Raw genomic sequence first — 1,153,429 nt, 5'->3', positions numbered from 1 at the left:
CGGCAACAAGTTATCTTTTCGCCCACTTTTATATACTTTGTCTTTTTTCTTTTCTACATTTTAATTTAAACCACAGCTAATTTCTCCGATTGCTTCCTTGGCTTCATTGTCTGTTGGCTATATATGGTCGTGATTAACAAAAATGGAGCCCTTCGGTTTCGCTTCTTCTTTCTATCGTTCCTTCAAAGCAAGGGTCTCGAATCTGGCAGCCCTGACGTCATTACGTAGCGTACGAGAGTTTTTAGCCACCTGCCTGCTCTTATAAGATCACCTGTTATGTGGAAGCCATCGGGCAAAAACGGATGCTTCACATCCGCTCACCACGGCTCATGGCTGCTAGTGGTACTGGCTGACATTCCCACGAGTAGGTCCAGTAAATATAAATACACGAGTCAGCGGACGGATCGATAGCTGTAGCCGTATCGCGAATGGTGGTGCAAAACGTGCGTAACGCGGAGATTATGGGTTCGGCTCTCAACGGCGACAAGTGGTCCTTTCGGCCCCGCTTTCAGTTTCATTTTCTATGTATATATATATAATTGGAGTGTCTCCTTGATTTGAATCAAAGCCATTGGTGCAAGATGAGGACGAGGAACGCGTGAGCGTCACAGGACTTGTCTGGCGCCCTCCCATCTGTGCCCAGTCTGTGGAGAAGATGAGAATTTAGATAATTTTTTATTATTCTGTCATCGTTCGTTTTCTTTCTTTCTTTCTTTCTTTCTTTCTTTCTTTCTTTCTTTCTTTCTTTCTTTCTTTCTTTCTTTCTTTCAGGAAAAACATTTTAGAATCAAGGTTTAGGGAACCAGGCATAAATTTTTCAATTCTGAGCATTATTTCTCAAGGAACCTACTCTCTTGGAAACTGACACAGGAATGATTGCTCAGCCGTGGAGGAATTTATCGTTGTTTCAGGAATATTTTCTTAAGTTCTTCATAGGTAATCTTTTATTCATTTCTTCCTGACAATTTTGCTAATTTCAGCAGTAACCGAATACCATCCGAATCTAGGCCTGTCCTACACAGTGGATATGCACCATCGCAGAAGGAAAACCAAACAAATCCAAACCAAACCAAACGGTGGCGCGAGGCGCGTCTGGAACGGACGCTGCCTCCTTCGCCGATCCTCGTTCGGTGCAGCATTCTGCAAGGTTAGCCTGCCGGTGGGGCGCGTTGCAGTCAGTGCAGGCAACCACAGCCAACTGAAAGCTTGCAGTGCCATTTTGATTTTTTTCTCAAGTGTGTGCATTGTACTCTATCTTATCTTGTCATGGCATCTAAGGAAGATGCAGTGATTTCTGGGGTTTTGGCAATCAACCAATTTCTGCAAATTTCTATAACGTTTCACGCTGATTTCCTTTTACTATCTTTTCTCAAGCGTGTGCGTTGCGCTCTACCTGTATTTTCCTCTATTTATCGTATTTCTAACCCCCCTCCCCCCCTGCGCTGTTAATGCAGCAAATAAACAGTGCGGTATATAATGTTTAATGCGTTCATGTTTATTGCGGTAGTGTAGTATACGAATGCTGATTAATAAGGTTATTCTTTTTATGCACATGACAGGAGGTCCCCTTGCAGCCCTGTAATCAGGGATTCCCTTCTGCATCTTCACTTATGTATTACACTTAATATTGTGTTGGGCTGCTGAGCACGAGGTCGCGGGATCGAATCCCGGCCACGGCGGCCGCATTTCGATGGGGGCGAAATGCGAAAACAGCCGTGTACTTAGATTTAGGTGCACGTTAAAGAACCCCAGGTGGGCGAAATTTCCGGAGTCCTCCACTACGGCGTGCCTCATAATCAGAAAGTGGTTTTGGCACGTAAAACCCCATAATTTTTATTACACTTAATAAATCACTAAACCGTGATTTTGATACTGAAAGTAGCACTAACGCGTCCAAACGAGTTCTTTGTCGATCTGAGATTTTCGGTTTCTTTAGCTGGCCCACATCCTGCCGAAATCTTGAGAGTACGCACGTATCTTGTGTTATACAATAAAACATTGCAAGTGAGTGCAATCTAAAAGTGTTTCGGTTTGGCAGCAATATGGAACCTTCAGACTTATAGCATTGAAGTTTGCCGTATATATGGTGGTGTTGTAAGTTTGGTGAATCGGCTGTGTAGCAAAGCTTTCACTCATTTGACGTGTTATTACACCTAACTAAATTCTCGTGACTGTTAGCAGCCTACACACAGGTGCCAAGGTGCCCTTTACTTACCTTTATCCTTTACCCTTTACGAAAAGGAACAGGGATAGCAGCAAATTGTTTTATTGCGACCTTTTCAGCTAGGCAATGTGAATATCTGTTTGATATCAACCATAATTTTACGCACCGCTGTAAACACGTGTAAAACAAGCATTTCGGCTTTGATACAGTGCAATATTCGGAAGAGCAAGTGTTATGGGAATCCTAATATGAAGTTTGGCTTACACAGATTTGGGAGGTGTTTGAGATCTTGGGGGCTACAGGGAACGTAATTTTGGTGTTGAGTTAACAAAGTAATATAAAATGTTCTAATGCCATTAGTATTTGCCTGCTTCAGCTGTTAAATTATGGGGTTTTACGTGCCAAACCACGATATGATTATGAGGCAGGAATATGAGGGACTCCGGAATAATTTGGATCACCTGGGTGCACCTAAATCTAAGTACACGGGCGTTTTCGCATTTCGCCCTCATTTCGCCCTCATTTCGCCCTCATCCATCCATCCATCCATCCATCCATCCATCCATCCATCCATCCATCTATCCGTCCGTCCGTCCGTCCGTCCATCCATCCATCCATCCATCCATCCATCCATCCATCCATCCATCCATCCATACATACATCCATCCGTCCGTCCGTCCATCCGTCCATCCATCCGTTCATCCGTCCGTCCGTCCGTCCGTCCATCCATCCATCCATCCATCCATCCATCCATCCATCCATCCATCCATCCATCCATCCATCCATCCATCCATCTATCCGTCCGTCCGTCCGTCCGTCCATCCATCCGTCCGTCCGTCCGTCCGTCCGTCCGTCCGTCCGTCCGTCCGTCCGTCCATCCATCCATCCATCCATCCATCCATCCATCCATCCATCCATCCATCTACTTGTGGTCGTGAAGCTGTTGTGATCGTTCCATCGTCGTTATTCCAGCTTTCTCATCCGACTCTCCTCATGCCACTGTCATGCCGCGATCATCGTCATGCATTCGCTGTCACATCACCGTCGTGATGTCATCGTAGTTGTTCTATCGTCGTCACTACCGCGTCGTCATCCTACTATCGTCATGTCGTCGTTGTCATACACTCGTCGTCGTGAATTCGTTATACTGTCACTGTCATGCCGTCGTGGTCATTTCATGCCCCCCATTCTAATTTCACCATGACTTCGCCGTCACGCCATCGTTGTCACATGGTCATCGTCATGTTACGGTCCTCATGCCGTCGTCGTCATACCGCCTTCGTCACTTCATCAACGTCGATCCTTTTTGGTCATCCAATCGGGATTATGCCGTGGTGGTCATGCCATCGTGGTCGTTGCAGCCTCGTCAGGAAGTCACCATCATGCATCCGCTGTCATACCACCGTCCTCCTGCCGTCGTGGTCTTGAAATCAGCGTCATTCCAGCTTCGTCATCCGACCGTCGTCATGCCGACGCCATCACACCATCTTTTTTCATACCGGCTTTGTGATACAGTCGTCGCCACGCCACTTTCGTCCCGCTCGTCTTCGTTCCATTGTGCTCATACTGTAGTCATGCGATCGTCGTCATTGCTTAGTCGTCATACCATTGTCGTGGTGTCATTGCGGTCGTTTCAATGTCAGTGAAAGTTCGACATTTTGACTCTTGTGTTGCCGTCATCGTCGCGCCATATTCGCCACACGCTGGTTGTAATACCATTGTCGCCATGCCACCATCATCATATCGCTCTCGTCGATCCATCGGCGTCATTCCTTCGTCATTATGTAGCTGTCGTCAATAAATCGCGGTTGCGCCACCGTTATGATGCCATCATTCTCATTGTATCGTCGTCAGAGTCTGATTTGGCATCCCCTTTAAAACGGGGCGAGGACAAATAGTCACCCAGCCTGCTTGAGTCAATCAGGTATTCTATACATGCATTTAATTTTAGTGTTTTATATAGATCTACTTAATTTTTTGTCTCTTCCTCAAAACTTCTCTATCTACCTTGCCTATCTAACTATGCCTGTAACGGATCCGGTCGTATCAATCTCTTTCCTGCTTTTTTTTTACCATCAATGCTCTAATCTTTTCTTGCTTATCGACTGCTGAGCGCTTGGTATTTGCGTCCACTTTAATTTCAAGCGCTTCTGGAAGCTGCACGTTACCCACGGGTCTCACTGAGTGAATACCTTTGCTTTCCATTGAGATGAGCTGAGTCATCTTCGAATTTTTGCTCCAGCGTACACATGCCTTATCTTGTTGCGAATATTTATTTGCTCCGGCACGTTTTCGTCCATAGATAACCAGCTCGAGCTTCAGACAGCAAGGCTATGTGTTATCTTGCAGATTTTGACTTATAATTTCATTCTGGACATTCTTGTAAATCTTCATGGGCTTTTTCATTCCATTCTTTACGTCAAATTTGCTGTCTCTGTTTTCTCCGTTTCCTTCTTATAACTCCTGGTTGTCTATTGACACCTTGAATGACCCTGTACTTGGTTGCAAACTTTCATGACCTCTTCCTTCATTTTGTGTCCATGTTTTTCAGGTACAGATACTTGCGCACTTAAGCCGGCCATTTATTTTGATCCATGTTCCTGAGTCTTCCTTCAAAACTAATTTTGGTTTGTGCTTGTCTGACTCCGAAAAAGGCTCAATCTATGGTGCACTACACTGCCTCATTTCTGGTTTTAATGCGAAAGCATTATATGTCCCATTACGAAAGAATACGTCGTTGTAGCCGCCGGCGTAAGTGAAAAACGGCAACAAAAATTACCGACGGCAAAGTGTAAAACCGCATCAAATAAAATCTCGAATTGACGCTGAATTCCTCAGGGAGGTTTCTGTAAACAAAGTAAATTAATGCCTTTCAAAAGAATATTAGGTAAATTTCCGTCTGGGTGGAAATTGAACCCGGGTTATAACATGGGAGCATAATATTCAGCAAGATAAGAAAAACAAAGCGTTACAGAAGTTTAAGGTGACTGAAAACACATTCAAAAGTCAGGCAAGCACGTGCAAGCGTCCAATAAAGGCATCCACTCGTTTCCTACTTTTTAAAGATACATGTGACGCACCATATGACATGTTAATGGTGCTTGGCCTGCATAGCCCTTGGCGCAGTAGAATGTGTGACAGGCACGCTGAAGCACCGCGAAGCGCTCGATCGTTTTTTCAGGAATCTGTTTCCTACGTTAGTAGTGTGTACGTTGCACAAGGACGCCATGGCGGCTCCAAGGTCCCGGCTGGCTAAATGTGTACCTATTGCGTGCATCATTGCGCACGTCACGCCGCAGCCACTTGGCTGACTAAACATGTGACTTAGTACGTAGATCGTTGGACTCGTGACGGCGCAGCCAGTGTGTTGGAAGTGGCGCCACGTCATGAGTGTATAAAATGAGTATGCTAAATAAAAAAACATCATTGTCCAATTGAATGCTGCTGGGCGGTCCTTCGATGGCAAAAAGTTTCCTACAATATTTACTAGAAGGAACTCTGGCACTGCAATTGTTGAGCCACCATGGGAAGAATGAGAAGTACATCGATTTGTCTGATATTCGTGCTTGTGGATTCACACGTTCTGCTGGATTCGCTTATTACGCTTCGTAAGCTTTCACTGTCGTAAATTTCATGGTAATCTATACTTTTCTAAGTGTAGAAGACTCTGCGGACACTCATAATTGCTACTAATTGGAACGGTTCAGCTTGTCAAGCTGGCCAAATCAAAACGCGCCAAGCGTCTCAAGGCATTGGCTCGCCCACGATAAATTTATAAGGGCGTTATATGTCGCTTGTTCCATGCATGCGTCCATGGCGTAATGGCCTCCATATCGGGCGTCTGTGCTCGAGGTGCTGTGCTCAAATCCTGCCGTCGGACAATTTTAATAATCTCTATTCTATTAATTATTACGCAGTGCATTGTTGAAAATACCGCGTTTACAAAGTCGCGAAGTTGTTTGAAGCCCGAAGGACGCGGTCCATGCAAATCCGTGCATTTCCCATAATTGCCATGCTAGCTCAACCACTCCCAGTTCAGCTCCTGCAGACAGTAGCACCAGAGTTGCCTCTAGTAACTATTGTATGAAACGCTATGCTCACAGGCAAGCGAGTGCGTTGAGACGCTTGGCGCGCTTTCATTAGGCCTGACCGAGGTGCAGTGAAAACGTAGGCGAGAGCTTGCGCGGACAAGGAACGCGCAGAAAAAGAAGAAGAAAAAAAAAACATTCTGCCAAAGCGACTATAATGCTTTCGCTTTCCCACATGTAAGCAGTCGCAAGTACCTCTGGCGAATTTTCACAGTTGTTTGTGGTTTTACTATGTTGCATCCTTTATCATGCCGTGGTCGTAACGCCTTCGCGATCGCGTCATGACCGTCATTCCAGCCTCCTCATCCGGCTGTCGTTATGCCGTCATCGTCACGACACAGTCGTCATCCCATTTTCTTCATGTCGTCTTCATGACGCTGTCGTCGTCATACTATCGTCACCAGTTAGGAATCGTCATCTCGCTGTCGTCATGGCGTCGTCTTCCTGATGCCGTCTTGTCGCTTCACCGACGTCATTTGTCCGTGTTCATAGTGTGGTATCTAGCTCACTGAAATCATACCGTCAACGTCATGCCGTCATGCTCGTGAGCAACATTGGCAAGCGAGCGCCATGACAAAAGCGGGACGGCACCAAGCTATCTCGCATATAGTCGCCGCACCGGAAGTGTCAGGATGACCACTAAAGATGTTAAATAAACGTCACTTCAGAAATAAGATGTGCAACTACATTGCTGGAATGCTAATCGCATTACCATCGACAGTCATTTGTCCTGTCGCAACTTTTTTTTGTTACCTCACCTTGCCCTCTGATGACTCTGAAGAACGGCGTTTCTTGCTGCAATGACTAGATTCAAGCAAGCGTAGCTTTCCAACATTTTTTCCCAAAGCACTAAATTTGAGGAAGGGAACTTGAAAGGAATGAAAGAGAGTATTTGTTTGAATCAGTTTTTATTTCGATGCGGTATACCCACTTTGGCCATCTAGGCAAAAGCACTATGTACAAGGTTAGCTCGGTGAGTGCCATAAAGAACAATATGCGATAATGAAAGGTTTACTGGCTGCTTACATAATTTTCTGCTGCTCGATAAAGCAACGCGGCACAGTCAACGCCCACGCTTATTTGCGAAAGCACTGCTTTCACAAGCGCACAAAGCGATAGCGAAATCAACTAGATTATAAGGGCATTGTTCTGGCTGCTCGGACAAAATGGCAGTTTAGTGCAGGAGAAAATTCCAAGACCTGAAATGCATGGCAATATAGTCGCTTTAGAGCGCAGCTCAAAGCAAGCTAATAAATGAATGCAGCCTTCGGGCAATGAAGGTGACAAACCGTGATGCTCCAGATGTTACACCATGCCCTTACTGAAGTTTACTTGCGCAGCCGCTAAAGTAACAGCACTTCACAAAGAACACATGGTGCTGCCCTGAGCACGCAAGTTGTCGGAGTCGTCATTGCTATATGCATTAGAAAAGCAAGTGGCGACATTTCGGTCATACATTTCTTTCTCAATATAAATCTACTATGCAATGGGAGCTGGTCATAAAGCCTGCTCATCAAAGGACAATGCACAAACCAATCACGACACTTTTTTTTTCAGGTTAATGATTTCGTTGGCTGATGTCTTTTAGTTTTCGTATTTCGCACAGCCTCAAGTGTCACGTGTCACAGTACCTCGTTAGCCTCGCCTCGAAGAATGACCCGGACAACAAGTTACTCGAAAAAAAGAAAATGTAAACAAAAATGGCAGATGACAAAGAGCCATGATTTTTTTCGCGTTGCTATCTAGGCGTGTGATGGTGGATCTCGAAAGGATAGGCGATATGACATGCCTTGATCGTTGCATATATAAGGGAGGCCGTTATAAGCTGTTCTTCCAGCTAAATCACTTGCCTGCTGGAACTGAAATTTCTCATGGAAGTCAGATGGCTTCTTTGGTGTCGCATAATACCTTGAGCGCACTATACATCTGTTCCGTGCAAAAGAAATCAGAAGTGCCCATCCACTGTCGCGATGCCGTACGAAAATTTCCCATGTCGTCATTTGTAAGGGAAATGCTGACACAGAGCTCTAAGCGAAACGAGAGTGACGGAAGCACTAGATATGCCAGGTGTAAATGGTGATGAATAGTTGCGTGCAAACGCCTCTGCGCCACGATGAATTTAATCTCATTCGCGTGTTGTTATGGCGTTCTAGGTGAAATCACACTTAGCGACATATTCTTCGACGTAGTCGTTTTGTCACTGAAGCAAAAAGCTTGAACTAAAAAGTGTCCTCACGCTAGTTGCCTAAACAAGCCGAATAGAACGGCGTTGCCACATGAAACTCGGCGGTACTAACATCAATATTCAAATTGGTTATTTTTCTACAGCGTGATCGCGGTAGTAGGCTTCCCTCACAGAACTGTAGGCCTACGAAGAACAAAGAGAGGAAAAACATTTAGAATGAACGTAATACTCGAGACGTGGCACGCCATGCCTGCGAAGGCTTCAAACTTAATTCTCTGAGTGACGACGCAGAAAGTTGGTCAAGTTCCAGACACTCCCTGGAGAGCCGTACTCACTTCCATTGCTTTTACTCGCTCCGTGAATTATTTGTCATTACCTCCTAAGCAGTGAAGTCAGATTCAATACTGTAGTACTTCCTTTTTTCAATTTCGGGACCTCTGATGGTAAACTGCCAATGCTCGTTTTTTGCTTAGTCACTGGGTTTGTTTTCGGATACCTTTCGTCGCTGATACAATAGACAAGTACCTATTAGAATTCGTTTCTAACTGTTGTTGGGACACCTTAAGCGCAACAGTTTGCGCCGTGTATTTTCGCGATATACTTTCGAAATTCCCCAAAAATAGGGAATATGACATAATAATGTGACGTTTCTCTCGATTGCTTTTACCACAAAGTCATACATTTGAAGATGACTAGGCGTAGCAATTGGCACTTAATTACGCAAGTTAGGATAATTAACTTTTTTTACCTAAAAAAGCTACGAAATTGATCGCAACGGAAGTCGCGAAGCATGCCGTCCGACGGGCTTATAACCGTTTCTAGAAATAAAAAGAAATGACGACGCTAATTTTCACACCGTAACAAATTCCGGCCAATTTCGCGCAGCAGAGCGAAACTGAACTTTCCGAAGAGCGCAGTTTTCCCGTCCATAATAGACGCACGTGATCGATGTGGCTGCTTGCGCCTCACAGTTGCGCGAGCAGCAAGCGAGCGCCCTCGTCCAGACGCGATCTCGGTGGCTTCGTGCTCGTCCGACGATCAGACGCAAGGAGGCACGTCGTCCATGGGCGTCTGCTAAGGCCGTGGCAGTAGCGCTCTTAGGCTACCCGTGTCTGCGTGAAATCGGCTGGAATTTATTTCGCTGTAAAAAAATTAGCAGTGTCTGATTCTTGCATTTCTGGAAACGGTTATGCAGCCCTCGCGTGGCACCGTTCAAGTGCTCCATTGATATCAATTGCGCGGTTCTTTTGGGTAAATAATTAATTATTATAACTTGCATAATTACCTGTTTAATTACTATTATGTTAGGAACATTTTCAAATGCATGACTCAATGGTAAAAACAATCAAGAGAAAGTAATCTAATCATAGCACCTTCCCTATTTTTAAAGAGCTGCGAACGCATCTCTTGAGAATCCGGTATGTGGTTGAATGAGCGAAGACTGTCTTGTGTCGCCAGTGTTTTTTCACTGCTGTTTTATATTATTTATCGAACCTGGCGTGTTGACATTGCAGTTCTGTGCGATATATAAGCACTTAATTGCGATTTTCCTGCGCTTTAGTTTTGGCAGCGGCCCTTGAATTCGCGTTGCGGGGTTACTTCTTTCTGTTCTGACACTGTTGCAGCACTTCCGCTTTAGCTTTGTTAAAGAGCATGGAAAGTTGCGTAAGTTGGTACATATTTATGGCTGGAATGGAGCAAGCCGCTCGAAAAGACGTCGACCAAGGCTCATAGAAACGGACTGAGAGATGCAGCACTTGCGTTGTTCTTTTCTCTGCCTCTTTGTCCACGTGCTGTACACTCCTTTCTTTGAAAAAACAAAACAAAACAAAAAAGTAATGCTCATGGGGATCCAGCCCTCAAGAGGAAGCTGTCAGAACGACAAAGAACTTACGCAAAATAACTTCGAAGTGCTGATTTGAAAAATAGCAGTTCTTTAAAATGCTTTTCACTGTATATACGGTAACACACTTCGCATGGCTCGTAAATTCAAGGAAGCCGGCGTAAAACCCACTGGATTACGTTCGCCCAAGAAACACTAGTGCTTTGGGGAAAGTTTATGGCTATCAGGAGAAAGTGTTTTCTGAAACCGACACACCTCTGCAGAGATTTTGCTTGCGCTTAGGTCATAGGCCTCTTGAATATTTGAATTGTTTATCATCAGCAAGGCTTTACATGGCATATAGGGATTGATTTATATACTTCCTGCTAAAGCGCTAAAATTATAGCAGTGAGACTGTGTCTGGGGGTACACTGTCTTCAGCAGCACGGAAATTCAATGAGGTACAGTATGCTCCGAAAACGTGACAAGAAAAGCAAACACGTCGAGCGCACAGATGTTCGGAATCAAATGACGCTAAGCCCTTTGAGCATAGTTCAAACACTGCAATATACATTTCTCGCGACCTATTTGGGGCGAAATTTGTCAAAGGTTCATCAGAAAGCTCCTTGGAAGGCATATTAGCGGTGACCGGCAAGGCGAGTTGGACGAGATATACAAACCAGGGTAAGTTTAGAAATAAAGGGATGCCAGTGCCCAATGACTGAGCGATTTGTTGTGCATGCGCATAGGTCCAATGTCGTGTCCAGCACGTGCCCTAATTTGCATTGCGAGAAAAAAAAAGGCGTATGTGGGATCGTGAAATTAAGGGATACCAAGATGCGTGAAGCATTTGAGCTTTAGCAATGATCGTCGTCTGTTTCTGTTGAGCGACTTCTCAAAGCAGCATGTTGCCCGGTTTTAAAACATGTCCAATTCTGCTTAAAGAGGCCAGGACAGCTGCTGGGGGATATCAGTGGGTACGCCGAGTATCGGCAGTGGCGGGAAGTCACCGCCAAGAGAGCTCGAAACGAGGCCAATATGCAACGTTAATGCATATGAAAAAGTAGATCTTCTTTATATTTTCGAGTACTGTTCACTTCTAGCAGTGATTTGGGCTGGTTGGTAAGACATCGAGAGGATTATAGCGCGTGAAAAGGACAAGGACGAAAGGGAGACGTGACACTGCGCTGTGTCACGTCTAGCGCTGTTTGGTGTGTACGTTTGACTTTAAGCATAGAACGTCACAAAAATAAGACGCCAGTGATTACGGTTACCTGCAGAAATGTGCGTGCGCTCATCTCACCTCCCCCCCCCCCCCCCAAAAAAAAAAAAAACACAACAAAGCTATCCACCTGTCGAGTATACCGCGTGAACATACGCTAATAATTACGAGCTGTAGAAAAGTCGAAGGTCGGTGGAGCTGCTAGCCATTGCAGAAAGCAGCCATATTCCTCTCTTAAAAAAAAAAAGACATGTTGGTCTGCGGGGAGGCACACAGACGCGTGCATAACAAAGAATGGCGCACGAGAACTTCCACACGCTGACATGACACATTATGAAATACTATGGGAGGTAGTACATACGGGACAAGATTGAAAGGACATACCCTTCGAACTGTCTCAGCGCGCTCGTCCGGTTACTAAAACTGCTATGATCGTGCTAGCTTAGCGTCTTGCAGTTCAGCCGTATTCGACTGATCGCATCTGACATCTCAGCTACCGAGATGCGCGGCCATGTGCCATCGATCTCAAACACGACTCTTTCGTATAAATGCCTGCTCATAGGAGGCTCGGAGTGCATGTTATCACAAACCTGAAATTACATTAACTAAGAGCAATGTGAGGGGTTATTAGCACTCGATAATCAGTGGACAGCATTGCGTAACTTTGCACAAGGCAGGACGATGATAGCACGGACAAACTCGTATGCCGACGGCGCTGTCGTCCAGCTGTCGTTCCCGTCGTGAGAAATTATGCACACTGAGAAGTAAGGGAATGCAGTTAGCGCATTTGCGGGAGTAGCTGCTTGTGCCATCCTCAACTCCGTTTTCGCAAATTCTTGTTCTCGACAATGGAGTACGTTCGGTCTGTTGCTAAACAAACTGAATTTGTTTCATTTGTGATAACGAGAGCGCTCATAAGGGAGTTTGAGCACGCGACAAGCAGTCACTCCCACAGAATGAGTTGGCAGCGTTTCTGTTTTGTCAGAATGTAAACGGCACTAGTTATTGCCCGTGCTATCAGGAATGATGAAAGCGCGTTGGACATAGCGTCTTGATTCTGCAGTGTCACAGCCTGTGCGAGGAGCGATCAGCAAATGACTGGGCCGGTACGGAACTGCTATCGCGCTATTAAAACGTCGAGCTTGTGCTCCTGTCGATCTTGTCCCGATGTGGAAGCTTTTCCCCGTGTGATCAACACCAGCCACCCTCCACTCATTTTTTCCGCTGTCACAGCGAAAGCGAACACATGTCACACGCCAGGCTCCATGGTGCCGACAGAGGCGAGTATAGCTGGCACCTTCTGGAAACACCGTCGTGGAGTGCACAAAACAACTGTCACTTTCAGTTGGAGCCCTCCGTCTTCAGTGCACAGAACACGCGCACGCCTTGACCCGAACCTTCACAATTCCCTTAGGCAAGAGCGCTTGCTGGTCTCGCAGCGTCGTCGGTGCGAAACTCAACATAATACGGAAAGGACGATACGCGGATTAATTAGCTATAGCGATCCTAGTTAGGTTGTGGTCTCGTGGCAGTCGCGGTAGATGCGCGTGCAGTTCCGCTGGTGCAGTCCGTTCTGGGCAGCCTTGAGGAAGTCTTGCAGTGCGGCCTTCTGGTCCTCGGGCATCGCTGACCGTTCCACCCTGCCGTCCGCTCTGCGTAGTAATAGGCACACCGTGGATGTTAGATGACGCGAAGAAGCGCCGGTAACAGAACGAGCTCGCTTCCAGTTATCGCATCTTTTTTTTTTTTTGACCAACACAAGAATGGTGATTAACTACGCATCAACTTTCCCTCTGGCTACTATGTTTAAGAACATCATACCACGAACATGGCGATATTCTGATGTAACGAACGGCGACCGGCCACATTGCTGCGGTTAAGAACGCCTTCTATTGGCAAAAGCTGCGTGGCACTTAATGATGCCGCTTCCGCATGAGCATTGCTCACATAGGGGCTGACTACGAAAAAGTTCCATTAGTATGCACATTATCGGGAGTAGCCTGGTGCCAATGCCTATGCTTCTTTCTGCGGCAGGCATTGCGCGCTATCTTCAAGACTGTCGACTCTTTCGTAGAGAGAGCGCGATCAGTTGCTACTAGAGCTGAAGAAAAATAAACTGGCCGCAGGCAAAACAGCAGATGCATAGTGTGTCTAAAGAGGCACCGTATTTTAAGGTGCTAGGTGACACACTCCTTGCTTTAGTTTCTGAAAGATGCTGGGCACGCCGGAGAGTGGATAGGAAAACGTTCCATGTGCTGTAATTTGCTAGCAGTGCAATTTCGCCTATGGTGTGGCATGGGCGAGGCAAATTCCGACAGGAACCCGGCACGACTAACACTTCCCGAGAATATTAAATATACACAGTGCTTTTCATTTTGAGAAAGCAAAAGAAAATACCAGGGCATAAAAACACTAGAGCGACATTCTAAAGATATCTCTAGGATTAGCCCAAGCAAAAATATAGAAAATGTCACACAGCAGAGTGTGGGTGTAGACCATTTGGTGATTCATGATTTTGGGAAGTTACCGCAAGCAAAACACGTGACTTGACAAAAGGGACAACGTGAAGTGGTTGTTGTTAGAAAATTAGAAAATGTCACCTGTCGAAAGCCGCTTTCATTGACAATCACCCGGTGCGTTCATCTGTCCTATTTCCTTCCATGTCGTTGTTAAAGGCGCTGGATTGAAATCATGTCTAGTATCTAGACCTTTAGGAGCGTTGAATTCGGCTACAGTTAGAACTTTGTTGTTTTTGAGTAATGTATGGTACAAATTAAAGATACAAATTACGGCACTTTAGTTATTTTGTTTGCTACCATTATTTTCAAATAGTGCAAGATAAATAGAAAACTAATCTACTTCCAGCTGTAGCCAAACTTTCTGCACTAACCTAACAAGAAAAATTCCATTGAAAGCTTGTCTAAGAAAATTCGCCTCAAATTCTAATGCTTTTTGCAGCTGCAACATTTTCTTGGACACTGGAGCAGCGTTGTTACTGCTTTGCACGCAACCAGGCCGCCATTAATCAATCTGCGGTACACTGGCCTGAACCACACGCTCTAAATGCGTCTTGCCGTGTATGCTTGTGCTTGTTACATTTGTGTGTGTGTTCTGAGTATGAGTGAGTCACCTCACCAGTTTCATCCGCAGTAGCATGCCAGGCATGGGGCCAGGCGGGCAACATCTCCAGCCTCCGTTAACGAATGCCTCTCGCACAATGACCGTCGCACTGGTGGGCGCGCGCTCCACTCACTTGAGCATAGAGATGATGTTCTTGGCCACGGTGCCCGCCTCGGGACTCATCGCGGAGCGGTGGAACTCGCACATGGCCTTCAGCTGGCAGGCGGCCTCCTGCTGGCCGTACCGCTGCACGGCCTCGTCCAACCGAGCCAGCAGGGTCATCATCTGCTGGGCGCCCTCCATGAAGTCGACGCCGCCGGGCGCCGCGCGGCCTCCTCGGGCCGGGCCTCCGTCCATGACGCCCCTGCGGCCCCTGCGCCGGGCCTGCACCGTGTACGCGCCGGCGTTCAGCGCCGCCATGCCCCTGAGGCTCGACAGGGCCGAGCTCAGCAGTTCGGGCAGGGCCAGCAATGCCACCAACGGGAGCATGTACTTGAGCGCCGGCAGGGCTGGCTCCATCAGCATCAGCAGCGGGTTACCCTTCTTGGTCACCTGCGCCGTATATGCGGGCCGTTGGAGCAGGGCATTCCATTTCAGCTCAAAAAAATACACTTAGGCACAGCCTTTGTGAAAATTATACGGGTTACTGCGCGCCTGCACCAAACATGTCGTTCGGCTTTGTGGCGCGGTTCTCGTGGCGCAACTGGCACTCGATAGAGGGGGTTGGTGACTCCCTGAAAAACCCTGTAGTCAGCCTGGTCTTGACAGACGATGCAGAGTGTATATCTTTGACAAACATTGTATATAAGTGCTGAGGATGGCGAGAAAAAAAGCTGCGTAAAAGAAGCAGTAACACTATCTTGCGGACTAGTTGGTTCATACTTATAACCATGCTGCGCAAGATGCACAAAAAAAAAGCAGACAGGACACAGCATTCTCTCCTGTCCTCTATTTATTTGCTTGTGCCTCTTGTATAGCGCGATTAAAATTCAAGTAACAAAAGCCTCCACTAGCCCAATCTCCCCTATAAACCAGGCCACATCATGGTAACGTGCATACAATACAAAAATGAACAGAATATGGGATTATAACATACTATAATTGCCATTCCGAAAATGCAGAAAATACTTAAACGAGGGAAAAGCAGCCCAATCAAAGAACATGAGAAGTGAAACATTTTTGATACATGGCCTAAAGCTGCATGTGTTAGTTCTTGTTAGTTTATATATATATATATATATATATATATATATATATATATATATATATATATATATATATATATATATATATATATATGAACTGTCATGGAAGAGCGTAAGCCAAAGTCTTGAATCCATAATTATCATAAGGATGAGGCAAGAACATGGGCCGGATTGGCGACGCAGTCTGGCAATGAGGGGTTCCAAATGAACAAATAGGCCTGCGAGCAGGTAATAATAGCCACTTCATTTCAATTATTCTAACACTAAGGGGACACATGGCATTACATAAGTATGGGGGGGGGCATCATTCAACGTGACATTATGATATATTGGCATAAAAAATATAACGAAACATAAATGCCGGGTGATCCATTTTTTTGTTAACGCCGGACAACAGACTCTTTCGCCCATTAGCCACATAAGTTATTCGCCTTAAAACGAGAAGATAAACAGCAAGAATCAAGAAAATAGTTTTAGAAAAGGTGTTATATTGTGTCTGTAGGGGATATTCGGAAGCGAGAAGAATAAAGAAACAGCAATCCAGCGTATTTTGTGAAAACATTTGTATTCAATACTATGCGAAGTCACACATAGTGCGTGAAGCTTTATTTCATTTCAAACTATGTACAAGGAGCTGTGTATGTTCCCCTTCCATCACAGAAGAGAGAGCGAAAGACAGAAAGAAACAGCGATGCGGGACTGCTAGCTCAGCACCGCCAAAGATCGTACAGCTTGAACGATTGAACTGTGTTATCACACGGAAAAGAATGCAGAAACTCCACTGTAGTTGTCTAAGTATGCGTGAGCATATCCCAAATTGCAACTTGGCCGACCCCCAAATTTCAAGTCGGCCCATGCGCAAATCTAAGTTTGCCCATCTCCAAATATCAAAGTGACACACCCCCAAAATAGAAGTTGGCCCACTCCCAAATTTCAAGTTGGACCAACGCCAACCCTCAAATTGCAGTTGGCCCACATTGAAATTTCAAGTTGGCCAACCCCAGAAAATTTAAGTTAGCCCACCCCCTAATTTAAGTTGGCCTGCTCCCAAATTTCAGTTTGCCCACTTCACATTTCAAATTGGCCCACCCGAATATTTCAAGTTGGCCCGCCCCTAAATTTCAGTTGCGTCACCTCCAGATTTCAAGTCTACCCACCCAAAAATTTCAGTTGGCCTACCGCTCCTATAAGCCTCCCCATGTATTTTCTAAGGAGTCATATGTATCCCTATGAGTACTCTCTTTTTTGTTTAGAATGTTCCTTATCGCTTATAAAGCTACCATCCATCTACATTTAAACTATTATAATGAATAATGTCTGCGAATTACGCATTTTTATGCAGGTACAAGGAATTATACTTTTCGCGTGATGGTGCTGCGGTATTCGCCAAGAATGCTTGCGCATTCGAAAATGATCTCATACGTCTGGTCCGGCGTGAAGTGCCCAGAACCACACTGCCATACCACGCCAGAGTTTCCTTGTAGAGCTTTAGTAATGGTGGCAGTGAATTGAGCTAGTTCACCGCGGATCGGGGGCGTTTTAAAATGGGATAGATGCAAAGGATTGGGTGAGTGTTCATTTGACATGGGGGAAGTCGCAAAGGGTGTGGGGATTGTCTGCGTAGTCTACACAGTGCTTACATCGGGGGCGCCCTTTGCTGCCTTGTGTGTAGCGCGGAGAGTGTTCTGTGAGGAGAGATGTTGGTTTGGATGGCGCGCCTGTAAGTGCTGCCTTGGCGTATTAAACTGGTGGGTCATCGCAGAAGTTCCGTGCCGTACAGCTTTGTAGCAACGTGCGTTCGGTTCCTGGACCATGCTTTGCAATATAGCGAATAAGTTCCTGCCTGAGAAGACGGCTCTCCTTGGCATTGAGAATTCGCTTTGGTGCCATGGCATAGGAACTAATGCCACACACTCCCACAACGAGGGTTTTCGTATGCGCTGCCTTACGCACCCGTTCCTATCCACGTGTTCACCCGACCGCGGAGACCTACATGATGCGACCCAGTGAGAAACAATAAACCACGGATTACCATCTCCCGGACCGGCCCAGTTTGACACAGCCGTTTCGTAGAATCGCGGGAGATTTAATGACTGGGGACCCCTGTTGAGATCCCCACAGGGGAGCTGCTGATGACGATGAGCGCCCAAGAAGAAGCGAGAGCTTGGGGGGCGGGGTGCATTCGTCACCATGCACTAGACGTAGCAGAAAGGGCAATGCTAGTAGCCGGTAGCGGACAGACACAGACGAAAAAGAGTTGCCGCCATGGAAACGTCGCTAGTCTAGTGCCATACTGTAGACCAACTGCGTGCCATCCACTCAGAAAAAACAACATAGAAGGGATTGCACTGATCTAACGATACGTAATGTATACTGTACCACATGGCAGAGATACCATGTACGGCCACAAAATATTGTCGGCGCGAGGCATGTACTCTCAAGCTACGGACGCGCGACCGCGCGCGTTGAGATAATTTGTCGGGCGCGGAAAAGACAACAGAAACCTACCTTTGACCTACCTACTTGAGTTTGTGCGAGATTGCATGAATGTAGGGCATTACCGCTATCTTCCTGCGAACAGTAGCTCGTGTATCAGAACGAATATCACAATTTTGCCACTTCTTGCACAGCCTCTCTGAAACAGAAACGATGAGGTGGTGGGGATGGCCAGCTGCTTTCAATCGAGCAACTTGCGAGCAGAAGATCTTCTGTATTTAGTGGCGACAGTACTTAATCATAGCGTTGTTCAAAACATGTCTGAACAGTGCCGCGCTTGACCAACTTACTGTGGGCTGGCGCAAAAGGCAACGCTTTCTTTAGTGCGAGGCTCATCCTTCCAGCACACGTGTTAGCCCAAAAAAGGCAACCTCAATTCAAGAAACATAATGGAACCATTTTCAGGCCACTCGTACGTAAGAATGGGCTGTTCAGCGCTGAACCGCTGACTCTTACATACGAACGTCCTGGGAACGGTTCCATTAGGTTCTTGATTTGAACGAGCATGAATTCTCAGTCGATCACTGCAGCTCGTGAATTGCTCACGCCTGATCCGTTTCATACATAACAGGTAACGCTACGAATACTAAAGAGACTTATTTCACTCAGCATCCAGGCGCCCCCCCCCCCCCCCAAAAAAAAAAAAAAAAAACATTACGGCAGAACCTACCTATCGATGACTGTCGACGGTAACTCGTTAGCATTGAATTAATGCAGCGACACAGCATATTGGCTCTGTCGAAACGAGTTATGTACGAGGCGTGTACGGCAGAACACTCGGTGGACACTCAGTGCCATCGAGCGTCGCCGCTGCGTAGCCTGTGCGTGGACTACGCAATCTATGGCGCGGCGGTGCATTCGAAAGCTGAGAAGCGCGACATGCGACAACCAGGCTCCTCTGGCGGTGCTTTCTGGGCACGCTGCGCCGTCTAGTGGCACTGCCGAGAAGTCTGCGCGTTGCCTCCGAGACGAGAAGCGTGGAGCGCCGGTGCCTGCAAACGCTGAGAATTGTTCCCTCGCCTGCCGCAGACTCGGTGGCGCACATTCAGTGACACAAGTTGGCGAGAGGTTTATTTAGGAGTGGCTTACACTCCGTTCATTTGTCGCACAGTCTGCTGATGTGTCGCGTTGCTGTCCTTAAAGAACCCTTGTGACGTGGGTTCGATTACGCTCAGCACCGGAGAAACTGAAGGGATCTTTATCGTCGTTGTAGAGTGGCACATTCTCAGTAGCACACACCTAGTAATCGAAATTGGCGTCAAAGACATTCATTGAAATGCGCCCCGCACACCTACTGGCACATACCCAGTGAATCCAGTCGTCCTCACAGAAGTTCACCTTAGAACACAAAAGATCGAGTGGCAGATACCCAGTGCTTAAAGTTGACGTCAAGAAGTTTCTTCGAACAACGGTACCTACCCAGCCTCGCGTCTACAGTGACCCAGCATGATAGAGGTTCGTCGAAGAACGGCACGTATGTACACATTGCCACATACTCAGTGACCCAAGTTGGTCCAATGGTTGGTTTCGAACCCTGTTACCTCAGCACAGCAACCTGATGCTCTAGCCATTCGACCGCTGAGTACCCAATGACTCAGGTAGGCGGGAAAATGGTTAGATACAAACGTACCAACATAGAATAATAATTCTGGGAAAGCGTGCGAAGTAACTTAAGAATGCTCACGCGTTAATAGTGCATCACATATGCATGAACAATATAAGCACGCGCCATGTAACATTAGGCGTCATACGTTTAATGCGATTAGCATTATTAGCATACTTGACGCACCTTCCGAGGTTTGACTGCCTGTCTCTCCGTGTATCTAACCGTTTTCCTTCAAACTAGGGCCACTGGGTAGTCCACGGCCTAATGGTTTGAGCATCGGACTGCTGCGTTTAGGAAGCAGGGCTCAGAACCACCCTTCGGGCCAACTTTGGCCACTGCGCATGTGCCACTGCGCATGTGCCGCTTTTCAATGAAAAAAAAAAACTATTTAAAATTTCCGTGGTGCACGGCGGAACCGGACCCGTGGAATGCGTGGAATGCACGGTCGCGCCACTAGATGGCGTAGGGTGTGCAGTGTGAAGCACGAGATATGAGCCTGGTTGCATGCACGTTTCGGCGTTGGCAACATGCCGCATCGCGAAATTTCTTCCATGCTAATCGAATTGACGCGAACATTTATCATGCGATGGGTTCTGTCAGAATTTTTTTACGTCACAAGATACTACACTTTTAAACAAATGTACGCCCTTTGGGTCGCACCTTGCCACATAACAATAATCATCAGCTGCCTTGCTTGCAACCCGCCTTGGTTGCTTGGTATTGGGCTGCTGAGCACGAGGTCGAGGGATCGAATCCCGGCCATGGCGGCCACATTTCGATGGGGGCGAACGAAATGCGAAAACACCTGTCTACTTAGATTTAGGTGTACGTTAAAAAACCGCAGGTTATCAAAATTTCCGCAGTCCTCCACTAGGGCGGGCCTCATAATCAGAAAGTGGTTTTGGCACATAATATCCCATAATTAAATTTTATCTGCCTTGCTTGCGCTTCCTTTCTTGAAAACGCAGCGCTCGTTACTTACGTGTCGAGAACGCTCTGCCATGCTGATAACGCGCATGCCGTTCGTGACTTGGAAGTACCGGGCCCGCAGCGTTAAAGAAAGGAAATGCGGTCAAGACAGAGGATGATTATGGTTGCTTGGCAAGATACGACCCAAAGGGTGTAATTTTGCTTAAGAGTGTTACGTAACTTTAACGTTAAATTCATCTCAGATCAGAACCTATTTGCCATGGAACGAGCGGATTGACACGTTTCTGCAAGCAGCGGCCGAAGCACACCGCTTGTCCTCGCGAACAAAACCTAGCACGCGCGTATTGGAAAAACAAACGTGCAGAAATAATAATTGAATTGGCGCAAGATTTAGGCCCACATGCTGTAGCTGTAATGCATGAACCACATGCATTACATGCTGTAGGCCCACATGCTGTAGCTGTAATGCTTTTAACCGGCTTCTGTGGCATGAAGCCGCAGAAGCCGGTCAAAAGCAACTTCACTGCGAAACCCACGCAGTGATACTCATATGACCGCACTACTTGCGCGGCCGCTGCAGCGCTGCCTGCTAAGTATGAAATTTAATGTAACCGCGCAAGGATTCTCATCCGGCGACAACGAGGCAAGTGTAATCCTTCTCACCTGTGGTACTCCCTTGATGTCGTGGATGCTCTGGCCAGCACTGTTCAGCGTGGTCGAGTCCGCCGCAGAGGTGGACAGGAGCAGGATGAGGAGCAGCCAACAGTGCAGCACCAGGGCCACACTCAGCCAGTGTACGCGCATCCTGCGTGCCTGCAAGAGCGTGGGTAGTGCAAGAAAATGATTATTTTTTGTAGCCCACTCAGCTCTTTTAAGAGAAGTTCACCTCAGGAACACCTATCTAAATACAAGGGAATGGAGAAAGTGTTTTTCTCGGCAACCACCTCCGCGATATTGATGAGGCTTGCCGGATTTCAAAGAAAAGCTTAAAGTGGGCTGACTGCCAGAAGTAGACTTCTGACTTAGGCCATCAAATGTTTTGACGAAATTGATGAAAAGCGCAAAAGTTTAGAAAACTGAAACTTCAAGTTGACAACTCCGTAACTCCGCAACAGTTCGTTATATAGTGATCTAGCAAAGTCCACCTATTCAAACACTAATTAAATTATGGGGTTTTACATCCCAAAAGCACGATTTGATTACGAGGCACACCGTAGTGGGGTACTCCGGAAATTTGAACCACCTGGGATTCTTCAACCTGCACCTGAATCTAAGTGCACGGGTGTTTTCGTATTTCGCTATTCAAACATTGAAAGCAGTCAAAATTGGTTCATTGTACATTACTATGAAATGCAACTAGTAAGGCTTGTGACCACTGTAGCATCACGTAGCTATAAATCATGTCTGCTTGAGAGGATGTCGCAGACGCTGTTTACAGAACTGCGATACCTGTTTTCTTGGCGCAGAGTTACGGATTTGCTAACTTTGTTCTTCAATGCTTCTGAAACTTACCAATTTACAGTACTTTCTTAAAAGCCATTGATATCATAAATGTAAATTCGGTTTCCTATAGCCGGTGAGTATACTGGATGATTTTCTTAGACCATACAGAATTTTTAAACTCGCCTGTCGCAGATAGCATACATCTAGTAATTGAGCTTGATTACACAAAGAGGCGGACATTACTCTGCCAATAAACCGAAATGCATATTCATCTAACTAAAAGCATGTCTAATGAACTTTTAATTAATTACTTTGTGCAATATGATGGAATTCACGAACTGCAGCCGGTGAGACCACTGGGCATGGATTTTCAGGGTGATGCCATATTCAAGACATCCCTTATCGAAGTGTGCCACGAAATGCGTGGTCGTTCCCGTTCATGTTGTGCTTCAATGCAGGAAACGAAGCTTTGTTAAAAAAAAGTAAGTGGTACATTGCACATTTTCTCTTGGAGCTTTTGCGCCGCACATCTCGAAACCCGTACGATCCTTACATTTCATTCCGAGTAGGCATGCCTTGCAAACTCGCAGGCTACAATTCGTGAATTGCAATATGTGTCATAAAGTACCGAAGGAAAAGCATAATTATCAAGTTCCTGTTAATGATTCGAACACGCATTTCGATTTCTTGTGCGTGTGATATCCTTGAATGAGTAAAGGCCAGGCCCAAAAGACCAGGACTGAAGAAGGACACAAATGACAGGACCGGCACCGGTCCTGTCGTTTGTGTCCTTCTTCAGTCCTGGTCTTTTGCGCCTTGCCTTTGCTCATTCAAGCATGAAAGAACAAGCCAATCAAGAGTTTTACGTGAGTAATATCCGTCGTTTACAGTAATCCAGCTCATGGACTACAATTGCACTTTCTGCAACAAGTGATATTAAAATGTTCTGTATTGTGTAAAAATAATTTCGAAAACACACACCCTGAATCTCTATCCTTCTCAAATGCAACAGACTTCAGTCTCATGAGAGAAGCAGTTGTGTAGTGAAAGCATTTCTGCTGTTCACGTGTGCTTGAATATAGAAATCTGGGTTGCCACTCGCGGAAGGCGAAACCCTGTATCTCTTAACCCTGTAATGCAAAAGCACATTACCACATAAAAAATGAAGCTAGAACAACTAGTTGACCTTTATTTCTGGCGATCGAGAAAAAAGAGTGTTGAGTAAATACCTGGTAACCGGTTTGCTGAACTATCTGCTACTGAAAACTCGCCCCAGGATTTCAAGAACGCTGTCATAGGCTATAGGTTGTTTCATGCGACTAAATCGAAATTTTGAGGCGTCAAATTCCGTGTCGCAAAAATGATACGTTGGGACATTATTTGTTTAGAAGATAGAGTTTGTACATGTGCCCCACGGCGAAAAAGTGGCGCTGCAGTGCTGTTGTACGTGTTTTAATGCGAAGAAGTGTGCGTCTCGCATGTGGGAGCTTCCTTGGGCCACCAGGCCACATTGAAGACGCGTCTGGGGAAGAACAGCGTTACAATGGTTAGGTGTTAACCAAAGCAGAGTGTAAGATACTTTCCATTCCAGTTACTTTGTAAAAACATCCTTTATCAAAAATGAGACTTCGATACAAGGTGTGCAGTTATATCAAACGTAATTTGCAACTGCGGATCGATACAGTCGGAGGAGTGACGACAAGCTTCATGTTCAGTGCGTGTCGATTCGGTCACATTTGTATTCGTATTTGGCTTTACTTGTTACAATCAATCAATCAATCAATCAATCAATCAATCAATCAATCAATCAATCAATCAATCAATCAATCAATCAATCAATCAATCAATCAATCAATCAATGTATGAAAAGGAAATTTTTCTCTATGAACATATTGACGTTGTTCTCAAACAATAATATTAATTGATTAGCCTTGCTTGTAGAACAGAAATTATTAAGGTGTAGCCTTATTCAGTATGCGATATTTCGTGTGAACATTATAAACCTACCTATAAGTATATTGCAGCATTGACCACAAGTAGTATTTTTTAAATGCGAAGCATTTCTTGGCGAACATTTGCCACTTCAACAGTATCTATGTAGCCGCCTACCTCTTGGTACTCATGATCGTTTCGTCAACTTGGTACGTACGAAAATTAGCATAGTATGACGAGAGTATATGACGAATGTAAATGATCGCTCATGACATGAATATCATGATATATGTCATGTAGGTCATGAAACGGCCGCCTATGTGTTGGTGCTCTCGTGGTTGTTTCGTTTAATTGGTATGTACTACAATTGGCATAATATGACAAGAGTGTATGACGAACGTAAATGAGAGGTGATGGCATGAATATCATGACATGTGTGTCATATAGGTCGTGGAGCAGCCGCCTAGGTGTCGGTGCTCTCATGGTTGGTTCGTTAACTTGGGAGGTACCAAAATTGGCATATGTTATTGGTGCTCTCATGGTCGCTTCGTTAACTTAGTAGGTGCCAAAACTGGCATACGTGTTGGTGCTCTCATGGTCGTTTCGTTAACTTGGGAGGTACCAAAATTGGCATATGTGTTGGTGCATTTATGGTCATTTCGTTAACTTGGTAGGTACCGAAATTGGCATACGTCTTGGTGCTCTCCTGGTCGTTTCGTTAACTTGGTAGGTACCAAAATTAGCATACGTGTTGATGCTCTCATAGTCGTTTCGTTAACTTGGTAGGTACCAAAGCTGGCATAAGTGTTGGTGCTTTCATGGTCGTTTCATTACCTTGGGAGGTGCCAAAATTGGCACACGTGTTGGTTCATTCATGGTCGTTTCGTTAACTTGGTAGGTACCAAAATTAGCATACGTGCTGTTGCTCTCATGGTCGTTTTGTTAACTTGGTAGGTACCAAAACTTGCATATGTGTTGGTGCTTTCATGCTCATTTCGTTAACTTGGGAGGTACCAAAATTCGCATACGTGTTGGCGCTCTCATGACAGTTTCGTTAACTTGGGAGGTACCAAAATAGACACACGTGTTGGTGCTCTCATGGTCGTTTCATTAACTTGGTAGGTACCAAAATTAGCATACGTGTTGGTGCTCTCATGGTCGTTTTGTTAACTTCGTAGGTACCAAAACTTGCATACGTGTTGGTGCTTTCATGCTCATTTCGTTAACTTAGGAGGTACCAAAATTCGATATGTGTTGGTGCATTCATGGTCGTTTCGTTAACTTGGTAGGTACCGAAATTTGCATACGTGTTGGTGCTCTTATGGTTTTCTCGTTAGCTTGGTCGGCACCAAAATTGCCATACGTGTTGGTGCTCTTATGACAGTTTCGTTAATTGGGAGGTACCAAAATGGGCACACCTGTTGGTGCATTCATGGTCGTTTCGCTAACTTGGGACGTACCAAAATTGACCTACGTTAGTGCTCTCATGGTCGTTTTCTTTACTTGGGAGGTACCAAAATTGGCATGCGTGCTGGTGCTGTTATGGTCGTTTTGTTATTTTGGGAGGTACCAAAATTGCCACACGTGTTGGTACGCTCATGGTCATTTCATTAACTTGGTAGGTACCAAAATTGGCATACGTGTTGGTGCTCTCATGGCCGTTTCGTTAACTTGGGAGGTACCAAAATTGGCATATGTGTTGGTGCTGTCATGGTCGTTTCGTTACCTTGGGAGGTACCAAAATTGGCACACTTGTTGGTGCTCTCATGGTCGTATCGGTGGTTTGGTAGGTACCCAAATTGGCACACGTGTTGGCGCTCTCATAGTCGTTTCGTTAACATGCCAGGTAGCAAAATTGGCATACGTGTTGGGGCTCTCATGGTCGTTTCGTTAACTTGGTATGTACCACAATTGACATAGTATGATAGGTCATGACATGAATGTGGTGACAAGCGTGTCATGTATGTCATGAAGTAGCCACCTACGTTTTGGTATGTATCAAGATTGGCATAGTATAACAAGAGTGCATGAGTGCATGAGTGCAAACGCAAACGATGTATATACCATCTAAGAAGAAAGAAGCTTTGGCAAGGCCTTTTTTTCTTTTCTTGCTGGCGTAGCTGCTTATGCAATATTCAATTGCACCTCGCACTGTCAAGCAAAGGAAAAATACAACGCTCAACCGTTACGGAGAAACACACCGCCGAAACAAACGAGGCCACCCTTACGCTACGTTGAAGCTCGCGTACGGCACTGCACATGCTCTGCTGATCGCGCGCGTAAAGCAATGCTACTCGTGCAGTGCACTGTAGGCCAGCGGTGCTGACGATTGTCCCGCACATTCGCGACAAAACGAAGAAAAAAGAGATAAGAAAGAGAGAGAGCAAGCAAAAAAAGGGGGGGAAGCAAGAAAGAAAGGAAAGAAAGAAACCGGTAAATTGAGCAATATCAAAGAAAAAAGAATGCACAAGGCTACCGACGTGTCCAGTAACATCCTTATACTCAACCGTCGGTCACGGCGTAAAAAAATTTACCGAAAAGAAAGAAAGAAAGGAAGAAAGAAAGGAAGAAAGAAAGAAAGAAAGGCAAACGAGCATGCGCACTCGGTCGCGTAAACGAGAACTGGACGTGGAGGCGCGGGTCGCTCTCAGGAAAGCTACACGAGGATGAGACGACGCTAACTGGACTCGCAAGGAAGAAGACAAGAGCAGGGTGGCGGAGAAGGGATGCGCAGCGGCACACGTAATTCGTTGCGCAAGGATCCCAAACGCCCCGCCACCGGTGCTCCATCGCTTACGCGGCCGACCGCGCGTTGCGCTTGTCGGACCGGCCTCCGCTAGCTTAACGAGCCGTGCCAAAAGAGGGCAGTGGTGGCCCCCTCACTTGGACCTTTCCTCTTTGGGCGAGTTGTGTTTTCTCCATTCGTTTCACTATGTACTGCCACTCCCGGAGAGCGGAGCTTGGGAGAAAAAAAAAGGAAAAAACCGGTACGCGTGCCGTGCGCGTGTTGACTGAGGACGAGACAGAGGGAGCGAAAAAGAAAGAGAAGCAGCGCGAGAACTACGGGCGTGAACTGAAGCGTGCCAAATCGAGGGAAGTGAGCAGACTGGCAGGAAAGGAAGAGGTACGACACGAGCTCGCCCTTCGAATGACCATTCGATTTACCGCCGGCGCGAGAAAATTTAAGGGCCAATGTGTGCGGACCCAAACTGCTGCTCGCACAGAAAAGTGAAACTCTAAGCGTAGGATTTGACGATGCACGTAAGTAACAGTCAAATGGGAGATGAGATCAAGTAACTCGTGTGTCCAAGCAACGTCTTCGGAGAATTAGTAGGCTTCTGGCCTTGCCCGTTTGCTGCCCGTATTGTTTGGCGCTGGCTGTACGTACGTACAGTACGTACGAGATGCGAGATGCGAGAGAATCTGCATCCTGAATTTGCGAATTTGCGAGATGGTGAATGTTAAGCTCACGCTCGCCGTCTTGTAAATTCTCCGTCGTAAAGCGCCAGAGGCCAAAAATTTTGGCGCTCGCGCAGTCCAGTTAAATATTTGTTCGGCTGAACGTATTTGGGGCATATGTAATGAAAAGAAAGAACAGTGCGTAAGGTATCCGCAGGTAGATAGCAGATGTTCTCGATTTATGCTCATCAGTAGAGCATCAATCATGCAATGAACGGAAAGTCCGCTTGTTTGTTGAAGGACACATCGACGACGTTTCTACAGTAGGTCCCTGCAGCATTTATTTCTTAAAGCCTTTCTTTAATATTGCGATGTCACGCCCCCCCCCCCCCCCCTCCGCTCAGCTCCCTTTAAAATTTTCGTAGATGATTCAACGAGGAAAATGATATATATATATATATATATATATATATATATATATATATATATATATATATATATATATATATATATATATATATATAAAAGGTGCAGAGAAACGAGCTGTGAGGCTTCTACGAGCATACGGCTTGGCAAAGACGGCGCAAGCTGACGAGGAAAATTCCAGCTCAAGACACCCTACAAGCGAGCACGAATACAAAACTGTTACGTCCGTCTGTCTAGCGGCTTCGAAGGAATCTCACTGCCACGGCGTCGTCCTCCACTGAGTGTAAGACCAGGTGTGACCCAGCGGGTAGCGCTTCCGAAGCCGTATAAGCGCGCGCGCGGTAAGAAAATAATAATAAGCAACGCCCCTAGAAGCCGCCGGGGGGTCATTTTAACCCCGAAAGACGGACAACCGGAACGACACGTAATTATGCGCAAGGCACAAGCCGTTATCGTCACGAAAGCAGCGCGCTGTTCGGCCAGCCGTTACGGCAGCTTTTGTCCCGTCGGCAGCCAGCCTCTTGGAAAGTGGAAGACATGCAACGCATCCTCTTCGATGTTTGCCACAGACTTCTTTGCAAACCAAGCATATATAGAAGTACGCTGAGAAAGGAAACGCTCGGTTTCGCGTGGGTTGTCTCGTGACTCGATGTCGCGGTGCAGGTGTCTTGCCTGCGTTTGCATTGCCTGCTCATGTACTGAGCGTTGCATATCAAGGAGAGCCATACATGACTCTTTCAGCTAGAAAGCTGGAAGATTTCCGCTTGAATTTATCGCAGAAGTAGCAATAGATAAAAAAGCTCAATAACTGTGGCAGTCTCAAAGGGACCCCTTTCAGTATTTCCGAGGATTTTTCGCCTCGTGTTCAGTTATTGAGAAAAAAGTTGTGGGAATGCACAAAGCAAAACAGGAACAATCACGACAAAGTGGTGTTAACTTACGACAATGGATGGATGGATGGATACAACTTTCTTGTATGTCCGGCAAGGTTTAACGCGACCCGCGCTCAGGTCTCCCACGGAGGAACGTCAAGGCCCTGCCTCAACGCCGCTTCACGGGCTTGCTGGACTGCCCACATCTGAATTCCGAGGTCTGAGCTGCGCAGAGCGGCGGCCCACCTCGACGACAGGGTCTCCGGAGTAACTGCCATCCCTTCCTACATTGCACTCCCACAGCATGTGTTTGAGTGTTGCTGGTCCTTCCTGGCACAATTTGCACGTGTCGTCCTGATGCTTATCTGGGAAGATACGTTTGAGACGGAATAGATTAGGGAACGTGTTTGTCTGTAGTTGTCGCCAGGCGACGGCCTGCCTCCTGTTCAATTTGGGACTCGGCGGTGGGTATATCCTTCTGGCGTTCAAATATGCACTGGTGATGTCGTTGTATCTGGTGAGCCTGTCCCGTTCTGCTCGAGAAGCGTTCGCTATTGTGCGAGAGGCGTTGCCCTGTTCGGCGCGGCGGGTCATGTCTCACGCCGTCCGGTGCGCCGTCTCGTTTAGGTTCGGGAGCGCGTCGCCTTCCGTGGTGACGTGCGCGGGGAACCATATGATCCTCGAGCTCGCGGTTTTGGATCTGCCCGCTTTGGCCAGAATGGACAGGGCTTCCTTGGAAATTCGACCTTTGGCATAATTCTTTATTGCCGTTTGCGAGTCACTGAGTACAACTTCGCATTCCTGTTCTGTGAGGGCCAGCGCAATCGCTACTTCCTCCGCTATTTCCGAGTGTTTGGTGTATACACTGCATGCGGTTCTGATTTTTGACTCTGCGTCTATGACTACGGCGGCGTATGTTTGGCCGTTCGCATATTCGGCTGCGTCGACAAAGCGCGCGTTTCTCTCCCTGCCGAATGAACGGAGCAGAGCCTCGGCTCTTGCCTTTCTTCTACCTCGGTCGTAATCGGGGTGCACGTTTCTTGGGATGGTTGCCACCGTAATGGTCTCTCTGATTTTGTTGGGGATTTGAATTTTCTGGCCGTGCTGGTTGTGGTACGTTATGCCGAGCGTGTTCACAAGGTAAGAATTAACGGCAAGCTATCCAGGTGGGTCGATACACTCAATAAGGCAGTCCCCTTGGCAAGTGACCAGGCGTCGTAAACACAACGAGCAACATATCAAAGCGCAAACAGAACAAGAAATCATTGAGTATGCTCCTGCCTCCACGAGAGCTCACTATGCTATGTGCTAATGTTAGGAGTATAACGAATAAAACTCTAGAACTAGAAAGTTTGCTCTTGGCCTTTCGTCCGGATGTAACACTCCTAACTGGAACGTGGCTAAGCGAAAACATCTCGGATGCAGACATAGTACCAAGCTCTCACATAATAGTCAGGAGGGATCGTGGCTCAAGAGAGGGTGGCGTAGCAATTATCTTAAAAAAGGGAATAGACTTCACTATTATTCCTCATGAGACGAGTGTTGAAATGGCCTGGATTCTTGTTCATTTGTGTGAATGCAGGCTACTAGTCGATGTAGTCTACAGGCCTCCTAGCGCCGACGTTTCGATGCCTTAGTGCCACTGCATGAATTTCTTCAAAGAAACACCAAACGCTACAAGATCATTATGTGCGGCGACTTCAATCTGTCCACAAGAAACTGGGAACAACTGTGCTCACTACCGCCTTGCGCGCAGTCTGAAATGTTGCTTGAAATTGCGTACTGCTTTAATCTCACACAGCTTGTGCAGATACCGACACGTGTCACTTCCAGTTCCAGCACCACACTTGACCTTGCTTTTGCTTCGCAAGCCATTCATGAAAAGGGCCCTTCCGTGGAAGTGTTACCCGGAATATCTGATCACAAGATTATTCTCTTCAAATATAACTTTGCGTTAGCAAGACTGCGCGAACCTATGAAAGAATTCTTTGATTTCAATAACGCCGAAGACGGAAGCATTCTCGACTACTTAGAACAAGATTTTGACATTTTTTGCCAAGAGCAAAGACAAGGTTTCCTAGGCGTCAATGAGCTGTGGCTGCACTTTAAGAGCGCCGTGCACGAATGCACCAAAATATACGTTCCTAAAAAGCGAAAGAAGGTCAACCGAAAAAGCCCGTGCATTGCTCGTAAAATCCTGCACTTAAAGCGTCGATTAAAACGATTATCATGCTATCGGTCAAGCCACTCTGTTCTGGCGTAACTCCGAGCAAATCTTAGATCCGAATTAAAATTAAGTAAATACCATTTCTTTAATGTCAGAATGCACAACTTTCTAAAAATCTACCCAAGGAAGATTTGGATGCATATATCGAAGCGGAACAGCCTTGTAGACAAGACAAAATTGAATGATGTCGAAGTTACCGATACTCAGCGTATTGCGGTAGCTTTTAACACGTTTTTTTTTGTCAGTATTTTTACGTGAACCCACCCAGAAAGATGATGCTCCCTGCGTTGGTCACGAGCTTCCAGATCTTGTCATATCTGAGGAAGGCATATTTTCGTCACTCCTAAACTTAGATCCAAAAAAATCTGCAGGTCCTGACGACAGACCTAATGCTTTTCTTAATCGGTTCGCCGAATGGTCAGCGAAATACCTGTTCATAATATTTAACGCAAGTTTAAACGAAGGGGATCGGCCTAACGACTGGAAAGTCGCCAAAGTAGTGCCAGTCCACAAAAAGGGAGACAAGCTTAATGTAGAAAATTACAGACCTATCTCTCTACTCTGCACCTCTTCTAAGGTAATGGAAGACTTTATTTCTAAGCATTTAAGTTACTTTTTAGAAAATAATGACTTCTTTAGTGAGAGTCAGCACGGATTCAGGCGTGGCTTTTGGACCACTACGCAGGTACTTCATATGACTAACGAAATACTGGCAATCATGGACCAAGGTGGGCAGGTAGACATTCTTTTTTAGATTTCGGGAAAGCCTTCGATTGGGTTTCACACGAAAAAATGATGATACAGCTAAACAGCATCATATGCAGCGAACAAATTTTGCGTTGACTTGATTCGTACTTGACGCATCGAAAACAATTTGTCAGCATAGGTGCTTCGAATTCATCGCTCGCCTCTGTACTTTCGGGGGTTCCACAGGGCTCGGTTTTAGGGCCACTTCTTTTTCTTATTTACCTAAATGACCTGGCTTGCAAATTTTCCGTGAGGTGCCGCTTTCTTGAGGACGACTGTATTGTTTATTCGAGTATTCAATCTGTGGATGATCAATTTAGCTTAACTGACTATCCTATAGCAATACATGACTGGTGTATCCAGTGGCATATGAATCTAAACATCTCCAAATGCGCGCACATGGTTCTTACACGTAAAAAAATCCGCTAATTTGCACCTACAAGATAAATTATATGGATATTAAACAAGTAGAGGAATTCACATATCTTGGAATTACAAGTGATTCTAAGATGAGCTATAACGCTCATGTTCGGTATGTTTCCGCAGCAGCAACGAAAATGTTATGCTTATAAAGCACCGTTTAAAAAACTGCACTAGTGCTACTAAATTAACCGCATATAAGACAGTTATTAGGCCAATACTCGAGTATGCCGATATAGTCAGGGACCCTCACACAAAGGCTGGTATAGACGTTATCGAAACATTACAAAAAAGCTCTTAGATTTATCTACAATGCTTATGATTGGCGCATTTCAGTCACCTCTTGCGAAGATTGCTATCTGGGCTCCAGACACTAGAACCTCGTCGCAAAATGCACCGTGTACAAACAATGCATAACATAGTTAACAACCACACTAAAATGAGATTTGACATCTACATGCAATTTAATAAATCGCGACTGACCAGAGGTAAGCACAACCAAACAATATTATTGCCGCGTGCTAGAACAAATGCATATCTTTCCTCCTTCCTGCCCAAGACAATTCGCGAATGGAACGCCCTTCCGCAAAGCGTGGTCAACTCAGCCACTCCCGATTCCTTCTTATCTGCAGTACAGACGTGCTTGTAATGTCATGCATTCATTGTCTCTTTTGCTTGTGTTACATATTCTGATGTCTATTTTATTACGCCTTTCCTATTGGCAACAATGTGACGACATCATCGTATTTCTTTTGTGTATTTGAATATGTTTGCCTTGCCTATTAGGCTCTCTTTTTATTTATTTTTCTTTACCCTTGAGGAAAAAAGTTTGAAATCGCGTGATGTTTGTACCACTCCTGCCAGGGCTTCGAAATGGAAGCCGGCAGTATTGTGAATTAAAATAAATAAATAAAATATGCAGTTCAATACTGTGTTTTCAACTGCTCTTTATTTCCCTCTTCCCCTTCCCACAGCGCTGCGTAACTGGCTACAGCAATGTGCCTCAGACCGACCTCTCTGCATTTTGTATCAGTAAACGTATCTCGCTATCTCTCTAAACAAATTATGGTGTTTTACGTGCCAAAACTAGGATCTCATTATGAGGCACACCGTAGAGGGAGACTCCGGAAATTTGGACCACCTGGGGTTCTTTAACGTGCACCTAAATCTAAGTACACGGGTGTTTTCTCACTTCGCTCCCGTCGGAATGCTGTCGCCGTGGCCTTGGATTCGATCCTGCGACCTCCTGCCTAGCAGCCCAACACCATAGCCGCTAAGCAACCACGGCGGATGTACTATCTCTCTACTTCACAATAAAGTCGAAGTTACGCGCCGTCTGTGGCGACAAATTAAGCTGCGATTATAAGGGGGCGTCATCAGCCACGCCTCTCGTGGAAAACGCCATTGGCCATATCGGCGACAGATGGCGACACCATTCCGTTCAAGCAAAATTGCTATTATTGTTTTAGTAGCATCGTCACAGACGTCGCACATTCCGGCTGTATTGTGAACGAACCAGGCAAGTACTAATCGCAAAAGTCGTATGACACTAAATGCACCGCATGTCGCTATTTCTGTGCTATACTTGGGCGGAAATAAGCCAGCGGTTTAGCTGAAAGAGTTGTGTATAGCTAGTGTTCTTACTTATGCAACATTCAGTACAGCTTACGCGGACGACGATGGCCGCGTTTAGTAGTCTCTGCCTTATTCTGGGCTGGGTTGACGACATCGCGCGCCCCATATTTATCCTCGAAGCGAGTCGTTGTGTACACATTTCGGATTCTCGATTGACTGCGAGGAGACAAGAGAACGGCTTGTTCGTCCTCCGCTTATGCAAACTCATCTGTTGACATGGAAGCGCTTTTTCAGCCCCACGTGTTATACCTATCCAGCCCCCCATACGCCAAAGTTTCCACGTGACTGACGGCTTTCGCGAAGCCGGCTAGCCGTAAAGCTCGTGGGGTGATCAAACTGATTACCTGGCTTAGCGGGTTAAGCATCGCCTTGACGATAGCGACATACACTAGGTGCGCGGAAAGACCGGGTTCATCAGGAGACTCTTGGCTCGCCCGTGCTCATTTCGAAGGCCCCGCTGGGTTGTCACTCCCATGGTTTCGTATTGGCATTACGTGCCGAGGCTTTCTTCGTTACGAAGTATGCACCTCGATGCGCAAAGGCGCTAATGCATGCGAACCAAGGACCATATTCACAAAACGTTCTTACGCTAAAAGCCTTCGTGCCAGCCAATAGTGATGTAGGACATATAAGCTAAGGTGAGCATGCCGATGAAAAACAGCCCTTATGAAGCTTTGTGAATTCGGCACCAGAAGAATAAAGAATATATATATATATATATATATATATATATATATATATATATATATCATAAGAAGCCAACAAACACGGACACCAACGACAACATAGGGGAATTACTTGTGCTTAATAAATGAAATACAGAGACGATAAATATAATGGAAATTAAAGTGGATGAAAAAACAACTTGCCGCAGGTGGGTACCGAACCCACAACCTTCGAATTTCGCGGGCGATGCTCTACCAATTGAGTTACCGCGGCGCTGTTTCCCCATCCACTTTCTTGGGTATTTATGTGTCCTAGTAGAACACTGAGAGTGTTACCCAGCGCCACCACTCGCCCTTGCCGGAGAGCATGGGGTTATTTGCGTATAACAAAGCTTTCTGCGTGGCTGTATAACGTTTTCGAGAACTTTCGGCACGTTCACGACGTCGTTCTGCCAACTCTTTTTTCCTGAGGATCCGTTTTAGCGTCATTTTTAAGCTTCCGTTGCATGCCGCCGCGATTGTCGACGAGCCACCGCAAGCTAAGTAAGAGAAAGCGGACCAATCGCAGACGCCGCCACCACTCTCCTCAACTGGTTATCGATATTCAGTGCAGTGGCTCGGCCCCATCGAATTCATCTACATTTGAGCATGCTCCTCGCCTCTTTTGAGCCAATTAGATAAGACAAGACGCTCAGTTCAGGCAATGTTATTCGTTTTTCAAGCAAACAAAAGTGACCTCCTATGAACGAGGGAAGCATTTGATTGGTTTGTTCAGACAACGCTGCGGGTTGTCTGAACAAACCGCCCGTAACCGCCCGATTCTTGCGTCGGCGGTTACGCGAATTTGACGTTAGGAGATTGGAATAAAAACACATTGGAATAGTTTTACGTTAAACGGCCCCAAATTCGGTCACTTATTGAATAGTTTGTCATTATCGCGTGCTAAATTGTAAACAATGTGTTTCGCCACCTGCGTAGTCTTTAAGGACAGCAGTATCCTTTAAATGAAAAAGGAAAAGAAAAAAATTACTTGCGCGACTTTTACAAACCTCAACAACTCATTTTGCGAACCACGTACGCAGAATGAGTGCTGAATAACCAACATACTGCTTTATGACTACTCGCGTTGAAATTGGACAAAGCTGAAAAAAAGAAAATCGCAGTTCCGCTCTAAAGGCGAAGCGCCGATTGCGATAGCAAATTAGTAGATAGCTGTACGATGTAGGGATAGTAGTTTTATCGGCCGTATAAACTTGTAAACATTCGCTTACTAGTTAAATTAACAATGATAGAACGTGTAAGGGTGATTCAACGAGGACGTAGAAAGAAACACACACACAAAGACAGCGTTGTCATTGTGTGTCTGCTTTCTTCTACGTCCTGTTTCAAACGCGCTTACACATTCTATCATGGATTCAAACCAACTTGCCCGTCAACGCGTTTTTAACTAAATTAACCAACACGGTGTCACGCGCGCATAGGTAAACATGAGCACACCTCACTCGATGACAGCGGAAACTGTATGTGAAAACGTCGGAGTTCCGAATCGCGGCAGCAGCCGCTAGCCAATTGACCTTCGTGCATCTGTCACTTCAACGCGAACGAAGCGTCGAAAGCGCAGCGCATACGAAGCTACAGGCACTACGCGCACTCTGCAAGCATCGCAGATCGCTCTCAAAATAAGGCCCGCGCGGGCGCGCACTTTGGCCACGTCGCAGATCGCTTTCAAGACAGACGATCGCCGGCACCACGTCCCTGCGGCATCCGCCAAAGGCATCTACTGCGGCGTCCGCAATCCGCGTGGCGAACGCCGTAGAAGACGCCGCGGTTGTCTCCGCTCTGTACCGAGCATTGGGCGAGGAGGACATCGAGCTTCTTCTTCTTCTTTGTGATTTGGGAGAGGGAAGATACGCTCAGTTCTGCAGCCTATATGGGAGCACGGCACAGCGTAATGGGGAATGGGGGCGGGGAAAGAAAGATGAGAGGATAGAGGGGGAAAGGGAGAGTAGGTTTCAGGCAGCAGACGTCAGCATCATCCAGGGGCGATGGGCGGCGCTCGGGCAGAGGCCGTGCGAGGCCGCAGTCTATTGGCGATCTAGGAACCCGTTTGTGTACACATATTCAAGCAGGCTTGCCAGTGCTGGGAGGTGGTAGCGGGCCGGGAAGAGCAGGTGTGTCTCTGAGGTAGCCGGGAGTCCATACCGTCGGTAGGGGACATCGAGCCACCGTAGCAGCCACCGAAGAAGAACGCCCCTCCCACCTCGCCTGACCCCCCCCCCTGCCTCGCGCGCGGCAGGAGAGTGCACGCATCCGGGCCGCGTTCCTCGCTCGCGCACTCGAGGTTGAACCGCGTTAGCCGGCTCATCCTCACGCGCTTTCACTCATACGGAACCTCACGGCGACGGCAGTAATGCTCCTGCAGCGTCCATATAATTGCTATCGCAATAAAAAGCGCAGGATGCCTTGCATTTATCGCGGTGAATGCGATAGTTGTTTCTCATCCAGATTTCGTGCGACTTAAACGTAAAATACTTAGCGGCTCTAAAATAACCATGTAGGCTAGTGCTCAACACAACTGAAGCAAAGGGCACGATAAAGAGAAAGTGCGATGTGCGTTGCCAACGCATCCACGCCCTAATCGTAGAAACGTATGTGTACATATCCAGGATTCTGATGATGGAAGAACAGTGGCAGCGCCGGACATTTATCTAGTAGTATTAGCGCAAAAGTGCACCGTCGTAACCGGGGCCTCCGGTATCGCCGGCGCAATCTCGGAGCTATGGACAGCTGGGCTAGTTGGTTGTGATTAGCATTATGAAACATCGTTCCAGCGCGCTATTGAACACGGACGAGAAGAGAAAGACAACACGAACGCCGGTTTTCAACAGAATTTTATTCATGGAAAACAGGGCTTTATGTACACAGGGGGAGGGGGGGCTGCTAGTGCGCAGGACCACCCAAAAATATTTCCTTGGTCTAGGCAACAGTCATCAGAAGTGTCAAACCAAAATAAGAAAGTAATAAAAGCAAAAAGTGAAAAAAAAAAACGTGAGAGAACCTTTCCCTCTCTTTTTTACATCACTCAGTACAATCTTGCTCATCCTCGCTCATCTTGCAACCGGCGTTCGTGTTGTCTTTCTCTTCTCGTCCGTGTTCAATTGTGCGCTGGAACGATGTTTCATAATGCCAATCTCGGAGGCCACGTTGGTGGACATGGAGTTTTGGACTAAAAAAAATTTACCTGGCGCGGTGGTCGTTTGCCTGCCATGATAAGGGTAGTTAGCACACGGACCGGCCTAATCTTGGCGCTTGTGGCTGCTGACGTTCTTGTGGTACTATTCATGACGCTTTACCTTTGCAAAATTTTTAAGCGACAAAGCTTTTTATACACAAATTAAGGCAATAACTGTTCGCCTGCATGCATAATCACATAATCATTGCAAATTGTTGCATGGTGGAAAGCAATGGATTGTTGTATATGATCAATTTACAAAGCAAAAAAGCCACTTGCTTGAGTTATTTTCTACTACCTGGAATTTTTTTTTATCGTGCCCCTACACCTTGGCACAGGAGTGTTTTTGATATCCGCCCCAATCGAAATGCGCACGCTGTGGCCGGGAGTTGAACCTACAACCTCGCGTTCAGCAAAAGGGAGCCATAACCACATACTCAACGCGGCCGATAGCTGAAAGGTTTACTGTCACAGAGTCGCCTGGGATTACGTACAAGCTTGTGCCAATCAGTGTGACCATTGGCTCGGCAAAAAACAAAAAAATAAAAGCGTTCGCACGAAGGCGAACTCAATGATGAGATTGTCGAACTCATTGCCACAGTACAATTTGGAACGAGCTTACTGTTTATCTTTCGTCCCTTGGGCTAGTGCGATGTTCTTTTGGCGCAATTATTATGACGAAACCGGCAAATAGCGCATGTGCAGTAGCGACTACGCTGCAGTGAGCACGCCTGCACCTTGACTGAATTTCACGATTCATTACTTCTGTAACGTGTTCTGGCTAATGTTGTAGTACGACACCGCGAGTATTAGGGCAAATAGTGCTGCGTTGAACATACTTAAGTGTACGCAATACGCAGTGACCTTCTTGTGTCTTTTTTCAAAGAATATTGCAATGGCGTAACACATCCTCAATTATTGAGAACAAGTGAAGTGAGAAAAAAAATATCCTTGAGATTCAGAATTGGGCAAATAGTGCTGCGTTGAACATCCTTAAGTGTACGCAATACACAGTGACCTTCTTGTGTCTTTTTTTAAGGAATATTGCAATGGCGTAACACATCCTGAATTATTCAGAAGAAGTGAAATGAGGAAAAAATATTCTAGAGATTCAGCCATTTGAATTCAGAGCAAGGCATACTTCTTTTTTTTTTTCCACGATTCGTATGTAAAGATATCAGAAATGAGTTTCCCGTGCATGATTTAAATTGCGGCTGCATCGCAGTAGTGTTGATTCCACACAGTGAGATCGGCACATTGTGTGCAAGCAGTCGGACTCCTTGAAGCACCTGTTTACTTCCCCGTTTTCAGAGATATATACTGCACGCGGTGGCCCGATGAGATAGTTTGTACATTTGCATGGACATTAGGTTGCAGCTGCATGTACTCGTACTGGCGATAACGTTACAGAAGTGTAGCTCTCAGGACGGCAACTCGGGCAGCCAAGAAACTATCGGCGATCAAAGGAAAATAAAAAGCGATCTGTGCGCATAAGGAAACGCAATTTGGATCTGGTGAGGAACATGTCGTAACAGCGTCGTCGTTTAGCGATTTCCACTCTATCCGACGCATGTGTATGTCTCTCTTTCCGGGTGGCTCGTTTCCTCACGTAATTATTTTAATGCTTAGGCCTGGTTACCCATGCGAAACTCAGCATAAAAAAGACGATGGGATATAGCTATATTTATGTGACTTCTTTTAGAGGGCAGCTCTTAGGCACCCGTTCCTGCGGCGAGCGTCGGCGTCGGCGTAGGCGGCGTCACCGAGCGAGCGAGCAAAGCGAAAGATGAAAGACGAACGCGTACCGGGAGATTAAAGACGCTAGCCGCGAATGGCGGCGACCAACGAGAGCGGTCCGTTGAGTGACGTGCACACGCGAAACTGGTGTCATGCGAACCCGCCCGACCGCTCGATGCGTACTCGTATCTAGTCTCAGCCGGACCACTCGTTTCGTACTATCGTCTGCTCGCGTCAGCTGTCGCTCGCACTTGTTTGGTTAGATTGGTTTGCGCTCATTCGCACTTGTTTATTGTCATGGTTTGCGATTGTTTTGTAATGTGGCTGTATACGCGCGGCGCGAATTGTGCAGTACCTACTGAAGCCACGTGGCACCAGCGGTTACTCTGTTACCTTCGCCCTGTCATGTATAAAAGCGGACGTGCTTGAACCGCAGATAAGATTTTCGACGATCGGCGACTCTGCTACAAGTGTCTCTAAAATTCTTTGCTTCAATATATCGCGCAATATAATCAAGTAGAGACCTGCGCTCAAATTTCGCATTAGGGAGTATCGTAATCGTCAGTGTTTTTTTTTTCTCGAATCGTTTGTTTTGTGGCGCCCTTCAACAGTGTTGCGTAATCACTTAGGAGGACGTGCGAGCACGTAAAAAATGCTGATACTTTCAGTGGTCTATTTTTGAACTGCCGGGGGCTCAGAAATTGTTCTGTTGCCTCTATAAATTGAAAAACCAACAAGAAAGGAAGACAGGCGTATGTTCACCTCCGTTATTGCTCAAGAAGGCCGACTTTTTTTATAATTGCATGATGTTCAAGGGTGCTTCATTATTTTTCTTTCTATTATTTCTTGTTTGCTTTAAAATCGTTATCTCGCTTCCCAGCCCTCTGACGTGAAGGAAGCGGTTTCTAGCAGACCTTTCCTTGTTCTGAGCTATGTTTGTGTGCCCCCACATCATTAGGAATGCCTTTACCAGAAGGTGATGCTCGCGATAGAGACGAACGAGATTGCCGGCACGTATAAGCGTTATACATATTGACACGTGTACTTATCTTTATCGGCCGACCACGTTTCGCCGCCTAACAAATGTTATCGCACAGCGCGGGACGCGCCTGCATGTATCCGGAGTTTCTGGAAAGTTATCGATGCTTCTATACGCTCTCTGTTGTCGCCGAACTTTATGTTATCTGATTTCATCGCCTGACGCGAATGGTGTAGAACTTTGTGGAAGGCACGCGGGTACGAACGATTAGTCTGGAACATTCGATGATTCCTCTATAAAAGCCGACGCGCTTGACCCGCTGATCAGATTTTCGACGATCGCCGACTGTGTTCGCCGCTATCGTTGTGCTCTAAGTGTAGCCTGTTTTGTGGGCACAGGTTCGCCCAATAAAACCTAGTTTTGTCGTTCACAGTACTGCTACTGTGTTCTTTAACGTCACTACCACGTGACAATATGCATTTGGTAGTTAGTAGCACTCCAGCATTCCAACGCCGTAGTGTTGTTCCTTCTCGCGACGCGCGTCAATGCACAGGAAGGTGCATTAGATCGTTTTGCGGGGGCAACAGCAGATTTCATGGAATTCATTTTGCTTAATCATTTAACCCTGAGACCAAACCTGTTAACATTTTACAACTCTGTGCCAATATCACCAACACAAAGCCTAATCTTAATCGTGCAGGATGCGCGTTGCTCGCCAGAAATGAACAAAACGCGTCAACAGGTTTCTCTGCGTGGGCAATGTTTAGACAACGTCAACGTTTAGAAATTACGTGCATGTTGAGGGAAAATAACGTTTTCGAAACGAATTCTAGCCTTTCATGTCATGCTTAAGTATGCAAAGTGAACCCCACACATATTCTTCTAAGCAGGAGCACTCGTCGCAAGAAAAAGTAAAAAAGGAAAAACCAGTGCCACTTTAGGAAGTGCTAAGAAAGTTTCCACTTCCTTGGGATGTAGTGGCGGTTAACGAAATAAAGGAATCATTCTGCGACAGGAGCAAGTATGTGTCTTGAGAAAGTACTGAACGCATTTTAGCTCTCAGATACCATTAGGATATAGAGACAGCGCACAAATATGACAATCGCGTTCCTTGTCTAAAGAGCGGGACTAGCCCATTTTCTTTGTACATTCGTGACAAATAACCGTTGGACTGAGGGGGGACTTAAATGAAGCATGTACCACGACTTTCCTTACCCCCCTACTGCTACTCACAGAAGCTCCTTTCCCTTTTTCTTAAAAAGATAGCACCGGCGTCATGTTTCAACAACGAGCGATGCTCGTCGAATCGCTTACCTCGGTGTGCGTTGACGCGGGTGGGTGGGAGGGGTCAAGACAGCAGCGATGACCTCTGTAGCTGGTCGGCGAGTAACACGTCACAAGTCCGAAGGGTGTTCGATCAGTGCCGGAAACTCAATCAGAGCCGCTCTCTTAAACTGTCCTAATACGGTCACTTCTCAGCGCAGAAGCTGGTAGAATAACAGTAATACTACAGACCGGCGCGATGGCGTAAACGAGATCGGCGAATCACTCCTTGAGCAGACGCAGTCGGCTGGTTTGCACGCACACGGCACCACAAGCAGCGCGAGCTGCGAAAAAAACACCGAGTTCGTTCTTGCGTGTAATATATATATGCACCGGGCCAGTTACTGCATGCGTTGGCGCCGTCGGCGACTGCGGATACGACGAAATTCGTACAGGTAGTGGTGACGGTCGTTGCGCAAAAAAAGAAAGCAGAAGCGTCCGCTGGTTCTGGATGCGTTGAGTGTGCGTCGTCTGCTGCTACTCGTGCAGTGTGCGAGATCTCGCGCGCGGTGTACGACTGACAGGACCGCGCGCGGCGCCCATGCTTTTTCTGGGCCGCCCGGTGAGGAAGACCCAATTCGGCCGTCCAATGCCTCGCCACTCCCCATCCTCCTTCTTCTTCTTCTTGAATCGCGGCGATGCGGGGTCACACGCTCGCTGTCTGTGTGTACGCACGGCCCGTCGTCTGCTACTCTCTCCCTCCCCCCTCTCGCCGCCTGCTTACCTCTTAATCTTGTCGTCTGCTTTTTTGTTGCCATTTTTCATTGCGCTTTCGTTTTTTTCTTCAATTTTGTTTTCGTTTCTCCCCGTTCACTCAGAGCCGGCGAGATGTGGCGGGGGAGCCGTGGTGCGGATACAGTGTGACCAATGGTTAGAGCACCCGCGCATCTGTCTGCACGCACTGAGGGGATTGCCGGAATGACGTCGCAACCGCCAACGTTAGCGCAGGCCGTGGTGTCGTGCTCAACGCTAAATTAACTAAATTAGATGCACGTCAGCTTCCTCTTCTTTTTCCTCGGTTTTCGTAGACGTGCGCGCAGCAGACGATGCGAAGCAGACGGTGTGAAACGAGTGGCGAGAAGCAGACGGGTTTCTTCTTCACGCTCCAGAGAGAGAGAGAGAGGGGGGGGGGAGCAAAAGAAGAAGACGGCATACTCGCTTCACCGGCGTGGCTTCTTTGATCGTGGAATAGAAGAGCTGCGTGTACGTACGCGAGCACATATTGTAAACCACTGGGCGTTGCACCGGAAGAGGTGCGATGGTACGGAGACACGCGATGGATATAGGTCTGGCCTGCTTCAGATAGTGCTTCAGGGCTTACTCGGTGTCGTATAGGATTGACTGGAATGTCGCAACAGCAACCCACTTGACTTGCTTCAGTTTTGCCTGCTAGTGCCAAGCCCGTTCAAGGCACAATACCGGCCAAGCGCTTCTTTTTAAAGAAACGAATAATTAAATTATGGGGTTTTACGTGCCAAAACCACTTTCTGATTATGAAGCACGCCGTAGTGGAGGACTCCGGAAATTTCGACCACCTGGGGTTCTTTAACGTGCACCTAAATCTAAGTACACGGGTGTTCTCGCATTTTTCCCCATGGCGCTTCTTTTCTAAAGCTATCGTACAGCTTACAGAGACGAAGGGCATCAATATAATATGAGCTTGGAAAAGCTTGACCAGGGCTCCGACACTAAGACGGATGCTGGGTCCCTGGTCTTGCCCATCAAAACATGGCAAAGCCCTGGACTTCTCGTTCTAGTATATTGACACAATTGGTTTGCTGTCTAAACTATGACTCCGGCACGTCGTCTCATCAAGACTGTGATTTTATTTTATATTGCATTTACCGTCTACATGCATTGCATCGGGCACCTACCCTACTACTGATAATATCACACGACATGTATTTCTTAAAATTTTATTATATATATATATATATATATATATATATATATATATATATATATATATATATATATGTATATATATATATATATATATATATATATATATATATATATATATATATATATATATATATATATATATATATATATATATATATATATATATATATAAAGTGGCAAGTTGTAATGGAAAGTACCGACGGCGGTGTCCAATCCCTCGTTTATACAGACTATTCTTAGTCACCGAGGCACGAACCGGTCCTTGTCTTGCCTATACGTTGTCGCTTCAGCTAACGTGCCTTGAAAATGATACTGTATGCATGCCGGGGTGCCTGCACACGTTGGTTCAAGTCTTTCCATTTAAGAAGACAAACACGTCACGCATGACTAATAAGCGTGGAGCATTGATCTTGTTAGCACAGCACACAATTTTACTAAAGCACAAGCAGCGAAACGACATTGTGAGGGAACCGGTACACGAAGTTCTCTGGGGTCATGAACGCACTGCGGCCACATCGCGGGTGCAAAGGGGTCTACATGATTGTGAATGACGTACGGCTAATAAACCTAATAGGCATTAATGCAGGCTGCCTCTGTGGAAGAAAAAGAAACAAGGACGCTCATAAGTCACACGGGGAACAGAGCCGCGCGCGACTGTATTGTTCTTCAGCCAGCACAACGGATGCAAACGCCTTTATTACATGCCAAACCGATTGCACAAAACGTCGGATGCAATTTCATGAAAACACATTTCGCGAAACGTGCTTTCGATATCGCACTTTGGGAACAACCACACCTGTGGCCGCTGTAGCGCACCAGAGGAAAACTGCCACCAGCAACTCAGTTTTCTGTTTCCGCGACTGCGTCCTATGAATAGAAATCCGCATCGGCCCCCAAACTTCAGGTCTCAATACGAAAGTATGGCTTCGCTGGTGCGCCGCCATTTCTGTGGCGAAGGACGGTGCGTCTCACGCGCACACGATGCGGCCCCGTGTAATTTGTAGGTGTCACTGCGAGGTCCGGCACGAGAAAGCTAAAGTATAGCATCTAGTACGCACGATTGCATTGTGCGGAGTCCAGGAAACACAAGCATGCACACACTCTGCGGCCGGAGCAGAATTACCGTACATTTGCGAACACAACCTGACGTGGAAATCGTCGACGTAGCCTATTATGAAGGTTACGCTGCTGTATAAGAACAGACGGACTAGATCAGAGAAAACACGTGCATGCGCCTGGTTTTGTGTTTGCATTTCGACATGTGTGGTGAGCGGTGCAGTGCGTAAGTAAAAGTGTTGTGGTCATCTTGTGGCATTTACTGCAGATAAACATTGCTCGAGATTACAAGCGGAACAGGATGAATTGTTCGTATTGCCGTTGGTTGCATATGATTTCATTAAGCGTTCCACTAAAGCCTCGCTTCACATATAGACACAGAAATTTGCGTTGGGTCTGCATAATTTTTTGGATGACTTTTATGCTCTTTTGTGCAAGTGTGCCGTTGCGCAGCAATATAATGTTCGAAAACGTTGCCCAGGCGTATGTGTGAAAATGCTCTTCTTCTACACGATATTTGTAGACGGGAAAATGAAGGAAGCGATGAACAGTTGATGATGTTGTGGTCGTCATTGAGGCTTTAAATTGTTGTTCTTATTATGGCCTCATATCATGGCTTATACCCACGAAGGTGTTGGCCACACTGGCGGTGAGGGAGTAGTGAAAAGTACAGGGAACAAAAGAAAGAAACAAACAAATGGAATAAAGAGCGACAGCCATAAAAATAATATATTGCGCCAATTAAGGAGTACATCATCTTTATAAAGAAGGATTTAGTTCATCAGACCGGGCAGCTCTATCAGCATGCCTTCTCGCATAAATAATTGCGACTGTGTCGTCATTGTAGTCATTGATTTTATTGAAACAAAACGTTTTTGAAAAACTGGAAGAATGGATTTCGCGCTAAGTCATCTTCTGAATAAAGGGAAAATCAGACATCCACCCGTTCGTAGCAATTGCTACAAAGGAAACCCATACGGGTTCCTCGAAAGAAAAGCCTCATAGTTGAAGAAAAATTCGTCCTGGTCCAGGACGAATTTTTCTTCAACTATGAGGCTTTTGTTTCGAGGAACCCGTATGGGTTTCCTTTGTAGCAATTGCTACGAACGGGTGGATGTCTGATTTTCCCTTTATTCATTACTTCTCTCCACCTTGCGGATTTCCGCAGAGCTACTACGTCTAAGTCATCTTCTGTTTGACTGTAGAAAATCGACTTAACGTGAGGTTAATGCGGTGACGCAGGGAATGAATGACTGTTTTTATTGGAGAAAGATAAATAGAAGCGCAAGATAGAAAAACAACAACAGAACATGCTCCTATATTCAGGGATGATGACAGAGATGCGGCTAGCCGAAACCGTTCCGGGACAATGGGGCGAATTGCGAATGGAGTCACTCGCGCGCGAATTGCGTATATTCCAGGTAACCGCACGTTAGGAGATAGAAAACGGACCCGTAATCGCAAGAGTGTTCTTTCTCCGCAGCTGTTCGTAAGAGAAGACACAGAACAATCTTGACGTTGAACGTTTTACTGGCGGCGTGAGTCCGCCGATACCAAACAGCACTTACGGAAAGAAAGCTTTTTTTTTTTTTAATTCAACCCTTGGCTTCTACTCCAGGAACTGCTGCATCACGATGGGAACATTCTTTTCTTGGTTTACATTTTGCTTCCAACAAAGGACACTCACCATCGAACTGAGCCTAAGAATATCGCAACGGTCGCTCCCTGGTCATCAAAAGAGAAGTGCGACAAACAATAGGGTACGACTGACCCGCAAGTTCTCTCGCTTCGATGGGCCAGAAATGGCGGTATATACCTGTTACTCTTCGGTCGCCGACAAGAGGTAAGTGTGGGGTTCCAGCACCAATGTAGCTCGGATAAAGCCGTCATCGTGAAGTACCAAGCTTTTGCGCCTCGCCGTGCCGCATTTAACCACATCATCGAGTGATGCGTGAAGCCCACGACACGCGGCGTGTGTGTCCCTTTGCAGATTCCACTATACAGTGAGTCGGGGAAGATGCCGACGAATGGGCTATCAGTAAAAAAAAAAAAAGTTGTTTCATACTTTTAATGTGAACCGGGTCTGGATAAAGCGGCTGTGACTTGATGTTGCGGTCATTGCCACTGATTGGCATGGTGCATGAGATAGTTCATGCATTTATGTACTTACGCGTACACATAACTATTGTACGTGTTTAAATAATTACGCGCGTTCACGTAGTAGTGAGCGTTCGTATTTGTGTGTATAGCGTGTATACTGCCTGTAGTGGTCAGGGGCAGTGACTGAATCGTAGTGATGGGACCGCATGTGCTTATCAAATAATGCATTTTTTTATCATCGCTCCTCTACGTTCCTATTTTTTTCCCTTTCCGATCCCTGTTCAACCTCTTCTTTCCTCTCAGTGCTATACTACTGCTTAAGCTGCAGCCTAAGACAGAATAAATACTCGCCGCGAATTCACCGGGAGTGCGGCCCCCTCACGAAATACCCTTGAGCTGCTGCAGCGTCGACCAGATCGACCCGACTGTTAATGACGACCTACCGGAACAAGAACTGCCTTTTGAGAATAGGTCCGGGTCACATTTGTCTATACGCCGTTGAAACGCGCAGGTACGCCGAGGTTTGAGGGCACGAAAATTCTTGCGATGAGCCGTGACCTAGTTGCCCAAGAAATAATGCAGGCACTCCACGTTAAGAAAGGGGCGGAATGTGTCAGTTTTCGGAAAATGGGCTTTCATGAATGCTTGTTTATACGTGGTTGTTTATACAGACCGTATGAAACCGGAACTTGCATTGGTTACCATTTTGTGTGTGTGTGTGTGCTCACTACTTGCGCACATGCATATTTATTCTTGGTGGGTTTCCTGCGATAAAGTCAGTTGGAAGTTATCAACTCCCCTGCCCCTCTCGTCAACATCATCTTTTTTTTTTCGCTATTCTAAAGTTTTGAAAGATGTTTTTGATCTGACGATAAGCGGCGCTCCTGTTATTTTAATTATGCGAGACGGAGAAGGAAACAAAGTCGGCTCTTCCGGGATATTCTGCTTCTATGTGTCCTTGTGGTTGCACTATCGGATAGTCCTCGTGTTGAATCAGTTCTCAAGTAAAGTGACATGACGTCTCTGGTTTAACCTCACCTCATGCTAGAGAAGGGAAGAGGACAAGTGATCAGTCCCCCCCCCCCCCCCCCCCCCCCCCGAGAGCACAGAATAGGAGAAGAAAAAGAAAGCGCTACTACTGTGTGTTGCTTTTGAAATGTACAAAAAGAAAATGCCGCATCCAGATATAAACAATAAGCGACGCAAAAGGCTATGTTCCTTTGTTACCGTGACCAGACCTGCCAAGAGTGCGAATGTGCGATAGGAAGGCAGTGGCTATTGGCAACGCACCTGCCGGTGTCTCCGATAGCACAAAAATAAAATGAGCTGCATTAAAAGCTCGTCATTAGGTGCGATCACAGAGTGCGCAAGTCTACAGGCTGGAATCATTGGCGCGCATGACAGATTTAGTGGCGCGAAGCTGGTGGTTATCAGACAGTATCAGACATCCCAGAGAGGAGGAAGGCTGTTTTTTTTTAAAGTTTACCTTTATAAACAAAAATTCTGGTACGCGAATTACCTACACTTAGTTGCACTCATAGACAGTTGACAATGTTTACTCCCTTTCGAACTACTTCTTTAGGGATCGAATATAACAATCAAACACTGTGCTTCGCATCTTCGGGAAATCGAAGCCGGCATTGTTATAGGAGTACACCTAAGGCGCAGGGGTCAACGATCTGACAGCGCAACAAGGAAGCGTTTACAAGCCTACAGCTCGAAGTCCGCGGCAAATCGCGTGCGCTATCGACTTCTCGCTGTGCAAAAAAAAAGAAAAAAGAAAAAGAAGACAGAAGGAGCGTGGTGAATCGCACGCTTTCGCTGTGTTCTGTCGCCTTTCTTTAGCTTGCTTGTTTCTCGACGCCCTCTATCATTTCTGCGTTAACCACTCGCACGTACGACACGGCGCTACGAACTGAGGCAAACCGACAGTATAGAAGCCGTGCCCTTTTCTTTGGATGAGAGCGCCGCCGCAGGTTAACACGAGCCAGAAGCACCAAACCCTAACGTGAGCACGACGCAACCACGCCAAAGAAGGATGGCCATTGGCCGACCGCCTGATCGGCCATGCGAGGGCCGTATCGAACGCGGAACCGACTTTCCTGTTTCCAGCTTTGCACGCCAGCTCCCTTCTGGGAACCGACCACACGGGCAGTGCTCGAAAGGCACGTTTATGCCTAACCCCCTTCCCCTCGCCCTTCTATGTTTTTCATATTTTTTTTTGCAACCGATCACGCTCGCAGTGCCGGTACATCGAAGCAAACCGGCGATCAAGGAGCCGGGAAACTTTCACGCGAATCCGCGATGCAAAGGAGGGAGACAGAAAGAGGAATATCGGACACGTTAAACGTAGGGTGGGGTTAACAGTGTATAGCCGGGAGTCGTATTTTTTTCTCCCAGGCTCGGAGCTCACGCTAGGACGAAGAGTGCAGCTGTGCGTACGCTAAAATCGCCGGCAACGCACCAGAGGCGCTGTGCGCGCTGTTCGCGTGCGAATCTACGGGCACACGCGGCATGCGAAAAGGGCTAGGCGCTTTGCCCGGTGTTTCAGGCTCTGCACTCGTGAGAGTACCGTGGGTAGCAATGCAGAGAACAATGGATAATTTCGTGCTAGAGGAGAGCGACCGTCGAAGCCGTGGATAAGCCGATATGGAGACAGAGAGAGTGCCGTGGGGGGTTACCCAGAAGGAGCAGTTCTTGCGGTGTCGGTGCATGTTGACCAAAGTGGGCCTGTGGAGCAGTGATAGACGTTCCGGGACAGCCACACGCAAGGTCTTCGCGTTCGCCGTTTGCGTTCCCAGCGCAACCTGTAGAGGACTGGCGCGCATCACGAACGGGCAACTGGACTGTCCTCGCCTTTCGGCACTTTTTTTTATAAACCGTGGTAGCACCGCACAATTGTGAGAGACGCCAGTTTGACCGCTAATAGATGAGAAAAGACAGGAAAAGATGCGGGCAGGTTTTCGCTGGCTTAGATCAACGGACAACGAACCCGCAGAGCTTGAAAAGGTCGCGAGGAGCTTCTCAGCGGTCTGACTTTATGTGTTCCCAGTAATTTTAAACGAGATGTTATCGTGACGGTGCCCTCGCTGTCCGCTGCCCAAATCGTGTTGAAGAGCAGTCGAGAACCTTATTAATTAGATAACTTAAGTGCTCTTGCCTTACAAGCGAAATCGACAATGACGTGTCAGCGAGTAAATTGTAGGTGGACTACTTTAAATGTACTTCTGAACGGGCTCACGCTCCGAATTATCTGAGCTGGTCTGAAGCAGAGGACTCCTTCCAGAGGCACCCGAATATACTTCTTTTTTCCTCTAAGGAGGTAGTGAATAGCGGAGCAATGGCGACATTTTCTTTTGTTTTCATAAACAAGGCGGAGGCACGTGTCAGCTCAATGTTAAGAACAAACGCTTGTCAAGTTCGTGCTCAATAATAATTGTTATGCAACTCGCTACCCGAGGAAGCCACTACAAGGTGCTACGGAAAATTAGATTTGCTCTTGCATTCTTAAAAGATTACCGAACTCTCTGCGGGTGCAATCGAAGCCAAGAGAGTGGTGAAGTAGACCAAATAGAAGGACTCGAAACGGGTCGTATTTAAATTATTTTTCCCAACCAGTACAAGAACGTGCAACTTCCTTGCTGAAGTATATTCCTGCTTAGTTCTTTCCTGGGAAAGGAAAGTATCCTAAGAAATGGTAGAATATGTACTTCTGCTATTTCGTTTCAACGTCTGGAGATCTGATGGATGGAATTACCGGAATAGCAGAACAATCTATGCATTTTACTGGATGTATATTGCCACAAATATTTGGGATTCTATCGAGCAAGCGGGCGACGCAAGAACAACTTTGCTAGCTGAACACGTGCTGTAAGAGCGGTCTGCATAGTTCACGTACGTGCACGACGAGCCGTTCTGTGAAGCCAAGTAACTTTTTGGATTTGAACCGTAATCACGTGCCCCTTCCAACATTTTGGCGCCACTGTTAGCGTCGTCGGGATGCCAGTGCAGTGGCATAGCACGTTTAATGTCTACGCAAATTTGTGCTTCTTTGATCTTAACGCGAATCTTTCTATACCAGACCGCCCACGAACTTCGACGAGCTTCTATGAAGCTGTTGGGTGTAGCAGCTGCCACCGCTGCCGCCGCCACCTAAAGGTTTATGGAAAGTTAGCAGTTTGGACAGTTTAATGTCTCGTGATGGTAACCATTTTACAGTATGCGGTGACTTTACTGCACATCCTCCATCCCGGTGTACGCGTTCACTGGATAATCGAGATGAGGGCATCGATGAACTTATAATTAAACGTGACCTTGTCATGCCCGAACAGTGGCGTTGCCGACTTTTGTTTGTCGAAGAAGGACGCCCTAACGATGGACCTTGTTTTGGTAGCACAAGACATACAACAGGTATGGTCACGCAAGCCTGACACTTCGGGTTCTGATCCCCATCCTATATGTCGTGCTCCAGCGCAAATGCTTGTGTTTTAGTTTAGAACATATTTGGTTCAGGGCTGGAAATAGATTCCGGCGGCCGCTCACTGAACATATTATGCAAGGTAGCTTACTGTCCCACTTAAGCAGCTGCCTCTAACAGGCCACATTTTTGTTGTCTTATAGGTTCTAGAACTTCGGGCAGCTAAGTGACGTGCACAACTGGTAGCTAGGACAAGGTTTACAGCGGCCATCTGATTGGTCTGTCTATAACCGCCCAGAAGCAGCCACTCGAAAGGACTGCAAGAAGCTCCAGAAAACTTTTTGTGCAATGCTCTGGCAGTACACCAGAAGCTCATAGCGGCTCAATGAACACGTGGAGGATATTCCGCATTCTTCACTTTTCTAAATTTGCTGAAACCCTACAGTAACGCTGCGCATCGCTACAAATCAGTCCGCAACAGCGTTAGCAGAGAGATTTGCATCTTTCTTTGCACCTACGGCTACGCCATGTGTAGATATAGTTTCACGACGCTCATCGGGAGCAAGCACCAAAGAGGAAAGTTAGAACGCGGACTTCTGTATTGAAACCCTTGAAGGTGCACTTCAGCTGTCGAAGCGGCCCAGTGTTCAAGGCGAACATGGAATAACATATCAGCAACTCAGGAATGCTGACGAACCGTACAATTGAGGCATTTCGGATGTATTAAAATAGACTTGGGGATCTGGCAAAATTCCACTCGACTAGAAGTCGTCCCTCGTCATACCCTTGCTTAAACCTGGACATGCGGCAAGCCATCTGGAGTCTTGTTATCCCATCTCTCTCCGATAACATGATGGAAAGTTTCATGAACACATAGTGGATCAACGTCTTACTGATATATTTCACAGGAATGACTTCTTTACAGGGACATTGCAATGGGGTGAACGCGGCTTAAATAGTGGATTCGGCACCTCGAAGAGGTATGACGCAATGCTAAAGCATTCGTCTCGTATTTAACTTTGAATCACCATTTCATTTTTATGCAACTGTGCGCTTACTAGTCTCCGTCACTGTTCACCTGAGCGAGATGACTATGCTGGAAAGCATCGCAACCTACGAAATCATAATGCCTTTGGGATTACTGGCCCTTGAAGTGCTGGACAACAAATAAGTACAACGTTTCAAGCTGCCCTGGATCCAACAGCAGAATATCTCGGCAAAACCGGCTTTCAAATTTTTCCGTCAAGGTCGGCAGTTATTATAATGCTCACCATCCTCGACAGCGACAACGACCCGCCTTGAAACTTTTTAACTTAACGATTCTTCTATGACATAGGTAAAATAACATCAATATCTAGGTATAACCGTTGATGACTTCATCAGCTGGCGGCCTGCTGTTAGGTCTGTGTATACATCATCTCGCTATTTCCTAAAATATATGGTAGCATTAATAGCTCGCGGAAATGGCTGCGATCAACCAACTTCTGTGCGAGTTTATCAAGCAATAGGGCTGTCAAGAGTACTCTTTGCTGTTCTTTGGTCAATTTTTAATATTGACTGATGGTCATCGAGTGGCTTTTCAAGCAATCCTGTAGGTCTTCCACGATTCGCACAACCAAACGGTTTATTTGCCGAAGCCAGACAACTACGTATCTCTGGGCCGATAAGCTGATCGAAGGGCCTTACAGCACGTAGATCGCTCCTGTCAGTATCACGACTGCAGATAGCTTTTTCAGCGACTGCTTAGTAGACTGGAACTGCTCAAAAGGAAAATGTCTGCCTTTCTTGAAATTGTAAATGTTGGAGTAGACACGACCACTGGAGTGAGAAAACAACGCCTTTCAACGGCTAGTCCACTCAAGTATTTCAGGGGTCCCAAAGAAAATAGCAATATGCCTACAGGTCTACGGCATCTGACAGCATCCCTTTGAGAAGGCTCACATTCAGATTTTACCAAGATTTACAGAGGTGCCTCTGTTCACGAACACTGTAGAAATGCTGCATTTTATTATGCAGATTTCGCAGTACAGCGTTCTAGCCAAATACAATATACGGTGCTCAATAAAACTTGTTGTTTGGGAATTGGTTCATAACGCTTAAGAACTGATGCCACGCGAAAGACAGACAAGGCAGCCACTTTCATGTGTTCTCCAGGTGAAAATTTGCGCTTGTCCATGCCGATATGCCCTCATCCTTGTCTGTATTGGGTGCAGCGTCTTTTGAGATTATAAGGCGTGTTCGACATCAATGGATCAGTATGGCGCTGAAGTATATAATCCTAAATCGTAAATTGTCAAAGGCTACTATTCTAATTGACTCCCGCGGAGCTCTCAGCGGATTGTCCAGCACCGACGCTGACTCTCCTCCTTTACGTGAAGTTTCTAGGAGGGCCTATAAAGGGACATCTGAGGACAGCACCGATGTTTTAGTTGGTGCCATCACACATTTTGTATCTCAGAAAACTAGGCCGCTGATGCTCTGGCGGCGTCATCGCGTCACCTCGACTTCACTTACGACACCAAATGATGTGACGACATTCCACTGCTTATACGCCACCATCAAGGAATCTGCGTACATAAATCATCGAACATCTGGCCATGCTTCAACCCGCCGCAGTCGGTCTCTAGCGCTCTAGCTACGAGTTGGGTGCGCCAATGTAGTACATCGTCTTCACCGAGAAGGATGTGCGCCGAGCCCCTCACCAAGTCATTGCGCCCCTCGCCGAGTCCCTTCGCCAAGTCGGCTTGCGGCCACTACAGTGAAGTACTTGGGCATTTGCTTTTAGAATGCTCAACCTTCAAGAGTTGCCACAGTGTACAGCTGAGTAACTTCTAGCAATTTAATCTTGGTCGAAGTGCGCTTTATTATTTGTTTTTTAAAGGTTGTGCTTAGACTCGATACGGGCCTTCACAAAGCTGTGCTAGTATTCTTCTCAACCATGGGACTAGACTCACACCTTAATGCCCACACTCTGCGTGCGATGTGATGACGTTGACATTCAAGGCAGTGGCAACCACCCACTTAGGATGATTGGCCGAAGGTCGGGCAGATTTCAGTACTGTATTATAGGTATGAAATTATAAATAAAGCATTATAATATGTGAGCGCAAGTAAAATAGGGAGATATTTTCTTGAACAGTCGTCAGGAAGGAACAATAAAAATCCATGAAATATAGGATGAGAAAGAAAAATACAGATGACATTAGCAATGAAATCGATTGAGTTGCCAAGAGAATTTCTCTACGGACTGTACCTGTGGGAGCTCTCAACTCGGAAGCTCCAAAGGACGTGTTCTCTGCCGCGCCACTTTTAAGGCGAGAGCCTTCCTTGGCTCATGGTGAAGTTTGTGTCAGCACACCTGACCGCCGCAGTGTCCGCCGAAGCATCATCACGCCATATGAAGACAGATTAAAGAATGAAAAATGATTGACAGTGACAGTTAGTGAATGATAACCTTATAATAGAGATTGATAGATATTAATAATGACTAGCAATGACTAATAATGACTACTAATGACTTGTAATGACTACTGATGACTTCTAAATACCGATATGTCTAACGACTGATTGTAATGACCACAATTGATTACAAATGACTAAAATGCTTACTAGTGAGCAGTAATGACTAATGATGACTGAAATGACTTCCACTGACTAGTAATGACTATGAAGTGACCGATATGTCTAACGACAACTTGTAACGACTACAATTGATTAGAAATGACTAAAATGCTTAGTAATTACCATTAATGAGCAATAATTACCGACATGACTTGTAATGACTACTAATGACTACGAAATGACCAATATGGTTAACGGCTAATTGTAGCGACTACAATTGATTAGAAATGACTAAAAATGCTTAGTAGTGAACAGTAATGACTAAAGCAAAGACGAGAAAGAGAAGAGGCAAAGAGAAAGAGGCGAATGATAGCAGGAACAGAAGGTTTTCGCAGTTCACCTCTTATGAGAAATCTTAGGAGAGCCTGTAATTTTTTTTCTCTTCTCTACAATGGTTGGGCATTGTGCCTGTTTGCGGACACCATTGCTAGCCCTCTTTTCTTTCCATCCGTGTGGTGTTTATATATGTTTACGCGATTAACAGTGCGAATATGCTTTTTATTTAGCAGAGACTTTCATCTCTTGAATAAGGGTAGGATGGTGTGCAGAGAAGATCACACGAAACGCTGTAATATCTGGAAAACCGAACCTCGGTGCGTTTTATTTATTCAAACGAAAATAAAAGAAATTTACTCCCCGCATAGTGATGACAGCTACACCTTTAGAATACTAGCAATAATGAGAAAAAGAAACGCCACAGAGAAAGAAGAAGCATCACAGGTACAGTAAAGCTTAAACGGAATTAGCTCATGAGAGTAAATGAAGTCCGCGTATAGTTCTCGGCACAGGGGAACATATGGAGTCGAAAAGCAAGGATCTGTTTCACCACACACTATACTGAGCCCTGACATACACGCGTACACTCAGTTCCGAACACGGACAAGAGGCCGCGATGCGGTTGGATATGGACGGGTTCAAAGGTGAGAAACGTACACAGATGTCACAATGCAAGCCCAGTGACACAAGTCAAAAGCAAGCTTCGTCCCACAAGACGCACAAAGATGAACGTGGCATACGCGTTAGACAACAAGCGCGCATGAATACAAATGGCCGAAACGGGCGGCACTCGCACAACTCTACCCAGATGGGCACTTGCATACTCGTTTAGCATGTCTTCAAATACATGTTGACATTTGTTCAATGCTTTTCGCAGTGCTGCTTTCGATGGCCAAGGGCCGAGCAATTTTACGAGTGCAGGTGCGTTTTGGTAGGTCATTATTCATTGATTATCTCTGCAGAGGTCTTTAACATGTGTTCTAGTGAGAGCCCCATCACAATTACCGGTGCTCACCAGAAACAGCGGGGCTTCGGTGGACAAGCTCACCAGCCTTACCATATAGACACGGTACGGTAGCTTCAAAACTTTGAATGTTGACCAGAGAGAGACATAAGGGAAGGAAAGACGCGAAGGTTAGCCAATGCAAGTACCGGCTGGCTGCCCTGTGCTGGAGAAAGGGGTAAAGGGAATGAACGGTGAAAGAAGAAACAAACAAAAAATAAAGTAGAAATGACTCACACAATAACGCGATGCCTCGCGCTAGAACTTTTCAAAGTCGGTCGCACAATTCGGAAGCCCTTAAGAACTTGGGAAGAGCCCTTCAGGCCTTTAGTGCCAAAATCCGTCCGGACCAGTCTCCTATAGAACTCTTTCCTCTGTGAAGCGGTGATCGTGCAATTTTTCGAACGCAGGTCGCGAGCCATTTTCCTGACACATTGTAAAGGGGACAGTCACAGAGAAGGTGTTCGATAGTCTCCTCGCAGCCACAGTTGTCTCAAGCAGGGCTGTCGGCCATTCTAATGCGGAAAGAATAGGCGTTCGTTAATGCCACGCCAAGCCAAAAGCGGTACAGAGGTGTTGATTCCGCTCGAGGCAACCCTGGTGGAGCACTGAGTTCCAGACGAGGATCAACTCAGGGGAGACGTGCATTGGTGAACTCACTGGTATTTCACAGAGTCTGAGTAAGCTCGCGTGCGACAGAGCAAAGCGGCTGCATCTGTTGTCGAGAGTGGTATTGGTCTAATATATAGTCAATACCGTGGGCCGATCGGGCAGTGTCATCCGAACTGTGATTTACTGAAATTCCGCAGTGACCCGGTATTCACTTGTGGATGATGTTGTGGACCTTATCGATTGCGCGATCATAAAGTAGTCGGATGTCTGCGACTCATTGCACGTTAGCTCCATAGTTGAAAGCGGACAGCAGACACTCAACAGTTGCCTCGAATCACAAGAGATGAACCATGACTGTGAGGATTTGCAACCAATAAACTCCAGAGAAGCACGGACAACTGCAGCTGTCGATGATATAATGTGAGACATGTTGAATTAGATGGTGACAGATTTCCCGGGAATAACCAATGCTCCAGCTTAACATTTAGAGGAGACAGAACCGTCCATGTAAACGTAGATGCATTCTCTGTGCTTCTCATGCAGGAAGGAAAGCACGGTTTGTTTGAGGGCGAAAGGTGACATCTCTGTTTTCTTTTAGGTGCCGGGAATGAGAAGAAGGGCTTGGAGTGGAGCAGGCACCACAGCGTAGACATGGTCGTGCTGCAGGCGTGAAATACAACGGTTAAGTTCCATGGTTGGCGGTAATAATCCTGCTAAACGCTGAACGAGGTCGAGCGGCAGGAAGAGAGGCGAGATGATGAGATAGAAGTGGGGCGAAGAGCCGGGTGTGCATCCTTAAAGGGTCGACTTGAATGTACGTATTGATGGGGTGGTCATGCGCGATCGCTATTGTTGCGGCCGTGGATGCACACCTGAGAAGGACAAGACATTCGCAGAGCTTGAATTTGCATAGACTGGAGGGCACGGAGGTTGGTCTTGCCGGTCCCACCTAGTACCGGTAAGCTATAGCGCAGGAGACCCAGAAACAGTGCATTATAGAGTGGCAGCCTCGCGCTCACTGACACGCCCCATGACTTTCCCGCAAGAAATTGAAAGACATAGGCTATCATGGCTAGTTTTTTTTTTTACAGCGGAGCTGTTTCACGCTAAGTTCTGCCGGTTTGTGTGCATAGGCAAAGAAGATGGCAGCCTCCCCAGAGCCAAAAGAGCTAAAGCATAAAGCAAAAGCGTATCGCCGGGTGTGCCCCAGATGCGCTTAATCGTGAGAAGTGTCAAAACGTATTGTGATAAAGAAATATCGTAATAAAAAAGTAAAACCAGAATAGGTAATGTTTAGTATGTATTGCGGTTTGACGTCACTGGCTCTACAGGAAAGGCACATAACCTTATCTGAGTTGCCTTCCACCCGTGCAATGGGTAGGTCACGTGCGGTGAGGGCTGCGGAATAACGGCGCACCTACCAAGAACACCATCGCGAACAGTAGCGCGAATATGTGTGGTGATGGCGGGCAGCACGTTATATAGGCGAAGATCGTGCCACAAACGTCAATCTTATGTACCTTTGGTTGGATCGCCACTATATTGACTCCACTCCCATTGTAATTATTGTTGCCAGGAATCCACTGGCCGTATATGAAAAAACGAAATAAATTGTGGTATGTCTTTTTTTTAATTTTCAAGCAACATATTTATTATTAACATACTTTCTTTTATCACCGCACATACTGCGCCGCTGGTCTTCCATCTTCATAGAGTGGAACGGCTCTGAGTTTTGGTGTAGCAGACATGAGGACTCCGGGAGAGGTCTCACTCTATTATTACTCCTGGAAAGTGGTCCGTATTCTCGTAGGTGATAGGCTGTCCATTGATTATGACAACATACGGTCGCATTGCTTTGTGCGTGAAAGCGACCACAGAGCACTTCTTGGAGGACAGCTCCAGACTTCGTGCTCAAAGATAACCTGAAGTTGGTGTGGCCGCTTCTTGGTGTTTGGCGTGCAACTCGGAACGCGTTACTCCTGGTGACCAAATGTGCTCCATGGGTCGATACATGAACGTATTGCAGCAGGAAATTAACCAGCTCGATCAGCGCGAGGTTAGGATATTGTGGTACACCACGGTAGGAGTTGTGTTGTAATGAAACACAATCCTCTGTTTGCACAAAGAATGATCCGTCCTTCAAGTAGCTGTATATCAATCGAAACACAAGGCCACCTAAGCCGACATCGCCCGAGGCGTCAAGGATGGCTCAATGAAGCGCCTTTACCAACCAGGAACATCGCCGCTGACAGTCTCCTTAGGCTTTTTTCGTGTTGAACAGACGAGACAAGACCTGTGACGTTGTCTATTGAAAAGCGCACGCGTAAGAAGCATGCCATAGCGTCAAGGTGTATCTCGTAATGTTCTAGATACCACTGGACGCGTCAGCACCATCCTCTCCACGATCTTTCCTAGACGACTGGCCAGAGCAATGGGACGATAAGACGCTACGTCTAGAGGTGATTAGCCTGGTTTGAGCAGAGTCGCAAGGCAGCTGGACTTCCATGCAGCATGACCAACTTCTTCGCGCCATGAATTGTACACGCCCAGAAGAGCATGCGGGGCGGTTCGCTCAAGGTTACCAAGAGCTGCGTATGTCACCCCATCAAGCCCAGCTGATGAGGAACGACTGTACACTGCCAACGCCGCTCGCCATTCCTCTCTGGAAAACAGATTGTCCATACAAAAATCTCGCTAGATTGGAACGTCATGGGGAACATGTGCAGAGAACGAGGACGGTTCATCAGCAGCCTTCAAGCGGAAGACCTCCTCTGCGTTGATCTGTCGTCGACCTTGGCCGACAACGAGCCATTTGAAGGGGTGGCGTTGTTGCGGCGATTTTCCAAGACCGCACCCCGTTCTCCATATATGTGACATCGATTTATGTGGATCAAGGGAATCACAGAAAGTCTTCTATCTTAGAGATTACAGTAAATTGATCCGAGGATGGATCTTCTGTGTGTGTCTCGCCTTCTTTAAGTTGTAGATGGACTTTGTGCGCCTGTACCGTCGTTTCGCGCAAGGCGAATTCTTCGGAGCCGCTCCAATTCTGCTTGGCATTAATAAAATTTAGGAATAGGCTGAGAAACGCTTGCGGCTTTTAGAGCAGCGTCGTTAAGTAGCTACTCGATGTTTCCACGTAGACAGTGCTGAGTCTTTTGACAATTGTTCTCCATGAGCAACGTGTATCTCTGCCAGTCGATGCGTTGAAGAACTGTGGTAGAGTGTGACTTGCCTATGCCTTCACTGTTAACGTATTGTTAGCGACGACGAGACCGTTTATCACCCTTAAAGCTGAAGGGGGCCGTTTATTTTAGGCCGGGAAGATTAGCTCAAGAGCAGCTAGCTTGTTGAAGATCTCAACGTCGCCCTCTTCCTCTTTCCAAACTCGGGGCAGCAAGCCCGTTCACCGGTCTTCGTTTTCGTCACGCGGATATGCAACATTCCTCTCGTCGCAGACGAAGCTTGCCAGGCGAGTCAATACATTTGTCTTGACGTGAACAATTCCGCGCTGGAGACATGGACCACTTGGGTCTTTGCGGCTCCTCTGCCACTCACCGTGAAGCGAACTGTGGTATGGTTGGCCTCCTTGAGTTTGTTAAGAATAACAAACGGTCAATCGCAGGTGGTCCAAAGCTTTTGGCATAACCCGCGTTTCCGTACAGGAGCCCACAGTAACACTGAATCATCAGAGGGAAAGGTTACCGGACAGTGACGAATGTTGTAGCGCAACCCGCCGTGGTTGCTCAGTGGCTATGGTGTTGGGCTGCTGAGTGCGAGGTCGCGGGATCAAATCCCGGCCATGGCGGCCACATGTCGATGGAGGCGAAAAGCTAAAACACCCGTGTACTTAGATTTAGATGCACGTTAAGGAACCCCAGGTGGTCAAAATTTCTGCAGTCCTCCACTACGGGAATCGCCCGCTAGGGGGCTAAGCAGTGCTGACGCGCTTCGCATGGGCTCCTGCATTTTCGGCAATTTCCCGGATACCGGCTTTTATTCATCGAAAACTGTAGCATCGATGGAATCGGCCCGGATATGAAATTTATGAGCGGTACGTGGAATTAACGTCATTTTTGCCATTTCAAGGTTTCGCGTCACGCTAACGGAGCTAACCCTACAAGACTAAGAGGCCAGCCGAACGCTCGTGAGCCGCGACCCGCGGAGCGTGTCCCATGGCTCGTGAGCCGCCGCTCGCTTTCCTTGAAAGCGACTCGGCGCTGTCGCTGAGTACCAATGACTGACGCATCCGACACAGCAAGAACTGCACGAGAACTGAACCAGGAAAACGGCAGCATTGAAATGCAGGTGGAGACGATACAAGAGCAGCGACAATTGGAAGCGGAGTGGACGTATGACGAGAGCAGCGGAAAGGCGGTAAACATCCAGGAAAGATGGCACACATGGGAAAGGAGAGGCGAGAAGACTCAGGTGCATATAAAACCCACAGCCGAGGAAGCAGACCCTCTACGAACGCAGCAAGCCGGAGCAACAATACCTATTGCGGAAAACATGTCATGTTATAGAAAACCGAGGCTTCCGCCTTTGCCAGTGGACGACATGAAGATCATCTACAGGCCCTAAGGCGGGATTACAACTCTCCAAATGGGCATTGGTGACAGTGGCACATGCCAGCGGCTGAGCTAGCAAGTTGTCCCAAAAAGACTTCTATGACAACATCCGGATTCAGCTGCAATATGTCGAGAATATAATAATCGCAAGTACACCAAACAAAGACATAGCGTACGACATGCTCCTCAAGGTCACCAGCATCCAGCTTTCAGGGTCAATTTACGAAGTTAAAGCACATGTCAGCCCACCAGAGGGCATCAGCAAAGGCGTAATCTACAACATCCCGCCAGGCACGAGCGAAGAACTACTTCAAGGGCTACGAGTAACTGCAAGATACACGGTTCTCGCAGCACGCATGCTGGCAAGATCGTCAACAGGACTCATCTACTTCGACGGACCGCACGTCCCAGACAATTTCATATATAAATGCTGTGACTACCGCTGCAAACCATACAGGAAGTCCCTGAAATACTGCAGAACCTGCGGATAACTAGGGCACCGGCAAGATATCTGCCCGAAACCCCTTATCAACTTCTGCTTATGCGGGATGGAAAATCAACCGGAAGACCATGACTGCCAACCGAGTTGTAAAATCTGTCAACAACCCATGACACAGCAGAAAAAGGGCGCCGACATAAACTGAAACCAAATCCACACCGTACAAGACCACATCGCAATGGGAAAACAAGATCCAAGAGCAGCAACGCAGATGGAACTCAAATTCAGACTCAGACTTCCCGGCTATATCTGTATCAAGCAGCACCTCACTACACAGTCCACGCAGATGCAGAAGTGACTCCTACTCAACAAGCGGTCAAGCAAACGAAGGACCCCGTTCAAGATCACGGTCTGGATTCCGTACACGCAACCCACAAAAGCGAGTCACGTATGCAGAAGCTGCAGGAGGAAATACACGAGCACAAGAACCCACGGAAACCGAACGAGATCTGCGAGCGCAACTCCAAAATCCGCAAGCCCTCATTGACAAGCTCATACAAAGGTGCAAAGAACAAAACACCGCCAATCAAGCCTCGAAACCTCAAGGAATGCCAAACATCCCACCGCCCCTTACGGAAGAACGAATCAAGGAACTTGTAACAATAGAGGTGCGGAAGCAGAAACATGAGGCCACGACCCCTTTTGCCAAGGAGATAACACAACAGCTCCTGCAACACATCACTGCTCAGCTGGCCCCTATCCATGCTACTCTCCAAGACCTCAGCAACTTCATGTCCTATGCGAAGCAGAACCACGTAACGAAAGCCACAGTAGAAGAGCTACTCAACAACACTCTACTCAACGGCTCGCAAGAAAGCACGTAAGGACCTCCACAATGCAGCCAGACCGGAATACATGGCCCGGGACGAAAACAACCATATCGAACAAGAAGAGATTACCACAACTACCAATGAAGCTGTGGCAATGGAACTGTCGCTCTATCCTGACCAAAAGAACAAGCCTCCAGGAACTGACCAAACAGGAACAACCAGATATCATCGCTATCCAAGAAACTTATCACACCAATCTGCGCATACAGGGATATAATACACACACCGGATCTCAGAGAACAGCCATTCTGACGAAGAATAATCTCATCACGCAAGATCACACAATCCAGGGAACAACCGTGGAACACACGTACACCCTAGCGGAAGTGCCACCTGAGAAGACACACCAAAGACTACACGTCCTATGCTTACATTGTCCACCCAGGAATCCGTTATCCGACTTTGTAAACTTCATCACGCAAGCCAGAAGGCTATATAAAGGCCACAAACTCATAATAATGGGGTATTTTAATGCCCCCCACACAGCATGGGGTTACGAGCACACGACCAAAAAAGGGAGCGCGAGTGCACGATTCGGCGCAACAGAATCACCTCACCCTCTGGAATGATCCTAAACTAACTACTCGAATAGGCGACAGTGTGTCTAGGGATACAAATCCCGACCTCACCTTTACAATAGGAATATCCGAGGCCGAATGAACCCGACTGGAAGAAAATGTTGGCAGCGACCACCACATTCCTCAGCTTAAAATTCTGCACTATAAGAAGCCGAGCAGAACCGGAGCGGCAAGGCTGACGGACTGGAAGCCCTTCCCAGAACATGACACAGAAGGAGACATCGAAAATATTGAAGAGTGGCTCACCGAAGTGGTCAAGATGGTGGAGAAGCACACGAAACATCGAACTCACAATGGACACGCCGGCCGTGGACTCTCACCTCCTGCATCTTTGGGATGCCAGAAGAGGACTACAGAGGCGGTGGAAAAAGATGAAACTTAACTGCAAACTGCAGAAACGGATCGCTCACATAACAAAGCAAGCAGAATACGAGGTCAACGCAGCAGTCAGAACTAGCATAAGTTGTGCGATCAACTTCAAGGCACACTCAGCATGAAGAAGACCTGGCATATACTGCGAGCCCTTCTAGCTACCACCAAAACCGAGACCCAACAGACATGACCTCAAGAAAATTATTCACTACCATCCAGGAACTGAGGAACAAATTCCGAACAAATCAAGCGTAAACTTGTCGGAGACAATGCCCCCAAAGTTACCGATCCCCGACCGTACGAAGGCGAACCAAACATCACCCTCGACAGCCCTCTCCCGCTTCTTGAACTCCACGCCACCATTGCCAAATTTACCCGTAACACATCATCAGGAAATGACGAGATGACCAACAAGATCCTACGACAGCTCCCAGACATGGTCCTAAATGGACTCCTCGACTACATGAATAACTGCTGGGAAAAAGGTGACCTTCCGGCAGATTGGGAGCATGCAGAAGTCATTATGATCCCAAAAAACCACAAGCCACTACAAATCAGCAACCTACGGCCCATCTCCCTTACTTCCTGTGCTGGAAAGCTTCACGAAAACATGGTTCACGATCGCTTCACCACATACCTCGAAGACTAAGGACTCACGCCTGACACAATGTTTGGCTTGCGATAGCTCCTATCTGCACAAGATATACTACTACAGCTCAAGGAAGACCTCTTGAACTACCTAGAACGCCACAAGACGTTCTCTATGCTAGCAATAGATGTAAAAGGAGCCTTCAATAATGTGAAGCATGGAGCAATCCTGCAGAATCTCCAAGACACAAACTGCTGAATCCGGACCTACCAATACATACACGACTTTTTCAAAGATCGCACGTCCACGGTGGGTATCGGCAACATCCGAATCGACAAGTTCGAAATGCCCAACAAAGAACTCCACAAGGGTCAGTCATTTCACCTTTGCTGTTCAATCTCGCCATGATTAAGCTCCCGCAACAACTCGATGGCATCGAGGGTTTAAGCCATGCAATATACGCCGACAATATAACGTTATGAACAAAGGCGTCCACAACCGGCCAACAGCAAACTACCCTCCAAGAGGCAATCGATCAGATAGAACAGTACCTCACAAGAAGCGGTCCCCAGTGCGCCCCTGAAAAATCAGAGCTACTTATACTCAAGGCAAGGACCCGGGGAAGACCACCAGCCTAAGTCACCTCAGATCCCAACGTCAGACTCAATGGACTCGATATCCCTCAAGTTGGCTCCCTCCGCGTCCTTGGCCTCATAATTCATAAAGACGGTTCTGGCACAGCTACATTTCCGAAACTTCAGAAGACCCTAACACACGGAACTCATCTCATTCGGCGTATAACCACCCAAAGAAGAGGACTTAAAGAGCAAGAAATCGTCCAAATAATTCAAGCACTCCTTATATGCCGGGTAATATATGGCACCCCGTATCTACTCCTCAAGAAAGCTGAAATTAAAAAACTCAACATCGTCACCAGAAAAGCAGTCAACAGCACACCAGGAATTCCCAGTACAACCTCAACCACGACAATCCTCAAACTTGGCCTCCATAACGCCTGGGAAGAAATGAGCGAAGCGCGCGGAGCCAGCCAGCTGGGACGTCTTAAACTGACTCAAACAGGCAGAGCAGTACTTCGCAAACTCGCATACAACGAAAACTTCATAGCAGACTCAGATGCGAAAGTCCGATTGCCGCCATTTTATCGTGACTCTATCTCAGTCGCTCGAATACCTCGCAACATGCATGCAACATACCACAAAGACAGAAGACAAGCAAGAGTCAGAGCTCTCAGCAAGAAATACTCAAAGAACACCAACACGAGATATACAGATGCGGCAAAATACCCAGCTAGAAGAGCATAGGCAATTACCGTGACCAACAACCAAGGAAATGAGCTAGTCGCTGCCACTATACTGGCCACAAATCTAGTGGCCCTCATCCTCGGCATCACCACATGCAAAGACACAGCAAACGGCATGCAGAAACTTAGGAAAATGCCGAATTTCTGCCGCAGCAGTGAAGATTCCAAAAAAATAACAAGACGCCAAGAACTACCCGAAACCTACGTCGCATCGACCCCAGGCCACGAACACCTGGCAGGAAACGAAGCAGCACATGCTGTCCACCGAGAGCATACCAGCCGGGATTTCCTGCCGCACGGCCTCCGTAAAGTGACGAGGGTGGAGGACATTCCCATCAACTACGCCGTAATATTGCAACATTACCGTCTGAAAAGAAGACGATATCCTCTACCACATCCACAATTAAGCAAGGCAGAAGCCACCGCTCTCCGCAGACTACAAACGAAAACGTATGTTCATTGAATTATCATGCACCAGATGCACCCCACCAAATTCTCATACCTATGCCGATATTTCGATGTACCAGACATCCTCCAACACATCGTGTTGGTGTGCCCACACCGCGAGAAAAACAGTCAAGATGATGCCTCAGAACAGCTACAAGCGGTCGAAGAAACGTGGGAGACAATGTTAAAGGCACATAGCCTGGAAGATTAGCGAAGTCTGGTGGACCGGGCCCGGGCTGCGACATTAGCCAACGGCCTTCTGGACTAAGAGAGCCGCCCACCTAGTGCGAAGAAAGTACACTTTATCGCTGTTTCTCACAAGAAACGTTCATTCCTCCCCTTCTCCACTACTGCGTGCCTCATAATCAGAAAGTGGTTTTGGCACGCAAAACCCCATAATTAAAAAAAATGTAGCGTGCTTTCGGTCTATCCTGCTATGCCAAAGTGTGTAAACGAGCAATATGACGTGCCTCTTCGGCAAAGCAGAGTGTTTCGGTGACAGTAGGATTTTCGTGACTGCAGAAAGAGAAAACAGTGTCCATTGTATACCGGGGTGGACGTGCGGACAGTAGGAAGAAAGGGCTATAGCCACTAGTCTCGTGCTTGGCGGTGTGGAACGCGTACGTGATAAAAGGCAGTACGTCATCCCAGTTCTTGTGGTCGGATGAAACATACGCAGATAGCATATTTATAAATGTTCGGCTGGTGTGCTCCGTAAGCCCATTCATGTGTAGATGGAATGATCTCGTTTGACGTAAGTGGGATTCACACAAACGAAGCAGCTCCTCTACGACGTCCGCTGTTAATTGTCGACCACAGTCGCTGGTGATCACGTGAGGCGGACAGGAACGTTGCAGCGGGAACATTGCAACGGCAGTGGCATTTGAGGGGGGCACGGCCGCCGACTCGCAGTGGCGTGTGAGGTAGTGGAGGCAAACAATTCTCCAACGATTGCCCTTGATTGATTTTGCAAAAGGGCCCACGAAGTCAATGCCTACTTGTTGGAATGGTGCGCTTGGAAGCGGTATCGGCCGCTGGGGACCAAGTGAAGCAGTGGATTGATGTTTGTGGCGCTGACACTGCACGCAGCTGGCCAAATACGTCTCAAGAGACTGTAGCATTCCAGGCCAATAAAAGCGTTCCTTAATTTGGTAGAGCGTCCTCGCCGAACCTAAATGGCCAGAAGTAGGGTCATCGTGCATAGCACTCAGAATCGCTGTGCGAAGGCTCTGCGGCACCACTAGGAGAAAACGTGTACCAGTGCTGGAAAAGTTCTTTTATAAGAGTCCATCACGTAAAGATAAATGGTGTTCTGTCGTAGAGGTGGCCATAGCGGTGACGATTGGTGTTAATTTAATGTCCTTTCGCTGTTCGGCTTTGAAACTGTCGAAGTCTGGAGCATTCGGCGACACAGAAGTCACAAGGTGATCGAAATCGTCGGCGTCACAGTCCATAGTGCTAAGTGGCATACGTGAGAGGCAGCATGCATCAGCGTGTCGTCGACCGTTCTTATAAGAGACGGTGGAGCTGTATTCTTGTAGTCGGAGCGCCTAGCGCGCAAGGCAGCCGCGGGGGTCAATCACGTCTATAAGACAACACAGTGAGTGGTGGTCAGTGACAACTGTGAAGGGGCGTCTAAACAGGTAAGGACGAAACCGCTGAACCGCAAATATTAGCGCAAGACATTCTTGTTCCATGACAGTGTGATTCTGCTTGGGCCTGCTTAATGAGCGACTTGCATATGCGGTCACATGTTCGCGTTCACCGTAGCGTTGAAGTAGAATGGCACCAACATCTATTCCACTGCAATCCATATGGAGTTCCGTCGGAGCTGAAAGACTGAAGTGCTCAAGAACAGGTGGTGACGTCAGCAGGAACTCCAACTGACGAAAAGAAGAGCCGCACTTCGAAGTCCACTCAAAGGGAATGTCCTTTCGTAGTAGGCATGTCAGCGGAAGCGCGACGTCAGCAAATTTCGGAATAAAGCGGCGGAAATAGGAACAAACCAGCAGAAAAACGAAGCTCTTTGACAGAGCGCGGTGCACTAAACGTATCAACAGCTACGGTCTCCTGGGGATCAGGACGGATGCCGTCCTTATCGACGAGGTGCCCAAGCACAAGGGTTTTACGGTCTCTAATGTGGCCTTTCTTTGAGTTCAAAACTAGGCCAGCGTTTCTAATGCAGTTCAGGACAATACCCAGACGCGAGTTGTGTTCGCTGAAGGTGCGGCCAAAGATTAAGACGTCATCGAAGTAGCACACATGAACATAAATCTCACGAAAGTAGCCGGAGTGTTGCACAGTCGAAATGGCTTCACATTAAATTCAAAGAGCCCGTCGGAGGTTCCAAAGGCAATCTTTTTCTTGTGTTCAGGGTGCGTCGGAATTTGCCAGTAGCCGAATCGTAAGTCTACTGAGGAAAAGTAAGAGACGCAATGAAGGCAGTATATTGCGTCATCAAACGTGGGAGTGTGTACACGTCCTTTTTTGTCACAGCATTCAGTCTGCAACAGTCGTCGCAAGATCTCCAAGATCCATCTTTCTTTTTGGCAAGAATCACTGGAGCTGCCCACGGACTCTCTGATCATTGCATGACTCTCGATATTTTTCATTATTTCGTGCACCTGTTAGTTGATAATCTGGCGCCCTGATGGATTTGCCTAACCCGTGTTAATGCTATGGCGTGTTCAAAACGCGGGGATTGAAGGTATTTTGTACTTCTGCGCAAAGTAAAATACCGAGACGTGCTTCGAAAGCACGCCCACTAAGGTTCGGCGTTATCGTGCTGAGCGACTTTCTTTACTATTGGCAAAAAGGCCGTTTCCTAAATGCGACCATCAGGTTCTTCCGGCATATCTGTAAGTTCAGCCACCGATAAAAACGCATGTTTCTTGACGAAGGCTAATTTCAAGCCGTCTGTTGGTATCACGGGCTCCGTAGAACAGTTTACGGTCCATCAGCCAGCACGTCCGCCTTTGATCAACACCACACAACGTGGAACCAACACATTCTTCATACCTTGCTGGTGAAGCAGCGCACTGACACGGGCACAGTGAAGACACACAAGAAAAGACGACACTCGCTCGATATGGTACGACCGTATCACCCCAAACACACACTGCAGTTTCGTGAGATCCAGGGTTCTCCAGGAGTCCTGACGGCATCTTGCCACTTATGAATACTTAACCTGTGCGGCAATCGACAGTGGCACCACACTGCCGCAAGAGGTCCATGCCCAGAATAACATCATGGGTCTCCCGAGGAATAATCGCAAACTCTGCCGTAATAACATTACCTCCCTAAAAGACGTCAGCGCTACACAGACCAATAGGTAGCAACGGCTCGCGACTCAGTCCATTCTTAGAACTGTAAAGATTTGTCCCATTTAAACAGAAACTTCGCCCTAACACCATCTTTAAAATAAACATTCATAACCGAAATTGTTGCGCCTGTGTCCAGTAAAGCCATCACAGGCACATTATCTACAAAAACACGCACTTTGTTTGTGAGCATCAACACAGGAACATGTCATATCTCGCTCAGTAGCACATTTCCAGCGACCTCACCTCCATCGGCCGCGCTGGCTAGCTTTCCAGTGACGAAGGGGACGTGGTGCGACGCAGCGGTGAGGGAAAGCGGGGAGCACGAGGACGCGGTGGGGCGTCCAACTCCTTTCAGATGCCGGGGAGTGATTCCGGGAGCTGCTTGGCCAATACTCGTCGCCAGACGATACGTGTGCTGGCCACGGGACACCGTGGGGCCATTCGCAGGGTCATGAAAACTCTGACGGCGGGCCACACCATTGGATCATATGGTGGTTGCGAAACCGCGATATATTATCCGGTACACAGCAGGAGTAACACACCGCGAGAGGTCGAAACCTTCGTTGCTCGTAGATGAACCGAATATTATCATTTTCACTCGTGTAGTGAGTTGGTTCATCGGGCGACGAGGAGGCGTGCGCTGAGCACGTCGGTTATAGCGCGGAGTCGGAGAGCGTTGTGTCATCCTTGACTGTGGGGCTGCGCAGTACTCCACAGCCGCTGCTCTAACCATCGGTTGCCAAGGAGCCGAATGCGGTGCAGTCCTCGTGTGGAATGTGGCGTTCCTCATGTGACATGTACACGCCGTGGTAGACAGCTGTTGAACGCGACACCTCTTCGCGGCGAGAAAGTTCCTCGCAGACAATCTGTCGGATGGTCGAAGGAAAGTCGAGGCAATTGAGGGCTCAGGTCCACACTGGCAACCGTCGTAACATTTGCCAACCGACCAAACTTTGGCGTAATAGGTCAAGTTTTGCAATGCCGAATGACGTTGGGCTCAGAACTTGGCTTTCTTTGCCGATTATAAAAGTAAACACGAATTCAGCTACTCCTTTCAGAAAATGTCCGACTTTATCGTCTTCCGACATACCAGCACTGACCACCTTGCACAGCTTTAAAGGGAAGCTGAAGAGTCTGTCGAATTCAATAAGACACTCATATATGGATGCGGGAACCTTATAAACCATGTAGGTAAAATTTGTTTTTTTTTTTTCAATTAGGAGCGACGTAATCGTCGGTTGATATTGCGCTGTAGCTCCGCCCCCCGTCGAATGCCGCGCGCTGCTGCTGACGCTGACGATGCGAGCGAAGACCGGAAACCGCGGTGTTGTGACGTCAACTCTAGTGTTTCGTTCCTTCGCAGCGTCCGCGACCGTGCCTGACCGCGCTTGTTTCTGCGTGCGTGCCATTGTAATGTGCTTCGATCGACCCTGCATTCCTTTGTTGGTGCGTCTGCGTGTATGTAGAGTGGTAGTCAACGTGCGTGGTAGTCAACGTGAGTGGAAATCAACGTGAGTGGTAGTCACCGTGGTAGTCAACAGATGAAGGTCACTACACGTACTGCATGAACCGGGAAGCTTTTCACGCGTTTAAACCGTCTTTGTAGATTGCCGACAGCTTTGGACAGCGCACAAATGCCGACGATCGCATCCCCGCTTACGTTCTACGAGGAGGCATGCAGGAACACAACACTACAGTTGTTTGACCGGAAACGAGCTCACTAGATCGGCGAAAGATCGGCGAGCTCACTAGATCGCTTTGCAAAAAACATACTCACCAAAGAGCATTTCCAACACGAGGAGATCCCAAGACTTTGCTTTCGTTCGCGTCGAAAGCACTGCTCGCACCAGCATCGTTTGCTTCTTCGAGAGGCCGGCTCTTCGCAATCGGCTCGTACATGTAGGGAGTAACGCCGAACTCCTCAGGAAAACGCAGTCTCCCTAAATTTTCCATTACCGTCTCAGAAAAACAGCACCAAACTACCTGGCACCGTGCTTCATGTGTAGCGGTAGCGGTCGGTTACTAGTGTTGACGTCACGAGGCGCCCGACCAATCACAGGCGGAAACGAGACGCGCGAGCTGGGCGTGTCCACTGCTGCACTTTTCGTCGAAATAAAATATATCTGCGCTTTCTTTCGCTCAATTTCGATACGATATTCGAATTCGGAGGGTTGAAAACCATTATGTACAGATGTTCACTCATTTTTTCTGGAAAACCTTTCAGCTTCCCTTTAAGACTTCTTCAATATATGTGGTAGACGTCTCACCTGGTAGCTGAGCCCGTTGCGACAGTGTCTGCTCAACCCGCTTCTTTTTGCCGACTGAATCCACAAGATATGCCTTTAGCTCGGTGAACAAGAATTTTCCACGTCGTAGGCGTGTCCTCGTGGTTCTCGTATCACACTAATGCGGTAACGGTCAAGGAGAATACCACATTGGTGAGCTGAGTGGTTGCATCCCACCCGTTGGACTTGCTCACTCGTCTGTAGTGGACGAGCCACTCGTCGGCATCTTCTGCCCCTTTTCCTCCGAACGTGGGTGGAACTCGGTAGTACTGCAGTGGATTGCTATGCGCTGCCCTAGGAGCGGCTCCTTCTTTAGGTGTGTCGAAGACGGTCACGGCAGATGGCATGAGGCCGGCAAATGAGCGGCGTCGACGACGCTGCAAAGTTCATGGTTCGTCGCGGAGGGTAGTACACGTCTTCCCCAGGAATCCATCTTTAGACTTCCCCCTAGCGGATGATGTGCATTGAAATCGTCCGTAATAATTCATGGTCCAAGTGCTCTCGTTAAAATTTCACTTAGCTTTGCGTTGTTAAATCGGTTCGAAGATGAAATGTGGGCACCTACAAGCATGAGTGCGACGTTCTTGCATTGTATAGTCAAGAATACGCACTGATTGTCGTAATCAGGTGCTATTGGGTGTAAAACATAAGTGAAATCGCATCTCACGTAAACGATGACTTTGGTGCAGTCGCTACAGGTTTCATACAAGAAAGCTCCATATGCTGATAAGCGGATGGCGCTCCCAATGTTTGGTTAGCAAATGACGATGATTGGACTGGAAGATAGAGGCTTCCTTGACTTATTTAAGGAAAGAGTTCCGAGGAGCTGCCATGGTGCTTCTCAAGACTGGACAGTGCTTGATTCAGGGTATCCAGTATTTGAAGCGAACCTTGAGCTTCCGAAGTGTTTATGACACTCAGTAGTACTCGGAACGTGATCATAAGGGCCTTATCATGGGGGCTACTTGTTTGTCGTCGTCTTGCCTGATGTCTGAAGGTGAAGCATGATTCGGCGAGTGTGCTACATGTTGCTGCTCCACTGGATGGTCTAGCCATGGCAATGGTGGACACTCCTCGCATGAGGCAATGATATTGGAGACTTTCTCCTTACGATCCTGGCACCTAGTATAGCTAGTTGTCTGTGGAGGTGTGCAGACTATCAGTGGACACGATGCATCCTTAGCAATAGCAGAGGATTTCTTAGAAGTAGAACAGTTTGAAAGTATGGCTTGACAGCTCTCAGACCCACATGCGCATAGCCGAAACTTCTTGCGTGACAAGTATGGCGTTTGTAAGTGAATCGTCGTAATAGGTTCCAAATACGGGATAAGCGATACACGATAATTCCCACATTGAACTTCGTAACAAGATTTTATTTTTTTCTGGAGTGTAAGGAGTGTATCTAGGCTAAATATATTGAACATGGTTGAAGTAAGAGCGAAGTTACGTAAACCGGTGTCCAAAGAAAGAAAGGTCGCCTGTGTATTCGGATGATATCTCGACGTTTGTATGCATACTGCGCGAAAGCATGTCGTTTCAAATTTCAGTCATCATACTTGAACCCTGGCCATTACTGCACAATGAGTACAGCTTCTATCCGCCTAACGATGCATTATAGGGGGTACTGCAAAATATTGCTACAGAACTGCTTCTCGAAGTAGTTAGTCTCATGACTGGCACTTTTTGGTTAATACATATAACAGCGCTTTCTTGTTGGGATGCTGACGTCTCCGCGGTCGCCTAACCTTGGCTGATTACGATGCTCTAAATGCGAACCTACGTGGTGCTTTATGACGTGCAAGCAGAATTACTGGCCAGGACCGAGATACAAATGAAAGGTTGTACCTAGAAGTGTGCTTCCACCTAATGCCGAGAAAGAAAACTCGCTGCAGTCCATCAAATAGCCACAGGCGGTGAGTCTTGGCCATAACTCTCACCACCGAAAAAAAGAAGCATCTTCCCACTCTCGAGTTTTTCTCCCGTAGATGCAGAAGTCACTGAGGACTCACCGATGTGCGCTGATCAATGATAAAAGACGACATCGTTCAGCGAAGGCCAACGAGCATCGGTCGGCCGACGTGGTGAAACTTGTGCCCTCATATTACAAGGTGCGCCGCTTTCGGCGCATACAGATACAGCAGCAGAAAAGAAAGAAAAGTCTAGCCTATTCTGACTTTCGGTGGACAAGCGTGCGCGCGATCGCGCACACACACACGCCTCCCTTGGTCGAGGAAAAGACGACAACGGACGCTAATTGCGTTTCATCGCGGGCATGCGGTGCGACCGCCATTTATAGAAACAAAGAAAGGGCCGCGACCGTCCTCTTTTACTACCTCTTGACTTAAGAAGCGACGGCACAAAACCGAAACCGAAAGCAGATGAAGGGACTCAAAATGAAGTGCGTTTGGTCGAGATAAAGAGCGGGATGACCCCGGCTCTTAGAGGGAGCGCTGGTCTATAGCGTCGGCAGCGGCGTTTCATGAAGCGCTTTGAAGTGAAAAAAATAAGAATAAAAACGTAGGCGATCAGCCGGGGCTGTGCCCACCGCGAGACAGGCACCCGAGGGCGCAATATGCCGTTTATCGCGGCCCGCCGCAAAAGAGCGTGGCACGCGCACGTATTAGTAGATTCGCCTTTTTGCTGCACGCGCTCATCGGACGATCTCTCTTCCTCCAGCGAAAACCAACAAGAGGGCCCCGCCATCCCGTAATTGCGCTCGTCTAGGGCTTCCAAATGACGCTGCGCGATGCTGCACGCGGCGCTTCGATACGCGGCTGAATCAACCTGCGTGGCGGAGCAGCAGACGATGAATGTCCCGCGGCGGTGTCTATACATCGTGTGCTTTTCTCTCGCTGTCGTGGCTTTGGTTTTACTGTTGAGCAGACGACGCGAAAGCGTTTCTTTCTTTCCCTGTTTTCGGGGGAGGCCCACCCGCCTAGAGCACGCGACACGATCGAAGGAGCAAACTATGTACATGCAGCTAGATGCACTTAGAAACGTCGCTTTTATTGCGGACCCGGCGGCCATACAGTGAAGCCACGCCATAAAGGAAGAGGGAGAGAAGGAACTATGTGGACCATATCCCGAGAAGGTTGCCGTTTTACGCTCTGCAGAAATCTGCGAGTTGTACGCCAGATGGTCTCAATTATTTGCTGAGCGCTCACGAAGTATCCTTTGACGTATTGTGTGCAAGGTGGCCATGCTCATTACGCGAGAGCAGACTGCGCAAAACGTTTACATATATACACAGAGTTAATTTTAACAATTGCTCAATCGATGTTGATAACGCTCATCGGTAGAAATACATCACGTTGTACATGATGCATTAGCAAAAAATGTGTGTTGTTGGCCGCAGCACACAGGCTTCCAGGGAATGCGTAGTTTGTAGCGTCTCAAAGGCACACGGGAGTTCGCTGCCTTGTTTCAAAGCCAAAACGATTGAGGACTTTCAAAGTGCTACAAAAGGAAATTTGTCTACCCTATGAAGAGCGGAGTTGCAGGTGTACCAGAAGTAAATTAACTGTAAAGAAAGAAACGAAAAAGCATAATACAAAGAACTGCAACAATGTTACAGATAGAATGAGTCAGAGTACGCTTCTCTGCAACAATATACGTGAAGGAGAGCCGCGGCTTCAAGAAAACGGAACCAAAAAAAGTCGATTCTAAACGCATACACCATTGCATTCAAGAAAAGTTGCGCAAAGCACACCACCAAACCTGCAAGGTGTAAACTTTGCCGAAGCGTACAATGTCGCGGAGTTGTACTCGAACGATTGTTTGAGGAAGGGCTACCTTATCGACCGCAACTGGTGGAGCCATTTTCTCATATTTAGTAGATTGAAGATATTTGGCACTGAAAATTTGATTCGTTTTGACGATATTATTAACTCTAGCAACATTTATCCATGGCCTTCTTGTAAAGTGAAAGCAAAGGTGTGTTTGCGTGGCGGGGTTGGAATGATCACGGCCGTGCTAAGGTCACGCACATTCAAAATAAGGGCGTGTTTTGTTTGTTTGGCAGTCGGACACAGGATGTTTGCTTCTTACGGGCACGTTACACAGAGACGGGTGCAGCGCAGTGCTCACACGTGTTAACATGTAACTTGGGAAACTTGCATAGTGAAAGGACGCGCACTGACGCACCAACTTGGCCATCTTGAACATGTCAAACCTTGTTGACTTTCCGGCGCCCATGCATGTGCGATTGCGCAGCTAAGGCTGCGCAATCAGGCTGGAGGCGTCACATGTAAGTCTGCGGTGTCTCTGTCGTTGCACGGTGCTCGTATCCCAACTATTTAATGTACCGGTGTTTTGTACGCGCAACTTGCCCGCCGAGCAAGTGTCGAGCAATCGCCGAGCTCGGTGATCCATGAAGGGAGCTGCATCGCTGATGATTTCAAGATTGTCGAGGCCACGCCAACCGAATGGGCAAGATGCCGGAGCACGTAATTCTGGAATTTTACATGCCAAAATCACAGTTTGATTATGGGGCATGCTGTAGTGGGAGACTCCGGATTAATTTTGAACCACAAGAGGATCTTTAACGTGTCCCCAATGCGCACGGTGCATGAGTTTTTTTTGTTGGTTTTTTTTTTTGCATTTAGCCCCCGTCATATTGCGGCTGCCGCGGCCGGGATATGATCCCGCGACCTTGTGCTTAGCAACGCAACACCATAGCCCCTAAGGCATCGCGGTGGGTATGCCGGATCTAGGCACTAAAAGCGGAGCAATACGTAAAATTGCTACTGAAGACTCGGGCTTGCAGGCCGCCGAGCACCGTAGAGGTAAACCAAGAGAAATGAAGATGGAAGACGTCGGAGAATTTCCCTTGCTTTTTGGTGAGACGGTTTCGTTACACGAACACTACCAGCAACTTTCCTTAGCTAACCAGGTGCCTTCGGGCACCCACCAATCACTGAACCCTTCACGTATAGCGTCGAGGGCAAGTCAACGCGGCAAAATCGCAGCAGTGCCGGGACTCTTAATTTCGATGGATATTGTCAGCCTGTTTCTTTTTTCGCGAATGTTGGAGCGCCGGCGCGAAGCTACTCACCCGACACACCTGTTGGCTTCACGTGGAGGACGAACGCGGAAAGAAAGCGAGGCACGTGCTCAATATTGTGGCAAACAAAACACACATGATGGCAATGCATGAGGAAACTTATCCTATGATATTGTAGGATTGGGTTAAGCCCCTTTTTTAAATGACCTACCGAGCAGAGATGATTGCTGGACGCCGTCAGCTCAAAATGAATACCTCTGACTGTGCTGCACCGATGTTATCAACCCGATGTTATCATAAATTTAGGCGGCATCGTTCTTGACCAAAAGGGCGAGTGCGCGAGAAGAAAGCGGCTGTTTTTGGGGAGGGTTTCTGTGGCCTGTTTATATTCTGCTTCTTAGGAAAGTGTTCTGATTTGGATTAGTAACGTTTAGGGACACCGCCGTGGTAGCGCGGTGATTATGGCGTTGGGCTGCTGAGCTCAACGTCAGGGGTTCGATCCCGACCGCGGCGGTTGCATACCGATGTAAGTGGAATGCAACAACGTTCATGTCCAGGACATTGAATGCACATCAAAGAACCCCCAGGTGGTCAAGATTAATCTGGAGTTCTCCCACATACGCCTCATAGTCATAGCGTGGCTTGGCCCGTAAAACTCCAGAATTTAATGAAAGTCTTGGAGCTGTCTTGACACCGAACATACCCCGCTCTCCTGCCTTCCTTAGGCTACCTTATTCAGGCTCAGACTTGCGGTGCTCAGGAGCGGTTTTCTCACTAGTCCAGCCTCTATTGATACGTCAAGCATAGTTTCAGCATATCATCAAAGCCTAATGGGCACAACTTGGAAACCCTTAGTTGCGGAACCATGCGCATGACTACGGGGCAGACGACGGTCAGGAGACAACAAGCCGAAACAAACGGGACACATTGAATGAGTTCATTTATCGAAGACCCGAAGTTCACAACCCGAACAACAGTATCGTCGCTGTGGCCGCAGCTTTAATGAATTACATGGATCCACCAGTCCCTTTGGTGGATAAAATTTTATTCCTGCTCATAAGAACACTGCCAAGTGATTGAAAACAAGTCACTGGCATGCGTTCACTCGGTTTCTAAACGTGCCTCGATTTCCGAGAACGCAACCACACCCATGGTTGCTCCTACGGTAACTGGGAAGCAAGACTTCAAGTGCTTAGGTAGATGCCTAATTACGTTTCGGCAATCCTTGGTTTACGCTCTTCTCCTGCACAGGCTGCTAACCAGAAGAGTCTCTATGCATTGAATACTCCCGTGAGCTTGGTACAGATAGAGCTAGTCGCTCTTCACGATAATCTGGCCTCCCTTTGCCTCTCATCAAGGTGCGTCGAACTCACAGCCTCATTGCGCACATCGCCCCCACGCAAGCTGTTCGCTACCTGCGTCGCTTCGACTGTCTATTTAGTGTGTAGTGATGGACACTAACCGTTGCGCGGTAGCCTGTCTACGCCCTGTTTGAGTCTGCATGCCTGACTCAAAGGTCTAGTGCGCCCGCCCCTGACGCGGCAGTTGTTGCCTGTACTGCATTGATAGCTGAATACCCGATTGTTTTTTTTTTTTGAAGCTCTCACACGCTAAAGAATGCGAATTCACAAGGAAACATTTCGGTGCACCACGCGAGCTCTCATAACTTCCTATGGATCTAATCTTCCGCGTTGCTTCACCCGAAAAGCGGAGGTATGGCTTCGAGGAGTTCGACTTCCACACCGTCAATACGTGAAGATATAAGGGGAGATACGCGTAGAGAAGTTACCTTCGCGCGCCTTCGGGTTGCCTGCTTTGTCCTGCACAACTTATGATGAGGATGTTTATTGACACCTCCTTTGAAATTCGGCGGGGACAAATAGTTCCCCAGCCTGCTTGATTAAATCAGGTTTTACTACATCCATATCTATATAATGCAGCGAATTGGGCGGGTTGGTACACATTTGAGAACGCGGCAGCGCAGAAAAAGACACAGACGGAGACGAGACGACAAGGACGAACGCTGAACTTCCAAGAACAATTATTGTGAACGATTCAAGAACATGTACATGCAGTTGTTATCTGCGCAGGCGTAAATATACCAGCTCTTTGTCTGAAAGCCTGATAGATGGCTTGCTGAAACATCCCTCCCTGAATCTAAAGATCTGTTCGGATTCGGCGACTTCCCGCGTCACACGCGTTTTGCTTGTTGTCGGAGCCTTGGCTCGGACAACGTGTATATATATATTCGTGAATTTACAATAAAAGTGGTTGGAAGTTCAGCACTCATCCTTGTCGTCTCGGCTCCGTGTCTCTGTTTTTTGCGCAGCCACCTTTTGCAATATTAGCTAGCTTCTTGCCTATCTTATCCCGACGCTAACTTTCGTATTTAAAATCACTATCGCGATATTGTACCATTTCTTATACACTTGTAAAAGATTACGTATGTTTATGCAGTTCAGTAGTGATATAGGTCGATAATTACCTAAATAACTGGGATCTACTTTTATGATTAGGCGTCGCTCTTGCTACTTTTAATGCATCGGGGTATGTGCCCGTGTAAAAAGCTTTGTTAAACAATGCAGCGATAGTAGGCGCCAAGATTTTTATATTTTTTCTGTAACGACACAGCAATACCATCGAAACCAGCTGCCTTTCCTCTGTCTAATAAATTTGTAATTGCTATAACTTCGTGGATTAACATATTTACGCAGCCAAAGGAACATGAATTCCAAGCAGGCAAAGATGGCTCGAACCTGCTTTGCATGCTCAAGTTCGATTCCAACCGTACAAACTTGATGATTAAATTTATCACATACTGATGTAGCATTGCATCCTGTAGTTATCGATGGGATAATTCGCTTTGAAATAACAGAGTTTATGGTAGCCCATAATATCCTCGGATTGTGATATAACTGATTGATAATATGATATAATTGATTGTGATATTGGAATATGACTTCTGTACTCGCATTCCTGCCAAGGCTTTGTTCCTGCGCTCCTTATATTGATTAATGTTGTACATGTTTCCTCGATATTGTTTTACTTAAATATGCCAAAAATCTCGCACTTTAATTGGGTTCAGCACGCTCTCAGTCATCCATCTACATAATGGTTGGCAAAAACTTTTATTATAGAACCAGCACTTTATGATGACCAGGCCTAAGCCTCCCTTGAGGGGACGTCGACGGCGTGCCCCGCCGCCGCCCCATGGGCATGCTGGGTCGCCCAGGTTCTGTCGTCGAGGGCGGAGCTCCGCAAAGCATCACGCAACCTCGAGGAGAGGGTCGTGGTGTTAATGTGTGTGTACTGTGCTGGGCACTCCCACAGCATATGCGGAAGCGTAGCCGGGTGAGTGCCGCAGCACCGGCAGTTGGGGGTAGTGTAAACGTATGGGAATATAAGGTGGAGGCGGGCGGGTGAGGGGTACGTGTTTGTTTGTATAAGACGCAGGGTGGCAGCCTGCGCCCAGCTGAACTTGGGGTGAGGTGGGAGAAGGTTCGGCGACTGAGGTAAAATGCCTTAACGAGATCGTTATAAGTGGTCAGATTGTCCCTGGCGTCCAACTCGTCTCCAGTGACTTCGGCGTGGTTGACTAGGCCTCGCGCAATGGAGTGGTTGACCTCGTTGAGGTTGGGGAAGTGTGGGTGGACAGGGCCCGCATGGGCCGGGATCAATGTCAGGGAGATCATGCTGTCTTTGGAGTGTGGTGCCTGGCAGAGGATGTGAAGAGCTTCAGGAGAAATGCGGCATTTGCTGAAGTTAGTGACGGCTGAGCGAGAGTCACACACGATGGTGTGACAGGTGGGATCTGCATTGGCCAGGGCGATGGCCACCTCTTCAGCCGTATCGGCAGTGGGGGTATTGACGCTGGAGGCGTAGTGTAGGACTCCATCGCGTGTGGCGACGGCCACAAATCGTGTGCCATGGGAATATTGGCCTGCATCAACAAATGTGGCGCAATGTACGTGAGCAAGGGCTTTTATGATAGCTCCGGCCCGAGCTTTGCGCCAGGCCCTGTTATATTCAGGGTGCATGTTTCTAGGTATAAGCTCTGTGTAAATCAAGCTACGGATGTCAGTCGGGAGCGATTGTTTGGGGCCCTGTTACTGATGGTAAATGAAGCCCAGCGTGGATAGAATAAAGCGTCCCGTTTCAGTAAGGGTGAGCCGTTCAAGCTGAGAGCGTTGTTGGGCTGCAATGAGTTCGGCAAGGGTGTTGTGTAAACTCCCAGTCGGTTGAAGAGTTCAGCGTTGGTGTAATGCGGGAGGCCAAGTGCTTGCTTGTAGACCCCTCGTAGGAGTACATCGGGGAGTACATCGGAGTTCTCCACTTTCCTCATTAATATTCGTCATCTCGACACCCAAGCATATTTCCAGCTGCGTTGTTTCTTTGCGGCAATCACCTCTGCGAGTAAAAGTGAACCCTGGTGTACGTGCTGTCAGGCCAAAATCGGCAGCAGTAAGATGAGCTCTTTTTTTCCACATTGAAGCAAGTTGTCACGGGGTGCCCAGGACTTGAATCTGATAATAATGTTCAATTGACTTGTTTTTTTTTAGGGGGGGGGGGGGGAGCGCGGTGTACGACATCAATAACAGTTATTGTTACCTGCGTAGCAGCCTTTGCTGCCAGGGTGGTAACAAGTGCCGACAGTGACTGGTTAGGCACACTGGGGATACCCTTCACTTCAAGATTGGTTCTGCGACTGCGTTGCTGTAGCTCTAGCAGTTCATGCCTAGTAGCCTGCAAGCCTCTACAGAGGCGGCTGTTCTCACTTTCAAGTCCAACTAGGTACCTCCTTCACCTAATTCCATCTGTACGTTAGCAAGTACATTTTTGAATTCATCGAAGCTTTCGCTCATAAAAGCTGTAAAATGCTTAAGTGAGCCAAGCTCACGGATTAGGTTCTTATCTAGGTTATCAGCCTTAATACTCAGCTTTAAAAACAAGGCAGCAAGTTCTTTCACTGTCATAGGCGTTCTTTCAAAGACCCGCCCCCCGCTTCGGTATTCCTGCTCGCCGCATCAGATTCATTATCAGCCATATATATTTGAAGGTCTTTTGTGCGTTCATGTATACGCCCAGGTGTTTAAGTTGCTTGACAATTGGCTATAACTTCCTGTTGTATTGGTAACACGTCAATACTCGTCGCTTCATTAAAGCTTATAATTAACGATTTCTCCGTGCTAAGCTTAAGCTATAGGCAGCTGCGGAAGCAGACCAGCGCCAGCTACCACGTACAGTGCTCAGCGATTCAAATGCGCTGATCGGGCCGCTTGGCAGTCGCTGCTGTTTTGCGCCAGCCACCACGCGGGCCGGTTATCTGTCTCCTTTCTTTGCTGAACTATCACACGCTGCCCGAACTTGCGGTCAACGATGTAAACAAAGATGGCATGCAGTCGCGTGAGAAACTAATAAGATAATAACACATCTGCATCTCCTTTTTATAAGTGCTATAACTCTGCAGTAACAGGATTCCAGAAGTGGAGTGCCGACGCAAACCGCAGGTCCCGTGTCCTCGATAAACGCCAACTCGTCACGTTCGTAAGGCGGCCTCCATATTTGGTGGAGACTGCGGGAATTGGCCGCATGCATTCCCCGAACGAATAGCGAAAACTCACTTCGCCTCTTCATCACTCCATCTTGCCGCCTGCATTCGCTCTTCGTGGCTTTGTCGCCAGCTGCTCCGTCATCATTAGGGATCGGCCAAGCTTCTTTTTTGGCAGCACCGCAGTCCCTGCGCGCTGAAAGACGGCGACTATAGAGCCGAGATCAGGTTGCACTTGCTCTCGACGAGCGTGGCGAGAGTTGAAAATAAATAAATGCATATATAAACTCGCGTAGGTAGATAGATGTCACGGAAAGACTCGCGTTCGTGCTTTTTCCCGCCCATCTGCTTTAATTACTTTGACGTGCCGAGGCGTCCTGCGTCGGAGCCATTGGGTCAGGAACATTGGCCGGCATCTCCGTATTTCACGAATTCGGCGTGCACAGCCTAATAGTTGGCGGTTCGCGCATTCGCACAATGCAGCGCTTGTCACGCGAACTGATGATCCTCGAAGCGCTTCTATGACAATGAAATCATACGAGGGGCCCGTTCCGTTTCTCTTCTTTTTCTCGGGTGCCCTTGAACTCATATTAAAAAGAACAGTGAACAAAACAAACAAAAAGAGGTTCGACGCGGCGCCCTCCTCGGCCTTCTTCCGCGAGTTCTTTCTGTTTTTTTTCTTCGCTTTCCGCCCGACTATGCGCACGGGCCACGCATCGCATCGATCTCAAAATTCCGGATCCAGTGATCCGAGAAGTGTGGCGCACGGGGACAAACGCTTTGGGGTCGTGATTATTTTTTTTTTCTTGCCCCAAGCGTTTTTTTTTCATTTGCATACTAGTACTTCCTTCTTCGTTTTCTTTTCTTCCGCACCACGCGCGCTCTATAAAAAAATTAAAAAAGAAAGGGCACGCAAGCGCCAAGGACACATGCACACAGCTGTACTGCTTATTTCTTCGCGTTCTGCACCAGAGACCGCTTAGAGCGCATACACACTTACGCGATGTCTGCGACTGATAGCCGATCGCGCGGGAATCGCGCAGCCGAGTCGCACGCATAGGAAGGTGGCGGTACGCGTTGCTATACTAGGGAACCCCGGCAGCGATTTGCACTTGCAAGGGCGAGCACGGGGATGGGGGGGGGGGGGGGGGGGGGGGGCATATATACGCTGGCTTCTCTTCGCGACAGCGATCAGCTTTGCCACTCGCTCGCGACACAACGAGACGGGAAGAGACATCACGTGACGTACGCAGCTCGCCTTACCTGGGAGCCTGCCCCCCCCCCCCCCCCCCCCCCTACCCCTTGTGGTTGTGGGTGCCCGGATAACTGCTCCTTGAGGGCGGTGTGTCCTGCTCTATAGGAAGGGGCGCGCCCTGTACGGAGGCAGGAATATCGGTGACGGCGGAGGTCGTGGCTGATAATACGGTCGTTAAGCTCCGCTTTCTCGATGCGCTGCTGAGACCCCGCCCTGCAACGCGACCCGCTGTGTACCGCAGGGCGCCGGGCGCGCGTTAAGGGGGGGGGGGGGGGGGGGGGAGGTATTGAGCATCTTTAAAGGCGATAGCGGGTTGCGGAAAACGGGCATACACGATTCGTCGCGATGTTGGGGCACCTTATACTTCCCGAAGAAGAATGCACCTGCATCTATGGCACAATTTCTTGTTTCTTGTTTTGCGTTCTGTCGCCGATTTTCGAAACAAAGCTAAGACAGAAAACACGCTCCGATGTTTCACTTTCCGAGCCTCAAGCAGTCGCTAACTTCGGCAGCCATTCTCTCGCTTAGGGAATCTTCGCTGGTGTTCAGCCAGAGGAATACCTATATTGAAATTTCTCAGTGAAATATTTACGTTCCATAGACGTCCATAGAAGACCCTGTTTTAGACATTGCCCACATCTTATAGACATCTATATTTCTCCAAACAACATTACAAATACGTAGCATGGATAATTCAAGTCCCCTCCAGATCGCGTTGCTTTAACGTTAAAAAGATATCGAATCGAAGATAACGAAAAAGATATTCGAATTACGGTTAGACACTGGCAACTTTGATGGCGGGGACAAAAGCAAAGCAACGCACTTTAGGAGACTGGGCGGGTGCCATCTATATCATGCTACGGATGCGACGATGATGCTATCCAGCGTAGCAGTGTAGTTCCAGGTGGGAATGGCACTGCCGTGGCCGGGATGAGAAAACGACTTTCGGACAAAATGCGGGTGACGGTTATCACAGAGGGGTGAGCGGCGTTGCACTCGGCGCGAGAACCACATGCCAACGCATGCGCACAACGACCGGCCGATGGCATGCACTGTACTTTAATAGTCATGCTTCGGCCACACGCTCCGCTGTTCGCATTTCATTTGTTCTCCATTGTACATCTGCTGAAGCACACTGATGCCCCAATTATTTCCGTTGTCGGCAAGTAGCTGGTGACCTTGTTCGAAACGTTTTGTTAACGTGCAAACAGGTTATTGTCAAAATATAAATTGAAACACTTATGAGCTATCTTTGTTATTACATTAAGTTGTAGCGCTCATCAAAATGTGAAAAATGACCGCACAATATCGTAGATCCGTATTTTGATCATTATGAATTGTTAAAAAGCCTGCAATGGCTACACGAAAAAAAAAAGTGAGTTCAGTAACCCCTAGGTAAACACACAAGTGAGACTCACCATGTCATATCAACGCTGCTTTTATTTTATTTATGCAATTGATAAAGCTTTATTACAGAAATGATTGGCCCCCAGCCAGGCACATGCATCAAAATATCCATTGCAAGTTCTAACTGTATGCAAACATGTTAAACGCTGATGTAAAAAAAGAAAAGAAATAACTGAAATAGAAACAACTTCTTGAAAATGAAACTTCACTTAAACAAAGGTAATGAGGAAAGGGTGTCAACACTCAGAGAATGACTAGCAGTCACAATGACATAATTATATTGTAAAACATTAAAATAGATTAATAGATTAATAGGAAGTAGTAATATCGCATAGTAATGAATGTCAAAAGTACTAGGCCTGCATGCAAGCAGCTGCTTCTGGGGCCACGAGATTCAAGATAGAAAGCGAGCGCTTTCTAGCTATCTTTAAATATATATACTAGAAGAAACTACACGCAAGCAGAATCCAGAGATGGAATATTCATCTACACAGGCAGCTTGCTGAGGCACTGTGTCATACCACGAGATGCCAAACACATAACGCAGCCAGATACTTAAAAATATAAGCATTGAAAATTAAAAATATCCCTGACACATGAAGAAGAGCCCCAGAAACCAAGCCATAGAAATATTTCTGAAAATGCCAAACCAAAATGTTGCCCTCAGGACATTTCTACAAGCGTTCCGCAAGGCGAACAAACATATCACAAATAGCGATCAGGAGCACAGATCTAAATTTCAGTACGCGACTGTAGCGTCCTCTCCCTGCATCCCATCGTTAGGAATTAGAGACAAATTGCTTGTATTTCTGCTGCATGGTGCGTTCATCTAGGCACAACGCACAATGTGCGATCAATGCGCGAAAGCTTCGGATATGCAAGAGATGTCCAAAACACATTCGACATCCTTTTGGATGACCCTTGACTGCCATGTATTAGTGGAACATTTCATAGATGTGCACTAGACGTCGTTAAATGTCTGGTCTTTTTGTGGTACGTCCAATGAATATTAGTGGTTTGCTGGGTTGCAACATTTTTGGGGACACAAAGCGATTACCATAGTAAACTACCAAATATACGTGCCGATCCTTTCTCCCTAATAGAGGAAATAGCTTGCTGTGTCTGTTGCTCGGCCGTTTTCGCGGTCACTGCTTGATAGATTGAAACCCTTGACACGGCAGCTTCATAGAGATGCATGTCAAAGCTTACGGCATACGACGCTCAGTGATTGGCGGTCGTGCTTACACCAGCCGATACAAATGGGCCCCGATGCAAAGGACAGCTACCCTCGCGCAACTGAGCGCGTTAGTCGCCGAAAGAGAACAGCAAATATATGAGACCAAAAAAGAAAAAAAAAAGAGAAACCTTTGACGTGAATGTCGTTCTCATACACTTATAACTTCAAGCCTGAAACACTGCTATAGCAACACCGATCACTGCTGTAAGGCAGTTGCTAACATTGTCTAGTACACCTCGCTGTTAATGCACTGCGGAGCGGTTATGTTTTCTTTTCTACAGTTCTTCTTACTACGTATTTCCCTTGTACTGCGTTCCCTAATTAAAATTAGCCTGTTTTTCAAATATGCTTCGTTTTTGCTATCATTATGTGCTTATTGTCTTACTTTTACTTGCATTATATTCTCACACTGCTCTATGCATTATTGTTTTATTATTATCTGTATTTCATTTCTTTCGTATAATGATCACTGTAAGCCCTGTGGGTACTATAAATAAATAAATAAATAAACAAACAAATAAATAAATAAATTATGCAGCAGGGAAGTTACCACGAAGAGCCATGAATGCGTATGTTATTTGATGGAAGTACCTTCTCCAGGTTAGTAACTGATGTTGCTGAATTTCGGCCAGTCTTTTGAAATGACATTTAAAAAAATAAATAATGGGGGTTTACGTGCCAGAACTACGATCTAATTATGAGGCGCGCAGCAGTGGAGGACTCCAGAATAAGTTAGACCAGCTGGGCTTCTCTAACGTGCACCTGAATCAAAGTACACGGGTGTTTTCGCATTTCGCACACATCGAAATGCGGCCGCCATGGCCGGGATTCGATCCCGCGACCCCGTGCTTAGCAGCCCAAGACCACAGTCCCTAAGTGAAATGCCATTTGTTGAAAATGTTGCGCAGTGAGTCACCCTGATGAACTGTGGTGAAGTTCGGCAGGTGGCCGAAGGGGCAATATCCCGAATTCCTGGACTTGTAGGGCACCTTGACCGGGGAAAGGGGGTCACACAAAAAAAGGTAATACTGCTACATCGCCGCTTGACAGAGCCCAGCACTGAAGACGCACAGTTCGAGAAGAAGGCAATCAGTGACAGAGGAAACAGTGTGAATACATGGCGCATATGTGAAGTTGCAATCCAGTACAATTTAGAAAATTTGATATTTCAACACGGCATAGAAACGTGAACACTGTATACATTGCGAAACGTTCTTTGTCAAGCTGAGATACTGGAACTTTCTTCGTTGTTTTTTTTCACGTTTGCGACATTTACATTGCCATATTGGAATGAGGTTCTCACCGACAACAACAACACGCCACAATGGTCCTCTTGCGCAGGCCGTCGCACCGGCCAACATTCATTTGTTGGTTCTAGAAATGTAGTGTGTGTCCCCCTTTTCCCCTCCTCGCTGAAATATGCTGCAAAATATACTCAGTTAAGAAATAAATAAAATAGATCCGTTGTACTTGTGGGCAAGATATAACGTGTTTAAACTTTTGTCTGAGGTAAATTTAGAAGGCATGTGACCAGAAGTTTTCTAAGAGCACAGGGTGTCTCTGCGCCAAGGCGCGTGGGAGAGGTTTGTCACGTCCGACAACGTACTATAATAACTTTGGTGGGTTGGTACACACTTGTGTGAAAAAAGAAAAACAGCGTTTTTGGGCAGGACAAAATGAGACTACCTTATTTTGTTCGAGAGCGCTGCTTCTTCGCATAACTGTATCGCTGTATGGTCGCAACGAGCTTTTGTACTCTGCAATCGCCCAATACCGTCTCCGGCAACCGTCATAGACAACCGAATGAACATACAAAAAAAAAAGACCGAAACATTTCCGATATATTGAAGTACTTATTTAACACGAAATGAAAAAAAAAAAAAAACATTTTTACAGCTGGAGACCCTTCTTCTTAGTCATAGCGTTAAAAGGGCCGTGGGAAAAGACGGAAGCGAGTGATGGAATAAGGCGCCAGCACACTAAGCAAAAACTCCAAGTGCGCTAATCGAATATAAAGCGCAGTGGCCGCTGATAACCGCTGGCACTCGGGGAAGCCCAACTTTTACGGCGTTCGCTTTCACGGTCGCAAATTGCGCACACTTCTCGAAAGGGGGAAAACGCGGACGAGGCTGGCCAACTTTTAATCGACGATGGCTGCTGCAGCCTAGAGAGAGAGAGAGAGAGAGACAGAGAGAAAGAGAGAGGCCGCTGCTTTCTTCGGGCTTCATTTATATTTGTTCAGTCTTTGCCAAGTGCGTTGTGCTCGCGCCTAGAAGGTCAGGCCTTCATTTCTTTTGCATTTTGCTGGGTCGAGCACTGCGCAAACACAGCCAGCACTAAACCGCAAAGTCTTTCTTTTGAGTGTGACGGGGGGGTCAAACACATAACGGCGCTTTCTGACAACTGCGAGAGGCCCACTCTCGTGGCGTGAGAAACTCCTAAGCCGCGTGGTGGCCCAGTCAGAAGGCCAGAAAGACCCGCGCGTGAGCACGAACAATGAGACACGATAAGCAGCAACGCGGTAATAATAACAATTCTGCCTGTCGCTCTTACATCTGACAGACATCTTCAAGAGCAGGACAAAGTGCGGGGAGCGGCTTTTACGAAGCTCTCAAACATTAGGCGCAGGCGAAAAAGCTCGTGTACTTAAATTTCAGCGCTCGTTAAAGAACTGTGGGTAGCCGAGCAAAACTATTTTCGAGTACGTCACTACGGCTTGCCTCAGAAGTATGTCGTGGTTTTGGGAAGCGGAACCCTGGAGTATAATTAAAGAAAAATGTATTTCAGAGCAGAAGCTGTACGCTGGGCAAGAAAAAAAAAAGGTTTAGGTGGCCCTGATTACGCATCTGTGGACAACAAAATGCGGATCATGGTTGCCGCGAAAAACAAAGAAACGTTAACTATTGTTTTGCAGCCTGCGCATGCGTTGCCTCGAAATCAGAACGGATGCCAGGACTTTCAATGGAGTTGCGCAGACCACACAGCGCTCGTAATTCTCGGCCCAGGTGTCTAAGGCTGCGCGGAAACTGATTTTTCATGACACCTGTCAGTCCATGTATTTGTACAAGCGTTTTATGTGGACAAATAAAAAATCATAGGTTTCGTGTATCGTGGCCTAAACAGCGACAATAATTATGAAAATATAAATTACGAGAAAAAGTCGAATGCAATGAAAGTAGTGCCAGCGCTACGTGTGGCAGTCATCGCTTTCACATGTGCTCGTCTAATGAAACGCGATACTCGCGCCGCCTGGCGGCAGGTGTGAGCTGGTCGATCGCAGTGGAGCGCAAAATGCAGTCACAGTGCATCAGAAATGCTTCAACTTTTATGCGATACACAAATGCGTCAACTGGTTGTTGCCCACCGGTGCTGCCAACAAGCTTACGTAACCACGCGCTCCGAGCATGGGGAATTCAAGTCTGCGAGCACTGCGAGCACTGCACGTACAGTGACTAACAATTGTTTTATGCCGAGTTCACTTGATCGCTTTCAGGTGCACGTTAACTCCTCGCATTTCTCTTCCTCGCACCCCGTACGCCCGCCGTTGATGGAACGAAATAGGATTGGCCTCCGTCCGACCCTGGCAACATGTGCCGGCGGATATGAAACTCACTATATAGCATGTGCACCTGAACAAGTCGGGCAATTCAAGGGAACGATTGGGCGCAGCGCGAAAGACGAGCACACGAGAAAAAGGAAACGCGGCGTCGTTGATACGGTTTATAAGGAGAAGCCCAGTGAGAGTGTTCGATTTCCTTAAGATGATGATTTCCTGAAGATGTTCGCAAATTATGGTGCGGGTAAAACTTCGGAGGTCAATGCAACGTGGACACTTATTGTGCGTTGTCTCGCGTTACGTGCTGGACGTAATAATGCAGGACCAACTCAGCGAAAGCAACTTGTTACATGTTAAAGTGTGGGTCTTGACTCCAGCAGGTTTCGTGTCTTCAGGTATATTATATGAGTGTTTATAGCTTAGTAGCCTGCTCTTAAAGTCCACGTACTGCACCATTGGTGGGATAGAAGTTCCACCTCCACCGCCATGGTCATGAGTGGCGCTGGCGAACAATGGCCTGTTCAGATGTTGTACGCACACATAAATATCCAAGAACGTGGACGCGATCACAGCCACCGCCCTAGCTCAATAGGTAAAGAAAGGCAGGCGTAATGTGGATTCGGCTCTCACCAGCAGCAAGTCTTTTCTTGGCCCACTTTCATTTTTCCCTAGATTAGAATTGTCACACTGTTAAACCTACACAAAACTTCCCTTGTACTTTCCATGGCTTCACTGTATGTTGGCTTCGTATAGTTGTGGCTAAAGGAAAATTGATTGGGCCCCTTGGTTTCCCTTCTTCTCATTCATTCGACAAGGAAGGTCATATATAGAATTCGCGTCCGAGACGCAAAGACAGCCGTTCCTCAATACGTTGAATGGTTATTCAGATGTCCTGTTCGGTTGTCGGGTTCTGCGAGACTAGCACGGTAAATAAAGGCCATCTGACTAATTGTTTCAGAATATGATGGGCCTCCTCTGTCCGTTGACATATCCTCCCCCCCCACCCCCCTTCCCAGCCTACAGCAGGACATCTACAACACACGAAGTGTATCACTCACTTAGGAATGGCCAGCACCCCTTCAGCGTCTTTTTAAGCCTTCAGATCTGGCAGCTGATGTGCCGAAGCTATGACACAATTACAGCGTAAAGCCGGAGCAGTGAATGTGAAGGTTCATGAATAAGAAACCACTTCTCAGCAACGTCAGTCATATAGAGCGCGACGCTCTCTCCTTTTAGAGAGTCGACCTGTCGGATGAGAACTGTTGCGATAATTTTTCCAGGTAGGCTTCGGCGTCGACACGCACATTGCTACGCATTTTTCCTTTTTTTTTAGAGAAAGAACACAAAAAAGTATGGCAATCTTTGTGATGTATATTTTCTGTTTTCTGTTAACTTGCTTTCCTGTGATTTCACCAAAAATACTATGTTTATTGTTTTCTCGTAGCGCTAGAGTATTTCTTCCATATATTTTGTTCCATGAAGACAATAAGTATTCCTCTCCTGATGACTACAGTTTTCATGTAGTAAGAAAGAGCTAGGATGTTGATTCCAACTAATCCTACAGTAAGTGATAAGCACGCTACGTACAATATGCCAGATGTGACCATACTCCCGTGACATCTGGCGCCAAGACAGGTGGCACTACAGGATACATCCAGGTATCTACTCTATAAATTTATATAGCCATGCCCAAGGCGGCACGACTTGCCTAATGATAGCTATATACTGTTCAGAAACGATGATCACTGGGCTCGTGCATACGAGATCTATCTCCCTATACTTGCTTGGCTGGTGGAGTTGCTCACAAATGTCAATTGTGGGTAGAAAGAAACGTACCAATGGCATTTCGCTCACAGTAGTGACGACAAATTTTTCACCTGGCCGTATTGGGACCAATTCTGTTAAAATCAAGAAAAATCCTATATTTGGACATAAAAAGAAAATAGGTCAGCTTCTTAAAGGAAATTAATTGATGCCTCTTCTACTGAAAGAAAATTTAAAAGTAAAAATGAAAACATTTAAAATTTTCCTTGTCTTTTAAATTTATTTTTTTACAGCGTCGGAATCGACGCACAAGAGCGCTTGTCGACATGGGTTGTCGAGTTGTCACGCGTCGCGGTTTCGCGGTGTAATCGTAGTAACACAGGAGACGAGCAACGACTTGGAGGTCGAGCTAGCGGCTTCTGATTGCTCACATTGCTGCGAGAGGCGATAGGGAAGTGGGTAAATGTCGCGCGGTTAGAATCTTCTGGATGGTGTCAGCCAAGGGCCCCCATCGTTGCTGGGGTTTGCGGGCGTATGTGCTGCCGTTGTAAATTAAGCTGTGCATTCATATTTCCTCATCTTTTTTCTCTATCTTTGCATGTCTTGCATTCTTGCATGCAAATTTTCTTGCACCGTCGCAAGCATTGTCATGCTTACGCAATGCCCTTTCTTTTAATATGTTCCGTTTGCACACATGTGGCGGAGCCCTTGTGCCATGGCAGAGACAGTCCACTCCATTTGTCGTTATCGGCTGAATGGCTGAACCAACGCCCGCGCTTTAGTTATGGCCAGAGTGCGCTAAAGAAGTGGACAGTCGATATTGTCCATGAGCAGAAGATGGGCGTCACTGTCTCCGGAGTCGAAGTTCGTGCTCAGACGCAATGAAGCGCCGCACGTACTGTGCTATCAGCGTCAAATGAAACGTGGACATCAGAGAGTGTGGCCCAAGCATAAGTGAAGATGCAGCGCGCGCCGTCCAGTGATCACCATTGACAAGCGCGCACGACCGATTTAGCCGCGCGGTGCTCGTTTCGGAGTCAACGGCCAAACGCGCTCGGCAGTCCCACGCCAGCCACCGTCGCGGCTGACAGCGATACCGCGCTGTGCAAACTTGCTGATTGAAAGAATGAATGTCGCGCACAAGCGGCAAACGACATGAGCGGATCTATAATGACGGCGCAAACTGCACTACGTGCACCGCTGTTCGCGCCGACAGCACTTGTGGTTTCGACGAACTGCGCGACAATACCCGCCGCAAACTGCAATATTCTAGCTTCTCTTTCATTTTCATTTTCTCCCTTTCAAACGTAAGAACCAGAACAGAAGCGAAAACATCGCGCAGTGTGGCCAAACCGGATGGGTGTGCCGGTCAATGGTGATGACTGGACGGCGCGCACTACACCTTCACTAATGATTGGGCCACGCGCTCCGCTGTTCACGTTTCATTTGACGCTGATAGTATACGTTGAGGCTACCGGTCTATCGCCGGAAGCGCTGAATCATCCTTGCCAAGACAAAGAAAAAGAAATTAACGCCTGCGCAAGAAGCGTCGGGTGACGCGGTTCGGTCGGTACATCCGTGTATAATCTTCATTGGGTGCCGATATCTCGCTGCGCAGAAGAGGTGCGCGATGGTCCGACCCTCAGCATTGTCGCAAAACTACCCGACGCGCCTAGACCCGATGGTTCTTTGACGAGTGCTATACATGGGTCCAGCTGGCTGCTTCGCGCTGGTCCTCTGGTGCGCGACGCTCTTGTCCTCGACGTCCGCATACGGCCACAGCATCGATGGCGAGGCCGACTCTGAAAAAGCCGACCAGAGTGTGGATGTGTTCGCCGCCGTCAATTTTGCCCTGAGGATGTCCGCTGCTCTAGGGCTGCTCTGGCTGCTGCTGCTGCGCCTGGTTCCACCGCTGGCGGTGTTCTCCCCGTGGCTTTTCAACGGCATGGCACTGACCGTGGCTAGGAGCTCGACAGACGCCATGCTGGACGCACTTCTGCGCTGGGCCTGCTTCGGGCAGTCCGCGCAGTGGTGTCCGGCTCCGGAGCAACTGCAACACGTCCAGAGCCTTGGCTGAAGGACAACTACGTAACCGTGTAGAATGCCTGCCCGTTGCAGTAAAGTCTCGACTAGAGTAACGGTGACGTGAATTTTCTATTCGGCGTTCGTCTCCTAGCATTCCGACACCCGTGGCAGTGGCTCGGGTGTTCCGCTGGTGAGCACGATGTCGCGAATTTGATTCCCGGTCAGGACGGCCGCATTCCGATGGAGGAAGAAGTTATATTAAAATCTGGGGTTTTACCTGCTAGAACAATGACCACGTGTATGAGGCATGCCGTATTGGGGCACTGATGATTAATTTTAACCCTGTGAAATTCTTTAACGTACGCCAAAGCTTGGTACACCAGCGATTTAGCATTTCGCCTTCAACAAAATGCGGCCTCCGCGGCCGCGATTGACCCCTCGGGCTCCGCAGCAAAACGCCATAGCCCCTGCGCTTACGTGGTAGTTGGGCGCAACTTGGCCAGCGCGAATGATGAGTGATAGCACCGCGGTTAGCACAGTCACGTTGACGCAGCGACATAAATCCCCACAGGCGTTGACGATAAGTTGCTTTACTTCGTTGCCAGGTCGAGCGAAGCTGATGAAGTGGCTTGGTTAGATACGCAACGTTGGTGCCATAACAGAATGGACGGACATAATAAATGCGCTTTTGAGCACCAAACTATAAGTAACACTGATGTCGGCATGAGCCAGCCCGAGTCGTCCTGCACTTTGTAAAGTAGATTTGCATTATTGTAGTTTTTGCCGGTCACTTTTGTTCACCGGTTTGTCCTTGTTATCGGTCTGGCGCTCGGCGCAAGACGCGCCTACTCAATCTGGACATTTCTGAACGTTGTTGCTGATTCTGTGCCTATGAAGCTTCTTCTGAAAAGAATTTTGCGAGCGACGCGAGTGCTGTTGTACTAGATTATCAGATGTAGGCCAGTACCAGTAATTAAACTGGAATGGTTCACGCGTCATGTACAAATACCCGACGTGCTTGATCTTTGGATCAGAATTAGGCGACTGACGGCTGTAGTCGTTGCTGTCGTCGTGCCTTGAGTGTCGCTCGCTTTTTTTTGGCGCACAAATTCGCGAAATGAAGAGTAAATTTCGTGACTCACAGTCATGGCACCGTACTCTCGACCGTCACTGGGACGTAACAATATTTCCTGTCTCGCTCATGTTCAGTGTTACGCAGCACAACATGTTCTAATTTGTCTAGCAATGATAACCCGCACTCTCAAGGTAGAGTAAGAATCTTGAAAGAACAAGTTTTCATCCACTATATGCAACACAACCCTACAAAACAAAACCCGCATGACTTTCTTAGATTATAGTTGAAGAAGTTTTGTGGATGGCAACTTTTCCTGTCGTGAATCTCTCTACCCCCTGATTTTCCCACTGAAACTTTTCTCACATATTCAGTGGCCCTGTGCTTTGTGTGGTAGATCGGTCGACAGCCAACCGTTGTCAGAGGGCATTATATTGGGTCCTTGACGTAATCGTAAATCTAGTTTTCAGGAAGGGGAGGGAGAAGACGAAGTGATTCCTTGACAGAACGCTTGTGCTTTTGTCTCCGCTTTTTCGCTTTGTTTCCCTGCATTTCTGGGAGCTGCTGCTCCCTCCTTGCGGCAATGGATGAAGAAATCTCCGAGGACATTCCTGGTGTGCAGCCGTCAGGTCGGCTAGCGTCCAGGAAACGTGGAAGTGCGTCAAGCGATACAGACAGCGAGGCCACTGAGATATGTTCGGACAGCTACGACTCGTCGGACGATGACTTCCAGGTCGTGATGAGTAGATCAGCGAAAAGAAGACTACTGCAGGCATCTTCGTCGCCAAGTGCTTCTACCGTGAAGAGTGCACCGCTGCGCTGGCCGCACACTGTGCTCTTTATGCCCGTGGACCCGGCGACCAATTTGCGGCTCCTCAACAGGCAGGTCCTCTCTTCCTTACTCGAGAGAATCGCACCAAATGAAATTAAAGACGTGCGAATAAACTCGCGGAAAAATGTCCTGGCAGTTGATGTGCTACATCGCAGTGCCCTACAACACCTACGTAATATAACTGATATCGACAAGGTAAAGGTGCGATCAATGATCCCTACAGGCGGCGATGGTACTGCGGGCGTCATTTATGACGTCGACGTTGCCATTCCTAATGACGACTTGCCAACGCTGATAAAGCCAACGACAGAAGGCAATTTGATTACAAGGATTTCCAGATTGGGAAACACACGCTGTGTGAAGATTTTGTTTGAAGGAGACAGCCTTCCTTCCCACGTCAAAGTAGGACATGTCCGCCATCCAGTACGACCTTTCGTACCGAAGCCCCTCCAGTGTTTCAAGTGTTGCAAGATTGGCCACGTGAAGGGTGTCTGCGTGAACAGCGTAGTGTGCCCGCGGTGCTCTGAGTCCCATTCAGAAGACGCCTGCAGCGCACATGTTCTAAAGTGCCCTAACTGCAGAGGTCCTCACAAGGCCTCATCAAAGGATTGCCCGCGGATGCGGAAGGAATTCACGATTCTAAAACGCATGGTGCGCGACAATTCAACGCATCGAGAGGCTGCTACCGCTGTTCGGCGACGTCGGCATCGGCACCGAAAACGTTCAAGAAATTCCGCTACTGCAGATAGGTACACGCCAGCTACAGTCAGAAGGGCTGCCGCATCTCCACACTGCGCCACCAAGACAGATACAAGGAAAGCGAACAAAGAGGAGAGGCTCGCCCATCCTGAAGAATGGCCTGAGCTACCGAGGGCACAACTCCCTGCTAAGTTACCTCAAAACGCACCGACTTCAACGGCTTCTGCAACTGTTGAAGCGACGCTGGCTGATGATCTCCAGGTCATCAACATTCTGCGGTCGCTAATGAGTGCCATTCGCGTTATACTTACCAACATGAAGTCTTCGTCTGCGCAAAGCGCACTACAGGTGCTGGACACTTTGAGTCCAGTACTTGCAGCTCTTGGTTAAAATCATGGCTCTCCAGAAGCCGTCGTTTCGTGACGAAGTCCGAAACGCGTCAATATTTCAGTGGAACGCCAGAGGACTGAAGTCACGCATGTCGGACTTTCGTCAGTTTGTGTTCACGAATAAGTTCCCAGTCATCGTCATCTGCGAGCCCCTATCAGATAACATCAGACTGTCCGGGTATGAATGTTTCATGTCCGCCACCCACGGAGAATGCAGCAAGATCATCGTATTCATGCGACGTGATCTTACGTATGTCCATCACCCAGTGTCGCCTGACCAAGAAAACCAATACGTCTGTCTGACAGTGAAGAAAGGCAAGCTCACTTTCACATTAATTGGAGCCTACATATCGCCCTCAAGTCGGTTGGATTGCGAGAGATTACGGCGAATCACCACAGCGACTCCGCAGCCTTTGGTGATTACTGGAGATTTTAATGCCCACCACCATCTCTGGGGAAGTTCTAAGATAAACTCGAGAGGCAGAAGATTAGTGTCATTTGCCTCCGAACAAGAACTGTGCTTGTTAAATGATGGAAGCCCCACCTTTCTACGTGGAACTGCCTACTGTAGCTGCCTGGACCTGACCTTTGTTTCACGCTCCTTCACTAGAAAGGTCAGGTGGTTTCCGGATATTGAAACGCGGATAAGTGACCACCTACCCACTTATCTTAGGGTTGAAGGGTTGACGGACTCCAGGTTAGCCGCCGTCACACAATGTATCGACTGGCCAATGTTCAAGTCAATTGTCGAAGACGGCTGTCGTGATGACTTGTCCACTAGCCTAGAGGACATCATAAAAGGTGCCCTAGAGGCTACGAAACATTCGCTTCTGAGAACGTCTACACGCACCGAATACGACATTGAGCTAGGGAAGCTTCGCGCAATTCGTCGTCGTGCAGAGCGAAGATACAGGCGCACGAAGTCTGTACATGACTTGAGGATGGCCAGAAGTACTCAAAAGAAGATTCAGCGTCGTATGGACAAACTTGCATCACAAAGATGGAAATCATTCTGCGAATCTTTGGATCCACGAAAACCATTGTCTCACATATGGAGAACTGTTCGTGGTCTCCGTGGAACCCCTCAGCAGCGCCACCCTTTCAAGTCTTTGGCCCTTCACCAACAATGCAGCGAGATTGACCTAGCGGAAGCTTTCTGCAGGAGGATTGCTGGCGAAACTAGTTGCGCTGGAACATCGACGCTCCGCCACTCACCGATTTCACGCGACTCCCGCATGGATAGTCCTTTCTCCATGGACGAGCTCGAAGCTGCACTGGCCTTGTGCAAGCGTTTATCTTCACCAGGACCCGACGGTATAACCTACCGTGCCCTGTGTAATCTTGGCGATGAGGCTCGAAAAGTGCTCCTGCTCCTGTTCAACAGCTCCTGGCAGACAGGTACGGTTCCCCAAGAATGGAAGACCAGTCGCCTAATTCCACTGCTCAAGCCTGGCAAGTCGCCTGTAGACATTGCATCATACCGACCAATTGCGCTTGCCAGTTGCATCGGAAAACTAATGGAGAGGATGGTTCTAGCACGGCTAGAATGGTACCTCGAACATTACCAGGTATATCCAGATGCAGTGTCCGGTTTCAGGCGTGGCCGTTCTTCCATAGACAACGTTATCGACTTGGTGACGTACGTCGAGCACCAGAAGTCCTGCAAAAGATTATCTGCTGCCCTGTTTCTGGATATTAAAGGAGCGTACGATAACGTAACGCACGAAGCGATTTTCAACGCGTTAGAGGCAGTAGGACTTGGCGGCAAAGTATATTTTTGGATAAGTAGCTATCTACATGAGAGATCCTTTTTCGTACTTACCGAGGATGGCCCGACCTCCCAGCATTACAGTAACCGTGGGGTGCCTCAGGGCGGTGTACTCAGCCCAACGCTCTTCAGTCTAACACTCCTTGGACTCACCGACATCCTGCCAGGCACCGTTAGGCTCTCCATCTATGCCGACGACATTTGCATTTGGACGTCGGCTGTGACGCGACTGCAGCTTCGCGCGCGGCTTCAAAAGTCAGCTACTTTAACATCATCCTACCTTCGAGAACAAGGACTTCGTATATCATACGAGAAGTGCGCAGCGGTGGCATTTACCAGGAAATCAATGTCTCCATACGTGATATCCGTCGACAGACACATCATCTCGTACAGCACGAGTCACAGATTTTTGGGGGTGGTCCTTGACAAAAATCTCTCCTGGACCCCTCATGTGAATTATGTGAAAAAACGCCTGACAGGAATTTGCCATATGTTTAAGTTCCTTGCAGGAAAGACCTGGGGAGTGCCAATACACTCTATGCTGCAACTGTACAGGGTCCTCTTTATTGGATTCCTGCGGTACAGCCTACCTGTCATGTCCAACACCTGCAGAACTAACCTGAACACAATCCAAAGCATCCAAGCCCAAGCACTCAAGATATGTCTCGGTCTACCGCGGAGTGCATCAACGACTGAAGTCATTGCAGTCGCTCAAGATTTCACTATTAGAACGCACATTAACATTGAAACAATGCGTGCGCACATAAGACACGTCGCCCGGACCCCTACCCACCACCTAGCAAGTCTCCCAGTAGATAGGCCCCACACGACATTCAGTGCGACTGTCTTCGCGCACCGTGCCTCTTTCAGGTCAGGTTACACACCTGCGGCAAGGCCTTCTATTCCTCCATAGTGTATGCGCCGTACTCAAGTGAACCTTACAGTCCCAGGACTTCAGAAAAAGTCGGACTTGCCATCATCAGCGCTCAAGCAACTAACATTACTTCTGTTGTACGAGAAATACAGCGACTGCACACACGTCTACACTGATGGATCAACTACATCAACCAGTTCCGGCGGCGCTGTAGTTATACCAGCAATGAGAATAACCAAGCGATACAAGACTTCCCATGTCACTACGTCTACAGCTTCAGAGCTCGCGGCTCTCCGCGAGGCGCTTCAAGTGATCAATACTGAAAGTCCTAGAAAATGGGCAGACTTCTGCGATTCAAGGCCGGCCTTGCAATGTGTGCATTCATTTCTCCGACATGGGAATCACGATCAGCTCACGTGCGAAATCGCGGAACTTGTCCATCACTTAAGAGAAAAAGGCCATGATATCTCTTTTCAGTGGATACCAGGTCATTGCGGTATCATTGGTAATGATGACGCCGATAAGGCAGCTCGGACGTCAAACCAAGAAGACCGTTGCGTCCCCATTCCGCTCTCAAGGACCGACGCCGCGAGACAACTTGGCATTCTGGCACGCACGATCTCCTTAGCAGAGTGGAATACCGTACATACAAGGCGCACAAGACTGCACCGACTAAACCCATCACTTCAACTCAGACCTCCAGCCGGTGTGCACCGGCGTGAAGCGTCTCTTCTGTGTCGGTTATGGCTTGGAGTGGCCTTCACGAATGCCTACTCAGCACTAATTGGAATGGCTGATAGTCCTGCATGTGATGTTTGCGCATGCGAGGAGAACATTGACCACATATTGTGCCATTGTCCTCAATTTCAAGCACAAAGACAGTATTTGTCCGACACATTGAGGAAACTAGACGATCGTCCTCTGAGTGAACAGACAATATTAGAGCACCGTCCCTACCGATCATCGGCTCAGAAGGCAGTGAAGGCACTTTTTTGTGTTTTCTCAGAACTTCTGGTTTGCTCGAGCGACTTTAACGGAAGTGCTGTCCGTACACGTACCTACACCTTCTCTCTCCCTTCTTTCTCTTCCCCTTCTCCCTTCCCCCAGTGTAGGGTAGCCAACCAGACTATTGACTGGTTAACATCCCTGCCTTCCTGTATTCTTCTCTCTCTCTCTCTCTAGTTTTCAGGCCAGCCGGGCCTTACTTGACCTTAATAAAATACGGGCTTGGATTCTATAAGCTTTAAATAGAGTTGCCTGTTATGTGCTTTACATGGTCCTTCTGTCGTCATCGTCACCCATCATGCTCCTCTTACTTTCAATCTCTCCCTTCCCCCAGCGCACAGTAGTTGCAGGGCTAGAGGCATGTGCCTGAGGCCTTTCATATAAGCGAGACTACTTCTCTAATTAAGCCACGCCCTGAGCTAAGATTTGCTAGCCTCATTGTTAGCTCAGGTGCTACGACAGCCACGTAGAGGTGCTCATCCCGTGTTCAATCTCTGAGCACGATTTTTCTATTACGAAGCTCTTTTTTCTGAGAAAACCGTATGGCATGGGTTTCTTTCGTAACAAAGCTCTGTGCTACAGTGGGGTGGATGACAATTCGTTGTTTCGTAACTCGCGCTCATGTGGCCCCGAAAGGTGGAATGAAGTGCTATCCCATGGCGTTCCACTTCAGAGCAATGACGGAATATTTTTGACGAGAAAAAGGCATTTCTCATGGCATAGCTTGAGGTAGAAGCTTGGTTGCAGATATCAAATACAGTTTGCTTCCCAACCGCGGCATTGTATTATGTGCTTCTGTACGGCGACATCGCACACATCCTATAGATATATATACTTCTCTAAGCAACATTACAAATATGTACCGTGGATAATCTAAGCCCCATCCAGATTACGTTGCTGCAACGTTAAAAGGATACAGCTGGTGGACATAAGTGACCTCTAATAGTTGTTTATTTTACGCATGCAGGAAGTCTACAGAACATCTAATAGATTTTTCGTGTTCACGCTTTAATGAGCTGCACGCCTGTAAGGGTCACATCAGATGTGCTATCGAATACAAATGAAATATAAACAGCAGAGAGAGTGGCCGAAGCATAACTGAAACCACAGTGGGCGGCGTCGGCCAGGCATCATTGTACGCATGCGCGCGCATGTGGTTTCGACACGGAGTGCGGTGCTGCTAGTCCTACTGCGATTACGTTACCAGTATTTTATTTCAAGCTTGCGTTCTCACCTCGCCACTGCAGTGCCATTCCTACCCACGATTACTGTTAAGTTAGCTAGCATTATTGTTGCTCCTCCAGTGTAACACATTTTTTGTTGCTACTCGAACTACGGTTATACGCTGGCAGCTTTGAGCAGTCCGTGATGCAGCGATCCGCTGCCACGATCAACCGGTGCGCTTTGCGCATGCGCTGATTCATAGACGCGTGTTCGAAGGCTCAGCGCCGCGCATCACGGTAGCAGATCACACTATGATGAAAAGCAAGGATTTAGCGGAGGCTGGTTGACAAGAAAGGATGTATTTTCTACTGCTTCGCTCAGTTCATGAAAGAAACCAGCATATGGAGTATCAGAGATAGGGACAACTGCATCGGTCAACGCATTCTTCACAGCTGCACGTCAGATTTGCCGTAATACTTCCAATAAAGTCATAAGCAACAATTGGCGTAAGTCAACAAATAAGTAAAGGTCAGTGATTGTGGTTTTCAACTTGACAACCACGTTTGGGTTTTACTTATCTGGATTTGGCAAGATCTTTTTGACGCAGTGGCACATTATCAGGTACGCTCACATTACCAGCTAAGCACCAGAACCGACACGCTGTTTTATTGGCCTCAAGATTTCAAGCCGGGAAAAGTTCTCGATGGAATGGTCGATCCATCGTGTTATACAGGCCATCGTTGTGCCAGAAAACGTCCCCGGTATGACGCCTTCTCTAGTGGCAACAGAGGTTGGTCACGTGGCAAGAAGCCTAAGACGACGACTCTGGTATCGGGTAGCCCCTTCTTGCCTCGAAACACTGAGGTGTCCTCGAAGCCCAGCTCCTTACGGTCGTTTCTTTGATGTCGTGTAAACGAAAAGCTGCAAAGAAAAAAAAAAGGACACCTACTGTATAATAGAGAAAGAGAGAGAGAGAGACCTCCTCCCTGGATCAGAACTGGGCTTCCCTCAGGTCGTGCGCGCGCACACAAACACACACACGGTTTTATGATGAAGCCTCGCAATCGTCGTTTTTCTCTCGCACCTTGAAAGAAGGCTCCTAGGCAAAAAAAAAAGTGTTCTGCACTGAGCTTTTTCTCTCCGTTGCTCGGCTCATCTTCTGCTCGAAGCTGCGAGCGAGAAAGAGGACCGCCGCCGGCGGCTGCATCGTCGGCTGCCCTTTGAGCGAATCTCTTCTCTCTCTCTGTTCTCGCGTCGTATCATTTTTCTTTCTCGCTTGGCGCTCCTCTCTCCCTGGGCCAGAGGCGCGGCGAAGCAAGGTGGAATAGAAAAGAAAACGGGGTTATGTCCACGGCGGCCGCTGGTGCTTTAGAGCCGCCGCTTCTGCGTTGACTTTGGCTGGGGCTTCCCCTCCGGGCGCCGGCGACGAGTGCATGGGCCTCGCCTTTCCCCTGCCTACTTCGTTCACGCGCACTTCGCGCGCCTCGTCACAGTGCCCGCGCGTTACGCCCCCCCCCCCCCCCCCCTCCTATATGTACCCTCGTTCTTATATTCCATTCTCTCGCTTTATTACATCATTACTCATCCAGCTGCTTTCGTACGTAGCCTGTCTCGAGAGTTTCGTCCGAGTGACTGCAGCTCGTCCACCTGTATCAGCAGCAGAGGATTCTCAGTGAATCTGGGCTGGAGGAAACTAACGGGTTGAAATGCAGAGAATACACAGGGTGCCCCTACTATCATGCGACAAGATTAAAAAAAAAAAAATATGTAAATGCCACGAGGCTGGACAGAACCAAGGTAATCATTTTGTGCCGTCGCTTGGAGATGCTGAGATTATGTTTTGCAATCCGCCTAATTGCACAATTAGTTTTATTTAATTACTGACCCTCTCAAATATTATAATTGCACAAGAAGTGTCAGGGAGAAAATTGTAGAGCACCATGAAAAACTCCCAATGCAGCTTTCTGTTGCTTAATACGCTCTCCTTGATACTTTTCATATAAATATTATATTTCAGAAGTTGGTTGATTAATTTAAACTAATTATGTAATTAGGCGGAAGGCAAAAAATAATCTGAGCATCTCCAAGCGACGGCGAACCACATTACCTTCGTTCCGTCCCGCCTCGTGGCACTTACATATTTTTTAATCTTGGCGCATGATAGTTGGGACACCCTGAACATATATGCACAGCAGCTTTCATCGCGAACTGAGAATTACTCGTGCGTAAGAAACGATTATCTCCATATTGGGCGTAGTGGACACAAGCGAGGTAGGTAGGAAAAACTGTTTTGTCAGCGCTAGGTTGGGTGATTAGGCGTGGTTTCTTCAGGCTGGCCAGATAGCCGCCCAGCGATGTTTGATGGCGACCTCCGCAGTTCGTTCTGTGACTGGGAGTTGGGTGTGAAGTAACCGCAACATCTCTGGCGTTCTTCGTCGAAGAGTCGTAGCTTGTCGGCGCTACTGTAACAATCGCTACTCCCGGTGATTTATTTATTTACCGATAATTATTTATCTCCCGGTAATTTATTTATAGATAAGGTGGCACTTGCACATTGGCACGTCATATCCATGGTGCGGTCATTAAATGAACGTAATCCATGAGCTAATATGTGTGTATGAATACTGATAAAATGGGGACGATGTCGGCTATAATAATCGTGAAGTACGGGCTACGCCCAGTGCAGAGCTCGTCACCCTCGAGTAAGGGAATGATTCACAAACAACCGTCAATTGGAGAGCAGACGGTACACTCTAAAAAATTTTACACCCTTAAGGGTTTTTCTTGTCGCACTGTAACACCGTTACTGTTAGGGCCTTAAAAATTTTATACAGGACAACAGCGGAGCTCTGACGAGACGTGCGATGACAGAAGACGTAGTTGAAAACTATGTAATCATTCTGACAGCCTTGGGCGCACAAGAATTTCACAGGGAGAGATAGGAAACTCTCCTGTCGGATATTTATATGCGCCCAAGGCTGTCAGAATAATTACATAGTCATCAACTACGTCTTTTGTTATCGCAAGAGCTCCGCTGTCGTCCTCTATAAATTTTTGTAAGGCCCTTACGGTAAGGGTGTTATAGTGGGACAAGAAAACACCCGTAAGGGGGTTAAATTTTTTAGAGTGTAGGCTTTGCAATAACGACTTTACCAATTGCTCTAGCTGGGAGGGACATTTAAAAGCTGAGAAGTCGGCCCGAATCGAAGTTCTGACCTGCTACTCAGCATTGAGGCAGAGTAATGGGTGTGAAAACAGAAAGAGAGAAAGGCCTTGATGGTGAACATGAAAAATGCAAGTCTGAATAAGCAGGAGCAGCGACGAGTCTTCTACATATGTCTCAAGTCCCCACAACTATAGTGCCGGAATTTGCCAGTAGCCTTTATATTATGGCGCCACCGCCGAGAGTCTCGACCAAGGTCCCAAGAAAACATTTACAGAAGACAGCGCGCTTCCTTCGTACGCCTGGCCTCTGCAAACGTCTGCACTACTTCCGAGTGTTGAATGTCCCCAGCTGGTCCCTAATATTGCTTCCCCTTCAATTGTACGTGTACTGTCTTCGCTGTAGCTCTATAGGACTGCAATTTGAGTTGTTACAGCTGTCTCCTTCATGGAGCTTAGGATCATAGAGGCATTCCATATCTAAAGGAGGGGAGAAGTGTGTGTTTGCAACACTTTAGCTAATCTTGCGGACAAGAAGTTGACTTATTTATGTTCCCCGTGTGAAACAATAATGTGAATTAAGCTGTTGTATACGCGCGCTAATATCTTTTTGTTGCCTGTTTGTACCATTGTACAGTTCGTTTTCTCTCTTTTTTCCCCAATAAATGCAGTCGTAGATCTACGTTCGTTTGCTGTCTTTCTTACCTTGTGTCCCTTCTTGTTGCGTAGTTTGTACCAGTCCCTCCTCAGATGTCAATCAAAGTCTCAATGTCACATATCAATGTGTTCTTTTGTCGTGGTTGACGCAGGCGTCGCTGCAGAATGGAAGCAGGAGGCCTAGGGGACCCATTTGAACACTTAACCCTTGTGAACGATGCCAGTCAGCGAAGTGGGGTTTATGCAACGCTGCTTGCCGGCAGTATTATGGCATAACAATCTTGATCATTATCCCGATCGTCATACTTAACGCCTAGAGCAGGGCCAACGCCTTTCCTCGCGTTCCGTAATTACCCCTGTCTTGCACCAGCCAACACAATCCTATGCCTGCGAATTTCCTGATTTCAGCACACCACCTAGTTCTTCGCCTTCTTTGACTGCACAATTTCCTTCAGACGGCATGAATTCTGTAAACCTTGTAAACCACCTGTTATCTGTCACTGCGCTTCGCATGGCCTGCGCAACATGTCGGTAACATATGGCCTCTTCCCACTGTTTAACTTACTGCAGTTTACTTTGTGGTGACTTCCTCGGGTGTACTGCCAATCTCCCTCTGCACCTGTTTTCTCATTGGACACTGCACCCAATGAATGGTCAAGAAATCGAGGAAAACCGAAGGCGCAACCGTGTCCACTAATTGATCGAATCTTCCGCCAGAAAGAACAACCAGCTGCAGCGCAGCGCTAGAGGTCGTCGCTGAAGTCGCGTGCGCTCTCGCTGGCCTGCCTCCTAGCGAGTGTTCCCTTCACCGCTCGCCGGTAGCCACCGAGTGAACGACCTCTCGCGTCTTCGCGCGGATTCAGCGCAGAGAAAGAGAGAGAGATAGAGAGGCCGGCCAACACGGCCGGCAAGGGGAAGTGCATGGATAGAGGAAACGGCGGCGGCGGCGAAGTGCTAGACGGCGGGGCGGCAGCCATTCACGGCGGCGGTGGCGAGAGACTGGGAAGACTTGCCCGACCATTGTCAAGGGCGAAGACCGGCGCGATTCGTAATCTCCGGCGGCTTCTCCCTGCTGCTGCTAGTCGAGTTTGTTGCGTAAAAGTGCCGGCCAGGCTTAGACAGACTTCGTTCCCGAGCGTTTCTTTGTGATGTGCGGTCCGCGGACGCATGTCGGGAAAACCTCTGAGACGAGCAGGTCGCCTAGGTCGTGAGAGCTTTCTCTTGGGCCACGGGCTGTCGAGATTCTGAATATTGGCGGCCTCTTAAAGCAGCCAGTCGTTATTCGGTGACGTGTGCTAGTGTTTCCACACTGTAGTCAAGAACGAAGGAAATGGTGGTGGTTCCAGGACGATAAAGAACGAGGTCGGGTATTTTTTACAGTCCTTGGTGCTGCAGTTAGCGTGAAATGTCACTCAAGGTCTACGATATGCGCGGGATGAGTTAAAGCAAGCGAAAAACGGAAGTTTTGATATTAGGTTCAGGTAATGAATCAAAGCCACAACTTCAATATAGGCCCAACCATTCTTCATGCGATAGGAATGATCTTGATTAATCCGGAGAAGTCGGATAGGTTACCAAAAATGCCTTACAACGTTTCCTTCTCTTTTTTTAACTAGATGATACCAGTAAGTAAAGTCTCTCCGCAGAGCGTTCCCGCGGATCCAGAGAACTTGGGGCACCACGTACTACTACTTGAGAGACGCGGATTTGAGATGTAAGACCAATATGCGCTGTGCGAAGGAAGCTATCAGTTATCTTCTTCCTTTTGGTATGCTTATTCTTTTAGCTAGGTGGTTTTCATCACCTCGACAGGGCGCACAGCTTTGTTTTGTTTCACTGCCAAGATTACATACGCTGTCCACTGTCTCTAGCATGAGCTGGTGAGGATAAATATTTTTCGCTTAGCTATTGCTTCAGAGCAGTTTTCATAGAGATAAAAATAGTTATTCTATCAATAGATAGCAGTGCTAAAGTGCTGAAATTCACGATTTGTATTTTTTAACCATCCGAGATTCCGGCTCACCCGTCTTTCTTCTCGAGTTCACATCACACCAAGTAATAATAAAAAAAAGCGCAAATAACGCAAGTCTAAATATAACACAATTCGTATGATTATAACTTTTTAAAGGTTGGCATTAAGCAATGTTTTGCTAAAGGTGTCGTGCAGTGATAGATCGGTGTTGCACCTCGCATTCCGAACGCCCGCAAGTAGAGACAGTTTTCTCGCTACATTCTTGATTATTCGCGCTCACGGCCCATGTTCTCATGTTCTGGTATTCTTCGTTTCATTGTCACATGTTTACTGCTTGGTGTTTTAATGTAAAATAAACAGACAGATCGATAAGCCGAATAAGTAAGCAACAAAATGAGCATGACTACGGCCAACGAACCGCCCTCGTTAGCGAATGGAGCAATGTCTGAAGATTTACTGAACATTCATGTGTTTCACACGCCGTTCTCTCGGGACCCTTGAGGCCCTGTTCTCGTCGCCCCATTGTTTACTAGTTCGTCCGAGCAGCGTTCACCCCACTTCGCTCTTTTCACAATGTGTGTTTTCTTGTTTTGCATCTATTCAAACCACACAGGCTTGTCCCTTGCTTGTTCCATGCCAGTGGGAAGAAGGTAACACGATTGATAGCCTTCAGAGCTGTGTTATTTTGAGCCCGCGAAACGGGGATGCTTTGCCAGACAGCCCCGCGAAATTACGACACTCTTTCCCAAAAGCTGCTGTTTTCGTGATAATTCCTGTAATTTACGGTGCCGCCAAGTTTCGCTGGGAATTCGCGTTGGGTCCTGACGGTGGCCTCAAAGGGGTTTCCTCAAAGGGGCTTAGCCCCGATGCACGGGAGTCATTGTAGCGCGTAGCACGAACACGCATAAAAGATAAAATAATAGACGAAGCGCTTTCTTTTTTTCGAGCGAGACTTTCTTTGTCTCTTCCCCGCACTTTGCGGGTGTTGCCTGCTGGCTGATGCCTGCTGTCTTCCGCGATTATCCGGTCCCGGGTGTGGTGCAAGCCAGTACCGTAGACAATGCAAAACAAATTGGCACGGGGTGGCAAGTGATACATGCGCAAGCGCTGACGTGAGCTGGAACCTAAATATGCCTTGGTCGGCTCGCCGTGGTCGTCAGTTCGTCGTCTTCATTTCTATCGCCATCACTCCTTCGTTGCCATGCCAGATCGGCGGCACTCTGCATGGTGTAGTCATCAATCTGCCATAGTCGTTACATCTTCGTCATGCTTTTCGTCGTTGCGTAGTCGTAATCATTCCCTCCTCGTCATTTAATCACTTTAGAATTTGTGTCTGTGTGTGTGTCCCCGTGTTAAGTGTCGCAATCTTTTCCATGAACTATAGTGCAAACAATACGAAACTGTCAGCATGAAGAGTTCGTCAGCTCCACCGTTATAGCTGATCACGTTTAAAGGCAGATTGACTGGAAATAACCGTTTTTAGCGGACTGTAGGTCGCGCTCCTCCCCCCCCTCTCGGCCCCCGAAAAAGAAATTCCTTGGAGAATCTTATGCAACCGTACAAGTTATATATGCATAAAACCGTGGATGGTGACGCGACGAATAGGGATTTTCTTTTTCTGGGCATGTTCGCTGCAGTAGTAATGCAAGCGACGTGGATACAGCGTGTCTAAACGTTATTCAGAAGCTGACAATGGTGGCCTGTGTCATTGCCGACCCAAATATTAAGGCGTCAGGGGCGTAGCCAGGGGGGGGGGGGGGGGGCTTATGGGGCTTCAGCCCCCCCCGAAATTTTTTCGTGCTGTCATGCGCCGCCGACCAAAACAACTCCCGGCACCGGAAATCATGCTTGATTTTGTCTAGAATGTCCTTAATTCACGCTCGAACATACATTTTAGCGCAAACATTGCGAAATCGGGCTGGATATTGCAGAAACGCCCATGCATCGGGAGTCACATATCGTAACGCAAGGAGCCCCACCGAGCACAAAATTTCAAGGGTGTTTTGATGGCGAGCGGGCTCGTCTCGGCATCTCGCGGAGGCCGCGGAATCTACGGAGCGCTTGGATTTCAGTTCTGAAACTTTGTGGGTATAAAGTTCTCATAACATTTTGATGGGAAAGGTGCATTGACATTTCCAAAGTCGTGCTTTAGATTTTCAATTCCGGAACTTTGTGGGTTTAATGCTGTTGTAAACATTTGACGCCAAAGGTGCATCGACTTTTCTAAAGTCGTACATCGGGCCATACAACAAGACAAGCCAAATCAACATACTATCAGACAAGTTGATAAAGCACGCAGCGAGGTGCAATGAGACAAAGCGTTGTGGTGGTTCATTTGTGCCGTCAGGTCACAGAAAAGAATATGAACATTTTTTCTTCACCTGCGCCAAAGCATCCATGTCAAGACACTAAAGCCACCATTGTAACTGAGTTCTTATTTATTTTTCTACCTAGAATTTTATTCGCGAGGATACATTGAGCCTCTTTATTCATTTATTCATTTATTTATTTTTTGTTCTCGCAACCCGCGGGCTGCCGATCCAGCCAGAGCGCATGCGTTTTTCTCGTGCTGCATCGACAACCGCGCGGCGCACTTGGATGCGCGTTCGTTTTTTTCTGTCCGACTGCATTTTCGCCTGGCAGAGTTTTGGACGCATTCTGGCTAGCAGACGAGAAAAAGAAACAATGCATAGTCGCTCGCCGCCAGCACTGCGGGGACTCGACGGATTGCAACGCGTTCGCTTGAGCGCAACCTCTCCGGAAAATTTTGTCTCGCCGGTGTAGGATACCGAGCAGTATGCGTATGGCTTTCTGTGGACCAAGCGTCACACATTTTCTTCGACATTCCTTCGGTAGCCACACTAGGTGCCCAAAGTAGGCATTCGATTGTAGCCAACATGCTTTCCTTTGCGTTATTCTATTTCGCCGCCCCCCGCCCCACAAAAGAAAAAAAGAAGACATTGTTGCGGCGCAGCGAATTGTCGCATGGTGAAAGTTCGATTTTGTTACTTCTTTTGCGGAAAGTAATGGGCCACGGTACGCTTCAGTTGCCGGATACTATAATATTATTGCAATAGCAGCTATATGAAGACTCCAGGCACATTCCTGCCGTTGCCCTCATGTTCCGTATAAATAACGGCCAAGGGCGATAACATCGTGACCGCGCGCCGCATGCCCTATGTGCGAGTGAAAGCGTGGGGGGGAAGGGGGAGGGGGTTAGCCGACGATGGTGGCTCAGTCTTGTGTGCGCAAGGGAGAAAAGCGGGGAGGAAGCGCGCCGCCTTCCGTCGCCCGCGATACATTTTGGGAGTGGAGGGAGGGGGGGGGAGGGTGCTGTGATCTGTGAATCTGTGGTTGCGCAACCTGTTTATTTGCCTTGTTTGACGCATTATATATAGTGACTTTTCTTAAGTACGTAGATTTATTGGAGACTTATACGTATATTTAAACATCTTGTTGCCAGGTTTTGTGTATATGCGCAGTGAACTTTGTTTCCAGTGACAATTTTTTGCCCTGTATCAAGCTGTATCTTCACATTTGTATATTCCATTTTATCTTCGCAGTTCTAATGTACGAAGGCGAGTCAAATGAAAGTGAGACAACCCGCCCCGCGCAATAATGGTTCGGTTCATTATTTTCGAGGCATGCGCGTAGCACATACGCATCTCATTTACAAGTGACATGCAGAGGTGAGGTTAAATGTTCTTTAATGCTCTCATACACTGGGTTGAACATGGTTGCGTGACATAATGGACACTCCAAAAGTTGAACAGCTTGGTGTCGTGAGGTTTTTGACAAACCAAGATGTTTCCCAATAAGAAATTTTTCGCCGTATGGCTGCCGTATGCGTTGAACATTGCGTTTCATTGGCCACTGTGAAGCGTTGTAGCAAACTGTTCAAAGAAGGACATGAAAGTTACAAAGACGATGCATGGTCGGGCCAAAGTGACCGTGCAATCACCCCCAACACAATTGAAAAAATCGTGGTTGCTCAGTGGCTATGGTGTTGGGCTGCTGAGCACGAGGTCGCGGGATCGAATCCAGGTCACGGCGGCTGCATTTCGGTGGAGGCGAAATGCGAAAGCACCCGTGTACTTAGATTTAAGTGCACGTCAAAGAACCCCAGATGAGGGTGACAATTTTTTGTCTGCAATTGTGAGCGGGGATGACTCATGGTGCCGCTACGATTAGCCTGAAACACTACGGCAAAGCTTACAGCGGAAACATTTGAATTCACCACTCCCAAGGAAAACAAAGGCCGTCATTTCTGCCGGAAAAGTGTTGACTTCTTTTTAGATCGTTAGGGGCCATTATTGATCGAATTTTCTAAACCTGGAGAGACTCTAAATCGTTTCAGATATTGTGAAAGGTCGGATCGGCTGCGTGTCGCAATCCAGAACAAACGACGTGGAAAATTGAGCATTGGGAACATCTTGCTTCACGACATTGCCCGTTCCCACGTCGCTGATGTGGTTAATACAAAACTGGCAAAGTTCAAGTGGGAAACGCTGCAAAATCCCTCATGCAGCCCAGACCTGTTGCCTTGCGTCTTCCACATTTGGTAAAATTTGAAAAATCTGCTCAAGGGAACCAGATTCGTGTCGGAAGATGACGTGTATTCATTTACAGATTTTTGAGGCGGCAACCCAAGGAGTTTTATGAGACGAGAATTACGCGACTCGTTAGTAGGACAAGTGTCTAAATACTCATGGTGACTACTTTTAAATAAAGTACCCCGTTTGTCATATGTTCCCATTGGCTCACTTTCATTTGACTAGTCCTTGTATATTTTGCAGAACTCCTGCTTTTTGCATGTGCTCTCTGTTGCGACTATAATTTCGGAGCAATTACTCGCAATACACAGCCGGTGACAGCTACTCCTGCGGAATACATTCTAACAAAGGGCACCATCATTGAGATTTTCCCCTGGTCGTTGCATATGCACGAAAATGTAAACAATGTTGCTGAATCACATATATATATATATATATATATATATATATATATATATATATATATATATATATATATATATATATATATATATATATATATATTGATCCCTCGACTAATTCTATAAGCAGGAGACCGAGCTGCAAAGTGAGCGCCCCACGAACGAAATTTCTGGCTACGCCACTGTAAGGCGTAGGCCTTTAGTGGCTCATGAGTGTCCGGGCGCAGTCCGTGGTGGACGCAGGAAAGCGGTTGATCACCGGCGAGGGGAGCAAGCAGAGGAGGCGCCACCGGCGAGGGGAACAAAGAGACGAAGCGCCATGCCAGTAGCGCTGTGCGAGTGGGCTCGTGGGAGAGCGTGCACATCGGCGACAAACCTTGCAGCCATATGTCTGTGATTGCATCCCATGTTCGCGGCCACGGCGGCGTCCGTTCGCAGAACCGTTCAGACAACAGCAACAGAGGCATTTATAGATAGGCTTTAGCCTATCGCAATTGAGGCCTTCGATGGCTTCGAGGGAAGTGCAATAAATGTTGGTTTTCGGCGCCTAAGAGGAGTGTCGGCTGAACTCATTTTCACACTTCATTTGTGGAAATTCCCTGCCCCTAAATTGGTAAGTACGGAATTTTGCGATGAGTGTACAAGCATGCATAATCGCGTTTCGTCGTACCGACCGAGTAAAATAAACAGCTCTTATACACCGATGTGACCAAGGAGGATTAAAAAAAATTGCGGCCACCATCTGGAAGACGTTAAAGTAACGAGCGTTAGGTGTTTCGTTTACTAGAACTGATATGAATGAGATTAAAGGTGAAGTACACGAATGGAAATACGAATTTGTACGATTATTTTCCCATATGACAAACACACTCTCAAAGATTTCACTTGTACGCATTGCAACCAATAATGTGACGCAAATGACGCCTAGCGCCGTACATCGGAGAAACTACGCTCACGTGATTATTTTGATCTACCCGTCTTTCCCGATAGATCTTGTCAAGACAAATCGTTTGGTACCGGTCCCACTTGTACGGGCACAACTAATTTTAGCGGCCGCCATCTCGGCTATGACGTTACTCTGAGAACTGCAGTCTTGAATTTGGTAACCCGAAACTATGGCGCCATTTCGTCCCATGAAGTCATAATCACGTGGTTCCACTTCTATCCGCCATATTTGATGGTTACGTGATCATTGGCACCCGAATTTGGCGGTCATCTTCGATTTCAGATTTCGAAACTATGCCATCATCTTTGATTATGCCGTCGTAACACGTGGTTTCACTTCTAGCCACCATATTGGATTATGACGTAATCATTGACTCCAGAATTTGGCCGCCATCTTGGATGACAGATTCCTAAAGTATGCCGCCATCTTTGATTATGACGTCATAATCACGTGGATTCACTTCTATTCGCCATATTGCATTACGAAATCATCATTGCCACCACGATTTGGCCGCCGTCTTGGAATATGACGTTACAGTCACGTGACGTGATCAATCACCAATTGGGCTGCTATTGATTTACTATGGGAGCCGCCATCTTGGATTTATCGGTGACGTTATCAATTGGCGGCCATATTGGATATGTCAGTGACGTCACTAATCAATCACAAATTGGGCTGCTATATTGATTTATTATGGGGGCCACCATCTTGAATTCCTCGGGCTGAAAATTTCACGCCAAGGGAGGTGGTAGCAGACCCCAAGAAATCGAGAAACGTGATGAGTAAGAGCTAACGCTCTTAAAAAATTAGTGACGTTTCACTTCGGGAACGCGGACGTATGGACGCAAGAGTATGGACACCGCGAACATCCACAGCGAGCACCACGGCGTCGAAGCTAAAAGGCAAACGGCGCGAACGGGGCGGCGGACGCTACATTGATCTAGACGAGGCGACGCCTAGAGTGCCGCAGGGAAAACGCATATTGCTAAACTCGCGGACAACTTTCTGTGGGTCTGGAGCATAGAGTTTCTCACTATAACACCTAGAGGGTAATCTGGCGCCACCGTCTATGGGAGTTTCTTAAGGGGGCACCGTGCCGTCATGGGAATGACGGTATATGTGTCTGCGAGGCTCGTGTTGGCTGGTGTTGTAAGAGGCTTCGTCTAAAACGTGGATATGGCTACGCAAATAACGCGTTCTCAAAGTAAAATCTTCATAAAATGTTTCCATTCACGCATATTACATCTTTACTCACCCACGATGCACGACCAAGCGAAAGAAAGCAAGAACAGACGACCAACTGTTTCATAGCGAGCGCGAACCTTGTCGTCTGTCCTCCAACTTTAGCGGCCCGCTGATACTCTTTACGTAACATGTAGTCGTACACACAATAACAAGTTCTCATAGTTAAACAAAACATGTTTTCGCGTAAAATAAAGCTAAAACAGCTTTTCACGTGCTGTTCTAGTAGAAAATGAATCATTGTGACAGACGGAACGCTACTTGCCAAGCGCGTCTTCAAGGTGTCCTGTCTCTACGAGAACGATGCCAATCCGAATCCACAATATACCGGCATTCCCATGCATACCACAGCGCAGCAGCGCCAGATTTCCCTCTAGGTAATGTAGTGAGAAACTCTATGGTATGGAGTCCACCGTAGTGGGGCTATGAAAGGAAAGCTACGGGCGCCTTTGAGTTTCTCACTATAACACCTAATGGGAGATCTGGCGCCACCATCTATGGGAGTTCCCTAGGGGGTGCTGTGCCGTCATGAGAATGTCGGTATATCTGCCTGCGAGGCTTGTGTTGGCTGGTGTTGTAAGAGGCTTCGTCTAAAATGTGGATGCGCCTACACAAATAACATGTTCTTAAAGTAAAATCTTTATAAAATGTTTCCATTCACGCATATTACATCTCCTAGGGAAGTTTACTCACTTATAGTGCATAACCAAGCGAAGAAAAGCAAGAACAGACGACAAACTGTTCTAAAGCGAGCTCGAATCTTGTCGTCTGTCCTCAAACTTTAACGGCCCGCTGATACTTTTATTGCGAAGCAATACTACTTTAGGTCGCACTTCAGCCCGTTCCGTGGCGAGGCGGTGGTAGGCACCATTGACCTTTAGCGTGACCTCGCTGCGTGACGTCACACCACGTGACCTAGAGTGACGTCACACCAGCTGTGTAAAAACGGGGCCCCATCTCACGCCGTCGGGAGGCGAGGCGGTAGCCACCAACGGCGGCCTAACTCCCGCTCCTCTCACCAGGGGCGCTACTATTGCTTCGCAAGCCACGGCCGCTTTTTTTTTATGTTTCATATAATGCAATAACAAGTTCTCATAGTTAAACAAAAAATGTTTTCGTCTAATAATAAAGCTAGAACAGCTTTTTACGTGCTGTTTTAGTCGAAAATGGATCATTGTGACAGACGGAACGGTGCTTGCCAGGCGCGTCTTCAAAGTGTCCTAGCTCTCTGAGAACGATGCCAATACGAAGTCACAATATACCGGAATTCCCATGCATACCACAGCGCAGCAGCGCCAGATTTCCCGCTAGGTAGTATAGTGAGAAACTCTATGACGGGCGCGTGGCTTCTGCACATGTGTTACTGCGCCAAGTAGTCCGGCAGCGTTTGACAGTGCTTTTTGGTTGCTTCGGAACAGACGCTGAATCGACGCAGCTCCCACATGCGACGGTTTCGCGTTGGCCCAGACGCGGAAGGGAAAAGCCTCAAAATACCTATACGTTTTACACTCAGTGGTGTGTTATGTCTTATTGAACTGTTGCTCGTAAGGCGTTTATGTTTTCTCTTCCCCAGCCTAAACTAACGTGCATTCAAACGCGGGACTCTCTTCAGAAGCGTTCTCACTTGTGCGCGCTTTGCCTCCGTAGCATTCCCTTCATGATGATGATGATATTGATCTAAAGAAAGGAAGGACGCTTGATTCCCTTCATAGCCACACAAGGTTGTCCCCGAAAAAGGGGGCGAACGCGGCGATTTTCTTCTCCACCTGCAGGCACCTTCCTCCTCCGGCGCTCGCTTCCCTCGCGGCTTCAAACATAATCTCGCCGATTTCACAGACGGGCCATCTACGCTTACGCGTAAAAATTGCTGGAGCGGAGATGACGTCTCGAAATTGAAGCTGGACTCCCACCATCTTACCGTAGGAGTGAAAAAAAGTGTTAGCGAGTAGCGATGATTATACGAAGCGCTTTCTTCCTACTCCGTGCTATTTGGGATGGTTAGTTTTGTCGTACAGATATTGTTCGACAACTTTGTTTCTGTCACTGGTTTGAGAAAGATGCCTAACGTCCTGTCGAACTTTATGGCACATGATGATCCATACGCAGCCAAAGGTAACATTTTAGCCAGAAACCACGAGCTTTTATTTTCCAATTGGGCTAACCTATACAATAACGGAGCGAAATGAAAAAAAAAAAATTAAATTAGCTGTGATCGGATTTCAACTGTCGCGGCCCTCTTTTCAAAGCAAAAGTATCGCCAAACTCGAGCTCACCTATGCTAGTAACAAAATCTGGGGTCTGTCACTCCCTGAATTTTCCTTCTACCGCTGGGGAGAAGGGACGGGGAGAAAAAGTTTTGATGATGACGATGATGATGATGATGATGAACGAAGATGATTAGAAAAGGAAGAACACGATGACAACATGATGAGAAGGAGGTGCGTATGTGCAAGTCCACTACGTTACAATATCACTAAAGCCATGCGTCTAACCCAGTGGCCTATGGAAGGCTATAGCTGCATTTGTAATCAAGGCTGCGCTGTTTGCATACGATGAAAGTCCGAAAAGAAACTCGTCTGATAGCTGCCTCTTAACGACATGCGCTATGGAAGAGACGCATTTCTGTTGTTCTTGCGCGAAGGAAGCTGGTCAATGGAAAACATGTGAGCAAGTATTTCTGATACCTGACAGTGTTCACAATCTCGGCTAGTGTCACTGCAACCTATCAGGCGTGTATACCGCCTGGTGAATGCGACACCAAGGTGAATACGGTGCAACATGCTTGTTTGCCGTCTTTCTTGCCTGTGAACATTTCATTTCCGCGTCCCACTTATGCAATCGCGTGTGTCGTCTACGTGGTTGGGTCCAGTGCTCTAATGTATAGTTGCATGTTACATAATGAAGCAGGCCATTCGTGTATGTTCGGGAGAATATGCAATGCGTACTTGAAAATTATTACTTATAGCTGTTTTTACTTCAGCGCCTGCCTGTTCATTCCCGATCACGCCGCAGTGTGCAGGTATCCACTGAAAGGCGATATTGTGGCCATTTCTATTTGCAAGGTACAGAAGCTTTCTTGTTTCTAGAGCTCAGTAATAATGAGCAGGACGTCTCAGGACGCAATCAATGATTTAAAAGTATGGCAATTAGCATCCCAGAATATCGTCCATGCCCGAGGAGGCTCCTTGTAGAGAAATCGAGGTGCATCCTAGGTTGCAACAAGTTCTGCGGCAGTTGATGTTGACCTAAGATCTAGTTTAAACCGTCGAACTATTACCACTCGTCGGATGACAAAGGCTGTATTGGAGGAATATGGCGTGACACACACAACAGTGTACCGGTGCGCACTACTTTCGTGCACTGCGTAAATGGGAAACAGGGTAAGTTGCTTGAGGCCATTGGATGGAAGGGACGGGTTCTTTTTGTTATTCTAGGGATCTGCAGTGTAGGCAAATGTTTACACTGGACTGACGGAGGTGTTCTCGGAATGCTGGCAGGAGGGAGTCTCGATGGTAAAATATTCGGATAGAGCGATGTAGCCCTTGAAAAGCTGCAATCAGTGTGGGTGGCAGCGAGCGATGACAAATGACGGTCCCTGTGTAGGGCCAACAAGCGAAGGTGTACTCGAAGTGGCTCGCAGAGCAAGTATACATCGAGAGGACAAGCACGAGCTTCCGCTGTTGTGCTGGTTGGCGAGCAGCGTTGTAGGACCAAGCCTGTGCACAATGCTCGAGCTTGAATGCTCTTCAACGTGTCCACGCAATGAAGTCGCATGCGTTAACTTAGCAAGGAAGACATTGCATTCAATATGTTGGGGACATTTATTTTGAAGACGCAAGCTTCTCAATTACACTAATGAGGGGATGTCTGAATTTATCTTAACTCACCGAGTATACCGTGCAAAGATGTAATTATAAGTGCATACGGCCAGTAGCAAAACGAGCTCTGCTTACTATAAGATCAAGGAGTCGTCACGGAGCTTTGACTGCTTTGGTGTACGTAAGGGAATAAGTCCTAATGCAAAATTTTGTCCGGTTTTTTCCGCTGTTTATTATTATCATAAAATTTGTGTTTACGAGAGCTTGGCATGATGAGTCACGTGCTCTACTTCTTCTAACTTAGGTAAACAGCACGCAGAAATGATACGCAGGCTTGAAGAAACAAACAAGCGAGATAGACGAGAAAAAATGCAAATACTTGAAATTCGCTAACACGTAGTTCCCGTAAAGTTCAAAGTAGCCATTGTACGTCACAGCACACATAATTGCCATTGCAAGTAATGTAAATTAAGATTACAGAGCAGCCACTTGGAGTTCACTGGTATTTCAAGGAAGCACAGCCTGCGATACGACATATACAAGGTCACATCATAGTTCGCAACAAGATCAAGAAACATTTCGTCGAAACCTTAAACTGGCAGCCCCAGCGACATTTTCACAAAACATAAATCATGCAGTGCATGGTGTTATTCTAAAATTTCTCCATCCGTGTAAAGTTGTGCTTTTTTGTCCACCATGCATCCAAACAACGAAAATGTGGTTCCCACTTTTCCCAAACACTGATCCCGGGTCGGCTGCATTTAGGCTGTCGTACCGCCGTCGTCATGCTGCAACTGTGCCGGCATTGGTGTGGCCTCCATGTCGTCTGTTTGACTTCGTCGGGGCAATTGTTACTTCTCCATATTGCCGTCGTACTGTCGTCGTGCTGCCACCATCGAAGTTGTTGTCACCGTTATCGTAGCTGCCCTTTTCTTAAGTGTCGATCCAGCTACCACTGTTTCAAGCAGACCTTGTGGCTTCACTCCAAACAGGCACTTGCTGTTGCGTTGAAACCACATTACATTTGTAAGATGTACGCCTTGCAAACACAGTGACCTAATGTAGCGAGAAAGAACGTAGGGCTACGTTGACGCATGATTTCTTCACCTGTGTTCGTTGTTTTGAACAGCATTCTTTGCCAACTAAATATCGAAAAATTGACCACTTCCACTATACCTGCTTTTTGAGATAAAACAGGACAGTAGAGTCTCCGCTTCTCTAAGTTTTTTTTTGTTTTGTCTGCACGGAACACGACGGCAGCGCAGCCATCTTCTTTATGTCTGGCTATGTTAAATTAAAATTAAATTATGGGGTTTTACGTGCCAGAACCACGATCTGATTATGAGGCACGCCGCATTAGGGGACTCCAGATTAATTCTTACCAGCTGGGGTTCTTTAAGGTGCACCTAAATCTAAGTAAAGTGGCATCTTCGCATTTGCCCCCTGCAAAATGCGGCCGCCGAGGCCGGCATTTGATCCCGCGACCTTGTGCTTAAGAGCGCAACACCAAAGCCACTAAGCAACGACGGCGGGTTCTCGCTCTGTAGCACAGTCTACGTAGTTCCTAGTACTGCCTACCCACATGAAAATGGGATGTGAATTTCCAGCTGTAAACAGGTTTCCAGCCAGATTTTCAACCGGATTTAGCTGCTCCAGCTGGAAATAACTGGAAATGGCACTTTATAGCTTTGATAGCAAAACCATGTTTCTTTCTTCCTTTCCTTTTTTGTGCTCCGGCATGTTGTATGCACGCTTGCAACATTACTAATTGTAATGTAACAACTGGTGAAACTTGGCAGTTTTTCTTCATGCCCTAGATGTTTGCAAATACTAGAATGTCTAGATTTAACCAAAGCTAGTCATCTGTTTGTGAAAAAATTCACGCCTATATTAGAAAAGGCTCGCAGTGCGTTTCGACAATACACGCAATTATTTTGAGCTTTGCGCTACAGACTTCCTTATATACAGGCCGTAGAACTCCGGAGTAGTTGAGAACGTTGGCTGTCTGAGCTCCTGTTAGGGAGCCGACATAGACGCGTTACAGGAGTTTGTGTTTACAATGCCAGAGAGAGAGAGAGAGAGAGAGAAGGAAACAACGTAATGCGCTCTTTTCTGGAGTAAGGAACATCGGCGGCGGCAGCCCTGCGGCATCGGCTGCACAAAGACGCTTCTGAGACGCTATAACTACAGCGTGTACGCTTTTACCGCCGCTGCCACCGCCGGCCGATGGGAAACAGGTCCGTTGTGTACGAACCCGCCGATCGCCGTGTGCTGGGAATCAGCTCCGTTTCTTTTTTCTTCTTTTTTTTTATCTCTCTCTTCTGCAAACCGAAAGCAGTGGTCCCGTTCATTACACGTCGTTCCTTGGCCGCGGAACAAGCGCACGGAGGCATAATCTTCCAGCGCCGTCAGCGAGCCACTCCGACCGCTCAGCGTCGACGGCACGCCGCCACTGATACATGTTACGCCCCCTCACGAATACGACGCGGACAAGCTACGCTCGTACAGGACGCAAACACAGCGAACACACGCGCGGATACGCACCGCTGCCGTGCCGGCAGCACCGACAGAAACGTGACCGTAACCCCCCCCCCCCCCCTTCCCCCCCCCCTTCTACTCACCCGAGCGCACGGCAGGAAGACGCGTGCAAAGCCGATGGGCGTCGATTGAATAAGCCACGCAAGCGAGCGGTCGACGTAACGTTGCATCGGAGGCAGCGGCAGCCACCTATATAGCACGCATGACCTTTTCCTGCCGTCCCAACGCGGATGAATGGCGCACGCAGAGGTTATAGCGGAGAAGGTATTGGATCGCTTCGATTCCATAGCTGTGGAGACGCTGCTTGAATACGGCCCGTTCGAGCTTAATGAGAGACTGCTATACGACGGAAAGAACACAGCGGGCAAATATCGTTCCACGACCGCGGAAAGAAATGGGCGGGCATTACGCGGTCGTGATGGTCGGTGCTGACCGGGTTGCGCCCGCAAAGAGGGTCGTTTTTTTGTGCACCGCCTTAGCGATCATGCGCACGCTCGTAACCGGGTTTTTTCGTGGTCCGAAATTGATGAGCGCTGTGTGTATGGTCGTGAGTGTGTTAGGAGGAGGTGTCTCAATCCGGGGCATTTCTTGCTGCTTCGAAGTACCGGTTTCGGATTGCTCGGCGCGACCGAAACTGCGAATTTAATATACACGTTCGCCACCCTGAGAAAAATCCTGGAGGTAACTGGTGACAATCATATTGTTTATGGTTTTATCGGCTATTTCAGGGTCCGATGAGAGACGCTGTTTGGCGTTATTTCGTTTTCCACCTTATCTAACCCATATCGTGGGTATGTGCTTCCGAGGATCTGCTAGCGTCGCGGCGAGCCGTCACTCGAGGAAATAATGAGGCAAAAGGAAAAGTTTAACGCAACTGGCGTTTTCTCCGGCCACAACTCGTTACTCGAGTATACAGACCTGCTGACTACGAACCGAATCCCTTTCCTGGTCCCTGGATCAGTCTAAACAAAGAAGGTTGAACTAACAAAGCAAGAGCGATACGCGTGATCGTTGAATAGAGGGTGACAACTGAACTCACCTTGAGTTAATCACGCAGGCACTGAAACGATGAAAAAACTGGCCTTCACGCCCCAGGAGATGCCGATAACTACCGCCATCCAAAAGGAGTGAAAAAAATTGACAACCATTCCGCTCTGTGAAGATGGAATGGCAGCGAGAGCTGACGACAGTCAATGCTCTCAAACGAAAAGCAAAATAAACGAGAAGCAAACGAAAAGCAAGCACCCACGTATGCGGAGCGCTCAACGCCTGCTTCACCTCCGCCGCGGATCGGCCCGGCATTGCGCTGCTGTCGGGCCGACCCGCGGCGGAGGTGAAGCAGGCATTAAGCACTTCCCATACGTGGGCCGATCCCGAAGATAGTTCAATACTGGGCCAACCCGCGGCGGAGGTGAAGCATGCGTTGAGCGCTCCGCATACGTGGGTCAAACCAAATGTAGTGCAAGGCCGGGCCGACCCGTCGTAGAGGTGAAGGAGGCGTTAAGCACTCCCCATACGTAGGCCCATCCCGAAGATTTCGAGGGGCGCGTTACAGGTTCCCGAGACCACAGGGGTATGTGTCATTAAGCTCGGACCCTTTTTGCACTATCGCCAGGATCGGCCCACATGATCATTTTTTCTGTTGACGTATGACGAAAAAACTGTGTAAGGTTAGTCATATACAGGTCTCGCTGTAAAAGGCGTCAAAATGTTGACTGCCGGATAGATTGATTTGTCAGCACTTTAGGAATGTGTGGGAGGAGTGGTGGTGTGGGCGGGGGGAGGGGGGTGGGGGTATGCCGCTTAATTTCGGGGGGGGGGGGGGGGGCAGGCCCTCCCCGCCTGGTTACGTGCTTGTCCCTCATTCTAAGCATGATGCGAGAAACGCAATCGGCGCGCATATCTTTGCCTTGATTTATGCGAGACAAATGTGGTCAGTATGTGAAATAGATGCTGTATCCATGAAGGAACCTTGCTCGAGTCCATAGCGGTATGTTATACCCTGGCAATTTCTTAAAACCAATGTCACGCGAACGTCCACCGCATGACATGTCAGCCTCTTAGGACGGCGGGAACGGCGGGGCGCACAAAGCACTCTCCGGTGCGAGCCTCATCGGGTACGCTATTCCCTTCAGGAAGACACAAGCTTGCCAGGGATATCTGCGCAGTCCATTCGCGAGAAATCGAGTGCAACGACAAATATTAATTAAGATGTTTCATCTGCGATGCGCTTTCCATTTGGTTATTAATACTGGAACCCCGTTTATACGCCCGGAAAGAAAGGAAATGCACGGGCGCCTGCGAAGTATTGTCATGAAAATGTTGCGGTTTCGCCCAGTACGCGAAGCATCGATTGCGATAGCAAATTAGTAGACAGCTATACGAAGTAAGGGTAGTAACTTTATCGGCCGTATAAACTTGCAAACGTAGGCATACTAACTAAATCAAGAAGAATGGTGTCACGCGCGCGCACGCAAACATGAACGCATCTCACTCGATGACCACGGAAACTCGCAGTCAGAACGATGGAGTGAAGAAGGGCGGCAGCAGCAGCGAGCGAACGGACCTTCTTGCTGAGTCTCGCATCAACGCGAACTAAGCCGCGAAAACACAGGGCACGGGAGGACTCTGTCCCCTTCGCACATGGCCTTCAAGATACAACGGGCGGGCGCGCGCGGCCGCCTGGGCCGCCCGGAGCAGAACGCGCCCCCTCTCCCCTCCCAACCCTGCCCCCGGAGCCTTGCGCTCGGTGGAAGACGGCGCGCACGCTACCCGCTTTCCTCGCTTCCGTGCGCGAGATAGAGCCGCGATCACCGGTTCACCCTATCACGCTTTCACTCACACATACAATATACGGCGCGCGGCGACAATTTTATCGCCCTTGGACTTTATACAGAACCTCACGGCGACGGCGACGGCGGAAATGCACCTGGAGTGTCCACATAATTGCTGTTGTAGTAAAAAGAACCAGACGAGGTGGTTGCGAAATCTATAGCTGTGTGGCCTGGCTATATTTGTGGTGGTGCGCAATGGAGCATGCAAGAATTACAAAGGTCGGACGACTGCACTCCTGAAGAGCACAGTGTAGCAGACGGCATTTGTGGAAATTGCTTTGGGCACTCACGCATACTGTCTTTGATCTCGCCGCTACTCGCCGTTGTAAGGCGCTCACATGCCGTGCGGTCTAGAGTTTCTGTATATGGCTCCCGGGAGCGATATACTATGACTCTAGTACGGTCGACGCACGCGCGATATTAAATAATTGCAAGGGTGTACTCCTTGTTTGCTCCAACCTGATCACTTCAACGTATTTCTTCAGGAATCGTCAGGACATTGTTACCTAAGTGTAGTTATACTTAAAAGATATTATTCGGAGCTCCCAGTGCCGAACTAAACGAAAATTCCTAAACGTTATTGCGCATTCAGACAGTGTGGACAGAGTAAGTTTCACTTTGCCTTCTAATTCCCTTTCCGATACCACCATATTGCGCGCCTACGTTTTTATTCAGAATTGCTCGCGTAATTCAGCATGACGTAAGTGATTTGCCGCACATTATAATAGTTGCACACAGAGAAGGCACTTCTGACCGGCCATCTATGCTTTGACGTGTACATATGAAGATAAATAACTGAATTTGTATAAATCTGAGAACACTCGTCCCTAGCGTGTGAGTTTTTCACGGAAGCTTCGTGACGTGACAAAAGGCGACGTCATTTTGCCTAAATATGTGTAGGCGTCGTCATTTCTTATTTTGGGTAGTAAGTAGTTTGACTTAAACAGTACTTCAAAACAATGTCACGTCTTATGTCGACGTGGTACGGAGTGCTTGATTCGCGAACTAAAAACAAAGGATAGCTGGATTGTGAAACATGACTTTTTCAGATAGCTTGTTTGCGACCATGGTCGGTGCAAGGAAAAAGAACAAGTATTTCTGGCTTTATTGTATGGTGTGCAAAAACATATTTTATTTATTAATATGCGAAACATGTGCCGACGCCTGTGTGAGACCATCAAATGCACATCCGTTCTCCTCAGCCAGGTGGGACGTTATGGGCTACGACGTTGAACTCCACGGTCATTGCAGCTGGGTCGCGGTGAGAAATATGTTCTGACATCGCCGAAAGGCAAAAGGACCACAGGCAACGCTATGTTATGGATGTACCAGTTGACATCAACGCACTCGAGAATTTAAAAGAAAGTGTTGGAAGGTGTGCAACGATCGAAAAGTTCAAAATATCCGTAAAACCGACGCCGATGAGAGCTTAGCTCTATCTCTAGAGGCGGACAGATGGGACATTTCACCGCAGAAGAGCAGCTGTCTGCCCTCGACGTGCCCGGGTGGTCTACCTGGGGCGTGACTTCCAAGGAATTACCGCTCTTGCTGCGTCTTGGTTTCCCTTACCTGACAAGAAACAGCGAGCTGGATCTCACATGGCCGATCCTGTCGCTGGCTGCGCACCATGTCATTTCATCTGTCATTGCGGGAACTTGGAATGCTCTGTCGAGATAGTGCAACAATTTCGTTGCAATTCGTTTTGTTTTTTTGAGCTTCATGTATGTGGTCCAAGCGGCGCTCCGCTTATGTTACGACCAGCATCAGGCAGTCGTAGGCTGATATAAGAACGGAGCAGAAACGGGGGAAGTGAGCGGTATCACTGAATTATGTTTTCCCTATAGTATCTATTGCAGGGAAAGTTACCTAACTCAGGCATAACTGCCGCCACAAAAACGCCCACAGACGCGAAACAAAACAATCGCGAGGACATCGGCGACACGTCCATCTAATTAGTTTCGGCCACAGACCCAAGAACAAATACACACAAGGTAGCGTGCTCGAGTAGCCGCGATTATTTTCTTTCGTGTCAGTGGGTTGTCTGCGTCGTTTTAGGCGGCAATTATTTCTCAGAACAAGTACAAACTAGGGCAGCAAACAGTTTTTCTAGAGGTTGCAGACCACTTAGGGATTTTAGAGTCCACAAATTATAAGCCAGCTTTCCAGAATTTCTAAATGAATGCAATATTAAAGGCCAACTGCAACAAAATTTCAATCAGGCTAAATTGACCAAAAATGAACAGTAGTAATACTATCAAACCAATCTTGCCCACGCTAAAGGGCTTGATTGTAAAAAAAATTGATCGGAAGCTTTTAACAGCACCAAAGCAGTCGACGCGTGTACCTCGTGGTTAGCGGATATGACGTACATCCCGGCACGTCGCCTCCGAGATTAATGAGCGCATCGCGGGCGGCGCTTAATCTCGGAGGTCATGCCGAGGAGCCGCGCGTTTCGAGTCACGCGTCACTTCCGGCGAGCGCCTTTCTTTTTTCGCTTTAGTTTCCTCAGCAAAAAAAGAAGAACGTCTGCTTTTGCAAGCACTTCAGACGGCCTTTCAGAATGCATTTAAAACGTAAAGTTTCGCACGGAGGCTGTTCACTGCATATACGCTATCTGAAACTAGGCTTTGATTACGCGGCCCGAAATTTTGTTGCAGCTGGCCCCAAATAAAGCTTGGTTACAACGGGACTACACCGCTCGCCGCCAAGGAAGTGCAGACCAAGCAAATTTCTGGCTACGCTCCCGCCGACCAATGAGCTATATAGGAGGAGCGTATACCGTACGGGTTCAGAGTTGGCGTCACGTTTTGCGAGACGCCACACGCGGCCTGTCGGCCCTGCGGGCACTCTGCAATCTATAATTTATGCCGCCTCGTTGAGACACTCGAACGTATACTTTGCGTCCGCCCACCGCACGCAAGCGAGCGAACGAGCGTCTTACGACGCCGGACAATCGGGCCTTGTTCGAAGACCTGATTTTGGCACCGCGGCGGCGAGTCGTTTTAGTCGTGGCGGGCTGCCTGTATGGGGCCGTGATTTTGTTCCCACGAGATGGCGGATAGAAGTGCATGCCTTGTTTCTCCCATCGGCCAATACACGGGCGCGGCCCTTCGCGACTGTGGACGACGTCACTCACCGCCGATCCCTCTTGCGTTGCCGTATTAAGAAGATGTGCCTGGAGCTCCCATCTATATTAAACGAAAAAAAAAAGAAAGAATATTCTGCTCGGTGTTCACAGCACAACTTTTGGTGAGGCCTTTCTTTCTTCTTTTTTTTTCTTTAAGAGAAACGGCTAAAATCTGCCGCTTGTGGGAAGTTAATTTCTGTTTAAGGCCATCGATGTCATTACCAAAACGTGTCAATTTAAGAAAATGTTAGTTTTGGAACTGAAAATTTCGGAAATGTAAATTTCGGAAGCGAGAAGAGTGGAACCGCAGGGCCAGACTCTTGCTACAAGAAACCCGCCGTGGTTGCTGAGTGGCTGTGGTGTGGGGCTGCTAAGCATGAGGCCGCGATATCGAATCGCGGCCGCCGCATTACGAAGGCGGTGTAATGCAAAAACGCGCGTGTGGTTAGATTTAGGTGCACGTTAAAGAACCCCTGGTAGTCCACATTATTCCAGAGTCCACCACTATGGCGTGTCTGATAATGAAATCATGGTTGTGGCACGTAAAATCCCATAATTTTTTTTTTCTTTACTGAAAACCACACAAAAAGATTATGGGGTTTTACGTGCCAAAACCACGATCTGATTATGACGCACACCGTAGTGGGGCACTCCGAAATAATTTATACCAGCTGGTCTTCTTTAACGTGCACCTAAATCAAAGTACACGGCTGTTTTCGCATTGCGCCCCCTTCGAAATGTAGCCTCAGTGGCCTGCATTCGATCCCATGACCTCGTGCTCAGGAGCCCAACACCATAACCCCTGCCCCCTCCCCCCAGAAAAGCCATAATATAATGAAGCCAAGCAAAACATAAGCGAAATAATTTCTTGAAATTTTGATTGAATCGGTATAAATTAAAAGCTTGAGGGAAATGGAAGTGGATGAAAAAAGCTACTTGCCCCCGGTGGGAGCCGAACCCACACCCTCTGTACTAAGCGTGCATTGCTCTACCGGCGAGAAGTTGTTATATATATATATATATATATACTAGCCGCGGGAGCTTCATTGGTAGAGAATCTCACTCGTAATGAGAATACGTGGGATGGTTTCCCACCTGCGGCAAGTTCCTTTTTCATCCGTTTTTATTTACATTGATTAATCATTTCGTTAATTCAATTATTAAGTACAAGTAATTCCCCCTGTGTTGTCCTTGGTGTCTTTGTTTCTTGGCTTCTTATGATATATATATATATATATATATATATATATATATATATGTGTGTGTGTGTGTGTGTGTGTGTGTGTGTGTGTGTGTGTGTGATGATATGTACGGATGAACTAGATGTACAATAGATGATGATGTGTGGAGATGATGAAGATGAAAGTCAGGGATGTGTTGCGCTCACAGTATATATATATTCAGATAGCTAAGCTGTCCATCAAGATCGTTATTTGACAGCAACTTTTCGTCTCTTTACAGTACGTGGTTTATACCACGTTACGTTTTTCTTCATTCTTGTGTTTCGGTTTGCCTTCTTTCTGCTTGTTTGGCTTGCCTACAGTACAGATATATTGCGTGCTTCGAATAAACAAGATTTAGTAAGACTTTGTTCCGTTTCGGTCTAAGTACATGTTTTTATTTGCGCTCCAATGCCGGAAATATCTACAAACTACTGCATCTGTCGACCCCTGTGCAGTTTTCTTTGAATGGTTTCGGGCATCTCGCCTCTTCTTTCTTGTTTTGCAACCTGCATTAGCGCAAGCCGCTGCGAAAATGAAGAAGAAAGTAGAACGGGGATGGCCGCCGCTGAGAACGATCAGGAGCTGTCAATTGTCCACGTCGAGGAAGGCAGCGGCGAATACAGCAGCGGCACGGAACCGCTGGAACCGCCGTTAGAGGAGACTACTCCACCCTCTGCGGTGGCAGAAGGCGCCCCCGAAAGCGATGAGGTGGCTTTTCCGTACGGCAACTACCAGGTCCGTGAGAAGGAAGCCCGCTTCTTCCGCGGTGTCGAGCTGCCGACTCCCGGTGTTCCGCCTGTCCTGCCCCCGGATGCCGAATGGGAGCCGAACCAGCGCAGCAGAGAGGTTTTCCGACCCACGGCGCGAGATGGTGAGCTCTGTCTGCTGATTTCCGACCGTAATTTTTTTTCGCGTGATGGCACTTGGAGAACGACGCATGGGACGCTGCATTTGACTATCGTAAGATATCTAGAGATTAGGAGCGGTGTCGATGGCTATGCTTTTGCCTGTTGTAGCATGTTATATATATATATATATATATATATATATTCAGGTTTTGCCCAGATCCCGCGGGCAGCAATGTATTGCGGTTGACTATCACTGTACCTTCGAAATTACTGATCATGCGAAATTTCTCTTTGGATCGCAAATTATAGTTCGTGTTATCGTGTCTGGAGCCTCCTATGTCCCGCGTGTTATGTCACTCAAACATGCTCCAGAAATGTGAATCAATTGTCAGCGAGATATTATTCCTTGTGGTAGCGCACCACTGCGCTTTTGTACTGTATTCAATATATGAATTTAATATTTGTATTGAATTTAAAGCTGAAATCCAGAAATAGAAAATAGAGAGTGTTCGTTCCGTCAGCTCAGCAGTCACCATGCTAGCGCTCATCACCAAGCTCTGTGGCAGGAATAGTGAATTAGGTTGCAATAGACAAACCTCCGGCCCTCCTGAAGGAAGAGCTGGGTCGCTTTGTCTAATTACACGGCATACAAGTAATCAGCTTCATGCTGAAATATAAGTCCCAATACCATCATGTGAAAATTTCACTACAAAGCTCATTTCTGGCAATGTCAATTTGTGATGCTACATACCTAATCCGCCCCCGCTACCCCGTTCGCATGATTACGCATGCAAAACAGTAGGGATCGGCGCAAAGCTGCTCCATGATGTGACGCGCTTGTTGCGTGTGGCGTTTAGGCTGAAAACGGAGTGGAGGCATAGGCAAACATGGTAACTGTTCCCCCTTCACTCCGGACTGGCGAAATCAAGGAATGATTCCTTGTTGTGGCGTACGCGGTACGCATTATCTTGTTAAGGGTGATCAAGGAAGAGAATTGGAAGGACAAACAAGAAAGACCATGTGGGGATCCACTGGTGCTGACATGGCTGCTTCCACCGGGACGAGGCATCCTACCGAACACAAGATGGACGTGGTTATTGCAATGGCCGAGTTGAATGGCAACACCTCAATAGCGATGCAGACGGCTGTACGCTTCTCGCCACCGAGACCACCTACTTCCAACTAAGCCAACCTTCATAAATCTCTCGGCGCTTACGCACGAGCTCAGTGCGCCATCAGAGATAAATAATTTTCGACGAAGGCTTCGAAATTGACGGTCTCGCGTCCGTAGCGTTGATGCCGGAAAATCAGTATCCGGCAAAGGGCCGATGAGTGCGAACGCGGCTTCGGCGTAGTCGCAAGTGTGCTCAAGAAGCATAAGTTGCATCCGTACCATGTTTGCCTTCACCAGGGCCTAAGAGAGATAGTCATTGAAAGGCCGCTTGACTTGTGCAAATGATCAAAATCGATGAAGCAAAGGAGTTCCTCTAAAGAGTAATTTGGACGGATGAAGCTCGGTTTTGCCGTAATGGCACCTCGAATGTTCACAGCGCCCGTTATTGGTCCCAAGAAAATCGACACTGGCTGCGGCGACACAAGCACCGAGTTCGCTGGAGTGTGAATGTGTGGGGTGGCATACTCGGGGACAGGATTATTTGGCCCCACTTTTTTTGGGAGGACCTGAATGGAAAGAAGTGCGCGCAAGAAATACTAAGTATTGTCGTCGACAACTTTGTCTCCTATCTTCCCTTGAATGACCTGCGCCAGCATGATGAAGCACGACCACATTTCTCCATCTCTGCAAAGAGCTGGTTGGGTCGTAATTTTACAAGACAGTGGATCGGGCAAGCAGGAGCGATGTTTTCGACGTCGAGATCACCTGACCTTTCTTCGCTCGACTTTTTTGTTTGAGCCTACGTTCAATATCGATTATGTAACAGAGCAGGTTGACGTCAATGGCATGAAGAACAGGATAATAGCTGCCTGTGCGAGCATCGGCCCAGAAGTACTGCGCAGAATTATACAGTCAACGCGAGAGCGGTCTATGCTTTTCCGTTTCTGATGAAGGAAAGAATATTCAACACTTTCAAGGCATTGACATCTTGACAGGTGTCGTGTTTCCATGAAAAGTGATACTTGTGCAGGCGCACACCGACATTAAAGTAGGCGAACAAAATATTTGTAACCACGTCTAAATCTGTTTTTGTTGTTTTTGACGATGATTTCAATAAGAATTACAATATTTAAAAATTAGCCGTCATTTGCGTCACCCAGGCAAGAACAATGCCTGTTCGTCTAGACGCCGCTACGTACGCGCATTGCCCACCGGCATCTCCGCTGGCTCCCTTATCTCGGCATGGCAGCTGCTACCATCAATACAGGCTGCGTGGTTGCGTGTTTCCAGAATCCAGAATCGAGAATGCACTTTATTTCCAACACACTAGTTGGGGGCCCCCAGGCAAAAAGCTGTCGTAGACAGCTTGACGGGACCTGGGGGCCTACAGAGAGCAGCAGGCAGTGGATTTCACAAATTCGAACAATTGTAAATACATACAGACATTATGAAGAAGAAATAAAATTGTTTCATACAGATGCAGCATACAGGTTATGACATTGCAGCATACAGATGCAGCATACAGATACAGACATTACGAAGAAGAAGAAATGAACTTGTTTCATACAGATGCAGCATACAAGGTGGACACTATCACAGAATGCATAAACAGTGCAGGAAATGTAGCAGCCAGCGGAGAAGAGAAAAAGTTCATTGCTTCATCAGGTAATCACGCACCTCCGATTTAAACGTGCCGAATGGGGCACTGAAATTAATGTGATATTTTAAGAGGTTGTATAGTGTTGGTATGCAGTAATCCAGCCTAGATCTACCGTAATTTGTACGTGTACGCGGCGCTGGTATTAGCCTGTTACGTATGTTGTAGTCATACGGGGAATGTTCTGTGTAGTGTGGGAGTTTATTTTTATACATATAGAGAGATAGTTTATAGTCATATAACTTAGACGCTTTAAGCATATTATGTTTAATGAATAGGGGACCAGTGGGTAATAGGCTGGGGTGTTCATTAAAGTTCTCAAAGATTCTTAATACCTTCTTTTGGAGCCGCTCCAGTTTGTTATAGTTGGTGGTTGTTGTAGTGCCCCAAACTAAAGTGCAATATGAAAGACGTGAGTAAAAATTAGCATAATATATTGCATTCTTTAGTCTGGTTGGAATTAGTTCCCTCAGTCTGTAGAGGCAACCAACTGCTTTGCCTAATTCAATCGTGAGCTTAGTAACGTGCATGTTCCAAGACATTGTTTCTTCGAACCAAACCCCCAAAAACTTTTCAGATGCAACGCGTTGTAGGGCCATTCCTTGAAAGTTTAGGGTGAGTTCGAAATCGCTTTGTTTGTTGAGAGGTTTAAAAATAATATATTTAGTTTTTTTAATATTTAAGGTTAATCTGTTAGAGTTCAACCACTGTTCAAGGTTAATTAGGTAATTGTTTATTGTGTTTAGGTGGGCTAAAGTTGATGCGGAAAAGAAAATATTAGTATCATCAGCATACATGACCAGTTTGGGAGAATTAGGCACATCACATAAGTCATTGATATAAAGTATAAACAATAAGGACCCTAGAATCGACCCCTGAGGCACTCCATGTTTTACCACAGTAGTCGGAGATGACAAGCCATCGACTTTCACACACTGCCTTCTATTGTAAAGATAGTTCTTTACGAGATCATGGGCGACGCCACGTATGCCGTAGTCATGCAGTTTTGACAGCAGAATATTATGATTTACACAATCAAATGCTTTTTTTAAATCAATGAACAATCCTTATTCGACAGCGGTTCCGCGTTCTCCAATAACCATTTCACCAGCCGAGAGTTGAAGGGAAAAGTTATCACCCTTGCTTATGCCTCCGCCTTGTTTGCAGACCTAAACGCTGCACGCAACAGCCGGATCACATCAGAGAGGAGCTTTGCGCCGATCATCACTGTCTTGCATGCGTAACCATGCAACGAAAATTAGGATTTGCAGCCGGATATCTCGGAACACCGGCGTATGCTAGAAGAATTGTGACAAGTGGAATTGTGTAGAATCACAACCTCCTCTTACTTTTCCATAGATACATGCCAGCTTACTGCAGTCATTAAGTGGTTAATTATTCAATTTTATTTAATTGGCTGGCAGACAGCAATAATCATCATCTCACTTTGGGTTCCCCTGGTCACATAACTTATCTGCATAGGCCAACTGCACGTAACCTCCGTAATAATTTTGACCAACCGGCCTTCTTTTAACGTGCATCCAATGCATGGTACCGGAGCGTTTTCGCATTCTGCCGCCGTCGAAATGTGGCCGCCGGGGTTAATACAAAGAATCCAATAAACAGACATAAGTGTAATAATGAGGACAGACAAGAACACAATGAACTATCTGGGGAATGAAGAATGAGTTCAAGAAACACAAATAAGTAACGCAGGGATGATTCACTAACAACGGAACACCAGAATCACAAATCAGAACATCAGAACATCACAAATGGGTTCCAAACTTGTCAAGAGTAACGTATGGCGACAATGCAATCAGGGTTACCATGCCGTAGTTCGATCGCTCGTGGCAGAGCTGACGTGTTGAAGGCAGTCGTGTGTCCGAAGATAGCGCTTATAACCACGTCGACTGTGCAACCTTCGCGAACCATAAAGTGTCTTGTGTCCTCCCTCGCTCCCAGCAGGTGCGGCCTCCCCTCGGCGCTTCAAGGCGCGCCTGTTGGTCGTGTCGGCGGCAGTGTCGTGCTCGCTGGCGGTGGCCGCCTGGCTCATCTGCCGGCAGCTGGCCGAGACGCCGCGACGCTTCGCCGAGATGCGCGCCGACCAGACCGACTCCATCGTCGCCGACTACACCGAACCCACTCTGCCGACGTTCGGCAAAGAGCGGGACTCGGTGGATGCCGCTGTCGGTGGAGGTGGACCAGACCCCCTGCTTAACGCCACCTTCGACGACCTGCACCAGCTCGGGGCCTGGAGGAGAGCGGTCGTCTCGGGCCGTTACGACCGGGCCCGCTAGGACGCACCGGCGTCACTGCCTCGGTGGCGTCCCTGTACATACTCCCATAGCCCTTCGCCGCAACGAGGAACGCGAGCTTCGTCGGGGACTTTTGGCCGGGCAGCGCATCGTACCAACTTCTTCGATGCAATGATTTGGACGACGTTATTGTTTTCCAATTTTCTTCAGTATAGAAAATTATGATCGACAATGTGCAATATATATAAACGAATTTGTCTTGCATTTGTGAACTTTACTGCGCGGCATATTTAAATACGAAGCACGCCCTTACCTGACCAAGGGCACTGCATCGAAATATCATGCAAAAACGTTACATAGTCCTTTTAGAGATCCACCTGCAACAGCGGGACTCGCTGGGGCAGTCGACGAAGAGCCATGTCGGCGCGTCTGATGAATAAGATTTATTTACAAACTGCAGCCGCTGCCCGACAAGCACGCATCGCCGCAAGGTCTTGAAACAGAATTACATACGGATGGTAGCGTCTTATTCGGTGGAAGATGACAATATTATGCCGCGGTGAAAGGTGCCACAAGCTATTTATGCATTTAGATGGTTCTGTTTCGCGCAGTGTTAAGCTCACACACTGTCCTACTAGAGAATGAGCGCGCCGAAAAGTTCCACACGGACGCTAGCAAACAGTCTTCAATACAGAAATTACACCCGCAAAAGCCTTCTTGGCTGTTATTGGCGGGGAAGAACGGCGTTTTTTGCCGTCATTGATGCTGTCCGTCTACAACACGACCATGTCGGCGATCAGGGACGAAGCATATGCGGCTGCCGGCATTAAAGCTCCTCCAGTGTCTCCTCCAGTGACTTTGTGAGTGGGATGAAGCACAGCCATTCAATCTGCGTTTAAATTAGTTGAATTTAGACGTCCGGGCCGATCATAGCAATGGGCACAAAAGCCCTACTTCACTTCTTGAAGGCGACTCCATGGACTGTACAGACGTTTATGACAGCTAGCATACATTCCTCCGCGAGTGTGTGTTAAATAACTGCCGCGTTTTTCTATTTTTTTTATTCTTTACTTCTTATCCGTTCTTCCCCCTTCTCCTCCCCCAACTGTAGTGTAGCCAACTCTGCAGATCCTTGGCCACCCTTCCTAAATTTCTCTCTTTGTTTCTCTCTCTCTGTCTCGTACTAGTACTTGCACGTACAGGCGCCGACAAAAGTGGTATACTCCACGCGGTCCACGCAGCGAAAGCCGGAGCAACGGCAAACTTAATCACAAGCCCATCTACAGGCAGCATCTGGGATCATGTCTGCCGATAAAAAAGGGCACCCATTGGCTGTCTCGATCCCAGATGCCGCCCGTAGATGGCGTTGCGATGCAGTTTGCCGTTGCTCCGGCTCCCGCTGCGTGGACTGCGTGGAGTATACCACTTTTGTCGGCGCCTGTACATGTGTTCAATGTGCGTTCAATGGTGTTAACTTTAATCGGAGTCTTGGCTGCTTAACCTCTTGATGGGAGTACATGTCTCGCGATTCATTGATGCGTTCGGTCTGTTCGGTATTGGACAAATCTCGTTATGTCAGAATTGCTGCCCGTAGACCTCCGCTTTTGTAAATGTCACCTTGAGTTCTACGGGTTCCTTGGATGAAGCGTGCTCATTAAAAAATCTTGACGCAACTTGCAAACTTGTTGAAGACGACAGCTCATTTGCGGACCTCGGCACGCATCAGATTCATCTGTTCACGTTGGTACATTCCGACACGCGCTCTGCAGTGCGTAGTTTGTTTTTTGTACTCGGGCCCGTTTCTCTGCCACTTAAAACACAAACTGGTGTCAAAGAACCAATCCCTCTCTTCTTCGGTGGGCCGTCCTTTCTGTGCACCTATTTCTAAAAAGAAACAACCGCTTTCTATTTTAGTGTCTTAGACCGAATTGCCGTTGACGTCTGCTCTTTCTTTATCTTGGTCATTCTCACGGTCAGATATATTTTCGCGTTCTGGAAGCACCAGAAGGAGCATAAATTGGGCCATGAACGCCTTAAGGCACATATCCTTCGTTTAGCTGGCGTTTTGTCTTTGTTGTTCGGTCAGTTGGCGTCTTGATGTGACCACGTTGGTGTAATAAATATTTGTGTGCAGCTCGAGCTTGCGCGTTCCGAGTTTTCTGTGGTTGATCACAGGCTCACGGCAGATCTCGTACAGGGGACGTGAGAGAGAGAGAGAGAGAGAAGAAACGTTATTATAAAGTGAAAGGATTTATGTGGCTGGGGCCCTGAGACCAGGGCTCCAATGGCTGCCGCTGCCGCTCGTGCTCGTTGTATCAGGGCCAGCCAGACCTGAGGCTCGGAGCGATGGAGGATCGCCTCCCACTACGCATATGTTGGTTGGGGGGATTGCAGGACAGGGATATCCTTAGGTAGTTTTTGGCACTCAATCATGACGTGGAACGTCGTCGGTGGTGTACCGCAGCCTGGGCAGGTGGTGGGATATATGGTTGGGGAGAACTTGCTGAGAAGGAGGAGGTTCGGATATGAGTTGGTTTGAAGCCGTCTCAGAGATACGGCTTCATTTCGGGAGAAGGATTTGGATGGCGGGTGATAACGCAAGCGCCCTAGTATGTAAAAGTCTAGCGTGTCACGGTATGTGTTGGGCAAATTCTGGGAGGCTTGATATGGGTTGCTCGCCTCACTGCCAGGTGCCCGGCAGGTTAGCTCTCGGGCAGCCGTATGAGCGCGGTCATTGCCCGACAGTGAGGCATGAGCAGGTGTCCAAATCAGCCTGATGCGTGGCATTGAGGGATCTGGAATGGCGGGGAGCTTACGTGTGCTGGTGAGAGCGTGATCGGCTTCCTGAGGTATATGACCCCTGAGGTAGACTCGACATGCGTCTTGGGAGTCTGTAATGATGATCTGGTCGGGTTTTGGTGATCTTTTCATGTGATTGACGATTTGGTTGATGGCGAGTGCTATGGCCAACGTCTCTCCTGTAAGCGTAGCCTCGGTTTGGACGCTACACGAGGTGACTATATTACCCTGATCGTCCGCCACCGCCGACAGTCACTTGCGTCTCTTCTGCTGATGCATTCTTGTCGATGCCTTTGACGCCACTTTGAAAAATTATGTTGCATTGCTCTAGAAACCTGCCTCCTTACTTCAACCTGCGATTATGGCAATCTGGCTCCTTGTTTCTTGTGTCTCAAAGACAATATTTTCCGCATGGCCAAGTTCTCTTTTTCGCGACGGCATGTTTCAGCGTTCTCTCGTTCTGTTATTCATTTCGGTGTCTGTTAAAATAGTGTGAGGCCACAACACTTTCTTGTTGTAGTGTGTCCCATGAATACTCCAGAGCTTTCCAGTCAAGGTGCTTGGGATTACTCGAGGTGCAACGGTAGCACGATGACATGCGGAAGTCTGTCAGATCGTCTGATGACAGATATGATTCTTGCACAGCGCAAGCTAATTTTGTTTCCACAGCTGCCCAATTCCTCGTCGCGAGATTCAGCTTGCCAATCACAACGTCCTATAGCAGTAGTCTGAACCACCAAGGAGCAATATATGGTCATCGTAGAGGCGCCTCGTGAGCCAATTGTGTGTCCAAATTCATTCGGTTCGTCGCCTTCATTTATAGGGTTTTGTCCCAGGATGAAATATGCAGACTGCATATTGTGTCCACTTACAGTGCCTCGATAGTGACGAACCCTTGACTGTGTTGTCGCGACAGTTAAATACATTTAGTAAAGCAATGAAAGGGGCTAGTTGGTGAACGTTCATGGTTATATTGCGCTCAGTTTTACAAACACGATATTAAGGAATGACAGGACGTGGACGGACTTGCGCTACGTCCGTCCACGTCCTGTCCTTCCTTAATATTGTGTTTGTAAAACTGAGCACAATATAACCATGAAGTTAAATACACTTTAGTTCACCTCCGAATAAGCAGACAGCCAAAGATTGTTCCTCCCAGCAGTCTACATCCCAATTCCTTTAAAATGTCCGCGGTAATAATGCTCGGTTTGTTTTTGCTGTCGAAGAGAAGATTGTGGTGGTGGGATGCCGTGGTTTTCGCAACTGTAGCGTTGACAGTTTCCAAGAGTACGAGAAAGCCACCTCGTGTCGAGGCAAGGCTCGAGACTAAAAATAAGCGTTCATTGAGAAGATACTTTTTAAGTTGTCCTTGCCATATCTGCACCGAACTGGCCTCCGTGCTTACATTTATTTTCATTTCGACATTACGCCGCGCGGAAGCCCAGGCGAATATACTAAAAGGAATGGTGAGGTCGTACCTATATTTCATTCCTTTCCATGGCAAGGTCACGTGCGCACATATATGTAGCGTGCCTTCGTGGGCACTCGTCGCTGGTGACCTGATTTCGATACTCTCGCGTGAGGGCACGATCTTTTAGGCAACGGGAACATCGACAATCCTTCATAGCCAGTTATTTCTCTTGCTCTCTGTTCAATTCTGCGTTGTCGCAAGCTTCTGCAGCATGTTTTCCAGAATGTCAAAAAATGGTGTGGATTTTATTGGTCCTCCGCAATCCGCGTAGTCACAGGCGGTAGCTTTTGTCAAATCAACATCTCATGGACGACAGACCTTCCATATATTCTAGTATAAGTATTTCTTTGTGTTGGATGTTTTTAGGTATCTCGGGCATTGAAGCTTGTGGTCAAAGAAATCGAAAAGACCGTCACAACCCAGTTTCGCCAATAATGGGGTCATCTTGGTTTTGCGACGCCCTTTCAAGTTGTCACGAGCCGCAGTGGCTGTCCCTAAAGCATAAGGCTTTATCTCCTGGCAGTACTCACAGGAGGATTTCTCGCAACTTGGAACAGTTGGCCGCCGGAATTGTTCTGAGTGCTCGTAACTCCCGATCACACAACTGCGCACTTCATAGTGGCGCCCGAGTTGTCCATCACCGCATGACGATGACACAGCCAGTAGGTCAAGCAGGCTCCGAAGATTAGTGGAGCAATCAATTTGTTTCCACCGAATTTTCTTCGGAGACCCTGAATCGCTTATTTGTAACCTTCTTCAATGGCCTGGAGCCCCGAGATAACCGATGCAGTGAACAAGTGCGATAACAAGTGAACTCAAGAAATAAACATGGCAGCTATAGAGAAGTCGAAGTTATCGTGAATGGCAGACTTAAATTGAGCCATAAAGTTGTGCCATGATCGGCGATTCCCATTGAACTTGAATAAATCCAGCTGTGGTGGGCTTGAGTCGCGGTGGTTCGGAATGTTGTCTTTGGTCTGGTGAGCCATCTAAGGAGGTCAGAGGCTCTACTTTGTGATGCATTAATTCATCGTTCTCTTTGAGTCTAAGTCTCCGTATCTTGCAGAGTCAGCCGTTTCTTTGTCTAGAAATCCATCTGGAGTCTCTTCAAATGACGCGCCATCGAGCTTCTGAACTATGGACTATTGGGGACGAGCTACACCACTGGAAAGAGTGGTGCTGCAATCGGCGTGACGTGGCATGAGGGATTGCGCTGCAGAGTCTGACACATCGGTGCTAAGGGCTGCGAAAAACAGATTTAGCAAGGCCATGGGAAACCCTAGCCATGCTATAGATCGTAGCTCACTTATACTAAATATTGAAACATCAAGAATGCTTTAGAAAATAAAAGAAACTTGCATCGTTGTGAAGGGCTATCACATGTTCCCGTGGGCTACCCGCTCCCTAGCTGCGTAGTGAATGTATTTTCGAACAGCTCTGGAAACGTTCGCACAGCGTTGCTAGCGTTGCCTTATGGGGCGTTCACATATGCTGCGTCTTGAAGCCCACGGCAGAGTGCTAAACGCGGGTTACCTGCATACCGGGGTAGTGACAACAGAAAAAATGCATGGGAAAGAGGCAAGAGAGAATACAATATTGCCTTGTCTTCTACGCTCTTTATTGTCCCGCTTTACTTGTTTTTCGGGCGTAAAGTCGCATACTAAGCACATTCAAGTGCATATAATTGTTTTGTTTTTTTGCTTCGTTAGTGAAGATTTTCCTAGCCACTTTGAAAGCACCATTTGTCCTTTTCAAATGGGCTATCTGAAGATGCGGACATTACTTCTACCTCCAATTGCAATATACAAGCGGCTATAATGGAGAAAAAATTGACTAACTTTTTACCTTAAGCATCCCCTTTATGCTTCGTGTTGGAATTGTGAAATTGAGCAGTGATGGTCAAGCTTGCTGATCGGAAATCCCAAGACAAGCACCAATTTTGACATCTGCGTCTTCAGAATGTGGTACGAAATATATTAGTGTTCCTGTTAAGAGTAGTACAACAACCTCTCTCTCCGAGTCCGAAGCGGTAATAACTGCAACGAAATGCATATTTTAGCACATTACGGGGACAGATGTATCAAAAGTGTTGTTACAGTCTCACGATCTCTGCTACGCAGATATGACCTTCACTACGCCTAAGTTTTGATTTCGCAATTTCAAGAAGACAAATATTTTTGAAAAATTTGCGTCTTCCTGATTAGGTGCATGGCCATTTTATTATACGGTGTGTGTGCGCCTCTTCATATAGTCCACCTAAAGAAAACGAACTGCGTTTGTTCACATTCGGTCTTGAAAAAAATCTGACTAAGGAAAGAAACACACCGGCGGCACCAGTCGCAGTGAAATGGAAGTGTCGCGCGAATAAGGGTCACGAAAATACCACCCGACATCACACGGCAAAACATGGTAGCCGAGGAGAAATATTGCGCAATAACATACAAGCGCAAGTGCAACCGCGTGTTACGAATCTCTGGGATCGCGGCATTGAGACTTTCGAAATTGGGTATAACCATTTTCGTCCGTATGTAAAACAGTACATTACAGACCGAGTGAAACACGGATATATGGATGCGAAAGCATCAAACGGCCCATTGAGTGGCTGAAAAGCTGCACCTAAATTCACAGTGGCTGTGACCACGTGACGAGCGCGCCTCGACGGACCAGAGCGGGCGAAAAGGTGCACCTGCTGTCGCAATAGCATGCTGGCTGTTGGGTGAGGGGAGAGCGCATCACCGCGACGCCACGTCACCCTTGTTCTCGGAAAACATTGTTTCTGCTGCTTTTTAAGCGTGTAATAATAACAGCTCAGGGGAAGAGAAATGCGGACATAGTGAAACAAAGAGCGCTATGGGGATACAGTAGGTACGAGGTGCTGCGGGGTATGTGGAAAGGTGTAATCGTTCCAGGAGTTACCTTTGGAAATGTGGTTGTATGCTGAAAGTCAGGGGTACAATCAGAACTCGATGGCAACCAGAGGTCAGTGGGACGCCTCACATTGGGCGCTCATGGGAAGACTACAAATGAAGGTGTGCAGGGTGATATGGGCTGGACGAGCTTTGAAGTGAAATACTTATATTTCATTGCAAGATGTGTTATAAAGTTAATGGACACCTTTGTGAATGGATTTTATGTGCGTATCAGTACGTTTCTCGAAATTTTATTCAGTTTGTCTTGTGACTGTTGATCAATAAATATTTTGAACTTTTAAGAAAAAAATGTTTCATTCGACTAAATCGGCGAGTAAAGCTTAAATCCAATTGACGAAACATAAGTGCAGGACTTGCGTATGAAGGAATCAAATATATCCGACATGTAAGTATTGCGATTGACTATGACATTACACTCTTAAACAAGTGTACACCCTGGGGGAGGGGGGATATCTGCCACACAACAATAATCGTCACCTGTCTTGCTTGCGTTTCCTTTCTTGAAAACGCTGCGCTCGCTACTTTCTTGTGGAGAACGTTCTCTCATGCTGATAACGCGCATGCAGTTCATGACTTGGAAGTACCGGGCTCGCAGCGTTAAAGAAAGGCAATGCGGCCAAGACAGACGAATATTATTGTTGTATGGCAAGATACGACTCAAAGGGTGTAATTTGGCTTAAGAGTGCACATCATGAGTGCTTTCACACTATTGGTAGGAGTACTAGCACTCTGTTCTGAAGGAGTGTAATCATTCTGTTAGGAGGAGTATAATCATTCTGTCAGGAGGAGTAGAAGCACTCTCTTTGGAGGAGTAGAAGCATTCGGTTCTAGGGAGTACAAACAGTGTTGGGGGGAGTACTAATACTCTTGGGGGGACTATTAGTCCTCTTTGCAAGAGTACCAGTACTCACTTGCGGAGGAGTACTAAACCTCGGTCGGGGGGAGTCATTATACTCTCTCCTAAAATGGGTTGATATACTCTGGAAATGGGAGTTTAATGTGGCACAAGCAGACACTCCCTCAAGAAGAGTTTCCGGAACGCTCTTTGTTTTTAGAGTCAATCGTTGTGTCTTATAGTTACACAAGCGCTACACATGCTGCATGCGAGCTGAAGCGAGTTGTGAAATCCACGTTCTTCCCACAATAACGATTTCTTCAGTGGTCGAAGTTATCACTGGCGAGGACGTGAAAAAAAAAAGATACCTTATGTAAAGGCACCACCACATGCACGCGCTTTTCGAGCGACGACGACAAGCGACGGCGACGAGTAACAGGTTTTGCCGTCGCGGACGGTGATCCGTCGCTGTCGCTTATCGCGTCGCAGCTTTCAGAGAAATTTGCTTATCGCCTGCAAGTTCACACAACCGCGCACGGCGTGATTGCGCACCAACATTTCAGCAGCCAGTCCACCCGCCTTGATGCGAATTTGCTCATGCAATTTGGTCTCTGCTATGACAGCAAAAACTAAAACAGTAAAATCATCCATCGCTTCATCTCATCTCAAGCTGAGGACGAATTATCGGCGTTTCCTTGTCGTTATCATTCAGGTCAGTTGTTTGTTCGTACGATGTTTGGCCTGAGACGCCACCTAGAGCCGCGAAAGTGTTTTGCATTTTGCTCACCAGATGGCACCACGTCATTTAATGCTGGCGGCATGGAACGGGTTTCTACTGGCGATGACAGCATATTAAAGCTAAAGCTAAGGCACCTTGCTTAAAACATCGGCCTCGTGGTACGTTCGCGATTTCTTTACGGGTGCATGATTGTATTTATTTATACGACAACGTCAATTTGAGACTACTTTTCTTCGCGATGTCGCATTCATATGGCTGCTACATGCCGCGACGCGACAGGGTCTGTCTGTCGCGTCGCTTGTCGCTGTCGCTTGAATATCGCGTGTATGTGGTTGTCGCTTAAACCGTTAGCCTTATAAAAAGAAAGAAGAAAGGCAAGAGGAAAAAAACAAGCCGGGCGCACGGCATGTGCATGAAATACATGGAGGGCTGGAGAGTCCTGTCTAAGCGTTTGTCCTGAGTGTCCTTCCTGTCTCCTACGTTCTGTTTCTTGCGTTGTAGACTTGTCACGGGTATTGAAAAACCGACAGGCCCAGTTTTCGGCTTTCGGTAAACTAAGTTGGGACATGGCGTCTTATAATAGAAGGCTATTGTTGGAAAGAGCTCGTCAAAAAGAACATAGATGCCAGCGGGTGCTGGAGACCATTCAGTCGCCAATGGTGACAGAGTGGTGTGTAGCTTTCTTACTGTCATTTCACGAAGATGCCCAGCATCAGCTATCCTGACGGGCCGGTATGTGCTCAGCAGCAGAGGCTACAGCAAAATGATCGAATATGCACGGACGCTTGAGACTTATTGCGAAGCAATTATATGGACATTTAAAGAGAATCCTTTTCGTCGCCGCCGCCGTTGCTTTGATACCGCATACATTTAGGTATATGCATGCTATACGCTTATCCATATGCGGGTCATATTATATTATGTTATATTATATTAAATTATATTATGTTATATTATATTATATGCGGGTTCGGAAAACCAATAGTAAAGTCTACTGTGGTAAAGTTCCGCTTTATTAAACTGTCAAAAATCGAATGAAGATATAAGAAGCATGTCCAATGTTCTTGAATATTTCATGCAAAACTGTGCACCATATTTAGGCACAGTAAACGTTCTAAACAGCAGTTTTGAACAAGGTGGACGCAACCGTAAACTCTGCACAAAACAATATTCTGCATGCTTACAATAGCAACCTACAGGAGCGAGAAAAACAAGTGCTTAAATGGTCTGTAAGACAATATAAACTCGGTCAATAATAGCGACGCAACAATAACACTTATGCGTTCTTTCATCGACCACCTGTACACTTAAACGCAGTCATTTGAGTCTCGTCTGATTTGTCTCTATTCGCGTTCTTGTTGCTGATCTGCTGTGAGCGATCTTTCTATGTTACTGCGACTAATCATTTTATGACTACTTGCAAGCAGGAAAACCACCGTCTTGCTTTACTTGGTAAGCACTATTCTCTATTTTTAATTCATTACGCTGTGTCGCCCGTAGAATACTAGTGTAGTGGGGTATTTACCTGTACCAACGATGTTACAATATTCAAATTACTTCATCTGCTCAACGCAGTACGAAATCCTGCTGTAGGCAAGACGAAATACGATATGGAAACCTGTTATCACATTCCATAGTATATATATATATATATATATATATATATATATATATATATATATATATATATATATATATATAATATGGGGTCCACTGAGTGACGCACGATCACCTTCAAATAGATGGAAATGGCTAACGAAGCGACTATCCTAGGTCGAACAAGTTGCGACTGAATTTTATGATGGTTATTTTTGACATCATTTTGCGACGGACTCGCATCACTAAGCAGCCATATGCCCTAGCTGTTCTTCTATGTACTAGCATGCAATATCGGCAAAATATTTACTGTTTCTTACATGTGGATGGTTGCCAGCATAATCGATGGTTTCTTGCATGATGACACGGGCATTAGTTTCTTTTTTTGCGCGCTTTTCGTTCGAACTGCGATGGAGCTTTCGCGTAGAGTCTGGAGGGAGTGAAGTTCGTGGTATATATATATATATATATATATATATATATATATATATATATATATATATATATATATATATATATATATATATATATATTGTTGCCGCGAGCTTCACTTTATTTAATGCGTTCAACGTAATCTTGCTCGAGTATGTTAAGCCTTTTTCCGTATACTTCGGAGTCTAGCGGCGCTTACAATTTTTGCGACTTAAGCCTAGGGTCCAACACTAGAAGACCCTGTTAGCTGTCCAAAGTGCTCTACTCCATTATGAACAGCGCACACTCTCCATTTGTTGTGACTCTCCCGGAAGGTATTGGCAGAGTTTAACGAGAGTTACACTGGACAAAATTCTTAGAGCTGCTTTGGTTCGAATTGACCAGAGAAGCAATTGCATGGGTTGGCTTATAGGCGATAAGCTGGCTCAATCACCGCCACTATATGTATATGCAGAGAGTCTTCACGGCTTCGCTTAAACACGCTCATATGTAGCAAGGCAAGCTGATTGGACAAAAAAATGTATTGTTTGTAAATAGTTGCGACGACTCTCAAGTAAGCTTTGTTCTTTCTTCGGATAGTTCTTTTTTCTGTATGACTGTCATGTTTCTATGATGCGTAGTTTTTTTATTCTTTTGGGCAGGAGCGAGGAGGGCGTTTGTTTTCTAATTGTCTTTTGGGATTTTCCGAAAATTAGACACAAGACAGTGGGCTCTCTATAAACGGCTGATCAAGCACTTTCTGTAACCTTTTTACTGTCGCCTTGTAAAGGGGGCTGCGGGCTCCTGTCAAGCTGCCGTTTGTTCGTGCAGCTTTTACCTGCAGCCTCCTCGATCTTTCTTGATTGGAAATAAACATTATTATTATTATTGTTGTGCATAGAGAGGGCACATTGGATCACCGGGCGTTAACGACTCTCCTGCTGCGGCAGATACTCGAGCGCGATGGTCGCTGTGTTGTTAGCAATTAAAGGATACGCTCCTTGATCTTTCCTAAACTTCCATATCCTCAAACTTCTTGCCTGAAGAGAAACATTCGAATTGCAATTAAAGATACTTGCGTGAGGGATAAAAGCATGCAAAATTGCTCCGGGCGTGATTTGCAGACTGGCTTAAAGAAAAATGAAACTGGCACCTAGAACAAAAAAGAATGCAGTTATATTGTAGTGATGTTTTCGCAGGTGAACTGTCTTGCATTTCACGGCAGTCTCTAAAACAGTAGGTATTGAAGCCACTTCAATTTGTGCACCTGAATAATTGTAGCCGCTCGGCTTTCTTGGAGGGTCAACCCCCAGTTGGAAGCACCATACGCAAAGCAGTCGCAGTTTTTAATTCGTGCATTGAAGTCGCACATGCGTGCGGACACGATATCAGCTGATCCTATTTCATTGTTGCTGGAAGTTTGGAAGATTAATAAGAACAGACATGTAAGGCTGAAACACGAGAATCCGCAAGAAGAGTGGACAACCCCTGATATGCACCCTCAAGCAATTACATGGTTAACTAGACTGTCGCTTTTATAGTTTGCAGCGACTAACTCTACTGGGCATATATTATCTGTCTCAAAACTGCCATGCCGTATCGCCGCAACGCACTTGGCATGCCTAACTTTTGTTGAATCAAGCCTGGAGTCATAGCGGGAGAGTCTAGGACGGATTCACGAAGTCAGTTATTCTTTTTACCCCGGTATAGCGGCCTTTCTCGTTGTTGAGCGTAGACTAGCGTTTCACGGGAAAATACGTCATCACCGACTATGGCGGAACACGTGCAGCACACATTTAATGGGGCAAAATATATGCGTACGTAGCGATCTGCATACTACTGGTGTAAACGCGTCGGTCAGCGATTCTGTGCTCTACGGAATCACGCAACGAAACAGAAAAAAAAAATGGCGGCGCATCCATGTTCGGGAAATAATTTGTGATTTTAATGTGATTAGCAAGCTATAGTATGATGGGTGCGTAACTGGGGTCGATATTTTTAACATGTTATGAGGATCATTGTAAAGAGAACCCCGTACCCAGTGACACATATTCAGTGACTTAAGTTGGCATCAAAAAGATCTAATAAACAGCGGCACATACCCTGTGACTCATATATTCGTGAAAGGAAAACGGTTAGACCCTGGAATAGATATTTATATACCAGGAAGTGTGCGATATAACCTGCGATGGTAATTGCGTTAAAATATACCTACACGCCTTTCCTTTAGTAAACTTATCTCTTTGGATAACTTGCCCGTTTTACTACTAGGACTTCCTCCGCTAGAAAGACGTTATTTCGTGTAGACGGGCGGCTTTCTTCACCCGGTGGCCCGTCTGCGGTTCTGTGGAGCGCGAGCTTCGCGGCGTCTGAAAGTTTAGATGTCGTGGGTGGCAGTAAAGGCTGTTCATCGACGCTCTTCGTCGGCAGAAAACGTCACGGAGGGGTTTTAGCCGGCAGTTACGCTTTGTCGCGTTTCTCCGCCGCCTGAGCTAAGAGTGTGTCGTCGAAATCCGCATCGCGTCTTTGGTCCAGATGCGCTGAAATGGCCTACTCTTGTTCCATAGGTAATACACGCATCTATCTATCTATCTATCTATCTATCTATCTATCTATCTATCTATCTATCTATCTATCTATCTATCTATCTATCTATCTATCTATCTATCTATCTATCTATCTATCTATCTATCTATCTATCTATCTATCTATCTATCTATCTTCTTACGCCCACCCAGTGGCTCGAGTGAGTGAGTGAGTGAGTGAGTGAGTGGGTGAGTGAGTGAGTGAGTGAGTGAACAAACTTTTAATAGGTCCAGCAAAACGCGATAAAACGCGCACCCGGCTAATCCCACGACGGGAGTGACCGGTCTAGCCTGCCGGCCCGGTCGCCGGCGTGCTGCACGGCCAGGATTTGGTCTTTGCAGGACTTGGCAGGAGCGCGTCCCACTTCGTGAACTTCGGGCCCAATGACAAGCACTCCCACAGCATGTCGGAAAAAATGGCTGACTTACCACAGGCCGCGCAAGCACTATTCGGGCTCAAGTTGCCTACCTCCTTGGGCCACTGGGAGTGTGCTCTTGGTCGTGATGCCATCGTGGTCGTTCAATCGTCGTCATTCTAGCTTCGCGAGCTGGCACTCATTATGCTGTCCTCGCTACGCCTCCTACTCTGACCCAGTGACCAAAGTTCTCTGATATCTTGGGTCACTAGGTATGCGTTCGGTGTCATGATGCTGTCGAGGTCGCTTTATCATCGTCATTCCAGCTTTGTCAAGAGACTCTCGCCATGTAGTCATCACAACATTGTCGTCACACAGTCATCGTCTTGCCTTCGCCGTGACGCTGTTGTTTTATCATTGTCATCACTTCACTAAAATCATCCTATTGCCGCCATGTCATCGTTGTGATACCGCCTTCGTCGTTCCATCTACGAAGGCGGTGTTATCATACTGCCGTCATTCAATCGTGATTATGCCACCCTTGTGATGCCGTCATCCTCACTTGCTCTCATGCCTCTAGTGCTAGGCTGTCAGCGTTATGCCGTCGTGGTCGTGCCATCATGGTCCCTCCAGCTAAGCCATCCGACTCTCGTCATGGCGTCGTCGTCATATTATCGTCGTCATACAATCATTGTCTTGCCATTGTCATCATGCACTCATAGTCACCCCGTTGTCCTCATGCCGCTGTCATGCTATCGTTGTCACTGCAATGTCATGCCTTCGTCATCACACCGTCGTCAGGGTCCTGTCGTTTGTTCCGCCGTCATAAATGTAACTTCGACATCCGACTCTCGTCATTCCGTCGTCATGCCATCGTTGTCGCGCTGTCGTTTCGCCATCGTCACCACTTCAATGTCGTCATCCCATTGTTGTCATGCCGTCGTCGTCATACCGGCTTAGTCAATCCGTCAACGTCATTCTTTGTTCCTCATTCTATCGTATTCGTGTGGTAGTCACTGAATTGTGATTATGCCGCCGCCGTCACACCGGTGCTATCATGCTTCCGATGTCGTACTCTCGTCTTCATGTCATCTTAGTCGGGCCATCGTCATTCCAGCCCCTTAAAGGGAAGCTGAAACGGTTTTCAATTTCCATGAATTGCTGGGATTGGGAAGAACAGACCTAATAATTTACGGCTCCGTAATTTTTTTCTTCGTTTTATTATTATAAGGGGCGGAAATCGCTTTCTAAATCACCCCCGCGGACACGCCCCCATCGCTTCCCGGAGCGCCGGGTGAGGTGGTTGCCAGAGGAGAGAACCGGCAAGAGTGACGTCACTGGCGGGGACCGAGCTGCCGGACCGGCGTGCTGGCATGCCTCTTTCCGTCCTGCGCTTTACTGAACGACGCTATGAGAGATCTGCCGCCGCCGCCGCTCACGTTTGTTTTCTTTTGAGATTTTCGTAAACTGGGGTTCTTTCCTTCTGTGCTGCGTGAGTGCCTACAGCCAAGGGCGCCCAACATGCCCTCGTTCTGTGCAGCATTCGGCTGCGTGAACACAGGCGGGCGAGACGATGTGGTGTTTCACAGGTTTCCGAAGGACAAGAAGCTTGCAGCGCAGTGGGTCCGTGCGGTGAGGAGAGACACGTTTGTGCCGATGGAATCAACTGTGCTGTGCTCTTCATCTTCCATCAACACGCAGCACATGCAGGTGCACATAGTTTAATGAAAGCCTGATTAGACCCACATTGATGCACTCGAGAAATGCGAACATTCGCAGCCATTAACGTCTGGTAACACAGTTTTAGCGTAGCCGGATAGCCTTACGACAAATGCGGAAACGCGTTGTTGCTAGCGTTGCTATACTCCGTTTCATACATCAGGTGCAACGCTGTGGGGGCTTGAGATACTGCTTGCAGTGGCTGCGTTCGCACTTAGAAAAAGTTCGGTGTTGCTTGACCCGATCTTTGAGAAAATTTTCCATATATAAGCTCAGTTATGAATGAAAAAAAGAAAGAATTTACCCATAGAAACAATCCGTGTACTTATACGGCTGCTAGCACGTTCTTTTAAATCAATTTTCTTTTCGGTATTTTTTAATTGCAGCCCGTCGCGGCAGCTTCACGTGCATGCTCGCGCGAGCAAACGCCGCTGGCACGCTACGAAGCATAGACGGAAACGCGCGCAGTAATCAATTTTGGTGACCGGACTTCGTGCGTAGCTTCCACAGCGTTGCACCTGAGGTATGACATGGAGTATAGGCTTGCCTAGTGACATTCGACGTACGGTTGCAGTTATCGTGTTTACCACACGGCGGTGCTAAAACTGCCCAATATCTTTATGTCAACACTAGCATGGAGCACGCATACCGATTCTTGATCGAGCCACAATCGCAAAGTCGTCGAACCATAGTATGAATATTGCACATATAATACCTCTGGCCATCTCTGGATTTGTATGATAAGCAACTTCCATGACTGTACCCCGCAGCACTGCATGTGCGCGCTTTGAAACGCGGCACTTATGTTCGCGATCGTGTATCAACACTCAAAAAACCACGGGACTACTTCAGACAAGCAGCGGCAAGGTGCTTGTCGTCGCAGAATTGCACCCGTGTTTACAATCTAATGAGAAGTTAATGCTTCGGCATTCTTCCAGCAGCAAGTTCCCAGTGACACTTAAGCGCATTTTTTCTTCCGGCATTGGAACCTGCAGCTACATGAAAAAAAAAACATAAGTACCAGCTAAGATTTCCAACGCGCGAGAAGGTGCACACAATTGCTCTCGCTGTTGGCACACTCTACATCGTCGTTGCCGCCGATGCCGCCGGTGCCGCCATCGTTTTCCGTATCGGCTGTCGGTTCGAACATGTACGGCGAAAATACAAGCTGTCCGAGACAGCGAGAACGTTCCATAATGCTTACAACTCAGCTATGAAGCAATGAAGGGGGCTAGTTGGTGAACGTTCATGGTTATATTACGCTCAGTTTTACAAACACGATATTAAGGAAGGACAGGACGTGGACGGACGCAGCGCAACGTCCGTCCACGTCCTGTCCTTCCTTAATATCGTGTTTGTAAAACTGAGCGTAATATAACCATCAGCTATGAAGCCAGAACAGAACAGCGTGCTACGCTCTGAAACGGCGGCGCCGACCGGCGACTGCCGCCAATGACGTCACAGCAGCCCCGACCAATCACGGGCAACAGCGGCGTTCGCGCGATGCCCTGAGGCGCTGGTGCGCGTTTTCTTGGAAAAACAGCCGCTTGCGTTTGTTTCCGCCCTTTTCGAACCAGATATTCTTGTTCAGGGGACTCAAAACTGTAGAATGCCGAAGAGAACTCATTTTTTTCGAAAAGTGTTTCAGCTTCCCTTTAATTCGGTTGTCGTCACACCGTCGTCGTCGCGACATCGCCGCGAACTAATTATCTTCGTGTCGTCGTCCTCACGTTGTCGTCGTATACTATCGCCATATTTTAATAATCGACATCGCATTGTCATGTAGTCGGTATACGCCTTTGTCGTTCCATCGATATAATTCCTTCGTCCTCGTTCATCGTAACTGCGTCGGCGTCATGCAATCGTCGTCAAGCCTCCATACTAGTGGGCGACCGTGGCAAGCGAGTACCGTAGCAAAGTGGGACGATGTCGCAATGTGTGGAGTATAGCCGAATCAACGAAAGTCCGCGAAATACCACTACACGTGGTAAATAAACGTGACGTCAGGAACATTGCTTGTCGCAACATCGCTGGATTGCTAATCGCATTACCGTCGACAGTCATCGTTAGATGAGTTCTGCTGTACTTTTTTTAATACTTTCGAAATTCCTATGACATTCGGTAGCGGCTTCTGCGATGTCCTTGTTTCATTCAGAAATGAAGTAGCTTACAATTTCTTCCCCTTCGCCGTATGTGGAGAGCAGAACCCACAGATGTGGGTTAGGCTCACACCTGTGGCTAATTGGTTTTCACGTGCTTTCATTTAGATTTACATTATTGCTTCTACTTTTCAACTAAACATGAAAAATGTTTTTTTCTTATACTTTCACTCACGCTTTCTTATGTTTACTCATTGACGCTTTCTTTGTGGATACTGGACCGTAGTGGTTTAATTCGTTGGCAGTGCCAAAATATTGTTCTTCGTCTTTGCATCTCCAAAGCACGTGTGGTGTTAATAGATAAGAATGCCGCGCTTTCATACCACCTGTTCAGTGATGTTTTTCTGTTTACGAGGTTTTCTTGTGTCACTTACACTTATTACGTTTACGTCGATTTCATGATGTATCTATGGCGCCCAGGTATTGTTTACATTTATGGTAACGATCAATTCCAATCTGTTCTTTCTTAACTTTATTACTATACATAGTTTTTCTGCTGTGTGCATGCAACTGTATCGTTAAATTAAAACTCAGTATTCGTAGGCCGCACGGAAAAATTAGCTAATAAATATGTGAACAAAAATAAGATGTTATTAGAGGTACAGAAAGATGTTATTTATAGAAAAAACACCGTTATTGTGGACTGATTGTTTCGTTTTTCTTCATGTAAGTAAAGAATTAAATATATAAACCACTCTAAACGCCACGCGCCTGTAAAGCTTGTGTCCTCTTGCTTTACAAAAAGGGTTTAGCTGTTTGAACACGATATAATAAGGCAACGAAAAGAGTGCCACCGTCTAAGCGTCTAATTTATTTGCTTTAGTGTCGTTCACTAGGAAATTCTGTAATACATGATGCCCAGGAATGTAGCACCTTGAACCTTCGTCCATCTGTCGGACATTACAGAAGTGCACCAGAGTAGCTGATCAAAGAGAATTGAAAAAAAAAATACTTCGAAAGATTGGTGAAACATAAACAACTTTCAGTCAACAACGTGGAGTTAACAATCTTTTGCAATAACACGCAATTACGGCACTTATTCGTAACTTTCCTGCTGCGCTGTAGTAATGTTTTAATCCTGACCACTACGTTGCTATGACGCAGCAAAGAAGTTACGACTAAGTGTAGTAAATTGCATGTTAATAGAAACGAGCACTCTCTCAACGTTGCTAACTGAAAGTTGTTGGAATTTGGCCGATCTCTTGAAATGTCATTTTTCGAACATGCTACCATCTTTTCAAACATGCATTACGGGGAAGTTCGATTGATGGACGAAAGGGCAATGTTCAAAATTCCTCGGCATAAGAAAATGGAGGGGGAGTTTGGAGCTGTTTTATGTAAGGGAGTAGAGAGGGAGGGAGGAAACCACTGTTCAACAATGGAAACTGCATGCACTGCCGACTGGACCATGAAAGCTGGTAGAGATTTCCTGAAAGATGGCGTGAACATGCATGGCAATGTGAAGAAAAAGAAAAAAGCAATGCTTGTCATGCACATTTTTTAAATTTTATTCATGTGCATGAGCCTTTCTCTCCTAATCGTAGTATTCCCAGTTCTGCTTCACATCTTATTCTCCTCTCCCCCAACCGAACGCTGAAAAGCTGGCTAGAGCACAAATGTTAACGCGCCAGCCTCTCTCTATAATGTATTCCTCGCATGCATGCTCCGAGCAGAGGTGCTAAGTGGACGAAGCCACAGGATTAAGCCGCCGAGTCCCGCAAGAGATGCAGTCACAAGTCCCCCAAGCTCCTGCACCTGGCTACAACACGGTCAGGTAATGTAGCTGCCCTAAGCGCGGCCATAAGTACGCTTAAAGCACTCCCAGAAACAATTGTTGCTTGACGAAAATGTGATGGCAAAGGGGATGTATTTCACGAGCACGTATATACGACCGAAAAAAAAAAGAAACGGAAAAGAAAGAAGAAAAAACCAAGAACCATATTAGGTTCTGTGTCACGCTCTCAAATGGTTGTCGCATTCTCACTTGGTGCAAATACACTCAGAACTATTATTCATGCCGACATGCTCAGTGTATCGTAGTTGCACATAGCGCAGGTAGACAAAATAGCTGTGCGAATAAATGTCGAGCTCATCAACGATACTTATAAATGTGTATCTTATGCGAGAATCCACAGCGAAATTCGGCCCGACGGGGCTGTCCTGCCATGCCAGGCTTTGCCGAGACTGTTTCGAGTTTTATTGAAGTTCGAAATCCGAATCATGTCGGAGTGAACATTTGTATTGCATTCAGGCATGGCGATAGACAGAGCAGAATTTTCTTTTACCAGAGCGGGTGGGCCACAAGCATACCGAACGACTATTGCCTTGCAATTACCAAACTAGTCAACCTTGCAGTGACCGTTGCTGTCAGCTTGGACAATAATCAGCTAAGAGAGTATTAGAGTATTCGATGAAATTGACGAGGCTTTCGGAGAGAAGACGGAAATAAATTTCCGTGGAACACATTCTGGCGAAGGTTAAAGTCAAGGTGAACTTCCGGCCGGATTATGAGAAATTATATCAAGACCACTGAAGAATATTCTAGGAATGCAATCAAGAAATAAAGCATCGTTTTCCCTTCTCCCTCCACTCATTTCGAAGGTCTGAAGATGAGAATGGGCAACTTTATGCAGAACCTAAAAGAACACAGAATCTGACGCATTTAATGTCGAAGTTCTGGAAAATCTATCACATGCTTATGGTGCGTAAAAGGATCACACTTAACAGTCCGTTGTGTACGTCCTGTGGCTCCGGTCAGACACTTGAACACCTTATATTGGAGTGTCCCGCATTCGCCACACAAGGTGTACTGCTAATTAAAGAATATGGATTGATTGGACTCAAGTGTATGACCCTTGACTATTGACTGTTTCCGAGAGGGACTGCTGCTTAACGCGAACAGGCCTATAGAACCTTACTAACTTTCATGCAGAAAACTGATTTGGCCTCTCGTTTATAGACATTTTTTTTTCGTGTTCTTACTCTCTTTTGTCCGTGTCTCTAAAATTTGTTTATTTTCTACTTGCTTTCCTATTTCTTCGTTTTCTATTTTCTGCTCCTCTTTTCATTCCCTCCTACCGAAAGAGTAGGCAGGTGTTGTGCCCTCTCGGGGGAGTTCTCAGCTTGCTCGCTCCCTGTTTCCTTTGTGCGCTTGTATGTTTACATTAATAATAATAATAATAATAATAATAATAATAATAATAATAATAATAATAATAATAATAATAATAATAATAATAATTAACCGTGTATGCTGAATTTACTACTGAGCAAAATTTACAGTTAAGTATAAACCAAAATTAGAGGTTGACCTTTAGTCCAGGAGGTATATTAGTTGTCGCAGCCACAAGTTATTCAGTATGTCTAAAGAGTGCCTGTACAACTTATGCGAACAAACCGGGTGCGATGTTCGCAGTCACGTTGTGCGATTTAAAATAGCGTTTGGGTTGCTTCTCATAAATTATTTGGCGAAAATGTATTTTCCGTATTAAATACCGATTTATACAGCTATGTTTGAAGGATGGAGGTTGATGCCGTTGTCGAAAACAATATTTATTGCAGTAAAACAGGCGAACACAGGCGTCATGAAAGCACAGGGGGTTGTGATGGATGCCGTAGTGGAGGGCTTCGAAAAAATTCGAATAAGCTTTCTTATTGGGGTACAAAATACACGAACCCTCGAGGATAATTTTTTGCCGTCGCCGTCGCAGTGCTGTCCCGAATAAAGTGCAATTACGCAGAGAATGAGTGCCACGCGCGCCGTACGTTGGTGGTCACGTGGTGTGCCAGTGCGGCGACAAGCATCCGAGGGCGAGCCACGAAGGTTGACGGGGTCGATGCGTGTCGTCTTCCTGCGCGACCAATGTTGAAGGTCACGTGATGGTGCCCGTACTGCCGCAGGGCTGGACGAGAGGAGATGAGAGCACGTCTCCTCCTCTGGCACGAACATTGCTACCCGCGCGGCTGAGCACATACGCGGCCCGCACGCCGTACGTTGCAGGTCGTCGACGGCGGGTGCGAGGGTAGACGGCGAGCCGAGATGGCTGTTGGATTCATGCGCACTGTGTTCCCACACGCGTAGCGTTGGGGCTCGCGTAATCTGAGTTTTGGAGAAGCCGCACAGTTGAAATGGTGAAGCGAGCGCAGCACGAAATATTCGATTCGATAAAGTAAGCACGCTACCTGCTGCCAGAGCTCCGCGTCGTGCAAGGTCTTTGCGAGCGACTACTACCGATCATCGAGTGAAATCTGTTCGTGTTTGTGCGCGTCTGACACCATGCTTGATTAGTTCGTGCTCGAACGTTTAGTGAACGTTATGCGGTTTGTAAAATTATGAACCTTACTTTGTGTAATTGAAATAGCAGGCACGCGACAACGAAATGAAGTGAGACGCACAAGTCTATACAGAGCTACGTGTCTCGCTTTGTCCCACTGTCGTGTGGTGGAATTAAATTACTAATTTCATTTCATTTATTTACCCTAAGCGACAAGAATCGGGCCCTTAGGGTAATCACCATGAGTGGGGCCGTCATCATGAATGAACAAGCCCCAGCCGTATATTATAGTGAAAAGAAAGCTCGCGAAAGCGATAAACTATCCTTCGTCGGCTAGCGTATGTTTCTCCATCCGCATTGCCATCAAGCGCGCGGTCAACGAATGAACGTGATTCTGTCTTAATCGGTGGCTGCAATATAGCGACGAGACATCGATTCTAGTTGTCATCAAAACATTATTGTCATGGACTCTTCCAGCTTCATCAAAAGCGGGCAAGCAATACGAGTCTCAGCCCAAACGTGACTGCGAACAAGGAATTTGTCTTCGTGAGGGTCAACAACGTTTCTGCAAGTCCTCTTATTAAAATGTTGGCGTCTGATCTCCGTTTCCTTGTTCCTCCATTGTTAATCGATTAGAGCGTCTATCCTGCTTTGACGTGTTTATTGAATTTGATGCATGCCGCGGGACTGGACGAGCAGCTTTAGTAGGGCCGCATAGACTCGAGCAAAAGCTTGTACACCACAGCATCAGCAAGAACTAAAATTTATTCCAGCACCAATCCGTAACGTCGAATCACTTCAAGGCGAGCACATTGCATTGGTAGAACACGCGCATGCAGGTCGTACCCTTTCATTTCAGCCTACATATGTGAAGGCTGCGTAGAATTGCGTTTTTTTCCTTTCTTCGCAGTATTGGTGTGCCAACTTTTCTCGCGGCTGTACATACGTATCAACTCCTTCTCTTTTTCTACTCTATATTCCTTGCCAAAGCATCATGTCCTTTTTCCTTTTCTCTATTGCAGATTAGCAGGTTCACTAGCTCAGGCCGACCTCCCAGCTTTTTCTTTAAGCAAAATCTGTCTTTCTTGTGTTCAACAAGACGAGTGATTCGGCGCTTCGTTTCCACTGCTTGACACATCCAACGTAAACCAACCAGCCCAGCTTCGAACAACCATCTTGTTTTGATCTGGTCCAGCTTGACCCCGATATGTTACCTACACGAGAGCGCACTTCTGACTATTCGACGCCGGTCTCAGAAGCCTGTCGGGCCTGTCGGGCCTGTCACGGGCCTGTCGCTTCGGTGAGGACACCGGATCAGGAAGAAGGCCGGGTACACTGCTTACAAAAGCGTTGGAGTGCATATTCGTCGTGGAGTGCACTGCAGCCGCCCCCCCATCCCCCCCCCCCCCCCCCCCCCCCGCGGTGTAACTTTATTGCAATAGCAATTACATGGATGCTCGTGGCGACCGCGCGCCCACCCCGTCGTCGTGGAGTCTCGCTATCAACACCATGTTTTCAGGGACGCGAAATGCGTTTCGCTGCAAGAACGCCTTTTGAGCGTTCTGAACGTAGGTAGTATATGTTACCGACAACCACAAAAGCTTGATAAGACGTGCACGTCATTCTTTGTTGTAGCTATCAGTCACGGGTTATAGCAACACTAGAAAACAAAGTAAAACGGCAGCAGTAATCATGCAGGGCACTTGCATGAAAAAACCCACGTGGCACTGTGAATGGGCCCGGCTTGTTACTATTCGCGTTCGCCGTAACAAGGTATAAGAAAGAGCTAGTTGAAAACCTAAATTAAATCTACTGCAGCGCAGAAATCAGGCGTACAAGGCATGCGAAAAGATCGTACGCTTAATTCTTTCGCTACTCATTGCGGCGGTCGTTCGAAGTACCATTTACTGCAGCATTACCTTTTCACATTTCAGCGTGCAGCAGCCGAAGCTGCGAGGCTGCGTGGCCGGAGTGGAGGATAGACCGGAGATGGGAGAATTATCCGACACCGAAGAGCGGCGACTGGAGGACCTCAAGGAGTACTTGTCCGACGGCTTGAAAATGGAAGGCCCCTTTGCTTTGCGCTCTCCATTTTTCTCTTCCCCTAGTGATTCCAGCTGGACTACTCCCATAAGGAAGTACTGGAGTCCCCTGCACTGCGGTCGCAAGCCAAGTTTCGCTGGTCCGCGCGTGGATCGGACGGCCAGGACAAGCGCCGGTAGCGACAAGCCGCTGCAGACTTCTTCCGCTCCGCCGAGAAAGCCGGCCTCAACGAACGATCAGTTGGGCGGCTTCTTAGGCTGTCCGCTCGACTTAGCCAAAAGTGACAGGGCACGCAGTTTTCCCAAGACGACGGACAAGCTACGGGACTCGTCAGCGGAGAAAGTTCAGTGCATTGTGGAGGCGTCAAGGAAGGTATCGAGTGCGTTCGACGCCTTCAGGGTCGCTGGCGTGCTGCTCCAGGGAAGTTTGGAGGAGGATTTAGTTCTCAAACAAGAGAAGCGCAAGTTGGAGCTAGAAGTGCTGCGTCTGAAAAGGGACAAGCTCAAGCTGACCATGCAGAAAAAGAAAAGCCTCAAGGATAAGAAGGGTGTTATTAAGTAGCGTATTCCTTCTATAGCGAATAAAGTGAGTCAAAGTGCTGCCGCAGAAACGGCTGTAGAACTGGTTTGTCTTTCTTTTATCTTTCGTAATGGCGAAGAAATCTTCTCTCATTGGCCACTGTGTAACTAAACCAAAAAATTACGTTACCTTCACACCCGCCGTAGTTGCTTAGTGGCTGCAGTGTTGGGCTGCTAACCACGAGGTCGCGCGATCGAATCATGGCCACGGCGGCCGCATTTCGATGGGGGCAAAATGCGAAAACACCAGTGTAGTTAAATTTAGGTGCACGTTAAAGAATCCCAGGTGGTCCAGAGTCCCCCACTATGGCATGCCTCATAATCAAATCGTGATTTTGGTGCGTAAAACCCGATAGCTTAACTATCATATATTTTTTCACGTTACCCTCATACCGTATAAAGGCCTCGCGACACTATTTCTTTTTCTTTAAAATGTGGCATCTAAACTAGGAATCGAAATGTGGACTCCTTTAAGAGTAATTTTGCATCTCACGCAGACCATCAATGCGAAACTTGAGCTCTCTCTTGTAAAACCAGGCAAGTTTCTTGACTCATTTGTCATCCAAATAATTGAACAATGCAACATTTACCCACCTTACAGTACTAAAGAAAATCAGCTCGATGTAGTTGGCGTTGCGCTCGTGGAATATGTATACGCTGTGGTGTATCTTTATTTGTGCACTGCTGCGGTAATTATGTTTATAATTTTTGCACACGTTTGCCCCACTTCTTTCTGTACCGCCCAGTAGGCCTCGAAGTACTGGTGAGCGGTGGGATTCATAGTCTTTTGAAGCAAAACATAACACCATCATGACTTTCGGTACTGATGTTGTGTCCACATGGATTCTAAAGAAGTACCCTGTGAAGAAGAGCCAGTGCCCGTGAGGAGAGCTGCCAAGATGAGAAAAACCGCTCGGTCGCTTTTGAGCTCAGTGTGGTTGAGGGCTCCAGCTGCCCTGGTACACTTTTTGACCCCGGTAAATAAATCTTACTAGACATGGAAGGATGCTTCTATGACCACCTGAGCCAAACGTTACTCAGCTCCATGGAACGGGGACCGTACAATGCCTCTGTAAATATTGGTCATTCTCTCCTACGGCTCCGTCAAGCCTCGCCACCTCATCTTCACATCATGACGTCATGACGTCCTCATGCCATTATTGACTAGAAGTGTGAAAACGTCACGAGCAATATTATTAATATTACTTTATCAAGGACCACCAAAACGTCCGCAAAGTTAGCGGGGTTCATGATACTAGACGTATTAAAAATTACGAAATGCAAATGCGATAAGAATGTCCACAGAAAAATTCAGTTTTGCATTTCCAGTATTCACCGGCCGTCGTCTGCTCGGGTCATGGAGGAAGAAGAAATATAGGAGGGAGCATTACGTGTACACAGCTAGTGTTGGCAAGCCAACTCTCCGTGAAGCCACAGAGTGGCCCAACACGTGACCTCTTGCGTCGAGGTCACGGAGCAAGAACCGAGATTTGCTGCGACGTTTAGTTCCCAGTAACTGTGTGAGTAGTTTTTATTCCGGGTGCGCTTGTTCAGCTGCCCTTCCGTGGCTCTGCCTGCAAAGCGAGTCGATCCCCGAGGTTATGTACAGCCACACACACAAAAAAATTACTTCATTTACGGGTTTATGTTACTGTTTCGACCTTGTAATATTGAAGTCTCAGAAGAATTAACGTAAAAGGGATGCGCTGTCAACCTTTGCTTCACGATATTTGCATAAGGGCTATCATTCTCGAAATTACGATGCATAGCTTTGTCAAGAATGTAAGACGATGTATAAGCAACCTTAGTGGTAGAACAGGCAAATGCCGCATGTCACATAGCAGGGCTTAACATATACATATACCTGAATACATTAAAACTTCTTTCTGGGCGAGTTGGTGCATACTTGACATGAAGACTGTTTACAGCGCAAACACATGCAACCACAAAGTATAAGGGACAGGACACAAGCGCTGACTGTCAACTAACTTTTATTAACGGAAGACGGGTGCCTTATATAAGGGGAAAGGCAGAAGTGAAGGGGGAAGGGAGTGAAACAATCGGGGGAAATGACGATGCGCATCGATGAACGAACGTGCCAGCATTCAACGCATTCAGACGCGAAGAAACAAGAAAACGAAAAAAAGGTAGACAAACACTAACAAAAAGGCGAGGGATACTAAGATGCAAAGAAATCAATAAGCAGCCGCTTCCAAAAAATTTAGCTCTGCCGCAAAAAGCGATACAGAAGGGGTGCTTACGCACTTGCTGCCATATTTGGGTATGTAGAACGCTTCCAAACTGACGCGCGCCGTCGCGTCGGCACTTTTTCCGAGAATCTTTGTCTCTCCCAAACGAGCCTCGCATCCTGTGCATCCAATTACATGCGCGACCAAATGTGCGTACTTGTCCTTTAAGTTGCTTAAATTTCGGGCATGTTCCCCCAAGCGTTCATTAATGCAGCGGCCGGTTTGGCCGACATAAGCCTTTCCATACTTCAAGGGAATGGCGTAGACCACTCCTGTGGCACACTTGATGAACGGCTTCTCATGTTTTAGCTGGCAACCTCTTTTTTTAGAGTTGCAGATGCGTGGGCATAACTGTGCCAGCTTGTTGGGAGCCGAAAAAACAACGGAAACACCATGCCTGTTGGCTACCTTCGCATCGTCATTTCCCCCGATTGTTTCACTCCCTTCCCCCTTCACTTCTGCCTTTCCCCTTATATAAGGCACCTGTCTTCCGTTAATAAAAGTTAGTTGACAGTCAGCGCTTGTGTCCTGTCCCTTATACTTTGTGGTTGCATGTGTTTGCGCTGTAAACAGTCTTCATACCTGAATACGTACGGCAATTTTCGCTTATGGACAACTCCGCCGACGCCGACGGCGACACTAGATTTTCTGCGACGCGGGGCCCTTACGTTAAAGATGCGCTGCACCGGTCGCAACAAGAAGATCAGTTTCGTCGCAACTGATTAGGTGGCAGCCTATCAGTTTTCGTTTAGAGTGTCGCAATCGCCATGACTGGAAGCAGCGGCGTGTATGTTATCACCTAACCCCAAATATGTGTGTGCATATGTGTATGTATATCCGAATACATCCACCACGTGATACTGACCGAATCAGCAGTAAACAGTAGCAGCCACGCTACACCTAGGTGCTTAGGCATCAAAAGCTTACCTTTAAAATATTTTGACCATCGCCGTTTCTCAGACTGCTGTGCGCTACGCGGGATCAATGTCGCATCAACTCAAAAGCAACTTCATGTTTTGCGTGTTCTCAGTTAGTTTAGGGTTTGCTGTGTGGACCTAAAACCTCCGCGGTCACGTTGTTCTCTAATGTTATACATTTAAAAATTTATTTACATCTTTGCAATAGGATAACAGAAAAATCAGGCACTCGGGTCTGGGTTCAATGGGTACCGGGCCACGCTGCCAACTTCGGCAACGAGGCTGTCCTTGAACTGGCGAGAAAGAGTGCAGCATTCCTGCTCTATTCTTGTGCAGCTCAGCCCCGAAACTTCCACGCTAAGGGAAACAATCCCACAAAACAAGCACCCGTTACCCAAAGTCCTGCCGACTGGAAATGCTCGCCCACAAAATCAGGAGTAGCTCCGCGCTCACTGCATGCGTGCTCGAGAAGAATGGAACTCAATCACAACTACCCATGATCCGATCGGCTTGCCGCCTGTTATTCGCCACATGCCCTGGGATTGCCCAGGCCTCCAAGATTACCGTAACCGCCATCGTGGCGCTGTGAGAGCTCTGGAAGAATGGATCTTTCCGCCCGTGATGGTGGCCAGAGCTGCCCTGCAGTCTCTGCGAGACTTTTCCCTTGTTGGCCGGCCTATTCTAGGCTTTCGGAGGCGGGATGAGGTGTTTCGTCGCCATAGAGGGCGTTGAACTCCTTACGGTCACGTCGTCTTTGGCCGCTGTGATACGGTTCACTTCGCCCTTCTTTTGCCCTTACGCATCTTCGCACACCATAGCATAGATAACAAAGCCGCCCCTGCCTGAATGAAATTTATTCATTCATTTATTTACTTATAAAATACGGCGATCAAGTAGACCGATCCATTAGAATTACATGTCAGGAAAGTTTTTATGTGTTAACACATTGGAACAGTAACAGTATGAAAGTTTATTGACACAGCGTAAGTATACACCAAAACGTAAACGAACACATAATCAAGATAGATGCTACGGAAAGGAAAGAAAAAGAGTATATGAATGGAAAAAAATAATACCGATACGTACAATATAACAGATCAGCGGAGTTGGTTCAAGATATCGGTTTTACCTAAGGACAAAACATATTTTGGAGTTTTGCGCAGAAAACACACGATCTGATTATAAGACGTGGTGTTGCGGCGAAGTCGGCATTAATTTTTTCCGCCTGCGCTTCTAATATGAGAAAGCAGGCGTTTAATCTATGCGGACAAGCGGTATTGCGTTTCGCTCTCACTGAAATGTAACCTTTGCGACCGGACTCGAACCTCCTGCCTCGAAGTCAGCAGCTACCGCGACGGTTCTAGGAAAGCAAATGTAGTGTCAGGACACAGTGTCTTTTTTTCTGTTGACACGATAGCTAAACTATTCTGTCGCAAAGCTTGCGACGCCACCAGTGAAGTTATCCTATCGTGCTGCTTTCTGCTTTCTTATTCACTTGATACTCGTGCGAATGGGACGCTTAGTGAGGAGAAAGAAACACATCACGTGCGTGTGGGGAAAGGAAACGTGATTCGGCTGGCGGCATACAAGCCTCGTCTTAAGCGTCAGTAGCAAAGAAGTGGGCTGCTATCGGTGCCACAGCGTGAGAAGTAGATCCTCTTTCAGTCTCTTCAATTCATTTGTTGGATAGACTTGGCAAGCAAGTTCTCCCGTTGCTTAAAATGAAGAGAGTCTGCGCGTGTACACAACGAGGTTGACGAACTCGGCAAAGGCATTTCTGGCTCCTTGAGAACTGTAGTGCAAGCCTGTGGGATCGGCGCGATTGGCCGGCAACTGTGCGAGGCTGGAAGGCGTCCTTCATTTTTTGTGTAGCCACTTTCTTCAGTTGTTGTTATCTCCAAATAGATACGTTGTAGGTGCGTGTGTAGCGTAGCAAACACCTCCGGATTCCGTTAAACAATGTATCTATCTTGAGACGCGACGAGTAATTGATTGCTAGTGACCTTAATTATACCGGGTTACCCCAATGCATGCATCGCACGTACAAAGACAATCGCGATGCCATATTTAATCCTGTCAGCGAACGGCGATGGGAATCGGGAGTGCCAGTTATGGGAAGCGACTACCGAAGCAGCCAGCAAATCGTAATCGAAGCCAAGAAGGAGCAATTGCTACGCTGTCGATATCAGTAGTCCTAAATAATTTTGCGCATCTCGCGTGACTGTCCATAACGGGAAGAAACTGCGCCATTTACCACCCATTAAAACTCATATGCAACAGGACTGGCATGCAATTTTTGACCGTGACCCGAAGCGGTGGCCCAGTGGCTACGACGTTGCGCTGCTGAGCTCGATGTCGCGGGTTCGATCCCGGCCGTGGCGCATGGTCGCACTTCCATGGGGGGTGAAATAGGAAAATGTTGGTGTACTTAGTTTTAAAGACACGTTCGGGAACCCTAGGTTATCGAAATAATTCAGAATCCCCCACCTGCGCCTCCCAAGCATATCGCGGTTCTTGCACTTAACATCCGGAATTGAAAATTTTTAAATAAACATTTTCGTGCGAAAGAAAAACGACGTTCTGCTTCATCGCGAAGGCATCTGATGGCTAGTTCTACCACGAGAATGTTGCACAAAAAAAGAAATATTTACCGGTGTTCCCATCAGTTTTCTTGCACGTTATTGCTGGGATAGCAATTGTACGGACACTCGACGCCCATTCGCGCCGTCGCTGTGGGCGCCGTCGCGCTCTCCGACGATCGAAGTCGCGCGCACGGCCATGCGTAGGAGGGCCAGGCCTCCGAAGACGCGCAGCACGTTTGGCGCAAAAAGGCGACGAAGGCAAGTGAACGCATTTCCCCCGTTCCGTTCAATAGGCCCTGCCGGGGCCAGGGCAACGTGCTGACTTCCGCTGCTGGCACGAGCGGTGTGTTGTGCGCGCAGGGGTCTGAGGTGAGCGGACAGTAAACGTCGCGAGAAATGTCGCACCCTTCCGCTGGGCGCTAACAAACAACGACGGTTTTGCTTCGGTCCCATATTGTGCGCCATCGAGGCGGGACGCCTGCAAAGCCCCCAGGCGACGCACCTCACCACGCCAGCTGACTGAGACGCCTTCAGCGCAACTTCAAAGCTTGATATCGCTTTCAATGCTTCGACTATCGCGCAAAACACCCAGCTTTCTTTTTCTTCCTTTAACGCTAGCGCAATAATTGCCTACACTCGCCCACTTTGGCCTCCCTGGCTGGGTGTCTGTCATCTCCCAAAACGATGGCCACGTAAAGAAAAAAGAAAGAGAGGCAATTTGTCCTCTCCGAAGGATCGAAAGCAGGCCTGCAGTATGGTAAGCGAATAACTATAATAAGCGCCATGCTTTTACCTTTCTTTACTGCCACAGTGAGCAGCCGAAATACAGCAAAATATGTACACGGTCGCACCATGCGTCTATGAAGTGGATCAGCAAGACCCCGTCAAAATGTTCGCATGGTTACCGATGCTTCAACTCTTCATATCCATTCGGGCTCTGGTGTTTGGAAGTGGCACGCAGCCCCAACTCTACTGATGCTTTCCTGAAAATGTAGCCTTATCGGCTTGAACTCTATGTAAGCGTTCGGAATTTCTATTCTAAATAGGCAAACGCTGCGGATGTCCAAGAACATGATCGCGTCAACAAGAAAATCGCCTTCGTTTTGAACAGGCAGAAATCTAAATCAGTTGACAAGGGGCGCGGAATGTACGTATCATACTCCAGCATGCACTGTCGCATCATAGTTGTTTTAGACATGCACAACAGATGAAGTGACCATGCACGATGTTATGGAGGCAGAACGCGGTATCTATGCGTCTGTGTCGTGGGAATGCTGACGCATAACTTAGAGAATGATATTCGTTGGGCTCCACCGGAAGTTTTTGCAGAGGACGAATATTCAATGATTATACGTGGAAGCTTCTTTTTAGTCAACTACTAATTTATCTGGCCCTCTCATCACAATCATCAACGCCGTCGTTGTAATCATCATCTTATGCGTCAACTGTCAGCGGCGGTAATATCTGATTTCCTTTATTCTGCGCAAGCCCATTTCTACCTTTCTGTGCACTGTTTCCTAGCCTCGTCATCCATGTGAACCTTTGCAGCCGCTGAATACGGTTGCCTTCATTGGCGCCTCATTCTGCACATCCTCGGTGCAACTAAGCAAAGCACGGCTTTGTGAATCGCTTGGTATTTCGGTATGTACATGCACCTTTCATTCTTTCCGCTTATGCCAGTTAAAACCATTGAACAAAATGCTTTCGATCCATCCCTTCTAACTGGTGTCGCGCTGGTCGTTTTCATTTCTCCAAATGTATTAATTGATCGCTCGCGTGTGACGAGTTTCCGGCACTGACCTGTGGGGCGTCCCACAGGTCCCTATTGCGGCGTCCTGCTCCTAACTAAGCACGATTGCAGGAGTTTAATTCACGATTGCCACGGTCGCATTGCGAGGAAAATGGAGTGCATAAAAATCGCGTACTGAGCATTGGGGGCACGGCTTAGTAAGGAATCCTAGATGCTCAATATGATTGCAGAGCTCTCCACTACGGAGCCTCTCAAAGCCTTGCATTGTTCGAGACGGTAAACAAAATCAACTTCCTGTCAAATTCTGTAATTGAGCTTATTTAATGACTGGCAAGCATTTGAATTGCGCTTTCTTTCAGTTTCTTGTATTTGAATTACTTCCGGGTGTCCCAAAAGTGACGAGATTGTGCCGACATTGCCCGCACCGGCTTCCGTAGCGAAGTAAAATAGACCTGCGTTTTTTTTTCTTAGGTGGCTTTTCAATAACTGAGAGTGAATTGCAACGTCGAGGGCCATTGCGTCACATCAGCGCAATCATGGGCAAACTCTCATTTCATATTGTACGCCTGCGCATCAGCAAGGGCAAACGCCTGCCATGATGTCATTATGGAAAGTAACCATGAGAAGAGACAAACTTTCAATGCTCCACCTGCGAAATTGAACCTGGCAAATTTCGTTAACATTATTTATCCAGATCTGAGACCACTCTCGAGACAGATGGCTTTCAGAAAGCGCAGCATAAAGCCTTTTCTAAGCAGCCATTAGTGCTCATTATTTGTCATTGTTTTGTAGCCGTCTGCCCACACTGTCTGTTGTTTAAAGCGCGTAGCATGAGAGGTCCTACTACAGCTCGCTTCATTTCGGGACCTCTTTTTGTATTCACTTTCTTTTTCAAATCCACTTTCATTACATTTGAACAATCAACCTTCACCTTGCAGAAATAAGTGAGAAAAAGAAAAGGCGTCGTCTATTCATGAATAAGGTGCACAAGGAGCCTGTGATGCCTGTTCTGAACGTCTGAAGGTTGCTCACAGCTTAAATATTAACAAGCTAATTATCATTACAGCTAGAATCAAGGCTCGCCTAGAACCTCTCGCTGGTTAGAGGCGTCACGTGGATTGCTTTTGTCGTCACCCACGCAATTGCATCATAGAGATAGAGAAAACAAGAGGTGAAACCTCATTCAGATTAATCGTTCGGTTGGGTACTCTGCACAGGAATATGGGATAAGGGAAGAAAAAAGGAGGAGGAAAGCTGAGAAGATAAACGCATTCTATTTAGCGCACCTGCGTTGAACGTTTGGTGAAACTTCTGGTGGATGTTTGATGTAGCCCATGTTATTGAGCCGGGTGTTGCGACTACCTTTCTGGAATGAGGCTAGTCGTGCCAACGAAACTCACACACGGAAGGCGTTCTCAGGAATCCTCCTACGTGGTTTTGTAAACCGAAAAGAAAAACGCGGAACGATAGGAGGCTGTCGTCTACTCTGTGCAAGGCCCGAAGCCCACGAACGTGCCCCCGAGAGAGAAGCAGCCACGCCAGCCCCACCGAAAGCTCCCGAGCGCGCATGTCTCGAATACAAAGTGGCTCAAGTGGACAGGCGCTATTTATTCTCGGATACCGCAGGTGAAATTTGCATCCGCGAATTCCACACGCGCAGAGAGCTTCGCGCGATGCAGCCGTGCGAGCGCAATCTTTCTTCCCGAAAGAACGCACAAGTGCGAAAAAACGCCCGTGGTGCGTCCCGAGATGGCGTAGGCTACGCCGTACTCGGTTTCGCTGCTTCGGAACGTGACTCCAGATTGTCAGCTTTACGGAATGCCCGAGAGACCACGACGGGGAAGTCCCGAGCACGCCTTGTTATCTGCTGTTGATGGCCTTCACGATGAAATGCGCCTGGACTTGGAAGAGTGGAAGCAATAAAAAAGTGACGGTGTTATCTATAATCTCCGTTCTTATCGAAAGAAGAACCTGAGAAAGCTCTCTTCCTTCGACCTTGCTATATCCGTAGACGGTGACTCTACCGTAACGAGGATCGAGCGACCGATGTAGTCTGAAGTCTGAGTTCTTCACGAGGGCAGTAGGTTATGCGCTGCTAAATGTCGCGTTGGCTCAGCCGCTATGGCGTTCTGATGCTGAGCACGAGGTAGCGGGTCCGATTACTGACCGTGGTAGCCACGTTGAAATGGGAGAGGTATGATGTAATATGGCTGGTGTGCAATGCTTAAGTTGCATGTTAAAGAATGCCAGGTAGTCAAATTTACTCCCGAGCCCGTCAGTAGCGCAACCAACACAGCAGCTTCGAGGCGTCAATGAAGAGACCGATTTGTGTAGCAAGTGGTGGCATTCAGCAGTACTTACTGATAACCAATAATTGTCTGATGTAGTGCGACTGGATTCGGCGGAGTGCTATCTTTACTTCATGTTGCCGCTTTGCTTATCCCTATTAACCGTGTTCATGGTAAAAGGGGTCCTGAACCACCCCTTGGGCCTGGTGTAGAAACGCAGTCCGGGGACAGCATACGCTTCTGTGAATATCCAAGTCAAATTTTGCAGTCGTACGCGGATCGTGGAGCTGACAAGTGGACAGCGAAGTCTCATATTTCTCAAACACTCGCTTAAAAAAAAGGAGGCCTTCTCTGCACACGTTTCGAAGCTGCCGGCGGCTTGCATATATCGTCAAATGCAACATTCCCATAGACGGCTGTTACTGGCTGATTGCTAACATCAATAGAGAAGGGTGTTTGGGTCGGTCCGTTTTTTTCAACTGTTACTGCGTATATTTATAGGCGCAGTTTAAGAAACATGCTTAAGTAAGCGAAAATTTGCTTTCTAATTTCGGTGTGAACAACGTGCTTCCGGAAAAGCAGACCATGTGGTGGTGGTGGTGGTGAATTGTAGCAACAGGCGGGTTTAGCCTGACGATCGAGGCCGACAATTGCTCCGCCCGAGCGTCTCTTACAATACCGCTGAAGGGTTTTACCATATGTCCATCAAACCAGCCTCTCTTAAGAATTCGATAAGGAGACGTGAAGTTTCTTTGCGGGCTATAACTGATCCCTCGGGAAATATAAGGTGTTGCAGGCGCGCATGCGGAAGGTCCTTGTTTTGCAGATTTTTCAGGAGAGTGTCTCTTTCATCTTAGAATTGCTGGCAGGACCACAAAAAGTGCTCAATGTCTCCTGTCTCGTTGCATGCCGTACAGTTCGGAGAATTGATTCGCCCCGTTTTAAATAACCAGGCCGGTGTATTAGCAGATCCGGTCCTTATTCTATATAGAAGTGTGGCTTCCTCTCGGTGCAATCTTTTGGTTACGCAGGGCATATGTGGTGGAATCCAAAGGGACGCAAAGTGATTTATAATGTCAGATTTTCGCACTTGATTACTCTTTGGAGCCTTGATTTTGGGAGGATGATAGAGTGCTGCGTATGCAAGCGCATCAGCTTTTTCGTTTCCTGAGATACCAATGTGGGAAGGAATCCACTGAAACTTTACTGTGAAGCCTTTGTTGTTGAGTTCTTTCACGATGGCTAGTGATTTGCGTGGGAACTTGAGGCATGGCAAACCACAGTATATTTGTTTTAATGCGGCCTTTGAGTCCGTAAGGACAACCACATTCTGCGGAGGCAAAGCCTTTAGTTTGCGCAGAGCAGAAGCTATTGCTACGCCTTCCACAACTGTCGACGAGGCTATACAGTCCAGACGGCCAGACCACGTATATCTTAGAGAGGGAATATAGAATGCAGCTGCACAGCGGTCTTCGCCTGCCTTGACAGAGCCATCTGTGTATACTTGTAGGTGATTCGGGTAAATCGTGTTCAGGTGTTCCAGGACTAATGACTTGGCTTCTGCAGATGGAATGCAGCTCTTTGATTGCAATCGTGGTACACTTAAGTTGCATGTGACGTCCTCGAATGTCCAGGGTGGTTCAATCCTTTCCCTCTGTCTCGAGCAGCGCAATCCTAATACGCGAAGCGTGTTCAATGCTGCATAAAAATGTGAACGCGGCCTGTTACCTATACGTCGTAAGAGGGCTCTACCGGGCGTAGACTCACTCAATCGTAGGAGCTGGATCATCAGAGCCTGGGAAGCCTGAAGTCGTAGAGGGCGTGACTCAGCTTCGTAGAGCACTTTCTTGTTTGACGCTGGCTGAGGGACTCCAAGGCAAAGTCGGATACCTTTTCTGTGGATGGCTTCTAAGCGCTCGTATTGGCTGTCTGAGGGCGACATCAGAGGTAGCTGATACAGGATTCGACTGGTAACCAACGCTGTATGTAGTCGTAGCATCGACGTCGGGTGGTTGTCCCAGCGTATGCCAGCGACTCGCTTGAGCACATGTAGCCTGGGTGACGATGACGCCACAACGTGGTCAACACCGCGGCGCCAGAGTAGCCTGTGGTCTGACGTTGGTGACTTGTCGAATCTGGTATCCGTCCAAATTCAGCGTCAGGCGTGTAGATTTTCTTTTCACTCTAGGAAATAGTACGAATGATGATTTCTCTGATGATAGTGATAATCCAATCGTTGCCAAGTGGACCTGAATGACTTTTGCTGCTCCCTGGGCTATTCGTGCGAGGCGGCGATGCTGGTAGCCGGAGACCCATATGCAGATATCATCGGCATATATAGATATCTTCACTGGTGTTCGATGGTTTAGTACTCTTGGGAGGCTACTCATGGCAATGTTAAATAATAAGGGAGATAAAACACTCCCCTGTGGCACACCGTGAAATATACGTATTTCATCGCTCAAAGTGTCGCCAAGACGAACTTTGATGCGACGATCATTGAGGAAAGTATGTATGAAGTGCAAGAGATGACCCGTGACGCCTATAACTTGCAAATGGCTGATGATGGCTCTTTGAGACACGTAGTCGTAAGCTTTAGAAACATCCATGAAAACAGCAAGTGTCGACAGGCCATCTGCACTGTAATGTTCTATGTGGCTTAGCAGGTCCAGCACATTGTCTTGAGCGCTTAGACGCTGCCGAAACCCAGTCACGCGCGATGGTAGTTTTCGACCCTGCTCGACATACCAAGTGAGTCTTGTGCACGCCATCTTCTCCATTAGCTTCGCTGCACACGAGGTCAGTGATACCGGTCTGTATGAGTCCAGAGCTGCAGGATTCTTTCCAGGCTTCAGAACCGGTACCACCCATGCTACCTTCCATAAATGTGGGATAGCCCCACTGGCCCAGACTTGGTTAAAAAATGCCAGCAAATCACGCCGTCTCTCAACCGGTAGGTTAGTCAGCATCTGATTACTGATTAGGTAAGGTCCCACCGCACAGCGACGTCGGAGGCTGCTCATAGCTAGTTCCAGCTCTCTGAGTGTGAAAGGAGCATCCATTAGAGACGACGATAGCGGCGGGGGCGGGTTGGTTGTGCCGGCTGACCTTCCGGAAGAGTATACTTCAGCGAAGGCATTCGCAAGACAAGCGAGTGTCTTGCCTAACTTCAATGCTAGGGCTTCAAATGGCTTGTTTGGTCGAAAGTTTCCAGCAAGGTTATTAACGACCCACCATATCCGTGAAACTGGCGTGAAGACCGATAGGCTTGCACAAAATGATGCCCATTGATCTCTTCTTAGTTTCCTTGTATAACGTCGAATTACTGCGTTATTCCTGTTATATATAGTCTTCATTGGTGGGTCGCCCTTCGTCCTCATCAGCCTCCGTTCCGCTCTTCTACGGGCAGCGCATAGATTTTCGAGCTTTAGATCCGGAGCGGGGAAGTGGTCGTGTAGCTTCAGCTCAGCGGTAGCCAATCTCTTGCTACGTAGCATGTCCACGAACAGGTCTCCAGATGATTCGCTTAGGCCGTCCCTGTACGTATCCCAATGCGTCACAGGACAGGATCTTCGGCCATTGGTTCTATATCCAGCAATGTTAACGAAGACAGGAAAATGATCACTGCCCATTCTATCTTTACTAGTCGTTGACGATGCGAGGATGTCCGTTGAGTGTAACATCAAGTCAATGACACTGTAAGAGGCCGGTGGTCGAAAAAACGTTGGCTGTTTGTCATTTGCCACGCAGAGTCCCTCGGTGTTTAAAGCACTAACAATTTGCTTTCCACGTGCATCAGTCGCCTTGTCGCCCCAGAGAGTATGATGCGCGTTGAAGTCACCACATATAATCCTAGGAGCTGGGCAGTGGCTGCAGAGGTCTCATAATTTCTCGCATCGAGACCTTCAGGCGAGAGCTCACATACACGGAGGCCACGCTGAGGCTTCGGTTTCCCAGCCGCACTTGTACAGCAGTGACTTCCAAAGCACAGCTGCAAAGGTCTTGAACTGGTAGAACGTAATGTGGTATTTCACGTCTCACATATAGCATGGCGCTTCCGTTCGGAAATGTCGGAATACTTTGGTTTCCATGTGCGACATAACCAGCAATTGATCTGGAACTTGGACGACCAGCCTCGGACAGGGCCAATATTGGCACAGGCATGTTGCGTAAGAAAAGCGACAGTTCAGGTAAATGGCACGCAAGACCCGCACAATTCCATTGCATAATAAGTGGCACCTGTGGACAATATGGTGAACATTGTGTCCTGACCGCATCCATATTGCTAGGTGCTTTAAAAAGAGGTAGAGCTGAGAATCACTGACTCGAGAGCCAGGACTACTTCGAGCATTTCCTTCATCGAGCTCGCCGGCATCTTCTCTATGTGTGATCGCAAGGCCTTGAATAGAGCACGTAGCACCTGCTGACAGTCCTCCTGTGGTGTGTTTTCACCGCAACGCTATTGGGGTCACTGCAGTACAGACACATAACTTCGCGGTTCCGGTTGTTCAGCAGTGTTCTCTTCTACCGGGCCTCTGTTCATTGATTTGACTGTTTTAGCCGGTCCGCTGCGCGATGGCACCACAGTGTCCTGGATTCCTGGAGAAGGCTTCAGGCTTGGAAAATCAGTTTCACTCTTTGAGCTCCATTTCATTTCGTCTGACTCTCTGTGACTTTCTGTCTTTTTCTTCGTCGTATTTTTCTCATCGTTTCCTGTTGGCCCCAAGATAAACGTTTTCTTACGCTTTATTGCCGCTGCTCGCGTAGGACACTTGCTATAACTAGCTGGATGACCACCACTACAGTTTGCACATAAAAAGTTCTCTCTGCACGCGCATGTTTTGAAATCGTGCGGTCCTCCACATCTCTTACACCGCTGCTCACCACGGCAGTACTTGGCCACATGTCCATAGCGCTGACACTTGAAGCACTGAGGTGGTGTCTCAACGTAGTCGATGGTATCGTGTTTTGTCAAGCCCAAGTTGATCTTCTCTGGACGGTCTGTATTTGGAGCGAACGTAAGAACCACGGAGCTGGTTCGCCTGGACTCCCAAACGATTTCGGAAATTCGGACGCGTCGCGTGACTCTCCTTGCATGGTAAACTCCTTGTGGTTTTAGGTATAGCAACAGTTCCTCGTCAGTGTACCACTTCGGTACTCCTCTAATAATGCACGTGCTTTGCAGGTACGAATTGGGCACTCGTGCTGAGATTGCAGTCCCTGAGATTGACTTGCAACTGAGAAGGGAATTCACATGCTCTTCTGTCTGTACATCTAGAAGCAGGACTCCTTGATCAGTAAATCGGCTCCTAACTGGCGATGCGCCAAGAATTTTTTCAATTTCCGTAGACAGAACAATGGAATTTACTTTTTTCAGGTCGGCTCCTTCTGTGGCAGGCGCAACAATCACTGGGACTCCGACGGTCCTCTTCTTGCGGTGACGCACAAGCCTGAAGCCTTCATCGTCCAGATCTGTGATGTCAGCTATGTCACAATCGTCAATAAGCGTAGACTCGTCGTAGGCTCTCAGGGTCAGTCGGTGGCCTCTGGCCCGGTGTCAGGTCAGGCGTAGTCATGACGGTGCTCTCGCCGCTACCAGATCGGGCTCTTCTGCAGGCTCCTATCGAAGCGACGGGAGGCGAAGGCCCCCCCGGCCTCCGGTAGGGAAGGTACCTTGGCGAGTCGTCCGACGTCTTCGACAAATCTATTTGAGAAAACGTCGACCATCATCTGCTCACGCTCGGCAGTGCCCGCCCGCGTAGGAAGGATACTTTGACTACACTGCTTGTCTGTTTCGTAGCCGTTGGGTCTCGCTAATTTCGATTAGTTTTGAACAATCAACTAGCCTCGAACCACGCGATGCCTAAGGTCAGATCACGGGTACACTTACCAGTGAGCGCTCACTCCTTGCCGATTTGCCGATCCTGGCTAGACGCCTTGGCAGACATCGATTCACGATGAGCTATTGACAGCGCTTCAAAATGCTTAAGTTAGATATGGGTACTATCTGTCGGTCAAGCTGGTGCAGAAGAAAGCCGATCCGCTCCACGCAGCACAACAGCCAGACTGGACCACATGAGTTCAAGCGCGCCTTGCAGGCCTGGCATGCTCAAAGGAAAAGCATCGCATATATACGCACTACAGTTGCATGCACTTGTGGTCTGCTACGTAGCATAGATACCGCGGCCACCGTGGGGTGCCGCGACGAGGCCGCTTTCTATCGTACTGCGGCTCGCTGAGGAAATAGTCGCGTCTACCTTCTACGTGAGGATCCAAAATTAAATTTGAACTGCGCGCCGCGGTGACGTTCAGTTAGCGAGGCGTTGTGGGCACGGCCCGCTGTGCCATAGCCTTTGCAGTGCAAAGGCATTAAATAAGCAGAGGGAGCACCGCGAAGCGGTCAAAAATTATGTTTGATAGCCAATAATTCTGCTTCTGCTGAACGCACTGAAGTACTTTTTGCTGCAAGGTTTATGAAGTTGTCTAGTATAATTTCAAATGCATTTCTCGAGTTCGGTAAAAAAAATGGCAGTGCCTTAGCTCGGCTATGCCAGGATATACGTAGCGAAAGCTAATGCACAGCATGGTTAGCCTTGGTTAATCTTGATTGCAAGTCCAGGTTAGTCTGGTTGTCTAGCTATGTTGCGGTTTTTAGCCAGTCGTTCGGCGCGCTGTTCGTCTGTTTCCTGGGCGATTCGTTTCCTTTTCACCTCGTTCCAATGTCGATTCCAGGCCTCCTCCTGCTTATCAGAATTGTCGTCGTCCATACTGCCACCTCAACTGTGGTTGCGGCGCACGCGAGCTCTCCTTTTCAATCCTCCGACATGTTATCAGGCATGCGACGCAGCTGATAACGTGTGTGACGTCATACCAAACGGCGCCGGCGCAAAGGCGCGGGGTTACGCAGCGGCGGAACACCTGGGGCTCGGTGCTACTAGTCGCGCATGCGCAGTAGTGATTAGAGAGCGAGCGAGAAAGAGAAATATCCTCGGCGAGGCGCGCGTTGTGACGTCATGTGCCTCCTCGGAGCACCACCACGGCGAAATTGCAGGTTCGCGGCCAGGGAAGCTTTCGCTTTAAAAAAAGGCACAGGCATGCGCTGCATACGCAGCACAGTCACAGCGTAAGCTGGAGGCGAAGCTCCATAGCAGCTCCATTTTCGGCAGCACGCACTGGGGGATATTTGCGGTGAAGTCCCTCCGCGTCGTTTTTACGAGAACGATCTGAACTGTCCACCCATCGTTGACGGTGAGATACCACTTGTGCTGCTCTCTGCACAGCGGTCTATTGAGCCCGATGTTGCCTGGTTGCAGCCGCACTTGTGCACGGCCCAATTCGCTTCTTCGGCAGAGGTTCGAACCTTGCGAGGAGGCGCCATAACGTGTACTGAAGAGTAAGCACAGGTATCCAGACTGCGTGGCGCACATGTCACATCTCTTTACCCGTGGCACGATAAGATGCTGTTGTTGATGATGATTGATTGGCATCCCCATTGAAATGGGGCAGCAAAAAATAGTCACCAAGCCTGCTTGAGTGGACCAGTTCCAGCACCATGCAACTGCTGCATGTCGGGACACCTGGTGGAACACAACGCAACCGCAATGCAAAGTATGCACGTATCGACGCTACGCGGCACGCATGCAACATCGCGTGACAAATGGCACAACAGGATGGTAATGACGATGGTTTATCGGCATTTCCTTTGAAACGGGACGGTGACAAACGGTCACGAAGCACGCTTGATTTAATAAGGTATGCTATACTTGTTTTTCATTCTAGCATTTGTGGTCATATCTCCTTAATTTTCCTTTTGCTTCATCGAACCTTCTGCATCTCCCTTATACCACAACCTACAGAAGTGCTACATGGCTTGCCACCTGGTGTAATAATATGGAACTGCAGTGTAGAGGGCGCGCGTATAGACGCTACGTGGCGCGCAACTCGCATTGCAATCAAGTGGCACGATAGAATGCTAACGATGGTGATTTGTTGGCATCTCCTTGAAAACGGGGTGGTGACAGTCACCTAGCAAGCTTGCTTTAATCAGGTACACTTGTTCTTTTTTCACTCTAGCGTCTGTGTACTTCGCCTTGGTCTTCCGTTTCTTCCTTGAACCTTCTCTATCTACTTGCACCGCTAGTCTTGCAACTGCTACATAGCGTGCCACTTGGTGTAAGAATATGCGAATGCAATGCAAAGTATGTACGTATTGACGCCATGCGCCACGCATGTCGCATCGCGTGTCTCCTCGCGCTCAAGGAAGAGCTAATAGGGCACGTTTCCTCCGCATGCGATGGAATGACTTATAATAAAGAAGAAAACAAGCGCTGGAATGGCTCAGTGGCGTGGCCAGGTTTGATCCCGCGGCAGCTGGGTATTTTTTTTTTCTTATTCCCTGCGATAGCTGCGACGGACACTGGTGGCGGTGGCGGCGGCGGACAACATCGCGAACGGAAACGGTTGGCCTAAAAAACGCGGCTTGCAGTACAGAAAGTCACGTGAGCTCGCCTCGAGCGGACACGCGCTCATGCCACTGCTCTCCCGTTCGGTGTCAATTAGGCAAATTAAGATACAGTTAATACAGGTACTCGAACCCACGGCCTTCGGTGGGAATCGAACGCTCGAGCTTATGTGGAAGTCGAACGCATGACCTTTGGTGTTAGGGCGAAGTTAATAAACGCACACTTGATTAAGATAGTGTCAATTAAGGCACTCGAACAAATGACCTTTGGTAGGGAAAACGAGCAATGAGAAGTAACAAGGCATTCGAACGAGAATGTCAAGAAAATAAATGAATGTCTCTTGAGCGCGCAGGTTTTCGCTTTTACCCTCTTTGGCGTATGATTAAGTGTCTGACAATTTCTGGAATGAGCCCATAGCAGCTTACCTTGTAAAATTGCTTAAGGGTACCTTTAAGCGAAATGCTTACTCCTCGTGTAACACTGGCAACCTATACCACAAAAGTTAACGTGAGACACTCGGGTGGAAGAATTTCCGACTTGCTTTTACAAAGCTATATATATGCGCGTTTTCCTACAATTATTTCATTCATGAAGGAGCTTTATCGTTTTATTACCTGCAATAATGATGTTATATCAAGTTGAGAAAGCGTATGAGGTCTGGCTGATGTTTTTTAGTGTAAGCCGTCACTAATTTCTTTTAACCTCAGGCAGAACTACAAACGTAATAATATATTGTGCTTGCGTCATTAATTTCTTGCGGATATTCATTCGAACACTTCGATTAAACCTTGACGCATGTAGCCTGAGATGGACGCCACACATAATTGGTATCACTGATGAAGCCCGCTGCTCACTTACCAAGAAATCACCTCCCACTATCGGAAAGGTAGAACCAAATTCCCGCTCGCACACGCCAAACTCGAACGCGCGCAGGCGGCCGCGTTTCGAATGCTACAAACGGACTCGTATCCGTCACGAGGCCTACTAAGTCACTATAACTCAGAAATCCCGGCAGATTGCCCAGACTGCCCAGAACTTTATTGCTCACTCTCGCACATGCTATGACAATGTACCGCGTTACCAAAGGGTCCTGTCTCCAGTGAGCCCGAATGGGAAGAAGCCCCCAAAAGCCCGGACCTCAAACTCCAACTCAAGGCCGTCCAGAGGGCCCAAGAACTGGCGGAGCGTCACCACGTTCCCGTCCCGACTTGGGCGTCGCCTACGGTTTCTGCCGGAGGAGTTCCCCGCGTGGGATCTCCAGCGGATTGATACTCCTCAGGACTTCAATAAAGTTCTTGACTGACTGACTGATGAAGCCAACTGCGCTCCACGTCCGTCGTAACATGTTGTTTTTATCGCCCCCCTGTTAAGCACATAGCTTATCTAGCACTGGTCCGTACTGAACTAAAGCATGCACGCACAATCTGTGATGCTCATTTTTCCACCCCCCACAAAGCTCGTGAATGCATTCAGAAACTACCCCGTCAGGTTTATTTATTCGTACCTTTCAATCTAGACTAGCGCAACGAAAGTTAAATCATGCACCGAATCCGTCAGACTCAAATCTGGCGTACCACATGACGGCTTTAAACCATTCTGAACAATGTATAAACGGCCTTGCGTGCTCCGCGCGAGTTCCACGTCTTATTGACTAGCCTGTACATTCACTGACCGTGACTATGTCAGCCTCCAGCGTAACTCAGAATTTATTGTTTTTGCTGCACTGAAAAGTCAAAATGTTTGCGCAGACACTGCTGATCCCGCGAACCATGTCATTTGAAAAGCACGCCTTTCAGAGAGGCCAACCGAAAGTAACACAGCTTCTCGTCAAACTCAAGTCTCACACGAGGAAAAGAGCTTCGCCGGTTCAACTTTGACCTTGCGCGCGGTGTCGTTTTTTATATCAGGGCAGCCAGGAAAGTTTCAGGAGACGAGCGCCACGGTTCGAGGGATCTCGGTCACTGCCAGCCCGTCGTCTTTCGAGACGGCGCTTGCCGCCAACGCCGGCTGAAGCTATGCGCGAAAGAGCAGCGTGCTGTCCGTAATCCAACCTTCAAATATTGAAACGACGCGGCCCCGTGCCCGTCCGAGGGACGACTTCGGGGGCGGCGAAATGTCGTACGCATGCTTACGCCCTTGCCGTGAGGGTGGCACGCCGTGCAAGTGGAATCTTTCCACGTAGACACAGCAGCCCGCGGGAAAGAAGTCCGCATTTTGGCGTGTATTCAGTTCACTTCTGTGCGTAGGTCATACCGAAAGTCTACTTCAAGTTATGCAAATGGGCTACAGAGATGGTCGCTCACACTCTAATCGGGCTCTCGCTGCGCTCGTAAGAGAGGTCAAGAGTAAACGGCTAACAATAAATTTCGAAATGACAACTTCCGTCTAGAGCTACATTTTCAGTGCTTGGCAAATTGCGCGGCCGCGCAAGTTCTTGGGTGTTCCTCTTGTCGGTTGGTTGCCATGGTTTTTGAAGTGAAATCGCTAGAGGAGGATGTGCACTCATATATAAACACCCTCCGTCGCTTTGTTGGAATCAGATCGTGTGGTACAACGCTACCTACATGCTAACTCTGCAATTATTGCGCAATGGATGCATATTCTGCTCCTGTACTATATGTGGGGTAATCTCTTTATTCAGATCAAACACTTCAACGAGTTACTCACGACTCTGCCAGCGCTTTGATAATTGCAGAGTCTCACCGGCCAACTTTTTGCGGACTGAGTTTCGTAGAAACTCGCGTTTAGTATCTATGTTTAGCAAAACAGAATGCTAATCACACACCTTGCTTATCTAATCGGAATAAAACGGCACGTCTGGGTGCGTTTGCAGCACAGCGCGAAAATCTTGCGCCTGTTTAGCAATATTAGCCTGCAGCCGCTTCGCATCCTCTATGACTGCACATAATTCCTGAAATCTTCACTTCGACTACTGCAGGGACTAGCTCAGAAATGTCGTATGTTAGTAATTGCGATCAAACCGTTAACATTGTCGCACCTCTGCCCTAGATACCGGAATCGTACGTACGGGTGGTTTGTGCCGGAATGAGATATGTACATCTGCGTCCTTTTGACTAGCACACAAAAATGCAAGCCCATTTACGTTGTATCACTTTATATCCCCAATGGAATTCTTCCATCCCATAATTATTGCTTTACGCTTCGTTGCGTAAGCAGCACCCCTTCGCTACGTAGTTCTGAGTGGTTCGTAAACCTCATTGTTGTGCATAAAAGAAAACCGTTAGTAAACGTAAACAGCATATTCATATACCATATACAGAAGGCTTGCGCTATAACAAGGGACTTTTGCCATGACGAAGGTTTCCAGTGGACGCCAGGTCAGCACGAAATTATAGGAAACGTCACTGCTCATAACATCGCTCACGCGGCTCAGCAAAAACAAGTATCGTGGCTAATACCTATAGCGCGGAGTGATGCGCATTGTTTCCTAAACAAGATATATGTCCAATTTTTCAGAGAAACTTGGTTTGTAAATGGTGCGAAAACTCCAAGCAAATAATAAGACGCATACCATGACAAGCGATTAAACATATACGAATAAAATGAGCCACTCTGTTGAAACAGCAATTCATGTTTCAGTTTTTTTCTTCCAATATTCAATTCAAAGTGTAACTGCGATAATATTACATCGTGCCCCGCACTTCGTATGCTATGGATGTGCGGGAAAGCGTGCGTGGATGAACCGAGAAGGACGGTAGCTTGATGCGCGCTTTTCATTCGCGCTTGTAAGAGAGAGAGGAGGGGGAGCGAGCAGTGCCGTTATCAAGCGCGCACCAAATATGGGGGGGGGGGGGAGGCGATGGAAGTGGGCGGGAAGTGAACGTGCGTCTCCTCCTCTAGCCCAGCCGTGCGCTGGTCCGCCTTATCTTGGATTCTTGGAGGCAGCCTCCGGCGAGCCGATGTGGCTTGTGGCTACACTTGCGCTGTCTTCACGCCTAGTGCTGGTGGTCCAGGAATCTCAAATTCTAGAGGCGCATAGAAGGGAGAAGTGGGAAAAGCGTTCCCTCCACTCGGTTTGGGCTGTTCACCGCGCCAGCGTTGTGAAAGCGTGTGTTCGCGGTCATCGAGCGAGATCGGCTCATTTTTTCCTGTGCGCGTTTGACACTGCGCTTGCTAATTTAATTATTAAGTGAATGTTTAATGCTATTATGCGGCCATTAAAACTACGAAGCTTACTTCGTACGTTTGTGCAATAACTTGCTATCGCTGTCAATGCTTCGCCTTTCGGGTGAAACTGGGTCTTTTTTTTCTATTAGATGATTCTTTTGTACTAATCGTTTTGAGCCAGAATTCCTCTGTTAGAAAAGGGGTATGCCGGTACCAGCTACAGGAACCAATATCTTCTTGAATGCAGTTCACAAAAAAGGTGAGAAAAGAAAAACTAGCTAGACACGATCTTTTAAGCAGTGAAATTTTGCAGACTACCGTAGAGTAGTTAGAACACTCTTTACCTTGTAGACGCATGTAAAAACCAACCTTTCCGTTTTGTGTTTTCGACGACAAACAATGCTTCACTGTGACGACCCCGTGCCATATGTTGTCACCATGAGTAAGCGCAGCGCGCACTTGCTATTCTTGCTTATAAGAGCTTTCTGTCGGCGTAGTTTGTGCATACTTGACAAATTCTTAAAGCGCGCAAAAAGACAATGTTGTTTAGTCTTCCCAGGCTAAACTTGACTACTGTCAGCTTATTGTTAATACATTTAGACCAAAGGTTATTACATGATATCATTCTACTCTTGCATCATTCCCTAAAGTCATAAACGCTTTTCGTAGGCATCGGACAAAATACATTTCAATGTAATTATTTGCCGCAATACAGTTTGCTACATGAATGGCCATTCCTTCCTCTTTGGCCGCTAAAGAAATTTAAACAATGTGTTAATACCACCGCTCTGTGGAACGTGAATTCCGATAGTGCTACAGGCAAGCAGTAGGATCCTTTATTGCATTTTCGGGTAGGATTATCTGGCGAAAGAGAAGTGTGCTTAAAGAATGGACTGAGGGGCATTCACGCAATACGCGTAGTTAGGCTGCTAATTGCAATAAATATGACGACGACAAAGAACCGAAGGGACTGCACTATTTGTAGCTTTCTTGTTTTTTTCGAGGAAACTGATTCATAAATTCTGTGTTCCCGGCTCATATTAGTGGCATGTTTTTGAGCAGCGGTACATCAGGCTGTTTGAGTATATATGCTGCGATTGTGCAGGGTGTCCCAGCTAAATGTAGCCAGAGTTTAAAATTTACCGATGCACGCTAACACGACGCGACCAAGTGCATGTTATTGACTATTTTATGTAGTAAGTCACACTATTTTTAGTATTCTGCTTAATTGCATAATTATTCAAGATTAATTAACCAACTTCTGAAGCTACGAAGTCAAGCGAAAAGCTCCAATCAGAAAGTCGCAGAGCGCTTTGCAAGCCGCCCGATTAAACAGTTTCTAACTTTCTATCCATTAGGTATTAGTGTTTTCCCGCTTACTGCAGATGCCGCCGAATACAAAAAAAAAATATAGACCACGTGACATGCCTGCTTGCGCGCAGTGATTGCAGCGGTCCCAAACGTTCCGCGTACAACCGAACATAGCATCTAGCAGGGTAATTTTCTTACGCCAAATTCGTTCGTAAGTTTGCTTAGGGAATTCCGCCCCTGCCCTTCATTCTTGACAGAAATATTGCTATAAGTGTTTCTGATATTTGGTGACCCACACTGTTTCACCCGAATGCACTATAGCACCCGACTGTCATGTTTGAAACGTTGCACTCATATCCTACGGGTATTGCTCGGGAAACGACTGTCTACTATCTATAGAATATCTGGCGGCATTCATGACGTGTCGTTCTACACATTCTACTATTGTTCCATGTGACGATTACGCCAAGTGAGCACAGTAACACCGAATACTGAAATTGGAGGATGGCAAGCTTGTGAGTTCGTAAGCTGTGAGATAAGGCAAAATGCCCCAATGAAGATTGCTGTTGAGATTGTTTTTTTTCCCCATGATTGTGCACACATCTTCACATACAACCTGTTTGGATAATAAATACCATAATAGTGGCTAGCGAAACGAAACCAAAAGCTGCGTTTTACGAAACGCAGTTTGCATTCACGGAAATAACGAAAAAAATAAAGTCATTTCACAAAAGCAGTTTTTTACGCATTAAATGACGCAAAATACAAGCTCGTTTGTTATCTGAGATCGGGAAGAATGCCACGTTTTGCTTAATATAGGTTCAAGAATGGGCTACGTTCTATAAAAACCACCCTATATGCGTACCTAAATATTCTTTTTGTCGCTCACAAGTTACAGTAACGTAGCGTATCACAGTAGTTTATGTGTAGTTATGTAGTTTATATAGCATGACCTGTTTTGGTGATGGAACCCTGGCTACAAAGGAGTATATATATCTGAGCGCTCTGAAGCATGAAATCGTACAACGTGTCAAATTTATCAGTGACTGGTCGGAGTGCTCTTACCTTAGTATATCAGAAGGCCTCCGGGAACTCTGCTTCACATCACCACATGCCATCCGAAATAAAGCAGGACTCAAGGCAAGCATGAAAAGTCAGTTTAATATTCGCGCGAAGCAGCCTTCGCGCATTCTATTGCATGTATGACGACGAAACAAAACAGATATGTCATGTGAGGTTTTATATAAAAAACACCGCGAGTGCTTGTGGCGATAATGTAGTGACTCTTAAGTCTCCTTCAGGAACCAGCCTGAAAGATTCGAAGAGATACTGCTGCGTCCTTCCATACCCAAACATGCACCTTCCGAAAATTTCTCGAGATCCCACTGATAAAGCCAGCAGTGGCAAACCCAAAATAAATAATGCGTCCTTGCGCATATGACCCATAAAGCGTGATGAAATGATTGGCTTACGATTACAAGAACATGGAAAGTTCGGCCATTTCTCCACGCAGATTTTTCTTTGCTGAAGAAGGAAACCATTGTAAAAGATATCGTGTATTTATCTGGCCCTTCTGTCATAGAAGCAAAAAACGAAATATAAATCAGGGAATGCATTCAGATGCATTCCGCATCTGACTATTAAGGGCATTTAAGCTTATTTGACTGGTGAAATCATTTTTTTTTTCATCCGATCGAGTAACTCAGAAGGATGCAGTTGATATAAGCTTTGCGGCTTTTTTGAGAGTTACACGGAATATACGCAGTTCGGAACCTCAAGAAACTTACGCGACATAATTTCTTTGTAAGACCATTACACACGATATAGTGCTTGCGAAGCGATTTACTTTAGGAGTTCATTGGGCCGAGGATGCGACTTCGGACCAGTTAACGATCAGGCCTCTTGGCATTACGCAGAAGTGAATGATCCGTTTGTCGCTGTGCTTAAGAAAATGTGTTCATATCATGAGAATAAAAGAAATGACCAGCAAGTAGAAATTGAATGAACTGCACTGAGTGCGCAGATGTGGCTTTGTGGAGCGAATTATCCTTACGCAGTGAATGAAATCTAGAGAAGGTCAGAATTACCCAAGTATATGGAGGATTTATCAATGTCCTTGCGAGTACTTGCAATGTACTTGCCTTTCTAACGCGAAAAACCATGTTTTTCATGTGACTTCCGCGAAACTGGTGCCGAAATCCGTAACGCAGCTTACGTCATTGCTATAAAAAAATAGAATCAGTGTATCTGCTCATAATAAATAGCTATCATTCAACCGTTGCCAACGGCACACAACTCTGGTTGCCTTTGACGGCGAGCTGCAAAGCAAAAGTTGAGCCCCGACGTATCGGGCACATTTCCCTGTCATCTGCACCTACATTTAAAAAAAGAAATTGATCAATAAACGGGGTTTCACATCCCGCAATTGCACAGGGATTGTAGTGGAAGGCTCGGGAACGATTTCGGCCCCCTGTGAAATCTGAGTGGACAAGCGTTCTTCCATTCCACCCATTCGAACGGCAGCAGCGGCGGTGGGCAACTACACTCACGACCTTGCGATCAGCATTTCTTTTTTCTTTTCTCTTGTTGCTCGACTTCTGACTTTTCGCACGTGCGGCGCTGCGTGCTGTAGCGTGCCCATGTGGGGCACACTGAGCCAATGGATAAGTGTTTGCTCGCACTTAATTCGTCTGGGCAGCACACAAGCTCCGAAATATACCGTTGTGGCATTCTCCTTGCTATCCGCGACTCTTTAGGCCTCGTTTTCGTGCAGCTAAATCTACGCGTACATGATAATTTTTTTCATTTAGCCGGCATCAAAAGGTTGTGGTATAAAACCCGCGACCTCATGCTTTGTGGCAGCACGTCATAGCCACTGAGCGAGCACGACGGTTAAGGCACGTTGCGATCAAAGTGGTCGTTGGGCTCCAATCCACTCTGAGCCAGTGTGCGGGAAAGTGGCCCTCGCCACGGGTCCGTGATTGACGACGATGATGGCGGTGAAGGGGATGTTGCGATAGCGCTGGTCTTTCCAGGTCGTTGTTGGCTAGCCCTGCACTCGGCTCTTCAGCATCTCCCGAGGGGCGTACGGACAGCGCGCGTAGATGCGCGCGCAGTCCTTCCGACCGAGGCCGTGGCGGGCCGCCTTCAGGAGTTCGCGGACCGCTGTCTTTGTCCCCGGGCCGAAGCTGGACCGCTCGATTCGTTGCTCCACACTGCGTTATTTTGCCGCAGGAGAGTGGGGACGAAAAAAACGAAAAGTTTAATACAACAGCAACAAAACGCGACGAATAAGAGGGTGCGAGGCATAACAAATATACCAAGTAAAAAAAGGAGCAATCGAGCCAGAGAAGGCATAGGAAAAATTGGTGTTATTAAATGAAATATAGATATACTAAAATATCAATTAATGAAAGTGGCCGAAACGATTTCTCTCACGTTCGTCCCCTTTCATTTATCCTAACCTTATTTCTATGCATGACAAGCCGGTGTCGGAGGAAAATATAATATAGGTACTCCTAAGGTGTGCGTATGACGCGTGGCCTACCTATTTCGGAGCCGGAAAGAAATTGCTGCGCATGCGCTAGGATGCGACGGAGAGCAACAACCTCAATACTGGCGCAGCTAGTCCAACACCACCTTGATGGCAAAAGGCCTATTCATTTCGATCCATGACGTCTTGTTACCTGGCCCGACTGCCATAAAATCTAATGGGGATGCTACAGAGTAGGCAACAGGGATTTTGACGTCACCGCTTTCATCGCGCCAGCCTTGTCAACGGCAACTTTGGGCCAGGTAGTCTGATGTCATGGATCGTACTAAACAGGCCTTGTGCTGTCTAGGTTGTGTTGGCTAATCACGCACCTCTGTTTCTCTAGCTCTTCTTTCTTCGCGCATGCGCATGGAGTTGAGGAGTTTTCGGCGTACAGGCGACCGGGAGACGGATGGACAGACGGACGAATCGCCTAGCCATATACAGCTTCGCTGTAATATTCGGTAATTAGCCAAGTAGTTATCATGCGAAAATTATTTTGGTGGTGAAGACAACTGACGAACGAACACCGTAGGTCTTAATATCGTATCTTGCAACAGTTTAACATTTAACAACTTGGCTACCATTAGCTGGGACACCCTGCATAGTTAGGCGGCGTGCAATTGGATGATAACTTTCCGTATAATAATATTAGACAGCTTTAGAATAGCGTTTGCAACGAAACGTAAATGCGTTACGCATGTAAAGAAATGGCGTCGCCCTCACTGCGCATGTTCCGAGCGTTATTGGGTTTCTGTGGTTTACGTGCGCTATGATAACGTACGTTATTTTGCGAGTTCAACGTTTGTAATGTTTACGGACGCTAAGAAATAGCGTTGTCCAACATGGCGGCACGCATGACTCTCGCTTCAGCGTGAACTCTCGAATTGGCTACGCTCTTACTCGTGTTGATCACCAGTAACTATTGTAATGAGCTTTCACTTTGTCTAAACTCACCTGAAAGGTTAGTTATGAGCGGATAGCGCATCCCTTTTCTGAGGTCGTTCGGAGATTCTGGCTCCCGTAGGCCTAACGAAACGCATCCGCATAGCAGCAGCAGGATGGTTGCTAACGGATCGCCTCGGCTTGGATACGTTTCGCACGAGGCTTCAGACGGCGCCTTGTTTTATAACGTCTTCTTTACGGTTGCGTTCCATTCGGTAAACTAAAAGACTTGAAAGAGGAGGGGGGGCATAGAGTTTCCCACGATAACACCTAGAGGGAAATCTGGCGCCACCGTCTATGGGAGTTTCTTAAGGGGTGCCGTGCCGTCATGAGAATGACGGTATATGTCTGCGAGGCTTGTGTTGACTGGTGTTGTAAGACGCTTCGTCTAAAACGTGGATACGGCTACACAAATAACGCGTTCTTAAAGTAAAATGTTCATAAAATGTTTCCATTCACGCAGATTGCATCTTTACTCACCTGCAATGCATGACGAAGGGATGAAAATCAATAACAGAGGACAAACTGTTTCAAAGTGAGTGCGAATCTTGTTGTCTGTCGTCCAACTTTAGCGGGCCGCTGATACTTTTTGCGTATCATATAATATTATACATGCAATAAAAAAGTTCTCATAGTTAAACAGACCATGTCTTTGTATAATAATAAAGCTAAAACATCTTTTTACGTGCAGTTTTAGTAGAATATGAATCATTGTTACAGACCGAACGGGGTCTGGCTGGCTCTCCGAGAACGATGCCAATCCGAAGTCACAATATACCGGCATTCCCATGCATACCACGGCACAGCAGCGCCAGATTCCCCTCTAGTACATATGGGGAGAAACTCTACGGGGGGGAGGGGGGGTGGACTCGCACAGTAACCTACTGCAAAAGTGCTTACGTTTGACGTACGTAAGGTGACAAACGCTATTCTAAAACTGTCTGTTATGTCGCAACATATGACGTACTTACTGCATGGTATGGATGATGGCAAAACATTTATTTTCGACCTTTTCGCCGAAAGCATGACGAACCACATCGGTGTGACGTCACAAATCTCAAAATTTACGCTTTCAGTACTTGGACCATTTCAGCGCCAGGAAGTGTTCTAAAAGCTTCCTGGGTGAAGCCTTCGCTTCATTTTGAATGAGGCGCTTTCCTTCCTTATGGATGTACAACAAATTGTAGATAGGAGGAGACGCCATCAGAATGCGTGGTGTCACGAAAAGCTGGTGCGCAAACTACCCAAGGATGTGTCGCCATCGGTCTTTCTTTCTCGCGTATTTACCGACATATGAAGACACCGCTTTGAATAAAAGGGCGCTCGCTTTCATACATAGCAGGCGACGTTACGAAGCGGTGGAAAGACTGCCCTCCCTGTTCGCCTCCGCGACCAAAAAATAGTGCCTCACATGTGAATGAAAGACATAGCCATGTGTCATGCGATTACATATAAAATTAAATTTGATGGCCATTCGTCTCGCAGAATGTTGCGTAAATATTACACTGAATTCGTCCACGCTTTTGAAATTGTTTAGCACCGCAGGAGCGGAGTGACACGTATCCGCGACCAGTGGCCACACTCCTGTGCTTGTGCTCGCGAAAAAAAAAAGATCATAGTAGGTCGAACACAGAAAGCACGAAAGCGTAGAAGTAATACGTGATTAGACGTAAGCTCTTCTCAACCAGTTGTACTATATAGGGGCGGTCGCAGACGGAAAAAAAGCAACTGCACTGGGAAATGGGCGGAGCGTAACTACCGCCCTACTTGCGCAGTGCTACGCCGCAAACGGAGCATAGAAACGTTATCTGCTGGCTCAGTGTAACTTGCCGTTTCTCGTTTAGTGTGCCTTCAACATCGTCTCTTCAGGCACGTGTACTCACTCACCCGAAGAGGCGCACCAGCCTGTCGGCGATGGTTGCAGCCTGCGGGCTGAGCCCGTCCCGGTGCAGCTCGCAGGCGAGCCGCAGCCTGCAGTCGGGCTCGGTGACGTCGTACTTCTGGAGCACTTCGTCGAAGCGCGTCAGGAGGGCCACCATCGCCGGAGCGCTGCTGAACAGACTCGCGGCCGGGTGGCCGGCTGCGGCAGACTTAGACGGAGACAGTTGCGAGGATTCTGCCGAACGCTTCATCAGCATGCCTGCATTGGGGTGCAGAACCCGGGGGGAAAATTGTACATAGGGTTATCGAAGCTAACATATAGTACTTACTGCGAGCTCTATCGAACGAGTTGCGATGAAGTAGACATATTGGTATCATAGAATACAAGAAATAAAATTAATGCGATGTGCTTGCTGCTTACTAAGTTATGAAGTAATGGAGAAACTAAGCCACCGGAAGGCCGGCTATACAATACACCCAAAATAAAGTCAATTGACAAAAAAGTCCCGTCCCGCCTCCTCCAGAGAAATATAAAGGTCAGAACTAAACGCCACTAACTGTATGGGTAAGCGATATGGCATACTTAATTGTGATGTTTCTACAGCTACGCGTGAGTGCGTCACAGAAGAACTTGCTCACTCATAAACTTGACGTTTCTATTCTTCGCCAGCTCTTACAGCTCGCTATTTCGCGCATACCGTGAAGCACTCTAGTACAACGACACCTCAAAGTTTTCTGTTAGATGCCTCCAAAGCGGGCGAAGTCGGCCAATAATGCTATAAAGGAACGCGTCACAGTTGGTGGGATCTGATCTCTTGCCTTCCACCACAGCAGCCTAATGCTCCAACCACTAGGCCGCAATCGCACGCATGCTTCTCTCGCGCGAAAGTCGCCCTTTGAAACTTCTGGCGCGTGTGTCACGTGCCACTTTCTCACAGTCTTCTCTCGTGTCAGCTAGCACTTCGAGACGCTGTGTTAGACTGCACCGCCTTCGGTATCGGCCCGTTATTTCTGTTAGATAGCCCCGCACTGGGTGAAGCGCGCACGCAATGCCCTCGAATTAAAATGAAGGCAAAAAGGAAATGTACGAGAGGATCCAAAACATCACATGAATAGATCTTAGCGAGGTACAATATATGCATAGCCAGAACGCGATATGACGGGGAAGCCGCGTGCGGCCAAATATGCAGCAGCGTGTGTGGTTTCCTCCGGCCTGATTTCTCCTAAATTGGAAGCGCGAGTTTCCCTGTATAGCAGTGGGGAGCATTTAAGCTGGCCATCCTGCTTTCGTAAAGCTGACTACACACACTTTCGACGCTTAAAGAGATTCAATGAAAGTACGTATGACAAAGAGTTTATAAAATTTTGCAAGCGAGAAGCAAAATGCTCAGTCGCGACCTCAATCTCTTAGACGATGCTTAAACTACTAGCTTTTCTGCTCTGTGGTTGACAGATTTCTGGAGAATTATTGCGACAAAGTACGGGATAAAGCGAACGCACATGAAGTCAAACAACGAGGACTGTTTCTTATACTTGAGAGAGAGAGAGAGAACAACTTTAGTGAAAATGCCTGCAGAGTCGGTTAGGCTTCCTCCACGCAGGGAGAACAAGCTTTTACCGCGACGCGGCCACTACGTCAGTCTCGTGCATTGTGCTCATACTTAAACACATTATAAATACATATCACCACATACACCATTAATATTATTTTTTTGCAACCTTTGGCGTTGGAACATAAAACGAAAGGACGTGTAACTCGGCCTTTTTTTATGCATAGTTGTATAAAACATTGCGTACGAATTCACTTTCAGTTGGCCCCACCAGTCTGATAAGGTCGAGCTGTATAAGTAATGAGATGACTGAGCCGTCCAATTAGAAAAAAAAAATGAAGAGCTGCGGATTTTTGTGTCAACTTTGAGAGACACCTGGTGTGCAGTTGAATGTGGCAGAGAATTAGCAGGTGCGGTGAAACGAAACTTCTTATTCACAGGATGGCGTTGAATTGCGCAAGACAATTGTATTTAGAGATCGATGATAATGGCCTTCGTCCTGCAGGGAACATGAAATAGGATGACGATGATGGTGACGTTGTGCTAGGCTTTCATACTTGGCGACCCGCGGTATACGCGTGGCCATTCATTGCTGCAAGTGAATCCGTCTATTCAGTCAACCCCGAAAAAGGCCAACAGAATACTGCGGCCACTCCGATGAAACATAAAATAAAGCATAAGATTATGAATCTACAGTCCCAAAAGGGAGGTTGTTGTCTTGGATAACACTGTAACCAGTTCGAACACTAATAGAGTTTGGTAACTTCACGAAAGCACCGCCAATGCAGCTGCTTTTTGTGTTTTCAACTAAACCTAATTGTAACAGCCTTAACGACCCGGAAAGAAATCTGCGCTGTTGTGTTTACCTTAGGACTAACTTATGTTTAATAACTAATATGTATTATTACTGTCTAACCCATAGATACACACGTCCAAAAGATGGCAGACATTGAAATGCACAAATAGTCTATAGTTTAGCAACTCCTCATATTAAAGAGTTTCTGGGCAAATGAAATATATTAGGACGGACATTTTCATAGTACAATAAGGCGCACCGGCGCTGATTTCGTTAGGACACCTATCCAGCCTTAGGGCTGTATAGATAACTCCTTTTCTAACCGATGCTACAATAAGCTACATGTTAAAGCGCAACCGCAACACTCGCATAAGCGCGATGGCCTTGCGAACTGGCTCATTCTAGACACAACTTATAGACAGAGCGCCTTAGGAATACCTACCGCTCTACTATTACTGCCATTAACAAATGCAGCTCCGCGCACGCTGGTTATAACAACGGTTTCTTTTCCCGGCTTGTTTTCTTTTTCTTCACGCAGATTTAAAACAAAAATTACCTATGACAGATAGCGCTGGTCTACGTTTTCAAATACATTTGTGGGTGAAGCGCAAATCATCTTCATAAACAATCGCCCTGCCCTGCTGGCTAATTACCAATTTACTAACTCACTTCCGAATTATTATCTTCAGAACACATGTGGAAATTGAGAAATTGAAACTGAGTAGTGATGAAGTCATGTTTGCTTAATACAAGTTCACTTTCTAAATGCTTGGCATAAAATGTGCTACGAAATAAGTTGGTGTTCCATATAAAATTTTGCCGAAAGCGTGCCGCGTAGAGCAGGTTGGGGCGTCTGTAGCTGGGGCGCCATACATTTAATAACAAATGGTGTGGACAGATATCTAAAAAGTGGCATTGGGCTTATAATATCTGCTAAGCAAATAAGATTTCATTAGTGCTCGGCTATAACACAATTAGAACATGTGTCCTAAAGATAATTAATAAAAGGGTAATTAGTGAATCTTCTTTATTTAGCCTCCTGTAGATTGCGACTGGTTACATAAGGACGTTCTATATTTCATGTAATCCGCTTGAACAGTCCGCATTGCCCTATATGCTTTTTGGGATCGCAAGAAAGAGAGAGAGAGAGAAAGAGAGAAGTGAGTTATGGAAATTCAACGCACTAGATCGAATCTATGAGGCAAATATTTAGTGAAGCGGGGAACTAAATGCTTTACAACTAATGGCGGTGCGTGCAGTTATGTTTACTTTCATAATACGCAATCTTTGTGTTTATCCACCCCAAAGGCAACAACATTATCGCCATCCAATGTCGAAGTTTATGCACTGCATTGCTCACATGCTACGCCTAAATTAAGAAAATGAGAACACAATTTCGCGCGGACACACAATGTGAAACGTCTACGCAGCTGTCAAAGAATTCGCGAAATATTATGCACAATTTGATGAAGAGGTCGCTGTGCTTAGGGGCGGTGAGCCAACATTAGATGTTCAAGTTGTATGTAGAAATTATCATTATTTCGATTATGTAGAACAGAGTTGAGCCTCCTGGTACTATAGACCCTTTTCACGGAGGAGTTTGCTCCGGAGAAACGAGATGGCGCTTTGGACGGCGCGCCGAACATTGCCTCAGCGAAAGCGCGCGAATACAAAACCATTAGCACTACTTCCCTGTTCTGTGCGATCAGCTGCCGGAAATGCAAGAGGGTGTTCGCTAACGCACTGTGCTTCATTCATGCTGCAAGATGTGGAGCTGTAGTGGGAAGACGTGTGCTGTAGTTGCTTGCAAAAATAGTGACTGGCATATTAAGAAACGGAACGAATCTGTATGACCAAGTTCACGGACAACTGCTGCGTGAGGACTGCCCGTGTTGCTGGCCCTTCGCAATGCACGGTTTTCCCCGAGGATAAAAAAATTAACTTATCCACCAGCGTTGTATCGCAGACCACCAAAGGAAGTGCTTCAAAGCCGGAACGTCGGAAAGGCTGAGTACCGCTCGTTATGCAATCGCAATGAGAGTACCGCCGCTTCATGGCATTAGTTTCTCGGACATTATCTACGCGCATCTACCCCAACTGACACGCAAACTGCCTCGACGCACAACCGGTGATCGTGGATCACTCGTCAGGCTTCGCTAAAGCTTTCTAATGTCGTTGCAGCAAAGATCGCGCTACAGTTCTTTTTTTTCTCTACTCGAATGGTCTCTTTCTCGCTTTCGGTCAAGTGAAGCCTCACCGAAACTTGCCTTGTTGTAGGATCTTGAATACACGAGTTGGTATGGACGAACTCAGTTAAGTTTGGCAAACTTAAAGGAACACTAAACAACAGCGCTAACTGAGTTGAAAGTGTTAAAGTAAGCTCTGGAAAATTTATTTTTATAAGTTGGCGCAAAAATGGTGTTCGCTGTAAAATAATTTACAACCTTAAAAGTGAATAACGACGTAGATTACAGTGTTTATTAGTGAAAATAAAACAAATGCCAAACATTTTTTTTTTTCAATTCCGCGACATTACCTCAGAGCCGTGCGTTTTGATGTCGCAGATTTCAAGGTATTTTCTCGTATTTGGGCCTTTCTGGCACAGGTACAGTCCTCGATACTACCTAAGCAGACTCCCTGGTTCTCTTATAATGAACTGCTGTGGTGCTTCGTTATCAGTAAACGGTTAATTTGATCCAAGCATAAGTCGTTAAAATGCATGACATCGCGATGAGGTGGTGTCAGAACATGCGGCGTCACTCCTCGTGCTTCGTGTACCCTCTCTCTTCTATTCTCGCTGTAGGAGCGGCTCTATTGATTTTTAGAGAAGCCTGGAGAAGCGTAATTTTCGGATACATCTAATTTACTCTCAGACAATTCCAACGTTACTCGCCATCAAGAAAAATTTAAACGACCTAATAATATTATTTCACTCCATGGCCAACACATGCTTACGAGAATTTCCATAAAATGTTGCTGGGCTTTAGGTTATTTAATATCGCGTTGAAATAATGAGTGATTGGTTTTGTGAACTAACCGCGACCGAAGCTTCCCTCTAGCGTATCAATGGGACCCTTCAGTGGGCTTTGCGTTTAAATTTTCGTGCTGAAATCAGAATTTTTTGCCGTATCAACCGATTTAGCGCATATCAGAAATAGTAAGGTAGGCCTTTTGGGGGTTTTATGCAGCGGAAGCAGTTCAGCTTTCCGCGTACCAAGAAGTCACCGCACACTACAAGTGTGAAGCAAATGTATCCGCAAAACATTGCCGGATCAAGCGTGCCATCACATTGACGGCTGACAGACGTGCAGCTTACGTGCGAGCATCAGGTGACAACGCCGAGACAGGAGGCGACCGAGACCACTTAGTGTCGAGCATCTTGAGCTGACGGGCACAGGCCGGTTCTCCCAGAATATATTAGCCCCTTTAGAAACAGCAGCCGTGTCCGTTGGTTACGTTTCCGGTGCAGGTGCAGGGTAAAGTCACTTCAGCTCGCTGCATTACCCCTCTTTAGATTATTCCCCATTTAATGAGATTGTCTGTCAGGACAATAGAGCGTTGTTTTGGCTCTGTTCCTTTGAATCGAGACACGGCAGGTTTTGAAATTAACGCTGCTAGTTAACTCACCCGGGTTGAGGTTGAGCGCGTTGATGGCGTGCCCGGTGCCTGCAAGGGTAGCGGGTCCCGTGAAGACCAGCGGCAGCAGTGGCAGCGCCATGAGCGAGAGGGCGAGCGCGATGGGCGAGTAGCGCGTCAGGCTCTGCCACAGGGTGTCGTGCGACGGCTGGTTCTGCTGGCGGCGCGTCAAGGCCGGGGAGGTTCCTCCCACCAGCAGGCAGCTGCAGAGCGCCACCGCCAGGAACGCCACGGTCAGGCTGAGTCGCATGGCGTCACTCTCGTGCCTCACGTCTGGCTGCGAAGGGAAGGAGCGTATGAGGAAAGCAAAAATGAAGTACGCCATCTAAAAAGTTCAAAGCCGGTGGCCTGATAAGCTATGCGCACCATGCGCTTTTCGGCAGACAACCTAGCGCGGTGCCAACATAAAATAAGATATTCCATTACAATGTTACTTTAGTTCCGCGGTCGATTTTGACAGGAAGTCAGGGGGAGACGCGGACATGATAAATGCGAAATGGTTTTGCAGTGATGAGAGAGAGAGATATAACAAGGCGAGGAAAGGCAGGGAGGTCAACCAGACGAGCGTCCGGTTTGCTACCCTACACTGGGGTTGATGGAAAGGGGAACAGAAAGAATAAAAGAGGAAGGAAGTGATGACTGTGTGCAGTGAAGCACCGTGACACCAAAGTGGAGTTCCATAGTTGGTGATGTACGGTGATCGCATCTGGGACGACCAAAGGGCCAGTGGTCATTGCGCGAATAGGAGGCTGTGGGCGAGCTATGGGGCTTACTCGAGAGTTGCAAGCACTAGATTAAGAGCATCCAATAGTTGCACTGCACTTCACGCTGACGGAGTATGCAACTTGCTGAAAAGCACACGAAGGGTATTTATGAGGGACAGAAGCATCACAACCCCTTGCTGTTCTTCTTCGGACGATTTACCAGGAGTCGGTGCTGTGGACTCTACCACCGTGCGCTGTATCCTTTGAGGTGACTGTGGCTCCGGCTGTGGCACTGGCTGTGGCACCGGCTGTGGCATCGGCTCTGGCATCGGTCGTGGTTCCGGTTGTGGCTTCGGCTGCGGCTCCAGCTGCGGCTCCGGCTGTGGCTTCAACTGTGGCTTCAGCTTTGCCATTGGCTGTGGCCCCGGCTGTTTCTTCGGCGGTGGCTTAAGTTGTGATGGGGGCTGCCGCTTTAGTAGCGCGGGACAAGCTTCAGTATTGCTGTTGTGCGGCACGACCTTAGCGTTGGCTCCGCCAAGCCTAGGTGCCAGAGGAGGAGGAGTTGTCGGTTGTGGCGCGTTCTTCAAGGAGGCACTTGTGTTCTTTGAAGCCCGACGGCGTCGGGAGCGTCGCTTTCTAACGGCCGCAACAGCTTCCCGAAGAGATGAATGGTCTCTCGCCATCTGCTTCAGGACCTCCCGTTCCTGCTTCATTTTGAGACAGTCCTTTGACGTAGCATCATGGGACCCAATGCAATTGGGGCATTTGAGGACGGTGGCTACACAGGAATCTACAGCGTGGTGGTGTGCGTAGTGCCAGCAAACTCTCGTGTTCTCGCACACTGCACTTACGTGCCCCAGCCTCATATAATTGCGGCATTAGAGTGGCCTTCGGATAAAAAGTCGTACGGGGTGTCTAAAGTCGCCCACCTCGGTGTGTGAGGGAAGGGATTGGCCCTTTAAAACTACCTTCACACAGCGGGATTCGCCGAGTAGAGACACGTGATTTATGGCGAAGCCATCAATGGCTGACTTCACTAGAATAGGCGAGTAAGCGCTGGACATGGAGACGTCCACGTCGTAGATCACACCAGTAGTGGTGTCACCAGTCGCTCTCCAGAGGAATATATAAGCGGACCTTCATGCCCCCAAGTTCCGTAAGTTTGCCCAAAGTTCGCAGCGCATTCTCACGTACAACGAAAACGAACACCGTTATTGACCTCCGCAGATAGATATCATATATGCTTTTGTGTCTGTCTATCCGTCTGTCTGAGTGAGGATCTGGCCGTTTTCCTTTCACGGCAATTTAGGTCAATGGGTGATTCATGGTCTAGTGGGTAGAACATTCTATCTATCTATCTATCTATCTATCTATCTATCTATCTATCTATCTATCTATCTATCTATCTATCTATCTATCTATCTATCTATCTATCTATCTATCTATCTATCTATCTATCTATCTATCTATCTATCTATCTATCTATCTATCTATCTATCTATCTATCTATCTATCTATCTATCTATCTATCTATCTATCTATCTATCTATCTATCTATCTATCTATCTATCTATCTATCTATCTATCTATCTATCTATCTATCTATCTATCTATCTATCAAGAGAGAAATTTATAAATGAAGGGAATCATAGCATATAAAATATATCATCGCCAATAACCCGACCATGCCAAGATTTGCATTAACGTCACCAATCATCTCCGAAGGACGGATGCGTGGCCAATTTATTGATGCTGCTACCTTGAAGAACATGTTTGCTTGTGTGTTCAGGAACTGTCGCTCAGGGTTATTGGATAATCAGAAGAATCATTATAGTCAGTGAGAGACCTGGCGCCCCAACTACGGAGGGCCTAGTCTTGTTTTTTGTATTTTAAGGCTCTGAAATGATGTGATGGGACCAACGGTGTTTTATTAGCAGTTGCCTTGCGCTCGTAGGTGAATTTTTTCGTTGTCGTTGATTAACTAATCAGGGAAAATTAATTGTCTAAGTATATAATTACTTGCCTAATTGCGTAAGCTCGAATGTGAAAACGTGCATTATATTCGAAAACATCATCTTCAACAGTTTCCAACTCGCTGCATTTCCCTCCAGTTATTTTACCAGCGTTTTAAGGTTGTGGCGCAAAAGCAAAAATGAACGCGATGTGAGGGTGGGCGGGCACGCTTCGCGCTCGCGCAAGCAGCAATCTCCAGAAGGGGCTTCGAAGAATCAACACCGCTCAATCACTGACTTGGTGACCGCGAAATAGTGACATGTCAATGGCGCTACTGCTGGATGCTGCTACGAACCGGAAGCCGCGTCAGGCACACAGCATTGCACACAAGCTTAGGGCGGCGAAAGCAATTACGACCAAACCAACATAAATAAATAAATAAATAAATAAATAAATAAATAAATAAATAAATAAATAAATAAATAAAAAGTACTGAGCCATTCCACTCTGTGAAGGTGGATGATCAGCGAAGCTTTTTTACACACGATAGAGAGGTGACACGGAATTTTGAACAAATCATCGTGATTTTTATGTATATGCGCATAGACGACGGGACCGCCGCCCCGAGGAACCGGAGGAAACTAGACACGCATGACGTCTTGACGGGACCGCCACCACGGAGGAGCGGAAGGAAAGGAGATACGCAAACGCTTGGAACGCCGACAAAAAGAGGGCAGTGCGAACGTAGACATGGCGGACACGGGTCAAAGTGCAGTATCTGTTCTTGTGAGCTTAATATGTGATACGCGTTCTATTTGGACCCAAGATGTCAAACTCATTTTTGCAAGTTGGCGGAGTGCTTGAAGCCTTGATTGTTATGCGCTTGTGGGCTCTGCCTTACGGGGGTATGAGCGATTGCTTACGGGGGTATAAGACATGGTATTTTTTCTTGCTCACGTGGGCATGAACCATTGCTGATGATCATACATTTTTGGAGCTTGTTCTTTATTGAAACGTATGCTCTTCTGTACTTTGTATGGGTAATCACAATGAATGTATGCACTGTCCGCTTCATTTTGCTGAGTGCTTGTAGCCTCTGCATTATAAGGGTGATGAAGCATTGAATTTATGCTTGCTTAAGGGGGTATGGACCATTGCTGACGATGACAATTCAGCAAGCAAGCAAGCAGGGGCTGCTTGGTAATAGCAGCAGCTAATTGCTACACCGTCGCCTTGTAACTTTTGGTGGTCATCAAGTCCGCCATTGAGCGGCGTTAATTCGCTTTTTCAGAGTGCTGCTGTAGTGCGCGCGCCAAACTCGACCGCCCGCCTTCACTTCGCATTAATCTTTGCGTTTTGCACCACAACATGGAAACGCGGAAAAAAATAAAACGGGGCTAGATTTGCAAGTTGGCAAAAGTTGAACAGGATGTTTTCGAATGCGATGCAGAATTTGACGTTTGAGATACAGCAAAAATTCAAGTAACTATAATTTTAGACAAATAATTGTCACTAATTGGCTAATCAATAAAAGAGATACATGCAACAGCTTGCGCGAGACGACTGCTAACAAAACACCGTTGGTCTTATCGTCGTATCACGTAGCCCTTTTCTTTATACGGATTGAATCGTGTTAGCCGGCACCATTCTGGCTGCCTACGTTCTGTTAGGCTAGGTTAGGTTACTTAGTATGATTCTAGCCTAGCGTTGCGCTACTGTCTTAATTTATAAAGAGTCAGCGTTGTCTCCTGAAATAGGGACGCACGCACACACAAAGCCGTATTGATGTCAATGGCACAAAGCTGCCTTCGTGGGTCTTGGAAAAGCCATGACCTATGATTCACCGTTGGTCTCACCGTCGTATCGCGTAGCTCTTTTCCTTAGACCGCTTGAATCGTGTTAGCCGGCACAGACGGGATATGCTTGAGTGGCACGCCGGGGAGCTAGAAGATGCGCTAGTTCCGGTTCTAGAAAACGATGCAAAACAAAATCTATATTAGTGGCGCCATCCTGTGGTGCCATTGAATGGTGAGCACGCGAAATTTGCGACACCTTCAGGTCATTCTTTCGGTCATTTCCTGCACCTAACAAAAGTTGCAGATAATGAAGGTAATCACGGAAGTCACTGTGTCTTCTGAGCAAAAGAACACCGTGTCTTCCATCTCATCCTGAAAACATTTTTTACTATTTGCATTTAGGGACATGACTCATCAATAGCAGCCGTGCTCACGCCACTTTTTTCCTGCGGTCGATGGCTTTTCCTGAAACTTTCTGGATTTTCTGGACAACGCTCATGGATAAACCATCCATAGTCCACTGCACATCGGTGGTAAGCAACTAGTACATGGCAATTCTTGGCTCCGAGAGATAAGCTGGATTCCCCCATTTGTGATTATATTGATGGAATGTGTCAGCCTCGTCGTCATCATCATCATCATCATCATCCTGGTTACACCCACTGCAGGGCAAAGGCCTCTCCCATACTTCTCCAATAACCCCGGTCATGTACTAATTGTGGCCATGTCGTCCCTGCAAACTTCTTAATCTCATCCGCCCACCTAACTTTGTGCTGCCCCCTGCTACGCTTCCCTTTCCTTGGAATCCAGTGCGTAACCCTTAATGACCATCGGTTATCTTCCCTGCTCATTACATGTCCTGCCCATGCCCATTCTTTTTCTTGATTTCAACTAAGATGTCATAAACTCGCGTTTGTTCCCTCACCCAATCTGCTCTTTTCTTATCCCTTAACGTTACACCCGTCATTCTTCTTTCCATAGCTCGTTGTGTCGTCCTCAATTTAAGTAGAACCCTTTTTGTAAGCCTCCAGGTTTCTGCCCCGTAGGTGAGTACTGGTAAGACACAGCTATTATACACTTTTCTCTTGAGGGATAATGGCAAGCTGCTGTTCATGATCTGAGAATGCCTGCCAAATGCACCCCAGCCCATTCTTATTCTGATTATTTCCGTCTCATGATCCGGTTCCGCCGTCACTACCTGCCCTAAGTAGATGTATTCCCTTACCACTTCCAGTGCCTCGCTACCTATTGTAAATTGCTGTTCTCTTCCGAGACTGTTAAACATTACTGCAGATTTCTGCAGATTAATTTTTAGACCGACTCTTCTGCTTTGCCTCTTCATGTCAGTGAGCATGCATTGCATTTGGTCCCCTGAGCTACTAATGCAAGGCAATATCATCAGCGAATCGCAAGTTACTAAGGTATTCTCCATTAACTTTTATCCCCGGTTCTTCCCAATCCAGGTCTCTGAATACCTCCTGTAAACACGCTGTGAATAGCATTGGACAGATCGTATCTCCCTGCCTGACGCCTTTCTTTACTGGGATTTTGTTGCTTTCTTTATGGAGGACTACGGTGGCTGTGGAGCCGCTATAGATGTCTTCCAGTATTTTTACATACGGCTCGTCTACACCCTGATTCCGTAATGGATCCATGACTGCTGAGGTTTTGACAGAATCAAACGCTCTCTCGTAATCAATGAACGCTATCACCGGATTGATAGTGTGAATATGGTCTATTGTTGAGTAGCCTTTACGGAATCCTGCCTGGTCCTTTGCTTGACAGAAGTCTAAAGTGTTCCTGATTCTATTTGCGATTACCTTAGTAAATAATTTGTACGCACCTGACAGTAAGCTTATTGGTCTATAATTTTTCAAGTCTTTGGCGTCCCCTTTCTTATGGATTAGGATTATGTTAGCGTTCTTCCAAGATTTCCGTACGCTCGAGGTCATGAGGCGTTGCGTATACAGGGTGGCCAGTTTCTCTAGAACAATCTGCCCACCATCCTTCAAGAAATCTGCTGCTACCTGATCCTCCCCAGCTGCCTTCCCCCTTTGCATAGCTCCCAAGGCTTTCTTTACTTCTTCCGGCGTTACTTGTGGGATTTCGAATTCCTCTAGACTATTCTCTTTTCCATTATCGTCGTGGGTGCCACTGGTACTGTATAAATCTCTACAGAACTCCTCAGCCACTTGAACTATCTCATCCATGTTAGTAACGATATTGCCGGCTTTGTCTCTTAACGCATACATCTGATTCTTCCCAATTCCTAGTTTCTTCTTCACTGCTTTTAGGCTTCCTCCGTTCCTGAGAGCATGTTCAATTCTATCCATAATATACTTCCTTATGTCAGCTGTCTTACGCTTGTTGATTAACTTCGAAAGTTCTGCCACTTCTATTCTAGCTGTAGGGTTAGAGGCTTTCATACATTGGCGTTTCTTAATCAGATATTTCGTCTCCTGCGATAGCTTACTGGTATCCTGTCTAGCGGAGTTACCACCGACTTCTATTGCACACTCCTTAATGATGCCCGCAAGATTGTCGTTCATTGCTTCAACACTAAGGTACTCTTCCTGAGTTAAAGCCGAATACCTGTTCCGTAGCTTGATCTGAAATTCCTCTATTTTCCCTCTTACCGCTAACTCATTGATCGACTTCTTATGTACCAGTTTGAACTAGGTGAACTTTTTCCACACACGACACCCGTTGTTGGCTCTAATGGAGGAAATTGTTTGACATTATCCCGCGAAGCTTGTAGCGCACAAAACATGTTGAGCGGCAGTTTTTACGCACTTCATCCCTGCATTGAAGTAGTACTGAAAAATTTGGCAAGTAGGCAGCAGTGAAAATACGGGATACCCCAGCACGAACGTTCCTTTTCTCCTACTGAATTCTTGCACATACTTCTGAATTTAGAACTGCATGAATTACTTATAACGTGCTCTACACTATAACCAATTGCTCCAGCCTCTTAACTCTCTGTCTATCAAGGCGAACATTTTAGGACGTTTTGGCACCATGATGCAATCATCTTAATTAATCAGGTGCAGGAAAATGTTTCGTAAGCTTATATATAATAACATAAAACTGATTGTTTAGAAGAATTAATCGTTTGTGGCGCTCCAATAATTTTGTAGACCTAACCTGATGCCAGAAGCCACCCCCCGCCCTCTCCCTAAAAAAATATGCAGCAGCATTGGCTATGTTTGAGGTCCAGAAAATCCTTCTGTTGTAGGATCATCCATAGCAGAAAATCTGAATAAAGAGCTAAGCAACAAGGAATAGACGTCCTTGAGGGCATACCTACCGATTGTACTCCGCACTTTCGATCCTGCTAGGAGGAGCGCAAAGCCAACGTTTTCGGGGGGCACGAGCGACAGCAGTAGCCCGGCGGCTTCAGGTGACTGGCACTCCTTTGCGGACAGAGACCGTTGGGATGCAGATACGCAGCGGAGCACTGTTCCTGCTTCTGTCAGTCGCCGGTTCGTACGAGTGAGTACCGCCGATGCCCAAAGTGGGGGGGTGCCGTCCCATCGTCGGGGTGGGGGAATCTCTCCCCTCTCCATATTTTTACTCTTTTCATTACTTCGTGACTTACAAGCAAGGTTTTTTATATATGTTTATCGCGTGTCCTGCATTTCATGTGGTTCGTTTTTTTTTTTTTTTTTTTACTTATTAGTTGCCGCGTAACGGTGCCTGCTCTTCGTGGGTCGGATCGTGTGGCCGGGAATGACTCGAAGTGGATGGCACCCGCTGCTTCGGGGCCAGCGAGGAGCTGTAGTACAAGCGCGGCGTCCCCGTCGGATCCGGTCCACCCTCTCAAGTAGCGCCGCAGAAACCTCCTCCTCGCCCCCAACCCCGTCGACAGCTGACGCGGAAGCCGCGAGGGCGCCGTGCCGGCATCGCGTCGTCGTGACCGCCGCTCACCTTGCCCATAGGCAATGCATGCGCACGCACTTTAACGGAGACGACGTGCCGCCGTCGCCGCCCAAACCTAACCCCCTCCCCCACCTCCCTTCGCGAGTCGAGAAGAGGCAACGCGGTCCAGTTTGGCGCCTTTCGCCCGCCGGGAAATCGACTCCCTTACCCCCTCGCGCATCGAGCGCGCGCTTCCTCAAGTTCACTCGGCCAGGGTCGCGGCAGGCGCTGCCCGGGTGGCTCGGTAACCCGTCTCTCAGAGGGCGGGTGCGGCAAACATTTGAAGTGAGCTGTCCCGGGGTTGAAGTCAGCGTGTCTCTGGGCGAGCTATGCCTCCAAGGGGCTATAGAGACGGCGAATATGTGCGCTCGTGTTGCTCAAAGAGCCGAGGGACGACGTAGGGGAGAGCTATACGACCAAATATGCAGGGTTCTGTAACGTGCACCCAATGTACGTTGCACACGAGCCCTCCCCGTCCACCCTTCCCTATCGAAATCGCCAGCCAGGTCAAAAGAACACAGCCAAGTATGTGCCAGAGCTGGCATATGCGATGCTCGACAAGAAGTAGGTAGGACCTTTGCAACAGGTATTAGACGAGATGCGCTATAAAAGAATGACAAAGAGGAATCAAACCCAAGGAAAGGGAAAGGAAGAAAAAAAAAACATGCACACACTCCCCCCGTTCCACACACACACACAGTGCGTGGGGAGCCTGAATTCTCCATGGGGAGCATGAAATGTCCCTGTGTTTTACAGCGATGTTTTATTATTCGCAGTAGAATTGTAGTCGCGTTTATATTTGTTAGAATGGTCGGTGTATTAGAACAAAATTGACTTGAACGAAAGAGGCCATAAAAAGGCATTGGCCTTCACGTGTTGCAAAAATAGGTGCCTGCTTTGCTCAATGAAACTGCAATTTTATCCAGGCCTTGCGGCCAATTTAGTGCAGGACTAATAGAAACATTACATACAGCACAGATGTGCATAGTACGCGCGCAAGCGCGTATTCATGTCCTTTTCCCTCATCAATGGACGTCCTAGTCGAAATTTATCTGACGAGACCCTTAAGTAGTATAATTGTTGGCTTTTTTGTCATTGTGACTAGGATGTTCTGCCACCAGGGCCTGTGCCGGCTGTGCATGTGAACTCTACGATAAACTTCCCATAGATAGGAGTGTGGTAGCGTGTTGTCTTCCTCTAGTGCGTCTCCTGTACCGAATGCGCTGCTTCGATCAAAGGCCAGGTCAAAAGCATACGGAAGCATAATCAAATAGCCCAAATGCTGATGCTGGGAACGCTCGTTTGTGGAGCCAATTACAGCGTTCCACAACGCGAATTTGCTAAAAAACTGCATAAGGGGACTGTGTTCGTGCCGTACGCGTTAGCTGAAGGCAGCGGTGCAGACTGAGCAACGGGGTTGAGGACATTTTCTTTCAAGTTTTACTGTGAGCAGAAAACAAAGCCACTATTTCATTTACGAAAGTCGCAAGTGCCGTGGTAGCGATATTAATTGCGCAGATTGTGTCGTACAGCTGGCTCCTTACTTCGAAACCGCTGTTTAATAAAAATGTGCTCGCAACGAATGTGGGCAGAAACCAACTGACTAGGACTTAGATATGCCTATGAAATATGATGCCTCACGCCAATGAGTGAGCTGATTTCATTTTAAGATGCACACTTTCCTGCTTCTAACTTGATAAGTTAAGGCGCTCTAAATGACAACAAATACGAAAGAAAAAGAAAGACAAATTGGTAAGCAAGCTGAAAAGAGAAAGGAAAATAAGGCTAAAACGCCTGCAGAACCATGATCTAAACCATGATCAGCCACTACGCCATGATGGCGTAGTGGCTTTGGCATTGAGATCAAATCCTGGCCACGGTGGCCGCATTTCGATGGGACCCGTCGTGGTTGCTTTGTGGCTACGGTGTTGGGCTGCTAAGCACGAGGTCGCGGGATTAGATCCCGGCCGCGGCGGCCGCAATTTGATGGGGGCGAAATGGGGAAAAACCCGTGTACCTAAATTCAGCAGCACATTAAAAAACCCCAGCTGTTCCAAATTATTCCGCAGTGCCCCACTACGGCATGCCTCATAATCATATCGTGGTTTTGGCACATAAAACCCCATGTGTATTTAAATTTATGTGACGACTAAGTGAAAAACGCCAGTGTACCGTCTATTAGGTTCACGTTGAAGAACTCCGGCTGATCGAAATCATATCTGGTGTTCCCAACTGCGGCTTGCCTCATTATCGTGTCGTTTATGTTTTTGGAACGCTTAACCCCAAGATTTAAATATTAATCATGATCAACAACAAAACGCATCACCCAACTTCAACACACGAACATTCACTATTTGGCGCTATAGAAGAGATATACGTCTTGCAGCGCGTACAATACCTTTTCCTGACTGAGGCCACGCTTAACGTAGTATTAACCTTTGCTTCCACAAGAGTGACCGGCTGAGGAAGAACGACACTCAGACGCATGACCCTCACACCGTGAGGAAGGCGCCTCCGAGCCACGCATGAGCGAAACCACTTGATAGTGCACCGTTCTGCTAACCAGAGCCGCCCAACTTGGCCTGCACCTATCGAAACCCGCACGTGCCAAACTTGTTTTCCTCCCGTTTGCATTACCGTGGTTGCTGCATGCAGCTCGGCATCAGAAGCGGCCGCAAGGCAAACACTCCTGTCACTGACCGCGATACGTAAACAGCGTTCCGCTGCTGTCACGGCAGACACTCGGTCCACCGACTGGCTCTCTTGCGAACGGTTGAACACGAACGTGCTTTCGGTAATGCTTACGTGACGTGTTACGCGGTGCAACGCTCCGTCCCGTAGAGTAGATCACGTTGTCCGATACGGGGTCAATGAACGGCCAAGAGCGATACACGTGCGTACGCCCTTGTCGAGGCCTTGCATTCGTCCTTTCAGCGAGTCGTCGTCGTCGAAGCTGCCTCACGACTTCGGGCGACGTCGGAGAGAGAAAGCGTGACAAGGTCGAGGCTAGCCGACGCCGAGTGTGTAACCAACCGCGGTAACGTGCTGCGTCCCTTCTTGTTCGCGCCACGCGTGCTCGGTGTTGGCAGCGCGATGATTGCTTTCGACGAAAGCCGTGACTCGAAAGCGCGGGCGACTCCAGGCGCTCTACTGCACGGGGCTTGAGAACCAGCTGCCTCGAGCGAAACCCATCAATGCCGTCGTTGTCATCACGATTGTCGTCGCAGTCGTCATCTTGAGCCCATTTTGAGACCACTGGAGGATGAATACTCCCTCCAAAGTCTCTGTCATCCCCTCTCCGGCGTCACATATTTCGTTCCTACTTATCGGCGACACTGCATTATTCAAAAACGTGCCTTGATGAGCTAGTTGGTACATGAGTTCCCAAGCAAACCTCACTAAGAATGGGAAAATTAACAGACAGAAGGCGGAGCGCCGAATAACAATTGAAGGTATATTTCACGCGAGGCAGCTTTTGAGGTACGGAGGCAAAAGAAACAACATATAATAAGAAACAAGACCAAAAACAGTGAACCGAGACTAGTAACTAAATACCAAACTGTCAAAGTTCGACGTACAACGTGTGCCTTAATAGATATATTTCTCCATCGCTCAACCCAGCAGATGGGACACTGACACATGACGTCACGTTGAGATGAATAGTGAAGGCTTCGAAGATTTCCCTTGCTCGTTGCTCGCGATACCTCCTCGGGTTGCGCTTACTTTCAAAAGTTGATTCACATCCGCACTTAGTGGATAGCCATATTACTGCATGTTTTATCCAAAAGGAGGTCTGGCGGTCCCATGCCACCAACATCCCATCAGGTGTGTGTCTTTCCAAGAGTCTAGAACTTCTGTAATATTCAGAGAACCTGGCCGGGCACGCGCTTCTACCTATTTTACCTGTATAGGCACCCGGTGATGACACTCGTCTGCCTTCCGCCGCAGCGGCGAATGCTCGACTATTTCACCAAAACTGTGGTGAGACAAGGGGTGCCAAATTTGATTAAATGCGAACATTATATGCCCCATTACGCGAAAATTCGGCGTTATAGTCGGCGGCGTAACCGAATGATGGTACCAAAAATGACCGACGGGAAAGAGTAAAATCGCACCAAAACGTACACCAACTGGCGCCAAATTTCTCAGGAAGGTTCCCGTAAACAAAGTAAATAAATGCCTTTGAAAATAAATTTGAGTTAAATTTCAGTCTGGGTGAGAATTGAGCCCGAGCCTCTCGGGTCCGAGACGAGCACACTTCGCCGACGCCACGAAGGCTCCACGGTTCTAGTCGACTAAATGTGTGCCTAGTGCGTGCGTCATTGCACACGTCACGTCTCTGACATCTGGCTGTCTCAACGTGTGGCCTAGCGCGCGCGTCGTCCGGCACGTTTACGGCGCAGCCAATAGGTAGGAGGTGGCGCCACGTCATGAATCTATAAAATGAATGTTTAAAAAAAATTCTGTGCTATTCCACTCTTTGAAGGTGGATGACTAGCGAAGCTGTTTAGCGCACGACACGTAGGCGACCCATAATATTGAACAAAGGTACGGACATATTTATTGTCCTAATCTGTGGTCATTGCGGCGACATAGGTACGCACACACATTCGCGTATCACCTCTGTTATTGAATGTGTCCGTCAAGTAAGACAGTGAATGGCTCATACTCCCTTAAGCAATGGCTCACACCCCCGTAAACGTGACCTCCCCATTACGACGACAGAAGTAAAATTCTACGCTGTGAATGATGAGCCGCAACGGAGCCAGCTGGTGGAAGACGACGACGCGCGAGCCATTGATGATGATAATTTTTGCACAACGGAGCCACTGTGGAAGAAGGCGAGGACGACGAACGTGAGAGCAGGGGCACTAGCGCGTTTGCGTGGTAGACGTAGACGGCGAGAATTTTTTCACTATCCTATTTGAAAAGTTCTACAATACATTTTTTTCAAAAACATTTCTTCTTACCCTTGTTCCTGCGACCTCTTTAGGTCCCACGTGTGATAAGGGTAGTTCAAGGGCGCGTTACAGGTTCCCGAACCCGCAGGGGTATGTGCCATTGAGCTTGGACCCTTTCTGCACTATCAGCAGGATGGGTCCTCATAGGGGTAATAGGGTAATAGGGGTAATATATCCAGGTAGAAACCTGGGACGCCGTTTGTGCTGTTGGCACAGCTCACAACCTGCGACATACGAACGCACATTTCTGTTCATTCTCGGCCACCAAAAGCGCTGCTGTGCCTTGTACAAGGTGGCACGATATCCCGCTTGGCCTCCTTCGGTTGTATCACGGATGGCACACAAAAGGAGCAGAAGGCGGCGTTCGCCTTCCTCAATGACGACGATACAAGTACGTTCGCGTAAAATATACTTGGAATTGTGCCCCGTATCTGTTAGGGAATTCATAATCGGCACCAAGTCTTTGTCGACACGTTAGACCTTCGAAACGTCTAAACGTCTTGCTGGGAGAACATTTGAGCCAGCTTTCTCGCTTTTGTGAGGAGCTTTCCTCAGTCGGGTTTCGCGATGAAGCGTCCGCAACTTGGTTTGTGCATGGTGCCGGATGTCGTAAGTGTAATCTTCCAACCGAACAATCCACCGTGCAACCTGCTTGAGGTATTGTTCGGCAAACATCCATGCAGTATTGGAGTCATTCATTACAACGGTGAATTGTCGGCCAAACAAGTAGTGAGCGAACTTGTCGTCTACACTCCAAACAGGCATTCCAGTTTGTTCGAGTGGCGAAGGCGTTCTGCGTCCGAGAGTTTGTGGCTGGCGTAGGCGACGACGTGCTCAGGTCCGTCAGGGTCGCGCTGGACAGAACTGCCCTGACACCAACCTGACTTGCATCAGTGTGTTGCATCACACTGATCATTTCATCATCAGGGTTGCATCAGTGTGATGGCTTCCAATTTTTATGGAAGTGGCACAGAACAGAACTCTGTGTCAGCTAGTGTTTTAGAGTCCGGAAGGCGGCGTCCTGCGAAGGTCCCCATTGAGATTGAGCTCCTTCCTTAAGTAAGTCCGTGAGGGGAGCAGCAGTAGACGCAAAGTTGGGGACAAACTTGCGCAAGTACGACGTGAGGTACGATATAGCAGTCAATCCAAACTGGCACTTTTCGCGGTTCATTCGGAATCCGGCGTCGTGTAACTTCTCCAGAACTTTGTCGAGGTTTTGTAAATGTGCTTCTTCTGTTGCACCGATAACCAGGCTGTCCTTGAGGTACACAACGCAGGCGCGATCTTTCAGCAGAACCAGTACTGCGTTCACGGCGCGCTGGAACCTATTTGGGACTGTGCGCTTTTCTATAAGCATTTGGTTGAACTTGTACAAGCCAGAAGGTATACGAAAGACAGTCTTGCACTTATTCTCGTCAATTATCCTCCTTGATTTGCCAATACCTCGCTTTTAATTCGAAAGACGAAAAGGCTCTTGAATTTCGTACGGTGTCAATGGCGTCGTCAATACCTGGCAGCGAGTATGAATCGGGTATGGTGGGCTTATTTAGCTCCCCGATTGTATGCCTAAAATCGCAGACTGCCGTCTTTTTTTTTTTCCAGACTTAAACGACGGGTGCCGCCAATGGGCTAGAAGAGTGTCTGATGACGTTAGGCGCTAGCATTTCTTGTATTTGTTCGGCAATTACAGCCCTCTCTCATTCAGCATACCCTCGACGGTATGGCCACCGGTGGATAGCTGTCGGTTGGTATATGGTGTTCTAGCAAGCTGGTTTTGGGAAGCTGCGCAGTACTATCGGCAAGAAGGGATCCGTGCCTTTCGAGTACAGCTGATAGTATATGCAGGGTTGCCCACTCACCCTGGGAATCTTGAGCCGGCAGAGTACTCGGAGTCAAGGAGCTGAGCTGGACCCCACCGCCGTGGAACTTCACCATAGAAGAGGTAGTCGGCTCCCAGAACCATGTCAGCGGGCAGGTCTTCGAAGACAGGAATGGCGGCAAGGAACTTGCTCCCGGCTTCGCTTTGGAGCTGTAGGTCCAGAGCGCAGATATGCAATACCCAACCGCCTAGGCCCTGCAGGTGTGCCTCGGTCCAAGGCTAGAGGGTGACTGGGGCGTGGCGTCGAAGCAATGCCGTACGTTCAGCTCCCGCATCAAGAAGAGCCGCAGGCTCCCCGATGCTGTCGAGCAGAGCTCAGCTGTTGGAAGCGGCTGCGTTTGGTATTGGATGGCTTGACGGGGCACTTGTGGGCAGATTTTATATCCATGGCCGAAGAGCCCGCACGAAAAGCATCCGCGTCGCGATGTAGTGAGCTCTTGTGGGGAGCCATCATCCAGGCGCCGACTAGCAGTGTCCTGCAACTGCGCCGCTTACGAACGAACGTCTCCATACCATAGCGGACTGTCTGTTCAGAAAGTAAGGCCGCGTGCGTTGGGTCATGTATGTCGTCGACGGACATATACTATCAGGCTACCGGAAAGGTCCAGGCTATGTTCAAGTAAAACTCTTCCTTGGGCTAGTTGGTTCATGCTTGAATGAGTAAAGAGCAAGGCGCAATAGACCAGGACAGAAGAATAACACGAACGACAGGACCGGCGCCTTGCTCTTTACTCATTCAAACATGAACCAACTAGCCCAAGCAAGAGTTTTACTTGGGCATATTTCTTCTACATTGGGCCCTCTCTTTCAACGAAGCTTTCGCACCAATCCTGCTATATTGTGCGTCAACTCAATCGCCGTCTCAGCTTGGCAGTAAAAAAGGCGCAGGTCCTGTCATTTGTGTTCTTCTGTCCTGGTCTGTTGCGCCTGGCTCTTTACTCATTCAACCAGGCCATGTCGAAAGCTTGTAGGAGGTGTAATTTGGCGTATATGTAGGGGACGATGTCTTCTGTTGAGGCTTGCCGGCATGACCACATCTCTATGAACTGAGCTTCATGATCACTCGGAAGAGCTGAATGCGGGCGTGAAAACCGCGCTTCAAGTTGGCCATGACGCATATTTGCTTCCATGGAAGCGATGCCAGGCCTCAGCACCTTCAGAGATTAGCCCTTCAGAGATTAATTTCTTGATGGACTCTGGCCAAGAGTGCTTTTCGGCAACAGAGTCGACTGTGCAGACCCAAGTGCTGGGGAAGTCCTTAAACTTACGAAACTCTGGAATTGAATTCTCAGAGAGTGGAGTAAGTGCGGCGCCCCCAATACCGGAAGTAGAGCTGCTTGTCACGTTGTTCAGCTGCTGTGTCAGCATGCACAATGTCCGGGCAAAGTCGTCGTTACAGTCCTGCCGTAATGTCGCCGTGGAGGGTTGGACGCCGTCCACGGGTGGTAGTGGCTGCTAGTCCGAAAGGACTAGCAGTCACTACCACTCGACTTTAGAGGTATAAAGATCACATAAAGCTTTCATGCGAAAGGTGCATTGACAATTCCAAAGTCGTGCTTTACATTTTCAATTCCGGATTTTTGTGGGTTTAATATTCTTATTAACATTTGATGCCAAAGCTGCATTGACTTTTCTAAAGTCGTACATCGGACCATACAACGAAACAAGCCAAATCAATACACTATCAGACAAGTTGGCAAAGCACGCAGTGAGGTCCGATGAGAGGAAGCGTTGTGATGGTTCATATTTGCCATCATGTCACAGAAAACAATATCAACATCTTTTTCATCTGCGCCAAAGTATTTCTGGCTACGCCACTGACCAGTGGGTACACAGGCCTAGCTGTTAATGCCAGGCTGGCCAAAACAGCAGCCAATGGGCCACAGGCCTCAGTGTATCATGAGATGCATTATAGACAATGTCCAGCTCACCAGGTTTTATTCTGATTATATTTCGAGCCGACGCTTAGACTTCAGCACATCGTATTTTTTTCTGATAGCAGGCGGCCCATTTTCAGCATTGTTGATTACACGTCCATTTTCTTCACAGCACCCCAGTGCTTCAGCGTGGCTGTGAAAAGAGCAAATGTGGAAACATTAAAAAGTCCCAATGACAGCTGCCACAGCACAACTCAGCAGAATCTTGAATGGAAGACGCAATTAAACTAGCACATGAGCATTAGACCATTGGCACTTCTTGTGGGAGCCATCGATACATTGCCACTTAGCAACAGCTCGATGTTTCCTAAATATCACTTTATCAATTCACCTGCAACTACAGCAATCTTCTCATCAATGGCTCTTTTGCCAATTCGCCTAGCCATATTTTGCCCGGTGCTACCATGCCTGTGATGCTCTTCTTTACTAAAACGTCCTTCGGCCATACACATTTAGCTGTGTCTTTCTCCATAAGCGTGGATTTATTGTTTCTAATGATTTTGTATGCCTCGTCGGCCCTCCCGACAACTGCCTTGGGATGGTGGAACTGTTAGAAGGAGCAATATATTACTTATAAAATCATAATGAGGCAGGACACCTAGAGGAAGTGAAAATTTAAAAGAAGGCATCAGCTTTCCGCCCAAGGTCGAAGCAGTACCTAGGCGGGATTGTGGTAATGGCTTATAGACTATTCTGCTTATATTCACAGGGGTGTCATCCAAGTAGTCAGGAGCTACTGTCGCATTGCTGCTGATATGGCCTGCAATATAAAGACCACTTAATTACGTTTTGTTTTTGCCGCGTTCTGGAATTTAGTACAACGAAGTAACTTCAGTCTTTATTAACAAAATTTTGGCCCGAGCCAAATTTTATTTAATGATTAAAAGCTAAAAGTGCTTTCTAGATAAGTGTACACCTACTTGCCAGAAGGTGTACACTTCAGAAGGTGTACACCTACTTGCGTTTCCGTCTAGGAAGCAATTTTCAGCCATTATTGGTAAATTTATTCGCTCGAAAAAACTATATTTATGCAACATGTTGCATCTTCATTCGATCAGCAGATAAAATTGTGCTCCTGGTTTTGATTTTAGCACTGTCAACACTTTTATAAAAGTGGTTGCTGTAGCTGTCAACACTGCTTAGCACGGTCAACACCAACGTAAGGTGGCTGCTCATTGCATGATAATATGCATTAACCGCACGTGTGCTCAGTGACAGGAATATGTGTTAACTCAATTCAATTCAATTATTTCGTTTTACGTGCCAAAACCACTTTCTGATTATGAGGCACGCCGTAGTGGAGGACTCCAAAAATTTCGACCACTTGGGTTTCTTTAACGTGCACCTAACTCTGAGCACACGGGTGTTTTCGCATTTCGCCCCCATCGAAACGCGGTCGCCGTGGCCGGGATTCGATCCCGCAACCTCGTGCTCAGCAGCCCAACAGGATAGCCACTGATGAACCACGGCGGGTATATGTGTCAACTAAAATGTGACAAGGAATTTAAGCTCCACATACTGTAGGCATCCAAAAATACAAAATCAAACGAAAGAAACGTGAAAGAGCATAGACGGGATGGGTACTGACGATGTCTCATTCCCCCTTAGCAAGAACTTATAGTCAAATGTTATACAATGACGACCACTTTACCTGGCTGTATCACATGGTATATATTTTTACCAATGTGTCATGCTCAACGCCTCTGCACTATTCTTATTTAGAACTTCCCAGTTTTAGCAATGTTGATAGCCAAAGAGGAAGCTTGACTATAAGTAACGTGGTGGTACACAGGTTGCTATAGCTGGGCACAAATGTGAGAATGCAGAGTAAGCGCAGCTGTTGCGGCATTAGTGTTCAAGATTGGGCAGACTGACAGAGGTCATTATTCAAATTAAGATGTATTAAAATTGCCTTGTAAAGCATTTAGGTTTTACTGTATCTAACTTAAAATACTGAAACGTATTAGGCATGCTTCATAGTCCAGAACAAGAACAAGCATACTTGGTGGTGCGGGCAACACTGGCTGCGGCGAGGTGGGACCTTCTGTGGACCAAGCGGAACTTGAACACAGAGCCAAAGGTGATCTAAAAAGGCACGTGAAATAATTGGTTCATAGTTATCCGGCCTTCGGATGCGCCAGCCAGAGAAGGAAAAGAGACTGACCGCAAGCCCACTCCTCGCCAAGCGAGCTTTCTGCAGTAAAACGAAATGTTATAATAAAGTGTCAATATTCAGACGCTTTATCATGCTCTCAGCACCAATATTTCCGAACTTTGGCTGCAGCTATGCTCCATGATCTAACAAGTCAAGAACGCATGCACAGCTGGGTGATGCGATAGCCAAGAGAGCAAATGTTCCAAACAATGGGGCTTCCGTGAATTTCAGCCAGAGAAAAAAATTTATAAATACTTGTGACTATCCAGTTCACAGCTAGTACCAGCAAATGTCGGCTAGAAGCAAGAAAAGGTCAAACCTCAGCTAATGATGCTCATTTCCACTTGCTTGGTGAGGACTTTGGCAGAAGCTTCCTATTTCCCACTGGCAGCATGGATCGGGCTTAAATGCATAAATTTTTGGGGGCTCAGCACTTCTCTAAAGGAGCAACTGCCCTGCATAGCGGTATTTGCTAAACAGCACCAACAGAAATATTACCACACACTTCCAAGTATGCATGGTAACAGTCGAAGGTTAATAGCCATATACATTCACTCCATTAGAAGTAATACTAAAATATGATACCTTTCTTGTTGCTGTAGCCTTGAGAGAGCTGCTGGGGAAGTGTGCTTTCCAGTATAAGAAAAGTACTGAAAGGGTAAGCTCTAGTGCACTACTGCTGCATTTCAGTGCGCTCACAAACCCTTAATTAGTAATAAAATGCCACACTTACATTGAAACATCTTGCTCTCAAGGCATTTCTCCAATGCAACAACTCCATCAATCTTTCCTTCTTTAATTCGGTGGCCCTCGCCTTCCACATCTGTACCTTCTCTGCGACTGCCTTCAGCTCGCTTCGCGCGCACAACGAATCCGAGTTACTGTCGGAGCTCCCCGACTCGTTGACAGTGCTGGTATGCTTGCGCTTCAGTCAGTAAATTGAGTTATTAGTTATACTAGTATTGCACATCGTTCTCAAATTTTCCAGGCCAGCGTGAGTTCATTCTTGTACACTGACCTAGGCGTTGGCGATTGCCCGCAACTTTACTTTCTTGGGGGCGCTACACTGGGTGCAAATTGACATGTGCTTCTTGAAGGCTTTTATTCAGTATGCTCCAATACATGGCTTCCCTTGCTGTCTCCCGGTTTTTTTCCCCGTGTCTACAATGTATAAATAATGCCCGTGAGCACAATCAATCTGTGAAATTAGATATACAAAATATTTTCGCAAAATGAGGGATTTCGCGTGCACTTTGCTTTCACACATATCTCTGAGAAGCCCGAACTTTACAGCAGTACTGCAGGTTTGTTAAGCAGACACTAACCTTTCCCTCTACTTTATTTCGTTGCTGTGTCGTCTCGACCGTCCCGACCCTTCGTCCAAGCTGTTGTTTTGATCCGACCGAACCTTTGGCTTTTGAAGTCTTTTAGAATTCATTCTTTCACGTACTTCGGCTTCGGTTTCTAAAGAATTAATAGTAACGGGACAAAGGATTATAAAAAAGCACTCAAAATGGTTCCAAACCACATATCTGCTAGTATCAGGACTTGGGCGTTATTATAGCACATGTCTTCGCCGTCCACGGGGTCACACCAAAATACAGAATAAATTGTGCTCTTAAAGAAGTCTAAATTATTCTGTAGCTTAAATTTTTTTTATGTCCGAGTCCAGGATAACACGGAAAGTTCCATCGAAATTGCTGAGGTACTTCACGATGGCACACGTTCTTCATGCAAATACACACAAAGCTCAAAGCATGGCATGTTCTAGACCAAGAACGTGCCTTGATCGGATCGGATCGGATTGGATTGAAGCGCTCGCCAAAGTAAAGTGTATTGTAGTTACTAAATATAAGAAAGCTAAATATATACAAGTGACAAAGGAAATCTTACAGCAATCTAAATATTTACATTTCAATAAAAGTAACAAATATTGGTGCAATGTTTTAACAAAGATATTCTCTTTTCCTTGCGCAACTACAATCCATCGCGGTCCAGTCCGATCCAGTCATCCAGCCCTCGCCCCAGTGTCCACCATTGCTGGCTCAGTTTTTCGCGGCCATGGATCCTCGAAAGGAGTATTCAAGGCCCATAAACAATGTTCATGGCCGTCCGAGATCCACGAGAACGTATGTTCAAAGGCGTACGAGGCCACACTGCGATCCACATCAAGCCGTGTCGCAAGACAACGATGGAAACGGCGATGCGGCGTCGACGCCAGGTGTGACGCGCACGGACAGCGACCTGGACGTTGAGAAAATGATGCAAGACGATAGCTGTGAACCTGAGAACGACTCCAGACATCTTGAGGTGCAACTGTCCGTCGAAAGTGATAGTGAAGTAGAACCGGCACAGATTGTGGACGTCGATAAGCTATCTGCTAACGACTTGCTGGTACTGACACTGAGCTTTTCGCTGGAGTTAGGCTTGTCGTGGAAAGCAGATGAAGCTTTGTTGAAGCTCAGCGCGCACACACTTGACAGGCACGACATTTAGGCGTCAAAGTACCTGCTCAAATAACATGTAGGAGTGAATATCCATGTTGCTCAGTTCCATATTTATTGTGCACCTTGCATCAATCGACTGGCGGCAGCATCGGGCGATTTGCAAGGACGCAACAGTCTGCCAGTCAGCTATTCTATCTGTAAAAGGAACTACAGCGGGTGAAATTTGGTGCTAGACGGTCACTTTTGTATCAGCTTGCTCATTGTGCAGCAACTTTATTCGCTGCTTTCCGAGAAACCCATCGCAAATGCACTGGTTCAAAGGCTGCAGTCCATTGACCAAATAGTGCCGGCGCAGACATGGACGAGGTGTCTGATATTACGGATGCTTCCCTGTACAGGGAGCTGAGGCAGAAATTGAAAAAGCATGGCCTCACGCTCACTTAAAATGCTAACGGAAGCTCCGTTTTTAAATCATCGAAGTTTTCTATTTCGCCAATATAGCGGACTCTCAGTGAGCTAAAATGAATCAAAGATGTGACAAAAGATTTCGTCGTAAGTGCTATATGGTACGGTCAGTCGCACCCCAACATGACGAGGCTTCTGAACAGCTTTGTCCAGCAAATGAGGGACCTTGCCAATGGTGGTGTGACTGGGTGGCGGGCACTGATACAATTCATTCTGAGGCGGGTAGAACTATTTACGTAACTATTTTCATTCATGGTGATCTGCACAAGTGCTACTTCGTTAACCTACAAGTAGCTAATGTCAGACCTGCATGTCATCGCAACTACTGTTTGAAACAGGTACCTAAGTTTGTATGTCTACCAAGGAAGGATACGTGGCGAGCTTAAAATGGTATAAATGATTTCCCTGCTTTACAGGCCTGGAGCTTCTACTGTCGGGGCTTGACCAATTGTATTTTAGAAATAGAATGTCTGTTTTAAGACAAAGACAACAGCCAACATGATGATAACATGTATGCTTGCTGCAGGTGTGCTGCCTCAGCTCTTGTGCTGACGCTCCGGCTCGAGCATCACTTCGGAAATTCACCCAGTACAATGGGGATTACGGTTGCGGGTGGTGCCTGCATCGTGGAAAGACCGTGGATGGTGAGAACAGCTGGTGACAAATGTTGCCGTTTTTTGAGGGGATATTAATATTGAGGCATAGCACTCACATTTTTCTTGCCACTTTCAAGCTTCTGAGTTTGAAGAAAGGTATGCAGACGGACAGTTTAAATGAATTTTTGGTGTATAATTTCCCGCAATTTATTTCTCTGTCTGGAAAGGCTGCCTTTTGAACATCTACAATAATTAATCATACGTGACCGTTAGAAGAGAAATCTTGTTCGAACCCACAATAATCATATTTAATGTACTTGAGCGGTAACTACATTGGCACTTCACTGAAGACAATTGTTTGGTGGCTAAGGCATTGTTAAGCCGAGCATGAGGTGGCAGATTCAATTCTCGGTTGTGGCAGCAGCGATCTGGTGAGGGCAGAAAGCAAAAATGCTCGTTTACGCTGCTCTGGGTGCATGTTAAAAGAAAAAAAAAAGCTCAGCTTGTAAGAAGTAATCCGAGGTGTCCACTGCAGAATCCCTCATAAACAAGCGTGAAATATCGCTTGTTAAACCCCGTAATTTTATTTGACTGTACGTGCAAGAACTTTCATGCACCATTTGCACTCTTCTTGCTTTGTCAAACAGGAACTGTGAAGTACCCCATGAATATTCAAGGACAAAAGAAACGCAGAAAATACCAAGAAACATGTAAAGAACGCATCTTTTCTGCACCAAGTACACAAAGTTGTAAACGACTCAACTACCCTAACCAACCTGCCACACTTCGATGTAATGTGGCGCTTCACCCCAGATTATATGCATTGTGTCCTGTTGGGGGTATCAAGGCATCTTACAGAGCTTTCGTTGTCTGCTGTGAATGAGCCATATTACGTTAGGTCACCACAAGTTCTTTTTTCAATCATTGATCAGCGCCTATGTGCAACAAGGCCCCATCTCTGTGTGTCACGTGTCCCTCGCTCTCTCCCAGTATTAAAATATTGGAAAGCGTCTGAATGGCAGTAGTTGTGCTTTTCATTACGATTCCTTGACGAGGTTCTGCCAGCACAGCTTTTTAAGCATTTTTCATTTTTCGTACAAGCCACTGCACTCTGCTACAAGACACAGTGAGCAAACACCATATTACTGCTAATACGAACTGCCTTGTACGGTTTGTACTTGATCTGCAGTTCTTATATGGTGAAAAGCATATGACAAACAATGTGCACCAGCTACTGCGCATCCCAATAAGTGTTGCATTGCAAGGGCCCCATTGAGCACACTCATGCTTCAGTTTTGAGGCCCACATTGGTCACCTTAAAGAGCCAGGAACGTCAACCAAACGTGTGCGTATTCAAATCGTCGAAAGCATCATGATGACCAGCAACTATAAGAGTTTGAATGCACAAGCCAGTCCACATATTTTTTGCGATTTTTGGCAAGGCCTGGTGACTGCAATAATGATGTTGTTCTCCTTGTGAGCAAGGCCACGAGGTGTGTCGGAGCCATTGCTCAGCTTTGTACGCAGCCATCTCTGCAACATATCTGTAACCCTGTTGTGGAGCATGACGGAATCATTGTAGCCGGGAACATGTTGCACAGTGAGCAGTACTCAAGGCTAAACAAAACAGACAGCACTGTTTTTCTGACAGGCCAAGGAAAATGCCTGAGAATCAAACACATTATTTCATTGGAAGGTGTGAGCGGGTGTGTAAAATTATCCATGTGTGACGTAGGTTGTCTTCCGAGTATGCCTATAATACAAATCATGTAATGAAATTTCGGAGGGCAGAGTAGGAAATTTTAATTGAATTATCAACAGATATTAGTCCATGCACTTACATGGAGTGTGGCGGGAAAATATTTTTTGTAAGGCTAGTGCAGAAAGCACTGTTGGTAAGCTAACTTAGGGTTAGTGCATGTATCAATTTGAATGTGGACGCTTTCCTAGCAAGTATTTGTTTAATTTTAGTACTATAGGGAGCTTTCCAGGAGCACGCTCACAATTAGCACGAAAGTTTTGCTTGGAAGTTCAAGCACGGCTTTTACGGCTGCTGACTAAAATGGGGTTTGAGATTATGGTGGAAATGAAAAGAATGTGGTTTATATCAAAGGGGGGGGGGGGGGGAGGAGCACGTCCATAGCCCCGACATCAACAGATTGGAAAATACTTGTAAGATGTTTTTCATGGTGTCCTGGCACTACCGCTGCTGCTGTACTAGGTGCCATGAGTAGTATTGCGCTTTGCATTGCACTGAATTAGGCTCCACAAAAATTGGTGCCTGCTCATTTTCAATAATGATATGTAAAAGTTCATTAATAGCATTTGCTACACTGACCCCTTTCAATAAATAATTTTAAAATTTCATTTATAGCATTTACTACACGTTCTAAATGTTGTAGAGACAGCTTCGTGTTTTGTCGCTGACCATTTTAATTGTTTGAATAAAACTTTGTGCGCAGTGTACGTATTGTTCAACAATGACCGCCCAATAGCTAAGCAGAAAAACACATTCTACATTTAACACCTTATGGTTGGGAGATCTCATACATTTGCTCAATTTTAGCTGCGTCATTTCTATATAGTAACTAAATTAAGAATAATGGCAATCATGAGATTGCACTCCTTACAGCTGCATATCCAAATTTATCGTGTAAGTCAATTTGAACTTGGAAATGCTAATACGTGCAGTACTAAGTATAGCCAGTAAATGACAAACTTTGCTTACTGTGTTGAATGTTTACAGCAAGTGGTCTTTAAATTTTACTTTGCCTTTGAACAAAAAGCTGCATGAAATGTTTTTGTAATGAATTTTTGATATTGGTGATTTCTTATGCGGTTCTTCAGTTTTTCTTGTGTTTTCCTATATCCGTCGCAGAGGGTATTTTGAATTATATTTACATATTTTCATGTAACTATTTTATGGCAGACCTGCTTTCCTTGAATATGTGGACTTAATGTATTTATTATGTGTACATATAGAGGAGCACATATGGTGTGTGTCGATGACCTTCCTGGACACTCTTTCAATGACCTCAAAAGCGACATGAGAATTCGGCTTTCACTCTCTCAGCCCGACTGGGCAATTTGCAACTACTACCTTATTTATAAGGTACATGCCCACCTTGGGTATTAATGAAACTGCCGGCAAGCTCACGTGATTGCCTTCTGATTCGAAGACTGTTGTAAGTTGAAAGGAAATTCCTTTGAACTAAGACATTTCCCATCCAGCTTCGTGCTAATACGTCTGTTCTATAAGAATAATTTTAGTCTGTCTCGAGCACCTATTATGTCGCATGCCCTTAGCGTTAAATGTTTGTAGCAAAATGGATTCTCTTTATCCCAAATGAAATCGACTCATCTTGGGTGGAGAGAACGCTGCCATAGTCGTGGCTCATCGTAGCCACCCATGCGTTCTTTGTTTTGTGGCTGTGGTTCAGAAAACTTGTTTGCTCTGATCCTTTGATTCTTCGAGAGCGTGGGCGACTCCGCTTTGGTCGTGACTCGTAGCCACATGTTATGCCCATGTGTTATTGCCTGTAAAAAGTTTTTTTGCTTTGGTTTTTTACCGCTAGCACTGTTTGGCAGTATGCTAGTAAAATAATACCTTTAGGTTGTTAATCCTGTGACCTTTTGGTTATACATATATATATATAGATATATATATATATATATATATATATATATACATATATATATATATATATATATATATATATATATATATATATATATATATATATATATATATATATATATATACTTCTATTCAATTCGATACATTTTTCTCCGGCTTATGGACATTTTTTAATAAGCAGTGAGTCATTCCTCACTGCGATGGGCCTAGCTGGAAGCAGATGCTACCCAGCATGCGTCTTTCTCGTTATACTTGCATACTGCAAGTGTAACCAATGGCTTTGGCTAGATAAGTTGAATGTGATTGGCATACCAGCCAAACACATAAGGCGATATATACCATAGGTCCTTGTGTAAATCGGGAAATGTTCATACTAATATGCAACCTTTCAAGAAACTGTTCCAAATGGCGCGTGGTGATTGCCAGCTTTACCTTAAATTTTACTCAAACCAAGCGCAGTTCACTTCATGCGAGATCTCTCTAATGCACAGTGCTGAGAAAGGAAATCAGTCAAAGCCGATTGTGCAATCCCATTTGAATACAGTAGCTTCCAACTGACACTATAGTTCAAGCTAATGCAGGCCCATTTGAAGACCAGTAGATACTACTGGAACCAATTCAAATCCAGCACAACTACAACTTAAGACCAGTCGCCTTCGAGTCGGGCTAGTTCAAGCCATTATAAGGCCACTTGCTTTTCAACAGGGACCACATCAGACCAATTCACCCCACTTGAAAACAAGTAGTGCCGCTTGGAAACCAGCAGCAATATTTTCACCTGTGGAACACGAGATTTATTCCGAGCCACTTGTTGCCAACATTTCTAGCGGCGAACTCACGTTCCTCAAGAGAACAACTGCTTTGCATCCGACGCGAGGATCGCGGCCAATGATCCTGAAATGCCGCCTTAGTAAGAGACGGAAATTCAGTTTGATACGGGTCCTTGTTCGATCCGTCGATTGGTAGTTGCCATTAGAATTTTCGATGACCAGAATCATATAGGCATGTCGAGCTAAGGCAGGATAAACCTGTTGGTCTTATTTCACCCGGGTAAACGCGTAATTGGTTCACTCGGTGGGTACGCGCGACCGGCTGCAACTGCTACGACTGCTGCGGAGTTGTTGTGGACTCTTGGCGCCCTCTATTAGAAGGTAGCAGAAGTATTCAGAATGATTTTTATGTATGTGCGCGCTCTTTTCAAAGGTTCGAGAACAAGCTTTTGAAGGACCATAGAATGTTGAGCAACCTAGTTCCCATATGAACCATATGGGGTTCTTTAGTGGCTTCATTCTCGTTGTCCACGGTGCATGAGCATTTTCTGAAGGTGTGCGTAAAGTAGTTTTTTGAGACCATATCAAATGCGAATTGAATAGTGTCATAGCCGAACCACATACGATTCGAATAGCGCCAGAAGCGAAGGAAATCGAATATCGAATATATTTGCAGTGTCCGAATAATGTACGGATTTCTTACTGTTAGTGTCGAACAATTTTGACATCCCGGTATTTTAAACATTAGAAAGCTCCAGTCATAACGATTCTCATTAAAAATCATTCTTTATTAAAAGCAGAAGGGTGCATTTGGAGTAACTAAGCAGTTTTTTCTCAAACACGGGACTTTTCAGAGCATACGTGGTCGTGTATTACCGTACAAAGTTTAGAAAGGCAGGCTTGTCGTTCAATTAACAGCTGTGTACGAGTATACCTTCACGACCAGTTAAGAGGCGCCGCCTATTTGCGGCAGTGCCAGAGCAAAAAAAGAAAAAAAAAAAGAAAAAAAAAACATAGCGCAGTTTTTTTCTTGTATGTATGGTCGCGGTAGATGGTGCCCGTATATTGTATTGAGCATGACGAGTATGTCGCAATAAAACGTATTTTGATTCAATCTGACCGGAGACAATACTCACTGCCGAATTCCGTGTCTAAGCAAAATTATATTTTGTGGGATCGTGGATCGCCGAAAAAAAAATCTGGCGCTCTGAGTAACGATGCCTATTGGTTGCGCTGTTCATGGGATGAACGCCTATAGCATTTTTGCTTAATTTTCATGTTTCAGCGTGCACACTCGACCCCCTGAAGTATATGAAAACTATCCGAAAAGTATTCAGATTCTCGAAAGGTTGCTATTCATTTGAGGACCGAACCAAAATGTGACTGCCAGATTCGAGGACGGCATCGAACAGGAAAATATTTCAAAGGTTCCAATATTCGCGCACCTAAACTCGCGTCTGTCTCGTAAATGTATAGAAAGTGTAGCAGTGAACGCGAAAACAACAGCGTCGAGCTAAAACATTGCAGGAGTATGGTTAAGTTAGCCAACAAATCGAACTTGCATTGAAAATTGTTTGTATTACAGAATGAAGAAGATAAACTCGCAAGCGATTTAGAGTGAAGCGCATTCAGCTGCAAGAAAAACTTGTAGGATCGATTAAAACGTGGACAACGCCTGTCGGAATTGAAAAATACCGTCGGGGTTAGGTGCAGAAGGGCTAATAATGTGGTGAAACAGCTTATACTGTTTAATTGACGCTAATGAGAATGCGCGTCCTTAATAACGCTCGAAGAGTGAGAAACAGCCAACTTCTGATCGTACGTCACGAGGTTGGTCAGTTCACGCGTCTCTGCGCCCTCTGGCTCCACTTAGTTCAAAAATTAATTAAAGTCTGCGGTATTACGTGCCAAAACCTCGGTGCGATTACGAGGCACGCGGTAGGGGCGGGCGCCTGATTAATTTTGGCCACCCGGGGTTCTGCAGCCAATGCGCCGGTGAACAAGCGTTCTTGCGTTCAAACCCCATCGAAATGCAGCCTTCGCGGCTGGGATCGATCCTCCGACCTCGAGCTCAGCAGTGCAGCGCCATTTCTAACTGTACTACCCCGGTGTGTTCTTCATCTAGTGGTCCGTTCTCTTCGGGAAAGGCGGTTGCAGCTTATGCAAGTATCCAAATGAGAGCTTCTGGTGTAAGTGTATCCAAATATGTTTCTATCTACTTGAAATTCCGGGTCTGCTTTCATGAACAAGCTTTAATGTTTCGGAATGCATGCTACTCTATGTTACGACGAATACAAGAAAAAATAAAGAAAAATAAAGAAGTACGACACCCGTGTGAAAAGTATCCGACCTTATCTATTTTAGAGAAAACAGGGGGGCACAGTTTGGCCACACTTTGCCATGCAGGAGAAGGGTCCGTGGTATCTTCAGCGCAGAGGACTGAACGTGGCTTAGCCCGGGCCGCGGGACGGGACGGGCCCCGGTAAGTGATTTCCGGTGGACCCAGGTCGGAAGCGGGCCTGATGCCCTCGGGCCTGGGCCTGGCTCCGGCTTAAAGCCGCGGGTCAGGGTTGAGCAAGGGCCAACCAGCACGCTCGTCAATTGCGTTGCTAGCGCTGCCGTTAGCACTATAGCGTGGAGCGGACCTTGGTGACATGTGAACACGGTAGTACCAGCACCGCTACATGGCGTACGTTGTAAAGCATCAAATCAGCCGTCGGGAACGCCTGAGTTTTTCGGTTGTGCATGGTGAATTTGTTGCAGTGGTCTCCGTTGTACAGGCGTTAGCAATATATGTGAAAGAGAGCAATTCAGCGGGGTGATTATCAGTCTTTCCTTATTGAGGTCACTTCGCTGTAGAGGTGCTCAACAGTAGATCGCTCCCTCAGGCTCCGATTAATCGGCTTTGACGGAGTCAGGGCAGCGTTCTGGTTTTCACTCCTGGCATGGGTTTCGTCCGGACACACATAAGCATTCCTGCTGAGTAGCTGTGCCCACTATAGTAGCCCTGCCGTGGGGATCCAGGAATCGCTCAGCTCGTACGCTGCTTATTGTGAAGTGTCAACGGCTGCGGCGGTTGACGAATACGTTGCAGTTCATGAAGACGTGGTGACGCAGTCATAACTGTCAACCGACATCTTCAAGGTCACCTAAGGGAGAAAAGGCGCAGATGGCAACGAAGGAAACAGTGGTGAAGATTCTGTAAATGAACGAAGAAATTTTGACTGCAAGGGAGGTAAAACGGAATTTCACAATTCACATTTTTTTTCGTAGCTCTCGCGCTTTAACGCTGAACATCCTGTAAACGTGGATGCAATAAGGTTCGCCACGCTCTTATATTCTATCAGACAACCTGCTTGCACAAAAATTAGCGGCCCATCTCTCCGAGTCTCTCTTGTATTCGTGTAAAAAAATATTTCTTTTCTTGAACGTGCTTATAGCCTGCTCTATATTGTGAGCGATTCGATGCATTAACTTTCCAACGGAGTGACTTACATAACGAAGGAGGATTTTGGTGTTCACGAATACTTCTTACAAAGGCCTTTGAGTGTTTAAGTCTTGGTGCTTGCAACATAAAGTGTACGCGAGCGCTAAATTAAATGCCTTGCCCAAAATAAGTTGCGCCTTCAGGCTTTGCTTCTGTCGGCCTTTCCATGTTAGCTCTACGCTTGCTTTGTAGAAAAACATATATATTTTTTTCTGAGCAACGGCATGTACGGTGTGTTTGAAGGCATGTACACTGTCTTCTTCCCGCGGGCCCGGAGCGGGCGTTGTATTATAAGACGCGCGCCGGGGACTGGCCTGGTCATGTAGGCGTGGGCCCAGGCCGGACTGCAGAGCTTCTAACGAACTGCCTGGGCTGTCCGTGGGACGTAAAGTTCATCCCGTGATACGCTCTAGTTTTCTCTGCCGTTTGGGCGTTCTTAAGTTGCATGTGCTGTTGTGTTGACCCCTATCGTTGCGGCGCGGCGCAATTTTCACTGAGCGAAAATGATGGAGCGAATTGAACAAATATACTACATACATTTATGTGTGAAACCGATGAGGGAAACAGCAAAAACAACAAACACTGGAAGGGAAGACGAAAGCAAGCGCTACTTGCAACTGTTTATGATGGGATCGGATGTTTTCACGCATATAATCACTTTGTCAAGCATGGGCGTAATAAGTGTAGATCACTATCGCAGGGAGAACACGCGTGCATCGAAGACGCTTGAGCATGAAGTCACATTCTGGTGCAAGTAGGGCGATTAACCGCTCACTTACACAAGAATCTCTTGTCTTCGATAAAAAAATTGTGGCAGAATCAATCTAACGATGGGTGTCGACGGTTATGCGTTAGCATTAGATCACTATAACCAGACAACGTATTGTCACCGTGGAAACGAGTTTAGTATAAGGCGTGTACTGCTGCGGGATTGCTCTTTCGCGCTTCCCTAAGAGCACAGGACGTCATATAGTGCCGCCGCGAAGCCTGCTCATGGCCTGCGAAATGCACGGTGCGCCGGTGCGGGCGAACCTTAGAAAGCCGCCATGCGGCAACCGGGATCTTCTCTCGCGTTTATTTCTGCACAGGCTACGCCATCTTAGCGGCACTGCCGAGAAGTCTGCGTATGGCATCCGAGACAAGAATCGTGGTGGGCCGGTGCCTGCAAGCGCTCAGAATTGTTCCTTTGCGAGCCGCGCACTCAGTGGCGCATACTCAGTGACCCAAGTTGGCAAGAGGTTCGTTTGAAGAGCGGCACATACCCATTGCATTCATGGCGCAGCTCGCCGAAGCGTTATCGTGAAAGGCGTTCATTGAAAAGCGGCACATGGCCAGTGCAATTTTGCCGCAGCCTGCTAATGCGTGGGGCTCCTGTCTTTGCGGAACCCATGTGATGTGGGTTTATTTCCACTCAGCATCGGAGATATTCACGAGATCCTTTTGTCATGGTAGAGCGGCACAGTGGCAGTGGCACATACCTAGTTACCCAAGTTGGCGTTAAAGGCGTTCATTGAAGAGCGGCACACATCTACTGGTACATACCCAGTGAGCCAAGTTGCCATCAAAGAGGTTCATTGAAGACTAGCGCAGTCCAAATGGAACATACCTAGTGCTCGAAGTCGGCGTCAAAGAGTTTCTTCGAACAGTGGTAGCTATCCACTTCCACGTCTACAATGACCAGAAAAATGGACTGAGAAGCTGGAATGCAAACCGCTACCGCGCAATATGAACCCCACAAGGCACGCCGGGCGACGCGACGCCCGGGCAAGAGCCATCTCCAGTACGCAGGAGGAAGACGACACTGTCCTATATACAGACGCCTTTCTACCCAAACGCTCCACGACGGCAACAGTCGTGGTCACCAGGCTAGAAAAGCTGGTTCCCCCCCCCCCCCCCCCCCCACCTGCGCATCAATCAACACTCCGTCTTCGGAGAAAGCAGAAGAAGCGGCGATTGCCCTCGCACTCCTGCACCCTAACGTCACCAAGATCGTCACGGACTCGCAAGCTGCATACAAGAACTACAGATCTGGTTGAGTGTCGCTTGCGGCACTAAAAATCCTCGGCAAAGCTACGCCTCCTAAACAAAACAATCGAACTAGTTTGGGTCCCGGCCCACGTCGTAGTTGAGGGTAACGAATATGCTCATCAAGAGGCCCGAGTACTCAACTCTCGGGCCACCGAGGAAGAGGCAAGGGGATGGCAACCAATCATCAGTTGCATAGATAGAGTCAAGTATTACAGGGACGGTAGGAAGACATTCCCGCACCCCCACCACTCCTTGACTAGAGCCGAAAAACCAATATAGAGGCAAATCCAGGCAGGATCCTTTCACACCCCGGCCTCCAGAACGAAATATACCCAGAAAGAGACAAGAACACTGTCCTCACTGCAGTGCACTAGGCACCCTTCCGCTCGTCATAGAAGAGTGCTGTCACGGACTACCTGGTGATCCAGATAGGTAGGAAGACGGTTAAATACAAACATAGATAGACAGATAAACACATAAATATATAGATGGCCCACTGAAAGTACGTTAGGTGCCATAATAATGCTCAGGCATTAAAAATATTCCAGGGCAAATCTTTCTTGCGTGGAAGTGCTGCCTCAATAAACGAACCTCGCAACCACACGCAGTAAAGTTCAGTACCATATGTGCGCTCTTGTACTTTTCTTACTTACTTTTTGCGCATGCTCCCGTAAGCGGTATTTCACGGAACGCTCGGTTTGGCAGATGTACATTCTATCGCAAGACGCGGGGATGGCATAGAACGTGCAAAGCTTGGTGACAGCCAAGCAGAATCAATTCAGAAGATCGAAACAGGGTTTGTGGATTACGGTATAGTCGTCAAAAAGATTAAATTGGGATAAAACCGGTTTCAAAGAAGGCCGCACATCTGTGCAGAGTCAGCCACGCTATGCGAGGCATTCAACAAGCCACATTGATGCAATTCTTTGTGAAGGGCGAAACACGATCAGCAGATAGCTGGCTTACTCTGAGAGAAATTTCTCAGTATCAGATAGCAATAAAGAATCTATGAATAGCTTTTTAAGACGATACGAGTACGCAATGGGTGGCAGCAAAATTTTAGCAAGGGTTTTGAAAGAGAAATTCGAAGAGCTCGCAACTGGGCCAGGATAACGCCCCTGCTGGTGTGGCTGGAATGATCCCGTCTTTTCTGGCGCGGAGAAGTACTTCAGTGGTTCGTCAAGCTCCCTTGCCTCCGGACATAAGCGCGCGCGACTTCTGGTAAATTCATTCTCTGAACAGCACCTGCCTTGGTCACTGTCACAGAGATGTTAGCTCAGCCGGGCAGGAACTTTGCTTTGTTTCAGAGCGATGTTTTTGATAAACTTCACAAAAGTTGAGGGGTAACTGAAAGGCACGCACTTTAGAACCCGATAGGACATTAAGTGCGACGTGACGGCTGCACTAGCAGCGCTACCCAAGGAGAGATTTTCAGGACTGTTTCCAGAAGCGGTAAGAGCGTTGGACGAGGGTGTGAAAGCAGGAGGGAGCGACTTTGAAGGGGATTAGGACGAGGAAAAACAAGGCGACGCTACTATTCTTGCGGCGGTATGGCCAAATACCTTTCAGACAGGCCTTGTTATAAAGAGTAAAAGTAGTAACAAATAAGCGCCACACGCTCAATCATCAGAGGAAGAAGAAAGGAAGAAGGAGTTGTGAATTGGCAACACACTCTCCGTCACGCGGCCATTCTGTGGAGACGATGAGATGAACGACTTTTTTTCCTGTATTTCAGTTATGTCGCTGTTCTGATAGTTAAAAAGAAACATCTTAGAAGCAGGGCTTACGTAATACGTTAGCTGAGGTGGCCTAAATGTTTCTTCGTAAATTCGTTCTCTGAACGGCACCTGCCTTGGTCACTGTCACAGAGATGTTAGCTCAGCCGGGCAGGAACTTTGCTTTGTTTCAAACCAATGTTGTTGATAAATTGCTAGCACTGTATGTTACTTTCCTCGATTCTTGTTATTTCCCAATATTGCTGTTGTTTCTGACAAAAAACAAACGTACTTTCTAAATACATCCAGCTGTTAGCCAATCCGCCATTATGGTCAGACGCTATCAATGAAGGAAAACCAAGCCAAATACTCTCTATTAAAGGGATACATACATGGAGTAAATTTCTAGTGGAGGCTTGTGTCATGTAAAAATAATTCAAAAGCGCCTTCGTCTTGGGCTGTGCAGAATGAGCGCTAGGATAAACTCTGATAACATCTGGTAGTTGAGAGCGTACGCTACGAATGAAGTTCGGCGAACACACCGGTCATCAATTTGAAGAAGAAAAAAAAAACCTTGCAGATGTGTAACACGAGTGCCGGGATGCGTACACACAACCACACGAAAACCTGTCGCCTTCTGCCGCTCACAAGACAAAGAACCAGACCCATTCTATGTCAAATATTTGACATTACTTTAAGTGGTAGCCTTTTCTTTGGTGCTTCTAATATCTTCTGGACGCGATATACACATCTGGGAGTTTCGCTGGTTTGCTTAGAAGTTTGGTGTTAAATAGGCGTTTCTGAGCATTACAATTTTCGAGTGAACTTATTTGTCTCTTTTATTTACATCAGTGCAAACTCCTCCTATAGGCTAAAAGCGGCGACATCAGGTTCACAATAGCCCAGGAAGCTATTCATTGTTGCATCATCAATGACGAGTAATGATATAATGGGCAGCGACCATTTTCCTGTCTTCGTCAGCATTGCAGGATTTCGAACCACCCGTCGAACATCCTGTGCTGTATCGCAGTGGGATCCGTACAGGGGCGGTTTAAGCGAATTTCCTAGATACCTGTTCGCGGATATGCTACGCACCAAGATATTAGCAATCGCTGAGCTGAGGCTACCCGACCACTTTCCCGCTTCGGACTTAAAGCTAAATAATCTGTGCGTTGCCCGTAGAAGAGCGGAACGAAGGCTGGTGAGGACGAAGGGCGCGCTACTGCGATGCAGGTTCTTTTCTTTAATTGTTGCAGATGGGTCCCAGAGGCGGAGCCTCCGAGAACTCAATTGAGGATAAAGCCGTTTCTTCGAAAATGCAGGCGACAATTTTAGGGCAAGAAACGAAAATGAAAACAAACACATAAAATAACCACTCAATGAGAAACTCATAACCAGAAACGAAATACAGTAAGGACTAGAACAGTAGCCATAGAATTCTAGTTAGGGGCAGATTATGAGCGTGAGCGCGCACGCAACAGTTAGATGCGGTGGGTCGGAGACGAGGCGGCGAAAGTGGCGTTGGCCTCACATAATGTCGATGTCTTTGACCGATGAGCCAACGACGAGAGCGCAGCTCTGGCCTGTAGAAGGGACGCAGGTGGCTTGGTGGTACGGGCAGATGGAGGTGGTGTCTCGGCCAGGCAGCTGGGTTCAAACTCGGGCCAGTAGCCCGACGGCTCTCACAGCTCACAGCCACCAGTGAAGACTATATATAACAGAATTAACGCAGTGATTCGCCTTTACACAAGAAAACTAAGTAAAGATCAATAGGCAGCATTTTGTGCAAGCCCCTCGGCCTTCACACCAGTGCCAAGGATATGGTGAACCGGTAACAACCTTGATGGAAACTTTCGACCAAACAAGCCACAACCACTGGCATTGAAGTCAGGGAAGACGCTCGCGTGTCTTGCGTTTGCCTTTAATCAAGTATACTCTTCCGGCAGGTCAGCCGGCACAACCAACCCGCCTCCACCACTATCGTCTTCTCTGATGGACGTTCCTTCCACAGTGAGAGAGTTGGAATTAGCTATGAGCAGCCTCTGGCATCGTTGTGTGATGGGACTTGACCTTGTCAGTAATCAGATACTGACTAACCTACCGGTTGAGAGACGACATGATTGGTTCGAATTTATGGACGAAGTGTGGGCCAGAGGGGATATCCCACATTTATGGGAGCTAGCATGGGTGGTACCTGTTCTGAATCCCGGAAAGAATCATGCTGCTTTGGGCTCGTACAGACCGGTATTGCCGACCTCCTGTGTAGCGAAGCTAATGGAGCAGATGGCGTGCACAAGACTCGTTTGGTGCGTCGAGCAGGGTCGGAAACTACCGTCGTGCATGACTGGGCTCCGGCAGCGTCAAAGTGCTCAAGACAATGTGTTGGACGTGCTCATTCACATAGAACATTACAATGCAGATGGCCTGTCGACACTTGCTGCTTTTATGGATGATTCCAAGGCTTACGAATACCCAGGCAGCACGCTATCAATGGTCCAAGCACGGCTCAATTCTGGCGGAAATTGGCATCAATCATCAACCAACACTGCCATGTTAGTAAAGTGCAACCCAATACAATGCTGAGCCATAGTTAAAGCCAATATTGGACGAACATTGTGCCAATGCAGCAGCCATTGTGTTGCTGGCGTAGTACCAGTGCTGAGCCATGTCGTTGCCATTATTAAAGCCAGCTTTGGGCATTAATAATGCCCATTGCATGACGAATATTGTGACTACGGTGGCTCTAGAGTACGCAGCCTCTCAGTCTTCACACCAGTGCCAAGGATATGGTGGGTATCCACGTCGTGCGCAGCGCCGCTGTGATTGCGAAATGCTGTCTGGCACGACCTCACAGTCCAGTGCGCCAATACGTCAGATGATCTCGTAGGGCCTGAAATAGCGTCGGAAAAGTTTCACACTAAATCCTCATCGGCGTATCGAGGTCCAAACCCAAACACGGTATTTTATGTAGCGTCGTCGAAGATTGTAGTGTCGGCGGTTCGTCCTTCCCTTGAATTTGATGCGCAGGTGGGCCAGTTGTGCGTCTTCGGTGCGCTGCAGATAGGCAGCGACATCGAGATTCTTTTCATCGGTAATGTGTGGCAGCATGGTGTCGAGAGTCATCGTCGGGTTTCTTCAGTAAACCAGCTTGAACGGTGAGATCTGCTTTGTTTGTTGCATCGCCATGTTATAGGAGAAGGTTACATATGGAAGGCACACGTGCCAGGTCTTGTGTTCGATGTCGACGTACATAGATAACATGTCGGCGAGGGTCTTATTCAGGCGCTCTGTAAGGCTATTCGTCAACCTGTGGTAGGCGGCTGTTCTGCGGTGACTTGTCTGGCTGTATTGCAGGATGACTTAAGTTAGCTCCGCCGTAAAAGTAGTTCCTCTATCGGTGATTAGGAATTCTGGGGCACAATGTCGTAACAGGATGTTCGCGATGAAGAATTTTCGCACTTGGGCTGCGGCATCTTTGGGTAGAGCTTTCGTTTCGGCATAACGGGTAACGTAGTTGGTAGCCATGACGATCCGCTCATTCCCGGAAGTTGAGTTGGCACTGTTCCTAGCAAATCTATTTCTATCTGCTGCAATGGTCAGAAAGGTGTGACGATTTGCTGCAGCAATCCCACTGGCCTTGTTTGTTATGTCTCGCCTCGCAGGCCTTCCCGACATGTTCTGACGTATGAGGCAACGTCAGCGATCAGGCGCGGCCACTGATACGTCTCTTGCATCCTCGATAGCGTACGGGAAAATCCTAGATGTCCAGCGGTATAATTATCATGTACGGCGAGCAGAACCTCTGGGCGCATTGCTGAGGGTACAACAAGAACGTAGTTGTCACGGATGTCCTTGGATGTCCTTGGACATCCACGGATGTCACGTTGTAGGACGTCCTTTCGCAGAAAAAACAAAGGTAATCCTCGCCTAAATGCCCGAGAGACAGCATGGGTGTTACTAGCCAAGTAATCGATGAGGTTATTTAGCTCCGTGTCTGCTCGTTTCTGTTCAACGAAGTCTTCTACGCTTATTTTTCCCAGGAAGGCGTCGTCATTCTCGCCGTCTTGTGGCGGCGTGTCGATAGGGGCGTGCGAGAGGCAGTCTGCATCAGAGTGCTTCCGTCCCGACTTTTGGACGACGGTGATGTCACAGTCCTAGAGTCTAAGACTCCATCGCGCGAGGTGCCCTAAAGGGTCCTTTAGGTTTGCCAACCAACACAAGGCATGGTGGTCGCTTACGACTTTGAAGGCCGTGGCGTATCATTATCATCAGCATGGCTACGCCCACTGCAGGGCAAAGGCATCTCCCATACTTCTCCAACTACACCGCTCATGTGCTAATTGTGGCCATGTTGTCCCTGCAAACTTCTTAATCTCATCCGCTCACCTAACTTTCTGTCGCCCCCTGCTACACTTCCCTTCTCTTGGAATCCAGTCCGTAACCCTTAATGACCATCGGTTATCTTCCCTCCTCATTACGTGTCTTGCCCATGCCCACTTATCTTTCTTGATTTCAACTAAGATATCATTCAATCACGTTTGTTTCCTCACCCAATCTGCTGTTTACGTATCCCTTAACGTTACACCCATGATTCTTCTTTCCACAGCTCGTTGCGTCGTGCTCAATTTAAGTAGAACCCTTTTCGTAAGCCTCCAGGTTTCTGCCCCGTAGGTGAATACTGGAAAGACACAGCTGTTATACACTTTTATTTTGAGGGATAATGGCAGCCTGCTGGTCATGATATGAGAATGCCTGCCTAACGCACCCCAGCCCATTCTTATTCTTCTGATTGTTTCAGTTTCATGATCCGGATCCGCGGTGACTACCTGCCCTAAGTAAATGTATTCCCTTATAACTTCCAGTGCCTCGCTACCTATCGTAAACTGCTGTTGTCTTCCGAGACTGTTAAACATTACTTTAGTTTTCTGCAGACTAATTTTTATACCCACCCTTCTTTATTGCTTCTCCAGGTCAGTGAGCATGCGTTGCAATTGGTCCCCTGAGTTACTAAGCAAGGCAATATCACCAGCGAATCGCAAGTTACTAAGGTATTATCCATTAACTCTTATCCACAATTCTCCTCAATGCAGGTCTCCGAATACCTCCTGTAAGCACAGTGTGAATAGCATTGGAGAGATCGTATCTCCCTCCCTGACACCCTTCTTTATTGGGATTTTGTTACTGTCTTTATGGAGGGCTACGGTGGCTCTGGAGCCGCTATGGATATATTTCATTAATTTTACATACGGCTCGTCTACACCCTGATTCCGTAATGGCTCCATGACTGCTGAGGTTTCGACGGAATCAAACGCTTTCTCATAATCAATGGTCGCGTGTAGGTAACAGTAAATGATGTCGCGAGTGCCTTGAGTCACTGGCAGAGACAGAATGTCTCGGCGGGTGACGTTGGGCGTCAGGCGCGGCTAATAATACTTCTGTTGTATTCTTGCGAGCGTACGCAAATAGCCAAAGTGCTCGGCTGTCTAATTGTCGTGCCGGGCGTATAAGACTTCTGGCAGGAGTGCTGCTGGCACAACGAGAAGGTGGTTCGCGCGTACTGGGACGAAGTTCTTTTTTTACGAGCATGTAGTTCAGCAAGTAAAACGAAAACAATCCACGCTGTAATGCCCTAGGGATAACGTCGGTCTTCCCTTCCAAGTACTCCATAAGTCTTCGTAACTCCGCGTCTGCTCGCTGCCGCTCGGCAAGTCGTCCGCAGTTATTATTCCTAGGAAAGCGTCGTCGTCAGAGTGCTTCCTCCCAGACTTATAAACTATAATGATGTCGAATTTGTGGAGTCTGAGACTACATCGGGCTAGGCGACCTGAAGGACATCTTACGTTTTCCAGCCAAAGCAAGGCGTGGTGGTCGATTACCACTTTGAAGTGCCTGCCGTATATGTAAAGCCGAAATTTCGCCGTAGCCCAAATGATACCAAGGCACTCTTTCTCCGTCGTAGAATAATACGCTTCCACTTTTTATAGTGACCGGCTAGAGTAAGCTATTACGCTTTCAACTCCCTCCTTCGTTTGAACGAGAACGGCGCCGACGCCTATGCTACTTGCGTCGGTGTATATTTCCGTCTGAAGGAAGAAGAAGAAGCATCGAAAACATGGAAAAAGATCGACTCCCGCTTTCAATATCGATTTTGACCCGTTAATCAGAGTGTATCCCTGGTTCGGTTACATCAATCGACGCTTAGCATCGAGAGGATCACGGCGACACCAGGATTTCTACGGTGGGTCAACTATTCGCATCTTAAGAGACTTTTTGAGCCGGCACCATCGCCGCCGCGCTAGGCCAGGTGCTGCCTGAGTGGGGCAATTGGAGGTGAGTCAGACATGCAAGTCATGATGGAAGGGGAGGAACTACCTGCCGACAAGTGCACCGAAGAGTACGGATGGCAGGCAGCAGTTTCTAGGCGAATTTCGACCAGATACGCTGTTAGCGGCAATTCAACTGGAGCTAGGCCTCATATGGCTACGTCGCCTAGAACATACGAGAACGGCAGTCGAGTCAAGAACAGGGTCGCCAGGGCGTCCCGAATGCCATACTTGCCGAAAGATCACCTTAAAATCATACTCCGACCACGCGGCGGCCTCAATATAAGCAAGATTGGCTCCACCAAGATAGGTAAAACCATCGTTGAAGCAGCTGGTCTAAGCTCGGACCACATTGCATCAGACATTATATGCCCGAACGTCAACCAAAACATAATTGTGGCCAGTACGCCTCACCGAGATAATGCTGAGAAATATGTGAGAATAAGGTCAATTAACCTGGATGGATGCAGCTTCGAGATCAATGCATATGAGGCTGCACCTCACAACACGTGCAAGGGAGTGATAAGGAACGTTGGCTTAGCAGATGGCCCGACGGAGCTGGAGAAGAACATAGTAAACTCAAGAAACCCTTTGGCTCTCGCCGTTAAAAGAATCAAGAATACCGGTACGGTGATCATCGCCTTTGATGGACACAAGGTTCCGAATTCCGTCAGATACGGCCCGGTCCTTGTAAGGTGCTCACTATACAGGAAACAAGTCGACGTATGCTACGCTTGCGGTCGGCTCGGTCACAGAGCTGACGTGTGCCCGTCTCCGCAAGAGAGAATATGCCGAGGCTGTGGTGCAGTGAATCCGTCTGACAAACATCAGTACCAACCCAGGTGTGAACTGTGCGGTGGCCCACACCCAACGGCGGACAAAATGTGTAAGCAGCGCTATACAACTCCATACGTGGTCAGAAAACGGAGAAACAAAAGAGCACTAGCAACCAACATCAACAAGGACAATAACGACCCGCAGCCAAGATGAAGGTCCCGTGGCAGGTCCAGGTCCCGCAGTCGCTCGCGCTCCAGGGGAAGAAGCGTGTCCAGATCCCGACCCAGATCCAGATCCCATTCCAGGGCGCCATCCGGATCAAGAGATCGGAGTCAACAGGCTGCATCGAAACCCGGGGAAGGAAGCAACGGATCCACGTGGGCCGACAAAGTCAAGGGAACGGCCATAGCGGACAAGACGCCTCCTCACCGGGACACCAATAAGACAAGACTTATCTGGGCCGACGACGCGCGTACCGATCCGGTAAGTGCCATGCTTTGTGATCCACCCCCAGAGCAAAGTAAGGATCGTGAAATAGAAAGACCCAAGAAAGAGAATGCAGAACTAAAGGAAATGAATCAGAACATGATTAGAGAGATGACGGCAATAAGGAAACTCTTAAGCGAGGCTGAACAAGCAGAAAACAAAGATAGCACTAATACACGCAAGGAAGCCCCAGTCCCCGCGCCTGCTGGTGAGGGACCCATGTCAGCCAAGCGTAGGGCTGTTGAAAGTAAGCTCAAGAACACTGAAACACAGATGGAGGAAGTCAAACAAGCGCTGGCGTCTTTCAAAGACAACATGCAGATGCTTATGGACAGTGTCTCACAGTTAACAATGAATGTAGGCCAAATACAGACTGCACTGAATGACCCTAAGGAGGGACTGAAGGCTTTTGGCGAAAGAATCAAAACCCTGGAAATGATGACTATGTCAATGGACGTAAGGGAACAATGCGGGTCGTCATTCCTCAGAGCTACGCTAACTCCCCAGGTGGGGGAGATGAATATACAATATGGCTCATAATAAGAAGGAATTTCGAATATGGCAGTGGAATTGCGGGGGGTACAATAACAAACGTAACATCATCCAGCAATACCTTAGGTCACTTCAGTCTAAACCGGATATTATCGCACTTCAAGAGACAGGATATGGATATGTCACACTCACTGGATACAGAGCCATAGAGTGTCAAACCTTCGGTAGGGGCCTGTACGTGCTTGTAAATAAGCAGCTTACACACATCCCACATGAATTAGGCATCGTAGACAAAAACCTAGAGTACCTCATGGTTGAGGTTGTAGTACCAACTTCACACAAAAATCAAAGGAACAATAGCTTATTCATACTCAACATCTACAGCAATCCGAAACACCAGAAACAACACTTCAAGAGATTATTGGAAAAGGCTACTAATCTAGCTGGAAGTAGACCTCTGATTATATTAGGAGACTTCAATGCAGCCCACGAGCTATGGGGCTACGTTACGACGAATGCCAAGGGCAGGAATCTGTGGAACCACGCGGATGAGCTAGACCTGGTCTTAATCACGGATAAGGCACATCCTACAAGGGTTGGCAATTCTGCCTGCAGAGACACCACACCTGACCTCACGTTCATTAAGAACACAGAGCATGTTTCATGGACTAACACAAACATGAATTTTGGCAGCGATCATTACGTAATAGAAGTCAAACTGGAAGTAGAGAACGGCCGAAATCGAGAATTCGAGGTCGTAGATTGGGACCTTTTTCGTAAGTTAAGAGCCCAAAGCGGGAAAGAAACCACCAAACTCAATCTCAGAGACTGGTGTGAGGGCATCAGAAGGGACATTAAAACAGCGTCCAAAAGAATTGTTACAGACACTAGTGTAGAGGCAATGGACTCGAAACTTGCCCACTTAATAGAAGCCAAGGAAGCCATAGCCCGAAGGTGGCGGGCCCAAAGACTAAATCGTAGACTGAGAAAAAGAATCGCAGAACTTAATAAACAAATCGAACAATACTGTAACACCCTCTGCCAGCAACAGTGGGACGAGTTTTGTGAGTCGATCGATGGGCAAATAAGGAACGGCAAGGCGTGGAACTTGATCAAGCATCTGCTGGATGAAAAAGGCACTAAATCCAACCAGAGACATAGCCTTGCCCGAGCTATACACATAGCCCTCAAGGATCAGCCCATCGAAACAGTAACCAAACAACTAATTGACAAATACCTACCAGTTAGAAATGAGCAGGACCAGCCACTTCAATCAGAATACAGGGGAGCCGCTCAACCTGAACTCGACCAACCCTTCAGCACATCCGAAATCCGGAGGGTGTTAAGTGAACTAAATCGAAAGTCAGCCCCCGGTCCTGATGGAGTAACAAACAGATCACTTAGCAATCTCGATGAGCCGTCAATTGAATCGCTGACAGACTTCATCAATGAAGCATGGATCTCAGGCGAAGTGCCAGAAGAATGGAAAACTTCACAAGTTATACTAATACCGAAACCGGGTAAACCTCCAAGCTTGGACAACTTAAGGCCAATATCACTTACATCATGCGTGGGGATGGTCGCTGAACACGCAATCCTTAACAGGCTAAAGGACCACTTAGAGGATAATAATATATACACCCACAACATGCTGGGTTTTAGGTCCGCACTTTCCACGCAGGATGCCATGAAGCAAATTAAACACCACATACTCGACGGATATTCTAGAAATACTAAGGCCATACTAGGATTAGACTTGGAAAAAGCGTTCGACAGCATCAATCATGAGTACATCCTCAAAACAATAGAAGATCTTGGACTCGGGTTGAGGATGTTTAAATACATCAAATCCTTTCTTGAAGCACGCACGGCGATGATAAAGGTCGGAGACACAAACTCGGAAGTGGTTCAGCTCGGAGATCGAGGAACCCCCCAAGGATCGGTGATCTCTCCCGTCCTTTTCAACCTGTGCATGATTGGTCTGTCCAGAAAGCTGGGCAACATTAAGGGCATTGACCATACCATTTATGCTGACGATCTCACTGTATGGTGTGCTGGTGGCAGTGAAGGGCAGATACAGGACGTACTGACTGAAGCGATCAAGACGGTGGAGGAATACCTGAGACCCACTGGACTCAGGTGCTCCCCACATAAATCGGAGTTGCTACTTTATAGACGTGAAAAAGGGGGCAGGCCTAAGGGCTGGAAACCTCTATCGGAAAGCAATATACACCTACATACAGAAAATGGTGCCAATATACCCAGAGTCAACGTGATCAGGGTACTAGGCTTTTTCATTGACGCAAACGGTGGAAACCATACGGAGGTCAAGAAAATCACCCTTAAAACGGATAACGCGTGCAGGATGATCAGACGCCTGGCAGGAAGATACAAGGGCATGGATGGATGGATGGATGAAAAACTTTATTAGGGTCCTTTAGGGCACGCCCTAGCGCGCCGCGGGCCGCTCCCACGTCGGGACAGAGAGGCCGAGCCTCTCCGCTGCGTCGCGGGCCCGTTGGACAGCCCATAACTGTTCTTCGAGGTTGGGGCTGTGTAGGACAGCATCCCAGCGTGAAGAAGTGTTACTTTCATCGCCGCGTAACGCGGGACATCGCCAGAGCATGTGAGGTAAGTTCGCTAAGTCATTGCATAGTGCACATGCATTTGTCGTCTGAATTTCGGGGTACATCTTGTGAAGAAGTAGGGGGTTTGGGTATGCCCCCGTCTGTAGAAGCCTTAGTGTCAAAGCCTGAGGTCTATTGAGTTTGCAATGTGGGAGGGGGTAGATCCTCCGAGCCAAGTAAAAGTGCTTAGTAATTTCGGTGTACGAGGAAGGAGAGTCCCGATTGTCAGTACCCCCGGCGTCACGCTGCCCGGTAGCTACGCGGTTGATGATCCCTCGCGCAGCTCCGTGTGCAGGCTCATTGACGTTGGGTGGGGCACCCTCGATCTGTCCCATGTGGGCTGGAAACCAGATTAATGTGTGTGGCGTGATCTCTTTGCTTCCTAATATCCCTAGGGCCAGCTCGGATATGGTTCCCTTGGCAAATGCCCTAACAGCTGCTATCGAGTCACTGTAGATTGATGTCCTCTTGTTGTCCAATAAGGCCATCGCTATTGCAGCCTGCTCTGCGATTTCAGAGGACGTCGTCCGAATCGAGATTGCGTTCATTATTTGGCTTTCATGATTTACGCTAACTACAGCGAAGGCCTGTCCGTCGGCGTAGCGCGCTGCGTCTACAAAACTGTTCTGCGAAGCCCGTTCACGAGCCTTTTCCAGGAGAGCCTTCGCGCGCGCCCGACATCTTCCCACGTTGTGTTCTGGATGGACGTTTCGTGGGATCGGCGCGACAGTGATGTGGTCCCGCTACACTCGAGGGATGCTGCAGAACTTTGTTTAGATTACTCTGGAAGGAACGCCCAGCTCCTGTAAGCTGTCTTCCAGCTTGTGTGGTAGATAGCCTGATAAACTGGGCCCTCTCCTGTGTTTCCGCTATTTCCTCTAGCGTGTTATGCATGCCAAGCTGAAGTAAGCGTTCCGTGGGAGTGTATATGGGGAGGCCGAGAGCTCTCTTGATTGCCTTCCTGATTAATGCATTGAGCTTATCCCTCTCCGATCTTTGCCAGTTGTGCATGGCTGCGACGTAAGTGAAATGACACATTACGAACGCATGTACCAATCTCACGAGGTTATCTTCTCCGAGGCCTTGCTGCCGGTTGGCTACTCTTCTGATTAGTCTGATGGCATTGTCCGTCTTCTTAGTGAGTCGCAGCACTGTCTGGTTGTTTGAACCACTCGACTCTACCATCATGCCGAGAATCCGGATAGCATCCACCCTCGGAATATAGCCTCCGCCTTTTGTGAGCAGTTTTATGTCGCATTCGGCGAGTGGCTTCCATCCCTTTGGTTTCGGGCCTCTGCGCTTGGGTCGATAAAGTAGCAGTTCCGACTTGTTCGGTGAGCACCGAAGGCCCGTGGACTCAAGGTATCTCTCGGTAGCATCAACCGCCTCTTGCAGGGCCGTCTCTACCTGTCCTTCACTACCTCCCGTACACCAGATGGTAACGTCGTCTGCGTATATGGTATGACTGATACCGTCAATAGCAGAGAGTGTCCGGGATAGACCGATCATGACTAGGTTAAAGAGGGTTGGGGATATGACTGACCCTTGTGGCGTCCCCTTAGACCCCAGCTTGATCATGTCTGAAGTCAGGTCCCCGATCTTAAGGGTGGCTTCTCTGTCTGACAGGAAAGATCTCGTGTAGGAATGAAAGTGCTTCCCCAGGCTTAGGCTCGAAATTGTGTTTAAAACGCACGAGTGAAGAATGTTATCAAATGCCTTTTCCAGATCTAGACCTAGTATGGCTCTCGTGTCCCGCGTATTACAGTCAATAATGTGATGCTTGATGAGCTTCATCGCGTCCTGCGTCGAGAGTCCGACCCTGAAGCCGATCATGTTGTGTGGGTAAATGTCGTGGTCCTCCAGGTAGCGTGAAAGCCTGTTTAGGATTGCGTGCTCAGCAACTTTCCCCACGCACGATGTCAGCGAAATCGGGCGGAGGTTATCGAGGCTGGGCGGCTTGCCTGGCTTGGGAATGAGAATGGTGTTGGCAGATTTCCACATTTCCGGGACTTTACCACTGCTCCATGCTTGGTTAATGATGTCCGTTAGGTATTCGATGGACTTGTCGTCCAGATTCCGTAGAGCTTTGTTTGTGATCTTGTCCGGACCCGCAGCCGATCTGCCGTTGAGGGCGTGGAGCGCCTGCCTGATCTCTTCAATCCCGAATTCTGCGTCGAGCTCAGGGTTCTCGGAGCCTTCGTAGTCAGGGGAAGGTGGTGTAGGGCACGATGCGACTGATAGGTACTTCTGTACGAGTTTCGATAAAATTTCCTTGCTCGAATATTCTCGCTTGGCTGTGTGTAGGGTGCGCGCCAATGTGTTGCGTTGGTTAGTTTTAGTGTTCGTCTCGTCGAGGAGATGCTTTAGGAGGTTCCAGGTGCCACCGTTGCGCATCTGCCCGTCGATCGAGTTGCACACCTCACCCATTGCTGTTTACAGAGGGCTCTGCAGTGTTCTTCTATAGTGCTGTTGATTTCCGATATCCTTTTTCTGAGCCTGCGGTTGAGCCGTTGTCCTTTCTACCTGGCGAGGAGGGATTGCTTGGCCTCCAATAGGTGAGCGAGACGGCTGTCCATCTTTTCCACCGGGAGGTCTGTACAAACCTCTTTGGTGGTAGCTTTGATGTCGTGTCTAACCTGTGCAACCCATTGTTCGAGGCTAGGCTTGTCGTCATTCTCCATTCGCTCTTCCCTAATTTTGCGAAATTTGTCCCAGTCTGTGTAATGGAACATGCGCTGTCTCTTCTGGTCGACTTGGAGGTGCGTGGCCAAGATATAATGGTCACTACCAAAGTCTACCCCGAGGTTCGTCCATTTGACCGCTGCAATGCTCCTGACAAAGGTGAGATCCGGTGTCGTGTCACGGCTCGACGATGTTCCGCATCTGGTGGGGAACGCTGGGTCCGTGACTAGCATCAAGTTTAGGTTTAGAGCCTCACGCCAGAGGTCCTCCCCCTTTTAGAGCGCAGCTCTTTGGCGTCCGTTCCTGGGTTTCGCGTCGTCGTCGGCGTTTTCGTCGGCCTCGTAACCAGCTCCGCCCCCCTCTCATCCCCCCAGCGCTAGCAGCGACCGACTGATACCGCTGGATGCCGCTGACGCCGCTAGAGAGTCAAGATAACGTGACTGCATAGAACACCGTCGCCGCCATGCAGAAAGAGGAGGAAAGGGTCCCCCCCCCCTGTTCTTGTGTGGCGGATAGGGTGCTCTTCAGTTGCCGACGCGCCGGTTATTTCACGTAGGCCCCGGCACGTCGACGAATACGTGACCACCTTCCCACGGCTAGACCTGGTTCTTAGCGCTGCGGAAGCGAGGGTATCATATTGTTTGTGTCGGCATCGGCGGCGTTGTCCCTGAAACCAACTCCGCAGCTGGGGTTGACTCACTATCGGCGTCAGCGGCATCAGTCAGTCGCTGCTATCTCTTCCCTCCTCCCTTTATCGTGTTGTCCGCTTGCTGCGCGCGCTTCTGCCCCCATCGTTTGCCGCTGGGTGTACACGCCGCCCCCCTCCCCCCTCTTCCTGCGAGTCTCCGGTTGTCAAAGCGCCGGCTCGAACTTAATTCCTTTCTTCGCTCCTCCTCCAATGTAACCCCTGTGCGGTGGCAATCAGAGAGCCAGATCGGTGGGACGTCGTGCACTTCCTGCAACTCGCATTAACCGTCCATCGATCCACACCGATGTTAGTAGTGGGGGACTTTAATGTTGACATAAAGACAAACAGCAATTTCCTAACACTTATGCGGGAGAACATCCCGTTCCTCTCGCTCGTAACGCGTCCCACGGCTGTGACAACCTCGCGAGGCACTTGTATAGATCTCGTCTTTGAGAATCAAGCATTGGTGTACCAAGTCGAACATATATCAGTCTATTTCTCCGACCACAAAGCTTCCTTCATGACTGTCAAGAACTGTTAGTGGCGTCTTTGTTAAAGAAATACGTGTGAAAAATAATAAAAAAAAATTCTGTGATAGCGCATACATGTGTTGCTCGATTTCTTTGCCTCAATCTATCGAAAAGGTGAAACAGCTTATTTGCTGCGCTCAAATTTCGCATTAGGAAGTAACGTAATCGTCGGTAATTTTTAGCGTTATATGGGTAGCCCCAGGTGTGGTACGGCGCGTTGAAGTCACCAGCTATGATCAAAGGGGAGTCGCGCGCTAGTTGCGTGGCCTTGGTGATTAGGGCTTTGAAGCGCTGTCTTTGAGCTTTGGGACTACTGTAGACATTCAGGATGAATATACTTTGGCCGTTCGTTGGGCTAGGGATGATCTCTATCATCATGTATTCAACTTTAGTTGCGGTCATCCTAAGGTCGTGAGTGATGTGGGTCAGCTTGTTGCTAACCGGTACGGCGATCCCCCGTCCTTCGTGCTTTGCTACGGGCTTGTAGCCAGACAGCGTGACGTTAGATGTTAATGTTTCTTGTAAAATGATAACATTTGGCTTCTCTGCATGCGAGCGAATATATTGTTGCACGGGAGCCCTCTTGGGAAGGAAACCCCTGCAATTCCATTGCCACATCTTGAATGAGCTAGTTTGAGTGGCCATCGTATTGCTCTTGAGTTGCTGTGCTAACCATAGGAGAGCGGATGGCCCCCGAGCTGTTACTAGTCGATGCTGTTGTTGGGGGTGTAGGAGCTTTAGGTACCAGCACAGGAGCTACAACGTTTTCTAAGAAGGATTCAATTTCGCTGATCCGCTGATTAGTGCGCTCCTCCATGGAAGCCATGTTGTTTTGGAAGAGCGAGAACTTTTCATTTATCTGCGCAATGCTGTCACTGAGAGCGGAGAGCAACTCGCGAATCTCCGATTTGGCCCTGCCTGGTGCTCTTTCTTGCTCGTTAGCGATTGCCCTCTTTTTAGCGGGCCTCTCTGTATCGATCTTCTCAACCATGGGGACTTCCATTGGCTGGGGAGCGGCCGGTTGCTTATCCGTATCGCTCTTCTCAACCATGGGAATTTCCATTAGCTGGGGAGTGGCTGGCTGCTTGTCAGCCATGACGGGTTGACCGCCCTTCTTAATCTCAGCAATTTCTGTCATCAGTCGAGCTATTGTGTTCTTCATCATCTCGTTTTCGCGCTCAAGTTGTGCTATTCTGTTATTACCTCTTTCATGCTCTGGCGGTGAGCCCCGCGTTACCTTTTCCGGCGTTCCTCGAACTCGGTCGGCCCAGGTCGGGTAGCACTCGGGTCGGCGATCCCTGGAGCAGGACCTCAAGCAGGACTTGAACCGGACTTGACTGCCTCGGCGCCGGCATCCGGACCGACCCCTGGAGCGTGATCTGGTCCTGGTTCTGGAACAAGAGCGGCCTCTGGATCGAGAGCGACTCCGGGGGCTCCCTCTGGAGCGAGAGCGTCCCCTGGATCGGGAGCGCCCCCTAGGCTCTTGCGGCGGAGGTTGCTCGAAGTGTTTCTTGCTGTCGCTGCTATGTGGTGTTGACGAAGCCCCATTTGTCGAAGCTTCCACCGTCGCACTCTCCCATCGTCTCCTTCTGACGACGTACGGGATCTGGAATCTCTCCTTGCACGTTTTGTCCGCCGTAGGGTGTGGGCCCCCGCACAACCCACACTTTGGCGTGCACTGGTGTTGATCGTCTGGGTTGACTGCCCCACATCCTCTGCAGGTGGACTCTTCGGGAGTGGGGCAAACGTCGGCACGATGGCTGAGTTGGCCGCACGCGTAGCAAATATCGACTTGTTTGCGATAAAGAAAGCATTTCACAAGGACTGGGCCATAGCGTACGAAGTTCGGAACCTTGAGTCCGTCGAAAGCAATGATGATTGTGCCTGTGTTCTTAATTCTCTTGACCGCCAAGGCCAGTGGGTTTCTTTCATTGACGATGTTACGTTCCAGGTCCGATGGACTGTCGTTGAGGTCGATGTGTCTGATGACCCCTTTACACGTGGTGTGGGGGGCGGCCTCGTATGCACTGACTTCAAACATTCTTCCAGCCACATGAATTGCACTGATTCTTGTGTATTTTGAAGCGTTGTCTCGGTTGGGCGTGCTGGCCACCAGAATGTTTTGCTGTATGTTAGGACAAATGATGTCCGAGCTTATCTGCGTAGGGGTAAGACCCGCCGCTTCCACGATCGCCTTACCGATCACGGTCGGTCCTGTCTTGGCAATATTCAGCCCACCGCGGGGTCGTATGATAATTTTGGCATGTTCTTGGGCATGGGAGGCATCCGTGATGCCCTGATGATTTTGCTCTTGAGCTTATTTCCATTTTGCTGAGTGCTGAATGAAGCGCCGGCGTTAGGCTTATTCCCCCATATGCCGCCGCTAGGGCACTTGGCAGAGTCCGCCTTGGCGGACATACGCTTCGAAACTGCCGACTGCCATCCAAATTCTGCTGAAAATTCTTCAGGAGGAAGATCCTCCCCTTCAACCGTCATCTGCATAGTCACTGAGATCTCAGACTTGTTGGTTCAGCTACACTTGATGGCGCCGATCGGCGCTACGCCGGGCTAGGCTAGGCCAGAAAGGCGGCGGCGTGGTCCGAGCACAAAAACGTTCATAAAATGGAAAAGAGGCCACCCACCGAGAAAAGTCCAATATCGATGTGATCCTCTTCCCTTTAGACGTGCGTTGGTAACAACATGATGGAGATTAGAGGCGAAAATTTTGCCGAAATCATTCAAGAGAGCAGGAGCCGAGATGGAACCCTAGCGCTTGCGTCCGTCTTCTTCTTCTTCCCCCCCCACAAGGGCATGAAAGAAGATAACCTCATCAGGTTAATCAACTCTTTCGTGCTCTGTCATATTTCATACGCCGCTGCCATGTACAACTGGACGCAGGTTCAACTCAAGAAGCTTGACTCAGCGATCAAGAAAGTTGTTAAAAGCGCATTGGGGCTCCCAATTCGAACCAGCACTGCAAAATTGCTCAAGTTAGGAATACACAACACGACCATGGAGATCGCGGAGGCTCAAGAAACATCACAAATAGCGAGACTATCTACAACCAGCACGGGAAGATCAATCCTGGACAAGATTATGATCAACCCGATTACGGATCCAGCACAGTACACTAAAGTTAATCAAGAATTCGCAGACAACATAATTGTCGCACCGCTACCCAGGAATATGCACCCAAAACATAACATCAACAGGAGAGTTGCGCGAGCCAGGGCGTTAATCAAGAAAATGGATAAAGGGGGCAGAGGAGCCTGCTTTGTTGATTCGGCTGCTTACAACGATCGAACTAAGTTCGCGGCGGCAGTAGTGGATCATCAGGGCAATTGGACCAACTGCGCCACGGTCTACACTAGCAAACCTGAAGTCGCTGAACAAGTTGCCATTGCATTGACACTAACAGACGATAGATTTACAGAAATTTATAGCGACTCGAAAACAGCTATCAGAGCTTTCAATAGGGGAAAAATTGCCCCACAGGCTGCGAAAATAATTAACAAAAGGCAAACAAATGTAACGCGTTTCATTTATTGGTTCCCGGCGCACCTTGGTTCACTTGATGGTATTCCTGTCAATCCAAATGAATCGGCCAGCAGCGTCGCCCACGACCTTACAGACCGGGCCGCTTCTACATATGGTTTTGATTCTGCTGGATTGGAGAACTTACAGAGAGATACCCCCATTACATACAATGAAATTACAAAACATTACTACATGGGAAGGAGGGAGTTTCCACCCCCTCACTATAGACTAAACTGAGCACAAGCAGCTACACTTAGGCAATTACAAACAGAGTCTTATTATTCACCTGCACAAATAAAGGAATGGTATGACATTGCAGACATGAATATTATATGCAAAGCATGCAAAAAGGAGATATGCACGCTTGAACATATGCTCTGGGAGTGTGGGTCGCTCGGCTCTGGCATTTCCCGGAATCGGTTTTTAGGAATGATAAGATCTCCAGATCATATCCCTCAAGTCCTGGCTGTCCAGTACGCCCGTGATAGGGCTAGGAGCCTTGACCTCCCGGTCCCAACATGGGACTAGCCAGGCGGGTGGCAACACCTTGTACAGGACAAGAATAAAGTTTTTTCCTCCTCCTCCTCCTCCTATATTTCCGTCTCGGCGTCCCCGTCAACGTATGAAAGCACCGGCGGTGACTGCAGCCGTCGTTTCAGCTCCTCAAATGCGTCATCTTGTTGTATTTCCCATTTAGATTCGGCGTCGGCTTTCCTAAGGTGAGTTAATGGTTCCGCAATGCTTGAGAAGTCTATTACAAAGCGCCTGTAATAAGCACACAAGCCAAGGAATCTGCGCACTCCCTTTTTGTCGGCGGGCTGTGCAGTTAGCGATGGCAGATGTCTTCTGCGGATCAGAACGAACTCCTGATTTGCTGATGACGTGGTCCAGAAACAGACGCTCATCGCAAGCGAAGCGACGCTTTTCCAGCTTCATAGTGAACCCTAAGGACTTCATGGCCTCTAGTACTGCCCCAAGCCGCCTAAGGTGATCGTCAAAATTTCCGGCGAATACAACGAGGTCATCCAAATAGACGAGACAAGTCTACCACTTCACTCCTGCTAGCACCGTGTCCATCACGCGCTGTAATGTGGAAATTCTCAAGCACAGTCCGAATAGCATGAGCTTGCACTCGTAGAGGCCATTCGGCGTGATCAAGCCGGTCTTCCCACGATACCTCTCGTCGACTTCTATTTGCCAGTAGCCATTCTTGAGATCCATCGATGAGAAATACTTACGTTGTGCAGCCGGTTCAAAGCATCCTCTATTCATGGTACACATCCTTCTTCGTGATTTTGTTCAGCCGATGATAATCCACGCAGGAACGTAGGGTTCCATCCTTTTTCTTCACGAACACTGCAGGAGACGCCCACGGGCTCTTCTAAAACTGGATCATTTCGCCGTGTGGCATTTCATAGGCTTGTTGCTTGATGGCTTCCCATTCCCGCGTCAAAACTCACTACGGGCTCTGATGGAGTGGCCGAACACATTCTTTGGCTGTCTTGCGATGCTTAGCAACTGGTATTTGTTGAATCCTCGTTAACACTGATAAACAGTCTGTGTTGTCGGGGAAGACGTTTGAGCTGGTGCTACTTACTCATGGGGAGACTCATATTGAAGTCGAAAGCTGGTTCGGGAACTTGACCGTCGAGGTAGATGCGGCAGAATTTGAGAGAACAAACGCATTGCTGGTTTCCACAATTTCCTTGATGTGCGCGATCGTCGAGCTGTCTGTACTGCTCTCTGAAGTTTTTCAGCAGTAGTTCCGTTTTCCATCCATGTAGTCAGTCGAGCGATACCGCTTGCGACGCGAATTTCGCTATCTAGTAGTAGATGCTGGTAACCCTTGACGACGCCTTCTCCGTCTACCTGTGCTTTGTTGCCGATGGGAATGACGATACTGAAACAATGCGGGATGCTGATTATGTCATATCGCCAGAGAACTCTCCAGCGATATGACATGCTCTTTGGATAGCGTTATCAACTTGGACTTCAGATCGATGATTGCGCTGTCTTGGCTCAGGAAGTTATTGCCGCGAATTACGTCTCGCGAGCACTGTTGTACCATAAGAAAGATCGCAGGGTAGGTTCAGTCACGAACGGTAATTCCTGCCGTGCAGATTCCAGTAGGTGTCATCGGGTGTCTTCCAGCGTTCCGTATTTGGGAGCCTTACCAAACAGTCTTTAAATTCCTCAACTTGGCGGCAAACTAGCCACTGACGACAGACTAGTCGGCTCCTGTGTCGACTAGAACAATGAGGTTTCGGCCATCGATAAGAACGTCGAGGTCCAGGGTTCTTCGCCTTGCGTTGCGGTTAGGCCGTGACGTCGGATCACGGCTGCATCGTGTTGTCCTGGTGCTGCGACGTCAAGTCATCGGGCTTTCTTCTAGGCGGCATCTGCTTGGCTTCGAGTCGGTATCTAGATGGCGGCGTTTCGCTGCGGCAAGGTCGAGGTGGTTCTTGCAACATCATCGTCGGCGGCGGATGATGTTCGGCATTTCGATTTACAACAACCGCACTACCATCAGTTGCTGCTTCTAGGTTTCCGGATAAGGGTTTACGGAGCGGCCCCAGGCTGGGCCATTGTATGGTCGGCACTGCGGCGACAGGTAGCGTCCTGATGACGGCGAACGGAAAGGTCGTCAGGGTCTTCACTGTGTCACGGCGGGGTAGTTGGCGATATCACGAGGCGCTTCACCTTGCTGTGAGCGCGGCGTGTTGAAGGCGAAACATCGTAGTCCCAAAACGCGGTATGGCCATCGGCGGCAGATATGGCGGGCTTTTCCGCAGTGATAGCAGAGCGAGCGATGGTCGGGGGCGCGTCAGATGTGTCTTCCTCTGGGCGTTAAGCGGGTCGACGGGCTGGTGGTAGTGGCGGGGGTGGCAGCGTCTAGCGACGGAATCGCGGCGTCATGGGGCTTTGACGCGAGCTTGCACGGGGAACCTGACGGCTGGCGACGGCTACATAGGTCATTGTCTCCGGCTGAAACTCCGCTGGTTCACAAACTCAGTGACTGTTGGATCTCCTCTCGGACTATGTCAACAATCGAATTCACTTGGGGCTGTGACTCTGGGAACACCTTTCGCAGTTCTTTAGCAGAGTGCTTGAATGTCTGCGCTGTCTGGAGTCGAGTGGCGATTGTACTGTCTAGTTCATATTTCTAGTGCCTTCTCAATCGCTGTAGCCTACGTCAGAAGTTCTGCCATGGTCTTGGGGGGACGGGGGTTACGCACAAGTGTGGCGAAGAGCCCTTCCTTGACCCCAAGCATGAGCAACCGAATTATCTTATCCTTAGGCATATCGGGGTCGGCGTGGCGAAAAGGTAGAGTCATCTCTTCCGTAAAAACGTTGATGTTCTCGTTGAGCAGCTGCACTCGTACTTGCAGTAGATGCTCAGCCTTTTCTCTTCTGACGACGCTTGTGAATGTATTTAGGAACTCACTGCAGAACAGATCCCATGTTGTTAGCGAAGAGTCTTGATTTTCGAACCAAGTTCTGGCGGCTTCTTCCAGCGAAAAAGAGACGTGGTGTAACCTATGGTGAGGCGCCTAAAAGCAGAGCAGAGTGGCACGCTTTGACAATTGACAATACCAATGGCACCAGACAGTCAGTGCTGTAAACTGTGCTCGCGGGTCGAGTAAGTAGCCTATTTGAAATTGTAGAAAACGGAAGACAAGAGAAGGATGGTACCCTTTTCAGCGTGAGGATGAGGGTGAGACAGGGTGGGTAAAGTTTTTTGTGCTGAGATGAGGGAGGGCGCATAACTTTTTTATAAGTCAGGACGAAGGTGAAAGAGGGCAGTCAGATTTTTCAACGTGAAGTTGAGGGTGAGGGAGGAAAAAAATGAAAGCATTTACTCAGCTCTGTTGCTCATATACAAGGTGAAGATGCACAACTCACGATTCTGCGTACCTTACAAAAAAGTGTTAGGTATTTCATCGGCACCAAGTGATTAGCATTGTATGCCTACTTCATCAATTTGAAGCTATCTATCTATCTATCTATCTATCTATCTATCTATCTATCTATCTATCTATCTATCTATCTATCTATCTATCTATCTATCTATCTATCTATCTATCTATCTATCTATCTATCTATCTATCTATCTATCTATCTATCTATCTATCCTCTCAGGCTTACCCTCTGCCTGAAGTTGTCTACCAGATTGGCCCATTAGGTATGTTAATGTGGTGTTCCATCGTCTTCATTTCAGCTTCATCTGATTCTCATCATGTCATAGTGGTCATACAGTGTAAAGAATCAATAGCCGTATCGTCGTCGTGATGCCGTCGGGATCATTTCATCGCCGTCTGTGCTGCTTCGGCCTCCGAGGCTCATCATTACTTCATCGTCACACCGTACTCGCAATGCAATCGTCGTCATACTGTCGTGGTCATCTCATTGTCCTCATACCGTTGTCATGCAGCCATCATTATTGCGTCGTCGTCATACAGTCGCCGTCATGCTTCCGCTGCCATGCGTTTTTGTTGCGATGCAATCGTGGTCGATCCGTTGTAGACAGTGTAACTCCGTCATCTGACTCTCGTCATTCTCGTCGTCTTCGTGCCATCGTAATCGCACAAGCGTCGTTGTACCAATGTTGTCATGCCGTCGCTGTCTCGCAGTCGTCTTACTATCGTCATCACTTCAGAAACATCATCCTTCGTGGTCATGTTGTCATATCGCTTTCTTCGTTCCATAGACATCATTTCTTCGACATACTATCGCAATCAAGCTGGCTTCCTTCACTCGAGATTATGCCGCCGTTGTTGTCATCATGATGATTGCGTCATTGTCAGACAATTGTCATCATGCATACGTTGTTCTACCGTCATCGTGATGCCATTGGGGTTGTTTCAGCGTCGTCGTTCTAGCTTCGTCATCCGGTTGTCATCAGTCGTCGTCGTCACGTCATCGCCATCAAACAATATTCGTCATACAGTTGTCATGCGATGGTCATCATGCACTCATTGTCAGCCCATTCTCATCATGCTGTCGCCGTTATACCATTGCCGTGATTTCAGAATCGTCATCTCATTGTCGTCATATTGTCTTCGCCATTCGACCAACGCCGTTCCTTCTTCGTCTTTTCATCTTCGTCACAGCATCATCGAACTGTCATCGTCATGCCGTCATGCTGATGTCAAACATTCATTGTCAAACATTCGTCGCTGTGATGCCTTTGCCGACGTTCCATTGTCGTCATTCTAACCTTGCCATCTCATTCTCGTCATGCCGTTGTGGTCCCACCGTCGTCGATATACCGTTGTCATACCATTTACCTCATGCTGTCGCCATGACGCTCTCGTTTTCGTATCATCCCCAGTATTTTAGAACCATCATCGCAATGTCGTATAGTCGTCATCGTCATACTGCCGCCTTCGTTCTTCTTTGGCAATGCGTGACCATCATGCCGTCCAACTCAGCACCGACCTTAGCATGCGAGTGTCAGGGCAAAGTGGGCCGATATAGGAAAGAATGTACGTCGCACATAGCTGAATCAATGGATGCCCCAGAATGACATCTACTTATTCTAAATAAATGTACCTTTATTGAACCAATTTCCTACGCAAAAACTCACCGATTCCTAGGCGTTATTATAGACAGAGACCTTTCATGGAGCCCCCACATCATATATTTGAAGAAGAGGCTTACTTCCATCTCCCATATACTAAGGTTTCTTGCCGGTAAAACGTGGGGCACATCCGTGGCATCTATGCTTCAACTATACAGGACACTCTTCCTGGGATACTTGCGATACAGCACACCAGTGCTGTCCAATGCTAACAAAACTAACATCCATGTCCTACAGAGCATTCAAGGCCAAGCCCTTCGAACATGTCTGGGACTACCTCGAAATGCTTCAACCGTGGCAACAATTGCCACCGCGAGAGACCAACCAATAAGGACCTACATAGATATCGACGCACTCCGGGTGCATGTTCGCCATATATCTAGAGTCCCTGACCACCATCTCGCTCGTTTGCCTGAGAAAAGACCCAGGGCAGCGTTCTCCAGATCAATTGCGGCTAACCGGCACTCTTTGTCTTTGAGGCACTCACCCGCAACAAGAACGCCGTCCCCTATGTGGCGCTTGAAGAAGCCTCCAGTGTACCTTGCTGTTCCAGGAATAGTGAAGAAAGCTAGCCTGACCACCTCGGCTCTCAAGCAGATCACATTGGAACTTCTGCATTGTTCATACGCTAACCGAATTCATGTTACACGGATGGTTCCGTTTCGGAAAATTCTACGGGCGCCGTTGTTCTACCATCTCAATCGGTCGTCATCAAGTTTAAGACATCACACGTAACGACATCTACAGGCTCTGAACTGGCCGCTCTTCGCGCTGCTGTCGAATACATTGAAAAAGAACCGCCCAACAAATGGGCAATATTTTGTGACTCGAAAGCAGCCCTCCAGAGCTTGCGAAGTTTACGACGTGGCAATTATGAACAGCTGGTGTCACAAATCAACGAAACCTGCCATTGCGCTTCTGAAAGAGGACATGATATCATATTTCAGTGGCTGCCGGGACATCGTGGCATCATTGGTAATCACCTCGCCGATGACGCTGCCCGACGCGCCCAGGCTGGCTCACCGACACTCCTTATACCTTTATCCAGAGCCGATGCTGCAAGAGAGCTTCGCAATCTCGCTCGTACAATCACGTTAGGTTGCTGGCATACACCACAGAACTCTGTCGTTTACACAGCCTCGACCCATCACTGAAACTTACATTACCAGCGAACCTTCCATGACGTGACGCAACACTGCTGTGTCGGCTGTGGGTAGGAGTAGCATTCACCAACTCCTACAGCTATCGTATTGGAATGGCGGATTCACCAATGTGCGCTAAGTGCAAGTGTGAAGAGACCATCAGTCACCTTCTGTGCCACTGTTCTCGCTTCGATAATCAACGCGAGACTCTCCAGTGTGCCTTAAATAGACTGGATGACAGGCCATTTACGGAAGCGAAGATCTTGGGAGCCTGGCCTCACAGTTCATTGGCCCAGAAAGCAGTTCGAGCGCTTTTTCGCTACCTGAGGGCAACAGACTTGAGTGCCCGACTGTAGACATCCTACACCTAAGTTCTTTCTCTCCCTCTTTCACTCCCCATTTCCCTCCCCACGTGCAGGGCAGCAAACTGGACTCAGTCTGGTTAACCTCCCTGCCTTTCCGTCTTCCCTCCTCTCTCTCTCTCTGTACCTTTATTATAATTGTCGATAACTACATTGCTAGAATGCTAACCGCATTACCGCAGACGGTCATCGTGAGATGGGTTCTCCCAAAAGTTTTTAAAGTGAAGCTTTCTTCGCCTACCACTCCATGGTGTCGCCTAGGTCTGTCTGTCTGTCTGTCTGTCTGTCTGTCTGTCTGTCTGTCTGTCTGTCTGTCTGTCTGTCTGTCTGTCTGTCTGTCTGTCTGTCTGTCTGTGGTTCATTCGTTCGTTCGTTCGTTCGTTCGTTCGTTCTCTCGCTCGCTCGCTGCTCGGGTTCTCGCTGGATTGATTCGCGTTCACTAAAAACAATGAAGCGCGTCCGGCGCCGGGATTCGCATTTCCTTTACGCGAGAGACGCGTGAATCAGTCACGAAAACTAATCGATTTTCAATGACTGCTTCAGGAAAGCTTCGCTTCACATAGCTGCCAACGTGGGCATTGAATATGCATATATTTTTTCCGTTATTCTGATTAGCCCCTGGTATTACATTAGTATCCGTGTTATATTTGGTTAGTGGTTTGCTTACAGTGTGTCACACGCGGATACCACTTCGACAAAGATTCTTCGATTTTCGTTGCTGTCCGAGTAAGCAACGCACGCTTCGCTGCATAATATCCTGATCTGGTCTGGCCGCATTGACATTTCGTAGCCAAGATGGGCATGCTTGCTTGCGCGCACACCCAGCGCTCCTTCCATCTTCATTATACTCTCAATCGAAGCCAATTCAATAAATATAAGTTTTAGTGTATCACGTGCCAATGCTAAGGTATGGGTAAGATGCACGCCGTAGTGGGTACCCCGGTTCAATTTTGACAAACTCGGGTTATCTAACATGCGTAATGGATTTCAGCCACTTGTGACGTGGTTCGCACGGTTTCTGCATTTTGCCAATTTTTCGGATGTTTTTCGAGTGCGCACCCCTGAACCTTCTACATTATCGAATCCGTGAAGTCAAGGGGGACACGCCATTACCCGACATTTACGGGTGGGTGGATTTTGCGACCTTTATTGTCGTTTTTCTATCGACCAAGCCTTGACTGTGTGTTGAGCCTAACCGCGTTAGGATTCGCGCGGCGAAGCATGCTCGCCCGCCTGTTCTGGTCGGAGGCTTTTGCACGGACTTTGTAATGTGGTGTGAGGTGGTAGGGGAGTTTTTAACCCTCTAGGACTTCACTAAAGACTCAGGATGGCAGTTCGATGTCGCCAAACGTTCTTCAATGAGAATGAGATACGCGGCCAATGCCAATGCGATCGTCTTTCACCATAACGCCGGTTCCAACGCTCGGTGCCGCGCCGACCGCACGGACATTTAAAGCAAGATCATTCGAGGAGGCAGGATGCCTCCGCTGCCCAAGGTGGAGGCAAAGATCGTCATGCGGCCCAGGGGAGGCCTGTGTATCAACAAGGTCGGACCTACCGCAGTCGCCAACGCCATATGCCAGGCTTCCGGGTTCGATTCGGCGTCGTGGGACGCCGACACGATGGGTCCCAACTTTTAACAAAATACGATAGCGATCAGTACACACAAGAGCAACAACGCTGCACGCTACGTCGGCATTCAGGGCATCTCCGTCACCGGTCAACGCTTTGAGGTGAGCCCTACGAGGCTGGCCCCCACTCCACGTGCAAGGGAGTCATGCGAGGCGTCTCCCTAACCGACGGGCCCGCGGCGATCGACAAAAAACTCGTCCACCCGAGAAACCCCACGGAGCCGGGCACCAAAATAATCAAGAACACCGGCACCGTGGTGGCCCTGTTCGAGGGGTGCATGGTGCCAAATTTTGTATCGTATGGCGGCACTATCGTCAGGAGCACTTTATTTCGCAAGCAAATGGACGTTTGTTACAGATGCGGCAGGCTCTGGCACCGCTCCGACGTTTGCCCTTCGCCCAACGACGCCATCTGCAGGGCATACGGAGAAGCAAGCCTCGGCTCCCAGCATGGGTGCGATCCCACATGCAAGCTGTGTGGAGGCGACCACCTTACGGCCACCAAGGTGTGCAAGCGAAGATTTCAGACGCCGTATCTCGTCAGGGGAAGACAGGGGGAACGCTCCCGTGCCCTCAACGCCGAACATTTCTCGTTCATGGAGGGCGCTAATCAAGCCCGGCAAGCATCGCCTCAACGCCGATCCAGTCACAGCCACTCCCGGTCCAGGGGAAGATCCAGGTCCGGTGGCGGCTCTAGGGGTTGCACCAGGAGCCGACCCGCCTCCAGGGCCTGGTCCAGGCCAACACCCCAGGCCCGATCCAGATCCAGGTCCAGATCTGGTTCCAGGGGCCGCACGGGTTCCAGAACCCGGCCAGCATCCGGACTTCAGCCCGCGTCGACACATTGCGGGAAGCAACCGACCCTCGTTTGGGCCAATCTCGCGCGTCCCAAGCCCGGCGCCAATATCGAGGCTGATCCGGCCCTTCGTAACGACCTACCCCGAGAGCATGCTACGACGCGGAAGTCATTGGCTTACGCGAAGAGAACGATGACCTCAAGAACACGATAAGGAGGCTAGTTAAAGAAATGGCAGAAATCAGGAAAATTGTTTCGAATGTGTCGGGTAAGGTGCGTAAGTCAGGGCCGCCGAGACTCCAACCCCAGCTCCGGTAGATGGTACTGTGACGTCCTCCAAACGCAGGGTAGTAGTGAAATAAACATGTGAATCGGGAGCGTTGTCCGCAGAAGTCAGCTAGATTAAGCAAACTCTGATTAGGCTCAAACAGGTCACCGCTAGCGTGAGTTTCCTCAACAATAGCGTTAGCCAAATTCAGGTTGCGCTCGGGGACGCCAACAGCGGCCTCAGAGCTCTCGCAGATCGCATCGATGCCATTGAGGTGCGAATGGCTTCATCCGCCACCGTCGTCCAACCGCTAACCGTTCCCGCCATACTAAAGGAAGCTTCAGTTCCACCAGCGCGGCGACATGAGGTGCGAGTCTTTGCGCAGCCCTAACTGCTCCGTTAGGCGACAGTCCATCCGGTCCGCCATAATGGATAGGTCTAATGATAGTTTTCGCATTTGGCAATGGAACTGCGGGGGTTATTCTAACAAGAAAGCCCCTCTGCAGCTGTTTTTCGGGTCTTTCGCTTAAAACCTCAGGTCATTGCTCTCCAGAAAACATAGTCTCCACCGCCTCGCTCCAGGGCTACAGGACCGTGTCTGGCCGGCCCGGGGGTCGAGGAATTTCTACATTGATCGATAAAAGGCTTACTCATCTCACCCACGCCCCAAGCTGGCGAGCGGTAGAATCGAATATGTCATGGTTGAGATCCTGCTGGACGCACCGCAGCGGAATCAGCGCAGAAATAGCATGTTCGTCCTCGATATTCATAGGAACCCCAGGGACTCGCGTCAGCAGTTCAAGGCCATCCTCAAGAAAGCGACCGACTTGGCCGGCACTCGACCCTTGGTCGACGTCGGCGACTTCAACGCACCGTACGGCATCGGGGGTTACGTCTAGGACACTACCATAGGGCGCAACCTGTGGCAAGACGCCAACGAGATGGACCTTGCTCTGATCACTGACAAGGATTTTCCTTTGCGCATCGGCAACTCCCTCACCCGGGACTCGACACCCGACCTCGCCTTCGTCAGGAACGTCGAGGACGTGGGCTGGGAGAACACCGACATGGAGTTCGGCAGCGACCACTACATTCTCGAGACCAAGTTCAAGGTGTCTCAGAGTAGGGTCCGGGAATTCACGTTCATTGATCGGGACCATTTTCGCAAGATTCGCGAAGAACCCGGGAGAGCCAGGACACCCGCCACCCTCGAAGAATAGTGCGAAGGCATCCGCAACGATGCTTCCGCGGTCACCAAGAAAGAGGAAACCGATCTCGACGTCGATCGAATGGACAGCAAACTCGCCCACCTCATCGAGGTGAAAAACGCCCTGCTCCGTCGATGAAATGATCAGAGACTCAGTCGCAGACTCCGAAAGAAAATCTCGGAGCTCAACAAGGTCATTGATGGCCACTGCAAGGAGCTATGCCAGCAGCAGTGGAACGAGCTCTGCGAATCCATCGACGGACAGATGCGCAACGGGAAGTCCTGGCGTATGCAGAAACACCTTCTCGACAAAAGCAGCTCCAAGTCAAATCAGAGGCGTACGTTTGCCCGGGCCCTTCACGAAGCCAGCAGGTCTCACATGGTCGATGAACTCGTCTCAAAACTCATACCTGCCCGTTCGTCGCGACGGGAATCCGGCGACCCAACTCCGACACTACCGAGGCCCTCCTCGCCCCGAGCTGGAACGAAGAATTCTCCGTTGTCAAGGTCAGACAGGCCATCTTCGCGCTCAACCGCAAGTCTGCGTCGGGTCCGGACGGAGTCACCAACAGAATGTTTAGAAACCTCGACGACACGTCGGTCGTCTTTCTGACCGACAAGGTCAACGAGTCCTGGATGAGCGGCGTTGTTCCTGCAGAATGGAAGATGGCCTGCACGGTGCTCAATCCCAAGCCCGGCAAGGCCCCGAACATCGAGAACCTCAGGCTGATTTCTCTAACCTCCTGCGTCGGCCAGGTCATGAAGCGCGTCGTGCTCGAAAGGCTCAACGGGCACCTCGAAGACAACGAGCTTTGCACATATAACATGATCAGCATCCGCGCCGGACTCTCGACACAGGATGCCATGAAACTAATCAAGCATCAGATCGTGGATGGCCGTTCCAGAGACGTCAAGGCTCTGCTCGGTCTTCACCTCGAGAAGACTTTCGACAACGTGCTCCACACCTTCATTGTCAAAACCATTTCGGATCTGGGTCTCGGTTCCAGATTCCACAGCTACGTCAGCTGTTTTCCAACGGGTAGGAAGGTCAAGCTTCGCACTGGAGACTTCCACTCCGAAGATGTGCCCCTCGGAGGGCGGGACACTCCTCAGAGCGCCGACATCTTCCCGACGCTGTTTAACATCTGTATGATTGGTCTTTCCTAGAGGTTGGCACCCGTCGAGGACGACAAGCACACCATCTACGCCGACGACATCACCATTTGGTGCTCCGGCGACTGCGAGGGCAGAGTCGAAGAAGCCATGTAGGAGGCGATCGACGTGATCGAGGAGCATCTCCGCCGCACCGGACTTCGATGCTCCCCCGCCGAGTCGGAGCTTCTGCTTTACAGAAAAAGAAGGGAGGCAGATCCAAAGATTAGATGCCAATCTTCGAAAGCAGCATCAGCCTTCGCACTTGTGACGGGGGGCTGATACTCAGGGTCGACCTTATTCGGTTCCTGGGCATGTTTGTCGAATTCAACGGCGGGAACGCTACGGCTCTCCGCAAGCTCATCTCAAAGACGGACAACGCTGTCCGCCTCGCTCGCAGAATCGCAAACCGGCACCGAGGCATGAAGGATACAATCACCTTAGGTTGATCAATGCCTTCGTACTATGTCACTTCACGTACACGATTTCTATGCACAACTGGCTCAGAGCGGAGCGAGACAAAACGCTCTCATCCGCAAAGTAGTCAAGAGGGCTCTCGGGCTACTTATCAGGACCCATACCGAAGATCTTCTCAAGTTGGAGGTACATAACACCGCCGTGGAGATTGTCGAAGCCCAAAAACGTGCGCGACTCAGTCGCCTGACCACCACAGGGGCAGGGAAACGCATCCTCTAAGAGCAGGGTTACCACCCTGCGGGATTTCCGATGGTTAGTACATCCCTAGGTGCATTCGAGACAAGTTGAAGTGACCCCTGTGACCCGAAACGTCCATCCCGTCCACAACGAGGGCAGACGCAAGTCCAGAGCAGCATGAACCTCAAAGAGATCAAGCAACAAGACATTAGAGCAAGCTTCGTCGACGCCTCGGAGTACAGCGATGGGAAGACCTTTGCCGTCGTTCTGGTCGACTCCAGCGGCAATATTTCCAATAGCACCTCGATTCGCACTTCAGACCGAGGAGACGCCGAGCAAGCCGCCATCGCCCTCGCCCTGCTAGACGGTCGTGAGTCCAAGATCTATAGCGATTCCAAAACGGCAGTTAGAGTTTTTCAGAAGGGGTGCATCACCAAGAAAGCTGCTCGTCTTCTTAGCGGCTCGAGTTCATATGCTCTCACGCTTAATTCGAATGAAAGGTTTCCTCCTCACGTAGGGTATGTTGAGGTGCTCTCCCGAACCTTAATGAGTCTGCTCACGAGGCTGCGCGCGACCTCACTGACCGCGCTTCCTCTGTAAGGAGCGCCGACTCCCCGCCTCCCTACCGCCGCCGGGACGCTCCCGTTACTCACAATGAGTTTATGAAATTCTTCTACATGTCTGGAAGGGTCTTTCCACCCCCTCACTCCAAGTTGAAGAGAGTTCAAGCCGTTTCGCTTAGACTTCTACAGACTAGCACATATCCGTGTCTGTCCGTTCTACACGAGGCTTATCCGGACGTATATCGCGACGACGCCTGCCCATCCTGCGGACAGACCTCCACTCCAGCACACATGCTCTGCGAGTGCGGGTCGACATACCCCAAGTTCATCAAGGAGGAATGGAACTCGCTTTTGCGTAGCCCCGCTCTAGACAAGCAAATCCTGGCTGTCCGGTGTGCCCGCGACCGGGCCAATGGGCTAGACCTGCCGGTCACGATGTGGGACTAGCCAGGTGCGCGACGAGCTCGTGTCATTGCCAGACCTACAATAAAGTTTCTTGACTCACTCACTCCTCTAACATGTATCCGATGCACGGTGCTCGGGCGTTCTTTGCATGTTGCCCTCATAGAAATGCTGCCACCGAGGCTGGCATTTAATCCCGCACCTTCGGGCTTCGCAGTGCAATGCCAAAGCCACTACGCCACTACGGCGAGTTAATTCAATGTCCTCTGAATAGGCGAGCCAATTGGATAGGCCAATCGTTGACCACGCTGCCCTTTCCATGTTCTTTCTCTCATTACAATTATAGTGTAGTAGCATATGCGGATAACTCCACAGGGCTTCAAGAAACTGCATATATGCCCTTGACTCCTGTGGGAAATAGCCAGCGGGCGCCGCGCCGAGAGGGGGAGAACCTAGAGGTTCTATTTTTTATAGAACCCCAGCGGTCGTAGCTAATAGGCCGTTTCATCGCTTGCATCGCGCTTCACCGCCGTCTTAACCATCGTCGTATGCCGTCCTCGATCACGCCGCTACTTTCCTTGACACCCCGCTGTAGCCATGCTATCGCCGTTTGAAAACGGTTTATGCAGCGACGTGTCAAGGCAAGGAAGACGCCACACATTGAGAGAGTACCTGACCTTGGGCTTAACATGCGAAGTCTAGGCGTCGGCAGCAAGACTGGCTCGACGACTTCGATCGTGTGGCTGACGTCAATTATTGGGATGAGGAGAAAAAGTTAAGGAACGGGTACTTCGCCCTAGAAGACTCTGCCCGAACATGGTTCGCTAACCACGAGCCATCCATCACCACGTGGCAAGAATTTCAACGGCAGATACGCGATACGTACAGCAGCCCCGCAAGAAAAGAGCGAGCAAAGCAAGCCCTTCAGAATAGGGTTCAAAGGCCGAACGAAAGCGTAGCCATGTTCGTAGAGGACATGTCGTGGCTTTTCAAGCGTGCTGACCCTGGCATGACAGAAGCGAAGAAAGTACGCCTGCTGATGCGTGCAGTGAAAGGACAGCTGTTTGCTGGACTGATGCGAAGGCCTCCAGCTACAGTAGCTGAGTTCGTCAGTGAGGCGACAACAATGGAGCGAGCCCTTCAGCAACGCTCCTCGGTCTACGATCGCCAAATCAGCCTGGAATCAGCATCTTCTCTCTCGTTGCCCTATGACACCGATGCGCTTCGAGAGCTTGTACGTAGTGTCGTGCGTGAGGAGCTCGATCGACTACAGGGAGTGCGATTTCAACCGACCGTAACATCCCTCACAGATGTCGTCCGCGAAGAAGTCCGCCAGGCGGCACAGCCATTCGTGCAAACCAGACCTGAAGCCACCCCCGTACTGACTTATGCGCAAGCAGTGAGGCTACCTGCGCAACCCGGGAACCATCGTAACCCGCCTTCTTCTGAAAAACCGCAGTGCCACCTCCAGGGCCAAGCTTCACGTACAAATATGTACGGGTCCACGAGCCCCCGAATAATACGCGAAAGTCAGACGTGTGGCGCACACCTGACTATCAGCCACTCTGCTTCCACTGTGGCGAAGCGGGCCACTTGTACCGTGCCTGCTACTACCGAAGAATAGGACTCCAGGGCTATCACCCTGGCGCTTGTCGCCCACGTGAGGGAGAGCGCCCGAGAGAAATCCAGCAATATATCTGGCCAGCCAACCTTCGTCGCCATACGCGCAGTTCCCACCGGTTGAACAGTCCCTGCCAACGACCCGATCTCCGTCTCCACAGAGACGCCAGTCACGATCACCACCTCCTCGACGATCGGTGTCACCTAGCCGCTGCACTACGTTCTCCGCTTCCGTAGGCAACCGGCCCACGAGCCCAAGTCGGGGAAACTAAGAACAGCGACCTCCGGGGGTGGGGCCGCCGTCCAACGCACTTCGAAAGATCCTCCGCTGCGACACCCCGACGACGGCGTCGACGACGATAACGACGACGACAACGACGACTGCGTACCTTCGACACCTTCCTTCGAAAACCGTGAACCTGTTTCAGCCGACATACTCGTTTCTGTAGATAACCACCCGGTAACCGCTCTTGTCGATAACTCTCTGGCCGTGCGCGACCTGCAGGAGGCCACGCGACTCGCACAGGACCAGCTACTGCGACAAATGCAGGGCCTGCTCGACGCCCCTGGAGGGTCCCCTGACACCATCCACAGTGTTACACTTGAACAAGTCTTACTCGAATAAGCCGTCGAAGTTCAAGATCTCTGCTGTAATCCAGAAGGAAGCAGCTCAGCAAGAGCTGGAGCAGACGCACAGCTCAGTAGATGAAGACCGCAAGCTGTACCTGCAGGCTGCTGTCGTGCGCATCATGAAAGCCCGCAAGGTGCTCAGGCATAACACACTCATTCAAGAGGTAATCAGTCAAGCTAAGAGCCGGTTTGTGCCCAGCATCGCCATGATCAAGAAGTGCATCGAGGCTTTGATCGACAAGCAGTACCTTGAGAGGACACCAAACTCCACCGATGAGTACTGCTATGTCGCCTGACGGACACATTTCCAATCATTGTTTTTGGGAGATAACCTGTACAGAAGCCACCCAACATGCCTAGCATGTGGCACCGAATCGCACCGAGTGGCTGTCAGCTGTGTCGAGGTCGTGGCAATATAAGGGTAGCATCATGAATGGAAAAAGCCTGTAAAATTCGTTCATGCTATAGCTACAGCAATTGCGACGGGAGCAACTCCCATCTTTTGTTTTAGAACAGAGGAAGCTGTTGGTGGGAACAAGTCATCCACACAGCTGAGAACAACAAACTTATCTATTCACGGAGTGTAAATTCTCAAATAAAAAAAAACAAGGGCAATGATCGAGAGGCTACGAAGGTGATATATTACAATACACGCGCTTCAGAACGTGTGATTTTATAGAATAAGGCGGAAACGAAAGAACGTAAAAAGTCGTGAGGACCGGTCAAGTAAAGAAAGGAACTAGTAGAAAAAAAACATACTTGGCAAGTGCTATATGACTACTGTTGGTAAATGTTATTTAATTTTTGTAGCAGACCACAATGAGTCAGAATTTACAGCGCGAAGTTTGCTTGTTCCAATTCAGATTGTTGTGCGATGTGTTTTGTTTTCTCCAGCACTTTGTCACAGGATCAAAGACAGGAAGACGCCAGCATGTACTCACACTCACAGCACAAACGTGGTGGACCCCTCGCACACACACACATACAGAGAGAGAAAGATAACTGGAAGGCGAGTCTTGCTGTTATTTGATGTCATGGCGTCATTTCTTATATTTCTTGCGCACGTACGCATTCAATTACCCCCCCCCCCCCCCTTTCTCACTCCAACCAACCAACTAAGCAAAAAAAATGTAGCCCTGTTATTTAAGCGGCTCTGCTATTTCACTAGGGCACGTAGAATTTTTCTTTAGTCCACATAGCGGTTCTTATCGGCGGCCGCCATCTGCGGAGCAAACACGAGACACTCCATAGACGCTCATGTTTCTTTTCATTCGCTTGGATAAACCTTGCGACGAAGCACAAATCCAGAGAGCTTGAAAACGCCACCGTGCTCAAGGCGAACTTTCTATAGTTATGGGCTAAACGGTTTGTTTCGCTATGGAAGCGGCATCACATGAAGCTTAAGCGGTGAACCATTTCATGGATTCCAAGCACATGCCGAAGAACGAGCGTGGAACACACTTCCGGCGGGTGTCGTTGTTCGCAGTACTTATCCGCGTTCCGACTGGATTCATTAAGTTTATCTTGGCTCCTGAACTTTCTCTCCTTGCGGCAACAGTTCACTGTTGTTAATAACCAGTCATCGCTTATTTCTGAAGTTGCTTCTGGCGTACCACAAGGCAGTCTCCTTGGTCCTCTTCTTTTCTTAATTTTTAATAATGAGCTTCCACAAAACATATCATCACAGATAAGGCTTTTCGCCGACGGTTGCATTTTATACCGTACGATAAAAAATCTGGCGACCATATAGTATGGCAGAACGACCATAACCTTGTCAGTTTCTGGTGCACTACATGGCAGATGACCCTGAACTCAGACAAATGTAAAGTTATGTCCTTCTCGCGAAAACGTTCAAACTCTCACTTTCCTTACGTCCTAAATAACACCGCCGTACCTCTGACATCGTCCTACAAGTACCTTGGCATTGAACTTACAACTCATCTTTCCTGGAGTACACACATAACAGCAATCTGCGCAAGAGCTTCAAAAACTCTGGGTTATCTTCGACGGAACTTACGTAAATCCCCTGCTACAGTTCGTAAATTAGCAAATCAGATTTTTGTTCGCCCACAGTTAAAATTTGCGTCATCAGTGTGGTCACCAAATCAAAATTATTTAGTTGATAGGGAGAATCAGCTCAGAACAGAGCATCGCGCTTCATCACAAGTAACTACGACTGAACTTGCAGCGTATCTAAGATTAAAGCAGATATTTCGCTCCAGCCACTTGAAACTCGTCGTACGATAAGTCTTCTTTGCCTTTTCCATAGATACGTCCATGGTAATCGACCTCATGTGTGGCCGCTTGAAGTACCAGCGCGCACGTCACGTCGCCTTAACAATAGCCATAGTTTCATGCGCATATTCGGCAATACACTGTCATTTAACGCATCAGCACTGCCACGTGTCCTAACCGTATGGAACTGCCTTCCTGATAACATTGCGTGCTTAACAAATCCTGACGCCTTTCGAGAAGAATTGCAAAGCCCCGTGTAGAAACATTGTCTAAGGATGTTATTGACCTGCTTTCCTTCCCTGTTTTACACACCTGTATTTTTGTATTTTTGTGTGTATGAGTGTATTACTGTGTTTACGCTGTCTAAAGCTTAGCCTAGACAAACATTTATTGAACTTCGCTTTACTTATCTTGTGAATGCCTGTATTGATATTTATATTGTTTACTCCTGTTGAAACACTTACTTTGTGTCCCTCTTACCCAATGCCCTTAAATGGGCCTGTAAGGTATTTGAACTAACTAACTAACTAACTAACTAACTAACTAACTAACTAACTAACTAACTAACTAACTAACTAACTAACTAACTAACTAACTAACTAACTAACTAACTAACTAACTAACTAAGTAAATAAATAAATAAACTGGAACAGCTGATGTAATATTGGACCTTCGGATGAATAATTTAGTGCACCGGTACTTGAACAATAGCAAAGCCAACACAGTAGAGAGCATGCAACAGGGAAGCTCTTCAAATGAGACAGTCTGATGGACTTATCTCCACGTATGACTGACGTGCCTTCTTTGCGGTCTTGCACGATGGCAAGAATACTTGTGATATGCTTTCTATAATTTGTGAAAGGCTGCTACTGTGAGTTGTGCACTTCGCAAAACATATTAGATTCTGTGAAACACTGTGAGCACGTTTCTCTGTTGTATTTCGTTGTCTGTTCTGTATGGTTTGTTCCGTTTCAAGGTTTGGGCTCTTACGATCGGTTGACGGGGTTTCCTTCGTACCACACTTTGTGGTTTAGCTCTGAGACTTCGTGTCTTAGCGTTATGCGTGCTGGAATGTGTGTATGAGTGCGTGCGTGCGTGTGCGTGTGCTGTGTGTGTGTGTGTCTGTTGTGTGTTGTGTGTGTGTGTGTGTGTGTGTGTGTGTGTGCGTGTGTGCGTGCGTGTGTGTGTGCGTGCGTGTGTGTGTGTTTACGTTTACAAGCGCTCGTTCCAGTTTAATTCCATGCCCAAATTCGCATAAGTAAGTGGGCCCAGCCCGGAGCCAGTCAGATCGGAGGAGTGACATTATGACATCAGTGTATCGCGGACGCGTTACGAAATGAACATCGTAAGTATAATGTAAATACCGCGACATGACGATCGCCAGTGAAGGAGAAGTGGCAAGAATAAAATATTCTTTCCACGCAACGCTGCGGTGGCTCTGATTCGAGGAGCACACAAGAGCGTTAAAGAAGCAGAAAAGCGGGGAACCCCCTCGGAGCCCGACGCTTCGGTGGACTATCCTGGCTCGCCAGCGCCAATTGAAAAAAGCACTTGAAAAGGGGTGCGCCACCGTGACCGCGAAGCACGGCCGTTCCAGCAGCTCTTCGTCGCGCCGAGGAAGAGAACGAGGCCAGATTGTTGGTCGTCGTGCGCAAGGATTCTCGTTGCGGATATACACGGCCGCTGCTTGCTGCGCGCCTGCCACGGCACGTGACAGCGTCCTCCTTGTAGGAATCGGGACGGGCAGAGTCGAGGACGTCGCGCGTGACGGATGTTCCGTCGTCGCGTTTTGCTTACTCGCTGCTCGGCACTGCTTCGCCTCAGCGATTCACAATGCTAGCACGGACCTCTCCCGCCGGGACAAAGCGAGCTTGCACTCCGGGCGTCCGCTGTCATCGGCCGTGTGACTGCATGTGCTTCAGTTACGTGTCTGTCGGCGTAACACACAGATACAGCGCTACCTGCAACTGGTGATTTCTTCCCATGTGCGTGGAATAAACGCAAAAAGACAATCAAAAGTGATGACAAAAGAAGTCTGTCCATCGCTAAAGAGCTATGTCTTGCCACATGACCCTCATGCTGCACGAGACGCAGCAGAAAGAAGAAAAGAAAGGACAGAAGAATATCAGCCCGAAATTTATTTTCTTTTATGATGAGGGCCTAAGGAAATTATTAAGGAAAACCGAACATTTCAAGAAGTCTATCTTAGCGCAGCTTCTATCAAGCAGGGAGGGGAAAGAGGTATTCTAACTCGTCAAATAATTTTCCAAACTTGCAGGACTTCTAAGAAGTGTTCGCCAAGGGTAGAACTGCAACACGGGCCCGCACTTACAGCTGCAGTTCAAAGAAGGTGTGGCTCACATTCGGGGACTTGCTTTTTCATCAGTTGGCCAGGGGAATTCTAATGCAAGCAGTCTGAAACGCAGCTTTTGTTTGGAAAACGTTGTGTGAGACGTTTGCATGGGACTCATTACTACAGTAGAAAGCATATTTATTATTGCGCTCCAGGGAAGGGATAACGGGAATGACTCAAAACCCCCTCCCGCAAATGTGGCATAAGGAATACAACTTTAGCGGCTCAGCTGTCGAGGTTGTGCCTAAGTGGAAATATAAATGCAACACGTGTCCAGCAGTGATTCTTCAAATTAATAGACGTGTAATGCAGATGCACACAGTGTTGACATTAGGATTCTCAATCCAACACTTTATTCACCACAAATCACACGAGAAATAATATGACATGTTCATAAATAGATGATTGGCGACGACATAGGAAAGCAAGAGAAATCCGGAACTATTCACACAGTGGTCAAAATGCTACATCCTCAAGTGTGTCCCCCCCCCCCCCCCCCCCAGCGCAGTCTTTGCTAGTTACCATCCTTAAAGAATAATTTAAAAGTGAAGCGTGTTTTTCGATGCCCAACTGAAAAGAGACATTATTCTAGCCAACAGTCAAACGAATGTTTCTCTGGTCCGCCGATATAATAAAGAAACTGCAGTGGGCACTAACCAAATGAACGTCTAAAGGAGATATCACACTTTTCAATGCCCATAACGGTTCATTCGCCACTACTGAACAATAAACCTGAGTAGTGCACGAGGAACCGGTGTGGACTTCGAGACATATTTTCTTTCTTTTCCACCTTAAGATGATCAGTGACTGCTGTAATTCTTTATTTAAAAAGTTGCTTGTTAGACTCTGTCACATCAAAAACAAGAAGAACGGCGTTGGCTAGAACTGGCACCAGTTAAAGAGACAGCTTGCTTCGCCTAGCTTTGTGATTAGCCCCAGCGGTTAACGAGCCTGCTTGCCTCTCGCCCGTGGTAGTACCACACACCCGCTTCTTCCAGGCAACGCAGCCTCTAGAGAATCAGTGTAGTGTTGTGCCTGACATAACTTCTGTACTTGACCGGTGGCACTTTCAGGTGCATTCTTTTTTTACTTGAATATCGCTGTTCTGGCATCACCTAGGCAACTCTGTGACTGCTAAAGTGGACGACACGAATGCATTAGCAAAAGAGCAGACAGCAAATATGAACAACCGGAATTGTAACCATCACTTCCATCGCTCATGGGTCGTACTGCATGTGTGTGACCGGACTGGTTGGTAATTCGTTATAAAACATCGAAACAGCGGATAGAGGACGGAAAGTACGAACGAACGAACTCAAGCGCTGAATTTCAAGTGAGGGTTAGCCTGTGTCTGTGCTCTTTCGTTCGTTCGTTCGTTCGTTAGTTCGTTCGTTCGCTCGCTCGCTGCTCGGGTTCTCGCTGGATAGATTCGCGTTCACTCGCTCGCTCGCGCGCTCGTTCGTTCGTTCGCTCGTTCGTTCGTTCCCCCCCCCCCCCCCCCGTGCTCTGCTGCGCTGCTTTTTTTAACGTTCAGTAATATCCGAGACATTGGTTACAAACTGCCTATGGGCCTCAGTCCTAGCAGGCGACCAGCTGACGTAAAACAAAGGAAAGCAAAGATCGAATGCACCTAGCTTGTAGACATAGGTGACACGGAACTCAAGCTTACGGCACTGCTAATGTTTAGCGTCTGATATTTTCACTTTCAGCATGACAGGCATTCCGATGCTCTAGAGATCCGCGACATTACCCTGTCTGGACCCCAGAATGCAGCCTCCAATTCCTCCCCGTTCTGCCAGCATGTCGGGGGCCGACCAACGCCGCGACTGGATGGTTCAAGAGAATGAACGATGGCCTCCGCATCCTTTCCACACCTACACAGCGGGTGGCTGCCTACACACCGGTGGCACTGCGACAGCGTGTTATTCGAACGTGACGGCGATGAACGGTGCTTCTTCACAGATCGCCGTATTTGGCCACAGCGACTAGCAGCTTCTCAAGCGTGGTGGTGAGCACGTCTTCGAGCGGCTCCCCGAACACCTGCCGCCGGCGTCGACCCTGCGCGGCGTCCGTCGTCGTGAGCGGGGGCAGAAAGGCGGGTGGCACGGCTGGCACCAGGAGCGGGGCGCCCACCATGACCGAGATTATGATGAGCACGACGGGAAGCATCAGACCTATGAGCACCATCTGGAAAGAAGAGAGAGACAATGAGTGAGGGTAAGACGAATAGCGTTTGACAGGTCGCTGGTAGTTCGTAAAATTGGAGGAACGAGTGGCGAAAAAAATCGTAAGCCATACCACTCTGTGAAGCTGGTTGACCAGCGAAGCTGTTAGCACACGAGAAGGAGGCGACACATAATTTTGAACAAAAGGTACGAACCCATTTATTGTCATGATGGGTGGTCATCGTGACGAAAGGTACGCGTTTATTGTCTTGATCGGTGGCCATCATTTCACTCGCAACTGCAATCACATTCTTTGATAATGTCAAATCGATGCATGTACGCTGCTGGGTGGTCGGTTGGCCCAGATCGGTGGGGTATCGCAAGAGATATGTCAGCAAAACGGAACGCGTAAGCAACTCCCTTTTCGGTAACGACACATCCACATTGAAATTACCAACAATGACAACAGGGGTAGCGTCGCCGCAGCTAATTCACGCAAAGTGAGTAGCCATGAACCTTACGGTACTATGAATCATTGCATTTTTTGTTCGCTTACGCGGGATATGAGCCACTGCTCTTGGGGGTATGAGCCATTGATGATGGCAGTTTTCGACATGCTGTTCTGTATGTTGTATGCATGATTACAAAGAATTTAAGCACTGTTCACTTCACTTTACTGAGTGCTTGTAGCCTCTGCGTTACGGGGCTATGAGCTATTGCATTTTTTGCTTGCTTACGGGAGCATGATGGCTTTGCGGGGATTATGAGTCATTGATGATTATAGTTTCTGTTCAGGAAGAACAAAAATGCACGGAACAGTAGCCATATAAAGCTTCGCTTTAAAACATACGACAATACGATGCACAATAGAGAAGGCATATGCATATATTTGCCTTTTATCGTGATCATTGCCGGCAATTGTTGACGTGTGGCTCTTAGATGGACCTCGAAGGGAGCGAGGAAAAAAAACTGCGTTGTATCTGGCTCCATTGTTGTGCTGCGCTGTCGCAGGGACATCGACGCAGGGAGTTAGTGAAAAACAACAGAGCTCGTAGACATGACTGCCTACAAGCTCATGGTTTCAAGTTCTTCTTTCTTTTTTGAATAAAACTTAGTCGACAGTTCGCGCTTCACTTGTCGCGTGTTCATCGTTTTCCACTAACTTCGTGTGTCACCGTGCCTGCCACAGCCCAACACAGCAATGAAGCTACACCATCTCGGCGCCTTTCCAAGCTATGCTTAATTTCACTGCTTGTGCCTCGTTACTTCTGCAGTATCGCAGTTACTTCTGCAGTAACGCCCGTATCGCAGGAAATTTCAGGCACAACGAGGAATATTGAAGGAATAAGGTTCTTAGGCTAAGACTTACAAAATTAGGGTAATTGTCATTCTATCGGTAACCTACAACTGGTTGTGTAAAGTCTACATATTTAACGTTTTCTGTGTCATCAAGGGCCTGTTGAAAATTTCTTACGTATAACCAGACAAAGGCAAGAGAACCATATGTTTCATATTTCGGGAATTTCGTTAAACTGTCATCGCTGAGAGCAAGCCGCGTGTGCCGTATGATTGTAGCTTAAATGTGTGTAGTAGGCTATGCCAAGAAAACTAGAATCATCACGTCGGCTCATTTCGGCGCGCCACACTTCACTGTGAGCGGAGCTTGTATTGCGTGCATCAACAAAGCAGAACTATAAACACGTTGCAGAACTATTGAGCACGTTGCTCTTCTCTGGATATTCGCAGTTAGTGAACCGCATCCTACAATGGGCGTCTGTCGTTTAATAGACGGAGAGTGAGAAAGCTGGGCCAGAACTTAGCACCTTTAGCTCTCTAATTATGCGGTAGCATACTCAGAATGTGACCATTGTGACTTCTCGTCAGCTGCGAGCGCGGGCGTCACGGGCATGCCTTGCGTATTTTCATTTATCAGAGTGACGTTACTACACCTGGCATCTCTTACAAAATTGCGATTTCGTGCACACCATAACGGTGCTCGGGCACACTTCACACACCTCGAGTTTTCTGTTAGACACCTCCCGAAGCGGGTGAAGTTCGCCTGCATTTCTATGAAGGCATGCATGACGGATGGCGGGATCGAGCCTCTGTCTACCGGTGCAGCATCTCGGGTGCTTTAATCAGTGTTCCACGATCGCACGCATGGTTCTCGCGTTCCAATGTCGCTCTTTGAAACGTCGGCGCGTGCGTCACGTGCCATGTTGTTTTTTCTTTTTGGCTTTCGTCCTTCCTGACAGCTAGCACATTGAGACGATGCGTTAGAAGGTACTGCCTTAGAGATCGGTGCATATTTTCTCTTAGGTACCTCCTAAGTGGGTTAATTAAGTCCGGCTATAAAGCTATCGCATTAAAAGCTCAATTTCCGTGCAGGACGGGCACGAGCGGCAGCCCATGCTCTCACAATTGCAAGCTATTCACGCAGTCATTGCGGGAATTATTATTATTATTATTATTATTATTATTATTTTTGCCGGTCGTGCTCCCCATGAAGCTTTCATGCCGTTATTAAATTGCAGCCCATGTGGAAGTAGGGCTGCCCTCACCGTGTTTAGAAGTGACGTCAATTGGCAGAATTTTTTTTTTATATTGAAAGTTCCCTTATGTCGTAAATTTCACCCAGCGATTTTAAAACATCTTGTCACCCTGTGAAAGCGACAAAATTGGCCCACAGCGCGGCAAATGATAAAATATCTGCTGGAGATTACCGCATTGACTTGATTTTTTTTTACTTGCGTCATTGCGTAGAAAAGGTAAGCGCACCCACCAAGGTGCACAACAAGCGTTGCCGGTATGCGCTATAACTCTTCACGTCGCCACGACGTTTTTTGAGACCTACGCACGTATACGAGGTCCAGCTGTCTCGTGCGTGTAGGAATATAGCTATTTTCTGCTGAAAAGGAAACCTTTCAAATGGGCAGTCGCAGCTTTTCTAATTCGAAATTTAGAATACTACCTGCAGCGTCTCCATGGCTGTGGCATTCGTAGAAGGTTGCGGGTTCAATTCCCGGCCGTGTTGCTAGTATTTTAACGGGAGCGGTAAGCATAAGCGCTCGTGTACTGCGCTCGAAGAAATTCGGGTGTTGAATCCGAAGCTTTCCTCTAAAACCTCTTCGTAGCCCACACAGGCAGTTCCGGGACTTTAATACCCTTAGCTGAAACGAAAATGTTCACCATTCTTCCCGTCCCTGCGTTGCCGTTAATTATGAGCCATTCTATCGGGCACTTTATTGCAAAGGACAGGACCATTATTCTTGCGTAATAAGCGCGCCTGCCGGTCTTTTATAGATTAGCGATATAATAATGAACTTTCGCAACCTTCGAAAAGGCAATACTAATGTAACGTAAACCTAATAGCAAAGAAGCAAAGAAATAAATGCGCCTGTCCGAGTCGTCAATAAACTTGTCGTGCGCTCCTGCGCCGGCGTGGAAAGCTCGATTACAATGCAGCACCCTGCGCGACTGGTCCGCTTATTACGCCCCGACGTCGCGCGCCGCGAAGCGTTGAAATCGTTGACCCATCACTTCTCGGCTGACCGATTAACGAAATCGCCCCGCGACGATTGAACGGTCCGGCAGCCTGACTCGGGGAGCGGGACTAATTAATTCATCCTCCTCGCTCCGACGCAGGCGCATGGGTGCCTCTGGAACAACGCTGTTTATGTCTTCAGAGGCAGTTGCAAGTGACAAACCTATGTAATTGAAAGAAAACGTGAGTTTGGTGTATGAGCACGCAACGTGCTTAACTGCACTTTTGCCATAGCAACTACAAGAAAAGCGTGTAGTCATTCCCTTTCTATTAATCACCCACTCAGGAACAATGATTGAAAAGCTCCTGTGATATCCTTAATTACTTAAGTGCAACACCAAATAGATTGTCTGCGTCCTTACTCGACGACCGTATTTTGTCGTTTTAAGCACGAAATGCTTTTATTTACCGTTGTCGGCGACCTTCAAGCGACCTTCAGCCAAATGCAGGAGCTGTTATTCGGGCACTCAAACAAGCACATCCAGGCAAGTTGTGAGAACAAAAAGGAGATCATCCGGGCAACCTGTCAAGATTTAAAGGGCCCCTCACCAGGTCTGGCCATTTTGAGCTGACAAGCGCCGTGCATACAATGCGCTCTAACGGTCGTGTCTGCTAAGTATTACATCGCTACGCGGCGCGAAAAGGGCTGAAATTTCAAACCCAACTCTACTTTCCCTTCTCCTCGCCGTTTCCGCGCTCCCAGCCACAGTCAACGCATATCGCACAAGTGCGCCTACGTTCATGGCACGGTGGTGACGTCGCCCATAGTGGCACGTGATTTCGAGAATTATTCGAGGCAACATCTGTTATTTGTGTAACGTGTTGCTTCAAAAGACGAATTAAAGTGCTGAGAAATAATAAAACATACAAAACGAATGCCTCCATATTTTTGTTTTACTTCGCACAGCAGCAAGAGAGATGTATTTCCTGTTCGTCTGCTTGTTCCCACCTCGCACAGTCGCCAGCGCAGGCGACGAAACTATGCCATTGTCTACCGTATTCCAGCGCGAGATTACGCTCTGTGATCTGCTAGTGTCTGCCTCAATATTCGTGCAGCACTGACTTATACCGCTAGTCAGTTGTCCTCGTGCACAGCGCGCAAAATCATGCGCTGCGCGAAACGAGACAAACGCAATAGCTCGCGCGTGACGTCGTCAGCAGAAGTGCGCCGCGCAGCAAAAAAGCGAGGGAAAAAAATGAAGGCGGGGCCCGTGGCGCGTACGTCACGTGATCCTCGAGCTCCGGCATGGAATAACGCAGGCAAGGAATTTCGATTGCGGATGCTAGACGGGGTAAGTGGAGAGAGTGTCGACCTTGGTAGTGGCGCTCGCCTCTTGAAATCATAGGTTCGCGGCACTGAAATATTTCTAGCTCGGCTATTAATGAACCAATTTGAAAAATTCTTGCGGTAGAACGTTTCATAAAGGGAACATAACAATTTCCAGCGTATAACCGATATTTACTATGTGGCCTGGTGAGAGACCGTTTAAGAAAGTGCGGTCGCTACCACCGACCCTTGGTACAGGACCACACTACATACGCTAGTTACTGCCCAAACAAGTTACGAAAAATATTGCTTCTGGGTTCTTCCTAATGTTTGTTCACAATATCGTTCAAGGTGTAACTCCTTGTAGGCTTACGTTTTATTTGTAATTTCCAATAGCGCCGTTCAAAAGGCAGATGTAGGGCACTACACACTTCATTGTCATTTTTTGGCGCTGGGATACGGTTGCCTGTGTTCTTTTGAACGCCAGTGGTCGGTGAATTCCGCGGCACGTCGGTTTTGCGTCGCCTCGAGAGATGGCGCCACGCAGCTCCTTCAGGTGCTTTTCTTCTTCTAGCTGGGCAGTGCGCTCAGTCTCACTGGCGCCTTTTGATGCCTGTCATGCCGACTTCAGCCGGTTTTTTTTCTAGGTGGGCAGCGTCTATATGGATCAGTGGACAATATGACGTGGTGCGGTGTGGTGTGGTGGGGTGTGACCTTGTGAACGTGCAGTACATCCATTTTAAGATTGTGGCTAGTATCATCCCCAAGCAAACCTCTTTGCCGGTTGTCATTTCCTGCTTACATCAACTCTCGATTACGAGAGAGTCAGCAATTTTTTTACGCATATACAGCAGTGAATGGTAAAAATGGTAAAGAATATGTATGACGCGCATCAAATAATATGCGCAGCTCTATAATATACGCACTCGCCAAAGTTACCCCGTTCAGAATTCCCATAAACAAATGTGAGCAACGATTACTACTGCGAAAATAAGCTTTAGTATACCTACTGGGGTAAATTTGCTAAGACCATCGAAGTACAGAAATGATCGCCCTGACGCCATTTGCGCTACTTAACTAATCATGGAGACCTGTCAATCATTTGTGACGCCTTTTAAATGTGACAGTAATTGCAGCGGTTGAGGAGATGAATTGTTAATTTTGCACCAGTCATTCAGTGCAATGTTGCACATTTTTGAAAATGCAACACTGCCGTTCCAATCCGTTCTATATGGTTTCCTAATGAGAGCCTTTTTGCTCTAATTATGCAGGGGGGAGCCGAAAAGTATTGCATACAGGCCGGGTGCTAGCGCGTAACGTTGGATGCTAGCGCCACCACCACAGCGATTGAAAGCCCAGCTGGTGGATGCATTCTGTATGGAGATGGACGTTCCTTGAAATATCAGTTCCGGGTGTGGAACAAATCTACAGAAACAGACTTCAACGTCATGCCTCAAAGGGGATGGAAAAGAGCAGTGGAAAGGAAGACACAAAATCACAAGAAACAGGAACAGTGACAAAAAGGCAAAGAGGAAACGTGCAATGCGTGGGAAGAGTTGCTACCTATTAGCTATATGTAAGCAAAGGCTGATCGCACAAGAAATCAGATAATGTGCAACCAACCAACTCTACGGCTAAATGAATGAATGAATGGAACTTGGAACAGTATGAGTAGTAAAACCGATAAATTGAGTAACCTGATACTTTTTTCAGCGTAAAGGTGTGGCTGCATAAAAGTGAGAGAAGTAACTTGAGTTACAGAATTCGTTATTTTGAGAGAAGTCCTACAAGGGGCACAACTGCATCCTTGCGCTCAGCAGCGAGTCTCATGCACGGTAAGCTTCTATATTACTATGTTAGTTTGCAGACACCGACAAGGCGGGGGCTTGGAACGTCAAGCGTCTGTGTTTGGAACGAGCGGCCATCTATTTGAATGTGCCGCTTAGACAAGAAATCACACGTACAATCCCCCGTGGAAGTGGTCTAAATGATGCATAAACATTTGCTACTGATCACCTGCTGTTTTGTCGTCGCATGCAGCTGCACGTGCTTGGTATAATTGCTAGAACCATCACGAAAGAATCGTGAAACGGAGAAGCGTGGTGGCAACACCGAAATCTTAACTGAGACCAGCATGAGGCAACGAAGAAGACGCGAGTTGTAGCAGTGTTCACCCATGTTCTATGATGGTGCGTTTGTATGATGCCGCTGCTTCGTAGAAGATGAGCACTGGTCGATGTGTGCTGTAGTACGTGACGTAGTTGAACAGCAGCACGTTCGGTAGACATTGTACGTAGATGTGGTCGATGACGCTGCCTCCTCTCGATGCGAACTATTACCAGCTCTGATCAACCGGACTCTGGTGGCGGCTGGGTATGGCGTGGCCGCGCGGCCCCTGTCTTGAAAGCGATCTGCGATAGGGACAGAGTGCGGCGAGGGCTGATAGCTTCGTATGCGCTGTGTTCTCGCCACTTAGTTCGGGATGAAGCGAGAGGCAAGGAACTACCCTCCTCGCTCCTTCCTCGTCCAATCGTGCCGCTCCTCCTCTCTTACCCACCCTCTTCCGCGTACCGCCTACATCCCCCACCCCCTCGTTATCTTGTCAGTTTAGATTTTTTTCTATCTGGATTTTTCCCCCCTCTTTGTTGAACAATATCGATATTTTTTTTACTACAGTAGCAAAAAAAGACACATGTACACATAATTCTTTTTTGTACCTCCAGTCTTTATTAAAAAAAAAAAACACGCATCTCGCGTCGTTCTTTTTTTTTTTTTCTCTTTCTTCAGTAGCTGGGAGGAGGAGCAGTAGATGGTGGTGGAAGAGGTATCGCTCCTCCGATCTCGTTGATTTGCACGAAGGTAGTTCGGTCTTCGTTGCCACAGCAACCGCAGCAATACTTCAAGCATTTATATACACCGCATACAAATGCAGGTATAAGTAAAAATATCAAATAAATGCGCCTGGGTATTCGCTGCCACCACTCGCGCTTGTTGGTCACCTCGAAATGATAAGTGAACGGGAGGTTGGTCGGAAGTGAAGAGGCGGAGGAAGAGGTAGAAGAAGAAGAAGAAGAACATTGGTACAAAGGCACCCATTTGGCCACGTGGCTGTAAGCTGTTTCGTTGATTCCACATGCGGGAGATTCGCCGTCGGTCACCTCTTTGGCGATTTTGCGGAGTGTGCAGTCGTCCAGGCAAGCGCTTCCTCGGAGTTGGTTCTTTAGTTTGCATCTTCGTTCGCGCTTCTCCAGAAAGCGGCCGTCCCAAGTGCACACGTGCAGTCCGGGCAGATCGGTATAGTAGAGCGAAGGATCGCAGTTCTGCCTCAATACCGTGCCGACCGTAAAAAAGTTCTCTTCGTTGCACCCCCAACTGGTGGATCCGATGACCTCGAAGTGCGAGCGAATGAGGTATCGCACCGACCCGTAACAGCCGCGCACGATGGCTCGTCGCTTGAGTAGGGTGTTGGCGGGAACGGCCACGTAAAGTTCGGCGTTCATTCGCACGCAGTCCACCTCGATTTCGTGACCTCTGATGCCGAGATGGGCGGTGGTGCAGAGCCTTTCGCCGGCGTGTCTGTCTTTGATCCGGAGGACGGTTTCTGAATTTTCGTTGACCGCAAACTCGAGGCGCGACGTCGCGCGGACGTCCAGTAGCACCATGCGGCAGGAGTTGTCGTCGTCAATCGTGAGTACGTGGCGAGAGGATCGAATGCACGTTTCACTTGGCACCGCGGTTCCGTTCTTGACGACAGCAATTCCGTCGGGGAGGATGATGCCCTCGGCCATGAAGCTTCTGTCCGATATGTGCAGTTCGCGACACGCGTGCTCGTAGCTCGGCTGCAATCTGTTGGCGTCGAAGAGCTGCTTCCACCACCACAGGTTTTCCGAGTGTGCTCTCCACATTCTAGTGATTTTCGGCACCGATGCACTCGGCTCAACTTTATTGCCGGCACATCGCAACTTGAGGTAGGAAGTTTCGGCCCGTCGGACGGCGTCTCCGTTTTTCATGCCGAACAGATATGCCAGGAGGCTCCTCTTCTGCAGAACTTCGGTAAATCGGTGACACGAGCGATAGGCGCGCACCACGATCTCGCCGTAGTAATAGCCCACGTGCGGCATCTGCCACTTGGCCTTTCTGCCATCGCTGCCGTAGACCACGTCCAACGTCGGCACGAATGGGCGCGCAGGCAAGCCTCCGATTTGCTCGTTCATCCTGGTTTGACATTCGTGGTAATCTTGAATGAGCGCGTCGTATTTCGAGTCGATAGCCGCTCGAAGTTTAGACTCCGTCCAGAACTCACCCGACGCTTGCGTCGGATCTGCGACCCACGCTCGTATTTCGATCTGCCGTGCGTGCTCCATCAATTGCTCGTCGTGCCACTCGTCCTCGGTCCACTTACGATTTTCGTCGGTCAGTGCCGGAGAGTAGGGGAATCCGGGCATGTCGGGCACGTGGTACGCTCCGTACGTAAAGCCGGTGGTCGGTACTTGCAAAACGGAACATTCGGCTGCATCGATGGCTTCGGGTGGCATCAATATCAGCAGTAACTGTAAGATGGCCTACCCGCCGTGGTTGCTCAGTGGCTATGGTGTTAGGCTGCTGAGCACGAGGTCGCGGGATCGAATCCTGGCCACGGCGGCCGCATTTCGATGGGGGCGAAATGCGAAAACACCCGTGTACTTAGATTTAGGTGCACGTTAAAGAACCCCAGGTGGTCAAAATTTCCGGAGTCCCCCACTACGGCGTGCCTCATAATCAGAAAGTGGTTTTGGCACGTAAAACCCCATATATTATTATTATTATTATTGTAAGATGGCCTGTTCCAACATGCTGTTGATTAACAGTAACTGTTGTTGGCGATAGTCGCGACGACGGCGGCGTCGCACTGTTGTTTCGTTTCTTCGGGGACAGAACGACGACATGGAAGGAAGCTGGAAAAAATGGCGCGCAAAACCGATTGGCGCAGCGGCAGCCATGCATCTTTTTTTTTCCTTTCCCTCGTCGTGTCTATAGCAAAGAAGAAAGCGAGAGTGAGCAGAGCCACGCGGTAGGATGCAATGTAAAAAAGAGAGAAAGGAGGAGAGTCGGGGAGACGCCCCCTCCTGTTCCTACCGAGAGGGGGGAGGGTGAACGTCCGGAAACGACGCTTTTTCTCCCTCCCCGCGCTCTTTCTTTTGTTTTTCTCCCGCTGCGATAACAACTCGGAGAGAGAAATTGGTGTTTCTCCGAAGATCCATTGTAAATGTCTCTCCTAAAAACCCACCAAACTACCTCGGCCTCCCCCGTCTTGTTTACTCGTTTTCTCCTCCGAGGATAGACGACATTGATTGAAATCTCCGATGACATACCTAGAAGACTACGCATACACACGTGGTGGGAACGGAGTGGGGAAAAAAGAAAAAAAAAACCGAAAAAAACATTACTGGTAAGTTGAAAGGCGATAGGAATAGCAGCGGCAGATAGCGTTTTCTAGGTACCCCCCTCGTTTCCTCGTTTTCCCAAATCGCCTCGCCCATCAGTCATGTTGCTATGCGTGTCTCCAGTCGAAGTCGGGGGTCTTTTCACTCGACCTCCGATTTCGAAAACAATGACGGACGACTGGCACCACCACATGTGGCAGCTGGCGGGACACATGTGCGCATACTGGGCGGAACAGTATTACCGGCACCGTTTAATGTCGGAATACACGCCCAGTCGATCGACCGTGAACGCAGTCAAATCCACTATTTCCGAACAAAAGGAGAGATTCATCGGAAAGTGGTGGCTGGACGACGACGTCGCGCGTTCCGCGGTGGCCGAGGTCAATCGCGTTCTCGCGCAGTCAGAGAGCTCCGTGTTACCGGTGCCGTGCGAACCGGTCACCGCGATCGGAGACGACGTGACCAGACACCTGGTGTTCGGCACGGACGCGTCGAGATTTTCGCCGACCGAGCTGCTGTGTACTCCCAACCACACTCTCTATTACTATCGCAATCTCATTAGAGAATCCTCGGTGCGACTGACAAACACCAACGCCACCGTTACCATGGGTCCCGTTCTGTGGGAGCTGATGAGAGTGCTCTATTTCTGCCGCTCGCACGCGTGGGATCGAAAGACCGAACTGTCGCTAATATATTCTTGCGGAGACATCTTCAAGGTGTGCGTGTGTGGCACCAGCGCCAAGATATTCGCCGTGCAGTACGCTTCGGCCAAACTGCCGGTGGGCGCAATCGAGGACGCAGTTCCGACCGCGGTGGGGGACCTGCCCGAAGAGTTGAATTCCGAAGACGAGGTGTACCGCGTGCTGAAAAAATTCGAGGCCAAGCCGAACGACGCGGCACCGCTCTCCGTGTGGTACTGCCTGCACGAATGCATCCGCATGTACCAGATCGCAGATCGCGCCGTGACCAGACACAATCTGTTCGGACTGAGCAATCGAACCCCCCAGCGTTCGGACACTTTCTATCTGACCGCGTGCGCGCGCTTGATGCCGGTGCTGCCGGTTCGCGAGCTGGAGAGACTGCTCAAGAAGTACTGCTTTAACGTGCCCGCGGACGGTTCCAACACCGTGCGGGTGGCGCTGACCGCGTATCGGGCGGCTCGCGCCCTCGACCGTCGACAGCACAAGGAGAAATCCAGCGAGCGAGGGCCGGCCGAGTACTTGTTCGACCGTCGCCGCACGTGCGGTCCGTTTGCGCTGTCCGAATACTCGCGCATGATGTGTAACGCGCGGGACTGTTGGATCTCCGACCAACAGCGGCGCACGTGGGAGCGCGACATGTTCGGACCCAACGGAGTGTTTTATCACTGTCCCGACTGGGGCGCGGTGTTTCTTTTGTTTTGGTCCATGTACAGCTGCAGACTGGACGAAAACTTTTGCAAAAGTTACATCGGCAGTTCGGTGCTGGACTACGTGGTCTCTCGAGAATCGACCGCCAACGACGGCGACCGCCACCACTACGCGTTCGCCGATCCCGACGCGGGCAAGCGGGCTCCGGTTAACGCTTTCGCTCAGCGCGACATCGTGACGTGCGCAATAAACTGCGATTCGTTCGTCAAGCACCGCGAAAACTGGGTCGCGTACCGCCACTCGGTGCTGACCCGAGCTTACACCGACGATCCCACGTTGGACACGGTGGCCGTCCTGCTCAAAGTGTGGCTGTACACTTCCACCGGCATGACCGTGCCAGACCTCCTGTATTCCAATTATTACGCCAAAGAAGAATGCGCGCGTCCGGGTGACGATAAGGAAGGGGATGTCGCGATTGGTGGCGGCGCGTATGGCCGGAAGCGATAAACCTTACCGGAGAGAGAGAGGGGAGGGAAGCGTGCTATAAAAAAAACTGACACCTGCGCCTTTTCATTTATGTTCGTCATTCACTGCATTTTTTTTTCGTTTTTCGTTAAAAAAGAAACCTCGAGTCATGATCGAAAGCGGCTCATCGGTCGAATCGCCAGAAATGTCGTCGGTCCGCCAAGTGGAAAACACATCGTCGTCGTCGGCCCATCGTCTGGTCGAACGCGGCTCCTCGGATGAGCCGCTAGAAAGGACCACTCGCCCACCGGTGGAAAGCGCACCACTGTCTCGCCCCCGGGTGGAAACCGCATCACTGTCTCGCCCCCGGGTGGAAAGCGCACCACTGTCTCGCCCCTTGATGGAAAGCGCACCGTCTCGTCCCCAGGTGGAAAGCGCACCACTGTCTCGCCCCTTGATGGAAAGCGCACCGTCTCGTCCCCAGGTGGAAAGCGCACCACTGTCTCGCCCCCGGGTGGAAAGCGCACCACTGTCTCGCCCCCGGGTGGAAAGCGCACCACTGTCTCGCCCCCGGGTGGAAAGTGCACCACTGTCTCGCCCCCTGATGGAAAGCGCACGGTCCATGGTCGATTCCGAAGACGACTCTAGTATTGCGGACGGCGGAGACGTCGGTCTCGAAGAGGATAGAGTCGAAGACAGCATGCTCGACATGCTGGGAATGCTACCCGTGTGGGGAGCGTTTCGACTGGCGACCATCGCCAACGTTTTCGGTCCCAAGCGCACGTTCGGCATAGTTCCGCCTCCGACAAAGAAGAAGATAGGAGACGGCCGCAGACTCGTGTACGTCAACAACGAGTCCACGGTGCGCGCCGTGCTCAAGTCTTGGTTCCCGTCCGACTGGTTCGCACGGGAATCGCTGCGCTTCTTCCTCGACCACTTTCGCTTGGATCGCGAACCGCCGGCCGACGAGCCGTGGTGCCGATGCGTCCGAGACATGCAGTGCACAAACTGCGTCATTGCCAACAGTCGAGAGATCGTCGAGGAACAACTCCTGACGTTCGCGGCGCCCACGGTCATACCGATGTACGCGGCGGCACTGTACACCGTGTGTCTCCCGGCAATCACTTCTCTCGTGATTGGAGGCGACGAGCGCAACGCCGACGCCGTCTTCGTGACCCCGGACCGGGCGCTGAGACAGTACACGCTCAGGTATCGGGGTTCCGTCTCCGGGCGCATAGTGAGACAGAGCGGGTGTCCTCCGAAGCTCGCGCTGGACATCGCGGACAACAGAACCGCAGAATCGTTGCTCATCGAAGAAGACGCGAGTTGTAGCAGTGTTCACCCATGTTCTATGATGGTGCGTTTGTATGATGCCGCTGCTTCGTAGAAGATGAGCACTGGTCGATGTGTGCTGTAGTACGTGACGTAGTTGAACAGCAGCACGTTCGGTAGACATTGTATGTAGATGTGGTCGATGACGCTGCCTCCTCTCGATGCGAACTATTACCAGCTCTGATCAACCGGACTCTGGTGGCGGCTGGGTATGGCGTGGCCGCGCGGCCCCTGTCTTGAAAGCGATCTGCGATAGGGACAGAGTGCGGCGAGGGCTGATAGCTTCGTATGCGCTGTGTTCTCGCCACTTAGTTCGGGATGAAGCGAGAGGCAGCAAGAAGGTCAATTGGCTCGCTTCTGCGGGCCCTATATAGAAAGCGATCATCTTACTTGACGGACGGAGACAGGGACGGGACGGACGGGTTTCCTCGTTGGGCAGGCATAGAAATGCTTCCGTATTTGGAGCATTGTTCTTAACTTGGACAGTGTGATTTTCACCGCTTTGCTAACGCATCACTGACATTTTTTTTTCTTGTATACAGTGCGTTTTCATGCCTATGGAACGCGCGTATGTTGTATCGAAGCGCAGTGTTTGTTTATGGTGCTGTCATCATTGTTTCTTTTAACACAAAGGTGTTCTTTGTGAAGCTCCAGCGGAACTCTATCACACGTGCGTCACGCAATCATCATCACTCAAGTTTCCTGGCATCCCCACGGGATGGCACTACTTTGCCGTTTTGTGGGGTGGTCGGAGCTGAAATGTAGAAGGGGACGATAACACGCAAGGGGAGGGGTTGCTCGCGGCAGGGTAGGGAGGTCGCGAGGAGCGGTTGGAAAGGTGAGGACGGAGGGAAACGGCGCCCCCCCCCCCCCCCCCGCTCCTTCCCGCCCTCCGCGCGAAGGTCGTTGCTCGCTTTACACCACATGCTCGCCTTAAGCACAGAGGTGCCACTGAGTGAGTAAGCGCGCTCGCTAAACGCGAGCCTGCACACACTTGAACATGTGCATGGGCGCGCGCGCACGTTGCCGCCGGTGCTTTAAGGAGGCAGTTCCACCGAACACGCGCTCATCATCGCGTAGGATATGCCTATCACACCTGGTAACCTTTTGAGCGCTGTTTGCACTGAGTAGGAGCACGGGCCTTGCATGCTTGCTATCGTTGAGCGAAAGTGTAATTCATGAAAAGCCGCGCACGTTTATGGAGTAGTATTTCTCAATGTGCAGTGGAGGTGTGACTGTTTCTAAGAAAGCATATTTCACTTTCGTGTTACGACGGATTCCTTCGAAAAAGTGAGGAACCAATGTTTTTATCGACACTCCAACTCAACAAGAACGTTTGTCATTTTTGACGGAGAGTGGTATCGCCTACAGACTCTGGAACTACATTAGATGAGTCTGCGCATTGTAAGATGCTGGGCGCAGAACATGTGTGCATGTCGCACGCGCACACAGTTAAATGTACACTATCATCGTCATACTCACTTCCTCTCTCTCTCCTTCCCGTTCTGCCTGTCCCCTGCTTAGAGCAGCAGATCAGAGGCAAATCAGTTACTGCAGCCGACCGCTGTGCTTTTCTAACATCAAAATCGTCTCTCTCTTCCTGCTACACTCATTTTTTCTTTTTTTTTGTGGCTGCATTTGCCTACGTTTGAAGCTTCACTCAGCAGGTGAGACTCATGCAACAATTCGAATAATGTGAAGCGCATGCAATGGCGTTGATGTCAAGCCCGAATGGGTGATCGAAGCGCAAAATGAAGCCTTTCAAACACATTAAGGAGGCCATGGCGGGCGTGCAAGCCATGTGAAATATACCATTACGAATGTAGAGCTCTTGTACTTGCATCCATGGCACAGCTCATCACAAAAGTGTTTCATTGTTTCTTGAAATTTCACGCCGGAGGACGATAAATGACTTTCAGTGGACGACTCGATAAATAGTTCAACAAAGGGAGTTTATGATTAATCATTTATGTACCCTGCGCCCTTAGCCTTCTTCTAAGTAATCCTTTCCTACTCTTTCACCGCTACCCGAGAACTGTTGGCTGTCGGCACTGGCAAAGCAGGCAGGAAAGCTATAACTAGTTACAGACGGAATAACTTGCTCTTTCTTAGCAGGCTTCTCGCGGGACCGATCACAGTTTTATTGTGATCGGCCTCTTATCCCATTGATACATCTTATTTTTTCTTCTTCGAATGCATGGTTATTAGCTCATATACTCACCAGTGGCACGATGAGTAGTATTCCCACCAGGACTGCTTCGAGACCGCATCCCGAACGAGCGTGACCGTGGTGCAGGTGCTGGTGCTTGTGCGCGAGGAGGGTCTTCACGCTTGGAGAGAGAGAAGGAATCGAGAAAAAAAAAAAAGGTGAGTTAGTTTTGTGTCCTTGCGCCTCTTCTCCTTCTTACGAGCAGCTTGGATGTACTGTTATGCTTATAATTTAAATCATTAACATAATATTCATGCCTAAGCATATATAAACGTAAGTTTGCAAGCGCCTGCTACACGAAAGTGCGAACATGAGTTAATGTTCTTATGGCACCTGAGATACTTTTACCAGATGGGAGGGAAAAAGAAATCAAGGCTGCGCCAAGACGTATACGTGCCGTCCTTAAAAAAAAATGAACATAAAAAAATAAACATAAAAGATACTTGGCGAACACGCCCGCCTAATGCTTCTTATTAAGCGTTGTGTTATTCGCGAACTCCGTAGAACGAAGGCAAACACAGTATGCACCACGCTTCCGGCAGTGACGTTTCTCTAAGGCTTAGGATTTTCGTTGACGTCAAACACGCCTGTGCGAATAATGATTTAGAGAACTATTGAAAAACGAAAAAGGGCAAACAGCAGCCGTAGGAAAAAAAAAAAAAGAAACCTTCTCTGGCTCTTTGCCAAGATCTCGCTTGCTATCCAGGTGCGAGGGTAATCACTCATAAGACTAATCTTCGCGACTGTGTTTCGCGTGCATTTTTTTTAGGAGTATAAAATGTATAATTAGTGTTTGCGTGTGAATGATAATGACAGTGGGTCGTTGTGCGAGCGCTTTCTTGGACGAGCGGTTTTCGACCAAAAAAGGAATAAAAGTAACCTTGGTAGAATCCAGCATCATCAACTGCACCTGGATTAGAATTCCAAGTCTGTCGCTAGGCTAACTTGTGGCGTTGCCTTCGACTTTCTTATTTGTTCCTAAACAAGCCACTCGTGATTCATTTCCTTATCGCTGATATGTAAAACACTCACTTTATTCCTTGGAATAATTATGTTTGAAAGATGGCTCTTTCAAACGATATAATTTAGGCTCCATATTTCTTGGGCCCTATCCTTTCTTATAGCTGCTGCGGAGAGCATTTTGTAAAATATGTTGATAGAATAAATCCCCTTGAAAGCTGCCTACGTGAAAAAGAAAAAATTGCGTCGTCTTCGCGCTGTAAGATCATATCTACGGGAGCTGCATTAGCGACCACCCTTAATATGCCCCAGTACTAGTACTAGTTCTAGTCTCAGTACTAGTTTAGCTTACAGACAAATCCTTAAAGCGCTTTATTTCTTTTATTTTTCGATCAGCCGATTTTTTGAATGTAAATCTCGGCAATAATGTGGCCACAACATGTATCATCTACTATACGTTACTTTTCCCGATGTCTCCACTGTCGCGAGACAAAGTTGCACCTGCGCTGCTTCCAGGATCACTGGCGCACATGGGTAGTGTCATACATGAGCGATAAGGATCGCCTGAAACACTGCGACATGAAAAATTTAACTCATATGCATTTCATCAATGAATGTAATTGTGTCTTATAAATTATAAATCCTGTATTGAATTTTTTTGAGAGAGAACGAAGTAAAATGTAACTGGGAAAGTACCTTCTGTCTTGGAAAGCATATTTAGCGCCGAACAAGGGCAGAAGGGAGGTGACACCACAATGCGCTAACTTCGCAGATTTACCGTAAATATGTTCGTTCCATATCGTTCCAGATGATTTTGGCAATCCAAGATACACTTCAGTGAGGGCTGCATTATATTTGCGGCCACGTGATCTTATGGGTCTTTAGTGAGGGTTAGTTTATGGGTTTATGCACCGTGATAATTTTATCAAAAGCACGATGTATGTAGGGTTATTGCATTCTGCCGCCGTCGGAGTTTAATGATTGCTATCTGCAAGCATACCGTCAACCTCGACTACACCAACCTAATGCCTTTTCATAAGAATGAAAGCTTGAAACTAAGCAGAGAAAAATATTAAGAGGCGTTTCTGAAGTGTACACTCGTGCTCTTCGTCCACCACTCCACATACGTTTGATGGTGATGTAAATGTTATTGCTAGCTTGATCATAATTATTAGGAGAACCGTAAATAGTATGACTAGAGTTAAACTTCCTATGAATTTATATTATTCTGTGCACTGCAATTTCGCTTTACTTCATCTAATTAAGTGCTTCGCGTATGAGTCAGAAGCTTTTGGGTAGGAATTTGTCATCTCTTTGGGGAACATTCTTAAAAAAAAATAAAAATAATTACCCAATTTTCGGCACTGGAGGAGACAGCGAATATCTGTAAAAGATAAAAAAAGAAATCTTTTGGCAAGCCGATTGCGCTGGGTGTGGAAAATCTTACTACACCATTATACCTGACCTAAGAAATAAACTCAGTGCCTTTCCACTATGTGAAGAAGGATGACCAGCGAAATCATAAACACATTGCTGCTCCAACATAATGAGCACTAAAGAAATGGTTCATGGATTAAAAAACCCACTGTACGTGTCCACTCTTGGCCATAACGAATTTAGCAGAAACGTACGTGAGCAGGAAAAAAAAATAATCGCGAAAAAATAAAAGAAACTAATGAAGTGCTTGGTCTGTCACGTTTGTTTTCTGTGCTCGTCTTCCTGCGCTGGCTCTTTAAGCATTTCTGTCTTTTTTTAAAGAGCGTATACAATCACAACCATCCACTTCAAGTGGCATGATATATAGGAAGGAAATTCAAAATCATTTTCCATGCACACATTTGCTGGTTTATATATATATATATATATATATATATATATATATATATATATATATATATATATATATATGGGCTAATCATTACCGGCACTAATGACAAGGATCACCCTCTCGGCATTTTCGTTTCACGCCGGGATTTTTGGTAGATCCCTAGGCTCTAGCTGTTGATACATGCCACAGTTAGTGATGTCATCATCACTGTCATAATCCTGATATCCGTGTTTAAGGACTCTTTCCTGACAAACTAAATCATCGGAACGACAGCGAAACAACGCCTGTATACATTGTTCCGATTTTCCCACTCATTTTACATGCGATTTGTAAGCGTGCCCGGCTTGCTAGCAGGGAAGAGGAGGAAAAGAAGGAAGGAAAGGCAGGGAGGTCAATCAGACGCATGTTGCCGTTTGCTACTCTACGCAGGTGAATAAGAGATGGAAGGAAACAATTTTTTTCTTTTTTTTATGGAGTTTTACGTGCCAAAACCACTGTCTGATTATGAGGCACGCCGTAGTGGAGGACTCCGGAAATTTTGACCACCTGGGGTTCTTTAACGTGCACCTAAATCTAAGCACACGGGTGTTCTCGCATTTCGCCCCCATCGAAATGCGGCCGCCGTGGCCGGGATTCGATCCTGCGACCGAAGGAAACAATGAAGAGAGAGCAAGAATGGTACTATCAGTGCGAACACGCACGGCGGTCTATCACGCCTGCAATAGGTCACTAAGGCCAGTCGAAGTCAGACGCATACAGGGCCTGCCCATCTCTGTTCCTTTCGTCTCCCAGCTTTTACTATTGCTTTCCCCACCTCCCCTAGCGGAATAGTCTTCCTCACATTAGTATTTTATCGGTTTCTCTCCTTCACCATGCTTTTATGTTCCATGATTTAAGAGGAATAATATTCGTTACTGCAAACTGCAGCCTGTTCAGTCAAGGATCGCCAGTCAGCCTTTAGAGCCCGTGAAAGAGTGCGTTCCCCTAGGTCAGTCACTCACAGGGGACCCTGATTATGAAAAGGAAATTTACAGAAGAACAACGGGTTATAGCGCATACTACAGACATTGCCAGATCCTGACTGAAAGCTTACTACTATCATTGAAAAGAAAGGTATACAATCACTGAATTCTGTCGGTACTAACATATGGGGCAGAAACTTGGAGGTTGACAAAGGAGCTCGAGGACAAGTTAAGGACCGCACAAAGAACGATGGAAGAACGATGTTAGGCGTATCATTAAGAGAGAGGAAGAGAGTGGTGTGGATGAGAGAGCAAACGGGGACAGCCGATATTCTAACTGACATAAAGAGAAAAAAAAACTAAGCTCGGCAGGCCACGTAATGTGTAGGTTAGATAACCGATGGAACATTTGAGTCACAGAATGGGTGCCAAGAGAACGAAGTGCAGTCGAGGGCGGCAAAAAACTAGGTGGGGTGAAGACATTAGGAAATTCGCAGGCGCAAGTTATTGTCGGTTGGCTCAGGACATGGGTAATTGGAGATTGCAGGGGGCCTCATGCTGCAGGCCTTCATCTAGCAGTGGACATAAAATAGGATGATGATGATTATGATGATGATGATGTCTATAATTTGACTATGCTGTAAACATTTGACGACCGTTTTCATTGCAAGTGTGAATCTGGTGTGAAATTAGCAAGAAAGAGGTACGCTCATTCCCCAGAGAAACGTACTTGACACCCTTCCATGGGAGCCAGTCGTCGTAAGTGTCCTCCCAGGAGCCGAACGAGCGCCTGCTTAGGGTGTCTGGCCAGTGGTGGTACCAGTGACCACGGTACTCAGCCGGTTGGTAGTAGTAGTAGGTGGTCTTTTTGGACGAGGACGACTTTTTGCGGGAAGCGGGCAGCACCTCTGCTGGCAGTGTGACCACGACCAGGGCCAGAAAGGTCAGCCACAGGAAACCCCCCGAAGACTGGGGTCCCATGGCGGCCCGGCCGCTTGTCGGTTTTTGTGGCGGGTTGGCACTAAGCGCCGATGAGCCTGCATGGACGTGGAAATGACACTGCTTCACTTCGTAGTTACTGTAGAGAGGTCAAAACATTCAGTCGGTGTTTTTGCAAAGCTTTCTCACCTCAAGGCGCATCCCTTGAAAGGACGCTAGCAGAATGGAATGCTTTATGAAAGGCATCAAATGTTCACATTCTATTGTGTGGCCGTCAAATTCAATGTGTCCATGTCATTCCTTTCCCTTTTTCTTTCTTTTTGTCCGTCTTTACTGGGCCCTCGTAAGGCCTGCAGTATGTAATAAATGAATCAACTCGGGGCCTGGTGACAGTGAAATTCCGAGGCCTTCCATGCTCTCCTCCTTGCTTCTACAGACGTCGTTTGCCTAGCTTTCTAGCTGTGCTTGAGGGGTGTCCAGAAAACATAGACAATGAACCGGTTTATCGGGTCTAAAGCCCCAAAGTAACATTGGAGTTTCGTAATGAATGAATTCATAGTAATTTTAACCATCTTGGCTTCCTTAATTTCCACTGAATAGGAACATTTCCGCATTCCACCTCAATCGATATGCAGCTGTTGCAACCGCATATTGAAGCAGCGACCCCGTGATAGGCATGCTGGCAGATAAATTAGGGAAGGTAGTTTCTATAAATTTCGCAGCCTAGTATACATAACACAGGCTCTCTTTTAATAAAATGGCAATCGGAACTTCTGTGTCACGCCTACTTGGGGACGCTAAAATACATTCCAGACCCTGTCGAGTAAAGTCACTTTCATCGAGAAGAAGCAAGAGCACGCCTGCGGAATTTACTGAAAACTAGGAAACAGGCAACAAGACAAATGATTGAAAGGTTACTCAAAAGGTTACGCAAAGGTGCCTCTAGCTAGGAATCAAACCGACCATAAGCGACGAATGCAGTCCAAGCATTCGCCTGCGTAAAACAATTCCTCAATTTTATATATGTCCGGACTGAGGCAGTGCATTTGTTTACAGAATTTATCGCCATTATTTCCTTTTTTATTCGCCTTTGGGCGTCGTGACAGAACTATTGTGGCAACTTCTTTTACTCATATATGTTCTCCATTTTCCATAATTCTCAATTCGCTCATCTTCGTGGCGTAGCCAAATAGGCCTGGGCTGTATTCCTTTACAGTAGCGCGCTTTCTTTTCCCGCCGCCCTGGGCTCGTGGTCGAGTAAGCAACACTTTAACAGCCATGACCATTCATTAAATAGTTAAGTAGTCCACACTGCAGTTCCATCGTTGCTGTGACCTACCCCGTGCATTCGTTATTGCGCTAGCTTTGAAGCATGGCAGGGGAGTGCCCGGAGCACCACGGGCGATGCCCTCTATGCTCGGCCAAGCAAACATAACACGCTGCGCCTTATTCTGCTACCTTGCTTCGATCTGCGTCCTATTCTTCTCGTGTACGGATGAATATGTTAACAGGAGTTGCCCATTCCGCGAGAAAATGCAAGGCATCTTGAGGCAGCGCTAACGCCATAGTGATAGCGATTATAATAATCCCTTAATCGATGACACTATCCTCACGCGTAATGTGCTTGTGGAGATATTTACCGGGAGCACCAGTTATACAACGATAATCAAGAGTAGCGAGTTGATGGCATAGGGTCTCGCTAATATTGTTTTACTCAGTTTTACTGAGGCAGCAGTTAGCAGCTTGAAGGTTGGTTTGCAATGTCCTTCCGTCTGCCCGCCTACTACGTTACGCCGACGGCCGCCGTAGTAACATCGTTATCGTGGTGTCGTTGAGCTTCATTCCCCATCACTGCCACTGAGATAAGAACCCATGCTCCCGTGACGATACGCGCGTCCATGGGCCGGCCTCCTGTGGCAATTTGCAAGACAGCAGGGCGCCATGGACGCGATAATCGCAGCTCTATCGGGCAACTTCGGCTTTCCCCGAGTTTGCGCCTTCTCGCATAGAGTGGTGGAGTCTGTGCACGTATTTCTATCACAACACGCAATACTGTAGCGGACGAAGGCGCACTGAGTGCGTAGGAAAGACGTTCGTGAGTTTTAGAGGGTGGTGTCCGCGGGAGCGCTCGCTGCTGCAGCAGTGAGTTGTGAGCCGGAGCAATGGCTCAGTGTTGTGGATGACTTCGTCTAGCTTTTTTTTATTTTTTTCTTGCGCGAAATCAACTGAATACGAATTCTCACTGCAACGATCTGTTCTCGGGGGTATAAAACGGAATAAATAAAAACCGGAGCTCACTGCTGAGACAGAACCGAATCAGCACCGTATACTGCAGAAATTTCTTTATTGTTTATTTCAAAACGTCATACAATTGGCCAAAGCTTCAAAACATAATTTTGACTTAGGCTTAATTAGAGGACGCGCAATACAATTGAAACTAAAATGAATAAACATAGTTGTTGTAAAATGTTCACGTTAACTCCAGGCCGGAAGACGGAAACGCTTTGAATCGTGCACGTGTTATGCATAGAACGTACACATAGAGCATTACTTCTGAAAATGGAGGTTCCACTTTCCAGGTTTATTTCGTACCGCGCACCGCCGAAAGCTACAGGGGTTTACATTTATCCATGTGTATAGCGGTAATTGTCACGAATATATTCGTCATGACAGCCATCAATAGCGACTCAAATGAGGCCATGCGGCCATTATTGGGGAAGAATATCGAAGGACAAGTCATGCTTATCATCACTTATGAACGTTAGCTTAAGTGTAAGAAGTCTCCATAGTTCAATTACGGGGTCGTCATGCCGTCGTATAAGGGTTTCTCACCCTCTGAGTCACTCTCGCCGTACACAATCATATGACCCCAATCACCCACATAATCATCCTCATTACTAACAGTTTTGACTGTGTGCCGTGCCATATAGCGGCAATAATGCGGATTAACCAACTCGATGGAAGTTAACAGAATTATGGTCGTCTCTATTAATACAAGTATAACGAAGGCTGTAAGCGTGGGAGCAGCGCAAGAAACGAGGACGGAATCATGAAGGACGCGACACATCCTCGTTTACTGCGCAGTTGTCGCGCCTTCGAAGATGAACTACTGGCGCAACGTCGCCCCCTTTGGCGATTCGCGCGAAGCTGATTCCCAAGCTTTGAGATAAAAAGCAAACGCTGAATTGCTTTTTTGCTGACTACTCACACATGAGGAGGAAAGAGAACAACACACACTGGCACAAAATAATGCTGGATTAATGTCGCATCAGCGTAATACAAATGACTCAGTCATCGTAATAAAACCGAAATGCTCTGGTCTTTCCTAACGTCTGTGGAAAGTACGTCTGTGGCACTTGCTCGGTGAAAACGAAAAACAAAAAAGTACAAGATGCTGAATACTGTTATTTTGAATTTAGCACGAGTTCGCGATACGGCTTCAAAATGTACCGAGAACGTAGACATAGTTGACGACCAGCTTACCTTGCGGCTGTCCTTGAACCGGAGGCAAAGTAAACCGGTCCAAGCGGGTACGCAGGACAGGCGAGATCAGCGGTGCAGACGAGACGGCAGGTTAGTTTAGGAGTCGAGACTGACAGGGGCGTACTAATGATACCGCACGGCACCACGGGTTAGGCAAATAAAAGCGGCGCTACTTGCCGGCCCTTCCGACCGGAGAGGGTGACGCGGCGTACGAGAGACGTGTCGCCACCGCAACAACGCCGCGACGCATCGCACTCCGAGACGGCGACGCGTGGTAGGCGTGGCTGGTCTCACCACGCGCGGCATGCTCGCAGCGTCGTCATCGGACCCGCTGGTAACGGGAGCAGCAGCGTCAGGCATCACGCCGCTCAGCTAGCCATATCTGGCCCAGCATCGTGTGCGTGCGTGTATGTGCGCGCATATCTGACTGCGTGTAGTAGGCTAAGAGCTGCCCTTCCGGAAGACGTGTTGACACGCTCTATCGAAACCTCACACCTGGTCAGCGAGCCGTACAGCTGGCTGACAAAAGAACTGCCCCTCGCTGGGAAGCCGAGGGGCGGGAAGGGAGCTATAGCTCTACCTGGTTCCTCGCCCCCGCCCCCCTCTCCTCTTACCCACCCGCCCCTTTCCGCTTGCCTCCTTACGCCCGCCAAGACATTGTACTACAGGCTTCGAAGAGGCTGTGTACACAAAGGAACGACATACGCGGCTGCACCACAGAACATTTTGTAGACCACACCGCGCCGAGCGGAAACTAAACATCTCTGCTTGCAGCGAACAAAATGCTTCCTTGATAGCGCGGACGTACGCTTCTTTTGATTCAGCGCGTCTTGGCCCGACGAACTTTTCCGTGGACCGGATGAGACTGCAGAGGTAAAGCTTGCCACTTCCGCGATCGGAGCAACGGACGCGTCTGACACTGGTCACTGTCATTCATGTTTGATTGCTGCTGGACACGAAATGTGAGAGAATAGCCTTTAGGAAGCCTAATTGTTTCGGTATTGCGAGTCCCCGCAGCCGAAGAGCGCCCTCCGCTTGATCCGTGAAAAGCGTCTTTCGTTTTGTTGAAAGAAGCCGCAAAGCGTGTCGTCTCTGCGCGTAGACTCACGCACCAAGTATCATGTTGAATGTAATCTGATATATATGTTGAGTCGGAGCGTTGTGCGCCTTGCCGACTCGAGCGTTGCAGCGTAGCGTGAGCTTGTAAGAGCTCGAAAGTCCACATGTGCGAAGAGTGCAGGACTGGTGGCCCACATATGTGACAACTCGAAAGAACATCTTCATGAGTGGAGACGTAGAAAGGAAAAACCGAAACCGCAGTTGTTGCGTGTCCCTGCAACTAAGAAAATAAGTAGCCGCGGGGGAGATTTCCGTTTGAACTCGTTGCATAGTTCGAAGCATACCATAAACGAATGTGTCTGTGTAGTTACCGTAAGAGCTGTATGAGAGAAAGAAAAGCAGGTGACTGAGGCACAGCTTTGGTTGGCTATCACGCTTATGACGAGAGAATAAGAATAAAAAAGCGGGCAGAAGAGGAAAGGATTTAAAGCGTACGTAATTATGAAAAAAAAACATCAAACAATTATGTATGACGTGCTTGCTCAAAAATAGTGCTGCCAATAGTAGTCCTAAAGGAGTTCTGTCTGTTTCATACTTTTAATATGAATGCGTCACCGTAGATACTATCATCCGCACAAATTGACTTACTTCCACAGTACGAGGTCAACATATCCGAAAGCTCGCCATTCCGTTCTACTGTCACTGGAAATAAACTGCAGAAATAGCTTGAGGAAGGAGAAATATCCACTTTTTGATCAACTGAAAGGCGTTCCTATAGGCGCAACCTGTGGTTTTATTTACGTGGCACACCTAAAAGTACGGTGTGGTAAATAATTGAAAGCAATCACAGTGATCATCGAAGAGAATCAAAAAGTATGAAGGACAAAATGAAATAGCATATAACCTACATGTTGAAATCTACAGGGTGTTTCGATTTAAGGCTATACACATTATTTCAAACAAGGCTACAAGCGCAGCGTACGTCGCGTTCTTACAGGCGAGTTCCTAGGCGAGACGTACATTCTTTCCAGCTGATAATGCGAGCTTGAGAAGCTTAATTAAAAATGACCAACCCTTAACCGAAAAATGGAGGTAAGCGAAACTTGCCCGGCGTGCACCTGACCTTCATCACGGTTAAGTAACCTAAATGTAACGGTGCCGGATTGGTTCAGCTTCCGGCTCCCTCAGCTCCGGATATGTTCTCGTTGCTGTCGGATTGCCTGGTCTCGAGTGGCTATAACGGTTGGATCGGCGCGCGGACGGCGATCCTTCTCACGGGCGAGTTCTCGCAGCCGCTCGTGGAAGGTGGCCAGTTCCTCGGGGGAACGCACAACACGTGGCCGTACCATCCGTTTTCCTAGAATGAACCGAACCGAAACGAAACCGGCGCAGCGCGCGTAACACCATGCCCTTTCCCTCCCCGGCAGAAGCGAAACGGCTCTGATTGGCTGCACGGGTGGCGTGAGCGTGCGCCTATGCAGCTGGTATCCTTGCTAATGGCTCACTCTTCGGCACCTGCGCAGCAGTCAACTAATCAAACCGCCGTTTCCCGTAGCTGCTCTGCTCTGAGAGCAACTCGTTTTTTGCTTGACCATATCGCCACAGAAACTTGTCAGCCAGTAAAACTTCGCTTGAAAAAAATTACTAATTAAATTTTCATTAGTGTCCAAGAGGTAGTTGTTTAAATGGAAAACTTGAAGGCAGTGACATTTTAACGTACCCTCAATGTTAAAAATAAGATCTTGAAATGAAAGTGGCACATCCGCCGTGGTGCTGTAATGGCTATATCGTTTCGCTACCAAGCCCGAAGTCGCAGGTTCAAATCCCGACTGCGGCGGCGGCATTTCCATTAGGGGCGAAATGCAAAAAGGCCCATGTACCGTGCATTGAGTGCACGGTAAAGAACCACACGTGATCAAAATTAATCCAGAGTCCCGCACTACGGCGTGCCTCATAATCATACCGTGGTTTTAGCATGTAAAACCCCAGAACATTTATTTATTTATTTGTAAAATACCTTACAAGGCCCTTACATGGGTATTGAGTAAGGGGGGCATACAATCAAGTAAGTACATGCAATCTAGTAACAATAATAAATAAAAAAACACCAGCCAAGTGCACAGTCTAAAAGAGGGAAACATATTAACTACATAAAGCTGTATATGAGTACAATAAAAAGGAACTCTATAAGTTTTGTAACAAACGTATTGCAGTGCAAGAAAAAGGTAGGAAAAATAACACAGAACAGTGAGTGTGATATCATAGTGACACGTGTACTTATATTTAACGGGCTACCACGTTTCGCCGCCTAACAAATGTTATCGCACAGCGCGGGACGCGTCTGCATGTATCCGAAGTTTCTGGAAAGTTATCGAGGCTTCTATCCGCTGTCTGTTGTCGCCGAACCTCGTGTTATCTGATTTCATCGATTGACTCGAATGTTGCAGAACTTTGTGGAAGGCATGCGGGTCCCAACGATTAGTCTGGAACATTCGATGACTGCTGTATAAAAGCCACCGCGCTTGACCCGCTGATCAGATTTTCGACGATCGCCGACTGTGTTCGCCGCTATCGTTGTGCTTTAAGTGTAGCCTGTTTTGAGGGCACAGGTTCGCCCAATAAAAGCTAGTTTTGTCTTTCACAGTACTGCTACTGTGTTCTTTAACGTCACTACCACGTGACGTCTGGTGGAGGTGCTAGTGCGTTCATGTACCGAACGCCCCCGCAAAGCCGCGATCCAAGCCCGAAGCCCGAGGACAAAACCAACGTCGCCCAAGACCAGCGTGCTAGCCGCCGACTGCAAGGACTGCCCCCCGAGCACGGACTTCTACCTGAGACGAGCAGGAAGATTGCCACCAAGTCCACCCCAATGGCAGCCCCAGCATCCCCTGTCATGCTGCAGCAGCCCAGGGAGCCCCCCACGTTCCGCGGTTCAACATTCGAGGACGCGGAAACCTGGCTCGAGACGTACGAGAGGGTCGCTGCATTTAACAGCTGGAACAGCGACGACAAACTGCGACATGTCTTCTTCGCATTGGAAGACGCTGCCAGGACGTGGTTCGTGAACAGAGAAGCCACCTTAACGACCTGGGACCTTTTCCGAAGCGGCTTCCTGCAGACATTCACAAGCGTCGTACGCCGAGAACGAGCCCAAGCACTACTAGAAACTCGAGTGCAGCTGCCTAACGAGACCACCGCAATTTTTAGAGAAGAAATGAGCCGCCTATTCCGCCACGCCGATCCGGAAATGTCCGAGGAAAAGAAAGTCCGGCTACTAATGCGTGGTGTAAAGGAGGAACTTTTCGCCGGTATGGTACGAAACCCACCGAAGACCGTCGACGAGTTTCTTCGCGAGGCCACTAGCATCGAGAAGACACTCGAGATGCGAAACCGGCAATTCGACCGCCGCACCAACTCTACAAACTATGCCGGAATTCAATCACTGGCCTCCGACGACCTGCGCGAGGCTATCAGGGCAGTCGTACGAGAGGAGCTTCAGAAGATCTTCCTGTCGTCGCAGCCTCAAGTGGCCTCGATCGCTGACATCGTCAAAGATGAGGTTCAGCGGTCACTTGGAGTTCCGGAGGCGCAACCTCAATTACCGCAACCCCAGCCCGAAGCGATGACCTACGCCGCTGTCGTACGCCGTCAAGGTCCTCCTCCGCGACCGCGCCAGGGCCCTGTAACGCAGCAATTCCGTCGACCACTGCCGCCGCCAGCACGCCCACCCGTCGCCCAGCGCAGCTACCCGAGGAAGACCGACGTTTGGCGCGCTCCTGACCACCGCCCACTCTGCTACCACTGCGGGGAAGCGGGTCACGTCTACCGACGATGTCCGTACCGGGAAATGGGACTGTGAGGTTTCGCCGTGAACGCTCCACGCCCGCAGCAAGGTGAACGCCCTCGCGATATCGCCGACTACCTAGCCGCTACTCAATGGAGCTCTCGACGACCGTCGCGTTCGCCATCACCAGGCCGCTACCTGTCGCCGCAGCGCCGACCATACACTGGCCCAGCCCGGGGCCGGTCAGCGAGCCCGTATCCGGAAAACTAAAAGCAGCAACCGATGGAGGTGCGGTTGCTGTTCGTCGAACTGACGAAGATCCTCCGCCGCCGACGAAGACGACGAAGAGACCACCTCGACGACATAATAACGACCCGCCGCCGTCCCGACGCAGTCAGGAAGCCAAGACTACACCGACGAAAGACGACTTGACGCCGCGACGTTCCAGCTTCAGTTCAACACGACGCAGCCGCGATCCGACGCCAAGACCTAACTGCAACGCCAGACAAAGAACCACCGACCTCGACGTGCTTCTCGACGGCCACGCAGTTACCGCCTTAGTGGACACAGGCACTGATTACTCCGTCATGAGTGGACACATCGCCGCCCAGTTGAAGAAGGTTAAGACTGCATGGGAAGGCCCTCAAATTCGCACCGCTGGAGGACACCTGATTACGCCGACTGGAATGTGCACGGCAAGAATAACCATTCATGACCGGACTTACCCTGCCACCTTCGTTATCCTCCAACAGTGTTCACGAGACGTCATTCTCGGTATGGACTTGCTGAACCAACACGGCGCAATCATCGACCTGAAGTCGAAGTCAATAACGCTGTCGGCAGATAAAGCGATACCGCCGGAAAGCCTTCGTAATCACCACGCCTTGAGTGTGCTCGAAGATCAAGTAACCATCCCGCCTCGCTCCAGCATTGTTATTTCTGTCGGCACCGAAATACCCGCTGACGTAGAAGGTGTCATCGAAGGCGACCAACGTCTACTGCTAGACCGTGAAATTTGCGTCGCAAGAGGGATCGCTCGACTGCATGGAGGGAAAACTGAAGTGTTGCTGACAAACTTCAGCCAGGAGTTCAAGCACATCAAGGGCACGACGATCGCGTACATCGAGGAAATTCTGGAAACCAGTAATGCGTTTGTCCTCTTGGATTCCGCCGCATCTACCTCTACGACCATAATTCCCGAACCAGATTACGACATTAATCCAAGTCTCCCCGTGGTTAAGCAACAGCAGCTCAGAAGTCTGCTCAGGCGATACAAAGGCTGCTTTTCGATGTCATCGAGGATTCGACAAACACCAGTCGCCAAGCATCGCATAATCACCGAGGAGTACGCTCGATTATTCCGCCAGAGCCCTTACCGAGTTTCGCCGAGAGAACGCGAAGCTATAAGAGAACAAGTCGACGAAATGCTGCGCGACGACATCATCCAGCCGTCGAAAAGCCCGTGGGCATCCCCTGTTGTCCTGGTGAAGAAAAAGGACGGAACCCTACGTTTCTGCGTCGATTATCGTCGTCTGAACAAGATCACGAAGAAGGACGTATACCCCCTCCCACGCATAGACGACGCATTGGATCGGCTCTGCAACGCTAAATATTTCTCCTCGATGGACCTCAAGTCTGGCTATTGGCAAATAGAAGTCGACGAAAGAGATCGCGAAAAGATGGCCTTCATCACCCCAGACGGCCTCTACGAGTTCAAGGTTATGCCATTTGGACTGTGCTCGGCGCCTGCAACGTTCCAGCGCGTGATGGACACGGTTTTAGCAGGATTGAAGTGGCAGACCTGTCTCGTTTACTTGGATGACGTCGTTGTATTCGCCGGAAATTTCGACGATCACCTTAGGCGGCTTGCCACAGTACTAGAGGCCATCAAGTCATCAGGGCTCACTCTGAAACCAGAAAAGTGCCGCTTCGCTTACGATGAGCTTCTGATGAGGAAGTCTGGAGTCCGCCCTGACCCGCAGAAGACAGCTGCCATCGAAAAGTTCCCGCAGCCCACCGACAAGAAGGCAGTGCGTAGATTTCTTGGCATGTGTGCCTACTACAGGCGATTTGTCAAGGACGTTTCACGCATCGCTGAGCCGCTGACACAGCTAACTAAATGTGGCGTCGAGTTCAAATGGGAAACGCCGCAGGCCGACGCATTTCAAGAACTAAAACGACGCATGCAGTCGCCGCCCGTGCTTGCGCACTTCGACGAGCACGCCGATACCGAAATCCACACTGACGCCAGTAGCCTAGGCCTCGGTGCCGTCCTAGTCCGGAGAAAAGATGGACTAGCCGGTCGTTGTCAAAAGCTGAAGGCAATTATTCTACAACCGAAAAGGAATGCCTCGCCATCGTTTGGGCTACAGCGAAATTTCGCCTTTACCTATATGGCAGGCCATTCGAAGTGGTGAGCGACCATCACGCGTTGTGTTGGCTAGCTAACTTAAAGGACCCTTCAGGACGACTAGCACGGTGGAGCCTCAGACTACAAGAATACGACATCACTGTAACATACAAGTCTGGACGAAAACACTCAGATGCTGATTGCCTATCACGCGCCCCCATTGACCCGCCGCCGCAAGATGACTAGGATGACGACGCCTTCCTTGGAATAATAAGCGCGGAAGACTTCGCCGAACAGCAACGAGGAGACCCGGAGCTAAAAGCCCTAGTCGAGTATTTGGAAGGGCACACCGACGTTGTCCCTAGGGCATTTAAGCGTGGATTGTCTTCGTTCAAACTACAAAACAACCTGCTCGTGAAGAAGAACTTCTCACCAGTCCGCGCCAGCTACCTTCTTGTTGTACCGTCAGCGCTGCGTCCAGAAATACTGCACGCCCTACACGACGATCCAACCGCTGGGCACCTCGGATTCTCCCGGACGCTGTCGAGAATACAGGAAGTGTATTACTGGCCGCGTCTGACCGCCGACGTCGCCCATTACGTCAAGACATGCCGAGAGTGTCAGCGACGCAAGACACCACCGACAAGGCCAGCAGGATTACTACAGCCGATCGAACCTCCTCGTCGACCATTCCAGCAGATTGGGATGGATTTGTTGGGGCCGTTTCCGATGTCAACATCCGGGAATAAGTGGATCGTCATGGCGACGGACTATCTCACCCTATTTGCTGAAACTAAAGCTCTACCAAAAGGCAGCGCAGCCGAAGTTTTTCGTCGAGAACATCCTGCTGCGACATGGTGCCCCAGAAGTCCTCATCACTGACAGAGGAACGGCTTTTACAGCAGAGCTCGTCCAAGCCATTCTGCAATACAGCCAGACAAGCCACAGGAGGACAACTGCCTACCATCCGCAGACGAACGGTCTCACGGAACGCCTGAACAAGACCCTCGCCGACATGCTAGCAATGTACGTCGACGTCGAGCACAAGGCGTGGGACGCGGTCCTGCCGTATGTAACCTTCGCTTACAACACGGCAGTGCAAGAAACAACACAGATCACGCCGTTTAAGCTGGTTTACGGCAGGAACCAGACGACGACGCTCGACGCCATGCTGCCCCACGTCACTGATGAAGAGAATGTTGACGTCGCTAGCTATCTGCAGCGCGCCGAAGCAGCCCGACAGCTCGCCCGCCTACGGATCAAGAACCAACAAAGGACCGACAGCCGACACTACAACTTGCGACGACGCTTCGTCGAGTACCAGCCCGGCGACCGTGTTTGGGTTTGGACCCCGATACGCCAACGTGGACTGAGTGAGAAACTATTGCGCCGCTATTTCGGACCCTACAATGTCATTCGACGTATTGGCGCACTGGACTATGAGGTCGTGCCAGACGGAATTTCGCATTCACAGCGGCGCCGCACACGATCTGAAGTGGTCCACGTGGTGCGTCTTAAACCCTTTTACGGACGCTGACGAACTTCGTTATTTTGTTGTTTTCTTTGCTAGGAGTGCTCTTCTTTTATTACTTTCGTTTGTTTGCAGCATCGGGTCGATGCTTTTTAAGAGGGGGGTATTGACACGTGTACTTATATTTAACGGGCGACCACGTTTCGCCGCCTAACAAATGTTATCGCACAGCGCGGGACGCGTCTGCATGTATCCGAAGTTTCTGGAAAGTTATCGATGCTTCTATCCGCTGTCTGTTGTCGCCGAACCTTGTGTTATCTGATTTCATCGCGTGACTCGAATGTTGTAGAACTTTGTGGAAGGCATGCGGGTCCCAACGATTGGTCTGGAACATTCGACGACTGCTGTATAAAAGCCGACGCACTTGACCCGCTGATCAGATTTTCGACGATCGCCGACTGTGTTCGCCGCTATCGTTGTGCTTTAAGTGTAGCCTGTTTTGTGGGCACAGGTTCGCCCAATAAAAGCTAGTTTTGTCTTTCACAGTACTGCTACTGTGTTCTTTAACGTCGCTACCACGTGACAATAGCTAACAAGAGTTAAGCCATTTGAGTGAGTGCCTGAATTTTTCACGGTCAATTTTTGCAACTATATTGTCGGGGAGGCTGTTCGAGAGCCGAATGGCACGTGGAATTCCAAACGAGTTAAATGCTTCTGTTTTAGCATAGATGCACGTGAAGCTGTGATGATTGTGTAATCTGCGCGACGCGTGCGATGACGTTTCTAGGTGTAGGGAGCGTTTGTTAGTGTGGTGGACGAATTTATGAAATAATGACAAAAGGGCTGTGTCGCGACGATTACTTAGCATCTGAAGTGAAAGGTGAATCTTTATTTGAGTTACGCGAGAACGACAGTCATCATTCCGGGAAATGAAACGTGCGGCTCTATTTTGGATTGATTTCAGCATGTTAATTAAGTAATTTTGGCGGGGAGACCTAACTGGAGCGGCGAACTCAAGTCGAGGGCGAACAATTGTTTGTAAGACAATTGTAAGACTATGTAAAACATAATCCCACCTAATATTCGTGTTTATTCACCACAAACGTCACATCTTTATTCTCATGCAACTCTTAAGCGTATGCGCTGCACTGCTCACACGCTATGCCGAAATGTGACCACGAAATCACGCGCATCGATAATGTGAAATGTTTACGCAGCGGTGTCACGAGCACAAATACGATGTGCGGTGCCTGTCGAGACGAGAATGACGATGGCGAATGTATGTGCACACAGAAGTATGACACGTATCTGGCTACATTTACCTGATGTGTATCTCTGGTGTCACGGTATGTCGTACCCATTCTGGAGTCTTGCCCGCGAACAGGCACACATCCTGTGGCACATAACGAATGCCTAAATCAAGAAAAATCAAGTAAATCAAAATATCCGTTCAATATAATGCACTGTTTCATTAACAGGCCCGTACCCTTTAGAGAGATCTGTGAGCCGACGTTATACGTTCAAGTATTATATGGCAATTTTTTTTGACGCCGAGCAGAGGTACTCTTGCTAGCACTACATAGTTATTCTGTGTACGGGGATCATATAAGCTTGTTGTCTGCTCTTGCAATAAGCGCTCACGTAACCTTTGTATGTGGGTCCACAAATATATTCGCTGAGATGTGCCGACCAACCCCGCAGCAACCACGCCAAACCCCTGAGGCTGGGGAAGCAAAGATTCGAGTTAGAAAGCTACATAGCGTAAAAAATAGACGTGCGGTTATCTAGTCAAGTAATGTTATTTTTCCTTTGTCGCCACCTCCTGAGAAGCTCGATAAGGGAGCAAATTTGGCGCCAGGTTTACTGCGAGAACATTAAAAAAAATGATGAGCGTTTCTATAGTGACAAATGCGGCTGCCTGCAAGAAACCAACGTTTTTAATAAATTGTTCAAAGGAAATCCCATTCTTATGAAATGGGATATGACGGATAATTGAACGTCTTTAGCGTTTATGAATTGTCCACGTCAATAACCGGAGTTGGCCTGACGTGAAACGTTTGTCTTGTCATTTCTATAAGTGAGCCTTTACAAAATCACTAGGTCAACCAAATTTTCCTTCAGGCGTTTGTCCTGAAAGATTAATGTATTACAGCTCATAATTTCAGTGTTGTCTTACACATACTTTTGCCCGGCGTCCATCTAGGTCAACCGTACATATTCAAAATTTTACTGCAACAGCCACAATAGCTACTTGATACTTGCTGTCTTGGCGCCACCGTCGCCCTAAGCATGTCGTCGTAGAAGCACCGTAGCATTGTTCTATATAGGGAGTACCGAGAATCCTATGGAGTATCTGCGAGTTCGTCATAGCAAGAGTTGGCGAAAGCTGTGCGGTAGATCAGCGGCTGCTATGTAGCGGTGGAGATTGCGACACGACGGCTTCGATTCCCCTCGGCATCGGCTGTACAAGGATTAGGACGAAAAAAAAGAACGTAAAGGCAGATTTACCGCAGTTGTCTGAATTTACGGCAAGAGAAGCTTTCTTGAATCACTTAAGTTAAATGCTATGCAAAGGGGACATGATGCGCCTAATTGTGTTTTATTACCACTAGTTGTAACTGTTGAGACCTTCTGCTTGAATACATACACAAGTTAACATGGCCTCATGGCATGCTATGGTGATTCAGCGATGTGTTGCAGTCTAATGCGACTACCTGCAAGTGGTGAAAAAAGCTCGAAAATAACGTACAGCGCGAAGGAAAAGGACTGCGAGAGACGACTGCGGGAGACAGCTAGCCCAAGCAACCACCCTAGTGAAAAAAGCATTGTGAGTAGCACTCTGTGTACAGCGAAGTATGAAACATAGCATTCGATCTTTAACGCTTCAATACCACGCATAAACACGTGACCGATGATATCACCCCAACCAGGCGGCCCACCCCACCCATGCCCCAGTGGAGAGCTACCGCTATCCTCGGAGATGTCCTTTATCCTGTAGATGTTATTCTGTCTTCCCCCGAGCTCCAGAGTAGTGTGGCAGAGCCTTCCTGCCCTACATGCCAAGACAAAGACGCCGTACCCAGGGAAAGAAGCAAAATTGCAGGCCCGCCTGCTTGAGTGGCAAGATGATGGGAACGGGCTCGGTCATCATGCCTGTTCTTGCACTGTTAACATTTCTAGCGCTATGTGCGTTTGTATCGGTTAGTCTCTGCCAATCGTAATAGTTGCAGCCGCTGATTCGCATTCGCACTGTTCGACATTACACTCGCTCGCTTTGGCGAACATCTGCAAAGTGTGATTGATCAATATTCAGACAATATATGCGTCTTGACTTCGGGTGTCGGACGTCTTCAGATACGTACGAGACATCAAAAGGCAGTGACAATGGTGTGTCTTCGCAGTCAAAGCATGGAAATCTCACCAGAGACATTTGCACTAGTGGCATTCACTCGCCAGCCAACGACACCCTACGCCGTGTCTATAAACGGTCAGATTTTTCTCTATGCTAGGGCTAAGAAATATTTTTGGTATAGTCATTGATACGGACCACTCACTGACCACTCACGTGACCTTCATAAAACAATGCCTGACATTAATTTCCCTGCTGTTTAAATTTTGGGGCAGGAAACCTGGGGAGTGCCGGTGCATGCAATATTGTACTTGTATAGGGCACTATTTTTAGGATTGTTTAGATACGGCAGGTCCTTGTTGATCAACGTTTCTGGAAGCTTTACAATTGACCGTATACACAACTTTGCCGCGATGTCTTTTTTTTTGGCGCTATCTGCGGCAAACACGTTATACGACTACAGGAATTAGGACGTTCTCATATCTCCGCACCACAATAGTGCAATAAGTCCTACCTGAGTTTCCACAAGCTCGCCGAATTTTCACTATACGTGAAGAAAGATACCACCAGGTGGATAAAATATTTACTTCCGATATACGTATAAGCATATGTGGACTACAGTAGATAATAGATGAGACATTGAAGGTAGTCTAAGCGTCTTGAATAACGCAAGCTTGAAAAAGCACAGAAGATGTCAGATCTCATCCACAAACACCCCTAACTTTATGCGTTTAAAGGTAATTGAAAAACAAAGGTGCCACAGCCTCACCGTAGTTTAAATTCGCAATACTCATATATATTTTTCTTGAAATTTTCTTGATGAGCGCGACGCGTAGGCCCCATGCACAGCGCACTTACTCGGCCCACACTCTGCGTCAGCTTTAATCAGTTCTCGTGCACTTGGCTTACTTTTCCGCGCCTACCCTCAGGCCCTTATGGTTACCTCAGAAAACAACATCGGGATACAATTCAGTTAATTTATTTACCAGTAATTGCACTGGAGGGACTCCGGCGCATAGGATAGGATAGATAAATATTATTGAAAGAATAATCAGAATAATCACTAATGGTTGGGGCCCGCTGGCTCTTGGCATCTTCTCAGCTCTCTGGATCAGCTTGAGGTGGTCATCGATGGCCGAGCTGGACAGCAGTGCCTCCCATTGGTCCCTCGTGGTGTTCGTGTCGGGGTGTTCCATGTTGTGTAGCGTGCACTCCCATGTAATGTGGTGAAGGGTTGCTGTGACCCCGCACCGCGGGCATTCGTCCCTGTAGGCTGTGGGGTATATGCAGTGTAATATGTGTAGGTTCGTGTAAGTGCCTGTCTGGAGCCTACGCCCGGCACCGGCATCCTCTGTCTTTATATTTCGATGGGGCGGTGGTGGAGATCGCAAGCTGCTCCCTGTGTGGTAGTTCACGATGGCTGAATACACGTGATCGACAGGGTCCAGTTTTCTGCAGTCGGCGTGATGAGTGCTCGGTTATGCGTGCATGCTGTGAAAGAAAGCTCCCCAACAGTTTGACGAGTGCTCAGGGTCCATTACATGGCAGCAGATAATAAGTAACAATTGTAGGTACAACTTAAGCAAATTTAGCAAACTTACTTTCACAGAAAAAGATAACAAAACCTGTTACAAGAAGAAAAAAAAAATTCGCATAATTGTTCGCAACATTTCAGCGGGAACTAATACAGGAAAAATCACTCACCAGTTGATCATAGACACCAGAATTCATTATTCACGGGAGAACAATATCACTGAATAATTTCATTAGACAAGCTACATCATTCATTGCTAATTCCACAACAGCTGCAAATTAGTAATTCCAGAAAATTACAGAAGATGCGAATATACAAATGTTATATAATAACATATGAATTACAGTGTCATAAAGTGATCACGCAACTGTTTTCTGTTTAATTGTACTGGGATATTGTCTTACGTATTGTAAGTATATCGCGCCTGAGGGTGTGTAATTTGTAATTAGTGCGAAAGTGCGATACGTCCAATCTCTCTGCATTTCGTGCGAATTTAGTGTTGCAGCGTGTTTCCGAGGTACCTGGTAGATATAAGAAAATTTTTGAATATGGCGAGAAAAAAAAACGAAGTTATCGCGAAAAGCCCGTGCTTACAAAATCTGCCTAAATGACACTGTAGCAGAGACACGCGTTTTTTCTATAAGTTGATGTTTCCTATATGGCGTACAGCTGTATTTTACGGTAACTAAAGTTTGTTCATGTTAGTTTTCGTTGTCATTGTTGTATAGCCCAGACAAGACATCAATAGTTTAGCTGCAATATGAACATTGCGTTGTAGAAGGTTAATTGGGCCTTTGTGGGAAGAATCGTTTTGGGACGTGCTATGGCCCCTGTAACTTCACAAAGTTTACTCCACAAGTACTTGATGTGAGCAGTTCCATTCAGATGACAAGGAAAGTATACACCAAGAATTTTATGTTTGTCGACTGCTTCTATCGATTGATTGACTGCTTAAATAAATTTTATGATGACCAGTAAGTGGATTGTTTCTTGGACGGAAACTTATGACTTGTTTTGTGGAATTATCTTTACGGCGGTTCACCTCAGTTCGTACCGATACCCTCAAGAAATGTCATTGCACTTTTGTACTAGGGTATCTTCGTGAGATCTTTAAATACAGAGCGTGCAATGATCTGCATATACAAGAAACATAGTGCTGGAGTTTACATTTGCAGTATCAGTAATACGGGGTATTCCAGCTATTATGCAGCGACTGCCGATTCTATGCAAAGATAATCAAGTGCATATTTTTCACAGTGGAGTAGAGCAGCCGGCAGTGTTTTTGCTGTTGTAGTTGTTGTTGATGCCATTCAATGTATCCATTATTTTCAATTAGTTAATTTTTTTATATACTGCTCTGAATGGTGCGGTGTCAATGAAGAATTTATTGACAAATGAGAGAAACTTAACATTGGCGTGTTTTTAAGCCGGGTACTTTCAGCCCGCCCATTTTTTCCGGCCGATAAAGAAAGTCGCCCATATATGAAAGACATCGCTCGACTTACCGTCCGCCCACATCAGAAAATAGCGCGCTCAAAGACGTTCCACTGGAAGTAGTTAACGCTGTCTTTTCACGACGTATCAACCAGCTGTCACCCGCACTCTTATCAACGCCAAGGCTGCGCGCTTTCGCGGGTGGGGTGAGCCAGATAAAGCACCAGCTCGGCCACTAACTGCTACGGAGCTTGTTTGAGGGCGCTGTTTTTTGATACCGGTGGACGGTTAATCGCTCAATATATTTTGTAAAATTTTCCGCGGGCTCAATTTTATCAGCCACAAAATATAAACGTGCTGAAAGCACCTGGATGAAAGCACGCCTGCTTGAAGTTTCTTTCAATTTTCTACAAATTCTTCACCGATTGCACGACATCTAGAGCAGAAATTAACATGAACAGCTAATAGCAATGAATTACTGAATTCAATGGCAACAGCAAAAAAATTACTGGCTGCTACTTTACTCGACTGTGTACAATTTGCACTTGGTTATCTTTGCGTCGAATGGCCTGTCTTCGCTTAAAAACGCGATGCATGATAGCTGGGAAACCCCCTACACATGTATTGAACAAAAGAGGGCTGAACAAACTTTCTTGCCGTACACAGTATGTCAGGGAAGAAGTGTTGAATGTTGATTACTGAAGGATACGTATTGGCGTCTGCAAGACAGATATGATTTAATTAATTGTGGTGGTTTTCCCCGAATACCGCATGGTACGAGCTGGTGGTCACGCCTCTGAAAGGTTTTGCTGAAGTCAATAAATCTGCTTATTGCCAATACATTTTTAATGATTTCTTTCGTTGTTCATTTCGACGTTAACGAGGCCATCTCTGTTGACCTGCGTTTCATAAATCAAAGTGTGAATCAGCAGTAATATTACTTCTTGCAAAAAAACAAAGCATCTGATATATGAGAAAGAAAATTAGGTTATCAATGCCTTCGGGAAAAAAATGGGCAGCACAGACATTGGGTGGCTATTAGACGCATTGTTCTCGCCGCCATCTGTGTAGACTACAACACTTCAGCATTTTTCATTTGGGCTGGAAGAATATCCAGCCTCCAGGATGAGATTAAAGATTTGAACAAACGCACGAACAATTTTTGGGGATAAATATTGATATGTGCATATTGCATGCTTCTTTTGGACTACGCGGGCAACGAAGACGAACTGCTCCCGAGTATCGAGCTGTCGCTTTAACGGGCTAGCGCTAAAGTTGTTTTTAAGGCGCAAGCCTCGGACAGGTGATGGGACAAAAATTTTACCGTCCGGCGTTCTGGCAGGATCGAACTCTCGACGTTTGGTGGGAGTCGAACACACGACCTCCGGTATTAATTAAGGTGAAGTTAGTTAGGCGACAGATAACAATTTGCTAAAAGGTAACTGCCTTCTCACATCAAGAAGAGGGTTGAGAAAACAAGGAAATACATGAAGCAATGGAACATGTAGTTCTGAAGTATTGAACGAAGATCGGCAGTCAATGATACAGCTTGTACGGGAGCAGTTTATTAGATTAGTTAGACGCGACTGTTACCGTTCCGTTTCTCTCCGTCACCGTAGTCTGGGTCTGTAATTGGTTTGCGATACAATGGGACAGCCGGCGTTACTGCTGACTTCGAGCGTAAACTTAAGGAGCCTCTCTGTAAGCAATTCGCTGTGTAAATGGTGGATACTGAGACATAGAGGTGCCGTTTTCTTGAGCTGCGCGTCAAGTTCCTACAGAAGTGGCCTATTTTCAGGGTTTCTCGAGCACGGATAGGGCAAACTGAACATGAAATTATTACGCTTTCCTTCGCTAAAACATGGTAGTGTTAGACCCTGTCTCTTGCGGCCGTATTCCATAGAAAATTTCGTATGCACACATACCAGCTCGCTTTAACTCTTTCCTTATCCTGAAACATGGCCTTTCTAAAAGGTTTCAATAAAAAACTTTTAATGGTTGCAGTACATGTTGCATCATGGTTACATCATGGCAACAATAGCTTGTTATATATAAAAACAAACCTAAAGAAATGTACTTTGCAGTGACATAAATTAAAAAAAAAAACATTTTTTGAGATATGTAATATAATTTATGAAAATAAAATTTAATGAAAAGTACTGGAAGTTCTTACAATATATTGCTGATAACATAAAATGAAAGAAAGAAGATTTGGAAAGATACCAAATGTTTCAACTGCAATTTTCGACGCCACAAGAAGGTTAATTTGTTTTAGTTAATGAGGCATGAGAACTAGAAAAAATAGTTTTTTGCCCAGTTGAAACTGCCTCTTTCTACTGCGTTCTACAAATGTTGAGAAAATAATCTCACTCGGCAAGGCTCTGACACTGCTGTGAATATGACGGAGGATATCTTCGCTATATTCTGTAAATGCACTGTCGATGTACTGTGGCAGAAACAATCGCAGGCGATTGCAAAGCCAGTGAAAGCTTTCTTGAAGACCCTCGTGCGTATTCCCATGCCATCGGTTAAACACGAAACCTTAAGGCCACATCAGCAGACACATGAATTGGCAATGTCACTCTCAACTGCTATACGGAGTGACACTATGACACAGAATACATTGCTGTAATCGCTGCACTCCCAATTGAAGCTCCTTAGAAACCTCTACTATAACTAGTATCCTGGCTGCAACTTCGTTGGAATGGCTATCAATCAAGAACCCATGCTCGGAGCAAGGGTACCTTTGCAGATGAATGCGCGCGTCCTCCTCACCTCTCCTTCCCATGTGTGTGGCGTCATCGGCGCACGAGCTAACTCATCGGGGCTTTTGCTTTCCTTGCGGATTAGTCAAGAATGGGCCAAAGATTAGCACTGCTCATGTGCTACAAATATCCCATACATAGTGATGAAGTTGTTTGCTCGGGCACATAACGATTGGCCTATGTTGTCTAGTAGGTCAGACGGCCGCCAGCAGCTGTTGGGGCTCATACCTAATTATCCATTCTGTCTGCTCGGCAAGACAGCAGCCCCAACATGCGTGGGAAACTAAATGGACTCTCATCCAGGTTTTAAAGCGACGTTTCTTCGCTTCTTACCCCCAACCTGCAACCCCCACCCCACCCCCACGCACTTTTTGTGTTCTGGCTGCTTGCTGTTACGCGACTGGCTGGTAACGGGAATAATGCCAAGCAGTGAAGCACGTGGAAGGTGACGCACGCAAGTGCGGACGTGAGTTTAACACCGGCACACCGTCGTCGTAATTTGATCATCTGCACGCCATTAGAATAACCTGCCGTGTTCAATCTGTTGTCTTCACTCCGTTGTCACACCGTCATCCCCACGCTGCTATTGTCGAGTCATCGTCGATACTGTCGTCATAATTCCATCGTCATCATTTATCATCACGTCGTAGTCGACGTGTTGCTGTGGTCGCTCCACCGCTGCCATTTCTGTCGCAGTGATTCCAATGCCGTCATGCCTTTGCATTGGCGCCGCCTTCATCATTCCATTGTTGTCATTGCGTCATCGCCGTTCCAGCGTTATCGACCCATCGTTGCCGTGCCATCATCCTCACACCGTCGTCGTCATGCGCTGGTCGTCATTCTAGCGTCAACATATCGTTGTCGTCATGCTGTCGTCATCGCGCCGATCTCATTTCTGTTGGCTGTTGTGTTGCCTGATTTGCTGATACCCGACGTAGTGTAAAGGAGCGCCAGATATGGAGCAAACCGAGACGCTTCGGAATGACAGGTCATGCACGTAATCGCGCACGCGTGCTCCAACACCACCACGCCGTCGTCGTCATTTCACGGCATTTCTCCGCCTTCATGCTATTGTGATTATTCCTTTTTTGCCATTTCTTCGTCAACCATCCATCGTCCTAACTCTGTCTCGTCACTGCGCTGTCTTATTGTCGTCATCAAGCCGCCATCGTCTTGCTGTAGTCGACGTACAGTCTCAGTCCTGCCATCATGGTCGTTCCATCATCACCTTTTGTTGTGATTGGACTATCGTCGCTCTGGTATGGTCGTTCCTTCGTTGTCATTTCATGTTTGTCCTCACATAGTTTTCATCTCGTCGTCGTCATGCCGTCGTGGTCACGCTGTCGTCGTGACGCAGCCGTTTTTATTCCAGTGTTCTCATAAGACCTTTATTAAAACTTCTTCGTCTTACTGTTCGTCATCGCATCGTCATCGCACATTTGTCTTGCTGTCGTCGTCCCGCCATAGTCGGCGTACCAGCGTTAACATTACAGCAACGTCATACCATTGTCTCCAAGCAGTCGTCATCATGCCTTCGTCATTACACCATCGCAGTCGCTCCAGCGTCGTCATATCATTGTCGATGAGTCATCGTCGTCATGCGGTCGCCGCTTTGCCGTCGTGGTTGCACCATCGCAGTTATTTTGTCGTAGTGCTTCCAGAGTCACCATACCATCGTAGCCACTCCATCGTTGTCATTCGATCATTGTCATAGAGTGTCGCAATACCGTATCGATTGTTCCATCGGCATCATTCTGTCGCCGTCATACCATTGCTGTCAGTATTTTATCATTCCTTCGTCATCATGCATGGGATCGGCATGTTTGAGCCCCGCAAGTTTCTTAGACGAGGCATTTCCCAGTGAAAATCTGTCCAACCTGGTTATGAGTTCTGTATTTGAAAATGGTCGCTGTAGAATAACATAGTTCTTTGCAAACACCAATGAAAGCATTGCTTGAACCTATTCCCACAGCACTCGGGATATGCACATCTTTTTATTGTGCGAGATTGGCCGACGTCCAATGAAAGCGGGCGAATAAAACAAGAAAAGCTGGTGCTTTAGAAATAGTTACAGTGTTGCCGACATCTCTGCGATATCTATTTCGGCACAAGAAACCAGTCAATCTTCAACAGGCACAAAACAAAACTCGCCGCTAAACAGCTGACGACAGTCCGGGCTGATTTCGTGGGTTTCTATCGTTCAAAATGGTTTCTTGAAATCTGACACCGCCGTCGAACTAACTGCTACTAGCAGCAGACAAACAATTGCTTGAGGACGCACCAGAGTCGGGAGACCACCAGCGTTTTTGTGAAAGCTGAGCGCGCTCATCTATCGTATGGACTGCAGTTTCACAATCACCTGATGCGTGCCCCTGCGTGCTTGTTAAAAATCACCTTCGCACAAAAAAATTCTTGGAAAGCCTACTTATTAGACTAAATTGTATGGTGCATCGAGTCCCCAAAGGCACCAGGCTCGTCAGTCACCTGCGGCCCACGTTCAATGGCAGTGGTAAGGAAAAAGATAATGCTAATTTGGGCATGCTGATATTGCATCAGCTGTATCGTGACCAAAAGATGCGTGTTCATGAACGAAACAGACGTCAAAACTAGGCAGAGAAACGAAGCATATGTGATGGCAACAGATTTTCCAGAGTTCATTTATTCACAAATTATTCAGCCAATTCTAACTGCGAAGTTATGAACTGGTACTCTCTAATCGTATTAGATCCAACAGCAAGAGCGTTATTGCTGACATATCCGCATGTCAAACCTCGTCGGCATACCTCCGAAAAAAAGATTTCTGCTCAGTGGGTGACAGGGCTGAAAATTCAGTTTCTAAAACACTCTACAGCTTCTTTCATTCGGTGTAAACCAGGAAGAATAGATACCTTGCCACGACAAGGGCGAAAGCAGAATGCTATCATCTCAACAAGAGAAGAAACCTTGTCACACACCGCCGTCAAGAGCCCACAGCTTCTTTTGTGCGCGAGGCTCCATATCTGCCAACAAGACCTCCTTTTTCAGCTGCGCAGATCCGTGATTGAAACAAGCTCGTACCGCAACGCAAGACTCGCGCAGTCAACGTGCCGAGACGCACAGAACGAAACTTTCCCTTAGTTACGGAAGGCGCGAGCGAGCGACTCCATGCGTACACATCCTGGCTGAGGACGTTGGCGGCATTCAAGCACGGACCATTGCGCGCGCACAGCCGTGCTTTCAAGACCGACGCCACCATTGGAGCAGTGGGAGGGCCGCATCACGCCACTTGGGTCCCTCTTCTGCACGTCTTCAAAGAGCGACGCGGCCGTCGCGTGTGATCTGTCTGTCCGTCGCGGCTGCTGTCCCTGCGGCGTAGTGTCCACGCTTTCTGGGGTCCGCGCTGTCGTGCCGGCGCTATAGAAGAGCCACGGAGGTCCGGGTCGGCGCCCTTCCGAAGCGCGCGCGAGCGAATCCACTGTCAAGGTCTGAATGCGCTGCTCAATGGCAGTTGGTGCTGCAGGCGCGCGTCGCGAGCCGCTGTGTGTTGCTCGCCTCGGACACACGCGCGCGTTGCTTGCAAGTGAATCGTCTCCCGCGAGGAGGGAGGCACCAGGACCAAAAGAGGGGGGGCGGGAGGGGGGAGGGCCTCGCTGCCCCCACCACGGGGGAAATGCGCTCGCTCGCGGCGGAGACGACAGATTCAGGCCGCCCTCTCGACAAACATCGCGCGGACACAGTCCGGTGGGCGGTCGGCTCTGAAATCGACCCTCTCTCGTTTCTGACCGGGTGCGGGAAAACAATAGCCCTTGCTACGCTTTCCTTTTCCCCTCCTCATTGGCTCTCAGTGCGGCTCGTCTGTCAGGCAGAATCCTGGTCAGAGTGACGACAGTGGATTTTTTTTTCTTCCCCAACCGCCAAAAGGAGAGAGCGCTTTGCAGGCGCACGCGGTGTCGCAGCCCTATAAGAAGGACGGGCGTGTACCAGGCTTCGAGCAACGTGAACGTGGTCAACGGCTGGTGGTGGCGCGCGCCTGAGCCTGTGTGTGTGCGCTCTGCTTTGGATACGATCATGGGTAAGCGGCACATTAGTACGCATGGTGTTTGCGTGGCAGGCACAATTTTTCGGCACTAGTTGTATTGGGCCTCTGATGTTAAGCACGGAGGTTTTCAATCCAATAGTTCAGTGCTACAGGCATCTGTAGAAGCCACTGAGATGTGATTTCGTAAAATACGTTCACATGGCCAAGAATGCTTGGTCAATAGTAATGTAATATCACTCGAGGCCGAATTCACAAAGGTTTTCTTTCGTAAGTGCCTCGTGCCATTACGGCTCCATTCTCTAATATTTCCAGCATCAGGATTGGATTGTACCTGCTCTTGCGAAAAATGCTAACGGAATATTATTTTTTAATATGGGCCCAGTTGGGGGAAAGAACAGCCCAGTATATACAGTACCGCCGAACCTGCTGCAGCTTGGCGAATTTCACATTTATGCTTCCAGACGAGGGGGGCAGGGCAGAATCTATTTCGTCGTAGCCTTAGGTCTACTTCTCGCGACTAACACTGCGTCACAAAAACACGGCAAATACGCCTATAATCGGCGTACTCTCTCTACGTGTCCGAAAACAGTTTGCGCTGGCATCTGCAACAACGGCAAGGTGCTACGTGGGCCAAGGAAACCCGCAGCAGAAATCTGTCGTCCGACTCCAAGGAAATGACCAGCTATCTGCCACGAACGCTTTCTAGGTTTGCGACTTCAGAATATTGGCGCGCAAAATCAGACCCCGTATTCACGAAGGTTTCCATTCATGAGTGTTCTTTGCCATATGTCGTCCACTTTCGCTTATGATGGGCCCAGCATCAGGATTCGCAGTAATTTGCTCTTACGAACAATTCTAGAACGTAAGAGCTTTTGTGGATACGGACTGTGGATACTGTATCCATAACGGTTGAATTTGTCGTGAAATTGCAGTCCTTGATTATACCACTTGTCAATGCTTAGCAACTTCTCTGCAGTGCGTTGTTATGAGGTCAGAGTTCCCTGGATTCACGACAAATCAGCTCCCCCATCAGAGGCTGAAAATATCAGTTTAAAGATGCAGCGACACTCAATGCGCTGTAGCCGTGCTCTGAATGCAAGTCCGGAAGGGTCCTTATCCCGCCTGCCTGAGTCGCAAGTCGTCGGTGGCTGAATGGGTAGTGCATCGGACTGCTGTGCTGAGGTAAAAAAAATTCAAAACCAACCATCAGGCCAACGTGTTTCACTGAGTATGTGGCAATGTGTACATATATGCCGGTTTTTAACGGAAGTCTTTCATGCCGACTTTGGTCATTGTAGACGCAGGATAGGGTAGGGATATGAAGACAAGAACAGAAAGTCCGCTGTGCACATTACCGATGCAGTAACAGTCATTTGTTCTGTATCACATATGGTCCTCAGTCCGAATCATAGACGGTCACTCAATCCAGTAGCCTTAAAAAATCATTAGCCCTTTTATGGCTTTCTGTAGCTGCGATATGCGAGGTCATGGTCCCAAGATTTAGTTCACGGTGAACAATTGTTTTATCCAACTGATTTAGAGCTTTGCAGAGGTAATGCCTTTCATTTTTAAAAGATAGACAGTAACACAGGTGTGCTATAGGCACCTCGACATTGCAGGCCTTGCTCTCGGTGCCATCGGCCATTACAATAAAACCCCTATATGCATTGGTGAAAGCAACGGCCAGGCACAAGCGCCACAGAATTGTTCCCGCACCTTCCAGAAATCCAGGTAACAGCCGCAGTTGCACAGATGGGTCGAAAGAATGCAATCGATGGGGATCTAATTCAGGCGTGTGCCACTTCTCCAATGGCATACGGAACACTAGCTTGCTTATGTGTTGCGCTGCGTCAGCCCTCGGTAAAGGTACAGGAGCAATGTTTGTTCCTTAATGTGTTTTCCTAGCAGCTTCGTCAGCGAGATCGTTGCTGGAGACACCACAATGACCTAGCAGCCACTGAAACACGACGTCGTGTCCTTTCGCAATCGCATGATGGTGCGTTTCTCATATCTCCGGCAAAAGTTGTTCACAGGACACGTGACGAAGAGATGACAAAGGACATTGTAGGGTCGCCTTTGAGCCGCAGAATAATGCCCACCGCTTACCCAGTCGATTGCTACCCTCGTATTCAAGAACGCGACTTATGTTGAAGCCTATGCTTTACTTGATTAAATGACACCTGTGGAGAACGCGACGGAAGAAGCGCATGGGTGTCCTAGGCAAGTTCACGTCAAGCATCACTCAGATCAAGTGAACTATTTGCTTCAGCCTAAGCTCGGTTCTTTAATACGGCGGTTAATATACTCAGCGGCGCCTAGGAGGGCAACAAGCATAGAACCAGTCGATGTTGTGACGCAAGAAATGTATCTTATGCTTATTGATCGTGATAGGATAACTGCAACGCCGTTGGAGCTGGTCTGAATGTAGAGCCAACGGTATATATGTTGACTCTGTCAAAGTAAAAACAGAAATTGACTCGCCATCCCGACCCTGCGAAAGTGGACGACCAGCGAAACTGTTGGAAAACCACTCGAATGCCGTCGATGGGGATATGAAATGTTTTATTATTTTGCCTAGCCTTAGCACGACACCCTTGTTGAGCATTAGTATTTTGCACTCTCCGACGCTGATAGTATTCATGCTGCTCTTCGGGAGTCAACTTTGCGTGGTCTACCCATAGCGGTCTTGCAATGAACGGAATGAGTTGCTAGGCAGGTACCCCTTTTATATATAATGTTTGGTAAATTCACTCACTGATTCGTATGCTGCTGTTACCCTTATCTAACCGAGCAGCCTATGCAAACGTAATTTGTTTCGAACATATAAACACAATTAACAGGAAATTGAAAGCCAGGAGCAGGCTGGCAACGGCCACCGGAAGGGGCACTACGCCTGCATACACTTCAGAAGGGAGGTGACAGAACACAGAAATGGAATATAGGAAGGAGGGGAGGAAAGAGGAAAGGAAGAGCAGCAGGACAAATCTAAAGACTAAAGCAGAACACAGTACTGATCACACACAGTAGGGCTGGTCACTGAAGGTCACGGTACTACAGAATGTTGAATAGAATAGTTTCGGCGCTACGAACTTGAACCTAAGTTTGTTAACTCTAGAAAATAAGTAGAGCACGATGCGCCTGATCACGTTTAGACGAACAAACACTGGGGTATAAACATTCGTCGAGTGTCGTACACCGCAGGCCAAGGTGGTGACGGTGGTGATAAACTTTATTGAAAGGGGGACGGGTAAAGAGGGACGGGGCTGAGGGTTAGGGCTCAAGTAAGGCCCTGGGCCAGCTTGGCCTTTTCCGCCCGGTCCACCAGTTCAAGTTGTCGGTCGACGTCCCCGGAACTGAGCCAGGCTGTCCAGTCAGTCTCGCTGCTGACGGGGGGATGAGAGAACGGCCAAGGCCAAGGAGATGATGGTTTCTCACTGTAGTGACATGCGCTGTGCATTGAAAGCGGGACACTCAAATATAAGGTGCGGAAGTGTCTCGCAGCAGCCACAAGACGTACACAATGGACTTGCCACACGTCTTTGTCTGTATAAACGTTCGTGCACGTCATCTTTACCGCAATTTTTACCGGGAAGCCCACGTGGGGAGAAGGAACGTGCCTCGCATTGTTTACAGGCGCCTTATCATCCATCGAGCGGTTCTGACGTTCGTTTTGTGCTTTTCTTTATTGAATGAATACGGAGATGTGTTTTGTATGCCTGATTACGCGCTTCTTTTTCGGTTCAATTTTTTTGCTGACGGACATGAAAAATCCTCACCAACTAGAGGCTAACAGCTTCGCTCTAAAAGTACACAAACACTCTGGAGTTGCTTGATTCAAAGTCAAGGTATGCAGGTTAGTCTTATTTCTCATTCCTGGAACGGAAGGCGCATTTCAGGTTATTGTAAACACCCGCAAAGGCTGACGGTGAACGCACCAATGGTGTGAAGCACCGCGATAAGGACACACAAGGGATGTTGACTAAGGTAGAGAATGACACCTGTGATCGTCGTTCTGGCAGGCAGGCAAAAGAGCGTGATTGCATCCCTTCAAATGCAGCGAATGTGCGCCGTAAGCGTGTCGGTGGTAAGTCGTAGTCGGATAGTGCTGAGCTATTATACTGTTCCGGCTGTTAAGGTGCTTCGCGGAAGGCCAAGGCAAACGCGTAGTGCCGGTGCTTGCGCGCTCTGAACTGCGCGAAGATTTGACTTGCAAGCTTTAGAAAGCACGGGACAGCTATAGCGTAGGAATCAGATAAAAAGGGATCGGTACAACTATACCATAGATTCCACTGAAGATCCCCATGCTTCCCTGGCGATGCATCAGAAAGCGTGGACAATAGATGTGAGCGTCTTCTTTAAGTGGGCAACCTGATGGCCCCAGGAGTAGTCCCGGTCAACAATGACACCGAAAAACCTATTGTTTCTTTTGTAGTAGATAGGCTCGCTATTGATGCATACTTGATAAGCAGTCATCGCTTTTCGCGTTAAATGTGGCTACGGCACATTTTTCTGTCGATATGGTTAGGCCTTTTGTCCGACGATAGCCAGATGCATGTGTTGCGGCCTTCTGTAGTCTTGCACGAACCTACTAATGAGTCACTACTGATGCCCAGATGCAGATGTCGTCGGCGTAGATTGAGACACTCACTGTTTGCGGTAAGGGTTTGGCCAGCCCAACAAGCGCGAGGTTCGAAAGAATAGGGCTTAAAACACCGCCTTGGAGGACGCCACGGCACGTGTAGTGTTCGGTAGTCAGGCCATCGTCAGTGCGTACAGCAAGGACATTCGTGTCCAGTAGCTTCGGATCCGCCAAAATACTCGCGGTGCTAGTTTTATATTCAAGAGTGCATCTAGCATTTGCTTGATGGGAAAGGTTGTAGTAAGCACCTTTCCCATCAGGAAAGAGCGCCACTGATAATCGCTTCCCAGATTTTTGCTTCTCTACAGATTGCAATAGATCAATCACGTTGTCAATCGATGAACGGTCTCGTTGAAATCCCGCCATGCAGTCAGGGGCCCTATAACGTAAAACTATTCCAATATGTTTCTATTCCAATCTCCTGACGTCAAATTTGCGCAACCACCAACGCAAGTACCGGGCGGTCACCCGCAGGGTTGTTTGAACAGACCAATCAAACGCTCTCCACGTTCATAGGAGGTCACTTTTGTTTGCTTGAAAAACGAATAACATTGCGTACACTGAGAGGTTTGTCGTATCTAATTGGCTGACAAGAGGCGAGGAGAACGCTCAAGTGGAGAGGGATTCGATGGGGCCGAGCCACTGCACTGAAAGTCGATAACCGGATGAAGAGGGTGGTGCCGGCGTCTGCGATTGGTCGGCTTTCCCTTACTTAGCTTGCGGTGGCTGGTCGAAAATCGTGGCGGCATGCAACGGAAGCTCAAGAATGACGCTAAAACGGATCCTCAGGAAAGAAGAGTTTGCAGAACGAGGTTTAAACGTGCCGAAAGTTGTCGAAAACGTTACACGGCCACGCAAAAACTTTTATTACATGCAAATACACCCATGCTCTCCGGCAGGTGCGAGTAGCCAGCGTCTGAGCGATCGGCGGCAGCCATCTTCTATTCCTTTCGGAACGGGGCAGCCTGCGGCTATTCCGAAGAAAATTCAGTTTTGTTCGGCATATTAATGCATCTTTATCGCAAACACTTCACTTTGACGCGGTGAGTTCTTGCGGTTTTGTGACGTCGCGTGACAGGCAGGTGAAGTGGGTGCAGCCCGAAAGCTTTTTACCAATAGCCGAGGGCTAATGGCGAAAAGGGGCCGAATCAGAAATAGCTGTTTTTCTTTTTTCTGTCAAATCATGCATAATCAGTGTGGACACATCATATCAGATGGGGAGGTATCGCGGTTTTCGTGACGTCGCGTGACAGACAGGTGAAGTGGGGGTGGTCGAAAAAAGTTTTTGACCAATCGTGGAGGGCTGATAGCAGAATTGGAATAGAAAAATTTGGAATAGTTTTACGTTATAGCGCCCCAGGGTACATTTTGTGCTGTTCAAGCTGCTATACTAGACGCAAGAGGCTCATACGTTCCATCTGTTTCCCCACGCAGCTGGCGAGTGCTATATGATATCATGCCAGTTCCCGCGGTACCTTTCCTATTTTAGCAACGGTATCAGGCACATGCTTTTCCATTGCTGTGGCACGACGACGCCTTGCCGTGAGCTATTAGACAGCCGCTGGATAAAAAAAGTACTGCCCGCCGGGTGCATCGTAAACGCTGTCAACCGCCACTGCGTCACCAGTCCGGGACTGTCGTCTGGGATCGGCATAGAAAATTCATGACGGACGTGCTTCGAACGCCTCGCCCGTGGAAACCGACGTATCCCGTCCCCAACAAGCTAGAGCCGTTCGGCCCAGCCAAGCGGCTAAGAATGCAAGTACAGCTCCCATTGCAGCCCGCCTGACACGGCAGGCCGCACCTTTTCTTTTTATCCAGTGGCCGTGCCTATTAAAATGTTTGAGCAGTTATCGTTGCCCTTCTTGACCTAGGTGGCGCAACGCAGTGCGTGTTATTCCATCAGGATCTAGTAAAGACGAACGCGTAAAGAGTGGCATAAGGGCTTCTAGCTCTTCCATAGAGAATGGAGCGTCCATACTTGATTATTGTGAACCAGGAATCTCGCATAAAACCATGTCAGCGAGTAAAACTTTTCTGCTGGCCATTTTCGCGCAAGATTTCTCTGCAACGTCTATCTCATGACTGTTTTGATAGAGAGCAAGGGCGTTAAAAGGGTGCCGTTGATGGAGACATGAGAGAAGACCACGTAGGGTTCGCCACACACGAGACGGTGGCTTATTCGGGTCCAGTGACTCACATATTGACATTTATCGTTGATCCTTTACCTTATCTATTCGGCACTGTATGTTATTTTGCATGCGCCGAGCTGCTCTGAGGTCGAGATTTGACTTATTGCGCCTGTACCGCCTTTCAGCTCGCTGATGTAGTGCCCAAAGCCTTTCTAATTCAATATCGTACTCTGCACGCTTCGATGAACGTGTGAAGGAACGAGTACACTCTTGCATTGTCTCTGCAATAATGTCTTTAAACGTGCGTGAGATATGTTTCTTGCATGTGTCTTTAGATCTTCAAAGGCTAACCAGTCAACTTGGCGAGAGATAAACGCTAATGAGGCTTCTAGTCGACAGATTCTCACATAACTTGGAATAAGATCACTCCAACGGTTTTCATTATCAGTGAACCACTTCACGCCCGAAGTCACGCCACATGACACCACTGTCAAATCTAAAGAGGTGAGCTGCACGTTGTTCCTCGCAGTAATGTCGGGCTTCCATCATTTATAAGACACAGGTTGTATCCTGATGTAAGGGGTATGCGTGACCTGCCCCTTGAATTTAACCTGGAAGTTCCCCCTATTTGGTGGTGATCGTAGAAGTTCGCTGTTATAATCCAAGAACCTGGATCGCAGCCATAATATATCTCAGTCTTTTGTGATCAAATTGACTCTTTGGGGAAACGTAGCCGCCAATAAGTGTAAAAGACAGCGGCTTTTCACAGTAACACACACGTCTTGGTTATCATCATGTGGTAGTATAGACTCAGTGAAATACGTAAGGTCCTTGCGAATGTAAACCAGAACTTTACTACTTCGGGCACACGTGGTTGAAACGAAAGTTTCATGACCTGATAGCCTTATGGTTGCTGATAAGTTCGGTTCACAGATGACAAGTATAGGAAAGCGGCTTTCAAACACGAGCTGTCCGAAATCCAAAATACGTGACCTCAGGCCACACACATTCCGTTGGAATATTAGGTACTTCTGAAACCGTCCCGGAACAATCGCTGCTTTTGTCGACGAGCCCTGGTTCGGCTGTTTAAGTTCTCAAGCAGTAGATTTTCAAGGCTTGCGAGAACTGTATTGATGGCCTCCAGCAGTTGCAACGCACATTGAGTTGTTGGTGGCCTTAGCTTGTCCAGAAGAACACGAATAGCATTCGCCAGAGAGCTGAGCTTGACAACAATTTGCTGATATTGGTCCGTCTATTCTTCAGGAAAAAAGTGTCCCTTGCTGTCGAAGTCTGATCTCGCTCAGAAGGCACATGTAGCCTCGGGGGTTCAGGCCAAGTGTTATAACTGCCCTGCTGTGAAAAGTTCCTTTGTCTTTAGACCCGACTGCGCCTGGCTGGGTGGCAGAAGGGGTGCTGATGGTGCACATGGTTCATGTAGTGCAGAGGCTTTCGAAGTTCTTCAATGACAGCGGCGGCTGGATCGTCGTCGCTTGAAAGATGTGGCTGCTTCTTGGTGAGAAGAGCGGTCTCTAATCATGTTATCCAATATTGGCGTTTCCTTTCGAATTAAAGGGCAGTCCTTCAAGAATGCATCGTGAAGCCCGCTCCAATGTGTGCACTTCAGCAGACTGGCCTCGTTCATGTCTGTGCTGTGGGGCTCAATGCATCGAGATAACAAGGTAGGTTTCTTGCACATGGCCTAATTTCATGCACTTCCAGCACTGGAGCAGCTTCGGTAAATAGGGGTGAAGTGCATGTCGACAGTGGCCTACCTTTAGATGTGATAGGAGGGATTCTTTACACACCGTGACGTACCGAGACCAGATGCGTTTGTGATGACGGTGTTTCCTGTAGCTGGCTTGACTATGACCGGCAGATCGGTGTTGGCAATGGTCATGTCAAGATCGTAAATTACGCTAGTGCTGACTGAGGGCGGCCTTCCATCCCATCTAGTTCTGAGACTTTGCGCAGAGAATCCAACGCAGCCGCATGCTCTTAGTCAACAGCTAGGAAATTCTTACGGGTGTTCATTCTATCTTTAATTTCATTCGGAACCAGCGTCTCCAAATGTACAGACATGGCTGGCCTCTTGAGGCGCCTCATGTCAGTGGCGAGAAGTGGCGCGAAGAGGGTCGTGAATACCTCGGTATCGCGCGAGGATCTCAAGGTGGACGCACTCGAATTCGATGATGTGCTGAGAAACCTTCTCTTGGCTTTACCGCTCCGCGCCAGCTTGGAGGTGTCGTACACGATTCTTGAGCGCTGACATGGTCGTGCAAGGTGTCATCGCTTTAGCGCTGGGTACGCTCCTCTCTTCTATAGACCTCTCGACAACTTGGGCCACTCTGTGTGCGGCAAACGAGGGAAAAAGTTTCATCGTTCACAGGCACCGGCACGCCACTCTACTCGTTTCGGAGGTCACGCGCGGAGTTCTGGGCAGCGCTACTGGATGGCGCACCGTCTCCAGAAAAAAAAAAAAGCGTTAGAGAGGATCACGTTTGGCGCATGGTGCGGTTGTCAGCGTTCGCGGGCAACGGCGCGCCATGCAGGCTTAGCGGCGACGCCCCTTGATGACACCGAGTGTTCTTAACGAAGCGTGAAAGAGGAATCCCACTGCAGTACGTGCCTCATCGACACCTCGTTTCGACGAAGGCATTACATTGTGTCGCTGTGTTGGTTCAATACTAAACACATTACCGTCGACAGTAATCGTGAGATGGGTTCTGCCAAGTTCTTATGGTTGAACTTTCTTGTTTGGTTTGATAACTTCCTTGGCGTTAAATTTTCTTGAGGGATAGCATTAAAATTTATTTAATGAAGAAAAAGTTAGATATATTAACATTAGCTTTTGGCAGCTCATTATTTAGATAAACATATGCGCCGACTTTTGTGGACTACTCAAAATATAAACATAATTTACTGTTAACTTTTTCTTATATGACAAGTATGAAGAGAGATATTAAAGCGATGAGCCTTTGTGCAATATTGAAAGGCACCATTAAAAAATCTGAATTTGTAGCCTCATCAACAAAAGGGAGTACTGATTTTCCATGGTGGAATAGTGATTGTGCACGAAATTATAGACGCCGAAAAGCTGCATGGAAGGAACTTATTTTCAATCACTGCTCTGCTAATTGGAGTAACGAGATAAGCATGCAGCTGCTATGTTTAAAAGAGCAATTTCATCAGCGAAGGATAAATATGATGAAAAACGGTATCATTTTTTATCGAGAAGCGCTAATAAAAAAAACGCTCTTTAGGTTCCTCCGCTCTCGGAAGGCCGTTCCAGTGCCCACAAATATTGACTCAGTTGTTCTGTCACCAAAAGGATTGTCAGAATCATTACATAAAATTGCTAAAGGTTTAGAACGGCGCTTTCCAACTCAGCTGCAGGTCAACTTCGTAGGGACTCCGCCAGGAGACTTGCGCGGATGTCTCTTGATGAACCAGCTATGCCCGTTATGCCTATTTTGGCTTATGTCACTGCGGCTAGGTTTAGAAAATTTTCTCTTGTCCCAGATTCTACATAATTCAAAAACCCCAATGTCAGAATTTAATCATTTGTCCTTTTCATGGGACAGTAAGTGGTGTCCCAAACATAAATTAGAAATCTCCTTAACAAGATTACGATGCTGCATCCCACCATTAAATTTTTACCTATACAGGTCTGGTCTGGCGCCGTCTCCTCTGTGTCCAACCTGCCAGGAACCTGAAAACATTGATCACTTTCTAGTAGCATGCCGTCGATATAATAATCAGAGAAAGAAATTAGAATTTTCATTTAGTTAATGGGGTATTTCTTTAACTACTCAAAATATCCTCTCCTTCGGGGCTTCCTAATTAGGATTCAGCCACAGAAACATCTGCGTGGCCATTTACGACTATATCTGTGATACAAGAAGGCTACCATGTTAATGCTCGAAATCAATAATTAGATAGATCAATAAATGCCTGATTGTGTATTCGAAATTATTATAATACCACCCAAAAAAGAATACAAAATTGGCTGTTTATGTATAACTACAAAAAAAATATTTCTATACGTGCCACGTAAATCTAATTTCTAATCAACATGAACGTTATACTTCGTCCCGATTTAATTTTACGCTGAAGTTTTTCTCTCTCCCCTTCCATATAACATATAATCTTTAACCGCCGGCTTCTTGGCCAATCCCCCGTAGTGGGTGAGGGCCACAATTGAGGAACAAGCAAGTAAGCAAACCTGTCGCCGCGGGCACGCGCCCTCTCTAAAAGAGTGAAGAAGAAGAACGTGCGCCTGAGGCGGGCTAGTCGCACAACCGGCGTTCTGAGGCCGTCGAAGAGAATCCTCGTGAACCAGCGTCCACGCGTCCACGCATCCTTAATTGGCCTCTCCCTCTAACGTCATGGTTTCCTACTGCGTCGTCGCAATGGTCGTCGCTCTCTGCTGCTGGGCTTTCCAGCGGCTGTCCATACCGCGCGTCGACGACGATCTGGCCTCGGAGGTGATCCTCGGAGTGCAGCGCGATGACGGCTCGCAGCTGCCTCCCGTCTTCGGACACCGGGGTGGCGGCCTCGATGCCCCCGAGAACACCCTGGCCGCCTTCCTAGAGGCGAAGAAAAACCACGCCTACGGAATCGAGTTCGACCTTTGCTTCACGCGGGACGACGTCGCCGTCATCTTCCACGACGAGACCCTCGAGCGGACCACCAACGGTACGGGCCGGGTGGAGGACACGACGTTCGAGGAGCTGCGTCGACTGGACGCCTCGTGCAAGCACCCGCTGGCGCAGCGTTTTCCGGCCGAGCGGGTCCCCACGCTCGGAGAAGCCGTCGAGGAGTGCCTCCGCCTCGACATGCGGCTCATCATTGACGTCAAGAAGTACGACTACCGCGCAGTTCGGGCCGTCGACAAGCTGTTCCGCAAGCGAGACGAGCTGTATCGGCGGGCGCTGGTCGCGTCCTTCTACCCCCAGTTCGTGTACGCGCTGCGGAGCCGAAATCCCGCCATCGTAACGGCGCTCACTTGGAGGCCCGGGTTCCTGACCTACGAGGACATCAATAACACGCGACCGCGCTACGAGTCTCGCCCCTACCACTGGACGGCGCAAGTGGCCGACTGGCTGCTCGACAAGGCCCTCCACACCGGCTTGCTGCCTCACCTGACCGGCGCCTCCGCCGTTTTGATCAGCACCAACATGATGGGCCCCGAGTACGTGCGCGCCTGGCGCAAACGGGGTGTGCACGTGATCGCCTGGACCTCCAACCATGCGGCCGAAAAGGACTTCCTACGCCGAAAACTGCGGGTCCCCATCATCACCGATACCATGCGCCAGGTCTAGCGAGCACGCGCGCTAGACAATTATTCGTGCCTATTCGCTTTCCTCCTTTTCTTTTTTTTATGCCAACACGCATCCGCGCGTGACGCCTAAGATAATGACGCCTAAGATAAATAAACAATACTGGGTCTTTGCAACTTTTACGCTATTTCTACAAACAACAGCGGCTTTCTGAGAGTTAATTCGACAAATATAGACCACATTTTTTTCCCTTGCAACGCGATGACGAGTCGGGCCAGGTGGTCGATGTTCATCCTGAAGACATATTGAAGAGCACCAGCTGATAACAAGCACAAATGCAAGCACTCAAAAACGTTATACAGGTTGATAAATTTTAAGTTTTATAGAATTTTCCAAAATAGCCTCGTTCAGATAGCATAATTCTAGTTCTTGAGCTGGATTATTCAGGGAGGCGGACATTAGTTGCTCGAGAAATCGAAACACACATTCAAATAATTAACAAACATGTACTAATTATTTTTTTAATTACCTTGCGGCCCCTACTGCAACTTGCGAATTGTAGCCGTTGATATTGCAAGGCGTTTCCACTTGTAACAAACTTCTAGAATGACTGAATATGCGCCATCAAACTTGCCGTAAAAAGGCACCGTTGTTCAACGTAATTTTTTAACAAAACGCTCTTTTATTCATTGAAGCTCAAAGGTAACTGGAACGTCCATGTATTTTGTTCCACAATTTGGAAAAGAGTATCTCGAAACTGGTGTCGTCCTGGAAATTCATTTCTTGCGAGCTGACCGGCTACAATTCGCAAATTGCAATATGCACCATAATCTAATTAAGAAGTTAATTATGGATTTATTGTCAATTTGTTGAATATGCGTTTTAATTTCTCGTGGTAGTAATGACCGAGTCTTCGAATAATCCAGCTGAAGGACAAGAATTATGCTATCTGCCACAGGCGAGCTTTAAATATTCACATAAAACAATAATGATCGCCCTATGTACGTATTCACAGTTTTCTGTAAAAACTACATTACTGACAAAATTTAGATTTTGTGGAAGTATGGCTAATATTAGAGTCGATGCGCAGCTACATTTCGAAGTATGTGTACCAATTACATGTCTCATGCAAATTGGTAAGCCTTCGTTGTCGGCCCGCTTGGAGGCGTTATATGAAACGCTTACGAAGCTTCCTCACTTCCCTAGAACTACCAAGAACGGCAGAGATTTAATAGTTAGAGGAAATAGGGGCCACTCTATATAGGGTGACGTGCACCGAAAATCTTGAAGTGTGTCGGTTAACTGGGTGCTTTGAAAATATTAACGCGATAGCGTTAAGAGCCGCGTGTCGCACAAGATTTGTCAATGTAAAATTCGTCAGAAAATTTGAAAGTACGACTAACACACAACCTACACATAAATGATTGCATCGGAGTGTAATTTGAATATACAAGAAAACATAATTCTGTTACACGGAAACTCAAACACAAACCCATTTTACAAATGCCGTCTGAGGTTTGCTGTGGCCGTGCACAACCTCCGGGATGGGCCCACGCAAGAGGCCACGTTTCTATCAGAAAGCTCGCCTTCGTGTATACCATTGGCCGCCAGCGATTTCCGGTTAACATTACGGTTACTTAAGCTGCAGCTACCGCGAAGCGTGAGAAGCAGCAGTCAGTGACCTTAGAATGCTATCGTATTCCACTCTTAAAGGCGAAGCTTAAGCGTCCTCCAATTTTTTACTCAACTTTTCTCTTTCAGCAATTTTTATGTGGTATATGACGCGTGCATTTGCGCGGTTTCCGCGATGAACTAAGCAATTGAGCGTGTTCCTTATGCTTCGTTGAAGCAGGCACCATCTCATGACTGACGAGCGATAAATGTTTATTCTTCGTATAAAGTTACTTATTAAAATGTTCCAAAGTGTCATACTGCCGTTATCCGCAACGTTTCCAAGAGTCCCCTAAAACAACGGTAGTGGACACCAACTTTCAAATCCATGAAAGCAGCGAGAAAGTTCAATGTAATTTTTGGCAATATTTTCACGTTGCTGGCTTAATTGGAAACGTTGCAAATAATTATAGGGCTCTCGTATTATTTATTATATTTTCACGCTTCATACGAGGCTTGTGATTGCTTTCATGCGATGTATTTGATAAACAATACCAGGTACATTGCTTAGATATTTGCGAAAATAAGGGGCAAGTTATGTGTAACGTGTAGGCAAATTTCTAAGTGTTTTGGTTAATTACGGCCTGTCTAATAAATTACGCATGCAGCTATACCGCGGTGCTATGAGTGTGTTTTATTCGCCAAGTTTATCTCGTTGTCCTCGCCTAACTACAAATGCCACTGAGATCAACTTTAGCGAATATCGAGGGAACGCTATGGCAGATTTGTGTATGAATTGATATATATGTGGATCAAATACAGCCTGTGTAGAAACAATTTTAAGGAAGTTTTGAAAGCCCCATACTGCAGTTACCACCTGTGTTTCCCAATGTCCCGAAATAACTCTACATTAAACCAAGCTCATATCTCACGAAAATGTAAGTTATCTTGAGTGCAACGTGTCGCGAAACTTTAGCGTTCCACTGTTTATTAGAAGCGTTGTATGTAATTATTAAACACTCGTTTTATCCCTATTTTAATTCGTCATGTTAGTTAAGTTCGTAGTAGGTTTCCGCTGAGCAGTCGGTAAACTAAACGCTTCTTGTGTAGGTCATTTTTCTTTGAAATAAGGAGCACCTTATGGGCTACATGTAGGCGAAGTTCGAAGTGGGTGGACGAATATAAGTGGGTGGACTGCCTTAGCAATAAATTTCGTAAACGAGCAATCTGGGAGCATTGTCAGTGTGCATTACGAACACCGCAGAATTTATCCCGCTGCCCTGGGGGCACCACAAACTTAACCTAGATAAAATTTAGCAAGAAGACGGCGTGGGCGACATTATGACTGTTTGCAGAAGAAATAAATGTGTATATATATCAATTACTGCCTTTCCAAGATTCCTTTACAGATGCTCAAAAGCGTAATCTGCAGGCAAGCTTTCAAACGGGCCTGTCATGTACGGGCAACATTTTAAAATGTGTGAGTTGATTACAGGTAACTGAAATTGTTACCTTATACAAGCTTCGAAAGAAACTGCTTCGCTAGAAATTGGGTTGCATTTCTGCAAAAGGCTGCGCTAGGCTGCTGTCAATTTCGTTTCTTTTTTTTCGTTCTCATTTCGCGCGTGTAATGGTGCGCTTCATGATCTGTGTCATGCTTGTTCTCCGCAGCAGGCTATTATACTACCTCATGTGTGGCGAACCTTGGGTGAGAGACGTAGTTTGAGGCTACAACAACGATCGCGGCGTCCTGACTGCCTGAACGTTTGTGTTGCAGTTGGTCAGTTCAGAGATGGAAGAATCGCAGAGCCCTGGTTATTTTCTCATTTTACTGAAACCCATCCTCTCTGGTTCAAATGTCGGCCGCGGCGCATGTTAACTGCCGCAGGTGTGGGCAAGAATAAAAAAAAAAAAAAATCCGGCAGAACACGTCCTAGGATAAATGCCGACGTTATTACGATGAGTATTGAAGCAATGTAGCTCCACGCCCTATTCCCAGCGCCGAAACATGTACGCAGCCGGGATCCTCTCGCGCGCTTCTTATCGCACACGCTGCGCCATCTGGCGACGCCGCCGCAAAGTCCGCGCGTGGCGCGCGTTCGATTCTGCCGAGCATCCAAGAAATATGAAGGATAATTTTTTTTGTCATTGTAGAGCGGCGCATACGCAGTGACACATACCTAGCCACCCAACTTAACGTTCAAAGAGGTTCCCTTGAAGAGCGGCACACGGCTACTGTATCCAGTGACTCAAATCGGCCTCAAAGGGGTTTGTTGAAAAGCGCACGTAGGCGCACAGTTCCACATATCCGCTGCGCTAACTTGGTACGACGGTTAATTTCCAACCCCATTCCCTCAGCACAGCCGCACGATGCGCTACCCATTCGACCATGGATTATGCAGTATATCCAGAGAAGACAGTAAGAGACATAGATAAATAGGCACACATAATGATGGACAGAGAGAGAAAATAATGCCGAGAAAGGCAGGGAGGTTACCCAGAGGTAGTTCCAGTTGGCTACCCTGCGCAGGGGCAAGGGTAGCCGGTTCTGGAGCATTAAAAATGCTCCAGAACCGATCTCACGATGAAAGTCAACGTTAATGCTATTCGCATTGAAGCAGTGCGGCGACACACCTTATTTTTAACGCTCAAAGGCGTCATGTATGAGGCGTGTATTATTAACGTGTATACATTGAAGACCGGCACGCATACCCCAGTGACACATAACCAGCGACCCAAGTTGCTTTTTAGTCGGAGAGCGAGTTAGCCGGAGATAAAGAGAGATAAATGAACATTTATTCATAAAACAGCCAGCAAAGGCTAATCACTGCCTGCCAGAGGTGGGCGGTCTCGCATGTCCAGGAAACCGCACCCTAGTGGTGCCGCTTTAGTCCGGCCTACTAGCCGTCGCTTGTCTTCCAGGCCCTACGCAGCAAGCAGCCCCCCCCCCCCCCCTCCTCCTCCAAGGTTTAGTGAGGTTGGCGTCCCCCCCCCCCCCCTTCGCCTCCAAGGTTTAGTGAGGTTGGCGTCTGTGTTGATTAATACGCTTATTCTTTCGTGGTTTTTACTGTGACTTTTTTCTTCTTGTCCGGTTGGTAGCGCTGACTGCATGTTGTCTTGGTCCGTGGAGCGGGAAAAGAAAAACGGGCTGGTCTTTCATTGTGAAGAATGCTACTCGCATCAAAACCTGTTTTACGCGTCGCATGCCCTCCAGCCCATTTTTCTTGTTTTAAGAAGGCTAGAAGTCGTTGCCAAAAATATAGCGCCGTCCTTTCCTGCATAACTTTCGAAGTGAACCCGCAAGTGGCTTGCACTGGTAAAGAGGAAACGTCAACGACTACAGGGCAGTTCGGAAGATAAATGGCCTGATGCCGTTTTACCGCGCTTTGCGTACCAAGACGCATTTCTGGGCCATAACTCCTGATTTATAGCATGTCATTGCTGAATATAGGTTTTGATACATTAACACCTGCATTGACCAGCAAATGTTGCTCGCTTGGCATCCACTTCTCTTCTCGGCGTTGTGTTCTTTCGTGTGAAAAAGGGGAAGGAATATGTACTACTCCAAGCGAAAGTGTAGTGTCCATGGATTCCACGATAAATCCATTTTCTAATCCGCCTCTCTGTGTAACTTAAAATTGAGGACCGTAATACAAACGGTGCACTGCGAACTTTTCAGAGAACTTGTCAATTTCAGTTTCTCTGTTGTAATTTCGGATGGATTGAGCTTTTTCGGCAAGCCTGTCGTCCCTACGCACTTGTTTATGGATGTACCCCTACTATGCACACGTTGCCGCTGAATTTCGGTCTACTTTTGTTATCACTAAACAATTTTTTACTCTCATAGAAGAGAAAGCTTGTGTCTTGCTGAGTTGAAATCGGAGGCTGATTTACTGATTGATTTGGATGGGATTGGAAATGTGAGATTATTTTGTCGCAGACTCCTCCCCACCAATGATTTATTCTATAAATATAAGGTAATGTGCGAGCATTGGACCAAGGAAGCTTTCGCAAACGTTTATTGATGCTCAATACAAAGGAAAAGAATAAATAAACAAAACCGAACGTGCGGCAGTTTAAGCGATTCGACAAAAGTTCTTTAAGCACTAAGCAGAAACGCTAAATAGCATGTAACAATACAATTTATGAAGTATAAGGAAATGATCTGCATAGAGAGAGAGGAAAACAGAGCTCTTTCATAAAATGCAGAGAAGTCTACTGGCGTATACGTAGACGCAAATATGCTACTTAGCACAGGGAAAGAGATCGCGGATACAAATTAATTAAAATTAAATTCTGTGGTTTTACGTGCCAAAACCACTTTCTGATTATGAGGCACGCCGTAGTGGAGGACTCCGGAAATTGCGACCACCTGGGGTTCTTTAACGTGCACCTAAATCTAAGTACACGGGTGTTTTCGCAATTCGCCCCCATCGAAATGCGACCGCCGTGGTCGGGATTCGATCCCGCGACCTCGTGCTCAGTAGCCCAACACCATAGCCACTGAGCAACCACGACGGGTGCGGATACAAATGTCCAAGCGGACGGAGGAGAGTGGGAAAAAAATGAAAATGTACGATCATGGCGTATACACGTGAGACAAAATGATGGTATTCATGAGTAAACAGGTTGTAGCTTATCAGTTAAGGCAGTGTCTTCAAGAAATATGAAACAAAAGTAAAGTAAAACTTCACGTTGCTTAGAAACAGAAGGCATAGAACCTAGTAATGTTTTCTAGGTGTAGTGGGTCTTGGGAAGCGGAGCCTTGCACATTCCAACAAAGTCTATTTCATAGTTTCTAACTCACCCCAAGTTATCACAACACGCGTCCCTGGTCAGTCTAACGTGGCACATGTAGCCATTGGTGTGCGAGACGCTGAGAAGTCCATGACATTTTGTCTCAAAGCGACGAGTAAGATGACGTGGAAGTCTTGATTTTAAGAAGTAGTCAATTGTGTGGAGAAAGTGATGTCCAAGTGACAGGCTCCGCAGGCGATTCAGATTCGTGTGCGCGTATTTCTTTGCTATTGCTGATTTCTCGGTCTTTGAAAATGTATTCGCTGGAAATGAGCTACATATAAGATGGACGCACAGTCAAACTGGTGGTACTGGGCGCATTACGAAGATGGGTCAAGTACAAGGCGATCACGACATTAAAGAGGAAAGGAAGTGTGCGCAAAGTTTGTATTTCCAACATTCTCAAAAATCTATATACGAGCAAAATGTCAATGGTATAGTAAGTAGATTGTTGTAGATTTATGGAGCAGCCGATTGTAAAGGACATAACGGACACCTTATTGGAATGCTTACAAGGAAGGAAAAAATAAACAAGAAATAAAAGGCAGTGACCTTAACCAGATGAACTGTCCTCTTGGCAGTTCTGCACAGGGGGATTGGGTAAGGGCAGGAAAGGTAAATGAACAAGAGAAGATAAAAAATAAAAGGAAAGAAAAGGAACGCATCAATTCGCACATTCTATAGTTTTTTATTGATTCCGTTTGCTTTACAAAGCGCTCTAGCGCATTTAAAACATTTCGTACCGACGTCGGCTCAGACCAAGGTTCAAGAAGTCTGCTTTCCATAAGGGGACGGTTGTCAATCCTGTCGAGGGTGGCACTGAGGACTTTTATTTGTGCATTGAAACAACGACAATCACACAGAAGGTGCGCTGTCGTCTCTTTGCACCCGCGGAAAGCTTATAAATAATTCAAGCGAGTCTGGGTGGATGAAGACGCGTTAAGATCTGAAAACTAAATGCGCTTTTCAATTTTATCGTCATCGCGATATGGTCGCCGACTATCCACGGCAAATTGCGTTTAAGTTTCCCACTTCCTTGGTCACCGGCCTACCGACACTAAAGGTAAGCTTAGGGAGCATACGAAATTTCGTTATATTTGAAAAGTGATTTACATCCTCATGTAGTTGTGACTTATCCATTAGGTATACACAAGGATCTATTTCGTGTCCGAAGACAAAACTCACAAAAACAGTTTACTTTAGCCCGTTGCGATCCGCCGGCTTTGAAACGGATTGTGCGCAGGATGTCGACATATATGTTGCTTATTGAAAAGGTTGAGACCACATCTAGGATTCCACAGGAAAGCGTCTATAACTTTCACTTTAAAGCATCGATAAGCTTATTTTTTCAAGGTTGTCCTCTTTCATATAGTATTTGTGGCGGCTTATCATTATTACAAGAAACAAAACGATGGTTTCACGACAGATTTTTCGTGACCCCTTGTAACTTGGAGCGAAGTAGTAAACGTTTAAGGATTTATGCGGGTTCCCTTTCTTGAGGACAGTGCCATGAATGGAAATGAAGTTTTCACTGCTTCCTTGGCCATCGACTTCCGTCTTTAACAATTTTTTATTGTCGCGTGCACAGTACGAATGCAATTTCTATGCGAGAATCGTTCCTCTTTCCAGACTGGTGAATTGACGAGAGAAGTTAGTGCGTCTGAGTCAGGGAACCTTCAGACATAAGCATTTTGATATGCATTACCACGTGCACGTTTTTTAAATTTTGGACTAGTTTCACAGCTTAACACGTTCATGAGCACGGAGACAAAGACACTATCGATAGCTTAGTAAAGACGGCATTGCTATCGATTCTTAAAGAGCTCCTCACTACAGGAGTCGTCGAAAATTGTGGTTATTTACTACCAGTTGTAACGAGCCATTGAGAGAGCATTTCGCCGCAATAATTCTTCAGTGTTTATTAGTAGCAGAGATTTAAAAAAAAAATCGGAGGAGGATAGCTCGCCTCCTCAAGCCGCTTCCCGCACAGACGCTCTCTACACTTGACACAACAAGAGCCCACAAGCAGGGTTGATCTCCGGTCCCCTACCATTTCGGTGCGGTGAACTCATTTTTCTTTAATGCTAAGGAGTTAAGGGCCCCGCCTAGCAGAAAATCCGGTGTCGGCGTAAGCGTCGGCGTCGGTGTCCGAGGCCAAGAAAGTCATCCCGAACCACGCATATTTTATACGACACCAAAGTTGTTCTTCCATAGCTAAAGTTGGTCATACATTGACACGTTCTTTACAGAGTTATTCCTCGGAATTTTCAGAATGGCAGCCCACAAAGATAATGCCACGAAACAAAACACCGATAGCTCATGCCCATTATGTTAAGTGTTCTTAGATTGAAATATAGAAAGGGCGAAACTATAACCGTAGATCGGCCCACGGAGGCCGCGTTTCTACCAGAAAGCTCGCCTTCGTGCGTAGATTTCCCCGCCAGCGCTTCCTGGATGCCCGGAATCGCGAGAAACACTCAGGGATCTTGGAACGCTCTCGCGTTCTTCTCTTAAAGCCGGAGCTTAGGCGTCCTCTGAATTTAATTTTTTTTTCTGCTCCCGTCACACTCTTCAACACAAAGCTACTTTTCTTTTTCTCCTTCGTTTCTTGCTGCGCGACTCCTTTTCAAAGGCGATTCTGCGCGCTCTGCGTTTTACGGTTCCTCACTTGTTCCCGCCGCTTTTTGGTTGTTTGTGCACTGTGTGCGGCATGCGCGTGACTCGAAGCGTGTTGCTCGCGACGGCATCTCGCCCGCGATTGCAGTGCCCTTTTCGAATAGAAGAGCACGCAATCGCCTGTACGAATTTGCAGCTTTTATCACATCCAACGTCAGCGTGCGGCGGTTTTCAAATACGATCGTTACCATGTAATCTACGGACCGTAATTTCCTATTTTCGGTACCCAGATATGCTGAGATGACCTTTAATACAACAGCTACATATCTGTTGGAGGAAAAAAAAAGTATATGCCTTCTATTAGTACCAAATTACTGGGCCGAAATCAGCCGGATCACAATAAACATGGGCGAAGGCTGAGAGCCACACGGAAAGCAATGTGGCGAAAAATGACCATAAATTTCAAAGGCAATAAGACGCTGGCAAGGTTAGAGTGCATGCTAGGGTGGGTGATGATACGCCTGAGATTGATAACATCTATTGGATTTTGGCAGGTCGTGTGGTGCGTAAGACCAATAATTGGTGAGAGTCAGGGACAAGCTCTTTATGAAAAAGACGAGAAATTTGTTTATTAGGATATTTAATACGTTATTTCTGATTAATATAGTTTAAATGAAGGTAAACGCACAAAGTACACTATGCAAAACAGTGCACAATATAGAGAACTAAGCATCTTGTTGGACCAGTGTCTTGCGAAAAAAGTTTAAAAAGCGCCTTCTTTGCATCGGAACCACAGGCAACACTAGACCATTGTCAAAATAGCGCGTCGTAGCTCAAGGCGTGATGCCTCAGGTACATTCAGCGCGTACACTGGGGTAGTAATTTGTAATGTGAAGTGACCGCAAGAGCAGTGATAATGAGCTATACTCGCCAGTAAATTGCACGCAGGACAAAGTAACAATTTTATCTGAATAATTTTACGCAGTAAGCAGTTGATGTTATGATTCTTATGAACGTTCAGGCGAATATGGTGCGGAAAACCCACTAATTGACCCGAGAGTGCTAATGGCTCCAAAGTGCCACTACGGGTGCACTCAGATAGAACACGGTGGCAACACCGCGCAAATAAATTCTCAGCAGTTGACGCTTTATTTTGATGGAATCCCGTGTTGAAAAGGACTCATGTGCACAAGAGTCGCGGTGCACTGAACCAGCAGCGCCATCAGCGTGTACGTTGCCTACTATGCCGCAATGAGAGGGCATGCAGAGCAATGAGGTGGTCCGACTATTAACACGAATTTACTATCGTGATTGCAAGTAACTACGCCTCATCTCGTGCGCCTTCTGACTTTGTGTCTTTGGGCCGTTTCATCTTGCCGTACATATATACGCTTGCTTTAGACTTCAGCCCGATGACGAGTTGGTCCAGTTGGGCGTCGTTCATCACAGAATGTTTCTTGAAGCAAAAGTGTCGACGCAAAGAAACGTAGACGTAATAAAAATGGTCGACAACACAGCGTCCTTCTTTCTTTCTTCCTGGATATTTGTGCCATGCTTTTAAAATTCTTTACGGGAAAAACGGTGCTCGCGTCACCGCTATCTTGTGCTTGTCTGCATCTTTCTTCCGCGGCACAGCCCGAACTGGCGGAGCCTCAACAAAGTTGCTGCCAAGGGAAGCGAATCACAGTAAACTGTGGCGGAAGATTAGGTGGACTGAGGAGATTAGAAAATTCGCTGGCCTGAGAGGTCACTGGAAAGGTTTCTCCGCGCTGCAGGAGGCTTACATAGAACGAGGATGACAACGATGGTGGGTACGATAATGGTGGTTGCGGGGGTAATGATGACGACAACTAGTTTGTGTCCCAGAACCGTACCATTGTCAGAGTGATTGTGATATCTGACTGCTAACAGTATTTTAGTTGAGCCCCTACGATCTGCTGCGCTGAGACAAGAGCCGCTCAGCGGATGGGCTTTAATACGCGTGCGCACAGCTCTCAACCTACACAGCCTTCATACACATGCCTACGTCCTTGAACACGCGTGCGCCTGAAGTCGCGCATCCTGCAGGGGGCTTACATAGAAGGATGTATAGAATGCAGCTCACGCGCCGGTATGTGGAATGTTAAATCATTCCGCTACAGGGGCCGAGCGTGGGGGTGCGTGCACTTGGCTTCTTTCTCGTTTTTTTCCGCACAGATGACGGCGCGTCGTTTGCATCTCGGGGAGTTGTACTTATTGGAGAAAAAAATTCGAAATCAATGCATTCACCTGCAGCACTTCAGAACGCGAAAACTGAGCGCCGCACACGCTCGCACCGCTCAGCTCGGACTGTCTCATTATTCGATATAGCATTCACGAGGCTGTCGCATGCTTTCTTTTATTCGTTTCAGGGGCAGAGCGACTTTTGCGAGGCGCCATTTTCTGGCTACTAGCGGTCAGCGTCGCCATCGCTGCCGCGCCCACAGACGCGGACTCTGCGTCAACGTCGCGGAGGCCACTCCAGCAGCAGTCCGGCCGGAGAACGGCAGAAAAAGCGACTCTTGGAAGTTTGCGGCCCGCTGAATCCTCTGGCTACTCCACGGCGAGCGGCCACACGGCGGCAGCGCCCTCTTCGCCTCGAGGCTACAAGAGCCACGGCTTCTACGACGTCTACCAAGGTTACGACAAGGTGGGAGCGAATTGTTGCGACACTATAGGATGTTTTAGGCACAGGGGTAGGAACCAGTGTAGGCAGGGTTGAAAATAAGGGAAGACGTAGAGGAGACACCTTTGTGACACTGTCTCAAAGGGAATATTTACCGATCGGAACAGGTTTTGAATTCTGTTGGGAATGAGAAGAATATCTGTCGTGTTTGTGGAAACGTGCGTGCTTGTATCCCATAACTGATGAAGTATATATTTAAAGCGGTGCGCAGAATGACATGTGGCGCTGTTCGACGAGGAAAAAGTGTAACCGTTCTGTGCACCTTTACGTAACGAAAAAGCCGCGTAGGGCGAGTTGTTTTGCTTTTATACAACATTGCATTTACTGAAATTGTATTTTATGCTCTTCTGCTAACGTTTTTGTGTGTGAGGGTAAATCTTTAATTTCCAGCTAGCGCGTGTTGGATACTGGTGCCGCCTGGTGCAAATGAATGGAGTCACAGTGAACGGAGTGGTGCACGGATACATGACCTCCGAATGTTGGCATCGCATCCAGTGATCAGTGCTGTCGGCATCCGTACACAGTTTTAAGAAGAGACTACACGGGTCGAAAAATTCTATCTTAAAAATTTCTGCTCACTTTCCAGACAAACCACTACATCTTTAGACATTAGAATTGTAGGCCATCTATTGTGCTACAATATAGAAGGTCCATAGAAAGCAGTAGAGCGTCCCTTTGAACTTGATTGTATGAGGAGCAATCCTCCTTTGCGAAGTTAATCCTCGTGGAAAAATAAAAAGAAACGCAGAAGTAGCTTATGCGTACTCACGCCAATGCGGACACATTTACAGAGGCCGGTAAGTATGAAACGCTCCATCACTAAAAAAGTGACGCAGAAACTTCTTTGAGAGTCGTGCGTGTGTGCGCATGGTGCCATTTCGTCGGTAAGTGACAACACAAACTAAACAGAAAACTCCCACATAAAGTGAAAGCAGCTTTTAAAACAGATAAAAAGCTGTTAGATGATCGTCACGATGTGTTAATAAAGTGGACCAGCATGTTAGAGGAAATGCAGTAGAGGGGAGTTCTCCTATAAAAGAAATTACCGGCGATTATGATGCTCCCTAACGCAAAATTTGAGCCCCACACTGAACGTGTTTTCACTTCGCGATATGTCGGCTTGCGCAAACAGTCTGTCTGGTGTGGCACATAGCAAATGGAGCGAAGTGTTGACGCGATTGCCTCGCTGATCGGGAGAGCGCGAGAGACAGCGCGTGGGTGACGCGTGGGCGCGATTCATGCAGTGCTTTGTTTACTTATTTGGCACCGGTGGACGCGCACACCGCGTGCCATCAGAGAACAGATGACTACGTTTAGAGAGCGCGCTACTCTGGCGCCATCTCGTAGCGGTCGTCGCCACACAGTCCGTCTTCCGCGGCACTATACATATAAAGCGAAGCTTTCTTCGCCTGTTCATTCGGCTTTCCCACTGCTGCTGCTGCTGCTGCTGTCTGGTACTCCGCGTCGGTGGGTGGTTAAGAGCGTGTGAATACTTCACAGGAGAGGGATAGAGAGGAAAGGCTACGCGAGAAACTCGTTTGGACCTTTCCACCGCATCGAATGTGCCAGTGCCCTCTGGAGCCCCCTGGATGCCGCCACATTAGCGTCTTCACAGCTGTAATAAACCGTAACGCCCCGCAAGAGCATTGCAGAAATTGCAGCGCTTACCTTTTTGCTAGAATGCAAAATATAGGGGAAAGCTAGATAGAATGGTTGAGAGGAGGAGGGAGAGGAGGTAGAAGAGGCAGAGAGTGGGTAGAACCGACACAGTCACGAAACGAGTGAATGCCTTGCCACTCTTCTCTAGCAGTTCTCATAATGGAGGGGGGATCGAATAGGGAATAGGCACGGTGCGGTACGTTTCTGCTATTTCTGAAGAATAAACACCGTGAAAATTTGTCAAGCGGACAACTTATGCAGGGCGTGCAGAAGCAAAGCGGCACTAAAGCACACCGTATGGTCTAGGCCACAATACGGATGCGGTTACGCGTGAAATCAACACTTCTGTGCCCGCCGCGGTAGCTTTGCGGCTATAGCATTGCTAGAAGTCTCGGGTTTGATCCCGGCTGCGGTAGCCGCATTTTGACGAGTGTGAAATAAAGAAAGCACTCGTGACTTAGATTTAAGCACTTGTCAAAGAATAACAAGTAGTCAAAAGTATTCCGGAGTCTGTCATTGTGGCGTGCCTCATAATCCGATTGTAGTTTTTGGCACATGCAACCCCACATTTCAATTAAACTTTAATACTTCTGGCACAATACTATGTGCCATGTGAGACAATGAATATGTTTAACCCTCTCAGAGGTTATGACGTATGGCGCACAACACCTCAAGCAAACACCTTCCTCAGCTTGTTCTGTATACTACGCAAACATCAGTGGTGCACGCAAGGTACTCTTTTAAGATCAGGTCACCACTCTCGTGTTGGACTAACCATTAGAGAAATTAAACATTCGCCGTCAACATCACCACTAATTATTCTCAATCAAAGCAAACAGCACAGAACGATTCCCACAATACCTGGGATCCGCATAATTTTTCCTCTCACGCTTTCGCCTACCCTCCTCTTCTGCTTTATGCCTCATGATTCCGCTGCACTCTTAGTCGCTGCTTTCCACCTCGCGCTCTCTTCGCTATCGCCGTCTTTCATCTCCCGCAGCACTCCGCGTTTGCTCTTTTATCCTTCGGTGTGCTCGCTCACGCCGAGGGCTGACGCCAAGGGCAGCCGACGCTAAACGCAGGAACGGGCACCTAAAAGCTGCACTCTAAAAAATTCCAGGGAGTGTTCGAATCGGCTAGAATGTATGTAAAACATGCAGTGTATTGAACTGCCAGAGCGAGTATTACAGCCTGAAGTACTCATTCAGTGACGTTACAAGATGAAATGGGCGAGGTTAACGGGTACTGCATGATATATTCCACTATTCATATTCTCCACTAAATGAAGGTCATAGAGCTTGAAAGATAGTCATAATCTTCGGAGTGCCGTAAATATTTTAATATACTCTTAACCAAGTACTTCCAGTGACGAAGCTGACGCTCGCTGATGTCGCGCGGCCTATTTTAATGCGATAGCGTTAAGGGCGCAGAAAATCCGGGGTCGTCGTCCGGCGGAGTTGTCCGTGAGCGGAAATTTTCGTATGTATTGAAGTATATGTGTATGCCATGCCTTCCTATATGACATATAATATATACGGGTTATATTGCCACACTATTCTATCGCTTAAGTCGCTCAGATCTTGTCTTACATTCTTGACAAAGTTATCCCTAGGAATTTTGAGAATGAAAGCCGACAAACAAGTATTATGAAACAAACCACCGACAGCGCATGCTCTTTATTTTAAGTCTTTTAAGATTTAATAATAAAAGTGCGATACAGTAACACAAACCTGAAAATAATGCAATTTCTTGGCGAGGATGTGCAGCACCTTAAGGATCGGTCCACGCAAGAGGCCATGTTTCTACGAGAAAGCTCGTTTTCGCGCATAGCGTTCGCCGCCAGCGTTTCTCGGCAAACACTGCGATTACATAAGCTGCAGTTGCCGGGAAGCGTGAGAAGCAGATCTTTGAATGGTATCGCGTTCCACTCTTAAAGGCGAAGCTTAAGCGTCCTCCAATGTTTCCTATCCATTATTTCTTGTATGCGCGCAGACTGTTGTAAATAGAGTGTTAATATATATTTAAGCCTCTTTTCTCTACATAACAGTATCTATTTCCATCCAATTCTGGTTTCGTTTTCCAAGAACCTCCTTGGTTGGGACGTCATGACCGCAGCGTGTGCTAACGTGGGAACGACACATATCGACGCTTTGATATTCTCTCCGGCGCGCTCGGTCGCATCGTGTGCTCCTCCTCGTTGTGAGGGCCGATGCAGCAGCATAGCAGACGAATGAGCAAGTCAGAGCGAAGTTCAAAAGGTCGCTGGGTGTAAAAAAGTTATCTTAATAAATTATTCTGGGCATTCTGAGGCCTAACAGCATTTTCTTCTAGGGTTTAAATGTACCGGACTTTAATTTAAACCAAAAAACAACAGACTTTAAAATTGAATTGAGAAATCATAGGCACGCACATTAGCTTACTCCCAGTATTATATAAAATACTTACCAAAATTATATCCAATAGAATGAGGGCAACAGTGGATTTTAGTCAACCATGGGTACAGGCTGGCTTCAAAAAGGGATGCTCTACAATGGATCACATCCATGTCATTATTCAGGTTATCGAGAAATCCGCAGAGTACAATAAGCCTCTCTATAGCCTCTGGCTTTCATAGATTACGAAAATGCATTTGATTCAGTAGAGATACCAGCAGTCATAGAGGCATTACGTAATCAAGGAGTACAGAACGCTTACGTACATACCTTGGAAAATATCTGCAGAGGTTCCACAGCTACCTTAGCTCTACAACAAAAAAAGCAGGAAGATACCTATAAAGAAAGCGGTCAGACAGGCAGACACAATCTCTCCTATGATATTGAGTGCGTTCTCGGAAGTATTTAGGGTATTAAACTGGGGAAGGCTTAGGAGTAAGGATCGACGGCGAATATCTCAGCAACCTTCGGTTTGCCGATGACATTGTTCGATTCAGCAACTTCAGCAACCACGCAGACCAGTTACAACAAATGATTGAGGACTTTAACAGTGAAAGTGTAAGAGTGGGGTTGAAGATTAATGTGCTGAAGAGAAAGATAATGATGAATAGCCGGGCAAAGGAACAAGAGTTCAGGATCGCCAGTCAGCCTCTAGAGTCTGTGAAGGAGTATCTTTTTCTTGGTCAATGAATCAGAGGAAACCCTGATCGTGAGAAGGAAATTCATAGAAGTATAAAAATGGGTTGGATCGCATGCGGCAGACATTGTAAGCTCCTCACTGGAAGCTTACCATTATCATTGAAAATGAAGGTGTACAGTCAGTGCATTTTACTAGTGCTGACATATGGGGCAGAGACATGGAGACTGACAAAGAACTTGCTAGGCATAACGTTAAGAGATAGAAAGAGAGCGGTTTGGATCAGTGAGGAAACGGGTATAGACGATATTATAATTGACATCAAGAGAAAATAATGGAGCTGGGCAGGTCATGTAATGCGCCAGTTATATAACCGTTGGACCATTAGGCTTACAGAGTGGATACTAAGAGAAGGGAAACGCAGTCGAGGACTGCAGAAGACTAGGTGGAGTAATGAAATTAGGAAATTAGCGGGCGCTAGCTGGAATCGGTTGGCGCAGGACAGGGGTAATTGGAGATCGCAGGGAAAGTCCTTCGTCCTGCAGTGGACTTAAAATAGGCTGATGATGATGATCATAATGATGATAAAATATTAGGTCTTTCCCTTCAAGAGCATTACAAGTGCAAAGTAAGCGCATTTTCTCTGGGGAATAAGAAGTAGAAGTCAAATAAGAACAAAATGGTACTGCCTAAAGTCCACTGCAGGCCTTCACCACTCATCGTATTCATCGTGCTGATAGGAATAACTTACAACCAGACGACGTAGTTCTTGTGCTCAAGGTTGAAGAGTAATAAAGAAAAAAAAATGTCCGACACGGATTAAGCCACACGTTGCTATTTCAGTGCGGTCTACATGATTCGCGCGTTCACAGATCGCATGGCTCGCAGGTACACGCAATACGAAGAAAAAAAATGAACGCATTGTTTCGGACATGTTAGACTTCTTATGGGAAATTTTACAAGGGCAGCAGAGTGTTTATGCTTCAGGTAGGGAATACACAAATGCTAAATAGATGCGGTGATCCTCATGCGACCAGAATGTAACTTGCATGATCATTTCGAACGCGTGCTGTATTTACCACTGATTTCTTCTAATACCCCTATGTAATGACCGTATGGGCCTTTAGGGCGTCTTGAACTTAAGAAAAAAGGTATTAAACGGCACCACGGAAGCTGCCTCATAATTTACTTTCGACGCGAAATGTGAAGTTCCTTTTGATGTTCCTCGCATTAATTATCAAGAATGTCAACATAAGGAGAGAACTTCGGCTAGAGACATCTAACCGAAGTGCGGTATTTCAACTCGCACCAACACAGGCGAAACTGAGTACACAATTTGCACGGGATTCATTTAAAGCCATTAGGTCCTAGACTTCAGCGAAGAACTTAGGCAATTTTTGATGAAATCGCAGCGAGGGCAAACCGTTATTTTTTTTCGTCGATGCGTTATTCGTTGCAGCGGGCGTGAAAAATTGTGACAATTATTTTTGATTAACTCTGCGTTGCCAAACTGTGTGGCAGAGTGCGTAAATATTCCAGTTAAATTTCTTTTTTCTGCAGTGTGTAACAGGCGCTTCAGTTAAGAAGTAAGCGTAACAACAGTTCCTTTTACCGCAAGGTCTGATAGTACTTACGTCGAAATTGGTGCCATATCTTCAAAATACGTACGTAGTGGATGCAGCCGGAGGACTCACTGGCTCGAATTCGTGCATTGCAATACTTGCCCTAATGTAATTAGTTTTAAAGTTTATTTCCTAACTTTTATTGGTTAGACAGTTGTGAGCTTCAATTTATTGTACAAATAATGTCCTCGTCTTCAACTCATTCCAGCTCATGGAATGGAATCGTGCTAGATTCCGTGGGTCACTTTCCTGAAAAAAAAAATTCTGAACTACAAATTAAAACATACGGTTCGTGTTTAGGCACGTACACCTGCCTCGTCTAAATTTGCGCAACTGACGGAAATGGGAAACAGGACCCCGAGTACTAAACCAAGCAGGCGGGACTCCTTTCCTCGCAGGGCTTCTCGGACATCATCTACTGGGTGCCCCTGATCATCATCTTTGGCGCCGGCATCATCTTCCTGCCGGTGCTGGGAGCCCTGTTCGCCACGTTCGCCGCCGGAACGGCAGGCGCTGCGGTCAGCACGACCGTGGCCGGTCGCAGGAGGCGCCGCCGGGACCTCCCGTCGCTCGAAGCCGCCCTGGACGCGCTCGCGGCCCTCGAAAAAGCGATCGAGAAGTTCCGGAGCCTAGACGGCGCTTCGTAACGCGAGGACAAGAATGGAACGCCGGCTGCAGGCACAGCCGACGGGCAGTTGACGAAGTCTAGATGGCGACGCATTGGAAAGCCCCAGAGACCCTTTGTGAAAGGGCTGAGCGGTCGCCGGTGTTAACACTCGTTCACCGCGTCAATCTTGTGTTTTGTTTTGTTTTCAACGAGGGCTCAGAAGATCCGTTGGTTTTCCCAAAATTTGTTGCAGCCAAATGAAGCCAACAGACAATGAAGGAAATGAAGGCTTCAGGCAAATTGACTGTTCTTTTAGTTGATATGTGCAAACAACAAGGAATCGGCGAATCAAGGTGCACGAGTAGACAGTTTGCAGTCCGTTGGAGCTGAACTCACTCCTTTCGCTTTACGAAACCGCGTTATAAATCTTGCCTTGGGAGTGCAAGCCATTACGACTCGTCTACTGAGATAGCTAGAGCGGCACTGGCTAGCATTGCCAGGGCCAGGTGTAATACACTTAAATACCCAAGAAAGTGAACGGGAGAACAGCTGCCGCCACAGTTTCGATATTTCTAGCGCGTATTTAAATATGTCGTAGAACGAACGCCGATTAGAACTTTGCGGTGAGCTACCCTATCAACACTTTCGTTGGCTCTCATCCAACACATTAATCGTGCGAGTGGAAAAAGTCGCACGAAGAAAATCGCACTGTCCGTGAGCGCCTAAGTGAACAACTTTATCTCTCCGTGCATAGAAATTTTCCGAAAGCTCATATAGCGTCCAAGTTAAATATATTCTTTTTCCTGCTGTGTTGGTATATGTGTGGCACATACAGGATGTCCCTATCATGCACCAAGCTTTTTTTTTTTCATAGGAGAATGCGTCCTATGCTCATCAAACCAATTGAATGTCATTGTCAGCAGCCTGATCGAGCGTCTCGCATTTTTTTTGGTTCTTTGTAAATAGTTCATTTGTAATGAATAATAAAACAAACTTTTTATTTAGTACAATTACGGCAGACATGTCAACGTTAGGTGCTAGAACAACTTCTAAGACCTCAATTTGAATTGTTCGCGATACGCCATATTTCGCACGGCTATCGTTTCTGTTAAGAAAAGGCCTCGAAAAATGTAAAATGTACCACGTGACTACGCGCGAGCTCGCAGCGATGACAGTGCACTTCAAAGAGCTCAGTGGTAAACATCTTGGCTCAAGCGCATCACCCTGCAAAACGCGTCGCGTTGGCATTGGTTCTCAAGCATGCGGCGCGCGCCCATGACGAATGACCAGGATATGACCAGAGCAAAGCGATAACAAGCGCGCGGAACTCAGCTAAAGGCATTGTTTGTTGTTTCGCTACAAATTGAAACGGCGATGACCGGCACAGTCATAGCACAATGTGTATAAAACGTTCGTACGTCAGAGAGTCTGCGCTAATAAAACTAAACCGGATAAGTTGATAACTCTTGTGAATATTTCGTTTCTTTCTTTCCTTCTTTGCTTTCTTTTTTTTTATTTAACGTTATCACCGTGTGCCGCAAGCTTGCAAACAAGCCCAAACGCGAGGCGGTGTGCTCGGTGGAGCCCTAGAGGCGAGATGTTTACTTTCCCACTGAGCTCGTTAAAGAGCGCTGTGGTCGCTGCGCGTGGACGTGCAGTCACGTGGTGTATTTTTGTATTTCGATGGATTTCTTTTAACGCACGGAAAAAAGAGCCGCGCGAAATGCAGCGTGGCGCAAACGATTGAACTTGATGTTTTCGAAGACGCTGTACCACCTAAAGTTTACAGATCTGCCATAAATAAATTAATTAAAGGTTTCTTAATCATTTATTACAAACTATTTAACTAGGAAGAACACAGAAAACACTAGATGCTCCGTTAGGTTGCTGCTAGCAGCATCAGATTGCTGGTTTCATTTGTATAGAAGGTAGTCATTTTTTTTTAGGTTTGCTGCATGATAACTTGGACACTCTGTATATATTGTTTTATGTTACTGCGGTGAGATCTGACCTCAAGACACCAGCAGAGAAGGCATCTTGAACACATTACAGGTACGGAACTTGAAACCCGAAATTAGATATAGCAATGCCATTCCGGTTTTTTTTATTGGATTCTTTCACTTATTTGTTTCCAGACAAGATCTGGCACCTTTCAGCAAGCTTTCGAATGTAATCAAGACACATATTCCGTGCTTAAAAGGAAGTTTTAGCTCGGGTGCTCGTATCCAAATACATGTAAAAGGAGAATTTGTTTTTCTGGGCAAGCACTAAATTTGACGAGATTTGTTGCATTTAAAGGAAAAACTTAAGATCTAGTGATTGTTGGTTTCGAATTTTTTATTTAGGGCGTCAATATAGTATTAAAAATTTATTATTTATTATTTATTAAAAATCTTATTCAAAATTTTCAGGAAAGGAAACTTTCAAGTTTACCACTCTATAAATCAGCAAGGAAAGACGATCTCACAATTCTGTGAATTACATCTGATAGCACATCTAAAGCGGAAAAAATTGATTTGTTACACACGAATCTAAAAAAAAAATTAGTAGTATTGACATACAGCTTTCGCTGAACCCTTGCACGCAACGTAACAAATTCACGTAAGATATAAATTCACATATCAAATTTGTCCGCTTTAAATGTTCTAATAGATACCGCTTACAGAACCGCGATATATGTTCTTTATGTGCAGCCATTAATTTGTAAACTTCATGCGTCTATTTTTTTTCCAACTTTCGAATTCTTTAAAAATCTTATAACAAAATTCAGGCCCTAAATCAAAGTTCCGCTTCCAACAGTCACTTGAATTTAACTTTCTCTCTGAAATGCATCACATTTCATTAAAATCGGTCAAGGGGTTATCTCAGAAAAGCGTTTTTGCCTTTTACATCTATTTGAGCAGGCCTCACCGGAGTTGGGCCCGAACTCAAGCTTCCTCTTAAGGTAACCGCCTAAGTCGTCGTTACCCTGCTCAACTATTCCGTATACAGTGGGACGATTCTATGTTTTAAATAGTAGTCAGGAATTTTAGACTATAGATCACTATTTACGAATCATATAATACGCGGATAAGTAATGCGTTGTCATTCTTTATCAATAGTTCGGAAAGTACATAGTACGTATTATCCGATCACGTACAAGAACGTCTCAGTAGGACAATACAGGGAATGTTTCGCTCGCTGCCCGGTGCCAGATGCCTGTCTACATGTCTATCGCAGCTAATGTCGATAGCAATCTTACTTTTGGATGCGCCGGAACTTATGTTACCTCGCTGCGCAATCTAAGTGTGCTGGTGTTGTTGATGCAATGACAATTGATTCGAGCTCAATTTATATGTTTTCAGATTGCATTAAATGATATTGTAACCAACCTTTACGAGTGAAGTGTTTCAACGACGCTTAAAAAAAAAGGGTGCACTGCGTAGTGTCGATGGGTACGAGCCGACAGGTGGTCCCCTCAAGAAGACAGACCACGGCAACGACACTGAATATGAACTGGTGTTTATTAACGTATATAAGCCTTGAGCTAGGGACGTAGTGGACTGAATTGGGCCAAACACCAAAAATTTCAATAAAATCTGTCTTGCAAGCATCGCTTGGCGGCGAATGAGTTTTGTGCAATATTGTGAAGCACGGACTCTCCCACAACACGCGCAAAAAAAAAAAAAAAACATTGGTTACAAAAAACAACGAAGGCAGGTTTGCACACTTTCTCCTACTCAAATGGCATGACGCCCAGGGCCGGTATTGACTAATCTTTTCTTTCGTAAGTGATCTTAACCAGTACTCGGTCGGTTATCTTCGCTAATATTATGTCCAGCATCGGGACTGGCTGGAGTCGGCTCTTACAAACAATTCTATCGTACGAGCTTTTAGTAAATATGGCCCTAGATGTTGTCTATTGAATCATCACGAATATTTCTGAAGGCTCATGGTTCCTGCTTTTATGTTATTAACCATATCAGTCCAAGTTGCTTGAGCACAGATTCTCTTCTGATGACTGAACTGAAGGTATGGCAGCACTTTCTCTGTTCCGTCCTTCGTCCCTTTTGCGGCATCCGAAGTTATGGGTTCGTGCCATCTAGCTCGATCACAGTGCTTCCTCAGACCAAGTTGGGTTCACGGATATGTGACACGGGGTACGTTCCGCTCTTCAATGACAAGACAAAAAAAGCTAACATTTCTCGGATGCTGGAAGGAATCGAATCCGCGTCAAATGTATTCAGGCACTCCCTTGTCTCAATAGATAATCACACACACACACACACCCACGCCACGTGCGCTTTGTGGTGCCACCGCTAGATGGCGCAGCGTGTTCCTACGGAAGCGTGAGAGGGCAGCCCGGCTGTATGCACACTCCACACATGGTGTATTTTGGCAGTGGCCCTACGATACGTCGCCACATTGCTTCCGTACCAATCGTATAAACGACGACATCCATGGTGACGCGAGTTATGCGGGAATTCTCTAATCTTCGCACTTTTGACTATTTCACAAGACAGAGGCTTGTGTAGAGGGGGGGATTTTTTAATGTTTATAATTTCTTTTCTGTTTGTTTGAAGACTGCATATTGACCTTACTCTTTAAAAGAAATGGACATCGACAACCTTGGCGAAAGCTACAATCCCAGAGTCTAACGAGAATATCCCTGTATGCCCTGGAAAATAGATCTCCCTGCTTTCCTGAGTCGGAGTGGTTCGCTATATATGAGATGAATATGTGGCGATGAGGTTCACGAAATAGGATGCAACGCAGAGAATAATGCAGGCTACACAGAAACAGTAATGTACTGCCTTCGATATAAAATGGCGAACCAGAATATTTTTCCTTACAAGAAACCTCATTCCACTCTTCTTGCGTGATGCTGTGACGCCAACAATTGAAGCCGTATATCGCATTTGTTTTGAGCATTGCGAGTTGCAGTGCAAAATAAAAAATCAGAGAACATTACCGAAGAAACTAAGAATGAAGGGCAAACGATGCTTAAAAAAAAATTCTTCGACAGCGATTGCCGAGTCAATCGCAAAAAAGTGTTAACGCAGTCTTCGAGGATTTTTAACGCACTCGAGGTTACATAGCTGAATAATTTTCATTATTGCGCATGTATAACTGTGCACACACCAATACCTTTTTTGTTGTGAGCTCTGCCCTGTGTCTGCTTTTTTTTTTCGACGAGCTAGTCCAGTGGTATAAATGTGCATATAAATAAAAGCGTGGATGTTTTCCTTTTGTGAAAATTGCAATAGTCACTTGGCGCCCTTCTCTTTAATAAACCAACGCCTATAATCGTCTTTTTGATCCACTCGTAACTTGGCAGCTCCTGGAACCCTCTCTTGGGTGGCCCTCGTTTCTGCGCAAATGCCCAGTAGGGTAGCGAATCTCGACTGTATGTGCGCACTTTGCACGGAGTCTACTTCAGCTGTGGGACCCCAGGCTCAGGTGACGCGTGTAAGGGCTGCCCGATCCCGTAGTCTCTGGAGAGAGAATTTTTTTTCTACCCGAGAAAAAATTGACCGAAAAGAAGCAGATACGCGGAAAGATTAAGGCGTGTGTGTTCCGGCGGTGAAGTAATATTTTGGGGCTTCAATTTTACAGCGTGTGTTTAAAAAAAAGGATACCAGGGGGAACAGTGATGCGCGTTCCATGCAATTAAATGGGTACATCTGCACAACAAGCCAGCAAACCTATGTCAACAGTGTGCATTGTTGGGCGAGTTGGTACGTAATTCGAAGATAAGAAACAAGCACAAAAATAGCAGGGACGAGGAATGAGCATCAGTCCTGTGGTCATCGTTCTCCTCGTTAATATTATGCTCGTTTCTATTTTCCAAGCCTGCAGAAGTACGGAAGCTATGCCCAGTCCCTACGTTACTCGCTTTAAAAGTTACCTCCTATAAGAACTATTTTGAATGGAACCGTATAGCTCGCCACCATTCTAAGGGAAATCAGGCTCATTAATCGTATTCTAAAGAAATAAGCTACCGTTTTCATCTGAGTATGATGGCATTCGTATTCTTTTGCTAATTGAATTGCAATGTTTTTGGGAGGGTGATTTAAATTTCCCAGCTAAGAATTTCAAGAAGACAAGATAAGACGACACGGGAAATTAACACACAAACGTCCCCAAATTAACCGCAGCTAGGCGTAGCTAGCAGATACACGGAGAATGAAGTCCCTGGAAGAATGGATTGCCGGAGACAAAAAAAGAAAAAAGGAAAGCGTCACCTGCGCCCATCCAATTAGAGACTCGCAAAAGTGGCGAAAGGTGCCAGCGCGTTAAGCCTCGCTTGAGCGACTCTGTTCTTCGACATCTCCAGCCATTGTTTCATGTAATTACCGTTAATGGCGCCAAGATGTACTTCCGGTAGCGAAAGCAAGAAAAATGAAATAGAAGGGCAGGCGCTTGAGTGCACCGAAAGCTTTTGGTAACGAAACAATCGAGGGTGAGTCGGCCTCTAGCTCGAACAGTTCACTTTTAGGTTAGATCGATATTTGCTGCCAGAAAATTCTTACTTATAATAAATATTCAATAATTGAATGTGAGATAACTTCGTGGATAGGCGCGTTTAAAATCCTACGCGCCTTCATTGTGTTTTAACACCCGATGATGGTCGACGTGATTGCGCGTGAAATACTGCATGACTAATATACGAAATAAGTGAGTAATAAACATAAATAAAGTACAGAATAGAAACATATAATCAAAATTTTATTCAAGTGATTTCAACAACCATGTACGTCGACCTTCGTCTTCATCAATGTCGATGCTTGGTTGAACGTTTTATCACATCGGACGCAGGTCCCTGTTTCACTCTCTCCGAAAGGTCGAAAGACATTCGTTTTCTTTTCGTAAGTGAGCTTGCCTGATCACCTGCATGTTGTCTTTCGCTGCCATGGCATGTCGGCCTCCTCTGAAGCAGAGAGTTCACTGAAAAAGGCCGTTCGGACCACATATGTCGCCGCCGCCAGCTCAGGTTCCGCAAACCGCGCGTTCCACTGTGCATCCCCACAGTTCCTTAGCAGGAGCGGCTCACTTTTTCTCCGCTACAGGAGGGGCGGCCCGGACTAAGTGCTACGAATGCAGGGATGCGGTTGAGGAGATGAGTAATACGAGCCCTGGTGGGCATTGCGCCATTATAATGATTTTTGCCGCAACTGGCCGGGTGGGTCTTGTGTGCGCGCCAGTGTACCAGGTGATCGAGGAGACGGACAGGTTCGTTCAACCCAATAGATTTAGATTTCTGTACGCCGACTCGTTCCTTTCTCATCGATACTCGGAGTCGTCACAAATTCAAGGATGGTATAAGGTAGCGACTGCCTCGTAAGGCCATTCCGTATTGCTCTTCGTCGGTGTTTAGTCAGTAAGCGAATGTTTCGAAGGTTATACGGCCGATACAACTACTATCCTTACTTCGTACAGCTGTCTACTAATTTGCTATCGCAATCGATACTTCTCCTTTTGGGCGAAACTGCTACTTTTTTCTTTCTATACAATAGCTCGTTGGACCTCATGCTGCATCTGAAGATTTGCACCTGTGCGATACATTACCTTTGACTGGAACGTGTGTTATCATGTTCTTGATCTCCAAGCGCAAATACCGCAGCGAGAACCGCGATCTACCCACGACAAAGGAAGCTTCGAGCAGCTCTAGCGATAATTCTGCCTCCTTGAGAGACTTTTGCAACTGTGCGCAAACTTTTGCGAGTTATGGTCCTGTAACACAACGAACAGTACTGGCAGGGTCGCGTGCTGACAACAATAGGGCGTAAATACACGGTACAAAATATTTTCAGGGCGTGTTGCATGTGCACTAAGTGTCTGAGACGACGCGGAACGTGTCCTACTCCCGAGGAAGAAGTGTCCTTTAAGAAAGACTCTTTGTAATTTATGTTTCCGAAATAATGTTTACGGCACTTCCTGCCTTAACTGCTAAAGTCACAAGAGACTCGCTCAGGTACTACGCGAATATCCTGCGCGTTTTTTTTTTTCTGTGGCAATCGATAAACGCTCGAGATTTCCGCATCCTCCCGTCCATCCTTGCCGTTACACCGTCGTCTTTAGGTTGCCTGCTCAGGTTTACCGTCCTCTTCAGAAAAAGATACGCGAAGCTTCGCCGATCAAGGCCACCTCGATCGAACTCATGCGTCAGCGGGAAATGGGCAGCAGGGAGCCGGACATGTTAGCCACAAAATTCAAGCCAAAGAGTTTATAAGTAAACTTTGCCACAACGCACCGTTATTTCAACATGCGTGCACGCTCGCGACACTGAAGATGGCCGTGCGCAATAATCCAGACACACATACAGAAGGTGCGCAATCAAGTACACCGTTCGTGCGTCCAGCAGTACGACGTCTGTAGCAGCGAAACAGCACCTAAATTCCCATTGGCTGCGAAACCACGTCACGTGCGCACCTCGACGGAGCAGAGCGGGCGAAACGGGACACCCGCTGCCACGCTGGCGCTCCCGGTGTTGCATTAGGGGAGAGAGCACCGCTGTGACGCCTCGTCACCCTCGCTCTGGGAAGCCTGTGTTATGCGCGCGTTTCTTGGCCGCTCAAACTCCCGCCTGGGGCGCTATAACATAAAACTGTTGCAAACTTTTCTATTCCATTTCTGCGATCGGCCCTCCCCGATTGGCCAAAAACTTTTTTGGACAAGCCCCCACTTCACCTGCCTGTCACGCAACGTCACGAAAACCGCGATAGCTCCCCATCTGATATGACGCGTACACACTGAATATGCATGATTTGACCGAACAAAAGAAAAATACTTATTTCTGATTCGACGCCTTTTCGCCGTTAGCCCTCGGCTATTGGCCAAAGGCTTTCGGGCTTCACCCACTTCACCTGCCTGTCACGCGACGTCACAAAACCGCAACAACTCACCGCGTCAAAGCGACGAGTACGCGTTAAAGATGCATTAATATGCCGAACAAAACTGAGCTTTCTTCTGAGCAGCCGCAGGCTGCCCCGTTCCGAAAGGAATAAAAGATGGCTGCCACCGATCGCCCACGCGCTGGCTACTCGCCCCTACCGGAAAGCATGGGTTTATTTGCGTATAATATAACTTTTTCTGTGGCCGCATAACGTTTTCGATCACTTTCGGCACGTTTACGACTTCGTTTTGCTGAGGATCTATTTTAGAGGCATTCTTAACTTTCCATTGCATCCCGCCGCGATTTTCGACCAGCCACCGCGAGTTAAATAAGGGAAAGCGGACGAATCGCAGACGCTAGCACCACCCTCTCCGTGCGGTTATAGATTTTCAGTGCAGTGGCTCGGCCCCATCAAATCCCTCTCCAGTTGAGCATGCTCCTCGCCTCTTAATCAAATAAATAAGACAAGCCGCTGAGCGTATGCAATGTTATTCGTTTTTGACGTAAAGAAAAGTGACCTCCTATGAACGAGGAGAGCGTTTTATTGGTGTGTTCATACAACGCTGCGAGTAACCGCCCAATGCTTGCGTCGGCGGTTACGCAAATTTGACATCAGGACGTTGGAATAAAAACATTTTGGAATAGCTTTACGTTAAAGGGCCCCTGCGTTCTTACTTTGCCTCGATAACCACTGTAAAGAAATTACTAAGCCTAAAGCCTGATAAGCGCCATGAGGCGGAAAATCTGAGAGCGTAAGGCGATAACATCGGATGGCAAGAAAACTCGTGTGACCAAATGACGACGTCATGTTCCCGGCGCTGGACCTGCTGTGGCTCGCACTGCAGTATCTCAAGGTCAACAGCAATGATGTCGGACGAACGTCGTGGCCCACACACAAGGTTGGATTACGGTGGATTAGAACAAATTAGAGCAAAGTAGATTAAGGTGGAGTTTTAATTTAAGGTGGTAACTTATTAAACAAGTCCTAATGCTTTCGCATTCAAATCACTGAAGCATACTGAAGTGAATGTAATATTTTTTTAATCTAAAAACAGAAAAGATTTCGAAAGTATAAACGTTACCTCTAGTGAGTTCCGCACCTACGACTCCACGCTCAGAGGCAGAGTGTCTTAGCCACCGGGCTAAACCAGCGCGTCCTAGATTATGTTTTACGAAGAGTTGCGCCCCAGGAAGAACAAAAAGAAAGAGAAAAAATGAGGTAGACGATGTAGACGAGGCAGGCCTGTGCGCTCTGCTTTATGACATCATTCTACTTGGACCAAATTTTCATTGCCAAGTCCGGCGTGACGAAAGCGGTGACGTCAAAGTCACTGCGGCTTACTCTGGAGCGTCCCCATTAGATTCTATGGCAGTCGGGCAAGGTAGCATGATGCCACGGATCGATATGCACCGGCCTTGTGTAGTGTTGTCTAGGAGGCTTTGGCAAAGCGTCAGAATGCGCTCGCTTGCCTGCGAGCAGTGCATGACTCGAAGGACCACTGAGCGGTGCTCAATTGGACATAAATGCTTTCGCATTCACAACTCGCAAGAAGTGCGTAGGTGCCCTCGGATTTATTTTATTCATGCACCCTAAAGATCCGATGGATGGATGGATGGAAAAACTTTATTTTCGTCAGAAGGCATGTGCGGACGATTCCGTGCTAGACGGCCATCAGCTCATGGCTGACGGCGACCTGGGTGGCCCACTCCCCGGCCCTGGTCTGGACGACCGGGTCTGAGCTGGCCAACACGGCCTCCCACTGCTCGAGAGAAGGATCACGCATAATATCCGCCGGTGGCGGCGCTATGCTACAGCTCCATAATATGTGGTCATAGGTGGCCAGTTCCTGGCACCATTTGCATTCCGGCTGAACGTCCGGGTAGATTTTGTTTAACACGTATGGGTTATAGAAAGATCTCGTCTGCAATCTTCGCCAGACGCTTTCCTGCGCCTTCACCAATTGCTTGTCCGGTGGAGGGTAAATTCTCCGCCCAAGTTTGTAATGGTTGGTAATGTCGTGAAAGGACACCAGCCAATCTCTCGTGGACCTCCCCGGAACGTCCGGCTCACCTGTTCGGCTGACGAAACCTCGAGCATTCATGTGAGCCGCCTCGTTCCCAGGGTTCCCAGAGTGTGCCGGTACCCAGACAATTTCCACCTCCGTAGTCCCTCGCCCCGTGGCCCGATTTAGTAATCCTGCCGCTGAGTGTGCATTACATGGGGAGGGAGTAAACCTTGGCAGAAAATAAACAATGCGTGAGTGTAACATAAACAGTGGCATGCGAAACTATGAAAAGGCTCAATAAATACGTATTTGCAGATGATACAGCCTATTTCTTGGAATTGAGAAAACAAAAGTGGCACAACTGACAAATGCGAAGTAATTACTATTTAATGCCGGTAAGACATTAAAGAAACCAGCAAGTTGTTTGAAATGCACGTCTTGGAGTGAAAAGGAAGAGCACCTCAACAAGACGGGGTAGCAGTCCAGTCGAATGTCACCTTAAGTATCTATGATGGGTAGAGTCATTTGAGAGAAATGTACCCTTGAAGGTACTATCGCCTTAGGCGTTCTGTCCTTCATCCTGCCCATCGTAGGAATGATGCCACGCAACACACGCGTTTGAAGATATGTGCTGGCTGTTTTCTAGTTTTTCTTGTCTGGAGCAAACTTTGATAGCTGATATCATCTGCGGAATAATTCCAAGGTCACAACGGTAACTATAGTGTAGAGAAGGAAGACGACGACCTGCTCTTCACAAGGCAACAGTGATCTCTTATAGGATCTGCCACTGTCGCAGTGAATGAACTCTAATCTGGAGCTTCCTACACAGCTCACGCTGCATCTCTATTGCAGTTAACTTCTGCATAACAACACTTGTAACGAACTGGCCATGCTCTCAAACATTTTACGTAGTGCATACCCTGACAGTACTGCAGAACGGCAGACCACCACAATTGCAACGTTCATGCATTTGCGACAGCAGCGCCATACTCGTATCTACGCAGCCTATAGCACACTGAATGTTTTTGCTTGCAAGATGAACTGAATTAATTAGCAGGCATACGCCACTCTTCGTGGATTTAAGTGGCGAGTCAAGACCAAGCCTATTGATTCAAGGGGCCCATCAGTACGGTCAGGTGACTGGCGTGTATCCAAAGCCGATCAATTGCTCACGCGAACATTAGAAACACGCGGATTCATGTATAGCACTATTTCTGTAGAATTCTATGCGTTATATAAGTGGTGATGGTTGTGGTGGTGGATAAAACGACGACTAACAGGACGATCCCCTTTGAAGCGGGATCATTGGCACATGCCATTCAAGCTCGTTTAAATTTTTCTTCTGTGCCATTTGCCTCTTGTGCAGATAGCGCAGGGGGGGGGGGGGGAGGGGAGTTGAGGAGAGGAGAGGTACTAGAGCTCCCTTGTGTGTGTCGTCCGATATGTAGTATATCGTCGCCTTCCACTAAGTATACCGCCATGGTTGGTGAGTGGCTATAGTGTTGGGCTGCTGAGCACGAGATCGCGGGATCGAATCCCGGCCACGGCGGCTACATTTCGATGGGGGCGAAATGCGAAAACACCCGTGGTACTTAGATTTAGGTGTACGTTAAAGAACCCCAAGTGGTCGAAATTTCCGGAGTCCTCCACTACGGCGTGCCTCATAATCAGAAAGTGGTTTTGGCACGTAAAACCCCATAATTTAATTTTTTCCCACTAAGTACAAAGATCAGCAAAATGTCCTGTCAGGAAAGTGCTACAATCGCACGCTCGCTTTCAATGGCTATTGAAACAAAAGGTCATGGAAGTTAGCGCGTTTACTTGGCTCCTTCGTGCGAGCTCGTGGAAGGAAGTCAATGGAGCCCGCGGATGTCAATGAAGTTTGATTTCAGTAGCCATTAAGACAGAGCGCGTTTCTGCGGCTTTCGTAGTTTGAGACTAGAGTCGCACCGATTCCGTTCCCATTCCATTCCCACTCCATTCCGGGGAGTCAAGATCCCCCGTGATTCAACTTCTTTTAACTACACGGAATCGGTGAATGCTGGACCATTCCCATTCCTGGAGTAGCTGAGCTTGTTCCTTCCATTCCTCCAATTCTAGAAAACGAAACGCCTTCTCTGTAATCGTTCACTACTTGCGCTTGACTGCCTAACAACCTGTAAACATTTTTGAACTAATATAGACATTATTATACTACGTTGAATTTTCTCGGAGAATAACCATCCGTAGCGACCTGTTAGGACTGCAGCGTGTTGTTGCCTACAATCTCTCTTATATATATAGTTTAAAAAGAGGTATTTTGTCAATATTCATTTAGTTAAAAATCTATCTGCAGTGCAAACGACCATGAGCCCTCAAAAAAAGCATTGCACGAACGCTCTTATGGTAAAGCAGGTGCCAGATCCTGGCAGATCCCATACCTGGTCAATGCGGAGCCCATACATCATGGGCCTTATTTCAGAAACACATATACAAGGTGGATATATAAGACAATTACACGTCTAATTGGTTTAGACAAATAAATACATGAAACATTACATAAATTTTATTAGCTTGCTTGTCGAATAGCCCCAGCAAACATCTTAGCCGCGCGGATTAGAAGTTCCGAATATGTGACGTGATAGCCATATATATTCAGTTCTTGCGATCAAAATATCTCCTAAACATGTCAATTTGTCTTGACAGCCTGTCATGTGGTATACTCTTCCACCGCCCTTTCCTTGTCCATACTTAGAAAAAGGGAGGAATCTGAGCAAAGATTTTGTCACCCTGCAGGCTTCTTCAACAGCATAATTTAAACAAAAGTAGTTCATAATGATCGATGCCTTCGAAAGGGAAATTGTGATCCGCCGTGTTTGTGCAGGTTTTCTTCAGTTTAGCATTACGGTCAAACACGACGTTAATTTCTGGCGTCATGGTGAATTTGTATTTTAAATAGTAGCATACAGCTGCCCGCTCGGGTCCGCTGAAGTTAGCTTCACATTAGCTGCACACGTGTTAACGGTTCACGACCACATCGGATGCTGTGATAGAAGCGTGGCTTGATTCCAAAATAGTCCACCAATTCCAAAAAGCTGAGATTTTACTAAATTATTTTATTGCGATAGCAATCATGTGAACACTCCAAGCGCATTTCTGCCGTCGCCATCGACGTCGCTGTCGCCGTGGTGTTCCGTGCAAAGTCCCAGGGCGATAACGTCGTCGACGCTCGCCGTAAGCTGTATGTGCGAGTGAAAGGGTGCAAAGGGTGAGACGACCATGGCGGCTCAATCTGATGCGCGCAAGAGAGGAAAGTGGTGGGGAAGCGCAGTCTTCCGTCGCGCGCAAGGCAGCGGGGGGAGGGTTGCGTATGGCGCGGCCGCGCGGGCCCTATCTTGAAAGCGATATGCGATGACGACAGAATGTGCCGAATGCTTATAGCTTCGTGTGTACTGCGTATTCGCCGCTTAGTTGCCATTGAAACGAGAGGCAGCACGAAGGTCAATTCGCTCGCTGCTGCTTCCGTGATTCCTCACTCCAGCGTTTTGATAGCGAGTTTCTGCGGTCATCGAGGGAAATGTGTTTCTGTGTGATTTTGCGCGTGTGATACCATGCTTGTTAATTTGGTAAGCGAATGTTTAAATGTTTATGCGGCCGATAAAACTGTTCTCCTTACTTCGTATAGCTGTCTGCTAATTTGCTATCGTAATCGATGATTCGCCGTTCAGGCGAAACTGTGACTTTTTTATCTGAGTAAAGCAGAATACAAGATAATCTTACACCATAACACATGTCATGCGTTCAGCTAGGTTATTCTGCAACTTTGATGATTAATATAAAAGCGAAACGTGCTGATATGTTTTCCAGGGTTATTTTCAGATCTCGGAGCATATAATAAGCACCATTTTTCCAGAACATACTTAACCTCCTGTTGTAGGGCGTTCTAGATACTTGACAGTGGGCGAAGAAACATGGCGCGTTCCAAATTACCGTGGGCTCGCGCAGGGCAGGGTACAAGCATTTCGAATGTCGTTGCTCGCCTCTTTCCTTGTGTCATTGGTCATGCAGAATATTGCTAAACTGAATAATTATTGACAAGTAGAAGTTGCTCTCTTTAAACGCACTTCAATCTTCAGAAGTGTCGTCAGGTCTTGAGAAATGCAGAACGGGCACTCAGAATACCGTGTTGTTTATAGATACAGCGGTAGAAGTAGTCGCCTATATCTGGACACGGAAATAGCCAGTACAGGAGGAATGCAATTAAGGAGAAATGAGACATCCACACAATCGTAGCAATTGCTACGATTGAGTGTATGTCTCATTTTACCTTAATTAATTGCTTATCTCAATCTTGTGGGTTTCCGCAGAACTATTACGGTACAAATGCAATATATTGCCCAAGTCTGCTTTGGTCTGAATAACAAATTAACTGGTCTTATAGTTTCGTAGTCTCGCTCATAATCAACATATAGCGCTCCAGGTCTAGGTGTTCAATTGATTCCAACTGCATTATAGAATTTCGGGCTTCCATTCTGTTCCTATTTCACTTGACTGACTTGTACCATCATTCCATTCCCATTCTATTTCGGGTGCTTAAAAATACGCAGTGGTTCAGGAATCATTAGAACTCCCAAATTGCCACATCGCAACTTTAGCGGACACCACGTAACATTTGAAAAGTTGCACTGTTTCCCGTAGTAAGAGCTCCGCGAGAATTTCTTAGTATTTAGTGCAAAGGCATATGCGATGCATCCGCGCTTTGAGAGTAGCCGAATGCGCGCATAACTGTTGGCGAAAATACGACGCTGGCTCATTTAGAGTAGTGCATTTTCACACCTAACTGTCGCTGTACGAGCGATGGCCGTTGATGTCCCGGATGCGTAGACCTGCCTAAATTGAATTACAATAGAATAAATGACAGTCCAGATAAGTAAGGTACTGTTACCACGTATCTGCCGTGTCCCTCTTATTTGGTTATTTTTCTTTCTTGTCTTTTACAATATTATTGAGAGGTTACCACCAACAAAGCAAGGAGTTGGCGAGAGAAAGATTGTAGTAAAGAAGGGCCATTATATAATGTAACGATCCTATTCCGTTGCTCTAACTTTGCACATTTTCTTAGTGGCACGAGCGGCGCTCGGCCCACATTATCACAGCTATCGGCAGGTCGTAAAAGATGCACGATAACAATGAACTAGAACACAGCGGATGGAATCGTTACGCTAGACAAGCTTAGTGCTTCGTCTCCCCAATGCCGCGTAGCGTGGGCAACGAGCTCACACAGATTATGAACTTGCACGATTGAGTTCCTGCGATAAGATATACTTTCTACAGCTTCCGCAAAACGAAAGTACGGCTTTCAGGTGTTCGGCGCCTATTAAGAGTCAGGCGGCCGGCGCGTTGTTGGCTGCCATGCTCTTTAACAACTGCTTGGCCTGCACGATCCGGTTGACGCTGGGCTCGTTGTGAGCCTTGGACACGCATGCGGTGCTGTGGTCCTCCAGGTCGACGTCGTACATGGCCCAGCCGAATGTGGCGAAGCCTGACGTGCGCATCAACTGGTAGCACTTGCGTACCTGCGCACGTAAGATTATAGATACAGGGGACTAATCACTCATTCGATCAACCAATGGCCCTCAGTACGCGTCATCTGCGGAGTAATTGACCAAGGCAGCGGTTAGGCCTGTAACGCAGCCGAGGGTGCTAAGAATCTCCGGACCCGGACAGGCCACCAATGGAAACTGACCCTGGAAACATTTAACACCCAAACTCTCTCGAGTGAGGCTAGCTTAGCAGGCCTGTTTCAGGAACTATCAGGCATTGTTTGGGATATCATTGGCTTTAGTGAGCTTAGAAGAACTGGTGAGGTTTATACAGCGCTGACTAAAGGCCACGTCCTCTGCTACAGACGATTTCCAGATAAGAAGCACTGCGAAGTAGGATTCCGAATCCATAAGGACATAGCTGGCAACATTGATGAATTCTGCAGCATTAATGAGGGGGTAGCAGTAGTCATAAGGAATCTAATAAGAGGTATAGATTAAAGGTAGTGCAATCCTAGGCTCCAACCTCCAATTATGATGATGATGAAGTAGATCAGTTTTATTAACATGTGGAATTAGCAATGAGAAATGTAAAACTCAGTATACTGTAGTAATGGGCGACTTCAATGCAAAAATGGGGAAGAAGCAGGCTGGTGAACAACAAGTTGGCAACTCGGCGCCAATTCCAGAAACACTAGAGGAGAGATGTTGGCAGAATTCGCGGAAAGGAATAAGCTGCGAATAATGAACACCTTCTTCAGGAAGCGTAGCAAGAAAGTGTACCTGGAAAAGCCCTAATGGTGAAACAAGAAACGAAATTGATTTCATACTTTCTGCCGATCCCAGTGTAGTGCAGGATGTAGAAGTGTTAGGCAGGGTAAAGTTCAGTGACCATACGTTAGGGACGGATTCATATCAATTTGAATAGACAAAGAGTAAAATAGTTCAAGAAGAAACAGGCCAACCTTGACATAATAAGGGTAAAAGCAGAGCAATTCAGGCAGGTATTTGTAAACGAATATGCAGCCTTAGAACGGCGAGATGAAGATGAGATAGAGGTAATTAATGAAACCGTAATTAGGCTAGATTAAGAAGCAGAAATTGAAGCAGGAGGTAACCCACCAAGGTAATCAATAAGTAAGCTCTCAGCGAAGGACCTAATAAAGAAACGACAAAGAATCAGTGGCCCAACTCAAGAAACCAGAAAGAATTCGCGAAATTGTCAGAACTGACAAACAAGGAGAAAATAAGGGATGTTCAAAATTATAACGTAAGAAAGACTGAGAAAGCAGTAAAAAATGAACGCAGCATGAAATAAGTGAGAAGAAAACTTGGAATAGGACAAGCCAAGATATATACTCTGAAAGATAAGCGGCGTAATATGATCAGCAATTTTGAAGACATAGTAAAAGCAGCGGAATAATTCTATACTTACCTGTGCTATACCCATAGCAGCCACGATACCTAGATTCAACGTCGTAATGAACAGGTTGCAGAGGCTCCTTCTAAATCTAGCGATGAAATCAGAAGGGCCTTACAAGACATGAAACGAGGAAAAGCGGCAGGAGGAGAAAGAATTAAAGAAGGAAGAGACATTATGTTTAAAAAGCTTGCGGCCCTTTATACCAAATGTCTGACGAATTCAAGGGTCCCAGAGAAGTGAAAAAAAATGTCACGGTTATGCTAATCCACAAAACGTCAGACCTTAAAGAATTGAAAAATTATAGGCAGATTAGCTTACTTCCAGCATTGTATAAAATATGCGCAAAAATATTTTACAATAGAATAAGAGCAACACTTTACTTCAATCAACGAAGAGAACAGGCTGGCTTCAGAATGGATACTGTACAATGAACACATCCACATCATCGATCAGGTAATTGAGAAATCTGCAGAGTACAATCAGCCTCTCTATATGATTTCATAGGTTACGAAAAGACAGTTGATTCAGCAGAGATATCAGTGGTTACATAGGCGTTACGTAATCAGCGAGCACAGGAGGCTCACGTAAATATCTTGTAAGATATATACAGAGACTCCACAGCACCCTTAATTATAACACAAGAAAAGTGGGAAAATATCTATAAAGAAAGGGGTCAGACAAGAAGGCACAATCTCTCCAATGCTATTCACTGCATGCTTGGCAGAGGTAGTCAAGGTATTAAACTGAGAAGGCTCAGGAGTGAGGATCAACCGCGAATATCTCAGCAACCTTCGGTTTGCAGACGACATTGTCCTGTTCAGCAACAGTGGGGACGAGTTGCAATGAATGATTGAGGACCTTAACAGAAAGAGTGTAAGAGTGGGGTCAAAGATTAATCTGCAGAAGACAAAGGTAATGATCAATTGCCGGGCAGGGGACAAGAGTTCAGGATCGCCAATCAGCCTTTAGAATGGGTGCCAAGAGAAGTGCAGTCGATGACTGCAGAACACTAGGAGAGGTGATGAAATTGAGAAATTCACAGGCGCTATAGTTGGAATCTGTTGGCGAAGGACAGGGGTAATTGAAGATCACAGGGAGAGGCCTTCGTCCTGCAGTGGACCTAATAATAGGCTGACGATGATAATGACGGGGAGTATTCTCCGGCTTGGAACAAACTAAATGATAGCTACAATCGCGCTGCGCGGTTAAGTAGTGACGCGCCACCGAAATAAAAGAAAGGAAACAAAGAAAGAAATAACGGTAGAGAGAGAGCAAGAAAAAAACGAAGAGAGAGAGAGAGAGAATGAAAGAAAGAATCAGTGAAAGAAAGAAAGAAGGAAGGGAAGTGGATGTTGTTCCGAGATTGGTTACTCCGAGAGCTTTAGAAACCTAGCTTAGTACTGCGCCTCATATTGCACCTGTCTATGTTTGCCTCCCATAAATACGTAGAGCAGGGCTGCACAACTGAAAGCTAGCAAAAGCCGAAACCAATTAACTTCTCGGAGAGAGCCGCACATTAGCGATGGACGTCGCATGTTTTGCTTCCTGAAAGGTACTCCTTATTGAGTATTCTCACGCTTGTCCTAACGACGACTTGAAGTTTAAAGTCGGTCATTGAAGACAGAAGGTGGGTCTTATTGAGAGACGGCTGAAGTGAAAATCTGCACAAAGCGGTATAGATGCTTCGGAAGAGAGAAATCAGTTTCGAAGCCTCTCTCTTTGTGTAAGGCCGAAGGAGGAACTGCTCCCGGTTCGTGCCTTTTATTTCCGACGAACACTCAAGTCGACGAGTCCTAGCTGCTCTGCGGAGTTGGAGCTTTCCGGCGTCGCCTTGAAAAGGTCGCGAAACAGATTGTCGTCCCGTTTCTGTTCTAGTAACGATTTGAGGCACTCTTAAAACCATACCAAAACGTTGTGCACGTGATCAGAAGATTCAGCGACTGCGCTCTATTCTGTACGTTCGCGAATGTCCACGTTCGAATTGAAAACGTTATCTGATGCTAGAAGATATTGAAGAAAAAGAAAATACATTTTGATTGAATTTTCCCACTATACAAAGAACACGAAAAACAGAAAGAAAAAAAAACCCTGCGCCTTTCGCCGTTAGAATGAATAAGAAGTAGCCGTGTCTACATTAAAAAACAGGTTTTTGCCAGTCGGGCTAGCATGATGCCCCGACACAGCCTTAGCCGGACTCATTAAAATTCTTATTACGGGCTCATTAAGATATCACAATGAAGAGCAGCATCTTGTATCAGCATAGTGCAAAGCTTCGAACGACGTTATTTGTGCCAGTATTGTTGCGCGCGAATATCCTCCATTGAAACTGAATTCTGATGGGCTAGCGGTGCGAGAAAATATTTGCTGAGCTCGAAAAGAAGGCGGGCACACCACGCAACGGCACCGCTTTTCAGGCGTCACCGCATGCGGTGATTCAGTCGCAACTTGCTGAGAAAGCGCGTGTTTGATTTAGTTGTGGACGCAGCGCCAATAATTTCGTTTGTGGCGTTGATAATGCGCCTTTCCAATCTTTTCCCGAAGAGAAATCCCACATTTGCACATCTTTCTGGTTTTGTTTCGTTTTAGTGTGCTAGACGCCGCCATGGGGTGTGCGCGATGGTCAGGGGGAAAATAATCACTTGTTTTTTTCTTGTGGTAAGGAGATGCGATATCACCGTATAGACCACGGACGTGTGGTCTCGGTTCTGCAGCTTCGATATATATAGTCTCGTAAGAAGCCAACAAAGATGCCAAGGAGAGCATAGGGGAAAAATTATTTTTACTTATGAACTGAATTACACAAACGAAAAATAAATGAAAATAAATGTGGATGAAAAAACAACTGGCCGCAGCTGGCGCACGAACCCACGTCTTCGCATTACGCTACCGCTGGGCCGTCTTCCCACGTACTAAACGAGAAGAAAGGAAAGCGAGGGACCCGATCTTTATTAGTCGCATGAGGTTTACTTCTAGCTAAAACTAACCCTCATATGAGTAACTATGATTATATATATATTTAGTATGGTGACGCTAACATCTATTTATATTATATTATGTGTGTATATATATCAATCAGTCAATCAAGCTATCAAAGCAACCTTATTTCGCAACCTTACAAGGCGAAAAAGGTGGTCGGAGAAAAGGCTGCTACACTGCAGCTTGACTGCGCTCCAACCACGCATCAGCAATGGAGACGAAACACATTTAGCATTACTGTGCCAGAAAAAGCACTGTGTCAGATATACACTGAATCCAAGATTACATTACGATATTATATACACAATACAATCCGAACAAATGTTAGCGTTCCCATTTGGCGCTCCTCTCCTGGCCTGGTCGGCGTTATTGCCGTCTTTGCTGCTTGCGCGCCCATTATTGAAGTGCGCAGGACGATCACAGGTTTCTGCCTCAAGGAACAGATCGTCCATCGCTCGCGTAAATGAGCCATGCCAGACGGAGCGCGCATGCGGTATCTTTTGCGCGTGCAGCGAACACGTATCAGTGAACGAAGGATAAAAAAAAAAACAGCAAATTCTATATTTCCAGTTTCATAGAAGCTTAAGAATACGAATGTCTTCCACATCTGCAAATCCCTACAGCTTCGCATAAACATTAGAGACGACGTGATGAAGACCCCAAAAAAGCACTGCAGACAGTCGATTACTGAAACTTCGACTACACTATACCTAATCTAACAAGAGATTCTTCTGCTAGAAGCTCAACTCGCTCTTCCAAGCTGAAGCGTGCCCTCCTACAATGATGCCTCTAGTCTCGCGTAAAAAAGAAAATAAAGAAAAATAAAGCGGGGCGCACTTTCACTAGACATAACGCAACCTAACGTGATTGCCCGACAGGTAGCGCAGCATACGACAAATCACGGCGGCGCACGTAATCGCCGATTTAAAAGTTGGCTGCACCGCTGATACGCCGCAGATTGCTTCGCAGGGTAGCTAGCTTAACAATTAGGGAAGGCTGCACGAAGCAACGCCCGTAATTACCCTGTGCTGCACTTTCATTAGGGCTTGCGCTAAGAAATCTGTAAAACAGTGCCCATACGTCCCGCTTCCTTTCCTTAGGACTTGCAAAGGCGGTGGTAAGAGATTGTTCTGTCAATTTCTCAATGATTGAAGTTGAAGAGAAAGGGAAACGCACAGGAAAGAACCCGTTAATTAAAGTGTGCACAACCCACTCACTGAGCGCGTTTACTGCCACATCGCCGACAAGTTTCTCATCTGGAGTTCTTGGAGCCAGTATAACTTCATCTGCGCCGCGCACGGAAAGTATTTTTGATAACGTGATGTGTTCTGTAATATCTTCGAACTCTGCGATATTTTGGCTGGCAGCGCATTATGCTGCACAGTGCGGTGCCTGTCTTTTACCCCAAGCAGAGTTTCGACAAAAAAAGAAAAAGAACGAGGAGACGAGACGGGCTCGATTTTTCGTTTTTCACAACCATGCGAAATAGAAGTGAATAAAGCAAGGAAATTGTTACGTTTAACGGAAATGTCGAAACAGCAGCGAGGAGAAGTTCATGTCCTTTAAGTCTTGTCTTTCACTGCATGCGAACTTAGGTGCCGATAATAATAATTGTCTTTTTCTTTTGTTTGAATTTGTAGACACCCTTAAAAAGCTCATATCACCGTTATTTTCAAATCAATTCAAATATTCAATTTCACATCGAATGTCAGGGAACGCAGCCGGAAAGCCTCGAAATGCTTCGCGAACTATATTAGCAGCTCGTAAACATGAAACGTAGGGCAGGGACTGTATATGCGCACATGCAACCTTTTTTCTGTAAGTTGGCGTTACAAGTTTACGGAGCGCGGGATTTCAGAAAAGCCTGTTTTTTATTTTCCCTGCAGCCTAATATCCAGACTTCCAAGTTGCACTACTACGCGTTTGTCGTATAACACCTGCTGTTGAAAAATGTTCTCGAGCAATAAGAAACTCATAGCATTTGATTTGAAACAGTATTGCATAGTTTGCCTGACTTTCTCGCATTTCATATCCTGCAGCCCGTGAGGTTTTGACGCCAGTTGTACGCAATATGTGTAAAAATAGCAATGCATGGCATCTCATTACAGGATACAAAAAAGAAAAGTAAGGAAGAAAAACCGCTAGACTAAACATGAAGTAAATTCAGAGATTTTTTGACAGCCGTAGAAGTCTGTTATCTAAGTGTATGCCAATGTATAGAAACCAGCATGTTTTTTTTTTTAAGTAGTATTCATAGAAAAGTCACCAAACAGAATTCTGCGGCTTGCATAAAATAAATATATCACGTGTACAACAGAGGCGTCTGAGTTTGTCGGTTCCTATCACAGTAGCGCACATCCTAAATTTACAGAGGGAAGGTGAAGGAGGCACAGAAATAACGGGTCGTGTTGCCTCTTCTACGTCCCGTCCGGAAATTCAGGTGGTACGCTACGTGCGCTCGCAGTCTCTTCAGTGCTCCTGCGATGCATATGCACAATTCAAACTGCTGCTTCACTGACCTTGGCCATGACGCTTTCGGTGCTTTCGAACGAGCGCCACGCCTTGGTCTTCTTGCTGAAGTCGTAGACGATCAAGTCGTCCGCCCCCACCGTGCCCCGGGTCAGGGGGTTGCGACACGTCTGCGAAACACGTAGCACGGTTGAGCTACGACTGGACTATTTCCCTCTGAACCATGCCTCAGCATATTTCATTGTGACAGTAATTACGCTGACGTTCGAAGACGCTCAACGGATGCTCGCCGTTGGCAACGGCGTCGTCGCTCTGTCCTGCTATCGACGATACATGCTCGGCGCCCGCTTAGAAGATTATACTTCCTTTCATGCTTAACAGGCGATGCTTTGCAAGCTACGCGAGAAGTTCGGCCATCAAAATTAACCACTGCGCGGCAGTGGCGTTTTACGGCGAAGCTGTTAGCCTACCGTTGGTTGTGATTTTCTTGTGGCGCGCTCACCCTAAACACGGCAGCTGGAATCCGCGTAACAGAATTATGTTTTCTCATATATCCGCATTACAATCCGCTGCTAGCATGTCTGCAAGTTGTGCGTAAGTCCTACTATACAAATTGTCTGACATATTTTGCATTGAGAAATTTAATTACTAGAATAACGCACTTGCGCTAGGCAAAGGGCCTACAAGGATGAGGACGTATGCTGTGATACTGCCACCTACCAGCCGCGGCCACTCAGACAGACAGTTTCCGTATAACAGTTTTTATTGCGATAGCAATCCAGGCTCACTTCTGCCTTCGTCGGTCGTCATCACTGTGACGTTCCGTAAAAAGTGCAAGGGCGATAGCATCGTCTCCGCGCGCAGTGTGCTTCATGTGCGTGTGAAAGCATACAAGGGTGAGCAGACGATAGCAGCTCAACGCTCGGCAATAGCCATCGAAGCCAGTAGCCATTAAAGGCAGCAGCTCAAAACAGCTCAACGTTTTACTCCGGCGGCTTTTACGTACGATGCGCCTGCGCGGGCCCTATTTTTAAAGCGAACTGAGATAATTACAGAGTCTAGGCGCGCGGGGGGCTCAAAGCTTCGTGTGCGTTGCTTTCTCGACGCTTACTTCGCGTTGAAGCGACAGGTAACACGAAGGTCAATTCGCTCGCCAAGGCTGCTGCGCTTCTGTACTCCAGCGTTCTGACAGCGAGTTTCAGTGGTCATCGAGTGAGATCTGTTCATGTTTGCGTGTGAGCGCGTGACACCATGCTTGTTAATTCAGTAAGTAAGCGAATGTTTACAAAGTTTATACGGCCAATAAAACTACTACCCTTACTGCTACTAATAAAACTCCTACCCTTGCGGGTGATACAGTTGTTTTCTTGTATATTCCAATAACAAACCAAGGCCATGATGCCCGCAGCTCACGTGCAAGTCGTACATTATGCATCTGCTGACGCAATTTATTTTCAAACGTTATTTTGCTGAATAAGGCACACTTGCGCTTGGTGGAGGGCCTAGAAGAATGAGCATGTATGCTGCACTTCCGCACACGTGCGTGCGCGCGTGGCGTGCGTCGCTTGCGGTGGTGATGCTTGTGCAACTTCGTCTAACGTCAGTAGGGGGGGTGGTACTTTAACGTCCGCAACCGCTTCCCTGCGCATCCACTTTGCCAGGGCGGGAGTGAGGCGGAATTCTTTTGTTGGGTGTGAATGCAGCCACTGTTAAAGGCATCCCTAATCTCCACTGCCATGAATACAGCAAAATATAGAGGGCCTCCGGAGACGCTAAGTGACGCTTTCCTCCAAAAGCGAGGAAGCCAAATGGACGCGCAGAGTCACGCTACACTCAGCCGTCTCTGCCGGAGCCAGGGCAGCGTTCTGGCTTCCGCTGCTGACGTAGTGCGAACGCGCATTAGCTTTCCAGCTGAGCATCTGTGTGCATACCATGAAGCTAAATTTATTTAGTCCGCACTTTGGACACTGACCAATGCCGAATCTTCAGCGGTGTTGCAGGCGTGGCGTCTGCAACACCGCTGGCGCCAGACCCCTTCAGCGCAACGCTAAAGCTTGCTATTGCTTTCAGTGCTGCTGCTCCTTCAGATAAAACTGCCAATTTCTCTCGCCCGACGCAAAAATACGGCGCTCACTTCATTGTAGTCGTGCTTTATGATATTAGGGATAATAATTGCAGGAAACGTTTTGCGAGAAATAAAGATGACATGGAAGAAAAAAATAAATGCTGTAACATGAAGTGAACACTGACTTGCAGAATGCTTCGGGCAAAATTATATGTACGTGAATTACAAGAAAATAAGACTGGGTTGTTAATTTTCAAACTGTAACTCCGCCAACAAGGGGGGAGACATTGGGTTAGTTGGTCGTTCTTAATTAAAACCCCGTGCAGTGCGAAGGAGGAGGACTAAGAGAGACATCAGAAACTGCGCTTTATTCCAACACATAAACTTCGAAATGAAAGAAGTGTAGCTATCCTTGACGGCCATTAGAATTAAAATTGAGTGCAAGAATAACAAGTGGGTCTGTAGTTTCCAAGGCTAGTAGCTTTGGGCGTGAAATGTAGGTTGTCATACCGGCAGCGAGCTATACACGCTGAGCTGAACTACTTCAATCTTTTGAAAATATCTAAGCAGCAGGCAACAAAGTGCCGCATATGGAATACATGCTCCGCACCTTGCCTTGTGTTATTCACGTGTACCGGTAGACATACTGTAGACTGAAAACTGTGTCCTGATGACTGCCGATTTTAGACTATAGAAGTCCGCACAAATAGTTCTAATTGCGTAGAACAGAACGAGTTGTGAAAAACCTAACCTCGCCGAGGAGAACCCATACAATCGTTTAAGGCACCTGCATTAAGTGAGTTTAGATCACGCCTCTCTCAATTAATCATTATTTCGCCCTTCTTAAACCGTAGTTTTCGAAGCTTCATCATATATTCTAGCAGTAGCGCATATATACACTTTCGCTTAACAAGCAAAATCGGCAAGAGAAGCAGTTTCCATTGCTGCACAACTGCGTTTTCAGGCGTGAAGGCCTGTGGGACTCGTAAGTCTCCGAAGTGACATTGAAAGTTTCGTTTCATCGCGCTGTGGCGCAGCGGGTACATTCAAAAGAAATTCCTACTATATCTGTGCGTACACAGGCTTCCGACTTTACTGTGACTATTTCTTTTTATTAAATTACTAATCGAACATGTGTTTCATCGCATGCTGAATATCTACACCTATTTTGTTTGGTTACGCCTCTTTACTTTCTCTTACGCTCCCCTCAAGATCTGTCACTAGCGGCATCAATATTAATTGCGTGGTTGCACTCACTTATTCCTGCTCCTATAAAGCCCTCGTTTTTCCCTATTATTATTTGGCAGCATTGTTTTCTACCTCTATAAAAAAAAAAGGTATAACTTTCCTTTGTTCTTCACGGTGGATTCAAGGCGACCCTTCGCCGTTGTCGTCACCGCTGCCATGATATTCCATGTAAAATCTAAGTTGGATAACATCGCCGTGTGTTGTGGAGGCGAGGGAAAGCGGGTGCGAGTGAGCCGAGAAGGCTGGTGTCTTGATGCGCGTTGTCTTCCCGCGCACGTAAGGTAGGAGTCGCGTAATCTCAAGTTTCGGAGACTCGTTGAAGTGAGAGAGAGAGAGAGAGAGAGAGAGAGAGAGCCCGAAGTGTTCGCTCCACTCTGTTTGCGCTCATTATCAGGCCAGCATTGCGGCAGCGAGTGTTCGCGATCATCCAGTAAAATCTGTGCATATTTGTCTGCTCGCACGTGACAACAAGCTTGTTCACTCAATTAGCAAACGAACGTTTACTGCAATTTACATGGTCCATAAAACTACGAGCCTTAATTACTTTGCGCGTACTACGTTTCATACTTAGCAGGCACAACGCTGCTGGAACTACGAAAGTAGTGCGGTCATACAAGTATGAAACCAGGCGTCTCACAGTGCACTCGTATATATTTGATTTGTCACGCTTTCTACCGAGTAACTACTTCATATGTCCCAACTGCAACTTGTGACCTCAAGGTATCGTTAAGTTTCGCATCATATCTGCATATTTGTGCTGTCCGCATGCGACGCACTACGCTTTAGTTTCCAGCGCCGGTTGTGTGCCGAGATCGCTGGTGGTAGAAATGAGTTACCACGCTCGTACGGAGGTAAATAGCTCAACAGCTGCGATGCCTTCCACGTAATGAATACGGCATGTTTTGCGACGTAGAAGTAGGAGGTCTAATTCCACTTCGAATTACACGGCGCGTACTTATTTATTTTTTTCATGCATGACGGACTACTTTTTGCTTGCGGACGCGAACAGTGAGAGAAGTCTGCCTAGCCTTCGTCGCGTTGCTTGCTATGTGTGAAACAAGATGTCTAGTTGGCTGATACCTTGCTATCGCTATCAATGCTTCCCTTTTAGGGTGAAACTACGACTTATTATTTTTCTGTTGTTCGTACGAGAATAATCAACACTCCTATGTACAATTGCTCAAGACAGATCTCGTTGCTTTCCGTGGGGCAATCTGTGTGGGGCCCCCTTTTCGAAGTTTCTTTCGCAGAAATAATGACACCGGCGCGTGGAGAGCGCAGTTGACTGCCCCGCACACTGGTTGAGTATTAAAATGTCATGGTCTTGTCTAGCTTCCCTTTAAATCTAATGTATCCGCATTAGTACTGGACATGTGCCCCGCAATAGAACAATCAGGATGACGCCCGTACTTGCTCGAAGGGTGCGAGCTCGCTGTGCGAGCAGGCGATGTTCCAAGTTCCGTCGATGCCCGCCAGGCCGGCCGTCGACACACGGTAGTCCAAGACGCCCAGGGTTAGCGACATGGCGAATGTCGCGCTCACATTACGACCGTCACGCAGCATTTCCAACGTTCCGCTCTGCGCAGAAGCGAAGACTCGCTCGCTTTCTTACGAGGCATAAATTAGAGAAAACGACACGGGCAGAAATAAGCACGTACTTTACGTCTGGCCTGCTATCGGTCTCTTATATGTGGTAATCGCCATTGCGATGACTCATTTCTCCAGACGTTGCAGAGTGTCGAACCGCCTTCACCACCAAACATTCCAAACGAAGGTTCATCTCTCTTAATATTATATTTATGAAAGCATTCCGAATATGAAGGCCCTCGTACGGACCCGAGTTGAACCAGTGAGGCGGAACTGACGGGCTCAAGTTTGTACAGTCAACCGCGAAGGTTTACGGACCACGGGATCTCAAAGAACGTCCAGTTTCCGATCAGCATGTAACAGCAGTCAGTAAAACCAAACATCACAATGCTGTTCACATATACGGCTGTAAATGTGAATATTATGCTGCGTTGAGAGGCTGCGCAGATATTCAGCTGTTTCTCAGATCTCGCGTGCCGTAAAATTTTGTGGCCGACTACGTCGGTCTGAGCGAAAGCAAGCAAATAGGGCTGAACGAGCGTCCGGGAAGGCCACCTCAGTTTGGCTGCGGAAGGCAATTTGGCAAGTTGTGAACCCGCCCGCTTGCGCACGCCACCGCACCCGCCGAGAACGGGCCGAATCCACTGTAGACATTAAAGATACCTGTACTGGATGCACCGACGTGTTATGACTGCACGCGTTCGGTTTTACTGGCCTGTAGGCTTGTAACCTCAGCCACGGCCTCGAACGTACGCGGTTTCAAATGCAAGCAGAAGCGAATGAAAGTGCAAGTCTGTAGCAGCGTTTGCAAGCATGCGACAAGTAGCGCATCGCATCCGTATACAGGGCGGTAATGACTTAGGAAAGCGAATCGGAATAATTCGCCAGGAAAGGGTATACGTCGAGATGGGCAAGCTGACTCACGCGGTTCGGGTAAATGCTGGCGTATCGTGCCGCAGGGAAGAGGAAAAGTGGGATGGCTGCCGGCGCGTTGTTATTCCCAATACTCGTCGGCGAAAGGAACTCACCGCAAACAATGTCCGTATTCTTTCGAACGAAGGTGTCACATTAAACGCTGTCGCGCAGTATAACGGCGATGCACTAGGACATGCGATACGCTATATTGTCTCATTCGTGCAGACGCGGCTTATGCGGAAGAGCAAGAGCACAATGAGTGTTACCCGGCAAGGGGTTTCATACAATGAAGCAAGAAGAGCGGTGGTCCGTTGCGAGCTTCAATTCAACACGTTGCTGCAGGCTAGTTCGTGCCCGCGGTTTCCTCCTGTATACTTACAAGGGATGGCAGGCTAAAGTCATTGATGTGCTCGTGAGTCCAGGAGCTGGTCGGCTCCACCTTGCATTCGTTCGGCGGCAGCACGGGCGTGTGCGAGATAGCGATGAACAGGTTGACGTTGCTGGAGAAGCAGAAAGGTGCAGCCAGGCTGACATAACGGCAATAACAACGCTTTACGAGATTTGAACTTCTTTTTTTTGCATAAAGGGGCTTAATTTATTAATCCGAGTGGTCACGACACGTGAATTTTATTTGCATATATATGGTAGATTGGCCGCTATGTTGGCAGAAAACTACAGTGCACTGTCACATTCACTATAATATCGTATGCGTTATTTGGCATCGAGTGTAGTTTTGAAGATTTCAGTGACTTATATCTTTGCTATATTGGAGTGAGGAAGCAGGCATGAAGCTTAATTCTCTTACACTGAAGCATTAAAAAAACAAGGTAAATATGTGGCAAGCACCAAAATACTAGTGCTGTTAACAAATATTTGCACTAATTTGTTCTTCGCTGTGGCTCAGTTCTTAGAAGCAACATGTCACGTTAGAAACTAGGTTAATGGGTCAGCAAACCTTACGGTTTTTCAGTCAGTGCTCTCAAATTCTTACAAACAAGTGGTCACGCACAATATCGGTGACATTGTGTTCAATGTCGGCACTATTCGGTAATGCAGTCTACTAGCACGCAAAGAATTCGGCAACAAACTGCCAGCTGTTTCTTTTTTCTCCTTTTTTTCAAGCTTATTTTTAACTCCGTACGTTACTTCGAGCCGGGTAATAGCCTACACCAGCTATCGACGTAAAGCAGTAGGTAGTGCAGCGCAAACCAAAACACACACTGGAACCGCTTTTTAGTGCCCTCAGCTTACTATATAGCACATTTTGCTTTCTCACCTCGCTATCCCAGTCGGAAAAGGCAGCATAGCTCCCTTTGCGTTCTTAATAGCTCTGAGAAAGACGCCTATGAAGGAGACGCCAGAGGTAGGAACAGCTGACTTCATGGCGCTGTTCAGGAGCTGCGTACAAACAGAAGATGCACGTTTGCTGAGGTCCTGTGTCATGCCTCCTTGGAAAAGAAGCATCCGTGTGATACTTTCGCACTACGGCACCACCTCGTTGTGGTACTCACTATGGTGTTCATGGGTTTATACAAAACTGCACCTTCCGTGTGTCAAGAGGCTTTTGCCCACTTCTTGGAATAGGAAGAGCTCTGCACCAGGTCGCACGGAGATAATGACTGGCCCCGCACAATCAGCCAGGAATTATGGAGCACAGTGATGTAATTACGTAAACGATAATAAAATGACAATATACAGGTTTTCGTGGAGGAAAAGCTGCCACAGAGCATATCCAGCTGCATTCGCGGCACAAGTAGATCCCTCCAGTAGGCCGTTGTGGTTTACTACCGAGTTTCCTGATGAACAAGTTTATGTCAAGCTGGCGATAATAATGAAAGAAAAGGTAATATAAAGAAGAAAACATTTGTCGATCTACAATACTATCTTAACTTTCAGAAGTTGATGCTCCGACAAACTGCGCTACTAAGATTCCGACAGAATTGGAACGCTAAGTGCATCTTGGAACACTAGGTAGGGTTGGTGGTGCGAGCTGTGCTTGCTACACGCACTATGCTGCTATGCTTGCATGTGTCTGCTGCGGTAAAGCTAGGTAAACGATGGTGGTTGTGGTAAACTTTATTGAAAATGGGGTAAGGAAAGAGGGAGGTGGCTGAGGGATCGGGCTCAAGTAAGGCCCTGGGCCTGCTCGGCCTTCTCCGCCGAGTCCACCAGTTCAAGATGTCGGTCGACGTCCCTGGACCTGTGCCAGGCTGTCCAGTCAGTCTCGCTGCTGACCGAGGGATGAGAAAACGGGAGCGAGGTGCATTCCGACATTACATGTGTGAGTGTCCCTGTTTGCGAACAGAGCCTACATAGGTCGCTTCCTTGCGCCCTGTGATTTTCTTAATGTACTCTTGGTGTGCGTATGTGTTTGTCTGGAGTTGCCTAAACGCGATCGCTTGCGTTTTATCGAATTGCTTGGCCGAGCATGTTTTATTACAACGTGAAGATATCTGTCCAGGCGGTTGATTTAGGCACTGATGAACTACTTGAAGCCCTTGGGTTCAGTGAGAGCAGGGAGAAAGTAAACATGTCCGCTATAGAGATTAGTAATAGGCGATTGGAAGATTGGTGGAAGAAAAGTAGGGAAACGACAAAAATCAGAGACGTACAAAAACAAAGTGCACAACAGGGGGCCAGAATATTTGGCACAACCCACCGCCTCGTTCCAAAGGGGACGCTCATACCGTCCGTCCGTCCGTCCGTCCGTCCGTCCGTCCGTCCGTCCGTCCATCCGTCCATCCGTCCATCCGTCCATCCGTCCATCCATCCATCCATCCATCCATCCATCCATCCATCCATCCATCTATCCATCCATCCATCCATCCATCCCATGTAGCGCACGCGGTAGTACCTTAAGCCATTGTCGGTGGCACAGAAGTTCTGTGACGTGGGCGGCAAGTAGCTATTGAAACTTTCAGCAACACGATGTAAACGACGCAAGACGGCTGTAGCCGGTCGGAAATTTCTAGGAGAGGTCACCATAACTGCAGTATCGGAAACTGGAAGGATAAAGAAACCTGGACGGAGGACAAGTACCACGCAACTATTGATGCTATGGCAGGTGACAGACAAAGCTTAATGATATAAACACGGCAGCGGAGCGATGGAGAGTGAACGCAGGTAGGATATATGTTTAGCTGAAAAAAGAAATAAAAGAAAAAACTAAATGAACATTTATAGACGACGCAATGGCTCAAAATGGTTGAATATAATCTATTCCTATGACGTAACCTATTGCTGTAGCTTAGTCGCTTTGGCGTGACGCTGCTGAGGTCGAAGTCGCGGATCCAATAAACCGCGACGCAATAGCCACATTCCAATGGAGGCAGTAGGCAAGAACGCCCATGACCATGCATTGGGTGCACGGTCACAGAGGTGGCCAAAATTATTTATGAGCACACCAATATGGCGTGTCTCATAATCAGATCGTCTTTTTGGCTCGTTAATTCGAAGAAAAAAAAATTTTTGTGACCTACAGAAGAGATGGCGCGAGGACGAAAACGCTCGCATAGGAAGCTGCAGATCAGATCGTATTAGAACGTAAATTTAAGGTTCTTGAATGCCCCGCTTAGGAAATGCAGGGATAAATGGAGATCCCCAGAAAAGGCTTCGATTCTTAGATGCACGTAAGTCGGAAGGATGATTCAAAACGGGCACGGTGACGCAAGGAGGCCCAACAGAAAGAACAGCAAGGACACAGGACGTTGCGCGCTCGATTTATTTTCCATTGTTTAAATTGGCTCTTGCTCATGACGACAGTCAAGGAAGTCTAAACCTCACTGACAAACATGCGCTTGGTTATGGGTTGACAATGGTGACATAACCAACAACCACGTAAGGCACACTTGCTAAGTAATTAAAGACTGCGGTTGTGAGCAACGTTTTGTACAAACGACTGCACTAATTCGGCAACCCGATAGGGGCACGCATAAAATCTCGGAGGCTTTCCATATAAAAAATGTACGGTGAAAGTTTATCAACTACTTCGTGCCCTTTAATTCACAAACTTTCTGTCTCTAATTTTTTTCATTTCCTTTTTCCTTTCTGTTCTTTATGGCGTGTTCGTTTTTTCGTACTTCTTTGTACTTATGGTATTAGCAATTCTATTTGATCGTTTTCCTCCTCTACGCAGTTTTTCTTTTACTATCTGTGTTAATCAAACCAACTAAATTCAGGGGTTTTACGTGCCAAAACTACGATATGATTATGACCACGCCACTGTGGAGAGACTACAGATTAAATTTGACCACTTTGGGTACATTAATGGGCGCCCAATGCATGGCACACGGGCGTTGTTGCATTTTGTCACCATCGAAATGCAGCCGCCACGGCCGGGATTGGATCCCGTGACCTCCTGCTTAGCAGCGCAATGTCAGAACGGCTTATCAACCACGACCGTGGCTCCTTTTGTTTTCCAAGCCTCCGTATCTATTATTGCAAAGCTATGTAACGGCTTGTTTCAGTGCCTTCTGTATTTTCGTACCTTGTACTCTCCCACTCCTGCTTTAGCCCAACCATGTACTGCAGCATGTGTAAATGAATGAATGAATGAATGAATGAATGAATGAAATCCTGCTCCTGTCTTTCAGTCCTGCCAATATTGCCGCACGTCTGCGATACTATATTCGATAGACCTATCATCTACTGCGTTCCTAAATATACCTTAATGGACCAATAAAAATCAGTTGGTGGTCGATAGCTGTGTTTGTACTTTCCTTCTAAGCTCACATATATTTTTGTCACGCACTTCAGTGTCTTTCGCTGAATTCAATACATGCCTTAAGAGAACTTACCCCTGTGTTCTAGAACGTTCATCCACTGAACAGTTCACCCCGACTCAAGAAAGTAGATCCCAGCGCCGCCAATGACAGAAGTGGTCACTACGGTCCATGATAAATCCACGGTAACTTTTGACGAGTTTAGCATGTCAATCAGTCGAAGAAAGGCGCCATGCACAAATCAATGAAGTTGGAGGAACAGCTACGAGTTGAGCGTCGTTCAAGAATACCCCCCATACAGTCTGGACCGGTAATCCAGTTCCGAGTTACGCGCTAGGCCGCAGGACTAACCTTGAGCACCGTGCTGTAATCGTCAGTCACATTGTGCAGGTGCTCGGCGGCAATCTCGGCGCGCGCAAATCCGTACCCGCGGATACCACGCGACGCGTAGCTGCGTATGAGCTCGATGGCCGCCGGCGAGGAGAGGAACGGCACCAGCTCGCGGCGCATCTTGGCCGGGAACGAGAGGAGGAACGTGGTGCTCGTCGACTTCTCGGCCTCGTGCAGGTACGTGTCCAGCTTGCCGCCTGCGACAGCCGTCGAGAGTTCGAAACATTAAGGCGCGCCATTTGAGACATGGCGCATTGGACAGCAGGCATTGGGGCTGTTTCAGCTTTCTGCAAGTGCTTCCGACGCCATCCACTTGAATTAGGACGAAACTTCGACAGCAACGGACATGCGGCGGTTTCATATGGCTTGCTTGCACTTGATGCGCGAAATCTTGCCCAATCCACTCCGCGCACGTATTAGAATGCAGATAGCATGCATGGTTGTATACTATATATGAGCTCTCACTTCGACATGAATGATGGTTTGAGGATGCCGTGAGAGCGTAACATCGACTGTAAGATACGCTTCATCCGTCTGCTAGGCTATAGGGGGTTTGGCGCTGCTGTCGGTATATAAAGCTCAAGAGCGTGGTGTCTTAGCGACTAGGTGGTTGTCAATTGAGCCGCGCTTGGCTTCACTCAATCTTGGCTTCACTAAAAACCACGTGGTGGCAGCCTTCGCGGAAGACACTGAACCTTGAGCATGCGCATTTGACAAACGGCAAGTCACATGTTTCCAGGCCATCAGCGCTATATTTGTAAGACAACGAAGAAAAATAAGAAACACGTCATACGGCTGCTCGCTGAGACCCATTCGTTGTCACCGAAGATGACGTCACGAAAGATGGCCAAGTCGCAGACTCCGTCCACGGGAAGCAGCGGTAACCGTGCGTGGCTACCGGTTACGCAGATTAGGGGGGCGGAACCTGCGTGAACAAAGCAGGCAACAAAGCTAAAAGCACCACCGTTTATTGCCCCTATTCCAGTGTGAGAGAGCTGCGTCTCTCCGATTAAAGCAGCCCAAACATAAGAGGCCTGTTTGCCATGATGTTGATGGCAATGGCACGAACCTTCCTGCCGCTCTATTATCTTGCGAACCTCTATCGTGGTAGCACAATGCGGTGGCAGCTAAGCCATGGTCGTGAATATAAATTTTTTTAAAGCTTAAGATGCGTTGCAAAAAAAAAAACATAATTTGGCCGAAAGTAATTTATCCCCTTACACGCAATTACCGATGCATTCTGACAACCGTGAAGGTACTCAAATTGTACGTCGCTTCCTTGATGCAAGCTAGAGTGAATGGTGCAACCAAAGCGGGAGATGTTTACGTTTTGCTCACCATAGACCAATTACGCGTGAGTGATATAGGTGCGATATATTGACATAGGTGTGACCGCCAATTACTTCGGCTCATTTCCGTGACGTCCCCGCGAGAGGCTAGCGTCTTCCAATACAGGCGTCCTTCGAGAACTGTGCCTTGGACATGCAGCACGGTTTTTGAAGCGGAGCTTGTACTAATTTCTTAGTTGACACAAAACGTAGTAGTAACATGGTGCCGGACTGCTCAACGAAGCCGAATGCAAACACTCAAAACCAAGGCAACACCGTGTGTTCACAAAGGAGCCCAGAAGCCAAAGCATAGAAAAAGATATAGCAGGAATAACAACACAAAGAAAAAAAAATGTGCTGAGAGGTGAAATATTTGCAAGATAACAAATCAACACAAAAGGAATGTTCATATAAGTGATGCTTCTTCGGAAGATTCCAAGCTATCAACCTCAATCAGCCTCCATTTTAGGGAGAAGGTGCGATTTCATTTCGACATCAGCACACCTGTGTAGTTGCGCGTTCGGCAACATGCATGCGGCGTGCGTGTGCATGTTCAGTGCTGTATTCCTTGACCAAGCATCCTGAAGGAGTCTTCAGGGATAGAGAAGTAGTTTCACATAATTGGTGTTTCTTTTACGCGGGACACTTAAAAAAACAGTCATATCTAGACCGTTTCCGCTGATAGGCTACGTGGCTAGGTGAACATCAGCAGCAAAAAGAAATTCCTCAATAATTTCGCTGTTTGCTGCACGTTACTGTATATTTTTACTGTATGTTAACTGTATTTTTAGTTACTAACGTTAGAGCACCTGTTATAAATGCAAAATCGAAGCCGAATGCTAGTGACCTCACGTTTGCTAAGCGGGAACTTTAGGGCTAGCATCACATGCGAGATGGGCGGTCGTAAATTGTGCTGCGAAATACATTGGCGCATACATTCAACAGTTTCCCAAAAGCGCGCCCACAACACTTAAGGGCGATCTCAACTGGAACGCTGGGGCGTGTTATATCAGATTTTGGGGACGGCCACCTCGAAAGTGATGATTGTTAGAGGAGTGGTCCTTAGCCAAGTGGGCTTGACCTCACTACATCACGACTTCATTTACGTAATTACAACATGTGTCCTAAAGTTAATAATTCAACAGTATCACATAGAACGACATAGCTGGCATTTCTGAAACGAAACATTTATGACATGGCAGTGTTTTCGTCTGCACTGAACTAGAATCGGAGGTTTGTATAAGCAGGTGCCGAAACCTTCGAGCACAGATTTCCTTATTTGTTCACCAGTTCAGAGGGCGCACAACATCGGTTTAGCGAGTACGACATCATATCTTATGATCTCGATCCCTTGAAATTTCCATCAAACGCGTGCCTGCACCATTACAAAAGTTAACAAAAAGGCTTGTGGGTTTGCTCTCAGTCAATCGTGTACGTTGCCGTAGCCTACCAATTAATTGTTGGCGCCCCATTGCAACTTTCAGATTGACCAGTTTCACTCAGGCTTAGTAAATCAAGCAAACTGTCTTAACTTGTGTAATATGTGTAAGCGTAAATAAAGCGTTTAGGTGGGTCTTTTTTTTTTTCATTCCCTGTAGACATCTTGTGAAATGAAAAAAAAATTAATGTTCTTCATATATATACCAAAGTGTAGTTTCTTGTTATGTTATTGCCCAGAGAAAAATACCATGGAGAATAGATAGCACATTTTATTATTAGGCTAATGAATAATCGAGCTTAACGCATATAGTTACTATCTGCGTAAATCTAGGAATCCGCAAGGATCGACCGATCCTCCAGAAAGCTATGCAGCGCTGCTAATATCAGCCACTATTGAATGGCTGGCCTCTGTGCAGCCGCGAGCTGCCGAGACATGCAATGTTTCTCGTGCTACATTACGTGCACTTCGGAACGAACCACCATTGGAAAAGCGGAAAGAAACCAAGCCGCAAGACCAAATAGAGGAGGCTGCACTCACCGAGTGTTTCACGGATAAGGTAAATAAATAAAACAACAAAGGCTTCTGAAGCCACAAGCGAAAAGATTGGATATATACATGCACCAGCCATCATTCCAGAGGCAGCAGAGCAATCTTAGAGCTGTCTGACGGTATGACACCCTGGGCTAGCAAAATCGCGGCACATTTATATTTAAGGAGATGTTTAGTGGTCTGAGTACGGATATAAATTCAATGATCATCCCTTTTGAAACAGTAAGGTAATTATTTTAGTAAGGTCCATCGTTTTGCGTTTTTTCTAGATTTATTCTTTCTTGGCCCTTCAGGTGCGTGGTTAAATGGTAACATATGATGATACCACCTGCGCTAATGTTCGAATTTCAGCAGACGTTACGGCCTGCGATATATCTGCGGTCCACAGGCATCTATATATATATATATATATATGTGTGTGTGTGTGTGTGTGTGTGTGTGTGTGTGTGTGTGTGTGTGTGTGTGTGTGTGTGTGTGTGTGCGTGCGTGTGTGTGTGTGTGTGTGTGTGTGTGTGCGCGTGCGTGTGTGCGTGCGTGTGTGCGTGTGTGCGTGTGCGTGTGCGTGTGCGTGTGCGTGCGTGTGTGTGTGTGTGTGTGTGTGTGTGTGTGTGTGTGTGTGTGTGTGTGTGTGTGTGTGTGTGTGTGTGTGTGTATGTATGTATGGCGAATAAACGTGGGAAACAGCGCAAACACGTGGTGACAGCTCAGACACAGGAGACATCTCTCAGATAACATCGTCATCAGCCTGGTTACGCCCACGGCAGGGCAAAGGCCTCTCCCGTACTTCTCCAACATGGTCATGTCCTAATTGTGGCCATGTCGTCCCTGCAAACTTCTTAATCTCATCCGCCCACCTAACTTTCTCCCGCCCCCTGTTGCGCTTCCCTTCCCTTGGAATCCAGCCCATAACCCTTAATGACCATCGGTTATCTTCCCTCCTCATTACATGCCCTGCCCATGCCCATTTCTTTTTCTTCATTTCAACTAAGATGTCATTAACTCGCGTTTTGTTCCCTCACCCAATCTGCTCTTTTCTTATCCCTTAACGTTACACCCATCATTCTTCTTTCCATAGCTCGTTGCGTCTTCCTCAATTTAAGCAGAACCCTTTTCGTAAGCCTCCATGTTTCTGCCCCATACGTGAGTACTGGTAAGACACAGGTGTTATATACTTTTCTCTTGAGGGATAATGGCAACCTGCTGTTCATGATCTGAGAATGCCTGCCAAACGCACCCCAGACCATTCTTATTCTTCTGATTATTTCAGTCTCATGATCCGGATTCGTGGTCACTACCTGCCCTAAGTAGATGTATTCCCTTACCACTTCCAGTGCCTCGCTACCTATCGTAAACTGCTGTTCTCTTCCGAGACTGTTAAACATTACTTTAGTTTTCTGCAGATTAATTTTTAGACCCACCCTTCTGCTTTGCCTCTCCAGGTCAGCGAGCATGCATTGCAATTGGTCCTCTGAGTTACTAAGCAAGGCAATATCATCAGCGAATCGCAAGGTATTCTCCATTAACTATTATCCCCAATTCTTCCCACTCCAGGTCTCTGAATACATCCTGTAAACACGCTGTGAATAGCATCGGAGAGATCACATCTCCCTGCCTGACGCCTTTCTTTATTGGGAGGACTACGGTGGCTGTGGAGCCGCTATATATATCTTTCAGTATTTTTCGGTATTAAGGACTGCGGCTCACGAGAGCGAAATGACTTTATCTAATCATAACCGTAATATGACTACTTTCGGAGTGAGAACGACCGAGAGGGCTGTTCTACGAGTGCTATGACTGATAATGTTCTATATACATATACATATTTTCTCATTTATGGGATCGAATGCGAGCGCTGTATGGATCGCATTTATGGATCGAATACGCACGCGAAAAACTGCCCTAATAAGTTTAGAGACTTGAGAAAACGTTACGTTATCAACAGATAACATGGCAATCAGCACTCGAATACAACCAGAGAAATTACTGAGACATGTAAAATACCCTTGAACTAAGTATGGTTTCCGAAATAAATGCTTCCAAGTATTGAACAATGTTAAAAAGATGAGGGAATATAGGATAATCTCCGCGCTCACCGAGAAGATGGCGTCCGCACGAGACTACACCAGGCACCTCACTGAGACATGGAGCCCCGTGACCAGTTCGAAGCCCCCCTCTCAGCCGGTCGCGCATAGATCACGTGCGTTCCGATCGCCCGAGGTGGCGAAGGCATTGTTTAGTTCAAATTGAGCGGACTCGAGCGGCTATAGAGAATAGGAGAAGCTTAAGCAGGTGCGAGCCGTGCGCGGCACACTTAGCGTGGGAAGCTAGTCCGAGTAACTATCCCAAGGACTGCTGCTCACAACAGCGAAATACCTTCGTCTAATTACAATAACCCTAATATGACCACTTTCGAAAAGAGACCGGCGCAGAGGGCTGTAGTACGAGTGCTATGACTGATAATTTTATATATATATATGTATATATAGCTATATTTTTCTCATTTATGGGATCGAATGCAAGCGCTGTTCATTTGTTTCTGCGTGTAGTAGTTAAGAGAACGAGTTTAAGGGAGGAAAAAAAATAAAAAAAGAAGAGGAAAAAATAAAATTGCTCAACCATAATTGCAGCGCCGTGGTTCTAAAGCGCAACCGCGGTAGAGGAACGGAAGGAGGTATGAACGTGCGTGGCCATGTCACGCACGCGAAAAACTGCCTCAATAAATTTAGAGACTTGAGAATAAGTTACGTTAACCACAGATAACATGGCAATCTCAAGTAATGTCAGATAAGAACTGAATGTTTATTGTGCTGACCACGAGAGGCATTCGAGAATAACAAGAATGTATCGGCCGCCGACAGCGCACGTCATTAGTTTTTGGCAAAAAAAGAAAACATAAGATTCCGTGTCATTGAGGCAGATAAGTGCGTTTTACCGACTAGTTTTAGTTTTGCTGTCTGCTTTGCTGCCGTACTTTTTCTTGCGTGTCGACTGGTACATATATTGTGGTCGCCGCGACAAATGGTCAAGTAATAGCGCTGTGTCCTATATATATATATATATATATATATATATATATATATATATATATATATATATATATATATATATATATATGCATATATATACACTGTGGACAGAAACCCCTGTGCACATCATTTAATAATTAACATACGGGGATGCCATATAAACACCTGCATGTTTCCATATTGCATATGTGGTATGCCCTATGCGACCCCCATAGTCGGTGTATGAACTCATGGGGAGCAGAATTAAAATCGCAACCTTTTATTATTGCACATACAATGCCGAAATACCCACAGCAGGAGCACCCGCAGTCGAAGACTTAAAGGGGACCGCCCACAACATCTAATTCAAAGACATATTACGTGCGGTGCAGAATCACTAGTCCAAATAACAAGAATTAATGTCTCCATCGTAATTATTAAGTACGCAATTACAGTAGTTGAAGTGCTCGACGGTTTGCTGAAACATGCGAATAGTGCAACTTTTCTTATGCCAAAGCGCTGACGATATCAAGAGGTAGAGTCCCGAATTATAGTAGCAGATTATTATGCGGATCTAACATAACAGCTCATACATTCTCATATGTCATATCACACACGTCCCACATGCCGGGTACTCGCGCGTGCGCGCATGTGTGCGTGAGTGCGTGTGCGTGCCTGTTTAAGCATTCATATTGATGTTTTTTGCTGTATTATTTTTCGCGAATTCTTCATTGAACTCCTACTATAAGCCTTCTAGGGCTGCGGTATGTGAACTAACAAAGAAACAAACAAACAAACAAACTATCTAGCTAAATTAGTTGTAGCGAAGAATACAGGCGTGCGCTTCTGGCGCATCGTCAACGCCTCGGTCGGGGATAGAGCTGGCGCGCTCGGTGCCTTACGCTCAATCAACAGACGTGCCCGTGTATCGTTCTGGCTTAGTAATTAAACCGCGTTAGATATAATAAGTAAGTAACTAAATAAATAAATAAATAAATAAATAAATATGGGAACACATATCAACAAATGGGAATTCCCATTTGTTGATATGAAACTATTCCATTATAAGATTTTTTTCGTAGAGAAACTAGCGAGTGATGGAGAACTATCGATGCTCTAGATAACTGGATCATTATTGCACTAGCGATAGCACAACTATCGCTACTGCTATTGATAGCACACTATTGATGTCGATACTACTATCAATAGTGCACTAGTGCAATAGGTCCCACAGCCTTCGCATACGAAGCTTGTGGGATGTATAAGTGTCCCCCTGGTTGACATGACCATTTCATCTGGTGCTGAAGTGCCGATTGGCTGGACTGGGTACGCGCGAGGAGGAAACAGGTGCCTCAGCCAATCAGCACTTTAGCAGTAGATGAAATGGACATGTCGTCTAGGTGGACAAATACAGAATACGACCCTCCCCCCCCCCCCCCCCCCCCTTGTAATCATTCTCCCGGTGGCCCAGTAAGTGCTCACCAATAGCCACAGCCGGGAGAGTGGCCACGTTTCGGCCGTTTGACAGCGGTGGCTTGTCGAAGTCCGAGGGTCCGGGCTTGCCATGTTCAGGGCTGGGTGGAGCCGGCGGCACCACTTCCTCGCCCCTGATGGTTGCTTCTGGAGCAGCAGTCGTCTTCCCCATTGCGTCCAGGTCATCTGTGATGGCGTCCATCTCGGCGTTCCGTCTGCGGCCTCCGCTCTTGGGCCTGCCGGGCATCTTAATCACGGGCTGCAATGGCACTGCGCGCGAGCGACACAACCACTTAAAAGGCAGAACCCTCAAATCGCTTTAGTCCAATAGAGTATACCTTCAGGATTTCGATTTCGGGTCCACGGAAGGAAGAGTTTGATAAATCAATAAAAAAATGCGGCAGATCCAACGAGTTGGAGCCTATATACAGCGAAGCTATGTGCGAGTGCACAAAGAGTAGAAACAATGGTTTGTGTTTGTTGAATGTCCGCACAAAGTGACATGGCAGGATTTATTCTGGCATTGTAGAGAGGCTTATGCAATGCGGCCACCTCTGCTATGGATGCGCAAACGCGAGCGTGCTCGTTCTGTCTTTTTCACTGAAGCAACAGTGAAGAGCAACAGGTGACAGCAGCGACAGGCTCATCGAAGAGCAGAACATTCCCAGTGGAACATACCCATTGACCCTAATTCCTGCGACAGTTGGTTTCGAATTCAATTTCCTCATCACATCCCACTATATTGTTCGTTTCATTCCAGTGAAGAACATTTAATGCTCATCACAGCCCAGCCATGTTCCACTCATTAGACCATGGGCTACCCTGTCACTCACGCTGGCGTCAATGTGGTTAGATACGGGCATTCGGGTAGACAAAGATATCTCAAATTGGATGAAGTTCCCAATGTATCATAATCATATGAAAATTTAGGAAACTGATAAGCAGATACTTTTGTCTGTCTTGTATTGCTTCTGATAGTTTACGTTTTTTTCTATTGCTTACTCTTCTGCTACCTAAAGTGACCATCTAAACGTTGTTGTTGGTATTCGGTTGTTTATTGCCCTACATTTATAATGATGCTTATTTTGTCCAATTTCTTCGTTTGTTTCCTGTTTTACTCACTGCTGCTCCACTATGCAGTGCTTCACCTGAGCCTTTAAAGGTGCGATGAATAATAATGATGGTGACGATGACATTGTTGGGCATAATTGATCATATCATTCTCGACAGAAATTCATCTAGGCCCGAACAGATGCTGTCAAAACCATGATGTCACACAGAGCTGATGCGAAAACTACGGGGCTGCTGCTCCACCCCTGGTTGGTTGCTACGTTGTTTGTAGGTTTCAAAACACACTTTCACGATCAGAGCGACCTTCTAGCTATATATACGATATAGTTTTATTCGAGCATTGCTATAGAAAAAGCTGTAGTCTCGTCGTTGCAAGCATTTCGAGAATGCTGGGCAGTGGGTGTACGCACATACACTATGTATGATCTTCGCAGCCTTGTGGCTACGAAAATCATAGCTTCTTCCTCTAGCTTTTTTTTAGTTGTCTTTGTTAGTACACCTACACACGACTACGGATACAGTCAGTATTCACGCAGTGCATTAAAAGCTCCCGATACGAAAACGTAACTTTTGATTTTCTCTGTAAAAGTGATTTCAGATGAATACGCATGTCCAAAAGATGTGTGTACCCATGTCATCTTATCGTGATTAAAGGTAAAACAGATTAACAAAGACAGACGGACGGACAGACGGATAATTTCGGAGAAACTTTCCGCCAATATAATGAGTTTTGTTGGGTGGTTATGAGGCAGATGGCTCGCGCATTTACATCTCGTTTGCTGTCAGACGTTTGTTGCGTCAGACTGCCCTCTAGTAAATATTGCGAAAAGAAAAAAAAAAAAGAAAAACGATTCGCTCGATGCTTTCGTCCCCGCACACGAAGGGAAGCAACTCACTCTCCGTTTCGCCGTGAGATTCCTCTCGCCGGTCGAATCGCCCGCCCGAGGCACGGCCGTGGCCGCCGCCGCGCCGGGCCCGCGGTTCGTCGCGGTCGTCCGATACCTCGGCGTGGATCTTTCGCAGCGCCACTCGCCTGGGAGCTGCGAGCGGAGGCGAAGGAAACGACGCGTGTTTGTCGCTGTACGCTCCAACACGTCAACATGCCTAGCTACGATCCAGTAGACTCGAACCGTACCAGTACGCTTTGCCACAGAAGCACTGTACTTTCAACTTCACTATGCCACCGTCCTTCTTTAAAATATAACGCAGAAAAAATAAATCCTAGTGCGTATTTCGGCAAAACACACATTAAGGGGTAGGGTGCGATTCCAGAAAATCACCTTTTCAAATTGGTGTGTCAGTTCGCTCAAGCACTCTTTCGTGTGGGTGTAAGAGGGTGAGTTATAAGAACCACAAAAAACTCTTAAATGTGCAGTTTTCTTTATTGTGTAGAGTTCTTTCGGGAAACCAGGAAATATTGCTGACAACGGCCGCATAACCTAGTCAAGATCTCGGTTAAGCAATTTTTTTTTGCGTCAACTGTAATGGACTGATAATGTCCAAACTTTTCCTAGCCAAACAGGTACGTTCGAACGGCAAACTTCCTGCGCAGTTCATGAAATATGCTAGTAAAACTCTGGAACGTTTGTATAAGTATGTTTTGCGAAGCTATATTTGAGCTCAACAGTTCAAACTTTCCTTGAGCATCGAAAGTAATAAGGCCCCATTTCTCTGCAACTTTATAATTGCTATAAGTGTTGGTTCTTTAAAGGCAACGGAAAAATTTTGGAAGCATCTTATATAACGCTTCTAAGCGCACAAGGATATAATATATTTTGACTTTTTCGCACTTTCGCTTCTTTCAGAACGTTAGGCAGAGTTCCTGCGCACTTCATAAAATATGTTTGTAAAGCTCTGGTAAGCTCGTATAAGTATTTTTTTTCACGAAGCTGTATGCGACCTACACGCTTCAAACTTTCCTTAAGTACCCAAACCAACAAGGCCCCACTTCTCTGCAGCTGTATAGTTGCTATAACTTTTGGTTCTCTGAAGGCAGCGGGAAAAGTTTGGAAGCATTTGAGGTAAGACCTCTAAGCGCACAAAAGAGGATGGTTTATTAATTTTCGCTTAGCCCCTATTTAAACTAATGCTTCAAGGTTTTTCTGCACATAACTCATAGAATGCACGAGATTGGGTCCAAATATAAGCTCTTGGAATTATCTAGTTTAATCCACGGAACACCATGATAACCAGCATATGTTTTCGAACGCTTCTAGTCCCACCACCAACACAACAAAATTTATTTGGATCGGTTCAGTGGTTTCTTGGTGTTGGTGACCACAATAAATTTAATCACCACTTTCGCGTCAAAACGAACATAGGCAGACATTATAGACATGCTACATACGGGCTACACGTGTCTCGTTAGTGCACATAGTTCCTACCCTTTATACATAGTCAAACAAGAATTCTTTGAAGTACCTTAAAACAAGTGCCTTTTCTGACCACCATCGCAGTTTTCTGAATATAACTGAATTTGACCAAATGATGTCACCGTTTAGGGAGAAGCCGGGATTCCCATTTCGCCTCCGAGCATGTAACGTGATGTGGCGGGAAGACATCGAGTTCCCATTTTTCTCTCTAGTTAGGCTCGCACGAGGTCACGTGGTTTAGCACCTAGTCAGAGGGGACAACTGTGTAACTTCTCGCTTCCGGTGTACTGCATTGGCAGGGTTCGTTTTGCATTAGCAACTCTACATTCGCAGCCTTCGCCAGGAAGAAAAGTGTTTCACTGAGCTCTGCTACAGTGACCAAAGGTTATTGAAAATGCAACGAAAGCGTGCCGTCACGCGAGAAGAAGTGGAAGAACGTCGTTCACACGTTGAAAAATCACGCCGGGATGGTGGGTACAGCACATGACAAGCCACTCAATCATTCCCTTTCACTGTGGGCTAAACCATGTGACCTCGCGCAGGCACCAATAGATGATGTCCAAAACTTGGAGGCCGTATTTTGGACTTCGCCTGTTGGGCAACCGGCTACTGCAATCACATTGTTCGAGAATCGTTTCTGACTCGGAGGGTGCCCTCGCTGAGGGGGTAGATTTGGATGCCAGTTTCTGGATAGAGAGCGTGCCGCAGGGGAACACACTATTGCCATCGTGCCACACCCCTTCGTTCGCGCGGAGGCGAAAGGGGAGCCCCTGTGTCTCTCATAGTAGCAGACTTGTAGACGGTACAGAAAAAAAATGTAACAGATTACAATTGGGACTATTTCATTCAAAAATGTAATTCATTTCAGTTGCCGACGGAAGCAAATAAGCAATTACTCAAAAGTAATCGGTTACTTCTACGTCACTTTGTACCGAACTTTTTATAACATATGCACAGATACCATCAGCATAACAAGCTGGCATGGCACATTCAATGCATCCTCTGCAGCCCATTCCACAGGGTTTATTATTATCGAGAATTTCTCGCTTGCTTGATGTATGTGCTGAGGGGTACGCGTAGGACGGTGTTGCACCGACATCTTGCACACAAACTCTGGTTACTGAGCCTCTGAGACCTCATTGTTGCTGGGACTTGAAGACGCTCCAGCTTTGTGCCAATGAAAAGTTCTAAACATTGTCCGTAGGTGATATGCGGGCATTAACGTCCAACGTGGCCGTCACTATCAACACATACCACCACCGGTTCAATTCGTCGGCCAAGATCTGGTGTAGCGTTAACATGATGGAACACGTATTGAGCTCCCGTGTTTGCCAGTGTTAACGTCCGCGGGGATGCTGCATCTCCACCCCGGGCTGTCTACGGCAGTTGCCGCCAAATTCGGATCCCGAAGCCCGAAGCTGCGTCGTCTATCTCAGCTTCTCTCCTCAATAAACTATAGGGTCATTCCACGCCAAATCAACCAGCGTTTTTTCGAATATCACAGGTATAGATGAAGGAATTCGCACACGTTCGTTGTAGTGCAAAACTAGTTCTCCACGTTTACTTTTGTTTCAAACATTTTTCTAACATTTTGGCGACAATGTATTCTTCCTGCCCAGCTGAGCTAGAAGGCATCAATCAGTATTTCTTTCTTCCGAGGCGCATTGTGTGTATGATTCAGTCGTTCAAATTATTTGTGTGGGAGGCCGATGAAGTGGTATTGCTTCTAAAATAGCTAATTTTTTTAATATTTGAATGCTTCTAGTGCTTTTAGCACGAGGAACAGCGAGTAAAATCGCAAAGTTTGAATATGTTTTCTGGGACGCCGGAAAATCCAGAAGGCACAAACTTAATATAGAATGGCGGCTCGGTTGACACGGCATAACCAAAAAATACTTGAAGCTAGAAAGGCTTAGCCGATCGCATGAAAAACAAATTGAAAGTTCAATTCTTTTTTTGCAAAAAGCTTCGTCTTGAAGGTAAAAAACGTAGCCTTGGCGGTCAGTCTAAAAATATACGAGATACATCTTTAGATAGCTCTATATGTCTGCTATGCATGTGAAAAGTTACAAAAAGTCTATTGTTTAAACACAACTTTAATTTGTTGATTGTGTCAGCAACGGCCTTTCTCCGGCGTGCGCCCAAGCTTGCCGACCTAGAATGCAGATGACAAAGAGAAATGATACTAGGAAGTACAATCTTGCTGACTTTGTCTGCAAAGCAGATGACAGAGAAATGGTGCTATTGTGTGCGTTTTAGTGCCATGATGCGCACTCTCTAACGCAATGCGGCGTGTGACTGGTGTGTGCCAGGTGAACCATACAGCCATTGCACATGGAATATCCCGACGTGTTCATTTCGTGAGGGAGTCCTGCAGAGCTGAAAGCTACGTTTCACGCAGTTTAGAAATAGAAATATTTGCATAACCCAGCAAATGAATAAAGAGCCCTGATATCGTCCACGCAACCGTTTTAAAGGATATGTCTGTTTGCAATGCAGTGCGACATATCAACGTGCATTACGACATACAGAAAGCACGGAACTTTGTGCCCTGCTCATGGGGTCCTATAATGTAAAACTATACTAGTCTGCTTTATTCCAAATCGGCCATTGGCCCTCCAGGAAAACTCAGAACGGTTCCGGTCCCGCTCATATTCATGCGCGCCACACCGATATGGGCAGAGCCCGAGCCATTTTGACCTATCACGGAGGGCTAATGGCCGATTTGGAATAAAAACAGATTGGAATGGTTTTACGTTATACCGGCCCTGGAGACCAAAGAATTACAAGATAAAAGGAAACACCTTTGTAATTACAACTGAACGCCTACACGAATGTGAACAAAGCCTTCTGGTGTGGCGTGTTACCACACTGTTGAACATGTTGAACATGCTTGGCTATTAAATCGATATGTGCCTTGTTCAGGCAGATTGGTTCAGGCGTGGTTGGTGTCCACTTTTCGCATTCACGGAAAGAGAAATATCTGTCGAGGCTGTGGTGCTTGACCCCCCTTGTCTTCGTAGTGATAAAAAAACTCAGTCACAGTGTGTTGAATAGTTTCTCGGGCTTACTTATCAAAAATGTTTTCTTGCTAGACATAGCGAGGCATACTTATGTTGTTTTCGCGATCCATATATGAACATTTAGAAAAATCATTTGTCGCGTTTAAAAAATACCTTTTTTGTAACTTCTCACATACATAGCAGACATTCAGAGCTATCTAATGATGTATCGCATGTATATTTAGGCCGACCACCAAAACAACTTTCTCGACATTGAAACCGAAGCTTTTTACAAAATTAAATTAAATTTATACTTTTTTTTCAGGCGATAAGCCAAACGTCCAATGCTTCAAATACTTTTTTGGCTCTACTACGTCAACCGGGCTACCATTGCATAGTTAATTTGTGCGTTCCGGATTTTTCTCCGTTCGAAGCAAAAATTTTAAACTTTGCAATTATTCTCGCTTTTGCGGGGTGAAAAGCACTCGAAGTATTCAAATATTTGAAAAATTGGTTAATTTGTCAGTGATACCCCTTAATTATCTTGCCATACACACCATCTGAATGTCTGGATTGCGCAACATGCCTTTGGAAAAAATTTTGATTGCTGCCTCCTAGCTCAGCTTGGCCAGAACAATAAATTTTCGCCATGATGGTCGAAAATATATGGCAAGAAAAATTAACGTGGAGAATGAGTTTATAACTTCAACAAACATGCAGGAAATTTTTCAGCTATATCTGTGACGGTAAAAAAAACGCTGAATGTTTTAGTATGGAATGACTCATATACTACATAGTCGGTGACAACCTAAGAATTAGAAGGTTATATGTACACAGCCCAACTAAAAGAAAGTTTTCATAGATTACAAGAAAATTTATTCACCCGTAGGCACGCGTACAACTGTGGTATGAACGTAGACTGCAATATAACGTATCCCACATGCAATGCATCGTACTTGATAAAAAAATACAGATGAGGAAATCAAATAGCAAATGGTGTCTGCTTGACATTGGCTTTGTCAAAAAACACTAGTACAGCGTACATGCAAAAGCATTATTGTCAGCCTCGAATTCATGAATGACACCTGGGGCACACACAACTACAGCCTCTGCTCAGGCAAACAGAATTTGGGCAAAATTATGGCTGTAGGAAGACTTTGCATCGAGAGACGGTTAGGTACCGCGTAGACTTGCGGCGAAGAAGCTCGGCTTCACCGAGTTTGAACAACTGTTGTTGAAGATGACCCCATACTATTATCCCTAGTTCGCGCACTCTGGGGTACAGTGCTCTATTTGACGGCCGAGGTCGTTTTGCAATGTTGCGGAAGCACCACGAAACGTACCTAGCGCTGAATTAGGAGAAACTCGCCACGATCTCGCCAGCGTGGTGCCCGCACGATAGATATTCCGAACATTCTTGCAACTAGCTTCCGGAAGGTGCGTGCTACAACGTACTACTTTACTACATACATGTTGGTCTCTGTTTGCGTGCAACGTATGTATTTATCATTCACCACCAGCCATGCTCTCACCACCAGCCGTGCTCTCACCACCATTCTACCTACAAGAGACAGGCTTGAAGCCTGTCTCTTGTAGGTAGAATGTCCCAAATGACAATACTTCAGTTGAGGGCAAATCAGGTGAGAGCACGGCTGTCGATGTTTGTGTAGTAGCCGTACCTGGAGGTACAGCTGTCTGACATAAAGTTTCACAAAGCCTTGAAGCTGGTGTCGTAGACCATTTTGTATTTCTTAATTCTACAAGCTGCCCTTGTAAGCGAGCAGCTGCCGCATACTCCGGTGCTGGCGTTATCGCTGTAGCAAGCAAGTTGCCTGTACTTCGCGACATAAGCGTTCGACGGTAATGGCCCAGCCAATAAAGGAGGAGTGGTCCACCTTGGTATTCGTCATCACCAAGTAGGTCACATGTACTCTTAGTGCGCAGCAGCCTACCAAATGTAACTATGCACAGCAAGCTCCATCCTCCGCTGGATTTCGGCACACGCAGAAAGTTGTCGCGCTACATATTGCGAATTCTCGTGCTACGTATTGCGACAAAACAGCCAGATACGGAGATACACCACAAAAACTGGTTGGACTCGGCAAAGTATCCATTGCCAAAATACCGATATAAAGATTGTCGCGCATTGCCACTGCCCCCTTAATGCTAACCGCAGTAGTTGCTGCGACAGTCACTCGAGTTTCTTCTTAAATTGTTACTGCCAGGTATACAAAAACTGACAAGTGCGAGTGTCCACTTAACGCTACTCTAACACAGATAATGCATTTTGAACAAACCTACGTCTCTTCGAAAATAAGAACTCTACTACACAGGTCCAGAGTGTAGAAAGCAAAGGTTAAACATGGAGGAAACATTGTGACAAGCAGAAGTTTTACCGCGCGTGTCCTTGTCACTTGTCTGGACCGCGCTTAACCTTCGCGCCGTACACTCACGATCGTGAATCACCAACTTGCCCAATCAGCCACCCAGCCAAGTGACATTTCTACAATACAGGATTTGTGGGTCGAAATCATCCGCGCAACTTTGTTCTAAGTGCGGCAAACGGAACGAACGCACGAGAATGCAGATTCTTGCGCAATTTTAAGTTGTAATATTCTTTCTATAGGTGCTCGTGTTCACTTTCTGCTACGCTCCATTCGTCCTTCTGTTTCGTGTCCCAGAAGCCCGTAGCGCCATCTACGCTTGAATAGGTTAATTTCTCTGAAAACACAAACTTGTGGGCGCACGAACCTATAACGCGATTGTTTCGTCATAAGGCCGCCGACACACATCCGCGCAAGGTCCATACTATACAGTTTTATAAGATAATACCAGAGGGAACTCCGGCACTTGTGGCTATGGGAGCTAACAAGTGGGGTAGTCAAGCTAGCATGTGAACAATGGTTAGCTCATGAATTTGCCTAAACTTGGTCCTCTTGACTTCAAACGGCTTCGTGACTTTGTATACTAATCAGTTGAGCTAAGTATGCATTGTGTTGCTAATAATTAAACAAACATATTAAAATCGTACACTGGCAGGATTCGAACACAGGCCGTCTAGTACAGAAGTCCGATATTGAAAAAATTACGCCACGGACGCATGAATCCACAAGAGGCACAGAACACCCTTACAAATTTCTCGCGGGGAAGCGAACGCGTTGAGACGCTTGGCGCGTTTCGATTAGACTGCTTCGAAAGGCGGAACCGCTTCAATTAGTAGCGATTATGAGTTTTCATGACTAAATTAGCCATGAAGAAAGAAGCCAATCTAGACGTAGTAAGAGTAAATGTAGACGCATTCAGGCTGGTGCTCGAAGACAAATATGCAATTTTAAAACAGGAAGATGAACATAACCTAGCGGCAATGAATGAAACGGTAACTACGCTCATTTCAGAAACATTAATTGTAGTGAGACGTAAGGCACCAAGACAACATGTAGGTAAGCTCTCCCAAGTAAAACATGACCTAATAAAGAAGCAACAAAGCATGAAGGTGTCTAACGCAAGGGATCAGACAGAATTCGATGAACTGTCAAAGCTGACAAAGAAGAAGAGAGTAAGGGATATTCAAAAATGTAATGTCAGAAATAATGAGGAAGCAGTAAAAATGGCCGCGCATTAAATCACTGAGAAGAAAACTTGGCGCAGGACAAGGCGAGATGTATGCATTGAAAAAGAAGCCGGTGATTTCATCAGCACTTTAAGATGGTATAGTAAATGTGGCAGCATTCTATACCGACCCGTACAGTTCCCAGAGCAGCCACGCTGCCCTCATTGGAAGTAGTCAAGATCAGCATACACAGACTCCTTATGTATGTAGTGATGAAGTTAGAAGGGCCTTTGAAGGCATGTCCTGAGGGAAAGCGGCAGCAAGAGATGGAATAACAACTGATTTTATCGAAGATGTAAGAGATATTTCTTTTAATTTGATTTGAACCTCAAGGGTCCCCAGACGTGACTTTACATGAGGGCGGACTTACATGATATGACTTTACATTATATCATGCTTAAAAAGCTTGCTGCCATTTATTCGCAATGCCTAACGATTTTAAGTGTACCAGAGAGGTGGAAGAAGGCCAACAGTATACTAATCCATCAGGAAGGACGTTGAAGAATTGAAGGATAATAGGTCTATTACCTTGTTTTCAATATTGTATAAAATATTCAACAAGACGATTTCCAATAGAATCAGGGGAACACCTGACTTCACTTAACCAAGAGAACAGGCTCGCTTCAGGAAGGGATATTCTACAATGAATCACGTTCATCTCATCAGTCAGGTAACTGAGAAATCTGCGGAGTGTAATAAACCTTTATATGGGTTTCATTTTTCATGAAACGGCTATTTGATTCCATGGAGATACCAGCCGTCATGCAGGCCTCGCGCATTCAAGAAATACAGAAGGCAAACGTGAATATCTTGGCAGATATCTACATAGACGCCACAACTACCTTGGTTCTCCACAGAAAAGTAGAACATTACCTATAAATAAAAGGGTTATGCAAGGAGAAACAATTTCTTCAATGCTATTCACTGCATGCTTAAAAGAAGTATTCAAGCAATTAGACTGGGAAGGCTTAGGAGTGAGAATCAACGGCGAATATTTTAGCAAAATTTATTTTCCAGATAACATTGGCCTGCTCAGCTATCCTGGGGATGGACTGCAACGAATGATTGAGGGCCTTAATAGATGAAGTGTAAGAGTGTGGTTGAAGATTAATTCGCAAAAAAGCACAGATAAAGTTCAGTAGCTTGGCAAGGGAACCAGAATTCTCGATTGCCAGTCAGCCGCAAGAATCTGTACAGGACTACGCTTATCTAGGTCATTTAGCCACAGGGGACCCTGATCATGAGAAGAATACTTGTAGAAGAATAAAAATGGGTTGGAGTGCATACGCCAAGCGTTACCAAATCCTGACTGGACGCTTACCACTGCCATTGAGAAAAAAAGTGTACAGTCGTTGCGTCCTACCGGTGCTAACATATGCGGCAGAGACTTCGATATTAACGAAGAAGTTTGGGAACAAATTAAGGACCGCACAAAGAGCAGTGGAACGAAAAATGTTAAGTGTGACGTTGGGACACTGGAACAGACTGGTGTCGATCAGAGAGCAAACGAAGGTAGCCAATATTCTCATTGACATTAAGATTAAAATATTGAGCTGGGAAGTCCATGTAACGCATACGGTAGATAACCGGAGTACCATTACAGTTACAAAATGGGTGCCAAGGGAAAGGAAGCGTAGTCAAGGATGGCGGAAAACTACGTGGGGTGATGAAAATCGGAAAGGTGCGGGTGCAAGTTGGAAACAGCTAGCGCAAGATTGGGGTAATTGGAAACCGCTGGGAGAGGCATTCTTCCTGCAGTGGACATAAAGGATAGGATGATGATGATGATGATGATTAAGATGATTATGCTGATGCTGATGATGATTGTTTAGATGGTCTTCCGAATTTATTTAGGTATAGATTGCTTTCCCCTTTATGACTGCGAAGTCACATAAAGCGTAATAAACAAAGCCGCAAGAACGTCTCAAGCCGCAAGCGCGATGATCAGACAAATTCATGCACTAGCCATCATCACCGTGGTGGCTGAACAATAGCAGCGTTACAGTTCCCGGTTGTAATTATTGTTGGAAACCCTATGGCTCAAAATATGGTCCTAATTTTCTCAACACGCGCGTGGCGCGCTCAACATCGGGGGACCTACGTCGAATCACAGGTGAGAAAATAACTATTTCTGGCTGAGTTCGTTGCTTGTATTGCTTTGAAAATTAAAATTTTTGGCAACTATGCCGCGGCCTACAAAACTGCCCAGCGATGAGGAACCGAGACGTCAGAATGTGACGAGGAAGCGCATATGAAACGCAGCCCTCACGGAGGTGCAGTCAGAACCGCGGTGTAACATGTATCTTACAACGTAGTTAGATCGCAAGCGAGAGCTTGCGTGGTCACGGCACGTAAGATAAACGCAAGCAACGAGAGAATTGTGCCTGAAGACAAGCTTATAGAAGATAACGCGTTGGAACGCCGGCGAGCGCGTCGGCGGGCAAATGCGAGAAAAAGAGCGCTACAACAACAATTCTTTCCCGTAACAAACACAAGACTGGTGGTAAGAAAGATTTTACTGGGGAGAGCGAGAAAGGAAAGAAAATCACTTTATTCTACGACAAAAAAAAATGCATCGACGTCCTCAGTCCAGGGCGTCCCTTTACTGCGGAGATCATCATAGTGCGCGTGTCTTCCTTATCTCTAAAAGGAGCTTCAAATAACCAAAAAGAAAGTAATTAATTAAGTAATACTTCGTGATGAAAAAAAATATACTGGCCGCAAGCATATAGGACTACGGCTACTATACAGTCGGTACCATTTCTCTAGGGGTCTTGGTATTTTTAAAATCTTGGTCCAAGTTAGCTGGGACACCCTGTAAATATATATATACTCGCGAGATGCGATAGGAAACAAAGGGACTCGACTTTTGTTAATCATGATCATATAAAGGCAACAGACAATGAAGTCCAGGAAATCATCGGGGAAATTTTCTGTGGTTAATCTCCCCGATGCTTGCTTCGTTGTTTATTGACTATATATATATATATATATATATATATATATATATATATATATATATGCGCCATGGGACCAGTTTCGCACGCTTCAGACATACGTTTTCCACTTCTACAGTCTCCTAATGATGATGCATTAAAAAGGAGGCATTATGGGAAAATGTTCCGAAACGCACGATGGCAAGCGAGGTTTTCTAGTCACCCCATGCGGGTACGCGCGATTCGTCATCCGGTTGTCTGCCTCGCCGTTGCGAAGTTGCAACACGCAACAAATCGTGCGCGCGTTCCGCAGCAAGGTGTTACCATTGCAAGAGCAAAAATGTTTGAAGGCATGCAGGCCAAGAACTAAAAGGCATTAAATGCAGGGAGCAGAAACCGGATAGGCGGATATCTGGCACATCCAGTGAACTGCCTAGGCACCAGCACGCTCATATACGTAAAGGTAGAGTTTACTAGAATGTGGGAGTGGGTCCAGTGGACGCCGTGGTAAGGCCAAGAACGATGCAGAGGTATGCAGAAAATCCGTTGGAGCTGTCTAAGTGCGCCTAAGCATAAGTGTGCCCCCATATTTCAGTTGGGCCACTCACAAATTTCAAGCTGGCCCATCCCTAAATTTCAAGCTGACCCACCCCGATATTCCAGTAAGCCCTGAATTCTGCCCCTAACAATTCAGATGGCCCACCGCCAAATTTCTAGTTGGCCCGGCCCCAAATTTCAAGTTGGCCCACCCATAATATAGGCTTCCCATGCATTTTCTATGGAGTCCTATGTATCCCTAAGGGCATGCATAAATCTGATCATATGGGTATTCTCTCTGATCAATGTTTTGTTTGTATTGTTAAGGCCTTATCGCTCATGAAGCTACCAATCATCGACATTTACACATTATAATAATTAAATGTCTTAAATTGGGGATGGAACTGCTGAATGATCGAGTAATGTGGTTTGGGTGTGTATTGTAGGTAACCCTACTTGGCCAAAATAATTCGGGATCATTCCCTATGCGGCGTCCGTTATAGCCCGTGTGTCACTCTCTCGGGACTTTCAATCTCACGAATATATTATTTGTAAAGAAATTGTCAGTGACTTTGCACTACGGCGTCTTTCCCAATCCACGTCAAATACCAACGATTAAGTGAAAGCTCACTGCATAACCAAATACTATAATCGGTAGGGGGTGTTGGCCAACATAGCAAACTAAACAACACTCATACGTGTGTATTGAGCGTAAGTAATGCCACCTAAAGTGCTATTCAGCGACAGATAGCTGGCACATAGGGCCGCGAAAAGTAGTGTGTAAAGGGAACTCCATACAAGAGGTAGAGGTCAGCAGGGAAATCCGGTTAATCTGCAATGAAAGCATTTGTATAGACCCATAGAAAAATGTTCACACTTTGAGGATTACCTCGTCCCCAAGCAATACTGGTCATATATGCGCACATTTCTTGCCTTTAGCGCGGCGCTTCCGCTACTTTCAAGTTACGAATGCAATGCGCAATCGTGGCTGCGATCTTGTAGCAATGCCTTTGCAATGCTATTCCTTTTCACGTTAGTCGTGCATCGTCAGTGGTCAAAGCGGCACACTGACCAGGTTATGAATGGAATCAGCCGGCCTTCAATAGCGGATGATAACAGTGACACAGAATCGAGCGGGAGGCGTTGCCACAATATATCGGCTCATCATGACCTTGCGTTCCTGACAGGAAAGTCGCGAGCCCAGACTGCTAAACAAGGGAAATGCCTGCACGCAGGATTGATGGCGATTATAGGTTGTCGACAAGAAAAGCCCTCAAATTGTTAAACTTTGTTTTTTATAATGTACTGCACGCAACTGGCTTACGTGTAATTTCGATTACGCACGAATCAAATTGTAGAGAGGATTAATGCGCCTGCGACGAGAACGTCTTCTGCATGTGTTCACTACCTAGGCTCACTGCTTACGCAAACCTGTTGCGTGCACTACGTTTACATTACAAAACAAATCGTGCTCCAACAAACCTGGCTGCGTGCTGTCCGCCGGTGACCCGACACGTGTCTTGAAAAATTCTGTCGGTTTGTTGAGCATAAATACCAAAATGGAAACGATGGAGCTGCAACGTGAAATAGCTTACGCGCTGCCCTGGAGTGGAAGAACATCACGACGCCTAGCAGAGCCGCCAGCCCCACCGCGGCGATGCAGATGGCCTGAGCCACTTCTGGATTCCTGGGTGAAAAGGTTGAAAAATATACGACGCAGTTTGTTTTTCTTTTAGGCGATACAGAATATTGCAATGTAAATGAAGGCTTGCACTGGGGCGACCTGGAATAGCATAATTGGGATGCAGCGCTGCAGAACTGTAATTGACAGGCAACTAGGACACGAACATGGACGAGGTAGTGCCTCCTTGCCCATAATCGTGTTCTAGTTGTGTACTTGTCATATCTTTACGGTGGCCGTATCGGAATTATAATTTCTAAGCGGACGCTGTACGTGACCGATAACAGTAATCTAAACACTCGATCTAATATTTGTACTGCATTGATTGAAGAAGTGGCCATTGCTTGCGCAATAAATCCAAATACATATTTTATTAATTAACGAATTTTTAGTAATTGGATGTTTAGGTATTACGTGATGGTTAGGGTATTGAACCTTAACCAAACAAAAAATCGAAGACCGCGAAAGAAAATTGTTTTTTATTCATCTGAACTGAACTAGAACGTTGCGTTGTTTTTTCAACCCGAAGTAAAGTGGTTTTGGGTTCAGGTAGCCTGCCTTTTCAAGAGCTTTTCCTCCATGCGTTGCCTGCACTTGTAGCTTAGGTATAATAACTCATTAGTCGACGCGCACAAGCTTCCTGTGGATTTAGACACGACAACACTGCTATTGCGCGATATTCACTGTCGCAGCCCCCCCCCCCCCCCCCCCCCCCCCGCCCCCGTCGCCCACCATCACCACTTGTCGCGAGGCAGGATTGGTAATAATAAACTCGCAGTGTGCGACAGGGCTAATAGCTAATATATTATGAAAACAGTGAAACAAAAGGGCACGGAGGTTGGAAAGAACGAACACAAACGCTGTGTTTGTTCATTCCGTCCTCCGTCCAATGTTGCGCTGACCTTATACTGCTAATTAAATTCGAGACCACTTGAAATTGATGATAGTCAAATATGTTACAGTTGAGAAGCTCGTTCTAGCTGGGTCGTCGCTTTTCGCCACACTAGTGTTTAAAATGAAGTAGGTGCGATAGAAATGACATTGCTTTTGAGGTTTGCTTTAACAAAGTGATTCCTGAAGCGAACGATACTGCGCCTGTTATGCCTGCTATCCGGTGTTGGTGTCGAGAACGTTTGTTTATAATAAACTAATGTGGTCCTTTCTCTTCGTATATGGGCATCTCTGGAAAGGACGGGAGGAAGGAAGGGAAAATTGTGCAGGGCAATGTAAAATCGCGCTGGAAAAGAAGTCTCTCGGGGTTACACTGGGAGGGATTACTGGAACTTTTTTTTTTCGGTGCTGTTTCTGGGTGTGTGTGCGCGGGGATGGGGGGAGAGGGCAATGAGTTCTCTCGTGGCGTCGTCTGGTGCTGAAAACTTGTGGGGTGGAAGGTTCAAGGTAGCCTGATGATCTAGAGTGTTGAGTCGGTGCTAGGTAAATGCCGTGCACGCCCCCACATGATGGAAGACGTCGACTTCTGATCATACAGTACTAAAATTCTTGTTTGAGAAAACGAGTACCAACCACGCTGATATCATAGCCATGACCGTCCTCGCTCTCCGTAAGAACATTTTGGCTGCTTGTCCGTATTCTGGCGGAACATTATCCGGGTGTTGTGGCAAATGGTTCTCGACTGCCGGTTGGAGTACTGCCTTTGCTTGTCTTGTCTACAAAGTTGTTGCTGCAGTAGCCTTATCACAAAGTCCTTCGTGATCTTATTCCTCCTTTTCCTCTGATATGAGGCCTGGCGCTGACTGTGTGATTATCGTTGATCTGAACGTGGAATGCAGGTTTTATGCGAGGGTTTGGTTCTTTTTTCACAGGCTTCGGAGCGGTAGTTGACCAAAATTTTATGTAGAGCGAAAAAAAAAACTACCGGAGAGAACACCCGTGTTTTTCTTACTTAAACAATAAATCGAGCAAAACATCTCGTATATGTAATGTTGATTCTCATGAATCTCGAACGCACACAGATCTCTTAGTGGAAGGAGGCCATATATTCAACAACTTCTTTCATTTACTTTATTTTCTACATTTCATCTATGCCTTTCCCGGACAGCTGCGTATTTACCACGAGGTACTCTACCTTATATATTAGGAAATTTTAACCAATTAAGTAGGGCCAAAGATCGAACCTCTGTTTTGAGACCTGCTAGTAATTTCAACGGCTTGTTTGAGTTTCCAAAGCTTAATTATACTCGAATGATCGATTCCCGGCTATTGAATATGTGCCACAGGGTACGGGGCCATTAACTCTAGAATGGGAATGCGGCTCGCGCAATAGGTATAAAGTGCTTATGCACCTTTCATCACCATTCTTCTCTCGGCGAGCACCATACATCACCTAACTCTTCATAGCGTCGCTGAGTCAACGTTAAACACAATTCTATGCATCACATTTAGTTGTAAGCTACTTACTGAATCGGTTCACTAGGGCGTCGCTTCAAACATGTTCCCAACCACCGTGGTTGCTTTGTAGCTATGGTGTTTGGCTGCTAAGCACGAGGTCGCTGGATCGAATCCCAGCCATCACGGCCGCATTTTGATGGAGGCGAAATGATAAAACAACCGTGTACTTAGATTGAGGTGCATGTTAAAGAATCCCAGGTGGCCGAAGTTCCCATTACGGCATGCCTCATTATCACAAAATGGCTTTGGCACGTAAAGCCCCATAATTAAAAAAAACATGTTCCCACACTTGCATTGAATCTGCAAAACTTTTTTTCCCAATCTACCGGTGCCTTGAACCACACGTATACTTTTTTTTTTCTTTTCGTTCATCTCAGGAGCACCGAAGAGTTTCTGTAAAAAATAAACTGCACTCTTGGGATCAGAGCGAAAAACAAAGGCAATATATAGATTGGCGCAATTATCCTTTGGGTATTATTTGGTTATGCAAATAAACCTGAACCGGCTCACACAAGTTTGGACCGTTATTTCTTTGCACCGGAGTATACCAGAACTGAACCATTTTCGCTGAAATGGAAGGAAAACCGGAACGAAAAGCTTTCTATTCGACACTCTGCTTACAGCAAACATTGCATTTACCGAATGACAGCCCGCGAGCTTGCAAGGTATACTAACTTGGAAGAAGTTCTGAGACTGTCACCCCCTTTGAGGTATGCGCCGGCAAAGTTGCGGTAAAAATTGCGTGTTGTTCTATTAATTTATCTAACATAAGCCATTTTATGCACTCAAGAACAACAATAACTTGTGCCAATATATTTCGTTGCACACTTTTGGAATGAATATCTCGAAAATCGGAATTCAGAATCACAATCAGTGTCACCTTCAAAATTCCTTGCCCAGCTGGCCATGACTGCTTTTCTCGCCAGCTTAAAGTCATTTGGTTTTCTTCTTTTTCTTCCCTTTTTGTTTCATCCCCAGAATCGCGTGGTGGGATCTGCGGCCGAAGGCTAAGCACACTAATTGTCGTGCAGTTGCCTGCAACCTTTTAGTCGTAAGTATCAATTTTCTAAAGGTGAACTAGACTGATCGCATTCCGTGCCGAGTACATCGAAGGAGTTGCCTCAGAGAAAACGTACTTGCACTTACCAGCGTGTGTCCGCCCGCTCGTTACAGTACCGTTAGCAACAAATACACAACAGGCACTCACGCACACACATACACACATGCACGCACACAAGGACGCAGGAGCCCAAACAGACGCGCGTAGATATATAATTGAATAAAAGTTTATGGCCCTTAGATGAATCAACATAACAGTAGATAGAAACATCAGACTTACAGGCAATCGCGGAAAAGCTTCATACACTTATTTGATTTATTTGAGTCAGAGGGAAAAGAACCTTTCTTGCGCTTTTTATTTTCGCCCGCTAGGCACCATATCGAAACAACAATCACGTAGACAGAGAAATGTTCTGAAGAAAACAAATGGTTTGTATTGCACAAAATACAGGCATTTACAAAGGGATCAAGATATTTAAGTGAAAAAGGCCGTTCGAGCTCAACAAAATCACATTTCGCTGGTGCCCCTTTGTAAATCCGTCTGTCCAGTCCATTTGTACGCCAGTGCGTTCCTCCTGTCGGTATTTTACTTAGCAGAAGTGCAAAAAGTAAAAGCGAACGATAAGTGGTTCAACTCAACTGACGTTTATGCTTTATGTTATTTCGCCCGAATAAATGTGTTGCTCTGAAGGCTTTGCTAAGTAAAGAATTAAAAAGGAAGAGCCTAAATACGTTAGCCTGGGTGCAGTCTTCGCTTCTTCCGAGCGTAACGTTTCCTTCTTTAAAAAGGTCGAACGACTTCTTTAGATCATCCCGGAGCTATCTCATCGTGTCTCGCGTTTTTTAATCAAAACTGGTTGTGTGCGACGCTGATGGATTAAGAAATAGCTCTTGTTTTTCATCGAAAGGGCAACGACCTCTTAATGCACCCAAGTGCACCCGTGTGCCGTATTGTAGCATCTGGATTATCTCCTCCTCTTGCCCTTTCGTGCAGTGCGAGTGGGACCTGTCTTAAGGAAACATTCGTTTTTTGAGGCATGCAACTATTTATTGATTTCTGCATTCGTGACATTGTCCCGTCGCCCACATGTTAAGGGGCCGCTTGAAATTCAGGAATCATCTCGACGTGGATTTATTTTTGATGTCGCCTGCCCTTAATGCTGCAAGATAATGGCGGCTCTCAGGTGACAATAATATTGGTCAGAAGAAATTGGCGTGTAAACTCAGAAATCGTCATAATGGCCTCGACGGCGGTGCAGTACAATCAATTAAATAAACAGTAAGACCTTCGCACGCTTTGCAAGACCCCCCCGAGGCGAAGAAACACTGCAGTCTTACCCTTTGAGGTCTGCAACAAATAATTGATAACAACATAAGCCACGCTGTCTGGTAAGAAATCTCGTCATACATCATCTCATATACAGAATTTGATTTTACAGGCTTAAATAGTCGAGCTGCTTTAATTACACGCCTGCCACGTCTGCACAAAATATCGCGCACTCGATGGTGACGACACTGACTACATCGACGCGATGATCATTTTATTAGTGTCCAGGAAAAGAAATTGCTCCGAACAGTGCCTAATAGTGCGCTCGCATCTAAGGACAATGGCTCTGTCACATATTTCGTGGCGGAATAGTACCAGAAAGATATTTTTCTTTTGTCATCGTTTTGCATCCTTTTTCTAAGTCGTCATCATCCTTCATCGAATCACACCTTTACTTCCCCCGTGCCCTCTGCACGGTATAACACTCTAGAGTGCGCTAGCTCCGCCCGCCTCTCTACCTTTCCAATAGTATACTCTCTCTCTCTTTCTCTTTCGTCGTGCGTAAAATAATGACAGTAAAAGAACAAGACTGGTCGCGAAAAAAAAAGAAGACGAGTATCGAAACTATACATAGCGATAGAAAAGGCATAAAAATGAAACTTCGTTTACGAGAACTGAAATTTGGGCTAGTTTGTGAAACTCCATATTTGACCTCATGCGCAAAAAACGCAAAAAACTTGAAGTACAAAAGAGAACACGTTGTCTCTTGCGCACCTTTCGAACTTTGGCCCGGCCTTTGATCCCGACGATGCCCATGCGCACGCTTATCGCTGTCACCTGCGCATTTTTTTAGAAGGCACCGTTTTCGTGCGAATTCTCCTTACAGTCGCTGCTCTAATTTGCATTCGGCAGTCCCATAAATAAAAGCCTTCGCCACGTGCACTTCCTATTCGAACGCATTTGGGCGTTTTCGGCTATTTAACTCGATTTTTTCCAGTTCACATAGCTGTTTTATGTTGAGGACTTCATACAGTCGGCGTTTCTCAAACAACTGGAGTGCAGGTGACCTGGTATAGTTGCTAGAAAAGCAACTAACACAACTAGACTAACTGTTCCAACTAACACGACTAACATAACTACTTAACTGCTTCACTTTCAGCGGTTCCCCTTCGTAGCCCACTTATAGCGGTCCTTTCGTGCTCAGCACTGGTTCCAAGTTTCGCATTCAAAACAATAACGACGGTCATGCGGCCACAGCCCACATACTCAGCTGCTTTGATAAGTAGATAGAGAAAGGCATGCAATGCAGCTGAGTTGCTCAAAACCCTTTGTAGATGTACATGTGAAACAACTTGCTGTAATATAGCACGAACCCACTTTTGAGTACAGGACAACAATCGGGTAGCACCTCTGATATATATAAAGCACAAAAATAAGTTAACCAATAATCGCAAATACGCAAGTTAAGACAAAGCTTTAGCTCGGGCCCAACTCCGACGCGGCCTATTCAAATAGTTGTAAAACGCAAAAACGCTTTTATGAAATAACGCCTGGACCAATTTTAATGAAATTTGTTGCATTTGAGAGAGAAAGGTACATTCTAGTGACTGTTGGAAGCGGAAATTTTATTTAGGGCCTCAATTTTCTGAAAAGGATCTTCAAAAATTTGAAAGTTCGAAAGAAATAGACACACGACGTTTATAAATTAATAGCTCTGCATCAAAAACAGATATCGCGGTTCTGTAAGCAGCATTCATTAGAGCATTCAAAGCGGACAAATTCGATACGTCAATTTATATCTTACTTGAATATTGTGTACAATGGTTCGCAAAATCTGTATTTCCGTACTACTAAGTTTTTTTAGAATAATGTGTAACATATCAATTTTGTCCGCTTTAGACGTACTATCAGATGCAATTCACAGAATATTGATATCATTTTTTTCTTGCTGAGTTAGAGAGTTGTAAACTTGATAGTTCCGTTTTCTGAAAATGTTTGATTTTTGCCAATTTTTAATAAAAATTTGACGACCTAAATCGAAAATTCGAAACCGACAGTCACTAGAGCTTTTTTTTTAGTGCAACAAACCCCGTCAAATTTGGTGCAGTGGTTGCCGAGAAAAACGACTTCTCCTTTTACGTGAATTTGGATAGGAGCACCCGAGCTAAAGCTTCCTCTTAAAGTTCTTCATATTCACTTAGCTAGGAACAGGCTGTGCAAAAGACCGAACGATCAAGATGATCCGCTTGGTCCTCCGAGCGTACTCGATGTTGCGTGTAGTGCATTTTCAGCAATGACAGGTATAACTTGTTGATATTGGTCATTCGTAATGGCAGCCACGGGCTAACTGTATCGTCATGACCCCATTGTTTTGCCTGAACCGGTGACCGATGTTCAGCCGATTTTTCACTCGATCGGCGCTAAGCGCGCCTTGAGTATCCGGTAGTTCTTGAATCTTGTCAAATATTCTATAGCGAATAGCCTCGTCCAATCAGATTCAGGCGCAATCGGAATAGTGTTCTAAATCTGGACTACACGCGACCACCAGCGGCCACTCTGAACTGTATGGTGATACTTGTCTAAACAACGCACAGTCTTGACCCGTGAGATTATGATCTCGACGAATGCGCTCGCAGCTATCGTTTTACTTATAGTGTGTTTGCTTTTATAGGCACAAATTCGGGGCTATTAAAAAGTTAAATTCGTAACTCACGTTCTTGGCCTTGTTTGAGTCTTCAACATTACTACAAGGTCCAGCTGGAGTATAAAAACTGCCCTTAGGAAAAAAAAAATTCGCAAATCTACCCCTCGTGCCTACCGCGCAACAGCGGAGGCACATCGTTGATAGAGCAGATAAAAAAGATAATAATAATGACCCGCCGACAAGAGCGGAAGTAGAAACTCGCCTACCCGCCATGGGTACTTAGTGGCTGCGGTGTTGGGCTGCTAAGCATGAGGACATGGGATCAAATGTAGGCCACGGCGGCAGCATTTTGATTGGGGCGAAATGCGAAAACACCCCTGGTACTCAGATTTTGGCGCGTGTTGAAGAAACCGAGGTGGTTCAAATTATTCCGCGGTCTACTACGGTGTGCCCCATAATCAGATCGCGGTTTTGGCACGTAAAACCTAAAAGTTAATTTGTGAAACGATGCTCTAACGTTGCTGCATAGGTCATAGAATGTTACCAGCGCTTACACAATGTAGCTTTCAGTCATCACACCTCTCAGTTTCATCGAGTGAGACCTTCATTTCTGCCAGAAATAAGGTATCACAGCAAAATTGCGCACAACAATGCCAAAATGAGAAACTTACTGCTGGAGTCACGCTCTGAAAATGAAAGGATGCAGACGTAAGAGACATCAGAACGTTCCTGAAAATCGCACTTAAAGAGAACGCAAAACAAAGTGGTGATCAAAATATAGGCAGAATTTTTACGAAGAAAAAAGGTTTCGGAATGATAACTTTTGTAATCTAAGAGTCTTTGGTTTTACAGAAAGCAACGAAAGCTTAAAAGTAGAAATTAGGGCTCGTAAGAAATCACTGCACGAATGAGGCTACAAAGTGGATTCAAACCTACAGCACGATTGTGATGCCCACGTAATACAAAAGTCGGTGGATATGCTTGATTTCCTTGCGAAGTAGCGACATCTTATTCTCCACGCGCCTTCTCACCATTCCAACCGGTTTCGCCCACCTTGTTCTTCATAATTTCGCATGGGCAGAACGGCTAAGTCCGGGTCGTCAACGGCCATACTTATGTAGGTCGTGATAGATAACGCACAGAAAAGAAAGAAAGATAGACAGATAGACCGAACGAAGCGATTAATTACGCTGCTAAGACCGAGAACCAACGTTTGTGCTAGCGCTGGTCCCTGAAGTGCACGGCTTGTGTGCGGCATCGTTTTCGGCAATCTATAACTGAAGCACGTTGTTAGCCTGACCGCGCACTTCGTTACGGTCAAGTAGAACGTTTACAGCGACGCCAGAAGCTGCTAGGGAGCGGGCTTATCTGGTGTAGAAAGCAGCGGCGGCACTGTAGTCAACCACTCTTGGAAAGTGATTTTGTTTATATTTATATGCAAGTTTGGTTTAACATATTTAAAATGTTACAGCGCTCGTGCTGACGTGCTGTCGCAGCGCCAGCTGTTAGGCTAACAACGCAACTTTGCTTGAAACCATACTCAAAGAAGAAGACGTTAGCACGTTTATACTTTGCTCTACATGCTAAACAAAGTTTACGCGGAACCTTCTTGCAATTACACGGAAGACGAGCACCGACTTTCCTCACAGAATGTAGCGGTGTCAAAAGAGTGTGCCACTTCATGACACCAATTGTAAAACATCTGAAATATTTTCTTTTTTTTCTGCAAGCAGTGTGCCTGCGTAGTAACGTTTCGATTACGTGCTTACAAAAAAATCAGTTGCAGTGAAGCACGCAAATGAACGGTCAAAGTATCTCTTTCCTTCTTCCTGAAACTCTCCATAACCCGTCACGTGGGGAGTTCTGCCAAGGTTCGTGTACCCGCTGGCAGTTCCCGGTAAACTATAGTATGCGCGTACATATAGTCAGCTGCTATGCTCCGCGACTGGTTTGTTGTGCACGGCGCTGGGTATCTGTCCGCTTACGCCGCGATATTTCTTACTGCTTTGTTGAGTGTTGCAGCAGAAGTTATCCTCGCCGGTTAAGGATCAATATTTGCTTCAAGAAGTACAGAAGTCCTTAGCACAATTACGATAGCAGTGCTTCGTTAACTGGCAAAGGGCACCCGCGCCCTTTCGTTTGCATGACAAGATGTGTTCACTGAGCTGAAGTACAATATTAAGTCATATTTGGCATGGTCACGAGGAGGTAATTTGTGGCTACTAAAACCAAAACACGCCTTCGCGGCAGCAGTTCCGGGTATCGGTAGTTGTGGAGGCGGAGCACCGTTTCCTTTCCCCTTACCGATAAATTTCCCAAAGATTTAGACAAAATTTTCTATTTCGTTAAAGGAGGCTTTAAATCGCTACATTTTGGCAAACTTCCCAAATATTTGACAGGCACTCCACGCGGCTGCCCACTCAAATGCACACGTTTTTGCAAGATAACGACGAGCGAATGAGATACACAAAAAAAGAGTCAAAACGCGAACAATCGCAACTCTCGACGCCATGAAACGCACTCGACAAGCGCGACACGTTGTGTTGCATATCGCTGCTTTTGCCTTAGGTTTTGAAATGCATGTCTCCACTCTTGTTACAACATTCTTTTCGGGAGGCCGCAACCATACCATGGCCGCAAGCAAAATTGCCAAACGTTATTCGGCTCTCCCATTTGCCCCCTACATTTATGCTATCGCTTAATTGACTCTAGTGATTGTAATTTCCCTCAATATAGTGCCAAAGCCCGTCAGACGACCCCGAATATATGTATATGTAAACCATCTTAAATTTACGCCCAACACTGAGAAGTCTCTTAGTGTATCCAGGCAAAAGAGACAAAACATTTTAGTTTGTCCGCAAGCACCTGTTTGCTCCGAACGCCATGTCCTTGTCTTTTCGTGTCGTACACAAAATGCACTTTGAAAGAATCTTAACAGAACCAATGTAAATGTTTTGCCTCCGCCGTGCAGCATTGGATCGTGCTAGGCGTGTGCGTGCTTCTATTGATTGCTGGGTTCTTGCGATAAATGGCTGACGACCACACAAACGCAAAACTTTCACTTCTGGATCATTACATTGTACCTTATTTTCTTTATTTATTTATGATGTAGTTCACTGTCGCCATAGCAATCGTTCTCGCTTGCCCGCATGCCAAGATATTTAGGATAGATTGGCTATCTCCTGCATAACCAAAAGTGCGGGCTTCTCCGCGCTAAGACTATTACTGTGGAGAAGCGAGTTTTCAAGACACCCGCTGAGATCCCGCATGTCCAGTAGAAACCACATCGAAGATCGCATATACAGGCTTTCAGACATGATTGTAGCAAGCACATAAGTGAGCGGACATATAATATGGTGTTCCTTGGGTCAGAATTAATTAATTCAAAACTGGCAGCAACCTGGAATGCTTATTGCGTTGTTGTTTTTTCTTGAGGCGACACCATTGTGTCGACCGAGCTGCAAGCAAGAATCATTGGCCTTGGTTTCCACCTGAGTGTAATGGCCCAACGATAGGCCATCGTGAAGTCAATAAAAAATTGCGAGTGTACACACACGCACACACACTATATATATATATATATATATATATATATATATATATATATATATATATATTTCAAGGAGTACACGAGGCATGCATGATTTGGGAAGTATCTACAAGAAATCCGCAGCCACCTTGTTTCTTAGAAGAAAAAGAGCTACAGCAGAGTCGGCCTCATTTCCAGTTTCTTTCGCTACCTGAGGCACCTTTCAGCAGTACTGGGAATGAACTGCATGAGTGATTGAGGACCCTAACCGAGGAAATTCAAGAGTTGGGTTGAAGACCAATGTGCAGAAGACAAAGGTACCGTTTAATAAATAGCGTGGAAAGGGAACAAGAATTGATGATCGTCACTGAGCCTCTAGAGTCTGTCTGTGCAGGAGTACGTTTATCTAGGTAAATTACTCACAGGGGACCCTCCTCATGAGAAGGAAATATACAAAAGAATAAAATGCGTTGAAGTTAGTATGGCATGCTTAACAACATCCGTACTGGGAGCTCACCACTGTCGTTGAAAAGAAAAGTGTACGACGATTGCATTCTAGCGGTGCTAACATATGGGGCAGAACCTTGGAGGTTAACAAGGTAGCTCGAGAACAAGCATAGCGCAACAGCGCAAAGAACGGTAGAATTGGAATCAAAAGAAAAATCTTTAGGCATACCAAAAGAGGCAGCGAGAGAGCTACATGGATAAGAGGGGAAATCCAATATTCTGCTTGACATTAAGAGAAAAAAAATGGAGTTGGGCAGCTCATGCAGTGCGTAGTGCAGATAACCGGGGGACAACTAGAATTACCGATGGGTGCCAAGGGAAGGGAAGCACAGTCGAGGATGGCAGAAAAGTGTGTGAGGGGGGAGGGGAGTGCTAAAGTTAGGTAATATACAGGCGCAAGTTGGACATGCAATCAGCTAGCGCAAGAGAGGCAGACTTGGCTATATATATATATGTATATATATATATATATATATATATATATTTATATATATATATATGTATACATACATACATACATACATATCGTATGTCTCGCTTTGTCGAAAAACCGACAAAGCGAGAACTTCTTTCTCTGTGCTGGCAAAGAACTGGCACCGAAGTGCTTTGGTACAACACTCCCCGGGCAGAAAGCAGCCAACCTGGCGACCTAGGCAGAAGACAGCACAGGCGGGTCGTAGCATGGTTTAAGCCGTGCGACATGAAATGTTTCGCGCCCTCGGAAACGATTGTCGGGAGCTGGCTCGAATGGCTCAATGACATAGTTCACAGGCGACATTTGCTCTAGGACTCCGTAGGACCGTGGTATTTGGACAAGAGCTTGGTACAAAGGCCGAGAGTAGTGAATCGAACTCATAGCCAAACCAGCGTTCCGGGGGAATAGTGGGCAGTAGATGCAGAGGCGCCATGGCGAGATTTTTGACGACACTGGTCTTGCGTGGTAAACAAACGCGCCAGTTGACGGCATTCTTCTACATAAGCAGCCGCTTCAGAAAGAAGTTTCGCTTCAGAAGCGTCAGGTTGGTATGGCGAAATTGTGTCCATGCAGTGTGAGTGTTCACGTCTATAGAGAAGAAAGAAAGGTGAGAAACCAGTGGTAGCTTCGGCGGCAGAGTTATAAGCCTTGGTTATGAATGGAAGTACCCGGTCCCAATTCGTGTGATCGTCGGACACGTAAATCGCCAGAATGCCGGCAACGGTATGATTGAAACGTTCCGTTATGCCGTTAGTTTGAGGTTAGTAGGCTGAGGCGGTACCGATGTACAATCTTACATTCCTTTAGGTGGTCTTCAACGACGTTTGAGAGAAACACGCGGCCACGGTCGCCTACCAATTCACGTAGTGGGCCATGTTGCAGAATGACGTGATGAAGAAGGAAGTAAACAACGTCTTTCGCGGTGGCGGTTGGCAGCGCCAATGTTTCAGCATACCGTGTGAGGTGGTCAACTGCGACATTACGCACCCGTTGCCGTCAGGAGTGTTCTGAAGGGGACCGAAAAGATAGACTCCAACGTGGTCGTATGGTGGGGAAGGACAAGGCAATGGCTGTAGAGGACCGGCGGTGCTGTGAGGAGGTGTCTTGCAGGGCTGGCACGTAGGGCATGGCCGAACATACTGGCGAACGTAGCGATACATGCCGCGCTAGTAGTACCGTAGGTGAAGACGGGAGTACGTCCTGAATGTGCCAACGTGGCCACATTGTAGGTCATCGTGGAAAACGCTGCAAATATCCCAGCGCAGATGACGAGGAATGACAAAGAGCCACCTGCGGCCGTCGGTTAAATAATTGCGACGACAAAGTGTGGAGCGTGACGACGAAAGGTGCATGAGGGTGAGTCAGGTCGATATATATGGTCAAGCAGCGAAGCGATCCAGGGATCATTGCGCTGTTCCGCCGGCATGTCGGTGATGGTGAGGGATAACGAATTGCAGATGGAAGTTGTTGAGCAGACAGGTTCAGAAGGTAGGGGCCAAAGCGAGAGGGCGTCAGCGTCCGACTGTTTTCTTCCCGAGCGATAAATGACACAAATATCATACTCTTGAAGCCGTAAACCCAGCGAGCGAGGCATCCAGTGAGATCTTTCAATGACGATAACCAACACAGGGCATGGTGGTCCGTGACAAGCTAAGTCCGAAATTAAGCGATTGCCCAAACGATAGCCAAGCATTCCTTTTCCCTTACTAAGTAATTTTACTCTGTCTTTGTTAGTGTACGGCTGGCATAGGCCACAACATACTCGTCAAAGCCACGCTTGCGTTGGGCGAGGACAGCACCAAGTCCGATACCACTAGCGTCCGTGTGGATTTCAGCAGGTGCGGTAGGATCAAAGTGACGCAATACTTGAGGGGAGCTGAGGAGTCGGCGAAGCGTTGTAAATGACTCATCACACACGGGATTCCAAGTCGAGAGGTCAGTGCTGCCGGCAAGAAGCTGCGTCAAGGGGGCAATAATGGAGGTGAAATTGCGGATGAAGCGCCGGAAATACGAGCATAAGCCGATAAAGCTACGGAGCTCCGTTAGAGTGCAGGGCTTGTGGTAATCGGCAACCGCCCGAAGCTTCGCAGGATCCAATAAGATGCCTCTTTTTCGAGACTACGTGGCCTAAGATCGTAAGTTCACTGGAGCCAAAATGACATTTTTTTCCAGTTTAGCTGTAATGCTGCGGCAGTGAGACACTCGAGAACTTATTCAAGGCGAGTGTATGTGAGAGAAAAAATCTGCAGATAATACTACTATATTGTCTAAGTAGCACAAACCAGGTATGTCATTTCAATCCTCCGAGGTTAGAGTCCATCATCCTCTCCAAAGTTGCATGCGCGTTGCAAAGGCCGAAAGGCATCACATTAAATTCATATAAACTGTCAGGAGTGAGAAAGGCCGTTTTGGGGCTGTCGGATTCAGCCATATGCACTTGCTAGTAGCCGGATTGCAGATCCAGCGACGAGAAATATTCGGCTCCTTGAAGGCAATCCAGGGCGTCGGCAGTACGCGGTAGCAGATAGACACCGTTGCATGTAATCTTGTTTAGTCGGCGGTAATTAATCGACGCAAAACCTAATAGAACATTGCTGTTTGCGCACCAACACGATCGGAGAAGCCCAGGGACTGTAGGATTCTTGAATCATGCCACGTTTCAGCATATCCTCGACGTGGTCGCTGATAACGTGGCGTTCGGTCGGTGATACCCGGTAGGGACGCTGGCGCAGTGGAGCATGGTCACCAGTGTCAATACGGCGAACAACTGCCGACGTGCGCCCCAAGCAAAGTGGGGCGAGATCAAAAAACGCACGAACACGTTCAAGTAGTTGAACGACTTGGCTGCACTGGGCTTGAGTGAGGGAGTTATCTATGCTGCGCGACAAGATGTCTTGGTCACGTTTGGCGGGTGCGATGGTGGAAGTGACTGCATCAAGAGGCAGTAGTGCCACATCAAAAGATGTCTGGGGTGGGAAAATGGCATTAAAAGTGTCCAGATGGCCGAGGCATCGGCCGTGTAATAAAGTTGAAAGGTAATGCACGCGTAAAGGGACGCCGCAGCCATCAGCAAGTTCGGCGACGGAAAACGGAAGTGAGAAGTTCCGACGACGGGCACAATCTTCAGACGGCGTAAAAAGAGCCCTCGAACCAGTGATAGAGCCACAGCGGATGAACACTAAGGTCGCCGAGAACGGAGAAATGACGACGTCGGCAGCGACAACCACTTTAGGAGACGGGCACGTATACGCTTTGCCATTATCGTGCTGAACGGATACTGGGTCAGTTGTGCACGAGCAAAGTCGACTACAGCATGATGTTCGGAAAGGAAGCCCCAGCCTAGGACAACATCATGCGACGCACGCGAGAGGACGACAAATTCGACGACATTCGGCACGTCTTCAATCAAAATACGAGCGGTGCATGCGGCCAAAGGCTTAACGGGCTGCGAGTTGGCTGTCTGTAATGGCAGGTCAGGAACCGGTATCGTCACTTTTTTCAGTTTGCGGCCAAAGTAGTTCACTTATCACAGAAATGGCAGTTCCTGTGTTGACAAACACTTTGGTCGCGACACCATCTATAAACGCAGCGATTGCATTAGGGGGAAAAGTACGAAGCCTTCAAAATTTCGTCGACAGCGCAGTTCCTGCCTCAGGAATTGCAGCTGTTTGTTTTCCCTCAGCGGATAATTGGGCCGCCGAAGCATGGGGGAAATGGAGCGGCGGCGAGATGAAGGCGACCGACGTGAGCTGAAGGTGGCACGACGTGAATAAGAGTTCGAAGCGTCAGTGTCAATATGGCGTTCTGGTCATTGAGGTGCGTATTCAAAGTGGGGCGCGACGTGACGAAAATATCCTACACGGTGACGACAGTGTCGAGCAACATGCCCAGCGATACCGCAGGCGTAGCAGACGGCGCGATTATCCGGAGTATGCCATGGGCTGTGACAGGGTTCGGGAGGTGGGTAGGCTGGTAGGTGAACCGGGCGTGAGGGACGTGGCGGCAAGTAGAAGCTGGTGACTGGGCTGCTTAGCGCTGGCGGCGTTCACGCACAATGATACAAGGCAGAAACATTTAAACAACGCGCGCAGGTTCGTGCGCCCCTTCAAGACGACAACGACGTATTGAAGGAAAAGACGACGAAATAATGGCACGTGTTTTCGCCGCACGCACTCGCATCGCAGGTGGCCGTTGTCGGCGTCTACAAGAAGAAGACGAGGTGAAGCGACGCTAGAGAGAGAAGAAGAAGGCCTTCCTGATCTCCCGTTTAGAACGCGGCAGTGCTTTTTATTTACCCCAGGGCACAAGTTCGCCCACAATAAATAGTTGTATCTGGATTCCCTTAACTGTCCGTTACAATTCTGGTGGAGGTGCGGGGTAATGATTTCCAGCCCGATTCGAGTTGGAGAAAGCAGCCCGGAACCACGCCATCTCAGACCCAACGAGCTTACGCCCGTCCACCAGCGCACGGACCACGAGCGAGCGAGTCACGGCTTCAGCGTAAGTAAGAGGCACGGTAACGTGCGCTGGTGCCGCAGGGGATGGCAGTGCCTCGTCGACTGGTGTCTGAATGGCACGACGGAGCGGGTTATCAATATAGTAGAGGTCTGGGGAACAGATGCCGCAAGGGACTGCTGACGGGCCACTTCCTCGCAGATGTACTGCTGAATTTGCGGCAGCAGGACGGAATATTCAGCTCCAATACGTGTGGTTTCCAAGGCTGAAATTTCCGCGGATTACATAGTGGTACGACGCGTGGAAAGACGCTCCTTACGCAGCTCATCGAAACTTTGGCACAGTTCGATTACTTGGGTAATTGTCCGAGGGCTCTTGACTACCAGCATATGGAAGGCATCGTCGTCTATGCCTTTTAGGATGTGCCTTCTTTTCTCGGTTTCCGCCATTGAAGCATTCACCCGCCTACAGAGGTCGATAACGTCTTCAATATAACTCGTGAAGGTCTCACCATTTTGTTGAGCTCGGCCACTCAGGCGGTGTTCAGCGCGAAGCTTGCGCACGGCTGGCCTTCTGAAGAACGAAGTGAGGGTTTCCTTGAAAACCGACCAGGTCGTAAAATAGGCTTCATGATTGGTAAATCATGCGCTGGCCACATCAGTCAGGTAAAAGATGAGTCAGCATGACAGCGTCATCCAACTTGTTATGAGCGCTACAGCATTCATACTCGGACAGCCAGTCTTCGACATCGCGATCGTCATTACCGCTGAATGACGGAGGGTCACGCTGACGAACCACACCAGCACACATGGCATGCGCGGGGGTGGGCACGGCTTGAGAGGGAGTGGCATCCTCAGTCATTGCAGCGGGATATTGCAAAGTACGGCTGCGAAGCTGCAGGACGAGGAAAGGGACTACCCAACACCTCCACCAAATGTAACAGGCGTGTTCGTCTCAGCAACGTGGGCACGGCGTCTGGAAAAGGGCCACTGACACAAGGCAGCCACAGCCCGAAAAACCGACAGAGGGAGACACACGAACGTCAACGTCTTTCTCTGTGCAGGCACAGAACTGGCGCCGAAATGCTCCGGTACAACACATATATATCACAACCGCGCCGTTATCTTCGGTTTACTCGCCCAACAGTTTCCGTTGGATATGTATATATCCGCCGTCGAAAAAGATATTAACCCAGCATGCTCAAACTTAAAACCATTTTAAAACAACCTGTCATGTGAAGAGCGCAAGTCATTGGAGTCACTGAGCCACCGATAAGATGTGGCAATTAAAAACCTGCAAATAAGAGTGGCGCAATAGTAATACTAGATAAGGTTGACTACTTCAAAGAAGGAGACCTGTAATTAGAAAATAAGGACTTATATAAATAATTCATAGAGGGTCCCACTAATTGTTTGAACCAGAAATAGGCCACGCAATAAATTCACTGCATCAGGAAGAAAAAAATATCCAGTGATATGCTTCAAGCAACGCAGCCGATGCCGGCTTCCCAGGTCGTTCTTATTTTCTTCCTAGAACCCACCAAACTAACTACCTGGAAGAAGTGAGGCGTGCAGACAGTACACAAAAGTAGAGAAGTGGACAACACGAACGCCGTTCGTGTTGTCCACTTCTCTACTCTTGTGTCCTGTCTGCACGCCTCACCTCTTTTTTTGCTTAATGAATCCTTACCAACTATCTCAGCTTTCTGTCGTTCCAACTACCCGGGTCGCTTCTCCATTGTCTCAAGCAACAGAACGGTAACCGAAAGAACTTCAAGTGCCTTGGATTTCATGATTAGGGACATTGTTCCGACCATTCCATCTTACATTCAGTGCAACGACCAATTTCTCCGCATAATAATAGGACTCAAGATCCCAAAGATAGTTTCTAGCTTACAATGGACGTAGTATCTATATACACAAACATACCATAAGCATATCACATTGACGCGGCAGTCAGTGATCACATGAAGGCAAAAACGGCTGTTAACTTTAGGCGAGCACACGCTGTCAACACTACTACGGTTAGTATTAGGGTACAATAACTTCAAATTGGAAGAGAAACACTTTCTCCCGATGAGCAGAACAGCAATGGGCCCAAACATGGCTCCTAATTAAGCGTATATATTAATGGCGTCGCACGAAGAACCATTTCTTGCAGCCATATCTTTGAAGCCGCTCATCTACAAAAGGCTCTTAGATGACATACTCTTTATTTGGCCACATGGTGAAGAAAGTCTCCTTAATTTGGTAGCAGATGTTTATTCAGCTCCTGCATGAATCTCTTTAATACACAGTTACTCAGCTATAAATTTTCTTGATGTCACTTTACAAATGAAAAAAAAAATTGATATTTACAAGTTCATATAAAAAGTCAACAGGCCGCAAACAATACCTTCATTTTAAAAGCAGCCATCGATGGCATTGCAAGGCAGCCATCCCATATTAACAAGCCCATCGATACCGCCCCATCTGCTTTGACGGGACAGATTTCGAAAGTCACGCGAAGGAACTCAAAGCGGTACTGGTGGCGAAGGACTATCCAGGAAGTATTGCTGATGATGCTATAAGCCGAGCACAACCCTTAGACAGAAATGAAATTTTGCCGGACTCGAAGCAACGCCCTCCTAAAAATCAAACCAGCGTTATCCTCACTTACTCGTCTACACTACCACACGTCAACAGCATCCTATCGAAACACTCTTTAATATTATTCAGCAGAGCACACGTTTTCTTCAAATTTCATAGAGACCCCCCCCCCCCCCCCCCCCGATTTCTCCATCGCCGAGCAAGGAACCTCAGAGATATCCTCGTTAGAGCTGGAACAACCACGGTTCTTAACCTGGAATAAGGCGGCAAATCGCGTCGTAAACAAAGTCTGCGAGCATATGACTTCAACCTGGCTTGCTAAGGCTACTTCCTCTGATTTGACATTCAAAAATGAGGAACCTCTAAATTGTAACAGTCATAATGTGATCTATATGCTCCATTGCGATGTCTGCGATCAACAGCATATACGCCAGACTGGGACCGCGTTCAGACTCCGTCTAAATAACCACAGAGCTCACGCCCCCATGCTACCACATCTCCCACTTTCAGAACATCTCAGTTTGCCAGAGCACTAACTCGACAAAATAGGTGTCACCCTTCTCAATTCATCCAGTCAGGCTTCCGCTCTTCTCGTGAACAGGAACAAAGAGAGTCCTATTTTATCCAAAATTTTAGAACAACCAGGCACGGCATAAATGAATACATGAGAAAGATCTCGTTTCTTCGTGCATAGGTTAAAGTAACTAAATAACTCAATCACCGCATATGCAAACCGAATGCCTGGGTAATGCTGAAAGAATGCCCACTACTCCACTGGAGGAGCAGGCCCACCAGTCCAGACTACTGCACCTTGTTTCTCTTTCCATTCTTATTTATATGCCACACTATTGTATAAGTATGCTATTTTTCATTCTGTATTCCTATTTCGAGGTCTTTTTTCGCGATCAGTTCCTAGTACTACTGGGAGATCAATATGCTCCCTGTCTCGTTCCTTTCCCTTTTCTTGCATTTATTGTATAGGTTCTTTTATATTTCCAGAATTATTATTTATTTTTTTTACACATTATACTGATTTTGCAACGTTTTTGTTTGATCAGAACGCCACAAAATGGCTTGCGTGTTCGTCTACCATGTAGAAGAGTGCGTAACAAGTTCGTTTTCTTACGCCTCTCACTTCCTGCCCCCCTGGCACTCGTCTTGCCGAACGTGCCAAGGACTTGAACACTATCAGTGATGAGGGGCGTTTCTCCGCAAACGCGCGCTGAATAACCCTGTTACAAACGTGTAATCTATTTAGCTCACGGCTCTCTGCTACGCTTTCTTTTCGTCTTTCTGTTTCGTCTTTTTTATTCTTTTTTTTATCTTTTTCTTGCCCTGGTTTATTTCTTTCTTAATTCTTTTTTTTTCTACCTACACATCTCTAGTGCTGACAAACGCCGACGGTTTTTTCGTCGGTCTTATGTCGGGCACCGTGGAGGTGTGAAGCCTATGACGTTCTGCCGGCGTTCCTGATCGCGCCAGCGCTGTCACAAGGAATGGGGGGGGGGGGGGGGGGTAGCATTCTGTAAGTGTCCACCTAGTGGACATGTTCATTCCGTCTGCTGCTGAAGTGCTGATTGTCTGGGGCCGCCTGTCGCCTCACGCGTACCCAAGCCCAGCCAATTAGCCCTTCAGCAGCAGACTAGGGGTGCTATAACGTAAAACTATTCCAAACTTTTCTATTGCAATTCTGCAGTCAGCCCTCCCCGATTGGTCAAAAACATTTTTGGGCAACCCCCCTCCCCCCTTCACCTGCCTGTCACGCAACGTCTCGAAAACCGCGATAGCCCCCCCCCCCCCCCCTGATATGACGTGTACACACTAATTTGACCGAACAAAAGAAAAATAGTTATTTCTGATTCGACGCCTTTTCGCCATTAGCCCTCGGCTATTGGCGAAAAGTTTTCGGGCTTCAACCACTTCACGTGCCTGTCACGCATCGTCACAAAACCGCAAAAACTCACCACGTCAAAGTGACGTGTACGCATTAATGATGCATTAATATGCCGAACAAAACTGTTTTTTTTTTTCTGAATAGCCGCAGGCTGCCCCGTTCCGAAAAGAATAAAACAAGGCTGCCGCCGATCGCTCACGTTAGTAGGGAAGTTTGGGCGTGTTGGTGGGATACATGCAAACTGGGATACACGGATACAGCGCTCGTCCCGTGTTCCTGCTTGTCCTTGTGTCATTCTTGCGCCATGTATCCCAGTTTGTATGGATCGCTCACGCACTGGCTACTCGCACCTGCCGGAGAGCATGGGTTTCTTTGCGCATAATAAAACCTTTTGCGTGGCCGGGTAACGTTTTCGAACACTTTCTGCACGTTTACGACCTCGTTCTGCCAGCTCTTTGCTGAGGATCCACTCTAGCGTCATTCTTAAGCTTCCGTTGCATGCCGCCGCGATTTTCGACCAGCCACCGCAAGCTAAGTAAGGGGAAGCGGGCCAATCGCAGACGCCGGCACCACCCTCTTCATCCGGTTATCGATTTTCAGCGCAGTGGCTCAGCGCCATCGAATCCCTCTCCCCTTGAGGGTGCTCCTCGCTTCCTGTCAGCCATTTAGATAAGACAAGCCGCTCAGTGTAAGCAATGTTATTCGTTTTTAAAGCAAACAAAAGCGACCTCCTATAAACGAGGAGAGCGTTTGATTGGTCTGTTGAGACCACCCTGCGGGTCACCGCCCGATGCTTGTGTCGGGGTTTACGCAAATTTGACGTCGGGAGATTGTAATAAAAACGTATTGGAATAGTTTTACGTTATAGGGTCCTAGGTGGCTATATGGTCCTAGACGCCTCCCACTGCCATCCCCCTCTACCCTCATATCTGCCGGGACAGAGTTCCTCTCGTTGTCTCGCCTGCTGTTGTCAGTTGTCTCGCGTGTTGCATCGCACCATGCCACCTCCGCGTATTGTTACATCACCGCACGAGGAGCCGAGCACAGCACTAAGCCTCAAAGTCGCTTTCAGTTCTGCGCCACTCAGGAAAATACTGGTAATTTCCAACGCGAATAGCTTTCTTTGGCTGTCTTGCGCGTTTTCGTGGGTGGTCGGACTTTTACGGCCGATGTAAATGCGCCAATCTAAAGGGTACGTCTTTTCGCGCGCCTGCGTAGCCCGCAACTATGCGACTATAGAAGAAAAAATGAAGATGTCCGAGGGAAGTCCCACAATGGTTCCCAAGCCGTCAGTATATATTTTCGAAGCTTCTACGTCAATGTATACCGTGAATGTTTTGCCCGCCTGCTCGAGAATAGCGTCAAACCAATTACCCCGCTTTTATTTTACGGCGCACGATGCTCTCGTTCCGCTCGCCTGCGGCAAAATGGAAGGTTCGTAGGCGTCTGGTTCATGTCACCATGGCTTCTCGATCCGCTCTTGTGCTAACTGTCATTCTTGGCCACCCCGGAAACAGCAACAACACGTTTAACAGTTACCCAAAGGGATGTGTGGTGCCATGGTCCATGCGAGCTATGGAAGAACCTCGAAGGCAACTTAAAACTGCGGTAGTATGAATTAAACATCATTTAATTTTGCCATAAAACGTGCTCGTGAACATAGGCGTAAGGTTTTCTTGGAAATAAGGTTGCCCAATACGTCCTTTTTCTTCCTAATGCTTCATAATGGGTCCCGAACCACAAGGAGAGCAAGTGGTTTTGTGCATATAGGTGGATGCAGAAATAATATTACCACAGACGAAGAAAAAGAAGCGTATGATGATATGAAAAATGTTTAGTGTGAACTCTAGGCGTTCGCCACTCCACGGTGTGCATGTGCGTGCGTGCGTGCGTGCGTGAGTCTGAGTCTGTGTGCGCGTGTGCATGTGCGTGCGTGCGTGCGTGCGTGAGTCTGAGTCTGTGTGCGCGCATTTATATTTAAGGAGATGTTTAGTGGTCTGAGTACGGATATAAATTCAATGATCATCCCTTTTGAAACAGTAAGGTAATTATTTTAGTAAGGTCCATCGTTTTGCGTTTTTTTCTAGATTTATTCTTTCTTGGCCCTTCAGGTGCGTGGTTAAATGGTAACATATGATGATACCACCTGCGCTAATGTTCGAATTTCAGCAGACGTTACGGCCTGCGATATATCTGCGGTCCACAGGCATCTATATGTGTGTGTGTGTGTGTGTGTGTGTGTGTGTGTGTGTGTGTGTGTGTGTGTGTGTGTGTGTGTGTGTGTGTGTGTGTGTGTGTGTGTGTGTGTGTGTGTGTGTGTGTGTGTGTGTGTGTGTGTGTGTGTGTGTGTGTGTGTGTGTGTGTGTGTGTGTGTGTGTGTGTGTGTGTGTGTGTGTGTGTGTGTGTGTGTGTGTGTGTGTGTGTGTGTGTGTGTGTGTGTGTGTGTGTGTGTGTGTGTGTGTGTGTGTGTGTGTGTGTGTGTGTGTGTGTGTGTGTGTGTGTGTGTGTGTGTGTGTGTGTGTGTGTGTGTGTGTGTGTGTGTGTGTGTGTGTGTGTGTGTGTGTGTGTGTGTGTGTGTGTGTGTGTGTGTGTGTGTGTGTGTGTGTGTGTGTGTGTGTGTGTGTGTGTGTGTGTGTGTGTGTGTGTGTGTGTGTGTGTGTGTGTGTGTGTGTGTGTGTGTGTGTGTGTGTGTGTGTGTGTGTGTGTGTGTGTGTGTGTGTGTGTGTGTGTGTGTGTGTGTGTGTGTGTGTGTGTGTGTGTGTGTGTGTGTGTGTGTGTGTGTGTGTGTGTGTGTGTGTGTGTGTGTGTGTGTGTGTGTGTGTGTGTGTGTGTGTGTGTGTGTGTGTGTGTGTGTGTGTGTGTGTGTGTGTGTGTGTGTGTGTGTGTGTGTGTGTGTGTGTGTGTGTGTGTGTGTGTGTGTGTGTGTGTGTGTGTGTGTGTGTGTGTGTGTGTGTGTGAGCTATTGCATATAGTCGCATACACATAGTTCAGTAGACATCGAATCGCTAGAGACCGGACGCCTAGACACTAAACATTGCTGTTTTAGGCATATATGTTGGGCCTATGTAAGGCATATATATATATATATATATATATAGCACCAACTACCTTCCTTTAGGTATGTTAAGCTCAAATTATCAAATCAAATCAAGTTTATTCACTACGAAAAATGAAATGGTTACATATTTGTTTCACAAACGAGGGTCCCAAAGTTAAAGACTGTAACCGGGACGCTCGGTGGGTAATAATAAAAAAAAATTGCGTGGGTGGCACGACAGAAAGTAAATTTATTAAACGTACACTGAGAGAAACAAAGAGGTGAAGTGCAACAACAGAAACGTGATTAGGACCACAATGCGCAGTATTACTATAGAGAAATATATAGAGAAAAATTAAATAGAGAAAACTATAATCGGCAGACCCAAAAGAACCAAAAGTGCAGATATCAGTGTGCTAAAAATACACATATAAATAATTTTAACAGGCATAAGAAGCAAGCGAATACATAAAAAAGGCAGTTAAAACAAAACAATTTATTATAGCCTTTATTATAAAAGCTTTCGCTATGTCTGCGATGATAAATTATTACACCCTAAAGAACATAGCCAAAGAACACAGCGTTTCCTTATAGAACCTCGTGTCCCGAATAAGCGCTCTCTTCCGCATTTATCAATCCCATGCAGAGACCATGCGATTATACTGAACAAAACATGAATAATTTTCGATTCTACGCCTTTTAAGCCGTTAGCACCCCGCTAACGGTGGGAAGTTTCCGGGATGCTCCCACTTCGCCTGTCTGTTATGGGACGTCACAAAACCGCGGATGCTCACCGCGTCAAAGTGACGTGTACGCATTAAAGATGCAATAATATGCCGAACGAAACAACCTTTTTTTTCGCAATAGCCAAAGACTTCCCCGTTCCGAAAGAAATAGAAGATCGCTGCCTGCCGATCACTTGACACTGGCTATCTGCAGCTGCCAGGGAGAGTGGATTGATATGCGTATAACGAACACTTTCTTGCGTGGCAGTATAACGTTGTCGATCCCTTCCGACACGCATACGACATCGCTCTGCGATTTCTTCTTCGCTAAGGATTCATTTCTGGCGGTGTTTTTTTAACCTTCCGTGGAACGCCACCGCGCCTTCCGACAAGCCACAGCAAACCAAGCGATGGAAAGCTCAGCTCAGCTCAAAGCTCACTTTCAGCGGGCTAGCTCAGACCCACGGAAACTCTCTCCGCTTCTGCGTATTCGTCGCCTCTTCTCGGCCAATTAGATAAGAAGAGCCTCCCAGGCAGGCATACTAGTCGCTTTGAAAGCAAGCAAAAGTGACCTCCCATAAACGAGTAGAGCATTTGATTAGGTTTTTCAAACAACGCTGCGAATCACCGCCCGATGCTTGCGTCGGCGGTTACATTATTTGACGTCAGGAGATTGGAATCATGACAGATAGGAACAGCTTTATGTTATAGGGCCCTTGCTCCCCAATATATGCCAAAGATATTCACCAGCTTACCGTAGAGCTTTTGCAGGCTGGGTGCATCCACTAAATAGGGGAGAAGAAAAGAACACAGCTTGAAGTTAAAGTCATGAGAAATTTTGTGGTACGCGGCAAATCCATCCAGCAAGAGAGACGATTGTGCTGCTATAGAGGCTCTAAAGCGCGAAGGTCACTGTTGAAAAAGCGTAGGTTACACCCAGAGTTCTAGAGTTGTCATAGGATGATTGAACGCTCCAATCGAATCGCCATTACTCAAGAGAACCAATGGTTAAAAATTTAATTGTGGTTTTTACGTGCCAAAACCACTTTCACATTATGAGGCACGCCGTAGTGGAGGACTCCGGAAATTTCGACCACCTGGGGTTCTCTAACGTGCACTTCAATCGAAGTACACGGGTATTTTCGCATTTCGCCCCCACCCAAATGCGGCTGCCGTGGCCGGGATGAGAACCACTTGTGCACTCTAAATCTGTTTACTTCCTATTGAAGAGTAAATATGCACACTTCCAGTCATAATCAAGAAGTGGCGTGTGAGTAAACAAAAGGACGAGAAACAATTCTACAGAACCGTACTGCCGGTAAAATTACTGCATATGACTCCTTTAAGGGCCAGAGTTGCCCGTAAGTCTACCATATTGGGCACGAACTGAATCTAGTCCTTGACGGAAAGCCACACGTCACATTCGCAGGAGCGAGCTTGCCCCCTCATGAATGACCGTGCTCGACCTTCTTTTCTTCTACTTCTGGTGGATTTGCAGCAAGGCATTAAGAATAAAAGTGAGTTCAGTGAAAGCTTTCAGCTCTGTATCGTTCAAAAACTGCAGCACTGTCTTTGCAAACGTGTTGATCATTACCCAATGGTCCTAGTTTTCAGGTAGGTCTGGCTTCGGTCCATCCTTTCTTAAATTTTTAAGTCTGATCGCCCGCGTTTCCGGACACATTCACAGCAAGTGTTAGGCATCTGACGTCCCAGCAGCCGAGCACTAGGGGCACGTTCCTTGGTCGTCTTTTGTCGTTTCCCAAGCACAGCTGGCCGATGGTGCAAGGACTACTCCAGCCCGCACTGCCCACGTAGTCTCCCCGCTTTATGTGGGAAAATCTAGGAATCATCTTTATCTTTATCATTCTATTTTCCTGACCACTGCGGGCTGGAGGCATCTCCTTGAGATATCCAATTACCCCTGTCTCGTGGTAGCTGATTCTAACTTGCGCCTGCAAATTTCTTGATTTCATCACCCCACCTTATTTTCTGCCGTTACCCATTCTGTAACTCTAATGGTTCACCGGTTAGGTTATCTGCCCTACGCATTACACGGCCTGCCCAGCTCCGTTTCTTTCTTACAATGTCGATTAGAATATTGGCTATCTACTTTCTAATGTACAACGCTCTCTTCCAGTGTCCTTAAGTTAAACCAAAAATTTTTTGTTTCATCGTTCTTTTCGTGGTCCTTAACTTTTTCAGAAGCTTCTTTGTTATTCTCCAAGTTCCTGCCCGACATGTTAGCACCCGTATAATGCAATTATTATAACACTTTTCTTTCCAACAACAGCAGTAAGCTCACAGCCAAGATGTGGTAATGCCTGCCGTATGCACTCCAACCCGTTTTTATTAAGGAGAAAGCCTTAGACTGCTCATGGCACCAAATTTGACCGTCCGGTGTTATGGCACCGAAATTGGGGGCCAAACCCTCGACCTTTGATGGGAGTCGAGCATATCAACATTGGTGTAATTAAGGCTAAGTTAATTCGGTTACAGTTAATTCAGATATAGCTAATTAAGGTACTCGAACCTACGGCCGGTGGTGTTAATTAGGGCAAGATTAACTTACGCACAGCTATTTAAATAGAGTTAGTTAAGGCACTCGTACCATTGATTTTTGGTGGGAGTCGAACCAACTTGGAGATATGGGCGAATCGGCCGTATCTACAAATTTGATTCCAATTGAGATTGTGAACGTCGAGAGTCGAACCTACTACCTTTGGTGTTAATTAAAAGGTATCTAATTAAAGTGGAGTTATTTAAGACACTCGCACCAGCTACCTTTGGTGTTAATTAGGGCGAATTAAGACATCGTTAATTAAGGTGGCGTTAATTAAGGCACTAAAACCCACGACCTTTGGTGGGAGAAAACTTGTAATAGGAAGTAACAACGCATTAGAACGCAAATGTCAAGTATTGCAATGAATGTCTCTTGAGCGCGCAGGCTTTCGCCGTCATCCTCTTTAGCATAAGCTAAAGTGACTGTCAAGTTTTTCTTTTGTAACTTTACTTCTCATGATCAATGTGCTGTGAGTAATAGACCTAGATATACGTACTACTGCAAAAACTCTAGAGGTTTACTGACCAGCATGACTTCCTTCCTCCCTAGCTAGGCTATTGAAAATTACCTCTATCTTCTGCATAATAGTCTTCAACCCTACTATTACACTTTCTCGGTTAAGGTCTTCAATCATTTGCTGAAATTCATCCCCAGTGCTGCTGAGCAGGACAATCTCATCTGGAAACTGAAGATTATTGAGAGATTCGCCACTCTTCTTCACGGCTAAGCCTTACCAGTTTGAATAGTGTTTGAATAATTTTGTAAGCATGCCGCTCATAGCATTGGAGAGATTGTGTCTCCTTCCTTAACCCTTTTTTGACAGGTAAGTTTCTACTTTTCTTGTGGAGAGGCAACGTAGCTGTGTTATATTTATAAATATTTCTCAAGATATTACCGTATGCCTCCTGTACGCCTTGATTACGCAATGCCTCGATGACTGCTGGTATCTCTATGGAATCGAATGCATTTTTATAATCTATGAAATCCATACAGAGAGAGGTAGATGCACTCCACAGATTTCTCAGATACCAGATTGACAAAATGAACGTGATCAGTTGTAGAATATCCCTTCCTGAAGCCAGTCTATTCGCTTGGTTAACTGAAGCTAACATGATCTGGTCTGGACGAAATCAGCTCAATTAATGTCAAATTAGTAGCTCAAGTTATCGCCCGCCCGTTATCTGATGTTACGAATTTAGTCTTTAGACTAGTATTTCCAAGTCAACTGAAAGAGCAAAAATTATTCCAGTATTTAAAAATGGTCACAGTTCCTGCATTTCTAATTATGGCCCTATTGCTATCCTTCCTTTCTGCAGCAAAGTTATAAAAAAGTAATGAAAAACGCTTGACTAAATACTTCTCAAAATTTTACATTCTTTCGCCAAATCAATTTGGCTTTAGGGTATGTTCCTCGGCTGTCGGTGCTATATTTTCTTTCACGGATAAAATAAAAAGCGCTATAGGTGCCACTTTCTACCCGCAATTTATTTTTATCGATCTATACAAAACATTTTATTCCATAAACCGCGTCATCTAACTCGCTAAACTACGGGCAGTAGGCATCGATGGCCCAGCATCATTAGCACTAATATACAACAGGCTGGTTATTTTAGTTCCACACTTTCTAATTTCAAAACAACCAAAAAAGAGTTCCCGCAGGGGTCAATACTTGGTCCATCACTATTCCTGCTTTATCTAAATGATTTAGCCGGTTGTTCATCAGAAACTGAGGCCTTCCTTTACGATGACGACACTTCAATACTTGCAACCGATCGTTCACTAAATTATCTGGCTACTAAGCTAAGCACTGACCTGAATAATAAAGCGGTGCCATCTTAACTCGCGAATAATAGGTCCCGCGAAAACCTTTTTTTTTTCATTCTAATCTCATCAGTACAGTAAATTAATGCTCATTTAATGGTATAACGCTAGACTCAAACTTAATATTTACAAAGCATATCGCCTATTTGAAGCGCAAACTTGCCCCCGGTATTAGAATTTTACTTGAAGCTAGGTATTATTTTAGCAAACCAATATTGCTAACCCTGTAGTATTCTTTTATTCGCAGTCACCTCAGTTATTATACTACAGCGTGGGGTAACACATATCCAACACATATGGCACCAGTGCAGCATTTGCAGAATCAGGCCACCCTAATATTATCCTTAAACTCATTCTACTAGAATGCTTCTGATGTGGTTCATAGCAACAGAATACTTTCAGCAAATTAACTTGTTAAATATAAGTTAGATTAGCCGTAATGTTATTTTAAAAAACAAGTAATCCTCCTCCAGTGAATATATCTTCTAAGGCTACTTTGGTTAATTTAGACCACACACGATTAGCAACTAACAATTTCTTACAGCCACTAACACACACTAATTAAGGAAAACAATCTGGATATTTGGAAGCATTCCCTACTTGGAACAGCCTCCCACTAGATGTCGAGCGTTCTTCTTTAAGTCTCTTCAAGAAAACATTATTCGCTTTTCTACTATATAACCAAAATTATCCAATATCTAATCTAATCACTTCACTCTTGCTCGTTTCTCTTTTGTTTTTCCTTTCTTCTATGTTTTTCAATCGTTAAATATATAAACATCTTTTATTTGCTCTGTTGTGAATGCCGTTACTATTTAATTGTACTGCTAGTTATTTACTTCGTATTATTTGCTGTTTGGACTACATTTACTTTGCGCAATATTCCACTTAGTGACTACTACATTGCTGTTTTATGCTATATATTTGCACAAGCGCGTATTTTCTCACAGGAGGTCCTCTTATAGCCACATTCTCTGGGACCTCCTCCTGTATCTACTTATGTGAGCATGTATACCACTTATGAAAGAAATAAAAAATGAAAAAGAAAGAAACTAGAAGTGTTGTCCTGATTCTATTGAAAATAATCTTTCCTCTTTAACAGGACCCAGTATATTAACTGCTAATGAATTTTCGTCCAGACCTTGTTCCGTAACATCCGGTTTACCACAAAGCTCGGTACTCCGTCCATTGCTTTTTCTAATCTACATTAATGACCTTCCTGACTGTATCTCTAATTCAACCATTAGGCTGTTCGCGGACGATTGTGTCATCTATCGCAAAATAACCAACATTACTGATGCTGGTAAGCTACCGGACGACCTGGATAACGTATCCAACTGGTGCAACAAATGGCTAATGCAGATTAACACAACTAAATGCGCGTCTCCTCTAGCTCTTTCTCTTGCGATGTATTTCCATATTCTATTAACGGTACTACCCTGTCGGTTGTTAACTCCTGTAAATATCGCGGCCTCTATGTTACTAGCAACCTTTCATGGAATATGCATGTTGCCTATGTCACTAACAATGCTAACCGAACGTTAGGCTATTTGAGACGAAACTTTGCATCAGCTCCCACCTCACTAAAGCTTACTCTATACAAAACACTCGTCCGTACAAAATTGGGATATGCTTGTGCCATATGGGACCCTGCTCATGCCAATCTTGCCATTTCCCTTGAAAGCGTTCAGAGCCGCGCCGCCCGTTTCATTCTCTCAAATTATTCTCGTCATTCCAGCGTCACGTCCATGAAAACAACACAAGATCTACCTGACCTTTGATTACGCCACCCGTACTTTCGTATCTGTCTTTTTTATAGCACATATTACTTCAACCATTCCCTTAAAGAAAATATTTTCACCGCACCAAGTTACATCTCATCTCGCGTCGACCATCAACACAAAATTGAAGTGCCATCTTGTCGAACTAACTAGCGCCATTCTTCCTTTTTGCCAAGAACAGCCATTGAATGGAACCGCCTTCCCGTCTCCACAGTCTCAATTTGTGGCTCCACTAACTTCAATATCGCCATTCAAAGTGCCTTATAGTTTGATTTTCTATTTGCCCTGTATGGCAATTATTGCACATTTTTACCACTCTTTCTGTTGTGCCTACTAGGCCTTGAAAGTATGTAAAACAAACAAGCAAACAAATAAATAAATAAATAAATAAATAAATAAACATTGGTTAATATTTTATACGATACTGAAAGCAAGCTATTACACCTATAATTTTACGATCCTTTAATTCCTCAATTCTAATAGATAAATAAAATGTTGGCCATCTTCCAGCTCTCTGGTACCTTTGAAATGGTTAAGCATTGCGTATAAAGGGGCCACAAGCTTTCCAAGCATCATATCTCGTCCATCTTTTATTAAATCAACTGTTGTATCACCTTCTCCTGCCTCTTTTTCCAGGAACATCTCTTGCAATTGCCCTTTAAATTAATCGCTAGTTATAGAAGGAGCCTCAGTATCATGTTCATCACTACTTAGAATAAAGGTTTCCTGGCTGCAATTTGTCCTCTATAGGCCGGTATAGAATCCTTCAGCTGGTTTTACTATATCATTGAAATAGATGATGATATTCCCCTGCTTATCTTTCACTGAATACATCTTGCCCTGTACAATGCCAAGTTGTCCTCTCACTTATTCAATGCTGCGGCCATTTTCTACAGCTTCCTCAACTTTTCCAGCGTTATAATCTTGAATATCGCTTAATTTCTTCAGGTTTATCAGCTTTGACGATTCAGCTAATTTTACCGAATCTTTTGAGTTAGACACTTTCAGGCTTTCTTGTTTATTTATTAGATGATTTGTCACTTAGGAGAGCTTAGCTACTGGTTGCTTTGGTGTCTTGTAAATTGCTGCTTGATAAATTACCTCTGTCTTCATCTTCCTGTTCTAAAGCTGCATATTTGTTTGCCAGTACCAGCCGGAATTCGTCTGCTTTTACCGTTACGGCGTCTAGGTTGTCCTTTTCCTCCTTGATAAATTTAGGACTCTCTCTCCAAATTGAGAGCAATCCTAGACTTCATTAACCTACGATCACTGCCCTTTACTCTACCTAACGTTTCTGCATCCTGCAGAAATGGTAGGAATAAGTCGAGAAATGAAACATGAGAAATGAGATGTTTATTAGCAAGGCCAGATTACAGCCCGAACTTGAAATAACGGAGCAGTTGTTTCTGCCAGGACAAGTGCCAATAATACGACAGATATATCAGCAGAAACTTATGACAACGCATCATCATACGCAGGCGCTTGATGGCATTCAATAGATGACCACTCACCGGCGGCAGATTCATCTCTCCACCTGGAGCTGGTGTCGAACCCTGGAACCGAGACAAGCCAGGCTTAAAAAGGAGGTAACTGCACCTTTCGTCTCTGCGATTCTTTTATTTTTTTAACCCTTTCCGTAATGATGCCGCCTTGTTCATGTAAGTTTACCAACGCACCTTGATCATGAATCCCGTTGCTTTTGGGCAGTGGCGTAGCCAGGATGGCGGGGGCACACAGGGCGCGTGTCCCCTCCCTCCTCCCAATAAAACAAATTCGTTGTTAGCATGCGGCCTGCCCAGCCTCCCCTCCCCTTCTAACCTCCTCCTGCCCCTGCCCGGTCAAGCCCATGCCCCTACGAAAACATTTCTGGCTATGCCACTGCCTATGGGACCCCCGTCTGTTATACAGGTATCTGTATACGGTACTTTCTTGTGACACATTTTACATGACCAAAAATAACGTACAGAGCGAAGGACAAGGACTTCGAGAGACGACATACACAGCGCTGTGTACATTTTTACATTTTCTTTAGGGGGGGGGGGAACCATCGCCTTTGAACGGCAGATGAGTGGATGACATACACGAGCGCTCACTAGCAACCATAACGCTTATCTTTAGTTAAACCTATGTACACGACGTCGTCACCAAGTGCACGAGGGCAGAACACGTCTACACATTTAGTCTTTTACAAGGTTACTTTATCCTGTGGCCGCTGCTACATAGGTCCAACGGGCCATTCCATTATTAGTAGATAATGTGAACACGTAAAATATCAGAAGGGTGCGCCACGTTGTCACTTATCTAGCCAGGCGCGCCTGTGTTATACCCCTGTCACACGAGCACTTTAAAGGCATTTGAAGAAAAAGACATCTCACACAAAGGAGTTGCATCCGCAGACACACGCCAAAGTTTAATCTCTTTTTCAGAAGCGGTCTTTTCCGAAACCGGAGATCACCGATCTCTTTTACGGCTGGAAAGGCGTAGCCTCCAACGCAGTGGGCACCAGTAATTATCATGCAATAAAGAAACGAAGCAAAAGTGCATTTTTATTTCAAGTGTACACATCACAAAAAAGGGTTTTGTCTTTCGTTGAACCTTAAGTAGGCGCAGTTTTGCACTTTTTGCACGGCACTCTCGTAAGCAGTTCGAAAATATCACGTGACGCTAACAGACGATGCAAATTCGCGCCATTTTCTGCGACCATGGCTACGGCGAGCGGTACCGACGAACAGCCTCCGGCACGCCAAAGAAAACCGCGGGTACAGTGGTCGGAGAGAGACACCTGGGCGTTAATCAAGTTATGGGAAGACAACCTGCCCTCGCTGCGTGCGCAGAAGCACAACGGAGGCGTTTACGATGGCATTGCACAAGCATTGACGAGCATGGGTGTACCTCGCACAAAGGCGCAAGTGCACAGCAAGATAGAGAACCTGGGACAGACCTACAGGTAAGACAAAGCACAGCAGTAAGCTGTGAGCGCTAAATTTACCTTGAAGCGGCTTCAGGCTGTGGTCGCAAGCTGCAAGCTCTCGTTTGTGGTGTCGCGACCTCAGCATCGAACGTTGTTTCCGTAGTAGGCAGCGACGGAACCCTAATCTAGCGGACGGAGCCGTAGTAACGAAGGTTTTAAGGCAGAGACCCTTCATTTCAGCTAGCGTCGAATTTTGCAGGGCTGAACTGCGCCCTGCACACACGAAAGTCGACGACGCGCTAAAGGCTGTTTCTGCAATTCCTTTACAGTGCGAGTCGGTCTGAGTAAACGCAAATTCGCCTTCACATGCGGCGAAGAATGACAACCCGCGCAGGTCGTCAATAGCATGATTTCGTTCGTCACAAGATAACGGGAACCTTAACTTATGGACAGGCGCATTTCACATTATATTGTACGCCTTCTCACGGCAACATATAATACGAAGCAGGAAGTCGTCTGCATGTTTTCATTTCTGCAGATGTGACTACGGTTTGCATTTTTCTCGGACCATGCGCAAGCGTTGTTCTCAGACAAGAAAACATGAGAAACTTTAAATTTTTTCGAGTAAAAAGGGTTACCTTCGCTTCTCAGGCTTTCTGTACCATCAAGTCGCGTTTGTATCTATCGGCAAACGTTTTGCTCTGTGTATATCTTTACATTTTGAGTATATAAAATTTTAGTTCTTTCGTTTTCTTATCCAGGAGCTGCCTGAAACACATGACAACAGGGTCATCACCGCCGAGCTGGCCATTCTTCTCCGAAGTCCATAGGTTTCTAGGATCCCTGCCTGTTCACGATACATCTTTAATGGAAGAGGCTGGGTGCAGCGAGAGCACAACAAGCAGCACTGCCTCCGTCGAAGAAGTAAGAAATGCATAGTGGAGACTATATATGCTTTATTACAGTCAACTAAATTTCAAGACATAATGTAGCATCAGCTGTGCTGCCAAGCCCATAATCTGCACAACCCTGCAGTGTAGCGGACTGCTCTTGTTAATACTGTGGTTCATTTCTGCTTGTGCTCACGCGCTGTTCATTTTGCAAGCTTGGCAGTGCGCTGTTTGGAGAATAAAAAAAATGCAGACTCTAAAATAAAAAAACGTGAATACATACACGCAAGGAGAGGCAGCTCTCTTGCAAGTAAAAACCCTGAACTAATTGTTTACCGCTTCACACATCAACTAATGTGGTCAATGTATTTCGGATCCCTTCTTCAAACGCAGCTGATCTTCGACATGCTTGATTCCGGCTCTGCTTCTTGTGAAGACGTCGCCGAAGATTGTTCACCTTCCGAGTCGCCAGTACAACAGGTTGAATCCAGGAACCTCGCAAGTGGCAGTTCCGAATGTGCCCGCAGGAAGAGAAGGCAACCGGCTGGCGACTTTCAAGAAAGGATGCTTGAGGAGCAGCGACGGCAGAGAGAGCAGTTTGCTGATGCGCACAAAATGGAAATGGATCTCCGTAAAGAGGGGCTCAAGTTGCAAGAGAAACTTGTAGATGCAATGTTGAAGTTTTTTAGTAAAAACTGACATGGTGTTCCACAATTGTTGCTGATTCTTGGGACTCTTGCGTTCAGTTCCTTCGCTTGTAATATTCCACAAGTGCTGTCCTGATGGCGGATGCATTTCCAATTTCAGCTTCTGTTCTGCGTGATGGCTGTGGAAATGTAGCATTGGACTGCTGCACCTCACTTAACCACTGTGGGTGGACACTGTCGTTGAAGTGCTCGCAAATGTTATTGAGCACGCAGCATGCTCGTATAGCCAAACGGGCATTGCCAACAGAACACTCCATTCTTTTCGCAATGAAACGGAACCGGGCCTTTAGCCTTCCGAATGCGTTTTCAACTATCCTCCTTGCTCCAGATAAATGACAGTTGAAATTCCTTTCAGCTTCACTGATGACAGTTCGGTGTCCAAATGGCTTCATGAGGTTTGGGGTTAGTGGAAATGCTTGATCGCATAATATTATCGGTGGGACTGCTGTGGTACCCACTGCGGCAACAGGTGCTTTGAAAAGGGGACTGTTGACAATCTTCGACAGCCGTGAAACACCAAACACATGTGCGTCGTGGCAGCGTCCTGGGGCACCGACATTGCAGTATCTGAATCGATACTTGTGGTCGACCAATGCTAGTAGGATAATACTGTGCCTGCAAGAAAAAACAAAGTGCAAAGTGAATAAAGGTTAGTGCAGCATGGCACTGCTGAGTTCACTGCCTTTAGTTACTGTGATGCGATTTTACAGTTTGCTTTTATTAATAGCTGTGAGTGCAGCTCGGATTACATTATTTCACATAATGCCACAACCGGTCGCTGTTAGCGTACTCTACATCGTATAGGAGTTGCAGTCCTGCGGAGAACTCTTTTCGTCGTCGCATTAAAATTGTCGCTGCTAAACACTGCAAGACTGCGAACCAAATTACGCGTTTTCTTAAGAGCTGCTGGTAAAATTGAATAACATTTTACTTAGCAATAAAATATGGGTCAGTCAGTTACTTTTTTTTACTACTATAAAAATGGGCCCAAACAGAACACTTACATGAAATAAGTTAAATCGTGGCCACTTACCAACCCTTGTAGTTGTAGTAGTCGGTGGCGTACTTCTTTGGAGGCGAAATAGGGAAATGGCAGCCATCAAGGGCACCGACAGCTTGAGGGAAATCGCACACGGCTTCGAACTCTTGGATGTGCCTAGGCATTTCCTCTTCAGTAATCATTCTGATCCAGTCACTTTCGAGCACAGAGACAACAGCTGCGCAAAACTCTCTGTAAATGACGTTGACGGATGAGCGCCCAACGCCGAAGAGGTTTGCCACAGTTCTATCTTCGGCAGAAGAGCACAATTTGTAGAGGCCAATGGCGACACGCTTTTCCGCAGTGATCGGGTCACGCATGTTGGTAACTTGTTTTTCGAGCACATGGCGCAGACTTTCCACGAGAAACCGGAACGTTGAGGGGTTCACTCGAAACGACTGCTTGAAGTTGTGGCCACCGAGGTGAGGCACAGTCTCCTCGAACCACTTTTCGTGGCGGATGAAAGCCCACGTCGATCGGTTGCAGACTCTCGTGGGAAGCGCCAAGGCATAAAATGTACACCCGTTGAGTAGCAACTGCCGCTTAATACGGTCTTTGACTGCCTTTGCGGCGTCTGCTTCGCTCTCTGCAGCAAGAATCCTTGCCAAAATGCATGCTATTTCGACTTTTTCCTTCGTGTCCGTGCAGTCCCCCATATTCTCGACCTCCATGTTGACTCCGATGTAAACAGTGGCCCAAGGTTGCTAGACGAACATGTAAAATTTGCTACTTCTGCGAAGACTCTTGAAGCTACCTTATTAAATCTTCTTTAATTTAACCTTTTCGAATAAACTGTATCTAAATTCACTAAAACAAGCATATTATAGTACGTTTCTAATTTCTATATTGAAATACGTTGGTTTATTCTAACTGGTTTTGTTTCAGAATCTAGCGCCATGCTTTCCATAGCGTGTTCGGAAGGAAACGATAAAAGGAGATCGCCCGCGCCGTGTGTCTGCAGCGCAACTCCTTTTAATTAGAGGTCTTTCAACTCGGTAAAGGACCGCTTAGGTAAAAGAGTTTTTGCGTGCTTGTGTGACAGAGGTATAAATCTATTGCAGAGTTTGACCAGTACGGCGACCAGTATGACCAGAGATTCACCAATATGGCGAGTCCTGCGTCTTCCGCATATTAACTTTAGAGGAACTTAGCCAACAAAAAATTACCATCGGAGTTTGTTACTGACCCCCCAATTACTGCTCTATTTTTTTTATCAATTGCATAACGTTACCAAAACTGTTCTGTCTCATTTCCCCAAATTACTCATGTTTTTGCTAGGCAACTTTAACATTCCTAATATTAGCTGGAATCCTGAATCGCCCTTTTGAATCCCTTCTCCCACGTTAACCAGTATATCTTGGGAAATGTGTACCCTTACTTCTTTATCTCAACTAATTGCACAACCTACAAGAACGACGAAATATGTTGCAAATACTCCGGCCCTAGTTCTAACATCCCAGCCGGATTTCATTTCGAGTACTATTTACCTGGCTTGGACGACCACGGTCTTCTCTCCATTGACACGGCTCTGTCGAGACCAAAACTTTAAAATAAACTTGAAACAACTCGTGACTATTCCTCTGCTAATTTCTAAGCTATTCATAATGAACTTGGTGCCTTCATCGAAATTTTCTTCACCAGTTTTGAAGATGGTGCGGTTCAGACTAAATGGAACTTGTTTATAGCTGAAGTTAACGACTTAACCAACAAGTTCATTCCTACTCGCTTGTTCGTTTCTAATAACAATGCCCCATGGTTTAACCGTAATATTAAGCGCTTATCGAACAAAAAGAAGCGTGCTTAAAGGTCTGCTAAGCTTTCCGCACACGAAGATCGATGAGCTGCCTACGAGCTTGCCTCGGCAGAACACGTAACTGCACTTAGAAATGCTAAACATAAATTTCTACATAATACGCCCCCACTCATGCTAACAGGCAACTCGAAAAAGTTTTGGCGTGTCGTAAATCCAAAAGATGATCATTTGCTGTCTTGTTGACAGTACAGGAAATGTCGTACCTTCGAACCTATGAGCAGTTCTTAATGAAGTGCTTGCAAGTAATTTCTCTGAAACTTCGACTACCTCATAGCTAGCTCCGTATTTGTGTGACTACGTACCAATGTCTTTTGTTATTATTGACCCTACTGGGGTAGAAATTCTAATCAGTGGGATAAAAGTTTCATCTTCTGGTTGCGATTCTGTTAATCACATTTTTTTTAATCTCTGGTTCATACATTATCCTTCAGCAGTCACTGAACACAGGTTCTCTCCCTGACGATTCGAAGATGGGGAAGGTTACCCCAAATAACAAACACTACCCACCTAACTACCGGCCCATTTGACTCACAATAACCCCATGCAAGCTACTGGAGCATATTCTGTTGTCAAATATGGTCGTTTATCGACTAAAGCTCATTTTCCTCGCGCTCACAACATGACTTCCGGAGAACTTATTCATGTAAAACTCAGCTCATAATGGCCATGAATAAACTTAACATCATTCTTGATAATGGTTCCTTGGCAGACTACATTTCTTTGTACTTTTCGAGGGCGCTTCAAAAGGTGTGCCACAAGTTCCTATTTTTCGAATTAAGCTCTTTAACCTCGATAAAGGTCTTCTCACCGGGCTTGAATGCTTTCTGCTAAATCGTTTCCAGTTCGTTTTCTTTTTCTTTATAACCACATGAACTCCCCCCTAACTCCTGCGAACTCTGCCGCATCACAAGGTTCGAGGCTTCGTCCTCTACTCTTCCTCATTCACACCAGCCACTTATCTAACTGCATTTAATCTAAAACACACCTACTCTCTGATGGCTGCGTAATTTTTTGCCAAATATGTCGCCCTCATGAGACAGATTGCCTTCAAACGAACCTTTACGCAATTGCGAACTGCTGCGGAAATGGATGCGCGGAACTGAACATTAACAAATGTATATTCATGCGCGTAACAGGTTCAAGCCGCGAGTTGCAAACGTACTACCTTAATACTACCCATTTAGAAGCAGTGCATGCTTTACAAATACCTTGACGTTCGCATGACAAATGACCTCACCTGGGCCGCTCACATTACCTGCGTAAATAACAAGCTAAACCAATGCTGGGATACATTCGTCGAAGCGTCTCACAAACGTCTTCAACACCTAAACGTCTGCTTTCTATGAGATTAATTCGCTCAAACTTAGAATACGCCGCCACAGTCGGGAGCCTGGTCACGAACAGTTAATGTATTATTCAGAAATGGTCCTGAACGCATCAACCCGCTCCATCCCTACTATAACAGTGCTACGAGTGTAACATTAACTTTAATTTCGACCTGCCATCACTAGCAAACCGTCGCGCGCAAAATCTCACATCTCTGCTTTTTTCACCACATATTCCACTACCCTTTCATTGGTGACGAACTGATTCTACCTCTTCATTACATATAATGAAAGCTAGATCGTTGGTATTCCGTCATGTACAACAAATACTTTTCTTCCGTCATTCTTACCACACACATCCCTTGAGGATGATCACCTTTCTGCGCACATTGCTGCCATAGTAAACTATGTTCATTTTAAGAATTATTTAGCTAATATTCTATAACACAGCTACCTATAGTATATACCACTTTAACTAACTTCCTTTTTATTTGCGAATTTATGAATTACCTGGCTATGCACACTTTTTAGCTAACATTGTTTATTGAGCTACTGATACTATACGTTACTTCATTACTCCTTTGTTTGTTATTGTTCTTTGTACGGATTTAACCACACCACGCCAATGGAAACTGAACCTAGCAACATTTAACACCCGAAGTCTCTCGGATGAAGATAGCTTATCAGGACTCTTCGAGGAACTATCAGGCATTGTTTGTGATATCATTGGCCTTAGTGAGGTTACAAGAACTGGTGAACTGCCATAGTAAACTGGCCCAAGGCCAGTTTACTATGGCACCACAGGCGCGCCACCCCGGAATACCTTCCGTCAATATAGTAGGAGTGGCTCGCCGGCATCAGACCGCAGCCTGACGCTCCCAACCAGTCGCCAACGCCGTTCACCGTCACCACGGCGACGTGCTACGTCATCACCATCGTCGGAAAACAAGCCGGCGTGGCCGATGGAGGTAAGGTCGCCGGGCAGTCTGCGTCTGGTGCGAAATACTCCTCTGCCATATTATGATGGTGAAGTGAAGATGGCGTCCCGAGGCTGCGCCAGCTAACGTCTCCCTCCTCTTCTTCTCGCTCGGCTCATGCCGTAGCAATACATTTCTTAATTACTCATTGCTGCGGAATCAGAGAGATTGTTGCTGTTTCAATAAGGGCTAATTACTGAAACGAATTTTTAGCAATACGCAGCTATCTCAAAGGCTTATTGCAGGCTGGAACATCACATCGGGTGAGCACCAGCAACAGCTCCAGTCATTTCGACCCTGAATCACTTCAATACGTCTCACAGAACAAATTCCAACGTATAAAACGCCATGTCATGCTATAAACATCGTGCGAGCCCAAAAACAACCGGCAGCAGCAGACCCCGAGCGGCTACAATACAGAATAATCGCCCAAGCCAGCATGGCAGCGAGAGCAGACAAGCTCGTAGATGAAGCCGCTGCCTACGCAGTATGTTGGCGCCCATGAAAAAAATGAGCTCTGTTAACCCTTTTCGCAGAGCAATTTGTTCCAGAGAAACGAGATGGCGCTTTCGGTGGCGCGCCGCACGTCGCCTCAGCGACAGAGCACGAATACGAAATTATTACCGCTTCCACCTTGCTTCTGTGCGATCAGCTGTCGGAGATGCAACTGAGTTTTCGCTGACGCACTCTGGTTCAATCATGGCGGATTGAATCATGTGGATTGAAAATGTGTGCAGTAGTGGGCTGCAAAAATAGTTACAGGTATATTAAGGAACGGAATGCATCGATGCAGCCATGTTCGCGGACCGTTGTTGCAACTTTCCGTGTGTGTTACCGGCACTTCGAAGTGCACAGCTTTCTCCGAGGATACAGATTTTTTTCTTTCAACCGCCAGCGTTGCATCGCTAACCTTCAAAGAAAGTGCTTCCGCCCTGGAACGTCGGCAAGAGTGAGTACCGCTCGTTAAACAATGACAAAGGGAGTAGCGCCGCTTCCTGTCATAATACGTTTTGCGCGCAATGTCACACACATCTACCCCAACCGGCACGGACTCTTGCGCCCACTCTATCGCCAACTTGTCAATAAGTGAATGAGTGCACACTGGAATATATGCGCACCCTATACCTACAATAAATGTCGGACTACACCGATAGCGCAGAAGTGGTTTAGGCTGAATGTTTTGTGATGGTCCACAAGCGTGAGCGTCTCAAGGAATAACACATCTTTGCTAGAAGGTATTACAATGTACAAAATGGCTACGTTTCAATCCTTGCGCGCTGCAAGAACAAATCTATCGGAACTGAGCCCAGCCACGAGCGATTAGGCAGAAATAATCAGACAGTGACCACACCAAGGAAACTTAGAGTCAAAATGTCACAAGCTGCTGCTTCAAAATATTTGCCAAATAAAGAACGAAGAAACACACTAATCCTGATTCAAGACATGAGCGGTAAGTTTCTATAGTTTGGAATGCATATTTAGCCTCGCTTTTAAAACAAGCACCATATACGCTGCTCGGGCCATTTGGACATAGCCTAATCAGCTTCGAAATCGCTGTATTATGTTCTCAGAAGCTGTGGCCAAAGCTTCCTGTCGACCACCCAGTCACCGTCTACGATATCTCCCGAAACAAAGGTTTGCTAAGCCGCAACGGCGTCATACACGCGCATTGTAAATGCTTAGGCAACGGAGGCAGTTGAGGCAAGCAATGGACGCGTCACCACGTGATCAAATATGGCAGCGCTCACGGGATCGCCGCAAGAAGGGTCAGTAGCTTATTGAAAAAAGTCACGAAAACAGCACTTCCAGACGAAGCATTCATAAGCACTTATAAACGGTCTAGGCAATCGCAAATCGTTTGCAAAGGGCAAATTAGCGTCAGAATTTCAGTATTTAACATACTCGTATGAAAAAAAAATTGTGTTGAAGTGTACACAAAGGCACACTTGGGCTGTAAACCTCTCGTGAAGTCGGTGAATGAGTGAAAAGAACGGCGTCAGCAGCGCCAGTCAAACCATGCACATGCCTCGCGAAGTGCGGCTGCCTTATGTAAAGTGCAATGCCACTCGCCTATATTCAGCTCTGGAAAACGCACGATAAGCCTATTCTTGCAGTTGAAGAGGCGCGGTGTTGATGCATAAACAGGTAGGCAAAAAAAAAAAAATGGCAAAAGTGCCACGTTGTAAAGATCCTGGTGCATGTCACTGCTAGTTTGAACACCGCCTATTGCTCTTCAAAGCTGCATAAAATTGACACGACCGTCAATTTCGCGTTATCGGGCCAGACAGAACTTTGTGACTTGCTACACAGAAACTTTCTTCACCTCTTCCCGCAACATTGCGGTTCCTTGTTCGAAAAGTCGTAAAGGGTCAGTGACTTAACTACTCATCATTGGCCATGTGGTAGCGGAGGTTAAAGCGAAACTGTCTTTGGCTCTTCCCTTCCACCCTCCGCCGCCCCTGCGGCTGCTGGGTATACTGTCTTGCGCGAAGGGCTGGCACCGGAAATTGTGCGAAGCGAGGCGACCCAGGGCTACCAGCGGCACTACACACCTTAAGCAGACGCAATCTACGAGCAAAGAAAATGAAGCCCCAAGCGTTTCTTTTATTGTGGAGGCAACGCAGCCTCGGAAGAAGCATCGAGTGGAGCGGCAACGCCTTCGATACGCTGCCGAGCGTGTCGAGCTCGTGCCCGATGCAAACGCGATGTGGAGCAGCGTCGAGCTTCGAGGATTAGCACAGGGAACCGCGGCGAACGTTTCGCCCGAAAACGCTGTGAGCAACGAATCGATCGCTTTCTCCAGAACCTGAAGCCTTTCGGCATCCACGCGCAGTGAAGAGCTATACCAGAGAAGCGGGATCATGTTGCTTTTGCGGGACAACTACCTTGAGACACAACCTCGTGCAAAACAAGTTTGCTTCGGTGCATAGTGTGGTAAAATCTGGTCTCGGCCGGACGTGTCTATACGGCGTTGAGCGCTGCAAATTTACGTTGAATGGCGCTCTTGCGGGTAAAAATTTTATGGTGTTGTTTAGGCGCACAAATGGCCGCGTACAAAAAGAAACTTTTCCCAGAAATATAAAAATATGAAAAGAAAATAAGCTTCACTGAAACCGATTCCCGCAGCGCGTGGCCATTCGTATAACATTTTATTGCATTCTGTTTTCCTTCCTTGCGTTACACCCTGAGCCATCAGTATCACTGCATTCACGTGAGGTGCGCCGACGGGATCGAAGTCGAATGTGTTGCGGGCGGCGCACATTGGGTAGCTGCACCTTTCGAGAGCTCAGATGGCAGCCGTGTGTTTGCTACGTGACATCGGAAGCCTCGAGGGGCACGTGGTGACCGTGATCAAGAGCCCAAATGAACGGCGCGCCCATTACGTTGCTCACCGTGCCCCTCGGCGCTGTCCTCTTCGGGGCTGTCGCTCATGCTTGGGCCAGGCAAGAGGGTGGTGTTCAAGGGGTCACGTCTCGGGACGGCGGCGGGTCTCCCTGCAAGGCATTTCGCGCTGGAGCGTCGCCTCGGCCCGGGCCACACCTCGCTCGGTGCCGGTGGATCGGTGCTCTTTGTCGTCTTCCTCTTCGGGTGCCACCATGGGCTGCGACGGTGACGATGACGACGATGCCTTAGTTGATGGCACAAGCCAACAAATTCTATGTTAGTATACTTCCCTTCTTACCTACTGCCGCCCGATTCATGGCCGACCCCTCGTAGTGGGTTGAGCCAGATCCGTAGGCACCATACCAAGCCAAGCCCACTGTGGGGGACAGGCCATGAATCGGGTGGTAATATGGTAAATAAACAAGAGAAAATAAATGAATAATCGAAGATGAGAATCAATGAAATATATCAATGAAATAAACTGGCTGCGATGTGGGTTTGCTTGCGTGCATGCTTGCTTGCTTGCTTGCTTGATGCTAGTGACATCGCTGTGGGGCATAGGTAATAAATCGGCCGGTAGTGGAAAAAGCTAAAAACGAATTTTGTAATAAGTAAGGTAATACAATAAAATCACTATCAATGTCAGAATCATAAATAATCATAATAAAGGAGCTTAATTCCCGAACTATGTTATTGGGAATTTTCGGAAATAGAGTTTCTGTCGGCCGTGTTGGGTCGGGTCGGTCTGTTGGTCGCTTATGCGCGATACATAGAGAAGAACCATATAATACAGACCCAGACCCATACATAAAGAAATTCTTTCGGGTCCGTAGTGTCCCTGTGGGGGATTGGCGAAGAAATGGATGGAGTTACACGGACAATTCATCAAGTATAGAAAAATACGAAAGATAGGTTTTCTGAAGATAAAAGGAAATTTTGCCGTGACGCTGAAAGAATTAAGCAAGGAAATCGCCTTGAACTAAACGGAAATTTTTCAAGGGGTGCGCAGACATTTCAATGACAATCTGCTATAAAGTAGGCTTGGAAAAGGAGACTGTAAGCGCTGGGGTGGCTCTTCCAGACGCAGCACTCTAATCGACTAGTAGTCGAACATGAAGCTTTTAGTGACTACTCTGTGGGTGCCGCAAGGCTGCTTACACGGGGAAGGAAACAACTTATGGTGAAGTACCGTGAAGGCTCCAGTCTTTTCGGCTCATTTCTGTATTAAGGGCACCATGGTTTTGCTGAATTGTAACCACAGTGCTGCTTCACAGCGACTTCGGAGAGGAGGACACCTCAGCCCACAGCCAGATCCTATTTATCTTTTCAAATAGATGTAAAAGGCAGGAATGCTTTTGCGAGAAAATGGATAAACAAAATTGGATGAGATTTGTTGTTTCTGAGGAGAGAAAGTTAAATTATGGCAACTCTAAAAAGAAAAATTGTGATTTATGTCCTGAAATGCTTTTTAAAAATTCTGCACATCCGCCACCCTCAAAAATTCAGAAGCACTACACTTAAAAATTGTAGCTCTGCACCTAAAACAGATATCGGTGTTCTCTAAACTCATCTCTTGGAGTATATAACGCGGACTAATTTGGTTTATGACATTGGCCACCTTTTGTGGAAGTTCCCTGGTACCCAGGATATTAGGCACGAGATGCTCAGGGAGCTGAAACCAAAGCCGAATGTTCCAGAAGACTGTGGCCGTTGGATAACTAACAAGCGCGCAAACTCATTGCTGCAGTATCTGCATCACGTTTATCATGCTTTTCTTTTATGCATCTCTTGTTCGTTTTATTTTATTACATATGCCTTGCAGGAAGTCCCTCAGATAAAAAAGAAAGCACAGTTTTTGCGCACAGATAGAACAGCATTTCTTCACAAAGATTATAACGCATGTCAGGTGACAACTGTCTCATTCTAAGAGTAGGCGAATCGAGACACAACGACGATTTCTACTGACCAAGATTCATAGGAGCGACAGCATCACTTGCGTGATAATAGCCAGTGCAGTTAGAAATAGCAAACTTTCGCTAATTAACATTGTGTTACTAATTTCAGTGGTACTGTTCGGATTGAAGTCATCCAGTACTGAAACTACAACCTACTTTTTGGTTCATAGCTCGAAGGGACACAGACGACACGACGAGCGCTCATCCTGCCTACTTCTAGTTTTTAAGGCTTCTAGTTTTAGCTCAAATGACAGAGCGAGCACTTTGGGAAGGCGTTTGTCTTGGGTTCGAGTCCTGGACCATGACGAATTTTTCTTCAACTGCGAGGCCTTCTTTGTGTGATACCCGTATGGATTTCCTTTCTAGCTTCGTGCTTACCGTTCGGGTGGATGACAGTTTTTCCCTTTCATATACTCCCTTACACCGTGCGGGCTTCCGAAGAGTTGATTTGCCATATTCTTCGTCTGTGTCCCTACGCGATATAAGCCAAAACTGTTGTTACCATACCAACTCGCCCAATTTTACATCCTTTTGCATTGAAACCATAAGCGACTGCTGAAGACTCTTTCCGTAGAAACCAGTTTCAAGATACCCTATACACACTGAGGATCTGCAAGAAAACGTATTGTGCTTTAGTTGATATGTCTGTTTGTTTGTTGTTTCACTGGGAAAAAAAGAGAGCCATGCGGCAAAATATAACTCGAAAAGCATGACATTTCGCGGCACCATTTTGAGCACGCCTCTCTCGAAACCTATGCCTCTCGCAAATGCTTCCGGAATGCGAAGACTCTGCAAAAAGCTTCGCAAACACTCCGTCGCACGAGCATAAACAGCGCAATCGACTGGCACACTCAGTGTTGGAATCCGCAGGGCGTACACCATGCATGTCCACAAGCGGCTTGCTCAGGCGGCAAAGTGCCCGAGCTCTCGCGCGACTCAGGCATTGTGAAAACTCGGCTCCATGACCGCGCGTACACCTTAACGTGCTCGAAAAGAGGCGGTGACGCTTGTAGTGATGTCGCTGTAGGCAGAGCTAGTCAGTTAAGACTTGGCAGCACTTGCTCCAGCTGAGCTTTTCCGTGTCGTAAATGCCTGTCACCATGAATTCAGTCTCTCGTAGAAATACAAGTAGAAGGTGCGACGCTTGCCACTGCCCTATTTCTGCGGTTCCGCCGAAAAGCATACTCTTTCACACGTCTGCGAGAAAAACCCACTTCGCATGTGCTCCAGAACCCGCTTTTCCTTTTTGCAGCAAAATCACTTACAGGACCGAATGAAGCACTCCGTATCGCAAGTTCCGTTGCGTTCAGTGCAAAATGGAGAAGCAGCACGGCCGACCTCAAACACCTACGCAGGACTGTCAAAATGAAGGAAGGTTTCGTTTCCACATTTACATCCAGGTTAGGTGGACAAATATTTATACTGTCACTTAAAATCAGTTTTGCAGGATTGACGCCGCCAACAAAAGCAATGTCTGAGGAGACGCGCCGTGCTAACGACAACTGTTTTTGCCATATTTAGAGCGCATTTATAAAAGAGTTCACGATAACTTGCATCGCGTGCAAAACGTTTTGCTGAGTAGCACTTACCCGTGGGACCGTTTTTATTCTTCCCGTGCATACTCCTCCGTAGTCGCAGGGCTGACTCTTTCCCTCTCTTCCTGTTCTTTCTAGTCACACTTCCCCTTACCCACTGTGTATATACGCCAGCAAACCAGACGCTCGCCTGGTTTACTTTTACATCCTTGCTTTTCATCTCTTCTAGTGTGGATTAGAACTGACAGGTTGATGATTTACGGAGGGACCGAAAGACGGAGTGCAAGTAACAGAAAGATATCAGGAGAAGCACATATGTAGGAAGTTTCGAACAGTCTGCAAATCAGTATTAGCGATAGCAGTGATACTCTCTCATGTGTTCGTTTTTTTTTTTTTTTTTTTACTGTTTCTTATCCGTTTTATTCCGGTGTAACGGCTCACTGTTCTTCCCCTCTAGCCTTTTAGCATTTGCAGCCGCAAATTTGCCTTTCTTACTCGGAAATCACTTTCCACGCGACGAATGAAAAATTTGTTTCTGCTTTCTTTTTTCCGAACATTTGCTCGGGTGCAGCAATCGCTGTTGAAGACAGTGTATGCGTGCGTTGGTGCGTTTCTTTATATCTCTCACTTTCTGTGCTGCACTTCCCTTCTCAGCCTTTACACATTTCTGTCTCCTCCAACTTAAAACATTGTTGGCCTCTCAACAGTGCAGGGTGGCAGACCACATATGTCACCGGCTAACCCCCTTGCCATTCGCATCTTATGACAGACGAAGGAGACATTCCTTTAGTGAACGAAAAAAAAAGCCTATACTCTGGCTAGTGTCATTTCTTTAACTAAATAAATGACTGCGAAAAGCAGTTCTGAGACACCCAAGCTCCTCGACACGTTTACACACTTTTGTGTGGTCTTCAGTATCCTACGTAATCGCTGCCTTAAATGTCAGTCACAGAAATGTCGTCGTCATCGTATTTCTCCTGCCGTCGTCATGCCGACGTCATTGCACTGAGCATCGCAATACTAGAAACGGCGTGTGTACCTGAATCCGTCTGCTAAACAACGGGCTCTTTCGCGCTGAAATTAAGCACGAAGGTCGAATTTTGCTGAGAGTTTAGTTTAGTGTTACGTGTGCAGGCGTTACGTAACATTTTCGTCCGCAATAAATTCGAAGTGGTCGTCGTCTGCGCCAACACAACTTAGAAATTTATTTTATTTCATTCTTTTTTTTTTACTTTACAGCAACAACGGCTGCGCCGGGTGTCATTTTCAGCAAATGTGATATTGAGCCTAAAATCAGGGATATCATCGAGGTTGCAAGTTAACCAAAACGTTGGTGGGTCAATTGGCTTTGGGTGTTCATGAAAAAACTACAAATGAGGCATTGCGTGGTTGCATTGGTTTGGCCTCTCTGAAGTCAGAGAAGCGCTGAGCAAGATTAAATTTGAGGAAATACTCAGGAACATGAATGGAAAGAAACGGCCGAATAACTTTTCCAAATAACTTGTTACGGTGAGGTGAAGAAGAGAACGACGATGGCTCCGAAGAGAGCGAAAAGTCAACACAGCGTGGCTGGGCCATCTTGCGTTTTCGTCACTGTGGGTATCTTCGTAAATCTTTGTATCATTGTGATTTAAGGTTGCCTTATCTTTACTGTTGTACTGTATCTTTGTGCCGTAATGGAGGAAGACGTCACGAAAGTTGGCAACCGAGTACAGGGTAACTGAAAGTGTAAACAGACAGCCAGAAGTCATCATAAAGAAAATTGGGGAAACAGACACGGTTAATTGGATGCAAGGGATGGAGACAAAAAGACCATGAAAATTTACAAATAAAGCAGGAAAGAAATCAGGAGGGGAAAATCTGTACGATAACAAAAAAAGGCAGTGTCTTGCTATTTGAGGCCCGCGGGCTCAGCTCCTGGCGAACAAAGCATACCAGAGAAAATATTTGCAACCGGATAAGGAGTGTCTGCTGCAGCAAAGACCAGGAAATGACCCAGCACATTGTATTGAAATGCCAATATAGTCAGCGAGACCCATAAAGACCCGCCATGGTGGCTTACTGGCTATGACATCGTGCTACTGTGCGCGAGGCTGCGGTTCTGATTCCGGGTCGCAGGCAGCGACAGCGGTTCAATGGGAGCGCAATGCAAAAACGCTCTTGTAACTAAAGTTGCACGCACGTTAAATAACGCCAGATGTTAAACATTAGTCAAGAGTCCCTCACTACGGCATGCCTCATAATCATATGTTGTCTTCAGCACGCAAAACCTGAGAAGGTTTTTTTTAGACCCGCACGGGAAGAAACGTCTGCCTCCCAGTAGCGATGATATTGAAAGCGGATATGGAAGCATTAGCTGGTGAACAATTGGAATAAGCAAGAGGCCTTTAGAGTGTTGGTGGGACAGAAAACAGCGAAGAGATTGATTGATTGATTGATTGATTGATTGATTGATTGATTGATTGATTGATTGATTGATTGATTGATTGATTGATTGATTGATTGATTGATTGATTGATTGATTGATTGATTGATTGATTTCGTTACAGGAAGTTTGTACCATATGAAAATATAGGCATTTATGAAGACTAAAAAACGTTCAAGAATGGATAGGCAGTACGCTAGATTGTATACATGTAGTAAAACCTGATTAGATCAAGTAGGCAGGTGACCTTCCGTCGCCGCCACGTTCGAAACTGAAGTTCAATCGAAATTACCGTCAGTCATCCCCACACATCACCGTAGCCGTTACAGATGGTGCCACCATTCGTTTTCAGTACAATAAGCATCGTTTGGGTGGCGTGGCAGCAGACGACACTCACATTGAATTTATTCTGCACAGTACAGGCAGCAATACCCAAAGCGGTGCTATTAAACTATATGTACTACAAAATGATGCCTCTGTAAAAAATTTTCGTAAATATCAGCAAGAACCTTAGCGGGAACATTCATGTATGCATGATGCTTCTATTTCTACATCACACACGCACAGTCACCATTCGATCGTTGTTGAATATTAGTCCTCAAAATCGTCATACATCAATTCATTCCATCCGTGTCGCTGCTATTGCCATCGCACTTGTTGCCTTCGTCGTTGTCGTCGGTTAACTACTTTTCGATACTAAAGAGTCAAATGGCTTATTGCGGGCAAAACCTCGACCTTGTAGCCGCGAAGCGTTACCTTAATTTTCACTGGCTGCGATGCAACGGCATTAGCGCGCCTCGACAGAGCAGAACGGGCGAAAGGGAACATCTGCTGTGTCAATAGCGCGCCAAGTGCTGCGTGAGGGGAGAGGACGTCGCCGCGACGCCACGTCACCCTACTCTCGCTCTCGGAAGCCTGTGCTATCCGCGCTTTCTTTGTCCGTGCGATCTCTCGCATTCGTTCTAACTGCGCCTCTGTAAGGACAAATCTAAATGCGCTAATCGTCTCAACGCGGTCGCTTGCCCGCGAGGAATTCATAACTCGAAGGACCGCTCAGCGGCTTTTAACTGGGAGCGTTAGCATTCACAACTCATAAGTGCTTTGGTGTCCTCGTATTTGATCATTTCAACTCAGTGTCCTTACGTCTCACGCCTCAACCAAAGTGTGACAAAACAACCTCAAACCCGGCAATGTGTCCCTCAAACTGCCAACGATGGAACGTTCGACGTTAAACGCATAGCAGACTGTCTCGTCTATCATTCTTCTTCCTAATCTGCGTACTTCGACTTCTTCAATTTATTGAAAAAGGGATAACTGCGCATTTATACTGCTGGCCGATGAGCGTGAGAACCTAGATTGCCGTAAGCAAACACAAAGGGAGAAGGATAACGGCGGCGGTAGAGACGCGTACAGAGAGAGAGAGAGATCAGCGCGAAGTTAGGGAGAAAAAAAAAACAAATTGGCGTGAACACCAAGTGGAATGGAGCTGCGCTGGAGCCGGGCGCGCTGCGCTTTCAATCTTGGCTCAAAAAAATGACATGTCTGCACATTAAGCCCGCGCACGTCCTTAACGACGTTCGCCAAGGCAGCTTTAGCTCCGAGACGGGAATAAAAGTGCGCCACGTGACTTAGATGTGATCCGTTCGACGCCGATGGATGCGAAGGGACGTTGAACCGCAGGAAAGGGGTATCAGTGTCCCAGCTGCGCGGCAGATGGCGCCCCGGGTCTGCACCGAGCCTGGGTCACTAGCTCGGTTCCTCGGTAGGAGTCCTACCAGCAATGGCGGCGCCGCCGTCGCCTCGGGCATGCCTTAGCTGGTCTCCGGCTGCCTTCCCGCTCTCTCCTCCTCATTCCGTGCTTTTCAGTTTCGCTCGCACTGTGCCCTTTTCCTCGTCGCTCTTCCCGGGCCTGCGAGCGGCGGCGCTAGGCCGCGCTGGGATCCCCGGTCTCCCTTTCATTTTATTTTTTTTTTATCTCTTTCCCGTGGCCCGCGATTCTTCCCGCGGCCGCTGCGCATCGGCGGCTCCGCGACATCCCGGCGAGCGGCTGGCAGAGCGCGGCGCGCGAGCGCGCTCCGCTCCCTCCTCGAAACCCTTTTCTTCCCCTACTGCCCGATTTTGGGGAAGAGCCGTGCCTTTGGCGCCGCAGCCTGCGGCTCGCTCGCTGCAAGAGCACGGTCCCCCGCTGCTAAGGCACGCGCGCCACAAATCCGGGAAAGCAAGCAAGCGACGACTCCGGTTCCTCGTGCCACAACACGAAGGAGCAGCGGAAGGAGCGAGCGCCAGCATCCTCTGCGTGCAACCACTGCACGGTTTCTGCCGGCGGATATATAGCTGCATACTTTCATGCTCCACTCGTGGCCAGCGTCGCCGGGCTGCTGCGGGCTCTGACGGCGCCGGTGGTTGACCACGCGTTGACGACGCCGACTGCTGGTGAGTGGTTGTTCTCTCTCTGTGTTTCTTTTGCACGTCTACTGGTTTTCTGTCCCTACAAATAGGCGCACGCTTCCGGTTCCCGAGGCGTGAAAAAGCAGCTCTACGGTGCTGGCGGCAAGTTGCGCCGCATCGGCAGAACCTGCAATTAGAGAGGCGGAGAGGGGAAGACGCACGGCTGCTCAGCGAATTCCACGCTGCCTGTTCTGCGGCGCCGGGAATGCGACACGGTTCCCCGCCGTGGTTCGTTTCATACAAAACAGGCGCTGCAAGCGGCAGCATTGCGCACGAAGGAAGCGACGCCTGTTTCTGTGCATTCGTTTCGCCTCGTCCGGGGGAGGCATTGCAAGTGCACGCGGAAGAAGTGTTACGAAACGGCAATGCATTTGGCCGGTGCTCTCTTTTTTCTTTTGCCGAGCCAGGCCGCGACCGCATGCTGCCGGGGTGGCCAACCGGCGGCCGCGACATGCAATCCGCGCGCGCGCACCGTGCGGAGTGCAGTGACCCTTCTGGAGCCGCAGTTTAGGGAAAGGGCCTCCGGTCGCTCCCCACCCTCCGTCTTTTGGAGTGATGAATGCGGCCTGGGTCACCGGTCGGTTCACATGCGTCAAAGTCAGTAGAACAGTGTGCGGCGTCATGTGCGATGCATAAGCAGAGTCTATATATAGAGCGGAGTGCGTCACTACACATGCAAGTAAAAGTTTGCAAGTAGCCGTGTTGCTAGGTGCCAAGTGCTCAAAAAGCAGCAAGGGCGCTATTGAAAAAAAAAAAATTTTGTTTCCTAAATAAGGTCTCAGTCTCGAAATAACGCAGAAAGAAAGTTCATTAAGCACACGATGCTTTTCATTCTCGTTAACGTAGAAACGCTAGCGTAAGTTGAGAGTGAAATCAGGCGCAAGAAACATGTGGAAAGTTGGGCGAGTTCTTATACATTCATAACGGTAACAGCGCGAACAAAACGACGACGGAGTGAAAGGACACAGGACGAGCGCTGTCCCGTTTCCTTTCACTCTATCCTGTGTCCTTTCACTCCGTCGTCGTTTTGTTCGCGCTGTTGCCATTATGAATGAAAAAAAAAGCAAGAATGGAAAGGGGCACGGCTCTTTTCTTACTGACGTAGAATGAAAAGTGAGCGAAAGTGAAGTCGCCGAAGAACTGTTGACTTCAACCGCGCGTCTGCATCCATCAATGCTAGCGCGCACCGGCTCAAGCGAACCTTCACTATTAACTACAGCGCGACAGAAAGACGACGGACGCGAACGAAGTGAAGTGGACGAAGCAAACTTTGGCTCGCCTATACAAAGCGGGTTCGACTCCGCAACCAGTGCCACTAAGCGTGCCCACTGCGCCGGCGTGATAGGACATCGCGCTCGGGGCGAAGTCCGCATTGGGGCGTGGCCTTGGACGCGTAATGCACTCACCTGTTAGCCCGCGGGACGCCGTTTTCGGGATGCGCGCTGCTCTAATGACCTTGCGCCTCGCGTGCCGTGCACGAACATCAATTTCCTGCCGGTGATTTCGTTCTTACGCGATGTCTGCCTTTTTTTTTTTTTTCTCGTTTTCGTGTTTCCGCTCGATCAGAGCTAATGGTGCGGGAAAGTGCGCTTATAGTAGTCGAACTTTATATACAGGCTGCCTCATGCGCTGCAAGAGCGATGCGCCATGCAACGCCTACGTGCGTCGTGCTGTGCACCGCAACTATAGCGAAGATAGTTGTTGCAACAGGGTACTTGTGGATACTCGTATTTTCCCCTTGCTGTCATTTAGCGTGCAGTTTAGGCGCAGTAGGTAGTAATTAGACAACGTGAAGTGTTTGTTTGCTTCTCGGGCTTCTTCTCGCTTACTTCTGCATCTCTTACTCACCTGTGGCAGCACGTGCCCGAGGCAAACAATCAAACAAGCGAGCAAGAAGTAAATCAGAGCTAGCTATGAATACGATTGACTAATTGTCCCCTGTACGATGGCGCTGAATTTGTGCGCGTGTGGTTCTGATCCGCGCGTGATCTCGCACGCACATAGTCACATTTGCATGCGTTGTCGATGCGCCACAGAGCGAACCATTTTCATTTGGAGGCCGTCTTTGACGCAATGGTTTCATCCGCAGAACGTCTGTGGGTAATGGTCGCTATTCGTAAGATTTTGTTCTGGGCACTGTAAACCGCTTTACACCTTTAAGTATCCTTAAGGGTGCAAGTGCTCATATAACTGACACCCGTAAAGGGTGTAATGGTGTGCTTTCTAGGCAGATAGCACCTTTAATCGCGCAAATTGGTTCACAGTGAATGTGTTTTGTTCGTTTGTTTATCTGTTATGTGCACTTGCGAATATATTGGCGTATGTAGGAAGCGCCGAGAAATTGATTTCTTTCACGTTTCTAAAATGGCCAGATAGAAGTGCACATGTTACCAGAGGAGGATGAATGAACTTTATATGAAAACAAGACGACAGTAATATCACTGCACTTTTCATATTGCACTTATCATATGCGAACGAGCACCTTATGAGTGTCCAACCAGTAACGCCTTGGTTCTGCGCAAGGAAAGAAAGGTTCTGGTTGATGTCACAGCATGGACAGATCGCTCGCACGCATGAAGATATAGTACGCGTTTTTATCTTACGCAGACGCATCCGTATACCGAAGCTATCACTGAATGATGATATCACCCGTGCGAAAAAAATCTGCGAACCTACGTCGTCGTAAACTTACCTTTGCAAATAAGAGATACGCAGAATTCAGAAGAAATCATAATTAAATACATCTACACGTTCAACGTATGCCTATGCCCTCGTTGCGTAATTGCTGGGGGCTATGCACTCGACCTTTTCTTTTCTTGCAGTTACGCGACATCACGATGACAAGAAAGCTGCAGTTAAGCTGAACTTCTCGAAGATGCCGGACAGTGCGGAAACGCGTTGTTTGCATCGTTCCCTGTATAGTCGCACGAAAACCAAGATATACACGCCGGCGTGCTAAAGCTGAAAAAGGCACCGCTCCTGCGATTAAAGCAGTGCCAAGTTCACAAGCAGTCGGCGACTGCTACTAGAGGCCTGCTGACTCCGTAGTTGATGAACAATCGACATTATAAAGTTCCGAAGCAATCAACAAAATACTTCCCGAGTCCCGCTGATGGCTTGATTGGGAGAATACTTGGTGCTAATTTCAAATAGTGCTAAAAGCAACTCTTGAAATGTATTCGTCGGCTTCAACAGCGTGTATACTCTGCCTCTTTTCGTGTTTTTCTAACTTGGAAGAGACATGCCTTTCCCCGCGTCTCTTGCTCTCTCTCTCTCTCTCTCTCTTTCAATGCAAGAGTGGCACGAATCGCATGGCTACACCATACTTTCATTTTTTCGTCGTTTCTGGTTAATCGGGAGTCTCCTCTCCCACAAATTAGCAGTTTAGTGGAAGCGTAATTCACCAATACAGCTTGATCTGTTGTTGCTCTTTAGGGATTCCGTTTAAACGTGTGGTTACGCACTCAACCGTTGCTTTGTCATCGCATTCGTGTGCCACGTTATGCTCGAACGCAGCTCAGCAAACACTATACGCATCGTGAGGAGCTCAGCCTGCACTGAGGGTTAATATTGCACACGATTATGAAGCTATAATTATAGGCCCATAATTCAGAAACAAAGTAATCGGGGGTTCAGCACAGCACTCTCATTCTGACAGATTTCATTTAAATACCTGGTGCGCACTCCAGTTGCGGCATGTTTAAAGCGCAATTTTACTTACGACGCCACCTTGGTCTCAGCAGCTTTAATATCGAGCCGTCCGTCTCCGGAAAACCCGAGAAACCCGCGGAAAATGCAATTCGATTCAGCGAGCGAGAAGCCGAACGAAATGAATTGCGGAGAGTGACACGGCAAACGTCATGGACGGCTTAAAGTCAAGAAGTGGTGAATTGGATTTCTGCGCAGAATGCCGCTTTGGTTAAGTGCAAAACAAAAAAGGAAAAAAGAGGGAAGGGGGGTTAGCTCGGCGCAACAAACAAGAAAGGAAGCAGATGCCGCGAAGCGACAATACGACGCCACGGAAGTGTTTGGATGTAAAGAATAGAAAAGAGACGCCATCCAATAGTGTCTTAAGTAAAAAAAGTCACCACTGAGCTCTTCGAACACTGGCAGCGAGAATAAAATATTATCTCCATGATGGAGCACCGCCTAGATACGAGATGGCGTCCACATACTCGAAATTGAATTTTAAGCAGTCGCGTGTAACGTTAAGGATCGGGCACACGAAACGTAGAAACGAAGAGAGAAAAAGAAATCTACGGTGAAATTCGCGAGAAGCGAAACAAAACAGTAGGTTAGCAATGCCGAGTGCGTAAATTAGATTTGCTAGTCGAGTTCAACGCAAAAAAAAAAAGAAAAGAAAGAAAGAAAAGAGAAAGAAACTGACGTTAATCCTTTCGTGGCGTGTTGCAGCGAGTATACTTCCTGACGAGAAAAGAAAAAAGAATAATTTCCGCGTTGAATTAGAGATTGCGCAGGAGGTGATGTGCCGAAAGTTTTCATAGAGGGGCGCCAGTAGTTGGACCAAGCGCGGGCCTGAGGGAGCAGTAGTGCGAGCACAACACTCAATCGCCCTTAAGTTGTAGAAAGCAGGCCCACAATTAATGGCTTTCTTAATTCGCACATGCTTATATTAAGGAGAACTTTGTCTGCAGCATTTGCAAATATTTGGCGAAGATGCAGCAGACGTTGAGAAGACAACCCAGTGGCGTATCGAAAAGGAGTAGAGAGGGGTAGCTTTACGTGCTACCACGTGGCATGCTAGCCCGCCGCGCACGCGCGTATTATACCGCCGAATACCGTGGGATGGCCTAACAACAGAGCAGCTCTAAGATGAGCCCAGACAGCCCGTAACAAGAAATAAATATCTACGTGCACACGAACTCGCTCGGTGCATTCAAGGAACTAAAGAAAGTGAAAAAGGACATTCCGAAAATTGCCAGCAAATACGTCGGCTAAACAGGTCGTCCCACTTCACCATTACCCTGCGCTGGATTCGCGGACACATTGGCGATCCGATTGACAACCTGGCCGACTAGGTGGCTCGCTCACCACCTGACAACCCACCGGCTTCGCTTCCTTCTGACACCTGAGCTCTCCTCCAAGCCCCAAATTCGGTTTCCTCCGACGGGACACGAGTGCCCCTATAGTCCCGTGTATCTGGTTGCTTTCTCGCCACGTTTCACGGGTGGAAATGGAGGAGGAGGAAGAAGAAAAGGAAGGAAAGAAAGGCAGGGAGGTCAACCAGACGCACGGCCAGTTTGCTACCCTACACAGGGAAGGGGTTTAAGGGAAGAAAAGAGAGGTGAGGGTCTGTAAAAGGAGAAAAAGAAGAAAAGGGAGAGGGGCTAGGGTTGCCCTGACACCTGCTGTCGACTGTGTCTGGGGTCTGGGGATCTGCAAGTGACAAACCTACAACGTGTCCTATAGTGATCGACAAGTGTGTCTATAGCAGACATTCGCCTTTCTTTATTTCTTTATTTTAGATTGTGCCCTGGCACTAAGGATATTAGGCACAGTATGCTAAGAGAGGCCAAACCAAAGCCAAATGTGCCAGATGATTTGACCAGGTCGACAACGGACAAGGAGCACGCTAAATTCTCTTCTGCAGTACCTGCAACAAACAGGGCTGCATGCGTTTACTTAATGTCTTTTTTTTTTTAACACGTCCCTTGTGGCAATGAGAAAAAAAAATCAAATAACAGAAATAAATGTTAAAACCAGCTATCGCTTAGTGTTATCTCACGTTGAATACAAGGTATTAGCGATGGTTTCTCGTTATTATTGAGATCAGCTGTTTCTTTGAAGCTGGTATCGCTAGAGAGACTGTGCTGATTCCGGAAACGGTTTCGATTTCCGGCTAGCAGATGACGCCGTAGCATTAGGGTACGTGATGCGTTGGCGATGCCGAGCAGTCTAAAAGCCTAAGTCTTCCCTTATCGTTAATTAGATTACACGCTCTATAGCACTCTGCCTGACGGCTCCACGGTCCCGCGGAAAGGCGACGACGCATGCGCACAAGGCGTGGCGTATCACGAATATACGCTGCGAGCGCAAGGTAAGTGCAGACGGTATCGCTGACGCGAATCAGTTGCAGTGGTGTGACTAGAAAACGTGCTTTTGTACTCGCAGCACGAAGCTGAAGCTAGCACAGCGCTACAGCTAGCGACAGGAAAGTGCCTGGTGTGCGGCAGTGAGATGAGAGCTGCAAGGAACAGAAGGCTCTGTGAATATTCATGGTCTTAAAGCAGTGGAACAGGAATACGAGTAAAAACCCTTTGCTCGCGGCGCCGCGTTTCACTGAGTATGGATGGCGTCTCGAGCGGACTGCGCGGCGCCTTTCTCTGCTGCCGCGTATCGTAGCCGCGGCAACTACGCCCACCGATGACCAGAACAGCCGACGTCTGCATTAAGGTGCTGACAGAAGAGCGCACCAGATGGAGAGCGCTTCACTTGATTTGATTCGCGGCTGTGATCCTTACGCCTCGCCTGAGTGGCTGGTATAGGTCTGGGACTTGCCTGTACGATCTTATTACACGCGGAATTGTGATTGCATAACATCTACATAACAATGTATGCAGTGGTGTCTTCAACTTGCAGTGCTGGGAAAGTTGGCTCAAAGTGAACTACGTATTTCCGCCTTCCGTCCGTGTTAGTTTTCCTTGGGATCCTTTATTTTGCTAAATATTAAAATATGTGAAATGTATATGTAGCCTACATTTGTACAGCGGCTTGGACATTGCCAGATGCTTACTGAACGCTGTATTCCAACAGCCTTATATTTATTATCACCACCTTTCTTAAAACAACGTGCGGCGGAACCGAGTGAAATGGACTGTGCATTTCACCTCACTTGATCCCGTGCAATGATGCATCCGCAGCGCCTCTGTTCCAGGGAAATAGATAACGGTTCCTCCCCTCCCGTCTCCCTGTGTTTCCTGCGATGTTATTCAGGAATTTTTCCAAACATCGCGTGAACACGAGCTGAGGAATGCTAGTGGCTGCGCTTGGAATAGCTGAAACAGTTCTCACGTTTGCAACCCCTCGCGCTAAGGGCCGGGGATGACGTCAAAGAGAAGTACCGACTTTTTCTGGGGCGAATCTGTCTTTGCCTCGTCCGCCAAGAACACGCAGAAACAATTGCGCCTAACTTCACGTTATAAAAATGTCAGTCGAAGGTGCGCTTTCACTGAGCGCATTCTGCGGCGATTAGGATGAACTGAAAAGCTCCTGAAAGAGAACAAAGGCTGTTTTGCATATTTTCCCAGCTAGAACACTTAGGCACCCAGTCAAAAGTTGTCTTCTTTTCTGGAGCGTGTTTCTAGAATGAAGAGTAAGTCCCGAATGTTTCCTCAAGATAAGTGCAGGAAACGCGTTAAATAATCGGACTGCATATGAATGTTGTAATAAAATCAAACAGCACAATTCCGACTGAAGATGCAATGATTTCTCTGTTATAGATGACCAGGTGCCTTAAAATAATAAAGAAAGAAGTATTTAAGCACGTAGCAGCATATTTAGGCATGTAGAACGTCAGCGCAGTGAATCTTTTCCACAGTGCAATGAGGCCATGCGCGGCGGCCTAAAGTAGAAAAGGTTCCCGATTCGGTCGCAGTACAATCGTTTAATTTTGGGGATATCGTAAGTTTCAAGTATTTATTTTCATTTCTGTCACTTTTTAGGAGCAGCTCAAGATCAAATTCTGATTTTCTTACTCAAACAAAGCTGAAAGGCAGGAATACTCTCATTACTTACTACAATTAACAGATTTGTTGACTTAAGGGGAAAAACAAAGTTATACCTATCGCGGTAGTAAAGGTTTGATTTAGGACCGCAATTTAGTTAAAGAATTCCTGGAGATCAATGAACTTAAAAACACTTGCAGCATGAATTGTATAATTCCGTGACTGTCCACCAGTGACAGATATCCCAATTTTCCGTTAAGTGCGCCGTGTCGCACAAAATCCGGTGTCGGTATCGGCAGAGTTACCCATGAGCGAAAATTCCCGCATATGTTTAGCCTTATCTATATGCCACGCCTAGCTATATGAATCGCGGTATATGCGGGTTGCTCATACCTTGTCTTACATTCTTGACAAAGTTCTTCCTCAAAATTTTGAGAATGACAGCCCACAAAAAAAAACAAAACACCTACAGCGCATGCCTTCTATGTTAAATCTTCTCAGACTTAAATACTAAAAGTGCGAAACCATAACAGAAGCCCAAAAATGATGCAATTTTCTTGGCGTGGCTGCGCGCTGCCTCCGGAATCATCCCACGCAAGAGGCCGCGTTTCTACCAGAAAGCTCGCCTTCGTGTAAAGCGTTTGCCGCCAGCGTTTGCCGGTAAACATTACGGTTACATAAGCTGCAGTTGCCGGAAGCGTGAAAAGCAGACAGGAATCTTTGAATGATATCGCGTTCCACTCTCAAAGGGGAAGCTTAAAAGTGTCCTCCAGTTTTTGTCAACTGCTTTTGTTAGAACGTCCTGCACGGATAAAGATTTTAGTTTACAGCTGACATAGAATCGCATGCATGATTTTAAACCGAGAACTTTACTGGCCGCGAACTTGCGATTTCGCCGCGGCGGTGCTCCGAGGTGGCACATGATGCCACAACGGGCGCTTCAACGCGGATATTTCTCTCTCTCTCTCTCTCTCTCTCTCGCTCCCTAGTCACTACTGCGCATGCGCCACTAGTAGCACCGAGCCACAGGTGTTCCGCCGCTGCGCAGCGCCGCGCCGCGCCTAAATTTCCGCCGCCACTGTTTGGTATGACGTCATACCGAGTTCCTCGTCATTGCGCTCGCCTCCGCTCGCTTCGCCAGCCGCGTCGCATGCCTGATAACATGTCGGAGGATTGAAAAGGAGAGCTCGCGTGCGCCGCAACCACAGTTGATGCGGCAGTATGGACGGCGACAGTTCTGATAAGCAGGAGGAGGCCTGGAATCGGCATCGGAACGAGATGAAGTAGAAACGAATCGCCCAGGAAACAGACGAACAGCGCGCCGAACCACTGGCTAAACGCCGCAACATAGCTAGACAACGAGACTAACTTGGACTTGCAATCAAGATTAACCAAGGCTATCCATGCTATGCCTTAGCTTTCGCTACGTATATCCTGGCATAGCCAAGCTAAGGCAATGCCAATTTTTTACACAAGTACTGTTCGCGTAACATTCGTTCGACTCAATGCGGTGCATATGTATCAATTTTGACCACTCTAGATATTCCAACTTACGCAGTTTACAGAATTGTTAGTCTTTCTATTGCACACTAAGAGAGATGGTTGACCCATTGCTTCGGTTTGTTTTGCAAATTTCCAAGTATCTTGTTAAACAAATTGACGCTAAATAAGAAGTATGATGCTTACACTCGGGGAATTACAACATTTCTCACAAATGCACCATAATTAATTTCAGGGACTTCCGTATTATTCTGCTGTACATAGTTACATTTCCTATAGGGAAAGTTGTTCCGTTAGTAGCTACACCATCTTCAGAAATGGCTACATCGGAACACACTACATTATAGTGAGGCATAGGTGTATCATTTCGAAGCCTATTAATGAACTGTACCTGTACGACATTAACATAACGTATAAGATTCAGTAGCCCCCAAAATATACGTCGCAGTTTGTTTGCGTCGCTGAATTCATGTCCATCAGAGTGGAGAAATGATGTGGGCTCTGTATTGAATAAACCTCGTTTTTCCATTGTTGGTGGGACATATACAAGACGGAAATATAATAGCCATTATTTCCAGGTTTATTCGTCGCGTTGTTGCATAAGGCTCAAGTGAAATCAAATCTTAAATAATAACAATTACAAATGACCATATTCGTGCGTTTTAATGTTGTTACACTGATCCAAGAAAAATGTTCGTAATCGTTACAATTCCACTGTTTGCGAAACCAAACAATCACAACTGCAGTTTATCCGCAGATATAATCTTCAGACATTCTTGCTGCAGGGCCTTAAAAAAAGTAAGCAACTGCAAGTATCTGCAACGAGAACATTTTTTTTTCCTGCACGAAAGCATTATTCAAACTCCACGATCGTCTGCTTCTCAAACGCGTCAGTAAGAAGTTTAAAAAATGATCTTTTTTTTTTTCGTTTCACTACTAATCAAATGCCACATAAAAAAAAAGACTTTTCATGAATCGATTCATATCTTCTGGCATATTGTTTTTCTACGCCTACTATTCTTGATGCCTCATGAATTTTCAAAGGTGCTGCATTTTATCTGGTGTATAATGTATGCAAATAACGGCGAGCCGTATTGCTTGCGTTTATGCTCGAACCGTTCCGTGCCGCGTTACTTCCTCGTCTTTATGACTGTTTCACTTTGCGCTCAATCTCCTGTACATTGCGCGCAGACGTCGCACAGCACTTGCGAATCCTCACCTCGCGTTTCTCTTTTCCTCGCTGTTGCGTTTCCTGTCCTTCTATTGGAATACATGTGTCACACCGTACGGCCTTCGGCGAAAGCTCCGTGTTCTGTCGACGATCGGAGACGACATGACGTGCCTGCGCGCGGTATAAATGGCAATCCAACTTCACTCTCATTCGCAAGATCTTCATTCGCAAGGGCCTTCTCTTAACCTTGGCACATGCAATACCTTCGTCTTTAGATTTTTTTTTTTCACGCAATAAATGATTACGAAAGAAGTGTTCTAGAAGTGGCCGCTTCAGAAGCGCCCTCCGGCAATAGATGGATAAACGGGCTTTTCTGTGAGATCTTATGGCAGCCATCGTCGAAACCGTAACGACGAATCAACAGGTATATAAATGCGCGTTCACCACCATCGGTTCAATCAACACGCGTATATATATATATATATATATATATATATATCCTTTTTGATCTCTCTCTCAAATGGGGTGCCTTATCTGGAACAGGAAACGTAGCGCTTTCAGGCATTTAAGTTGATGGACTTTTTCCCCGGAAAAAGATGAAAGTGAAGTAGAATGCTGCGCAGGGCTAGTACAGCCGGTGAGAAGAACGCTGTGTTCAGCTCCGTGCTCGGGTGCGAAAAGCATGAGCAGCGGGTTTGGAGTGAACCATGCAATTCAATGGCCGCGTAGCACACCTGCACGACTCGGCACTGTCGTTATATTCTTGGAGCTCTTTCCGAGTTCTTCGAGGGATTCGCATCCGTTCCACGAGCCTATTCTCCTCTAAACGGTGTTCGAGAAAATACTTTGGCTGTAGTGAACAAATCCAGTACATTTACAATGCAGACACGAGCGCATACTTGTCCTCGTTTATTTTTTATTTTTCATTTGTACAGGATTCGTGATAGCCTGATCAATATTTCTTTTTCTTGACTAAATATTCTGCTAACACAGGACAGAGGTATATGTTTACGTGTGTGTCTTTATGTATCTGTGTGTGTGTATATGTATGTGTTTGAAGTGTGTTCGGGTCTGTTGCAAGCGTGAGTGTCTGTGAGTTGTTTACTCGTGCTTGCGCAATGTCTATCGATTGAATCAGTTGATCTTGTTCCTTAAGCGGATGTTTGTGTTTCCGCTATTCCCCGCCACTATTCCACCAACAAGAAAAAAAACAAGAACATAGTTCGTCTGTATGACTTGATAAGACCGGTGAAAAGCCACCAGTACTGAAAACTCAATTTTACACGTACCTAATCGACTCAGGCGTTCGAGCATATAACATAAATTTGGAGATACTATTGCTGGCACCGCCATTTCTTCACAGCCGTTTTGGCATCGAACGAGAAACATGGTATGTAAACCTGTGTGGCATTGCGCATGCAGTAGGCAGCTGCTGTTGAGCGGCTGATATCTCACAACGTTCAGTACCGTCAGCCATTACTGGAAGACCGCGTAAGTAAACTTACTGGCATACACTTCCTCAAAGGTAAAGGTTACCGTTTGGTCGCATTTTCTTTTTAAGATTGAATTGAGAGTTTGCCGCTATTTCATCAATGTCCGCATCAGCACTTTGTAGGAGCTGCATCGCTTCCTCGTGCTTATACATTTTTACCTTTGCCAGAAATATAGAGCTACGCATACAGCTACCGCTGCAAAAAGAGGGTGGGAACATCAGTAAAAGATAACAAAAATCGTTCGCGGAAGGAAGGACTTGCCGCCTACCGTCTTTCTCAACTTGTGAAACATCTGTCGGGGTATTTTCAACGCATCGCGCTACTAGAACTGCGTTGAGATGAGAGTTTGATAAGCTCTCAGCGCAGGCTGCGATGCGGTCGCTGTAGTAGATAGGGTGCGTTGCGGAGCTTACTCTTGCTTGGCTGTCAGGACCAAGAAAGCACCTATTTCACTGTCCCGGCACCGTTGGGCGTTCTTCGCACAATACGGGGCTGTCAACGACCTTAAAGCCTGGTCCATAAAAAAAAAAAAAAAAGAGCACTCTCACGCTTAGCAATTGAAAGCTGTTGTGATGCGACCTACTTTCGGGGCGGCAACGCGCCATCAGATCTGTAAAGTTCGGACGGCGTCACGACGGTTCTCTTTAATGCCTCCATAAAGTGGACCACCCTCCCCCCTTCCCCACCCCCTCTTCAATAAGTTAACTAAGTCAGTTAAAAAAACTCCACGTCCACTTTCCGAGATTGAAAAGAAATCGGGGAATAGGACAAAACGACGAAAAAAAAATGGGAGTCACTCGGAGGTATTTTTGCTCTGCAAGTTCAATATTCCTATACACTCCCAATATAGTTTATTCACTTTAGGGCGTATCTTATTACAAACTATAATGGTCATCTGTCTTGCTTGTGTTTCTTTTTGTTTCCTTTCTTTCTCTGTTCTTTTTAACTTCACGCTGGCTACTTTTCTGTCGATAATGCTATGTCAGGCTGGTAATGCTCATGCCGTTCGTGACCTAGAAGTACTGGGCGAGCAGCTTTGAAAAAAAAAATAAGTGGACCATCACTATTTCATAGGAATCGATGGAACACGAAAGTGAAACGGGCGTCTTCACAGAAGGTGTTGCACGTTTGCTTCGCGAACTCACGGTCCGCTGCAGCAAAAGGCGCACGATTTGCGGTGTGGCGAGCGTCCTGCAGGTAGGTTTGGCGGGCGGCGTCCTGCTGCCGAGCCGCTTCGGCGAAGGTACGAGCATTTTGGCCCGGCTCCGTTGTGTACAAGGCAGCCATTGAGTTGCGACGCGCTCAGCTTCAGGAATGCGAGTGGAAGTGTTCGCCGCGTGCTGCTTCACGCTGGCGGTGTATCTCGCCAGATCAAAGCGAGATTCGCCCGTCGAGTTCGTTGCCTTGTTGCGCCATCGCAAATGAAGCAGCAGGGAGCGTATAATCAATGCTAATGCATATTGAAGCTGCACTGCGTAGGCAACGAGGCGTCTCAGGCTAATCGGGCGCGAAGGACAAACCATGTGCGGAAACTGCGTCGTCACCTCGACAGAAGGTCTACACCGCGTTGGAGCCTCCGCTGCGCTGAGACTACCGAAGCGCTCACTGTCGGCGCTTAGTGTCCTATGATGTGATATGTCATATGATCAGGATGCAGTACTTCGCTTCACCTCTCCTAGATGGCAGTGCGATCCCTGCCAAGATAAAGCCCCTTAAACTTCGTAGTGCCACGTTTTGAAGAATGCCGCCTCCTCCTCGCGCGCTCTGGCCGACGCCGCGTCGCTATTGGCCTATTAGCATCACGTGGGCCCTCGTTCCGTGCATGAGCGCCATTTCTGCTCATGTTGGCACCGTTGCTACGCTCGAGCAGTGTAGGCGGCGCCACGGTCGAGGAGGGAGCGTGAAAGAGAGGAGAAACCAGGAGGTGTGAAGGCGGAGGAGGAGATTGTCGCTACTTTACGAAGTTTAAGGGGCTTTGCGCCAAGACAGCATATTTTACCCGTTCGCGCCGACGTCACGTCCCTTACAGGTAGTTAGATCGTGGTGGATCCCGGTATAAAATACTTTCGTGTTGAAAAGAAAAGCATACAAGATGACTGACGCTAATAAGAGCTCAAACGGCGCAAACGTTTCTGAAAGGGATGGCTTAAGCCCCTGTCACACGAAAATTTCGAGTGACCTTGAGTTCATTGCACATCAAACACACTACAGACTCAACTCAATGCTCAATAAACTCAATGTAGATTAAGCTCGATTTAAATGAATTATCTACCGCTGCTACTCCTCGTTCTAAAGTATACTTGACTTCTAACCTGCTATACTCATTCTTGCCTTGTGGTTCGATCGCGCTGGACGGACTAAGACAGACTGAAAGACTAAGACGGACTGAAATCGGGATCTAAACAGCATTTGTCACAGGAATATTGTACAGCTAGCTGTTTAAAGTTCCGGTGTGTTTTGTTACTGCGCTGCCTACGAACAAGAATGACAGACGATGAAGTCCCTCACCGCAGGCACTGCCAGGCCAGCGCTCTCTGAAAGAGGATTGCGTGCCGTCACATGCCCGTACAACAGCAAGAATGTCGTCAAGTCCATTAGTAGACTTCATGCAACACGATGCTGTGGGCTGGCGTTTCTGGGAAAAAACCACGGTACAATGTACTTAAACATGCTCATTCCTTCTTTGTGTGACCATCAACCGCCCCTGTCTTCAGTCCCTCGTCTTCTTATGTCGCTGTTGAAGGTTGCATGCTAAAGCACACTTGCTCAAGCTGACACTTACGTCTTATTGTTAATACATTACCGCTAGTAAATGCGATTGCAATATGTATACTCGTCTTGTCATATCCTCCTATCTACTACATTTTATTTTCTTCTTCATTTCTCCTTGACGACATATAGACCAGCCCATATCACCAGTCGGAGGGAGCTCTTAACTAACATTTGCCAGAAACATCACAAACGCTGATGTGTTCTCATACATAGCAAATTATGCAGAAGAGACAAAATCAGTCTCAAGAGTAGATATTCGGTCGCGGGCTGCTATGTAAGCGCACTTACTCGTCTTCTTTATATGAAACAGGCAACCTCTCTCAGACTACAGCGTCGTCGCTTTGAACTATATCTCTCTCATCCAGTATTGATCATTCTTGTTTGTCGTTTGGTGACAGCTTTTCGTCTTTGCTTTAATATAACTCCTGCGATCTATTCTGCAGTGCGCTTTTTGGTTGTGGGCGAGTCAGGATTATTGGGCATTAAGTAAGGTTTACTACACGAGGAACATTGGGATGCAAATGAATACTTTTGCAGACTCCTAAAAAAAAAAAAGCTCACATTTGGAAAAGCGCAACTGGCGCAGAATTGAATTTCGCATCACGTTTTGAAAGCTTACTTCTCGGAAATGGCTGAGCATGTGTTGGTAGGATAGTTGGTTAAGCATGATTACAAAGACGGCGCCGCATAAAACAACACACGAAGAAGGGGGACACGAGACAGCACGTAGGCGCCTACGTGCTGTCTCGTGTCCCCCTTCTTCGTGTGTTGTTTTATTCGGCGCCGTCTTTGTAATCGGAAATGGCGCCACCCACAGCGTTTCAAGTAAATCGGTGAAACAGAAGGCACGTCTCAATCACGTATCTCAGATTAGAATCTGGGCTCTAGACACTACAATCTCGCCCGACATTAACGCGCTTATGGATTTTTGAGGTCGCTAACACCCAAAAAGAGATTTCATATTTTCACGTTATTTAATACATTGCGACAGACAATAGGTAAACACAATACAATCGGAAACAAAAATAACCGCGTGTCCCTTATGGTTCTTTCCTAAATCAATGAGCAAATGGACAAATCCATTTGCTTATTCCACAAATCCACAATTCCACAAATCTCAACTCAAACACTTCCGAGACCCTTTTACATACAGGCGCACAAGTGATGTCATGTGCTGTTTTTTTTTTAATTATTTGTGTTCTTAGCCATTCTTTGCGTCTTTATTTTTTACAGGCAAGAGTAGCGGGTGAACACTGCTCTGTCACTGCTATTCGGGACATGTGTGCTCGGAAACGTTTACTGCTTATTCTCCTTTTATGCTTACTTCCTTGAAGAGAAGGAATGCGTTATTGTGTGATTATGTAACCACTCGTGTCTGGGTTTCCATAAGGCGGCCGGCAGTATCGTTGGACAAATAAATTGGTTAAATAAGAATAAATAAAGAAATCGCATATACAGTTAGATGGTAATTCGGGGTGATTACTAAATGTTGGCTAGTTATCATGGACATTAGCGATTATCATGCAGATCTTGAATCTCAGTGTGTTGAATAATGCATTTCGCAAAAAAAAAAATATGCTATCTTCAACTTAGCGGTTTTAGATTTTATGCTTATTTAGAGCGGGGCCCTGCAACGTTCCCGAGAAAGCTTGTCGGCGGTGCCAACAGCAGCATCATGACGAGGTTATATTATGATATTAGTGACATTATGTTCATTGCTTAAAAATGTAATGTGCAATTTACGTTCGCAAGATTTTGCGAGCGTGCAGTGCAAGAACTACAGCAATGCGCTTTACAGCTGTTTTAAGTGTCACCTATATACCTTTCCTGCAAATGCCAGCGCCACCTGCTGCGGCACCCAAGGGGCGGCTACCGTTCTTGACGCGAGAGCGTTAAGGGCCCCGGCGTGTCGGAGGAAATCAGAGCGCCGGCGTCGGCGGAGTAGTTGTCCGCGAGCGACAATTGCGGTATATATTTAGCTGTGTGTATATGCCACACCTAGCTATATGACATGCGGCATATGCGGGTTATACTGCCACACCGTTCTATCACTGAATTTGCTCAGACCTTGTCTTACATTCGTGACAAACTTATTCCTCGAAATTTTGAGAATGGCAGCCCACAAACAAATGTCATGAAACAAAACACGGACAGCGCATGCCTTTTATGTTGAATCTTCTCAGACTTAATTAATAGAAGTGCGAAATAATAAAGGAAACGTGAAAATGACGTAATTCTCTGGCGCGGCTGTGGTGTATGCACCTTCCGGAATCGGCCCACGTAAGAGGCCGCGTTTCTGCCAGAAAGCTCGCCTTCGTGCATAGCGTTCGCCGCCAGTGTTTCCAGGTAAGCATTAGGATTACATAAGGTGCAGTTGCCGGGAAGCGTGAGAAGCAGTCGGGAATCTATGAACGCTGCAGCGTTCCACTCTTAAAGGCGAAGCTTAAAAGCCCTCCAGGTTTTTGCACTTGCGGCATAATGAGTTTTTTGGCCACCGAGCCACTAGGAGGATGTCGACCATACTACCACCCTGCACCTGCAGCGGAGGAAATAAAAAAGAAACAGGGAACACTCGCTACGATCCGGCGTCTCATATCCTGCTTTGTGGCATGCATGATTAGACTTGCGGCATACAACGATTCGGGGCACGTAGAACCCGGACGCCAACGAGCATGCGATGCGTATGCTCCTCCAAAAGCTGAAGCCCCATTCATGTGCGTCTGAATGGCTTTATATCCTCCCCGAAAAGTACAGAATAGACATCTTTGCAGTACGCTGGCTTGCTTTACACGAACTGTGTGAATAAATGAAGGCCTAAGTGAGAGACAAGCACTTCACAACGGCGGGCCGTCTATCTGACAGCCGTCGATATACGGCCAGTATGCCCAGCTCGCTTGACGCTTCAGCAGCGGCTGACGGCGCTTGCAATCTGTAGCTTGGGATAGACAGCTTTTCTTCTTTATTTTTTTTTTTTGACAACGCGATTAACGTTCATACAGTTACGACGCGCTGAAATGAGTACAAGTAGCCTTTATGACACTGTCGGTGCGAAGAGAAAACGTGCAAGCAAGCGATCCCGCCTTGCTAAATGGGGTATTATCGGCGTGATGCTGCCTGCCTGTGAAATGCCCTCGCCCTGCGGTTCCCGATGTAACCAGTGGCTATATAATTGCGAGTTGCTTTGCAGAATAGGCACACTTTAGACATAACATTGCTCTGTTAGTTGCTATTTCGTTTGATGTCGCTATGAGCGATCGCACCGGCGAGGTACCGGCGTTGGCGGCGCCGCCTCTGTGGCAGGCACCGTCACGGGCCATCCGCGCTGGGATTCAATACGGCCGTCCGGTCGCTCCGGCCGTCGTACGATATCCGGACAGTTCGTAGAGCGTCGAATACGACGCCCCATGCTGTCGGGACTATAGTTGGAGACCGCTGGTGCGTGGCTATTGGTACAAGACGGACGCCTGATCGTATACCGTGTGTCTCGTACGTTTTCTCTACACAATACGTGCGGTGACAATTCTTTGTGTCCGTAAACTAGTGTTCGACGCAATAAGCCCAGAAAAATCGTGGCTGGGGCTTAACGATGCCACGAAACCCATGCGGCCAGTTGAAGGATAGGGTTGAAGGCCTATAAGTGTGTCAAAACAGTGTGTCGAAGTGACAAAAGAAGTGGCTTTGAGTTGCAGTATATATATGCGACCGGATAACTGAACTCTGAGATTTCTTGAAGAAAGGAACTTGTGCGTTATAATATGTGCTTACATAAGCGAGATACATTAATGTAGAAAAAAACCTTGTGAAAACCGTCACCCAAAGGAAAGTTGTATTGCCAATGCGGTGATATGACAACGCTATGCAAACGCGCCAAAATTCCGCGCCGACGCGCTATGAAACGTTTCCCGTGCTGCGCCCGGTAAAACAGAAAACGCATTCTATATAGCAATGGGCGTCACAACACTGGAAGACGCGTACGAGTGTGAGACAACAGAACGAGCGCTAACTTTCAACTGAGCGTTTATTTCCAGAAAAACGCCGTATTTGTAGGCCCGCACTCCGAAAAGGCCCATTCGCCGCACATTAAAACCAGCCGCTTCCCGGAACGCAAATTCACGTGCATTCAGAGCAACTGAAGGGGAACTGATGCAGTCATTAGCGCTCTTCGCTATCAAAGCAGCTTCAACAACTTCTCGCAACAACTTTTTGGCAAACAGATCTGGGGCACTGAATAACCTGAACAATTTCTGCGCAGCAGAAAATACTACATCTACTTTAACCTTTCGTCCAAGTTTCTTTAGGGCTTGTGAAACGTTATGCAAATACGGCACAACCACCTTTTTCATATTGGCACAATTGCTCATGCGCGTGCCATTCGGTTTTTTTAGCTTCTTCAACAAAGTTTCTGCGACTGAAATAAGTACATGATCAGGGTAACCTCTGTCCAGTAGACGCTCTTTCTGTAAGTCAAAGCTTTACGCATTTTATGGGGGCTTGATTTCCAGAGTGCATTCTCAAAACACGCGTTAGCGATTGCTCTTTTAGCTTGCTTAGAATGACATGAATGAAGCAGAAGCAGCATCTTACTGTCCTGAGGATATTCCCAACAACTATGATTCTCGAACAAAGAAATTCTCAACTCTGAAAACTTGATGGCATTATTGACCGATATTTCATGTGTTATCACCACACTTTCAAGACATGGAAAAAAAATGTTGACTACATCATTTACAGAATGAGTGGAAACAAACATGACTATATGTAATCATCAACATATCTAACGATTTTGGTGATCCTCGCTTTAGACATACAAACTTCTATGACCTTGTCATAATGGGTCAAGAAAATATCACTAAGTATGGGTGCCAGGCACGACCGAATACAAGCCTCCCCCCCCTCTCTCTCTCTTAAGAATAGATGTCTCCATCACATTCCAGGTAGGTTGAATTCACGTAAGAAGTCATAAAAACCCACTCGCTGAAACGCCTGTCTTAGTTTGAAACCCAACTACTTCAAAAGATCAATGGATTCTTCAACACATGTGAGAAGGGGGCTTTGCGGCAGGGAGTAATACAAGTCCTTTAGGTCAATAGAGCAGGCTGATATGGCCTTGCCAGAAGTCGTCCTGAAAAACTACACCGCCTCAGTCCAGCTTCTTGCAATAAACGGATCGTCGATGTAAAACAAGCGTAATGTATTCTGAAGAAAACCGGCAACCGCTTTCTGCCAATTGCCTCTCTCTGACACAGTCACTCTGGAAGGTTATTCTGGTTTCTGAGCTTTCACAGAAAACGACTTTTAAGTGAAAGTCCTCATTTTTGTCCGAACACTTTCCTAGCCGAGCTAGGTTTAGGCGAAAGCACAATTTTTCCATCTGCCTTTAATTTCTTTAGTGAAACGCCCTCGCATGTTTTCGTTACGGAAGATACCCCTTCAAAAGCTTTTGATGCAGATTCACCCTCAATGAGGACACGCAGCGGAAATCCGCGAATCCCAGTGAGGTGGAGCGAATACACGCGCTTTGTTTACACGCACTTGCAAGCTGGTGGCGGCGCTTGTAGAAGTCATACAAAAAAAAGCACAGTAAAACTGACACTGCACGTTGCAACAGCTCGCATCCGAGCACTTCATGCATGTGTCACCGCATGTGCTGTCAGTACTGACAAAGTGATTAAAAGAGCAGAAAGGGGCGTCCTGCGTTGCCGCACCTACGTGGCGGGTCACGCGACAAGTGGACGACGGTGCGCTCTCCTTCAAGATTCCCTGATTACGTCGCTACGGCCGCTTGGTGGCGCGCGCCACGTTCCAATATGGCCTACCATCACACATCCGTCAGCAAAACGTTGTAACGATGGCAATGACGCGGCGTCAACATGCCGAGCACATGCAGCGCCAACTGCCGCCTCGAGGAAGCTGTTGTAACCACAGATGGGGCGCCATGGCCTTCGAGCCATGAACCTTCGCCATGATGTCATGGCCATTACGCCAAGCCCGATCGAGTGCGCCCGCCCAAAAGCTGTGCAGGCGTGGCAAACATGGCGCGCCGATTTCTGCCGCTATTGGGTGCCTTTCTACTACACCATGGCTAAGGCAAATGAGGCATCCAGCGCCACGAAAACTCGATTTTAGGGTTACTGTCATTTTGCTCGTATTTTGAAGTTTTCTGTAACCGATAGCTTTTGTTTGCATGCATTGATTATCACGATTTTACATGCTATGAAGAGGTCTAGAGCAACAGCGGTGGCCATAAAAAAAAAATTGTTGCAGGGCCTTTTTAGGTACTTTTCTTGAACCGCCGCAATGTAATCTTTATTGTCTTAAATAAATAAATTCGGAGTGTTACGTGCCAAAACCGCGATTGGTTGTTGCTAGCTTGTTTTGGTATAATTTTAACCACATCAGGCTCTTTAACGTGAATCTAAATCTACGCACACGTTCATTATTCCATTTCGCCACCATCGATATGCGTTTACCGTAGCCAGGATTGCACTCCCAACCTCGAGCTTGGCAGCGCTGCGACATAGACGTTAAGCTACCGCGACGAGTAGCCATGATATTAAAGGCAATGCCACAGACGGGCTTCTCAGTTACCTTATTTTGCTACTTAAATTGCCCCTGCACTGCGCTCCGCGTGACACCAACGAGATCGTCGTATTGCGCTTACTGCTCACACCACGTTCTGTTACAACGGTCCCACGAAAGAGAAGAAGAGAACATTTCAGATGGTTTTTCCTTTAAGTGGTCACTACATATGTATATATATATATATATATATATATATATATATATATATATATATATATATATATATATATATATATATATATGTGTGTGTGTGTGTGTGTGTGTGTGTGTGTGTGTGTGTGTGTGTGTGTGTGTGTGTGTGTGACAACCATTTATTAGTTTCATAAAGGATGTTGAGCCGCTCTCAAAACGCCGCTCCACAATTACGGCTGATATGTAAAGCTCCCTCTCCTTTTTCTTTCACTGCGTTTTTGGCTGCCAGCTTCGGTTTCTGAGATTTCTTCGCGGCAGCGCGAGAGATTACGAGGCGCACAATTTTCGCAGAGACGCCGCTGAATCTCTCTCTCTGTCTTTCTTTCTCTCTCTCTCTCTGCCGTGCGAGTTGTGTTTCGCTGTGTCGTACAGTTCTCACGCAATCCCATTTCGCGGCACACAGACACAGTCGTCCATCAACCGCATGCGACTCAAAGCCCTCCATCGCTTTTGAGTTAGCCGCTTCCGGAGAGACCCCAATGAATGCTCCGGACAAACTGCCGAAAATACCTGTGCATTTTTTTCTTTTTCGGCAAAGCTATTAGTAAATATCCCGTGCGTCGCTCTGCGCGAGAGCGAATATGCCGGGAGTGTCAACTTACACTCTAATGGAAAGCGGAGTGCAAGAAACTCCTTTTACGAAAGCGGTTTTTCCATATTTCATTCCATATATCTAGAAGTGCTCGTTTGCCCTATCCGGGTGAATCACAAACACACTGCGTGGACACAAGTGTAGTTTGTTTTAACGAAAGTAAATCAAAGACGTAAAGCTACCTATGATGGTGAGCGGCTACTCCTTTTCATGTAATAGCAATTATAATAAGAACATTGTAATATGAGACTGAAAGTCACGAGTGCAGAAAAGGAAGATCGTAGTCGTACGTAAATGAGTAAACCAAGTTCACATGTACACGCTGGAACGTACAAAAAACGAGCGACGATGCTAAGTTTCCTCGTACACCCCAACCAGTTCCGACACATACGCGTATTACGAATCCCGAACACGTTCAGGAGGTCGCGATGCGGTCCAATTGAATAAGCGTGTGTCATCTGTGCACTTTGTTCATCTGTGCATAAGTGAGTTTTCTGTATTGCATCTTCACGTACAAGAACACTCGAAAACGACGTTAGATATGTCCCTCCTTGCAATTTGGATTATACAGCTTTTAGTGCGCATCTAATCGGAGTAAAATTGTACCAGCAGTACAAAGTTCGCGCACTAAACGCTTATCAAATAAAATGTGGCGTTGATTGCTCGAGTCGGGCTCGTGCTTAAGCAAGTGAGCTAGGAACACAATTTTATGAAGAAGATAGAAGGCTCCTGCAAACTTCCAACTAAACCTATAATGTTGTGGCAACCGCGTGGATACGCAACTACCACATCACTTCGAACACTAGCCGCCAGCGGCTGGTACTGACATTCGGGAAATTAAAAAAAAAATATGGTGAATCGAATCGAGAAAGTCGATAAAATTATGTCAGCCTAGCCAAACTTAGTTACCTTTTCACGCATGCCGAATTACAGCGCTCGTTAAAGCGAATACATAGAAAAGTTTGTTCTGGAACTGAAACCCCAAAAGATCGTTTTAGATGTTTCTGAACGTTACAATTTCCCCATGAGGAATGAATGCTACTACCGCAGATTATGTTGAAAAATGCGATTTCCTTATTCGTGTGAACAAAATGTCGCCGTAGTAATTACGAATTCGAATTTTTATTAGGTATATTTGTGCCTTAAAATTTTTTGAAATAAATTTCAGTCCAGTGATTCTCTTGTCTCCTAAATCAAACATTTAAGCATATCTGCTCCATCAACACCCTTAAAAAAAATTACACCCTTTGGGGCTTATCTTGTCCCACAACAACAATCGTCATCCGTCTTGCCTGCGTTTCCTTTCTTTAACGCTGCGAGCCCGTTATACTTCCCAGTCCCGAACGGCTTGCGTGTTATCAATGTGACACAGCATTCTCGACAGGAAAGTAGCGTGCGCCATGTTTTCAAGAAAGCAAACGCGAGCAATGCAGATGACGATTATTGCTGTAGGACAAATATACACCCCCAAGGGTGCAACCGTTTTAAGAGTGAAAATAAAAGAAAGCATTTGAAGTGGCGAAAGCAGTTTCACGAGATATATACAGAAGGAAGTGAGAAGAAGAAAGCTTCTTCTTTTTTTTCTTGCTCGACATACAAGTTTTCACGTTAAAAACAATTTAGGTTTTACTAAAATGAGATGATCGTTGCAAACTTGGTGCCTTGGAAACTGAAGTAAGCACGGAGAGCTGACCATTGTCTCTCCATTGGCAGTACGACATTTGTTTTCTAAAGTACGCAATATTACAAGCATGACTGAGAAGAAAGTACCAAGCGTTTCTTATCGCGGAAGTCCTTGAACCACTCATTTAATTTTGTCTTTCCCAGAGCTTTCACGTGACCACTATAACGATTACATATACTAAACAGCCGCAGAGTGTTCCTGTAGCACACTGCGCAGAGAAATCGCCTCGAACGTGAACTGGATGTACTCGAAGGACATCGCATGACTTCCCTTGCCGAAGTGTTGGGTCAGATTCGACGCAAAGCTCAGCGTCTCAGCTTAGTGGGCGCACTTGGTCAATTCTTTAAAAACAGCGACTTACATGACTTGTACCGTGTACACAACGTCGCGCGTTTCTTTCTTTCTTTCTTTCTTTCTTTCTTTCTTTCTTTCTTTCTTTTTTTTTTTTATTGGCGCGTGTGCGTCGAGTACCCGCGCGGGCTTCCAACATCTGGAGAATCGGTTTCAACGGCAACCTTTCGCGGGAGTGTCTACACCATTTCTCGGCTGCATTTTCTTCATTCTTTTCAAAGCTCTCCCAGCTCTGGGCTCAATAGCTGTGGGGCTGTGCTGTCGAGAATGAGGTTGCAGGCTTGATTCCCGACGGCTGCTTTCCCATAGTGGCGGAATGAAAAAACGCGTGCGCATCATGCTTCACATGCACGTTAAACAACTTCAAGGGGGGTCCCGATAAATCGGTAGGCTTCCACAGACAAAGCCATTTGTAGCCCATTTTGCATTTTCGGGTCCGTATACTGCACAAATTTATTTTTCGTGTTAGGATGTCGTGCAGCACGGTACTTTTACTTAATAAACAAGCAAAATTGATAGCCGTTGATTGTACACGGGGGCCGAAAATACTCCTCTGTTTCTCATCAAATAGTAAATAAAGTAGCAACGTCATCAAAATATTTATCAAGTCTGCCATTTCGCCTGCGGCTATTAAACAACACAGAAAGTCCCTTAGATGCTACGCAACTGCTTTAGTGTTTCCAGGGCGCTGAAACATCAGCAGCCATATAATAATTTGACCTTTATTTTCACTCTAAGTACGCGTGCTCAACTGACAAGGTATGAAAACGTGCCCTCCGATACGGCGCCTTTTTTGAGCTATATAATGGAGCTCAAATCCGCCCCTCCAAAAAAAAAAAAAAAGAGAGAGAGAGACTTAGTGAACGAGGTACGTGAGAACGTGCCCAGGGATGAGAAACTAAGGACTGGCCAACCTGAAAACGATGAGTGTGAACTCGTGGACAGCACGCGTCTGATGCCGCTGCAGCAGTACCTGTGTGAAGTGAGGCTGCGTCTCGAGATATAATTTCATTCTCACAAAATCGTCGCACGTCCGGCAAATAAGAAAAGAATGTTAAAAAATGCAGCATATCCAACGAGTTGGAATTTACGTATAGCGTTGCTTTGTATGAGTGCATCAACAGTCCAAACACGAGTGCATGCACACACGCGCGAGCACACACAGACACCTACAAGCGCGGATGCACACAAATTATACCGGGCCTTTTGTTAAGCGGAGTTGCTGGTTACTAGCGAGTACGACGGACGCCTTGAGGCCACCATGGTTTCAGAGGCAGCATGCACATGCGTGCGTAGCGCAATCCGGATCCATTAGATCCGCAAGAAGCGTTTACTTCCTCACTACCGTGCAGCAGCCGATGCGCGAAGGCGAGCTTTTCGGTTCTTTTTCTTTTCCTCGCACGGCCGGCGCTGCCGCTGTCGCGGATGCGCAGAGGCGTGCGCCTACTGGTGGTGGTGATTGGTTGGCCTGTTGGCCCCTGTGATCGGTTAGCCTATTCGACAAGGGAACAGCCAGGCCGCTGTCAGGGTCGTGAAACATCATGGCAGGGTTCGCAAAGACAAAACTTCGAAAAACGAGATGAATGGGCAAACTAATGGGGAGATATAGTGGTAGGGTACCCAAAGCTGTATGACCCATTCGGTCGTGTGTGCAAACGAATGCACAGGGCGAACCAAGAAATTTAATAATCCCGGAGTTTTACGTGCCCAAGCCACGGCCTCATCATAAGACACACCCTAGAGGGGGACTGCGGATTAACTTAGACCCCTTCAGGTTCTTTAACGCGCACTCCATGCAAGGGCGTTTTTGCATTCGCCCCCATAACCCGCCGTGGTTGCTCAGTGACTATGGTGTTAGGCTGCTGAGCACAACGTCGCGGGATCGAATCCGTGCCACGGCGGCCGCATTGCGATGGGGGCGAAAACACCCATGTACTTTGATTTAGGTGCACGTTAAAGAACCCCAGGTGGTCGAAATTTCCGGAGTCCTCCACTACGGTGTGCCTCATAATCAGAAAGTGGTTTTGGCACGTAAAACCCCAGACAGACAGACAATGAACTTTTAATGAGGTCCTGAGGGACTAGCCGGTGGAGACCCGTTGGGGCCCCCGGCTCGCCGCTGGCTGCTCCCATGTCGGAATCGGGAGGCCAAGCCTCTCCGCTCTTTCACGGGCCCTCTGGACGGCCATGGACTGGAGCTTGAGTTGCGTGCTAGATATGGCCTCGTCCCAGTCCCGTTCGCTGGTGAGGGACGTATCCCGTAACGCAGGACACTGCCAGAGCATATGAGGTAGAGTGCTAACCTCCCCACAATCCGGGCACTGTGGGTCAATTTCTGGATAAATCCTGCTTAAGAAACCTCGCGAGGGATATGACCTCGTCTGAAGCATCCTAAGCGTGATCGATTGTGATCTGCATAGATTTGGATGTGGAGGCGGGAAGCGCCTGCGTTCCTCTTTATAATGGGAGACGATCTCGTGAAAGGTTAATAAGGGGTCGCTGTGGCCGAGCTCCTCCGGATCCAATGTAGCCCCATCGCCGTCGCGGCGCGTTAATTCTCGCGCACGGCGGTGAGCAATTTCATTGGGGTTCGGGCGGTCCGGCAGCACGTTGTCGCCCATGTGAGCTGGGAACCATATAATATAATGCACGGGGTCACAATTAGTTCTGGACTTGTTTTTCAGAATCGCCTCCACCTGTCTCGAAACCATTCCCGAAGCGAAAGCCCTGACGGCCGCGCGTGAGTCAGTGTAGATATACGGCCTTTTTGAATCCTGCATCGCCAGCGCCACCGCCACCTGTTCCGCCACGTCGGCCGTCACAGCGCCTACCGAGGCCGCAGATAGGAGCTCGCCCTTTTCGCTGACCGCCGTGACCGTGAATTTACCGGAGCGCCCATATTGAGCTGCGTCCACGAAGGCTTCCATGCCGACCGTTTTCTTCAATATCGCCCTGGCACGAGCTGCTCGCCTGCCCGCATTATGTTGCGGGTGAACGTTTCTAGGGAAGGGGCTGACGACGTAGGTACCTCTGGAGTTCTCGTCCAGCTGAACCACCTCGCTGTGACTGTAACGTGGCTGCAAGCCCGCAGCCTCCAAGAGGCGCCTACCGGCGCTGGAGCCCGAAAGCCTCGTGATCTGCGCCGCTCGTTGCGCCTCTATGAGTTCGAGGGTCGTGTTATGAACGCCGAGCTGCATTAGCCTGTCCGTGCTCGCCGTGATCGGAATACCCAGTACCTTCTTGACGCTTTTCCGCATCAACGTGTCAAGCTTGTCCCTTTCAGTCTTTGTCCACTGCAGGGCTGAGACCACATAGTTGATGTGGCTCATAAGAAAAGCGTGATGCACCCTAAGTAGGTTGTCCTCGCCTAGGCCCCCCTTCTTATTGGAGACTCTCATGATTAATCTGAGAATATTCTCGGTTTTGGCGGTCAGATGCGCAATGGTTTTGGCATTACAGCCCCTGGCATCGAGCAACAATCCTAGAACTCTAATCGAATTTACCCTGGGGATCTTCTGGCCGTCACGCGTGTATACATCTATGGGGATTTGCTCGAGCGGCACGAGCCCCCGAACCCCCTGCCTTGCCGGTCTGTATAACATGAGCTCTGACTTCGTCGGGGAGAGTTGGAGACCCGTGCTCTCCAGGAAGGACTGGGTCACGTCCAAGGCCTCCTGGAGCGCCTGTTCCACGGCCGCCTACGAGCCTCCCGGACACCAGATCGTAATGTCATCGGCGTACAGCGCGTGTCCCACGTTTGGCACGGCGGCCAGCCGCTTCGAGAGTCCGTGCATTGCAATGTTAAATAGGAGGGGGGAGATCACCGCCCCTTGTGGCGTGCCTCTGTTTCCTAGCGGGAATGGTTCTGATTTGGTCTGCCCCACCTTGACGACCGCCGTCCTGCCCCTCAGGAAGGACTCCACAAACGCGAAAAATCTACCTCCCAAGTTCAATGCCGAAATCTCACTTAAGATGAAGTCGTGCGACACGGTGTCGAAGGCTTTGGACAAGTCTAGTGTAAGAATGCCCCTGACGTCTCTAGTCCTGTTGTCAATAACCTGTCTCTTTAGCAGTAGCATGACGTCCTGCGTGGAAAGAGATGGTCTAAACCCTACCATATTGTACGAGAACAACCCCTCCCGCTCTATGTGTTTTGAGATCCTGTTATGAATAACGTGCTCGGCAACCTTACCTAAACATGACTATAGCGAAATGGGCCGGAGGTTGTCCAGGCTTGGGGGCTTTCCAGGCTTAGGAATCAGTACCACCGTCGCCTGCTTCCACGAGTCCGGAACACTACCTTCCTCCCATACCTTGTTGATTTCCTTTATAATGGTGCTAATGGACCGGTCGTCCAGGTTCCTCAAAACCCGATTGGTTATGCCATCCGGCCCAGGGGCCGACCTACCATTGAGATTGTAGAGCACCTCCCTGATATCTGCCTCAGAAAACGGATCATCGAGCTTTGGGGCGTCCTCCCCCACGTATTGAGGGCATTCCCGTAGTTCATCCTTTCCTACCGGAAGATACTTCCTTGCCAGGTCTCGGAGAAGGGACGTATCGGAATGACCTTCCTGTTTTTGCTTATGCACAAGTCTATCTACGGAGAGTCTCTGATTACCCTTGGTCTGTTTATCATCGAGCAGGTGCTTAAGAAGGTTCCATTTTCCCCCCGTGCGCATTCGCCCGTCTGCTGCCGAGCAGGCTTCGTTCCATTGTTGCCTGTTGAGCTCGAGACAGTGTGCCTCTATGCTGCGATTAAGCTCTGCGATCTTCTTTCTCAGCCTGCGGTTTAGCCTTTGCGTTTTCCACCTCTCCAACACAGACCTCTTGGCCTCCAGGAGATGCGCCAGGCGCGCGTCCATCCTGGGGGTCCTAAGGTCCGTGGATATTTCCTTGGTGGCCCTTTCAACGTCTATCTTGACCTGCGCGAGTAGATCCTCCAGTGCACCGTACTCCGACTCATCTTCGTCCCGTATCTTTCGGAAGAGATCCCAATCAACGTACTTAAATATCCTAAGCGGGGCCGCTCTGATTCTGATTGATAACGCCACAATGTGATGGTCGCTCCCTAAATTTTCTTGCAAGTTAGTCCAGGCTGCGTCAGTGTTTCTAACAAAAGCCAGATCTGGCATCGTGTCCCTCGAGACCGAGGTGCCTATCCTCGTGGGAAAGCGGGGGTCCGCCACTAGGGTCAACGCGCAGTCTTCTGCCGTGCTCACTAAGTTCACTCCCTTCGCCGTTTGTCTATTATAACCCCAGGCCATGTGCGGGGCATTGAAGTCCCCCGCCACTATCAGAGGGCTGTCACCCGCTATGGCGACTGCCCTGCCTAGGAGTCCGCGAAAACTCTGCCTCTGATCTGTCGGAGGGCTGTACACATTGAGGACGAATATGCTCTGTTTGATCCTGCCACTAGGGATTATCTCAACCAGCTGCGCCTCCAATCTAGTGCTAGCATCAGCTCTGCCTATTGTGATATCGTGCTCCTGGAAGGAAATTGCCTTCTTAACCATAGTGATTAACCCTCTCCTACCGTCTCCTCTCGTCGAGACAACGCGGTAACCCGAGAAGGTCGCCTCCTCACAAAGGGTCTCCTGTAGGAGCAGGACATGCGGTTTGTCCGCTTGTGCTTTCACAAACTGTTGTAGCGAGGCCTTGCGCCTCTTGAAGCTGGCGCAGTTCCATTGCCACACAAATAATTTGCCTGTGTTGTCCGCCATTGTGTCTCTATTTAGTTAGCATCCCCTTGAGCGCGGTGCACGTGCCCGACGCCTCGGAATCCTGATGTGCTTTCTTAACTTTACCGGCCACCTTCAGTCTGCTCACGTCAACAAGCTTAGCCTCCATTATCCCCATTCTGCGGTTTAGGGTAGCAATGGCCTCAGACTGTTTCTTGATGGTCTCGGATTGCTGCTCGATAGCTCCGGACTGTGTCTTAATCGCCTCCGCTAATCGATCGAGGAGTTCTGCAAGCGATCCTTTCGCGATGGTCGCGGCGGGCATGGAAGCCGATACGGACGCCTCCTCCATCAGCTCCACCGCAGCCTCGGTCGACTCGGGAGGGGGCGCCTTACGCTTTGCCTGACCCAGCACTGGTTTTTGCGCTGGCGCGGGCGACGTGCTGCCATGACCGTGCTCTGCTTTACGAATCGATTCGAGGTCTGCCCTCAACTTACGCATTTCCGCCTTGAGCTGCGCGTTTTCCTGCTTTAAAGCCGCAAGACGCGGATCCTCCATCTGCTCTGGCAGTGTACCATGCGTTACCTTCTTTCCAGTCGTCGTCTCCGTGACCTTGTCCACCCAGGTAGGCCCCTCCTGGATGCGAACACTGGAGCGCGAGCGTCCCCTAGAACGGGAGCGCGCTCTGCTGACGGGGCGCCCGCTGGATCGGGACCGCGCTCTGCTGTCGGCGTGCTCCCTGGATCGGGAGCGCCCTCTCGTTGCCGAAAGGCCCCGGGAAGGGACCGCGCCTGCCACGCTGGCATCACTTGATCCTGCAGCCACTTGCGCCTCCCGGGCGCGCCGCCGGCGCTGCCGCCTCCGACGCACTATGTACGGCACCTGGAAGCGCTGGCTGCACCTGCGGTCGGCCGTCGGGTGCGCGCCTCCACAGATGGCGCACTTTGGGTCGCACTGATGATCTTCTGGTGGGGAAACCATGCCACAACCGCGGCATTTCCTTTTGCCCTCGCCGTTAGGGCAGACGTCTGCTCTATGGCCGAGCTCTCCACACGTGTAGCAAACGTCTACTTGCCTGCGATACAGGGCGCAAGGCAACATGACCGTCCCGCAGACCACGTGATTCGGCACCCTTTGTCCTTCAAAGAGCACAACGATCGTGGGGGTCTTCTTGATTCTTCGTACTTCTAATGCCTCGGGGTTTCGGTGGTTGACAATGAGCGCCTTTAGATCGGCGTCGCTGATCTCGGGGTCCACCCCCCGCACCACTCCCTTGCAGGTGTCATCCGATGCCGCCACGTATGCTGCCACGTCGAAGGGCCCCTCCTTCGTGTGGATCCTCTGGATCTTGGCGTAGGCGCGTGCATTCGCTTCATGCGGCGTGGAAATAACTAGGATGTTCTGGATGCCATTGGGGCACACCGTGTCATCCCGCACTTGCGTCGGCGCCAGGGCCGCCGCCATGGCCAGCGCCCGGGCGAGGTGTATCAAATCCGACTTCTTTAAGTCCAGCCCCCCTCGAGGTCGGACGATGATCTTGAATTGCTCCCTCGGTAATCTGGGGAGCCTCGAGGCGTCCACGATACGCTTCAACGCGCTCCGTGGTGCGGCAGTGCGGCTGCCGCGTTTCTCGCCTTTTTTCTTCGCTTCGGGCCCCGGCATCCGCGGCTCGCCCGGCCCGGTCTTCTTCTTCATTTTGCCCAGCGCTGTTACCCAGCCTGAGCACTCCGCATCCTCCGGACTAATATCCATGCCTTCAACAATCACCACGCTTGGATTGGTGGCCATAGCACCGCGTCTCGCCGCCACTCGCCGAGCGTCTCGAGCGAGCGTCTCGCAGAGCGGCCACCGCTCTGCCGTTAGGCTGAGCGCGTTAGGTTTAGCGGCGCGCCAGCGTGGTCCACCAGAAACAGCTCGGCGAAAAGTCACAAAAGCACCCACCGGTGAAAGTTCGGTGTCCTCCGGTTCCTTGCGACCAACCGCGTCGAATACTGCAATTGTGTAACGTGGCAGCCAAAAGAACCTGCCAAAAACATTTAACAAAGCGGGAGCCGATATTCAGCCGTCCGCACTGGTCGGCTGAATATTCGCCCCCATAAAACCACGGGCGGGATTTGATCTCGCGAACTCGCGCTCAGCAGCGCAACGCCTAAGCCAGTAAGCAACCAGGGCGGGTATACAAAGAAGCGTGTGGACTTGCAGTAGCTAAAGCCACTTAGAAATTCTATTTGTGTATCTTCCTTATGTCCGCCCCCCCTTCCCGCTTTCATTGACAGGAAAAAAAAAGGGGGACCTAGTGGCAACCTTGAAACGAGTAGTGAAATGTTGAGCAATATCATAATTTGTTTTCATGTAAATGCTAGTTTATAGGTCATCGTCTAGTTTGGCGAATCATGAGTGAGCTGGCTCTTCTATGAGTCATGCAAGACGTAGTAGTTATGTTGGCGCAAATCACCTGGCCTGTGCACCTGCGAAACCAGGTGCACAGGCCAGGTGCACCTGGTTACCCTTTCTGAAACGCCTGGGCATAATGACGTTATGTTATATTGGCGTCAAGTGCGATCAGGAATCGTTTCTAGTTACCGCGGTTATTAAAGGCTTAGGGTATTATCGAGAAGGCTTGCCCGATATATATGAGAATTTTCCAAAGCGCTATCATCAATGCCGCAATTTTATTTTGAACCCATTCAAAGAAATCAGGTGCGTTCCGTTCACTTTTGACGCGCCACCGCTTCTCTTTGCAATGCTATATCTCCTGACAGCGAGGTCAGACTCCTACATTCAGAATTCCCCACGATGACAAACAGTTAGACTTATACCACTGCGTTCAAGAAATCAAAGGAATTAATCGGCGACAACGCGGAGCTATTCGTTGGAAAATGGTATGATGTGTCCGCAAAACTTGCTTCGTATTTGGCTGACCAACCGATGCTTCTCGTAGGGGCCCACCACAGTGTTGTATAAACTGTTGCGGTGCCTCAGATTTTCTCGTCGCAAGTTGTGGTGGGGATCATGTTCTGGCATGCTTCGGGAGGACTCCGCGAGGAACTTCTTCCGTCCACTTCTTCCAGAAGCAGTCCACAGGCGAAAACGCGCTGGTAGAAAAGTTAGAAACGCACACAACAGCCTTACGTTGAGGAATTACTGTATAACCCTGCAGCTGATCGAATATTTCGCAAATTCATGCAAACCAATATTATCGAGTACCTAAATTTATGTTTAGTTATTTGAATTCACGCGTTGCGTCAGGATTCTTTATAAGAACAGATTGATTGATTGATTGATTGATTGATTGATTGATTGATTGATTGATTGATTGATTGATTGATTGATTGATTGATTGATTGATTGATTGATTGATTGATTGATTGATTGATTGATTGATTGATTGATCGATCGATCGATTGATAAGAGGGAAGCATGCTGACAGCACCATAACTGTCTAGCTGGCAATTGACACCTGAATAGGAAAATGCTGTAAAGACATACGCTTCCAGGTGCAATTAACGCAAGTTTAACGTAAGAGGGAAATTAACGTAAGAAGGGAAGACCAGATGTGTGCGTTCATGGTGAGCTATTTCGGAGAATCCTTTTATGTTGCGCTGTGTTTGCTCTGTCACGTCGGTAAGGACGATGCAATGCGTCACTTGTTTTTGTCTACGCGAGGAATCCATTCTTGGTGTGACAATGATAATCAACTTCGTTGGCATCCGGCTACTGACATTTCTAAACTTTAGGAATTGCCTATCGTGGTAGCTCGTCAACTGGAGCGCTCGCCTTCTGAACTTGAGGTCGCAAGCTCGATTCCCGGCCATGGCGAGTGAATTCCCAAGAATATGGAACGCAAAACGCCTTGTGTAGATTGGCTTCACGTCAAACAGCTCGTAGTTGTCACAAAAGTAAGGGGCCCTCCAATACGGCGCTTCCGACAGCCGACAGCCTCTGTGTTGCTCGCCTCAACAAATCAACTTTGCGAACAGCCTCGCGCTTCTTCATTTCTTGTTCTAGCAATTTTGATGATGATAATAATAATAATAATAATAATAATAATAATAATAATAATAATAATAATAATAATAATAATAATAATAATAATAATAGTAATAATAACGACGACGACGACGACGACGATGATGATGATGATGATGATGATGATGTGATGATGATGATGTGATGATGATGGTGGTGGTGGTGGTGGTGGTGTTTATTTAACGTGCCCATGAAGAGCCCTATGGTCTGAGTGCCTGCACATGAATGCGTTAAAAACCAAAAACAAAGACACTGCAGGGGAATGTAATTGCCGCAAGTTGCCATCTAAAAAGAAGACGTTTGCTCACTGGCGTTATCATAACATCATCTATCAAGAAGATAACTGCGCAGTAGATTTACAATTGGCAAGTCGACACCAAAATGCGTAAGCTTCAGTGAGTGACTGACTAGATCAAAAGCCTTGCTGAGGTCACAGTAAACGGTGTCAACTTGCCCCCTTTGAAGTACCGGCGCGGAGGTGTGTGTTATGAAACTTGCGAGATTTGTGATAGTGGAGTGGCCGGGGAGAAATCCATGGTGATTCAGAAACAGTGAGTTCTTCACCGTAAAGAACAATATGTTGTGAAGAACACGTTCAAAAATCTTAGATATGGCACAGAGAAGAGAAATCCGGCGATAAATTTGAGAAATCAGTTTTACAACAAGACTTAAATACAAGAAAAACACGAGCAGTTTTTCGCACTTGAGGGAAGGTGGAAGTATTCAGAGAGGTAATAAACGTAGATGCCAGTACTGGAGCAAATATAATGCCGTAAACTTTTATAATTGCGGAGGTGATGCCATCAAGGCCGCAGTATACGGAATGTTTCGAGCGCCTAAAGCATTTGCGGAAGAGCTTTTCATCAAACAACACAGCTCTAGATGTAGGAAGCGTAGTGTGCTGCTGACTGATTCCAACGTTGAAACGTGAAGCTATATATAAGGATGCGAAATGGGCAGCAAAACAATCCACGACTGCTTGGACTTTTACTCCTCTTGAGTCGAGAGGGCGAAAACACTCTTCGCGTTTACTGTAGAGCGCTCGCGAATATACTTCCGAAATTTCGCCGTCCGGCCGGAGGCGCTCTTTTCCAAGATTGAAATATATGAGTCGTGATCCCACTTCTAAAGGTGTTCATTCATTAGGCACACGACTTCTGAATTTACGGCAGACGCGATCTTTATACTTTAGAGCAGCTATTAGTTCAAATGCCAACAAGTGGCGATATTTAGGGCGTTAATAATAATAATAATAATAATAATAATAATAATAATAATAATAATAAGAAGAAGAAGAAGAAGAAGAAGAATGATGAAGATGATGATGAAGATGAAGGCGAGACGTTGTGAAAACCGTGATGACTCGGGTATACTCTGCTACAGGCGGGGCAGGCATCATGTGCGTCTCATAAGTGATCATCAATAACGCGCCCCAAAACTGTCACTGCCCTGCCGTGACAGAATGCAAGCTCATTAACCGTATGGCGCACTCTTTGAACTTTGCGCACAATTGAGCACTTGTCGCTGCTTCTGTACGTTGATTTCCACGTTGGCCGCTGTAAGAGCGCTAGTCACCATAGTCTTTTAAAGCGTTCATTAAATTTAGTTTGCTGGCAGGATAGCACGGAGGCGGTGCTGCGCCGGCAACAATGCTTCTCTGAAGAAAAAAGATTATGATGCCGTAGCCACCGAGCAATCCAAGCTTTCATCTTCTTGCTGCTGTAGCTAGCTTAAACTGACTTCTTAAACTCTTTCCCAGGCTTACTCGTTCTCGTTTTTCTTTCTTGTTTTCGTATAAACCTCGCAGTCGGAAGCGTTTTTATATAACCTCTTGTTTTTACCTTACGCGTTAGTGTTATTGTTGATTTTGGCTGCTTTCGTTCCTCATTTTTTACCCTCAGTGGTGGCTTAGTGGTTGTGCTCTTGCGCACGAGTGCGCGGGGACAAATGACGGCGGCGGCGGCCGCATTTCGATCGGGCTGAAATGCAAAAAAAAAAAAAAAAAAAAAGAATCCGTGTACCGTGCTTTAGGTGAACGTTAAAGAAGCTCATGGGGCCAAAAATACTCCGAAGTGCCTCACTACGGTGCGCCTCATAATCATAACGTGGTATTTTTTGCACGTAAGAACTCGGAACGTAACTTTTTTTTATTTCTTCAATCGGACTCAAATGCCAGGTGAACAAAAAAGAAAAAAAAAACAAAGAAAGAAAAACAAATTCGCACAGCAGGCGTATTTCTGTGCAGCACCGATTCCAGACCCTCGAGCCGCTGTCGTGAATTCGAGTGCGCAAATGAGGCAGGACGCACTGCGAACGCAGCAGAAACACTATCGTTTACCTGGAGTGCTGCAACGTCGAAAACACGCGGTTTCTGTCATGTCTGCGCGCAGTGCGTTGAAATCGAAATCTCGCCTGCAGCTATGCAGGCAGTGCAGTGCAAAAGTACACACATGCTTCCAGCGCCAAAATGAATCATTGCACGGTGAAGCGCAAGCACATCTTAAAAACGCATTGAATACTTTTTTCAAACAAACAGCCGCGTTGAAAGGACTGGCGCCTTGCTTCCCCGATCGATCGATGAAGTAGTGCTGTCTAATTATATAGTTGAGTATAGTACTTCGCCAGCGCAAACCGAGTTGTTTACAATCGTTATAGCTTTAATGTTCTTTTCTTACGACTCTAAACTATCACACTTGGTTTCACAGAACACTTGTCCTGCGTCCTCTTTTGCATGGCTCGAGAAAACCGAGGGTTACACCAGTTCGTGTAGGCTTCCATCTCGAAATTTCCCAGCGCGGCTCAACACGAGCGGGAAGAACGAAACAGAACGCAGACGCCGACTGTTCGTTATAGTCAGTGCTTGTGGTTTTCTTTACTTTGAACCACGAGAGCGGGAGCCGGCACCGACTCTAAACTATAGTCGACGCTTGCACTGTATTCACCCCTCATTTTGAGCCACGCTGGAGCTTCCCCGCCTTTGTGTGCACGCTTCTTTTTCGGTCGTTTCGCGTTCGCTCCCGGGCCACCACTTTGCCATCGTGGTTGCCTACATTGTTTTAGGCGGCCCTAGCTGGGTACAAACTGAGAACCTCAGTGCCGTGTTAGGGCCCTAAGGCACCGCGCTTATTAATGCCAGAGTTGTGGGCACGACCCCGTTTGTTGGTGGTACCAGCTGACAAGTTCACGTACTTCCCGCGCGTCCGAGGAATTAACGAGCAACACCGCTAATGGAAAAAATTTCACAGAGTGCCATTAGAAGGCAGACGAGCTGCTCAGTGCAGTTCGGTGGTCAGTTTCTGAAACTATAGAGCGCCAGGAATTGCTGAGCCCCTAGATGCATTGCGATTACTGACTGTACAAGTATTTACCCAAAGCGTTCGCTTCGGACTTGTATTTAGGCTCGCTGCCGGTACAGCTTTCACGAAACCATTTGCTTCACGAAAACTTGGCCGTCGTCCCCAGACCGAGAAGCAGAACTCACCTGGAATGAAACTTCAGCAGGCTGCTCTCCCTCGATTTTAGCGAGAGCTTATATTTCACGAGTCGGTGAGATTTCAGTTTCACCGACACAGTGAGGGCCTGCGATCACGTCGGGCAAGCAGGGATGTTTTGCGTCGTTGTCACAGGCCACTTGGCTCCGGCTCAGTAGCGACATTTGCGTGAACGAGAAAACGCGGGGCTTAGAGTCGCGTTTCCCATGCATCGGATCCATGTATACGCCGTTATTGCACAAGGAAGACGAATCAGATTGATGCAACAGGAGAGGGTAGCTAGACGCGGGGAAAGTCGTCTCACGTGTGGCGTGCAAACGCTGGCACATTACTTTGAAGAAGTGAGGCGGCTGCCACCGTGTGGCTCTCCTCCAATAGTTGCCGGAACGGAAATCCTCGAAAGGAAAAGGGTTCCGGCTTGTTCCAGATGAGCAGGGATGCGCCCCACGTAAACGATGTCAAACAAGCCAGAATGGATTTTCTCGCCACAAGCTGCCACGAGCAGCCTTTTTCCCCACTTTACCTCCGCAAAGCTGCATTTAGTTTTTCAGGAAATAAAGCATACATACATACATACATACATACATACATACATACATACATACATACATACATACATACATACATACATACATACATACATACATACATACATGCATGCATGCATGCATGCATGCATACATACATACATACATACATACATACATACATACATACATACATGCATACATGCATACATACATAAATACATACATACATAAATACAATAAGAGAGATTACAATATTTCCATGCGAGGCCCTGAAGTCACGGAGTGCAATGTAACCTCTATATTAGCGTGATGCGCTCAGAACTGCCCCCCCCCCCCCCCCCCACTATGCACTGTAGTCGCACTCACGTAAACGCAATCAACGTGCAGAAAATAATGGCGGCGTCAATGATCTTGCTTTGCCTTTTTTTCTCTTTTTACAGCCAAGCTGTATATGAGTAACCGATTCGTCCGTCCGTCCTTGTATCACCTGTATGCCAAAAACTCCTCCGGCGCAACCCCGTGCGCATGCGGGAACAAAAATTGTCACGGCAGTTGCTCTGTATGTTATTATCTTCCGTCTATGTATAAAGTTCTTTACCATTTCCGCGTGATGGTATCAGTCGCGGCAGTAGCTCTGAATGTTATCGTCTTATCGACCATGTTATGACGCATGACCTTAATGGCCATATAGAAAACGTGGGATGGCGGCGCTCCTTCGTTCCCATTGAAGGGTCTAGAAGCATGATAAAAAGTAATTGTGAAGCCACCAATTGTCGACTTTAACGTCGACCTAGCGCGCCCACACGTCAGGTGGATTGTGTCCTTCCTGTTGGAACGGTTTACAATAGACTGCTAGACGGACGTGAATGTGACGACCACGTGTCACCGGTCGTGGAGTCTGAAACATTGGCAGAACTTGTCTAGCATATAGCAGTACAACCGATCACCGTGTACTACAGCGACCACAAAGCTGGTCACTGTGGTAATGAATCAGACAAAATAAAGACAACGAAAAGCCACAAAATTACGTGCGTGTGTCTTTATTGAATCAATATAGCAATCCTATAGCAATCACTATAAATCAGTATAATTGTCAATATAGTCATCCCAATACAGCATCGCTGGTTATCCTTCTTCACAAAGTGGAAGGGCACTGATTTTCCTTTCTTTCCCTTTTCAAGTTGCCGCCACCCCAGAACTTGATCGGAGAGCGCAGATTATCCCACTCCGCATGGAAAACCGTAGCACGTAATCAAGTTCATTGAAAGCGCTATTTGTTTCCGTGTCACCGGTTATTAGTTTCCGCGGCGATCGTAAATTGATTGCCGGAGGGCAAATACCGATTGTTTTGGCCAGAAAGAATCGAACGAAGGTAATTAAGGCTCAAAATTAGAGCGACCTAATTGTTTGCGCTTAGTTGTACGACAACGATGCAACAATTACACACGGATAATTACACTTTCAAGGCGACTAGTACTCTAAGAGAGCTTTGAAAGTACCGGTTGACACGAAGCTAATTTAGGCTAGGATTTTTTTTAATTTTATTTCTCGTACGTTAGCACTTTGGTAGAATAGCAGAAACACAACACAGCAAGTTCATTGCGAACGCTGGAATGGCTTGACAGTCAATAAACGTTTTCAGGAGTAACTTGAAAGCATTCGTTGTTCTGTGTTCCTAGAAAATCGCTTTATTGGTGTTACAGTGCACGGTTGAAATGCACGTTTAAAAATACGCAATTGCAATGCTATATTTTAGGAGACATTCTTAAGTTTACTTTAGTAACGCAATGAGATTGAAGCCTAATTACAGAGCTCGCTGGTGCACACTACAAACGTGTGACCTCCTGTAGTGTCTCTTGTGCACACTATTATCGCTCCGCATACCCTCTGCCACTTTTATCATCTATATATCTTGCATAGACGAGAGGTGTAGCACTTTTTTCATATTGAGGACGTTCATCATACTTAATTATACACCTCAAACTAGAATGAACGGTGACTATTTCGTCACGTGATGTTCATATCGCTGTTTAAAGATGCGGAGAAGTCCGTTACTTTTGCTCACCACAGTACATCGAGAAAGAAGCGCATAAAAAACGCGACATGTGACTGTGAAGTTCTTGTACAATACAGTTTCCTTTTTATTCAATATCTTTAGAGCGCCGTTCTTAGGCGCCCGTTCCTGCGTTGAGCGTCGGCGCGCCTCGGCGTTGTTATACCTTGTAACCGAGCGAACGAGTCGAGCGAAAGGTGAAAGCTATCGGAGCGCAGCGGGTGATGAAAGGAGGAAAGCGGGGGGGGGGGGGGGGCTGAGGGTATGGTGAAAGAACGAGAAAAAACTCGCAGTGCCGCGCAAGACGGGCTCTGCGGCGATGATGGTTACGAGATCACGCCAGAGTAGCGCGCGTCGTCTGTATGGAAACAAAGCGCTGCATGAGCGAAGGTCTGTTTGCGGCAGCTGCTGCTAATCGCGCCCACGCGTGACCCACGCGTGGCCTCTCGTGATCTCCCGATCAGAGAGGCAGTCGCGCCACACTTCGCTCCGTTTGCAACGAGAAAGATGATCCGCGCCAGCCAATATATCGCGAAATGAAAACACGTATGGAGCTGCACTCAAATCCAGCATTATAGAAAGTATAGTAATGGTCGGTGAACTCCTTTCTCTCATCTTTCAATTTCGTGAATCTCCATCAGCCCAAGAGAGCGAGGAGGAGTTTTGCCCCGCTGCGCAGTAGTTGCCAAACTTTTCCACCCAGACACAAAGAGCAATAAATAAGTATCCCTAAGTCAGGCGCAGAGCAAAACGAAACATGTACGCTGTATATGTATGAGCATCTTATTTTCCGGACCTCTTTCGCAATCCGACAGGCACACACAGACACGCACAAAAAAAATAAATGGCGTCTTCGACTTAAATTTTTTAACCACCTGCGGTTCCCTAACGTGCATTCGACACCACCAGCTCGGCCAGGTATCTGAATACTCCCGCATCCTGCGTGATCTTTTCTTCCCGCATTTTCTAGTTGTACTTTACTGCCGTCGACAAACTTAGCCGGAACGCGTGAACGCATGGCTGGCGAGACTCGCGTAGCTGCCAGCGGTGCATAAGTGTTCCCAAGGGGTTCCGAGTAATAACCGCGACTCCACCATGCGGCAGCTGCGGTCAGGAAATGAAATCACTCATTTCGCCAGCTGCCGCACGCGCTATCTTGGACTTCGCAGCCATCGCCCCTCGTAGCTCGCCCTTCTCCAGCCGAGCCACGTCGCTTGTGCTTTCTCTGACGGCAACTGTAACGTGGGCACGAAGTTGCGCTGCAAATTTTTGACCGTACATATACGAAGAAACCACGATCACAGACGCAGGACGGTGCGCGTAATCATGTTCTAGATTATGTTTTTTATCGTTATACTTATACAGCGCCACTTTCCATCAAGGCTCCACGACCGTCTAGTCTACACGCAACCGCTGACTGGTAAGTGTTCATCTAATAGGAGTACTAACGAGAAATTCATTGACTGGTCACGACTATTCAAAGTGCCAGCACCTTAAGTAATCGCCTATGATGCGGCGATTTTATATTCTAAGGATTGTAACCAGCCACTGCAATAATCATTTGCTTCCTTTTTGACTATTGGCATCCTATGAGCTGCCTTACGGTCAAAGAAATAAAAAAAAAAACGAAAGAAAGAAAAGAAAAGTTCTGTAGCAGAAGGCTTTATAGTAACTTTGGAAAGCCCGAAATTGTCGAACGTACGCCGAAATTGTGCTGCATTTGCGTTCCAGTCCTGTTGGAATGCTGTCGCCGCGGATAATTTCAAACGGCGGAAAATTGGGCACTTCAGAATTACGTGGTAGTCGCTGCACCGAGAGGCGAGCGTCTTTTATTTTCGCCAAGAATCTGCGCAGAGATATTCAAAGCAGGTCCGAAATGAATTTGCGCGTAGATATAACATAATATCGGCACCCATGCATCAAAATTTTATCCTCCAGAGTTCGCACGCATGCTGGAGGTCTTACGGCGAAAATCACGAACAAGTCATACGTCGGGGCGCTTTATAAAGGTTCTCAGTCGAGTACTTTGTTGAATTTTCAACGAAATTATCGAGGCTCGATAGTTATATACCGTGACTTCGGCTCGCGTACCCAAGTTCCTTCCTGTCTTTCCAGCAGCTGCGTATCTGTGGCACCTCCACGCCGCGTGCCATAAACAGGAATATCAAGAAATATCGAGGAGCTGCACTTTCTGTTCGGCGACATTGTGCTCTCCGCCGAGGCGCGGCGCATCCAAACAAATTGATTAGCTGGAAGTATTTTGTTTTATCTTTCTTTCTTTCTCGTACCGGTGACGAAGCCATTATGAACATCGTCGACGCGTGCATCAGAAAGGCCGGGCTCCCGGCTTCTCATACGACCGCGTCATGGCAACTAAGGGCTCGTAATAGTAAAAAAACGGAACAAAGCGAGCGGGGTCTCCCGGCGCCGAGCATAATGCCCGGTGCTCTCCTCGGTGCTCGAGCCTGGGATGAAGAGGACCGACCGATCGACGGCCGAAGCGCACGGGACGCGGAACACCCAGCAGGGCAGGAACAATGTGAACGCCGGCGCCTCTTCCGACAGGAGCAGCGACGGCGGGAAGGCTGCCGGCGTTCGGCTGCCGCCGGGGGCAGCCGTCCGATAAGCACGCCACCCTTTTGTGAGCACGACCGTGTGCCGCGTTTGCGCGAGCATTGCACCCCCCCCCCCCCCCCCCCCCGCTTGTTTTTCGCACTTTGCAGCGGCAACGCTGCGCCTACAAACGTCGGACGAAATAGCGGTTGACTTCGATGGTATGGAAACACGGTATGCCACACTATGTCCCTGCTCTAAATTGCCTTTGTTATCTGCAACATTAATACCGAATTATTTTTTTTTGGTTGTTGTTGATTACTTATTGGGCTTAGCGTCTCAAACAAACACAGCGGCCATGAGAGCCACTTTCATGCGCGCGGCTTGCACTGAGCTGAATGACCCCCAGACTACGGCGAATCTTCGATTCCCTTGGAGCTATTACACAGAAGTTTGAAGGTCCCGACATTTTAAGGACCCCTGTAAGCCCCAGATGTTCTTTCGCAGATCTTTTTTTTTTTTTGTATGGAGCCCTTTTCTTAATTGGCTAGGACCAATAAAGCATTTATACACGCATTCATTCAACTATTTAAATGTCATATGTACTCATCTGCGCCTGCTTCAAAAGAGCTCAACTCTCCAAGCTCCCCAGACCATCCTACCATACTAAAAAAAAGTGTTCTCGATGTACATCCCTAGTCCTTTTCGTAGCCCATAATCGCCACTCCTTCGTCTCTCTCTCTATGTCTCTCTTTTATATAATAATACTTTTGAAAGCAAAATTCCGCATCCTCTCTCAGGCTGTGACACTTGCGACCACCCACCCAACATGCCTTAAAGCTTTGACCATGTTTTTCTTGTTTTTCTTCGCCCCCAGTGAAGGTTAGCAAACTTGTTATTCCAATCTGTCTTATCTTCCCGTCTTTAAGAAGAACTGAAATTTGGGTAGCTGGTACAGATCTCCTCGTGATACCTTGGCGTCAAGCATCACTATTCCTTCTAATATCTGGTTCTGCTTGGTGGATCTCCCTGCTGCCTTTCTCTTTATTGCCGTCTCTCTTTCGGTCTCTTTCTGTCTTTCTCTCTTGCTTCCTGCGACCATGACGCATTCTTTATTTATTTATTTATTTATTTATTTATTTATTTATCTATCTATCTATCTATATAGGGGCGAGAGGCAGCTTCTGAAATCTCGCCGCCAGCGGCGCACTTCTGAATTCACAAACTCCGCGGTGGCCCCAAGTGATTACCGAGAATGAAATAGTGAAAGATGCACATCCGGCTCTTTTCCTGCCGTATAACTTGTCTGCAGAAAAAATTAAACTTGGGCCTATAATCATACTTTTTTTTATGTCTTCACTGCATAACGCGGCGTTATGCAAGGAAGTCACATTTGCAGAAACTGTCGGGGAAGACAAGCGATCATCCGGGAGGCACAAGCCCGAGCGTTGCGAGCCTTGTTGTATTAAATATATATATAATTGAGGAATTATTCGCGCCAAATCCACGACCTAGTCACGAGGCAGGCCGAAGTGGGGGACTCCAGATTAATTTGGACCACCTAAGGTTCTTTAACGTACACCTCATCAAATTGCAGCCGCTTCAGGCTGGGATTGTAACCTGAGACCTTGAGCTCAGCAGCGCAACACACAATAGTCACTCCACTACCGCGGTCGGGTTCTTGCCGAGTTGCGTATCACGAAAGGTGAGAGGAAGTCTAAAAGCCCAGACTAGGGTAATATAAAATCAGGGACTACATTTGTCAGATTGCAATCCCACTTCTGTCCGGCGGGCCTGTAGGAAATCATCTTTGTGCGTTTGTCCTCGTATATCAAGTGACGTCTGAGCCGCTAAAAGTGCTGGTGGCGTAGCGGCGCAAATGACACCGCATGTGCTCAGCATCAGCGAATGCAGGGGAAGGCGACTCGGAAAATTTGGGCAAGAATAACCAAATAAGGCACTGATACTTCGCTTCTCTTTAGCTGTTCGCGGCTTTGAGCAATAGCAGAACTAACTACAAGTACCCTACGAATGCTTCCTTCCAGATACTACTGTTGTCTTGCTGGGTGCCGCACGCGTGCAGACAATATTGGAAAGTGAGCCGGATGGCAGCACCGCAGCGTCTTCGTGACGTCACGCTCTGCGGCTTGCATCTAGGCATTTCCGCAGGGGTAATGAGATTTGCTCTGTCGCGAGCTACCGCGCGAGCCATCGTATACGGCCTGGCATCTTTATGAAGTCCTTCTATCTTTTGGTATTCTTCACAGAGGCGTAGGCCGCGTCTGAGCAGTCTTCTTGGGTCCGAAATCACGTCTGAGTCAAAGCGTAATCGGATTAGTGGTGAGCCTCCGAATATAGGAACCATTCGCCAAGCGCATCCACGTAATTATAGAGTCACCGCTGAGCCTGTTCAGACAGCAAACTGAGGTCTGTGTTCCTGCGTTATCATCTGACTCAGGCGTAACCGAAGAAAAATACCATTCCCATGGCTGAAGCCGACAGCATCGGAGAACATCGAAAATAAATGGGTTGTCTTCATTTCCAAGAGTACGGCGTTCCTTCCGTATCGCACATTAGGCCCGCAAAATGCGGATGCTCAAAAAGAAAGACATAGTTCCGTTTATTTATTTCTCTCTCTCCCTCTCCATCTCTCTCTCTCTCATATATATATGTATACGACTGGTTCACATCGAGAGTTTTTTGGCCTCGGCAGCTCTTGTGATCGACCGTTAGGCCAGTTTTCTTTTTTATTATTATTCTCGCGTTTCTTAAACACCTGATAAATTTCTTCATCGTTTAGGGTCCTTTATTATTATTATTATTATTATTATTATTATTATTATTATTATTATTATTATTATTATTATTATTATTATCAGATGTTTTGTTCCTCTATAAGGTGGTCCATGGCATTGTACATTGTCCAGAGCTTCTTAATCGTGTGTAATTTTCCCCGCCGCAAAGGTATACTAAACAACACTCCACGTTTTCTGCCCGGCCTTGTTGCATTAAAGACTGTCCTATGGCTCAACTAAAAAAAAAAAAAAAAACATGTGATAAGTATTTTGCCTGTATTCACATATTTAAGAGTTCATTTCCTGTGTTTTGTATAAATGTAGATAATCATGTTGTATGATTAAGTCCCTTTTACACCCACCTCATCGTTTTCTGTTCCTCTATTAGATTCTCCATCTCGCGTTGTTCTGTCTACCACATGTGTCGTCCTTGCAAATTTTTTCTTGCGTATTGCTCTTTAAGTGCACCAGTACCAAGGCTCCGTAGCTGTTCCTGAGCACTATATCAAATATTTTATTATTATTATTATTATTATTATTATTATTATTATTATTGCGATAGCTATTATATGGACACCCCAGGTGCGTTTTTGCCGTCGCCGTCACCGTGATGTTCCGTATAACGTCCAAGGGCGATAACACCATCGCCGTGCGCCGTATGGTGTGAGTGCGAGTGAAAGCGCGCTAAGGGGAGCCGCCGATCGCAGCTCACTCTAGCACGCGAAAGGCCGTGGTTCTCCGGCAGCAACTGCGCATTTCGCGACCGCGCGCAAGGGAAACTGCCGATCGCGGCTCAATCTCGTGCGCTCAAGGGAGGGAGGAAAGCGCGGAGGAAGCGTGCGCACCGAACCTGGAGAGGGGACAGGTAGGGGGGGGGGGGGTCGTTGGACTTCGTCAGCGCGGCCATTATCTTGAAAGCGGTCGGCTTTGCGGGCAGAGTCTAGGTGGGACGACGGCTCGTAGCTTTGCGTGTGCTGTGTCCTCGCCTCTCACTTTGCGTTGAAGCGATAGACGGCCCGAATGTCACTTCGCTCGCTGTTGCTACCGCGCTTCCTCACGCCAGCGTTTTCACAGGGGGTGTTCGCGGTCATTGAGTGTGATGTGTTCATGTCTGCCTGTGCGTGCTGACACCGCGATTGTTAATTTAGTTGTAAGCGAATGTTTCCAAGTTTACACGGCCGATAATGCTGCAATCCCTACTTCGTATAGCTGTCAGCTACTTTGCTATCGCAATCGATGCGTTGCCTTTCGGGCGAAAGTGATACATTTATAATAGAACCTCACACTTTTCTGCTGACACTACCCGCTTTGCAATACGGTGTGTGTACTCTTTGGACTTTGTTTTGCGAACTATGAAAGGAATTCAATTCTTCTACACCTTCCCGCAAGTTGACAGAATAATCTGATTTCCTCAATTTTTATACGCATGGGTCGTATCCAATAGGATTTCTAGACCCAGCAGTGACATTTTTTTTGCTGACATTTTTTTCAGCACATATCATCACAGCTTTGCTAACACGGCCGCTCGACTTTGTTATAGCACTGCCGGATTATTGACACTGCCCTTACTTCACTGCCGACATAATTGCACTGACCTGTTTTTTTTTTAACTACTTCACGGCATCTCCACCTACTCTGAACACCTCAGTTGTGTCATGTTTTGTATTCCGCGCAAGATCACCAAGGAACATACGCCTTTCCATGTTTCTGCTGGTCATCACCAACCGTCCACCGAATAATTAGTGTTTATGGGGCTTATATTTATGATCTCGATATTTTTTATAAATCGCTGTCAATGTTGTCTTTCGAGCTTGCGTTATTTTTAATGTCTTGACGCATATTTCAACTGCATTTCTCCTCCTTTTTCTTTTATATTTACCTCGCGCTTTGTTGTATGTACGCTCTTCTTTTCATAATTGTTCTTTTTATGCACTGTGCTTGTTTTGCGTATTACGCTTTGTTAATATATTTCGTTTATGTTTTTGTCTTTCCTCCCTACTACCTATTTTTCTTTACTTATATGCTCCTGCAGCTTTCTTTCATCTTATTTTGTTTTTCTGTATGCGTGCGCAAGCCTCAGGCCGTATTATTGTTTCTGGGCACGTTAAATAAATGATCGATCGAAAGATCAACCATTTCTATGATGAATTGCTTGTTTCATTTATTTATTTATTTATTTATTTTCATTTCACCACGGCCGAATTGTCTGCATCGGCACGAAACGTGGAAACCGGACCTCGCACCCAGGAAATGGTGTGCCGTAGCTGGTCATCCGCATTGTTGACAGTAAATATGTCTGTCTCCTGAAATCCTGCTGTAAGCGGTGCGGCGTTCTTCAAGGCACGCATTCAGTGGGCCTATGAAAATAGTATTAGTAAAAGGCAGGAGCAGGAAGCGGAGGAGGAGGAGAAAATAAAGAGAGAAGGCAGGAACGTTAGCCATAAATGCGTCTGGTTGGCTATCCTACTTTGGGGGACGGGAAAGAAGGAATAGAAAGATAAGGTAGAGGGATGGAGGGGAGGGGGAGGAAGGCCGCCGTGAGCTCGCTTATGCACGCGGAGGGCCTGAGCGAGTCAAAGGCGTTTACATAGGCCAGTCGCCCTCAAGAACAAGGCAGAAAGCGTACTAAATGATAAGGGCTGCTCGAACGAAGAATATGGTCTGTTTTCTTCAACTGAATACTTTCTTTAAGGAATATTTCTTGCAAAACCATCCATATCACTCATATCATAATCCCGCATGACCAAATGAGTTTGGAAACACACCGGTTCTTATAATGATTTCCATGTTCAATTAAAATTATATTCTGGGGTATTATGTGCCAAAATCACGATATGATTATGAAGCACGCCGCAGTAGACGACACCGCATTAATTTTTGATCACCTGCGGTTTTTCAACGTGGACGAATTGCACGGCATACGGGCATTTTCGCGTGTCGGCTACGTTGAAATTCGGCCGCCACGACCGAGATTCCCTCAGTATCATAGGTATGAGACATAATATGTTTGTCATATGTGTATCTATACAATACGCTACAAACCGTTGGGACACCTAAAGCTGGTAAAAAACTGCTTTTGTGTACATTCAATAGAAGAAAAAGAAACATGTAGTGACAGTGCGAGCGGTCGCGTGATCAATTCGCGAATAAAGGAATAAACGGCTTTTCTTTTCGCCAGAACTTTCCGTTATAACAAACCAGTGTATTCTTTATTTGAATGACTCTGCCTAAGGAGAATGAGCAAAACGAGAAAAAGGTAAAAGCGGGAGCCAACGTTCCGACAAGTGGATTTGTCTTTTCCAAGGCAATATATACCATATGTCAACTTGAAAAAGACAAGTCCACTTGTGGAAGCGTTGGCTCCCATTTTTACCTGGTTCTCGTTCTGCTCATCGTCTTGAATTTCCATCTCCCGCCTTCCCCGTGTTGTGCCTAAGGACAGCAATATAAGAAATTAAGAAGATAACACGCATAAAAAAGGCATACCAGCGACCGTAACTTCCACTTGGGTAAAAGAAAGGCAGGCTACGAAGCGACACGTGCTTCTTCCTGCAAACCTGGACAAGTACATCGATCAAGGAAAGCTCTTAAGTTTGCCTCTCGGACAAGCTCCAACGCTGCAAGTTCAATTTCTCGCGTCGTGGCGCGAAACCTGGCGCATTGTTGCTTCTGTGCCCTCGCGTGTTACTGCTTTGAGGAAAAATCTGACGAAACGAGGTGCTTTCTTTGCCACTCCCACATAAAGCGAACGACATCTTGTCCGCATATTTCTTCTGGACGCTGCAGGGCAGAGGGAGTCACGCCGGCGGCGTTCCCGACTCTGTTTTGGCGAAACCTTCATTCGCTTCGTCAGAGGAGAGCAGCCAGTTCCGCGCACTTCTTAGTCGTTTCCCATTTCATTTCCGTCGAGGTGCCTTTGAGGGTCCGCATCCTGTTTTCCTCCCAGCTTTCAATTACGTTCGCGGTGATGTCTTCTGCCGTTCAGATTGGGCCCTGGAAGAGGGACGCTCCTTCTTCGACTCGTATTTCTGCGGCGTACTATAACAGTGCGTTGGTTGCGTTCTGGTGATGCTCCACGGCGCCTGACAAGCGATCACCACAGTTTCACCTCATTTTTGCGAAATTTCTTAATGTCTTTGATGAAAGAAGCACTCGGCCTTTTGAGGCAGCTTTTAGAGCAAGAAAAATTGTCGTTTGAAGCAGGAAATGAGTTTTTAGAGCAGGAAGAAAAACAATTCTCGATTCGGAGAAGAAAACGATGCTTTTGGAGAAGGAATTAGTATGTCCATGCTCGTTTGTTCGGCTATCAAGTCATAACGTTCAACCGTGTGGATTCCGCCGTTACGACAGAGGGATGATATTTAGGCGGAGCACCTACCGTAAATACGTGCACCGTAAGCGCTTCTACAATAAGCACCATCATGCAATAAGGAAATTTGCAGTAGCAAATGACGCTTTTGGAGCATGTAGCCTATTCACCGGGACATTTCGACGTAAGGATTAAGTGCAGTTCTGAATGTAGAGCGTAGTAGTAGTGCCACATAAACCTCTCGTTCTTTATGAACGGCGTACTGTGCAGACGTGAGGCGAGACAGAAGGGCGAATTTGCACACAAAATCGCACACTGCAACGCTACAAGTATAGTTGCTATGGCTACTCTTATCACCGTGGGAGAAAAAAAAGATAGGAAGATGGTGTCTCGTTCACGGGTACTAGTCTTTAATTTCGCTATCTTCGTAGGCTTATTCTCGCGTACTTTCTATATCTATGAAATGGGCACTTCTCCCGTCAATGTTCGAGGTCCCCATTATGACAGTTGGTGCTGATATGCGAGGTCAGTCGTGATCGAGTAATAAATATTGATTGTAACAGAATTTCGCAGCGTAAGTGAGGGTCGCTGCCTGCTCTGGTGTTATTTGACCACTAAGTGGCAGCGTAATGTTTCATAATAAGAAGGTGAATTTTTCCGTCTTTGGATTTCGGCCCGAAATCTTCTGCACATGCAAAGGCAGTTGCACGTGACATAGAAGTTGAATACGTGGCCAACGTATAGCACAAACCTTGCAAAAACGACAAGATGAAGTACTAGTCAAGCGCTCTACCTGAGAGCCAAGGAGGCTATACCTGTACAACTCTTGAACCGCACGCCTGGCCTGCGATACAGAAAGTACAAAAGCATGAGCCTACGAAGACAGAGAGATTAACGAATAGTACGCGCGAATGAGACACGACCTTGCTTGCACACTGTCTGTCTCCTTCAAGACGAACACCTGAAATGTTCATGGCAGAACAGGCAGGCGTCTGAACATGTTCTCCTTTTTTGTTGTGGCTGACCACACGCAGCGCTGCTCAGCTTCGGTGATCTGACACGACCCAGCACATTCAATACGACGTGGCTCATAGCCAAGCGAAAACATATCAGTGAGGTAAGGTGAGGCGCCATAAACAGAAAGGACAATTTCTGATACCAGTGGTTCATTCATTTTCATCGGAGTGATTTGCGTCAGAAGTTGCTCTGCCCACCCCTGCGGTTTATGCAGAGGTAATCATGATGCAATAAACATTAACTAAGTCAAAACGACGAGTACACACGCTCCGGTTAGCAATGCTGTTTTTGGATGGTAATGAAGGGAATCAAATGTTCGAGCGGTCATACGGAATTATCATGGCACCTTGTCTTTCGTTGCTACTGTATACATATATATGTGCCTCGAATACATAACATGATAAATAGAAAATACGATACATCACTAACGAAAAACAAACAGGTCATAAAACTAAGTAAGCACACAAAATACTCCTAACTAAAGGTGTCACAGTCAATGAATAAATCACAGGTACCACTGAAATACGCCGTACAATTTGCGGCGTTGCTCAGTGCTGCGGCTTTCTTAAGTGTCGAGCAATAAGACAAGGTGTCGATGATGTAGAAAAGCCAATGCCGTTTTGTCTGACACTTTGGGCACTGATACGTACCTCGTGATAATCGATGCAAGTATTACAGTGCCACTTACACATTTTTAAGGACGAAGCTTCATTTGCCTTTTTCGCGGTGGTTTGTGGTTTGTCGTCGTTTTCTCACCGGACATATTTGTGAGTATACACGTAAACAGCATGGTCAACTAGGCATGCGAATTACGTTGTCTTGCGGAACAGACGAGTCGGGTCACTCGGTACGTGTCCGAACAGACGAACTTGCTGCTGGTTGCTGTCTGGCCTAGTGGGCCACTTGGGTCACTCTGTACGGTACCACTGGGTATGTGCGCTATGTGTGTGCGGCAGTGGGTATGTGCAACTAGGCATGTGTCCATTCCTAATTTGTCAATCCCTCAGAATTAGTGTGGGACTATGACGCAAGAGATATTGAGGCTTAAATGTAAATTCAAACATTTTTCGTCTTTCCTCCGTGCCTCTCATCAAAGTGCTTCTCTCAACAACCATGGTACACTGGCTTCGTCCTCGTGACGCATACAGCTAGGGACGACGAGGTCGCAGCTGTAACCTACACAAGCGTCACGTCATTTAGATTTCAACAGCCCGTTCGATATGCGTTTTTTTTTTTGTAAGGAACATAAGCGAACTGCAGCCAGGCTTCGGGGCAGAAGTTTCCGAGCGTAGCGATAACTGATTACGCCGAAACCGGCGGTGCAGATATCAATCAGTAACCACGAGTACCCCACAGCGGCAGACAAAGGACAGGACCTCGAATGATGAAGCCCGCTTTTGGTGGTTGTGCCTCTGCGCGCATTTGGTTTGGTTTGGGGCCTGTAGATATAGCACAACCCACTACGGAGGATTGGCCATGAATCGGGCAGAAGTGGGTCGAAAAAGAATAAATACCTAAATACGATTCTTTTTTCTGAAAACGAGATATTAAATGAATTCTAACCGTTAATAATAATTTTCATGCTACAGTTTCTTAAAATTAGCAGTTAATACTTTTGGTTTCTTGTTGTGAAAAATAAAACAGTATAATTAGCATGGAAGTCTTGTTTCCATTAGAAAATTATATATGGCATCACATACGTTCCTATTACAGTGTCCTAGTGCCGACGCCCCCAGAGACAGAATGATAGGTAGCGTAATGGTTAATCCAAGTTGGCGGAAGGGGCCTTCTAGAAGTCGTTTTCTATGCACGTTGAACCTACGACACTCTATAAAGAAATGATCCATAGTTTCGGATTTATTGCAGTAGAAACATTTAGGAGAAGGTGCCAAACCAGACCTATGGGAATAAAAATTAAGCCTTGGTATTCGGCAACGCATACGCGTAAATGAAACTTCAAATTTTCTTGTTGCACACCATCCGCTGTGCCAAGGAAATCTAAGGTGCTGAAAATCGGCGTTATCTAATACACATGAATTGGCATGTTCTTCTTGAATGGAAAATTTTTTTAAATCTTGCAGAAGTGACGTATGCCGAAGGTTTTAGGATACTCAGTACCGGGCCTTTAAGAGGTGCCGCTGCTAGTGCGTCTGCTGACTCGTTTAAAGTGAGCCCCACGTGCCCTGGCACCCATTGCAGTTGGATGAGGCGTAAATGTTGGGAAATGAATGAATGAAATTCTCGGAGAATGATACTTGAATTGGGCACAGATAAAGCGGAGCAAACAGACAAGAAGTCGGTTAATATTACGGCTGAAGAAATAGATGTGGGAAGTTTCTGTAGAGCCAGGATGATCACCAATAACTCTGCTTGAAATATTGGCGTAAAGTCGGGTAGTCGAAGAGAGCAAGACCAGTTTAATGATGCCGAAAAAATGCCCACTCCGGCCTTCTCTTCACTGACAGAAGCATCTGTGGCTATTACTGTATTTATTTGGAGGTTTTCAAGGTGGCCATCTAATAAACCTTTTAGGAATCGAATAGGTAGGAGCTTAGCGTTATTGGGAAATATATCGCCAAATTCAACACTTACTGTCGTAGTAGGTAAATTTTGAAAAGCCACATCACGGATTGATATTTGTAATGGCTCTAATAGCTTCTGCACAAAAACTACCTGCCATGGGGACAATGCAGTCTGGACCATTGATTCTCAAAGAATGCAGTTGGTTCTCGAATAAAAATGTAGTAGGAGCGTCTCTGGGGAGAAGCATAGATGTTTAGAAATGTTTGGACTGTCATTCCTACGAAATCGAGTTTGAAGAGAAGGCAGGTGAGTTTCATGATATAAAATATTATGGCTACAAATTTTGGAAGGCCGAGACACAGACGTAGTGATTCGCGTTCTAGAAGAACCAGAGGACGTAACTTATACGTAGTACCTCCTGAATATAACACGCATCCAAACTCTAGAATGGGGCGGACATACATACAATAAATCATCAGCAAGGTCTCCGTGCGCATTCCAAAACGACTGCTGCAGAATCTTCGTAATAAACCAACAGCGCGTGCTCCTTTAGATGCGATGTATTCTATGTGTGTATGCCAATTAAGCTTCTCGGCGTAAATCATTCCCAGATATTTTAAAGAATGTATCTGCGGAATAATCTCCTGGCCATGCGACAGTGTTATTCGCATTTTGTCATCCATGTATTTTCTTCCTCTTCGCGCCTGTTCTTCTTGGACCGCATCGCCACCTCGTGTGCGTGTTCGAAACCATAATACTTGTATCTGCCGTGACTCAGTATGGCGTCCCGCGCAAGGTGTTGTCGCATTTTCCCTGTGTAATGTTCCAGTGTGTCTATGACTATTCGAATGCGCGTCTCATTTAATCTCTTATCCAACTCCGCTCTAGATCTTCTGAACCTGTCATGTTCGTTCTTCTCTTACGACGCCTTGCTCGTTATTATTATAACTACTACGCGAAAAAGAAGTATGTGCCCCCGTTACAAGTGCATAAATCATGCTTGTGTTTTCTCAATTCTCATGTTAATTAAAATAATTAATCACGAATTTTATGAGCGTTCTTCCACCGAATCATTCAATGCGGAAGATTGCGTAGATGTCTTCTGTGCTGCACTAGGGTTATAGAGCCGCTTGCCTGAAATATCCCGCCGGAGCGATAGAGATAATTAAAAAAGATTGATCACCGGCAAGTCGAATGATACGATTTTAATCCGAACTCCCCCGCACGGACAACCCAAGGAAATAGCAATTACTGACGTGGAGAGCGCTCGCGCGCATTTAAAGGCTACCTCGAAGACCTCTTCCATTCGAGAAGCGTTCCGCGGCCCTCTAAGTACGGCATTAAAGCTGCAGAGCCGTCAGTGTGTAATTGCTTCCGACTTTTCTTCCTGTATATATATATATATATATATATATACGGCATACGCTCGTTACACGTGGCTCGGAATTTAGGGACGGCGGAGGCAAAACAAGCCGGGTGGGATGGGAGGGGGTGGGGTGTGGAAGGGAGAGAGGGTGTGCCTAAAAATCGTACGAGCGCGGCTATTGCCGCCGGGACACAAAAACGCTCGCCGGCCAGGCCGCGCGGAAGCGGCATTCTTTCGGGAATCGATCGAACGGCGGCGCTCCTGCTGCTGCTGCCGTTGCCTCTCGGTCATGTTGGATCCGGAGCGGAGGCAAAAGGGGATGGCGGGAGGAAGCCGCTCCTGTCCTTCCCTTCTTCCCTCTTCTTTCCGGACACGCTCTCTGCACACCGGAGTCCGGCCCGGGCAACACGCCGTCGCTTGCCTGGCATCCTGCATCGCGCTCGCCACCTCGGCTTCCTCCTCTTTTCCCGTAACCTCATTTTGTTTTTATACTTCGGTGGCCTTCACTCGACGGCCCTATAGTTTCCGCACCACGGGAAACGCGGAAACACACACGCACACACACGCACCGCAGTTGGCGCAGCAGGTAACGGAATTCGCTCGAGACTCGGCCGTCACCGCGGCTGCCGGGGTTGATTGATTGGCTTAGGCTAATGATATTTCAGGCCGAAAGCGGGAAACGTGTGTTGTCGCCGCGACCACATCTGCCACAGCGCCTGTATTTACTGAGTAGTTTATTTTGGCGCCATTGAGAAAGTTGAGAGCATCTGTGTCCTTTTTTTTTTCCACCAACAGTAAAATTTTAGTAGCTCGAAGAAAAATTTTGGTTCGTCGCGTATCCACAAAAAAAAAAGTGGTCTGGCGATTAATATAGCCCGTCGGAAACGTTGATCCTATTGTTGATCCTATTGTGACAAGGAAGTAAGTGGTGCCCACTTGCCCACTCTTTACAATGTGCTTGCGGTAAACAAAGGATACCGCAGCAGGAAATAGTTGATGTTCTGATTACCTTGTGCCGAGTTGGATGTGTCCACAATTGCACATTGACAGTGCATCGCCTGATGCTTCATGGCGATATTAACGGCCGACCTCAGCGAAATTTCACTTCGGCAAAATTGGAAGTGAAAAAAGAAGGAAATGAAAAAATCTTTGCGAAGCTGCAAATTGTCTAATTAGTTAAATATCTGCTTGTATAGTGGAGTCCCGCCACTGACGTCACAGGCGAGAGGGCACAACTCAGAGATGGAAGGATTAACTGGTCAGCAGTCGGCATAAGTAGAAGATATTTGTAGTATTGGTGAGAAAAAAAGCATGGAAGTTTTGGTCAGAAGCGGAGTCATTGACAGTGTAGGTAACGGTGCAATAATCTGATAGCTGTTTTAAATACGAAAGCTGAGATCGAGATCAGATGGTAAAACCTGATAAAATCAAGCAGGGACTATTCGTCTGCGCTCCGTTTCAAATTGGATGCCAATAAATATCATCATCATCGGGGCTAACGGTCTAGCGTAGCCATCTTCTTCAAGAAGTCTGGAGTAACCACGTCAGTGGGTATTGCATGCTACGGTCAGAGGCGATGCGGGTTGCCCGATTGCTTCGGTAGCCGATTGTCCCAAGTTTAACCCCAACGTAAGCGTTCTCGTGTATATGCCCCTCTGTTAGCTTGCGACCACGTTAAAACCATGCATTTGCACACCTCGCCTCGAATTGAAACGTTCAATGCACCTACAGTGCAGGGAAGCTTGCGTCAAAAATGTATGAAACATTTCTGTTTTCCATCACTTCCGCGGAACGCCATGTCGTAGCAATACTGTGCTTTTATCTGTGAACCCATGGAGACGTTTTTCAGGTGCTGCTGGGGGCGCAGTTGTGAACTTGACACTCTCCTTAGTATATACGCAGCAGTCTGCCTACCCTACGAGTACTCCTTTTCATAGAACTGAGGTGAAACAGCGCGAAAAAGACGAGGACACAAGGAAACAAATACCACAGACAATCGCTGACTGCCAACTGGAAGTTTATTTGAAATTCACCGGACATTTATACCTTTTTCAGCATAGGCATGCGCACATCTGTTGTAAAAACATCTGCAAATCAACAACATTTTAATCTTTCTTCCAAAAATGTGATTTCTTTTTCCGACAAGGCAAGAGAGGGAGTGCTTACACATTTATCTCCTTCCTTTCTTATATGAGAGGCCTCTACTATTTCCCTTTCCTTCTTACCCTTTCCTTTCCCTATGAATGTTGTCTTTTCAAATATGGGGGTGCATTGACACTTGTTACAGTGTCCAGCTAAATGACTTCCATAGCCATTCTTTAGGTTAGTGCTGTGCTGGCGAGCTCTTTCATTGAAGCACTGGCTATGGGAGTCATTTAGCTGGACACTGTAACAAGTGTCAATGCACCCCCATATTTGAAAAGACAAAATTCATAGGGAAAGGAAATGGTAAGAAGGAAAGGGAAATAGTAGAGGCCTCTCATATAAGAAAGGAAGGAGATAAATGTGTAAGCACTCCCTCTCTTGCCTTGTCGGAAAAAGAAATCACATTTTTGGAAGAAAGATTAAAATGTTGTTGATTTGCAGATGTTTTTACAACTGATGTGCGCATGCCTATGCTGAAAAAGGTATAAATGTCCGGTGAATTTCAAATAAACTTCCAGTTGGCAGTCAGCGATTGTCTGTGGTATTTGTTTCCTTGTGTCCTCGTCTTTTTCGCGCTGTTTCACCTCAGTTCTAAGTATGAACCAACTAGCCCTCATCAAGATCTTACTCCTTTTCAACGAGCGCGAAGCACAGGGCGCCAAAGTAACGCGTTGCCTCCATTTGCCTCTCAGTACAACTTCGATAAAGGGACGGAACAGCAGCTCGCCGCTACTGAGTCACACGCACGTACGCGAGTCTTCCGCAAATGAAGGGAAACATTTTCGCTTCCTGTTCCGACTGAAACTGTTACTCGTTTTCTCTATCGTACCCTGCGAGCGCGAGCAAAATTTTCTGCGCTGACGGCACCCGAAACAATGGCGAATCAACAGTGGGCCGATTCTACACAATACCTTTCGCTGAGCCTCAAGGCATGTTCGAAAGTTTCTGACGTCCTGGTTGTACTCGGAAAATTTTCATTTCTTGCTGAAGCGGCGATGTACACGTTTGCGTTTGCTATGTAGTGAAACGAATGGGGGCGTTTCTTTTCTTTTGCTAGGGTCTTATCACAGGAGCCCAGATGTAACCTCCGGGAACGAAGTGCGCCTGTATTGTGCGCCGTTTTATTTGCATCAATGGCATCATTGGACGTGTTGGTATTGAGGACGGCATTGACGTTTACAAACAACAGTGAAGTGAAGAGCAACAGTATAAGACACAGAGCATAAAGCGCTTTTGTTGAAGACGAATGCCACGTCCGCTTGTGCTTTTACGGACGCCGAGCAATGTTCTGTATAGAGTCCTGCTTGTCTGCATGTACAAAAGGCTTTTTTCAAGCAGAACGAAAGTGCTTCACAGAAGATCTTGGGCTCTTGTCACGTAACGCCGTAGCTTCACTACTACGAACGAACAATATGTTGAAATATGACCTCCTCTATATAACGCTTCGAGAAAAGTACCCACATGAACGTTACTCGCATTGCGTGAGCCTGCGCTGCGATGCAACTGGCGAAAGGGTATAGTTTCGGTTGTCGTAGTCGCGAGGATTTCAAATTATGAAGCGTTGTTTGCGTTTCTGTTATTGACCTTTCCGTGCCACTACGTATCTTGCCGCACCACAGCATAGATCGCAGAGCCATCACTCCTTAAACGAAAGTTATTTATTGAGATCGCGGGTTCCTGAAGGGTTCCTGTTTTGAACTTCTCGGCCATAATACAAACTTTAGAGTAACATGTTAGTGCCTTCGTGCCATCAGTAAACGAAGTATAGTCATGGTTTCGTTATTATTATTCAGCTTAAGGTCACATTTTCTCTGTGTTATGTCAAGAGATCACGCTTCAAAGAATGCAAGTATCTCGCTAGTCCATAGTTGGTTTTCAGGCCGCCGCGCAGGTATGCTGGTAATAAGCTAGCTCCCCTGGCGCCACGTAATGTAGACGCCTTGCAAGCAAAAAAAAAACCATAAAACAAAAGAAGAAAGCACGGCTATAAAACATTAGCGTCTCAAACTTGCAAATAAATAGAGCTGTGGTTCCCTATCCGAAAACTAATATTGTCAGGCGTACATTTCCAAGCTGCGTTGTGCTCCACTACGTCTGACACAATCGAGACAACTTTGTCACGCCGGCGAATGGACTACCTAGGCTTTACTAAAGAGGTTACTTTTTTAGAACTCGAATGTTGACACCACAGAACTCGGCTGACACAATGTAACGATATTCGCGGGTACTCGTCTATGCGTCCACACAGGTACCGCTCAGAGGAATTAAGAGCGAAGGAGAAGCTAGAACTTTGCTCAGAACGCACAAGCTTGTGCGTTTTGCTCCAGCGATCATGCTTAATCTATCTAATCCTTTCATTTGGAGATTACAGACGCCAATGGCGCTTTTCGTATCGGTATCGCCTCGTCCACCATAGAGGTACAGCACCTGCATCGCCACTGATGGTGCTGCTCATCACTGCACCGTTGGGACATGCCTGGTATTGCGCCCAGGACGTTGTTTCTGCTGCACCAATAGGAAGCATACAGTCTGTATCGTGTGACACTGCACCTGGGAATGCCCACACCCTTTGGGCTAACCCCCCTCAATTCCTTCGCCCTCAACTTATCCCTGCGAGACTGCGCTGACCAGCTCATACCCCCGCGAAGCATCGACGGCTCATCCAGCGGGAATACATGCACGCCGATTGGGCCGAGACGACCTGAACTAAGTGCTCACTCTACGAGGAAGATGCCGCACCGTAATACAAATAATTGCGTATCGCTCTTTTTTTCTACCTGCGGCACAAGCGTCAGTTGTCTAGCGTACGGCGTCGCGCCAGCATGACGCGTCCGCGTATTGTCACAACACCGTCCGAGGAGCTCGAACGCAACGTTAGTTTATAATCGTTCTCCGTGGTTCGCCCTCAGGGCAAGAGTGTCATTTATTCCTCTGCTTAAATAGCGGGATGATGTCTTTCTCCGCAGTAAAGGCCAACAAGTACCAAGCTACTCGCCGTCAAAAGTAGTCTTCGAGTATTCCGCGCACCTTGCAGCGAGGACGGTACGTGCATCCATGGACTGTGATTGCTATCACTCACAGGCGATCTCGGTATTTACGCTCCAATCCATTTATTCACATCAAAAAGGGCGCGACAAAAGAGCATGTCAGGCGGCTCTCGTTCTTAATTCTTCCGCTCAGCAGTGTCTCTTTTCCTTCAAGTGTAGAGGCACGAGCATATGCTTGACAGTGAGTTACCGGCGAACTTACTATCCTGCAGTGTACGGGGACACTTCCCTTAAGGCCTTTTATTATTTTACAGGTCCAGGGGGCCTACGTATTGAATTACTGTATTCGTAGGAATATTTTTCAGAATACTGACCTTTCAGAACGCAAGGCGCAGGTAAAACTGCGTTGCTATAACACGTCAACATTCCTGATAAGTTTCTCTCAAGCGCTGCAGGTACGAAAACATGTACGGAAACAGGTAAATTATAAAGTGAAAGTAAAACGGGATAAAGTGTCTTATGGAAGCGGTTGTCCGACGGTACTATGACGTTTTAGCGATCCTGTCTTCATTGCGGCACATAAAAACAAAACATGAGCATCAGCGACGAGCTATAGTCCAAATTGTCACCTTGCGCAGATGTACCATTTCCACCGCCATTGAATGTCTCTTGTCGCGTTGCTAACATTTTCTCGTTGTTTACTTCGTTTTTTTTTTGTTGACACGCTCTTTTTCCCTGTTTGTTAGGACTTACTTTTTCAACAAATAATCCGTGAACAGAGTTACGGCCTAGGTGTCACAATGAATCACAGTATCTGTAATGCCGAAGGTGTTTGCTGAGTTCGCTGTGACTTGACGCATCCTATTTTCGCTACGACCGTTTCGGTTCCTTTTATGACAAACCCCGATATTCCCATTCTCTCCTTAGTGATTTTCTGAGAATTCTCACAAAACAAACAAGAGGTCGCCGAAGCGGCTGTGTGCACATAATGTTGAGTTGAGTCGCTGTCAATATTTCATTCATTTTTGCCGCTTCACCCCCACGGTTGTTGAGTGAAATTCTCGATATATGCTTACTCTCCTTTCGTAAAGAGTGAAGATGGCAGAAATTTGTTTTGTACGGTATTTCCGTTGTATCTAGTGCTGCTTTGTGAACGGTGAAGAGTATTCTGAACATTTCAGTGCCTCTAAAAGAAAGCATCCTGCTCGTGCCCACGCGTTTACTCCGCGATTACTTGAGAATAAAGTCCCAATTTCCATGTAGATGTTTATACGGGGCTCAACTTGAAAGTTCGTTGTCCAGCAAACCAAACATTGGTGCACAACCTCCGTGTGCACAATAGTCTCTTGTCGCAGGGCTTGGACCTCTGCTGTCCCTACCGGTTCTCGGATCCCGGGTTTAAAGAATTGGATTCTAGCGCAAACCAACCTGCGAATTTCGGTGGTCTTAGTAATGCGCTTACCACTTCTTACCTTTATCAACGTAAGATGTACCTTCGGTGGTTAAGTATGATGTATATTTTCTGCCACCGCTGCAGTTTTTGCCATTGTATATGCTAGTGATCGAAGCTAACATATTTTAACTGCAGCAAGGAAAATAGTAAGTTTGTGTCCCGAACACTCGCCTGTGGTCGCATATTTGTGTGCCTAATTATCATCAACATCGCCGCCACCACTGGTCTATTTCGTTCCACTGCAGGGTGATGGCGTCCACCAGGCGTCTTCTGCATTCCGAGTTCTCTGTCAGCCAGCTACATAAATGTCTTTTTAACAGGGATAAGCGGGCTAGTTGGTGGTCGTTATTGGAATGCATCATGTAACCGCACAAAAACAAGGGACAAAGAAGGAACACACAAGACAGGCGCGGAATTGAACTAGAAAGTAACATATTTAACAGGGATAAGCGGGCTGTCTTGTGTGTTCCTTCTTTGTCCCTTGTTTTTGTGCGGTTACATGATGCATTCACATAAATGTGTACATGCTTTATAATTGCAGATTTTAATTCTCTGCCGCAAGGGACTACGTGCGCCTTCCATTCACGCAAATTCTGTTACGCTAACAGGGCAACGGTTATCTGCTCTATTATAAACCGGAATACTAGCTCCCTCTTAACGTTACTTCACGTTACGGGTACCGATTCTCGTTCTATCGATCGTTGCGTTCTTTGCACAACGCATGATCCATACTTCACCGGGTTTCTGCGGCTTACCTACCTATTTATTGTGCCAATGTCATCGATTTCAGTTGGAAAGACAAACATTATCTATCGCATTGCGACGACTGGATGATTGGCTGTTGTCCGTGCAGGTGCTGCTTGGAGACCGTCCCCATCGCTCGTCGGCCCACAAAGCTGTGAATGCACTTTTGTCTTTCTTGAAGGCGATTGGCCTATGTGAACGCCTTTGGCTCCCTCAGACCCTCCCTGTGCGTGCGCGAGCCCACCGCAGCTTTCCCTCCCCTCCCTTCCCTCTATCTCGGCTTTCTACTCCCTCTCTCCCGTCCCCCAGAGTACCAACCAGGGACATTTCTGGTTAACATCCCTGCCTTCTCTTTTTATTACCTCATCTTCCTCCTCCTCCTCCACCTACGGAAAGCTAACGTGCCTTGAGGAGTCAAACATGCGTAACTATTTCGAATGCTAAAAAAATAGCATCTGCAAGAACGTAGCGCCACCCGCTGCTTCGGTATCAGCGTGGATTGTCGTTATGACGAAGATCAGTTCGCTGTTATTGATCGTCAATAAATGGTGAAAAATGGGGCACTATAACGTAAAGCTATTTAAATCTGATTCTATTCCGTTTCTTCCACTTCACGATTGGTCAAAAAGTTTTAGGGCCACCTGCACTCCGCTTGTCAGCCATGCGACGTCACAAAAACAATGAGAACTTCCCATCTGTTATTACGTGTGCAGACTGATTATGTATAACTAGGCAGAACAAAAGAAAAATCATTGGGGTAGGGGATTGATTTAAGCCTTTTTTGTCATTAGCAAACCAGTTTGGTCAAAATCTTTCGGGCTGCGCCCACTTCGCCTGTCTGTCACGCGACGTCACAAAGCTACGAAAACTAATTACGTCAAAGTGACGTGTACGCACAACAGATGCATTGATATGCCGAAAAAAAGTGAATTTTTTTCCTGAAATAGCCGCAGACAGCCCCGTCCCACAAGAAATACATCATGCCTGCCCGCCCATAGCTCTGCCACTCAGAGCTGTCCGAGGGAATTGATTTCTCTGCGTGTAACAAGGAATTTTACGTACAGCTACAACGTTGCCGAGCCCTTTTGGCCCATATACGACTTCGTTCTGCCAATAGTTCTTTGCGGAAGATACATTTTAGCTGGATTTTTAACCACCCATTGCACACCACCGCTATTTTCGCCTAGCCAGCGCAAGCCAAGCAACGGGAATCGGATCAATCGCAGACGCTGGCACTGCCCTCCTCATCCGGTTATCTACTTTCACTACGCCAGCACGGCCCCACCGAGACCCTCTCCCCTCCTGCCCGCTCCTCAGCTCATGCCATCCAATTAGACCAGAAAAACCTGTCAATCTAGGCAATGTTATATGCTTTTAAAGCAAACAAACGTGACCTCCTATAAAGGAGGAGAGCATTTGATTGAGCTGTTCAAACATCGCTACGAGTCACCGCCGGATGCTTGCGTCCACGACTGCGCAAGTTTGACGTCAGCAGATTGGAATAGAATCAGAGTGGAACATCCTGCGTAATAGGGCAAGGTTTTAGCTCCTTCTCAGCTTATCTGAATGGCAAGTTTGAGCTGCTAACGTGACTAATTTCTGAGGTAGGTAGTCCTGGGGGGGGGGGGGGGGGGGGGGGGGGACAAGAGGCGTCGGTGTAGGAACTCGTTGAGAGCTATCTGATTCTCTTTGCTTGGGCCGAATTTTTACACACGGCACCAGATGCCAAGCATGTTCCAGCATGGGTGCTCTCGTAAACAAGTAACGTAAACATTAAGGTGCTGTTCAGAACTCGCATTTAACGTACGCAAGGGCCCGGTACCCTATTGTAAGGCTGTCTATAATATAGCACCGCAGTTGTTACACACGTGTACACAAGAAATCAGTTCAGCAGAAATCCGCCAGGCTGATCAAGTTTCCATAAGCTAGAAGTTGTCTATCAGAAAGAGACGCCATAAGCTACAAGAAAATTAATGCGACTCGGAAAGCAAGCTTCGCAGTTGAAGAAATTTTGTCCGGATCGGTGAATCAAACGGAAGCTAGCGCCTTTCTGGGACCGTCGCTCTACCCTCTGGGCTAACCCGAAGGTTACAGATTGCACAGCAAAGTAAAATGAATTGATAACTAGATTTGAGCGCTTTTAACCTGAGAAAGGCCTGATAATTTTGGGGAAGGGTTTTGCTACTTTCGAGTGGATGAAAATTTTCGCCTATCATGTTCCTGTGTGTTATGGCGATGATCTTAAGCATTCTGGGACCCGACATACTTTCGAGACCCATAGTGCGAAGCTTATTAACACCCGGGTTGTGGGAGAATACGGGATGTAGCAAAGCCTAACGTTATCACGCAAGTCGCACGCCTTTGAAAGCTTTTACGAGCGCACGTCCGTCGCCTAGCAACGGCCCGCAATCGCGAGGTCGGCATCTTCCACGCTTCCTTCGTCGTGGCTTCTGCTAGGGGCGGTGGCTTAGTGAAAGCGGGGTTTTGCGTACCACTCTTTTGGTGGTTTTCTTAGCCAAGGTATGGCGGATGAGGGGTGTTGCAACGGCCGCTCAATAAAAGCGCCTCGGGGGCTTTGATCGAGTGGCCGTCGTGCCGCAAAGGGGTTCGTTTCGATCGGTACACAAATAAACAGAGACAACCCGTCGTAGGGACTGTGAAGGAAGCTACTGGAAACTTGACAGCTCATCGTATATACGCACTATTTAAAGGCGCTGCGTTTGCAACGCAAAGGATGTCAAGCGTGGAACCAAATAAAGGCGGAAACCCGGCGAATAAAGTCACAAACGATAAAGAGGAAGATGCCACCCTCTCAGTAATAGATAAATGATATTATTTCATGTTTTGACTAGAAAGAACCCTTGATACTATGAAGCAGATTCCTTTTTTTTTATAGTACGAGGCTCGGAAATATTGTGCAGCGTTGTGGAACAACGTCGTTCTCAACTTAAATTTAATCAAACTCCGGTATGTCACGTGCCAAAAACAAGATCTGATTGACAGACACGCCATAGTGGGGAACTCCGGTTTGATTTTGACCACCTGGGCTTCTTTAACTCGCACGTAAATCCAAATGCACGAGAGTTTTTCTTCTTTTTTTTTTTGCATAACGCTGTGTCGAACCCGTTACCTCGAGCTCACGAGCGCACCGCCATGGCCATCTAAGCTGCCACGGCCGCTCAACAGCGACCGTATTCGGCTGGTGTGTACTGTACAATTGGACATACGATCAAGTGCAATAAATGCCGCATAGCACCCAGACATTTATTCAAGTTATCCGTGAGACAACCTTTCTTTGATCTGCACCGTCCACGTAAAGACACTGAAATCGTAAGTGAGCTTGCGTTTCATGGTCATTCATCCCCCTTCTCCCACTCCCCATGTGTTGTACCCAGAATTGCTCGATGAGCAAATGTCTGTTCACGCTCCACCCGAATTGCAATGCCGCGCGGAACATTATTACCATCCGTGAATTATTACCATCCACCGTACTGCCCCAGATGCGGAAACCGAGAACGGCTCTCGTCATAACGATCCGTTGCGGCCGGGGTCACACCAACGAATTGTGGCGACCGTGTTCGTTAGCAGTGGTTGTAGCGATGGGCGCGTGCTCTGTGTGAGGTCGCCACGCAATCTGTTCTTCGAGAAAGAGGCCCAAGTGCTGTAGCCGATGACTTTCTTCGACATCAGAGTGAAGACCAACTTTGTGTTGCGCAGATAAACAGGGCGCGGAGCTAGGAATGACAGTGAGAAACAACGAGTAACGCGTATCATTTGATATGCATGTGTGTGGCCGTCATTTCGCAGCTCTGTGCCCCGTTAAATTACCCACCGACACTTCACTTTAATGACAAAGAACCAACTGTAGACTTTACCCAACATTTCGCAACGTAAGAGAAGTGGAGGTGTAGTTTGCTACTCTTGTTCGATTTGGTGCATCAAGTGGAGTGTCACAACAATAACACGCAAAAGCCCTGGTCTTCTACTGGTATCCCTTTGAGCTGTGTCAAGTGCTAGAAATTCTCCTGGTTTCATTTTCCGCTAATGTCACGGAAAAAAACCATCGCAGGCAATGATACGTGGACAGCTTTATGGAACCAACCACAGCAAGCGAGTATGCCACGAATACAGGTTTCTTTATTTTTTTTTCAGAACAAAACCTCACCATGCATCGATAGCACTGACCACCCTTGAACTCCGTGCGCAAACAACTTCAAAGGCGTACTCTGTTCTCCTATGAGTACGACAGGATGCTGCTCGAATGCAACCAAAAAGTTTAATTCTGGCGCTTTGCGTGTCCGAACGGCACTCGCATTAATTAGGAGGAACGCCGTAGTATAGGTCTCCCGATTAATTCTTGCCATCGGCGTGTTCTTTACGTGCACCAATGTCTAAGTAAAGGAGCATATTTTTGCACTTCGACCCGACCTAAATGCGGCAGTGCCGTTGCCGGGATTCAACCCGCGACCTTAGCAGCGTAACGACATAGCTGCTGGGATACCGCGGTGGCTACGAATGGAACCTGACCCGAGGATTACTCACATTTCTACACGCGGGATAGAGACGTCGTCTTGGCGGCGAATGCAAAGGGAGGCACTTCACATTGCAAGTCTGGTTTCTCTGTGTCCATCCTCTGGTGCTTCGAGCACGGCACCCACGACGTCACAAGAGCATGAGAGAGAGAGAGATAGAGGAAAATCTGGCCGGTGAGCCTGAACCATCGCGTTCTAGCCAGCTACTCAGCGTTGGGTAAAGGGAGAGCGAAACAAAACCAGAGGGACAGAATGGCAACTGTGACAATTACGAGAGAGAAGCTTCTGGTTGGAAGAAAACAGCGCTAAAAAAAGAAAGCACAGAACAAGTGTTTTATGAGATTCTTGTACTCCTGTGGATCGTTAGATGTAATTTTATGTGTTAAGGAGTTCCTAACTATGGCGGTGGTATTTTATTATGTCGAAAAGCAAAAAAGAAAGAACCAAAGATCCAGCACCAGCCTAAATTTCAGTCCTGCAAGCATAATTAGTACAACACACTATTCTGTACGCCATGTCGCTCAAGCCTGAATATAACCGAGCAAACCGTCGAGTGAGTGACTGACCGACCAGTCAAATGAATCAGCCGACGAGAAAGCCAAACCCAAGAACGAATCAGTCAATCAGCCAAAGCTCTCATACCATGCTTTTATATCAGTTGTTGTGCTTGATTTTTCCGTCGTCTGCTTCCTCTATTCTATCATTTCTCCTTTGCCACTCCTTCTCTTTTTTTCTGCACTCGCAGTGAATATCTTTCTTTACGACGCTCCGGTTTCGGGACACAGCCCCCCAAGGAGCCTGTGAAATGATTCTCGTTTGGCACAAATCGCAGCAATTGGACAACAATCTGAACTATATTGTGAAAAAGAATTGAGAGGAGCGACCCGTATGGCCATCACGGGAAATCTAAGCCAGCCGTCCTCACAAACATTTAAAGTGACCCAGCGGACCTTGAGTCGCATGGAGGGAACACTTCCTGTGAGGCAGAGCAGTTGGTCCAAGCTGCGGGAATCATCGAACGAAGCTGTTGCTTGCGTGCGCTACTGTTCGCGTCGCCCGGCCGGCAACCATGCGGCGGCCTTTCGAGTGCTCTGCTTGGGTGGCGAGCGTCGATGTGCTGCCGTACGCAAAAGTGGGGCCTCAGTGACGGCCTGTTTATTTGCGCCGTCCAAGCACTCGCGCGCTAGCTAACGCCTGGCGCGGCAGGCGAAGTGCAGGCCGAGGCTATTCTTGACCCGCTGAATCACTACACACGCAGCAGCCCACCACGATGCGCGACGCGTAAAACTTAAGAAAAATCAACACGGGAAGCCGTTTCGCCATGACTCGGGCACGCGCTTCTAGATGAGCCCTTGGTCGGGCAGCATCAAGATCGCTGTTACGTTTAGGCTTGAGCTGCATCGGCCTCCGTGCCCCATGTGTGCGACCTCAGTCTGCTTGACTTCCTCGAGCCTGACCTTGTGACTGTGTCCGTCTGAAACCACCGACGCAGTGCTATTTTTTTCCACGGCAACCGAAATAATATTTTACGGCACTCGGGACCTCGGGATGCGTTTAATGTATCCTTACGGTCAGCGTGAATGTCTCATCGAAAGTGTAACGAACTCTGACGGCTGATGTACCACGCCTTTATTCTCTTTTGCGTATTTTGGTTGTGGTCTGAACGATCGGTTTCAATTCATCGTGCTACCGTCCGTCTTAATCACATTGGCACAACTAGCCATATCGTGTGGCTGAAACACTATAGGTGGCGCCACGCGAGTCTCGTGAAAGGTTCGGCGTCGTTGGGAACTCCACCTATGAGGCGATTGAGAGGGTGTGACACCTCGGCGGGTTTTCTTTTTTTTTGGAGAGGGATGCACTTACCAGCCCACCGTCTAAAGTGTGTGTGCGTGCGTGTGTGAGAGAGAGAGAGAGAAACAGAGGAGAGGGGGGCCAAAGTACTTCGCTTGCTATTCCACTTGTAAAATAGCGCCCTGTTAGTTGCGCATATGCAATTCCAGAAAAAAAGAACAGCTTAGACCATGTTTTCACTTAGGACCGCAACCACTTAATTAATGCTGGTTTATCACGTATCGAGGGTTTCGCCGCAACGCGTCTCGCAAGTCTGCATTGCCGAGAAGGCTGCCGATGAACGGTCCTTGCTAAAACAAATTTCAGCTTGCGCAGCTTGTATCAGCGCTGCTTCTTTATAAATTACATTTCAATAATGGTCATCCTGTGTGGTTGTTATCAGATCTGTCAATAATAAAGACAGCTACCACTGACGCATTCTATAGAGCAGCTCTTCGCCCGCTCCTGCGGCGAGTGTCGGCGTCGGCGCCCTACCTCGTAACCGAGCGAACGAGCACAGCGAAAGGTGAGAGCGAACGCGCGGAGTGCAGCGTGGGATAAAAACCGAGTAGCGAGAGCAAATAAGCACGAGGATGGAAAGCGGAGGAGGAGGGTGCGGCGAAAGCGCCAGAAGAAAAGCGTAATGCCCTGCACGAGGGTCTTTGCGGTGACGATCGCTACGAGATGGCGCCAGGGTAGAGCGCGTCGTCTTTATGGAAACAAAGCGCTGCATGAGCGAAGGTTGTCTGCGGCGGCTGTTGTGAATCGCGCCCACGCGTCACCCACGCGCTTCTTCTCGCGACCTCCCGATTAGCGAGGCAGTCGCGCCGGACTTCGCTCCGTTTGCAACGTGCCACACGAGACACGTTAAGCGTGCCAGCCAATACATCGGGAAATATAGCCAGTCGGAAGGTGATTTGACGTGTAGAGGTGGACTTTATCTCTACAGCCATCTTGTTTATATATCGTGGCTTCTCTTGTAAATATTGCAAACACATCTTTATATGTCACTTCCGCAACGTAAAAATATATACTCCGGGTGTTTTCTTTAGATATTACATTATTTACGAAAAGGAAATGTCTGTAGCAGCTAGCCTAATTCTAGACATAGAGCTAGATTACTCAAGGACACGGACATTACTTGAAGGAGACATCGAATGCATAATGAAGAAAGTAACAAAATAGCACTAATTAAATTTTTTCATTAATCACTTTATAGCACATATCGTAATTGCCAATTGCAGCCGGTGAGTTCGCAGGGTAAGTCCACGTGCAACGAATCCAGCATGACACCAGCCGTCGAGATAATCATTTCCAAAGTGGATGACCAATTACATGGGCGTTCCAGCTACTTTCGCGCTTCAAAGAATAAAATTGCGCGTTGCTAAAAATGTAAGCGCAACAATACAAAATTTTTACCGGAAGTTTCCCAGGTCATTCTCACGAGACCCATGCGATCTTTAGAGTTCGTTCTGTATGGATATGCCTTGGAAACTCGCCGGCTACAATTCTCAGATCGCCATATATGCTGGAAAGCAAGAAATAAAAAAGTCACTTAGTAATTTTTTGTGAAATGATAGGCTATTCATTTAGATTTCGCGTGCGAGTAATGTCGGCCGCTTCCGAGTAACCCAACGCAAGTGCTACAATTGCGCCATCTGTCACAGGCGCTCTTTAAAAATTTGACATTGTCAAAAGAAACACCCTGTATATATATATATATATATATATATATATATATATAAGGAACGAGAGAAGGAAAGATCAGAGGGCTTGCGGTTTGCAAGCTCGGTTTGCCAGCCCCTCCCTCTCGAAAACCGGTTAGTCCGTCACTGCGCTTCGCCGAGTTTCTGCGGTTAGTGCCATCGCTTGGGCAGTTAAAAAAAAAAGAAGAAAAGAAGAAGCCGTTGCGACTGCCTTTTTTACCATATTCTTTGAGTAAAGTAAACGTTTGGACGAGTGAGTTGATTCTGGGGTCCCATTATTGAGGTATTGCGCATAACCACAAGCGCTTTTGTCTGTTCACTCGCGTGCTTTCGTCTAGTTTGTGTGCGAGCTACTGTAATTGCTATCGTCGAAACTACAAGGGAAAAACGGCGCTTCTTTTTTTCTTTTTTGCATTGTAGTGCAATGAGCGCACATCTCTCGTTACAATAGCCTTAGTGTTGTCTATATGCGGACTGCATTAGAGATTGTCCATGCTATTGCTTAATGCAGGGACGAATGCGTCAACGGCAAGACAATGGTCGAAGGAGCCGCTTCGCAGACTTTTGGTCCAGAGCTTCAGAAAATGGTTCAGTATTCACGAAGGCATTTAGTGAGCTTCGGTCAGTCTCACATCTACCGTAATGCAAGAGACGGTGGCCGTCCAAAGAACCAGAGGATTGACGAAATCGACCCCCGTTAAGGGCCCATCTTTCATCTCCCAGCAAAACAAAGATTTCCGTCCGGTCGTTTTCAAGAGCACTTTCTTTCTTTTTTCTTTTTCTTTTTTTTTTTTCGCGCTCACATCTAGAACGGCGTCTGCTATACGCGTATAACGTATAAGAGCAAACGACTGCTAACCAAGCTTTGAACTAGACAAAGACGTTGCTCGGCCTTCGCGCAAATGTTTTTGGATCTACGACTACAAGGATGACAGAAAGCAAACAGAGCGCAATGCCCTAATTGAGGCATAAGCTTTCTGAAAGTACATATGAAGCGCCCTCTACTAGTTAACAAAAAGGAAGTTAAGCAATAGAAGGGCTCCAGGTTTTCTTGCTCTGACCCACTTGATCAGCGCTGTATAATAGTTTAAAGGGCATGGTATACAAGCCGGCTATCCTCGTAATGATCGTTCGAACATAACGTCTGGCTTTGGCTAGTTCACTTAAATGCGAGACGCGCGCAGAGCAAGTCTCGTAAATCCTAGTCATCATACTTCCTTAGGACTGCGGCACCACAAATGTCTGTTTCGTGCGCTTTATTACCTAATCGTATATAGAAGAGAGCAGTGGTGAACATGGTACACAAAAGAGAAGAGCACGACTGGTCGAAAGTGGAACTCCCAACCAAAGATTTATTAGGGAATAAAGTACATACTCCTTGCAGGTGCGCGAAATTGGGAGGATGCTCAAGCTTTGCCTATAAGAGTGGAACGCATTCATAGATACCTGACTGCTTCTCACATTTCCCGGCAACTGCAGCTTATGTAACCGTAACATTTACCGGGAAACGGTGGCGGAGAACGCTATGCACGAAGGCGAGCGGACGAGCTTTCCAGTCGAAACGCGGCCTCTTGTGTGGGCCGCGGAGGTGAGCGCCATCTGGATGGTGTTGCTGCAAAGAACCGAGCGCTCTATCAATGGTAAAAACGCGGAAAAATGGGTTTATGCTTGAGTTTCCGAGTAACAAAATATATGTTATGGTGTATTCAAATTAGAAACCGATGCTATCATGTTTGTAGGTTGTGGTTAGGTTGCGCTTTACGATTTTTATGACGCATGTTACATTGAGGAATTCAATTACTTCAGTAACCCCTCTGTGCCACGCTGAGGGCCTGCGTTCTTGTGGTTCGGAATGATTTTCCACGTTACGACGTCCGGCGCCGACATCAGATTGTGTGCGAAGCAGGGGCGACAGATTTGCCGTCCAACTACACCTAAAGTTTTCGTCGGCGTCCACAGAAGGTGTGATCGGTGCAGGGATACGATGTCGACGCCAGTACGATGACCTTTCGCTGCCTCGCCTTCCGTGCTGAAAGCTCTGAACGCGCATTTAATTGATAAGCGGGGAACTTGAATTACGGTTGTAATAACAGGCCAGCAAAACAATTTTCTCGCCTTTGAGAAAAAAATGACGTAACTTCTGTTTCCAACGGATATGGCGTCACATTATGTTTTATTCATCTGGAAGTGTTCCCTCGAGCACAGATGGCACTAAGCCCCATGAACCGCCGATGAACCTCCATGTTTTGAACGTATGGGCTTCTATGGAACCTTCGCTACCTTGGGCGATCCTTAACGCACCGCCCAGTTTTAGCGATGTATATTTTGTCATTAGATAACGGAAAGCAATAGTATACCTGTTTCACCCAAGCGCTATACTTTACAAGCTGATTCGTTCAACACGTGCTGTTTCTTTGCGCTTGGTGGCTACTGCGCCTGCATGAACCGCAGCGTCCTGCCTAGCCTGAGCACGACGCCATTGTGCATAGTGACGTTGCTGTTCCCGTTGCCGCTCATCGTGTTCACGCTGCTCTTCGGGAGTCCTAACAGTGCGTGGCCTCTCCAAAGCGCGATCAGATCACAAATAAAATCAGTTGCTAGGCGGGTTTGTCTTTTACCTATGAAAGCGCAGTTGCGTCACTCCCTCCTTCGTGTGGTACAGCGGCAGCGTCCCGGCAACTGCAGCTTATGCAACCGTAACCTTTACCGGGAAACGCTTTCGAGGAACGCTATGCGCGAAGGCGAGCTCTCAGGTTCTTTTTTTTTTTCTTTCTCCCGCACGGCCGGCATAGCCGCTGCCGTGGATGGATGGATGGATGGATGGATAGTCTGCCTCCTTGGCAACTGTTTTCTGATGCTTAAATAAAATACTTTGACTTTGACTTTGACTGTGATAGATAGATAGATAGATAGATAGATAGATAGATAGATAGATAGATAGATAGATAGATAGATAGATAGATAGATAGATAGATAGATAGATAGATAGATAGATAGATAGATAGATAGATAGATAGATAGATAGATAGATAGATAGATAGATAGATAGATAGATAGATAGATAGATAGATAGATAGATAGATAGATAGATAGATAGATAGATATGGATGGTTGAATGGATATGGATGGATGGATCTATGGATGCTATGCGCGTCCGTCCCTTCAAAGCGGGGCGGTGCATGGGTTGCGACACCAAGCTCTTGTTATTCGTTTGCCTAATGTCCTACCTATCTTTAGAAAAAGAACACACAAGGAATTGCCAGCATCAAACTTTCTGACCCCCTATTGCGAACTTTGTGTACGCGTCCGTTGTTTGCGGTCTCGCTACTTTTCTGCCACCAAATATCCAATCGCCTCTTACTAAGCTCTATTGCGGACATGTTTACTTTTCCCCTGCTATCGCTTAACCCAAGGGCTTCAAGCAGGCCGGAGTAGCCTAAAGCGACTACAGGGAAGATATCTTCACATACTAATAAAACATGTTCTATCGTTTGCCTAGCTTTACCGCAGCAAGCGCATGCTTTTTCTTCCTTGGTGCACCTCACTTCCTAAGTACGCGTTCAAGGGCACCCTGATCTCGCTTCGAAAAGTAGAGAGCTTCCCTTTGAATCATCATCAACTGTTTCTTTCCTTATTTCGTTTTTTTTTCCTATTATACAGTTACTCGTAGTAGGTTTCTTTTCCATTGTCGCCACCCATTAGATTCTCTCAAATTTTGCGTTTGACGTCCTTTGTCGCCATGTTACCTACTATACCGGATGGCTACTTGCTGGTAAGCTTTCTTGTTCTTTTCGTCGACTATGAGTCAATGTTTTTCCTGTACAAATATCTGAACACACTCGCAACCCATTTAGTTTCGTCCATATTCCTCAGTCGTTTTTTCAAAATGAATTTTACTCTGAGCTTCCCTCACTTCAATGCTTGTCCAGCCCATATCACCCTGCAAATCTTCATTTGTAGTCTTCCCATGAGCGCCCAATATGAGGCGGCTCACTGACCTTTGGTTGTCATCGAGTCCTGATTTTAGCTCGGACTTCAGGCAAACAACCGCATTTCCAAATGTAAGTCCTGGAAACATTACACCTTTCCACATTGTATCCCCATAGCGCTCTGTGTTTCACTATGGCCGCATTTCTCTTCCTCTTTGCTGTTATTCTTTCTTTTTCATGTTTCCATATATATAGATTTATTTCCATCATTTATCCTTATACCCACCGTGGTTGCTTAGTGGCTATGGTGTTGGTGTTGGACTGCTAAGTACGAGGTCGCGGGATCGAATCCCGGCCACGGCGGTCGAATTATGTGTGGGCGAAATGCGAAAACACCCGCGTAGTTAGATTTAGGTGCACGTTAAAGAACGCCAGGTAGTCCAAATTTCCGGAGTCCTCCACTACGGCATGCTTCATAATCAGATCGTGGTTTTGGCGCGTAAAACCCCATAATTAATTAATTATCAATCGTTTATTAATATACCAAGGTATTTGTATTCTTTTTTAAGTGTGGTATTTCCTGGCCCTGTGTTGACACTGTCTGTTCACTATTTTCACTGAATACCATAAAACCTGATTTACTAACGCTAAATTTTAATCCTAAGTTATCACCTTCCTGTCTACAGATATTAGCCAGAAGCTGCACATCACTTTGCTTGTTAGCAAGCAACACAACGTAGTCCACATAAAACAAACCTGCAGGCTGTTGCTTTACTACTGTGCCCGCCTGCCTGCATGCGGGATTAAACCCGATATTGATTCCCTCTAGTGCCCTTTCCATCCTTACCATGTACATCACAAACACCAGCGGGGATAAAGGAAACCCCTGTCTCAGTTCCATTGGCGATATCAACTTTCTCCTCGCTCCTCTTCCATTCCAACATCTTCAACGCAAACTGTATTTTGTAGGTAAATCTCTCTCAGAAGCTCGCCTCCGCGCATGCGCGCAGGCGAGCGCCATCTGGAGGCTCTGCAAGGAACCAAGCGGCGCATGCGACGCGCACCTCTCTCTGTGATTGGTGGAGCTTTCGCGTGCGGAGACGAAGAAATCCCGGGATCCTAGTCATATGCAGCTTCGATGTAAATTATTTGACATCTATAAGCAAGATATCGGTCATGCGGCTACGAGGTTCTTTTAAAAAAATAAACAAAGACGCTTAAGACTGCTTACGTGTGCGAATGCGAAAGCATTGTAGTTGCTTTGATGCAATGTTTTTTTTTTCTGCGCGTTCTTTCTTCGCGCAAGCACTGGCCTCTGTTTTAACTGCGCTTCGGCAAGGCCAAATGTAAAACGCGCCAAGCGTCGCAACGCGCCCCGCTTGCCCGCTAGGAGTTCCTAACTCGAAGGACTGCTCAGCAGCGTTGAATTGGCCATTAATGATTTTTTATTTGATACAGTCATTCTATACACTTAGAGTTACTGTATATGCTACCGTAGGTAGCAGAGTTGCGCGTAGGTCCGCCATCTTGCCTGAGAAGCAACCATGTCTATGCGGCGAAGCCGCACTCCGTTTTTGCAGGCGACGTGCCTAGCGTATCGTCGATCGACCGTGGGCGCTTTTGCATCGCTTGTGCACCGCTTTTCCGCCTAATCTCAAACAAAGCGCATCGAAACAGCTGACTGGATTAGATTGTGAAGAAAAAGGCGCTGCCCTTTATTAGCGCGCGGCGTAAGATGCAGCGCGTATATAAGTTGTTTTTTGGACTTTCATTCACCTGTGTACTTTCTCCGCCCTAATAACGTATGGGCACTCGCGTACCTAGAATAGATTGTGTATTCTATATACGCCGATCAGATGCAGCATTCGTGAACCGCGACGGTAACGATTAGATCGCACCCAATAAACTTAGGGAATATGGTGACGTTATTTTATAGATTCCGGAAATCCTACAAAAAGTTTCGTGCGAAAAAGCTACTTCACAAGGTAGTATAAGGTTCGAAATAACATAGCGTATTAAAAACTGGACAAACGTTAGTAATTGAGGTAAACAATGAGATACTTTAATAACTTTCATTCGCTTGAATGCAGCTTGGCACTCAGGTTTTGTTTCAACGGAGATAAATACGCTACTAAGAGCAGTGCAGTGCTCTTTTAGCATGTAAATAGTAACAAAAAGCACCGAGCCGCAACTACCTCTTTTTTTTTGGCAATAAAATCACAATGCGAATTTCAGAGAAATGAAAACAAAAACACTAGTGTATGTGCGTGCAAATATTTTGATACAGTGAGCTTTATCAAGTGGTGCTCTTTTACAAAGGGAACTGTGCTAAATATTATGAGGCCCATACTTGCTTATGTGCCATAGCTCTCAACATGTAGCCAGTCTAAATTATTACTTTTGAATCAATGACCAACCATTGATATTTCGACTCCGGTACCCCATTAGATCTTGTGTAGGAACATATCCATCTACCAGTAAGTAATGGATATCAGCTACACCTGCAAGTGTGATTTCATTACGTGCCTTTTCACTGCAGGGATTCCAAAAGTAGCCTTCTGTGGGAGTGTAGCGAAAGTTTTTCTCGCAGGATTGACATAGCTACATTATAGGGAATTATTCAAAACACAGTTAGGCCCTTACCGTATATTAAATGATGACATTCATTCCTCTTGCATCCTGCTTCACATAAGCAGTAATATACTAAATATCTTTACTTAGTGGTAGCCTTTTTCATATTCAGAAACAACCCAAGCAGTGCATAATTATGAAAATGTGAGCTGGCTTTTTTACGACACTTCTGTGAAAGCAGTGTGGTGCATCACATGCAGAAAACTGGTAATTCCAGCTGAATCTTCAGTATAACTCTATGTGCTTACATTATTTTTTAAAAATCCAGACTTGCAGTAGCTTTTAATATTCCAGCTGCGAATTTTTTAGCACAGCCCAAAAAGCACGTAGCTGTTAGTCAAGCAATTTCATCTTATACACACTTGATGCAATAGGCAGTTGACTGAAAATTTGTTCAGGTGTCTTTACCTGACCACCCTTCACTAGTTTTACAAAGGAACAAAAACAATTACTGCAGTAAGGTGTCACGAGGCAGGTTTTGAATATTTTATTATACCCAAGCACATTGCTACGAACTAGCTACAGTTGTTTCTTCAATTTTCAAGGAATTCACTCGACCTACCACAATGCAAATATGTTAAGCATCCAAAATAGAAGAGTGAAGTGTACATGGCCACTGCAGCAAGCATCAGCACCTATATGACCAGCTTTTACCATTTTCGCAAGTGAGGGGAGCTTCGATTCACTTTGAAATGAAGATGTGATAAAAAGAGTTTATTTATAAAATTTATTTATTGCAAAAATAACAAACAGACCATGTAGGTGCACTAGATCAAAGCATTTCATTTTTATTGCAGACACAGGCAATTCATAAATAAGACACTGCATAAGTATGGAATACAGGAGCAGGCCACACAGAGAAGTTGAACCACATTAGTGCATACCAGTTCCAAAATTTGAGCAATACCTTTTGTTTTTTAAATCGCCTATGCAGATACAATTAATGCACATACTGGGCAGGCATTACGTGGTAAACAATTTATAGACAAAATTTGACAATATAACGAAACTGTTATGAGTAGTAGAGACTGGAATTTTAGGCAACAAATAGTGAATTTTAGCCGTTTACAAAATCGGCACTAGAGGTGCAGTCTTGAGTACTAATGGAATGTTGTGTCCACAATTGAGAAATATGTACTTAAAGAGACTGACAACCAATTTTCATGCCACTGATTTTTTAATGCAATGGCAAGCTTACTGGTCAGTCTAAGTGTGAAGTGGTAACGCGGGAAACGGTGTGGAACATCTTTATCAGAGTTTTTCCATCTGCGGTAAGGATGTAGTCGTTCACTGGAAGCATGCTAAACACCCTGAAAATGGTGATACGGGAGCGCGATAGTGATTATACGCCGACATTAGTGGGAGGGTGTGAGGCAGACGACACGTGCAGCCTTACTGTGAGGAAGTATTATTTTGTTTATCAAGTTGGTGTCCTGCGATTCATGTTTTCCGAAGTGTTAAAGTATTTCAGCAACAATAGCTAAGCGTTTTCGTGGTTTCCTGTCCAACTGCTTTGGTATTTAGCAAGTGCAATTTTAAGAAATAATTATGTGGCACTTAATAACAGCCAACTTACGTACAGTAATCTCATTGACTACATCCGATTACCAAGATTTCATCGCCAGGCCTCACCACTAACAGGTTTTTGAGACTTTCTTTGCATATTTCAATTTATAATTCCTACTTACATCGCGAACAGCATGCTGTATTCTATCACTATAAATCATGGTCATTTCATTTCCATCAACGGCTCACAACACATTCTGGCCATTTAAGTCAATGATTAAAGAAATATTCTAACAATAAATGTAGCCGCATGAGTGGAAGACGAAGAACTAAGTGTGAGTGAAGGGTACGAAGGAAGAGAAAAAGGACATTTTTGGTCTTATCTGAGGCTCGCATTGAAGCCTAACTAAACCCCATTTCTTTCACATTGTAACAGTGTCCAACTTTCCTTGGGGATTTACTGAACAAATAATGCCTGCCCAGTAGAGTTATCCAACCTGGAAGAGTACAGTAGTGGTATCTGTAACGAGCAATACTTAAAGAATTGCTAAGATTTCCCAGAACCAGTAGCTTACATAGTCCAGCAAACTTGCACATATAAGTAGCAACTGATTGTTGAAAAGTACAAGTCATACACAAATGAAGACTAGCTCAATAACTAGGAGAAAAAAGGTAAGCAGTAGGGAACAAGCATGATTGTCATACATGAATTCAACATGATTAATCATGTCATCATCTTAACGCATATACAAATCTGACAGACAAAAACAGTATACATAACAAAATATGAAAAGTGAGAATACAATATAAATTTGTCATGCGAGTGCGAAATATTACAGTGACAGCAAAATTATGGAACATTAGTCAAATTAGGTGACTGAGACTGCAGCAACGTTTTTGTGTGCAGTAACATTGCACAGAACACTAAATTTCCCATACACAACTCAAATCATTTTTTTTTGTAGCTGTTGACAAGGCGTCTAATTCACTGAAAAATTGCAGCAAGTAATCCCGGCGACAGAAACCCATTTCTTTCAACACTAATTACAGTGGCTACTTTAGGGTAATGAGAAATAATAGGCTTTCAAAGCAGAATAATTTTGTACAGAACTTGAACCGTAAATACAAAAAGGCAGCCAGATAATTGTATGCAAGTAGGAGGTTTGTGAATATATTGAAAACCATTGCTCAGACACTTATGACTATTGTGTGAGCCTGTTAGACTAGCACGCAGTGTTGAATGAGGCTTTATGTTTCATCTGCATCACGATAGCAAGACTCAAGGTTTCAAAGGAGAGATTCACCAACGGTCAGCAAAATAAGCCTCCTATATTGTGCATATTTTGTGCACACAACAAAAAGGATGCTACCTGCAGCACGCTGCTTATACTGGGAGCAATGAACAGCAGCAGCCTATAGACCATTTCATTGAGGGCACCGCCATCTTGCGATCGCAGTGCCATTTATCGTGTGGCGCCATGCTGGTATGTGGGGTCGCGCTGGAGGGTGCATGGTGAACGTGCTGTTGACAATGAGTGGCAAGTTTTCGCACTTTCCCGAGAGGTGTCAGCAAGCATTTTGGATTGGAAAACGTCATAGCATGTCGTCGCTAAGCTTTTAGCTTCGATATAGCCACAATATCGAACGGCGACGGGCCTAGATGCACTCCCGCAGCTCTCCCTGCGATCGAAATAGGAGGCGAGTCAAGTCTGAACATTGTCGATACGTACCGCACACGTTACGTGCTATTATTGTATGTCTAGCCTTCAACTGTATTAAGGTATCACTCAGGCGACAACAATCAGAAAATGGCGGACGCCGTGGTTGGTCTGTGAACGCCGCAGCTGGTATGTGTGTGTGAAGGGGTTTCTTCACACACACACATAACAGTTTTCACATAACAGAATTATGTTTTCTCGTATGGTGAAATTACAGTCCGAGTGCTATCGTGTCTGTAGGTTGTGTGCAAGTCGTAGTTACCAATTTTTCATCGTATATAAGCTTGAGAAATTAAATTAGTTCAGTCAATTCCTTGCGTCACATGGAAGTCCTGGGTACACGTGGTTCGAAAATTCTTTTGCCGAAACGTCCGACGCCGGATTTTCTTCTACATGGGCTCCTTTACGGCATCGCGTTAAAAAGATGCACAAAGTAAATTAAACAATATTACACTAAGAGACATTTTCACTGAGTACACGCATGCCAACACTCTTTGAGCCACATTTTCCAGACTGTCGCAACCTGGACAAAAGTTTCACATTCCTCTGTTTTAAAGCAAACCTGAGTCGGCAAAGAAAGAAATGAGACAAAGCCTTTTCCACAACACCGTGGCATGTAGGGAATTCTTAATAAAGGTCAGCTTTCCTTAAAATAGTTTGCTTTAGGATTTTGACATTGCACTTCGAGTTGAGAAGACTACTTTCATTGGCGCGAAACAAATTCTCACAAGCTTGCATGAGCCTGACAAGTGGCTGTGATGGCACTTTCAGAGGATTTCGGCCATGCTGGGCATAGCATTTCAAAGCTAACAGCTCTGGGACTTCCCTACTTCCATCGACAATGCTCAAATGGCAGGTTCGGCACAGCGTATGCTTATGTATTACAGCATATGCAATATAGCCAGAGAAATATTCTAAGCTGTCTTGCTCCTCTTGACAAAGCTCAGTAATGTCATCATCGACATCGACAACTTCATCTGCATTTTCTTTAACGTCAGCATTGAGATCCCTATCTCTCAAAAAAAGCACAAGATCCTGCGAGTCATCAATGCTATATGAGCCGCTCCGACTAGGTTGCGAAAACTGAGCCAACACAATCACTCTAAATGTAGATTTAAACTCCCTGGCACGGGGCACAGGTGTTTTAAACCTGATTGAGCTAAACAAATTTTCAAGGGCATCTTGGCTCAATCGACTAAGCATCAAAAACTTGAAACCTTGCTTCGTAATGTAGCGCTCTCGCAAAGCTAAAGCAGCAACAGTTGACAAAACAGCGCCAGTCTGCACAGGTTTCCAGGCTCCTTTGCCAGTCTTGTCGACTATCATGAGCCCTGTGAATAAAGCAATGAAGTCTTACAGAAACTACTTGGCATCATCTGCTTTATGGGGGCAAAGATCACTTAATGCAGTCTTTCTTGTCCGCGACGTCAATACTTGGTCAATAAAAAATGCGGTTGTCAGAGCTGTGTTTGCCAGCAGGGTTTTGCCAACCAGGTACCGCAAGGCTGCAGCTGTGCTATGATGCAAGAGTGAATGTGCCGAGGCGACATTCACCTTTTCATAATGATTTGGGTCCAGGTCACGGGTCTTTAGATGTGGCATTAGCTTCAGTTTGTGTGTCTCGTCTATAGCGCAAGCCTGTCGTACATGTTCAAGAGAGACCTGCAAAAACAAAAACAAGTTACTGTAGTCCCATTTGTTTGATTTTTGTGGCATCTCTAAACATGAAATTTTATAGCTCTGAAGACATATTTAGAGTAGTCGGAAGCCTTGACAATCCCTCGCAGTGTGGTGCGTGAGGTAAAGATCTATCATGTATTTTGCAGACTGACCTTGTTGCTGGGTTGTTTATGCCTGGCAACCGTCACTTTGTCAAGGATGATTTCCTGGCCCCTGACCAGATGACCTCTCCAATTTTTGAGTAGGTGAGGTGAATCCGCTAGAAAATGCAGCCGTCGCCCACTGCCACAGGGGTGGAGACATGACGTCTGGGGCTTGCCATATTTTGAAGCACAAATACCACAAAGCCTCCAAATTGCTGTGTTTCCTGGGCCCATATCAGTGACCACTGCATTAACTGTGATACCTGCAGCTTCAGCTCTCTTGATGACATCAAAAATGCACTCTTTTACTTGCTGAGCATCAAAAGAAGAAGCTGTTAAAGAAACAAAGGCAGAAAAGGTTAATAGGGCACCAAATATAAGTGGCATATTCATAAAACACAAAAAACAATGAAATGTTAAACCCAAATGGAATCCTATAACTTAATGTTAGTATGTAATCATTATTTCACAGCAATAATGCTGACATTTTCTAGCTTTCATGCCACTTATGCTTAGATATTGCTTTAAACTAATGCACCAAGAGCAAGCACTCAATAAAAACACTGTATGAAACAGATGACACCCTTACAAGTAAAGTGGTAAGCAACAGCCTGCTTCCATCGAGTCGTCAGTCCAGCCAGCATGAACACCAGAGCATGGGTTGCCAGCTCTTCCTTGATGGACGGATTAGATGGCCTAATTGTGGGGTGCCCTGCAATGGCAAACAGTGATTTCGAGAGGTTACTATACTGTGAGCACTTTCATGGCCAACACAATACACAAGGTAGTGGTGGGGTTGGTTAGGGCAGTTGCTAGCCTGGCAGACAGTGCCACAATGGCTGGACGACAATGTGATGACAATGACGCTGTATTCGAATGACTGGCAATGATCGATAAAGTCATCAGTGTCATCACAAAAATGGATCGTCATTATTACTGGGTGGCTAAATTGCTTCAATATGAATCGCATTAATGTCAACAGTAATTGTGAGGTGGGTTTTGTCGAAATTGTTTGGGAAGAATTTTTGTTATGACTTTTAAAAAGTGTAGCAATGATGTGCCTTGCTCAGTCAACATCACGGTCAGTGATCAAAGTTACTGGCCTTCTGAGGATGGCTTACCATCTATGCAATGCAAGTTTGCACTACCGAACAAAAATTGATGGATTCCTCAATGATGTAGACTCAACAGATGATTAATTAGGTGGATGCTGTCACTGTCCATGGGAAACACTTATCCACTCACTTCACCTCTGGCACTGCTACTCATTACTGGCTTTGCTGCGGTCGTGTGATTTGCTTACGTAGATGCTGGATGTTTCCACCAGTGATAACTCAAGACTCCAGAGTGTGTGAAGCCATTGAATGCACTGCAATAGAGACCTGCGCCACTGTTATTTATCTGGGCTGATCCCGTTTTCTGCCCACAAGGTTATGCTAATCCGCAGGCTGAAAGCACCTACATGAATACCACCTGTTACTCTTTCATAATTCTCTAGACCCATACCATTCACCATTTTCTTACCTTAGCTGTATTTTCTTTATTTCCACATTTCTCCTAAGCATTCGGCATAGATTACTGCCTTAAGATTTCTTTGAAAAATTTACCACCTTTGCAAGTGCTCCACTATATGTGCTAAGATAAGACGCAAAAGCTAAGCTCATAAAGAGCGCTACATAGTCACCGAGTCAGAGTATTTGTATAAATAACACAATCGCCGCAATGTGCTCACAGATTGCACAGAATTTTTTATGTGCCCAGCCAAGGGCAGTGAAAGCTTACAGAGGACTGCGTAATACCACTGCTGCCTTTAACACCTCTCAAGTGGAATTTTGTTTACTTTCTACATTAAAAGTATAGACCACAGATTTTTACCCATTGTATAAGACTGATCGTGATTTGCAAAGGTTATTTGTGCTTATTTACCTACTGCACCGAAACTTTGTTTTAGGTGATAAAAATGAGCTTTAATGCCCGAAATATTGTTGCAAGCGATGACAACGGAACAATAGTCTAACTTAATAATTTCAAAGTACAATATGAATCCTCTTTGCCAGAGCACGTTTATTTCTGCTAGGACATAACATAACATTACCAGTAGAGAGTTTTACCTACCGATAATGCTTCCAGTTGATGCATCGTAGTCCAGGCCTGGATTTAGTTGCATTTCATCCATTAGCAAGCAGGCATGGCGCTCTCCTGGTTGCAATAATGAAGACCTCTGTTTCAACGCCTCAAACACTCATCCAAGATTCCTTAAAAAAATGTACATGTTACATCAACACTAAGCAACATCACAATACTCTTAAGTCATCTATCATGTTTACCTGGCCTGAATTTTATGTGTTCCGTTTGCTGTTGGAGTGTTCTTTTCGCTGGCAGAGGCACAACATTCTCTTTCACAAAGTCATAGCCTTTGCTGCCACAGGCAAATTTTAATTGTAGAGTTTTCTGAACCATCTCTGGTGACCATGAGCTGCCTCGCATCGTGCCCTTCTCCAGCACACAAACTTGGTCAGGAGAAATAAATTTAGACACGGATTCACGCAGTCGGTCTCTCTCGATTTCCGCTTTATGCCGTCGCTTGCACTCTAGCTTGAGACGTCGTTCCAGATGTAGCTCCCTCTGTGATCTTAAAGAAAATTTGTACCCTGTGGAAAGACAAATGAATAAGCTAATTGCTAGCATCAACACTGATCTTATGAGAAAGAATTGATCTCTCATTTGGTAACTTACCTTGCGGTGTAGAAAACAAGTCTGTCACAGGAACATCAGCATCTGAAAGCTTTCTTTTCAATGCCCCTGCAAGCAAATAGGTGATTCCAAACACTTAAAAGTTGTCCTTAGTGATATATCTGGCATCACACAAGAATCATATTTATGCAGTTGCAGAACATTAGTTAGTGTCCACGCCATGCCATAATAAGTACAGTGCAACAAATCATTTCTTCCTCACTATCCTAGAAATAGAATCCGCACAGGGCCTGCAGTGTGTCTCAAGCAAATGCATTCGCTCACCTGAAGGTGCTGAAGGAGTGTCAGAGATAGCACAGGCCTCCTCTTGTAGTGCATTCAATGTTGAGCAGTCTGCATGGCAAAGAACTGCACTTCAGGAACACAAAGACAGGAAGTGTCGCTTGCACTATAGAAACGCTAGACTGGTGGTACACTCAGTGTACAGTGCAATTATCATTGCGTACACAATTCAACACTAGCAAACATTTGTCTCCACTTATAAAGAGTGCAGTGTAGGCTTCACAGAGTGATAATATCTGCATGTAGCCTTTTATGTTTAAATGAGCATTCTCACCTGCAGCCTCGGACATGGCAGGTGCATCTTGCGGTACTGAGTAGTCTGCATGATAAAAAAAACATCAGTAAAACTGGGAGAACAAGTATCGCTTGGACTGGGAAAAGCTACGTCAGCAGTAATCGTAATACCTGCTGCATTTATTATTTGGTCTGGGGTGCAGCCTGGGGTGCAACAGGTGCATCTTGCAGTACTGAGTCGTCTGCACAATAAAAAAATGTACATCAGCAAAACTCAGTGAACAAGTATCATTTGGACTAGGGAAAGCTATGTAAGTGGTACTCCTAATGCCTGTACTCCTAATTCAGTACGCAATTTAGCACACGGAAACAAGGGTGAGGAATGAGAAGAAAGGGGGTTAAACGAGGGGCCCTATATTTCTTAGTAATATCATAAGAAGCCAACAAACACTGACACCAAGGACAACATAGGGGAAATTACTTGTGCTTAATAAATGAAATAAAGAAATAATAAATTAATGGAAATGAAAGTGGATGAAGAAACAACTTGCCGCAGGTGGGGAACGATCCCACAACTTTTGCATTTCAGTGCTATGCTCTACCAATTGAACTAGCGCGGCACCTTTTCCCCATCCACTTTCTTGGGCATTTATGTTTCCTAGTAGGACGAAGTGCGTTGTGTGGAACGCTGCTTTTCTGTCTCTGCTAATTTCAAGCTACTTTGTGGGAGACGCCGCTCCCTTCACTACGGCGATGGACGTGGAGTCACCTGGAGGGGTGCCGGGTCCTTCCACGTCAACAGCGGCCCCTCCGAGAAAGCGGTCTAGTCGCCCGAGTGACACCGACAGCGAGGACACTGTGATCTATTCAACGACCAGTGATGAAACCTCGGATGACAGTGACTTCGTGCCCGTAGCAAAGCGCAAAGCAAAGAGAAGACTCGTCGGGACATCTCCTTCCACAAGTAAGACAACTGTGGTCCCGAGGCGAAAGTCATCGGACCACACAATTTTATTCGTGCCTGTGGCTCCTAGCGACAATCTAAACCGGCTCAACCGCCAAGCTACATCTCTATCGCTCGAGGCGCTTGTTCCGGGTCAGATCAAAGATATAAGGCTCAACGCCCGAAAGAACATTCTCGCTATAGATGTCACAAACCGCAGCGCACTAGACGTTCTGAGTAACGTTAAGGTGCTGGATAGGGTCAACGTACGCTGCTACAAACAAGACGATCGTGATTCTACGGCCGGTGTGGTGTATGACGTCGACAATTCCATTAGCGATGCTGACCTGCGTATACTCATTAAGCCAGCGACAGAGGGAATTGCCATATTGCAAGCCCGTCGCCTGGGGAGTTCGCACTGTGTGAAGCTAACATTTAAAGGAGACAGCCTACCGTCACATGTCAAAGTCGGGCACTTCAGACACGTAGTGCGGCCTTTTGTTCCAAGGCCGCTTCAGTGCCGGAAGTGTCAAAAGATAGGGCACGTTAGTGCTGTTTGCACAAATGGTGCCGTGTGCTCACGATGCTCTGGGTCGCACAGCTCTGATGCATGTCGTGCAGAAAACCAAAAGTGCGCCAATTGTCAAGGCTCTCATGATGCATCTTCAAAGATTTGCCCACGTGTGAAAAATGAGCTTAAAGTCTTGAGGCAAATGGTCAGAGATGGTTCGTCACACAGGGAGGCTGCCGCTAAAGTGCGACGTCGGCGTTCACATCGCCAGAGGTCTAGGAAACCCACTGCTATTGGTAAGGATGCACCGCGTCCACTGAGAGTCCACAAACTTCCACAGAAAACTAGCAATACTAGCAACGAGGTTCCTAAACAGAAAGTCCCGAATAACATTGCCTCATACGAGGAGTGGCCGCCGTTGCCAAGGCTAGACGAACCAGCGGAGCAGCAAGATGTAGCACGCTCGCCGAATTATCCTTCAGCTTCTGGCAGCAGCGCAGAAGACGACAAACAAGTCGTCACCATGATACGGGTCCTCGTGAACACGCTACGAGTACTACTGACTGCCATACACACTCCGGCGGCTCGAGGTGCACTTGAAATACTGAATGCTCTGAATCCGGTACTGTCCGGTCTTGAGAAGCACCATGGCTGCTCCTCAGCACTACTTCCTTAAAGAAGTCAAGGAAGCGTTCCTCTTCGAGTGGAATGCCAGAGGCCTTAAATCCCGCATTTCGGACTTTCGTCCGTTTATTTTCAAGCACAAATTTCCAATCATTGTAATTTGTGAGCCAAACATTGAGAGCGCCTTCCGCCTATCAGGATATGAAGCTTTCATGTCTGCCACCTATACCGACCGCAGCAAAGTCATCGTCTACGTCAGATGCGATTTCACTTATCTTTTACACCCAGTGGCACCTGATGGCGACAATCAATACGTATGTTTGACTATAAAATGCAAGAACGTTTCTCTCACGCTGGTAGGTGCCTACATTTCACCTTCGAGTCGATTTGACAACGCAAGACTAAGTACAATTATAGCAGCGACACCTGGACCATGGATTCTTACCGGCGATTTCAATGCGCATCACCCGCTATGGGGAAGCTTGAAGATGGATTGTCGAGGAAGACGAGTACTATCCTTCGCGTCGGACCATGAACTCTGCTGCCTAAATGATGGAAGTCCCACTTTTCTGCGGGGATTGACATACAGTAGCTGCCTGGACTTAACTTTTGTTTCAAGATGCCTCAGTGCCAGTGTGAAATGGTTTCCGGACAACGAAACACATGGTAGTGACCACGTTCCAACGTACGTTAAAATCGATGGCATACGCAAGTCACACTCTACCACAGTTCTTCAACGCATCGACTGGCCTAAATACATGTTACTCATGGAGAAGAATTGCCAAAATATTCAACAATGCCCGCCTGGCAACATCGAGGAGCTCATTAACGACGCTGCTCGAGAAGCCACAAGAGTTTTTAGGCCTAATCCTAAATTTTCTGAATTCGAAGCAGAATTGGAGCGGCTTCGAGCAATTCGCCGTCGCGCGGAACGGAGGTACAGGCGCACCAAGTCCATCTACGACCTAAGGGAGGCGAGACGCATACAGAAGAAGATTCAACGTCGGATCAACTCCCTGCAGTCTTTAAGATGGAAGACTTTTTGTGATTCCCTTGATCCACATAAACCCCTATCACATATATGGAGAACGGTGCGCGGTCTTCGAGCATCACCGCAACAACGCCACCCTTTCAAATGCCTGGCTCTCAGTCAAGGTCGCCGAGAGATCGACGTAGCGGAGGATTTCTGTTTAAGGGTAGCGGGTCTACCATCCTCGTTTCCCGTACATGACCCACTTGACGTTCCGATATCGCGGGATTCTCGTATGGACAATCTGTTTTCCATCGAAGAGTTACAAGCGGCGCTGGCAGCGTGTAGACGTTCCTCATCACCTGGGCCTGACGGGGTGACCTACGCAGCTCTTGGCAACCTCGGTCAAACAGCCCGGCATGCTCTTCTAGAGGTGTACAACAATTCATGGCGGGAAGGAGTGGTTCCAGCTGCATGGAAGTCCAGCCGCCTCGTGCCTCTGCTCAAACCAGGTAAATCACCCCTAGATGTGGCGTCTTACCGCCCCATTGCTCTGGCCAGTTGTCTAGGAAAAGTGATGGAGAGGATGGTGCTGACACGACTAGAGTGGTATCTAGAACACTACAAGATATACCCTGACGCTATGGCAGGCTTCCGACGCGGACGCTCTTCAGTAGACAACGTCATAGATCTTGTCTCGTCTGTTCAACACGAAAAAAGCCTAAGGAGACTGTCAGCGGCGATGTTCCTGGACGTTAAAGGCGCTTATGACAACGTAACACATCGAGCCATCCTGGACGCCTTGGGCGGTGTCGGCCTAGGGGGACTTGTGTTTCGATGGATATTCAGCTACTTGACAGACAGGTCATTCTTTGTGCAAACAGAGGATGGTGCATCATCACAACACAACACCTACCGCGGAGTACCACAAGGCGGAGTCTTGAGTCCCACTCTATTTAACCTCGTGCTCATCGACCTGGTTCACACCGTTCCACAATCCGTCCATGTGTCGATCTATGCAGACGACATATGCATTTGGTCATCAGGAGTGACGCGTCCGCAGGTGCGCGCCAGACTGCAAAAAGCGGCCACACTAACATCCAGCTATCTTCGAGCACGAGGTTTGGAGGTGTCCTCCCAGAAGTGCTCTATGGTCGCTTTCACGCGCAAAGCAATGAGACAATACGTTGTTAGAATTAATGGACAGCCAATTGCCTACGAGAAGACGCACCGTTTTCTAGGAGTAATAATAGATCGAAACCTCTCCTGGAGTCCTCACGTCTCTTACCTAAAAAGGAAACTAGTGATGATAACAGACGTGCTCAGATTTCTTGCAGGAAAGTCATGGGGTGCGTCTGTGAGTGCAATGCTCCAACTCTATAATGCACTGTTCTTGGGTCTCCTACGCTACAGCTTACCTGCACTAGGTGGGACCGGTAAGACCAACCTCCGAGCCCTCCAATCTGTACAAGCTAAAGCTCTGAGAATTTGTCTTGGCCTTCCGAGGTGTGCATCAACGGCAGCAACAATAGCCATCGCGCATGACCACCCTATCAATACGTATATTCATGTCGACTCCTTGCGGGTGCACATCAGGCACTTTGCCCGACTTCCATCGCATCATCTCGCCTCCCTTCCTGCCGCTCGACCTCGTTCAGCGTTTAGCAGAATTATTGCCGCCAACCACGGAAGTTTACCGTCAAACTTCACACATGCAGCACGGCCATCTCTACCGCTGTGGTGCCTGCATCCACTCCAGGCCCTTCTTGTTATTCCCGGCATCAAAAAGAAAACGGAAATGTCATCTATCGCCCTCAAACAAACCGTCCTTTCATTCTTACATGAAAAACACAACGAACGCACTCACGTTTACACGGACGGTTCGGTCTCCTGTAATAGTTCAGCTGGAGCAGCGGTACTTCCCGCTCAATCTGTCACTATCAAATTCAAGACGTCTCACGTTACGTCATCGACGGCTGCAGAACTCGCAGCTATCCGTGCTGCTCTGGAGTTTATAGGTCCCAATTCACCACATTCATGGTCCATCTTTTGTGATTCAAAGGCAGCTCTCCAGTGTCTGCTGTCCCCTTTCAACCACGGACCAAATGTACAATTAGTCGCAGACATCCGACTACTCCACCATTACGCAATCGACAAGGGACACAACATCATCTACCAGTGGATACCGGGTCACTGCGGAATTGCGGGGAATGACAGTGCGGATGACGCTGCCCGGTCGGCCCATGATGGTGCCCAGATTGTACCCATACCGCTGTCAAGAACAGATGCAGCCACAAGTCTTCGCTCCCTCGCACGCGAGCTTACGCTAACTCTGTGGAACACCAGCGAATTCACGAACACACGTCTTCACAGATTGGATCCAAGTTTGCAACTCCGTCTTCCACCAGGGTTGCCACGAGCGGAAGCAACACTTCTGTGCCGCCTATGGCTCGGCGTGGCATTCACGAACTCATATTCCTTCCGTATTGGAATGGCCGACAGCCCTGCTTGCGACACCTGCGGCTGCGAAGAGACGATCGCGCACCTCCTCTGTGACTGTCCACGTTACAATGTGCAAAGAAAAGTGCTCGTGACCGTGCTCGAAAAACTGGACAATCGCCCGCCCCGTCACAGAAGAGAAAGTTCTAGGACACTGGTCCAGACGGGTTTCGGCACTCAAGGCCTTAAGGGCCTTGCTCAAGTTCTTAAGGACATGTGAATTGTGCGAACGACTTTGACTATTGTTGCGCGTAACATCGCGTTACTGTGTGCATTTTTCTTCTTTTTTTTTTCTTCTCTCTTCCTTCTCCTTTTATTCCCTTTACCCCTTTCCCCAGCACAGGGTAGCCAGCCGGTATTTACACTGGCTAACCTCCCTGTCTTTCCTTCCCTTTTGTCTCTCTCTCTCTCTATGTTTCCTAGTAGAACCCTGGGCAGGGGAGCGTTAGCCAACGCCACCACTCACAGACCTTAGCGGCAAACATGGAACATCCTTTCTGCCGCAGGCGTCAAGAGTACGTGATCTTTTTTGGGCGAAGACAACCGGTCAATGAACCCACACATGCTACCTGAAGGCATCAATGTTGCTAGATTCGAGACCCTCACTATGTAATGAACGAGAAGATCATGTTCTCATGACGCCTGCGGCAGAAAGGATGTTCCACGTCCGCCAAGGTCTGTGAGTGGTGGCACTGGCTAACACTCCCCTGCCCAGGGTTCTACTAGGAAGCATAAGTACCCAAGAAAGTGGATCGGGAAACGGTGCTGTGGTAGCTCAATTTGTAGAGCATCACACGCGAAATGCGAAGGTTGTGAGATCATTCACCACCTGCAGCAAGTTGTTTTTTCATCCACTTTCATTTCCATTAATTTGTCGTTTCTTTATTTCATTCATTAAGCAAAAGTAATTTCCCCTATGTTGTCATTGGTGTCAGTGTTTGTTGGCTTCGTATGTCGTAAGGGTGAATCTACAGGCACGGCAATGGAAGCTTATTAGTGAATATTCACTCACTGTATGGCAGGCCCTTTTTGAAAAGAATAGCATTAGCATGCTCTGCTGTTTACTTACAAGAAAATATGCTAGGGACAGCATTTGCCTTTAATCGTTTTTTTCCATTCCTTCCTTGATCAAGAAACTGATCAGGTGTGAAGTGATCCTGCATGCAAGCAAACCATCACGGTAAGCGACCACATATCATACATGGCACAACATGTAAATGACCGGCACCATTATATTGAAGTTTAGCACCGTAAATCTTTATTTCATCCAGTGTTCATTTACCAACTCTATCGTCTTTCGCTTGCGTAACGTACGAAACACAGCACGCTAAATAGACCTCAATTTTCTATTTTTGAGTTATTAATACGACACCCTGCGAGCCGCCGCACTACGGCGCCAAGTCTTTCGAGAAAACAATGCTATACAGCTGTGGTACTGAGGGCTCGTTATCGGATGCTTCTTAACAGGAGTCTCCCCTTAACAGATGCCCCTCCACAGAACTATACTGCCCCGAGTTACCACACGTTAGGGGGGCAAATTCACTGAGCAAGCAACTCAAGTATACTAAAGACTTAGGCACAGTTGAGAGGGACAGCGTCCTAATTTCACATATGCTTCGCATGATTCCATACCGTTGCACACTTTGAGGAAATCGGCGCGTGCGCCCAAATCCTACCGAAACACAAACAAAAGGAAGCGTATGCAGCAGTGCTGCTCAACAAAAAAAAAACGGGGGGGGGGGGGGGGTTACACGGCATACGCGGGCCGGCGGGCCTAGGACTTCACGCCAAAACTCATGAGCCACACTCGCCAGATTCTTCGTCATGGCACGATTACAACGAAGGAGACAAATAAAACAACGGACGAAGGAAGGCGACACGGGACAACCACATGGCACCCAATATTTTTTCAAAACAAAACAACACGAATGTTTAACATATCTCATTTTGTCGACATACATGTACGTTGTATAAACGTACATGTATGTCGTACTCTATATCGTAAACCACATAACGATATCGGCAGTTCTACGCGTCGAATACATAATACAAACATCAGCCGTACCACTGAACAAAAGAAATGGTGAAGCATTCTCATAGGCTGTTCAAAGCAAAAACTTACCTCGCATATTCTTGAGCCTCTTGAGACAGCTTTCTCGCGTTTCATGCGCAGCAGCCATTTAAGTCGGCGCACAGTAACCGATCTCCCACATGGGATCGAGTAAAAAGCTTTTCCGCTTTCAGAGCGATTCGTGCAGTTGGGAGCAGAGCACCCGCTCATTGTATCACTCCAATGAAACTGCGATGACACTCCGACGAAACAAGCGTGAGATGCGCTGCGCATGTTGCGTTGTTGCTACGCAGCTAGCACGCACGTGGACAGCGAACGGCAAGATCGGCCAGATTGGATTTGAATTTGACTGGCGATAACTTGCGTCAATCCAGCTCGCTGCAGCGGCGGCGTCGGGAAATACAAAAACTGGCCCGAACATCTGCTTCTCCGCAATGCACGGTTGCTTGGCTACCACGTGATGACGTTCTGCCAATAGAGGCGCTAGCGGCAGGATAAAACAGACGCGCAACTCTGCTACCTGCGGTAGCACACGCAGTAACTCTATATACACTCATGACGTGGCGCCACCTTCTACCCATTGACTGAGCAGTCACGTGCCCCACGACGCCCGCACTAGGCCACACATTGTTGAGCGAGAGGGCTGCGACGTGCCGTGCGCAATGAGGCGCAGCACTACGCGCATCGTGCTTGTGCAAGCGTGCTTGTGTCGCACCCCGCAGGCCAGGGTTCGATTCCCACCCAGACCGAGATTTGCCTTATATTCTTTGCAAAGGCATTAGTTTACTTTGTTTACAAGAATCCCCTTGAGAAATTCGACGTCACTTCGAGTACCTTTTGACGTGGTTTTACTCTTTGCCGTCGGCCATTTTTGGTACGATTATTCGGTCACGCCGCCGACTTGAACGCCGTATTTACGCGTAATGGGGCATATAATGCTTTCGCATTAAAAAGCGCAGCACGCTTGTCAAAGAAGAAAGTAAGAGGTGCGAAGGCTCGGACGCTAAATTTTGCTCAGGGTCTGTGCCAATGCTTGCGCGGGGATCAGTAAACGCACACGTGCTCAGAATTGCTCCGCTTCGTCGCTATAATCGTTATATCTTACGCCGTAGATTTCAACATTTCACAATTTGAAGACGTCCACTGGTCATGGTCCTGCATGATCCAGTGCTTTCGCTAAGAACATGGCGGTTAAGGTCTGCCGGTCCCTTCTGTACGATCTGCCGCTATCACTAAGCACAAAAAAAATTATATTATGGGGTTTTACGTGCCAAAACCACTTTCTGATTATGAGGCACGCCGTAGTTGAAGACTCCGGAAATTTCGACCACCTGGGGTTCTTTAACGTGCACCTAAATCTAAGCACACGGGTGTTTTCGCATTTCGCCCCCATCGAAATGCGGCCGCCGTGGCCGGGATTCGATCCCGCGACCTCGTGCTCAGCAGCCCAAAACATCACTAAGCACAGGACGGATGGCATTGCATACGGTTGGAACGAGACGGTTGTACTTGGATTAACAGGGATGCGGGACTCTTCGACACGTACAAGTGGCGCACATTCTTAATAAAAAAAAGTCGTTACGAAGCTTTCGGTGTCGTGTACAAAGCAAGGACTACTCTTCTTTGGCACTATAACTGTGTACAAAACACTGGAAATGCTGCAGTTAAGGCAGAAGAAATTGCGACATTACTTCGAGTGTTCACGAAAAACATGTCTTATTGGGGAGGTTTACACGCACTATGTCCCTCATGAATGGCAATATTCTGCACACAAAACTCGCTAACACGTAAAGAAGAGCCCACACAGACGCAAAAATAATGTAGCCAACGCTCGTTAATTCGAGCTCAGTTCATTTTGCTTCTCGCTTGATTCAAACGCACTGAAAAATTACGGCGCGAAAACATACAGCGATAAGGAAAGAAAACTCGTTTTGTTCCAACTCGAAAGCATGCCGCTTCAGTTAACTCGATCCCCACCGACTCACACCAACTCTCCTGATGTGCGCAATGGTTGCTGTAAACGTGAAGCTGTTCGAGATAAAATTATGTTTCACATTTAGGGGCCGACGCCCCTCCCGCCCGTGAAGTAATTTGTTGCATTTTGTTTTGAGTCGTGTCACGCCGAGCCAGTGTTTAAACATTTCGGCTGTTCACGCATCATGCTGGCTGAGTCGCGCTTCAAAAGAAAGAAAAAGAAAGAAAAAGGAAGACATTACAAATTGCTTCAAGCAATGAAAAACTGGATTCGTTAATTTTGCTGCCGTTTGTCTATTCGACCTTTCGGATAACTCGCGCTCCCAGAAGGGTCGGTTCAACGACAGTTGACGGTTATATACACGATTCCAGAACAACATTAGTGCATTAAAAAATGCACCGCCTAACCGAAATTAAAAGGGCAATGTAAAAATTGTAAAACGATCAACAGTAGTTAGTTGAACAAAGAATGCGTCCGGCTGAAGCCGACGTTTCACAAGGGAACTTGTTTTTCCACCGACTTTTGTACAGATGTCATTACTGAACTTTTTTAAAAACAACGGGCTTGGATTGCAGACTTTGAGCATGCGAAATTGCATGCGATATGTTCTACATCTTCCTTCTATCGTCATCGTCACCCATCATGCACCTCTTCCCTCTTTCTTTCCCTCTTCCCCTTCCCCCAATGCCAAGTAGCTGGCTAGAGGAATATACCTCAGGCCGACCTCTCAGCATTTCATATCATTAAACTTCTCTCTCTCTCTTACATACTCCTGATTTCCGGTGGGTTCTGATTCGTCAGGAGGCACGAAAACGCATTTGCAGCGAGCTCGACGGTTTATTATCCAGCCGATGTATATGTGCGTGCCGGAAGGCGATATTTCATTTTAATGATAGCTCTGGAGTTCCTGTGAACATTCAACACGCTTGCTGCGCTGCTTGTTAAGGACACAGAAACTTTTAGAACATCAGCTCTCAATACATCTCTCAACCAACGACGGATCACTTTTTTTTTCTTTTTTTTCTTTTTCAGCATGTAGCTACAGCATCTTGTCAGAACCCGCGCGCAGCGTCGCAGCGCAGACATATTCTTACTGTTACGCTACATGCGGGTTCCGCATGCCGTGTGACATCATAGTGTGACAGCATAGTGATGGTGCGTGTCCCCAGCGCATTCCTCTTAACATGGCAAACACAAAAATGCTTCTTGCTTGAAATTAGCCAGTCGTAATGGCGACCCTGCGTTGCCCGCAATCTCTTAACGGAGATCGCAACTCACCCAATCTGCTCTTGCAGCCTGGTCAGAAGAACCGCCATAATGCGCGCACTGAAGGTATACATCGTGGATCACGCCTAGAGCTATACGACAAATACCGTGTCAAGGTAGCAGCTCTGTCGGTGCGTCCATTGTTGCGAAGTGCTTTCAGCCTTCTTTTTTTGCGAGGTTGCTGGTTCCATTGAGATGCTCTTGTCAGTTCTTCATGTTCCCGAGTACATGTGGTTGCGCGAGTGTGACGCGCGCTGTCTTTATCGCATCCTATGGCGCCGTATTGATCGGCAATACGTGCTGCTGGATCTTCCTTGGACGAAGGTACATCTCTAGCGCTGCCACCAGTTGTTGGAGTTGGAGAGACGATCCCACCGCTGACATCCAGTTGTTGTATCTGGAGGACAATCCCAATTGCTGTCCCCCAGATTTATGGACCTTGCCGTTGGGTGCAGGAGTTGGCCGAGGTTGAGGAGGACTTTGAGATTAAAAAGTGGAGGTTTATTTACATTATTTACAGTGAGAACACCAAGAAATTAACAGTCATAAAGTCATTACGGGCCGGCAGCAACTCGGACGCTGCGGCCCGTGGCAAGAAGCTCGAAAGAGATGAAGGAAGGAATGCTCTCTTGCTGCTCCCGGTCTCTGGCTTTTAAGCCCTTCGGTGTCTCGAAGTCACGTCACGTTCGGCCAATCGGCGAGCCCGCTCAGGTGACGCCATTTTCAGCCAATCGGCGAGCCCGCTCAGGTGACGCCATTTTCAGCCAATGGTAGGCGCCCGTGCGATTGTGTCACACCCGACGCAGAGGGTCGCTCCTTGGGCTCCAATTGACCGAGGGCTTACTTCTCTCTGCGGTATTGCCTTGCTGGCTTGCAAGCGCCGTCACAATAGGCGGAAGGGGGCGACGTTTCAGTGCTGCAAAGCAGCTTTGCTCGGGACCTGCGTTACCTGGAACCGTGCCAGGCTCCCGCTACACTTTCGGGAAGAGTCAAGCAGCGAATAGCTCCACCTGCGGCGCACGAGGGGGGGGGGACGTTAACTCGTTTGCACGTGCCGCGCCTCGGGAACGGGGTAGATGTGCTTCTGCGCTCCTTAATTAGCTGTGGCGCGATTCGATGTGGTCTGGTGAACTCGAAGGAGGCTCAGGAAAATGTCACGTATCTAACAGTGCTAGTTGGCTTGCCTGCAGGTCAACCTTGTACACTTTTCGTCAAGGCAGTTCTCTGCCTTTCTCTCGCCGTCTTCTTCTGCGTCTACTAGTTTAAAGTTGAACGCCGACGTTGAGATGAGCGCCGAGAAGCAGCTGGAGAACGGAAATCGCATTTAAAGGAGACCAAAAAAAAGAAATGCAAATTAAATCACCAGAAGTTCGCCTTTAGGGCCCGCTCTGCCGCGACCACGGCTCTTGGTGAACTTTCCTTATTACGCGCTGAAAGCCAATCCGTAAATTAAAAGCTATGAACGGCGATGTTAATGAACCATACAAAAGGAAGTACGTTTTACTTAATTTCCTTGCTTGTAACTGCACATCGGGAGCGAGAGCAGTTGAACGTAATGAAAATAAACTACATACAAAAATAAACTAGTGCGCTAAACGAATCTTTCATTCTATACTGACGCTAAAAAAAAGGCCAATCAGACCAGACCCATGGGCACGGCCCAGAGAATAAACTGGAGAATCTGAATTGCGAACAATCCAATGAGCCATACAAATCAGTTGTAAGTGAAGTCGCCTGAACGGGAATGCCGCTTCATTTAAACTTGCACTGGAAAGTTAAACATCTACCATGCAAAACGGCAATAAACTGGTCTCGTATAGCTAAACCTCGGCACGTTCCTTGGTGACAAGGGCTAATTCAATTCGTCGAAACTAATTTGAAACTCCGGGAAACACTTAGACGGAAGCGCAACAAATTTACTCTAAACCAGTCTAAATTGGCAACACGAATGGCAAGGTCGGCAGTCAGGAAAGAAAAGTGGATCGCAAATAAAAGGCCGCTCCATTGTGGGATGTGAGCGTAATACCTCAAATGCTTTCGTCTACGAAAACTGCTATTCACTAGTGAACGAGGCTTTGTTATTTTAGTGGAGGATGAGTGGCAGCAAATGTCCTGCGCACTTGACTTTGCTGTGTGTATACAACATTCGCAGCGCGAGTGATCAGGCACTTCCGTGGAGGACAAGCACTTTTAACAAAAGTCCGAATTTCACCATACGTCGCAGGTAATTCTAAACACTTAGACGGAAGCGCAACAAAGTTAAACAAGTCTAATTGGCAACACGGATGGCACGGTCGGCAGTCAGGAAAGAAAAGTGGATCGCAAATAAAAGGCCGCTTCATTGTGCAATGTGAGCGTAATACCTCAAATTCTTTCATCTACGAAAACGGCTATTCACTAGTGAACGAGGCTTTGTTATTTTAGTTCTACTCATAGTGAAGTTGAATTTTTTGACTGTATTAAAAAAGGGACATGATTCTTCATCATCATCAGCCTATTTTATGTCCTCTGCAGGACGAAGGCCTCTCCCTGCGATCTCCAATTACCCCTGTCCTGCGCCAACCGATTCCAACTAGCGCCCGCAAATTTCCTCATTTCATCGCTGCACCTAGTCTACTGCCGTGCTTCACTGCGTTTCCCTTATCTTGGTACCCATTCTGTAACACTAATGGTCCAACGGTTATCTAACCGGCGCAGCAGCAATCGTGATTGCTGCATGGACCTTCCTTTTACAATGGAGAAGCTAGAGGCGGCACTAGGTCGCCTGCAGGCGCTCATCATCTCTGGATCCAGATGGTATATCATACCGAGCCTTGTGCTATCTCGGAGAATCCGCACGGATAGCATTGTTGAGTCTTTACAACACCTCATGGCAGGAGGGAAATGTTCCTGACGAATGGAAAGTAAGCCGCCTGGTACCACTCTTGAAGCAGGGTAAATCCCCGCTAGAGCTCACCTCTTACCTCCCAATAACGCTGGCCAACAGTGTAGGAAAGATAATGGAACGGATGATCCTTGGCCGCCTGGAATGGTACCTTGAACACTACAAGATTTATCCGCATTCCGTGGCTGGTTTCCGACGTGACCACTCTTCCATCGGCAATGTAGTTGATCTCGTTTCATATGTCTAGCACGAAAGGTCCCGCAAGCGTTTATCTGTAGCTTTATTCTTAGATGTGAAAGGGGCATACGATAACGTATTACATGAGGCCATTCCCGACGATCTTGTGACGGTTGGCCTAGGTGGTCGAGTCTATTTGTAGATTGCAAGATACCTTTCTGCAAGATCATTCTATGTGTTAACTGCCGATGGCCCAACTGCGCGACGCAATACCAGCAGGGGCGCTCCTCAAGGCGGCGCTCTCAGCCCGACACTATTCAACCTCGATCTTATTGGACTTGCTGAATACTTGCCAGCTACCACCAAAATTTCAATATACGCAGACGACATCTGTGTCTGGACTTCGGCAGTCACACGTCCTCAGATACGTGCACGGCTTCAAAGAGCAGCTACTTTGACAGCGAGCTACTTGTGTAAACAAGGTCTTAGCATATCACCAGAAAAATGCGCACTAGTGGCATTTACTCGCAAACCAATGACGTCTTATGTCATCTCAATCAATGGGCGGACCATATCCTTTGTCAGAACCCACAAATTTCTTGGCGTAATTATCGTCCGAGACCTTCGTTGGAGCCCGCACGTGGCCTACATGAAACGGCGCCTGGCAGCTACCTCCCAGTTGTCTAAATACTTGACAGGAAAGACGTGGGGGATGTCAGTAGACGCAATGCTGAAACTCTACAGAGCTCTCTTTCTCGGTTTCTTTTTTAAATATAGTCTACCTGTACTGAACGACACCTGCAAGACAAATATTCGTGTTCTGCAGGCAGCACAAGCTCAAGCACTCAGAGTTTGCCTTGGTTTGCCCAGATGCACAACAGAGACAACTATTGAGATCGCTCGGGACCATCCAATGCATACTCATATTACGGTGGAAGCCCTGAGAACGCACATCAGACATTTTGCACGTGCCCCCTATGGCCACCTTGCAACACCACCTTCAGACAGGCACCAAGCATCATTCTCTAAAGGTATTGTCAAGTACAACAACAAACTTCCCTCGCTGCATCTAAACCATCGATACCCCCTTGGTGTTTTATCAGCCCCACAGTCCATCTCAGCGCACCAGGAAACGGGAAAAAGTCTGAGCTGTCGTCGCCTGTGCTGAAACAACTGTCTCTGCTTCTTCTGCACGAGAGGTACGCGGACAGTGTACATATTTATACTGATGGTTCCACAAACATCCAGTGTTCGTCCGGTGCTGTGATCGTCCCAGCAAGAGCTATTACCATCAGCTTTGGGACTGACCACCCAACGAAATCGACATCTGCGGAACTAACTGCTCTTCGCGCTGCACTTTGTTTCGTCAATCGGGAACCACCTCGACAATGGTCAATCTTCAGTGACTCAAAGGCAGCCCTAAAATCTGTGCTATCAGCTCTGCGTCGCGGGCCATTCGAACAGCTCGTGTTCGATATTAGATGTTTACTCCATACATCACATGAGAAAGGACATCACGTGACGTTTCAGTGGCTCCCAAGTCACTGCTGCGTCATAAGAAATGAAGACGCCGATAAAGCCGCTCGGGCAGCTCTTGAAGGCGCACAGGAAGAGGCCATGCCACTTTCACGGTCCGACGTAGTCAGCAGACTTCGAGTGCTTGCACGGGAGATTACGCTCTCTTTATGGTGCACACCAAGCAGCCAGACCAACCGGAGCAATCGTCAATACGACCTGTCCTCTTTGATGCAACTCTGTATGCCAACTGGACTCCGCCGAAGTGAGGCCACCCTGTTTTATCGCTTATGGCTAGGGGTGGCCTTCACGAAATGTTACTCATTTCGCATTGGAATAGCCGACAACGCTCTCTGCAATGCCTGTCTTTGCGAGGAGACGCTAGAACACATTCTGTGCGACTGTCCTGAATATAACGTTCAGAGCCAGACCCTGGCGTACGTTCTAGCGCACCTTGACAATAGACCATTGTCAGTTGCAACTATTTTCACATATCGCCGACAGAAGACATCGCAGCTGAAGGCGACGAAGAGACTACTTCGGTTTATGAAGGAGACGGGCTTGGACAAGCGGCTGTGACAGTGATGTCACGTTCCGCGCAAGAGTGACAGACTGTAACTAACGATGTGTGTGCCGTGTTATGTGCTCTCTCTATCTCTTCTCCCCATCTTTCATCGCCCCCATCCCGCTCCCATGCGTAGGGTAGCAAACCGGTTAAGCTAAACTGGTTAACCTCCCTACCTTTCCTTCTCCGCTTTTTCCGTTTTTCTTAACCGGTGCATTACATGACCTGCCCAGCTCCATTTTTTTTTCTCTTGATGTCAATTAGAATATCATCTATACCCGTTTGCTCTCTGATCCAAACCGCTCTCTTTCTGTTCTTAACGTTATGCGTAGCAATGTTCGTTTCGTATTTATTGACAATTAACGCAAGGACATACGCTCAAAGGACGCCGTTTTCATGATGATCTCTTCGGGAGTGGACCACACGTAACGTGGTTTGTAGTGCCTGTGTAATGGCAGAAACACTGCCGGATGAAATGAGTGCGAGTAGTTACGATGTTCCCCACGGAAACTTGTGCCTGAAAACTAAAGAAAAACTTGAGCATCGCCTATGGCGGCGGGTCACAATGCGTGCTCTTCGAACGAAATCCTACTGTTCGAGTCTGTCGGCTATATATTGCACGCGTCATTTAACACTATTCGCCGTATCATTCAGTATTCGAAATTTTCCGAATATAGGCATTTTTGTAGGGAGATAATACGGAAAAATAAAAATGGCATGGCGTGCCTACGGCAGGTATTACCAAATCTTGACTAGGGGCTTAAAGCTGTCGTCGAAAACGAAACTGCACGATGATTGGATTCTACCGGTGTTAATATCTGGGGTAGAAACTTGGACGTTAACAAAGAAGCTGGAGAACAAGTTAAAAACGGCGCAAGGAGCGACGGAACGAAAAAATAAATCAGTTACGCCCGAAAGGTGAAGCATTGATTGCGATAGCAAATTATTGCACAGCTATATGAAGTGAGGCTCGTCGTTTTATCAGCTGCAGAAGCTGCGAGAAACATTCGCTTACTAAACTAACAAGCACGTCGTCACGTGCGCACCGTGGACCCACACCATAGACTGCTTTCAAGATAGGGACCACGTGGCTGCGCTAAGCCGCACTATATGCAGCCGCAGCCGGAGTGAAACCGCACCTAGCTTGGTGCGGTTTCAGGACGGTAGAGCGTTCGTCGCTGTTCGTAACCCTACTTCTTCGCCAGTTGTGCTCTCCCAAAGCACTACTGTAACTTGCATTACTGACACCGAACCTCTTTCGCTGGTACCGATTCACACCGAATCACCGACTTTGTCTACCACAACTGATGATCATACTACTGCCGCTGCTTTAATGGCAGCGATAAATCCCGATCTGACACCTGCGCAGAAAGAAGACCTTTTGGCACTCCTGCAAAAACACAGTGCCTTATTTGACGTTCGCTCCAAGCTTCTGGGGCGCACTTCGGTCGCAGTACATCGCATCGAAACCGAAGGCAGTTAGATTGTACGCCGCCCCCGGTATCGCCTGTCTTTCGCAGAACGGAAAATCATTGCGGATAACGTTGATGACACGCTCATCGGCCATCGTCCAGTTCTTGGTTGTCTCCTGTTGTGTTGGTTGGCCAGAACGACGGCTCTGTACGATTTCGCGCCGATTATCGTGCCCTTAATAAGGTGACGTGCAAAGACGTATATCTGATGCCAAGAATCGACGATGCCATTGACTTCCTCCAGGGTGCAGAATATTTCTCTAGTCTAGAGCTCCGATCCGGGTACAGGCAAATCCCAATGCACGAAGCGGACAAGGACAAGACAGCCTTTGCAACACCAGAGGGACTTTACGAGTTCAACGTCATGCCGTTCGGTTTATGTAATGCTCCTGCAACATTTAAACGCATGATCGACACAGTTTTACATGGCCTTAAGTGGAAGACCACGTGTCTGTGCTATTTAGATGGCATCGTTGTTTTTTCTGCAACTTCTCGTCAGCACCTTGAGCGTTCGGACGAAATTTTCACATGCATTTCCAACGCTGGACTCTAACTCAACACAAAGAAATTCCATTTTGCCAGAAAGAACATCAAAATGTTGGGCCACCTTATCAGCAAAGATGGCGTTCGACCAGATCCCAACAAGGTCGCTGCCGTGCTTCGCTTCCCTCGCCCTGAAAATCAAACAATTAAGAAGTTTCTTTAGCCTAGCATCCTACTTCCGCCGCTTCATCAGTCATTTTGCTGCCATGGCGTCGCCGCTGCTCAAGCTGCTCACGGCGGGCACTGCTTCCCCTTGGACAGAAGACTGCAAACTTTCTTTCGAAGCCCTCAAGAAGGCATTAACTACCGACCCTGTCCTCTGTCACTTCGACGAGAACGCACCAACTTGTTTGCACACCGACGCTAGTGGCCATGGAATCGGTGCAGTCCTCCTACAGCGTGATACCACCTCACGAGAGAGAGTTGTTGCCTATGCGAGCCGTGCATTAACGACTGCCGAGAATAACTACTCGATCACAGAGCAGGAATGTCTCGCAGTAGTTTGGGCGATACGAAAATTTCCACCATATATTTATGGAAGCCACTTCACGGTCATAACCGACCACCACGCCTTATGCTGGTTGTCGTCCATGAAAAATTTATCTGGGCGCCTTGGTCGCTGGGTGGTCCGCTAACAAGAGTACGGTTTTGACGTTATCTACAAGTCTGGCAAAACGCATCAAGATGCCGACGCTCTCTCTTGCTGCCTGCTCCCACTATTATATTCGAGTACATCTCTCCATTGCATGGTACTTGATGATGAGTATGTACAGGTTAGAGTACGAAGCGTATGAATAATGCTCACAATATGTATATATATATATATATACATACATATATATTCATGAAATGACTCCACGCGAACTTTATATGAACATGTAGTTTATTTATAAATATAGAAATATTCAGTATTTGACACTAATTAATATGTCTGTATGGTAACGTGTTAAATCGTGACGTTCAACCTACCTAGTGACAGTCAGAGAGCCCCGACTCCAGGTAACGTATATTCAACATACTGAAAATAGCACAACGGGTCATGAAAACGGTGTAGTGGAACGTTCTCGATACATTTTTACCACTTGGAGCTATTTGAAGGGCACTCAAAACACGATACGCGAGCGCTTTTCCATTCCACCTCCGTGAGAGTGTTGCCGCTGTGGTCGGGGAGACGAACCCGCGAACTCGTGCTGAGCAGTAGAACGCCATAGTCCACGAGCCACAGCGACAGGACCTCGTTGTTTGCAAATTATATTGCTTTGCTTTTGGTTGTTGTTTTTTCATTCTGGGCAGCATCGCAGACAGTCTACGTAGACAGCTAAGGAAACAGCTTCGAGTCCGAGAAATGGAACGAGTCTGGAGCCGTCTGGAACACGATAGGAGGGCGCTTCCGCGACGTGACGCCACCTGACGGCGACAAGAAAAAATAACAAAAGCACCCTATATTTCTGTATATCAACTCCTTGCGTGTGCGAACCTACGGTAAACACAACTGCAGGCGCATAAGGAAACCTGGCGACGTTTCCTTTTTTTCTTATTTTTCTTTCCTTTTTTTTCTTCTTTTCTTTGTGCCCAGACGACCTTCCAGTCCAGTTGCCAAGTTTCCTGCTCAGCCGCAATCTTCTTTGGAAAGAAACGTAGCCTGCAGCGTTTCTGACTTCGATGCTGTCTCGCGTAGCTATCTCCTTTGATGAATCCTTCAGAATCGGAACCAGACTTGAGATGGGTGTTGTCCCCTTATGCGTCTACATTGCCATCTACGGCGAGAATTGGAACATGGCCTTTGCGCTCCAAAACATGCATTTCGTTCCAAATCACGACCGCCGATAATTGAGTGCAACATACTTTTCACTTCGCTCCAGTCTAGATGGAAGCCGACAGAGATAAACATGCTGTAGGAGCCCGGGCAAAGTGCCTCAGGTAGGCTGGCCTACGTTTCGATAGCTGGACCCATCCTTATCAAAGGCAGGCCTATCCTGGCGTGCCCTGAATCAAGCCGCTCTATATCTACTGCAGGATTCCTACTCTAATCGAGTTCACATTTATACCGATGGATCTTCCACTCTAACCAGTTCTACTGGGGCGGTAGTTATTCCGTCGACGTTATTCAACAAGAAGTTCAAGATCAACCACGTCACAACATCGACAGGATTCGAACTTTCCGCCCTCCGTAGTGCAGTGCTATATGTGCAGCAGCAACCACCAAATTACTGGGCTAAATTATAAATCAAGAAAGGGGCTGACAGATGTAATAGCACACTGTTGTATAAAGGTTAAAAACAGGGATAGGGTGCCTCAGAAAGGCTGGCCAACGTTTCGATAGGAGGACCTATCAGCTCTGCGCCGCAGCCCACGTGAACACTAGGTAGCGGAGACACGATTACGCTACCAGCAAGAGGTGGAAATAGGCCGCGACACCGTATTTCACTGGATACCTGGGCACTGTAACATTAATGTCAATGAGAGTGCCGAGAAAGCTGCCCGTGAGGCACATGGCGAATGCGAAAGCATCTCGATACGATTGTCGAGAAACGGATTGAGTGCGACATCCCAGTGGTCTTGCCCTATATTATTACTCTAAGAAAATGGAATGCACCGGAGTTCACCAACCGGCGCCTATATGTCTCCATATGAGATTACAAACTTTGCCTGGCTTTTACCAACGGGAATAAATGTTACTGTGTTGCCGCCTGCGAGTAGGAGTTTCTTTCCCAAACGCCTACTCATCCCTAATTGTTATGGCGGACAGTCCCAATTGTCCACAGGGTAGCCAGCCGGTACTTACACTGGCTAACCTCCTTGTCTTTCCTCTCCTTTGTCTCCTTCTCCTTCTCTGCCAATTGTAGCACATGTGCTGTAGAAGAGACGACCGAACATCTCCTGTGTGACTGACCCACCTACGAAGATGACAGGAGTGCCCTTCGGATAGCTTTGGGGCACTTAGACGACAGGCATTTCACAGAGGAGATCTTGAGCCTGTGACCTCATGCGTCTGCTATGTGCAAGGCAACAACGGCACTGCTGCGTTTTTTTTTTCAAATGTGCCAGCCTATCAGACCGCCAGTGACTGACTCAGCGATGAACGCTTATGTGTGTAAAAGAGCAAACAATGAAATTCTGTCGTCCTGCTCTTTCAATCTCATTTGCTCCTTCCCCAGTACAGGGTGGCCTACCGGCTTAAGCTTGGTTAACCTCCCTGCCTTTTCTTTATGACTTCTATCTATCTATCTATCTATCTATCTATCTATCTATCTATCTATCTATCTATCTATCTATCTATCTATCTATCTATCTATCTATCTATCTATCTATCTATCTATCTATCTATCTATCTATCTATCTATCTATCTATCTATCTATCTATCTATCTATCTATCTACTGGTTTGTAGTGTTGAAGAGCTAGTACGGTAACCCTCGCTGACAACGACACCATATGGCGTCCCTCTAGGTCGTCTCTGACAAAGATAGGTTTCTCTATCGAAACGTCGGCCAGCCTATCTGACACGCTTTATCCCGTTCGGCAAACTTTTGGCTTCGCTTCTACGGCATGGCGCAACCGCTAGCATGAAGCCGCGTATGAACGTAGCCGCGATCTTTGTGCAGTAAGCCGACGGGGAGGAGAACGAACTCGGTCACTGTTCGTCGTGACATGCCGCCGGTAAAAGCATCTGTTCTCCGGCCTTCCTCCCAGCATCGGTCGAAAACGACGCTCACACGCAGGAGCACACGCATCGATGCGCGTCGCAGCTGTCCCATTCAGCGCCGCTACTTACGGAGCCTTTCTCTTCGAGACAGCTGCATCTGTCACAGCGTCTGCGGCGGACGTGGTAACTTTATGACTGCCGCGATGTATAGAAGAGAGAGGCCTCTAGCCCATCACTCTCGCTCCTTTCTTCCCAAAGCCTATATTTCTTTACAACCCGGTTATTTTCGCTATTCGCGCAATCATTCGCCGATCGAACGGCCGCCGCTCTGCGGCTGGTGCACTTTGCGTCGGGCGTCGGGAGAGGAGGAACAACGACCTCCGTGAAAGTGCGTACGTCAACGTTGGTCGCTTTTGGCACGATTATTTTTCCTTAACGCTCCCCTTTCACTTTGCCAGTGGTGCTCCGTTATTTAGGCGACTTATTGCACGTCACAGTTAAGGCAAACACCGAACATAGGACAATCTATGTTGAAGAACACTGCAGAAACTTTTGTAAAGGATGCTTTTTTTTTAGCTGCACCAAATATTTTAAAGATTGCCTATGGGAGATTACACAGTTCTAACCCTAGATCTAAATTACTCGATGATGCGGCCATTACTTCTACGAGAAATCAAATTGTTCAATTGAATAATTAACGTAATTACGCTAATTAACTTTACAGTGAAGTACTTTAAGCCACATATTAGAATATACATGTTGTAGCCGCTGAGTTCACACGGAGTATACACTTGGAACTAATTCTCTGGACAGTACCAGCTCCGAGATATTAATGTTCACGGTGACCGTCGATATGCATTGGTGTTCCAGTTACTTTTTTGGTTCAATGCATAAAACAGTGGTTGCCTAAAAAAGCAACTGGAACGCCAATGCATTTCGTCGGACACGTTGAAAATTATTATTTCGGAGCTGGTGCTGTCCAGAGAATTCACTCCAAGTGGATACCCATTGCGAACTCAGCGGCTATGATTCGTAGATTGAAATATGTGCCGTAAAGTAATTAATTTTAAAAGTTCATTAGGATAATTACTTTAATTATTGAAATGGACATTTTGATATCTCGCAGACGTAAGTAATGCCCGCCTCATCGAGTAGATTAGATCAAGGGTTACAATTGTGCTATCAGGCATAGCCAATGTTTAACAAAATTTGGTGCAGCTAAGAAAAAAACACCTTGTATGTCGTAATGACTATATTATTCTTATGGCGTACTTTGTCGTCATCTAAGAGTCCGATGACTGAAACCTTTTCTTGCGATCCAACGTCCCGTCGACGCAGCAAGGATGATTGTTTCGTAGCGACAGCAATTCCTACCATGCCACCGACGTATTTTATGAGTAAGCAAGCCCTGATGCGACGTCAGGGTTATATAGCAGGGATATTTGCGATATTTTTGCGCATTCCTCTTCATATTTTCGAAATCGAGCCCGTCAGTATGCTATAGAAGGGTCTTTATGGGAAGGATATGATCTCTGTCGCCATGCATAGCTTTCTTATGTTGAATCTTTCTAACAGTGACACCTGGCAACCAGTCCGCAGTCCAGAAACGGCAACACATTAAGAAAGAAAAGTGTTTGACAGTATGGAAGCGAGCGAACGTACCGTTACTATATGACAAAATTATTACACGTTTATATCCTTATAGCTTTGCACCCTGGGCTTATGTGGCCGTCTAAGTTATTCACGTAGTCAAGTGCAGTAAGGCAGCGGGCAGGTCAATACCAGCACTAACTATATATACCCTTTGTGTTGGGCGTATATTTCGCGTCAACTATTAGCTAATCTTGGTCACGTGGTACATATTTCTGAAGAACATTGTATGCTCGCTAGGTGTTGTCGTTTAGCAAATTCTTCCTTGCGAGAACACATGAGTGCATCTCAATTCTTTGCGCCCATCTCGCTACTGAAGCATTAGAGATTTGCAAGCGCTTTAAGACTTTCTCGTATTGTATGCCTCATGCCGCTGAATGTAACCTAGTAAATCCAAATCTGTTGCATTCGAATGTGCCAGCGCAAGACATCGGGTGACTCACAGATAATGACGGCAGTTGGGTTGCTTTCTATTCAGAGGAGTATAAACTCGCCTTACAGCGAGTGTTTCACCGAACGGTTTCACATTTCTTTTTTTCTTTAACTGCCTGTGGCAGATATCACAATTCTAGTCCACGAGCTTGTCTACTCGATGAGGCGGACATTACTTGCAAAAAAAATTTAATGCACAATCGACTAATTAAAAATTCGCGAATTATGTTTATCGCTAATTAGCTTATGGCACATAAAGCATGTTACAAATTCTAGTCGGGGAGTTCGCAAGGCGATCCTACTTGGAACGTATTCTCAGCATGACACCAATTTCGAGGTATTAATTCCCCAACTCTGTGAAGAAGTGCATTGGAGTTCCAGTTACTTTTGTTCTTCAATGCGTAAAACGACGTCTTGTTAAGAAAGTAAGTGAAATGACAGCGCAGTTTTACTGCAAGTTTTATAGCGCATATATCGTAAATGGAATCATCCACGCAATTATCTTCCACTTGATGTGCCTTGCAGCCTCAGCCGTTAGAATTTGTAAATTGCAATGTGTGCTATACGGTAATTACTTAAAAACTTGATTTGTAATTTTTTGTTCAATACTCAATTATGCATTTAAATTTTCTTGTGCAAGTAATGACCGCCTCTTCGAGTATACCGACTCGTAGAGTAGAATTGTGCTATCTGTCACAGGCGACTTTCTAAAAAATTTGAAAGTGTTCGCGAAGCACACCGCACATGCAGACGTACACACACACAAAAAAAACTCAGAACCAGACGCAGACACCTTTGCATGAAAACATTATATGTAATACACATGAGCATCGCAGGTAACTTCAAGTGTCTAGAGTGGTGTCAGCCCACCATCAACGAGCCTAGCTACATACAGTGATATTATCCATATAATGCTGAGTACAGCATAATTACGTTATTAGCTTCTGTTTGAGAAGAGCAAACTCAGGCTGTTATTTTAGCTTGCACTGCAAACCTTTTTTTTTTTTTCATTGCTGGATTCCGGCACGAAAGCATGACAGTATCAGGGCAGATCTCACGCATGCTGCTTTGATAACAGACCCCGAGGATCGTTACCTGAGGCTGAGCTCACTGCAGTTCCTCGAATCAATTATACTCCCTGCCATTCTGATCGCTCTTTTGTGAGCAGTTTTGAGAACTCGCCCGCTCGCCTTCGTGCATAGCGTTCGCCGCCAGCGTTTCGCGGTAAACATTACGGTTACATAAGCTGCAGTCGCCGCGAAGCGTGAGAAGACGTCAGGGATGTTTGAATGTTATCGCGTTCCACTAGTAAAGCCGAAGCGTAAGCGTCCTCCAAGTATTTTTTTTTCTTCTATATCTGATACGATATCGAATGCGATGCTTCGCTGCTGAGTTCGAAATCGCTAGTTCGATGCTCATCAGGAGCGGCCGCACTTGGATGGCGGCAATGTGCAAAAAAAAGTTTGTGGGCTTAGATTTGCAATGATGCACGTTAAATAACACCAGACAGACAAACTTCGCCTGGAGCCCTCCGCTACGGAATCCCTCGTACAGCGTTGCTACGACGCATTAAGCCCAGTGAATCAATCAATTCTGTGTTTTCTTGGCTAAGGTATATGAATAGCCGCGCCTCTCAGGGTCCAAAGATCCCATCGTTGACAGCTAATAATGAAGAAAGTCGTATGTGAGTATCGGAACCATAAGGAAGTGGCAAGTCATTCATGCTCGACACTGGAACACGAAGCATTTTCTGTCCATGTATTGACGCATTTATGTTCTGGCGAATTGTTCAACAAATAGTCATGTTTCAGGTTGGTCAGCCCGTGAGCACCGCTTATATACTTAAGAACATACACGATGGCATTCTCCTCATTTACACAGAAGCATAGAAGCGTGTTTCTTTTCTTCATTGGCGCTGCCTGCCCTGTACTGTGGACTATTTATTTATTTATTTATTTATTTATTTATTTATTTATTTATTTATTTATTCATTTATACAAGTAATTCGTCCCTACAGGGCATTAATGTAGGAGGGGGTGCAGTAAATACACAAGCTATACAAGGCACATTTCCACAAAAATCAGACGGAAGGAGACAAAGGCATCATACTTAACATAACTACAACCACTGTCGTATAGACCAGCATAAACATCACCCGTACAGGGCATAATTCATGAAAGCAAAGAGGGTGAGCGGTCACAGTCACGCGTGGCACACGCAGCACAGTCACAGCGTCAGCTGGTGGAGAGGCTCCATAGGAGCTACATTTTTGGCAGCGCGCTCTTGAGCGTCTTCGCGGCGAACTCTCCTTGCGGCGATTTCACGAGAACGAACTGAACTGCGCGTCAGCCGTCGACGGCGAGGTGCGGCGCTTCTCCTACTCTCTGTGCGGCGGTCTGCTGAGCTCGATGTCGCCTGGTTACAGCCATGCACGTAGCTCTACGATTCACGTCTTCAGCGGCGGGCTCGTACTATGCGAGGAGCCGCCATGACGTGCACCGAAGAGTAAACAAACACAAGTGTCCAGACTGCGCGGCGCACATGTCACATCTCTGGACACGTGGCACGATACGATGCAAGTGCTAGATGTCGTGACACTTGGTGGAACACAGCGCAACCGCAATGCAAAGTTCGCACGTACCGATGCTACGTGGTGAAGCATCTCACGCTGCGTGACGAGTGACACGATACGATGCTGCTGCTGATGATGATAATGAGTATGATGATGATGACGGCGATGATGATGCCTTATTGACATCTCTTTTGAAACGGGGTGGCGACAAATAGTCACCCAGCCTGCTTGATTTATTCAGATCTGCGAGATATGTTTTTCATCCTAGCATTTTTGCATACGTCTCCTTATTCTCCTTTTTCTTCCTCAAAACTTGTTTAACTACGTTGTACCGCTAGCTGTGCAGCTGCTACACGTATGGCGTGCCGTCTGGTACGATAATATGCAAACGGAATGCAAGTTGCGCATGTACCGCCGATACGCGGTGCGCATCTTACATCGCGCGACTCCTCACGAACTAGGACCCCCCGTATATGGCATGTTGCCGCAGCAACTGGCAAGCGCAGGCGCGGCGCCGTATTGAAGTAGCTGACTCCCGCGCATAGGGTCCAGGTTCGATCCCGGCGGGAACTGTCTTTTTCTTCTTGTTTCTGCTGGTAGCTGCGACGGACACAGGCGACCACGGCAGTGAGCAAGACATCGCCAACCGAAGCGGTCACTGGAATGCACCCATAACACCTTACACTGTAAAACAGCACAAAAGCAAGAAGTACACAGATTAGAGCAGGAATATATGCAGGTGACGAGAACAATTTCACTAGCGCTAGGATTAAAAACTGCTGGAGAAGACAAAAGAACAACGGGTGTTTTGTGGTAGCAATATCCTAGAGTGAGCAGTTCCACTCGTGTATTCTTTTTCGACAAAAAAAAAAAAAAGAAATGCATCTAAGAGCATTGGTACGGCCGTTACTCCCTTTAACTTTTAAATTGTGGTCAGCACGGGGAGAAATATGCTGCTTAGTTTTCTTACGTACACGATTTATTTTCACAACGAGTATAAAGAGCGGTAAAAGAAAAAAAAACAGACAAGGGCAAGATGGAAGTCCTGTCGTCAATCATGTCCGCACCTCTTCTTTTTCTTCTTGCACTGTATATATTGTGAATGGAAATCAACTGGCTGTATCATTGCAACTAGTCATGCACATTCATTTATTTTATTCTAGGCACTCGCCAAAGGGATGTCGTTCTTTCCTACACATAAAGTGAGCGTGCCCAGACAGGAAAGCGAAATATAAAACACACCAGGGAGCAGCTCATATTTTGCGTATATACAGACAAGAACTTCAGCAGCGTGGCCTTTCTTTGTCATACATTTATTTTCTTTCAATGGCGAAAAGTATTTGATCCTCGGAAGTCCAGTTAGGAGGCGTACTTATGCAGATGAGAAAGGAATCGGCTTATGCACGCAACGTTGAACATTGCTGGCGGCCCGCTTTGTAGTTTGTTTGCCAGGACTGCAGTGGCGCGTAAAACAGATTCGTTGCTCAGCTTTAGTTCTTTCTTTCTTTGTGTGTGTGTGTGTTTGTCTTGTTTTGTTTTGCAAAGCTAACTTAGCACCGCCTTTGATCTTGCGACTTAGCCCGTATAAACAGCCCTGCTGCGCAGTTACGGGAGCCATCAGCGTAAAGTGGACTCTGGGCGCACATTCTGTGAAAGTGCCTGAAGACGAACATCTATGTCGGTTCGTTCAGCGTTGTCTGCAGAACTTACAGTAACTTTCACCGAATGTGCTTTCTTTTTTTCCTTTTCCTTGCCTTTCTTCTTTAGCATGGCAAAACAGAAAGGTGGACTTCTTTAGGGCCAGCTAAACCGAAATTTCATATACAATACTGAGGCATATGAATTACTGCAAGGAAGAAAACAGAAAGACACCGTTATTTTCTTCTCCTTTTCCGGAAACAACGGCTCGCGGCGTGACTCTTTAGAGTCTTCCTCGGGCCTCTTCGACACACGGCTTCTCTTTGATGACTCGGCTCGACTAGCTCAGTCGTCGGGCCTTTACAAAGGAAATTTATGCCTATTTCCTCCTCACATTTTCAGGGAAGACATGTCGTTGCAATAAAATGTGCTTAGGTAACGCGTCGCAGCGAAGCTAGTACTCCCACTATATGTGTGGCGAGGTTTATGTGGCCGCTACGAGAACAAAAATAGTCTATATTTTTTACAGCTGAACGTCATGTCGCCCATTGTAGATTGTAATTTATGGCGATGTACGAAGGCGCTTAAAAAATTTCTCGGCAAGCGAAACAAATAACGTACGCGTTAATGAACACGCATAGAAGTAGTGGCCTTTGGCAGTATGTACAAAAAAGCTATTGGAGATATGATAAATCTTTTAGCAATGGCCATGTATGCGTGCTAGCCCGTAGCAACACGGCACAGACAGCTTTTGGTGAACGCCACGGTAATGATACAACCGACAGAAGCAACAGGTTCAGAAAAGAAAAGTACAAGTAGTCAAGCGACAGGCGAAGTATTATTTTGCTTAGTGCTTTGAAAGACAGAAAAAAACTTTTACATGGTTTAGAGGCACTTAGATATAACTAAAGGCTCTTCCTTTCGACTTCCCTGGTTGAAACTGCGAGAGGCAATAAATTATGCAGCAGGAGACAATCACAAGGGTGATGGAAGTAGAGACTATTATTAGGCGACAGTACCCTTTGTATTTCTGAGACTTCCTTCTACAGAACTGCGGTGTCATCTAACTTGCATATTTTGCGTACCATCTATTTCTTACGTCATAGTGGTAATATGAAAACGTTGCTTGACAAGTTTTGGTGCTTGCATGAAAAGGTTACTTGATATGTAATCTTGAACCCTGTACGTTGTAGCTACACCCATTCAACAGCTAAGGAGTAGCCGACGCCTTAAAATTGTTCGTCAACGTCTCCTTATATCACATCAATTATTAAAAATTTCGGCGCGCGACACAACTCTACCGAATCGCAGCGGCCTATCATACACAGGAAAGCAACGGTTGGCGTGGTTTAATATTAGAGCAATACAACACCGAGTAAGATCAATGGCACTCAAGTATGGATAGCGCGTCTCCCTTCTGTTAGACATTCTACTTTCTTTTCAGCACGGTTTCGCTGCAGTTCAGACCGGTCAGCAGTTGATCGACGATCAAGATGCACAGCTTCCACCACTCGATAAGTCATAAGTGAATCGATCGTCATCAAACGAGCTCGTTGCTTCACGTATAGCAGTGTACTTTCTTTCAAAAAAAAGACGAATGGCGCACTTCGGGGCATGACGCTCCCGAAGCTCTGTCTGCGTTGCCAGCGAGCACCTGCGGAGTGTTACAACCGCTACCGAGGAAATTCATAATTAAACCGAACAACACCCGCGCTCGCTCGCTGTGTCAGTGTGTCCCGATCGATTTTGCTCCACGACGCCCCGTTAGCGCAGATGCCGTCGGGGGCGCCAGGCGGCGGCGATGTGGGCTCATGAATAAAGGAACGATCAACGGCCTCTGCGAGTGTCACCGCGTCGCCGCCGCCGCCGCCACGTGCAACAGGCGAGGGCCCGGTTGTCTTGCGCATTCGAGCGACCGTGGTTTGCGAGGGCTCTTGAATGCGGCTGGGATAAAGTAGGCGCTCCGATAGCATGAGTGCTTTAAGGATCATCATCGTTTCGTTACGCCGACATCTCATTACACCGACGACAATAGCGCTTTCCTTTCCTGGCACCTGTTCGGTAACTTTAGCAGGCAAGCAGTTATATGTCCTGCGCATTAAATGACCGGCTCAACTCCGATGGAAAACTGGCAGAAATGAGGAACCTTCACGGTGGTATGGCGGCGCGACAGACGTACACGCAACGCCTGATGGCGAACTCTCCCGCCTCCTTTGTGTCGTAACCTCACTTCTTTCCTTCCACCAGTGCAGCGCATCAAGCGTGTTATTGTCATCTGGATCACCACCCTGCCTCTCCCTTTATTCATCTCTCTCTCTCTCTCTCTCTCTCTCTCTCGCCATATATATATGGAAGGCAAAAGGAAACAGGACGTGTACTTACGCTAATCTGTTTATTGAAAAGAGTGGAATTATTTGTTCAAAACCAAAAGGAATGAAATGTAACTGTGTGTCACTATGGTTACTGCACGTCGCAAACCTTAGACTCGTAGACATCTGCAGCTGCTGGCAAAGTAATCAAACTCTTTGTCTGCAACGTGTAAATTACCGAGATTATATATAAGCTTTGTCACGGGCCATGGCGATCCCGATGCAGTCTCACCTTTGCTTCCTTTCATATTTTTTTTTCAGTAGAAGGATTAATTTAACGTCTGCGCGCGTACAGTCGCCCTACATATACGTCTGTGTAATTCTGTCACCCCACCACGTTGCAGGGATCTCTCTCTCTCTCTCTGTGCGTGTGTGCGTGCGTGCGTGTGCGCGTGCGTGCGTGTGTAAACCTTTAAAGGGGGACTATAGTTGCAACATAGTGGTTATGCTCGTTTATTCTCCCGTTTAACGTTTCCTAGTACTGAAGTGTTGCATCTTAGCTTCAATGGTACATCAATATGTGGGTGTACGGACATTTCAAAGGCGTTACAGCTATAAAAAAATGTAGTTCGAGACCAAAATGGGAAAGAGCGGCATGCGGCTGCAAGGAGAACAGAGAAAGCCTATAGATGTTTCCTCCGCACATAAACGCGTTCGTAAACGAAAACCTTCTATATGTTCATCGTCGTTTAAAGGCAAAGAAGAAAAAAAACTCAAGTAGGTAATAGAATCGCCCTGGGAACATTTCAGTTTAGCCAAAATTATTCCTCTGAATGCTAACGTCAGAAAACATCCTGTAGAAGTGAGGGGAGGAAAGAAACACAATGCAAGAACGGCGCTGCGTGGAAGTCTGGTCCTTCCTGTCATAGTATCCTGTTCTCTCTCGATTTCGGCGTGGTCTGTCTCTGCGTGCCCTCCGCGCTTGCCTGGTTTCGCGCGGGCTCACTCTTCTTCCACTACCTCGTCTACCGTCAGCGGGTTACTCGGGACCGGAGCAGCACGCAGCTTCTGAGAAACGCCACGCAATGCCTTCCGCCTCTGCCCTCGGGTCCTGCAAATGCCGCGCGGAATCAACTGCCTCTACGCCCGCGAAGCTGCAGCTCCTATCGCGAATCACGCTACGTTCCGTGAATCCCGGGCATAAAAAAAGCTTCCGCGCTCCTCTCTTGCCGCGCCGCGGCCTCCTTGCTTTATTCCCGCGAGCTGGAAGACTGCTGCGCTTTACTCCTGTCTCTCGGCTTCAAGAAGTGCGCCGTTCGGGCCGCGTCGTCTGTTATAAAGCGAAAGGCAAAAAAAAAAAAGAGAGAGCCTTGCTTTTCTGCAAGCATAAAACAACGTGGATATAAAGCAGCGCAGATAATGCTTACTTTTCTGGACAGTCGTATGTTATTTCTCATTCCGGGTATTTTTTTTCTTTGTTTTTTTTAAGGGTAAGCGGCGGCACATATATGCTCCCGCGGCGGCTTGAAGCACATGATGATAAAAAGAAATTCCAGAGAGCCTGCAACTGTGCCAAATTACGTCGTAAAAGCAGCACGTGCTAGGATGCTCAAGCCTAACACGCCGCCTTCATCTCCTATCTGAATCCAGTTCTTCCTCTATCTCTCGCTCTCTCTCTTCGAGAAAGTTACATGCATCACGCTAGGAACATCCGGCTCAGACGAAACGGAGAGGGCGACACACGTTGAAAGGGAAGGGAATGATTAATGGGGCACAGAAATTGCGCATTCACGGCGTTCCTGTTCACAGTGGACTTGCCTGTTCACGACAAAGGTTGCGAGTGACGTTCTTGCTTGAGCAGACAGAAAGTAAATGAAAGTGGCATTAGGCTCCGCTGCTATGACAGACAGAACAGAAAAGGTTTCTTTGCCTCTTGAGCTTTGTTTCTTAATTTTATGCCCGGGCCTCTTGCTTCTCTCGCCTCGAACAGTCTGGCACATGCACTGGGTGGCATCGCCAAAACGTTTCTGCTGGATACAGCGTAGTCATACTTCCAAGCTTGGGAGTGGGATAGTTTTCGAAACCGCCCACTTGAATTTCGAAAGATCGAAACGATATCACATTGAGGGAATGAATTTATTAAGCGACATTGAAGAGAATTTCGCTTTATCTACTTATTTCTGTGCCTGCGTGTGTGTGCGTGTTACCGTGCACAGAACGTATGCATTTCCGGTGATGCTGACAGAACGACTGCGCGGAAGCACAAGGCAAAAGGAAAGATGATAATAAAACCCTCACACATGCAGTCATATAAACATTATCACTATACATGACACCTCATTACCATTGATTCTGCGAACTGAACAAAACTACAAGTAATGCAGTGGACGAAACGTACTTGTAGAATTGTTGCAAATCTAATGCGACATGCGCGACTGTGACCGCGTCGCCACTTTGCTGTTCAGGACAGCGCCTGTGAGAATTGTTGACGGATGGAGCTTAAAAAGGTTTCTGCGAGTTAAACACCTTGAGCCATATCTTTCGCAGGAAAGGCTGAGGTGGCGGCCTGCACTCGAAAAAATGATCAAATGCAAGGATGACTTTTGATGTTGAGAGTCCGGGAGTCGTGCATTATACAGTGTAATGTTATAAGTTGCGACAGGGCCTTATCTGGGCCGTGGTAAAATTGACGTTGCGTTAATTTGGAGATGTAGAAGCTTGACGAGACACTTTTGCTCTTCTTTGCTGCGCTGTCACGCGTGTATCAGATGCCTTCGCTCACGAGGAATGAAGGCCGGCATTTGTCTTCGTGTTCGTTATTGTCACGCTCTTGTTTTTCAAGTGCATTGCGACGCACACAGCGTACGCATCCATCTCATCGTTCTTATGCAGTGACGAATGTTTGGAATATTCAGAATCCGAACCCAAGCACCAGGTTCCGGCGTGCTTTGCTAACCTTCTATCACAGCGGGCCGAAATGTATATCTTAAAAGCATTTGTCTCACTGGTATCCATTCGCAATTTGCGGAATCCGTTTCGAGAGATTCGATGCTTCACGACGAGGAGAACCGGAATACACTCGACTCCTTGCTTCAAACGGCACGCGCGAATAAAAATGCAAAAAAAAAACAACGAAACAACCGGTCGTTTTCTCTGTGCGCGAAAGAGCGTGTTTGATCTTTTTTCGCTTTGCTCGACGCATTCTGTGCGTCGCCGCACAAAGACAGATTAAACCCGACGAGTTGGCAGGCGAAGCAAACGTCGGGCCAGCGCGCGCATAAAAGCCTCCCGCTCGGCCCCTATGCCGTCTCGAGCCCCGCGCTGATTGTGAAAGCTACGTGCGTGCGTGTGCTCGCCTGCGAGCTCTGCGCGATGAGATCGCACCTGACGTCCGTAAATTCCCCGCGATTCGACGTAAGGATCACTCTGACAGACGCGTCCCAAAGAGGCACTTTTGAAACGTCGCATGCGATGGAGAAATGATTCAATAGGATGACGAGGCAGCGATTCTTCGAAGGGTCTGAAGCTCTTCTTTTCTCTCGCTCTCTCTCTTTATCACCTCTTACAGCGGTCTCTCTACCTTTCTTTCTCTCCCTCTCTCTCTCTCTCTCTGACAACGAGCAGAGCACCAACTTGATAAGGAGCGCGTGCATTGAGCTGTAAGGGCTGAGGAGAGAGGCACAAATGCTAGCGACGGGCCAAGTAAGAAGCAACACAACGGGTGGAAGCGAAAAGACGAACGGTGAGACGGTAAATCAAGGCAGCTCCACAGACAAGAGAGCAGAAATGCATCGGGCATTCACGCCGAACGACACCGTAACGGCGCCGAGAATGGACACGGGAAAAGTAGCAAATTGAAATTCCGGGAAATAAACCAGGAGGAGGAAGGAGTGCGTGAGAGTATAAAGAGGGAATTCGTTGCAGGCGAGAGAGGCTGGAAGGGGCCAGAAATTCTAGGAGAGCAGGCGAGAGAGGGAAATCGGGGAAAGAAGGAAACGCAGAGGGGAGCTACGCGCTGACGAAAGACGAACACAATCGCGAATTTACGCGGCGTTTGCGACATATAACACGCACAAGGGCGCGCCACAAAACAACCGGCGACGGTGTCTAACAAGTGTGTTCGGCATGTGTACGATTTGGGAGGGAGCAAACGAAAAAAGATGTGTGCATAAGAGAGGACGCGTGGCCCTTTTTGCAAACTTCACAAAGCACGCGGTGGGAGCAAGACGACGCGCAGGAACCAAACCGCCTCCAAAACAGCCCTGCGCGCGCACGCGCGCGAACCCCCGCCCGCGCGTCGCGTCGGCGCTCTCTCTGTTTCCCTTTCAAGAACGCAGTCCGAGCAGGGAAGCCCGGTGCGGCGCCGATAGGCCGGCGACGAGGACGACGCTTCTCACCGCGGCACGATGTGGCGGCACGGCGGGACGACCCGCTTCTGGATTTGCTCGGTTGTCGCCGCAGTCGCCACGCTCTTCGCTAGCGGACAGAAGCCCATACCGCACGGATGCGACCTGGGTGCGTATGCGCGCGCGACAAACGGGGTCCAGCAGCGTCGGCCTTCTCCGAAGTCGCCTCCGGAGTATCGTGCTGAGAATGTTATTGGGAGGGGGGGGGGGGGGGGGGGGGGGGGATTTGGCGCACCAATCATTGGGTCATCACGGGAATAGCGGATAGAATTATACGTTTTTCTTTTTTCTGCGATCGTGGCTTGACATTTTATTGACAGTGCTCATTCAGACTCCCTTATATAATTGTACTTTGTGGTTCGATTGCGTGGAGTCCAAGCATCACGACGTTTTGTTAGAGCCGATAAGTGTTTCACGTTAATCATTTGTGCAGAGTAATAAAGTCACGGCCGTTTAGCGAGCTCTTGTCAAAGGTTTCGTAATACTGACCATGCGTTAGAGTATTGTTTTGTATTATGAAGAATTATTTTCTTTTGTAATGTTCCGAAAGCTATCGAGCGGTAGGTATAAGAGGATAAGTGAGACTGATAGATGGCTTACCAGAACGTTTCCGTCAAGAATGGTATTTAAGCGGGTCAATTACCAATCGAAAAGTTCACCCGAAGCGACACTGGTGGCGTAACCCGACGGTAGCGACAGATTTTTTAAACAATATTATTAGTAAGACACATTATGATTCCCTCATCGTATATTTCGGGAGGCATGCACTGAATTTAACACCCGTATGTTAAATACTTGCCCAAACCAGCAAACGTTGCTAGCAGTAACCGATTACAAACTTCTTGTCTCGCAAGCGGATGAGATTTGCAATGTTGATTTCTTTTATTAGAGTGAGTTTAAGAGACAAAGAGGTATAAGCCAGCACCCGGTCCTATTCGGGTGAAATAAGCATATCCGCTCAACATCTTCGTTTTCGACTAAAGTTTTGAGCTCTACCTAGTAATACGATACAGAGCTTAGTTTTGGACAGGCAGTAAGGCTCACTTAAAGAAAACAAAACTGCGATGAGGGACTGAAATTTTTGTTATGTGACTTGCGCGTAAAGTATACTGTCGAAAAACCCGCCAGTGTAACTGGAATATCTCACCCATCTATATACATTGTCTTATTTATTTATTTATTTATTTATTTATTTATTTATTTATTTATTTATTTATCTTCTTGTTAGACTAGGATAGACCGATTTAGCGCTTGTCTTCGCAATGCTTGGAAATATTAAACACAATGGCATAGCCATAGCGTAGAAAGGAATACCCGTGGGCGAGCCCTGCACTAACACTCCATACTAGTACGGCAGCCAAAAGGAAATGTTATCTGCTGTGATTAAATCTTTTCAAAATTTCCTACTTCAACGTACTTTTGCTTGTTCTTTAGTACATGGTCGATTGTAAAAGCTGTCAAAACGATAAAGCCACTTCCTGCATTTGACGTACTTCTTTTCATTTTGCCGCAGAAAACGAATCTAAGGGAGCTTCAAAGTGCGCTCAGGAGAACTTCGAAGGAAAGGTAGAATTTCATCGCTATAATTCTTTTGATTTTCTTTTATTCCTTTTGGGTTTTAAAACTTTCAAAGAAGAACTCTGAGAATCTTTAGACATCAACTGCTGCCGGAAGCTGAACATGGCTTCGCAGTATAAAGGGGTACGAGAGAGCGATGACGGCAGCGCTGTCACCGCTTCATGGTATTGACGTGTTGGTTCGCAACGCTCGTGTAATCGTCCCTTCTTTCTTTCTTTCTTCTTTTTTTTTGGTTACGCGTTCCCATGCTATTGGCAAACCGTTGCCAGCGGCTGATTCCTTGGAGGGTAAAGCGTCAGAATGAAGACCCAAGAGCTGGCAGTCAACGAATCCCAGTAATTGCGCGGTTCACTGTCAGCTCTTGTGTAGATTCGTGATTCGCGGTGGTCCGCCGCTCACCGTTGGTATTTGTCCAATATGGCCAATAGCAAAGCAGGCCGAGCGACCGCTGAGCGACAGCCGGCAGAACTCTTCTTGTCAACGTTGTCGGCGCGAAAAAAAAAGAAAGAAAAAAGCCCACCAGACTGTGCCGACTCGCTGTCGACCGTCGCGTCGGCATTGTTGTGGGCCTCGCACGACAAACTGTCCCTCAGTGGCATATTCTGCCCACTGGTCGGACGACCGTCGGCGTCTTGTCGGCAACGGAGTTCTGTCGGGCCAGCGTAACATCCGGCGTAGGCAAGCGCGACGGATGTTACTATCAATGCTATCAACGCGTGATAGTCGTCACTTTGTCAGATTTATCAATGCCTACAGCGAGGTACAGTGGTGTGCTTAAAGGCCTAAGAAACGTCTGACCGTGCGTAACAATAGCCATAGAGGCGCGATAATTGTCGCCAATTTTCTCAATACCGTTGTTATCTCCACGTTAATGCCACTACTTCTAAAAATGAGCGTTTGCTATTCCCATTTCCTTGTTTACATATCTGTTGGTGCACACCGCACGTTGCCTTCTGCACATATCGCTCCAACCTCATACAAAGATTTCTATTGCAGCGACAACCGTTTTTCTATTTATTACTCCCCATTTAGGCTGTGATATTTTCAATTGAAATAGGCTTGTTTGTTGGAATGCAATGTCGTGTCGATGCTGTCAGTATTTACTTTGCTAGATCATATGACTTTTGCTACGTTTTCTTTGCAATGTCTCTCCCATTACAAAATTTGGAAGAATTTACAATATATAGGTAATTTTGTGTAGAGATTGCAAAACGGTAAGTTCACGCGAACTAAAGAATTCGATTATTCTAATATAAGCTTTATTTACAACAAAATGATGCTTGGGCGCGCAGCCAAAAGACCGTAATGAATTTTTTTACCATATTGACCTATGCTCCAAGGAGGCTTCTTGAGTTTATCGTCAATGTTACTTATGCGTTACTGACGCTAAGTTAATAAGACATTGTGCCTTATGGAGTAAAATTCCAACATTATTTTTTATATTTTTGTTATGCCGTGTTCATTTTGACAATGTACTGAGGACACTTTTTGTGGGTCCTGTAGTATTCGTCTTTTCCATGTACATTTGTCTAATTTATTCGCGCTTCATTTTCCATTCAGCATGTCGCACCAACCAGCCTAACATGTAGTCCTTCTCCTGTAGCGCTAGTAGCGATCTCCATAAAATCAAGTAGCTACAGGCACTTACCACTAGAAAAGTACCAAAAGTTATGCAGTTACTGTTGCCGCCTGTGTGTCGATCTCGGTGTTCGGACGCGTGAATTTTATGTTTCACGCACTTTCTTGTTACCTTCTGGCGCCTTCTTTTCCGACTTTCGTTCCTTCAGTTTCTCGCATACGATACTCGAACAGCCGGCCATTTAGTAGTCAGGCTTTTTACTCCGCGATCAGGTCAAAATGAGCGGCAAAAAAAAGAAAAATTTTTTGTTGCTGTTGCCTAAGTATGTACGAAAAGGCAACGCATAACACTCTAGTGAATTACACCTATGCCGAAAATACACATTGACGAAAAGGAGGCGCCAGCAAAAGCGCGTTGTTGTTGGCCACTAATTTATACCGCATAACAATCGAATTTTTACACCACGTCGAAGCTGCCTCCGCGGCAAACGGCACAAATCCTGTCGAGTTTTTTGTTCACATAGGATTAATTAAGTTGACGATTAGCGGTGTTAGTTTGGCCAGATTAGTAATTAACAGTTCTTCAATGAAAAAACGCCATCTTTACGGCGGCAGACGAGGACCTGGAAAGCCGGAACAGACGCAGAGACAAGTGGCGGCCTCACATAGAAGTAAGTCCGCCAGGCCAGTTACCTATGACGTCACGAGGTCTCACAGTGTCTCCTCGGCACTAGTTAACCAATTATCAATTAAGAAGCATTGCATTCCGCTCTAAGAGAGCCAAGGTCTTGGGCTAGCCGACGCTTGAAATAGTTTATTTCATTAGAGCGGTAGAAGCATCGCGAAAGTAAAGTGGAATTTCTGACATCACGACGACGTGCAGCAGCTCTGCACTTGAAGGGAGAAATTAAACGCAAGAAGTTGAAATTTATCCTGTCATTTTCATCTCTAGTAATCAGCTTTTTTCCTTTTTTTTTTTTTGCAGAAAAATAAACGAAAGTGGTGTTCCTGAAATATGCCGAAACTATTATGGCCTGATTAATTGTTGCCCTTTTGCACATTGGACGTAGCGTCCGACTACACGAGACATGTCAAAGAAAATTAAAACGTCCACTTTTCGAAAAGTACACATTTTCACATTTTTATAAGTGGGTGGTGCTCTTACTGCAAGTAAGTCAAATACATGCGCAGGCTTTAATGTTTACGGTATTTATTGCCATATATTGTTTATCTATTCCTAGATAGGTGTAAAGTTAGCGTCGATGGCTACGAAAATTTCCAAGAAAAATATAAGCTTTATTTCACTGCAGGTTCCGTTTTCTAACATCACATAACCTAATCATATAAACTTCGAGAAGTTGGCGCCATTATAGTGGGGTCATCAGGTTCGCCTCGCGCCGTCGTAAGGCAAGCAAAAGCAACTAAATCCCAAAGCCGTAAGAAAAGCTACAGTCAGTCTAAGAACACGAACACTTGCCAAGATTCGTACACGACTAAAGCAAGGCGCAGAGTAGAAGGCGAGACCACGAAAAGAAAAAAAATGGCAGTTTCGCCCTTGGGCAAAGCGTTGAAAGAGATATCAAAGTTTGGCGTAGCGCTCGAGGTACTCGCGCGGTATTCTAACAATGCGTGGAGGCAACATGGCGAGTTGCAGCATGCCAAACAGCTGCTGACCCGGCGCCGTGGAAGAAGGGAAAAAAAGTAGAAAGGAGCATGAAGTCACCCAGCTATAGCCTTAGCAAGCCAAACTTGTCACGCCTGGGCCTCAATGTGCGCGGTGGCTTTCGGGTAGGAATAGGCCCCGCAAGGTTGCGGAGGCATTGAAAACACGGAGGAACGGAAGCATAGGAGCTGCCCCGACCAGCCCGGATGAGTTGGAGAGAGTGTGGCGAAAGTCACGAGCTGTTCTTCGCAAAGGAGCACTGGGACCGGTGTATCTGACATCCCCGTTGCCATAGCAACCGCGCTCGTGAACCTCTCGCTGCTGTTCTCGGAATAGAAGTAGCGAGATGAGATTTTTCAGCGCAGGTCTTTGACAGAGCACGTTCGGTTGGCGTTACAAGCAGTGTTTGGCGTCCAGTTGGTGAGCTTTAAAATTGCGTTTTAGGTCTGTGAGTGTGAGTGTCAGCCGAGCGCCACGTAATCACGGCGCGGACCTTCGTCGTCTTCTTCAACGTGCCACGCGAAAAACACAGGAGTGCGTCTGTTTCACGAAAACTGTTATAAAAGATTCGTAGGCTTTGTTCTGACGCGCGTCGGCAGTGCACGCTTCCAGCGGCTCGTCGCAACGCAAGTTCCAAGCTCGCGCCCATTTGCTCCGCCAAGCTGATTGGAGACGCGCAGAGGGCGATGACGCACCAAGATGGCTGCACCTCGGGCTTCAAAAACTTGATGTCAGGGGTTCTGCTATTTTGTTTATTTCCTCCACGATTCAAAAGAATTGTGACTTCCGCGTTGCACTCCTAAGACCTAGGACGCGGGATGGAATCTCCACTGCGGCGGTCGCATTTCGATGGCGGCGAAGTGCAATAAAGTTCGTGTACCGTGCTTCAGATGCACGTTATAAGAACCCCAGGTTGTCGAAATTAATCCGGAGTGCCACACTTTACTGCGTGCCCCGTAATCATACCTTGGTTTTGGCGCGTAAGAACCCAAGAATTTATTATTTATTATTACGGTTAAAAAAAAAGAATGCTTGGTTTGCGGTAGCCTTCATACGAGTCATCAGATGATCGTCCTGTACTGTTTCGCCCTCTCGTTCCCAACAGATACTTGCGTTTACTTTAGGTCTGACTCCCGATGCTTCGGCTGCAAAGTGTTCTCGACAAGTGGGCACTGCTTGCAATATCGCGTTCTCGGTTTCCTGGCCTATTTAAGCTTATCGAGAGCCGATGTATACGCTGGGCATGGCCTCCGAGATATTGCGCGGCGACGGGGTAACAATGGGAGGCGTTCCTTTTATGCGTTCGTCGCCTCACGGAGAACAAAGGAAGTAGCCTTTGTTGAAGGTGAGAAAAAAAAAAAAAACGGGCAGCTCACAACTCAAGACACTCGCAGGGAAAACGCCTTCTTTTGAGCGAGCTTCAACTTCAAAAGCGGCTGCTTCGTACGCTTGAGTTCCTGCAGAAACTGTTTCCGCCAAAACTACGCGCGGCGTGCGTGTGTAAGCTTGAACAAAACGGTTCCGAAAAGGCGAAAGAAACTGTGAACTGCAGATGACACAAAAAACGGACACTGAGAGGTCATCTTTCAGCTAGACAAGAAATCTCAGAGCCTGCGTTGCAGTCTGCAAAACGTTGCAGCGGCACTTACCGATCGTCAGAGAGCTTAACAACTGCTCTGAAGCAAGATCATAGGCTAGGCCCCGTGAGCACAAATGACCGAACGCTCCATATCTTTTAATGTAGAAATACACCAGAATCCGAGTCTTACTGATAAAATGGCAACCGCCGTTATTATAATGGGTAAACAAAATCTGTATACATTGTCGTGGTCATGCAAAAAAAAAGAAAAAACTTTAGCTATCGCATTATTTTACCCCTCATGCTTGCACTATGTGTAAAGAAAATTACCTTAATTTAACGAATAATTCTATTCTTTATGGAATATTAGCACTATTTATGACAAAGAGTGCTAAAAACTTATAACATTGTGAGAGTGTTGTACACCCTTATAAGTTTCACCACGCTTAGAGTGACAAAGCGCCATCGAAGTGTAATGAGTTGAGCGGCCTTGGCAGAGATTATTCTCTACTTCCTTGTCGACGACATCCCAGTTTGCGATAAAGAACCTTCGAAACACTGTTTTGTAGCACTGGATTTCATTTAGCCGCACCTGTAGTTCTCACCACAATTGCCTTGGCTCTTGGTAACAGTTTCAAAAATATTTGGTTATAGCTGTTTGCTGTTTTTTTTTTTCTTTCACTTTGTTTTGTTCCTTTATTTTTCTTTATTACTCTATTTCTATTTCCTTTCTTTTTACGCCACCCGTCTGCCTATATTCAACTTCTGTTTCGTGTATTTCTCAGGTAATTACGTTTTAAATTATAAAATGTATGCTTCCCGATTCTGGGCCAATCGCATAAAGTGGCTGCGCGCCATCTGCACAAGAAAGATCTACCCCGCACTACCACTCTATAACGCTCGCGCTTCTGCGCTGTGTATATGGAAGAAATTCTGCAGGCCTACTCGATTTTCATCTTTCATTTTTTTTTTTTTTTTTTGCGCACGCACTCGTGGGTTCTCAGTCACCGACCATACCGTACCCTAACCAACGGCAGGAATCCGAATAGTTAGCTCAGCACCAAGCCTGCTGCAGCAAAACATAACACACTGCGCACCGCCCACGGCTGTCTGCAGTTTGTCGAGCTGTCGAATGCAACTAGCAGGCGCCCTCAACACGCGAGAACTGAATCAACACACTCCGCATCGGAGCACGTCCGCCTCTCCTCTAACGTATATCGTCGCTGACATGAAAACGAATTGGTGCGCTAATGCCCGCGCGCGCACAGCTGTGGGCCAAGTCTTGCTTCAGCTCGCGCGTATTACGTTTCCGCGTTCGCGTCTCTTGTGTTTCCAAGCCCCGGGAGCACACGTAGCGTACGATCCAGGCGCCATGAAACGCATCCTCTGTAGGGGATCCACTTCGAGCGGTACCGCCATACAGCGATAAACGCGTTTTCGCCATCGATCTACAATGGAGCGAGCGAGGGGTGCCACTGCCCGGAGGTAACGGTTCCGCAAGGCGACTTGCCTTTTTCGAAGCTCTGAGAAAAAAAAAATGGCTGTGGTTAAGCTAAGGTTAAGCCCAGGATGCGAAGCATACTAGCCTTTGTTTTAGTTGTTGAACCACTGTTTAGCCTGGTGAACTGCTGTTGCTTGGCTATATTTGGTTCGGCTAGACGAAGAAACAACTCATGCAGGCGAGCGCACGAGCTGAGACCCGGCTATGTAGCTACGCGGCCGCAAGCGAGCGCACGAGTTGAGCCTCCGCTTTTGCAGCTGTTATGCCGTCATATGGTAGCTACGCGGCCGCGCGCGGCGCAGCAAGGAAGAGCGTGGTTGTGCGGCTAGTATGCTTCGCATAAAAAAGAGAAAGAGCCCTTTGCCGAAAAGTTCGCCGCGGGCTCTAGCTTTCTTGCTCGCGCACAGTTGATACTCTGACCCCTTCGTTATGCTCGTATCGTTTATTGTGTTTGCACCCCGAGTGGCAGAGCCCATTGGGGATTATGGGTGGTGCTTGGATATTTGTGAGATCTAGCACGGCTTTGTTCGGGACGTACAGTCCAGAGCAAAACATTGGGGATCAGTGTTGTCCCGAATCCTCTCTTTCTTTATTTTTCGCAGCTTGGGCATGACAGTTGAAATTAAACGGCCTAACCTACGCGTGCGCGATTGACCAATGCAATGTTTCTATTATTTTTTTGTTTTCGCTGACGCTGCAGTCTCCGGACTTTTGCTCGCTACTGTACGTTACGGCTATTTGTATTGCTCCTTGTAGTTTAGTTACGAATTGCACTAGCGCCGCGAAAATTCTTTTGGGGGCTTCAGTGCATAACGTTCAGTTCACTGTTTACGAACCAGATTCTGAGTTTCTTTATCGTACCGTGCACTTCAGCGCTCTTGATTGCCGTTCTATAGAAAATTCGTTCACAGCTGATTCGTTTCATATTTTTATTTCTGGTGCATAAATAAAGCGCTGGGCTTTTGAGTATAACAAAACTTGTTCCTGAGCTAGTTGCTCCGTGCCTTAAAACACAAGAGTCACGGCGCTAAGCAGACGAGGACGAAGTGAGACACAAACGAGATATACGGGCGCCATACGCACGCATCTCCAAATGTGAACGATGTTTGAGTGGTAACACTCCCCGTACGTATGTTTTTTTCTTATACTCTGAACAATGATCGTGTTCATAAAGTTGTTCAGACGATTGCGTTCACTATGTCAATCTTCACTTGGGCCAGATTGCGCCTCTCGTAACAGTACCACGAAGTTGGGAAGAGCGCTGCAGTTCCTGGTATCGTTCCTGGTATCAGTTCCAGTTACGTTTCTTTCTCCGCTGTGGTATACGGCCTCTGCTATTGATGGCACACGAAATGCGAAAGTGCGAACTCTGCAGTAACAAATCATCTCCGAAAGGCGGTGATGGAGTAAGACCAATAAAAAATCTGGCGAGGCGGCATGATTTGCAAAGGCGCATAGGACAGAGCAAAGCGAGAGAATGGCGGGCAACCGCACTCGCAAGCTTCGGTCCTGAATTTACTGTTGAAATAGCGACGATTCCGTGAACAGCGCAGGGAGTGAATATCCGAAAAATCCCACGCGTGGGAATATACGCATGTGTGTGGCAGGACGACTGGCAAAACAAAAATAAAGGAAAAAAAAAATCGTGATATCGGCATTGCCTAGGAAACACAAAATGCGTCTGCACAGTATGCAGCTTCCTTCCTGAACGCTCTTTTCTCTTTTCTGTCAGAATATTTATCATTTGTGTAGCTTTTTAGCACTTTCATACGCCTGTATTCGATGTCGGCGCACATACCATCATTTTCGCTGAGCCCGTATACGCGCCGTTGTTTCAGCAAGGAAGTCTGTGGTGAGAACGCGCGTGTTCGTATTTCGCAGCCGCGTATCGCGTGCTTCGTATAACGCTGGCTGCAGAAACATTCCCGTCGTCTTCAGCGCCACGTGAGTGCAATCCTCTGGAAGTCAGGAAAAAAATGCAAATGTACTCGTGTTCACGATTTCTTAAGCGCCGTAAGGAAATTTACTTACTTAGTGTCTAAGTGAGTTTCTCCAGCCTCAATTCATCTTCTCTCGCGACAGCACAGAACATTAAAAGCGTAAATTACGCGCACCAGCAGCACGACGTGAGGAGACAATGAAGCAACCGTTTGTTTTCGCATGTTCGCCTCAATCTCGTCGCATTTTCGAGAGTGTGGCCTGAGCGACTCGGCGAAACGGTTTGCGCCTTAACCGACGCTATAATTAACGTGCGACGTCTCATAGTTTGTTTTTTTTTTCTCTCAACGTACCCACGCCCAACATTCTTGCTTTAGACAACCCTTCTGAAAATCGGTGTTCCTCTTAATTTCCGTGATTTTTCGAAATATTATGTCGTTATGAAATTTTACACCATTTTTATGTCAACGCTGGCGAGCAAGCGTCAATTGCACGTTAACTTTGCATTTATTTGTGCGGCGATGCTTGGTCAGGAGATTTGAATTCTAAAGCCGTAGTAAAGCTAATAACGGGCCACGCATTTTTCAATACGTTTTCGTAGAGCGATTCGAAGTGAAGTTCAGATACAGCGGGCGTAGATTTACACGAAAGCTTTCGTGTATAACTTTGTCGGGGATGCCTCAGACTTGGGTCCTCTGACTCAGTTTATATATAGCCCCTGAACCCTCTCTTTGCCACGAGGCATAGCTTGTTCTCAGCCCGTGGTCGCGGGGTTCTAATCCGAGCCGTGGCGTCCACATGTCGACGTGGAGAAAATGCAAAAAAAGAAAGAAAACACTCGTGTATTGTACTCTGCTTGTACGCAGAACTCTCAGCGTTCAACAGTAACTACGATGCTCTAGTTTGATTTGACACGTGAAAGTGCGCAAGCGATAATCCCCTCGCGCATCTTTTGCTTGCATAACTCAAATAAGAGTGAATATTCATGAGGCTATAAGCACTTAACACGCACTCGCTGCGGTAAACCTCAGTGCCAATGGCGCTCTGCTGCTGATGTCGAGGTCGCGAGTTCGGCTGCCAGCAATGAACTAAGATATTTAGGAGCGCGTCACAAGAACATCAGATTCTCAAAAACATCCTGGAGCCCTCCACTACGGCATCTCTCATAGCCCCGGAGGGGCTTTGGGACGTTACATGCAATCAATCAATCAATCAATCAATCAATCAATCAATCAATCAATCAATCAATCAATCAATCAATCAATCAATCAATCAATCAATCAATCAATCAATCAAACAGTCAGTCAGTCAGTCAGTCAATCAATCAATCAATCAAATAATTAATCAATCAATCAATCAATCAATCAATCAATTTAACACGGACGTTGGCTGTCGTCACCCTCTATATCAAGTCTTCTTGCGCGCTTCCAGTTCGACCAGGTGATGGCTGAGAAGCTCGTAATCGGCTGCATCACGGGAAACCTCACCATCGCCGAATTTCGGAACCGCTGCCTGAAGCCTCCATTGGTCTGCCTTACTCTTCTTCTCATCTTAATTTTTTTTTTTTTTTTTTGCTCAGCGCGTTAACTGATTTCTTCTTTTTTGTTTTCATAAGCCGTAGAAAAGTAATACGAAATCACAAAGCAACCTTCGACTTAACCTACGTACCTGTCTTTTGTCGTTTGGTAACTACTTCGCGCTATACACCCTGGAAACTTAACGAGATACGAAGTAGTCTAACCTGCCGCCTTGCTTTGAATAACAAGTGACCTTTACAATGTTCACTATTCTCAGCGTGAGAGTAGATCGGTCGTTGAGACAGCGCAGGCTTGGCAAGACAGTGAGCCAGGACGCACGCTGCCAACGGCGGGTAGGTGGCGGCACACTCGCGAAACCCAAGCATCGGCTTTCCTCGACGTCACATGATCCGGCATATTAATTTTTAGCTGTCGATAAACTGTTTCAGGACGCCAGGCTACACGTATATATATAGTTGGTTGCCCTTGAGGATCAGCGCTATTTTCTTGCGTCACCTAGCTGCAATGCCAGTGACGCTTACGCTTACGGTTACTATTTTTTCACGCCTACACAGTGACGGGCGATTAAACCACCGTCGATCCATTCTCTGTTTTATTACTTATCTCGTACGGCAATTCCAGTAGCCGACGTTTCGTAACCGTAAGGCCTGTGGCACCAAAGCAAGAGTTGTGCAGAACGACGTCCAGCTATTTTCGGCGCTACATTGAAAGAAGCCGGATAGTCAATATTTCCCTGGAGGAGGGGAAGGGAGGGGGGGGGGGAAGTGAACCAATTTACCTAGCGCAATCCGGGAGCTTCAACATGTTCTGCGTGAGAAATTTGATTTCCTTTTTTTTATTCTCGATTACGGTTCGATCAAAAACCGTACCATCAATTGCTGTGGCACTCTTTTGCTGTCGCGTACACTTTAGTGTGATTACTGAGTACGGTTTAGCAGATAGAATACGAAAAACGTTACCTCATAAAAAAGAAAATGCTTTTTTTTTAGCAAAGTGCCGAAAGTTTCGTTTATCCCGCGTGTCCGACCGGTACAATTAACTGTCAGACGGTATAGAGAGCAGAGGATACTTTTTGCGACATCAGCGGCAGGCAAAAGAAAAAGAAAGGAATGGCTTCAATTACAGGGAGCTATACATAAAATGTCACCGTTGCTGCTTTGTACAGCGTGATTGAGAAGGTGTGCAAATTTGATATCGCCATGTTTCTGCTATTGCTCCTGCTCTGATGCCAAGTTCACTATCCAGATTTCAGAATACGAAATTGTAAGCAGAAAAAAAAATATCCTCATGAACAATTGACTGCTATAGGGTGTGCGCCGACATGTGTTAATCCCCCGTAATTAGGGGCGTATTAAGTACCTTAGAAAAAACTGAAAGTGAAATTTCCAAATCTCCCCCTATAAAAGGCTTTGATTATTTGATGCTCTGGCTCGGCCCTTCACTCGGGGTTAACGCCTTGCATTTGTGCCTGTCGTCAATGTTGTATTCTTCCGGTTGCAGTTCGCGGAAGCCAGAGAGATTGATGTCGGCTGCAAGAAAAAAAAAAGGGTTCTTAATAATTCTGTTCAACGACCTAACGTAAATTTTGAGGCTGGAATGTATGCGTTTTCACGTATTGCAATTCGCTACTATAGCAAGCACAATCGTCTTGAACTGTTATCTAGAACTTGTTATCAAATGCACATCGTTACATATACATTATAGGAGGTTGTTGCGGGCTTCCCTCGCTCTCTATGTGGCTACGATAATTACCTAAACTAAGCATTATTAAGCGATAAATAAATGAGAGATTGTCTGTGCAGCCCATTCTCTAAGCTGTGTATTGTCCGAATTAAAGTATCTTTAACTTTGGACGTCCTTGTCCTGGCTGACCGGAGAACAGAAAACACTACTTTTTCAAAAGAATTAGAACACACAGAAAATCAAACGAAGTAATGTGTTCTATTTAAGGTGACAAATATCATTGCTACTAGGGCAACTTAACACTTCAGACACTGCTTACATATTCGTGTTTGAATTATATTTTGCTGTATGCGACTGCTCATCAGGGTTATGCAATGATAGCGGCTGAATGGTTCAACCTCAGTACCTAAATGTAACAAACATGAGTATAAGGGAATAATCGACTATAGCGAAGTATATTAGCATGTACCGAAGACACGGCTATAGCGAACATCGGATATATCACAAGAGTAATTTTGTGTCGGATGCGGCTTCGTCATAACGAGGCTCGAGTATATTAGTTAAATTTAGTAATTATTCTCATGTGGCGCTGTTTCTGCAAGCAACGAGTGTTCATTTCAAAGATGAAATGCAAAATAGTTAAGTTTGCAATTGTCCGAAATCATTTTGCAAATTTATAAATGCACAATCACGTCGAGGCGTAGGTCTACTTTACGCGATACAGATGTTTGCAGCAGTGTGAAGTCGTGGATCTGCGCTCCCGTGTCCAGCACAGCCGCGCCTAACGTAATGGTGTTTAACACTTGTTCATTTTGGGTACAGAACAGCCGTCTTTTATTTTTGCTGCCCTTACAGGCCGGTCGTGTCGTTCGTTGCGTCGGGGGAACGCTTCCACAGGTACGTCTCTGAGTGGGCGTGGGAGCCTCACTGCGAGTTTCATCAAACCGAGCAGAAACACGGCTTCCTTGACGGATGCTGCTGAACGGTTCTATTATTATTATTATTATTACTACTACTACTACTACTACTACTACTACTACTATTATTATTATTATTATTATTATTATTATTATTATTATTATTATTATTATTATTATTATTATTATTATTATTATTATTATTTATCACTCCCAAGAACGACCCTGTGGTCTGAGTTCTGGCGCACGCATACATTAAGAGCCCAAATAAAAGAAAGACAGAAAAAAAAAGCTGCAGGGGAATATCAGTAAAGAAACGCACACACACATTCACAATGAAACAAAAAGAAACAATTGTGAAGAGTGGACATAGAACTAACCGCAAGGTAAATGCAAAAGAAAAAGGAGGAGGAAGGCAGTTGAACACTGTGTGAAACTATGAAACAACAGCGCAAAGATCGGGAGAGAGAAATGACAACGAGTTATAAAAACGTATCGAGATCACGAAAATAAGCATTATAAAAGATGTAATACCAATCAATCAAACAATTAATAAATCATTTATTTACCGTGTCTAGGAACAACCCTGAGGTTTGAGTACTGGCGCGCATAAAAACAAAAAAGATTATAATAGAACTACAAGAAAGTTATGCGTAAAAAAAATGGGACGAGAAACAAAAAAGAAAAGTTACTGCATAAACAAGATAATAATAATAATAATAATAATAATAATAATAGTTTCTTTACACACATCCAAAATCAAAACAAAGAAACGGGCCTAAGTCCACGAGGACTTATGCGACTAGGCCCGGCAGAGTCGGTACAGTGATGTGGTTTCATATTTACACGATAGGTGAAAAGGTAGTCATTTACATAATAACACATTTTTTTATAACTTTCAGAAGAATGGTTGGTAGTATTACCTGTTAACAGACAATGACATAGTAAACAAAGACAAACACATAAACAACTTAAGTAAAGAATCAGAACTAAATTTCAACATTTCATCAATAATTTCTTCAACTGATTTGTTTTAAGTTGCCGAAAAGAATTCATCAGCTAAATAATTAAATATTTTTGGGATTTCTACACTTCTCGCTTCTCCATACTTAGTAGTGGAATAGGGTACTTTAAAACGTTTTTTTGTTTCTTAACAATCGAGGTGTATCGTATGCCTGTTTGAATTCATCGCTCCAATTATGCCGCATAATAACCGTTCTGGTAAATAAATCCTCGAATGTGCAGAATTATAATTCATGAAAAGCATTGTTATCATGTAGTGTAGTACCATAAGCAACATTTCTTAATGTGTTTTTTAGTACTTTATCAATCCGATTTTTCCAGCGCTCGGCACAAAAGGCGAAGATCGTTATACCATACCTCAGCACACTGTACGCTAGTGCATGAACTATCATTTTCTTGACTGCTAGAGGTACTAGACCCTTTATGTTGAAAAGCAGATTTGCAACACCCTGTAGTTTGACACATAAAAACGCCATGCGATGCTGCCAAGACATGCCGCTGTTGAACGTTATACCCAGATATTTGAATGTCTCCACATATTTTATAGCAGTGCATTTACATTAAATACAATGTTTATCATGTAGAAATATTGGCAAGCTTATTTCTTAAGTTTTTAATTGACTTCGAAAGCAGATGATTTTTATTTTCTTAGCGCTGGCATATACACAATTTTCTTCAAACCATTGCATGACCTTATGAGTTGCATTCTGTAGGGCGTTAATAGCTTTCTCATAACGCATATGACGAACCGTATCATCTGCATATTGATACACAGTGGCTTTTGTAATTATCGTGGGAAAGTCGTTCATAAATAAATTGATTAAGAGAGGGGACAACACGGATCCCTGTGGAACCCCAGCTGTAATATATTTCCTAGCGCTGACAATTTCTTTACTGCCCAAAACTATCTGTGACTTGTCATGTAAATAATTGCAAATAAGATCAAAAAAGTGTTCCCTGAAACACAAACGAAACAACTTTTCCAATTAAATGTCGTGATTTACAGTTTCGAACGCTTTTGCTAAATCCAAAAATAAAGCACAACTATACAGGTTCTTATCTAAAACATAATATAATTCATTGGTGAACTCTTCTAACAGTCTAATAGTACCTCGCTCAGCAACAAAACCAAACTGTCTTGGTGCTGGGATTAAAAATTTCTTTACGAAAGAAGTCATACAATCAAACAGAAACTTTTCCAGTATTTGAGAGAGATTAGGCTAAACAGAGATAGGTCTATAGTTTTCAACTTCATCTTTTCCTGCTTTATACTGTGGCTTCATAATCGCCGTTTTTAATGTCTCCGGAATTGATGCGGTGCTTATAAAACCAATAATCATAAAAAGCAGTATGTCTGCTAATGTGTCAAAATTTCTTCTGCGTGTGGCCACAGCCAGCCCATCTATACCTGGTTGTTTATTAGGTCGGAAACTGAAAATTATTCTCCTCAGATCTTCCTTCGAAAACGTGGGCAAAAAACCAGATGCTTCAGCTGTTCATTTGAGCGAGCAAGTGTGTCTCTGCGACTTCGCTGTGTTAGAAAAACGCGTGAAAAAACGATTGAAATAATCTATCACTATATCTGGCTTCTCTGAAAAAGATTCTAAGAAATTCGCAGGTATCGCACTATTGCCTCGCAGCTTATTAATTAAAGCCCAAGTTCTTGCTGAATTTTTGTGTGCTTGGTTAAAAAAATATATAATAATAATAATAATAATAATAATAGTAATAATAATAATAATAATAATACTGATAATAATCGTCGCGCCTGAATTTATCTTGCCCCTTTATTACGTGGGCACAATTGGCAGTGGCTCTGGCTACGGGTTCTGAAATTATGCGTCGTGCTTCAGTAGAACGGTCATAACACGCTGCTACGAGGTTACACACTGCGTTGACAATCCCCATAAAGCCTGTAAAAGGAGGTGCCAATTTTCTGAAGTACACAGATACACAGTTCATAGGACCGTTCAAGTAGCTTTCACAAGTAGATTTACGGAATGGACATTCCATGTGTCCATAAAATATAGACACAGTCACATTTAAAGAATTACTTTTTTGGAAACGCCTAAAGACTGCACAAAAGCCCACATCAACATCTATATTGAATTAAATCCCCTGATTTGTCTGATGTTAAAGGATCCCTGATGCGGTTTGGACAAATTTTGTAGACGCGTAGGGTACAGCTACAGTAAACCATTCGTGCCAACACTAAGGTGACGCGTCTCATATTAGGAGAGATGCTGATGATTACGATACTCTCCCCCTAGGCGTGATTTTCCTCCTCGAATTGTTCGCCGAGCACTAGGGCTAAGCTCCGCCTCCACTGGCTTTGTGTCATGCTGTGACGTCATTTTGTCTACTTTCGGTTGTTTTGGAGACAGCGCGCGAAGCCTCTCCAACCTCTCCGGTAGCCGTCTGGCTGGGAATCCCCAGCGAGATCTATCCAAGCAGAAGGCATTGCAAGCGTTTTGCCGCAAGGCCGAATGTGTCTGGTATTTCGGCAAACGCAGACGAGCTATGCGTTTTGACGGATGGGCGGACGCGTAAACGAGAGCGGCTTGCACAGTGCCGCCACCTGGTGGCGCAGAGCTGAACCAGCCAAAGGGTGCTCATTTTGATTTAGCCAAGTGTAAAACATTTTGAACATTTAAAAAGACTGCGTGTTCACGATTATGCTGCTGCCTAAAATTTACACCAGCAGAAATATAGAATACACTTGGCTACTGCTATATTAACTCAGTGTTTGTCTGGCTGCGCTCTGTGCCACCAGGTTGTTGTACTCTGCAAGCCGCTCACGGTTATCCTTCCACCCATCCGGCAAAATGCCCAGTCCGCCTGCATTTACCGGAATATCGGAGACGCTAAAATTCTCCGCTGTTGTTGTAACCCTCCAGCGTGAAGTGACGGCCGATCGGATACCCGCAGCCCGATGCGCTGCAGCCACTCCTCTGGCATGTTGCCTTGCAGTGGGACACTATGTCGCAGCTTGACATCTCGCCAATCAATGCGTTTGCAGCGCACAATGCAACAAGGGCGATTCATGGTCCTCGCAAAGAGAAACCTCGAGACCAACACTGACCGTGCAGCTCGCATGAACGCGGACCACTTTGTAGCACAAGAAAACGACACTTGCTGCGTGCCGGAAGTACTTTAGTGTAGTGACATAGTGTCCTTGTGTGCCTGCGATACTTTAGTGGTGCAGGTGGGGCATACACAACCCCTTCTCACACTCTGTCCTTGTGTATTCTCTTTCCGTTACTTTTTTTTTATCGAAACACCTTAACCGTCATTGCAACTATTACGGACAGCATTTGTTCACCATAAAGTTGGAAAAATTATCGATGACGCAACGCGGGCAGTCAGTCGGAGAACTTGACCACCTGACGTCACGCGGGCCGATGGAGACGTGGCGGCTCACTCAGAGGAGCGGCGCCGTTGCGATCGGTAGCGATGCACATTTTTACAACCTTAAAATAAGTTACACGCTTTATTCGGAACGCTTAAACGTGTCCTTTAATAATTAGCAGGGCCTACTCTAAGGACTCAGTAAATTTGTACAAAATCATCCAAATTGTTTCAGAGTGCCTTTAGCAGATATCGGCGAGCAGTGTTGAATTCGACACTATGTTTTCTTGTGTGCGTCGTCAAGAGGAATAAATTCCCAAGCTCCTTTGGATTAAAAAGAGCTAGATGTTTCTCATAAAGGCCAACAGCTCGGTACGCAGCCATGATGCATTTACAGAGTGGTGTACTTTTAAAGGTAACACCGGAGCGTGTGACGCCTTCTCCGCAACCAGTTTCGCGCCATGCAGGCGCTAATACTTCGTCGTCTGCTCTCTCTAGGAGGAGCGGCCGCCGTAAAACAAGCCACTCGCATGGTTCTTGTTTAAAAACAGCCAGTTTCCTTGCAGTCCGATGCCTAGAAGTGTAGAGTTTCATACAATAGTTCCTAGAGGGACCTCTGGCGCTAGTGTCTACGGGAGCTGCAATGGGGGCCCTTCAGACAGCATGGAAGTTATAGGATGTACAGTCGCGGACAGAATAAAATGGACCACGGGATCTCCGAAAACGTTCAATTCCCGAGCAGCCTGTAGCAGTAACCAGTAAAACTGCCCACGACAACGTTGTTAGCATATTCTAGTCGAGGTCCAAAATGCAAATACCAGATTGCGTTGTGAGGTTGCGGAGATATTCAGCTTTTTCTTAGATTTCATGGTCCATAATATTCTGTCCGCGACTGTACGTGGATTTGTTCAAACTTCGTCCTTCTGACTTCAAACACGGCTTCGTGACTTTGTAAGCTCGTCATTTTCAACAACGTATACAGCTAGTCAATAATTACATACAGATTAACTAAATTGTCAGACGGCATGATTCGAACACAGGACCTCCATCTAGCACAGAAGCCCGGTATTGCAACCATTACTCCACGGACGCATGCATCGACAAGCAACATAGAACTTCTTTGTGAATTTACCGCGGGCAAGCCAATGCCTTGAGACGCTTGGAACGTTTCCATTTAGCCACCTCGACAAGCTGAACCATAGCAACTACTAGCGAATGTGCGTGTTCGCAGCGTCTTCTGCCCTTCAAACAGAATAAATTGCCCTGAAATTTACGACAACGGAGGCATACAAAGCGTAATAAACATGGCACACAAAAAAAAGAACATCCGAGTCCACAAGCACGAAGATCAGACAACTTCGCGTACTTCCAATCATACCCATGGGGGCTGAACGATTGCAGCGCCAGAATTCGCCGTGGTAATCTATGTAGGAAACTCCGTGCTTCGAATGTTTTTTTTTTTCAACAGTGGAAAATTAACTTCTGGTGTTAAGCTGGACTCAACTGTTGGCCGAACCGCGACAGCAGTTGATGGTAGACAAAGAAAAAGCGTCGGCCACGGCGATCACTGCGCATGCGCGAAACTCGTTGAAGCTGCCGGCCGCCGGTGGAGCAGGGCCTTGCTGCGTCCCTTTGGGTAATTTACTAATTAACCCCTGCAGCCACGGATTATGAAAGACTGTGAATAAGTGCGTGAAAGTTACGCATTCTTATTTGAAGGCGCCGCAGACACGTCTGAAAGATATTCAAGCTGGTAGGACGATATACTTGGTGCTTTTCTTTGCATGTTCTCTTAGTGAAAGTAATTGAACCTTTTTTAGTCAACATTCACTCATGTAGCGCTTTTTCATTAACAGGAGTTGAATAACCGGCTGAAAGCGCCTGCGCAAGTTAATTATTGGTTGCAGACATTACGAGAATGAAAAAAACTATTCTGTCATATTTGCTGATCGAAGACAATCATAATTGCTGATCGGAAACGGCACGTCCAAAGTCCCCTCTTTTTTTTTTTTGCATCTAGAATGTATTCAATTGATCGAAAATATGTATGTGCTCACTTCTGTGATATCTTACTATCAAAGATGGCAGTATATGTAACTAATAAAAAATAAATACCAATAACATTGTAGTGCTTTTAAGTAAAGAGGTTGTGGGTTGCAATATGCTGCTCAATAAAGCAAAATGGCGCCATATTTTGTCAGCATAGGGTTCCATTTAGTCACAGCTTAGTACTCATGGTTTCATTGTCATTGCTAGGCAGAACTGGGGAAGAGCAAGACGCATACGCATATGTGCGCACCGTCACTGAATAGCTAAGCCTTCGGACTTATATATCTGCATTCTGCACTCTATATATTTTTTTCTATTATTGCTTCCCTTTCACCATGTGCAAGAGAGTGAGAAAAAAGCCGTGAAGAGACAGCTTAGAATCACCTCAAGGCACTATCTATCTATCTATCTATCTATCTATCTATCTATCTATCTATCTATCTATCTATCTATCTATCTATCTATCTATCTATCTATCTATCTAATTACTCACATTCGGTATGTATCTCCATACTTCTACAATACTGCGGGAGAAAATGAGACTGAACTCATTGAACGCTTTTCTCTCGTACTTTTACCTCTCAGATCAAGTTCGTACAAAAGCCGACGATGGACCATCTGGCCAAATTTCAAGTACGTACCGAAAACTAGACAACCTCCGACTGATTTGTTCTTGATTTATTGCTTTTACCACTCTTCCGCGGCTATCTGAATTTATACCGACATCACTGCGACATCACCGACATCACTGCTCAAAATACAATATTATTACGCCCACGCAAATGGGATACACGCACTTTCCATATTAATGAAGGTTATTCCACACTCGCACGCTATTTAGTAGTCTCTCGCAATATCAGAAGCGCTCGGGCTGAAAGCAACGGATCCTTGACTAAACAACTATAACTTTCGAGGCCTCAGGTACGAGTTTCGTAACAATCTCGCGGAGAAAAAAAAATGCGTGTCTAATTATCACAGACGTAATGAGAAAACTTTCTTTCGCTTATAGGACTTGTCCGCCTGCACTAGAGTTTCGCAGACAGATCATGTACCTGAAAAGCTTTTCAAGACGATGTAAAGTACAGCCGATGACTATACCTGGCAGTATCCGGCGCCAGACGGTCGCAACTTCATACATGTCTGCCACTGATTAGTAAAATGAGATGTATCTCCTGGGAGCATACTCTCGTGTTTGTGCCCATAATAGCGTTGCGCTTTCTCAGATAAGCCGCGACCGATGGCTTTCACATAGTGCGCAGATTTGTTTCTGCGCATCTTTATCATGCTGGTTTATATATATACATATAGTTTTTTTTTCACTTGAGCGCGTTATCAACTTATCCAGACTGTAGCGTTGCCTTGCTCCGCGCTGGCAGCTGAACATTGACGCTTAAACAAACAGAAAATCTGCGTAGTGAGACATCACAAAAAAAAAAAAAAACTTGCGCTGTCATCAGTTTCAGCTAGTGCAGGCATAATAGGATTATCAAAAGTGCCACAGGTTTTAATGGCGCATTTTTTTTTTTTTTTTTTTAGGATGAGAATAATGACGTCGTGGTAATTTTCCATAGCTTATGCAACGAATATCACAGTTTTCGTTTTGTTTGATACGCGAAACACTCGATCGATACCTCACGGCGAGACATCCTGAGCGCATGCGCCTTGTTGTTCTCGCTCTAACCATCGCTCTGGCGCCTGCTCGATAGCCCAAGGCCTGTGCACTTCGATCCATAACGTTATGCTTCCTTGCCCGACTGCCATAGAATCTAATGGAAACGCTCCCGAGTATGTCGCGGTGATGTTGACGTCACCACTTCCGTCACGTCGGACTTAGCAATGGAAATTTCGGCTGAAGTAGCACGACGCGATAAGGAAGAGTGTTGGGAGGGAACTCCAGACACGTGCCCCTCCCCCCCCCCTCTTCATGTATGAATTTATGTGTACCATAATCCCACCTGCGCAGCCACTCGTTCCCCTCCCCCTCCTTCCGCCACCAAACAAGTGCCGTGTCCCGCCCTGAAAAAAAATTCTTGGTCACGCCACTGATGTCGTGTAAAGTGCATATGTTTTCCTTGCTTCAATCGAAGGTGCCTCGGGAGAAAACAACAAAAAATAGACTGCTTGCATCATGATTAGGCCCAACCTGGTGTGTTGCTTGGCACTCTAGTGATTAAAGCAAGCACAGGAACTACAGAGCAGATACGTCGCGTCTTGCTTAAATTTCTTTGACGTGAGGTAAGCTTTTGCTGATTTGTCTGTGTTGTTTTTTTTTCTCCCTCTTTTTCAGAACTGCGTTGTTAAAACAATTTACCCGCACTCGAATCTCTTTAGGTGATCGCTGGTTGCCGACTATCATAAACAATAAAAGGCTCAACGTCACGGTCGACGCGATGTTCGGCACATGGTTGTTTCCTTCTGTGATCCACACAATGACTACTTTCATCACACACAAATTGCAGTGTCGAAATTTTCTATCCTCGTTACGTTGGTACTCAGCAACGCTTATCTTCTCCCAATAAAGCGCACGAGCATGATATTTTCGCATAACATGAGCCTACCCTACCAGCTTAATTATGGCGCCCACTGCACTCTCGATGGAGGCAATTAATGGCTAAATCGTTGAAGCTCAACTGGCCTCTTTATGAAATTATTCTTTTTCGACTGATGGCCGAAATATTCTGGGCATTAGGCCATGAAGGCATTTGTGGCCTTTTCTGAGAGAAAATGAACTGAATATGCTAATCCAATGATAGGTTTTTAATTTTTTTGGTCACCTTAAATACACGCATCTGCCTTTTTCTCTTTCTTGCCATTATTTTCTTCAATTTCTCGCTTTCCAGTTGTTCCCATTCCCGCTTTCTCAAACACGGAGTACAAGGCGGACTTCTGTGCCTTTTTTTCTTACGAAATATCTCTCTCTGGCTCTATCATGCCTATGTCCATATAACCCTTTCTCTTTATTGAAATGAAAATAAAATAAACAGATGTAGTTACCCTATAATGGTGATGGCTACTCCTTTTCGTGTAGCAGAAACAACAATATCAATGAATGCAAACACCCTACTGGAGTTGTCTAAGTATGCATAGGCATGCTCCCAAATTTTAGTTGGCCCATCCCTAAATTTCAAGTTGGCCCACCCCACATTTCAACTTGGCCCACCCCCAAATTTCAAGTAGGGCCACCCCTAAAGTTCCATTGGCACACCCATAGATTTTAACTTGGCCCATCCTCAAATTTAAGTTGATCCATGTCCAAATTTCAAGTTTGCCCTCCCCCAAAATTCAAGATGGCCCACCCCCGTGTTTCAGTCGGCACACCCTCAGTTTTTAAGTTGGCCGACTCCCAAATTTAAGTTAGCCCACGTCTAAATTTCTTGTTTTCCCAACCCCAAATATAACTTGGCCCACCCCCACATTTCAAATTCGCCCACTCTCGATTTAAGTTGACTCACCTCGAAATTTCCAGTAAGCCCATCACCGAATTTCAAGTTGGCCCGCCCCCAAATTTCAGTTGGCACACCCGAGATTTCAACTTGGCCAATCTATAAATTTAAGTTGGCCCATCTGCAATTTAATTTGTCCCACATTGAAATTTCAACTTCGCCAGCCCCCAAATTTAATTTAGCCTATGTCCAACTTTCAAGTTGGCCCAATTTCTAATTTAAATTGACCCATTCCCTAATTTAAGTCGGCCTACCCCACATTTCAAGTTGACCCAGCCCCAAATTTCAGTTGTCCCACCCCTACTATAAGCTACCCAATGCAATTTCTGAGGAGCCCTATGTATCTCTATGGGTACTCTCTATTTTGACATTGTTTCTTATCGCTTATAAATGTACCAATAATTTACATTTAAACTATTACAATTATTAAATGTCTTAACTTTGCAAATTACGCATTTTTGTGCAAATACAAGGCATCACACTTTCCGCGTGATGGGGCTGGAGTACATGCCAAAGAATGCTGACGCATTAAAAAATATATGTAGTGAGAAAATGAAAAGAAACCACGTCATAGCCCGTAATGACATGCCAATACCAAGACGCGCAACAGACAAGAATCGAAGTGCCACGTGATAGCGATAACTCATCTACTCCAGGTACAAACTCATAAAACGCCAGGTTCCGTAAATCTGACCTACATGCTCAGCCAAGATCAAACTGGCACTTACCCGCGTATTCAGAAATGCATCTTAATTTGAAGCCCATGCTTGACTTGGTTTTAACGACGCCTGTCGTCAACGCACCAAAATAAACGCCATGAGCGTCTTCGGCGCGTTCGCACCAGGCGTCATTTATATCAAGTCAAGCATGAGCTTCAAGTTAAGCTGAATTTCTGAACACGGAGGTTAGTCTGTCGCTACCAGCGGCTGCTGCGTATGCTGCGTGGGCGCGCACATCTTGAAAGCGATCTGCGATGTGGATAAAGTGCGCCGAATGCCGGTAGCTTCGCATGCGCTGTGCTTTCGACGCTTAATTCGCGTTGAAACGAGACGCAGCATGAAGGTCAATTCGCTCGCTGCTGCTGCCTCACTATGCAGCGTCTGTGTGTTGCCTTGTGGTGCAATTTTACATGTGGTAGCTGCTGACGGCGCTGAGCAGTGTCTGTGTCCTTTCCCAAAGAAAGCAAAACCGTGCTATCACTCGACAAACTTGGTTTAACCATGGCTAGGTCAGCTGGTATACCCCCAGGTAAACGGTAATTGCGTCACGAGCGCCATTTCTCCCCTGTTGCTTGGTAGGCCAAACTCCGAGAGGAAAACAATCAAAGAAAAAATGAAGTCTGCTTCCATGGCAACGGTTTTGCTGATGCGCGAGGGAGAAACGCCATCCCGCTCGCCGTCTGCTATGCGCTCGACGAGCACAATTCTTTGCAGGCGCCAACGGAAAGCAACACCGCTTGCATTAATTTTTCAGATCACTTTCCTCTTACAGATCGTTTTCAACCCCCTCCTACTTCTCATTTTCTTTTCGTACAACAAATGTGCAACGCCTGTGTGAAAACTTATCGTTTTCTGTTCAAAATGCACGAGCCAGCGTGCCATGCCGCACCGCTATTTTGTTCCGACAAAACATTAGTAGGTAGAGAAATATAGTTTATTCACTGTTTTTATTATCAACCTATCGTACAACAAGGCATTCAATACACAATACTGTAATGTAGAGATGAGTGTCTCATTAGTACAAATGGGCGTGTTCTGCACTACGACCATACATACGGAGGATAGCTTCTTACAACTTCTCGTGGACCGAAAATTGCTACAGAGGCCATGTTTGTTTGCTGAGCGCAACACAACTCTACCAAAGCAATTTTTGTCGCAACAGTTGTTTGTCAATAATAAAAAGATTATCAAGAGCAGCACCATCACTCTTCTTCCATACAAGTAAAAAAATTTTGCTTTCTTTTATTCTATACAACGGCAATACTTGCTGGTCGAAACAACATGCTGTACCTACTCAATTTTCTCCATAGCTCTCCTTGTGCACCGATAAATATCCAGCAAATTATATTGAAAATGTTTATAGTATTTTTTCACATGTGGTTGTTTCGCAATACAACATGTAAGAGAGAGAGATAAGATAATGCAGAGAAAGGCAAGGAGGTTAGCCAGAGGTAGTTTCGGTTGGCTACCCTGCGCAGGGGGAAGGGTTAAGGGGGATAAAAAGAGAAACAGAGTGGAAGGGGGAGATAGAAAGAGAGACAAGCACGAACAAAGCGCGTACACTACAGAGCGGTAGGGACCGGCAGTCTGTCGTGAAGCCCCGTAGACCGCAGGAACCTTAATAACGTGAGTAAGGCCTTCATCGCAGATGTTCTTTCGGAGCATTGGCCTAAAGCTTTTAGTTCTGATAGTGGACGATTGTCCAACTGGTCCAGTACTCTGCACATCACTTGTCTCTGAGCACTATATCGCGGGCAGACACAGATAATATGTGCCAGCGTCTCGTCGATGTTGCATGTGTCGCACGTGGGGCTGTTGGCCATTCCAATGAGGAAAGCATGTGAGTTCGTAAAGGCAACGCCTAGCCACAGACGGTAGAGCATGGTCTGTAAGATCACTAGAGTTTCATTCAGATCTGTAACATTGCTAAAAAGATATCAATACGAAATTCCTCGCGAGCATATTGCATATGTTTCTTAAAATGTGTAATGCATTTTGTTTGTTCTAATGTCGTCTAGGTATAAATGACACAGTTCCATGACAATTACAACAAATAGCGCTAAACTTTTTTATTGAGAAACAGTAAATATAGAAGCACGTGTCAGTCGGCGGTCGATCATCAGTAGAGATTGAGCAAGAACAGAGTGACCACAAAGGTATTATTGAACGTGTAGCTTCGGAACATGGAGAAATGTTTTCTAAAATCAGCGCAACTCGGCTGCATTCAATGCATCAGGGCGACCTGCTCAGAACAGATTTCTTTTGAATGGTTTTCAAGACGTTCCTCGAATACTCTGAATGTACATTACGCACTTTGTTTAACAAAGACAATAGGCTCAGTTTTGTGCGACTTGTTTGAAGCATAGGACAGGTGTTAGAGCTATGTTACGAGTTTCATCACTGGCTGGAGGTCATCCGTTATGAGAATTTAGGTGTCGACACAATAAGGAGGCGAAAGCATTACAACTTTTCTAGAACACTCGTTTCTGGCACAACATGCTTTCTTTGCTTATTAAGATTATTCGTGACTTTGTCGAAAGGAGCCTCCCCCCTTCCCCACTTTGCCATACAAATGAGACCACTGAAGAGTGCCGAGCAACAGTAGTACTTACGCAACTTTACTGAAGTAAGCTCAAGAAGATTCTAGCATCCCAAGATCCATGTATGGTAGCAATGTAATAATGTTTAAGAGGAGGGTACAAGAGTGGGAGCAATGACGGTCTGCACAAAGAATACGTTGCACGATGTTTATGCAAATGTTGAAATATGCCAAAATAGTTTCTACCGATAGGCTAGTCAAGAGATTGCCCCGAGAAGTATCGGAATTACAAAAAGAGGAAAATAAAATATGAGTAAGAAATTTTGTATTAACGTTCATGCTTTTGGAGCTTTCTTTTTGCAGCGCGTTTTCTCTCACGCTGTTTTTTTGAGGTCCAGATTTATGTAGTTTACGTACAGCGTAAGCCACGCATAACAGAACTACTGCAGTTCGTCTGTGCGACACGTATCAGAACAAAAGATTGTATAGTACACTGCTGCTTAGCTTATCTTTGAGTAAGTACACTGGACACATCGCACAAGTGCGCGATCACACCAACGTGCTCCTGAAAACATTTCTTCCTGTCCTTCGCTTTTGCATGCGATAATGAAGCGTCACCTGACACTGCAAGAGTTGGTACAACTTGGGCTCACATGGTACATCAACTTCTCTAGTGCTTTCCCGGCGGTAGACTTTCGGCAGGTCTTTAACTTCGCTGACATGCGCGATGCTTTTGTGTATCATCTCTCAGACGGTTGAGGACGCCTGCGGTCTCTGGTGAGTATATTTTGCCGCTTTTGGCCTCGCTGCGGCGGCGTAGAACCTGTGGAGACAGGTACATCATCAGAACATCTTGTCGCGCTAGTTGGCACATTTTCGCCCAAGTTGCACGTTGTGTAAAGGAGCACTGCACACAGGCACACAGGACAAGCGCCGCGCCCTGTCTATGCTTGAGTGTCATGTTCCACTGTAAAGCAAACTCCATTGGCAACACATGCGTGCCATTTGATATCGATTCAGGTTTATGGAAACACGATGTGACAAGCCTGTTAATTATCGAATTTCAAGTGCACCTGACAAACAATGCAAGTGTTTTCGTAAAATAGTGCTTTTAATCCATGCAGGTCGGTTCAGATTATATTTGGTTGCAGGATTTCAAGTAGAAACACGCCCCCAAAATTTATTAGGCTAGCTTCCAAGTTTCAGTGCTGATATATATTCGTGTAACATGTTCAGCATTGCTGGTTTCTCAATATCTAGTTGAGAATATTCGGCATGAGTTTTTGCAGCTAAATTTCTTGTTCGACGAAAGTTTTCATTTATCTCGTTAAGGATTAGGTAATTGAGCGTTTTATTTGGCTTGATTTTTCTGCAAAATACCCATAAGAGCAAAACTAACCTCCAATAGTTTAAAGCTGCTGGGCAACATTGTAGGAATTTTTGCTCAGGAAGAATTTCTGCTATGAAGCGGTCCAACCAAGCTTAGGGAGAAGACGGCACCGCGCGGCGAGAACTGGCTTCGCCGTGTCGTGTACGCTGCAGCGCCTTGCGAAGAGCGACATTTTACGAACGGGAATTCGTTCACTCTCTGCGAAAACTGTTCGGCTTTTAAGTTTAGCCTATAATGGGTAACACCGCGCGCCGCAGACGAGCAAGCGATAACGAGAAACTGACAAGCACGCGGTTTCTTGGCGCACGCGGAGCAAATTTCGCTGCCTAACGTTACAGGCCACCCTGTGCCGTAGCAAACGACCAGGAAAAAACAGCGCTTGCCGTGCTCGTGACACATGCGCCGTGCGCAGTCAAGTGGTTTTAGTGCGAAAATAATGAACAACAGACGCACAGATTGGCAGCCACTAACAACTTGGTTTGCTTACCTCCATCGACGAGGGACTGCCCTTCCGCTCCAACAGTCGGCATAGCCGACCACGACAGGGTCAGCGAAGTCCCTTCCTCTGAACTGGTCCGAGCACAGACCGTAACCGCTATACACCTGCTCCCATCTCAGTCCCGCCAGAACTCCCCATTTAGCGTCATTTTGTCATTTCTCACATCTGAACAATGGACAAAATACCGCGTGCTCATGATTTAAGATTGCATTAAAGCGAAACCAAAGTTTAGAGCACGAAGAAGTGACAAAAAAAAAATCTGCCATTCTGGGCACGGGTTGAAAAGTAGAACAAACCTATGTCGTCACATAGGTAAATCGAATTTCTTGTAATAAAAACGCGAACGGTGACTGCTACGTAATTGATATTTCTTTTACTTCTGCCGTGTTCCTGACCATTCAAAGGTGGTAATGTAAAAAATAAAACGGCCACCGGAATGCTCTCCAGCGTAACCAGATTGTGCAGCAAGCATTCAAATACCTTCGGCAAATATAAATTGCAAGTTTTCTACTCGTGGAAAAAAAATGAAGAGCAACCGCCAACATATACCGAAGCGTAATTTCCGTCTGCCCGTCAGCTAGCATCAACCGGTCAAGTAGCTTCAGTTTCTTACCACGCCGCGCCAAACCAAAACAATATATTCACTTGAAAACAAGTGCGGAAGATCTTTCGTCCTATAGCTGTTTTGATAAGCACAGCGCTTGTTCCTTCATAACAGTTGCAGAAAAAGTGTGCGTACCTCTCGACCACTGGGAAACGGAAAAATTTCGCCCTTGTGTTGCTCCCCGAGTTGCCATATCACACAGCCGCACAGCAAGCCTTGCATCGTTTCGTCAGTTTTTTCGACATTGCCGGAACATTCGCAGGCACAGAATGAAAGCTTTAAGCTGCAGAGCATACGAATAAAAACGTGCGCGTGCACAGAGAACGGCAAGAGAAGACGAAGGAAATGGCAGCCGAAACGTTAAAAGCGAAAGCGCTGCCTGTTGGTGCAACAAGTGAAGCGCCGAAATAAAGATGTTAGATGCCAAAAAAAAGAACAGCCATAAGCACATTCTATTTTTACACATAATTGCATCACTTCACTTCATTGTTATGTAGGTTGAAATGATAAGTTAAATTATGCGGTTTTACGTGCCAAAACCACTTTCTGATTATGAGGCACGCCGTAGTGGAGGACTCCGGAAATTTTCGACCACCTGGGGTTCTTTAACGCGCACCTAAATCTAAGTACACGGGTGTTGTCGCATTTCGCCCCATCGAAATGCGGCCGCCGTGGCCGGGATTCTATCCCGCGACCTCGTGCTCAGCAGCCGAACACCATAGCCACTGAGCAACCACGGCGGGTAGGTTGAAAAGATAACGCCACATGTGCAAAAATTATTGAATTTTCGTTTGGCGACCAGTGTCATAGCGCCGCTTTCTTTTTTGCCAATAGCGAAGCTGGCCCCACGGTCCACCCACTGGCTTAACCGCGTTCAACCACAGCAATTTTCGCTCATGCCACATCAGCCAGACTATTCGCGATTGCATCCGGTAACCTAAGAATTGGAGAACAACAGCAGCCCCGCACGAGCCACTACTCGTAATAAATAAAATTACCTCCGACAGAAAGGAAGCGGAGACCCTGACGTGAAGCATTTGTGACATTAAGCACTAGTTTTCAGCCGTTCTGAAAGTCTTTCTTTGGTTTGAAAACGAAGCCCCGTAGGGCTATCCAAAAATTGCCATGGCCGACGATATTTCACGTCGTCCCGGCGGGGTATTGGGAAAAGTTTTCAACTAGCAATAGTCGCCCCTCAGTTATGACTTCATAGGGTACGACACCGCCTCTGCGCAAAGCTAACGTAAACTCAGTTTCAATTTGACCCTATTGCAACAGACCGTCTTATATTGACAAGGCCTTTGAGTGAGACGACTGTGTTTTTCTCAGCTAATACTACGATGAGTGAAAATAAACTGTATTCTTATGATTAATGTGCTTACTGCAACCGCTTCTTTTATCTAGAATATATACTTGATGTAAAACTATTTGAATAAACCTGCTATAGCGCTTACACAATGCATTGATACGGCCTGATCTTGCTGCGAACAGGGTTAAATTATGGGTTTATACGTGCCAAAACCACGCTCTGATTATGAAGCACACCGTAGTGGGGGGTTCCGGAAATTTAGACCATCTGGGGTTCTTTAACGTGCACTTAAATTTGAGTACGCGGGTGTTGTAGCATTTCGCCCCCGTCAAAATGCGGCCGCCGTGGCCAGAACCGTGGCCAGTATCGAACCAGAATTGAAACAAAACCCGGGGGGAAAAAACATTAAATGCGAAGCATTTAATGTTTGCCACTCGGACAGTATCTATGTATTTAGCCGCCTACGTCTTGATGCTCTTATGGTCGTTTTGTTAACTTGACATAGTGTGACGAGATTGAATGACGAACATAAGTCATAGGTCATGACATGCCTGCCATGTAGGTCATGAGACGGCCGCCTACGTATTGGTGCTCTCATGGTCGTTTCGGTAAAGTTACAGATATTCTATCATTGTTAATTAGTAAGCGAATGTTTACAGGTTTACGCGGCCGCTAAAATTACTATCCTTACTTCGTACAGCTTTCCACTAATTTGCTACCGCAATCGGTGCTTCGCCTTTCCGTCGAAACTGCGACTTTTTTCAATTTCAGAATGGGCCTACTGGAAATTTGGGCTGGCATGTGGGGTTGGGCCACCTTGAAATTTGGGTGTGGGTCAACTAGAGATTTTGGAGTGGCCCATTGCTGCTGAGCGCCTTACGCGTTATGAACAACACCTCGAGGACAAGCGAGCGCGTTGAGACGCTTGGCGCGTTTTTCATTGGGCCTCACCGAGGCGCAGTCAGAACGCAGGCGAGAGCTTGCGTGCACAAGGAACGCGCGCATAACGCAGGCTTCCGAGAGCGACAGCGAAGAAGAAAGAAGAAAGAAACTTTTATTGACAAACGATTTACGTGCAGTGGTCGGTGACCCTTTAGTCCAAGGCCCCGCTGGCCTCGGCCGACCGCTTGACCTGCCGTATGAAGGACTGTTGTCCCGCCAGGTCTGAGCTGGTTAGCTGTGCCTCCCATTGCTCCATTGTGTGGTGTGTTTTATCAAACGGGTGTGATTCACAATCCCAAGTAATGTGTTGTACTGTTGGTATGCCTCCGCACCACGGGCAGTCGGGCCTGTAGCGAGTGGGGAACATGGCATTCTGTAATTTAAGGTGGGGGAATACCCCAGTCTGAATTTTGCGCCAGCTGGCGGCTTCCTCTCCACTGAGTTGTGGGTGAGAGGGAGGGTATTTTTTTCTGGTTGCACGCTAATGAGCGAGAATCTCCCGGGCATTCGTTGGATTGGGGTCATTACAGTGGCTACCTGGGACCGTCCCAGTCGAGTCGGCCCGGTTAATAATACCTCGGGCTAGCGAATCGGCCAGTTCATTCCCCTCAAGGCCTGTATGACCTGGACACCATAGGATCCGGTGATGATGGGCGAATTTCGTCGGTATTATTGAGTGGCATGTTTTGGTCACGTGGCCCCGGAGAAAAAGGCGACATGCTTCTTGAGAGTCTGTTATTATGGTGACGCTCTTTTGCGTGCGTTCCGCGTGAACGAGGGCCATTGCCACGGCGAAAGTCTCGGCAGCCGCCGGAGTACCTGCCTTGACGGATGCCGTAAATTGTTGCTGTGTTTTCGTGTCGACGATTGCCACTGCGTACCTCCTGATGTTCTTTTGGGCATCACTGGCGTTCGAGTGTACGTTCGGATACGCTGCTGCGTCCGTTTATATTGTGTTTGACGTGGGGATTATTTTCATACATTGCTCTAATATGTTGTGCGCGTGCTTTTCGCCTTGCTTTATTCTATTCAGGGTGCATGTTTTTGGGTATCGGGGCCACTGTTATTCGAGCTCGTGTTGAGGTTGGTAGTGGTAATACGTGTTCGCTGATAAATTGTGGGTGTGGGGAAATACGTGCCCTTGTCAATAGGGCCCGTCCTGCGTGAGTGTAGCTCAAGCGTTCCCTCTGGTAGATTAGTGTGGCTTGTTTTAGTTATTCGAATGTGTTGTGTACTCCTAAGGCTAGCAGGCGATCTGTGGACGTCCCCTTGGGTAGACCGAGCGCCGCTTTGTATGCTGATCTTATTATGATGTCGTCCTGCCTTTCCTCCTCGCGGCTAAGGAAGTGGTAGGGCAGGCCGTACGTGACTCGGCTTATTACTAGTGCTTGGACGAGCCTCAGCGTGTCGTGCTCTTGCATGACCACTTTCCTATAAGTTACGCGACGAATCATTTGCGCAATGTTATTTGCGGTAGTTTTCAATGTTTTGATGGTGTGGGATGCGTTCCCGCTACTTTGGAGCCAGAAGCCCAAGATCCGCATCACCTTAACTTCTTGGAGCGGTTTTTGGGCGTCATTGTAGACCGGGATCTCACTTGGGGCCCTCATGTTGCCCACTTAAAGAAGAAGCTCACATCTATTGTTCACGTCTTCAAGTTCATCGCCGGCAAAACATGGGGATCGTCAGTGGGCTCCATGCTACAGGTATATCGAGCACTGTTCATCGGATTCCTACGCTATAGCTCCCCCGTGCTTGCTAAAACATGCAAGTCAAATCTTCGAGAACTTCAGAGCGTGCAGGCGCAGGCACTACGTGTTTGCCTAGGCCTTCCGCGCAGCGCCTCGACAGCTGGAACCATTATAATGGCTCAAGACCATCCGATGACGACTTACATTAGCACCGAAACGCTTAGAGCCCATGTTCGTCATGTTTCACGGATGCAGTCAAGCTCTCTTGCGTGCCTGCCAGAACGACGACCACAGGCGTCCTTCTCCAACAAGGTCAGCATCCATCGTGCCTCCTTACCATCGGGTTTCACACCCTCTGCACGTTCAACCTCAGCTTTGTGGTGTTTAAAACAACCTCAAGTGCGTCTTACGATTCCAGGGATAAGAAAGAAGACCGACCTGCCTACCTAGGCCTTGAAGCAGGCAGCTCTGGATTGTTTGCACACTTTCTACTTCGATCGAGTACATATATATACGGATGGCTCTTCCACTCAGACCAGCTCCACCAGCGCAGTGGTTATACCATCCCGTTCACTAAGCATCCAATACAAGATTTCTCACTTGACAACATCGACTAGTTCGGAGCTTGTTGCCCTCCGAGGTGCCGTTGATTATATTAATAACCAGCCGGCTAATCGGTGGGCTATATTCTGCGATTCGAAGGCGGCCTTACAATGTCTTCTGGCATCTCTTCGTCGCGGGTCATGTGAACAACTCGTGTCGGAGATACGAGAAATGCACCATCACATGATCGCGGAAGGACACGACGTCGGGTTTCAGTGGCTGCCTGGTCATTGCGGTATCTCCGGCAACGACCTCGCTGACGAAGCTGCTAGAAAAGCTCACGAGGGAGCAACCCTTGTTTCAATACCTTTATCGCGGACCGACGCAGCCCAACACTTAGGCAAGCTAGCGCACTCTTTGACATTGGAGAAGTGGCACACACCTGAATTCACTCACCATCGCTTGCATTCCCTCGATCCCTCTATGCAACTGCGGCTGCTACCAGGTCTTCCGCGAAATGAGGAAACAGTGCTGTGCCGCTTACGTTTGGGCGTCGCATTCACAAATGCTTATGCATTTCTGATTGGAATGGCTGATAGCGCCGAGTGCCATGCCTGCGGTGTCGAGGAAACCATAGAACACCAACTGTGCTACTGCCCATCTTATGAAAATGAAAGGCAAGACCTCTGCACAGCTCTCAATCAGCTAGATGGAAAGCCGTTCACTTGAACAAGATCTTGGGATCATGGCCTCGCATATCACAGCTACAAAAGGCCACAAAAGCGCTGCTGCGATATTTGAAAGCGACCGGATTGAGTCAGCGTCTGTGATCCGGACTGAGTGACCGACTGATATCTCCAGTGGACTTTCTCTCTCTTTTTTTTAATCTTTCCGTCCCATTTCCCTTTCCCCAGCGTAGGGTAGCCAGCCGGGCTCAGTCCTGGTTAACCTCCCTACCTTTCATTTATCATTTTCTCTCTCTCTCTGGCCCGTGTGTCCTTCCACAACGATGTTGACAGGTCCGTTGGATATGTAGCCCCTCGAGTGTACCCGAATGATCTGCGATTTTTCGGGGGCACATTTGAGGCCACAACTCCTCGAGAATTTGTCTACTTCCTCGGCTGTTTGTTGTAGTACTTGTTCTTTGTGTCCCAGAGAGCCCCTTGCTGCCCACAGCGCTATGTCGTCCGCGTACAGTGTGTAACCCAAATCGGGGATTTGGTCCAGCTGTCGCGCCAGGCGACACATCGCTATATCGAACAGCAAAGGTGATATTATTGCCCCTTGGGGTGTTCGTCTACTGGGCATACTGAACTTTTGGGAAGCGATCTGACCGATTCCTATTGTGGCGGTGCGGTTGGCGAGAAAGGCCCGCACGTAGTTGTACGTTCGTTCTCCGCATCCCGTCAATTCGAGTTCCTCCAATATTGTTTTGTGCGAAACGTTATCAAATGCTCCCTTGAGGTCTAGTGCGAGCACTAGTCTTTCCTCTCCGCGGGCGATGTTAGCTATAACTTCTTCTCTGATCAGCAAGAATGCGTCTTGACAGGATAGCCCCGTACGGAACCCTATCATGGTGTTTGGAAACCATCTTATTTCCTCAAGGTACCGCTGCAGTCTAATTTGTACTACTCGTTCGTACAGTTTACCCAGGCAGGACGCGAGAGAAATGGGCCTCAGAGCGTCTATTGAGGGAGTCTTTTTAGGTTTGGGGATCATAATAATTTTAGCGTGTTTCCATTCCGGGTGCAATTGGCCTTTGAGCCAGCTCCAGCCATTGAACAGTTCTGTGATTTCAGTCAGGACTCTAGCGTCCAGGTTCCGAAGCATCCCGTTCGTGATGGCATCAGGGCCAGGAGCCGAGTTTTTGGTGGCTGCTTGAGCTGCCTCAAAGACTTCTGCATAGGTGAAAGGTTCGTCTAATTTGGAATTCGCCTTTCCAAGGTATGGTCGCGTCTCGTTTGGGGCGTCTGTGTTTAGTGGTGGTCCTATGTATCGTTCTTTCAGTTTGTCTAGTATTTCCGCGTCTGTGCCTGGGAAACTGTCCGAGATGATTTGGAAGCGACAGCGAGGACGACATGCCTCACGGCGTTGCGCTATCTGCTCACGCAACGCCTCACGCTCTACTGCGGCAGCTGGTGTCCCCATTCGACTGCTCTGCTGTCGAGGCGCGCTCGTCCCCGGAGTTTAGGCTCTACTGGAACGATTGCATGGAATGGGTCGGATGCGGCGAGAAAATATAACAATTGTCTACTAAAGCCTAAGCATTCTTTGTCACCGGAAAGGCCATGGGTAGACGCGCATAAGCTAGGAAAGCAAGCAAGCAAAACTAAGTAAAAACAAAGCCACATCCGAGCCAAACAGTTAATAAAGGGAAAATCAGACATCCACCCAATCGTAAAAATTGCTACGATTGAGTGGATGTCTGATTTTCCCTTTATTCATTACTTCTCGCCGCCTTGCGGGTTTTCGCAGAATTATTACGTCCAACCAAACAATGCTCACGCATTGTGGACAATTCTCAGAATCTCTGTAGCTTTTTTTTTTTTTTTTTTGCACGCTGACCATCGCGTGCCGGAAGCGAGGACTCGTCAGCAAATTAAAGGCATCCAGTTGCTACCAACAGAAGTGGACTGAAATCTTCAGCCAGAGTTCTAAACATATCAACCGAATAGTACCTGCGACAGTTTCCTTCGTATACCGTGTACCTGAAGATACTTCGTTCCAAGCGATGACGCTTTTGTCGACGGACCGTAATATTGTGGAGGGCTGCAAACAACAAACACCACAGCTCTTGGACGTGAGAAAGAAAAAGTTACAGCAAAATTACGATGACGCACTGTATTTGCTAGCTTAGTACTGGAAGATGCTAAAAAATATGGGAACGTAAAATTTGACTTAATAAAGAGATAAAAAAGAGAGCTTGATTGGGCCACGTGATAAAGTTTGCTCGTAGATTGGGGGGGGGGGGGGGGGGGTAATACCTAAAAGTGCAGAACCCCAGCCCAGGGATGAAGGCTTGAATGAACATACTGGTTCTCGAGGAATAAGGGGACCAAAAGTGGACCGACCTCTCTGCCATATTGTGCGAAGACGCGCAAAGTGCACACGGCATCAAGTGTCCTGTCGTCGCAAGTATATTGTGATTACGAATTCACAGTGCGCCATGCGAGTGTAGGGCATGCAGGGCAACGCAGTTTACGTTTCTTGGGCAGTTGCAAGTGGGACTCTCTTCTATCCCGCCTCTCTTCTTTCACTAACATCTGTGGCACGTGTCCTTAAATTACAGAGAACGAGAATTAGGGAATCCGAGAAGCTCTATTTTCTAGTGTCAGCTACAAACGTACACAGCAAAGAAGCCAGAGAAAGCGGTGGGGGAAATTGATAGTTATGCTTTAAAATTAATTTTATAGATAACAACAAAAATCAAAATGAAGTGGGCGAATTAGAATCACGTGGTGCAGGCGGGAGCCGAGCCCACATCCTCCCCATCGCGCTTGCATTGTGCTTTGCAAATGGCGCTGTACCGCAGCGGCCATCCCCCCGTCTACTTTCCCTGGTATTTGGTGTGCGTGTACCAGATTAGGCATGGGAGTGTTAGCCAGCGTCCCTCGCGGACTTTGCGGCGGATGCGGAACCTCTTTTCAACCGCAGGTACCACGTCACGCAGTACGGAAACTTAAGACCTCGCAACTGGTCGATAAACCTCGTACTACCTCATGACTTCATTGCCTGTCTGCTCACACCTGAGAGGCAGATACAAGCGTCATATACCTCCCATTTTACACCAAAGCCCCACTTTTGCCAACTATAATCGCTCTGCTGTCTACAGCAGTTGCAACCCTAGATTCGCATCGCACCTCCTGCCTCAAGCCGCGGGTGGCCTCGGCCTATGGGCGCTTGCGCGCTTCCGGTGTCCTTCGTGACAAAGGGTCATAAACAAATAGCTCAAGGGAGCTTTAACGGAAGCATGCATGTCCGTGCACGTTTGTGACTCTTTTGTACGTGCGTGTTGGGGCGATGCGTGTCGAGCTTCACTCGACGTCTTGGCTAGCATACCAGGCCTTCGGCAACGCTGACGTCCCCCGTTCCTCGTTAAAGCCCGCTTTTCTCTTGGTCTCCTGTTCAATCCAACCGTGGCTTTGAGTGCTCGCATTGGGATTCCGGTTTCCACGCGAACAAAGGCGTACTGGCGATTGCTTTGCTACGCAATTCGCTTTTAAAGCCTGCGCGTTCTTTTGACATCCGAAAACACGGACGGTAATGCTTTTCTCTGAGTTTTTTAGAACACTACGTGGCCATTGTGGCATTCAGCAATCTTTATAAATGCAACGCTAGCTGCACTTTTTTATTGCCGCAACAAACATCGCAAGCTATTCCAAGCATCACCTTACGCAGTAAAGCAGTAGCGCCTCACCTAACAGTTTCCTCCTAGACATCTGTCCAGCGCTGCGTGCTACTTCTGCGACAAATTGCCCTGCTTCTGTGATGGCAGAGAGGCGTGATAAGTGTAGTTCCATGCTTCAGTCGCGTGCGTGTCAAAGATAAGGCGTCGGCAGTCATGAGCTAGCTATCGGTAAGAACACGTACGAATAAAGGCACAATATCGGAATGATGGTTTTTAGCTATACTTCTAACTAAGCTCATACGAGAACAAAACAACCACACTAGCCTTGGGAGCCAGAAGAGGGCACGCAGAAACGAAAACCAAATTTTTCGCCCTGAAATTCAGGCAACAGCTTGACGTGACGTGACGAACAAAAGTCCGTCACGCCAAGTCACGGATTTATTGGTGCTGAAGCAACCAACCGCTGAACAATAAAGATTGGAGAAAAAAAATAAAGAAAAGCAGAGAGGTTTGCAGTTTACACATGATTGGCATCCTTACACTCAAAGTGTGGGGGTGGGGAACAGGCAGAAAAAATAATTCTGAGGGCTTGTGCACATCTGATTTGGGAAGTAAAAAAATTACAGCAGAACTCATCTCGCAATGTCTGTCGACGGTAATGAGAATAGCAATGGGGCAACACACCATAGTCCTGAAGTCATGTTTATTAAGCACGTGTCGTGGTTGCTTCGGCTATATGCCACATACTCCGATATGGTCCCACTTTGCTGTAGCACTCGCTTGCCAAGGCCGCCCATCAGCATGGAGGCATGACGACGATGGTATGACGCCGACGCACTGAGCCCCACGAGCCCGTACCTAGTGGCCCAAGCTATTAGACAAGTTGGGTCACTGGGTCGGTGTAGAAGGCATCACGGCGGCATGACGACATTAAGATATCACGAAGGTGGGATGATGGGAGCTCGACGACCACGACGGCATCACGGCCAGGAGCACATACATATAGTAGCCCAAGCAGGTAGGCAACTTGGGTCACTGGGTCGGTGTAAAATGATAGATAGATAGATAGATAGATAGATAGATAGATAGATAGATAGATAGATAGATAGATAGATAGATAGATAGATAGATAGATAGATAGATAGATAGATAGATAGATAGATAGATAGATAGATAGATAGATAGATAGATAGATAGATAGATAGATAGATAGATAGATAGATAGATAGATAGATAGATAGATTCAAAGCGGCTGAAGTAGGCAAAGACTGTTATTCGCGTTAATAAAAGACAGAGGAAAGAGAACAATCGGCGGACTCTTCCACAAAAATGGGCCATAACACGAAAGTGGAACGCGTATTCTAAGAAGCCGAGGGCAGTTTAATTGCGCATGTCTAAATACAAGTTGAAAAATGTGCACAGTCCTTTATTAATTAGTTTCACTATAATTAATAAAGCAAGGACAGCGATATAGCAAGCATGCGAGACCGTTGCCGCTGTTGAGCGTAAACAGCAACCCGGAGGCTACCAGGCGTCATAGGTACGTACACCTGGCCGCAAAATATTACGGGCCACGAAATCTGAGAAAAGCTGAATATTCCCGCAACCTCACAACGCAGCCTGGTATATGCATTTCGAGCCACGACTAGAATATGCTAATAACATTGTCGCATGCAGTTTTACTGGATAATCCTGCAGGCTGCTCGGGAATTGAACGTTTTCTGAGATCCCGTGGTCTGTACACTTTTGTGGAGGGACGCTACCCAACGCGACTGTGAGTACTTATGTCGCGAAACTGCGTCGCTAGAGCTACGGCTAGAGCTGCTGCATCGTGCGCACACCCATGCACACGTTCAGAGGTGAACAGGCGCGGGAAAACAGCGTGAGCCACCGCGGCGCCTCCAAGCAGTGACGTTCGTCGTCGATCGGCCGTGAAAAAGCGCCAGAGGCGCTGTTGCCCGTAGAAGTTGACTGGGTTAGACCGAAGAAAGACTTTTCCACGCCCTGCCATCTCTACTACATCGCAGGCATCTAAGCTGCTGGCCTTGTTTTCTGCGGAGTCAATTAGTGATGAGACAAGTAATACCTAAGCATCCTCATTGCAACAGATGTACGTCATGAAGAGCACGAATCCTTTGATAAAGGAAACTTTTCTAACATATCTATGGCTACTCTCCTAACCATTAGGTATGCCCAAAAATAGCAATGTATCGCCATCAAAAATGTCAGGAAATTTGCGTGATGAAAAATACGTGACGTACGAACATGGGACAGAATTCCAGGGGAACCCAGCAAATAACATTTTCGTGTTAGAATTCCGAAAGGAGGAGCATTTATAGCTACAGAAAAGTACTTGACAACACGATGTAACGACACGATGTAAGGTTCAGTTTTATGGGCCACATAAATTGCAGTTAGGATTTATTCACTAACCAAATCGCCAATCACGATGTCAGGCGCGCACAGGCAGTCATGAACAGGTCTCATTCGATGTCCGCGAACACAGCTTGCCCCAACGCTGGCGTGGTGAAGAGCGTCAACTTCGGCCGCAAGCACTTCGTGCTACCTCTCGCTTCAACGCGTGTTTAAAACTTGAGATTACCAGACCTCCAACGCTAGGCGCAGGAAGACGGCGCACATGAAGCCACCAGCCATCTCGGCTAGCGCAGGCTTTGCGTACGCCGCAGATTACCACCAAAATAGGGCGTGCGGCCCACTTATGCACTCAGGCGCACGGACAGCCATGAGCTAGAGGAGAAAATGCAGCTTAGCCCCCTGGCGCGCGCTTGACCACGTGACCACCAACATTGAGCGCGCGGGAGGACGGCGCGCACAAAGCCACCATCTTTCTCGGTGCACTCTCCCCAGCTTTCCCTCGTGCCCACAGCATGCGTGGCGGAGGAAGCGGCCATAGCCATGGCCCTCACAATCCCAAATTCATCTGTTATCGTTAGCGACTCCAAAGCAGCCATACATAACTTCGGAGCGGGCAGGGTTTCTATGCCAGCCCTTTCCCTCCTCTCCGCCCATCCTTTCCATAAAACTGTGACATTAGTCTGGACTCCCGCGCATGCGGGCCTTGCCGGAAACGAGGCGGCTCATGCCAGTGCCCGAGGATTTACAGTCCGGGCTTAGGCATCAGATGTGTCGGACCGCGCCACGGAGGAGGCGCCGTTTACAGCGCGGGATCGACTTAATACCTATCACGACATCTGCACACACTACCGATTAGACCGTTTAACCTTTCCGCCGCTCATGGGCAAATCCCCGCGTAGGTGTGAAGTTCTGTGGCGACAGCTGCAGACTCGCACCTTTCCGTCCCCGTACCTCCTACACCGCATTCATCGCGCCATTTACTTTTCTCCCTCTTGGAAATTCTGTGTCTCTCACAAAGCAGACTTAAACCACATCATGTGGGGGTGCCCTAAGCACCCCCTTTCCTCAAGCGATTAATATCTAGTGAGGAGCAGTGGGAGGCTGCCTTGCGCAGCTCCAGGCCCGATCTTCAGGAGGCCATCCTGGAGTGGGCTGAGAGGATAAAGGAGGTCTACTTCAAGTAGTTCCTCCTCCCACCCTCTATTCCATTGCCCCCTTCCCTTTAAAGAGGGACAAATAAAGTTTGTCATCGTCATCATCAAACGGAGTGAACATATAATTGCTATCGCAATAAAAAGAAGTGATACGTCTAAACACCCAACAGCGTTCTCCGGGCAATCAAGGACCGTCGCGACTGATTGGAGAAACTGCGCTGCGCCAATGCGGGGGGATCGTGACGTCGCGGAAACGTGCAGGCATTGAGGTTTGGACGCCAGACGGAAGAAAGGTGAATTTCCTCTTTGTTTTCTACTACTCCATCACTGCAGCCTTTCATAGGCGAATGATTAAATTTGATACACTTCTGGGGGAATACGGGCAGATATTATTTTAACGTTTCCCGTGTCCATATATGTTATTTTTAGCAGGGCATACCATGAGCGCCCGGAGATGAAGATATTTTCGTCAACGTAAAGAAAAAAGGAGGCTTCAATCGCCTTCAACAATGACTCCAAACGCCTTTTTTTTTTTTTTTTTCACTTGGTCATGGTTTCCCGTTAGCGTAGTGTCGCAGTATAATACAATTTCGTACCTTTCGGCATACATCGTACTAGTCACTTATTGATCCTCTTCATATGTACACGTTTTAACCTAGACACTCAGTGTTCACTCGTAGTCAGTTTACAGGTACAGCTCAGTCTTGGAGACGCAGAGTTTACATACACGTGTAGAGAACTAACGGTTATAGCAGCCGCTGCGAACTAAACGCCGGGTTAAATGGCAGCCGCGCTGTCGCAACTCGGCGCTGATAAATTACGTCTCACAGAAAGTGGCGCGCCGAGTTCCGTCCGCGCAGCCAATGCGCCGCTCTCAAGCTGCCTGCGAATACGTAAGACAACTGGAGCGATAAATTCCGCAGTGATGGCTCCCCGACTACGGTCTACGGTCCCCATTAAAATCAGTCGTTCGCGCACTCCCACGTTTCTAATGCGACGCTGTTTGCGCTGCCGTTCTTGGGCCGAGGGCGCGTGCTCCGAGTGCGTTTCGAGTGAAACCGGGCGCGGACGACTCCGGGCGCACATTTTACTGTATTTCCAATTTGCTTTCTTTCTTTCCCTTTTTCCTTTTTTTTCTTTTCTTTTCTGTGTTCCTTTTTTTTTGTGCGTGTGCGAAAGGCACCGAGGCAGTATTGCAGCCGTAAATAACGACGGACACTGCCTTCGGATTGCGTTCGATACGTCTGTGACGCGTGAATCTTCCGGAACCAAGAAAGAGTTTCGTTTCTTTATTTTTATTTTTTTGGTTTTAAGTGTTTTAACGAGACGCCATTAAGATCCCTGGTTTCGGTGTGCGAAATGATTGCTGCCCCTTCGTATAGCTCCTGCGATCGATAGTGTCACTATGCAGGAGAAGCTGACCGGACAGTTTTCAGACTAATCGATTATCGCTTTAATCGCGATTACTTCTTTCAGACGCGGTCATTCGGGTAAAAAAACTACTTTCAGTGGCGATTTAGTCGTAAATGTGAGATAAATGCATTAGCATTATGTCGCGCCTCTTTGAGGTCCCGAAGCCGCGATTTAAACCGCCTTCCCCATTCACTGCAAAATGTTGTTCAGGAGCTCACTAGAAACAAGCCCTGCCACTTTGAGGAGCCAAGTGCAACTGGCGGTAGTCCAAAGCAGACTACCGTCAGTTACTTTTGTGCTTGAATTCGTAAAACAACGTCTTGTTAAGAAAGTAACTGGAACGCAAATGCACTTCACTGCAAAATTCGGGAATTAATATCTTGAAACGGGTATCAACCCGAGAATTAGTTCCAAGTGGATCCGTCTTGCGAAGTGCTTGGATAGAATTCGTAAATTGCAATATTGGCCATAAGGTAATTAGTTAAACCTTGATTAGCAGTTTTTGTTAATTCGTCAATTATGCATTTCAATTTTTTTGTGCAAGTAATGTTCGCCTCTTCGAGTAGGCCAGGTCATGAACTAGAATTACGCTGTGTGCCATAGGCAACCTTTCAAAAAATTTTCAGTGTTCTCTGAGACACCCAGTATATATGTGCACACGCTTTGTTCCACTTTGACGCTCCTGATACTAACGCAATATTATTTCCAGACAAATCTACTTCGTTAGCCATTTTTAAGTTATGCTTGAAATTGACTAACCACAGACAAACAAGACAAGCCTCAGCTCAGAGCCCAGATTACAACAGTGGTCTTCGTCGGCGCCCTGAAGGAGACGAGTCCTGTTAGAAAGACGAATTTTTTGTTTTAGTTCTTGTGTTTCACGTGCCAAACCGAGGATATGATTATAAGGCACGGCGTAGAAGGGACACCGGATTAATTTGGCCAGCTGGGGTTCTTTATAGTGCACCCAATGCAAGATACACAGGGGTTTTCTTTTTCTTTATTTTTTTTTGTTTGCATTTCGCCCTTCCCGAAGTGCCACCACTGGGATTCGATGCCGCACCCTCTGGCTTGGCAGCGCAACGCCGAAGCCGCTGTGCCACCACGGCGGGTTCAGCGATTGTTAGCTGAGCGAGCTGATAGGGCAGTTCATGTTCCCGAAACGCAGGTCGCACAAAGATGGGCACAACGAGGAACGTGTCGTCCTGTTCTTTCCCCGATGTGTCGGCGTTTGCACGCCTGCCTTTGGGTAACGAGTCCTCTTAACGAAACAGTCGATCTGGAGGGAGGATTACATTAAGGCGAAAGACCTAATTAGACAGCTCATGGGAAAGAAATCCGATATCCGGCGTTACGCCGTCCGGCGTTATGGCATCAAAGTTCGTGACACCAAAATTCACAGGGAGTCAAACCCTCGACCTCTGACGAACTTAATTAAGACCCGCGAGCTTTGGTGGGAGTCGAACGCACAAACTTCGTTGTTAATTAGGGTGAATCAGGTCATCAATTTCTTTATAAGAAAGCGTTAAGCCGAGGCTAAGAAGCCTCAGAACGATCTCTGGTGTTAAGACGAAGTTAAGTATGCACAGATTATTAAGATAGAGTTAATTGAGGCACTGGAACCCACGACCTTTGGTGGGAGCCGAACCTACTTGGAGATATGGGCGAACCGGCCATATCTCCAAGTCGGGTTCCAATTGCCATCGCGAACGTTCAGTCGATCCCACGACCTTTGGTGTCAATTAAGGCGAAGTTAATTGAGTCACTCGAACCAGTTGAACCAGTTCTGTGGTTGGCGCCAATCTCTGTGGTTGGCGCCAAACAGCCGACCTGTGGGGTTTATTAAGGCAAAGTTAATAAACGCACGGTTAATTACGATAGAGTTGATTGAGACACTCCTACCCACGACCTTTTGGTGGGAGTCGAACACCTAATCCTTCGTGTTAATTAAGGCACAGTTAAGATTGAGTTAATTAAGGCACTCGAACCCACCACCTTTGATGGGAGAAAACAAGTAATAGGAAGCAACAACGCATTACAATGAAAGTGTCAAGTAATATAATGGAATGTCTCGTGAGCGGGCTGGCTTTCGCCTTCGTCCACTTTAGCCTATGTTAATTTGAAGATTGCAACAGCGCTAACACATGCATCCACAAAGGAACAAGGACGAGACACAAGCGCTTGTGTCTCGTCCTTGTTCTTTTGTGGTTGCCCATGTAAGCGCTGTTATAATTTTCAAATCAAGAATGCACCACCTCGCCCAGAAATGTTTTCATGAAGACTTTGCTAAAGTGACTGTGAACATTTATTCACCTACTGTTGATCGCTTCAACTCGTCCTGTTTTCCTGCGACTCCTTTCTCTTGCTTGTGTCGTACGAGTTCAAGTTGGGATGCAAGTCGCGTGTTTAGCCAGCAGGACATCGGGTGCAGCATTTTCGGGAAATTGAATGACTGCGACTGCGAGCAGGCAGCTAGCGTTCTTCTGCCGCCCCTGCGATCTCCTTTTTTTTTTATCACTTTGGTGGTATTGTCACGCTGGAGTGATGATGAAGAACACAGTAGAGAAACTATGATTGACGAAACTAACACTTCATTGGGCAAACTTGTGCCCCCAAAAAGCAAGTGACATTCAAAGCGCAACAAAAGCGGCGAACAGAGTCGGGGATCGTCAAAAATCTCGGCTGTGAGTCAAGGGCATCAGCTTTTATAAATGACTCGTCCGAGGTTCCAGCGTAACCTCTGGTTCCCGAGTGCCTTCCAGAAAGGACTACACATTTAAGGTCGCGCATACAATCTGATCACACAAGGTTCGGCGAGAACATACGCAACAGTTAAAATCAACGATAACGTTCCAGTAAGTTCCAAATAATGTAGGCGCGCCTCGCGCCGAGCGATAACATCGCGTCGTTAGCGGGTGAAATCCAGCGCACGGAAAAAGGATAAATAAGTGCATGTGTCGATATGAAGGGTATAAAGCTGGATATTGGCGAAGTTGACCTCCTGACTTTTGATCCTTGCCACTCCACTTATCAAACGCCTACAATTAATAAAGAATTGCGCAGTGTTGCCCGAATCGCGAACCGTTGACAGTGTTGGCAAGGTATAGCGTTGCAGTGTAACTTCTTAAACTAAGTTGTGTTGAAGGTATACGCAGTATTGCGCGCTTCCTGTGGCACTTATTGCAAGCCTGCTTCTTCCCACCTTTTCTTCTCGGTCAATTGCATGCACATTAAAACTAAGTTGTAATAATAGTAACTTTCCTTTCGTAGGCAAAATCTAGTTATTTGCAAATTGACGATGTCTCGAATGTTCTCGTAACTGCGACATTTTGACGGTGTTTAAAATCCAAGATATTTCTACGCCTTAGGAATTCGACATGTGTTAAGAAAAGGTGAAATGGGGGCGAAATGCCAAAACACCCGTGTACTTAGATTTAGGTGCACGTTAAAGAATCCCAGGTTTTCGAAATTTCCGGAGTCCTCCACTACGGTGTGCCTCATAATCAGAAAGTGGTTTTGGCACGCAAATCCCCATTATTTTTTTTAAGAAAAGGTGAGACGTCTCTTTATTAAGAGACGGTGCCTCCCTCTTTCTTGTTGCATCTGGAGGCAGAGGGTATGGCACAGGGGAATGGGACGGGGGGATAGGGCGTGAAGGGGGGGAGGGGGGGGGGGTCGATGTACTCCTCCAACCGCTCGATGAAGATAAGGTCGACAGGAACCCGAAGGATCATGCATTTGTCGGGTAATTTCGTCCGGTGGATCCATTCCGCGGACATTTTCGGGTGTGTAGTGAAGGTGGCAGCGTCGACAAAAACGTTTTCTCTGCGCGACTTGTGGTTTTCGTACTCCCACAACAAGTGCTCTGCAGTCGCTGGCGCGCCGCCATGCAACCTTGTATTTTGATTATGTTGCACGTCGCGCGTGGATCCTCGGTTCCTGTCGAACATTGCCGCGGTTTACGCCATGCCAATTTGCAGACGGTGAAGTATACGGATGTTACGTGTCGTCCCCCTTCACGGGCAACGAGATCGGGATTTGGTGGCAGAAGGCTGCAGAGGGCTTCCTCCCAGTCTTGTTTTGCAAGCAGGGTGCCTTTCCAGTAATCTCGAAATTTGCGTTCCTCCTCTGCTTCTGAAAGAATCTAATTGTCTTCCTTTTTTCTGAGGAATAAGCCCTCCAACTGCGATTAGAATTAGATTAGATGAGAGTGTTCGTGAAAGACATCTTGGTTGGTTAGTCATCTTCCATGCCAGTGGTTTGCTTGCGCTTCTCACCTTCTTTGCTTTCTTGGCGATCTATTGAACCAACAATGGTTCGTGCTTACTGCAGCACGTTGCGTTATCTCTAAGTTTGGTCCTCTTGTCGTTTTACGCTTAAACTCTGAGATGACACAGTGTGTGTCAAATTTTCATCAAGGCTTGGAAATTTCGTCAGAGCTACTCCTTTGAAAAATGTGGTAACGAGATCGCGGTGGCGTTCAAGTGACCAGGCGCCAGCATTGCTGTGGCAGAGTTAGCCAGACTAGCTCCAAGTTTTTTCACCTGCGAAGCTGCTGAAGCTGTTTCAACATGTATTCATTTAGAACGCGCGACTGGAGCGAGTCTAGTTATTGTTTATGTTATATAATGTGTCGAAATCTTTCAAGTGCAGCATTTCCTGACAACGCATTTCACTTTTCATTGTTTTTATTATCCGTCGCACCGTTTCGTGCCCGGTAACAACGACGGCGTCTAACTGCAAACTGTAGTGAATAATTGAAAAAATAAAGATGTAATGGATCGATGAGAATACGAGAAAGGAAATCTCAAATAACCAACATAAAAAGCACGCTTTTAACCCTAAGGATATGGTGCCTGTATCACTGAGCGCTCTTTTTGATCCACCCCAGCCGTCGCAGTCATCGCCAATGTCATCGCTGAGTTGCCGAACCGGCAGAAAACGCGAGCTTACGCTTAGACTGCAGCATTTACCAGCCTAGCTTTTAATCCAGGTTATCAGCTACCGTTTTACCGTTGCGCAGTCGCTTTGCGTGCCAGAATGGAATTCACGAACGCACCAAGCTTATGCATTCGCTTGATAAGCCTGAGACGAGGGAGGCGGCGTTCTGACGTGGGTGCACGTCCTTAGGTCTCCTCGGCAGTGTCGAGACATGGGAGACCATAAAAGGTGGTCCTGCGTGCACGACAAACAGTAAACGCAGACGCTTCCGCATTTCCCAGTCGAGACACGTTCTGTTTGAACGCGTGCCCTTCTCGCTTAGCGCACACATCCGTACAGAGCCAAAGCGGTCGGTAAACAGGAAAAAAAAGGTACCCGTACGCCCTGAACGCATAGCCTCGACTGAGCTTGCGTGGCACCGGTAGTAACGCTGTATTCGCATATGCAGCATGGCGATATGGACAGTGCCATTATCTACGCTGCAACAGGTCTCACAGATCCGACGGTCGTAAAGTCGGTTGTGAAGAAACCTAACTCGGGCAAACCTTGGCTCCGGTGAAGTCACGCGCTCGTGAAGATCCCGACGGTGCGGGTACGGCACGTGCTGCATGTAAGTTACAGCGAACGTGAGCAGCCGAAGCAGTGCGCTCAGAGAGAGGGACGAAGGTAAAAAGTTTATCTCAGGGGGCCTGAACGCCAGTCACTGTGTTTAGGACGACACGCTCGCTGCTACATTGGCCCAAGACCTGTAGCAGCAACCGCGAGGAGCACAGTTAAAGTTGCTGAATTATAGATATTGCAGTATGGGGGGGGGGGGGGGGTAGTGTACCGAAGTGGAAAGATTTGAAGGCGCGGCTGCGTTCTTTTCTTTCTTCTAGTATTGTTTCGAAAGACTCTGGAAGACAGCAAAGGTTGTGATCACGCTATGTGCTTCGATGTTTCGTCCTCGGGTTTTTTTTTTTTTTTCCGGTACTTCTAACCCTTTTGAAAGTGCAGGAAATATATTGGAGATTCGCTCCGGTTACGGCATCACATTTCTACTTTCATTTTAAGTTTGCAAATATTTCTACAGCATTTAGCAGTACAAGGTGTCACGAGGAATATCGGGAAAAAAAATTATGCAGGTTAAACGCAGCGTTTGAAACCTGTGGTAATTGAAGTCTTCGTGAAGCGATTATTTGAACGCTATTAGACAACCGTTCATCTTCGGCACTAGCGTTTCGCAGCATGGCCATCGCGAGTCCGTCCGGCCAGACCACAATACGCGCTGACCTTGGTCAAGTTTCTCACACAGCTTTGTTCTACATCTATTTCTTTTCTTTTGTACACATTCAGGGAAAAGCAAAAAAACCAGCAAACCATCACCACGCGATCACGAATTGCACGGTCTCCGGGATCGGTTCAGTTTATCGGGCGATTAACTAAACCAGCAGATGCGCCAAACCATGGCATAGGAGGTGTAAATAGGAATTAGGCGCTCGAAGGCGTAGACTTATTTGTTGCAAGAAAAAATACTAAAGTGCATTTTGCTTGTTTGTTTATTTCTTTGCTGCGCGGTCGGCAAAACAGCAAATGGTATCGACACGGGACGATACAATGAAATTATTTCCAAAGAACCAAAAGCAAAAATCGCGGAGTGAACGACGCGTTTCGTATTGGGAGACTTGAAGAAACGCGTGATATTCCGACACCATCATTATTAACAGGCAGAGAATGTGCGAACTATCTCAGCATATGTCGTATTATAGTGATTGGAAATCGTGGTTTTCGTCACATTGTTTTCTTCCGTTGAAAATTGACCCAGTGTTCTGCGTAGAGGAGATGCACGGCTATAAACTGGGTGTGTTTTTTAGACTGCACTGATTTAAAAAGAAAGAAGCTGCTTGCAGTAGATAACACCACATTGGTCTTTCAGCTGGATTCCTCGAACTGGCTCACTTTATTTGCACGAAAAATCGAAATGTATATTTGACTAATTAACAAAACTTCAGTGATTTAGTTTTTAACCAATCGCAATACGGCGTATATTGCAGTTTACGAAATGCAGCTCGGTGAGTTCGCAAGGCGCATCCACATGGAACGAATGCTAAGGATGACACCAGATTTAAGATATGTATTTCCAAAGTGGGCAACGAACTGCCTTACCGTTACACCTATTTTTGTGCTTCAACGCTTAAAACAGTGTTCTGAATAAAAAAAAAGGCAGCAGAGTTAGGGATTCCTCCCGCTCTGAACTAGTTTACTGCGAAAGCAGCATTCTCCCACAAGTGAACACCACTGTCATATTTTAACCTGCTTGCCTTTTATTCAAGTAATTACCCGCGCGCTCTACCAGGAAATTGGGAGGGGTGATGACTGCGGTCGTAGAATAAAACATTAAATTTCAGTAAGAATTGCAAGAAAATTATGAAAATATTGTATCTAATTGGTAACTGTACAATTCTGTGATAATAAAGCAATTAAACCGTTGTTTGCAGAAGTAAGTTGTAAATTTATCTCTTTTGTGATGTACGCAACTTCCTTTCTGTAGGTCATATTAATGCATTTTCTAGACTTCGAAATACATGGACACACTTTACCACTCTCAGGCCCCCCGTGTCTACGTTTGTTGGATTTGTTTAGATAGCCTTATGGACCCTCATGTGGACAGCTGTTCAGCAAAAAGTATGTGCAGTTGTTGTTTTTTTTTTTTTGTAAGGGTGCGCCGACATTTTACTACACGAATTTATCTGATTCAGACAAGCTTCGTGCACACTGTTTATTTTCATTTCTATTCTGTGATATCACGGTGCGTGATATCAAACCAGACTTATCTGTTTTGATCATTCATTACGACAACGCCCGAGCACCTAATTGTCCGACGTGTCATCAGCGTGGCACTTGAGATGGTCGTTAATGGGACCTTGAAACACTTTTATTGGGACAGCTATTGTATGGACACTCCAAGCGAACTTCTTTCGTCGTCGTCGTCGTGATGTTCCGCATAAAGTTCAAGTGCGATAACATCGCGGCCGTGCGCCGTATGTGTACGTTGTAGAATTCGGGGGTGTCGTCGTCTCGGAGTCTGACATCACACTGAGGGTCGCTCTGTACCCTACGCCACCGGTGCGTCTCGAAACGGGTAGCTGGCCTACGGTACCGGGCCGTCACACGGAGGCTTAGCGAGTCCAAGCCGTCGTCCGAACTTTCCCGACGAGAGCTGCTAAGTTTTTTATGAGTACCAAGTAAGGGATTTGAGTAGTAGAGCAGGCGGTTAATGCACATGGGGGAAAAATGGCAAACTTATTTAAAGGAAAAGGCATGCGTTGTCGTGCTGGGAGGAGCATGGAGCACAGTGCACGTAGCACGCAGCTACAGGCTACGTGTAAGAGCAGACGACATCGTTCCGCCAGAGCCCACCACCCAATCAGGATGTCTCTTATGTTGAATTCCAATGGCGGAGTCGGAGCAAGTTTTTCTGCTCGCTTCGGAGCAAGTTTGTTCCAATGACAGAGTGAGGGCGGGAGTAAGGTGTTCCAATGAGAGAGTCGGAGTGGATTCAGAGCGGGAGTCACTCCGTGGAGCGGAAAAAGATGCTCCGCCAAAATCGGCGGAGTGGACCGGAACTCTGCGTGACGTATTTCCTTTACCACGTTTGTCTGCTGGGAGGCGCCACCGGTCACGACTCGCGAGGAAGCAAAAGCTGGTACACGCTTGGCGAGATATCCATTCCGCACTTTTAAAAATACAACAGGTGAACGACGCTGAAGAGAAATGAGCGGTGCGGCGCTGCTGGGAGCAAAGAGCGGAGGGAAATGACAACACGCAAGGTATTCTGGGTAACTCGGCGATATAAGTTCCGCCTTGCTCCGGCGGCGCAGATTGTGTTCCACTCGCGTATTAGGGGGCGTTGCTCTACGCCAGAGTCGAGTGCTCGCTCGCGGAGTCCGTCGGCTGCTCCGACTCCGCCATTGGAATTCAACATTAAAAACACCCCGTCTACCCGAGATCACTCGCCAGGGAAACTAATAATGTTTCAATCAACCGGTGGTTCGTATCGGCACAGCACACCACCTCCAAAGAGGAGAAGGTTGACGCGAAGCCCATGCATCTTCCCCATGCTCATCCTGTGAAGGGCGCAGCAAGCATACCAGACCCAGTGTTTTGCTAACCACCGGGTAGAGCTCAGTGGCCCATGCTCGCCACAAGGTAAGGCTTCTCCAGGTCCCGGCGTCTTTCGCTGAAGTTCTGGGAAAACATCCGTAGGCTCGTTCTCACGTCGACTTCTAATTAGCCGTCACTGTCAGTATCTCAGTGTCCGCGTTGACTCGCTGGAATGTTGTTTGACGCCGGTGCCACAATGAACCCGGCCTCCGCTCCTCGCCGAATATGCCAAACGTAACAGCTCCACCGCGGTGCGGAAAATTCCGACTGCCCAGCGCTGACAGCCTTTGAGCAGGATGAGAATGGCTGGGGACCAATAAGATGGCTTGGCTCTCAGCAAAAAACTGCAAACTCGGAATGTTGCCGGCCATCTCACAAGAATCAGCACGGAAGAGTCCATCCCGGCAACACGGGACCACAAAGCGTGGAAACGCTCGGAATTAGCTGTTACCTCACCAGGCTTCATACTAAAATTTTAATATAAGCTGCTCTACTGGCAAATGAAAATTTCGACCCGAAAACTTTAAGCGGGCGCGGAGTCCGCCAAAGGGAGCGCTCACGATCCTACTGAGTTCAACCAAATCCGACTGTCACGCTGCACGACAGCAAAGGCATACGTAAACTAAGCGCCGAAGGCTCTAAATAACCGGTGCTTCAAAACACCTTATGCAGCCTGTCTTCGCGGAAAGCGTGTTCATACTATAGCACAGCGGACTACTTATCGCACGAACTGGCGCCCCTGAACAGCCTCGTTAACTCTACGATTACGTAATCAAAATCGCCAGCTTTGTGGCCGCAACTCACCGCATACCGGCGTACCACGCATGCGTTTCATAATGCCTACACACCTTTCTTTCCTTTCTGTCCATGGAGAACACGTCCTAACTTGCGTAATCTACGCACTCAAAAAAAAAAAACCTCTAAAAAATGCGCCTACTCGTAACAATATCCAGGCACGCTTGATATGAACAGAACGCTGCCGCCTTCAACATACACGAGCGACCCAGTCACAAACATTGTTTTCTTGCGCCCGCACAGGACACGCGCTAATGGAGCATGCGCTTCTTCGTTTAAATTATGCAACCACTGAAAGCCAACGTGCTTAAGCCCAAACCCCATGAGATCGATGTTGTGCTCGACGGCGACGAGCGACGGCTGTGAGCCACGACACGGCATGTCGCGCAAACGTTTTGTAACTCGATCGCTCGGTTTTGGAAATCTAGAATTCGTCGCTCGCCGCTCGCAAGTGCTACGAGCGACTAGTGAATAGCGCGAAGTCGAAACTGGATGTACATCAGTCAAGTACTACCAAATGTAGCACGGAACGAGCAAACGCTTGAATTTTTATGCGTGCAAGGATGAGAACCTACTGCAAGACCTTCCGAAATATTTTATGCTGCTTTTTACAGAAAAACACATCAACTTAAACTAATGAAGCACGCGTCACGGCAGTTTCGACACGTATTTGCGACCCTCATACCGGCAATACCGGGGAAACATCGCTCAAATTCGTCGCTCGTATGGATATGATCCGGCAACATTGATGCCTTCAGGTAGCATGTGTGGGTTTATTGACCTGTTGCCTTCAACCAGAACGATCACGTTCTCGTGACGCTTGCGGCAGAAAGGATGTTCCGCATCCGCCGCCAAGGTCTGCGAGTCGTGGCGCTGGCTAACAGTCCGAGGGTTCTACTAGGAAACATAAATACCCGAGAAAGTGGATGGGGAAACGGCGCCGCGGTAGCTCAATTGGTAGAGCAGCGCAGGCGAAATGCGAAGGTTGTGGGATCGTTTTCCATTCATTCATCGTTTCTTTATTTCATTTATTAAGCACAAGTAATTTCCCCTATGCTGTCCTTGGTGTGAGTGTTTGTTGGCTTCTTATGATATGACTAACAAAAATACTTTAAACTTGAAAGAAAAGCTTACACTTTTAACAAATGTTAGCTGTTGCACACGCGCATTACTGTAGGCATTCAAGAAATTACACTGACGTTTCAAGTCACTCACAAAAAAAAAATTGCTATTCATTGACGATCACTTCGTGAAACTAAAGCTTTTCTCAAAACACTATTTTCAAACGTCCCAGCTTCTCCAACTAAAACATAAACAAAGCTCATAACTTACAAACTGTGTCAAATCGCGAAACTTCTCAAATTCTCAAAAATAAACAAACGAAACGTTTGTTTCTACGGAACATTTCCTTTTGTCTTTCGTTCCGGTTATCTTATGACGGACTCATACTTTTCAGCCCTACTCGACGTGGTGGCGCCCCCAAAGCTATTCTGGCTATCCAGGAACAACAAAAGACGTGACAGTCCATCAGCTCAATCCAGACATTACAGTTCCCTGCCAATTTGCGGCCTGGCGACACGCTTTCATCACAACCTCGTCTGGCCACGTTGCGTCTCCCTACCAGCCGTCTCATCCTGCCACCTTGCGCTCCCTCGAAATGCATGCCGCACACGGAAAAGAACGACCGAATGACGGCGAGCGTAATTGCCCAGCGCCCTTTGTCCGCGTTCGTGCGGAACATGCTTCTCTGTCTCTTTTTCCCGGTGGCTCGGACGCGCTTGAAATGAACACGTCGCAAGCGACGACCACGCCTCTCCTCTCTTTCCGCCGTGCCTTTTTGCGACTTTCTGTCCTCTTTGGCTGCACTACATTCTTCGCCGTGTGCCGACCTTTAGAATGCTTCTTTCTGCAGGACTTCTTCCAATACGCTCGCTTTTGAACCGCCTGCTCACGCCTCGTGCTGACCGTTACACATCTCATCGGTCCGAATCGCTGTCTTGCCCACACAGTCTGAATACCCAAGAACGTGTATGGGGAAACCGCGCCGTGGTAGCTCAATTGGTTAGAGCATCGCACGCGTAATGCGAAGACGTGGGATCGTTGCCCACCTGCGGCAAGTTGTTTTTTTCATCGACTTTCATTGCCATTTATTTATAATTTCTTCAATTCAATTAGTAAGTACAAGTAATTTCCCATATGTTTTCCTTGGTGTCTTTGTTGTTCGCTTCTCACGATATGATTAATAAAAATCGGGCCCCTCGGTTAACCCCCTTTCTTCTCCTTCTCGCATAACGAGGGTTTCGAATCCAGCAATATTGATGCCTTCAGGTAGCATATGCGGGGTTTATTGGCCACTTGCCTTCACCCAGAATGACCACGTACTCGTAACGCCTGCGGCACAAAGGATGTTCCACATCCACCGCCAAGGTTTGTGAGTGGTGATGCTGGCTAAAATTCCCAAGGTTAGTTCTAGTAGTACTGCAACATATGAATACCCAAGAAAGTGAATGGGGAAACCACACCACGGTAGCTCAATTAATTAGAGCATTGCATGCGTAATGCGAAGACGTGGGATGTTTCCCCACCTGCGCAAGTTGTTTTTTTCATCCACTTTCATTTCCAATAATTTATCGTTTCTCTATTTCATTTATTAAGCACAGGTAATTTCCCCTGTGTTGTTCTTGGTGTCATTGTTTGTCGGCTTCTCATGATATTATTAATAAAATTCGGGCCCCTCGGTTAACCCCCTTTCTTCTCGTTTTCACACAGTCTGAGTGATCTGTACTTAAATCATTTCTATGTTTGCTTCGACTGGCGGACAGCTCAGCCGACTCTGGAACGATGCAGCAGTCTTTACTTGAGCTACGCGACTCGCATTCCTGCGAGCTGCCCTCTACTGCATTGTCCAGGTCACGTTGTGCATCGGTACACAGCTCGTCGGTTTCGATCGCTGTCTCTACAGCAGTCTGAATTATTCGTACCTAAATCATCGCACTTTTGGCTACTTAGACCGGCGGACAACCTTACCGATCCTTGAAAAATACAGTCGTCTTCCTGCATCGTCCAGCTTGCACTGCGCTTCGACACGCAGCCCTGATTCGATGTGGTTGTTCAGGTCTGTCGAGTCGGCAGTACACTGTACTTCGTTAACGACCTCGCTAACAATACCTACGACACAGAAACACGATGACTGTGCCAATTCGTTCACAGCTGGCCAAGCTGTCTCTACAGTGCTCTGCTGGCACAGCACCTCGTTAGCAGCTCGTTAGTAGCTAAAGGCATCGTTAGTAGCTAACACTTTCAGTTCACCTATGAACATCCTGCTAACATCACAGCTACTACTTTTCTCTTCGACTTTCAGCAAGAATATACCAGGGACTTCCTCCCACTTTCTCTGCCTTCTAACTACAAATTTCTCAAGTTGCTGTTCGATTGCCTGATCCAACCATTCAATATTTTCATCCAATACTGCCATTAACTGCCTCCTAATCTCCTTTCTTCCGACCTATCCTTTTCCTGCAAAATTCTTTTCAGTTTCCGTTTCGTTTCTTCTTCTGGTTGCCTTATTTTTTTCCTGTTCCTGTGCTTTGCTTAGAATTCCGTCACTGAGAGGTCCGATGACTTTCAAATCATTGTCACTTTGGAGAATCGTTTTACGAATCTTGGCTTCCCTTAAGTCCTCCTCTGCTACTACCTGAAGCTCTTCCCACAACCACAGCAAGCTAGATCTCGTCAAACACAATAAGAGCATGATCGTTATTCGAAGCTTTGGCTCTGTTGTCACATAACACTTGCTGCTGCGATACCCACGCAAATCAGAATACAGGGCACCCAGCCACTCCAATCTACTAGCCCGGGAGGAATTAAAGCCTGGTAAACCTTACAGCCAAAACCAAACACGTACCACCAGTAGCAGCACCATGTCACTAGTCCTTCTCCATCGTATCCAGTCAGTTGCAATAGGTGGTCATTCCCAAGTCGTCTCCAACTTGATCGGAGTTCCGGTCGGTCACCACGTCGCCCCGACGAACGCGCCACTGGTGGCGGCCTTACTGAGTGCACTCGGAAAAGGAGGCAGCCGTCCGCCGTAGTTTTCAGCATCGTTGCTCGTGCTTCTCTGTTAAATTCACGTTTTAGGAGCAAAATAAGCAAACCCGTCGAGTGTGTGTGGTGGCCAAAGCTTCAAGGCAAGTCGAAGACAAACTGCCGCGCGGTGGGGTGCTCAATTACCTGCAAAAATTTGCCGGCGACGATGTTCCCGCGAGCTCTCATGAGCGGGAGGAACGGCAGCAATGGATCGCCGCCGTTCGGCAGGAAATTGTTCTTTGTTTTGTCATCTCAGTGTTTGTTGCACTCGATCCTGCTTACGCGGCTAAGAGACGAAGTTGATCACGGCTTATCCACGTCGTGGTTCGGTTTGTCCGTAGTGCAGCATGCGGGTTAAAGGTATTTAGCTTAGGTACTGAATATCGCTTGCCACTTCTATAGAGTCTGCCGCTTCTTCACCGTGTTGCTCTAGCTACGGTGCACGACTGTGCGAGTGCATGACGTTGTGTCTTAAAGCTGCGGATACTTGCGAGGACTGACTTTGTTGCTTTTATTCGGCCCGTTATGTCGTCGCGCCAGCTGTCACGCAGTTCATCTTTGTGGGTCGATGTTATGCTTGACTTAGCGCATGTTTTGAGTTATTCAAACAGGAGGTTGTCGCCTCATGTCGTTTGTGAGGGAATTTACTCACGCTTTGTTTTAGCGGAATCACTACAGGCAAGTGCTTCTTTGACAGCTTTATTCGTTTCGCCCGAAGACATCTTCACCATTGTCCTTGCTTGGGAAATGTATGAGAACAAAGGTAGCTTAGGGCAAGCCTTTCGTTATTAGCTGCTGCATGTGGTATTGCTGTTCGATTTTCGCTGAAATATTTGCGTAATGTTTGTGAAGTAGGTTCACCTTAATGCTGTCTGAGCAGACTCCCTACGCAGACTGCTTTGTTTGTTTTACAGCTTAGTTCATTTTTGCATGTGCAGTTTGTACTGAATCAAATTCTTTCTTACTGTTTTTGCGACGTAAGAGTGCAATGCTTACGCAGCAAAGGACTAACCCCGGCCTAGTCGCTAGCGCCTACTGACATTGGCCAGCGCTACTCCACCTTTAGATATATCGTGTGGATTCTCTCTTCCGTATGCCATTCTAAAAACATATGCTCTAATGTTCGTAATACTTTAGCTTCTTGCGTTTCCAAGCAGTTCACTCAACGAATTTCACATTGTGAAAACTGCAGCAGAAAGTGAAGTTCATCCACGACAGCAGCGGAGCTGCATCGGTGGTGCTGTTATGCTCTCGCGCTTTTAAGCACTTTTTTTTTTAAATGCACCCGTGCATTTGGTGACTTCGTTAACTACAGTATATGTTCGCTCTCACAGAGGTCCGCGCCTCACCTGCAGCTGTTACCACCGAAGCAGTGCCCCTCACCCACTCGAAGGTGAACTAACAGCCACGACATTCAACTATCTTCGCTGCAAAGCGTTGTCATCTATTGCTGCCTCCCGGGCGTACTTTCAAAACTGTTCGTTAGGTGGTCATCAGTGGCGCCTCTATAGGCTGTGCACAGCGCGTGTTTGGCGTGCTGTAATCTGTGCGACGTCGTTGCTGGTAGCACGTCCTCGAAGCATTCTTTGTTGTTTTCCACCAACCGCCGTAACGTTGGTTTGTCCTTTCTTGTGAGCATGCGTCAAATATTTTGGACTGATCATTATCGTTTATCGTTGTCATGAAGGCCTCTTCCGTGTTGTCGTCGTTGTTTTCAAGCGCACGACAAAGAATTGCGCGCCAACACACCGCCACCTTGTCAAGAATGATTTCTATGCGATGAAATTTGTCGTTCTCGTCCGGCGTAGTATTGCTTGTTCTAGCTTCCGAAATGCATGTACAGATAGATACTAACGCTCTCAGGGTCTCTGTGAAACGCGGAACATTGCAGTAACTGGCCACCACTGTTCGTGGTTATCACGCCCAAATACACGTTGCTGCCGTGACATGAGTTAGATCTCGCAATGATGGCCGTTGTGAACAAAGCTTTATTTTTCTTCGTTCTATGGAGATGGCGCACTATATAGGGCGCACACTTTTTTGAAAGTGTGCGCCATTTGCGTCTTATCTGGTCCCACAACAATGATGGTCATCTATCTTGTTCGCATTTCCTTTCTCTAAGGCCACGTCTCAAATGGCGCATGCGTTATCAACCTGACATTGCATTCTTGACAGGAAAGTAGCGAGAGCAGAGTTTTCAAGAAAGTAAATAGAGTAAGCAAAGCAGATAACCATTATTGTTGCGGGATGACACAATCCCTAAAGGACGCCATGTTTTTCGGGAGTGCAATGCTGGAGATGATGAGGCAACCTGGCGAGAACAAAATAACATCGCTGACGACAGCGGTGGTCGTCCGCGCAACGGAATGGACAGACAATGCGCGCCCACTTCCCAGAGCTTAACCAACTGCAGTCGCAGTGAAAGAAAACGGAGCAGTGCATTTTTGCTGCGAATTTGACATCACGTACCAAGAAATCCACGTGATCCTCGAAATTTGTTCTATGTGGATACGCCTTGCAATATCACCGGCTACAATTGGTAAAATGCAACTCCCGCCGTAGAGCGAAAAGAAAAATCGCTACAATAAAAAAAATTCTTTAAGTAAGCTAATTCACTAGTCAAGTGCTTAGTTTATTAGTTAGTGCCAATACTTCAGGTCAGGTATTTAATTTTATCTGTGCTCAAAGGCGTCTTCACTCACTAGCAGTCCTGAAGCTATAGGACCACATTTGAGGTATTCATCTCCAATAACGGTCCGTCAGGAACTGATCGAGTGGGTAAGGAATATACAGGCTTTTTTTCTAGACCATACAGGTATTTTATAAAAAGCTAATGAGAGCAGCGAATGTGGTGTTCTCGCCGAGAAGTTCTTAGGCGAGGCGGACGAGCTTTGCCGCTAATAACTTGAGCATCAGAATTGACAAAAAGTCATCAATAAATCTTCTATTAGTGCCCTGGGGGCAGTTGTCTAAATAGAACATTTGGAGTTTGTCACATTTTAATGCACAGATTTTTTTAGGTTCTCCAAAATCATACTTATATCGATTTTTACATCATCCGATTCCACAGGCCAATCAAGGCAATATCCAGACTGAACGCGTACCGCTGCGCGTCATACGCCAACGCCCCGTGAAGAAGTGTGAGGTGAAGTTTGAGTGACAGCATGTCGCCGCATGTCCTGACCAGACACACAGGGACACATGCTGGCCAGGCAAAGCGAGCCGTGTTAGTAGCTGCCGCGACTGGCCGAGACGCCCGTTTTCAAACTTCGTCGCACTTGTCCTCACGGGGCGTGTCGGCCTAACAGCCGCCTTTTTTCCGCTCCCGCAGCGCTGGGTTTCGATACTGCCTGGATTTACCATTGAAATTCAATTATAGATATCGCGAATTAGGTGCGAGTTTGAAGGTTTAAAAGGAATAAGGGTGCAGTAAAACGTGACCGCCTTCAATTTCGCCATTTACACAGGTGCCTCTTAGGTACTAATTTAATAGTTATTACAGTGCAGATTAGTCTTCTGAAGCTCAGGTTATTAGCAGTAAAATGGGTCCGATTTGCTTAGGAACTTGTCTCCACAATGACGCCACGTTCGCTGAGCTTATAGTTTTTTTATAAACGAATATGATTTGTCTGAAAAACAGCCCGTATATTTCTTGTTCAATTAGGTATAAAAGATCCATTGCATTTTTTCCGCAAGCGTGCGCATTGATTTCTAATGCTAGTGCTTGTCTCGGCATTCCATCTATGTAGGCATGCCTCGCACAATGACCCGACTCGAAAGTTCGCCACTTACATCGTGTTAACTAAAGTCACACTTACCATAGGAAGTCAATAATGCACACAAATTAGGGACCTAATTAGATTTCATCACATCATTTCTCACGTCTTCCGGTGCGTTCAGTGTGCAACCTGAATATCTTCCTCCTCTATCGCAGTTTTCTCTAACAAATTGTTTCAAGCCGTTGTTCATCATCCACTCACCGCTTCTGAATCTCACATACATATATATGTATACGGGCATATATATACAACCTTTATACTAATATGTTTTCATAAATCAAACCTGCAAATCCTACCCATTACTTTGCTGGCAAATCAAAAAGAAAAGCAATTAGATACATCATCGACAAGGCGCACAGTCAAGTTCCACTAAAGTTACTCAGCGAGCGCGTGCGAACACTGGTGTGAGACGCAAGTGCATGTGGTCCCACGCCATGTCGATGGCACTGCAAGAATAGACGCAAAGCAGGTAAGAAGAACCACTTCCTGGGCCAGTTGCCGACTGACTATAAATAACGCTAAATTATTGCTCTAAAATAAATTATATTGTGGAGTTTTACGTGCCATAACCAAGCTCTGGTTATGAGGCACGCCGTAGTGCCCGGGGACTCCGGAAATTTGGACCACCTGGGGTTCCTTAACGTGCACCTAAGTCTAAGTACACGGGTGTTTTCCGCGTTTCACCCTCATCGAAATGTGGCCGCCATGGCCAGTATTCGATCCCGCGACTTCGCGCTCAGCAGCCCAACACCACAGTCACTAAGCAACCACGGCGGGTATTGCGTGAAACAAACAACAAAAAAAAAAACGCATAAGCGGGACACGTGATGTCCCATTTATGTGTGAGCTTTTTGTGTGTGTATGTGGTAATGTCTAAATTACGGGGTAATAATTAAATTATTAACCGCGCCGTAGACGTTCGCCGCTTCCAAAAACACCTTGCGCCGCCTGCATCTAATGGGAACATTCTCGACTGTTGTCGCCCATTCGACCTGCCATCTGTGTTTGTAGCGGAACCTTGTGTAATGAGACTACGCGCGTGACGCGAAGGGCGCTGCAAATTCTGGAAGGCCGGCGAGCAACAGCGATTACGCTGGAATTTTCGCCGAGTCGTGTATGTATAGATCGCCGACGCACCTGACCCGCAGGCCAGATTTCGGCAAGAGACGCAGCATGTACTCGTCACCATCATTCTTCCCGAGTGTAATTTCTTTTTGTGGGCACAGGTTCTTTTAATAAACAGCTACTTTTCTGACTCGACGTCGGTGCCCCGTTCGAATTCTCCGCCGTCACGGTAGCGTGACAATATAGGAACAGCACAGCAAATGACTATCCTATAGGGAGACCTAGTAGGTAGTAGTATACTTACATACAGTCTAATTACGCCCAGCGTATTTAGGCCACCTTAAGTGACAAGTTCAATAAGAAATTAGTTAAGAGACCTGCTCAAGAACAAATGCACATCATGCGGAGCTGCAGCAACGGGTTCCTATGTTTTAACCCCAGCCCGCTCGTCTCGTCGCACCGGTGTGGCTGAAAATGAGAAAAACAAGCAACAAATAAAGCACACAGTTTCAACGCAAACAACACACGAGCCGTTGTTCGTTACTACATTTACAATGCAACGCGATCCCACTTGGCATAGCTGAACGAAATGAAAAAAAAAAAGAATTGGTCCTCTCTGTTCCACGATCAGGGTGAAAACAGAAGGGAAAGGGGGAAAGAGCGCGCCATACATTTGTGAGCGTGCTGCCTGAGTAAACAGGAACACCGCACCGCTTGCAAACTGTACCCACGCCACGGTGGCGCCAGGAAGTGTGGCTTTGACGAAGCAGTACCGCTGCTGGTAACGGTGAGCCATAGAGCCCTTCTTGTGATGACGTAGCCGTGCGCATAATAGTCTTCGACTACATGACAAATTCATAAATGTATAGTAACTCTGTTGACCTGGAGTTAGGACGACTGAACTGTCTGTTAGTCATAAGTAAGGCAGTGACTTGGGCGCGACTTGATTAGGGGTCGTTTTCACCAACGGTGCAGATTTTGGGGGTGTTTTGCGCCGGCTTGCAACGTCCTCCTTCTTGTTATCACGATGATCATTGTAATATTTATTTTTTCTGACCGAAACACGCTCCGAGTATAAAATGATACGAAGGCGTAAAAGTTACAGTGTTAACAAAATCGAAGAAAGCCAGCGTGAAGCAGCGTTGCTCTTCTCCGGTGAATCAGTTTTTATTCTATAAGCGTGCTCTCAGCATTTTTTTATCAATATTTAATTACGTTATTATCAATTATATTGCAAACATGTACTTGGATGTGGGCTACATATAGAGAAAAGTAGTTCCAGTAGTAGTAATAGTAGCAGCAAAAAAAGAATGGTGAGAACACCAACGCTTTGGTGTCAGTCAGCATAAATGCCTTATCAGTAGACTGCAACAGAATCACGAGAAAGATTTCGCTTGATTTTGTCATTCTGTTTATTGCCAGATGGAAACAACTGACCCTGAAAGCAAGATCATTCAAGATGACTCACACTTTTTTTTTTAATCTCATATTCGCGAATAATAACAGCGAATCATTTTCATTCAAAAGGCCAGGAAGAATGTACATATAACGGCTTTGTAATACCGTAAGAAAATCACTACATTATATGAGCAACAAAATCTTGTATCACGCTCTCAACCTCCATAATGAGTCTTGCCGGGCAATATTACCAGTTTCCGTAATGTACGTGGCTGCTGCCCGGGAAACTGGGTTATTCAACTTATCAACAGCTAAATTCAATTATTTTGAGAAGCGAGTCACGACAGAATACCTAATGCCTCCTCCTGTTAATGCTAAAAACGGACAGTTTGACCACAGTGTAATGCCAATCACGCAACATGCTGTACAATTTGGCCTATAAGGCGCGAAAAAAATAAATAAACTCTCGATTGTAGTTCGGTCTCCATATTATAGTACCCATAGGGGATGAATTATGTTTTGTTTGAATATAATGTGCAAGAGTGCCCGTCGCGGTTACTTAGTGGCTATGGTGTTGCGCTGCTAAGCACGAGGTCACAGCATCGAATCCCGGCCACGGCGACCGCATTTCGATGGGGGCGAAATGCGGAAGCACCCGTGTATTTAGAATTAGGTGCACGTAAAAGAACTTCAAGGGGACGAAATTATTCCGGCGGCCGCCACTACGGCGTGCCTCATAATAAGATCGTGGTTCTGGCACGTAAAAGCCCATAATTTTTCTTTTATGTGCAAGGGTTTCTACATTGCAGTGATTGCAGTAGTCAGAGCTCTGCAGGAAAAAGGGTTGAATATGCCTGCTTCGCAATACTTTTACGAACTTTTTACCTATATGTGCGACGGGCTGAAAAGCCACCGAAGTCTCCTAAAAAAAAAGAGAAGGAGTGCGTGCAATTTTCAAATTTCGTCTCTTTATTAAAATATTACTTATTAATATTGCCGTATTGAGGGGCAACGCTTTGTAGCAACGACTAACAAGAATTCATTGCGTTTATCGGGCGATCTCTTGATAATTAATAGTGAAATAAAAATGTTAGTTTTATTTTCGTTGGCAAAAATTATCGTTTCCGTTTGCAGATATAAAGCGACGACGCAAGATCCGGTATGGTATGTTACGGTAAAACTTTAACGAAGTCCTGCAGATCGTGAGTCTTCACGAAGCGGGCCGCTCCCACGTGGGAACCGGAAGGTCGAGCCTCTCGGCCGCATCGTGGGCCAAGATCCGGTGTTGATAAATTATTCTTTACAACTAAGGCCTCTATTTTTTTTTTAATATGCAATATATAGATATCAAAGAGAGAGAGAAAATAATGCAGAGAAAGGCAGGGAGGTTAACCAGAGGTAGTTCCGGTTGGCTACCCTGCGCAGGGGGAAGGGTTAAGAGGGATAAAAAGAGAAACAGAGTGGAAGGGGAAGATAGAAAGAAAGGGAGACAAGCACGAACAAAACGCGTACACTACAGAACGGTAGGGGGCGGCATTCTTAGAGTCTGTCGTGAAGCCCCGTAGACCGCAAGAACGTTAATAGCGCGAGTAAGGCCTTCAACGCGGATGTTCTTTCGGAGCATTGGCCTAAAGCTTTTAGTTCTGAAAGTGGACGATTGTCCAGCTGGTCCAGTACCCTGCACATCACTTGTCTCTCAGCACGGTATCGCGGGCAGACACAGATAATGTGTGCGAGCGTCTCGTCGATGTTGTCGCACGTGGGGCTGTTGGCCATTCCTATGAGGAAAGCATAGGCGTTTGTAAAGGCAACGCCTAGCCACAGACGGTAAAGCATGGTCTGTTCACGTCGTGGTAATCCAGGCGGGAGGTGCATCCGTATGTCCGGAGACAACGAACGCAACCGACACATGGTGAAAACATTTGAGTCCCACAGGGGCAAAGTACACTCACGGGACATCAATCGCAGCTCAGCCGCAGCGTCTGTTCGCGAAAGCGGAATGAAGACTCGTTGACCACTTTCATGTGCAGATCGGGCGGCTTCGTCGGCTTGGTCATTCCCGCTGATGTTACAATGTCCTGGAAGCCACTGAAAGATTATGTTGTGTCCCTTATCATAGCTTTGATGATATTTGTGCCGAATTTCTGAGGCCAGTTGTTCATTGGGTCCGTGGCGCATTGGGCTTCGTATGCACTGAAGGGCTGCCTTGGAGTCACTGAAGACTGTCCATTGTTGCGGTGGCTTCTGCTTAATGAAATCAAGTGCAGCACGGAGCGCCGCGAGTTCTGCACCCGTCGATGTGGTCACACATGAAGTTCTTAATTTGATTTCCTCAGATTGTGCCGGGATGATGACTGCAGCAGCAGCGCTGTTCAGTTTTACTGAGCCATCTGTGTATACATGTTTCCAGAATCTGTGCACGTTGTGAATGTGCTCCAAAGTTGCTTGCTTCAAAGCTTGCAATGGCGCTCCAGCTTTCTTTTTGACTCCTGGAATTGTCAGTTGCACTTGCGGCCGGTACAGACACCACAATGGATCTGACAATCGTGAAGCGGGCGTAAATTCTGATGGCAAGTACGACTGATGTGTTACAATAGTTTTAGCAAAAGTTGAAAGTGGCCTTTTTGCTGGCAAGCAAGCAAGATGGTGTGAGGGAATCCGAGTCAGGTGTCGGATGTGCGCTCTCAGGACATCTGTATCAATGTAGACTGTCAAAGGCGCGTCTCTGGCTATGGCCACTGTCGCAATCGATGACGTTGTTTTGGGAAGGCCGAGACAAGTCCTGAGTGCTTGTGCTTGCACGCTCTGGAGTTTGCGAATATTCGTAGTACAAGTATTACCTATTACAGGTAAGCTGTACCGCAGGAAGCCCAAAAACAGTGCTTGATATAGTTGCAACATTGACGGTACTGTTGCGCCCCAGGACTTCCCGCCGAGAAACGCAAGAAGGTCCACAATGGCGGCCAAACGCTTTGTCATGTACGAGATGTGAGGGCTCCAAGACAAGTCTCTATCAATGATGACGCCAAGAAATCGGTGCGTTCGTCTATATCGTATGATTTGGTCATTAATCCGCAAAGCATACGGGGACATCGATTTGCGAGTAAAAGCAACGACTGCACATTTCTCAGCAGCAAGCTCCAGGCCTTGTCTTCTTAGGTATCTTGACACAGCCGTTGAGGCTTTCTGAAGTCGTGCGCGGACTTGTACACGCGTCACGCCTGAAGCCCATATGCAAATGTCGTCTGCATATAGGGAGAGTTCTACAGTTTGAGGTAACGAATCAGCGAGACCAACGAGCACCAGGTTGAAAAGGGTAGGGCTGAGTACTCCGCCTTGCGGTACACCACGACTGGTACAGCTAGATGGCGTTGGTCCGTCTTCAGTCAAAATAAAGAAAGATCTTCCATGCAAATAGTTGCATATCCAGCGAAAGGTGCGTCCACCAATCCCTACAGCTTCTAAGGCGTCCAGAATTGCCTGATGATCTACATTGTCGTACGCACCTTTAACATCAAGGAATAGGGCCGCAGTGATTCGTTTAAGATGTTTCTGGTGTTGTACGTATGTTACAAGATCGATAACGCTATCTATTGACGAGCGGCCACGTCGAAAACCAGCCATTACCTCTGGATAGACGTTGTAGAATTCCAAGTACCATTCTAGCCGTGCAAGTATCATTCTTTCCATTACCTTGCCGACACAGCTGGCCAGTGCTATTGGACGGTAAGATGACAATTCCAACGGGGATCTGCCAGCCTTGAGGAGTGGAACAAGCCGGCTGGATTTCCACGTTGTAGGGACCAAGCCGTCACGCCATGATGCGTTGTATAGGCCAAGAAGGGCATCTCTGGCCTCTTGACCAAGGTTTACAAGCGCAGAGTATGTGATGCCATCGTGTCCTGGTGACGAAGATCGCCTGCAACCAGCAAGTGCGGCCTCCAGTTCTTCGATGGAGAAAGCAGCGTCTATACGAGGATCCCGGGAGCAAGGGGGCACAATGGGAATAGGTGCGCAAGGTGAATACGTGAGCGCCGGACCCGCGATCCTTGCGCAGTAATCTTCGGCTACTTCGACTTCTCGGCGTCCTTGATGTAGGGCTAGAGACATAAATGGACGGCGCTGTTGAGGAGCTGTTCGAAGACCACGAATTGTTCTCCAGACAACCGACAGAGGTTTACGTGGGTCGAGAGACTCACAAAACGACTTCCAGCGTTGATTGTGCAGCACAGCAAGGCGACGCTGAATTTTCTTTTGAATGCGTCTGGCCTCTCTAAGGTCGTAGAGTGATTTAGTCCGTCGGTACCGTCGCTCCGCTCGCCGGCGGATTGCACGGAGGCTCTGTATTTCCGAATCAAAATCTGTGTATTTCTCTAATGGCCGAAATGAGCGCATAGCACCCTGCATAGCCTTGGCGATCTCAAATTCTAGTGGGGACGAAATGCCTTCGTGGCATGCGTCTTCCATAAGGGATTTAAACACGGGCCAATCTATTGTTTGTTTAAAATTTGATGGACCGGATTTGGTGAGGCCTTTTATCTTCAGGTAGGTAGGAATGTGGTCGCTTCCGTGGGTTTCTATATCTGCGGACCAATGGACGTAGCGAGTGAGGCATCGCGAAACAAATGCTAAGTCCAAACAACTACTGTATGTCCGGCCGCGCAGAAACGTGGGACTGCCATCATTTAGACAACAAAGTTCATGGTCGCAAGCAAAGGACACGAGGTTTCTTCCTTTCGAATTTATCTTGTTGCTTCCCCAAAGTGAATGATGCGCGTTGAAGTCCCCAATAACAATCCATGGACCAGGTGTCGCATCTATAATGCCACTCAGTCTCTGCCTATCAAAACGACTTGATGGAGAAAGGTAAGCGCCCACTAAAGTAAACGCAAGGTTTTGTTGTCAAACACACATACTGATTAGTGTCATGTGGCCGCACTGGATGAACAACATAAGTCAATTCACACCGTATGTAGATGGTCACTTTGCTAATGTCATGACAAGTCGATGACACATGAGGTTCATAGCCTGAGATCCGGACGGGTGTCTGTAGCTTCGGTTCACAGACGACAACAATGGGGAATCGATTGGTGAAAACGTAATGGCGAAAATCACTGCGGGATTTTAGGCCACGGGCATTCCATTGCATAATAGATGCTTCCTTGACTTGTCTGAAGAACGGTTGACGTGGCAGAGCCATTGTGCTTGCTACTCGATGCTCGCAAGAACCGGATCCAGGCCGTCCAGCACTTGTAGTGCACCTCGAGCAGATGGCGTCTGCATGTCGTTTATCAACACGCGAATGACATTCATTAGAGATCTTATTATGGCGATTACTTGCTTGTCTTGACCTCGCACGTGATCTGTGCCCTCATTGGTTCGTCGGTAGTCCACCGTCGACCTTTGTTGGGCTGGAGGACTTAATGTCGGAAGTGCAGGCCAGTCGTTTGCAGTAGAGGTATTCACTGCGTCATCAGACACCGTGTTGTTAGTGTGGGTGAGCGCCTTGGGAGCACCAGCCTCAGGAAGTATCGGCTGTCTTGCCACGGTATCAGTATTTCTAGTAGACGAGGATCGTCTACGGTGACGGCGGACACTACGCCGTCGTACTTTGGCGGCGGCCGCTCTGTGAGTTGAGTTGTCTCTCACCATTTGTTTGAGGACTTTCCGCTCTGTCTTGTGTCTCGGGCAGTCTTTCGACGATGCTTCATGGGGAACGGAGCAATTGGCACATTTGAAGTGAGTCGCACGGCAAGCATCTGCACTGTGCTGCTCAGAACATCTCGCGCACATGGTCGAATTTTTGCATATGCCGCTGACATGCCCTATCTTCAAACAATTACAACACTGAAGTGGTCTTGGAACGAACGGTCGCACTGGATGACGAAAAAATCTAACTTTCACGCGGGACGGCAAGCTACCTCCCTTGAAAGTTATCCTCACACAGCGTGAATCTCCTAGGCGACGGATTTCAATAATAGGAACATCTGCTGTGGCGGGTTTGACCAAAATAGGCAGATCGTTGTCGTCCATTGAATCATCGACATCATAAATCACACCTGACATAGTATTGCTGTCCTGTGGTATTATGGTGCGAACATTTATCTTGCCCAGCATTTTCACTGTACTCAAGATACCCAATGCTGCTCTGTTCTTGACATCAACCGCGAGAATGTTCTTACGGGTGTTAACTCTCATATCCGTGATCTCATTTGGAACAACAGCCTCTAGTGTTACAGATATGGCTTGCCTGTTTAGCCGATTCAGGTTGTCGGTCGGCGTCACGGGTAAGAAGAGGATGGTATGAGCCGTGTCATGGGCCTTTGCTGCCGCCGTCGTCCTTGTTGAAGACGAGGAGGCAGTGACGATTCTCCTCTTTCCTTTTTGCCTCACAACTGTCAAGTAGTCGCCGTCATCCGACAGATCTTCTTCTGAAGCAGAGTAGTACAGCAGGGTGACCTCGCTGCCCGTGTCGCTCATCAGGTGATTGCGCTTCCTCGGAGCGCTCGACGCTGTGACGTCGGTCTCCTCCGGACGTCTAGCTGACTCCGCTTCCATCGCCGAAGGTCTCGGAAGCGGCGCCTCCCGAAAACACGCAAAAATACTCGCAAAATGAGAACAGTAGAAAACGGGGTTCCACACAAGAGCCACTTCTTCGTCTTTCTCCATATAGATACATTTTTATATAGATATCAAAATGTAAAGAAACTCTAACATACGACATCGAATTCATTTCTTTTCCATTTACTAGTTAAGCTGTCTTCCCCGATTCCAATAGAACATGTCACACAGGCATAGGAGTACGCCATAAGTTATAGAGAACGACAACGCACCGTCAGCTGCTGCCAAATCGTATTTCAAAAACTACTGGAGAGGAAGAAAGATCAGTTAAATTTACATAAGAGACTTACTTTTAGTCCCAGAAACTGCAAGACTTAACTTGACTGACAACCCCTTAAATGTGAACACACATGGGGCGTTTGACTTCGCTCATCTAACGCAGCTGCTGTGCACAATGCGATGAGGATCGACACTTGCGGTACTAAGCAAAGCACAGTTTTGTGCTACGATTACTGCAGATAATATGGCGCTGCAGTGGCACCCTCGCTGAAACGGTGACTAGTAGACTAATTTGCCTATAATGTGGTACGACTTCACGGGCATAGCACACTTTACATTAACGTTCGTTGAGCTTAATCTGCCTTGCGTGTACTCATTATAAATACTGCCGTGTTTAACGTCCCGGATCTGCACACGGATTTGTGAGGGGTGTCTTAGCGGACAACTCCGGATTATTTTTGACAACCTGGGGTTACTTCACGTGCACGAAAAGCACAGTGCACAGGCGTTCTTTTTTTATTTCACTCTTCCTTTGTTGAAACGCTGCCGCTGTGGTTTGATATGAAAACCACCGCGACATCACGCACAGCAGCAGCAGGCTATAGCCATTTGGCTCCCGTGGTGGCCGCTGTTGTATGACTGCGTTCGTTTTGTAGTAATTCATAAATTGCGTGCGTGTGCGCGTCTTGTCAAGCGAGCCAGCGTCTCTGATAATTCCAGTGAGCAAAGAAATCACGATACTCTGAGGTGTAACTTTTGCTGAATGTATAGACGAAACACGGAGAACAGTTCTAACAATTTCGACGAGTACTTTGATAGCAGATTCACGAGGCAAGTAAAAGCGCTTTCTACATCCTTGTCTTTTATTCCCGCTAATAATCTGTTACCATGGGTTACCAACTGGCCCCAACCAGCACTTTGAGTCGATTCTGATATTTTAACCAATTCTTTTTCGTTGTGGTATTTCAAAAACAACACTTTAATTGAGGCTGTTAGATGTTCGCTGACCTGTAATCAAACAATCGTATACTTGGCGCTTTTCCACGTTTCAGTTTGCCAAGCTTCCCGTGAGTCTTGACCACGGCGAATTGTTACCTGTATAAAATAGGGGCAGTGTGGGCTGGACAACATGTGCTTTGGGCCCCGAACGAGTATCATTCGTCGGGTAGTAGTGGTAACATAGGTAACAGTAGTAACATAAGTAACGGGTAGTAATGGTATCATAGGTAGCAGAAAACGCTGCATTACTGCTGTATAGAGCGAGTTTGAAGCCTCACTTGCTTGTCTGTGGCACCATAGCGCTCTTCCGATCTGGCCACGGGCTTACCATCACCGATATGCGCTCACAGGTCAGAGCATCGCGTCAGTAGCGCGTGGTGCATGTCGGTATGCAAATTAGCGTGAAAGAACCTTAGCAGTAGCAGCACCGCGACGATTATTCTCCCGAAAGATCTTAAGTGAGACGACCAGCTAGTGCTGAAGTGCGATACTGAATTCAGCAGTAATCCCAAAAGGCGGTGTTATCATAATGACATAAGCGAGAGGAAGTTGTACCATCTCAGGCACCGGAAGAGCAAGCGATGGCGGTAATTTGTATCTTTTTTTCAAATATTAGCGTCGAATAACAAATCTAATTCATGTTTCTGCCAATGTCTGTCTACGCAAAAAATGAAGCGGGCTATGTTCTGCCACGAAATTCGATATGCCTAAGGTCAGCAAAAAAGAAAGTAAATAAATAAATGCCGAGCACCGAAAATTTCACAGGCCACCCTCTACACTTCTTTAAATATTCCTACCGAGAGCAGCGATCAATTTTCGTTCTAGCGAACCTGCCTACAAAGTGTCCGTACCCATTCTACAGCACTTAGATTGTCTGCGAGGACGGCGCAAGCTTCTCAAATCTCTTGCTCCTCTTTTTTTTTTCTCTCTTGTTCTTATTGTCTGCACTTAAACGAACAAAGCAAAGAAGAAGAAGAAGAAGAAGGAAACATACAATAGAGTCACGCCGTCTTCCCCCAAACTTCGCCATTAGATAATTCTTTCACATGCTTCGAAGCTACACTTCGTGCATAACGTCTCCTGGCCTGAGAGTCCCTTGGCGAATGTTTGCCGAACGTTCCTGCAGTAAACCAATTTACCAGTTCGTGCTTCCGCATACTGAGTGCCAGCCTTGTGTGTTGGCTTCACCCGTTTCTAAATCTGCCATCAGTATTTATTATTCCTGCAACTTATAGGCAATTCTCGCGCAGGTAATTTAAGCAAGGCAATTTTCATAACGGTGCGACATTCAACATTTCAAAGGCAACGGGCCTCCTTTGTGTAAATCGAATGCTGTGCCAATGTCCGTACGAGGTTCGATGTTTTGAATTCCCGTTGTCAGGCCTAAAAAAATTGACACCAACTGCGCAGCAAAGTTTACAGGAGCGGACCACGTTTACTGCAGCGCCAGGTGCCACGTCACGGCATTGATAACATGAGTGGCGCCGTAGTCAAGTCGGTATTGCCGTTGAACTTTTTAATAACATCGATGGTGGATACACAGTTCCCAAAAACGAACCAAAAGAAGTCGAAGCCCGCTGCTAACGCTATTAATTATTGCAAACAAGTGGCGGCTGCTTATAATCGCGGCAATGTGAAACTTTTCTAAAGCTGCCACGTTTGCTATCCTGCGGTTTTACGTGCCAAAGCCACAATCAGATTAAGAGGCGCGCCGTTGTGGGTGACTCCGAAATAAATTTAACTACCTTGGTGTTCTTGCACTTAAGTGCGTGAGTGTGTCTTTCGTGCGTTTTTTGTTTGTTTGTTTTTTGCATCTAGCTCCCATCGAAATGCGACCGCTGCGACCTGGAGCGCAGCAGAGTAACGCCGTGGCCACTGGGCAGGCAGGCCCAGACCTCGGCGGTTATTTAATATAGGACAGAGTGCACCAGCGATGTTTAGAACACACGGACAAGTTTAATAATTATGGCACGAAATTTTTGCGAACTTTATCATCAATTTATTTTGTTACAGTGGCCTGTACACAGTCGGAATGAAGATACTGTCCCGCATTTTATCAGCAGCTGGACGGTGCGAGTGGTTTTGAACGCTCGGCAAACATTGCTGTGCGTACGCGCGCGATGACCTCTTATCACTCTTCCTTGATCTTTTATTTCTCCCCCCTCCCTTGTGTAGAGTGGAAGCTACAACTCTTCCTTGGTGGATCTTAATTGATGGACTAATTAAGCGGTGTACTAATTGGAACAGCATACAGAGCCCGCTTATACCTGCTGCATTTCATTATTACTTTCTCTCTCTTTCGTGGAACATTTCGAATTTACTTTAATATACTAATCTTCGCCGTAAAGTGGGAACTCGATGTAAATCAACGCTGGGCACAAAACATGGTGCGGCTATTCGCATGCCCTGATAAAACATAAATTTATCAGAGCGTTCTTCCGGCATTCACCAGCACCTGATCACCTGTTCTGCTGCGCGTAAAAATGGTGGTCTTTCGTTTTCAACAATCACGGCTTTCTATTAAATGACAACGCCGTTTCATCAACACCGAGAGCTAACTGCAGGAGCCTTAGACTTTTTCTAATGCTTACGACGAGAATCCTTTTCTCCGTAGCTGCTAATTAAGCACAAATAATTGCACGAAACCTTTTACGGGGATCTTTCACGTGGATTGATACCAGCCTTACCTAGCGACCTTAATAGACCAAGGCATATACTTATCCCGTAGCCTCTAATCAACCCCTCACCTCATTGCTGTTTCGCCCCTGTGAGGGGTGTCGGAACATGCGCGAAGCAGGCCGAGCGGTCGTATAGTGGGCGAGATCATGAAGAAAATGTGCAGATGAGTACGGCATGGCTTGCAGAGGATATGGCAGGCGCTCACAAATCAATATAATGAAACAAACCGAAGAAGACAGAATGAACAGATGAACCTTATCCTCGAGGAAACGAAAATTCATAACTATGCATTATGCAAAACTAAGCTTCACAGTCAATAACAGCTCGTTGCAAATGGGTGAATGAGCACGTTCTGCTCACTTTCTAGTTCAGAACCGGTTACTGGAAATTAAAAAGAAACTTCAAACGACGTCAAAGATAGCGCTACAGGTGGCAGAGTAGCGATTGATAAACTTGACAATTAGATTATGAATAAGGCATCGTGGCTTACGGAGGAAACGCAAGTATATAGCTGATAGTCTAAATCCCGGTACCTCTAGTTAAGAGTAACGTTTCAATTAATGTGTCTTCTTTTGCACGGACCACCCTTAAGCCGCAAGACACACCCATACGCACTTGAAACCCCATTGGCGATTTGCACGTGACGTGTGGCCTTGACAGGCGTGATCATGCATGTCTGCATCGTACTCGTTTCAACGTGGCCGACGCAAAGTACTTGTTGTATAAAAGCAAGCGCGTGGGATTGTCACTGTGCCCTATGTACAACATACGCGACAACATAGCGCATTTAAGTTGCTACTAACGATCTTTTCACTCTCCAAAACACCGTCCCATAGTCCCCGCCCTCAATTGAGTTCGGGTATTGCACATTAAGGTGTGACACGTATACTTTGACCATCACCTATCGTACCGCCTGTGGGTCCCGCATTTTTCAAATTTTCTAATTTTCTAATTTTTCTGCGAGACACAGCTCTCAACGACATACTTTACTTCCGTATGCTATGTGTCCGACACGTGTATCGTATATACTGATTGTATCATTTCAGTTATCAGCGCTTTCACCGGGAGGAGCATGCTATGCAAGCATGCCGTCTGGCATATCTCTACAGCTTTAATTAAAGAGCCTCTTTCTTCCTCTCTCTCTCTCTCTCTCCCACACATCCTAGTAGAGAAGACTCGTAAGATTAGTAACTGTGGTTGGGCGAGTGACGTAATGCGCATAATATACCATTTAACCAGCGATTTATGCGAGCAACCCAATGGCTTCCAAGGGTAGGGAAACACAATGATGAGAGACAAAGGATTAGAAGGATCGATGATACCATGAGACCCGCAGATACCAGGTCGGTTCGGCTGCTGCTTAGCAAGCCGGTAGCTAGAGATCGCCATAGAAGAGGCATTCATCTTCCACTTAGCTCATACAGACTGGTGATGACATTTGAAATCACAGGGACAGTGAGCTGTTTTCTTTGAAGTGAAAGCTACTGACTTGCAAGTGTCTTCAACAGATTTGTGAGTTTCGCTAAAAGACGACGGTAACTCCGTGGCGACGAATCATGCTGTCATGAAATGTACACACTCTTAAGGGTTTATTTATTGTTGATCTCATGTAAACGCAAAAAGAAAATGTAGCGTTTTGGGGAATGGAAATAAAATTTCGAGAAATCGTTCAACGTCGTTGCTTACACACATACATTCGCGGTTTTGGCGCCTTAGTTGGCAGGAGTAAAAAGAAATGAGGCGTTTCAGTAGCAATTGGTATTGCCTATGTTTAGTGAGTTAATTTCGGAACAAGCAAATGGATAAATAAAATACAAGATATTCGTGTAATTTTGTTTCCTGTACGACAAGCTGGTTAACTAAATGTAAGCGTACCAACCCTTTTTCTCGTCTCGGTACCTGATTTTGGCCGCTGGCGGCGTCCGAGCTAGCTGCACATTTGTGATGTTCAAGACGTGTAGGAGGCACGTCCGAAAGCTAAAATAGAAGGAGAATTCAGGACTCCGCTTATTCACAGAACTTCCGATTCACGCATTTGGACAATGTGTGTTGTCTGCTGCAAAGCTTCGTTCATATTCTTTTTTTTTAATGTAGACGGCACTCATTCGTCAGATCAGATGCGAGCCAGTCGTGATGTTTAGCATATCATGAGCAATGGCAACAGGCCAGTAGCAAATAGCACTTACAAACTAAAATATTAGTGAATTGCACCCTTGAACTGCTAGGTACACATTCACAAAACATTCTTACGCTAGAATTGATTGTTCGTAAGATAAAATTCCAGCCTATCCACACGCTGGACATATATCATTAGTGGTAATGGTAAAGAGCACTTACGAAAAAAGTGTTTGTGAATTCAGCCCCTATAGAGCTCGTAAAACGCTTTTATTTTATTGTCGACATGCGAGACAAAAGCCATGTAAACAAAGAAAAAGATTCTTGTGACTACAAAAGACATGCATGACAAAGGGAGCCGCGGACGTTCTAGGTGCTCTTGTGAGACGTATTCAAATAAGCGAGCATCAATGACAAAAACTGAAAAACTTAAAATAGGGCCGCGACGCCCTACTTCATTGTCAGGGGCAACAAATAGAAACGGCCATTTAGCATTGCACAAGATTGTTGGCTCTCCTATAATCGAGAGTAGATGTGAGCATGAAATGGCAACTGGCCAAGCAGATTGCTTGGAGATTAAATTACCCACAATATTAAGATGGGTGTAGTGCATGTTCGCAACGGCACACCCCACCACACCAATCCATACTGTGTACTGGTTCATATGGACGCTGCCCACCTAGAAGAAGAAAACCGGCTCAAGGCGGCACGACAAAGACGTCAGGGAGACTAAGCGCTCTCCCCAGCCAGACGAAACGCCCGGAGGAAGGATGGATGGATGGATGTTATGAGCGTCCCCTTTGAAACGGGGTGGTTGGTTGCGCCACCAAGCTCTTGCTATTATACTGCCTAATGTCCTACCTAGGTTGAAGAAAAAAAAATGAAAAAAAACGCTTACGACGAATTTCCATAACCAAATATACTGAACCCCTATTGTGAACTTTGTTTTTGTACGTCTCCGTTTTTTGTCGTTTCCCTACTTTTCATCAACCAATCTTGCAATGGCCTCTAACTTTTCTTCATTGCGGACATGTTTACTTTCCCCCGCCTCTCGCTGAATCCAAAGGCTTCAAGGAAGCCAGTGGCGCCAAAATCCACCGCTGGGCAGATGTCTTCACATTCTAATAAAACATGCTCTGTCGTTTCCCTAGCTTTACCGCAGCAAGCACATGCTTCTTCTTCCTTCTTATATCTCGCTTTATAGGTGCGTGTTCTAAGGCATCCTGATCTCGCTTCGAAAAGTAATGAGCTTCCCTTTAAGTTATCATAAATTGTTTCTTTCCTGATTTCGTTTTTTCCTCTTAAGTAGTTACTCATGGCAGGTTTCTTTTCCATTGCCGCCACCCATGAGATTATTTTGGCCTCTCTCACTTTCCGCTTGACGTTCTTTGTTGCTGTGTTGCTCACCCTACAGGCCGCATAATTGATGGTTAGCTTCCTAGTTCTTTTCCTCCACTGTGAATCAATGATTTTTCTGTACAAATACGTCAACACTCTACCAGCCCAATAACTTTCTTCCATATTCCTCGGTCGTTGTTCACAATCAATTTTACTGTGAGCTTCCCTCACTTCAAAACTTGTCTAGCCCATATCACCCTGCACAGCTTCATTTGTGGTCTTCCCGTGAGCTTATGAGGCTTCAGCCCCCCCCCCCCCCCCCCCCCGCGAAATTTTTTCGTGCTGTCCATGCACCGCCCACCAAAGCAACCCCCGGCGCCGGAAATCACTCTGGATTTTGTCTAGAATGTCTTTTTCACGCTCGAAAAAACATTTACCTGCGAACATTGCGAACTCGGGCTGGATTTCGCGGCAACGCCCATGCACCGGGAGTCACATAACGCAAGCAGCCCCAACCTATAGCACAAACTTTGAAGGGCGTGTTGATGGCGAACGGGCTCGCCGCGGAATCTCGCGGAGGCGGCAGAATGTACGGAGCGCATGGATGTAAATTTCGAAACTTAATGGGTATAAAGTTCTCACAAACTTTTGATGTGAAAGGTGCATTGTCGTTTCCAAAGTTGTGCTTTAGATCTTCAATTGCGGAACTTTGTGGGTTTAATGTTGTTTTAAACATTTGATGCCAAAGGTGCATTGACTTTTCTAACGTCGTGCATCAGAACATACAACGAGACAAGCCAAATCAACACAATGTCAGACAAAATGACAAAGCACGCAGCGAGGTCCGATGAGACGAAGCATTGTGGTGGTTCATTTGTGCCGTCATGTCACAAAAAAATATCAACATATTTTTTTTTTCGCTTACGCCAAAGCATTCATGTCAAGACAGTAAAGCCAGCAAAGGTAACTACGTTCTTAATTATTGTTTCTATTTTGGCTTTTATTCGCGAGGACACATTGAGCCTCTTCAATGTTTTTGTTCTTACTACCCTACCCGCGGGCTGCCAGAGCCAGCCAGAGCGTATGCGTTTTTTCTGGTGTTGTCCCGACCCCCGCGCGGCGCAGTTCGGTGCGCGTTCAGTTTTCTCTGGCCGAGTGAATTTTCGCCTGACAGAGTTTTTAACGCTTTCTGTCTAGCAGACGAGAAAAAAAACACAATGGCCGCTCGCCGGTATCACTGAGGGGACTCGACGGATTGCATCGCGTTCGGTTGAGGGCAGCCTCTCTGGAAAGTCTTGTCTCGCCGATGTAGGATACAGAGCAGTATGCCTATGGTTCTCGGTGGACCAAGCGTCTCACGTTTTCTTCAATATTCCTTCGGTAGCCACACTAGGTGCCCAAAGTAAGCATTCGATTGTGGCCAACGTCGAGTCAAATGAAGGCGAGCCTACCCAGCCCGCGCAGTAATTGTTCCGTTCATTATCTGCGAGGCATGCGCGTAGTACACAGGCATCTCTCATTTACAAAAGTGACACGCAGGTGTTAGGATAAATGCTCTTTCATGCTCTCATACACTGGGTTGAACATGGTTGCGTGACGTAATGGACGCTCCAGAAGTTGAGCAGCGTGGTGCCGTGAGGTTTTTGACAGCTGAAGGCGTTTCCTCAAAAGACATTAGTCGCCGTATGGCTGCCGTGTACGTTGAACATTGCATTTCATTGGCCACTGTGAAGTGTTGGAACAAACGGTTCAAAGAAGGACGTGAAAGTTGCAAATACGATCCAAGACTGGGCCAAAGCCACCGTGCAATCACCCCCAACAAAAATGCAAAGGTTGATAAGCTGATGAGACAAGAACGGAGGATAAGCTTCAATGAACTGGCAGAGAGTGTTATCAGTGACGGTTCGGTTCACGATATAATTCATGAATATATCGGCTATCAGCTCCTGTGTGCGCAATGGATGCCCAAGATTTTGAACCACCGCCAGAAGACGGAGAACTTCAGCACTGCCTTGACTCATCTGATCCGGTATCACAGTGAGGGTGACGACTTCTTTTCTGCAATTGTGATCGGGGACGGACCATGGTTCCACTACTACGAGCATGAAACACGACGGCAAAGGTTACAGTGGAAACATTCGTATTCACCACCCCCAAGAAAGCAAAGGCCGTCGTTTCCACTGGAAAGGTGGTGAATATATTTTTTGATCGTCAGGCGCCATTACTGATAGACTTTGCTAAATCTTGAGAGACTATCAATTGTTTACTAGTAATACTACTACTACCAATAATAATAAAATAATAGCTCTGCATCAAGAAAGATATCGCGGTTCTGTAAACGGCATTTACTATAACAGTCAAAGCGGACAAATTTGGTGAGTCAATTTGCATCTTACGTGAATTGGTACGAGGGTTCTGCAAAAGCCGTATTTACATACTAAATTTATTGAGATTCATGTGTAACACATCAATTTTGTCCGCTGTAGATGTACTGTTAGATACAATTCGCCGAATTCTGACATCGTTTTTCATAGTTGAGCTACAGTTTTCAACTTGATAGTTTCGTTTTCAGAAAATTTGCAATTTTTGCCAATATTTAATGAAGAGTTGACAACCTAAATGGAAAATTCAAAACAAACAGTCACTAGAATTTAAGTTTTTTTAAATGCAACAAACCTTGTCAAATTTGGTGCGGTGGTTGGCGAGAAAAACTAATTCTCCTTCTAAATGTATTTAGATTGGAGCACCCGAGCTAAAGCTTCCTTTTAAGGAGTAGGCCGAGCTGCAACCTCAGCCCCCCGCCCCCCCCCCCCCCCCCCCCAAACGAAATGTCTGGCTACGCCACTGCCACTGACCTTTGGTTGCCATCGAGTCCATACTGTACCCTTGATTCCAAGCAAACAACCGCATTCCCAAAAGTAAGTCCTGGAACCATTACACCTTTCCAAGTACCCCGGAGCACCTGGTACCTATTGTATCCCCATAGCGCTCTGGTGCTTCATTATGGCGGCATTTCTCTTCCCTTTTACTGTAATTGTTTTTTCCTGTGTTTCCATAGATCTATTGCATTTGTTTATCCATATACCAAGGTATTTACATTCTTTTACCCGAGGTATTTCCTGATCCTGTATTGCCAATGTCTGTTCACTGTTTTCATTGAATACCATTACACCTGATTTCCCAACACTAAATTTCAAACCTAAAATCTCGCCTTCCTGTCGACAGATAGTAGCCAGACGTTTTAAACCACTTTGTTTGTTAGCTAGCAAGACAATGTCGTCCGCACAAAATAAGCCTGGAAGCTGCTAGAAGTGCCACGCAGCGTGGCGCCATCTCTCGAGGCGACGCAAAACTCGCGCCGCGGAACTCACGGACCGCTGGCGTTCGAAATAACACCGGCAACCGCGTCTCAGCGCCAAAAGACGACAATGAAGTGTTTGGTGCCCTGTATTTGCCTTTTGAACGTCGCTATTCGAAATGACAAATAAATCTTCAGCGTACTGGAGGTTACAGCTTGAGTGACATTGTTAACAGACATTAGGGAGACCTCGGAAGCAATCTTTTTTTAACTTATTTGGCCAGTAACTAGAGTGTGTAGTGCGGTCCTGTACAAAGGGTTGGGGGCCAGAGACCGCATTTTCTTACCCTTTGACTGGTTGCGCGTATGATCTCGTTTTGTTCTCGAAAACATGTGCTATACCTTATATTGTATTTTACGCTCATACCACAGTTGTAAGCGTGCCTACGGGTGAATAAATTTCCCTGTCAACTTGCCCGGATGTTCTCGTTTGAGTTCCCGGATAACGGCTCTGGCTTTTGGCTCGGAGTCGCTTGAAGGTCGCCGACAATGGACTCGAAGTATTTCATGCTTTAAGAAAACTACTATTTCGCGCAACCCGCCGGCTGTCCTTCAGAAGGGTGGGTCGCCGGGGGAGTTGGTATTCTACACACTTGAAAAAGTTTGCACACTTTGGAGCTTATCTCATGCCAAGGCAATAATCTTCAGCTGCCTTGTGTGCGTTTGCTTTCGCAAAATTTGCGCTCGCTACTTTCCTGCCTAGAATACAACGTCACGCCAATAACGCGCATGGCGTTCGTGACCTGGAAGTACCGGGCGGACAGCGTTAAAGAAGGGAAACATGCGCGTAAGACAGATCACCTTTATTGTAGTGGGACAAGATAAGACCTAAAGGGTGCTAACGTTTTTAAGATAACATAATTAATGCCACATAATTTGTTTTCCTTTAAATCGGAAGCCAGGATCTAAACAACTTTCTTTTTCTAAATAAGCATGTCTTATTCAGCTTATTCAACTATTTAAAGTGCGGAGAAAGGTTCGTTATATTTTTTTGGCAATAATTTCTGTCATAAATTGTGGTAAAAGGGCTAGTCGCGGCAGCAGTGATAAGTAACTAATGAATTGCTGAATTGAGTAAAGCTTTAGCATTTATGTAGTTAAGTGGGAGTCTTGTGCAATGAACTAGGATAACTGCAATGTGAAGAATGTTACGAAAGTAATGTTCGAAAAACTGAGCAGAGCGAAAAAAATATAACAATTCGGACCAAATTTATTCGCAAAACTAGTTGTAAATGCAAACGTATTGCGTCAGTTTCCTTCGTTCTAGTTCCTTGCACATATCTCTATGTGAGGAATGAATGCAAAATGTCGTATCAAAATGTTCATTCAAAAAAAGGTATCAAAATGTGCGTAACACTGGGTGGAGCAAAGTGTTCTTTAAGAAAAACGTGACCAAATCTTCAAACCATGTGAAAGATGTCAAAAACTACACAGAGGCTTAAAAAGCACCAGATTCATATCTGGAGGGCCCATGAGATGCACCAGTGTCTCCTTTTGTTCGTGTGCCTGCTCGGCGACAATTCAAAATGAAAAAAAAATATGTATTTTGAATAATATTTATATAAAAGAAATAGTACTGATTTTCGGTTTCGCAATACGAGGGCATGGGTTGGAAAACTTACTGTAACTCCCAAACTAATGATGATAGGAAGATAATCATTTTTCAGCATGTTGCTGAATGTTTGGGCGTAGATAAAATGTCAAAAACATAAAAAAGATTATGAAAAAAAAATTGACTTGTCAATGTGACCTACCACCTTAAGTGCATTCTTGAGGCGAGCATCGCGGAGAAAGTCTTGCCTTCGTATTAGATATTTCTTTCCGCGCTCTGCATCATAAGGAAAGCTCCCCTCATTGCTAACTTGAACACCCAGCTCAGTTAAATATGAGCGAAGAAGACCAACCCGGATACTGCAAATATGCCCGGTTGTAACCGATTGAAAGTTGAAATTAAATTCTGCAGTTCTACGTGTCTGAAACATGATTTGCGTATGAGACACGCCGTAGAGGAGCACTGCGGTATAATTTTGACCATCTGAGGTTCTTGAACGTGAACTCAAAGCTCTTTCTTTTTACATTTCATCCCCATCGAAATACAGCCGCCTCAGCCGGCATCAAGCGCTCGACCTCGAGCTTAGCAGTGTAACGCCACGCCATAGCCGCTAAGGTACCATGGCGCGTCCAATTATAAACCGATTGATTTGTGTGCAAGCAAGAACAAAGAGGTGCTAGCCGCTAATTTGGGTGCATTTTTTCTTGAGATCCGCAGCTTTTAATCGTTGAACTTGAATCTCGTTGATTACGTTATCGATTATGTGACGCAATAGCGTGTAAAGAAGCGATGTCAGTGAAGAATTTTTTTTTTATTAGCAACACTGAGTGCCAAGTTAGCCGCTGCTTCTACCTATGTAGCAAACTCTTTGTGCGTGTTCACAACGCACATTATAATTAGATATCGTCCCTTGTTTACGTAAGGTAATTGCCACCGAAGCTGACTAATATTTATCTTTCAATTATGAGTGCGGGCTTGTTTGGTTGTCGTGCTGCAACTGCAGCTGTACGTAATGAGACTGGCGGGCAGAAAAAAAAAGGGACTCGCATCCAACGCAGTTTTTTATTTATATTACGCGAAGCTCATCTGAATCAGCGATGCAGCAGCAGTGGTGGACGATACGAGCCCAGCCTCGTCGCTTGTAGCTGTCTGTGTCGCGAGGACGTACAGTCGATGCGTGATACCTGTCGAGAGAAGGAATGTTGATAAGATGTGGATGCACCGAGGAGTGTACGACGCATATCGAAACACATTTAAGCCTTCGATAAATCCTTTGCGTTTCAGTGGTGCAGCCGCGCGCAATTCTCACGCAGCACGGTGCCTGTGGTTGAAGGGGCCCCGAGGCTGCCCGCCGGAGCCGGCATACGAAAAATGTGAGAAGTAAACGCCATTCCGATTACTGCAATTTACGTAACCACTTCATTTTTTTTTCTTTTTTACGTGGGCGTCGCCGTGTAGTCTTTCGGCACGTTCGACCTGGGGTGCCGTATTGGAGCTCACACTGCTCATGACTGCATATGCCCATTCTGCGCTATTGACCAGGAACTGGTGCGTGCACCCAATGAACGAGAAGAAGAGCAACTGAGGTGCCGGATTTTTGTTAGTGACAACCATATGAAGCCAACATTCTACGTAACTAGGTAAAGCATAAGAGAAATGATTTCTTATCTTTTAGTTTTTAATTGAAGCGTAGAAAATGTAGGGCAGCAGGAAATGAAAGTGGACGAAAAGACAGTTGCCGTCTATTGGGCAAGAAAATCTTATGCATGTGTCCTATTTAGTTGCTGGAATAAAGGTCGGCCTTGCTTCTAAGCCAACCCGCCAAATTCGGAAGGACAGCAAAAAAGATACTCCTCGACTGCGAGCCAGCCAAAATGACAAGCAAACGACAGCAGCCACAAAATGCATATATGGCATTAAATGGCCATGTCCACCGCCATACATGCACATGCCCCGGCTCACTGTGGGCAGCACTGTACTGACACCGCGTACTCGCTGCCATTGCTTCAGTGTCTCGCTGAAAGTGAATATTGTAATAACGATGGTTGTGTCCGCCCTGCGGTCAATGCGGTCAAAATGGCGGACCGTAGCAATGAGCTACAGTACTGTGCGGCTGCGGACAGTGACGTCTACAGTGCGGTCTTTTGTGGCTGGCGTTAGTGGCCTGCCATTTTCCCAGCTACGACGGCTTCTAACCAAATACTCAAATCTAAGCTCACCTAGGAGTTCCGTAACTCATGTTAAAAGAGAGAGAGACAGAGAAAGCGAGAGAAGACTAAGAATATGATGCTTGCTTACTGCAACCTCTGTGGGTCATTGTAGGCAATAACAGCTTCGCTTTCATAAGTCGGTGCAAGTAACGCACTCAATCATCACCGACAGAGCTACCAGATTCATATATGTGTACAGCCATGACTGGACATTACACCGATGTGGAACTCCAACAAATTGGGCAACCACCGGCTGAACGATAACGCAGCTACTCCTAACGAGGTTAAGGCCTGATCGCGCATGGCACGCATTGCCACTCGTCTATTCTACGAGCACGGAACGAATTCGCAGAGATCAATTATGGAAGTGAGCACTAAAAAAAAAAAAAATCAGACGTTATCAGAACGTCATTGTCAGCGTCACCTTCATCTTCGTATCCAGAATGTTGCAGTCAATTAAGCAACATTCTTAATAACTAGGTAATAGAATATAAGAACATTGCGATGTGTTGTGATATTAACTTTACCATCATCAATCCTGATAGTGCATCATGTGCATTATGTTTAGTGATGCACATGGTGCATCTTGTTTAGAGTGCATGCACTGTTTATACAGCTTTGGCTTTTTTTCGCATATTTCAGTGCCAACTAGGAATGATTTACTGGGCTCCAGCACGCTAATAGATTTTAATATCTGCAACATTTCATCTGATCACATTGCAGAAGTAGTTGATCATTGCATTACAGACCATAATCCTTTTCTTTCACCATAGGCTTGAAAAATATAAAGAGTAATAATACATCGACAAAGCGGCGATTTCACTCCGTCGAATTTGTGCAATTAAATCGCGCAGTAGACTGGGCATCGGTGATTAAGGAGGATTGCGCGGATATGCTTTTGCGCATTTCTTGGAAACAATAGCTACGTGCATAGAAAACGGCACCACTTGCACTAATGTGACGAAGTGGTTTCGTTCACGCAGAAATCCATGGATTACTAACTCACTGTTAAAGTCCGTTAATAAACAGAATAACGTGCATAAGAAAATAATGTCGCGACCTTTAAACCCTGCAATGAAATCCCGCTCTCGGATATATTATGCCAAGTTATCTTCTTCATAAGGCACGCTAAGCGCAATTATTACCAGGATGTTATTATAAATAACGCAAGCAAAACGACGTGCTGCTGGAAAATTATTAAAGAGTTTCTGAACAAAAATGATTGCTTAGAGACCACAATAAAAATAAAGCAAGGTGACTAAATGTATACTCATTCGTCTTAGAATAGCTAACGCATTCAGTGGGCATTTTTGCGTATCTACCGATCCGCAGCAGCCGGCGTGTCTCTTACCTGATATCGCTCGGTGTAGTCATTCCTTTTATCTGCATTCGACGACAACAGATTAACTTCACCAGGTCATCACATTTTTGAAGACTACAGGCGCTGGCTTAGACCACATTGATTCTTCTAAAGTAAAACTAATTTCGCTTGAAATATCGTCAGTTGTGGCAATAATCATGTACAAATTGTTCTCTGTGGGTTGTTTTCGAGCTGTCTTAAAGCTGGTAGAGTAGTTCCTGTTCTCATGAAAGGTGATCAGACGATCAGACTTCAGGAGGGAATTAAATGTCAATTTGTATCCTTCCTTTATTTGGTAAAGTGACTGAAAAGCTATTCCACACTCGATTATTGCGCTACATAAAGAAATTTAACCATTTGTATCCTCAACAATCCGGATTTGACCAAGGATATTCAACCGAACTGGCACTTATTACTTTAACTGAAGAAATGAAGCAAGCCATTGACAGAAGTCTTGTTGTGGATTCTGTTCTCATCGATCTGATGAAGACTTTCAACACTATAGACCATCGCAAACTACTTGTTAAAGTGGAATCATTTGGTACATCCGGTCCTCCCCTAAACTTTATCAGAGACTACTTGAGTAACCGGTCTCAGATGATACAGGTTAACGGCCATCTCTCATCATCCAAGCTAAATAACGTAGGAGTCCCTCAGGGATCAATTTTAGGCCCACTTTCATTTTTGATGTTTATTGTTGACCTATCCACTATTCTTGCTAAGACCAAGTGCATACTTTATGCCGATGACACGACCATCTTTACATCCAGTAAATCAGTTGCCCCGCTCCAGTCTATTCTTAAAACCGACTTAAATAATATTACTTTATGGTCCCAAAATAATGACCTGCACATTAATCCTACTAAAACCACATTTATGGTGTTCCATTCCCAGCGAATTTCAATCGACGTCCCACCTTCTGTTCACAATGGTGAATATGACATACAGGTTTCGAACGAAGCGTGGTTTTTCGGTGTCACCTTAGTTACTGAACTAAAATTTCAGGCGCGCCCGATCCCTTGCCAAAAAAGATTGTTCGTGACATCCACATTATCGTCAAGACAAGAACTTATTTTCCACCTCACATCGCATGATCTTTGTATTTTGCTTATATTCGTAGCCATCTTTCGTATTTTGTATCGTCATGGGCCAATATGTATTCAACGCGTATTGAACGTCTGCAGCGACATCAGCCAAACTATGAGACTAATGACTTTCAGCCCATTTTATTTCTCCTGCAAGCCACTGGTTCCTGAACATAACATTTTCCCGTTACGACAATTATTCTGTCAGAAACTACCCATAATTGCATATAAGCTCATCCCACACGACATCTTCGTTGAACGTATTGATCCTGAAAACATTACTAACAACAACAGTATCCGGTTTTGCCTGCGCAATAATCTTTTTTTTTACTTGCCGTAAGGAAGAATTACGGCCAGTTCACAGCCCTCTTCTCTGGCACAGCAATATGCAATTCATTACCTTTCGAAATAAAATGCTCGCACAACGTTCATTCATTCTCCGTGCGCACCAAGAAATATTTCATCCAGGAATTAACCGACTCATTTGAATTTCCTAATTACATATCAATATGTTTGTCATTTGTTGTATACCTTCTCTTTTTGCACAAGTAATTATTATTATTGATATTGAAACGAGTTTCGTCGCTCATTTCTGGTTGATTAGTCATGTTAATATTCGTTGTTATTCTGCATGTTCGCACGCCTTCGATTATTTTGCATGTTTTTTCAATAGTTAGCATTACCATTAACCTATGTATCCAATTTCCTGTTATAAATAAAGAACTTGCCTAATTATTATTCTTACTGTTCACATGACCGTACTTCTTTGCTGGTCTTGTACAATAACCCTATTTGTGTAACCATATATAGGAGGTTTCCCTGGCAGTTTCTTCAAAACTATGGGACTTCCTGCTGTAATACTATTAGCATGTCTCTCCAACATGACTGTAATAAACTTAATTTGACTTGGCTAAAGAAAGGACTGCACTTTTTGTATGCCTAGATTTCTCTAAAAGGATGCTAAAAACAAGCGCTATCTGAGTTTACACACCGGTATATTACTTCCGAGACCTGCATTTGCGGTAATCTACGAGTAAAAGGTTGATTATTAGTCAAGACAACGAACTTCGACATGAGTATGCGTTGCGCGCACGCTGGCATTTTATTTTCATACTTGCGAAAACAGCCCGCAACAACAAAAGACGAAGAATACTTACTAGACGGACGCAGCGCTGACTGACCGCAAGAAGTCTTATTGGGCCGTCTACTTCTTCTCGCGCTTCCCATAAACTTTTCTGTTGTGAGTCAACGCCGCAGCCTTCTGCACAGTCATCCTCTTCGTCGTTTCTCATTGCACTGTTGTCATTGATTGATTGATTGAGTAACTTTTATGTTACAGTCCTGCAGAGCGCGTATTAGCACGTCGCGGGCCGCTCCCACGTCGGGACCGACAGGCCTAGCCTGCCAGCCGCATCGTGGGCGTGCTGGACAGCCTAACGTTGCTCAGCCAGGAGTGGGTTGCGCAGGGCCGCCTCCCACCTAGCTGAGCTGAGGTGAGGACTTGCTATAGAGATACATCCCCAGAGCATGTGCGAAAGTGTTGATCTATCCCCGCAAGCAGGGCACGCGTCATCAGTGTAAATCTCCGGATATATCGCATGTAACGTGAACAGGCTGGGATAGGTGTCTGTCTGCAACAGTCTGAATGTCAGTGCCTGAGGCCTAGTGAGCTTGGGGTGAGGAGGAGGGTATTGTCGCCGCGAGAGATAGAAGTGTTTAAGAAGTTCATTATAAGTGGCAGGCGCGTCCCTACCATGCGTAACTCTCTCTTCGGCCGTTACAGCGCCAGCGCGGTCAGTCAGTGCGCGCGCGGCAGCGTGGGCCGTCTCATTGAGGTTCGTGGGGACACCCGCCATGTGCCCAACGTGGGTTGGGAACCAAGTAAGCAAGTGATACTTGATTCTATCCGGACTTGCCTTACGAAGCAGCCCAAAAGCCTGTTCCGAGATCACTCCACACTGAAATGCCCTAATGGCCAACCGTGAGTCACTGTAGATGACGTCGCTGCTGTCATCAAGCATCGCCAAGGCAATGGCCACCTGCTCGGCTATCGCCGGATCTCCGGTTCGTACAGATGCACAGTTCGTGAGTCGCTGTTTGGAATCCACCACTACTGCATAAAAGGAGCACCCCTTCCGATATGCGGCCGCGTCAACAAAGCAGGCTCTACGCCCCTCTGTCTGGATATGTTTGAGTATGGTTGAAGCTCTTGCTTTCCTTCTACCCTTGTTATATTCACAACTCTGAAAGTTTAAGTAATATTTTTTTTTTCGGCGAAACCACAGCGCGCGCGGCACGTCAGCGTGATATGACGGATTTCAAACTATAGTTATCGCATTCGTGCCATTCTGGCTCAGTAAATGTTCTTGAGACGTGCTCAGTTCCCGATTTGGCTCTTGTAGAATACAATGTAGTCCATTTTATCTTACCGATAAAAGATTAACTATAGGCCCGAACACAGGCCTTCAATATCGATGACGTCGCACCGAGCTGGTGCTGATACTTCAAGGGGGCGCGCCATTCGTCTCTTGTCTTTGCGTACTTGCTGGCTTAGGCTCAGACTCTTGTCGAGGAAGGGGTGGCGTTTTTCGTATTGTAGAAGGGTAATGTAGTACCAATACAGGTCGAATACATTTCCTCGTTTGTGTTCCTTTATCGCATTGCTAAAGCAGGTGTTAAACATAAATTAGTTTCTCCGATAACACGAAGCATGACGGCCAAGTTCGCGAAATATAGAGGGCACTAACAAAAATACCTTTTAGGCGACTTTGCGTGGCCTTTATTAGAGCGAAGGTTCGCAAGGCCAATGGCGCAGTCTTCGTTCGAGAAAAGAGACGTTAGTCATTTTCGTTTGGGGAAGTGGCGCCTCCCGGTGGCTAGGGGGAAAGACTCGGCTTTTCTTCCTCCTCTTACCTGTCCGGGCATAGTCACTGGTCTCTGCTATAAGACAGCCCTTAAGCTTCTTACTGCTGGATTTGTTGGATTTTTCTCGAGCTTGTACTTGGGCTACACCATTGTTAGGTCTCACGCTGTCTTTGAACTAACAAGACGAAGTCGTGCATTCCCAATCAGCAAACACGAGAAGCCTAGCGCTTGACGAAGACTAGTGAAGGCGAATACGACGACGCATTCAAGGGTTGTCATTACATGTAGAAGAAGAAAACTTATTTTAGGACCACGGGGAAGCATACTTTAAGAGGAAGCCTTAGCTCGGGGGCTCCTATCTACATACACGTAAAAGGAGAATTCGTTTTTCTTGGAAACCACTGCACCAAATTTGGCGAGATTTGTTGACTATTGGTTTCGAATTTTCGATTTAGGTAGTCAATTGAAAGAAACATGGCTATCTGTAGGCGAAGATCCACCATACTTTGAAAACTATATTTACAATGGCCTGTTGCGTCCTTTAGGAAGAGGAGGTGATGTGGCTATTTACGTTAAGCAGTCAATAAAACATGAAGTTATCTCCCAATTCTCCATTATTAACGAGGTTGTAGAGTGTCTTATGAAACGCCTAGACGAAGCATTTGCTGTGGTCGTTTATCGACCAACTTCTGGGACTAAATCTGGATTTGCTAAGTTCATGGAAGACGTGCTGGGATATTTGTGTCACACTGGCTTTCCATTTGTGGTAATGGGCGACGTGAATATCGATATGTTATGTCAGGATGCATCGTCACGCCAGTTAACAGTACTAGCGAAATCTTTTGCTTGCAAAAACGTAATTTCTAAGGCAACCCGTCTCACTGCACAGACTGCGACTTTGCTCGATATCTGTTTGACGAACATACATCCGCCGCATTGCGTTGCTGGAGTGTTGGTTGTAGAAGTAAGCGACCATTTACCTATTTTTTGTACCCTTCCTTCTTACAATGATAGTCGCGAAGCAAATGAAAAAGTGCGATAACGCCAGATCAGCGCTAGGACACTAGAAATATTCCGGCATCATGTTATTCAAACCGAGTGGAATCCCGTGTTCCGAGAAAAGGATCCTAACTTGGCATACAACGTATTCATGTCTAAACTGATAAAATGTTATAATGATGCTTTTCCGGTATCTGTGAGGTACGTAAAACGGCGGAAAATTAGAAAAATCTGGGTAAATAATATCTTACTTAAAAAAATAAAAAGGAAGAATAGCATGTACCATGAATTTGTAAAGACACGCGACATAAATTTATTTATTGAGTTTAAAAAGTACAGAAACCAGCTAAATGGTGAACTAAGGTGTGCAAAGTTCAGGTATTATGATAATTTATTTTGTAAAATAAGTAATGATCCCAGGAGAATTTGAAACGAGGTTAGAAGTATTTCCGGTCCAGCTAACTCTAGCGGCCTTGGCTACAGAGAGGTTGCAACTGAAATGAACGATTACTTCTTTACTAGTTGTGGTTACGATGAGATATGTGATTACGATGATCCAAGATTATCGATAAATGACCGAGGTTTACCTAACTGCATGCATTCTATTTCATGTCATGAGACTGAAGAATTAATAACCAAGATTAAAAAGAACTGTGCGGCACGACATGATGACATCAAACCTATGCCAATAAAATACGTTGCTGATGTGATATCGCCAGCACTCTCATACATTATAAGCTTAACTTTCTCTACTGGGGTTTTTCCTGATCAACTGAATATAGCTCGTGTGTGTCCGGTCTTCAAAGGTGGTAATGACAAAGAAATTGCAAATTATCGTCCAATATCGGTACTTCCGATACTGTCGAAAGTGTTTGAAAGTGTTATTAATATCAGATTACAAGATTTTTTAATAAGTGTAATATCATGTGAGGCCCGGTTTGGCTTTCAAAAAGGCAAATCCACCGAGCTTGCATTACTCGATATTAAGAGTGAGATACTAAATAATTTCGAGAGAAAGCTTTACACGCTGGGAATGTTTCTAGATTTCCGTAAAGCATTCGATACCGTGTGTCATAGCGTTCTTCTACAAAAACTTAATAATTACGGCGTCCGTGGTATTGCCAATAGGTTGCCAAAAAAATTACTTGACAGACCGTTATCAATATGTAGTTATTAATCAGGAGACATCCTCGCGTGCTAAGGTCAACAAAGGTGTCCCGCAAGGATCTATACTCGGTCCACTGTTATTTATTATTTACGTAAATGACCTGTGTCGCATTCCGGATTCTCATAAAATAATTATGCATGCCGATGACACTAAAATTTTTTTACTGGTGCTTCAATTTCTAACCTTGAAGGAAGTGTAAATATCTATCTAAGTAAGCTGTCTTATTGGCTTAAAATCAAGAAGTTACGGCTAAACGCGAGTAAAATTAAATACACATTGTTTGCACCTATCGATAAGCCACGGAATATAAGCTTAAATGTTTCCTTCGAGGGCCAGACGCTTCAGCAAGTTAAGGTTCAAAAATTTCTGGGCGTATGGTTCCAGGAAGACCTGTCTTGGAATGAACACGTAAATAAATTAGCATTAGAATTAAGTAAAAGTGTTGGATGTATATACAGATTAAGTCGATTATTACCACTTTGGCTCAAGAAAGCGCTATATTATACACTATTCCAGGCTCAGTTACTGCGTGTTGATCTGGGGCACAACGACAGCACAGAATTATAACACATTACTCACATTACAAAAAAAAGGTACTACGAATAATTGAGGAATATTATCGTCACCCGCAAGGTCTCAGCAAGCGTCCGCTATTTACAAAACGTTTCATATTGCAAGCTAACCTAATCTATTATCTCAAGCTTTTTTTGCATATCCAAAATAATAAGCTATACCCCACGTACAGCTCTTCTAGATGTGCTCACTACTGCGTCCGTACACAAAGTATAAGAACACCAAAAATTAGAACTACGTATGGTCGGCAGTATATTCTGCACCAAATACCCAGTCTACTTAATAAACTTAACAACATTTTAGACCTAAATAAACAAATTTCCAAAAATAGGTTTAAACAAATTCTTCTAGAACACTGCATTGAATATGTTTAAGTACTGTTTAAGCGTTGATTACAACTTCCATGTGTATTGACTTTTTCTATTTTACTCAATGTGCACTGTGTGTTTTATTTCTGAGCACACATTGTTTCTTTTGTTGCTGCTTGTGACAATATATGTATGTCGATCTGCTTGTTTTCATTACTCTGTGATATTGCTGTTTATTATATGTATTTATAAAGACAAGTTAGATTGTTCAATGATTATCTTATGTTAATTATTGTATATTGTTGCTGTTTCTCTACTTGTATTTTGACTGTGTGCTGAACTGTATCTCGGAGCAAAAGCCTCTGTCAGGCTGTATAGCCTCTTGCTTTTGCTTCGATTTCTGTTGATGTACAGAAAGAAAATGAATAAACAAAATACAAATACAAAATTGGTATTAAAAGTTGGCAAAAATTCAAAATTTTCAGCATACGAAACTGTCAAATTTACAGCGCTGTAACTCAGCAAGAAAAAATGATATCATAATTCTGTTAATTGCATATCATAGTACATCTAAAGCGGACAAAATTCATATGTTCATAATAAAAATTCATAAAAAAATGCAGTAATATGGAAATACAGCTTTTGCAGAACCCTTGTAAACAACGTAACAATTTCACGTAAGATATAAGCTGACATGCAGAATTTGTCCGCTTTCAATGATATAACGGATGCCATTTACAGAACCGCAATATCTGTTCTTGATGCAGACCTATTAAGTTGTAAACTTCGTGCTTTCAAACTTTCGAATTTTTGAAAATGTTTTTAAAAAATTTCAGGCCCTAAATCGAAATTCCTCTTCCAACAGTTACTCGAATTTATCTTTTTCACTCAAATGCAACACATTTCATTGAATCAGTCCAGGGGTTATTTCAGAAAAACGTTTTTGCGTTTCACATGTATTTGAATGGGTCGCGTCGGAGTTGGGCCCGAGATAAAGCTTCCTCTTAAAGGCGACTACAACAAGGGCAGGAAACGGAATTGATGAAGATGGCGTGGACGTCAGCTCTATCTCACACGCAGACGTTGAGCGGGGGTCATGCAATCATAGTAGTTGCTGGCGCGATCGCGCTTTTCAGCATCCAAATTCGCCACTGGTGTAGATCAGCAGAGGAACTGACAGAATCCTGGGCTGCCATTCTTTAGGTCGCAAGTTCGAATCCTCGCGGCACAATGAGAATTTTGTCACGGGCAAAACAACAGAGACAGCCACAAGTCCACGTCTTTACCGGAACCAATGAAAGCATTCTCCTCTTCCAACCACCAAGCATGAACGTGCCACAGCGGATGGCTCATATGTCATGGCATGTTTCATTACCCCCCCCCCCCCCCCCCCCGCACAAAAGAAACATCGTCTCGATGCTGTATATGAAGGTAAAAAAAAATACGGTTACCATATATACGAAATAAACGTGTCGTCACTTGAAATAACAATCTGCAGCTGCCAAAGAAAAAAATAACAGGACACAACGAAACGAACGAGGCTAAGTCGTCAATGTAGTGCAGTCACTCGACGGTCGTGTCGGGGCGCTAGAAATATGTTTTGAGCCTTGAAACATAAACCACATCAGCTTGAGGAAGCCGAGGGGAGTTTCTTGAGGTGCCTTCTGGGAGAACCTCGTAAGTAACGTTGCTGAGTCGCCGTACAACCTTGCAGGGACCGAAGTAGCGACGCAGCAACTTTTCGGACCGGCCGCGCTGTCGGATGGGGGTCCACACCCACACTTCATCGGCAGGATTGTAGGTAACCTCGCAGCGACGAAGGTTGTAGCGGAGTGCGTCTGCAGTTTGACGACATTGAATACGGCAGCGGGCGAGCTGTGGGGACATGTGCGAACGTACTGCTTCACAGTCTTTGCGAGACGTGGCCAGTAGTAAGAGCGGCGAATGCGTTCCAACTTGCGTGCGTAGACTACGTGTCCGGACGATGGTGCGTCGTGACAGGCACGTAAAATATCGTCACGAAGCGAGGTTCACGCAACTAGCAAGTATGTAGCTTTCGTATGATCAAAGTTTTTATAAAGGGCGCCATCCCGGAAACAAAAGGAGGCTATAGCGAGTGCGTGAAACTGCGAGGAAGACTTGACGCGTGCCCTTCCAGGTCCACGTCTGCCCCGGATGGATGACTGACAGCAATAACTAAACGAAGTTTACACAAATGTACTGCCAGCTGCTTGCGTGTACGATGTGATGTCTTGCACATTGGCGCACGCCACCAGAAACGCTGTATAAGAAGCTATGTGAAGCTGACTGACAGTCAAGTCAAGTAAAGTGCAAAAGAAATTGATTGCGTTTATTTTGTGTTACTGAAACATGTCGAAAATGTAAATACAAGCCGAAATGAAAGTAGGAAGAAAATGGAACTTCATTACCTGCGGGAACCTATAACCAACTACCCTGCACGACGCATGAGCTGATCTGCCACTTGTATTCCGCGTTCGCAAACGCCCGAGCAAGTGGACTAAGGGGCAATTGCCGCCTCAATAGGGGAATGTCGGAAATGTGTCGTCATCTGTCAACGCTGGTCGCGTCCGCCATACCTCGCGAGGCGCAGCTGCGAAGTGCCCGTATATTTTGCGGCCTTGTGCAGTTCAGTGATTGTCGCGGTATGGCTGCTCGGGACTCCAAATCGCGACAGTCGCCTTTATCGCGTATGCCACGACTAATGGTGAGCGAACTTCACTGTCCCCCCCCCCCCTCCCTCCCTACCCGAAGCCATGGCCGCTCCTTTTTGCGCACTGGCGCGCGGAATATCATTCCGGACGGCATTCTCAAGAGGCGGACCCGTTTCAAAACCGAAAACATTTCGAGCGTCCTGGCACAGCCACGTGTGCTTCAAACCTGAACTAAGTACCCTAAACAATGGCTCTTACAGTCTCGGGTTTGCGACTGAGGCCTCTAACACGATCTTGCATTGGAAATGACCATGCTCCATGTGAGTGCCTATATTAACGTGCCAAAGCGGTTTTCTTTTTTCGATAGAAATCAAAATGAAATTCGCGTGAACATTGTGCTGTCCTCTCAGCTGTTTCCTTCCGTTTTAATCCGCCCAGAAAATATTTGGAGCGAAATGTGTGCCTCAACAATCAGTGAGGTATTTTTCATTCCGTTTACGAAATTTTTTTTTTGTCGTACAATGCTTAAAACGCTTAAAGATGTTCAAGTAAGTTGTATATAAAACACCAGTGCATTCACATGAAAATCAATAAAATCAAACTAAAATAGCTGCGCTGATATTGGCTAAACAGACATTCATGTTTCCGAATTATTTTTCGCACGGAAGCAAGCCTTTTCCACCTTGATCGCTAACTTAAAGGAAGCTAGCGTGGTACCAAAAACCGACAAAAGAAAGTTAACATCTTTTTTTTCTTTTGTTAAAGGGAAGCTGAAGAGTCTGTCGAATTCAATGAGACGCTCATATACGGATGCGGGAACCTTATACACCATGTAGGTAAAATTTGGGGGTTTTTTTTCAATTAAGAGCGACGTAATCGTCGGTTAAAATTGCGCTGTAGCTCCGCCCCCCGTCGAATGCCCCGCGCTGCTGCTGACGCTGACGATGCGAGCGGAGACCGGAAACCGCGGTGTTGTGACGTCAACTCTAGTGTTTCGTTCCTTCGCAGCGTCCGCGACCGTGCCTGACCGCTCTTGTTTCTGCGTGCGTGCCATCGTAATCTGCTTTGATCGACCCTGCATTCCTTTGTTGGTGCGTCTGCGTGTATGTAGAGTGGTAGTCAACGTACGTGGTAGGCAACGTGAGTGGTAGTCAACGTGGTAGTCAACAGATGAAAGTCACTACACGTACTGCATGAACCGGGAAGCTTTTCACGCGTTTAAACCGTCTTTGTAGATTGCCGACAGCTTTGGACAGCGCACAAATGCCGACGATCGCATCCCCGCTTACGTTCCACGAGGAGGCATGCAGGAACACAACACTACAGTTGTTTGACCGGAAACGAGCTCACTAGATCGGCGAAAGATCGGCGAGATCACTAGATCGCTTTGCAAAAAACATACTCACCAAAGAGCATTTCCAACACGAGGAGATCCCAAGACTTTGCGTTCGTTCGCGTCGAAAGCACTGCTCGCACCAGCATCGTTTGCTTCTTCGAGAGGCCGGCTCTTCGCAATCGGCTCGTACACGTAGGGAGTAACGCCGAACTCCTCAGAAAAACGCAGTCTCTCTAAATTTTCCATTACCGTCTCAGAAAAACAGCACCAAACTACCTGGCACCGCGCTTCATGTGTAGCGGCAGCGGTCGGTTACTAGTGTTGACGTCACGAGGCGCCCGACCAATCACAGGCGGAAACGAGACGCGCGAGCTGGGCGTGTCCGCTGCTGCACTTTTCGTCGAAATAAAATATATTTGCGCTTTCTTTCGCTCGATTTCTATACGATATTCGAATTCGGAGGGTTGAAAACCATTATGTAGAGATGTTCACTCATTTTTTTCTGGAAAACCTTTCAGCTTCCCTTTAATGAAGGGAGGGACGTTTATAGACGTCGCCGAAAACAGACACAATTGAATTGAATTCAATTGAATTCTGGGATAGTGGGGGACTCCGTATTGGGGGACTCCGGATTAATTTTCACCAACTGGGTTTCGTTGACGTGCCCCCAATGCACGGGACACGCGCGTTTTCGCACTTCGCCCCCATCGAAATGCGGCCGCCGTGGCTAGGATTGGATCTCGCGACCTCGTGCTTAGCAGCGCAACACCATACAAGCAGACACAAGTGAAGGAGATGGAATACGTCGCGTGAGTTGGACACTGTTTAGCATGCGGATTTATTTTATTCGCTGATTTTGTTGCGCCTGCTGCGGAAAAAGCGAACCGGGGCACATCTTTCAAGAAAGGAAAACGACCAACATTCGGTATTCCACAAAGGTCTGAGGACTGGGCACAGCCGAGTTGAACGCAGCTGGATTTCGATAATCTGATGAGAACCTAATAGCACGTTCCATTGGACGAGGAGGAGCACTCGAAAGCGTCGTCAACGTGCTCTCTCTCGAGAGTAACTGCGTTCGAATGAGCGAACAGGAGCAGGAGCACTGTGATCCATTGGCAGAACTGGAGCAGTTTGGTGACGTCAAGGGCAGTTCGAGTTGCTTCCCGCTTTCACTCAATGACTTTCTGTGCCCTTCTCTATACCCCCTCTCTCTCTCTCTCCCTTCTCTCTTCCCTTCTCCCTTCCCCCAGTCTAGGGTAGCCAACCAGACTCTTGACTGGTTATTATCCCAGCCTTCCTTTTCTCTTTCTCTCTCTCTCTGTCTCTCCCGCGCGAAAAGCGGAGTGAGAAGGAAGTTCGCGCGATAATCTCCTCGGGAAGGTAAACAACCTGGTTACGTCATACAATTTCGCCCTCTGCTCCCAGAGCGCGTGGAATGTTTCAATGGGGGAGCAAGCACACGCACTCTCGCTGCGCTATGCTGCTTTGCTCCTCTCTGCCTTTCCCTCCGCTCCTGTTTTACCAATGGAGAGCGCCCTACGTATGCAGCAAAATATAACGGATGCCTCCGAAGCACGAATTTATAAAAGTTCGTGCAAGGGTACCTCCAATGCTCTCCCACGTTGAAAAATAAATAGTGTAAAGTGCGGTTGAAACTACCAACATTGGTAAAGCAGAGCCAGCTTGAGGACCACAGTGTCCCGGTCCTAGTACCGTGGTTCAAATTATCCTTACGCTCAACTTCCCACGCGCGCTTTCTTTAAGTATTCTTTTCGGTTCGATTGCCACACAGGCATAATTATATACGGTACCTATAGGCAAAAAGCATAAATAACAAAAAGAACTGCAACAAAATAAAGGCAACGCTGCTTGAGAGAACTTTTTTGATTCCATTGAAGTTATTAGTGCGAACAGTATTGCGAAAGCATAATTGTGGTGCCTCTATTAAACCTTTGCGTTGTATAACTTCACAACAAATGCGTCGACACTCGGTAGAACACTCGAACTGGTTAGAGCAAGTTTAACTTATTTTACTTTAAGATTTCTCGCTGCTCAGGCGTGCAAGACACGGCTGCGACACGTAGCTATGGCGCCGCTGGTGGGGGGGTCTAAGAATAGCCACAGGGGTTGCGCGCGACCTCGGATGCGACTGCGCTTGGCCTTGTGGTCATTGCGACGCACCTAGCTGCCTTACCTGCTCTCTGCCCGCCAAGAACAAGTCGCTGTCTTAACCCAGTGCGCTCAAATGGCGCTCGACTCAATGACTCTTTCCCGACTCCTTCGAGTGGAGAACAGCGCCGTCCCTTGACTGGAAAACGCACCGCGTAGCCGGAAACGCTCCTCGCGAATTCTTTCGACGAGGAGCGCGCTGCTTGAGGAGTTTCACCTTCGATCCATGGCGTTCCTGCTGACGCCCAGAGCACCTGCTTACAAAACTATCGCTCAGGTATCGCCGTTGTGATCTCGGAGGCCACAGCCATTGAAGCGGAGCGGCCACCTCATTCGCGAGGACGCAGTGCCCTCGAAAGTTTAGAAAAAAAAAATATGGCTGATCACCAGGAATTCCGGACGTGAAACTGGTGATGATGATGATGATGATGATGATGATGATGATGATGATGATGAAGCTCCTTATTGGCGTCCCCTTAGAAACGGGACGGAGACAAATTGTCACCTAGCCTGCTTTATTCAATTAGGTTTTGCTACCTCTATCGCCATGGAGCTTTTTGTCTATTTGATCGCGATCACAATTTTCGCATTTAACATTTATATCTCTATAACGTAGCGTTGCGTCACGCTTGCACTCACTCCGGTTCTATTAATCTGTACCATGTTTTTTTTTTCGACCAATACTCTAAACGTATCTTACTTATTTCGATTGCTCACCAGATAATCCTTTCAGTTTGTTTGAATCCCAACACTTCTGGAAGGTGGACAGGATGAATGGGCAGCACAAATAAAAAAAAATGATATCTCTCGAGAATTATGGTTGTCAATGAGGGTTTTATTGATATTTGCGAAAAACCCATTTGGGAGCATCCCCGGAAATTTCGGGCTCTGTGGTAAAAACTCTTCAAGTTCGTGAACAGTATGTTTGAGCGGGCCCTCATCGAAATAATCAACTACTCAGAAGGCTTATTAGTGCCAACTTGTTATCATAGTCGTTTAACTTTCAGAAAATGTTCCGACATGTTTTCTTTTTTCTCTTTCAAATAATAATCAATTTTTATTTAATAGCCGGGCTTTCTTTGAGACATTCAATTTTTTTGCCCATTCATGCCCATTCATGATGAAGCCATTGCAGCAGCTAAAACAAACACAAGAGACAAAAGACCACTAGTGCCCGTCGTGTCCGGTCTTGCATCATTTGTGTCTGTTTTTATTAGCGCTGCAATGGCGTCATCAAGTATCAGCCAACTAACCCAATAGCGAAGTATTTAGGGTGCTCATTCAGTTATGTAGCGCGGAGTACACGCAATCTGGAAGAGGGCGCTTGGCGTTATGGGCACCTGCGGTTCCTGAAGCACAGCTTAGAACTTAGAAAAGCCAGCAATCATTGAGAATTGTGTTTGGGAAGGGTGTAAAGGAACTAAACCTGAAATAAAGGGAGGGATGAATCGGAGAGCTTATACATCCGGGAGCCAAATGGGGAAGGGTAAATTCAAAGTGTCGAGAGCATCTTTGGTGATCAGGCAAAGTGAGTGGAAAGAAGACTTGGCCGGGCGTAACGTATTTGTGGACGGGAAGAAAGTGCCAAGCGAAAAATGAAGACTTACGGAAATGCATAAGTGCTGATATGGAGTGTTTCGGAAATAATGCCGAAATTATCCTGTTGGGTGACATGAATGCCCACAACAGGACCTCGATGGCTATACCGTCAGCAGCGGGAAGTTAATGCTAGATTTATGCGAGCAACGCAACCCCGTTATAGTGAATACGGGGCCTAAATGTGATGGTCAGATCACATGGGAAGCCAGAAATAGGCAATCGACCATTTATTACTCTCTGATGACAATAAGAAATTTATGATAAGTTGAGAGGAATGGTCATTGACGAGGAAGGGTATAGCAGCACAGGGAGCGACCATAAACGCGCCATTTTTTAAATGGAATGTGTAGTTTGGAAGCCAAAAAGGGGTAGTACAAGTATGAACACTGAACAAATAACTAATACAGTCACAAGAGTCGAGAAATAACTTCGCAAATGGCCAAGCAAGATGTGGGAATATAGCCAGCGTCTTATCGTAAGAGAAGCAACGCGTTTGTTGTAAAGGAAAGAGGAAACATAACAGCTGGTGGAACAGGGAGACACGGGGAGTGATCGATGAACAACAGCAAGCATCCAGAGAGCACAGGCAGACAAAAAAAAAAGCGCAGTTGCCGCAGGATGAAGTCGCCAGAAAATGGAAAATATACCAGGAGAAAAATTCTGTGGTTCAAATACTGGTTCAAGCAAAGAGGTTAAAGTGAATATTGCTTGTCAGAAATACGTGAGAAAAAGAAGGCCACACCTAGAATATTTTGGAACCACATAAACTTATTAGGCAGGAACATATCATAGACGAAGATGGAAACAAACTCGAAGGGGACGCGGCATTAAATTACATCCGAAAAATAATAGCCGAATCTTTTCAAGGCAATGACGAGGTTCTATTTGAAGAAAAAAAGAGCATGAATGAGAACCAGATGGAAAAGAAGCTGGTGCTGACAAATTTCATATGGAAGAAAGCCGAAGAGAAAATTCCTAAGCGCACAGCCACAGGGCTAGATGAGGAAGGCTGATTAATGAACTAGGACCAAAAAAGTAAGGAAGCTCTGTCGAAAACAGTAGAAAAAACATTAATACATATATGAATACCAGGCAGTTGACGACAAAGTAGAATGAATTTAATTTATAAAGGTAAGGGGGAGAAAGATAGAATTTACTCGTATAGGCCATTGAGCATTATTACATCGGTGACATACAGGTTAGCAATGCAGGCGATTAAATTAAAGCTGCAAGTATTGACAGAAAATAGTGACATATTGGGAGAACTTCAGAATGACTTCAGAATCGGTAGACGTATGGAAGAAAACTTACTTGTTCTCAGTATATTGAAATATCCACGGAAAGAAGGAGACCGTTATACGTATGTGGCTTTTTTAGACATTACCGGAGCGTAATACACCGTCAACCGCATGCGTTTTGTGGGATAACTTGAAAGGAGAAGGTTTAGGCAACGACTGTATACAGCTTTTGAGCGAGATTTGTCTGCAAAATACGGTTCGCGCTGAATGAAAAGTGATGAGGAGCGAGGAGAAAGTTGATATCTCCAAAGGACTGAGACAAGGGTACTCTTTATCCCCGCTGCTCTTCGTGATGTACATGGTAAGGATGGAAATTGCGCTAGAAGGAGCTAATATCGGGTTTAATCTCTCATACAAACAGGGAGTACGATTGTTGAGCAGCAGCTCCTAGGTTAGTTTTATTCCGACGACGTTGTGTTGCTTGCTCACAGGCAAAGTGATCAGCATGGCCTGGCTAATATCTGCGGACAAGGTGGGAATTTAGGATTGGAATTTAGCGTTAAAGAATCAGGTCTTACGGTATTCAATGAAAACAATGAACAGAGAGTATCCATACAGGGACTGGAAATACCTGGGGTGAAAGAATACAAATAGCTTCGCATAAGAATAAACGAAGGCAATAGATATATAGAAACACAGGGAAAAAATAATAGCAAAGGGGAAGAGAAAGGTGGCCATAATGAACCACGGACCTATGGGGATCCAATTGGTACGAGGTGATCCGAGGTGTGTGGAAAGGTGTAATGGTGCCAGTACTTACATTTAGAAATGTGGTTCTTTCCTTGAATTCAGGGGTGCAATCAGGGCTCCATGGCAACCAAAGGTCAGTGCGACGCCTCGCATTGGGCGCCTACGGGAAGACTACAAATGAAGCCGTACAGGTCGATATGGGCTGGACAGGTTTTGAAGTTAGGGAAGCTCAGAGTAAAATTGATTTCGAAGAACGACTGAGGAATACGAAACAAGTAAATGGATTAAGAGAGTGGCCAAGTATTTGTAGAGAATAAATTTTGAATAATAGTAGAGGAAAGCACCTAGGAAAGTTAACAGTACGTATGCGACCGGTATGGTCAGCAACATGGCAACGAAGAACGTTAAATGCAAAGTTTAGGGGCTGAGACCATTTCATAGATTCCGGCATTGGAAAAAAAAAAAACTGGCTATGAGTAATTACTTAAGAGGTAAAAACTAAATTAGGAAAGAAACAATTTAGGATAAGTCAAAGGGAAGCACTTTACTTTTCGAAGCGAAATCAAGATGCCTTAGAACAAATAGGTGCAAATGCGAAAATGCGAGGTACACCAAGCAAGAAGAAAATGTGCTTGCGGCGGTAAAGCTAGGGAAACGATGGAACATATTTTATTAAAATGTCAAGCTATCTGCCAAGCTGTCGGTTTAGGCTCTGCTGGTCTCCCGAAACCCTAGGGTTCAGGAATAGCAGAGGGAAAGTAGACATAGCCGGCAACAGATATCAGTAAAATTTGATGAGGGGTTTCAGGATAGAAAAGTAGGGACACGACAAACAACGGAAACGTACAATAACAAAGTTCCGACTAATGGTTTATACAGTTTGATGGTGGTAATTTTTTTGTAAGTAAAAGAAAGAGAAAGATATGTAAGACATTAGCCAAAATAACAAAAAGAGCATGGTAGTGTAACCCACCACCCCGTTTCAAAGGGTACGAGCATCCATCCATAGCATCCACCCATCGATGCATTCATCCATCCGTCGATCCATCCACACAACCTCTTGCACCGCATTTTTGGCCTCAGAGCATTCAGAACAATTTCTAGTATTAGCTTTTCCACGAGCCAGGTTTGGCTTCGTTTCCCAGACGGTGTGTGTGCGTCACGACGCAGAAGATGGTCACGTGGAAGCCCAACAGCGTGAAATTTTGGCACCCACTCGGTCGCCTGCTGTGCTCGCTGTGCGGGCCGCAATGTAACCTACCCGAACATGTGCGTGTGTATGACCTGTTGTCGCACCTAATGGGCCCTTATTTTTCAGATGTTGTGTGTATTGAACGCTCATTTGTCGCCACGGCCGAGCAACAGTAATGCATGATTGAACGCCTTGCAGAAACGCCAGTAATCTGACATTCTGCGACCACAGACTAACATCCAGCTTTGGTATGCTGTGGCCTGACAAACCGATCGACGCCGTAAAAGAAATCGAGCACCAAAAGAGCATGCACACTCGCAGAGTCATTGGCTGTGCCAACGCGTTAAAAGCCCGTCGCACGACAGAACTCGACGCAGCAAGTCTGAGAAGCAGAACATTCAGGCTACTTTCACTAAAATTTACCGCCGATGAACTTTATTGCTAAGACGTTTCCCAACGTTTATCGGAATGGTTGCTGTTGTAACTTGTCCTCGGACGCTTCGGAGCAATGTCGAACGTAATTTAGGTTTCATAGCAATTGTCCTCGCAATAGTTCGCATTCGAGGCTATACTTTCGACTAACAGTAGTAACAGACTTATCATCTGTAGCCATCGCGCTGAGCTTTCACTTGCACGCATCTATTCACCATTGAATAGACCGGCTTTGCTTTTGAAAAAGTGGCGATGTTTGCGAAAATCATAGTTGTGCATTTGTGGACGCAACCGCCAGGGGAAAACGCGTCCCAAACGACGCGTCTTGAGCAATAGGCGGCACATTTACTGACAATCGCTGTGCATTTTCACAAATAGAGTTTGCCAGCTTCAGGTTTTCATCCTTTAAACTCCTTCATTTATGAAATACGGAATAGGCGCCACCGCTTCAGCGAACATGAAGGGCAAAGCTTGGTAACATTGGGGTACTTCTAGCCCTTGATTTATCGTTTATGTCTGCTCCTGTTCGTGTGGGAATCTTCTTTCCACGCCCGTAGAGGAAATTTACGCTGTATGACGGTTCTAGCTAGGATCAATATTATCGCATTTCCTGTTCCCTCCTTCCTTTTCCCTCCTTCCTGTTCCCTCCTTCCTGTTCCTGTTCATGTTTCCTCCAACATTGGTTGAACAATTTCAGCAGCGTACACGCTTAATAAAATGCATGTTTATTAGCCGTCGACTTCCTCGCTTGATGAAAACGGCGATACAACTCGTATATTTTGTTAGATTCGTAGTTCTCTAAAAAGACTCTGGCTTCTGAATGAAAGCGAAGCAACTTTTAGTACGAAAGCGTGGCAATTTTGTATTTATTTTACGAATTTCGTTTGTTGTCTTTGTTTGCCGTATGCACGTTATTAACACAATGCCATATACATAGTGTCATCTACGCAAACTTGTCTACACGCCGCCTTTAGGCAAACAATACTGCAATGATAATTGCCCTGCAGTTACAAGGCTATGACTGAGCTCTGACTGCGCTGTTTATCACTGCGACGGCTATCTGCGGCTTCTGATTCCCTTTGGGCCTACTGAACTTTGGCGTCGACTTGTTCCTTAGCAGCGGCTTGCATCAGGTGTCTTCTGGCGCCTTGGTGACGCGAGGAGACAGCATTAAACTTTGGCAGCCGCACCTGCAGTGGGGAGGCTTTCCGGGCCTGAAAAGGTGCATTTGGCATCAGTCGTCGACATTGGGGAATGCTTCTAGCATATCGACCCCTGTGCACCGACCCAAACAACGTAGTCGTGCCGCTCACGTTGAGTCAACAGGTGCAATTGTGTCACTAACTTGTCAGAGATGAAGCGCAAGGTCATTATAATAACTTCGTCGTAATTACGCAAGAAAATGCGCGTGTATCAACAGCAGTCCGATAACGTGACACTGCTGTCCCGTGTGACTGTGCCGAGGACTCACACAGGTCTGCACGATTTGTTTGTGTGTCAGTGTGGTTTGCTCTTTGTCATGCTTATAGTTATCTCGGCTAGCTTAGCTATGGGTGCAACCTCTAGAATGTTAAACGCTTCCTGGATGACGTCCCTCAGACACAATGTTGCTTACACGCCATACCTGAACCGAGAAGATCCCATCCCCCGGACATACCTCACAATGAGCTGTCACGGTACACTGTTTCTTAGCACCCCATTGGGCCCTGTATCTAGGACGTAGCCAATTAGAAAACGGGAAACAGCGCCGCTCACGTTGGCGATCGGGATGCCGTATGCCACCGAGTGACACGTAGTACATCTTGTGCCGCAGCGTCGCCATGCCGTTCAGCATCCGGCGGCTGACGCTGCAGCGCAGCCTGTCCGGCGGCGAGCGGCCCAAGAGCGAACCACCGGGGGGCCGGGCGGCCATCAAGAAGTCCGCCTCGCAGGACGAGGCCCGCGCAGCCAGGGCGCTCCCTTCGTCGCGCTCCGCCGACCAGGGGGACCTCAGGCGGCTGCAGGCGCTCGGCCAGGCGCCTTCCCCGGTACAGGTCAGGCTCGCTCATTCATTCTTTCATTCATTCATTCATTCATTCATTCATTCATTCATTCATTCATTCATTCATTCATTTTTCTTCTTTATTTCACGCATGCATGTATTAGTGGAGTGATTTCGTCGAATTCTTCCACGCTGTTTCTTCGTAGCGCAGCAAGGATGGTAAATGGGACGGCGCTTTACCTTACCATTTTTCAACACCTCAGAAAATAATAATTTCTTTTGACACATACCATTTTTTCCCGCCTCTTACCCTTCTCTTTCAGCAGAGCAGAAGGCTATAGAACTGTTAGCACACGCCGGCGTCACTGCTTTTACTCAATTTCTCCTCATTCTCTTTTTAAAACGCTGTTGTGTTTCTGAAATATTCTTTTAATTAACAAATGATGCGACTTTCACAAATAATAGCCGCACAGGCAATCAATCGCGAAAGTAACCGATGAAATAAATTCTGTGCACGCAAATTATGCATGACGCACGGACAGTGCCAATATCTCGTGGCTGAAAACATGTTCGAGATTCAGAATAACCCTATTCCCCCCTATGCAAAGTTCAAACAATGGAGACTGAGACGAAGACGAAGTGTCCGCGAGCATTTTATTTTTGCTCATTTTCTCCAGTTAGCCTTACCAATTTTAGTATTTTAATAAAGATAGCCTAATTTCACCCAAATCTTGGCCAATCCCCCACAGTGGATGTGCGCCATCGCATAAGGCATACCATACCATACCAGGACGCTATTTCTCTAGCTCAGGTGTTTTCTCCTTATTTCTGCGTATACATCTTTGGAGAGCCGGCATGGTTCGTTTGCAAGGATGGAAGTTGACGTCCCCGTATCTCTGCCGGAAATGTCGACTAAAGCGGTGGCTGCGTCTAGGAAGCGGACCGGCCTCCAGAGCGACACCGACGGCGATGACACCAGCGTCTACTAGCTCAGCAGTGAGGTCTTCTCTGATGAAGCCTTCGAGCTTGTGCGGAGCCGCAAGGCGAAACGAAGACACACCACTAGGGCACCCATGTCTTAGAGCACGCCAACGGTAGGACAAGCTCAGAGTACCGCAGTCAGTACTATTCTATTTGTACCAGAACTCGCTGCGGACAACCTGAGGCGACTTAACAGACAGTCTGTATCGGTGCAACTTCAAGCGGTGGCGCCAAATCAGGTGATAGACGTTAGAGTCAAAACACGAAAAAATGTGTTGGCTATCAACGTCACACATGAGCCTGCGCTGAGAAATTTGACGAAAGTTGCAGAACTAGGTGGCGCTAAGCTCCGTTCGTACATCCCCCTGAACAGTGGTTCCACTACTGGTGTCATCTACGACGTGGACGTCTCCATCTCCGGCGCTGACTTGCCGATTCTAGTGAAGGCTGCCATTGATGGCGTCGCCATAACACATGTGTATCGCCTCGGCACATCCCGCTGTGTGAAAATTATTTTAAGGGCGAGACTCTCCCGTCGCACGTCAAGGGGGGCCACTTTAGACACCCTGTGCGACCATTCATCCCAAGGCCACTGCAATACCGCAATTGTATGAGGCTGGGACACGTGAGCGCTGTGTGCGAGAACACGAGAGTTTGCTCACACTGCAGACTCTTGTGCCGCCACGGTTCTCAAATAATTGCCTTGGGTCCCATGATGCTTTCTCGAAGGACTGCCCCAAAATGAAGAAGGAAAAAGCGATCTTGAAGCAGATGGCGAGAGACTATTCGTCTCGTCGGGAAGCTGTTGCAGCCGTTAGAAAGCGACGCTCCCGACGCCGTCGGACTTCAAAGAACGCTGATGCCTCTGTGAAGAGTACGCCCCAGCCGACAACACCTCCTCCTCTGCCTCCTAGGCCTGGCTAATTCAATCTAAATCTGACAAGGTCATGGCGGAGAACAATACAACTTGGTCCGCACTACTAAAGCAACAGCCAGAGCCAGAATAACAGCGGAAGTCACAACCGAAACCGCAGCCGATGCCACAGCTGATCCCACAGCCGGAGCCGGAGCCACGTCAAGTGATACAGCTACGCACGACTGTAGAATGCACAGCGCGGGTTCCTGCCAAATTGCCCGAAGAAGACCGGCAAGTGACTATGATGCTCCGGTCTCTGAGGAATACTTTTCGAATGATTTTGAACAACCTGCACCCTCCGTCAGCCCGAAGAGCAATGCAAGTGCTGTATGCGCTCAATTCAGTACTTGCAACTCTTGAGTAAGCATCATTGCTCACCTGCATCATTCTCTTCGCACTGAAGTCAAAAAGGCTGGAGTTTAGCTTAATAATATACTGCCACGCACTGCAACGTACTGCTGACGCCCACCGGCTCCTTGGTCTTCGCTGGTGAATTCAACGTGCATCACCATCTATGGGGAAGCACCAAGATTAGCTTCAGATACCAGAATGACGGCAGCCTAACGTATCGGCGGAGCACTTGCTTGGACTTGACTGATTTCCAGACGCTTCGCTGCGTGCACACAGTGTTCCCTCTATCCCGCTTTCCTCTTTCTGTTCCCCCTTTCCCTTCCCCCAATGTTGGGCAGCAAACAAGACGCTCGTCTGGTTGACCTCGTTATCTTTCCTTTCTTTGCTATGTCTCTCTCTCTCTTTAAACAATGGAAGTATGCGGAAAGTTTTGACATTTGAAGGTATCTTTTCGCAGAAACTAATTTACGAAGAAGCTTCTGAGTCAACGTAAATGCTCGAAGGCTTTTCTAAAGCTTGAAGACTCGGCTTATCTTCTCGTTGCATCAGCAACGAGTTATTTCAGTCTGTGCTTGTCGTTTCGCGGAGCCTATAGGTGACACAGAAGAGGCTGGAGCTATTATTTTAATATAGTAGTCTGACCAGATCTGCAGGATGAATAAAGTTAAAGCGTTGATAGCCGCGTTTATAGCAGCGAAGTGATTCAGGTGTACGTTTGTAGTCTTCTGTGATGGTACAAGGGAATGGGTCTTACGTGCATGAAAGATGGAGTGGGATAGCTGTAATTTCAGCTTAGTGGGGCTGAGAGCTTGTTTGCGAGTGTTTTAGGAGACACTCATCTTTGGTGTCTGTGACATCATAAGCTCTGTATTGCACTCTGGCGGGTCGGTGACGTGGATAGCGGACTAGGGGTGATGCTGTTGTGGCAATAAAACTTGTGGCAATGAAATACGTGTTATGTGCGGTTGTAAACGTGGCGAATGGGATCCGTGTGTTGAGGAGAAATCCGCGTGTCGAAAAGAAAAGATTTTCGCCTCACACGTCAGGCGAAAATCTAAGGCGTGGTGACCATGTGTTGGTGGTTTCAAAATCTGGAGAGCCAAAGATGTGGGTAAGCCGTTAACCCAGGAGAGGTCGAGCTGCTGAGAGCGGTCGTGGACACCGATGAAACTTGAAGTGCTGTTGTTGTAGGTGCAACTAAGTTCCAGAAAGTGAGTGCTCGCGTTGAGCAGAACGCTTGAGTGAAAGTGTAGAGATAAGCGATGTTGCATTTGCTGACTTTAATAGAGCAGGAAACTCGTTATCGTAAGCGGGAAATTAGGTGAGCGTTGCAGAGCTATAGCATGTCGGCTTTCTGTAGGCCCTTGTGGCGGGTGCAAATGCGTATCAGCATATTAAGGGCATGTTCACCCTGTTATAACAGGTAAGCAGTCACGTAGCAACAACAATAGCATTGGATGTGGAGGCAAAGTATCCCGAGGTGAAATTGTTATGTTTGCGAAAAATCAAGCGGTTTTATAGTAACTGGAGAAGTTAGCCTAAAGGCAAGCTTGGCATGCTACTCCAGGTATAAGCAATGAAACGGACTGAACAACAGAGGAAAAGAAAAAAAGGAGAAAGAGACAAGCCCGAGTACACATACAAGCCCGCGAGCGAAACGCACTAGAACCCCAACTAAAGGTAACATACGGAGTCTCACTGAAGCCTGTAACTCGCAGGAATGCTAGAAGTGTATAAGTAACACGCGAAGCAGTGGCAGGACACCGCCATGGTCCAAGGGCGTCCTACAGATTAAAAAGCTCGTCGTCACTAATGTTTCGAGCGACAACTCATCTTTGGAGCGGTCCGAGAGACTTCGCCCTGTTCATCCGCTTTTATGCACAGTTTGCACCTGTGGACCGCATACAGACTATGGATTTCGGGTTGTTAATTTGTTTAACTTCTCGCACCCCACTTTTGAATCACCATCCTCATCTTGAATTCTTAACGGTGCGTTTGGGGATATTTCATAAGGGCAAGTGGAGGGGTGGAGCAGTAAAAGAAAAAGACACATAAAAAGATTGTTGCAAGAGCACGTAAACCAAGACCTTTCACGAGATACAGAAGAACCTATGTAAAAGGCCAAACATTCAGTATTCACTTCTGAAATGAACCGTCAACACTTGCTCGAACCTCAGAGGATTACGTTCGCTGACAAATTGATCTCGTAGCTTTTTTCCATTCCTCAATCGCTAGCGGTAAAAACGACTGCTTGAATCTGTCGGTCGAACCTTGTGAACACTGTGCACAGCGAGAATTTCAATCCTATCACTGCCGTCGTTCCCATTGCCCGCAGGGATCGCCGCTGCAACACCACGAGCCGGCTCAGCCGCAGCAGCAGCCTCCCGAGCCGCCTGCCCGCAACTGGTCCCCACAGCTTACATCAGGCGGCGGTGGCCGCTACCCGACGCGGGCGGTGAGTGTCGACCGTGCCACTTCGTCGTCGTCTTCGTCGCTGCTATCCCGGTGGCGGCAGGTGGGCCGATCCAAGAGCGCCAGCATCTCCGAGCCCCGCGAGTACCCCCTAGACGACGGCAACGCCAAACCCACGCCGCCGCCGCGACCCCCCCGGTCGGCCGCATCCAGGCTGTCCGGTGAGCGCCCGCACTTTTCGATTCAAGGGCAGGCTCACGGAAAGTTGGGCATCTTTCACGGTCTCGACTGTTTACGGTGCAGAACATTTACTGCCGCCTGCATTTTCCTCCATCTATACGAAACCGCTCATGTATAAAAAGTTTCCCATACATTAATTTGCCCCAGTCTTCTTGAGATCCTAAGCATAATTTCGCTCTTTCTAGTGTAGTTGTGTTCCCATTACTTGGCCACACCACCATAACCGATCGGCCCTGGAAACACGACGATGTGAGCCTTGTTCTACTCGGTTAACTTGTTCACGCGATGTCTTCGTCTGCAGTAGCCGCAGACCTTGGCACTTAAAGGTAAATTGAATTAGTACAATGAAACAAGGCCGAAAAATACAAACAACAAGACGTTCGCAAAAGTAATGCGAAATGTACAGAGCGTGTCGCAAGCAAAAAGGACAGAAAACTGGTCTTACGCGCGGCTCGAAGAAGTTTCCGCACTGCAAGCGGGCTTCCGTTTTCTCAATAGCTATGTGGCTATGGTATCGCAACACTCCAAGTATTGCAGAACTATTACGAGCTGACTATAACGAGGAACTGCGATCAATTATCTAATCTAAACCACATCAAGACGGAAGAGAGATTCATATGAATATTTGTCTAATTACGCGATCATACTGCAAGAACTTTAGCCCCAAGATGTCATTTATAGCTTGAGCTATAATTCATGACTCTGCAAAAGCAGTAGACCGTGTTAATGCACGCGGGGGCACATTTTCATACGTCTGGAGACTGCGTTCTCGAGATTTACTTGAGGGAGTGCGCCTTTATATCCCAAGGTCTTCACAACGTCAGTAATATGCATCTATACGGTACGCAACAGGACACTAAAAGGAAAAAAATTCCACCCAGTCGACTGAAGCATGAAACTAAAAAGCGAACCCCATGAGAGTTTCTCCGTAAGCGAAGCTTCACAGTTGGACGAAAATTCCTTCTGGCACTGGGGGAGGAAGGGGGGGGGATAGAAAGCGGCACCAACGCCTTTCTGGAGCTGTCACTATGGCTTCCGCAGAACTGATTTGCCACAACAAGGTATTAAGGTCTCTCCGTCGGGCTTTTCTATGGGTCTATCTTGTGGGCCTCTCGGCTTCAAACGGTTTTTATGGTCTTCAAAAGTGTCAGCACTACAAGTTAAAATCGGCTGTGCTGCTCGTATTCTTGTACCATTGGTGGTCACTAGATGGAGTCGCATGATTTTTTTTATTTTATCTTCAATAACCTAAAGGCGCTGAGAGGCATTACATAGGGGGGGGGGGGGATACAATTCACACATGATATTGTAATAAAAATGACTGAAGGCAACAATCAGGCACAGATTTCAGTAGAAGAAACACTGCGTAAAAAAAATGAAAAAAGAGAGAAAAAAAGAAAAGTAATTGGGGTGAGAGTACATGGTACAATTCATATTTGCTGTACATGGCACTTTTCAACAAGGCACAAGTGGCGCGTGGGTGCGGGTAAATGGACATTTAGAAATTACACATATATATAACACAGGCCAGTCAAGAAGTGGCAGCTGAACATTTTATACATTTAAAAATGTGCGCAGGGCTGATTGGAAGGCAGACGGGTCAGTGATTGTTACAATATCTTGAGGTAGGGCGTTCCATTCATTCACTGATAACACCAAAGGGGAATGTTGGAATTTTTTGGTCCTAGCAAATATGGGAGACACTTTGCATACATGGTCATTGCGGGTGGACAGATAATGGGCGGGTAAGATAGGAGCAGATGAAAAAGATGAACCACAATAGTAAAGGGAGTGAAAAAAGGACAGACGGAAATATTTCCGTCGTGTGTCAAGATCCGGAAGATTAAGGGTCTACTTTAATGCCGACACACTTTGATATGGAGAGTAGGAGCGCAAAATAAAGCGGGCAGCCTTATTTTGAATTGATTCGATGCAATCAGAAAGGTTAGCTGTGTGAGGGTTCCAAATAATTGAGGCGTAATCGAGGGTTATTCTGATAAGGGAGATGTATGCACGAAGTCTTCTGTCGCTGTTTGCAAGGTACAGACGGCGTTTTAAAAAGCCAAGCTTTTTGATTGCCTTGTTATTAATATGCTCAACATGCATGGCCCAGTTTAAATCAGATGTAAGAATAACGCCTAAATATTTAAAGGAAGAGGTTCGTTCGAGTATGCAATTGCGTCGAGTGTATACGTTAGATGGAAAGGTTAGCTCGGAAGAAAATGTCATGACCTTAGTTTTATCTGCATTAATTTCCGTCTTCCATACGCGACACCATTCAGCTAATGTGGTTAAATCTTTTTGTAATATGGCAACGTCATCAGGGGTGGTTATCTGTCTATAAATTACACAATCATCGGCAAACAGCCGTATTGTTGAAGTTATATTCTTAGCTATGCCATTAATATATATTAGGAATAATAATGGGCCTAACACTGGGACCCTTGAGGCACCCCTGACCTAACGCGGCAGAAAGTAGATTGGTTGTTATTAATAGTTACCGATTGAGAGCGACCAGATAAAAACTCGTTAATCCACTGGGTAGTTTCCTCATCTAACTTAAGGCTTAACACGATCGAAGGCTTTCGAGAAGTCAATAAATATTGCGTCAGTATAAAGCAAATTGTGCAAAGAGTCATGTAGGTCAGTGGTTAGTTCGAACAACTGTGTTTGGCAAGACCGTTTGTATCTGAAGCCATGCTGATTTTTGAATAACAGATTATTTGCATTAAGATGACTCATAATGTGGGAGTAAATTATATGCTCAAGGAATTTACAACAAACTGATGTCAGTGAAATCGGGCGGTAATTGCTTGGACATGAGGGGTCACCAGATTTGAATATAGGTATGAAATGGCCAGACTTCCAATCATCTGGAACACAGCCGGTATCCAGTGATTGTTGGAAAATTAAACACAGCATAAATGATGATACGTGGGAAGTTAGTGCTAGTAGTTTAGAGCTGATGCCATCCGGTCCAGGACTGGAGCTAAGCGGGAGCCTGTCAATGGCCCGTGATACACCTGCTGCAGTAACAGTGATGGGCTCGCTTGGATGAGTTATCGTAGAAAGAGAGACGGTACAAAACTGGTCGAGTGGCGGTTCGTCGGTAAAAGCTTGACTGAAAGTGTTGTTCAAGAGGTCACCACATGTTTCATTGGGCACCATGCAGCCATCTGCGTCCTTTAGGGTTATTGCAGTGTCCGTATCTTTAGGGTTAATTACACGCCAAAACATTTTTGGATCAGACTTTAACAAAGTGGGCAGGGTATAATTGAAATAATGATCCTTAGCCTCTTCAATTGTTTTTTGTGATTCACGAGCTAATTCTTTATATTTTTTCCACGCATAATCAGTTTCGGTTCGCGAGGCCTTATTATACGCTCTTTTCTTTTTATTCAGGCAATGTTTGACTTTTTTTGTAAACCAGGGAGCATTTGTTCTTGACGTGAAGGAAATCTCAGGGATGCACGTATTTTCGATTTTTTTAAGGAAGTCACGGAACACTATCCAATTGTCATTAGTTGTACGATTAATGAATTCGTTTGAAAAGGAGCTTGCAAACTCGGTTAGCATGCTATTCATTTTTCCAGAATCTGCCTTTTTGTAATTAAGTATGCGTTTTAGCTTTGTTGGCTTATTAGGAAGTGGGAGTGGGTGCGAGCAATGTACTACTCTATGGTCACTAATTTCATCAAGGACGTGAACTACAGCATTAGTTGGATTGTTTGTTAGGACTAAATCGAGGGTGCGTTCGCCTCGTGTCGACTCCTTTACCAACTGAGTTAAATGAAATAAGTTTAATGTTTGAAGGAAGCGAGACACCTCGAGCCGGGCGGGTGTTAATGGCGATGATGGCACTGACCAGTTAATAGCAGGGTAGTTAAAGTCGCCGCCAAGCAACAAAATACACTGCGGATATTTATTATAAATAAATTCAAGCACCCTGGTCATGTGGTCAACGAAATCGGGTTTGCTGTCAGGAGGCCGATAACATACGCCGATGATGCATGCGCGGCCTTCAAATCGGGTTTTTACAAAGATCAGCTCAAGAGGGGTATCAATAACCACAAGAGAAGTTTGATACACAGTCCTTATTGCTATCAAGACACCACCTCCTCTAGACAAAGTTCTATCTTTACGAAATATTGACAAGTAGTCAGGAAGTGATAACTCGCTATTGCGTATGTCACCCCGGAGCCAAGTTGCTGTGCCTAGTATAATATCAGCAGAGCACGTGTGAACTATTGAAAGTAATGAATCAACCTTATTTATAATGCTGCGAAAGTTAGCCAGAAGAATAGATAAGTTATGTGCCTCTCTTCTGACAGACTCGATTCGTACAGTTTGTCATTCTGAGGCACGTGGTTGTGGTGTGTCTGCCTGAATTACACGGGCGGAAACCGCATCACAGCAGTAGATGTGCCCTTTAAGCTTCAATTTGTTGTACCGTATCGTGTAGCGGCCATCCTTCCCTTTATTTTGTTTAGCGAAGTCACGCAGCATTTTCCTTGCAAACTGTATTTTTGGGGAACAATCTTCCTCAATCCATAACTTAGGTTCAACATCTCTGACTTTATGCGCATTGCATAAACTGCAAATTGCATTGCATACCCACTGCATATGTGCACTGAAGATTCAGACAAAGAGCGGAGCACTCGTCTGGTATTTTTCAGAGCCTATTGGAGATTGCGGAAAAAGGTGCCCAACGACAATGTGCCATAAAAATTATTTTGTTGCGATAGCAATTATACGGACACTCCAGGCGCGTTTTTGCCGTCGCCGTGATGTTTCGTATAAAGTCCAAGCACGATAACATCGTCACTGCGCGCAGTATGCTGTGCGCGTGAAACCTTGCGAGGGTCAGCCGACGATCGCGGCTCAATCTCGCGCGCGCAACGAAGGAAAGCGTGGAGGAAGCGCGCCGTCTTCCGCCGCGCGCGAGATCCCGGGGGAGGAACTGGGAGGGGGGGGACGTTATACAGCGGCGGCGGCTCCGTACGGCAGGGCCGCACGAGCGCCCTATCTTGAAAGTGATCCCCGATGTGGACAAAGCGCGTGATCGCGCAGGCCTCGTATACCAAACGATTTGCGATGTGCACAAAGTGCGCCGAGTGCTCGTAGCTTCGTAAATGCTGTGCTTTTGACCCTTAAGGCCCAACCACTGGCATGCGTCGGCACGCTTCGGTACGCGCCGACAAGCGAACGCGTCGCTTCGCGTCGGTTGGAGGAAAAGGACACGCAACCACTGGACAGCGCCTCTGACGCGCGCCGACGCTCGCTTCTCGGCTGCGGCGCACTGTTTCTGGACTATTTTGTCTTCAACCGTCTAAATCTGGCCTAAAACAGCCTGGTGTATAAACTAAGTTTGAAACAATGGGTTAACTTAAATTAAATTATGGAGTTTTACGTGCCAAACCCACGATCTGATTATGAGGCACACCGTAGTGGGACATTCCGGAAATTTGAACAACCTGGGGTTCTTTAACGAGCACCTAAATCTAAGTACACGGGTGTATTCGCATTTCGCCCGGATCTAAATGCGGCCGCCGTGGCCGGGATTCGATCCCGCGACCTCGTGCTTAGCAGCCCAACACCAAAACATTAAGTTAGTGATCGGTATGCTCTTTTAGATATGAAAAACACGTTTGATTAATGAAAGTATGGTTGCCGCAACCGTTTCTTTATGCCTTTGAAGTAACAATAGTGCACAAAAGATCGACATCACCGCTCACGCTCGCGCTTCGTCTGTCTACGAGATAGCTTCGCAAATATCTGCACGACCATGCCATATCGTATAAAAAGATGTTGTACAGTTTCGTTTTCGATAGCTCATTGCGCAACCAACTATGTAGGAATTAGGCGTGCAAAGTATCACTGAAAAATCTGTGTACGAAATATTGTCACGTAGTAGTAACGGTCAAAATGATGCAGAGTCAAAACTGGGAGGTACATGTCTATCTCTTTATTATGCCAACTTGTGCTCAGCAAAAGCAACACTCATTCGCAACAATATAGCGGCGAGCAAAGCCGGCGATCGTCGAAAATCTCATATGCGGGTCAAGCGCGTCGGCTTTCATATACCAGTCATCGAAAGTTCCAGCGTATTCACTGGTGCCCGCGCGCTTTCCATAAACTACTAGACAATTCGTGTCGCGTATGCAATCAGATTATACAAGATTCGTCGACAACAGACAACCGATGGATCCATCGATAACATTCGCGAAACTTCCGATACGTGCAGGCACGTCCTGCGCCGAGCGATAACGTTTAACATTCGTTAGCCGGTGAAATACGGTCACCGGATATAGGTAAAAAAAGTATCCGTGTCAGTATAATTATGCTTGTTGGTGCATTAAAGAAACGTGAAAAAGTGGGTTCTGAGAAAATCAGCAAAAATAATTGCAGCACCTGTATCACTCACAAAAAAAAAAAAGCATCTAGAATAGCTAAAATTTGCGTGATTCGTTGCTTGTCTCCTCTCGATTCTTGATTATGTGAAATCTTGCCCATGGAGCACCTCATTTATTATTCTAGGTTGTTTTGAACCATCAAAACTGCATCGGGAGGCCTTTACATCGAGTGTATTGCTAGAAAAATTTCACTGTGTAAAGGCCATGTTCTATAGTAACTGGTTTCAGCTTGTCGACTCTTTCTCGACATTAATGAAATGACATACCGTCAGATAATGCAATCTTTAATAGGTGTCTTTCGTTGCCCTTGGCCAAGTCGTGCTATAGATGCACTTGTTCGAATGTAGGGGTGCAGCTCATTTGCGTGATATAAGAAATATATATATATATATAGGTTATTTTCACAATTTATACACTTCAAGTCACCAAAAAAAACGCCAGTTTATTGTTTCCATCCTTCCATGATGTTTTGACTGAAAAAGACATTCAATTTGTTCTTGAGGCACGCAATAATTGATGTAGCATATTATTTCATTGCGCAACACCGGATACAGTAGCTAAGCATTATTAAAATTCATAAAAAAATAATAGCACAATGCATATGATCAGCCACATAGCATTTTCTTGCACTTTCTTAATTCATTCCTTTCTTCTATTAGCACAAAAGCTGTTGCACTGAAATAATTAACTAGTACATACCTAAAAAGCATGGTGTTATACTACAATAATAATCAATCAATCAATCAATCCAATGTTTATTATAGTGCCCAGGAACAGGTAGAGAGCCTTCGTACTGGTGCACTTATAAAACAATATGCGAGGCAAAATGTACAGAAAACATGAATGTGGTAGACAAAACAATGCGAGACAGAAAAACAAATAGGGAAGAAGAAACCGAGGAAAGGTAAAACGGAGTTAACCTTACATGATTATATACAGATACACAAAACACAGGAAATGAACCCTCAAGTATGCCAGTACAGGCACAATTCTTACATGTTTTTGGAGTGGAGTCATATATAGCACAATCTTTAATGCAACTAGGCCAGGCAAAGAATGCGGAATGCTTGTTGGTGCTTGTTAGTGCTTGTGGCACCAACAAGCATTCAACAAGTATACTGTTGTGGCACGAACAATTGCTATGATCACGAAGCTTTGGGGAATGTATGCCATGGACCACCTTATACAGGAACAAAAGGTCTGATTAATTAAGTCTTGAGTCTAGAGGTTCTAGTTGAGGTACATTTGAGAAGGCTGAACTATGGTTGCCAGAATGGCAAAAGTGGTGCTTGAAGATAGATATCAATATAGTCTGGGCGTGTTCAATGAGGTCGCAATTAGATTTGCACGTTGCACCATCTACAGAGACATACTCCAGTAGTGGGAGGCACACAGCAGAATACAATTTCAGAAACCGAACAGGCGAGTGGAAATCATGCAATATACGACATACAATTCCAAGAGCCTGAAGGGAACATTGTGTGATTATCTGTGTGAAGAGAAGCTGAATATTTTGTCGAAGTACACACCAAGATCTTTCATTTCATCGACCCTAAGGAGTGGAGCATCCCGTAGGGTGTATGAAAATTTCACATGGTGTGTTTTCCGCATATAACTTATTGGCATAGTATTGGAAATATTTAAGAGAGTCAGAGAGAGAGAAAACAAGGATAGGAAAGGCAGGGAGGTCTACCAGAAGAGCATCCGGTTTGCTACCCTACACTGGGGGTGGGGGAAAGGGCAATGGAAAGAGGAAGAAAGGGAGAGGGTAAGCCCTGAGCGCGTGTGGGAGGGACACTATACACAGGGACACTATAAACGGTCTCTTAAGCCGGTGCACTTCAAGTACTGCACTAGTGCACGAATCGCTTTTCGAGACAGCGACGGGTGTGGCCACGGTCCGAGTATTTTTGACTCGGTGAATGGTCTTGAGTCTAGTCGGTGTAAAGTTGCCCGCAGAGGGAGGCGTTGGACATCGTAGCGAGGGAAGGTACACAATAGGTGCTCGATGGTTTCCTCGCATCCACAGGAGTCGCACATCGGACTCTCGGCCATTCCCAAACGATAAGAGTATGCGTTCGTGAACGTCACTCCCATCCACAAGCGGAACAGCAAGGTTGTTTCGCCACGGGAAAGGCTAGATGGCAGTTGTAGCCGTAGCGTGGGGTCCAGTTTATGTAGTCGGCAATTGAAGGCACTTGAACTCCATAGATTTTGTGACTTCTTCCGTGCAAGTAGGCGAAGTTCCCTGGCAGCGTCCGACCTCGCCAAAGCTGTTGGACGCGTCTGGGCATCTTCGTGGGCAGACCGGGCAACCTTGTCAGCTAGGTTGTTGCCGACGATGCCATAGTGAGCAAGAATCCACTGAAACACAATGTGGTGCCCTCTTTCCAGGGCATGGTGGTGCACTTCCCTGATGTCAGATATCATCTGCTCGTAAGTTCTTTGATGTAATGCAGACTTGATACTGCGAAGAGCTGCCTTAGAATCACAAAATACGACCCACTTCTCTGTTGGCTCTTCGGTGATGAACGTCATAGCGGCATGGAAAGCTGCAAGTTCTGCCGACGTAGATGTAGTCAGGTGTGACGATTTGAATCCAACTGTAACCTGCCTAGCTGGAACGACGAATGTGGCAGTTGAGCTGGTAGGTAAGGTCGAACCATCGGTATATATGTGAATGTGGCCATGATACGTCTGGTGAAGTAATAGGAGCGTAAGGTGCTTCAGAGCCGGCGATGGATGATCGGACTTCTTTGTAATTCCAGGTATAGCAAAATTCACTTGAGGCTATCGCAGGCACCACAGGGGAGATGAAGGCTTCGCCGCCGCTCTAAAAGATGTCGGTATGCACTCTTGATGAGCGCTAATCACTCGTGAAAAGGTCGCTTGAGGTCTCTCGGCTGGCAGGGAGGCCAAATGATGGTCGGGGATCCTTGACAGATGGCGAACGTGCGCTTTGAGAGAGTCGACAGCTACATGCGTCTGGATTATATGGTCTCCCGCGATGGCAATTGTTGCTGCTGTTCCCAATTGCGTAGGCAGCGTCTGAAAGGGTTAAGCACTGCAGAAAGAATATACCATCAGCACCACAAGAAAGGGAAGGTTTAAGGCGCTTCATACACTTGAAAACAAGGTCTTCATTGACTGATAGCGTACATGCCGTGCCAGACTGAAAAGAAAGGTTACTTGAAGCACCTTTTACGCCATATACACAACAGAAATGTTCTGAAAAGCCATCAGCAGTGTTCGAGACATCCCCATTTTCATCAAGAAGGCACACATCTTTGGCGCTCTTTTTAGAAGAGTGAGAGCGTGCGAAGCTCCAGAAACATTTTGAATTACGTGTCATGCCGGCTTCAACACATTCAATGTGGTCGTAGTGATGATTCTAATAATAATAATAATAATAATAATAATAATAATAATAATAATAATAATCTTAGTAGTAACATGACACTCTAGACAGCTCGCAAGGCTAAAAAAGGTTGAGTCCTGTAGGCTATAGCGTCTGATAGCCAGCCATCTAGAGCAGGAATAATTAGGCTGCAGAAGACACACCCCCCCTCCAAACACGTACACACAAACACGCACGCACATACGCTCACTTGCTCAATCAAAGAGCATGGCACACACGCACACAGTCGACGGGTGCACAACACGCAGGAGTGCTAATCAGTGCGGTCGCAATGAAGCGGAGTCCGAATGGCTAGGGGGCGGGGGGGGGGGGGGGAGAGAAAGCTCTGTATTCGAGATATAAGCTTGGAGTTGCGGTGCCGGGCCGTAGAGGCGTGATGGGGCTCAGGCTGTACTGACCGCTTGTTCAGACAGATTGAAGAAGATGGGTGCTGTCCAGAGACCTGTCAATCAAGCTGCAGAATATACAGACTAGTGCAATGTAGCGCTGGCATTGTAGGGTGTGCCACTTGAGGACTTTGAGGCAATCCTTTTAGGCTGGCATGAGCTTGCGACGACCGAAAAGACGGGAGTAGAGGGCGCGTGTTGCCCGGCGCTGAACAAAATCAAGTTTGTCTGCTACGTGAGTTTGGTACAGGGAGTATACTGATTAGCAGTTCTCAAGCCGTGGCAGAATGATAGAAGTGTAAAGTGCTCGGAAAACACCAGCTCCACAGGGAAGGGAGACACGGGACAGAAATCCAAGAATGCGACGATCCTTAGATACAGTGTTGGTGACATATGCAGAAAAGTCGAGAGAAGAGCTGGATGTTACGCCCAGAATGGGACGGGCCCGAACAGTCTCTATAAGGCTGCCTCCGAGGAAGTAGGTTGGACACGCATCAGTCTTGTTGGAGCTGATACTCATGGCAGCACATCTTGCAGTGCTACTACAAGGTTTGTTATTGTAGGCCCAGTCTTTCACCTTCAAGGAATGTATTTATTTCAAGTGCATATGCTGTATACCGGCATAATTTTGCAGTGGATTTGTTAGCATGGTAATCAAATGTATTGTGTGAAAATGCATTCGGAACTTGGCTTTGAGTCTATCTTTTTCCTGACTACAGTTTATAATATCGCAGCGAGAAACATTTCAGTGGAAGCTGAAGAGATTTGGGCAGATTAAGCATAGCAACTGCACAAAGCACTGGTGACACCTTTCCACCTTCCCCGCAATGCATTCGCACCATCTGCTCTTTCCATACACAAAAAAAAGGAAATCAGAAGCCAATTAGTTTCATTGACTCAGCATGTGCTGCTTCTCAAGCAGGCATCGAAGCAATCCTGGTATACGCGGCTGCATGTATAGGTCTTACATGATGCAGGTCCTCCTATGCATTGCGCACGGTGCCCATATTGCAAACAGATCATTTCTTTTTCTAGTGCTCTAGTGTAAGCGCACATTGACTGAAACATGACTGTGCTGTGTCATGAAACATGACACAGCACAGTCAATCCTAGTGCGTCAGCCTTCTTGAATGCTACACGAGCGATTTATCCACAACTAGCCCATGCACTTCAAAAAAGTGAGTGAAGGAGTACTGTGAACTTGTACTGAACTGGATTCACATGCCGAATAGAATAGCGCGCTGTCACTTGAAACGGACGGCGTGGCTGATGACGCACGTACTTCCCATTGTTCGTCTACTAGTGTCTTTCGCTTTCGGAAGTTATCTTTGCCACTGGAAACACCGCAGAGCTCACCCGGAGTCACCTGAGACCACACGAAACACGCCGCGGTTCACCACCCGAAGTTCCACACCGTTCATTCGCCCCATCACATACCACACGAAGTCAGGAGTGCCATATTTTAAATCGCTGCAGTACCAAACGGAACTGAAAATTCATTTCCTTCGAGAGAGTTTTTAAGCTGGGCTCGTTCACTCGCCAGTGACAAACTCGATGGACGAGCTAGGCGTGAAAGGACGTGCTAGGACGTGAAAGCTGGCGCGCGCCGAAGCAGTTTGCGGTAGACGCGGGATGAGCCAGAGTAGTTTGGACGTCGGGGCGGCGTGTACGTACATCAGGAGTCAGCAAAAGTCAGCAAAAGGCGAAGTTCCCTGAGGCAGCGTACTCGGCAAACCGACCGACACTCGGTGCGCATACATCGGACCATGTTTTCTCAATCGTCTTTAGTCTTGCATTTATGTAACCATCGCGCGTTCATTTTTGTATATTCATTGATTGTAGTGTTTGTGGCTTTTGATGCCGCGTGTACTTTTCCATTTACTCGTGTATTTTCTTGTTATTTCGTATCATTTGTACATCGCCACGTGGTGGGCTTTGTTGTACACGTCGCGGGTGAGTATTTCTGTGTTGCTTGGTAGCCGTACAGCTTAAGCGGAGTTTTGTAGGTTGCGTGTGTTTCGTTTACAACGTTCCAAATGTTATGTCGCCTAATTTCCTTTTGAATGAACTCCTGACTATATATCCCGTTACGGCCTGTCACCCTAATTACGGCCTGAGACGGGAGGTCTCAGGCCTCATTGACCGCGGCTGATCAGGCTTGGACCCTATCGGCGGTCAGAAGTCAAACCATCCTCGAAATGCAAGCGCGGGGTACGCTTGCTTGTTGCCCCATTCCTTCCGTTTGGGAGAGTACAAATAACGTAACTCCCATGTTTTTACATCCCAGCAGAGACTCGCACTCAGACTTAGCTGCACTGTACACAGAGGTCGCAGGCGATGGCTCACACACCAAGCGAGAGAGGGCTCATCCCGGGACCCCTTTTCTCAACCTGGGGATTGAATACCTGGTGGAGATAATAGACTCAAAACTTTATTTCATGCTACGACTTCCGCGGCACCTAAACTGCCACACTCTTTTTTTCTTTCTCTTCTCTGTTTTTTGGTGACATGTTTGCGACCCTGCTTTGTTTGACGAAAAATCCCGTGTGATGCACGCTTTCACTTATTTTCCCGAACGAACTGATTTTAGGAACAGTGAATAACATGTGTCGTAGTCAACACACTACGCTGGTTTCGGCAGAGATTAAGAGGACAACACCGTGAGCAGCGAGTCTAAAGCCGCTGCGACGTTTCAGGAAATGTTGCTGTCAATGCCATCGCATTTGAAAACAAAAACAAAAGGATGAGTTGACGTCGCTGCCACATTTATAAAACTGCGATACACATTGCGGTGTATGCGAAATGTGTACACTCGTCCGGAGGAAAACCTCATTTCTTGACAGTTCTGGGAACTCAACACTATCTATTACACCTCTAAATATCTTCTCGCCGTATGTCATGTAAGGCCAGCAACTACGCTGTGGCAAATATTTGTGTAGAGAATCACAGAATCGGCAAAGCCATGCTATTATCCTAGAGCGTTAGAGAGTGTAGAATTGGGCTTGTATCTCAATCATATGCTGCTCCTAAATTCCTGTTCAACCAGCGACGTTATCCTGGGACCAGTATTTCAGTACCTATATACACTCGTCGCGGCGCAGTATCACTGAAAGATAAGCTCGTCTATTCACATCCAAATGCATTTTATTTCACTAGAAATGGTCTGGATGCACTAGAAATGGCCTAGGCTAAAAGCTGTGGTTAAACAGCTTGACGGAGGCCCAGGCAACCGTGACATAGTATAGGTAGCATTGCGTTTATGGTACAATATACGCAATTATATGTTCATTACGTTTCGGAGAGTAACAGAACAGTTTAAGTTGCCCTAGAGACCTATAGACAGTAATTACGATGCTTAATTTAGCAATATAGGTACAGAGGTAAATGAGCTTGCGGCTAGATTAACACTATATATATATACATATATATATATAATACAGAAGGCACATTCATACAATAAAATATACTATCGATAACATATATTTCAGGCACTTCCATTGTTAAGCTACAGCAAAAGCAGGCGTGGTGATTTCGCTGCACCTGTTGTTCTTATAATATACGTACCACGGCCATACGACAATGTGTAGAACCCTATTCCAGTATGGCGTGGTTGAAGTAAAGAACATAAACGTTGGGTAGAAGTAGTAATAAAGTAAACAGGGCTGATGAATGCGCAGCCGAAAATATGACAACCGTAAAAACTCGAATGTAACACAAAGCAGCCTAATGAAACCACCGAGATATACAGGTACTTCGAACTAAAACATCAGTAACTTTAACACAAAAGTCTTGCTATTTACGCAAGCTCGGCATGCACCGCTGGTTTATGCACTCTGGAATTTTCGCGAAAGAATTCGAGCCAGTAAACACATAAGTATAACAAACATTTGTTAATTTAATTAACTTTTCTTGATTTCACGATTATGGTGTACAAACTTATACCTCAGTCATGGAATAAAATAAATTCAAGTAGATACCTGAATGCAAACGTATTATAAAACAGCTCCCTTTACTTAACGCCTCTAAAGCACTAGTATTCCTAGCCATTCATGATGAAATTTGGCACTCCGTGCGCCAATTTCGCACTCAGAGGCGAGAGTCTCTACATAAAGACAAAACCCTTAGGTGATGCAGCCGACTGCGTGGTGACATAGAACATGCAGTCTTGTTTTTGCCAGACCAAAGAGCGTAGCTGTCAGCAGCTCCACCTGGCTTCTGGACTGGCGTGGTATACGGAATTAGCTACGGCATGGTGTATATGTGTGGGTGTGGAGGAGGGGTTTGGTCTTTATGTCGGGATTCCTGCCCCTGTGGGCGAAGTAATTTGCGTACTGGGCAAATTCTATCATGGATATCTGGAACACAGAGGCTCTAGAAGCATCAAAGTAGACCCTTCGAATATGATTGGCATCGCCTCTCTAATATAAATGTATGCCATAAACGGAAAAGGAAAAAGGGAATCTTTGTGTATCATGGAGTTATTCACTCTACTTCTCAGAAAAATTCTGTCCGGGAAAGCACATAAATCACCTGTGTAAGCAGCATTTGCATAGCTGGCATAGCTTGTACGCATAGGTCTTGTAAGATTACTGATAGTTAAATTCTGCAGGTATTGCGTATAAATAGCTATAGCGTTCAACTTACTCTATTTTACCACACATTTTATACCTATAATTTTGGCAGTTTAATTCCGTTACATTAAATCCGTAACGTCCGTTGCTTGCGCTTTCCTGTCTTAGTTATTATTTCATAACAGACGTAATTATTGTAAAATTCACTTTCTCGATATCAGCTTTAAATGCGTCAGCTTTAATGTGTCTATGACCGCTTTGTTTTATGCATCTCATACCGGTCCTTCTCTTGTCGATTTGAAGAGAAAGCAATGAGAAAACTTGTGACACTTGTACTAGCAACTGGAAAACGAAATAAGAAGAGAATGAAAGGGATATTTAATTACATTGCCTAGGTTTAACATACATATACTACAGCAGCAAAGGAAACCGCAATTAGTCTCTGCGAGTTATATGGCAGAACTTTCGAGCAATGCGATGTCGCTGATTTCAAAAATAAGAAACCGTTAACTGACCCTCGTCGCAGTATGCATTTCCGGTTGTCATTTCTGGGACATATTGCGAGACATTTGCCCCGCGACGTCTAGCCATTTAATTTAGGACGTTCGCGACCGCGACGGTGCTTCGTTATAGCGGGCTTCAGAGTTGGTTGGCGCTCGGTTCCTTTCATTATGCGGGGCAGACCAGCGCCCTAAAATGCGCGAATTTGATGAATGTTGAGGGAGCGAGCCGGATTCGTTGCTTTTTGTTTTGTCTGCCCTCTTTTTTTATTCTCACCAGCGTTCTGCACACGCCCCCGCCAGCATCAGCTCGCTAACCTCTATGTGCCGCCCGCCCCCACACGCCGCGCCTCGTCTCGCCTATTAGCGAAATGGAGCGGATCGCGCGGAAACTTTGATGACATATATTTTCGAAGCATGCGCTCGTTACGAAAACTGCACCGTAAAAGTTCTCATAAAATGGACCCCTTGTATATAGTTCTCTACGTAGGGATGTACAACTGAGAACGTAAACGGACGAGTTCATCCATAACTGCGGGGATGAACTTGAGGCCCTCCCGCATAAGTTCTCGTTGCGAAAGTTGGAGCCTATAAAATGTGCAGAAACTGCAGAATTCTGAATGAACGTATGCGAAGTATTTCGCTGACGGGAGGTGACCGAGTAAATTGGAGATCTCTTGAAAGGAAGGGTCTTTGTCTAGCTGGCGATTCGTTGGAGGCGACAGTGCTTTCCTTGTGGCAAGTTATATTTATCAGAAATATTGGAGCAGGCACTTTACGCAGTTCGTGGAGACTGAGTAAGGAGAAGGATTGCAGGAGAAGGCGTAAAGGAAATAAGATTCACTGACGTGCTCACTCTATCGTGTTTTCTGAAGTGCCTCCTTTACGTAAGCGTAGAGCTGCCGTTGTTATATTGACTAAGAGATATTGAAGTGGAAGCTTTTTTTTATTATTATTTTCCTGGAAATGTGTATTCCCTTGCAACACAGTACTACGCGGGAAATTGGAGAAAGGCAGAAGCGGGTGGCGTTTCATTACGATCTCGCAAACACCGAGTGCGGCTTTCATCACCTTTACCCTAGTCATCTCATCATCATTGCGTGTCATGACTTTCCCGTTCGTTCTGTCTCGTGTTACTAGAATATCACTCTCAGTGTTTCAATATGCGCAACCGACCAACCTACTCAATGGCCCTCTGAAAAAAAGCAGGAATGCCATAATCAAACACTTCCTGCCACTGTTGACCATAAAAATCCGGCATCTACCAGACTGAATCAATATATCTTTGTTTTAGCGTCGCTGTGTCGTGAAAGCAATAAGCCGATGTTGCGAAGTGATTCTCCGTCAACTCTGCGAACGCTTTCGCTGAACAGTGAAGTAAACTAGCTGCGCCAGCACACAACATGCACGCGAGCCGCGGTTTCCGCGTGCAGACGCACGCGCAAGTGCATCCTCGCGCCTTCTAGGCTCCGTGCTACGGCGCAAACAAACGGACGCGCGAATTGCTGACGCGGCAGTTTCGTGGAGAGTAAATACCGAGTCATACTACGGCGACGCTTTCGTTTGCACAGTCTCTCCTCGCGCCAAGCGCACGCGCGTTCGCTGGCGCGTTTCGCGAGCCCCCAGTCGTCGCGCGGCCACTTTCGAGAATGACAGGGCCGCCTTCCCGCGTCGACCGCGGCGGAGGCGCCGCCGCCACCGCCGCCGCTCTGTTGCGCGTTTGCCACGTCAGGGGAAATGGTGCGTCGAGCAAACGACGCGCCATTAGAATTGCATGCGCTCGTGGGCATGCGCGCCGCGTATGCTCGAAACAGTATCGACCCGGTTGATGTGCCGTCCCGCCACCGACACCGCCGCGGCCGACAGCCGCGCAACACCGACCGAGGGGAGCCGCGGGACGCGCCTGCGGAACCGTGCGGGCGGCCCGCCCGCCGCCTCCCTCTGGGGAAATCAGGCTTGCTTCGTCCCGTGGCGTTAAAAGGGGTACACCCTCCGCCAGCCACCCTCTTTCCCTCTCTTCCCCAGCGCTTGCGTCGCCTCGAGCTGGCTTGGCATCGCACCACCTTCGGTAAATATCGGATGACTAAAGGGGGGACCCCTTTGAGCAGCAGCAGCAGCAGAGTTTTACTTTCTCTCTCCACCTCTCCCCCACCTCCCGATTATACTTGGGACATTGGGGAACGTTTGAAAGAAAAAGAGTTGAAGTTGCCTTATAGTTCGCGATCAAAGGGCAAGGGAAGGAAGGAGTAAAAGCAGAAGGGGGTGACACGTTTAGCGCGGCATTTTATTTCAAGGTCGTCAAAGGCCGTTACATCGTGCACAGCGTCGGCCAGTTATGTCACAAAGTTACACATGAAGACGTGTTAGATACACAGCGTTAGACAGACAGAGAGCTGCACAAGGTGGCGTGGATCCTCTAAGTCCCACACTACATGCCGACGCTTGTCCATGGTTCGGTGCATGGCCGTCACTACCACGTGTGACGTGGGAATGCACAAAAAGACCACAAGAAGCAAACTCGCCTGCAATGGGAGCCGTGGGAGATCCTCCTCGCATGGCCGGGGCTGGGGGCCCAAAGGGGCCTCTTGGACCAGGCGGAGAGAGTAGCCAGGATCACTAGTGTCCTGGAATAGTGGCCTACCCCGCCGCTTCCCTCCAAGCCTACCCTTTTCTTATTCCTCTCTTCCCTCTGAATAATCAGCAAAGTTTTTCCTCCTGCTCTTCCGCTAAATTCTGCCTTCTCAGCGTAAACTCCTTTCTCCCCGCCCGCGTCTTCTAATGCGCGCATCCCAGTCGTAACTTCTCTCTTAGCTCTGGCTCGTGACAATGCAACGTGGCAATGCAAGTACGAAGCCGAGAGAAGAGACTTGGACGAAGCGGAGATGGCAGGCGTGATGGAGAATGTAAGATTACGAGTATGATCAACTCTTATAATATGGACGGAAGATTCGCGAGGTCTTCGGTGTGGATCGCTAGTCAGCGCGTTGTGTCGGTAGCGTCGGTGCGCTGTTCGTTTATGGCGTACATGAGGCCTCAATGGAAGTGACAAGAATAGTGAGAGCATTGACAAATGGCTCACTGTGTGTTTGGCAAACTGCATGAAGTGTGTCTCACTATTACGCAGGATACATACATTCAGTGCTTTCTGGAGATAGCGCTAGCTATGGGTTCTGCAGAGCGACCATATGTTCTTGTCAAGCAGTGCTCCTTCCAGAAGAGCAAAATAAAAGAGAAAAAGAAACGGGAAGGAAGATGGTGGTAATTGGGGCGAATCACAGAGGAAGTTGTTTCCTTAGAGCTGAGGGCTCCAAAATGCGGCCTGAGGCAGCCTTCCGTCCGACCCGCGGCCGGTGGCGGTCCATTCAGTGACGGCTGGCCCGCAACCCCTTCCCTTCAAAGCGTCCGCTGCACCTCCGCCTGAGAGCGAGGCTTCTGCACAAAACCTCGCGCTATAACAGTTTATTCAAAGGTAAAAATAGGCTAGTAAGGCAGATAATAAAAGCTGATGAAGCTGGCTGCTTTTCACAGCCAATGTTTTTTTCACTGCGCGATTTACCAGCTGGTCCTCTGTCGGGAAAACTTCGGGCACAACTCATCTACGGTGACTATGCAAGTATGTGAAAAGAATGTTTTGAAACAAAAAATGGATGCAGGGAAATTTGAACGAAAATGTTTTTTTCTTAAATTGAAGATGCCGTGACTGAGGTTGGCCCCAGGTTTTTAGACGGCACCACCTACGGGATCGGTGCAGAAAATCTGTTAGATAGCCAGAAATAAAACTAGTCTGACAATGCCAAGATGCTCTTCGCAGTAGTAGGTGGGCAAACGAGGCGGAATTTAAGTTCAGAGACCTGGGGCCCTATAACATAAAACTATAGCAATATGTTTTTATTCTAATCTCCTGACGTCAAATTTACGTAACCGGCGACGCAAGCATCGGGCGGTGACCGGAAGCGTTGATCGAACAGCCCAAGCAAATGCGCTCTTTTATAGGAGGTCACTTTTGTTTGCTTTAAGAACGGATAGCACTGACAACGTTGAGCGGTTTTTCTTATTTAATTGGCTGACAAGAGGCGAGGAGCACGTTCAAGTGGAGGGGGTTTCATTGAGCCGAGCCAGCGCACTGAACATAGATAACTGGATGAAGAGGGTGGTGCCGACGTTTGCGATTGGTCCGCTTCCCCTTCTTAGCTTGCGGTGGATGGTCGAAAATCGCAATGGACAGTTAAAAATGATGCTAAAACGAATCCTCAGCAGAGTTGGCAGAGCGATGTCGCACACGCGCCGAAAGGACTGGATAACCTTATACGGCCACGCAAAAGGTTTTGTTATTCGCGAATAAACCAATGCTCTCCGGCAGGTGCGAGACGCTAGTGCCTGAGTGATCGGCGGCAGCCATATTCCATTCCTTTCGGTACGGGGCAGTCTCTGGCTATTCAGAAAAAAAAGAATCCAGTTTTGTTCGGCATATTACTGCATCTTTAACGCGTACACGTCACTTTGACGCAATGAGTTTTCCCGGTTTCGTGACGTCTAGTGACAGGTAGGTGATGCGTGTGCCACCTGAAACGTTTTGACCAATAACAGAGGGTTCATTGCGGAAAGGCGTCGAATCAGAAATAAGCATTTCTCTTTTGTTCAGTCGAATCATGCATAATCAGTGTGCACATGTCATATTAGATGGAGGACTACCGCGGTTTTCGTGACGTCGCGTGACAGACCGGCGAAGCGAGGGTGGTTCAAAAAAGTTTTGGCAAATCGCGGAGCGCTCATTGCAGAATTTGAATAGAAAGGTTTGGAATACCTTTAAGTTATAGCGCCCCTGATGTATTGCACGGCAGTTCGGTGGCTGAGCTGCCGAAAAGCTTTGTCTCGTTTCTTTAACCTTAAGAAAGAAATAAAGAGGTCATTACGAAGAAAGATTGTTCCGAGCCACTACTGTCCACTTATGAAGGACGCTGGAAATTGGCCTTTTGTGTAGACCTAACGGACCGCACGAATAAGCTCAACTTGAAGCTACAAGGAGAAGCACACCTGATTCATGACCTCTACATGGACCTATTAACTTACGGCGATCAGCAAAACCCGCCCATGGCGGATAAATCAAGGAATCGCTTAGACATGTAAGGCCCTCTGGCCTGGACTTTACCGCGATAAGGTAGCCCCGCGGCCTACGGGATTATCTGACTGAGCTATGTCGGATGCTCGATTGCCATAGACGGAAGTTCAAATCCTAGTATGAAAAATGTTTCTTTTTTTTTTTTGAGGATGGTGAGCTCGACTTTCCCTTTCTCCAGTGCACTATATCTCCAGGCTTGGAGTGGCGCCTGACACCGACGCAAGATGCCGAGAGCGAATGTCGATATACTAATCCAGGTACAACCAAATTAGGAAGGCCCACTAATCTTCAACAAAGACACTCCGTCACCAGGACAGGAATTGGCCTCCCTGGCGCCGCATTCGGCCACTACCTATCTCATGAATCTTATAATTAACCCATGGCTCTCAGTTCCCAGCAGCTGCGGAGCAGCTGACCAAGGCGGTGGTCAGACCCGTAAAGCAGCAGAAGGTGCTAAGAATCTCTGGATGCGGAATGGCCACCAATCGAAACTGACCCTTGCAACCTTTAACACCCGAACTCTCCCGAGTAAGGCTAGCTTAGCAGGGCTCTTTCAGGAATTATCAGACATTGTTTGGGATATGATTGGCCTTAGTGAGATTAGAAGAACTGGAGAGGCTTATACAGTGCTGATTAACGGCCATGTCCTCTGCTATAAAAGTATCCCAGATAAGAAACATCCTAATCCATAAGGACATAGCGGGCAACACTGACGAATTCTACAGAATTAGTCAGAGGGTAGCAGTAGTCGTAATCAAACTTAATAAGAGGTAAATATAAACGATAGTACAAGCCTACGCTCGAACAACCACTGCCGATGATGACGCAGGACAGTTTTATGTAGATGTAGAATTAGCGATGAGAAAAATGCAAACTCAGTATACTGTAGTCATGGGCGACTTCAATGCGAAAGTGGGGGAAAAGCAGGCTGGTGAACAAGCAATTGGCAACTACGGCGTCGATTCTAGGAAAGCTGGAGGAGAGATGCTGGTAGAATACGCAGAAACGAATAAGATGCGAATAATGAGCGCCTTCTTCAGGAAGCGTTGGAACAGAAAGTGGACCTGGAAAAGCCCTAATGGTGAAACAAGAAATGAAATTGATTTCGTACTTTCTGCTGATCCCAGCATAGCGAAGGGAGAGAGAGAAAATGATAAATGAAAGGTAGGGAGGTTAACCAGGACTGAGCCCGGTTGGCTACCCTACACTGGGGAAAAGGAAAGGGGGACGGAAAGATTAAAAAAAAGGAAAAGAGAAAGTCCACTGGAGATATCAGTCGGTCACTCAGTCTGGATCACAGACGCTGACTCAATCCGGTCGCTTTCAAATATCGCAGCAGCGCTTTTGTGGCCTTTTGTAGCTGTGATATGCGAGGCCATGATCCCAAGATCTTGTTCAAGGTGAACGGCTTTCCATCTAGCTGATGGAGAGCTGTGCAGAGGTCTTGCCTTTCATTTTCTTAAGATGGGCAGTAGCACAGTAGGTGTTCGATGGTTTCCACGACACCGCAGGCATTGCACTCGGCGCTATCAGCCATTCCAATCAGAAATGCATAAGCATTTGTGAATGCGACGCCCAAACGTAAGCGGCACAGCACTGTTTCCTCATTTCGCGGAAGACCTGGTAACAGCCGCAGTTGCATATAGGGATCGAGGGAATGTAAGCGATGGTGAGTGAATTCAGGTGTGCGCCACTTCTCCAATGTCAAAGAGTGCGCTAGCTTGCCTAAGTGTTGGGCTGCGTCGGTCCGCGATAAAGGTATTGAAACAAGGGTTGCTCCCTCGTGAGCTTTTCTAGCAGCTTCGTCAGCGAGGTCGTTGCCGGAGATACCGCAATGACCAGGCAGCCACTGAAACACGACGTCGTGTCCTTTCGCGATCATGTGATGGTGCATTTCTCGTATCTCCGACACGAGTTGTTCACATGACCCGCGACGAAGAGATGCCAGAAGACATTGTAAGGCCGCCTTCGAATCGCAGAATATAGCCCACCGATTAGCCGGTTGGTTATTAATATAATCAACGGCACCTCGGAGGGCAACAAGCTCCGCACTAGTCGATGTTGTCAAGTGCGAAATCTTGTATTGGATGCTTAGTGAACGGGATGGTATAATCACTGCGCTGGTGGAGCTGGTCTGAGTGGAAGAGCCATCCGTATATATATGTACTCGATCAAAGTAGAAAGTGTGCAAACAATCCAGAGCTGCTTGCTTCAAGGCCAAGGTAGGCAGGTCGGTCTTCTTTCTTATCCCTGGAATCGTAAGACGCACTTGAGGTTGTTTTAAACACCACAAAGCTGAGGTTGAACGTGCAGAGGGTGTGAAACCCGATGGTAAGGAGGCACGATGGATGTTGACCTTGTTGGAGAAGGACGCCTGTGGTCGTCGTTCTGGCAGGCACGCAAGAAAGCTTGACTGCATCCGTGAAACATGACGAACATGGGCTCTAAGCGTTTCGGTGCTAATGTAAGTTGTGATCGGATGGTCTTGAGCGATTATAATGGTTCCAGCTGTCGAGGCGCTGCGCGGAAGGCCTAGGCAAACACGTAGTGCCTGTGCCTGCACGCTCTGAAGTTCTCGAAGATTTGACTTGCATGTTTTAGCAAGCACGGGGGAGCTATAGCGTAGGAATCCGATGAACACTGCTCGATATAACTGTAGCATGGAGCCCACTGACGATCCCCATGTATTGCCGGCGATGAACTTGAAGACGTGAACAATAGATGTGAGCTTCTTCTTTAAGTGGGCAACATGAGGGCTCCAAGTGAGGTCCCGGTCTACAATGACACCCAAAAACCGGTGATTTCTCTTGTAGGAGATAGGCTGACCATTGATGCATACTGGATAAGGAGTCATCGTTTTTCGCGTAAAAGCGACTAATGCACATTTTTCTGTTGAGATGGTAAGGCCTTGTGTGTGAAGGTAGTCTGATGCCTGTGTTGCTGCTTTCTGTAGCCGTGCGCGAACCTGCAGGCGAGTGACCGCTGATGTCCAGATGCAGATGTCGTCGGCGTAGATTGAAACACTCACTGTTTCCGGTAGGGATTCGGCCAGCCCAAGAAGCGCGAGGTTGAAAAGAATAGGGCTTAGAACACCGCCTTGGGGAACGCCTCGGCATGTGTAGTGGTCGGTAGTCGGACCATCTTCCGTTCGTACGAACAAGGACCTTTGTGTCAAGTAGTTACTGACCCATCGATAGACTCGCCCTCCTAGTTCAATTGTCAGAAGTGCGTCTAGAATGGTTTGATGGCAAACGTTGTCGTAAGCGCCTTTCACGTCAAGAAAGAGCGCTACTGATAATCGCTTCCGAGATTTGTGTTGTTCCACAGATGATACTAGATCGATGACACTGTCAATCGATGAACGACCGCGTCGAAATCCCGCCATAGAGTCAGGGTAAATTTTATGATGTTCAAGGTACCATTCGAGACGCATGAGGATCATACGTTCCATAAGCTTCCCGACGCAGCTGGCAAGAGCTATAGGCCGATAGGATGCCAATTCGAGCGGTGACTTTCCTGCTTTTAGAAGCGGTACCAGGCGGCTGCGTTTCCATTCCTGTGGGACGACACCATCTTGCCATGAAGTATTAAAAAGGCTGAGGAGTTCTCTTCGTGCTTCTCTGCCTAGGTGGCGCAAAGCAGTATATGTTATGCCATCGGGTCCTGGTGAAGACGAACACCTACATAGCGCCATAGCAGCTTCTAACTCTTCCATAGAGAATGGAGCGTCCATACTTGCATCTCGTGGGCCGGGGATGTTGCCTAGAGCCATGTCAGGCACTGAAACTGTGCCGCCGGCGACGTTCGCACAAAATTCCTCTGCGACGTCTATCTCGCGGCGGTTTTGATAGAGAGCAAGGGCGTTGAATGGGTGTCGTTGCTGGGGACTTGAGCAAAGACCCCGTAGGGTACGCCACACACAGGACAATGGCTTGCGGGGGTCTAGTGAGTCGCAAAAACATTTCCATCTTTGATCCGCTAGCTTATCCATTCGGCGTTTGATCTTCTTTTGCATGCGCCGAGCTTCTCTGAGGTCAAGAATTGACTTCGTGCGCCTGTACCTCCTTTCAGCTCGGCGACGTAGTGCACGAAGCCTTTCCAATTCAATGTCATTCTCTGTACGCTTTGATGGATGTGTGAACCGGCGTGTACAATCTTGCATAGCGTCAGCAATTATGTCTTCTAATCTGCGTGCAATATGTGTCTTGCATGTGTCTTCTACGCGATCTTGAAAGACTGACCAGTCGATTTGGCGAGAGACAACCGGTAATGCGGCGTCTAGTCCATCGATTCTCACATAGGTCGGTATATGATCACTTCCATGGGTTTCAACATCAGTGAACCACTGCACGCTCAAAGTCAGGCAACGTGACACCAAAGTCAAGTCAAGGCAGCTACTGTATGTAGTTCCTCGCAGAAATGTCGGGCTTCCGTCATTTAGAAGACACAGGTTGTGGCCTGATGCAAAGGATACTAGTGACCTGCCCCTCGAATTTATCCTGGAGCTTCCCCATATATGGTGGTGAGCGTTGAAGTCCCCTGTTATTATCCAAGGACCGGGAGTATCAGCCATAATATCTTCCAGTCTTTTTCTATCAAACTGACTTGTTGGGGAAAGGTAGACGCCAATAAGAGTAAAAGACAGCTTCTTCTTTTTCACAGTAACACAGACGTATTGGTTGCCGTCGTGTGGCGCTACGTGTTGGGAAAAATACGTAAGGTCCTTGCGAATGTAAACCAGAACCTTACTACTACGGACACACGTGTTTGAAAGAAAAGATTCATATCCCGATAGTCTTATGCAGGCTGATAAGTTCGGTTCACAGATTACCAGTATAGGAAAATGGTTTGCAAATACGAACTGTCGGAAATCCGAAATACGAGACCTCAGGCCTCTCGCATTCCATTGGAATATGGAGGCACTTCTCACATCATCCCGGAACGATCTTTGTTGTTGTCGATGAGCCATGGTTCTGCTGTAGAAGTTCTCAAGCACTGGACTTCTGAAGGCTCGCCAGAACCGGACTGATGGCATCCAGCACTTGCAATGCACTTCGAGCTGTTGGTGTCTGTAGCTTGTCCAGTAGAACACGAATAGCACGCACCAGAGAGCTGATCATAACAACAATTTGTTGATCTTGGTCCGCCAATTTATCAGGAACAGACGAAGTGTCCCCTACTGTAGAAGTATCATTTCGCTCAGTAGGGGCATGTAGCTTCGGGAGTGCAGGCCACGCGTCAGCAGCCGTGCTGTTCGGTGCACCCTTGTCCTTTGAGCTGACTGCGTTTGACCTGGGCGGAAGAGTGGGTGGTAATATACGTGTGTGGCGTTCTGCAGAGGCTTTGGAGGCTCTCGATCGACGTCGGCGACGTGATCGTCGTCGCTTAATAGATGCTGCTGCTTCTCGGTGAGACGAGTGGTCTCTAACCATTTTCTTCAATATTTGCATTTCCTTTCGAATCAAAGGGCATTCCTTCGAAGATGCATCGTGAGGGCCGCTGCAGTTTGTGCACTTCAGCACACTGGCCTCGCACGTGTTTGTGGTGTGGGGCCCAGTGCAGCGAGAACAGACGGTAGTGTTATTGCACACACTACTCACATGTCCAAGCTTCTTGCAATTCCAGCACTGCAGCGGTTTTGGTATAAAGGGGCGAACTGCGTGTCGGAAGTGGCCCACTTTTACGTGCGATGGGAGGGATTCGCCCTTAAATATGATCTTCACACACCGTGACGTGCCGAGACGAAACGCGTTTGTGATGATGGTGTTTTCCGTAGCTGGCTTGATTAAGATTGACAGATCGGAGTCGACGATGGTCTCGTCAACATCGTAAATTACGCCAGTACGGACTTGTTTGCCGAGCGGAATATAAGGGCGGACTTTCATCCCGCCAAGTTCCGTGACCTAGCGCAAGGAATCCAACGCAGCCGCGTGTTCTACGTCAATAGCTAGCACGTTCTTACGGGTGTTCACCCTGATGTCTTTGATTTCGTTTGGAGCCAGCGCCTCTAGATGAGAAGACACGGCTTGCCTGTTGAGGCGTCTCAGGTTGTCACTGGCGAGAACTGGCGAGAACAGGATGGTGAGCTCCTCGGTATCCCGCGAAGATCTCACGGTGGACTCACTCGAATTCGATGATGCGCTGAGAAATCTTCGCTTTGCTTTGCGACTCCGCACCAGCTCGAAGGTGTCGTCGCAAGAATCTTCACTGCTGACATAGTACTGCATGGTGTCGTCGCTGTCAGTGTCGCTCTCGGTGCCGTTGCGCTTCCTGGAGGCTGCCGCCGCGGGCACTGCCGAGCCCGGCGGACGCCGTGAGGCTCCATCTCCATCGCAGTTAAGGAGGAAATAGCAGTCCACTAGCAAAGTCTAAGAAATTCACAAAATGAGTAGAGCTGGAAGAGCCGGCGTTCTGCCTGAAAGACACTTCGTCTTCTTCCCACCCCAGCATAGCGAAGGATGTAGAAGTGATAGGAAGGGTAAAATGCAGTGATCACAGGCTAGTGAGGGCTAAGATTCACCTCAATTTGAAGAGAGAAAGGGTAAAATTGGTCAAGAAGAAACAGGGCAACCCAGATACAGTAAGGCTATAAGCTGACAAACTCAAGCTGGTATTTGCAAACAAATATACAGCCTTAGAACAGAGAGATTAAGATGGATGGATGGACGGATGGACGGATGGACGGACGGACGGACGGACGGACGGATGGATGAAAAACATAGAGGTGTTGAATGAAACCGTAACTACGCTGGCTTCAGAAGCACCAATTGAAGTGAGAGGTAAGGCACCATGGCAACCAGAAGGCAAGCTCTCCCATGTAACAAAGGACCTAATAAAGAAGCGACAATGAACGAAAGTGTCCAACTCAAGAAATAAGATAGAACTTGCAGAACTGTCATAACTGATCAACAAGACGAAAATAACTTGGCTAAGTGACCACGACAAGAACCTGTTTTGCTTTCCTAACTATGAAGCAGAATACTCAAATCGTCCGTATAGCTGTCATGGCGGTGCCGCTCTCTATATTTTAAGTACTGTTACGTACAAAAGAAGGCACGACCTTCTTCTCGGCGTACGTGACTGTGAATCAGTGTGGGTCGAACTTAAAAGTGACTTTATTAATGCGGACAACAAAAATCTAATTATAGGTTGTGTATATCGCTCGCCTTCATCGTGCATGAATGATTTCTGCGCCGCGCTTCATGACGTGCTAAATATCCTTGCAGACGAGAACAAAAACGTCATAATTATAGGCGATATTAACATTAACCTCGCAGACATCTCGTCTGCATACGCCTTACAATATTCAAATTGTTTCAATAGCTTCCGTTACGAATGCTTAATAAAAGTACCTACGCGGTGCACTAACTATACAGATGGTACAATAATCGATCATGCGCTTTCCAATTTGCTGTCTCCACCAGACGCAGGCGTCCTGTTACAAAATCTAACTGATCACTACCCGATATTTTTACGCTTTCAGAATAATGAAGACTCTGTCGAAGCCACTTACACAAAGATGATACTTAACAAAGAAGATTTCATTGATTCACTAAGCCAAGCTGATTGGTCTTCTATAACAGATATGAAAGATCCACAAACGGCCTTCTCGTTCTTTATATCGGTACTAAAATCCTATTTTGACTGCCACACCCACAAAGTGAAATGCAAAAACAAGTTTGCGTCACCACAGAATCCTTGGCTGTCAGATAAGCTTCTAGCCTTGATGCGGAAAAAAGACAATCTGTACAAGAAAACAAAATTACGGCCATTTAACAGCAATTTGACCAAGAGGTACAAAAGTTTTCCAACTTTCTTGCTATCGAACTAAAAAAAGCTAAAAAACTTCATTACCAGAAAAAATTATTAGAATGCGGAAGCGACAGTAGTAAGAAATGGAAGATAGTAAATGATTTTTTAAATAGGCGTAACAATCGCGATAGTTTCAAGGAAATTATTCATAACGACACAGCTTACACCTCCTTACAAGATATTGCTGATGCTTTTGCAGAATTTTTCTTTAGCAGCGATTCGCATACAGCAACGCAATATAACAATTTATTGCGACGCCTACCTCACTCATTCTTTCTTTCTCTAACCACGCCACAGGAAATAGAAAACACTATAAGAAATGTAAAAACAACAAGTGCAGGTCTTGATAATATGCATTCAAATCACATCAAGCTAATTGCCCACCTAATCTCAGATGTTCTCGCAAGTATTATTAACTTATTATTTCAGACTGGAACCTTCCCACAAGAACTAAAACAAGGTAGAATTACTCCTGTATTTAAAAAGGGTGACCGTGCCTTGATTACAAATTATAGGCCCATTTGCATTCTACCCTTCTTTAGCAAAGTTATTGAACGGCTGGTAGAAAAGCGCCTAACTAATTACATATCTAAATTTAGTATTCTTTCACCGCTCCAATTCGGCTTCCGCAAGGGCTATTCAACCGAACTTGCCCTTATCGCCCTAACTGAACAATTAAAGATGGCAATCGACAAGGGCATGTATGCTGGATCAGTGTTCGTGGATCTAACTAAAGCATTTGATAAGATTAACCACCACATTTTATCCTTTAAACTTGAATCTATCGGAATAACAGGTCCTGCATTAACTTTGATACAAGATTACTTAAAAGATAGAACACAAAAAGTTAGAGTTAATGGTGTTCTTTCTAAATCAATGACAACAAGCATGGGTGTACCTCAGGGATCCATACTTGGCCCACTTTTGTTTTTATTATATGTTAACAACCTGCCTAATTGCCTGCTTTCTTCTAACTGCATTCTTTATGCAGACGACACAACTATCATTAACTCTGACATTTGTGTACGGAACCTAGTTTCTAAACTTAATACCGACTTAAACAACGTGTTAATTGGTGCAATATTAACCAGCTCAATATAAACTCGTCTAAAACTAAATTTGTTTTATTCACGTCCCACCAACGCTCATCCGCATTCATTCCTTCGCTCTACCTTGGTAATAATCTTATCCCATGTAGTACTTCCTGTAACTACTTGGGTGTAGAACTTGATTCTAATCTTAAAGTTCATCAACACATAGCCAACGTTAGGCGGAGGGCAACATATGGAATAAGGACACTTTTAAAAGCTCGGTATGTGTTTAACCAGGAAACACTAGTCTCTTTATACTACTCATTTATCCATTCACAAATAAAATATTGCATTGCATGCTGGGGCAATACGTATCGTACCCACTTACAATCATTACAAGTACTACAAAACCAGGCTGTTAGAATAATTACATTTAGTCCTAACCATTTCAATTCCAAATACTTATTACACAACTATAATATTCTTACTGTGGACGAGCTTATTAACTTTAGTCTTGGTACGTTTTTATATCGACAACTAAATAACGCTTACCGCAACAGTCTGATACCTCAGTCTTGTCTAATGAATACTAATCTTACGCGATTTGCACTAAACAATAACTTTATTCTCCCCATGGTTCGCACAAATTATGGTAAGCAGAGTGTCCATTTTTCGTCCATTTCCTTCTGGAACACACTACCTACTATCAAGTCATGCAAATCATTTCAATTTAAACGACAACTAAAAGACCACATTTTATCATCTGCAACCACTTAGATAAGTATATTTTCGCCTCCAAATGTCCATTTGGCTACGCAACACAATTTAAAGTTCATTTGGTTAGGTCTCATTATCCATTTACTTTCAAAATGATGTTATAGTTCTGTAATTAGTCTAATGCAATAATTATTACACTTTTTTGCTAGCATGTCTGCTGCTGATTTGTTTAGTACTGCCAAACCTAAAACAATACTAAGTTTGTAATCTTTTGAATATTTTACGCTATTTGTTGCAACTATTTTTGTTTATATTCTTACTTATACTCTGTACAGGAGGTCCCATTACAGTCTTTGACCTCGGGACCTCCTCCTGTATAATACTGCCTTGTACTACTATATCTTGTCTATTAATAATAAAAAAAAACCTCAAAAGGAGTATTCGAAATTATAACGTGAGAAAGACTGAGAGCCGTAAAAAAATGGACGCAGCCAGAAATCAGTGAAAAGAAAACTTGGCATAGGGCGAACCAAGATGTATGCACTGAAAGATAAGCAGGGTAATATCATCAGTAATTTCGAAGGTATAGTAAAGCAGCGGAAGAATTCCATACTGACTTGTACAGTACCCAGAGGAGCCACGATACCTGCATTCGAAGCAGTAATGAGCAGGTTGCAGATACTTATATCTAGCGATGAGGTCAGAAGGGCTTTGCAAGACATGAAACGGGGAAAAGCAGCAGGAAAAGATGAAATAACAGCCGATTTATTAACGATAAAGGAGACATATTGATTGAAAAACTGGCGGCTCTCTATACGAAGTGTATATCGACTTCAAAAATCCCAGAAAACTGGAAGAATGCAAATATTGCTACGGCACAATATGCGCGATCACGAAAGGCCAGCAGTGTGAAGACGACGACGACGATTAGAAGCTAGCGCGGGCTGTTGCCTCTTGGCCAAGCGCAGCGTATTTTCCTTGTAGATATATTTGTACATAGCTTTTCGTCTGCGTCTTCCTACGTAACATATCTGGTGGAGGTGGACGTTCCCTGTACCTCGTCACGGAGCTTCGCAGTGGACGGTACGTCGAGCCTTCCTTCATGGCTCCCGGCGACGACAACCCGACTCCGCCGGCTCCGACACCTGCTGCCACTTCGACGACCTACATCACTCTCCCCGCTCCCCGTGATCCAGTATACCAATCCACAAAAAAGAGAGACGTTAAAGAATTCAAAAATTATAGGCCCATTACCTTACTATATAACATATTCGCCAAGATAATCATTATATTCACTATATAACATATTCACCAAGATAATCTCCAATAGAATAAGGGCAACACTGTACCTTTAGTCAACCAAGGGAACATGCAGGTTTCAGGAAGGGATACTCTGCAATAGATCACATCCATGCCATCAATCAGGTAATCGAGAAATCCGCAGAGTACAATTAGCCTCTCTATATGAATTTCATAGATTACGAAAAAACATTTGATTCAGTAGAGATACCAGCAATCATAGAGGCATTACGTAATCAATGAGTGAAGGCCGCTTACATAAGCATCTTGGAAAATATCTACAGAGATTCTACAGTTATCTTAATTGTACACAAGAAATGTAGGAAGATACCTATAAAGAAAGGAGTCAGACAAGGAGACACAATCTCTCCAATGCTATTCACTGCGTGCTTGGAAGACATATGCAAGCTATTAAACTGGGGAGGCTCAGTAAGGATCGACGGCGAATATCTCAGCAACCTTCGGTTTGCAGATGACATTGTTCTGTTCAGCAACACTTGAGACGAGTTACAACAAATGATTGAAGACCTTAACAGAGAGAGTGTAAAAGTGAGGTTGAAGATTAATATGCAGAAGACAAAGATAATCATGAATAGCCGGGCAAGGGAAGAAGAGTTCAGGATCGCCAGTCAGCCACTAGACTCTGTGAAGAAGTACCTTTACCTAGGTCAATCAATCACAGAGAACCCTGACCATGAGAAGGAAATTCACAGCAGAATAAAAATGGTTAGAGCGCATACGGCACATATGGTCATCTCCTGACTGGAAGCTTACCATTACCATTGAAAATGAAGGTGTACAGTCGCGGACAGAATATTACGGACCATGAAATCTAAGAAAAAGCTGAATATCTCCGCAACCTCACAACGCAATCTGGTATTTGCATTTTTGACCTCGACTAGAATATGCTAACAACGTTGTCGTGGGCAGTTTTACTGGTTACTGCTACAGGCTGCTCGGGAATTGAACGTTTTCGGAGATCCCGTGGTCCATTTTATTCTGTCCGCGACTGTACAATCAGTCCAAATGAATTGGCCAACAATGTCGCCCGCGAACTTACAGACCGGGCCACTTTTAGATACGACTTTGATTCTGTTGGATTGGAGAACCTACAGAGAATACACTCATTACATACAATGAAATTGCAAAACATTACTACATGGGAAGGAGGGTGTTTGCACCCCCTCACTATAGGCTAAACAGAGCACAAGCAGTTACACTTAGGCAATTCCAAAGACAGTTTTACTATTCACCTGCACAAATGAAGGAATGATACGACATTTTAGACTTGAATATTATATGGAAAGCATGCAAAAAGGAGATATGTACGCTTGAACATATTCTCTGGGAGTGTGGGTCGCTCTGCCCTGGCATTTTCCGGAATCGGTTTTTAGAAATGATTATATCCCACGATTATGTCCCTCAAGTCCTGGCTGTCCAGTACGCCCGTGATAGGGCTAGGAGGCTTGACCTCTTGTTCCCAAGATGGGATAGCCAGGCAGGTGGCAACATCTTGTACAGGACCAGAATAAAATTTTTCCTCCTCCTCCTCCTCCTTCGCGATGCTGCCATATATGGCAGAAACTTGGCGAGTGACAAAGAAGCTTGAGAACAAGTAAAGGACCGCGCAAACAACGATGGAACGAAGAATTCTAGGCATAGCATTAAGAGACAGAAAAAGAGCGGTTTGGATCAGAGAGCAAATGGGTATAGACGATGTTATAATTGACACCAAGAGAAAAAAAATGGAGCTGGGCAGGTCATGTAATGCGCTGGTTAGATAACCTGTGGGCAATTAGGGTTACAGAACGGGTACCAAGAGAAGGGAAACGCAGTCGAGGACGGCAGAAGACTGGGTGGGGCGATGAAATTATGAAATTGGCGTGCGCTAGTTGGAATCGGTTGGCGCAGGACAGGGGTAATTAGAGAACGCAGGGAGAGGCCTCTATCCTGCAGTGGACATAAAATAGGATGATGATGATCATCATGATGACATGGACATAAAAGGCGTCAGGGTAAAACTGCAGTTTTTTCAGAAACAGGTACAAATGCGAAAGTTCCGCAGCTGTTCGAGGATTATTAGGGTGATAATACGCCATTTTCTTCACTATATGCAACAAACAATCCTGAGCGATCTATACTTACAATTTTGCGAGCGTTTATCTGGCCTTGAGACCAGAAAGAAGCTACAAATGTTTCAAAATCTATTCATCTGCGATGCAGATCTACTGACAGGATCCTTTCAATTATATGTATTAGAATTGCAGTCAAACGATCTGTTGAAGGACAAGTACAAAGAAGAAAATCTAATTTATATAAATTTCTATACTCTGAAGAGCTCACAAACTGAAAGCAATTTGCGCGCGGGTACACGTCAATTTCTGGCACTAACTAGCTTAGCAAGCAAACCTTCTCAATAATGAAAAATGGAAAGTCGACACACAGAGCTAGTTTATCTGACAAACACCTCTGTATTCTGCTTATTATTGGCTCATCAGGCTTCGGGCCATATTTCACTGAAATAGTAAAGTCTAAGCATCAGGTCCACAACTCACATAATTCCTTGTCGTATATCTTGGCAATGGAACGCAATTCACATGCATTCAAATATATTACATTCCGCCCTTAGTGTCGTGTGAGACCGTGTGCTTTCCTCTCATGCTTCCATATTGGTACGAAAGTTAAGATCGCAAAAATATGAGTATGCTAAGCAAATATTCAAATATTTTATTGCCTTCTGACTTTTTTTGTGAGAATTCTGCTCCACATTTATTTATCGGTATGATTACCACATTTGCAATTTTCGTTAATCAGAAGCTCCTTATTTACTGTACTCAAAATTGTATCCGTTCCCATACGTACCATTCTCGTAGCACAGTCCGGTATTCTGCACTTGTAGGTTGTTCTGAGCGACCACCATCGTTCGCACTCAAAAATCTAACTGCTTCATAATTATTCATAAGCTTCATAATTTCCTACGTCATGTATATTGTGCTTCGGGCCTTGCTTCAGTGCTGTCGCACATTGTCGTTGCCGTATCTACCATTCCGTTTCCCCTCCTCTTCTCGGTGAATATTGGGAGACTACGCGCTCTAAAAGATGTTTATTTATGCTCCATGTGTTATGTGTTGCAACTATACAATGTGGTTATTACGCAGTCGGGGAGTTCGCACATAAGTCACTTCAGATTTCTTTCGTTTTTCTTTTATTTTTATTTTTATTGTGGACTCCACTTGAAAACCTGCGGTGATAGGCGTACGATTCAGTGCCAGATGATTCCGTCGATTTATCATTAAGCTCAGTCGAGGTCGAACCAGGTTATGCAGTTCAACCACGCAAGAAATTTTGCTTGGCGTGCCATCCGAAACTGCTTGTGCGCACCTAAATATATATCTTAAAGTAATTTGTCTTCTTAATGAGTAAGGTATCCAGAAGCGCGCTGATTATTGTTCACAAATAGCATTCCGCGTTAAATGAAGCAGCTAACGCTGTCTAGATGGTTGCGACCACATAGAACAGAAAGAGAAAAGAATTGCGGTGCCCTTTTCAGACGGCTAGTCGCGTAATGTCTCAAAGCCTCATTTTATTAAATCGCACGAGCCGCCTTTTTTCTGGCGACTGTTAAAGCGTAAACATTTCCAAGGATGAAACTGCGCAATAGACAGGACAGGAAGACGAAAAAACACGAGCGCCCTCTGCCTTGTGTAATGCGCCGTTTCATTCTTGGTAAATGCGACGCCAATGGGTCTACGCTTGTATACTACAGAAACATAAACACTGCGCGCAAAAGTCAACACATATTCGTTGAAATAACCGAGAATGGCCCACCAGCAAAACGCAGTGCCCCTTAGGAAGAATGGCGACGCTTCCCAACGCATTCTCAACGTGCTGAATATATGCGCTTGTTGCTTATGGAATGACCGTGAACCAGCAGATGGAGTGCGTGTTACCAAAAACTACGTACCAGCTTGTTTGCTGCCACGAATGCCTAATATTATTTTAAATCGATATACCCGCGGAGACTTGCCCGTAAAAAAGCAGAACTCTAATCTCAAAATTTTTTATTTCGTTCCTTTTCTGGGCGTTATCCCAGAAAGCGAAAACAACTAATGCTCATAGGGAATGTGGAAAATAAAATAATTAACACGTGGAATTATAGGAATAAGGGCTTTAGTCAACGCCCAGTACCGTTGCTTATGTTTACGAACTTATTTTCGGCAATATTTATTTAATTCTTTATTGTCCAGCCGTCGATAACAGCACTGGTTATGGTAAGGGTAATGAGCGGATGAGCGGTGTATCTAAGTGGAAATAAGAAGTCAAATCACTTTTGCAAAGGCTAAAGAAGATGAAGGCGAAAGCCTTCGCGTTCACAAGACATTAATTAAATTAGCTGACATTTTCATTCGAATGCGTTGTTACTTCCTCTTGTTTTCTCCTACCAAAGATCATGGGTACGAGTGCCTAAATTAACTCTACCTTGATTAACTGCCCCTTAATTAGCTTCTTTACACCAAAGGTCGCGGGTTCGACTACCACCAAAGGTGTAGGGCTGGACTCCCACCAAAGGTGTTGGGTTCAATTTCCCGTGAATTTTGGTGCCATATCGCCGGACATCGGAGCATTCGACCCATGATCCACCTAAGACTTTCGCCTTAGACACCGTGGCATACAGTGCCACGTATAGAAGGCCCACTGTTCAAGGAAACCCAGTGTAGAACATGTGGAATTTTTCTGCTCTGGCAAATCTGCAATACAGCCTGGCTTCGCAGCGGACGACTTGTGGTGGGTGTCGCTGGGCAGCTTCCTACCTAGACCGGTGCATTGCATTCTCATATGGCTTCGGCTGACACTCGCACTTGTTCTGCCGGCAAACTTTGGACTGTGCATTGGACTGTTCCATTAACGGAGGTACCGCACTGCGCATCCGGACTGGGAATCGGTAGCGTTCATTCCTTTGTCTTGGTCAATTTCTCGAGTGCGCTAAGGGCGCGTTTCTTTAGATGCCACCGGCAAGCCCATCGCTGGCGGTAGTTGTGAACGACGGTACTTAGCACCACTCCTCGCGGTTGCACGTTGGGTGATTTTCTCTCGCCTACGAAGGCTGCGTAGCAGAGGCGCGTCTTCAACGCACTTCACTCACGCCCTTTGCATGCAGCCTTCTAATCTTAACGAGAGCCGAGCAGCAGCGTCGCTGGAAATGACAAGCGGAGTGATTTTCGTATGCGGCGCTTTTTTTTGGTGTAGTCGCATGGCAGCTACGCGAATGGCTATTTCCCGCTAATACACACGGGCCGTGGCCTGCTACTGACACGGCATTTCGGAGTACTGGCGAATGCAGGAGGCGCCCGCGTCTACCTAAGCACAAGAGACGGCCGCTCAGAACGGCAAGCAGTTATCTTGATTTCGGTTTCTGGAAAGGCTGGCGGCGTTTACTGCGGAACCAGGTACCTATGAAGAAAAAATGTACGCCGAACAGTAGTAGACTGTGCTTTATGTATTATCAGCCCATTTTGCTGAGAATGTACGGGGTTGCTTAGTTGAGCCCAACGAGAACAGCTCACCGATGTGTGACTTAGGAACGAGATCATATAGTGAACTAAACACGCAAAAAAAAAACAGAATAATAAAGCGAGAGCTAAACAAGTGCGCCGTGCCGAGTGCCAACATCAGATAAACACCTCTTTTCTTTTTTAAAGTCATCGCACATGTTCTTTACTTACTCCTTCGTGTCTTGTTCTTTTTGCACTCCATGATTCCGCAATAAATTTTTCCAAACGCGCCAAACTTTCCGTTCTTGTAAGGTGCGTGTGCTTGGTTGTCAGTGTGACAACACGTTTCTTGAGAAAAAAAAAAGTCATTTCTGACATGCACACAAACAGGGAAACACAAAGCTGGCAAGTCGCTGGACCTAAAAGAGTTTGCCAAGACAGAAAAATTTTCATCAACGTCTGCACACTAGCAGAGAAGAGGTAATCTTAAAATACTTTTTTTAGTGGAGACGGAGTTAGATAAGCGTTTAAGATCAGTAGTGCTGTTCAATTACATGTGGAGTAGCACGCTAGTGCTCTTTACTGTCGACGGAACTTGAACAGAGGTGTGTGTTTGGACCTACCATATACATTTAGTGCGTGGAGTAAGGACTACATGTGTAAGGACTACAATGTGTCTCTATTATTCGGGTTGCAGTATGGACGGACCTCAATGAACTCTGCGTTGCGTTATTATATTTATTTTGTTTCATTTCATTTTCTTACTCATTTAGTCGTTTTAGAATTATAATTTGTTCCTTTATTAGTTGCTCCATAACGTTGAGAAATGATGTAGCCGAGGTACTCTCTACCTGAACTTCTCCATAGCAGCCCCTGTACAACAGAACAGAGGCGAAGTGGTAAGGTTGTATGGTGCTCTCATTCAGTTAACTATGACAATGACAAGGGCGCCAATTGACATTTAACGCAATAGAGAGTTGAAGAAAACGCTAAGAATTTATTACGTTAAAAGCACATGTAGAAGCAAACATAGGGGTGGCATTCATATAATCGTAGTCTTCTGTTTTTCCCTCCGTTCCACCTTGTGCGTTCAATTTTTCGAAATCATGCGTCATTTTATACCACCAACAGCGCACACCATGTAGGCAGTTGTAACCGGAATGTATGTTCCTAGTTTTATTTATTTATTTATTTATTTATTTATTTATTTATTTATTCATTCATTCATTAAATACTGCAGGCTTTGGAAGGACCAAGCAGGAGGGGTAAGGTACATATGCAATAAAGCCGAACATATAGAATCGAAGTACAGCACAAAAACATTGAGATGAGCACGTTAGAAAAGAGAAGTAAAATGTTACATTATACAAACAATACAACAAAATCATTTTATGCAACACAGCTCAGCAGTGCAAAAGTACAAGACATTAGTAACTAGAAAAACAACAGCAACAATAATAACAGGTTCATTAGGCAGCAGGTTCAACTACAGGTTAATTAAACATGAGAACCTAAGCCAATTTAATTACATCTATGTTCAATCGAGTCAATGCTGGTCAGTTGTTCAATGGGCAGAATGTTCAACTCTGTTTTTGTGCGAGGAAAGAAAGGATATCAGAAATCGTTAGTTCTTTTAAAGTAGTGATGTGGCCTCATTTGAACAAAGTGAAGTGAACCGCAAAATGTTTAGCTGGGGTCATGCTGTGGCCCTGTAGGCTCCGCAGTTTTCTATCATTTTGTTTCAAAGCACAAACAAAGGTTATCAACAACGTGGCAAACAATGTGGAGGCAAATTATGACGACATGTACGCTCGCGAGCGTGCTAGGTGCACTATCAGGGCACAGCAGCCGTCGTGCCTGATGCAGAGGGACGCCCCATCGTATACACGTTATCACCTTCATCGGCCTCCTTATCAATCATCTATACTGCCTCTCAGCTTCATTCCGCTTCTTCTCGCCTTTCAAAATAAAATCAAACTGCGGGGTTTAACGTGCGGAAACCGGCACAGCGCGTTACGAGGAACGACGTAGTATAGGGTGCTGGAATGCATTTTATCAACTGAATTTCTTTAGAGTGCATCCGCTGCGCGACACACTAGCGCTTTCGCATTTCGCTTTCATCATAATGCGACCACAGCGACCGCGAATCGCAACGGTAGCCTTGTGCTAAACAGTAGAACCCCTCTGAGCGTTACTGAATTTCTGATTGGATATTTTTCTCAAGGCATGTCCCTGAGGCTAACATCTGTTGCAAAAGTATCCCTGTCGCTCTCAACATCGCACTTACATGAGTCAAGGCGAAAGCTTTCACGTCTGAATCCAAAATAGAACAAAAAAATATTCAGCTTGCGTTCCAGCCTAGTTCTAATGTGAATTTTCGTGCTCAGTACTCATCTGTAAACGATAAAAAATGACGGCAGACGTCGCGGAGAGTCACCACCTCCCTGTCCCGTCGTGGGCGGAGCCACCAAGTTGATTGGGGAGCCTTCGGTTCCTCCCAATCAAGTTCCTGAGGACAGTCTAATAAAGTTCTTGTCACTGTCACTGTCAGATCTCATCTCTCGATAACTGTCGGTGGTCATGTGATTAGCCTTCTAGCAATGTAGTGACATAAACTATAGTTTATGTCACTACAACAGTATACTGTCACTTCAACAGTATACTGTTGAAGTGACGGTGATATAAAATCTGCAGTGGTCATTCTATGACTTTCGTTGCTTCGGCTACAAGCGACATCATACCCAGGCGGCACGTCAGGTTGGGCCAACGTTGGAAACATATTGGCACATCTTGGCCCAATGACGGCCTAAGATTAACAGCGTGGTTTCAATATTGGCAGTGCCATTCTGATTCCTGGCCCAATGATGGCCTAAGGTTAACAGTGTAGCGCGAATACTGGCTGTGCCATTCTGATAGAGATCCAACGTTGGCCCACATTACACAGCCAGTAAACAATATTGGCTGTGCCATTCTGATAGAGATCCAATGTTGGCCCATATTACACAGTCAGTAAACAATGTTGGCACTGCCGTTCAACAAGGCGGGAATTATTGGACCGACTTTCGTATGGATTTGCCAATATGGGTTATTAGTTGGCTTTCTTTGGAGGACATTGGCCCGTAATGAGCCAATTTTCGCCTTGTCGGCTTTTAGTGCTCTACGGCTTGCTGAGATTAAACAACGTGTTTTGAAAACTGACGCACTGATCACAGGCACACTGAGCAGGAACCAGAAATATGTTCTCCCATGTCAACTCCATGAATGGTACACCGCCATTTTTGCACTTCTCCTTTACTGAAATGCGTCCCCTAAAGAGAAAAGCCAGTGTACCACGTAGCTAGCAGGGGAAGTCGCATAAATTTAGCCGCTGCTTTATTGATCGTGAATAAGAACATGAGCTTTCCATAAGAAGCAACGGTATTGCGAATTTGCCTGCGCATTGTATATTTTGCATGTACGCTCCGCGGCTTTGGTGGGTCAGGATTCTGAGGAGAATCGAGAATTACAGTGCCTCAGAGCTGATGGAACCGTTTTATATTGCATCGAGATGGAGCGCATATGTATTAGTGAAAGTTTTGTTTGTTTGTTTAGCATGCATGGCATGTTGCGGCGACATAATAATCATGCTCCTATTCTAATATATTTGTTTGTTCGTGCATGTGTAGTAAGCTCCTTGTATGAATGCCCCTGACAGAAAAAAAAAATTAATTGCACGTTTTGGCATTTGCGTGTCAGCAACCTCTTGTCTTTGCCTTTAGCAGGCACGGCGCATTCCGGATTTTTTTTTTTCGGCCTAGCTTTCCGTCCTTCAGCCCCCGCTTGCCTCTCCCCCACGCACCCACGTGAGCCTGGTCAATGCTATCAGTCAAGCGTTCAGACAGCCATAAGCTGCTGTGTCGAATTGGGTGCTCTCGGAAGCATGGGGGAAAGCGGCGGGGTCACTATTGTCCTCCTTGTCGCCCTCCCTGGCTGTCACCCCAAAACGCGGCCGGGCTAGGTCCAGCGGGGAAAGTGGCGTCTACGCCATATTATTCGTTCACCCTTTCCTTTCACTCTTTCCTTCTATGCGTCGCTCGCTAGCACGCCGACTGTGTGCAACACCGCCTGAGTGCTTGCCGTCTTGTCCGTTCTTGCCAGCGTACTCCTCTCGTGAAAAATGCTCGCTTGCGGTCGTCATTCCTACTGAGAAGCCTACACCTTGAAATACGCAGCAATGTGGCCACGATTTTTTGTGAGTGTTAGAATTAATATAGGCGAAACAACAATTAGAAAAGAAGTCGGCGCTCGTGGCCACTGTCTTCGATGTGGGATGAACTCGGATACACAGAAGCATGGATCTTACAATGGTGAGTGCATTTGTTTTGCGCATGTTATAAGTTTTATAAGGAGCAATATCACCCAAACAATATCACGCGGTATATATATAACTGAAACAGCCCTGGCTAATGTAGAGTGCCTGTAATTACATAGCCCTTTTTTATTCGCAGACTTTGAACAGTGCCCGGAGTAGAACCACGTGTAAATCTCTGTGAATTTCACCCAAATTCCAGGACTATGATTTTATCAAGCCACGCGCGTGGCCTGATCCTGCTAATGATACCGAGGAATCACGCTTCTTCTCACTGTTATAGGTCAAGCATCATTTCCAGCCGACAGTATTTCTTTCTTTTCGTATAATAAATGTCTCTTTTACTAGTGTTTCCTGAAGGAACTTCTCGGTTTCCACATTAAAAATTTCGCACGAAGGCCGCATTGTGTCTACACAGTCTGAAACTAGGCTTTTTGTGCTGTAGCAGGTTTTGCTGCAATTTTTTAATTATAAAGTGCTACGCTGACTAGGTGTGGGCTGTAAACAAGACGGACGGATCCTGCGCATTTTGTGTCTGTTCTAAATATTACGCTACACCTTGTACAAGATATGCCATATATGTCGAAATATTAAGAAGTGTTACCTGACAAATCTCTTGCAAGAAAGTTTCTTGATTCACCCCTTCGAACTCTCTGCTCAGACTTATAATATTGTTGCAGTATGGCGATTTTTCAAATGATAACGCTGCCACATACATTTGTCATACCAACATCTCTGATAATGTTTCTTTTTATTTTACAGTGCAAGCATTTCCTCCAAGGAATGGTGAAGTCGCTATTGGATATGGTAGCAATATCAACGAAACCACCGCGTTATCGTGGTCCTCGGGGGCCTGATCAGCCTGCCGTCATCCAAGCACTGACCAACCTGCCTACCAACGTCAGCTCCCTGCCCTGAAAAGCGTCAGCCCACCGTCCTCGGCACCTTGCCCAATTCCTATCCTGAGGGCAGTGCCTGTAAATAAACTGTTTGAAGATAACCGAGCGTCACCCATCTAGGTCCACGGAAAATGCCTGTTTGTGAAAATTTATTGGCAAATAAACTGTCATAAACGTCAATTCCAGTATTCTTTTATTATTATTTGCAAGCATATATGACTTCTGCTTCTTGATATCTTTTTGTCGAGCTTTCGTAGCTACCATTGAGGAAGACGGTAAGGGGACAATTGCTACAAAAAATGCCGCTCGCAAAAGGTTTGCGGTAAGAATGTGTGCGTGCTCTAAAGCCAGCGTATCTAGAATATTCGTCATGCAAAGGGCATTGGCTCAAAGCTGGCATTAATAATGGCAAGGATATGGATCAACACTGGTCCTACGATGGCTGCTACATTGGCATAACATTGGTCCAATCTTGGCTTTAACGTTGGGCCAGCATTGGATTGGGTTGCACTTTGCCAATATGCCAACATTGGTCCAACATTGGTACCAATTTCTGCCAGCATTGGGCCATGGTTGGACCAATGCTGGTGTGCTGCCTGGGTACATTGTCTCAGGTATCGGCCCACTGCAAGGGCACTCGCTTGCCGATGTCACCCATAAGCGTAGTGACTACGATGGGAGGACGAAGAAATTACGTAGCTGGAACGAAATTGACGACGAGTGTATGTTGATGACGGCATGACGACGACGGTACGATGACAACCGCATGACGAAGCTCGACTAACGAAAATGGCGCGTCCGGGTATGACAACGCATGCATAAGAGAGACTGAACGACGACGACGCAATACCGACGATGGCATTACCACTGCGGCATCATCACGATTCAATGACGATAGCATGATTATGATAGAATGACAAAGAAAAAACTACGTCAATGAAATGACGAAGGCGGTATGACGACAATGGGATGACGTGATCACGCAGATAAGTCGACAGAATGACTATGCAGGCATGACGACAATCATATGACAAAGACTTTGCGACGACGATGGCAAGACAACAACAGCGTGACGACTACGGCATAGCGAGAATCGGATGACGAAATTAGATTTTCCACAATGGAACGACCACGACGCCATCAGGACGACGGTATCACGAAGAATGCGTAGCGACGAACGTGTGACGACGACGCAATAACGACAAGGAGATGACAACAGCGTGAGGACAATAGGATGACAAGTATATTGCTACGATGACGCGATGACAACTGTATCACAAAGACGGCATGGCGGAGTTAAATGACGAAGCTGGAGAGATGACGATGGAACGACCACGACGGCCTCACGACGATGGCAGGACAGCTAATGCCTGAAGACTGTATGGCGACAATTTCGTGACGACGACGGCATGAGCAGAGTCGGATGACAAAGCTTAAATGACGATGATGGCACGACGCCGATGGCATCATGACCACGTGTACGTACGTACGTAGTCACCCAAGCTGTTAGATATCTTGGTCCACTGAGTCAACGTAGATAGTCAGATGAAGAAGGTGGAATAACGACGATGGAACGACCACGACGGCATAACTACCACGAGCACATGCATACCTAGTGCACATGCATACCTAGTGCATAGTGCTCCTAGCTGGCAGACAACTTGGGGCACTGGGTGAGCGTAAACAGACAGACAGACAGACAGACAGACAGACAGACAGCATTTCTGACTGATGTAACAGTAGTCGCGTGTATTAACATAAAACTTTCTAGACGAGACGGATAAGTGCCATCCATTTTTCTGAGCACATATGAACTATAGAAGAACGTCCACAGTGAAGTTTATGATGCAAGCTCCGACTTCAGCACGTGGCTACGAAATAATTCAGGGTGATAAACACTGTTGCGTACTCCAGGGTAGCGTGTCGTACTGCTGCCGTGAAGTAGCGGCGCCTGCCTGCGTTGTCGTTGGCGTTGTGGCGGGCTGCAGGCATCCGGTAGACCATGGCGACCAAGCGAGGGCGAGAAGATTTCTAGTGCGAAACTTGCACGGTTTATTCAAAGGTAGATGAAAGAAAATGAGAAGAGCTTGAAGTCATCAAAAGTACATTTCGGAGCCTCTTAAATAGGCTCTCTACAATCGTGGGCGGGATCTTGCTTCCGTCGATGTCACGTGAACGGAACGGAAAGAGGGCCCCTCCTCCTCTGGTTATACCGAGCCTGCTGAAAGGAAGAAGTCGTCCTGCCTCCCGGAATTGTAGGCGTCTGTCCGCCTCTTCTGCGCTTTGCGGCTTCGTGGAAGTTCTCTTCTAGGTCCAATTAGAGGAAAGGGCCTCTCTAAACTCGCACACACACACACACACACACACACACCAAAGAAGCTGTACACTGCAGGGCTTCCGGCAGACAGGTAGACGCTCGAAACGGTCATGGCGAATTAGGAAGTCACGCTTCATTTCGACGAGGCCTGGTAAAAGGTCCGGTGAGAAAAAGTTCTTTGTGCACGATGGTGCGGGACGCCAACCATCGTCGGAGAAGTCACGCCTCATTTCGACGAAGATAGTCGGATGAAATTCCTTTCGCCACGTGGTGTCAGACGCCAACCCTAACAGCATCTCCGGCGGGGGAGGAAGATGCCGACGTGTAGGGGCCAGCAGCCGCTGTGCGAGGGATCGGCGTTTCGGTAGCAGAATTCCCCTTAGAGGTGACCTTAGAGGTCGCCGGTTCGGTGAAATTGTTCTTGCAAGCAGGTCTCGCAACTTTTCGTCTCCTGCGTGGGCAAGCAATCACCCCAGATCAGTGCCGGACCCGCAACCACAAAGCAGCGAGCACAAGGCCACCCTCCCCCAAGACACACCCGGCTTTAAAAAAAAAAAAAGAAGAAAACCCGCTACACCTTTCCCATTCCCTACGCGCGTCCCTCCCCCTGAACACTAAAAACAGCCACTTCTTGAAAGCGTTAAGACGTGGTTATTAAAATCAGCTTACAATCGGTTACACTTCGGAAAAACGTATGAAAAAACGTAAAAAATGCCTCGGAAACCCGAATGAGCATGAGGCTTTCGTTACTCTAGGGGCAACGACTCAAACCGTCGGCATTGCCGTTAAGCTTACCCTTCTTGTAGCGAATATCGAAGGTGTACTGCTGAAGAGCCAAGCTCCAGCGCCAAAGACGACCGTTTTTCGTAGACATGGACTGCAGCCATGTGAGGGGACAGTGGTCAGTCTCTATGGTGAATCTTGAACCAGCGATACAGCAAGCCTAGCTTCTGCACCGCCCATACTACGCAGGCGCATTCTTTTTCTGATGCACTGTATGCTTCCTCACGAACTGAAAGATTTCTACTGGCGTACAGTATAGGGTGTTCGTTCTCGTCATCTCTCTTTTGACAGAGCACCACCCCCATACCCCTGTCACTGGCATCACACTGAAGAATGAATGGCTTAGAGTAGTCGCGCGCGTTCAACACTGGCTGACTCGTTAGTGCGTTCTTCAGCATACTAAAAGCCTTTTCTTTTGCGTCATTCCACTTTACCGTTTGTGGTTCTGTTTTCCTGAGAGCATCCGTCAAAGAACTCGCAATCTCGGAATACCGCGGGATATATCTTTGGTAATAACCCGCCAAGCCAAGGAATGACCTGATGTCCCGCTTGGTGCGTGGTTGCAGGAAGTTATCTATTGCGGTCAGTTTGACCTCGAAACGACGATGGCCTTGCCCTATTACGTGACCTAGACAAGCTACCTCCGCGCGCCCTAATTGGCATTTGGGAGCCTTAACAGTTAAGTTGGCCTCTCGTAGACGACACAGCATGGTTCGCAGGTGTTGCATATGGTCGGCCCATGATGAAGGAAAAATTGCTATGTCATCGAGATACGGAAGTGCAAAGTCCTCCATTCCTCGTAGCACCTGGTCCATAGGGCTAGAGAAGCAATACGGCGCATTCTTCAATTCAAAGCTCAGGACTTTCGGACGAAAAGTTCCCATCGGGGAAATAAACGTCGCAAGCCTACTTGCCCTCTCGGTCAACGGAACCTGCCAATACTCTCGGACTAAATCGAGCGTAGAGATGAAATTAGCACTGCTAACTTTCTCAAGCCTTTCCTCGATATGCGGTATCGGATAAGTCTGGTCCTTCGTGCTTAAATTGAGCCTGCGGTATTCGATACATGGTCGCAGCTCCTTTCCTGGGACCTCAACTAAGATAAGAGGCGAGGTATAATCACTCTCTCCTGGCTCGATTACTCCTAGCTCTAACATCTTGTTTATTTCAGCGGTCATGACTTCACGTTGACGAGGCCAAACGCGATAAGCTTTCGAACGAACTGGGTCCGATGAAGTTAACTCGATGTCGTGAACCATCGCAGTGGTCCTGCCCGGTGTGTCTGAAAATACGTCTTTAAATTCAAACACGAGCTCCCTCAGTTCGGCCCTCTGATTGGGATTCAACTCCGCCTGTTCTACTAACTTGTCAATGGTCTCGTGAATGTCTTTTGCCTCCGTCACTGCTGTTAACTCTGGAAAGTCGACATGCATCTCCTCAGGTTGGTTATTCAACGAGGGTTTCAGGATCATTACCTTTTCCCCAACTTCAAAGCGTCGCGTGCGAGCCGTCCTGTCATAGTAATGCTCAGCATTGCTTTGTGCCTTACGCATTTCCTGCTCAGCGATCATTGTGGCAGGGCTTACGTTCAATAACTTTCTGCATTCTGCCTCGCGAGACATTTCAGGCTCTGCTGCTTTCCTGACTTCTTCATAAGCTGGTGTGCTTTCCGCATCATCCCCTATAGGGCTGTCCTGTTCGGTTCTGGTTGACGAATCCTCCGTCAAACCTGTTTCCTCCACCACTGGACACTCATACACTGCCTTGGCCGCGAGCTCCCGTGCCTTGGAACGAGTTAAGGCTTGCACTATCCCTTCACTAAACCCGATTCCCCTGCGTCGTAGCAAATCCTCAGATTTGTTAGAAAACAAATATGGATACTGAGGCGGGAGATGTGCCGAGACGGCAGCTTCAGTGTCTAGTACTCCAAAAGGTCCTTCGATACGAATCTTGGCCACAGGGAGACAAACACTGGAGGTTTCCCCGGCTTGCCTTATCCAAGCACATTGTCCCGTGAACTGGCCTTAATTCCTCAATGTACGACCGGTGCACTACGTCCATTGTGGCTGCCGAGTCGCGAAGCACCCTACACGGTTTGCCGTTTACCACGAGGTCTCCAATGTACGGTTCTAGCAATTTCAGATTTTCCTCGTTACTAGTTAGTGACATCAACACTAGTTTGAGATTTTTGCATCCCACGGAGATATGCCCCTTTTGCTGGCAGTTGTAGCAAACTATTGGTTTCATGGCCTCGAAGGCTTTTCTCTTTTGCCTTTCTTTTTTATTGAAGTGAATGTTAGGAGAGGTTGGCGCCTTTATGTGGTGGCACCGGCTACTCCTTGTCACTTGGCAGACGAAACAAATTTGCGCAAAAAGGGAGAATAGCGACACGAAATATAGCACTCAGTAGAACACCGGATCAATAAAAAATTCTGCCCTCTGTTCGGGTGACTCCTCCCTTGCCTTGCTGTTCTCGTCACTACTTTTCACGGAATCTGACCTTTCCTTTTCCAATCCAGTCTCTTTCAAAAACCGAAGTAGTCCCTTTGTCGCCTTCACCTGCGATGTCTTCTGTCGGCGGCATGTGAAAATTGTGTCGAGGGACAATGGTCTACTGTCAAGGTGCGCTAGAACAGATGCCAGGGACTGTCGCAAAAAAAAAGGAAAGGTGTGAGAGTGATGTCACGTACCATGCCAGATTGATGGACTCCAACGGACGATGTGTGTGTGCTGTGCTATGAGCACTGCTCTCTCTCCCTCTCCCCCTTCCCCATCTTTATCTCCCCCATCCCTCTCCCATGTGTAGGGTAGCAAACCGGTTAAGCTAAGCTGGTTAACCTCCCTACCTTTCCTTCTCCACTTTTTCCTTCCTTCCTTCCTTCCTTGACCTTTCCTTTGGTTTATACTGATTCCACTTTGACCATCGCTCTGGCTTGTCGAGTCTGTATTTAGTCACCTCCTTCTTAGGACTTTCGCTGCCTTCGAACGCACGGCGAGTTGCATATTTCTCAGCGAGATCGGCCGCTCTGATGATAGTGTCTACGCCTGGCCTATCCTGAACCCAATGCTTGATGTTTACTGGCAGCCGGCGTTAGAACTGTTCTAAAGCAACGCACTGCATTGTCTTTTCAGCGTCGCCGAGTGCACCCTCTTCTCTGAGCCACTCCTTCAGGTTTACCTCCAAGGTGTATGCAAAATCTGAGTATGACTCACTTTTGGTCTTCTTAATTTCCCTGAACTTTCGCCTGAATGCTTCCGCTGATAATCTGTACTTTTTAAGCAGATTTGCTTTGACTTCACCGAAGTCCTCTGCTTCTTCTTTGCCCATGCAGGCGATAATATCAGCTACCTCACGTGGCAGTAACGTAAGCAAGCGTTGCGGCCACGTGTTTCTCGCGAATTTCGCCTTCTCACACGTGCGCTCAAACTGTACCAGAAAAAGACCTATGTCCCCTCCTACTGCGTAGGGTGCCATCAAATCTGTCATTCTGCGCTCGCTTTCACGTGCCTCTGGGCTAGGTCTTTCAGAATTTTGAGCTTTCAAGAGCTCAATCTCCAGGCGCTTCATTTCGAGTGCGTCGCGTGCAACACGGTCGCGCTCTTCTTTGGCCTCACGCGCTGCCCGCTCGCGCTCTTCTTTTTCCTGTAAGCGCTTACGCTCTTCTTTTTCCTCTTTCTCTAGGTGCTTACGCTCTTCCTTTTCCTCTTTCTCTAGGCGCTTACGCTCCTCCTCTTTCTCTGCGATGCTCTCTAGGCATTCCGTCAGTTCATCGTCGTCGGCCCCGATCGCTTCGATTGCCTCAATGATCTCCGGCTTTCTCTTTGATTCGGCAATTTGGGGGCCCAACTCTTTGGCCAAGATCAACAATTCCGGCTCCTTAAGTGCCTTCAAGTTCATGGTTGCCCTTAGTGCTGCTAAATCTTCACTCTGTACAACCTTGACGTACTCAAACTTTCGTCAACGGTTAAAGAAAAAATCACTGCAATGTACTTTCCAAAAAATACGTAAAGCCAAGTGATATCTCAGTGAAGAAAAGCCGTGCACTCACCATACGCAGTCATGAATCCAGACACCTTCCTTCCGAACGTTGTCGCCAGGACGAAGAGGCTACGATCTCGTAGTTGTCGTCCAAGTTGGTGTCTCCAGGGTTCCGTATCCCAATCGCTGCCAGTCAGTTTGTTGCGTACTCCAGGGTAGCGTATCGTACTGCTGCCGAGAAGTAGCGGCGCCCTGCCTATCGAAGCTCGACCGACGTTACTTATTGGGTAGCGTGGCGTTGTCGGCGGGCTGCAGGCATCCGGTAGACCATGGCGACCAAGCGAGGGCGAGACGATTTCTAGTGCGAAACTTTCACGGTTTATTCAAAGGTAAATGAAAGAAAATTAGAAGAACATGAAGTCACCAAAAGTACATTTCGGAGCCTCTCAAATAGGCTCTCTACAATCGTGGGAGGGATCTTGCTTCCGTCGACGTCACGTGAGCGGCACGGAAAGAGGGCCCCTCCTCCTTTGGTTATACCGAGCCTGCTGAAAGGAAGAAGTCGTCCTGCCTCCCGGAATTGTAGACGTCTGTACGCCTCTTCTGCGCTTTGCGGCTTCGTGGAAGTTTTCTTCTAGGTCCAATTCGAGGAAAGGGCCTCTCTAAACTCGCACACACACACACACACACACACACACACACACACACACACACACACAAAAGAGGCTGTACACTGCAGGGCTTCCGGTAGACAGGTAGACGCTCGAAACGGTCATGGCGAATTAGGAAGTCACGCTTCATTTCGACGAAGCCTGGTAAAAGGTCCGGTGAGAGAAAGTTCTTTGTGCACGATGTGCGGGACGCCAACCATCGTCGGAGAAGTCACGCCTCATTTCGACGAAGATGGTCGGATGAAAGTCCTTTCGCCACGTGGTGTCAGGCGCCAACCCTAACAACACGTAGCTTGCGATGCCTTGCGTAAAGCTGCCAGGTAATGTCGTGTAGTAAAATAAAGAGCGATTAGCATATTTGCACGTAAATAGCGCAGCAAGGAATATAACGCGCGGGCGACTTTCGGTCTCTCAGAAGAACGAAAATGAAATTGCTTCCTAAATAAATTGCTATACCAATAGAAATAATTGCTATAAACACATAAAACAACCCAAGAAAACTGATGCCCGAAGGTTTATTCATCGTTGCTTCCAACTGCCGTCGCAAAATAAAGTTAGAGGGCGAGTGCTCACGTAGATATCCCTGTCGGCGAGGGCGTCGTCGTCGTCCACAACATTCACCAATATTATTGGACAAACATCACTTAATAAATGTCCGCGTCGCGATTGAACACGGCAACACTTTAGGTGGATTGCGGGGTGATGTACCGCGCGACTTCGGAAGACCGTTCACCTGACCTCCCACGCAACAGCACGTCTTTCAGCGCCTTTCGCGTCAATCTGTGGGTAAACAGTGACGAATGTTCCTTACGTACTTACACCACACACGTTTAGTTAGTACGGAGAGGCCGTTCGCAACTTAGCCAAGCGAGGAAGTGCGATTGGCGAAGCGTTCCGCTTTTCTCAGAGCATGCGGCAATAAATCGACGCAGGAATGTCTTTTCTTAGACAACAGAGACACGCAAGTGCGGGCTGATATACTTTGTAACTGCGTTTCTTTTTTTATTTCTCATCGCGGAACCGTAAACACGGGGAAGGCCGCGCGTACACCGCGGTCGCCTGTGCTGGAGCCGTGCCCTTCTGCCTCTAGCAATATGGCCGCCGACGGTTTCACTCGCTCCCGTAGGCGGCGGCTGCGACTGCCACTGCAGAAGCTTTATATAACTTCCTTGATTTAACCTAGACACTTTCAGCGCACCCAGCCAAACTGCTTAGCGGACTAAGTCGTTTGCATCGTCCTGTAGGTGGGCTCCACCATTAAACGCGTCCTGAGGCAAAGCCGACTTCCTGCTCACAGCTTTTCGCGCACGAACATCCGTGGGCCAAAAATGATTCATACAGAACACTATTTCTTCAGCGGTCGACTATGTGCATGTTGACTGGTTGGAGTGTGACGTGACAGGTGTGCATTCCTGTATCTTCCACTGAAGGAGGAATACTTTTTTTTATTAAACGAACGGAAAACGAAAAATAAATAAAGAGCACGCCCCGCCGAAGTCATCTTTTGCCCTGTTCCGGCTTGCGCCCGTGGGAAGGGTACTCAGCCCAGGATCCATATTCCGGAGTTAGCCTTGTGCTCTCAGATCTGCCAGCACTTGCGCTGAATAGTACAATCTATGCAAAGGAAATACGCAAAAAAGTATTGCTTCTCCCTGACGCCAAGGATGTGATTAAACATAAAAAGCATTGTCATTTGATGTGCCGCTCGGAAATAGAGCGCAACTCGGCAGCCATATATGTAAAGCAAGACATCATCCTCCTAATTAACCTATCAGCGGCTTCGCTCGTTTTATTCGCATCGCCATCCTCCACTTCGTCGTCGTCATCGTCATCTTCATCGGAATTTTTCTTTACCATCGTCGTCAGCAGCATATTTCTGTCCACTGCAGGACGAAGGCCTCTCCCATAGATCTTCAGTCTTGTGCCAGCTGACACCATCCTACGCCTACACGTTCCCTAATTTCTTCCCGCCACATAGTTCGCCCGTCTACACTGATGGCTCGACTACGTCGAAACTGAATAAAAAATTCTGCAAAATAAAAAAAGAGGGGGGGGGGATAATACACTGTTGAGATGCGAAGTGTCACCGAGTCAAGAAGCGGTTAAAGCTCACAAGCGACAATTCTAAGTTTCGCAAGCATTTGCTTCTACTTCCTACAGCTTTCAAAGCGTCAATTCCTCTCTGTTTTTGCTTTGCTTTTTTTTCGCCATGGCAGTTTTCCTTTCGCAAAGTTCTCCAGCCCCGATGTTCATTCAATTTGCATTCGCTCACCGTATTCTTTGCACCGTAGCGCGCGTATTCCACGAATAGCAGACTTGGAAAGCGAAATGAATCATTGTTGCCCGAGGCTAGTTTCTGGATGTATTACTTGTTTAGCATCGGCCGAAACGCGCTGGCCAAAGATATTCTGGACGTGCGCTCCTGCATGTCGCATATTTCTCCACATATATCAAATGTCCGACATCGTTGAGCAGGAGAGAAGCGCGTATCTGCTTCAGACGCTACCAGTTCAATGACTGCAATTCCCGAAAGTGCTTCTCTTTTCATGAGACATCAATTCAAAAGTTATGCGAACAGCTATGGACACTTCGATGTTGCAATTTACGATTTTTTTATTTCCTTATTTATTATCTGCTTTTTTTCTGTTCTTTTTTTTTTGCAGTGCACTGTTTCGTAATGGTTTCAAGCGCATTCGATAAAGTTGGTATATCGAAACCTATTGGGCGTGCAGCTTTTTCTTTTTTTCTGTTTTCGAATCATATACAACGATAAATCTCTACTGTATGACTTGAGTTTTTTCATCAGCCTGCGCAGCCTCTGGAACTCAAGGGTGATATACATATGTAGACACGCTTACCTAACACATCAAGCCGACGGAACACTTATTCAGTGAGCATGTAGTGCCCGAAATACGCATTGTCAGATTCCTTGTTTTGCGAAGAGGCTACATGCGCATGTGGTACTATTTATGTGAATCTATTTGGTATCCTGCTCCTGTCTTCTTAAAGAATACAAAAAAAAAAGAAATCAAGCGACGGCAAGGGAGGAGGGAGGGACAACAATTTATAGCCGGGCCGCGGTTAAGCGCCAATCTGCCGACCGGTAGGTTAGTGGCTTGAATTTTGCCGGCAATCTCAAAAATCTGTGGCGAAAATTTGCTCAAGAACCGCTACATTATCATGTCGCACATCGTATCGATCCGGGTCGGTAACTTTGCCTCGAGAATCCATCGGCACAATCGTCGCATACGTGTAGAGCTCCGTCAGCAAAGAGCTAGACAAAAGGAGACTCTAGGAACCGCTTCACGAGCAGAAAACGCTGAGAAATACGTGACAAAGGTGGAGAAGCAACCAAGTGTATCGTCATGTTCATTCATCTTACTCTGTTGTCACAGCAGCGCCGCGGAGTAAACTCAATAACAAACGGACGGAAGCACTTTTTTCAATATAAATTGCAAATAGTCAATACTTCCTCGCGTTACCAAGCGAGGGATGTGCAGCGTCAGGCGCTTCTCAGAGCGCAAGTTCACAATACCACGTTTTGCAATCACACTACCACGTTTTGCAATGTGCGCACGTACCCTATAAGCCGGCGTTGAGCAGAAGCGTTTATCGTGACTCCAGCGATTTTTTTTTTTCGGACTGCACTGCAGTGTCTTCTGGGCATGACAAATGCGCTTTTGCTGTGACACGGCCGCTTTCTGTGGCGTTCCTCCACCCGAGTTTGAGGACAGCTGTAAATTCGGCGTTTTATAGAAGCGCCGTGTTCGAGACTAAGAAAAGTGCGAGTGCTGTGGCAATATAGTATAGTCGGACCAAGTGGTAAGTTAGCTCCTTGCACAGACTAAAATTATCGGCAACTGCCCTCTCAAGTTAAGGGCCCCATTTATCGACTCTTACGCTCTACCCGTCCACTCACAAACAAAAGCAGAGAGAAAATAAAAGATGGGAAGTCAACCAACGGCGCTCCTCCTTATTAGTTTTCATTCGCTCTTTATCTTATACTTTTTTAATTCATTCGCTCTATTCAAAGATGTGTAGGTGCCAGTAGGTGGTGCAGGATACCCCTCTTTTCTAGGGAGCCCTAAATACGCACGCCCGCACCCTGCTCTTGAGCCTGTGTGTATATATATGAAGGCTCCCCTACTCTACGTCGACTACCCTTGTTCGTCTATTTGCGCCACTTTCGTACAGTAGTGACACCGAGGAAAACATTGAAAGACCGGCTCACCCAAAAATCACACGGAGAGGGTTTCACAGGCACGTCCACAGAAGCGGCGGAGTTGGACTACTGGTGATCACACCATCCCGGTTTGTTTGTGGACTGCGCTTCGGCTGCTTATAATTGCTTTCTATGGTAGTGCCGTCGGGTATCCTGTGCAACATAGCCCTGGAACCTAGTTTTAACTGAGGCGTGGAACGAAAATGTTCTTGGCGTCACTAATTTGTTGGTCCCGATCGATAAACGAGATCGCGTGTTTACGGAAGTGACAAAATTGCCACATTCTACATTCTACGCGAAATAACAAATAAAAAGATATACAGCAGGGAACATGACGCAGCGCCCTATAGCAATATCCCCCCCCCCCCCCCACCGCAGCCACCACACAATTTCCCCTTCCCTCATTCTTTCTGTTTGTCCTTTTTCGATTTCTGCGTTTGGTTGAATGCATCAGACAACTGAAACCTTACTTTCTGCACACCAACTTCCTTCCGCGTTCGCGAAGATGAGTTACTGGGTGCTGGCACTGTCAGTTGGATCACCTGTGCAATCTCCCTGCTTTGCTCGGTTATACAGCCCGGCGTGACGAAAGCGGTGACGTCAACATCAACGCGGTTTACTCGGTAACATCCCCATTAGATTCTATGACAGCCGGATAAGGTAGCATAATGTCATGCATCGAAGTGCACCGGCCTTGTGCCACGTAGGAGGCATTGGGCGAGGAGCGCGCAGCAGTGGAAAGGGATTCGTTGGGGCCGAGCTAGCGCAGTGAAAGTAGATAACTGGGTGAGGAGAATTGTGCCGGCGCCTGTGATTGGTCCGCTTCTCCTTGCTTAGATTGCCGTGGCTGGTCGAAATTCGCGCGGCGAGCGGCGCCGCCCCGATTTCATTGGCAATGTGTGCGACGATATACATGAACATCCCAGTTACTTTTGTGCTTCAATACATACAAGAGCGTTTTGTTAAAAAAAGCAAGTGCAACAACAGCCCATTTTCACCACTTTTGTGACGGCGCATAGCTCGAAACCCGTGCCATCCTCAAAATTTGTTCCAAGCGGACATGCCTTGCAACCTCGCCGGCTACAATTCGCAAATTGCAATGTGTGCCGTAAACTGATTATTCGACAAAGTTAATTAGTGCATTTCCCTTAATTAGCCGATTGTGCATTTCGATTTATCGCGCGAGTAGTGTGAGCCGCTTCAAGCAAACCAGCTCAAGGGCTACAAGTATGCTATCTGGTGCAGGTGATATTTTAAAAATTCTGCATAACTTAAAGATGTGTGCCCCATATATAATCTTTACGTGTGGTATCACTGCGTGCGTGTGCGTAGGTGCGTAGTGATGGGGGGGATAGGGGGTGTTGTTCCGATGGCAAATTTTGTTGTCAGTTTCAGAGAGCAGAACCAGGCCTCTTGTGGTAGCAGTGACAAAACCCGTCATGTTGTCACAGAATGTTTGCTTTTTCAGCCAATCGAAAAAGGACACACTGCGAGGTAGTGAAAAGCCGGCAACATGCTGGAATTTCGTAGTGCTGACCGTACCTCACCGAAAGTACTCTGATTAGAGTTGTTTCAAATACAGAAAGGGCTGCCCCTTTTTATGAGGCCTGCATCAGTTTTGTCGATTACAAACATTTTCGAAGCAAAACGAAAAAAAAAAACACATTTGTAGCTATGCTCACCAATCCAACAAAATGTCTGTCGTAGAGGGGGTTTTTTGGCAACGAGAACACCTCGCTTCCAGACTTCTGCTATTCCTAGGAGTGCGTACGCAGAACACATCGCCTCATCGGCCACGTGCTGCACCTGGATGTGTATGGGGCTTTTGTTCAAACCGGTCTCCGTTGTTACAATGGCACCAGCGCACGTATAGGAGGCCACAGACGGCGGGCTACGCTGTCACGCCCTTGCGTCTGAACGCAGCGCGCTATCACAAGACGCGACTAACCAGTTTCGGCTTCTTCACTCGTAGCTCTAAAAATGCACGGGCCTGAGATCCTGTCTTTTTTCTGCACTCTGAAGTGAACCATAGTGTCGCCGTATAAATTTTAATGAACTGTTGCGTAATTAATTTTCCTCTACATGCACCCCCATTCTCGGAGGAGACAGAAGAGGCAGCCATAGCACCGGCTCTCACTTTCCCGTCGGCCACCGCTGCCATAAGCGATTCTAATTCAGCCGTGTACGACGGTGGAGCCGGGTGTATCGGCAGACTGGTTGGAATCCTCGCACGCTAATCCATAATTCAGTCAGAAGTTACACTTGCTTGGGCTCCAGCGCACGGGGGCCTGTCAGGCAACGAAGCCGCCCTAAGTTTAACGAATCGGACATAGACAACACAAGCGGAGGCTGAGACCGGCGCCTCGCGTGATAGACTCATTACATACCACGACATCTGCCAACACTGCAAGTCATCTCGATACACTTTACCCACTCTCATTTGTCACCACTCGAGGGAATTTGAAATCCTATGGAGACAACTGCAGACACACGCCGTCACTTCTTCGTCACTCCTTAATACACCATACCTCGATCAATTTCTGGATCCCGGCTGTTATCCTTGCGCCACCTCTTCCGCTAACGATAATCACATACTTCTATAATGCCCTCCCCCTCCTCTACCCTCCCCTCCCCCCCCCCCCCCGCCTTAAGAGTGTGGAGCCCTAGGCAGCTCCAAGACTGGTCTGCAGGACGAAGTTCTGCGATGGACCATGTAGGTGATGGAGGTCTACCGCATGTAGATGTCTCTGTCCACTCCCCACCCCCGCAGGTCCTGCAGGGTTTTAATCCTACAGATAAAGTTGTTCATTAATTCATTTCTTCATTCCGACACTCGGCCTTCCAGCTCCCGGTGCGGTAGCTCGGCGAATCATCCCCCCACCTTCCCTTCCCCTCTTTCTCTGGGCCAAGTGTCTGTGTGTGCGTGTGTGTGTGTGCGCGCGCGCGCGCGTGTGTGTGTAAGGGTGAATAAAAAACACACACAATGAACGAAACCGAGCAAGCCTCGCCACCATACGACTAGACACGGTCGGATACGTCAGAGAATTATGTGTGCATGATCGACTGAAAAGAATGTTGACGCACTGTCATACAAGTCCCACTAGGCATAATTTCTCTCTCCAATTCACTCTATCTTTCTTTTTCTCTGTGTGTGTGCCGCTAGACTAGTCGCGCAGCAATTTGTCGTGCTTTGGGGTCTTTCTTATTGCTTAGAAAACGCTTTAATGTAGCACGTATTGAGCAACAGAAAGATCGATCGGGAGATTTTTATGATTGCCTTGAATAATCTGATTGATAATTTTGCTCGCATTATGATGTTTGCGAAGTAAGTTAATTAACAATAACTAAGCCTGCAATTAGTCAATATACAAAATATCTTCTGACTTGCTCGAAGCGACGGGAAAGAACGTTACCTTGGTTCTGTACAGCTACGGGGCACTGTAATATTATCTTTTTTTATTTTGGCACAATTTACGTGGGACAGCCGGTGCGTACACTGCACAAGGGCAGCCGTTCTCTGAATACCCCGTTGATAATTCGCCCACAGCTGCTTCTTTGCAGTGAAAGAGCCCGGAGAGCCATGTGTGCTAACGCTGCCTCTCAGAAAAAAAGAATGAATAGCGCACGGATGCGGTACGTTTCTATTGTAGTGCCTGAAATGAGTTCTGCTGACACGCTCTTTGCATATCAATAGAGACAGTCCGTGCGAGCTCCACATTTTGAACGCGAAAGCGTAAGGACTTTGCAATGAATGAGACACACAGAGGGCGCGCGCTTCTAATTCAGCTCAGATATGCGGCGAAGCCCATTGTACGGGTAGTGAACGTGTCCTAAAGCTATAGGCTCATTCGTGCCTTGTCTATCCTTTGCAGGTTATCAGCTCGGGCTCAGAGGGGTTTTCGCTTAACGAAACTGCCGAAGATTTGCATTTCCATTCAGGCACCTCATGATTTTCGCTGGCGACCGAACGGTGTGTTTGGACGTGCCATCCATGTTGGCACTTTCAATAATTCCTGCCCAAGTGGCGAAATACCGCGAAGTGAAATTGAGTAACGGCGCACACTTGCGTAAATGTCGAATGAACGTTCTTTTCAAGCTTCGTTGCCTTTATTATTACATTCATTATTTTTTCGAGTTAATATGAATGTATTGCACCTATATTTAGCTGTAATACACAGTAACCAACGGCTGAATAATCAATTAGTTGCACAGCCGCTTAATCCAGTTCGCATTTAACGGATTGTCGCATTGAAAAGAATGATCTTAAGGGAGTGCGAAACATGTCTCGAGTAGTTCTGTATATTATATTTGTATTTAATGAAAGTCGATGTTCGACACGTTCGGACATTTATTGCTTGCGTCGTCCGTAGAACTTATTTCTAAGGGAACCGCCCAGTACACACTATATGTTAACCCTTGACGTGTCGCTCATTGACGAGCTGCACCGTGGAGTTATATACAACCTTAATGTTCTATAACTTGTACGAAGGAACGCTAAAGAAACGCTAACGGACTGCGCTCTGTTTTGGACAGGTAAGATGTTCTTTCAAATAATTTGCTTTCTTTCATTTGGCCTATGAAAATTGATTATTACTGCAGCAAGTGAAGGCCAAAACTTTCCATATCGTATTGTTTTCTAATGCTCGCGCGGAAAGGTAATCACCGGTGCGTCAGTGTGACGTCAAGGAGTTGGAAATATTTTCTCGCATTTTGGCTGTTGCGATAGCTGCAGAAGAGTTTGCAGAATTCTCAAGTTTGACGTGTCGCTCTTATACCGATAGACAATTAAATATGGCCCGGATCCCCCGCGATAGCTTAGTGGCAATGGACGGTCACTCTGCTGAGCTCGAGGTGGCGGGTTCGACTGCAGTCGCTGCGATCGCGTTTGCGTGTGGCCCAAATGCAAGAACGCTCGTGCATGTAGATTAAAAACATGCGCGTTAAAGAAATCGGCGTGGTCAAAATTAAATCGGAAGTTCCTCATTATGACGTGCCTCATGTTGCGATCGTGGTTTTGACACGTAAAGCCCCATCTGTTCTAATGTGATTAGGTGAGCCCCAACAGACGCTGTTGAAATTTACGACGCCACAGCGCGCCGGTGCGGGTACTTCAGCGCTACTGGTTTTGCTTTCTGCTTCTTTTCTGGCTTATATAGCCGTTTCTCACGGCTAAAGTTGCCTTTTTTGCTGCATACAGAACTTTATTCTAGTCATAGAGCTTAACTCTTCTCATTTCTGCGTGTATTTCTGAGAATATTGTAATACATGTATTCCCTTACCACTTCCAGTGCCTCACTACCTATTGTAAACTGGTGTTCCCTTTCGAGACTGTTAAACATTACTTCAGTTTTCTGCAGATTAATCTTTAAACCCACCCTTCCGCTTTGCCTTATACAGGAACTGCACTTATACAGGAACACTAATCGAGTGATTCCTCGTGGGCTAGGTTGGGCGTACAGGGCCTGTTTCCGCAGCAGCTAGCAAGCGCTTCGCACACACGCTGCTGCTGATGATGATAATTTATTGACATCCCCTTTGAAACGGGGCGGTAACGAAGTCACCTAGCTTGCTTGATTTAAGGCGCAAAGCTATACATGTTTTCATTTCTGGCAGTTTTGTATACATCTTAATCTAGGAGATCGCGCACCTCCTCTGTGACTGTCCACGTTACAATGTGTAAAGAAAAGTGCTCGTGACCGTGCTCGAAAAACTGGACAATCGCCCCTTCACAGAAGGGAAAATTCTAGGACACTGGTCCGGGCGGGTTTCGACGCTCAAGGCCTTAAGGGCTTTGCTCAAGTTCTTAAGGACATGTGAATTGCGCGAACGCCTTTAACTATTCTTGCGCGTAACATCGCGTTACTGTGTGCATTTTTCTTGTCTTTTTTCTTCTCTCTTCCTTCTCCTTTTATTCCCTTTACCCCTTTCTCCAGCACAGGGTAGCCAGCCGGTATTTACACTGGCTAACCTCCCTGTCTTTCCTTCCCTTTTGTCTCTCTCTCTCTCTCCTTAATCTTTTTTTTTTTCGCTTCCTCAACAGCCTATCTAGCTGTAAGCTACCCATGCCTGTAAAGAATCCGATTGCATCAATCTCTTCCCCGCGTTTTTTTTTTTCGCCAATACTATAAGCGTCTCTTGCTCATCTAGACTGCTGACCGGCTGATGCTTCCATCCACTTAAGTACAAGCGCTTCTGGAAGGTGTGCGTTACCTACGTCTCCCACTCGGTGAATCCCCTTCGCATTCCATTACGATGTGCTGAGTGGTTTCCAGATTTTTGTAGTAGCAGACATATGCCTCATCTTGTTGCGGATATTTGCTCCGGAATGTCTTTGTCCTCTGTCAAGCAGCTCGAGCGTCAAATAGCAAGGCACCAGCGGCCTTTGTGCGATCGTACTGATATTCCCTTCTAATTTCTTTCTTCCCCGAATTTCTTTCCTCTCATGAATGAAAGAGAAGGAAATAGGGTTTCATAGCGAGGGTGTCGAATCTGGCAACCTTGATGCCATAAGGTAGTATAGGAGGGTTTACTAGCTACGAGAGCGCTGTCCTAAGGCCACGTGTTACGTGAGGTCATCGAACAAGGAAAGCGTGTTCCACATCCGCCCGCCATGGCTCTGAGTGGCGCTGGCTAACACTCCCAGGGCTAGGTCTTGGACGCATAAGTACCCCAGTCAGTGGACCGATTGATGGCCGTCACTGTGGCACAATTGGTAGCGCATCTCATGCGTTATACGTACGTTGTTGGTTCTGTCCCCACCGGCGACAAGTTATCTTTTCGTCCACATTCATTTCCCTTCATTATTTTTTTTAGTTTCCAACGACGGCTAATTACACTTATGCTTTACTTGGCTTCATCGCCTGTTGGCTTTATGTGGTCGTTGAATTTCATTTGGCGCGTCGCAAGAGTGAAAATTCGTGTACTCATATCGACAAGACTTGGGTTCTGGCGGATAAAGTAGTTAAAGAAAAGTACTGTGCAAAATAGCATAACCAGATATTTCGAGAGAGAGTTTGCACTACGAAACTGTGGGATAAAAATAAAAGTACCGCCCATTTGTAAGTTGCCCCTGAGAGAGCGTTCACACCATTTCTGCTGTGTGGGAATGACATCATGAAAAAAAGAATTTACGTGCCGAAACTACAGTGGCTAGAATACCGAAACAGCTTTCTGAATATGAGGCACGCCATAGTGGGGGGGACTGAAATTTCGGCTACCCGGGGTTCTTTAACGTGCACGTAAAGCTAAGTACCCGGGCGTTTTCGCCCCCATCGAAATGCGGCCGCCGTGGCCTGGATTCGATCCCCCGACCTCGTGCTTAGCAGCCCAGCACCGTAGCCACTAAGCAACCACGGCGGGTAATGCCGTCTTGAGAATGGACACACTATATGTGTATGAAGCGCGATTGAACTGCACTAAGCCCTCTGTTTACCTACGAGAAAGTTTGAGGGAGTGCGTATGACACTTGGACTATAAATTATAATACTCCTCTAATGATAACGAATGAGCCAGCCGACCGAGTTGCCTAGCAGCGTCATCCCTCAAAGTGGGGTACAGAATACAGCGACTCTCTGCGGTGATCCTCTAAATACGCGGAGTGGCTCGCCGGACTTCACGCACGAATGGGGACAAGTATGATAGCAAGCGCGTACGATGGAACTCACTGGCATCTCGCGCATCCGATGTAAGACGGATGAGCCGGGAAGCAGGCGGGTGTGCTGTCCTCGCAGCCTCTTAAAACCGAGCGGCGTTGTCTGAATTATCCGAGGCGGACGTCGGGCGGTTCGCTTTAGCCCAGAAGAAAAGCGTAGCTGTTTTCATCTATCTATCTTTTTTTCTGCGCTCTTCCACTGCCTAGTACGAAATTCTCTCACGCAAAGAGCTTGAATAGCACGCTACAAGTTTCGTATAGCTGCACACTTGACAGCTCTTAGCAGCAGGAGGAGTGCGATGCGGAAGTGCAAAACACCCTTACTCTCCTTCACAGAGTTTCACGCATATATCCTAGAGGGACGTGAACGCTGTCATATTTTCATAAGCTCGGCAATCGTGCAATATGCAGGTTCCAGATGGTTGCCGTCAAGCTTGCTCGCTGCTCGCGTAGGTTTTGACTTAGCGGCTGGTTTCTTTGCGACTGCACGTTCCTCGCCATTATCTCCTAGTTTTTCGGCTGCCATCTGAACGTTTCGCAGAGCTGTTACGTTATTTATGCTGTCTGTCGTTCTAAAGCGACACGGCTTTCGAATTATTCAGAAGCCCTGGGGGTTTCTCAACGTGTAGCAAAAAAGCACCGTTCGCAAGCGTTGTCGCATCCCATCAACACGGTAATCAGGCCGCAGCGGCTGGGGGGAGGGGCATTGAACCCCCAACTAGTTGCTCAGCACGAAAAACAAGTATCGCGCAACCGCGGCAAGGTTTCGTAGAATTGTGCAGATATGCTTCTATAATACAAATGTTTAGTTTCCAGGTCTCCTGCATGGTGCTGCGCGCTGCTGTCGGTAGAGCACAGTCGTAACTCGAAGACCGGTGGTATATTTCACGCGCGAATTTCGCTACACTGCTGGCCCGCGGCGCCTTCCTACTTATGTGTTTCTTTATATACATGTATATTGTTTACTAAGACGTGCATCGTCTGCAGGATGAAAAGGTTAAAGGCAGATGCAACTGCATGACGAAGGCTGCCCTACCTGTACTCAGAGGCGGAAAGCAACAAGAACACAGCGAAACAATACACAAACATCAAGTAAACCATTGTACAAAAGGCAAAAAAAAATCGCGATAAACTTGTGAATTTTCTTTACTAAGTACGTAATCTAGAACGTTCCAGAAGTAGGCTGCGCAGTTTTCACGCCGGACTGGCAACTTACGCAACCGTGCGCAATACTCGCTGCGACTTCACCGAAGCCGCGTGTTTGTGTCATGAACATTGCGCTCTTACAATGGGGTTTGAACTGCCTCTGCGAAGAGACCTACATTTTAACGAACTCCCTCCATTCCTGACTTGCTTGCGCCAGCTGCAAGTTTCGCAGCACTGCGCGCTGTTTCAGCGGACTGTAGGTAGATGTGCGCGCACCGAGCCAGCGACGAAGCAACGTTACGGTACGGCCATGTTGGGAAACATGTGGCAGCAGCCGCGCTATCCGTGTCTAATAGGGCCGCTGTCGGCGGCAGGCTCACCTGAACGAATCGCTTCTTGACGAGCATCCCAGGCCCACAGGCGGCATGCACGACGCCGCCGGCCAGCGTGCGCCCGCACATGTGTCGCGCGTAAAAAAGAAACAACCGAAACAAGTTAAAACAAAAAGTAGCGGGAGAAACCGCAGCCCCGGCTTTCGTGCGCATCGTCCTCTCCCCACCCTTCGCCGTCTCTTCAACTGCGGCGGCAGAAAGAAAAGCGCAAAGAAAAACAATACCCGCTTAAGGGCTAAAAGAATGAGGAGGACGACCGGGGAGGAACTTTCAAGCTTTTGCAGATCGCGGTCTACACCACCCGCTCTTTTCCACCTTCGCTGGCTTCCTCACTTTCACCCGCTCCCTCTTTTCGCTGTTCCACCCCAACCCCCGTGGGGCTCGCGGCTTGTCCGCCGCCTTGTCGCGCAAACCGGCGTGACGTCACGCTGTTTGCGTCACGTGACGTTGTTCTCTCTCAACCCCAACCTCCGGCGAGGCCCTCGGGCCGGCGGGCATATCTCGGCGCTGGCGGGAGCGTGGTGGCGGCGCGCCTGAAAGAGGAGACCCGTCTCTCGCCACCGCTTCCTCCTCTCAGCACCGCCGAAGAAGAATAAGAAGAAGCCAGCGAGCAGCAGGGAAAGCGAGCGAAACAAGGCAGAGAGAAAAAGAAAGCCCAGAAACAGGAGGGAGGAGGGCCGGGTTTTGCACCCCCTCTTTTACTTCGCTCTGATGCTGTGGCTGTTTCGTTGGACGAAGACGCTCGTCCGCCGCCGCCGCTCGCGTCGTGCTTCAGCCCCCGCCGGCCGGCGCAATGCAAAGGCAACGCGCGCGACTCTGGCGTCGTCTGCTGTGAGGAGACGCCAGCTCCGAGCGCTGTAACAAACAGTCAAACGATTCTCTCAGCGACCCGACGCTTCCAAGCCCTTCGGCCAAGCTCGACTCGACGACCCGGCGCTTCCGGACCAGCGTGCGAGCCCGTCTACTTTTTCGTGGCTGCCCGAATTCGTTGGATACGCGACCGCTGGATGCCTGGATCCGCGTCAATCCAGAGAGCGGCGGAGCGTGATGGGATCCCGTCCGTCGTGATGTGCCGCTGTGCTTGTTAGATGTTCTGTTTGGGTCGGTGGAGCTCCTTCTCGAAATTGCCTTTTGCGGTGAAGTTTGTGTACGTGCGTGTGTAGTGTGGGTGTTTCGGCGCGCGCTTGTGTGTTTCTTTGGTGCCTGTCGGTTTCGCGCGTCTCCCTTCCCGCTTCCTTGAGGGGTTGAGTCTCATCGAGACATGCTCCCGCCCCGGAGGCTTTCGACCTCGTCCTTGCCTCCTCCGGTCGCCCGGTCTGCGAGCACCAACGGCGGCGGAGGATCCGAATTCGGAAGACGTGAGTCATCCGCCGGGCCCGCACGTGCGGTCGCCGGTAACCTGCAATTTTTACTCTCTCTCGTTTGCTTGCTCAAAAGTGGCGTGTGCGAGCGTGCCTTAAACACTGATGTGATATTCGTCTCCTGTTCAGGATAAGCAGAAAATACCTATAAGTCATGTTGGACGTGTACAGATATGGCTCCGACGCGATCGGAATGTCGCCACAACTGAGGACGGCGTCAAGCTAGAGTAATGATCGAGAGCGCGAATTAATTTAGGCGCTTCCTTGCTCATGATGCAATCTTCCTGACTTGGCTGTGATTTTTCTACCGATGGCGAATCTTTCTGCGGCCACGCGTAGGCTCGTTGAGGGCAGTTAGCTCGACTTTTTGTACCATATCGCTGAGGCACTTCTCAATGGACGCGCCTGATCGAAGCGCTTTTCCAAAGTATCTCTGTATGTAGTTAAGTGCCGTGCATGTGAAAGTTTCCGCATGATGCTTCAGAATGTGATGTAACAGTTGAAGCGTGAATGAGTGCGCTCATGATTGAGAGTGGATTGAACTTGAGTGCGCGAAATTGTTTGTTATGCCTGCGAGAACACTGTATTGTATGGTTGCCGTTTCATTATTATAGTCATGTAACGTTGCGAAAGTCTTATAAAGGCCTGTAAACTCCTGCGCGGGTTGGGTTTGAGGGGGCGTGGAAGCGTCTTTAACACAGGCGCTCACACGCGAGAACGATGCTGCTTCAGTGATGCTTACCGCGGCGGCTTTTCACGTTTCCTTGAAACGCGGGAAATCTAGAGTGGCCATCTCTTGGCACACCCAAGGAAATGTGCCATGCGCGTATCACACTGCGACAGGGAGCATCGTTCTTCTGTCACGAGGTTGGTGACCCGATCGTTATCTCTCCGGGTGCGCTCTTCTGCGGGCCTGGCAGAGCCACGACTCTGCTTTCACACAGATGTAAACACAAAGGAGGATCCTGTCGACTGCTCATTCTGAGAAGGCGCTCGCTAAACCGTTTTGCTGGCGACAAGCGCTAACAGTTTGCCCACCCATAGCGTCGGTAAGCTTTTTCCTTGCCAAGATTGACACTTAGCTATGTTTTATGAGTCGTGCGTCAGTTTAATTTGTTCCTTCGTGAGGTATTTTTTTTTTTTCGATCAACGGCATGACAGGGCGCCACGCTCTTTTATACATTTGTTAGTATCCATTTTTCTCTTTCGGAACTTGGTAGCCAGAGAGACGAAAAGCAAGATACTTGCACAAATTGTTTAGCCGTAGAATCTGCAACTGTGTAATAATATATAGAGGTGGGAAAAGAACAAAGGGAAGAACACTTCACCAGAAGGTGGCCACGATACTTTCCAATGTACAAACAAGGAAAATAGACAACTTGGGAACTTGCCGTCAGTTTAAATGTTGCAGGCAACACAATTTTTCAGTAGAGAACGTGTAGTAGAGCATCATATGGAGAAAAATATTAGAGATGGTTATAGCAAACCTATTGCATCAAACTAGAAAAATACGGATCTCTGGAAAAGCATTCACTGCCGATTACGATATTCCCTAATGCAAAATTTGAGCGCAGCTGTATGCGTGTTTTCTTGAGATATATTGGCTGGCGCGGACAATTTTTCACGTGCGGCACGTTGCAAACGGAGCGAAGTGTGGCGCGGCTGCTTCGCTGATCGGGAGATCGCGAGAGGCAACGCGTGGGTGACGCGTTGGCGCGATTCACAGTAGCCGCCGCAGACAGACCTCCGCTTATGCAGTGCTTTGTTTCCATATGTAGTATCGGCGGCGTCATCGGTGAACAGACGACGCGCGCTACTTTGGCGCCATCTCGTAGTTATCGTCGCCGCAAACCCTCCTTAAACAATCTAGTTCATATCGTCCTCCTCAAGTGGTGTCTCGCAACAAAAGTTACCAGCTGTGGCTATTGTACTGTGGTTTTTGCACTTAGAAGCCGACGATATAACTTAATCAATAAAAACATTTCCTACTAGTGGAATATCTTACCTGTCCCCATATTTAGTTCTTATATAAAAAAAAACTTGTTGAACTTCGTCTTCGCCGATGTCTAAGGCACAGTCATCAGTCGACTCGGCCCGTCGTGTCCGCATGGAATACCGTGGAGTGTCGGTTGCAGTGGTGGCCACTTGGCCGAAGCCTGAACTACATCCTGGGCGGCATTTGATGTGAAGCATTCTTCTCCCAGTGCAGCCACTTTTTCGCAGGCGGACGGGCGGGCAGGGTGGGGTACCTTGCCGTTTTCGTGGGCCGATCGCGGTGACGGTGGAGTCTTAAACAATATGCCACAGAGACGACTGTATGTGTGCACTGCGTATGTGCCACTGCGTTGCAGTCACAGGTCGGCAAAATAAACGGAACACGCTGGGACTGACTCACCGAATATATGTTTTCCTTAGGGATCACTCGGACTCAGACTCACGGGTCAGTCTGAGCCCGAGTGTGTCGACTCATGGGTGAGCTTGCCGAGCTATGGTTTTAGTTAGCTTTCAATTTATCGTGCCATTAGAAACGTTCTATCTTACTCATTACAAGTATAAACACTGTACAAATCACGAATGCTTCGCATTACGTAGAGGTCAACTATAGTTGAGGCTGCCCGACTTTTATGTTGTAGATTTGGTAAGTTCTCGTTTTTATTCGTTAAGAGGAACTTGCTATTATTTGGTCATAGTTTGAATGAAACTTGGTTGATATTATTGCATTACTTGCAATGTTCTGTGTCATTCGGCCCCATTATGACTATACGAATTTATTTTATTTTACTATGTCGCAAATGGTTGTGTTGTAACTTGTGTCATGACCTTAGGAGGGGAGCATACCGAATGCGCTTTTTAAACATTAAAATAATTTTTCAAAATCGCCCATAGCATGTAACATAAGTCTACTCATTAATCAGGATTACTCTAAGAAGTGTACATTACTTGCACATGAAATCAATAGACACAATTCAATCGTTGACAAAATTTCACCCCTCTTGGAACGAATTTTGAAACTACTTGCTAAAAAGAAAGGCTGAGTTTTCCCATTTGCTTTTTAGGCACAATGACTTTTTATGCATTGAAGCCATACAATAACTGACACGTCAATGTATTTCATCGCACATTTTGAAAAGGCATAACTTGAAACTGCTTTGATCTTCAGAATTCATTCCCAATGGATACGACTTGCGACCTCACCAGCTACAATTCGTAGATTGTGGTATGTGCCGTAGTGTAATTAGTTTATGACTTCATTTAAAACTTCAATTAGTCGAATATGCATTTTATTTGTTGGGCAAGCAATGCCCACCTTTTTGAGTAATCAGGCTCTAAAAGCAGAGGAACTGTGTTACATACCAAGGGTGATTCGAGAAAATTCAGTTAACGATTACAAAACAAACGTATTATGCGTATCTCCAGTGGCTCTAAGTATCGGGCAATTTTGAATACACAGAAACGATACTTGAGTAGTGACAAGTTTACTGCTGTGTGCAATCTAGCTATAGCAAACAGGCAGAGACCGCTGTAACTGTTTATACTCTATTTGGGGACGTTGTTGTTGGCGAAGTTACTTTGAGCCCTCGTTTCAACCATCATGATAATGTTGAAACTAAACTATTGATTTATTGGCGAATAAAAAGAAAGTGGTAAAGTAGAAATGGACTCACGCTGGAATAGAAATGGTGTAACTTTAAAGCACTCCGTTTACAATGTGTATCGACCATATCCACGTGCAAAGGCACGTTTCCATAGAGAACCGACATCTTGTGATGTGCTGAACAAGTGGATTGTACGTACATTCGACGCATATGGCTGCGGATTTTGGGAGGAACTTAGTGCCCGCATTTGTTGTCTTGTGTCCTGCCGAGTCCTGCGTTGAAAGTTCGTAAAACAGTTTCGTTTGAAGTAGCATTTACCCTCTTAAAACAATCGAATGCTACTTTCCTAAATGAACACTCTATATGGCATCACTAACAATAAGAATGAGCGATAGGAACTTCCGGAAAATAGGATGCCTTCCTATTGGGAAGTTCAAATTGTGGCCACACGTTCCAGTCCACGCCGGCATCGCCGGCTATGCAAATTTGTCGCCAAGCAAAAGCAATAGTACCAGAAATTGTTGTTACTCGTTACGCTTCATACTGCTTCTAATCAGCGCAGAATGATCGCAGTAATCTCGTGAAGTATTCGCTGTCTACAGATGAGTTTTCTTGCTGAGACGCAAGAACTGCCCTGTAGAACTTTTCGAACACTTGCGATTGACGCTATCAGCGTTTACGCAAACATTTAAGATACAAGTAGTAAACTAAGCAATCGGTTCGATAAAGATAAGGTTGGTTCACTGTGAGACCACATCGTATACTGGGATTTATGTGTTGATAACGCAACGGCGCGAATGGTAACCTTTAGCCGGCGATCGTGAATAAACAGAGGTTTCGCCGGGGGAAAGAGCGTATCCTTGGGTGTGCCGTTAGGTAACGCACAAAGCTCGAACAGTGGCCGTGTGGTCGCTCTAGGAGCCTACATCGGATTAAGAACGGTGCCGCGAAGGCCTCTTGTGTTTGCATTCAGCAGGTTTATGAACACTGGAGATAACAGACAACAGTCGGCCCGAAATTTCTTGGCATACAGTGTAACAATAATTTATCCTAAGATTGTCATGGTTCAGAACTTGAGGTTGACCTCAGCGAACATGAAGGTTGCGTTACGTCTCAACATGGCCAATAAAGGTGTTAATTAGGCGTTTGCCACGAGGCAGCTCCACCCAGTGGCGTAGCTAGGTCGTCTAGCACCCGGGGCCCATAGGTCTTATGCCATCCCCCCCCCCCCCCCCCCCTGGGTGTAGCCGGCGGAAAGAGGGGGGTCTTCAGACGTATATGTCAGCCCCCCCCCCCCCCCACACACACTGGCCCCTTACACCCGGTGCCCACGGCCCCCTGGCCTCCCTCGTTGCTACGCCACTGGCTCCACCCATCCGTCAGCGCCTACCAAGAAGTCAACACAGCGTTGACACCGACTGCTCACGGTTCCACAAAGGGCACCCCCACCACTACCGGTTAGCCTGAACTACTGATGCAAAGGGCCAACGTGAAATGCTACCAAAGAACGGCGCCTACTTTGGATATCCAGGTTGCTGTCCTGTCACATATTCCATGCTTCGAAGGTTGCTTCGGGGGTGGGGATGCTTCGGAGGTGGGTATGCTGAGGAACGATGCGATTTGGGCTTGGTATCACAACCGATTCGGCGATTGTGATTGGCCGCAATACAGTAATCCGATTCCCTAGTCGGGTCGCCTAGGGAAGACGACGGTATTAAAAGCCTCTTGTCCAGTTCGCTCTCTCACAAAATTTGTTGAGAGCCTTCAGTCTACCAGGCTGATGACGAGGATCGGGCGAAGGTTCCAATAGAACCTTTTCAGTCAATGGTGCAACGACGAAATTTGACAAGATGTCTGTCAGCAATTTTCTCTGTACATCAAATCGCGGGCAGATGCACGAAAGGTGTTCTGTCGTCTCAGGAATACCGCATTCCTCACAATTCGGACTGTCCGCCCGGCGGATGAGATGCAGGTAGCGCCGGGTGAAGGCCACGTAATCGTAAACTGTGCAGCAAGCTTGCATTGTGCCTTTTTATGGCGGGTGGTATCCGTATTTCTATCTCTGGGTCGAGTTCGTGAAGGTGGCGATAACGATGACCTGGCGAGGCCCAATATACTGCCGTATTATCACGCAGAAGTCTATGCACTAGAGCATCAGTGTTTGATAATGAAAATGGGATGGAGACTGGTGTGCAATTAGTGTGGACCATCTTTGCCTCCGCGTCGGCGAGCTCATTTCCATGTAGGTCACAGTGTTCCGGAATCCGCTGAAGCCTTATGCAAGGGCCAGCTCTTAGGGCGACATCGTGTGATTCGATCACCTCTTGACCAAGGACGTAGTAAGGTCCTCGTCTATGGCCATAATCGATCACTTGGAGTGCCGGCTTGGAATCGCAAACTATATATAGTCCAAGTCTAGTGCGGCTCCATCGATATATAACGAATTGCCTCCAGAATGGCAACAACCTCTGCGGCCCTTGATGTAGATTGGTGATCGAGACGGAAGCGTTTACTGATCTTCATATTCGGTATTACGAATGTAGCGGTTGAAGTGCTGATTGACACCGACCCGCCAGTAAATATATGTATCGAAGCGGCATAATCTTCAGGTACATGGGCTAAAGTAAGCGGTTAAGTTGTAAGTAAAGTGTGTCCACATGAGGCTATCTGTGATTTTTTTTTCTGACTCCGGGAATGGATAGGTTCACCACAGGTCTTGACAAAGTCCACGCTAGTACGGCCGCTGCTTTTGCCGTGGTAAAGCCTGAGGTAAGGACGCTCTCATGACGCTAAAGAGATCCCGAGAAATAGAAGCACATGAATTAATTCGATTCTTAATTCTTTTTTTCTTTGTTTTGTGTGACCGGAGTATTAATCAGAATGGCTATAGCAGTGTTCTACAGCAGACATCTATGGCAATACGGAAAGTACAGAAACGTAATGAAAGAATGGAATTATGCATTGATGAACTCTTGATTGACCTAGACAGGAAAGGAAAATGATTTTTCTTGATTTCTAATCCTTACCTAAAGGAGCTTTTATTTTTATTGCGATCGCAGGTAATTTTCTGAAGGCAGCAACTGTTAAAACGTGCAAATTTAATTTCGAAAAGACGATAATTGCGTATGCTGCTTCAAGGTAAAATGATTTCTTGCACGTTTCTTTCTTTTTTTGTGTGTGTGTAACTTTGGTCTGTGTGTGTAAGTTTTTGAGTGACATTGTTCATCGGTAGAATTTACTTTTAAAACCACACTTCCGGGAACACACTTAGGGTGCGGCGTTTTCTAGTCTGTGCGCGTAGAACAGGGTCCTAAGTAAGATGAATGCGCGATACTTCCACGCACTTCCCCTCTTCACTTCCGGTCTTGGCGTTCAAACAAAGATTGTGTTGGGGAGCTTTTTTTACTCCGAGGAAAAGTGGGGGGGAGGTGGCTGCTGCAGCGGCTGCGTCGCAGGGTAAACGGTCTGGAACAAACCCTGGCGCACGTCGACCCATAGTCGGGCAGAGAATCGCTGTCCTATGTCACTCGTAATGCGACTGGAAGGGAAACGCGGGCTCTGGCTTCCTCAAATTCCCGCCGGGTTCAACCGTATGCTGTGAACTGCGCTCTGCTCGTTTAGCGCGACATCATAAAAATAAAAATAAATCACGATGGTGGTTGAAAAAGTTATGCCAGCTCTCTCTCTTTCTCTCTCTCTCTCTCTCTGCGGATAATTTTTTTTTCACCCATTGTTAGAGGAGACATAGTTCGCCCGTGTTTCGGTGTGGTCGCCGAAATTTCCAGCACACTTTGTTCAGCACAATTACGACTTCAAGTAGTACGCGGTGTGTCTACGTTGAGATTTGTCGCGGATGTCTGCAGGCTGGAAGCAACCTCTTCGTGAATTCTGCTTTTATATGCGGCCTCCTTCCGCGTAATTCTGTGTGTGTCAAGTCAGAAGGGTTCAGAAACTATTCAACACACACAGCGACGCATGTGACGCCGTAAGGCCGCGAAACCGCATCAACGTGCACTGTCTCTAGATTGAAAGAAAAAAAAAGAAAGATACAGGAGCCCGAAGGAGACTGTATAACGCAATGTTGTTCACTGCCGTATACGTGTACAGTACACGTTCCCTCTGAGGAACTTCGTGCTGTTGCATTCTTTACTTATCGCTCACTATAAAGCATTTCAGCAAGCTGTATTTAGTTGGGCTCAATAGCTGATGCCTTCAATTTCGCCAATATAAGCGGTAAAGTTCCAAGGTATCATTGTTTCTTATTAGAGGTTGGATTGCGCAACATTTCGACGAGACATACAGAAGAGCAACACACACCACAGAGCGCTACTTGCAGCAACTGTCGTTTTATTCCCTTGTCAATGGAATAAATAAAGGAAGGTACTCGGGGGGGTGGATGGGGGGGTACCGACAAAAGAAGCAAATGAACAAAAAAATTTTTACAATCATGGCCAATGCCAAGCCGGCTTTTTCATGTGATCATTTCTGCTGCACTCGACATCGCAAAAAAGGAACAGGCCACAAAATTTCAGATTAGCGCGTGAGGAAATCTATTTCCTTTGCACTAAGGGAGACTGATGGCATGCTCACGCACATACTTCCCAAACGCGCAATCTCAGCGGCTTCGATTATCTCTCGCGTCATTTGGCTGCCATTTTTACTCACAATCTTGCATTCCTTAAAGAATGGCCGACATCCGCAATCTCTACAATGTATCCCAAGGTGTCCGGCGACTGCTTTTGAAACGTTATAATCGTGCTCCTTTAATCTTTCGTTCAAACATCGTCCAGTCTGTCCGATGTACTTTCGATGTACTTTCACAATCATCTTAGCCTTCTGGCCACCTGCCACCGTGGCCAGTGGCGTAGCTAGGTCGTATGGCACCCGGGGCCCATAGGTCTTCTGTCACCCCCCCCCCCCCCCCCCTGATGTAGTCGAGGAAGGCGAGGATATCGACAATTTTCGGGTTTCAGCACCAGTACAGCCACCTTGGATACCGCGCACGTTCCCCGGATCCCCCTCTCCTTCGCTTTCTTTCCCAGAGATCGCGAATGCACAAAATATACACGCTGTTTTTCCTGTGCCATATAACACAACACAGGGTGCTGCACTGATAACGTGTGATAAGCCCACGTGCACATCTTCTGTCAGACTAAGGCTTGGCAGCCAATACAAATGCGGCATCGTGGAAAATATGACTCACGTACAAGTAAAAAAAATATCTTTATAATGAAGTTTTAATTACCAATTTTAGCGGCAATATTGCAGTTGCAAAATTAAAGCCCGACATTCATATCTTGCCCAACAACAACTTCACAAAAATCGTCGTAGGTACTATGGCACGCAGTATTTTGTCTGTGGGCAGCCCTGGACGAAAACGAAAATTAAATTGTCAGTGACGCTGACCTCCCCACCCTATTAGAAAACGCTACCTGCCTCCCCGCTGCGCGGGCGCCAATGCTATGACAATTACGAGTTCTCTTCATTCTGATCAATAAAGCCTTGTTTTCATTTGCTGCTATACAGACAAACGTGATTATCCGAGCTGCCGTACCACCGCAAGATTGGGAACAGAATTGAGCACGCTTCGCGTCGATGCTTGGCGTCACCATAAAAAAAAGAAAGAAAAGGCCGCGAAGAAGCCCGTGCCAGCGAAAGCTTGCACTATTGTTGGTCTGCACTCGCAATGGAGAGGATTAAGGGATCAACGTCACTGGTCCACTATTTCATATTTCTTTCGCTGCTGCCATATACTGGGCGCCGCCCGCAGTGCCAAAGTACTGTATGTTGTAGCATCCAAAACGATTTTGTTTAAGAAGGTTTTGTTGAGTTAATGACTGAGTCCTCCATTCTCGAATTGAAGTGCTTCCTCTATAAGTACTAATTACGGGATTATTAAGGATATGGTTATCACTTATCTGCCATATTTTTTCGCGCTACCGAGTTCCTAGTAATCACAAAAAGACATAACTTCATAGAATCTCGATCGGGAAATATCCTTACAAAATTCAAATTTTTTTCATAAAATTCTGTGCATCTGATACAGACACTGTACTTGTGACATGAAGTCACACAACAACAACAGTTTCCTGAAACTTTCGAGGGTAAGAAGGAAAGCGTGAAACATAACGGCAGGTTTCGCAGCGGCTTCTCGGAGCGAGCGGGAGAGAAGTAAAAGCAAGCCGGACATCGCGGCGGGCCCGCGACTACAGCCTGTCGAGTCATACGCCGCCAAACTCTTCGGCCGAACCGAGTCTGAAGACGATCCAGAGAATTCCATTCGCGACTTGTGACGGCCCCACTTATGCAACGTCGCTCTCAACGAACGCTTCGCCGTAAACGCGAGCGCCGGGCGCGCTGGTTGAACGCCCTCTTGCTGCTGTCTTTGTTCGTCTTCGCTGCGCGTTCTGAACGGAAGAGGGACCCAAGAGCCCCAACGCCTTACAACGCCTCACTGTATGTTTAGCGACTTCTGCTCCCAGCATGAACGCACAGCACGAGCGCACCCCACATGAAACGTTCCGCTAAGGCGAGTAGTTTAGCGACCATTTCCCGAATTAATTTTTTTAGCCCGCACATTCCTGCCATTATTTCGTGGGGTGTTGATAGAGCTGCAGCCGACAATTCGGCGGCGCAACGCATCGGGTGCATGAGCTCGGGCTACTGGATACCGGTGCATTCTTTGCAATTTGCGCCCAGTCAAGCCGGCGGAAAGAGGGGTGTCTTCAGGCGTATATGACACCCCCACCACCCCCCCCCTGCTGGCCCCTAGCACCCGGGGCCCACGGCCCCCCGGCCCCCCCTGTTGCTACGCCACTGGCCGTGGCCCAGTCGCTACGACATTAAAAAATCAAAATTAAACTATGGCGTTTTACGTCCCAAGACCACGATCTGATTATGAAGTACGCCGTAGTGAGGGACTCCTGAAATTCGGACCACCTGGGGTTCTTCAACGTGCACCTAAATCTAAGTACACCGGTGTTTTCGCTTTTCGCCCCCATCGAAATGCGGCCGCCGTGGCCGGTATTCGATCCTGCGACCTCGTGCTTAGCCGCCCAACACCATACATGGCCATTAAACAATCACGGCGGGTTGCTATGACATTGCATTGGTGAGCAAGAGGTCGTGGGATCGAATCCCGGCCACAGCGGCCGCATTTCCATGGGGGCGCAATGCAATAACACCCGTGTACTTAGATTTAGGTGCACGTTAAAGAACCCCGCGTCGTCAATATAAATTTGGTTGCCCTCACCCAACTCCCACTACGGCTCGCCTCTTGATCACTCAGATCGCGGTTGGGACGCAAAACATGAGAATTTAATCTCTTGCCTGCGTGTGTACTGCCGTATGCCGGACTTTCGTAGACAAACCAGTGTCGCCGCCTAGCGTTATGAGTGCCAAAAAAACAAATAATAGAGGGGGGGAGAAGAACAATTACTATTTCAAACAAACAACTATACATACTGCAAGCCCCGCCAAACAATGTAGACTTCTAAACGGAGTAACTATAAATCCACGTCTAGTATTCCGCACACGGCGTCAGGCTCCATGCAGCGCGCTGCAGTGAACAGCAAGCTGTCGCGACAGAACGCGAGTGAAATCCATTCGCCAGCACACGTACGAAGAACGCGGGCGATCAAGCGGCTCGCACGCGCCGGCGTTCCGCGTCGCTACCCAAGCGTCGTGCATATAAACACGGCACACGCACTTTGTCTTGCTCCTTTTGACTTTCCTTCTCCGTCCATGTTTTTTTTAAAGTTATTTTCTTCTTTTGCCTCGCTAGATATTGTTGGAACGGCTTTTCCGTACACGCGCCCCTCATTGAAAAACATGCAGTTGTCAGTTTCGCGTAGAGCCTGCCACGTGGAGCTGGACTTTCGTTCGCACGACTACGAAGCCTTCGCAAAACTTTCCCGGGGCGCACTCTTCCCGACGAGGAGACAATGACGATGGCCTCCGAGATCACCCCATGCGCGCGCGGGGGTAATCTCGGAGGCCATGCACCGACGGAATTGCCGCGTCATGTCGACGCAGGGGCGCGCACACTTCGCGTGCCGGCGAGACCGCATTTCATGCCGCGCCGGCTGGGCCGAACTGAAGGGCGTTCTTTTGGGGACATCTCGCAGAGTGCCATGTTGTTGCGCCTTGATCCGGGCGCTCAACGGGAACGAGCTTCATTAGCATCACAACGTTGCAGCGAGGCCGGAGCTGCATTCATTGCGACCCTGCACGTGGTTCACTGCACACTGTAGAGGCAAGTTGCAGGTCGTGAAGCCACGAAGATGTAGTGGTTGCGGCCGTCTGTTTCAGCGCGGATGAAAGAGATTTCTAAAAATAAAAAATAAACGGTGTTTTCCCGGAAGGCGACACGATAGATGCAGCGTTACGTTTGTTTATTATTATTATTATTATTATTATTATTATTATTATTATTATTATTATTATTATTATTATTATGAATCTTTGATAGGGGTGTGTGAATAGCATTTTTGGAAACCAAATAAATACGAATCGAATATCAAATGCTTTTCGAATAGTTTTCGTGTAATAAGCAGCTGTTTTCACCATCAACCTTCACTTCCTAGTGTATTCACAGCGTTAGAAAGTATGTCTGTCGTAACACTTTCCGTTATGAAGCGCTGTTTATTAAAAAAGATTAAGAAACGCACCACTGGAGCACTAGAACTAAACGAGCAATTTATTCGCATGTTCAGAACTCACTGGTGAAAACAAATGAAAGCGGCTTAGCCGGGAAAGTCTGCCACCACCAGTGACATGTAGCCTGCTCCACTGCGTAGCTTCTCGTGTTTTACGTCTGCTATAGGATTCAAAAACTGAATTGAATAGTGCTTAAAAGTTTGAATAACAGTGCAAGGACAGCAGAGGGGACGGAAGTGAGAACAGAGCCGCTAGCTTCCAACAGTTTATTTTCTTTTCAGAAAGCACAGCAAGATATGTCGCCACACGCTAGCGCAGACCAACCATGTGCAGAACGCCGTGACAAAGCCATACAAAATTCATCGTGTGGATGTAAGCCAAGATACGAAAAGAATGTAGTATCATTGCAAAACACGGCGATCATGTCACGCGTGAAATAATCGAAGCGGAAAAAAATTCTATGTTTAAAGGATGGGTGCGTCAGCACCCATCCTCTGTTGCGCTAACTGACAAGGAGGTCAGATATACCTAGGGAGTATCGATGCCGCGTTGAATTTTGTATGGCTTTGTGGCGACGTTCTGCGCGAGCTTGGTGTGCTAGTGTGTGGCTATACGTCTTGCTGTGTTTTCTGAAACGCGAATGAACTGTTCGAAGTTAGCGCTCCGATCTCGCTTCTGTCTCTTCTGCTGTCCTTGCGCTGTTATTCGAACGTTAAAGCATGTTTTACCAAGAGGCCTAATCCCACACCCTTCTTTAATTGCACAGGGCACTATCCGGTTCATTATCTGAAAGTTTTGAATATTTTCGCACCCTTAGTCACGGACCCTAGTCACACACACACCCGTAGCAGGAATGTGTGGCACAACTTTACCGTTCTTGGCTTGATTATGAGCTTTGCCAATAATTAGTAAGCCCTCATTTACACCCCCCCTACCCTTTCTCTCTTTTCGTGCGTTATAATATGCTCCCACGGCGTCTTTGGCGTACTAAACCAGTCAAATTGTTTATATTTCGCGGAAATAGGCGGCTGGATATCAGTCGTGTACGGGCAAAGTTTAGAGCATGAGTGTTAATTACAGGCTTTGCAGTAAATTATCTATCCAAGCAGTGCGGAGAATTTCAAGTGTGTTAATGAACGGGCGCAGAATTTAGCCCAATATCTTGAAAGAATAACTGCCGCCGAAATAAAATTGGGCGCAACTTGGGGTAAACATCAGGGCTTATGTATAAGCAAAGTTAGATGTGTGTGCATTCATTACGGGCTTTGTAACATGTTCTTGTGATGTCCATGACACTTCATGACAAGCTGGCCCATGGCCTCCCGAACTATACTTCCACACGCCGTCTCCTCAACTTAGGGAAACATAACACACTAGGCGAGCTGCTAGAGCCACATTGGGTCAGCCATCGCCAGCGCCTCTTACTCACTCCTACTGGCCGCATCTTCTCACACGGCTAGGATACTCTGTCCCACCCCTTGAGTCTGAAAGCCGTCCAACGATCTTGCCGTCAGCGATACGCCAAGCACTAAGTATTCATCCATTGCCACGTAATATGCACCCCGAGCATGACAAACGACGGCGCAAAGCCCGTGTACGATACTTTGGCTGCATGCTTGCAAACATCCCGGAAACACATACATTATACAAGGACACATCACGCACTCAAGAGGGCTATACCTCGGTAGTTTTGAATGGCACCGAATCCCTGAGAGACTCTGCTGCAATGCGCGGAACAAATGGCGCTTACGGAGAAATTCTCGGCGTTGCTCTTGCAATTCGATACGCCATCCGTGTTCCTGAGGAAGTGTATATATTGACGGACTCGCAACAGGCATGCCGGGCGTTCCTATCAGGACATGGCATCCCGAGAGCGGCGCACCAAATTCTCAAACAGATCCCGCAAAATTCACCAACCACACCTCCCCACATCCACTTACTCTGGACCCCTGGTCATACCTCGCTGCCGGGTAACGAACGCGCACATGCGGTTGTCCGAGAAATTTCCCTCCGGGCGGCTCGGCATAGTGAGGCGACTAGCTCAGAGTGGGGGGATCCCTTTCCCCGTTACAAAGGCATACCCCGTCATTATAAACGCATTCGTCGCACCCACGCCGCACCACCGCCGTCCTTGTCGCGGGAGGAAGCAGTGGCATTACGCCAGTTACAAACCGCAACTTTTCAAAATCTTGTCTCTCTCAATAAATTCTACCCAGACTGTTGTGCAGATCGTTGCCCTGGCTGTGGCAGCTCGCCCACAATCTTCCACGTCACGATTGAGTGCACTGCAAACCTCTTTCCTCCCTTGCCAACTCTCCTTTACCCCCTACGCAACAAAGAGCTGTGGGACGATGCCCTCCGCGACGGACCTCCCGAGGTCCTCCGAGCTGTGATACAACGGGCTCGAAACATCGCCGGAATCATCTTAGGGACCCTGGACTGAGGGTTCCTCCCACACTGCTCTCGCCGTTTACATATCAATAATAAAGATGGTTTACTCTCTGTCTTGTATCGTGCGTCCTCATATTTTCGTTGAAAACTAGTTATTGCGCGACGTTGCACCAAGAAATGTAGAAAGCAGCAGTCGTTACGCCTTGATATATATATATATATATATATATATATATATATAATACTGTTTCACGAATGGCATAGAGTTTAGCTTAGCTTGCTGTCCGGGTGAACTAGAATTACCACTGAGCCTTAATTTGGCGAAAACGCGGGCATCATCATGGCTGATCTGCACGCGACGTGCGATGCGTGTAGGTGAAGTACGGCCTTTGCTAAAGATTCCTTAATGAAGCGCTCGAACGCGCTACATGCAAACAGCGTTTCAAACGGGAGAGTCATATGCAGGCAACGTTTTATAATGTCTGGCTTAATTACCGGCAACTGAATCTGTTAATGCAACTCTTCGAAATAAGTCGCTTGGCTGGAAATTGAACGTGCATCTGCTAAGGTCGCACAAGTCTGCTGTCTGTTTTATTGAGTCTATCTTTATTGCGCTTGCGCTTACAGGTGGTCTTCAGGGTGCACCGTCTTCGTCTGTCCTTTTTCTTCTTCTCTTTATTTCTCTCTCACTCTCTCTTTGCTATTTACTGCGCAAGTGGTTAAGGAAATTTCATTCAGCTTTCCTAGCGTCTGTCGCACGAATCAGTATCACGTTTATCTAGAAAAGAGCGCTTCGTTCCTCCTTTTTCCCCATGATTTGATCCCATTTCCGCATCGTCTAAAATCGGCGTCATGTCGTCAGCGGAGTTGTCGTCAAGCCTTGATTGGCATCGTCGTGCCATCACCGTCGCCACAGAGTTGTCGCTATCATTGTCATTGGCGGGCTATCGCTGCCTTTGTTGATTGCCTTGGCTTGCGTTCGATATTGCCTTGTCGAATTTATTGTGTACTTGAGCGGTGATTACTTCTGTGAGTTGCAGAAGTCTAAAAATAAAAATTAAAATATGGGGCTTTACGCGCCAAAACTACTTTCTGATTATGAGGCAAGCCTTAGTGGAGGACTCCGGAAATTCCAGCCACCTGGGGTTCTTTAAAGTGCACCTAAATCTAAGTACACGGATGTTATGGCATTTCGCCCCCATCGAAACGCGGCCGCCGTGGCCGGGATTCGATCCCGCGACCTAGTGCTCAGCAGCCGAACACGATAGCCACTGAGCAACCACGGCTGACTGCGCATTTATTGATGAATGTTCCGAGAGCCGTGAACTCAGCGTTAAGGGCAGATGGTAAATGAAGCATATTTAATTTATTATCTGCATTCGGGGCCCGTGAACGCGACGTCCTTACGCATCAGCGTCAAGCAATTAGAATTCTCGAGTTAAGAGTGATAGCCCATCAGGCTATTTGTTTGTACGTTAGCGTTCTCGCATTGGTATTGCGATTGTCCCTGGCACACGCTGGAGGTTGTATGTTTGGGATTTCCAATTATAAAATTTCAGTTGTTACATGCAGCTTCATCCCGTCTCCTTCTTACTTGCATGTACGTTGTAGGTTTCTCCGTTTTTCAGCTCTCTGTCGCTGATTTAGCCTCATGTTGCCCCGTCTCCCTAATTCTTGCCTAGAGATCATGGGAATCGTAGTCTACATCAACGTTATATCGGTTTGTGAAGGGAGAAGAGAAACTTCCGCTAGGCATATCTGGCTGTAGAGAGCGGCTATGTGCTCAATACAGTGTACTAGATGTTATAAGTCACAGTGAGCGTACTATACAGCGGAAATGGTCTCTCAATTCTTGCTGTTTCCACTGCCATTTTTTTATGGCCAGTGACTGCGTCTTTAGTCAGTTGACTGCAAGCTTTGGGAATCACGGGCAACGTCTTGCGTTTCAAACCCACTTTCATCGCTGACCGGGCTGTTTGCGTACGCCTTAGAAGCGTATTAGCGAGAAGCGACGCATCTTTCTTCGTATCCCCCTTGGGGAATTTTCTCCCTGGATCAAGTTGCACCTCCTCTGCTGCTCAACATCACCTTGGTTACTCTCCCAATGGCAGTCGGTTGTAGTCGCATGTCCCCTGCTAAGTAAACTAGTTGTATCCAGTCTCAAGAGTATTCTAAACGAAGGCAAGGAATTGATCCGCCTAACCTTATGTTCTCGGGCTCAACTAAATACGATTGAGGCCTTTTTTTTTTTTTTTGAGGCCCATTGTTTGGTGCTCGAGCACTTGTGTGTAAATTACCCCAAACACCTGTATGCTTACTCAGACGGGTCGGTCAACGTAGATTCTGAAAGCTGTCTCGCTCGGTATCAGATCCCGCCTCTCGGAGCTACATGGTCTGACCGCGTGGAGCTCCTGGTCTCTTCTACTATTGCAGAGATCGTCGCCATTGCTGCTGCTTTTAAACTGAGGAATGCACCCGCGTAGAACGCCATCGCACACTCGCGGAATTGAAGCGGGCAACTGGGGAACGGTCGCCTGGCGTGCCTCCAAACAGGTTGTGTCGTCAGCAGATCCCTTCACTTAAAGAAGAAAGGGCGAAAGAACGTATGAAAAGTAACGTTTCAGCGGATACCCTGACACGTTCGTGCCCCTGGCAACGATAGCGTAGATGCTCTTGCCAGTCAAACGCTTTGACGGCAGCCAACAGTGAAAGCTAAATTTCTCGCCGCTTCTGTTTGCTCCTGGCACCGCCGCGTAAGCCCTGTGTTACGAACACAAGGACACGGAAGCCGCATCGGCATGCAAGAAAATAATGATAAATATCTGTAGCGCTGTCTGCAGCGCAGTTGGTGATGAAGAGCCGTTCACCTGGTTCTTCAAGTGCTTTTGTTCTGTAAGGAGTAGTCTTCTGCACAACATGGCAAGAGGGCTTTCTCACGGGAGTGGCGGACATTCCCAGTGGGACCGCAGATAGTGCACGAGCAAGTGTCTCGAGTGTTACGCACATTCCTGCAAGAGACTGAATTGATGCATCTCATAGTGACGGAAGTCTTGATTCGTGCACGCACACTTCCCGTCGGACATTTCTTTTGACGGTTTTAACGGCGCATTTATGTTAACTGTTGCGTGTTAACTTCTCGCCTTTTGGCGAAGCGTGACTATATGGGAACCCCGGGTGTGTATCTTGTGCATAATGTTGGGTCGCGTAAGCTCTTTGCTAATTAAACTCTGAGTTTATCGTGTCACGCAACAAGCTTGAATGAATTAGGTATATTATTTCGAAAAACATCATTTACACTACGTTCTTAGCACAAACGGGAGTTTATTTGGACATTACAAAACGTGAATACACAAAACTACAAGAACTGCGACTCCGTTTATCCTTCGCATAACTAAGAAACACTTATGCCATTATATTATACATTACTGTCATTTTGACTAACGTGGCAGTTATTCCGCCAGCAGAGGTACAGTTATAAGCTATCTTGCGTAACCTCCACTCGTTTTCTTTTTTTAAACGTTTCGAATAGCCCTTTACAACATGTTTCCTTAAATGAAAGCTGTAATACGCTAACAATAATACTAGTCTAGTCTTCTAACAGTGTATGTCTTTTAACATAGTAATTGTAGTGTAGCCTAATATGACTGAAGTTTGTGCATAACGTGCGAACGCGCTGTACGTCTTCCACTTCTTTGTACTGTATCCACTGGAGCCTCTTCCTTAAAAAACTCTGGCACTTTCATACGAAGGTCGAAGCATTGACAGCGATAGCAAGTTTTAGCATCGTGCTTGAACTACTCGGATAGCGTTGCTTCTAAACATACGCGGACGCGACATGTTCGCGCACAGCTGCACGCAAGGCAACTGCTGCTGGATAGAAGGAACAGTGGCCCTGCAGCAACTAACAGGCGTCTCACACTGCTGGTGTGATGTCGAATGCCGCCAGTGGTACATTGCTGGCGTCACACCTCGATAGTGCACGAGATGAGACCTAGCAGATTGTGGGTGTAGGTCACTTGGTGATTCATGATTTTGGGAACTTACCGCAAGCAAAACACGAGACTTGAAGAAAAGGCAACGGCGGTAGTCAGCGCCCAGCGAGATATGAAATAGCTTGACCTTTGCGGTACCTCGAGTTCGGACCAGTGCATCCACATTTGAGCTCAGTAGAAACGCTGGTGTGCGTCAGGTGTTAGCGCGCGAGTGTGCGACAGAATGCTGGCCTGGCTCCACCGCCGAGCCGATTTAGCGGAGCGTTGGCGGTGCCTCAGTCATTAGAGTGTTTTAGTTGAGCGTCTTTACGGTACGCTCCGCTCCGAGCGGCCCCGCTAAGCCACAGCGGAGCGGCGGGCGATTTTCACGTTTTGGTTACACGTTTAGCGGAGCGGAGCGGACCTTTCGTAGTTGCAGCGCCCCCTGGCTAAATTCAGGGTAATGAAAGAAAATAAAAACACTTTATGATCACTCTTATACCGTAAAACGTATATATGTATATATATAACTTGTTTTTCCATGAAGTATCTAGACGTGCGCTTGTAATGCGTTACCGGTCCATTTTATCCAATGGAAAATAAAGCGCCGTCTTGGGGAACGCCACGTGTTAGCCAGTGCGCTTGCTTTCGGCATCCAATCCAATCCGTTCGGACGCCAACGCTAGCCAAAGTGCTGCGCGGCACGCTCCGCTCAGGCAGCTTCTAAAGCGGACCGTGTTCCTCGCTCCGCTATTGCGCTTACGGCTAAGCGGACGGCGCATGCGCATTCGCGCTTCTGCTCCTCTTAACTGCTTAGCGGAGCGTAAACACGCTCAACTAAAACACTCTTTTATGCCTGCACGCTAAAACGTCTTTTATGCCTGCACGCTCAAGCCGCGCATGCGCCGTCAATAGCGCGACAGCACTACAGCGGTGGTGCTGTCGGCGGGACTGGGCCTAGCTCGAGCATCTGCGCAATTGCTATGGAAAAAAAAAAAATCCGCGGATATCTAAGCACGTCTTATGAGTTGTGAATGCGGAAGCATTAATGTTCAATTGAACGCATCTGAGGAAAACGCTTGTTGAGTGGTGCTTATTTATAAGCCAGTAGCGTGCAAGTTGTTCGGGCAGAATTAGTTCACTGCGAGCTCAGCGGGCGTTTACCAGCGTCTTGATTGGCAGGTGCAGTCCATCATTGTCTTTGCAAGGAGTGTAGGTGCGTTAAACGTCAAACGTTGCAGTCTCGTTACTTCTCAGTACGTATACACTCTCACTTACGCCGCTATAGACTATTGCACCGCAGACTAACAACGTTGACGCAAGCTTCGCAGCCGCTATCCGGTGTGGCGTGTGCGGCGTTCCGCTAAATGCAGGCGGACTGGGCCTTCTGCCATATATGGGCAGCGGCGCAAACTTGAGTGGCCCGCACGGTGCAGTCACTTAGCGGTGCAGACCTCAACAAGACAAACACAGAGCTAATATTGCAGCAAACAAGTGTGTTCTGCTTCGCTGATGGCGTAAATTTTCGGCAGTGGTGTAATCGCGAATACACTTGCCAACTGCAGCATTACTTCAGTATTTGTCTAGTTGAGTTTTGCGCCACCAAGTGGCTGCACCGTGCAAGCCATTCAGGCTTGCTCACCCGCTATTCCGCCCGATCTTCCTGCGCTTAGCGGAATACCGGACACGCTAAAGCTTTATATATATATATATATATATATATATATATATATATATATATATATATCAGTTAACAGAGAAGAGGAAGGTAGCTGTCTAGCGCGCGGCTGACACCCGATCATCAGTGAGCAGTGCGGGAAAGGAGGAAGGATGACGAGAAAGTGACACCCATAGAAAGGAAGCGAGTGCTTGGAGCCGACAGCTCTTCTGGCAAAGCTGCATGCTCTGCGAACGGCACGCGGGAAGAGCAAGCGACAAATCGCGCTTCGCCCGCTCGCTGCCTCGCGGGTGCGAATCCCTCTACCTCCCGTATATTGGCACGCCATCAATCCCGATCGATCGGCGAAGTTGCTCAGGCTGCTACACAGTGCGCCCTATCTCGTACGCGGGCGGATCCACTGCGGCCAGAGGAGGCACGCTATCCACGCTGTCGACGGGACACATCGCGTGGACGAGTGCTCGTCAAACAGCGCTTGACGAGCTGCAGCGAACGCGCGCCGCGCTACAGCAAATGTTCAGAGCGTCTCCGTTTACGCGCACCAGGCGACGCATCTGCGATGATGGCGGCACCAAGGCCCATTCATTCGTGCACCATTTGCACGCAACTGACGCGGAGAGTGAGAGAGAGAGAGAGAGAGAGAGAGAGAGAGAGAGAGAGAGCAGCACCGCACCCTGCCGTCAAGTTGGGACGCGCGCGCGACTCGAAGTTCGTGATGTTGTAGTGCGGCGAGATGTGTCCGGATGAGTTGGCGCGCGCAATGATGTTAAATTTCCGGAAACTTTGAAGGAGTGAAAAAAGAAGAAGAACATAGAAAAATAGCTTCCCCCTCCTCCCTGCAAATTTGGGAAACACTGTAAAAATATACCAAGCTATCCTATCCACACGGAAGTAAAGGGAACGGTAGACGTGGATATATGCGGCACAATATTTCCGAAACTTATGGCAAGATGTTGGCATTTTTGTAATAAATAAGCCACTTGTTTATTGGCTCCAAGAGTCTTGGCAGCGTTGGGAATTTTCATCTACAATCTGTGAAAGCTGCTCTTTTGCACTATTGGGATGGTTACGCTGACGTGTACTGGCTTGCACACTTCGGGTACATCAGCTTTGCGGATCGCAGATGCAAGACGTTTGCTACGTGATCAAATAAAGTTACGGGTTGGCCATAAAAAGAAATCAAGGTCGGACATGTGGGCGCCTTCAGACTTACAGAACTGTGACAGACAATCAGCCATAATTAAGTAGATTCCCTAACACATGCGGTGCAGAAGCAATGATCGGACACCTCCTCTGTGATTACCCGACATACGAAGATGGGAGGATTTCCCTTAGGACAGCTTTAGGGCACTTGGATGGAAGGCCTTTCACAGAAGAGAAGACCTTGGGACCGTGGCCTTGTGCGTCAGCGATGTACAAAGCCGCAAAAGCGCTGCTGCTTTTCTTGGAACGCATCAGCCTATATGACCGCTTTTGATCGACTCGGCGATGGACGCTTGATTGTGTGTACTAGTGCAAAGTGTGAACTTCCCTCCTCCTTCGCATCTTTCAGACCCCTTTCCCCAGTGCAGGGTTGCGTACAGGGCTCAGCCTGGTCAACATTCCTGCCTTTCCCTTCTCTCTTGTTCTTACGCGACCCGATCGAAACAGTTTACAATGGTGCAGTATTTTTTTTCTTCAGATTTTTTACTCATTATCTATTAAAAATATTTGTAAATAATTGAAACATTAAACACCCCACTTTTCTTTATAATTTCCTCCTCGGTACCTCAGTGCCCGTACGTATGAGAACTTAACAAATTAAAAATTTTTGTTCTTGTATTCGGGCCATTTTGGCACCAGATAAGTTCTCGAAGCTTGCGTTCAGGTAGAGTGATTGTTTTCTTTAGAATGCAATGTAGTGCTTCACCAATGAAAAACAGTTCACTATAGCATCAAGCAAATGTAGAAATCTACGACGGTTTTGATTAACCATGGAGGCAAACTTCATAGCAGCGTCACCACCCAGATTATGCTTTTGCGGCTTTTCTATCTGCCTAAGTGCCCTCCTCACTGTAAAAGGGGACATTTTGCCATTCATGAAGCATAATGGCCTAAGACTTCTTAATTTACTATTTTCCTTTATTGTACCTCTAAGACTAAATTTATCCACTCGATATGAAATTTAGTGAACCAGATTATGTGTCGCAACCAACATCTTCAGAATCTTGCTCTAGAAGTGCGCCCATTGGAGTAGTGCAGCTAGACAGCCTGCTATTAAAAGATTAACAGCATAAGGGCGTGTATCGAAACTGGGAGTCGAAGCAAGGAAGCACCTTTCGTTTATGCTTTCTTTGTTGGAGTGGGTGTAAAACGTAGGTGCGGTGCACGGAAACTCATAGTGCCGCATTTCTCGATAGACTATGCTTAAACTAATACTCTATGGCAGAGAGAGAGAGAGAGAGAGAGAGAGAGACGCGGGAAAAAGTGAGATAAATACAAAGGAATGACGGGTAGGCTAACCTGCGGATATCTTCGGTTGTCTACCGTGTACTGGAGACGGTGAAAAAGGATAGAAAAAGGGAGAGAAATATATGCCAAGTATGTGCAATATAAAACTCTCTGTATGGGTGCTGTCGCACACTCTGTGCAGGCGCCACATAGTCATGCACAGTGCCAACGTCCCACTGAAACGTACACACACGATGCACAGCGTCGCTCAGTTACGCTTTGTCGCACAATCCGGTAACGTTCGGATAACGCAGCCGCGCATTTCTAGGGGTCCGCGTTGATGTCAATGTAGGCCAGTGTCCAAGAATGTTGCTTTCTGTTTCTCCTCCACGCGAGGATAGGAGCGCTGCTCTTTGCGGGTTGAAGCGAGGACACGCGTTTGACCCTTGCGCCAGCGTGAGTCACAAAGTGGGCTGCCGGCCATTCCAACGACAAAGGAAGTACGCCTTCGAAAATGCTACTCCACGCGACAGAAGGCCTGGACGGGTAGAAAGGCGGCACTTTCGCTTTCGTCATTCACGTAATCATTGATACCAGAGAGCTCTGTGCCGGAGTCCCGGTGGAGAGTACGAATATAACGCGTTTCGGCCCCCAGAGCCCTCGTAAGGCACGTGCCGGGCCCGCTGACTCAATTGGCCGCAAGTGCGAGCCTGTTCGCGTCACGCTGGCGGCGCACCAGCGCCAGAGTGGCTCAATGGAGGCGGCTTCCGTTTTGGGCGGCCCTTGAAGCGTGGTAGTGGCTGCTCGTTCACAGCCGCCGCTGCACGCTTCATTTCTTTCTTTCTTGCCTTTGTTTGCTTACTTTTACTGCATCCCGGCGCGGCGCGTCTCGCGCCTTGTCGAGTCAGTTGCGAGCAGTATGGAGAACGCTATGGGACCGTTACTGCGAAGCGAGTCGCACCTCTTGTCGTAAATATTCGCGCTGCTTTCGGGAGTCATTGGTACAGACGGCGCGACAAGGCTGGACACAAACTCAGAAAAGGAACAGGCTAGCGCAGTTCTTGTGCTGCTGCATAGTTTATATTATTATTTTTTTTTATGTGATAACCCGCATATATTGCGCAGATAGAGAAACAGGAAAAGGGCAGGCTGGCAACTGCCACCGAGGGGGGCACATTTCATCCCTACTCTTTAGGAAGAAGGGGACCGAAAGGGAAGTTGAAGGAGAACGGAAGGAAAGAATAAAGACACAGCAAGATGTCAGGCCACAAAGACGAAAGTAAAACATGCCATACACTGAGCAAGTAGGAACAGATAGCTTATATCAGTGCATCCGCACCTCACTCCCACCCAGCTATCAGCCCTCCAATTTGCAGGAGTCAAAGTAACCGTTCCAAGTTAACTGGGCGCCCGGCAGGCGGCTGCATTCTGTTGTTTTTGCGCACGTTTGCTTGCATTCTCGTCATTGTAACCGTTGCTCAGGTAGTTGCGGTCAGTACGTGACTTATCCACTTCTATACTTTTCCACATGCATGCGTCCCAGAAGACGCATATATGTTATTTGATAGATACCACGTCTTTCTTGCGCAAACATGGCTTTGCTAAACGTGTGTCTTAGAGCATGGATTTCTTTCACGTGCAATGTATTGTTATTCTTTGAAGCTAATGTACGTCCCGTTAGAGAAAGCTTATGTGCAAGCGAGGCTTCGAAATTCACCGTATGCGACTTGGAGTTGGCCTAATCTTTTTTTTAGAAGCAAGCCACACTGCCTTGTCTCCGAATGGCTCTGCGCGAGTGCTTGAGATGGCCAGTAGAAAATTAATTGCCAATGATTTATTTCAAATCAAACTTGCACCATATAGCTTAGTATACTCTCCGAGGATTCACTTATAGAGACTGCGCCAGATTACAACGAGAGAAATGTGACTTTGCATTAGCAGCGATCTTTAAGCAGTCTGGGACAAACCACTTCGTTGTGTATGAAAACCAAGCGCATCGGACGAGGAAGCATCTGCGTAAAGTTGGCAAACAGCTTTTGGAAGGAAGAGGCTTCTCATGCGCCTGAATAAATATTTTAATTTTCAGGAAGTCAGCGACAGGAACAGTGCACATTATGACTTGGTAGACAAAAGTGACTTTACTTGCACGCACGGAATTGGAGCGGGCTTGCAGGAGAAGTGCGTTTCCGTCGCTGAGGTACCGCTTGCACTCAGTAAAGTTCTATCTTTACTGCCGGCGTACATTTATTATGCCCTTCCCCTTTCAGCTCCATCTTCGCACAGCACTGTAGATATGTTCATATTTGCCGTCTTGTCCGCTCTTTACTGCTTCATCGGGCGCCCACGTGTGTTTTCTCTCGTTGGCTCAAAACACCAGGAGGGTGGCGCGATTCAAGAACATGTCGGAATTTTTTCGTGTATAGAAAAACACACCGGAACTGAAAGATGCATCAGCGAAGAATTGAACGAGGACGTTTTTTACTGGCACCATGCGGTTCATGCTACGGAGGGACAGTACTGCGCGCTTTCACTTTATTCACAATTAAGGTTCTGCGATAATATTAGCGTCTTTAATAGGCGGCTTCTTTTATTTTTCTTTCATTTTTTTTTTACTTCTGGGCTTTCAGGAGCCAAAATCACGACCTGATTCTGAGGCAAAACGTGGCGGGGGCCTTCGGATTAATTTTGACCACCTTGGATTCTTTAAGTCAAGCGCCTTGTGGGGATGCAGAAACGTCGCAATATTGAAAACGCGAGTCACACATTCGTGCGCCAGGCTGTTCTATTCAGTCGCTGCCACCACATCTGCACCGCTAGAACGGGGCTTATGCGCTGATATCATTAACGAAGTGGCCCGCGGTACCTACAGTTATATAATGATAAAGAAAATTGGAGTTTTCGTTCTTTTCTTTTCTTCTTTTCTTTTTGATCTTTAGAACACGACGAGAGTTCCTTTCTTTTTCTTCCGGGCGAATCACCTCTCCCATTTCTCACTTACCCCGGGACCTATATATTTCTTCTATTTTTATTTCTTTTCTTTTCTTTTTTTTTTTTTGGGTTGTCCAAGCCTTTTGCACCGCTGTACCGAATAACGGGCTCCACCAGACGGGCCGGGTCCATCTGTCTCGCGGACACGCAGAAAGGGTATGGCTGCTCGGCCCTCGCGGGCTATTTTCGGCAGCGGACCCGGGATGGGCAGAAAAAAGCAAGAAGAGAGTTGGGGGCCCAGACCCTGGAGCTCTGCTTAAAGCTGATTCCCTTTCTCTCTCTCCACAACCCTTCTGGCTCCGGCTGCCTGCGGCCACGTAGACGTCATGTAACCCTTTGCTTCTCCGGCTGAGAACTCCCTCTCTCTATCCACTTCGTATAGAGGTGTATGCATGGTCTCTCGACAGAAGTGCGGGAACAAGTGGTGGCTGGCGTCGCCTCCTCCTCCTCCTCCTCCTCCTCCTCCTCCTCCTCCTTCCTCCCATGGGACGCTGGCGCCCGCGAGTCACTTCCGGGCCTCGCGTGGCCGTTTGTCCACTTCCCCCACTGTGACAGGAGAAATTTATATACCACGCTCCGCTGTGAGGTTGCGTCTTTTTCGTTGCATCTACACCGGTTGCATCTACACCCTGCAGCTGGTCTCGAGAGTATACTCCCCCTCCCTTTCCCCGTCCCCCTTGTATGACTAAATTTGCCCCCTCATCCGGTGTCAGACATACACAAAAACGGCATGTTTTCTTCTTGAGTGAGTAACGAAGGTGATCTTCCGATTCCGATTTCTTTCTCTTTAGGATGTTGCGTGTTTCATTCACTGAGCGTGAAAATCACGACTGGTGGGATGGGCTCGAAGATACTCCCAAACTTGGAAGGTGTGATCCGCTTGCAGTAACGCACGTGTGGAGACTACGAAGTTTTGCAGGCTCTTAGTTATATTAGCTGAAGTTTTGGCGATTATCTCTGCAGCTACCTGGGAGGCTTGATTCAGGATTATCCTGAGTGACCCCGCTGGTTACATTACGAGCGGGTTTCGTTTTGTGTAACAAAAACACGACTTCATGGAGGTAGTTCGTACGATGTTCGGGTTCAAGTGCTGTCGATTTGAACCGAGAAGCCTCAATGTTATGAGCAGTGGTTTGTCAGTACATGTGCTCACACTACGGTGAATCCGACGCGCTATCGTGAGGTTCTTCTTCGCCGCCTCTGCTAGAGCTTTCTTCACCGCCACATTGTAGATGTGTGGAAACGTCACTTTCTTATAAGAGAAACTTATTGACACATTGCTGGAATGAGACATTCTTGGCCAACATGAATCAACGTCGTCATTTTTAACGAAATACGGCTTTCGTAAACCTTTCACTTCATCTTGGCTTGCCAGTTTGGCGCAAGAGATGAATGAAAGAGAAGCGTTTTTACGTGTAATCCGCCCCCGCAAGAAAATAAAAAAAAAATTGAGAAATAAAAGAAAGAAAGGAAGAACGAGAATCAACTGCTCCTAACGCACAACCTTAAAGCGGATCTTGTGCTCCTTTAACTTTCTCCATTCGCCCAAGAAATAAAATCGCCAAACGCAGGCGTCGCATGTTCGCGAAAGGGAACGTAAAATAGCTAGCTACAACTTTAAATATAGTAAAGTTTTTTCTGAGCGGTAGCACGTAGCGCATGCCACTAAATATATGCGCATGAGCCTTCCAGATTCAGTGTTTCGGCTGGCGCGCGTTAACTAAAACGATCGCTAACGTTTTAAACAGGCTTCGTATACAGCATGCGGCAGGAGCGCTGCTTTGTTAACACCAGCGTTTGTTACGCGATGTTGGTCTCTGGAGGCCCCCTAGAACTCGGTAACGTCGAAGGCACCACGTGAGGGAACACGTCCGGGAACTTCACGATGAGAAGGAGATTGGTTGGTTCGCGTCGCTGACGGGCAGAGAACGCGAAAACGGGCGAACATGGTGGCGAGGAAATGCAGCGAGGTACAAAAAGATAGAGAGAAAGGCAAAGGAAAGACAGGGAGGTTATAACCAGAGATTATCTTCGGTTGGGTACCCTGTACTGGGGGAGGGGCAAATCGATGCGATAGGTGAGAGAGAGAAAAGCAGTGAAACGCCTCCGATGCGCGTCGCTCTCAACACGAGACCTGACACTGCTTTCGCGTGTTTCGCTTTCGGCACCGAGTTGGACGGCCACGTTGGACAACCAAGTTGGACGTTCTACGATAAACTTGCGAAACAGCGCAACTGAGCACGAATGCGACGACGAAGCACCAACTTTTGCGGGAAATATGAAATGCTATAAAAGATAGCGTAACTATTTTTCTTTCTTCATTTTTTTTTCATTGCTGGTGCTTACAAACAAAGCGCGCGGGCTACCCATTGCTCTATAATGGCGCTGTAGGTGGCACTAATATATATATATATATATATATATATATATATATATATATATATATATAAAGTTAACATGTTCTTTGGCTTTCTTTCCCGCCAGTTAATATGTGTGCGCTTCCCTTCTAAGGGTATGCGAATATTCGGAACGTTCCAACTCGATGAATCGAAGCTTGTCCAATCCAATCGATTCGGTTTACGAATCGAATAGTCAGTTCTCGTAACCACGAACATTTCAAATCGTCACCTACGCGCGATAAAACGCAATCTTGGACCGAAAGTGTGATAAATTTGATCCATGGCGCGTTCATAGTAAACATAAAACATCAGAAGTTACGTACAGGAGAGCACGCTACGTCGCCGAAGGAGTCAATGCTATTTTAGCTAAACCACGATCATTCGCACACGGCAAGTAGTCCCGAGTATGCGAACGAACTGCTTATTTGGGCATAATGCTGTACCTGTGGTTCTGTTAACCAACGCGTCGGGGGTACAGTGTAACGAGTCTAATGAGAGAAACTTGCTAACACTTTGAATACTGCAGAATGTGATCGCCATCTTATAAAATAATGGTGGAAACTGATTCTCCTCATTCAAAGAATATTTGAGAACCCTATATTATATTCGTTTCGCTTCTGGCACGACACGATTCGTATTTGATTCGGTTTTAAAAATTACTATTTGCGCGCCCCCTGTGCCGTTACTGTGTTTGCAGATGCGCCTCTTGGGCGTCACGTTGATCCGATAGACACAGCCAGCGCGATCCGGTGTTTAATTCGGAAGGCGCCTGATCGCTTTCGCATTTATGCTGGCATCAAACTTCTGCTAACAGCTGCACGGGTTGATCACTTTTAAGTTTTACGGAATTTTTTTCAAAAATCATCTTTTGCACATAACATAATTCCAGTCCTTGGGCTGGATTCCAATTCAGAGATGCGGACATTACTTGCGCGAGAAATGTTCAACTAAAGTTCAACACATGTTCATCTAATTAACGAAAATTCACTTACTAACTTTTTTAATGAATTGCTTTACGGCACATCTAGCAATTTACCAATTGTAGGCGGTGAGCTTCCAAGGCGTAAACTCTTGGAATGAATTTCTAGAATGGCGCCATTTGGGAGAGGAGCGTCATCAAACTCGCCGTAAAATGCACTCTCGTTCCACTTACTCCTTTAACAAAATGCTATTTTGTGCATTGAAGCACAAAAGTAGCTGCAACGCCCATGTGTTTCGTTCAAAATTTTGGGAAATAATATCTCGAAATTGGTGTTATCCTGACAATTTATTTCAAGTGGATCCGATACATCTTGCAATCGTAAAGTAACTAAGAAGTTAATAAGTGGATTTTCGGTCGATTAGTTGAATAGTCAAATAATCCAGCTCAAGGAAAAGTATTATGGTATCTGCCACAGGTTATTTTTAAAGAAACCGTAGAGCTTAAAAGTGATTACCCCGTGTAAAAAATCAGAAGCATATTAAAACTCAGCCGGTTCCCCAGTCGTTCTCCATCTGACTGGCCTATATTTTCCAACACTTAACCACCCTCCTCATTGCCTCGAACTTCTGAAGTTATCTTGACAATGCGATGTCCTATACTCCAGACAAAATGTGTAGTCCGAATGGTACACTATCGCAGGCTGTATTTTCTCATCGCTTATCCACGATGTTACAGGCGGTTCAAGGTACCTAAAAAGCGCATCCGTTCTAGGCTCATGATCTTCTATTGAACTGGACGAATGAAAATGTGGAGGACGTTTAAGCTTCGGTTTTAAGAGTTCAACGCGATGGCATTCAACGACCCGCGACTGGTTCTCACACTTCCCGGCAACTGCTGCTTATGTAGCCCCTAATGTTTTCCTCGAAACGCTGGCGGCGAATGCGACGCAAGAGGGTGAGCTTTCTGGTTCTTTTTCTTTCATACCCCCCGCACGGCTGGCGCCGCCGCTGCCGCGAGCTCCAGATGTGGGAAGGAACCGAGAGGGGCGCGCCGCACCCACTAAGACAGACCTCAAACGGCATCGGGAAAAGGGGTTCGTGTTTGGCTTTCCGCGTAACAGAATTATGTTTTATCGTATATTCAATATACAATCCGACGCTATCATGCCTGGAGGTTGTGTGAGTCGTACTTTACGAATTTTCCGACGCATTTTACTTTGAGAAATTCAATTAGTTCAGTAACGCCTCTGCGCCACACGGAAGGCCTGCGTGGATCGGGATGCGGGGTTCGAAATGTTTTTTTTCTCAGACGGACAACATCGCCGAGGCCGACACTGACGCCGCAACTTCTAAGACACGGGGCCGTTAATGTTATTGCGTTAAAATGCATGCGTGAATTACAGGAACGATAACGTATAGACGTGATCGACCCGCAAATTTTTGTATACTTGACTGCGTACGTGATTCTTAGTTCAATAATTGTGCCTCCATTACAGGGATATATATATATATATATATATGCACATGTCCCCAAAGAACTTTGCAGGGTCAACATGGCCACAATTAGTACATGACCGGGGTAGTTGGAGAAGTATGGGAGAGGCCATTGCCCTGGAGTGGGCTTAACCGCGCTCCTGCTGCTGTTGATGATGACATGTATATCATGTATGTATGACATGAATAATCTCATATCATTTATTGGAACATATGGGTTCTTGCACAGGAGCTGATATGTTCATATCCGTTGACATTATTGTGCTTTAAGCAAACAACGCTTGATGACGTAGCGTGTTAGGGGGCATATGAATTTTGTGAATAGGATTGGCTCGTGTCCTTTATATGTATGTGCTGCCCTCTTATCGGCGTTCTTTCTATCCCCCCCCCCTTTTTTCCCCCTCGCACATCTTCAACAGCAGCGGGCGGCAAAGGTCCGGCCGACTGGTCAGGCGGTGGCGGTGGCGGCGTGGTCGCCGGCCACACGGTGCGCAGGCCCGTGCCCAGGAGGCAACACTCGCTGCCGGAGACGCAGGAGCAGCAGCTGCAGCGCTCCATCATGGAGCTACAGGTGAGCGCCCGTATACCCTCCGAGTTCCTTAGCGATGAATAGCGTATCTAAGAGGGGGTGCTATGATCGACTTGATCACCGCTGTGTGAATGCGCCTTGATTCCATAGAGCGCGAGAAGCTGAGACAAACTATGTACGCTTGCTTTATTACTTCACATCTCCTACGTCAGTGCAAACGGCTCAATTAGAAAGTATGAAGAAAAAGATGCCCAAGTCAGACAACCGGTGCTCGCGGAAAGAATGTTGATGATGAAGCCTCTGTTAATGGCACAAACCCACTGAGGGGGATAGGCCACGAATCGGGTGGTAATATGATTCGGTAAGTAAAATAAGATAAATTGGTTAATAAATAGATAACCCGAAAAAAGAAAAGAAAACAAATAATCCAAGATGCAAAATAAGCTATGAAGAATGTTGCGATCTTGGAGTGTTCCGCTTCTTCTTTCTCCTCGGCGGTTTTCTTGCGTCGCGTGGCGTCATTCTGTGATGCCGCGTGGGCTGCTTTGGCCCAGCATTGTAGCAGCCGACTACACGCGACAGCTACGGTGATGTGACACGGCAGCCGAGAGGTTTCACGTGTCCCCAACGTAAAACGAGCGGCGGTGCGCTCGCCCGGCGGCTTTGCGTCGCTGACAACGGTGCAATGCGAAGCGTCGACGTGTACAGCCGATGCAACATCCGGTATCTGGCGCGCTTCCAGCAACGGTAGCGCCAAACACGTCGGCTGGACACGAAACGTTACGCGCTTGCGCAATTGACCGACCAGCCCCGTGGCTTAACAAGCCAATGACGCTTTCGATTCCGCGAACTCGATTACTGCAAGCAGAAGGCACGCGTCACCGATAGTCCAATACGCTTATAAGCTCCCCCGCGATCCTCGGAACGAAACACTGCACGTCGCGGTCACGTGCTGTCCCGGAACCACAAGCGGCGATACATATCGCGCGCGTCTCGGCCCACTTCATTTCGAGCTTCTGCGCCATTTTCTGTCCGGCGTTCTCTCGACGCTCTTTTCCTTTCCCCGCTCCGCTTCTTTGGAGCTTTAAAAAGAAGCTTCTTTACACGCACGGACATCGTGATAGATCTTTAGTTTCACACATGGGGACAGTTGGGGTGAATGAACCGTGAGCTGCTTAACTAAAAAAACAAAAGGAGGAACTCTTGTAATCGACATTTAAGTAGCGCAAAATAAACACAAAGCAGGATGCCGGGAACAAGCGCTTGGTGTTTGTACCCTCCGTTGCGATTTTACTACTTTCCGTTACAAGTGCGTCTAGCACAGTGGCTAGGCCATGAAAGCATTTCACAGGGAAAATTTTCATTCGCCCGGCACGAAACTCCCTTTCATGAAACTTCTTCCACCTTGCGGATCTCTTGAGGACACGTAATCTACACTGCACTAGCACACTCTTCCGAGGGCCCTAAAATCGTCTGAATGTGTCAGCAGGCAGCTCAACCCGCGTGATGCGACTTTTGGTTTGCCTTTCCAAAGCAAAATTTCCGAGGAGAGTTTTTTCAGCCGTTGCGTAAAATTAATGAGGGGGACACATACGCTGCAGTGGCGACGACGTAGCAGACTGCCGCATGTGCACGCTACACTTGATGATGAATCACATCACGCACGTAAGTGTCCTCAAGGTCGCTCAAGGGTAGCGTGAGGAGTTCTGGCCATAACACTTTTCGCAAACGCCACGAGTGTCGAGAAAAAGCGTACTTTTACGTCCAACAAAAAGACGGCACACTTTGGATATCTGTGTAGACACTCGTTAGAAGCTCGAGGTAATTTGACGGAAAGTCATAAGCTGACCGTGTACGCTAAATATGTAGCCACGCTCCAGGCGATCCAACGCCGTTTACTGCTGATCTAACGACACCAAAGGAGCACCTGTTGATCTCAACAGTGCAGGCGCCAGGATGCAACGCGTAACAAATGAGAGATCTGCGCAAGTGAGCGAGTGCGCCTTGAAGGTTTGCATAGTAATCGAGGTGTTAGGTTCTCCAAGCGCCGAGTGAAAATATTTGTAAAGGTTTTGTGGTCACCATTGAATAGCTTAGTTTGCCTTTATTTCTCTGGACAAACCGATAACGGATGACAGCATGTGTACGAGCGCAATGAGCCGTCACAAAAAAAAAAAAAAAAGAACTATCCGTCATGTAAGACAGCGCTAGCTAACAGAGCTAAGATGACACCAGTAGAATCCCAGAAGGTGGAATAGAACTCAGTGGGCAAACCGTCCGGCCTAGGGGCTGACCCGCGCTGCGTGGAATATGGCACTGCCTTCATTTCATCGGCTGGGAGACATGCACAAAGGCGGTCTGACACCTCATATGAAAAACCCTGCTGCCTACTAAGCACTCTATGAAACGCAGCGGCTTCAGCATACATAGTAGCACGCGCAGTGGTCTCAAAATACGCCATAAATGGCGATGCGCAGGTGACAAGGAGTGTCCCCACGGCCGCAGAACCCAAAGGACTCGATTGTCAAAGGTGCGAGCTTTTATGCAATGCGAAGCGTTTGTTAGCTTAGACCCGCCGTGGCTGCTTAGCGGCTATGGGGTTGGGCTGCTAAGTACGAAGTCGCGGGATCGAATCCCGGCCACGGCGGCCGCGAATCGATGGGGGCGAAACGCGATAACACCCGTGTGCTTAGATTTAAGTGCACGTTAAAGAACCCCAGGTTATCCAAATTATTCCGCAGTCCCCCACTACGGCGTGCCTCACAATCAGATCGTGGGTTTGGCACGTAAAACCCCATAATTTTTTTTATTAGCATCGAAAAGTCTGAATGGCGCCCTCTAGCATGTGACGTCAGCTGCGGGACTCCGCTGTCGAGGTTCGCACGTGCTCACTGCGTGAAGGCTGCTTGGCGCTGTCTCTGAAGCTGCCTTGAATTAGTTCCTAGAACCTTGTTACTTTCGAAGTTTGTACTACTTCGCAGGGAAAATTTCTACAATACTATTGGCTACGAAACCAACTAGAGTCAATGGCAGGACTACGCTTAACGCGTCTTCTTATTGGGCTTTACTCTCTTATCACGGCTTATCTGAGCTCGAGTCGTCCGCTAACCACCAGTGTGTATACACCTGCCGTATGGCGAGGATATCTTTTGAAGACTCTACTCCGTAGTGGTGCCGCACTCATGATGGCCTGTCTGCTCTCTTTTTTTTTTTTTTTTTTTTTTTTTGTGAATGGCAGCTGTGAGCCTCGCGCTGCCATTGCCGCTTTGAAATAAACTTTAGTCGGTCCAGTGCGCCCTGCGAGGTCGGTCGCACGCTCCGTTGGCCCCATTTCATTTTGGTTGCCGTCCAGCGCGTTAAGCACATCACGGAAAGCGTTTGATGCCATTCTAAATAAAAAAGGAATGAGGTAGTTGCAGCGATGCGTTCATGCAATGCTCTAGCGGTATTGCAGCACATTGTGTCATTTGTGGCAATATATGGTATTCGGTAAGTCACAGATCGGCAGTGTTCTTGGTGGGGCATGGCGTAGGTCTAACGTCCTCAGAAAGCACGAAGTGTAAGAACGCAGATTCTGTGGCTGAGTGTCAGGTCCCAGATTTTTTGCCTGACATTTACCTGTTTCTTTCGATTACGAGCGCCTATTCTTACCGCATTAAAGAGAAGCTGAAGAGTCTGTCGAATTCAATAAGACGCTCATATACGGATGCGGGAACCTTGTAAACCATGAAAGTGAAATTTTGGGGGGGATTTTTCACTTAGGAGCGACGCAATCGTCGGTTAAAATTGCGCTGTAGCTCCACCCCCCGTCGAGCGCCGCGCGCTGCTGCTGACGCTGACGATGCGAGCGGAGACCGGAAACCGCGGCTTAGTGACGTCAACACTGGTGTTCCGCTCCTTCGTAGTGTCCGCGACCGTGCCTGACCGGGCTTATTTCTGCGTGCGTGCCGTCCTAATCTGCTTCGCTCGACCCTACATTCCTTTGTTTGTGTGCACATAGGAGTGGTAGTTGACGTGCGCAGCATCAATTGAACTTGTAGGCCGATCATGCCGGCGTTCTGTGCAGCCTACGCTTGCACAAACACCAGCAGCCGCGACGATGTTCCGATGTTCCATTAGTTCCTGCAAGACAAGAAGCTTTCAGCTGAGTGGGAGGCTGCTGTGAAGCGAAACAACTTCAAGCGCTCAAGAACAACATTGTTGTGCTCTAACCACTTCCGTGACGATTACTACCGGAGTTTATCAATAATGCGTGCTTTGGGTTCTCCTAAAAAAAATATAGTTAGCACGCTGAACGGAAGGCGCATGTTTATCGCCCACTCTTGACGCAGGTTTCATCGCCAAGCGCCGCGAATTTTCTATTCGCATGTGTGTTGTGAAACAGCCTGCATGCAGCTACCATAACGCAGTGCAAGCGTAAAGTTTGCATGTGTTGGAAAGCCTGCTCACGCCAAGACGCTGTGCTCCCCCTTCTCCGCACACATAAGAAACCGACCATCTCACGCAGCCGACGGAATTCGCCGGTTACGAGTAGCGTGCGGATGGCGCGCTCATGAAGGTTCTATACTACACGTGCTACAACAGCCGGTAAACTTTTCCCGCGTTTAAACCGTCTGTGTAGATTGCCGACAGCTTTGGGGCAGCGCACAAATGCTGCATATCGCATCACCGCTTACGTTCTACGAGGAGGCATGCAGGAACATAACACTACAGTTGTTTGCCCGGAAACGTACTCACTGGAACGCTGAATGCAGCTTAGCAAAAAACATACTCGCCAAAGAACATTTCCAACACAAGGAGATGCTAACACTTCGCCTTCGTTCGCGTGGAAAGCAGTGCTTGCACCTGCGTTTTTTGCTTCTTGGAGAGGCCGGCTCTTTGCAATCGGCTCGTACATGTAGTATGTACAAGTATGTACGTACGTGTAGTATGTACAAGTATAAACCCCTTACAAGTGGTCTTGCACGCGACAGCGACAGCGCTACAAGCGAGGCGATGGCTGTCGCGTTTGCACCGTGCTTTGCACCGTGCTTCGTGTGTAGCGGCAGCAGTCGGTCCGGACGAACACCATTGTTGACGTCACGAGGCGCCCGGCCAATCACAGGCGGAAACGAGGCGCGCGAGCTGGGCGTGTCTGCTGCTGCACTTTTCGTCGAAATAAAATATGTTTGCGCTTTCTTTCGCTCAATTTCGATGCGATATTCGAATTCAGAGGGTTGAAAACCACGGCGTACTGCTCTTCACTCATTTTTTCTGGAAAAGCTTTTAGCTTCCCTTTAAATGTGTGTGTGTGTGTGTGTGTGTGTGTGTGTGTGTGTGTGTGTGTGTGTGTGTGTGTGTGTGTGTGTGTGTGTGTGTGTGTGTGTGTGTGTGTGTGTGTGTGTGTGTGTGTGTGTGTGTGTGTGTGTGTGTGTGTGTGTGTGTGTGTGTGTGTGTGTGTGTGTGTGTGTGTGTGTGTGTGTGTGTGTGTGTGTGTGTGTGTGTGTGTGTGTGTGTGTGTGTGTGTGTGTGCGTGTGTGTGTGTGTGTGTGTGTGTGTGTGTGTGTGTGTGTGTGGAGCGAGGGGGGGGAGGTGGTTGATAATGGGCGGCCTCGAATGCCAGGCTGAACTCTGCTGTTCCAACATCACCGCCACGTACTGTACTAGAACGTACTCGATACGAGGTCCGACGCCCCTTTCTTCAGGGAACTTTGAAACAGCTGGACTCGAGGCCACTTTCTGCGTAAAAAAATACTGTGACCTTGGCCACATAATCCGCTGGCTCAAAGTGCTATTCGCACACTATTGCAGCCCTTAAAGTGCACCGGCTCGAGTGACCTTTCATTGTGCTCATGTGCGTCTATACAGTCAGTCCTGTGCGCAGTGCTCACTTTCTTGCCTTTTTCTTCATTGTGCTTTCCCTTTCCCTTATTCCCAGCGCGCGGTATCAAACCAGAAGCTCGTCCTGTTGGACCTAGCTGTGCCTTTGCCATCGTTACTTTCCCTCTCTTAAATTTAATTCACTTGCTGTGACAATATTCGCCGCTTTTCGCATAATAAAAGGTGCGTTCGAGGAAAGCGTATTATCAGTTCACCGCATTCAGAGTGTTTAAATACCGGAAGATCAATCAAGCTCGTCTGGAAGCGCCGCCGTCCACATATCAACGCCTACCGCCGACCGCCCACACACAGCTTTTCTGCGATTGTGGATGGTCTGGAAGTTCTATTAGAAGCGCAGACAGAAAAATCCGCCCCAGGGCTGGGACTCCTGCGCCAATTGGGCCATTTTGGTGCAAATGCGCGCGCAAAACTGCGCCAAACACAGAAAATTGACGGTAACTGCGCCACGCTGCGCAATAACGGCTTCCGCACGTGTGCTCCGGCAGTGGCCGCGAACAGCGAGCGGTTTCGTTCTCCGAAAAAGTGCGCAGCCGTTCACATGCCGCACAGCGCGTGACGGCGCCTCCCGCACAGAATTTTCGCGCTTACAACACGACTTTTCGGCACTTCCGCAAAGTGCCCGGCGCGATCGCGTGCCCACTTGGACGGCTCTATTTAGAGTGTACTAGAGTACGGTTGAGTGAGCCGAGCGGCGCGGCGCTCCCTATGGCTGAGACGAAAAACAACAGAAAATTGGGCTGACGGCGCTGCGAGCGAACTAGGTATTGGGGAAGCGCGCGCTGCAGCGCGCGTTCAGCGGGTGGACGTCTCTGCCCCCAGGGCCGGTATAACGTGAAACTGTTCCAATCTGTTTTTAAGCCCATCGAGGCGAGGCCTGAGCCATCTTGACCTAATGGCGGATTTGGAATAAAAAGTCTGTTTCGCCCGAAAGTCGAAGCATCGATTGAGATATCAAATTAGTACACAGCTGTAGGAAGTAAAGATAGTAGCTTTTTTGGCCGTATAAACGTGTAAACATTCGCTTACGAACTAAATTAGCAAGCATGATGTCACACGGGCACAAGCAGACATGAGCACATCTCTCTAGACGACCACAGAAACTCAATGTCAAAACGCTGGACTGAGGAAGCGCGCCAGCAGCAGCGAGCGAATTGACTTTCGTACGTCCTCTCGCTTCAACGCGAACTAAGCGGCGAAAGCAGCGCTCGCGATGCTGTCAGCACTCGCACTCTGTCCACATCGCAGATCGCTTTCAATATAGGGCCCGCGCGGGTGCGCCATACCCAGCAGCCGCCGGAGTAGAACGCCGCGTCGCCCCGGTGTCTTGCGCGTGACGGAAGACGGCGCGCATCCTGCCCGCTTTGCTCCCTTGCGAGCGCGAGATTGAGGCGCCATCGTCGGCTCACCTCGCATGCCTCCACTGGCACATACTCTGCTGCATACGGCACGCGGCAACGATGTTATCGCCCCTGGACTTTATACGGAACATCACGGCAAAGCCGACGGCAGAAATGCGCCTGGAGTATCCATTTAATTGATATCTCAATAAAAACAGATTAGCATAGCTTTATGCTATGCAAGCCATGGGTTGATCGCGGCTGCCTGGGTCTGGGGTGACATATGGTGACCCAGAAATTACGGTATGTTACCGCGTTGATTGAACCGCATAGTTTGAGAACATTTTCCGCTATCATCGTGAGCGTCGGCGCGGGAATATATAGTTCGATCCTAACACCACCGTTGTGCTCGCCTTCTTAGGAAAGCATGTGCCTTGCTGCCTCTCGACACACTCTTCCATAGCTTTCTGGTAGGAAGCCGAGCTTTCCTACCAGAAAGCTCGGCTTCGTGCATAGCGTTCGCAGCCAGCGTTTCCCGGCGAGCGTTACGGTTACTAGCTGCAGTTGCCGGGAAGCGTGAAAAGCAGTAAGGGGTCTTTAAACGCTATCGCGTTCCACTCTTAAGAGGAAGCTTTAGCTCGGGTGCTTCCATCTAAATACATGTAAATGGAGAATTCGCTTTTCTTTGTAACCGCTCCACCAAATTTGACCAGGTCGGTTGCAATTAAAGGGAAAACCTTAAATCTAGTGATTGCTCGTTTCGGATTTCTGATTTAATCGTCAGTTTTGTTATTAAAAACTGCCAAAAATCGCAAATTTTCAGAAAACGAAACTATCAAGTTTAAAACTCTGTAACTCAGGAATGAAAAATGATAGACAATTCTGTGAATTGCATCAGATAGTACATCTAAAGCGGGCAAAATTTATATGTTGCACATGAATCTGAAGAAAGTTTAGTAATATGTAAATACAACTTTTGCAGAACCCTTGTACACAACGTAACAAATTCACATACGATATAAATTGATATATAGAATTTGTTCGCTTTGAATGATCTAATGGATGCCACTTACAGAACCGCGATACCTGTTTTTGATGCAGGTTTATTATTCCGTAAACGACGCGCTTCTATATTTCTCGAACTCTTGAATTTTTAAAAACTCTTTTAAGAAAGTTCAGACCCTAAATCGATATTCCGCTTCCAGCTTCCATTTTATTCAAACCCGTGCAGGGTTTATCTCAGAAAAGCGTTTCTGCGTTTTATATGTATTTGAATAGGCCTCGTCGGAGTCGGGCCGGAGCTAAAGCTTCCCCTGTATCTGTGCAGTCTTGTGCGCCTCTATCAGCTCTGTGAGGGTGTTGTATGCTCCAAGCTGGAGGAGACGCTGTGTGCTGGTGGACTGAGGCAGTCCTATTGCCGCCTTGTACGCCGAGCGGATGATGCTATGATTGTGGTTGAGGGTAACCCTCCCCCACAATCATTATTGCCAGCTCCCTCCGAGGTGGGCTGGAACCAGCTGCTGACAAGAGCAGACAAGAAAACACAACTGGCACTCGTCCCGTGGGCCCAAGACTTCGAGCCACACTAGGCCTACCTGCCCTAACTTCCAACCCTGCAGTGGCAAATAAAGTTGTTTCTCTCTCTCTCTTCCCCTGAAAGGCGAAGCTTAAGCGTCCTCCAAATTTCGCATCGTTTCATTGCTTTTCTTGGGGGGGTTAGCACAGACTGAAAAATCCCGACCAACTAGAGGGTAACAGCTTCGCTGTAAAACAGCCGGCACTTCAGGACAAGTTATAAAGGCGGTGTGCTCCAGTGCTGACTTACATAGGAAAATAAACTTCGTTACTTCCACTGTGACAGCTAGCACTACGATCGACACGTCCTCTAGGACTCAGCTGAGCTCCAGCACGTTAGTCAGCTCGGCGTCCGTGTCCGAAACAAGAAATACATCTTAGTATAGCCCGACTTTTGACGGAGACTTCCTTGCTCCTGCCTCTGCGTAGCGCGTACAGCTCAAGGCTAGATTTGTGCAGGGATGCGAAATGTGCTATCACGCAACAAAACCAGATGAAATCTTTTGCGAGTTGCATCGCGCATTGTCTTAAATACGCGTTTATTGTCGTATGCCATCTGTGAGCCTTCTGCGCTCAGAAGGTACATACATGCTTGACGAAAAAAAGAACTCTTTGGGCTGGTGTCGATAAAGATGTTCGTTCCTGGCTGTGCATGTGTACTTCCCCCGCGTCGGCGGAAACTTTTGTCAAAGTGCATGTACAGTTTGTACAGTATCCACAGCAACCACGCAACATTCATGGGAAGTAGTGATGAAGAGGATATAGAGGCTCCTTCCATAACTATAGCGATGAACTTAGAAGGGCCTTGCAAGACATGACTCGAGGAAAAGCGGCAGGAGAAGTTGGAGTAACAGTCGATTTAATCAAAGATGGGGGAGATATCATACTTGAAAAGCTTGCGGCGCTTTATACGCAATGCCTCACGACATCAAGTGTACCGGAGAGCTGGAAGAAGGCCAACATTGTACTAATAAATCTGTCAGAACGGAGACGTAAAGGAATTGAAGAACTATAGGCACATTAGCTTGCTTTCAGCGTTGTACAAAATATTCGCCAACATAATTTCCAATAGAATCAGCCAATACATGACTTCAATCAACTAAGAGAACAGGCTGGCTTCAGGAAGGGATATTCTGCAATGGGTCACATCCATGTCATGCATCAGGTAATCGGGAACTCTGCGGAGTACAATCAACCTCGCTATATGGCTTTCATAGATTATGAAAACGCATTTGGTTCAGTTGAGATACCAACAGTCATAGAGGCATTGTGTAATCAAGGAGTACAGGAGGAAAGCACAAATGTCTTGAGAAATATGTACAAAGATTGCACAGCTACCCTGGTTCTCCACAGGAAAATTTTAAAAAAGTTACTTATCAAGAAAGGGGTCAGGCAAGGAGACAATCTATCCAGTGCTGTTCACTGCGGGCTTAGAAGTATTCAAGCAATTAGGCAGGGAAAGTTTAGGAGTGAAGCTCAGCGGCGAATATCTCAGCAACCTTCGGTCTTCAGATGGCCTTGTCCTGTTTAGCAACACTGGAGATGAATTACTAAATATGATTGAAGGCCTTAACCGAGAAAGTGTAAGTGTAAGCTTGAAAGTTAATATGCATAAGATGAAGGTAATGTTCAATGAGCTGGCAAAGGGGAACAAAAATTCATGATCACCAGTCAGCCTCTAGAGTCTACGTAGGAGCACATTTATCTAGATCGATTACTCACACGGGACCCAGATAAAGAAATTTACAGAATAATAAAAATTGGTTGCAGTGCATGCGGCAGGCGTTACCATATTCTGACTGGGAGCATACCACTGTCCTCAAAAGAAAAGTATACAATTATTGCATTCCACCGGTGATAACATATGGGCCAGAAACTTGGAGGTTAAGAAAGAAGCTCGAGAACAAGTTAAGGACCGTGCAAAGAGCAACGGAACGAAAAATGTGAAGCGTAACGTTACTAGACCCGAAAAGGGCGGTGTGGAGCAGAGAGCAAACGGGGATATCAAATATTCTAGTTGACACTAAGAGAAAAAGAAATGTAGCTGGGCAGGCCATGTAATGCGTGGGGCAGATAACCGGTGGACCGTATGAGTTACAGAATGGGTGTCAAAGGGAAGGAACGCGCAGTCGAGGGCGGCAGTAAATTAAGTGGGGCAATGAAATTCTACTTCACGAAATCGATATTCGCGAAGTAAAATTATCTCACTTGTACACGTTCTATATAGCCTGAAATTGACCTCCAGAACGTTCTTTTATTTTATTTTATTGTACTCTTATATGCCACTATTACAATGCGTAGGTTGTAACGAAGAGTTGTGCTGATCTATGATGCTGATGTGTAGTGACATGTGCTAATGCATGACGCTCTCTGTAAGGCAGTAACTAGTGATGTGTTTAATTTGATGGTTTCGTCTAAGTGTCTGACAATTAATGACGTGTTTGATTTGATAGTTTTGTCCAAGTGTATGGCAATTTAAACAAGATGCCTATGCCGGTGCTGCTGTCTTTGCCACTGTGGAGAGAAGGAACTCCCTCAAGCCATCTTTGAATAGATTTTTCCTACTCCTCCCATTACATAAACAAGTAAACAATAAGCCATTCAATCAAATTAATGAACCTGCAGGAGCAAGTTGGAATCAAGTAGCCCAAGACAGTGGTAAATGGAGGTCTCTGGTAGAGGCTTTCCTCCTGCAGTGTTGACAAATATAGGCTGATGAAGAAGAAGATGAGGATCTATAGTTTGTACACAGACACCGCTTCTAAATTACAGTACTATCGACCCACGCTCCACTATACAAATCTAGTTTCTCTCTACTTCTAACCATACGGAAAACCGCCTGCTTATTGGCCAATCCCCCAAAGTGGGTACGCGCCACTGTCTGGGACACAAGACAAGACAAGACACCGTGATATCTTCATGGCCACGGCTTTGTCTTTCTGTTGTCAAAATCGCGGGTTCGATATCAACCGTCGCGGCAGTATTTCAATGGGAGCGACGTGCAAGAGCACTCGTGTGCTACCTGTTTGCCTGCCCAATTTACTCCGAGTGCCAGTCAACTTAATCCGAGCTCCATTCAGGTTATCCCAAGTACTAGTCATTCTATTCTACGTGCCATCAATTCAATCTAAAAACCACTCTGCTTAATCCAAACGCTAGCGAAATTATTCCAAACGTCAGCGAATGTTTTCCTAGCATAGCATCCTTCAGCATCATTGAAATTTCGCGGCTACCGAAATTCTTTCGAGAATATTTGGGGCTGATATATTTATTCGAAATAAAAGGCCAAGGTGGAGGACCAGCGGCGCTCTTCCCACTTGACTAGCGACAACCTTTGGACGCATTTCTTTTTTTCTTTATTTGAGAGTGTCTCAGAAGACAAATTCTCGCAGGTAAGTGCTAGGAAATGGCAGCATTGGATCGTTAAAAGAGTTAGTGACGCAGGTGCGACATCGTCCTGAGTATCAATTGAAACACCAAAGAGTGACTCAATGATTATGACTAAGCACTAGACCTTGGCCACTAGTGAATACGAACCACTCTTTTGCTGCCGCTGTCGGTAGCCTTCAGTCGAATGCGCCATCGACACCATTCGAATTCACATAAAATTAGCAATTAACTGCGTGATACACCTAACTCACAAGGGCAAGCCATTACTAATCACAGGTTACTTACTATGCTCAGTTCAGTGTTTTCGCTGTTTTAGACACGATAACGTCATGGATATCAAATGAAATGCCATGAAACGAGTAGATAAACTACGCCTGTTAATAACTTGTGTGCTTAAGTCACTAGTGTTATCAGTCACTTATTTTCTCTTTGACAGTGGCAGCTTTAATTCGTGCATGTCGTCATTGATATCAATCGAACTGTCATGAATGAATGAAGTTAGGGGGCGCCGTCTAGCCAGCGTGTGACTGCAAATGTTCTTCAATCTGGTTCATTATTAAGAGGAGATAGGAGAAATTGAAATGTCTCGTTGCCCGGCTGCCAGGAGGCGAGAGTCACTGCTAGCGTACACATTCTCTCCACCTGTCTTTACTAGCGTCCACAAGCGACATTGCTTTCCTGCCTTCCCATACTGTAGCCGAGAGACCGCGTCACGTTTACGTCACGAGGCCTGTCTTTTTTTCTTTCCTTTTTTTTATCTTCCTTTCTTCTAGTGCGGTGCACTTCTAGCGACTGTACTGCCCGTTCTGCCTTGTATGATTCGCGAAATTCTGTCACTATCGGTGACTTCGTAGGCAAAGTGTCTTTCGTAGAGCCAGGCGGTCAGGGGGACGTCCGGGGTGAATTCTGTCCGCGTGATTTGTGAGTGCGGCCTTGACTCTCTGGATGAGAGCGAGGCTCCCTCGCCAAAAGGGTTGGGGCTTCTGTTTGACACTTCAACTGTTTGACATTTCAAAAAACGACATTTCAATAAATGCCGCGATACAGTACAGGGGTTATGTAGACACCGCGCTCGAAGGCGCAGAATAAATTTTTTATCTCCTTTAACGTGCAACAAGCTAGGTGAACGAGTGTGTTTTCATTCATCCTCCATGGGTAGGCTGTCACACGGCCAAGGACTGAAACCCGTGGCCCTGTGCTCTGCAGTGCGATGGCGTAGCCAATGAGCGATCGTGAAGGAGTGTGGTTCACACCGCTTTGTAAATAGGTTTATGATTTCATGTGTCTCGGTGATAACTGCGACACACGAATAGTACTCCTTATGCGTCTGCAGAGTCTTAGTGAAAACTTCAAGCGGCAGTTTCGTTACGTCATGCATTTTGGACTGTCGGTAGGTCAGGGGCAAGGTAGAAATTATCGCTTTATTATTTCACTGCAGGTGGCGCAACGTGCGCGAAACTAACAGTGTATGAAACTAACGCCGTAAAACAGAACACGAGAAGACACCACTGGCCAAGAACTGTTGATGAGAGCGTGCGACCGAAAGGCTTCAGCACTTGCGTGGACAGTAGTGGGCTGCACAACGGGGATAAAAAAAAGGTCTAAGTTACATTGTGGAACACACGATAGCTCCCCCTTCTGGAAGAATGTGGCCGCTGTCAGTGAACTCGGAATTTCGCTTGTCGTTGGCATCGCTTTTAATGCCTGTCGCAGTGCGCGCAGCGAAATTGAGTTACTGGTCCCGCGGGGGTTTCGCGTAACGCGATTTCCGCCTTTGTGCCAACTGCGATATCACTCTAGTGCTGTTCTTCAGACAGAAAGGACCAGCGCACTGCCGGCTCTACTGGCGACGAACCTGAGACGCCATCAGAGCTGCTGTCGAGGTTAGGAGATAAGCTTCCGCGAACAGCTTGGCCCGTGGGCTGCGCGCAGAACGTGAGAAGCACATTGAGAAGCTAAGAAACTCGATGCTGTGGCGTTAGCTTTTCTAACGTGACCGAACTAACGGAACACCGTGGGACGGCACACCGGACGCACAACGGAAGTCGCTGTGCACAGTGCGACGACGCTAGTGTATGTATAGCTCCACCGTATCTGTTCTTCGTCGATGGCGTCTACTGCTCTCGCTCGCTTCACTTATTAGCTATTATGAGTTCCTGAGGCCCCGTGGTGATGGCTTTGTGGCAGGCGGGATCAGCTTGTCGCGCTTGGCTGGGTTTTGGTTTGCGTGAGCATTGCAGACGTGAGTGGCACGGGGTTTCGACAAGCGTTTTTTGAATCGGCGTCTCGAATAACAGCAGCGGTCAGGCGTGGCACTCTTTTTGTGATCGCTCCGAGCCCTTGAGGGAGCGGTATAGATATTGGAAGCTTGTATATGGGGAAGATGTCTCCTCTCTAGGCTATCTAGAAACCTCATTTATTTCCTCGTCGTACAAGCCCAGACAGGCGGTGTGAATCAGTTTACCGATCTCACAATTATACCAGGTTTTTTTCTTCCTTTTTCTGCTGCATCATTTCTTTAAAAAAATATTGCTTGTGGCAGATAGCATAATTCTAACCATTGATCTGAATTACATGATTAAGCGGCCTAACTTCTAAGTGAGATCAATATGCTTAATGGAATATTTAACATAATTACACAGATTACCTTTTTAATTGATTACTTTACCTTCTTAATTGATTAATTGTAGACAGCCAGTTGCGCAAGGCGTATCTTCTTGGAACGAATCTTCAGCACTACACTGTTTTCGAGATAATAATTTTCAAGCTTTCCGACGAAATGCATTGTTGTTCCAGTTACTTTTGCGCTTCAATGCATCAGACATCATTTGCTATAAAAAAAGGAAATGTAACAATGCATTTTTACCTTAAGTTTCACGGCGCATATCTCGAAACCGGCGCTTTCCCCAGAGTTCGCTCTAAGTAGATATGTCTTGCAAACTCACTATCTACAATTCGTAGATTGAAATATGGGCCGTAAATTAATAATGATAAATGTAAATTGTGCAAATGTGTTCATTTTTCAATTAACAGGGTTTATACCAACCGGGAGAACCGGGAATTCTCAGGGATATTAAATAGTCTGGAAATACTCTGGGAAAACTCAGGGAATTTCTGCTTCTATCAGGGAAAATTAGCTGTTATTGAAAGGGAACGAAAGTCGCACTAATGCTCGCTCGAGTAACAGAGAGGAATCGTAACGACTTCGACGCCGTGTCGTCGGCTGGAGGTGCTTGCAGTGTATACAGTGGACGCCCGATTTTTGGGACATGCCCGATAATTTGGATGGCTTCGCGGCACCATCACTTACCCCATAGAGTCAATGTATAAGAACGTCTGAAATTTCAGACGCAAAAACCCTTCGCCGTCCGATTTTCCTGACTTTTTGCCGTCACCGCAGGTCTGAAACAGCATTGATCAAAGCCACCAGCTACCATTTTCATTATCTCGCCGCCTCTAACCGGCGCTCTCGCACGCAGATCCGCTGGCAGCCATAGCCACCACCGCGGCAACGCTAGGGCTAGCTGCTTCGACGTTCGCTATTAAGCTTCGTGCAGTCGGGTGCCGTATTTTTCATTAAATCAACACGCCGCTATCAGCAATGGCACCGACTTCGCGTTTGTAATCCTCGCGATTGGCTTCGAGGTTCGGAAAGCACGGCGCTTTGCATAATGCTTGTTCCCGAAAGTTAAATTCGCCTCAATACACCAGTGTTACGGGGTGAAGCGTACTCGAGGTACTGCGGTGAAGCTTAGCAAGCGTGTGAAGGGGCAATTGTCACGTGATACAGTATGTATTGCTTAATTATACACGGGGGCACACGCCTTCTCCTGTCACAGTACGAGCACCGATATGCCTAATAAGTGTGCTGGCAGGCCTTAAGAATTTTTCTGTATGGGCCTGTCGTGGTTCGAGCCTTTAAGGGCAGTAAAAGACATGCATTCATTTTTTTTTTCTCGGACGTTTTCGCGGCCGCTAGGGAGTCCGAAAAATTGGACGTTCACTGTACAACAGACCAAGAGGATGCTTTAAATGGTCCGCGGGGTGAACGCGGGGCGGAAGGAGGACGAGAACACAAAGGACCGACGCATTGAGGAATGAACGGGAAAAGAAGTGTATACCACCGCTTCTTTGAAGGAGTTTGAGCTCAAAAATCAAATTGTTGGCGGAGGCTGAGATGCAAGTGTCCCTCATCCAAACCGAAATAAACTCCTTAAAGCAGTGAAACGCAATACTGAGGCGCTATGCGCGGGCTGTGGTTATGCCAGGACAGTTGAGATTGACTTTCCAGCTGCTGAGAGAGAATCTCACACGTGACAAAGTTCGGGCCTCATACCAGTGAGCTTGCTATCAGTTGATAGAAATAGCTCATGTTCGAAAATATTTGATTCTGTATGCATATTCTTTTTGTTTGTGTTTGAGAATGTTCGACTCGATTTGCAATGGGCTGTACGATTTCTTTTTCGTCGCTGTGCGTTTTACTAACCCGTCCCTTCTGTTTTCTTTTTGAATGAAATAAACACTACTCCTTAGTATTCAAACTGGATTAAGTCGTTTTATTTTTTTAATATGCCTGTTAGCCCGTCTTGTGTAAAATATAGTTTTCTGTCACTCGCGAATTTTGCAATGGCACTCAGGGAAAACCTCGAAAACTCAGGGAATTAGGAAATATCAACTTGGTAGACACTCTGATTGAATATTTCACTTTCACGCAGAAGTAATGGCCGTCTCGTCGAGTAACTTATTAGAATTGTGCTATCTGCCATAGGTATTTTTTAAAGAGAACTTTGTGCAGCTAAAAAACAAATAGCGCCCTATATGTGACCACAATGCGGGCAAGCAATCCTAAATAACCATGCTTGTGCGTTGGCTTCTAGGTTCGAACTTCAGACAGCACGCCCATCTTCGAAAGCGGAGGCCTGTATCATTTTGTTAGGAATATCGAAGAAAAAACATAACCGAGAAAACTGCACGGTGTCTTGGCAGCGTGGGGTAAAACATGCCAACGCTACGCCTATCGATCCGTGTGAGACCGTCTTACTGCCAAATAAGGTATTTAGCGTATACCGTTGCCATTCTGCCGTTAGCGCTATATCGCCTTAGCTATCTGCCAGATTTGCATATGCTATCCAAACCACAGCTCACATGAGTCCGGCGCGGCTGAAGTTGAACATGCTAATCGGGCACGGATGGCGGAGAATGTTGAAGTAGCAGTAGAGCGGTAGAGGTGTTGTTACTAAAGCTTTCTATTGACGAAAAAACGCCTCCGAAGCACGACATTTCAAACGCCGCGGTTCAGCCATGGTAATGGCTCAGACTTGGACACGTTGCCGAAAAGAAGTATCCGATTAGTATTGCTATTGCTTCATTCGAAAATGTAATTGAGAACAGCAACCAATAGCAGCCTTTTTTTTTTTTGAGTCTATGCCGTTCGGATCTTTTCCGGAATTGAAACACAGTATTGTAGAAGAAATGTTGTTTTATTTTAAAGCTGCCCAAAAAGTATTCTATTCGGTGTAAAAAAACTACTATTCGCTAAGCCCCTATTAATTAAACCGCACTTCACAGTCTATAGTGTGGCCGGGCTTTTCTTCACTTCACATAGAAGGACAAAGACATGCTGACGGGACAAATTCCCGCCGTGACATTTCAGCGTCGATCCCGAAGCTGCGCGTTTTTTTGCTTTCGCTGCTCCGGCGGAAAGCAGCACCGTCTTCATAAATCGCTGTGACAGCTGGTCATCGACCTTTTATTTTCTGCCGTTTCTCTCTCTCTCTCTCTCTCTTTGTTCCTTTGCGAGGCGTATCGACCACACGGGAACCCGTCGCCAGCTCAATGCCCGATTGATTCGTCGTCGAGTGACCGGGCAACGCTATGGGTGGCGCCGCACATTTTTGGTTGGCTGGCGAGCTTTCACACGCGCTGAACGTGCGAGAGTATATATAATGTCCAGTATAGTCACCGCGTAGAAGGTGTGGGGAAAGACGAAGCTTAGGTTGCTCCAGCTGACGCAGAGAACAAGTGAACGCAAGCTATAGCCTTGCTATGCGCACGCCCCGCGGTAAGGAAGGAAGGAAGAAAGGAAGGAAAAAGTGGAGAAGGAAAGGCAGGGAGGTTAACCAGTTTAGCTTAACCGGTTTGCTACCCTACACATGGGAGAGGGGTGGGGGCGATGAAAGATTGGGAAGGGAGAGAGAGAGAGAGAGCACATAGCACAGCACACACGCATCGTCCGTTAGAGTCCATCAATCTGGCATGGTACGTGATATCACTGTCACAGCCGCTTGTCCAATCCCGTCTCTTTCAAAAACCGAAGTAGTCCCTTCGTCGCCTTCACGTGCGATGTCTTCTGTCGGCGGCATGCGAAAATCGCCCCGCGGTAAACAGACACTACGCAAACGTGCATTGCGCTGGACGCTATACGTCGCAGTATAGCAGGGAATGAAACGAGCGAAGCCGAGGCTTAGTTCTCGTCCCCCCGAATTCCAAAAGGTCCTCTTATCGAGGTGAGTATTGGAGCGAGCACCCTTGCGCCACCACCGAAATGACGGTCGCCGACGCGAGGCTGCGTGTGGAGTTTCATTTGCATCTTTGTGCACGCTTCCAACTTTCTGCCAGCACGTTCTTTTTCCGACTATACGCGCAATCCGCGCGCCACGCGAGCGAGCGCGTAGTTGCCTTTCTTTTTTTTTTTTTTTTTACAGTTTGCAGCTTCTTTCGGTCGCTTTGCCAAAACACGTCGAAAGTCTGAACGAGCGTTTCGCAATCGGGCAGCGCGCGGAAGCGAGTTTAACGTCGTTCGCCATGGCGGAGCCGAGAGAGTGAGACTGCGTGGCGGAGCGTTCCAAGGTGGGAAGCTGATGTTCGTAAACAGCTTCGAGTGTTCCGGACTCTTATACATCGCGCCTGTCGCGCCAATGCAGTGGACGCCGATGTGCGTGGTCTGGCCGACACTCTTCGCAGCGAGCGTTGCGCAGTGGCTCGGTGTTGAAATTCGCAGTGTCCACACGTGCGTGTCCTAAGGGCACGATGCTTGGGAAAACAAACAGACCTGGTGACTTCTCCATATGTGCTGGCGATCAACGCCCTTCTTCAATTGATTTTCCAAAGGAAACACACTATCCCGCCTCCCCCCCCCCCCACTTCAAAAAAAAAAAAAAAAAAAAGGAGTAAGGACAGACATAACCTTAGTGCCAACCGTAACGGCACAACGACAGCGACAGCAGTGGGACGATGACGAAATAGCTGAGACACGATGAATTTAAACTGCGCGTTCATCATGGCTCCTGGGTATGTTTCTTGTGTAGTTTCCTGTCCCGGTGACCCGATGCTGAGGATGAGGATGATACTTGTGACAAGCCTCGTGAAAATTGATAAAGTACCCTTGTTGAGCTGTCTGAGAGCGAAAAGCAGTTGATTGCTTGCCACGACTCGTTGCCATGAGTGCATCTTGCATAAACCTCAGTTTGACTATGGTTATTACTTGATGAAGTCTGAATTAAGGCCAAGGCGTTGCATCGCCTTGGCCTTAAGAAAGGCGTTGCATCGCCTTGGCCTTAAGAAAGGCGTCAGGCAGGGAGATACGATCTCTCCAATGCTATTCACAGCGTGTTTGCAGGAGGTATTCAGAGACCTGGATTGGGAAGAATTGGGGATAAGAGTTAATGGAGAATACCTTAGTAACTTGCGATTCGCTGATATTGCCTTGCTTAGTAACTCAGTGGACCAACTGCATAGCATGGTCACTGACCTGGAGAGGCAAAGCCGAAGGGTGGGTCTAAAAATTAATCTGCAGAAAACTAAAGTAATGTTTAACAGTCTCGGAAGAGAACAACAGTTTAAAATAGGTAGTGAGGCACTGGAAGTGGTAAGGGAATACATCTACTTAGGACAGGTAGTGACTGCGGATCCGAATCATGAGACTGAAATAATCAGAAGAATAAGAATTGGCTGGGGTGCGTTTGGCAGGCATTCTAAGATCGTGAACAGCAGGTTGCCATTATCCCTCAAGAGAAAAGTTTATAACAGCTGTGTATTACCATTACTCACGTACGGGGCAGAAACCTGGAGGCTTACGAAAAGGGTTCTACTTAAATTAAGGACGACGCAACGAGCTATGGAAAGAAGAATGATAGGTGTAACGTTAAGGGATAAGAAAAGAGCAGATTGGGTGAGGGAACAAACGCGAGTTAATGATATCTTAGTTGAAATTAAGAAAAAGAAATGGGCATGGGCAGGACACGTAATGAGGAGGGAAGATAACCGATGGTCATTAAGAGTTACGGAATGGCTTCCAAGGGAAGGAAAGCGTAGTAGAGGGCGGCAGAAAGTTAGGTGGACGGATGAGATTAAGAAGTTTGCAGGGACAACATGGCCACAATTAGTACATGACCGGGGTAGTTGGAGAAGTATGGGAGAGGCCTTTGCCCTGCAGTGGGCATAACCAGGCTGATGATGATGATGATGATGATGATGATGTTGCATCGCCTAGGTAGCTGAAGAATGAAATCGACGCAACCGAGGTGGCAGAACGGGCTGTTTCACTCTGATTCGGGAACCTCACGGCTCACGTACAAACAATTGTGCAAGAAATAACAAGAGAGAAGTGGCGCTTATGAAATTCGTGGTTTCGTCGCGTCAGCCTTGGAGATTCAGACGTCCTTCCATTTAAGTAGTGTAGCTTCCGTAAGCGCTCAGACGTTGTGATATGTACGCAGTGATTGTTCGAATAAACACACTCCCTTTCGTGTACGTGCTCTTAAAGGGAGACCCAGATTCAGAAAGCCTTTGGTATACTACTATCCATTCGGCTTGGAAGAGCGACCGCCAGCCAACTAGCCTTGCATGAAAAACAAAGGAAAGGTGTAATGGCTAAGAGCAATTAAACGGTCCTCGAGAGAAAAAATCTCGACCGGCAGCTCTAAACCTAAAATGCACGTCAAAGGCAAGCTTGCAGCGGCTCAACGATCGTTTCGAGTTATTCATGCATAGGCGCAATGTCGAGGCCAATTGACAATAGCATAAGTTAACCCTTTGCTTACAGACAACGGGCCCCGCTCCGCTTTTCGTGCGTCGCAAGTATTTCGTGCATCCCATGTTTCCCGCATTTGCGACTGGTCGGTGCGCTGCCGCCGCAGATACTCGGAAAGTTGCGCATACATATGTTAAGCCTTTGCTTGCGAACAGCGGTGCCAGCTGTGTCCCGTCTGTTTCGTCCGTTTTCCACGTGCTTCTGCGCTACTGTGTAAAAAAAGCCGCTAGCTCGCCGATAGCTTTCCCTCATGGCAGACGAATGACAACTCCAGCTCACAAAGGCTTCCTTCTTTTTGGTTTTCTCTGTGTGTGTGTGTGTGTGTGTGTGTGTGTGTGTGTGTGTGTGTGTGTGTGTGTGTCTGTGTGTGTGTGTGTGTGCGTGCGTGCGTGCGTGTCTGTGTGTGCGTGCGTGCGTGCGTGCGTGTGCGTGCGTGCGTGCGTGCGTGTGCGTGTGCGTGTGCGTGTGCGTGTGCGTGTGTGTGTGTGTGTGTGTGTGTGTGTGTGTGTGTGTGTGTGTGTGTGTGTGTGTGTGTGTGTTGTGCGCAGCACCTGGAAGGCCTTTCTAGAGCAAGTTTCTGAATGCGATGCGAAGAAAACTAGCGTCGCCAAACTTTGGCTCGTGCTCGCGTCGGATTATGTCCACGCGCAAGCAAGGGACCCTTTAACGACGACGATATTTTCGTACACTGGGTGGTTTCTGTATAAAGAACGTTCCTCGCACCTGTGGGCGTTTACCCCTTCCTTCGCTCAAATTTTTTCTTCTTATACGAGGGCAGCAGCAGTGGGCGAAACGCGAGGGAGAGGGGGTGGTGTAGATAGTTCGTGGGTGGTAGTCTCGCCGCGCGACGACAGTCGACGACGTCCGCAAGAGATAGCTTCGACCGCCGGCGTTCGCGCCGGGCTCCTCGCCAAGTAGGCCGCGGGCAGCTGCAGACGTTTGCGTCGTTAGGCGGGTGACGCCGTCGACGTCGGCTGCCGCGGCCGAAAGACCCGCGCAACGAGGTTGCGCCAGAAAGCCAGGCGTTGCTTCTAGACACCATCGTACATCTCCGCTGAAGCTGCCGTTTAAAGGGTTCCCAAACCACTTTCTATCGAAGTCGACAAATGCATTTGAATGTAAGTCGCACTATTTCAGAAGTACTTTGCCGCAAAATATAGTTCTTCAATGCGCTCAGCAGAAATGGAGTTACTGGCAATAAAACGCACCGTTCGCGATGCTTCCTTCTTCAATAATTTGCACCGCGAAGGCTAAGGCGGCGCTAAGTGTGTCCACGACGCTCCGCCTATACTGAACGTCACCGTGGCGCGCAATTCAAATTTTCTTTTGATGTTCACTCATATGCGACTATTTCCCATTTTGGAGCCTACGACGCTGCAAGCGCGGTTGTCCTCAATGAGCCGCAGTGAGCCCGCAGCTACATGGAACTGCAGCGTCCGCTTTGTGCATGACAGGGCCGGTATATTGTAAGGCCTGTTGCAAAACTGTTTCAATCTGTCGTTATTCCAAATCTGCCATTAGATCTCCGCAATAAATGAAAATGGCTTCGGCTCCGCCCACGTGGGCGCGGCGCCCACCCACATGGGCCGCGCCCGAGCCATTCTGACCTATCACGAAGAACTAATGGCGGATTTTGGAATAAAGATAGGTCGGAATATTTTTACGTTATACCGGCCCACGACTAGAGTGCGCACGCGCGCTCATGTGCTTCTGCCTGGCTGTGCTACGTGGCGCGGAACGGCTTTGTCCTGCACCAGCTTGACCGACCGACAGTAGCCACACGCAACTTGCGCGTTTTGAAACGCTATCAATAACTCGATACGAAGCGAAGCCTGCGAAGGCGTCTAACCAGGAGCGGCCACAAGTGAGCGCTCGCTGGCAAGCATGCGTGCGGTCTGACCTTAAACATTAAAGGGAAAATCAGACATCCACCTGTTTATAGCAATTGCTACAAATGTCAATTGTTCAAATGGTGGATGTCTGATTTTCCCTTTATTCTTTACTTCTCTCCACCTTGCGGGTTTCCGCAGTACTGCTACGTCAAAGGTCTGACCTTAAGTTTCGCGTGGGTTCGAGGCTAGTCGAGAGTTCAAACACCTAGTCGAAATTAGCGCGACCCGACGGCTACGACACCGATAAGCAGGCTGGCGAAAGTTGAATTCCTACGCGGGCGGCCGCGGCCTAGCGTGAGCAGACGATAGTCGCCTTATTCCGGAAGTGCTTAATTACTATCGAAAGTCGAAAGTAGATTTCGGCTTACTTCATCCTGTGTATTAAACTGCGTCAGTAAGTATACACAGCAACAGTAGGAAGAAGCACACTAATCCAAACACCCTTCCTGGTCGATGTCAGCTATACTGGTCAATAGCAGCCGCGTATGGGAATCTGCGATATTGCGAAATAATTAAAGCGTCGAGGAAAGGATGAGGTGCCGGCTTCTGTTGAAAAAAAAAAGAGCGTTCGACAGAAAACGTGACTTCGTGCTCCGCTTGCGAGATCCACGCGCCGCGCACGACTGCGAAATTTCGCTGAAATGTTCGGAGCCGCGTATTCTATCCGCGGAATGTGTTTTTTCACCAAGCCCGAGGGTTGGTTCGGGACCCATTTAAAGGGACACTGTTAATTGTTCCCGGGACCTAGAATATCAAGCACAATAATCTCGAGGAGGCCAAACTCGAACCTTTCCTGTTCCAGAGGTTTGTAGCTCTTGTATGATGGACAGGTTTGCAAGGGAGCGCGGGAGAGAGAGAGAGAGAGTCTGTTTTAGAACGAAGCTTCCCTTGCCTCTTCTCATGCACCCTGAACACAATCAGGAGCGACGTGCAGTTATAGCTAAACAACTACCAAAGGGCTACGACCAACCCGCAGACGTGGCCTAAGTGGAAACAGCGAAATAACCCCACCAGAACGCCATGGCGGTGGCCGTAGTACCGCCTCGCAGCGACCGCGTCACTACTCACCACTCAACCCGAAGAAAGAGAAGAAACATCCATCATTTTGGCCTACCAATGCACACTGCATCATAAGCGATTCCAAAACGGCCATTCGCAGCTACACAAGACGACTGATAACACCCCGATCACAGAAGATACTCTCCGGCACTCGCCCCTCGAGGCAACCAGAACCAGTCCAGATCACCTGGACCCCTGGTCACTCGGATCTGGCTGGAAACTAAGCCGCTCACCATGCCGCCCGCTCTCGCACATCGGGCGCATCATCGTTCTCCTGCGTCTTCCGATCCTCACGAGCCCGCTGTTTCTGCATCGCGATCACGCGCGGTACCGAATGGTCACGTTCAGAGAAATCCTCCTCCACTACCGCAGAGAGAGCGGTTACGCTACCCCCCCAGCACACAACACACTATATAACCCTCAGTCCACCACTCGGCGACTACTTCAGACGCGAACTTTCCCAAACCCTGTGCTAAACAACCGCATTTCACCCGATTCATGCTCCCTACCCTTGAAAACGTGCGAGGCCCGCGCTGACCTCGATCACATTATCTGTTAATGCTCTAAAGCCTGACTCACCAATTGACACCCACTGCACTAACACTACGCGCATCATAACTATGGCCGAGCAGTTGGCGACCTTGCTGCTCAGCTTTGACCCGGAAGAGCACCTCTGGACCGCCTGGATGGCCGAAGGCGCCGCCAGAAAGCAAGGACTCGCCGTCGTCTGAGGAAGGTGGTTAGTCTCCCAACCCCCGACACCCGCGGACCCCATCGAGGACACAATACAGCTTTATCTCTCTCCCAATTTTTCGCGCGCTGATGCTGTTGCTGTAGTCTTGCTCGCGCGCACTGCTGTGTTTCTTGCAACAACACCGGATGGTGCTCATCTCCACGCATCCCGGATGGCGCCGCCGCGGCAGCCTTTCGCAGTTTGTGCGTATGGCACGACCTGTGTTTGCTTTCTTCATATGCGACAAAAATGCAGGTGCCGGGCTGTGGAGATCGCGTGCGGGGCTGTGATAGTGTAAACATTACAAACGCCCATAGAGAGCGCTTCGAGCAGGCGTCTCAATAGTGTGCTGGCCACCTGCACAGAAGGAGCAATGATAATGCTAAACCCTCTCAGAGATTATGAACAACAACGCACAACAACGCCTCAAGCAAACACGTCCCATTGTGTTCTGTGGATTGCGCAGACAAACAGCAGTGGTGCACGCAAGCTAACGTTTCAAATCAACTCACCAATCTCGTATTGGACTAAACGCTCAAGAAATTACACATTCGCCGCCTACGTCACTGCTAATTATCGTCGATCAAACCAGACAGCGTGCAAATCTTCGCTTAGATCGATTCTCACAGTGCGTGGGTTCCGCAGATGTTTATTTTTAAAGTGAATTGGTTTTCATTGGCTCCTTCGTCCGTGTTCGTGGTCTATAGTCAACGGCCTTCCATTGTAGTCACGAAGGTCACGTGCTCGTACGCATCCGAGCGGCGGAGAGCGTTAACTTTTGGATCGCCGCAACGAGTTCGGGACTCGTTCTCTTCAATAAATTTTTTATGATGATGGTGATGTTCGTCGTGGCGCGCCACGTAACTCTTTCTCACGCGCGTGCTCTCGTGCGAGAGCTTTGTGGCGTCCGAAGATTTGATATTGTTCGATAAGGGTGGTGGTGTAGCTTTATCGCGTTTCTCTACCACCTAAATAAAAATGAATAAAGCAATTAAATTGAACGTTGTTTCTTTTCGTTTCTCTAAATAGATAAAGAAATTATTGAGCAAACAAATACTTATAAATACAAAAGTGATAACTTCGACGAACTTTGCAAGACATTCGTCCTAAAAATATTCGTAATTTCTCCAACCTAACGCTTGCAAAGGTGTGAAATAGCACTGATTACTCTGCAAAAAAATTTTATTTGCTCGCCTTAAAACATTACGCATAAAAAAAGCATACAGGCAAACATCGATATGTCGTTAAAGCTTCAAGCGCAGCAATTCTGAACTCTAGCTGACTCATTTAATAAATGTCAGTAATTCACGAAAATAACAGAAAATCCAGTGGAATAAGAGAGAAAGAAAGTATTAACTTACTTTGACAATCATCTTCGATGGTTTTCTTTTTACATAACCTATCGTTTGTTCGAACAGATTTGCCGCTGTTGAAAAATGCTTCGACGTGCCGTGCGGATTACTTCCGATGATGAATACGGTCGTACTCCGCATTTCTTGCCACCTGCATGTTCCACAATAATATCGATCGCCAGCGAGTTGTGTTTTGGTTCTTTTATAACAAATAAGAAAGAACGATTGATAGCTAAATACACATTTGTAAGGAGATTTGAAAAGTGCAATGGCAAATTGACTGGCTGCAATTTACCCTTTGTTATTTTATTTTATTTTTATTTTTTTACATCTGGCGCTTTACGAGTGGTGTTGAGCACTCACACGCCTGGCACCAACTACTTGGCAGCCAAAGCTAAATTCTAACCGTAAAGTAGCTGTGTCGCTCCTTGTATTTTTTTTTATGTTATTGCAAAAAGTCATTACATCAAAATAAAATTAAAAAGGATTATTTGAATAAAGTACGTCGATTAATTGGAATAGCATTTTTGGTATTTCTTCTCACAATATTACTTTTGTTTACTAAATTATTTTCAATAATGTTATTTATTCCTTTTATTATAAGACCCTCGACACTGCCACCGGTGAAAAAAAGTTAACGACCCCTGCTGTAGAAGAAGCACTATGCGGACCGAAAAAAGAAAAATAACCACTATACCAAGCCGATGTAGATACGAGACGTTATTCCACAGAAAATAGATTTCTTTGACAGTGAACAGAGGCCTTATTAGAGCCGAAGAACCGCACAACGTGAGCCTGGAAATACCGATGTAGTTCCTACGGCATAAGATTTTCAGCACTGCTACTCCACACCGTGGCGCTTGCAGGTGAAGGAAACATGCAAACTAATAACATTGGTCATAAATTGAAGTGAAGTGCCAATTACCTATGAGACCTTTCGTATCTCGGATCGTCTTGATCTGGCGCCAGAAGCATGACGCCAGAAGATTAGTCATGTGGTCAGTAGCGTCCACACCAAGATAAATCGAACCTTTATGGGTGTTTTCTTGTGCCTGTAACTCACCTCTTTACACCACGCATATAAAACAGTTTTTAAGCGAAGAAATACGCCCATGTGCAAGGGTAATATTCTGGAATTGCACCCTTTCTCCTAATGTGCGTTTTTTTGGCGAGATGCGCACTGTTTTATTTTTTATAGTGGTATCTTTTATTCTATCGCTAGCTTATACTCTCCCGAAAGTCCATCGAAATAACCCGGAAGTGTTTTTCGAGACGTTAGAAATTATGTCCTTAGAAACGCTGCCGCCACGGCCGGGATTGAAGCCGCGGCGTCATTCTCTGCAATGCGGCGCCATCGCCACCGACCAACAGTGGCAGATAATTAGTAGTAACAGTAGCAGCAGTATCGTTAATGATAGTAGTAGTATCTTCATTAAGAGCCACTGTACTCCTATATACTAGCTGCAGCAGCGTAGAAATATCCTCACAGTTTAGGAGCTATCACCTATGTGCCAGCAACATTGCATTTCTGACTACGCCGCCCGGTCTCCTTATAAGGGTTACAGACTCAAAACACTAAAGCGATTATGTTACACCTGAATTGCCGCCACGTATCTTAGTTCGATCCGTTAAATTCGTAGTTCTCGTGGCGCACCGCTCCTGGTGCACGCTTATGTGCTCGTTTTCCGGGTGATGGTTCGGTTGCGACTCAAGCGTTGTCGTTCGCATTAATATTGCGCTTGGCGTTGCTTGCGCTATACCGCGAGTTCATTTTTAAAGGACACACGTCATTTTTATTTACGACATCATGCCCTTACCTTTTCAAGACTTCACAGGAAGAAAGTGCATGATTTGACGCATTAGGCTGATCTGTAATGAAAAAAAGTTTCTGTAGCCTCTGTTTCATAGTTGAGTTATAGTTAGTTCCAAAATACTAATTTTGTGCTCTTTTTGACAGTGGTTCGCACCATTCCATAACAGTGGCCCTTTCATCATTCTTAGAGAGAGAGAGAGAGAGAGAGAGAAAATATTTTAGTTAACTGATGAACCTAGGCCCGTTTGGACAAGTGGGTAAACGGAAATGGGCTGAGCTCCGCATTTTCAAGCGATCCTCCACTCAGTGATGATGGTGATGTATATTGGTATCCCACTTGAAACAGGGCGGGGACAAATAGTCACCTAGCCTAATTTTTATTTACTTGTATTATTTATTTTCAATACTGCTGCTCTCAGCTGCGAGCATAGCAGGAGGGCAATACAATATGTGAAACGTTTCCAAAACAACCAAATATGTAAACAAATGCAGGAAATAAGAGGTTACAGTAACGCATTACAACAACATATACTGGTTACATGAATACAGACAGTGCACGTCACTCTAGTGTTTAACATTATTGATACTAATTGTGATTTAATCAGGCTTTACTATATATCTATCGCTATCTATCGACGGTTGCATGCCGTCGTAGTGATGCTAGTTCGAGTTGCTGCGGTCCCGCACAAAAAAGCGACACCGAAAAGAAGAAAAAAAAATGTATTTTTAGGCTTATCTTCTCGCAACCACCCACGCGGGCTTGATGAAGCTGTGTTTATCTGGGTTGATCCACGCAAAGGCCAGAGTGCGGCGAGGAGATAGCAGAGTGTATAATGCGGCGCAGGGATCAATTAGAGGGCTTTTGTTTGTGGTACGTGCAAACTTCTTTCGCACTCAAGCTGCTTGCGTCCACATTATGAAACTCTGTTCAGTGTTATGTGTACGTGATCAAACCTATGTGTTTGGATGAGATTTAAAATCCCTTAGCGCCCGCACCAGCTAAGCAGTTCTTTCGGGGGGAACGCTGGAAAAAAATATACTGAAATTCTGTTGCTTTAAGTGCCGAAACCAGGGTAAGATTACGAAGCACGCCGTAGTGGGGAGACTCCGGATTAATTTTGACCACCTGGGGATCTTTAACGTGCACCTAAATCTAAGTACACGAGGTGTTTAATTTTTTTGCATTTCGCCTCCATCAAATTTGGAAGGAACTGCAACGACGTGCCTAGCAACTATGTCCGAAGTCGAGCTTGATCCGCGTTTATATGGCATAAAAATGCTGAGAAGCGCACCAGTCAAACCAAGTATGTATATAGGCATTTAAAAGAAAGTATTTGAAAAAATTTGGAGGACGCTTAAGCTTGGCCCTTAAGAGTGGAACACGATAGCATTCAAAGATCCCTGGCTGCTTCTGTCGTTTCCCCGCAACTGCAGCTTACACAGGGTGTCCCACTTAAATTTAGCTAAACTTTAGAAATATGCCAATACCACGTAGCTGGATACAACCAAGGTAATGTTCTTTGCCTTCGCTTGGAGATACTCAGATTATTTTTTCATTTTACCTTACTACATAATTAGTCATTATGCAAAAAGGAAGTGAGGCGTGCAGACAGGACACAAGAGTAGAGAAGTGGACAACACGAACGCCGGCTATCAACTGAAGGGAGCACTGAGGCGAAAAATGAAACAAGACGCAAAACTCATCTGCGCAAGCTCAGGAATGGTATCACCACGTGTCAGTCGGGTACATATGCCGGTCTACGTCACACGTAACTGTTAAGGCACTTAATCTCTTCCTTATGTAAAGTAATCGAAGGCTGACTCACGTACGCATTTCCACTATTATAGATGTACCATGCCTATATCATAAGACGCGTAGTTTCATTCTTATGCCTGTACAATATGGCACATTCATCTAACTCTGGCGTGCAGTTACAATCTTGGCAGTGTAGAGAAACATTAGAAGGCGATCCACCGGTTAACGACCTTTTATTTTCCATTAGCGTCTGATTGATACACCGTCCCGTTTGCCCTACGTAGAACTGGCCACAGCTAAGGGGAATTTTATAAACCACACCCATACGACATTCAGTAAAACTGTTGTTCTTATTGTGCTTCACTGGACAAAAATTTGTTCTTTTTTTTGCCTTTTACCTGCTCTTTTTTCCTCTGTATGGCAGCGTATATCTTACATAGCTTATTGGGAGCAGTGAAAGCAACATTAACATCGTATCCAGTTGAAACATTTTTAAGCCTGTGCGACACTGAATGAATGTGCGGAATAGCCACTACTCTTTTTATTGCTATTACTGCTTTTTGTAATCACGTCCGTCCCCCTCGAAACCGACTTCTTTAGGCGCTGAGGCACAGTGGCCACAGCTACACTAGGATAACCTGCTTCTAATAGGCACCGAACCTGCGCATTAAAACTGGCGCCCATTTTGTGCATATTGTGCTCATTTTGCAATTTTTCGCTCATTTTGTGACAGGACTCTTGAGCCCTGTCTGCACGCCTCATTTCTTTTTTGCGTAATGAATCCTTACCAACTAGCTCAGCTTTCTGTCGTTCGAAGCTACATAATTAGTCTTAATTAATCATCTTCTCACATATTACAATTAGATGAAAAGTGTCAATGAGAAAATTGTCGAGCGACATGAAAAACTCCCGCTACAGCTTTCTGTTGCTCAATACGTGCTACATAATAGCGTTTTTCCGAGCGTGAAAGCAACCCGCAAATGCACGCAAAACTGTCGCGCGATTGGCTGCTCGGGGCACCTTGCGTGTATTAAGGCGATAGCGTCAAGGGCCTTGTGTCACAGAAAATCCAAGGTCGATGCAAATAGGTCGCGAAGCTTCGGGCGAAAAGCGGTTCAGTACAAATTGGCACCGACATCAACAAGAGTAGTTATGGGAGCAGCGATCGAAGCGCGACTACGTTTGGAAAGAACGAACATTGGGAAAGAAAAAAGCGTTTTTTTTTTTAAATTCAAGCGAGACACAGTTAGATTCATTCAACGAAAATAAAATTCCTGGTCAACTTTATATATTCGTGACGAGTTAAGAAAATACAAGTTTATTTAATTTTATTATTATTAACAAATACATTTCTTTTCAACGCCCGTCGTTACAGGGGGGCGTTGACGCCGCTATCACTCGCAATGCAATGCACCTCTTGAAATGTGCAGAAAGGCGCGTTCATAAAGTTCACCAGTTGAAATTCGGACTCGTCAAGCCGCCTACTGGCAGCTTTATTCCCCTTGTCCTCCGTCTGTAATGTACATGGTGAAATAAATATTTCATTTGAAATACGCCCCCCCCCCCCCCCTCACACGTTGTACTTTTTTGCATGTCGAAGTTTGTCTGAATTTCGTGACGCGGGTATCTTCATCGCTTCTTAACCTGTTCAGTCAAAAGTAGTGAGTTACGACCGTCAGATAATTGTGGAGTTGTTTTCGTGCGACTGCGTGGGGCGACGGGCTTGGCATCCAACGATAGGATCAGCATTCTACACCTAAAGCTTTGGTCGGCCTCCAAAGAAAGTATTTTCTGTGCAGGGGTGCGATTTGTACAACCGTACGGCTGGCCTTTTCCTGCATCGCTTTCCGCACCGAAAGCTCGAAACGCCCATCAAGTGGAATGGCGGGGCATTTGAATATATAGCTATAAAGGCAGGCCAACAAAACACATTTCGCGCCTTCGAAAATAAAATGGCGTCACATTATTTTTTCTCCCGCCGAAAGTGTTCCCTCCACATACAGATGGCGCTAAGCCCCATGAACCGCCATATGTTGAACGTATGGGCTCCTATGGAAGCTTCGCTACCAGGTATATTTACCTCGGAAAATCTGACGTCGTTCTGTTAAAAAAAAAATTCGAACCCATGCCCAGGCGCTCCATGTGGCGCGAGGAAGTTACTGAACTGATTGTATTTCTCAAGTACGTAGAAAAATCGCAAAGTACGACTCACACACAACCTGCAGACATGCTAGCATCCGATTGTAATTTGAATATACGAGAAAGCATAATTATGTTACGCGGAAAGTCAAACAAGCCCTTTCCAGCGTTTATACCAATCCATAGATCGGCCACGGCGTCAGCCATTTGCGCGCGCCGGCGCTTGAATATCTCGGAGTGCACGAAGCGGCGCGCCCGTTTCCTTGAAACACTTCCAGATGGCGCTCGCCTCTGCCGCATCGCGGCCCATGCAAGAGGCCGCGTTTCTGTCAGAAAGCCCGCCTTCGCGCATAGCGTTCACCGCGAGCGTTTCCCGGCAAACGTTACGGTTGCATACGCTGAAGTTACAGAGAAGCGTGAGAAGCAGTCATACGGACAACGCCGCCGACGCCGGATTTTCTGCGACACCTGGTCCTTCACGCTGCCGCCTTAAAATAGCCTGAGCAGCTATTTTTAATTATTACTTATAACGTCTTCGTACAAATACCCTGTATAGTGAAGCAGTGCATGCCGTATCATTGTCTGTCTGGAGCGCGAGTCTGGTTTCTGGACAAGGCGCCCGCTCCAGACCGGCAGCGGCCGCATGCGTCCGAACGCGGATCGGGCGACGCTTTGCTTATCAAGTTCGAGCAAGCGAGCTAAGCAGTTCAAGCAAGCCATTACGCAGGCGCGAGTGTGCTGCTGTTGAGAAAATTGTTTCGCTTCCACTTAGCCCAAAAGCGTCTGGCGTCGGCAAATCTTGTAGGAAGCTGAAAGAGCCGTAACGCCTTCTGGCCAGCGCCCGGTGCCCATATAGTTGAACATAGTCCGAGGTGTTCAAGCGCAGCGGTAGATCTCGCTACGGTTGTCGATACTTCACCCTCCGGTCGAAACTGCCAAATTTTTTTTAGAAACCCTTCTTGCAACAAGGTCGAGAGCTGGGCCAGTTCGTATATGATTGAAAGGCGAAGATCGGCTAAAGACACCGCGTACACAAGCAAAAAGGCGACGAGACGAGCCTCGTCCCGGCACCTTTCTTGTGTACACATTGCGTTTTTCGCTGATTTTGACCTTCATACCCTAACTAGTTTTCGCAGTAGCTTCGTGCTAATGGTGGGTGGATGACAATTTTAAATTCGTAAGCATTTCTATGCTTACCCAACGAGAAAAGTGTCCGTCCATTCCGTAAGACGATCGCTTTCAAGATAGCGCCCGCAGGAGAGAGCGAATTCATCCTCGTGCTACCTCTAGCTTGAACGCGAGCTACATGTCGAGAACACAGAGCACACGAAGCTGTCAGCACTCGCCGCACTCTGTGCCCATCGCAGATCGCTTTCAAGATTGGGGCCCCCGCGTATCTCTTCAACGCGAACTCAGCAACGAGAACACAGAGCACATGAGGTCATCAGCTCTCGGTGCTCCCTGTCGCCATTGCACACCGCTTGCAAGTTACGGCCCTCACGGCCGTAACGCAGCCGCCGACGCAGTCGCCGTTGGAGTGCGGTTGCGAGACGCAGCCGCAGCCGGAGTGCGGTTGATCACGGTTCACAATGGGTCGACGCCCATAGCTAAGGTGCTAAAGCGCGACAACGACTTGTAATGATCCGAACGTCATCGGCGCACCTGGTGCCGCCACCTGCAGTAGTTTGCTTTCGTCATCAATTCACCTTGCGCCCCCGTCGGGAGCCGTTAGTGTCGCCACAGCGCGGTCGTTTGTACCGGCTGGATCAAGTTTCATAACATTGGTAATAACACCGGTCTGCGTGGAGATGAGCACTTGGCACTATGCTTACGCACATGTAGACAACTCTCAGAGGCGTTCCTGCGGAGCTTTTTTTTTGTTTTTTTTGTTTTTCTCGGTGTGTACTTTTTGTACGATTATATGTTCTTCAATCTGAATAAAAAGTTTGATGCAGACCGCTCCACTGATTACAATGCCGTGGCTGTAATTTCTGTCTTAAGCGGCAAGCGGTTCGATAGTATCGCTTCAGTTGTTTTCTTTTTTTTTTTTTATTTCCTTTCATCCTGTTTAAAATGCACCACAGTTGGAACCACCAAGGACTTCGAATAAAGCGGTATTTACACTAAAGCGATTTCGATATAACGATGGTTAGCTATTTTTCTCATCGAACCGTCTTCAACAGGGCCTCACCGAAGCCTTCGAACGCAAACTACGCCATTCCGCATCTCCTGAAAGTGGTTTAAATGTGATGCGCGGAGACGGGCATGCTCATGTTTCCCCGCTCGAGGCGACACCTCGTTCGGCGCGAGCAAGCGTTTCCGCCCTTATCTACGTGCGAGAGCATTTCCTGTTCGCGTTCGCATCTAATGTCTGGGCGATGTAGCGGAGCCTCGCGGTACGTGAACGGCGTGGTTCACGTGGAGACCGTTCCAGCTGGACGGTCGCGAGGGATATGCGAGACAACCTTCAGACCTCGCCGCTTGCAGAGAAAAAAAAAAAATAACTGCTTGGTATCTCCAGGTACCAGCCGTGCGAGCTCGTCTGTTTTGTAGACACTTTTGACAGCATTTCTAAAGAAAAAAAAATTCTTGCTTTACGGCAAGCGGTCGTTTCGCGTAATGGTAATTCTTCCTTTGTTTTGCACTATAGGATCTTGTCTTTCTTCTTTAATACGGTCACATGTCGCGAATTATTATTTTTTGCGTTTTTGGAGATAGCTAAGACCAACTTGTTATTATCAGAGGACGCTTTGTTCAGATTTGTTTCATGTTCAGCGTGTCCCGTCAGATTTGTTTCATCCGCAGTGGTCGACCTTGTCTGGTCGACTACTGTGTGCACGGCAAAGTAGGTGTTTATCTGGCCGGCTTTTGACATACGATTAAGCACCACTCTACTGCACTGACATGCATGACATTTTTGCAATCGAAATCTTAAGTTGGGGTTGCGGGAGTGCAGGAGCCAGTTGATGCTCATTGTCTCTCTGCCAGCTTCTGCAGTCCCACACTCACACACCGCCAGCTGGTATGCCCATTGAACACAAGCAGCGCGTGTAGGTAAGTGAATGTGTCGCATTGAATGCACACACAGCTATACATCACGAGGTAACACTTAAAAGAACACAATAACACTCACAGCGACTACATAGGCAGCGACATTGATAGAACGTGCAACGATATGAAAAAGACAGTAAAGGGAAGCTAATGAAGTATAATATATATAATAAAGTATAATAAGTATTGCTAAGGCATTCTTTCAAAACATTTTTTTTTCGGTAAGTCTGCGGCGATAGATTCAATATTCAACTAGAAAATGAAAATCTAACTGCCTTTTTGTTGTCTTTCACACTTGAGTCGTTGTGGCTCCGTAAAGGTTCTCGAAACTCGCCAAGTTGATTCGGAGGCTCTGTTAGAATACGACGTAGTCCACGTTTACTGATAAAACGTGAAGAAAGCCCGAGTAAACGTCCCTCAATATTGATGACGTCTCGGAGGGCTAGTGCGGGAACTCGGCGGTGGCGTCTCCACATGTCCATAGTTCTTGCGTTTTTCTCTGGCTTATCAAGGCTCTTCTCACGCTAAGGGCGTCTTTTTCGGCAATGTAGAAGCGTCTTTTTTTCTGTACAAATAGCCTAAATCATTTTTATCTTCAGCGTCCCTTTAACACAAAGCACTTGCGTTCCAGGCATGTCCGAAAGAAAAGTACATGGTGTCTGAAAATGCCACTCCTTGTAGAAAAAAAAAATTTTTTTTGTGAGAGCAACTAGCACGCGCTTGTCCGCTATCGCCCAAGTTTCTTTAAGCTCAGGGACCTACGATCCGACGCCTTTAGTGTCAACCACGGTGGTGCCACTGTCAGTCGGAGTCTCGCGATCAGACAAGTGTTTGCGCTCCGCTATACCAAAACCGGTTCTGAAAGGTCAACTGCAACGAACTTTATAGAACGCGCAAAAAATAAAAAGTCTAGTTTCACTTAGGCTGTAAACTATAGAGCAGTCGGCCTGCACAGTTTTACATTCGAGATGCGAGTGGATGTGTCACGAAAAGATAGCGGAAATAGCATTTTTTTTTCACAGCCTAAATGACTGCCCTCCGGACACTACGCTACGCGTACGCATAACCCGGAAGATTGAGAATATATATATATATATATATATATATATATGTATATATATATATATATATATATATATATATATATATATATATATATATATATATATATATATATATATATATATATATATATATATATATATAGTAGTTTGTGCACGAGCAGACAGGGGGCTTTTTGTCCCCGCCATTACGCGCTTAGAAGTAAGAGCACAACGTCAAGGCCGACTCGGCCGCTCGAGTCGTCGCGTGCTTGCCAGATGTTCGACGCATTGCGCGCAGCAGCGTCCGCGGCTGGTTCGTTCCTTACAGGCAACCTCAATCAGGCAATCGCGTGACAAGGTATACACTCGCGTGACCGTGCCCTCAGTATTGCGCGTCTTCCCGCCGTCCTCGTCCTGATTAGCGGCGCTATTATTATTATTATTAGTAGTGTGAAGAAGAAGACGCGCCTCGCGGCACAGACACATCGCCAACGCGCGGCTCGGCTCCGCTCGCGCTGCTGATTACTGTCGCCTTTTTTTGGACAGTGCTTCGGGCTGTCTCGCCGTTCCCGGTCGCTGCGCTTTTGCCTTAGGAGCCGCCGATAAACCTCATCTCAATTGGTGGAGGTGCTGGGACTCAAACCCCGTCGCTTGTAACCCTGGAGCTGCGATCAAGAACGCTATCGCCCGCCATGACCGACAGCTCATCCCAAACGGCGCCGACGCCACATTCCGTCACTTGCACCGGCGTTGCACGACAACGCGACCCCAAGATCTTCAGCGGTGCAGACGACGAAGATGTAGAAGACTGGCTGGCGTCATATGAACGGGTGAGCGCGCACAACAAGTGGGATGATCCAGCGAAGTTAACCCACGTCATCTTTTATCTGGCTGGTGTTGCCCAACTCTGGTTTCACAACCACGAAAGTGACTTACCCACATGGTCAATCTTCAAGACAACCTTTACAGAAGTGTTCGGCCGACCCGCTGTTCGCAAACTGCGCGCTGAACAACGCTTGCGCGCCCGAGCACAGCAGACGGCAGAAACATTCACGAGCTACATTGAAGACGTCGTGGACCTGTGTAAACGAGTCAACGCGGCAATGCCCGAAGCTGAGCGAATTCACCATATACTGAAGGGCATCGATGACGGCGCTTTCCAGATGCTTCTAGCCAGGAATCCGCGCACTGTGTCCGAAGTCGTCAGCCTATGCCAAAGTTATGATGAGTTACGCAAGCAACGCGCTTCGACTCGGCGTGCTCTGGGCAGCGACGACTTGGTGGCAAGCCTTGACAGCATGTACGACCCATGCTCATTACTTCAACGGGTCAAGGACTTCGTGCGTGAGGAAGTTGCCCGCCAACTTTCTTTAGTCCCCTTCACTCAGGAGCCCACCTCCCGTCTTCCAAACACGCTCCGCACTCTCATCTCCGAAGAGGTCGCTCAAGTTGTCCCTTCCGCACACCATCAGCCGCCTGCAGCCACGAATCTCAACTCTGCCCTGGCAGTGCAGCCTGTCGCGACTCCTCGCACCTATGCGCAGCCAGTCCTGCCTGTGGCTGCGCCTCTTACGTACGCGCAGGCAGTACGCAGGCCTCCGCCTGCGTCTTTCGCGACCCATTCCCAACCGGTGCCACCGGAAGCCCATGCTGCATCTTGGACCGCACCGAGAGCTAATCCTTGGAGGACGCCTGATAATCGTCCCATCTGCTATTCTTGCTGTACTCCTGGACACGTCGCCCGATATTGCCGACGTCGGCCTCAAGCGTTCGGCGACGCCTCTCGGCCCTTCCAGTACGGCAGCCAGCCCTTTCGCCAATACGCCACTCCTTCCCACCAACCGTATGCTCGTGCTGACCTTCCAGAATTTCCTTCGCGTCGCTCGCCATCCCCTCGCCGACGCTCGCTCTCCCCAATGCGTCGGCGACCCGCACCACCTGACCAGGAAAACTGAACGTCGCAGTTCACGAGGCAAGAACTGCGCCCCATTCGAACTGTCTAAGTCCTCGCGCCTGTCCTGCTAACGTGGTCGAAATTAGTGTAGAAGGTGTTCCTGCATTCGCTCTTGTGGATACCGGCGCAGCCGTTTCTGTGATAGCCGCCAAACTGTGCCGTTCGCTGCGCAAGGTGACCACGCCGCTTTCTGGACTGTCGCTTCGTACGGCAAGCGCTCAGCACGTCACTCCGCACGCAGCCTGTACTGTACGTGTGCTTATTCACGGCATTGTTTACATAGTCGAGTGCATTGTTCTTCCCACCTGCTCGCATGACGTCATCCTCGGATGGGACTTCTTATCCCGTCATAAAGCCGTGATCGACTGCGCACGCGCCGAAGTTGAATTTTTTCCTTGTGACGCACCCTCGCACGAAGATTGTGACCGCCCTTCTAAACTTACCGTGCGCGAGGACACAGATATTCCACCTGGCTCCTTCGCTCTCGTACCCGTCTCTTGCGATGCCATCACTGATGCAACGGTCCTCTTCACACCTTCCGACGTCTTCATGAGCCGTAAGTCTCTCCGACTACCCTTCGCAACACTTGACATGGCTGGCGGCTGTAGCAATATATACTTCTGCAATCCCCACTGTGCGCCGATTACATTGCTCGTTGGTGAATGCCTTGACATCGTGGAACTCCTCGACTCTTCGTCTTTGGTTGACGTCCCCGGAGACTCTTTTGATGTCGACTCCGGCCAGTCGTCTTCGATTTCCGCGCTTGAAGAGACGTCCAAGGATGCATTCTCGAGTGCCATCGCCGATACCCTCACACCTGCCGAACGCGCCGACCTTCTTGATCTCCTGCACCACTTTAGAAGTTCATTCGACGTTTCACAACCTCACCTGGGCCGCACGTCGGAAGTGCAGCACTACATTGACACCGGTTCACATCAGCCGTTACGTCAACGACCCTACCGCGTCTCGGCCGAAGAGCGTCGTGTCATTACCACCCAAGTCGAAGATATGCTGCGCCGTGACGTTATTCAACCTTCGCACAGTCCCTGGGCGTCGCCTGTCGTTCTCGTTCGCAAGAAGGACGGGTCTATTCGCTTTTGCGTCGACTACCGTCGGCTAAATAAGGTAACGCGCAAAGACGTCTATCCTTTGCCGCGCATCGACGACGCCCTCGACAGTCTTCAGGGAGCAGAATTCTTCTCGTCCCTTGACTTGCGTTCGGGGTACTGGCAGGTACCGATGGCTGCAGCCGATCGCCAGAAAACCGCATTCATTACGCCTGACGGCTTATATGAATTTAACGTAATGCCGTTCGGGCTTTGTAACGCCCCTGCCACCTTTGAACGACTCATGGACAACACGCTGCGTGGCCTCAAGTGGTCCATATGTCTGTGTTACCTCGACGATGTCGTGGTTTTCTCGCCTGATTTTCCGACTCACCTGCTCCGCCTCAGACTTGTTTTGACCTGTCTAACGAACGCTGGCCTCCAACTCAACCTCAAGAAGTGCCGCTTCGCCGCGCGAGAGCTCACCATTTTAGGCCACGTTGTGTCCAAGCACGGCGTTCTACCCGATCCTGCAAAACTTCGAGCAGTCGCTGAGTTTCCGAAGCCTCAGACCATCAAAGAACTTCGGAGCTTTGTGGGCCTATGCTCATATTTCCGGCGCTTTGTTCGGAATTTCGCATCGATCATGGCGCCATTGACTCAGCTTCTGCGCGGTGACACCACCCTCTCCTCCTGGTCCCCTGCATGTGACTCCGCCTTCGCTACGCTGCGTCGTCTTCTCACCTCCCCACCTATTCTTCGCCATTTCGACCCGTCGGCTGCAACTGAGGTACACACAGATGCCAGCGGGGTCGGTCTCGGCGCCGTCCTCGCCCAACGAAAGCCAGGCTACCCCGAATACGTAGTCGCCTATGCGAGTCGCACGCTGACGAAGCCTGAGGCCAATTACAGCGTGACCGAAAAAGAGTGCTTGGCCTTAGTATGGGCACTTGGCAAGTTCCGACCATACCTGTACGGGCGCCCATTCGACTTGGTCACAGATCACCACGCGCTTTGTTGGCTTGCCAACTTGAAAGATCCCACTGGCCGCCTAGCCCGTTGGGCATTACGCATCCAGGAGTACGATATTCGCGTCGTATACCGCAGTGGGCGAACACACTCCGACGCCGACGCTCTGTCTCGTTCACCTTTACCTCCAGACTCGGCCTGCGGAACAACTTCCGCACACTCCATCTCATCTCTCGACATGGACTCCTTTGCCACCGCACAACGTCGTGACCCGTGGATCGCTTCTCTTTTCGACTATCTTTCTGGATCATCGACCATACCTGTATCCCGAACCCTCCGACGCCAAGCAGTTCATTTTGCCATTCGTGACCAGCTGTTCCACCGACGCAATTACTCTCCTGAAGGCCGTCGGTGGCTTCTGGTGATTCCCCGCAGCTTAAGGTCACAAATATGTGCCGCTTTCCACAACGATCCACAGTGTGGCCACGCCGGAGTCTTCAAGACGTACGAACGAATTCGCCACCGCTACTACTGGCGCGGCATGTACAATTTTGTACAAAAGTTTGTTCGGTGCTGTCTTGACTGTCAACGCCGCAAATCGCCGCCTTTACGCCCGTCTGGTGCCTTGCAGCCGCTCCCGTGCCCTGCCACACCCTTCGATCGCGTCGGCATCGACCTATACGGCCCGCTTCCTATGACGCCAGACGGCAATCGGTGGATCGTAGTTGCTGTCGACCACTTGACACGTTACGCCGAAACTGCTGCTTTACCAAGTGCTACGGCACGGGATGTAGCCTTTTTCGTTCTACATCGCTTCGTGCTTCGACACGGCGCACCTCGAGAACTCCTCAGTGATCGAGGTCGCGCCTTCCTCTCCGAAGTCGTCAAAAGTTTGCTCTCGGAATGCCGCATTATTCATCGGACAAGCACGGCATACCACCCCCAGACTAACGGACTCACAGAGCGATTTAACCGCACACTTGGTGACATGCTGTCGATGTACGTGGCATCTGATCATGGTAACTGGGACCGCATCCTTCCATTCATCACGTTCGCGTACAACACCGCGATCCAGGCCACTACGGGATTTTCACCTTTCTTCCTCCTGTATGGCCGCCAGCCTACGCATACCATCGACACGCTCCTTCCATACCGTTCTGACGCCTCCGAGTGTCTACCTGTGTCCGACATCGCCCGACAGGCCGAAGAATGCCGCCAGCTAGCGCGCTCCTTTACGGCCGAGCAACAGCAGCGCCAGAAAGAAAACCGCACCGACACGCTTCCGAACACCACCTACGCTCCAGGCGTTCTCGTGTGGTTGTCTGTGCCTTTCCAGACTCCGGGGCTTTCCTCGAAACTCGTCCCAAAATTCGAAGGGCCTTACCGAGTCTTGGAGCAAACATCTCCGGTGAATTTTCTAGTTGAGCCACTGTCACCACCTGAAGACTTGCGCCGGCGTGGACGTGACATTGTCCACGTCTCGCGTCTGAAGCCCTACCACGACCCTCTGCCTCCTGATTCTTAAGGCGCCAGGATGGCTCTTTTTGTCCGGGGGGGAGATTGTGAAGAAGAAGACGCGCCTCGCGGCACAGACACATCGCCAACGCGCGGCTCGGCTCCGCTCGCGCTGTTGATTACTGTCGCCTTTTTTTGGACAGTGCTTCGGGCTGTCTCGCCGTTCCCGGTCGCTGCGCTTTTGCCTTAGGAGCCGCCGATAAACCTCTTCTCAGTAGTAGTAGTATTCTACGTGCCCGAGTGAGCCTGCACGCTATATATGTCGCTTTCGCGTTGCTGTCATGCAACGCGCCAGTTGGTTATTATATCCACCGCATCGCGAAACAAGACCCGTTCCCCGGGATCGTCCTGGACGCTGCACCGAACTGTAACGATACACAAAATACGTACGGTCCGTATGCGGAGTGAAGCCAGCGGCCGAAGCGTACGTAGTGCAGCCCCGGGCAGTGCCGTTTAATGGTCCTCCCGGGAGAGGAAATTGGACCACCGGTTGAGAGCCATAATCTCGAAGCCATCGGCGATGATGGGCTGCGGGCCGCCATCCCTTGACGACTGTGAAGCTGCGCACAGCTTTAAGCTGTACCATCAGCCATACCACGCAGCGGTAGAAATGGAGAGAAAGAGAGAGAGAGTGCGTGTGTGCGCTAAGCGATGTTTCAGTGCACCTTGGTTCAACGTGCACAAAGCGCGTTGAACACGGCTGCCTTTTCCGGCCTCTTGTCTAAAAAAGTTGCGGGTGCGTTGCAGCGCGAAATTGCGGCTCCGGACATTGCAGATTGCGCGGCGCTGCTTTCTATAGTCCAGCCAACAGGCAACGTTAAACACAAGAGGACGGTATTTTCTGGTTCACTTTAGATAACATTGTTTTTTTTTTTTCCGCGCGCATAATGATATGGAATAGAATGCTTCGCGAAGTCTCTATAGGCTCTCTGTGCATCATGTCAGCGCCAACGGACAAGCAGAATGGGAAGCTGAGCGACTCGGTCAAATTTTACGTGGCCATCAAGTTAGCCCGTGAGTAGCGTCAGTTCTTTGAAACCTCGTTCGAGGGCGCTGCCGCCGCGCGCGCTGGACGCGCTGGCCCGCGCTCGTATCACATCTTTTTTTCGTGTTTTTGCCCCACACACTAAAAAAGCGGGGAAAAAAATTAATACAGTTGAACACCTCTACAACGAAATAACCTGTATAGCGAAGGATTAATTATGTCCCGGGCAAATTCCTATCTTTCCGATGTATTGTGAACGTGTCTGCAACGAAAACTACGAGAACGAATTTACGTGTACGACGAAAGAATTTAGGCGTTCCCGTAGGGCGGGATTGCTACTTTACAATGAATGTCACGTAGTGGTGCAGCTGCTGCCACTCGCTGACGCAACTCAGCTGCGCTAGCAGCGGCGCGAGCAACACACTTGACAAGCGCGCCGATGTTGATGTGTCTTAAAGGGAAGCTGAAGAGTCTGTCGAATTCAATAAGACGCTCATATACGGATGCGGGAACCTTATAAATCATGTAGGTAAAATTTTGGGTTTTTTTTTTCCATTAGGAGCGACGTAATCGTCGGTTAAAATTGCGCTGTAGCTCCGCCCCCCGTCGAATGCCGCGCGCTGCTGCTGACGCTGACGATGCGAGCGGAGACCGGAAACCGCGGTGTTGTGACGTCAACACTAGTGTTCCGTTCCTTCGCAGCCTCCGCGACCGTGCCTGACTGTGCTTGTTTCTGCGTGCGTGCCATCGTAATCTGCTTCGATCGACCCTGCATTCCTTTGCGTCTGCGTGTATGTAGAGTGGTAGTCAACGTGCGCAGCATCAACTGATGTGGTGGGCCGATCATGCCGGCTTTCTGTGCAGCCTACGGTTGCACGAACACCAGCGGCCACGACGATGTTGTCTTCCATTACTTCCCACAAGACAAGAAGCTTTTAACGAAGTGGGATACTGCTGTGAAGCGAAAGAATTTCAAGCCCTCAAGAACAACAGTGCTGTGCTCCAACCACTTCCGTGACGACGATTATCACCAGAATTTTTCATTAAAGCGTGCGTTGGGTTTGCCAGTCAAGTCGGCTCGTCTAAGGCCCGGCGCAGTGCCGTCAGTGTTCGCGTACACAAGGAGCTCGTCTCCGATGTCAAGGCCAGCTTTCGCGAAAAGAAGGAAGCTTGAGGTAAGAACCTGACTGCGCGAACCATTGTTCAGTGTAGTTTAATACGTGTAAGCTAGTGATTGCTACAATGCTTTTTTCAGATAAATGGAGTTTGAGCTAGTGTACCGGTTTTTGGTAACAGTGAGGTGTTACGCCTGAATTAAACGGCGCTTGTAGCAAACGGTAGCAAACGGTAGCAAACGGTAGCAAACGGCACCGTACTAAAAAAGCGTTTCAAGGTTAGGCTCGTGCGCAGCTCTCCCATCATATCACATATCGAGACTGCGGCTACGCTATGCGAAATTCGCAACCGGAGACTGCGCGCCGCGCGTAATTCTACTCAGAAAGCTCGTACGTGTGAAGACGTGATACGTAGACGCGTTCGCTTGGTCCTATTTAAGTTCAAGCATTGTAGGATTCATGTGTAGTCCTCTGTGGCCAAAATATGTTAGAAAATTGGCGCGGCACCTTTTTCTTCGTCCTCGGAGCGCCGAGAAAGCGTTTGCCTCGAGAAGGCTTCCGGCAAATAAAACAAAAAAAAGCGCCGCGAATTTTCTATTTGCACGTGTGTTGTAACACAGCCTGCATGCAGCTACCATAACGCAGTGCAAATGTAGAGGTTGCATGTGCTGGAAAGCCGGCGCACGCCAGGACGCTACGCTCCCCCCTTCTCTCGCGCACAGCGAGAAACCGACCGTCTCACGTAGCCGACGGAATTCGCCGCCTTTACGACTTCGGTTACGAGTAGTGTGCGGATGGCGCACAGATGAAGGTCACTACACGTACTACACGTACTGCATGAACGGGGAAGCTTTTCACGCGTTTAAACCGCCTTTGTAGATTACCGACAGCTTTGGACAGCGCACAAATGCCGACGATCGCATCCCCGCTTACGTTCCACGAGGAGGCATGCAGGAACACAACACTACAGTTGTTTGACCGGAAACGAGCTCACTAGATCGGCGAAAGCTCGGCGAGATCACTAGATCGCTTTGCAAAAAACATACTCACCAAAGAGCATTTCCAACACGAGGAGATCCCAAGACTTCGCTTTCGTTCGCGTCGAAAGCACTGCTCGCACCAGCATCGTTTGCTCCTTCGAGAGGCCGGCTCTTCGCAGTCGGCTCGTACATGTAGGGAGTAACGCCGAACTCCTCAGAAAAACGCAGTCTCTCTAAATTTTCCATTACCGTCTCAGAAAAACAGCACCAAACTACCTGGCACCGCGCTTCATGTGTAGCGGCAGCTGTCGGTTCGGACGAACACTAGTGTTGACGTCACGAGGCGCCCGACCAATCACAGGCGGAAACGAGACGCGCGAGCTGGGCGTGTCCGCTGCTGCACTTTTCGTCGAAATAAAATATATTTGCGCTTTCTTTCGCTCAATTTCGATACGATATTCGAATTCGGAGGGCTGAAAACCATTATGTACAGATGTTCACTCATTTTTTCTGGAAAACCTTTCAGCTTCCCTTTAAGTCCTGCTGCATATACGCAACTCATGCAGCTCGTATCTCTCAACTCGTACGTTGCTTGTTACGCGACATTCGGTTGCGACGGCTGACGAACACGCCGCACTTCACGACGAGGTCGTCAACAGTCTGTACACCAACCAATAATTTTGCCGGCAAGGGAAGCGATTACGTCATCTAACGATTTGCGGTCGCACGTTTCGTCAAAGTTCGCGCAGAAAAAAAAAATGGAGAGAATAAATGCGCGACTTATTTCGCAAATTTTCTTCTGCATTCACGTTTAAATAACTCAACACTTACTGGTGTAGCTGCAAACTGTTTTTTTTTCCTGTAAATTCCTTTTATTGTTTTGTTTTGTATTTGCATTGTACCCACCCCCTCTGTAACGCCCTCTGGGTCTTGAGGGTATACTAATAAATAAAAAATAAATAAAATGTTTTTCTCTTGTTGAAGATGTACAGCCTGCTCTACTATTAGTGATGCTGTGCGCGTTCTTTACAACGAAGTGACGTGTATAGCGAACGGTTTTGGAGGTCCCAAGCACTTCGGTGTATAGACGTCGCTAGGGAGATAGTAGCGAACCGGATATTTATTGGATGGGATGTTTCTGGATGCGATGCACAATTTTAGGTTCGAACTTACGTAAGTATACAAATATTTATTGATTTTGGCGAATTCATTTTGACGAAGTAACCAATGAACGGCAACCGAAAAAAAAATCCTCAGTTTGCGCAAGGCAACTAATAACAAAACACCACAAGTCCCGCCCTCGTCTTTCGAGTTCTTTCTTTAAGATGGAAAATAACTTGAAGTACGGTGTTTTGTTATAAATCGCCTTGCGCAGACTGGAAATTTGTTTTCATTTATAGATATGTAGCTGAGCGAATTCAAGTTGAAAAGACAAAAGTTTATTTTGACGTATCTGCTGGGGACCGGCTTTTATCAAGGATATTGTATATATGTATGTGAAACATACGCCGGACAGGGCAAACCTTTCACTAAATTAGCGAAAACATTTCACTAGATGCCGATGCAGCTAGATGTTGCTAGATGCGAGCTAATGCAGCCTTTCAGCGTGCGTATTGTCGCTTGCGGTGTATCGGGAACACCGGAAGCGTAGACGACGCATGATGGTAATTTATGGGCATCCCCTTTGAAACTTTCATTCTAGCATTTTTTATACTTCTCCTTAACCTTTTTTCTTTCTTTTACTCAGAAATTATCTATTTACCCTGTACCGCTACCTAGGCTTGTAACGGATCCATTCCAATTGATCGCTTCTCTGCTTTTTTTTCGAACAATACTCTAAGCGTGCCTAGCTTATCTCGACTGCTGACCGGTTGATGCTTTCGTCCACTTTAAATCCAAGCGCTTCTGGAAGGTGTAGGTTGCCTACAGCTCTCACTGGATGAATCCCTTCGCATTCCATTTGGATGTGCTGAGTGTTTTCCGGATCATTGCGCCAGCGGACATATATGCCCCATCTTGTTGCGAATATTCGCTCCGGTATGTATTTGTCCTTAGGCAAGCAGCTCGAACGTCAAATAGCAAAGCACTACCTGCCTTCGTATTATCGTACTGATTTTCCCTTGTAATTTCTTTCTTGCCATTCTTGTAAATCTCCGTGGTCTTCTTTGTTTCCACTTTTTGAAACGAATTTACTGTCTCTGTCTCGCTTTTTTTTTTTTTTTTTGATGATGCCTGGTTGTTTCACGCTCACAGGATGGATGGATGGATGTTATGAGTGTCCCCTTTGGAACGGGGCGGTGGGTTGCGCCACCAAGCTCTTGCTATTATACTGCCTAATGTCCTACCTAGGTTAAACAATAAAAAAAGACAAAATAAACACTATGAACTACCACGCCCAAATTTGGTGATCCGCTATTGCGAACTGTGCTTTTGTACGTCTCTGTATTTTGTCGTTTCCCTACTTTTCTTCCACCAATCCTCCAATCGCCTCTTACTAAGGCCTATTGCGGACATGTTTGCTTTTCCACTGCTCCCGCTGAACCCAAGGGCTTCAAGGAGGCCAGTGGTGCCTAAATCGACCGCTGGGTAGACGTCTTCACATTCTAATAAAACATGCTCCACAGTTTCCCTAGCTTTACCGCAGCAAGCACATGCTTCTTCTTCCTTCTTATATCTCGCTTTATAGGTGCGTGTTCTAAGGCATCCGGATCTCGCTTCGAAAAAGTAATGAGCTTCCCTTTGAGTTATCATAAATTGTTTCTTTCCTGATTTCGTTTTTTCCTCTTAAGTAATTACTCATGGCAGGTTTCTTTTCTATTGCCGCCGCCCATGATTATCTCAGCCTCTCTGACTTTCTGCTTGACGTTCTTTGTTGCTGTGCTGCCCACCCTACAGGCCGCATACTTGCTGGTAAGCTCCCTAGTTCCTACCAGCAGTCCTGGTAGTGCCACCTTGCGGCGCTTTCGTTAAACTAATTCAAGATGTTTTTGCTTTGCGTACTCTCTCCGTCGAAAGAAGTTAAAAGCACTACTGTACTTTAATGATTGCCTCCCGGCGCAGTTATTACAACGGCTAAGTACCATGTTTTAGAGTTTAGGTTGAAGCCATCGTCAAAAGATGACGCCGCGAGCGAGACTCCGAAAGTGTACTCCGGGGGCAGGAGCCAGTGCTCAACTCGGGCCTGCACAAGGTTTTTTGAATTCCTTTTGTTGTTTTTTACGAATGGTCTTCGTTGTTTCTTTCGCCCGTTTTCGTGGTCGCTGCTTGGCGTTCGTACTTTCACCGACGATAAAGAGACGCCGACGCAAATGTCATGCGCTGTCGCGCAACCCAGTTGTTATGCCCCAACCACTGGCACGCGCCGAAAGCTTCGGCGCGCGCTGGCAAGCGAATCCGTCGCTTCGCTTCGGCTGGAGGGAAAGGGCGCGCAACCACTGGAGACTAGCTCCGACGCGCGACGAAGCACGCTCCTCGGCTGCGGCGCACTGTTGCTGGACTATTCCGTCTTCATCCGTCAAAGTCCGGCCTAAAACAGCTTGGTGTAAACTAAGCTTGAAACAATAAATTAGTGATCTGTATGTGCTTTTAGATATAAAAAACACGTTTGAATAATGAATATACACCTGCCGCAACAGTTTTTTATTTCTGAAGTAACAATAGTGTACAAAATATCGACATCAGCGCTCGCGCGTCGTCTGTCTGCAAGATCGCTTTCCAAACACCTGCACGACGATGCCATATATCAAAAACTGTTGCACCATTTCATTTTTTGGTAGCTTATTGCACAGCCAATTATGTAAGAATTGGGCGTGCAATGTATAACTGAAAAAAAATCTGTGTTGGAAATATTGCCACGCAGTAGTGACGGTAAATAAATAGTGCCGGCTCAATCGCAACGATAGCGGCGAGCATTGTCGGCAATCGTAGAAAATCTCATCTGCGGGTCAAGCGCGCCGGTTTGCATGCGGCAGTCGTCGAAAGTTACAGCCTATTCGCTGGTGCCCGCGCGCCTTCCAGAAACTACAACACAATTCGTGTCGCGTATGCAATCAGATTAGCAAGGTTCGTCGACAACAGACAGAACCATCGATAACATTCGCGAAACTTCCGATACGTTCAGGCGCATCGTGCAGCGAGCGATAACGTTTAACATTTTTTAGCCGGTGAAATACGGTAACCGGACACAGATAAAGCATCCGTGTCAATATAATTATACTTGTTGGTACATGAAAGAAACGTGAAAAAGTGGGTTCTGAGAAAATCAGCACAAACGAATTGAAACCCCCTGCAGCACTCACAGACAAAAAACTAGAATAGCTAAAATGTATGTAATTCGTATCTTGTCTCCCCCCAATTCTTGATTCTGTCAAATCTAGCCCATGGAGCACCTCTCTTATTCTAGGTTGTTTTGATGCATCAACACCGCATCCGGAGGCCTTCACATTGAGTGTATTGCTACAAAACATTTTCACAGTGTAAGGGCCATGTTCTATTGTAACTGATTTCCACATATCAAGTTTGCCTTTCTTTACATTAATGAAATGACATACCGTCAGATAATACAAGCTTGAGAATTAGAGGGTTTTAATAGGAGTCTTTCGTTGCCCTTTGCCAAGTCGTACTATTGAAGCACTTATTCGAATGTATGGGAGCAGCTCATTTGCATAGTATAAGAAATATATAAACAGGTTATTTTCACAATTTACACACTTCGTCACCACAAAAAGAAAAATTGCAGTTTATTGTTTTCAGCCTGCTATGATGTTTTGACTAAGAAAGATATATTCAATTTTTTCTGCGAGGCACGGAATAATTGCTGTGGCATATTATTTTATTGCACAACACTGCATACAGTAGCCAGCCATTATTAAAACTCAGAAGAAATCAATAGCACAATGCATATGATCAGGCACATAGCATATTATTGCACTTTCTTAATTCGTGCCAGAACGATGACCACAGGCGTCCTTCTCCAACAAGGTCAGCATCCATCGTGGACTTTCTCTTCTTTTAATCTTTCCGTCCCCCTTTCCCTTTCCCCAGTGTAGGGCAGCCAACTGGGCTCAGTCCTGGTTAACCTCCCTACCTTTCATCTATCATTTTCTCACTCTCTTCTTAATTCATGCCCTTTTTTTAATTGCACGAAAGCTACTGCACTAAAATAGTATACTAGTACATACTTAAAAAGCACAATTTTACACTACGATAATAATCAATCATTCAAATTTTTATTGTAGTGCCCAGGAACAGCTAGAGAGCCTTTGTACTGGTGCACTTAACGAGCACTATGTGAGACAAAATGTAGAGAAAACATGAATGTAGTAGACAAAAAAATGGGAGATAGAGAAACAAATGGGGAAAAACGGAAATGCGGAAAAGTAAAAGGAAGTTAATCCTACGTGATTATCTACAGATACACAATACACAGGAAATGAACTCTGAAGTATGTTTTGGAGTCGAGTCTTATTAGCACAATCTTGTAACAAGCCCAGGCAACGAATGTAGAATGCTACCTGGTATACTGTTGCGGCACAAAGAAATGCATATGATCAAGAAGCTTTAAGGAATGTATAATATCATGGACCACCTTATACAGGAACAAAAGGTGCGATTAATTAAGACTTGAATCTAGAGGTGCGAGTTGAAGTATATTTGAGAAGGCTCAACTGTGGTCGCCAGAATGGCAAAAGTGGTGCTTGAAGATAGACATCAATTTATTCTGGATGCGTTCAATGAGGTCAGAATTAGATTTGCTCATTGCACCCCCCTCCTACAGAGGCATACTCTAGTAGTTGGAGGCACACAGCAGAATTTCAGAAACACAACAGGTGAGTGGAAATCATGCAATATACGGCATGCAATTCCAAGAGCGTCAAGGGCATCTTGTGTAATTATCTATGTGAAGAGAAGCTTAGCATAGCATTTTGTCGAAGTACACACCAAGATCTTTCATTTCATCGACCCTAAGGAGTGGAGCATCATGTAGGGTGTATCAAAATTTCACATGGTGCGTTTTGTGCATATAACTTAATGCCATAGTGTTGGAAGCATTTAAGAGTACTTATTGCTTCTGCACCAGTTTGAGAGTGAAAAAATTTCTTTTTGGAAGTCGATGCAGTGGTGAACACTGTTGACAGTCTGAAATAGTCTGAAAGTCTGAAATGTCGGCACACAAAGTCATGCTGTTCATTTATTAAAATGCTCTTAGCACTAACAGAAAGCGAGGAATCCCATATCGATTCGAACACCTGACGCACTGAAGAGGATAGATATAGGTCGGCAGTTAGTAACTGCACATCTAGCACCTGATTTGTGCATGGGCAATGTCCATGCTACCTTCCGAGTGCTAGAAAAGGTACTAGACTTTAGGGAACTATTGAAGATGCTTGTGAGAACGAGGAACAAGTATGCTTCCATACGTCTTAACCCTTTCAGACACCACTTTATCCCGCTGATTGAAAGTTGCTTTCACCACATCTCTTGCATCCTCAGAATCGTAGAAAGTGTACAGCTGCAGCAAATATTAAGAATTTTCAATTGTTTAGCGAGTTTTGTCAAGTTTACAAAATTTCGACTCCATGCGAAAACTCACTACAGGAACACAAAATATGAAAACATGTACTATTTCGTGTTTTGAAAAGCTTGAAAAGCACTTATCCAGCCACTTGACAATTATGCCTGGTGCACGACATTGTAAAAAACAATGAAAGAAGTGAACCCGCTACATACAACATACTGACACAGAGTAACAACACCCAGCCGTCTACCTTCCCACTCATTTTGTTAAAACATTCTGCACATTATTCAAAATTGCAGCACAGTTCCAATAATAAGTGTTTCAAGATGTATGAAACACATTTTAAATACCATTACTTTCATCAGTGCTTTTGCTATTGATGCACGCTTCTGCTGTGCCCAATTGTGTAGACAGCGTCTCAAAGGGTTAAGCTCTGTGGAGGAAATACCATCAACACCACAAGAAAGGGAAAGTTTAAGGCACTTCATATACTTGGAAACAAGCTTGTCATTGACTGTTGGCATACACTGCGCCAGACTGAGAAGGAAGGTTACTTGAAGCATATTTCACACCATATAGCAAACAGAAATGTTCTGCAAAGGCATCAGCAGTGTTCGAGACAACACCACTATGTTCATAAAGAAGACGTACATCTTTGGCACTCCTTTTAGAAGAGAGAGCCCACAAAGCTCCAGAAATATTTTGAATTATGTGTCACGCTGGCTTCAACACAATCAATGTGGTCAAAGTGATGATTCTAATAATAATAATAATAATAATAATAATAATAATAATCTTAGTGCTAACTTGGCACACTAGACTAAAGAGAAGGCTGATGCCTGTATGTTAGAGCATCTGATAACCAGACATCCAAAGCAGGAATTTGCAGGATGCAGAAGACACTTCCTTCCCCTCCACGTGCACACACACTTGCTCAATAACACAGCACGGCACACACGCACACATTCAACAGCTGCACAACACACAGGAGTGCCAATGAAGTCTGGTTCCAAGGAAGGAGAATCCAAATCGCCAGGGGGGTGGAGAGAAAGCTCTGCATGCCAGATATAATCATGGAGTTGTGGTGTCGGGCCATAGAGGCGTGATGAGGGCTCAGGCTGTGCTGACCACTTGTTCAGACGAACTGAAGAAAGATTAGTGCTGTCCAGAGAGACGTCAAACACCCTGCAGTATAGACTAGTGCAATGTTGCGTTGGTATTGCAGGGTGTGCTACTTGAGGGGTTTGAGGCAATCGTCGAAGGCTGGCATGAGCTTGTGACAACCGAAAAGACGGGAGTAAAGGGTGCGTATTGTCCGGCGCTGAACAAGCTTAAGCTTGTTAGCGTCGCGAGTTTGGTACGGGAACTATACTGATGAGCAGTACTCAAGTCATGACAGAATGATAGAAGTGTAGAGTGCTCGGAAAACCTTAGGTCATCAGGGAAGGGAGACACGGGACACAAACCCAAGAAAGGGCCGGTGCTTACATACAGTGCTGGTGACATATGCGGAAAAGTTGAGAGAACAGCTAAATGCTACACCCAGAATGGGAAGGGCCCGAACAGTCTTTATAGAAGTGCTACCAAGGAAGAAGGTTGGACGTGCAGCAGTTTCGTTGTAGCTGATACGCATGGCAGCACTTTTTACGGTGCTACTACAAAGTTTGATATTGTAGGCCCAGTCGTTCGCCTTTACGGAATGTATTTATTGTAAGCACATATGCTGTGCATCGGCATATTGTTGTTGTGGAAGCGTTAACTTGTTAATCAAACACATTCTCCGCAGATGCATTAGTAACTTGGTTTTGAGTAGATCTTTGTCCTGACTACAATTTATAGTATCGCAGCAAGAAACATTTTAGTAGAGGCTGAAGGGATTCCAGCAGTTTAAGCGTACTGACTGCACAAAACACTGATGACACCTTTTCACCTTCCCCACAATGCACTCACACCATCTACACTTTCCATAAGCAAAAAGTGAGATAAAAAATCAATTACAGTTTCATTGACTCAGTACATGCTGCTTCTGAAGCGGGCATCGAATCGTGGTATACGCTGCTACATGCATAGGTCTTGCATGATGCAGGTCCTGCTATGCACTGCACACAGGGCACACGTTGCAAACAGATAAGTTCTTTTTGCAGTGCTCAACTATAACGACACACTGACTCAAACATGACTGCGTTGTCACGTATGCTTCAGTGCGTCAGTGTTCTTGATTGCATCACGAGCGATTTATGCCCAACTAGCCCAAAAGACGGACGCACTAGAAAGAAGTGAGTGAATGAGTACAGTGAACTTGTACTGAACTGGATTCACATGCCGAATAGAAGAGCGCAGTGTCAGCTGAAACAGGCGGCACGGCTGATTATGTAAGTACTTCCAATAGTTCGGCTACTCGTGTATTTCGCTTTCGGAAGTTATCTTTACCACTGGAAACAGCGCAGAGCTTGCCCGTTAAACTTGAGTCAACCGACACCACACGAAACACGCCGCGGTTGACCAACCCAACTTCCACACGGTTCATTCACCACATCACAGGTCACACGAAGTCAAGAGTGCCATATTTTAAATCACTGCAGCACCAAACGGACCTAAAAATTCATTTCCTTCGACAGAGTTTCTCAGGTGAGTTCGTTCACTCGCCAGTTACGAACTCGATGGACGCGCTAGGCCTACGCGTAACGTAAACAACATCGGCGATAGGCGAGTGTTGATTATCCAGACTTCGGAGCTCGTAAACGTGTTTCCATTCGTTTTGAGCACGACAATATGCACATACAACAAGCACAGACGTTGCGGCAATCGTGATTCGGTTTGCTGTTTTAGCAGACGATCGTACCGAGCCCGGCGGAACCCAGTGGGCAGGTTGGATTAGTCGGCGTAGTTCGAAGTCGCTTCGGATCCACGTCGCACTGCCACAACCCACGGTCGTCGGTCGGTTGATCGTGTCGTTGTCGGCCTACTATTACAACACTGTCTTTCAGGAACACTGTCGCGCGCGTCGTGCGTCCAAAACACTCGGACGATCTTTGGTGCCGGCGTCTCCGCACGGTCGGCCATTACAGGCTTAGCAGCCAGAGGCTCCGCAGCCTCCGATTGGTTGACGCCTGCGAGGCGTCGCAGCCTCCCACTGGTGCACGCCGGCGCAGCTTCGCCGCGCGCCGGCAAACTTCTAGCATCGGCAGTAGACATAATCGCTGCGCGACGTTCCGCTTCAGCGAGTTCCCGACCGACGCTTTGACGCATTTGACCCTTCGGCGCGCGCCGAAGCTTTCCAGCGCGTGCCAGTGGTTGGGGCATTAGTTATTACAGCCATTCGAGAGGCGCACTATGTCCACTGATATTGGCGCTACAGATGTGCAGGTTAACGGCTGTGTTCGCTAGGGAATTACGCAATGAAACAACAAACTCTGCCCACATGTCCCCAATGCAACATAGGTACGCCTTCAAGCGTAGCATTCCTTTAAAAACGAATAGCTTTTTTGAAGCGTTTGGCTGTTCGCTTACATCGACTGTCATCGTTGATGTTCTCTGCACATTTTTTTTGTTACTGTGAAACCAATGAATAAATTACTGTATCGAAGGAGGGTTGGCCCTCAGGACGGAAGACCTGGGGGGTGCAGGGCTTCGAAGGGGCAGTGCCCTCCTGCAATGGAGCCTATGCGGGCGCTGGCGCCTTGAGGTTCCCGACTCCGGAGACTGCAGGACACGCTCTGACTCACTAATAAGGCATAGTAAAGCAGCGCGAAAGACGTGAACGAAATGGGGAAGACTCAAGACACATACAGACACATCCAACCTGATCTATTAAAGCCTCGTGCAAAACATGGATCCGTAATTTCTGTGACGCAAAGTGCTAGTGCATTTCGCCGTCTTGAGAAATCATTCGGAAGTGACTTGATTAGTGTGCCTTATTTCCGTGCCGGGATTATTTCTCTTTCTTTCTTTTTTATATACTTTTTTTATTACAGTTTCTGCTCGCCATACGTATGCAGATTTCCGCGCGTGTTGTGTACAAGTGGGCCCTCTCAATAATAAAAAATGGCCTTTTAAGCTAAACGCATTCGTTTGACGTCTTAGTTCTGCATTTTGGCTTAAGCAATCACACCGTGCAATAAACAGCTCTGGTCACTTCATCCTACCGCAGATGTTGTTTTACATTTGGGAAAGGATTGCTCGAAGTAGCAATAAGGGTAACCGGCCTATTTTTCTCAATAGCCGAGTTACTTTATTCAGGCTCGAATGCCTAACCTAAATGAACGGCACATTCGGACGACGCAAGTGTAATAAGTATTTTTCTTCCAGGACACATGCGTGTATGAGACCAGTCTGTACTTGAGGGTAGCAGGGAGCATGAAAATATCAAAATACATAAACAATTAAAAGAAAGTAACACACGCACACGCACACGCGCGCGCGCACACACAGACACACACACACACACACACACACACGCACGCACGCACGCACTAAACCACATGATAGAGCACTTTCTGTTTCCCTCCAGCTGTTGAGTATATTGCAGTACTTGTTGACGTCCTAGTCGCAGAAGGAAAAGCGCGGTATCGCTAGCAGGACACTTCGCGTACCCTTTTATGGTTCGCAGGTGGCGCGGCTGTCGCTAGAACACCGCGCTTTCGGCAAATCAGAGCGCCCGGATTAGAAAACCGTGGAGCCTGTGGGATGTGTCGTAATTGTTCTCAATCCGGAGGTCTAGTTCAACATGCTCCGTCATCTGTATTGTCCGGATTTCCTTTCTTTAACGGTGCGAGCCCGGTACTTCCCAGTAACGAACGGCATGCGCGTTATCAGCATGACAGCATTCCCGACAGGAAAGTAGTGGACGCGGCGTTTTGAAGAAAGAAAAAGCAAGCAAGGCAGATTACGATTATTGTTGTGGGATAAGATAAACCCCAAAGGGTGTAAACTTTCTTGAGTGTGAGTGTGGAAACCCTGCATGCTGCCATGCACTCTCAGACAAAGGTACACCCTTTGGGGTGTATATCTGCCACACAACGAGAACTCAGGCGCTCTGTACTTCCCTGTAGAGAAGGCTGTGTCACGCTGACAACGCGCAAGACCTGTTATGATTTCGAAGTACCGCGCTCGTACCGTTAAAGAAAGGAAATGCGGGCAAGATAGATGACGATTATTGTTGTGGGACATGGTACCACACAAGGGGTGTAAACGTTTTTGAGAGTGCAAGGCACGAATTTTCAAAGATGTGGTTGGCTATCGCTTTGGCCAACGACATTGACTGTGGAGATGGTGCCGAACCCTTATGTTAAGTCGGAATTGTCGTGGTGTCTGAGGAATTTCATTCTTCCCTCTTTTTTTCTTTGTGGCACAAATATTTAAATATTTATATTCTTCAGCTCTTTATGAGACGATGACCGTTCTAAGCATGCCATGATGTCCTTTTTAAGCATGTCATGATGCACGTGATTTAGAGAACTCCTCGAATTGGCCCAAAACGTTCAATAACGCTGAGAACTCTGGAATAAGAGACTAAGTATCAATACCAATTACCACTTAATTATGTCCTACTTTCTAAGCGTAAGGGAAACTTTCCCGAAACAAGGTACAATATACGCGCGCATATTACATTATTTCGTACTGCTGGATAAGATGCAGAATCGTCGTTAAAGTGATCTCCTGCTTAGCAATTACCGGAAGCTGTAAAAGAACTGTTACATCTAGGTATAAATTCCTTGAATTGAGCTCATGGTCCAGGAAGTTCTCAGTACATGATTGGACAGATGCGGAGCCGGTAGCCTCGCTAGTATTGCAGCGCCACCAGTGCGATATCGAACGAAACTCGAAAACACGCGCAGTTTAGTTTTCGCTAGTCTCCGCCGTGCGGCGCCACCGATGTAGGTTTCGCGGGCTCTAGCGCCAGATCGAAGTGACGACGGTCGACTCGACTCGTGCCAGCCGGTGTTTGGCGCTGAACTACGGGCCTTCCTTTTTCCCTCAGTCTGAAAGAGGCGCAGTTGTGCTCTCTCCTTCCCGCTTTCGAAATCCGGTAGCAGGCCGGGATGATGGGTCCCGATAGTGGCTGCGGTGAAAGAAGAGGCTTACACGGCGACAGAAGAGAACGAGGGTACGCTTGGCGGCGGCCTGTTTCCATGACAACCGTTGTCCCGCGAGAGCGGGGAAAAAAGGGGGTCGAAGAGGGAAGAACGAAACTTCTTTCGGGAAGTCACCGCGCCCGCACGCTCGCTTCAGACAGACACACACACACACACACACGTTCACACACACACAGCTCACGTTCTTCGCGCGCAGAGTGAGAGATAGAGACGGCGACGGTTTCCTGCGTGCGTTCGCGTGGGGTTGCGGGGGCCGGCGCATGCGCGGGGCGCGTGCCGGCCGCTCGCTCGACGGGAAGGAAGTCCTTCCCCCCGTTCTCCGGTCCTTCTTCCCGCGGCGGCCGGTGGTCCGACCGTGGGTCGGCGGGCGGCGTAAAGGGAGACCCGTGGCGCGTCTCTCGTCAGCACGCGCCGTGTGCCGTCCATGCTGAGCGCCATGAGCCGGCTCCGGCCGGGCTCGCCCAGCTCGTCGGGCCAGTCGTCGCCTGAGCCGCCGGCTCCTCCGGCGACCACGGGCCGCCACAAGCAGCTCATCCGCCGCGTCCTGCAGGGGTCGTCCAAGAAGAACGCGGCGGCCGCGGCCAACGCCACCTCCGCGTCGTCGGCGGTCAAGCACTCGGGATCGCAGAAGGACATCGTGAGTGTGACGACGCCGTATACTCTCCGGGCCCCCTTTGCCTGCGCCGCGGAGGCTGAGCTGCGGCCGGCTGCGGCACGGGCGCGCACGCTCGGGGAGCGTGGGCGGTTGTCGAGCAAGAACTACAGTGCGCGGCGATAGGAATAATCTGGAGGATTGGGAGAAAATATACGGGAGACCCGGAGACCCCGGAGTGGGGAAAGTTCGAAATTTAGCGGCCATTTAACGTCCTGGAGCGAAAGGGAATCGCGTTTGCGAACTCCCGCGAAACCTCCGTGAAGCCCGCTTTGTGTTGCAATGCCACCCGCGTGGCTGTCCAGTGCGCGTAGGCTTTGCGCTGCGGTGCGAACAAGGCTTGCTGCGGGCGCAGGATCTCGGAGGCAAAGCTCGAGAACAAGTGGTGCAACACGGGTTACGCGAGCCGCGCAGACTCGGACACGGTGCCCCGAAACCATGAGCTACGGTCGGATGTCGCGTTCTTTTCTTCGAGAGCGCCATTCGCGCACTGTGTACGGCGTGCCGCGGGTACTACGGCACATTCGTGCTTGATTTTGCCGGCCAGCTTTTGCTTGATCTCTAGTCCGCGGCGCTGTAAGGGGGCGCGCTGCAGTATGTTACAAAAGTATACCTCCTCTTTTACAGAAGGTTAGATCGTGGCATGAAGGTCCAAATGGTCGAGCAGGAGGAGCAGTTGAGCGTCCCGATATGGCACATGCCTTTGAGACTGTGTGGAATAGAGAGAGAAAGGAAGAGAGGTGAAACGCAAAGGGGCTAACCAGATTAGGTGTCCGGTTGGCTACTCTGCACAAGGGCATGGCGTAAGGGGAGAGCGTGTTTAAACTACAGAAGGCATCCATGTAATGAAGTTTGGCTTTTCAGATACCGAAACCACATACAGTCTACCTATTTTTCTTTTTTTTTTTGCGGAGCTTGTTTGTAGTTTAGGATGTAAAGGCTCTCGCCGGTGACGCTGTGCTTGCAATGCACGCATGAAGCATGCTAAAGTTAGCATGCTGCGACAGTTTTCACTGAGCAGGTTGGGCTAATTTCGGGAAGTTAATTCTTCGTGAAACCAGGTGTAATCCAGGGCTGGCACGATGTAACTACTTCCTCATCATTCACTACTTACTACCGACAGATCTCGCTGATGTGTGCAGATGCCTCGCTCTGACCACTGACGATGCACGAAAAGAAATAGCACTGGATAACCATGAGGTGATCCCGACCAATTTTGACACTCCGGAACTTGTCTGTAGTCTAGTATCTACAGCTTCCAAGAAAGCTTTCTCGTCTAACCCTGTACAGTGAAATCCCGTTAGAGCGAACCCCACATTAACGATTTTTTCAAGTTAACGAATTTTCGAAAATCCCCCACCAAGTGCCCACTGGTTGAATGTGAAAATCTTTCACTACAACGAATTTCAGAATACCAAATTTCTATGAATAACGCACCGAATTTGATCGTCATGGTATCTTAATAACACTTCACGATAACGAATTTCAAGCGTAAGAATCTGCTCGTAACGGCACAAACGACGACAAGTGCTCCGTATGTGCCACTACCATCATCATCAGTACGCCTGCCTATATTTCTCTATGCTCCTGCCCTTTTTTAAACCTGCGTTTGCCCTATCGGCATTGCCTGCACTTGCGATCGCGCCTTGTCGGCCCTCGCCGTCTTTGTTCCGCCAACCGGGTAGCTCGGCACGTTTGTCGGAGGGCTGTTTTGCTCGCTTTAAACATTAGACGTTCGTTTCTACGTTCGCGATGAGCTCTGGAAACAGAACGAAAAAAAAAAGAAAAGCGGAGGCAATTTTCTTTGCAAGAAAAGGTGGCTATTCTTTCTCAAGTGGACGCTGGAAAAAAGCAAATCGACATTGCAAAGGTGTGGAGGATTGAACCGTTTCATCAAATAAACGTGCATTGATTTCCGAATACTCAGTGCTTTTTTCCGTGCTTTTACACATTAACGCGTTTTCGGATGTGTTCCCAAGGCGACTGCTTTTGTTTCATTGACGATTTTGCATGAGAATCACACTTTTCTTTTCAATATTACGATTTTTCAATATAACGAATGAATTTTAGCGGTCCTTTGAGATTCGTTGTATCGAGATTTCACTGCAGTCGACTTACGCGTGCAACCCAAAGCTTGTGTACCGTACCGTTTGTACGTTTTTGCGCAAATTTTCAAGCTGGAGAAGTGAAAGCACGTGTGTAGTTCATCAACAAGACCAACTAAAAAAAGTTTGATACCATAGGCTAACCTTGCGCACTTAGCGCGAAACCGTGGTGGAGTCTGTCTAGCAGCAGTTGGCGAATCGGTCGCCGACAAATTTGTGATAGCGCTTAAGTGATCTCGATATCTTCCTTTCAGTGCGGCAGTGGAATGTGTGTGCACGCGGCACCAAAGTTAGAAATGTACAAGCTCCACGTGCGCAGTGTTATTTCTTGCCCTTTCACTTTAGCTCAAAGCAGCATCCAAAGAGAGCCACACACCACAGGAAGGGCTTTTCGATCGCCACAACCATCGTTCACAGCGACGAATCATCCTAAATTAAAGCTTAGGAGTAGTCGAGTAAGCGGGATCTCAGCTGGCTTCTTGGAAGATACAACATTCTCTATAGGAGCGCAGCTATGTACCATGCGGTACAAACCACGAAAGAGGAGCAGTCGGCTTTAGTTGACACCGCAATACGTTGATTAGATGTCACTCCCTTCTCGGGCCGCTTATTCGACGCACCAAACGGGATACCTTCTGCAAGCGTGCTTTTCACCACACGGTTTCCTAACGGTATTCCTCTGACTGAAAGGAATCGCCGAAAATCGAAGCTGGAGGCGCTCAATTGGTAGCAAAGGCATTGTTAACCTCTCAAGCGCACGCGGCAATTTCGAGCCATTTCCCACGACTACAGGCCGTAACTTTGTCAACCAATCATAAAACTTTGTCCACGAGAACAAGCGATGCCGGTCCAGACTCGTTCCTTTCTCAGACGCTGCGCTGAACGGTAATTACGCCCACGTGCCGGGGGCGCAGCGCACCGCTCCACGCGCTCCAGAGAGTCTCGGTTCTCCCGTCCGACCGGGCCGGGAAGAGGAGTCACCGAGCTGCGTTGCCAGTGGCCCAAATGGCCCGCCGGCAAGCGAGAGTCATCGGAAGGCGCGGGCCAAACGATTTGCCTCCCCATTCAAGGGCGCCTCTCTCTCTCTTGCGAGCCGTTAACCATGGTCCCGTTATCGGGGAGCGTGCCGGGCCGATGGCTTTAACGAGCTGCCGCCTCTGCGTACCGATCGGAGAGTGTTGCGGAATCGACACAAAAGGGGGAACCGAGTGTCGACCCCTCCTCTTCAATGGCAGCCAAGTGCGGACAAGGAAGATAAGGCGCGCCGGGACAGCCGCGAAAGAAGTGAGCAGCTATAAGTGTAGTGGAGATTAACCGGCACTCCGGTTAATGGGAAGATAACGCGCGTTACACACCTCGTTGTTGCCGTACGTATGCCAGAAAAAGAGGTACCGTCGGTATTCCCAGTTAAGTAAGCTGCAAGAAAGTCTTCAAAGAGCCGGTCTATTCTGGTTGAAGGATGGAACGCGGGACTTCCTTACGAAAGTAAAATCCAGACCTACTTTTAAGAAGAGGACACAGAAAGACATGACAGGACGGACGCCGGTCCTGTCATATTAATGTCAAAGTAATGCATCAACGACTAGCCCCGTAACTTGTGTTTTGTTAAACGCAGGACTACAGCCAGATTTGGGTAATCCCTTGTATCAAATGAGGCCACCAGAAAACGGCTAGGAGCTCGACACCGGGAAAGTCGACGAACTTAAAGGGACAGTAGATAGAGACACCAAATTACTTTGGATTTCTCATAACGTATTGTTTTAAAACTCTACTTCCGTCGCCTTTCCGTTAATAAACTTGATTAAAATGTAGCTAAAAGTACCAATTTTCCCCCTTTAATGTGGCGCTGCATTCAACACCACCGCCGTCACGTCAGTGTGAAGTCGTGCATTTGAAACTTGTTTTTTTTTTTCTTTGCCTTCTTTTGTGTGAGCGTTCGGGGCTCAGTAAAATTTCCCGAAGCCTGCCAAGTTCTCTCTCTGGCTTTTTTTTTTAATACAAGGTAGTCCATTTTTGTCGATAAAGAATTAACTGGGCCCAAACAAATTTCGTCAAATCCCATGAAGCCACTGCGAGATGGCGCGAAAACTTCAAGGAAGCCTCGCCACCTGTCTTTCCTTTCCTTTCTTTTTTTTTTGCGTTCCTTTTGGCTTACCAAGCCTCTTCTTGCGGTGATAGTGAATTTTTTTTTGTGTGTGCGTGCATTGTACAAGCGTAATATACAAATACATGCGATTTTTTTTCTCTCCCTCTTTAGCGTCCTTATAAGAGTTGGGAGGCTTAAAAAGTGTGTCAGCCAAATTTATCTCCGCACAAACGTGCAAGGCGAGCGCTCCCGATTGATGCGTGTGAACTCAGATAAAGGCGACATTCTGGAAGTTTGCAGACTCGGGGCGCGTTAATTAGAACCTCAGGACGGAGGCGCTGGCAAATGGGAAGTTTTCGCAAGCAAGCACCGTGAGCTACGAGAATTTTTCGCAACCTCCGTACCTTTGCTCTCGTGCCGGATTCCCACGAAGAGCCCGCGAGGTTTCACCACACACACAGGCCGGGTTTTGGTCTCGTGAAAGTTTGCCCAGCTTACTCCGTACGCCGCTGCGCAGCGGGTCGACGTTGCATTAGCTTGATGCCGCTTTAACGAATGGGCGTGCTGTTCAGAAAACTGAAGAGCTGCATATACACGCGAAGAGACTGAGACGTTTGCGACTACTCGGAAAACCTTCTCCCTAACAGGGCTTGTTTCCCGGCTCAACTGTCTTCATGGCCTCACGTCCGTCGTTTTCCAACGTCTTTGATTGAACGCTTGCTGCTCGAACAATGCCAAATTCAACAACAGGATTACTTTCGGTTACGGTTCAGCTTCAGAACTGATTTATGTCGCTTCGTTCATTTTTTTTTTTATTGAATGGCTCATGCCTTTTATAATCATAATTATGAATGTTCTTTTCCATTTCTCTCTAGTTTCTTTTTTTCATTTTTACTGGAAAGCGCATTAATCGTGCGAAATGCATCTTCTGTCCGCCGGCTATATGCTTTATTGCACATAGATACTGGGGGCTGACGAAATGCTATGCAATAGTTTATTTGTGTCTAAACAGTAACAAAATTCACTTTACAAACTACCCTCCACAAAGAACCAGTAGCTGTGTAGAAAGGCATAATAATTCGAAGTGTAGCATTAACATCGTACCCGTGCAACCCACAAGCTCATTTATAGCACAAGTTGGAGTAGACGTCGTCAATTTTTTTCTATTTTTTTTTTTTTACCATGGTTCGTTTACCAGCCTTATAAGGACGCCTGAAGTTAAGCACTTTGCAAATATTATTACCGCTATGAGCACGCAGAGCTATACACAGACTACAGATGAGGTCTTTCGTGTAATTTTGTGATCAAGTGTCACATCACATATTTTGCCAAGGTTATTTGTATCGAATGTATGCTGCACATGGGACATACGTGGCCCTTGCGCCATAAAAATAAAAAAAAATGTATCGAATGTATCCTGATATCGCTGTTTGTCTTTCATGCAATCTAGTATCGCAGCCTATAATTAGATTTAAAATTATAATTAGAATGAGATTAATTTAGTTAAACCTGACTGAGAACGCATGATAGCAATGCAAAGCCGCTAAGCTGTTCGAGGCCACCATTAACGCTGCACTTTCTTTCAACGCTTCATCTTTAACATGGAGATCGCGCGTGCCTGTCCCCAAACTTTAGGTACACTTTGGAGCATCACCAACTGTGCGCCTAAATTTGGGCCTCTGCTCCAGATCGCTACCTTTTAAGTATATGATAAATTACAGCCGCACGGCACAGCGTGTGCGCACTACGCGGTAACATCGACACCTCTACTCAAATTTCTCACTAATTGTTATGCTGAACTAACGTTGAAGTATGCATTAATACCGCGATGACATCGATATTAAACCAGAACACTCGTCCAACGTTACCCTCAACGAAAAAAAATAACACTAAAAGAAAAACGAGAAAGTATTGCCGCCCGCACATTTTGTGCGTGCAGGAGTTATGACTGGTAAACTTAACTGAGCTAAAAAGGTGTGCGAGATTATGCTAATTTCGCTATATGTACAGCACCGCCGGCTGCATTCGCTCCCGTGCGGTTGGCTCCATAACTAAGATTTCTGTTACGCAACCGTTCTAAAGCGTTTTTCTTTTTTTCTTTCGGCTCGCTTTCCCGGTATACGAATAAAGAAGGCAAATCATGCGAGCTACTTATATCTCCGACTTATGAAACGGCACGCTATTCACCTGCACTTAGCAGGACACCGCGAAATTCCGCTTCGGTTTCCTCCTTCGCGCGCCGAAACAGAGCGAAAGGAAAACGTGCTTTATCCTTAGCGGTTTCATACGCGCTGCATCTGATCTGCAGGCCTCCGCGCTTACAGTGGCGGCAGAACAGTGGCTCATCAGGATATCGATCGAAACGCAGTTCTCAAAAGAAAATCGATACGCGCCGGCATCTTATTAAGGCATACTTCTACGACAGTGGTTTTTCTTCGGGCGCACAATTTTTTACCACCTTTTCCGACACGAATGCCTCTAATCAGTAACTGTGCGTGCGTGCGTTACTCGGCAGTCGCAGGGTTTATGCACGTCGCGTTTCTGGCGGGGTGCAGGACAGCCTCGGTGTACGTCCATTATATTCGCACGACAGTCACACTCCTGAAATGCACGAAGAGCGTGTCATGATGCGTTGCCCTTTATATTATCACTTAAAGCATACATTTCAACGATAATTAGTGCAATACTATCGTACAGACTAACACGTATACGCGCGTGCTCCGACAGCACGCCCAAACTACGTCGGAAGTGTGTTTCTCGCTGATTGATGCGTACGCGATGCGCTTCTTGTTACATTTGTCACGATTGTCGTAAGACAAACGTAACTTTGTGCATATTGTACGGTAGATTGTGCTTCCTTGGAATACAAGGGAACTGCAAATGGCTGCTCTATTACAAACTTAATTTGTATATGACTTGGTATGCAAATTTTGCGTGTCGGGACTTACAATGCGCAAAATTGAATTTTATGTGAACACTGTGGCAGCGCTTTCGCTCCTTTATTTACATTTTCTGTTGATATTCATTCACATTTGTTTGTGTGTTAGTTTGTGTCGGCCTGTCCTTGCACTGTCTCTGTCTATTTCCTTTCCTTCTTTCCTGGCTCGTTTGTTTGTTCGAACCGGCCAATTTTTGCGATGTGCTGTTTTCCCAAGAGTGACGTGGTAGCAGGCATCATCCATGATGTCAACCTCTCCCGCAAACCGAGGTAATAAAAAAAATTAAATGTCAGATTATCTTATCTTGCATGGCTGTTGAACGGAATCAGTGCTAAATAACGACGCGCATCCACGCAGCAATAAGGGTACGAACACAAGCGCTTGCGTTGTTCCCTCGATCCCTCCTGTGCCTGCGTCTTTCTCGACTGTTAGATTGCTGTTAACAGTTGCTGTTGTCCTTGTGGAGATTCACTCTGAGCTGCATAAATATACGCTTTTCCAATCTTTAGCGATCAAGCAGCGAGTTTCTACGAACTATTGCAAGCGCGACGCGATGAGCGAATACGACGTGTTCTTTTTTTTCTTTTCTTTTCGTGACGCAGTTCATGAACAGCAGTTTTGTAGCGTTTGAAAACCTTGAAGAAAAAGAAAAGAATGGTGAAAATAATATTTCTACACATTCGATTTCCATATATCTGTCGCAATATTGGTGAGAAAAACGATAGACGTGTTTTCATACCGGATGGTTGGGCTCTCGAGTAACGTTAAATCCACTCTCACGGTTCGTTCTACAGAAGAGAATTGCGCCAAGCAAATATGGTGACAAGATTTTCCCTAGATTTTTAGTGAATGGGGATGATTGTTCTGTTCATGTTTCCCTTGGGAAAATATGAGAAGAGTTCTTACTCCTTATGTTCTTGTTTAGAGCTTATTATAATATAAATTCGTTCCCGCTTCGAGCAATCAGGTTATTTATTCCTTCTGCAAGTGCTGATATAGACGCTGTCGAACATGCTTTTACTTATTTTGTTTGCCTAAGCTTAAACTTGATGTAGGTGCAGTGCCTTGCCTTTTCATTTCTATTTTTTGATATTAAGCACATTTTTCGCCTGTAATGACGACTTATAAGAACTGTGACCAGTGGATCATGCTTACCATATATAACCAGACGGAGTCCCCATTCCACTTCTATTACTTCTTTTATTTCGACATCAATTATGTGGACACTCCAGGCGCACTGTTGCCGTCGCCGTGATGTTCCGTAAGAAGTCCAAGGGCGACAACACCGTCGCTGCGCGCCGTGTGCTGTATGTGCGATTGAAAGCGTGCGAGGGTGAGCCGACGATCACGGCTCAATCTCGCGCACTCAAGGGAGGAAAGTTGGAGGTAGCGCGCCGTCTTCCGTCGCGCGCCCGGCACCGGGGCGTGGGAATCGAGGCAGGGGGTGGGGGTCTTTGTACTTCGGCAGCAGCGCGGGCCGCGTGTAGTCGCGCGGGCTTTATCTTGAAAGCGATCTACTTTGGGGGCAGAGTCTAGGTGGGCCGACGACACGTTGCTTTGCGTGTGCTGTGTTCTCACGGCTCAGTTTTGCGTTGAAGCGATAGACAGCACGAAGGTCACTTTGCTCGCTGCTACTGCCGAGCTTCCTCAAGCCATCGTTTTGACTGCGAGTGTCCGCGGTGATCGAGTGTGATGTGTGCATCTTTGTCTGTGCACGCTCTCACACCGTGCTTGTTCGTTTAGTCAGTAAATGAGTGTTTACAAGTTTCTACAGTCGATAAAAGTACTATCCTTACTTCGTATGGTTGTCTACTAATTTGCTATCGCATTCGATGGTTCGCCTTTCGGACGAAACTGCGACTTTTTTTTTGCATTAGAGACAACGTAGTTCCCTCGTCCTGCTGGATTGCCTGATGACGCAAACAGTAGTTTTTGTAATGAATCACAACTTGCGTATATCCCAGTGGTAAAGTAGTTCATTATTATGTCATGAAATAACAATGCTCAGAGGGCAACTACAGAAGTCGAGACCCCATTACCACAAAGTTGTGAAGTATAATGCATACAACGATTGTCACGTGCTTTGTCCTTGACGCGGCAAGAGTGATGCCACCAAATCGAATACGCTTTTTTTACCTTGTGGGAAAATGAGCGTCTCTCCCCATTACATTTACATCATCACGCTGGCTGCGTTTATATTCGAAGTCCTAATGCATATTTGATGATGTTATACTACTACTACTACTACTACTACTACTACTACTACTACTACTACTACTACTACTACTACTACTACTACTAATAATAATAATAATAATAATAATAATAATAACAATATAGCAATAATGTTATGCCAGGGCGTATCAGAATATATTTGTCCCTGTTCTTATTTTAGCCAAATTACGGCTGTAAATGCGAAGTCAACATATCTATTCCCAGGGGTAGATTTTTCTTGGACCGCCCCAGCCTTATCTGCCAGTAGTTCCGCGGTACGGCGCTGCTGTCAGTTGTTGAAGATGGCGGTTGTGCTCCACACGCCCACGGCGTACGAGCAACGAAGTGTGATTCGTTTTCTATGGAGCAAGGGACTAACGCCCATCTAAATCCACAGGGAAATGCAGCCTGCGTATGGGGAAAGGTGTCTCGCTTTTAGAAGCGTGAGGTGGTGGTCTTAAGAGTTCGCAAAAAGTTGTGAATACTTGCATGACGATGAGCGTTCGCGGAGACCGCGAGCGTTGCTGACTGACGATAGCATTTCTCAATTTTAACGCTGCGACGGGACAAATATTGGAACCGGTGTGGGGACTGCGTAAACAAATAGTGTAAGGTACGTAGAATAGTACGTATATCAGTGACTACCTGTGTGTGCCTTAATTTGGCTAATGAAAAATAGGGGCGAAGGCTTTCTGATTCGCCCTCGTACTACTGCATAATAGTCGTGGGCCTCTTTACTGCCACAACCTCTATTTGCATGGAGCTGATAAGGACGCATTTGCTGGTTACAGAATTACTTCATTTCCATGAGCAGAAAATTACGTTTACAAGTACAAAAGAGTTCTTAAGAAACAAGTGCACAGTTTGATGAATCCAAAAGGCCCCGCCACAGTCTAAAAGATGTTTACACCCTTAAGTGTGTTTTCTTGTCGCACTGGTAACACCCTTACCCTGAGGGCCTTACAATAATTTATAGAGGCCGACAACGGAGCTCTAGCTAGATGTGCGATGACAAAGGACGTAGTTGAAAACTGTTCCATCATTATGACATCCTTTGGTGCACAAAAATATCCGGCAAGAGAATCTCACAGGGAGAGGTATGAAACTGTCCTGTCGGATAGCTCTGTGCACCCACTTGAGGGTATCAGAATGATTACGTAGTTTTCAACTACGTCTTTTGTCATCGCACATCTAGCTAGAGCTCCATTGTCGGTATCTATAAATTTCTTTAGTGCCTTCACGGTAAGGGTGTTTGTTACCTGTGCGACAAGAAAACACCCTTAAGGGCGTAGACATTTTTTACAGTGCAGGCAAAGAGAAACTTCCCCGTCCGGTCAGTGGCAGAAGTACCTGTAAATCGGGATAGCTTCAAATTTATGCATACGGGCGCGTGCTTCGTGGTCCGTACCACTAAGGAAACGATCATGCTTAAAAGAAATCCGCAACCGCCAAACGACGCAATTTTAGCGGCAGGAGCGGAACTACGTGAATAGAACGTAGCTAGAACAAGCAAAGCGCACGCTGGTAGCGATAAACGACAATTATTCAGCATGCAATGCAGCACTACACAGTGGTGCTTCCTTCCTGTTCTGGCAACTTCATTTTTGACCAAGCGAATAAAAATAGGTAGATAGTACATATTTAATAACAGTCCAACTTAGAACACCCGATTACAGAACGTGTGATGGATTCTCCATTGCAGCGACAGTACAACGTGTAAGTTCTCGTGAAAAAATGAACATAAACATAGACGCAATACATTTGTGCCGTCCCAATTTTCGCAGAGAAGATATGTCTTTCGAGCAGGGGCTTTTATAACTTTAGTTGCCCGTGTTTAAACTACAAACTTTAGAACGTCATTTGCGTAGGACTCACCTGTTCAAAACGTTGCCCACATAAATCGCTAGCGAGCGCTTGAATAATAAATCTTTAGTAGGAACTGCGCTTAACCCAAGCGCATTTAACTTTGCACGGAGATCAGCCTTAATGTTCTCCCGGTTTCTACTGAATTTGATCTCGCTGGCTGTTATAGTTTATTTTTTCTTAATATTCAGCATGAGTACCTGTGTTATACGGCTACGCCGTTCTTGAAGCGCGTTTAAAAAAAAAAATCCGGAGCTCTTGCATGAGTAATTTAATTCCAAGGCCGTAATTAGCCACCACGCTTTAAAGTTTGCTTCCGCATGGTCCATAACGTCCCCCCTTGTTTTCACAATATGCAAACGAGTTGACTCGTTTGGTTTACCGAAGGTGCCGCGGCCACTTTGTATAACTCGGGAAGATAGGGAGAAATCAAGAGCTCGCGTAATTATTTTAAAAACTCGGTATACAGCCAGAACGCTTTCGCCGCACATCACCACCAACAAAAAACATCACCTCAATTGCAAAAAAAAAAAAAAATGCCCGTGTCCCGTGCATTGGGGGCACGTTAAAGATCCTCTGGTGTCCAAAGTGGGGATGTGACTGGAGCCCCCCCCCCCCCATCCCCCTCCATACTACGGCGTGCCTCGTGATCAAATAGTGGTTTTCACGCGTAACAACCTCATAACTCAATTCGGTTCCATTTCGACGGAACGTCAGCTCGGTGTCACGCGTTGTTTTATCCTGCTGCTCTTCGGCCTCTAAGAGGGCTTTATTCGCATCCTTTCCGTGCCAGTACTAGAGCAATGACAGTATGTACATTCCAGGCAGTTTTTTTTATTCTTCTTTCGGTTCTCTGTGAAGGGGGGGTGGGGGGGTGGGGGGGGGTGGGGGGGTGGTGGCATAGTTCGATATCCTGCGTCGCATGCAAGAAGCATATTTTCGATAGTCTTACTAGGGCAGTAAGGTTTGCGCAGTTTCCTTTTTCATTCTTTCTGCTGGCGCTGACGAATAGTGTTTTAAGTAGCCGTATGCCCTATTTGTTCATTGAAAATCCTGGAAGTATTCGCGCAAGCGTAGAATCTTGTCCTTAGCGCTGCAGAGTAAGCGCATATTGTTCGAACCGCTGTTCAAACACAAGCTCGTGTTCCAGGTTTCTCTAAGCGGGTACGTGCTGCAAGCCGGCACTGTGCGCTCTCGTCCTAGCAGATTGATGTTCCCCTAAAAATACCTAAGGTTACATTTTGCAGAGGGAATGGGGTGCGCTGCAAGATAGCTTTCCTTCTTTCTATTTTTTCTTTTTTTTCTTTTTTTACTGTGACCATTGCACAGCCTCGATGTGTAATTAATCACGTTTTTTGGTTGTTTGTTTGTTTGTTCGTTTGTTTGCTTGTTTGTTTTGCTTTTCACATCTCATTGCCATCGCACAGTGCGTCTCTTTTGTAAACTTGTAGCGTGTCCCTCCCTACCCCCACCCCACCCTTTCCCCCTTTGTTTTTTCTTCTTTTATACCAAGTTCACCACTTGCGTGCGAAAGTTTCACTCGAAAGCTCAACTTTCCGGCTTGTTTATTGCTTTTCTTTTTTTTTAACGAAACCTTGATTGATGGCAGGACTTTTTCTTGAGCATCCCACAAGGGCATAGAGGGAATGAGACTCTGGCAGTACTAGATGCTAAGAGACAAGATTCGGATGATTCGCAGTAATCAATCATAACATTATCCTTAATACGCTTTGACTCCACGGAGTAAGTGTACCAACAATAAACGTAATTAGGAGCTACTTATCGCACTGACAAGCATGGTGTTATATTAAGGACAGCGAAAACACAATTTATGTAACTTGTTATGGTCTCTTGCTTTTTTGCTCTACGGTCGTGATCCCTTGAATCGCCTGACGGAGCCCCTGGGAATATTTTGTAAGCTGACCTCAGCGCTAGTTTAGCTTCAGATTCGAATACCAATGTGTAGAGTGATACTTCGTATTTATAATGGTGCCGATGACGACAGAAAGAAGAGGGAAAATTCATGACGGGTGAGTTTATACATACTCATAGCCGCATGGGGGAAGGGCTACTAAAAGCCCTTGCTCCAGTTCAGAGCATTTCAGAGAGGAATGTGTAATACTACCGAGTGGTGTTCATTAGATAGCGTGCACAGAAACTTGTATAACGAAGATTATCGTTTTCATCTCTCCAAATGAGAGGTAATTTAGTGCTAAAGTAAGACACAGCAATAGTAATTCAATTTAGCTTCTCAACTGACGTACTTCAGTGCAACTTCATTTTTTCGTGTAACGCACGGGCATCGTCCACTTCGCATGTCAGCGCCTTATAACGGCGAGAAGCGGCAGGATTGGCTATTGTTTGCGCATGCGTGCAATGTATTCTCAAGCGCGAACGTCGTCTGCTACGCTGTTCTCTTCAAGAGGACACACGCCCTGCTGCCAGGGTTACCTACGCATTTCTGCTTGCGAAAAAAAAAAAATACTCATTTTAAGAATGTGTCTTGACAAAGATGTTTGATCTGCGATACGCTTCCCGTTTTTCTTCGGTATTACTGGAACCCGCCCATACGCCAGGGCATTGAGAGGACGATGAAGAAATAAAATTACGAGTACGCGCGAGGTAGAAGCGGCAGTAGTGATTGCAAATAATTCCAGCAGCGTGGCCTGTCTCTATTCGTGGAGGTGCGTGATCAACGGTGCGTGATGGCGCCTCGAGGATTACAATGGCTGGGCGGTAGGGCGCTGCTGAAGTGAAAAGCGTAGCAGACGGCAATAATCGCCGCTTCTTGCCGTTATAAGGCGCTGGCATGGAATGTGCTTGACGCTCACGCGTTCTGGTAAAAACAAAAAAAAAAGGTGTAATGGTGCAAATTTTCAGGTCTGGAAGTCGTAGCTGGTTGAAATGTAATGTTTACACTAGCTCACTGAAATGCGGATGTACTCGTAGCAGCAGAGCAGCTTTGCAACGGCCCTGTTGCAGGCGCATTCTTAAATGAAATAATAATAATAATAATAATAATAATAATAATAATAATAATAATAATAATAATAATAATAATAATAGTAATGATGATGATGATGAACACGTACGCCCGTGAATTATGTTACGTATATTGCGCTCCTATTCAAAACCATATGAGCTACTGCATAGCATAATGGTAACTGGCATATCCTTCCCATATTGCGCCAATTCCCCATACACAAGATAAAAACGGTCCGAATGATCACAGGTAGCTCCTATGCGCACAGAAGCCGAGGCTGTCACAATCAGAAGCACTCCACCACAGCCTATGTCATAGTCTTTAATGTCTCTTTCGGCCCTTAGACCTTAGGAATAAATCTTTCAAACAAGTCGTTCACTATGTCACCAATATGCTCCAGTCTTTAAAGTCACGTTCTTCCACTAACTGAATACCCGAATTTCAATGTAGGCATTGCTGCTCACCCCTTGACTAGAACCACATCTTCTGTAAAGTTATATTTAGACAACACTTTCCAAACTCGTCGTGGTACAATATCACGTATTTTCATTACGGAACAAATTACTCTTCCCAAATATGTTGACTAATTACAGCAAATAGGCAGTGGCCTTTTCGGCTGTAATATTTTGGACTAATCTACCTAACTATATTAAAAATTCAGTTTTTTTTAATTGTTTATGTACTGACCGGTTAAATATCTTTACATCTTTTCACCTGGCTTCATGCTGCACATGACTTGCAATTTAATTATTTTTATAGCTTGTTTTTTTTTTCTTTTTTTTTGTCACGTCCGTTTATCGTTGATTCGTCTGTACGGTCAGCGTGTCGGGATGCTTCTCTTTTAATTACGTCCATAATTTTTTTTTTTTTTTTTTTTTTGCACTCCGACACCGAGGCAAAACTCAGAAGCGAAAATTAGGCACAAGGCCAATCACCACACGCACAATAAGACAGAGGCTTTATACGAAGTCTTCCGAGCGTCTCCAGCTGTCGGCTGAATATACCCGTGCTTTCCTTAACCTTCAGTTCCCCATTGGTACGTACTACACGAATTAGTCGCCGGATATAAATGCAGTACTACGTTTTCTCCCCATTCTGCCCGCGCCAGAACGCTGTCGTTGCAGTCGGGGTTCGAACCCGGTACTTTGTGCTCGCAGCATAAAGCGATAAACACAGGATGCACTGACGTCGCTGCGCGTGATAAAGCGTTGAACACGGTAGACAGGTTACACAGCGGACCCGTTTCAAAAAGGTAAAAGTTGGCTCATTTTCCACTCCGCTGTTTCTTTAATTACGGGCTCTATATATGAAAAAGCAGCCCGGTATTACTAAGGAAGGAAGCGTTTCGCATTCGCGGAGTTGGATCATATCGATTTTCCAGAGGCGGCGGCCCCTGTGTTGCCGATTCAGCATACGTTTTCGTCTCTCTATCTCTCTCTCTCGTTCTCTTTCTTGCTTTTTTTATTTTTCATTTTATTTTTTGTCATACACTGGTTTGCTGCGGCAGAGTGAACGCACCGCCAGCGCTAAATGGAAGCCGGCCGGGGCCAGCAGTCAAAAGTGCAGCATCGTCGTCGCATCCCGTCTTTTTTCTCGCGCTCCGGCGTAACGCGAACGCAGACATTTTTTTTTGCCGGAAGACCTCGCAACAAAAATGCGAAGGTTCCGGCGTTTTCCATAAATGTCGGGGTGACCTACGCAAATTCGTTCCCTTCTGCGACTAGCCTTCGTTTTAATCTTCCTCTTCTCTGTAAAACGCAGAGTGTATCGTGGATCGGAGCACGCGCGCCGAGAGAAAGACAATTTGTATGCCTTTTCGCAATTTTTTTTCTTTTTTATTATTGGAAATTTTTCTCCCCGCTTCTCAACCGTGCGTTTTCGAGCACGCGTGGCGTGACTTCTCGATGGTTCCTGATGAATGTGCGTGATGCGTTGAACTATTGCGTGAGTCTGCGATCGCATTGTTTATTCAGGTATCTCGCAGTGCACGAGATTAAAAAGGTCTCCTTAAAAAAAGAATAATAAAAATGATGAAAGAAGCAGAAAGAAAGAAGGTGGCCGTGTGCTAGTAACCTCCGTATGCGCGCGCTGGCATCGTGTATTTTTTATTTTTTGTCCTCGCATAAATGCTGCCTGCCACTTTAGTCGCTCATTCATAAGGCTGGTTGAAAAAGAAAAAAAAGGTCGCAATACGATTCAGAGAAAATTTTTTTTTTTAATCAACGCTTTGGAACTCCACAAAACTGCTTATGTCTTCCCGAAACGTGCCTCTGCTGCTTTAATTTAGTATTTTTCTAGGTAGGTTGTCTTCCCAGCTTAGCTATTCTCGTTCTTAAACAACATGAAAAAAAAACACACACAAGTAGATTAAGACGTAGCAGAACGTAATCTTAAATCTTTTTTGCCAGAGCGAAATCAAGACGAGAAAAATTCTTCATAATACGCGCAGGTCGCTTCAAGCGAACAAAACTACGTAGACGAAACGATGCCGAGTAGTCAGAGCGAGGCTCAAATTTAGGTCACCTTTTTTTTACGCCACCGACTCCATAGCGCCACGACCATATAACGCTTGAATGGCCGATCTGCATAAATGGCCTCTTGGAATATCATGGCGTATATTGCGCATGCAGACAGGAACAATAGAAGGCACATGAACGTACAGACACTGCGCTGTTATTGCGCTGTGTAATCGACAGCACGCCGTTTATGTAGCTCCGTGTTTGTGAGTTCATGTGCCTTCTATTTTCCTCGCCGCGGCATGCGTTGTACACTATGATATTCCAAGATGCGATACCAGCAAGCCCGCATTGCAACATTAGCTGGCAGAAATGACGATATGCTAGCAAAATTTGTAACTTCCTTGCATCGTAGCGGGAAACTTCTACGTTTCTCAAGCAGAGGACCTTTTTACGATTTTTGGGTGCTTGCATGCTGTGACGTGTCACGGGACTCGATGTACTTTCCCACGTTTTGAGCCGGTGTTGGTGGTGGTAACAACTTTATTGACAATCCGGCAAATTCGTGGCGTGGGCCTAGGCCGCCCCTGAGCCGGCGTTTTCTTGTTTCTTTTTCTCAGAAAAGCTCTCACGTATGCCTAGGTGAAGTGTGAGGTTTCCGTGAATTTAATCGTAGTTTGTTGATAAGCTATTAAGCATAGTTCAATTCAATTCAATTCAGTTCAGTCTTTATTTTTCTCTTGAACAGAGAAGGAGACAGGACTAAAAGCTCGTAAGCTTGACAGAGGTCCTGCCCCCTTTATCAACTCGGCAGTACAGTACACAGGCAGAGATTATCGATTGTCCAAATAAACACTGAAACTAAATAACAAGACACTTTGTAAAAGGCAGCGCTATGCATTGCAGCACAAACATAGGCATTAGAAAAACAAATAATTGGTCATGGGGAAACGGAAAAATTAATAACAGGTATAGGTTTAAACTGAGTGCAGTATTACGTAATCTTGTTAAGAAAATATAGCTTAATAACATCACTTGAATGCTGAAAGGGGTCAAATAAGTCTCTGTTCAATTTATTTAATAATACTGGAACAGTATAAGAAAGAGACTGCTCGGTATAATATGCCCTAGGCGTCGGCACTAACCAAATTTCTTTATGTCTAGTCTGCAGGATATGCGTGTTTTTCTGAAGTTTTGCCAGATAATTAATATAATGTTCATCACCTTGTGAAGAGCGTTTATAGATCATTAAAAGTCTATAATTGTGTAAACTATAGATTGGCAGGATTTCATATTTTAAAAACAAATCATGTGTGGGGGAACAATAAGGAGCACAAGCAATGCATCTTACAGCTCTTTTTTGAAGAAGGTGAAGCTTGGATAAATTTGTGACACCCGTAGTGCCCCAAACGGTACAACAATATTGCAAAAGAGAAAGAACTAATGAGTTCCGAGAGAACCCCGTCCACATCCCATGACGTCACGGGGGGAACATCACCCTCCCCCCTCTTTCGTTTTATCATCATTTGTAGCTTGCCAAAGTTTTTGATGACGGCGAGAGTGACGCTTCTGGTATTGCACAAGTGTCGTATTGCGTTGGAGACAATGAGGTTTAGCTTGACAGACACAACTCCTTAGCGTTTCTTCAATAGAAACTTTAGCTTCAAGCTAGTAGAAATTACCGTGCGGTTTCGATAAAACACCTCCCGGGGGTTCGATCACAGTGGAGTGCTTATTGCACTCTCAAGATCGCACACCGGATGTGAATGTGGTAATAGTGGCGTGATCGCTTTTTTTTTTTTTTTTTTTTTAACGAGGGGGCCACCGCGCGCGGTCCCAGAGGCCATGGTCAGTCTGTCACGAAATGTTGGCTGCCACTTCTCATTTCGTTAATCAGTGTGCCCCGTTGCAGCGTAGAAGAAAAACTGCCCGAACAATGCAGAATAAACGAGTGGAACTAAAAAAAAATATAGAAACAAGCGTGAATTTACGATTTGCCTATCTTTCCGTCTTTATTTTTCTGCGGCTTCCTGGCTTTCTTATACGATTTTCCTTTAGCATTGAAGCTTCCTGCGACAGCTGCCCCTCCAACCAGAAAGACAATGCCGACGAGAGCAAAGTGTACTTGTCTTACTCGGGCGGTTCGCGGCTGCGCAGTCGTCATTCGAAACGCAATTCACCACACTTGTTTTACCGTCGATTGCACTCACGGTCTTATTTGTGACTGACGTTGTATTGCATGCCTTGTCGGTGATCGCAATGTCGAAGAAGACGCCCACACCTGTTTGTCATGCGGTTCACTCGTGCGACCTTTCGTTCCGACACTGCGACGGAGGACCGCGCTGGTTTATTATTGCTCGGGCTACGACAGCTATAAGGCTAGTTCCTGCATTCCCCTCACTCCCCCCCCCCCCCCCCCCCCGGAAGCTCAGACGAGCGCGGTAGTTAATTTCCTGTCGGGTGGCTTGGACCGTAGAAGGATGCCTCACAGTCACCGGTGACACTAGTGGCCTTCGGTAAACAGTTCCTGAATAACCCCTTCCATTTTTCTTTTTTCTTATTGGTGCGTGGCAGATAACGAAACCGCACCCCGGTGTAGACTATGTTACTTTCGATTTATGGGCGCCGCCATCTTTAGCTTAACAAAGGTGCAATTTGGGCGCGTTGGTACAGTTCTGTCAGTGTGGCTCATTTTTAGCCATAAACACAGACAATCTCCGGCCCATCTCCCTCACCTCTTGTGTGGGAAAGCTGATGGAGTCTATGGTACGTGATAGATTGTCCACCCATCTAGAAACCCAACACATCTTTGCAGGCACCATGTACGGCTTCCTCCCACACCGGTCCGCGCAGGATGTCTTACTACGACTTCATACGGAGATTCTCCACCCAGTCGGACAAGCTAGTGACGGTAAGGTAGTCCTTGCGCTAGACATAAAGGGTGCCTTCGATAACGTCAAGCACGGCATCATCCTAACCCACTTATCCCAGGTAGACTGTGGATTCAACACCTTCAACTACAAGCAGACGAAGCGAAAGTGCATCTCTCTCGCTTCGATGCGAAGTAAAACAAAAGACACGCAGACATTCCGTTTGTGTGTTTTACTATTTCTCTGAACTTCAATTCGTCAATTCAAGCAATGGAGCGGACAGATAACTGATGTTGTCTTGAATAATTCTCCTAGTCACGTGTCACCATGAGCGACGTCACACTGCGGACACGATTACATAGGCACAGGGGCAAGATTACGTCACCGTCTGGCTTGGAACGCAGCGGCCGCGAGGAGAAGGAAAAACGGCGTTTCGTTTGAAATTTCAGATCTTTCTGCGCCGCGTAGCAATGTAATACTTTGCAGACACAATCGTTATCGCGCAATGTATGCTCTGCGCTTGTCAGCTCAAAATGGCCAGACCTGATGAGGCGTCCTTTAAGATTGCGTAGTACGGCGTGGCGAGGGATATGAGCTGCACGTAGGTTAATGCGCACGTAAATCCGCTCGTCTGCGGCACTAACAGCGTAGGCTGTGGTTCATGAACTCTGTGAGAATTGATGCCATAGAAAAAGAAGAAGAAAAAAACGTTGGAAAGTCTCCGTTATTACTTATCGGTGCTCTTGAGAAAAAAAATGGAGGACGCTTAAGGTTGGCCTTCAAGAGTAGAACGCGATAGCGTTATCGCACCCCATTCGCACCGCCCACTCATTCGCTCGACATGCTCTTGAAGAGACGAAGGGGAGAAGCGGGCGAGTGGCGCGCCAGCTGTAGGGGCAGCGCCGTACATTGCGAGGAGGGGGTCTTCTGTTTGCCGCAAGATGGCGCTGTGTGTGCGCCTAGCGCAGAAGAAATGTAGCGGAAACGTACTTCGCTACTGGTTTAACTCTGACTTCTGTAATTTACATGCTCATTATTACCGATATACACCGCAGTATAACTTTCTACGGCACGTTTCTAAGGCAACATTCACTAGAGGCGCTTTTGCCGCGCTTTGAACCATCGAACTCCTGGCTGAGTGGTAGCGTCTCCGTCTCACACTCCGGATGCCCTGGTTCGATTCCCACCCAGCCAATCTTATAAGTTGTTTTTCTTTAGGAATGCCTTCCGGGATTTTTCGCTTACGGCCAACGCCACCGACGCCGACGACACCGGCTTTTCGGCGACATGAGCTCCTTAAGGCTGTCGCGTTAAAATAAAGATGCAGGGAACAGCAACGCGGTTATTCTGACCAGTTTCCTTTCACGTGCACTTCGTAAGTTCATTGGAGCATCCGGCAGATTACCTTGATATAGGGGAGCCGTCTACGCGGCGATGTTTATTTCACGTTACTCTAATTATTACCAATTTTTGAATTCCACCGCAATTCATGAAATGTGTCTTTCGTTTCTCGCCATTTTCTACGAATTTTATTATCGTTAGCGAACCATTTAGTTAGCCGTCTGGCCAATGCCCCTCGCGGGTATGTGCCATCTTTTTTTTTTTTTCTCGATAACAGTACAGCGACGATTGCTGGCGACTTTGCCGGCTTGCGAATTGGCGAGAGACCATTCTCAAAACAAATAACTTTTCAGTGAGCGACCGCACAAGTCGTCGCAGCGGAGGGCCACGAAATTGTAGTCACAATTTTTCAAGGACGACAAACCTGCACAAGCGACTTTGGCACTGACTAGAGTATTAACTGTTGCCCTCTGCTGGGCGATCGTTGTGCACGTACTCTTGTCTTCCTTCCCTCTATTTCCGTCTTATTGCTTCCCACCCAGTGTAGGGTAGCAAACCGGATTTGTTGTTCTGATTTAGTTCCCTGCTTTTCTCCGTTCATTCGTCTCTCTCAAGTGATCAACCCCACTATCCACCTTTGTCGTCTTTCTTAAATAGGCTGGAAATATTCGGTTCTGTGTCGAACTTTTTTTATTTGCGTATGGTTAAACGCTGCGGATCTTCTGCGCCTAATGGACGCGCCGCACAGGGCGATGAGCAATTTTCGCTCGTGCCTATCTGTTGTCCGAGTTCCGTATAAGCCGATTGGTTTCGTTAACGAAGGCAGGATTAATGGGGGCTCGGAATGCCCGAGTTTCTGTAAGCGCACAAGTAAACGAAGCACACAACGAGGCGGATTCGTCTCACTTAATCATCCGGCGAGCGTGCCGCTAATCACCGTGCCGGACGGTCCAGATCAATGTTTATATTTATATATTTATTTTTCTCCTTCGGTCGTCTCAACTTGGTATGCGTCCGTGCCGTGGGAAAGCAGCCCACGGACATTCGATAATCCTGTTTACTCATCTCATCACGCGAGGAAGAAATACTAATGTCGCTGTGCCTGTGCAGGACGCGAAGGTAATTAACGTAAAACAGGAAGTCGACGAATGCGTTTCCGGTGACGCTTTCTGTATACGCGGTTGCGGAGACGGTGTGGCCACGTTCCTCGCTGTTCTATTGCTCCCGGAGCGCTGTCTAAAGGGGACGCTATGGAGAAATAACCAAGTTAAGCTTTGCAAGTGAATCGTACTTGTGAGGGAACTCATTTCACGCTCTCACCGTGAAATGAGTTGACAAAAAATGAAGCGCCAACGGTAACAGCGCACAAAGAAGGGACAAAAGACAGGACAAGGCTCTTTTGTTCCTTCCTTGTGTGCCGTTACCGTTGGCGCTTCATATTTTGAAAGCTCTGCACCAACTAGAACCACAACGTGTTTTACGGCGTGAAATGAGGCTTGGTATAAGCACCGAAAAGAAAAAAAAAATATCGTAATAACAGGGAAGGCTCGAAAACGACAGACGAGTGGGAGAAGCGGCTGAAGTTTCCTCACCAGCTCGACGTGACGTCACAAATTTTGACAGCATTCACGTGCGTCTAGATAACTGTTTTGCTGTTAAAGCAGCACTATACGCTGCATTTTCGCGGAACCAAGGCTGGAATAGTTTTTCGCACTTTGCCTGCGCCAAACAGCCCCAAATTTTAAGAGGAAGCTTTAGCTCGGGCCCAACTCCGATGCGGCCTATTCAAATACATGTAAAATGCCAAAACGTTTTTCTGAGATAACCCCTGGACCGATTTTAATGAAATTTGTTGCATTTGAGAGAGAAAGTTAAATTATAGTGACTGTTGGAAACATAATCTTGGTTTAGGGCGTGAATTCTGTGAAAAAGATTTTTATAAATTCGCAAGTTTGAAAGTAATAGAAGCACGAAGTTTACAAATTATTAGCTCTGCATCAAGAACAGATATCGCGGTTCTGTAAACGGCACCCATTAGATAATCAAAAGCGGACAAATTGAATATGTCATTTTATATTTTACGTCCATTTGTTACGTCGTGTACAAAGGTTCTGCAAAAGCTGCATTTCCATGTTAATAATTTTTTTTTAGATTCATATGTGACATACCAATTTTGTGCGCTTTAGATGTACCATTAGGCGGATTTCACAGAATTGTTATATAATATTTCATTGCCGAGTTACACAGTTGTAAACTTGATAGTTTCGTTTTCTGAAGATTTTCGATTTTCGCCAATTTTTAATAACAAATGGACGACCTAAATCAAAAATACGAAACCAACAGTCACTACATATTAAGGTTTCCTTTTCAATGCAAGAAACCTCGTCGAATTTGGTGCAGTGGTTGCCGAGAAAAACGAATTCTCCTTCTACATGTATTTAGATAGGAGCACGCGAGCTAAAGCTTCCTCTTAAAGGGACACTAAAGCGGAACAATAAATCAGTTTAGACTAATGAAGCATTGTTTGAGAACTCTGCAGGCAGTCATTAAAAAAAAAAATAGTTTGATTATTAGATGAAAAAATGAAGGTCCAAGTATCAGTATTTGAATTTCGCGCCGGAACCCCAGCGCTGCTACGTCAGCGTGACGTCAGGGATTCCAAAGTATGTTTTCGCATTTGGGCCGCGTTGGCTGAATCTGGCCATGTTTAATATTTGGTTCCTTAAGAACACAATATAGTCAATCTGTACCGCTATATATAATTAGTAGGCCCTAGAAGATGCCATAAAAATCCATGATGTCGCCGCCCCCAGGTGCGGGAACTTAAGTAGGCGTCGCCACCCGTATTTTGTTCTTGCGCTTTTTCTGGGTTACCAAGCGTGTTATCGTTGTAAGAGTGGTGTTTTGGGTGCTGTAGAACGGTAATTTACATATGCAGAAGAAATGATCGAAAGTGGGAAATTTGGCTCTCGTTTTAGCCTGTAATAATCAACTTTCTTTTTCCTTTAGGGAATACGAGCTAAAATAGAGTTTTCGAAGAATTCTCCAACCGTTATAATTGATTCAATGCGGCTCTTGTGGAGTCGATTTAACGTCGCGAGCCCACCGACGCTGTCCCATCGGACCAACGCGTGTGCGCAACTGCGGCGCATACACGTTTGCGTGGATCACGGACGAGCGGCAATCTTTGCCCACCGAATGATAATAGCCGTGATTACGTTTCGCGAACAGCGCGTTATGCTGCGACGACAAAAAAAGAAACCTCCGGTGAATACGGATGTGGCAAGCCCGAAAGAGCGCGCATTGCGAAGCTTCAATTTTCACTTTAAGTGCCTGTAATCGGAAAACACTACCGTGATTATAAGAAGTCATAATAATAAACAAAAATTACGTAAGCCTCGGTGGCCTTGAGTATACATATACGTGCATTTTTCCTCGACCTTGCTGCTGTTGTGAAACCTCTCTTAGTCTTTCGTAAAGGCGCACAAGGAAAAAGAAACACTCCAGAAATTGCATTCGCTTACAGCGGCATGACACGGCTCTCGTGAGGTGCTTGTATCATAGATATTAACTAGGTGATTACCATCATTACGTCGATTGGCGGCAATACGCAATGAATTCGTCCTTTTCCTTCTTCTTTCTTCCCCCTTCCTTTCCGTGCGCCGGTCACAGAACATGTTGACCTGACGTAAAGAACAGGCCTGTCAAAATGCGTTACACGCACTAAAGCTGGTGGAGAACAAGCACAGGTGGAGCTACGTTCGTCAGTGCGCCCACAGTCTGGCAAAAATTTTGACAGCCTGTCCAGTTTGTGGCAACTCGTGCTTGATAACGGGATATTTTGCTTGCCGCACAAACAGATGGCAACTTGTACAACTTCACATTTTCCTCGTATAGATGACTCTTTGTCTCTCTCTCTCTGTTTTGTAAACGTCACGCAACTAGCACCATCAAGTTACGTTCAATGTGCGCTATCTGACACCAGCGCGGGTCGTTGCTGGTTGCGAGCCATAAACTTAGTAAGACTTCATCGCCACTGTTTAATTTACTACGTTAGAAATAACTTAACCATGAAACTGCGTTACGCGTATAATACGGATCAATGTCTAACTGATATATTTGCAACAGCATATCTCGACAGTGACATACGTTAAGTTTCGCGCTTTTTTTTATCGTGAAACCTCTTCTCTTCCTCCATTTCACGTCTTGGCGTTCGGCTGGTGTGCGCTGTCTGAACGTTTCATTTCGCAGAGTTTCTCTCTTTCTGTCTCTCTGCCCCACCCACTTTCCATAATAATCATATAATGGCGAGATATAAACAAGAAAAGAATGATACACATCACACTAACCAGAAGTGTTGTGCCTTACGGGCGTATCTCCCTGTTGATTTCGTGGCATTGCATCTGCATTATGCGTACCAAGTAACACAAGCCTAAATTTTAACTCTCATCACAAAATCAAATCGTTTCAGCATGCAAATGCAATTTGTTTTTTCTCTGACGGTGGGCTTCTCCTGAGCGCTCCCGTGCACACGCGCAGAGCCCGCTTCTAGCCTTAGCTTGGCCTTTGGGCGCAGCTTAGCAATGAGTAATCGAACTCGTTCTTTCAACCGGTGATACCAATAGTGCACACAACTCAACCTCACAGCGTCCTTCCCGCGTCGTTTTATTTCCTTCTAGGCACCGTCTCTGTTCAGCACACGCAAGAGGTGCGACCCACTCGGGGTCACTGCCCGTTTAAGCGTCTTCCGTCGACACCCGCAGCGCGGTAGCGTACGCGCGTGTGCCCGTGCAATACCATGCATTTATTGTTTGCTTCGATTTATTGATTGATCGGCTGTCTGACTGACTGATTAATGTACCGGGCTTAACGACAGGCATAGAGTATGAGAGAGGGGGTAACGGAGGGCTGCTGATTAACTAGGGCCGCCTCACGATTTTTCGTACAGTTCAGGTACGAATGCGTTTTTGCAGTCCGCATTCACGGAAGCGCGGCCACTGCGGCCCGTAAATTGAACCACCTACCTCGTGCACAGCACCAGCAAGCCGCAGCCGCTTTATTCGCGCATTGCCGGCAATAACTTGGGAAGATGACGAATTGTGTTAGTGCGCCTTTGGGCCGCTGGCACGAATGAAACTCGGACAGGTGCCGAGAAGGCGCGTGGGAGTGTGAAAATCGCGCCAAAGAGAGAGGAACTCTGATGGCAGAAATATGAAGCGGGTCGTCCGGAGAGGTGTGACTCTATAGCCTGCTATACTTCACGCCGGGGAAGTGGTTTGGCGGGGGGAACGACGCCGACAGGGTAGGGAGATGATTGGTGGCATTGCGAAGAAGGCGGCGACAGCTTCTGCCCAGTTTTACCGTTTCTGGCGCAACGCGCTCGTGGAACACTTCACGGATTGATCATCAAACGGCGTCTGCGCTGGAGAAATTTCGGCCGCGAGGGGTGCAGTGGGAGAGAGAGAAAGGGGGAATGTGGGGAGGGAGACGAAAGACATAAGGTAAATCGGAATAGAACATCTGTTTTCATACACCGCATTGGTTGACGGGGGAAGGTAAGGTAGAAAAATGAAAAAAAAAAAGAAGTAGACAGGTGCCGCCGCGCACATACTAGACCAGTCACTACTGAACTAGTTTGTACAAGTCTGTCGTTCTTAAGATGCGTAATAACGCCTTTGTCGCCTTTTGATTTAACGGCTGGTGATGTTGGTATTACGAAACCATTCTTTCTGGAAGTGATCTATCATCAACGGGAGCTGTGGCACGGTATCGAGCGATCGTCGTCTCATTCATAAAGTCCGAGGACTTCCACTGCCAATCAAGGGACCAAGATCGCACGTATATGCTTCGGAGCCCTCCGCAGTAAGCCACAACGGCCAGTCTTACCGCCAGCATATAAGTTCGCTTCAGCTCCTCGTTTAAGGTTTACGTTCGCACAATCTCCCTGCATCCGCTGCCTTCACTCTGAGGAGCACTACGTCTCTTCATATTCTATATGACCACCATAGTTCAATGCCCTGCCTTCATTCCGTGCCCACGCCTCGAGCAGTACTCGAGCGACGGTGCCATGCAGAACTGTTTGCTTCGATGCTGAGAGTGGGAATGCCGGGCCACGAGCCGAAGCAGATCCATACGTGGCAGCCGTCCAATCGCTCCACGCCTCTCGCGAAGCTCGGCCAAACGGAAGAGCGCGCGCGTGTACACGAAAGCCTGCAGAGAGGGAGGTGGTCGCACTTTCGTTCTCGTTGCTTCCGCTCTTTTTTATTTTTTTTTCCGCCTTTTCCTTCTTCATTCGCCCTTTCATCTGCCCTTTCAAGCATTCCGCGTACACACGAACGCACGCGCGCTCACGAAAAAACATGCTCGGGGAGCCGAAAGACGTCTGCGCTTGGCCTGCGGCCTCCGCCGCTCTCGTTCGCGCTGGCGGCGTGCGCAGCGACTTTCTTTGGCGTCCGGAGCGCAATCTCCATACGCCCGCCGCCCGGACGTGGTGGCAGTCGTTGAAGCGCTCCTCGGCTTCGACCCCGCGCCATTTTTTTTTCTTCTTTTTTCTTTATACATATATCGTGTCCTGTGGGGCGTGTACAATGCGCGGCGGCGGACGGAGCAGCCAGTCTTTCTCTTTTTTTTTTTTTGTCTGACCCAGCTTGTGTACGCAGTTTAGCCCTGCTTCTTTTGTTCTCCATAGTGGCTGTTTCTCGGACGTAGTGCTTACCCGTTCCGCTTGGAGGCGTGATTGAGAGTTGCGAGGACGGAGCGAAGGCGTGGCCGAAGGGCATGGAAGTGCCGCGCGCAACGCCGCTTTCCTCCATCGGGGTTTGCCGGAAGAAGGCTTATCGCCTGTGTTGAAAGGGAGCTCGGCGGGTTGACAAGCAGCCGAGGGTGAGGAAGAGAAAGGGGAAGCGCCTGCACCAAGTGGTTAAAGGCATACGCCGAAGGCGCGAGAAAACAAATCTCGACCGAGACCGGGGACGCATTCTTGTGATGCGTGACTCAGGACCTCCGCTGCGAGGTAAGGCTCGCACGGTGCGAGCAGTTGTGGCGCGGATTTCCGCTCGTTAGTTCATTATTCAATTAAATAATTAACCATGTCGCTCGTTTGTTCATTCATTTAATAAACCCACGCTATATATAGCCAAACGTGCAGGGTAAGTTACCTCATTCACACATTAATTCATTCGTGGAGCTCACAACATTAACACGTGCGTCATGGGACTTTCACCCTCTGCGGAGGCTCAGTGGCTCTGGCGTTCTGCTGCCGAGCATGAGGTGGCGGGTTCGATTCACGACAGCGGCGGCAGCATTCCAGTGAGTGCAGAGTGTGAGATCGCTCGTGCGCTGTACTTTGGACTGCTCGTTAGACAACCTACGCAGTTTCTGTGCTTAAATCTAACAATTTGATTCAATTCAACAAACAAAATTTAGTTGGTTCGATCGCTTATACGTTTGTCTGTTTTCTCCCCCGGATTTATATACAACTCGAGGGTTAGCAGGTTTTGAGAAGGCTTGAAGATTGCAGCGCTAGAGGGGTGATTTTCGATATTTCTCGGAGGACTAATGCGACCCTGGCCATGCGGATCGTGGTGGGAAGCGTCTAGCTGACCTCAAGAGAGTTAGTGCACAACTGCATAACATATTACAGGATTTGCTTGCAACGTGAGACACCACGCCTTCAATGTCGGGAGCTGGTTAATATTGCTTACAACTAGATGAGCCGACTGTGTGGGTTGCAATCCGTACTAAATTCACGCGTCTTCGGCGTCTCACAGCTGTTTGGCGTATACGCATATACAGAGACACATTCAACAAGAGCGGACATTCCCACGGAGCCCAGTGGTCGAACTGACTGTCGCGCACCAAGCGGCTGATGTGAAAACCTGAACCACACTTTCGGTTTCGGTTCTGGGCGCACGCGCGTTTTGAACGCTGGCTGATACGCGTTACGCCAGCTGCGCTGATCGGCGCGGCATTTTTTTTGTTGTTGTTGTTTACTGCTCAAGCGCGCACCGTCTTGGTGCGGAATCGTTTTATTATTTGGTAAAAAATATTGCGAATGATCTTTACAAGCCTCCACCGAATATGTGCTACGTTGCAATTTCATGAAGTAGACGCAAGACGCCTTGCGAAATGAGGAAATGTTTATTTTGCTCTCTTTAGTGCTCGTTCCGGGCTTTTGGTGCGCGTTCAGCTAACGTTGGGGCACCAGGCAAGCCGTAGTAGTTCCCGTGCGAAGCCCCACTGGACGGCAAGCTGAAAAAAGTAATTTACAGGCATGTGTCGCTCTGGTATTTAGAGCTTATAGCAAAACTGCGTATAAAGACGATAAAGGCGTATAAACGGTGCGAAAGTTTTGAATGTGGGAGATTACGAATAAAGGCAGTTCGCGTTTACAAACATGCCATAGAAAATACCCGACTCATCCCAAACAATACCATACATAAAATGTGATGAAAACATCCGATTTCCAAGCATTCCCCCATTCCCGTGCCTTAATTACTTATCTTCTAAGAGCACAAATACACGGCCAACAGCACGTTTTCAAAACAACTTGACCTCCCAGCTGACGTGATGTTACGCAACTTATATACAGATGGTGCTTTAAACTTCTGTTATTGTTTTTACATCACCTCGTCTTTCCTGCCGAAGCCTCTCCGATTGTCAACCTGGTTCGATTTTCAACAGATGCTGTTAAAGTTCGCCGAAACCCCGTTCCCGTTACCACTGGTGGCGGCCGTAAGAAGGCCTGGCGCGTGCGTATCCCCGTGTTCTCCTGCACAACACACCCGAATCGTTCTCATAGCGGCCGCTGCACGTCGCGTCGAGCGCGGCCGTATGCCGGCGCATTTATTGCTTCCTCCAGACAAGGTTCTCTCGCCCGCTCAAACGACGGCCCGTAACATACAGTATACAGCGTGTGTTCTGCAAGAAACTGTCCATTTGCAAAGCGGCTTCCAACGAAAGGGTTGTTAATGAACGCTGTCGCCCCTGAACTAAACGCCCTGCTATTTCGTGCGAGCGCCTGATTAAATCTGGCCGTTCTTCTTATTTTACGCGTTCCTCGCAATCCGCGCAGTAAGCGCCGTTTCGAAACACGCCGTTCATTTGAGGGAACGGTGTTCGCGAAGCGGTGGGGGCCAGCAGCGCGAGATTGCGGCCCCTTTCGCGGCCGGCGATGCGCGGTGATGGCGGAATCTCGCTTGCAGCGATCTCTTTCTTTCGTGTTATGTGCGCGGTTATTCACGCGCTACATGGCACGGTGTGTGTGTCGGGGAGAGGGGGGGAGGAGGCGCACGTGGACACGGTCTAGAGCTTTCGTTTTGTAATTGGAGGCAGTTTGTATCCTCTGATATGCTCTGCGCAGACGTGCACAAGGTCGGCAAAGACAGATGGAGTTAGAAAACGTTGGAAGCTTGACAAGGCGGAGTGGTGTTGGCAACCACATACTAGAGAGGAGGTAAATGATGAATGAAACAAATAATAGAAATAATGCTTTGTTCTAGCTGAAGAAGTGGCGCATTGGTTGATTGATTGATTGATTGATTGATTGATTGATTGATTGATTGATTGAGTAGGTGGGTGAGTTATTGAGTGATTTATTTATTTATTGATGGATTGAGCGAAGGAAGGATGATAGCGTGCGTTGTGTTGTCCTCGTCTTCACTCAATCAGACATTCAATCGACCAATTAATAAATTGATTGATTGATTGATTGATTGATTGATTGATTGATTGATTGATTGATTGATTGATTGATTGATTGATTGATCGATCGATTGATCAAACGAAGAAATCGATCACTTGATTGGTCAATAAAATTATCCGACAAGGAGAGACGGCCGGGCACAGGTTATTGTTAAGCAGTCAGCAATGATCAGCTGTTTTTGTGTGTGTGTGTCGGGGGGGGGGGGGGGGGTGCTTTCTTCCGTTAGCACAATGTTTAGTCTAAATCAAACTAACAACCCATGGCTTTCTCTCTTGCAGAGAGGTAATGTGCTGTTGACGCTAGAGATTACGTCATGCCATAACAAGCGCTCACATCTAGGGCGGTATAAAGATTTTGGCAAACTCGCTAGCTAGAGAACTTGTGACTGTTCGCACGGCAGAAGCTGCCGCTGCTGCCAAGATCGTTTATTCTGTGAAAATGTGGTTGTCTGACCGGAAGGCAACACTTTTATCATTGAATGTAGGTGGCCACATAACAAATGCTCCAAACTTGCATTGATGCCGTTCATGAAACGTTGCATTGATGCCTGTTCTCGCCTATAAGTACCGGTGAGCTTTTTTAGCATATAAGGATCAGAATAACATTCCTACTCACTGCTGTGCGGAAAGAACGAAACTTCATCTTTCCATCTCACCTGCGTATGGCTTGTACATCGTGTAGAGAAACATTTAGAGACGATAAGACCCTTCTCTTCCCATGAAACATGCAAGAAACCTGATAAGCAATGACCATAGCCGTGTACGTTGCTGAGCCTTGGGCTCACTGGTGTTATCAGTATCAGCCTTTACAGGCCTACGGACTACTTCATCTTGTGAAAGAGAGATGACTAACTTGCATTAAGAATTCTGCATCTTAAGAAATAGTTCTGTTATTACTTTTCACGTGTAGTAACCGAATAGGCGCACGGCCAGTCTCCTTCTTTTCTCAGATAGTTTGGTCAGTCGAGCTTACTTTATTGTTTTGACACGCTCCGCGCACACGTGTACAGAACTTTCTAAGCTTCTTTAAACGCGATGTAACGTGGCCGTCGCACTCTGAGACGACGCAGGCCACGAGCTGCGTTATAGTGGCGACATCTCGCGGAGGCGCTTGCGCAACACGTGTTCGCACGGTTATCGCGACTGTTCGCGTCAGCAGAGGTGGGGGAAATGACATGGCCCCCGGAGCTGTTCCACGCCAGATTATAGGGGTGGCGAAACTTTTCGCGTCACGAGATACGAGCATAGCGCACAGTCTGCAGTCGCAACGATAAGCTCCGTTAAAACCTTGTTATGCGGCGTTTTACGAGATGTCGCCACTATATATCCCTGCGGCAGGCTGCCCGCCGCTTCTCGACACGGCAACGGCGAAAGGCATCAGAAACCCTTGTCTCGCAACGTGTATCTCACCATCCGTATATATATATATATATATATATATATGTATATAAAGCGTACAGCGGCAACGAATTCGCGCTATGCAATGTAGGGGTCAGGATGTGCCGCCTTGTCACTCTCTTTCTGTTTTTTGTATTTCCTTATGTAAGCAAGTTTCCTAACCCAAGAGAGAAATCCGCTGCACGTCTTATAACTGGCGGCGCCGAAACTATCCCTGCACCAGTATTATCACCGTCTATACCCAACGGCCAGCACGCGTTCTGCAGCATGCTCCCTCCAGGTGGCCCGTGTTTCATGTCGTGACCGTTTGTTTTCATTTTTCTTTCATTATTTTTTGTTTTGTTGTGCGCAAGTTCCAGAAACTTGGGAAAGAACCCCGAAGCTCGCCTTCACTGTCATGACCGTATCGCATTATGAGCTATCCCATGGATAATAAAACGCCGTGTCGGGCCAGTTGGGGAATACCGACGTACCTCAAGGGGTTCGCAGGGAAGCGCGAGACGTACCTAAAAGGGTATGCAAACTTGTAGCAAACTTTTATTAGCGCGCAGTGTGAAATTTATGTACAGATGTGATATCACGTGCTTTCAGTTGAGTTATCGTATAGAGTGCGACGGGGGAAGAAAAATAACATGAAACAGTAGAGTCATGGGCAGCTGCCGCTATCTCGTGAGCAACGCACTGAAAATTTAGATATGCCTGACGACACGCCTTACCGAGAGAAGCCAGATTAAAGCCGCGGCCCATGCGGCAGACGATGTGTCTGTGGGTTAGGAAAATTCAGACAGGCGTCGGCGCCTGCTGTGCAAAAATTATATTTTAACAGGGCCCGCTCAATCAGGCCGGAGCGAGACAAGGCGCCGCTGGCTTTCAGGCTTGCAAACCGCCCATTCCTTGCTCGCGCAGCGTGGCTTGCTGGGTGTGTCGCCGTCGTCTGTTTTGGTGGGATCACTGTGGCACGTAGTAGCGCCTGTCTTGACGAGAATGTCGTCAAGGTGTCAAGAATACCTAGTCAACGAAACGCTGAAAGGTATGGGCCACATTACGAAGACCGAAAGGCATGCACAGATATTCGAACAGAGCGAAGGGTGTTATAATGGTGGTATCTGAGGGTTTCACAGGGATCTGGTGGTAGACTTTCGCCAAGTAGACCTTGCTGAAAGTTGTACAGCAGTGCAGTGTCGATGTAAAATCCTGGATGTGGAGAATTGGGTACTGGTCCAGGACAGTGGCCTTGTTAATAGCATGGTAATCACCGCACGGGTGCCAGTCACCGGTCTTCTTCGGCACCATACGGAGTGGTGAGGCCCATGGACTGGAGGAGGTACGAATGAAGACAGGGCCAAACATGTGTTCAAACTCCTTTTTGGCGACAGCTAGACAATCCGCCAAGGCCAAACATCTGTTCAAACCGCTTTTTGGCGACAGCCAGACAATCTGGCGCGAGACGAAGAGCCTGAGCAAACGCGGGAGTGGCGAACAATATCATGTGTTACGCTGTGACCGACCGATCATCGAAAGGAGGGTGGTCGAAAGACGTCCGGATACTCAGCAAGGACGGCTGACCAAGGTCGGGAACGGCCATGTGTGCCTGGAGAAGCCCAAGCGGTGGAGGGCGATAGGAAACGCCTTGGACGGCTAAGCTCGTGTCGGGGTCTAGGATGCGGCTGTGCTGAACGTCTAGCTACGACGAGCTTGTAGTGCCGGAGAAAATCGGCGCCGATGATGGGCTGGGGCACGTCCGCGATGACAAAGGTCCGGCGAAAGGTACATCTGATGTACCTTTCAGATGGTCGATCCGTTGACCGCGGTGAGAGGAGGCGAGTAGGAAGGATGGCGTCGCTCAGCCAACGTAGGAGAGGACGCAGATAGCGTGTCGACGATATAGCGCACTTATATAACGCACGATATAGCGCATGGTAACACGGTTGGTGACGTGGGAGAGGTGACTGAATCTAGGGTTGGGAACAGCGGTCGCCGTCAGTGTTCGGGCCAACCGTTTCCTGCGAAGGAGCAGGGCTGGCAGCACTGGTTTGCGCAAGAACCGTACCGATGGTCGTGCTAGCAAAGCCTAACAGGAGGTGGAGAAGGGCGCCCAGAGTGACTGGGGCTGGGGCGGCGAGGTCGTGACGAAGAACGCGGCCGTCCTGTTCGGAGGACACCGACCTCAGCTGTAAGTCCGGCTACTTGCCGGGTGAGATCCTCGTTAGCTTCGAGAAGACGCGCATAGTTGGCGCCAGCGGCTGAGCCGTGGATTGGAGGTTCAGGAGCACGATGAACTGTGACCATGGAGGGAACACCGACATCCATAATCTTGTCGGCCAACTGAGTCAGAGGTTCCAGTGTCGACGACGAAGACGCGGTCAGGATCATACGCACCTGCGGTGGAAGTCGCTGCAGTAGAAGTTCCCGAAGAAGTGCGCTATCAGTTGAAGGAGCCAGGTCTCCAGCCAAGGCTTGCATGCGACGCAGTATAGTCGGTTGGTTTGCAGTCGCTGAGCTCCTCCAAAGTAAGAAGTTGCTGTAATCGATGCTGCTCCGTTTCAATGGTGCGCTGGATGAACGTCGCCGTAAAGTGACCATAAGGTGACCGTAAGTCGACAGGCGGGGAGCGTAGAACATCGCGAACAATCGCAGCAGTAGTAAGTGGAAGCGCTCCAATGACTTGGTCGAACATAGTCAGATGCGAATTGAGGCGGTGGCGACGGAACAAAGATTCGATGGTAATGAACCAACGTTCCCTGTCCGACGACCAGAATTCCGGGAGCTTGAGAGCGGAGACCTTGTAATCGCGGGGTAGAGGCACTGATGAGGTACTCGATCTCAGGAATCCGAGGTCATTACTAATAGGATAGAAGGCGGACTGCGAAGACAGCAGGGCTCTAGTTCCTGGCGGCGGTATGCCTAGCGAAGCGGTTTAGGCAATTGTAGCGCGAGCGCTGAGAGCTATGACGCGAAGCGTGGAGTCACCAATTAGTGGCTTAGGAAAAACCAGAAAGACGTCGGTGCTAGTGTCGACAATTATAGTTGACATGGACCGCTCAATCAGGCGGCAGCGGGATAAAGCGCCGCTGGCCTTCGATCTTCAACCGCCGATTCTTTTCTCGCGCATCGTAGCGTGCTGGTCGCGTCTTTTTTGGTCAGATCACCGTGCCACGTGGTAGCGCGCTACATATGTATTATTTTTGGCAACCCTATATATTGACGCAGACCTGATACATTGGATCACCGGGCGATTAATTTCTTTAGAATAATTTGTATAAAATTTTATGAACTGGCTATGGCGGATATGAATTATAGCTACTTACTCTCCCAAGCGTCAGGTGTTCTCAACTTTGCTGCTCCAGAGTGGGTGAAGTGTTTGAATAGATAAAAACAAAACGAGTCTCTGGCACAAAACTACGATCAATATGTCTTAAAACAAGTTTATCTCTTTCGCACACGGTGCCCTTGACGTAGTGCGAGTTCTTGCTCAAAATTGCAGCTTCAAGTGCACGTTGATGTACTTGCGCTATAGCGAAGCCCAGATAGTACGCGCATTATTGAAGTTTTTGTGCTTGCTGCAGTGTTACTGCGGTGTGTAGTCTGTTGCGCCACTCAGCATGGGGTCAGCGAATGGCCGCTGTTGCCTCCAAGATGTCTAATTGCACACATTGCGCCTTCTGCGCATTTTTAAAAATAATTTGCTGTGGTTAGGTATATGGCACAGAAAACGCTTTATACATGGTGAAAATAACTATATTGCGAAGACAACGTATAGCTTGCTATCTGAAGTAACACGCCAGCTGAGCGCACACTTCAGAGGTACAAATGACACACAAGTGACTTCAGACAACAGCCTTCGCATATGAATTGTATGTATAATTCGTTATTGCATGTAAAAAACGGATAACGGGTGATGCGCGCACAGCAATATTTACTGCACGTACACATGCAGTCATATACCCCTGCTGTCTTTAAGAAAGTGAAATGAAAATGCACTGCCGTTTTACGTGTAATTTTTATTGAGCAAGTTGTACAGGGACGGTAGTCGTTATAGGCTTCACCACTGAGTAATTTGCGATCGGGGATTACATTAAGTTGGTAAGCTTGGTTAGTTTCCGCAGGCGTGTCGAAGCACCGCGAGCAGTTGCGCGGTTTTCGCGAATAAAAATAATTACCGACGATTAGGATACTTCCCAATGCGAAATTCGATCGCAGCTACATACATGTTTTCATTTCGCGTGTCAATATTTCGTATTATGATCGTATAGGTATACGGTTTATATTAGGAAAAGAACGCTGTGAGTAGCGTAGCCGGCGCGGACAGTCTGTCTCGTGCGGCGCATTGCAAATGGAGCGAAGTGTGGCGCCTCTCGCGATCGGGAGATCGCGAGAGGCGGAACGTGGATGATGCTTGAGCGCGATTCACAGCATGCCACCGCAGACAGGCCTCCGCTCATGCAGCACTTTCTTTCCAAACAGAGGAGGCGCGCTGCTCTGGCGTCATATCGTAGCCATCGTCGCCGTACAGCCCGTCTTGCGCTCCACTACGCTTTTCCTCTCCCGCTTTCCTTCCACCAACCACGAGAGCGGCCCTTCGTCGCGGAGAAGTCATGCCAGCAGTGTCAGGTACCGCGGACTGACCTCATCAGCTGACGCCGACGACGAGCGTGCACGAGTAGCCGTAGCACGAGTAGCCCTGCCCACCTGGCGCCATCCTGGCCCCTTCTCGGAAGCACAGATGAGATCGCCCACGCGGCTGCGGATGCCGTGGCCGCCGGCAACTCAGCGCATGCGCAGGCCGTCTCTCTTCCGCTCCTCCTCCGTTTCCACTACCGTATTCTAGTACATTCTAGTTTCCAGCTCAGCCTATCACTGTAGTAGAGCGGCAATCACTGTAGCCTCCTCCTCCGCTTTTCTTCTCACATTGTCTTCGCTCTCGCCCCCACGAGAGCAAAGAGAACTCTCGTGGGGGCTAGATGCTCTTTTCTTTCACCCCCCGCTGTGCTCCGCGTTTGCTCTTTCATCCTTCACTCTACTCTTTTGCTCGGTTGCGCCGACTCGGCCGAGGTGCGTCGACGCTCAACGCAGGAACGGGCGCTGCTGTGCTCTAAGATCTCTTGGCGTGCCGCTTTTCTTCGGCCGTACGTCGCTTCTCTTGTTACTCGCGCTCCATGGCTGCGCATATCTGGTCGGCCCGTTGCCTCACCTCCTGCCTCGCGACTTCGGTATGCATTGCACACCTGTCAGCTCTGCAAAGGCTTTTCACCCTGACGCTGCTTTTCGGTTTGATACTTTAGAGGGCTCATTGTATCTGCAAGTAGATGCCTGCGCGCAACATAGTGCAGCTAGCGCAACCGAGCCACGTCTGCCTGTGGCGCCCATGCCTGCACCGGTGAGTGGGGCAAGCAGAGGAGGGATCAAGCTAGTAGCGGTGTGCGATAGGGGTTCAGTGGGGTGTGCAATCGCATCGGCGAAAGACTTTGTGACATTGGACGGCTTCCCCTTCGATGCAATAATACTTTCTTGCGGACTAGTTGGTTCATACATTAATTATTTAAAAATAAAATTACGGGGTTTTACGTGCCAAAACCACTTTCTGATTATGAGGCACGCCGTAGTGGAGGACTCCGGAAATTCCGACCACCTGGGGTTCTTTAACGTGCACCTAAATCTAAGTACACGGCTGTTTTCGCATTTCGCCCCCATCGAAATACGGCATGAATTATTAACTTGCTGCGAAGGTACACAAATGTCCTGTCCTCGTTTTCCATTTTTTTTATGCGCCTTGCGCACCACGTTAATAATTATCTCCTTTGACCTTGAGTCCTTAGCATATAAAAGTACATGTCTCTACTAGTTCGCCTATGACGTCCGTTTTCAGGGTTTGTTATTATAAATGTGCATTTCCGCATATATAGGCTCCACTGCCTTGGACATCCTAAACGTCTCTCTCAATATGGGCACTCCGAAATTCGGCAGCGAAAGCAGAGGCAGGCTCGACGTTTGTGAAGGTTTTCGCTTGTGAGGACATCTTATCATCGGGCGGCAGCGTCCGCTAATATTACGTTCGGTGTTCCTATTCGGGCGTCGCCTATTCTTAGGAACCTCCCCAATGCGCATACGAAGTGCGTTATGAGAATACAGCTCCCAGAAAAGCAAACAGACGAAAGGGGGGGGGGGGGGGAGGAGGGTGTTCGGCGAAACGCTGAAGCGCAGAGCGCGGGCTATTGCGTTCGAGGCACCAATTTTGTAAGTGGAAACGGCAGGGAGCCAAAGAGAATGCGCAGGTCCTCCTTCTTCCTTTCGCCACCTGCGCAGCAGGCGGTGAAAGGAAGAAAAAAAGAGAGAAAATGGGGGAGGGGCTGCCGACTCGCCCCGAGCACGCCACTGTCGGCGTCGTTGTCCCGAAATGGAAATGCCCGATTTGGGAACGGAGAGTTCTCCCCCTCTCATTGCGCGTTCGCTTCGCTGCCGGGGAAAATTGGCCGCGCGCGATGCGCTTTTATTAGGCGGGGCACCTCCCCCGCACGCTCATGCACACGCGAGGCCCCTGTGGCCGTCGGCGAGCAAAAGGCAAAGAAGAGACGCGGTCGTGATGAGCAAATAAAGGGCCGGCTGGCTCCGCTGACGACGCATCGCGGGGAGAGGTAGCGCGGGCGATGGCGGGAGAGTTGGGGGGGGAGGGGATCGGGAAAGCTTTCGCAAAACAAGGTGGGAGACAAAGTGTTGAGCAGCGACCTTTTAATTGCCCGCCACATCTATGTCGCCGACAAAGGCGGCCACCCGTGGGAGGTTGACGCTGCACATAGTGTGGGTAGAGAAAGAGCCGCGCTATTGCGGACGCAGAGGGAGAGAGAGAGAGAGAGAGAGAGAGAGAGGGAGCTGCTTTAGCAGGGGTAAAAACATTTGCAGCTACTCCCGTTAATTGAAATTGGTTAATTCGAATTTTCGCCTAATGCGAAGGCACTGCAAAGTGACGGCGATAAATTATACATTGACTGTGGAAGGAAAACTTGCTTGGCTCGCACGTGTAAGCGCATCCATTAGTTTAATTCGACCCCCGGTGGTTCTCCTTCATGGACGCAGCGGTTACTCAAACCATGAAAGCACAAGAAATGCAGACAACGGCTCTGCTGCCTGTCTATGCATGAAGCTGTTGCATTTGTATTTTTCATGCTTTAGCATTTGGAGCGTCAAAGTGGAAGAAAGTGTGTGTGTGTGTGAAGTGGGGGAAGCCGGTCACGTGGTAGAGGTAGTGATGGGATAGGACAGCTTAGAAGAGTGGGTATGTTTATATTTACTTATAAAGTTCAACTGACGGTGTTCTGCTCCGGATCACAGTGTCAGTCGCCCTTCGGTGCTCGAAGAAACAGAATCTGTGTTGAGTGAGCTCACCGCAGCTTTCCCTTCCCCTCCCCTCCCTCTATCTCATGTTTCTAATCCCTCTCTCCCGTCCCCCAGAGTAGGAAAGCAACCAGACGTATTTCTGGTTAACATCGCTGCCTTCTCCCTTTATTTCCTCTTCCTCCTCCTCCTGCTGCTCCTGAACAATAATTTGCAATGCAGAGAGCGTGGTTTAAATTATAGATCCTGGACCTCAAACAGGTGCGATCTAACGCATCGGTCGCTAAATCGCCCCTGTTCTTTTTTTCTTTTTTGTGAGGCTCCTTGCGCCCGCAAAGCCATCTGTTCCCGCTTGTTTCGAGTCGGATCGAGCCTCCATATTCATCAGTCTGCTTCGTCCGTTTAGCTTGGTGTCGCGAGACAATTGCACAACGGTGTCCATCGATGTAAAGAGAAAAAGAGAAGAACGTTTTCCAATATCTTTTTCTTGATATTGAAAAATATTAGAGTTCGTTCATTTTGACTGCCGTTTGTTAATTCGCGCTTTCCGATAATTGAACCAACTCTTCTGGCCCTACAGATGTAGAATTAAACGGTAGTCGACTGTACATCTCACCGTTAAAAAGCGCATAACCGGAGGGAGACCAGCGAAGGGCGCGAACACTGCGCTGACTTCCGACGAATGATTCGTTCCGGAAAGCGCGCGAATATTGTATGCCACGTGACGTCGTAGCGAAGGAAAATGGAAACGTGGGCGAAGAGAAAAAAAAATGCACAACGTCGTTTATTATGCAGCAGCACTCAGGCCGCGCACTTGGAGATACCGCAATATCTTGCATGACCGAGCGTGCTGTCTGCACATAAAAGGATGACAAATCCAACCGGCAAAATAACAAACAGCAATATTTTTAGTGTCTCTGTCGAAATTTCACATATACAGCGGATAAGGTAGCTTTCACTTCGTTGGCTCAGCGGAATATGTATACGGCCATTTGTTTTCATTGTCCCATCACAACAGATCGCCTTAAAGACCCCAAAAATGGGGGTATTACTTAAGGATTGGGTACACGAATAAGTAATCGCATATTCAAAAAAAAAAAAAAATTAATGGTTCAATATGGCAGCTATACAATGAGAAAATGTAGATGGACAGGTGGTTGCAGTGACGTTGTGTGGAAGGCCATTCCAGTCTGTGACTGAGGGAGGAAAGAACGATAGAGCAAACGATGTAGAGAACGATGTAGTTTGAGCAGGTGGACGGACAACTTGCAGGGGATCGCCAATGCGGAGTGAAATACATGCCGGAGGGCTGATGTAGGGCGGAATACGATGTGAGCTGGAAAAAAAAAAAAAACTTATGAAGCAAACACATTACTGGCGATTCGACGACGACGAGCAAGATAGACCGGATATTGCTTTTAAATGTGATATGCTTGGTATTGCTCGAATAGCACGAATGAATCAATCTAGTGGCTCGTTTCTGTGGTGATTCCAGTGAAGTTATCAGATAGATTTGGTTAGGACCACAGATAGGGAATGCATATTGTACTTCTGTTCGTACCAGGGACGTGTATGCGAGTATATATATATATATATATATATATATATAGCGAGAAGAAAGGGGGTTAACCGAGGGGCCCGACTTTTATTAGTCATATCATAAGAAGCCAACAAACACTGACACCAAGGACAACATAGGGGAAATTACTTCTGCTTAATAAATGAAGTAATGAAACGATAAATTAATGGAAATTAAAGTGGATGAAAAAACTTGCCGCAGGTGGGAACCGAACCCACAACCAGGGCTCTACTAGGACACATAAATACCCAAGAAAGTGGATGGGGAAACAGCGGCGCAGTAGCTCAATTGGTAGAGCATCGCACGCGAAATGCGAAGGTTGTGGGTTAGGTTCCCACCTGCGGCAAGTTGTTTTTTCATCAACTTTAATTTCCATTAATTTATCGTTTCATTATTTCATTTATTAAGCGCAAGTAATTTCCCCTGTTTTGTCCTTGGTGTCAGTGTTTGTTGGCCTCTCATGATATGACTATATATATATATATATATATATATATATATATATATATATATAAAATAATGTATTCATTGCAATATATTATATATTCATATAACAGTCGCATTTGAGGGCTTGTGTCAATCGTTTATTTGAGCTAGATACTGGGCCCTGCGTTCATCTCTGTCGGAGGCGGGAAACTGCACAGCCTAAACTGAAGCTTTCGTTTGTTTTCACGTACGCACAGCAGCGCAAGGCGTGAAACGCGAAGCAATTCAACGAAGTCCTCGTGCTCTTTCCAAGCTCTTTGCTTGTAGAGTATTAAACTTTTTACACAAAGATTATTGAAAGTGAAACAAGAAATATGCGTGTAGTACCTTCCTGAGAACCGAAAAAGTAAATGAAAAAATAACGAAACACTCGCAAGCCAGCTTTTTGCTGGGCATTGCAACCTCACGGCATTGCGAATTAATTTATTTCCACATAGTGTAAATCTAGTTACGCGCTAACACTTTTGCCTGGGAAAGGAAACAAAAAACAAATAAATACTGATTAAACGCACTGTCATATAGGATTTGCTGCGTGGGACAAACGGAAATAAATGGCAGTAAAACGCAGCTGAGGAGAAGAAGTAGAAGACGAAAGAAAAAAAAGAACTGACAGGCGCTCCAGAAAAAAAAAAAATGTTTTTGTCGGGTTTCGTAATTTCTCATTATGCCCTGCGTATGTGGAATAACAACGCAATGAAACGTCCGTTCATATAGGAGGTATAAGGATGGTGGCCAGATTGTTCTAGAGAAACTGGCCTCCCTGTATACGCAATGCCTCATGACTTCGAGCGTACCGGAATCTTGGAAAAACGCTAACGTAATCCTAATCCATAAGAAAGGGGACGCCAAAGACTTGAAAAATTATAGACCGATCAGTTTACTGTTCGTTGCCTACAAAGTATTTACTAAGGTAATTGCAAATAGAATCAGGAGCACCTTAGACTTCCGTCAACCAAAGGATCAGGCAGGATTCCGTAAAGGCTACTCAACAATAGACCATATTCACACTATCAATCAGGTGTTAGAAAAATGTGCGGAATATAACCAACCTTTATATATAGCTTTCACTGATTACGAGAAAGCGTTTGATTCAGTCGAAACCTCCGCAGTCATGGAGGCATTGCGGAATCAGGGTGTAGACGAGCCGTATGTAAAAATACTGAAAGATATCTATAGCGGCTCCACAGCCACCGTAGTCCTCCATAAAGAAAGCAACAAAATCCCAATAAAGAAAGGCGTCAGGCAGGGAGATACGATGTCTCCAATGCTATTCACAGCGTGTTTACAGGAGGTATTCAGAAACCTGGATTGGGAAAAATTGGGGATAAGAGTTAATGGAGAATACCTTAGTAACTTGCGATTCGCTGATGATATTGCCTTGCTTAGTAACTCAGGGGACCAGCTGCAATGTATGCTCACTGACCTGGAGAGGCAAAGCCAAAGGGTGGGTCTAAAAATTAATTTGCAGAAAATTCTAGATCATGTGAATAAGGTAAGAGAAATAAAATGCAAAACCGAAATGCTAAGAATGTCTTTTTTCCCCAGGACGATTTCGAACTGGAACAGGTTACCGCAGGACTCTGTAACAATTCTGTCTAATGATGCATTTTTTTCTTCCTTGTTATAACATGTTCTTTTGATGAATGAAGTTGTGCTCTAAGGACCGATGCTGTCTGACGATGTATCTTCCTTTTTCTTCTTTAAGATAACATATTCTGAAGTTGTGTTTCACAGGGTGTGTATGTTGTGACGTAAATTATTTTGCATTTATTATGAAATGACTTGTACTGTTTGTTGTATAAACTATTTGACCCCCCCCCCCCCACTGTAATGCCACACTGGCGCTGTGGGTTCTGTAATAAATAAATAAATAAATAAATAAATAAATAAATAAATAAATGTTTAACTGTCTCGGAAGAGAACAGCAGTTTACGATAGGTAGTGAGGTACTGGCAGTGGTAAGGGAATACATCTACTTAGGACAGGTAGTGACTGCGGATCCGGATCATGAGACTGAAATAATCAGAAGAATTAGAATGGGCTGGGGCGCGTTTGGCAGGCATTCTCAGATCAAGAACAGCAGGTTGCCATTATCCCTTAAGAGAAAAGTTTATAACAGCTGTGTGTTACCAGTACTCACGTACGGGGCAGAAACCTAGAGGCTTACGAAAAGGGTTCTACTTAAATTGAGGACGACGCAACGAGCTATGGAAAGAAGAATGATAGGTGTAACGTTAAAGGATAAGAAAAGAGCAGATTGGGTGAGGGAACAAACGCGAGTTAATGATATCTTAGTTGAAATCAAGAAAAAAGAAATGGGCATGGGCAGGACACGTAATGAGGAGGGAAGATAACCGATGGTCATTAAGAGTTACGGAATGGATTCCAAGGGAAGGGAAGCGTAGCAGAGGGCGGCAGAAAGTTAGGTGGGTGGGTGAGATTAAGAAGTTTGCAGGGACAACATGGCCACAATTAGTACATGACCGGGGTAGTTGGAGAAGTATTGGAGAGGCCTTTGCCCTGCGGTGGGCGTAACCAGGCTGATGATGATGATGATTATGAAACGTCCGTTTTTTTTTTTTCTACATATACGACGGGCTGCAAAAACAAAAGAGAAGAAAAAGGGGAATACGCGAGTATAATAATGGTGGCAGAGTCTGCCTCCGTTGTCGCTTGCTATTCTTGCTCATCGAGTACTCGTGATAATCTATCTGCGCGTTCAGCCATGAGGACAGCAGTACCACGTGGTTTTTGGTTTCAGCTTCTCCACCGCGCTGAGACCGCATGACGGCTCCCAGTGGTTGGTGCGGCAGCGTAATAGGATTAGACGCTGCCTGCAGTCCTCCGACAATGAGAGACCAATGTGGACGAGCTGATGAGTTTGCTTTTTTCTTCTTTCTTTTTTTTTTTTTTTTTTTGCCGCCGCTAAGTCGCGGTGCACGGTATATATTATACCGCCACGAAAGCAGTCGAACGTGGGATGACGTAAATCTTATCCCGTCTGTGCTTCCTAAGTTACCAGATTACCATACGTTTCTTCGTCTGACGGCAATGGGAACGCTGTTGTTTGTCGTCCCTAACGGTTCACGTTTAACGGTTCACGTTTAAGCTCCTTGTGTTCTTTTTTCTGCCCCCGCCCACCTTTTTTTTGACGGCTGGCTACTTTCCTACGAATATTTTGCTTGTTTCGTTCTTTCTTTTTTATATCATATATGCTTGAAAGAAGCCGGCACCCCAATTCCTCTAAAACAGCGCTAGCTGACAAATTAAGAATTGAGCAGTTTACGCGTTGCAGAACATGCATATTCAATGTTGAGCGTCCCACTGGGACTTATATTAGTGTACGCTTTAATTAAAAACTACCAGGTAACTCTTCACACACACACACACACACACACACACACACACACACACACACACACACACACACACATATATATATATATATATATATATATATATATATATATATATATATATATAACGCGAGCAGGAGGTTCCGGACGCAGGCAATATCATCGCCCAAAAACAGTCTGTATTCTGCGTCTACCTCTTTCTCCACTATTGCACCGTACCGTACTATTGTGCGGTTCGTCACACACACACATACACGCATATATATATATATATATATATATATATATATATATATATATATATATATATATATATATATATATATACCTGCTTGTGTGTGTGCTTACGACGAATGGCACCGCATTTGTTTTGCCATATATTGCCAGTGACGTTTAATTACAAGTTCTGTTCCGGAAACACTGGTTCGCCCTTTTCTGTGGCTGATCCACGCTCACTGCCCGTATTGTGGTTTTCCTTTTCTTTCTCCGATGCTAATTGAGGCGGCGGCTGCACAAGCGCACCAATGCCCGTGTATAGAGAAAACAGGCTTTCGGTTTCCGTGCTCGCTGGTAAATTCTTAACGCAGAACGGCTCGCGCGCTCCACCAGGTTTCTCGTTCTGCCACGTGCCTTCGAGCTTAGCCAGACGTGGCGCGACTCTCCATCGCCGCCTCCGCACTGAATCTCCCCGTGCAGCCAGCGCATAACTCCATTACTTTAGATTCCGCTTCCCGCTGGGGGCGCACGTGTGCGTGCGTGTGTGTGTCTGTACGTGTGTGTACGTGCGCGTGCGCGTTTGTGCCTCTACCTGTGCGCGCGTGTGTTTTCATACACGTGCGCGTTTGCATATGCGCGTCTGTGCGTGTTCGTGTGTCTGCACGTGTGTGCCCGTTTGCGCGCGCGCGTGTGTCTGCACGTGTGTGCGTTTGTACGCGCGCGCGCACACACACACACACAGTTGTGTGGGAAAGGAACGTGGTTCATTTTCTGCGTGAGTGCTCGGCGTGTCGGAAGAACGGCACGTGTTGTTCGACGCCTTTGAGCGACGAAATTGCCGCTGTCAGAAACGTGCGCCGTCTGCAGCGCGCTCTAGCTTCGAGGCATTGCGGCGAGAAAATGGATAAAGGCGCGAGTGCTAATTGTTTTATTTTTTTTCGCGCTTCCGTGACTATCTACGGGGCCCAATGCCTCAAAACTTCACGAATACTTTAGACCCAATTTTGGAGCATTCAACGCAGTCAGCATTCGGCGGCGCTGCCGAGACAGTTTCGAACGGCTGTCGCTTTTCACGACAGATGCTATTCTCCGTTCTGTTATGCACCGGTTGTTGTCGACAGAATGAGATCGATCGTATAACTCGGCTACGCCATTTCTCAGTCTACAGTAAAAAATAACAAATACAGGAGTAAAGAAACAACAACAGAAATCGCAAACAGACAAGTGGATGAAATAAATTACAATGAAACTGATTATCACAAGTATAACGAAGCCGCAATGCGCACTTCGCTCGATATCGAACGCCTGTCCGCGCCGCCAGCTGAATGATCAACGTACGCCTCGTAGTTATCATCTGTTGGGGCAACAGTCTCCCGTGTACTAACAAGGGTGTTCGTTACAAATACACGGCTCCCTTCAGGAAAAATATCATTGCGGCTCAATGTTTAGCGAGGTTGAAAGTAAGGATTCAAGGTGCAGAAAGGCAGGCGCATAAATAAAGAATTGGAGGACGCTTAAGCTTCGCCTTCAAGAGTGGAACGCGATAGCGTTATCGCACCCCGTTCGCTCCGCCCACTCATTCGCTCGGCATGCTCTTGACGAAACGAAGGGGAGAAGCGGGCGAGTGGCGCGCCGTACATTGTGAGAAGGGGGTCTTCTGTGTTTGCCGCAAGATGGCTCTGCGTGTGCGCCACGCGCAGAAGAAATGTAGCGGAAACGTACTTCGCTACTCGTTCAGCTGCGACTTCTATAATTTACATGCTCATAATTACCGATATACACCGCAGTTTAACTTTCTACGGCAAGTTTCTAAGGCAACGCCGCATTCACTAGAGGCGCTTTTGTCGCGCTCTGAACCATCGAACTCATGGCTGAGTGGTAGCTTCCGTCTCACACTCCGGAGACCCTGGTTCGATTCCCACCCAGCCCATCTTGCAAGTTGTTTTTATTTATGAATTGCCTTCCGGGATTTTTCGCTCACGGCCAACCCCGCCGACGCCGACGACACCGGCTTTTCTGGGACACGAGCTCTTTAACGCTCTTGCGTTAAAAGTGTCCGTGTATTTCCTACTCGCCATTCTCTTCTCCGTCGTTGCGCGCCTGCCTTTCCCTGTGATGAAAAATCAGTTCTGCGAAAATCCTGAAGGCGAAGGGAGCTTAATCATCCTCATACTATTTTTATGTCCACTGCAGGACGGGAAGCCTCTCACGGCGTCTGCAACCACACCTCTCTCGCTGTAGCAGGTTCCGTTTTACGTGTGCAAATTTCCTGATTTCATCACACCGCCTAATCCTCGGCCGTCCTCGAAAGCCCTTCCCTTGGCGTCCATTCTGTAGCTATAATATATACCACCTGTTATCGGAACTACGCATTACACTTCTTGCCGTGCTCAATTTCATCCTCAACTAGAATATTATCCACTGCCGTTTGCTCTATAATCCACAGCGCTGTCTTCCTCTTTCGTAACCGTACGCATAAGATTTTTCGTTCCGTCGCTGGTTTCGTGGTCTCCAGTTACTTCTCAACTTTATTTGTTGACCTCCACGTTTCCGCTCCATACAGTACCATCGGTAGAATGCGATGATTGTGCACTCTGCTTTTGAAAGATAGTGTTAGGCTGCCTGCCTGATATGATTTGCGAATGCCTACCGTAAACGTCCCAATCCATTTTTATCGTTCTGTAAATTTACTTCTCGTAATCAGGGCCTCTGTGAGTAGCTGACCTAGATAAACGTACTCTTGTACGGATTCTAGAAGCTCGCGGCAAATCACAAATTCTCGTTTTCTTGCGTGGGTATTAAACATTATCTCTTATGTTCTGCATATTCTTCAATACTATGCTCTCGCACTTTGTCGGCTAAGGTACTCAATAATTTGTTTTAGGTCCTCTGCAGCGTTGCTGAACAAGACAATGTCATCTGCAAACCGTAGGTTGGTTATGTATTTGCCATTAGCCCTCACTCCCAATCCTTCGTACTCTGATAGCTTGAATGCTTCTTCTGAGCACGCAACGAATACCATAGGAGAGATTGTGTCTTCTTGCCTGGTTCTCGATAGCTATTTTTCCGCTGTTATTGTTCAAGTTACGTAAACTAAAATTTAAGCCCTACTTAACATGGCGCATCGCGCCGCATTCTCGCGTCGTTTCAGCTGGCCAAGTACGGCGCCGTTGCCTTTGGCGCAGCGAGCGGCGAGAAGCAGCAAGATGCCATCCCACTGCGCTCATGCAGTAAGTGTATACGTACGCAAAAGCGGACAATAGATCGGCATACGCGACATCGTTTAAAGGGAAGCTGAAGAGGTTTTAGAGTTACCGTGGTTTCAAAGGCTACCACAGTATAATTCAACTCCTGAAGTTATTTCCTCGATTGTACACGTAGCAGCGCTGCAATCGACGTTTAAATTTTCGGTGAAGCTCCTCCCCCTCCTCGTGCGCCAAGCGCAGCGGCAAAATACGGGGCGCGAGGATGACGTCAATACAGGGGTCACGTGAGCGCTCTATACGAATCACGCACCCCGCCGATACCTAAGATGACGTCACGATCGTCTTCGCCATCAGAGCCCGTCAAGAGGCGCGCGGTGTCTCCCACAGACGCAGCTGCGGCTTGTTTTTGCTAAATAAAGCGAGCAGCGGTAATTTCTGGCCTGTTAAACAATGATTTTCGTATTCAGGGGGTGAAAAATTGTAATAATTCACTGAAAGTTCACTTTTTAAAAAAAGAAAGTGTTCAGCTGCCCTTTAAGGCCCCGTACCGCAAAAAAAAAAAAAAAAAAAAATAGCCAGAGTCGGAAGTGGTTTCGCGAAAAATCCTGCATTCCGAACCACAACCACGCAGGCTCTCCGTGTGGAGCACAGGCTTTACTGAACTAATTGAATTCCTCAAAGTAAAATGCGTAGGAAAAATCGTCAAGTACGACGTAAGCACAACCTACGGACATGGTAGCGTCGAAATTTAATTTGAATATACGAGTAAACATAAATCTTACGTGGAAGCTCAATGACAAACTCCTTTTTCCGAGCGTTTCTACCGTTCGTAGAGCGGTGAGGCCCGCTCGGTTCCTTGCAACAACACCATCCAGATGGCGCTCGCCTTCGCGCAAAGAAGGCGCAGTTGCCGCAGGATGAAGTAACCAGTAAATGGGAAATATACCGGGAGAAAAAGTCTATGGTTGAAATACTGGTGCAAGCAAAATTAAAAGGTGAAAGTGAACGTTGGTTGTCAGAAATACGTGAGAAAAAGAAGGCTGCACCTAGAATATTTTGAAACCACATAAAATTATTAGGCAGGAAGTCAGCAACAATACAACATGTCCTAGACGAAGATGAAAACAGACTGGAAGGAGAAGCGGCAATAAATTACATCCGAAAAATAACAGCCGAATTTTTCCAAGGCGATGACGAGGTTGTATTTGAAGAAAAAAAGAGCATGAAAGAGACCCAAGTGGAAAAGGAGCTCGTGCTGACAAATTTCAACTGGAAGAAAGCGGAAGAGAAAATTCCTAAGCGCACAGCCACAAGGCTAGACGAGGTTCCCGTTAGGCTGATTAATGAACTAGGACCAAAAAGTAAGGAAGCTCTGGTGAAAGGAGTGGAACAAACTTTAAAGGATAGACGAATACCAGACAGTTGGCGACAAAGTAGAATAAATTTAATTTATGAAGGCAAGGGGGAGAAAGATAGAATTCAATCGTATAGACCGTTGAGCATTACGTCGGTAATATACAGGCTAGCAATGCAGGCAATCAAATTAAAGCTTCAAACTTGGGCAGAGAATAATGGAATTTTGGGAGAACTTCAGGATGGCTTCAGAATAGGTAGGCGTTTAGATGATAACTTATTTGTTCTTACTCAGTGTATTGAAATATCAAAAGTAGAAAGCAGACCGTTATATGTGGCCTTTTTAGACATTACAGGAGCCTATGACAACGTAGACCGCAACATTTTGTCGGACATTCTGAAAGGGGAAGGCTTAGGTGACGATTGTCTACAGCTTTTGAGTGAGATTTACCTAGAAAATACCGTTTGCGTTGAATGGGAAGGGATGAGAAGCGAGGATAAAGTTCATGTCAACAAGGGACTGAGACAGGGGTGCCCTTTATCCCCGCTGCTGTTTATGATGTACATGGTGAGGATGGAGAGGGCGCTAGAAGGAACTAATATCGGGTTTAATCTCTCATACAAACAGGCGGGTACAGTAGTTGAGCAGCACCTCCCAGGTTTATTTTATGCGGATGACATTGTGTGGCTAGCTAACAAGCAAAATGATTTGCAACGTCTGGCTAATATCTGTGAACAGGAAGGCAACAATTTAGGTTTTAAATTTAGTGTTAGAAAATCAGGTGTTATGGTATTCACTGAAAACAGTGAACAGAGAGTGGAGATACAGGGCTAGGAAATACCTCAGGTAACAGAATATAAATACCTTGGTACAGTGAAACTTCACTTGAACGAACTTCAAGGGACCCCAGGGAAAAGTTTGTTAAAGTGAAAGTTCACTAAACTGAAATAAGCAAGCGTGCGACAGCTTGTTGCCGTTATGTAAAAACAAATGAACTGGTGGTCAAATTGTTTATCAACGCATTTATTTGTCACTCTGCTCAAGTTCCGCTAATTAGCACTTTGCAAAGAACACTGTGATCTTCTGCTGCACTTTAGCACTTAGCACTGCAGCAGTTGTGAACTGAGTCACTGTGTCTATGCACTCGAGAACCTTCTCTGGCACAGCGGGCTGCTGGGCAGCAAAGGCTTTAACTTTTTCCAGGGCGATTAGTGCCTCTTTGGCAGATATATTTGGCGCTTCGTCATCACTGGTAGAATCTTCCTTGTCTTCGCCTTCATCAGGCAATGCACTTGCTACAATATCTTCCGTAGTGAGTGCAGCGCATGTCTCCAACATGGCGTCACAGGCGGCATACTCCTCAAAAGACAAAGGGCTATCTGCACCTCGCCTTTCTGACAATTCCGGCCAGCCACCTGGCTCACTGTTCTCTTCATCAGTGCCATGGTCCTCTGCTTCGAGATTGGTGTCCACAGCAGTCCAGTTTGCTGCATGCAGACCTGCTTTTTGCCAGCAATTCACTATCGTTGCTGGTTTCACACTCCACCAAGCTCCTGTGAGCATTTCTGCTGCCTGCCGCACATTAACCGCGTCAGGCTTCTGCATTCTTAAATTTACCAGAATGCGCTGCACAAGCCGCTTCCTGTAGCGTACTTTTACATTCTTTACGATGCCTCGATCAAGAGGCTGCAGGATTGACGTGCAGTTGGGCGGCGGAAACTTGACTCTGATGTTACTGAGACGTGTGTCCACTAAGTATGCTGAGCAATTGTCCAAAATTAACAAAATCTTGCGATCCTTTCTCACCATCTCGTCGTTCACGCCCACGATCCACTTTGGGAACACATCACGCGACATCCAAGCCTTTGAGTTGTGGGTGTAATCGCATGGGAGCGATGCAAGCCCTTTAAAGCACCTTGGGCGGGCGTAGCGACCGATGATTAAAGGTTTCATCTTATGCGTACCCGATGCGTTGCAGCAAAACAATGCTGTGATCCTGACCTTCGAATGCTTTCCACCTTTGCACGTGTCGTCTTTGTAGCACATGGTTTTGTTCGGGAGCAGTTGGTAAAATACCCCGGTCTCGTCCGCATTGTATAAATCGTCCGGGCTATAGTCTCTGATGACGTCGCGTAGTTTTTCTTCCCGCCATGTGCTTGCAGCAGCGGTGTCCGCGCTGCTGGCTTCACCGCAGACTTGCTTCCATACGATTCCGTAGCGCGTCCGAAAGCGATGCAACCATCCACTGCTTGCGTCAAATCCACTGACGTCGAAAAGCGTGGCGAATTCCATGGCCTTCTCTTGAATCATGGGTCCTGAAACTGGAATGTTCCTGGATCGTAAATCCTTTACCCATGTGGCAACAGCGTCGTCGACTTTCATGAAATATCCAGTGCAAAGTCTTTTGCGGGAGGGGCCGAGCTCCTCACTTTCCGATGCGGCCGCGATTGCTTGGCGCTGGCTCTTAATCGTAGACAGTGACAATGCAGGGATCCCAAATGCCTTTGCAATGTCAAGTTGACGCTGCCCGGAGTCCAGCCTACGTAAAATGTCCCGTTTTTCGTCGAGTGTCAGCCGCTTTCGTTTACTGCTCATGGTTAACTAGCACGCGCACACTTCCTTGAGGCCAGGACGAATAGGCCTAGTACGGCTGAAGCTGTGGCTGGCTCTGGCTCTGGCTAGCCATGGCTGTGGAGCCAACTAAACACACTAAACGTGAAAAAAAGCAGCAATGGTTTCGGCTGGCTGCGGCTTAGGTAGCCAATCCAGTTCAAAGCTAAACCGCTAAATGGCGGCGGTAAGCGGTAACGCAGCAATGGAGCGCGGTCGGCGCGGTTCTCAACGTAAAAAAGCGTGGCAAAAAGGGCGGTTTATACTTGTTGAAGTGCTCAGTATGACCTAGGAGACATGGCATGGCGCCTCGGAAACTGTTCGTAGAAGTGAAATGCGCACTGCACTGAATTTCGTTAAACTGAAGGGCGTTTGCATAGGGTTCAATGGCGCGACGGTGGGGGTATTAAAAAAAGTTCGTAACTGAATACTTCGTTTAAATGAAGTTCGTTCAAGTGGTATTTTACTGTATATGGATAAACGAGGGCAATAGATATATGGGAACACAGGAAAAAACAATAACAGTGAAGGGGAAGATAAATGCAGCCATAATGAAGCACAGAGCGCTATGGGGATACAATAGGTGCGAAGCCCTCCGAGGTATGTGGAAAGGTGTAATGGTTCCAGGACTTACTTTTTAAATGCGGTTGTTTGCTTTAAATCAGGGGTACAATCAGGACTCGATGGGAACCAAAGGTGAATGGGTCGCCTTACAAATTCGCCCAAGTCGCCCAAGACTGCAAATGAAGCTGTGCAGGGTGATATGGGCTGGGCTAGTTTTGAAGTGAGGGAAGCTCGCAGTAAAATTGAGTATGAAGAATGCCTGAGGAATATGGAAGAAAGTAAATGGGCTGGGGAGTGTTCAGGTATCTCTACAGGAAAAACATTGATTCACAGTGGAGGAAAAGAACTAGGAAGCTTACCAGCAAGTATGTGGCCTGTAGGGTGGGCAACACAGCAACAAAGATGGTCAAGCGGAAAGTCAAAGAGGCTGAAATAAGCTCATGGGTGGCGGCAATGGAAAGGAAACCTGCCATGAGTGACTACTTAAGAGGAAAAAACGAAATCAGGAAAGAAACAATTTATGATAACTCAAAGGGAAGCTCATTACTTTTCGAAGCGAGATCGGTATGCCTTAGAACACGCACCTATAAAGCGAGATATAAGAAGGAACAAGAAGCATGTGCTTGCTGCGGTAAAGCTAGGGAAACTATGGAGCATGTTTTATTAGAATGTGAAGACGTCTACCCAGCGGTCGATTTAGGCACCACTGGCCTCCTTGAAGCCCTTGGGTTCAGCGGGAGCAGTGGAAAAGTAAACATGTCCGCAATAGGCATTAGTAAGAGGCGATTGGAGGATTGGTGGCCGAAAAGTAGGGAAAGGACAAAATAAAACGGGGACGTACAAAAGCACAGTTAGCAATAGGGGATCAGAAAATTTGGGTGTGGTAGTTTACAGTGTTTATTTTTTATTTGTTATTGTTTAACTTAGGTAGGACATTAGACAGTGTAATAGCAAGAGCTTGGTGGCGCAACCCACCGCCCCGTTGCAAAGGGGACGCTCAAAACATCCATCCATCCATCCATCCATCCATCCATCCATCCATCCATCCATCCATCCATCCATCCATCCATCCATCCGTCCATCCATCCCATCCCATCCGTCCATCCGTCCATCCGTCCATCCATCCATCCATCCATCCATCCGTCCATCCATCCATCCATCCATCCATCCATCCATCCATCCATCCATCCATCCGTCCGTCCGTCCGTCCGTCCGTCCGTCCGTCCGTCCGTCCGTCCATCCATCCATCCATCCATCCATCCATCCATCCATCCATCCATCCATCCATCCATCCATCCATCCATCCATCCATCCATCCATCCATCCATCCATCCATCCATCCATCCATCCATCCATCCATCCAAAGAAAGCTGCGGTTGCCGGGAAGTGTGACAAGCATTCAGGGGTATTTGAATGCCATCGCGTTCCACTCCTAAAGGCGAAGCTTTAGCGTCCTCCAATATTTTACTTTTAACTCGTCGGTTGATAGAATATGGGTTTTTTGCGCAGTGGTTCGTAATCGATGGCCCAACTCTCGCCGACCGCGCGCTGGGATGGCGTCATTTCGTGACGCCTGTTGTTTCTATATCTCATCGCATATTTGCACCTTTTCCGTGCGAGAGACGTTCACGAAATATATTTCACTGCAATCCCAGCGAAGACATGCGGCGAATTTACTCTTGCGGACATGTTCGTTTGCATAATGTGGGAATGGGTGCGCGTCAAAGATGTCTATATATATATCCACAAATAAGTAAACAAAGGCACAAATAATCATCCACTTGTACTTGCTTCAACTCTCTTTATAACACCGCGTCGCGAGCAAGTAAGGTTTCTTAAAACATGTTCCTTTTCTTGTTTTCTTTTTAATCAGAATGGCAATATCGTGCACTGCACGGGCGTGCCATTCTAGAGTTTCATAAATAACCCGTTCTTTCTGCAATGTTTTCTGCAAGGTTAGGCAGTAAGCGAGGTCATAGATTTTGCCACGAATGGTTTCATGGAACGAATAGAAGCGCACAGGCAATTTATTTATTATTAGTATTATTTTTAATTTCGCCCAGCTTCTCCTAGCAGTCTTTTTTTCCGTATCGTTCTTCGAAAACGAGGATACGTTGAATATTTGATAGATACAGCGTGTCAATGCAACGTATATGTACAATTCTTGCTTTTAGCGCATTTTATCAGTTGACATGTGGCCGGTAAAGACTGTTGTTTCACTATTAACGATGTTGGGCTGGGATAACGTAACCGATTGTACGCCAGTTATATTCCTTCGCGATCTTCGACAGTAGTGTGAACGCCTCCCCGCCCACGTTATGAAACCGTCTCGGTATTAAAGTATTGATTGGAGATACAATATTGCTGATGTTACGTAAAAGAAACAAAGAAGGTCGAGCGAATGACTGAAATAATTATAGTCCTCAAACCAAGATCTACGGCGGCAGACATTAATTCAGTATTTGTAATGATCACTTATACTATTGCTTATTGTTTATTTCACTGTAAACAAACTACATGGATCTTCTGATTTGGAGCGCGGGAAACGTAGCACATAAATTGTACAACAGGTTCAGCGGCACCTGGCATGAAAGTGTTGGCATCAGATCAAGAACTCACACATTCAAATAAATATTGCAAACGAATCGGAGGGCCCGGTGATGCATTTTTGACACAAGAACCATGTGACTTTGCGCAAATCCTCTTTCCTAGTTACATAAACACACAGATTTTAGCGGAAAGTACGCAATCAGTGGGTCTATGTAATCGCCTGTGCAAAAATATCACGTAAGCAATTCGACGCCAATAATTCTGTAATCTTCCAAGTGCTTCGACTTCTTATATTGTCATAGTTGAACAGCAATGACGTGTGCGCATAAATAACATGGTAAAAATAAACCAACGTTGATATTTTGTAATTTTAATTCTGAAGGGCAGCACTTAGTACCACCATAGCAACCACAAGCTTACTTAACCACTAAAGAAAGGAACGTGTGTTTTGAACCCCTATGCTTTGATTGCACGGCTTATTCTACCTTATCTTAAACAACATAGATCGAACTAGTCTAGCTGCAAATAACGGGAGTCACGAAGTGACGAAGAATACAAAAGAAAGAACGCGAAAAGCGAGCACTCAACGTACTTCATGTGCGTTAATGTGTTGAATAAATTTTATATATTACTATCGAACTAACCAGGGATATCACTCGCGATCTTGCTTCTTTTCGGTTCTGTGCGATCTAATTTGTATGTGTACACAAGCATACCAAAAATATTCTGGCTACTAAATGACAGTACGAAAGTTTTCTGTACACATTGAGTTGCACCGTTAGAATCACGCCATTCCTTTTTAACCAGTAAACTTTGCGTTGGACAACATAGAGGTCAGTCATCTCTGTCCTCAGCAGGAGCAACCTACTTACTGTCATCACTCTATATTTTGTGTATACTATACCGCGTCGCCACTGAAGCACCGGTGTCATTACAAACACTGCGTTAAAGGGCCCCTCACCAGGTCTGGCCATTGTGAGCTGACAAGCGCAGAGCATGCATTGCGCCACATTGATAGTGTTTGCCAAGTATTACATCGCTACGCGCTGCGGAAAGATCTGAAATTTCGAACCGACCGCGGTTTTCCCTCCTCCTCGCGGCCGCCGTGCCCCAAGCCGGAGGATGACGCACACGTGCTAGTGTGCCTACGTACACGTGTTCGCACTGTGACGTCGCTCGTGGTGACACGTGATTGCGATAATTATTCGAGGCAACATGTGTCATTTGCGTAATATGTTGCTTGAACAGACGAATTAGAGCTTACAGAAATATTAAAACACACAAACCGAATGCCTGCATGTTTTTGTTTTACTTCGCACCGTACCACATCGTGCAGTTGCGCGCGCAGACACCGAAACTATGTTATTTTCTACCGTGTTCCAGCGCGGGATCGTGCTCTGCGACCCGCTTGTGTCTGCCTCAGTATTCGACTAGCACTGACTTATACCGCCAGTCAGTTGTCCTCGTGCACAGCGCGAAACGAGACAATAGAGAGTTTTAGAATAGGGACTCCAGTAGTTCGGGGCCCCAAAGAGCTTTGCGGGTGTTAGCGTTGGGGCACGCAGGAGTGAAGAGTTTTAAAATAGGGCTTTGCGTTTGCGGATAGCGTGTTGCGCTGACAGTGCCACTTTAAGAAATAAGTAAATAAAATATACCACTTGATGATAAGAATCGTAATTTTGATTCTCGTGTTTTATCGTTTAATTACAATTTAGAGGTTATTCTATTAGCAGAAAACAATTAGCTGCGCTTAGTATTCAGTAACCAACCTTACGTGCCTTCACCACCCAAGCTAAGCCATGTTAGGCCTACGAGCCATAATATCTACAATCGAATTCGAACTCAGCGGCGTCTAATGAATCAATCTTTATGACACACACTAGTTGAGAGAAAGCATTAACCGCGGTCACTTCTCTTAGCTTGCGAACTTCACGCGTTACCACGAATCGAACCCAGTTTGGTGCTATGTTAGAGCCGCCGCTTCGATGGGTGCCGCCATGTTTGTTTACGTAAGTCTTTTGGGTGCAGCTTTTGGGGATTTGTTAAATCAGTGAAATAGCGTGCCTAAAGCAAAACACAAACGCAGTTTGCGTCTCGCGCATGCGCAGTGGCTTCGACGCAATTTCTTTGAGGCTCCAAATGTTTGGGGCCCCCATTCTAAAACTCTTTAATCACAAGAGCTCGCGCGCGGCGCCGTCAGCGGAAGTGTGCCGCTCCACAAAAAAAAAAAAAGATAGAAAAAAAGATGAGAAAAGGAATATGAAGGCGGGGCCCGTGACGCATGCGTTACGCGATCCTCGCGCTCCGGTATGGGAGAACGCGGAGAAGGAATTTCGCTTGCGGAGGCTAGGCGGGGCAAGTGGAGAGAATGTCTCGCCAGGCAGGGGTGCTCGCCTCCTAAAGTCATCGGTTCATGACACTGAAATATTTCTATCTCGGCTATTATTGAGCCGATTTGAAAACTTTTTTGCAGCAGACCGCTGCCTACAGGACACGTAATAACTTCCAGGGTATAACCAAAATATGCTATGGGGCCTGGTGAGGGGCCCTTTAAGGTCCGTCGCCGCAGATCTTAGTTTGAGGACGATCATTCTTTCACAGTCATATGGAAAATATAAAAAAAGAGTAATTTGTTGCTTCCAGTAAAAATTAATTCATTTGCGTCTTCTTCTCTTGCACTCCTAGCAAGATAAATTTCCGTCATCTGTAACCACACGAGGTACCAGATGTAGATAGCCGACGACCAACCAGCGGCATTGATGGACCTGGTTCTACAGCCAAGAAACAGAACAAAACGATAGCAAGCAGAAAGGTAGATGGGTGCACTATTTCTATATTTCTGTTCGAGCAGCTTGGGTCGTGCCCGAAGAGAAGTATGTGGGCGTTTATGGCGCGAAATGTAACTTTCCTTCATTTTCATAAAATCACAATCTCTAGAAGCTCTGCCTTTCGATTGTACCTTCGTTATCAGAAAATTTGTCCTATTATATTGTACTTTTACTTTGACCTACCCAGCATAGTGCAGGATGTAGAAGTAATAGTTAGGGTAAAATGTAGTGATCATAGGTTAGTGAGGGGCAGGATTCACCTCAATTTGAACAGAGAAAGAGTAAAATTGGTGAAGAAGAAACAGGTCAACTTAGAGGCAGTAAGGGTAAAAGCAGACAAATTTAGGCTGGTACTTGCAAACAAATATGCAGCCTTAGAACAGAGAGGTGATGGCGATGACATAGAGGTAATGAATGGAACCGTAACGAGGCTAGCTTCAGAGGCAGCAATTGAACAAGGGAGGCAAGGCACCAAGGCAACCAGTAGGCAAGCTCTCCCAAGTAACAAAGGACCTAATAAAGAAATGACAAAGAATGAAAGTGTTCAACTCAAGAGATAAGATAGAATTCGCGGAACTATCAAAGCTGATCAACGAAGCGAAAATAAGTGATATTAGAAATTATAACGTGAAAAAGACTGAAGAAGCCGTTAAAAATGGACGCAGCTTGAAATCAGTGAGAAGGAAACTTGGCATAGGACAAACCAAAATATATGCACTGAAAGATAAGCAGGGCAATATCATCAGCAATCTCGAAGGTATAATAAAAGCAGCGGAAGAATTCTATACTGACCTTTACAGTACCCAGAGGACGCAGGAGCACTCTATTTGCAACAATAATGAACAGTATACAGAAACTCCTCCTATAATTAGAGATGAGGTCTGAAAGGCGCTTCAAGGCATGAAACGGGGAAAAGCGGCAGGAGAGGATGGAATAACAGTCGATTTAATCAAAGATGTAGGAGACCTAATGCTAGGAAAACTGGCGGCTCTTTATATGAAGTGTCTATCGACTGCAAGGGTCCCGGAAAACTGGAAGAATGCAAACATTATACTAATCCACAAGAAGGGTGACGTTAAAGAACTAAAAAATTATAGGCTCATTAGCCTACTGCCAGTATTATATAAAATATTTACCAAAATAATCTCCAATAGAATAAGGACAACACTGGACTTTAGTGAACCAAGGGAGTAGGCTGGCTTCAGGAAAGGTTACTCTACAATGGATCACATCCATGTCATTAACCAGGTTATCGAGAAATCCGCAGAGTAAAATAAGCCTCTCTATATGGCTTTCATAGCTTACGAAAAAAACATTTGATTGAAATAGAGATACCAGCAGTCATAGAGACATTGCGTAATCAAGGAGTACAGACCGCTTTCGTAAGTACCGTGGAAAATATCTACAGAGATTCCACAGCCACCTTAATTCTACACAAGAAAAGTAGGAAGATACCTATAAAGAAAGGAGTCAGACAAGGAGACACAATCTCTCCAATGCTATTCACTGCGTGCTTAGGAGAAGTATTCAAGCTATTAAACTGGGAAGGATTAGGAGTAAAGATCGACGGCGAATACTTCAAGAACCTTCGGTTTGCCGATGACTTTGTTCTATTCAGCAACAATGCACACGAGTTACAACAAATGATTGAGGGCTTTAACGTGGAGAGTGTAAGTGTAGTGTTGAAGATTAATATGCAGAAGGCAAAGATAATGATAAATAACCTGGCAAGGGAGCAAGAGTACAAGATCGCAAGTCAGCCTCTAGAGTCTGTGGAGGAGTACATTTACCTCGGTCAGCTAATCACAGGGAACCCTGACCATGAGAAGGAAACTCACAGAAGAATAAAAATGGGTGGGATCGCATACGGCAGACATTGTGAGCTCCTGACTGGAAGCTTACCGTTATCATTGAAAAGGAAAGTATACAATCAGTGCATTTTACCGGTGCTGACATACGGCGTATAGACTTGGAGGCTGACAAAGAAGCTTGAGAACAAGTTAAGGACCGCGCAAAGAGTGATGGAACGAAGAATGCTAGGCAGAACTTTAATAAGAGACAGAAAGAGAGCGGTTTTGATCAGAGAGCCACCGGGTATAGACGATATTCTAATAGACATTAAGAGAAAAAATATGGCGCTGGGCAGGTCATGTAATGCGCAGACTAGATAACCGTTGGACCATTAGGGTAACAGAATGGGTACCAAGAGAAGGGATGCGCAGTAGAGGACGGCAGAAGACTAGATGGTGCGACGAAATTAGGAAATTTGCTGGTGATAGTTGGAATCAGTTGGCACAGGACAGGGGTAATTGGAGATCGCAGGAAGAGGCCTTCGTCCTGCAGTGGACATAAATAGGATGATGATGATGATAATGATGATGATGATGACGACGACGACGACGCGCTTCTTGGCCACCCCCCCCCCTTCTCCCACGTGGTTACGTGACATTAATTCCAAGGATCCACATCAACAACTCCAGTGCAGCCTATCCCTCTCGTAGGTATATGCCATATGTCTTAAGGCAGCAAGAACAATAATTTAAAAATCGCCGCCGCATATGCACTTTAGCAGGTGAAACAAATTTTTTACTACTTACTGTATAATACTGTGTGATAGCTGTATACAGTGCCAAGTCACACACGGGCTAAGTAGGACGTCGCAGTGGATAACTCGGGAATAAATTTTAACCGGCGCTCCTATACGCGCAGGAGTACAGGTAGCTACAGGGTAGCTGCTTTTGGGTGTCATTTCCACGTCAAACCAGCAGGAGTAGCTCGCAGCTGAACCCGCGACCTTGTGAACAGCAGCTGAACGTTGTGTGCGCACCCAGCCACCGCGCAGCCGGTGACGACGACCTTATACGCAACCGTTGGATCGCTGTCTTGTTATGATTGGGGGTTCAATCCCATCGCTCGTGATCCGTTGTCAAGATTGGAGTCGGGCATGAATTAGAAGGTAGCTGGCCCATGCCGTCGTCCAACTTATCCACGCTGAGGACGTTGATGAAGGGAAGGACTGCTTGTCATCGAAAACGAAAAATATGGGTTTATTTACAGTATTTATATCAGTCTAACATGACTGTTTGAGAAAGTACATCAGTCTAACATGACTGCTTGAGAAAGAGTACATCAGTCTAACATGACTGCTTGAGAGAGAGTGACCTGAGCAGCCGCACAACAGTGGTTTTTAAGCACTCGGTCCTCTCCCGATACAAGGTGACGCGATCGTTCGTTCAGTCATTTTAAACAGGCCGCCTCTCTCCGGGACGGGTTACACACACACGCACACACGCATACACACCGGTGCGATGGTCCGGAGCCGACGTCAGAGGGGCTTCGTAGAACTCGGAGCCGTTCCGGGTAGCGCGTTGTCTTGCGTCTTGGTCGGTGCGTGGGAAGGAGCCTGCGTCGGCGTCCCCGCGTCAACTCCCCCGCCCATAGCAGATCAGGTCGGCGTTGTGCTGTTGCGCACAAAGCCTGCTTCGTCGAACTCCTTCAGTCACAACGGCGATGAGGCTAGAGCGTAACGGTGACGGTTTCAGCACAAAGCCTGCTTCGTCGAACGCATCCTAGCTGAAGCGACGGAGAGTGGAGGATACGCGTATTGTTCGTGACACAAAGTCGACTTAGTCACGCCGTGGCTAGAGGTTGGCGGCGACGCTCCCGGAATGTTGCCTCCACAGTCGCAACTGGGTGGCAAAACTTGCACTGCAGCAGGCCGTTCTTAACAGTCTGCGGATGTTGTGTTCGTTCGCTATTTACCAGCTCTCTGCAGCACTCTGAACGCCCGCTGCGCCATCTCGCGTTCTCTTGCATAACCGAGACAGCACTGTACTTGCGTAAATGCACGAGGACAATTTCTTGTATGCTTACTTTACTGTCGACGTCGCGTTTCTAACGCAGTATTCACCAGCTTGTGCAGCTGTTGGCACTTTTTTCTCTTTTTGTTTGAAGAAGGAAAAAAAAGGTGGGGTTTCTTTGGAGATATCGACCCCAAGTCGTCAGTCGAGTCTGATAAAACAAATTTGGTGTAATATAATGTTACCGTCATGCTGAGAGAGAAAAAAAGGAGTGCTCAGCTAAAACACATCTTGCGCGCTTCACTGTCAACTTTTTCCCCCAACAGGCGCCGACGATTTATAAGACTTCAGTTTTATAAGTGGTGGTCCTAGCAACTCGTTCGGTACAATGAAAGAACAAAATTGACGTTATCTCCTTAATATTTAGGAAGGGCGCTGTTTCTTTGAGAATCCAGTAAGCTCTTTGATGCCTCGTCAATGAATAGAGTTTCTAACCGCTGAAACTTGAATCGACAGATTGCAGGCTATACAGAGTTTTAAGTTTTATGAAATTTTTTAAAAATCGCTTGTGGCAGATAGCATAATTCTTGTCCTTGAGCTTGATTACTCGAAGAGGTGGACAAATCGAAACACATATTCAACTAATTGGCATAGATCCACTAATTATCTTTTGAAATATTTACTTTATGGCACATATTGCAGTTTACGAATTGTAGCCGGTGAGCTTGCAAGACGTATACATTTGAAATTAACTTCCAGAATGACACCAGCTTCGAAATGTTATTTTCCAAAGTGTGGAACGAAATACATGGGCGTTCAAGTTCCTTTTGTACTTCAAAGCATAAAGGAGCGTTTTCTTTAAAAAAAAGTAAGCGAAACAAAGAAAAACAGTGCATTTTTACGGCATGTTTGATGGCGCGTATCTCGAAACTGGGGTCGTTATGGGAATTCAAACCAGTTGGTATAGGAGGAGGAAAAGAGATAAGAAGAAGGCAGGGAGGTTAACCAGAATCACCAGTTGGTATAGACGCCTTGCAAACTCACCGGCTACAATTCGTAAATTGCAACACGTCTCGTAAATTAATTATTTCGAAACATAATTAGCGGATTTTTGTTACTTAGTTGAATATCTGTTTCGATTTCTCGTGCAAATAATGCCCGCCTCTCTGAATAATCCAGCTCCAGGACTAGAATTACGTTATCTGGAAAAGGGTATCATTTAAAAATTCTATAAAACTTAAATATGGTCACCCTGCATATTCAGATCAGCAAAGTGATGACAAACCTGGCGGCGATGTGATACCTACTAAAAGTGTGTAGCTAAAGAAAGCTTTGACGGCCTTAGGCATAGACGCGTAAACGCGATACACCTGGCAGAGCGTTTATGACCAAAATGTTCAGCTGCGACGGAAATCTCACGCTATTCAGAACGCCGCTTTCCCTCTGATAACCCTCCTAATTTAGGGGGAAAAAAAGGAAACAATATTCGATAAGGCCTATCAAAGATATCGTGGACTTACTTCGCTAAAGTTAACAAGTTCATTGAGAATTGGTTTATAAAAGAAATTGTAAAGCAATAATCTTGGCAATAAATATTGTAGATCAGGAAATATGGCGTACGTATGCGGCTACATTTCGTACAGATATACGAAATGTAGCCGTCATTTAGCAACCGACAGTCTGCCGATCTGGTGTTTCAACACAGGGCTGTGGTGATCATGCTGGCAGGCGCGATTGTTGAGTTAGTGCTCGTGTCGTCATTGGTGTCTAAAATGTCCCACAGCTAAGTCTTTTCGTTGCCGGTCGTTTCGGTCTATAGGGCGTGTGGGGCAACAGGGACAGCCAAACATTCCTGTACTTCATCAGTATCGTATCCATGGAGGCATGTTGCACTTACTTGCGATGTTAGCGCCTTAGCACGCGATGCTGTAAAAGTCGTTCCACATTTTTATTCATTTAGTTAGTATTTGTTTCTCTTTTTTTGCTGTTTATCTTATTCCTGTGAACAATTTCTTTCACACATTGCGAACACTGCTTTCCAACTGGTGCATTGCGCCTCTCGGCTAGGCGTAAAAAATCAATGCCGAGGTGAAACTCACTTTTAACGCCAAGAAAGTAGGGCAACGCGTTCTTCAGCACCTTCCGTTAGAAGAGGCATTCTAACTCTCCCGACATACTTTCCGTGGTAAGAGAGAAAGACAAGCTGGAATTACCCGCGAGCAGGAGGAAAGGAAGTAAAAAGTTTAGGAGAGAACAATCGCCTTCCGCTCTGGCTTTCTAATCAGGGCCGCCTTTGCGAGCAGCGGCGCACCGTTCTCCAGAAACTTTCCTCTTCCGTCGAAAACTGGGACGCCGGTCCGCGCGCCGCACATCTGTCAGGCTCCCGCGGCCGCATATCCTTGCTCCAGATCCTTCGCGGCCTTCATCCCCCGCATCCGTGCGACCTTCGCTTCCATTCGGGAAAGAAGGGCGGGAGCCTGCTTTGGAAGCCCAGGCGGCGCGACCCGGATCCCCGCGGCCCGCTTCTTCTTCCATCGGGGCCGCCGCTTCGTTCCCTACCAACGGGGAACGCGAGCGAGCGTGCACGCCGGCGAGCGGACGGCACGCACACGGGCGCTTTCAAAACCGGCAGTGACGAAGAACAAGAGCGGAGCGGGCATGGGGGCATCGATCGCCGTCGCTCGCCGGCGGCTGCGGCCGCCGACACACACTGCGCAGTCTCGCGAGGAACCGACGGGAAACAGTGCGCGTGTAGCCTAGACGGCAGCGGGAGGCGGGGAACAAAAGAGGGGAAAAACGGGAAAGCTTTGTGCGGAGGAGGAGGCGAGCGGCGACTCGCTCCAGACAGCGGCGAGGTGCTCCCCCTCAATCGCCGTCGTCCCGCCGGCCGGCTCGCTCGCTCGCCAGCCAGCCAGCCAGCACCAGCCAGCCAGCCAGCGTCTTCGTCGTTGGGGGGCGCGCACCCCGCTGGTGGTACACCAGTGGCACACCCGCCGCTGGCCGGACGGCGCGGAAGGGTGTGCTGCGCGCGCTATTCTCGCGCTCGACGCCGCCGCCGCCGCCGAGCCGTAGTACTACTATGCTCGCGTCGTCGACGCCGCCGCAGACGGCGGCCGTGACGGCTTTTTACCCGGCCCGGCCCGCCAGCGCCACGGGCGTCGCGCCGTCCGCCAAGCCGCCTGCCAAGGTAAACTTGATAATACTGCGGGCCCCCTGCCCTGCTTCCCCCACCACTACCCCACCGCTGTCGCGTCGCGAGCCGGCGCCTTTGGCCCGTATGGTTTCGCGTCCATCTTTTCTTTCCCTAACCAGCGCCAACTCGCGCCGCCGCCATGAGCGCTGGTTAGTGCAGCCAGAAGGACACGCTGGCCCGCGCAGGCGATGTCAGTGCCCGAGCCTTGCTTCTCGTGTTCCCGAGACACTCAGTCGTACTTGTCGAGCCGAATCAAGGCCGCCGCAGAATGTTTGCCTGTTACGGAGTCTCGGCATTCCTTCTAGATAGCTTGCTCAACAGCCGCCAAATGTGCGTAGGTCAATGCTTACAAACCATGTTTTTCCTCTTGCCATGCGTCTATCGTGTTGAGGCAAGTGTTGCCGATGGTGGGACAGGCGCGAATTGACCGGCGTTCTGTGGACAAGGGCATCTCTCCGTTTCACTGTTCCGGGCTTCAGTAGCCTCTTCGCAGAGAGGCTCGGACAAATTCTGACATCAGCTTCCGAAGTACTATCGACACGGTGGTATGGACGCATTGAGATATTTTGACAGTTGGGCAACATTTTCAACGCCGTCACCGCGTTTTTATTATTCGAGAGCTCTCCTGTCATTACGCATGTACGAGCGCAGTTGCATTTCGAAACGTCCTTGACAAGTCTGCGCGACTTGTCATATCGATGACAAGTCATCGCATCAATGCCCTTAGCTTCATTTTACCCAGTGGACTTCGCTGTCACATTAGCTAACCTTGCAAGAAGCATTCCTCGAAGCCCGTTGACGCCCAGCGTGCGTACGAGAAATGGTCGCTGACGCGGTATTGATCACGCCCTGCTGCGAGCAAGATGGAGCGCCGAATTCACTGGGGACCGGGGGAGGGGCAGGGGGAGCAGGGGGTGGGGGGGCGAAGAGGTTTGTTAGAAGAGGAAGTGAAGTATGGAGGGCACAGAGCGGTGTCTGGATGTTGAAATAGCGGTGGTGGCGCGGTCCCCTGTCTATATTTCTTTTTCCGGATTCCTTCTTCCGGGGACAGCCGTGTTGCTCTGCGAGGTCAGCTTAGTTTACAAACACGACAACCACCCAAAGGGCCGCTCCGGAATATATGATAACTTCTGAGATTGCTGTCAGTCCGCAGTTTTACAACCATACTACGTAACCGGCCATACTACGTAGGCATACCATGCTACGTAGGCAAGAAGCAGGCTGGAGACAAGTCAGTGGGGGAATATGGCATAGGCTCTAGGAATAGCAGGGGAGAATTATTAGTAGAGTTTGCAGAACAGAATAATATGCGGATAATGAATACCTTCTTCCGCAAGCGGGTTAGCCGAAAGTGGACGTGGAGGAGCCCGAATGGCGAGACTAGAAATGAAATAGACTTCATACTCTGCGCTAACCCTGGCATCATACAAAATGTGGCCGTGCTCGGCAAGGTGCGCTAGAGGGACCATAGAATGGTAAGAACTCGAATTAGCCTAGACTTGAGGAGGGAACGGAGGAAACTGGTATATAAGAAGCCAGTCAATGAGTTAGCGGTAAGAGGGAAACTAAAGGAATTCCGGATCAAGCTACAGAACAGGTATTCGGCTTTAACTCTGGAAGAGGACCTTAGTGTTGAAGCATTGAACGACAATCTTGTGGGCATCATTAAGGAGTGTGCAATAGAAGTCGGTGGTAACTCCGTTAGACAGGATACCAGTAAGCTATCGCAGGAGACGAAAGATCTGATCAAGAAACGCCAATGTATGAAAGCCTCTAACCCTACAGCTAGAATAGAACTGGCAGAACTTTCGAAGTTAATCAACAAGCGTAAGACAGCTGACATAAGGAACTATAATATGAATAGAATATAACAGGCTCTCAGGAACGGAGGAAGCCTAAAAGCAGTGAAGAAGAACAGATGTACGCGTTAAGAGACAAAGCCGGCAATATCGTTACTAATATGGATGAGTTAGTTGAAGTGCCTGAGGAGTTCTATAGAGATATATACAGTACCAGTAGCACCCACGAAGATAATGTGAGAGAGAATAGTCTAGAGGAATTTGAAATCCCACAAGTAACGCCGGAAGAAGTTAAGAGCGATATGCAAAGGGGGAAGGCAGCTGGGGAGGATCAGGTAACAGCAGATTTGCTGAAGGATGGTGGGCACATTGTTCCAAAAAATCTGGGGACCCTATATACACAATGCCTCATGACCTCGAGCGTACTGGAATCTTGGAAGAACGCTAACATAGTCCTAATCCATAAGAAAGGGGACGCCAAAGACTTGAAAAATTATAGACCGATCAGCTTACTGTCCGTTGCCTACAAAGTATTTACTAAGGTAATCGCAAACAGAATCAGGAACACCTTAGACTTCTGTCAACCAAAGGACCAGGCAGGATTCCGTAAAGGCTACTCAACAATAGACCATATTCACATTATCAATCAGGTGATCGAGAAATGTGCGGAATATAACCAACCATTATATATAGCTTTCATTGATTACGAGAAAGCGTTTGATTCTGTCGAACCCTCAGCAGTCATGGATGCTTTAAGGAATCAGGGTGTAGACGAGCCGTATGTAAAAATACTGAAAGATATCTATAGCGGCTCCACAGCCACCGTAGTCCTCCATAAAGAAAGCAACAAAATCTCAATAAAGAAAGGCGTCAGACAGGGAGATACGATCTCTCCAATGCTATTCACAGCGTGTTTACTGGAGGTATTCAGAGACCTGGATTGGGAAGAATTGGGGATAAGAGTTAATGGAGAATACCTTAGTAACTTGCGATTCGCTGATGATATTGCCTTGCTTAGTAACTCAGGGGACCAATCGCAATGCATGCTCACTGACCTGGAGAGGCAAAGCCGAAGGGTGGGTCTAAAAATTAATCTGCAGAAAACTAAAGTAATGTTTAACAGTCTCGGAAGGGAACAGCAGTTTACAATAGGTAGTGAGGCACTGGAAGTGGTAAGGGAATACATCTACTTAGGACAGGTAGTGACTGCGGATCCGGATCATGAGACTGAAATAATCAGAAGCATAAGAATGGGCTGGGGTGCGTTTGGCAGGCATTCTCAGATCATGAACAGCAGGTTGCCATTATCCCTCAAGAGAAAAGTTTATAACAGCTGTGTGTTACCAGTACTCACGTACGGGGCAGAAACCTGGAGGCTTACCAAAAGGGTTCTACTTAAATTGAGGACGACGCAACGAGCTATGGAAAGAAGAATGATAGGTGTAACGTTAAGGGATAAGAAAAGAGCAGATTGGGTGAGGGAACAAACGCGAGTTAATGATATCTTAGTTAAAATCAAGAAAAAGAAATGGGCATGGGCAGGACACGTAATGAGGAGGGAAGATAACCGATGGTCATTAAGAGTTACGGAATGGATTCCAAGGGAAGGAAAGCGTAGCAGAGGGCGGCAGAAAGTTAGGTGGGCGGATGAGATTAAGAAGTTTGCAGGGACAACATGGCCACAATTAGTACATGACCGGGGTAGTTGGAGAAGTATGGGAGAGGCCTGTGCCCTGCAGTGGGCATAACCAGGCTGATGATGATATATATATATATATATATATATATGTATATATACACACTTTGTTCCGGTACATCTGACCAGCTTTTAAGGTCAAGCCGACAGGCTCCAGCGGTCACTACGGAGCCACTTGTTAAAATAGAGATGTTCGTGCTTTCTTTATTTCGAGCGTCCTGAGAAGAATACCGGAGCGTGCTGTTGACTGTGCAGTGTAATCGGATGCAATCGGTGCGTTTCTTAATACGTAGTAGTAACTTTAAGCAGTCAGTGGCGCAGGAGAGGGGGGGGGGGGCCAGGTGAACTGTTATTATTAGAATTGTGTCTATAGAAGTTGATTACATCATGAGGGATGCAGGCTGCTCCTTTTCGCTTAGCCACACAGTATACCAAGAAAACATAGGTCGTAGGCCGGCTTTATAAGAACATGCAATAAGAATCAAAATAAATGACGGATAAAGTTGTAAAAACATTTGTGTTTAAATAAATATTGAAGTTAACTCGCATCTTTCGTAAACTTCGATCGGTGCAGGTTGGTTCCTGCCGTTGCGTAAAAGGTATTTACGTCCAGCGGTCATTCCACAGAGTTATCTTTGCTACCCCTTGAACACTGATGCGACGCACTTTGACGGAACTCTACCTATTCTCGCTCCAATTTCGTAACTCTGGGTTTAATTCGCTCGAATTCGCCCAACTGCTTCTCTAAACACAAGGGGGCGCATTAGCTAATCAGCTCTACATAAAGCTCGATTCAACAACTTTAAACAAATAAAACGTTGAAATAAGGCAGTGCAAAAAAAAAAAATAACATACATTTGCTTGTATTGTCTGAGAGCGCTCCGCCGCTTCGAGTGTAGGAAAGCACAGTAGAAACAAACGCATAGGTGGAACACCAAGTTGAAATTTAGTTTTACACGAAAGCATTACTTATAACTTGACCTGGCATTAACTGTACAAACGGTCTGTCCCACCGTTCCAAATATGTAATACAATATTTATACGTGCAAAAGCTTTTCTGTGCTCTAGTCCCTGGAATACAAAGCAAACTGTAATGCAATCTGATCTCTCTCTCTCTCTCATGTAAACTATAGTCACTGCAGTTCTCTTTACTCAGGCAGCTTTGTCACGAAGTTGTAACGCTCGATCTTGTTTTCTTGTATATGATGTGGAGCGTTTGGGCTCTTGCCTAAGATAGTTTGCAGCACGACTGATACAATATGGCACCTGGCCAGGCATCCAAGCACGCCACGAACGTTTCGTTCCGAATCAACATCCCCCAGCAAAGTGGTTTCAAGAAACAAATGCGATGTTATCGATGTTATGTTTCTGCTTCTCCTTTTTAATCGATTTAATTACGTACTGTGAGAGAGAAAAATTACAGCACTTTTTTTTTATTGACACCTCTTTCACTTTCTTATCTATTGCCCGCATGGTCTTTTATGGTATAAGTGCGTACATGCTACAGCGGAAGACGCTGGCTCCTACGCTGTCAGTCATGGGAAGGCAAGCGTTGTCGGAAGGTTCTATTTTGGCTTGACTACACTATGAAAAAATAATTAATACTAGCGCTGGTGTGGATTTGTGAAGAGAGCACCAGACTAGACTCGATCCTTTATGGAAACCAGTATGTAGCGTTGTTATAGCATATGTATGCACGTCCATTCCTCGTGTCCTAATAACCTTGTGTCACTGTTGTTTGCCCCCCCCCCCCTTCTTTCTTTCTGTTCATGTGCAGAGGAGTAGGCCAGAGCATACTAGCTCAGGCCTTTTTCTACAATAAAGTCTTCTCTCTCTCTCTCGAGTTCGACCAAGCGAAACGAACAGTGTGGCAATGACTGCGTTCCTCCTTTCGCGCAGAGCCACCTGGGCGCACCCGTGGGTGGCGGCGGCGGCGGCGGCGGGCGCATGGTGGGCCCACCCATGTACCAGCCACCGGCGAGCGTCTACGACGAGGACCCGGGCATCATGTCCGAGGTGGAGACCTCGGCCACGGGCCTGCGCCGGGCCACCAAGGCCCGCGCCAGCCTGCCCGTCGTCCGCACGCCGTCCAAGACGCAGGAGCGGCCACTCGGTAATAATGGCGACCCCCCCCCCTCGTTGCGTATTCATGTAGAGTCCAGCGGCGATGCGAACGGGCCCGCACTTCCCTTCTTGCGCTATATGTACGAAAAGACGATATAACGTGGGGCGCCAAACTGGCGTTACGTTGACGAAGATTTGCCCCATGCGGCGTCAATTCGAACTCCACTCTATGCAAATGGCAAGTAATTTTTTTGGTTCTTCAATAGCCCTCACGCATTAGAGTTGTCGTCCACATAGGTGCAAATAATGCTTGATGTTTAGAATTGCAGCGACCCAGCAAGTTGGGCGAGCTGGTTTCCGTTTGTTACTAATGTAAAGAAGAGCGCAAAAGGTGGCACGAGGACAAGATTGAAGACGGGGGGAACGCTCGTCCTGTCTTCAAGCTTGTCCTCGTTCTCCATTTTTGTGCTCTTTACATTCATTACGCCCCCTGCTTTACATTAGTTCTGACTACATTGCGTAGGGAAGGAGCTTAGCAAAGGCAGTTGTATGTTATACGACACTCACAGGTCTGTATAACATGCCGCACAGGGAAGGGTTCTGAGCGTTGTTTGGTGCAAGGATTAACGGCGTGCACTTCGGCGATATGAGGAGCGCAGGTGACACCGGGCTCTGCTGCGACGCTGCAGATGACTCACCACAGACGATTGAACATTTGAAGTGACCACGTTATAAGAGTAGCCTAAAAACTCAGGATGCATGAATGTAATGTTCAGTGGCCTGTCAAGGTAAAAATATTTCGTTAACGGTAATAAGTCTCACTAAACTATGAATGTTTAGTTGCTTCTGGGCAAAATAGTTGAGGGCGACCTGGATCCTGAGAATGTAATTCGCAGAAAATCATTTATTGGTCCTCGAGTCGTCTGGCACGTGCCGCCTAGTCATTAACAGCAGCTTGCTGGTATCCTTGAGAAAAGAAATAAAGAGTAACCGTGTTATTACAATAGTAAAACATAGGCGACAGGAATTAGAAGAATTCTCTGCGGCAGTTTAAGAGAGACAGAGAGAGATAGAGAGATAAGACATCGACAGGGAGGAGTGGAGCGGGAAATAATAGGTAATATTATTATTAATTTTATTAACGATATGAAACATGGCTGTAGGGACGACATAGGGAGCACAGGTATCTAATTTTATATCTTAGTTTAACCAGGTAATGCCCAAACACACTTCCGCAGCAAGGATAATTAAAATGGCTGCTTTACTTTTGACTACGGACAGTACGTGTGTACAGTTAACAACGAAATGTTGAGTCAAAGTGTAATACTAAATCAATTAATCAATCAATAATTGGTTGGCTTAACTAACAGCAAATGAAAACTCGCTCCGGAGTATAAAAAACGATGCTATAGGCTATCTTTAAGTATTTCGCGGTTTCAATCAGAATTTCGAGGCATCCAATTCAGCGTACCATACACGATGCGCTGGGCATTAGAGGGTTAAAAGGAAGATGTGAAGTTGGGCTGATCACGAAACGCGTATAGAGTAGATAATCGGTGTTTCACTGTGATAACAAAGGCGGTGTGCAGGCAAAAAAAAAAAAAAGAAACGCAAAGGAAACAAAACAGCTAGGTGAAGTGATGGCACTATGCATAGGATGTCTGCTAGGATATTGTGGAGTCGGCCGAAGCAGGACAGCTGGCAGGTGTTGTCACACATCTCTCAGAGTGTCTCATTCGTCTTTCTGCGGACTAAATAGGCCAACGACAACTAGCATTGTGATGATGATGATGATGATTAAAAGCGAGCTAACGATCTGGGTCATGTACTAATTGTGGCCATGTTGTCCCTGCAAACTTCTTAATCTCATCCGCCCACCTAACTTTCTGCCGCCCTCTATCCTTGAAAAGTGTACAACCCGCCGTGGTTGCTCAGTGGCTATGGTGTTGGGCTTCTGAGCACGAGGTCGCGGGATCGAATCCCCGCCACGGCGGCCGCATTTCGATAGGGGCGAAATGCGAAAACACCCGTGTACATAGATTTAGGTGCACGTCAAAGAACCCCAGGTGGTCGAAATTTCCGGAGTCCTCCACTACGGCGTGCCTCATAATCAGAAAGTTGTTTTGGCACGTAAAACCCCATAATTTTTGAAAAGTGTACCGTCATTGCATTCTACCGGTATTTGCGTATGGAGACGGAAACTTTCAGGTTAGCAAAGAAGCTCGAGATGAAGATGAGGACCGCCCAACGAGCGATGGAACGAAAAGATGAAATGACGGGAGTAGCGTTAAGAAATGTGTGTGACCCGCCTAGTTCATCGCGAGAAATAGCGCGCCAGAGGACGGAGTGCAGAAAGAAGAAACAGACACAAGCGTTCATAAGTACCCCCCTGCGCTGTTCCACGGTATACTTAACTGTCAGTGTAAGGCCAACGGAACGTGCAAAACGCGCGGAAAGGTATTGCACGCGCGCTGATCACAGCGACGCTAACTCGTTGCGCAGTCTGGTGCAACTGCAAGACAGACAAAAGAAAAAAAAATAAAGGAAAGGCTATGCGTGAACGATGTAAACTTTCTTTTTGTCTGCGCAATCCGGTTTACCGGTTTTGCGTTCTATAACCAGCTAGCCCAAATATCGGCTCTGCTTAGCCACGGGGAATAACGCGTAGACGTAGTGGTTGTGGAAGCTCTATATGTTCTGAAAGTAGCATTGGAAACCCGTAAACAGTCAGTGCTTCTGACACGGAACGATCAGGTCACAGGAGAAACTAAAGAAGGGCTTCCGAAAACGACCGCGGACACCGAGAAGATGTGGCGCAAAGTGCCCGAGTTTCACGAACTGCTACATATCTTGCTAAGCAGTAAATATCGCTAACATAAGAATGAACGGTGAAAAAAAAAAAAAGTATTCTGTGGCGTTCGCACGGAAAGCGTATGTCAGCACGGATCAAATAATCGTCAGCAAAAATGCCGCTCACCTTCATGCATCTCGCCATTTTTCTCATCCCTTACCTTTGAGAAAAGCAAAAAAAAAAGAAAGATTGAGAAAAGAATTCACAGAACGTTGCGTGCGTTGTTCGTAATCGCTATAAGCGCTAAATGATGTCGAAGGTAATTAGCGCTCATTAACCTTCGATTATGGACGGAAATTTTCCGCGAAAGCAGTCTGGTGCAATAACAACGCTAGAGCCGACCTAGTAGAAGACCCAAAAATCGAAATCTATGACTTCTTCTGCAGTGGAACGATAGCTTCTTTTTTTTATTTATTTATTCCCAGAATCTTCGCGATAGAGCATGTTAAACACAATAATAATTACAAAAACGAACCGAAAAAAGCATGCACACACGCACAGGCAAACGGAATTTGCTAATTCTCTGCCAGCAGTTTTCATAAGAATATTCTGAACCCGTTGGAACTCAAGCAAGTTCAGCGAATACGCCGTCAGAAGCAATTTACAATCTGCTGTCTTTATTGAACCAACTACAGAAATTAATTCACAAACAACAGGCTTTTGCTAATGAACGGGCATTCTGGCGTATGACGAGGCCCACGCTGCGCCAACTGCATTTTTGTACAAAGCCGATAATTTGTTTTGTTATTCCGCTGGAAGAAAATGCGCTCCCTGGGGAAGATTCTTACCCAAAAGAATAAATACTATAGCAAGTATCACCAATTGAAGCTACGACTTACATATTTGTGAAAATCGCCGTTTGAAAACAGGTAAAGGGTTCGCCCTCGTTTTGGTGGTAGGCGAACGTTGCGCTCATTTTAAAAGCCTTGTCGCGCCAACCACAGTGTTCCCTAATGACAGACAGGACTTTCCAGGTTTCTCGTACGGCTAACAAGACGGGAGAGCAGGCCTCAGCGGTCTTAAGTATTGTATATTGTCTCGGCGAGTTAAAATACAGTGCAAGTATAGTTGAAAGCGGGACGCCGACTGTAACAATTAGAAGTAAAAATAAAATGACGAAATGGTCGGCGTCAAACTTTTAACTGCTTACATAGTCTGCTCCAGACCAGACGGGTTTTCGCGAAACTCTTGACTTCATATGAATAGAGTATATATGAAATGAATAGAGTATATATGAACAGTTGAGTTGAGTTTCTGCACAGAAAGGGCCTGAGAAGGGCTCTTGGCGTTCCGCAGACTGCTCCTAACAAAGCAGTACTTTGTGAATCTCTATCGAGACCTCTTAGCCTAGTCGCTTCACAAAGGTTATTGATGCAAATTGGCCGCCTCAAACAGACGGCAGCCGGCCGAGCCCTTCTACAGCGCCTTCGAAAGAGATCTGAGTCCCGAGCGTACTTGGCACTAAATACTCTTGGTTACCTGGGTCTTGACACTAGAGGTCGAACTAAGAGGTTGAAACCACCTTGGTCATTCGCGAGCCTCGATTGTTCGTTGACAATTCCTCACGTACGCGCTAAGCGGAATTCTTCTCTGGCGGCAACGCGTTCGCTGGTACTGGAACATCTTGAGTCTGAATATGCACGTCATCTTCAAATCTTTACTGATGGCTCTGTGGACAAGGTCAAAGGATCTAGTGCAGCTGCTTTTCACATTCCCTCTTTGAAGTATGATTGGTCTGTTCGCTTCACTGCAGTCGTGTCCTCCACAACGGCCGAAAGCGTTGCCATTGAGGCAGCTCTAAAGAAACTACGGTTTTGTACGCCTCAACCTGTTGTTATTCTTACAGATTCAAAATCTGCCCTTCAAATGTTAGAGCACGGGTTCCCTACTGATGCCTTATGTCTTAGCTCCCTACGCTCGGTGCACAATCTCCATATCAAAGGCTTCTCCATACGTTTCCAATGGGTGCCCTCGCACACAGGTATCATAGGCAACGAGATGGCGGACAGCCTCGCCCATAGAGCGCTGTCTGGGAATCCATTGAGAAGAGTGCCTCAAGACGACAACAGACTCTTCAGAGAAGCAGTGTTGTGCCACCTCAGTTCTTTGTGGAGCTCACCTCACAATCCATGTGTGATCAAGGGCCTCAAAAGAAACCAAGCCACCTTACTGCTCCGCATTCGCACGGGCTCTGCTCGAACCCCTGCGTGGATGTATAAGACTGGCCTGGCGTTATCACCATTATGTTCAACGTGTGGTGTGTACGGTGACATAGAACATTACCTAATGTGCTGTACTGTGTATAACGCGGAAAGGAGGGTGTTATTCGGGTCCCTCAAGAAGACAGGAGTTCCTCACAGCTCTTTTCAAGACATTGTTTTCCCGCGCGGGAACCGGTTGTGTAGGAAGGAGGTCTCTCGCCTTCTTTTAAATTACCTACAGGACACAGATTTGGCCTCCACATGGTGAACTGAGGAGTGACCATTTGTATTTTGTGAGGACTGTGTCTGATTATGTGATTTATTTATTTTAAGTGTCGCTACGGTGGAGCAATTGCCGGCAGCAACTGCAAGGCTAATCCCACCAGTAGCCTACAACAACTCAACTCAACTCAACTATATATGAACACTGCGTCCATATGTACTCTGTCTGTAAAGCACGGACTCCAGAGGCACACTTATATTCTACCTAATTCATAGGTTCGTATATTAAAACTGGAACAACCGATTTAAAGAAGATTAGCTCGTCCCCTGTGCCAGGATGACATGCAATATATATATATATATATATATATATATATATATATATATATATATATATATGCATGCTTCTTTGCATACACTACACTGTCTCTCTCTGTGATTATTGAATCCAGTGCCACAGTTACGTACTACTTGTTGAATTTGGTTCTTCTCACGGAACGGCCCCCCCCATTTCGCGCGAGCTCCGTCTGGGAATTCCTCAAACGCCTTCGAAATCGCTAGCCTACACTCTTAGGCAAAGTTACACCCTTTGGCTTGCCCCTTCTGCCACACAACAATAATCGTTATCTGCCTTGATGCGTTTCCTTTCTTTAACGCTGCGAGCCCGGAACTTTCCAATAACGAACGGCACGCGCGTTATCAGAAGGGGCACTCCAAAGGGTGTAAACTGTTCTATGCTGATAACGCGCGTGCCGTTCGTTACTGGAAAGTACCGGGCTCGCAGCGTTAAAGAAAGGAAACGCATCAAGGCAGATAACGATTATTGTTGTGTGGCAGAAGGGGCGAGCCAAAGGGTGTAACTTTGCCTAAGAGTGTAGTTCTTACGCATCTTAACGCCCAGGCCGTTCAATGATTCTCTGGTTATCTAAACGTTTCTAGTGATAGCATGTATGTTTCCGGTGACGTCCGCAACAGTGCGCTTCAACGACGCAGTCCTATATAGGACTCAAATATGTTTTTCACCTATATAATCTGTCTCTATTTCTCGCAAACGATGCTCGTCCTCAATTATGTCAAGGTAACTCGATTTCACATTTTCCATAAGTGGCACTTTACGGTGCCAGCTCGGCTTCTCGGTGCGTCGGAAAGAATAGGGCTGCCGCAGATTTAGCCGTACATAACTCGAAGGGACGCAGCCTAAAGCACGTTTAAGTCAGACGTTGACGTGGGGCAGCATCTCGAGGCCCGTTCACGTGAGCTTGGTGGTGCCGTACAGCGCTTAGACGTGTTTTGCCGGCCCATTTATGAAGCTGCGCCAATCCAACCGCTGCACCTAACTAAAGCGTGAGAGAGCGTACGCACTTCAAGTGTACGCCATTGATTATGTGTCAATATTTACAGCGCCAAGGGGCGGTCTCGGCGGACCCGCAGAATAAGTCGGCGGCGCAATCAGGCGCATCGGCGATGCGTGTACCGCGCTGCGGCGGTTTCGCGAAGCTCGTCGGTTAATTAGAGGCGCTCTCCCCGCTGTGTGATGCGGCTGCTACGTCCTCAAAGCAGCCGGAGGGTCGGTAGCTCGTTTTGAGCGAATAACTTCGCGCGACATATTGGAGAGACACTTTCGATTATTCTCGTACTTCTCAATCAGCCTATGTCCACTCCTTTGATGGCGTGTGCTCACCTACCTCGTGACTTGAGCAACCGTGCTTGTCCCTAACATAAATAAACCTGGTCCATCAAAAAGAAAAAAAAAAGAAAACTGCAACAACTGTGTAAAGTGGAGCAGTTTTAAATACGGGACTATCGGTTAATTCCGTACCGCTAACTGTTGCTGGACTAAATGGTGCACACTTGTTATCGTGTCATAGGACGCGCAACAATATGAAATATTCGTGCGAACAGATGAAGCCTTGAACGCTCTTTTCTCTCCAGTTCTTACCTCATATTGTTTTTCACGTCCATGTCACACGATAACATTCATTCCCGCAAATGCATTCGCCAGACGCTACCTCTGATGTTAAAGCGTACGGCAACTTTCTTTTGCATACCATAGTCTCAGAAGCTTCCGCATTTGGCAGCTAGTCGTTTGTGGCGAATGACGAATGTATGGCGAAAGGCCAGCATGGAAAATGGTCTGCAATGATTGTATGCTGCGCGTGAAGCGAGAGTATGAGAAACGAACAAATCTAGGAAAGTCAGCCAGTCGAATGTGCGATTCGCTACCCTACACGAGACTCCGGGGAAAAGAAAAGGGGGGGGGGAAGTAAGACGGAGAAACAAAGACAAACGTAGGGAGACAGTGAGCACTGCATATAAAACACGGCTGGAGCAGAGCTGACGCCGTAGACTTCATGCAGAATTGCGATTCAGCAAAAAGGTTCCACCAGAATGGTGCGTATAAATACTATTATGGCGAATCGATTATTTCTAGGTACGCTGTTTCAGGTCGTAAACTACCAAAAGTGTCCTGTACTAACATAGGATTAGTTACTTTCTGTCACATATGTTGTTAGGTTCTTAGTAATGCGGAGCTACTGATAGCAAGGTTAGTTGAGCGACCTGGGCGGCAAACTCGTTACGTAAACGAGGATCGATCTTGTCAAAGCTCCGTAGCTTGTCTACTGCGCAGTTTTTTTATCACGAAACTACCGAATCATGCGTAAGTAGGCGAAACACGGCAACTTCATCGTACGTCATCGCAGCAACAACCAGCAAGGCAGGAATGCAACATGGCTAGATCGTGCGAGTCCTGCCGATTGACTTTTATCATACGTCGTCCGTTTTATAAGACGACAATTGAAACAGTGAGCTCATCAGTGTTTTGCACGTATACAGAATCCCGAGTATTTGCCAAACCAATTATCTACCGTTCTATCAATGAAAATTGCACGAGACTACTATCTTAGTGCCATCACAGATATGGCATATCTTAACAATAACTCGTGAACATTGCCATGGCGCGGAATAACTGACCACATTTTGCACCGATTAGACGCGCATACTATTATAACTAAGCATTCACATCCGCTATCGCTCTATCGCGCTTTTAAAAAATTGATATAGGTAAAGTAAGAATTCTAAAGAGAAAATGAAGATTTTTGCAGTCTTTTACTCAGTTTCTTTAAGAGTGAAATTAAAAGCCTCGACTATAAGCGCACCAAAATAATTATAGACAATTGACTAAAGCCGACTGTAATCATCTTGTCGTTCAGCAGCGTGTCTAACTGTTATTTGTCAGGGCAGGTAGCTCTCTTTTGTAAGCGTAACCTGTTTCATTACTTCCGTTATGGTCACCATGTGGAAAACCTCCGAGCTTCGATCGCCCTCTGTATAGCAGACTAAAATGCACGTTAATTATGGCAAGCGCGACGTAGTTAGAGCACCGATGAAGCTTTGGGATGCAATGCTATTTGGCGGCAGATAATCACTTAACGATGTTCGCTAAGCATGTGTTGGTAGGTTAAGAGCCACTACAGCCCGTCCGAGATTGACTATAGATCCAGCGTTACTCATAAAGCGCAGGAGAGCCATTTGTGTTTCAGTAGACGGCAGACAGTCCATCGAAGCACTGTTGCGCGTTTCTGTTATCGCCTTAGATAGCCGACAACACTCGGTCCGCAGGACGCTTTCCTTTTTTTTTCGTATCATATTTTGTAATGGGGAGCTAAACGAGACCAAGGAAAACGATTACATTCGCCATGGTTTGAGCGGACCCGCTAACTCCTCTAGCGTGCAAGGAAATGGTCGCTTGGGGACAACTTCGCGTGCGACCGACGATGGCGGACGAACGATATAACGCGGGACGGCGGCCTTTCGACTCCTATGCAGTGGTTGCCATGTTGGCGTGACAAAAAGCACTTTGCCGCGGCCTCTGTTCAAGCACTGGCCCACCGCTCCGGCGCCGAGTAACGTTTTCACCGGTTATGGGCGCTTGTGTTGCGTACACGTGAAAGCGGCAGTCGTCAGCTTTGCCTCGTTCTAAGCAGGTTAAGAGGGCAAGGAGAAAAAAAATCTATACAGCGCACCTATGTAAACGTAAACAGCACATTTAAACTTGTGTATCTTTGCTTGGTTTTAATTTTTCGGCGAGCTGCGTGTACTAATGCAGATTTTCGTGCCCTAAGTATTTCCGCAAGCTTAGTGCGAACTTCCCGAGGGGTGCTTCTTCGTTCGCTTGATTTCATGCGCATTCTAAAATTGAGTTTGCATACGTCGGTGCTGTGACTCGGCGCCCGAGCTGGAGCACGGCTTTTAGCGAGAAACGTTTCCTTTCTTTTTTTTTTTCTTTTTTGCTCGTGCAGACTGAATTGGAAATATGACGGGCCCATGAAGCGTGCCTTTTATTCGAGTGACACGCACCAATTATAATGTTTTGGCTCCAATATTTTGAACGCATACGTAATACAGTCTCTTTCGTGGCCTCTGCAATGCCACTTCAAACCGTTGACGAACGCTATCGAATTTAATATTAAGCCCAGAGTGAAATTCCAGGGTCGTTGCGGCAATATGGTGAATTACGGGCGTGTCATCCGGTGTGTAATGTAAAATTACAGAAATGGGCGGAAGGTAAAGCAGTAAGAATATGTCTGCGCAAAATGAAATCTGCGGAGAAACGTTCTGGTTTTCTGCAAGTTCAGACTCTCCCGAATGGCAAATATATAATATGTCGTTTAAAAAAGCTTGTTTGGAGAATGGTAAGAAAAAAAAAGATGAAATTCACCAGTGCCTTGTTGAGTGTGCAATGCAGTCAATCTCAGCAATCCTTGGGGATAAATGATTCGGTAAGACGGTGTACGTGTTGGTTTTCCTTCTCTTGATGCGCATATTGCCACACGAGAAAAGCGCAGAAGCGTGGGGAAGACGAAAGGAGGCATAATAAAGATAGACACGCAGCGCGTTAGCTTTTTTTTTTTTTCGAGCTCCACTTGATGTTAATCTCATTTCCGCGCTTTGCCACTGTGACGATGAACAATCAACAAGTTGAAATTGAAACGCGCGTGTTTCACTGTATCTTCATATCCTTCAAGGACGGCAACCTTCTAAATTTAGACGCGTCTCGCATTTCTCACACGACACAAAATGCTACTGTACGTTCTTAACGGTTTCCCTCCAGTATTTTGCCACCTCGGCGGCTACGAAACGGAGGTGAGAACATGCGCCTGAAAAGACATTTACGAGCCCTGTGCGAACATGAGTATGACTTGTCGAAAAGAGATTTCAGTACAGCGTTGCCAGATTGAAAAGTCGGCACGACACCAGAAACTCGCTAAAATTTCCCCAGATTTCACCAGAAAATAACATTGGCGTAAAATGCACAAAGATGGCCAAGAATTAACATTCGTCAAGCACTCATATTATTATGTATATAAAATCACGATGAGAAGCCTTTAATCATCTCTTGGAGCATCGTAAATGTCTGAATGAAACCAGCGTAGCATATCGTCTGTGCTGATGAGGAGCTTGTAATCATCGCTTGGAGCATCGTAGATGTCTGAACGAAACCTACGTAGCATATCGTCTGTGATAGTGAACTTCACGCAACACCCCTCTCTGGAGGCCAACGTTGTGCGAATTCGTACAATGGAATCCAAAGTTTTCAGCGACATTTTATTCCTGTACATCGTCTTAACACACGTGACCTGACTGAAGACACGCTCCACCAGTGCATTCGACACTGGGCAAGAAAGACATGCCAGTGCATACAATGAAAAGTCCTGGTAGGGCTTTTCCCCCATGGCATTTTTAAACTTCAAAATTCTAGCCCAGAATGTTGCAGAATCCTCAGGAAGTTTCCCGTCGAAGACGGCCTGCGCAACAGGTTTTTGTGACAGCGAAACGAGCGGAGCGTCAGCACGTGTGTTGGCTGGCCACTTGACGCATTGCCGATGGCCCGGCGTTGCTCTTCCCGCGCTTCCCACGGTAAATTCATTCCTCCATTCACTAGAACAGCCGGTGCCGTCTATTGAAACGACCTATAAATATACGTGCGTTGAAACCTAGCGCTAGCATCACACGCTAGCACAAACCTTAGCTACAGTAAGCTTTATAGTTCACTGTACTCTAGCGGTAGCACAGCAACACAGGGATTTCATGAGGAATAAACAAATACAAATATAGGCCTTAGAATCGTGGCGGCCGCATGCGCTACCTAGTGTTAAATGTTTGGATGAGCAGCGCGGGTAGACGGTAATTTCGGTAGAGTGGTTTTCCCCAGATATCCCCAGATTTTGTCTGGTGTAGTAGTTTGTTGGCCTGGCCACCAGGAGCTCTACATTTTCACCAGATTTCCGAAATCTGGTGGCCAATTTCACCAGATGTCAACGCTGTTTCAGTACCCTTTTGCACTTCGCTCGAAAACCTGAGATTATAATTTGTGTGTGTGTGTGTGTGTGTGTGTGTGTGTGTGTGTGTGTGTGTGTGTGTGTGTGTGTGTGTGTGTGTGTGTGTGTGTGCGCGTGCGTGCGTGCGTGCGTGCGTGCGTGCGTGCGTGCGTGTGTGCGTGCGTGCGTTGATTTGTTCACATGCTTATAGCCTGTATTGAAATGGATGTTCACCTTTGTCAATATTACCTCTCACCTTACGGTTTTTCCAAAGAATGGGATCAGTGGATATATGCCCTTAAGTTTCCTAGGCTATCGGCCGGCTCAACCGGAAACGTCTCTCTTCTGCTGCTACAAACTTCGCAACTCGTTGTGCGATTTTCTGAATACTGATTTCCGTGCAGTGAGTTTCTGTAACATCGGCGTGCCTCACCACAGTTTCAAGTCTACATTTACCTGTGTGATTGTGTTATAGTTATCTTTGTCTTTGTTTTTTTTTTGTTCTCCAAAGGCGGTCTGAGAAAATTGGCTAGGTAGATTTCCATAGAGGCCCCTGGGAGAAAAACATTTTTGCGGGAGGATACCAAATTTCCCCACTCGTTCTTTTTTGAGGGATGTCGACTGATTTTTTAAGGACGATGTTGTATGTCATAACGAGCACACGAAAGTTGTTGAAAGAACTTCGGCAGAGCGACAATGTTTTATTTTAGTGTTAACAGCATTTGCAAAAATACATTGTGCCATACGCCACAATTTTACACTTTGGGCTGGATTGGTTAGGGATGTGGTCATTACTTGCGCAAGAAAATTAGGTACATAATTGACAATTTGACTACTTTGCACTCATTTACTGTGAAAACTCTTTAGTCCCGAGCAGATATTGCAACTTACGAATTGAAGCTGGTGATTGCGCAGAACATATACATCCCTTTAAAATAAACAAGAGTATCGAGATATGCGCTTCCAGATTGTGCAGCAAGATGCATTGGCGTTGCATCTTTTTGGCTAAGAAGGCGCTCTGTTAAAAAGACAGTAAGCGGAACAACAATGCATCTTAGCGCATGCTTTACGGCGCTTATTTAAGAACTGCCAGGTGCTAGTTAAAATATATTCTTTCCAAGAGAACATGCGTTGACAAATACCTGACCGCAGTTAATACATTGTCATATTAGCCCTAAGTTATTTAGTTACAATTTATTTAGCAAAAGTTTGTTAACTACAGTGAAACGGGCCGTTAAATTTATCGTGCCTCTTCGCTTCAGGAATCTTCGCCTTTTCGAGTAATTCAGCTCAATGTGTAAGTTCGGGATGTATATTCTATGCCTCACTAATATTTTTAAAGAAACTTTTATCTATAGCAGTAACAAATTTTAAAATATTCTCTTAACATTACGATGAAACATCTCACAGAAATCTGCGTCAGACAACGCAAGGCTTCAACATTCTTCCAGCGTGACTATGTGAGCTCTCGCTTGGGAAGGCGCAGTCAGCTTAAGCTGCATTTTCGTGCTTCAATCTTCATTCACTGAGCAACTGACGGCTACGAACGCAAGACCGCTGTTTAATCTTCAGTGCCTAATTACACGTGCATAATTTGCGCTGGAGCAAACGCATCGTATATTCGCTTTTAGCGTACGTTCAGAGGCCTTCCACCACAACCACTCGTTTAGCTTTATTATTTTCGTTTTGTTTCGTTTTACTTTTTGTAGTTTTGCGGCAGCAGCATGGAAGGACAGCGCGTGCCGACAGGTGATAAAGTTGTTTAGGCCTCCCTACGACGCGTGCTGGATTTATGAGCACAATGCGTTGGCGGGCTAGTTGGTGCGAATCCATGAATACCTTGTTTAGCGCAAAACGACAGAGACAAGAAAGACGACAGGACAAGGCGCTACTCTCAACTGGCATCATTTTATTGCGTCACTCCTTTATAGACCGCTCAAACCAGAGGAACATGCGCAGTGAGCACCATGCGGTGGAGCCACCAACATCCGATCCCAAGAGCGCACTCATGCGACAGAATCCAAAAAACCAAATTCAGCGCTGTACAAGGTTAAGGAAGGCACACTAATGCACTGTGACCCCAATGACTGAATGAAAAAAGCTTCCGATAACTCTCGGGCGGTGGTGTCACGGCTCTTTTTCAAAATCGTGGTATCACGAAACATGGGTTTGCACTTGCATGTTTTACAATGCTGAGCCAAATGGGAACCTGTGCCTGTTGGTATGGATCGCTCATGTTCTCTAAGGCGCTCGTTAACACAGCGGCCTGACTGCCCTACATACACTTTGCCACATGACAAGGGAATCTTATAAACCACACCGACTCTGCAATCTACAAACTTCACGTGGTTCTTTTCACAATCAGGTTTTTTACTTGTTTTAGAAAAAGAAGAGGCCTGAAGTTGTGCCGTATTGCCACAGAGTGGCTCACAATCTAAAGAATGTCGCCACTAGATATCAAATTCCGGTAGTGTTTTCCGCTCCTCAGAAACTGTCAATGTTGTGCAGCCGTATTTCTAAAACAAGTAAAAAACCTGATTCTGAAAAGAACCACGTGAAGTTTGTAGATTGCAGAGTCGGTGTGGTTTATAAGATTCCCTTGTCATGTGGCAAAGTGTATGTAGGGCAGTCAGGCCGCTGTGTTAACGAGCGCCTTAGAGAACATGAGCGATCCATACCAACAGGCACAGGTTCCCATTTGGCTCAGCATTGTAAAACATGCAAGTGCAAACCCATGTTTCGTGATACCACGATTTTGAAAAAGAGCCGTGACACCACCGCCCGAGAGTTATCGGAAGCTTTTTTCATTCAGTCATTGGGGTCACAGTGCATTAGTGTGCCTTCCTTAACCTTGTACAGCGCTGAATTTGGTTTTTTGGATTCTGTCGCATGAGTGCGCTCTTGGGATCGGATGTTGGTGGCTCCACCGCATGGTGCTCACTGCGCATGTTCCTCTAGTTTGAGCGGTCTATAAAGGAGTGACGCAATAAAATGATGCCAGTTGAGAGTAGCGCCTTGTCCTGTCGTCTTTCTTGTCTCTGTCGTTTTGCGCTAAACAAAGTATTCATGGATTTATGAGGCTTGGAAAAAGTGAAGATAACGTATATAAGGAAAATCAAACAAAGAATTGGCTGGAAAACAAAGAAGCAAGTGCATGTTGGTGTCCCGCTAGCTGCAGCGTCCTGCTCGAACTCGTTTTCAGACAATGCGTATTGGCAACGGCTGCTGCATTACCTTCTTTTTTTTAAGGTATTTGATTCTGTTTCATTCAGACATAGAGCAAAATGTGAGTACTTGCTTGGGAAAGATTGCGAAAGGGCACAGCACGCTTGGTTGTATATATAGATATATATTTATAGGAGGAGAGAAATCCAAAGAGGAAACAAGAGTTGCTGGTACAGGCATTTGAGTTATTGCAATAAGTGTACCCGGTGTCAGGATTGGGGGCTAAATCCCATCGCTCGTGATCCGTTGTCAAGATTGGAGTCGGGCATGAATTAGAAGGTAGCTGGCCCATGCCTTCGTCCAACTTATTTACGCTGAGGACGTTGATGAAGGGAAGGACTGCTTCTCATCGAGAACGAGGAATACGGGTTTATTTACAGTATTTACATGCAGTTCATCAGTCTAGCATGACTGCGAGAGAAAGTACGTCAGTCTCACACGACTGCTTGAGAGAGTGTCTCAGTCCAACATGACTGCTTAAGAAAAGTGTGTCGAGCATCCGCACAACAGCGGCTTATATCCACTCGGTCCCCCCTTGATTCCAAGGGGACGGGGACGTTCGTCCAGTCATTGTAAACACGCCGCCTCTCCTCGGGACGGCTTACACACACACACACACAGGTGCACGGTCCGGAGCCGACGTCAGAGGGGCTTTGCAGAACTCGGAGCTGACCCGGGTAACGAACCCGGGTAGACATTTTCCTGCGTCTTGGTCGGCGCGTGGGAAGGGGCCTTCGTCGACGTTCCCGCGGCAACTCCCCCACTCATAGCAGAACAGGGCGGCGTTGGTGGGTTCGGTAACAATAGTTGGCCCGCCGAACGCATTCAGTCATAATGGCGACTTAGTGACGCCGTGGCTAGAGGTTTGCGGCGGCGCTCCAGGAAGCGTTGACGCCCGTTGTCGCAACTGGCTGGCAACACTTGCACCTCAGCTGGGCCGTTCTTAACACCGGCGTGGTTGCGCACCGCCTGCAGCGGTGGCGTAGAGGTAGAACACCCGCCTCGCGTGCAAGAGGTCCGTGGTTCGAATCCCGGTGCCGCGCAATTTTCCACCGGATTTAAAAAAAAAAAAAAATCCGCGTGTTGATAAAATTGCATAAACAGGCCTGGAGTGTGGCCTGATCCCGGTGACCAGAACCGGTAACACACTCCCTCACCAGAGCAGGATTGGCCACCCTGGTGCAGTACTTGGCCACAACCTCCTATATGAACGCAACAATCAAACCCCGGCCCTCAGTCCCCAGCAGCTGCGAAGCAACTGACCACGGCGGCGGTCAGACCTGCGACGCTGCAGAGGGTGCTAAGAATCCCTGGCTCCGGACAGGCCGCCATTGGAATATGAACCTGGCAACGTTTAACGTTAGAACGTCATCTAGTGAGGCGAGTCTAGCAGTGCTATTGGAGGAACTAGAGGGCAGTAAATGGGATATAATAGGGCTCAGTGAAGTTAGGAGGCCAAAAGAAGCATATACAGTGCTAAAAAGCGGGCACGTCCTGTGCTACCGGGGCTTACCGGAGAGACGAGAACTAGGAGTCGGATTCCTGATCAATAAGAACATAGCTGGTAACATACAGGAATTCTATAGCATTAACGAGAGGGTGGCAGGTCTTGTTGTGAAACTTAATAAGAGGTACAAAATGAAGGTTATACAGGTCTACGCCCCTACATCCAGTCATGATGACCAGGAAGTCGAAAGCTTCTATGAAGACGTGGAATCGGCGATGGGTAAAGTCAAAACAAAATACAGTATACTGATGGGCGACTTCAATGCTAAGGTAGGCAAGAAGCAGGCTGGAGACAAGGCAGTGGGGGAATATGGCATAGGCACTAGGAATAGCAGGGGAGAGTTATTAGTAGAGTTTGCGGAACAGAATAATATGCGGATAATGAATACCTTCTTCCGCAAGCGAGATAGCCGAAAGTGGACATGGAGGAGCCCGAACGGCGAGACTAGAAATGAAATAGACTTCATACTCTGCGCTAACCCTGGCATCATACAAGATGTGGACGTGCTCAGCAAGGTGCGCTGCAGTGACCATAGGATGGTAAGAACTCGAATTAGCCTAGACCTGAGGAGGGAACGGAAGAAACTGGTGCATAAGAAGCCGATCAATGAGTTAGCGGTAAGAGGGAGAATAGAGGAATTCCAGATCAAGCTACAGAACAGGTATTCGGCTTTACCTCAGGAAGAGGACCTTAGTGTTGAAGCAATGAACGACAATCTTGTGGGCATCATTAAGGAGTGTGCAATAGAAGTGGGTGGTAACTCCGTTAGACAGGATACCAGTAAGCTATCGCAGGAGACGAAAGATCTGATCAAGAAACGCCAATGTATGAAAGCCTCTAACCCTACAGCTAGAATAGAACTGGCAGAACTTTCGAAGTTAATCAACAAGCGTAAGACAGCTGACATAAGGAAGTATAATATGGATAGAATTGAACATGCTCTCAGGAACGGAGGAAGCCTAAAAGCAGTGAAGAAGAAACTAGGAATTGGCAAGAATCAGATGTATGCGTTAAGAGACAAAGCCGGCAATATCATTACTAATATGGATGAGATAGTTCAAGTGGCTGAGGAGTTCTATAGAGATTTATACAGTACCAGTGGCACCCACGACGATAATGGAAGAGAGAATAGCCTAGAGGAATTCGAAATCCCACAGGTAACACCGGAAGAAGTAAAGAAAGCCTTGGGAGCTATGCAAAGGGGGAAGGCAGCTGGGGAGGATCAGGTAACAGCAGATTTGTTGAAGGATGGTGGGCAGATTGTTCTAGAGAAACTGGCCACCCTGTATACGCAATGCTTCATGACTTCGAGCGTACCGGAATCTTGGAAAAACGCTAACATAATCCTAATCCATAAGAAAGGGGACGCCAAAGACTTGAAAAATTATAGACCGATCAGTTTACTGTCCGTTGCCTACAAAGTATTTACTAAGGTAATTGCAAATAGAATCAGGAACACCTTAGACTTCCGTCAACCAAAGGACCAGGCAGGATTCCGTAAAGGCTACTCAACAATAGACCATATTCACACTATCAATCAGGTGATAGAAAAATGTGCGGAATATAACCAACCTTTATATATAGCTTTCATTGATTACGAGAAAGCGTTTGATTCAGTCGAAACCTCAGCAGTCATGGAGGCATTGCGGAATCAGGGTGTAGACGAGCCGTATGTAAAAATACTGAAAGATATCTATAGCGGCTCCACAGCCACCGTAGTCCTCCATAAAGAAAGCAACAAAATCCCAATAAAGAAAGGCGTCAGGCAGGGAGATACGATCTCTCCGATGCTATTCACAGCGTGTTTACAGGGGGTATTCAGAGACCTGGATTGGGAAGAATTGGGGATAAGAGTTAATGGAGAATACCTTAGTAACTTGCGATTCGCTGATGATATTGCCTTGCTTAGTAACTCAGGAGACCAACTGCAATGCATGCTCACTGACCTGGAGAAGCAAAGCCGAAGGGTGGGTCTAAAAATTAATCTGCAGAAAACCAAAGTAATGTTTAACAGTCTCGGAAGGGAACAGCAGTTTACAATAGGTAGTGAGGCACTGGAAGTGGTAAGGGAATACATCTACTTAGGACAGGTAGTGACTGCGGATCCGGATCATGAGACTGAAATAATCAGAAGAATAAGAATGGGCTGGGGTGCGTTTGGCAGGCATTCTCAGATCATGAACAGCAGGTTGCCATTATCCCTCAAGAGGAAAGTTTATAACAGCTGTGTCTTACCAGTACTCACGTACGGGGCAGAAACCTGGAGGCTTACGAAAAGGGCTCTACTTAAATTGAGGACGACGCAACGAGCTATGGAAAGAAGAATGATAGGTGTAACATTAAGGGATAAGAAAAGAGCAGATTGGGTGAGGGAACAAACGCGAGTTAATGATATCTTAGTTGAAATCAAGAAAAAGAAATGGGCATGGGCAGGACACGTAATGAGGCGGGAAGATAACCGATGGTCATTAAGAGTTACGGAATGGATTCCAAGGGAAGGAAAGCGTAGCAGAGGGCGGCAGAAAGTTAGATGGGCGGATGAGATTAAGAAGTTTGCAGGGACAACATGGCCACAATTAGTACATGACCGGGGTTGTTGGAGAAGTATGGGAGAGGCCTTTGCCCTGCAGTGGGCGTAACCAGGCTGATGATGATGATGATGGTTGCGCAGCGGCAGCATTCCGATGGGGGAGGGGGCGGGGGTGTAGGCGAAAAAGGAAAATATTGATAATAATAATAAGAAGAAGACGAAGGAGAAGAAGAAAAACTGCTCGTGCACTTGAGTGCCCGGTAAAAAGAAACCCAGGTGTTCAAAATTAAGCCGGAGTCCCCGACATTGGCGTCAGATCATAGCCCCAGCGTGGCCTTGAGATGGTGAACTGAATCAATCAATCGACTGATTTAGTAAGTGTCGAAGAGGTGGAACAACACAGTACTTTTGTTGGCAGAATAGCATAAAGCTACAAGAACAGTAGCCAATGAGAAGCACGATAAATACGTGGCAAAGAATAATAACAAACTTACGAGGAATATACGAACACAAGCTCCGACCAAGCTTTCTTACTTGGCGCACGTGCTCGCGGATTAGGCATGGCTGACATGGATTGCCGAAGGCTGGGGCTTCGTAAAGTACACGGTTCGGAAGTAATGAGCGATTAATTCGCCACGGTTTCAATGTGGCATCGTCTTTCTTTTTCCTTTTTTAAAACGTCTAACGACAGTGCATCCAACGCTGCACTTAAGACAACGCTTGGGATAAGTGTATCACCCGCCGACAAATTTACTACAACCCTGCATTTCGACGCCTCCAAATTCCCAGGCCACGAAATTTTAACAGTGGCGGTAAATTGATACGTATACTTTGGCATGCGACTGCCTGAATTGAAGCAATCGTCTTCCGGCTGGTTTTGAAATTGAAGAAGTTCTTCGGGGAAATACAACTGCCCTGTTTACCGTAAATTACGTGGAAATATGTCGCCTGTCTTTACTCCGCCAGAAGGGCGTTGAATATATGGTAAAAAAAAGAAAAGTCCGAGCCATGGATGTCTGCCTGTCGCGGCACGTTAAGTTATCGTGCGACAAGTGAACGAGACCCTTCCGAAACCTTTTCGCCTCGGTGACTCGACACATTCTTGCGCAGTAACTTGCTTAATTTTCGCTCCGCATTTTTCACCACCTCGGGTGTAAAACGCTGCGTTCAAAGAGCCTCAAAGTGCACGTTTGAAAGCGGACACAGTATAGCGGGTGACACGCATTCAGCCACACGGTCATACGCGCAATAGTATATCGAAGAGCGTACAGCAACAGGGGCGAAGTACCAGCGACTTCCCGCAACCGCGTGTCCATAGGATTGCTTAGTGACGTTCACGACGGTCGAGCATCAATGCCCTCGGGGTGAGCCATTTTTTTCCTGAAGCGTGAGCAAGCCGGAGCTACCCGGCAAAGATTTAAATAAGGATGGTAAACGCGCATTGTGATATTCTGTGTAATTTTCCTTCCCATGTAATAAGGACGCTTTAATGTTTTGGACTTCGCTAAGGTTGCGCGTCGGGCTAATTAATTGTTGCCTCATAATCGATGTTCATCCAGCGCATTGGGCACGGACAACATAATAGACACACGCAGTGTTCAACTAACAACCAACAGAAAACAAATAAAATAGAAAACCCGAACCGAGTCGCAACGAATTACAATTTGCGGAGAACATCTTACATCACGTGTCACTTATCTCGAGATGGGAAATCGCACTCCTTTCTCGACAGGGTGGCGAATCCACATTGACGCACGTGTTATTCCGTTTCGAAATTTGTGGAGATATTATATCTCGTGTAATTCCACCCTTTTCTTGCGCGATTACATGGCGCTTAATAAAGAAGAGGCCGGCAACCACAATCGCGACAAGGGGCACCGGGGTGCCCTATTGTTATAAACTCGATTTTATATCTCCGAACCTTTGGCGTTATCAGTACGCAAGCTTGCGTCCAAAGAATTGTCATGTTGTGTGTGTGTGTGTGTGTGTGTGTGTGTGTGTGTGTGTGTGTGTGTGTGTGTGTGTGTGTGTGTGTGTGTGTGTGTGTGTGTGTGTGTGTGTGTGTGTTTTGTGCACCGATGTACTAACGCTGACCGGTTATCACCGTAATCTAGTTAAGCCTCTCTTATATTAATTTAAGACACAAAACTACGCAGCAATGTGCAGCCCACAGTGTGTGGCGTCGCAGCGAACACCGGGACGTCCGCTTTCATTGCCGAACGTTTTACCGAACGTTTGACCTCATCGTCCCTTAACATCCATGTTATGGGGCAATCAACCCCTTATATATAAATATTCGCGGCTCTTAAACTTCGGCACTCATAAACAAACTTCGTGCGTGCGCGCAGTGGAAGCGGATGCAAAATCCCCTTTGCCTAATAAGGAACCTTGTAACCTAACAATAATACCGTGGCATGCGTACGTACTCTCTAGGTGACCAGAGTTCAGACGATCTTTGCAATTTTTCCTTTCTACTGACTCAGAACGCTGACGAAACTTTGAGTAGTGAAGCATTCAGCAAAAACTACAGTTACGCGGTTCTTCGCACATTTGGCGCGACGGAAAGAGACCGGCATGTGGCGTACTGTGTCGGAAGTATGACAACAGTTTGTTATGTGATGGAAACTTTTTACACTTAATACATGTGCCTATCCCTGGGGCGGTATTCTATAAGAGTCCACCTAGTGGACTGTCCATTTCGGCCGCTGCTTATTGGCTAAGGCCGCTCGTCTCCTCCTTCCTCGTACAGCTGCATCCAATCAGCAGCGGCCGAAATGGAGAGTCCACTAGGTGGACTCTTACAGAATACCCCCCTGTACACCACGCCGCGGTCTTTCCTAGAGAGTGATGGCAAGTGCTTGTTTATAAAAGTATGTGTTATATTCTGGCTGCGTAGGAACCATAGAAAGAAAATAGATAATGAAGCCATGGAAAGACTATGGTAAATCATGTATTTTCCTGTCCGTCTGCAGGATTAAACATGATGTATAACAGTGGCATTGTCTGTATACATAAAATTCGTAATAAAGCACAAGCGAATAATAATGAAAGAAATCGAAGTTTGCTGTCGGTAGGAATCGAACCCGCAACCTCGACACGGCATGTTTGTGGTCCGCTTGAATTCTTAGGTATTGTTATACGTGTGTTTGAAATTTAGTTGTGGGAATCGATGCCTTCGGCTCCCCATATTCTCCTCGTTCATTGAGTGTGGGACCCATATGAGAGAAATAGCGAAAACACATTTTTGCACGGTAAAACGGTATTTGCAGTATTAAAGGTATTCGCCATTGTGAGTGTTTACTCACCAGCGCATTTGTGATTATTTGTTCTTGCAGATAGAGCTTACTTTTTATGTGCCTCTCCCATTGGCAATTAGGCCGAAGCCGACGGCAGTGAGAACTTCGTTACGGCCGACCACAGCAAAGCAACCGATTAATCATGCTGGCTGGCTGAGATCTGTTGTAGAACTTTGGACTTTATTGTCGACACGTGGTAGAACTAGATTACACGAAAGTAAATGTTGAAAGAGGGCGATGTGAATAAATACACTCCATTGCAACCTTTCATATAACCCACCGCGTTGGCTTAGCGGCTGTGGTGTTGCGCTCCTAAGCACGAGGTCGCGGGATTGAATCCGGGCCGCGGCGCCCACATTTCGATGGGGGCGAAATGAACAAAAAGAAAACGGCTGTGTCCTGTGCGTTGGCGGGCACGTTAAAGATCCCCTGGTGATCAAAATTAATCCGTAGTCCCCTACTACAGCGTCCCTAATAATCAAATCGGGGATTTGGCACGAAAAACCCCAGAATTCACTCAACCTCTCATATCATGAATGGGAAGGAACTGAAGTGTTTTGGGCAGATGTATACAAAGCGTTATCGAGTAGTGAACAATAAGGGGAACGAAATCAACTCAAAACTCACAGTATGACAGTACTACATAGAAAGGAATACATAAATAGTAGACTTGAAGAAATATTCAGACACACAATACACTCGTACAGACAAAAATCATTACATGGTCATGAACATAGCGTCAATAGTACTGTAGTATGAAGTCGCAAAGTGCTCGTTGCTGTAGCTGTCTGAAACCGATATCTATACGACGCCCCTCATACTTTTGCTTTCATAAAGCTTTGTGATTGGTTTCTCATATCTGACAACACGTGCCAATAGAAAGGATTGAGCTTGAATAATGAGCGCAACACTTCGACGTAATATGTCACTTGTGCGAAAGCTTAACTACTCTAGAGGCCGTAGGATGTAGAAAAGGCACGGATGAGATCAAACCCCTCTTCACGTCCCAGTCCGGAGTTCCAATGAAAGTAACTAACTAACCTTATAACTTCGCCTTCCCCCCTCCCACAATCCAAATTGATGCTTGTGCCGCCGCATATCCCAGACCACGACCTCTAATAACAACTTGGTGTCGTTCTTCTTTCTCTCTCTCTCTTTCCTCCCTCTCTGTCGCTTTCCCCCTCTCCCCCACCTCTGGCACACACAGCAAGGATGACGCTCGTCAAGCCTGGCGAGCTTGGCGACTGGCAGGATGGCAAAGGCATGGACCACACTCACTCTCACTCGCTCGACCGGAGCATGCCGCTGCTTTTCGGGCTGCGCACGTCTTGCATGCGCACGTTGCATCGCCGTTTCATTACGTTACTGATGTCCCGCTTATATTGCTGCTACCCCCGCTGCGACCCTCTTACCTTCTGCACGGTGCTCCTTCGAATCGCATGCCTGCCATACGCTTCTCGCTTTTCGCCATGTGTGTAGTAGCCGCATCGCAGTCGCTGCGGATTTACGCAAGTACGCGCATGCGTACAGGAGACGTGCGTTTTTCTTTTAAAATCGTAAATAAAGAGAAACAATATTTTGCTCTTCCGCTTCTTTCGTCTTGTTCAAATTTCGCAGCGAAGTTGCACTTTATGGTTCGAATCGATGATTATACCACCTGGCCCTGTCACTTGCCTGGTCTGTCCAGAAAAAAAAAACAGTGCCTTTTGGAATTTATTGCTCACGGCCAACGCCGCTGACGCCGACGCCGACGACACCGGCTTTTCTGCGACACGAGCTCCTTAACGCTGTCGCGTTAAAAAAAAGAAACTGCGAATTTCCTATCGTATGCGCCTCTCGGACGAACAATTAATTGAACATAATCTCGAAGGCCATGCCTTGACGCACTGAAGACGCCGGAACCCATATTTTAAACATCACTCACTGCGAGGGCGATGGCCGTATAGACGAGGGCAAGTTCGCATTTTTTTTCTTGACAAACCAATCAATTGACAGTGCCGAGTCTTATATTGAATTATTCGGAGCATAAAATGGGACTTTGCTGCAAAATTTGACCAATGAGAGAGCAACAATAAGCACGATCTTTTTCTACGATTGTAAGAAAGAAACGCACGTCCCCGTAATTGCGTGAACACGTAGAAGAGCGAGTCGGTTGCAAGTCCAAATAACATAAGATTTTACGACGTTTTCACACCAAGAAATACATCTTGTGCAAGAATAGTTAGACCCATGCCGGGAGGCTAGTCTGGAGTCTAAAATAAAGGCTTGCATGCAAAGTAGCATGCAAGCAGGTAATGTGAACAAAAAGCATATGACCTTCTTTTCGCAGATTACGTAGATAATTAAAAAGTACAATTTACGAGACTTTGAAGAATATAGCGGGGAGATTGAAAATATTCTGGCCCAAAATGGGTATCCGAAAACGAGCAAGGAATACGTGCGCGTTAAAAATTCACATGAGAACAGTTTGAAGAAAAAACATTATACATGCATTTTTTTATGATAATACAACAACAAAAACTAACGTGGTGCTTATTGGTCTAATGCGCGCAATAAAGAAAGTCAGTGTCCTCTTTATTGCGTCCAAATGTAATAGATGTCGCTAACCAGCACTCGGGAATCATGCTAATATTACGTCCTGTGATCCGTTGTTGCAAATTTCGGTTCCAAGTAACTGAAGCAATCGATCGCCATACGTATTATTATTCGGTTGGTGATTGAAATGACCCGATGTAACCTTTCTATGCAAACAAGAGGATGACAAAAGAAATATGGCGATAGAGGGGAATCAAAGTGTTTTGTTGTTAGGAGCATGTAACTCGTAATCGGTAACTCGCAATGTAACTCGGTAGTCGAGTGACGAAAAATAAGTTTTAAGAAAGGCACCCCTCTGGTGACCTGCGAAATCTTTGAAAGTTGCGGTGATTAAGGCATCTTTGCGGCGACGATCTTTTACAAATCTCAAAATGTAGCACTATTTTATAGATTAGATAGAGAGAGAGAAAGGTTTAATGATACGAAATGCAGAGAGGTCGGCCTGAGGTAAGCTACTCTGCGCTGGCGCAAATGGAAAGAAAGAGGGAACAAAGAAGCGCATGATGGTTGTCGATGACGAGAGGAGGATGATATAAAACATATAGCAAAAGATTTGGCCTACTCAAAGCCTACAGTCCAGACCCGCACTTTAAAAAAAAAGTCAAATAAGGCCATGACCTTAAAACTCGATTTAACGTCTATCCAAAGGCCTAAAAGAACGTCCTCCGACAGCGGCATGCTGTCCAGGCACCTAAGTCCATTGCTCAACTTTCGTCGCCCTTCCACGCACTGAGGGCAGTCACGCAGCGCATTACCTGTAATCTCATTGGCACTGCACAGCTCACACTCTGGAGACTCGGTGCCTCGCGTGAGGTGCGCGTTCCCGCGCGTAAACGCCACCCCCAGCGTAAGTCTGTGCAGGAGACTCGCACAGCTGCGTTGAATTTTCAGTGGTAGCCTAAACTTCATGGTAGGGTCCAATCTTGGGAGTCCGGATTGTCCCAGTGCTTTTCTGTAGCTTTTCGTATGACACTCGAGATGGGGCACTTTGCGTCCGCTGTTGAAGAGGGAATTGGAAGCAGTGGCTCTGGTTCTTCGAGTGCCTTCTTCGCTTCGGCATCGGCCAGTTTCTTTGCCGTGTACACCACAGTGACTGCGAATCCACTGAAGCGTTATGTGGTGGCCGTTCTCTGCCGCTAGAGTGTATAGCTCGGCAGTTTGAAGAGCTGTGTAAGCGCTTTCTTTCATTACAACTCTGTAGCTGCGGAGCCGATTTCGCTACGCTGAAGGCTGTCCATACTTGAGGAGGCTGTCGCGAGATATAGTGAACTGCCTCTCTGATTGCCACCAGTTCCGTGGATGTTGGTGTCTTGTTATGTAGAAGAAACCGTCGTATGACTTGATGCGCGGGTACGACCAAAGCCGCACCTGACGCTCGGGGCACGCTAAGTACAAGCATCAAGCGGAAATTACTGGCATATATATGGCACCTGAAAACGATTGCGAAATAAGTTCAAGTATGTGATTCTCTAGGTGAAACGAAATAAAAGGTATGTTATCTGCGCCGAGCTTGTCAAAGTAGTGAAGTTGTAACATTGACTTTTGCAATACCGTCTCGTTAGCAAGCTTGCACAGTTTGGCTACATTTTTTTTTTTTCTTCTTGGAAAGACTCGTAGTTACATTGAACTACCACTCGAATAGCTTCACGCGAACACTTCTCTTGAAACAAACGCTCTTGTGTTGCAAATTAATTAGGATCTTATGAATCACGCATTCGTGATGCTCATATCTTCAGGTTGCCATACGAACGTTCACTAGGGAGAGTAGGAGAAGTGAAAAATTGCAGGCGATGGGCGTTTATCTATTGGAGAGCAAAATGACGTTTAATGAAAGGATAATCGAGGCGTCTTAGTACGGAATAAGGCAGTACAGCCTCAGAAAAACTGGCTCGGCGTATGTAGTTGTGTAGCTATCAAGCTGAAATTCCAGAAGGGTATTTGCGCACGTAAACTGAGCTCGTCTTTGCAAAAAGCGTTCCTGAAATCCCGTACCCAGTATAGGCAACAGCGCCTTACGGCACAGAAAGGCAAAGTTGAATTCATTTCCGCTGTTTTCAGTCAGTGCGTATTAACTGAACGATGATGCTCGCGCCAGCAGCACTTCTGACGCTTGCCATCGCTTCACATGTTTACCGTACATTCGATGCTGTTTCTTTCATCGGTGGTTTGAAAAAAAGAGAAAAACGCCCGACTACAGAAGCAATACTTTCTCAACTCGTTAGAACTTAGCACTTGGTGTCCTTTCTTTAGGTGCGTTGTTTCCGTACTCTTGAGCACAAAATTCGCCCGCACATTCCCAGTTATGTCTTTAATTATCGTTCACTAAGGCGTCGCGCCTATTTTTGCATTAATGTCCGCACCCCTGGACTGGTGCGTCCGTTATCAATGTTGGAACGGTCATGAACGGGCGAAACGATCGGTGGCCAGGAGGGGTTCGACTCGTGGGTCCCAAACCAGCACGGCATCTACCAAAGGCGCGGTAGCGGAGCGCCCTCCTGATAGTGCTCGACTACTTAGGTTTCTTCGGCAAGGTGCGAACTACACTGTTAATTAATTTGCGCCCTTCAAAGTGCATAAGGGACTAAATGTGTCTATAATTCAGACCCTTACACTATTCTTTAAGTCTGAGGGTGGGAGTCAGAAATCGATTTACACCCATAGTCACATTTAAGGGCGTAAATAGTTTTGCAACGTAGGGTCGCCCGATGTAGCACTTCTGATAATGGAGTTTGTGGCAGAGAGCTGGGCTAGTTATAATTTTGACATTTGATGCATCTATAGCGCTTAATAAACCGAGAGAAGAAAAGACAGGACAGGGAGGAGGTCCGTCTTCAACTGTTATCCGCTTTTTTCCAGACCTAGGATTTCAGCACTTTCTGTGCGTAATGTCAACCGCACCTTTATTAACCGACAACATCACAACCTCTAGTACCGTACGGGCCAAAGTGACCTCATAGGGAAAACTAAAGGCTCTTCTATACTCCGTGTCTTAACGTTTGCACGCTATGTCTCTTTATACTACTTACCAGGCGCACATAACCGAATGCAAGTGACCAATTAAAAATTTGCGATTAATTGATTTGGAAAACCTTGATCAATGTCTGACCATAATAAAAGCGGTATATTATTTCTTATTTTTGGCGAAATAGCAATGCCTCACGAGCCACTTCTGCTCGCATTGCCATGGCATCTCTCAATTTAAGTATACCTATTTTCTGCTCTCATCTCTGTTGAATTGGAGTCATAAGTCATTTTCGAAGCATCCTGGTATCAAGGCTGGCCATGTTTTGAAGTTGAAGTTGAGTTGAAGTTTATTTAAACCAAACAGAAAATAAAAGAATGTACAATTTCATATACGGGACTGGTTAAAAGGCAATGAAGCCTGGCGGGGCGCCTTCCCCCCTAAAATCCATATAATGCCTAAATGACACAGTGTTAGAATTTCAGAAAAGGCGTTAACAGTGCACACAAAAAAACAACGATAGCTATACGCACACAAAGTAGGTATGTGCAGTTCATAAAATATGCGGTAAACAAGAATTATTTCGTTGAAGTGGCAAACTGAAATGACTTAAAATATAGCACAGGTAAATGACATTGAAGAATGACTTCTTTTTTTGGGTTCCATGTAACACACAGAGTAAAAAAAAATGTTAATCTGCTGAAGAACCTGCGTCGTCATCGAAACCTTTACGTCACCAGTTAGGCCAAAAAATAAGAAAGAACGTACGTTGCAGTTTGTATTTTGGCATTCTGTTCTAATATAAGCTGCCTCTCACGCAAGATGTCGCCAACCACGCTGCTTGCTCTTCTAGGATACGTCACAGAGTGAAAATATCAGGCGGCAACATTGAAACGTCGAAAAAAAAAAACAGAATTCGAATGTACTGGTCATTCTGTCTTCATCCTGGTAGCTTGGGGGTCAAGGAGCTGTCTTGAGAGACGAGTTAAAAAATTATGGGGTTTTACGTGCCAAAACCACGATCTGATTATGAGGCATGCCGTAGTGCGGGACTCTGGAAATTTGAACCACCTGGGGTTCTTTAACGTGCACCTAAATCTAAATACACGGGTGTTTTCGCACTGCGCCCCCATCAAAATGCTTGAGAGACGAGTGGCTAGCGAACATTCATTGATATAGGTGGTATGTGAGTGCCAACTAGCCTACTGGAGTTGATATGCGGCAGCTTGGATTTTCAATGAACGCTGGCATGGCAAGGATATGCATTACGTAGACAGCGACACTATATTGCAGTTGGTAAACAATTAGTTCTAGATGAGCTACTCAAGTGTTTATTTTAGTGTAGTATCTAACTACACCTGGTACGGTAAAGCATGAAGGACAATACTGTAAGAAAGAAAACAGATTGCACTCCAGTCGATGCCCTCCTGTCTCCGCATTGGTCACTCCTATGTCCGCAGGTACCAGTGCGGAGATAAGAGTATGGTACGGATATATAAATACGGTGGGGAGGTAGGAGTAATGTGCAGAGATAGGAGTATTGTGTGGAGATAGGAGTACGCTGTGTAGATTGAAGTAGGGTGTGGGGATAGGAGTACGGTGCAGAGATAGAAGCACTGTGTGGAGATAGGAGTGCGGTGCAGAGAATGGGGTACTGTGCGGATATAGGAGTGCTGCGCGGAGACAGGAGTACTGTGCAGAGATAGGAGTGCGGTGCGGAGATAGGAGTACTGTGTGGAGATTGAAGTACGGTGCAGATATAGAAGTACGGCGTGGAGATAGGAGCACGATGTGGATATAGAAGTATGGTGTGGAGATAGGAGTATGGTGAGGAGATGAGTACTGTGTGGAGATAGGAGTACGGTGTGGAGATAGAAGTACGGTGCGGATATAGAAGTGCAGAGATAGGGGTGTTGCGAATGGAAGGCGAGTTATTCCTTTTAACGTCCCAAACCGACAAAGGGTACCTAGCTACAAATACGTTGTAGCGGGGGCTTTTGGATTAATTTTGGCGTGCACTTCTTCACCGTGCTCGTGATGCTCGGTACACGTACGTTTTCGCATTGCGCCTTATCCCAGTGAAATTCACAAAATGTAATGATCTAAATTTGTAACAATTGCTTTACGGGACAGATTTCAGTTTGCGAATTGTAGCTGGTTAAAACACAAAGCATACCCACTTAAAACAAAGTGCAAGGTTAGCACCGCTTTCGAATGTGCGCCATGAACCTTGTGATAAAAATGCACTTTTGTTCCAGTTTATAACAAAACATCTTTTTGTGCACTGAAGCACAAAGAATGGTTGCAACACCGATGGATATTGTTGCACACTTACGGAATCGTTGTCTCGAAACCAGGGTAATGCTCAAAATTTCTTACAATTGAATACGCCTTGCGAACTCACCGGCTAGGATTCGAAAATTGCAGTACGTGTACCGTAATGTATTTAGCTGAAACTTAATTAGTGGACTTTTTGTAATTAGCCGATAATCCAGCTCGAAGACAGGAATCGGGCTATCCGCCACGGGCGAGTTTCAAAAATTCTGTATATGCTGAAAAATGTACGTATATATATATAGCCGGAGAGAATAATTAAAGTTAAATTGCGGAGCTCTACGTGCCAAAACTGCTATTGCTTTATGAGGCACGTGATGCTGGAAGACTCCGTAATGTTATAACCTCTTGGGATTCTCTAGTGTGCACCCAATGCGCGGTACACGAGCGCTCTTGCTATCTGCTCCCATAGGAATACGACCCCCGCGGCCCGGATCGAACCCGCAACCTCGAGCTCGGCAGCGCAATTCCATAGCCATTGAGCTAGCTACACCGCGGCGGGCCCCAGAGAATGTGGTCTGCGACCGACTCAGCAGCACGCAAACATTCATTTACGAAACAAGTATTTCTTAACGCAAACGGGCCGCAGTGCTTCTATCCGGGAGGGTGGGTTCCGAGCGTCGGAACGTCCTCGAAACGCCCTGTCACGTCAAGCAGCCTTCGTCTCGCGTTAGGGAAGCCCGAACGCGCCCGAGACAGATGTGCGCGGACTGGTGCCGGCCGGTGGGCCTCACATCTCCAGCGAAGCGCGACGGGTTATTGATCCGGCATCGCTCCGCTGTCCGATCGTCGGCCATCTGATGCGAGCTGACGTCTCCCGACGATCGTCGATACCGGCACAGTAGCGCCGGACGGGAGTGAGCCGCTGACGATCGAACACGGATGATTTCTGGGCGAGGCACGTACATAGTAGTAGGTCTGTACTGAAAAGGGGTTTTTTTTTTCCTTTAAAGATAGAGTTGGTGCAGTATACGGCGTAGATTAAATTGCTTCGGTCGACTTTCGTAATGATGTTGGGACTCGGCGTGTGTGAAATTTAGAATCATTGTGCCCTGCGCTGGAAAGTGGCTCGTGCACTGCTGTAGCGAGGCTGAAAGATCGCACTGCGAGAGAGCAACCGCGGCGTTCGCCGGAGTTGAAGTTGCACGATCACTATAGATACGCGCGCACACACACACACACACAACAGTAGCCTGAGTGGCCTTATGACATAGCCGAGAATGTACTGAAAGAATTTACATTGGAGACTGGCGACGTGTGTTTCGCAGCAAGAAGGCCGCCGCGTGTGTTATAAGCTAAGAGAGAGAGAGAGAGAGATAGATAGGGGTACTTATTATGATAGAAAAGCTGAGAGGTCGGCCTGAATCAATGTTCTGACCTGCTACTCTCGGCGTTGGCGACGGGGAATGGGTGTAGACACAAAGAATCGAGAAGACGTTGATTAGGAGGATGAAGATGGTGGTGAAAATCTTGCCCGCTCCAAGACTCTTTAGAGTCTCTTGTCCAGTCCGCTCTTATAGAAAAACTTGTTGAGAACCTTCAGACTATCAGGCTGATGACGCGGAAGCTAAAGAGAATGCATCAGTCTGCCTAAAGGCAAGCGACAAAGGAAATATGTAAATCCGGAAAGTTCGTGGTTGTAGGCAAACGGTTCGAAGTCGAATAGCATATAGACCCGAAATTACAGAGAGCTCTCTGTATCTTAGCTTCCTGCTTCCGTGTCGTCTGTGCCTGCGTTTGTTGTCTACGACAGTGGGTGCATCTATAGCTGTTTGCAAACGCAGAGATTGAACATTTGCATGTACGGCTTACATTTGGTCATAAATATCATACCCACTGGTCACAAGGCACACCATTTGCATAGGCGATAGCGTTCACTTCTTTTCCAGGCCTGGTTACCGCGGCCTAAACGACGGCTCAGTGTCGCATGGCGGAGTTAGCCTATAAAGTAATCAAAGGGATCGCTAGGGGAATGTGACGCTTGCAATGTGACACGTGCGCCCTGGCCATAAATAGAGTACGAAGCTGCGTTCGGGAAAAATAAATTGTTAGGTTCTTCCAGCAGCAACTAAACAAACAAAGGATTAAACGGGACAGTTTCCATTGAGTACACCAAACCTTTGAAGCCCGGAAACGTCAGTACAATGCCCCCGATAATGTACAGTCAGTATAAATAAATCTACAAAATACCGCACCGACCGAGCTTGGTTTTCCTCAAGTGCATTTTATTTTGTCGACTGCGTCAACGAGACAAATCATAGCGTACGTTTCAGTCTGCGTGCATGCAAATGATGGAACGAACATAACGGATCTGTTATTTATTGTTCTTGGCTTTTTGGCCGCATGCATGAGCTATGGGTCGACTGCAAGCGATGGCTGTCTCCTGGCAAACGAAATCAGCGTACGCCCACCAGGCATGTTTCGGTTGCGTACTAAAATAGCATGGCTAGATTAGCATGCGTGCATGAGGAACCTGCAACGAGGACCCCTGGTTTGGGGGACTGGTTCGGAGGCCGCCGTCGCATTTCTACGTCGCATTTTCATGCTGAAATTGCGGGATACGTGCGGGACATTCGCTCTAACGTGGCCCCTGTTTGTGCCCGTCAGGAAATCGGTACAAGGAAGACTACAGGACTTCGATGTCGCCCTCTGGAGGCGTCTACGTCAACAATGAGCTGGCGTCTCGGGCGGCCATGATGACATCGCTAGGTATTGTTACACTGCGTTCACCGCAGTGTTTCATGAGAAAGCTCACCAGAGGGCATTCTGGCGCTGCGATTGCACTGTTACCATAGCGATCGCGAGTACTACATTTATTGCTCCTAGTCGTGCTGTGTGTGTGTGTGTGTTTAAATGCTATTCGTAGCCTATTTGCGCTTTCTCTTACCATCGTACCGCTCGCATACAGCAAATAAATGCTTGTCGTTCAGAACACTCTCTACTGTGCAGAATAAGGGTACCTGCAAAATGCTGTTAGCGTTGTTACGTTGCTCAACTCGAGCCACTATTTTCGCAGAGCTCCTCAAGCGTGAACGCTAAACAGCAGTCTTCTTTTTTTGTCCCAAAACATGCGAAAAGTGGCACCTCAGTTGTTGAACTGTACTAACAACTACCTATAGATCGAAATATTTGTGATGGGAAAGTGGCCTTAACATTGTTAATATAGTTAATTAAAAGTACGCATTTCGAGGCCGAATCGACGATGTCCAGACAAACCTGCCACGTCCCATCACCCTTAAGCTGTTTAAACCAACTGCCGTACTGACAATGCGCGTATACTTGTCAGCACCAGGCTTCCCTCTAGTATTCGTTGTGTGAAGTCCTGTGTCATTCAACTCGCTTTTACATATTCATTTCCTTACTCGTCGCCTTCCCCGCCATTTTTTAATATATTGGAGCCAGATGAACGACAGCCCGAAAAACACAACAATGAAGACGCACACATAAAGCGTCGTAGAGATAATTTCGTACAGTATATTCTTACCTGGAAGGAAACACTAGCGGGACAGTATTGATAATATTACGTGGTCGCGCCGTAGGATCGGGCGTCCTCTTCGCTTCAGTAATGGGTTCTTCTCGTCGTTGACTTCAAAATCTCTCGTACAAAGATTAACAATGTCAACTGGAGGAGCAGTTCACTGATTGTTCGAAGAAAAGCAACAATATTGCAGTGATTTACCCCTAGAAGATAAACTGCATGCAAACATCTAATCCGTCTCCACTGCTGTATTAGCCAGGAAATCTTTCAGCACTTGATCGGCAGGGGAAAAAAGGAAGTGTCAACCAAATGTCGACGCTAAAGAAGACAAAGTCGATGTACATGGTGCTTCAAGTGATTCGATGCATAAATGCTCATGATATCTCTGTCTTCGGTCTCTGTCTCTTTTTGTTGTTCATTATTCGCTCATTTCGTATCTTATTCGTGTCGTATTTTATGCGAAATTACGTTGACCGTGTGCTCTTAAGCATCGACAATTGGTTAACGCTTTATTTAGCTTTTTTTTTTTACTATGACATCAGGTTAGGCCGATCCCGGTGATAGCGGTGCCTATAATGCAACGTGGGTAATTTTCGACTATAATGCGCTAATTGCGCCCTTACTGTTAATTTTACATGCTCTGCGACTAATTATCACTTCTTGTGGGCACCAGCAAATAAATCCGGCTTCCCAACACTATTACGTCGCGCGAGCCTGCTTAGTCCAAGCGAGCTTGCTAAATTTCCCAAAAGCTTGCCGTAAGGCAGCTTCGCCTCATCATGTCTCTATTTACGGCGGTGCACCCTTTACAGGGGTATTCAGCAATGGGGCTAATTTCCCACATTGGCGCTAATTGCACACGTACCGTTGATTTTACCTGCCCCGTGACTAATTTCCGATTTTTGTTTTGCTTATACTCATATTTCAATAGATTTTTCGACTCGCTACGATGCTCTGAAAGAGCGAAAGAAACTTTTTTGTTCCTTTTTTGGAAGTGGTTACAAGATACTGAGATTTCAGACAGGCCAACCCTGTGTCGATTCAGTAAGAAGACGTTGTCTTTAAAAAAAACGGCTTTCGGAAACAGCTCCTTCGGAGATTCGAACTCGGTGTCGTCACGAGTATTTTGCTGTCCTATGGTATTGGGATACAACAAGCATCTGCTATAGGTAGATGTGATGTAGTAACTGTATTAGACGTGTAGTGTACCAATCAAACATGACTACTTATCACCTTCTCGGTGCCCACTTGAATCTGTCCCAAGAAACAAAAAAGCAACAAAAAATGTATACTTAGAACCTAAATATGCAGCACTTGTCTAACCATTTTTATAATGCTTATCCGCTGCACTGTGGCCGACCACATTTGTAGTCTTGTTTTCTATCCTAGTGTGCTTGACCTAATACATTTTTAATGCACTCTGGTGCCCAGGTAAGACGGTGGTGTCGCTGTTTTCTTCGTCTAAAGTACGGACACCGCACTTATGTACGTGAAATGCACCGGTGGCAAGATCTTCTTCTGGGCCCATGCATTGCAATGGCCCTCTGAGGAGCTTAAACTGATCAAAGTGTAACGCTGAAAAAACAACTTCAGGATAAACGACACGTTTACGCGGTAGGATTTAGGTCAATGGTGAATCTTGGAACACTGTCTAACAGGAAAAAACAAGCGAGCACGCAACAAACGTGAAACTCTGTAGCCGGTATGAAGTCTGTTCGTGTTTAATATTTATTTCTTTGTTTACGTCTTGGCACAAACTGCTCACAAGGGTGTTCACGCGACGCGGTGTAGCTCTGGCAACCGCGCCATTCAGTGCTGCGAGCGCATCTCTAGCGATTAAAACTGTCGCACTTGCGTTTTAGTTTCTGCAAAATCGTTTTCAACACATTTGTTCCGCTACAGACGTTCCAGATGCATCTGTAACGCTTGCCTTCCTCTGATTAAGGAAGCGCCGCATGGTTTGAAAGTTTGCTTTACTCTTTAGTTGTAGCAGTCCTTACCGTCGGCAACCTTTAATTACACAGGTTCAGTGGCTTCGTTTCTCTTTGCAACTAAGGGAAACGGGAAAAAACGATGCCGTACCCGATAGAAGCAAGGTTTAGTGCGCCCGGAATGAGTTCATCGGAATTGAGACAGACACGGATCGATCTTGTATAATAACGCAATTTGTCTGAGTGCGCAGGTTTCGTACATGAAGCGGGGGAAAAATGTCGCTCTCTTTGCGGGACATCATTTATTGAACACTCGTTTCACATTCTGCGCGCGCTTCGAGGCCGCGGGTCGATGGTCTCTGCCGGGGCGCGCTAATTGGAGCGTGCAACTGCGCGCTTTTAGGGTTAGCGGGTCTTCGCTGCCTCCTGCGATTCTGCACCGTGTTTGCGTCATAGCGTAGTCTGCAGCTTCTTGTTTCTCTCTACGACTTCGAGTAAGAAAGAGCCGTCGCGACGGGTCGTCTTTGCGATCCGGAGTGCTTTCAGCTAACGCTTACGCAGGAGGTCGCCGGCTTTGCAGCGACGCACGGAAGCACCGCCACGTAGACTCTTTCTCTCTTCACACACGCGCACACATGCACAGACGCACGCTTGCTTGCTTGCACGCTGAAGTCAGAGAGTTCCGGACCCGTAAGAAAGTGGAAACTTAAGCTGAGCGAATTGGTTTAGGGCTGCGTAACAAAAGTTAACGCGCGAATAATAAACAGCCTACGAGCGTCGACTTGACTCCTTTCTGTACCTCTGAGCTGCTGTTGTATATACGGCGTGCGTGTTTTGCTAGGATAGCTGCGTTATTTGGTGTCTTTTCTGGCCTGCTCATTTTGCTTGCGCCGTTTTTCAATTTACAGACGTGCTTTCTTTTTGTGTATGTTTGCGTGTGCGTGCGCGCGCTACCATGCGTCGCGGCACAACTTGAAATTCTGCTTTTTGTTTAATTTTCTTGGTATTCGTGATACGAATATATAATAGCGCATTTACATGAGCATCAATCACGTCGCGTCCCCGCCACTTGACATTCATTTGACATATAATCGCATATTCATTTTCGTCGACGGACCCAAAACTCGTACTTGTTCCTTTTCGTTTTTCCTTTTCGCGCCCGCTACATTGCGAAATATGTAAATTTAATTTGTGAGAAAATAAAGAAAGAGAAGGAGATTGGAGGCTGACCGGCACTTCCATCTTCTCAGGGCGAGGTCGAAAGCTGTGCTCTGTGTATTGACTTTCATGCCGCTAACATCATGCCGCGGCGGCAACGTGTTTTGAACACTTAGCATTTCTACGCAAGGCTGTGGTTCCTTGGCGCTTTCACCCCGCTGTGGTCACGTAGCCTTGATAGATGGTGGAGCGCGGAGCGTGAAATGTAGGCTTGGGAAACGTTCGCAGCAATCGCATGCTTTAGGGTGACACGTGCTTTTTAGCTCACGTCCAGTGGCATTTTAGACTGCGAAACGCTCATCACGCAATTTCGTTTCTTTGTGCCATAGTGCCATTAAGAAAGGGACCCTGTGAAGTGGTACTCAGCAGTTCTCTTTTCAGTGAATCCTCAAAAAATATGGCGCCGCCTTCTATGCCCGTGTCTCTCAAAAGCGTCTGCGATATCATGAGAATGCAGCGATGCGGAACGTTTGGCTTGTGTTGAACACGAGTTGGCCTGGTAGACTCATGGCAGGGCCAAGTAAAGCTTTCGTGGGATTAAATCTTCTCGACAGGTCTTGGTTAGTTATTCCGTGATACACATCTTACTCACGAATGTAAAGGGAGTAAACGTAAGGTAACTAAAACGTGCAATTAGAACCGACGCAAGGCCTTCTCGTTCTTCCTCTAAAATTAGCTACCTGACTGTGGTACAGTGTTAACATTTCACGTCACTGTCTAATACAGAAAGCCACTGCGTACATGTGTTTTAGTAACACATTCTGGTGTAATAATATAGCAATAATGCCATATTGCATAGGACGTTTTGACAGACGGAACACCGGTCAGCAGATGCGTTTTCAAGGTGGCCCGGTTCTCCGAGAAAAATGCCAATCCGGTGCCTCCAGACACGAAGCAGCACCACTACTTACAGTGGAGGAGTAGGTGGAGTAGATTTTAATGAGGAGAAAGGAGGAGAGGTCGGCCTGGAGAGCGCGTCTCTAGCCTGCTTCTCCTCACTGGGGAAAGGGGAAGTGGGAAATATAGGGAAAGGTAGGTGGCAGGTGATTATGTCATGGTACAATGAGCTACTATATACACGTTGTCCAATATGCGGATGCGCATTGTCGACACAATACACGCTAGAGCAATCTTGTCCACACAAGAACTTCATGCGCAAACACAATTCCGTACTTACAGTGGATTTTGTTGATAAAATGTGCCCCGTTTCATACTTAACGTACGGCGGTGTAGAAGCTAAGCAAAAAGTTCGGTCGTCAAAATGTATCACTCCGCGCGTTTCCTGGTTAGGGGGTTTGTACATCAAGTTCTGAATAAAACACGCGTGGTTTCGACACCACGCCTAAACAACATATTTTTTCGTTTTTCTTAATGGACATATTAAAAATAGGCCTGGTGTGAACTTTTTGCCGCGGCTGTTGAAATTACTACGCAACACCGCGAAGCACGTGTCAGTCTATGCGACACTGCGCTCTCAAACCTCCTAAAAGAAAAAAAAACAACGAAAAACAAAATCATCTAAAACAACGCATCAGCAATCATAAAACATTGTTCGTACATTTTTGAGGATCAACATTTTTTTTCGTCTTATATTAAATCTGTACAAAGAACAGGAGCCATATGACATAAAAACTGTCCCAATATGTTTGGGACCGCTGACGGTCCCAAACATATTTGCGTAAAAAAATTCCCAAAAAATTTGCGTAACCGCTGACTCAAGCATCGGGCGGTCACCCATGTGTTGTCTGGACAAACCAATCAAATGCTCCCCTCGTTCATAGGAGGTACATTTGTTTGCTTGAAAAACGAATGACATTGCCTGCACTGTGCGGCTTGTCTTATCTAATTGGCTCACAAGAGGCGAAGAGCGCGCTCAAGTGGAGAGGAATTCGATGGAGCCGAGCCACTGCACTGAATATCGAAAACCGCTTAAAGAGGGTGGTGCCGGCGTCTGCGATTGGTCCGCTTTCTCTTGCTTAGTTTGCGGTGGCTCCTCGACAATCGTGGTGGCATGCAACGGAAGCTTAAGAACCCTTATGAAAATGACTGTGAAAATGTTGTTGGCATATTGTTGATGAATTGTTGACTCAATAGCCTTTCAGCAATACCTCAATAATTATTGAAACCACAGAGCAGTAATTCAACAATAAAGTTGTTGGGTGGTTCACAACAAAGAAGTCGTTGACTAAATTCTGTTGATATATTGTTGCATAGTATTGTGTATTATTGAGCCATTGTTGAGTAGTTTCCAACAATAGTCGTTGACTAAATTCAGTTGATATATTGTTCAATAGTATTGAATACTATTGAGCCGTTGTTGAGCAGTTTCCAACAATAAAGTCGTTGACTAAATTCTGTTGATATATTGTTGAATTATATTGAGTATTATTGAGCTATTGTTGAGTATTCACAACAATAAAGTCTTACTAAAAGCTGTTAACTTATTGTTGAATAACATTGAACCTTCTTAAGCAATATTGAGTTTCGAAGTATATGTGAAACACGCACATGTGTATGTGTGTGTCTTTTGCACATATATATTGTTTTACTGATCACTTGATCACCATTGCATATGTACAAGGTGTTCTTTCACGTTACTTGAACCATAGACGTATCTACCGAGTGGGCAATGACGCTAAAACGGATCCTCAGCAAAGAAGAGTTGGCAGAACGAGGTCGTAAACGTGCCGAAAGTTCTCCAAAACGTTACACGGCCACGCAAAAATATTATGACACGCAAATAAACCCATGCTCTCCGGCAGGGGCGAGTAGCCAGTGCCGGGGCGATCGGCGGCAGCCATCTTTTATTCCTTTCGGAACGGGGCAGCCTGCGGCTATTGAGAAGAAAATTCAATTTTGTTCGGCATATTAATGAATCTTTAACGCGTACGCGTCACTTTGACGCGTTAAGTTTTTGTGGTTTTGTGACGTCGCGTGAGAGGCAGGTGAAGTGGGTGCAGCCCGAAAACTTTTGACCAATAGCCGAGGGCTGATGGCAAAAAGGCGTCGAATCAGAAATAACTATTTTTGTTTTGTTCGGTCAAGTTATGCATAAGCAGTGTGTACACGTCATATCAGATGGGGCGCTATCGCAGTTTTCGTGACGTGACAGACAGGTGTTGTGGGGGTAGTCCAAAAAAGTTTTTGACGTATCGCAGTGGGCTGATTGCAGAATTGGAATTGAAAAGTTTGGAATAGTTTTACGTTATAGCGCCCCAGTTTCACATAACTTCTCGCGAGAACGCCGAGCTACTTGTTGGTGCGAACGTAGCCACTGTAAAAAAAAAAAAGTATCTCTAACAACCGCAGCGCCGCACGCAATGTATGAAACGGAGTATTGGGCGCTTTTCCTAATGATCATATGTTCACTTTGCGTAAATTTCGGACTTTTGTGCGCTATAAGCCTGGGAAAATATTATACAGCCGCGGGCCTATGTAAAACTAGTAATGCACTGTTCACTAACAAAAGTGCAAAACTCGTCAATGTTTGTCGTGTGTTGTCTTTGTAATGTTGGGAGGCAAATGTACATTTCGGGGAGGCACTAGAGTGGTCATAATTCATGTGGTAGCTTCAAGCTCTGATTGTAACGGACACGTGTGTATTACGATATGACTCCAGTTTGAGCATTTCTTGTTGTGCGTGAACGACGTATACGACATCACGTATACTGTACAGGGTGATCATGTACAGCTTCTACAGCATTATTGGAGATCGGGGCCCGTATCCGCAAAAGAAGTGCTTGCGCTAGAACTGTTCGTGCCAGCCAATCGGAATGCTGGACATATTAGTGAAAGCAGCCTGCCAATGAGAGACAGCAGTTATGAACAAAATGCTATGTGCATTCAACCCCTGATGTATACAAGTGGATCGGACCAAAGCATTCAGATAATCGCTTTTTGCGATGGCGGCCGTGATCACGTCAGTGCAAGCCAAATAAGCCTATGTGGTATGGTGTGGTTCATAACCCTGGTAAACGATGGTGCCCAGTTGAAGTGCAATAGGGAAATATGCGCAAGTTATCTACTCTAAGAAACCGCGTGTTTAGATTTATTTAACTCGCATTGTACTCACCACGTGGCTGAATAGAGTCTTTCGTCTTATTGGCAGGACATGAAAATATTTGTGTGCTTATACGATGCTGGCTACTGTTCTGCGCCACGATCAGAAAGCATTAAACATGTTTAACTACATAAACACTGATCATCCAATTTCTCTGTGGAAACGAGTACGTTGCAGTAGATTCCACATACAATGATACTGAAATGCAGCAGTAAAATCACTGGTGTGAATAAAGGTTTGCTTGGGACGTCATTTCCGATCCCATAACTATTTAGATACGTACATTTTGCTGTGAGTTACTTTGGTGAGGGCGAATGACGCGTGTGCATTAAAAAAAAAATCTGTGCGCAGGCCTGGTGTTCCTTCAGTACCGGAGCGAGACGAAGCGGGCCTTGCTGCCGAACGAGATCACGTCGATCGACACGGTGAAGGCACTGTTCGTGCGATCCTTCCCAAAGCAGCTCACCATGGAGTATCTCGATTCACCGCACATACGCATTTACATACACGACCCCTCCAAGGATATGTTTTACGAGCTCGAGGACCTCAGGTGAGCAAGCATTGCTTCGTATGTGCGCTTGTGTATGAACAGGAAAGGACGTGTCATTTTCATAGGATGAATTTGGGCATGATACGAGGAATGGTGTTGCAGCGGCTGTGATGTCGTACTCTATATGCCAGACAGTTCAAGCAACAAACATAAGAGCTTTGATTAAAATGTATCGTATCAGTCTTTGTACATGATTATGTAATATGTAAATGTCAGCTTTACGGATCAGTTATGGTCACTTGCAGGCGAACCTTCAGCGTCCAAGCATCGCGTTTCATGCTTTCCTGAATGTACTGTTCGTGGGAAAAGTGGACATGCTCCACTCAATTCATTACTGTCTCTCTTACCTGTCCTCACTATTTGGATCGATGTCGTTTGGTGACATTTGATACATTTTTCATATTGTCGTTAAGCGGCGAGCAAGTTATGAGCTAAAAAAAAGAAATAAATCTTGAAGTCTGGTTTCTCGTTACCATCTTGGCTTTCTACCATATTCGTAGCTTTCGCTTTCTTGGTATTTAAGTTTGCAATATTTTGGTGTTGGCCTGTATTCTGTTCTCTGAGAAAAGTAATGTATGCATTCTCAAGCAAGTTAAAATTATGTCGCATTTCGAACTCTGTAAGACCATGTAATCTCGGTTAAGACAATAAATATAGCCGAATCTATATACAGGGCATTTTGTGACATCACCTGTCGTTTGTTGTAATCGTGCATTCTCTCTCTCTTCTTTTAATAACTGTATTTATGTAGAGATTGGTGCCTATGTGTGGTGTCAGTTACTTCTCTTTGCTGAGATTTTAGTCGCGTCTATATTAGTCATACGAGAAACAATAACTGGAAGAAAAAAAGACATACACAAGGATATCGCATCCCAAGTTTCGCATACACAAAATATCAATGTACATAGGTGTTCAATGTTCTTTCGACGTATCTCTTCAGTGCAGCATTCGGAGCACAACACTTGTCTCTTAACCATGCGTCACTGCTTTGTTCCCAACACTTGTCTTCTCTTAGCCGTGCATCACTACTTTGTCCCCAACACTTGTCGTCTCTTAACCATGCGTCACTGCTTTGTCCCAAACTCTTGTCTTCTCTTAGCCGTGCCTCACTGCTTTGTCCCCAACACTTGTCTTCTCTTTGCCTTGCGTCACTGCTTTGTCCCCAACACTTGTCTTCTCTTAGCCGTGTGTCACTGCTTTGTCCCCATGCGACAGGGACATCCGAGATCGATCAGTGATACGCATATACGAGCAAGATGTCAACGACGGGGGTGTCTACAGCACGTACGACCAGGATATGAGCTACTTTTCGGAGCCAGAGTTCGACTCGGAATACCAGAACCAACACATCCACAGGGCCAAGGTAAGTCCATCCATTCTCAAGCCAACCTGCGGGTTTATTGTTATACTCTGGCGCATTAAATGGCCGCCATTGCTCACATTAATAAGGCAAAGCTTATAGAGGCACTAATGACGTATTTATTTAGTTAAGCCACAAAACGGTGGCGATGCTGCCTTCAAGCCTCTGCAGAAGGTCGCTATGATCTCATAGGTATTAACAGCATCTACTCGGACATGCAATTAACAGTTTGTTAGAAAAAGAAACTAGCACATTGCATTATTGAAGAGCCGCAGACTCAACATAGCAAGTTTCAAGAATTCTCACTGTACGAAAGTGGCCCAACTATATTTTACAAAAAGCATGTTGATATCTGTGACGTCAAACTGGCATACATGGCATTGAATTTTCGGCGTGAAATGAAAAATAGAAAAAAGAAAAGAGGAAAGCAAGAAAGGAAAAAAAATGAAGAAAACTTGGCCTCCGTTCTCTCCAGTAATGATCAGTCTTTTCCTCACCAAATGGACGAAAATAAGGTTTTAAGATAATACCAGCCTAAAGTGGTTCAATATTGCTTTCTAGTGTCTCTATAAAAACTGTGTAACTAATGATAGAAATCATTATTGGCGCAATTTTATTGGTGTAACATAAAAAAGGGCTATAGACAGAAACTGGTACTTGAATGGTGGAGCACATAATTTCTCCTTACCTATAACTAACTGTTTTCCTCAATGAGCAAAACTGTCATTTAGTAAGGCACGTGAACTGCAATAGTCTGAGCGCTATAACTGCGTCGTTAAGCGGGGCATAAGTACTCATCTGCCTGTAGAGTGCTTACGCAGTCGTTACAATCGTTACGATATGGTACAGTCGAGTTAGACGGAAAAGATCAATAAAACTCTACCTTTTAACTTCGTGAAAAGGTGTCAACAGTGCTGTTGCATTAGTGAGCACTGTGTTCAGTTCCTGGTATGCTTAAATGTCATTGCAGCGAGGATGATGCTCTCGAAGCAGCTGTATCGGACGAGGTGCGTCTGCTTTAACTGTTGAAATTGCCGAAATTCAACTAGTATAAGTGTAGCTAAGTTCCGGCTTTCAATGTCGCTAGATTGAAGGACTTCCAGAAGACACGGATGACGAAGGCGCCTGGTCTTTCGTATTGTCATCTCATATTCCTGTGCCACCATCGGACCGACGTATGCCGTTCCTGTTCGTCCCTTCTTGTCGCTTAGGGGGGCAAGTCTCAAGGAGCGGGCTACTATGGAGTGCCGGCCTATCCACCACAAGGCAGAACCCAGACACTTCCGCACGGCGCAACCATTCGCCCCTTCTCACCTGCCCCACAGGAGAGGCCCAAGCCAAGCCCAGGTCAGTTCCGTGACAGCACGCCCTTCAAACACCTCCAGACAGGCTATCCGCCCTATTTCCTTTATTTTCTCTTCGATGCAGCACACGAGCTATTAGTTCCAATTGAAGGATAAAGCAGTGGACTGAAGAGCGCAACGAAATTATGAATTGTTTTGCGGCTTCGCAGTATAAACAGACCGATATGAAAAACGGACACGAGCTTCTGCTTAGTAAGGCCAGCTTTACACGCAAACAGTCAACAACACAAGTAGATTGCAGTGCGCTTCTGAACATTTGTGCAGTATTCGAACATCTTCTAATATATCATCTGTTCAATAACCCCTTTAGAAGTGAGTGAAATTTTCAAAACTCACACATGGCCAGCTAACATTTACCTCGCTGATTTGACGTGTTACTAGTAATGGACACAGAATTTCGTTTCATTTATGTAGTATTAACTAAGCTACATGTTATAATTGTGATTTAGTTCACGAGATTTCTACATAAAAAAACTTTTTTTTGCCTTCTACTCCATGTCATGTAAATTTGTGTTGCCACATAGCAGCTTTTCTGAGAAAAACTACACTCAGTTCAGGAGTTCTCAAGTGTTTTTAAATATCGGTATTCGCATACTTGACGGTTTCGTGGCTACTGCTTTAAGGTAATGTCTATATTTGCTGTAGCTTACATACACACCTCATTGCATGGGAGGCAGAGAGGGAAATACTTGTTGCGAAAAGAGAGGTTAACTTTACAAGGAACACGATATTTTAAGACGGACATAGTTTCTGCGAATAATAAATTGATTATGCATTGTGCAATGAAGCAGACCCTTTGTAGAACTTTTTACGTTGATTTGAAATAGCGGAAATCGCGAATTCTTATTTTAATTGTTGAGAGTCAGCTAGGGACTCAGGATGGCAGCATTCAAGGAACAATCGCTTATCGCGATAATATGCCTCCAGATGTGCCGCGGTAACGCAATCACTGTATCACTACTTAAAGTTCAGATACCAACGTGCATTTAACGCTGCCACATAGCAAAGCTGCTTCACAAATAGAGATCATGACAAGCCATGTCTGCCTCTTTAGTTCGAATTGAGAAAAGCTTCATGGCAACCTGTAATTGCAAGAAACTACTCCGTGGCTCGATGCGGTGTCCCGGATGAACACATTTGAACACTCGCTAAATTAAACATGCCCCAAGCTGACCGTAAGGGGGACTAACCAGATCATCACTGCACCGCAATGCTGTGAAATCTGCCTTTGACTAATATCGGTGCCACGCTGTGTACTTCAGTGGTCATCGAGTGCGGTCGTTCCTGAATGCAGCAACATCCCTGTTAGCATACGATATGCCGTAGCGGCTGTGTAGCAGTTTTATAGTCTCCGAGTGCTTTGTAAAGGTACGCGATTCACACTGTCTGTCATGCCGTGATTCGCACTACTGATACTCTTCTTAAACTTGAGACAAAGGTTTAAATATTCAATGGTGCGAGGCTTTATAACATGCGTCTCCCACTCAGTACACCAGTCATTCAAAAGGTATTGGTTTGCATTATTTTATATTGCCATTCCTTGTTTTAACCGCGTGCACTGAGATGCTTCGAAGGCTGCTTGTCCGCTCTGTTTGCACCTTCCCCACGTCATGGCCACGCTGCTATAATGCCCTGCCCTTCCTCGCACGCCTTCTCTGGTCGCTCTCGTGCACTTCCTTGGTTTTCCACAATACGTGACCGTACTTCTTCTTCTCTCTGCTGCTGCCACTGCACAGGCTACTCGCAAACCCTTCCCCGTGGAATGACCTACTCGTCGGTGGCGCTGAGTCCGGAAAAGAGGCAGCCTGGCCTGCTTGTGACCGCTGCCGGTCAGTGGGCTTTCCTCCTCATCTTTAGCAGAGTGTCTGCACTTCGCACTGCTTTGCCACTACATTTGTTTTCACTCGTCTTACGCCTCCACTTACGCACAAACATGTCACCCCAGCACGAGCTGCCATGCCATGCGAACCAGGGTGCCTCTGTGTATGAGCACCGCTGTGAAGGGTAGTGACAGCTTTTGACAAAGTCCCCGTCGCCTCGCCATGTCAGAGTCACAGAAGTACTCGAATGGTGTTTTCAGATCCAAAAGCAGCGATTAAACGGCAGTTAGCCTACGGACTTAAGTCTGTAGGCTAGCCGCCTGTAAGTTGATCTATCTAAGCTTGTCCTTGCGATGGTTCTGGCGTTTTGCAACTTCGACGCTACGGACGTCCTCATTTGTTGGTTCACATTGTCAGCGTACGTCAAAACTCTTGAAGCACTGATCCTAGTGAAGCATGTACTTAGCTCTTCAGAGTTCTTAAGCCGACACATCCTAACGTGAACAGAGAAAAACCAACGAGAACCGTCAGACGAACTTCCATAAAAACATTGCCAGATCCGTCAAACGCAAATTGTAAAAAAAGTTGAAGGGAGACGTCGGACGTATACGTTCCCTATGTCGTTATCAAAGTGCCCTCTCCATCGTTCGTGTGTTATCATTGGACGCACAGTCACACACAATATGTGCGTGATACAAACGAGATAAGTAGCAGAGTTATTAAGCAGTACAAAATTACTCTGTTACAACAGAAAAAAAAACCGGGACAAGTTGCCACATTTTCCAATAATTTCACCCAGCATTACTTCTACCGATTAGTAAAACAAATTAATTTCAATGGCTTCCTTTCTTTAACTGATTAATCTTCGCAAGCATTATGACGGCTACTGCATCATCACGTTGTCATTTACTGTAGAAACATGTGGAGAGGCAGAGGTTGTAAGTTGAAAGGGATTCTTCAATGACACCAACTCTCTTCAAAAGGGCTTGTTGTTGGGCAATTTGGTGGGGTATACTATACATTGTTCTTCATGGTGCAAAAGACAGACAATATACAGAGAACATAACACACGCTGTCTGTGTGGCGTCCCGTTTTTTCACGAATGTATAGTGCACTGTATACCGAATGCTTTAGACCATAAAGAAACGACGCGGCAAAGAGACATCCATTTGTGGAAACGTCGGCACCTTTGCTGCTTCGACTCCTCCTGCGTTGACTGATTTTTTTTCAGCTCCCTGTTCTTTTGAAGCAAGTACGTATTGCAAATATACTGGGTGTTCCCAAATGACTCGTAACCATACAGCCATCCTCGACTAAGCATTACGAATAAAATTATCAGAGCAGTCTTACAATCGTTAACAACTATAGGCACAAAAATATCGGTATCTAAACAGTGCCCTACGTGAATTCGCGCACACAGAATTGCAATGTTTAAGGTTTGCATTATCGGCAACATCGAGTTTCGCGTACTTCATTCGGCCTTTGAAAAAGCACAGCTCGCAGTGCTGTTGTTATTACAGGGTGTCTACCAATCGGGAAAACCGGGAATTCTCTGGGAATTTGAATAGTCTGGAAATACTCAGGGAAATCTCAGGGAATTTGTGCTTCTATCAGGGAAAATTAGCTGTAACTTTATTGAAAGGGAACGAAAGTCGTGTTAATGCTGGCTCCAGTAAGAGGAATCGCAACGAATCGTCATTGACGCCGTGTCATCGGCACGAGTAGATAACTAGAGTAGTTAACCACCGATTTTCCAGACGCCCGATTTTTCGGACATGCCCGATAATTCGCACGGCTTTGCGGCAGCACCACGTACTCCATATAGTCAATGTATATTGCCCTGACTGCAGGTCTGAAATCGCATTAATCAGGGCCACCACCTGATATTGATTTTGATTATCTCGCCGCCTCGAACCGGCACTCTCGCACGCAGATCAGCTGGCAGCCATAGCCACCACCGCGGCAACGTTAGGCCTAGCTGCTTGCGGTGCCGTGTTTTTTATTCAAAGTATTCGCCGCTGTCAGCAATGGCACCGACTCCGCCTTTGTAATCCTCGCGATTGGCTTCGAAGCACAGCGCCTTGCGTAATACCACTCTTTGAAAGTTAGCTTCGCCTCAGTACAGCACTGTCATGCGGTGAAGCATAACAAGCGTGGGAAGGGGCAATTGTCACGGGACGCAGTATGTATTCCTTAATTATACACGCGTGCACCCCCGTCTCCTGTCACAGTACGAGCACCGATATGCCTAATAAGTGTGCTGGCAGGCCTTAAGAGCTTTTTCGGATATGCCTGTGGCAGTTTTAGCCCTTAAAGACATGCATTCATTTTCTCGGACTGCCTGATATTTCGGATGTTTTTTCGGCCCCTAAAGGAGTCCGAAAAATCGGACGTTGACTGTACAACCGACCAAGAGGATGCTTCAATTTATCCATGGGGTGAACGCGTGGCAGAAGGAGGATGAGAACAGAAAGGACCGGTGCACTGAGGAATTAACGGGAAAGGAAGCGTGCTGCCGCCTCTTTGAAGGAGCTTGAGCTCAAAAACAAACTGTTGGCTGACGCCGAGATGCAGATGTCCTTCATCCAAACCAAAATAAACTCTTTAAAGCAGTGAAACCCAACACCGAGATGTTGTGTACCGGCTGAGAGTATGTCGGGACGGTTGAGGTTGAATTTCCAGCTGCTGAGAGAGAATCTTAGTTGTGACAAAGCTCAGGCCTCATATCGATGAGCTTGCTATCAGTAGATAGAAATAACTCATATTAAAAAATATTTAATTATTTATGCATCTCCTTTTCATTTGTATTTAAAAATGTTCGACTCAATTTGGAATGGGTCTTACCATTTTTTTCGCTGTGCATTTTACAAACACCTTCCTTCTCTTTTCTTTTTAAATAAAATAGATTTTACTCCTTACTATTCAAACTGGAATAAGTCATTTTTTGCTTCAACATGCTTACTAGAGAGTGACAGCATCAGGCAACATGGTGTCAGCCTGTCTTGACATAAAACAAAGTTCTTGTTCATTCAGGGAATTTTGCAAAGGTGGTCAGGGAAAACCTGGAAAACTCAGGGAATTTGGAAATGTCAACTTGGTAGACACCCTGTATTAATGTCATTTAATACGCTCATTTAAGTCAGCTGAAAGTGTCCTTATGGTGAGATGCCACTCAGGGACATCTCTAGCTTCTATTTTTTGCCGGCATGGGATGTTTTCCGATACAGATGATAATAATCTCGTTTTGTTTCTATCAGGAACTCGAAGCGCACTGCTCCTGTGCTGTGCGCTTCATTTACCAGTCATGGTAACTTTCACACTGTCTTTACATGGGTTTATTTACCGTTTTATTGTCGTTTGTTTTCAAATAATTATCGTCATTCATAGTGCCTTGTACTGAAACATTTGTACTGAAATAATGAAGTAGCAAGCGCAAGTGCTTTCAACCTTATCCAAGTTAAGCGTAGTTACTTAAGAAAGGAAAACGAAGGTGCTGTATGTGTCGTATAAGGTAGGACATATAGATTGTGTAGTCACCTGGAACTGTCTTTTGGAGCAATGTGCTTAAGGGCATCAAGGTAGCGCGCCTTTATGTGCACGCTATGTTGGCATAATCACAAATCTTCTGGCAATTCATCAAGAAACTGCACATCATCACTGATCAGTCTGGCATCGTGTTTTTATATGCCTTAAACATACGGAAAAGAATGCTGTAAAAATAAGGAAGGAAAGGAAAAAAAATGGCACGCTGCTTCACGCTTTTCGTAAAGTTAATATGCGACCCCTCTGATAGCGGTGGTATTTTAGCGAGTGACAACCTCCCGCCAGGTTTAAAACAGACTTTGGACAAATCTGTTATAGAACCGCGCTCAGGCGCACTTTTGTTTAGGTGACGGACAGCATGACGTTCATGTAAGCAGCGGGAAGTGCAGCATCTGGTTTATTGTGTCACATTGAAGAGTCAGCGTCCAACAGAGGTGTCAGGGCTTGACAGTTTATTCGACCCAGTCGACCTATTCGGGTCGCTTTCAGGCGAGATGTTTGTTTATCAAACGCTTAATAGCAGGGCGGTACACAAATTTGCTATTCACTGATTGCCTACCCATGTCACTGCGAGGGCCGAATAAGATGACAGTCTCGACCGAATATGTCACTGCTATTGGACTCCTGTCTGGTGGTTGGTGAACAGGTTGAGCTTAAATGAGCAGCATTTTGGCTTGAGTCGTGCGTGATTTTGGTTGGACTGGCTGTAGTGGTTCTGTGTCCAGACAGTGTGCATGAAAACTGGACTTGTTGCATGTGCTGATGTGGCATTCGCTTTTAAGCAGTACAAACATCGAGGCGGAAAAAAAAATGACAGGGCTGTAAGAAAAATGTTATCACAGATTTACGGGCCCTGGCGACCTTCGGCTTTGGACTGCTTAAGAAAATGGAGCACCCGTTGCTTGCCTGTTTCCCGACAACCCGTTGTACAAGCGTAACATGTCGCCCCTTCTTTCCCATTCCCTATTTTACGGTTCATGGCCACACAAAAGGCTAACAGGTCACGACAGAACAACATGCGAGAAAAGCTTTCATTAACAACGGTGTGGAGAAAGAGTTTCGTCTTTCTGCATAGAACAATTCAATGTATATACTGGCATGGCGTGATCGAAAAGGCTGGTACACCGTACGAGTGACAACTGTACCAGCGACAGTGTCCGCACCATGGACGCCCAGTCTGGATGAGAAACAGGAAAGTTGTTGTGTAGTGTTGTGTAGGGACTTCAGAGAAGCGTATACAGCATCAAAAACACTGGAATACGAACTACCACACTTAGGTCTAGAGCGCTTTAAGAAGCATAATGCAAATCAAACAATGCGTATATTATCTCAGCAGCCAGTAAGTTATTGGCACTGTAACTAAATATGCTGCATGCATGTTCGTGAAGTCGCCTCTGCCCGCAAGCAGGGCTTTCTAAATCGGCAGGGCAGGCGCTTTAAAGGCAGCAGTGTATAGATGGCTGTATTTAGCTCTGGTGACCACTATCGGTGAGCTGCATCATCGCTGTACCCAGTTTTTTCTTTTTTTGGAACTTGGACTGAACCAACACCACCTAGATCGCACAAGGCCTGTTCACTCCAACCCACGACGTCATGCTACTGGCCCGAAATTTCTATCGCCAAGGCTGGCGTGACGAAAGCAGTGGCGTCAAAATCACCGCGGCTTACTCAGGAGCATACTCATTAGATTCTATGGCAGTCGGGCCAGTAGCACGACGTCATGGATGGGAGCGAACAGGCCTTGTGCTATCTAGGTGGTCTTGACTGAATGTGTTGTCTTGTCGGGCACCATTCTAATATGCCTGCGCTCTTCCGTCGCGTGTGCGTTCCCTTTTGTTGTACGCTGCCTTAATAGGTTGTTATTTTGCCATCGTTGTGGCGTGCTTTTGGTGTTGTGTTGTGACCTTCCCTTATTATTTGTGTGCAGATCATCTTTGACTCACAGCAAGAACAACGTGGTTAAGCTGTAAGACAATCCTGAACGTGCATTTTTCACGCACTGTGGGTTGGATATAAAAACGCACACGCGCATTTTGCTCATAATCGCTGCTTAGCACACAGTGCAAAAAAAAAAAAAAGAAAGCAAATAACCGAGCACGGCATGTATCAGAGTAAAGCGCGCTGTAGCAGCTTCCGTGCTGCGCTTTTTAAGGTTCCTGTTTTTTTTATTATATTACGGTACACCACTTTGCGCAAGTCATAGAGGCGTATTACGATAAAACGTACACTTCCGCACATGGAGGATGTCTAGTGAAGCCAACACCATGAGACAAATGCCAGTCATTCTCCTATGTCCCGACGATGACAGATTAAACAGTTGCTTCTGTCTGTATCGAGTTTGTCAGCTGCTCAGAGCAATCAGAGGGTCAATGTTGAATGTCACGTCACCGCTAGCACTAGGTTGTGCATTGAAAACAGAACCGCTGCTTTGACAGTTCGCGATTTATTTCTTTCCCTTTACGGTCTATTGTGTACCGTTGTCCACGCTGTGATTCAAAACAAAGTTCTGTCGCGCTGCAGACACGGCCTACTGCTGTCCACTTAACTATACTACAACAGTCTGTCGCGAAGTCTAGTGAATGTGAATCGCTGCCGTCAACAGAAATTCTTTGTCGTAGTGTGGCAGGAATTCTGGAAAGATGCAAAGATTTCTGACGTTGCAACAGACCCAGCTGTGTTGGCACAACCCGATCGAGTTGCAACACGCAACTGTGTCGGCAGTGGTTCAAAGTAGCAAAAGACAAAAAGCCAGCCAGGTGCCCTCTTTATTTTTATTATCTACGCTATTTAATTGGACCCCCCTTCATGAAAGCTTTATTGTACCTCAGACTTATGCGGTCGTGTTACCAGTGACGACATACACGGCTTTGCGGTGACGACAGCACTTCAACGTAACAGGATGTGCTGCGGTTAGGACATTTCTGACCTGTGATTTCGTGCTTCAATACGACAAATAATTTCACTTGCCACAACAGAACATTTTCTGATTCGTTTTTCAACCACTCGGTGACAACGTAAGAATGTGCTACACAGCCGTCCAACTCAGATAATTTGTATAAATGCGCCGGCCAATTACCTTCTCTTTTATCCGTGACGTCTTAACGTGGCGGCGATCATCCTTCAAAGTCGACGTCCCACGAGAAATATATAGGAGTTCAGAGGCCCAGTACAATGCTGTACTGTGGGCGGAGCTCGTACTGATTTCTTGGGTTGTCACCGAGTACTGCTATACCGCTCCTGCCAGGCACTATAAGTGAGCATGCTCATGTGGCATGCAACTCGCGCACAGCCGGCGTTTAGCAGGAGCAGTATATCAGCAGGATGTGTGGAGCGCGGCAGTGGCATGCTGCAACTGAAATCCCTGGATAAGCTAAGCTGGTTTGAGAAATCTAAGTATTGACAACTATCCCTCATATACTTTCATAATGTGGTACCATCTGGCCTTTACGGCAGTGAAGAGCATATATACAGTTTAAATGTCTTGAAGGGCCAGCGCAAGCTGACGAAGACAGAAGGCAGGAACACATAGGACAGCGCTGAACTCACTAACTTTATTCGAAGGCATTCACGAACTTATGTACTACAACCCATAGCCACGTGATCTCCTATCGATGGTGTCATTATCAGTGCGCAGCAACAAAAACGCAAGATCCTGTAATCTAATGCTACGCTATGAGGCGGCTTAAAAATTAATATTCACTGTCATACAAATTTAACAATGGCATGCTTACACAACGCGATCCTTTTTTCTGATATAGTAGGACTCAATAATCTCCCTCGTAGTCTGATTTCTATGCGTGGAAAGTATTGTGATGTCTTCATAGAGTGCAGTGCACGCATGCTCAGAGCAATGCTGCACACCATGTGAGTAGGCATTACCCGTTAGCGAGCACCTATGCTCAGGCAATCTAATGTTCAGGCATCAACCTGTTTGGCCGATATAGACGTGACCGCAGGGAAGTAGAAGCACATAAACAACTCCCATTCTACAGTGCACAGGCGGGGACGTATGCTTAACAGTGCAGCCTTCCCTAGCATAAGTGAAGGCAGTCTTGCACTGCCCCTTCAAGATGTTCAACCAGTACCAACTCACCCAAATGTTGATCCTTATACAGTTTAAGCTTCTTCGTAAGCGTATCAACTTCAAGAAATACCGGGAAATGCGTGTACGGCAGCAGCAACACTGGTCGCGGAATCTTGTGGCCAATCGTCAAACTAGAACGCGTTATACACTGTAAGATAAGTTAAACCCTTAGAAGTGCATAAGGGTGTTAATAAGTCTATAACTCACACCCTTGCACTCTTCTTGGGTGTAATGGTGTGAATTACAGGTCTATTTACACCCTTATTTACCTTAAAGGGTGTAAAAATTTTTTACAGTGTATACTGGCACGTTCTCATGTTACATTAATGTCCTCGTCGAAGAACAAAATAACATGGCTGCAAGTGAAAAACTATGTCGCTGCCAACACTCTACACCTGCAGCTTAGTGGGCGATGGTTGGTTTCTACAATAGTCCTGTGTGCTCGCTGATTAAAATTCTGTTCGATCGGGTGGTGCCACCAATCCGCCTAATCCGCAAAGCTCAACACGTTTATCCTCTCTAACATTGACGGTACTGCCCTGTCCTTGTTCTCGTCCATCCTTTCGCCCTATGTCTCTACTTAACAAAATTAATACGCATCCAGGGACTTCAGCAGCATCTGCTCCCGTTGTCTTAGTGTGCATATATGTGTAGTCATCCTCCTCTGTTATGCGTGTGCCCGGGTGTGTGTATGAGTGAGAGCGGGGGCGGGACGGCGCAGGCCCGCTGGGAGCGGCGCCGGCCAAGCCGCAGCGGTTCTATGGACAGCCACCGCCGCCCCTACGGGTCGCCTCTCCCCTCACCTCCCCGAGGTCCCCTCTGCCGAGGCCAGGTGCGAGCCCGTCTCTGTGTGGTGACGCCTGCCTGCCTGCCTGCCTGCCTACCTGCCCCGCACGTTTTGCGCGCGCAGCCTTCGGTATCTGCGATGTCCGGTGTCACACGCCTGTTGTAACCCAAGTGTGCACGACATAATTGTGTTCGAAGCCCAAGTTCACCTTTAACTTCGCTGTGCTCCCTCCCTACCGGCAGTTATGGTACGGTAGTAGCGGTACGGTCAATGTTACTTTTGGAACGTAAGTCATTCTCCCGCAATCGTTCCTTCCTTATTTTCTTTTTTTTTCAAAAGAACAGGCTAGTGGTCTAGTTGGTACTGCGTAGATTGAGGCACTGCGCTGTGTCTCCCTGTCGTACTCCTGCGAGCCCTCTTGCGCTATGCCTAAAGTTTACCGTTTTTGTTGTGCGCCTCCTTTTCATTATGCAATTACAGTATACTGCACGTAAGATATGGGGACGACAATATCTACTAGCTGTTCTGCATTGCGTAATAAGTAAGTGGACACCTGAACTATATTCCGCGTCAGAAGTGAAGTCATTCATACTAGGAGTTCCCAGGTGCGCTCCCTCGCAAATCACTCGACCATAATGTTGCCTACTTCAGCACATGATTTGACGAAAAAATTACCGACGATTACGTTACTTCCTAATGCGAAATTTGAGCGCAGCAAATGCCACCGCACAGGGCGAACGGCAGCGGCAATTTCGGCTCGGGCGGTGCACATATACAGATCCGCCGCCACCGATCTGGCTCTCTGATTGCCACCGCACAGGGGTTGCATTGGAGGAGGAGCGAAGAAAGGAATTAAGTTCGAGCCGGCGCTTTGACAACCGGAGACTCGCAGGAAGAGGGGGGAGGGGGGCGGCGTGTACACCCAGCGGCAAACGATGGGGGCAGAAGCGCGCGCAGCAAGCGGACAACACGATAAAGGGAGGAGGGAAGAGATAGCAGCGACTGACTGATGCCGCTGTCGCCGATAGTGAGTCAACCCCAGCTGCGGAGTTGGTTTCAGGGACAACGCCGCCGATGCCGACACAAACAATATGATACCCTCGCTTCCGCAGCGCTAAGAACCAGGTCTAGCCGTGGGAAGGTGGTCACGTATTCGTCGACGTGCCGGGGCCTACGTGAAATAACCGGCGCGTCGGCAACTGAAGAGCACCCTATCCGCCACACAAGAACAGGGGGGGGGGGACCCTTTCCTCCTCTTTCTGCATGGCGGCGACGGTGTTCTATGCAGTCACGTTATCTTGACTCTCTAGCGGCGTCAGCGGCATCCAGCGGTATCAGTCGGTCGCTGCTAGCGCTGGGGGGATGAAAGGGGGGCGGAGCTGGTTACGAGGCCGACGACAACGCCGACGACGACGCGAAACCCAGGAACGGACGCCAAAGAGCTGCGCTCTAAAACATGGTCATTCGGCACGACTCAGCCAATGGCAGTCCGGTGCATTTGGGACAGAGTAACCTGTAGGCATGAAAGGGCACGGTTACCGCCCGTGCAGCCTGTTCGCCCATAACTTCTTTTTTTACAGAGTTCGGGGCGTGCTTACACTTGGCAACCTATCAAGCCTTCGCGAGCGTATACGAGCCCTTTGCGTAGGGGTGTTGTTGCAGGGTTGCCGACCGTGTCTCGGTCGCATTGCAATAGGTCCCTCGCATTAGTTAACTTACCTAGTGCACGTCACGAAGCCATGTGTGAGTGTTCGAAATTGTACATCAACCCACGCGCGGTAATGTCGCTGAGCTGGCGTGCGCGATTTGCAAAGACCGGCGCGCGAGCCAATGTTGGGCTCGATGGTTGTAGAGGGCGCCAGAGAACTGGCCTCGTTAAAACCCCTTAAACTTCGTAAAGTACTGCCACGCTTTGAAGAATGCCGCCTCCTCCTCGCGCGCTCTGGCGTCGACGCCACGTCGCTATTGGCCTAATAACATCACGTGGGCCCTCGCACCGTGCATCAGCGCCATTTTTGCTCGAGAAGCGTCTACGGAGTGGCGAGGAGCGCATGTTGGCACCGTTGCTATGCTTGAGCAGTGTAGGCGGCGCCACGGTCGAGGAGGGAGCGTGAAAAAGAGGAGAAAAACGGAGCAGTGAAGGTGGAGGAGGAGAGTGTCGCTTTTTTACGAAGTTTAAGGGGCTTTAGGCCTCGTTAGGAAACCGTCAGGAAAGCGGTAGAAAATCCTGCATATCACATAAAAGCAGAGTGGCCTCCTGCGCGGAAAGGGAAGCTGCGCGTGACGGGAAAGGAAGAGAGATGATAGCGCCTCGCCACGGGCAGACAGACAAGCTAAAAGTTGGATGAGCAGTAATGTACTACGGTATCAGTCAGAAAGAAACGAATAACATCTTGAGTGAATAAATTGTCAGCTTCGAGGTTTTTTCGCCTTTGTGTTCGAGTGCAATCGCCTTGCAAATGTTCAAGTTCCGTGACATTATGTTTTAGGTCCAGCAGATAATATATTTGGCACTTTTGGTATATGTGTCTATTGAGCTAGTTATTCACTGATATATTTAATTTCTTTAAAGGTGTAATATAATTATCAGCGCGACTGTAGTAAAATTTAAACATTAGTCGACAAATTTAAAAAATTATCATTTTGTCATATATATATATATATATATATATATATATATATATATATAGAGAGAGAGAGAGAGAGAGAGAGAACGCATGTACCTCTAACGTAAAAATCATGCGCAGGCTACATTTGGGGTATGTCGTGAGAAATTTAATATAAATACGTTGGTATAGAGTGCTCCGGAAGTTTTCTAGGTAAATGCAGCAAGGTGATGAGAAAGTGGTCTCGTTGTTGGAGCATGTACCGAGAAGATATGCCACAAATCGAGGAATTCCTGCACATTTATTTGATTAAATGTTTTTTCAGTGTTGTGTAAGAAAGTTAGAAAGGTTGCCCATTTGACTTGGACACATTCTTGCAAATAAATCTTGCAGGAGAACAATGTTCGTATCCCATATGAATTAAGTCTGCTAATGATGCTTTCGGAGCCTATTAATTGCTGCTTTAAAAGGTCCTGAAAAAAAAGAAGCGTACAGTCATTATCTTATGCCGCCACTGACATACGTAGCGGGAACTTGGATGTTAACAAACACGCCTAAGAGTCAAGCACTGCGCAAGGATCTATATAGAATGGAAAAATTATAGACGTAACTAAAGTTAAGGCAGGAAGGCATAAGTGTGTATTATAGTAAGAGTGGAGGGGGTAGCCAACATTCTAGTTGACATATTATAAGAGGAAAGGGATGAAGTTAAGACAGACCACGTAATACGTAATGCGTAAGGCATACAATAGAACCGGGCGCCAAGAGAAGGGAAGTGCAGAAGAGGACGCGTACAGCACAGAATTAGGTGGTGGGATGAAAAGACGAAATTTGGCAAACATATAACACATAGGGTCAGCTGGCACATGACAGGGTTGTCTGGCAGATCATTGGGAGCTAGAGGCCTTCGTCCTGCAGCAGACAAAAATAATGAGCTGATACGACAACAGTGAATCAGCTGTTTCGCTTACTCCCGGTCGCACTGGCTACGCGCGCGCAGTGCCCCCGCCGCCGCGCGCCCTGTCTCCGGACAGGGGCGGCAGCGGCCTGCTGGCCGAGGCCGGCTACCCGCCAGTGGTGGGCGCGCCCTTCCCGGCGGCCGGGGCACCGCCCGGCCCGTACCCGCCGCCCACGTCGCCGCGCCGCTACGACCTGGCCGGCTACCCTCCGGCCGACGACCGGGGCCGGGGCGGCGATCCGGGATACTCGCCCGAGCACAGGCTGGACCACACGCGCTCCTTGCCGGCGACCTTCAACTCGGCCTACGAGGAGCCCTTCTATGGCGGGGACGCCGCGGCCGCTTACGGCTCACGCTCGGGCAGCGCCACGCCCATCATCGACGAAGAAGCACGGCAAGTGGCGCACGTTCTGCTATCGAGGGGGGGCTCGATTCCCCTAGCGCGGTTCTGCTCACATGTATATGAGGCGAAAGTGGAGTCAGAGCAAATTTTTTTGACATGTACTTATCTCACCGAAATTTGCAGACATACTTATCGTGCTGTCCTGGACAGCTTGGTCACATGTGTGCAGCACGTGCAGGAAGGAGTTTTTAGTTGGCCCAAAAATTTGGTTTGTATTGGCATTTACAGAGTAGCATGCCCTTTATTGTACCTCGGTGTTTAACCGGCCGCGGAGGCTGATTGGATGGCATTGTGTTGCTGCAGCTTGAGGTCGCGGACTTGAGTCCCAGCAGCGGATGCCGCATTCCGATGGGGGCGGAATGCAGAGAACCCCGAATGCTCGAAATCAATCCGGAGCCCTCCGTTTGAACTTCATGTATTCCACATGTAGCTTAAATTGATAAAACATGATAGAAATAAAAATATGACCGTCTATACAAAGCCAGTATTACTGGCGGTAGTATAGCATTTGACAGTGACGCATGGCAAAGTAGCAGAGAAACCACGAATAACGTGGCTTAGATTTCCAAAAATAGTCAATTTTGTGCACAGTAGCCAGACCTGGATTAAGCTGGTTTAAAAAGAAGCTCTAGCTCAGAGGCAACTTTGTTTCTTCTATTCAAATATTACATGTAAAACACAGAAATGCTTTTTTTTTTTATTAGAACACCGCTGGACCGATTAGAAGGAAATTTGCTGCACTGAGAAAGCGAATTAAGTTCTAGCAGCTTTTAAGGGAAGAGGGAAGTGTTGATTTAGACGCTCAATTTTTTTAAACAAAATTTTACGAAAGACGGTAAGTTAAGCACGAAGTTTACAAATGCACAACTCTGCACCGAAAACAAGTATCGCAGCTCAGTGAACTGTATCTACTAGAGCACCTAAAGCGGACAAATGTGATATATGAGTTTACACCTTACGATACATTGTTACAACGTTTATGAAGGTCCTGGCAAAAGTCTCGCTCATAAATTAGCGGTATATTTGCAATCTGCTAGCCTCCTAGCAGATTGCAGCATGAGGGTGAATTAATTGCCAACTCAAAGGACAAGGACATTGAATATAGCAAATTTGCTATGCACTAGAACCTCATTATAATGAAGTTGAAGGGGGAGCCGAAATTACTTTGTTATATCTGTTACTTCGTTTTATCTGTTATTGCAATTGAGTGGAGTGTATGCCCAATGCAAAGCTGGAAATAAGACGGCTTTGTGGCCCGCAGAACTGCTACATGGCCACACATGCGATAAAAGTAGATGAAAACAACAGAAAATCTTCGCCATGTGCAGCATGCGACACAGTGTCTTACGTTGCAGCCTTTACATAGCTGCCTTCTGTTCCATTGTGATGGTCTTCCGCATCCACTTTCAACTTCGCTCATGGTGGTCGAGCAGGATGGGGTACACAGCGCTGCACTGTGTGATCGAGGAGGCAACCCAACTTCGCCGCGCCGGCTTGGCTCGATTGGCCCGTGAACTCCGAGAGTGCACCGATGCCAATGCGATCTCGGAGGCCTCTCCCAGCTGCCAGCCTGTGTGATGTGCCGCAGGGAGAGGGAGAAGTGAATGCACTGCCTAGGTGTGAACCCCAAGATTTCGCCGTGGAAGTCTCTGAGGCCAGGCCCAGCTGCGGCTGCCTGCGCTACGCGCCGTAGAGAAAGAGAGAAGTGGATACGCTTATTTTCACAATACCGAGCATAGTCGCGCAGCATGGCGCGACTGGCGCAGGCTTGCGCGGGACTCCTAAGCAAGTGCCAGGGAGATCTCAGAGGCTACGCCCAGCTGCGTCTGCCACGCCACACAGAAGTGAATGCCGCCGCGTGTAGCAGCATAGCGTCGCATGGGTCGCGCAGCCAGGAATGCGCAAGAGAGAGTGGTCAGTGGAGAAGCAGGATGGTGAGCTGCTGCTTGTGTGCTTGTGCGTGTGGTGCTGAAAAATACCAGTGTTGCTCGACGACGTATTTGACGGGGGATTTTTGAACTGCCACGGACAGAAGTTCCGAACCCCACAGAGAGTGATGTACGTACTCTTCGCACAGCGATCGGGTATTTCTCGGTTTCTGAAATGAATCTAGTTCTTTACGTCCATTGGCACAATTTCACTTCGTTAAAACAAGGTTTGAAATACAGGGATCTCTAGGCAAATTTTGAGGCCTGGAATTGTTTTGCTTTGTTATATCCATTATTTCGTTATGTCCCGTGTTGTTATAATGAAGTTTGAGTGTATTTGCATTTTCAATGTCCTTGTGCTTCGAGTTGTCGATTAGTTCGCCCTTGCGCTGCAAAATTTGCTATATGCAATGTCCTTGTGTTTCAAGTTGTCGATTAATTTGCCCTCGCGTTGCGATCTGCTATCCTTCTGGTTAGCTCAGATGGTAGAGTGACCATCCCAGAAAGGCGTTGGTCTCGGCTTCGAATCCCGGACCAGGATGAATTTTTCTTCCAACAACGAAGCTTTGTTTCTGAGGAAACCATGTAGGTTTCCTTTGTAGCTTCATGCTACATTTGGGTGGACGTCAACTCTTTTCTTTCATAATTTTATTTTGTTCTGCTTGACGTTTTGCATGAAATTCAATTCAGTTAATTCAACTCTTACCTGTGTAAGGAAGGCCCTTGCATGATACCCTCAAACTGCATCTTCTCTTTGTAGAATGCGTGTGGAATACATGGAACGCCAGCTTGCAAGTCTGACTGGGCTGGTACACAAGGCCCTGGCTGCAGGAACTTCTCCACGGCAGCCAAGCCACCTGATCCCTACCAGGGACACGGACGTGGCTCCCGAGAAGGACAGGTCGGGTGAGTGGCCTTTTATTTGCTCACGAAACAGAAAGCTCACTGCAGGCACCCACTATGGTGAGCGACCGTGAGAAAGATGAATATTTACGAAATTTTCAGCAATATAAATTCCTGTTTTAGAAAACGCCACTTCTACATTTGTTTACGCTTCAGAAAATTGGTTTTATTACATTGGTAGCTGTAATAGTTTCTTACAACTGCCAATGGGTGACTAGGTTGACTTATAGGTTATGCCACGAAACTAGCCACATCACAAACCCTCCCTGGTTGTGCTTTGAGTAACTGCGTGACGGTCATCTCAATGTTCCATCAATGCTCATAATAGTCATAATCTCATGTAGGCGCTGCCACAAAGCTGTGTTCTTGGTTTAATTATGTAACCAGTGTCATCATAAGTTAAACATAATGCAAGAGATAAAGCGAATGGGTGGCCACAAGGTATTGGAATTGGAAAGTGATTTAACAGTAGAGAATGTGTGCATCCATCTTGTAAATGACGTGACCATATCGCACTTAGTTTTAAGGCTACACTAACTGTACCATATATGTACATTGCTTCAAGCCTGTCTATAAAAAGTTATGAATGCGACCGAAGGGGAACCTCGATCAGTCCTGCGAACTATGCAGAATTATGCAGCTATGCATAAGGTATACCATAGTAACAAGGCAATGACACCAACTATATTTGTAGCAGGAATCATAAAACATTGTTGCAAATTCAAACAATGGGGAGCAGCTTCTGCAGTTATCGATTGCACCAAGATTCTGCTTTGGTGGTCCTCTATGATTTATTTTTTTTCACTCAGGGCCTCGTATATGTTTATGTGACTGCTAGATGTCACATAAACCCACCCCAGTGCTTTCATTCCCCTTCCCTCCTCCAAATTGCAGAGTAGCAGACTAGAGCGTACTAGCTCAGGTCGACCTCTCTGTCTTTCCTGTCAATAAATTACATCTTATACATGTCAGACAATGAGCAACAAGGGAGAATATATGCATGCACACACCAAAATAGCTTCCTTAATGAGTGTGCTTGGTGCCTTCAACATTACTACGTTTATTTCGGTCAACCCTCGCGCAACACTCAGAAAAATAATTGTTTTCTCAAGTAATAGCTGCATTGTCTTGCAAGATGTGAATTACATCGAGCACTCGTGGCATGACAAACAGATCTTCAGAGGAAAATCCCGTATTCTGTGCAATACTCTGAGTACATTGAGTCAGCCTGAACAGAGTCCGTGTAATGCACGAAAGGAGTGCTCGAGAAAGGTTGCTCTAAAATTTAATTTGCAAAAGACGCTCTGTGCTTCTCACAGCCCAGTTAATGATAGCTACATTTGTTGCACTTGCTGCAAGTGCGGTGTTGTGTGTGTATAAGTTTAGAGTATACCTGAGGTTTACTACTTCACATTTACTGTACTTAACCTCCCATCTAAAATCAAGAGATCTTGTCATAGAAATACACAGCAAAACATCTCCCTGTTGCACATGTCTCAGCATGAGAGGTGTATGGCTCACAATTTATCACATGCCGTGTGACAAAGCCATTTGTGGGAATCTACTTAGCCCACTGTGAAATTTAATACAGTTCAAATAAGGATGAAGTGGCCACCAGCGAGTGCTCAGAGTGATACCAATACTCGTGGAGTGTTTCTTGGCTACGAAGGCAAAGCTACGGAACTTGGATGTTTATGCGGCACTACTGTCAGAAATGCTATTATTTGTGCTTGGTAAAATGCAATGCAAGAAAACAGTTGTTCCATTTTGCTTTAGCACACAATTAAAGAAAAACATAATATTTGTTAAGTCCATGTGGACACATTATTTTATTGTTCACTTTGCTCTTTTGAGTTATGGCACGTGTAAGCTCATTGCATATTTTATACAGCTCTCAGAAGTAAAATGCCATTCTGTCTTCAGTTGTTGTGCACCGGCCGACCACTACTTAGTGGGCTGCTTGGCAGGCTATTGGGCAGATTAAAATGGTACAGTAAACCCTCTTTGTGGCAGATGTTTCGAGACACAAGTTCTGGCCTGCTACTAAAAGTTATCTTTTACTGCCATAGCTAAACTGCCGACGCACTGGTACTTTTTATTTTGCAAACAGTCATCAGAGGCCCTGCCGACAGTTATGTCATTCTGGGACCTCCTCCTATATACTGAACCATTTTTTCAAATAATATGACAAACCACAATGGACCTGCGTAAAGGGCACTTCACTAAAAAGTTCCTAGAAAAAGTACTCCCAACAGCTATGACACATAGTATCAAAACACATTTGTGCTTGGTAGTGGTGACATGACACTGGCAAAACTCCACACATGCTCCAAACGGACATGCCTGGTCTGTCGATTGTTATCACTCGATGCAATTAGTCCCGAGAACCTGCCTCAACATGGTGTAGCAGCCTTCGCAGAACTTTTTAGTACCTCTCCAGATTGAATGCGAAATGTTCATGCTACACAGAGCTGTCCTGCGACGACTTCCCAATTCGTACTAAACAGAAAGAGTCCAGTACGTACCACTCCACACAGGATAACCTGGTGCAAATTTCAATGCGCTGGAATGAGAACCACCGAAAAATTTTAATAGTGTGGTTTTGTTAGTAATGAACGTTTATACTGTGACCCAGAAGCTCCACTTCCATTGCATCACCTTTATAGCAGGCATGTGCACACCACGCACCGCACACTCCACGCACCGCGCACACCATTCGCAGCACATGCCGCTCATCAAGGCTTTGCGCACTTTGTGCATATGTTCGTGCAGTAAGCTTTCGTCACTCCAACACCACCTGAAAAGTATGCTTGAAAAGGGTCTGGTTGACACGGCTTCATGGTGAAAAAAACAGTACGAGAAATATGGGACAAGAAAGACCGGGCAAGACGAGCGCTCATTCTGTCTCCTCTGTCTTGTGTCATTTTTGTCGCATTGTTTTTTCGCCTTGAAAAATATGCGTGCTATCCAGAACAACATTCCGTTCACATTCTGCATGAAAACATTCGTAGTCTCCCTTTTTTTCTTTTTTTTTTTGTGCACATTCTTATGCATGGTGCAACGTCTGAGGATTACTTCACCTTTCAACAGCCCTTTATTGGCTTGGTGCACACACACTGAACATCATCCTTTCGGTACATGCTGTAAACCAGTGTCCATAGACAGCTACTTACTAGGTATCTCAGATGTTAGGCAAGGAAACGTCATGATGATCTCTTGTTATGTATTTTAATTTAATCGCTGCCATGTGAGGATAATTGTTACTCAGTGGCTATTGTTATATTGGAGGGGATATACAGTAATGCCACAAAGATAGCTGGAAAGCACTTATAACATCCGTCGCTGCAAAAACCAAGCAATGTGTCAACTCTGGATGTCGTGCAATGATGTGGCAATCATGGTGCTGCTCCAATCTTACAATGAAAATTGTGTTCTTGCTATAGTTGTGGCTGGTGGGTGATATCACATTCCCTTTTTTTTTTTGCAGTTTGATGCGCTGAATTTATGCAACGAAGTATAGTGGTACATTAGTATTCTTGCAATGTCCATTCTTGACTCAAAATGATGTTTGCAGGCTTGGCATCTTAATGGGAGAAATGCAAGCTTAAACTCTGGTGCTACTATCCTTTCCTTATCAGTGCTCGGAGCCTTGTGAATAGGATTTGTCACGCCCATTATGCATATCTATAGCTTGCATATTTGGAAAAAAAGTTGCTCTGTTGCAGTATCACATCATGTTTAGCTACTGAATGCTGCTGAAAATGAGCAGCCATATACTACATATTGTTATTTGATACAAAGATGGTTGTTTCATCCAGTTGGAAACCGAGTCTCATCCATATATGCATTTGTACATGTGATACAGTGTTCATGACTTTCTATTCATGTCTGCAATTGTTTTGCTTGTTTTTATGGTCGTGAATATGAATAATGTGTCTGTGGAACAATTCTACACTATTCAGTTTAGAAGTTGTTATTTCTTCAGAAGCTCCATGCAATTTTCTTGACGACTATATTGAATGCCACCCTTTCATATTAGTTTGAATAAGCTTATACCTGTGCTATGTGTCACTCTAATTGGGGTTCAGTAGTTACCAAAAAGAAAAAAGAAAATGCTTTGGATCACAGTGTAGCACTGGTGTGGAACTACTTCTCAGAGGCACGTCTGCTTCTGAGAAGTGTGGTGTTTAAAGTCAGCCCAGAAAATTAATCTGCCTGTTCCACAGGTATGTAAATGCTGTGACAAGTGTTCATTGCACACCAATAAAGGGGCCTTTCAATACTTGTTAACAAATAATATGACTCACACATGATGGGGCATCATTTTAAGAATCTGCTTCCACAATAATTTTGCTAAAGTGCTCTGCGTTAACTGTAACAAAGAGCAAAAATGTTCTCTTGAAATCCTTTTTTCTTCAATTTTGTCTTCATGTGCTGTAAGCTGTGATTCATTACTGCAGAACTAAGCTTGTGTGGATATTCTATATTTTTTAGTATTTGCTTGAATATTGGATATTCGCTTCACTTGGATATTCGCTTCACTTCAAAGTTTAGTGTACGAAGTTATTAAGGTATTGGAGATGCAGGAATATTATTTTGAAACATGTACATTATATAGTTTCGGGGAGGAAGTTACATTACCAATAACATACTAGCTCATGTACAAGACAAGTCAAAGACCAAAAATTTTGTTACAGTTGCCGACCGATCTTTTGTGCGTGTTCAGTTATTCCACCATACTTGTGGAACCACCACCTTCTCTATTGAACTAATTGGAACACCATGCGCGAAAAGGTGTCTCGCTTGATTTTCCGTACATGATCCATGTACACATTGTAGAAAAATGGTGGCAGTGAATGATGTTGAGGTTGACCCCTGTACACTTGTTTTTGTTCATGAGATGGTTTTTCTTTTTTTGCTTTCCGAGAATTATACGACCATTACAAATAGAACTGCTTTGAATCAGCACCCAACTGTATGTAAATTTGGTCGTCGACATGCTGGCGGGCGAGAAGTTTGTTGTTCATCGAGTGGCTCGTCAGTGGTCGGGTCCAAGATCATGCGCATGACTAAGAGCCACAGAAGCAGTGTTCAGGTCTGCGGGTGATCAGCCAAAAATTAGAGCAAGCATGCCTATCGAGCTTGTCTGTACACTTTCTGGATGGAAACACAGCCTAAGCTGCCCGCGTAATGCAAGAAAACTTGCACTTTGTGGCATCACAATGCGTGACGGGCGAGCGTGAAATGCACCTGTGACTTTAAGAAACGCGAAATTTCAAGTAGCTGAACTCTCACCAAAGTCTGTAACTAACTTTCTGTTCTGCCTGGCATGTTCAAAACGTTGAACAACTTGCACATTTGTGCAAAAATATCTGAATTACAGCACATGGCAAAAAAAAAAGAAAAGAGGGAAAACTGATTTCACAAAAGAAACTGACTGGTTCCATTTTTCTGAAGACCTTCTTTTTCTCTACGATTTGTAAAGTTTTAACTGTTGTATCAAGGATTTACGCAATTAAGTCGTGCAACTATTTGCTTTGAAATTTTTGAGACTGTTACCATTCACTTCGACTTTGCTTCGAACCAAAAAAAAAATCACATACATACAAGCCCGCACAAGGCACAAACTCTCTACCAACTTTTATCTGACCATGGTGCTCATTTTCGTTTATCTCTTTACAAGGTGCTTGCATTGAGACATGTGTTAATGCACCCCTTCACACATCTGTATGCGGCTAGGAGAAGGCGTACTATGGCTTGCCCCCTTTTTTTTAGATAGCATTGGCTTAAGTTTTCTTTCACGATGTTGCTCACTGAACGTAAACCTCATTCTTTGTGGGCCTGCATTGTTCAGTTTTAGCCACTAAAGGAATTGGGCTAAGAACCTTATTTAGTCAGTGAACCTGACCAGTAACTATTGTATGCGCCCAATGTCTTGTGAACGAAATAAAGGTGTTGGGCATTTGGTAGAGCAGCAGGATAGCATGAGGGAGCTTCAGAGAAATATTGTACTTTCTCTACGGCAAGTACCAGTGATCAACATCTTATCCAGGCTCTTATGAGAATATTATAGTTGCAATGTTTTATTTATGATGGTCATAAAATTTTGCAAGCCCTCTTTGATTGTGCAGGGATATGGTGTTCGAAGGTTCTGTTTGTAGCGCTGTTACACTGGATGCTCTAACCAATGTCACATAAGTTTGAAAATGTGTTAAGAGAAGTGGCTGACTCGGTGAAATTCTCAGCTGTAAAAGCTACAGAGCCAAGGGAACGCTATTTCGGTTGTGTTCGTCTTTTCAGATGACGTTCGGCTGCCAGAATATGATGTGCAGAAGCACCCCTTCAAAGGTACAGGCTTGCGAAAGCAGCCGCCTTTGCGAGGCCCTTTTTTGCCCCCCCTTGTTCATGACGCTACATTTTTGAAGCTTTTTAGCTGCATGAAACCAATCACTTTTTTGTCCTGTGCCAACCCTATTATATATCTGTAAGTGGCACGGTGTTTTTATCCCCACGGCCACGTTGCCTTTTTTGTGGCACAACTCCTTTTGTCAGTCAACACCATTTGCAGTTTGGAGTGAGATTTAACCCTCGACTACTAAAGCTGTGTTGACCTGCATTGCAACTCATTGATGCCCTACAAGAAAAAGAAACATGACTAAATGGCATGATGGATAACCCTGCATGTCACAACTTAATGAAAGCATCTTGTGACGTCGAGCAAGGCCCCATTCCCATTAACTCTGGTGTAACTGTTGTCAATACTCTGTGAGGTTGTGCTTGATTTTTTTTTCCATTGAAAATTCTCTGGGTGCTAAATGCTTCCAACACTCATGTTGAGCAAAAGTATCACTGCATTGACATGGTAATGCTGAGAGAGTAAGCTAGACAACCAATTCAGCCTTGATATTGCAGCAACAAGCAAGGTTTGTGCTCAAAACAGTAGTGCTATTTCTGTGAGTGGCACATTGCGATGAAGGTATGAGCCATGTTTGATGCAGTCACTTCAGTATTTGCTCTTTCACTTGAATGAGCACTATATTAGTTCAGTTATTTAAGAAATAATTGAGCAATACAGTTAAACAGCGCCAGACATTGTCCAGAGCAACTAAGCTAGGATAAAAATTCATTTTCCAGCAGGTGTGTTGTCAGCCAAGGCAGGTTTCATCATGCAGTTAAAGCTCGTTATAACTACGTCGCATCTGACACAATACTCAGTTGGACTGCACTTCGCACAGTCGTTAATATATGTAACAGTGTAATCGATGTGATCACAGGGGTCGGATGGCATGTTTTCTTCTTGGCTGTGGGCGAGCTAAGCTGTGTCATTGGCCAAAATGTGCATGCATGTCCAGTATGTGCCATTTCAAATTGCTCTTGCTGAGTATGCGACATTTTGGCTGCCAAAATACACGATTGCAGCTGCTCAGTGAATAAATAATTGCTTCACTGTAACCAATGTATAGTATTTGATCTTGAATTTTCGGTTTTGCTACAACAGTAGGAGACTCATTGAAATCGAGCATGGTCAAGGAAATTTTAAATCTGTTTCAATATATCTGATCATTTGTTATAGATATCCGTGTTCATTACATCGAGGTTTGACTGTTCCTTGTTGTTGCCCCTTGCTGTTTAGGAAGCATACATTATTATGACTGACGTGAATACAGCTTTAAGTAATTTGTCTGTTTGAAGCCTACTGTCTTGCTCTGTACAATGCAAGCCGTTTTTATGTGTAAAGCATTGCAGGGTTAAGCTCCGTGTAGGATGCAAACTTAGGCTGAGATGTCTTGCATTCCTGTTATGCCTTGTAGTGTCACTGCCTTGCTTCCTTGTGCAAATTCAAGTTCTTGCAATTGCATCCTGCGACAACACCGCTTGACAGATCGGTGAAGCCTTTCTGATCAGTGGGTATCTGCGGGCAAGCTTTCTGGGTTACTCAAGACTTGAAATCGTCGGTTGCAAAATGCAATGCCCAATTCGGCCTCAAGGTTGAGGCATGCCCCCCGAACCCAGTTAGCCTAATGGGACACTAAAGAGGAACATTGAGCTCCATTGGTAGGCTACAGTTCTTGAACACTAAGCAGGTCAAGTTAACCTTGTCGTGTGTGAAGAAATGGCTAGCCATAAAAGATGCCAAAAATGAAAGCAGGTTGGCGACACTACCTCGTAAAACTACTGCACGCTCTCTGTCACATAGCATCTGCTCAGGCATTTGACTGAAACTCGACAATTTTGAAATCTTTCCCCGCGTGAGAAAGGCCAAAATATGTGGAAACGCTCTGATATATTTAGAGTTGCAGTGACATTATCCTGCAGAGGCGCAAAATAAAAAATTGGGTGGTTTGGCCTTGATTTTTTTGTACTGATAATTGAGATCGTCCACTAAGGAAGTGTTTGGTAACAAAATTTTGAGAGAATGCTTTGCCAGATGTCTAGAGCACTTCAACTTACTTCCCTTTGGTGTCCTGTTAAGCAGCACCCAGGGGGCCGGCCTCACCCAACGTTCTTCTTCCTTCTTTCTGCCTGCACTCTCTTTCTAGAGGAGAAGTCAGTGTCGTTCTCAGACGAGACCCTGGACTGCCACAAACAAAGGCAGCACTCGCCTCAGCCAGCAGGTGATTGCCCCTCTGCCCTCTTCGCCTGGTCACTGCTGCAATGCTCAGTCCATCCTCGCGTGTGCGTTCATGCTGAATGTACGCTGCAGCAGTATGCTGGTGCCGAAGTGTGTAGTCTGTATCAGCAGAACAGCCCTTGCACACTACTGCGGCCGTGTAGATATCATGTGCCTGGCTTTGTTCCCATTTTTTGGGGTTATTCTGATGACTGCGGTTATGTTGTGGTTGCCCTGCTCCGGAGATTGCAAGTCGTTCTTTCGTAGCATATTCGTCTCTCTTTTGTTGCGCAGTGTTGGGCCTAAGCGTAGATTATTTGTTTCTGTTTTCCTTGTTAAAAGGTGTGTTCACTAGTGACGAACCACTTCCTTCACCTCCTTTTTGCTTGTTTGAAAATTGAATCCCAGTCCCCATACGTGCCTTGTTTGATACAGCCATATTTTCCCCGATACGTTTCGCATTCCGCTCGCTTTAGTGTGATGAAATTTTTTTTTTTACAAGAAACTCTGGGTTGATAACAAAACGCATGCGAACTGTGAGCCTCATGAAACATTTTGAGTTCATTTCTGTGGTTTCTTGGTGAGTATGGTGGACTCCCTATAGAACAAGGTCTGATGAGCTGTACATTTCACTGATTGGCCGTAGAGCTCGGGCATCTTTTTTAAGCTCCCCATAGATGATGCACACATTCTTTAACCTTCACTTCTAATAAGACAAACAGATGCCCAAGTTGTTTTTATGTTTGTACTAGAGGGAGTCTACTTAGATATGGGCAGAAGAAAACACTTGACTTACGCAGAATGCATGCTCTTTTACTACTTGAAGGATGTTCCTGGAAGGCTCTCATTGCAGGAAAACTTTATGACAATAAGCTGCACAAATTAATGTGACATGAAATTGGCACTTGCAGATCTCATAATAGGAAGACATCTAGAGTGATTAAGTACACACCTGCAAAGTAACTTCAGTAGCACAAAACTTTGTTAATTCTTCTAGAAGAACACATCGTGCAAAAAAGATTGCATCCTGGGCTCGTTCGTACTTACTGAAATACGTACTCGCAACTGAAATGCAAGGCACTGCAAAAGGCTAGAAACAGTGACATGTTATTAACAATGTCTCTCTGTGTCTCTTTGGCAGCAATTATGTATTTCTTTGAGCAAGACCCTTCATTCATTGTTGCAGAGGAATTTTTTGCCTTCATTGACTTTCTGTTAGCAATTAATCGACATATAACCATGCAATTATTGACAGATGTGGTGTGGGTTTGCTTGTGAGTCTAACTGCAGTCAGTTCTTGATTTTTATGCATGCCGAAACGTCAAGTAACATCGAGAGCATGCTTATGACTTGCTTGCAAGCATGGCACAGGCTGGCATCACAAAAGTTTGATTGCTCCAGGGATATGTTGCATGCGTATCCTGAAACCGATGATTTGGTGCTGTACTATAGATACTCTCCACAAGAATAGTACTCCTCACAAAGGCTGTCATTTGCATTGTGGTGCACAGACTCGTGTAATAGCCATACTTTTTTCCTTTCAAATTTTTCAGTGCAAACATAAGATGTCATGCAGCTATGCACTGATGAAAATGCATAGTTTCATATTTCTCAACAATGGCCTTTACTGAAAAAGCTAACATATTTTTTTTACAAAATAAATTGTTGTTGATACTTGCATAATGCAAGTGGCCATAAAGGACAAGAACACACCAATGTGCAACTACTAATTTGACAGTGCTAAGCGCGGTTTTCCACTTTTGCAGTAAGATAGTGCCTTATGAATGTTTGGATGTAACTTGCGCAAAGGCAAAAAATGTATATACCTTTCTACTTCTTTGTGCAATACCACGGAAAATGTTGAAACTGCATGATTCTTTACAGTATGCTTTACCAGTGCCATGATCTGTGGTTTCAAAGTATATATGCCATCAAAACAGATCAGCTGTGCAATTCAGAAGGCTAACGCAAAAATAAATGTCATGTGAAACTTCAAAAACTTTAAAGGAACTGACAACCGATTTTTGAGGACCTAGTTTTTTATGGCACAACGCAAAGCTCACCCTCGGTAGTGTTTACATCTGCAGCAGTTACTTCAAGAAGCATGTGGATATTTAGTAAGCAGAATTTTTCGATCTGAGCAGCCTCTAAAAAAGTAAGAGTCCCTCCTCCAGCAACGCTGCGTAGTGAGAGCGATGTTGATAACCCACCTTGCAAATTGTGAAAGCCGCCCATCGTTCTACCTTCATAGGAGCGAATAACTGTGGTTAACCACCTACATTTTGACCTTTTCAACCACTTTTGAAAATTAAAAGCTGGTGCAATAAGTTTGTGTTGTTGTACAGACATTTCTTATGTTAGTACCGCATTCTTCCCCAAGTACACACCTATGTCATGGCTGGTTGGCACCTGTCGTCATTGTTCTGTCAATAGATGAGCCAAGCCAACACATCGAAAATGAAGGCGAAGGCACCGCCACTTTTCTGCTCACTACGAACGAAGACTTATCTGCACATTGTAAGTCAGGAAAAACCTACAATACTAAAACGTGCACTGCATTCCAATACTATTAAAAAGATCGGAAACCACGCGCTCTAGCAGAAGGTCGTGTAGTGGACCTCTTATGCAGCTTCATGTTTTTGCCACGTGGGGTGCCAAAGGTCATTTCTTGCGACTTTTAGTGATGAATAAATAAATATAAATCCACGTTTAATGAGAAAAACCTGGCTTGTTTTAGCCACTATGATAGGGAATCATTCCATCAGCGGGGCGATCTCGATTCTTGTTCTGAGCGATCGTCTGTCCCTTTAAGCACACTAGTGTAACAAAATCGTACCATAGACCTAATCTCATCATACTAGAAGTATGCTTTATTCAGCAATCTAAGCTTCTTTGAGATCAAACAAAAAAGAACCACAACTGCATATCTTGGTCATGGCCAGTGAAACAATTAATCATGGTCATGGCCATCCCGTACCAACTTGTCCTTATGCAATGGATAGTTATTATGGCCAGAGTTGCCTATTATGCAATTAGATTCACTGGAATGGTGAATCGCACAAGGCAGGCATAGAATTTATGTGGTATGTTTGTTAAATTAGGCAGTTCTTTCCTTTTTTCTTACAAAACTTCTAGTTATGCTTGCATTGATATGAGAGAGAAAGAGAGATGGGTGGGGAAGGCAGGGAGGCTAACCGGATAAGATTCTGGTTTGCTATCCTGCACTGGGGGAAGAAGGGTAAGGGGAAATGAAAGGCAGAAAGAACAGTGCACTGATATGATTACTCATATTCATTATGGGCTTGCATTAATCTAACCTTATTTTAAAACATTTAACGCAGTGCAAGTCAGTTAACTTGATGCGTTATTGAATTTATTCTGTAGGGCCACTTGAATCGTATCAGATGTGTTTGAGAGCAGTGTAGGCTCTCACATACACCACCTAACGATCTTTAGGACGGCCAATTTTTGTAACCTGCTCGATTATTCAGAATTCCCTGTGGCATTGTCGCATTTTCCGCAGAACCAAAGTATAACTTTGACTGAAATTTCGGATGCCGTGCGATGTCTCGCTCGACTCTTTGGACATGATCCACGCGTGCAACATCACACACATGGAGGCCATGAACAAAGTTTACCAGCCATTCGGGTTGTCGCCAAATCCCATACCTTCACTTTTATTGATGGGAAGATTTCTTGGGCTTCAGAATGCCGCACAGGAACTGTTCGTCGTTACTGACCCAGACTGCAACTTCTGCTGCCGAACTCTGACGAAATCGGCACTGGTTAGGCGTAGCACTAGCGGCCATATGCACAATGGCTGCAGGAATGAAAATTCGCTGTTGGTTGATGAGGTAGCGGGCACCAATCCATCACGGAAAGCTTGCCTTCAGTCTGTTTGTACCAGCAGGCATCTTTAATGATCGGGCATGAAATTCAATGCAATGGCTAAACTGGTGGCCATACAAATGGATATCTTGTCCATGGGAGATTCACCGACAACTGCCGTGATGCCTAGCATGAGTGTGGCTGGGTGGAATGGTGCATATTCGCCTGTAGCAGATGAAAGCTCCAATAAGCTGGATTAGTGTATACAGCCTTAACCAAGGGCACTGTGCATTTTGAGCTGCACAATGGGTGAACTCGAAATTTCCCGAGGCCTGGACTATTGCGGTATTTCAAGTAGGTATACGTAGATATTACTTCAATGGAGCACCACATTATTATACCACATTATTTTTCAATGGAGCACCAGATTATTTTTCAGAGTGGGCAGTTTTTTAGACATTCTTGTGGCTGCCTGCAAGTCCGAAAAATCTGTCAGTCACTGTAGTGCACACAGAAACCAGAGTTAAAGTGCTCTTGTCTACCTATGCTGACATGAGTGACATTATTGTGTGCCATTGATGACATGTTCATTCATTGATCCTACTTGGAATATGAAACAAAGTATGTACATGTTAATCTACACTAAAATTTTCTTTGTAGTATATAACTTTATACCTTGTGCACACATTTTTGTGGCACGAATTGTTTCTCTACACACTTGTGAGCAATTCTCACTTGGCACGTATATCTAATCCTTATGTCCTCCAGAAACTTCTGTACTCATTCATCAACATCCAATGCTATGCAATAAAATTCAGACAGCATATTTAACATGTTCTCTTTATTTACTGAGAAACAGCTTTCATAGCTGCAAGAAAAAAATGTGTTGCATGAAAAATTGTGTTTTATTCATGTAAGCTTAAACTGCTAAATAGCTTTTGGATGGATTTCTTCATATCGCCTATATGCAAATTTTAGTATGCGATATGTTTGGAATAAGTGATCTTATGATCTTCCGTGTTTTAATAAAATGCTTATAGGCAGTTGTAAGGTCAACATCATTTTAAACATTAAATGGGATAAAGATGCACTCATCAAGTTGCTTGAAACACTTATGGCATCTTTGGCCAGTTAATTGTTACAGAGCGCTCAAGACCATTCTCCTGAGCACCCTTGTCTTCAAGTGGCCGAAAGAGAGTGCACGATTTGTGTCTGGCTGGTTCTTTTCGATATCTCTCCTCTCACATTGAGCGCTCTCACGTGCTCCAAGCCCTGTCATCAGAGCAGTTATCGAGACTGAGAGCGCTTCCCACCACGACATTAGGACACAGTGTCACCACTGTTGGTGACGATCCACTGCATGCTGGCATGTCCACCACTGGCGTGTCCACCATTTTTCACAGCAGCGCTGGAATCTTTGGCTAGGCAGAATTGGATGTTCGCTGTTGTCCCGTAGTTTCGCCTCTTCCATTTCCTTCTTCGAGAGCGAGTCACACATTTGGGTTGTGCACTTGTCCCCTGCCTCCGAGTTCAAGAAACGCCGGGTCTACTCAACTCTGATTGAGAGGATAAAGGTGACCAGTCGAAGATACCATTACGGTATAGTGTATATATATAAATAAAGAAGTGCTGCTTTAGTACAAGTTCTGAGTTCTCAGCTAGCTATGTTGATCTTTTATATACCGTTATCCTTTAAAACACTAACGCTTGTGTTGTTTCACTGAACAGAAAAAAAAGGGTATATATATATGGTGCAAGTTAAATTTTACTGGTTATTGGCATTGTAAAGCAAATTAAAGACAATTAAGACAGGCTGGACCCGCCATAGTTGCTCAGTGGCTATGGTGTTGGGCTGCTGAGCACGAGGTCACAGGATTGAATCCCAGCCATGGCGGCCACATTTCAATGGGGGCAAAATGCGAAAACACCCGTGTGCTTAGATTAGGTGCACGTTAAAGAACCCCAGGTGGTCTAAATTTCTGGAGTCCTCCACTACGGCGTGCCTCATAATCAGAAAGTGGTTTTGGCACGTAAAAGCCCAGAATTCAGAATTAAGACAGGCTGGGTGCTATTATTTGCTCTGTGGTCTTCTCTGCAACATTTTTTTTAGAAATTTATAGCCAGCGTACCTGAACGTGCTTGCAACATTGCTCTAACTTTACTTTATTTGTTTGGTGATGACACATAACAGCTGGTATGTTTATAAACTGAAACATTACTGCAGTGTAGAACACACTATGATGCAAATCCTTTTGTTGCATACTTGGCTTATTGCACAATAAATGTTAAGCCTTTGTCATCCTGCATATAGACTCACACAAAATGCGCACATCAACTGTCTTCTCGCAACTAAGCATAGTGATAAGTGCTTCTATTTCCCTATAGAGAAAGAAAACAATTACACGATCTATTGGACATCACATTTCCACAATACTTTAGCTTGGGCACAAATTGTGGCGACACCTAAGGGATAACAAACTGACCTAAGTGTCTACAACATATCTCGAAGTATCTTTTTCAATGAAACATAACAGCGCCTGGTACATTTATACGTCTAAATATTTTTACCCTGCACTCTGAATTTGTTGCACATTTGTTTTGCCCATTATTTGTTAGGCACTTCAGCCTATGCACAGACTCGTGCAGAAGGTGATTACGTTGTGATAAAGGTCTTGCAATACCATGTTTCTGCTTCCCTGTAAGAGAACATAATTACACTGTATTTTACAGATTACATCTATACATAGGTAACACCTTATCTGGTTCAGCACACTTTGAAATCACCCAAATGCCTAAAATAATAGGCAGAATGTAAAATACAGGCTAGTTGCAGCCAGTCTTTATATTCCTCTTGCATGAGTTGTTGTACTGAACACATTCATAATACAATAAAAAAAGGCTGTCTTTTGCTCGTCTGTTCTTCTGTTTAGTACTGATTGAAGGGAGCTGTACTTTTTAATGTAGTCTTCTTGATAGTTATAGTATTAGTCATTAAGTCAGTCAGTATTTAATCATTCGTAATTACCAAACAATGCTGTGTGGTCATTTGGACTAAATAGTTGATGACTAGCTTGATGTGGTTCAAAAGAACATGCAGCCGTGTGACAAAAAGCAAGCTGCATGTGCAACAAAAGTTGTATAATCCTTTGTACTGAATATCTACAGACGCAACGTCATCATTTCATTTCACTAGCAACTTTTATATATTTTTTATAAACTGCAGTTGTTTTCGCAGTCTTTGACTGCTACAACGTTAGGTTATAATACAGTGTAAAAATTATGTGCTGGACACATTTCATAAGGCTTTAGTTTCCAATGAGTCTAAAACAAATCAATGCATGTTGCAGCGATTTCGAGCCTATGAGCCCCAACAACGATGTTAACTCGTATTCCCAAGGCAGATTTGAAAGATTTTGATTTTAAGGCATATTTATTTACAGCCTGAGGCTGAAATGGGGGTCGAATACTTTGAGGCTCGTTGTTAGAGCATGCAGCGGTCATGAAGCTTGATGTTGCAAATTATTTTCTAGCAAGCTGTGCATTGCATGGTGGCCGCTGGCAATGGGGCATGTGCTATGCTGGCCTGTGAAAATCCACGGCAATGGAAACCTCTCGCATTGCCAGTAAATCTCGGTTCTCTTTTTCAGCAGAGAAACCGACGAAGCCTGCAATCAAGGGCCTGCGATCACACTCCATATCAGGTGAGTGCGACATGCAGCATTACTACAGCCCAAACGTAGCTGTTTAAGATGTACCGTATTTACTCGATTCTAACGCGCCCTTGATTGTAACACGCACCTGTTTTTCATGACAAAAAAATAAAAAATAAACGACCTCGTTTTGTAATGTGCACCCCTTTGCCGTGACCTAAAGAAAGAAAAATTTTTTTACAGCACTGCGCACCTCATTCTTTCATACAAAAATGCAACTTTATCTCAATTGGAGAAAACAAATATTTACTCCCGATGCACTAAAGTTGAGATAAATTTGAAAAAGTCACAGTTTCGCGTGAAAGGCGATTGAAGCATCGATTACGATAGCAAATTAGTAGACAGCTATACTATAAACTTTTAAACATTTGCTTACCAAATTAACAAGCCTGGTGTCACACGCACACAAGCATAAACGCATCTTTCTTAATGACCGCAAAAACTCTTTTAAACGCTGGAGTGGGGAAGTGCGGTAGCAGGAGCGAGAGAATTGACCTTTATGTGGCCTCTCGCTTCAATGCAAACTAAGCGACGAGAACACAGCGCGGTGCACCTAGATGTGTAGTCTCTTGTCTCTGCCGCAGATCGATTTCAAAGTATGGACCGCGCAGCCACGCCCTAGGTAGCAGCCACCAGTGTAGAATGCCTCTTCTGTTTGCACCAGTCCCGCATGCAAGTTTCAGAAATTCCGAACGGCCGTGATGCGGTCGGATTTCCATCCGTGTCTGCACGCGTGATCGCTTTCCTTTTAATTGTGGCTTTCTGATGAACTTGGCATGTCTTTGAAGTCAACACTTCCATGCTGATAGAGCAAACCATAGAGCATTTTCCTTCCTACACGGAGTGAATGCAGAAAACGGGAATACGGACGGCACACTAACCTATACCAACGGAAGCATTGCCTAAGCACACATACTGCAGCACATAGAGCAAGCTACGGCAGCTAGGCTCAAAGCGCATACGAGGCGGACATTTTGAAATGCCGATGGCAATATGGTAACGCAGATTTGGGGTCGTACTTGATTCTAACGTGAACGCAATTTTTGGACCTGTTTTATCGGAAAAATAGTGCGCATTAGATTCGAGTAAATACGGTATGCCATGCTGACTCGCATAGGAGGAGCCACACTCTCCGTCTGTAACAGACCACTCCACAGTACACTTGTGTAAACCAACCACGCTCCCGAATTAATGATGTGAAAAAAAAAAAAAGTTATTTTCCTTGGCATCATAGCTACTAGCAAAGGCATAGCTTTAGTCCTGCGTCAATCCATCTTCTACTTATAGGTGTAATTGAGCTGGGTTATTGCAAGTTTATACTGTCATATGGTTTTGTGGGGTCAGACTGGTTAATTTTTGGAAAGAACTAGTACGTGATGAAAGAAACGAACTTTGAATTTTTACAGAATAATAGCTTCACCTTGAATATTTGCCTACTCTGGCTAAAAGAAAATAATGTATGGCTATTACATGCATCTTATAGCGCTTATGGTGATATCTCAATTTGAGTGCTTAACGCAATTGCACTCAAAGTTCCAAAAAAGCTTAAATTGATGCAGGAGCACTGATTCATGGCACTGATAATTTTAGACATGCTATTATGAATGAAGACCTCACTATTGTCTTGTTTCTTAAGAAAACAAAGGAATATGTTTTGACAATTTTGCATGCACTGAACAGAATTTACTTACAGCTGGGCAAATAACTTGAATCGATAAATTTCTAGCACCACACTACCTGACGTAATTCTTAAAATTTAAAGCTGCTGATTTTTAATTAAAGCGTTTTGTTTATTACTGCTGATAGGAGATATACTCATATGACTTTAGCTATTAACTGACTGGCCATTGCATGCCAGCTTCTAAAGTTAACTGTATTAGATGCCTACCGTTTCCTCACACTTCTCATTGTAGTAGTATGAGCTGATGAAGTGCAGTATCATATTAATTTTTTAGATCAACCACTTAGTATCATGTTCTAAAAACTGAAAAAATGATATATGTCTCATTTTTTAGCTTACTTTAAAAATATTAAAAGCTCCAAGAAGCTTACCTTTCTATATTTTCTTATTGTTTCTCTAGCTGGTATGATTTTCTTTCTTCGGGGGGTGGGAGGACATAGAAAATCACCACATGTGTTTCCCATCTAAAATCTCATGTTAATTATTGCAATCTTAATGTCACATTTTCTGTCCTTGCCACCGCTAGATGACTACTCTGGAGTGACGTCTGCAATTCCAGGTAGGTAATTTTACTTAACACTTTGCTGACATGGTTTCTTGCGATTTGTATGAGTTGTTTCAGCAACAACTACCTTGGTATGATAAAGAGAGGATTTTAGAGGAACTAACTTCTTCTGGTAAAGATTCATTGCAGCAGTGTGGCTTCAGAAGTTTTCTTACAATCACTTACGGGCTACCTCGAATAAACCTGATTCACAAATTGATATGTAATTACAATCTTAAGTTCACATGCTGCAGTTCTTGTGCAGTGTGATAGAAAACAGCATGGCAATTGTTTCTGGGACAGTTCATATCTTAAACCTAGTGCTACTGTCTGGACTCTTACTTAGTATACATGGCTTGAGCATGCTGTGCACCAGTTTCAATGTCACAATTACAGCACAGTAGAGCCTCGTTTTAACTAACATGAATATAGCAAATTATACATGAATATAGCAAATTATCGGGCATAACGAAGCAAACTTAAAATGTTCGCCCTAATATTGGCATGTACCGAATACACGTGATAACAAATATTTAAAATAGCAAAGGAACTTTCATGTCGGGAGTGACCTTGTTATAATGAGGTTTGACTGTATATGCACCGAAGTTGCTAATTAAAAAGTAAATCATCAGGAAAAAAATTTTTAAGTACGGTATTGGAAACTGTGGCAGTTTGTGTAGACCAATGCTGTTGTGAATTTCAGCAGCCAGAAATTATAGGTATTCTCCAAATTCCTTATCTTGGATGATTAGATCACTGACTTACCCAGTAACAGAGGCACATTATAGTAAATCCAGGGCTTAAAGTCAGATGCATTCTGCATTCATCAAAATTTATGAGGGGGGGCTGACACACACACACGCACGCACACACCATGGTGCTTGAACGCTAACATTTCTGGATAGTCAGAGGAAACCACCCCTATGCATAGAAATAGCTTTTTGCCTTGGCAGTCTGCACAAAAACCGTAGAGTTTGTTGTAGGAAAATTTACACATAGCACTTTGCCAGATAAGCAGACAAGAATACGTGGTGCTGTACATTTAAAGTGGAAAGGTGGAAACCAGTGTTCACTCAATATATTCTTTAAATTGCATTTTTGCCCAATAAGTTATAACCTGGCCGTTACGACTGGACCATTTAATATATAACGGCACCCACAATTAAATTTTTTTTTTTTAAACACGACATCAGTGCGTCTAACTCATGAGAATTACCGCACACGGCAACATTTGTCTTTATAAGAGCAACGTAGTACAATTGTTGGCACAAAATTAAGTTCGTGAAACACTTTCGTTTTGTTATCATTCTCACTGCTCCTGCCTGTTCAAGTCATATGTGCTTTTGTGTCAGCATACTTTGTATTTCTGTGAAGACTCATCTTAGAGCAGAATTAATGCACCCACTGGGCCAAGTGGCACACTTGGTGCTTAAATTTCTTCGAGCAGGTTACACACGTGAAATATGGTATGCAGATACTTTTGCCACACAAGTTCACAGACTTCCTGCACTGGCATATTACGTTCATAATGTCTTGCAGTTCAAAGGGGTAAAAATATTGTGATGTTCAGGAACACTGCTGTATAAATGGATGAATGACTACGGCAGACAACAAAAGGAGCTTGATCTGTTCTATCTAGAACAGCTGCAGTGATCTAGCTCACATTCACTGGCTGTAACTTCTCCTGTTCACTGCAGACAAAGATGGTCGGCCTTCAAAGCCAGCTCCGCCACCCAAGCCGGCCTCTCTGAGTTGTGCTCTTGAGTCACGACAGCATTCCTCATCTCCAGCAAAAGGCATGTGCTCCCATTTTGCTGCTTTCTGTGCTAACACAGTTTGTTATTGTGAGATCTGAAACTTAGATGGCATACTTGACAATGAGATGGGATGTATAAAAGCAGCACAAATAATGGCCACGTTACTACTGTTTCAGACACATCTCGATTGAGGCCTGCTCCTGAATTGTAGGTCTGGTTTTGGGGGCTTTACAGGGACAACAGAAGACAGTACAGTGACGTCTATAAATTATGGCCATGTTGACTGTGCTAGACGTGTGTTATTTGACTTCGGTTAATAAAATTTTTCGGTTAATTCGATCCCAATCGAAGGTCCCGGCTGAGCCCATGCGTTTCTATGGGCATAGACTTTCGTTATTTTGATCCTAAAATTGGCCCTTTGCTGGATAATTCGAACTTTATCAAACAGCTTGCATGCGCTTAGCCCGTATGTGACCCCATAGTGACCCTTTTAGTGTCAACGTCTGTCTCAGCGGAGCTGTCAATGCATTGGACACATGTCATCTCCCGTCAAAGAAAGTTACAGTTTCGCCCGAAAGGCAAAGCATATCGATTACGATAGCGAATTAGTGGACGGCTATACGAAGTAAAGATAGCAGTTTTATCGGCCGTATAAACTTGGAAACATTCGTTTACTAACTTAATTAACAATTAAGCATGGTGTCAGCGCGCTCAAGCAAACATGAGCACATCACACTCAATGAACGCGAACACTGGCTGTCAAAACACTGGTGTGAGCAAGCGCAGCAACAGCAGCTAGCGAAGTGGCCTTCATGCAGTCTATCGCTTTAACTCAACAGCGAGAACACAACGCGCACAAAGGTATGAGTCGTCTGCAGATCTATTTGAAGATAGGGCACGTGCGACTGCGCGCGTCCGTGCAAAGCATACGCACTTGCTGGCGGAGTCGTAGCCACCCTCCCACACTGCTTCCTCGCTTTCCTCGCGAGATTGAGCCGCGATCGTCAGTTCCCCATGTGCCCGGTCGCGAAATGCGCAGTTGCTGCCGGAGCTTTGCTGCCGGAGTTTTGCCAGTTCTATCTGGGTAGAATTAACAGAAGTCGACTTAGAAGTTATTCATTCACAGCATAGATATGCTCCAAATTTTCTTATGCTTTTCATTGAGGCTGTACTTAGCCTTGCATATTTACCCGCTACTGAACAATAGTCCGGTGCGAAATCAGCAGCTGCCTATGTCAGGCTGTGGTTCAACGTTTCGGCTTATTGTGTACGTGCTATGTGTACCAATAGAGTAGCCAAGCAGAAGTTTCCATTGGAGGGAGTTCCAATGTGACCTACTCAAGGCAACGAGGTTGCCAAATTTATGGCTGTCCTGTTCTGCCCCGTTTTGCGGCACTACTGCTGCACACTGCTCTTTTTTATTCGCCTGCTAAACCCTTCTCCTGAACTAAACTTTAACGTGTGCAAAATACACAAGTAGTCCAACTTTTACAACCACTCCTGTATCTGAGCTGTCCTTGAAAAGGATTGCAGCATCTTTTAAAGAATGTATGGATCATATGTGTCGTGCACTAATGAGCATGACCTGCGATTGTTTTCTAACAAAACGTTTCTGAATGTTCATCAACAAGTAGAGTCAAATCAGTTCTGCGGAATTTTACAAGGAGGAGGAAGTGTCAAGGAATCAAGATATTGCAGTTTACTAGGAAGTAGCATGAAAAAAGAAACCCACCATCCTCATGGCCATCATTGAAACTTTTCCACCTTGTGAGATTCTGCTGAACTTATTTGCCATTTTCAGTGGTCCTGTGCTTTGAGGATGGCCAACTAATTCAGCCTTGCTCTACAGGCTGCTAGTTTTCAATGAACTTAGATGGCAGAGCGACCGCCCCGCAAAGGTGTTGGTCGTCGGCTTGAGTCCTGGACTACGAAAAAATCTTCAACTGGGAAGCATTTTGTCTGAGAAACCCGTATGCTCTTCCCTTTTAGTAGCTTTGTGCTACTTTTTGGCTACTGAGAATATATTGATTTCATAAGCGAAATTACTGTCAAATACTACCCCTGCCACACCCCTGTCTCCCTTTTCCTAATTCCTGCTGTACTAGAAGCTGTGCCACAGTGCCAATGTTGTGCGATGCCAATGTTTTTCAGCCCATTATCACTCACCAGACACCATGTTAAACAAACACCATCAGACACCATGTTAAACATGGCGTGTGCAATTAGCCCACAGTTTCCCAACCTTGGAAGTCATATCATCACTGCGATATTTTTCTCTGTCACTAGAACACAGCACCACTTTCTCAGTCATGCAATTTCTTTGTTTGCAGTCCTTCCAGAGGCACTGTTTAATTTTGACACATGAAATGTATGGCCAATAGCCATTATGTTCATTATTGCATCGCAATAAAATTGGAAAATGGTCAATAATTGGAGAAGTAAGAAAATTGCCATTGTGGCAATGTGCGGGGCCAAAAAGTGCATCGTTTTCACTCATTTACATACCTGCTCTGCGCTTAGTTGTGGAGACATGTAGTCTGGCACTGGGAAAGCCACTTTTGTAAGGGATTGTGCACTGGTGTGATGCTGGCTGAAAAACTTGCATTTTTTTCCTGTAGAAGACAGAACATGACAATACCTCTGTGTTGAATCCAGGCACTTCTATACATGTGAATGGCAGTTCAAACATAAACGTATACCTCATTCCCAAGTGTGGACATGTTCAGGGTGTTGTCTGTGATGACGCCAGCCCATATCAACATGGTTTGCTCAGAAAACTTTACTACTGTGTGGATTTGTGAGAGGTGGTACAACATAGTTCAAGGTAAGCAGGGTAACAAAAACAACATATCCCCCAAATAACAGTTTTGTAGAGGTTATCTTCTGGTTTTAGCTGCCTTCAATATGTTTACTCCTGAATTAGATTCCAAGCTTCATTATTGTTTCATTTTTTTCAAAATACAGCTCATGAAAAGAATGTGATCTTTGTACGTGATGCGGCCAGATCATTGCAAATGACATATATAAGTAGTATGTGAGTGGACCACGTGCACTGCAGCAAAGTTAAAACTTTTGATATTACACAGCTGGCAGAATTTGCCATCAATACATTAGCTTGGCACTGTTATTTTGCTGAAGTCACAAGCACCAAGATTTCTTCCATGCTGCATTGCCGCAACAGTGCTGAACTTGTGTGATTGCAGAATTCACTTACAGTGATCCTCATAAGTTTATGGACTGTGACATATAAGAAACCATCAAAGAGGCGGTGGCTGTAGCCAGTAATATCATGCAGCACTTTATTTTTTTGCTTATTCTAGTACAGGTTCAAAATTCAGATATACCAGGCTGCATAAATATTTACCTGTTTCTTTTGACACTTTTGGCTATGACTGCACCATTTAGCACCCACTATTACCATTTATGTTGTCAATCGTTACATGACTTTCAAGTGCTGGCAGAAAGCTTGACCCTCAGCTGTTACGTTGTTACGCTGCGTATTTGCCACCATGTGCTACGTTTATTCCTTGCATTGTGGTAAACAGCATTCTATTTCTCTGCCCTTCCTTGTGCTATGCAGAGATTCATTTCAATGCGGAAGCGTGCTCCCAGCTGCAGCTGCTGAGAAAGCAGACCAAGGACCTGCGGTTGGAAGTACGCAACCTGAGGCGGATGACGCAGAGTCAAGCTGTCACCGCCAGAGAAATGATTCGGGAGACGTGCCTCAAGATCAAGGTCGGTGGCAGACATTGTCACACGTTCTTGTTTTACTTATTGCCAGGGTTTTGTTTGCTCTGGATGCATCACTGTTATCAAGTTGTCACTCGGCGCAAAATGCACCTACGATATCAGAAATTTCCTGGAATGTTCTGTTGCCAATTCTGCAGAAAAGGAGGCTTGTCTGATCAGATTGTGCGTGTCATTAGTAGTGCTGTTCATACGAAATGTATGTGAGCACCTGAAGTTCATGCCTTTCTTTTGATGTTTTAACTATACAGTTCATTTCACATAGCCACAGCGCATGTAGAATTTTGTAGTTTGTGCACTTAACAAAGTTGCCCCAGATTCATGTGACAACTAGACTCACTGTGACAGCATGATGTTACGCTGCTGTTCACGATGCCAAGGTTTCATTCCCCAGCTTTAGTTTCTACATTTTGACAGAGGCGGAATGCAAATACGCTTGTGCACTCAGATTAAGCTGCTTATCAGAGAACCACAGGTGGTCACAACAAAAGCAGAGCACTTCACTACTGCGTCTGTCATATGTCAAGCAAAATCTATCAATTAAATGATCAGACAAGATTGACTGCATTCAATTTGCTGTTGTGATGGTAAATGAAAGTAGCATTTTTGTCACTTTCTGTACTGCACTGTGAAGTTTGACACAAGCTTTGTAATTGATCATGCTATGTACGCTGTGCGCTTACTTTATATTTGATTCTTCCTACACCTGCATTTAAAGCTGCATGTGCTTTAATGTTTGATCCGGGTGAGACAGACACATAAAGGCAAATTATAGCATGTTTACATGACTGAAAGATTATGCAAACAAATAAGTGAACGTGGTATGAATTAAATTAAGAATATTTATACGAATAATTTTGAGCACTGTAGTGGAACTGTATTGAATCCATAGAAAAGTGTAGTTTCTTGAATACAACACTAGTTTTCTTCATCATCATGACCTTATTTTAGTCCACTGCAAAGACGATCAAATGCTATACTAGGCGATCTCTAATTGTCTATATTCTGTGTCACTCAATGCTCAAAGTTGTGGGAGACCCGGAGGGCCCAGCCTTCACTTCCATTTCTTGAGGAAGGGCTTGGCCCCACCTCGGCTAGTCAACTGTACCACTGCAGCACCCATTCAACAAGCGCTGGAGGGAGATCTTATTGCCAGTAGTGCCTTGTGTGGGGCAATTTGAAGTCCCCAATTTTTCGGTGAATTATTAAACTGCGATTAATTGGTTGATGTGGCATAAGCAAAAACAAGAAAGCAGGTATTGTCATACTGCTGGCATGCATTTCCCCAAGGCACTGCACATGACGGTCACCACCCTTGTTCGACTAAGATTGTTGGCACATTATGCTGCTTCCTGAGCCACCTGAGCATGATGCTGCTACCTGCTCGTGAATTAGTGAAGGTTCACCTTGGCTTCTTTATATTACCAGTTCATTTTCATTCGTTTAGTTGTGCATCATTAATGCTGTGTTATATGAAAGATGCATGCATTTTGTCACTTTTGTAGGTAAGTAAGTCTGAAACCATAAAATATATTGTAGCGCCTGAAGTTGTTAATGAAGCAAGGCAATTAATGTTCAGTGTTGCAGCTAGACTTAATTGCTTTGAGTTCACATATCTTTAACCCTTTACCTCCCGAGTTGTTTCATGAAAAAATTATTCCAGTATGCCATTTTTTATAAGCTTTTGATTGAATCGGCACATTAAAGAAATGCCCAATATACACTCGGAATAATATTTTGATTTGCAGAGCACCCATAAAAGTTTGCTTAATTCTAGAGAAAGTTGGCTTTACTGCATTGCCTGAAGCTTGCTTTATCGCTGCTGAATATGCCACCAAGAAGTGAACCTCTCAAACACAAGTGCTGTGGCCTGTGAAGGTTGTGACGACACTGACTGTCATGTAGAATCACATTTAGTCACGTAAGAAGCCCCTCGTACAGCACCCATCAAACCCAATATCACAATGAGTGTCACTCCACTGTCTGCACAAACACACACACACACACGCACACACACGCACACACACGCACACACACACACACATCAGCGCATGTGTGAGTGTGCGCGCCATACTGGTTGCCGCCCTAAGAGGGCCACCCCTCCACTGAAGGGAGACTAAGCCCTGGTGTCACTTGACTTGATATGCCCAGTTTTCCCCAATCTCATATGCCATCTAATCCTATTTTGGCTATAGAGTGCCATCTAATCCTAAATCTGGCCAGTATTTCCTCTGCTAATACATACAGGGGTAGCTGTCATAAGGTTTTTTATAGCGCACTTGTGTACTGCTCATAAAGGATTAACTGTTAATGCTCACAGAGCAGTAACAGCACCGATAATTCTAGTGCAACCATATTTCTGACAATCCAACATCGCTGCAAGATCAGGCTCCTTGTTTGATGTTGCATGCAGCGTTAGGATGATTAAAGTGATTTCCAAGGCACACCAGTGGGCGGCGCCAAAGTCATATGGAACCGAATACTGATTGTTTTACTAGAAGCAAGTGTACTTGTTCATGCTGTAAAAAGTGTGCACACTACAGTGGAGTAAAAGGAAATACTTTACCACATATATAGGCACATTGTCCGAAAACAGTTTCGAAAGAAATAAGTTACAAAAAAAAGGCAGACTCAACTCCATTCGACACCTATGTAAAGTGAATCATTCTTGGTGTGGTTGGCTCATAAACCATGTGTGTTTGTGTATGAAGTGTGGTTTTTGAGGCGGAACTGTTAATATAAAGAGCAGCATGTTTAGTTAATACACTTTATCAGCCTTAATTTCAAAGCCATGCATACTTTTGTAAATGTAGATAGCAACAAGACATAATCACTACTAATTGCAGTGGTAACGTCTGCTGAAGTGGCCAAATCAAAACACACCAAGTGTCTCAACGCGCTGGCTTGCCTGTGAGAAAAGGTGTTCTACGCCACCTTTCAACACTTACGTCCGTGGCGCTGTGGTTTCAATATCAGGCTTGTATGCTAGACATCCTCCATTAAAATCCTGCTGTCCGACAATTTTATTAACGTTTATTTAATTATTTATAACATTGTGCAGGTGAGTTCGCAATCCTACAAGGTCATTTGAAAGCGAAAGAATAAGGTTTAGGCAAATCCATATATACTAACCATCATTACCACGTTGGCTGAATCACCCTGCTTGCAGCTCCCATAGACGCTAGTGCCAAGGTTCCCTCTTGTAATTATTGTGTAAAACTCTATGCTTTAAACTCGCGAACTACTTCTTCGCTGCACCATTCCTAGATGGCGCTATCATCCCGTTAAACACATTTGGCGTTAAGAGGCCAGATACATACAAAAAGTGCCTTGAACTCTGCAAGAAAGCTTTGCTTTAAAACCACTAGCACAAAACATTGATGTTGCAATTAACAGCGGAAGCTCTTTCCCCACCTGTATTTGAGCTATGCATAAGGTTACTATGGAAATATAATCAAGTCTTTGTGATCAATTAGTTGTAATAATGAGACATCAAAACAGTACAAGCAAAGAGCAGGAACAGCTACTGCTTTTAACAGCAACACTAATGTTCTGCCTAAAAGACCATTTATATTTTTTGTAATACTAACTATATCAACAATGGTATACCTTTCTTTATTTTAATTCAGGTGATGCTGGCTGCCGTTCAAGTGGGCGAAGACCAGGTTTGTGCAGAACGACTTCGGGTGTCTAGAGAAGAAGACCTCTACAGACAAGATGTGACACGGCTGGAGAAGGACCTGTCGTAAGAGATGGCTTTTTAATTGCCTAATTAGGGAACAGTTCACATATATAGGTGTAAGATACACTGAAATGAAGCCCTAGCTTGTTCATAATATTGTCACGAGCTCTCATAACAAAGTGCAGAAAGAATGTGAATGACAACAAAGACAGGAAGTGGAGAAAGAGGACGACGTTCGGCGGGCTACCTTCGGACTGGTCCCGAAAAATGCCAGCCGTTTCCGTGGATCTGCTTTGCATTCCTAAGTAAACGCTTCACGCATAACATTTGGTGGAGGTGCGAGGTAACTCCCACTACCGACAACGGAGCCGTCAGTACAAGATCTTCTTGGAAGCCTCCGCCTTGCCGGACTTTTGCTCTTGACCACCATCATGCCTTGAGACGAAGATGCTCCCGGTACTGCATCGGTAGGACCAGTCCTGATTCACCACTACTGAGAGCCAGGTACATTCTCTGCAAAGGCAAGAGAAGATGTCGACCAGTGGCTCACCCATCATTAGCGGGTAAGCCAGTACGATCACTGGAACGCTGCTTCCCAACTGAGGAACATTGTTTTCTTTTTGACCGACACGGCAATGGATTGGTATGACAACCATGCAGAGGCACTAACCACCTGGGCCTGTTTTGTTGAGGAGATCAAGAAGTGTGTTGGCTATTCGGATGCTAAGAAGAAACGAACAGAATTAGCGTTAGCTCAGAGGGCTCAGGTCCCCGGCGGGACATGCACCACATTCATCGAGGAAGTTCTAAAGCTGTGTAAGACCGTAAACCCTCGAATGTAAGAAGAAGATAAGGTGGGACACCCTTTAGAGGGAATCACGGAAGACGTGTATAACTTCCTCATTGGAAAAGACAACTTGGAAACCGTATCAGACGTGATACGGCACTGCCGTACCTTTGGAACACTGAAGACTCGTCAAATTACACCGAAATTTGGATGGCTAGCTAACGTGACGACTGTGGCCAGTGTGGACACGAGTTCTCCAACAGACTTATCCTCCACCATTCGTCAGATTGTCCAGGAGGAGCTCCTTCGACATGAAGAACAAGCACGTAGTGTGGCACCACATTACAGCTCCTGCGCTTTTCGAGGCACCGTTTGTACAACCCCCTTGACTCCTTGGAAGCACTCGATAAATGCTGCGGACTTTGACAGCTATAGAGATGGCCCACATTATGACCTGACCGAACCTTCCTATAACGATTCTTTTGACCAAAGCCTTGATCAGCGCCCACGCTACGTTCGTTCTCGACGACCAGCCGCTGCCCATGACTTGCAAGGTGAGAATATTCGTTACTCTCCACACACGGTCACGGCAGAAAATTGTCATCAGCATTCTGAAGTTCGCCCTATGTCAGTGTGCTACAGCTGTGGCACAACAGGTCACATAGCCAGATACTGGAACCAATGCCAACCATTGGGCTATGGGCAATTGATGCTGTCTATGGGGCACAGTGGTCTCATCTTGGACACACTGCGGCCAGCAAACTCCGCTCTAGGAGGCCACTTCCGAGAAGACAGGCCATGTAATTCCACTCTAGGAAGTTACTTTGGAGAAGGAAGAACCTGCAACTGTTCACCTGCTTCAGATCGCACTCTGACACCACCACCAGCTTTCCGAGCGCACCGATCACCATCTACCTGGTGGCACATCACATCATCATCTCCACAGCACTGCTTCACGTCACCCCGCCGGAAAACTAGCCAGTGTGGCTGATGGAGGTGAGGTCGCTGGAAAACCATTGCTGCCGACTGATATACCTCCAACTATTTTCATGCTGAAGAATAGGGTCCATGTGGTTATTGACGGTGTCTCCACCATGGCATTATTCGACACGGGTGCAACTATTTCCATCATGAGTCTGCTGTTTAAATGCCTTCTGGGATGCAAGGTTATGTTTCATTGGGACCAGAGCTCTAGTTTTCGTGGAGTGAGCAGTGACTCATTATACCCGGTTGGTGTTTGCGATGTGGATGTGTCCTTGAGTGGCTGAGTTTTTAACATTGAGTTTACTGTTCTTCCTTGTTCCACTCACGTCATTTTAGGGATCGACTTTTGCAATTGTGTGGTGCCAATGTTGTTGGCAAATGGATGAACTCAGTCTGGGCGGGGGTGTTGCATCCATGATGTTGGAAGACTCGCCCAGCCAAAAAAGTGTGTTTTGTGTTTCCAAGGATACAGTTGTGCTCGCTTTATCTGCGATCCGTGTTTCTGTTGTTTGTTCGACTCGCAAGCCGTTTGATGCTGCAGTGGATCCTGTAGATGTGAACTGCCTAAAGAAATATGTGTTGATTCCGCATTGCATGGTATCGGTGCTGAATGGATGCACAGGGCTGTAGGTGACAAATTGTTCTACTGAAGCAGTGGGGCTGCCTCAAGGCTTAAATCCTGCCACATTCCAAGATGACTCACTGATACCCATGGCAGTGCTTACAGAACATGCGGACACAGGAGAAGCCAGTAACATGCGCTCTGTGGACTCAAAGATCCTTTGCATGGTCGCTAAATCGCTCAGTGACGATAAGCGTGTGGCGTTTGTGGCGTTGGTGGCCCTCCTTGCAAAGCACTCCTCAGTATTTGACTTCGCGCAGAACAACAGCCCACCATCGATCCCTGCATCTAGAACTCGTCACTGTGTCAACACCGGGTCTGCCCAACCGATTCGACAAAATCCCTATCGTGTGTCACCCACAGAGCGCAAGATAATCAGCAATCACGTCGGAAGAAATGCTAAGCAATGGAGTCATCCAAGAATCATCTAGCCCTTGGGCAGCACCAGTGTTATTGTGAAAAAGAAAGGCGGTACATGGCAATTCTGCGTGGATTACCAATGCCTAAACGCCATTACTAAAAAAGACGTGTACCCGCTTCCCCGAATTGATGACGCGATCGATTGCCTTTTTGCTGTCTCTTACTTCTCTTCTGTTGATCTGCGGTCAGATTGCTGGCAAATTCCTATGCACAGTGGCGATAAGGAAAAAACAGTATTTGTAACATCCAACGGATTGTTTTAATTTAACGTCATGCCTTTCGGGCCGCGCAACGCACCCACAACGTTCGAAAGGTTCATGGACCCTATACTGCACGGCTTGAAATGGGACGTTCGCATGTGCTACCTGGACGACGTTGTGATCTTCGGGAAAACATTTAGCGAGCGTAACAAGCATCTGGAGTTGATGCTAAACTGTTTGGAGAAAGCTGGCCTCGTCCTGAATTCGAAGTGCCATTTTGGTGAACGACAAGCTCTTGTGCTAGGACATCAGGTCGATAAAGATGGTACACGACCAGGTCCACAAAAGACTGCGGCTGTAGAGGCATTTAAGAACCTCATGGTGTCAAGCAGCTACGAAGCTTTTTAGGCCTATGCTCCTACTTTCACCGATTCATTCCTAGATTTACCGACATGGCCCATCTTCTTACGTGCCTTCTCCAGAAAGGCGCTCCTTTTGAGTGGCCCACAGAGTGCGACTCTTCGTTTCGTCAATTAACGTTCCTCATGACGTCGCAGCCTATTCTTCGCAACTTCGATCCCTCAGCACCAACAGACGTTCACAATGACGCGAGTGGTGCTGGCATCAGCGCTGTGCTTGTTCAGTGCATCAGCGGAAGTGAGCACGTGATTTCGTACACATGCCGCTCCTTCAATCGCTCCGAGCGCATTATACAGTCACTGAGCAAGAGTGCTTGGCAGTCATCTTCGTGGTGCAATGGTTTCATTCTTACCTCTACGGGCACCCCTTCACTGTGGTCACAGATCATCATTCACTGTGCTGGCTCGTGTATCTTCTGGACCCTTCTGGTTGGCTTGCACATTGGGCTCTGCGTCTACAAGAGTATGATTTTGTTGTTTCGTACAAGAACGGTCGACGACACGCTAATGCTGATTGCCTCTCTTGGATGCCTCTTCCAATGACTGAATGCGACGCTGACAACTTCGATGAATACATTGGCTTTGTATATCCGGAATTACCTGATATGGGTACCTTCAGATCCGAACAGCAGAAGGACAAGAGTTTGCAACCGCTCTTCGTGACCGCACATGAGCCTTTAGGAAATAGCCACTTTTACCTACATGACGGCATCCTGTATAAGAAAAGCTACTCGGCCACTGGCACACACTACCTTTTAGTTGTCCCCAAAAGCCTCCGCATTCAAGTACTATGCGCCATGCACGACGATCCAACTTCTGGCCATCTTGGCTCCACAAGAACGCTCTACCGTGCTCAAGAGCGCTTTTACTGGCCCAAGATACGTCACAATACCGAGTGGTATGTCGACAGCTGCACCGAATGCCAGCGTTACAAGTGACCTCCGAACACGCCGCATAGTCGACTTCAGCCAGTTCCGCCTTCCAGCGCCCCTTTCAAAAAGTTGGTACAGATCTCCTGGGCCCTTTCCCGTGATCCTCCAATGGTAATCGTTGGATTATTATGTGTTAGACCATCAAACCTGTTATTGTGAGATGGCAGCACTGCCATCGGCAACAGCAGCAGAAGTCTCTCTTTTCTTATTATATTCTATCATTCTCCGACATGGGCCTCCTCGCATTATAATCAGCGTTCGTGGGAGACAATTTACTGCAGACGTTGTTGAAGAGACCCTTCGTGTGTGTTCAGCTAGCTTCCGGCATTTGACACCATACCATGCACAAACTAATGGTCTGGTTGAACGTACAAACAGAATGCTTGCCGAAATGCTATCCATGTATGTTTATTCTGCACATAAGAACTGGGACAGTGTCTTGCCTTTTGTCACCTATGCATTCAACACCACAAGACACAAGACCATCAGTTACTCACCGTTCTTCCTTCTTTGTGCTCGTCTGCCTTGCTACATGCTCGACACCATATTCCCTTACTTTGCTCATGACAATGACTCTATTACCAAGATTCTCTGTCAAGCAGAAGAAGCACGACACCTTGACCTTGCTCGGCTTTGCACCCTGGCTTCGCAGGACTGATCAAAGATAGTCTATGACAGCTGTCGCCTACATGTATATTTCGATCCTGGTGACCTTGTGTGGCTCTGGACGTCATTACGGAAGCATGGCTTCTGCCAGAAGTTCTTGGCCCAATATGTTCTATCTTACGTTATACCCGAATGCCCCAGCAAGGTCAACTATCGCATTGTACGCCTCACAAACACTGGAAGACACTCAGCCAAAACCGAAGTCATGCACGTAGCCCGCCTGAAGCCTTACAATCCACGAGCGACTGACTGACTTGCTCGGTGGGCTTCGTCTGCCAATGGGGAAGTCACAAGCTCTTGTAACAAAGGGCAGAAGGAGTACGAATGACAACAAAGACGGGAAGTGGAGAAGGAGGACGGCATTCGGCAGGCTACCTTTGGACCGGTCCCCAAAAAATGCCAACCGTTTCCATTGATTTGCCTTTCATATTTAAGTAAACGCTTCGTGCGTAACAATATAACACAATAATGAATATTTCATCTTCTGCACATCTGACATTGACATTGGACAGCTTTCTTTGGGGCAGACTCAACTTGCTGGTCTCATAAAACCAGATGATTGAACCTGTGATTTTTTGTGAGTGCATATTCTTTAGTGGATTTAATAACATGTGGTTCGGTTTAGAATAAGCTCGTAGTGTAAAAACAGAGAGATAGAAAACATTTGCATTCCCCATTCACCAGTTTTGTTCATGGTAATTGTTAAACTCTTGAAAAACTTGCAGTTGCAGCCTGAAAGGCAGAGTATTGATAGCAACAGCAGAGTATTAGACAACTACACAAAGTGAGGTTCGTAGTTTTATTGGCCATATAAATTGCAGTAAACATTGACTTACTAATAAATTAACAAGCATGGTGGTAACAATGTTAAAGGGCCCCTCATCAGGTCTGGCCATTTTGAGCTGACAAGTGCAGAGCATACAACGTGCGCTAACAATCGTGTTTGCAAAGAATTACATCGCTACGCGCTGTGGAAAGGTCAGAAATTTCAATCCGAATGTCGTTTTCTCTTTCCCTTGCGGTGACTACGCTCCAAACCAGGTGGTGACGTTCTCGTGTCCCTGCATTTATGTACTCGGGTCCACAGTCTGACGTCGCTCGTGGTGACATGTAACTTCGAGAAGTATTCAAGGCAACATCTGTTATTTGTGTGATCTCTTGCTTGAATTGATGATTTTAAGTTTAGAGAATGTATAAAACACACAAACGGTGGTCTGCGTGTTTTTTGTTTTACTTTGCACCAAAGCAAGACAGATGTACTTTTGCTTCGTCTGCTCGTTCCCACGATCGTGCATCCCATGCACAGGTACCAAAACTATGCCATTTTCTACCGTGTTCCAGCACATTATCATGCTGTGCGATCTGCTCGTTCTGCCTCAGTATTCGTGTAACACTGAATTATACCACTAGTCATGTGTGCAAGTGAACAGCGCGCAAAATCGTGCGCTGGTGAAACGAGACATCGCAACAGCTCGCGCTCAACGCCGTCAGCGGAAATGCGCAGCGCCTCAAAAAAAAAAAAAAAAAGACGAGAAAAAAAACTACGAAAACGGGGCTTGTGACATATAAGTCACATGATCCTCGAGGTCCACTATGGAAGACTCTTGCAGAGGCTAGACGGGGCGAGTGGAGAGAATTTCTCACTATACAATGGAGCTCACCTTCTGAAATCACAGGTTCGCGACACTGAAATATTTCTATCTCGGCTATTAATGAGCCGACTTGAAAAACTTTTGAGGCAATACACTCCCTAGAGGACACGTAACAACTTCCAGTGTATAACCAAAATTTGCTATGGGGCCTGGTGAGGGGCCCTTTAAGCAGTCACAATGCAATGAATTCAAGACACTTTAGATCAAGTATAATGAGCATGCATCAAGTATATGAGCATACACTCGTATGTATTCGAGTGTGATGCTGATACCTATCTTAGAATTCACATTGCATCCTAGCTACTCAGCTAAAAAGTTTGCATGTTTTCTCATTTTTCTTTGAATGACCCAAGGACAGGCACGCTCTTGACGTTATTCTCTTAGTGCATTGAAGGGTCTCGGGTGACGCGGCACCGAACTCGTTGCAGTGACTTGGAGAGTCAAGTGGAGGAGCTCAGGGGCAACGTGATCAACCGTAGGTGCCGAGTGAACATGAGCAACGTGGAAAGCATGGCTCTAGTTCTCAGCAGGGCCAGCAAAACAGTAGCAGACCTGAAAGGTGAGTGTGTCCAGTCAGGCTAGCGTAGCACTGCACTCTGTGCTGCCCCTGTGGTTGCCAGAACATAACACAGAGTGCCTACCATCAGGGAAAACCTGGAAGTACTAGAATTTTCTGGGGAATTTGTCAATGCCGAGTAATTCAGAGTAATGACGGAATTTTCGTCCGAGTTGCCTTGAATAAGAGAAATTGTTAAGTGCCAGAGTTTTGATGAAGCTATTGATACACCAGAAGGAAGTCTTCAACTGAACCTACGTAATCTGCAAATGATGGCGTCTTTTGCCGGTTTCAATTGTGAGTGGGAGAATGAACGAGCGGATAGAACATAATGAACACATGATTCAGTTAGCTCTGATGGCGCATCCCACTTGCCTAGTTGATAGTGTATTGGTAGTAGTAGTTGTTGAAGACTATGAACTGCCATAGTAAATTGGCAAACTAAAAGCCACAATTTCTCTATTTCACTTGAATCACCAGTGTCATAAGTCTACTGTGGAATGTTTATAAGAACTGTCAGGAAAAACCTGGAAAAATCTGGGAATTTGAAAACACCAATGTTGCAGACACCCTGATAGCAGTGATTTTTCACACAGTGTGGCAAAGATGTTGATCTTTCAATGTCTGGGTCACTTTTACCCAATATTATAAATCAGCATGCACTAACCAGGCTTTCAATTCATTTGTCTTTGGCGGTAATAAAGCATTCATGCAGTCTACATAAGCACATTTTTGAAGCATGCACATGTAATGTGCATAAAAAATGTATACTGCATTCTGTTTAATTTTTTTTATTTATTTATACATACTGCAACCTCTAAGAAGGTTATTGCAGGAGTGGGGTACAAAATCAAAAGGGCCGCAGACACAGCAAAGTACAAATGCAAAGAATATGTAAAAGAAAAATAGTGTCAATACATACATATATGCATATATACATAGTATACAATACATTGACCTAGGAATCGGAGGTATCAACTGGTGATTGCTTTAACAAAATTGTCAAATGGCAAATTTCAAATGTTACGGAGAAGCTGGTTCCACATTTTGATGGACCAGGGAAAAAAGACTATACTTGAATTTGTCAGTCCTGGTGTACAGAGGTTTTATATTTAGAGGGTGAAAATTTAGTGTTAGACGCTTTAGCAAACTCAATGTATTCCAAACATGAGCAACGTTCAGAGTTAGCAGTGGTGTGAAACAGACTTTCTACACGACGCCACTCTACTAGGGAAGACAGGTTCAAGGAGGGAAGGTTAGAAGAGGGAGAGAAGTCCTTGTCATAACGCCGGTATATAATTTTAATAGCTTTTTTTTTTGGACAGATTCAAGTTTTTTTATGTTCGATTTCAAATATGGATTCCAAATGGCACCCCCGTATTGTTCTATTTACTCAATTCTAACGTGCCCTGGATTGTAACGCGCACCTGTTTGCCATGACCTAAAAAAAGAAAAGTCCTTTACAGTGCCACTCACCTCATTCTTTCATACAGAAATAAAACTTTCTTTCATTTGGAAAAAACAAAGATTTACTCCCAATGCACTAAAGTTGCGATAAATAAAGAAATCACAGCTTTGACCGAAAGGCAACGCATCGATTACGATAGCAAATTAGCAGCCAGCTATGTGAAAGTAAGGATAGTAGTTTTATTGGTCGTATAAATTTTTTAAACATTCGCTTACTAACTAAATTAACAAGCATGGCGTTACGCGCCCACAAGCAAACATGAACACCTCTTACTCAATGACTGTGGAAACTCTTTAAACACTAGAAAGAGGAAGTGTGGTAGCAGGAGCGAGGAAATTGACCTTTGTGCGGCCTCTCGCTTCGACGTGAACTAAGGGATGAGAACATAGCATGGTGCACCTAGATGCGTAGATTTGCCTCCGTCACAGATCGCTTTCAAGATAGGGGCCGCGCGGCCATGCCGTACGTAGCAGCTGCCGGTATAGAATGCCTCTCTTGTTTGCGCCAGTCCCGCACGCAAATTTCGGGAACTCCGAACACCCGTGATGCAGCCCAATTTCTGTTCGTCTCCACACATGTAATCGCTTTCCTTTTAATTGCTGCATCATGATCGGCATGTCTTTGCAGTCGGCACTCCCATGCTGATAGAGCAAACGTAAAAAATGGTAAGATGAACGGCGCACTAACCTAAGCCAAAGGAAGCATTGCCTAAGCACACGTACTACAGCACATGGAGAAACCTATGGCAGCTAGGCTCGAAGCCCGTACGAGGCGGCCATATTGAAATGCCAATGGAGATATGGTAACGCAGATTTAGGGTCATACTTGATTCTAATGCGCACACAATTTTTGGACCCGTGTTATTGGAAAAAAAGTCCGTGTTAGATTCGAGTAAATACGGTGAGTGAGCAATTGCAACTGAATGCAGCGAACACTTTAGGTAACCTAGACGTGCTAGAGCTTTAGAACAGGTTGCTTCAGTATGTTTGGAACAAGATAAATCGTGTGTGAAAAGAATGCCAAGGTACTTATATTGAGAAACTTTTTTTAGAGGGATACCATTGAAACAATAGGGAAGGCACAATTGTGTAGTACGTGTCAAGAAGGACATTGAGACAATTTTGTGAAAATTGCTGTTCATCTGCCACTTGTTACACCAAGTACAAAAGTTGGAAAATGCTTTATTCAGAATGACATGATCTTCATGACTGGTAATTGAGTGATAGATAATGCAGTCATCGGCATAAAGACGAATTTTAGTTCATAGCACGTTATTGGGTAGGTCACTTACATACAGGAGGAAGGAAAGCGGGCCTAAAGCTTAACCCTGTGGAACACCAGAGGTAACGGCCACCATAGGTGGTTTGGCAGAATTGATACAGTCGTATTGCAACCTGTCTGAAAGAAAACTAGAGACCTAGGTAACTAGGCTAGGATTATTTAAAATACTATTTAGGTTATGCAAAAGCTTGGAGTGTATAACTGTATCGAATGCTTTGGAAAAGTCTACAAATATGGCATCTGCAGCTGCAAGGCTTACGTCTAGTGCAAGGCAGATGTCATGAGCAAATTCAGATGTTTGCATAATAGTGCTGAGGCTACTGCAAAATCCATGCTTGAAGATTGTTAAAATATTGTTGGCTTCAAGAAACTCAATAATATGTTTGTAGACGACATGTTCTAAATGTTTACTGCAACTAGAGTATAAGGAAATTGGTCTGTGGTTGGATAGGTCTTGTTTACTCCTAGATTTGTGCAAAGGAATAACTTCCACAACTTTCCATGCTGATGGAATGGTACTTGTTTGCAAGGATTTGTCGAATATCACTGTAACAAACATGCGGGACCAGAAAGCATACCCTATGAGAGAGGAATAATGAATGTTATCAGAACACCAACCTTTTTTTAGAATCTTAGTTTAACACCACGTTTAAGACACCTGGCATATGTACATTTAAGTTACTAATAGGAAGTCGTGATTCTGAACTGAAAGGAGGGATTTTGAAGTTGTCTGCAGATAAGACTGACTGAAAATATGGGTTGAAAGCAGTTATAATAACATGAGTATCATTGGCGGAACCATAATTTATTATGAAGGATTGAGATGTTTTACCAAGTGAAATTGCACCCGAAATTTTTTTAGAAATTGATTTTAGCAAACTAGGTAAAGTGATGGCGTAGAAGAAATCTCTGGCTGCTTTAGTTTTAGTCTAAGTTCATCCTTAATTTAGCCTGAAACCTGCTATACATCACAAAACAGAATAAGTCTATTAGTCTGAACTCATCCTATTTGTAATAAATTGTGTTTTGGTGAATCCAATGGGCCCATTTAAATTTTCTGACTTCGCATTGTACTTAAAGAAATGAGCTCAATTTCTTAACTAGTTTTCCTGTTGACGAAAGATGGAAAAGCTCGCAAACCATTAGTAACATTCTTACTCTAAAAAGCAAACTGCTACTTGTCACTTATGTTTACATTACTCACTGTGTGAAAACCAACCTATTTAGCTCTTCGTGAGGCATTTGCATTATTGTTCTACTGAACATATTTCAGAGAAACCAATCATGTTGTTTCAGAAACAAATCATGTGGACCCATGTGCATGGTGTCAACATGACAGAATGAACTGTATTGCATTGTCTTGCTCTAAATTTGATTGGCTTACACTAAACTCGTATAGATTTGATTTTTTATTTGAGTGCTTGCATGAATATGTGATCTTCACTTAGCTGCTCTTTTGTGTATCATTTGTGTTCTCTTATTTTCCAGCGCGGTTTCCAAATCTACAAGAAAGCTTGAAATCAGTCATGGGAGCAGAAATGGAAGTTGTTGTTAGAGAAGAAAAGTGAGTGTCCATACATTCTTGAATCTTTCCTGTATATATTTCTTGCCTTACATCACAAAAAGTTTGTTTTAGTAATTGTAAGAAATGGTGCATCTCCAGCATCTGAAGCTGTTGCTTTTTGCCAACTTTCATTCTACCTTTCTTAAAATGGATAATGCAGCAACAACTAGCTTTTGGAGAAAGAAAATGCAGTGCTTACCATTGCCATTTGTTGGGCGTGTTGGTAAATTGAAAGCATATTTAGCGCCAGCAAACAAGGACGGAAGGGAGACGACAACACAATGCGCATTGTGTTGTCGTCTCCCTTCCGTCCTTGTTTGCTGGCGCTAAATATGCTTTCAGTGCTTACCAATTGGGAATACAGTATTGAAGCGTTTAGCAATCAGACATTTTGCCATTTCTTTTGGTTCTGCAGGTGTGAAAACAAAATTGGTATTCATTATGTTGACATGAATTTCGGCTCAGTAGTATTGGGAGATGCTATTCTATATGTTGCATAGCCTGTCATAGCTTTCTTTCATAAGTAATTAATGAATTATTAGCATCTGTTTCACAATGTCAAGAGCCCGTGAGGACTACCTTATGCCCACTCTGAGTTCACCTTAATACACAGTACACTTAAACTTCAATATAATGAAGTCGGTAAAATCGCACTTTACTTCATTATATTGAAATGCTAGCTTTTATGCAAATAAGTATGGTCGCCGACAGATTTTTCTTACACAGAAGGGGCTGTAAAATTTTCCTAATTATCAGGCAATCGTAGAATACAAATTTGAGTGAGAAAAAAAGTTCATTTTGTTTAATTTTAAAGTCATCAACCAAAGACAAGGTTTCACGTTGTATTGAAGATATCCTTACAAGGGTGGTACATGGCAAAGGTACATGGTACATGGCTCTTCCACATAACACAAGAACAGCAGACCAGTGAAAAGAAAAGTTGTTATTTTAACATATGGCTCATGTGCCTGATTCTAAGATACTGCTGGCAGCACCGAATTGACACACGGCTAAATGCAAGCTGTGCACTGTTTGTGATTTATTTAGAGAGCTTCACATTATAATACAGGCAGTTTCTGAGCACCATGTAAGCTGTATTTCGTCCTAGAGTAACATACGAACTTAGAGACAAGTGCTCGTAGTGAATGGCAGTACTTCACAATTCGCAAGAATTCATTATTACCGCGCAGCAGTGTTGCTAATTCACCTTCTTGCTTCTCTGTATTCATTGCAGATTTCTCAAGGAAGAGCCAGAAAGGCTAGAAAATGCACTTAGGAGGTGCAAGAAGCTCACTGGGACACTAGTTACCTTAAAAAGGTTTGCACTGGGCTTTTTCTTTCAGATGCTTTATGTGCATTCAATTTCCGCGCAGTAACAGGGTTTAAATCGTCATGTTTCTTTAATGGAATAGGAACGTCCGAAAAAAAAAAAAGTGTCTTGTAATATTGCTTGCTTCTTTTAAAGAGCAGAAAGAAATACAGGAGCCATTCTGTGTGAATGCAGCGATCACTAAAGTAGATTTAGTCTAAGTTAGTGTGACCATCGTGCATTCAGCCTTGAGGAAAAATATATCCATGACTTAGTAAATATGCCAACAATATATCATGAAAAAAAAAGAAGCCCTTCACACACTTTATCTTTGAGAGAGGTGCTTGCGAGTATTGGTTCAGAATTTCCGGGTGATGGAATAACAAAGGTTTTAGGTGGCCTTGCCCTTTCTTTCCATTTGGTAGGCCCTAATTGTTGTTCACATCCTATTCTATTGAAGAACAAATAAATAATAAGGAATTTTGTCTATCCAAATACCAAATCAAATGTGACTCAACATGGAACTATTAGATTTATATTCGAAATTTCAAACGTACACACACCATTACTATATGGTCATTCGGGTTGTTTGCAGTTGTGGATTTCTGTGCGTTCTAGTTCACTTTGAAAACAGAGCCAAAAAGGCATCAAATTAACAAGACTCATTGCTAGCTGACTAAAGTCAATTTCCCACTTTTTTTTTTTTTGAGGAGTGATCTCTGGGCAAAATTACCTTAATCCACAAGCCAACAATAGTTTTTTTTTTACCTACATACACGGTGATGAAGTTTGCCCCGCAACTTAGTAGGCCTTGTTAGCGAGTCCTTATTTGCGCTGTAGTGGTGGCTAGCTGGTGCTATAGCAATAGAGGGATGTCATGTTTGTAGAGTGAAACTCTGATAATTTAATTTGAATCCACAGAATATTGGTACTGAACCTGTGTCACATCAAAGTTGTATTTGTGGGGGGGTGGAGGAAATACCTCTGTAGTTTGAACCGCAAAGGGTAAAGAGTGATTTGTTTGAACATATTTGCCTGGCATGCCATATTAGTTTTTGCAGAAACCCAAAGCAGAAACTGATTGATGAAATGTAGATGGCTGTGTAAGTTCTGCTACAACAAATGCTTAAATGCAAGTCAACTGCTCCATTGCTGTCATGGAAGAGAAATGTGTTCAGAGCTACAGTGCAAGATGCAGCAGATTTTCCTTGCACCATCAGATGCGAGCAGATCCGACGTCAGATGATTCACAGCACCTCAGCACTCATACTGTCTGATTGACATCACCACCTATGCTGCAGATCAGAGCTCAGACCATGCACAGTACTTCTGCATTCATACTAGCTGTCAATTCCAACGTAGAGTAGAGATAAAGGAGAGAGAGAGAGAAACAAGCTTTAATGGTATGCTGGAGATGTTAGCCTGGCTGTTCGCCTGACATGTTACCCAAGGTGCTGGGTGATGATCATGATGTGTGCAGTGACAAACACTTCACAGCACGTACAGTCACACACACACACACACATACACATACATACACTATAGAGATATCTACAAAGTTTTGTTGAGGCTCGTGGCCCGCAAGAACATCAGCAGCACCTTCGTGACGCATAACACACAGGTGGTGCTTTGCTGTGGGCCAAGAATGTGCTGTAGTGCCAACTTCGAGCCCCGTTGAAGGTGTAGTGATGCCTTCAGAGACTCTCTCTCTTATGCGTAGCGGTAGCATTGGCACAAAACATGTCGCAGGTCTTCAGGGACTTTACATTCAGAGCACATTGGCGAGTCCATTGGTTCTCTTGCTGTCTGATTGGCATTATCACTAATGTTGTAGATCAGATAGCATCAACTGGGGTCAAGGTGCTAAATTATTTTTTTTTCTTTGGCATTGTCACCTCCACTGCCAATCAGATAACAGCACCCAGGCTCAAGACTTTATAATGGCAATTTTTTTTTCTGCTACTTTCAACCTAGATCATTTGCTAGCAAGTTGCAACGTTACTGCTCTGATACATTTACTTGAACACCAAAAATACAGTGGTGCTGAATCAACCACTCTGTGCAACAGGTAACAGAAAAAAGAAAATTGATGGAAAAAGACTGTTGTGAAATATTGTCTCATGTTGGCGAAATTCGCACTTAGATTTGTCATTCTCATGTTGTCAGCAAAGCTGTTTAAAACTTGTGGCTCACTTGCGCTCTTACGGGGGACGTAAGGCTAGCTAACACTTTGTCCAGATCGCCGTTGAAGTGCGAATTATGTTTCATGTGGGGCATTCCCGATGCATTAGTACATACCAGTATGCATGCTTCGGATAACAGGGAAACTGCAGCAATTTGCAAAAGCATCGTGGTGTTGAGTCACACGGACTACGTTTCACGTGTGCCTTGCCTTATTCCAGCTTTCAGCTCTGAAAACTTGACTTTATGAGGTTCTACCGTGCCAGCATTGCTTTGCAAAACATTCCCCAGGAGAGAGAGAGAGAGAGAGCATTCACATCCATAGAGGAAACGTTATTGTGTGCACACAGGTTGGCGTCAGTGCAAGAGCAGAGGCATACAGGAGCTCACTCGCTCCCCGAGAAGGCAGCATCAGCGGATGGGCCATACTCCGACGGCGAGGCACACACTGCTCGGGTGAGCGTGCTGCACTTGTCAAGCATTTGCAGAAGTGTTGCACGCACGTTGCTCCTATGCAAAGACATAACCGAAGCTGGCAGAAAATGTGTGCAGCCTGCCAACTTGCGTTGGCAAAACTCACAATTCTGGACAAAACGTAGTTCAGTTTTGCGCATACTAAACTAAGGCTGAGCTTCTTACTTTTTGATTGTGACGACGTGTACTGCATCTTTCATTTCCTTTAAACCGAAGTATTTCACCAGACTAAGTTAAATATTCATTGACCTTTCATGTCTACATAGATTCATTGTATTTTATCCTTGGCATCTTCTTTCAGTGGCCGTGTTTAACAACACTGATTAGAATATCATTGGTATTGAGGCAAGCTTCCTAACATGTGTTGCAACACTTTTTTTTACATCCTGTTGTTGGGTGCAGTACACTTCTTACATAGGTTCAGCAAACAAATACCTGGTTTGACTGGCATACATGTGCCATCATTTTGTGCTTTTCTGTTAAGTTATCTCAAAGGGTTATATTTGCTACCAGCACCATAGTGATACACGTCTAACCGCATCAAATTTACCTTGGAAAGCATTTCATGTCTGTACTCGCAAGTTCATGTAGCTGGCTCCTTTCAATGTGTACGCACTGTGACACTATTTCCATGCTTTCATAGTTAAGCGCACAAGTTTTTCACAGTGCTATAGGATGCATGTTCGCATAGCACAAGCTGCTATGTATATCTGCGCATCCAGCTTAGCAAAGTATGCTGCAATGTGCATATGAAAATTTATCTTGTAAGAACAATGGCCCAAGAAAAACATGTTTCAGGCATCATTGAAACCTGGAAAGTATGTCGTTCCTAAGGTATGCATACTTATTAAACAACTCCTGATATACATTTTGTTGGTGCTTGCACTGAACATGGACAGAACAGCCCAGTGCATTTTGACAGGGTAGAACTTTTGAGAAGTTTGCATTCTTCATGTCATAATAAGCATCTCAATGCTGTGCCTGCTCGTGATATGATCATGTTGGTGCAAAACAGCTCAGTTCTGTATGTCACCTCATGAGTGCTTGTGTGCACATATAGTATTGAAAATAGCTATGACTTACCCTAGATATAATCTGCTTGTGCTAACAACAGCAGTGTCACAGGATTTAGCGTGCAAGATGTTTAATGCAATGTACTCAAAAACAATTATCCCTAAAATTAAAACATTTTGAAAGTCCTTGGGATCAGAAAATTCCAGTAGCTCTAATGAAATCTTCATGAATTTCCATATCTTCATTCATGTATGTGTACAAAGAATAACCACAGATGAATTGCTGACCAGTAAGTGCTCACCTTAATTAAAATTACTAGTCCCACATAGTGCATCACAAACAACAATGTGTAGGCTGCGTGAATATCACTTTGAAAGATAGATTTGCTGAGCCATTAGTACAGTTACAGTGGTTAACAATAAATGAAAGAAATAGTGCACATGTATTGATTTGGGTATTCACAAAGCCCTCGAAAGTGACCTGCTGAGTCCTCTTGGTGATAGTATTGCCTCGGCAACAGCGTTGGCGTCAGGCGCGCGCTGATTAGCTGGTTGAGCCCTATGTCATACGAACGCAACAGTATCACCAAGGTGATTGCCGCATAATACATACCCAATTTTTAGAAGTAATTTCCTACCTAATTAGCATCTTAATCACAGCACCACATGTAGGCATAGTCTCTTTTAGTTTAACGCATGAGTCGGAAGTTCTTAAAGTTTCTCTGTGCTACTCATCCCCACTGTATGCTGTATGAAAGCTGTAGGCCACATAGTGGCAGCCACTTTTAAGTGAAGATAGAAACCTGAGAGAACTTGCGTTGTACCAAGAAATGAAGAATACTTTACTGTTTGACATACAGTATGCTTAAGGCAAAGTTTGACTTGGCTCACTACGCACATATCCGAAAACTGTAAATGAGAAAACACTGTATGCCCTTGTCACAGCAGAGCACTAATTTCTAGATTACCATGCACACGGGACTCATGTGCTGGCCACATGCTTTAATTTTCCCTCGAGAAGTTAATGACTTTATTCAGACCTGATGATTCTCACTTTGCATTCTTATTTAATTTCTTATTTTCTTTTCTTGCACAGTGAGAAATCATGCACGTGTTGACTGGTTGATAAACAGATAATATTGTGGTATAGTATGCATTAGTTGCACAAACTTGAGGCATATTTGTATGGAGGTCTTCATAGGTCAACCTGCCCACATAATTTGGCCAGAATGACTTCTTTATCTAGAGTGTCAACTTAATTAAAACACTTGGCATGATCTGTCAAGGAAAACTGCATCACCTAATTTAATGCTTCTTCAGAATAGTGTTTGCCTGAGCTCATTGGTTTCGCATAGCACAATTGGTTTCCAGCAGAACGTTCTGATATGGACGGTAAGAGACAATGACACATGCTGGTGAAGAGACGACGACCAGCGTGTGTTGTAGTCTCTTCCCGTCAGTGTCAGAACGTTCTGCTGGAAACCAGTTATGCTTAATGCTCCTTGTTCTAGTGTATAGTGCCTGTCAGGCGGAGCACACTAAATGGATATGATCAGCCTGTCTTTGTGATTATGTTGGTGAAAAGTGGCCACCGAAGCAAATGTGTGAAGAACGGTAAACTCAAATGAAGCACACTCTTGTGGTGACATGTGTGCTTAATATCGTCTCCTGAGATGGGGAAGCTTGTACAATGCAGTCATGTTGAAGGCTCTGTTTAGGTGGGCAGAAGTACCAAGAGGTCCTGGTTAACTTCCATTTCACGTATACTTGACTGTGACAGATTAATTTAGTTGGACAGTTGATGCTGTGTGGAACATCCCTAGCACAAATGATGATAAAAATGGACGACTTAGCACTCAACCCCTTGTGATGCAGTTTCCACTGTCGAATAAATTTGAAGCATAGAGATGCTTTTTATCTACTCATTAGTCACATCTCCTTAATCAGTTGGTGACCCTCTAAATCGAAAGAACAGGTATATATTTCTTCACTTCTATATCTTTCATGGGTGGATTATGCCTGCCAGTGCTTTCATGTTTGTTAGTAAAGTTAATGAGTTTCAACTAAATGCTATCAGTGTTTGTACGGTCAAATGAAAGCTTAATTGCAATCTTCTAAGCCCAATTCTTCAAAAAGCAGTGACCGCAAAGCCTTTACGTGATGCTGCGGTCATGTGGCTGCACCTAATTATGTGCAGTACACAATATAATGCTTCTTGATCAGGAGATGGACAATCATAATGTGTTGTCCTGGCAGTAGAATGCTTGAAAGTAAGAGCTGCTTGCAAATATCAGCTATATTATGAAAAGTAGCAAATAACATTTTTGAAGCTTGTGGTCAGCTGAAAACTGACTTCTATTTTTCTCATTAATGTGCATATGATGTCCTGGCGAAGTTGCGGTCCTTTTATACTGCAAAGCTGGTCACCTGGAATCATGACAACAATGTTTTGCTCATCTCACTGAAGTGATGTACTTTGACTAAGAAGCCCTCTATACGAGCATGATTCTGACGAGTCACTAGTATTTGCTCTATTGAAGGTTACCCAAGCACCCTGTGTCATTTGTCACTTTGCCAGTGCAGTCACAACTGCACAGGCTCGACAGGGGAGAACAGCAAGTTGAAATGCCCCCTACACTGAGCGTGAAACATGACCGCACCTTGGTGCCACGGCAGCTGCAGCCTATGATTGTGCAGTTCTGTGCGCGCAATGTTTTGGCGCCCCCGCCCAGTTTTTCGGGGCCCCATTTGCCGCAACAGGCTCTCAGGTGGGGGCCACTGTGGACCCTGTTGACACCTGTCGTCCTTCTCTCCTCCCCCCGTTAGTCAAGCAGGCAGGCTTGGAAGTGGAGTTCTAATTTCCGGGAGAAAATAGAGTAACTATGGTTCTCTTGTCTGCCTCTTGCTTATATTTATTCCTCGTCTTGTGCTGCTATACAGGCTGCATGCGACGCCCCACCTCTTGGCCAGATCCCGCTCCTGCCCCGCCCCCGTTTATTTGCGGTTTTCTTTGGTTCTGGGATGCGGTTTGTTTGTTTTTCTGTATTTTACGGTGCCTGGAGTACGATGCCACTGAGCCACTTGGCACCTGGCAGTGGAGACACCCTTGTCAGCTCTGTCGCCATTCGTCTTCTTGTGGGGCTGTGTAATGAGATGTGACGCCACAATATGACCTTAATGTCGCACGTGATGGAGATCAGGTGCAACAAGCATTGTCATGGTGCTACTGCTAGTGTTTTACGCCGGAGCTTACGAAAGCACATTGTAAAGTTACCAAATCTGGTGAAGTGCGATCTCATGTTCACCATATGACAACCCTTTCAGGAATGCCCTGCCTCCACGATTGTCTGAATAGAAATAATGGGTAAAGCTGAAAGTTTAGCTTGCTGAATGTTTTTGAATCTTTGCACTCTTATTTCTGGCTATAATGCATTTAATGATATAGTGTTAGGAGCATGCTTGAAGTGGCATCTCAGATTAACTGGATTCAACTCGTACACACGCACGTGCACAGTTCAGGCTAAAACTATTTCTTTTGTTAAAAAAAAACATACAGTGCAGTTGTCTTCGAGAATCTTCATAGTTTATAGTGCAGAAAACTATTAATTTTAATGAATATATATTTGTTCTCATAAAAACCCCAAATTTATTCAGAAAAGAATTGTCTGTACTTTAGAAACAGCTTCTGTTCGAAAGCACATCACCAACTTTTCACGCACACATACACATTTATTTTTTTGGCTTTTACACTGGCAAAATTTGTTTCAATAAAACGCTGTCAAATTTGTAAGTGCTCACCCAGCTGGTCTGACAAACATGAATGGCTCTGCTTGGAAGCTATAATATACCTGAAAACTGTAAAAGAAATTGAACACAGCACCTTTGAATAATAAAAACAAATAAGTAGACTTCCGTTAATTCAACTCTGTTTAATTCAATTCTTCAGTTAATTCGATCCCAGCAATAATTAAGGCCAGCGTGCATAGGTTTCCATGAGATAAAATGTTTTTTTTTTTTTTCCGATCCTGAAAACAGACCTCGCCGGGTCATTCCAACTTGACCGGTCAGCTTGCACCTGCCAGACCTCAATACCGATGGTTTCAGCGTTTGTTTTGGGGCACATCGGGAAACGTGAATGGGCCAAAAGCACCAATCTTAGGCCTGCTTTCTTAGATTTTGATGTGAGAACAGCCGCTCACAGTGAATGATTACATGGCCTGAAAATTGTCTAGGCATTATAAACGGATACGAAACCAAAACCGCTTTCGCGGCATTAGCAACAACATATGGTCGAAGCCGGGTCAGTGCCACCATCATGACAAGGTGGCGGCTGAACAAGCCATGTAGGATAGCAGCCACTATTGCTGCTTTCAGGCTTGAATTACAAAATCTAATTCAAAAGATGTCATTCTGTGTGCTCAACTAGTGGGAACAGAGTTGCAGCATGTGTTTTTGGCACTGTGAAGACTTTGGAGATTATTCTGTAAGTGTTCATTTCATCTCGTGCTGAAGTTCTGATTGGCTGGGGGACTGTGGTGGCATGTGAGAAGGAGACAGGTGCCCCTAGCCAATCAGCATTTCAACATTGGATGAAATGGACACGTCCAGAAGGTGGAGACTTGCAGAATAACCCCTTACTAGCCTCACAGGACAAGCTGGCAAAGTGCTTAATCTAGGTGTAGGCCACCATATTTTTTTAGTGCAGTGGAAGGGTTTGAGAAATGAGGAATATGAAGTGTAATAGATCTGCAGGAGGGCAGCATATTGTGATCCATAGGCAGCGATAAGAAGCCTCATAATGACGACAATGGCAATTAGTGTCAAAAGGTTTCCGTTCTGTGAAGGGAAACGAAAAGTCTCATCTTAGTTTTCATTGCAAAAAGGGAGGCATGCTCATTTTTGGATGCCCATTGTTTTCTACTATGAACCCAGAATAGCTGGGTGTGCATTAGATCTGAGGACGCATTAGAAGGGGTTAACTACTGAAAACGATCCATCGGTGTGTTTGGAATTTTCTGCCTCTACTTTTAATTCGACCCACTAGATATTTCAACAAATTTTTGTCAGTCTCATCAAGTTCGAATTAACGGAAGTCGACTGTAGTAGGTTGAAAACATTAACAAAATTTGAACAAATAAAAGAGGGAGAACCAGGCTTGTTCAGGACACTTATCACGACGAGAAAACAACAGGTGGTTTATAAAGTAGGAGCACAGATGTCTCTAAAAGAGGAATGTAATAAGAGTTGGAGAAAGCATAGAAGTGATAGCATTATAAAATCTGGAGGTATAGATTGGGCTTACATGGCTGTGGCAGGATCGGGTTGAGTGGATGGCGATGGGAGAGGCCCTTGTCCTGTGGTAAACTTCATCTGGTTGGCAATGATTGGATGAGTAGGCGACGAATGGCGTCACACTGGGGAGGGGCGTTGTCATGCACTGCCCACCACGTGTTCTGCATACACCGAACTCGCGCAAAGCAGCATTGGGCCCTCGGATGTTCGCATGCTCGTCTCACCTGATCTGAAGCAATTTTTGGCATGAGCGTGAGCTTTCTTGGCATGGTCTCGTTTTTGGAGAAGTACTTTCTGAGCGGCAGCTCACGAGCTTGCTGCTCCTTGCTCTGACCCCGATTTCCTGAAATTAATAGTGATAATCTGCTTTGCGAGTACTCCTTGAGCGGCGAGCGGTGTTTCTGTTTGCATACTGCCTTTGTTCATGCTTTTCTGTTGAGTTTTTGTCTCGTGTCGACGTTGCATTGGACTCTTTTCAGAATTATTAGTTTTGCGCCCGTTTTTTGCATTGAAAAGATTTTTACAAGTGTTCTTATGACAATTTTTTGGAATGTCTGACAACACTTAAAGCATAGCTTTTTTGATAAGTAGAACTGAAAATATAAAGGTAAAGACAACAAAGTTTTTGACATTGAAGACTAATATGATGCATTACAAGCTTTTCTAGACAAAGAGCTTTCTGATCGAGCACATCTTTTTGATTGTTTTTTTAGTCCTGTGTTCAGTTGTGCTTCAATGTTTCTTTTTAGTGTTACACCATTTTCTTTCTGCCTACATCCGTGCTTCTTTGTGGTGAATTGTGGGTTGAGTGGATCAAGGTTCTTGAGTTTCTTACGTTCTTTATTTTGCTCTCCCCCTCGAACCAATACTGCAGCCTGTGGAGAGGGTACTCCACACTGGGATGGTCGGATAAGGTTGGTGTCAAAAGAGTGCGAAGCCTGATTTTGAGCCCGAGAATGTTCCTCGGTAGTTGAAGCTCTTGGAGGTCTGTCCTTCGCTGCAGGTTTTCTTTCGATTTTTTTTTCTTGGAACATTAGTAACGGTGCTGTGTAACAACGTTGAATGAAGGCTGAAACAGCAATTGGAAGCTGTTACAGCTTGAATATTTACGCGTGATGTCAATCTCACGTCCAAGCTTATGGTACCCCTTTTCTGTTTTTGGCTTTACTGTATCTCCTTGCCTAAATATTTGATTAGATGTGGTCGTTTCATGGGAAGAATCAGCATAATTTTCCAGTGCTGTAAGCTTGAACCTCATGACAGGTTAAAAAGATTGCCAACATGAATTTATGGCAGAAGTCCTTTCACTATAGCTATCTACAGTGGTAGTTAAACTCATAGCATATAGTATCAACAAATTATTACTGCTAAATGGGAGCAGCACTTGCATTATGTAATATACAGCATGTAGCTTAGTATTGCTTTGGCAGATTTACATGATTTAGGTTGCACGTTGTGTTGACCCTTTACACTCAATTTTTTGTACCTTTGAGAAAACCTTGTTGTAAGATACTGAAATAAGATCGCGTCATATAAATATAACAGCACATTTATTAGTTTCTCATTCTTAGTCATTCCATTCACATTTCTCACAATAAATTTGGTTCCATTGACACATGATTTCTCTTAAGGTTACCTTGATTCTTATTGTTATTGTCGAGCTCACATTGGTGCATGTAAATAAACGAATCACAATCCATCACTAAGTATGCACGCAGAGACATTAAGATCTAATTTATTAGAGTGAATTCCACTGATTGGCCTACAGCAAGTCTACTTCTTTTTTGGCAGGGTACTTTAGCATTCTTTTATTCAGCTTGGGTCCGCTTCTTCAACTGGCTGCGACACTCATTGTTTTAGTGGGTTTGCTCTGCCATCGGGTAGTTATCCTGGAGTCTGGACACAGGCAAACTTTGACTTGTTCCATTCACCTCTTCGTCAACTCCAATTAGTTGGCAGGGTTGCTGCAGCCTCTCCGATAAGCCGAAAATGACGTCTTGAGGGAATTTGACAGTGTCCAGAAGGGTAGGCAGTTAAGTGGAAGACTTGGATCGTGCCAGCTCACTTTTATGGGCCGCACGTAACACTTTCCACAGATATTTAGCCATTTTCCTTTGAATGATTTGGATTTGCAAACTTCAAACTTCTATTAACCGCTTGTTTGAGGATAGAGGTAGCTCCTTGAAAGTGACCAATGTAGTTCAGTGGAGAAGGCCCTAGCAATCTCAGACGCGTTGCAAGAAAGCGTGGCGGTAGTTGCGTGTATTTTATGGTGCAGTAACAGCACCATTGTTGCTAAGGGAGCCGGCATTAGTAACGTACATTGCTGGCAGTAGCGCTGTGGGTGGCGTTGGCAGCCCTCAGCACGAAAGAGCAGGGAAGAAATGGAGCTGGGTTCGTCAGAGACATAGGTAACTTACCAATATAGAGGTAAAGGGTTCAATGGAAATAGAGGATATAAGGTCAAGCTGGGCAAAATGGTGCACTGCGATAGATATGTCATAAATTTTTTATTAACCCAAGCAGGCTAGGTGACTATTTTCGCTGCCCTCGTTCAAAGGGGATGCCTTTAAAAACCACCATCATCCTCAATCATCAGCCATCGTGGCCTCGGTGTCTGTCGTGCTTTGTGGTACACGGTGCTGCTGGAGAAGCTTCTCTTTGAAGCGATGTGCTCGTTGTTGTAAACAAAGTGCCTGAGAGTCCCGGGAAACCCTGCTGTGTCATACCACGCTCGCAGAATCGACTTTGGCAGAGAAGCGTGTGAACTAGGGATGCTAGGCTACAGAGAGAGGGGAAGAGCAGAAGCTGCCCCCATAAGAAAATGCGCCTTAGCATTGCATGAGGAGAGATATCAGAGTCTCCCGGTTTCCTTCCTCTGTGAGCGTGACCACTGCTGATGATTCGAATTCACAAATAGTGGCTAATTCGTTGCCAAAAATACCAACCTCGATGCTTCAAGGTTTAGAAAACTGTCTACAACACACATCCAGGTTGCGTGTACTCACGCTTCATTATCAAGAGTGGCGTATCCAGGGGTCGCTGACCAGCCTTCAGTTCCCCTTCCCCCAACACACAACTCTTCTGGCTGGCGCCTTGCTCCCTTTTATGCTTGGCAGGTTGCCTATGAACAAAGGTGCATGCCTTTCGAACGCCTGCCCCAAACAAGTACAGGATGGTACACACTTTCAGGCAGACCAAGGACCTACCCAAGGTAAAAATTTAATTATGGGGTTTTATGTGTCAAAACCACAACCTAATTATCTTCGACCACCTGGGGTTCTTTAACGTGCCCGTAAAATCTAAGTACTCTGGTGTTTTCGGATTTCGATGAATTCGGTTGCCGTGGCCGGGATTCGATCCCGCGACCTCGTGCTTAGCAGCCCAAAACCGTAGGCACTAAGCAACTACAGCAGCTGATAATAGTTGCATTATTATGCACCAAGCATGGGAAACTTAACAGAGAATAATGGAACCTTAGCCCCCCCCCCGGAATAGAGTCCTGGCTACACGCCTGATTATCACATCAACGTATGTTGTATGCAGGTACTAAGGCATCTTTCAAACCAAGCAAAAGACCATCTACTTGGCCTAGCATATGTAGCACTGATTTGCATCAATCCACAACAAAGCAAAAATGGTGTACTTGAGCTGTGTAAATACTTTTTTACTGCATGTACGTGAATAATAATGGATACATTAACACTTCCAAGTTGCCTTCTTTCTTTTTATGCATTTAAAGGTTATGCCATGAAGAGGAAAATAATATCAAATTCGCGACCTTTGACTTAGCATTTGACTTAGCATCAGACCTACTTTATCTTTATTTTCTTGAATTGGTATTACTGTTAAGATTCACCCTCCTGCAACAATGACACGTCTAACTCTGCATTTATTTACATTCTGCCTAAATTAGCATCACTGCCTTCTTTATTATAACATACCTATCTCTTCGGGTAGGCACCCGCCATCTGATTTCACTGGCATCGGTGCACAAAATGTTTGTCAGTGAAGATACATGCTGTGACAAAAACCTATTCAAAAACTTCTTTTCTTTCAAATGAAAACAAATGTTTACAAAAGCATTCATGACGATATGTTTTTTGAGAGGTCGGCATTGCAAGAAAGGAGTGAGATATACCTCCATAATTCAGTGCTCTCCATTGAGGAGATATACAATTTGCTGGATGCATCTTCGCCGCGTGTCGTCGTCATGTTATGTCAATGACAGGAGCCGTGAAAAAATATGAATATATGCTGCTGAAAAAAAAAAGGGGGGGCAAGGCAGATGCTGGCGTGGGCATCAACAAAGTGTTTGGTACCTGCGATAGAGGCTCTGCTGCACGAACATGTTTTCTTGTTGTTTTTTTTTCAATTCGCCTGGGTTGCAATGTGGCATCTAATGTCAGAATGAAATGACATGTAAGCAGTGAGGCCCGTTTCATGCAGATACTGCAAAAGTGACTTACAAAATGTATTGTCCTTCAGTCATCGTTGATAGTCTTCAGGTTGGTCACTTCTTAAACTTCATACTACAGGCTTGTGGCTCCTGTCTTTGTGCATGGGTGCATCCAAAGGTTGTCTGCTATCTCAAAAGTATATCAGCGTGTTTCAGTGACATCTGTTGTACAAAATTGGCATGAGAATCTGTAATCGTAGGCTTTCAATTCTCTGGATTTGTTTGCTTCTAAGCAAGCTGTGCTCGCAGGCTTCGCTTCTTTCCCAGCTACTTCTAAGCCAGGTTTGTAAACAGCCCTGAAGCTTTCAACAAGCTGTTTGCTCAACATTAATGCATTTGCATGGGCATTTCTATGGTTGTTTAAACCTTAAATCTCTGAAAGAAGCTTCAATTCATAAACATAAGTTGTGCTCAGCAAATGAATGAGGTGAACAAGCATTCCAAAGTGATACTGTCTTTGATACTTGGAAGGCAAATAGCTTATAAAGAATCATGCTTTTTGGAATAGCACAGTCAGTGAGGCAGTCTAACCTCTGAGGATAAACACGATAGGCCAAAAAATGTAGTTTTTGCTGCAATAGAACAGGAAATAAGTGAGGCCATAAAATGAAGCAATGGCTCCTTCTAGCCCCATATTTTTGACGCCAGTTATACTTAAACAGGCGCCTAAGTTGAGGTGAAAAAATTGCTGTCTTGCACCTTCGCACCTGCATAGGGAGAATTGTTATCCGTCTGAATATAGCAACTTGCAAAGGAGATCCATACATGTTTTTCAAAAAAGTAAGTTTCACATAGCCGAAGAAGAATTGCTGAAATGCTATTGCTACTGATGAGAAAGGCTGTCAGTGCCTTTGCAAGTTATTTCGTCATGATACCTCTGTGGAAGTACATTGAGCATGATATTGACATCAGCGACATGGGATTGACTTTAGATAAAACTTGCGGGAAACAGCTAGCGCCAAAGTGCGAGATGTCCCGGCTTAGTAGCCTCTATAATCTACACAAATACAGCAGTGAATCAAACGTGCATGTAGTGGAAAATTAATAGACGGAACTGGACAAGGATCTACTTCACAAGTACAGTTATGAAAAAAAGACACTCCATTAGGCTCTTCAACATCACACTTGCCTATGGAGGCATCTGTGAGGGCTGCTAGTTGGCTTTGCTGCTATGGCAGTCGTTGGTGGAGTCTCTGTCGCCGATGAAATTGTCGGCCGACTTCACAACTCAGTTTCCTGCTTTTCTTTTTCTCTCTGTCTTTTGCTATTTCAAGTAGGGTGAAAGCACTCGTAGCCTGAACGTCCAGTGAGCTGGAATGTCCAATTATAGACATACAGGCATCTTTGGGCATTCAGTCTCATCAGACATTTTGACTTGGTTCGACATTGGCAGAGGCAGCATTGACTGCCCCTTTATTGGGTGAAAGGTGGATTTTTACCACAGCTGCACCAGGAGGGCACATGTAACTGGCCAACAGAGGCCTTAGGAAAGCACCTGAGATTATAATGAAGCCAGCGGCACAGGATTTCCAGGGCACCCAAGGGGAAGTGGGGGGAACAAAGCTGCGATGAATGTGGTCTGTGTATTGTGGCCACCAACCCAATTAGACCCATTAGATATTCAGGCTCTGAATCCCAGGCAAAAGGACCTATCAAGTGACCACTGACTTTTTGATTCCCAAATGTTTAATGTTGGCTTTTGCCATCCTATTCTCTCTATTTGCCTTGTCTGTCTGAAATGGTGACATGCGCTCATAGGCTGATGTAGCAGCTGCAGCTGAAAAACAGGAAACAGGTGGTGTAATTGCCAGGGCAACACATGAAGGGCTAAATCTGCCTACAGTAAGCAACAGCCTTAACTACTTAGCTTTGTGCAAATTACGAATTGCTAGTCGGAGGAAATGAAACCAATATTTCTGAACAGAACTTCTAGTCCGTGACACAATAAATGGGAGAAGGTTTATACATGGGCTACTTTTTTGTGCTTTAATGCCAAAGACAGTGGTAGGTGATTACGGTGGTTTATTCAGTACATTCTATCGAATCGCTTCTCTGAGCCATCATTGGCTTGAAGTGGTGGAACACTGACTGACCTAACAGCACCAGCATCTGTATTCGTTACAATCGACTGCCCTATGTATTTCTTATTCTTCTTGCTCAGGCAAAACTTATGCAAATTAAGGCTGGCACGTTTTTTTTATTGTGGTTCTGGCTGAGTACCAGAAAGAGTCTTTTGGTTTTGCTTCAAAATGTGGTGAAAGAAAAGAGAAGTCCCTGTGATGGGGCTTGATGCGCTGTGACAGGCGTATCGACTAATCCCAGTCGAAGAAGTGCCTTCTTTACAACACTCACCCCGTGTGCCTGGACTGTCGTTGTGCCACCTCTGTGTGCGTCTCTGACAGTATGCACTTGTTTTTATCTTTCCCGTTTTTTTTTTTCTTGTGTGCCTAATCGCGACCTGTGCGATCAACAGTGAAGATGGGCAGACCCCAGAGGCACGGAAACAGGCAACGGTAATCATGTTTCTCCTTACGTAAGGATTGGGAGCACTCTTTTGGAATTTTAGCTGAAGGAGCCACCTGTGAAGTTCTGGGAGTGAGCTCCTTGCTGCAGGAGGGAGCGCACATCTCAAGAAAGTTAAGCTTGTCCATTCTGGATAATCTGTCTCTTTTGCTGAAAGCTGAATCAGGAAATGGGCTTACTCGCTCGCTCTCACGCATGCTCATCATTGTGACCACTTGCACTCATTTGCCCTCACTCACAGTCATGAACCCTCACATATAATATTTGTCACATTGACCCATGCGCACTGGACCTCTCAAGTTCGCATCATAGTATCTACAGATGTTCACTTGCTGTCACGTGTCACAAACACAGGCTCAGTTTCAAGGACGGCTGCTACACTTCGGACCACTGAAGCAAGCATGTGAGAGGTTGATTGAACATGCGAGCAATGATTGATGGATGACTGGTTCGGTGAATTATAGTCAGTGAGAATGTGAAAGATCACGGAAGGAAATGAACGTTCGACTGCAATAGACATAGAGCTGTTCATCAATAGACGAATGAGCCAGCATGCTTTATGATTATGTATAGCTAAGGAGATTACATGCATTATCTGAGTTGACAATTTGGGGACCAAGTAAACCAAGTGAATGACTTGTCTAATGAATGAATGTGCATCCATGCGTGCCTATGCGGAGGGCAATTTTTCTGTTAACCCCAAATGACCCTGCACGTGTCGAAGACATGAGAGCCAATTCAGGCATACTTTCCTAATGGTCATTGCGCTTTCTGCCGTATGCACCCAGTTTAGCAGTTAGATGCATTAAGACAAGGTTGGCAGATGAAAAATCCTGCGGGAGAGATGATTTGTAATTAGGCAGGGTTAGGTTGAGGCCCTTTCCTTGGCTCCTTTTGCTTTCTTAGATTATGTCGCATGCATTCTTTTTTTAACCGGAAATACTAACGCTAGAGGATCGAGGTAGCAATGAACGTCAGAGCCTTTCGGTGGCAGTAGTTTCGATCGCCGCGTCATTACTCAGTATACTGTCAGTACATACTCTCTTTAAAGGTTGTCTTCTTTGCTCCGAGCTCTTGCTTTATCTCTGGGGAAACCAATGCATTACAAGATGAATGTCACTACACCTTACCAATGAACACGTTTTTCGATATGCACACTCTCACAGTCGTAACACGAGTCGCTAGCAGTTGTCCGCCAGTACATGACCACTTTCTCGCTAATAATTGCAAGGTTTAACAAAAGAATAAAGTGGGATATGTATTACAACTGAAGTATTGAGTTCACATCCACTTCAGGGGGCACAGTCTGACCCTGAACCCACCTGCCTCAGTGGCTCCTTGGGTCGAGCATCTCGACTTTTCTTTAAAGGGACCCTGAAACGATTTTGATGATTTTGTACAAGCGTACTGAAACGTTAGGGTAGGTCCTTCTGATCATTAAGTGACGCATTTAAGCACTCCATGTAGTGTGTAACTTACAAGGCTTTAAAAATGTGCATTGCTACCAATTGCAACGGCAACGCTCCCATTTGGCTACCGATTGGCTATGCAGGTTCCATTATCGATAATTTTTCTAACTTTATAGTGAACAAATGCTCGTAATAGTGGGAATGTTGGTTAATTTGTTTCTATTAAAAAAATTACAGTAAAACAATATAGTACAATGTCAATTTATCTTTACACTCAAGCACTTCTGGCACAGCAAGTGTCGTCTGCTTACGTTACAATGTTCTCCATGTTGACGAGAGCTGCACGGTCAGTGCTAGTCTCAAGATTTCTTTTTGCGAGCACCATTGATCCCCCTCGTTGCGCTGTGGGCTGCAAATCTAGCGATCGGCAACATGCCAAGCTGCAACGTTGTGTTCCTCTCCAAGGAAACATGCGAGCTGTGTGGCTGCAGTGCATCGGGCTGTCAGTATCTGATCGGCCGTCACTTCACGCCAGAGGATCACTACTACAATAGAGAGTTTTAGCATGCCTGGTGTTCGGGTAAACACAAGCATAAGCGGACTGAGCTCGGGAATTTTACCAGGTGAGCGGAGGTGCAGACGTGCAGCCACCTGTTGGCACAGGGTGAGACCAGAAAAACACAGAGCTAGATCAAGTGTATTCTACTTTACTGCTTGTGTAAATTTTTGGCAGGAGTGTAATTGTGAACACACTGTCTTTTTAATTGTTATGTTTTAGAACTTGGTTACAGCAATAGTAGCTCTGTGTTTGGCTGGTCAAGCTCTGCGCTACCAGTTGGCTGCACAGTGCAGGTTGCTCAGGCCGCTCACATTTATGCTAAGCCCCTTCATCACAGCGGTCGTAGTATGTAGGGGCTTTACACCTTCTCCCATCCGTCAAAACACTCAGCTTGCCAGCAATTACACGAAGACTGGGCACACTCGGCACTGCGACAGAACGCTCGCTACGCATGCTGCTTGCATAGCTCTTGAGGGGAATCGGTGGCCAGGCAGCTAATGGAGAGGTCGGAGAAATTTTGCACGCTGGCTCCAAGACAGTCGGAAGCAGACGACATGACGTCACATGATGCAGAGCCGATGAAGGCAGAGCTTAGCCTCAATCACTTGGCAAGCGGGTTGAAAAAAGGCATGGCTAGGGAGGAGGGTAACTTGTAATCGTCTGTAGCTCTCTTAATAGGAGATGCTTCACTTTAATTGTGATGTAACTGATGTTTTACTGTAGGTGTACCCTACGCGCCTAAAAAATGTGTCCAAACCGATTCAGGGACCCTTTAAGACAGACAGATACTGGGCAGTCAGTCCTGGATGGACAGGCCGTAATAGTGTATTACACGTGAAGATTGCTGGCCTGCATGCCACTTTGGACATTTTCTATGTCTGATGTTGTGAGAATTGTGAATCTTATGGCATGTGACATGCTCCAATAGTTTTCTCCATCATCTATGTTTCGCAGAACAAGCAAAACAGCAATTTCCTTGTTTCCTCTCTTTTTTATTTTACGCCTCTGTGTCGGTTAGTGCCACAGGCCCCGGTTACTTTTGTTTACCTTGGTGCTACAGTTTCCGACTCTTTCATGCGCCGTAGGTCGTACAACAACAGCTGCTTCATGAGGCGACATTGCTCCTCCAGATTAGTAATTGAAAAACATTGCGAGAAGAAAAATGGCAAATAGCAGACAGGGCATAGTGCCAAAAATAGGAGAAAAACAAGAAAAGGCAAGGAAAATTTAACAAAGCCCTAAAAACAAATATTCACGCCCATGTAGAAGACATTTGGGAGAAGATCTCTGATTCACTCAACGATTAGCTTACCTTATAACTTGCCTTTTTGCTTATAATCGGTAAAGGCGTTTCTCCCTTCGCGTGATGTTGGAGAAATTGTTGAAATAATGGACAGCTTCGACAACCAAGGAAATCCAACAGTGTGATGTTTAGTTGCGCATCACGGTTTACAGACTGCGGTCTTGACCTTAGGCTAGTAATACTCATAAGCACTTCCAAGAATGAAGCAAAGCGGAGCAAGCAGAGTAAAGCCGAGACTTGATAAAAAATATCAGCGACAAAGTCAAACAAGGTACAACTCGCCTATGAGAGAAGGATGGAGAACATTACTGTTAAGCATATCATAGTAGACGTGCATATATAGCTAAGGTTGTTTGTGGCACTCTTGAAAAATGCATGTAAGCGTCACCATGGTGCATCACTTCATGTACGTGACGTCCAATTTCTACACTCTGTCCAATCTAATGTAGTTGGTAGATTGAATGGGAAGTATAGGTTACCCGCCATGGTGGCATAGTGGCTCTGGCATTGTTTCTAAGCCCAAGGGGTGCGGGATCAAATACCTTCCATGACGGCCACATTTCGATGTGGGCAGAATGAAAAAGCTCCCATGCACCATACATTTCGTTCCCGTTAAAGAACCCCAGGTTGTCAAAATTAATCCAGAATGGCTCACTATGGCATTTCTCATAACCAATACATAATGGTTTTGGTACATAAGGACCCAGAATTTACTGTTTTTTAACATTGGCTCGATCACACTGTTTCATGATTATGCTGTGAACTCTGCCATTTCATGAGGAACTGCCATATTTGCATGTAAATAAGATGACCACAAATATGACTAACATACATCCTGAGAAAAATATGACTAACATATTTTTCTGAGACATCCGGTGTCTCAGAAAAATAAAAAAAATACGTTAAGACCATAAAAATAAGCGATGTTGCAGTGAAACAGGAAACAATGCACAAAAGTGGACACCCAAATGGCTTTACTCATTGTTAATGAAAACTAATAAAGTGATAATGACGACAAGTGCTGACGTCTTTGTCCCTGTCAGCGAGAACGACATCATCCTCCGTGACAACCACCAGGTTATTGGATAGACACTTCAGAAATGCCTGTGATACAATTGAACTTAGCAAAGCCTTTTGTGGTTTGCTTGGTCATGCATCATGTGACTTCAAAGGCACATTCATTGGGCTCCCCCACAACAGCACTGATCCTCTTGCTCAAAGTTGCGATTAATATGCTGCAACCACATTGATGCAGTGCTAACAGCATTCTAAATTAGGAGAACAAAGTCAATGTAAAATGCACAGTGACAACTCCCAGCTCGACACTCTTGCACAAGGTGAAGTGGCAGCGGGCATGGAAAGCACATTGGGCAGGCAGAAAAAAAAGAAAGAAAAATAAAAACATGTTATATCTGTGTCATGAACCTGAATATAATGCGAGGTGAGTTCTGGGGCCAGAAATTTTTAAAATACAATTGCATTGTACTCGTGCAAATACGGTATTAGCATTATGAAGGTTCAGCAGCGTTAACGTACACTGAGTAGCAAGGTGCTGGTATTAACCATAAAGGCTTCAGAACGTTTCTGCATTACGTGATTCTTGTCATGAAGAAAGGAGAGATACCAAAACTACAAGAATGTGGCCACCGAGGTTCTCACGCCAGCTGATAAACAGAACACAGTCAATTATTGAACTGAATGCCATGCACTGTTTGGTAAAACAGAGCATCACTAGATGGCATTCTATTTATTCCACGCTGTATTACTAATTTTGGCTTGGAGTTACATAACACCAGCCCATTCCCAAGGGCACAGTGACATCATCATCATCATTACGTTGTAGCAACAGCACATCTATGTGACCTCAGAAAACTTTTGGTCACACATTTATGACCTGTCAAATTGTTAAGAAAATTTTGTTCCATAGTTGACCATATTGGTTCACGTTTTTGATGCGTTCACATGTAAGAAACATGGCTCGTGCATTTAGCTCGTGTGCATTTCAATGTAAACTTTATTTATCAGATGACGTGTTGAGCATAGAAAAAGTGATGATATATTAAAATAAATTATATATTACATGCCAAAACCACAATCTGATTATGAGGCAAGCTTTAGTGTGGGCCTCCAGGGAAATTTTGGGCACTTGGTGTTCTTCGACATGCACCAAATGCCACGATACATGGGCGCTTCTGCATTTTGCCCCCATCGAAATGTGGCCACCGAGACTGGAATTTGATTCCGCGACCTTGGGCTAAGCAGCACAACACCATAGCCGCTAGGCTACCACAGCAGGTAATTGAAGATATTGATCAGGCATGTACTCAAGGGGGGGCCCGGAGGGGCCAGGACCCCCCCCGAAATTAAGCGGCATACCCCCTTCCCCCCCGCCCATGCCACCACTTCTCACACACATTCCTGAAGTGCTGCCAAATCAATGTTGAGACTTGAGAGCTATTCCGCGGTCAACATCTTGCTGCCTTTTTCGCTCCTTTTGGATGGCGGTAGTTATCGGCATCTCCTGGGGTGTGAAGGCCAGTTTCCTCATCGATTCGGTGCCTGTGCAATTAACTCGAGATGCGTTCAGTTGTCAACATCTATTGCCTGCAATACTTAGGTGCAGCAGCAGGGCGTACTTTATTGTATTAATTATATTATTTTATTTTATTTATAATACCCAACACAATTTTTATGTTACCATCTCTTGCAACGGTCACACACGTTGGTCACAATGTTGCTTTGTTAGTTCAACCTTTGTTTAGGCAGATCAAGGGACCAGGAAAGAGATTCAGTTCGTAGTCAGCTGGTCTGTATGTGGCCGGAGGAAACGTCAGTTGCGTTTAACTTTTTCTTTTGCTTCATTATTTCCTTGAGTAATGGCTCGCCGCGACGCTGGCAGATCCTTGGAACCATATACCAGTGATATGGGTTAGATAAGGTGGAAAATAAAATCATGTGAAACAGCGTCCATCTTCAAACCCTCTAATAAGTGTTAAACCCATAAGCAATATGAATGTCACTTGTTACCTTGTCTGGTTTTTCCCTAATTGTACAGCATTTTTGTTTCAAAATTCGCAACTGGAGTTGAGAAATTAACCGGGTCTACTAAAGAAGAGAGCCGAGGCAACAGCCAAACAGGAAGGAAAAGCTAAAATTCACAAATTTAACCGTTGTTTGTCGAAATATTTATGGATCAACACCTTTTTATTTAGAAAGGCGGTAGAGAAAATGCTGCTGGAAGTGGAGAATGATTCCGTGTGTGTTGAATGACGTTTCTACAGTTGTCGGTAGAGCCACCTGACATAGCAGTTTCTCTGCTGTGCTTATGTGGGTCTTTTTCTAACTTTCCGTGGTGGGTGCAGTACATCTAGAACCACAGCGTCCTGCGTTCTACACGGTTGTACGGGACTGGCATTGTTATGCAATTTCCCAAATTGCAATACGAGTCAATTTTGGCACTTGGTAAAGCAGTAAACGAGGGATCCAAACGAACTGTGATTGTTTCGCAAATATAGATTTCTCTATAATTCTTCCAGAGCTAATTCAAAAAAGCTACTAGAAATCTTTATTTTACACTTTCGCTTGTTTACTGTTTTTTGGCAGTGTTCTTCCTGTGCGAGTCCATTTGACGTGGTTCCTTGTTTGTCAAGTAAAGGAGAGGTGTATCTGACAGGTGTACCTGTGAGATACATCGTATTTCATTTCTCTTTTGAGGGTTTACACATCTTTATGGGGAACGGTGGATATTATTCACATTTGTACTAGAGTCAAAGACTTTATTCAGACAACGTATGGTACAGTTGCCTAGGGCGCAATCCAAAAGGCAAGTGGATGCCTGACAAGGAGTCTGCGCCCTTCTTGCTCCCATTCGAGAGCACAAGACATTCAGCGCATAAAATAAACACTCAGCGAGATGGAAATACAGAGTGGTTGGTTAATATTGAAACTGGAGTTATCTCATATTGAACATTTATGTACAATTGGGAAAATACTGTAAGAAACAACAGAAAAAAAACAAAAGGAGTGGTCATGCCTGCAGTGACAACTGATACATAGTGATATTATTTTTGAAAGCTTTGAATGATTTACTTTCCTGGATAATGTTTACAGCAGCATGGTGATCGTTTAAAAAACTGGAAATTCTGTAGCTAAGTTTCTGGGTGCCGTAGTTTGTACATATTTTTTCCTTATTATAACATATGTGCCGGGTGTTGTAGGTGTGTTTTCTTCAGATGCTGAATAAAAAAAGCCGTAGGATCGGAAGGCATTTGTACATAACTAGCTAACACTATCTTTTTGTTTATAACATTCCACAGTGTAAGCAGTTGATGTTTTCTAAAAAGCTACTACTAGTACTAGTTAAAGTAACCCCCCCCCCCTCATTTGTATAGAAAGGTGACCTTGGGTTGCCCCCCCCCCCCCCCCCAAAATATAATCCTGGGTACCTGCCTGATATTAATAATATTTGTTGGTTATTAAAGCTTTTACTGTAAGCATTATTCACTGAATTTAGCGGCCTCTTCCAGTAGGCAAAAAGTAAACCTTTTGGGATGTGTGTGTGTAAACCTTAAAAGGGTCTAGTATATCGGGATATTCTGAGTGTCATCCCTGTATATTACTAGGGTAAGCAGTTTGGCATTTCCTAAACGATTGCTGGCTTGCCTTTAACTAGTTGCTTGCAATTTCTTATTCCTGGTTGCTTGTGCTGGTTTCTTTAAAGCTTCCTGGGGGTCATTTATCCTTCATCCAAAAATGACAATTTGATATGTAGTTGTATGCTGGAATCCATGCGTTTTCTTTTTTGCGGGGTTAAAGTGACCCTATCATACGTGTGCACTTGTTCTGGGAGTGTCTTTACTGTCAGTCAATGGTAAACAACGAAAAAGCTCTTCATGGTTTCCCAATATTTCCACCTTCATGCTTCTCATAGTTCTCCTGACCCATCAGTGAAAGAGATATGAAGAACAATTTTCTTTCTGGCTTGGAATGCGTTGACCACTATCTTTAGGAAAAGTTTGCGTTGCAAACAACATTTTGTAGCTGCAGAGGCGCAAAAGATTTGTTATTGTGTTGTAGTATAAGCTTGATTTTCTCAAAGCTTGACAAACGTGTGACAAGATAAAGTCAATTCAGAGACTGCATGCCGATACTGCACAACAATATTACTTCCTCTTAAAAATTGCTTCGACAGAAATTCACCATCCTGCATGCCTTGTTCTCGAAATTGACAGTTAGTGTCAATATCTCCTGAACTTGTAGGATCCAGTTTTGCACAAAATTATATGCATGTTATATCACAAGGTCACTATATTATGTAATTCAAGTTTTATTGATTATAGAGTGTCGGTTCTTACTGAGCAAGTATTTTAATCTGGAGTCGTATAGTTGTGATCCCTTATCTTTAAGGTTAAGTGGGCTCAAACTTGTTGTCGTTGTTTGCCGAAGAGTTTGACCGATTCAAGTTTATGTACATTATTTCAATTTGTACCTTCGTGCTACCCTTGGGTGGAAGAAATGTTTTACCTTGCATGTAGCTTCATCCAGATTCTGGCTTTATATAGAACTGATTTGCTTATTTCTTTATTTGTTATAGAATACTGTGAATTTGTTTAAACCCAAAGACTGAGCGATGACCCATACTGGGTCCGATAAAGAAACATAAAACAGATAACAGACATAACCTTGAAGGTGTTTTGCTGTGGCAGATCTATACACGGAGTTAAACATTCGATAGTGTGTGTGCCTGGGTTCGTGTCGTTTAGGTATTGTAGCTATGGGAGTAGATCAGTGCAGGCCGAGGTGTCTAATGCAGTTGTAGCAGGAAGGAGCCACCCGCACATTTAAATGTGTACGTTTGAAATGAAGTGGTTTTCATCATTGTTAGTAACTAAAAGAAGAAGAAGAAGAGAACGAAATAGCTGAGGCGAATTGTTCAGCAACAAGAGCAAGCATTGCTGTTTTGCACGGTAGCATTGCACAGTGAGAAGCACCTGCCCAGCATTGATGTTTCGCAAACTGCAACAATTTCGCAAGGGAACCAGTGAAATACGCAGCGCCTACTGAAGAACAAGCACTGTTGGTTGGATGTGGTTGAGGTGACATTACGAAGAGCATGAGAAGAGAGGTACGCTGCACAGGATGGCGCCGCTGAGAAGGGTATTGCGTACAGAAGAAGTCGCTGCCAGGAACTGAGTAAGGAAGTCGGCAGCACAAAGGAACTGTCGGTTCCGAGTTATTGCAGAGGACAAGGTGAAGCATGTAGTTCCACAACAAGATGAGCAAGCACTGGAATTGTGGAGAGGACAAGTAGATGAGTAGTGGACGAGCAAATTAATTGCAGAGAGACAAGTAAAACACAAAGGAAGTTAACAAGTAGGTTGCAAAGGGCCACTCCACAGCTGTCGCTGTTTATGAGCAGCGATTACTGTGCAGGAGTGTGGGTGTTCCATTTGTCTGCGGCTGTTGCGATATGATGACTGAATAATAATCAGCACACTTACAGCACTGAAAGGTTAAACACGTTGAAGTGGCCCTTGTTTTCATCATTGGAGCAATCTCAAAGAAAACTCGTTGGCACATTTAGTCAGATGCAAATGACAAAATTCTGTTGAGTATGCAGTGGAAAGGCTATTTGTGAAGATCCAGCTTAAGGTTCTTGGTAGGAGAGGAAAAGCTGAATGCCTCGCAACGAGCAAACATTAATGGTCCCTTTCACCCTCTAATCTGTGCATTTACGTGTAGTAGTGTCCGAGAACCGCGTGCGAGATGATGAGTCTGTACCTGAGGTTAAACACTTGAATATAGTCATACCATTATCTATTGAACTTTCTGCGGACTAGACGGGCCGGTTTCGCCCCACTTATGAGAGCTTCAGCTACCGAGCGAGTCGAACGTGCAAACACTTTGATGCTTCGTGGCCTGCCTGAATTCCCGACGCATGTGGCGCGAGGGCGCGCTGGGCTCGGAACGAGGGGACGCGCGATGGCATGGCCGTCACGCCTCCGCTGCGGAGAGTGAAGCGAGCGTACGGTGTCCTCTCCAGCGCGCTTTCGCACCACAACTGTCGCATAAAAAAGTTTGTCACCAGGGCCCGTATTCTCAAAACTTCTCTTGCGTAAGTGCCGTCTGCGATTGATCGTCTCGCCAATCGCTGCCGAAAGGCGGGGGAGTTTGGTCGCTGAAACTGAAACGCTCTTGCGTGAAATAGTTTTGTGCGTACGGGTGCAGGAGCTTTTAACTAGGGCACCAGCGCGAAGCTCCCCCAGAATGCCGATAACCGTTGCACGTTTCGGTGCGGGGTTCTGTCGGTGACCTTGCAGACGTGCGACGCGGCGGGTGAGCCGGCCGGCGGCGCAGCGAGCGACAGCAGCAAGGGCAGCCCCGCAGCGCGCTCGGAGAACGCCCTGGACGCGCTGCTGGACGAGCTGCAGACCTTCTCCAAGCCGGCGGACAAGCGCGGTGGCGGCCGGCCGCATTCGGCAGACTCGCCCGTCAGGGCCTCTTCTTCCGCGTCTGTGGGAAGTGGCAAGCCGCCCTCCGGCGCCACGGTCATCGTCGTCGATGGTCCGGGCGGCGGCGTCAGCAAGAAGACGCCGCCTCCACCTCCGCCGCGCACAACGAGCAAGTCACCAGTGACGTCGCCCACGGGCCCACAGCGGAGCCGCTCGGAGCCGGTGCGCACCAACGCGCTGGCCGCGGAGGACGCGAGCAGCAGCAGCAGCGGCAGCAGCGGTGGCCGGCGAGACCAGCTCTCATCCAACAGCAGCAGCAGCGAGAGCGTCAACTCGCAAGAAGGGCTACAAGCACGCAGCCGACAGGAGCTGCTCGACTCGCGGCATCAGGTCGGTCGTGCACTCACTCGTGTATACCTCCAGGGCTCCACTCACCGTATAGCCCAGAGGGGGCAGAAAAAAAAAAAAGAATACTTCCGTAGGAGGTAGAGCCGGGCGTCGTTGCCAAGGTTTCTGACGTAGTACTGCATTAAAAGAGCCCCACCAAGCTCTGTCGAATTTTTTTTTTATGCACTGGAAGTTGGTTGGAATTGGTCTTAGGTTATATAATGCAAGTTGTGTCCAGGTTTATTGGTTACACATACACTGGAAGTACTGTCCATGGAGCAATCTACAGCAAGAATTTTTGAAAAGGGTTCAGTAATACCAGAGATAACGTAAATTCAACATTGTGATGTGATGCTGCGAGGAGTTGACTTACACTCTCCATAGAAGGACCTTTCTTCCATTACCTCGAACAAGCGTCCGCAAGCGACATTTTGTACCCAAATGCTCATCCCTATTGTAGTCCAGAGTTCAGCTATAGTTTACGTCATGAGACGCGCCTCCTGTTTTTTCCCTAAACGCTCCTTGCTACATGGCATACTTCGAGCGACCGCATTGCGCTCTCTGCCATTTACGGGAATCCACAAATAGTTTACGTTGGTGCTGGCTATTTGTGTGCTTCAGGTGCTATGTGTGACATCGTCGCTGCTGGGGTGCTCTTTTGAGGAGTAGAGCATGCAGGCTGTTGCCTTAATTTGGAGAAGTCCTTGACTAGTACATTGGAATATGCAGTTGAACCTCAATATAGCAAGCATGGATATAACAAAGTAAGTATAAATTTTGGTTGGTCATGCTTTACTTCATCAGAGTATTCAGCAGGTAACATAAACATACTTTAAACCATAGCAACATTCCCTAACAATCTTTAAAATATCCACAACTTTACGACTTGCAAATGTAAAATAGCGGGTTGCCTGCACACACATCTTGAGGCTCTTCATGTGGTTGACCCCATTATTGCCAATAGTTCAGAAAGTGTGGTTTGTTTTCTTTATGGCACAGAATCCTGGTTCATGTTCAGTGTTTAGTGTAAATGTTGAAGGCTTGTATTATTCGCTTCCACTCCAGTCATATTTGGTTAACGATAATAATGAAGCTAAGTTTGTTGTTAATTGTGGCACTAGTGTGGAAAGTTCTTGGAAATATTATTGTTTTATTTACGGTATGCATGTGTTGAATTGAATGGTATGACCATCGTGGAAAAGATTGGGGACTTGTACCGGGTCAAGGGTAGTCCCAATCCTAAGTTATACATTTTTAGCGTCCTTTCTTATATTTTTCTTAGGTCTTTCACCAAAACATTTAACGCATTGGTTATTAAGTTCTTTAGTTATGTTGATGACCTTCTAATCATCATCGATAACGGTGGCTAAGGTCTTAAAGTTCTTGATATATTAAGGAACGAAATAAAAAACTTGTGATCCAACATGTATATATAGCGAAGCAAATTTTTGGTTGCACGTGCCTAAAATACATGTATATATATTCTAGCAGCAAACATGTCGAAGGCTGTTGCCGACTGGTTTTACGGACCTGCATGATTATTTGTATTTTACTGCGGACGCCGCACTGTATTTCGGCCAGCATAAACCGCACGCTTGATGCTGCAAACATGACAGCCACGAACAAAGTTGCTTCCATACCAACTTGCGCGAAACCACAAGATTTGTTGCCAACTCCCGACGAAATAACGCGGGTTAGGCCTAGTGACCAAAGCCGTGTTGCCGGCAAAGTTGCTAGGGACAAGCCGTCACAGGAAGCGTCATTTTCACTCATAGACCTTATCGGCAATCAAGCGAGAGATCAAACACATGGGCTGATCTGCAGGCCGAAGTAGGGAGTACGAAGCCAGCTGCAGTTTCCTCTTGCCTTCAGTTCTAAAAGGCTGTTGGTAGAGTGTGCGACCAGCGGCTCAGCTTGGCTGGACGCAGTTGGCAAACCAACGTGGTGGTCCTGCGTGATAATAGTGATCACACGGTTCAGTTGTGAAGGCAATGCAGAGTGCGTATATGTAATTTAATTGTTGTTCCCATGCCTTGTAATAGTACGGCAAGATGCCGATGAGCCACCAAGACCCTTTGCTGACCTGCCAGGGGCTGCCTGTTTTACTCTTCTTTTTCATAGACCTGATAACGATTTTTTTTTCGCCAATATCTGCATGATTGCTTGTGTGTAACTACTACTAGATATAACGAGGATAATTTCGCATCTGACGTGACTTCTTTAAAATGAGATTCGACTGTATTATTTTGCAGGCACGACAGTCAGTGCTTGATCTAAGCTCCCACATTGTTTGAAATGCAAAAACCTAGTGAGAGGCCCCTCACCATGACCAAGTGTTGCAGGTACTTCGGCCTGGGCCTGAAGCTCTGCCCCTGTTAATTTACGGTGTTGGTTTCCTCCGGAATTCACTGTACTTCTGCTTGATTCTCCTTGGAGCTTTCACAAGTATATTTTCACAGAAACTCTTTCTTCCAAGTATTGCCTTCATACTTACAATCCAGTGCTTTTCCTTTACAGTTATCTTCCTAGTCTTGTCAATTTTGGTCTCCATGTTGTACTGTTAGAATATCTACTGGTGGTGTCATTTACACGTATTGCGAGTGAAATTATGCGATAATATCCAATTTCTCTTCCTTTTTGCTGTTCACCACTGGCTCAGGTGGAGCACAACCCGAGCTTTCTCCAAAATAGGTCGGTCGTGTTCGATAGATGATAGCAGCATGCAATCAATCTAAAGGAGTCGTTACATCATTCAAGCCCAAAGCTCGTGAAGTTGCTTTCTGCAAACTTTTTCAATTTTTTTCAGCGATATGTATGTTCCATCGTGAAAAAATAAAGGAAACAGAGAATGAAACAAATGCTTGGTGGCAAAGTGTCTCACCTCAAGTGCTCTATTATGCCTTAGGAGCTGCTGCGGAAACAGCGCCAGCTGCAAGAGCAGTACGCACGGCTGCAGCTCCTCCAGCGCCTATCGCCGCCCAAACCGGACCTGAAGAAGACCGGCAGCGAGAGCAACATCCTGCACAAGGCATCACTCTCGCTGGGCAGCGCTGGCGGCGCGTCCGGTTCGCTCACCCACCTGGCGGTGCCGTCGTCGGCCCTGCGCACGGGCGCCAAGATCTACGAGACGGATATACTGTAGTGACTGTACGGTATGCACGCATTGGCTTGGCTTATTTGAGACGTGTGCGGCCCACATCTCGGGGGGCTCCCACCACGTGCTAGTCCCGGAGGTCTGACTCCACTGATGTCCAGCGAAACGCCGCGGCCGCAGGTGCCAAAGGTGGTGTGCACAAGGAGGAATCGCAGCGGGGAGATTATTGAACGCAGAGGTGACTGCAATGTATCGAAATTACTGTATTTACTTGTCCAATTTGTACTTAGGATGTAGCATAGAATCTGCATAAGATTCTCATTACTTGTGAGGATATTTATAATGTACCCATGATAACCTTCTGGCAAATTTTGCTTGTTGGAAGTGTTTGGAAAGAAACAAGCAGGACTGGTGAACAGGCAAGGTTCCTTCACATTTTCGTTATAACTTGCTGTGGCTTCAACAAAGGATTTTCTTTTGGAGGCTTCAAAAGTCTCAAAGGTGTTAAACAGAACATGAGCTCTTTGGTATCTTTCGTATTTCCAAAAGCTTGGCCGAGTCTTGGGCCTTGACCTTAATGAAAGGAAATGAGAGGACAGCGTGCGGCTCCATTTCGTGGCGTTTATTTTCTCCTGTGCACTCCCAGCACCTGCGGCATGGGTGAAGTGCAATCGAAACACTTGGCTCGGCGCCTGGACAGGAAGCCTTGCATCGCAGAAGGGCACGGGTGACATGCCAGTCTGTTTGTACTGGACAGTAGACGCCTCACGGTAGGGGTAAACAAGTGCACGAGGAGTGTTGCATGGGAAAGCACCTGTTAGGCTCTGACCCGGTGAACACAGGACCATGTGCAATGCGCAAGTTGGGATTGGAGGTGGGGAGAGGCTGACGTTGGCCACGTGACTGCGGACGTGGCTTTTATCCGGGAGCGTTCGCCGTGCCTCTTCCAAGACAGCACTCGGCCAAATAACTACGCGACACAGTTGTTTTTCGCGTTGAAGCAGCCACGCGGCCGGAACTGTCCGCGACGAGGCGGCCAAGTCCGCATATCGCGTGCTTTGTCTGGCGTTTTTTTATTCTATCTACATGACAGTGGTCTTAGCATGTCTATTTCCCTCCCAGTTCACAAGGGCTGTGTGTGCAATTGGCAGGGTGAGTGGTTTCAATCGCCTCTTTATTCTGTGGCAGAAGAGGGATGAGTTGTGTGGTGGAAAATGCCGAGGCTTCCAGGGTGGCGCTATGTGCATATACAAGTGTAGAGGAACCCTCAATGCTGTTTGACGCTTACGCTGTCGAAGTTACGCTGTCCTTTGAGCAGCTTTCAGTGAATGCCATGCGTGAATTGTCTGGAGAGAAGATGCTTGGAAAAAAATGAGCGTAATTTGTCATGCATAATCACTGTTAGTCGCCGTAGTGCTCACACTTTTGCGGAAAAAAAAAAGTTCTGTACACTTTTCTATTCATAAACTGCCTCTAACAGGCGGACATATTTGTTATGGTGCCGGGTTGTTTGTTTGCCCAATGTATTCTGTAAAAGGAAGTTTTGCAGTGTGCCGCAATGTCAGAACTTGCGTTGTGTTCACCACCTATTATAAAAGTCCTTGCATTGCTTTCGCTTTCTGCAACCGCACCTTTGCAAACTTGTCGAAGAGCCTTGAACCTAACAGTTTCTCCCACATTTTGGCACTGTCATTGTCTTCTTGAGAATGTTTAATTTATTGCTGGAGACCACTGTGTAGGCATTGTGGACATATGAGGCCGTTAAATATCTGGTATAAGCCAGATGGTGAAGTACACACCTTTGACGAGTACACCATGTTAGTATTTCATCATCAAGGTTCTGTCACTTATACTTTATATTGACATGATGTGCTAAGGCTTGCGACTTGTGGGTGATGTAGTGCAATTTTCCCCACTTTATTAACTTTGGAACACTGAACAATGTGACATATGTGCTACCTTGTAGTGAAATACGCAATTCACACTATGAAGGCTGATGGGTTCCTTGTAGATTTGTTAATAAGATGCATACAAAAGCTTTAATCATCGATTTGTGCGGCTGAAAAGGCAATGTAAAAGAAAATAGAAAAAAGAAATAAACTGTATTCAACGAAATTTCTTCCATAGCTTAATATTTTCATCCATGATGTACAAATGCTGTGCTGTTACTAATTGGAACGTAAAATTGGTAAGCGTATAACCACCTTCTTGTTCTTGCAATATGAGTGTCATTTTGGTCGTTGTCTGCTATGAGCTGCTTAACTCATTTGCACATAGTTTGTTCTGACCAAAAATGCTTGTTGGAAGCATGTGTATTACCACATACTGTCATGCTACAGGGGCAACTTTTTGTTAATTTTGTTATGTGAACAAAAATTTAATTCACATAATGTCACAGAAGAAAGGCAGTCTTGCAGCCCAAATTCAATGACTGTGTTAAGCAGCTCCACTGCAATGCATTCTTTCACATGACCAAGTAATCATAGTCAAGTGTAAGAAATATTTACATAAGCAGTGCTCGAGGTCAGCCTTCACTTAAACGCCACTCTGCGCTGCGGATGTTGGAGTACGTGTTTGGCGTATTTTGGCGCGTCGAAAATACTCAAAAATTGTTGGTGTAGAACCAATGTGTATGAAAGAGTAAAAAGTGATACCCTTCGAAAGAACTTCGAAAGCAACATGGCGAATGGTGAAGGTAATGGCACAAAGATATAAAAACATGACCTGAACTTTGTCTCGTTGTTTGAGCTGTTCGTGTTCAACGAAAATCAAGAATCCGAGATTTGACCTTTTCTGTAGTTTACAGAAAATATAGTTAGCTTAGCACATGGCAAGGGCTTTTAGAAGTGGAACTTGAGCTGTGATATTGAAAAAAAGAAAAACATTTCCCATTCTCCAAATGATGCAGAATCAATGTGATTACACTGAAAAGATTGGCACATTAAATAATTCTAAAGCTCAGCGGGCAAAATGTTGACACTGCGCATTAGCCCACTAACTACCAGCAAAGTCTTCAGCATAATACGTTTTCATTCTTGAAAAACGTGAAATATTGGGTGTTATGAGGGAAATAATTTCCTGTGACAGAATTAATATTTACACATACGTTCCTTGCAATAACTTTGGGTACACAGCAAACTTACACAGCAAACTCCAATGTACGACAAAAAACGTGAAAAGTTAGGAGCACTATTATCCTTACTACTTCATTTGTGGCTATGGTGTGTTCACTCCAATTCCATACGAAGCCACTCGCTGTGGTGCACCAGGATAAGGTACCACTCCCTGCCCCTATTACTGCTGTGCTCTCGTTTGTGTAGCATTTCCTCGTGGTTTGTACATCATAATGTCATGCCTGCAGATGCGGCTGAGCAAGTCCCTAAATGAAAAAGAACAAATGTATTCAGAAAACCCATCTACACCATCGTGTTTCCACAAGTACCTGCCTCACACCCTTACCCGTATACAGTTTGCATGAATGTGCATAGACTCCTTTGACCTTAGCTCCTCCAGAAAAAAATAGTTGTTCTGAAAATTTTCATCCTACTATAGCGCGTGTTGTTACATGTTGATATGCTGCCGACACGATGGTGGCACTTTCTCAGTGGCGCATTGTGGCGCTGCGCCAGAGCCGTCGTCATGCCACAAGGCAAGTTATTAGAAATGTCTGTTGGCTGTCTGCGCAGTTTCGCATTTCATGGATTTGTAAGGGACGAGCAAGCGACAGATCAAATATGTTGGTTGAAGCAGGATACTCGCAAGCTCTCATAAATGTGCATCTAGAACAGAAACCATGCTATTGAGGACTTGCGACATCATGTATGGGCTGGTACACTTTTCCACAAACACCTTTAGGTATGCAAATTTTAGTTTTCCCTCATTATTTGGCCATCACTAACGACGTCTGAGCCACTTGTGTCCAGTTTACTTAATGGATCATTGCCATTTATCGGATTCTACCTGGTACAAAAGTTCCCAGGTGAAAGTGCTCGCTGCCATATTGGAGAGAAAGGTGCGGGGCAAGTGCTTTGGTTGCTTGCCAGTGTGTGTATACCAGAGCTAGGAAGATTAGCACCAGCATGCGGCACACGTAGTCCAGCAGCGAATAATTTCTTTAACTTTTTTGAGATGTGCCTCACATTCACAGTGCATTGTTCTCCCCATGAAGTTGCTTTCTGTTTTTATGTGCAGTCAAATGTCAAATCGACATGCATACAATGACGAGCGACGCTATGAACTTGTCTCGCCAACATAGGTTAAATATCTGCGTGTTTTATATGCTAATGTATTTATTCTGCTTTTCAACGCATAATTTCGTAACTAAATGCAGTTTTTTTTTTTTACTATAGAAGCAGTTCTTTTCATGGTCAGGCATATGTTCATTTGCCAATAACGCAACAGTGGAAAACTTTATAGACGTTAAATACATCACTGCGCGGAGACGTGTTTCTTGATGCGGTGAAAATAGGTCCGCCTGCAGTGGTATTTGTTTGACTTTATGAAAGTGTTGGTTTGACCTGTTAAATTAAGAGAGCCTATATAGATCACTGTCACATTTTAACACATGTATGCACCCTTGGCGACTTGCGAAGCAAGAACCGTGTTTTCATAACGTGGTATAAATGAACAGCATGCATTATTACAAGGCGACAGTGAAGCCTCACCTTGTTCCATCCGTCGTGTCCTTTTGCCGCCTCTTCATTTCCAAAGTACCTGCATGTTGACGAGCGTGGCAGGATGTGTTAAAAATTCTCCTCAGTATATTTATTGCCCACCACCTACTTAAGGTGACTATATTTAGTCTTTTTGGTCACTACAGGGCTCTGTTCAATGTTGAAGATTTCATACAAAGAGAGGTAATGCTCTTTTTTCCACCTGTTTCATGAGCATATATATTGTTCTTAAGTTATTCACTTGAGATACACATGGGCTTTATTCCTGCACTGAATGTGGCATGGTCGTGGAGTTCCTTTGTTAACATACAGAAGACTGTGGCATCCAGGGTTTCAGGACAATCTTAAGCAATAAGTTAAAAAAAACACTTATTTGACTGGTTGCAAATGAAATGTTTCGCTCAAAGCGCTTTTGCATGCATATATCATTTTGAAGAAATTGCACAGAGCGTTTCTCACGTGGTGTCATGCATATTCAGGTTTTCTACTGTGCTTGTATTGTTTTTGATTTGCTGAGTTCATTAAATTAATGCGGTGCCGAAACTTTGTAATTGTAAAGAGAAGTAATGTCGCTACAGTTTAAGCACATTAGTCGACAAAAAAGAAAGGAATGTGCATTTTTAAAAGGAAATGAAAATTCTTGTTTAACTGGATATGCAAGGTCCTAATTCTATTTAGGAGTGTTCATTTCCTTAGCTTCATAAACGGTGACAAGTATTTCATACGAGTACCACTTACCTAGCTTTCTGTGTCAAACATCTCTATTGCTTAGAAGATGTAGCCACTTTTTTCACCAAGGTGTGGTGGTGATGCGATTGTAGTATTCTCTGTGCGGTTACCATTTGTTTTCCTTAAGCTACTTGTAGCTATGCACAAAACTTTCACTGGGAAAGATTAAAATTTGCATACTTATACCTGTGTGTACATACATGTACTGTAGCGGATTTTTCTCGTGTGTATCTAGTTGGCACAATTTGCAGACGTCTTCTACTGTGGAGGATAGGCCGCACTGAAGCGTTATTTTTAGACTGAAATGCAATGAAATGGGATGTCATTCGTATGCCTAAACAAGTGGCGTTTCTATTATCTTACTCGTCTCAGGTGCTCTTTGACTTGTCATAGTCACTACCATATTCAGTATACAGTGTGGACTCGTGTGCTTTCTTTGATATTGATTGATCGCTGATCACGTAGTAGAATTGTAACATAAGTCTGTCGTGAATTTTGTCAAAAATAAAAAGTTGTGTCTTGTTCAGCGTCTTGTCTTAGTTTTGAGCATGTTGCAGTGGTCGCTCTGGTTCTCTGGGTGTTTCCAAACTGAACAGAGATGTTTCCCAAGGAGATAACTCTCTTCAGTCATGCCCTCAAAGAGCTGAGTAACTTGTGTTTCTCGTTGCTGATGAATGCACAGGGGCTAAGCTTAGTCCTCCACGACATGTCGCTCATAGCTAGTTGCCGAGTGCTGGTAATAGAGTAATTTGTCGATGCTAGTCAGTGCTACAGTATAATGCTATGTAACATTGTTCTGTCCTCTTTTATCCGCGGACCATCTACGAGAGGCGTCAGACATTTCACAATCGCCACAAAGCTATCAGTTCTGTGCCGTATTTACATTCATTTCTACCCAAAATTCTCAGTATTGGCCTTCACTTGTAGCAAACATGTGCCAAGCAAGCTGCGCTCTTTCACCTATATGTAGTTGTAGATAAAAACTTGAGGGAAGTTCCAAGGACAGTATTAAATTATAATGTGTGTAAACAGCAACGATGCATTGAAACATTATATTTTATCGCAATCAAACTTGCTGCAAAAGTGGGTTCCTTCGGCACAGCTGGAGCAGCAACCTTCAGCGGCTTGTGGGTGCACATTTCAAATATGTAAATAGTATATATAATATATAGTTTAGCAGAATAGTAGAGCTGGCTAACTTCCCTGTTTTTCTGTCTATTCCTGCTTCCTCCTCCTTAGTAGAATATCCGTTATAAACAAATGCCGACACCAATCCTGGCAGTTTTGAAACATTCTGGCAAGAGAGGATCATTGACTGAATCTGATGCGTCCGCATATATAGTGAGCATGCACATTGAGGGGCAGCGTAGGCGGTGAGTTCTGGCTGATGCCACACGCGAGAGGGCACCCCTCAAACTTGTTGAGTAGGATCCCTGCATATGCTCCAAACTGCATACTTTATCCATTTTGTTCCAACGCTATGCAGTAAAGGCACTCATTGGGTGTGCAGGAGGCCAACTTCGAACAGCGCTAAAGCGTGCAACAACGTGCAATTATACGGTGGCGCCGCTGCGAGGGGCGGCGCGAAGGCAGTCTGAAGCTTGCGGAAAACGCATAGCGAATGAAGCTGTGCGCACGCGTAAAGGGCAACTCCGGGGATTTTTGACCATATTAAGGTAATAGCATCTTTAGGTTTTCGAGACCTCTCTGTCATGCGCTTGATAGTAGAATTGTTCCGCTACCTTCAAAATAATGTTAAACAAGCAAAAAAAAAAAAAACGCGAAACTGAAACCTGACCGAGCAGCCGATCTTCGTTTAGCGCCCCGATTGGCACATCAGTGGGGAAGGCGCGCAAGACATGCCGGTCTCGCCAGCGCGCTGAGAACCAAAGCGGTGAAGAGCAGACCATAGACAAATTCAACAAGAGCGGACACTCGGCGAAAACAACTGGCAACAGGAAACATGTCACGCTAGTGTTCACATCAGCCGCTAGCTGACGCGAACATCTGGAAAAAAAGTATGTGAAATGAATTTATAACGAAGAAGGTTTTATGTTTTCTTTTCTCGCTAGAACCAAGCAGTTTTGAGTATAAAGAATTTATACTGTGCGGCCTATTATTATTTTTTTTGGCGTTACCTAGCGTCAAACCTAAGACACGCCAGATGTGTGCGCCAGGCACGCCACCGAAGCGCGCGAGCTCGGCTGCGCATGTGAACGTTCGGCTATAGGTTCGACTGCTCGGCCACGCGCTCTTTTTCTTCTTTTTTATTGCGGTAGCATTATATGAACACTCCAGGCGCATTTCTGCCGTCGCCGTGATGTTCCGTATAAAGTGCAAGCATGATAACATTGTCGCCACGCGCCGTATGTGCATGTGCGAGTTAAACGTGAGGGTCACGATACGATCGCGGCTCAATCTCGCGCACGCATGGGAGGAAAGCGGGGACAGAGCGCCGTCTTCCGTCGCGTGCCAGACACCGCGGGGTGGGGAGTAGGGTTGGTAATATCAATGAACGTATAATCGATTAAAAGTATTCCGCAAGACGATTAATCTTCATCTATGTCCATCTTTCATTTAATCGACTTAATCGATTCGACATGTTCAATTAATCATTATGAGAATTTGACAGGAGTTGTGCGAAAATTTTGGAATCGTACTACAATTGCAATTGCACGCTTGTTGTGGCCATTCAAAGAAGGTGTCGATTTAACCAAACATCCCAGCCAATTGACATTCCTGCGCTATGTGGAAAAGAGCATGTGGCTTAAAATCCCAAACCAGTAATTTTCCCCTGCGCGTATTACAATTTCTTGCATATTTTGGGACAACGACAAAGTGATTCTTCTAAGACCACCGTTCCTTCACGCTGCAGTATTTTAGTTTTTCTTCCCCCGTGTTTTACTGGGAGACGTCAGCACCTTGGATACCTTGGTGCAGCAGATGGCGTTCAACAAGAAAATTGTAAGTTTCATTCACGGGAATGCGTTGCTCGATACCAATGCTTAATTTTTATTCCCGCAGGTCTGGTTCGGCATCTTACCCTCAATGGTTTTATTGCAACGAACCTGAAACTTTGGAACATTTCTTTATAGAATGTCGTAGGTTCGATGTGCACAGAAAACGACTTCTGGAAGGTCCCCTTCGCCAACTTGGATTGATTAGTATGCTTCCTATGATACTGCCTCTTCGGGCGTCGGCACTAGGACACTGCAATAGGAACGCATGAGATGTCATATTTAATTTTGTAAGTGAAACAAATAGACTACCATATTATTCTTATCGTTTTAGTTTCCTCTATATGAACATAAAAATATTAACTTCAAATTTTAAAATAATGTAGCCTGAAAATTGATATTAACAATTAGTATTAATTTAATATCATTTTTAAATTATGAAATTCTATTTAAGTATTCTTCCCTTTTCACCTACTGCCGCCCCATTCATAGCCGATCCCCCGTAGTGGGTTGAGCCATATCCGTAGGCACCAAACCGTTCTCATTGCTACGGAAATGGAGGTGGAGTCAGCAGAATGCCGACGCAATGTGACTACTTCGGCAGGAACTAGCCCAATGAAGAGAAACTGCCCTCCAAATCAAGCTGACAGCGAGGACATTGTGTTGTACCCCTGCTCAAGTGATGACGCCTCAGGTGAAGAAGGCTTCGATAGAGTGGTACACCAGAAGACCAAGGAAAGAAACATCAACGGATGGTTTTCGTCAAGTGAGTCAACTGTCATGCCACAGCGAAGGCCATCGGCGCACGCAATTCTCTGTGCCTGAAATACCCGCGGACAACGACAACCGCCTTAATCGACAAGCAATTTTAGTTCCTCTGGAGGCTCTTCCCAGGTAGCACACAGTCTTCAAAACATCGTATTAATGGATTCAGCGTCTCAAACAGCTATTTGACCAAACTCGACGCATTAAAAACGTCGCAAGCAGGATAGCCTAAAAACGAAGGGTGAATACGTTTCGAAAACGTTTTCATAAGTCTGGCCGTATCTGTTCAGTTAGCGTGCTGGGTTTTCGACGGCACCGTTCTTGGTGGAAAAATTCTCCATTTATCAAGCGGCACTCTTGTCAATTGCTGCTGTATTCACCCTGCATGAGCACGAGTTCGGCTAGGAAAAAGCCTTTTGTGGTGTTGACCTCACGTCAGCAGAGACGAACGATTGCAAGCGAAGTTGACACCGCAACAGGCCACGAAGGAATGGTGCGCATTGAAACCGCTCTTTGTGACGCGGACAACGGCTCCACATCGATTTCGGAGGAGCGCTGCCAGTCAGTAGACCATGCGGGTGTTAGTGCTGATTCTGACCGCGCATCCTCTACTTCAATAGCTTTGGCTTTTTCATAAACTTTATCATCATTCAATTCTTTCTGACAATTTCTTTCAGTGCCCTGGAGTAATTTTTTTGTCATGACCACTAGTGCAAATGTGAAACGATCTATATGTCACTGTCATCGTTCTGCAAATGTATTCATACCGCGCACTATCCTAGAATGGAACAATTGACTTGCCGTCGCACGTAGGCGCTGAAGGATACGCAGCAAAGTTCAAAGAGCTGCTACACACTGAGCGCAGTGCCCGACCATATTGATTTGTTTACTTTTTACGCGTTTTTTTTTCACAGTTTCTTACACGATGAGATGTATTTTACCGATGGCATGTTAATCTTTCCCCTGTTCCATTTTGTAAGCATTCTCATGCGGTGTATTTATAAGGTTTATTCTATATTACGCATGAATAAAGGGACCGAGTTAAAGAGCGAACATCACTTTCAATGGCACCGAAGGAATACATCGGTACATCCGTTACTGTAGGAACGGTGCTCTGCAGAAAGTGTTGCGGTGAATTCTACTGTGAGCACAATGTATACAAATACAATGTGCAGAAACCACCGTCGATGAATGTCAGTACAAGTGAGTAGCCTGAACGAGCGAGCGAATGAAAGAGCGAGAGAGAGCGGGCGAAATATAATTGGCGAGAGAGCAAAAGAACGAACGAACGTCTTCCTTGCACATCAACAGTACTTACGACTGACCTCTTAACAAGCATAAAAAGAGCCGGAGACCCAGTAAGCTATTCGATTTAATATTCATGGGACTCAACGGTATGGTCTCGGCACGCTTGGGCGCATAGCTTGGTGTGATCACGCATGGTCAGACGCGCCGGTCGTCTAACATCGATGGTGTCCGAAATGAAAGGCCTGCGAAATGCACAACGGGAACGGCCAGCTCACTGCTCTGGCTTGAGTCTGAGCGGCATATCGAGCAAGCGAGCTAGCGCGCGAAAGAACAACAGAAGAGAGGGCGGCGTCTGGCTCTGCGCGACATGATTCACCGTCGATACACAGAAACGCACAACGCGCACGACACGTCGACGCGCACACTAAGCGCTCACGCCGCGGCGCTTCAACAGCCCGTCTTTACCGTCAACCCAATCCAACCTTACGCAAGGTGGCGATACGATACCATAGAATAAAGAACCAACGATACCGTCGCCACTAAAACCCCTTAAACTTCGTAAAGTAGCGACACTCTCCTCCTCCGCCTTCACTCCTCCTCGTTTCTCCTCTCTTTCACGCTCCCTCGTCGACCGTGGCGCCACTTACACTGCTCTAGCGTAGCAACCACGGTAGCAACGGTGCCACATGCACTCCTCCGTAGACGCTTCTCGAGCAAAAATGGCGCTGAAGCAAGGCGCGACGGCCCACGTGATGCTATTAGGCCAATAGCAACGCGGCGGCGGCCTCGGCCAGAGCGCGTGAGATGGAAGCGGCATTCTTCAGAGCATGGCACTACTTTACGAAGTTTAAGGGGTTTCAGTCGTCACATCGGTCACATGATCAAGCGTGCGGCGAAGGTTGCTGTGGCTGCCGTGTGAAAGCGGTCTGTGTATAGTTGCGCAATTGTACTCGTTTGGGCAGTCGTGTTTTAACGCGAGAGCGTTAAGGAGCTCGTGTCGCAGAAAAGCCGTGTCGTCGGCGTCAGCGGCGTTGGCCGTGAGCGATAAATCCCAGAAGGCACTTCATAAATAAAAAACACCTTGCAAGATGGGCTGGTGGGAATCAAACCAGGGTCTCCGGAGTGTGAGACGGAGACGCTACCACTCAGCCACGAGTTCGTTCCTTCAAAACGGGACAAAATCGCCTCTAGTGAATGCGGTGTTGCCTTAGAAACGTGCCTTAGAAAGTTGTACTGCGGTGTATATCGGTAATTATGACCATGTAACTTACAGAAGTCGCAGTTTCACGAGTAGCGAAGTACGTTTCCGCTACATTTCTTCTGCGCTCTGCGCACACGCAGAGCCATCTTGCGGCAAACACAGAAGTACCCCTCCTCGCAATGTACGGCGCTGCCCCGACACGTGGCGCGCCACTCACCCCATGATCGCGTCCGCCTTCATGACGCGTCGGGGCCCGGCTATCTGTGCCGATCGCGACGTTTGGCTGGCGTAGCGCGTTTGAGTAGGCGGTGCCAACGGGGTGCGATAACGCTATCGCGTTCCACTCTTGAAGACGAAGCTTAAGCGTCCTCTAATTTTTTCTGTTTTCGGTTGCGCTGTGCTTTGTCAAGTAAGTATTGTGCTTTGTTGTCTTACTTGGCACTGCATGTGCAGCGATTTGTTTGTATGATTTTAATTTGGAGAGCAGCTGAGTTTTTCATTCGAGAGCGCCGAGTGGAGGGCACTAATTTGCTCTTCAAGCTCATTGTCATGTCGCTATGGCTATGTAAGGGCCTTTTCAGTGACGTTGTAATTAAGGCGTTAAGAGCAGTATTAAGATGAAAGAGAGGAAATGTTGCTTTTGCGTGCCTGGCATCGGGATCGGCCGTCATGCGTGAAACTAGCAAGTTTTGCATGATGCGAAAAAAGGCGGGAATGCCAAATCTGCGCACATTGACAATATCCTCTAGACACCAGTCACTGGTATTTAACTCTTCCGTTTAGCAAGAATGTTGCAGGCAAGAGAACTGACAAACGGGCTCTTTGTTAATGTTCTACTAGAAAAAAATGGATGGCTATGGAATTACTGATAACTCACTTGATTTCCTTTCTAGTTATCTATCGGCGCGTAAGCAAAAGGTTGTCATTGATCACATTAATTCATCGTTCAGCAATATTACCTGTGGGGTACCACAGGGATCAGTTTTAGGCCCTATGTTGTTCTCCCTTTATATAAATGATGTCCCACAATTAAGCCCTGCAGAGGTCAAAGGTATTGGTGTACGCGGACGACACAGCTTTGATTTTTACAGGGCACTTCTTTCCAGCTCTCCAGAACGACGTGATGAGCGATTTGTCAAACATCTCGGTATGGTTTGCCAATAATCACTTGACTATCAACTGTGCAAAAACAAAATACGTTGTATTTCACTCTCGCAGGAAACATATTGATACTGCAATTCTTGACCTATCATTCAACAATATTCTTATTCAACAAGTCCCTTCTTTCAAATACTTAGGGGTCATTTTTGATGAGAACTTGCACTGGCTTGAGCAAGTACAGAATGTGTGCGCAAAGGTAGCCTATGCATGATATACGCTAATAAATGCTCTCCAATATTTTCCACAGGCACTGTACTTTTCACTATGTCACTGCCACATCAGTTACTGCCTGGATTCATGGGGTGTCGACGTACACTAGTTATCTAAAACTTCTAGAACGACTCCAAAAGCGAATGTTAAGAGTCGTAAGCCACGATCAAGCTATACGCAACAATTTTCAATCGTAAGGCGTTCTTTCAGTTCCGATGTTGCGCGACTACAAGATTGCTGTTTCAATTAATAATATAACTAATAGAAACTCGCCTCTTCCTGATGGTCTTTTTCCGTACCTATACGCAGTACGCGTCATGCTTCAAACGGTAACACTAACCTGCCCAAATGTCGTAACGTTTATGGGGAAAGATTAATAGAATTTAATGGAACTAAAATTTGGAACACTATCCCCCTTGAAATAAAAACTGCGCGTAATTTCGGCTTAGCATGTTAGTCATTTTCTCTGTCTATGCAAGACCTGTGAACTTGCGAGTCTGTTGACAGACATGGCTGAGATTTATGCTCACTATATGTTTCTCATGTATTATAGGTATGCTTATGTATGCGTATATATATATATCATCAGCCTGGTTACGCCCACTGCAGGGCAAAGGCCTCTCCCATACTTCTCCAACTATCCCGGTCATGTACTAATTGTGGCCATGTCGTCCCTGCAAACTTCTTAATCTCATCCGCTCACCTAACCTTCTGCCGCCCCCTGCTACGCTTCCCTTCCCTTGGAATCCAGTCCGTAACCTTTAATGACTGTCGGTTATCTTCCCTCCTCATTACATGTCCTGCCCATGCCCATTTCTATTTCTTGATTTCAACTAAGATGTCATTAACTTGAGTTTGTTCCCTCACCCAATCTGCTCTTTTCTTATCCCTTAACGTTACACCTATCATTCTTCTTTCCATAGCTCGTTGCGTCGTCCTCAACTTAAGTAGAACCCTTTTCGTAAGCCTCCAGGTCTCTACCCCGTACGTGAGTACTGGTAAGACACAGCTGTTATACACTTTTTTCTTGAGGGATAATGGCAACCTGCTGTTCATGATCTGAGAATGCTTGCCAAACGCAACCCAGCCCATTCTTATTCTTCTGATTATTTCAGTCTCATGATCCGGATCCGCGGTCACTACGTGCCCTAAGTAGATGTATTCCCTTACCACTTCCAGTGCCTCGCTACCTATCGTAAACTGCTGTTCTCTTCCGAGACTGTTAAACGTTACTTTAGTTTTCTGCAGATTAATTTTTAGACCCACTCTTCTGCTTTGCTTCTCCAGGTCAGTGAGCATGTATTGCAATTGGTCCCCTGAGTTACTAAGCAAGGCAATATCATCAGCGAATCGCAAGTTACTAAGGTATTCTCCATTAACTCTTATCCCCAATTCTTCCCAATCCAGGCCTCTGAATACCTCCTGTAAACACGCTGTGAATAGCATTGAAGAGATCGTATCTCCCTGCCTGACGCCTTTCTTTATTGGGATTTTGTTGCTTTTTTATGGAGGACTACGGTGGCTGTGGAGCCGCTATAGATATCTTTTAGTATTTTTACATACGGCTCTTCTACACCCTGATTCCGTAATGCCTCCATGACTGCTGAGGTTTCGACAGAATCAAACGCTTTCTCGTAATCAATGAAAGCTATATATAATGGTTGGTTATATTCCGCACATTTCTCTATCACCTGATTGATAGTGTGAATATGGTCTATTGTTGAGTAGCCTTTACCGAATCCTTCCTGGTCCTTTGCTTGGGAGAAGTCTAAGGTGTTCCTGTTTCTATTTGCGATTACCTTAGTAAATATTTTGTAGGCAACGGACAGTAAGCTGATCGGTCTATAACTTTTCAAGTCCGTGGCGTCCCCTTTCTTATGGATTAGGATTATGTTAGCGTTTTTCTAAGATTCCGGTACGCTCGAGGTCATGAGGCATTGCGTATACAGGGTGGCCAGTTTTTCTAGAACAATCTGCCCACCATCCTTCAATAAATCTGCTGTTACCTGACCCTCCCCAGCTGCCTTCCCTCTTTGCATAGCTCCCAAGGCTTTCTTGACTGCTTCCGGGGTTACGTTGCAGCCCGGCCTCCTCCTTAAGAGGAAGCTTTAGCTCGGGTGCTGCTATCTAAATACCTGTGGAAGGGTTTTTCTCGGCAACCACTGCACCAAATTTGACGAGGTTTGGAGCATTTAAAAGCAAAACTTAAATTCTAGTGACTGCTGGTTTCGAATTTTTATTTAGATGTTCAATTGTTTATTAAAAATGGGCAAAATCGCAAATTTTCAGAAAACGAAACTATTAAGTTTAAAGCTCTGTAACTCAACAATGAAAAATGATGTCCTAATTCTGTGAATTGCATCTAATAGCAAATTTAGAGCGGAAAAAACTGTTATGTTACACATGAATCTAAAAAAATTAATATTATGGAAATACGGCTTTTACAACAGCCTTGTACAAGACGTAACCAATTCACGTAAGATACAAATTGACGTACCGAATTTGTTCGCTTTGACTGTTATAATAAATGCCGTTTGCAGATCCGCCATATCTGTTCTTGACGCAGAGCTATCAGATTGTAAACGTCGTGCTTCTATTTTTTTTCGAACTATGGAATTTTTCGAAATATTTTAAACAAAAATCAGGCCCTAATTCGAAACTCCGCTTCCAACAGACACTAGAATTATTGTTTTTTCTATCAAATGCAACAAATTTCATTAAAAGCGATCCAGGGGTTATCTCAGAAAAGCCTTTCTTCGTTTTACATGTATTTGAATAGGCTGCGTCGGAGTTGGGCCCGAGCTAAAGCTTCCTCTTAAACAATGTATCGAAGGATCAAATACGTGAATAATAACTGCATTGCCATTGCCAAAGATGCTGCAAACGAATTCTGGAACGCTACGCACTGTCAAGACAAGTAAATTATGTATTTTTTATAAAAGACTATACTCGTATGTTCCAAAAGTTGTGCCCGAAATAACTGATATCAATGCTTCCATGTATTTGTCTATTTAATAATTAATGCAAATATCACACGAACTTTAGAAATATATCAATTTGGAAGCATCGAAGCAGTGCATGCTGCTGATATAAAAAATGTAAAGGCCATGAAATGAACAAGTTGAGGACAAATATTTTAAATGAATCTTTCTCATTCAAGAACCTTGTTTACATTTTTGTACACATGCAACGGCCAGGGAAAAATCTCAATGACGCTGTCCTTTGTTCCAATGTATTGCGCAGGAGCTGTCAGCGGTCGTGTATTGTAATTGAACCGAAATTATAGTCTCAACAGAAGTTGTGAAAAATGTACGAGGGTGGAGGCAAATGAAAGTGAGCCGATGCAAATATATGGCAAACGGGGTATTTTATTTAAAAGTAGCCTCCAAGAGCATTTATACATTTGTCCCACTGACTAACGAGACGCGTGATTCCCGTCTCAAAACTCCTTGGGTTGGTGCTTCAAAAAATCTGTAGCGGACTTTTTCATCGTCCGACACGAATCAGGTTCCCTTGAGCTGTTTTTTCAATTGCACCAAAATGTGGAAGTCCCAAGGTGACAGGTCTGTGCTGCATGGCGGATGTTGCAGCGTTCCCAACTTGGACTTTGCCAGTTTTGTGTTAGCCACATCAGCGACGTGGGGACGGCCATTGTTGTGGAGCAAGATGACCCCATTCGTGAATCTTTCACGTCGTTTGTTCTTGAGTGCGACACGAAGCCGATCCGGCGTTTCGCAATAACGGAAACGATTGATAGACTCTCCATGTTTAGCAAGTTCGGTCAGTAATCGCCGCTGATGATTGAAAAAGAAAAGTCAACACCTTTCCGGCGGAAACGAAAGCCTTTGCTTTCTTTGGGGGTGCTGAATTCGAATGTTTCCACTGTAAGCTTTGCCATCGTGTTTAAGCCTCGTAGTGGTGGCACCATGATTCGTCCTGGGTCACCATTGCAGAAGAGAAGTCGTCACCCTCGTTGTGATGCCCGATTAGATGTGTCAAGGCAACGCCGAACCTGTCCCTCTTGTGGCAGTGGTTCGAAATCTTGGGCACCCATTGCGCACACAAGAGCCGATAACCGAGATGTTCATGGATTATGGTGTGAACTGAACCGTGACTACTCTTCACACGCTCTGCCAGTTCATCGATGCTCATCCTCCGTTCTTGTCTAATCCGCTCATGAACCTTTGCAATTGTGTTGGGGGCGATTGCACAGTGGCTTTGGCCCGGTCTTGGATTGTCGTTCCAACTTCCATGTTCTTTATTGAACCGTTTGCTTCAACGCTTTACAGTGGCCAATGAAATGCAGTGTTCAACGTAAAAGGTAGCCATACGGCTACTAATTAATTTCTTTCTGGGAGACACCTTAATCTGTCAAAAAGCTCACGACACCACGCTATCCAACTTTTTGAGCGTCCATTATGCCACGCAGCCATGTTCAACCCAGTGAATTAAAGAACATTTATACTCACACCTGCGTGTCATTTTTGTAAATGAGAGATGCCTGTGTGCTACGCGCATGCCTCACATATAATGAACCGAAGCATTATTGCGCGGAGTGGGTTGGCTCACTTTCATTTTAATCGTCGTCGTACATTAGACAGGCGAAAATACAATGGAGTATACAAATGCGAAGATACAGTTTGATAAAGGCAAAAGAACATGGCTGGAAACAAAGTTCACTGTACCTATACGGAAAACCTCGCAACAAAAAAATTGAATATACGTATAAGCCTCCAACAAATATAGTTATTTAAAGAAAAGTTGATATAATGCGTCAAAAAAGGCAAATAAACATGTTGTGCAATGACAGATTCACAGATGACAGAATCCTAAGTCCCACCCCCTCTCCCTCCACTTCCCCTGATAATCGCGCGCGATGGAAGGCGGCGCGCTTCCTCCCCGCTTTTCTCCCTTGCGCACGCAAGGCAGCCACCATCGGCGGCTCACCCATGCCATTCCTTCCCTCCCACGCTTTCACTTGCGCACACAGCATGCGGCGTGCGGTCACGATGTTATCGCCGTTGGAATTTATACGGAACAACAAGGCGATCGCGACGGCAGAAAAGCACCTGGAGTGTCCACATAATCGCTACCGCAATAATCTCATAAGAGTATCTGCCAACTGAAGCGTCCCATAGCCTATTACTTACGGCAAAAGAAGTAACAAAATCGAACTTTCACCATGCGACAATTCGCTGCGCCGCAACAATGTCTTTTTTTTCTTTAGTGGGGTGGAGGCATCAAAATAAAAAAAACGTGAAGGAAAGCATGTTGGCCACAATCGAACGCCTACTTTGGGCACCTACCGAAGGAATATCGAGGAAAACGTGAGACGCTTGGTCCACAGAGAACCATACGCACACTGCTCGGTATCCTACACCGGCGAGACGAGACTTTCCAGAGAGGTAGCGCTCAAGCGAAGGCGTTGCAATCCGTCGACATCCCCACAGCGATGGCGGCGAGCGACCATTGCTCCTTTTTCTCGTCTTCTAGCTAGAAAGCGTCCAAAACTCTGCCAGGCGAAAACCCACTCGGCCAGAGAAAAACGAACGCGCACCGTAGTGCGCCGCGCGGTGGTCAGGGCAACACCAGAAAAACACATGCGCTCTGACTGGCTCTGGCAGCCCGCGGGTAGCGAGAATAAGAAAATTGAAGAGGCTCAATTTGTCCTCGCGAATAAAAGTCAAAGTAGAAAAATAAATAAGAACCTAGTTAGCTTTGTTGGCTTTGGTGCCTTCGCATGTATTCTTTAACGAAGATGAAAAAAATGTTGATATTTTTTTCTGCGACATGATGGCACAAATGAACCACCACAACGCTTCGTCTCATCAGACCTCGCTGAGTTCTTTGTCAACTTTAGAATAGTACACTCTAGTCAACATGTCTTATAGTGTGTTGATTTCGCTTGCCTGGTTGTATGTTCTGAAGTACGACTTTGGAAAAGTCAATGTATCTTTGATATCAAATGTTTACAACAATATTCATCCCACAAATTCCGGCATTGAAAATCCAAAGCACGACTTTGGAAATGTCAATGTACTTTTTGCATCAGAAGTTTATAAGAAATTTAGAACCATAAAGTTTCGGAATTGAGATTCATGCGCTCCGTAGATTACGCGGCCTCCGCGACATGCCGTGACGAACCCGTTCGCCATCAAAACGTCCTTGAGACATAGTGATTGGATGGGGTTCCTTGCGTTATGTGACTCCCGGTCCATAAGTATTGCCACGAAATCAAGCCAGAGTTCGCAATGATCACGACGGAATGTCTTTTCGAGCATCAAAAAGACATTCTAGACGAAATCCAGAAAGATTTCCGGCGATGGGGGATATTTTGGTCGGCGGTGCATGGCAGCACGAAAAAGTTTCGGGGGGGGGGAGGAGGCTGAAGCCCCATAAGCCCCCTCCCTCCCCCGGCTACGCCCCTGCTACCAAGTGAAGAGTGAGCGCATACATGTGTTAGAGATGGTACGTGGGCAAGCCGTCCTGGTGAAGCCACTGCATCTGCATTCAAAACATTTCAACTACCAGCGTAGTGCAACATGTCGTGTCCACTTCGACGAAATGGAGCACCAGTGCAAATATCTGGGCATACCTGTCCAGGGCAGCAAGTATGGCTACATTGAAGACATTTCAAGTACCAGATGTACGGCAGTGCCATTGCCAGCCGAACTGTAGAGTACAAAGTGGTCTTTTCCCAACCTGTTCATCAATGGAACTCTGCCTGAACGCTGTGCCAAATATTTTTGGATGTGAAAGTGAGGGTGAACTGGTAAAGCATTGGCTCGAGGCTACATGTGTGAAAGGTTTTTGTCGTTGAGAGTGCTTTTTACAGCGAAGCTGTTAGCCCTTACATGGTCGGCATTTTTTGTGTCCGTGTCCGTTACCGAAAATGTGGGCCGATCGCGGCGGCAGTGCAGGGCCAGAGCCGATGGCTCGTACCCCGTAAGGCAGAGACTCCAGCAAAGTGAAGCGCATAGTGCATACATTCTTTGAACGCACGGATGCAACATATATAACAGCGTTCCTTTCAATAAAGAACAAGCGCAAAATAAGTATCCGAGCGACATAATCAAGGTGCGCCTGGTAACAATGCGAAGCACGTAGCGCTCCCCGCATACGTTTCCCGATAGCGATTACTGCTGCGCAAGCTGCCGCGGCGATGGCAGCTTGCGACGTGGGAAGTGACGTTCCTAGCCTTGCGTATATGGAATAACCAGCCTAGCACCTGATTTCAGTGTTGTTGCAGCACCACTACGGTCGGCGGCGTGCTGTCAAAATTACCATCACTCTAAAGCAGTAAAACACTGCATACCCCCACAGCAGTTGTAGCGGTAGTATTAAACAGATTCGCTGGACATCCACTTTCGCAGGGCCGGGATGGTGAGCCAATTTATTTTATTTACTTTAGGAGACTGGAGATGTGTGCAAGGTGTACTAATGTATTCATCTGTTTGCAAATGATTCATTGCGACCTTATGCTTGTTTTTGCGAGAGTGGTATATATGTGCCTTTTGTACTGCGCTGTTTATATAAACGGATTAGTCAGCGGCAAAGCGCTTCTTTGTGTAACCCTGCTTTTCGCTCTTGGCAAGCCGATCAGGTGTGCTGCGAACTTCAAAGGGGCGGCTGCGCCCGTACGACGATCCCGGACGCTTCCATCAAGACTGCCTCGTTGCGCATGCGTTCACCTGGGCGGTTATCATCCACGTGCAGTCGGCAAGCCCAAAGTTCCCGGATGCAAGAAGCCGGGCGGAGGATCACGTGGTGTCTGCCAACAGCTATATAAACCGTTCAACACCCAGGCATCATCGCAGTCAGCGGCAAAGCGCTTCTTTGTGTAACCCTGCTTTTCGCTCTTGGCAGGTGAGTTTGATTTGCCAATTCCTGTAACTAGTTATATTATTTTTTTTCGCCACTGACTGCCAAAATGCCTGATATATGCTCTACTTGCACCAAACCCGTGGACGGGAAGTGTTTGAGTTGTTCTCGTTGCAAAAGATGTTACCACTTTGGAAAGAACTGTTCTACTATCTCGAAAAATGCGTTTTCAAAAATGTCGACTGCTAAGCGTGAAACCTGGACATGTCCATCATGCGAATCCAGTACAAGCAATCACTCCGACTCGGATGATTGTAATGCTTCTTTTGGTCATGAATTCTCTGCTGTTAACAGCAAGCTTGACCAACTGAGAGTTACGGTTGAAGCACTCACAACTAAAGTGGCGGAACTACTTCAATTTAAGGACAGTTCAAAAGGTGGCCGAAACTGTTACTGAAATTCAAAAGTCAATTGAGTTCCTTTCTAATAAATATGAATCTGTAAAGTCTGGCCTGGAAGCTAACCAAACAGAGTTAACTCAGCTACATGCCCGACTGGAATCACTTTCTGAGACTGCTGACGCTCAAGCTGAGCTACTGGATAAATCAAGGTGTGCAGTTAATGATCTTGAACAGTACAGCAGGCGATGCAACTTTGAAATACATGGCCTCCGAACCAACCCTAACGAGAATTTGGTTTCTTTCATGGCTGATCTAGCTCAAAAACTTGATTTTTCGGAATTTGAAGCAAATACTATTGCTTCAATACATCGAATGCCGAACAGAGACAGTTCGACTCTCCCTATCTTTGTGCAGATGCGTGACGTGGCGTCTAAAGAAAAATGGCTTGCGCTACGGACAAAACTTCCCAATTTGCCTCCTGATGAGTCTCATCCTCGGTTGTATTTCAATGAAAATTTGACAAGGACAAACAAGGAGCTTTTCCGATTGGCCAGGTCCAAGGGAAAAGAAAACCAGTACAAATTTGTGTGGACACGTAACGGCAGAGTTCTGGCCAAGAAATCGGAAGAAGTGAAGTCTGTCATCCGCATTGAGAAGTTGTCTGACCTAGATAAGATCTGCTAAGCATGGGCAATCTCGAATTCCTTACGTGTGCAACTTTTTCCGAAGCAACAAAATATTTCACAAGACGCGCAACTTGCATTTCGCGCAACGCACGTTAATATTCGTAGTATCCGAAAGCACTGGGATGAATTCATGGCCGTAACTTCACCTTTTCGTGCTACATTTGACGTATTTGTACTGACGGGAATTAACATTTCAGCTGATATTTTTAACCAGTATGCAATACCGGGTTACCGAGCAATTTCATGCGCACGACCTGCAAAAAAAGGGGGCGGCGTCGCAGTTTTTGTGAGAGACACTTGGACTATTACAAAGCTAAATTTTGGCTTCCAGCAAGCAGAAGTTGTAGCTTTGCGTATAAGCACGCCAGCTCTCTCTTTGGTACTCTTTGCAGTATACCGACCCCCCTGCTTTAATGGCAGGCTCTTTTTGGCCGAACTTGACACCGCCCGCTCAGCTCACTCGCATGAAGACTATATCTGTGTAATAGGCGATATTAACATAGATACCTTTCGCCCTTCTATGGCTCTGGTCGCAGATTACCTTGATCTGTTATCAAAATGGGGACTGCAACCAACTAACCAGAAAGCAACGCGAGAAGAATTTCTGGCAGGGCAACTGGTCGTCTCTTGCATCGACCATATAAATATAAGAGCTCCGAATTTCGCCCTACAATCTGCTATCGTCGAAGCAAAACTGTCAGACCATTTCCATGGTATACTTTGTGGCGCAAAACACATTTCTGGAAAAGGGACAGAAGAAAGGGAGACAGTGAAGGTCCCCTTTCCAGAAATGTGTTTTGTGCCACAAAGTATACCTAGGAAATCTAAGCACCAACTTGCCCAAGAAGAAGTCCTTTTGTCAGACCATTACTTTGTTTGTTGCTCTTTTGCCCGGAAATCGAACCCTCCAACAGCGGATCGCGGCAAAAAAGAAATATCCATCTGTGATCCCAAAATCTTCTACAGACTGGCATCGGAATACGATTGGGAAGTGTTCTTGGAAAAAGTGTCCCCGATAGACATTTATGATAAACTTGTTGAACTAGTGCAAGAGTTTAAGAAAGCGGCTACTCGCGTGGTTGAAATCAGGCAGCGCAATAAATAAAACTCGTGGATGACCTCCAAAATACTATCAGCTATAAAAGAAAAGGATTTGCTCTGGGCCCAGTCGAAAAGGGCACCTGCTTCTATCCTGCTACGGTCAAAATTTAAGGTTGCGAGAAATAAAGTGAATGCAATGATTCGTCAGGCTAAACGAGTACATTTCCGTAACAAGTTTAAGAAAGCAGGCTCAGATACTAGAAAAACGTGGTCCTTGATTAATAATCTAAGAGGTGTCAAAAGGCGTGGCAATGATGGAAAAGATTTCGTGTCGTATTTTGGCACTGATGAAGAAAACATAGCTAAGGAATTCAACAAGTTTTTCTCGCAAGTTTCGGGTAGTGCGCAACAGCATCTCTTATTTTGTACTCTTAAGAACAGCACAGTCGAATCGGCACACCTACCTTTGCTAAATGAGGATGATTTAAGTTCAATTATTTTCGGTCTTAAGCGAAATAGATCTATGGGAATAGATGGAATTTCAGTAGATGATCTGCGAACCTTGTTCGACATACTTAAAAGCGTATTGCTGTCGCTGTTCAACAGCATTATCTCAAGTGGCATGATCCCGCCGAACATGAAAGCGGCAATTATTACCCCAATTCACAAAGGTGGTGCACATAATAGATATGAAAATTATCGTCCTTTTTCAGTCTTGCCCTGTGTGACTCAAATATTAGAAAAACATCTGCTGTTTACAATGACAAGTTTCTTAGATAAGCACAAAACCCTGTCACCGCGTCAGTATGGCTTTGTACAAGGTAAAGGGACGGAAATGCTTTTGGATGACTTTTCTGACATGTTAAATCGTTCTTTTGAATGTAACCAAGTGGTGTGTGCACTGTTTCTGGATGTCAGCAAGGCTTTTGACAGCGTTTGTCACACTCTGTTATTATGTAAACTATCCAGGTTAGGCTTCCGTGGAGGGTTTCTTTCGCTTTTGAAAATTTTTTTGCAGCAGAGAACGCAGTACGTCTCGATTGGGCGGGCAAAGAGTGCTTCTTTGCTAATAAAAGCTGGCGTTCCTCAAGGTTCCATAATTAGTCCCCTGTTATTTAACATCTACGTGAACGGCCTTTCAAACGCAGTGCCTGTAGGCCTGTATCAGTACGCTGACGATACTGTCCTCGCATCCCAGTCACCGAACTACTCTGACTCCCTTTCTTCTCTTCAAGCTGCAGCAACTATTGCTATGGACTGGTTCTCACGCAACCTAATCAAAGTAAACAGCTCTAAGACTCAACTTATATGTTTTCACAGCCCGATGAAGAAAGTAGATTTGAACCAGCAGCTGCTCTTGCACGGATCTAATTGTTCTCAATGTCAATGTCTACCCCTGAGCTATAAAACTAGAGTGAAATACCTAGGATTATACTTTGACAGTGCTCTTTCTTGGAATGACCACTTATCCCACGTTTGTAAAAAGCTCCGAACCGTCTCCTGTGTGCTGTACAACATTAGATACTATATGCCACTTTCAATACGCAAAGCTATTGTAAACGCTCTCGGTTATAGCGTGCTGCGTTATGACATAACGATCTATGGTCACTGTGCAGTTCCTTAGAAGAATAGGATCAATTCTCTCTTAAGATCATTGTTAAAAAATATTGGCTAAGATTTAGGCCTGCGCCCCAATTCTGATGTTTTTAAGGTATTTTCGCTACCTGATTTTGATCGCCTTTTGATGGAAACTATTGTCCTGAAACATTTTTGGTTTAGTGACTATAAGATTCCGTATGTTCCCACACGGTCTCTCCGACGGAAGGAACCTTTTTGTATTCCCCGACGGTTTACAAGATATGGAAAGCGAGTAAGAGATTTTTACGTTCCCTTTTACTTCAATAGGTTGCCTCCAAGTGTTCGCCGGGCAAAAACTAAATATAAAATAAAAAAGATGCTGCGATACGCTACTTAGTGGGTGTACGACGTTGTACACGCATGCTCCACCACTTGTCAAATGAACCTGTGAATTCACTGGTTACTGCAGTATTTGTTGCACTGATCTGAGTATTGTCATGCTATTTTGTTTTCCTTCCCCGCTCTTTATTCTGATGTGTTTTTTATATGTAACTTGGGTTCCGTGTCTATTTTTATTTTGCCACTCTACTAATTTGATGTTCCGTAATCTTTAATGTGCGTTCATGCCTGTGTGTTTATCTGCGTGGTTCCGCTGCCTGTCGGGCTCTGCCACTCAAGCCCCATGAGGCTTTGGCAGGCCGGATGTTTGTACATTTTTTCAATACTTGGCACAATAAAGTATTATTATTATTATTATTATTATTATTATTATTATTATGACCATTGCTCCCTTGGTTACTGAAGCGCAGCTTCCTGTGCATTCCAGTTAATTTGCAGGATCAAAACGTTCAGTTATGTGGTTTTACGTGCCAAAACCACTATCTGATTATGAGGCACGTCGTAGTGGAGGACTCCGGAAATTTGGACCACCTGGGGTTCTTTAACGTGCACCTAAATCTAAGCACATGGGTGTTTTCGCATTTAGCCACCATCAAAATGCGGCCGCCGCGTCCGGAATATTTCCAGGTTTATACAATTTTGTAATAATAAGGCTTGCACATTCATTTCTCGTGTACTAGAGTACTATGATTATTTTAGCTATGTATAGCGTTAATCAGTGTCATCGTACTCTGCATTGCAGTGCTGCTCACTTGTTACACAGATTTCCTTATTTGAGTATTGTTTATGATCATTCACGAGATTGTTCTTTAGTTTTAAGGTTTTTTTAATTCTCTCGCCATGACTATATTTGATTAACCGTACAGGCAATATTTTCAAGCTTAACATGTTCCCGTTGTTTGGTTTTTATCACAGGATTGATTTTTGATCGTATGTATTGTTATACCATTTTGTTCTTTTCAAGCTCCTAGGTTATTGGTAACATAGCTTGTAGGCATATGCCATGCGATTAAATCTCTCATTTTCATTGTGCTTCTTGCAGTTGCTGCGATATCAATTTCTAAATAACTCTAGTCTGTTCATCTGATAGCATGTGCTCTTTACTGTACAAAACCAGAAACTTTAGCACACTTCGCGTTCTGCTGTTCGTCATTGTATGCGTACTTGCGAATTTTGTTTACGCATGTTCTAGCCATTGTCGATCAATTTCTAGTTCATTAAGAATCATTTCTGGTAGCTTTAGTGATTGTTGAGCTGTGCTTTTAATTCGATTTACCTTGCATTTCTCATATATTTTGCACAAACCTTGCATAAGTACTATTTTTGCAATAAAGTGTTGGTTTGTGATATGCTCGTCTCATGTGCACTTGGCACAAAAATCCTGGCCTGACCGATTGTCAAGACGCGCCCATTTCTTAGCGGGATGTCATTCCCATTTTGTTTATAAACATCGTTGCTGCATACCAAAAGCGGCATTACGAATTCCTTTTCGGGGATATGTGCCTTTTCAGGTGACTTGGTCGAGGATGCGTCGGCGTCTATAGGCAACAGTGATTGGCACTGCGCCAGGAGATCAGTAGCACTGGACACCGACGCTTCGACTCATTTGGAAACCGCGAAAACGAGCTTCTATCGTAAACCTTTCAAGACTACTTTTAGACGAGCTTTTAGATAACGTCTTAAAAGCGTTTAGAAATCATATATGAAGGGCCATGGCAAAGGGATTATTTGCGTCTTTCCCAACCCTATTTCAAGACCAGCTTTTCGAATACGTTTTGAAGAGCTGTTCTAGATCGTCCGAAAAAAAAGTAATTAAGCCGGACATTAGCAGGCATATACGGCGTTTTATCAACGAAGTTGTCTTACTCGTCTCTTCTTTAAGCCGTTTTTTTCGCCTCGGATAAACGATATAAAAACCCTATGTGTCTCTTTAGTGCTACCTGGGTTGTCCCAGGAGAAATTAAGGATATCAGAATTAATAATTGAAAGAACATCCTGGCTATTCATGTCCACAACCGAAGCGCAATCGATGTTTTGGTGGAAGTAAAGGTCCTGGTTCACTACCTCACTCCGCAGGACCACGGAACCACGGCAGGTGTTGTTTATGATATTGACCCATGGATTAGCGACTGTGACCTGCCAATTTTAATCAAACCTACGACATATGGCGTTGCCTTACTGCAAGCTCGGCGCATTGACAATTCGAGCTGTGTAAGGCTCGTGTTTAAAGGTGACTGCCTGCCATCACACATACCGCCTCAAGTACCCAAACTACTTCACTGCAGAAGATGTCAAAGAATTGGATATGTGAGTGCTGTCTGCCGAAATTCAGTGATGTGCCAGTATGTTCGAACAACACGACGCTGATACTCAATTGCCGTGCAATGGAGCTGAAGTGCCCAAATTTTCAAGGCTTGCACCACGCTGCATCCTCAAGAGACTGTCCACGCCTAAATAAGAGCAGAAAGTAGTGAGGAAAATGGCCAGAGACGGATCATCACACAGGGATGCTTCTTGTGCAATAAGGCGACATCGCTCGCGGAAACAAAAGTTTACGAAATCTTCTTCCAGTTCAAGGGAGATGGCTTGTTCGGCAACACCGCCTCCTGTTCCATGTGTTTCCAATAAAAGCACAGATGTCAGCGAAAAAAGCGGTCATGCTATTGATGCTTCATCAAGTGAGCTGTGGCCAGCGCTGCCGAATATATTCCACACACCAGAGCCAGAGCACATGACTCACCACTTAAAGTCAAATGTCGCTTCAGTTGACCAAATGCGAGAAGAGGATTCACAAGTGATTGCTATGCTGAAGTCGCTCACGAATGTCATGCGTCTACTACTGACAAAGATGGACACTGTGCTGCTCGTAGCGCACTGCAAGTACTGGATACATTGACTCCAGTGCTTGAAAACTTCGCATAGCACCATGACCTACCCCTCCCCTGCTCTTCCGCAAGGAAGTCAAGAAAGTGTCTCTATCGCAGTGGAATGAATGTCCGGGGCCTCAATCAAGAATTTCAGGCTTTGGACACTTCGTCTCTGAAAATTGTTCTCCCATCCTCGTAATTTGCGAGCCGAACATTCAGAATACCATCAGCATTTCTAGCTATGAGGCATTCATGTCCTCAACCTGTGGTGACGTGAGCAAAGTCATTGTATATATTAGATGTGAACTCACATACGTGTTGCACCCAGACTCGCCTCACGGCGACTAGTACGTTTGTTTACTTGTAAAAATGAAGGAGCTTACCTTCACTGTTGTCGCTGTCTATATTTCTCCTTCAAGTCGCTTCGACTCTAGACGACTGCACGGCGTGTTATCAGCGACACCTGGTCCTACGATTCTTACCGCAGATATTATTGCTCACCATCCGCTTTGAGGGAGCTTGAAGATGGGCCCCAGGAAGGAGACTAGCATCCTTTGCCACACAGCGCGACCTTTATTGCCTCAACGATGGCAGACCGACATATTTACGAAGGTTTACAGCAGCTGCCTAAATTTTGACCCTCGTCTCTCGGCATCTTGAAAGAAACGTGCAGTGGTTCCCATGCATCGAATCACATAAAAGCGACCATATTCCCACTTATCTGAAGATCAAGGGACTAAATACTCCTCCACTACTCGCTAACGAATTGAATGGTCGGCGTTTTGGTCACACATGGACGAAGTATGTAAGAAAGGGAACCATTCTAGTCTGGAACACGACATTCGATAAGCTAGGCGAGCGGCAACGCACGGTTTTCCGTCTTTTTTGAAATATGGAGAACTTGAAGCAAAACTTCTCCGACTACGAGCGTTTCACTTGCGGACTGAAAGAAAATGCAGTAGAACTAAATCTATCCACGATCTCGGAGACGCAAGGCGGATGCAAAAAGAAGATTCAGCGTCGCATTGATGCACCACAATCTCAAAGATGGAAACGATTCTGTGAGTCGTTGTCGTTATCTCAGATTTGAAAACGTGCGTGGACTTCACGTATCACCGCAACTGCGTGTTGCTTTCAAATCTCTCGCTTTGCACCAAGGTCGAAGAGAGATTGAGATTGCTGAAGAATTTTGCTCAAGACTTGCCAGCTTGTAGTCCCAACGCGCACTTACACCATGTGTAACTCCTGTGCCTCGGGACTCTCGCATGGGTGTAATGTTCTCGGTGGAGGAGCTTGAAGCGGCACTGGCGACTTGCAGGCGCTCTTCGTCACCAGGGCCAGACGTCGTTACCTATGCGGCGCGCGGCAGTATTGGGCAGAAAGCCCGACTCATGCTGCTAAACCATTACATTGACTATTGGTGCGACGGTTTGGTTCCACGTGAATGAAAATGCAGCCGCTCGGTTCCACTTCTTGAGCCTGTTAAATCACCTTTAGGTTTGTCACCATACCGCCCCATCGCTGTGGCCTGTTGCTTCGGAAAAATAATGGAAAGAATGGTTTTGACGCTCCTGGAATGGTACTTGGAAAATTACAACGTGTACCGTACCGGTTATGGCTGGCTTCTGGCATGGGCGCTCATCCATGCACGAGGTCATCGATTTGGTCACGTTTGTTCAACATCAAAAACGTCTGAAACGACTCACTGCGGCATTGTTTCGTGACATAAAAGGTGCCTACGATAAAGTAGCACATTATGCCATTATACAGGCTCTGATTAAAGCCGAAATCGGTGGCCGCATTTTTCAGTGGCTATGCAGTTGTTTGACCGACAGGCATTTCTTCGCGCTGACCGAGGATGGCGCCACGATTCATCACCAAACATTCCGTGGAGTACCTCAAGGCCAACAATATTTAACGTAGTGCTCGTTGGCCTAGTCATACGCTTGTCCAACACAGTTCAAGTATCAATCTGTGCTGACGACATCTTCATATGGGCGACTGCTGTAACAGGACTGCATATACGAGCAAGGCTACAAAAGGCAGCTACGTTACCATCACTGTACTTGCGAAAGAAGAACTTAGAGCTGTCTTCAGAGAAAGGCTGCTGTCACGGCTTGTCACCCGCTCGCCGTCGGCGCAAAGCCGTCGACGGGGTATACAAGCCGGTTGGTCGTTCCGCACTCAAGCGAACACAGCGAAGGAGTCAGAGTCGGGCGATAGAGAGAAAAAAAATATTTATAGACTGACAACGACACACAAGTTAAACAAAACACAAAAAACACAAGAACACTAGCACACATGCACTTATAATCTAGATCAATGATGAAGACGAAAGCAATACAACGAACAGTAAACAGTGGATATAGAAATTAACACTACACAAAACGCACTTAACGGTGGTCAACTAAACAGAGTTCAAAAGAAAACAAAGGATGGCATACGCATGGTCGGGCAGCAGCAGCAAGTCCATAAAGTGTGGGGTCGACAGCAGAGCTTACCCGAAGAACGCTGGCAAGCCGATCCCGTTGCGGTGGATGCGATCGCTGGGCTGGGTTACCCGGGAGTCTAGGTCTGACGTCTTCACTTGAGCAGGTTGAGCTAACTTGAGGGTAACGACAGTGAGCTTCATTGCAGACGTTGGCTTGTCGTCTCTTATGCAACTAGTAACTGGCAGTTCAGACGCGGCTAGGCGGCCCAGGCGATACTGGACGGCAATAGCTCCTTGACGCTTCTCAGCAGATTGCAGGCTCAGCTTCTAGACTGCTTAGCTGGAGCTAAAACCAGCGTTTAAATAACTTCTTCTTTCTCTAGTTCCCTGTGTTGGGGAATGGCAGGTATTGGTGACGATCCAATCAAGTTCACCCAATTGTATCCCGGCTCCTCCCAAGGTCTTAGCCGCGCCCCTTTTAATTAGGGGCGAGGGAACGGGTGATTCCCCCTGCTGTTGGAGATCGCGCACTCGTATTGCACCACGCACGCACACCCTTGAGTCCGTGGCGGGCCTATATTGTTCGTTCACAACCACAGGAGAAACGACGGCAGCCGGCCATACGGCGCTGTCGGCGCATATACACAGTCACAAATTCGTGGACACAGGATTGCAGAGACACCACATATTTCGGAGTATTCGCACCTCTGCCTTCTTAGCAGTCTTCTCAGTGCATGCGCGGGGCAGAGAATACACAGGGGTTCCTAGAAAAACCCGTCGGGGCGTCACTGTCGCGCAGATGACAAAAAGACAAGAATCTCTAAACCAGCCTTCGGTTTCTTTCGGCCGCATGTCCGAGTGGCCGTCAATAATAGTCTTGCTCGCCGGTTCCTATTCCTACGACCTTTTGGCGCCAGTTGATCGGTGCTTCGCCGAATCGAATAATGCCGCACCATGACAACTGTCATGGTTGTCACTTTCAGAATATTGTAAAATTATATTCGCTTTCACGCGTGGCATTTTCGAGAAAAAAAAAAAGAAACGCCGTTCCATGTATGCAAAACCATATACAGACAATATACAATGCGTACTATACCAACCAAAAAAAGTTAATCGAACTGATAACTACACGCCTATGTATACAACACAAATATCTCCAACTGCGGAATAATCCTATATTCGGCTCAAATAATCGGCTCCCACATTCTCGCTTCCCTTAATGTGGGTTGCCGTGAACTGATACTCCTGAAGTAGTAAACTCCATCGAAGTACCCGACCGTTTAGTTGTTTCGCCTGTCGGATGTAACTGAGTGGTTGGTGGTCGGTTTGGACGAAAACATGAACGCCATACAAGTACATGGATAATTTTTGGACCCCCCCCCCCCCCCCCCCCCAGACCAACGGCAGACACTTGCGCTTCACTGTGCTGTAGGCGGCCTCCCGAGGAAGTAGCTTTCGGCTGGCATAAGCTATGGGGTGGAGTTTGTCTCGTGGGTTTGCATGAGCACTGCTCCCAGACTCGTGTCCGATGCGTCTTTACGGAGGAGGAAGGGCTGGTTTAAATTCGGGAGTCGCAATATCGCGTCTTTGGAGATCTGGCGTTTGAGTTGCCAAAACGCTTTTTCGCATGCTGGTGTCCATTTGATAGAGTTACTCTCTCCATTCCGGGTTAATTCCGTGAGAGGAGCGCTGATTTCTGCGTCGTTCAGGATGAATTCCCGATAGTACCCGGTCAATCCGAAGAAGGCGCGTACCTGCCGCTTTGTTGATGGGCGTGGTGCAGCTTCAATCTTCTCCAGCGTCTTCTCAAATGGTTGCAGTTTGCCTCGTCCAACTCGATGACACAGGAAGTCGATCTCCTCCATCCCAAACTCGCACTTACTGGGGCACACTGTTAGCGCGGCCGCCTCGATGCTCTTGAAAAACAGCTCCAAGGACCTCAAATGTTCTTCCCATGTTTCAGTGGCCACCAGGATATCGTCGTAGTAGTGTTACACGTCGGGTACACCTTCCTCAACTTTGCGCATCAATTTTGCAAACACCGTAGGGGCCATCTTTATGCAAAAAGGCTTAAAGCGGAACTGATACAGTCTGGATGTTGTTGAGAAGGCCGTCTTTGACTTGGATTCTTCCGACAACGAGATTTGCCAGTAGCCTTTGACAAAGTCGAGCTTGGAGAAATACCTCTTCTCCCCGACCATTATGAACACCGCGTCGGCCCTTGTCATGGGTTTGGAGTCGGCCACCTGGACGTGGTTCAGGCGCCTAAAATCAATGCACAGCCGGTTTGTGCCATCTGGTTGCTTCACCAAAATGACCGGCGAAAAGTGGGGGGACTCTAATCTCTCGACAGTGCGAGCCTCTCCACCTCTCGCACCTCCCTTTCTATGCCCTCGCATGTCGCGAAGGGAAGGGAATACTGCTTCACGTGGACGGGGTTGTTGGTTGTGAGCTCCAGATTGCAGTAAACCCAGCTGGTTATGCCCGGGATACCAGAAAAGATGGGCGCGTGTTTTCCGATAACACACTGGACCTGTCTGATCTGTTCAGCATTTATCTTCTCGGAGAGTTTCACGTCCTTCTCCCCTTCTGATTTCTGTAGTTCAGGAATAGGAATGCTTCCATCGTCGTCCGACTCAATGACACCGAATGTCGCGTTGCATACGTTGCCTGGACGGCAGTCTCTCACTTCGTATCTTTTGAGCAAGTTGGCGTGGAATATTTTCCTCCCGCCTGCCGTGTCAATAATATAGTCGGCCTCTCCTCTCTTTTCCCTGACCTCAAAAGGTCCCTTCCACTGCAGGAGCAGCTTGTTTTGTCGGTAAGAAGCAAGTACTCCGTCTCCAGAGTGAAACTGCAGCGCTTTTACCTTGTGGTTGTAAAGTTTCGCGTAACGTGCCCCTGCCTTCTCTAATTCCTCTTGTGCCATACGGCAAGTTTCCTCCAGTCGGTTCAGAAGATCGTAAACGTGCTGATAGATCGTCTTTGCTTCATCGCTGAGGTTGGCATTCGTCTAGAGTTCTTTTAGGGTCGCCAAGGGCTTCCTCACATGTCGGCCGTATAAGAGTTCACAAGGCAGAAAGGCCATACTTGCCTGGGGAACTTCCCTGCATACGAATAGGAGAGGCGCCAGATAGCGGTCCCAACCCATAAGTTTTTCTGTGCACATGCGCTTCAACATCAACTTCAAGGTTCCGTTGAACCGTTCTACCTTACTATTGGCCATGAGATGGTATGGGGAGGTGTGGAGCTGGCGCATGGAAAGAAGCCCTGCAGCCACTTGTTTCATTATGTCTGAGGTGAAATTTGTGCCCCGATCACTCAGCACCTCGTTGGGGACGCCAAATTGGGAGAACATCTCGACCATGGCTTTGGCCATTCCTTCTGTCTCTATGCTGGGTCGCATAATCCATAAGGGTCAGAATGTACCGGTTCCTGTGTTCTGAGGGTGGTTGCATAGGACCCACTATGCCGACAGCCACCCGTTTGAATGGGGTTTCGATTACGGGCATGCTTCCAAGTGGAATGCGTTGCACGCTGCCCTTTGGAACCGTGCGCTGGTAAATATCGCAAGAAGCGACAAACCTTTTCACATCGGTCGTGATGCCCGGCCAACAGGATTCCTCAGAAATCCGATCCTTAGTCTTCTGAGCGCATAAGTGACCAGCCATTATACCGTCATGTGTTATTTTTAACACAGCGTCTCGGTGGCACCTCGGCACGACGAGCTGACGCACTGACCGCCCGTTTTTCTCCATGTAGCACCGATAAAGTAACCCCTTTTCCTGTTTGAATTTGACACTTCCCTTCTGATTTGAGCATGTCTGCTACCGGTTAATCCTAGCGAAACATTGCTTACGCGTCTCATCACTTCCCTGCTCGCTCGCGTACCCGTCCTCGCCTGGTAACTCTGCCGCGGCCTCAGGAGCCTGGAGTTTGGGAAGCCTTTTCTGCTGCGCCTGCGGCTGGGCGCGGGTGATGTTTCGTCCTAGTTTCGTCTTGTCGTTACCGCCGTATTGTTCAGCCTCGTATTTCGCACCCTCAGTAGATCTTACGCCTTCTACATTTGCCACAATTAGGTCATAACCCTTACAAAAATTTATTGAGGAGGCATTGAAATATCATTGGTCAATGTTGAGCTTTGTATTGAGGAATCATGGAGAGTTTGTTGGAGAATTATTGGGTTGAGTGTTGAGGGCTCTTGAATATTGGCCACTGAAATTTAATTGAAGCACCATTGGGTGTCTCAATGTTGAATAACGGCGAAGTTACCATTGAAAGCTCATTGTGCTTAGACAGTTCGTTGTGTTCGTTTTGTTGAATGGTTCTTGGGTTACCATTGATGTTGTATTGAACTGACGTTGTGGTAGTTCTGTTGACCTATTGTTGAGTTATTATTGGCACAACACTGAAAAGTACATTGTGGCCCAGTTGAGATGGCTTTGAGATTTCAGAACTCGCCACTGAAATATGATTGACATTTCGTTGGGCTAGTGGACTTCTATTCATATACTGAAATTGCTTTGCTATTCACACTTGCAGCCCCGGTGCCTGCTCATAACTTTTCATAACACAAACAAAAGCGAAGGAGAGACTGACCAATTTAAAGTACCTTTATTTACACTAAAGATGCGTGCATATAAAACATTATTACAGTACATAAGGCACAACTGCATGGAACCTGGATACATAGGCTAGTACCTACAACACTCTAAACAGTGTAAATACATCTGAAAAAAAAACTATAGATTTGAATTCAGTCAGAACAATCATTCTAGTGTTCACTTGTGACTTAAATTTATGACTAGAAGGCAAAGCGACTCAAAAGGCAGGGCTTAAGCATACCCTTGTAATAACCAACTTTGAACACATGAACTCTTGAAGCTGGCTTGCATGTGTGAATACACAAAAGACACCTGAATACGTTACATGAAAATGTTTCGCACACCAACACATCAAAGGGAGAGTTACGGCTGTCTGTGAGATGGCAAAATAACAAATAGACTGGAAACAAATGACTTCACGTAAATATATATAAGCTTTAGCACACGTCTTTCACCTCAATTAAAATTTAATGATGTACCAAAGTAAACTTGTCTGTTTGAGCTTTTTGTCTTGGATATGTATATATTTTCATGTTGCCCAATTATTTTATAAAATAACATCACTCAACTTTGCTATTAATTGACGAGACATCATTTAGAAAGTTGTCGGGCATGGTGATGAACACCTGAATCATGTGTTTTTGACAATCCCGGTTTGCTTTCTTCAGAAATAAACTTGTAAATCATTTGTGTACTGAATGCAGCTTATCTCCCTGGCACAAGTCAAGAACTAACTGCATACCGTTTAATTATGTTAATTTGGAGTACAGAAGGGTTTGTTGGTTGCATTTCCTCGATTTAGTGAGCTCACTTTCAGGTAATTTTTCTGGACTTGCACAAAGTTAATGAACGCACTTTTTGGGGCCTTTTTCACTATAGCCAGCAACTAAGTGGTATCTCTGTCAATAAATAGATAAGGCAAGGCTAATACCTTGAACTATAAGAGAAAAAATAATTATTTAGCACAGAAAATTGGTAGTAACACACAGCTAACACAATTCCGAACAGCCAAATAAATGGTCACCTCCACTTGCAGTGTCAATTAGCCCAGAAATAGTCATAAAGGATGAGAAAAGGTTCCATTGACTGGGCAGCCAGATTGGTGACACAGTAAAAAACGCAAAAAAAATGCGTATACAAAACACTAATTACCTCAATTGCACACTTAAAATGTCATTAAAAATCCACCAGAATTTATTGCATACAATATATAAAAGTTGCATAAAAATTGGGACAAAGCAGTAACAAAGACGGAGGGAGACACAGCACCCGTGTTGAAAAAAAATTACTAGAAAAGTGATATACATGCATGTTTAGGCTCACGTCAATTTTTTCTCCAATATATACAAAAATAACACATGCGCTTACGGTATAAAAAAGGGTCCTGCGCCTGGAGAATGCAGCACAGTACAAAGCAGCGTCATGAGAACCGAAAAGTAGAGCTTAGTATGTTTAAAAACTACGAATGCTTGCATACTTACAAACAGGCATGTGACATGTCATGACTTAAATGAATGAAATTCATAAATCTTACACACAAATAAAGTTACCATCACTCTTATTGGCTTCCTCAGGGGACTCCTTGTAGTTGAACTAGAAGTATGTACATCAGTGTTAAAAACAAAGAGAAGATAAAACCCTATAGCGTTCTTCCAGAAATAAACAACGCAAATAACTTAATGTATCAATTCCATGGACACTTCGGCAATTTGGTGTACATACATATTTGACAACCACCCAAACAGAGACGAGAAGGTTGAATTAAGGTAGGAACACACATGAACGCTGACTTAACTATAAGTTTATTCGTGAAGACAAAGATTTTAAACACACTGGCGAACTTCACAAAGAAAACGCCATGGATGCGCAGCAGAAACAGCCCAGCTCAACAAAAAAGGAACGAAAGACATGTCCTGTAGAATAAACACGTGCGCAAAAAACTAACAAGAAACACATGAAAACTGAAAGGTTTGTCCTGTAAGCGATATTACTTAACGAGAAATACTGCAGCAACTCTTTCCCACTAAGGGTCACAGAAATCTTGCTTATGAATATTTCTTCGTGATCAAGTGCTTCCCTATGTCCTCTTGTGTTCTGGTCTTTGTGATGAAACAGTCGTTCTTTCTGCCTTATACCGCAACACCAGAGGAGTTACAGAAGCAATATTTATTGATGAGAAATGAAACAAATGCATAACCAAGTTATCTGTTGCCCTTAGTGGGAAAGCGTTGCAGTTCTTAAAAGAGCATTTCTCGTTGGGTCGTATCACTTATTGGACAAACCTTTCGCTTTTCCGAAAGATTTGTCCGAAAGTTTTCGTTGTTCACGCACGTTTACTCTACATGACATGGCTTTTCCTTATTTTTTCTTGTCGCACGTAGCTGTTTCTGCCACGCATGCATGACTATTTATCTTTGCCAAGTTGACCAGTGTGCTTAATACCTATGTCTTCAAAAATAAACTTTTAGTTGAGCCTGCGCTCGTGTGTTCTCCTACCTATTTCGTCGTCCGTCGTCCTCCTCTGTTCGCGCTGCTGTTTCAAGTGCGCATGTATCACTTGGTTAGGCTGGTAAACATTCTTACAAGAAAAAGGAGATATCTCCACTCGAAAGGTAGCCTGTCCTTTACAACTAAAAGCCAGAGCAAATCGAAAGTAAGCCTTCACAGCGTCCATGCGGCAGCTATTACACCACAGAGCAGCACAAAAAAAAATAGTTAGAAATCCCACTTGATGGAGAGCTAGTGGCAACAGAGATGCGAGCTTCCTAGTGAATCAGCCGCATATCAACGGGTGTCTCTTGCACGACGCCAAGGTGCTCTTGACGTAGAACACTTTAGCACCTGGGAATTTGCTGCATGCGTAACCTGTGGGAAGGGAATGCAGACAGAAAATGAGATTACGCGGATTAAGAATCTGCCACACACTGCACATAACTACGCACGAAATAGAAATACACACTGTACTGGCAAGTAAAAATTTGCGACTCTTTACCAGTACCGTTGAGAAAAGGAAGAAATGGGTTGCTACGGTAAATGCTACCTAAGACACGCAGACCGATGTTCGTTTCACAGCGGTGAAAAATATTCCCGGCTCTCTCGCAGCACCCAAGACCACGCGATATTGCATAGCCGATACCAAGCAGATATAGAATCTTTGTGTAGAAGTCCAGCAGCAGGAATGACCTAAAGATACGCCGAGAGCGATGCGAGCGTGAGCGTGCCTGTACGAGTGAGAACATGTACCGCTTCTTTGAAGCTAGTCACTCCGGCGTGGCTCCTATCATCCCGCGCGATTTGTGTGCAGAACGTCGCGTACACGCTCTCGCGCGTTTTGCGCGGTAGAGTCTGCGCAGTGAGCTAGCGTCATGCTCGCGTCATTGTTCACCGCGTCAACGGTGCTCGAGGCGACAACGCGCCGAGTGGCGCTCCTTTCGCTTCTGCAAGCAACGCACATTCGGATCGGTCCAGCTCGAAGAGGCAGCAGAGAACGGTGGCATGTTTCGGTTATCGCCAATTAAAATTGTACAGTACGCCTTTAACGGCAACACACCGCGCTAGATAAAGATGCTTACTGCGGTAGTTTTGGCGGTGATAGGCGATAAGGCGAGCCCGTTGGCGGCTGTGTTCTTTGCCGACGTCGTCACCACACCTCTGTTCATTTGCGCCGTGTATCCGTGTACAGCCACCGCGCGGAAGCTGCGACTTATCGGTTAGCCGCTCTCCGAAAATCCCAAAGAGGCGAAATGTAATTTGCGGTGCACTCGCCGTGGTTGCTCAGTGGCTATAATATTGGGCTGCTGAGCACGAGGTCGCGGGATCAAATCCCGGCCACGGCGGCCGCATTTCGATGGGGGCGAAAACACCCGTGTACTTAAATTTAGGTGCACGTTAAAGAGCCCCAGGTGGTTGAAATTTCCAGAGTCCTCCACTACGGCGTGCCTCATAATCAGAAAGTAGTTTTGGCACGTAAAACCCAAGAAATTATTATTATTTTGCGGTGCGCCGCATCATTACCCGCAACCTAAATCGAGGCACGCTTAACCGCTACGGCACAAAAGGTGATCACACTATAACTGCATGGTATACGATGAGCCACTACGGATTAAAGAAAATAATTATGATGCCATACGTGCTAAAACGACGATCTGATTATGAGGCAGGTCGTAGGGGGGGACTCCGCATTAATTTTGACTTCCTGGAAATTTTTCACGTGCATACAATGCACGAGCATTTTTGTATTCCGCTCCTTTGGAATGCGGCAGCCGCTGCAGGGTTCGTATCCACGACCTCGAGCTTGGCAGCGCATTGCCATAGCGACCGGAATATTGCGACAGGCGCCAGTATCGATTAAGCAATTTGCCAATACAGAAATCACTATGGAAACCAGGTGGTTAATATTTGTCGCAACCACGTTTTAACTATTCGGACATTTTAATCTGTTATGCATTAATTAACGAGGCTTCTCTCCCATTTTATTGCCACTAACAAGAAGCAGTATATTTCAAGGCCAATCATGCATGATAGATCTAAGACAGAATGAAAGAATAACTAATACCTATCTCCATGCTTTGGATTAGAAATGTCATGGATTACTCAGCAAAATTTACTTGCCATGAGTCGGCGAGGCACATTCGAACTAGCCTTAACGATTTCATTTTCTTCTTGGAGCTCTTTGAGTACATGGTGCCCTCTATTAGACGTAAAGAAGTGGAAACGAGGGACATCGCGCAATATACAAGATACGCATGTAAACCGCCCCTAAATTTTGTTCAAGCCCGCATTTAATACAATATTAAACTCGTATTCCACTAAAACGAGTCTCAAATATTATGTGTCAAGCATGACTTTAATGTGCAGCTTACGTGACCGTCCTTAGCCTTCGAAAATGCAAAATGCGAGCATGTGGTACATAGCCGCGAACCGTGTTACATATAGCGATGTACTTTTGGCTGAAGGTAACACCAACATAAGGGAGTGGTACTGTTACTCCGACTGCGCAAGCATGAATGGCTAATTTTTAAGAGGCTTTAGAACAAGCTGCCGTCCCTCATTGGTCCACATTATCAATGCAGCATGCCATTGTTACGTTTCGCCTACAACGCGCGGTATAGCCGGCGCGGATGCAACGGACGCCGGAGCTTCGTTCAAAGCGGCGGACATTTTGGCCCGTTCGGAGCTCCCGCAGTCTCCCCGCCAAGCGCGTCCAGGCGTGTTTCAGTGCCACGTGTCTTCGTGTGTGCGTGTGTGTGTGTGTGCCCACGCTTGTCAAAGCGCGGCAGCCGGGGAGAGGAGCTCCCCAAGTGTGAAGCGAGGAGGTCTGACAGGCGCCAGCTTGGCGATGCGTCACTACACTCGTCTCAACGTGTCTCTCAGTCTGTCCGTACCCGCCGTCACGTGGTCTCGTCACGAGGCCTTCCTTCTTGCCCTCAACTGCGAAAGTATAAGAGCAGCTGCCCCCGGACGCCAAGAGAGAGGCTCCGATTTCTTCTGTCGAGTTACGTGCTCTCCCGTCTCTCACTTCGGTCGACCTGACCGCCCGCTCTTTTGCGATGTTAGAATAAACCAGTTGTTCTGTTACCAGCCGACTCATGCTTTGCCGGGACCTTCGGATGCTTCCAGTGCCCCAGGCCGCCAGGCCAACGCTACCCTTGGGGCTTGCGACCCGATTGCAACAACGGGTGTCAGCGCTGAGTTTGCAACAACTCGTGCCAGCGGTGCGATACCTAACAGCTGGTTGCCAGCGGTGAGATCGCGACAACGGAGGCCAGCAGCGAAGAGATGCGGTTGACTGTATGCTGAGCAGCACAACGACCATCCGGGAGCAGTGCAACGAGCCCTGTGTGATGACTGGTTGCCTGCAGCGGAACGACTGCGCTGAATTCTTGGCTGCGAGGTTTGGTGAGTGCGGGACTTTCTTCTTCTGAGTTTTGCCAGGCTTTTGTTAGTGTCAGAAACAGAGCTGGTAATTGTGGTTGTCGTTGCTGCCGGGTTAGTTTGCGGCAAGACAATAGTAGGCAGTCCCCGCAGGGGCGTCTGCGTCAGCAGGCGTTTGGTGTGTTGCGACACCACGGACCCGAGCACACGAGGGCTGGACCCTCCCGCGTGTAGCCGTGCGCGGCTTAGCCGTGTCTGGGGAAAAGGGGATCCTGGCGGTTGAGCCGATGCTGGGTGTTTGGACCATTAAGGCCCCCCGGCGGAGGCAACACACCTCTTCGGCCTCGGCTTCACATAGACGGCACCCCCGGACTGACCCACCCGGGGGAAATCGGCAGTCGCCTTTTCCTGTCCCCCTCTTCAATCTTTTTCTTTCCTATCTTCTTTCCTTTACTGTCCTATCATCTCTTCTCTTCCGTCACTTCCTAATTTTTCTAGGCGGCTAGGGTTAACCTTGTGTATGTGCCCTCCCTTGGGTATGTTATATTAGGTTATAGCAGCAATGCACGGCTGGCGTCTGCAGCCTTACACGTTAAGTGCTACAGCGTCCCCCTGTTGGGCTCCATGGTGGGTGGCCGCCATTGCCGCCGAAAATGTCCGAAATATTATGGGAACACCTGCTTTTCCACGTCTGCTTGATCGTCACCCTCAAAAGAGGGGACGCACCGATGAAATTCTAAGCCTATTCAAACCAAAAGAAATTTTCCCCCGATTCCAAGTCGTTCACAGCGAAAAAACAGAAAAACCAGCTAGAACCGTATCTCCTTTCCTTGTTGCTAAAGGCTTGACTGATGCACTTGGCCCAGGCTATAAGGTCACCAAAATGTCGAGCGGGGATCTCCTCCTTGAAATCCATGATAAAGAGCAGCACAGCAAACTAAATAAACTTGTGGCATTTGGAGATATACCTGTTACCGTTTCACCCCATCGGTCTATGAACACAGCACGCGGTGTAGTATCTGATGCAGATCTCATTGACTTGTCCGAAACAGAGCTGTTAGAAGGCTGGAAAGAGCAAAATGTAATTAACGTACAAAGAATCATTATACGACGAGAAAATAAAGAAATTCCTACAAAGCACCTGATCCTCACCTTTGCCACTTGCGATCTGCCACAAACAATAGAAACTGGATACACAAAGATAGCTGTCAGACCATACATCCCTAATCCAAGAAGATGCTTCCAATGTCAAAGATTTGGCCACGGATCGCAGAGCTGCCGTGGTAAACTTACATGTGCGAAATGTGGAGCCCAAGGCCACGCCTCAGATAAATGTGAAGCAACACCTCACTGTGTAAACTGTGAAGGTGAACATCCAGCATACTCCCGATCATGTCCCAACTGGAAAAAAGAAAAGGAAATAATCACCTTAAAAGTACACGAAAATATCTCTTTCAAGGAAGCACGAAAAAGGTGCTCCCCATTCCACACCAAAACGTACGCCGATGCGACGCGTCAGGGGGCAGCGCCACACCGGCCTGCGCCACCTGCCCAGCCCGCGCACAGCGAGTCGTTGGCTGTGGCATCCCCCGCCCCCGAGGTGGAAGCAGTTAAACCTGCGCCACCTACCAAGACACAGAGGCCGGCTACCCCGGGTACGTCGGGCCTCAAGACCACGCCTCGCCAGGCGAGGTCTGAGAAACAAACGAGAAGCCTGCACGCGCGGGCGTCCAGTGCTTCCCAGGAGGCAATGGACACAACACCGGCACGTTTGGTGCCGAAACACCGGCATGGCTCTCTCGAGCTCGCCAAAACAAACAAAAAACCCATAACAGGGCCAGACGACGGTCCTGTTACCTAAAGTACACCACTAAACACCTGAACACGGAACATTTCTCATCCTCATAAAATGGATGTACAAATTATTGATTGGAATGCCCGTGGCATTCTAAACAACTTAGATGATATCAAAGAAATAATACAAGAATTTAATCCTAGGCTGTTCTGCGTTCAGGAAACACACTTGAAAACATCAAATACAAATTTCTTAACACAACACACATTATTCCGGAAAGATCGCGATGATGGCCATGCCGCGTCTGGTGGCGTGGCTATTATAGCCCAGAAGTCAGTTGCTTGCCAACACCTCAACCTTCAAACTAATTTTGAGGCAGTAGCGGTTAGGGCGATTCTTTTCGACAGGTTGGTTACGGTCTGTTCCCTCTACATACCACCCGAACATCGCTTGCACCTAAGGGATCTTGAAACACTAGTCAATCAGCTTCCGGAACCATTCATTTTAACAGGTGATGTGAACGCACATAATACGCTATGGGGCGACTCGCGCTGTGATGCAAGAGGGCGTACTATAGAAGACTTTCTTTTATGTACCGGTGCAGTTCTTCTCAATAAAAAAGAACCCACCTTTTATAGCACCACACATAGGTCATATTCATCAATAGACCTAACCATAACCTCTCCATCTATAATGACGTACCTTGATTGGAAGGTCCTAAAAAACCCTTACGGAAGTGACCACTTCCCTATTCTCTTAACTTTAACAAAACGAGCTGATCCCGCTCCACAGATTCCCCGATGGAAAATCGACTCGTCGGATTGGAAAATGTTTCAAGAGATCACATATTTACAGTACGATGATTTGAGTTCTTTAAACATAGATGATGCTGTGGCATATTTAACAGGTTTTATTTTTGACGCCGCTGAAAAATGCGTAAAACAAACTAACGGACTTGCCAATAAGCGTCGTTTGCCTTGGTGGAATGACGCATGCAAAGAGGCACGGAAAAAACAAAATAAAGCTTGGAGCCTGCTTCGTGACTCTCCAACTACGGAGAACCTCATTAATTTCAAGAAGGTAAAATCACAGGGCAGAAGAACACGACGAGGTGCTAAGCGAGAAAGCTGGGAAAGGTACTTATGTAGTATCAATTCTTACAAAGATGAGGGTAAGGTTTGGAACAGGGTGAACAGATTAAAGGGCAGGGAAGCACAACCGCTTCCTTTAGTAAACGCTCAAGGCAACACCATGAAAGATCAGGCAGACTTCCTGGGTACGCATTTTGAAAATATTTCTAGTGCATCACACTATTCGCCAACTTTCCTAAAGTTCAAGGAACGCATAGAGCGAAAGCGCCTTGAACGAAAATGCGCAGCAGATGAACCTTACAACTGTCCCTTTAGTCTCGCTGAACTGAAGGCCGCTCTCATTTCTTGCAGCAACTCAGCACCAGGTAGTGACCGCATAATATATGCAATGATCAAGAATATACATCCAGAAACATTGAACACACTTCTGTCCCTCTATAACACCATGTGGGTATCTGGGCATATTCCATCCTCATGGAAAGAAGCGATTGTCATCCCAATTCATAAGCAAGGCAAAGACCCCGCATTAGCCAGTAGTTATAGGCCAATAGCACTAACAAGCTGCATGTGTAAGTTATATAAAAAAATGGTAAATCGGCGTCTAATCTATTTCCTGGAAAGCAACCGTCTACTTGAGCCCCTTCAGTGTGGTTTCAGGGAGGGTAGGTCAACAATAGACCACCTAGTCCGCATTGAGGCAAATATTAGGGAGGCTTATATACACAAACAATTTTTTCTCTCTGTATTTCTGGACTTGGAGAAAGCCTATGACACAACATGGCGATTTGGAATCCTCCGAGACCTCTCTGCGATGGGCATACGGGGCAACATGCTAAATATGATAGAAAACTACTTGACTAACCGCACGTTCCGTGTTAGAGTGGGCAATGCCCTGTCCAGGCTATTCACTCAAGAGACTGGTGTGCCACAAGGAGGCGTGCTTAGCTGCACCCTCTTCATTGTGAAAATGAATTCCCTCCACAAAGTCATTCCATCCTCAATGTTTTATTCAATATATGTAGACGATGTGCAATTAGGATTTAAGTCTTGTAATCTTGCTGTCTGCGAGCGCCAAGTCCAACTCGGACTGAACAAGGTCTCACAATGGGCAAATGAAAATGGCTTCAAGCTAAACCCCCTCAAAAGCTCCTGTGTACTTTTTTCTAGAAAGAGAGGTTTGATACAAGATCCTGATATTATGCTGCATGGACAACACATACCACTCAACACTGAACATAAATTTTTAGGCATAATACTCGACTCAAAACTAACCTTCATTCCCCATATCAAGTATTTGAAAGCTAAATGCCTTAAAACAATGAACATCCTGAAAATACTGTCACATACAACATGGGGAAGCGACAGGAAATGCCTCATGAACCTCTACAGGAGCCTTGTACGATCGCGGTTAGACTACGGTGCGGTTGTATATCACTCAGCTACACCCAGTGCTCTCAAGATGCTGGACCCTGTGCATAATCTTGGTATCCGCCTCGCCACCGGCGCCTTTAGGACGAGTCCGATTCAAAGCCTCTATGTCGAATCAAATGAATGGTCGCTCGATCTTCAGCGGTCATATTCTACATTTAATTATTTTCTGAAAGTACATGCTAACAAAAACCATCCTTGTTATCCCACCATAAACGATATAACCTCTGCAACACTCTTTCATAACAAACCTACAGCCAGAGAGCCATTCTCGATCCGTGTGACAAAGCTGAGCGAGGAGATGGGTGTTCCTATCCGTGAAAATAGTCTAATGGCTTCTGCCAAGCCGTTTCCACCGTGGTTGTGGCGAATCATTGACTGTGACACGTCATTTGTGGAGGTAACGAAGCACGCTCCAGAGGCGCACATTCATATGCATTTTCTGGAATTACAATTTAAATACCCTTGTCCAGAGTATTACACAGATGCGTCCAAATCACATGCTGGCGTGTCATACGCAGCCGTCGGCCCATCCTTTTCCGAGTCCGATGTTCTGCACCCTCAAACAAGCATCTTTACAGCAGAGGCGTATGCACTGTGGTCGGCTGCGAAACACATTAAACAGTTAAAATTACATAAGGCTGTCATATACACAGACTCATTAAGCGTTGTGAAGACATTGATGTCATGCTTCAACCACACAAATCCAGTAATTGCAGATCTTTTCTCTCTCCTCTGTACCATTTATGCCTCTGGCCAACATGTAACGATATGCTGGGTGCCTGGACACAGAGGTATTGAAGGTAACGTCCTGGCAGACCGAATTGCTACCTCCTTAGACACAAAAGCTTCCAACATGTCCGCAGCCGTTCCGGTCTCAGACCTAAAGCCATACTTACGGAAAAAACTCAGAACCTACTGGCAGCATAAATGGGACTCTGAAACCCATAATAAACTCCACACAGTTAAGCCACATTTAGGATACTGGCCATCACTGACCAAGTCCAGACGAAGTGATGTCCTATTCTGTTGTCTCAGAATAGGGCACACTTACGGTACACATAACTTTCTGTTGAGTGGCGGTGAACCTCCAATATGTAGTAGATGTGGGGAGACACTCAGTGTTCAGCATGTCTTCCTAGAATGCCGCGAAACACTAGTCGAGAGGAAAAAACACTTCCCTTTAGCATACAGTCAGTGTATACCACTTCACCTGGCACTGTTTCTAGGCAGAGAACCGCTATTTCACATGCAATCTACCTTAGCCTATTTAAGCGACGTTGACACGCTGCACGTTTTCTGTGCAAGAAATTCGTAACACGGCCTCTTGCGAGAAGCCACTGTTGCGATGTGAACCTTTGTTCTAGCACATACCTCCAGGCCCTTGTACTCAAGGGATCAGCTGAGGCTGTTGTGCTATTCGTCAACAACAATCAGCTTTCCATTTTTATTCATGTAACACTATTACACCATTCTTGTACATCCTATACTTATAGCATACCCTACTTCAGCCATTCTCATACTTTTATTGCTTGACTATTTTATGCAACTTATAGCTCTTAGTTTTAGGCCTCTCTACAGCCACATCACATCAGCCATTAGTTCATTCAGTACTCGTCACCACTGCCTTGGCGCTCTTTGGCCACACTTGGCCCTTGCGCCAATAAACACTACATATCATCAATAGTAGGCAGTAGAGAAAGCAGCATTCAGAGCAGCCATGGATTTGAAGTCGTTGCGCAAACCGAAATTGCTGGAGCTTGCAAGAGAGTTGGGTCTGGATGTCTCAGACAAACTCAGAAAACCGGAACTGCTAAGGGCTATTCTTGAGTTAGAGGCTGAGGATGACGAGCTGTCGGAATGCCTTGAGACCATTGAGGAGCGGGCAAAAAGACAGGAGCGCGAACTTAAAGAGCAAAAAGAAAGACATGAGCTCGAACTTAAAGAGAAAAAAGAGAAACAGGAGCGCGAACGAAAAGAGCAGAAAGAAAAAGAAGAGCGCGAACACGCTTTGGAAATGAAGTGTCTCGAGATAGAGATGGAACGCGCTCGTAATGGAAGTCAGGCACACGGTGCAGGAGAACGAGTATTGTTCAAAATGACTGACCTGATGCGGCCGTTTAAGCTTGGAGAGGACATTGGTTTGTTCCTGGTTAACTTTGAGCGAACGTGCGAGAAGCAGGGGTTCTCTCGGGAAACGTGGCCACAGCGCTTGCTCACTTTGTTACCCGGCGAGGCGGCCGACGTAGTCGCTCGCTTGAAGAGAGAGGAGGCAGAGGATTTCGACCAAGTGAAATCGAGTCTGCTAAAAAAGTACAGGCTGTCCGCGGAGGCGTTCCGTCGGAAGTTTCGGGAAAATGAGAAAGGCAAAAGTGAGTCATATACAGAGTTTGCCTACAGGCTAATGTCAAACATGCAGGAGTGGCTCAAAGAAGAGAAAGCGTTTGGTGACCACGAGAAAGTTCTGCAGTGTTTCGGGCTAGAACAGTTTTATAGTCGGTTACCTGAGAACGTGCGGTACTGGGTCTTGGATAGGCCAGACGTTAGTACGGTGGCTCGAGCCGCTGAGCTAGCCGAGGAGTTTGTGACGCGTCGGGCTCGCGGAGCTAAGGACGGTCAAATGGGTGAATTTGGCTCCAAGTTTGAGAGGCCGAAGTTCACACCCATGAGAGAAAGGGGCGACGCACGTAGTGCGGATGCGAGTGAAAGCAGTCCGACCGAACGTAAGGAGACGGCGGCAACCGAAGCCGAACGCAGAAAGCGGTTCGAGACGAGGCAAGCGCGCGTTTGTTATACGTGCCAGAAGCCGGGTCACTTTTCGGCGCAGTGTCCAGAAACAAAAACAAAAGTCGTGTTTTTGTCATTATGCAGCACTGACGAGAACATGAAGCTTCTAGAGCCTTACATGCGAGACCTCCTCGTGAACGGGAAAGAGTGCCGAGTGCTTCGCGATTCCGCAGCTACAATGGATGTAGTTCACCCCTCCTACGTAGAACCCGATATGTTCACGGGCGAGTGTGCATGGATCAAGCAAGCCGTGGAAGCTCATAGCGTGTGTCTGCCCGTAGCAAAAGTGCTTATTGAAGGACCTTTCGGAGCGCTTGAGACGGAGGCCGCAGTGTCATCTATGCTGCCCCCCCAGTACCCGTACCTATTTTCGAACAGGTCCGATCACCTCCTGCGCGAGAAGGGGCTTTTGTTTGGTGAGGCTAGCGTTCAGGCCTTAACCAGATCGAAGGTTCGGGAGCTCGCTGCAAAGGCGGTAGTTACGGGACCGACGTTGTCGAACAATGAAAAAGGGTCAGAGGCGCAGCAAGCCGATATTCAGAGCACGCCCGAACTGAATAAAATTGAGCCTGTAGCGTTAAAGGCACCAGATACTGGAGAGGAAATTCCCGATGCGGAAAAGTTAGAAGAGCTATCTGCAGATTTGCTCATCGCGCCTACGTCAGATGGACTTAATAGGTTGCTAAAAGTCAGCCGGTCGGCTTTGATAGCCGAGCAAAAGAAGGATGGCAGCCTAGAAAACATCCGCTGCATTGTCAAGGAAGGTATCGCCAAGAAAAATGCTCGCTTTGTGGAAAGAGGTGGGGTCCTGTACCGGAAGTATCTAGACCGCAGGGGAGTGGAGTTCGATCAGCTGATCGTGCCTCAATGCTATCGTCAGGATCTGTTGCGCTTGTCGCATGGGGGTTCGTGGTCCGGACACCTAGGAGTTAAGAAAACTAAGGACCGTCTCTTGCACGAGTACTATTGGCCAGGGTGTTTTCGGGACGCAGACCACTTTGTGAAGACATGCGACACCTGTCAGCGGGTGGGCAAACCAGGGGACAAATCGAGGGCGCCGTTGAAGTTGGTACCTATCATTACGGAGCCTTTCAGACGGCTCGTTATTGATACAGTGGGACCTCTGCCGGTAACAGCCACGGGGTACAGACACATTTTGACTGTGATCTGCCCAGCGACAAAGTTCCCTGAAGCAGTGCCGCTTAAAGAACTCAGCTCAGTTGAGATAGTCAATGCACTACTGTCCATATTTGCGCGAGTTGGTTTTCCTGCGGAAATCCAATCAGATCAGGGCACAGTGTTTACTAGCGCTTTGACGACAGCCTTTCTCGAAAGGTGCGGGGTAAAGCTGTTACACAGCTCAGTGCACCACCCCCAGTCGAATTCCGTTGAGAAGCTCCACTCCGTCATGAAGCGCGTGTTGAGAGCATTGTGTTTTGAACATCAAACTGACTGGGAGCTGTGTCTGCCTGGGGTGATGTTTGCATTACGGACCGCGCCGCATGCGGCTACGGGGTTTTCGCCAGCTGAGCTGGTGTACGGTCGCTCGCTGCGATCTCCGCTTCGCATGCTTCGAGAATCGTGGGAAGGCAGGGGCGACGACCCAGTCGTGGTGGAGTACGTGCTTAAGCTCCTCGAACGCTTAAGAAGGGCACAGGAGTTGTCAGGTGAAGCAATGGCAAAGGCCCAGCAGAGGGCCAAGGTTTATTATGATCGGACAGCCAGGGCCCGTCGTTTTGAGGTGGGCGATGAGGTCATGATATTGCGCACGTCGCTAAAGAACAAACTCGACGTGCAGTGGGAGGGCCCAGCACGGATTGTTCAAAAACTGTCGGACGTTAACTACGTGGTCAGTCTGCCAGGAAAGCGGAAAGCACAGCAAGTTTACCACTGTAATCTGCTCAAACCCTATAAGCAACGGGAAGCAGTAGTATGTATGATGGTAAACGCTCCCGAAGAGCTACCGGTCGAGCTTTCGGGACTAGGCTCAGTAACGAACAGGAAAGACACCGATCAAGTCATTAGTGACTTAATCAGTAAAGCATCGCTGTCGCCTGAGCAGAAAACTGAACTACACCAGCTCTTACAAGAGTTTCAAGGTCTGTTCTCTGAGAGGCCTGGTAGGACTTCTGTCCTTACTCATGACATAGAACTTACCTCCCCAGAGCCAGTACGATCCAAGGCGTACCGGGTGTCACCCCGCCAGAGCGATATTATGGAGGCTGAGGTAAAGAAAATGCTACAGCTCGGTGTTATTGAGGCGGGTGAGAGTGATTATACCTCCCCTTTGATATTAGTTGAGGTACCGGGCAAGGAACCTCGTCCTTGCGTCGACTACCGCAGGCTTAATTCCATCACTAAGGATCAAATTTATCCGATCCCTAACATCGAGGAGCGCCTTGAGAGAGTGAGTAGCGCGCAGTTTATTTCCACCCTAGATCTTGTCAGGGGTTATTGGCAGGTTCCACTTACAGAAGAGGCTAGTAGGTATGCGGCGTTCATTTCACCAATGGGAACATTCCGTCCTAAAGTGTTGAGCTTTGGTTTGAAGAACGCGCCATACTGCTTTTCAAGCCTCATGGATAAAGTGTTGCGGGGACAGCAAGAATTCGCTTTACCGTATCTAGACGACGTAGCGATATTCTCCGCATCCTGGCCTGAGCATATGGCCCACTTGCGGGCAGTGCTAACCCGCCTGCGCGATGCGGGATTGACAGTCAAGGCTCCCAAGTGCCAGTTAGCACAGGCCGAGGTTGTCTACCTCGGTCACGTGATAGGTCGGGGTCGTCGCCGCCCCTCTGAAATAAAGGTGGCCGCTGTGCAAGACTTCCCGCAACCGCGCACGAAGACCGATATTCGGTCGTTCTTAGGTGTCGCCGGCTAATACCAGAGGTACATCCCCAGGTACTCTGATATCGCGGCTCCCCTGACGGATGGTCTAAGAAAGACAGAGCCGCAAACAGTCGTCTGGGATGAGACAAAGGAAAGAGCTTTTAGCGCCCTAAAGAGCGCCCTAACAAGCCAGCCTGTGCTACGATCGCCCGACTACACAAAAGGGTTCGTTGTTCAGTGCGATGCTAGTGAGCGAGGCATGGGCGTTGTACTGTGCCAACGGGAAAATGGAGAAGTAGAACACCCCGTCCTGTATGCTAGTCGTAAGCTGACCAGTCGTGAGCAGGCGTACAGCGCCACCGAGAAAGAGTGTGCGTGTATTGTGTGGGCCGTTCAGAAATTGTCATGCTACCTAGCCGGCTCGAGGTTTATCATTGAGACGGATCGCTGCCCTCTCCAATGGCTGCAGACCATATCTCCCAAAAATGGCCGCGCTGGAGCCTCGCTTTGCAACAATATTCCTTTGAGGTGCGTTACAAAAAGGGGAGTCTCAACGGTAACGCCGATGGCTTAAGTCGAAGCCCCTAACGTGGGAATCAGCCTCAAAATTGCTTGTTACTGATGTTTTTCTTCCTGAGGCAGGATTTTTAACATATTGCTTTTGTGTAGTGTTTCAAAGTGATGATGTGCTTTCTCGTGCAATTTTCCAATTTGTGGACGTGTTCTGAGTGCTGCTAAACTACTGTAAGGAACTAGGCAGTAGTATAAAAGGGGGAAAGAGCCTGGCAGGGCTTAGTGAGGGTTGTGCCGTGCTTGCTGACTGAGCGGTTGAGTTTCGGCGTAGTTCTAACGCTTGCCGGGAACGAGAACAAAAATGTCAACTCTCCCGAAGTCACTTTGCAGTGTCCTGGGTGAACCTGAACGAGAGAACGAGGCCTTCTCTGTGCGCTGCGCTCAAGAAACGCCGAAGGACGCCCGACTTCGGTTATGAGCATCATCGAGCGACATCCCTCCGGACAGCGGATGCAGTCCCCTGACCATCGGGATCTCCTTCCCCCGGCGGGGCGGTCTGTTACGTTTCGCCTACAACGCGCGGTATAGCCGGCGCGGATGCAACGGACGCCGGAGCTTCGTTCAAAGCGGCGGACATTTTGGCCCGTTCGGAGCTCCCGCTGTCTCCCCGCCAAGCGCGTCCAGGCGTGTTTCAGTGCCACGTGTCTTCGTGTGTGCGTGTGTGTGTGTGTGCCCACGCTTGTCAAAGCGCGGCAGCCGGGGAGAGGAGCTCCCCAAGTGTGAAGCGAGGAGGTCTGACAGGCGCCAGCTTGGCGATGCGTCACTACACTCGTCTCAACGTGTCTCTCAGTCTGTCCGTACCCGCCGTCACGTGGTCTCGTCACGAGGCCTTCCTTCTTGCCCTCAACTGCGAAAGTATAAGAGCAGCTGCCCCCGGACGCCAAGAGAGAGGCTCCGATTTCTTCTGTCGAGTTACGTGCTCTCCCGTCTCTCACTTCGGTCGACCTGACCGCCCGCTCTTTTGCGATGTTAGAATAAACCAGTTGTTCTGTTACCAGCCGACTCATGCTTTGCCGGGACCTTCGGATGCTTCCAGTGCCCCAGGCCGCCAGGCCAACGCTACCCTTGGGGCTTGCGACCCGTTTGCAATAACGGGCGTCAGCACTGAGGTTCCAACACCATGCATAACACTTCACAAGATCCTCTCAATCCACATAAAATGACTTATGTGGCACAGTGCCGTCCGAAGGAAGGAGTGTGAAATGATTCCATGGGTCATTTATGCGGCTCGATGTCCGACACAAGTTTGAGGCCACTTAACATCAAAACTAAACCCGCAATTCATTCTTCCCGCTCAAAAAAAAAAAAAAAAAAATCAGTCACGCTGCCGCCATGGTAAAGCTTTTCAATATTGCAAGTGCTTGAGAATACCGGAAAGATGGAGCCAGGCACGTACCTAAGGGTGGGCCCGGGGGGGGCCCGGTGCTCCCCCCCCCCCCCTGAAATTAAGACGCATACACCCCCCTCCCCGCACACGCCACCACTTTTGACACACATTCCTAAAGCGCCGCCAAATCAATGTTGAGACTTGACAGCTATTAGGCGGTCAACATTTTGTTGCCTTTTTCACTCCTTTTGGATGGCGGTAGTTATCGGCCTTCTGGGATGTGAAGGCCAGTTTCCTCATCAATTCGGTGCCCGCGCGATTAACTCGAGATGCATTCAGTTGTCACCGTCTATTCAACGGTCACGCGCATCGCTGCTGCTTCGTTAGTTGAACCTTCTTCGTCTAGACTGACCCAGGGACCAGGAAAGGGATTCAGTTCGTGGTCAGCTGGTCTGTATGCACGTGGAACGAGTTGGGGCCAGAGAAAATGCCAATTGCGTTTAACTTTTCTTTTTATTTGATTATTTCCCCGAGTGACGGCTCGCCGCGACGCTGACAGATCATCGGAACCATATATCCGTGATATGGGTTAGATAAGGTGGAAAATAAAATAATGCTAGACAGCGTCCATTATAAAACCCTGCAATAACCCTTAAACTCATAGGCAATATGACTGTCACCCGTTAACTCGCTTGGCTTTTCCCTAATTGTAGCTCTTTTCGTGCGAAATTGGGAATTGGAAACAAGAGCCTCAAGGAGTTGAGAAATTAAGCGATCTACTAAAGGAGGGGCCGAGACAACAGCCAAACAGGGAGAAAAAACGAAAATTAAAGTTATCGACTGTTTATGAAAATATTTATGGATCAACATCTCTTTATTTAAAAAGGAAACGGAGAAAACGCCGCCGGAAGTGGAGAACAATTCCGTGTGTTCTGAATGACGCTTCTATAGTTATCATTAGAGCCGCCTAACGTAACCACTTCTCTGCTGTGCTTATGTAGGTGTTTTTCTAATCTTCCGTGGTGGGCGCACTACGTTTAGAATTGCAGCTTCCTGCGCCATACGCGGTTGTACGCGACTGGCGGCCACGCATCGTTATGTAACTTCCCAAATAACAATACGAGTCGGTTGTGGCACTTGTTAGAGCAGTAAACGAGGGATCCAAAGAACTGTGATTGTTCCGCAAATATATACTTCTGTATAATTCTCCCCGACCTAATTAAAGAAAACGCTACTATCGTCGGATACAACTTAAGCCTACAATGAAGCCTCGCCCACGCCCTCATAACCGCGAGCCACTGTTCCTCCGCGAGGCTGCAAATAATTCGTACTTCAAACTTTCTCTGTTACCCAAATAAGGTGGTAACTACAAAATAAAATTCTTAGGGCGTAATTTTATACCTTTTCGCTCGGCTATTATAGGGGAATGACGAATGCCTCATTCATTATTGAACGGGAATAACATGCTTGCTTCGCTGCAATTATTTGTTGTGAAGTTCGTTGGCTGTGAAGTTTCATGAGTAAAAGGGGTGCAGCAGTGAAATGAACTGCATCGCAGACTTTTAAAGACTCCATACATTTTGTCCATGTCTGTTGTACACCTCATTTCTTCTGCCCATGAAAAGACTCTTCAAGAACAGAAGACGCTCCGGAGGTATCAAGTACGACGCCATTTTGAAAAGACCGCATGACCACGATTTTGTTGGCTTCTGTGATTTGCTGGCGGAGTAACCTAACTCCGCGTCGACCGTGTACCTTTGTTGCCAACTGCTGGTTTTTAATGTTCTATTCTACTAAAGGAGTCTTTATTTGACGCTTTTGCTTCTTTACTTGTTCTTGGCAGTGTTCCTTCTGCGCTTCTTTTCTGCGCGAGTCTATTGGACGTAGTTCTTTGTTTGCCAAATAAAGGAGAGGTGTACCGCACAGCCGTACGTGTAAAACACACCTTACTGCATTTCTCTTTTGAGGGTTTATGCGTTTTTATGGCGAATGGTGGGCGTTATTCACATTTGTACTAGTAAAGGTACCCCCCTCATTTACATAGAGAAGTTACCTTGGCTTGCTCCGCCCCCCTCCCCCCCCCCCCCCGAGAAGAAATCCTGGGTACGTGCCTGGATGGAGCGCTAGCGACAGGCCCAAATCATTATTCAAAAGACTAGCGCAAAATAGCAGGGACAAGGACAGAGAAGATGACAGGACGAGCGCTAAACATCAACTAAGGTTTTTACTGCGAGCGAAGGTACATGTATGCATTTCGTTGGTGCATGCGCACACAGTGTTAAAACAGTACAATCACATTCTAATAAAAAATGTGCCAGACTGTTCTGTAAGTACATTTTTTTTCTTTTTTGGACGAGGCAAGTGAAGCCGTGCTGACACAGTTATCACCTTCCCTGTCAATGTGATATGCCTCACAAATCTCGCGCCCCCACCTTGTGCCTCCCCTACCGAGCACACACGTGGTGTCAAACGCAGGCACGCACCCGCATCGCTTACAGTGCATGGCCAAATGGCCGCCCCCCGCTAATGAATCTACCAGTGTTCGGTGCTCTCGTAGCCGTTCATTTAGGCAGCGGCCAGTCTGCCCCACGTAGCATCTACCGCATGAGAGAGGTATGCGGTATACGACCCCAACAATGCAGGGTACAAACTTGCATGCATGTTTTATGGCGCAGACTGGTTTTTTCTACTCGTTTACGGCTTTGCACATGCGCACCAGCTTTTCGGGGGCAGTGAACATCACGTCCACGCCGCACTTCTCTCCAACTTTTCTCAGCCGCTGCGATAGCTGGTGCACGTACGGTATAGCTGTACGTTTCAGCTTCTTGCAGCTTTTTTCGGCTGCTACGCCAGGGCGTCCACCTGCTCTGATTTCTTTCAGGAGGCATCAGAGCAGGTGGACGCCCTGGCGTAGCAGCCGAAAAAAGCTGCAAGAAGCTGAAACGTACAGCTATACCGTACGTGCACCAGCTATCGCAGCGGCTGAGAAAAGTTGGAGAGAAGTGCGGCGTGGACGTGATGTTCACTGCCCCCGAAAAGCTGGTGCGCATGTGCAAAGCCGTAAACGAGTAGAAAAAACCAGTCTGCGCCATAAAACATGCATGCAAGTTTGTACCCTGCATTGTTGGGGTCGTATACCGCATACCTCTCTCATGCGGTAGATGCTACGTGGGGCAGACTGGCCGCTGCCTAAATGAACGGCTACGAGAGCACCGAACACTGGTAGATTCATTAGCGGGGGGCGGCCATTTGGCCATGCACTGTAAGCGATGCGGGTGCGTGCCTGCGTTTGACACCACGTGTGTGCTCGGTAGGGGAGGCACAAGGTGGGGGCGCGAGATTTGTGAGGCATATCACATTGACAGGGAAGGTGATAACTGTGTCAGCACGGCTTCACTTGCCTCGTCCAAAAAAGAAAAAAATGTACTTACAGAACAGTCTGGCACATTTTTATTAGAATGTGATTGTACTGTTTTAACACTGTGTGCGCATGCACCAACAAAATGCATATATGTACCTTCGCTCGCAGTAAAAACCTTAGTTGATGTTTAGCGCTCGTCCTGTCGTCTTCTCTGTCCTTGTCCCTGCTATTTTGCGCTAGCCTTTTGAATAATGATGACACACCAACTAGCCCTGCTTTCTGCCTTGAGGCCCAGATCGCCACGGCGGCCGCCATAGTTACAATATGAGTAAGCCTGAAGTGCAATTCACTTTGCAAAAAAGGTTAGGTGTGCAAACAGGACACAAGAGAAGAGAAGTGGACAACAGTTGTGAAGTGCAGCACTGCCTTCCGGTACGAGTGTGGTACAAGCGTAGCACAGCTGCACACCTGCTGCACAATTATTTGTCGCGGTTCTCCTAAGTTCGTAGTGCCTGCCTAAATACCTTGAAAGGCAGAGCGCCTCTCACGTATCGGAACGCGATAACAAGCGCTTAGACGGCCCACGTGAGCCGCTATGAAGCATGGCGCGGCCACTGTACACAATTTTCACTGCGCAGAGAAGCTGATCCTTATGTTCCAATTATGTTCTTTCATACAAATTAAGGTTAGCCAAGGAAAAGTTGTTAGACAGGAACAAATGAAGCAATGCAATTTTACGCACGTGTGGCGCTGCCTTTGTTTCAAACGAAGCGGCGGTGGCAGCAAGCGTTAGTATCGCGCGCTTTCGCTCCGGGGCATGCGGTTTGCCTGAAGAAAGTGAACGGTGTGCTTAACATCTCACGCTTGTCAATGCCTAAATAGAAAAAAAAAGGCTACGTGATCAAGAAAGCGAGATTACTTACCTATGTGCAGAAGTTCGGCTGCGACTTCGGCACATAGGTTAGTTTTGCAGAATTTAAGCCGTTCGCGTGCGACGCGCTGTACCTTGCAACAAAAAGTGGTGCAATGTTTCCCAGCATGCATATGAAGTTTTCTCATAGAGGCTGGAAGGCAAGAAATGTTTTAAACTGTGTTTAAAAACTTGACACACCCAAGGTGGACATGTGAGCGAATTTCGGCTGCCCATACCAGCCGATTAATGATCGTTGCCAAAAGAACTATCATGCCTGCAGTTTTGTCAGGGGCCACTAACAGGGCGTCATTTATCATTAACCATAGTTCACAGCAGCTACGCGTTTTCGATATATGCGCTGCCGACACGTAGATTTAAATGCATTTCAAATGATCACATGCGCACATTTTATGCAAAGATTATTTTTACGATTCACTCATACCGCAGACTTACCAGGTGGATGGTAGGAGGAAGTCTTCAAGTGGAAAAAGGTTAAAGATGGACGGGCCTCTAGATCAAATTTATTTCGTACAAGGGAATGGGGTGACCAATGGATGCATGCAGGCACAAGGGTAAGAGTGTTGGTTCTTGGAGCCTTGGGGGCAGAATTCAAAGCAACTAGAAAGGCAAAAAGTTATTAAGAGTAACAACAGGTTATTTTTATTGCGCTAATCACGTCAAGATGGCAAGCTTGCAAAGTAATTATTCACACATTGCAAACTAGTATGGCACATGTTTCTTAATCTTTTCCTTGTACTCGGGTCAATTTGCTAATACACAGCGCTTATTAAACATACAGGCATATTTTCACATTCCTCATTTCTACAAAGGCCGTGTCAATATGATGCCAGTGTCAATATGATGTGTTTCGTATCACTTCATCAAGGTCCTTGACTTAATATCGTCGAATAACATACCCACAGCCCGGAGCAGATGGATGCAACGCACGCTCAATGGACTGCTGATTGCAATGGCGATGGAACTGACGGAAACGACGAGTCGGCATCGGGCCCGTGAAGTTGGCTTCGCAGCGGCGCAGTTGCACATTTGACGTCATTTTGCGCGACGTGATAGCTCTCGGCGAATAGCGGTGTGAGCGGCGCCGGAAAAGTTATGCACAGCTCTACTCCCTGCGGGAGCATATACAGGAACACTAGGATAGATGCGCGAGTTTGGAGTGCGGTGTCCGCATGGCGCGTTTCACTCCGTTCGCACTCGCCCGCACAGCCCTGCATTTCGGAGGCCGCACGGAGGCTTCGCGGCGGCGGCGGTAGCTGGCGCCGTGTGTTCTTAGGGAAGCGCGCAAGAGGAATGCCGCTACACTACACGCCTGATGCATAACTCGGCTTGACCGCCGCAGTTGTTTCTGTCACTATGTTGATTCAATGTTAAACGCATCACCGTCGGGAGCCATGATGACGGTAACGACGTTACGCAGACGCGGTGGCGGAAATGGGCTACATGTTATTGTGAGGTCGAAATAGTGATGCAGACGCGGTCTTTCTTAGTCATCCCAGATATATTCTTACTAGAATCAAAGCGGATTCCTCAAGCATAGCCATCGACACGGTTCTTCAGCAATTCAGTGACTTCGAGCTGTGCATTCTTGACTTTTTTTCTTGAAATCTTCATCCTGATCGGACACCCCACAGAGTTTTCATCCGCGAGCTTGTCAACATATACCTCACTATCGACACCTCTGTAAAGGTTAATAGTTTGATAGTTCTCACGAAAAATGACCCTCTTGTGTACATGCGACAAACCAACTCCTCGAAGTACGTCGCTCGGGAGCTTAGTGAATTGCCCTGCGTGTCCGAATTCAGTACAGACATACGGTACATTAGGGGTGGCAATCATGCTGGGTGTGCACACTCCAGGATAGGTGCCATAAGCTCTCCTACGCAGGCCGCACATTGGAAGAGCGTCTGGTGCTTCGGCTGTTCGAGAAGTTTCCCTTCTGATGGCAGATGGAAAATTCAATCCCGCCAATTTATTCGGAGATTTTTCAATTCCTCTACGGACTTTCCTAATGCATCTGTCACTGGACGCTCTCTCGGCTTCAACGCTACAACTTGGACTACTGTATAAGTACCCCTAGATATGCACACGAAGACAACTTGGGTGACTGGGTATTTAGATGTATGCACGTGCAGTAGGGTACGCGGGCGGCCAAGGAAGTTGGGTCACTCATCGTGTACAAGTGAGGGAACAAATTTCGTTCAAGCCACCGGCAACCCACGCTGCTCTTCTCAAGCCACGCTTGGAATTCATGACAGCGCCACTAGATGGCGCAGTACGTATGGACAGATCAGTGTCCCTGTAAATGCTCCCGCAGAGAGCAGAGTAGCGCATAGCCCGCCAGTATGTTCCCGCTATGCAGTGAAGCCACTCCTCGCGCGCGCAGGAGATAAATGCCGCTTTTTTGCTTTTGCCACATTTGCTTTTTATTGCGAAAGCAATACTGCTCGCACTTTCGGCCCATCGGTGGTCGTGGCGCCTCCTTACACAGCTGCGCGTCACGTGACCGTGTGACGTCACGCTAGACCGAGAGATGGGGCCCCAGCTCGCGGCATCGATGGGCGAAGCCTGACTCGCCGCTGCTGCGGCGCTACCGAGAGAGGGCGCTCGCTGGTGTGACGTCACGCTAGGAGGATAAATGGGGCTACAGCTCGGCTCCTCGCAGTGGTCGGCGCGCTGCCTTGCGCTATGTCGGATGATGTATAGCCATAAGTTTAACAAAGGACAACCAGGTCCACACCATCAGCCGAACCTAGGCGCAGCCAAGGGTATCAATCTTCCAGGCTTAACCAAGCTAAGCCTTCAGCCAATTTTTTGCCTGCTGACCGCGAGCTACATGCACGAATTGTTCGCAAGCGCTGAGCAAGGTGGCAGTTTTTAATGTAGGCTATGCTCGAACCATTAGCGTAGCCGGAATGGGGCAGGGTTCCAGCCGCCGAAATTTTGTTTGTGTACACACATATACAAACACACGGACGAACGTACATATAGGGGGTAGGGCCCCCCTCGGTCACCTAAAATAAAATCCTGACTGTGCCCTTTGCTCCAACAGCTCAAAAGTTGGCGTGCGAACGCATTGTACCTTGCAACAAAAATTGGTGCAATGTTTTCCAGCATGCATATGAAGTTACTCACAGAGGCTGGAAAGAAGGAAATGTTTTAAAGCGTGTTTAAAGAAAACTTCGCACGCGCAAGGTGGACAATTACGTGAGCGCATTAGGCTGCCGATACCAGCCGATTAATGATCGTTGCCAAAAGAACTATAGTGCCTGCAGTCATGTCAGAGGCCGCTAACAGGGCGTCATTTATCACTAATCATTGTTCACAGCAGCTAGGCGTTTTCGATATATGCTTTGCCGACACGTACATTTAAATGCATTTCAAATGTTCACATGCGCACATTTTATGCAAAGGTTATTTTTACGATTTATTCATACCGCAGACTTACTAGCTGCTTCGTAGCAGCAAATCTTCAAGTGGAAAAAGGTTAGAGGTGGACGGGCCTCTAGATCAAATTTATTTCGTACAAGGGAATGGATGAGCATGCAGGCACAAGGGCAAGAGTGCTGATTCTTGGAGTCTTGGGGGGCGGAATTCAAAGCAACTGGATAGGCAAGAAGTTATTAAGGGTAACAACAGGTTTTTTTTTTTATTGATATGATATAAGGAGATGTTGGCACACAGTTTAAGGCGCCGGCTACTCCTCATCTCTTCAGTGGTTCTGTCATACATCGTACAGGGTTCAAGGTGACATATCAAATAGTCTTTTCACACAAGCACCAGGACATATCACGCAACGTTTCCACAAGAAGACTATGACGTAAGGAACACATGGTACATACAATATACAATGTAAATGTCTCCACACTTATGTAGATGAAAGTCTCAAAAGTACAAAAGATATTGTCGCCTAATAACACATTGTCTAGTCAGCGGGTGGTGCATACATCGTGTAAATGCATTATCACATACAGTCAAAACAGAACAGTCAACATAACATAATTCACAAACAGATGGATATATACAGTGACAATGAAATGAAGGGAACAATGAAAGCACTAATAACGTCCAGCGATGCCGCTGTCTTCAAGAAAAGTCTTTAGTGCTTTTAAAGCACTCTTCTGTAAGGCCGTTGTTGGCCAAGGGCCCAAAAGTTTCCTTAAACTGAAAGGTCTGTGGTCTAATTTAATTAGCGCTGATTTAAGTCGGCTTCTTGGTGTGTCGTGATGTGGGCAATCTAGAAGGAGGTGATATATATCTTCGTCTACAAATCCACAATCACATTCGGGGGTTTCCGCACGGCCAATTCTGTGTAAGAAATGCTTTGTGTAGGCAGTGCCTAGCCTTAATCGATGAATAAGAGTTTCCATAGTTCTATCTAATGACAATGAAAATTTGAATTCAATAAATGGATCAATATGATATAAGTCCGAGCTCTTAGAATTCTGGTCAAACCAAGTGTTTCTAGACATTTTGAGAGACGTTGTCCTTATAATGCAGCGTAATTCATCCTTTGATATTGGGAGCGGAGCCGTATCATCTTTGAGGTGCGCTTGTCGTGCTGCTTCATCGGCTGCTGTGTTGCCAGGAATGTCGCAATGCCCTGGTATCCACTGGAATGCTATCGAATGTTTCGCTTCGCTTGCCTTTGTGAGGTTTTTAAGTGTTTCATATATTATACTGTCACTGAATGTTTTCCCCTTTGTGTTGCAGAGTGATGTTAGAGCCGCCTGTGAATCGCTGAAAATTACCCACTTTTGCGCATCTCTTACTGACAATATAAATTTTATGGCACATAGGATTGCGAACAGTTCAGCCGTTGCGGACGAAGTCGCACGAGATAACTTAAAGGATTCTTTTTTGTTGAGGTGCGGTATAATGAATGATGAAGTTGAAGAGGTTGCTGTACTGGAGCCATCTGTATAGACGTGTGTGTATCCTGAATACCGCATATATATCTGGTACAGCGCTAGTTGTTGAGCAGCTCGAATGAACATGTCTCTTTTGCTGAATATCCCATCTACTGACAATTCGATTTTTGGAACTGTAAGCAGCCATGGAGGATATTCGATGTCTGAGTTCCAAAATTCATTTCTTGGCAATATGTGAAGATTTTCTTGAATTTCTACATGAACATACCTTCTATCTCGTTTCATTATGTCTAGAGCCAATGGGTGGTTTTTATGCTGGGTTTGAAGACGGAAATAATGCCGGCATGTTTCTGTAGTTCGTATAACTGGAAATGGTGATTGGCGAGCCTCAGCTATTACAAGAGAACTAGAAGTCGCTCGTGGAACTCCTAGGCATAGGCGTAGTCCTCTAGCTAAATGTCTTTGAAGTCGCTCTTCTGACGTGTGGGAAAGTCCGTGTAAGATGGGTGCGGAATACGCAACTTTTTGTCGTATTAATGCATTGTGAACAGTCAGCATGGACGATACTGATCCGCCCCATGATGTGCCTGCAAGTCTGCGAAGTACAGTCACTATGGCACTGACCTCGTTTTCGAGTTTTTTTATGTGGGGTGACCAGGATAGCTGCCTATCAAGTATTATGCCTAGAAATCGATGCTGTGTGACAATCATTAGAGGGTGTCCTTCCAGATTAAGAGTGAAATTTTTTAGCTGCCTTCGAGTAAAGGGCAATACAGCTGTCTTTGCGTGTGATAGTACCATTCCTCTCTCTCTCAAAAAAGTTGAAAAGGAAGGGGCTGAGTACGCTTCCCTGTGGCACTCCCTGTTTGACAACATGTTCCGCACTCTTTCCTTCACCCGTCTGAACAAATATTTTGCGACCTGATGGAAATTCAGACATCCATCGCAAGGACCTGCCAGACAGACCAAGTTCCAACATGCTTAGCAGAACATGAACGTGACTAACGGTGTCAAATGCCCTCTTGATGTCTAGAAATACTGCTATAGTCATGTTTCCACGTGCACGCTCGTGCTCCACACAGGTTACTATATCTAATATTGCATCCATTGTGCATCTATGTTTTCTAAAACCTACCAAGTAGTTGGACAGCACATTCGTTTCATTACACCACCATTGAAGTCGCGCGTCAATCATTTTCTCCATTACCTTGCATAAACAACTTGTCAAACTAACAGGGCGGAAGGATTCAAGGCACAAGGGCGTCTTACCAGGTTTTAAAAATGGTATGATTCGAGCGACTTTCCAAGAGTCAGGTACAGTTTCCTTTATCCATAAGTTATAGATGTCTAAGAGAGCATTTGTACCTGTCGGTCCGAGGTTTCTTAGCATATTGTACGTAATGCCGTCCGGCCCAGCAGCGGACTTTTGGCGACATGATGCAATTGCAGATTGAAGCTCGCTTAATGTGAAAGTATGATCTAATTGAGGATGTTGGGCCCAGTAGCAAGCAGTAATTTTTCGCTTAGCCAACACTACTGAAATATCGAATTCTGCACATTGCGATGAAAAAGCATGTCTGGAAATAAGCTCACAAAATTCATCTGCAACTATTATTTCACGCGTGTCCCGAGCTACAGCGAGAGCACGAAATGGGAAGCTCTGTGTTACAGGTCCGCTTAAAGAACGAATTACTAGAAAAATTCGTGGGACAGCCGTGTGAGGAGACAGCGTGCCGCAGAAATCGCGCCAGCGCCGTTTGCCTAAATTTTCCATTCGTCTGCGCATTACATTGTGTATTTTCTGAGCGTTTCTGTATGCTTCTAAACTTCCGCTCCGTCGGTAAGCTCTTTCGGATCGACGTCGGGTGGCTCTTAGGTGTTCATATTCTCCGTCAACTGCAGCATAATCTTTTGGAATTGGGACCTTCTTTGTGCATATGTTCATATTGTCTTGCACACAACTTCAATGCACACAACACCATCTGGGGCAGTGATCATTGTGATGCACGGGGTAACGTCATTGAGTGCGCCATAGATAAATGCAACTTGACTGTTTTAAACGATGGGTCGCCAACATTCCTTCGTGGATATAATTACTCAAGCTGCATAGATGTTACCCTGTGTTCACATGATCTAGTGAATGGTGTGGGATGGACAACAGATATGGAAACGCGCGGAAGTGATCATTTTCCCATCCTTGTTTACCACCCTAGCATGCTCTGTGATATCAGGCGTTACAGCAGACTAACCAACTGGCAAGCTTTTCGGTACCGCCTAACGGATCAAATTAATCAACATGCAACAGTGGAAAAATTTACAGAATTTTTGTAACAACAGGTTATTTTTATTGCGGTAATCACGTCAAGATGGCAAACTTGCAAAGTAATTATTCACACATTGCAAACTGTAGTATCGCACATTTTTCTTGATATTTTCCTTCTCATCATCATCATCATCATCATCATCATCATCGTCGTCATCGTCATCGTCGTCATCGTCATCGTCGTCATCGTCGTCATCGTCGTCATCGTCGTCGTCGTCGTCATCGTCGTCGTCGTCATCGTCGTCATCGTCGTCGTCGTCGTCATCGTCATCGTCATCATCGTCATCGTCATCGTCATCATCGTCATATTCATCATCATCGTCATCATATTCATGTCCACTGCAGGACGAAGGCCTTTCCCTGCGATCTCCGATTACCCCTGTCCTGCGCCAACCGACTCCAAATAGCACCAGCAAATTTCCTAATCTCGTCATTCCATCTAGTCTTCTGACGTCCTCTACTGCGCTTCCCTTCTCTTGGTACCCATTCTGTTACCCTAATGGTCCAACGGTTATCTAGTCTGCGCATTACATGACCTGCGCAGCGCCATTTTTTTCTCTTAATGTTTATTAGAATATCGCCTATGCCCGTTTGCTCTCTCATCCAAACTGCTCTCTTTCTGTCTCTTAAAGTTATGCCTGGCATTCTTCGTTCCATCGCTCTTTGCGCGGTCCTTAACTTGTTCTCAAGCGTCTTTGTCAGCCGCCAAGTCTCTGCGCCGTATGTCAGCACCGGTAAAATGCACTGATTGTATACTTTCCTTTTCAATGATAACTGTAAGCTCCCATTCAGGAGCTCACAATATCTGCCGTATGCAATCCAACCCATTTTTATTCTTCTGTGAATTTCCTTCTCATGGTCCGCGTTCCCTGTGATTAGTTGACCTAGGTAAACGTACTCCTCCACAGACTCTAGAGGCTGACCTGCGATCTTGAAATCTTGTTCCCTTGCCAAGTTATTTATCATTATCTTTGTCTTCTGCATATTAATCTTCAGTCCCACTCCTACACTTTCCCTGTTAAGGTCCTCAATCATTTGTTGTAACTCGTCTGCATTGTTGCTGAATAGAACAATGTCATCGGCAAGCCGAAGGTTGTTGAGGTATTCGCCGTTGATCTTTACTCCTAAGCCTTCCAAGTTTAATAGCTTGAATACTTCTAAGCACGCAGTGAATAGTATTGGAGAGCTTGTGTCTCCTTGTCTGACTCCTTTCTTTATAGGTATCTTCCTACTTTTCTTATGTAGAATTTAGGTGGCTGTGGAATCTCTGTAGATATTTTCTAGGGTATTTACGTGAGCGGTCTGTACTCCTTGATTACGCAATGCCTTTATGACTGCTGGTATCTCTACTGAATCAAATGCTTTTTCGTAATCTATGAAAGCCATATAGTGAGGTTTATTGTACTCTGCGGATTTCTCGATAACCTGGTTAATGACATGGATGTGATCCATTGTAGAGTAACCTTTCCTGAAGCCAGCCTGCTTCCTTGGTTGACTAAATTCCGGTGTTGTCCTTATTCTGTTGGAGATTATTTTGGTGAATATTTTATATAATACTGGGAGTAAGCTAATGGACCTATAATTTTTTAGTTCTTTGACATCGCCCTTTTTGTGGATTAGTATAATGTTTGCATTATACTAAGCCTTAGTTTTCTGGGACCATTGTAGTCGATGGACACTTCGTATAGGGAGCCGCCAGTTTCCCTAGCATTATGTCTCTTCCATCTTTGATTAAATCGACTGTTATTCCATCGTCTCCTGCTGCTTTTCCCCGTTTCATGCCTTGCAAGGCCTTTGTGACGTCATCTCTAGTTACAGGAGGAGTTTCTGTATACTGTTCATTATTGTTTTGAATAGAACGCTCCTGAGTCGTCTGGGTACTGTAAAGGTGAGTATAGAATTCTTCCGCTGCTTTTACTATATCTTCGAGATTGCTGATGATATTGCCCTGCTTATCTTTTAGCGCATACATCTTGGTTTGTCCTATGCCAACTTTCCTTCTCACTGATTTCAGGCTGCGTCCATTTTTACGGCTTCTTCAGTCTTTCTCACGTTATAGTTTCGGATATCACTTACTTTCGCCTTCTTGATCAGTTTTTACAATTCCGCGAATTCTCTCTTATCTCTTGAGTTGGGCACTTTCATTCTTTTTCGTTTCTTTATTAGGTCCTTTGTTACTTGGGAGAGCTTGCCTACTGGGAGAGCGTGCCTTGCCTCCCACTTCAATCGCTGACTCTGAAGCCAGCCTTATTACGGTTTCATTCATTACCTCTATGTCATCATCATCATCTCTCTGTTCTAAGGCTGCATATTTGTTTGCAAGTACCAGCCTAAATTTGTTTTCTTTTACCCGTACTGCCTCTAAGTGGACCTGTTTTTTCTTGACCAATTTTACTCTTTCTCTGTTTAAATTCAGGTGGATCCTGGCCCTCACTAAGCTACGATCACTACATTTTACCCTACCTATTACTTGAACATCCTGCACTATGCTGGATCGGCAGAAAGTATGAAATCAATTTCATTTCTTGTTTCATCATTAGGGCTTTTCCAGGTCCATTTTCTGTTGCTACGTTTCCTGAAAAAAGTGTTAATTATCCTCAGCTTATTCCTTTCTGCGAATTCTACCAGCATCTCGCCTCTAGCGTTTCTAGAATCTACACCGTTGTTGCCAATTGCCTGTTCACCCGCCTGTTTTTTCCCCACTTTTGCATTTAAGTCCCCCATAACTACTGTATACTGCGTTTGCACTTTTCTCATCTCTAATTCAACATCTTCATAAAACTGATCTACTTCCTCATCGTCGTGACTGGACGTTCGAGCGTAGGTTTAATCTATACCTTTTACGTTTAATCTACCTTTAATCTATACCTTTTATTGAGTTTGATTACGACTGCTGCTACCCTCTCGTTGATGCTGTAAAATTCGTCAATGTTGCCTGCTATGTCTTTATGGATTAGGAATCCCACCCCGTATTGCTTCTTATCCGGGAGACCTCTATAGCAGAGGACATGGCCGTTATTCAGCAATGTGTAAGCCTCACCAGGTCTTCTAATCTCACTAAGGGCGATAATATCCCAAACAATGTCTGATAGTTCTTCGAAGAGTCCTGTTAAGCTTGCCTCACTCGAGAGGGTTCGGGTGTTAAACGTTGCAAGGGTCAGTTTCCTTCTACTCCGGTCAATATGCCAATACACAGCGCTTATTGAACATACAGGCATATTTTCACGTTCCTCATTTCTACAAAGGCCGATCGAACGAGCAAGATATTGTGGGCGGTAAATGCTGAAGCTATCGCAGCTCTCTCGTAAGCCGGAGTGCGCTAGGCGTTCGCTTACTAGAAAACAATGAGCACTAGCACTTCAACCAACGTTACACTAAAAATTAGAACGTCAACAAAGAATAAAAGAAAAGACAGGAGGGAAAAACCAGGGTGAAGCGGGCAAATTGTACCTGCTAGTACTTACTTTGTTTTGGCCCAAATTCCCCTCGGAGGAATCTCTTCGACCACCGATCTCGACCAGTGACGTCGTGTGTAATCTGATTAATTCGTGTTTGATCCCTTTGCGGGTATCATCTACGTGCGATGTCGCGCTAGGAGGTGAAAGGGGATTAATCACGAAGTCATGAAATGCCAACAAAGGAAGCCATTGTCCTCCTTTGAGGGTCATTTGTTGCTCTGTTTTTGAGTTGTATGTGACTGTAAATGTAGAAACAGCGTAGGAGAAGTGGTGCGCATGACGTAAGGGCATCTTAGTGATGTCACGTCTTCCACCGCTCATACGCATAAATGTACAAAAAAAATATTGGCTCCACGCTTCATATAACCGGGGATAATTATTGTGACAGCTTGCTCCTTCACTTTATATAGATGGCAGATCGCGGGGGTCAAGTGCATTCGTTGTTATTCAATATTCGAAAACGAACAATTCTTCTGAATAACTGCTGGGAACGCTATCCACATTGCAGTGCCCCCGATTCTGAAGTAACATAATTCCTGCGGGACTTTCTCAGTGGCCAGGACAAACTTGGAGGTTAACTGAGCCTTTATACTCTGCGTTCATTTCGATAAGATAGTGGATAAAATACGAAGCGCAGAATTGGTCGCATCCGCGCTCAACAGATGCAAGCGGCGGTATGGTCAGCAGTAGCAGCCTTGCACACACCTGTGAGATGGCGGCTTCCGCGCTTCTAAGGTCCACAAAAAAATTGTGTGGAGTTGTGCACGGTGCCCTGCAAGCGAGCGAAGCCACTGGTGGCTTTTTATCGACGGACCGCTTCTGCCGATTGATCGATAGCTCACTAGTCAGTGAATACTCTAAGACAAGTACACGTATGCTGCTGGTCCATCATTCGTTCTCGGAGCCTGGTCATAATGGTAAAGGCCTGGTGTGCACGTTGGCCACTGGCCGATGTGGGACTGAAGCCGCTGAAGCACGGAGGCGACGGCGGTAAGTCGGCAAACGCCAAGGTCGCGCGCGGCGTGGCTCAGTGTCCCACCTCTCGTATTAAAACCACCCAAGCGCAAGGACATTTAGACGTCCTCTTATTATGTTTTGGCAGCCAGTTATAACGCAAAAAAATCATCAATATATGACCTCTAAAGCGCGAGCGATACGTAGCGGCAGCGCTTCAGAGAACATCTGCTACTCCAGCACCGCGTAGGGGGAGCCATGGTTGACAGGAGAGAGTAACGCCGACGCAAGCGGAGGAGAGAGATGGCCCTACCTTTAGCTTATTGAGAGTTTGTTAGCTTTGACGTTTGCACCTCCACTCATCTTGTCAAACGTCAGTCCGCTTGCGCTTGCGTCTGCCCAATTACCGGACACGCGAAACAATATTGTGGTAGTAATCCTCCGGCATACAGTGACGGCCGCAAACGCGCAAATGCTGGCGCCGATCGGATTTCGACAATCTGGTGTGTTGCAGCCACTCTGCACGTCTGCTTGCCTTGCAGAGGGAGACAGTGTTGCATTCGCTACGTTTGCAGGCCAGAACGTAATAAGGGCGAATCATAGTGCTCGCGAAAGAAAGATCGAGGCCATCATTGACCACGGAGCTCTCGTCAACACAGAGCACGTTTTACCACAAGCAGACGACGCTTGCTGTGTGCCGGAAGTCTTGAGTGGAGTGATGAATTGTCCGTGAGCATTCTCTTTGGTTACTTTCTTTTTCTAGAAACAAATAACTAACATTCCAACTATTACGAACGACATATGTTCGCCATAAAGTTGGAAAAATTATCGATGGCGTGCCCTGGGCAGCCAATTGGATAGTTCGCCCTACTGACGTCATATGGCTACTTTGCGTCACCTGGGTAGGGCGGAGGATTCTGTAATAGTCCACATAGTGTACTGCCCATTTCGACCGGTGCTGATTGGATGCAGCTGTACAAGCCAGGAGGAGATGAGCGGCCCCAACGGACCAGCAGCGGCCGAAATGGACTGTCCACTAGGTGGACTCCTACTGAATACCTCTCCTGGTCAGGGGCAGCTGAAAAAGCCGAGTGGCGTGCTGCGATTGGTAGCGATGTACATTTTTACATGCAACCCAGAACAACCCTCTTATCCAACCGTAAACGATTTGACATCTGCAATGCTGTTTCGTAATCGACCTTCAGCTAGAGAACCATTTTCTCTGCGCTTAAAGAAACTTTCTGAGGAAATGGGAGTTTCGATTCTTGCGCCAAGCCTGATGGTTCCAGCGAAGCTATTGGCGCCGTGGCAGTGGTAGCTCATAAGATGCGGCACATTGTTCATAGAGGTTACGAAAAACGCACCGGAGGCGCATACTAGAATCCATTTCCTTGAACTGTAGTCCAAATACTCGTGCGCATAATTTTACACTGATGCTTGAAAGACGCAGGCCAGCGTTTCTTATGCTACAGTCGGTCCACCCTTCTCAGAATCCGGCTGTTTGCACCCGAAAACAAGCATTTTTACTGCGGAGGCCTACGCACTCTTGTCGGCTGTACGGCACATCAAGGAAGCAAAACTAGAAAAAGGAATAATATTTACAGATTCATTGAGCGTCGTCAAATCCTTAATCTCCATACAAAAGAAAAAAATCCTATCCTTAGTGAACTTTATGCAATAATCTGCGCTTTGTACGCATCTCATCAGGACATCATATTATGCTGCGTACCTGGTCACAGAGGCATCGAGATTTATATGCATGCCAACCGTATAGACACATCAGTAACCACAAAGTGAAGTAATTTTGCCATAGCTGTCCCTCTCATAGATTTAAAGCCCTTCCTATACGCAAGAGACAGACGGACCATCCGCAACGTACGTGGAACACTGAAACACCTAATAAACTTCACATTATTAAGCCAAATGTAGAAAAATGGCCACCAATAACAAGAATACGACAATCTGAATATATTTTTTGCCGTCTCAGGATAGGCCATACGTATGGCACTCACTCGTACATATTAACCGGTGATGATCCTCCTGTATGTGATTAATGTGGCAATACGCTAACAGTGCTTCATGTCTTGTTAGAGTGTCTGGAAGTAGAAATCCAAAGAGAAACAGTACTTTGCCCTTGTATACGGTCAACGTATTCCCCTCCATCCGGCAATGCTTTTAGGCATTGACCCGCTATTTGACAATAAGTCAGTTTTAGCGTTTTTACGCGATGTTGGGAAATTTCATATTATCAGCCCAAGGTATACGTAGCACATCCGCCCATTAGAGGATGCTGCCGTGATAACGTTTTTCTGGTGAACGAACCTTCCAGCCCTTTTATTCAAGGGCTCACTGGTGAGGTACGAGTGCTACAGCTACCCACATGCTTAGTAGATCATTTCTTAGTAAAATAGCTTTTATGATCATAGCATACACCATTGCTCATTGCCATTATTTTAATAGCTGCACATTTTACGCAATCTACAGCGACTTAGCTTTAGGTCCTCTTACAGCCAAGTAACATCTACCTAGCGCAATTCACCTATCGATCTCATTCACAAACCATTGGCACGACATCACTACTTGCATGGCTCTCTTTGGCCACACCTGGCCCTTGCGCCGCTAGACACCGCACATCATCATCACATCTTTAAAACCTTATAATAAATTACACGCTTTACGCGGAGCACCTAGGTGCGTCCATTAGTGATCAGAAGGATCTACCCCAATGACTCAGTACGTTTGTACAAAATCGTAAAAATCGTTTCAGGGTCCATTTAAACATTTATTGTACTTAAAACAGCGCTCATCTCGCACCGTACGACGCTCTCACAAAGAACAATTTGAACCTATCACAGCGCAGACTTATTCCAATGTTCGTTTCGCCCTCAAACTATATATGACTGGAACTCTCTACCGTATGTAATGATCCAAAGAGACTTCGTGTGCCAGTTGGGAGGTTCTTTATCGGGTCCTTTTATTTCTTCCGGCAAGTCATGCTATGACAAAACTGAGTGTTATAATTATTTCTGCCACAGGTTGTGGCCCACTTTCTTTTCGTATGGTTCTCGGCTCCATAACACTGTGTAGTTGGCTGGTTTTATTTATTGGTGTGCTTTGTAACTTGCCTTGTCTTACTCTGGGCATACGGGATTGCTCTTTAATGTGTGATGTCACTTTTTATGATTTTGTAAATACAGTTTATTTGTTAACCTATGGTTAAATTCCGTGCCTGATACCCATACTTAAATTCTTAGTCTCTTTATATTGAAACCACCCTGTAACGACCTTCAGGTCAAGCGTCTTGGAATAAATAAATAAATAAATAAATAAATAAATAAATAAATAAATAAATAAATAAGTAATGCGCGGTATCGGTGATCTCGACTATTCAACATGGTTTGTCACACGGTTTCTCACATGGTTTAGCTTTTAGTAATCGCAGCCCCTGGCCTGTTCTTCGGTATCTGTAAGCACGCTATTCTGTTTACTTTACTTGTCATGAGGTCATAACAAATACTAACAGGTTACGAAAAGTTATGTACATTCAATGCACAAGCTGCAACCTACTTAAAGGAAAGCTTTGGTGAAGCGGTTAGCTGCTGCAAAATCTGATATCTGACAAATCTGATAACAAATTCTTACAAGACGATATAAACGCAATGTCTAATTGGTGTGACGTATGGTTAACGCAACTTGACGTAACTAAGTGTAACTGTATGCGTGTAATTCGGAGCAATATTCCTCCGCCGAACTATTACCTTAATGATACTCCCCTAGAATTCGTAACCTCCTGTGAATACCTAAACGTCCACATAATCTCGTAACTTTCCTGGTATTGCACATCGATAACTTAATCAACAATACTAACCGCATGTTAGGTTATCTTAGCCGAAATTTTTCTTCTGCTCCTACATCATTAAAATTAATCTTATACAAAACGCTTATTAGGACTAAAATGGAGTACGCCTCATCCGTCTGGGACCCGCACCTCGAAATCCTTATTCAATCACTTGAACTAATCCGGAACAATGCCGCGCGTTTCATTTATAACAATTATAGTCGCAGACCAAGCTTATCTCTCATAAAAAACTCTCTGCTGCTTGCTTCTCTCTCAGCCCAACGTAAGTGCTCTTGCCTTGCTTTATTTCATCAAATATATTTCCACAATTCCTACCTGCGCGATAATCTTACATTATCTTCTACCTACATTTCCTCTGGCAATGATCATAGCCATAAAGTTGGAATATTTCAATGCCACACCTGAACCTGTCACGAATCATTTCCTCCAAGGACCTCTCAGGAATGGAACCACATTCCCGGCGCAGTTGTAGCAATCAAGGACAACTCAGAGTTTCGTTCGGCCATATCAGACATCATCATTCCCGGATACAACTAATTAATCAATTTTGCTGTAATAACTAACCACATTTGGCTGCTTTATTATTGACCTATGTACATGTTTATTACCCAGTCCCCTCTGCAATACTTCGGTCTTGAGGGTACAATAAAATAAATAAGTTAATAAAATAAAATAAAACCATTCAAATTTTTCACTGTGTTTTCCAGCACAACGATTACTTGCCTGCTTTGCAAGTTACTGAGGTCACCACCACGTGACCCATCTAACCGCAGATTAGACTGTCTCCAGATTTCGCATATTGTACTATGTGAGAAATAAACCAAGCAGACACGCCACATCTCATCGAAGAAGGCATAGAAAGATTTGCTTTATTAAAGGCATTATGCGTTTGAAGGCGGATGTTTGCTGTAGTGGGAATATTATGACCCCTTGTTGTTTCTTTGTGTAATTCAGTAGAGAATAGAGGTGTTCACCGTAAAATCGTTAAGGGGTACTTCATATGTATGAAATTAGGCCGGTTTGTCCTCTAAGTACCCTCCTGCGTGTCGGCTATACAGCAATACAACAGCGTCGGCCATAGTCACAGAAATGCCAGAGTGGGGGAAAAGAAGTCTTGTCTGAAAAGAAATTTCAAAAAGCAGTACTACTGCGACTCGGGGACGAGGACGAGAGACGGACTCTTGTAGCAGACGAAGAAGAGACAAAAAGCTCCATACACTATGTACAGATATAGAAGGTAATATTGTCGCAGCCTAGTAGAAGACGGGAACGCCGGCGTAGAGGACGTATGGAAGCACTTTATCAGAGCAGTCAACGCGACGTCGTTGTCGTCTCTGTTTTTCCACTCGCGCGCTACTTCAGCGTCGTTCTCATCGCCCGGCACATACCCGCGGCGACCATATAGGATGTGGCATTTGCCCCCCCCCCCCCCCCCCCTTGAAAAAAAGAGGCATCGTCCCGATGCACCAACGTCCGAAGGCTGTGCACAAACGGTGCCAAGTTGAGGTCATGAGGAAATGTATGGCTTCATACGAAGCACATGCTGTAAGATTTGTCGGTCGTAGCTGTAGAGATGAACTTGGGACAGGGCTAGGCGAGCAGGCTTTAATTGCAGGATTTACATTTAAAACAGGACATACATTGGCAGCCTTGCGCGACTCCCATATGGAGCCCGCAAAACTAACATACAGCAAACAGTTTACGAGCACACAGCTCACTAGTACATTTCTAGTATGACAGAGCACTCAGCTCCCGACAACGATCACGATACGAGCACACCCTAGCAGCCGGCAAACGCTGCTTATAAGCTCTCCGCTTGACGTCATAGTTCGACGTCATCGTTCGGTCGTGGACGGAGCACGAATGGTCGGGAAGGTTCGTCCAAGCATTGTAAACTTGCCGCCGCCCCGCACTATCGTTTACGCCCACACACACGCAAACATACAGGTGCGAAGGTCTGGAGCCGACGACAGAGGGGCGCCGTTCCGCAGTATCGTTTACGCCCACACACACAAAGGCTCCGGAGTCAACGACCGAGGGCTTCGTAGAACTGTGCTCCGTCTGGTGTGGCGCGGCGGAGTACCACGTTCCTGAACTGACCGCGCGCCACGTGGCCGCCGGTCATCCGCAGTTCTCGGTACCGCCCAGCTTTCAGTGCCGACGTCAGAGGGCTTCGTAGAACTGCTTTGTCCCTCGTGGCTCGGCCAAGTACCAATTTCCGGAGTTGATCGCGCGCCACGTGGCTGCCGGCCGCCCGCAGTTCTCGGAATGGATCCCTGTCTGGTGGGCTTGGAACACGTGCAGCGGGCTAAAAGCTGGCCCGTACGGCCATTCTTAACAATGCACAACCTCGGGCAGATGCCGCCGGCTTTTGGAGCAGTTATGGCTGTCGGGGACAACTTCATAATTCACATCGCTGATGCGGCGCAGAACTGTGTACGGGCCGAAGTATCTTCGCAGGAGCTTTTCAGACAGCCCCCGCCGACGAATCGAAGTCCAGACCCACACCTGGTCACCGACGTTGTACGTGACGGGTCTGTGTCGAAGATTGTAGTGTCGGGCATCGTATTCCTGTTGTTCTTTGATTCGCAAACGCGCAAGCTGCCTGGCTTCCTCTGCGCGTTGCGTAAACTCCTCGGCACCAGTCTCGGCGTCACCGCACTCGTGCGGCAGCATTGCGTCCAACATTGTTTTCACTTCGCGTCCGTAAATGAGGTTGAAAGGCGTCACGCGTTGTCTCTTGGCGAGCCGTGTTATACGCAAATGTAACCTATGGTAAAATCTCGTCCCAGTTCTTGTGGTCGACGTCGATGTACATACTCATCATGTCGGCCAGAGTCTTATTCATACGTTCTGTCAGCCTATTGGTTTGGGGATGATATGCCGTGATCTATCGGTGAGTGGTACCACTTAGTACCACGAGAAATTGTAGTACAGGGTCTATTATGGCTATAACACGTGTAAAAACTAGACAGTAAAACATATTTCTGCCCAAAATATGAGCTAGAACTCGACGGCTTTAAGCCCCGCCCTCCAGCGCCGACCACCATATTGCGATGCCATACGTGGCGTCAGCGCAGCCGTGAACGCAGATCCTCTGTCTGTTATGACCACTGCGGGAACGCCATGCCTTAGGACGACGGCTTCGACAAAAAATCGCGCTGCTTCGGCTGCTGTTCCACGTTGGATAGCACCTGTTTCGGCGTATCGCGTAAGATAATCCGTGACGACGATTATCCATCTATTTCCGGCAGTAGACAGTGGAAACGGACCTAAAAGGTCCATGCCAATTTGTTCGAACGGCGCTTGCGGTATCTGAACAGGATGCAGCAGTCCAGCTGGCTTGCCGGGTAGGGCTTTGCGGCGCTGGCAATCCAGGCATGTCTGTGTGTAACGTTTCACGATCGACGCAAGTCTCGGCCAATAGTACTTTAGCCTAATTCTTGCCAATGTCCGAGTGTAGCCCAAGTGACCAGTGGTCGGCTCGTTGTGACAGGCATGTAGGACTTCGTCGCGAAGAGATGCGGGAATGACGAGTAGGTAGCTGCTGCCACTAGGTGAAAAGTTCTTTTTATACAGAACGTCGTGGCGTAAGCAGAATGAAGGCAGCCCTCTGGTGAATAACCTCGGCACGCTGCCTGTTCTTCCCTCTAAGTAATCAAAAAGAGGAACCAGTTCTGCGTCCTCGCGTTGGTGGCGTGAAACGGCGACAGTATCTAGTACGCCTAGAAAAGCCGTGTCATCATCGTCGTGCACTGCAGTCTGAACAGGAGACCGAGAAAGGCAGTCGGCGTCGGTGTGTCGTTTCCCTGATTTGTAGACAACCGTGAAGTCGAACTCTTGGAGACGAAGACTCCAGCGCGCTAGCCGACCAGCTGGATCTTTTAAATTAGTCAGCCAGCAAAGTGCATGATGATCACTGACAACGATGAAACACCGACCATACAAATATGGCCGAAACTTCAGGACGGCTCACACCAGTGCGAGACATTCTTTTTCTGTAGTGGAGTAGTTTGCCTCCGTCCTTGATAGCGTCCTGCTGGCGTAAGCAATCGCTCTTTCGGCGCCGTCCTGCCGCTGTACAAGCACTGCGCCGAGGCCGACATTACTAGCGTCGGTATGAAGAAACGTAGGAGCGTCGTCATCAAAGTGTGCGAGCACGGGAGGCGTCTGCAGCCGTTGCCGTAGGTCGTGAAGCGCCCATTGCTGGTCGTCACCCCATACGAAGGGGACATCTCTGGTTAGATTCGTTAATGGCCATGCGATGCGCGAAAAGTCCGCAATAAAGCGTCGGTAGTAGGCGCAAAGGCCCAGAAAACGTCGCACGGCCTTTTTATCTGATGGCGATGTGTTGTGGGAGTGTGAAGCCATCGGCTCCTCCTTCAGCGAGGATAGGTGGGCTGCGCTCTTGGGCAGCCCCGAACTCAACGACCAAACCCTGGCCGTCCAGAGTGCCCGCGATCGGGCCGTCAAGCTCGGCTTGGCGGTCCCTACGTGGGACTAGCCGGGTGGCGCGGGGTCTTCCTTGCGTCTTCTCTGGACCGAAATAAAGTTATTTCACTCACTCACTCACCTTCACGGCTAACAACGTGACCGAGAAATTGAAGTTCTTCAAAGCCAAAATGGCACTTTTCAGGTTTCAACGTTAGACCAGCTGAGCGTATTGCTTCAAAGACCGTCTTTAGTCTCCGCAAGTGTTCCTCGAACGTGACGGAGAAAACAATCACGTCGTCGAGGTACACCAGACAGGTTTGCCATTTGAGGCCTGAGAGTACCGTGTCCATTAGTCGCTGAAACGTTGCTGGCGCAGAACACAAACCGAAGGGGAGCACCTGAAATTCATAAAGTCCGTCGGGCGTCACAAAAGCGGTCTTCTCACGGTCTCTCTCATCAACTTCTATTTGCCAGTAGCCGCTTTTCAAGTCCATCGACGAAAAATAACGTGCGTTTCGTAGCCTGTCCAGTGAATCGTCGATACGCGGCAGCGGATAAACGTCTTTCTTTGTGATCTGGTTGAGTTTTCGATAGTCGACGCAGAAGCGCAGGCTACCGTCCTTCTTTTTCACCAACACGACAGGCGATGCCCAAGGACTCTTAGATGGCCGAATAACCCCGTCCTCAAGCATCGTCTTCACTTGCGTTTGTATCGCCTCGCGCTCTTTCGGTGCCACATGATAAGGATTCTGCCGAATTGGTCTGGCGTCGGCTTCGGTAACAATACGGTGCTTAGTGAGCGGCGTCTGGCCGACTCGTGACGTAGATGAAAAGCAGCTCTTAAACTCATCGATGAGCTCAAGAAGGCTGTTACGTTCGACGGGTGACAAGGTGGAACTGATATCAACCACAGGGACAGGCATGGCCACGGTGGCCTTCGCGTGCTCCACTGAGAGGCAGTCTTGTATTGAGGTAAATTCGTCGAAGTAAGCAACAGCCGTGCCTCTAACAATGTGTCGACGTTCGCTGGTAAAATTCGTCAGCAGGAGTTCAGCACGTCCGTCGTGTACGTTAATTACGGCCCTGACGATGGAAACGCCTTGACTCAGTACCAGTGCGTCGATGTGTTCAGCGACACCAGTCCCGGTGTTCAAGTTGTCGCAGATAACAGGTACGAGGGAACAGCTTCGCGGCGGAAGCGTGACGTCGTCGTCGGCGATACGTAAGCGGGGTCGCTGGTGTTCCTCGGGGTCGACGTCGTCTGAACTCGTAGAAAATGTGACGACAAGGTCACGGACATTAATCACTGCACCGTACTCTCTCAAGAAATCCATACCCAATATAATTTCCTTGCAGCACTCAAAGAGAATGACGAGGGTGGCGACGAAGGTTTCACCGGCGATTACTATTCTGGATGTGCATTTTCCGATCGGCGTCATCAACTGGCGGCCGGCAGTTCTGATGTTGGGCCCGGTCCACGGCGTCTTCACTTTTCTCAACCTGTCGGCCAGCTTCTGACTTATTATCAAAAAATGCGAACCAGTATCGACGAGAGCGGCCACTTGGTGGCCGTCAATGAAAACGACAAGATCGGCGCTGACGGCATCGGTTACAGGGGGTGCGGTTGGAGACGTCGGAGCTTTAGAGTCGTCGGTCGTCGGTGATGGGGGCTCTTGCAAAGCTAGACGGTTTGCAACCTCACCCCCGGAGGTTGCTGCTTCTAGTTTCCCCGGCGCGGGCTAGGGGACCTGCCCCTAGATGCGTCAGAAAAATCGCGACGGGTCGGTGGGGTATAACGAGCCGGAGAAGGGGAACGCGATCGAGGCGTCGCTGAACCTTCCGGCCGAAAGTTTGTAGAATTTTCGTCGCAGGTACGTGCAGCATCAAACACCGGGTAATTGCAGTTGGGAAACCTTGGATACCCGGCTGCGCGGTAGTGGCACGCGCGATAAACATGTCCAGCTTCGCCGCAATGAAAGCACAGCGGCCGGCGGTCAGCGGTGCGCCACAAATCGGTCTTTCGAAGCGGGTAGCTCACAGGGTATTCGCCGTAAGACCGAGGCGCAGCGATCGGCTGGCGGCGATACGGCATAGCTGGCGGCGGCTGTGACTGGCGAAAATATGGTGTCGGGGGTGGCGGTGCTGGCTGCGTCATAGTGGTCGACGGTGTCAGCAGCATCGAAGTCGCGGGAGGTGGACGACAGACAGCTTCCGCGTAGGTTAGTTGTCGCGGCACCGCCTGCCGGTCGGGGGACGAAAAGGCCTGTCGAACTTCCTCCCGAACGATATCAGCGACAGAAGCCACCATGGTGCCATAGGAGAAATCCCGAGCTGCCTTCTCTCCTCTCGCACAATCTCCCAGATGACTTCACGCAGAGACGTGCCGTAGCTCTAAGGTAGAACTGAAGCATTCACCGGCGAGTTCGCGCGATCATATTGGCGGTACCATTGCTTTAGTGCCCGTTCTATAGCGGTAGCCTCCTTGGTGAATTCGACCACTGTCGTCGGTGGGTTCCTCACGATTCCGGCAAACAGTTCCTCCTTCACTCCGCGCAAGAGATAGCGTAACTTCTTTTCTTCGGCCATCTCAGGGTCTGCTCTGCGGAAAAGGCGGGTCATATCTTCTGCATACATGGCTACGCTCTCGTTTGGTTTTTGAATACGGGATTCGAGTAGGCGCTGCGCAGTGTCTCTTCTGTTGGTACTAGTGAACGTGTCTAGCAGCTCAGTGCGGAAGGCATCCCATGTGGTCAAACTTCTCTCCCGGTTCACAAACCACGTCCGCGCACTGTCTTGAAGCGCGAAATAGACATTAGACAGCTTTTGCTGAGAGCCCCAGTCATTATAACTGGCGACACGCTCAAATTGGTCCAGCCAATCTTGGACATCTTCAAAAGCGTCGCCATGGAAACTTTCTGGTATCTTAGGATTCTGCAGCGTCACCTTCGATGGAGTTGCAGTAGCCATGGCGGAAGTAGGTAGACGCGTTCCAGCAGGGTCCTGCAAAGGGTTGAACTCGGGCGTCAGGCCTAGCAGGTGGCGACTGTACCGGTGAACAGGAGTTTCGACGAACGAAGGTGATTCCATTTTCGAGGTATGGCTCCGCGAAGGGGTGCCGAGCATGAGGCAATCCTACCCCGCACCTCCACCAGTGTCGCAGCCTAGTAGAAGACGGGAAAGCCGGCGTAGAGGACGTATGGAAGCACTTTATCAGAGCAGTCAACGCGACGTCGTTGATGATGATGATGATGAAGCCTCAGATAATGGCACATACCCACTGAGGGGGATAGGCCATGAATCGGGTGGTAATATGACTCAATACATAAAATAAAATAATTTGGTTAATAAATAAATAACCCGAAAAAAGAAAGGAAAACAACTAATCCAAGATATAAAATGAACTATGAATACATGAGATGAAGTATTGATCAATACTATGGTAAGCCTTGCGTTGATAGGAATGTTAAAAAAATGTCTCTGCTTTTCCACTCGCGCGCTACTTCAGCGTCGTTCTCATCGCCCGGCACATACCCGCGGCGACCATATAGGATGTGGCAATATCATACAAGTAGCGGTAAGAGCGCAGCCGACCGACGGGGCGGCTGGTGGCAACTCTCTTACAATGGGCTGGTTCCGCCTCAAATTCGTTTGGCGATCTTTCGTCGGCAGGAACGAGGCGGGCGGATGCTGGCGTCACCCGCGTCGCATTCCCCTTTCGTCACAGCAGCACTCCTTGGTGAGGCGCGCCACCGGATTCTTCAGTTCGACCCACGGGAAGAGGTCGGCAATTTCGTGGAACTTTGCAGGTTGTCAGTCACAAGGGCACCCACTTCAGAAGAACGAAGGAGGTAGTGAGGAGCGCCCGTTGCCTCGGTGTGGCACAGCGGGACATGCGCCTTTAGCACGGCAAGAAAGCGGTCCGACCTCCGTAATGACACAGACTCCATAAAATGTGATCAGTAAGGGCAGCTTCAGCCATAGGGCAGCTTCAGCCAATATTCACACGGCGGGAGATTAGAATGCGCTTGTCAGTGGCTTGCATTGGCGTATTCTTAGGCTGCTCGACTGTTGCATTTCCTTTGAGTGTAGAGAACGTGGTCTCAGAAGAAAAGTCGCAGTACCGCCCTAAAGTTGGAGCATTGATTGCGGTAGCAAACTATTAAACAACCATACGGAGTAAGGACAGTATATTTATTGGCTGTTATAAACTTGTAAACATTCGCTTACCAACTAAATCGACAAGCATGACGAAGAGCGAGAGCGATTGAATTGACCTTTGCGCTGCCACTCGCTTCAACGTGAAGTGGCGAGAACATAGCGCACCCAAAGCTGTCAGCGCTTGACACACCTAGATTTCGTACCCATCACAGGCGGCTTCCAAGATGGGACACGCGCGACCATGCTCAGCTACGCAATACGCAGCCGCCACCAATATGCAGCCGCCCCCCTTCTCTCCCACTTCGGGTGCCTTGCGCGCGATGGAAGACGGCGCGCTCCCTTCCCGCCTCCCTCCTCAGCGTGCGGGAAATCGAGCCATCATGCTCGGCTCGCCCTCGCACGCTTTCACTCAGCCCTGCAGCATACGGCGCACGGCCACGATGTGATCGCACTTGGAATTTATGCGGAATATTATGGAGGAAATGCGCCTTGAGTGTCCATGTAAGTGCTTCCGCAATAAAAATAAAATTTATTGTAGCACAGCTGTGCAACGTTGAAATCTCAAGTCCACGTCGCATGGCGCAGGTTCGCTGTACCAGTCGATTTCGGCCTGCGTGACCCGGCTGCAGAGGAAAACTCTCATGACACCTCAGGTCTCCTGACTCTTTGTGGTGAATGTTAATGTGGTCGCAGTCACATTAATGCTCTTCTTCATTAACCGTTTTTCTAAAGGAGGAATGACACGGTTACCCAACAACTCGCGGTTTACAGCGAGAAATTGTAGTACAGGGTCTATTATGGCTATAACACGTGTAAAAACTGGACAGTAAAACATATTTCTGTCCAAAATATGAGCTAGAACTCGACGGCTTTAAGCCCCGCCCTCCAGCGCCGACCACCATATTGCGATGCCATACGTGACGTCATGGGCTGCATGAAACCGAGTCATCGTCTGCTACAGGATCAGCCACCGCACTACGTGAGGTCGGAGCATGCATAGTTGCCGTTACTTGCTGTATATGCGGCAGATATGGCGTGCCATGTCTTCGACACCAGCAACTTGATATGTGAAAAAGCAAGCGACGAATCGTTGAACAGCAAAAGCAGCGATAGCGCCGTATACTCTGCGCATTTTGACTTCGACCCAATCGCCAACAGCTCAAGTGATGAAACACGCCCTCCAAGACATGAACGCGCTGCCTGGCGCGCGCAAATCTTGGAGGCGATGCACGAAGACAACGTAGTAAACATGGTCATCATAAATGGTGACATTGATGTTGCGCGAAGTGTTGCTGATGCTTTTCCGCAATGTTGAGTGCCAATAGCCCCTTTATTTCTTATTTCAATTGCGCAGCGCTGCTTAGCCAGGCGTTCACCGGAGACTAAGTCTGGCGCTGCTTCGCGCACTGCAAATTCTAGTGCGCATAGATTGTTTGCTGGCATGCATTCCATGCATGCATGCCTCTCGGATACGTACTCAACAAAATTGCGACTTTCTTGAGCTGCCGTGCGTTCCCACCAGTTTATTTTTTCCCCTTTGTAGTTGCATATATATGTGTCCGCGGCGCAAGGATTTTGCCCAATGTACGCTTTGGCTGAACCTTCGCTTGATTTATTGCACCCGATAGCGTTTTATTACACGTTTGCCGGGGCACTGCCTGTCGGATTGGTCGGTGCGCGAACACGGTCGACCTCGCGTCTGGCCGCAGCCTCTGCTTTTTCACGGGTATTCCTTACTCGGGGAGCCGGTTCAAATCGTCCTTGCAGCTGCCTGGCGCGAAGCGCTCCGAAAGCAAAACAAAGGCGTCAGATGAGCGCCAGTTCTTCCTGCCCGCACTCATCTATCAAGCTTTAGGCTTGACGAGCTCCATGGGGAACCGGACTAACAATACGGAGCACTCCTTGCTCCGTTCGCTGTGGCATCCTACAATGTTACATATGCGCCGCGGTGGGCTTGTTTCAGCCGCTGCGAGTTGAGCAATACTAATGGCAAGCTGAACAAAGCAGAAGTTTCCCGTATGCGCGCACTGCTGAAACGTGAATTATACATGCTCGCTCGGAAAACATTCAACTTATGACGTCACGGCTCGCGAGCATGCCAGTGTTGCTCGACTGTTATGCCCTTCGAGTGTAATATAAAAATTCACTTACAGACTACGTGCTGGCTCAAATGCGCTAAAATTTTGCTAGCGTGTTCTTGAACTCACAAGGATTATCTTGCGCCATAGAGATTATTATGATAAAAAAATTGGGTGTGCTGCCTCTTTGAAACCTTCAATTAGGCATAATGCCTACGACGCAGCATCAATCAAGTGAGATGTATCGTGCAAGGTTTGCTTACGAAGTGTGAGCATGCACCACCACCAGTACAACTGAGCACAGAGAACGACCGCACGTGCTTATTGTGATCATTGATCATTGAGTGGTCTCTCTCTCTCTCTCTCTCTCTCTCTATATATATATATATATATATATATATATATATATATATATATATATATATATATATATATGCGCATCTTCTTAATAAACGTTATTTTGGTTGCCAACGCTTACTCGTATCTGACAGGGACAAAGCTGGGGTACCGTCATAATTCAGGTCAATGCTCATTGCTGCAAAAAGTGCTTAGGTCGCCGTGCAAGGTTCTTATGCAAGAATTTGATATTTTCATGCTAGAATGCCTGAGCACAGATGGTGTAACATTTTAAGGCACATTCAAGCAACCGCTTTGAGCAGTCAACAGTCCGCTCCTCAGGTGGTTTCAGTGTGTGTGAATCCTGAGAACTGCGCCCTATTGAGAAGCAAATCTCACGTCGTTTGTAGGTAGCACAGCATGCAACACCTTTACTCGTAACTGAAGAGTGGATACAGGTGCACACAAAGGTATGTGACAGAATACAATAATAAAGCAATTGTTCCTCAAATGCAGCTTTAAAGGTTCACGTAAATCTATCATGCCGGCAATACCTTCAAAAAATATACTTGCACGTCAACATCCAGACGATTCCTAGAGGGGTAGGCCAATCGTGGCAGTCGCGTATGCATGAACTGTCGAATCGTGTATCTGATTTCTCGTTCACATAACAGTTTAACAGTTCATACTCTGTTAAAAACGTAATAAAGAATCCTTTCTTGGCGGGAGAGTCTGTAGAGAAGTTGTACGTGCATGTATGATATTCTGGCACTGTACACTACTTCAGTATCACTAGTGAGTGCAGATACACCTTCCTAGATGAGGGCCACCGCAGTAGCTGCTGTGGTGTCCAAAGCTCCGGCAGTGAATAGTGCACGCAAATCCGAAAAGTGGGCAACCATAGGCACCTCCTGCAAGTATTGTGACATATATTACCACATTTGCTCTACGCTGAACACAAGCGCAAGCCAATTGTAAATGTAACAAAATAAGGGGTAACTGCAGACCAATACATTGTGATACGTGTCCTGCTTACAAATCAGAATTAAAAAGGTTGCCTATATTGCTCATTATTACAATGTCCTTACAAAACTAGAATTAATATTTACTATATATCATTACATATGTTGTAGAAGTATATAGCCTGGAACCAATGTAAACGCCTAGTGTTTAGTGATTTTTCCGCTTTCCTTATCGTTCATCTGTAGACCTTAGAACTGCCAGGGTATTTAATTTAGTCTTTTGCGTTATAAAGCGCCAGCCTTTTTAAAGCTCTCACACTGTGTCAGGCAGATTAAAATGGTCGCTGCAGGAGACTGTAGCGTGACATTACTGCAAACAATCTGCTCATTATAACATCAAAGTTGTCGCGCTTAGATACTAAAAGCTACTTTGACGTGGTTATTCCTGTCACAGATTGAAGTGATATCACTTTATGTCTGTGAACGATGTGTCTTTTGTTAATGTTTCTCGTAAACACATCACCCTAAATTCTTCACACACTTCACCATTTCTTTTCTTGCATTTTTTGCAATAGAAACGCCGGAGCGCTGCCATAGCTTACTGAATCATGACACACACTCTCTGCCTGACGCGCGTTGTAACAAGTGCGAAAGAAGGAAGAGGTAAGCCATCTGGACCGTAGTTCAAAGAATGGAATTCAATTTAGGGGTTTTACGCGCCGAAACCACGATGTGATTATGAGGCACGCCGTAGTGGGGCGCTCCGAATTAATTTTGAGCACCAGGGGATCTTTAATGTGCTCCCAATGCACAGGACACGGACGGTTTTGCACCGCGCCCCCAATCGAACTGCGGCCGCCGCTACCGGGATTCAAACACCCGACCTCGTCCTAACGTATACAAAGAACCGCTCCTGTTAGACCGCACTGCACGAGCACCGAGGTCGCAAGCACCACGTCTCAATCGATGCTTTGCATAGATCGGCACAGTAGCGTCTGCACAAGATAAGCCCATAGAAGTATTCTACACACTAGGCCACCTTTCTCTTGCTCACTGCGAGGTTTGCTGCACGTGTGTCGCGTCGTGGCCGTGCCCCACCATGGTTCGCAACTGCGCGCAAAAATGACCGGTTTAGAAGCTGTGCAGGATACGCAGGAAGGAAAGCTGCGACGTTCATGGACACTTAATGTTGTGGTCAGAGCGCACGATTACCGCAGAAACCGCAAATATCAGTAGATATGCCACACCCAAGAAAACATGGTAAGCACAAGTTTGTCAGCTTCGCCCACTGCATCGCCATGATTTTGGAGTGAACCTTAAATTTTAGAGCATCAGAGTATTGTTCATAATATTTTTACCGTATTGGATGAAGAGGGCACAGCGCAGTCTTGTATACTGCAGCATACGTTAATATGTTTGGGTAGAAAACTTCCTTCTGCACATACATAAACCAAACGGCGACAAATGCGCCCCTGGCGACTCTTGTTAAAAGTTCGTTAGTGGCTGTATGCCGCGGTCACAATGCCCTCGAGATTGAAATCTTTCAGGAATTCCCGCGCTGCGTTGTCCGAACAGAGTTCACAGGTGCCCTTAATTTCTGACACTGGCCATCACCATCGTGATCACCATCAGCTTATTTTCACGTCCACTGCAGGACGAAGGCTTTTCCCAGCTATCTCAAATTACCCCTGTCTTGCGAGCTAGCTGATTCCAACTTGCACCTGCGAATTACCTAATTCTATCACCGCATCTAATTTTCTACTGTCCTCGACTGCATTTCGCTTCTTCCCTTAGCAACAATTATGGCTTGACATGACACACATGACACTGCTATGAGCGTCAAATGCAATATTATTTCCTCGTTTGCGCTAAGTGCGTGTGGCGTAGTGGGTGGAGTACTCGTTCGTGAAGCATGGTTGCTTGCCTTCTTTTTCTTTTTTCGTTTGTGTCACGTCGGGGGGGTGCCGAGCCTAAGCGAAAGCTTGACGAATGCACTAAAACACGCACGAAAGAAATCATATGAGTGACGCATTACCTGTTTCTTAAATGCTGTATTTAAATAGAGTAGCAGTGCAAGGGAACGGGCGAACAGAAGGAAACCTATATTTCGCGAGTGCGTTTCCGCACTTTGCCCACTTCTTACTGTTTGTCTTATCCCTCGAGCTCGTATTTCATTTAATTTAATATTTACCAAACAGCCCGCGTTTGGATTCTTAAAGGTTGTTCGCAGTAAAATTATTGTGGTGCCGTGATAGCTGTTTCAACGGGGCGACCGAAAATGGTAACGATGGAGGCAGTGCAAACAATACACACACCATGCGTTTTCGGAGCACATGAAGTCGCAGTCTGCCCCTGCAGGCGAATCATCTAATGCGATAGCGAACAGACAGCTATACGAAGTAAGGATAGCAGTATTATCGGCCGTATAGACTCGTAAACATTCGCTTATTTACTAAATCAACAAGCACAGTGCCACGTGCGTACACGCAAACATCACCACACCTCAATCGATAAGCGCGCACACACGCTGTGAACGCGCTGGCGTGAGCAAGAGCGGCAGCAGCAGCGAGCGAAGTGACCTTCGTGCACCCTTTCGCTTCAACGCGGCCTAAGTGGCGAGAACAGCGCACACAAATCTATCAGCCCTTGGCGCACCTAGACTCTGCACTAATCGCAGATCGCTTTCAAGATAGGACCCGCGCAACGCAGTCACCGCGGAAGTAGAGGACCCCCTCCCTGTTTTGCGTGCGCGAGGTCAATTCACCATCCTCGGCTCACCTTCGCAAGCTTTCACTCCACCAACAGCATAGGGAGCGCGGCCATGGTGCTATCGCTCTTGGATTCTATACGAGGCATAACTGCGACGGCGGAAATGCACCGGGAATTTCCATATAATTGGTATCGCAATAAAATACTTTAAATCAACTACAACGCGTGGTGGCTAGTATTGAGCGCTACACAGGTAAAAAAGAAAAAAAAATGCGCTAGGAAGGTGTAACTACTACATTAGTCTCAATATTTACACAAACGGATAAACCGTAATCTTCGCCTCCAGAGCACTCCCAAATAGCTGTCCGTTTAGCATTTTTTCCCCTCTAAGGTTGTGCAAAGAAAATTTAGAAAAAGCCAGATCTGGCGAATAGGGTGCGTGGGATGAATGGGTCATCACATGAAAGCCTGAGGAGGTCAGTTTTGCCATTGTTTCATCTGCAGTGTTTGACGAGGCATTATTATGCAAATGAAGACACTTTTGGATTTGATGTTTTGCCTCAACTTTATCACTAGAGCATGCTAATTATCGGCTTCATTGGTAGAACCCTGATGGAGACATCGCACTAGCCCACATTTTTTTTTTGTTATCCCAACATGCGCTTGGCAGTAGCTTCTGCATTGACCTCTGCACACTGAACTTTGTTTGGCCTCAGGAAAGACTATCCCTAAATTTCTGACCAGGGGTTCTCAAATTTTCTAGCCATGGGAAACCCCACCTGCCTCGACAGAATGCCGTGGTATCCTCCGACCCCTTTACCCTATCTACGGCTTCGCGATGATTGTTGTGTTGAATAGATGTAACGGCTTAAATATAAGAACAAGCAAGTGCTCATATTATTAAATCATTTGAAAAGGGTAATAATCAACCAAAGGGGGGATGGGGTCGGCTTAGTTTTGTGCGCTCGCGGAACCCTAAAATGCCGCTAAAGAAATATGCACAAAGGATAACCTTTCAAGTTTCAACATAATTGCCAATCACGCCCGTGAGTAAAAGTAGCATATTTAGCCCTGTATGGTATCTTATAAAAAACTTTATTCAGGTCCTTCAGGTCGCGCTAGTTTCCTAGCCTGAAGTGGGCCGCTCCCAAGTCGGGATCGATCGCCTTGTCTCGACATCAAAATTATATTGCCCTCACATATGCTCGGTTCCGAATATAACAGTTACGCGTTTACGTGCTTGAGTGTTTACCGTCACGTCGGAGATCACCGTAATTTCCGCTCCAAGGGCGTACAGTTGCGCGTTTTACTACCGCGTGGACTGAACACACCGTGACAATGTGCAGTCAGTGCACACGCGTGCTTACCTTCGTAGTGTTCCTGATGATGGTGCGCAGCATGACTGTCTGTATGAAGTCCAGCGGCCGCAATGACAGCGGCTGCGCAAACATGGCGGAAAGCCACTGTCATCATGCGAGATAAATATCCATATCTTTCTTCGTGCACTAGGAAACCGTTCGAGACGCTTTAAGAGGAAGCTTTAGCTCGGGCCCAACGCCGACGTGGCCTATTCAAATACATGTAAAAAGCGAAAACGTTTTTCTGAGATAACCCCTGGACCGATTCTAATGAAGTTTGTTGCATTTGAGAGAGAAAGTTAAATTCTAGTGACTGTTGGAAGCGGAATTTTGATTTAGGGCTTGAATTTTGTTAAAAAGATTTTCAAAAATTCAGGAGCTTGAAAATAATAGAAGCAGGAAGTTTACAAACTAATAGCTCTGCATCAAAAACAGATATCGCGATTCTGTAAACGGCATCCATTAGACCATTCAAAGCGGACAAATCTTATATGTTATTTTACATCTTACGTGAATTTGTTACGTTATTTACGAAGGTTTTGCAACAGTTGTAATAACACATTGACACATTTTTTGAGGTTCATGTGTAACATATCAATTTTGTCCGCTTTAGATGTGCTATCAGCTACAATTTACAGAATTGCCATATCATTTTTCCTTGCTGGGTTACGGAGTTGTAAACTTGACAGTTTCGTTTTCTGAAAATTTGAGATTTTTCCCAATTTTTTATAAAGAAATGACAACCTAAATCGAAAATTCGAAACCAACAGTCACTAGATTTTAAGTTTTTCCTTTAAATGCAGCAAACCCCGTCAAATTTGGTGCAGTGGTTGCCGAGAAAAACGAATTCTCCTTTTACATGTATTTAGATAGGAGCACCCGAGCTAAAGCTTCCTCTTAAAGACGTAACCCCGTGAATTAATGTTCATACAGTGACACGCAAGAAGTGCAGTAAAAAATAAAGAAAGAAGATCCTTGCCACGATTTGGACAGTTGTTATTATGGACATTAAATAAATGAAACGACAAATTTTACAGAAATGATGCGGCAAATAAACAGGAAGAAAGTGCTGACATACCAACTCGCCCAAACTGCCACGCTTTTGAGCTTCTAAAAAGAGCACACCACTTTCTTGCTGGACAAAAAGTGGTGAAAAAAGGTACTAAACAAAAAGGACAAATTCGTCGTTTGTTTCCAGGAACAAAAGAAGCGCAAATATTGTAATTGTGTTGTCTGAAAGTAACGACCATAACAGTCGAGTCAGTCATGCACCCCTGCAATAGAGTCCGGATCAACTGTACCTTATTTTCACGTTAACGCAAACTCGAAAAATAGCTCGAAGGGGAGGGGGGGGGGGGGGTGAGTGCTGAGTCTGTCAGGAAAAAAAAGTATTTTACAATTCCAATGCCAAGTTCTGTTGTACGCTCCGGCGGGACAACCTTCATTGTTCCCGTGCACCTCAAGGGCGTCAAATTGTATCGACACGCAGTTTGGGCAAGACATAAAAATATAGCGATGCCTCGCTCAGCGAACTGAGCTCGCTCGCGATTTTTTTAAAAACTCACACATCGAATCGGCTCCTCTAAACAACCAAGGGCGCGTGTTCAGGTTGTGCGCTTCGCGGATCGCCGTTTTTCTTCGCCTATAGCCTCGCTCTCGCGTCAGTATTGTATCGCTTTTAGACATGTGCTCTAAGAAAGGTGCAGTAAAAGGGCAGGGTAGCAGGCTTTTAACGTCCGGAAGTATCAACTGTTTGGCTAGTTGGTTTAGGAAATACTGGTGAGTCGGCATACTACTAAAGAAAAGTCCGTGCACCAAGGAAAACACAACGCTTGCGTTTCGCCCTCTCCTCCTTTGTGTGCGTCGTCTTTAGCGTAATCCCTCTCAACACATTTTAGACCAATTCTTCTCTTCTGGGTTTGTACAAATAGGTCACGACAGAGACCGAAAAAAAGGTGTTTTTTTTCCCACAGCAGTGTGTTCCACCACAACTAGCTGAAACAGCATTGCTCAGGACGAAATGAGAATTACAGCACATCTCAGCATCATTCCGGACCTCCAACATTCCCTTCGCTTGGTAAATTTGGTATTATTGGCATTTCATTTTCTTTCCTAACATGCAGTAACATACCGTTTTTTTCGCGTTGACGCAAGATTAGAAAAGATACGAAAACACATAATAGGTTTTCTAAAAATCTGCCGTAGAACGAACGTCTGGCAGAACAAACCCGCCCTCGTAAGCGGTAAGTTTCGCTGTGCGAGGCATCACTGTGTCCCTGAATTCTGTTTTCTACCTGTTAGCGTCCACGTACCTCGCTCTACCCCCGCTCCCTCCACCAGTATCTTTTTTTGTGTGATAACCGACAGTGATAACCAACTTGAATGATCGGTTTAAAGTTCTCTCAAGCAACACAGCATTGGCTCCTTTCGGTGCTGAAATACACCGCTACAATGGCGTTGTTATAGTGCCGACTAACTGTGCGCATGTGTGATACACGAAGCTTACACGCTTCTTTCGCACGTAGTATCTGCTAGGTGCCGAAGTATGAAAGTTCGTGGCAAACACATCATCATCATCATCATCATCATCATCAGCCTGGTTACGCCCACTGCAGGGCAAAGGCCTCCACCCATACTTCTCCAACTATCCCGGTCATGTACTAATTGTGGCCATGTTGTCCCTGCAAACTTCTTAATGTCATCCGCCCACCTAACTTTCTGCCGCCCCCCGCTACGCTTCCCTTCCCTTGGAATCCAGTCCGTAACCCTGAATGACCATCGGTTATCTTCCCTCCTCATTACATGTCCTGCCCATGTCCATTTCTTTTTCTTGATTTCAACTAAGATGTCATTAACTCGGGTTCGTTCCCTCACCAAATCTGCTCTTTTCTTATCCCTTAACGCTGCACCTATCATTCTTCTTTCCATAGCTCGTTGCGTCGTCCTCAATTTAACTAGAACCCTTTTCGTAAGCCTCCAGGTTTCTGCCCCGTACGTGAGAACATAAAGGTTAGTTATATTCTCAGCCGCTTCTCTAATGAATACAATCACATGATGAGAGTTTGCAAAATGCATGGCAGATGACCGTACTGTTGCGACTTTTGCCAAGCCTCTTTGTTAGGTTCTCTTCTGCAGTTTTAAAAGGCTGGTAAAACTCATGCTGCTTTTTTGCTACCAGGAGGAACTGAAACACTTATTTTAGAACTGAGAATTATTATCATTACATATTCAATAATTCTGTCTTTGTAAGTCTCTCTGCATTTTCCTGTGCGCATTGAGCAGTCCACCAGATGCCACAAATAGCGCTCTCTTGTACGGAAGTTTAGCAATAATGCTTACCCTCTTCGTGGTGATGATCGAGGTCATGGTGATTATTGGGATAGTGGTGATCACCAAGACGATGGTGGCTAGCGGGATGATGGTGCATCAAAGTGACTGCTGAAAGAAAATTCATGATCACTATTAACTTGCGCACTTTCATGCCATAGAAGCTATCTAAAAGACGTGTTTTTTGCCGCAATTGAACACTCACAAAAGGAAGACACATAAAGACCACACGGGCGGTTCTGTTGCAACATAGAAGCTATCATAGCTCATTTACTGGATCTAAGGAATAATTTTTTTGGCAGGTAAACTAACAATTTCGGCAGCACTACAATAGCGCGAATGGCAGTTGACGCAGCGAGACTACCTGTTGTAAAGAAGTGTTTTGTTGTGTAGGGAGTGCTGGGGGTGTGATATCATTATCTAAAAGTAGGATCTGCCTTCAAATTTTATTCCTTTACGTATGGGCGTTGCACACTTACAGATATAACGTTCACGGATATGTTGTTGAAATGCTTTCTTCTCGTATTCTTTCCTTAAATTTGCCATCCAGGGCAGTCCTATGTGCCATGAGAACGGTTCGAGAAATGTTAGTTTAGCCTAACTATCCCCGCAACTAATTATTCCTGCAGAATACTTATCGTAAGGACCTGATCACCTTCGTAAGATTGGTGTTACTAATTCGAGGACGACCTCATCTTCAAGTTCGTATCTGCCACGTACATCCAACGTGTGGCATCGCCTTCCCGCATCGCTAGGAACCATTAAATAACGCGACGCGTTCCTGAATGTATTAACATTGTATGATAAGGAAACTGCTTTTGTAACTTAACCGCGCGCCCGTTTGTGCGTGTATTATACATAGCCAAATATTGTGTAGTTATTAGGATTGCCTATGTTTTTAGTGATCCTTTCTAGCATAAATATCATTGACGTGTTGCAAGATTCTGTGTCCCATTTATAATTCATGTTGTTCCGAATTTCTCTATTTTTGTGACCACTCCCCTCTATAATGTATTTTGACACTGAATGTGTATTAACGAAGTAAATAAAAAATGAACACGAACTTGTCTTCGCTAGGGCTGCAAATGACGTCAGTTGCTGCTCTGACCAAGACAAGTCCCCTTGTTGAAACGTTGGCTTTAGTGTAAGTCCTTCTTCTACAGCACTTCATCACTTGAAGCCTCCTTCTTGTTTTTTGGGCACACAACGCAAACACAGGTCTACTACTGCGTCAACTAAAACGTCGTGTAAAATGATGTTCTCGTGTTTCTGTAGCAATCTTGTTTCCGGATATCATAAATCAACAACTTGAAGATGCTTATTTCGGCGCTAAGAATTTTTTAAACATTTCTACGACCGCGCATAGTCTCCTTACGTGTCTGGAAACTGTATCATTGGCCTGTACCGATACTGACTGAGCACTGCGCGAGACACGCTAGAAGTGACGTTAACCCTTACAGCGTTGATACAGTGATGCTTACCAACTTCGGGGTGATTGCCGGGATGGGGGTGTGGTAGTACACCTGGCATAGACATACCAGACACCAGCTCTAGGATCGCTGCGCCAAAGAAATTTATGCGAATAATAATCGTGCACACTACTCATACTACGGGGCATCTCATCACAGCACATTTGCTACAACCTCTAAACGTTTTGGTAAGAACCTATCTGCACACGGTAATTATTTTGAGGGTACCAGAAATATAGAGACAGCTATAACGTCACAGCATACCTACTGCAGAGCAAGCTTTCGTTGCATGATGAGTGCTCTTTCTAGCATGCGAAAGTAGATTTGTTTCAAAGAATACTTCAGCTTGGCGGAGAATTTCCTCCTACAGATATAACATTCACCAAAAATATTGCTTTGCTGAAGAGAATGAATCGACAACTCGAACGAAGACGGAGTTGTTGGCAGTTTCAGGTAGGGCCTTCGGAAGCCCTGTTTTGAAAAGATTATACGTCAACTTCAGTTTACTTGGTGTTGGAACAAGTTTAGCGCCCATTTACACTTCGTAGCATTTCGGTGGAGGTGCGGGTCATGAAACACGCAGTTCCACAACCGATGCCGCCTAAGCCTTACCATGATGTTCGATGATCCACCCACCGAGCAGCAAACTCTGACCCGCTCTGATCTCCTTGAGAGCCTAGAATCTTTTGTGGAACTGATAGCACTGACATCTAGTATCGGACTTCCTGGTATGATGGCTTGAGCTATCTCGAAAGATGGGACGTGGGGTTGATGAACACAATGTTATATATCTCGGAGGCTCAGCGCGAGTCACGGTTATGAAGACTCTAGTCAGTGCTAAAGGTACTCAACCTGCCCCAGACGAAGTATGAACTGCAAAAAACTTTCCAGTAGCGCAGCTGTACGGCCGCAATATTAGGAGGCGATTACTCTATGTCTACAGACACGGCACTTCCCTAGGGACCTCAGGCACCCAGCGCTAATGCTCGCGATGCAATCTCCTCGGTCACACAGGCACGTCAGCTAGCACACGTCCGCTTCAAGGCCTCCTAGGCTTAACGAAACCGGAGCTACGATGGCACCGTACGGACCACACGGACCACATGCACTGTCTACACGTCGTTCTTTATCGCTCCTGTTGTCACCATTTTCACGTGGAGGTCTATGATTCTGGCAGAACCCATGTCACGATGAATGTCGACGTTATTGTGATCGGCATTGAACAATGCCTGTAGTGGTACATCGTATTGCCGCCGCCGAAACGCGTCATGTGTGAGGCGTGAACTTCATGTGTGAGCTCCTCTGTTGCGCTTTTCTTTGGACACGCTGCGCCATCCAGCAGCGTCGCCGCGAAGTCCCCACGTGACTTCCGACATGCGTGGTGAGTCGGTGCATGTGAACTTTGAGAATTGCTCCGTTTCTACCCGCGCGAATTCGTGGCGCAGCTCGCGGAAACATCGGGTTGCTGAATTTTAGGAACCAGTTTAAGGCGTGTTTGATTCCACCAAGCACCGGTAATTCGAAATTCGAGTAATTCGAAAGGATTTTTTAATAGTATGACACATAGCGATTCTGAGGTATCGACAAAGGATAGGCACATACCTAGTAGTGAATACCTAGCTGCACATACCGCGAGTGCCCAAATTGCCCACTCGAGCACAGACCCAGTAGAGCATATGGAGCGATCCAAGTTGTTGTCTATTAGGGCACAAATCAAGTGCCGCATCCAAGATGGTCGAATTTGTGGCGTGAAAGAGATTAGGTATAAACATACCGTAACCTGGGTAAGTGACCAAGAAATGCCAATCACGTTAAAGTTTATCGAACTAGTCAGGACCCTAAAACATCGTACAACAGCCTTTATTGCGATCGCCCTTTTTGTGGTAGTTCATCCACTTTGAGGGGGCTGTGTCTGCCCTTCCGTCTGTCCATCCATCCGTTCGTTTTTAAGCGAACCTGGGTCCCTGGATACTAGATGGTTGCATGGGTGGCGCGTCGGACCACTGTGATGAGTGAACAGGGCTCGAAACCAACCGTCAGACACATTGGGTCACTTGGGTCACTGCGCTGTGTAAGTATGCGCCGCTCTTCAACGAACCTCTCTGAATCTTACATGGGGGATCCGAGGCTGGGCACGTGGCATGGGTATGCACCCCTTTTCAATGAATCTAACGCTGACTTGGAGTACTGTATGTGTCACTAGATCTGTTCAGTGCTTCAATGAACCTGTCCGATACCAACTTAGGTCAGTGCGTATGCGCCAGCAGGCGCGTTCCGCTCTTCAATGAACGTCTTTGACGCGAACTTCGGTAACGCGGCGCATTTCAATTGGAATGCGCCGGTCTATAATGACAAAAGAAATCCTTTTAACCCTTTGTATCCCATGCTGCTCGTGGATGAATAAGCAGATATTTAATGGGTGACTTTCCATTAGAAGGTGACAACACGCACACACACACACACGCACACACACACACACGCACACACACACGCACACGCACACACACGCGCACACGCACACACACGCGCACACGCGCACACGCACACACGCGCACACGCGCACACGCACACACGCACACACGCACACACGCGCACACGCGCACACGCGCACACGCACACACGCACACACACACGCACACACGCACACACACACACACACACACACACACACACACACACACACACACACACACACACACACACTAAAGAAAGCTGCTTCAACTAGTGTCATTTATTCTAGGAAATAAACTTACACATGTGAGTATGCCAGGAAAACAGGGTTACTTTTTGCGTAATCTTTCAAAAGAGTTTGCTGATCTATCTTCTTCAATGCAGAGATATGCCTTGCCCTTTAAGCACTGAAGCCTTGTACTCTATGTGCATGATATATATATATATATATATATATATATATATATATATATATATATATATATATATATATATATACGGATATAGAGATATATAGATAGATAGATAGATAACGGTTAGGCCGGAGGTCTTGCTTTTATTTCAGCGAGCGAGCCACCCACTACTACGGCCCCGAGTGGTGATGACGCGTATGCACAGATGAGGAAGATAAAATGCACATGCAGCACTCACACTAATTTCTCCCACGCGCTGAAGCGGGCAGCCCGGCCGCAACATGTACTCTCAAGAAACGCCGAACAAACGGTTTGATACACGAAAGTTGAACAATTTCTGAACCACGGCAACGACGGTCAGAAAGAACTTCAATGGTAGTGACGCGATAGTTCACAGGGGAGCTTTGTTCTTTAATGATGTAGGAGCCTAGAAAACGCAACTTCTCATACAAGCCAGCAGTACGAAAGGGTGTCCAGAGCAGCACCTTATCTCTGGGAGGAAAGGAAATATTGGCAAAGCGTGCAAGTTGGGAAAGCGCGCAAGAAGCGACGTCTAAAGCCAAAAAGATAGTGAGGTTCTTGATCCCCTTGTATATTATGAAAACCGGACAGGCCGCCATTGCAATATGAACCTGGCAACGTTTAACGCTAGAACGTTATCTAGTGAGGCGAGCCTAGCAGTGCTATTGGAGGAATTAGAAGGCAGTAAATGGGGTATAATAGGGCTCAGTGAAGTTAGGAGGCCAAAAGAAGCATATACAGTGCTAAAAAGCGGGCACGTCCTGTGCTACCGGGGCTTAGCGGAGAGACGAGAACTAGGAGTGGGATTCCTGATTAATAAGAATATAGCTGGTAACATACAGGAATTCTATAGCATAAACGAGAGGGGGGCAGGTCTTGCTGTGAAACTTAATAAGAGGTACAAAATGAAGGTTGTACAGGTCTACGCCCTTACATCCAGTCATGATGACCAGGAAGTCGAAAGCTTCTATGAAGACGTGGAATCGGCGATAGGTAAAGTCCAAACAAATCACACTGTACTGATGGGCGACTTCAATGCCAAGGTAGGCAAGAAGCAGGCTGGAGACAAGGCAGTGGGGGAATATGGCATAGGCACTAGGAATAGCAGGGAAGAGTTATTAGTAGAATTTGCGGAACAGAATAATATGCGGATAATGAATACCTTCTTCCGCAAGCGGGATAGCCGAAAGTGGACGTGGAGGAGCCCGAACGGCGAGACTAGAAATGAAATAGACTTCATACTCTGCCGCAACCCTGGCATCATACAAGATGTCGACGTGCTCAGCAAGGTGCGCTGCAGTGACCATAGGATGGTACGAACTCGAATTAGCATAGACCTGAGGAGGGAACGGAAGAAACTGGTACATAAGAAGTCGATCAATGAGTTAGCGGTAAGAGGGAAAATAGAGGAATTCCAGATCAAGCTACAGAACAGGTATTGGGCTTTAACTCAGGAAGAGGACCTTAGTGTTTAAGCAATGAAGGACAATTTTGTGGGCATCATTAAGGAGTGTGCAATAGAATAGGATGGTAACTCCGTTTGTCAGGATACCAGTAAGCTATCGCAGGAGACGAAAGATCTGATCAAGAAACGGCAATGTATGAAAGCCTCTAACCCTACAGCTAGAATAGAACTGGCAGAACTTTCGAAGTTAATCAACAAGCGTAAGACAGCTGACATAAGAAAGTATAATATGGATAGAATTGAACATGCTCTCAGGAACGGAGGAAGCCTAAAAACAGTGAAGAAGAAACTAGGAAGTGGCAAGAATCAGATGTATGCGTTAAGAGACAAAGCCGGCAATATCATAACTAATATGGATGATATAGTTCAAGTGGCTGAGGAGTTCTATAGAGATTTATACAGTACCAGTGGCACCCACAACGATAATGGAAGAAAGAATGGTCTAGAGGAATTCGAAATCCCACAGGTGACGCCAGAAGAAGTAAAAAAAAAAGCCTTGGGAGCTACGCAAAGGGGGAAGGCAGCTGGAGAGGATCAGGTAACAGCAGATTTGTTGAAGGATGGTGGGCAGATTGTTCTAAAGAAACTGGCCACCCTGTATACGCAATGCCTCATGACTTCGAGCGTACCGGTATCTTGGAAAAACGCTAACATAATCCTAGTCCACAAGAAAGGGGACGCCAAAGAGTTGCAAAGTTATAGACCGATCAGCTTACTGTCCGTTGCCTACAAAGTATTTACTAAGGTAATTGCGAATAGAATCAGGAACAGCTTAGACTTCCATCAACCAAAGGACCAGGCAGGATTCCGTAAAGGCTACTCAAGAATAGACCATAATCACACTATCAATCAGGTGATAGAAAAATGTGCGGAATATAACCAACCTTTATATATAGCTTTCATTGATTACGAGAAAGCGTTTGATTCAGTCGAAACCTCATCAGTCATGGAGGCATTGCAGAATCAGGGTGTAGACGAGCCGTATGTAAATATACTGAAAGATATCTATAGCGGCTCCGCAGCCACCGTAGTCCTCCATAAAGGAAGCAACAAAATCCCAATAAAGAAAGGCGTCAGGGAGGGAGATACGATCTCTCCAATGCTATTCACAGCGTGTTTACAGGAGGTATTCAGAGACCTGGATTGGGAAGAATTGGGGATAAGAGTTAATGGAGAATACCTTAGTAACTTGCGATTCGCTGATGATATTGCCTTGCTTAGTAACTCTGGGGACCAACTGCAATGCATGCTCACTGACCTGGAGAGGCAAAGCAGAAGAGTGGGTCTAAAAATTAATCTGCAGAAAACTAAAGTAATGTTTACCAGTCTCGGAAAAGAACAACAATTTACAATAGGTAGCGAGGCACTGGAAGTGGTAAGGGAATACATCTACTTAGGACAGGTAGTGACTGCGGATCCGGATCATGAGACTGAAATAATCAGAAGAATAAGAATGGGCTGGGGTGCGTTTGGCAGACATTCTCAGATCATGAACAGCAGGTTGCCATTATCCCTCAAGAGAAAAGTTTATAACAGCTGTCTCTTACCAATACTCACGTACGGGGCAGAAACCTGGAGGCTTACGAAAAGGGTTCTACTTAAATTGAGGACGACACAACGAGCTATGGAAAGAAGAATGATGGGTGTAACGTTAAGGGATAAGAAAAGAGCAGATTGCGTGAGGGAACAAACGTGAGTTAATGACATCTTAGTTGAAATCAAGAAAAACAAATGGGCATGGGCAGGACACGTAATGAGGAGGGAAGATAACCGATGGTCATTAAGAGTTACGGAATGGATTCCAAGAGAAGGAAAGCGTAGCAGAGGGCGGCAGAAAGTTAGGTGGGCGGATGCGATTAAGAAGTTTGCAGGGACAACATGGCCACAATTAGTACGTGACCGGGGTTGTTGAAGTTAGGGGGAGGCCTTTGCCCTGCAGTGGGCGTAACCAGGCTGATGATGATGATGATGATGAAGTGGCCAGCAGAGGGGATGTCGTGGAAGACTTCGAGGACCTCTGTGCGCAGGAAAAGAGGGAGAACGGGCAACCAACGGTCTCCGTCAGAATAAATGTAACGGTGCAGTACATGGTACATGGCGAGGAAGCCTGCCATTGAGCGGACTGGAAGTTCCGCAAAGACATTGTATAATGTGTTGGCAGTATGGCTCAGCACGTTGATAAGAGGCGAACTCAGTGTAGCGGTTGGGGGGCAGCGTGTTGACAGGCGTTAGTGGTGACAACGTCAGTGAAGACGTAGTCTGGTGTTCCCGCGAAGTGTAATGCATAGATATGTTCGTAGATGATAGTGGCAGGGGGCAGCGAGAGAGAGCGTTGGCATCTGTGGGGTCTTCTAGTCTCACAGGAGCAGTGACCACCGCGGGTTAGAGCTTAGCGAGCCACAAGGCTACGTCAGGCGTCATCCTTTAGCGCTGCTGCGCGTGAGCTCAGGCCGCAAGGGGCTACCGAGCGAAGCACGCAAGAAGACAGTGTTGCCCTGAGTTAACGGAAACCGTTTATTGTATCCGGCGGCACCTGACACTGCACAAACGCACGGTCCCGGGGTGGCGGGGACCCAAAGTGGTCTCGCACCAAGGGCAAGAAATACGGACAGGGGCGCCTATAGCACATCGCCGCTAGAGCACAGGCTCAAGCTGGGACACTCTGCTGAGTCCCGGCAGCTACTTGCTCTCGCGATAAACAATGGGCCAACTCGCGAGAGCTCGGGCAATATCCTTCGGCTTGGGCCTGCGATAAGTGCTGCTTGGCGTGGTACGACCTCGCGCAAGCACTAGGCACCCGTTCTTCGGCTTAGCGTCCGGACAGGACCAACACAGGGTACGCACTTCCCGTACGGGCAAAGGCACCGTGTGTGAGCTCAAGTCCTAGTCACAGAGGTGCCGGCGGACGAGAAGAAGCAAGTACGTACCTGGCGCAGTCCCAAGGGAGAACAGACGCGCTACCACCACCAGAGTAGCCGCCTGCGGCCACCGTTACGTATTAACCCCACCCTCACCGCGAACCATCGCGAGTGGGGCACCACCGCTGACAACCGGTGCGGAGCGAGGAGGGGGTGAGGCGTAAGGATGGCAGAACAAGTGAATGCGCCTGCGCACTGGCGCTACGAATTCCCTCATCCCCACACATCTTGACGTTAATTGCCGGTCTTGTAGATCACAAGACAAATTCTTACAATCGGTGAACCTAGCGCACAAAGCCTTCAGACAAAATTTTGAGCGATGATAACCAGCATAGCGCGTGATGGTCGGTGGCTTTGTAGGGCGAAAAGAGTGCATGTTAGATGCAGGGTTGCCTGACCATCTTCTTGGGAAAGAGGCGGAAAATGCCCTGAGAAGGTTAAGGAAGCCGAGTAGCACGTGTGCGCGCAATGACGCAAATATAAAGACGATAGTTTTACCATATATTCACGGCTTGTTACATGGGTTAAAGAAAGTGGCTCGGAAGGTACAAGTTGATCTGGTATTTCCTGTCCCCAAGATAACTCTCAAGAATTTGTAAAGCTACAAGTCTCTTTGGAAAGGAGCACCGAGCTGGTGTCAAGACGCACAAGTCTCCTTTCGCGCCCTGTGTACAAGGTGTCGTTTATCTCTTTCCGTTGTCGTCCGGTAATGTATACATAGGATAGACTGGGAGATGCCTAAACGACAGATTAAAAGAGCCCATATGCAAATATTTAACCTATATGGGGATGGACATGTATGAGCGCACTCTAGTGATTTTCGTTGTTGAAGGAATATTCCATGCTGTACAGAAGCAGCCGTGGTGGCTTAACGGCTATGGCGCTGCTCCGCTAAGCACGGGATCGCGGGACCGAAACCGGGCCGTGGCGGCCACATTTCGATGGGAGGTGAAATGCAAAAAGAGAAATCGCTGGTGTGCTGTGCACTGGGTGCACGTTAAGGAGGTCAAAATTAGTCCAGAGTGCCCCAATATGGCGTGCCTCCTAATCAGATCGTGGTCTTGGTATTTCTGTACAGTATCAATTAATTCTGCTGTTTTACGTGCTGATAAAGATATGAGAAATTGTGCAAGGATATTTGATAGCAAAAGAAGGTGGGAGCTGCGTCATCGCGCAATCTGTAGTGTTGAATGGAAGGGAAATGGCCTATCTCGACATTGCAGGGATGCACGTGCGGTGATTAGTAACCCCTGTGTGCGTTTGGTTGCATATTGGCACTATGTATGCCACTTCTCGATATAAAAATCAGTTGAAGGTTGAGCGGTGGTCCTTGTCGTTCTTCCTTGTCCCTGTAACCGAAGCGCTATGGTCCCAATAAGTGACTACGTTTTCAGCGCAGAAGACAATGCGCCTCGTCTTCCGACTTGGTCTGCCTGCGGTCCCATCAGCACGCAGGCCCGCAGCTCACGGACGAATTTTTGTGCTCCCACCGCAGACGTCCTGACGCAGCCCCTTGTTGAGCCATGCTATACGTCCAGTCTGTGACAGAGTCGGCTGTCTCCTTCCTGCTCCTACTGACACTTTTTCATGCGACGTTCGTACCCTTGGACGCTCTTAGCCACGACCATCATTTCTCGCACTCGCCTTTACACGGACTTTATCTGGACTTGGAATTACCTGTACTTGCCCCCTCATGTATATAGACTTGCAGTCTCTGTTCCTTCTCTACGCGCGCATATTGTACAAATTTCAGTCATGCGACACGCTAGTATGGGAGCCCTGTAGCGACGCGGCTGTCACCTCCAGAGCCGGTGAAGAACACGGCTCAGGTGCACGTATTGCGAGAAAAGAATACGCTTGCCCAGTGTGGCCAGTACCCCTCGTAGGGATGAGCCATGTCTTGAAGCAACAACAACACGCTAGTGCGCTCAAGATGAGCAGTCGCGTTTGTCTGCTGCTCCCGAGAACCATCGACTCCATGGTTCCCGGTCTAAATAAACCGCGGCCGTGGCGGCTGCCTGTTCACGCCGTCTCCCACAGTAGCATCACGCGGTGAAGTTGCAGGATGGTCAAGAGAAACCCAGCACCTCCGCCAATTAAAAAGGATAATGCTGGCCTGCTATCACTTCTCAACGCAGCTTCGCAGCAGGTTGCTTGAAATGCAGTCAAAGTTGTGGCTGAGCGTCAGCGCGTGCCTCTTTCACCAGTGAGAGGTCATTCGGCTGCAGGACAGTTAAATATATTATTAGAAATCCACTGATAATGAAACAAATTACGACTGCCGATTGTCAAACGAGCTTACAGTCTGTTCAGTAAATAAGATTGTAGTGCAAGTTATGGAAGTGAAATAATACGTTGCAATAAATCACGCTACCTCGTGCAGCATACTCACCGATGAATGCAGGGAGCAACAGGGTTACAAATGAGGTCCTCATGTCCACAGCCGGGCCGCACCTATTGAATGTCTTATTTTAAAAGTGTTATTTTTGTTAGTAACAATACTAGAAATAAACAGAGAAGTGTGGTAACATTTGATAACATTATTGCATATAGCGTAATATTTATGGCATACTTGTGTACATATAGCAGGCATACTTGAGAGGACGAAAAATGACTTTTCCGCACGACTCATTACAGTCGCGCCGTGGGGTACGGTGCTGAGGCGTTAATTATCACAGTTGGCATGTGTTGAAAGGGCAGTACCAGGGTAGGCGCAGGGATGCTTGTAGATTCGAGGAATGCACTCTTTTCTTGAGGTGTCGGAGAGCAAAACAACAACAGGCGTCATTCCTTTTTTTAAATTTCACCTTAGTCTATTATTGGTAAGAGCGCGCTTAACATTCCTCTTCCTGTTTCTGCGAGAATGTATATTCGAGTGATCGCGCTACAGCTATCATTAGCCTCACTATTGCTGATGCACGTATGGTTCTAGACCATTTTACTGAGCTCCCGCGGAATCTCGGATATCAAACGCCTGGCTGTAACTTTCATGTTCGAAGTATTCAACTACCAAGCAGAATGATGAATATCCTTCGCGTCAGCGAATGGCGGTATTAACACTTCCTGCGAATAATTTGTGCTTTGGCGATGCTCCTTCGCATATTTGACTATGTCCTAGCTGCACGACGGAACTGTTGCTGTACACGCCGTGGTTGCTTAGTGGCTACGGTGTTGGGCTGCTAAGCACGAGGTCGCGGGATCGAATCCCGGCTACGGCGGCCGCATTTCTATGTGGGCTGAGACACCCGGGTACTTAGATTTAGGTACACGTGAAAGAACCTCAGGAGGTCTAAATTTCCGGAGTCCCTCACTACGGCGTGCAACATAATTAGAAAGTGGTTTTGGCACGTAAAACCCCATAATATAAATTTTAACTGTTTCTCTCAAGGCCATAAGATTTTGCTTAATAAAGTTCACAGATACGTCGACTATGATGTGCCGTGTTCCGCGTCTCATACGCAAGTTTCCGGACAAATAATTTTTTTCATATTGTTAAGACTAGATACATGGGCTGAAAAGGTCGGACGTTTCTTGCCGTGCTCCTGAGTCCTTGCAATCTGTACCACTGCTCGCACGTCTACAGCATTCCTGCCTAACACTGTATTATGGAGAACTCATTAATAAGGCGATTTGGTATTCTTTTCTGCGCGTACAAATTATCACTCCGTGCATGGGCACAGCTCAAACAGATGTCTTTTGTGAGATTCGAAATTTTTTCTCTTCTCTTGCGAGGTGTTTTTGTTTATATTGTGCATTATTTGAACAGGGCTTCATCATATGCATTTCGATGTACTACTGGATAATTTTAGCTGCAGCCTCATTCGTGTATCAGCATGTGGATATGTTAGTTTGAAAATTTCCAGAAATTGGTTGGTGTTGCGGTTTTGCTAAGCATTCAATGATGATTCATGTCATCGGAAAATAATTCTTTCGTGCCAGAACTAGTTTTCTGCAGCCGCGCGTCCACATCCGTTAACCAACTTTTGTTCTATTTGGGGAGTGTTAGATGTGCTCCGGATAAAGTACACATCGACAACTTTGGAGTAGCGTTGGTTGTCCTGTATAGCGTCTCCCAATTGTAATCTTCGCTTTTTATTATTTCGCAGAGCTTGACATCCAGCTATTTTACATACAAGTGGTCACCCTGAGCTTTCTAGAAGACCTGACCGAAACCCTGAAAAATGAACAGATGACTTTCCTTGCACTTCATACATAGCCCGCGAGCTCAGATTTGTTTGAGTAGGCTGTACACTTCAAGCATTCGGTAGAGTTGTAGGCATGTTGGCTTGTCCGTGTGATCATTATCGCAAGGTGCTCGTCTTCCAAAACAACCGTTTAATGAGATCGTGATTGAACTTAGCCATGAACACGTATTGGAGTTTGCAGTCGTTTAGCCGATACCCTGTGAGCGCCAGTGTATGAAGAATTCTGTCCTGAAGGCCTGAAGCAGTTTGTGTTAGAAACGTGTGTTTAATTATTTCCTAATGATTCTCCTGTAGGAGTTCCTATTCCCACTTATAAAACCACTGAATTCAGTCTCTAATCAGAGTTGTCAGGACTTTCACTCCTGGATTCTCCCGTATGACATCGGTTCACTGCATCAAAGATATCGTTCATTTGTTATGGGGGCGCTGTTATTCTTGTAGCTTCAAGTGAATCCATTAATTTTTGTCACGATAAATTATGGTAGGCGTAGCCACGAATCGGCTAAAGGCTTGCGTCGGCAGCTTTACGCGCAGGTGCTACATGTTCGAAGGGTATATGTGGCGTTGCGGTAACTTCATGGCAACCTCACTGTTACGGTCTTCCTTGTACATAGCCGTGTGCAGCGGCCGCTTCACTTCTCGACCGCTCACATTGATACGTAGATAAGACACTGTTATTAAAATAGAATTGTGTTGGTCTACGTGCCAAGACTACGATATCATTATGAGGCACGTCGTAGTGGGGGACCCCGGAACAATTTTGACCACCTGGAGATCTTCAATAGGCATGGTTTAAGTCTACGTTTTGCATTGCCGAAAAAAGTGCTGGAAAGGGCTAACAAAAGCACTCTACCAACATTAATATAAGTTTCAGCTAAGCGCATTGTCAGGAAATGATTTGAGGTAGCGGTAAATCATCAAAATGGTAACCTGCTTAAGACTACTAGCATAGGTACTGCTTCGTATAGTAAACATATCTTCAGCTATATATGAGCTAGTGTTACTTGAAGACGGTATATTTAAATTAGGTGTATATTAATGTGAGCAGGGGACTTTATTGAACAGTAGTTCTATTATGCAAAGACAAGGAAATGTTTATAGAAATGATTCGTATTGCTCGAGTTTATACATTTTAACGCCAACAGCTGTACTGCAAGTGTTGCTGAACGCATTCGCCCGCCGGCTATCTCATAAAAAATGAAATAAGTGTGTGCCAGTGCAGGAAACTGAACCAACGGTAAGATTACTCCAAGTTGAGCACTCTAAGCACTAGTCCCTGTCTGGCTTCTTCTGCGATGAAGTGTTATATCAGGGTCCTTAGAAAAGTATTGAAGGACCCTGGTTACATATTATCAAATGAGCTGAAAGTCTATGAGCCTGGCTGAGTGCTTTCACCCGGCGGGGCATAGGTTTGCAAGGTTAGAAGCATAGGGTCTCAGCATGGAGAGTGTGACGCCACAATCGAATAGAAAAAGGCTGTCACTAATAGACACCACGTCGCTATAGAAAACAAGTCGCTTGCTATGGGACTAAAGGATCGACAACCTGGACCTTCGCAAAGGCAAGAGCGAGAAAAGAAGCAGACTGCTGGCGGGTGGTGCATTCTTCAAAATTGGGAGGCACAGACTCGAAAAAGAAAGTAAACTGGGAATAGAAAATAGCTGCATGAGAACGCCTCACAAATTCTATCCTTAATAGCTCAGACAGGAGAATTAACTGTAGTCGACCTGTTTATAGTTATCCTCAGCTACTAACGCCTAGCTTATCTTAGCTATAACGTAGGCACGGTAATGCTCGAACCACTAACGAAGCCCGAAACGAATCCCATTTGGAAAATGTTGTTCTATTCCCACCTACTGTGAATTGTGAGGCATATTATCCGTAACCCGCAGAGTCAGTTATTAGAGACAGAGTTTTGGAGCAATCCAGCTATTATTTATATTTCCTCTACGTGCATTCCAAGCAAGTACTTGCACCATTGCGACATGCTAAGGAGGCATTCCAGGGGTACTTCAGATACAAATAATGGCATGTCACTTGTGACTTCGAGTAGTGAAAACGTTATTTTTGCACACTTAGGGTCCTAAATTCGAATCCTCATCTAAAACAAGACTATTTTCAGATTTTAAATGCCACTACGTTTTGCCATATGAAGCAAAGAATAACAAGGGTGGATGCTTTGCTAATGCACGAGGAGCTGCGTTTTGTAAGCACACTGTTCTGCAACAGCCCTTGACAAACTAGTAATAAGGCGCTACCTCCATAACGAATAGTGAAATTACATGGGCTTTGGCCCTGAGTTTCTAGTGACTGCAGAGCGCCAGTTCAAGGCATCAAACACACCTGCTGCATTGTGGCAGGTGTCGGGAATCTGTAGCTGCTCATACGCCTGGTGTCTCCGTAATCAGCCAATTTCGTATCCACTGTAGGCAGAATGCACTCTCCGCAGTTTGCAATCATGCTTGTACTGCGTCAGCTGAATCCACACTATGTCTAACGGTTACCCATTCAGATCACAGCCTCAAATTCTTCGCTATCCTCGACGGCATTCGCCTGCCCTACGAATCACAAACTTCTGATTAAATTTAGGTCGCATGATACGCCACACTCACGCAGTGGTGGTCACGTCATGAGCTACTAAAGTGTTTGAAATAAAACTGCACGTGCCTGTTTACTATTAATATATTTATAACAATAATAATTTTTTCTGAAGAACGTGAAACACCAGTGAATCCTGTCGTTTTAATAAAACCAAGCTGGTATTCTCATAATTCCAAATTAGAGGGATATAATAAAGATAATACACTGAATGCATGAACATTTAGCAATAATAGTGAAGAACTAAGGTTTCATGGGCAAGTAAAACTAAGAGAAAACGCTGCCTCACTAACAGGTAGAACGTACGCTATCAAACTTTGAAGTCGTTCAGGGATTGTGGTTGTAGAGTTGCAAAAATTGTCGCCCATGAAAAATGAAAATGCTTATGACCTGCCTACCGGAAGCACAATAATGCCTGGTAAACATGAGGTAGCCCGAAGTACAAGGAATTGTGGCATTTTATAGCACAGCTCAATTACAGCATTGTGCAGCTTGAGCAGATATTTTGTAGAGCATGTCCAAGACGAGAAACCTTCTGTCTCAGATGCCGCCTGGTTTTTGAGATGGGAACAGCTTCAGAAATATGCAGCAAACAGCGACTTTTGATTATTCTTATCAGCACAGTACCATTCATAACCAAAATCAGTCGCCAGACGAATACTCATGCCACTTGGATTAATACACAACTCTGCGCCCACGTTTGGCAGGCCGATCAAAGTGCTTTTTGGAAGGCAATAGCAAATCATTATGAGAAATGGCACATAAAGATTTTTATTCTAGTCTATAAATTGTCTATACCAAAGTACTTCGCTACAAGTCGAAAGTAATCTAGACGCTACCGTCAAAGTTTTCAGGTACAAGGTATTGCGAAATACGCTAATAAATGCATGAAACAGTCGATGAAGAAAAACATTCATTGCAGAAATCTAGTAAAGTTACTTGCAGTCAAAACCCGGCAGTATCATTCCTGTGCGGCAAAAACTAAGTAGATCTGTGTGGGCATATATTGGCTCGTACATTTTGTCAAATGAGTTTAGCACCTAACGTACCACCGTTGTAAGCATTCTCCTGTACAACGGTAGGGTTGTTACTAGGAGTCTAGAATGAGACAGGGTGCATGCGGCCACCATCTCTCCATTGGGGATGATAACAAATATATTGTCACGTGGTGCTGACGTTGAAGAACACAGTAGAAACACTGTGAACGACAAAACTAACTTTTATTGGGCGAACCTGTGCCCACAAAACAGGCTACACTTATAGCACAACGATAGCAGCGAAGACGGTCGGCGATCGTCGAAAATCTGATCAGCGAGTCAAGCGCATCGGCTTTTATACATCAGTCGTCGAATGTTCCAGAGTAATCGCTGGGACCCGTGTGCCTTCCACAAAGTTTTGAGGCAAGGGAATGTCCTCCTTGTCTTCGAGTCTGGTTGTGATCTGGTCACTGAGGAACTTGGACACTTTTGGCTGAAGCAGATCGAACAACCGACTCACCCACAGAGGACTTTGCCGTCTTGCTAGGGTCAGGCCGCTCACTGACGTTGCTTGTTACCAAGCCATGAACTTCCGACTCTAACGCAGGGAACTCAATTTCCGACTTTAACGCAGGGAACTTGTCACTTCCAGGTATCGGCTTCTCAGTAGGTCGTGGTTTGGGACCACTATTGAAGGACACTCGATGGTGTAAGGCGCTTACACGGAAGGGGCAGCCACCGAAACTCGCTGGATGGTCACCCCCACAATTAGCGCAAGCAAAGTCTGCCTTGCAGGCTTTGTAATCGTGGGCGCCACCACATCGTTTGCAACGTTGATCTTTGATGCAAACTTTGGCTACATGCCCAAAGCGTTGGCACTTAAAGCATTGGGGAGGAGTTTCAACGAATTCTTTGACTGCATGCTTGGTAAAACCGAGGTCTATTTTCCCTGGGCGCTCGGTGTTGGGAGCAAACGTTATCACAACAGAGTTAGTAGGCTTCGCTGCCCATTCTTTTTCTTGAGTCTCCACCCGGCGCATCATACGTTTCACGTGCAAAACACCTTGCGGTTTCAAGTAGTCAAGAAGGTCGCTTTCTGTATACCACACTGGTACTCCCCTAATAACACATGTGTTCGTCATGTAGGAGTGGGGCAACCGGGCTTTCACTCTTATGTCACCAATCTGAGAGCACCGGAGAAGAACGTCAACTTGCTTTTCTGTTGCGATATCTACATGAAGAGGACCTTGCGTTGTGAAGCGATAGCGAATCGGAGCAGATCTCAGCAGCACTTTAATGGCTTCGAAGAGCCTGATAGGGTTCTGGTCTCTCAAATCAGCACCTTTCACTGTTGGTAAGACTATCAGTGGGATTCCGACCGTTCTTTGCTTCCGATGACTCACCACCTTGAAGCAGTCGCTGTCCACTTCCGCCATATCGGCCACTTCCTCGTCAGGGTCGACGATAGTTGAATTGTCCCCACTGAGCGATGATGACGCACTGGACTGCTGATCGTCCCTGATGACTGGCAGCTCCACGCCTTGCGAGGCCATGGCCGCCTCCGCCACGCTGGCGTCCTTCGGATGGCGCTGTCCCTTTAAAGATGCCGGCGCCGGAGCAGCCGTACCCTTTCCATAGGGTCAGTACCGCCTTAAAGATGCAGCCGTCTTCCAAGGACATAAATAACTCACTCAATGAATAGCAAAACCTATGAAAAAATTACAGAGCTGTGGGGACAACAGATCGAAGAGCGTCGTCGTCTTCTTCCTCTAAAAAGAGACGAAGAAGCCAGCTGCAGCGGTCAAGAGTGAGTCCCAGTCCTCATCTTTTGTTGAAGTGGTGAGGAAGTGCGCCCAGCAAAATAAGGAACTCAAAAATCGGGATCTGTCCGACCTTCTGCGAGTTTTGTTTGAAGTCCTCCGCTCATATGTTCAAGCGATGCAGACTGCACCCTGAAGAACTTTCTACAGCTCGTTCTTTCCTTTGAGTCCATGATTACCGCCTTCGCAGCGAACTTTGCCTTATAATATGGCTAGTTCTCTTCAACCTCGTGCAACCAAAAATCACCGAAAAGTGCCGTTTATTATGAAATGGAACTGCGCTGGGATTATAAGTCGATTAGCAGAACTGAAATTATTTTTGAAAGCAACTTGTGTTCCAGTATTGGCCCTCTCGGAGGCTGGCCTACCAAGGGGGAGATCTTTGACTGGATATGTTGCGCACAAGAATTGCAGCATAAAGTCATTTCCCACAGGAAGTGCTGCCCTTTACATACGAAGAGAGATTCCTCATGTGGCTGTGAACGTCACCGATCTTTGCACCGATAGTATTGAGGTAGCGGCTGTGAAAATACGACTGGGCTTCCGAACTCTTTCTGTCGCATCCGTATATGTGTCTCCGCGGAAGAAGGTAGCAATGGATTTGTCTCTCCAGCAGCTTTGTGACCGTTGCCCAGCGCCCCGAATTATCTTCGGTGACTTCAACGCGCATCACTCGGTTTGGGGTGACAGGAACGCAGACTCGCGCGGACGCAAACTTGTAGAAGCTATCGACAGTTTGGACCTGTGCGTGGCCAATGACGGAAGTCCCACTTTCATCCGGCCTCCAGCCTCAGCCACATCTATAGACCTAACTCTGCATTCACCTGACGTCCGTGTGAAGTGGTCAACTGCGCCTGACCGCATGGGAAGTGATCACTATCCAATTTTAGTGTTTGCTGCCGACTTCCATACGCGCGGCGCTAAAAGGAGCCATGTTGTTAATTGGGACAAATACAGGGAGCAACTTGCAAGTGTTTCTGGAGATGTGATAGACAGAATGATTTATGGTAAGATGGCTGCTACCACGGCGGTCAAGTTGCCTAATCATTTTCCGACTCCGGATTTAAAACTCAGGAACCTTTGCGCAGCACGCAGAAGGGCGGAGCGACAACTGATGCGGAAAAAGGACGACAGATCCTTGAAGACGACCTTCAACAGGCTTAACTCTGCCATTCGTCGCCATACGAACAAGCTGTGTAGGTCGCTGTGGGCGTCCTTCTGCGCCAGCTTGTGTGTTTTTTCACCGATGACAAGAATTTGGCGAGTCATTGGTAGCCTTGCTGGTGATTCTCGTCTTAGTAAGCCTTTCGAAGCGCTTGCACTGCTCAAGCAGAAACCTCTCGCTTGTTTGGCAGAGGAATTTGCAGATGCATTTGTACGTGCAAGCTCAGGAATTCATCCATGTGCTGGGTCAGCAACATCTACGTCTGTTATGGACGCCCCGTTCATACTTCGAGAGGTACAGACAGCACTCAGCAGCCTGCGGCGTCGATGTGCTCCAGGTCCTGACGGCATTACCAACTAGATGATGCAGAACCTACCTCTAGAACACCGGAAGATGCTCCTAAGCTTTCTCAATCGAGTATGAGAGACTGGCGACGTTCCTCCTTCATGAAAGGTGGCTTGTGTTGTCCCAGTGCTGTCAAAGAAATGACAGACTTGGCCTCGTATCGTCCTGTATCATTGACGTCGTGTGTGGCTAAGCTCATGCAGAAGCTGGCAAGTAAGCGTTTATCATGGTGGCTCGAAGATAGAAGGGCTCTGCCAACATGCATGACTGGATTCCGCACAGGTTTAAGCGCGCAAGATAGCGTTTTGGACTTGATAAGCCACATTGAACATCAAAGAGCTTTCGGCCTCTCAACACTAGCTATTTTCCTAGACGTATCAAAGGCTTATGGTAGCGTCATTCAGAGTTCAATACTGAATAGCTTGATGGACATACGCGTACAGGGCTATCTTCTGCGATTCATTCACTCACTTATCAGTGATCGTAAAATTCAAATGCGGTTAGGCAGTACCATAAGCACCGAAAGGGTGGTATCGCGAGGTGTACCTCAGGGAAGTGTTCTTTCCCCGACGCTGTTTAATGTTGTAATGGCTGGTCTTCCCGCTGAAG

At 46.6% G+C, this 1,153,429-nt stretch overlaps 12 protein-coding genes, 1 non-coding gene and 1 pseudogene across 38 annotated transcripts in view; 7 read left to right on the top strand and 7 right to left on the bottom strand.

Annotated features, from left to right (window-relative positions):
- Nucleotides 1-11,585: 11,585 nt before the first annotated feature.
- LOC129387510 (uncharacterized) lies at nt 11,586-25,089 on the bottom strand. The gene is made up of 4 exons (XM_055076479.2): nt 25,048-25,089; nt 21,502-21,651; nt 14,735-15,198; nt 11,586-13,133 (listed from the first exon to the last, which is right to left on the bottom strand). Exons 1-4 carry the CDS (start codon nt 25,087-25,089, stop codon nt 12,992-12,994), a joined length of 798 nt encoding a protein of 265 aa, XP_054932454.1. The 3' UTR covers nt 11,586-12,991.
- A 118,689-nt stretch (nt 25,090-143,778) lies between these two features.
- On the top strand, nt 143,779-158,105 carry LOC129387511 (uncharacterized). The gene is made up of 3 exons (XM_055076481.1): nt 143,779-143,853; nt 152,903-153,001; nt 157,436-158,105. Exons 2-3 carry the CDS (start codon nt 152,952-152,954, stop codon nt 158,103-158,105), a joined length of 720 nt encoding a protein of 239 aa, XP_054932456.1. The 5' UTR covers nt 143,779-143,853; nt 152,903-152,951.
- Nucleotides 158,106-182,949: 24,844 nt separating this feature from the next.
- Nucleotides 182,950-203,237, bottom strand: Osi17 (DUF1676 domain-containing protein Osi17). The gene is made up of 4 exons (XM_055076159.2): nt 201,910-203,237; nt 194,141-194,426; nt 188,174-188,426; nt 182,950-185,024 (listed from the first exon to the last, which is right to left on the bottom strand). Exons 2-4 carry the CDS (start codon nt 194,397-194,399, stop codon nt 184,856-184,858), a joined length of 681 nt encoding a protein of 226 aa, XP_054932134.1. The 5' UTR covers nt 194,400-194,426; nt 201,910-203,237; the 3' UTR covers nt 182,950-184,855.
- Nucleotides 203,238-268,837: 65,600 nt separating this feature from the next.
- On the bottom strand, nt 268,838-293,574 carry LOC129387299 (uncharacterized). Of its 2 annotated transcripts, XM_055076160.2 has the most exons (5): nt 293,262-293,574; nt 289,570-289,876; nt 287,401-287,433; nt 285,102-285,210; nt 268,838-269,522 (listed from the first exon to the last, which is right to left on the bottom strand). In XM_055076160.2, exons 2-5 carry the CDS (start codon nt 289,818-289,820, stop codon nt 269,292-269,294), a joined length of 624 nt encoding a protein of 207 aa, XP_054932135.1. In that variant the 5' UTR covers nt 289,821-289,876; nt 293,262-293,574; the 3' UTR covers nt 268,838-269,291. The 2 variants fall into 2 exon arrangements, with proteins under 2 accessions (XP_054932135.1, XP_054932136.1); XM_055076161.2 differs by lacking the exon at nt 287,401-287,433.
- A 21,319-nt stretch (nt 293,575-314,893) lies between these two features.
- Nucleotides 314,894-349,130, top strand: LOC129387300 (uncharacterized). Its single transcript, XM_055076162.1, has 3 exons — nt 314,894-315,058; nt 338,490-338,767; nt 345,552-349,130. The coding sequence occupies exons 1-3, from the start codon at nt 315,055-315,057 to the stop codon at nt 345,798-345,800; spliced, it is 531 nt and encodes a 176-aa protein (XP_054932137.1). The 5' UTR covers nt 314,894-315,054; the 3' UTR covers nt 345,801-349,130.
- On the top strand, nt 326,078-327,206 carry LOC126540628 (glycerophosphodiester phosphodiesterase 1-like). Its single transcript, XM_050187470.2, has one exon. It carries the CDS (start codon nt 326,182-326,184, stop codon nt 327,115-327,117), a length of 936 nt encoding a protein of 311 aa, XP_050043427.1. The 5' UTR covers nt 326,078-326,181; the 3' UTR covers nt 327,118-327,206.
- Nucleotides 349,131-361,921: 12,791 nt separating the features above from the next.
- On the bottom strand, nt 361,922-446,949 carry LOC129387512 (uncharacterized). Its single transcript, XM_055076482.2, has 16 exons — nt 446,768-446,949; nt 435,225-435,266; nt 428,307-428,336; nt 411,013-411,027; nt 408,367-408,534; nt 407,769-407,778; nt 402,877-402,968; nt 389,721-389,864; nt 387,763-388,023; nt 380,751-380,882; nt 379,919-380,154; nt 376,123-376,244; nt 375,226-375,346; nt 373,755-373,922; nt 369,082-369,201; nt 361,922-362,196 (listed from the first exon to the last, which is right to left on the bottom strand). The coding sequence occupies exons 1-16, from the start codon at nt 446,805-446,807 to the stop codon at nt 362,005-362,007; spliced, it is 1,893 nt and encodes a 630-aa protein (XP_054932457.1). The 5' UTR covers nt 446,808-446,949; the 3' UTR covers nt 361,922-362,004.
- Nucleotides 436,038-438,228, top strand: LOC140216162 (uncharacterized). The gene is made up of 3 exons (XM_072286562.1): nt 436,038-436,660; nt 437,386-437,548; nt 437,908-438,228. The coding sequence occupies exons 1-3, from the start codon at nt 436,416-436,418 to the stop codon at nt 438,211-438,213; spliced, it is 714 nt and encodes a 237-aa protein (XP_072142663.1). The 5' UTR covers nt 436,038-436,415; the 3' UTR covers nt 438,214-438,228.
- LOC126540627 (uncharacterized) lies at nt 437,564-440,314 on the bottom strand. Its single transcript, XM_050187469.2, has 2 exons — nt 439,255-440,314; nt 437,564-438,836 (listed from the first exon to the last, which is right to left on the bottom strand). Exons 1-2 carry the CDS (start codon nt 439,929-439,931, stop codon nt 438,257-438,259), a joined length of 1,257 nt encoding a protein of 418 aa, XP_050043426.1. The 5' UTR covers nt 439,932-440,314; the 3' UTR covers nt 437,564-438,256.
- Nucleotides 446,950-454,400: 7,451 nt separating the features above from the next.
- LOC126540634 (coiled-coil domain-containing protein AGAP005037-like) lies at nt 454,401-1,047,303 on the top strand. 17 transcript variants are annotated; one of them, XM_055076164.2, is made up of 29 exons: nt 454,487-455,107; nt 680,659-680,878; nt 685,410-685,707; nt 781,199-781,350; nt 909,610-909,823; nt 933,134-933,187; nt 942,425-942,526; nt 950,856-951,054; nt 952,270-952,417; nt 953,626-953,761; nt 955,515-955,607; nt 963,947-964,057; nt 967,619-967,970; nt 970,668-970,813; nt 977,111-977,158; nt 979,351-979,425; nt 986,900-986,950; nt 989,167-989,199; nt 990,882-990,980; nt 994,522-994,676; nt 998,318-998,433; nt 1,005,481-1,005,611; nt 1,009,846-1,009,921; nt 1,011,156-1,011,239; nt 1,013,762-1,013,867; nt 1,017,725-1,017,774; nt 1,021,065-1,021,104; nt 1,037,763-1,038,284; nt 1,041,187-1,047,303. In XM_055076164.2, the coding sequence occupies exons 2-29, from the start codon at nt 680,666-680,668 to the stop codon at nt 1,041,421-1,041,423; spliced, it is 4,041 nt and encodes a 1,346-aa protein (XP_054932139.1). In that variant the 5' UTR covers nt 454,487-455,107; nt 680,659-680,665; the 3' UTR covers nt 1,041,424-1,047,303. The 17 variants fall into 17 exon arrangements, with proteins under 17 accessions (XP_054932151.1, XP_054932152.1, XP_054932148.1 ...); XM_055076163.2 differs by lacking the exon at nt 1,021,065-1,021,104 and adding an exon at nt 1,027,123-1,027,162 and having other exon boundaries at nt 454,488-455,107; nt 986,897-986,950; XM_050187477.3 differs by having other exon boundaries at nt 454,488-455,107; nt 986,897-986,950.
- LOC126540632 (uncharacterized) lies at nt 561,710-597,231 on the top strand. Of its 3 annotated transcripts, none has more exons than XM_050187474.2 (7): nt 561,710-561,817; nt 574,361-574,545; nt 575,950-576,002; nt 585,705-585,800; nt 588,350-588,391; nt 595,417-595,464; nt 597,119-597,231. In XM_050187474.2, exons 2-7 carry the CDS (start codon nt 574,437-574,439, stop codon nt 597,164-597,166), a joined length of 396 nt encoding a protein of 131 aa, XP_050043431.1. In that variant the 5' UTR covers nt 561,710-561,817; nt 574,361-574,436; the 3' UTR covers nt 597,167-597,231. The 3 variants fall into 3 exon arrangements, with proteins under 3 accessions (XP_050043431.1, XP_054932154.1, XP_050043432.1); XM_055076179.2 differs by having other exon boundaries at nt 561,736-561,821; XM_050187475.3 differs by lacking the exons at nt 561,710-561,817; nt 588,350-588,391 and having other exon boundaries at nt 574,043-574,545.
- LOC126541018 (U4 spliceosomal RNA) lies at nt 605,124-605,265 on the bottom strand. The gene has a single exon (XR_007601602.1). It is a non-coding gene; the product is annotated as a U4 spliceosomal RNA (small nuclear RNA).
- Nucleotides 915,312-915,421, top strand: LOC126541032 (U6 spliceosomal RNA; annotated as a pseudogene).
- A 77,717-nt stretch (nt 1,047,304-1,125,020) lies between the features above and the next one.
- LOC126540633 (uncharacterized) overlaps nt 1,125,021-1,153,429 on the bottom strand; it is a 114,422-nt gene continuing 86,013 nt past the window's right edge. For 3 of the 7 annotated variants that reach the window (XM_055076182.1, XM_072286276.1, XM_055076180.1), the window contains exons 4-7: nt 1,134,455-1,134,532; nt 1,132,986-1,133,084; nt 1,129,656-1,129,727; nt 1,125,021-1,125,528 (exon numbers count right to left, since the gene is read on the bottom strand). In XM_055076182.1, the coding sequence (XP_054932157.1) occupies nt 1,125,410-1,125,528; nt 1,129,656-1,129,727; nt 1,132,986-1,133,084; nt 1,134,455-1,134,532 (368 nt within the window). In that variant the 3' untranslated portion in view covers nt 1,125,021-1,125,409. Of the gene's footprint in view, nt 1,125,529-1,129,655; nt 1,129,728-1,132,985; nt 1,133,085-1,134,454; nt 1,134,533-1,144,102; nt 1,144,176-1,153,429 lie in introns of all 7 variants that reach the window. The other 4 variants (XM_050187476.2, XM_055076184.1, XM_055076183.1 and 1 more) reach the window with 3 other exon arrangements.

Source organism: Dermacentor andersoni, chromosome 2, assembly GCF_023375885.2.
Source record: "Dermacentor andersoni chromosome 2, qqDerAnde1_hic_scaffold, whole genome shotgun sequence".
In the NCBI taxonomy this organism is placed as follows: Eukaryota; Metazoa; Arthropoda; class Arachnida; order Ixodida; family Ixodidae; genus Dermacentor; species Dermacentor andersoni.
Note: the sequence above shows the minus strand (reverse complement) of the source record. Positions and strands in the feature narration are given on the sequence as shown.

Coding starts and splice junctions, on each gene's coding strand:
- Osi17 (XM_055076159.2), bottom strand. CDS start 194,399: ATGCGACTCAGCCTGACCGTGGCGTTCCTGGCGGTGGCGCTCTGCAGC. Junction 188,427..194,140: donor CGCGCTCAACCTCAACCCGG/GTGAGTTAACTA, acceptor ACCCCAATGCAG/GCATGCTGATGAAGCGTTCG. Junction 185,025..188,173: donor AGGCTGGTGCGCCTCTTCGG/GTGAGTGAGTAC, acceptor AAAATAACGCAG/TGTGGAGCAACGAATCGAGC.
- LOC126540628 (XM_050187470.2), top strand. CDS start 326,182: ATGGTTTCCTACTGCGTCGTCGCAATGGTCGTCGCTCTCTGCTGCTGG.
- LOC126540632 (XM_050187474.2), top strand. CDS start 574,437: ATGTGGCGGCACGGCGGGACGACCCGCTTCTGGATTTGCTCGGTTGTC. Junction 576,003..585,704: donor AGGAGAACTTCGAAGGAAAG/GTAGAATTTCAT, acceptor GCGCGCTTCCAG/TTCGACCAGGTGATGGCTGA. Junction 588,392..595,416: donor TCGGGGGAACGCTTCCACAG/GTACGTCTCTGA, acceptor TTTACCTCTCAG/ATCAAGTTCGTACAAAAGCC.
- LOC129387300 (XM_055076162.1), top strand. Junction 338,768..345,551: donor TCTACCAAGGTTACGACAAG/GTGGGAGCGAAT, acceptor CTTTCCTCGCAG/GGCTTCTCGGACATCATCTA.
- LOC129387511 (XM_055076481.1), top strand. CDS start 152,952: ATGCAGTCACAAGTCCCCCAAGCTCCTGCACCTGGCTACAACACGGTC. Junction 153,002..157,435: donor CCTGGCTACAACACGGTCAG/GTAATGTAGCTG, acceptor TTCACATTTCAG/CGTGCAGCAGCCGAAGCTGC.
- LOC140216162 (XM_072286562.1), top strand. CDS start 436,416: ATGGCTACGGCGAGCGGTACCGACGAACAGCCTCCGGCACGCCAAAGA. Junction 436,661..437,385: donor AACCTGGGACAGACCTACAG/GTAAGACAAAGC, acceptor TTTCTTATCCAG/GAGCTGCCTGAAACACATGA. Junction 437,549..437,907: donor GCACTGCCTCCGTCGAAGAA/GTAAGAAATGCA, acceptor CTTCAAACGCAG/CTGATCTTCGACATGCTTGA.
- LOC126540634 (XM_055076163.2), top strand. CDS start 680,666: ATGCCGTTCAGCATCCGGCGGCTGACGCTGCAGCGCAGCCTGTCCGGC. Junction 977,159..979,350: donor GCAGAAGCACCCCTTCAAAG/GTACAGGCTTGC, acceptor CTCTCTTTCTAG/AGGAGAAGTCAGTGTCGTTC. Junction 986,951..989,166: donor GCGATCACACTCCATATCAG/GTGAGTGCGACA, acceptor TGCCACCGCTAG/ATGACTACTCTGGAGTGACG.
- LOC126540627 (XM_050187469.2), bottom strand. CDS start 439,931: ATGGAGGTCGAGAATATGGGGGACTGCACGGACACGAAGGAAAAAGTC. Junction 438,837..439,254: donor TACTACAACTACAAGGGTTG/GTAAGTGGCCAC, acceptor TTTTTCTTGCAG/GCACAGTATTATCCTACTAG.
- LOC129387512 (XM_055076482.2), bottom strand. CDS start 446,807: ATGAGCGACAGCCCCGAAGAGGACAGCGCCGAGGGGCACG. Junction 376,245..379,918: donor ATTACAGCACGGTGCTCAAG/GTTAGTCCTGCG, acceptor GTTTGTACGCAG/CTCCTGAACAGCGCCATGAA. Junction 362,197..369,081: donor CCGAAAGCGTCATGGCCAAG/GTCAGTGAAGCA, acceptor TTACGTGCGCAG/GTACGCAAGTGCTACCAGTT.
- LOC129387299 (XM_055076160.2), bottom strand. CDS start 289,820: ATGGGACCCCAGTCTTCGGGGGGTTTCCTGTGGCTGACCTTTCTGGCC. Junction 287,434..289,569: donor CTCCCATGGAAGGGTGTCAA/GTACGTTTCTCT, acceptor TATCTTTTACAG/ATATTCGCTGTCTCCTCCAG. Junction 269,523..285,101: donor TACTACTCATCGTGCCACTG/GTGAGTATATGA, acceptor TCTTCTTTCCAG/ATGGTGCTCATAGGTCTGAT.
- LOC129387510 (XM_055076479.2), bottom strand. CDS start 25,089: ATGAATGAACCAACACGTGTGCCAATTTTGGCACCTCCCAAG. Junction 21,652..25,047: donor CAATTTTGGCACCTCCCAAG/GTAATGAAACGA, acceptor ACGCTCTTGCAG/GCACGCAGGATGCGCGTACA. Junction 15,199..21,501: donor ACATCAAGGGAGTACCACAG/GTGAGAAGGATT, acceptor TATTTTTTTGAG/CTGAAATGGAATGCCCTGCT.